This window comes from Saccopteryx leptura, chromosome 5 (genome assembly GCF_036850995.1).
Source record: "Saccopteryx leptura isolate mSacLep1 chromosome 5, mSacLep1_pri_phased_curated, whole genome shotgun sequence".
Classification (NCBI taxonomy): Eukaryota; Metazoa; Chordata; class Mammalia; order Chiroptera; family Emballonuridae; genus Saccopteryx; species Saccopteryx leptura.
In genome coordinates, this window is record NC_089507.1 from 166,563,567 (window position 1) to 167,650,692 (window position 1,087,126).

A 1,087,126-nucleotide genomic window follows, 5' to 3' on the forward strand; every position below is an offset into this window, starting at 1 on the left:
CATTCCTCTCTTCAATTCTTGCAGAGTTCAGCCCAACAGAGGTCAACTAGCTGTCTGGTAACTAAAGAATCCTTCTTTCTTCTTAAAAGGAAGATTTCAAATATTTGTAATACAATATTATAATATTTTAGCCCTGTCAGACAAAAAAATAAAATGATCAATTGTGATTAGTTCAATTATATCATCTCAACTCTCTTCATGCTGCTTTTGTTTTCTAATTTGGAAGCAAGGATGAAAGGTATAAAAAAGGTTAATCATTCTGAACACAATAGATGACTGCAGCCCACTTCTGTGTTGGGCTAGTCATGCCCTCTTGTCTCTGGGTTAAGAAACTCCCACATTTCACTAGCTTCACCTGTGTTTGCCTGATATATTGGAAAAGGCAAATGGACCCTGTGGTCTCTACATCCTCCTGCAGTTCTTCCCAAGATGTATGGTGACTGACTATATGTTATGAACTAAAAATCTGAACATAGGATCCAACTCATGGTTTTACACATGCTCTTCTAATGAGGATGGGCATGAAATTCTCCTATCTACAAAATTACAGGAACTATAGCTGCCATGACCAGGTACCTGAGCCAAGTCCTCATTTCCTTTTGGTGTTCAAGGTGCAGCCTCAGAGAGATGAGTAAGTTTAGCACTGGAACCTGAGGTCATAGGTCTAGATAAGCCACTTCCAAAGTTGATTGCTCAGTTCTCCTGAAGAAGGTAGCAATTGTGACTCCAAGCCCTGGGTGTCATCAGAAAGGGCTCTGGTGCACCTTACTTTCACAATACATATATATTTAATGATACACACAATACACCAATATTCTATTCTATCTTTGTATAATATTTACACACTATGCAAGATTTTAGAGTAAGAAGTAGGAGCCTCTGCTCTTCCTTCTCCCTCTCTCTCAGTTCCTTTTCCAGAGGTAACCACTGTTGGCTAGATACAACTCCTTTCAATATATCATCTCCTCAAATAGTTTCTCCTCCGCCTTACTAGTAATTAAAGAAATGCAAATGAAACCAACTGAAAAGGATAAATTTTTTCTTATCATAATTTTATTGTGACAAATGAATGAACATATCCCGCACTGGCTAGGACTTGGGAAGGAATTTTAAATTGGAGCCACCATTCTGAAAGTTAATTTGGTAATATAAATGCATTTAGATTTTATATCAGTTTGGGTCAGACTGAAAGTGCACCAGTTATTTGAACAAGAAAAATGTAATCTTAAGAATTGTTAACTAGTAAAAGTGGTGACACCACTGAAGGTAGCACATGCAAACAGAATGTATGACTTATAGGCTGGGAAAAGAAGACAAAGAGTAATTAAGAACTAAGAGGGGGTTTCAAACCGGTGATCTCAGCATTCCAGGCCATTCCAGGTTGATGCTTTATCCACTGTGCCACCACAGGGGAGTGACATCAGAGAAATGGTGGCATGAGAGATACTCTCAATCTCACCCCTTGAAATTTCAAGAAGTTCTACAGTTATACACAGAGAAAAAAAACCCCAGATGAATCTCAAATGTACACATACCAGAGAGACCAAGTTATGTCTTTTAGGGTTATTAACAATATCACTTGCAAATGCCATCAAGGAAAAATAAGTCAAATACGGATATACAAGATAGAGACATAGCTCAGATAGATGATGGAAAATCTCCAGAAAAAAAAACTCAATTGATAACAAAAAGAAATCTCAATTGCATGGAAGCCTTGGAGCTTAATGACAGAGAATTCAAAATTGAAGTTCTAAAAAATACTCAATAAGATACAAGAAAACACTGAAAGACAATTTAGTGAGCTCAAAAAACAACTTAGTGAACAAAAAAGCACTTCACCAAGGAAATTGAAACTATTAAAAAGAACCAAACAGAGATGAAAAACTCAGTACAAAACTGAAAAATGAGGTAGCAAGCTTAGCTAGTAGAAAAGGCCAGAAAGAGGAGATAATCAATGACATTGAAGACAGGCAACTGGAGATATCGCAGAGAGAATAAAAGAGAGACTCACAAATTAAAAAAATGAGAAAGCTCTACAAGAATTGTCTGACTCCATCAGAAAGAGCAATATAAGAATAATGGGTATAGTAGAAGAAGAAGAGAGGGAAAAGGGAATGGAGAACATATTGAAACAAATAATTTATAAAATTTCCCAAGCCTATGGAATGAGTTAGAACCTTGAATCCAAGAAGCAAACAGAACATCGAGTTACCTCAACCCAAACAGACCTACTCCAAGGTACATCATAATGAAATGATCACAGATCAATGACAAAGAAATAATTCTCAAGGCAGCTAAGGAGAAGAAGAATATAACATATATTTAGGAGGGCCCATTAGGCTATCATCAGATTTCTCAGCAGAAACTTTACAAGCTAGAAGAGAGTGGACCCCAACATTTAAAGTACTGAAAGAGAGGAACTACCAGCCAAGAATACTATATCAATCAAAGCTATCCTTCAAATATTAAGGAGAAATGAAAACATTTACAGACATACAGAAGCTGAGGGAATTTATCACCAGAAAAACCCCACTACAGGAAATACTAAAGGGGGTTATCTGACCAGATACAAAGAACAAAACAAAACAAAACTATAAGTAAAAATTTTAAGAAAACCACAATAAAAACAAGGATAATTTGTGACAACAATAACATAAAAGGGGAGAGGATAAAAATCAGCAGTAGCAAAGGAGGATGGAGTGCTGAAGCACTCATGAGATAATAGAATCTAATAAATATGATAATTTTCTTTTAATAACTTAATGGTAACCACCCCTGAAAATGCCAGTACTGAAACACATAGCTTATAAAAAGAAGAAACAGAAGATAGAAGTATTGAATACCACCAAACAAAAACAAGTGACAGAAAAACAAAAAATAAGAACCAAACAAGACACAAAACTATCAGAAAGCAGTGTATAAAATGACAATAGGAAATCCTCAAGTGTCAATAATTACACTAAATGTAAATGGACTGAACTCACCAATAAAGAGGCACAGAGTAGCAGATTGTATCAAGAAGCAAAAACCAATTGTATGCTGGCTTCAAGAGACACATCTAAGCTATAAGGATAAAAATAGATTCAAAATGAAAGATTGGAAAACGATTCTCCAAGCAAATAATATCCAAAGAAAAGCAGGTGTGGCCATACTCATATCTAACAATGCTGACTATAAGACAACAAAGGTAATCAGAGACAGAGATGGACATTTCATAATGATAAAGGGGACATTGTATCATGAAGGCATAATACTTCTTAATATATATGCACCAAACCAGGGAGCACCAAAATATAAGGTCTACCAGAAAGTTTTGTCCGTTTTTGGAATAAAACAAAATACAAATTTTTCTTACCATCAATAAACTTTATTAAATAATATAATTGCCATTATTATTAATGATTTCTTGCCAGTGTGAGGACAATTTGTATATCCCATTTTTGAAAAAATGTTTTATCTTTTGATGCGAAAAATTGAACCAGTGCTTGTTTGATATCTTCTTCATTTTTGAATTTTTTGCCCTTCAAAAAATTTTGTAAGGACAAAAACAAGTGATAGTTGGAGGGTGCTAAGTCTGGGGAATATGGTGGATGTGACGACATGCTTCTGTAGCATTTCTTCCTTGTTGAAATTCGTAAAAATTACAGTGGCGTAAATGAACTTTATCAGTAGCCATGGGTACACTATGGCTTCACACATAGACTAATGTGAATTAACTTTGTTTTAGTTAATTTGCTATATCAGTATGTATACATTAAGTGATAAAAATAGAGAGGCACACATGCGCCAAATATGTGCTTATGTGTTGAAACTTGTGATAGAAACAGACAGAACTTTCCGGTAGACCTTATATATATAAGACATCTACTAACTGATCTAAAAGTACAAACCAAAAAAAATATAATCATACTTAGAGACCTCAGTACACCATTGATGGCTTTAGATCATTCATCCAAACAGAAAATCAATAAAAAAATATTGGCCTTAAATGAAACACTAGAACACATGGACATAGTAGACATCTACAGGACATTTCATCCCCAAATATCAGAGTATATATTTTTCTCCAGTGTACATGGCATATTCTCAAGAAAAGACCATATGCTGGGCCACAAAACTAACATCAACAAATTCAGAAAGATTGAAATTATACCAAGCTTATTCTCTGATCATAAGGCTTTTAAACTAGAATTCAATTGCAAAAAAGAAGTAAAGAAACCCACAAAATGTTGAAATTAAACAACATACTTCTAAAAAAATGACTGGGTCAAAGAAGAAATAAAAGAAGAGATAAAAAAATATATACAGACAAACGAAAATGACAACACAACATATCAGAAACTCTGGGATGCAGTGAAAACAGTAAGATGAGGGAAGTTCATATTATTATAGGCTTATATGAAAAAATAAGAGAGAACCCAAGTAAACAACCTAACATCACATCTTAAGGAACTAGAAAAAGAAGAACAAAGGCAACCCAAAACCAGCAGAAGAAAGGAAATAATAAAAATTAGAATAGAAATAAATGAAATAGAGAACAGAAAAATTATAGAAAAAATTAATACAACAAAGAGCTGGTTCCTTGAAAAGATCAACAAAATGGACAAATCTCTGGCAAGACTTACTAAGGAAAGAAAAGAAAAAACTCATATAAACAAAATTCAAAATGAAAGGAGAGAAATTACCACAGATATGTATATACACAAAGGATTATTGTAGAATACTATGAAAAACAATATGCCACCAAATTCAACAATCTACAAGAAATGGATAAACTTCTAGAACAATACAATCTTCCTAGTCTGAATCATGAAGAAGTAGAAAGCCTAAATAGACTGATAAGTAGGAAGGAAATAGAAACAACTATGAAAAACCTCCCAAAAATATAGCCAGATGGCTATACTAATAAATTCTACCAAACATTCAAAGATTTGGTTCCTATCCTTCTCAAAGTCTTCCAAAAAACTGAAGAAGAAGAAATACTTCCATACACAGTTTATGAAGCCAACATAACCCTCATACCAAAACCTGGCAAGGACAACACACAAAAAGAAAACTACAGACCAATATCTCTAATGAATACAAATGCTAAAATGCTAAACAAAATACTAGCAAATCAAATACAACAGCACATTAAGAAAGTAGTTCATCATGATCAAGTGGGATTCATCTCAGAAACACAAGGATGGTTCAACATATGTAAAACAATTAATGTAATACACCATATCAACAAAACAAAAAACAAAAACCATATGATCCTACCAATAAATGCAAAAAAGGCATTTGATAAAATATAACATCCTTTTATATTTAAAACACTCAATAAAATGGGTATAGAAGAAAAATACCTCAACATAATAAAGGCCATTTATGACAAACCATCAGCTAACATCATACTAAATGGCAAAAAACTGAAAACTTTTCCTCTAAAATCAGGAACAAGACAAGGCTCCCCACTCTCTCTACTGCTATTCAACATAGTACTGGAAGTTCTAGCCAGAGCAATCAGACAAGAGAAAGAAATAAAAAGCATTCATATTGAGAAAGAAGTAATGGTTTCACTTTTTGCAGATGATATGATCCTGTATATAGGAAATGCCAAAGGCCCCACAGAAAGGCTATTAGAAACAATAAACCAATTCAGTAAGGTTGCAGGATACAAAATTAATATACAGAAGTTTATTGCTTTCTTATATGCCAACAATGAAACTTCAGAAAAAAACCCCTCAAAAAAATCCCTTTTACAGTTACAACAAAAAAAATAAAATACCTAGGAATAAACATAACAAAGAATGTAAAGGACCTATATACTGAAAACTACAAAGCATTATTAAAGAAAATTGAAAAAGACACAATGAGATGGAAAAATATTCCTCGTTCATGGATAGGAAGAATAAATATAGTTAAAATGGCCATATTACCCAAAGTAGTATACAAATTTAATGCAATTCCCCTCAAAATTCCAATGTCATTTTTTTAAAAAATGGAACAAACAATCATCAGGTTTATATGGAACCATACAAAACCCCGAATAACCAAAGTAATCGTAAGGAAAAAAAACGAAGCTGGAGGAATTACAATACTTGGCTTCAAATTATACTGCAGAGCCATGATAATTAAAACAGCATGGTACTGGCAGAAAAATAGACACACAGATCAATGGAACAGAATAGAGAGCCCAGAAATAAAACCACATATACACGGTCAAATCATCTTTGATAAAGAAGCCAAAAAACACACAATGGAGAAAAGAAAGCCTCTTCAATAAATGGTGCTGGGAAAATTGGAAAGCTACATGCAAAAGAATGAAACTTGACTACAGTTTGTCTCCTTGCACAAAAATTAATTCAAAGTGGATCAAAGACCTAAATATAAGATCTGAAACAATAAATTACATAGAAGAAAACATAGGTACTAAACTCATGGGCCTTGGCAATAGAGAAAATTTTATAAATTTGACCCCAAAGGCAAGGGAAGTAAAGACAAAGATAAATGAATGGGACTACATCAGACTAAGAAGCTTCTGCACAGCAAAAGAAACTGACAACAAAACAAACAGACAGCCAACTAAATGGGAGATGATATTTTCAAACAACAGCTCAGATAAGTGGCTAATATCCAAAATATATAAAGAACTCACAAAACTCAGCAACAAACAAGCAAAGAACCCAATAAAAAAATGAGAAGAGGACATGAACAGACATTTCTCCCAAGAAGAAATACAAATGGCCAATAGATATATGAAATAATGCTCATCTTCACTAGCAATGCAAATCAAAACTACAATGAGATACCACCTCTCACCTGTTAGATCAGCTATTATCAATAAGACAGATAATAACAGGTGTTGGAGAGGCTGCAGAAAAAAAGGAACCCTCATTCACTGTTGGTGGGAATGTAAATTAGTACAACCATTATGGAAGAAAGTATGATGGTTTCTCAAAAATTAAGAGTAGAGTACCATATGACCCAGCAATCCCTGTACTTGGTATATACCCCCAAAACTCGAAAACATGAGTACATAAAGACACATGCACCCCCATGTTCATCATAGCATTGTTCACAGTGGCCAAGACATGGAAATAGCCGAAATGTCCTTCAAAGAGGATTGGATAAAGAAGAGGTGGTACATATATACAATGGAATACTATTAAGCCATAAGAAATGGTGACATAGTACCATTTACAACAACATGGATGGATCTTGATAACATTATACTGAATGAAATAAGTAAATCAGAAAAAATTAAGAACTGTATGATTCCATACATAGGTGGGACACAAAATTGAGAACTGATGGACATAGATAAAAGTGCAGTGGTTACCAGTGGGAAGGGAAGGGTGGAGAAGGAGGGGGGTGAGGGGAGAGGGAGGGGCTTAAAGAGAAACAGAACATAGGGTGACAGAAGATAATTTGACTTTGGGTGATGGGTATACTGCATGATCGACTGTCCAAAGGATGTGGAGATGTTTTCTCTAAATCTCTGTGCTCTGATTGACCAATGTCACCCTGTTAAATTTAATTGTCTAAATAAAAATGAAAGAACTAAGAGGGTTCCAACGTCTTTAACCCAAGGTTGAGATCTAGACATCTTTGAAGATGATGTGTGCACCACTGGAAAACCCAGGCATAGGTAGTGAAGAAATTTTACATATAGCAGGCCATGTTGATCTGTAGATATGCCCATGGCAAGAGGAACAGATGCTCGAGACCCTGGCCAGAGGTACTGTGGAAACAGGTACACTGTGTAGGGGAGTGTGGCCCCAGAGTGTGGTTCGAGCTGGTCTGTGAAGGCTTCTGAGCTCCCATGCTGCATAAAAAAAAAATGGAGGACTGGGACCCAGAAGGGGCAGGTCTTCCTGCTACCACTGACTTGCAGTGTTCCTCCAGTGCCCTCTAATGACAAAGCCTGTCATTATGCCAACTGGTAGAGGAGAAACGTTGGCAGGATCCATTCAGCTCCTGATTCGCAAAGCAGGGAAAAGAAAGGCTAATTTGGAGCTGAGAGACAATAAATAGGTAAGTGGTGCAGATTTTGACTTCAGAATTTAATTTTTAAAAATTTAAGGAGATAATTAAAGGTGCGCATAAGATTTAGATAAAGAATAATTCTTATGGCATAGAAAAAAATGCAGACAAGTTCAATGTTCAGAAATTGAGAACTGCTGGAGGCAAAAGTGGTCATCCACAGATGAAGCCACATTTATTTATTATTACATTTTAGGTGAAAAATGTGTGTTAATAACTTTTATATTATGACTGATTAAAATATATAGTTCTAGGTATGCATAGAAAATAACTTTGAAAGGTTTGGTGTTTTATTCATCAACTTCTTGATGTAATCTATGCCTCATGATTATTCTATAAATATTTACTGAACAAATGTATTATTTCATCTTCTCAGTGTTACTGTAACAGTGTCACATACTTGGTAGTTTAAAACAACAGAAATTTATTCTGAACACCTGAAGTCTGAACTCAAGGGCCACTCTCCCTCTGGAGGCTGTTGCAAAGAATCCTTTCTTGCCTGTTCCATATTCTGGAGGCTTCAGGTTTTCCTTGGCTTGTAGCCACATCCCTCCAACGTCTTCCTCTTTCTTTGCTTGGCCTTTTCCTCTGTCTGTGGATTTTCTTCTCCTGATAACAACTCTCATTATTGGATTTAGGGCCTGCTAGATAATTGAGGATGATCACATTTTGAGATCCTTCCTGTAAGTACATGGGACATCTCTTGAGGAGATGGGTGAGCCCATTACCTATATGAATAAATAAATACACAGCAACATATTACTGCAGCATATTACATTGATAGGATTTACAGGTAATAAAAATTTTGTTTTTTCTTTCTTTTTTATCAGTATGTTTATGATTTTATGTAAACATCTTCATATTCTTTTTTTAAAAATATTTTTCTGAAGCTGGAAACGGGCAGAGACAGTCAGACAGACTCCCGCATGCGCCCGACCGGGATCCACCCAGCACGCCCACCAGGGGCGATGCTCTGCCCACCAGGGGGCGATGCTCTGCCCCTCTGGGGCGTCGCTCTGTTGCGACCAGAGCCACTCTAGCGCCTGGGGCAGAGGCCAAGGAGCCATCCCCAGTGCCCGGGCCATCTTTGCTCCAATGGAGCCTCGGCTGTGGGAGGGGAAGAGAGAGACAGAGAGGAAGGAGAGGAGGAGGGGTGGAGAAGCAGATGGGCGCTTCTCCTGTGTGCCCTGGCCGGGAATTGAACCCGGGACCTCTGCACGCCAGGCCGACGCTCTACCACTGAGCCAACCAGCCAGGGCCTCTTCATATTCTTTTTGAAATAAAAAGTTAAAAAAAATACTTGGCCTGTGAAAAATGAGGGGCTGCATTGAGAAGTGCTGGTTTCATTGGCTTGAAGATATGGTTGAGTCCATAGTTCAGAAAACCTCAAATAACTGTAGCTACATAGAGAAAGAAACAGTAGGGAAAATAAAAAAGCTCAGGAGAAGAGACAAGTTTATCACATGAGACCTATGTTCAATTACGCTCCAGGGCAAACCTGAAGAGTTCTCAGCTAAAAGCTGGACACAGGGAAGCTGGGAACCGGAGATCCTCGCTTGGCCTCCTGGGCATCTGAGCTGAGCAAACTTGTGGCCTGGCAGCCTCTCCATCTGGAGCAGCAGACCAATTGTGAAATCTCCCTACTCTGTCTTTCAGGGCAGACCTCCTTCTCTCCCTCCTCGTCTGTTCGTTCTCACGCTATAATTCATTGATGAATTCCTAGGAAGCTGTTGTTCCACTAACGTAGGGCGGTCTGTGGCATCCAAAGATCCGAGGACAAAAAGCATTTTCAAAGGCTGTCATCTTTTTCTTTCTTTTTCTTTATTTGTCTTTAGAAAAGCAATCTTTCCAAAAGGATGCATGGGATGACGGCATAATTACTTTATTTCTCTTAAAGCTGTAGATGTTTTATTTTCAGTCTCTTTTGAGGACTAAATTTTTTTCTTGGTTGTTGTTTTTGTTCTAGAGCTTAAAGTTTAAAGCTAGCCTGAAACATTGGTAAATATCAAATGTTGTACTAAAGACTCTGTCTTCTGGGTAGGAGATAATTTTTTATTTTAGAATTAGGTTTATTAAAAATAATAACCACCTATTAAAAGAATAACAAAGCATTTATCGTTATCTTTCAGAATCACTGCTGATTTCATCTTATCTTTTTCTACAGCATGAATGGACCTGGAGAGTATTATGCTAAGTGAAATAAGCCAATCAGAGATGGACAAGTACCATACTTTCCCACTTATACTATATGTGGAGTCTAGTGAACAAAATAAACTGACAAACAAAATAGAAACAGAGGCGTGGACACATGGAACAGACTGACAGCTGTCAGAGGGGAGGGGTTTGGGGACTGGGTAAAAGAAGGTAAAGTGATTAAGCAAAAAAATGTATGTATATTACATAGACAGAGACAACAGTGTGATGATGTAGAGGGAAAGGGAGGTGAGGGGTAATTGAAAGTAGGCAAAGGGGGGAAAAGAGGGATAGAAGGAAACTGCTTGGGCACAGGCGATTTCTATTGAGTTGTACACTCGAAACCTGTACCCCAATAAATTAAATAAAAAAGTAAAATGAAAAGAAAAATCATTGCTGATTTCAGATTGACACTTACTAACAATGCTGTTAACATGTTAAGATGTCAGTTAAAAACTGCAAATAGAACTACCTTATGACCCAGCAATCCCTCTACTGGGTATATACCCCCAAAACTCAGAAACATTGATACGTGAAGACACATGTAGCCCCATGTTCATTGCAGCACTGTTCACAGTGGCCAAGACATGGAAACAACCAAAAAGCCCTTCAATAGAAGACTGGATAAAGAAGATGTGGCACATATACACTATGGAATACTACTCAGCCATAAGAAACGATGACATCAGATCATTTACAGCAAAATGGTGGGATCTTGATAACATTATAAGGAGTGAAATAAGTAAATCAGAAAAAAACAAGAACTACATGATTCCATACATTGGTGGAACATAAAAATGAGACTAAGAGACATGGACAAGAGTGTGGTGGTTACCAGGGGTGGGGGGAGGGAGGACAGGGGGAGAGTTAGGGGGAGGGGGAGGGGCACAGAGAACTAGATAGAGGGTGGCGAAGGACAATCTGACTTTGGGCGAGGGGTATGCAACATAATTTAATGACAAAATAACCTAGACATGTTTTCTTTGAATATATGTACCCTGATTTATTAATGTCATCCCATTACCATTAATAAAAATTTATTTAAAAAAAAAAAAAAAAAAAAAAAAAAAAAAAAAAAAAGATGTCAGTTAAAATGTTATACATGAATGATAATGAATGAATACATAGAAATGTAAAAACACACCAAACTTTTTAAACTAGGACAGAAGTTGGCAGATATTTTCTGATATTATTTTAGATTTTCCAGACCAGATGGTCTCTGTCACAATGACTCAACTCGGCGATTGTAGTAAGAAAACAGGCACAGCCTGACCTGTGGTGGCGCAGTGGATAAAACGTTGACCTGGAACGCTGAGGTCGCCGGTTCAAAACCCTGGGCTTGCCTGGTCAAGGCACATATGGGAGTTGATGCTTCCTGCTCCTCCCTCCCCCTTCTCTCTCTCTCTCTCTCTCTCTCTCTCTCTCTCTCCTCTCTAAAAATTAATAAAAGAAAAATTAAAAAAACAACAACAACAAAAAAATAAAACAGGCACAGACAACACATACACTAACATAGCTAAGTTTCAATAAAACTTAATCTATAAAAACAAGTGTTAGGCCAGATTAAGTCCATGGGTGGTAGTTTGCTGACCCTTGAAAGAAATCAGAACATTGCAATAATATACCAATGATACTGGCTCTGTAGCCTTAGGGAAAGCAGATTTTTTATCTGTTTTTTTATTTCTTGTAAGAAGGAAATGACGACTCTTGCAGATACGTATGACTTTCTTGGAAGATTAATTTGGGCTAAATGATTGACGTAAAAGGAAATAAGAGAAAAAGAAACCTTTGTCTTTGTGAAATAAATGGTTAGATTCTCAGAAGCAAGAGTCTTTTCAATTAATTCTATTGGCCATTATGTTCTGGGAACAGGTTATGTACTTACCTTGTAAGTTCATCTTATTATACAAAGCTGTCGCCATATGGAGTTAAGTGCTGAATGATTGTGGTTTATGCTATGATACAGCTGAGTCTGGAAAACACTCAGTAATGACACACACCAAGGGGCTTGAATGAATTTTTTTACCTGTAATTCATTAGTTCATTTTTATTTACTTTTCCTACATAATATGTGATAGCAAAATAAACGTTAAGAAGAAAGTAAGGCAATAGAGATGGAAGAAATTTTGGATCTTTGATGAAATATGGTTATATTCTGGGTTTACAGGAATAAAAAATAACACCAGGAAGGACTGAGTACATTAGTCGGGAAGTGAGTGGCTTTGAGTTAAAATACCTATAGTTGGTAGTTTGGGTTTGTATTTGGTAGTTTTCACTGAGGAAACACTAATCTCTTACTTCTTCACCGTGGTGCTTGTTAAGTGCTTATTTAACCAAATCAAATAATATGGGTTAACCCATGTAGCCTCCAAAGCAACAGAAAGGATATAAAAGGAATGGATGAAAGTGTGTCTTTCACATTCCACGTATGGTAGACATGAAAAGGTCACTTTTTAGAGGAAGACAGGCAAAGCATCAGAGGCTGAAGGGAAGGATGAAAAATGTTGGCAGATATTTTGAGATAACAAAAGAAATAAAAAAGTGACATGGATCTTTCAGAAGCAGGAGGTTATCTACAGAATTCACTGAGGACTAAGAATTGGGAGAACTGATAGCAGGAAGGAATTGGTTGAGACTGATGAATTAAAGAGGAAGCAGAAGATCTGGAACATCAAGAATTGGAGAAATTTTACAAGTTTAGACTAGAAACTTTAAAAAAGAGTTCTTCTGGGAAATTAAATTTGATGACCAAAGGGAAAAGAAGTCAGAAACCTATAAGTTTCCCAGAGATGGAAAGGCTTGACAGATGGGAGACAATTTTAACATGGAAAATCCATTTTTGGCTTTCCCAACCTCCTGCTGTTTGTAAAATAATAAAGGGTGTTTCTCAAACCCTGCATGTTTCAATTTCCTCAGCTGAGAGGCCACATTACTGTTCTACTATTTATAAAGTCAAGCTTTGTTTGCTCCATCTCACTCAGGACGAGAAAGCTGAAAATGAGTCTCTAGGACAGAACTTGAATGAGTTAGATCAAGGACACCGACAGGGGACACATCATCTGTATGAGACACCAGGTTTTGTGATGACCTAAAATACACCCCTCCTCTAACCCACCTTAATTGGAAAAAAGTTGAAAACTAGACCTAAGAATTAGGCAGATGGAGAGAAACATCTCACCTTTCTTTCTCTTAAAGTTGGAGGGTACAGGCTAATCTAGCCAGCAGGCTTGTTTACACTCCCTTGAACCAAACTTGCAGCCCTCTCCCCAAACTGGAGGCAAGTGCAGGAATGATCTGGCCCAAGTCAACCTCCTGGGTGGCCAAGAAGAAATGAGAATTCAGTGGGAACACAGGTTAACAAGAGAATGGAGGCTGCTGAGTTAAGCCAACTCAGAGCTGTTTGCCCAACTCATGAGCAAGATGAGTCATCATTTCTTTGCCTGGGTGGAGTCATCCAGGAGGGGGGGGGGAGAATCCTGAGTCTAACTATCATTAATGATCTTCTCTTGGACTGTGTATGAAGTACCCCTCCCAAAACAAAGCACACTATATCAAGCACTGGGGGATATGCAGAGAAATAAAACATGTCCCAGGGTTCATGGAACTCATGGTCTAGCACGAGAGAGAAGAACTAGCCTGTGAAATGGGTGGGCTACAGAGATGCAGTGTGTAGGGCGGTGCTGTTCAGTATGGAGGAAGGAGATGTAAGAAGATGAAGTTGAAAGTTTTGAGGCCAGAAGGTAGAAGTTTTCACAAACTTTATTAAGGAATTTGGTCTGTATTAGAAGGGAAATAAAAAGCCCCGACATTTTCTGAGCAGAGGAGTAAACAATCACATTTTAGGGAGTAATGTGGTCTGAACAATTTATTTGTATTTGAGAACACTTAGCATTATCTGATTATATATATATATATATATAACAAATCTATATATATACATTATAAACAATGTATACTATGATCTATGTCTATTTATATGTAAATGTGCGCATATATACAATTGTTTTCCTGCTGCTGTGGGGGGACGAGAAAGGTTGTTTACTGGGCAAGAACCACAGCAAGTGCCCTGCTGAATCCTAGACGCAGCAGAATCAGTTGGCATGGTTTTAGAATTTCCTCCAGAAATATGCGGCAGCCTGGGAGCAGGACCAGAGTAAATGATGATTGGCTCTTTATCCCTGGTTTGTAAAATTCTGTGATGATGTGCCTCGAGGCAGGGTTCTTCGTTTCTGGTGCTGGGCTCCTAGTATGCTCTTTCAAGCAGGAGGTTCCATTCATTCTTGGACATACATATTTTCTCCCCTCTAGGTGTTGTGTTTGGAGCTAGAACTCCTGTCCCTATTATTTGGCTGTTAGACCTTCAGGACTGACCTTTACTGTTATGTCTCTCCCTTCCACCAGTATTTTTCATCTCCTTAACTCTGTTTGTTTTCTTTCTGGGAAAGAAACTAGGATGAACTTTATCTTCAAGTTCATGCATGGATAGTGTTTTATCTTTGGTGCTCCGTCTTTATTTCCTGAGAATTCATCTTTGCTCTTATTAATAAATTATTTTATGGATACATTATCTCTCATATCTTTCCAAGGACTTTATTTTCCTTCCTCCCCCCACTTCCTCCCTTTCTTTCATTCTTTTCTCCTTCCTTCCTTCCTTCCTTCCTTCCTTCCTTCCTTCCTTCCTTCCTTCCTTCCTTCCTTCCTTCCTCCCTCCCTCCCTCCCTCCCTCTCTTCCTTCCTTCCTTCCTTCCTTTCCTTCCTTCCTTCCTTCCTTCCTTCCTTCCTTCCTTCCTTCCTTCTTTCCTTCCTTCCTTCTTCCTTTCTTCCTTCCTTTCTTTTCTTCCCTTCTTTCTCTTTCTCTATTTCTCCTCCCCCTTCCTTCCTGTCTCTCATCTATAAAACAGGTTGTTATAATAGTTCAATACATATTATAATACATGTAAAACAGACTGATGTCTGACACATGGTGAGCATTCAATAAATGTTAGTTATCATCATCATAGTCTCATTCTCTTCTTGGTAGAGTTTTGGAAATGGTGGGATGTGAATATATCCTATCACCACCTTTCTAAGTGGTCTTCACAGTTCTCCCTTTCGCTAGTGTTTCATCCAGATGGTCATTTCCATGAAGGCAGGGAGTATCTTCCCGTTCCTTACTGCATTAATTGCACTTGGCACAGCACACAGCATCCTGCAGGGATTTTCAACCCTTTTCATCTCATGGCACACATAACTAATTGCTAAAATTCTGCAGCACACCAAAAATTTTATATTTTTTGCTGATCTGACAAAAAATAGGTATAATTTTTATTGATTTATAAAAAATTAGTAATTACTTACCATTTTTGCTCCAAAGTGACTTTTAAAAAAATTAGGTTCCTATACTTATATATAAGGATTTCTAGTACCAAGAATTAATCAATCAGATGCAAACTTATTATGAGATGTGACCAAGAAGATGCAGCTTTATTATGTGACCTTATACAGTATTTGTGGTAGAAGACAAGGCATTCACACTGGACAGCTATTGTATTGACTGTAGTCATTTTTTTAAATTTGAAAATCTAAGGGAAAAGAGATCAGTGCCCCTGACTAAATAGTCAGGTGTTGCATCTCTGAAAAATTCTTTCAGCATACTGGTTAAAAATTGCTGGCATATTGTATGTGCTCAGTAATTGTCTATGGGGTGAATCAATGAAAAATTTACTTATCATACTCCTTGTATGAGGCAATATTGTGTAGTCCTTAAGACCATGCATGGGGGAGGAAGATAAGATGGCAATGGAGGAGGTGGGCCTACCAACTTCCACCTGCCAGAACCAAAGTGGATTACAAACTAATTTTAAGAACCATCATCTGAAAAAACTGACTTTGGACTAAACTAAGAGGACTCTTCAACCAAGGAAACTGAAGAAGCTACACTGAGACTGGTAGGAAAAGCGGAAATGCGGAGAGGGTTGCCCAGCTCCCTGGAGCAAATGGCACCCGGGAGAGAATCGCATGGTGGGAAGTGAGTTTAGAAGAGAGGGGAGGGTCCTGAGTCCCAGGAACAAAGCCCCAGCCTGCAGCCCCAGAGCCTAGAAGAGGCGTATGGACAGTATTTAGCTGGAAAAAAGACAGGATATTGTTTGTGAGAAAGAGACTGATTTCTCAGACCCAGGATTCTTCTTAAAGGGACCGCATAGAAAACCTCTCTCACAACCACTCTCCAAGGTCTCCGGGGGATGGGGAGAGAGGAGAGAACTGGAGTAGCAGGAAGAGAGTGTAATCTAGGAGGCACAGGGAGAAACACTTTGAGAGACAGCCACCCTAACCCCTGGTATTAGTCACTCCCAAAATCTGAAGTGAATATTTTTCCTGGAAACAGCAATACCAGCAAAGGGAAGCAGAACACCAGCCAAACAAGTTCTCTCACAGCACTCAGAGCAGAGTCGCTTAGAAGGAGGGAGCTTTGGGGACTACAGTAGTGAGTCTTAGGGTCTGAGCTGCAGCGCCTCCACCCACATGGCTGAGGGCTCGTCTGAGGGTGGGCGGCGGCAGGACGTGGAAGGTGGTTCTGTAGGCAAGGGTGGAAGCCGGCTGGCTACCACTGAGGCCTAGGTGTGAGCTCAGTCTTGCCCGGCTGAAGAGGAGGGGATGTGCAAAAGTGGTCAAGCCCAGCTGCAGGCCACCTCCAATCCAGCCTGTGGGGGAGGGCAAGAGCCACAGATGGGGCAGACACCCACCCTTGAGCAAGGGTGCAGGAGCACAGCCTTGCCCCTCCCGCAGAACGAAGCTTGTGGCCTGAATTGGGAGCCAGCTCCTCTCACGGGGGTGGAGCCAAAAGCCCAGAACAGGCGGAGTCCCGCTACTGAGCATGGGCATGCATTCCTGCCCGGCCTATGGAGCCAAGGCTTGCAGCCTTCCGGTGAGTGAGCTCCTCCTGCAGGGGTGGGGCAAAAGCCTGGAATCAGGTGAAGACCCGTAGCTTAGCAAAGGTGCTCACCCCTGCCCTCAGGGCAGAGCATAATGTCACCCATGGGGATGGGGCAAAGGCCAAGGCTGCCGAGGCTTGTACACCCAAGTACGTGATCACAGCCACTCCTGTGAAGGAGAGGTGGAAACCACAGCAATGGCCCCAGTGGGAAGGCACTGGCAATGCCCATACCTGAACGCCTTAGGCAGCAACAGCAGAGGGGGTGGCGGGCCAGCAGACAGACCATACCTAGGGAACACAGAGGCCACACTCAGTGGACCCCAGTGGCCAAAACCTTCTTTTACACAGACAAAATGAGAAGGCAGAGAAATGCAACAAAAATGAATCAAGAGAAATACCCAGAAAAGGATCTGAATGAGTCAGATATAACCAAATTACCAGATGCAGAGTTTAAAATAATGATTGTTAGGATGCTCAAAGATATTAGAACAACAATATATATGGTCATTACGAACACCTCAATAAAGAGATAGCAAATATAAAAAAGGACATTGAAATAATAAAAAAAATTAGTCAGAAATGACAAATACAATATCAGAAATGAAGAACACAGTGGAGGGAATTAAAAGCAGGATGAATGAAGCTGAGAGTTGAATCAGCGAGTTAGAGGACAAGATAAATGAAGGCACGGAAGCAGAGCAGAAAAAAGAAAAGAGACTCAAAAAGTCTGAGGAAACTCTAAGAGAGCTCTGTGACAACATGAAGAGAAATAATATCCGCATCATAGGGGTTCCTGAAGAAGAACAGAAAGAAGAAGAGATAGAGACTTTGTTCAAACATATCATAGCTAAAAACTTCCCTCAATTAAGGCAGGAAAAAGTCTCACAAGTTCAAGAAGTACAGAGAACTCCATTAAAGAGAAACCCAAAGAAATCTACACCAAGACACATCATAATTAAAATACCAAAGCTAAGTGATAAAGAGAAAATATTAAAAGCTGCGAGAGAAAAAAAGACTATCACCTACAAAGGAGCCCCCATAAGGATGACTTCAGACTTCTCAACAGAAATACTTGAGGCCAGAAGGGAATGGCAAGAAATATTCAAAGTAATGCAGAACAAGAACCTACAACCGAGACTACTTTATCCAGCAATGCTATCGTTTAAAATTGAAGGAGAAATAAAAAACATTCCGGACAAAAAAAAAACAACAACAAAAAAACCCCAAAAACTCAAGGAATTCACTACAACCAAACCAATGTTGCAAGAAATGTTAAGGGGCCTGCTGTAAACAGAACAAAGGAGAAAAAAAATATAGCAAAAGAGGAATAGAGTTTTAAAGAATAAAATGGCAATTAACAACTACATATAAATAATAACCTTAAATGTAAATAGAATAAATGATCTGATCAAAAGACATAGGGTAGCTGTGTGGATAAGAAAACAGGACCCATACATATGCTGTCTACAAGAGACACACCTTAAAACAAAAGATGCACATAGACTGAAGATAAAAGGATGGAAAACAATATTTCACGCAAATGGAAATGAAAAAAAAGCTGGGATAGCAATATTTATATTAGACAAAATGGACTTTAAAACAAGGCTATAGTAAAAGATAAAGAAGGTCACTACATAATGATACAGGGAGCAATCCAACAGAAAGATATAACCGTTCTAAATATCTATGCACCTAATATAGGAGCACCTAAATATATAAAGCAGACTTTGATGGATTTAAAGGGAGAGATCAATAGCAATACTATAATAGTAGAGGATTTCAATACCCCACTAACATCACTAGATAGATCCTCAAGAAAGAAAATTAACAAAGAAACAGCAGACTTAAAGGACACACTAGATCAACTTGATTTAATAGATATCTTCAGAACCTTTTACCCTAAAGCAGCAGAATATACATTCTTTTCAAGTGCTCATGGTACATTCTCTAGGATAGACCACATATTAGGGCACAAAAGCGGTCTCAACAAATTTAAGAAGATTGAAATCATATTGAGCACTTTCTCTGATATCAATGGCATGAAACTAGAAATCAACCACAAAAGAAAAACTGAAAAATACTCAAACCCTTGGAAACTAAATAGCATATTATTAAATAACGAATGGGTTAACAATGAGATCAAAGAAGATATAAAAAAATTCCTAGAAATGAACGATAACGAGCATACATCAACTCAAAATTTATGGGACACAGCAAAAGCAGTCCTGAGATGGAAGTTCATAGCATTATAGGCATACCTTAAGAAGCTAGAAAAAGCTCAAATAAACAACTTGACCCTGCATCTAAAAGAACTAGAAAAAGAACAGCAAGTAAAGCCCAGAGGTAGTAGAAGGAAGGAAATAATAAAGATGAGAGCAGAAATAAATGACATAGAGGCTAAAGAAACAATACAGAGGATCAATAAAACCAGGAGCTGGTTCTTTGAAAAGGTAAACAAGATCAATGAACCTTTAACCAGACTCACCAAGAAAAAAAGAGAGAGGACTCAAATAAATAAAATTAGAAATGAGAGTGGAGAAGTAACAACCAACACAACAGAAATACAAAATATTGTTAGAAAATACTATGAAGAACTGTATGCCAAAAAATTAGACAACCTAGATGAAATGAATAAATTCCTTGAAACATATAATCTTCCAAAAATTAACCTGGAAGAATCAGAAAACCTAAACAGACCAATTACAACAAATGAGATAGAAACAGTTATCTAAAAACTTTCAACAAAGAAAAGTCCTGGCATGATGGCGTCACAAGTAAATTCTACCAAATATTCAAAGAAGAACTAAGTCCTATCCTTCTCAAGCTATTTCATAAAATTCAAGAGGAAGAAAGACTTCCAAGCTCCTTTTATGAAGTGAGCATAATTCTGATTCCAAAACCAGGCAAAGACAACACAAAGAAAAAAAATTATAGGCCAATATCCCTGATGAATTTAGATGCTAAAGTCTTCAACAAAATATTAGCAAACCAAATCCAGCATTATATGAAAAAAATCATACACCAGGATCAAGTGGGATTTATTCTTGGGAAGCAAGGCTGGTACAATATTTGCAAATCAATCAATGTGATTCATCACAGAAAAAAAAGGGAGGAGAAAAACCACATGATAATTTCAATAGATGCAGAAAAAGCATTTGACAAAATCCAGCATCCATTCATGATCAAAACTCTCAGCAAAGTGGGAATATAGGAACATACCTCAACATGATAATGGCCATCTATGACAAACCCACAACCAACATCATACTCAATGGGCAAAAATGAAAAGTAATCCCCTTAAGATCAGGAACAAGGCAGGGGTTCCCCCTTTCACTACTCTTATTCAACATAGTTCTAGAAGTCCTAGCTACAGCAATCAGACAAGAAGAAGAAATAAAAGGCATCCAAATGTGAAAAGAAGAAGTAAAACTATCATTATTTGCAGATGATATGATACTGTATATAGAAAACCCTAAAGTCTCAGTCAAAAAACTATTGGACCTGATATATGAATTCAGCAAGTTGGCAGGATATAAAATTAATACTCAGAAATCAGACTCATTTTTATACACTAACAATGAACTGTCAGAACGAGAAATTAAGGAATCAATCCCCTTCACCATTGCAACCAAAAAGATAAAGTACCTAGGAATAAATTTAAACAGTGAGATTAAAGACTTGTACTCGAAAATTATAAAACATTGATAAAAGAAATCAGGGAAGATACAAACAAGTGGAAGCATATACCGTGCTCCTGGTTAGGAAGAATAAACATCATTAAAATGTCTATATTACCCAAAGCAATTTATAAATTCATTGCAATATCAATTAAAATACCAATGACATACTTCAAAGATATAGAACACATATTCCAAAAATATATATGGAACCAAAAGAGAACACGAATAGCCTCAGCAATCTTGAAAAGGAAGACTAAAGTGGGAGGTATCACACTTTCGGATATCAAGTTATGCTACAAGGTCATTGCACTCCAAATAGCCTGGTACTGGCATAAGAACAGGCATATAGATCAATGGAACAGAACTGAGAACCCAGAAATAAACCCACACTTTTATGGACAACTGATATTTGACAAAGGAGGTAAGAGCATACATTGGAGTAAAGACAGCCTCTTGAACAAATGGTGTTGGGAAAATTGGACAGCTACCTGCAAAAAAATGAAACTAGACCACCAACTTACACCATTCACAAAAATAAACTCAAAATGGATAAAAGACTTAAATGTAAGCCGTACAGCTATAAGAAAGAAGAAAACATAGGCAGTAAGTTCTCTGACATCTCTCGCAGCAATATATTTGCCAATTTATCTCCACGGGCAAGTGAAATAAAAGACAGGATAAACAAATGGGACTATATCAAACTAAAAAGCTTCTGCACAGCTAAAGACAATAAGAACAGAATAAAAAGACAAACTACACAATGGGAGAACATATTTGACAATACATCTGATAAGGGGTTAATAACCAAAATTTATAAAGAACTTATAAAACTCAATACCAGGAAGACAAACAATCCAATCAAAAAATGGGCAAAAGAAATGAATAGACACTTCTCCAAAGAGGACATACAGATGGCCAATAGGCATATGAAAAAATGCTCAACATCACTAATCATTAGAGAAATGCAAATTAAAACCACAATGAGATATCATTTCACACAAGTCAGAATGGCGCTCATCAACAAAACAACACAGAATAAGTGCTGGCGAGGATGTGGAGAAAAGGGAACCCTCCTGCACTGCTGGTGGGAATGCAGACTGGTGCAACCTCTGTGGAAAACAGTATGAAGATTCCTCAAAAAATTAAAAATCCAACTGCCTTTTGACCCAGCTATACCACTTTTAGGAATATATCCCAAGAACACCATAGCACTGTTTCAAAAGAAGAAATGTACTTCCATGTTTATAGCAGCATTGTTCACAATAGCGAAGATCTGGAAATAGCCCAATTGTCCATCAGTGGACAAGTGGATTTAAAAGCTTTGGTACATATATACTATGGAATACTACTCAGCCATAAGAAATGATGACATTGGATCATTTACATTACAACAACATGGATGGACCTTGATAACATTATACTGAGTGAAATAAGTAAATCAGAAAAAACTAAGAACTATATGATTCCATACATAGGTGGTACATAAAAATGAGACTCAGAGACATGGACAAGAGTGTGGGGGTTACGGGGTGGGGGAGGAGAGGGAGAGAGTTGCGGGAGGGAAGGGACACAAAGAAACCAGTTAGAAGGTGACGGAAGACAATTGGACTTTGGGTGATGGGAATGCAGCATAATCAAATGTCAAAATAACTTAGAGATGTTTTCTCTGAACATATGTACCCTGATTTATCAATGTCACCCTATTAAAATTAATTTAAAAAATATTGAAAAAATAAAAAAAATTCACTGAAAAAAAAAAAAGACCATGCATGGGATTTTTTTTATTTTTATTTTTATTTATTTATTTTTTGTATTTTTCTGAAGCTGGAAATGGGGAGAGACAGTCAGACAGACTCCCGCATGCGCCCGACCGGGATCCACCCGGCACGCCCACCAGGGGCGAGGCTCTGCCCACCAGGGGGCGATGCTCTGCCCCTCCGGGGCATCGCTCTGCCGCAACCAGAGCCACTCTAGCGCCTGGGGCAGAGGCCAAGGAGCCATCCCCAGCGCCCGGGCCATCTTTGCTCCAATGGAGCCTTGGCTGCAGGAGGGGAAGAGAGAGACAGAGAGGAAGGGGTGTGGGGGGGTGGAGAAGCAAATGGGCGCTTCTCCTATGTGCCCTGGCTGGGAATCGAACCCGGGTCCCCCACACACCAGGCCGACGCTCTACCGCTGAGCCAACCGGCCAGGGCTATGGGATTTTTAATATAAGTTCTTGGATCTGAATCATTGCTGAGTTATTAACTGGTTGTGTAACTTTGAAGCTTTCTTAAATTTCTCCAATTCTCAATTTCCTCACCTATAGACTGAAGATAAAAATAGTGCTTCCCTCATAGGGCTAATTTTGGAACTGAAATAAATAAACTGTATGAAGCATAATGTCTGGTACATAACAGTTGCTCAATACTTAGCTGCTATTATTACTATTATTATAATTGTTTATTTGTACATGACTATCCCTGGGATAGGCACCGCTCTAAGCATCATGGATTGTGCACTTACGATTTGCTGTCTACTGTATTTAATACTGTAGGATTTGATAGTGTGATTTCTATTGTCAGATGGTCTGGTTTGAATGCAAGCCTCAGCTGAATAACTTGAAAGAAATTACTTAATCCTGCTGAGTCTTTCACTATCCATGTTTCTAGAATGTGGTTATAATAAAACCTATCTATACGGGGACCCTGGTCGGTGGCTCAGTGGATAGAGTGTCGGCTGGGGATATGAACTGCTGGTTTCAATCCCTGGTTCAATCCCTTCTCTCCCTCTTACCCTCCCACAGCCAGTGACTTGATTGGTTCAAGCATGGCCTCGGGCACTGAGGATGGCTCCATTGGAACATACCAGCCTCAGGCACTAAAAATAGCTTGGTACTAAAGCATTGAGTGCATGTGGGAGTCTGCCTCACTATCTTCCCTCCTCTCACCTAAAAAAACCAAAAAACAAAAACTTATCTATTTGGTAGTGATGAGGCAAACCATGTGAAACCCTTAGCACATAGTTAGCCCATAGTAAGTACATGCTCAGTAAATGCTAGCTATAATGATGACAATGACAATGGTGATTATGCTGATAATAATGTTGATGACAATGATAAACATGACCCTGATAATTACAATGATGACAAGAGTCATGGTAATGACAATGACAATGTTGATAATGATGTCAGTGACAAGGATGAGTAAATGTGCCAGATAGAGTCTGAAGACTCAGGGGTTGACTATCTGTTCTGTCATTTCTAACTGTGTAACCCTGGCCAAGCTATTTTATCTAATTAAATTTCAGCATCCTCATCTGTAAAAGCAGTAACTATTTCACAGGGCTGCTGGGAAGTTCAAATAGGCCACTATAATATGTCATTAATTTTAGGACGTGTGCTATTTCTATTTTAGCATCTCTGAAATCAGGGCTGCATCTTGCAATTACTGTCAGATAGGTGGGACATAAATCTGATATTTGTGAACCAAGCATTCAGCATAGGAGAAATGGTGACAGCTTCGTGTTTTTTCTTGCAGAACAATGACTCTTTCATGAGACCTAAGAAAGATATTCATGAGAAGATATAGCTGTGCTGTTTATTTATTTTATCCTGAAATACATGTAGGAGAATGTTTTTAATCCCATGCCAAGCAATGCAATTGAAAGCAGGAGAAATTGTGAAATGCCGCTGACTGGATGAAAGAAATTTCAGAGCAACAAGAAGCTGCTGTGATTTATCGTAGCGAGATAGAGAACGCTCCAGCATCAAAACTTGTGCAACAGATGTCAGTGGTAAAAGAAAATCTCAGCACAGAACCACCTTTAGCACGAAGGACAGTTCTGTGTGTGTGTGTGTGTGTGTGTGTGTGTGTGTGTGTGTGTGTGTGTAAACATGAATATTGATGACTGATTTGAAGCAGGAGTTAGAACAGTAGGACTCTGGGCATTTTATTTCTCTGACATTTTCTTTTTCACAAGGACACACAAGTGATATATAGTATATACGACAAACAATCATGAAATGTGAGTCTCAAGCAGCTCTTTCAGTAAGTAGACAATAAAAATTCCAAGTGACAAGAAAGCATCACGTCCTCATTTTATTGGCGGCACTTCATGTGCTTTTAAGAGGGACTGAAAATAAGGTTATGTTCTCTAGTTGATGGTATCTTAGATTGGATAGATAAACGGTAACACGTGTAGAACTCTTGGCACAAGGCCATCGTTACTTTATTTATTTATGTCCCATTTTGCCTCAATAGGATTAGAAAAAACTTAGGAAAACATGTATCTGTGGTAGCCAGCTTTCAGAAGGCTCCCTAATGGATCTGCCTTCTGATTCTCATACCGTTAGGTAATTCCCTCCTGCGTTCAATAGGGTTGACCTGTGTGGCTACTATGATGTCACAGAAATGGAAGTGCCTGGCTCATTCAAACGTTGCAGCATTCACCTTACTCTCTTATGGGTCACACACTCTGGGGAAAGCACCTTCAACGTCATGGGGACACTCCTGTAGTCCTAAGGAGGGAGTACACACAATGAGGAGTGGAGTATTCTTGCCAACAACCAGAGTGGCTGCCAATGTTTCCGTCAATAAGACCATTTTCTTTGTTCTTTTCTACAACCTACTTTTTAGTGTAAGAATGTCTTTGGGGATCTTTTTCTACGTCAATAAATATAGACCATCTCTGGAAACGACTGCAAAGTGTTCCTTTGTGTGCATCTGCCATATTTTGCTTATCTAATCCTCTATTCATGGACTTTCAAGCTATTTCCAATTTTTCTCTATTGTAAAGCATGAAGCAACAAACAAATGTATAATTCTTAGGATTGTGACTGCTGGTTAAAAGGTATGCTCGTTTACATTTTGATGCTTATGCCAAACCACCCTGTAGATATATCTGCAGCCCTTGTTTAGCTTTTATATAGTGAAATCAATCTCTCTTCAATTTTTGATGTCTTCTATTACTTCAAATGTCAGTAGGTTATTTTCTTTCAAAGACTTGGCATTCTTGTATGCCATTTTTCTATAATTGGATTTAAAAATAACTTTAATCCAACTGAAGCACACAGGCTTTTTTGATTTCTGGTTTTATTAGAAATAAAGTGACTTATCTTTTCTTCAGGGTGGTAGACAGGTACTTGAGGTAAGCTTTATTTTTTTATAAATTCTATCATATTTATTTATTATTTTTTTGTTGTGTGACAGAGACAGAGAGAGACAGAGAGAGGGAAAGATAGGGACAGACAGACAGGAAGGGAGAGAGATGAGAAGCATCAATTCTTCGTTGTGGCATCTTAGTTGTTCATTGACTGCTTTCTCATATGTGCCTTGATGGGGGGGTGGGGGGGCTATAGTAAACCAAGTGACCCCTTGCTCAAGTCAGTAACCTTGGGCTCAAGCTGGTGAGCCTTGCTCAAACCAGATGAGCTCACACTCAAGCTGGTGACCTCAGGGTTTCGAACCTGGGTTCTCCACCTCCCAGTCCGACGCTCTATCTACTACATCACTGCCTGGTGAGGCTTATTTATTATTCTTTTAAAAGATTTAGAAAGACAGAGAGGAAGGGAGAGAGAAGGAAAGAGAGGGAGAGAGAGAGAGGTATTCATTTGTTGCTTCACTTAGCTGTGCATTTACTAGTTGCTTCTTCTATGTGCCCTAACCAGGGATCAAACCTGCAACCTTGGTGCTTTGGAATGCTCTAACTGCCTGAGCTAACCAGTCAGGGCCTTATTTATTATTATTATTTATACAACTTATTCATGATTCATTCTTTGAGAAATGCAAAAACAAAGCACATAGAAAGGAATCAATAAATAGCCTCTGCACCTCCTCAACCAGCTCTCTATCATCAGATCCATTCCTCGCCCCAGGGATATCACTTTGCTATGTTTCCTTCCTTCCTTCCTTCCTTCCTTCCTTCCTTCCTTCCTTCCTTCCTTCCTTCCTTCCTTCCTTCCTTCCTTCCTTCCCTCCCTCCCTCCCTCCCTCCCTCCCTCCCTCCCTCCCTCCCTCCTTCCTTCCTTCCTTCCTTCCTTCCTCCCTCCCTCCCTCCCTCCCTCCCTCCTTTCCTTTCTTTCTTTTGTATTTACATATATAACATTTGCATATGGACACACAGAAATCTATAGAGTGTTTGTTTTAATATAAATGTGAACATGCATATATATTCTGCAGATTGCTTTTTCCACACAATAATGTAACCTGGGTGGGGGAGGGCTTCTTCATGTCAATTTCTCTCTCTATGTAGATTTGCCTCATTCCTTTTAATGACATATAGTATCTCATACTACAGATGCACCATAGTTCATTTAACCACCTCCAATTGCTGAACATATAGGTCGTTCCACTATTTAATTAATTAATTAATTAATTTTAATGGGGTGACATTAATAAATCAGGGTACATATGTTCAGAGAAAACATCTTCAGGTTATTTTGACATTTGATTATGTTGCATACCCCTCACCCAAAGTCAAAATATCTTCCGTCACCTTCTATCTGGTTTTCTTTGTGCCCCCCCTTCCCCCACCCCTTCTCTCTCCCCCCCCCTCCCCGTAACCATCACACTCTTGTCCATGTCTCTGAGTCTCATTTTTATATCCCATCTATGTACGGAATCATATAGTTCTTAGTTTTTTCTGATTTACTTATTTCACTCAGTATAATGCTATCAGGGTCCATCCATGTTGTTGTAAATGATCCAATGTCATCATTTCTTATGGCTGAGTAGTATTCCATAGTATATATGTACCAAAGCTTTTAAATCCACTTGTCCACTGATGGACACTTGAGCTGTTTCCAGATCTTCGCTATTGTGAGCAATGCTGCCATAAACATGGGGCTACATTTTTCCTTTTGGAACAGTGCTATGGTGTTCTTAGGGTATATTCCTAAAAGTGGAATGGCTAGGTCAAAAGGCAGTTCGATTTTTAATTTTTTGAGGAATCTCCATACTGTTTTCCACAGAGGCTGCACCAGTCTGCATTCCCACCAGCAGTGCAGGAGGGTTCCCTTTTCTCCACATCCTCGCCAACACTTATTCTGTGTTGTTTTATTGATGAGTGCCATTCTGACTGGTGTGAGGTGATATCTCATTGTGGTTTTAATTTGCATTTCTCTAATGATTAGTGATGTTGAGCATTTTTTCATATGCCTATTGGCCATCTGTATGTCCTCTTTGGAGAAGTGTCTATTCATTTCTTTTGCCCATTTTTTGATTGGATTGTTTGTCTTCCTGGTATTGAGTTTTATAAGTTCTTTATAAATTTTGGTTATTAACCCCTTATCAGACGTATTGTCAAATATGTTCTCCCATTGTGTAGTTTGTCTTTTTATTCTGTTCTTATTGTCTTTAGCTGTGCAGAAGCTTTTTAGTTTGATATAGTCCCATTTGTTTATTCTGTCTTTTATTTCACTTGCCTGTGGAGATAAATTGGCAAATATATTGCTGCGAGAAATGTTGGAAAGCTTACTGCCTATGTTTTCTTCTAAGATGCTTCTGATTTCATGGCTTACATTTAAGTCTTTTATCCATTTTGAGTTTATTTTTGTGAATGGTGTAAGTTGGTGGTCTAGTTTCATTTTTTTGCAGGTAGATGTCCAATTTTCCCAACACCATTTATTAAAGAGGCTGTCTTTACTCCATTGTATGCTCTTACCTCCTTTGTCAAATATCAGTTGTCTATAAAGGTGTGGGTTTATTTCTGGGTTCTCAGTTCTGTTCCATTGATCTATATGCCTGTTCTTATGCCAGTACTAGGCTGTTTTGAGTACAATGGCCTTGTAGTATAACTTGATATCAGGGAGTGTGATACCTCCCACTTTATTCTTCCTTTTCAAGATTGCTGAGGCTCTTCGTGTTCATTTTTGGTTCCATATAAGTTTTTGGAATATGTGTTCTATTTCTATATCTTTGAAGTATGTCATTGGTATTTTAATTGGTATTGCAATGAATTTATAAACTGCTTTGGGTAATATAGACATTTTAATGATGTTCTTCCTAGCCAGGAGCACGGTATATGCTTCCACTTGTTTGTATCTCCTTTGATTTCTTTTATCAATGTTTTATAATTTACCGAGTACAAGTCTTTAATTTCCTTGGTTAAATTTACTCCTCGGTACTTTATTTTTTTGGTTCGAATAGTGAAGGGGATTGTTTCCTTAATTTGTCTTTCTGACAGTTCATTGTTGGTGTATAAAAATGCCTTTGATTTCTGAGTATTAATTTTATATCCTGCTACCTTGCTGGATTCATTTATTAGATCTAGTAGTTTTTTGACTGAGACTTTAGGGTTTTCTATATACAATATCATATCATCTGCAAATAATGATAGTTTTACTTCTTCTTTTCCAATTGGATGCCTTCTATTTCTTCTTCTTGTCTGATTGCTGTAGCTAGGACTTCCAGGACTATGTTGAATAAGAGTGGTGAAAGGAGGCACCCCTGCCTTGTTCCTGATCTTAAGGGGATTGCTTTTGATTTTTGCCCATTGAGTATGATGTTGCCTGTAGGTTTGTCATAAATGGCCTTTATTATGTTGAGGTATGTTACCTGTATTTCCACTTTGCTGAGAGTTTTGATCATGAATGGGTGCTGAATTTTATCAAATGCTTTTTCTGCATCTATTGAAATTATCATGTGGTTTTTGTCCTTCCTTTTGTTTCTGTGATGAATCACATTGATTGATTTGCGAATGTTGTATTAACTTTGCCTCCCCAGAATAAATCCCACTTGATCATGGTATATAATTTTTTTTTATATATTGCTGGATCCAGTTTGCTAATATTTTGTTGAGGATTTTAGCATCTAAATTCATCAGGGATATTGGCCTATAATTTTCTTTCTTTGTGTTGTCTTTGCCTGGTTTTGGAATCAGAATTATGCTCACCTCATAAAAGGAGATTGGAAGTCTTCCTTCCTCTTGAATTTTATGAAATAGCTTGAGAAGATAGGAGGTAGTTCTTCTTTGAATATTTGGTAGAATTCACTTGTGAAGCCATCAGGCCCAGAACTTTTCTTTGTTGAGAGTTTTTTTATAACTGTTTTAATCTCATTTGTTGTAATTGGTCTGTTTAGGTTTCTGATTCTTCCAGTTTGTTTTTTGGAAGATTATATGTTTCAAGGAATTTGTCCATTTTATCTAGGTTGTCTAGTTTTTTTGGCATACAGTTCTTCATAGTATTTTCTTACAATATTTTGTATTTCTGTTGTGTCAGTTGTTATTTCTCCACTCTCATTTCTAATTTTATTTATTTTTGTCCTCTTTTTTTCTTGGTGAGTGTAGTTAAAGGTTCATCTTTTCAAAGAACCAGCTCCTGGTTTCATTGATCCTTTTTATTGTTTCTTTAACCTGATTTATTTATTTAATTTATTTCCACTCTGATCTTTATTATTTCCTTCCTTCTACTACATCTGGGCTTTACTTGCTGTTCTTTTTCTAGTTCTCTTAGATGCAGGGTTAAATTGTTTATTTGAGCTTTTTCTAGCTTCTTAAGGTATGCCTGTAGTGCTATGAACTTCCCTCTTAGGACTGCTTTTGCTGTGTTCCATAAATTTTGAGTTGTTGTATGCTCATTATCATTTGTTCTTAGAAAATTTTTTATTTCTTCTTTGATCTCATTGTTAATCCATTCATTATTTAACAACCTGCTATTTAATTTCCATGTGTTGGAGAATTTTTGAATTTTTCTGTTGTAATTGATTTCTATTTTCATGCTATTGTGATCAGAGAAAATGCTTGATATGATTTCAATCTTCTTAAATTTGTTGAGACCACTTTTGTGCCCTAACATGTGGTCTATCCTAGAGGATGTACTGTGAACACTTGAAAGGACTATATATTCTGCTGCTTTTGAGTGAAAGGTCCTAAAGATATCTATTAAATCCAGTTGATCTAGTGCAGGGGTCTCAAACTCGCGGCCCGTGGGCCGCATGCGGCCCGCTGAACAATGTTGTACTGATTTTTTTTTTTTTTGTTTTCAACTGCAGTGAGAAAAGTGTTGTGTAACAGTTGCCTTTTGTAGACCTAGTGCGGCCCGTCGAATGGCTGTGATCTTGCTCTGTGGCCCACATGTTGAGTTGAGTTTGAGACCCCTGATCTAGTGTGTCCTTTAAGTCTTCTGTTTCTTTGTTAATTTTCTTTCTTGAGGATCTATCTAGTGATGTTAGTGGGATATTGAAATCCCCTAGTATTATAGTATCTCACCCTTTATATTCATCAAAGTCTGCTGTATATATTTAGTTGCTCCTATATTAGGTGCGTAGATATTTATAGTGGTTATATCTTCTTGTTGGATAGCTCCCTTTATCATTATGTAGTGGCCTTCTTTATCTCTTACTATAGCCTTTATTTTAAAGTCCATTTTGTGTGATATAAATATTGCTACCCTAGCTTTTTTTTATTTCCAATTGCATGAAAATTTTTTTTCCATTCTTTTACCTTCAGTCTATGTGCATCTTTTGTTTTAAGGTGTGTCCCTTGTAGACAGCATATGTATGGGTCTTATCCATGCAGCTCCCCTATGTCTTTTGATTGGATCATTTAATCTATTTACCTTTAAGGTTATTATTGATATGTAGTTGTTTATTGCCATTTTATTCTTTAAAGCTGTATTATTCTTTTGCTATATTCTTTTCCCACTTTGATCTTTTTACAACAGGCCCCTTAACATTTCTTGAAGCATTGGTTTGGTTGTAGTGAACTCCTTGAAATTTTTTTTTGTCTGGGAAGTTTTTTATTTCTCCTTCAATTTTAAATGATAGCCTTGCTGGATAAAGTAGTCTTGGTAGTAGGCCCTTGTTTTGCATTACTTTGAATATTTCTTGCCATTCCCTTCTGGCCTCAAGTATTTCTGTTGAGATGTCAGATGTCATCCTTATGGGGGCTCCTTTGTAGGTGATAGACTCTTTTTATCTCGCAGCTTTTAATATTTTCTCTTTATCACTTAGCTTTGGTATTTTAATTATGATGTATCTTGGTGTAGATTTCTTTAGGTTTCTCTTTAATGGAGTTCTCTGTGCTTCTTAAACTTGTTAGAGTTTTTCCTACATTAATTTAGGAAAGTTTTTAGCTATGATATGTTTGAACAAAGTCTCTATCCCTTGTTCTTTCTCTTCTTCTTCAGGGACCCCTATGATGCGGATGTTATTTCTCTTCATGTTGTCACAGAGCTCTCTTAGTGTTTCCTCAGACTTTTTGAGCCTCTTTTCTTTTTCCTTCTCTACTTCTATGCCTTCATTTAACTTTTCCTCCAACTTGCTGATTCGATCCTCAGCTTTATCCATCCTGTTTTTAATTCCTTCCATTGTGGTCTTCATTTCTAATATTGTATTTGTCATCTCTGACTGATTCTTTTTTAAGATTTCAATGTCCTTTTTTTATACTTGCTATTTCTTTATTTAGGTGTTCGTAATGACCACCCATTAGGTCAAAAGCAAAGCATATTTGAAGTATAGATTTATTTACATCAGTGTCTTGATACCATTTTTTTCCATTACCACCCTGTACTAGGAAAAATGTTAAAATAAACTAAATTTATTAAATTTAGGCCCTGGCCAGTTGTATCCGCGGTAGAGCATCGGCCCGGCATGTGGAAGTTCTGGGTTCAATTCCCAGTCAGAGCACACAGGAGAAGCACCCATCTGCTTCTTTACCCTTCCTCCCTCTTTCCTTTCTGTCTCTCTCTTCCTCTCTAGCAGCCAAGGCTCCATTGGAGCAAAGTTGGCCCGGGCACTGAGGATAGCTCCATGGCCTCCTCCTCAGGTGCTAGAATGGCTCTGGAAGCAACGGAGCAACACCCCAGATGGGCAGAGCATTGCCCCTACTGGCCATGCCCGGTGGATCCCGGTCGAGCACATGCGGGAGTCTTTCTGACTGCCTCCCTGCTTCTAATTTCAGGGAAACATAAATTTAATTACTTAAATAAATTTCTCCCTAAAGAATAAGATTTTGTTGAGTAGAAGTGGGCATTGTAGTATCTAGCATATTTTCACCTCCAAGAAACATTTCCCCCACTTGAAGGCAATATTGCCCCCACTGAGAAGACACATCCTCTTTTGTGAGGGCTGTTAGATGCCAGATCTAAGTCTTGTAACCCTTGTAGCACCTGATACTTGTGGCTTGACTTGAACCCTCAGAAAATATTTATTGAATTGACTTGAATATTGACAACACACTGTCCAAGCACATTATCATGCTTGCCATAAAGCAGAGCAGAGAGGCCCTGGTTTGTTTGTTCAGTCAGTTAGAGCATTGTCCCCAAATGCCAAAGTTGCATATTTGACTTCCCAGTCAGGGCACAATTGGGAAGCGATCAATGAATGGATAACTAAGTAGAACAACAAATAAATACTCTCTCTCTTTCTTTCTCTCCCTTTTTCTCTGTCTCTCTTCTGCTTTCTCTTGTCTTCCACTCTAAACAACAACAACAACAAAACCAGGCCCTGGCCCAGTGGCTCAGTGGATAGAGCTTTGTCCAGGGGCTTCTAGATTGCAGATTCCATCCCCGGTCAGGGTACATAAGAGAAGCAGTCAAGAGTACACACTTAAGTAGAACAATGAGTTGATGCTTCTCCCTGTCTCTCTCCCTCACCCTCGTTCCTTTCCCTCTCTCTCAAATCAATGGAAAAATTAAAAAACAAAACAACAGGGAGATACTGCTAATTTCTTCCTTCCTTATACATTAATTAATGTTGTCAAGAATTGCTAGAATTTATTTATTCACAGAGAATAAAACATGGAAAGAAAACATTGGGCTGGAAGCTGTCCCTCCTGGGAGCTCACTCATGCATTCCTTTTGTAGCAGCCCTACATGTTTAAGGAGAAAGGAATCTGGCCCTGTGAGACTCATCTTTTGAAATATGCTATGTAATGAGTAGGAGGGCAGGAACATGAAGCCATTGTTTTGGTTATGTGAGAAAAACCCTGATAACTCTCAAAGGAATTGGGCCCCTCTGACGTTGGTCAACTGTGAAATGGAAGCTATGGCATTTAGAAGTGATTATTACTTCTTGCTCTGCAGTGGGAACACAGCAGTCACATTGCTACAAGAGGAAGGGGGCTCAGAACCATCACAGAAACAAGAGGAAAGTCATGGAGCAGGGAGGCAGACCGGCAGCTGTCTCAGTGCTGGGCTGTGTATCACTTGGTTATTCTGTTCCCCAGTTGAGCTGGAAGAGAGGAAAGTCAAAAGGTCTTGCTCAAATCACTTGGGTCAAGAGATTTGATGTTGAAACATTTAGAGCTGCAGCTGAGAGCTAATAAAATGCTCAGGTCAGAATGGACTTCCTAGAGTTCCGAGTAGCATTTTATGTGTTTGAATGTTTTTATTTCCATAGTTATGGTTTCACTTTAATGTGGATTAGAAGGGGGGGGGGAAACAACTAGTTCATCAAACTACTAAATTCATAGACAATATCTGTTGCTTAGGATATGGCTTTAAAAATCATTCAGTGTAGCCCTGGCCGGTTGGCTCAGTGGTAGAGGGTCGGCCTGGTGTGCAGAAGTCCTGGGTTCGATTCCCGGCCAGGGCACACAGGAGAAGCGCCCATCTGCTTCTCCACCCCTCCCCCTCTCCTTCCTCTCTGTCTCTCTCTTCCCCTCCCGCAGCGAGACTCCATTGGAGCAAAGATGGCCCGGGCACTGGGGATGGCTCCTTGGCCTCTGCCCCAGGTGCTAGAGTGGCTCTGGTCATGACATAGCGATGCCCCGGAGGGGCAGAGCATCACCCCCTGGTGGGCAGAGCGTCGCCCCCTGGTGGGCGTGCCGGGTGGATCCCGGTCGGCGCATGCAGGAGTCTGTCTGACTGTCTATCCCCGTTTCCAGCTTCAGAAAAATACAAAAAAATAAAAAAAAAAAATCATTCAGTGTAAATTGATATAAGTAAAAATAATACATATGAGTTGTGTATGGAAATAGTTTTTTTAAAAAAGAGTGAAGATGTTTCTAGAATGAATAAAATTTGAGAAACAGTGATTGATGACATTGCCTCCTGGAATTGGCTATACTGCCCATCACTGAGCATGAGCCCATCAGAAGCAGTTAACATCATTCATTGTGTCTTTTTCTGAAAAGAAAGAAGATGGGAGGGATCTCCAAGATCATTTCAGCACCTTTGTTAGGTATTCAAAACACTTCCTCTGAAAAATACTAAAAGCTAACACTTATTGTGGTCTCAGTGTACCAGGCACCATGCTAAATGTTTGTTTTTATTTACTGGTTTTTAGAGAGAGAAAGGGAGAAAGAGAGAAAGGGAGAGAGACATCGATTTGTTGTTCCACTTAATCATTAAGTCATTGGTTGATTCTTGTATGTGCCCTGACTGGGGATTGAACCCACAACCTTGGTGTATCTGGACAATGCTCCAGCCAACTGAGCTATCTGGCCTGAGCCACCATGCTAAATGTTTTATTTATGTTGTTTTTTCAAATCCTTACAGCAATCCTGGGAATGAAATCCATTGTTATCATCATTGCCCCATTTTACAGGTTAGGAAATGGAGGTCCCTAGAGCACGGTGCTTAAGGCTCCAGAGCTAATAAATAGTGAGGGCTGGGTTTGACCTCAGGTGGCTTACCTCCAGGGCCTGCCCTCTTCTCTTCTCCATGCTCATTGTCTGATTTTACACAGCCCCCTTCACAGGGAATTCTACTAGAGCAGTGGGGGAACTCTTTCTCTCTTTTTCTTTTATTTATATTTTTTAGAGAATGTGTTAGATTTAAAACAAAATTGAGGGGAAGATACGGAGATTTCTCATACACTCCCTGCCTCTCCCGTTAACAACCTCATTCACGGGGCGGGGGGGGGGGGTAGTAGATCTGTTAACAGTTGATGAACTTACAATAACACATCATAATCACCCAAATTCATAGTTTACCTTCCAGCTCACTCTTGGTATTGTAGATTCCATGGGTTTGAACGCGATGTATATCCATCATTATAATATCACACAGAGTATTTTTAGTGCCTTAAAAAAAGTCCTCTGGGTCCACCTTGGGGTGGGGCCTGAGGTCTGGCATTTCTAACAAGCACCCAGGTGAAGTCACTGTTTCTGCGGCTCCCTGAACTGCACCCACCTTGAACAGAAAGACCAAGAACTTTCTGTTACTACAGGAGGCACCTGTCTTGCCCTGGTCACTTGCGCTGTCTCTGAGGCACCCACTGAGCTCAGAGTGCGTGTGAAGTTGGAACAAACTCACAACTATTCATCGATTCAGTGCACTTGTGTCTGTGGAGTTCCCCCTTCCCTCACGTGTTGGTTGAAAGTTTAAGGAGCATCTCCACCTCCTCGTAAATAGAAAAGTCAGCCAGGGCATCAAGGCCACAGAGGACAAAGGCGTAGCCTCCCTTTATAGGAAAACGGGGTTCCTAATGCACTTGGAGAGCGTTTAGTCTTACTTAGTCTTGGGCTTCGGGCTACAAACTGGTTTTCCACTTTATGTAACATTTTGGCCCTTTCCCCAAGAAGAAGTGTTTCAAAATTGCTTGACGTCGCTGCTCTGGATGTCTATAAAGAGACAAATGGGCCTTTTATACGAGCTGACTTGGCAGTGAAGCATGGCTTGTCCCTTTCTATCCAGAAATCTCCAAAACCTGTGGCCTGTAACCGCTTCCTTTCAATCCTTTCTCAAGATTCCCTTTGAGACAGAATTCTGCCAGGGAGCTCTCCTTGTTTGCATTCAACTGTGTAAATTGTCGTGGATATGCACAGATAGAGAGCGGGCTGACAGCTGGAGGGGGGAGTTGGGGGGTTGGGGGAGGTGTGGAGGGATTGAGGAAAAAGAAAAAGACAGAAAAGAGTCATGGACACAGACAACAGTGTGGAAACGGCCAGGGGATGGCAGGAGGGCACAAGGGGGATGAATGGTGATGAGAGGAGGCTTCACTTGGGGTGGTGAACACACAGTACAGTGTACAGATGCCATGTTGTAGAACTGTGCACCTGAAACCTGAAAGGTATAATATAATTTTGTTAACCAGTGTCACCCCTATCAATTCAATAAAATAATAAAAAAAATAGTAACATATTCCTTTCCTGAAAATGACATATCCCTTTCCTGTACTTCTTATATTTGTTTTGAAAAATAATTATAGTTTACTTCAGTTATTGGACAAAGAAGCGCCTTGGTAATAAATCTAACATTAAAATTTTTTAAAAATAAATACATTTTCATAGGTGTGACTCTCAGCCCACAAGCTTGAGTGTACAAGAAAAATAACTTAGATTTTTGAAATTAAATCTAACTTCTATTTCAAGCCCTATTTCACCAGGGTGGTAAAAATTTAATTTCAGTTATTTTGAGGGTTCTTCCTGTTCTAGGATTGTATTTAAATTGTGGGGGAACTAGCTGGTCCATGGGCTTATTTACTCTTTAAAGTAATCTGGTTATAAGGGCATTGAATGGGACATGTGCCACCCAGTTAGGTCCTCCCTCTTTGGCACAAGCATGTCACCATAGAGACGACCTTGTTCCGGTTTGTATGGTTCCTACATGGCTTCCTCTTATTCAAGATGATTTCCAAGAAATATTTATATAATCCTTTCCAGGCCCCTAACATCCTAGGCATTTAAAACTTTAGAGCTGGGGTATATATATATATATATATATTTTTTTTTCCCCACTTTGCTTCCTTCTTTATATCATTCTCTGAACCAATAATCATAAAATAGCTTTGCTGTTGAAAACAGAAGAAGGGTAAAAAAAAGGAGGATATAAGTTAGTATTGGAAATATATTACCTTGCTACAAACTCGAATTCCCAGAAGAATTCCCAGGTGCCATCTATGGTAGCTGTGTGTGTGTGTGCTATCTCATACACGTTTTAATGATACTACCATTCTCCTAACAGCTATTCCTCATGGTTTTTTCTATTCAGTGTTACCCATTCTCTTCCAAGGAAGGGTAGAGTTGGGAGAGATGGGAGACTGAGAGCTGGAGAGAGAAGGAGAGGTAAAGAGTAACCCCAAGATGCCCTGGCCTGTTGGCTTAGTGTATAGAGCACTGGCCTTGCGTAGGAACATCCCATGTTTGATTTCCAGTCAGGCCTTGGCCTGGGCATTGAGGATACCTTGGTTGGTCCCAATGTATCTGCTACAGGCACTAAAAATAGCTCGGTTGATTCGAGCACAGTTGATCCAAACATCAGCTCCAGATGAGGTTGCCAGGTGGGTCCTGGTCAGGGTGCATGTGGGAGTCTGTCTCACTATCTGCCTTCTTCTTACTTAAATAAAAATGAGCAGCCCCAGAACTTTGCTGGGTCATGGGTTTGACAATACAGCTCATGGCCAGGTGTGTTTGTAGCAAGGTGAAAGAAACTCATGCTAAGTCATTCAATTATTAAACAAGTTCATTTGATTGGGTGGTGGTTAAGACATCAGCTTTGGAGTGAGAAAACTTACATTTAATTCCTGACTCTGGCATTTCCTGTGCTGTTGACCTTGGGCAAGCTGCTCAACCTCATCAATTTTTCCAATGAGATAACAGGAGGTATACAGTAGGATTGTTCAATGTTCGGATGAGATACTATAATGCACTCTAAGAGCTTCGTACAATGAATGGCTGGCCTTTGGCAAGCACAGAATAAATATTAGCTTATAATAATCATCATACAAATAGGGCTGGTTTTCTGAAAATGTCCTTCTTTTAGTTATTTTCAAGGAGGTTCTTTGTTTGGTCCTTGTGTTTGGAAATGGAAAAAACCCAAGAGGGACAAAGACTGTTATGAAACCATGCTTAAGGTCTGAAAGCGGGCAAATCCTCCCTGGCAGGTTTGCCATAGTTCCTGTCCCCACAGAAATTGTGGCTCTAAGATACTTTATTTTGAGCACATTGATTTAGCAAATGCAAGACTCTGGTTTTAACATATAATACTTGAGGCGTGGCCACTTGTCATATATTTCCAAGTGCTGGTTTTGGGAAGGCTAGTTAGGCTGAACCTGTCCAATCACAACTGGACTCATATCCAAAAAGCAAGGCACGTGGTCTGAAGTTAGCAAACGAAAGGGTATTTTAACTCTAAACACACAGCTCATTTATGGTAACTGAGGCTGGATATTGCAAAGCTCTAGACAGGCTTTCATAAGCCCATGAGCAGAGACCGATAACATTTGCAGTACTCCAAACTGGAGAGTCAAGGGTACAGAAGCAACTCAGTTAGCTGTTACTAGCATGATTTCTGGGCCTCTTCTCCAGTGTTTTAGGATACTTTTATCCAGGAGCCTGAAGGTAAGAATAACAGATCTCTATCAACCTCTGAGTCTGAACTCAGGAATGGTTGCTATTATGTTGCCCAGATAACCAGCTTTGGGATGTCCCCATGGAGCCTTCTGCCCATCTGAAGACTCTCCTGTACCCCTCTTAGACGTTTCCCTCATTTCCTCTTTCACTTTTGCTTTGTGGTTTTATTTATAATAGCAAAAAACTGGAAGCAACCCAGATGTTCATTAAATAGTGAATGAAAAAATTGTGATATATTTGTTCAGTGGAATTCTTCTTCAGCAATTGAAAAAAAAAAAGCCCAAACTATTGGTACATACAACTCATAGTTGTATCTCAAAAAATTATGATGCATGCCTGCAGGCGGTTGCGCCATAAATCAGGGGTCCCCAAACTTTTTACACAGGGGGCCAGTTCACTGTCCCTCAGACCGTTGAAGGGCCGGACTATAAAAAAAAAAAACTATGGAGAGTAATGGCGGGGTAGGAAGCGATACCGATAAATCTCCCCCAAAATTCAACAAGATTTTCAACCAGAAACAGAAAAACCTATACTTGGAGCTTCCAGATGCTTCGCAATACACCCAAAGGTATGATTGAGTGAAAAATTGGTTAAATATATAACCAAACCCCGAAGGAAATAGGGAGTAAGAAATGCTCCGCCTTCCTCACTAACCTAAACAGGGCGGCTTTCCCTGGTAACTGTGAATATAGAAACTGAGGCGGGCAAAGGGGGTGAATACATCCAGGCCGCGACACAAACGGCCGAACAAGGCTGTGGCACGGAGATCCAAGCCAAGGAAAATCTGATCCTGTGGCAACCCGGGCACTACAAGCTAACACTTGCACCAAACCCAAACAAAGAAAGACAAGCGGCGCGGCCATTTTACCCGGTCTCCTGGTCGGTGCGCAGCTAGTGGGCGAGAATTTCTTCCTAGGCCCCGAGAGTGGGTGCCCGTGTTGCCCCACGGAGAGGCAGGGTCAGAGGCCTTTCTGTGGGCCGAGGGCAGAGTCTCTGGGCAGCCCCAGTGCCCTGGGAAAGCCACGCACGGGAGGGAGTGAGAACTAATTCCAACGGTGGAGATTTTCCGTGCTGGAGGGTGTTTCACTCAGAGGGAAACGCGGCCGGCCTCATATCCTGGTTTGCGCGCGCAGATAAGGAGTGAGCGATTCCTCCGAGTGCCTCGGCAGTGCGCGCCCGTGTTATCGCACAGAGGGGCAGAGTCAGGGGCCTTTGTGTGGGCCAAAGCAGAATCTCGGGCCGCCCCAGCACCTTGCAAAAGCTGCGCACGGGACGGAGCGAGACTCAATTCCAACGCTGCAACTTTTCCCTGCGGTTGGGGGTTTCACTCAGAGCGTGAGACTGCTGGCCGGATATCCTGGTCGCAGACAGTGAGTGAGAGTTTCCTCCAATGCCCCGGAAGTGGGCGCCCGCTTGTGTTACCGGACAGAGTGGCAGAGCCAGAGGTCTTTGAGTGGCTGGAAAGCCCGCCTGATTATGCTAGCAGCTCTGACTGACTGAGCCTTACCCAGAGCCCTGTGCTGAGTGGAAATAGAGTGGGGAGTTGCCAGCTCTTTGAGCCTCTTACTATCCAGGCAGAGGCAGCAGCAACCCCATAGCTGGATTATCAGGCTACTAATTGAGGAAGGAAAGACTAGGAGAAAGGCTCCAGGAACACGGACTCTCTCACTGTCGGAGCCTATAAATGCTAATGAGCTTCGACTGCCAACGAGACTAAAGCACAATACATGACATTGCCATAGAGACTTATCAACTGCAAACCTCCACCTGAGCGTGCCAAAGGGGCAAAACCCGGGGTACAGAGTCACCGACCAGGAAGAGGGAGAGAAAAGAAAAAGCAAGAAGATAACCTCTCAAAATCAAGAATAATCTGCAGACTTTATAACCTATCCCATTTTATTATATTTGTTCGTTTGTTTCTCTTATCTTCATTCTTGATACTTTTTTTTCCTCCTCCAATTTGGCCGATTAACTCTCTACCGGTCTTACTCTCCCCTCTCCTTGAACTACACTACCCATAAGTGTTACATCTCCCATTATCTTTTCTCTTCTCTTCCTTTCTCTCTATGAGGGTTGCACTCCAAAACCCTTAACTCTCTCTCTCTCTCTCTCCTTTCTTTTTTCTTCTTTTAGTGGTTCCCTCTTTTTTTCTCTCTCTCTCTTTCTTTTCTCCCTCTTTATTAGTTTCTTCCTTTCTCCTTTACATCTCCTCTCATTCAAACCTCAATAACAAACAAATTATCTTATCTGGGACTCAAACTTATGTTTGTGGCATTTTGGGGGGTTTTTACTTCACCTTTTTAACTCACTAGCAGTGCTCCCATCCCTGGCTCTCAATATTATCTAGTTCTTGTTCCACTAAATACAATAGTAATTTTTTAATTTGTCCCCCCATTTTTCCGTTTTCCTCTTAATCCTCTCATCATAACTCTTAGACAACCAACACCTAAAAGCAAATCATTTTATTCTTGACCCAAATTTTTTTCCTTATTTGCTTTTTGTGGGTCCATACGCTCTCTTTTTTTCTTTTTTCTTTTTTTTTTTTTTTTTTTTTGCCCCTTTATTACTTTTCCCCAATTCAGGCCCTGCATCACAGGCATTGTTTGTTATAATTCACAGTTCACCACAAGATTTTATCAAGAAAGAGGGGAGAGGAGAGGAGAGGAAAAAAGGAGGGGGGGAATAATTTCCTTTTTTTAAAAAATTTTTATTTTATTTTATTTTTCTTTATTTCATTATTAATTTTTTTAAAAAAACAACTCTTCGATTTTTTATTTTTTTTATTATTTTTTTAAACTTTTTATTCTTTATTAAATCTCATTAATACTATCAACAAAACCACCCTCAGATGCCATTAAGGAAGAGAAAATCGAATATCATGGATACAAAAGAAAGAGAGGTAACACAGCTAGATGAGGAAAAATCTATGGAGAAAAAATTTAATATATTGGAAACCTTGGAGCTAAATGACAGAGAATTCAAGATAGAAATCCTAAAAACCCTCCGAGATATATAAGAAAACACAGAAAGGCAATTTAGGGAGCTCAGAAAACAACTCAATGAACACAAAGAATATATGTCCAAGGAAATTGAAACTATAAAAACAAATCAAACAAAGATGAAAAACTCAATTCACGAGCTGAAAAACGAAGTAACAAGCTTAGCTAATAGAACAGGTCAGATAGAAGAGAGGATTAGTGAAATAGAAGACAAGCAACTTGAGGCACAACAGAGAGAAGAAGAAAGAGACTCAAAAATTAAAAAAAATGAGATAGCCCTACAAGAATTATCTGACTCCATCAAAAAGAATAACATAAGAATAATAGGTATATCAGAGGGAGAAGAGAGAGAAAATGGAATGGAGAACATACTCAAACAAATAATAGATGAGAACTTCCCAAGCCTGTGGAAAGAACTAAAGCCTCAAGTTCAAGAAGCAAACAGAACTCCAAGTTTTCTTAACCCCAAACCTACTCCAAGGCATATCATAATGAAATTGACACAAACCAAGAGCAAAGAAAAAATTCTCAAGGCAGCCAGGGAAAAGAAGAATACAACATATAAAGGAAGGCCCATTAGATTATCATCAGATTTATCAGCAGAAACTCTACAAGCTAGAAGAGAGTGGACCCCAATATTTAAAGTCCTGAAAGAGAGGAACTTTCAGCCACGAATACTATACCCATCAAAGCTATCCTTCAAATATGAAGGAGAAATAAAAACATTCACAGATACAGAAAAGATGAGGGAATTTATCATCAGAAAACCCCCACTCCAGGAATTACTAAAGGGGGTTCTCCAATCAGATACAAAGAACAAAAAAAAAACAGAGCCACAAGTAAAAGCTCCAAGAAGAACACAATAAAACCAAATTTAAACTGTGACAACAACAAAAAGAAAGAGAGGGAGAAGATGGAGATTAACAGTAGCAAAGGATGATGGAGTGCAAAAGTACTCACAAAATAGTTCGCTACAATGAACAGGGTAGGGACCCTTTTCATTACTCAAAGGTAACCACCATTGAAAAAACCACCACAGAAGCACATGAGATAAAAAAGATAGCAACAGAGGAAAGATGTATGGAATACAACCAAATAAAAACAAAAGATAGAAAAACAAAAGAGAAGGATCAAACAAGACACAAAACTAACAGAAAGCAAGATATAAAATGGCAATAGGGAACTCACAAGTATCAATAATTATACTAAATGTAAACGGATTAAACTCACCAATAAAAAGGCACAGAGTAGCAGAATGGATTAAAAAAGAAAATCCAACTGTATGCTGCCTACAGGAAACTCATCTAAGTAACAAGGATAAAAACAAATTCAAAGTGAAAGGCTGGAAAACAATACTCCAAGCAAATAACATCCAAAAAAAAGCAGGTGTAGCAATACTCATATCGGATAATGCTGACTACAAGACAGGAAAAGTACTCAGAGACAAAAATGGCCATTTCATAATGGCTAAGGGGACACTGAATCAAGATGACATAACAATTCTTAATATATATGCACCAAACCAAGGAGCACCAAAATATATAAGACAGCTACTTATTGATCTTAAAACAAAAACTGACAAAAATACAATCATACTTGGAGACCTCAATACACCGCTGACGGCTCTAGATCGGTCATCCAAACAGAGAATCAACAAAGACATAGTGGCCTTAAAGAAAACACTAGAGCACCTGGATATGATAGACATCTACAGGACATTTCATCCCAAAGTGACTGAGTATACATTTTTCTCCAGTGTACATGGATCATTCTCAAGAATTGACCATATGTTGGGCCACAAAAACAACATCAGCAAATTCAGAAAAATTGAAGTTGTACCAAGCATATTTTCTGATCATAAAGCCTTGAAACTAGAATTCAACTGCAAAAAAGAGGAAAAAAATCCTACAAAAATGTGGAAACTAAACAACATACTTTTAAAAAATGAATGGGTCAAAGAAGAAATAAGTGCAGAGATCAAAAGATATATACAGACTAATGAAAATGACAATACGACATATCAGAATCTATGGGATGCAGCAAAAGCAGTGATAAGAGGGAAGTTCATATCACTTCAGGCATATATGAACAAACAAGAGAGAGCCCAAGTGAAACACTTAACTTCCCACCTTAAGGAACTAGAAAAAGAAGAACAAAGACAACCCAAAACCAGCCGAAGAAAGGAGATAATAAAAATCAGAGCAGAAATAAATGAATTAGAGAACAGAAAAACTATAGAAAAAATTAATAGAACAAGGAGCTGGTTCTTTGAAAAGATCAACAAAATTGACAAAACCTTGGCAAGACTTACCAAGGAAAAAAGAGAAAGAACTCATATAAACAAAATCCAAAATGAAAGAGGAGAAATCACCACGGACACCGTAGATATACAAAGAATTATTGTAGAATACTATGAAAAACTTTATGCCACTAAATTCAACAACCTAGAAGAAATGGATAAATTCCTAGAACAATACAACCTTCCTAGACTGAGTCAAGAAGAAGCAGAAAGCCTAAACAGACCTATCAGTAGAGAAGAAATAGAAAAAAACCATTAAAAACCTCCCCAAAAATAAAAGTCCAGGCCCTGACGGCTATACCAGCGAATTTTATCAAACATTCAAAGAAGACTTGGTTCCTATTCTACTCAAAGTCTTCCAAAAAATTGAAGAAGAAGCAATACTTCCAAACACATTTTATGAGGCCACCATAACCCTCATACCAAAACCAGGCAAGGATGGCACAAAAAAAAGAAAACTACAGACCAATATCTCTAATGAATACAGATGCTAAAATACTAAACAAAATACTAGCAAATCGAATACAACAACATATTAAAAAAATAATACATCATGATCAAGTGGGATTCATCCCAGAATCTCAAGGATGGTTCAACATACGTAAAACGGTTAATGTAATACACCATATCAACAAAACAAAGAACAAAAACCACATGATCTTATCAATAGACGCAGAAAAGGCTTTCGATAAAATACAACACAATTTTATGTTTAAGACTCTCAACAAAATGGGTATAGAAGGAAAATATCTCAACATGATAAAGGCCATATATGATAAACCATCAGCTAACATCATATTAAATGGCACTAAACTGAAGGCTTTCCCCCTGAAATCAGGAACAAGACAGGGTTGTCCACTCTCTCCACTCTTATTTAATGTGGTACTAGAGGTTCTAGCCAGAGCAATCAGACAAGACAAAGAAATAAAAGGCATCCATATCGGAAAAGAAGAAGTAAAGGTATCACTTTTTGCAGATGATATGATACTATACATCGAAAACCCCAAAGAATCCACAAAAAGACTACTAGAAACAATAAGCCAATACAGTAAGGTCGCAGGATACAAAATTAACATACAGAAGTCAATAGCCTTTCTATATGCCAACAATGGAACAACTGAGAAGGAACTCAATAGAATAATCCCCTTCACGATTGCAACAAAAAAAAAAAATAAAATACTTAGAAATAAACATAACAAAGAATGTAAAGGACTTATATAATGAAAACTATAAACCATTGTTAAGGGAAATCGAAAAAGATATAATGAGATGGAAGAATATACCTTGTTCTTGGCTAGGAAGAATAAATATAATCAAGATGGCTATATTACCCAAAGCAATATACAAATTTAATGCAATTCCCATCAAACTTCCAATGACATTTTTTAAAGAAATAGAGCAAATAATCATCAGATTTATATGGAACTATAAAAAACCCTGAATAGCCAAAGCAATCCTAAAGAAAAAGAATGAAGCTGGGGGCATTTCAATACCTGACTTCAAACTCTATTATAGGGCCACGACAATCAAAACAGCATGGTATTGGCAGAAAAATAGACACTCAGACCAATGGAACAGAATAGAAAGTCCAGAAATAAAACCACGTATATATAGTCAAATAATTTTTGATAAAGGGGCCAACAACACACAATGGAGAAAAGAAAGCCTCTTCAATAAATGGTGCTGGGAAAACTGGAAAGCCACATGCAAAAGAATGAAACTGGACTACAGTCTCTCCCCCTGTACAAAAATTAACTCAAAATGGATCAAAGATCTAAACATAAGACCTGAAACAATTAAGTACATAGAAGAAGACATAGGTACTCAACTCAGGGACCTGGGTTTTAAAGAGCATTTTATGAATTTGACTCCAATGGCAAGAGAAGTGAAGGCAAAAATTAATGAATGGGACTACATCAGACTAAGAAGTTTTTGCTCAGCAAGAGAAACTGATAACAAAATAAACAGAAAGCCAACTAAATGGGAAATGATTTTTTCAAACAACAGCTCAGATAAGGGCCTAATATCCAAAATATACAAAGAACTCATAAAACTCAACAACAAACAAACAAACAATCCAATAAAAAACTGGGAAGAGGATATGAATAGACACTTCTCCCAGGAAGAAATACAAATGGCCAACAGATATATGAAAAGATGCTCATCTTCTTTAGCTATTAGAGAAATGCAAATCAAAATGGCAATGAGATACCACCTCACACCTGTTCGATTAGCTGTTATTAGCAAGTCAGGTAATAGCAAATGTTGGAGAGGCTGTGGAGAAAAAGGAACCCTCATACACTGTTGGTGGGAATGTAAAGTAGTACAACCATTATGGAAGAAAGTATGGTGGTTCCTCAAAAAACTGAAAATAGAACTACCTTATGACCCAGCAATCCCTCTACTGGGTACATATCCCCAAAACTCAGAAACATTGATACGTAAAGACACATGCAGCCCCATGTTTATTGCAGCATTGTTTACAGTGGCCAGGACATGGAAACAACCAAAAAGCCCATCAATAGATGACTGGATAAAGAAGATGTGGCACATATACACTATGGAATACTACTCAGCCATAAGAAATGATGACATCGGAACATTTACAGCAAAATGGTGGGATCTTGATAACATGATACGAAGCGAAATAAGTAAATCAGAAAAAAACAGGAACTGTATTATTCCATACGTAGGTGGGACATAATAGTGAAACTAAGAGACATTGATAAGAGTGTGGTGGTTACGGGGGGGAGGGGGGAATGGGAGAGGGATAGGGGGTGGGGAGGGGCACAAAGAAAACAAGATAGAAGGTGACAGAGGACAATCTGACTTTGGGTGGTGGGTATGCAACATAATTGAACGACAAGATAACCTGGACTTGTTATCTTTGAATATATGTATCCTGATTTATTGATGTCACCCCATTAAAAAAATAAAATTATTAAAAAAAAAAAACTATGAACAAATCCCTATGCACACTGCACATATCTTATTTTAAAGTAAAAAAAAAAGGGGAACAAATACAATATTTAAAATAAAGAACAAGTAAATTTAAATCAACAAACTGACCAGTATTTCAATGGGAACTATGGGTCTGCTTTTGGCTAATGAGATGGTCAATGTGCTCCTCTGACTGACCACCAATGAAAGAGATGCCCCTTCTGAAAGTGCGGTGGGGCGGATAAATGGCCTCAGGGGGCTGCATGCGGCCTGTGGGCCGTAGTTTGTGGACCCTTGCCGTAGATAGAGCATCGGACTGGGACGTGGAGGACCCAGGTTAGAAACCCTGAGGTCGCCAGTTTGAGTGTGGGCTCATCTGGTTTGAGCAAGGATCGCCAGCTTGAGCCCAAGGTCGCTGGCTTGAGCAAGGGATCACTGGGTCTGCTCTGCCCTCCTCCCCCTGCCCAGTCATGGCACATATGAGAAAGCAATCAAAGAACAACTAAGGTGCTGCAAGAAAGAGTTGATGCTTCTCATCTCTCTCCTTTCATGTCTGTCTGTCCCTATCTGTCCCTCTGTCTCTGTCACAAAAAGAAAAAAAGAAAAAAAAAGATTATGATACATGAAAGAGGTAGAGCAAATAGTATGTTATTGTGTTTGTATGAAATTCTATAGCAGGCCATGGCCAGTGGCTCAGTGGATAGAGTGTCAGCCCAGTATATGGACATCACAGGTTTGATTCCCAGTCAGGGCACAGAGGAAAAGCGACCATCTGCTTCTCTCCCCTTCCTTCTCCTCCTTCTCTCTCTCTTCCCTTCCCACAGCCAATGGCATCATTGATTGGCTTGAGCTAGGCCCTGGGTGCTGAAGATAGCTCCCTTGGAATGCAACAGCCTCAGGTGGCTAAAAACAGTTTGGTACTCAAGCATTGGCCCCAGATGGGGTTGCCGGATGGATTCCTATCGGGGTGCATGCGTGAGTCTACCTCTCTATGTTCCCTCTTCTTACCTAAAAAAAAAAAAAAGAAGAAATTCTATAGTAGACAAACCTGGTTTATGGCTCCAGAAAGCAGTTTAGTGCTTGCCTGGGGCTGAGGGTAGAGATGGACAACATTTTGGAATGAAGAAAATGGCCTGTATCTTAATTGTGGTGAGTTATGTTTTTTTAAGCTCACTAAACTATGTATTAAAATGTATGTATTTTGTGGTATGCAATTATACCCAAATAAGATTGATTTAAAAAGAAAAAAAATCTATAACAAAAATATTGAGACATACAATTCTCAATAAACAATGGGAGAAAGAGGCTATAGAAATATAGCAGCAGGAGTCATTAAAAGAAATGAAAAAAAAACAAAACACAAAAAACTCCACTGCTCACAGGAACTTGCTTTCCAGTAAAATTTTAGAGTAAATTTTAATGGAAAATGAGGTTGTTTCCAAATGATCACTGTTACTGTTAAAGTTGAGTGAAATTTAGAGTGATGTAAATAGTCGAAGAGAGGTGCTTAGAACATTCCAAATGGCTGAACATATATACACCCTTGTCTAGAATGGAAAGACTGCATGACCTCTAAACTTGCTTTAAGCCATGTGTGACTCTCCCTGGAATTACAGTTCTGTCAGAATACACACACAACAGATCCTCATTAATTCTTTATGTTTCTCTTACAAGGCTTAACGTATTGTATGGCTGAACCTGTAGACTTGTCTTTCAGGAAGTAAGAAGAGGAAATATTTTGTTCAGCTCCTAATGATAAGCTATTGGCCTTTGGAGAGAAGAAGGCTGGATGCAGGGTAGCAAAGATCGCACCACCCCACCCCCTGCAAATGTCCACTATAATTGTTACACCCTTAAAATTTGCCTATCTTTACATTTATGATTGTAAAGAACATGCAGCAACAAGAAGGATGCTTAGGATATCATGTTAAGTAAAAAAAAAGAGGCATATTACAAAATCAGATAGACACCTTTCTAGCAACTCGATCTAAAACAGATGCATAAGAAAAAGGATGGGATTCCAGTGCCATGTGGACTTTTCCTGGATGTGGATTTTTCCTGGACTCCTGCTCCTTGTGACAGCTCCTAACAGACTGAACTGGGGTTGGGTTGCATTTTTCAGGGATTTGGCATGGTGTTGGGGCCAACTTGGACTTGGTGAACATGTTAAAGACACTACTCTTTTATGGATTCTTGCTGTATTGGCCAAGAGTCTGCTTAAAGGCTTCAATCACTGTAAAAAAAAATAAAAGACTGTATAAAGAAGATGTGGCACATATACACCATGGTATACTATTCAGCCATAAGAAATGATGACATCAGATTATTTATAACAAAATGGTGGGATCTTGATAACATTATACGGAGTGAAATAAGTAAATCAGAAAAAAAAAAAAAAGAGAGAAAGGAGAAGGATGGGGCCCTGGCCGGAAGGCTGGGTTGGTTGAAACATTGTTCTAATACAGGGGTCCCCAAACTACGGCCCGCGGGCTGCATGCAGCCCCCTGAGGCCATTTATCCGCCCCCCCCCCCCCCGCACTTCCAGAAGGGGCACCTCTTTCATTGGTGGTCAGTGAGAGGAGCATAGTTCCCATTGAAATACTGGTCAGTTTGTTAATTTAAATTTACTTGTTCTTTATTTTAAATATTGTATTTGTTCCTGTTTTTTTTTTTTTTACTTTAAAATAAGATATGTGCAGTGTGCATAGGGATTTGTTCATAGTTTTTTTTTTATAGTCTGGCCCTCCAATGGTCTGAGGGACAGTGAACTGGCCCCCTGTGTAAAAAGTTTGGGGACCCCTGTTCTAATATGCAAAGGTTGTGGGTTCAATCCCCCAGTCAGGGCGTATATAGCAACAGATCAATGTTTCTGTCAGTCTGTCTGTCTTCTTCCCTTCTCTCTGAAAAATCAATAAATAAATTATTAAAAAGAAAAGAAAAGAAAAGAAAAAGGATGGGGACAACGTACCAAATTCCTAACTCTGGTAGTTCTAGGGTCATAAGATTTGCAGTGATATATATATACTTTCTTTCCCCTGTTCTTTAGAAAAATAAAGAAAATTCAAATAGGTCATTTTTGTTCAATGGCAGGACCCACCTGACTTCCTTCGTTTCAGAAATGCCTTGTGTGTGAGGCAAGGTTGAAGGGAAGTCTGAGTATGTTGAACATCCGCAGGCTGGGAGGACTGAAATCCACCACTTGCTTTTCAGTGCACAATCAAATAATAGGGGGGAAACAGTAGGCACCTTTTCTGGCCTCACTTCTTAGAGGAGGTGTACTGAAAGCTCTGGTTTCCATATTCCTCTCTTATTGACCTGTTATGACCAAGAAAGAGATTTCAGTGCTGGGGCTGTGTAAGGCCAGTGGCTGCCACCATCATGGCCATGCAGGTTCTCATTGGATTTGGGCAGACAGTAAAGAAACACTGGAGGCAGAAATGGTAGGCCATTCCCTTTATTAAAGTCTCGTACTGGTGGACAAGCAAACAGGCAGGGAAGACCGCTTCTCTCTCATTCAGAGCTCCCAAAGCCCTGAAGCATTCTCCAGTTCCACAACCTGGAAAATGTTCTCCGGTTCCTCCAGGAATCAAGACCCCCCCCCCCCCCCCCCCAGCCTCAGTGGTGCTCCAAAAGCCCCTCAGGCCAGGTTCCACACTTGCACTCCTTCTCTTCCTGCAAAAGCTCAGCTGGGGCAAAAAATCCCTTCTCCAGCAAACATTAGCAATACAATGGCCCCTCCCAAGCAGGAAAGTAAACCGCCATTTGTAATCTGCAATCTGCCACTGTGAGGGCAAGCACAGCAGCTTTTCATAGACTACATACACATGGCGCTGCCCAGACCAATGCAAAATATAAGTGAACAAATCTAAAAAACACATTGTTGGGCGGATAAAATGTATTATGCTCACTTTGTTAAAGATGACGCTGCCCACGTGGAGGCCATTACCCAGGTGATATTAATGTGTGTTGGGGACTGGCTGTGGGCAGGCCGAATCCCTGTAGCCTGGGGCTTGGTTTTGGGATTAAGCCTTTCCCACCCTTTTTGATGTAGGGCGGTACAATCCTATCATGCCTCAGAAAGTGACTTTGTATTAGAGACTTCCCTATTTTGTATATTGGATTAAAGGTTGTGAAGCTACACTATAAAATAGGGGCTGAATGGGAGCTGGGGCTCTCTTGGTTCCTGGGATGATTAGAGGAGAGAGCAGAGCAGAAGGAGGCCACGTGGAGGAGGCCAGGAGAAGCAGCCAAGATGGCGGAGTGCTGAGTGAGATGCCAGTTTGTACAGAGTTTGTATCTGGGATAAGGAAGGAGATGGGGAACTGAGGAGAATAAGGCTGGTGAACTAGAAACCTTTGATTCTAGGAAACTCGGATAAGTCAGTGGCTTTGTGAGCACTGAATGTGAGTGGGTTTTGGAGCCCAGTGTGTATTTTTACTTGCCCACCGGGTGCAAGCTAGGATTAAAGAAAATGGCCTATCAGTTTTTGGCTCCGTTGTTTCTTTGCCGACTGTCCGAATCCAATGTGAACCTGCATGAGCCAGAAGGCTGCTGTGATAGTGGCCCTGGCCACGGCTCCTGGCTTTACACACATCTTAAAAACTTATTTGCCCAACAGGCTAAGAACAAGGTTCTAGTCCTGATGGGAAAAAATGGGGTGAGAACTGAACCATAAAGAAGCATAGGCGCATCAGATGAAGAAGAGATTTTCTCATTCGATAACTTGCTGCTGAGGACTGAGAAGGAAATCAAGGAGACAGTGTGACCTGATAATTCAGGCTGCCAACAGCTCTGACACATTCTGTCCCCATCAGCTCATTGGAAAGAACCTGGGTTTCAGAGTTGGCTACTCCACGGAGGATGACCATTTGACCTTGCAATATACTGACCTTCAGTTTCCTCCTGGAAAAGGGTGGGGAGAAGTATCATCTATCTGTAGTACTTAGACTTCTTTTGTTAAAAAATATCAGAGCCTCACACTCAAGCCAGCTGCAGCAAAACCCCTGGGAATTTATTTTAAGTCTTATAATTTAAGAAGAAAAGGAACCAGGAGCAAGAAAGCTGTCGGAAACCCAGGAACAATGATTCTTCTTTCTTTTCTATTTTCCTCTTGCCGATTTCTTCATTCATCTCTCACCCTAGGCTGGTTTCAGCTACTGATGGGGGAGGTTGGGTCAGATACGGAGGCTAACATGTAAACTTGGCCATGAAAATCATTATTTGAAAATACTTGTTCGGGGACTTTCCATATTGGTGACACAGGGCTGTTTTTCTTTTTTTCTTTTCCAAATTGGTTCTCAAATTGATGGAAGGGCCACAGGTCACACAGCTTCTGCTGGGTGTGTTGGTGGATACATAAAGTCTGTCTCAAGTGCACAGAAAAAGCCACACCATGTTCACCATTGCAGCCAAGTGCACTGTTGGCCTGGGAAGTGATTTGTCAACTTCTTCTGCATGCTGTTTTGTCCAGCCACAGGCTTGTTTTTGTTGGCTTATAAGATTTCAACAGCTGGTGAAGAGTGGGTGGTGTGGATAAGAAAGCCTACCATTTTTTTTTAACTTGTACAGAGCAGTGAGGGGAAATTGTTCAAGACACATACTGATATTTTGTAAATTTATCTTCCTCTTTGTTTATGTGAATGATTACAAAGAGATTGACCAGAGAGAGGAAGGGACGAAGGGAGGGGGAGGAAGAGATAAAAAGCCAGAAATAGATAATGGGTTTGGATTTGAGTGTCACCTCTATCCTGTGAGTTGGGACAGGAATCAATGGAAGGCAAAAATCCCACTTTTAACAACTGTAAAGAGGAAGGCTTACCATCTCAGGGTTAAAATTTACAGCATTAGTCAAGAAATAGGCTGACTTTTTCCAGGTTTTCAGAAGAGAAACTCTGATTAGACCAGCTTAGGCAAGATTTCCCCTTCTAGACCAATCACCTGTGACCAGAGGGGTGATGTCATAGCATCCTGATGGCTTCCAGAGGTCCACAACTTTGGCTAAGGGCACAAAGGCAGGGTTATGGGATGTGTAAGGTATTTTCTGCTGAGGAAGAAAAAAGGATGTAGCCACCAAATGTGGACAGGCAAAAGCTTTACTTAAGAGCGTTCCCGGGCGAGGTTCACTGGTCCACAAGACAGGGACCAGGGAAGTCGTGCAGCTTCTCCCGCCTGGGAGGCGGGGAATGGGGGTGGGTGGGGGTAATTTATAGCATTGGTAGGGTGGTGGTGGGGTGATAGGTTGTGGTGAAATTTCATTGGCTGACAGATTTTCTCAAAATGTTCCTGGGCTGTCTCTTTTGGTGGTCATGGGTGTGGGTGGTTCCTCATGTGACCTTTCCCCATTGCCAACCGACCTCACAGGATGCTAGTCCTACACTCTGACAAGTATCTACCACACATCCTCAGGAGGTGATGTGAAGATTAGATTTGTGTTAAAACCAAGCAATGTCTGAAACAGAAACCAAACAAGCATTTGTTTCCTTTCCGGAACCAGAACCATGTCTCCTGACAGCTCAGAAGGAGTTCCCCATTCTGGTTACTCTTGGCTCTGCTAATATGTCTTTGGAAGGGTTAGGGTAAAATGGTAAGTGTTTCTAAGAACCTGAAGAAACTGTTTCCTGAAGGAAGCAATTAACTGTCATAGGTATCTTTCCATTTTCATTTAATTGCACGAAATACTCCGTCCTGAAATACTCTAGGTGTGAATCAGCGAAAGCTCAACCTCCTAGGGTATTTCATTAACCCTCATGGCTGTCCTTCAGAAGGGAGACATTATTATTCTTATTTTGCAAACGTGTTAATTGGAGATCAGGAACGTTACATGACTTGTTCAAGGTGACATGAGTTATGGGTGTGGTTTAACTTAAGTCATCTAATTCCTAGCTTAATGTCATGTTCATTAGACAAGGCAAGGCCCGTTTAGGAATCTCACACTCTCCTAAACAGCTGAAGCTATTTATTTTCAGCAGAACTTGGTGTTTGATCAAGGCTTGGAAAGGTTGGTTCATTCCATAATCCCTGTAGGCACTGGCTGGGCATGGGCTCTCCCTGAAGAGAGCTCATGTCATGGAGCACCAGCACAGCAATAATGTTATTGAAGGAATAACTACAGGGTTGTGTAATTACTTTTTGATAGATATGTGTATTCTAAACTGCCCTCTTGATGTTCCACTTATCTGTCAGATGTCACCCTTATTGGACTATTGCCCCTGAGACAGAGGAATTCCAAAAAGCTGACAAGCCGCCCCAAGGAGGGACTCCAGACATACCAGGACTTTTGATTCAACACCCACATGCTGGAAATTCTTCTTGACCCCATATAATTTGTCCCCCTCGCTTGTACTGATGCTCTTCTCCCCCGGAGAAGTGCCCGGCAGGGTTCCTTTCTTCCTTTCAATAAAGCCTGTTACTCTGGTCTTCAGACTCCCATGGACTCCAACACTTTTATCCTAAGTCCTATGTAGAAAATGTACAGAGGATTTTGAAATAGGCCAGAGAGAAAGGGAACTTAAAACACTTCCTGCCTTTGACCCAGAATTCTACTTTAAGATGCTTCCTTTTCTTTTTTCTTTTTTTTTTTGCCATTACAAACACTTCTGAAGTGAACTTTTTCCCCTACCTACATCTTTGCAGTACTAGTACCAGTATTTTCTGAGGCTTGAGTCTTACATGTGGTGTTTCTGATTCCAGGTGTATGGACATTAATGAACTAATTGATTAAATTTAGATTTATGGGCTTGAGGTCAAATCAGCAGTGTGAGTCTGCTTTCTTGCTAATAACAGACATTATCAATAGCTGTTAAATATTTTCTGTAAAAATTTTTTATCTCTTTAGAGTTTAAATGAGATTTAACATATTTTTGAGTTTGCTCAGGATTTAGGTGTTTTTTTTTGTTTTTGTTTTTTTTGCTTTTGTTTTTTTTCTGGAGTCTGTTCTTACCTTTTACCTGGTTTTGTTTGTTTGTTTTCTGTTGAAATGTTTGCCTGGTTTTGTTTTTTTTAATTGATTTGCAGTAATTCTACAATCTGGATATTATTATTTTAAAAGTATTTTATTTATTGATTTTTTAGAGAGAGGGGAAAGAAAGAGAGAAGAGGGGGAGGAGCGGGAAGCATTAGCTTGTGGTAGTTGCTTCTTGTATGTGCCTTGACTGGGTAAGCATGGGGTTTCAAACCGGAGACCCAGCATTCCAGGTCAATGACATTTTATCCATTGTGCCACCACAGGTCAGATATGGATATTATTTTTTAAACTATTATATTTGCTGAAAATGTTTTCTTCCAGGCTTTTGTTGGCTTGTTTTTCACTGTGTTGATGGTGTCTTTCATAGTGCAGATTTTCCAGTCTTTTCATTCATGCCTGCTCTGTTTTATGCTTGCTTAGGAAGGCTTCTTAGCCTTAAAAACATAAAAGTATTTTCTGGTTTTTTCCTAATGGCTTTTCTAGTTTTGTGGTTTATCTTTAGATAGTAAATCCATCTGGAATTAGTTTTTATATTTGGCATGAGGGAGGGATCTAACTCCTTTTTGCAAAATGGAAAGCCTCAGCCCAATTATTACTGTTTCTCTGTCCCTTCACTGTGAAAATGCTGCAGCCTGCCCTATACAGTATGCCCACATTTCCATGCCGCTGAAATGGGTTGAAAATAACTAATTCTAATCTAGAACTGTCACCAAATCAATATTACTTATACAGATGTGCAGTTTCCTAATATTGCAATCAAACTAATTCTCTTGCAAGAATCATTCCCTCCAAATTCTGATTAGTCTTTTACCCCTCGTACCTTCCACATTTAGGGCTGATTTTCTTTCTTCCATTGCATGTTACTCTGTGCTACTCCTGGAACATTTTCCCACATGAGTTGACTGGATTTTGCCAACAAATGGGGGCAAGTCTGCTAGCTTTTCTCTTGCATATTCCCTAACACAATCAGGTTGTGTATGGAGCGCTGAACTTAGCCAATTTCAGTAGATGTTGCCATTGGGTCATTCGTTAGGCCTTGTTCTTGTTTGCTTCCAGGAGACATCACAATGTCCTGGACTCTTAGGTGTGGGAAGAACTCAGAGGTCTTTGGCATCACATACAGAGCCCCAGGTCCCACACCATCCCTCAAGTTTCTGATGTGTTGGTTTGATGTTTAACCTTAAAATACGAACTTTTTAGAAACTAGGCCTTTGCTCTTTCTGCAGACTAGTCTGTGATTTGTAAATAAGATGACAATTGGGCAACCAGAGCTATGAGAACAAAACCTCAGGAAGCAAATGATTCTCTAGGGTGGCTGTTTCTATTGTAGTTTCATAATAAGAGATGCTACAAACCAACTCATGTGTCCTCTTGCTCCACAGGCCCCTTTGACATTACTTCAGTGAAACAAGCTGGAGGTATCTTTCTAACAAAACTAACCAACAAAGCCCCTACTCCTCCAAAAAAAAAAAAAAAAAAAAAGAAGCAGCAGCCCTGGCCAGTTGGCTCAGTGGTCAAGTGTCGACTTGGCATGTGGAAGTCTTGGACTTGATTCCCAGTCAAGGCACATAGCAGAATTGACCATCTGCTTCTCCTCCCCCTCCCTCTCCCCTTCTCTCTTTTTCTCTTCCCCTCCCACAGCCATGGCTTGATTGATTTGTGCGTGTTGGCCCAAGTTTTCAGAATGGCTCCTAGAGTGTCTGCAGAGCCTCCACCTCTGGAGCTAAAAATAGTTCAGTTGTGAGCATTGGCCCCAGATGATGGGTTGCCAGGTGCATCCTGGTTGGGGTGCATGCGGGAGTCTATCTCCCCTTCTTTCACTTAAATTAAAAATAAAAAAGAAGGCCTGACATTGGACTGGGACACTGAGGTCCCAGCTTCAGAACCCCAAGGTCACCAGCTTGAGCACAGGCTCACCAGCTGAGTGCGGGGTCACTGGCTTGAGCCCAAAGGTCACTGACTTGAAGCCCAAGGTTGCTGGCTTGAGCCTGAGTTCACTGGCTTGAGTAGGGGGTCACCTGCTCTACTGTAACCCCCTGGTCAAGGCACATATGAGAAAACAATCAGTGAACAACTAAAGTACCACAATGAAGAACTGATGCTTTTTATCTCTCTCCCTTCCTGTCTCTTTGTCCCTATCTGTCCCTCTCTCTGTCTCTGTCCAAAATAAATAAATAGATAAATAAAATAAAAAAGAAGAAAAAGAGAGGAAGACCCCAAAGCACCAGATTCTAAACATCTCTGTCTAGGGTCTTAGATTCTTTCAGAATAAATAGCGTTGCTCATCACACCCCACCCTTTCTCTTTCCTAAGGACATTATCAGAAAAAAGCTTTCAATACTAACATCAGTCAGTTGCTGTGGAAGCTGACCCAGAATGAACTGTTGCTTCTTTCCACCATCTCTTCTGGAAATTATTGAGTGATAGATGCCAGAGACCAAAATTTGAGAGAATGCCAGGAGGTTGTTTATTCTGATCTGGTTCCTTAGAGATGCAAATGCCTGAAGGAATTAGGAACGTGGGGGACAGAATCACAGTGTCTGAAACTGCCATCTCCACAGCATGGCCTAATTGGATCTGGCTAAAAACAGGGACAAGTGGGTGCGCTGTTTTGTCAGAGGAAATTTCTAGAAGTTTTACTTCTTATAACTCAAATCCAGACTGAACAAATTAGTTCATTTATAAAGGACTCCATTTCTCAATGCCAATGTATATGCAAACGACACCCTGTCTCAGTACAGATGGACATACATGCATACACATAAGTGTGCAACTGTTGTCTTCCTGGTTGAGAGACAGCTGCTGTACCTAAAACTGCATCCCTAGTTAAGCCAGGAAGATGGCGGAAGGGCAAAAGGGTAGAAAGTCAAGCCAGTTGAGTATGTTCTTAAAAAGAGCTCTTCTGGGACCCATGGTCAGCAACTTGCCTTTCCACTTCCGTGGTCTACTCCAGGGACAGGTTAGCTGGGGATAATGTGCATTGCAAATCGGGCACATGCCTACCTCCAGTGAAACTAGGACTGTTGTTAAGCAAAAGGGAGAATGAATGCTGATACCGGCATGACTCATTTTATCACATATCGTTGCACTTTGTAAATAGTGCTTTTTTTTTTTATAACTTAAAGGTTCGTGGCAACCCTGTGTTGAGCAAGTCTATCAACACCAAAAAGATGATGACTCCTTGAAGGCTCAGACAATGGGTAGCATTTTTTAGTCATAAAGTATTTATTTATTTATTTTATTTTTCTGAAGTGAGAAGCAGGGAGGCAGAGAAACAGACTCCTGCATACGCCTGACTGGAATCCACCCGGTATGCCCACCAGGGGGTGATGCTCTGCCCATCTGGGCCGTTACTCCATTGCAACTGGAGCCATTCTAGTGCCTGAGGTGGAGGCCATGGAGCCATCCTCAGCGCCCAGGACAATTCTGCAATGGAGCCTTGGCTGCAGGAGAGGAAGAGAGAGATAGAGAGAAAGGAGAGGGGGGAAAGGTGGAGAAATAGATGGGCGCTTCTCTTGTGTGCCCTGGCCAGGAATTGAACCCAGGACTTCCATACGCAAGGCCAATGCACTATTGCTGAGCTGGCCACCCAGGGCCTAAAGTATTTTTAAATTAAGGTATGTACATTTTATTTTAGATATAATTCAATTGCATACATAATAGACTACAGTATAGAGAAAGTATAACTTTCATTTGTCCTGACAACCAAAACATTTCTATGGTTCACTTTATTGCAATATTCGCTTTATAACAATATTTGCTTTATTGTAGTGGTCTGGGACCGAACCTACAATATCCCCGAGGTGTGCCTGTAGTTAGGCAGCAATGCCTGTTTTGGTGCATTTCAAAAGTATCTCCCAAAGCCATCACTTTCCTCTATCTCTAACCCCAGGATCCACCTCCTACCACAATCTGCTCTCACCTGGGTTTCTATCAAACTGGTCTCCCTGCTCAGAGAATGGTTGGTTATCTCTTATAAGAAGTATGTTGTTCTGCTGCTTAACACTTTTAATGCCTACCTATTTGAGTTAGGATACAATCTGCATTCTTTTATGACCTAAAAGGTCCACCCAGTGGGGTATCCTCTATTTAATTTTGCCTTTTTTCCCTCCTAGATTCTAACAGTCCAGGCCCATTGGTCTCCCTGTAGTAATTTAAGCAGGATCTTAAAGACTATATACTTGTTTCTCCTTCTGCTTGGCATCTCTCAAGTTTCTGTTCAAACTTTTTGAACAATTCTACCCAGAACACTTTTATGTGTCCGAGTAGCTAGGCTTCTGTCTCTACTTCTGCAATCAAACGTGACCCTGTGCTGTTGCTGTGGAAGTATTTTGTAAATGTGATTAAAGTTTATCATCACTTGATTGAAAGACAGGGAGATGATCCTAAATAACCCAGTAAATAACACCTGATTCAATCAGCTGACTGGGCTTCAGAACTAAACTGAGGCTTCCACAAAAAGTAATCCCGCCTGTGGTCAGCAGCTCCTGTCCACGCCCAGAGTGCCAGCCTGCCCTTCCTGACTGGCTGCCCTATGGATTTGGGACTTGCCTGGCAAGGCCCACGATTGTGTAGCCAGTTTCTTGCAATGAACCTCCTAATGTATATCTGCTATCGGTCTATTTCTCTAGGTGACTCTTGACTCATACAACCCCATTTATTTGCTTGGAAGCACACAGTTGTATTTAAAATTTGAAAATAGGATGTATAGAAACATTAATAAAGTCTCATTAACTGCCCCTAATTTAGAATTATTCTTATTCCCTAAATTAAAACACAATTCCTTTTATAATTAATTTGTAAGTTGGTGGGCCAAGAGGCTAGTAAACAGTATTTAAAGTATCAGTAAATGTCTGTGCCCCTTTTGCTGGTAGAACAAATACCATGCCATGCCATTATCACTATTATTCCAAAAACCACTGGTTGTGGGTATTGAAAATCCTTTGAATGATTGTGGCCATGATTATGATATTATTTTAACATTTACAATCATGGTGCTAAGCCTGAAACAGAAGAATGTCCCTTAAAAATTAGTCATTTTGGAAGGAAGTTAGATGTGGTGAATGCTCTCACGGTTGTGGTACACGGTAATCGTTAATTTAGAAGTTGGCTTTTGGCAGAACATTAGAACTTGTGTTGAGAAAAAAAAATCAGAGCCTAGAACTTTTCAGTGGGTACAGCTTAGGTTCACAGAAAATTCCATAATTGGACACAATAATGTGGAAAATGAAAAAAAAAACCCCCAAAACTTATGGGTACACATTTGTAAGAGCAAAATTGCTTGTTGCTTTCTGTGTTGGGAGAACGTTTTGCCAAACTCTGTGTGTTGCTGCAGGATAATTGTTCCAAAGATAAAGGAATGGAAGAAACACATTCCTTGCATAAAATGGAACCACCTCTCACTGGGAAGGTCACCCTGAGGTGGGGAGGACTAGAGGCAGAAGAGCTAGCTGAGTGTGCTGGTGAGACGGTGAGTAGTGTAGCTCAGTGGAAGCACAGAGGAGTGGGAACTGAGGCTGGAAAAGGACTTACCAGCATCCACGGAGGCTGTCCAGTTCCCAGGGGGAGCACTGATGCTTAGTTTAGTAGGCAATAGGGAAGCCACTGGAAGTCTTTGGAGCAGGGCAGTGATACTATCCCAGGGATTGTTAATGTTCACTGTGATGCTGGTGGCCAAGGCCAGGCCAGTCCACACTGGACTAGGGCAGACAGTAGAGAAACTGTGGAGCCAGAAAGCGCTGGGCCATTCCCGTTTAATAAGAGTATTGCAACGGTGGATGAGCAAATAGGCAAGGAAAACTTCTCAGGCAAACAAACAGCAAAATGGCCCCTCACAGTGGCGGGCAGGCAATCCGTGCATCTGTGGTTTACAATCCCCCTGAGCATAAGCACCCAGAGCCTTACATAGACTATACATACGTGGCACTGCCACATACTCACACACTAATCAAGCAAAGTGCTTGCAGCCAGTAAACCAGAGAGCAAGCCTAACACAGCTGTTTTCCCCACACTCATCAAAGTTGAATATTAAGTCAAGGACTGATCAACCACCCTGTGGAACGTCATTAGTACCTCTACAGGGCAGACATTATGGGAGCTGATGTATCCAGGTCCCGAGATCCAGCAGAGGTGTGCTTACGGAATTCCCCTTATGCCAAGATAAAGTATTGTCCCCTCCCCCACAATACTGGCTTCCGCAGAACTAGGAATGACAAGTATTTGCTCTCTATTCCTGGAATCTCAGCATTCTGGGAAACCAGGAAAAGCTGCTCTGAAATACATTTGTTCCATGTAAATGATGATGCATTTTTTCCCCCTAATAAGTGTTGCTAGCACAATCACAGCTGTTTCCTAAATCAAAGACCAAATTTTTACATTATTTTTTTTATGGGTGGCATAGGGGTAATTGCTTCAGTAAAACATCTGTTCTGTAATTAGAAAACAAAGACTTCTTTGCCCCAGTGGAGCATAATTACTTTTGGATACCAGAGGGAAAGTTATAGGGTCATCATTAAAATTTCAATGAGGGATTTTTGTGTCAGAATTTTTTTTATCTCTTTCTAAGGTAGCTAAGAGACTGTAAGAGCTTGGTTCATTAGCGTTTTATAGGCTATAATAGAAGAAAGCAAAACTCTCCCATCTGCGTGGGCTTGTTAAAACAAATGACTCCAGGGAATCCAATTTCATCAAATCAAAGGAATTTCTTCTTGAAGAGAGTGAGGACCTATCAGAGTTAGGGGCCTCGCCAGGCAAGTCCAAAAATAGCTATACTTCTAAGGCATCATTCACCCCTTTAAGTTCAAGGTCTGCCTTGGGAAAAAGAATGACTAATATGGATGCCCTGGGCTTGCTCCGATTTGCTCTTTGTGACCGTGGACTGCGGTGACAGGCTTGGCAGGATGCCATACGTCCTAAGACAGTGATACCATGATGCTTGATTGTCAGCCCCGTCCTCTACTTCTCAGCCTGTCGCTTCCACCGTACCTGCCCCTGCACACCTCGGCCTCCTGGATGCTCTAGTTATTTCCACAGTCCCCCACACGTCACGCCTAGGCCCTGATCTCACGCTCTTCACCTGCTTTCCTGAGCTCCCCCATCTCAACCCTACCCTGGCTTCATCCTTCTCCTACGTTCACGGCCACCTGGCCAGTTTCCCAAAGTAGATTCCCTCCTGGAGCGAGTCTAACAAGTTAAGGGCCATTTTTTCCTCTTTACATTTTCTGAGGCAGCTGTGTTAGGCTTGCTTGTGGGTTACGGGCTGCGAGCACTTTGCCTGATTGGTATGTGGGTGTGTGGCAGCACCACGTGTGTGTGGCCTATGTAAGGCTATGGCCGCTTGTGCTCCGGGAGATTTGTGGATGGTGGATTGCCTGCCCGCCACTGTGAGGGGGCATTTTGCTGTTTGTTTACCTGAGAAACAATTTCCCCTGCCTGTGTGCTTGTCCGTTGTTGTGAGACTCTATTAAACAGAATGGCCCAACCCTTTCTGGCTCCACAGTTTTTCTACTATCTGCCCGAATCCAATGTGGACCTGCCTGGTCTCGGCTACTGCCATTACACTTTTCCAAACTCCTTGTCCTGGGCAGGCCAGTCTTTCCCTGGCCAGGAGTATTGGTCTTCCGTGTAGCTCTGTCCTACATGCTCTTTCCTCACTCTACAACTCTTTCCTGGGTGACCTCATCCTTTCCCTTTAGTTACTATCTCTGTCATTAACTGGCACTCCATGCATTTGCCCCAATCTGTCTTCCAAGCTCCAGATCCATGGAGCCAATAACTGAGTGTGTCCTTTCCGATGCTGTATTACTTTTCCAGGGCTTCTGTAATGGGATCTTACAGGCTAGGTGGCTGGGAACAGCAGAAATTGCTAGGTAATAGAGGGACATTAGAATGACTTTAATTGGTGATGATAATAGCATTTTGTCTAGCATGATGCCTGTTAGACATGAGCTCTCTTTGGAGAAAGGAAGGTATTCAGGTTTTGTGTTCAGCTAAAATGTTTTGAAGACACCGCTTACCTTTTAAGACCATGGTATGAAGAGCTTGCAAGGTGTAGCCCATACTATTAGAATGGGCCCTGGGCAGGGTCAGCAAATAATTCTTATTCAACCTCTGACTAAGCCTCTCCAATAAAGGTGGTGTTCATAGCTCCTAGAAGACAGAGAACTGGGAATCCGTTTGAATCTATGGAACCAATTGCATGACCTGTCTGTGTCTGCTTGCTAATAAATGTTGAATAAATGTTCATGTAATAGGAAGACGTTGGTCTGAGTTCGTCTTTCTTTATAATCTGCCAGAAAGGTTCTGAGAGAAGCTAATTCTTCCCCCTCCCTATTTTTTAGCAGCTATCATTATGTACAAAAAGAACTTACAAGGTGTGCCTGACTCTGGCTGCTTCACAATGTAAGTACACATAGAAATAATAGACCAATTTATCCGTCCATTTATAAATTGGAAAATTAGACTTCAGATGCACAAGTACAAAGTCCTTTATCTAGACAATTTCAATTTGTTCTTCTAAAGGAAAACTTTTTTTAAGCCTCAGGAGATACCTAATGGAAGGTGGAAGAAGAGAAATGCAAAGATTAGTTTCCCAGAGAGCAAGGACCTGAACGCCCACTCTGGGGAGACGAGTGTGGCAGAGACTGGTGAGATGCAGTCCCCTTGAATCCAGTGGCCAGAAGGAAAAGACTTTGGTTAGGAAAAACCCACCCCATTGCAATTATCTTTGCCCATAAAGATTTGTGCCCTATGTCCTTCTCTTAAATCAAGACCAGACCAGGCCCAAATGCCAGTGAGTCCATAACAGCAGTGACCTACCAATTAGTAGGGCAGTGGAATTAAGGGCAGACCCATCCGGCCAAAGGAAACAGTAGTTAAGGTTCAAGTCCTGCCTGTCATTGTCTTCCTTCAGCATTTCCTTTGGTTTGAGATATGATGTCAGCATCCAGGGGACCAAAAGGCACGTGGCAAAGCACTCACAAGAGGAGTTAGTCATCTTGACTAACCAAATATTTATCTGTATATTTTAACCTCTGGACGGGACAGTGGTAAGAAAGGAGCGACATGCCTTTTGAGTAAATGGTGTTGGCAACTTCAAGGGTGGGGAGAGGAAGAAATAAAGAGAGCCCAGCCAGCCTAGAATGGAAGGAGAGAGGGGAAAACAACAATAAACAGCTGGCAAGCCCTCCTGAAGGCCACAGCTGTTCGCTTTCCAGAAGCTACATTCTCCACCTGAGCCAGGAGCCCAGGGAGGTGAGCCCCGAGAATGGCTCCAGCTCGGAGACAAACGAGTGGAGTGATGGAATGTGGGTAAGCAGTGAGTGATGCGCACGTTGGTTGTTCTCTGTTCCTACGTCGGTGGCCGGTTGACATCTTTACATGCAGGATGCTGGCTCTGGAAACGCCAAGCCCCTTCCAGGCCATGTAGGTGTTTCCAGAATCCGGAGATCCTAGACTACCTTTTAAATGAATGAGTTCCAGACCCAGAGAGGAACCCAGAGGAGAATCATTGCAAGCAGCCTTCTCATTTTGCAGAAGAAAAAATAGAGGCCTCAGACCGGGAAAGTGACCGGTGCCCAAGGTGACCGCTCTGTGTGTGGCGGAACTGCACAGGGTGGGGGCTTGAACTCAGGTTTCTCTCTTTCTTTTCCCAAATCTGGCAGCCTCTCCCTGGGTTTCTGGGTCTGGGGTCACGTGCTGGAGGCCCTCTGTTTCCACAGTGGGAATCCTGGAAGGTTTTTGTGCACACTTTTCATTTGAGGATCTTTCTCTTGAAGGTGAAGATGGGTGGGGATCCTCAGTAAATATCTATTGCTGATTTTTCTCTGTAGACTAGCTACGGGGTGGTGGCAGGTGCAGGAGGTCCTCAGGTTACGACAACCTCGACATATAATGTTTCAAGTTTACAACGCTCAATCTCATAAAAACTTTAAAAAATTGAGACTTGAGTGTTTTGGCTTATGCCATTAGTGTCATACTTACGGACTACGTGGGCAACAGATCCTGTACCCTCTACATCAGCTGCTTCTTGAGATGAAATATCTGTAGTACGGGTAGAATCATCTCCAGCATCTCCTGCCTGTTCCTTAGGCAATCTTGATTCACCTGACCCAGTATCTCCAGCACCTTCTGCAGGTTCTCCTGCCTCTCCAGCTTCCTCCTCCCAATAGGTCACTCTCTCCCACCTTGCAATGCTCCTTTCCAGGGTGCAAGCCAACCACAGGAGTAAAGGTAAGGGATTTTTTTTAAACTCATTTTTTTGTCATTTTTTTCTGCTACTACAGTACAGTGTTGCCGTAGTAACCCTCTGGGAGAATATGTTCTTGGCTGGTGAACAGGGTTTATGACGTGTTAGGAGAATTCAGTTCAACTTAGAGATAGAGACAAAATGCAAGGTCAAAGACACATAGGCCTTAATTCACTCAGTCCAGACAAGTGGTCAGCTCATCCCAGGTTCAGCTTGGATGGGGCTCCGAACCACCTTGCTCAGTGGGATGACGTCTCCAGTCATCTGTGCTGTTTAGACACCAGCAGGGGGCAGCAGCAGAAGGAGAGAGGAAGGGTCTCAAAGCTTCAGCACCTTAGATATATATATATATATATATTTTAAATTTTTATTTTATTTATTCATTTTAGAGAGGAGAGAAAGAGAGAAGAGAGAGACAGAGAGAGAGAGAAGGGGGGGAGGAGCTGGAAGCATCAACTCCCATATGTGCCTTGACCAGGCAAGCCCAGGGTTTTGAACCGGCGACCTCAGCATTTCCAGGTCGACGCTTTATCCACTGCACCACCACAGGTCAGGGCCCTTAGATATTTATGAGCCGGCCACCACACCTGTTTAAGTCTTGTTCAATAACAAGTTACAGGTTCAATAACATGTTTACATGCATTTTTGGTTTTGCTTTTATCATTTTCAAACATCCACACTATCAGCCCACAACAGCCACATTGATCAACTCCTGGTCAAAATATGTTCCCATCTTCACTCCTGGTCAATACATGTTTACATCTCTCTTTGGAACTTATTCAATAAGAAGTTTACTATAACAAGTGTACAGTACAGTATATTTATGGCCTTTTCCTTTTTCTGGGCTTAGTTGTATTTTTATGTTCTAGAAAGATTATGATTTTACAACTGCGTTAGGATAGGTAAGTGACTTAGGTTAGGGTGTGGTTCGACTTACACCAAAATTTGGGTTATGTCACTGTTGTAGGAACAGAACTGTTTGTAACCCGAGGATCCCTGCACTCTAAAAAGGAGAATCAAGAGATATAGGTACAAAAAATCTCCCTGTAAGGCCTGGTGCCGTGGCCATGCAAGTTCATACTGGATTTGGGCAGACAGTAAAGGAACTGTGGAGCTGGAGGATGGTGGGCCATTCCATTTATTAGAGTCTTGCAATGGCGAATGAGCAAGCAGGCAGGGAGAACCAATTCTCTCTCTCTCTCTCTCTCTCTCTTTCTCTCTCTCTCTCTCTCTCTCAGGACTCAAGGGCAAAAACAGGTTGGGGGAAAAACCCTTTTTCTGGCAAACAACAGAAAACAATGGTGCTGGGCAAATGAGTTTGTAAAATATGATTTTTATGTTTGCTCACTTATAGTTTGCATTGAGGGCTGGGCAGCACCATGTTTATGTGGTCTGTGAAATTGCAAATTATTGATACTTCTTGCTTGGGAAGGACCATTGTTTTGCTAATGTTTGCTGGAGGAGGGGGCTTTGTGGCCCCAGCCAGTTTCACAGGGAGAGAAGAAGGAGAAGGAGGAAGAAGCCATGTTTGCAGAGTGAGAGCAGAGAGAATACAGAGTGCTGAAGAAGAAGCCATGTTGGCAGGGAAAGAGAAGGTGTACAGATGGGGGACCAGAGCTGAGGGACCTTGAGAGCCCTACTGAGACTGGCCAGGCCTTTGATTCTAGGAGGAACCCGAGAAGATTCTCCTGGTTGTGGAACCAGAGAATGCATCAGTGGCTTTGGGAGCCCTGAGTGAAAGGAAAGTGTTTTCCTTGTGTGTTTGCTCACCGGCTGGTGTGAGACTTTAATAAAGGAATGGCTCACCATTTTTGGCTCTACTATTTCTTTACAGTCTGCCTGAATTCAATGGGAACCTGAATGTGCATGGCCATGACGGCTGTGACTACTGGACCTAAATATGGCCATTCCCAATGGCGGCAGGCAACCTGTAATCTACAATCTGCTGCCCTGAGGGCGAGTACCTGCAGCCTTACATAGACTCTACACATGTGGCCCTGTGCTCATGCACCAATCAGGCAAAGTACAAACGAGCAAGCCCAACACACCTGCAACATACTTGTTTACCCAACACTCTCCCTCTCAATTCTACCTGGTAGAAGTGTTGGGCAGATAAAATGTATTATGCTCACTTTGTTAAAGTGGCACTGCCCACGTGGAGGCCGTTGCCCAGGTGATATTAATGTGTGTCTCTGTGGGCAGGCAGAATCCTTGTAGCCTGGGGCTTGGTTTTGGGATTAAGCCTTTCCCACCCGTTTTGATGTGGGGTGGTACAATCTAATCATGCTTCAGAGAAGTGACTTTGTATTAGAGACTTCCCTATTTTGTATATTGGATTAAGGGTTTGGATTTCTACACTATAAAATGGGGACGGAGCGGGAGCTTGCGCTCTTGGTTCCTGGGATGATTAGCATGAGAGAGCAGAGAGAGGAGAGCAGAAAGAGGCCATGTGGCCAGGAGAAGCAGCCAAGATGGCGGAGTGTTGAGTGAGAGGTCAGTTTGTGCAGTTTGATGCTGGAGAAGGAAGGAGATGGGGAACAGAGGTGAATAAGTCTGGTGAGCTAGAAACCTTTGATTCTAGGAAACTCGGATAAGTCAGTAGCTTTGTGAGCACTGAATGTGAGTGGGTTTTGGAGCCCAGTGTATGTTTTACTTGCCCGCCGGGTGCAAGCTAGAATTAAAGATGACAGCCCATCAGTTCTTGGCTCCGTTGTTTCTTTACTGACTGTCCGAATCCAATGTGAACCTGCATGGGCTGGGCTGCTCTGATGGTGGCCCTGGCCATGGCCACTGGCCTTACAAGAAGGTATTAAGATTGAGAGTCTTCAAGTTAGAGGTGCAATGCATGAAAAAGGAGCCATGTGCTGAACCTGACAAGCTCAGGGAAAGCCTGCATGGTGGTCTTGCAAACCCAGAGACCTAAAGCAACCACACAGGATGGTCTGAAATGAAAACTTTTTAACTAAAAGCAGTTCATGGTGCGTAGTCATGTCCTAGGGAGGTATTTTCCTCTAACAAAGGTCAGTGCTTACCTTAATTGAGCCTGTTGTCTTTGCATCTACAATAAGGTACCTGATTACATACATGCCTTTGCATTGTAAGGTTAATCTTCTTTTCCACCCCCTCAGGATAAGTGTCCCACCAGAACAGAAAACAACCTCGCCTTATGTTATTATCATGTTAATTAACTTAACTATCCTATTCCTGCCTATGTAAAAGAAATTTCAGTATATGCATTTTTACTTTTTATCCAATCCCAGAGATTCCCTTCTTCATAACCCTGCTTTGCTTTCTCCCACGTCCTTAATCTATCAACAATCAATTTCATGTAACCCCTTTACATCTTTCCCTTTGATTCTGATGTATAAAATAAGTGATGAAAGTGCCATTTTCCAGAGCATTTTTCTCAATCTGTTTGAGACTTTGCTTCCCAGCAATTGTTGTCAGTTTAGCTCAAATAAACTTATAAAAAATTCTTACAGGTTTGGAAGTTTCTTACACTGATAGTTGCAAAACCAGTAGCCAGGGCTACCATATGGCCAGTATCCACTGCCATCATCACAGCAGCCCGGCCCATGCAGGTTTGCATTGGATTCGGACAGACGGTAATGAAACAACAGAGCCACGAACTGGTGGGCCATTATCTTTAATCCTAGCTTGCACCCGGCAGACAAGTAAAAACACACACTGGGCTCCAAAACCCACTCATTCAGCGCTCACAAAGCTACTGACTTATCTGAGTTTCCTAGAATCAAAGGTTTCTAGCTCACCAGACTTATTCAACTCTGTTCCCCATCTCCATCATTCTTCCTGCACAAACTCTGCACTAACTGGCTTCTCCTTCAGTACTCCGCCATCTTGGCTGCTTTTCCTGGCCTCCTCCACATGGCCTTTCTCTGCTCTCCTCTCTAATGCTAATCGCAGGAACTGAGAGAGCAAGCTCCCGGTCTGCCCCCATTTTATAGTATAGAAATCAAAACCTTTAATCCAATATACAAATAAGGAAGTCTCTGATACAAAGTCACTTATCTGAGGCATAATGGGATTCCTCATGAGAGTGCACCACCCCACATCAAAAAGGGTGGGAAAGGTTTAGCCCTAAAACCAAGCCCCAGGCTACAAGGATCCTGCCTGCCCACAGCCCTTCCCCAGCACACATTAATATCACCTGGGCAATGGGCTCCCACATGAGCAGTGCCATCTTTAACAAAGTGAGCATAATATATTTATATTTTATCTGCCCAACAATAGTGCTAATAGGGATGGTAGATTGATCTCTTATTATACCCCAGTATTAATTGCTCTAATCTGTCAGTCAATGCCACACACAAGGGAGAAAAGAAAATTTGAAGCTGGAATGCAGACATTGGCAGTTGTGTGTGTATGTTACATGGATGTCTGAATGATGTAATAAACAACAACAGAAACAATGACAGCTACAATACACACTTGTCATATTGTGTTATCATCTCATGGCCCACAACATCCAACTTATTTTCCTGTAGAAGGCTAATAAATGATATGAGCTGACAACCTCTGCTTCCTCTGCTTGTGAGCAGTGCCCTCTTCCTTTCTTCTCACTCGTTACCCTGTTTTCTGCCCACCCCCTTCCCAGCCCTGCCATGTCACCCTGAAAGTCATGCCTGATATTGGTGTTGCAGTCCCTTCCCTTGCATCTGTCTGTCACAGCACCTCATCACTCCACTGTAGTACTTACCCTTGTCCCCCACTAGACAGGAAGCACTATGAACGCTGGGGTCCTGTCTGTTTGGATACTGTGCCTCTATCTCTGAGCACCATGTCTGGGAAAGACTAGGATTCTAGTCAATAATAATAAATGAAGAAATGGGTCATTTTACTCCCCCTGACCAAGGGGGTGCAGAGGGGCAGGACAGAGCAGGGAGGTTCAGGTGGCGCCAAAGGCGTAGGCTGTACCTATATTTCACTTTTATTGGTGTTGACTCCTTTCCTCCTCTGAGTCTAATTTCAACAAATTACATCTCTGCTTTTTAGATCACCTTGAAAGGCAGAAACTATGGGATGAGCTGAAAACACAAGCCTAGTGTGTTCAAAAAGGAAAATTTATTTTAAAAATGCCTGGGTGCAAGCAGGCTGAGACCAGCAAAGGGTGTCAGCCCCGAGGAAGGGATAGGGCGAAGGTTATATAGATTAATCAAAGGGTCTGGGGCAAAAGTGGCTAATGTTGCTGCATCTGCTGGTGCAAGACAGTTTTCCTTTGTGGAATAGAGTGGCACCACAGTTTTTCAAAATTGTTTGCACCTTGACTCAACCTTCCCTATCAGCAAGAGAGGTTGGGGCTGGGTTACTAAATAAGCCGGTTCTTCTTCTTTGGGCCTGCGTTGTTCCCAAGATGGCAGCTGAGAAGCCATTTTATCTATCACCCTTCCCCTCCCCAATTATTTTACATTCTAGTGAAAATGAGTCTGAGCAATTGGCTGGCAAGGTCAACCATAGTCAACTGGGTCTTTGTACTCTACTCCCCAGGATCACCCAGCATTAGATATGCACTGCAATGCAGAGAAGGTGGGTAAAAGAGGGTGCAGAAGACACTGAAATATGCCACCAGGACCCTCCCCTCCAGGATCAGATGCTTACTGCTGCAGATACAGAGCATGGCCTGTGGCTCATAGGCCCCTCTCCTCTGCTGAAGAGTTTTCACCTCCTTTGTACTGAGAAAAAAGGTCAAAATGATTTAGTTTCTCCAATATGTGCAAAAACTCGAGGCAACTACATTAAAATATTTGTATTGTGGTAAAATACATATAATATAAAATTTACCATATTAACCATTTTTACATATACAGTTTAGTATCATTATATGCGTTCACATCATTGTGTAACCATCACTACCATCCATCTCCAGAATTCTCTTCATCTTGTAAAACTAAAGTTCTGTCCCAATTAAACAATCACTCTCCACTCCTTCCACCTGGCCCCTGGCAACCACCATTCCACTTTTTGTCTCTCTAATTTTTACTACTCTAAGGGACATCATATAAGTGGAATCACTCCACATTTTTTTTAATAACTAATTATTTTACTTAGCATGATCTCCTCAAAGTCCATCCATGTTACAGTTTCTTCTCTTTTTAAGTTAAGTTTGAATGATAGTCCATGGTGTTTTATATTCCACATTTTCTCATCGATTCATCTACCCAGAGACACTTGGGTTGCTTCTCCAATTTAGCTACTGTGACTAATGCAGCTCTGAACATATCTACATATCTCTTTAAGACACTGATTTCAGCTCTTTTTGGTATATACCGAGAAGTGGGATTGATGAATCATACAGTGATTCTATGTTTATTTGTTATTATTATTATTTTAAAGATTTTTAAAAATTCATTTAATTAAAGATTTTATTTATTATTGATTTTTAGAGAGAAGAGAAAGAGAGACAGATGGAGGGAGGAGCAGGAAGCATCAACTCTTAGTTGCTTCCTATATGTGCCTTGGCAGAGCAAGCCTGGGGTTTTGGACTGGCAACCTCAGCATTCCAAGTCAATGCTTTATCCACTGTGCCACCACAGGTCAGGCCTATTTTTATTTTTTTGAGGAACCACCATACCATTTCCCACAGTGGCTGTACCATTTTACATTCCCACCAGAAATTCACTAAAGTTGAAGTTTCTCGGCATTCTTGCCAACATTTGTTATTGTCTTTTTTATTATTATATTAAAATATTTTTATTGATTGATTTTAGAGAGAGAAGAAGGGAGAGAGAGAGAAACACTGATTTATTGTTCTACTTATTTACGCTTTCATTGGTTGACTCTTGTATGTGCCCTGACTGGGGATCAAACCCACAAACTTGCTGTGTTAGGATGATGCTCTAACCAACTGAGCTACCCAGCCAGGGTCTTTGCTCCATTTATCTTATTTTTTTTCAATAGTAGCCATCCTACTGGGTGTGAGATGGAGAGCAATTACCTTTTAAAACAACTTTGTTTTCAACTGGTCAACCTTAATGATGATATTTATCCATGTGGATATGAATAAGGCTGATTCTCCAATCTTCCTGTAAGTGTTTGATTATGATGTCATTGCTATGTAAAGAATGGACAGACAGAACCAAGCAGAAAGACACAGCCAGGGGCCGAGACCATGAAAAGATGGAAAAGAATCATGCAGATGCTTCCTAAAGGGGCGAGAGTAGTTCAGTGCAAGTAGGGACAAGGCCCAGATGAGCTGGCGAATGCCAAACTGGCCAAATTATATCTCTTGGACTAAGATCCTTATTAAGGGCCTGCACCTCCGAGACATTTTGGTCTACCAAGGTGCATCATTATGGAAGACTGGGCATGATGATAGTAATTTAAATGAAGTTTAAAAAACAGTCTAAATTAGAACAGGTACTAACGTTTCCACTTCTCTTGAGGAGTCTCTATGGGATAAAGGACACAGCAGGACTCATGGGCAAAGTCATTTTTTGAAGGTGAACGTTACCAGCCTGATGAGCGAGGCTCAGAAACAAGTAGTGCATCCCATGGGTTTAACGGTCCTATTGTTTTCTTCCAAGTCACTTCATTACTGAACAGTTTTCCACAGCAGCTTGTCTACCCTGTGACTCACTCATGTTCTGTTAGGGCTTTTCATTGAATGCTACCTTGTCCCTACCAGCATGGCCATTGCTAAATAGCTACATGGCTTCTTGTTAGGGAGAGTTTCAAAACGACCCTCTTGAGAATCCTGGGTGGAGGACGGAGCACTTTGTCCTGCACCTGTTCCTAGCTGTACTCCTGCAAACTTTTACACTCTCTGTACCCAGTTGGGTGGCCATAGACGGCTTCTTGGGAGAAAGGGAGGAGGGAAGCATCCTTTTTACTTGTACTTTACAACACCCAGCAGAGGAAATGCACACCATAGGTGTGGGAGTTTGGCTGAGTTGTGTTAAAAAATAAACACGGTTTCCTGTTTGCCTCTCATTTTCATTCCTAAGTGGTGAGGAGTTGCTGGTACTTCCTGTCAGGACTAGCATTTTGTGCAGGCAAAGAAGGTATCATCTGGGGACCAAAAAATACCAATACTTGCAACCTTCCAAAAATTCTCAGCTCTTATTCATCAGTGTCATTCCTTAAAGAAATATTGACTATTTTAAATTGGGCTAAATTATTGTGCTGCTTAAAGTGTTGAAAGATTGGCACCTGGAAGCATAAATTTTTTCATGCATCTTGATTGATTAAAGCGATCACATGTTCAGAGAATGTTTAGTTGTCTGTTTGCTCACCCATAATATCCATCCATCCATCCATCCATCCATCCATCCATCCATCCATCCATCCATCCATCCATCCATCCACCCCTTCCCTAGGTGCTTCTTTACACCCACCTAATTTCATACAATCTAACATCGATCTTATATGGTCTAGCGACTTCTAATAATTCCATGTGTATATATTAGCTTTTCCAGTGACATTGCAGTCTCCTGAGTAGAGAGAGAACATCTAATACTTAAAATAAAATTTCATGAGAGTGTAGAGCAAATGCCAGGTACCCCATACATGTGCAATATATTCCTATTAAAATAGAATGAGAACTGGGGAATGATTTGCCAAGCCTGGTAGGGGAAGGCCTCCAAGCAAATCCCTCTTCTGTTTCCCTGCAAGCCTGCTGCAACGTGGCTGTTTTCAGACTGTGATTTACAAGGTGGGCAGAGCTGCCTCAATTACACAGAACACGTAGTGCTGCCCAAGGACATGCCTGCCAACTGCAGGGAGTCTGCTGACGTTCCTCTTCAGTGCTTGGAGCTCTTGAGCATCCTGCTTGCCCTCAGTCTTGCACTCTCTTTAGCATTGCTTGTAAGAGCTGTCACATTAGTGCAAAACCACACTTGATCTTCCAAAGCCTGGCTGCCGTGTTCTCCCCCCCCCCCCTGTTCATCCACTTCTTTGCCAGACATTTAATGAGTAGCCATTAAGGACCAGGCATTAGACTAGGCATGGGAGAATACAGTGATGAATAATATATAATTACTGCTCTTTAGGAAAGCAGAGCCCTCAAGACAGACAACAGACAATCACAATTTATTGTGATGAACATGATGAGAATGGAGCAAAACAGAGGGCGCTAATTCTGTGAGTTGGGGGCTGCGACTTCACAGAGAAAGCACCTTTCTAGTTGATTCCTGGGGGTATGTAGGAGTTCCCCAGGTGGTAAGGACAGGAAAGGCAGTCATGGCAGAGGGAATATATGCCAAGGTAAGAATGAAGAATCCAGGACAGTCAATGGTAAAGAGAAGTTGGTGTGAGTGGAAGAACACGAATGTGGGGGGTGTGGAGTTTGAAGAAGGCACGTGGGAGAGGGAGGACCCATGTGATGGGCTATGGGCTTGGGCTCTATTTTACAGGGGCAGTGGGGGGGTATTTGCGATGTGGAGACACTAATCATGTTTGTGTTTCATAAGAATCTTTCTGACAAGGAGAATTGTTATGGGTCTATTGTAAATGCAGAGAAGAGATGGTGAAGGTGAAAGCTAACATGGTGGAGGGGGGGAATGGAGAGGAGGAACGCAATTACTATGCCAATAGGTGGGACACACACACACACGCACACGCACACGCACACGCACATGGAAGGAGGGAGAGAGAGATGTGAAGGTTGATCCCCAAATTTTTAGTTCCAACAGCCAGGAAGATGGCATCTGTATTAGCTGAGATGAGGAATGTGGGAGAGGGTAGTAAAGACTTCAGAAGGCATGGGATGCTGTGGGTTTGGAAGAAGTTGAGCTTAGAGACCTCCAGGCAAGTCTAGACCTTGGGGAGAGGGAAGCAGACACAGATGGTATTGTTTTAGGGCAGTAGAACATCTCTGCACTTTACTCCCAGACCAACAACTTTAGGATAAAATGGGGGAGCTTTATCTTCTTGAGCATTAGATGGGTTTCAAGTTCTACCACCATGACTTACTAACAGCCTGACCTTTTACAGGACAACCAATAGCCTGCTTGCACAGCTGAAAAATGGCGGGTAGTAATATCACCTCTGGTGTTGATATCTCAGTCTATGGGGCTGAGGTGATGTGCTGGGACACAGGACACTCTGTAAACAGTAATCAGCATGGCAGAGAGTTCTAAAAAGACCTTTTTAAGCACTCAAGTAGACTCTGTGCAGATGTAGCTGTTCCTAAGATTTTTCAATGAAAACAAAACAGAAGATCATTCTGGGAAATGCTTCCAAGCCAGGTGCAGGATTCACCTGGCTCACCGTGGCCCTGTCCTCAGCTTCCTTACTCCTGCAGAGAGGACACTGGGGCCTGAGACTCAATTCGAGTATTCCCTTTCCTGGCATTCCAGAAAAAAAATCTGGAATAAAATCCCAAAGCTTACCGTCCACACAGCAGCCCTCAGCGATTACGGCAATTGCTCAATTACATGGTTATTCATAAAGTGCAGATTATAGGGTTCCTTAGCTGAGGCTCTGTGCCTCCTCAACCAGCTAAAACTAAATTAAAAAAAAACAACAACCGTGCAAACATTGAACATTTTCTGGGCATATGGCAGCATTTAGTTCTAGTCAGCAAGAAGTAGGAACAAAACAAAACAAAATAGGAAGTTTTTTTTGTTCTGTTTTGTTTTGATTCTTAAGGATGTGAACAATCTGAGACCCAGGTGCTTATATAAAGAACAAGCCTTGTTCGGCAATACCTGATATTAATACAATGATAAAAGGGCAGCCTATTTGCTATTTTTCTATGAGCCCTGCTCTGATCATCCGTTGCTAGGTCTGTGTCTTGGAACTTGGAGTTCAGTTTTGCATAGAGACGGCGGTATATTGGTCTCCAGTCCAGCCCAGACAAATAATCCTGTCCTAGCAAACAACACCACCATCTGCCTAGTGGCTTAAGTCTGAAACCTAGAAGCTGCTCTGGAAACCTTCTGCTCCCACAGCTGTGACATCCCCTAAAATGAAAGTGTCGCCTGTGTACCCCAAACTGTGTCTCTGACTCATTGCCATCTTTCCCTCCCTTCTGCCTCCACCTTGGGGCCAGACCATCATGTGTCCTGGCTGGACCATGGCACGAGACCCCAAACTAGAGTCTCTTATTTCCGACCCTCTGTTGCCTTTTCCATGTGGCAGCTGGGGTCATCCTTTTAATAGACATAAATGACATGGCTCTCTCATGCTTGAAATCCTTCAGTGGGTTCTACTGTGCTTGAGGTGACATCTGAAGTCTTTGCCATGACTTCTGAGACCCTCTGGCCCCTCTCTTTCCCCTTCACTGTCTCCCACTCCAGCCACCTTGACCTCCCTTTTAGTTTATTGAAGGCATTCTTCAAGCCTTGGGAAAAGGTAAGGCAAGAACAGTGACAGTTACCGTTTGTACTCATTATTTCCAAACACGTTCTAGGCATCACTGTGTTGTGATGAGGTTCACCACGATGTCCTTTCTCACCTGAGAAGGACGAAGGGGCACACTGGGCAGGAGTGCAGTGAGCTGGAGAGACAGAGCTGAACTGGCAGGGGTCCTAGTGGCCAGTTCCAGTAATAAACCCAAAATAAAAGGGTTTCCAACTTGAATCTTTTACTGCGATGGTATAGGCATGAGTCTAAACCTGGAGGAAATGCTGACCCCTCCATTCCACTTCCCCCTGTGGAACACTGAGGGTCAGGAAGATCAGCACAGATGTGGAGTGGTCTCACTGTCGAGGGAGCCCCCAACCAAAGGCTCTGACGGTTTCATGGACCTTGAGGTTGAAGGGGAGGCAAAGGGGAAGGGCTGGGAGTGGAGAAGTTGGATACAGCGTGTGTGTGTGTGTGTGTGTGTGTGTGTGTAGGGGGGAGATGTCTCCAAGGTCCTCACTCTCCCCCCCCCCCCCCCCACATATGGAGGCATCAGCAGAAACTTCTAAAAGACTCCAGCCTGGATTCTTGACCACAGGGCTCATGCAGACATGCTCTGTCCCTGCTCTTGAATGCAGAAGAGGCTTAGCAAATGCTGTCTCCCTCGACATATTGTTTTATGCCCCCTGGAGGCAGGGCTTCGGTTGGCAAGATGGTGGTGGTGGATGGACTCTGGCTGCTGATAGCCAAGTGTGCTTGCTGTTATGGCCCAGACACCTGGGAAGAGGGGGTGTGCTGAAGAGTGGGCAGCTGGACACACCGCAGGAACCTCATCCCAATTAGGGGCTTGGGCCATTTCCTGCCTCCCACACAGCAGGAAACGAATGTGTGTTGTTTTATTCCTCCCAGCATTGGCTGTCAGGATACCAGACAGGCACTACAATAGCAGCTCTGGAGGCTGGCAGGGACAGAGGGGCGGACCAAAATCAGAGGCCACCCGAATTCTACAGGTCACCATCCCACATCCCAAACGGAAAAAATGAGACCCAGCAAGGTGAGAGGACTTTTGCAAGGTCTCTAGCACCTTCTCTCACTCTCTCTCTCTCTCTCTCTCTTTATTAAGTGAGAAGCAGAGAGGCAGAGAGACAGACTCTTGCATGAACCTCAACCAGGATCCACCCGGCAACTCCAGTCTGGGGCTGATGCTCTGTCCATCTGAGGCTGTTGCTCCATGGCTTGGCAACCAAGCTATTTTAGCACCTGAGGCAAGGCCATGGAGCCATCTTTGGCTCCCAGAGCCAACTTGCTCAAACCCATTGAGCCATGGCTGTAGGAGGCAGAGAGAGAGAGAGAGAGAGAGAGAGAAGAAAAGGAGAGGTGGAGAAGCAGATGGTCATTTCTCCTCTGTGCCCTGACCGAGAATTGAACCTGGGACGCCCACACGCCAGGCCAATGCTCTACCACTGAGGCACTGGCCAGAGCCTCTGTCACCTTCTCTTGTATCAAGTTTAAATTTACACATTTAGCTTCAGGGTGGTGACTTTGTTCCAAAGAAGGCAGCTCCTAAGGTCTACCCCAAAGACAGACAGGTTGGTGCCAGGGTACCTTAATGAGCCCAGACCAGCTGGTCACTCTGGGTTGGACCAGAGCTGACCCATAGCAGAGCTGTGTCTGCAGTGGACGGTAAAAGAGTTTAGCCCATGGGCACTTCTGTCTGCCACTTTCCCTGCCTTGTCATGTTGTCTCTCTTTAGGAAGGTCATTATCGCCATCATCATCACCACCATCGCATTTTTAGTAAAGGAGCCAAATTTTTTGCATGTATCCCCTCTCCTGTCTGGGTCATTTCCCCCCTCTATTCCTCGCAGACCTTCCCTACTCCTCTCTCAGGACTCTGACTGTAGCTTCCAAGAGTGTGTCACATTCGACAGAAGCCTTTCTGGCCCCCAATCAGAATTTGCTTCTCTGCCTCTGGGCTCCCAAACCATCTACTCCAGGGGTCTGTGTCCCCCACTTGATTTACTGCAAGTGTCTCTCTACTTTATTATGTCCCAACTACACCTTAAGGTCCTGGAAAACAGAGCTTGTGTATTACCCACCTTAGATGGATGACATGTCATGTGCTCAGTGCTCAACAGAGGTTTGTCCCGTAAGCGAACAATTGTTTTGAAGGCCATTTCTGGATTTTATACCAATGAGGAGAAAGGATTCGATTATCACCAAACTTTCCAAAACCGTCTCTTTCACACAAAGCAAAATGGACCTGTCCTCTGGAGGGTGGGTGGGGTGAAGAGTCGCAGCTCACGTGGTGGAAATGTTGCAGCAGTGCAGGAGAATGGAGGTGCCTGGGATGGGAAAGGCCATTTGGGATATCAGAAAACTGATTCTGAGGATTTCTGTTTTGGGGTGGGGGAGCCCAGAAGGGTTCGCAATGCTTTATGAGCTGTGCTCGGGGCTTCATTTCTCTCTCTGCACCATCTCACATGGAGGCGGGTGGTGATGGGGGTGGGATGGGGTCAACCGTGAAGAGAAACCACTTACTCCTGCTCCTGGGGTCTTTGCTGACCATAGCACCTTGGATGCTCAGCTGACCTGTGCAGGGGGTACCGCCTCATTTCTCAGTCTGCCAATGGAAAGGGAAGAAAGGGACCCTTGGAAGACTAGCGTCGCTTATTTGGAAGCTCTTTGCTGTGGGAGGGGACAGTTCCCAGCTTCGTCCCACAGACTTAAGATTAATGGTGGGTAAACAGGTCCCATGGGGATGGGCAGCTTCCAGTCTTTTCCAAGGAGACAAGGAGAGAAATACCACGTTGTGGAATCCCACGTGCGGTGCTCGCTTCCTCCCCTGCATGCCGGGATGGATGTCTCTCTGGGCTTGACCCTGCGGCATAATAAGGAAGAGGCTTGTGCCGAAGGAGGCAGATGCTCAAACCTAGGGCCAAGAATGAAAGCTCTTGTTAGGACAGAAATTGAACCCATATGGTATTGTGATTTGCTCCTTCTGGAAGCTGAGAATGCGACAAGCATGGCGGGCCCTTCTCTTTGCCAGGTGCAGTATCTGGAAGTGGACACATGAGTTGATTCTTACTCTGGGTGGTTAACCGATGAGAGATCCTTCTTGGCTCCAAATGGCCATTTAATTAGGTTAACTAAAAAACAAATGATATGGCCCTCTCATTTATCTGCATTTGTGCAGAATTATTCTTTTACTTGCATACAGAGGTCAACAAACTCTGTAGAGGGTCAGATAGTCAATATTTTCGTGGGCCATGCGTGCTCCATTACAACTATACAACGTGGCTGTTGTAACACAAAAGTAGCCATAGGCACACACTATGTAAATGGGCAGGGGTGGCTATGTTCCAATAAAACTTTATTTGTGGGCACTATAAAATTTCATGTAATTTTCAGGTGTCACAAAGTTTTATTATTCTTTTGATTTTCCTTTCAACCATTTAAAAATAGGAAGTTCGTTCCTAGTTTGTAAGCCATCTAAGAACAGGTCTCTGGACAAATTCGGCCCATGCGCTGGGGTTTGTACTACAGTTAGGTACTGTGGTTACCCTCAGTTCAGTGTCATCTAACTTCCTTTTAAATAAAAAAAATTATTGATTTTAATGAGAGAGGAAGGGGGGGGAGAGATAGAAACATTGATCTATTCTATGTGCCCTGACTAGGGATCGAACCGGCAACCTCTACGCTTCAGGATGGTGCTTTAGCCAACCAAGCTTTCCAGCCAGGGCATGATCTAACTTCCTAATGTTATCAGACAGAGTTATTTATCTCTCACATATACGCACTGAGAGGGTAAATAACGGCAAGACTGCATCTCTAGGTTTCCTCTGATGTTTGCCTCTTCTAGCCATGAAGAGGCTGTGCTTGGGTGGTGCTCACTCCCTTACCCCCAGATTTTAGGAGCTGAGGTTGTGCAGAGACAGTGGAACCTGGTGGTGGCTGCTGACGGGGTCCCTGGAAGCTCCCAGAAGCCTGAGGTGAAGCATTGCTCTTCTCATAGAATTTAAAAACAGAGAACGAAGTAAACTTAACATCTTCCCTAGGATGTCAGAGAAGGTATAGAAAAAGATAACTCAGACTTACTCTTTGTGGGGTCAGCCAAAAACACTTACTTTTTGAGATTGTAGTGGAATTCTGATATTTAAAAAAACTTTTCTTGGTGGGAGCGAGATGGTTGTTGGCCAGCACAGCCAAGCACAATGTCTCAAACACCGTAGAATCTCAACACACGTTTATAAAACAGAGGGAAGTGGGTAAGGGTTTTGGAGAGGCTTTTGCGTCCCAGGAACTTTGTTTCCTTCTAGCAGGTGGTCTCTCAGGTTGCATCTCAGGGCTTTGGAGGAACCTGTGATATTCTGGGGCGGAGAGGGGGGAGTTCTCCTCTAGACTGAGGCAGACCCAATCCAGTCTTCATGTTACACCACCAGACCACACAAGCTCTCTGTCCCAAACAGCTGCCGCTGGCTCAGTATTATCTTAAAAGTGGAATCCAGCCTCCCTGAGCTTTGCCAAGGCCTCCTCAGTGAATGGTGTCTGTTTAATGCTCCATCTGCAATCAATCCTCTAGCAGGGCACAGCCAGCAGCAGGTGGAAGGGGCCAGCCCTCAACCAGCTCATAATGTGCTCGGGGTGTGGAGCGTGTGTGCCCCTTTGTATGGGAGAAGGATCCGGGGGCTGGAAGGGGTAGAGGAAGATGAAGCTGCTTCTTCCTGTTGCTCTTTGTCCTTGTGAAATAATTATGGCATTTGGGCAATTTTTAAGTTCTTATCCTTGGTAATAATTTTTCTTTTGTGGGGGAGGGGAGGGAGGATGGTAGTGGAGGCAGAAGGTAGAGATGTTGAAAAGAGCCTGCTCTCTGGAAGTGATTAAACTCCAAAGAGAAATATACATGTCATAGAAGACTGAGAACGTTTTAAAAAGGATTATTTCTAACCTAAAAATGAGCTGCATGCCTTCAATCTTGAAAGCACTTCTTTGGCTCAGAAAGGGCATCTTTGCATGTTGGCGTTAGATGTTGGGCAGAGTGTGGGTTATACCGATCTTTGAAGCCCCGGCACCCAACATGGAGCTTGGAATACAGTGGGTGCTGACGACAGGTAGGTGACAGAGTAGACATTGAATGGGTGAGCAGAAAACATGCCGAACACCCACAGCTTTCTGTGCTGCGGTGGCATTTCAGCACTGTCCCAGCTCGTAGGTGAGCTGTCTGCTAACATGGCAGAGTGGCTTAGAAAGGTGTGACATGTGTTGAATTCCATTTTCTTTGCTGCAAGTCCCTGGAAAAATGTTGAATTGCCACTCATGTCTCCTTGGCATGTCGTGCCTTCTGCAGTTTCTCTCTAAGGGGAACTTAGCTCTTGGGCCATGCAAGCTTCAGCCCCAGGAGTGGCTCTCCTACCTGGTCGTGCATTGGAGATGCCTGGGGTGAGGGGTTTTAAAAAATTCCAAGGCAAGGGCACACCCCAGGCCACATGTATCCAGATTTTGGTAGACTGGACCTGCCCAAGCCCTCTGGGTGATTTAAATGCATGCAGCCTTGGCTGAGAAGTCCTGAGTGAGGGTCTGCGTTTATCTGTGCGGGAGCCAGAGCTCTCTGACTGCCATTCAGCAGTTGGCACAGGCGACTATGAAGGGTCAAAACGACAATCCTGTGGATTACGGGAGCTGATGGAAGTAAGCACTTTTTCTTTGTGACAGTGGCTTCCGCATGCCAAGGAAATGGTGTCTTTGCATCCAAAAGTCATTTCGTTGGATTAAAGCTTTGTAGCTGTTTGCCAACTTTTGCATGGGATGGGGGAGGGGGAGTTTTAGCATTAGAGAAATGCCATGGTTTCTTTCAGAGCGATGTCGACCTTATTCTATTTTGAATCCCCAGGTCCTACGATGGGGCCTGCTTATGTAGCAGATGCTTGAAAATGCTTTAAGAATTGCAGCAGCAGCTGCTTGCTGGATACAGACTGTTCCAGCACCATCTCGTTTAGTCTTCAAAGCAATATCTGAGATAGGTCCTACCAGTATCTCCATAATATAAGGTGTGGTAGGCAGAATTCTAGGATGGCCCCAAGATGCTGACCTAAGTATGTGTTGTCTGTACAACTCGCCCCCCTTGAGTGTGGGCAGGACCTCTGAATATGATTGGATACCACTCATGATTATGTTATATTATGGCAAAGATGAAGGAATTTTGCAGATATAATTAAGGCCTCTAACCAGTTGACTTTAAATTAATTAATGAAAAGGGAGCTTATCTTGGGTGGATCTGACCTCATCAGGTGAATCCTTCAAAAGAGGATTGAGAGGTTGCACTCAAATCTTGCTGGCCTTGCTTTTAGGAGCAAGCCACTGTTAGCTCTAACACTATAATAGATTCTATCAATGACCCTGAGCCTCAGATAGGACCTTGGGCAGAGGACCCAGATAAGTTGTGCACAGACCCCTAAACTACAGAAAGTGAGATAATAAGCAGGTGTGGTTTTAAGCAGTTACGTCTGTGATGATTGTTACATGCAATAGCAAACTAATACACCACTGAAGAAACCGTGGACTTGGCCAGGGACCCACGTTAGGCACCAGTAGAGCTGTCAGTCAGCCCCTGACATTCTGACCCATGCTGTTTAACCATGACGCCATTCTCATTTGTACATTGAGGCATGTCTGACACTCATTGGTTTTCTGTGAGTTGTATGCAGGAGCCAGGGTTGGCTCCGAAGCCTACTACTTACTGCTTCATGAAATGAAGTGGATCAGAGGCAGGAGGTGTCAGCATACCTCATACATGATTTCTACACACCCACAGTGACATAGCTGGTGCCATGGTGGGTGGTGTTTAAGCATGGATTGGGTTACCGTTTGCAAGGGTATGGTACAGGGATACCGGCATACATTCACACGTTGGTTCCTTCTCTGGATAACTTCATGGATGAATTAAAGAGTTATTTAGTGCCTGATACATGTCAGGTTCTTTGTCATCAGACTATGGTCCTTCAGAGCGCTCTCAGCTTTGTGATTCTTTAATGCCCTGGGAAATGAGCTCTATTTTGAAAAAGGAAAAACCAAGGTGCTATGATCTGGGGCGAGCTGCACAGAGCCGCACGGCACTTAAAGGGCGGACCCTTCAGTTCTTTCAGAGCCTTTGCTCTCGCTACTCTCCTTCCCTTTTCAATCATTTGTTCTTTTCAGGGGGAATAAAAAAAGTCATGCTCAGCTCATCTAGTCGCGGTGAGCATGTGCAGGCCGGTGCTCAGTGACCCAGACAGGTCTCAGTGATGTGTTTTCCTCTCTGACAAATTGGAGCAAGCTCTCCCTTTGATCGGCAGTCTTCCCTTCTCCCTGATACCCCTGAGCAGCCAGCAGTGGGTTAGAGGTGAGGGCTGTGGTTCACGTTTCATGGCTCTCTGATTGGGGAGTGGCTGGGGGCCCTTCAGAGGCAGTCACCCTTGCTGTTCCCTGCACTGAGATTCCAAAGATCGTTGTGGAAACCGCACATTTCCAAGAAAGTTCATTTCTTTTTAAGCATTTCTGACTCTCTCCACATGCGCGCACACACACACTCTACCACTCCACTGCTAATCTTTATATCTTACGTATATGCACCTTTCCTGCCAGTATCTCTCACCCGGCACAACCTTCATGAGTTTAGGAGTGTCTCGCCAGCAGTGAGGGCCAGCGTCGCCTGTGCGGCTGGGCATTCCACACGCAAGCAGGCCCGTCCAGCTCAGAGCGCACCAGGCTTATATGGTGTAGTGAGAGCAGATTGGCAGCTGCGTAGGACTGTCTGACACTAGTCAAAGCATCCGCTGGAAAACTTGCTTTGTAATTTCCTGAGCCTTTCAGGGTCAGAAGTGGGCAGAAACCCCCCAATGGAAGAAAATCCTGATCACTTTCAAGTGGGAGGAAAATAATAAACAGATGAGCTCACATGGGTGTAGACTGTAGATTCTGAACTTCAGGCTCCCAGGATAAATGCCCCCGAACGGCCAAAGCCCTACTTTCTCAGGCGGCCAGCACTGACGTTCTGAAGTTTGTTTGGCCCAGACCGGACCACGACTGGGTGGGAATGGTGTTCCACTTCACCCTCCCCCAGCATGGCTCGCAAAGGCTGGAGGTGAGTTGGAGAATGAAATGGGACCCTGAGTGCATTTCTCCCTTGAGTGTCTTGGATCAGTCTTGACTGATTTTACCATCTGAGGTAGTTTCAGCACCTGGAACAGTGCCCGGCACAGAGTGAGTGCTCAGCAAATTCACTGAGTGAACGAATGATTCCATTTTTGTTTTCTACCCACACACCCAAGTTCTTGTCCCTCAGCTGACTTTGTATAAATGGTTGCTGCAGGACACTAAGGTAGCAAAGCTAACGGGGCTTTGACCTCTAAACAGAACTGGAGAGGAATATAAATTGGGAAGGCTGGAAAGAGTGGGGAGGCATCAGTACAGCTGTGTGGATGTCTCTGCAAAAGCTGTCAGGCATGTGCAGACCCTCAGAACATACCTGAGTGGGGTGGTGGTGGTAGGGGAGGCAGGAGAACCCAGAGTCTCACCTGTGGGTCTTCGAAGCCCATGGACAGGTTATTCTGAGCTCTGTCTACTAGCTAAGATAAAGGGTCTCCCCTCTCTCTCCTATCTTTGCTGCATCTTTTGTTACCCTACAATTCTCCCGAATTACCAGTTTCAGTCCTGGGAGAGTAAGACCGGATTTACAAAAGACCCGCTTTCCAAACCCTGTCTTCTCTGGTTTACATTGTCACAGCCTTCATTGGCCTGAAAGGGACTAAAACCAAGAAGGAGACTTTTAGGGGATCGAAATTGTTTTTCAAAAAGTGAGTAGCGTCTATGTAACTGGAGGTGCTTAGGAGGATCTGGCGTATCCCCTTTGCGACTGACCGCAGTTTCTCCCTCTGTGCAACAGTGGAGTAAGTGAAAGTTCTATGTTAATGACCAGAAAGGGATGCATCTGCCAGTTAGTAAATGAGGCTTAGAGATAACTTTTCACCTAAGAAATGCCCTCTGGCTCTTCCCTCCTCTATCCACAAGGCAAACTTAGCAGAAACATCATGTAGATGTGTTTATTTGCAAAAGGTTTGATGTCTTTCACTGGAGAAACAGATAGAAATGCAAAGCTCTTGCCTCTAAGCCTTCTGCAGCTCTCCCGGCACAAACAGCACAGACAACTCCACACGTTTAACTCCAGGCTGGTAAACCAGAGCTTCGGGAGCCACAGGCAAGGGCATGATTTGTTCCTCATACCTGAGATACCTTGTTGGCTACTGTCTGTTCCTTGCCTTCATAGGATGTGCCCAGGACTCAGGTGTGTGCTCTGCTGGGCTTACAGACTGAGCCCAAAGTGGATGTGCCCAACTCCACAGAAGTGGGGGCAATGAATGGGGTAACGGGTAGTAGACACTTGGCCCGAACCAAGCCATCCCCTGGATGTGGTGCTCTCCACTCTTCCCCCGAGACTCAGAGTCTCTCATGTAAAGGATGAGGCTGACCCTCTGGGACCCCGGGCATTGTCTGTGGCTGTTGAGCTCATTGACATGCATGGCCTTGGGTTCCAATGAAAGCAATTCTCTTTAGACCAACACCAGATAATACTTAAATATGGAAATTAGAACTTTTGAGCCAGAATTTGTCATAAATAGCAGTGGCTCTGTGGAACTGCTGTTTACAACCTAAATTGTTTCCTATCCCATCAGCTCTGCCCTTGGCCCAGGAGGCTTTGGCTCTAGGATCCTACTTCGAAAAACTGAAGGCTGCTTGCAGATGCACCAGCCCTGGATCCGTGGCCCTGGGCTGGCCCAACCTGGAGAGCAGGGCCTTCCTCAGCAGACTTATCACCGCCTATCTCCTCTGTTTTGTCCTCAGTGACCTGGGTACCATCCCCCCTCTCCTGCACCTACCTTAGGTAGGCCTCTCATGCTTCTTATTCTCCCTCTTCCTCTCTCAACAGTAAGATTTTTAAAAAGCACTGTCAGGTGTGATCCTTTGAGTGATTCAACAGCCCCAGAGGAGTAACCCAGCAAGTGTCAGAAGAGGAAGGAGCTGGGGTGGGACCCCCAACATCATGAACATGTATTTAATCTGGAAGGAAAGCAAATGGATGCTTTTAGCTCATTTTTGCATATTTGCTTATAGTCATAAAGACAGAATGATGGGAATATCACCCAAGCAGGACAATTGGAGAACAGGTGTTCCACATATAATACTTCCAATGACACCAAAAAATTAAACATGTGTGTGAGTATATGCACACACAGACATACAGACACACAGACACATGAGAAATAAAACAGTTTTTACAGGGGTGAAACACGGGAAGTTGGGGAACATCTACTAGCTAGTATTTCATTTTTATTGGATAGGATCACCATACTGAAGATTAAGTTGTGTTTTTAGTATTTTCCCCATTTCTCATCATATCAGTTATTTGTTTACATTTTGGATGATTATTAAACACAGTCCTTCAGTGACTCTCAAACTTGAAAGTCATCCCACTTGGCGCGACCCATAGGTCCTTTCTGTTCTGACCCTGTTCACTCCTCCATCCTCTCTTCTGTGCCTCCTGGATATGCTGTGGGCTCTCAGGCTTCTGTGACCTGGCTTGTGTTTTCCCGTCTGGGATGTAGCACTCCCCCACTCCTCTGCACCCCTTCCCTCTTGTCATATGACTGCTATGTGTCACTTTATGGTGCTGTCCATGGTAGTTCCTAACTCTAGCCCTTAGATGTAGATCTGCTCTCCTTCCGGTACCCATAAGACCTTTGAAATATCTCCATTCTAGTAATGACCAATTGTACAATCAATGGTCTGTTCTCATGCCTGTATGCACTACTAAGGTTTATGTCCCATGAGGTCATGGACTTGATCTTGTTCACCAGTATATCCTTAGCAGGTAGGACTATATCTGGCTCAATCCATGTTGGATGGATGGATGGATAGATGGATGGATGGATGGATGGATGGATGGATGGATAGAGCTGACAAAGTAGTAGGTGAAGATGGTGTGGTAAAAAGACAGTAGATTCAAAATATTATCTATGTGGGAAGGAGAGTCAGAGTTGGGATCATGTTTAATCAGCCCTAAATCTACGGTGATGACCAGACTCAGGACCACATAGGCAAGGGGGTGCTTCTGTACCTACGAAGGTTGCCTCTGGGGTTCATCAAGACTAATCTGCTACAGTAAGGGCTCAGACAGCAGGATATGATTTTGTGTTGGCGTTTTGCAGTCAGCCCGCCTGCAGAAGCTCTAAGTGGTAACATCTTTGGTGGGTTTAATGTAGTTCCCGGAAAGCCAAAGAAACTTCATCTGTAAACCAGCATCCTTGAGGTGATAATTAGTAAAGAATGGTTTAAGGATTTAGAAATAACAGTGTCCCTACTGGCAGCTTTAGGTTAACACCAGTTATTGAACTATTCTCGCTGATAAGTTGGATAGAAACCTGAAGTTTTCTTCATGCATACAAATAAAAAAAATAGTGCATTGTTTTTCTCCTATGAGTTTAAACTGGGTTTCTAAGTTGTGGTTTCTGAAGACCCTGTTCACCTCTATGTTTCTCTTGCTCCTCTCAAAAGATTCATCTTAAGCAGTTTGTGAGCTGGGCAGTTTTTGTTTTTAAGAAAAAACAAACTCTACAGTTTAGAACACCTGCTCTGCGTGTGATTACTGATAACTCTGACTTTTCTAGCAAGTATCGATATAACATTCAAACTGACAACCCTAAGGTATATTTTGGTGCAGTAAAGAAATCTACACTCAATAAATGTTATGATATATGTCTTTGGGGTCCTATATAAAGATCTTAAAGTGCTCCACTCACTTTGGGATGCTTGTTTATAAAGTTGTAGTTAAGCATTACCATCTACCTGACCCAAGCAGGTATGCAGGTGAGTGCGGGCCCACAGGACTCACTTTAGCCTTGCTTTTTCAAGACGAGCAGGGCCATCAAGTGACTGCTGAGGAGTTGGGGATGACCACCATCATGCTCACATAAGAATTATCCTCAGAAAATGCTGAAGAGAAGAGAATGTTTGTTAAAGGGCCCCCAAGTCAAGCAACCAGTGGGGAACTGACCAGATTTGCACCTGTTTCAAATTAAATGTGTTTATTATCTTTGCATGTCTGCTCCTCAGCTCGGCATAATCAGTTAGAAAATATCTTCTGTGATTTTAACTGAAAGCATATTTTTATAAGTTCGACTGGCTGTTTGCTTTCACAACAACACAGTGACGTTTCTTCCCTCGCCTCGACTCTCATGTGTACTCTATTAGCACCTTACGTGTTTGTGGGTGCTCCTCATTCCACGCTCATTTTCTGTTCTGTTCTAGCTCAGATTCTATCTAGGTGTTAGGAGTAGAGGGAACAAGATAGTGAGTCAGTAAACACATAAGTGAGGTGATGGTAGTTTATGAAGGGAAATAAACAAGGGAGACTGAGTGAGTAACTGTCAATGACCCCCTTGAAACTGGGAGGTCAGAAAAGCTCTTTGGGCAAAAGAATTAGTAGCTAAGGCCTGAAGGATAAGAACAAGCCGTTCAAATAGAAACTGGGAGATGAGTATTCTAGGCAGAAAAAATAGCAATTGTAAAGGCTTTGAGGCAGTCAAGAGTTTATGATATTTGGGGAAGAGAAAACAAAGCAGTGTGGTGAAAAGAGAGAGAGAGAGAGAGAGAGGGAGAAAGAGAGAGAGAGAGGCATGGAATGAGGCTGGAGAGAGGCTAGAGTCAGGTCAGGCAGGGCCTCATAAGGAATGTTCAGGATTTTAGACTTTATTCTTGAAGCAATGGGAAGCCAGGAGAAAATGCCATGGTTAGATTCGCATTTGTGAGGATTAGGCTGGCTAATCTATAAAAAGCAGACTGGAGAGTAGGGAGGAGAAAGCAGAGGTCAGGTGGAGGCAGCTGCAGTTACCCAGGTGAGAGGTGGTGGTGTCCACCCTGACTTAGCATCAGTGGAGACGGAGAGAGGAGGGTGGATCGAGGGGTTTGGAGGTAGGCTCGACAGAACTTGCTGATACATTGGCTAGAGGGGAGAAGGGAAAGAAAGACCTAAGAGACCTGCTGCTGTCTTGACCTGAGCAAGAAGGTGGATGGTAGTGCTACTGACAGAGACGGGGCCCCATTGGGAAGGAACAGCGCTTGGTGTGGGAAGGTGAGAGACCATTTTGAACTTGTTAATTAGGGAGGCTTGCTACTGAAACCCTATGGAGAAACAAAGGAGCCTCTTGGCAGGAAGTCTCTTGGAAAGTCTCACTTATAATTTATTGTTTTAACTTAAGAAGTCATGATAGAAACATTTGGAAGAACATGAGATAGAGTTTGAGACACCCTGGGAATTAGCGATGACTTAAGGATTGGCAATAAATCTAGCGCATGACATAGCATATGGAAATACGTAGCACCGCCTTGTCTGACCAGGCATGGCACTGCATTGGAACAAAATTGCTTGATGAGATATGGGTGCAGGGAGTCTGGGGACTGCTTGTGCTGAGAGGGATGGTGGGAACTTCTGGAAAGGAGGACAAGAATTACGATGCAAAAGGAGAAGGGAGCATGCCTTGGGGATGATACAATCTGTTTACTTAATATTGTCCTTTGAGTCTCAGCAAATAAAATCTAGTTTTTTAAAAAGCTGTTCTAAAATGACATTTCTCTGTAAATTAGATATGAAAAAAAGGGGGGCTAAGACACCTCTCAGCATTTCCTTGGCCGAGTCTCTGACTTCCTGATAATTTCCAGCAGATCATGCTGGTGTTTGCAGCCTGCTCTTCCGAGCATGCGCTGGCCCACTCTTTGCTTTGCTTATCTCTTTCTCTGTTTGGTGTTCTCTTGGTTGTCCAGGGTGCTTTTAGGAAGCATAATATTTGGGTGGTTGGTGAACAGCTTGCAATGCAAAACGTATTATCTCGAGGTTATCATTGGGAATTGACTTGGAAAGATAGATTGTTTCGTGGGTTCTGTTTTGTGTGCCTAGAACCATGATGGCGAACCTATGACATGCGTGTCAGCACTGACACGCATAGCCATTTTCGAGGAAAAATCGGCCGCATGCGGCCGCATACCAGAGAAGAACGTTTCATCCTCGGCTTCTGCACAACCAGGTGCAGGAGCCGAGGATAAAACATTTGCTGTAGTGTAGACACTCTGTGCCGGAGGTCTGTAGGCCAAAACAACAGAACTCTGGCACAGAGCGTCTAGTTCTGGGACTTCCAGTTAGGCTGTTAGGGGATCTTTGACCTGACTTCCTGCTGGCGGAGCAGGGAGCAGCGGAATGCCTCGGGGGACGCATCTCTGGGGGCCCTGTGATCGCCATTACCAGCAACCACATAACCACAGCAACCATCATCCTATCTACTGTTCTGGGGTGTTGTGGATTTCTAATTGACCATCATTACTGAGATAAGTGAGGGGGAGGCTGGGAGAGATGAGGGCCTGTGCTATGGGTGCCGTTTCCCACCGTTAGAAATAGCAGCAGCCATCTTAATTTACATAAGATGCAACTTGCAGAATTTCTTTTTTTTTTTTTTTTTTTTTTTTAAGATTTTTTTGTTTATTCATTATAGAGAGGAGAGAGAGAGAAAGAGAGAGAGAGAGAGAGAGAGAGAAGGTGGGGAAGAGCAGGAAGCATCAACTCCCATATGTGCCTTGACCAGGCAAGCCCAGGGTTTTGAACCGGCAACCTCAGCGTTTCCAGGTTGACACTTTATCCACTGCGCCACCACAGGTCAGGCAACTTGCAGAATTTCAAGACGCATCTGGGCTCAGGTGTTTATCGATTTGAGGTCAAAGCTTGAGAATCTGGAAAGGTGCCACTTGGAGAATCAAGAGGAGTGCCACTACGAACAGGAAATTTGGAGTCCGTGGAACCGATTACCAGACACTTTTAGCACCCTGAAAAATATAGCAATGGCTTCACTCATAATTTTTTCCTCTACATACTTTTGTGAGACCTTATTCTCAGCGTTAAATAATATCAAAACCAACAAAAGAAACAGATTGACAGATGAAGTTCGTAGCGCTTGCTGGGGCTTGAAGTGTACAAAATACCAAGCTTCAATTGAAGATTTAGCCAATGAAATTCAGCAACAAAAAAGTCACTAATAGGCAGGTAAGTTAAAGAATTCCTCCTGCCCCTCACTTATCTTAGTTCAGGGCACCCCACACAAGTTAAATAATATCAAGACTGACAAAAGAAACTGATAGATGAACAAAGAAGTCACTAAGCAGGTAAGTTAAATAATTAGTTTTTGGTTTATTAAATACAGTTATATATTACAATTATACATTTTTGTTATTTAAACTATAAATATTGTGAAATTATAGTTTTTTTCTCAAAGTGACACACCACCCGAGTTATGCTCGGTTTTTTGGCAAATTTTGACACACCAAGCTCAAAAAATTGCCCATCACTGGCCTAGAATCTCCAGGTTATACAGGAGAGCATTGTCTGCTTTTGGTGAAAAAACATGAGAGGCCTGAGGTGAGCCCTTAGCTCTGCTGTTTTCTATCTTTGTGACTTTAGGCTTGGGACTTCATGTCTTTGAACCTAGTGATTTCATCTGGAAATGTGGGTAATGATAGATATGTAAATTCCAGGGTAGTTGTGGAGATTCAATGAGATGACATACGTGAAGTTTTTAGCATGATACTTAATTCATGGGGTAGCCACAACTGGTCCATTGTGTTATTATTCTTAAAGTTACAAACATAAGGGTTGTCAGTTTGACAGGGAACATACATTCTTAGTTGTAACCCTGGGCAGGCTGTTGACAAGCACTGCAGCCACGAGTGGAGGGGCCTGGGTGGCTTCTAAAGCTGCCAACAGGGAGCTCCTGGCCTGTTAACCTCAACTCACCCATTCTTTACACTGAATGAAAATTTAAAGTTGAACAGTAAGATTAAGAAGTGGGGACCTTCCTTTGCCCTGGCCAGATAGCTCAATTACGTGGAGTGTCAACCTGATAGGCCAAGGTTGTGGGTTCAGTCCCTGGTCAGGACACATACAAGAATCAACCAGTGAATATATAAATAAGTAGAATAGCAAAAATCGATGTTTCTCTCTCTCTAAATTAAATAAATAAAAAATAATTTAATGGGAAACTTCCCTATGTGGTATGAATTACAAGTTTCTCTGTGGCATAGGGCGCTGCCATTCCAGATGACCATCATCAGCTGTGACTTAGATGCAGTGCCCAGTCCCAAGATGGCATTTTGAATCCACAGCAAGTGCAAACCAGGCTTAGTGAAGAGAGAAAGCGTTTTCTAAATTCCTAAAGGTTTCCTTTAACATATAAAGAGCCAGGCTAGATCACATAGGATCAAAGCCACAGTGCAGAGCAGGCAGAGGAAATGGCTGATGGGAGACTTCTACCAGGAAGAGGAAGTAGAAAGCGTTGCCATGGGCGATGGGAGGGCACCTCAGCGAGGGCAGAACCAGAGCTGAGGATCTCGGCTGGGTCCCCATGAACAGACTGCCTCTTCCCTCAGGCTGCCTCTTCTGTCACCCACCTGACTTAAGCAAACTTGGGGCAAGAGGTAAGGAGGCATTAGAAACCCTCACTGAGAGCCCAGAAGGTTTGGGGGACAGTCAGAACCTCTCAGCACAGCCTCTGCTGTCCCAGGGTTTGGAGGGGGTGGGACAGCCAGGGTAGAGGGCTTCTCATGGCCTGCTGTTCCTGTCTGCCCTGGTTAGAGGATGGCAAGGTGTTGACAGCAGCAGAGTCCTGACATAGACCTGTGGTCAGGGCAAGGAAACAAGAGGCCACAAAGCCCCAGGACCACAGGGACTGTAAGTTTCAACAGGATGCTCATGAAGGACAGTGAGATCAGCCACACCTAAGTAAACACCAGCCCAGGACATTTAAGGACAAGACCCTTAAATGTTTGTAGCTAAGTACTCCAAGGACTCCTGTCACAAGGATATGTCAGCTTCCCTGGGGACCCAGATACCATGTTGAGAAGGAGGAGGGGACAAGTGACCCCTTGAGAGAGGGAAGAAACAGCTTTTGAGTTGAGTGGGTATTTACCTACATGAGGCTGAGTTCATCTTGAAGTAAAATGCTTCAAACAGCAAGAGAGTAAGTTACCCTGAATTGGCAATTTTTATTTTTCCCTGCCAGCAGGAGGGATGGGAGCCCAGCATTGGAGAGCAATGAGAAACAGTGGGTTTTGTTTCTCTGGACTCTGTGCGCGTTCTGTGGGAATTCGGATGCCCTGACATCCTCACAAAGTTGACTCTTACCCTGGACTTTCACCTTTGAGCCACTGTGTCAAATTAGGGTGGCAAATGAATTTCATCTAATACAATTATTCCTTTCACTCATTATTTCTTATATAATAATGTTAGTGGAAATTAATACAGAAGGAAAAATATTCATATCCCCTCTACCCTGTGGTGAGGACATAGGCTTTTTAATTTTTTTTTTTTTCATTTTTCTGAAGCTGGAAACGGGGAGAGACAGTCAGACAGACTCCCGCATGCGCCCGACCGGGATCCACCCGGCACGCCCACCAGGGGCGATGCTCTGCCCACCAGGGGGTGATGCTCTGCCCATCCTGGGCGTCGCCATGTTGCGACCAGAGCCACTCTAGCGCCTGAGGCAGAGGCCACAGAGCCATCCCCAGCGCCCGGGCCATCTTTGCTCCAATGGAGCCTTGGCTGCGGGAAGGGAAGAGAGAGACAGAGAGGAAAGCACGGCAGAGGGGTGGAGAAGCAAATGGGCGCTTCTCCTATGTGCCCTGGCTGGGAATCGAACCTGGGTCCTCCGCACGCTAGGCCGACGCTCTACCGCTGAGCCAACCGGCCAGGGCGACATAGGCTTTTTAAAAAACGGTTCCCTTATCCATGGTATTAAAATACTGGATGACAGACTGGGTCAGCCCTCTGCCGCAGGAAGACTGTGCCACCTGGTTCAAGGTAACCACGTGTTACCGTCCTCCCTACTCTCCCCAAGATAGTCCATCAGAGAACAGACTCTGAGTCAAAGCTTTGTCAGACTGCAGCCTGCCTTAGGGAGGGGTGGACGGAAGAATGCTGGAGGGGCAATTGCTTTTCTACAGGACACTGTAAACTGTAAGAGATGGAAGAAAGACCCAAGAGGAGGGTGTTAGGAACAGTAACTACTCTAGTAGAGAAGCAGCTGGGATGCATCTGTCTGGGTTTGTGTGCTCATTCTGCAAGGCAGCGTTGTCTGCCCAGGGGCTGGTGCTGCTGGGGAAAGCTGGTGATCATTTGGTTTTCCCATCTCAGTGTGGAAATGGTTCCAGATAACACATAAAATGTTGAAGTTAGAAGCAATACAACTTCATTGAATTCACGAACTCAGAAGTTGTTAAGTGTGTTGATGGAGAAAGGCTGATGTTTACCTTCATATTCTTTTTGACAGATACAGAGAGAGAGACAGATAGGAACAGACAGACAGGAAGGGAGAGAGATGAGAAGCATCAATTCTTTGTTGTGGCACCTTAGTTGTTCATTGATTGCTTTCTCATATGTGCCTTGACCAGGGGGCTACAGCAGAGCGAGTCTATGATCCCACGCTCAAGCCAGTGGCCCAATGCTCAAGCTGGTGAGCCCACACTCAAGCTGGATGGGCCCACGCTCAAGCCAGCAACCCCAGGGTTTCAAACCTGAGTCCTCCGTGTCCCAGACAGATGCTCTATCCACTGCGCCACTGCCTGGGTCAGGTCATATTCTTTATTTATAAAGAGAGAATATGTGTGTGAGAGACACAGAGAGAGACTTAAAGTAGTAATTTTTTTCTTGTGCCTATTTGTATAAGATGATTCATATGTCCATTAAATATTATTACTCCCTATTCACTAAAACAAGTTTCCTAGTGATTACTACTTAAAAACAACTATGAGCTATAACTGAAATGACTTCACATATGTATGGAAAAGAACTGTAGCACATTTCACAAACAAGTCATGATTCATAGGCTTCATTACGTGCTCAGATGATGTCCTTCTATAGCAGTACAGTGTGTCCGTAAAGTCATGGTGCACTTTTGACCGGTCCCAGGAAAGCAACAAAAGATGATAGAAATGTGAAATCTGCACCAAATAAAAGGAAAACCCTCCCAGTTTCTATAGGATGATGTGGCAGCATGTGCGCATGTGCAGATGATGATGAAACACCGTGTATACAGTGGAGCAGCCCACGGCCATGCCAGTCGAGATGTGGACGGTACAGAGGAAAGTTCAGTGTGTTCTGTGGCTCGCTAAATTCGAATCCGTGACCAAAGTGCAACGTGAATATCGGCGCATTTATAATGAAGCGCCACCATATAGGAATAACATTACTCGGTGGGATAAGCAGTTGAAGGAAACCAGCAGTTCGGTGGAGAAACCCTGGTCTGGTAGGTCATCAGTCAGTGACGAGTCTGTAGAGGCTATACGGTATAGCTACATAAGGAGCCCTAAAATATCTGTGCATGAGCCCACATTGAACTGCACTGAATAGGTATGAAACTGGGAGAGTTTTCCTTTTATTTGGTGCAGATTTCACATTTCTATTGTCTTTTGTTGCTTTCCTGTGACCGGTCAAAAGTGCACCATGACTTTACGGACACACTGTATATTGAGTGCCAGCCTGCACTGGGCACCATACCATCCAGTCCAAAGCAGAGAAGTTCTGTAATGAAATGGAACTGGTAAAAAGAACTGATTTTCTTGAATGTCTTCTTTAAAAGTCACCTGGAGGATTTCCTGATTTGGAGAGTTTAAGTACAAACATGAGGACAGAAACATGGATAACATGACGTTTCCAGTCACCAAAGACTAAACATTCTTTCACTGTTATAGTCTAATAGACTTGAACTAAAAATGAATCATCTATGATGTTCTTAATAAACTCTATCAATAAACATGGAAGGAAAATATGAGGCCATGAGTGTGTTTATTTTACTTAGAAAAGGCCAACTGGGGGGCAAAATTTGTGGTCCATTCTTCCATGTAGGGATTGTAAATAAATGATTCTTTTACAAAACATCTTTTATTGATTGATTTTTAGAGAGAGAAGAAGTGGAAGAAAAAGAAAGAAACATTGATTCACTGTTTCACTTATTTATGAATTCATTGGATGGTTCTTGTATGTACCTTAACTGGGGACCAAACCTACAGCCTTGTTGTATCGGGGATTATGCTCTAACCAATTGAGCTACCTGCTGAGGGCCAAATGATTCTTTTTGTAAATCTCTAATGAGACCTTCAAGGGGAAACAGAGTTCAAATTAAATAATGGAGGTTTTTGTCAGATCTTCCAAAGAGGTAAGGAATGTCACTGATAAAACTGGGATATCTCCAGGTGTGATGGAGCCCCTGAGCCCCAGTGAGGTAAACAACTTGAGGAAGAATAAAACATCCAAGGACTTTGGTCAATATCTTTAATGCTAGAAAGGTTCGGGAAGATTTTCTTCAGATTGACCCCATCCAGAAGGGGAAAAAGGGAAGTGATGTTTAATGAGCATCTGCTGTGAAATTGTCATGGTATTGATGTCACACACCCACACACACTCACACACACTTACACTTGCAAATTGCATTTGTAATTACATAGTGTAATTACATTATGCAAATGTATATTTATTTTTATAATTTGTATAATTATAAATATGTATTTATAATGAATGTTTACATAATTTAGTATGATAATGTAAAATGTAATCATTGCAATAAACCTGTGATGTCAATATTGTCCATTTCAATGATGAAAAGTTGAAGGCTTTACTTGTACAAAATTGGACATGAGAAGAATGACTATTTGTGCTGAAGTCTATCAAATTCCACAGCCTATTATTTTTTCTGCTCTATGTGGGTGTCCAGAGAATAAATCTATTGAAAACATTAAAAATCAAATTGTTTTTTGATTTTTGTTTTTTGTTTTTTGATATACTCTTCACTTACTAGGACTGTGACGTGGATAAATGCCTTCAGCTCTCTGGGTTTCCTTTGACCATTTCGTGACATGGGGGTCATGCCAATCCTACTGGCCTGTCTTCAAAGGTTCCTGAAAAATTCAATGAAATAGTGAAGTCAAAGTAGTCAGTGAACTGTACAAAGTCACGTACAAGTTATCATTTTAAAAACACTTCAAAATTGACTGACCAGGCAGTGGTGCAGTGGATAGAGCATCAGACTGGGACGTGGAGAACCCAGGTTCGAAACCCTGAGGTCACTGGCTTGAGCGCGGGATCATAGACATGACCCCATGGTTGCTGGCTTGAGCCCCAAAGTTGCTGGCTTGAATCCCACAGTCTCTGGCATGAGCAAGGAGTCACTCACTTTGCTGTAGCCCCCCGGTCAAGGCACATATGATAAAGCAATCAATGAACAAGCAGTAAACAAACAACTAAGATGCTGCAACAAAGAATTGATGCTTCTCATTTCTCTCCCTTCCTGTCTGTCTGTCCCCATCTGTTTCTCTCTCTGACTCTGTCTCTGTCAAAAAACAAAACAAAACAAAAAACCACTGGGCAAAAAATGAGGACCTGCTGTCTTGTTTTTACAGTTGTGCAAAAAAACCAAAGGAAATCACCTAAATTTAGCCAATGACTTAAGCAAGATCAGAAAGAAAAACCAAAAAAAAATTTTTTTAAATTGCAACTTAAGGAAAATACAAATTAAAAAGTTGTTTGTTTAGAACAGTGGAATGTTGATACTTATTTAAGCTGAGTGTGGGGTACAAGGGATTCTCACTAATTTTGTGTGTTTGAAAATTTCTATCATAACAAAAGTATAAAAAATATGCTTTCTTGTTTGACTATGAAAGATTAGATGGAATGGTGGTTAAGAACAGGAATGCAGTAGCCAGAATGCTTGGATTCAAGTTTTACCTCTGCCACTTATACTGTGTGACATTGAGCAAGTTACTTGACCTCTCTGTGCTTGATGGCCTCATATCTATAAACAGAGGATAATCATAGTACCCACACCAAGGGTTTGTTAGAATGAAATAAGCTGATATTTGGTAAGCATTTAGAAAATTATATATAAGTATTTGATTAACAATATAAAAATCTTTTGGGTTTAGAATAGCTATTATTTACAAGGAACATGAGGCTCAGAAAGGTCAAGCAACTCACTCAGTGTCACAAAGTTAGTAAGTAGCTGTGCCTGGGTTTGATTCTGGGTCTGTCTGATTCCAAAAGCTTGGCTCTATGTGCTGTGCTGTCTCCCAGGGGAACCTATTGTGGATAGGTCCTACTGTAACTTGGCAAATGATAGATATTGTATTTGCCTTAGAATTTCAGGGTGTCTTGGAGACCAGGTGTGTTACTAGGGTAGGTCTATTTGCAGAAGGCCCAAGAAACAAGTCCTTCATAGAGGCCAGCAGGAGACACTCTTTAGGGACCCTCTGACCTCTTGGCTTTGAAAAACGTCGGAATTCCACAACGGATAGAGCTCGGTTCTGGGAATTGTTTTGTGGGACTGTTACTGGACCTCCACTTTACCCAGTGCAGTCAAGGGGTCAAGAGCTTTAGTGAGGAATGTAAAAAAGGCTAGTATACCGCCGGCTCCGCATAGATCCCAGCAAAATGACCACGTCCACAATGCTGCCCATGTTCTAGACCAGTAGTCCCCAACCCCGGGGCCGCGGACTGATACCGGTCCGTGGGCCATTTGGTACCGGTCTGCAGAGAAAGAATAAATAACTTACATTATTTCTGTTTTATTTATATTTAAGTCTGAACGATGTTTTATTTTTAAAAAATGACCAGATTCCCTCTGTTACATTCGTCTGAGACTTACTCTTGACACTCGTCTTGTAAGTTTGACAATTATATTTAAAAATACCACAGTTTTTATGCCGATCGCATAATTTTATTTTGTGCATTTATCCGTCCCACTCTAAAGGCCAGTCCGTGAAAATATTTTCTGACATTAAACTGGTCCGTGGCCCAAAAAAGGTTGGAGACCACTGTTCTAGACCATATTCTAAGTTCTTTACACATATCAGTGCATCCACAGAGCATATATTAACCTGGGTTCTCCTTGGCGACTCACACATGCTCTAGAACAGGGGTTCCCAAACTTTTTACACAGGGGGCCAGTTCACTGTCCCTCAGACTGTTAGAGGGCTGGACTATAAAAAAAAAACTATGAACAAATCCCTATGCACACTGCACATATCTTATTTTAAAGTAAAGAACAAAACGGGAACAAATACAATATTTAAAATAAAGAACAAGTAAATTTAAATCAACAAATTGACCAGTATTTCAATGGGAACTATGTTCCTCCCACTGACCACCAATGAAAGAGTTGCCCCTTCCAGAAGTGCAGTGGGGGTCGAATAAATGGCCTCAGGGGGCCGCATGTGGCCTGTGGGCTGTAGTTTGGGGACCCCTGCTCTAGAAGCTTAAATCCTACTGCAGATTTACTGCCATTATTTTGAATTATCTTTTGCTAATAGAATTGCCACTGTTATCCTGTCTGATATAACATTCTTATTCTTTCTGAATCAGGCAGATCTGAGTCCATTCTGCATGTAAGGAAAAGGGCTAATCTCACATGATCTCAGTAGTAAAAATGAACATGGGGGTGATTAAAACTCACCCTCTTTCTTAAGGAAGCATGAAGAAAAGCTTAGCTATGTTGACACAGGGGGAGAGACTATCAATAGAAGCCCTGGCAGCACATGGATCATCTGAGAATCTTTCAGTCCTTCTCAGTTTGACTGAAGCACATTTCTGAGGTTCGAAACTAAACAGTTAAATGCCACATGATGACATTTTGATGTAAGCAGGGAGATTCTGCTGATGCCTAGATTTGGATTTTAATGACGCTCTCAAATGTGGTGGCCAGTCCCCCGTGATCACCGTGAGCAATATTATCATTACCGTCAGAATGCCTCCTTCACAGAAGAGACCCATGGGCAGTTTCCATGTGAGCTCTCCAACAGTTTTCCATGGGGCAGAGCAGTTACTTCCATTCTACGAGTGGGAGAAACTGGAGTCCAGAGAGATGATCATGTACCATTGCGTGGGCACTTTCCATGTGAGCTCTCCAACAGTTTTCCATGGGGCAGAGCAGTTACCTCCATTCTACGAGTGGGAGAAACTGGAGTCCAGAGAGATGACCATGTACCATTGTGTGGCCCTTTCTTGAGGGGCCCAGGATAAGCACTGGGGATCCTTTCATCCTATCCTGTTATTTACAACAAAAAAGTAACAAGTGTATGGTAGGAAAGATTGATTGTCTTTGGCTTTTTGGGCTGCTGTAACAAGATACCCTGGAGAGGGGGGCCGAGAATCACTGTTTCTCACAGCTCTGGTGGTGGGGAAGTCCAAGATCAAGGTTCTGGCAGATTCAGTGTCTGCTGAGGGCCTGGTTTTTAGATCATAGACTGTCATCTTTTTGCTGCATCCTCACATGGCAGTGGGGTCAGGGGTACTCACAGCAGTCTCTTTCATAATGGCACAAATCACATTCATGAGGACTGCACCCTCATGGTCTAATCATAAGGTCCACCTCCATCACAAATACATCTCTCAAAAGACCTACCTTCCACAACAAGTACCATCTCATTGGGTCTTAGAATCTAACATATACATTTTGGGGGAACACAGGCATACAGTTTATAGTATTGATGTTCATAAAAATAAATATAGCTCAATGTAGAAAATATGAGTTTACAAGTGAATGCCAAAAAGAGAATTAGCTCATAAAATTATTTTTAAAACAGCAACCCTAGATCCTTAGGGGATAATTTTCAGGCTGTACTTTTCTACTGGCTGTTAATTCTTTCCCCCAGGCAGGTAGTTAACTATTTGCAAAGCTGCTCAACAAAATAGTTTAATTTTTTAAGAACTGATTTTCCAGTTTTGGGGGCCACTCTGAAACATTCTCAAGTTGTGTCTGACAATTCTTGGAATAGTCAAATATAGGTAGGAATGCCTGCTCACTTACCCAGCCCATTAAGGTGACATTGCAGAAAAAAGGTAATAATCTATGAAATATTTCATGAGATTTATGTAAAAGTAGTGAATATAAATGGTTATGGGAAGACAGCCTATTAGCAGAAAGGTTCCTTTTTCACCTAATCACCAATTACTGTAATGGAGGTAAGTCAGCATGATCTCTTTTAACTTTCCTTTGTCTCTCAACATCACTCTTGAGAGGGACATACAGTGACTTTCCTCACACAAGGACTTGGTCATCAATACTGAGAGTAGCAAAGAGATCAAGAATTGAGGAGCCATCCACAAGTAAAATATATTCCATGTGGAGCTGTCTTCCCTTCCAAGGGTAGTAGGTAATGACAAAAATATTCTGGAAAGAACCTTAGAGGAAGAGACTAATCCGTGTCCCCAGAGAAGACAGGTCACCTTGCATAGTGGACTGGGTGACTCTCCACAGCCCTGCACTTCAAATTCAGCTTCCAGAAGTCCAGAGCAGGGCTCTGCTGATCCCCTACCAGCGGAGAACGTGCACTTTGAGGCCCATCCCAGACTGATGTGGGGTTTTCTTCTCTGGGCACTAATGACTAGGTCAACCAGAGACACAACAAGCAGTCTGTCCTCTCACCAGTGATCTTGTGGCTCATTTCTCCCACCTTACCCATTCATTCTTCCCCCTCAACATACTCTCAGAATTACTGTCTTTTTCTCTTCGTGTTTACGCTGATTACATATTTGTTGGTCTTGTCTCCCACACACCCTCTTTAAAGGGTGGGGATGGGTCTCTTCTCCATTATCCATTACCTAGAGTGTCTACTTACAGGCCTTCATGCCCCGAGGGGGTGCAGTAAATACCTGTTTGCCCACTGCCCAATTTCTTCACATGCCCTCTCTGCTACTCTGGGAGCCAGTCTGACCAAACCTTCCATCAAGTCTGGTCAAGGCTGTCTAGGACAATGCCACTTATAGACGATAAGTTCCTTCTATGACTGAATCACAGAGCTAAACTCTTTAAATGTATTAGACATAGTTTCTGCCTTCTGGATCCTTTCGAGCCAGGGGATACATTAACACAGCAGTTTTTAGTCTTGCTGTTAACACACTCTGGTGGGCTCAATTAGTTGTGAAATGTATCATCGGTGATTTGTTACTAATAATAAGGTACTGAATGGGATGACTTATTTTTTAAAAATCAGTTTGAGTGAATTTAGAGTTATTTTTATAATAACTTCATAATTTATTTATGAGTGTGAAACTTTGTAGTTTTCAATCTCTATTTTTTCCTTCTGATGCACCTGCCACACCCTCCCACCCATACCACATCCATATCACATGGGCGAAGCTATGTAAGGCGACGTTGCTTCATTTTAGCCGAAACATAGGTACAATGGGAGGGTGGTTGGTGTATATGTGCCAACTAGCTAACCAGCCCTGAAGCTACGCCTTTCTCTTCAATGCAAGGAAGCTTTCTTGGATGCAGGTCATTAGTGGAGACATTATTGTGTCCATTTTGGGGAAAGGGAGAGAAATTATGTTAAGGAAGAAAAGAGAATGGGTCAAGATCTTGGATAGGGTGGATCCAAGTTGGGTCTTAAAGGTGGGGACCACTTGGACACACAGTTCTGGAGCATGGGGGCCATTCTATAGTAAGAAGATTTGGGCAAAGTTGCAAATGGGGGAAAGTTTTGAAAGTATTCAGAGTTCTATGAGTTGTCCAGTGTGGGAAGAAAGATGGTGAGGAGAGTGCTAGACTAAGTTGGGAAAAACCTTAAGATCTACGAATGGGAAATGGAGGTGTTTATCCTGTATGTAGTAGAGATCCATCCAAGTGATTCAAATTGGGCCCATTAAATTGTATATTTCTATGGGCTAGGCACATAAACTAGTGCTTGAATAGTTTCTGAATGGGTTTAAACATATCTGTTCAATTTTTAGGACCTTAAAAACATTATTTCTATATATAGTATGGCAGTGGAGAGTCCTGAACAATCTAGAGTCAGTTAGTTTGGGTACAAAAACTGGCTTTATCACTTATTAGCTATAGAACTGGAGTCATTGTGCCTCAGTTTCTTCATCTGTAAAATGGGGTATATTCAAAGTGTTTATTTCATAAACTTCTTACAAAGTATTAAGTGGGTTCAAGTATAACAGTACAGAAGAATAATCACTCAGTGACTACCAGCTGCTAATATGATTATTGTTACTGTTTTTGCTGAATGATGAAATTAATGTTCTCTGGTCATTTCCTGATGATGTGTGTGAAATATGACACATCTTTGTTTTTTGTAATTTATTTATTGATTTTTAGAGATTAAAAGGGAAGGAGAGAAAGAAAGAGAGATGGAAACCTCAATTTGTCCTTTACGTGCCCTGACTGGAGATAAACACTGCCATCTTCATTCCTCAGGACAATGCACTAACCAACCAAGCTATCCAGCCAGGGCGAAATATGACACATCTTAAACACCCAACTCATGTTTGTTGAGTGATCATTTCAATCACTGTGTTATGTTCTCAGAGGGACATAGAGAAGAAAGTCATGTATATAACCCTCAAGGATGTTCCTATCCAATGAGAAAAACAAGACATCCAAGGGTAGAAAAGCTAATCTATAACAAAACAAAGTTTATTTGATAGCACAACCCACTGCCAAATAAAATTCAGGGCAACACATTTGTGTAGGAGTTTGGAGAAGGAAGCGATAATGTGGGTTGGGGTGCTTTGGAAAATCTTGAAGAATTGAGGAAGCATTTGATCTGGGAATGTAAATTGTGTAGGAATCAGGTATCTAGAGAGGATGCTGCACCCCTGACATCTTTCTGGGTGTTTATCCAGTCTGCTGGACCTGGTCTCTCTCTGCACTCTTTCTATTAGTCATTGGTTGGTAAGTTCAAGGTGTTGTCTACATTTTTTCAGGTTCCATGTGTGCCCATGCTCCTTGTGCTTTCTTTATCTTTAACAGGCCCTCCCAGTCACTGGAGTGGGGCTTTGTATACTTGTGCATTCAAGAAATGTTCCTTCTTTTAACCTGGAAATGCTGAGGTTGCCGGTTCAAAACCCTGGGCTTGCCTGGTCAAGGCACATATGGGAGTTGATGCTTCCTGCTCCTCCCCCCCCTTCTCTCTCTCTCTCTCTCTCTCTCTCTCTCCTCTCTATAATGAATAAATAAAATCTTAAAAAAAAATGAAATGTTCTTTCTCTAGGTCCATAAATTGTAAATATGGCCATCACATTTATGTCTTAGAGATCAATTGATCTGCACATACAAATTCTGGCATATTTTCTGGTTTTGAGAAGCATTTTTTCCTCTGCTCAAATCTGTTTTTCTGTTCATTAGTCACAGAGCAAATCTCCATTCACTCCACATTCGTTTTAAAAAAAAAGCCTGACTTGGCCAGTTAGGTCAGTTGGTTAGAGTGTGGTGCTAATAAAAATAATACCTGAAAAGCTTTGCAAAACCAGCTCCGCTGACTTGGCTACAAGAGGGGGAGGATCCGGGGAAAAGGAACAGGATGGGGGGGATGGCATTTGTTCCATTTTCTCAAAAGCAAAGACCAGGAAGACAATTATTAGAAAAACAAAATCAGAAGTATTTGAAATGGATGACTGTCAAGAAAACATTAAATCTAATCTTTGCTATTTCTTGGAATAAATGCCACAGAGGGAGAGGCTGCCCAGAACTTGGGACAGGTAACCTTGATGGAATGTTTGCTGAGTGCCTAGGCCAGCAGTCAGAGGGGAGGTACAGTGAAGGACAGAGGATTACCCAGAGAGCAACGGGAAACATGAGCGGAAGATTCCATGAGCAAGCATTCTGGGGATGCTCTTCCTTCAGCAGGGCATAGTCATTCAATGACCTAAGGGCCAGGGCAGAGAAAAAGGATAAAATAGCTGGGAGCAATAGGAATTGTAGTTCAAGAATTAGGGACACAAAGGGGAGGAAATCATGTTTATTTAATCTCTAGTGCAGTGGTAGTCAACCTGGTCCCTACTGCCCACTAGTGGGCGTTCCAGCTTTCATGGTGGGTGGTAGCGGAGCAACCAAAGTATATATAAATAAAAAGATAGATTTAACTATAGTAAGTTGTTTTATAAAGATTTATTCTGCCAAACTTAGCAAAAATTTGACATAAATTACTTGGTAAGTAGTTATTATTATATGCTTTAACTTGCTGTAACTCTGCTTTATAAATTTTATAAAGTTATTTCCCTACTTTATAAATCACCATTACTGTGGAATTGGTGGGCGGTTAGAAAATTTTACTACTAACAGAGATACCAAAGTGGGCAGTAGGTATAAAAAGGTTGACTAACCCTGCTCTGTGTGCTGGTGGTTGTGATGGTTAATTTTATGTATTAGCTTGGCTGGTTCCTGGGACCAAGACATTTGGTTAATTACTACTCTGTATATTTCTGTGGGTGTATTGGGGCCAGACTTGCACTTAAATTGGTGGACTTTGAGTATAGCAGATTGTCTTCCACAATGTGGGTGGGCTTCACCTGATCATGTGAAGGCCTGAATAGAAAAGGCTGACCTTCCTGGAGCAAGAGAGAATCCTCGCAGCAGACTGCTTTTGGACTTCATCTGCACCATTGGCTCTTCCTGGTTCACCAGCAGACTGCCTTTGGACTTGACCTGCAACTCTTTCCTGAGTCTCCAGCTTGCCAACCTCCCCCATCAGACTGTGGATTTGTGAGGCCTCCATAAGTGCATGAGCCAATTCCTTCAAATAAGTCAATCTCTCTCTCTCTTTGTGTGTGTGCATGTGTGTGTGTGTGTGTGTGTATGTGTGTGTGTACATCCTATTGGTTCTGTTTCTCTGTGGAACCCTGACTGATCCCGGGTGTAGTAGATAGTAGATACTCTAAGCACGGCTCACTTTATTCTTACGAGCATTATTCAAAGTCACGATTCCCAGCCAGGGCACACAGGAGAAGCGCCCATTTGCTTCTCCACCCTTCCCCCTCTCCTTCCTCTCTATCTCTCTCTTCCCCTCCTGCAGTCAAGGCTCCATTGGAGCACAGTTGGCCCGGGTGCTGAGGATGGCTCCATGGCCTTCCCCTCAAGCACTAGAATGGCTCTGATTGCAGTGGAAAAACGCCCCAGATGGGAAGAGCATCGCCCCCTGGTGGGCATGCCGGGTGGATCCCAGTCCAGCACATGTGGGAGTCTGACTGCCTCCCCGCTTCTAACTTCAGAAAAAATACAAAAAAAAAAAAAAAGAAAGAAAAGAAAAAAGTCACGTAGCTACTCAGCAGCAGTTTTTAAATCCAAGGCTGACTGACTTCAAATCTCCTACTCCTCTGCTCGTCTAATTCCACATCTGAGGGCACAGGGAAGGGCTTTGGGAAAGCTAAAACTTGAATCATGAACTTCAGGCCAGTGTGAAGATTCTATGGAAAGTGACAGGGGACCAAATGGAGAGTCAAGTCCCAGGGCTCACAGTCTTCCTGGGCTGTGCAGTCCAGTGCACAGCTGGCTGTCAAGACTGAGCCAGCACAGCCTCCAGTCCTCGCCAGCTCAGGTTGGCTGCAATCAGGGTGACTCATCCTGAGCCGTGCAGTTTCAGTGGAAGGAGAGGCGATGTTTCTTTCCAACCCAGGTGCCCAGGAGTTCAGCTGGGGACTACATTATCCCATCAGCCGCCTTCCAGGGGGATGGTCTGCCTTTCCATTTCCTCTCAGTCTTTCCTGGCAGCGGCTTCCGCCTTCATTCCTGCCCCTCTCAGCCTAGACATGAGGCGGAGAAAGCCCAGGGAGGAACAGAGTGAATTCAGGGTCCATGGCGTAGGACGTGGGCAGACGACGCAGCTCTCCCAAATGATCCTCCGCACTTAGGACCCAGAGGCAGAAGAGAAGGATTGAGATCAGGAGGTAATTTTCTCATGATTCCTTTCTGCCTTTTGGAAACTCTTTGCAGGACTGCAAAACCAGAGCAGGTTTACCCGATGGCTTTGGGCGCCGAGGGAGTCCCCGATGTCACATGCTGAAGCTCTCATTTCAGTGAGGGCCAGCTGCTTACTGTCCAGCAGCTGAGGAATGTGGGGGTGCCAGCTGGCGGTCGGGAAGCATAAACACCCTCCACCCAACTGGCTTTGTGCTCTCTTAGCACAAAGAAAAAAAAAAAGAGGAAGAAAGAGGAAGGGAAGAATAATTGTTTTTTTTTTCTTTAGTGGTTTTAGTTCAAAAGAATCGATGATGTCACTACAAACAAATGAAAATGATCTTTTAAATATTCAGGATACCAAACATTGTATATCCCAGGGAGTATTAAACATACTAAATGCTACCAGTGTAATTGTCTTGATGACATGTTTATTTTGAATCTCTGCTCGAGGATGTCTTTTCTGTCACTGGATAAAGATCATACCTCCTTTAGGAAGTATGAGTGAAATCCCAGACAGTCCTCACAGAGGAAGCAGATTAGGTTGAATTATAGCTAGTATGTTCATAACTGTATGAAGCATCATAATTTAAAAAATAATTACAAAGCAACAGCCAATGATAAGCTGAGACAAGAGATCTATTTAAAACAAAGTGACTTGTAGAGGTTGAACATAAAGAATGAGGAAAGGTAGGCCTGGCCTGTCGGCTCAGTGGGTTGAGCAGGGGCCTGGCGTGTGGACGTTCTGGGTTTGATCCCCAGTCAGGGCACATATGAGAAGTGACCATCGGTTTATCTCCCCTCCCTCTCCCTCTTCTCCTCCCACAGCCAGTGGCTCGATTGGTCCAAGAGTCAGCCCTGGGTGCTGAGGATAGCTTGGATGATTTGAGTATTGGCCCCAGACAGGAGTTGCCGGGTGGATTCTGGTTGGGGTGCATGTAGAAGTCTGTTTCTTTATCTCCCCTCCTCTCACTTAAAAAAATAATAATGGGGAAAGGCATATCAGGCCAATCGAGGTGGAAAGGAAGTACAAATCCTCATCAGTGTCAGAGTTAAAGCCACAGCAAAGAGTATTCAATGGCACAAAGACAGATATTTTACAATTATAAAGAGAACTACATTTAAGGTCAAATATGTCCTATGGCCCAGGGGGCCTGGAAGATAGTTTTTCTTTCTGTTTTCATTTTTAATTCAATACTTTAGTGAGAGAAAAAAAAAATCTTATTGAGAGACTTTAAATTCAGGAGATTTTAAATTTTACAAATTTTATATTTCCAATTTCTCTTGTAAAATCAGAAAATCTGGCCCTACTGTAGCATCAATCGTCCACGCAGGGTGTGAGAGCCAAATCCAGTCCACCCCCCAGAGAAATCCACACCAAGGAAATCTATGCCAAGAACCATAACTATCAAAGTCCAGAAAAGTAAAGACAGACAAAAAAAAAAAAAAAATCTTGAAAGCAGCAAGAAAGATGTAACACCTTAACTATAATTTCTTGTTGGAAACCACAGAGGCCGGAAGAAAAAGGCATAATAGTTTTCATGTGCTGACGGTAAGGAGCTGGAAACCACAGCTCCACATCCAGTGGAGACACCCTTCAGAATGAAAGGAAAAGCAAAACATATTCAGATGGAGGAAAATGGGAGAATTGGTCACCAACAGACATTCCCTAAAGAGACTGGTTTACCAATACATGACCCACAAATATATAGGTAAAAATAAGTGAAACAAAAAATCCAGTTCTTTGGAAAGATCAATAAAATGCACAAATCTCTATCAAGACTTACAGAGGACCCTGGCTGGTTGGCTTGGATTGGGTGTCGGCCTGGCGTGTGGCCTTCCTGAGTTCGATCCCCGGTCAGGGCACAAGGCTCCCTCCTTCTCATCCTTCTCTCTCTCTTTCCTTCTTGCAGCCAGTGGCTTGACTGGTCCAAGCATCGGTCTCAGGTGCTGAGGATAGCTTGGTTGATTCGAGCATGGCTCCAGATGGGGGTTGCTGGGTGGATCCTGGTTGGTGCACATGTGGCAGTCTGTCCTTCTATCTCCCCTCCTCTCACTTAAAGAAAAGACAGAGAAAAGGCCCTGTCCAGGTAGCTCAGTTGGTTAGAGTGTCGTCCTGATACAACAAGGTTGCGGGTTCAATCCCCAATCATGGTAAATACAGGACTCAACCAATGAATGTATAAATAAGTGGAACAACAAATTGGTGTCTCTCTTTCTTAAATCAATACATAAAAATAAAAAACAACTTATAGAGAAGAAAAAAGAGTGATTTAAAAACCACCAATTACCAATACTAGAAATTAAACAGGAGATATTACTGCAGACTGCAGATAGCAAAAGGATACTAAGAGAATCTTTAAAACAATTTTACACATATAAGTCTGACAACTTATGTGAAATGGACCAATTCCTCAAGAGGCACAAACTACAACAAAATATAAACTAGATCATTTGAATAGCCCTATACTTTTTCCTTTTTTCCTTTTTTTAAGCAAAAGAGAAAGAGACAGACAGACAGACAGGAAGGGAGAGAGATGAGAAGCATCAACTCGTAGTTGTGGCACCTTAGTTGTTCATTGATTGCTTTCTCTTATGTGCCGTCAGTCACCCCCCATTTTCTCAAAAGCAATCTCTGTGTGATTCCAACCAAGCCAGTGACCCCTTGCTCAAGCCAGTGACCTTGGGCTTCAAACCAGTGACCTTTGGGCTCAAGCCAGCAACCATGGGGTCATGTCTGTGATCCCATGCTTAAGCCGAAGACCCCATGATCAAGCTGGTGAGCCCGTGCTCAAGCAGGTTAACCTTGGGGTTTTGAACCTAGGTCCTCAGAATCCCAGGTTGATGTTCTATCCACTGCGTCACTACTGGTCAGGCTAATTTGTACTTTTAAAACTCCATAAAAAGAAATCTTTAATTCTAGGTTATTCTGCTGGAGATTAGTACCAAATGTCTTAAGAAGAATGAACACTAATTCTATACAACCTCATCCTGAAAGATACAAGAGAAAACACTTCAGATTTTAAAAAGTCTGAAACGATTCATCAGGTTTCATTTTATGAGACTGTGATACTAACAGTTGACTAAGACATCACAAGAGAAAAGATGATAGACTGACCTTCCTTGCAAACAGATGTAAAAAATTTAAAGAACATATTAGCAAATCACATCTGGTGATGCATAAGGATAATGTGTCGTGTGCATTTTCAGTCAGGGTTGCAAATCTGTTCTAACATTTGGTAATTAAATCATAGAATTTGCCGTGTTAACAGAAAAGAGTAAAAATGTATGGTCATCTGAACTAATGCAGAGTAAACATTTGATAAAATTCCATACATAATTCATGAGAACTCTTTACAAAGTAGGAAACAAGAGAAACGAATCTGATAAAGGTTACCCATAAAGAACTTAGAGCAAGCATCCTATTTAGTGGTGCATGATTGAAAGTTTTCCCTTGAGATCAGGAATGAGACAAGGATGCTTACTATTACCACTTCTATTCAGTACTCCATTCAAGGTCAGTACAATAAAGCGATTAAGAAAAACATAAAAATTGAGAAGGAATAAATAAAGCCATTATTATCTGAAGAAGCCACATAAACATACAACTTATGGGTATGTAGAAAATTCAAAAGAATCTACAAGTAAACAATTTTAATTAATAAGTAAATTAAGCAAGGTTGTTGGATGGCAGGTCAATTTGGAAAATTAAGTGTATTTCCATGCTAGCATCAAAAACATAAAAATAGAGAGATATTATCTAACTGACATTTTAATATCTTTACATAGAAAACTACAGAAACACTATTGAATTAGTTTCCTCATTTTCCATAACAAATTGCCCCAAACTGGGTGGCTTAAAACAAGCTGTGCTTGTTAAGAAACAAAATCTAGCTGGACCATGGCACAGTGGATAGAGTGTTGACCTGGGATGCTGAGGATCCAGGTTCGAAACCCCGAGGTTGCCTGCTTGAGCGCAGGCTCACTAGCTTGAGCGGGAGTTGCTGGGTTGCGCATAGGATCATGGACATGACTCTGTGGTCACTGGCTTGAGCCAGAGTTCACTGGTCTGAAGTCCAAGGTCATTAGCTTGAACAGGGGTCACTTGCTCGGCGGGAGCCCACTGGTCAAGGTACATATGAGAAGCAATCAATGAACAATCAATGTGCTGCTACTATGAGTTGGTGCTTCGAATCTCTCTCCCTTCCTGTCTGTCCCTGTCTCTTTCTCTCTCTCTCTCTGAAAAAGAAAAAAGAAGGAAAAAAACAAAGAAACAAAATTTTGTCTCCTACATGCAGACTTTTTCAATTTGGGTTCTATGAAAACATTAGTTCCTCCAGAGAATGATTTGAGTGGCTATTTTCTCTACTCCCAAAGCTATTACAGTAAAGACTTAAGACCAACCAGACACAAAGGATGGGAGTTAATCATTACCTACAATAGGTGCATTAGGGCACTGAGTTTAATTCCCGGAAGCATCCCTAGTTGAAAAGGGTTGTGAGATTAGAGACCCTCCTAGAAGTGTGGCAAGAGGTAGAGAGGGAGAAACTGAGGAAGATATCCTACCTAGACACAGTCTGCCCTTTGACTCTTTCAGCATGAATGTAATTTACAGTATTTCCCCATGTATAAGATGCACTTTTTCTCTGAAATATCGGGGGTCTAAAGACTGGGTGCGTCTTATACAGTAGTTGTAGATTTTTTTACTTGCATTTCCGGCTTTTTTGTGCTTGTTTTGCGCTCATGGTTGAAGACAGTGATTTGTCATCAGACACAGATGAGGACAAGCCAATGGATGGGAGTTTTGACAGTGATGAGGAGTTGTATGAATTTTATGATGAATAAAACTTGAGTTCAATAACTTTATGTAATACATTTTTTTTCAAATTTCAGGCCCCCAAATTAAGGTGAGTCTTATACTTGGGGAAATACAGTATTTCTATACACTGAAGAGTGAGTTTTCAACACTCAAGAAGTAACTGTATTATTATAAAACATAATTGTGTACTTAAGAGTGTCTTCTTTCCTTCTTTCCTGGAATAGGCTTTTTGAGAGGCTGGTTGTACTCGGAACTTCTTTTTCTCCACCCATAGTACTCCCACCCTGGATCCCGTTTTCTATTTAGAAATCCCAATGGAAGAAGGGGCCCCTTATGCTTCCAGGATGTGTTGTTGGAGCTCTGCAGGTGTAGGCTAAGCTAAGCTAATCTCAAGTACCATGAGTGTTTTGCAGAGTGTTAGGTAAATAGAGGCAGTTCACTCCTATTCTATAGCTAGAACTCAGTTTGACTGCTGGCCTATCACTGAACCCTGAGGGAGAAATCTGTTTATCAATCACTTGAAGACACGCCAATTAAGACAGTTATTGAGGCATGCTGGGCCAGAAACTGAAAACTAGGGAGTTAACTGAAAACGCACCTGCTGATAAATTCCCCATTCTCTACCTTTCAGTATAAAAGAAAGTGCCATTGCTCTGCTCAGGATTGATGGCTTAGACTGCATCAGCTTGTTCGCACCGGGGGTTTTAATAAACTTTTAATACATTTTGGCCTCATGTTCTTCATGCGGCTCCATGGGTTCCACCTTTCACAGAGCAGATAGATACTTACTGCCAATTGCCTGTGTCTGCACATTTCTGGACTCATCCAAGGATTGGACTTCCTTCTCTTTCACCTCACACTTCCTCAGTTCCACTGTTTAGGCCAGTAGTGGCCACTATAACTGGGGAGCAGGACAGAGACCAAACCTACCTTTGCCGTATCGTCCGCGTGTTACATCAGCGTGTCCCTAAAATGCAGCGATGTTTCAGAGATCTTTCAGTCAGTGTCTAACCTGCTTGGAACTGGTTGTATGAGACTCACATGGTGGGATCTTGGTGTAGGTTGGCTCTTTGAGGAACCTGAGCAGACCGACACAGGACAGGAGGACAGACTGCCAGACATGCAAAAGTGGGGAGTTTCCCTGTTCCAGAGGGAGGTCTAAGACTCCTTCAGCAGGATGCTTTGCAGGCATGTATGGGAAAGACTGTCCTAAACCTTCATCACCTAAGAGAGAGGAAAAGCCATCATCTCCACGGGGTCTGGACTGTGATAATGTGAAAGCATCCCACACACGTCAGTCAGTGTTACACGGACTAGGAGCTCAACTATGATCCTGTGCTAATGGCTCCTGCGCTTAAGTTCTTTTATCTGAAGAATGCCACTGCGCTTCTACGAGGCTATGTGACCACAACGCCCTGAACGTTCAATGTATAGTAGTGAATTGACAGTGATTCATTCCAATGACAATCCTTTTAATTTGATGGCCAAGATATATATGTGGAATGGGCATAATGCTTTTGGAAAGGGTCTTATGCTGAGGTTCTCGGTGAGTGAGGGAAGACAGTATCTTGTCTCTGGCTATTGTAGGAGGCATGAATCAAAAATGGATTTTAAAAATCTTATATCCGTCCATACCGTTTAATAAATATTTGTTGGGTATTAGGTTTATTATTACTAGGTTGTGGGGATTATGACGATAAACAAAACATGAGCCCTGCCCTCTAGGAAGACAGACATGTCAATAAGTATTTAACGGGTCACGTGATAGGGCTCATGAAGGACACACAGACAGAAATTGAGTTCTGCCTGGGAGCAGGGGGGAGACTTCATAGTGTCTCTGGAGGTGGAGATGTTTGGTCTGTCTTGTAAGGTGAGTGGAAGGAAGAAGATGTGCAAAAAAAAATGATTAGAAAGACCAAGATGTGTTTAGGGAACTCCAGTAATTAGCTAAGGCCATTAGAATATGAGAGAGAGAGAGAGAGAGAGAGAGAGAGAGAGAGAGAGAGAAAGATGTTGTGTGCGGTCCAGGGTGGCAGGAGTGAGACAGTGGGACCGATATTGAAGCTGGTGGGATATGCATGGGTGGGTGGCTGCATGGTGAGAATATGAACTAAGCTGGAAGTACAAAAGGAGAAACAGGGCTGGGGAGTGGGGAGGGGGTAAGGAGCAAGATAGGGAATTCATAGTGTGGACCATAGCGGAAGACAAATCTCTGCTCCACAGACTGCAGCCTTCTTACCCAGGTGAAGGGCTGCTTCTCGGACACTGTCATCCCGTCAGTGCTGGCTCTAGTTGGTTCCTTCAGAAATCACACCTGCTCATTTCTGGCTTTCCTTGCCTCTATTACAGATATTCCCTGAGTTCTAATTGTCTCGGATATTTAACTCCACAAGGGGCAAACATGTCCCTGCAGATGGACAGTCAATAAACCCTGGCTTAGAGAGAGATAAAAATCTGAGCAGTTTTTAGGAATATCGCACTAATCAAGTTGTCTTCTATTTTTCTTTCAAGGAACTGATGGCAGCTGAAGGACACTTCCAAGGGAAGTGGGAATGGACAGTCCCTCTGACGCCAAAGATAGAACAGCTGTAGGGGTCCCAGGGTAATCCTGGGTGGAGATGCCTGGGTGCTGTGGAAGAGATGGAATGGGCCCATCAGAGGTGGGGGAGTGTGCTGTTTCAGCTACTCTCTGGGCTGTAATCTCAGCCTTGGAAAACTGCTATGAGACTTGGCTTTTGTCAACCATTAGGATGCCCTGGGAGACCAAAACCCCCCAACTAACTCTAAGACTAACTCTGTAAACTTTAGAATGTCTCGGCATAGCAAGTGGGGGTCATTGCCTACACACCTGATTATCTCTATGCCACAGAGATAATCATTTTATTCAGCATGTCCAAATGATATTCCAGGGAATATTGTTCCCATGATGTTAATAGGGAAAACTCATGTATATTCAAGTAAGGTTGAAAAATATGTGGTTAGGGCCCTGGCAAATGCTGGTTGGCTCAGTGGTAGAGCATCAGCCTGGCGTGTGGAAGAGCATCGGCCGGGCATGAGGATGTTTCGGGTTTGATTCCCGGTCAGGACATACAGGAGAAGTGACCATCTGCTTCTCCACGCTTCCCCTTCCTCCTTTACTTTCTCTTTCTCTCTCTCTCTCTTCCCTTCCTACAGCCATGGCTCAGTTGGAGCAAGTTGGCCCCTGGTGCTGAGGATGGCTCCATGGCCTTAGCCTTAGGTACTAAAATAGTGCAGTTGCTGAGCAATGGCCCCAGATGGGCAGAGCATCACCCCACAGGAGGCTTGCTGGGTGAATCCTGCTCAGGATGCATGCAGGAGTCTGTCTCTCTGCCTTCCTGCTTCTCATGAAAAATAAAAAAATTTTAAAAAGAAAGAAAAATATGTGGTTACATAGAATTAAACTGTTTTCTACAGGATTTCTCAGGGCTTCTCATCTGCTATCCCAAACTGTGTATCTCAAAGGAGGCTGTGTGTGTGTATTTTAAGTTAGGTTCTGATGTAAAGGGGAGGTGATGCTTCTACTGACTTTTTTTTTTTTTAAACAGACAGAGAGAGAGTCAGAGACAGGAATAGACAGGGACAGACAGACAGGAACAGAGAGAGACGAGAAGCATCAATCATCAGTTTTTCCTTGAGACACCTTTATGTTCATTGATTGCTTTCTCATATGTGCCTTGACCGTGGGCCTTCAGCAGACCGAGTAACCCCTTGCTCAAGCCAGCGACCTTGGGTCCAAGCTGGTGAGCTTTGCTCAAACCAGATGAGCCCGCACTCAAGCTGGCAACCTCGGGGTCTCAAACCTGGGTCCTCCGCATCCCAGTCTGATGCTCTATCTTCTGGGCAGGCTCTACTGACTTTTGGGTTATGCAGCAATATAAAATATGCTTAAAACTGCAGAAATGCAGACATGGATTTGTTCACTTATGTGAATGTGCATTTTTTAAAAAAGAACCGAACGAATGCCTTATGTACCAGGACAGGATGAGTGGCGGTGGGCGGCAGGGTGGGGAGGGGAGCTCTCTGTGGCGGAGATTTAGAAAAGTCAGCACCTCTGACTGAAGGTCAAGTGTCCATGAGTCTGATTCTTCTGAATCCCTGGGTGACTTTCGTAGGGTCACTTAATATATCTGGTTCTGTTTCCCGTATTATACAAAATAGAAATTTAAAAGTAAAGGCATCTCCATTTTTTTTTTTTTTTTTTTACAAAATATTACAAGGCTATAACAAGCCCATGCTGTGAAAGTTCTGGGCTTGTGGTCAAGTACACAGCCTAATGACAGGGTCAGGTCTTGACCACCAGTAGGATTAACAGAGGGGTTTGCGGAGTAGGCACAGACAGAGCCTGTCCCGCCAGGACTGTGGGTAGCTGGCATCTTGGGGTCCGGGTGAGTCATGTCCTGCATGCATAAACACCCAGGCAGGCACCAGGCTGTGCCCTTGGGCTATAGTGACTTACATCCCTGAAGACAGCCCTGGAGACTAGGAAAGAAAGAAAGCCTAGGACAATGAACAGGCAGACAGAAAGAAACAAGACAACTTGGCCAGCCAGCCTTCAATTACAATGGTATTCTCCTTTTCTATCAACCCAGGGGCTTCCTATTCATTGGGGGTTCTATGAAGCTGCCCAAGTGGCTATTTGCTCAGAGCAGGCTAAATCCTACCAGAGGTGGGACTTCCAAAAATGGACACATCAGAAAAATGACTTTTGTGGTGGCAAGCATGTGGACATCGGACATGGAGGCAATGTCCTCTTTGTCTAAATTTTATGCTTCCTCGTTGAATGCATCGCTGAATCATCGAGTTGTCTTGAAATCTGAGTGAAGACGCCTGTGAGCCAAGGCATGCATCGGGGTAACAGCTTTTGAGTAGAGCACGAGCGCCACCTGGAGTAATGTGTGAGTACTGCATGCCTCACGTGGCTGGCAGTTCTGAGACGGAATGAATAGGGTTGCTTCTCTTTCTCAAAAACTAGCAGAACAGTAAGGCCTGGGTTGCCTCTGCGACATCCTGAATTATTTTTAGCAAGAGGTAGTGTATCAGTCACGGTTCTCCAGGGAGACAGAACCAACAGGATATATATGCATACCGTTTATTTCCAGGAATTGGCTCATGTGGTTTTCGGGTCTGACAAGTTTGAAATGTGTAGCCTACAAATTCAGGCAGAAGCTGATGTTACTATCTTGAGGCAAAATTTCTCCATCTCCAGGAAATCTCAGTTTTTGCTCCTAAGTCCTTGAACTGATTGCACAAATACAACATCCATTCAGTTGGTTGTGTTCTCATCAAATTCCTCCCGTACATCACAATGTACTTGGAGATAAGACTTTTAAAGAGATGATTGAGTTAAAGTGAGGTCATTAGGGTGGGTCCTAATTTAATACAACTGTTTCCTTATAAAAGAGGAGACGAAGAGACACACACAGAGGAAAGACCATGTGAAGACACAAACAAGTCCTGGAAAGAGGTCTCAGAATAAACTCATTCCTCCCCTCCCCCCTATGCCTTAATCTTAGAGTCGAACTTCCAGAATTGTAAGCAAATATATTTCTGTTAAGCCACCTAGCCAGTAGTACAGTGGCCCCTTGTCTATTGTGGGGGTTAGGTTCCAGAACCCCCATGATAGGAGAAAATCTGCGAAGTAGCGACCTTATATTTATTTTATTATTTATATATATATTAAGGCTTTATATTTTTAATTGTTTTTAATTTTTTAGGCTAGAAAATGCTTATTTTACTGCAAAAATAATAAATATATAAAAATACCTATATACCACAAAATCCTGCGACACAGAAAAATCCACAATACAATATTAGATATATACTATTTAAAAATCTACAATACAGTGAGACTGTGAAAAGCGAACCATGATATGTGACAGCAGCCCAGCAAATCAATAAACTAGATATTTCAGAGTTTCCTAAACCATTGCTGTTTATGATTTAATTTCGTATGTGTAGAATTGTTGTACAGTTGGTGAGAATTTTAATGATTTGATGTTTAAAATTCTCTTCGGTTTCCATGATGATAATGCCATTTAATAAGTTTTAGTTTGCATGTCTAGCAGACAAAGGCTTATTTTCATTAAAGCCGTGGCTTTCAAAGCTTTTTGAACTGCCTGTGGTAACAAATGTGTTTAAATTATTAGTAATATGCACACACCCATAGGTGTAATGGAAATGGGAAAATGCCTTCCTTTATTAGAGACTGGCAGTTCAGCCGTGTGACAGTGTGCTTATGGTTACAACGCCTGTAATTTGAGTTGATGCTACCATGGAAACGGTGCTTGGTTTAGGTCTATATGGTTTTTAGGGCTTCCCTTTTGTGTCAATTACTAAGGCTCTTCTGTCTTAGGCCAGTCAGGTTGCTATAAGAGAATAACATGGACTAGGCAACTTCTAAACAACAGAATTTATTTCTCATAGTCTGGAGGCTGGAAAGTCTGAGACCAAGGCGTCAGCCTATTCAGCATCTGGCGAGGGTCCTCCTCCAAATTCACCAGTGGTCCTCACCTTGCTGTATGTCTTCACATGGCAGAAGGGGCAACGAAGCCCTCACGGATCTCTCTCGTGAGGGCACTAATCCCGTTCATGAGGACCCCACCTTCATGACCTAATCACCTCTGGAAGACTCCACCTCCTGATACCATCATGTTAGGGATTAGGATTTAACAAATGAACTTGGCGGTGGCAGTGGGGTGGTAGGAGGGAGATGGGATGCGCACACACATTCAATCTAAATACAAAATGAACCATCTGACTTTATTAAAATAGAAGAGATAAATATAACAACTATCATCATTAATATTTACTTGAAATATTTTAAAGAAAGAATAAAAAATCAGTGGTGTATTTTATGACTGCATACCCCTGGTCAGGTCTGAGCAGAGGACTCAGACAGACCTTCCGAGACTCAGGGAACAAACATGTGTTTCTTTCTCTTGTTTTGAAACTGAGGATTCCACATACCTTTGCCCTCAAATTCCTTCAATAGCTCTATTTTTGACCTTCCTCTACTTGTCAGACTTCATTTAATGTTTTTGGTTTTTTTTTCTCAACATTCTTACTCCTTTTATACTTGAGCAAGCAATCAATGTGTGCAGAAGTCATTGTAGTCAACAAGCTTCCTGGCTGTAGTAACCTTTAAAGTAAAAGAATGAAAAAGCCATAAAATAAGCGCCATGCCTGTAAATGATTGCCTATGAAAGTCTGAGACGGGAATGCCCTGTACTGGGTAATAGTTCTCTTTGCCCTAAATGTGTTTAGTATTTTAAACACATCAATAAGGCAAAGTAGCCACATCCAAGGAGGGCAGAAATCAAGAAAACCTGGGCTCAGTGATGATCACAGATGTCCACCGGAAAGGAGAAATCATGGATGATACACTTGATTATAGCTACACGTTGTTCCTTCAGCTTCCTTGGGTTGGAGTTGAGTGTTGAACGTTAAGAAAGAATGAGATGAATCATCACAGAGAGAGGGGAAGGAAAGACAGAGACCGGTAAGAAGTAGGTGGATTTTCATAGTGACAGTTGGGCAAAATCAAATTCTCTAAAGGCCAAGCAGCGACCACAGTCTCCATTTCTAGCTAAGTCCTGTTCATCACGTTCCTGGAGAGAGTTCTGTTCTGTGAAGATGCCTGCCCCAGACTCTGCCAACAAAGGGTCAGATTTAATGTCTGAAGGAGAATACCTCGATGAGGAGGCACTTTGGTGGGTTAAGCGCTTAGTGCCCAGGAACAGAGATAGAGCCTTCTGGAACTCTTGGAGTATCAACACTCTAGGGGAAATGAAATGGCACATTCACTTTGAGAGAGCCTGCGACCCTTCGGCATTCTGATGCTGGGATTTGTTTCAGGATGCTAAAGAGAAAAGCAAACAGTGCCTCCACGTCTAGCCAACAGCTCGGGTCTGATTCCTCGGAGGCTTTTCTTTTCACTGTAATCATATCCCAGGGACAAAAATGGATGGCAAAGATGACAAGGGTGCCACCAGGCAGGTGAGCATATCTACCCTTACAGGGGTCCCCAAACTTTTTACACAGGGGGCCAGTTCACTGTCCCTCAGACCGTTGGGGGGCCGCCACATACAGTGCTCCTCTCACTGACCACCAGTGAAAGAGGTGCCCCTTTCCGGAAGTGCGGCGGGAGCTGTATAAATGGTTTCGGGTGGCCACATGTGGCCCACGGGCCGTAGTTTGGGGATGCCTGCATCTGTAGCTGTGCAAGTCCCTGGTGGGGACTCCATCAGATTGGCAGGGATGTCTTTGGAAAAGTCCAAAAGTATCTTCAATACACCAGCTTAAAAGACTTATTGAATTATAGGTGGTAATGCATCTTCTTCACAGGGAATCCGAGGTGACATCTTTGAATTTCATCCTGATCTTTTTATTCCTCCCTGTCCCTCAACAGCATATGACTAGTCTCCACAGTGGTCACTGATAACTTTTAGAACAATTATTAGGTGTTTAAGAAACCCAGAATAAGGACAGCAGGTTTTCAGGGTATGGTGCTCAATTCTTTTTTCCCCTGGAAACTCAGATCATTATTATGGGCAAAGCTTAATAAAAGGAACCGAATCCTGTCAGAGAAATTTTCTGTGGGAGATGAAGGTCAAGTGGAAGAGGAAATGTGGTCAGTCTATGATTTACCACTTTGGAGAAGCAATGTAAATCGTATTTCTCCAGGGAGATTTGCTTAACCCTCAACAAGTTTCAGCTAGAGAAATGCATCTGCAGATCCCCAGAGAACAGTTATGGTACATGCTTACCCCACCCCTCTCCTCCTCAAACTAGGAAATGCAATGTCAAATCACTGTAACCCAGAAACAAAAGTAGTTATGTGTAGTATGGAAGACACACAAATGGAAAATTCTGAGAGGCATCCAAAAGGAGGCCGTGATGGAGTTCTTTCTTGCTGTTTGTGTTAGGAACTGTTAAGCCCAGAGGGGCCGTTACAAGCCACCCAGTCAATACATTCTCGTTGTACAGAGAAGAAATAGGGATCAAATCATTTTTGGAGGAGTGAGATATAGAGCGAGACTCCTACGAGGTTTTGTGGAGTCGGAATATTATAATACTCACATTAGAAGCCGGCTCCTCAGCTAACACTACTAGGTTGATTTGCTACCTAAGTGGTTTATGGAGAAGATGATCTTGTCTTGTCATCACCACAAGCTGTGCTGTCATTTCCTGGAAGTCAGGTCATTATTACAAACTATAGAAATGATCCCCAGAAGTATATCTTCAGGCCATTATAATGGGCAAAGCTGAATGAGATGATATATACATAGATGGGTCCTCAGCAACTCAAGGACCTATCGGTTCAGTCTCTCCTCTCTGTTCTCAAGCCACGGGGATGTGTTCATGGTCACATAGCCACCATGCCTTGATCCCCCATGTTGATGTCCTCTCCTGGTTCTGGGAAGTCAGCGATAACATAACCCCCACATACCTGCTTCTTTATGAGCAAAGTTTCCTGCAATCTGCTCCTTGGGGCACTGGCTTTTGGAGAGCCAGTTATATGTCCTCTATGTGGGTATTCCTTGGCCAATGAAGTTTGAAAATGTTGATTGAAGCACATTTAATTTGTTTTTTTTTTTTTTAATTGTCTTAAGCCCTGGCCGGATAGCTCAGTTGGTTGGAGTATTGTCCCGAAGCACAGAGGTTGCTGGTTCGATCCCCGGTCAGGGCACACACAGAAACAGCTTGATGTTCCTGTCTCTCTCACTGCCTTTCCCTAAAAAAAAAGAAAGAAAAAAAAAGTCCTTCATGTCAATCAAATGTCTCAGCTTCTTCTTCATAAGTTCATGCACCTTGAGAATCTCCTAGAAGGCTGATACAACACAGAATATTTCACCCACTTTTTCTGAGACTTTTTTTTCCCCCAAGCATCTGAAAGGGCTGGTGTCCCAAGAAACATTCTTGAAGAGATGCTCTATTACTTGGACCTGTATGTTAAGACCGACTTTTCCTAGTAACTATCTATTCCAAGAAAAACAAACAAACTACAAACTGACATTTTCATATAAAAATTTGCAAAGCAGTTAATAGACCCAGCCCAAGGAGTCACCAATGAGGTGCGTAGATAAGCCTCTGTATGAATATGTCTTCACTTCATGCTCCCTTTTTTATTATTATTGTATTAAGTGAGAGGCTGGGAGGTAGAAACAGACTCCTGCATGCTTCCCAACTGAGCAAGCCCACTAAGTGGCGATGATCTGCCCATCTGGAGCCACAGCTCTGTTGCTCGGCAAACAAGCCATTTTAGCACCTGAGGCGAGACCATGGAGTCATCTTCAGCTCCTGGGGCCAACTTATTCAAACTGTTTGAGCTACGACGATGGGAGGAGAAAAGAGAGAGAGAGAGGAGAGAGAGGGTTGGAGAAACAGATGGTTGCTTTTCCTGTGTGCCCTGATGGAAAATCAAACCCAGGACTTCCACATGCTGGGCCTACACTCTATTGCTGAGCCAACCAGCCAGGGCAGCATGCTCCTTTTTAAACCATCTTTGACATATTTCAACTCATATTGCTATGTTTCCTACTATTTGGGAAATTTTATGTTTTTTTTAAAAAAATAAAATCTTAGCTCATGATGCTTTCACTGTCTGAAAGACACCACTTTACAGCAGCAGCTGTTCCTGTACATAAGATTAACCTGAGTCAGATTCAATCAGTGCTGGTGAATTTTGTCCTGGTGCAAGCTGCTGGTCCCAGGAAAGACTGAAGACTGTCCAAGCGTCCTGCTCTCCCTTAGTCTTTTATTGAGAAGGGCACTGAACAGAGGGCTTATGAGGCACCCAGGGATCCACAGCTGGACTGAGACTGCCGATGAGACAGGCCCAGGGAGTGGAGCCTGTCAGGTGGTGTTTCCGGATACAGAGTCTTGGGCTTGCCTCCTTAACAGTTTGGTCTTTTATGACAATTACCTGGTAGATGGGGGCATGTCCCTCTCCTGTGCAATCCTCTCTTTCTTTTCTATTCCACCCTGGGAAGGCTGGAGTGGGTGGGTTAATCTCAATGGTTTGAGCTCCAGGAAGAAACTTGGTTGTGTTGGGGACAAACACGTCTTTTACAACCGAGTGTTTTCCTTTGCCTCTTCTTTCCACCCAGAGATTGGTTTAGATTAGGATGTGGGTCCAAGGAGGTCATTCAATCTTCTGTCTTTGGGTTCCGAGCACAGGTAAATGGAGTCCTGGTGGGTTCCACCCAGGAGTTTGGGCCCAAAGCTTGTGGTGATGAACAATGGGGTCTGCCTAGAGCAGCTCCTTTGCCTGTGTCCTCAGTCAGCCTGCAGCCAGAGTGCACAGACTGGGCATTGCACATCCCGCTTCTCTCTTCCTCTCTCTTCCTCTCTCTTCCTCTCTCTTCCTCTCTCTGGAGCAGAGTCACAAAAGTATTTCTGAATGTGTTCAGACAACAACAACAACAACAACCAAAACAGATGGCTTATCCATCCGATGACATTGGCAGCTCAGAACTTTTAAAAAAGGTCCTAATTTGAGCCCCCTTTGCCAGAGGGTGAGCCTATATCAGAGATTAATGAGTAACTGCTCTTTGATAGGAACATGTCCTGCCAAGTAAATAAGCACTGAACTTTTGAAACTGTCCCATGGTTTCATTTGAATGCATTTCAAACGGTCAGCTCCCAAGAGACCTGGGTTAAATTCTGGGGAGAAAGACATTTCCTGTGCAGCGTCCCTGGTGGCACGGACCTGTGCCAAACTAAAAGCAAGGACTCGGCCGTGTTGTTGGTGTCCACATTTGACCAGAAGATGGCACAATTTGAAAACCAATGTGTGCATCTCGGTTAACTCAAGGGGTTTGTTTTTCACGCTGTGGTCAAAGGTCCAAAAGAGAACTGGAAGGTGACCAACTATCATAAAAGACCATAATTCAGATCCTGAGGATTCATACAATTTGGGGGTGTGTTTCTTTGGGAGCATTTGGGGAAAATAAACAGGCCAAAGAAATCTCATCTGCACTCTGGGAATCTGAGAGGCAGTTTCCCGTGTTCTTTCAGAGGAAGGTACGAACACAAAGCCCTCTTATGTTGTTGTCAATAACAAGCTGGGGTGAAGATGGGGAGAAGCATTTTTCATTCCTTTTCTAGAAAGAAACAACTTCATGATTCCAGTGCCTTGACCTTTCTCGATGCCCTGAAGGAATAGAAACTTCCTGGCTTGGACAATGGGACCATTTGACTATTCTCATTCTCATGGAATTTAAGAACTGGAAAGGATTTTTGAGAACATTTGGTCCAAGTGCTCCGCAGCACAGGAATGGCTCTCTTTAATAGAAATGCCACCTATTTGCAAACCTCGCTGGGTCCATAGTATATGCCCTCATCTCTTCAGCTCATGCTCAGACCTGCAGGTAAGGGTGGTTATTTTAAGTTGGGCTACAGCCCTGACTGCTACTCCTAATACTACTGATTGAGTCCTTAATTCATTTGCAATTCACTCAATACAGAGGATATTTCATTATTTAATTGGTATTTGCCCAGGCATCACTGAATGAAATGGGTCACGTGCCTTACCTTACTAAACCTTGTCACCAATACCTGAGACAGGTACTGCTATCACCTGCCATTGCAGGTAGGAAGCTGGCACTCAGAGTAAGTAACTTCTCCAAGGAAACACAGCTACTAAGTGATGGTGGTCAGGGGAGGGAGTTTGCTCTGAACCAAGTTGGCCTGACTCAGAGTTCATATACCCTGAACTATAATGGTCTTATGTCTTCCTATGTGTGTGCGGACGGCCCCTTAGGGGTCCTGTGTTTTCACTCTGCCCCCTGAACATTCTCATCTGAACCCTGATGGACACATCTGCCTTACAAAGTGCCTAGATCGATCTCATGCCCTCAGCCCCTGTCTAACAGCTGCTCCTACTTGCACATGGTAACCCTTCAATCAGTTGAATGTCGTCGACATGTACTGGCACTCATCCTTTCATTTTTTTTTTTAGGCTAACAAGATGCAGTTTTCTACCTGCTCCCTAAAAGACATGGCTTGTGACCTCTCAGTCCTTAGCGCCTTGTCTGCCAATGTCCCTCTTTAAACATTGTGCCCAGAATGGCGAGACCCAGCCAGAGAACAGTGGCTGTGCGAGTCGCTCGCCTTGCTCTGCACCATTCTAACCAGAGCACAAGCGTATGGGTTCTGCTGTGATTCTGCAACCCAGCTGGCTACCACTGGACCCTGCATAAGCCATGAATCCCTTGGGGACTCTGTTTCCTTATTTGTAGGCTTCTTTGTCCCTGTTGTAACCTCTGAGACTTGCTATTATTCTTCCTTTGTTGGACATCTGCCTCCCTCATCGGACTGTGGTCAGTGAGGCCACAGGCTGGGGCTGTTCTGTTCACCCGAGGGCTCTGTGCACTTCCTGGCACTGAACAGCTGGTGAATGGATAAAATAATGAATCTGCCACATGGGGGTAGTGATACCCTCTCCTCCTCCCTCACAGGACTGTTGTGCAAAGCAACTGAGAAACATCCACATAAAAAGACTCTGTCATGCTAAAGAGAGTGCTGCTACCGTTACCGACAGACACCACTGCGTGTACTTTTTCAAGAGTTGCTTTGCATGGAACACAAAATGCCCAGGCCTTTCATTCATTAATTTATTCATCCTTCATTTATGAAGAGTCTACTATGTGCTCAGTTAACGTCATTTTGTGTGAAGGGCTATTTCGGAGCTCAGAAAATTCTTCTCATCTATCTGAGTGGTACCATTTTCCTTGTTCCTAATCCTGGCAGTTTTTCTATTGTTTCTCCTCCTCTATCACTCACATATTCTGGATGCTAGACCCTTGTCATGTTTGAGTTGCAAAAATTTTCTTCCATCCCGCGGGTTATCTTTGTACTTTCTTGGTAGTGATCTTTGACACACAAAAGCTTTTTTTTTTTTTAAATGTTGAAGTCTGACTTATGCCTTTTTTCCCTTGTGATTTTGGTGTCACACCAAAGAAATGGTGCTTTCATCCAAGGCCACTGGGATTGGCACCTGGGTTCCTTTTCAAGACTTCCAGAACTTTCACTCTTACACTTAGGGTTTGGATCCATTTTGAGTTCAGTTTTGTATGTGGTGTGAGGAAGGGGTCCAATTTCATTTTTTCACAATGTGAAATATCCTAGCATGTGCTCTTGCCTTGTCATTTTGTGCTGGGAGAAGACCTGGGGAAGTCTTGGCACCTACACAAATTCCATATCAGGAAACTGCCCACTTAATTTTAGCTACAAGCTGGAGCTGAGATTTGGACGTCAGCTGCTCAGGGGCAGAATCTCATTCTAACAAACCCCAGGGGACTCTTAAATTTTCACGCTGGTTTTTCTATACAGAATTCTGCAGCTTCTAAGTATGTGCTGGTGAGAGGCATTCTCCTCTGGGACTGAGACATCTTTTCGGCAGACAGGAATTTTGGCTGTAATGGTGTTTGGCTGGCAAAGATCATGTGGCACTGGGTTCTGGGACGAAGGATGGATAATGTGATGACAGGGTCAGTTCATGGCCTGATTTCAGGGAGGAGAGCCGGCTTTCCTGTAAGGATTTCTCTCTTCCTTCCTGTACACCACATGCTCTTAAAATACATAAGGCATACCAGACCCAGAAAAAGGCTAAACATTTCGCCTTTCCACAAAGGGGATTCAGAGATAGAAATGAGTAGCATCCTAAGATTTTATTCCTACGCAGTAATGAATATGATGTTTTACTTTTTTCACCCTTCATGAAAAGTCAGGCTTCGTAGATCTTTAGTGGTGGGGAGGTCCCTCATTTTTTGAACCATTTCTTCATGCCTAGATTTGATTAATAGGAAGTGTCCAAAGATTTAATTGGGATCAATATTTGTGACAAGCTCTCTCCTTCTGTTTTGACCAAAAACGGCCATTGGAGAGCTGTTAAAATGGAAGGCCCCCTGTCGCCTGGGGTCCAGGCCAAAAGGTCTCCTGCAGACAAATCCTTTGAATAGGTTAAGGGGCTGTTTGTTGCTCTGAGTTGCTGTGTTTTGTATGAAACAAGTGTGAATTGTCTTGGCCAGTGTGGAGAGTGGAGTGGAATGTTGTGTCAGTCCTTAGGGTGCTAGGACTTGGGTGTCCATGCAGTGAAGACTGTCTGTCTGTGACAAAGTGCCAGTCTTGAGGACGTATCCTTCCCGGAGAAGGGACTGCCTGTTCCCATGCTGCGCCTGTGGGGCACGCGTCCCTGTCCCCAGCAGCCCTGAGCGACCTTGAGCACACCACCGCAGGACAGAATCCAAGATACCAGCGGCCAGGGTTAGGGGACCCTTCTGTGAGCACAATGGCTTCAAACACTGACTGCAAGAGGACAACGGAGTGAGGAGCCAAAGATGTTTTCCTTTTTTCACAGAAAACAAAGGAAGCCCCTGTCACTCCACAAACATGTTCCCTTTTCTCCGCTCTATTTCTCCTATTTATTTATCTATTCATTGCAAGTAGTTGAAGGACAATAAACATCCTAGTGGAATTTATTCTTATTACAGTCTTGAATTCCTGGTGGAAAATACAGAAGCACAGCTCCAATAAACCCTTGCTGGGGGATAAGTGTTCATTATCTGTATTCAGGGCACCAGAAGACCCCAGGTCCTGGTGCGCCCACTCCAATGCAGCACGGGAGGCCTAAAGCAGCAGGAAAAACAGTTCTTCTCCCACTGAGTAGAAACAATGAACAATTTAGGCTAAAATGTCGAGGCACCCCCTCCTGACCCCTACAAGTGAGGTTACTAAAGAAACATGCGCTGAGCCCTGAACACATTATTTTACAAATAGAACATGTGTCAATAACAATGTCGACAGGGACCCACCTGTAGGTGAGTGAAGCAAGTCTTCTTCACCTGTACCTGTCAACATTTTTTCATAGGGACACTTGCAAAAGGAAGCCCATGATCTATTCTTTGCTGATCATATTACATCTTTTAATCCTGACTGTCACTCATTTTAAACACACAAATCAGAAGTAGTCAGGCGATCTTCCTGCAAGTCTGTTTTTATATGTTTTAGAATTCTACATTCTGTGCTAGAAGTCACTACTCTAAAGTCACACGGAGCTTGGTTTAATATTTATAATTTTTCCACCTTATTACATACAGCTTGAAATGCTTTGTTTTCCTTCATTTTTTTTTTTTTTTTGGTATTTTTCTGAAGTTAGAAGCAGGGAGGCAGACAGACTCCACCTGGCATGCCCACCAGGGGTGATGCTCTGCCCATCTGGGCACCGCTCCTTAGCAGCTGGAACCATTCTAGTGCCTGAGGTGGAGGCCATGGAGCTGTCCTCAGCACCCGGGGCCAACTTTGCTTCAATGGAGCCTTGGATGCAGGAGGGGAAGAGAGCGACAGAGAGAAAAGAGAGGGGGAAGGGTGGAGCAGATGGGCACTTCTCCTCTGCGCCCTAACTGGGAATCGAACCTGGGACTTCCACATGCCGGGCCGACGCTCTACTGCTAAGCCAACCAGCCAGGGCCTCCTCCATTTTTTTTTTCTGTTTTCTTTCCTGGAACTCAAATAGATTTATTAAGTTTAATTAAAGCAAATTAAAAAGAACCTGGCAATGAAAAAAATATATTTGAGACAGTCAGCAAGCAGTAATGTTGACAAGGGTATGTCAGTGATAACGGTATTTTCATAGTAAAAGCTGTTGGTGTCCATGAGGTGCCATGACTGTTCTTCAAATCTGAGGAGATGATTCGGCTAACATTTACTGAGTGTTTACCAGGAGCCAAACACGTGCTAATAATAGGTTCTCTGGTTGTTATCTCACTTAATTACTGTGATTCAATGATAAGGTTGGTACTCTTATCGGCCATATGTATATATTACACATGAGGACACCTGGGCTGGACAGCCTGGGGACTTGACCCAAGTTGCCCAGGGAGTGAGTGACGGGGCCATGTGGCGTGATGTCAGGGGCCTGACCTCCTAACCACCAATTCCTTATGTGTTTACCAAACTCTGTAGTTTATAAAACGCCTCATCTCTTACTACGCCCTTCACGGGGAGGTTTGGCATTTTGTGAGCAAATACTGGTGAACAGAAACCACCTCAGTATTTACCATTCAAACAGTTACAGAAAAGGAACCATTCCAATAAGCCATCCACTGTCTTCTAGACAAGCTTTGTCTGTGAAGGACGGGAGATAATGACTCAGCCTGGGCCGGCTGCCTCTGCAGCACGCTGGCAGATGACAAAGGTCCATGCCAGCACGGGTAGCGGGAAATCAGGGCTGGATGGAAGCTGGAGTGTGTGAAAGCAACATGGGTGTGTTAACAATGTTTCGTGGGACTTATTTAGCCCAGGCATGGGGTCCTCCAGGTGCAGTATAGTGCTGCCTGTGACAGGCTGAGTCTGTTTGTGGGGTTCACTATAGGTAAACAGTGCCCACTATAGGTAACCCAGTGGCCGAAGTGTCTGAGAGAGTGAGTGGGCAGAGTGGGCTGTGTGAAGCTTGAGCTTCTTGAGGGGAAGTATGTCGAGGTGGCTAGAGAGGACACTGGTGGTACCAGTCTCATGGCTTTCATCCACTCGGGTCCATGAACGTGAGTGTATGAGGAAGACACCTCCGCATCCTGGAGATGGAGATGTACCAGTGACTTCTGCAGAGTCCCGTGGAACCAGCAGGTGCCCACATCTCCCAGTCCACATTCTTTTTGGGATTTTTTTTTTTTTTGTATTTTTCTGAAGCTGGAAATGGGGAGGCAGTCAGACAGACTCCTGCATGCGCCCGACCGGGATCTACCCGGCACGCCCACCAAGGGGTGATGCTCTGCCCATCTGGGGCGTCGCCCTGTTGCGACCAGAGCCACTCTAGCTCCTGAGGCAGAGGCCACAGAGCCATCCCCAGTGCCCGGGCCATCTTTGCTCCAATGGAGCCTTGGCTGAAGGGGAAGAGACAGAGAGGAAAGAGAGGGGAAAGGGGTGGAGAAGCAGATGGGTACTTCTCCTGTGTGCCCTGGCTGGGAATCGAACCTGGGACTTCCGCACGCCAGGCCAAGCTCTACCACTGAGCCAACTGGCCAGAGCCTCTTTTTGGAATTTTTATCTCAATCAAACCAGAGTGGAAAAGCTTTAATATACAGGCATAGATCGTTTTCTTTCCTTCTTTTCTTCCCTTCCTCCCTTATTTTCTTCTTCCCTCTCTTCCTTCCTCCCTCCTTCCCTTCTTTTCCCTCCACTTTCCTTTCTTCTTTTATTCTTTCCCTCCCTCCCTCCCTTCTTTCCTTTTTTTCTTCCCTTTAGTTCCTTAAAAGTTACAGTGGCAAGGTCCTAGACTTTGGATCCAGACAACCCTTCATTCATCTCAAGCTCAGACACGTATAAGCCTACTTTCCTTCTTTAACCCTTAACTTTCTCATGTGCAAGCTGTGGAATTACTCAACCAGTTCCCTAGGCCATCAGAGGTTTGACCAGGACAGTGGCTGGTGCATTCATTGTGCTTTTCCTAAAAGATGCTTTATTATGAGAAATGTCCAGTAAACACCAACCCTATTTCTTTCAGATGAGGACTATGTAGTTCAACATTTACTGTGTGTCCACGGAGTATCAGACACTGGAGTTACAGGGCTCCTGAGAGTTAACTGAGAGGGGCACAGGGAGGCAGAGTAGCCAGATCGTGTTCCCACATGTGAAGTACACAGGAGCCCTGAGGATGAGGCCAAGCCCCATCTAAGGGGTCAGGGATGCCTCCTTCAGTGTGGACCATGGAGACTGAGATAGAGTTGGCAGAAGAATGGCGAAAGCATGTTGAGAGAGAAGAAGCAGCTGGGTGAAGGAGAACACCATGAACAAATACTCAGAGGGGGTAAGCAGCATGTTGTATGCTAGGGACTGTGGTGGCTGGAGATGAACATTATTGTCATACCTTCCCAGCACCATGAAAAAGCTACCCTTATAGCAAAATAATGCCAAAAGATGGTTATACAATGCAGTCCGACGAGTGGGCGGATCTTTAGCCAGAAGGGCAGGTGTGGGGAAGGGAGATAGGCTTCATCAGAGAGAAATAAGCAGAGTATATATGAAGTCAAATCCTGGGTTTGGGACAGAGAGGCTTGCAGGCAACTGGCACTGGCACCTGGCCCCAGAGAAACCCATTAAGGCAGCTGCAGTGGTGCCCAGGAAATCAAGTGTCATCATCTCAAGTTACATGTCTAGTTGTTAATGGAATGTTCCAACATGGGGATTGGCTCTTCCTGGAGTGAAAGTGTCAGCTGTAGAGTCCTGGAACTTGGCACAGCACACAGGTTACAAGTGGACCCATAAAGATCCTAAAGTCCTACCCCCAGATGTCCCATGATGTGGCAGAACCAGCTCTACCACCTTACCCCTTACTGCCAATGAGAGGGGGGTGGGTTTTGTCATTGGCCACATGGGGAATGTAGGGTTTGTGGTGAGGGGCTTCTCTTTTCCCTCTCCCTTCATTAAAACCAAGAATGGGAGAGGGTCACCATGAGGATTTTTAGTAAAATGAGGGTTTGGGGGGCTGCTTGTAAGAAGGGGACACTTGCGTTCCATTCCCTAAGTGGATTTCTGCTTAGACACTGAGCTTGCTGACCTGTTCCTTGGGGACAAGACTTGGAGAGCTGGCAGGGTGGGGAGAGGCACGAGAGAGGAGAGACTGCACTCCTATCCAATTTGTGTCAAATCTGTAGAGTTTCTGTGAGTTGTGTGCTTGGCCACCAAGGAAGATAACTGGATTTGCACCATCTCGACTCCCAGAAGGGTTGCACTTGGCGGGAGGGAGTTGCTTAGCAACCCGAGGCCGAGCGATGCAATACTAAGGGCAGAAATTGGGTTGGAAGCTATATCTCCCCTGTTAAGGAACTGGGCAATGGGGAGGGTCCTGTGCAGAACTCACATAGGGTTCAGAAGAGGGTCAGCTTGGGAAGACCTGCCTCTCAGACAGCAATGTGGGTCCATGTTGGCAAGAGATGGGTCCACAGTGAACTGAATGAGTTCTGAGGAGCAGTTGGTTAAGTAGAGGCACAAACTTATCCCCATCCACCTCTGTCCTTCCCTTCCTAAGGAGTGAGACTCATAGGGAGAGAACAGGGGAGGTGTTTTAGAACAGAACACACAATGAAAGGTCAAAATCCTAGCCCAATCCTGTGTTTGGTTTAAGGATTTTAAAGCTTACTAAAAGAAAGGGTAAATGGCTAGATGAATTTATATTCAAAGATGGGAATAAGCTAGACAAGGATGACATGTCAGACACCGTGTACCACCTCATGGTATAGACGGGGACTCTCGTGGATTGAGTCAGGACGGATTTGTCCTAGTGTGCCCTTTTTAAAACTTAAAGTCTTCCGTCCCTGGGAACACCCTTAGTCTTGGTCTATCTGATGCTCTATCCACTGAACAATTTGCCGGGGCCGAGTTATTCTTTCTATACCCATTGCAAACAGAAGCTTTTATTTATAGATAGATTTCCAGCATTGTGTATTTCCCTCATTTTGCTAACCAAGCTAACCCAATCTGTTAGCAATCCTAGAATGACCCTGGCCGAAACAGCTTCATTATTCCGAGTCTGACGTGTTCTGTGACTCAAAATAGGCCAGAGATATCAAGTTATTATAGCACCTGGGCCCCTGGCATCCACACTGCAAGGTGGATAAGTAAGAGACAAGAGGAAGGACTTTTTGGTTATTTATCTCTAAAGTCTAAAAATGTTTCAACAGCTGCAGGAAATCAGCAACTGATACCAAACATCACATCCATCTAAGATGTCCAGGCTAGAGGAAGTGTCCAAGATACTGAATTTTAAGCTCTGCATGGCGATCCTAGTGACCAGATACAGAGAAAGTGAACTCATTTGCAGTTGCTGGTCACTTTCTTGAACTAGTCCTCATACAATCAGCAAGGCCATTTTCTGTTATTTGTGATTTGAGACTCAAGATCTTGCACAATAGCGAATGTTCTATGAAGCAAGAGGAAAGTCAATGGCTTCCGACTCTGGTTTTTTTTTTTTCTTTCTGTCCTTTCTCCTTTATTCCAAAACAAATATGTTACTATCACTCCAAGATTCATAGCAGATGATTGAGTAATATGAGAGTGGGAAAGCAAAATAACAAAGAAATAAAAAGAAAACAGAAAAACAGAGTGAGGACAAAGGTCTCGGGGATTGTGATGCTATGGGGGGCAGAAGGAGCAAAAGAACAGATAAGGAAGCTAGCTGTGCAGGCTGTTTATAATCTACAAGCATTGCTCACATTTTTATTTCACAGAGTTAGAAGGACAAAGGACAGAAAAGGGGGTGAAGGGAGAAAAATGTGGATGTGGGAGAAACTGTCTGGATGAAACATCTGGTCCCTTATCTCTCTGGCATTTACATATATTTAAATAGATGGCAGTTGAAACAGTCTGAATCCAAATAAGACTAAGAAGCAAGCAAAAAATGTTTTCCCTATAAGCTGTGTTGTTATGAATAATCGTAAGAGGCTAATTTTGTAGTTACTTCTTTTTCTTTTAATTGAATTTTATTGGGGTGACAATGGTGAATGCATTGCTCTTTCTTTTCTTTTTTTTATAAGTGAGAAGATGGGAGATAGAGAGACTCCCACATATACCTCAACTGGGATCCACCTAGTTGCCTCCATCTGGGGCTGATGCTCAAATCAACTAAACTATCCTCAGCACTGAGGCTGATGCACTCAGACCAATTGAGCCATCCTCAGCGTCCAGGGCTGATGCTCAAACCAGTTGAGCCACTGGTTGTGGCAGCAGAAGAGGGAGAGAAGGAGGAGAGGGAGGAAAAGAGAAGCAGATAGTCACTTGTCATGTGTGTCCTGACTGGGGATTGAACCTGGAATGCCCACATGCCAGCCAATGCTCTATCCACTGAACAGTTTGCCGGGGCAGAGTTATTCTTTCTATACCCATTGCAAACAGAAGCTTTTATTTATAGATAGGTTTCCAGCATTGTGTATTTCCCTCATTTTGTGATTCATAGGTCACTGGACAAATTTATGCCCATGATAAATCTTGAAGGAAAACCAAGATTTTAGCCATACTCTTTGCTATCTTTCCTCTTATAAACCAGAGTTGATTAAAATACTTTTTGTGGGCCGTATATGTGTTGTTATTCTTTCTGCATACTGGTTCCTGTGCTTGGGGCACATTCTGTGCTAAAACTTTGAGCTGGTCATTCTGTTTCATCTTTCTGCCTCCCAGAGTTTACTATGATCAGTCACACCAAGAAAAACATCACACATCAAAGTTACAAAGGGCAGCTATTCCATGGATCTAGGCCCATTGCTGGTAAGATCATGCTTGCTGGAACAACCATGTTTCTACATCCATACTACTATTGACTAAAATGATAAAATCAGGTCCCTAGGGCTGTGGCCTTTTTACAGGTTCTGTTGAAGGTAGTGTTAGCCACATTCTGTCTTCCTCCAACTGAGTATTCTAGTGTCCTATGCTGTAGTAATGGACTAATACTAGATTCCAAGATGAATTCAGAGTCAACCTTTAAATTATGTGCCAAAGGAAGAAACATTTAATTCTGGGGCTATTTATAGAAATAAAGCTTCCTTTTGGTAATTTTGATTTATCTCAGGGTTTCTGAAAGTGACAATTGGAGTAAAAAGGACATAAAAATAGTGCTACTGCATTTAAGAATAAGTACTTGGATTAAACATTTATTTTATAGCTAAATTATATTTTTAAAAAGAAGGCAAATGAGTAACTTCTATAATTGCCTTTCCATAGTAATGTTAAAATATCAAGTACTTAAAAAATTATTAATGATTTTTTAGAGAGAGAAGAAGGAAGACAGAAACATCAATCTGTTCTTCTTGTGCCCTGACTGGGGATTGAACTGCAACCTCTGTGTATTGGGATGACACTCTATCCAATTGAACTATCTGGCTAGGGCAAAAACATTAAGTGATTTTTTTTTAATTGAGACGTGGGGAGGTAGGGAGGCAGAGAGACAGACTCTCACACGTGTCCCGACTGAATCCACCTGGCAACCCCCCTACAGAGCAATGCTCTGCCCATCTGGGGCTGCTGCTCTGTTGCATGGCAACCCATCTATTTCAGTGCCTGAGGTGAGGCCAGGGAGCCATCCTCAGCACCTGGGGCCAACTTGCTCCAACCAAGCCATGGAGGTGGAAGGAGAAGAGAGAGAGAGAGAGAGAGAGAGAGAGAGAGAGAGAGAGAGAGAGAGAGAGAAGGGGGAAGGGGAGGGATGGAGAAGCAGGTGGTTGCTTTTCCTGTGTACCCTGATTGGGAATTGAACTTAGGACTTCTACATGACAGGCTGATGCTCTACCACTGACCGAAATGGCCAGGGCCTTGAGTGCTTTTTTAAAATAGAACATTTCCCTCCTTTGAGCATGAAACTTAACCACATGCAAAATTGATTGATTTTTCAGAAGACAGCATATGTCCAGAGCTTCTTTCTTCTTCAGATGAAAATTCTTTCTCCTGAGTAGGTCTTGAGTGCAGTGATGGCATTCTGGCTACATAGGGGTACAGAGGATCCCCATAAGATCACGTTTAAAAATGTACCCACCAATGACATAGTTCCCCATTCCAAGGCACTCAGATTGACCAGAAGGCTGGAGCCTGGTTTTTCACCTGACAAGTTATCTGATTCACAGATGAGATTCTGATGTTAAAAGTTTGCAGTGCTTAGCTCAAAAATAAAGACCCCCCTGCAATGATGTGCTTTGAAAAGTCTTGGAAGTAAAAATGCCCCTTGACATGTGAAAAAAAAAAGATTCAAGTGAAAATGCAGCAAAAACCAGAAAGAAAAATAATTCCATTCTAAGCCATTTGTCCCTGTGGGCTGGCACTGGATTGTTTGAATGAGAAGTCTCAGGGCTTTGCAAACAAGTTGACATCAAACCAGGGCTCAATGCACAGTGACTATTTGAAGCTTTTAGAATTAGAGAGAAACCACCAGGAACCTGGCCCATGTTTGCAAGAAAGTGGCGTGGCTGCCCAAACAGCACAGAGCCACTGCTTTCACCACAGCCCTGGGATGTTCCATTTACCACAGCAGAGTCACTACCCCTATAATGGCCCTGATTGCTTTCAGAGGGCCAACATATAACTTTCCATGGGTAAAGAACTTAATTCTGCATCATTATCTTATTTAAATTGAGGACTTCTTCTTGCATGTGCAGAGTGGACCCCAAGACGGCACAAACACTAAAGCTTGACAAAAGGGGGAGCACTTGGAACTTCGAAATAACTGAAGTCATGGTTTTCTCTTTACATAATAAGGCTTTGTCTATTTTTCAAAACCAGTCCTTTCTCCAGCTGCGCTTAGCCCCAGATGTTCTCCCTGTGAGGTTTGGGCATAACAAGCCTTCCGAGGCCTCCAGCTCACATGGTTTCCAGAACACCCACCTACTCTGTCCCTTTCCACACTGTTTACGAGAACAATCCATTTTTCTTGCCACTATGCAACTTGGAAGTCTGCATAATCTTTTAAAGGGTAGAAAAAAAATAAACATGAGAGCAAGTTAGAAAGAAGATGATGGAAATAAGGTCAAGAGCTGGTAAATCCAAAAGCAGGGAAAGAAACAGCCTGGGAGGAAGCTTGTAAGCAAGGTAGAAGGTGTGCTTATGCCTGGTGAAGATAATTGGCTAAAAAGTATTTTTAAAGACAAACAAAAACAAAAAAATTAACAACAACAATGATAAAAACACCTACCCCTCCAAACTCTAGCTATTCATGTATTTTGTTCCCATTTGCAAAACATTACATTTGATGGACTTTATTTTTCCATCAGAACAACAGGTGCAAACAGAATGAGAAAATAGGACAAAGTTCAGGTCTCAGCTCTGTGTTTTTACTGTTTGGTTGAGCCACATAAAATGGCCACTATTCAGCCCCCTTCAGACTCTCCTTGCCTCCTGGGAATTCCAATTGTATGTATGTTAAACTATTTGATTGCATCACATGTCATTCTTGTGCTCTGTGTCATCATTCTTTTCTTTTTACTACTTGTGCTTTAGTTGGGTATTTTCTGACAACTTGTCTTTGAGTTCACTAATCCTGTTTTCCACTGTTTCTAACCTGTTGCTAAGACCATGCAATGAGTTATTAATTTCAGAGATTATATCTTTCTTTATAAAATATTTACTTGATTTTAATAATAAATCCCAATCCTGTGCATAATTCTCTATCTTGCTTATCTAGTCTTTATTTTCTTTAACAAGTCAGGAGTGATATTAAGGTTCTTGTTTGCTCATTTTAGTGTCTGAATCTTTTGAGGTTCCATCTCTCTTGGTGGCTTTTATCTCTTAGTTCATAGTCAACTGATTCTCTTTTATCATTGATCGATAAATAAATTATAGGAATTCTGGTAGATGTTTTCCTTCTAAGAGAGTTAAATTTTCTTTTGGCAATAGACTGAGAACCAGCAGTTAGTTCTATTTGATCATGACTTAGTAAGGGCTTGTCTAAAGTTTTGCCCTCTAACTTGGCAGACTTTGCAAGTATAGTGTGGCTACTGAAATCTATGTCAGCAATTTAGCCCCCCTCTGCTGATTTCTATTAGATTTCTTGGAGTTTAAGTCTACACAAAGGTGCTTTACATATATCAGACAACTATTTCAGGGGTATCTGTGCTCAGAATTTGAGAATCACACTTTGTGGGTCTCTTCTCTCCAGGATCAATTTACAGCCATTACTGAAGCCATGAACTCTGAACTGTGTCCCCTAAATTCAGTATGAGGCTGTTTGCTGCTAGGCTTCATTCCCAGAATTGGAAGGTATTGGAAATCTCTCTTAAGAGAAAAGCTGGATAAATATGGAGCTTGCCTAGTCTGTGTCCCTTCTTTCAAGGATCATATTCTATCCAGTTATTATATTCCTTGATTATTCTCTACTGACTTTGAATATTTCCCAACTTTTATAATTGCTATTATCAGAAAGATTACTCTAACAGAAAGCTATTTTGTCCTGATGTGAACTGGCACAGGCTTATATGGATTTAAGTTGTACATTGCACTCAGAAGGGTAAGACAGGACTTTAACATTTGACATGATAAATTACTTAGTGATTCAGATAAATAAGGGAAATTGCAACATTTTATGTTGGAATCAGCTTCAGATTCCAGGGTGGATGCTATTTTGAATATGCATGAAAGGCCACAAAGCACATGGCTTGTGGACTTTTAGTTCCTTTGGCAAGAAAGAGCACTCTGGGGCAGCAGCTTGTCCCCAGTGTGGAGACTAAGTGTATTTGTACAACATAATGTTGACACTTAAAAGCTACCTCCGCCTCTGCATGCATTACTCTTTTGCAATCCTCACTCTGTTGGAATGTGTCTCCAGCCAGCCCTTGTCCAGAAGCTTGGGTCAGATTTTCAGGAAGACTGAGACATTTGATGCCACCCAAGTAGCTGGAAGTAGTAAGCCAATCTTTCCATCTTTGTGCAGGGTCACTGAAAAGTTAGCTTCTAGAAGCACTGAAAGTACATGGCTATTTTAAAAATCAGGTAAAAAGATGGCACCCTTTGAAAATGAGTGTGGCAAATGAAACAGTACATAAAGGTATTTGTTTCTTTTTGTGTCAATTGTAGAAATGTAATGCAGCTGAGAAAAGAACAGTATTTTATTAATGATCTTTAATGGCATCTTAACGATGGGTTGGGGATGGTTGTTGTTGTTAAATTGTTTTCAGTTTTTAAAAATTGGCAAAAGAATCCCATGTACTTTCTGGGAAAGTTGGAGACATTTTACAATGTTCTAAGGAAAGTTGCTAACAGAGCTTTTTTTGTTGATGTAAATAACAGGATAGAGTTGGAGCCTTTTTTTTTTTTCATTCTTTCTTTACTAGGTAAGAATAGCTACTGGACAGGAGTAAAATAAGGCTCCAAGCCCTAAGACTTTCTGCACCAATGTAGATGTAATTGGCTTTCTAATACCTAATATTAAAATGCTTAATTAGTTCTTCCCCCATGAACCAGAAGTGCCCAGTAAAGAAATTAAAACCTTGCTATGTTTAGAAGTGGTAACACGTAGGAATATCTTTTACTTTAACCCAGATGGTATTCATATTCTGCATCCATGAGGTTAGAGATAATTTAAAATTTTTAATATGCTCTTCCCAAATTTTGGGAACTCACCACCTTAGCTTATAGTCTTCAGAATTCCTTCTCTGCTCTGAAAACCCCTTGGCTTTGCTTAGAGCATTATTGGCATATTGGGAAAGAGAATGCTAGTTTTTCTACTATTCCTTTTCTAAATAATTCCTATTCCTTCACCTATATATCTACCTTTGTCTGTTGCCTGGGAGCAAAGAGTTACCATATTTTCCCATGTATAAGATGCACCCTTTTCTGATAAATTTGGGGTCTAAAAACTGGGTGCGTCTTATACAGTAGTTGTAGATTTTTTTACTTGCATTTCCTGCGTTTTTGCATTTGTTTTTGTGCTCATTGTTGAAGACAGTGATTTGTCATCAGACACAGATGAGGACAAACTAATGGATGGAAGTTTTGACAGTGATGAGTTGTATGAATTTTATGATGAATAAACTTGAGTTCAATAACTTTTATGTAATACATTTTTTTCCCCAAATTTCAGGCCCCAAAAGTAAGGTGTGTCTTATAGATGAGATCGTCTTATACATGGGGAAATATGGTGTTTACTCTTGGCTTACAGGATGTACTTTTGAATCAGATGTGAGCATGATTTTATGAAGAAACCAAAATAGGAAGCCAGGCAGGTAGACCAACTTGGTCACTGATCCCAAAGAACAAGCATGAGAAAGAAGTGCAGTTATAAAAGATAGTTCAAAGTTGAGGGTAGAAGGCAAAGTTTGGAAGAATTCTCTGTTCTGTGTGCCAGGAGACTTATACACAGGCAGGAAGTTGTTAAGGGCTCTTATAGGCTCAAGGTAGGAAGATTAGAGTGTGATGACAAGGTCAATTCATGTCCATTTTTTACCTTCTCTGAGCTAATGCATTCATCTCCTTTAATATGTATATGTAATTACATATATCTATAATGATATGTTATATGTACATAACATAAATATATGACTTGTAATTATGATCATATATGAATTATAAGTATACAAGTATACAAATATTAAATATATAACTGTGTAATTATATATAAATTATAAAAAATTTAATTTTGTATAATATATAGTTATATATGTATATATATTATATAATATATTTATATAATTTTTAATTGTGGTGTGTCACTAGGAAAAGAGAGATGGGAATCTGAGTCCAAAAAATGAAATATAATATATATATATTTTATATATAACTTAACAACATATGCATAAAACAAGGATAACATTTATATGCTTTTTATAAATGTAATGGAATTTATCCATAAAACTATCCAGACTGGGGTTTTTTGGAGGTGAAAAGGATTTAATTATTATTTTGAAATCATTAACGATTATTGTCCTATTCAATTTATTATTTGGTATATGTGTCAATTTTGGTATTTTAGATAATTTTTCAAAGATTTATTTATTTAGTCTAGAGCGGCGACCCACAGGTTGAGAACCTCTGGTTTAGAGTTTCATTCTCTCTTTTTTTTATGTTTATATATTTTTAATTAAATTTAATGCAGTGACATTGATAAATCAAGGTACATATGTTGAGAGAAAACATCTCCCGATTATTTTGACATTTGATTATGTTGTATACCCCTCACCCAAAGTCAAATTGTCTTCCATCACCTTCTATCTGGTTTTCCTTGTGCCCCTCCCCTCCCCCTCCCCCTCTCTTTCCTTCCTCACTCCAACCCCCCCCCCCCTTACCATCACATTCTTGACCATGTCTCTGAGTCTCATTTTTATGTCCCATCTATGTATGGAATCATATAGTTCTTAGTTTTTTCTGATTTACTTATTTCACTCCGTATAATGTTATCAAGGTCCATCCATGTTATTGTAAATGATCCGATGTCATCATTTCTTATGGCTGAGTAGTATTCCATATTATATATGTACCAAAGCTTTTTAATCCACTCGTCCACTGATGGACACTTGGGCTGTTTCCAGATCTTCGCTACTATGAACAATGCTACCACAAACCTGGGGGTGCATTTCTCCTTTTGGAGAAGGTCTATGGTGTTCTTGGCGTATATTCCTAAAAGTGGGAAAGCTGGGTCAAAAGGCAGTTTGATTTTCAATTTTTTGAGGAATCTCCATATTGTTTTCCACAGTGGCTGCACCAGTCTGCATTCCCACCAGCAGTGCAGGAGGTTCCCTTTTCTCCTCATCCTTGCCAGCACTTATCCTGTGTTGTTTTATTGATGAGCACCATTCTGACTGGTGTGACGTGATATCTCATTGTGGTTTTAATTTACATTTCTCTAATGATTAATGATGTTGAACATTTTTTCATATGCCTATTGGCCATCTGTATGTCCTCTTTGGAGAAGTGTCTATTTATTTCTTTTGCCCATTTTTTGATTGGTTTGTTTGTCTTTCTGGTATTGAGATTTACAAGTTCTTTATAAATTTTGGTTATTAACCCCTTACCAGACATATTGTCAAATATGTTATCCAGTTGTGTAGTTTGTCTTTTTATTCTGTTCTTATTGTCTTTAGTTGTGCAAAAGCTTTTAAGTTTGATATAGTCCCATTTGTTTATCCTGTCTTTTATTTCACTTCCCCGTGGAGATAAATCAGCAAATATATTGCTCCAAGAGATGTCAGAGAGCTTACTGCCTATGTTTTCTTCTAAGATGCTTATGGTTTCATGGCTTACATTTAAGTCTTTTATCCATTTTGAGTTTATTTTTGTGAATGGTGTAAGTTGGTGGTCTAGTTTCATTTTTTTTGCAGGTAGCTGTCCAATTTTCCTAACACCATTTATTAAAGAGGCTGTCTTTACTTCATTGTATTTCCTTACCTCCTTTGTCAAATATCAGTTGTCCACAGAGCTGTGGGTTTATTTTTGGGTTCTCTGTTCTATTCCATTGATTTATATGCCTGCTCTTATGCCAGTACCAGGCTGTTTTGAGTACAATGGCCTTGTAGTATAACTTGATATCAGGAAGATTTCTTAAGATTGCTGAGGCTATTTGTGTTCCCTTTTGGTTCTATATAAATTTTTGGAATATGTAATCTATATCTTTGAAGTATGTCATTGGTATTGCATTGAATTTATAGATTGCTTTGGGTAATATAGACATTTTAATGATGTCTATTCTTCCTATCCATGAGCAAGGTATGTGCTTCCACTTGTTTGTATCTTCCTTGATTTCTTTTATCAATGTTTTATAATTTTCCGAGTACAAGTCTTTAGTCTCCTTGGTTAAATTTACTCCTAGGTACTTTATTTTTTTGGTTGTAATAATGAAGGGGATTGTTTCCTTAATTTCTCTTTCTGACTGTTCATTGTTGGCATATAAAAATGCCTCTGATTTTTGAGTATTAATTTTATATCCTGCCACTTTGCTGAATTCATTTATCAGGTCCAGTAGTTTTTTGACTGAGACTTTAGGTTTTTCTATATACAATATCATATCATCTGCAAATAATGATAGTTTTACTTCTTCTTTTCCAACTTGAATGTCTTTTATTTCTTCTTGTTTAATTGCTTTGGCTAGAACTTCCAGGACTATGTTGAATAAGAGTGGTGAAAGGGGCACCCCTGCCTTGTTCCTGATCTTAAGGGGATTGCTTTTAACTTTTGCACATTGAGTATGATGTTGGCAGTGGGTTTTGTCATAGATAGCTTTTATCATGTTGAGGTATACTCCCTGTATTCCCACTTTGCTGAGAATTTTGACCATGAACGGATGCTGGATTTTATCAAATGCTTTTTCTGCATCTATTGAAATTATCATGTGGTTTTTCTCCTTCCTTTTGTTTATGTGATAAATCACATTGATTGATTTGCAAATATTGTATGAGCCTTGCCTCCCCAGAATAAATCCCACTTGATCATGGTGTATGATTTTTTTCCATATATTGTTGGATCCGGTTTGCTAATATTTTGTTGAGGATTTTAGCATCTATATTCATCAGTAATATTGGCCTATAATTTTCTTTCTTTGTGTTGTCCTTGCCTGGTTTTGGAATCAGAATTATGCTTGCCTCATAAAAGGAGCTTGGAAGTCTTCCTTTCTCTTGAATATTTTGAAATAGCTTGAGAAGGATAGGAGTTAGTTCTTCTTTGAATATTTGGTAGAATTCACTTGTGAATCCATCAGGCCCAGAACTTTTCTTTGTTGGGAATTTTTTGATAAATATTTTGACCTTATTTGGTGTAATTGGTCTGTTTAGGTTTTCTGATTCTTCCAGATTAATTTTTGGAGGATTGCATGTTTCAAGGAATTTGTCCATTTCATCTAAGTTGTCTAGTTTTTTGGCATACAGTTCTTCATAGTATTTTCTTACAATTATTTGTATTTCTGTTGTTTCAGTTGTTATTCCTCCATTCTCATTTCTAATTTTATTTATTTGAGTCTTCTCTCTTTTTTTCTTGGTGAGTCTAGTTAAAGGTTCTTTGATCTTGTTTACCTTTTCAAAGAACCAGCTCCTGGTTTCATTGATCCTCTGTATTGTTTCCTTAGCCTCTATGTCATTTATTTCTGTTCTGATCTTTATTATTTTCTTCCTTCTACAACATTTGGGCTTTACTTGTTGTTCTTTTTCTAGTTCTTTTAGATGCAGTGTTAAGTTGTTTATTTGAGCTTTTTCTAGTTTCATAAAGTGTGCCTGTTGTGCTATGAACTTCCTTCTCAGTACTGCTTTTGCTGTGTCCCATATATTTTGAGTTGTTGTATGCTCATAGTCATTTGTTCCTAGGAATTTTTTATTTCTTCTTTTATCTCATTCTTAATCCATTCATTTTTTAACAATCTGCTATTTAATATCTATGTGTTTGAGAATTTTTGAGCTTTTCTGTTGTGGTTGATTTCTAGTTTCATGCCATTGTGATCAGAGAAAGTGCTTGATATGATTTCAATCTTCTTAACTTTGTGGAGACCACTTTTGTGCCCTAACATGTGGTCTATCCTACAGAATGTACCATGAGCACTTGAAAAGAATGTGTATTTTGCTGCTTTAGGGTGAAAGGTTCTGAAGATATCTATTAAATCAAGTTGATCTATTGTGTCCTATAAGTCTGCTGTTTCTTTGTTAATTTTCTTTCTTGAGGATCTATCTAGTGATGTTAGTGGGGTATTAAAATCCCCTACTATTATTGTATTGCTGTTGATCTCGCCCTTTATATTCACTAAAGTCTGCTGTATATATTTAGGTGCTCCTATATTAGGTGCATATATATTTATAATAGTTATATCTTCCTGTTGGATTACTCCCTTTATCATTATGTAGTGGCCTTCTTTATCTCTTACTATATCTTTTGTTTTAAAGTCCATTTTGTCTGATATAAGTATTGCTACCCCAGCTTTTTTTAAATTTCCATTTGCATGAAATGGTTTTTGCCATCCTTTTACCTTCAATCTATTGTATGTGCATCTTTTGTTTTAAGGTGTGTCTCTTGTAGATAACATATTTACGGGTCCTGTTTTCTTATCCATGCAGCTACCCTATGTCTTTTGATTGGATCATTTAATCCATTTACATTTAAGGTTATTATTGATATGTAGTTGTTTATTGCCATTTTATTCTTTAAAGCTGTATTCCTCTTTTGCTATATTCTTTTCTCACTTTAATCTGTTTACACCATGCCCCTTAACATTTCCTGCAGCATTGGTTTGGTTGTAATGAATTCCTTGAGTTTTTTTTTTTTTGGTCTGGGAAGCTTTTTATTTCTCCTTCGATTTTAAATTATAGCCTTGCTGGATAAAGTAGTCTTGGTTGTAGGTTCTTGTTCTTCATTACTTTGAATATTTCTTGCCATTTCTTTCTGGCCTCAAGTATTTCTGTTGAGAAGCTGGATATCATCCTTCTGGGGGCTCCTTTTTAGGTGATAACTTTTTTTTCTCTTGAAGCTTTTAATATTTTCTCTTTATCACTTAGCTTTGGTATTTTAATTATGATGTGTCTTGGTGTAGGTTTCTTTGGCTTTCTCTTTAATGGAGTTCTCTGTGCTTCTTGAACTTGTGAGAGTTTTTCCTGCATTAATTTAGGGAAGTTTTTAGCTATGATATGATTGACCAAAGTCTCTATCCCTTGTTCTTTCTCTTCTTCTTCAGGAACCCCTATGATGCAGATATTATTTCTCTTCATGTTGTCACAGAGCTCTCTAAGAGTTTCCTCAGACTTTTTGAGTCTCTTTTCTTTTTTCTTCTCTGCTTTCTTGCCTTCATTCAAGTTGTCCTCCAACTCGCTGATTCAATCTTCAGCTCTATCCATCCTGTTTTTATTTCCTTCCATTGTGGGGTCTTCATTTCTGATATTGTATTTGTCATCTCCGACTGATTCTTTTTTAATATTTAAATATCCTTTTTTATACTTGCTATTTTTTTATTTAGGTGTTCGTGATGACCATCCATTATTGTTCTAAGATCCCTAAGCTTCCTTACAATCATTATTTTGAACTCTGCATCCGGAAGTTTGGTTATTTCCATGTCACTCAGTTCATCTCCTGATGGTTTCTCTTGTGGTTTCATTTGAATTGCACTTCTTTGTCTTCTCATTATGTCTGTGTTTGGGTGTTTTGTTTGTAGAGCTGGTTGAGTCTAGGCTTGGTGTTGTCTGCCTCCAGTTTTCAATTGTGTTATTTCTAGGTCTTCTTGGGTTGGCATCAGCTATTATTTGTAATCCACTTGTGGTTTTGGGCTGCTTTGAAGTCTTGATTTGTTTGTTTTCTTAACAGGTGATAGTCTTGTTTACTGATCTCAGCAGGGGGCTTCCTTGAAACTGTATCCAGGAATGTGGTTGGTGTAACCTGAGACTCTTAAGGCCTCTTCTACCAATTAATCTCTCTGGGGGCAGGGTGTTTTCTCAGCTTCAGTAGGGGGAGGTATATCTCAGATCTCCATGGAGACCTGATTTACTGCCCCTCCTCCCCATTTCTTGTTTTCAGCTGTGTCTTGTTGTGCTGATTGAAGCTGGAGAGATCTCTGGGGATCTGTGATCCAGAAGCAATTCAGTCTTTTGTTTTGTGGAAGTATCCGTCCCTCTCCCAGCTATGGCCGCCTCCAGCACTGGATGAGTCAGCTTTTTAGGTCATCCCCTGTATTCCTCTTCTCCTCACCATCTGTCTCTCTCTCTCCTCTTTCCACTTGGAAGATAAGCTGGTCCTTTCAACACACCTTGCTCCCTGGTCGCCAGGCAAGTGGCTGTGAGCAGTATTTTCTCTCTTTTCCCTGGAGTGAGAGTCCCTCTGGGCTCTTAGCCTCACCCTCTCTTCCATCCCTGTAAGCAGGGGAGATTCAGGTGCTCCCTACCAGGTTTGTTGTGGCTTCTTCTTTGCTCCTTGTTTTTGAGAGCTGTTCTTGTAGTCCAGAGTTGGTTTTTCAAGCTGATTGTTCAAAAATTGATTTGTTCCAGTTTGGTGGTGAAAGTTGGAAGTCTGTGCATCTGCCTACACTGCTGTCATCTTCAGGTCCCCCAGTTTTATTCTCTTTTGTTTGCTTTGTTGATTAGAGTTTACTCAGTATGACTTGTACATATGTTTATTTTTTGCCATCAAGTACGCTTATTATTTCTATGTTCTTGCCTTAAAAAGATCACTACAGTGGCCCCTTTCTATTGTGGGGGTAGGTTCCAGGACCCCCCATGATAGGCAAAAAAATCATAAAGTAGAGATCTTATATTTATTTTATTATTTATATATATAATTTTAAGGCTTTATAAACCCTCTTCACACTCTTATTAACCTTTCCCACACTATTTATAAACTTTTCCACACTTATTTTGCTGCAAAAATAATTAAAATAATAAATATGTAAAAATACCTATATACTGCAAATCCCACGATATATAAAAAAATCTGCGATACAAAATTAGATATATACAATTTAAAAATCCGCGATACAGTGAGACTGCGAAAAGTGAACTGTGATATGGTGAGGGACGACTGTATCTTGATTTACTCCTAATTGTATCTGGTCCTTCCTCCTCTTCCCCTCTTGTTGGCATCCTGAGTTTAGTTCTGCAATGTTATGAACACACTAGTTGGGGTGAGCAGTAGTCCTGCTTATTTAAACAAAGAAAGAAAAAAACAAACAAAGCTCACAAAGCTACAGGCTCCTTTATACTTCTCATAGGTCTTTGCTTTCTCCAGCACTATGTTTCTCTTCTGGTCTAATACTTTTTCCAAGAATATTTCAAGAAAATGTTTGGCAGACTTTGGAGGTCTGGGTTTCAGTGTCACATTTAAATGGCAGTTCAGCTGGTATAAACTTATAGCTTCAGAGTTCTTTTTGTTCAACACAATGAAAACACCACTCTGGTCTTGTTTCATGTACAATATTCCTGTTGAAAAGATCCTAGACAATATGGTTTCTACATTCTGTGGTTCATCTGCTTTTCCTCAAACAGGGTTTTAAAATTTCCTTTTTGTATTTGATGATCTGAAATTTCATGACAATGTGGTTAAGTGTGAATTTGTTTTTTGTATCTCCCTTATTTTGTGCTATATACACTTTAATTTAGAATCGTACATCTTCTTTAATTTTAGGAAATTTCAGTTAGTAGTCTTCAAATAGTTTCATCCTTCCATTTATTTTTTTTAAGACTTGATTTAGTCACTGTAGAGAGAAGAGAGAGAGAGAGAGAGAAAGGGGAGTAGCAGGAAGCATCAACTCCATATGTGCCTTGACCGGGCAAGCCCCCGGTTTCAAACCAGTGACCTTGGCATTCCAGGTCAATGCTGTATCCACTGCGCCACCACAGGTTAGGATCATCCCTCTATTTATTCCTTCTTCGAAGGAACTTGTGATAATATTTTGACATGTTTCATCTTACAAATCTCTCATTTAATTTTATTATTTTTATGGCTTTATTCTTTGCAGGGGCTTTGTGGAAGAGTTCCTTGACTTGACTGTTTTTCACCTGAATCCACTTGGGAGCTGGGGAGGCTGGAAGTCTGAGGCTGGGTTACCACCATGGTTGGGTTCTTGTGAGAGTGCTCCTCCTCACTGGCAGAAAGTCACCTTTTCTCTGTGCTCACATGGCCTTTCCTGGGTGCCTACTTGTGAAGAGAAAGAGAGAGAGAGATTTTTCTTTCTCCTTCTAAGAGCACCAGTCCTTTCTGAATAGAACCCCACCCTTATGATTTTATTTAACGGTAATTACCTCCCAAAAACCCTATCTCCAAATATAATCACCTTAGGATTACAGCATCCACATGTGAATCTGGCTGGGAGCACAATTCACCCTTACCACTATATTTTGTAACACATTCAGTTGTAGATAATATAATCAGTATTTTTTTTAAAACACACTATATTAATTCCATTAACTGCTCTTAAACAGTGGTATAGTTCTGCCAAGTGTCATTATTTTGAAATATGACATATTTTTTATTAAGCTATTTTTATCTTAAAGCTCACAATGTCAGCCTGACCTGTGGTGGTGCAGTGGATCAAGCGTCAACCTGGAATGCTGAGGTCACTGGTTCAAAACCCTGGACTTGCCTGGTCAAGGCACATATGGTAGTTGATGCTTCCTACTCCTTCTTCCCTCCTTTCTCTCTCTCTCTCTCTCTCTCTCTCTCTCTCTCCTCTCTAAAATGAATAAATAAAAAATCTTAAAAAATTTTTTAAAAAAGATTACAACTTCAGTTCAGTTGTTCTTTGAGGTTGCTTTGGATTTGTAACAGTACAATGATGTCATTGTCAGAGAGAATAATCTTATCTTTGTATTTGCTAGGGCAGAGTTCATGCTTTACAAATTGCAACAACTGTTCAACATCTGTGAGTCCCAGGAAACGTGAAGAAATTTGAAATTAAACTGTGCAAGTGTGGCTCTGTCACTTAGCTTTTGACTATCAGGAGAACTTTAGTCAAAACTTTTTGAGCTGTGCTGTTGGTTTACTCATCTCTAAAGGAGAAATATTTTCTTTCTTATTGGGTGGTGTTGGTAACCAAATCACACATGGATGCTCTCAAGAAAATATAAAATAGTTTACACATCCATTGACAGGGTAGGGATATTTTTTGTAGCAAGAGAAATTAAAGAAAGGGTTGGACTACAGTTGTGTTTAATTCCTTTGCTCTTTATAAGATTTTTGTCCCTCTCCAAATTCAAACACAGAGGCTACACTGCCCCTTGTTAACGTTTTCGTTTAATGAGCTAGATATCGGAAATCCAGCCCAAAGCCCATGCCAGCCTACTGCATCATTTTAGCTTTCTCAGTGTTCTCTCAAAGTTGTAGAAGTGAAAACAAATATCTTTTAGGTAGAAAATTTAAATAAAATGTTTTTATAAAACAAAATGGTACTTCATTAACATTGTGTCTAGCAGAATCTCAGCTCTACAGTAACTGTAGGAGAATGAGTGTCAGAATGTGGGGAAAGAGGTAACAGATAGTTATCACGAATTGAGTGCATACTGTGTATGTTTTAGATATTTTACATACTCACTTAAAGAATATTAATTTGTGGTAATTACACATAACATAAAATTGGCCATCTTAACCATTTTTTTTGAGGAAATACATTTTAAATTAAATTGTATTTTTCTTTAAGATTTTTTTCTATATGCTCTTTTCTAAAAATTTTAACTGAATTTATGGGGGTGATATTGATTAATAAAATTATATGTTTCAGGTGTACAGTTCTATAATAGGTCATCTGCATATTGTATTTTGTGTCCACCATCCCAAGTCAAGTCTCCTTCCATTACCATTTTATCCTCTTCTAGCTAGCCCCTCCCTTCTTTTTTCAGTGTCATTTACAATGGCCAAGATTTGGATGAATGGATAAAAAAGCTGTGGTACATTTTCACAACAGACTACTACTTAGCCTTGAGAAAAGAAGGAAATCTTACCTTTTGTGAGAGCATGGATGGACTTGAAGTGTACCATCTTAACCATTTTTAAGCAGATAGTACAGTAATATTAAGCTCACCCCATTGTTATGCAACCATCACCACCATCCATCTCCAGAACTTTTCAATTTGCACAACTGAAACTCAACACCCATTAAACACTAACTTTCCATGCCTTCTCCTCCATCTTGAAGTTAAGGGCATTTGGGGTCCCCTGCAACTGGAGATTGGCTTCTTTCTAGGTTTGTGATCGTGAGTAAATTCCACAACCTTACCAAGCTTTGATTTCCTCTTACATCCTACTCACCTATGGGGTTGCTATGGATCTCAAAGAGGTCCTATAGGTGTTCTTGTGAATCCTAATATTCTTTACATATATTGTTTATAGAAGCAGGAATGTAACTATGCAGAAACTTCATTTTTTTAATATGACTATTTCTCCTTTCTTTCCTTTTAATTCAAACTGGCCTCATCCAGCATCTTGATTCACTTGCCTCCTTCTGCCATGTGTGTCCACTCCCTTAATCATTAAGCCTTAAAGGAGGCCCTGGTCAGCATCAAGCAATCTCAGGAAAAAAGTGTCAGGTTTTTTGACTACCGAGAGAAAGTGTTTCAGTCAAACTAGAGATAACATCTAGACCTCAGCTGTGTTTCAGCTTCAGAATCACACCAACCACATCCTTGGGAAACCAGCTGAGGTGATGCCATGGCTGGTATCAGGACCAGATGCAGTGATCAACCACCTTCTGCCCTAACACCACCAGTGAGCAAGCCCATGACCCTAACTCTCTGAGTCTGCTATATAACCCATCCCCTAGAAGCCATTGGGGAGCCAGGTGTTTGTGCTCTAGCTCATCTGTGCCTCTGGGCTTGTGCCATCTTCTCAACTAATAAACCCTTACCTTCTTGGATGCATACTCCTGTTCGTGTCATATTGGGCTTTGATGCGCTCTGGCAATGGGCCTCTTTAGTCTGGTAACAGGAAGCCATATGAATCTGTGAGCAGTGTTTGAAAAGAACTAACCAAGGGTCCCATCTAATAGAATCTAAACTTTACTGTCAAACAGGTCACAGCTTGCTAAGTGTCTGTTCTACTCTTTCTGGTACAGAGATTTCAGACACTGCTTGAATGATTGACTGAATTTTCCAGACTAGCAAATCAATGTTCAGAGAAGAGTTGTAACTCAGCCAAGATCATTCAACTAACTAGTAATTAGCCCAGCTGAGATTAAAACCTAGGTGTGGGGAAGGACAAGATGGCGATGTAGTAGGCGGATGTACCAACTTCCACCTCCTAGAACCAAAGTGGATTACAACTTAATTTTAAGAACCATCATCAGGAAAACCCAACTTTGGACTAAACTAAGAGGACTCATGAACCAAGGAACACTAAGGAAGCCACCCTGAGACTGGTAGGAAAAGTGGAATTGCAGAGAGGGCTTCCCAGCTCCCCAGAGTGAATGGCAGCCCAAAGAGACTCACGTGGTGGGAAGTGAGTTTAGCAGAGAGGGGAGGGTCTTGAGTCCCAGGAATAAAACCCCAGCCTGTAGCCCCAGAGCCTAGAAGAGGTTTATGGACAGTATTTAGCTGGAAACAAGTCAGGATACTGTTTGTGAGAAAGAGATTGATTTCTCAGACCCAGGATTCTTAAAGGGACCACGCAGAAAACCTCGCTCACAACCACTCACCCAAGGGCTCTGGGGGATGGGGAGAGAGGAGAGGACTGGAGCAATGGGAAGAGAGTGTAATCTGGGAGGCACAGGGAGAAACACTTTGAGAGACAGCCACCCTAACCCCTGGGCTGAGTTACTCCCCAAATCTGAAGTGAATATTTTTCCTGGGAACAGCAATACCAGCAAAGGGAAGCATGACATCAGCCAAACAAGCTCTCCTGCAGTACTTAGAGCAGAGTTGTTTAGAAGGAGGGAGCTTTCAGGACTACAGTATTGAATGTTAGGGTCTGAATTGCAGTGCCCCCACCCACATGGCTGAGGGCTCGCCTGAGGGCGGGTGGTGGCAGGATGCGGAAGTGCAGTTCTGTCAGCAAGGGTGGAAGCTGGCTGGCCACAACTGAGGCCCAGGTGTGAGCTTGGACTTGTCCAGCTGGGGAGAAGGGGACGTGCAAAAGTGGTCAAGCCCAGCAGCGGGCCGCCTGCAATCCCACCTGCAGGGGAAGGGCAGGAGCCCCAGAAGGGGTGGAGACCTGCCCTTGAGAAGAGGTGCAGGAGCACAGCCTCCCCTGGCCTGTGGGTACTGAGGCATGCGGCCTGACACAGGAGCAGGTTCCTCCCGTGGGGGTGGAGCGAAATCCCAGAACAGGCAGAGGCTCGCGACTGAGCGAGGGCATGCAGCCTGACCCAGCCTTGTGGAGCCAAGGCTTGCAGCTCTCCCATGAGTGGGCTCCTCATGCAGGGCCAGGGCGAAAGCCCGGAATCAGGCAAAGACCCATAGCTGAGCAAAGGTGCTCAACCCTGCCCTCAGAGCCAAGGCTTGCAATGGGGCACTGAGCATAACCCCACCCATGGGGGCGGGGCAAAGGCCAAGGCTTGTACACTGGAGCATGTGATCACAGACCCTCCCATGAAGGAGAGGCAGAAACCACAGCAACAGCCCCAGTGGGCTGGCACTGGCAACCCCAATACCTGAACACTTTAGGCAGCTGCAGTAGAGGGGATGGTGGGCCTGCAGACAGGTCACACCTAGAGAACACAGAGGCCACACCCAGTGGACTCCAGTGGCCAAAACCTTCTTTTACACAGACAAAATGGGAAGGCAGAGAAATGCAACACAAATAAATCAAGAGAAATCCCCAGAAAAGGACCTGAATGAATCAGATATACCCAAATTACCAGATGCAGAGTTTAAAATAATGATTGTTAGGATGCTCAAAGATCTTAGAACAACAATAGAAGGTTATTATGAACACCTAAATAAGGAGATAGCAAATATAAAAAAGAACATTTAAATAATAAAAAAGAATCAGTCAGAAATAACAAATACAATATCAGAAATAAAGAACACAATGGAAGGAATTAAAAGCAGGATGGATAAAGTGGAATATTGAATCAGCGAGTTAGAGGACAAGATAAATGAAGGCACGGAAGCAGAGCAGAAAAAGAAAAGAGACTCAAAAAGTCTGAGGAAACTCTAAGAGAGCTCTGTGACAACATGAAGAGAAATAACATCCACATCATAGGGGTTCCTGGAGAAGAAGAGAAAGAACAAGGGATAGAGACTTTGTTCAAACATATCATAGCTGAAAACTTCCCTAAATTAAGGCAGGAAAACATCTCACAAGTTCAAGAAGCACAGAGAACTCCATTAAAGAGAAACCCAAGGAAATCTACACCAAGACACATCATAATTAAAATACTAAAGCTAAGTGATAAAGAGAAAATATTAAAAGTTGCTAGAGAAAAAAGGCTATCTCTTACAAAGAAGCCCCCACAAGGATGACTTTCAACTTCTCAACAGATATACTTGAAGAGAAGGCCAGAAGAGAATGGCAAGAAATATTCAAAGTAATGCAGAACAAGAGTCTACAACCAAGAATACTCTATCTATCATTTAAAATTGAAGGAAAAATAAAAAGCTTTCCAGACAAAAACAAACAAACAAACAAACAAACAAAAAACAACAACAAGGAATTTACTACAACCAAACCAATGCTGCAGGAAATGTTAAGGGGCCTGTTGTAAACAGATCAAAGGGGAAAAAGAATATAGCAAAAGAGGAATACAGCTTTAAATAATAAAATGGCAATAAACAACTACATATCAATAATAACCTTAAACATAAATGGATTAAATGATCTGATCAAAAGAAATAGGGTAGCTGCATGGATAAGAAAATGGGACCCGTACATATGCTGTCTATGCTGTCTACAAGAGACATACCTTAAAACAAAAGATGCACACAGACTGAAGATAAAAGGATGAAAAAAAATATTTTACGCAAATGGAAATAAAAAAAAACTGGGTTAGCAATACTTATATCAGACAAAATGGACTTTAAAACAAAAGATATAGTAAGAGATAAAGGTCACTACATAATGATAAAGGGAGCAATCCAACAGAAAGACATAACTGTATTAAATATCTATGCACCTAATATAGGAGCACCTAAATATATAAAACATACTTTTATTGATTTAAAGGGTGAGATCAACAGCAATACTATAATAGTAGAGGATTTCAATACCCTACTAACATCACTAAATAGATCCTCAAGAAAGAAAATTAACAAAGAAACAGCAGACAAAGGACACATTAGATCAACTCGATTTAATAGATATCTTCAGAACCTTTCACCCTAAAGCAGCAGAATAAACATTCTTTTCAAATGCTTATGGTACATTCTCTAGGATAGACCACATGTTAGGGCACAAAAGCGGTCTCAAGAAATTTAAGAAGATTGAAATCATATCAAGCACTTTCTCTGATCACAATGGCATAAAACTAGAAATAAACCACAACAGAAAAACTGAAAAATACTAAAACACTTGGAAACTAAATAGCATGTTATTAAATAATGAATGCGTTAACAATGAGATCAATGACGAAATAAAAAAATTTCAGAAAATGAATGATAATGAGCATAGAACAACTCAAAATATATAGGACACAGCAAAAGCAGTCCTGTGAGGAAAGTTCATAGCATTACAGGCATACCTTAAGAAGCTAGAAAAAGCTCAAATAAACAACTTGACCCTGCATCTAAAAGAACTAAAAAAAGAACAGTAGGTAAAGCCCAGAGGTAGTAGAAGGAAGGAAATAATAAAGATCAGAGCAGAAATAAATGACATAGAAGCTAAAGAAACAATACAGAGGATCAATGAAACCAGGAGCTGGTTCTTTGAAAAGGTAAACAAGATCGATCAACCTTTAACCAGATTCACCAAGAAAAAAAAAAGAGAGGACTCAAATAAATAAAATTAGAGATGAGATTGGCTCAGCGGTAGAGCGTCGGCCTAGTGTGCGGAGGACCCAGGTTCGATTCCCGGCCAGGGCACACAGGAGAAGCGCCCATTTGCTTCTCCACCCCTCCGCCGCGCTTTCCTCTCTGTCTCTCTCTTCCCCTCCCACAGCCAAGGCTCCATTGGAGCAAAAATGGCCCGGGCGCTGGGGATGGCTCTGTGGCCTCTGCCTCAGGCGCTAGAGTGGCTCTGGTTGCAACATGGCGACGCCCAGGATGGGCAGAGCATCGCCCCCTGGTGGGCAGAGCGTCGCCCCTGGTGGGCGTGCCGGGTGGATCCCGGTCGGGCGCATGCGGGAGTCTGTCTGACTGTCTCTCCCTGTTTCCAGCTTCAGAAAAATGAAAAAAAAAAAAAAAATTAGAGATGAGAGTGGAGAAATAACAACTGACACAACAGAAATACAAAATATTGTAAGAAAATACTATGAAGAACTGTATGCCAAAAAACTAGACAACCTAGATGAAATGGAAAAATTCCTTGAAACATATAATCTTTCAAAAATTAAACTGGAAGAATCAGAAAACCTAAACAGACTGATTACAACAAATGAAATTAAAACAGTTATAAAAAAAACTCCCCCAAAAAGAAAAGTTCTGGGCCCAATGGCTTCACAAGTGATTTCTACCAAATATTCAAAGAAGAACTAACTCTTATCCTTCTCAAGCTATTTCAAAAATTCAAGAGGAAGGAAGACTTCCAAGCTCCTTTTATGAGGCGAGCATAATTCTGATTTCAAAACCATGCAAAGACAACACAAAGAAAGAAAATTATAGGCCAATATCCCTGATGAATTTAGATGCTAAAATCCTCAACAAAATATTAGCAAACTGGATCCAGTAATATATGAAAAAATATCATACACCATGATCAAGTGGGATTTATTCTTGGGAGGCAAGGCTGCTACAATATTCACAAATCAATCAATGTGATTCATCACATAAACAGAAGGAAGGAGAAAAAGCACGTGATCATTTCAATAGATACAGAAAAAGCATTTAATAAAATCCAGCACCCATTTATAATCAAAACTCTCAGCAAAGTGGGACTACAGGGAACATACCTCAACATGATAAAGGCCATCTATGACAAACCCACAGCCAACATCATACTCAATGGGCAAAAATCAAAAGCAATAACCTTAAGATCAGGAAGAAGTCAGGGGTGCCCCTTTCACCATTCTTATTCAATATAGTTTTGGAAGTCCTAGCCACAGCAATCAGACAAGGGAAAGAAATAAAAGGCACCCAAATTGGAGAAGAAGAAGTAAAACTATTATTATTTGTAGGTGATATGATATTGTATATAGAAAACCCTAAAGTCTCAGTCAAAAAACTACTGAACCTGATAAATGAATTTAGCAAGGTGGCAGGATATAAAATTAATACTCAGAAATCTGATGCATTTTTATACACTAACAATGAACTGTCAGAACGAGAAATTAAGGAAGCAATTCCCTTCACCATTGCAACCAAAAAGATAAAGTACCTAGGAATAAATTTAACCAGAGAGGGCCCTGGCCGGTTGGCTCAGTGGTAGAGCGTCGGCCTAGCGTGCGGAGGACCCGGGTTCGATTCCCAGCCAGGGCACACAGGAGAAGCGCCCATTTGCTTCTCCACCCCTCCCCCGCGCTTTCCTCTCTGTCTCTCTCTTCCCCTCCCGCAGCCAAGGCTCCATTGGAGCAAAGATGGCCCGGGCGCTGGGGATGGCTCTGTGGCCTCTGCCTCAGGCGCTAGAGTGGCTCTGGTCGCAACATGGCGACGCCCAGGATGGGCAGAGCATCACCCCCTGGTGGGCAGAGCGTCGCCCCTGGTGGGTGTGCCGGGTGGATCCCGGTCGGGCGCATGCGGGAGTCTGTCTGACTGTCTCTCCCTGTTTCCAGCTTCAGAAAAATGAAAAAAAAAAAATTTAACCAGAGAGATTAAAGAAGCTTGTACTTGGAAAATTATATAGCATTGATAAAAGAAATCAAGGAAGATACAAACAAGTGGAAGCACATACCGTACTCATGGTTAGGAAGAATAACATCATTAAAGTGTGTATATTACCCAAAGCAATTTATAAATTCAATTCAATACCAATTAAAATACCAATGATATACTTTAAAAATATAGAACACGTATTCCAAAAATTTATATGGAACCAAAAGGGAACATGAATAGCCTCAGCAATCTTGAAAAGGAAGAATAAAGTGGGAGGTATCACACTTCTGGATATCAAGTTATACTACAAGGCCATTGTACTCAAAACAGCCTGGTACTGGCATAAGAACAGGCATATAGATCAATGGAACAGACCTGAGAACCCAGAAATAAACCCACACCTTTATGGACAACTGATATTTGAGAAAGGAGGTAAGAGCATACATTGGAGTAAAGACAGCCTCTTCAACAAATGGTGTTGGGAAAATTGGACAGCTACCTGCAAAAAAACGAAACTAGATCACCAACTTACACCATTCACAAAAATAAACTCAAAATGTATAAAAGACTTAAATGTAAGCTGTAAAACCATAAGCATCTTAGAGGAAAACATAGGCAGTAAACTCTCTGACATATCTCTCAGCAATGTATTTGCTGATTTATCTCTACTGGCAAGTGAAATAAAAGACAGGATAAAGAAATGGGACTATATCAAACTAAAAAGCTTTTGCGCAACTAAAGACAATAAGAACAGAATAAAAAGACAAACTCTACAATGGGAGAATATATTTGATAATATGTCTGATAAGGAATTAATAACCAAAATTTATAAAGAACTTGTAAAACTCAACATCAGGTAGACAAACAATCCAATCAAAAAAATGGGCAAAATAAATAAATAGACACTTCTCCAAAGAGGACATATTGATGGCCAATAGGCATATGAAAAAATACTCAACATCACTAATCATTAGAGAAATGCAAATAAAAACCATATTGAGATATCACCTCACTCCAGTCAGAATGGTGCTCATCAACAAAACAACACAGAATAAGTGCTGGTGAGGAAGTGGAGAAAAGGGAACCCTCCTGCACTGCTGGTGGGAATGCAGACTGGTGCAGCCACTGTGGAAAACAGTATGGAGATTTCTCAAAAATTAAAAATCAAACTGCGTTTTGACCCAGCTATCTCACTTTTAGGAATATACACCAAGAACACCATAGCACTGTTTCAAAAGGAAAAATGCACCCCCATGTTTATGGCAGCTTTGTTCACAATAGCGAAGATCTGGAAACAGCCCAGGTGTTCATCAGTGGACAAGTAGATTAAAAAGCTTTGGTACATATATACTATGGAATACTACTCAGCCATAAGAAATGATGACATCAGATCATTTACAATAACATGGATGGACCTTGATAACATTATACTGAGCGAAATAAGTAAATCAGAAAAAACTAAGAACTATATGATTCCATACATAGGTGGGACATAAAAATGAGACTCAGAGACATGTACAAGAGTTTGGTGGTTACAGGGTGGGGGGGGGGAGGAGAGGGAGGGGTTTAGGGGAGGGAAGACCCACAAAGAGAACCAGTTAGAAGGTGACGGAAGACAATTGGTCTTTGGGTGATGGGAATGCAGCATAATCAATTGTTAATATAACCTAGAGATGTTTTCTCTGAATATATGTACCCTGATTCATCAATGTCACCCCATTAAAATTAATAATAATAAAAACAAAGAAACAAAAAAACCTAGGTGGGTGTAATTCCTCACAATTTTATCAAGAAGACAAATGATAGATCCTTAGTGCAAACCAAGGAAGAGAACAGTGAAATATACCATCAAATAAAGCTGCGGGTGGCCAGTCCACTCGGGAAAAGGAAAGGCCTCCTTTCAACTTCTCTTGGCAACTGGTAGGTGGGTATACAACCCCAACAAGGTCTGACCTGGAGAGAACTCCATCTGGACTGCCTTATCCCATATGAGATAACTGACAGGCTAGACCCCTTCCCAGGTCTCTGGGTGGGCACTGGGGAGAGCTGAACTGAAAACACAAGGCTGGTGTGTTCCAAAAGGACTATTTATTTAAAACTCATGGGTGCAGGTGTGCCAAGATGGGCCCAAATGCTGTGTAGGCCCCAGGGGGTGTTGCAATAGGGTATTTATAGTTTAGTCAGGGGTCTTGGAAAAAAGCAGCTGATGTCACCGTCACTCCTCTATAGGTACAAAGTAATGTGTTTTTATATGTGGATTGAAGAGGTGCCAAAGTTTCTCCAAATGGTTTATCTCTGGGCTCAACTGTCTAAAGGAGGCCTGTGCTAGTTCACAAGGTCCCAGGCCGGCCTGGCAGGCTCAGGCTTCAAGCAGGCCAGTCCCCCCTCCCTCCTCCCACTGATTTGCAGTGCCCTTGAAATGGGGGTGGGGGGGGAAGGTGCTGATCCCTTAGATGGCTGCTATCAGAAGGCAGCATCATTAGGCCTGTAGCCTGGCTTTTATAAACACTGTGATTTAAATCTCCTCTAACACTCAGGTCCCTTTTCACTGTATGCTTTCCCTGACTTTTGCAAAGATCTACATTTCAAAATGAAGGCCGGGAAGCCATTGAGTGAGAGAATAGCAAGCCAATTAACTACAACCTCATAGGGGGGAGGAAAATGTGCTGCTTTGAGCCTGGCTAAGAAATTGGGTGAGGGGCAGTTTAGTTTTAAAGAGGGCTCTCCTTTTAAATGCCACCCTGAAACCAAACTTTATACTTTCACTGACTAGATTATTATTATGTTTAAATATATTGATATTTTAGAGAGATAAGAAGAAAGAGAGAAAAACATTAATTTGTTGTTTTACTTATTTATGCATTCATTGGTTGATCCTTTTATGTGCCCTGACCAGTGATCAAATTTGCAACTTTGGCATTTTGGGAGGATGCTCTAACCGACTGCCTACCTGGCCTGGACTCACTGCCAAGTATTAAAAGAGAAATAATGAGTGGCCACTATGAAGAAGGTAGCTACAGAAGATGTTAATGCTACTTTTGAAGATCAGCAAAAGATAAACAGGTTTGCATGGAATACAAGTAGAATCACAGAGCTGAAGGAAGAAATCGACACAAAAAAGAAACAACTCCAAAATATAGATGCTTGCAAAGACATCATGCTTGCTGATGACAACTGCTTAGTGATACCTTATCAGATTAGTGACGTTTTCATTAGCCATTCTCAAGAAGAAAGACAAGAAATGTTAGAAGAAGCAAAGAAAAATTTTCACGAAGAAATTGACACCTTAGAATTCAGAGTGGAAGCCCTGGCCGGTTGGCTCAGCGGTAGAGTGTCGGCCTGGAGTGCGGGGGACCCGGGTTCGATTCCCGGCCAGGGCACATAGGAGAAGCGCCCATTTGCTTCTCCACCCCCCCCCCTTCCTCTCTGTTTCTCTCTTCCCCTCCCGCAGCCAAGGCTCCATTGGAGCAAAGATGGCCCGGGTGCTGGGGATGGCTCCTTGGCCTCTGCCCCAGGCGCTAGAGTGGCTCTGGTAGCGGCAGAGCGACGCCCGGAGGGGCAGAGCATTGCCCCCTGGTGGGCAGAGCGTTGCCCCTGGTGGGCGTGCCGGGTGGATCCCGGTCGGGCGCATGTGGGAGTCTGTCTGACTGTCTCTCCCCGTTTCCAGCTTCAGAAAAAAAAAAAAAAAAAGAATCCAGAGTGGAGGCCCTGGTTGGTGGCTCAATAGATTGAGTGTTGGCCTGGCATATAGACGTCCTGGGTTTAAGCCCTAGTCAAGGCACACAGAAGAAGCAACCATCTGCTTCTTCCCTTGACCCTTTCTCTCCCTTTTCCTCTCCTACAGCATAGTTGGTTCCAACGTGGCCCTGGGCACTGAGGATAGGTTGGTTGATCTCAGCCTCAGGTGCTGAAAATAGCTTGGTACTCAAGTTTTAGCTCCAGATGGAGTTGCTGGGTGAATCCTGGTCAAACACATGGGGGACTCTGCCTCACTATCTCCCCTCCTTTCATCTAAAAAAAAATCCAGAGTGGAATCAATTCAGCTTGTGTTAGCATATGTAAGGCCATTATTCGCGGCCATCATCACAGCCGCCCTGCCAATGCAGGTCGCATTTGATTCAGATAGACAGTAAGGAATTGTGGAAGGAGGGCCAGGCCCTTTTCTTTCCCAGAAGGAAGAAACAGAATACAAGGGAAAGGAACCAGCTGGGATAATCGAGTCAGCCTGTGATAAATTATCTATATCCCATAGTTACAATGCAAAACAAGAACAGCAAGATCTGTATGTTACTATGGCCAGTGATCTGGAAACTCCTTCCCCCTTGTTTACCCCACCGAAACTTTCTCTCCCCTCTCCCTGAGTCCCGGGAAACCTTAAACAAAGAAATCATGTGCTCATTGGTTAGATACTGTGAAGGTATATAACTTGTAAGAAAATCAACTTCGGAGAGCCCGTGTTTTGGAGCTGCAAATCTCACGTGCTCCGCCAGCTTTAATAAATCCTACTTCCTTCATCAAGTTGTCTGGGTGTTTTTGTCCTCTTTTGATTCCTGCAATAGAATCAACAGAGTCAAAACCTGGTGGTCCATTTTCCTTTAATCCAAGCTTGCACCCAGAAGGCAAGAAAATACACACAGTGGAAAATACTTCCCTTTCCATTCAGGGTTCCCAAAGCCACTGACTCATCCGAGTTTTCCTAGAATCAAAGGCTTCCACTTCATCAGTCTTATTCACCTTTGTTTGCCATCTCCTTCTCCTCCACGAACTGGCTTCTTCTTCCCCCATTATGCCATTTTGGCTGCCTCATACCCTCCACATGGCCTCTCTCTCCTGCTATAGCATAGGCTCCTCCTCTCTACAAGAACGTGGCCACTCTCCCTAAAATGGCCTCCTAGCGCCTCCTTTTAATACCTTTTGGTGCAAAAGCCCTTCCCCAACACACATTAGTATAACCAAGCCCCTTCCCAAGCAAGAAGGGCATTTAGCTGTATCACGTGAGGGCAACGGCCATCTTTAATACTAAGAGTGAGAAAAAATAACTTATTTGCCCAATAGCAGATTTGAAAGTTCAGTTATGTGCAAAATTTGGAGCAATAGAAACCTTGAAGCTGATGAAGCTCAACATTGTATAATATTTCAAAAATTTTGTTTAATAAAGTTAAATATTGTCCAAATAATAATTTTCTTTCTTCAAATAATATGGAAAGCAAAACTCTCATTAAAAAAAAAAACAACTTCATTTGCCTGACCAGGCAGTGGCGCGGTGGATAGAGTGTTGGCCTGGGATTCTGAGGACCCAGATTTGAAACCTTGAGGTCTCTGGCTTGGGCATGGGCTCATCTGGTTTGAGCGTGGGCTCATCTGGCTTAAGCATGGACTCACCAGCTTGAATGTGGGGTTGCTGGCTTGAGCATGGGATGAGAGACATAACCCCATGATTGCTGGCTTGAAGCCCAAAGGTTGCTGGCTGAAGCCCAAGGTTGCTGGCTTGAGACCAAGGTCGCTGGCTTGAGCAAGGGGTCATTAGCTCAACTGGAGCCCCCTGGTCAAGGCACATATGAGAAAGCAATCAATGAACAACTTAGGTGCTGCAATCAAGAATTGATGCTTCTCATCTCTCTCCCTTCCTGTCTGTCTGTCCCTATCTGTCCTTCTCTCTTTCTCTGTCTCTCTCATTAAAAATTCCATATATTTAGTGAAAACTTGCTTATTTTCACACCTTATTTATTTTATATTTTTAAAAGAAGACAGTATTCATCTATTTATTTTGCATAATGATTATATCAAATGTAGGGGTTTTAATGTCCTGTTATTAAACTTGTCATTAAGTAATCTTTAAAAAAGAGAAAAAAAGAAAGAAATAACAGGTCCCAAATGGATCCTTAGCTCTCATAACAGCAAACCAAGACTTACTTGCAGTTTTTATCTCTCCTAGGAATGTGAGCATTAAACAATCAGACATTTCCAAATAAGCATTAGTGAGGTAATCTGCATAATAAAACCCCTGTCCTTCCTTTCTTCCCCCAAAGAAGATGACCAGGCCTGAAATAATCATTTATTTTCTTGTTCTAATAACTTCCTTGACCCATCTGCCTATTAAACCCTTCCCCTTTTATACACTTCCTTGGAGCGCTTCTCTGTTTGCTAGATGGGATGCTGGCCCGTTTGCAAATCATCCAATAAAGCCAGTAAGATCTCAAATTCACTTAGTTGAATTTATTTTTAAGCTAGTACCAATAAATGTGCCATCAGTGAGAATTTAAGGAAGAAAAATACATGTGTGTGCTAAGCAGAGTTGACAATACTTTTTGATAGGTAGGTAGATGTTTGAGCTTGATTTTGAAGAAAATGTACAACCTATGTGGAGAAAAGGAAAAGGTAATCAAGTTAAAGAGAAGGCAAAGACTGTGAGAGCTGATGGTAATTCTGCATCAGCAGAATACTGGTTTGATTCCCAGTCAGGGCACAGAAAAGGCCCATTTGCTTCTCGACACCTCCCCCTCTTGCTTCTCTCTCTCTCTCTCTCTCTCTCTCTCTCTCTCTCTCTCTCTATCTATCTCTTCCCCTCCTGCAGCCATGGCTCTACTGGAGCAAGTTGGCCCCTGATGCTGAGGATGGCTATAACAGCTGTTACAACCATATAAGAGCTGTTATATGCTGTTATATGACGCTGAGGATGATGAAATATTAAGAAATACTTTCTCTTGAGTTGACAACAAAGCTAAAGCAGAAAACAGAATTCTCATGCTAATGAGGTTTTAATCCAGATGAGGAAAGGAAAGAAAAATGGTCTTCAAGAAACAATTCAGGATCCCATCACATTATTGAATATATTTCTTGGAGGAATGATGTTCATGTCTTAGTTGCACCACTCAGAGAAAAAGGATAATTCTGGTCCTGAACAACCTTTAAAAAAAAGAATCTAATGACTATGGTGATAGATGCCACATTTCTTCTCTCCTAACTCCATTCTTGGATCACTTGGGAGATACTTTATGAGCTTTAAAGAAAGTAAGAATTTCAAAATGTCTCTGATTCATTGAACTAAGCAGTCCAAAGAGGCTTGTTCTGCAAAAGAAAAGGGCAGTGAGAGCTTGAGTGTTGCCTAGGGCAAGGACTTGAGATATGAGAATGGGAGCCAGAAAGTGCCATGGCTGAGGTGACAATATGGTTGCATGAGAATTGATCCTGTATAAGATTGCTTTCAATGCCACTTTTTTTTTTTATTCAGTGAGAGGAAGGGAGGCAGAGAGACAGACTCTCACATGCACCTCAACCAGGATCTACACAGCAAGTCCACTAGGGGCATTGTTCTGTAACTCAGCAACCAAGCTCTCAGAGCCTGAAGCAAAGCCATGCAGCCATCCTCAGCGTCAGGGGCCAACTTGCTCCAGTAGAGCCATGGCTGCAGGAGGGGAAGAGACAGAGAGATAGATAGATAGATAGATAGATAGAGAGAGAGAAAGAGAGAAGCAAGAGGGGGAGGTGTAGAGAAGCAAATGGGCCTTTTCTGTGCCCTGACCGGGAATCAAACCTGGGACATCCATCCTCCGGGCTGATGCTCTACCACTGAGCCAACCAGCCAGGGCTTTCGTGCCACTTTTAATCAATATTCTTGCATTCCATTTTTTATCTGCATGTCTTCAGAGTGTCCATTAACATTTGCTTGAGACACAAAGACAAACAAGTCACATCTTGGACCTCAGTTGGGTTATATTTGGGTTGTATAATTTTAAAGAAGTCAATGAATGAGAATTCTTACTGAAAAAATTCCTGGTGACCACATTTGGAAGAACATTTAACTATCAAAGGTAGGTAGGTGGCAGTAAGTTCAGAGGATGCTATAAGAGAACTATTGGTCACAGACATTTTAAAACAAAGAATAACAGCAAATGATAAATGTTTTCCCAATGAGAGCCAGTGAGCCTTGGTCACATGACCTTACGGCACCAATACAGACCTCCTTGTATTCCTTCTTCAGCACCTTATAATTTTATTCTCACATTCCCTAATTGTACAACATGGCAGGCCCTATTTTCTCATTCTCAAAGCCAAACTTTCTTCAAGTTAATTCTGAAGCAAAATGGGATGATCATTGTGTTCAACTGCCCTGTTTAATCAAAAATGACATAAGTAAATTGGGATTTGCAAACTTTCATCTAGCCAATCTGGCTGGAGATGTGCATGTCCTTACCACTCCCATGTTAGTGCTGAGAAGCAAAATGTGAACAAGAGGGCCAGGCCTCTAATGTTTCCAGCCAATGTGAATTAGAGACTTTTCAACAGCTGCAGGAAGTCAACAACTTAATAAGAAACATCACAAATACTTAATTCATCCAGGGTGATCACAACATTGAATTCCCACATTAACAGAGAGATGAACAAAATGTTTTCTGAACCAAGCAACATGAATCAAAGCAGATGCTAACCTCTTCCTTGCAGAGCCAAGATTCAGGGCTCAGTGCCTAGATGAGGCTACTCTTGGTTGTGTATCAATCTGATCAGGCATCAGAGGCTAGGTAGTTCATTTATTTCTTGCAAGATGGAGGCAATATTTAACCATACATGATTTCTGAACACAATAGGGAAGCCATGGAATATTGTATCAGTGTACTTTGCTACTTTGGTCCAGGTTCTTGTCCTATGAACTACACACCATTTTGATTGTCACTCAGGAAGGCAGAGGAGTATGTATCCACCAACTCTTGCAGGAACTCTTTAGATTTAAACACTCCTGTGCCTTTCTCCCCAGTGAGTACATTTCTACAACATAACTGTTACAAATTCCTTTCTGTAGGGTGAGAAACATGTCTTGCCTTCTTCTTTCTATCTCTATTAACTAACTCTTTTATTTGTGGCAGAGACAGAGAGAATCAGAGAGAAGGACATATAGGGACAGACAGACAGGAGGGAGGGAGATGAGAAACATCAATTCTTCGTTGAGATTCCTTAGTTGTTCATTGATTGATTTCTCATATGTGCCTTGGCCAGGGGGGCTATAGCAGACTGAGTGACTCCTTGCTCAAGCCAGTGACCTTGGGCTCAAGCTGGTGAGCTTTTGCTCAAACCCGATGAGCCTGCACTCAAGCTGGCAACCTCGGGGTCTTGAACCTGGGTCCTCTGCATCCCAGTCTGACGCTCTATCCACTGCGCCACCTCCTGGTCAGGCTAACTACTCTATACTCTATAGTGCATGCCCATCACTACCCTAACCACAGCTCCTTATGCTTAGGTAGCTATGATTTATATAAATGATTCTATCCCTCATCCCCAAGTGTCCAAAGCTACCTGAAAACCAGTGTCATGCTAGAGCAGAGGGAGCAATGAATTATAAGATAGGGGAAAACAGATGTGTAGACTACTGCTGGCTTCTTAGGGTTCTCCTTACTTCTTTGCACTTGAGACATCAGATAATGATTTGGGCCAAATTCATGCTCCAGACACTCTGAGCCTATAGGGTCTCCTCTTGCTGCTGCCTCAGCTGTGTGTGAGTTAAGGAATGCATTCAAGTCCTAAGCAGGCTCCCAAATCTCCCTTTGCTTTCAAATTTCTTGCCAGCCTATCACAGCATAGGTTCGTAGACAGTCATGCACACGTGGTGAGTTTATTTTCTCGGTCTTTCTATGGCTTGCTGACTTCTAGGATCTCCCCATTAAATTTCTAGCTGCCCTGAACTGAGTTCCTTGTTTTCATCAGTAGAGCAGTGGGTCTTTGCTGCTGGCTCTAAACTAAATTTACTATTTCCTTTCACAAGTGAGGCTGCAGGTTCTGGGCCTCGCCATGTGTGGAAGGGATGGGAACCCTTCTAGGCAAGGAGGCCACCTCGTTCTCCTACATACAGTATACAGTATAGCACTTTCTCTTCTTTCTTTCTTCCTTCCTTCCTTCCTTCCTTCCTTCCTTCCTTCCTTCCTTCCTTCCTTCCTTCCTTCCTTCCTTCCTTCCTTCTTTCTTTCTTTCTTTCTTTCTTTCTTTCTTTCTTTCTTTCTTTCTTTCTTTCTTTCTTTCTTTCTTGAGAGAGAGGGACAGGCAAGGACAGACAGACAGACAGGAGAGAGCAACAGACAGGAAGAGAGAGAGAGATGAGAAGCAACAGCTTGTTGTTGCGGCACTTCAGTTGTTCATCTATTGCTTTCTCATATGTGTCTTGACTGGGGGACTTCAGCTGAGCCAGTGACCCCACGCTCAAGTTGGTGAGCCTGTGCTCCAGCCGATGAGCCTGCGCTCAAGCCGGTGACCTCAAGGTTTTGAACCTGGGTCCTCTGCATCCCAGGCCAACGCTCTATGCACTGTGCCACTGCCTGGTCAGGCCAGTAGCACTTTTTCAAGAGGGAAATCTTCACAGTTTGTTGTGTTCTTTTGTTCATTTTTAGTTCCTTGGAATGGTTATCTAGAACAATTCTGTCCAGGTTTATACTTGTTTTCTATGAAAGAGAATTGTCTGATCACCCCATGTTGCTTTTTACTGAAAATAGTCTTACAATTGCTGTGTGGTCAGTGAACGGTAAACTTTATGTCAGTTTTTCTCATATACCAGTGTTATGACTTTTATAGAAAAAATATGTTTTTCTTAACAGCATGTCACCACTATGGAGTTATTTTCCTACTGCCTTCAAGGACTATTTTTTATTTCCCATTGGTTTTGTGGAATGTTCCAAACTGATACATCTCTTTCCCAGAGGTCTTTTGCAGCTGCAGTATTTTCAAGTTTTTTTTTAATCTGACTAGCCAGATTAGATATATTCCTTTGAGAAACAGATGCAGTCATTTTTAATGATAAAACATTATTCAGTTCTCTTTTAAAACCATTTGCAGAAAAGGAGCATCATTTTACATGTGCCTCGTTTTTTTTTTTTTGTTTTTTTTTTTTTGTATTTTTCTGAAGCTGGAAACGGGGATAGACAGTCAGACAGACTCCCGCATGCGCCCGACTGGGATCCACCCGGCTGGCCCACCAGGGGGCGACACTCTGCCCCTCCGGGGCATCGCTATGTCATCCCCAGCGCCCGGGCCATCTTTGCTCCAATGAAGCCTCGCTGCGGGAGGGGAAGAGAGAGACAGAGAGGAAGGAGAGGGGGAGGGGTGGAAAAAGCAGATGGGCGCTTCTCCTGTGTGCCCTGGCCGGGAATCGAACCCGGGACTTCTGCACGTCAGGCCGATGCTCTACCACTGAGCCAACCGGCCAGGGCATCGTTTTTTTTTTTTTTAGAAAGATATAAGATCTTTTTTTTTTTAATTAATTTATTTAATTTAATGCAGTGACAGGGATAAATCAGGGTACATATGTTGAGATAAAACACCTCTAGATTATTTTGACATTTGATTGTGCTGTATACCCCTCCCCCAAAGTTAAATTGTCTTCTGTCACCTTCTATCTGGTTTTCTTTGTGCCCCTCCCCTCCCCCAACCCCTCTCTCCTTCTTCACCCCATCCCCCCTGCCCCCAAACCCCATTCCCCACCCCTGTTGCCATCACATTCTTGTTCATGTCTCTGAGTCTCATTTTTATGTCCCTTCTATGTATGGATTCATGTAGTTCTTAGTTTTTTTTCTGATTTACTTATTTCACTCCGTATAATGTTATCAAGGTCCATCCATGTTATTGTAAAGGATCCGATGTCATCATTTCTTATGGCTGAGTAGTACTCCATAGTATATATGTACCAAAGCTTTTTAATCCACTCGTCCTCTGACGGACACTTGGGTTGTTTCCAGATCTTCGCTATTGTGAACAATGCTGCCACAAACATGGGGGTGCATTTCTCCTTTTCGAGCTGTTCTATGGTGTCCTTGGGGTATATTCCTAAAAGTGAGATAGCTGGGTCAAAAGGCAGTTCGATTTTCAGTTTTTTGATGAATCTCCATACTGTTTTCCACAGTGGCTGCACCAGTCTGCATTCCCACCAGCAGTGCAGGAGGGTTCCCTTTTCTCCACATCCTCGCCAGCACTTATTCTGTGTTGTTTTGTTGATGAGCGCCATTCTGACTGGTGTGAGGTGATATCTCATTGTGGTTTTAATTTGCATTTCTCTAATGATTAGTGATGTTGAGCATTTTTTCATATGCCTGTTGGCCATCTGTATGTCCTCTTTGGAGAAGTGTCTATTCATCTCTTTTGCCCATTTTTGGATTGGATTGTTTGTCTTCCTGGTGTTGAGATTTACGAGTTCTTTATAAATTTTGGTTATTAACCCCTTATCAGACGTATTGTCAAATATGTTCTCCCATTGTGTAGTTTGTCTTTTTATTCTGTTCTTGTTGTCTTTAGCTGTGCAAAAGCTTTTTAGTTTGATATAGTCCCATTTGTTTATCCTGTCTTTTATTTCACTTCCCCATGGAGATAAATCAGCAAATATATTGCTCCGAGAGATGTCGGAGAGCTTACTGCCTATGTTTTCTTCTAAGATGCTTATGGTTTCATGGCCTACATTTAAGTCTTTTATCCATTTTGAGTTTATTTTTGTGAGTGGTGTAAGCTGGTGATCTAGTTTCATTTTTTTGCAGGTAGCTGTCCAATTTTCCCAACACCATTTGTTAAAGAGGCTGTCTTTACTCCATTGTATTTCCTTGCCTCCTTTGTCAAATATCAGTTGTCCATAGAACTGTGGGTTTATTTCTGGGTGTTCTGTTCCATTGATCTATATGCCTGTTCTTATGCCAGGACCAGGCTGTTTTGAGTACAATGGCCTTGTAGTATATCTTGATATCAGGAAGTGTGATACCTCCCACTTTATTCTTCTTTTTTAAGATTGCTGAGGCTATTCGTGTTCTCTTTTGGTTCCATATAAATTTTTGGAATATGTGTTCTATATCTTTGAAGTATGTCATTGGTATTTTAATTGGTATTGCATTGAATTTATAGATTGCTTTGGGTAATATAGACATTTTAATGATGTTTATTCTTCCTAACCATGAGCACGGTATATGCTTCCACTTGTTTGTATCTTCCTTGATTTCTTTTATCAATGCTTTGTAATTTTCCGAGTACAAGTCTTTAGTCTCCTTGGTTAAGTTTATTCCTAGGTACTTTATTTTTTTGGTTGTAATTGTGAAGGGGATTGTTTCCTTAATTTCTCTTTCTGACTGTTCATTGTTGGTGTATAAAAATGCCTCTGATTTCTGAGTATTGATTTTATATCCTGCAGGGCATCGTTTTTTATCCATCCCTTTTCTCCTCTCACTATGGTATTGTTTTGGTTTTTCTGTATTTTTTTTTAAATCCTTGTTCTTATAGCCTGGTGGTATTTTATTTTTATTGTTAGCTCTCTCAATTTCATTAATAAATATAAATGAAATGAATGACTAATAACAAAGAAGGAAATTATATTCAATAATTCAATTATTAAAAAAACATCTCATACATTTAAGCTAAAGGCACATTCGTCACATGGGGCAGCTAAAATCTATTAAATAACCCACATTAAGTATCCTTTCTGCATCAGAGATTTAACTGAAAAGGAATAAGTCTTTCAACCCATGTTTCTCACTTTTTAAAAAATCCAAGTTCTCTTTCAATGAATAAAATACTTTCACATGTTTTTGATGTTAGGTGAAATGTAGAACAAACACATTATAATGATCTTGTTTAATGTGATGATATCTCAGTCTATCAGTTTAATATCTTTGAACCCCAATGGAAGAGAAGCTAGAATTCTAATATCCTCCATTAGAAGACTCCCCAACTTTATTTTAAATTTACAAATGTAATTAGATGGTTCAAGAGAATTTTTTTTTTTTTTACCTAGGTTGACTTGGTAGCATCCAACTCCTAAATGCAGCATGGATACACTGGGAAGCATAGAGAACACGCCCATTCTGTGACATTACTATCGACTCTACAGTTAACCCATTACTGCAGCCAAAAGGTTAGGAACCACTATTAGATGAAGCCCTTATAAAATCCTTGCCCAGGGGCTTTAGGGGCTTACAATTAAGCAGCATAGCTTAATAAAAATAAAAACAAAAGCAGTATTGTTTTTGAAGTCCTGTTAAGCCAACGGAACTTGAATGGTGGTTTTAAATTGGTCTTGAATTGGGCTATTTATCCCAATTGCTTTTTCTCAGTAGTCTTAAAGTTTCCAGTAGCTCAACAGAGCTTCCCTGGTACCTTTTCTTCAAACTTCTCAGCCAGCAGTGGTGGGATTCAAATAATTTAACAACCAGTTCTCTGCTGTAATGACCATTTTAAGTATAAAAAAATGATATACTGAAAGGTATATGCATTTAACACTTAAGTAACAACAATAAAAGAGGTACATAAAACTAGATTATAAGAGTTATAAAATATTAATGAAAAAACATTAATGTAACATACATTTTCTTCATTTTACTGATAGTAAATGAAAATTTCTAGGTTGAATTAGTAAATGGCATAGGCTATGCAGATTAAATATGATTGAATAATGTGTACGGCAAACCAGTGTGTCACAGGAAAGTTGTGAGCATTCTTCCACAGCTTCCAAAATGGGCAATAAGATAACCCTTGAAATCTATATTTCAGTTGGTTTATTGTGTCCTAGCTTCCTATTGGTTTCACCATTCGGGGAACATCAGCACATTCATAATATCTCAGAAAAATTTTGGGCGTAACACAAAACTGAAACAAATGACAGCTCATCACCCCTGGATGTTTGACACTTTTCCTCTTTATGACATATGTTTGTTTACTGAAGTAACAAATGTGAGGGAATTAAAATGTAGTATTTCATCAAAGGTATAGTGAGTTTATAAAATGAATAAATAAATATTACAAGCATAGTTCCATCAAATTTTCTTTACTTACGAATGGGATGAACATTACTATGGGTGCTTAGAACACGGTGTTCTGCAGATGAATGTTAAAAAAAAATAAGGAATGTAAATTTGTGATTTCCACAGTGGGTGGCTGCCCAGGCACCCAGCTTAGAGATAATCCTGATTACAAGTGCCATTTTAACAACCTGTTTACCAAACTCAACAAAAAATTAGGTATAGGTTCTGCTGAACCAGTGCAAACTGGCTGAATCCCACCACTGCTTCTCAGACATTCATCGTTCTAGAGTTCTGGCAAGTTTTTATGACCTAATGGCCGCAGAGCTTCTCCCTTCCTCTCCAGCTTGGGGTCCCTCAACACCAGCCCTCTCTTCCCAGAGCTCATTTCCTCTTGCTCTGTGTTCCTTGACAAGATCTTTTTCCTGCCCTGCTGGGATTTTTTTTAAAGAAGCCAGGCTCTTCAACTTTCTGAACTACAGAACACAATTGCTTCATAACTCCTCATTTTTTTTTGAGTGGATATGCAGCACAGAATCTCAGAAATGTGTGGTTAGACAGAAATAGTGATCTCCCTACAACTGTTTTGAAGCATCTCTGCTATTCACAATCCCTCTCAGAGGAAACAAAGGAAGTGACTATTTGTGGCAGAGCCCACAGGGTTTACCACAAGCACAACCTGAATGTGTCATTGCTAGTTGCAACTCAATGGCCCGCAGCTGTGGTCTGGATTTTGCAAAAGGTCCAGTAAAATATATTGAATGGCCACAGATCGTGGACATGTGCCCTGCACAAAAAATGGTCAAAGGGCACAGGTCTGAAAAAGGTGGCTCGGGGAACATTTTTAGTCTCCCCTTCCAAATAACTTTCAATTTTTCAAGCAGTAAAAATAATTATCTTACCATTTATTGGTCTTGTATTCTCCGCATTGGAATGGGAACTGGGTCAGCCAGTTTATGACTCCTTACCGTTTCACCTGATTTTTATTCTTCTCCTTGATGATGTGCCCAATTCCTACTCATCCTTTAGGACCGAAGTTTAGAGAAACCTATCCTGGAAATTTTCTTTGCTTTAAACTTTATATTCCCTCCCAGGAAGAGTCAGTTACCCAGTTCTGCAACTATTTTGGTTTTATGTAATGGTTTGCATTGCATTCATCACATTCTATTTTCATTCTCTATACACTGAAATGATCATGGGGCTTTGGAAACAGACAGACTTGCATTCAAATTCCAGATTTTCCAACTGTGGGATCACAGGTGAGTTACTCAAACTCTAAAACTCAGTTTCCTCACCAGTTAAGTGGGAACTTACAAGATAGTAATCTAAATGCCAGGTAAATAGAAAATGCTCAATTAATATGAGTCCTCTGCTCTCTCCTTCCTAACAGCATCTTATTTATTGTGATATTTCTATAACTGTGTCAGTATTTGGCACATAAATGGTTAAGAAGTATATATTGTAGTTATTGAGGAAATACATAAGACCTCTCTCTGAGGTAGATTATACATCATGTATTTTTCATCTTGAAATAAAGCAAACTACCCATCCCAAGTTTGATCTATTTTCCTAATCACTGAGTTTGTATTTTCCATTTTTAGTTCAATTTTCAAGATCTCTTTGGATCTTAGAAGCTTCCAGGTTGTAACCAGAAGAGTAAGTCACTGTTGCTCAAATTTCAGTGACCTTTGGTCAAACAATATTCAGGTTGAGTTTGCTTGTGTGCTTTATTTTAAAGAATAACTTGTCTCAAATAATCCCTAGATCCCCAACATCTTCTTTGGTTTTTGGTTGGAGATAGTACTTAAGCTCATGGCTTAAGCCATTTTGGGGCTTTTCAGTTTTCCCAGGTATCTCCCTTGTATACATGTTATCAAACTTCAATTTGTGTTTCTCTTGTCAATTTTTCTATTACAGGATTGGGGTCTTAGACAAGAACCTAGCAAGGTAGAGGTAAAATTATTTTTCCTCCCTTGCACTTCAAAAAGTAATTGTCTAACAGAGAAAAAACTTTAGTGACAGATGATTATACTTCATAGCAATAAGTATTAGAACTGAGAGAAGAAGGAGTTGTATTTAGGTAGTTGATTAATTCAGTAATTATTTGATGGTTGCCTATTGTGGGACAAGTACTGGTCCAGTCCATGGGAAAACAATGGTAAATGAGACAGATACGATCCCAGCACTTATGAAGGTTATCTTTAACTGAGGGTGAAGGGGGGGAGACAGTTCATTCACAAATAAATAATGTAGAAAATTTAAGAAGAATATTGCAAAGCAAATAGTGAGAGTGATTGGGCACAACTTTAGATTTGGTGGTCAGAGTGATATTTTTGAAAAAGAGACAACTGAGCTGAGTGAGACATGAAAGGTAATGAGGAGCCAGGTGTGTGGATGTCTGAGAGAAGAAGGTTTTTGGCAGAAGGAAAAGCAGAGGCAAGGTCCTGTGGGAGGAACAATCTTGATGTTTTTTAAGGAAGAGATAAGAGGTCCACATGGCTGGAGTCTCAGAGAGGTGGACAGAGATTACATCATAGAAGGATCTGTAAACTTGAATAGGATGTTTGAATTTTATTTTAGTGCAATGGTGGATTTTAAAAGGGATGTGGTGATGTAACCACAGAACCAGCTCAATATAGACCTATGCTGTTTAGCAAGATACTGAGATGCTTTTCAGAGACAACAGACAGAAACCACAAGTCACACAGCTGAAGAGTGAGCACAGTAGAGAACTTTTATCTCCAGCTGTACCTGGAACCAAAGTCTTGTACTGTGCTGCCATCCCCAAACACAAGGAACCCAAGGACAGACACACAGCTGGAACTTAATGCCGGCACACTTTCAGAAGCAAAGGGTCTGTTGTCCAGGGAGATCCAGGGCTGATGCCTTTTACCATAAATGGCCAAGTTCCAAGGTCCTCCAATTCAAATTCGTCCCACCAGCACTTTCACGCTGCCCCTAACCCCTTTAATGGAATTGAGGAACCACTTTTTTCCACCATCTCAGTTGACACCTTCTTGACCAACAAACCTCTCCTTACTACAAACTCTGATGTTTTGAATTTTGGCCTTTCAAAGCATTGGGCACACAAACTTGAGTTCCCTAACAGTGACGTTTTTTGTGGGTATCCTGGCCAGGGGATGTACGAGAAGCAACCAATGAGTGTACAACTAAGTGGAACAACTAAGTGGAAAAACGAGCTGATGCTTCTCTCTCTCTCTCTCTCCCTCTCTCTCTTTTCCTGCCTCTCTCTCTGTCTGTCTCTCTCAAATCAAAAGAAAAATTAAAATGCTGTGGTCTTCTCTCTTTCATTTCAGGACCACCTCAACCAGCCCAGGGAACCGGACTTCAAATAATCAAGACAACGAGAATCATGAGCATGTTTTACACTTTGATCTCACGAGTCCCTGATGGCAGCAGAGTGGCTTCTGCCTGCTTAGAGCCTGGATACAAGTGACTTCTCAATCCCCAAGACTTACTCAGGTGTCCAAAGGTTCAGATCTCAACATCAGAATCTTTAGCTAGCTCAAGCCTCATGTATTTTTTTCCTTGAATGTCAGAGAAGGATGAAAACACACATTTTAAATTACCAAAAAATCAGGGATTTGGCATGGTGTTGGGGCCACCTTGGACTTGGTGAACATGTTAAGGATTCTTGCTGTATTGGCCAAGAGTTTGCTTAAAGGCTTTAATCAGTGTAAAAAAAAATAGAAGACTGGATAAAGAAGATGTGGCACATATACACCATGGTATACTATTCAGCCATAAGAAATGATGACATCGGATCACTTACAACAAAATGGTGGGATCTTGATAACATTATATGGAGTGAAATAAGTAAATCAGAAAAAAAAAAACAAGAACTGCAGGATCCTACACATTGGTGGGACATAAAAACGAGACTAAGAGATATGGACAAGAGAGTGGTGGTTACGGGGGGCGGGGGGAGGGAAGGAGGGAGAGGGGGAGGGGGAGGGGCACAAAGAAAATTAGATTAAAAAAAATAAGAAAACTAGATAGAAGGTGACAGAGGACAATCTGACTTTGGGTGATGGGTATGCAAGAGAATTGAATGACAAGATAACCTGGACATGTTTTCTTTGAATATATGTACCCTGATTTATTGATGTCACCCCATTAAAATTAATAAAAATTAAAAAAAATTACCAGAAAAAGTAAGGACATTCTGGAATTTGTAAAAAGACTATCAGTGCTCCCCCCCGCCCCCCTCCCCAGCCCTTTCCAAATGTTGCTATTTCCTCTGTATTAGGTGGTAGCAATGATTTCGTCTCTCCCCTCAACCCCTTCCTAGCTGTGGATGGTGGCCTTCTGGTCTTCTCATCTGAAGTAGACAAAGGATGTCCCTTGAGACATTCAGCGCCCACCATCATGAAGATATTTCATGTCTTCCCTGTTCTCTTTCACATCTCTTGTTCAACATGATATGTTTACTTGGCTTCTCTGGGATCTCAGAAGACTGTACATCTTTATTTTATACTTAAAAATTTTTTCTCTTAATTGTGGGAAAAATGCTCCCCCATTAGTTTTAATTCCACAAGAGTCTTGGAAAATATTTTGAAAGTGTCATAGACCTAGAAAGAAGGAGAGGAAATAGACATGTGAACAGAAAAAGAATCAGAAGCACAAAAACTGGACAGAGAGACAGAAGCCATGTTTCCTGGACATCGTACATCTGGTTGAACAATAAAGAAGCTGGCCATGAACCACGAGTACTGCTCCCACCATGCTAACCAGTTTACTTTAATTGAATGTTTCCTCGAATACAATTTTGTCTGGTCTCTACCCAGCCAGAGAAAAGGCAAAACAAAGAAGGTTAAAAGAATATTATAGAATATAAGTGATAGGAAGATCCAAAAAAAAAAAAAAAAAAAGGATGGATAGAGTAAGACTGCCCATAAGGAGCAGAAGGAATGGGCTTTTGCACAGCAATATGTTGCTTGTTTTCTGTGCTTTATAAATAGAAGTGCTTGTGACACGTTGAGGGTAAAACCTGCAGTTAATCTGCACTTTTGGCTCTAGGTTTTCTCATTGGCTCTAGACATGTCAGCACTTGCCATCTGCTCATCCAACATGTCAAAGATCATGATCCCCTGGGTAGTAGTACCAGATGTGTGATAATAGATTTTCTTCATAGATGAAGGGGACCAAAAGTTTTGCTTTTTGAGATACTGATTGTAAGCTGTTTATTAAAGAAACAGAAAACTCAGAGAGAAACTTTGACCCTCCATCCTTTCCTGCCCAAGAAATCCAGATAGAAAAATTCTGCTTCAGGAAGAAAGTCTTCACATGTTTGCCTAGTCTAATTTGAAGTAAGTGTGGTAAATAGGAGGGCTTCAGGCAGGGGCCTGACAGCTAGATACAGCATGTCCCACTGTTTCTGAGTTGCCTAGCAAGAATTTGCCTTCCAGGAGCGTTCTGATTGATCTTTAACTGCGTGTAAACCCCCCATCCTCACTTCTGAAATCTAATAACCCATTCTCCCAGTTTTCTCCTTTGTCCAAAATGACATGTATACTCAATGTTGCCTTGCTGTCTTTCGAATTTTCTTGCTTATGTGAATTCTCCATGTGCATGTATTAAGATTTGATCTTCTCCTGTTTATTTGTCTCTGTTAAGCTGTTTCTGCCTGGCTAGAAGGATTTAGAAGGTAGGAGAAAGTATTAATTTTTTTTTTAGCCCTCACACAGATACATCATTTGAAGCCAACACCAGATTTTAGTCCCACATGAAGCCACATGAAGAAGTGGGCACCTGTTCCTTGCCTGAGAGAAGGACAGACCTTAAGCTCAGGTTTGACACAGTTGTCAGATTTTTTCCAAAGACCTGGTTGTCCAGGAGACCAAGGCTGGTTCCAACCAGAGGTTGAATCAGAGGCCGCTTGAGTGCTAAAACTGCTTGTCTCAAGATATCTCTCACTGACCAAATAGCTTCAAGTAAGTAAGTAAATAAAAAAAACTTAGTTTGTATCATTTCTTTGGGTTGCAATGTGAAGTCCAGCATTAAAATGAGTTTGTTCAGGGTACTATCTACAGATGCCTCCTCTGGGTGTTGGGGAGTGGGGTGATGTGTCCTTTGGAAGCGAGGGGATAGGAACAAGAAGGAAGGCCAGGTCATGACGGAGTCTCTTGGAGTTTTTGGGCACTGGGAACAGCCAGGCAGCAGCTTGGTGCTTGTCGTTGCCGTGGCCACTTCTGGTTTCACAGTAACTCTCTGCGGTGGGTACTGAGACCTCCATTCCACAGGTGAGGAGGCAAGGTCTTCAGGGAGAGTACATGGTGGATCCAAGGCTGACCCGAGGCCACGCCCCAAATCTCTGCCATGCAGCAGCATTCGCTGAGGGTGGGGACTGAGCCTCATTCATCTTTTTCTTCCTAGCACAAGATGCGTAGACCAACCTCACCAGAGCCTAGGAAGGCCGGGGAGGGATGCTCCCCAGAGCAGCATTTTCTGGGATGCTAAGAGTTTTCTCAAAGGGAAGAAAGGATATGCAAAGCTCTGGTAAGAAAGCTCAGATAATTTTCTCCACCACTCAGAAAATCTTATATTTTATGCATGGTAGTCACACCCGGTAGCTTTAGAAGATTTTTCTAGGAAACATCTCTGTGTGCCACTTTTTACTTCCTTGTTCATGGTGTGGTGGTGTCTTCTTCCTTTCCATTTTGGTAGCATATTAAGGTAGCAAACTCGCTCCTATATTAGAAATTATTTTCAATGAGATTGCAATTAATTTGTAAATTAGACACCAATGAGTGGAGAAAAAAACACATGAAACAGAAAACATTTCAAAATCACATATATGAAATTTATTTTATATTTTCCACCAACTTGATTATTTGACCTGTGAAGACATTTATCAACTTTCTGAGATGATGTGGCAGATACCCATACAAGATTAGTTACAATACAAGTGGCTTTGGCAAAGATTTAAAAATACGATGGAAATAGGACTCCATTGGTTTATAGAGATAAAAAAAGTATAATAAATTTCTAAGTTTTCTAGACTATGTCTGTATAATTGATAGTGTTACCAGTGGATAGGTTATCAAACATATTGATGTCAGACATTATGGCCAATGATGTAATATTTTTAGCCATTATAAAAAACATTAAAATCTATTCCATTAAGTATGATACTTTTTTGACAGTATGTCACTTGAATTATTACTAAAATATCAGCTTTACATAGAATCAAACTTGCTGAAGAGTGAATAAATGGATTTCTGAGTCTAGGTTAAAAAAAGGGTTTTAAGTTTTTGATAAAAAAAAATTAAAATTTGTACATCATATTAAGAACCTGAAACAATCTTACAAAAGTACATTCATTTATTCAGCATTTGACAGAAAGTTGGGCCCAAGGTGATCTGCAGAGACACGGAGGCTGGGTCTGGGAGGTGGCTCCGTCCCCATTGTCACTGCAGTCACCCAGCCCTCACTCCTCCTCTCCACCACACCAAAAGCCAGGTTAGTGCTCACAATATCGTCTCTAAAAATAAATGCGGACGCTATAAAAAGAAATGTCTTTAAACGCAACTATGGGTTTGGACAGCAGTAGAGGGGTAGCTAGGGCTTCAAAGCTCTTCCTGTGGGAGGAGCTTCCACTTCATGGAGGAGTGAATCTCCTCATCAAAGTTCTCCAGCTCCTGCTCCTTGGAGAGCTCCAGGAAAACCTGTGAAGGGAGAAGAAACCAAGGAGTGAAGAGTGTGGGTACTTATTGCACATTTGTGTTCCATGGGTGATGGAAAAATCACTAAGACAGACCTACCTGCTCCAGGGTGGACTGTGAGAGGCTGTACTCCTCCAGGTCGAAGCTCTGTTTAACTGCACAGGGATGGAAATGCATGAGGGCTTTATATGTTTTTATATCCAGATGGTCTTAGAATCAGAATGGAGTACAAATAACAATGTTTAAAAATGATTATTTATACTATTAAACTTTTATTTATTGATTTTAGAGAGAGAGGAAAGGAAAGAGAGAAATATTGATTTGTTGTTCCATTTACTTATGCACTGATTCTTTCTCGTATGTGCCCTAAGGATTGAACCCACAACCTTGGTGCATCAGGACAATGCTCTAACCTACTAAGCTACCCAGCCAGGGCCACAAATAACAAGTTTTAAAAATATTAAACAAAAAGGTTAAGATGATAACCATTGACAGTTGAACTACAGCATTAAGCTAGAAGAACACCAATACATTCACGCAGGTTTGGGGGAAATGTGCAGGTGTTAAGCTCGTACATTGCCCAGTTTTTGAGATCTCTATTGAAGGGAGGAAACAGTCTGAGAAGACTTCCTTCCCTTCAGATGAGTCAGTGTTTCTGTACACTCAGCAGAGGAAGAAGTGGAAGGCAGACACATTTTGAAAAGGGTTGCATCAGAAGATGACAGAGAAAGATGTCTGATTTTCTAGGGAGCAGGTAATCCTCACGAGGTTCTTTTCACCAATGCAGTTAGACCCAAGGCAAGTTAAAAGCCCTCTCCTTGACTAAAAAGGACGGGGAAGGGTAGTTAGAGCCCTGATAAGAGCCCAGCAGACTGAAAATATATCACCAACAGTACCAGGTGAGTGAGTACTGGCCACAGGGCCAATGTGGGGAGTGCTCCGATGCCGGGTTCTCTCTCACTCAGAGAATGGAAAGGTAGCACCACTGGACCACAAATGCCATCAACAAGAGTAAGAAGAGTCTTCTAGAACTAGGAGACTTGAATCTCTTCCTCAGGAAGGTAACAAGCCAGCAGAGATATCACTGAGCAGCGGCCATAAAAGATTATAGGAGGGAGATCTGGCCAGTACAGAGCAGAGTAGCAGGGTCAACAGGTGGCAAGGACAACATGAGCCTGGTGACGACAGACACAATGTGGTCAGTTTTAAAGTGCAGCTGACACAAGAGGATAGTCTTAATGACCAGACAAGAGGTAATTGTCTTAATATAGAGCCTAAGGCAAAAAATAATAATATGAAAGTCCACATAAAATTTAATTTTAAATATGTAAGCATCAATATTCCAAAAGAAAGCATTCCTATTAATGCATGTACAACTGAGTTTTGACTTAGGTTGTATCTATCTATATCTATCTATTATCTATCTATCTATCTATCTATCTATCTATCTATCTATCTATCTATCTATCATCTATCTATCTATACAAAAAGACAGGAAAGCCCCACAAAGCAAGAGTAAAAATCACTCTCATTACCCCATCCCCACAAATGCATGCAGAATTCCTCCACTTCCTTAATACTGTGCTCTGAAAATTCAATGTGAGATTTTAACTTTTGAATTAAACAACATATCACAGTTCGTTTTTGTCTTGAAGATGGATGATGTGACATAATCTGCTTTTAGGCTGTTATGGCAAAGTTTATCAGTCTTACCCCTCTCTAATTTGAAGAAAGCCTGGGACAAAGGCCGCACGTCTTCCACCGGCAACTTATAGACCATCAGATATGAGTACCTGGGAGGAGAGGGGAGGAGAGGGAGGCTGATATCACCTGTGGCAGGTGTAAACTGACTCAGACACCTCTCTGGTCTTTATTTCTGTAAGTGTGGTTTGGTGCAGGTGAAATGCATAGTGTGAATCCATAGTAATTAAAAGGAGGCAGTTCCCAAGGAGAAGTAGGAATGGGAGTCAGACTCAAGACAGTTTAGTGGCCTTGGCTCCTTGGATGGCAATGAGCAGACACAGTGCAAAGGAAACTTCCAGATTTGCCAAAGTCACCTTCCACTTTCATTCCTTTTTTTTTTTTTTAAGTGAGAGAAGGGGAGATAGAGAGACAGACTCCTGCATGCTCCTTGACCAGGATCCACCCAGCATACCCCATCTGGGGCCTATGTTGGGATCAATTGAACTACTTTTAGCACTTTAGACTGACATGCTCAGATCAACCAAGCTATCCTCAGCATCCAGGACTGATGCTTGAACAAATCAAGCCACTGGCTCAGGGAGGGGAAAAGGGAGAGAAGGAGGAGAGGGAGGAGGAGAAAAGCAGATGGTCACTTCTTTTGTGTGCTATGACCAGGAATCAAATCTGGGACGTCCATATACCAGGCCAATGCTCTATCCACTGAGCAAACTGGCCAGGGCCTCCATCTAAGCTCAACACTCACTCCTTGGCTTCATCCTCCAACCAGGCCGTGACACCAAGTCGTTCCTTCAAGTTTTTCAACTCGGATGGAAATTGAAGTCTGTTTTCCAGAAAATCTGTAATCTCCCACCTTCCCCCCTCCTACTCACACTGCTTTCCTAATACAGGATAACATAATTGAGTCCGATTAAGAGACTAGAAATCTCTAGTAATTCAAGCACCAAATAATAATGCCCAGCAACAATTTTTAAAAATAATTTGTTTCTCAGATAAATTTGTCTTTTTGTTATTTGAAAATCAGAAAGATTTAGATTTCATTCACAAGATACTATTTTATATATCTTTGGAACAATCATTCTAATCCATTTTGCTCATTCCCTGTACCTCTGTGACAAATTTTTGTTTGGTCCTGGGCTGCACGACGGGTTGCAGCTTTGATTTTTTTATCTGTACTCCGCTGTAGAAATACATTTTCTGACCTTGTTGTTATGACTGATTTCTCTTCACTGTCTTCTTCCCTACCTTCTAAATCATCTGTCTTCTGAAGTAAATTGTAGGTGTTAAAAGTGACCCTAAAATTAATCTTTGATTTTTTTTAGTGTATTACTTTTACGAGGATTGTTTCATTATCATATATAAAATTGGAAATATTAATAGGTTTAAAATAAAATAATCAGTTTTACATCCCAGTTTTGCCACTTATTAGGTATCATGTGATATAACCTAGTTACCAGTTTTCTATTCATAAGTATAATAGTTCATTTATCAAGACCCTTGTAAAGGCCAGACTCTCATAATGCCTTTCTGAAATCATCTCATTTTTCACTGGAACATCAAAACCTATTCTAGAAAGTCTCAGAGAGGATTAAATAAGACAACCCAAGACCAGGACAGTGCCTGGCACATAGTAGAACCACAACACACAACATAAACTTTCCATCAGCTCTTCTTTCATTTACTTTCTGCAGCATCCAGCAAATTATTTTTTTTAAGTTTCCTGTTGGGCCAAATGTGGAGTTGAATGACGACAAATAACCCACAAGGAGAAGCTGACATTTGACACCAGATCAAAGCCAGCCACCATCTTTACCTTTCCTGCCGAGCAGCCTGGGGGAAAAGCCTCAGGATCTCAGTGTGAAGAGGCTCCACCTGCCTGGGAGTCTTCACCTTCATCTCCAGCAGGTAATCCTTGCCAAATTTGCTCTTCAGTTGCTGGATGGAACCGATACATCTGGAAGGAAGAAGAGGGGAAGGAGAAGGAGGAGGTCATAACAGACATGGAATGCAATGTTTGAGACTCATGATTTACTGCTAGGGTTGTCTGGGGGCTTCACTGTTAGACCTTGTGAGGTGGGTCCAGTTCTTCACTGTGACCTCTCTGTCCACAGACAAACTCTTCCATCATGCACCTGGGGGTCAAGTGAGGTGGGCTTGGGTGGGCGGACACTCACTTCAGCTTTCCAGACACCATGATGGCCACACGGTCACATACAGCTTCAGCCTCCGCCATGTAATGGGTGGTCAGAAGAGCACCCCTTTCCATGTCCTTAAAGGTAGCCCGGATCGCCTGCCTAAAATGTCAAGAGAATATGTGCAATTAAGGAAGTCTTCTATTAATCAGATGGAAAAAGAAGAGAATTTTTTAACTGGCATGAATGTAAGTAATTAGCAAAAAAAGAGATTAAACAAGGGCAGGGGGGATGAGGAAAGGCCGGCCAGGTGAGAGCTGCTACCCCGGAGGCAGGCTCCGGAAGAGCAGCGCTCACTGAATCCAGCACGTATTAGAAGGCTGGGCTGAAGGAGAAATGCTGTCATGATCGGGTAGAACGAAAATGAATGCACAAGCCACGTACCACACCCTCCTCTGCCCCCACCTTCTCATCCTAATGAGAATTATTATTCTCATGAGAAGAACAGGACACTGGGTGATTGCATCATGTTGTATCCCAGGCATGCACCGTAGCTACCTAAAAGATCAATGGAGCAATCCCAATACTCAGAGTGAGTAGGTTTGGGACCTGACAGTGATTATTTTCCCTTTAATGAGAAATGATTAGGAAGCACTGTCAAGAAAAGTTTGTTTTTCTGCAAAGTATTGGTTATACTAATGACATTGAGTTTTTTTCCCCTCCTATATTAAGAAAGAGTTTAAGGCAGTGGTGGGATTCAAATAATTTAACAACCAGTTCTCTGCCCTAATGACCGTTTTAAGTATAAAAAAATGACATACTGAAAGGTAGTTTATTATTTTATGCATTTAATACTTAAATAAGAATGATAAAAGAGGTACACAAAACTAGATTATAAGAAAGAGTTTTAAAATATTAATGAAAAAATATTAAATAATACCTGACAAAAAACAAGTTGTCACTCACTGGTTGTTGGGCACTTTTTCTCTTTACGTTATATGTTTGTTTACTGAAGTAACAAACACGAGGGAATTAAAATGTAGTATTTCATCAAAGGTATAATGAGTTTTATGAAATAAATAAATAAATACATAAATATTACAAGCATAGTTCCATCAAATTTTTTTCACCCATGGATGGAATGAACATTATTACTATGGGCACTTATGAACATTATAAAGGAGGAAGGGGCCCTAGTTGGCTGACTCAGTGGTAGAACATCAACCTGTCGTGTGGCAGTCCTGGGTTGATTCCCAGTCAGTGCACAGAGGAGAAGTGCTCATTTCCACCTTCCCCTTTTCCTTTCTCTGCAGCCAAGGCTTCATTGGAGCACAGTTGGCCTGGATGCTGAAGATGGCTCCATGGCCTCTGACTGAGACACTAGAATGGCTCTGGTTGCAATGGAGCAATGCCCTAGATGGTCAGAACATCGCCCCCTAGTGGGCTTGCCAGGTGGATTCCAGTTGGGTGCATGCGGAAGTCTGTCTCTCTGCCACCTCGCTTCTCACTTCAGAAAAATACACACACACAAAAAGAGTAAGGAATAAAAAAGAGTAAGGAATGTAAATTTGTGATGCCCACATTGGGAGGCTGCCCAGGTGCCCACCTTAGAGAGAACCCTGATTACAAAAAATTAGGTATTGGTTCAGCCAAACTAGCGTGTACTGGGTGAATCCCACCACTGGCTTAAGGGCAAGGTAGCCGCCTTGCTTTCTGCAGAGGCATGGGTGGTGTTAGAGGCTGCAGCCTCTGAGCTGGGAGGGAACACTCTTGGTGGAGGTAAGGAACCCGGCCAGGGCCATGGCCAGTACAGTGGTAGCAGCTGGACGGACCATTGCTGCTGCAGGATTTGCAGGCTGTTATGTTTTGCAAGCCATAAAGCGCATGGAGCCTTAAGTCAAAGAAGTTTTCCAAAGTCTACCAAAAATCTGCCTTCAACGGTGACTATAACTGAGGTCTGAACCCAAAATAATAGTATGGGAAGCAGCATGAATACTAACTACTAGGTGTAAGCCCTACTGCCAATAAAGGAAAAATTTGAGGTACTCATCGATGCATTATGCTTTTAAATCACCCAGACAAGGGAGGATCTCCTTGCACAGTAGCCCCAAATAAAGAAGGTAAAGATTTACTAGAAGGTCAAGCTAAAAAAGGAAGTAAATGTATGATGAACTTTAAGTTCTTATTAGGTATGTAGAGTAGTACCAACTTTTTATAATAAAATGTCCCAAAGCTACAAATTTTAAAAATGAGGTAGAACAAACTGAGTCAAAGCTTTGGTATACGATTCTTGTTTAAATCTGAGGATTTTATCTCTGGCTAGGTAGCTCCATTAGAGCATTGACCCGACGTGCCAAGGTTGTGGGTTGAATCCCTACTCAAGGCACATACAAGAGTCAACGAGTGAATACTTGGATAGGCGGCGGGGAAATCACTTTCTCTCTCTCTCTCCCCTTCTTCTCTCTTTCTTTAATCAATAAATTTTAAAAATTAGAAAAATTTTAAATCAGATTATAGACTATTTAGAGATTAATATAAATAATTATGGATAAATATATAACATTTAAATGGAAATACTGTTCATTACTCAGTTAGCAAATGACTTGGTACTTACTTTCAGGCAAAGTGAACATGAAAGTCTCTGCTCTCAAGGAACCCCAGTCTAACAAAGACTGAAGAACTGGATATTAAAATACGATGTGATAACTATTTTGATGGAATTAGCACGGCTGTTATAGTAGGCTCCTCTCATTGGGAGGAAAGGCTGTCAGCTCAGCTGCTTGGAACTCTGAACTTAAAAGTGAATTTAGCCACAATTGTGACCTAAGAAACTGAGATATAGATGTTTATATCACTGACAGAATTCAGATTTCATAAATTAGACACTTGATAAAAAAGAAAAACCGTTTGAGGCAGTGGTCCCCAACCTTATTTTGGGCCACGGACTGGTTTAACGTCAGAAAATATTTTCACAGACTGACCTTTAAGGTGGGACGGATAAATGCACAAAATAAAATTATGCGACCGGCGTAAAAACTGTGGTATTTTTAAATATAATTGTCGAACTTACAAGACAAGCATCAAGAGTGAGTCTTAGGCGGATGTAACAGAGGGAATCTGGTCATTTAAAAAAAATAAAACATCGTTCAGACTTAAATATAAATAAAACAGAAATAATGTAAGTTATTTATTCTTTCTCTCTGGACCGGTATCAAATTGCCCACGGACTGGTACTGGTCCGCGGCCCGGGGGCTGGGGACCACTGGTTTAAGGCATAAATTTTACAGGAGTAAAACAATTCACAGATAATCCAGCAAGGTGTCCATGCTGGCCCTGACCAGGTTGGGCTCCTCACCACATCTGCTGCTGCCCCTCGGGGTCCATGCCCGTGGACGGCTCGTCCAGCAGCACCACCGACGGGTTTCCCAGGATGCTCAGCGCGAAACACAGCTGGAACAAGAGGAACAGCGCGTCTGGCACAGCCTGTGGTCTGTGCAGAGTAACAGTGAGCCCCGTCCCTACCTTTCTTTTTATTCCCTCAGATAAAGCCTTCACGGGACGCTTCTGCTGGTCCTGCAGCTTGAGCACATCCACCAACCTGAAGGAAACACAAAGTAACTTTACAGACTTCTGACAAGGAGCAAGAATGGGGCAGAATGGGGCACCGGGCCACGCAGGACAAAGATGGAGAGCAGAACCAGCAATGTGGTTCTGAAAATAAATGCTGGACCATGTTAAAAATGACTGGTTTAATTCTCTCCCATCACCTAAAATCAGTTTTTCCTTTTAAAATATTTTAAGGGTATTTCATGATATCCAAATAGCTGTTCTGTGATAGTTTATGCTTAAATTCGAGTACTTTTGAAAAATTTATCAACGAACATTATATGAGAAAATAACACTTTGAAATCGGGGAAACCAGCTCCTAACTGCATATCTACCCAGTGTGGTCTGGGTCAATGTTGACAGTCTCCTGTGAAGTTCCGAGTTTCCCTTGAAGGTTGTCACTCCCAACTGTGTCCCTGGACCCCTTGGGTAGAGAACAGGTGGGTCCCCCATGTACCGTGAGATGGCGAGAGTGGCGTCCGCTTTCCTCAGCCCTTTCACCGCAGCGAACACCTCCAGGTGCTCCCTCACCGTCAGGCTGGGCCACAGCGCGTTCTCCTGAGGGCAGTACCCCAGGAACTCCGGGGGGACCCTGTCGCTGCTGCCTTTTAGTAGCACCTGCAGGGGAAAGTTTACTCTCAGGCCCTAGGACATGCATTGTTTCTCTGTGTTTCCATGACGTCTTTGTCCTTAGAAACCCAGAAAAACTAGAGAAATTCTCGGGCCTCCTTGAGTTTGATCATCTGCAACCATCGTGCATTGGAAGAAGGTTGTCAGAGTTTAAATGCGTGGAAACAAACAAATATTCAAGGTCAGTGATGTGAGGTAGGGTGATTGGAGAAAGCCTGTCTGCCAAGGGACCTGTCTGCAGAAGGGTGAGTAGGCGCCTGCCGTGGGAAAGGACAGCAATTTGGGTCACAACAAAGCCTGTGAAGGGATGATGCTCAATGTGTTCTTGGACCCCAGGCAAAGGTAGGGGCCCCGGAGCACACTGGCCCAGGAAAGCAGAGAGAGCTGTGACAGTAGGGACGTGGAAAATAGTGAGAGGTCTTTGGAAATACTTAAGCAAGACAATGACATTGTTTATAAAGATCACACTGGCTGATCTGATTAAAGCTGATTTCATGACACCCAAATAGTTGTTAGCTTTATAATTATGATCTCACATAACCTTTAAAAATATTTTATTCCAATATATCAGCGAACTTCTTTGATGCTCATGCTTTAGGAGAAATAAAATACTGACTTAGTGTCCAGGTGGTGATTGAATGGAGGGTGGTCTCAACTGAATGAACTAAGAAGTCCAGGTAGGGTCTGCTGAGCCACCACTGTCACCTAGAGGCCCCCTTCATGAATACTTGCTCTCACCTCAGCTTCAGAGTGACTGTTAATATGTATTCTCCTTCCTTTTTAGTGAGAAATCTGTCAATCACGTACCTGGTGGTCTTCTGCCTTGAGGGCTTTACAACCACCAGCCCCTTTCCCATGGTGTAATTCCATAGACCTCTGCCTTATGTTCTTTCCATTCTCCACTCCCCTGGGCATGCTTTCCAAAGGCATTCTTTCTTTTTTGTGTGTGTGACAGAGAAAGAGTCAGAGAGAGGGACAGGTAGGGACAGACAGGCAGGAAGGGAGAGAGACGAGAAGCATCAATTGTTCATTGCAGCTCCTTAGTTGTTCATTGACTGCTTTCTCATATGTGCCTTGATGGGGGCGGGGGGGGGGCTACAGCAGAGCGAGTGATCCCTTGCTCAAGCCAGTGACCTTTGGGCTCAAGCCAGTGACCATGGGGTCATGTCTATAATCCCACGCTCAAGCCAGCAACCTCGTGCTAAAGCTGGTGAGCCTGCATTCAAGCTAGATGAGCCTGTGCTCCAGCAAGCACCTCGCCTTGGGGTTGTGAACCTGGGTCCGCCACATTCCCGTCCAATGCTCTATCCACTGCGCCACTCCCTGGTCAGGCTCCAAAGGCGTTCTTAAGGTTATCTATCTTCTGCCATAGAATATGGGGAAAAAAATTTTTTTTCCTCTAACTAATTTTGTCTATCTCTGATCAATTGAGCTCATTGTCTGTTTACCAGGCCTCCATATGCAGTTGAATTGTATGTATGATTGTGTTGACTTCATATCCCTGTTGCTCAATTTCAAGCCATTTTTTTAAACCATTCCCTAGTCTGTACGAGATATGTCAGTAGCTAAGTGCTTTTTGAAGGACGAAGAATACGATTGCTTAATGAAGTTTTTTTTTCTAAGTGAGAGGAGGGTAGATAAACAGACAGACCATCCACATGGGCCCCGACCAGGATCCACTTGGCTATCCCTGTCTGGGGCCCATGCTCTGCCCATCTGGGGCCATGCTTGCAACTGAGCTATTTTTAGCACCTGAGGCAGAGGCTCTATGGAGCAATCCTCAGTGCCCAGGGGCAAATATGCTCAAACCAACTGAACCATCATTACAGGAGGGGAAGAGAGAAAGAGAGAAAGAGAGTGAAGGCAGGGAGGGGTGGAGAAGCAGATGATTGCCTCTCTTGTGTGCCATGACCAGAAATCAAAATGGGGGCATCTTCATGCTAGGTTGATGCTCTACCATTGAGCAACCTGCCAGAACCAAAGTTATTTTAAAAAAGCATTTTTATTCATATTGAGAGGACAATGCTCATTGACAGTGCAAATCTGTGTGTTTTATGATTCTATAAACAGAATTTTTTAAAATTCTGTTATGGATTTATGATCTGATACTGAACATTCCCACTAAATGTGTTTGAAGTCATGATTAATTATCCCCTTTTGGGGTTAATTTTGGTGTGTTTTATTGTGATAATTTGTGATGCATTATTTTGCCACATTAATCACTTCATTCATCTAATAAAGAAATGAGACTTTGCTGTGTATAATATTTTAGTATCCTATAAAATTTATTTTGAGTACCACTAAATAACACATTTTCCACATAATTCACCTACCTGTCCAGCAGTTGGTTCTGTGTCTCCAGTTATCATCTTAATGGATGTACTTTTACCAGCTCCATTGTGTCCTAGTAATCCTAAAACCTCACCTGAAAAAAAAAGGTTATACTTCATACAAATTGATTTCAATAGTAAAATTAAGAATAAAACTAGTCTGAAGTCGCACTATATGACATGTGTTCTATGTGCTTTGTATATAGTATTTCATTTCATTGCCACAGCCCCCTGAGAGGTTGTTATCATAATCTTTGTTTACATATTTGTGGACAATAGGTCTTAGGGATGAGGTTAATTGCCCAGAGTCACACTGATGGGAAGTAACAAAGCACTCTTAGAGGCTAGGGGTGTCAGACTCCTTCTCCTGTGATTCTAAGAACCATGAAATAATGTCATAAAATGAGGTCATCTAACATCTGCTGTTCTCCCTTCAGAATGTGCTGGGACATCACATTAGTTTTTTGTGAAGAATAATGAACATTAGGAAATCAATCATGTTCATTAGATGGAAATGTCATGGTGTTAGTGGTTCATTTCAAAGAGCACTTAGAGTTTCCATGTATATGTTACTAGGCCCATATCCACAGACATGAGTTAATTAAGGAACTGTCAAGGTCGCCCCATTGATGGGTCTGTGTGTGAACCTAGAGTTAATGCACAGAATGATTCTTATCAAGAACCATAAAGCTCTAAGAAGGGCCCTGAGCCATCAGGAGAAGAGTCCCCGTGTGCAACCTTTTCTAACACAGAAAGACACATTTCTGGTGGCAATCTTCTTCTTCATCTTAGAGAAGCAGTGTTTCCTCTTCCCTTTGTACTCCTTGCGTAGACAGCTGGCAATGATGACTGGTCTCTGTAAGTGACAAGTAAATTATGTCAGACCTTAATACCCTTTACTGACCTGGAGGAAGCTCTATCCTCCCGCTGTGCTGGCCACTCACTGCACAAGCCATGCATCAAAGAAGAATTTGTACTAAGGGACATATTTACTGGCCATTCTCACGCCTTAGCACTGATTTTAAGAGAGAAGAGACTGTTGTTTTTCTTTCCTACAAAGGCATCTACTTAGGAACACATTATTTTATACACACAGTTCATCTTTCAGGACAGAAACAAAAAGACTTGGAGAAGCACCAGATCACCCTCAATGGTCAAAACAACATGGTGTAGCCTGGACTCTGCCCTGGATTTTGTAGAGTGAACTTTCTTGAAGAAGCGGTAATCAGCGTCACCATTGCTGTTTCTAAAATTCAGAAATTCATTCTTGGCTTTTGTAATTTCAATTTTACTTTGCTTTTTGGTTTTTGTTCTAAGAAAGACAAAGCAAGTTAACATGACCTTTGATCTTCTCAGTTAGATGTCAACATGATGACTACCTGCTGAAATGAAGTTATGATCCTTATATGTATAAGTTAGAGACACTCAGAATCATTAGAGGATTGGACTATAGGCAGTCACTGTAACTGGCCGACATCTGTGTTACTTGCTGAAATAAACTACTTTGTGTTTTTACCTCATCAAAGGTTGTGGAAAAGGCATTTGCCGTTCTCCCCCGTTCCATCTGAACATCTCCATCCTCCCCTTCTGGCTCTTCGGGATTTTGGCACACTTTGCCGCTTCTTGGAGAAATTCTGGAGTCAAAACCATCCATTAATAATTGATTTGGGGTTTTCGTCTTTGTATCGAGAACAGTGCTTTCCCTAAATCTTGTACTTGAGTAGACTGAGTAATTAAACCATCATAATCTTCCTTCAATACAGTGGGCCCTCCCTGCTTCACAACCCCCTTGTTCTGTCTATGGTAATACTGTATTTAATGACCAGTGCGTCTAATATATCTTTCATTCCACTTCTTTATAAAACATTCTTTAAAAAAATATCTATAAGTAAGTTAGTACCTATTATCAGACAAAAAGTTTTAATACCATAGTTTATGAAATAATTGTTCTGGGCATCCTAGCTTTGACACCAATAATCGGGCATTATTATATTTTCATAGGGAGGTTAGGTCAGAATATTTGAAATCAGGATGGCCCCCTCCCAAAATACAGGTAAGATGTTTAATCTCCTATTAAGATTGGCCATTTTGGGGGGGAATATGTCAGATCCACTCCTTCTCTTCCATTCTAACTCTGTTCCTCATACTCAGAATATAATCTTATTCTATTTTCTCTTCCTTTAACCTCATCTCCCATATTGATCTTAGAAGATTTCTTAAAAAGTCTTCTTTTCTATTGGAAGTTTCCCACCAAATAATATGTAATAGTTAACAATGAAATGTAATGGTGTGGGAGACACAGAGGGAATTAGATGCTTATGGTTGCATCCTTGAATGGTGCAAAAAAGTCTCAACTTTCAAGTTCTAGCAATAATTGAACCAGTCTATGGTCCACCAGTTGGACTTCTCACTACAACAGGAAAAGAGTGATTATTGCTGTCTTTGACCTATTGATCATTCTATTCTTCCTTTCTGGACCGCCAGAGTTCCTTCAACTGCAGATTTATTCAAATTAACTGCTATTTAAAGTGAACTAGCTGGCCTGACCAGGCGGTGGCGCAGTGGATGGAGCGTCGGACTGGGATGCAGAGGACCCAGGTTCGAGACCCCGAGGTTGCCAGCTTGAGCGTGGGCTCATCTGGTTTGAGCAAAAGTCTACCAGCTTGAACCCAAGGTCGCTGGGTCCAACAAGGGGTTACTCGGTCTGCTGAGGGCCCGCGGTCAAGGCACATATGAGAAAGCAATCAATGAACAACTAAGGTGTTGCAAGCGCAATGAAAAACTAATGATTGATGCTTCTCATCTCTCTCCGTTCCTGTCTGTCAGTCCCTGTCTATCCCTCGCTCTGACTCACTCTCTGTCTCTGTAATAAATAAATAAATAAGAAATAAAGACTTAAAAAATACTTTAATAAAGTGAACTAGCTGCATGTAACTTTCCCCATTGTTCCACTGCACACAGAGTTAGAGTCCTTAATACCTTAATATTTAATGTTTCAGGTCTGTTTGCTGCACTATATATAACTTTTTTTTTTCTTTAAGAGAGAGACAGAGAGAGGTATCGATTGGGACAGACAGGCAGAAAGGGAGAGAGATGAGAAGTATCAATTCTTTGTAGTGGCACCTTAACTGTTCATTGATTGCGTTCTCATATGTGCCTTGACCGGGGGGCTCTAGTACAGCCAGTGACCTCTTGCCCAAGCCATCAACCTTGGCCTCAAGTCAGCGACCAGGGAGTCATTTCTATGATCCTAAGCTGAAGCCAGTACCCCGCATTTAAGCTGTTGAGCCAGTGCTCAAGCTGGATGAGCCTGTGCTAAAGCTGGTGACCTTGGGTTTCAAGCCTGGGTTTTCTGCATCCCAGTGGGACACTCTATCCACTGCACCACTGCTTAGTCAGGCCTATTTATAATCTTAGATTTAGGGACCTATTTATCTATTATATGTATTGACACATGGTTACTACCTGGGCCTAATCTAGCACTTGCAGTTCTTTGTTAATGGATTAATTTATGCATGAAAAATATTTTATAATATTGATCACTGAAATGAAAGAATAATTTAATTCCTCCGAACCGAAAGAAGGGATCTTTTCTCCTTGATTTCTTTTCAAACTTCCATTCCAGACATCGAAGAATAAAAAGTAAGACGATAACATGAAGGAAAGGCTAGGAATAAAGAGAGAGGTGCACAATTAGAAACACTAAACAAAAAAAATTATTTCACAGCACGAGTGAACTAGAAGTAATTGGACTTATACAAAGATATGTCTGGCCAAATCATTACCAGTTTTCATAATCAATTTGTCAAAATGTTAAATTATTGAATTCACTCTCCATTTTGTTTACAGAAACATAGGAAAAAATATAATTATGTTATACCATTACCTTAAGTCATTTCCTCTAATAGTTCTTAAAAATTGGGATATATAATTGCATATTATTTGGTTAGCTGACCATTATAAAAATGTTTTTCCATTTATACAAATATTTTATCTCTATGGGCTACAGATCCTGTATATTGACCTTAGTAAAAAGTTTCATCATGTGTACAGAAATTACAATGGTTTGGATTAGTAGAGCACATGATAAAATTTTAAAAGAGTGTGTTCTTACAATTAGGACTAGCAGAAAGGCCGTTGCACTTGATCCTTCATCAGCAAACCAAAAAATCTGCAAAAAGAAAAAAAATGCTCAAACAGAGGAGTTTTTGTTTTGTGAATTTTAACCACATAAATGTGACTTGGCTCATTGAACAACCCTCCTGGCATGTCCCCTGATATCACTGAGAATGTTGGCTAAGTGTCCATTCCCAAATGTATAGCAACGGGCTGTCTTCCTTCTTTCTGTGGTCTATGAGCCATTGTGCTTGTATTGGAAGCAATAAGATTTAGCAATTATTCATCACCTGGTGAAAGAGTATTGGGGGTCTGAGCCACCTTCCCTGAACACTGAGAGAGGCAGGATTCATCCTTATCACACAGATCTTCACACAACCTCTGGTGTCCACTGTTCTTATATGCCCCTTTCTTTCCTCTACTCATGGATACCTCTTCACTCACACATGGTACCTGCCTTCCATTTGTAGAAGTTTGGTATCAGTCAGCTAGGGAAAAGAATTTCATTCCCATTGAGAGCTTCTCTAGATCCTGAAATCTCTAAGATTTAGAGCATTTCCTTTGCTTCCTTCTAGAGCTGAGCATGCCCAGGAGCGGATAAAGCCCAGATTGAGTGTAAAGGCTGCTCTCATTCTCAGCACCCATTGTCCTTTCTTTATACCTGTCAGTTAGGGCCACCGTGTCTATTACAGTTCAGCTGGGGTATATTGTTCTACTGGGGGCAACTCAGCCAGAATTCATGAAGTAGCCATGCATATTTACATGTTATAAAGTTCCAAGGCTAAACAAAGCTTGCACTATTAGTCATGAGTTATGAACACTGGAACAGATGGTGGTATTACTTACACGAAAAGATAAAAACATAGAGCCAAGAAAAGTGCTGTGTGGTATCAAAAAGGTGACAATATACAGTAAATCAAATCCAGGAACACTCAACGCAAACAGAGACACACCGAACAAGGTGATCTACAGAAAATAAAAATATTCATGTTAACCACTCTGAACTTCGATATATGCTCTAAATTAAGGTGGCGCATCTCAGAGATATTGCTAATTTCCACTCCAACCACAAAATCAAGCTGAGAAAATTTTACTGGTTTCAGGTGTACAGTTCTATAATGCATCACCTCCATATTGCATTGTGTGTTCACCACCCAAAGTTAAGTCTCCCTCCATCACCATCCATCTTCAGTATGTTTAATATACTGCTCACAAAAATTAGGGGATATTTTATACCTTCATATTCATTTTGAAATATCTCCTAATTTTTGTGAGCAGTATATATTACCTATTTAAAATTTTTAAAAGAAACCAGCTGAAATCAGCAGAGCTCCACTGTCATTTTCTCTTGGTGACTTAGCCACATGCTTTTGGCTTGGAGAATCATGAATGAGACATCACTAGATAAATCTAGGATTTAATATACAGAGCATTTTAATTATTAAAATGGAATAAAGATGGTGTATGTTGTTTTTGGAGGTAAAATTCAGAATAGTAGATAAGCAATAGTCATAGGTAAAAATTAAAATGGATTACTAATAGGAGTAAAGCAACAATCAAAGGAGACCTTTGTTAACTAAACCAATGGAGAAGTATAAGCATTTAATAAACTGGAGAGGCTTAAAGAAGTACTAAAATATAAAATTCAGGGATAAGAGAAAGTTACAAGTACATCTGACACTCTCAGACTTTTTCTTTTAAACTATTGTAATGCCTTCCTAAAAGTTTTGGTGCTTCTAATTTCTGTTACAAACCATCACATTATGGATTCCCAAATATTCTTTCTAGGAGAATGTCTCTGATCATACTTCTTATCTGCACTGTAAGATTCCATGGCATCCTACTGTTTGTAGAATACATTCTTGAGTCCACCAGTTAAACCCAGTCATGGTTCCAACCATTATGTTCACCATAACCAGGACCACTCTCAGGCTGCAGCTGATCCTCCACCCATATTCATGTCAGATTACTACCAGTAGTTAGGACTGCCTCCTAGCCTGGGTTTTCTTCACTTTGCGTTTCTGTTCATCCATTATTTTGTATTTGTATCATAATTTTTATTTGGCTGTTGAAATCTTAGTCATCTTTAAGTTTCACTTTCTAAAGGAAATCTCTGCTCTCATTTTCATGAATGGCTCCCTCCTTTTTCTGGTTTTCACAGAACTTCTCATTATCCAGTTGTATTAGACTCTGAAAGATGGATGGTATCTAGACATTCTTTGCCTTCTCACTCTGAGTAAGTGGCTGTTTACTCATCTTTTCTCCTCTGAGTGCTCCTTCAGTGTAGAAACTGTCTATTTTTTCTCCATGATCAGTCTTAGTTTGTGAAATATTGTTGGAAGCCAGCCACGTGTTTGTTGAATTGATAATTTACTTTTTTGGCACCCCCAAAATTACAGCAAATTAGAATAGATGCTTATTCATTCACATACATTATTCCTCCAAATTTCAGTAAAGTAAGTGTTGCTTTATGGAACTAAGTCTTAGTAGAAAGTTGGAGAAGTTGTTTCTAGTTTTAACTATGCTAGGAACAACATTTGTATAACTTCATGGAGTTCTTTGGCGATATTTCTTTTTCAGTAAAAAGGAAATACAGGCCTTGGCCGGTTGACTCAGCGGTAGAGCATCGTCCTGGCGTGCGGGAGTCCCGGTTCGATTCCCGGCCAAGGCACACAGGAGAGGCCCCCATTTGCTTCTCCGCCCCTCCCCCTCTCCTTCCTCTCTGTCTCTCTCTTCTCCTCCCACAATCCATTGGAGTAAAGATGGCCCGGGCGCTGGGGATGGCTTTGTGGCCTCTGCCTCAGGCGCTAGAATGGCTCTGGACGCAACAGAGCGACGCCCCAGAGGGGCAAAGCATCACCCCCTGGTGGGCATGCCGGGTGGATCCCGGTCGGGCGCATGCAGGAGTCTGTCTGACTGCCTCCCCGTTTCCAGCTTCGGAAAAATGAAAAAAAAAAAAAGGAAATACAGATGGTTTCCAGATTTCCTTCTATTAAGTAGTTTTTGATTGGAAAATATTGGCCACTTTTAAAGAAAATCAAGGGTAGAACCAGGGAGAGAAAAAGATGCAGATTCTGAAAGGGATCATACATATGCAAACTTAAAATATTTTAGATTGAAATATTAATACCAAGGGTAAATTTTAATGTATTAGTTCAGAATTGTATACTACATATATAAGATTAATGTTAAAAGAACATACTTACAATAAGGAAGCAAAAAGACCAAATGCCACTATTTTTTCTCCCCTTGCGAAAAATGAACGAAATTACATAGGTAAAGAAGATAAGGGATATGGCGTATCCAATAGCACACGGGATCTGAAATGAACAGGAATGTGAAGTTTAAAGACAGATGCCATCTAGGAAAATATATATGATTCAAATTATTGGCATAGCACAGGGTTTTACAGTTATTAGTAATTCACAAAAATGTGAATATCAATTAAAACGGTATATTCAAAATTTTCTAATTAAATAATATCTGTTTTGTGACTATTGTAACTTACTTCCATAATTTCAACTATATGTTGAAATATATCATCAGAGGAGCCGATAGCGAGGTTCACTAAATACATGAGAAGGAATATCAGCCAGTACAGGGGAACGTCCACCAGTGCCTGCCCAATCCAGTAAGCAGAAGGGAGGAGCCCCGAAATCCGCAGCTGGGACCAAGCTCTGATCTGTTTAGGAGACAGCAGAAATACAAAAGGGATTTCAATTTAAGGTTTAAGAAAAATGGGGATTATGTAATAAAATATTCAAATGAAATATTTACTTGTAACAATTTTGCATCTTGACTACACATGTTATCTGGACCAAGGGGTACGAATCGTTTCAAACATAAATGGTCAGTTTGCTGCTTTAACTAACACATGTGATGTTCGTGAGACCCCTAAGGAAATTTGTGAAAGAAGACTTCAGAAAAATAAAGGTATCTATACTTTGGTAAACAACACATTGGCTAATGACTTATGGGGTGGCTAGGATAGTTTCTCTAAGCACTCTGATAGTTTATCAGAGTGATTCTTCTTTGACTCAGTTTGAACTGTGCTCTCTCTTTCTTTTTCTATAGTACATCAAATATGTATATATATATTTGCTTTATTCTTTTAATCTAAGTAAATGGTATGTTATGGTTGTTTTGCCATACCACATATTCAAGTATTAATTACCACACAAATATTTGTGTCTATGCACATAAGTATAAATGCCTTTACAAATATAAACATATTTTGTGTCCTTTGTCATTCTCTGAATAAACTAGTAAATTCATATTTTAAAACATCTTATCTAGTGATGTGGCTTTGTACACAAATTATACTTTAAACCTTTCTAATAATTTTGAACATTTTTCTTTTCCTTTTCCTTTTTTTTGTATTTTTCTGAAGTTGGAAACGGGGAGACAGTCAGACTCCCGCATGCGCCCGACCAGGATCCACCCGGCACGCCCACCAGGGGGCGATGCTCTGCCCATCCTGGGCATCGCTCTGTTGTGACCAGAGCCACTCTAGCGCCTGAGGCAGAGGCCATAGAGCCATCCCCAGCGCCCGGGCCATCTTTGCGAATGGATCCTTGGCTGCGGGAGGGGAAGAGAGAGACAGAGAGGAAGGAGTGGGGGAGGGGTGGAGAAGCAGATGGGCGCTTCTCCTGTGTGCCCTGGCCGGGAATCGAACCCGGGACTTCTGCATGCCAGGCCGACGCTCTACCACTGAGCCAATCGGCCAGGGCCTCCTTTTCCTTTTAATGGTTGTTGATTAGCTAACTGATGCTCCTGTCTAAAATGTAATTGGACTTAAGGATTCATATCAAAATCTCCCAACATGGATGAACTCAGGTAGGACAACTGATGAGGATTTCGTGATCTCGATATATGGGTGAGACTGTGGGAGAACTGAAGAATGGATTTATGTTACTGATGAGGTTACTGACGCATAATGCTGACATTTATGGTGACATAAAATATAAAGGGAAACACATATAAGAATATAAATTTAGTTTTGGGTGCATGAAGTTTGAGAGTCTATGATGCCTTCAATAAAAGCTAAGAAAGGAGTTTTCACTGAAGGTGAAATCACAAATTAGAATGCTACAGTCAAATCTACGAGTGGCCCATAGGGAGAGGGATTTGAAGCCCTAGTGTTATATGAGCTTCCCTGGGAGAAAATGACATTTCAGATGAAAAGAGAACCAGGGGTTGAAATCTGAGGATTTCCAAAATTTAGAGATAAGATAGAGGAATAAGACACTCCAAAGGACAAAAAGAGACAGTGGCCAAAATATTTGGAGAAACATGGTCAAATCATGGCTTCACACAGCCCACAGAAAGAAAGCATTCTGTGGGTGAAGTTGAAGTTTGGACTATGTGATGCTAAAATGATTGACAGTACATTAGACCAGGAAGTGGCCTTTTCTTAAATTCCTGGAGATTCCACACAGAAAAGGGAATATTACATGGATAATTCTCTATTCTTGGGCAACAGAATTGCTCTGGGGAGGAAATGACAGAAGGAGATGGTATGCAAGGTTTTAATGGATCTTGCAAATAAAGTGTCAAAAATGGAGCTATTACAGGACATTCTATTTAAATTTATAAGTCAAGCTAATGCAAGTTGGCCTACATGGATTCATCATATACAGTGTTCCCTCGTCTATCCCAGGGGTTAGGTTCCAGAACCCCAGCAATAGGTGAAAAGCTGTGAAGTAGTGAGCTTTTATTTATTTCATTATTTATATATACAGAACACAGTGCTCTGATTGGTTGCCTTCCATCCATCAGCCAATAGTGTGCCCTGTATGATCTCACGTGGGCAAACTAGCTCAAGCAGAAGTGGCTGTAGCTGCGTTTTCCATACTTGCGAGTCTTTGTCTGCTCATCTGCTGTATGTTATATATTTTATTTTGATTTAATATTCTTTTAATATGTCTAATTAATATTTTTATATATTTTATGTTGTTTTCAATTTTTTAGGCTAGAAAATGCTTATTTTATTGCAAAATAGTTAAAATAATAAATATATATAAATAGCTATATACTGCAAAATCCTGCAATTCAGAGAAAAATTCACGATATAAAATTAGGTACATACAATTTAAAAACCTGTGATAAAGTGAGACTGTGAAAAGTGAACTGTGATATGACAATGGATGGCTGTAAATTCAACAGCCTATGATTACTACTCAATATTTGTCTCCCCTTCAGAACTACTGAATCAGAATCTTCATTTTAATAAGATGCTCTGCTAGTCTGTAGACACATTAAAGAGTTATTTGGATTAATGAAAGAGTGTCTGCAAATGAAAATTTATAAATACATAGACTGTTAGTTAAACATTGGGATTTTCTTTTTATTTCTGTACGTTCTTGACATTTTCAAAATAGCATTGCCTTCTAATTCAACAATCTATTTTTATTAACTTTTTTGAAATGTAATTTCAAACAAGAAGGAGGACCCATATTAAGTATACAGTTGCATGAGGTTTTTTTTTTTTTGTTTTTTTTTTTGTATTTTTCTGAAGCTGGAAACGGGGAGGCAGTCAGACAGACTCTTGCATGTGCCCAACAGGGATCCACCCGGCATGCCCACCAGGGGGCGATGCTCTGCCCATCCGGGGCGTCGCTCTGCTGCGACCAGAGCCACTCTAGCGCCTGAGGCAGAGGCCATGGAGCCATCCTCAGCGCCCAGGCCATCTTTGCTCCAATGGAGCCTTGGCTGCGGGAGGGGAAGAGAGAGACAGAGAGGAAGGAGAGGGGGAGCGGTGAAGAAGCAGATGGCGCTTCTCCTGTGTGCCCTGGCCAAGAATCGAACCCGGGACTTTCACACGCCAGGCCGACGCTCTACCACTGAGCCAACCAGCCAGGGCCAGTTGCATGAGTTTTGATGAATGCATATATTACTGTATCACAATTGTAATCCAAGTATAATAACATTTCTATCAGCCCCTCAAATCCCCATGCTCTTTGCAGTCAGTAGCTGTCATTGCTGGTTACAAGAAACCTCAGGTCTGCTTTTGGCCATTATGGATTAGTTTTACCTTTCTGAGAATTTCGTATATATGAAATTATTCAGTATTTACTCTTTTCACTTCATTCATGTTGATGCATTTATTAGTTGTTCCTTTTGTATTGCTGAGTAGTCATTGTGTGACTACACCAGAATTTATCAGTTCTCAACTTGGTGGTCATTTGGATGGTTTAAGTAGTTGGCTGTTATAAATAAATATGTTAAGAATATTAATGTACAAGTCTGCCTGTGGAAGGTGTTTTCTCTCAGGTAAATACTGTACTTAGGAGAGGAATTGCTGTGTCATATAATCAGTGTATTTTGAATTTATAAGAAAGAGTCAAATTGTTTTTCAAAGTGAATGTATCATTTAAATTCTCAGTAGAAATTCTTGAGAACTCCAGTTGTTCCACATCCTCTCAAACTCTTGATATTGTCAGTCATTTTAAAATTTGTTCATTTTATTTTGGTGAGTAAGGTTGATATTAACCATCTTTTAATGGAAGTATTTTCCATTTATAGTTTTTTGATGAAATCTGTTCAAATGTTTTGCCCATCTTTGAAATTAGGTTATCTTCTATTGCTGAAGTGTAAGAATTTTTTATATTGTTGAAACTAAACTTTTGTTATACAAATGCATTGTGGATATTTTTCTTCCAGCCCATAGCTTTTTGTTTTCTTACTGGTGTTTTACAGAGAACAAAATGTTTTAACTTTGATGAAGTTCAAGGTATCATTTTCTTTTATGGTAAATACTTCCTCTGTCCCAACTAAAAACACTTTGCTACCATAAGACCTATTGTTCATTCAGAATAATATTGTGTATGGTGGGACATGATTGAGAAAATTTTTTTATTTCTCAGATGAGGGAAGGGGAAGTAGTCAGACTCCCGCATGCACCCTATGATTCACCTGGCAAAACTTGTCTGGGGCTGATGCTCTCTCCATCTAGGGCTGAAGTTTGCAACAAAACTATTTTTAGTACCTGAGTTAGAGGTTCCCTGGAGCCAGCCTCAGCACTTGGAAAGAACACACTAGAACCAATTGAGCCATGACTGTGGGAAGGGAAGAGAAAGAGAAGAGGGAGGGGGAGAAAAAGAGAAGCAGGTGGTTGCTTCTCTTGTGTTCTCTGTCTGGGAATTGAATCCGGGATATCCACATGATGGGTCAATACTCCACCACTGAGCAAATAGGCCAGGGCCAAGAACAATTTTTTCATAACAATATCAGGTTGTTTCCATACAATTTGCTGATAAGACTAACCTTACCTCATTTGAATTCCTTGGCAGTGTTGCTGAACATCAACTGATGATACATATATGGTTTTATATCTGAAATGTTTATGCCATTATATATATTTATATGATTTTCCTTAATTACAACACTTTCTTAGTCACTATAACTGTAGTAAGCTTTGAAGTCAAATACATGTCTTCCAACTTTGTTTTCCTTTTTCAAAGTTATTTTATTTTAAGTGCTTCATGTATTCATATCAATTTTAGAATTATTCTGTATAATCCATTTATTTATACATTTATATTTCCACTTATAAAACTTCCTTTTATTTTTATAACTTAGAATTTATGTCTGAATTGGCTGCTCTATTAAACACCTATAAATAGCCTCTTGAAAAATCCCATAATTATATTACCTTAAACATGTAATCATACAAAATACGGAAAGTTTCAGTTACTCATTGTTACCTTATAATCATCAATGCTGCTCATGGCGATATAAGGAGCACAACAGGATGCCAAAACCATCCAGAATAAGGAAGAGAATACGTGTCCATGTGGAATATTGATGTCCTTTTGAAAATATGAAGAATGTAATGAGCTGAATGAACAAATTCAAAATTCATTCTCTAGAATACATTTTTAAAGATTAAACAGATTATGTATAATCTTGCCTTACATCTCCCCTTTGTTACCAAACTCTTTTATTACCCATCCAGTTTTGAAGCTTGACTTTTGTCTTTATACCCACAATTATGATATAGAATTAATTCAATGATGAATGAATGGCTAACACTACAGAGTTAGAAAATAATATGAGTAAGATTTTTCATTTTATTTATGATTCTAAAATTGATCCTGATGCTAAGTAATGATAATTCATATTTGAGATGTTCCATTTCCTAACTCCCTGGTTGGCAAACAGCAGCTTGTGAGCCACATGCGGCCCTTTGGCCCCTTGAGTGTGGCTCTTCCACAAAATACCACGTGCGGACGCTACCTCAATAAGGAATGTACCTACCTATATAGTTTAAGTTTAAAAAATTTGGCTCTCAAAAGAAATTCCAATCGTTGTACTGTTGATATTTGGCTCTGTTGACTAATGAGTTTGCCTAACACTGTAATTGTTTCAAATGTAATAGCTAGACTGAAAAATCATATCAGATATTTATGCAGGTAGTGATAGCAAGTTGTTTCTAGTTACACTACAATACAAGACCAGGTAAGCATTGGCTGAGAATTCAAAAGTAAAGATGATGTACTAGAAGGGAAACAAAATTTCCAAGGAAAACCTTTGCCATTGATATTTCATATTGCTGCTCCTGTTTATAACCATCTTTAAGGACAGAAGATTCTGAAATCCTCTTTAAAATCGTCCCCATTGTGTCACAACTCACATAGTTGTGGTCTGATCAAGCACATTACTGAGAAAAAGTCATAACCAGAGCCTGATGATCTTTAGCCTGACCATCAAAGACACACTTGTTAGCCACAGAAAGGTGAGATTAATTTGTTGTCAGAATCTTCCTCGAACACCTGCATGCTGGGATGGGTCAGTACTCTATGGCAAACCCACTGATGTCGGGGTGGGGACAGAGCAAGGTCTGCAATCACAGAAACTCTTACCTGTGCAATGAGTAGGTATATTTGAATAGAGTATAAAATGAATTCCTGGAGCTGTTAAAGTTGAGATGTTAGGTACATAAATATAAAGTCAGCTGAGCTGGTTGGTATCATCAGACAACTCACCCTAGCTAAACAGGATGCTTTTATGTATCTACTAAAGAAGTAATTCAGTGCTTTTTATGTTCGTGTCTCTATCCTTCCTACAGTGTGTTACATAGTGTTAAAAATACATACTCTAGAAGGAAAAATATATTTAGATTTAGGAAATAATCAAAATGAATGATGACAAACTCTGATAGGTATTCTGGTTTCCAAACTTCAAGGCTGTCAACATTCTAATCACCTGGGCCATTTATCAAATATAAGATGTTTTTGCCTTTATAAAAAAGCTAGTTCGGTTTAGAGTAGTCCTTTAGGAATTAATATTTTTGACAGAGAACTGGAGTAACTGTAATGTAACTAGTCTGCAATTCTAACCTGAATTTGACATAAAGTTTTTTCTTTTGTACCATTTATAAAAGTAATAATAGGGCTTCTATTTTTATTCTTTCGTTCTTTTCTTCTTTTGTTATTTTTTGCTGGTCACAGTGATGCATACTTTCACATTATTTCCCCACATTCTCTATGAAAATATATGTTGTTATAGTTATCTTGCATTAAAACATTGAAGCTTTGAAAATTATGTTGATTCTCAAAAACAACAGAACTAGCATAAATCCAAATGTTAATTTATCGTGCAGTGTTTTACTCAAATAAAAATAAAATATCAGCACTTAAAATAGTGTTCTGGGAGATTCCTGATGGAGGAGAGTCCATAAGAGTATATACTTACATACATATTTGAATTTCTGTCAGTTTTGATATGTGCTGATGGTTTAATCATTCTAAGTAGCCCATTACTAATGATATCCATAAGAACCGGGAAGCAATTCATTCTTTTGGTATTGCATGCTAATGAAAAGCTGTAATTCTAAAATATAAAAAGCAAGGTTATTAATTTTCAGATATCTCAGTTTTTTAAAGAGGTCAAATTTTAATATTTTAATTAAAAAAATCAAGTTTTTAAAATGGTGTGGAATAATCAGAATAAAAACAAACATTGTATAAGTAAACCCAAACATGAATATAGGTTATATCTGATTTTCAGGCTTTCAAGTCTCTGCCTTGCAGCTAGAATCCAGTATAATTATTGTTTAAGAATAAAAAAGAAGTTTCAGAATATATATAAGCAAATCCTTGAGGAGAAACGTGTTGTTTAGCCTGAAATAGAAACTCGAGAGTGGGCACCATATAGAACTTATTTTGCTGATGCAACAGTTTGTGTTGGTAGGCAGTGATTGATAAAGAATTACCATATTAATAACTACAATTAACTAAATAATAAATAAAAGCAGTATTTTTCATTTTATTTTCTAAACTGAAGGCCTGAGCCTATTGATAGTTGATTAGCTTTGCACTCCTTTAGGAAAATTACTAAATAGAAACCAGCATACCTTTTCATGACCAGACACTATGATGGCTCCATTATAAGATGGATCATCAACGCCATTTCTAGTTCCAGACACATCTACTTCCAGAGCTATGTTCTGATGCTCCACAGAATGTATAAAATCATCAATGCTTGCTCCTAAGTTGGAGTTAAATATATTAGGTGTTTGAAAACTGAGAAAATCAAGGTCAAGTTGTGCAGTGAAATTAAAATTAATGACCTTATGGAATACTTACTGTAATATAGACAGTGAGGAAGTTTTTACACATGATAACATGTCTGCTACTATGAATTAAGAAATCTATTTGCGTCTCACTAAGTTTCCATTTATAATGTTTTGCTTATGATTACTGCCATATGGTGCATTTGGAATGATTTCCTTACTAGAATATTTCAGTGAGTAGCCATACCAATACAGTTTTAATGACACAGATAATCTCTATGAATTACCCACCAAATTTGCTAAATCTCACTTCCTTACTGCTAAACTATTAACTGATTTTCAAAATGTTTGTTGATACTATTGTAAGGTGCCAAAGGCTACAGAATTAATATTAATATTTTAGGAAGTTTAAATAACATTTTGTTGGTCTGGGCTAGGCATACAGAGAGAGATTTTGAAAATGATCTTTGATCTTGTGTGATTAGCATTAAAACCGGGATGGTCAATGGCATTTTGTTGTAAATGCAGAAGAGGAAGGAGACTTGAAATCTCTGACCTTCCCCCATACCTATGGGGAAATGGGTGAATAGCTAGCCAGGTACAGGAAGAAAAAGATTAAATTAAAATTTTTTGTTATATTGATTGCCATTTACAGGCATTTATCCCCATGGAAACTACCCTTTCCCTCCTAAAAGCATGTAGTTAATGTATGTATCTCTAAACAAAAGATATAAACTTATACCATGATGTCAAGTTTTTTCCCCTCCCATGTATAATTAAGAGTATATAAACAGCCCCTGAACTATTTTTGGGGTCTGCACAACTGGGTCTGTTGCCCTGTGTCAGCCATATGCGGCTGACATATTTAATTAATTTCCTTCTTTAATAAATCTTAACAAAAACTTATTTGGACTATGTGCCTCTATGAAAACCTCTGGAATTGTGGAATTGGGTACTTTAAAACAATACAGGAAGACTTATTGAATGGCTGTGTTAAGAAATCCCATAACCACAACTTGTAAAAATTACTGAAAATCCAACAAATTAAGATTTTTTGATTGCCTTAAAGGCATACAGAAAATGATAAAACATTTACTTAAGAAAATCTGGAGTGACATCACGGAAATGGCGCCGTGAGCAGCGCGTCCGACAGATCTCCCCAAAATCACAACAAATTTATCAACTAGAAACAGGAAAATTTATCTTCGGAGCATTACGGAGTTCCACACAAACTGAAAGCAAAAGGACTGTTATCACTTGAATCTGAGAGACGAGGGTGTGGAGGAAGCTACCGCAGGGACGTTCATTCAAGCCGCGAGGAAGTGCGCCTGTGGTAAGTCATCCCGCACTCGGGAGCCGCGAGCAGCAGCTGCCGCCAGCCGCCGCCGCCAGCCGCCGCCACGAGCCGCCGCGAGCAGCGCCCGGGTCGGTTGCAGAGCGAGTACCGCCCACACTCCGGAGCGGCGAGCAGCCACTGGCGCGCGCCCGGTCTGGTTGCAGACCGAGCATTGCAGACCGAGCACCGCTAACGTTCCCAGCGGCCCACGCACGGGGAGCGGGAGAGGCCCCAGGGCGGTATTCCCTACTTGGGAGATTCTCTCCGCGGGCGGGGCACCTCACCCAGCCATTCAAGCTAACAATCAAGCGTTGGGGGAGGGGCGCACGCAGGCAGCCTGAAATACCTTCGGGAGCACAGCTGCGACCCAATTACTAAAATTAACTTAACCCGTGAAATCTGCGCACCCTCGGTTCTAATTGATAAGATCTCTCTCAGTTCACCGACCCAAGACAAGAGGCGTGATATTTTTTAGTGCCTCTCGCTAAAGGGGCGGGGGCAACTTCTGATTGATAGAGCCTCCATATTCAGGGATAAACGCTAACAAGAAGGACTTGGCAGATAATAAGATCTATACCACACTAGTCGCAAGCAGAGACTAGTGCCACTTCTTACCAGCCAAAACAGGCTACAAAGTGTGGAAAGCCTGGGTTGAGAGGTCCAACTGAATGCTAGGCGCTGAACAGTCACCTTGACAACAATTGACTCCCACCCCCGCCTGATTACACTGGAGGCCCTGACTGTCAGAGCCCTTCCCAAAGCCTTGCACTGAGTGGGGATAGAGTGGGGATTTCCCAGCTCTTTGAGCCTCTTACTCCCCAGGCAGAAGCAGTGGCAGCCTTATAGCTGGATCACCAGGCTGCTAATTCAGGAAGGGGGGACTAGGAGAGAGAATCCACGAAAGCAAACTCTCTCATCGTTGGACCCTGCAAACGCCAACAAGCCTTGACTACCAGCAAGACTAAAGCCAATTATATGACATTGCCATAGAATCCCATCAACTGCAAATCCCTACCTAAATGTGACACAGGGGCAGAGCCTGGGGTACAGAGTCACCGACCAGGAAGAGGGAGAGAAAAGAAAAAGGAAGAAGTTAACATCTCAAAATCAAGAAAAATCCACAGACTTTACAACTTGTTCCACTAATTTTTTTTTGTTGTTGTTGTTGTTGTTGTTTGTTTCTTCTATCTTATTGCCTTTATTTCCCCCACCTCGGTCCTTCTATTCTCTGCCCATCTTATGCTTCCCTTTTCTTGAACTACACTACCCATAAGTGTTACATTTTATTTCTCTTCTTCATCCTCACCCTCCTTTGGGGTTATACTCCAGGACACTTAACTCTCACTCTCTCCTCTTTTTTTTTTTTTTTTTTTTTTTTTTTTTTTTGCTTTATTTTGTTTTTTTCTCTTCCTTTTTTATTTCTTCCTTCGTTTTTCTCTTTTTCTTATTTTTTCCTTTCTATTCGTTTTTTCTTTTCTCGTTTTACTTTCCTCCCATTTAATCCTCAATCACGAACAAATTAGTTAATTTGGGACTCAAGGTTTTTTTTGGCTTTATTTTTCTTTTTCGCTTTTGTTTTTGTTTTTTTCTTGTTAGTTTATTTTTGTGGCATTTTGGGTCCTCCCAACCCAAGGTCTCCATTGTATTTGGTCTTTGCTCCACTTAATACAACATATTTTTACTTATTATTTTTATTTTTTTCTTCTTTATTATTCCTTTTTTTGTCCTTTTTTCTGGTTCCCTCTTATCCCTCTCATTATATCTCTTAGTTGACCATCACCCGCAGGCAGATCAACTTATGCTTGTCTAAGATTTTCTTCCCTTTTTTTTTTTTTTTTTTTGCATTTAGTAGGTCCCTACTCCCCCTTTTTTTTTTGCCCCTTGAACTCTTCACCGCAAACCAGGCCCTCCATTATAGGCACAATATTTCCCTGAGGAGGGGAGAGGAGGGAAGGAGAAGAAAGAAAAAAAAAGGGGGAAATAATAAATTATTACTGCTTTTTTTTGTGGGGTGTTTTACCCTTTGTTTTTTGTTTTTTTTGTTGTTTGTTTTTTGTTTTGTTTTTTTTTTACTTTTTACTCTTTATTAATTCTAATTAGTGCTATCAACAAGACCACCCTCAGATGCCAATAAGAAAGAGTAAATCGAATATTATGGATACAAAAGAAAGAGAGGTAACACAAATAGATGTGGAAAAATCTATGGAGAAAAGACTTAACATATTGGAAGTCTTGGAGCTAAATGACAGAGAATTTAAAATAGAAATCTTAAAAATACTCAGAGATATACAAGAAAACACAGAAAGGCAATATAGGGAGATCAGAAAACAACTCAATGAACACAAAGAATATATTACCAAGGAAATTGAAACTATAAAAACAAATCAAACAGAAATGAAAAACTCAATTCACGAGCTGAAAAACGAGGTAACAAGCTTAGCTAGCAGAACAACCCAGATTGAAGATAGGATTAGTGAAATAGAAGACAAACAACTTGAGGCACAACAGAGAGAAGAAGAAAGAGACTCAAAAATAATAAAAAACGAGAAAGCCCTACAGGAATTATCTGACTCCATCAGAAAGAATAACATAAGAATAATAGGTATATCAGAGGGAGAAGAGAAAGAAAATGGAATGGAGAATATACTCAAACAAATAATAGACGAGAACTTCCCAAGCCTGTGGAAAGAACTAAAGCCTCAAATTCAAGAAGCAAACAGAACACCGAGTTTTCTTAACCCCAACAAACCCACTCCAAGGCACATCATAATAAAGATGACACAAACCAATGACAAAGAAAAAATTCTCAAGGCAGCCAGGGAAAAGAAGAGTACAACATATAAAGGAAGGCCTATTAGATTATCATCAGATTTCTCAGCAGAAACTCTACAAGCTAGAAGAGAGTGGACCCCAATATTTAAAGCCCTGAAAGAGAGGAACTTTCAGCCAAGAATACTATACCCATCAAAGCTATCCTTCAAGTATGAAGGAGATATAAAAACATTCACAAATACAGAAAAGATGAGAGAATTTATCACGAGAAAGCCCCCACTCCAGGAAATACTAAAGGGGGTTTTCCAACCAGATTCAAAGAACAAAAGAAAACAACACCACAAGTAACAGCTCCACCAAGAACACAATAAAACCAAACTTAAACTGTGACAACAAAGGAAAAAAAAAGGGGGGAGAGAATGGAGATTAACAGTAGCAAAGGACGATGAAGTGCAGAAATACTTATAAGATAGGGTACTACAATGAATATGGTAGGTACCCTTTTCATTACTTAATGGTAACCACCCTAGAAAAAACCACCACAAAAACACATGACTTAAAAAAGGTAGCAACAGAGGAAAGAAGTATGGAACACAAACAAACAGAAACAAATGATAGAAAAACAAAAGAGAAGAATCAAACTAGATACAAAACTAACAGAAAGCAATTTATAAAATGGCAGCAGGGAACCCACAAGTGTCAATAATTACACTAAATGTAAATGGATTAAACTTACCAATAAAACGACACAGAGTAGCAGAATGGATTAAAAAAGAAAATCCAACTATATGCTGCCTACAAGAAACACATCTAAGCAACAAGGATAAAAACAAATTCAAAGTGAAAGGCTGGAAAACAATACTCCAAGCAAACAACACCCAAAAAAAAGCAGGTGTAGCAATACTCATATCTGATAATGCTGACTACAAGACAGAAAAAGTACTCAGAGACAAAAATGGTCACTTCATAATGATTAAGGGGACACTGAATCAAGAAGACATAACAATCCTTAATATATATGCACCAAACCAAGGAGCACCAAAATATATAAGACAGCTACTTATTGACCTTAAAACAAAAACTAACAAAAATACAATCATACTTGGAGACCTCAATACTCCGCTGACGGCTCTAGATCGGTCATCCAAACAGAGAATCAATAAAGATATAGTGGCCTTAAACGAAATACTAGAACACCTGGATATGATAGACATCTACAGGACACTTCATCCCAAAGCGACAGAGTATACATTTTTCTCTAGTGTACATGGAACATTCTCAAGAATTGACCATATGTTGGGCCACAAAGACAATATCAGCAAATTTAGAAAAATTGAAATTGTACCAAGCATATTTTCTGATCATAAAGCCTTGAAACTAGAATTCAACTGCAAAAAAGAGGGGGAAAAACCCACAAAAATGTGGAAACTAAACAACATACTTCTAAAAAATGAATGGGTCAAAGAAGAAATAAGCGCAGAGATCAAAAGATACATACAGACAAATGAAAATGAAAATACGACATTTCAGAATCTCTGGGATGCAGCAAAAGCAGTATTAAGAGGGAAGTTCATATCACTTCAGGCCTATATGAACAAACAAGAGAGAGCCGAAGTAAACCACTTAACTTCACACCTTAAGGAACTAGAAAAAGAAGAACAAAGACAACCCAAAACCAGCCGAAGAAAGGAGATAATAAAAATCAGAGCAGAAATAAATGAAATAGAGAACAGAAAAACTATAGAAAAAATCAATAAAACAAGGAGCTGGTTCTTTGAAAAGATCAACAAAATTGACAAACCCTTGGCAAGACTCACCAAGGAAAAAAGACACAGGACTCAAATAAATAAAATCCAAAATGAAAGAGGAGAGATCATCACAGACATTATAGATATACAAAGAATTATTGTAGAATACTATGAAAAATTATATGCCACCAAATACAACAATCTAGAAGAAATGGATAAATTCCTAGAACAATACAACCTTCCTAGACTGAATCATGAAGAAGCAGAAAGCCTAAACAGACCAATCAGCAGGGAGGAAATAGAAAAAACTATTAAAAACCTCCCCAAAAATAAAAGTCCAGGCCCAGACGGTTATACTAGTGAATTCTATCAAACATTCAAAGAAGACTTGGTTCCTATTCTACTCAAAGTCTTCCAAAAGATTGAAGAAGAAGCAATACTTCCAAACACATTTTATGAGGCCAACATAACCCTCATACCAAAACCTGGCAAGGATGGCACAAAGAAAGAAAACTACAGACCAATATCTCTAATGAATACAGATGCTAAAATTCTAAACAAAATACTGGCAAACCGAATAGAACAACATATTAAAAAAATAATACATCATGATCAAGTGGGATTCATCCCAGAATCTCAAGGATGGTTCAACATACGCAAAACGGTTAACGTAATACACCATATCAACAAAACAAAGAACAAAAACCACATGATCTTATCAATAGATGCAGAAAAGGCTTTTGATAAAATACAACACAATTTTATGTTTAAGACTCTCAACAAAATGGGTATAGAAGGAAAATATCTCAACATGATAAAGGCCATATATGATAAACCATCAGCCAACATCATTTTAAACGGCATAAAACTGAGGACTTTCTACCTTAAATCAGGAACAAGACAGGGTTGTCCACTCTCTCCACTCTTATTTAACGTGGTGCTAGAAGTTCTGGCCAGAGCAATCAGACAAGACAAAGAAATAAAAGGCATCCATATTGGAAAAGAAGAAGTAAAGGTATCACTTTTTGCTGATGATATGATCCTATACATCGAAAACCCGAAGGACTCCACAAAAAGATTATTAGAAACAATAAACCAATACAGTAAGGTCGCAGGATACAAAATTAACATACAGAAGTCCATAGCCTTTCTCTATGCCAACAATGAAATATGAGAAAACGAACTCAAAAAAATAATCCCCTTCACGATTGCAACAAAAAAAATAAAATACCTAGGAATAAACATAACAAAGAATGTAAAGGACCTATATAATGAAAATTACAAAGCATTGTTAAGGGAAATCGAAAAAGATACAAGAGATGGAAAAATATTCCTTGTCCTTGGATAGGAAGAATAAATATAATCAAAATGGCCATATTACCCAAAGCAATATACAAATTTAATGCAATTCCCATCAAAATCCCTATGAGATTTTTTAAAGAAATGGAACAAAAAATCATCAGATTTATATGGAACTATAAAAAACCCCGAATAGCCAAAACAATCCTAAGGAAAAAGAATGAAGCTGGGGGCATTACAATACCTGACTTTAAACTATATTATAGGGCCACAATAATTAAAACAGCATGGTATTGGCAGAAAAATAGACACTCAGACCAATGGAACAGAATAGAAAGCCCAGAAATAAAACCACATATATATGGTCAAATAATCTTTGATAAAGGGGCCAACAACACACAATGGAGAAAAGAAAGCCTCTTCAACAAATGGTGTTGGGAAAACTGGAAAGCCACATGCAAAAGAATGAAACTCGACTACAGCCTGTCCCCGTGTACTAAAATTAATTCAAAATGGATCAAAGACCTAAATATAAGACCTGAAACAATAAAGTACATAGAAGAAGACATAGGTACTAAACTCATGGACCTGGGTTTTAAAGAACATTTTATGAACTTGACTCCAATGGCAAGAGAAGTGAAGGCAAAGATAAATGAATGGGACTACATCAGAATAAAAAGTTATTGCTCAGCAAGAGAAACTGATATAAAAATAAACAGACAGCCAACTAAATGGGAAATGATATTTTCAAACAACAGCTCAGATAAGGGCCTAATATCCAAAATTTACAAAGAACTCATAAAACTCAACAACAAACAAACAAACAATCCAATAAAAAAATGGGAAGAGGACATGAATAGACACTTCTCCCAGGAAGAGATACAAATGGCCAACAGATATATGAAAAGATGCTCAGCTTCATTAGTTATTAGGGAAATGCAAATCAAAACTACAATGAGATACCACCTCACCCCTGTTAGATTAGCTATTATCAACAAGACGGGTAATAGCAAATGTTGGAGAGGCTGTGGAGAAAAAGGAACCCTCATTCACTGTTGGTGGGACTGTAAAGTAGTACAACCATTATGGAGGAAAGTATGGTGGTTCCTCAAAAAACTGCAAATAGAACTACCTTATGACCCAGCAATCCCTCTACTGGGTATATACCCCAAAACCTCAGAAACATTGATACGTGAAGACACATGTAGCCCCATGTTCATTGCAGCACTGTTCACAGTGGCCAAGACATGGAAACAACCATAAAGCCCTTCAATAGAAGACTGGATAAAGAAGATGTGGCACATATACACTATGGAATACTACTCAGCCATAAGAAATGATGACATCAGATCATTTACAGCAAAATGGTGGGATCTTGATAACATTATAAGGAGTGAAATAAGTAAATCAGAAAAAAACAAGAACTACATGATTCCATACATTGGTGGAACATAAAAATGAGACTAAGAGACATGGACAAGTGTGTGGTGGTTACCAGGGGTGGGGGGAGGGAGGACAGGGGGAGAGTTAGGGGGAGGGGGAGGGACACAGAGAACTAGATAGAGGGTGGCGAAGGACAATCTGACTTTGGGCGAGGGGTATGCAACATAATTTAATGACAAGGTAACCTAGACATGTTTTCTTTGAATATATGTACCCTGATTTATTAATGTCATCCCATTACCATTAATAAAAATTTATTTAAAAAAAAAAAAAAAAAAAAAAAAAAGAAAATCTACTAAATCTGGGTAAGAACACTAGGAAACTGGCAACAACCTATCCCTCAGAAGCCTTCCTTGATTAGGAATTCAGAAGCTCCACTCTGAATGGGTCTAGCCAGGAACCCAGGGATTCTCCCTCCTCAAGCCCAGTCTAGGGCTACAGTATGTTCCTAGGAGGAACTGGGTTGAAAATGATTGGGAACCACTATTTTGGGGCTCTTATCTCTTGAGTAGAACTTCCATATTATGGGGAAGAAAAGAACTGCAGATCTCTAAGCCACTCATGCCTGGTCTCAAGCTTTAGCAACATGAAGCTGAAGGGAATGAGAAAGTTTGGTGGCCTGCCCCGCCCAGGAGTTAACTGAGTATCTATTGAAATTGCATCCCTTCCTCATGCCACACACAAGGATGAACTCAAAATGGATCAGAGACTAAAATGTTAAGAACTAAAAGTATAAAAGCCTTAGAAGAGAATACCAAAATAAATCTTTGAGATCCTGTGTTAGACAAAGCCTACCTAAATATATCATCAAAAGCATAGGCAAGGAAAATAATTAGTTGGACTTCATAAAAGTTTAAACATTATACTCCAAAGGACACCAATAACAAAGTGAAAAGCCAATTTACAGAATGAAAGAAAATATTTGCAAAATATTTACAGTTGAACTTTATTATTCACAGCAGTTATATGTTCACTTCTATAATGTCACTCTAAAGTTACCACGAATACTGAGTTACTGAATACTGAATCATTGCTACTAGGCGAAACAAAGGTTAGGTTTCTGTAAGCCTCTGGTCATAACAGTGTCTTGAATCAATCAATAGATTGTTTTATTCAATATGTATGTTTCTGTGTATTTATTGTTGATTCAATAACATTGATCTCACCACCAACAGCATTATAATGCATGGTGAACAAAGATTATCTAATACATTTTCCCTGGAAGATACATCACAGCCTTCTGGACCTAGGAACATTAGATAGCACGTCAGCACTGAACTTGGGGGTATGTTTATTTTTGTTTTTTATAATTTGTTTTTGTGTGTGTGTTTGTTGGTAGTTCAAAAAATGTCTTTTGGTTTCACAGTATATAATAATTTCTAACTGGCCCTTAGATCCTAGCTATAACTTTTGGTAAAGTTTTTTATGACTTGTTAAATTTGAGGTAAGTTCTACTGAATTTCTTTCATATAGAAACTGTAGCCCTGGCCGGTTGGCTCAGCGGTAGAGCGTCGGCCTGGCGTGCGGGGGACCCGGTTTCCATTCCCGGCCAGGGCACATAGGAGAAGCGCCCATTTGCTTCTCCACCCCCACCCCCTCCTTCCTCTCTGTCTCTCTCTTCCCCTCCCTCAGCGAAGGCTCCATTGGAGCAAAGATGGCCCGGGCGCTGGGGATGGCTCCTTGGCCTCTGCCCCAGGCGCTAGAGTGGCTCTGGTCGCTGCAGAGCAACACCCCAGAGAGCCAGAGCATCGCCCCCTGGTGGGCAGAGCGTCGCCCCTGGTGAGCGTGCTGGGTGGATCCCGGTCGGGCGCATGCGGGAGTCTGTCTGACTGTCTCTCCCCGTTTCCAGCTTCAGAAAAAGAAAAAAAAAAACAAAAAACTGTAAAATTATAAGTCATTTCAAGATTTTTGTCCAATTAGTAAAATTAAATGTTCTTTGAAGTGATAATAATTAATCATCACTGATTTTAATTTAAATTTTATTTTTAAATATAGTTAACACTCAATATTTTTTTGTATTAGTTTCAAGTGTTTAGCATAATGGTGGAGCCATTTTAAATAACAAAATCACCGTGAAAAATGTGGACTAACTAGATGACAGAAAGAACATTTGTTGGCAGTATGAGATTACTGCACACAGTATTAGAGCTGAGACAAGATGGCAGAGTAACATGTTGTTCTACTTCACTGGAAATGTGTGTATCAGGTGACATAACATGTCCCATCTCTGAGCACATCTGTGAATGACATAAGAGTGCCATGGCTTTGGGACTACAAATACATTGTAATAGTAAACAAGTTTGTAAATTCATAACCTGTGAATAAAGAGGATCTGTGGCATTTCATAACAGACTAGTGTCTAGAATATATAAAGAACCCTTAGGACTCAGTAAAAAAACCAAATAAGCCATTTAAAAAATGGGAATACAGGACATTTCTCCCCCAAAATATGCAACTGGTCAGGAAGCACATGAAAAAGTGACACCAATAGCCATTAGAAAACTACAAATCAAACCACAAAACACTAGTTGACACACTCTAGGATGGGTCTGATAAAAACACAGAAAATAACAAAGAGGTATAGAAATTAGCACAGAGGTATAAAAATTGGAATCCTCACAAAATGCTGGTGTAGATTTAAATTGGTGCATTCACTTAAAAAATAGTTCAGCAGTTCCTTAAATGATTAAACATAGTCACTATAGAACACAACAATTCAACTCCTGGTTAAAGTCCAAAAGAAATAAAAAATAAATAAAACCAAATTCACATAAAAACTAGTACATGGACATTTATAGCAGCATTACTCATAATTTCCAATCATTGAAAAGAACCCCAAATATGCACCCTCTGATGAAAAATAAAATATAGTATACTTTTCAATAGAATGTTATTCACCAATTAAAAAAAAAACAAAGTTGTCTACGGCCATACCACCCTGAACGCGCCCGATCTCGTCTAAAAAAACAAAGTATTGACACACGCTACAACATAGTGAACCTGGAAGCAGCACGCTAAGTGAAAGAATTCAGTCACAAAAGATCACGTGTTGTATAATCGACTCATTAAATGTCCAGATGGCAAATACATAGAAATACAAATATATTTATGATAAATCAGGGCTGGGGGCAGAGTGAATAGGAATGACTACTACTGAGTATGGGATTTGTTTTAGAGTTTAAGTATTCTAAAATAAATTGTAGTGAAGATGACACAATTCTGTGAAGGTATTAATAACCACTGGATTATTCATTTTAAATCAATAAACAAAGCATTTGAATTATATCTCAACCTGTTAGTATTATTGTGGGGGGATACAAACTCTTTCATTTTTCAAAATGCCATCAGATAACTTATTTCTTCCTGGCAAATATCTTTTTATTCTCTGCTCCATTTTGGGCTGGTATACACATCATCCCCAAGCTTCATACATTGTTCCAAACCCATGCTGAAGAGGTGAAAACTCATTTTTTCACTCATGTTTGTGTTTTCTAACTAATTCTCTGAACAGTGAATGTATTAGAAATGAAGTAATCGCCACATTATTACCTGTATTATTGATGATTAATAATTGAGTGAGAGGATCACATGGTGCTTGTCCAGAGGTAAGGAAGTATAAAGTAGGAGAGAGTTTCAAAGTGGAACTGTTTTTCTGAATTTTCGGGATAATGTAGTCCCAAAGAAGAGGGAAAACTCCAACTCCTAGGACCAATAACCTACGTGGAAGAAAATTGTCAATGTGAATATGCAGTCATTTCTTAACTTTTAAAAGTTATCTGTGCAGATTACAATTTAATGAGATCAAGAAAGTATGAAAAGTAAACATATAGCTCTCTGACCCATTTATTATTTTGCTCCTTTTCTGCCTCTAAAATGGAAATGATAAAATGCAGATTTATTCTTTTGTTTATTTCTCTGGTTCCTCTATGGCCATTAGCTACTCAGCACAATTTCATGCGATCTAAGTCCTTTTTCTCTAAGTCCAGATTCCAAGTTCCAGTGTGGTGGTAATTCATCAACACTTTATACTCAATATTCATTATGTTCAATCCTGTTCACATGGTCCCTATTTCTCTTTGTGATGCCTGCATGATTTCTTTATCACCAGGCTCAAATTTTCAATTATTTTTTACTCTTTATTTTCCTGTGTTCTCTTTTTCAAATATTGGTAATTCTTTTATTATACTTTCATTATATCTTAATTTGAAAACTCCCTTCATTCCTATTTTCTAATTTTACAATATTATATCATATAGGGATTCTTACTAAATGACTGTCATCTCTTAAGAGAGTTATACAGTGTTGCCAGATTAATCTTAAAGGTTTTTCTTAAATTATGCTAATCTCTTCAAAGATTTTTAGTGAATTCCTGTTATTTATTTATTAGCAAACACTTACTGAGATTCTATTAAGTGCCAAACCTCCTATTTCTTTGGTGCTTCAACAAGGTATTCAGAGACAAGGCACTGACTGACAACCAAAATACTGTGGACAACAGGGTGCTAATGAGATGTGATATGAGTCTTAAGAGCAGGGATAGTGCCCAGTATGCACGCAGTGGGTATGGAGAGTGAGCTCCCATCACATACAGGGCTATAGGGAAGTCATGACATCCAGGTTAGAGCTAGTAGGGTATAATGGGAGTGTCAGGACTTCCAGGGGAGAGTTAGTATAATGGTGAAATAACAACTAAAATAAAGCATTGGCATATCGGTACTGGGGGAAAAGTCTACATCCTATTGCTTCTGTTACCATCCACAGAAAATTTCAAGAACAAATCTTACAGGAAAACTCATGTTACTTTAACCTTTCTTTTATTAGCTCTGAGATAGTATAAATTCTACTTGCTAGTCAGCTGGTTGATAAAAACTATGACCATAATGTAGATGGTGTATTATACTTTACACAGTTTTGTAATGCTGAATCTTATTTTATTTTTTATTTTTTAGTGAGAGGAGGGGAGGCAGGGACAGACTCCCGCATGTACCCCAACCAGGATCCACCTGGCAAGTCCACTAGGGGGCGATACTCAGCTAATTTAGGACCATTGCTCTTTTGCAACCAGAGCCATTTTTAGCACCTGAGGCAGAGACCATGGAGCAAATTATTCCAGGCCCAATTTGCTGTAGTTGAGCCATTACTGTAGAAGGGGAGGAGAAGAGAGAGAAAGAGAGAGAAAGTGAAAGGGGGTGGTGTGGAGAAGCAGAAAGGCTCTTCTCCAATGTGCCCTGTTCAGGAATCGAACCTGGGATATCCCATGCCGGGCCAACACTCTACAACTGAGCCCACTGGCCAGGACACAGTATTTTATTTTTACTTTTTGTTGTCTTTTGTTTATACACTTGAATTTCTTTTTAAGGCATTTACTGAACCAAAGCCATGGCACTCTGATACTCACAGTGATAACAGAACTTTTTTTTCCTGCTTTAACTTTAAGAAGCGGACCCTTGCAATTGCACGGACTTGCTGTCCCCACAGGGCCAGGCCACCTATTGTTTCTCTCATCTCACTAAGTGAAGAGAGAACTTGTTCCATCTCAATAAGTCTTTCTGTGTCTCCAGCTCCTTTTATCTGTCCTTCTCCGGAAGTGGCTATATCTGCAAAACACAGAGTAAGTAATGCATACATTCCCACTTCAGAGGTACTGTATTGAACTTACTCTAGGCATTTGTTTAATCACAAAGACCCAGATAACATCTTCAGCCTAACTGTAGGCATTGTGTGGTATTACTGGTTGCTGCCCTGAACTAGAAAAATAGAGGGAGGATTCATTTCTTGAACAAGAGGAGTAGAAAGAAGATCTCGGATAATTTGGATACAGATACTACATTAAAAAGGTTAAATAAGTATGCAAGATCATTTTAGCGCCTAGTTGTGACTTGAAAACTTGATAAAGGAAACAATTGTCTTAGGTGTTCACCTAGAGAAAGAAGCTGCAAATTGGTGTGCTACAAACTGGGGATTAACTGTAAATTAACCATAAAGATAGCAATAACCATACTAAAAATAAATGGGCTAAACATACCATGTAAGAAACCTTGTAAAATGAATTAAAAAGCAAAATTCAACTATATGCTGTTTACAAGAAATGCATTGTAAATTAAAAGCACAAGAAATTTGAAAGCATTTTTTTAAAGTGACAATCACAAATTACATTAAAATTAAAGCAAGTGTATTGGGCAAACTGGGCTTCAGGATAACTGTTACTGCCAGGGTTTAAAAAGGATCTTTCATTATGATAATGAAGGCAATCAAGAAGACATGCTAATCTTAAACGTGAATGTTCTTAATAACAGGTCCAAGTGCATGGAGGAGACACCGAACTAAAGTGGGGAAAGGACAACAATGGACACATTAGAATTATAGTTGGACATTTTACTATCCCTCACTTGTAATTGATAGAAAACGTAGACAAAACACAATAAAACAAAAACCCAGTAAGGGCACAGAATATTTGAACAACACCATCATCCAACTAGACCAAATGAAAATTTATACAACTCTCCACACAACAGAAGTTCTATAAATATATATATTCTACACATATGCATTTGTCTAAACTCATACATATATATGCATTTATATGCATGTATGTATAAATGTTTTTAAATGGAAGAGAATTATTCAGCAAAATAGATAAAATGCTCATTCAACAAATGTTAATAAATTTAAAAGATTTTAAATTATATATTATATTTTATGACTACATTAAAAGTTGTAATGTCAATAGCAATAATATTTAGGAAATTTACAAGTTATATTTACATTGCACAACACACTTGGACATCATCAAGTATAACAATATGTCTCATCAATTTGGAATATCATCAAAGATTTAAAAATTACTGAAAATATTCAAATAGAAATTTTGTATTTAAAAAGTATAACTGAAAATATTTTCTGAAGAATAAAAGCTCAACAGATTCCATTTGGTGGAAGAGATGGTTAGTAAACATGACAAAAGAAGAACTGAGATTATTAAGTCTAAGGAACAAAAAGAAAAAAAATGAATCAGGAATAATAAATTTTCAAACAAATGTGAGACACTATCAACATATTATACTAACAGATACTACCACATACAATAATGGACAGTACAGAGAAAGGACAGAAAGTATAGTTGAAGAAATACCATATTTCCCCATGTATAACACACTCCCATGCATAAGAAGCACCTTAATTTTAGGGTCCAAAATTTGAAAAAAATGTATTACATAAAGTTATTGAACTCAAGTTTTTATTCATCATAATATTCATACAACTCCTTATCTGTGCAAAAATGCAAGAAATGCAAGTAAAATAATCTACAACCACGGGATAAAACATACCCAGTTTTTAGACCCTTAATTTTTTTAAAAAAAGGGTGCTTTTTATACATGAGGAACTAAGGCAGTGGCTGAAATGTTCCCAAATGTGAGGAGACACTCTAACATATCAATATATGTATACATACATCTAGCTCATCGAATGTCAAGTTGAACAAATGAAGGAGGTCCACACTTGAAGGCATCATAACTGAATTGTCAAAACCAAAGACAGAAAGAGAATCTTGAAAGCAGCAGGAGGAAAACAACTCATCATTTAAGAAATCCAATAAGATCTAGAGCTGACTTCTCATCAGAAACCATGGAGAGCAGCAGGCATATTCAGAGTGCTTGGAGAGTGAGATTTAGAATAAGTGTTTCGTCTGAAATTGCTCTTGGAAAATGGGATACGATGAGGATTATGAGCTTTGGGTAGAAGAAACTGGGCCATCTTTAATATCAAGGTCATAGTGTCAGTGGAGGTAACAAATGTGACAGGGATGCATTTCACCTTAATATATTCTTGCTCGAGAACGACCTTAATCATAGAACCTCATATTTTGTAACCATGTCTTTGGAATGGTGTTTTCTTGCTGTTTACACTGCACTAGGTGTTCTGAATACATTTGCATAATTTTCATGCCATACATTTTATTTACCTGGTTTGTCAATTGTTGAGTTTCCTTCTAGTTTTAGAAACACCTCATTCAAAGTTGTCATGGAAACACCATAATTCTCAATACCCAGGTCTGGACAGAGATCAAAATTTTCATAAAGTTCTAAAAAAACACACACAGAGTAGCAAATCAAAATGAGAATAAATCACAGGTGAACTAAGCATAACTTTTCAAACATTCTTCAAATCTATATATCTTTTTTTTAAATTGTATGTGTTGTAGCCCATACATTAACTTTTTTCTTTTTTTCATTAACTTTTTTTGATTAAATATTATTTTATATTTACTTATATTCTATTAAAATTCAATTTTAGTTTTTTTCTGTCTTGTTTTTAAAGTTTTATTAATAGTGGAACTTCAGATTCTTTTGAATTTCAAGCCTAATTAATTGAGGAGTACTTACCAGAAAACACATAAAAATAAAAGTCAACAAAGGGATAGATCTATTTTTGTGAGAATTAGTTGGATTGTGTAGAACATTCTTCAGTTCAGAACATATTTGTCAAAGGAAGTACAAAAGATAAAAGATTTTTTAAATTTCTGCTCTTGAGTATGGAAGAAAAATTCATAAGATCTCATAGAGAATGAGGAACTACTCAGAACTTTGGTGGCATAGTAGGAAATTGTGACAGTAGTCTCTAGCAATTCTGTATCCCTTTTTCTTTAGTTCATTCACCAATAATACTTTTGCATTGTTATTATTCTCAAAGGAGGGAGCAATGTCCTTGTCTGCATGAATTTAAATTATTATATTTAATTAAAAGAAGCTTAAATAAAAGCAAATTTTAAATCCTAGTGTGATGACAGAACTCCTGGGGCTTCAACCTGGGTTTCTCCCTGAGCAAAAGGACACACTAAAAGCTTTCTGTCTTTCTTGTTTTTTTAATTAATTTTTTTGGGGTGACATTGGTTAATAAAATCATACAGATTTTAGGTGTACAGTTCTATGTACCTCATCTGGATATTGCACTGTGTGTTCACCACCCCAAATGAAATCTATATAAAGTTTTCTGTCTTGATTAGAGTACTGTGTAGAGAAGAATTAAACTGCTACTGAGTGTTGTCATTCTTCCGTTTCCCTAAAATAATATGAACCTCCTGTAAATTATAATTATGATAAAAACACATTAATATTAGTGTTTGGTGACACTTTGCCTGATGGTTGTAAGGAACCCTTGTGCTGTCACCATGAAATCTATATTTGAATGAACTGATGAGGGTAATTTAAGTGTTTTTGTTGCACATAGATAAGGTAAGGTTAATTATTTCAACCACTCAGTGCAGGCCCTCATCAGGCCACCGACCAGGGAACAGATTCTCTGAGTGATAAACATAACTAGTAATTTTTTCTTTTAAAATAAAACTCTTTATTTTGAGATAATTTTAGATTCATATGCGTTTGTAAAAAATAATGCAGAGAGATCTGCATACTCTATTCAGTTTCTTTCAATCGTAATGTTTGAAAGAGCCACAGTACAATATCACAAAGAGGATATTAACACCAATACAGTCAAGATCTAAACCTAGGCTGGTATCTCAGTTGGTTAGAGCACTGGCCCAATATGTTAAGGTTGAGGGTTTGATTCCCTGTCAGGGCATATACAAGAATGTACCATTGAATGCATAAATAAGTATAACAACAAATCTATGTTTCTCTCTCTCTTCTTCCTCTCTCTCTCAAATTATTATTATTTTTAAAAAAGATCTAAAACATTTCCATTGCCACCAGATCATGTTAGTCATTAGGAGCCACACACTTTTTTTTTTTTTTCTTTCTGAAGCTGGAAACAGGGAGGCAGTCAGACAGACTCCTGCATGCGCCCGACCAGGATCCACCGGGCATGCCCACCTTTGGGTGATGCTCTGCCCATCTGGGGCATTGCTCTGTTGCGACCAGAGTCACTCTAGCGGCATCGCTCTGTCATGACCAGAGCCACTCTAGCCCCTGGGGCAGAGGCCAAGGAGCCATCCCCAGCGCCCAGGCCATCTTTTGTTCCAATGGAGCCTCGGCTGTGGGAGGGGAAGAGAGAGACAGAGAGGAAGGAGAGGGGGAGGGGTGGAGAAGCAGATGGGCACTTCTCCTGTGTGCCCTGGCCGGGAATTGAACCCGAGACTTCCGCATGCCAGGCCGACACTCTACCACTGAGCCAACCGGTCAGGGCCACACACTCTTCTGACCCCATCTCCTCCTAACCCATTGGAACTCTTAATCTGTTCCTCATTTTTATAATTTTGTTATTTCAAGAATGTTATTTAAATGAAATCATATATACCTTTTGGGATTGGCTGTTTCTACTGAGTCTGATTTCTGAGTATTCATTCAAGTTGTTGCATATACAAGTCAGTAGCCCCTTGCTTTTTATTATGGAGTGATGTTGTACATGACAGATGTACCCACTTTATTTAATCATTCACTCATTAAGAGCAACTGAATTGTTTCAGGTTTGTCTATTCCAAACAAAGCTGCTATAAACATTTATGTACAGGTTTTCGTGTGAGCATGTGTTCATACCTTCAGGATAAAAGCTGAGTGTGCAATTACTTGGTTGAATGGTAGTTGCAGGTTTTCTGTTTTCAAGAAACTGCCAACTGTTTTCCAGAGTCATGGTGCTCGATCATATTCCCACCAGCCATGTATGAGTGATGAATTTTCTCCACCTCCTCACCAGAATTAATTCTGTTCTGGCTATCTGTCTATCATGCTGCCATACTACACAATCTTGATTATTATAATTGACATTATGTCATAGCTCATGCCCCTGGTTCACCACGTAGACACCCGGCAAAAGCTACAGTTGTCTGCTTTTCCTCAGGGAGCCAAAGAGTTCATAGAGGCCCTTAGCATCTCTGCCCAAGCTGATGGGTGGGGATCTCCTGCACAAAGCCAGTCTGTGAGACTGAGAGAGGTGCCTGTTCTATCTAACGTGCATATGTCAACATAAACAGTCAAGGGAAACGAAAATTCATCAGTCAAAAATGTTCCAAACAAAGGAACAAGGTAAGTGCACAGAAACTGACCCTGATGTAATGAAGCTGTATTATTCACCTAACAGAGAATTCAAAACAGCTCTTGAAAGTAAACTGTTTGGTACAGGCCTGAAAAACCCAGAGTTACCACAAAAGATTTGTCAACAGAACAAGTCTTATGGGAATGTTTAACATAACAGTTAAGACAGCGGTTTTCAACCATTTGTGTTCATGCACAGTTATGAATACTAGAATATTTGGCTGTATTCTTGAAGGAAATGAAGAACTAATAAAGCTCCCTTCAATGCCCAGACATAATACAACAATTAGAATATAATATTTTCCACTGTTGGTAAAATAATCTAGTTATTGTACATCATGTGTTAAATACCTGAACACATTGTAAGCTCTCAATGTTAGTTGTAATAATTATCACTGATATTATTATTATGAATAACATTTATGTATATCATTCTGTGATTTTCATGTACATTACCTGGGAATTTATTTGTCCTTTCCAAGGGCAATGTGTAGACAAGTTTTCTTTCACTTTCTGCTGATAATTTGGCATCAGGGATGTGCTGTGTAACAAGGGATGTTATTTTTTCTTTAACACACATTTCAGTCAACTGCAAACTGGTGTTAAAAAAAAGATACATGTTATTTGACATTGTCTACAATTGCATGAAAATATCAAATAAAATCCTGTCTCTATGAGACAAGAAAATATCAAATAAAATTTAATCCTAGAATAGGTCATCTAAACATGAAATGAGAGGACAAACAAAGAAAATCAGATTATAGACATGTAATGGGGGAAAGCAAAGAGTTAACTAACCAGGATTACTGATCAGGTTATTCAGGGATGATGCCCAGAGAAGATCAATATTGACTTAGGTCCTTAAGGGGAGAAGAGCTACAGACTACAGATATCAGGGACACAATACAGCAACGTCAGGACTATATGAGGTGGACAATGGATTACATTTTTCCAAGGGAGTTGATGTGGCCATATACAATCGTTGTATTAGGCAAGAATAAGGGGCTTTGAAATGGATACACACAAACAGATTCAGGTATTCAATTTAGTCATCCAATGAAAATTTGTTAAATTCTTGGTATGTGACAGAATTTATCCTAAATGCTGAGGGTGCAATGGTAAATAAAACAGCATTATATTGCTTGTATGGAGATTAATTTCTAATGGTAGAGACAGAGAGAATAGAAGTAAAGAAATGGATAAGTAAAATAGTTACCAATAGTGGTAAGTGCTATGAAGGAAACAAGGTTATAGATAGGAACTAATCAAGGAAAAATGGGGGTTCTGAATGGTGGGATGGCTAATTTTTTGCTTTCTTTCTAGTGCTAATTTTACAACTTTGACTAAGAACAAAGTATCATTGAGAAATCACTCTATACATGTCAAAACACCAATGTAAAAAAAAAATCTATTTATCAAGCTTTTACTGTATACAGTAGATGAAATACAGTAATGACTTTGTAACTTGGTTTTGTCATTTGAAATGTGTTATTCACTTATCTGAACAGCTTCCTCATTAGTAAAGTGGAATAATGATTGCTAACATCCAGGGTTATACTAAGTGAATATCTGCACTTATATCTGAACAGCTTCCTCATTAGTAAAGTGGAATAATGATTGCTAACATCCAGGGTTATACTAAGTGAATATCTGCACTTAACAAGCCCTTAAAAATGGTAATTTTATTAGATCAAATTTGTGACTAAATTCATGAAGTTTATCATAAATATTTTGAACATAAAAGAAAAATGCCATTTTTTAGAAAAATGCCATTTAGTAGAATCCATTGAGGGAATGAAACAAAAGAATATACCATAATTTTTCTCCAAGATGATTCTGTTGATTCATGGAACATTTCCTGGCCCCTTGAAGGAGCTTGCGCTGGGCACTGGAGAGGACTGCATGAATAATACAAGCTTATAGCTAGGAAGAGGAGGTCAGCAAACCTCTTCTGTAGAAAGCTAGATAGGAAATACATTAGGCTTTTCAGGCCAATAGATCTCTAGTGCACTATTCAACACTGCCACTGTAACATGAGAGCAGCCCATGGCCAATAGCTCAACAAATGGGAGTGGCTATGCTCCAACTTTACAAAAACAGAAAGTGAGCTGGACTTGGTTCACAAACCATAGTTTGCGGATCCTGATTCAGAAGGAGAAATAAAGCAATTACACAAATTATTGTCATGGAGATGCAGAAATTCGTTGGGATCCCTGACCCAGCATTCTTTATTTTGAGAACATGTTGTGTTAACCATACAATGTGCCGGTCACCCTCTCCTTTATTTCTGTAACTTCTACTTGCAACTAAGAATTATTACTCCTACTTTGTAAGCGAGAAAACTGAGTTTCAGAGAGTTCATTTAATTTCCCAGAAGAGATGAAAAGAAAGTACTTTACGAAATCAAGATACCGTGATAATACACAGGGATGTAAGATAGATAAAGGCCATGTGAGGTGGCAGTGACGTAACTCTGTAGGACCTGAACAGGTCGAAATAGGCTCAGGAAAATTCGAGACTCAGGAAATAATTTCAAACAATGAGAAATTTTGGCCAGTATATGGCATGTGGAAAGAACAATGAATATATTTTTTTTAAATAAAGGTGTTGAATTGAGTAATGGAGGTGATATTAGAGTCATGGTAGTGGGCCACACCAACATTATTTGGCTATGTAGTTTGATACTTGGTAGGTAAAATGAAATCATTAGAATTTTTTGTTTGTTTTGTCTTGTTGTTGTCATATGAGTTCTTTTTTTATTTTTTTAGTTTTTAAAGTGTAGATACAACATAATTGACTATTCAAATGATGCAATGATGTTTGCCTGAAATCTAGGTACACTTATTATTAATCAATGTAACTCTATTAAATTTAATTTTCCAAAAAAAGAAGGTATAGATGATATAAATGAGAGCTACAAGTGCATCAATTAAAGTACAAATTAAAAAATAATTTAAAATATGGATCTGGAGCTTAACTAGTCAGTAGTGTAGTGGATAGAGCATTGGACTGGGATGCGGAGGACCCAGGTTCAAAACCCTGAGGTTATGGCTTGAGTGCGGGCTCATCTGGCTTCAGCTTGGGCTCACCAGCTTGAGTGCATGGTCGCTGGCTTGACTGTGGGATCACCTTATGGTCGCTGGCTTGAGCCCAAAGGTCACTGGCTTGAGCAAGGGGTCACTCTTTCTGCTGTAGCTCCCTTGTCAAGGCACATATGAGAAAGCAATCAATGAATAACTAAGGAGCCCCAGTGAAGAATTGATGCTTCTCATCTCTCTCTAACTTCTTGTCTGTTTGTCCCTCTCTCTGACTGTCTCTCTGTCTCTGTGAAAAAGAAATGGGATCTAGACAGAGAGTTTTGAAATTAAAACCATCCAGGTTCAATTCTTGACTCTACCATTTATTAACTTTGGGGGTCTATAGTTTCTTCTGTAGAGTAAAAGTAACAACAGTTTCAGTGCCTCATAAAATAAAAAGATTTAATTACAATAATGTTAAGTAAATTTTCTCTGTATTAAATAATAAATAACAGCTAGGATATGCTACTATTTTAAAATAGTGATAAAAATAAAATGAAGAGGGTGGAAAGGAGAGAAAGAACAAAAAAGAAGAGGAGAGACTAGGAGAAAGAGAAGAAACAAGGAGCCTACTTGGGAGACTTTGTTAAACCCTGGGTGAGAGCTGATGAGGCTGCGAAATGCAATGTCAGTTGAGAAAGTTTCCTTCATACACACCTTTCTTACCAAGTAATGTGTTGTGGGTATATTTTCTATCACATTTATTTAAACCTTTTTGTTAAGTTATCTTACATTCTTGATCTCTAAATCTACAAATCAATAGCTCTCATATACTCATAGTGACTCCATATTTCTATACCTATATATCTTTATCTTCCAGATATATCTTCATGTATGTATTTGTGTATATGTATATGAACATCTGTGTATAATAATAACAACACATTGCTATTATTAACAATATAAGTGTGTTGTAATGTGTTCCTTCAGGCATCATGTTTTCTCTAGCACATTCCTCATTCTCTTGCCTCCTTGAGTGGCTCTACCTTAAGTGATATCCAATCCCCCATTTCTTCTTTAGAAACAGAGATGAGCCTGCACACTTCAGCTTCCCTTGGGAGAGAAACACTTTCCGATCTGAAAGGAAGAAGCAAAGAAGAAAGTTTGTTAAGAAGTTGCCCAAGAAAAGACAGGTCATTGTCTACAAATACCCTCTTTCTCTCTCTGTCTCTCTGTCTCTTTCATTTTTTTGTGTTATTCAAATCTAATTCAGAAAGGACTACATTTTTGAATATAGGGCATCATAAAGACTCACTGAAATAAACACATTTTAATCTTATTTATATACTTCAGGCTGTTGTTTTTTTCTTCCAACCAGTTAGAGATTCTACGTGAATATATCTTCGAAGATAGGAATAATCACATTATACACTTTAATGGGTCACACATCAACATTGTTTGAATATTTCAAGCTGATTTACTTCAATTTTGAGGAAAAGAATTAATGCCTTTGAACATAGACTCTAACTTACTTTGAGATAAGTAAGTTTGTTTGTAGATCATGCCCCTGTGTAATCAAACGATACAAATTCTTGGAGCTTCATGGCAATAGTTGGGAGTTTGACTCAGAGTCCCAGTTCATATCATTACCAGCTTTTCAAATGGTCAAATATGGCAAGATGACAGGGTTAGAAAATATAGCTGCTTAGCATATTATCCATATTTCTCAAATTTCATAAAGTCATCATCAGATACTTTAAGGAAACCATCAATTACCAGCCAGGATGTCAGCCTCATCCATGAACTGGGTACTGAAGAGGATCACACGGTTCCTTTTTCGCTCCTTCAGCAAGTTCCACACTCGATGTCTTGAAAAGGGATCCAATCCAGCAGTTGGCTCATCCAGTAGGAAAATCTACAGAGGAGGGGTGTATATGAATGAGTTTTCCAACAGGTATATAGTGCTTCCAGAACCATGTGGAAACCATATTATTTACATTTCAAAGGACAGGGTGGTTAGGATTTTGTTCTTATATTTAATGTCTCATCATAAATATTTTATCACAGATGTCCTCGCAAAGAAATTTGAATTAATACCGAAAGTTTCATTTAAAAACTTTGAATCCATCTCTAAATTCTGTATGACTTACGGGAGGATCTCCTAAAAAGGCAACGCCCAAGGTAAGTTTTCTTTTCTGTCCGCCACTTAAGTTTTGAGCAAGGATGTCTTGAACGTTTTTCATTTCCAATTCCAGCATAATTCTTTGTATCTAACCAAATGACAACATTGGTGTCAAAAACCAAGATTCCTTTATATATATTTTTTATTTTAAATTATAAATACAAGGCTGTAAAGTGTAATGGTTAAAAGCATAGACACCGAGTGAGATGAACTAGATTTGAACACCACTCCACAGTGACTAGCTGCATAGTCTTGGTCAAGTTACTTACTCTCTTGAACCTCAGTTTCTACATATATAAAATGGTAATAATAATAGTACCTACCTCATAGAGTTGTTGTGAGGAATAAATGAGTTATTATATTTAAACCTATAGGTAATGCTTGGCATATTTTAAATTATACATCAGTGTTAGATATTATCTAAATTAGATTATTTTTGTCCAACTTTTATAGAATGCTTTGGCACAAAAATAATTTAATGAAAACATAAAAACTCCACACCAATAGAGTGAATGATCTCACTCTGACCAATATATCAGTGCTAATATACTTCTGTACCTCTTGTTCCACTTCCTGTGGAGGAATCCCTTTTATCTTAGCAAAGAGTCTGAGATTTTCTCTCACAGTGAGGAAGTCAAATTGTACATTGACTTGTGGACAAACTCCAGTGAGCTTGCTGAGATTCTCTAGGTTAGTTGTTTCTGAAAGTTTATTATTATACACGGTGACAGAACCTACAACAAAGATGAAAAGTTAACATCAGATTATGCTTAAGTTAAGATTTTTCTAAATGAGAATCATTATGTAATTTTTTTTAATTTTAATTTTTTTATTTATTCATTTTAGAGAGGAGAGTGAGAGACAGAGAGAGAGAGAGAGAAAGAGAGAGAGAGAGAGGAGAGGAGGAGAGACAGAGAGAGAGAAGGGGGGAGGAGCTGGAAGCATCAACTCCCATATGTGCCTTGACCAGGCAAGCCCAGGGTTTCGAACCGGTGACCTCAGCATTTCCAGGTTGATGCTTTATCCACTGCGCCACCACAGGTCAGGCCTCATTATGTAATTTTTAATTACATTATATTTTATCTTCAAGGGTTATAGAATTCAGGCATTATAAGTTTCCATTTTAGTTGTGTGGTATATGGGGAAGTAAGGTCCCTTCTGCAGCTTTTCCCATTAAGATGTAGTCCATTTGTCTACCTCTTACACATATGTGTGGCTCTATAACAGATGGAATTTTAGAAAATACGGTATCAGAAGAGGCTGGGAAGTGCCTCCACCTTGGGATTGTCCTCTGTTAGCTTCTGGGATAATGGACATCACCAAGTGAAGAATCCTGGCCCAGCCTTCTGGATGGTGAAAAGCCATGTAATAAGAAAGCTGTTATGATCCCTACTGGAGTCCCATATATGTGAGTGATGTTATGCTAAAGTGCCTAGCCTCAGCCTCTATTTGTTCAGACAGAAACACTGCCAGCCAACCCACAGAATGAGGAGAAATAAAGAAACATTTTTATTTTAAGCCATTGGTTTTGGAGATGCTTGTTGTTCAGCAAAAGCTAACCAATACAAGTTGGAATGCTAAATGGTACCTAATGACCATGAAAATAATGATAATGAAATACTTAAAATTCTACATACACCAATTCAATATTGCTTACCTTTATAGAATAATACTATAAATTAACTTCCATTTTCCCCTGTTATCTGTGTTTGTGATTAATGATCAGAAGAACTTAATATTATCAGCTGATTTATTTGTCACCCTGATTTTGGGGGAAAAATACCCTCTTACCTTTGGTGGGAACAGATAACCCACTAAGAATGTTTAATAGTGTTGATTTTCCAGCTCCACTGTGACCAAGTATTGCAGTGATTTGGCCTTCATATACGTTAAATACCATATCTAGGAAAAAGAAAGATTAGTAAAGAAGAAAAAGAGGTAGGAAGTAGAAAAGAAAGAAAAATCAAAAATTTATTGTGGAGCTAAAATTTGTCTTTTTATTTACTTGAATGGCTGTGTTTTCTGAAAATTAATGTACTAGGTTGTTAAACTCAAAATAAAAAATATTCCTTTTATAAATTTATGGGTTGATTCTGTTTGGAGATTTTGAAATTATTTGTTTTAAAGCCAGGAATCATGTCTTATACTACTAGGTTCATTGACATGGTCTGGCATACAGTATGTGGATACTCATATTTACTGACATGAAGAATGATTAATAGTTCCATAAACTGTATGAGGACAAAAATCCTTTAATGTGTATAATATTTTTGCACAAAATAAAAATAGCGATATCTAAAATAGCTTTGGAATTGCAGGAGAAAAATTTGAGTTTGTAGAAAACAACCTAGAATAGTCTTTAGGTACCTCAATATTACAGTTATATTCTTCAAATACATATATAATTTTTAAAACACAATTTTTTTTCTAACTTTTATGCTGTAGAAGTGATGTGTTATAAATAAATTTTATGTGGTTAAAAATTAATTTCAAAACTGAAATACCAACAGTAATTGCTCACCAAACCAAAAAGAAAAAACAACTCAGAAGATTAATATCAATATAATAACTAAAATTTATTACTTGTTTACCTTTCAAAGCTTCTATTTTATCAGGTTTTCCTTTATATTCTTTTGTAACGTGTATGATTCTGAAAAAGAAAGGAGACTTCAAGAATGACAATTATGTTTCCTTGGTAATTCTAGGCTTGATTGATGTGATGGATAGATCTTCCCTTCAATGTATAGGAAGATGGTAGATTTAACTCCTGTGCAGTTGTGCTTATGTCAGAGTATCAGCTAGAATATTTCTTCAGTCTTTGCTGCACATTAGCTTCATCTGCAAAGTTTTATAATTTACCTATGCTTGGAACACATCACCAGATCTTATGATTTCAACAATTGAGGTACAACCTGACATTTGTATGGAGAACAAGGATTATCTCTAAACTGCAAAGCCAAGAAAGCCAGGCCAAGAATCAACATGGGCATCCAGTACTGAAGGTCCATTGTGAACTACTGACTCAGACTGGAGATATCTTTTGTTAACTGAGTCAAGGTCAGGTGGAGTAACAGAGAGAGGCTAAGATAATTAATAGTGAGAGCATGGGTTTTGCAATAATATCTAATGAGCTCATCTTATCTGTAACATCTAGTAGCTCTGTTACCTTAACCAGTGCACTTAATTCAGGTAAGCTTCAGGTTCTGCAGCCTGGACATTATGAGAGCTTTAGGGTTGTGTTGAAGGATGAGTAAAATATTTCATCTTGCATGCATAGTGCTTGGTTCTTGGTAAATATTCATAAAAATAAGATGATATTGGTTTATTATGATGACTATGGTAATAGGAATGGACTTAACATGCTGGGTGCTATTACAGATCTGGAATCCTAGGTATATTACCAGGTAAATATACAATACAGAAACTGAATCACATTTCTGTTTCTTATTTTTCATCTATTCATTAAACAATTCAGGTTCCATTAATTATGAACTGTGTAGATTTTCCTGTTTCTGTTTTAATCCCATTTTACGAGCACTCTGTAGTACTTACAGTTGAGTGAAGTGATAAAGAGATACAAAAACAAACACATAAACCCCTCTAATAAAGTTATTGTTCTGAGCTGATCTACTGGAGGTTAAACAAGGCTTAAGTCATAGGTCAAATATAAGTATGAAAGTTTAATATGAAATGTTTTAAAATTGAAAAAATGAATTGGTTATTGAGGCTTAGTAGGCTGGAGTAATCTGAGACAGTTCCCAGAGGACTGATATATGCTGGCCACAAAAGGATGAAAGAGATTTGAATAGTCTGGGATGTTGATGTTTTTTCTTATTTTTTCATTTGGAAATAAAAGTTACCAACATGAAACAAAGCACATTCTAAAAGGCACATCTTCCACAATTCCCTTTGTGACTACCTCTAGGTATTTTCTTCTTTCTTCTTTCTTCTTTCTTACTCTTTCATCCTTTTTGAAAAGGCAATAAATAGAAGACAGAAGTTTAAAAGATTGAGATAAAAACAGAAAGTATAATAAATGAGGTAAATCAATGAGTCCAGGCAAAGAAATGAATGAAGACGAGACTAAAGTTATAGAAAACAGATAAAACAATGAGAATCCAGACAGTGGTTTTGTAGAATTATCTTCTTAGGTGAAACCTCAGTTTTTATCTAATGTAACTGTCAATAATATAAGACAACCGAGCTTAAACAAATTTATTTTAAAATTTAAAGTACGAAGTGATGGACATAGAATACCACATGCATCCTTGTTACCTGATGGCTTCTTTCCCTCGGAATTCTGGAGATACTGGTTCAAAAGAGTCATTAGATGAAATATTGAAATCTATTTCACCTTCAAGGGCCGCATGATCAGCATTCTGTTGTCGTGACCAAAAGGAGGGCTTCAGGAAAAACAAGGGTGAATATTGACGTCCATCTTCACCTTAATGGCCAAGAGACAAATGCTGGGTCAGCCACCATGGTAAGGGTGAGAATCACCCTAATGCAACATAGCAATGCAAACTTTTACCAATAAACCTGTACACATGGTTGACACAAGGAAATACATGCTTTGCTATGTGAAGCTTCATAAGGAAAAAAATCATTAAGATGTCTATTATAATAATTGTTCATGTAGGTAAAACTGAAGCAGTGACTTTAAAAAAGTTTGGAAGAAATTAAATAAATATTAAGATTCTTTTTAACCTTAAGAAAGCCATATATTGTAGTACAAATGCAAGATATGTCAGGCATGCTGAATTTTATCTAGGAGTCCAGGTTTCATTACACTGGCAAAGGCAGAAGAAATTGAGAAGTGACTATTGTATATACAAAACAAATATTCTAAGAGAATACAGAATAAAATTTGGCAAAAAAAAAAAAAAATAAATGACATACTTTAAGAAAGAGAAAGAATGGGCCAAAAAATTTATTGAAATTTAATTTTTTTACATTTATTTCTTGATTTTAGAGAGAGAGGTTGGGAGAGAGAGAGAAACATTAAGTTGTTGTTCCACTAATTTATGCATTTATTGGTTGATTCTTGTATGTGTCCTGACCCAGGATTGATCCTGCAACCTTGGCATATCAGGACAACGCATTAATTGACTGAGATATCCAGCCAGGGTTGATGTTCAATTTTAATCATATTACTACTCACTTGGCAAAATTTTTTCAAAATAAATCATCAATGCCAGATAGAGGAAAATATCAAAAGCCAACATAAAATGTGTTCCTATTATTTGACTTAAGTAGTTCTTTGGATCAGGAAATGCATTAGAATTCATATCATAGTCCACACGTAAAAGCTGAAAATGAAAAAGAAGTTAATTAAAGGAAATTAGGTTTACAATAAATTTTATATAGGTTTAGCATTAAACTAAAATACTGTATTTCCTCAGGTATAGGACGCAAAATTTGAAAAAAATGTGTTATATAAGGTTATTGAACTCAAATTTTATTCATCATAAAATTCATAAACTTCTCATCACTGTCAGAACTCCCATCCATTAGCTTGTCCTCATATGTGTCTAATGAGGAATCACTGTCTTCAACAATGAGCACAAAAACAAGTGCAAAAAAGAAGGAATGCAAGTAAAAACATCTACAACCACTGTATAAAACATACCCAGTTTTTAGATCCCAAATGTTTCTAAAAAAGATGTGTCTTATACATGGGGATATACGGTAGTTACTCTTTGCCCCATACCAGAATACAAAGTTGAATAAGACTGCCTGCTTTACAATTCTCAAATCTATTGGAAAGATGTGCATGTGACCAACTATAATGCAATTTACTAACTGCAATGATTTAAAATATGTTTCAAATGAAATGGGAGCACTAAGAGAAAGTGGGGAAGTGTGTGAAAAGACGACATTTGAGCTCAGCCTTAGCTAAATTCTTACCAAATGGAACATGGGAAAAAGGAATAATCTCCTTGAAAATAGCTCATAAGAGAGAATTTATGCTCTTGGAAAAATCACTGGTGCGTTTAAGAAGAATGAGAGGCAAAAGTGGGTTGGTCTATATTGTTCAAGCTAATGAGTACTTTATAATTAACACCCTTTTAATAACAGATATGTTATGATTGACATTACCATTTCATTGGAGAAAAGGCAAAGTAAGTTCAACATGAGATTCAGATAAAGAGAAACGACATTTTATGAACAGCAATGTAATTTACTATTCAATGCATTTTCAAGGTGCTTTTAACTTTGAATTTTCTTTTCTCTTTATGGTTTTACAATCATGCATATTATTTAATTAGTATGTAACTATGAAGTGGAATAGTTATTTAGTGTCAGATTTGTAATATCATGTTCTTATTTAATTAGTATCCAAAAAAAACATCGTAAATAATTACATGTTGGCCTTCAATTTTTTCACTCACCTTTGACTTATTTTGAGGGGCTAAATACTTCCATAGCTTTTAAAATCTCACAATATTTTTACTAGGGTTCTATACCTTACTACGTTGACCATAGAAATGACAACAGATAATTAAATTTTAGATGGAGAAAAACATAGGGTAAATATATAGCAAAACAATAGCTTATTTTTTTAAATATCATTTATATTATTTTATAGTTTCACATTCTGAGATTTGAATTACTCTTATTCCCCCATGCTTAGAACATTAGAATTGTTGTGTTTAAGGTAACTATTCTATCGAATCTCACTAAGATGATGTTTGTAGACACTTATCTATGATTGCATAGCAAATGTAACCAAAAGTTAACATGCTGGTATTGTATTTTAATAAAGAAAATAATGTAATGTAAAAAAAAATTCCAGAGAGGATAGTTCTGAAACATCATTCATAAGCAGTTAGATGGTTTCTCACCTGGGCCATTCCAAGCGTGAAGGCAAAGGGGCTAAGGAAACCTAATATCCATTCCAGGGACACAGGAAGGTGCCTGTACAATACGGTATATCCTAGACTTCCCCAAAAGACAGTGAGAAGGAACACGACCAGGCCAGTGAGTAAAGATTTCTTTATCAGAACGCTCATTAGAAAAGCCAATGCTATCTAAAATGAGAGAAGATGCAATTTGTTTATGTTTCTCCACAAGTTAATCCTAACATAATAAAGTAAAAAAATTGAATATACAAAATTAGAGTTATATTATTAGTCTATGTATAAAATACAAAACGATGATCTGAAATTTGCCCTACAAATTACAGTATAAAACATTCCAACTCAAAATAGCAGTCAACAAAGTTCTTTTTTTTTTTTTTTAGTGAGAAAGAGAGACAGATAGATAGATAAGAAGGAAGAGAGATTAGAAGCATCAACTTGTAGTTTTGGCACTTTAGCTGTTCATTGATTGGTTTCTCATATGTGCCTTGACAGGGAGCTCCAGTGATCCCTTACTGAAGCCAGTGACATTGGGTTTCAAGCCAGTGACCTTTGGGCTCAAGCCAGCGTCCATGATTCCATGCTCAAGTGCGCTACCCCGTGTTTAATCTGGTGAGCTTGTGCTCAAACAGGGTCCTTGGGGTTTTGAAACTGTGTCCATAGAAACCCAGGTCGATGCTCTATCCACTATACCACTGCCTGGTTAGGCTCTACAGACTTTCTCATGCAAACAGAGCAGTCAGAGAGAAAATGGATATACTGAATAATAATACTTGGGAACTAAATTTTGTTGCATCCACAAAAATACTTGTTCTTACCTAATTCAAGTGTGCTGATCTCAAATCTGACATTAATTTTTCTCTGTAAGCTACAATTTTTTTTGCAATTCAAGATTTTAGGTTTTCATCTTATTGTAAAATTTTCAACATTTAGTTTAACATAATGAAGTAGAATGTCTTCTTGGGCATCATCTTTGTGAAAATATTATAATTTATATAATGCAGTAAATACACTAATACACTAAAAGATATGATTGCATCAGAATTTGTCTATAATTTCAAAATGGAACACATTAAAACACTTATTTTAATCATAAATTTTGTGCAAAACTTATTTAAATTCTATTCTGCAAAAATTTGCATTTGTAGCTCTTGCATTTGTGCACTTGTTGAGGACAATCTCGTTTGATGCTCCAATAGTAGTCTGCCATCATATTTCTGTCCCATCATCCCTGATAATGCTCTTCCATAATCTTCAGATCTTGATGAAAGCATTCTCCTTGCTGATCACTAACAGCTCCAAGATTTTTCTGGAAACTTATCAAGGTCACTGTTCAGGAAGTTAATCTTAATGCATATGAAGTAGAATGTCTTTTTGGGCATCATTTTTGTGAAAATATAATAATTTGAGGTCCATTGAATATATCTGCTTTTATGTTCTCAAAAGACAAGGCAGGAAAAGCAGAAATAATGTGTTGAAAGCATTCACTTTCTCTATTCAAAGCCTGAACAAACTGCTGCATTAAGCCAAGTTTGATGTGAAGTGGGGGAAAAATGATCCTGTCTCTATTAACTGCAGGTTCTTTCACAATATTTTGCATCCCTATTTCCAGAGTTTCCATTTTCGGCCACTCCTTGTGTGTCCAGTGTTTCTCCTAAGCTCAGCTGTCCCACAAACACAGAAAGCAAGGATACTTCGTGAAACCTCTCTGTTGTCTTAGCAGGAAATTTACCATTTTAAAATCCACACAAATGATCCAGTTATGCTCCTCATACTTCAGAAAGTCGAGGACAATTTTTATGTCATTATAATCTTCTCACAGATGAGTTGAATAACCAATTGGAACTGCTGCATAAACATTACCGTTGTGTAGGAGAACACATTTCAGACTCTGTTTAGAGCTATCAAAAAATAGCCGCCATTCTGTTGGACTGTAATTGGTAACATCTAGCTGGCTGAGAAGACTACTGATATCATGACAGTAAACAAGTGTTTGTCTTCGGAAAAAAGTTCATAAAAATTTGTTCATGCTTCCTGAAATGGGATACTTTAGCTAACCTTCAGGTGAAGAACATTCTTTTCTTAAAGCCTGGAGGCTAATAACTCAGCTGCTTTCTTTGATAGGCCCAAATCTCTTTCTAAGTCATTCAATTTGGGTTGGCTAAACTGCTGAGGGGTTAATGACTGCTTGGCATCAGAGGAAGACTCTTCAGATTCTACAACCATTTCCTCATGCATCTTATCAAAATACACTTGATCACCATGTTCACTTCCTTCATCCTTAGAAGAAATAAAACCATTACAAACTGGAACCGGGAGTGTTGCAGAGTGTGTGATAGGTCATATTGCTGAAGGAATATTAGGATATGCGATCATATGCTGTTTTTTTCTTGCTGATGCCCTTTGTATGGATCAGATAGAAGTAACAGTCACTGCTGTGGTCCTTAGGTTCACACCAAACCATGGGAATACCAAAAGGCATTCTTTTGCGTTTTCTTTTGTCCAGTCAGGAAGCATTTCCTCATAATTATGACACACAGTATGAGGAGCACAATTCTTGTATTGATTGCCAAGGGGAACTTGAAAATAGGCAATGTATGCACATGTCACAAATGATGAAATATTGCTCCTTTGACGTTGAAGTGTGTAACAGCCACATATATAACAGAAGGTGTCAGGACTATTCTTACATTTATGCCTACTTGAAGAAGCATGATTCAATCTTAAAACAAAATAAGAGGTGTTTTTATCAGATAATAATTTTTTACATTTAAAAACAACGACAATTATGTAAAAGTGATGTTTGTAAAACATTAATTGCCTTCCGGTTATGTTCAATCCAAGAGTCATTGTCTTTTAACTCCAATATAAAAACCAATGCATGCCATTAACTGTAACAAAAAGAAATTAAAATTGCATAAAAACTAGAGTAAACATCAATAAACAGATTTCAGATTTGGATTCAGTGATGCAGAAATATTTAGAAAAAGTTCTAAAACCTCATGCAACAGAAAATGAAAAAAAAAATTGTTCCCTAGTGATCTACTTGAAAACAAACACTTGATCCTTAGGGTAAGAGTGAGATGGAAAAAAAAAATTCACCTACTTACCAAAGACAATCCATACAGGAGAAAGAGAGTGAAGACCACCACAAAACTAGTTTGAATTACAAATTGGAGAGTGATTACAACAATTGTCAAGAGAAGGGCAGCAATGAAGATGAAACCAGCATAGAGCAAGCCCCAGGAGAGCCTAATGTGGAAACAAAATGTTATCTTAGCATTTCATGTTCAATGAGAAAGACCTGACTGTGGATTCTGATGTCACTGATTCAGTTATTTCAATCACACATTCATTCATTCAGCTGATATTTATGCAGTGTTTAGAATATGTAAATAATAGGGAAATATTTTAAAGTGAATTATTAAGAAATTAAGAATATTCTCTTTCCTAAAAGTAATTAAAGAAATACACACACATTATTATGGGTAAAGGAAAAAATAGGCTTCTAGTTTAATAGTCTTTGGTTGTACATTTTCTCAGCTGCATTCTTACTTTGTGACCTCAAAGGCACTCTGTAACCCCTCTAAGTCCTCTTATTGCTCTGGATGTTTGGAATAATACTATTGTGAAAATGCAGAGGTTCTGTCTGTGTAGGACTCTGTCCTAGCATGTGGTAACCTCTCATTGAACCTCTGATCCTTACTCTTCTGTGGGGGTGAGAATATTTATGAATTTCTTTGGATTAAAAATTTCTTTCTTTGTGTAATTCTGCCACTTTTCTCTTTTTCCAATAGCTGTTCCCTCGTTCTCTGTGTGTGTCAACCATAGAGCCTACATACTCGTCTATGACTATATTCATTTTATGTTAAACTAGAATAGTTTAATTTTCCCTTATTAGATGTATTTTCCTTGTTTTCTAACATTATTGAAGAGTATGATGAAATAATAATAACAAAAACAAAACGGCAGTTGAACCAACTGAATTATGACTGACACACATAGCCGTGATTCTGTACTAAAAAAATGTTTTACACACTTAGAAAATATTAAATCACTTTATTCTCAATGAAGAAATACCATTATGTTCCTCATTTTAATGACAAAGAACCTACTGAACATAATGTTAAGCAACTAAGGTATGTTTCATGTCTAGGCATTCTGGTTGTAGAGTCTTTAGATTTCCCTGTTTCACTATACTTGCCTTTACCAGCTATTAATTCTATAAAGTGGTCGATATTGAGTTATAGCATTTACTTCCAGACTCCAAGTTCGTTTCCACATGCATATTTCACCTGCCTTCTTAGCCTCTCTGTTACTTTACTTCCTCCTCACTATAAACATCAGCTCTAGGTCTTTTCAGTCCATTCCTCACCAGTTCTCACACTGGACCTTGTCCATACTGGGCACCACTGAATCTCTAACATTTTATTTTATTTATTTAATTTTTTAATTATTTTTTTGGAATCTCTGATATTTTAAGTCAAATTAATCCAACCTGTATTTACCAACCCGTTCTACCAATTTGCTCCTTCAAGTATATCCACCATCCCTGGTCTCCAAACGAGCCTCTGATCCTTGACCTCATTTTCCCCTAATCAGTTTCATCCTGCCTTAAATTCCCTTTTCAGCACAGACACCAGGGTCTGTCATTTCTACCACACTCTTCTCTGTGGATTCAGTGGCCATCCCCATTATCCCTGCTCAAAAATCAGCCAGAAAACCCAGTCCTGTGTTCTTGCTTCAGTCAGAGATATCTAATAACCCCCAGCCATAGCCTGGCAAGCATGACTTTAAGGACAACCTATTGCATTCATAGGAAGAGAGTAGAAAATCACTAGTGTGAATCAGGATGCTTTGAAGAAGTCCACCTTCCCTGAATCCCTACATGAAATTACTGTGCTACACTTTACTCACCAGAATGCTGAATTCCGAAGACCCATCATCCTCATCAAGCTCTTCATCCTCTTTCTCTCTCTTGTAACATTGAGAGAGGCATAGTAAACAAATGAGGAAAAGGAGATAATGAGGCAGAAAATGAATAAATCAGTGTGTATTCCATGTTGTCTAACGAAGGGATGGATCTTCATAGTTTTTCCGGTAACTGACATCAGTTCTTCCATCACTGAGTGGTTTGTTGTGATCTGAAGAAAGACAGTGATACCCATATTTGCATATTCATGAGTGATCTCTGCCTAGAAACACCTCAGGGCCTGTGTGGACCTGATCTAGGCCACTTTTCACTTCTGTGATCTGCCACTGGCCCCAGGGAGCCTCGGTTACAGGATTGCTGAGCTGAACACACTTCCCCAAATTTTCTGTGCGTCTTATTACCTCCTTGCTAATGGTCCCTTGAAATGTCTATATGACATTATATTCTCAGCAAAACACCTTGCCTCATGCTTCAGTTTTAAGTTTCATTCCAATCTGGAGTTCTTCCATGGCATTCCAGGCCGACAAGCTTTGGCTTATTTACCTCTAAGGACTTAATTATACCTCCGTGATATGTTTCCTCTTCTCATAATTTTATTATATGCCTGGCTTCCTGACAAGGTTTTCTTTTTCAAGGAGACAATTTTCCTCCTATTTACATATATTCTCTGTGGCACATAGCAACTTAAGAAAACTTTGTTGTAAATAAATGGGTGAGTAAATGAAAAAACAGGCTTTATTTTCTTGTATGGAACTTTTGATGTCTTCAGTACCATTACTAGTCTTATTGGACATTCTGTACTCACTTCTATAATCGCAGCATTAATGGCAGCTTGAAGAGACACAAAACCTTCTGTCCAGAATTCTGTTACCATGCACTGAACATATTCATATCCATCTCCAAAACAATGTGCTTTAAAGAGGAAAAAAAGCAGAAGTATTATTAGGGATTATGCCAGTTCTGACTATAGGAAACAGAAGACCTACAATGGCCCTACATCCAACTGTTCTTATTCTGACTCAGAGTCTAAGAAAACAAATTATAGTAATGATTCCCAAAGAGGAGAGGTCAGAGCACTCTTACAAAATGATAATCAAATTATAATACTCATACTATGCTTTCTCACATTCATGTCTCTGCTTCTTCACCAATCAAGAGTTTGTTGAGCTCTTATTCTCTGATCTGTATTGTGAAAGCAGTACCATTTTGTGTTGTCCAAATGTTTGCAGGGTCTAATATGGATTGAGATACCTTACCCAAAGGTTGTGCCTAACATTGGCTATCACGCAGGCCTAATGAGCAAATGTAAGTTTGGATATGATAATTTACCACATTTAAATCATGTCATTAAGAACATCTTTTGAAGGAAAAAAAATACACTTATAAAAAAGAAAGGCTTACAGTTCGTTGAGTATTAAACTATGTTAAAGAGATATAATTTAATATGACAAATCAAATGGGTATTGAGGAAGTAAATATCAAATACATGTCTCATTAAAATTTTAAATATTTTAAAAGTAATTTTGAAATCACTTAGATACACAAATGTATAAGACAATAAACACATATCTACCTATGCTCAAATTATACACATAAATGCACCATTATAAACACTGCTAGAATCCCGTCCTTGTACTGTCTACAATTTTATGTTTTCCTAGTCTCAAGCTCCTAACTAGCTACTTTCATAAACTTTGTGTATATATAGAGATGCCTTTAAATTTTTATTATGTGTACCTGAATTACATATATAACTTTAAAAATATGAAGCTTTATTTAAATCTGATAACTCATTATAGTCATTATGCCTCACTTTGCTTCTATTGCTTTATAGTATAGTTTTGAAAATTATATAAATGTCTTGTTTTTCTTCTTATGATTGTGTTACAGGAATGTAATTCAATCTACCTATCTATGCTGAAATTTGGTTAAGACCCCTTATTCCTTTCATTATTGCCCAAAACAACAATAACAACAACAAAAAGCTGCTGCTATGAAAATCCTTATCTATATCTTCTTGTGAATATGAGTGTATCAGTTAGATAGTCTACCATATGTTACAGTAGCAAACAAGCCGCAAATCTTCAATGGCTTATCACAGACAAGGACTATTTCTCACTCAGGCTACAAATTCAGCATAGATCTGAGGAGGAGGGTCCTGGGGGTCCTCTCCACATCAAACTAAGGGTCCTAAGATGATGGTGTTTCCTCCCACTAGTAGCTGGCACTACCACTTAGGCATGACTACCTAGTTTGCAGAAGCAGGTGAGGAAATGTTCTAGAGAATTCCCACCTGCTTTTCAATGTCTTGAGTCCAGGTATCTGGTTATAGTTACACAACTTAATTATTCCCTGCCCTCGGGAAGGAGAACAGAACAGGCTGCTCATCTTGAGCACAGGCGGGACCCTGTCACTAGTAGGATTCCTGTGACACTGGGTTATGTGTTAGCGACTTCTTCAAATTAATTGTTAGATTTCTCAATTTTTGTGAAATTGAAAACATTTTGTGATGTTGTCTTCTCTTTGCTACATATTCTGGTCAACACTCTGCATTGTTCTATATATTTACTGTCAGGTAAATGTGACACCACATGTGGTTTCAAAATGCGTTTCCCTGACTGCTAAGGCAATCTCTAAGAAGAATTGCTAAGAAGTGTCTCTCTGTGTGCTCGCTCCTTCCTGCTGGCTGTTTCTCCTCTTATACAATTCTTACTATATATTTTCATGACTCTCCTCCTTCTACACTTTTACTTATTTACTCAAAGGAAATCTTTATGTATTTCGGAGATTACTTTTTGTTGGTTTTATTTGTTGTTACCACCTCCTCCCAAGACTTACCTTTACTTTTCACTAACTTTATGGTATCTTGATGAATTTGGATCTAGATGAATTTATCAATTCTTTCTTTTACAGACCAAATATTTTTTGGTTCTGTTTAAGAAATTATTTTCTATCCCACAGTTACAAATATATTGCCCTACGTTTACATCTAAAAAGCTTGTTTTTTTTTACACATTTAATTCTTCACCTGTATTGGTTGTTCATGTGAGATCATTTCATTTTGTTGTTTATGGAAGGAGACTTTTTCTAGCATTGTTCTGCCATGTCTTCTCAGTCATATATTAGTTTTCATATTTATGTGAAGGATTTCTGAGGGTCTCTCTTCCCTAATTTGCCTATGTGTCTGTTACTGTATTAATAGCACACTGTCTTTTTTTTTTTTTGTATTTTTCTGAAGCTGGAAACGGGGAGAGACAGTCAGACAGACTCCCGCATGCGCCCGACCGGGATCCACCCGGCACGCCCACCAGGGGCGACGCTCTGCCCACCAGGGGGAGATGCTCTGCCTCTCTGGGGTGTTGCTCTGCCACGACCAGAGCCACTCTAGCGCCTGGGGCAGAGGCCAAGGAGCCATCCCCAGCGCCCGGGCCATCTTTGCTCCAATGGAGCCTTCGCTGAGGGAGGGGAAAAGAGAGACAGAGAGGAAGGAGGGGGGGGATGGAGAAGCAAATGGGCGCTTCTTCTATGTGCCCTGGTCGGGAATCGAACCCGGGTCCCCTGCACGCCAGGCCGACGCTCTACCGCTGAGCCAACTGGCCAGGGCCCACACTGTCTTAATTATTTATAACTTCATGCTTTTTAATGAGCATCTTGGCTATTCTGTGCTCATTTTAGAAGTATATTTTAGAATAAATGTACTAATTTATATGAAAAGTTCTATTATAATTTTGATTGAAAGTATAATAGGTTTCTAAGAAAATCTGGACAGAATTCACATCTGTAGTAGGTAGAATTCTAATATTAACTTCTTGACCTCATATAATACCCTATCCTGTGAGTCTGAGGATATATCAGCCCCATGATTATATTATAAGGCACAACTGACCTTCGTCAGAGAGATTATCCAAGTGGGCTAATCTAATAACACAAACCTTTAAATGTGTTTGCTCTTACTGGGTAAGTCAGAAAGATTTGAAGAAAGAAAGATTCAATCTTGCCTTTGTTGGCTTTTAAGATTGAGTGGTTCACATGCAAAACCAGACTGTGGTCTCTAATTACTGAAAGGGACCTGCCTCTGAGAGTCAGGAAAGCCAAGAGAAACCTATTCCCAGGCTGCAAGATACTGAATTCTGTCAACATCATGAATAAGCTTTGAAATTGCTTCTTCCCAAGAGCCACATGAAAAGAACTCAGCCTGGTCATTACCTTTATTATAGCCTGTGAGAGCCTAAGCAGAGACCTCGTCAAGCCTGCTCATACATCTGACCTACAAGCTATGAGCTACCCAATGAGTACTGTTAGTGATAACTTGCTACACAGCAGTAGAAAACTAATATGTACAATGCATGTGAAGTATGTCTCTAAAATTGTGGTATATCCTTTCATTTATTTGGGCCTTTTTAAATGAAGTTTTATATTTTTCTCATAATAGTGTTCTTATCTTTACTAGACTTTATTTCCTCCTAGGTAAATTTTTCGCACTTTCTGTTTCTTATGGTAGCTTTTCTCCTTTCTTGTGTTTTTGACTCTATCATTTATTCTTTAACATTTTAGGCATGCTTACTTTATATTCTAGTTTCATAATTCCACTGGGAAATATGTTTCTTGACTCTCACTTATCGTGCCTGTCTGTTCATATTGTACTGTACTTTAATACTCATAGATATGTGGCCTAAGTCCAGTTTGTATTTTTCTATAGAAGATTTATAACCACTTCTGCTAGGCACCCCAGTGCCTAACCATGCAGTTATATTTTTTTATTTGTATTTGTCACTGGGGTTTCTTAGATCAGGTAGTTGAGGTGGATAGAATCCCAACTTCAAGGGCAAGTAAGCCTAGAGCTGTAAATTCTCCTAGGTGAATGCTCTTTTTGTCATCCAAAGCCCATGATAAGACCAACAAGTTTCCTTTTGTTCTTCTTTTGCCAATAGATAATTTTTTCATGTCTACTCTTTTACTGAATATATAGCCTTTCAGATTCCAAAGTAATATAGGAATCTCACTTCATATAAACTTACTTGTTCTCATGCAGCTACTGAAAACTAAACCTCTTGGTTAGTAAGACTGGCAAAATCATATAACATTAACAATAATTGATCACTGAGTTTGATGCCCTCTTCATTTGAGGACCTTGGGAGTTTACTTTCATGTGAGCTTATTAAAACATTTAAAGAGAAATGTTTTAATTTTTATCTATAAATAACTTTATTTTCCTTAACAATACTATATTATATATGCATGTATAGGTATATATAATATATATTCATATCCATAAACATAAGTGTATATATATATTTATACATATACATATATAAGTTTATATAAATCATCATATTATATGGTATGTTAATATACCTCAAAATTAATGAACATTTTTGAAATGTGTTGATAGTTCTGTTGATATCAACATCACAAAGATTTTTAAATTTACTGTATTAACATCTATTCCCACATATGGCTTACAAAATTATTGAAATAGAAAGTAGTGGAATTGTATGCTTAGAAAATTACCTGTATGGTCTCTGTGTTCTTTGTTTCTTGGGATTCTTTGTCCCATCACAAATTTTAATTGATATGAGAACGTATTAGTAAAGATGACTCGTACTATTTCCTCAGGATAATTGAATGCTAAATTATCAATTCTTTCTTCGTCAGAAAGTCCTAAGACTTCTTTAACTGACCCTACAAGAAGGGAATATTATTATCAGTAAATTATAGAGGACACTATCATCAGGCTTCATGTTCAATTCCTTTTACTAAAGTACTTTATGGAAATAAAATAAAACACTGATTTGGAGTAAGTCAGGCACAGTAAAGGTTGGGTAAAGAGATCTTTCTAAAATTTTATCTAGCTAGTGTGTAATCAGAAGGCATACATGAAAATTAGTTATTTTCATTTGTTGAAATTATTGAACTGATTTCAATTATATATATTATATCATACCTACTAAACTATTTACAGAAAAGTTAGCATTACAATAAATTTAAAATGGTAGTAATTTGTACATTTAAATCACAATTAGGTACTAGCTTAAATCAGGTGGAAATACCTATATAACTTCATTATGCTTTAATAACCCTCACAGTACAGTCAATATGCTAAAAAAAATAGTGAGAACTTAAAAAATATGTTGAGTGACTATGTTGATATCACTAAAATAATCCCTATTTCTTGCTAATATTGTGCTTAATGTCATACAGCTGCTTTATTAAGACTGATAAAATGAGAAGAAATGCAAGAAAAAGTATGGATTGGGGTGGGAATGTCAAAGGTGAAAGTGGAGGGAGCAGGCAGCATGTATTTTGATAGAATTAATTTTCCCCCTTGAAAACTATTCCTTAAGTATATATGATTATGAGCAAGTCTCTTAACCTTTGTTATTCAATTTCCATATTTGTAAAATAAACTTAATATCAATCATTGATAGTACAGAATATTAATACATAGTACATATAAATATAATACAGAATGATACCATTATTATCACGGAATAGTATTCTAATTCTAAAGAATAGTCTCAAAAATCAGGTGCATTGTAGTATTGAATGCATATTTATTATCAAAATTGCAATCACCTTATTAGTAAGATAAAGAGATTAGCACATTCATCATGGAGTAAAGATCATGCACATAGTAGTCATTTAAAGAACGTTTCTTATCACATTGCATGTGACTTTTACAAAGGTGTTCTTGAGAAGCACAAGTTCATGACATGGACCCTCAGGAGGACACTGTGAAGCAGGTGGAAGCAAACACATCTCAGGATGGACTGAAAGACTATGTCTCGGTGGAGAGTCAGATCAGGCAAAGATCTTGAATCAAAAGTAGATTTAGTGTTCTCTGGCAAGATGCACAGTGCAGACATTCAGATGTGTGTGGAAGTGATGGTGTGACAGGAAAGCTTGGGATGTTTGCATCTACCCACCGGCCTGTGTGCACTGAAGCCAGGGCAGGCAGGAAAATCTCAACATAATCTGGGAACTGTGGTTATGAAACTCCAGATGGCATGGGTCTGAATACAGATTACAGAGTGGGTGGATTTTTGGGGACTGAATTCAGATGAGAAGTCAGAATCCAAACACATCACCAGTTACTGAGGCTAGAGTGGGGTTGTGGACAGAGGTTGACAAAAAGAAGAGATCTTCTATAACTTCTAGTGACTGGCTGGAGCAAGAGTCATGGGTTCCCCTTACAATAATATTCTTGGAAAGCAATTATGGTGAATAAAATTAATACTGAGTACCTTCTAATTCATGCTTTTATAAATTTTTTAAATGGAGATTAAATTCTCTAAATGTCATCTCTTTAAATTGTGTATTTCTGTGGTTTTCTGTATTTTTACAAAGTTATATAAGCAATAAGCCACTTTTAAATTATAACTCAACTCACATTAATGGGACAATAACCATAGATTCTCCTTTGAATAGTGAATTTATATTTGTAAAAAAAAAGTTGTTTTTATTTGCCTGACATCCAGTCCTCCTTCTAGTAAACACTGTAAAATTCATCCAGGATACTGTTCCTCTTCTATTCTCACACCATGTGGTTTGAACGTGGTTCATAGGGTGACCTGGGGACTCAACCGATGGTCAATGACAATGCTTCATCCCCCTATCCAATGACATTAGTTCTTCATGGACCAAGATCAAGACTAATCTAAAGTTAGTTTACTATTTGTTTCAATGAGTATAATGTTCAAAATTATTTTGAACTGTTGGGAAAGATCTGTATTCCTTTCACTGGCATTGTTTATGTGGTAGGGCTTAACATTGGAGATTCTGAAGACCAGCTCTGTGTCTGTTTGGAGAGAGCCAACCTGTGATGTTGGCAGCACACATTACTATGGACCTGGGATGTAGAGACAGGTTTCTTCCTCTACTGTTGAAACTCCTCTATCCAGTTGTGTATTGATACTGTTTTTCTTTAAGATAGACAAAGGATGCCCCTTTTCCTCAACACAAAATGAATTGAGATTCTCTCACTCTTAGCTGAAATATTCATGAAAAATATAGTATTGTTAGCCTGATTTTGTTTATGGTGGTAATGAGACTGAGAGAAGTTGATAAGTTGAAAAAGTACAATAGGCATAATGCAGAACTACCTTAGTCAAAACTTCTCTGACTCTACTTACAGTTCTTTTGCCTCTGCACTATGCTGCTTCTCCTCAAATTAAAAAAAATTGTTACAGACATGACCATGTCAGCAAGAATGCTCATCTTATTTTTCACTGATAAGTACCTTAACACTGAAGGATAAAACGTGAAACACAGAATACTCTTCAAATATAGTAAGTCAACCTTTCTTTTAGTAAGAGGCGAGAATAAAAATTTTATAATCAAATTTAAGAAAAGACTGGTTGTTTTTTATATAATAATGAACACATACTAGAGCAATATTCTCATTCTAGTAACAAAGCTGCCAAAGTCAACAGATCACAAAAGACTTTTACTTTTCAATGTCAACAAAATTGTGTGCTCCATGTTCCCCAAACCCTACCTGAGAGCAGCCAATTTCTATTTGGAAAGACTGTGCTCTAAGGGCTCATCCTGGGTTGGCAAAAAAATACTTCACAGTTTTGACTTAGATGTTAAGGAATGGTCTCTTACTTAAAACAAATGGAAACTATTACCACATTTCACATAATCTAGAAATTGTGACAATTGACACATTCATCAACTAAAATGCAAATTAAATGCAAGCATCTCCTATCAAATGAACCAAATATTGACATCAGAAATTCCTCTTAGGTTGCTAAAAAACTCACCTTGCACAGAAGGGGCTGAGGCAACTTTATTCATTATCTGTTGGGTTGTATTGGTGAAAGGTGTGTATGCAATAGTAAATGTAGACACATTAAATGAATCTAACCGTGCCAGGTCCATGGAAGGCCATGAAGAAAAATCTTTAAATTCATGATCAATAGGGAACAGGTAGAAAGAAAGTAGTAGGAGCAAGAAGTTCAACCATTCCTATACAACACAAGAAACAAAAATAAAGAGAATAATAATTTCAAATCAGTCACCCACAATCATTTGGTCATTGAGTTTGCTTTGTTCACCTCTTTAATTTCAAAATATCCCACATTATGAACCATTTAAAATATGGACAGTAAAAATTTCAGCAATCTGTGTAATTCCAATGAGCTATTAATAGGAATTCAAATTTTTTGATCAAGAGCAACAGTAAAGCATGTGCTGTCATGAAACTATGAGAGGCAATAGTGGCAAGTGTGATAAATTCTTATCAGCTGGTATTCCTGTGGTGACCTTCTCAGGCTGTACAGGCAGACCCCACTTTACTGTGCTCTGCTTTATTGCGTGTCACAGATGGCACATTTTCTTCTTTTTACACAATAAAGGCAGGACCCTCCACCTGCAAAATGATTATGGTTGGCTTTATTGTATAATCATTATATTACAGAGGTTTGGAACTGAACTTGAAATATCTCCGAGGTTTGTCCGTATTTTATTCTGCTGAAAGCTTATGTGTTACAAAAGACTGTTTGCTCAATTAGTGATAAAATATTGGTTGCATGCCAAGTTTCTTGTATTGGAAACTCAACAGCATGTTGGTAACCTGAGAAACACTATCTTGGTTAGTTATCAATACTAGTCACTTAAAAACCTCCAATAAAAAAATGTCTGTGTCTTAAATGCATGATTGTAGAAAAAAATCCACAATACATATACAGACTAATTCCAACTTCATTAAGATGTCACTTAGCTATATCTATCTGATTTTAAAAAGATACTAAAGTTTAACCAAGATTTTTGTTATTTAGTATGATTACAAGTTCTAATAACTTCTGGGCACTAATCACATCTCCAAATTATCTATTATTTTTAAAGAGAGTGATTTACTTAAAAAATAAACAAAAAGAGAACATTCAAAAGAGGAAATGCCAGTTTCTATTTCTGCGAGTTAATTTTATAATATATCTTGAGAATATTGGTGTATCTTAATCCAATATCTGTGTGTAGGATTGCTAGGAAAAGGTGTGACCACTGGCTTTTAAGACATTTATCAGGTTCTTCGTTCCTGACCAGCCTCAGTGCTTTTAGACCTCAAATTATGAGGCTGTGTAAGTAATTGAAATATCTTGAGAAAGATTTGTGATTCAAGAAACAACTTCTGTTGTATACAGGTGTTTTTCTTTTTTGAGGGAAATAAACAAAGCAGTGATTCCTCCCAAAGAATGCCCATATTCCTTCACAACTACAGAGACACAGATATTGAATCATACCATTAAGGTCTCCCTTTTCATTCTCCATTTTTTGAGAAAGTTCTTGCATAGTAAGGCCCAAGTTTGTTGACACACACTTATCTCTCTCTTATTCATTTTGCCCTGTAAATAAGGAAAAAAGAAAGAAGGTAAAGTGAATGTGAATGTTGTAACGAGAAGAAATACTCTGTGAACACACAAACGAGTAGCCTGATGACTCCAGTATTCTGAATGAGTGCTTAGCATCCCAGTGTTCCAAAGTTAGTGTTTCATTACTGGTACCTGCTTCCCTTTTCCTCCCACCCTTCACATCCTCATTTTGTTGCTGTTGTTGTTATTCACTGAGCCACTTATCAATGTATGGTGTCTCAGCTCCAAATTCTTCCTTTCCAGCCTTCTCTAAAGAAATGGATCTGGACCCTGTAGGTTTTTTTCTTTGCTCATTGGGGTGACAGAAAGCTTTGTCAGCAGAGGGGACTGGAGAGTCATTTCAGGAAGCAGATCTCTCCTTTCTGGTATCAGAGTGGTTCATTCACTTGGTTCTTAGAGAATGCATTTTTCCCCTCCACTGTTCAGACTAAATGATTCTCTCCAATGTAAAGAGCCTGCACAGAGCAGTGCACTCTGCATTTCATCCAGTGCTTGAGTGAAGGAGCCCCAGTGTATCTGGCAGCCCAGCATGCTAGAGCCTTCTCCCCAGGGTTCCCCTCTGCTCATTGCAAAGACATGCACTCCAGTCTCTGTGCCTGTAGCAGCCATTGAGGCCTCTCCACCAGTCGGTGGACTGAAACCACACCTTATCCTACCACACATTATTCAACACCTTATCTCCCCACTTAGTACTAATACAAATGCTGGGGGAAAAACAAGAAACCTCAGAGACCCCTCAGTGGCTCTCAGGCTACAAACCAGTCCACATCTCAGAATGTTTTCTCCAAAGAGGCAGCGCTGTATGTCTAGACCTGCTGCTGCATCATGGGGAAGGGTTGAAGAAGTAGCCAACTGCTAATGGGGTTGGGGGGAAATCTTTAAATCATCCCATTTCATCCTTTACTCCTATTCTCAGAAAACTTATATTATTGATAAGGAATGGGCAAACAGCTATTGCTCTGTGTAAAAAGCAACTGCCATCTTCCACTGAGTGTGGAGTGGGAAACCTTCCTGACCCTGTTTCTAAGCAAAGATAAGTTACCACTGCTTGCTGTGGGGACCTGAGGTTGTCTGATGGACACAAAAAGAGAAGCTATCACCAAAGGATGGGAGAGGAAGTTGTCACAAACCAAAGTTCTCCCAACATTGCAGGTATAAATCATATGATAGGCCACAACACAAGGCTTAGAAAATTTAAGAAGACTGAAATGATTCTAATTATCTCTTCTAACCATATGGTATAAAACTAGAAATCATCAATGAGAGGAAAACTAGAACATTTACAAATATGTGGAAACTAAACAAGACACCTCTAAACAACTAACACATCAAAGAAGACCTTAAGAGGGAGCTCAAATTACATCTTGAAACAAATGAACATACAAACACAGCATAACACAATCCATGGGATGCTGCAAAAGCAGCTGTACTTGAGAAGTTCCTAGTGGTAAGTATTCATAGTATGGAAAATTCTCATACCCCAAGAAACTAGAAAAGAACAAAATCTCCATATTCACAGAAGAAAGAAAATAACTAAGCTCAGAGCTGAAATAGGTGAAATGGAGACCAGAAAAGCAATGGTAAAGATTGAGTAAACTAAAATGTATTTTTTAAAAAAACATGCCCTGGCTGGTTGGCTCAGTGGTAGAGCATCATCCTGGTATGTGGAAGTCCCGGGTTCAATTCCTGGCCAGGGTGCTCATCAGCTTCTCCACTCTTCCCCCTCTCCTTTCTCTCTATTTCTCTCTTCTCCTCCCACAGACAAGGCTCCACTGGAGCAAAGTTGGCCCGGATGCTGAGGATGGCTACATGGCCTCTGCCTCAGGTACTAGAATGGCTCCAGCCACAAGGGAGCAACACCCCAGATGGGGAGAGTATCGCCCCCTTGTGGACATGCCATGTGGATCCTACTCGGGCACATGTGGGAGTCTGTTTGACTGCCTCCCTGCTTCTAACTTTGGAAAAATACTAAAATACATAGAAAAAAAAGGATAAACAATATTGACAAACCTTTAAGTAGACTAAAAGCAAGATACAAATACATAATATCAGAAATGAAGAAGGAGACCTTACAACTGGTATCAGAAATACAGAAGATCATAAAAGACTACTAACAACAACCATATGCCAACAAATTGGGTAACCTGAAAGGAATGGATAAAATTCTAGAAAATACAACTTACCAAAGCTGAATCATAAAAAAATAGAAAGTAGAAACAGACTAATAATGAGTAAAGTGACTGAATCAATAATCACTAACCTCCCAACAAAGAAAAGCCCAAGACCAGGTGACTTCACTACCAAACACTTAAAGAAGAATTAATGCCAATCCTTCTCAAACTCTTCCAAAAATTCAAGGGAAGGGAACACCCTCAAACTCATTTTATTAGGTGACATTGCTGTTGTGACAAAGCCAGATAGTAACATTATAAGAAGAGAAAACTACAGACCAATACCTTGAAGGATATAGATGCAAAAGTTCCCACCAAAATATTTGCAAACTGAATTCAGTCACATAGTAAAACAATTACACAACATTATCAAGTAGAAGTTATTTTTGAAATGCAAGAATGGTTCAACATATGCAAATCAGAAACTGTCACACACCATGTCAATAGAAAGATAAAATCATATGATCATCTCAATAGTTGCAGAAAAAATCATTTGACAAAAAGCAACATCCTTTCATGATAAAAATCCTCAACAAATTAGGTATAGAAGGAATATACATCAACATAATAAAGTCCATATACAACAAGCCCACAGCTACCATCATACCCAACGGTGAAACATTGAAAGCTTTTCTTTTAAGTTCAGGAAGAAGACAACAGTGCTCACTTCTCACCACACTTATTCAGCACATGAGCTCCAGTCTGTCCCTTATACTTGTGTCTACACCCTTTATCTGCTAACTTTGGAGTTCCTTCCACAAAAGCAGGCTATGATTCTGACCAGTAGACAGAGGTAGGAGGGAGGATGTTCTCTTTCTGAGCCGGGACCTTACAAGGTTTTGAGGGTACCTGCTTGCTCCTGTGGCTCTTGCATTCTTATGAGAGCATATCCAGGCTCTGGAGGTTGAAAGGGACATGACACAGAGCTGAGGCATCCTAGTCACCCTGGTGCAGAGTAGTCTAGGTCAGACAATAGCCAGCCAAGCCCCGGAGAAGCAAACAAGCTGATCCAGGAGCAGCAGAACCTTTTAAGAATCACCCCAGATATCCAAGCTATAAAAGCTGGTTGTTCTATATTAGTTGTTGCTCTTTTTTTTTTTTTTTTTGCCATGTAATATATAAATGAAGTGATGACCACAGATATATTATTAACATTGTCTGTTTAGATTCTGCAATATTGATATTTATTTCATTTTATTGACCTTTCTTTTCTTTTCTTTTTTTTGAGGGAGGGTAGAAAGAGAGAGAGATGGAGAGGGACAAAAAGGGACAGGCAGACAAGAAGGGAGATGAGAAACATCAACCTGTAGTTGGGTTGTTCATTGACTGGTTTCTCATATGTCCTTTGACTGGGGGTTCCAGCTGAGCCAGTTACCCCTCACTCCAGCCAGTGACTCTTGGGCTCAAGCCAGTAACCATGGGGTCAGGTCTATGATCCCATGTTCAAACTGGCAATCTGCACACAAGCCGGTGAGCCTGTGCTCAAGCTGGCAACCTAGGGGTTTTGAACTTGGGTCTTCAGCATCCCAGGTTGATTCTCTATCCACTGTGCCACCGTCTGGTCTTAGTGACTTTTCATTTTTGAATTCTAACTTAATCATATTGTGGTCCAAGGAATTACTCCTCTGTAAGATAGTACGCCTTTGAAATTCCTTGACATGTCCTTGGTGGCGCATGTATGCAAATAGTTGAATACCTGGAAATATTTCATGTGTATTTGGAATAAATATGTATCCCCTTTTATGTTGTTTTGTATATAGCTATTTAATCTTTAAAATTTTGTTCTTCAAACCTCCTATATCCCTTATTATGTTATATTTATGAGATTAATCATTTCATGACAGAATTCTATTAAAAATTTTTATTCTGATATAGGCTGGCACTAATTTCTTATTCTGTTTCTGGAAGTTTTGAGTTTGTACATTAAAGGGCTAAGTAATCAGATTGATAAAACATTGTGTTATTACTCACCCTTTAATGTTATATTTCTTCTATTTCTGATAATAGCATAGAGACATGAGGTTTCTTTAGCTCAATATATGCCTATCATAGCTTTATGTATTCCTTTATTTCTAACTTTTGCTGAATTTTTAAATAATTAATATTTAAGAAATTCTATTTGCTATATTTTTAAGAAATCCAAACTTATATGATAAATACTATATTTTTAAAAGGTGAACTTAATCATGTATAAAATCTTGTTTTAGAGGGTCTTTCATTGTGGTTTCTTTTTTTGAGGTTTTATTTTATTTTTATTTTTTCAGAGACAGAGAGAGTCAGAGAGAGGGATAGATAGAGACAGACAAACATGAACGGACAGAGATGAGAAGCATCAATCATTAGTTTTTCGTTGCGACACCTTAGTTGTTCATTGGTTGCTTTCTCATATGTGCCTTGACTGTGGGCCTTCAGCAGACCGAGTAACCCCTTATTCAAGCCAGCGAACTTGGGTCCAAGCTGGTGAGCTTATGCTCAAACCAGATAAGCCCGCGCTCAAGCTGCAACCTCGGGGTCTCGAACCTGGGTCCTCCGCATCCCAGTCTGACGCTCTATCCACTGCACCACCTCCTGGTCAGGCTCATTGTGTTTTATTCTCATGTTACATATGCTTTTTGCCTCACCAGGTGGTGTCGCAGTGGATAGATAGTCAGACTGGGATGCAGAAGACCTAGGTTCAAAACTCTGAGGTGGCCGGCTTGAGTGCGGGCTCATCTGGCTTGAGCAAGGCTCAGCAGCTTGAGTCCAAGGTTGCTGGCTTGAGCAAGGGGTCACTAGGACTTCTGTAGGCCCCTGGTCAAGGCATATATGAGAAAGCAATAAATGAACAGCTAAAGTGCTGCAATGAAGAGTTGATAGTACTCTCTCCTTTCCTGTCTGTCTGTCCCTATCTGTCCCTCTCTCTGTCTGTGTCACAAAAAATAAAATAAAACAAAACATGCTTTTATTTTGCTTCTAGTTTTGTCTGCATTCTCACATTCTATTGAACTTTATCAAGTTTTCCTTCCCTACTCAAAGTTTTTCCTCCTCTTCCAAAGATATATAAAATATTTATATACTTTTAATGCTTACTCTTACATTTTGAACTTTCCTAGGAAATGATCATTTCTTTTTAATGAAAACTTATCTTCAAAAAAGCAAAGACTTTCTATACACTTAACCTCTGCTGAATTCTAAACCCTGAGCATTCTGGTTAAATTGAAATTTGGCTCAATCTTTAATTTAAAGTGCACATGAATTAGATTTGTTTTTCCATGTATATAGTTCATTGGATTTGCTAGTAGATAGACTCACTGGTTCCTACAGGGAAGTTGTCATGTATTTGACCTTGGGATTGAGATGCAGGCTAGAAATTTCACCTGAGCGGGGCTTGGCTAGGCTTCAGCTGGTCTAAAATACCCGGACCCTCTGACTTGTGTGTAAGTGTAGGTAGAGTGCAGAGCACATTCCTAACAGCTGTGGCTGATGCAATGCTGTGAGAACACTCTGGCACCTGAAACCCTCCTAGGCACACCCAGGAGGGAGCTTGCCTGCTATAGGAAGTGACTCAGCACCAACCACGCAGCTCCTTGATCTTTTCAGCCATTGGCTGTGAAGGCCATGCTGTGAACCTGTGTATATAGGCTAGCATACTACCTGAATAAAGCAGATCTGCGTCACTGAACCTGGTCCCTGGAGTCGGGTGTCTGCGTCTCCGTCATCCTCACCCCCGGTCGGCCTTGTCCACATGTAAGCTAGTTCATTGTGAAATCATTCCAAGGGCTCTTCCTGAAGTTATCTGCAGAGAGCAGCATTATTCCTGCAGACACTGAGCCAGGGGAACAGCTGTGACCGCACTTCCTGCCCCCACCGGTAAAAGCAGCAAGTCATGTTTCAGCACATTCAACCTTGAGCAAAGTAAGTGTGTGTGTGTGTGTGTGTGTGTGTGTGTGTGTGTGTGTGTGTGTGTGTGTGTGTTGGAGTTGAGTGGGAAGGTTGAGGTAGAAGAATTTAAGAATTTATACATATTTCTTTCTTTTTACAGCAAGCCCCAAAAATACCTCTCAGAAGGAGATGTCTTAGTGCATAACAATAATACACAAGTTTCATAGCCCTAATTGACCAATATCACACAACACGATTTGCTGAGCCTGTCCTGGAAACGGCGGGACTTGAATGCTCACGGAGGACTCCACAACGGGACTGAAAGTAAAGAGATTCTGGGATGAGCACCAATTTTCTGGGAAGCTTTCCAGGTGACTTGGAAGAATGGGTCAGGACTTTTGAGCCCAGAGCAGCATCTCCTCCTGAATCTGGCTCTAAGTGTGAGTTTGGAGCAAGCTGTCTCCTCCTTCTATGTGTGCACCATGTTGGCTGGGGATAGAAACCCCGTGGCTGTCCTGAATGCCTCCATCATGGTAATGAGTGGGTGTGCCCGAGCCCAAAGCTCTCATTCCATTCATGGAACCAGATGACACGCAGGGCTGTGCTGTTTCCTAGAGACAAAGCTCACGAATTGGGTCCAACAGGATGCATATTAGCCAAGAGAGCCTCAGAGAGCATTGCCAGAGGAAGAACCTACACGCGGCTGCCTAATGGAGCCGAGAGGCGAGTCTAGGTGGAAGGGGACGAGGAAGGAGGTGAGCTAGCCCCTGGAGTGACTAGTGGAGGGAGGAGGATAGTTCCTAGAAAAACAACATCAGAGAAAAGCATCAGGCCTGTGTGCCTAGTGAGAGGAGCAGAGGATCCCCATAGACTGTTCCTAGTGCGGAGAATTCAGAAGAGGTGCTTGCAAGGGGACTGTGCCGGGCTGTGCAGGTGGTAAACTGGCCAGAGGGTGAACTCCTTACCATGGCATCGGCCACAGTCCAGTGTAGCATGAAAACGTTATCTGGCTCCAACCCTTAGATTGTCCACTGTAATTAATATTGCTTACTATATTTTTCCCAAATTCACATTTGTTTTGTAGTTTATCAAAAGACAAAAAAACTACATGAATTTCTTAGTAAGAAGTTTCATATTGTAACACTCTGGTTTTTCTCCTGTAACATGGGTGTTAAGCTCACAACAAAATGTTTACACTGTAGGAGTACAAAAGTCCTGTACACTGCCATACGATGTGTATCTGAAATAATATTTTTACAGGAAAAGCTATGATTTTACCTTTGACTCAAAGCATTATTTGCACAAGTAAAAACAAATACTGGAAAGCCTCTTTATTTCTACAATTCTTAGAAGTTGATAGTGAGGAAAAAAACAAAACAAAACAACAAAACAAGAAATGGACAGGGGTGGGCAAAAGTAGATTTACCGTTGTTTCAATAAAAAATAATACAATAATTAATAAATAATAACACAATAAACTGTTTTGCATCCTAATAACTGAAAACCTACTTGTGCCTATCCCCTTATTTTTGTTAATGTTTTTGGTAAGCAATCCCAAAGTCAGAAAAAAAATAGTTTACTCAGAATGCCCCCAATTTATTTTGCAATAAAAATAAAGAACTTCAAAAACAATCCAAGTGTACAAATTAATTTTTAATATTCTTAGTTCTTTATAATCTATGAGCAAATTTCAGCTTATTCCTACACTGTCTCTGGGTTAACCCATATAACAGTGGTATATTTAAAAAAAAACTTAGGGTTTATCTCAATGCTTTCATTATTGCAATATTAAATACCAGATGTCCAAAAACATCCAAATACTCCTTTAATTTTCAAAGTAGTTTGTCCACAGATAGTTGGCATTCAATTCCTAAAGACTTATTCATAATTTTGTGATAGAAAAAAATACCCTCCTCTCCCAAAGAAAACAGAAAAAAGACAATGAACTTACGTTTGAGAAATTTGAAGCATGTAACCTAGAAACCCATTTTATCAACTGGTCTTCTTCTTCAGAAGGAAACAAATCACAGTTTCCTGGTGTGTACTGCACTCTAGAATTTACTCTCCCGGTTTCACTTCTGTGAAACGCTGCTGTGGAGATTGCTTCTGCCAGAGGTTATGGCCTCAATGCTGGTGTCCCTGCCAAAACACCACACTCACGTGACTACCCTTGGACTATTGGTCTATTGCTCTTTTTTTAATTGAATAATTATATTTATTAATAAACCTAGGAATCCAAACTTTCTATCTTCATTCTCATTGTTTTAATTCAGTTATTACAAGCATGAGAGTTTCAGACTTAATATATATTTACCTAGGAACAAAGCACAAAGAGTTAAAATGTTTTGAAAGTCATTTTCCCAATAGGTTATCCTACTTTAAAAAATCAATACTATCTCACAGGTAACATTTGTTCCACTTGCTCAAAAAGGCAACTGTTTTATGTAACATTTTTGTTAGAACTGGCCTCAGTCTTTGATAGCAATCCCATTAGACCACTGTGATTGCACAATCCCAGCCCTTGTCCCACTCTCCATGAGCCACCAACACCTCACTAGAGACAGGAGACATACCTCTCATTTGAGCTCTGTTTAACACTTCCAGAGCTCATGAAGGATTTTGAACAAAAACAAAAATTCATCAATTTCCTTCGTTATATCTGCAGTCACTTTGAGATAGAAACGGCAGCATGGGAGTAGATAACTAAAAAACAGACACAATATTTTAGACTTACACAGAGATCAAAGGTAGCATTCCGTAATTGAGACTTGATGTTCATTATACTTTATCCAACATGGCTTTAAAATTAATTTGCTAATGAAATTTGGTACATCCACTAGATGGTAGGCAAGTAACACGAAGGGAAATTGATCCAGAGTTACAGTCTCACTCCTATGCTCACTCATGAACCAGGTGTGCAGGCAGTGCCTTGTCACCATTCATTGTCCCCACACCCATCCCTTCTAACATTAGACTGCCAATTACCACCCAGGAAGGGATTTCCTATTTTCTTACTTACACCCATTATCTTGTTCCCTCACTATCTAGTGAAACTGCTTTCCTTCCACTTACCTTTCTGAGACATAAAGCGACAATATAACACGTCTAGACTGTTTGTGTAAATACAGTTAGGTTTTAAAGTTGAAGCAGAGGACCCAAAGCCAATAGTCTCCTTTCTTTTTCTCTTCAGGGTTTTGTCTAAACTCTTTGTAATCCCCCAAAGGCTGTCATATTCCAAAGCATTTCTTCATATTATAAAGGGTGCTCATTTAGTGATACGGTACAACAGCTCTCCAAGAATTTCAAGGCAAAAGACCAGGAGTTTGAGAAAGAAAAAGAGAGTGCATCATGGTCAATTGAAAGTTTTGCTTTTGCCTAACAGCACAGTTAAGTCAATAAAGAATCACTTAATTTGTGGAGTGTATTTGCAGTTACAGAGAGGCCCAGGCTTTTGGAGTTGATATTTTGAGTGAGGGTGAGTGGGTGGATGAAGTCCTCTGATTTAGTTTCAGAGCATTTCTTTCAATCTAAACAAAGTCGTGGACCTGGGATAATCTCCACCCATGTCTCCAACTATCAGTCTATTCATAACCTCCAGATTTTCGTGTTTTAAAATCATTTGTTCAACAATTTACAGGGTAGCACTGACATAGAAATAACTGTCAAAGCCAGCTGTTTTAGTAGCCTGTGATGAAAGTTATATTTGTCTATTCAGTAACATTCAGCCAGTTCCTGTGGGGTAGTTGCATTTGTACCTGGTTGCCTGGCCATATCATATTATAAAGGCCAACCTTATGAGGAAACACAATATTCATCAGCTTTCCTCTTTTATGTCCAAGATGATTGTGGCTCCTATCAAAATTTGAAGCACAGTCCTCAAGCCACAAAAACGGAAAGTGTTTCATCAGAAAAACTTCTCTCGGCCCTGGCCAGTTGGCTCAGTGGTAGAACATCAGCCTGGCGTGCGGGAGTCCCAGGTTTGATTCCCAGCCAGGGCACACAGAAGAAGCACCCATCTGCTTCTCCACCCTTCCCCTCTCCTTCCTCTCTGTCTCTCTCTTCCCCTCCTGCAGCCAAGGCTCCATTGGAGCAAAGTTGGCCCGGGCGCTGAGGATGGCTCTGTGGTCTCTGCCTCAGGCGCTAGAATGGCTCTGGTTGCAGCAGAGCAATGACCCAGATGGGCAGAGCATCACCCCCTGGTGGGCATGCCGGGTGGATCCTGGTCGGGCACATGTGGGAGTCTATCTGACTGCCTCCTCGTTTCCAGCTTCGGAAAAATACCAAAAAAAAAAATAAATAAATAAAAATAAAAATAAAAAAAGAAAAACTTCTGTTCTCTTTACACAAAGCTCTAAATTGTCTTCTTGGTTGATTCCATCATCTGGAAAATCAGGGTTTTCATTCTTCTGCTTCTCATTTTCATTTAGTTGCAAATATTTTATAGTCACCCTCAGACTTAGTCTATGACCCAGGAATTATTTAGAAAGATGCTGTTTTCTTTCTATGTATCTCATGATTTTCTTGATATCTTTTGGTTATTGACTTCTAGTTTAATTCTATTATGATCAGAAAATTTATATTTCATGTCTATTCTGTTAGGACTTGTTTTATGAGCCAAGATATGATCTGTCTTGGTGAATACTCCAAATTCTCTTGAAAAGAGATATATTATATTCTGCTATTACATGGGTGGACTATTACATAATCATCTGTTAGATCTGCTTAGTTGATGTTTAGTTATTCTATGTTTTTGTTGGTTTTTCTATTAGTTCCTTTTGTCCTGTGCACTATAAATTAGCAGCTATCCCTAAATATTAAATTATTATAAAAATTATTATTAAAATAATCTTGCCAGAGTTGTTTAGCATTTAGGACAAGGGAATCTTATTTGAAATTGCATAATTTAACCAGCTGTGTAGCATAATACTGCTGTGGTAATCATTAATAGCAGCTGGGATGGTGGAAGAGATTGACAATCCTGGAGAGAACTAACAATTGCTAATAGCATGTTTGCACAATGTTCCAGGGAACCAGCAGTTTCAGTTCCTGTCCAGCTAAGAACAAGAAATGGCTTCAACCACAAGACTTTGGCTGGTACAGATCTCCCATTCATTGGAATTCAGCTGACAAAAAGCAGATGGCCAACTCAAGGATGCTGACCATAAGGAACCATGTCAAGGTTTTTATGAAGACACTCTACATGTTTGACACATCCACAGTTTCCTCTCCCCCTCTGTCAGCTCTATAAATTTTGCGGCCTGACTGGAATGTTAACATGGGCTTTGGAACAGGTGACCCCTGTCTTCTCAAGCTGGCAGCACTTGAATACACCTCCTTCCTTTCGCACCAGCACTTGTCTCCCGAGTCTGGCTTTCATTGTGGCAGGCAGCTGGACCTGCCGGATTTTTGTTTCAATAATTCAAATACAATGGGAAAAAAAGATAAGCTCACTTTTGGAAAGATAATCAAGAAGCTCAGTTTATCCCTGAGTCTCATTATTTCCAGGAAAGCAGTTCACATTTTTAACTGGTCTTTATAATATATCTGATATGTGCCTTGTGTTTACAACACATCCGATTAGTAATTAATATCCAAAATTTATAAAGAACTTAAAAAACTCAACACCAAAGAAATCAAACAATAAAACTAGAAAATGGGCAAAGGATCTGAATAAACAACTTCTAACGAAAACATAGAGATGGTAATAGACATATAAAAAGATGCTTAACATCAGTAATCATCAGAGAAATGCAAATTAAAACCCAATAAGATTTCAACTCACACTGGTGAGAATGGCTATCATCAATAAATGAACAAACAACAAGTGTTGGCAAGGACGTGGAGTAAGGGAGCTCTTGTGCACTGTTAGTGGGAAAGCAGTATGGAGTTATCTCAGAAATTTAAAAATGGAACTGACTTTTGACCCAGAGATTCTACTTGCAAGAGTATATTTTAAGAAGCTTGAAAAACTAATTCAAAAGAATATGTGTACCCCTAAGTTCACTGCAGTGTTATTTTCAATAGTCAAGATCAAGAGACATACCAACAGTCCATCAGTAGATGAATGATAAAAAACTATAGTATGTTATACAATGAAATACTAAGCAGCAATAAGCAAGAAAGAAATCTTACCTTTTGTTACAGCGTGGATGGACTTGGAGAGTATTATGCTAAGTGAAATAAGCCAGTCAGAAAACAACAAGTACCATAGAATGTCACACCTATGTGAAAACTAATGAATAAGATGAACTAACAAGCAAAACAGAAACAGAGTCATACATAGAGAGCAGGCTGACAGCTGTTGGGGAGGGAGAGGGGAAGGTGGGTGTGGGAGGTGGAGGGATAGAGCAAGAAAGGAAAAAAAACACCTCATGAACTTAGACACAAGTGTGGTGATAGCTATGGTGGGGGAGAGTGCAGGAGGGTATAATGGGGATAAATGGTGATGGACGAAATAAATTTTAATTAGAATGCAGATTCCTGGGCACTGCCTTAGATGTATGGCAGCATCAAGGTTTTAGACTTTTGTTATGAGCAATATGGGCCTTAAGCTTTAATTCCTTTTCTATTTGGAACACCAGTTCAGTGTCTGGAGTTGCTATACATGGAAGACGTGGCCTATTTGATATGGTAGGTGGGGTTGTAAGAGCAGGATTTTTTTTTATATTGGTGGAAGTTTTGTTTATAAAGAGGCTATCTGCAAATGTGCAAAAAGCATTACCCTCCTCTGACTGACTGCTGCTGATCTGACTGTCCTTATAATTACAAGAAAATTATGCTTTAATTTAAAATCTTCACCTGTATCTTGTCATCTGATTCTCACATCAAGTCAATGAGCAAGTACGTTGGGTGTTTATCCTTTCTTGTAAGAGGGAAAACTGAGACTTAAATTGCTTAAATAACTGCCCTACAGACCCGTAGCTTAGAAAGTACCCAAAATTAATACAACCCTAACTCTGCCATATCAGAGACTGAGGAACAAATTCCTATGGATATTTCATAAAGCACGTTGTCCTCTTTCTTAATGACGGCACATTCTTGGTCACGATGATTGTAGTTTCTTTTATATCTTCATGTATTCTGAAGTTCATACCCTAGGAAGTTACTCTTGATAACTATTTTTATGTATATGTGTCTTGGAGCTCTTCCTGATACACATTTTAATTTTTTTAATCGACATCTTATAGCATCTTCTAGGCCAACATAGAATTATTTTTTACCACTAAGACAACAATTATATGGTGATGTCTTCAAGGTGCAGTGTTTTGACACCAATTGCATATAAAATGGAACAAAATAATAAGTTTTGGTACTTTGCCTGTAAACATAGACCTTTGCCAAACGTAGACCCTTGAATTGTAAGACATGGAATACTTTTCAAAATTATATATGAGATTATTTATATTTATATGAAAATACTCACAAGTGGGCCATTGGAATTTACCACAAAAATTGGCTATTTAGGCTGCAAAAATAGTTCTTACCTTCAAACCCTTGTATCATTCAAGAAGATATCATGACAATTAGAAGTTGATTATATAGTATCTCTTGTGTTCTCATCAAAAGGTAATGAAAACTTCAAGATGAAGGGATGCTCTTCATACCTTCTTTGCAACCTCAACCCAGTTTGATACCTGCCTGAGGCACCAAACAGATCCTGAGTTTGCATTTCTGAGTCTATGTTACCTATAACTTTGGGAAGGTCAGCTTCTTTAAATATCACTTTATTTACATATGTGTATTAAACTTTTACTGCTGCATAACAAATTACCATGAACTCAGTGGCTTATGCAACAATGAAAGTAGTAACAACGAAAATAAAAACTCATCTAAGTACTAGTTAACAAGAATATTGTGTTGATTTTAATGTGTTTATAGAATCCCAGTTGAGTGAATCATAATATATATAACATGTGAAATTAAGCTCTATGAAGTTCTAGTGCTCTGCATAAAGGTAGACTGTGGCATCATAAGAAAACATAAAATCAAAATATTTTTTCAAAATTGTATGTATTTTTCATCAACTTGATTAACCAGTCTTACTACAATTAAATATATAAACATGTTTCAATTTTCCTGACAGTCACAACAGGCAAAAAATGAACCCCATGATCTAAAATCTAAAAAATGACAGAAAAGGAAAATCAGTGACCTAAGAAAACATTTTTAAAAATGAATTACAAAAAGCAAAGACTGTCCTGCTGTGTATTGAAAGGGCTCCTTTTTCCTTAAATTGGCACTGTCTTCCTTTGCATTTTAATAGAAATGATAAGTAAATATACAATATTTGAAAGTTAAGAGAAAAAATATTAAGCAATCTTTCTGTCATCCTCAAACACAAATATTCCATAATAAATGCATTTTTTAAAGTTTACTACTTTATGAAAGGTAGAATTTGGTTGCTGGTACTGAGGCTGCATAGTTTGGCTACCTTAGTCCTGCTGTAATATTCTTGAGAAAAATCATAAAATAAGTTTCAAAGTAGCTTGTATATATCTGAGATAAGGCATATTAATACTATAAAATATCATCTCAAATGAGTCACAAGCTTAAAGAGAAACACGGTTTCTGGGGCTTCAAAGCTCTTCCTGTGGGAGGAGCTTCCACTTCACGGGTAAGTCCACTTCCTCATCCAAATTCTCCAGCTCCTGCTCCTTGGAGAGCTCCAGGAAAACCTGCAATGCAAGAAGAACAAAGAAAGAGGGTGTCACACAGCTCCTGGAGCTCCAAGTGTGCATATATCATACATTTACATTCCATGGGTGCCACAAAACCCTCTAAGACTGACTCACCTGGTCCAGGGTGGACTGTGAGAGGCTGTATTCCTCCAGGTCGAAGTTCTGTTTAACTGCATAAGGATGGAGGTGTATTAGGAAGCCATATGCTTTTGATCCCAAATGATATACCAAGTCATGTATAAAAAGTATATACAACTAGATCTTAAATATAAGAGATAAAGGAATAAACAATCTCAGATTAAACATGAGCATGCAAGTTCACTATCTAGTCCCATAACAGAATGGAAATCCTCTTCCATTGTCTTAGTGGGCAGACACACCACAAGACTGGAAAACAACAGAGGAGGTTCCAGGTCACCTAAGCAGGATAAACTAAGGATGGTTCCCTCAGTCTTGGGATGCTTCTGTGTGCCCCTCTCCATCCACCCTGTCTAGACTCTACCCCACTTTCTGCTCTAGAGACTGACAGAGGCTCCTTCTGTGGGCCCACCAGTGGCAGCCCAGGAGGAGGGACAGAAGGAGAGGAGGAAGGTCTGCTCTTTATTCCTTCACTTCCTCTCTGACACTAACTTTGACTGAAAGCCACTGCTTTTCTCAAAAGGGAAAATTCTGCATGATATGCACCCAGGTTCCAGTCACTGCTTCCTCTTTTAGTCCCTTTGGACCTAAGAATGGTAACACATGCTGGTTTGGCCTCAGGTAATGATACTGCCCTTGCACCTTTGCAAATAGTTCCGTTATAAACACAACTTCCCTGAATTAGCCTATTTTGAGTTACAGCGGTTACCAGTTGTGCCTATAACTGAAATCTCAAATGTGCAGACCCATTAAAGATGAAATAATGGGTAGAAAGGTAAGACTGGAAAGCTGAGTTATCAGGTGCTGTGGTTGATTGGCCCACAGTGTGGAAACATGGGGAAGGGTCCTTAACGCATGTCTGAAAATATATAAAGAAGAAGTGCCGAAGGCTTTTATCCCTGCGCTTTCAGAGACTCTAGATAGAAAGGAATCTGCATGTTTCTCAGGGAATGCATAGTGGGAAGTATTCTTAGAGGATCTCCTGGAAGGATAAAGAGATTCCAAGAAGTGGCCCAGAGGCAGCAAAGTGATCCCAGGAATCCAAAAGGAGGAGGTATCACCCACCACAGGAATCTGTGGTCAGAGGATAAAGCTGAGAGAGGAGAGAGACTCTTCAAGAAACCCACAAATGCATCTCAAGAGAGAAAGGGAGGAAGGCCCATAGTACATCTTTAATGACCAAATCAAGCCATGCTGCCATTGATCTCTTCTCACCTTATATTCTACCCTAGAGAGGCCTAAAACATCAGCTTATGAGAAGAGAAGAGAACGGGGTACGAAGAGAGATAACACTGACCATCCACCTTCCTGCTACAAGTCTGCAAATCTGAAGCAAGAAGGAAGCATGTGAGGCTCTAGTTTTACTGGAATTTGCATTCCGCACAAGTGATCTGATGTATGCAAGAATGAATCCATGCAGCAAAATGAAGGAGCAACATAAGGCATGCCTTTTGTTTCCATGCTACGTGGCCTAGCTCATGAATTCAATACATGCATTGCAGCTGAGAATGTAACTATCGCTAACTGAACATCTGGATAAAAATACTAGCTTATGTTTCATTATTTTGTACTTAGCATAAGCTTCACATAATGGGATAAGACACTGATAAATAGTTTTCCCTCTTTTTTATCAGAACTTCAGTTACACCAAATTAAGCACATTAGAAGGAATTTGAGGAAGGAGGGGTCATTTCTGAAACCAGAAACATTAGAGGGCTCTTAAAAAAGGTTCTATTTTATTCTAGATAGGCTGCCTTCCTGGAACAACTCTCTGCCTATTTCTGATTAGTTATAAAACACTTCATGTTGCTCAGAGCTGATTGTGGGAATTCTCCCCACTGGAATATTAAAAATTGAACAAAAGGCAAAAATGGTCAGTGTGGAAAATGGACCCATCGACCACAGAGTCACGGTAACTGGTAGAATCAGAAAGTGAAAAGATAAGCTATCTGGACCGTCTTCAGCTCATCTCAAAGGGATACCCTCTTCAACAACTAGAGTGCCTGGGGCTTCTAATGACAGATGACAGGCGAAAAAGTACAAGTCCCAAAAGGAAAATGTTTAACTTTTTTACCAGACTTTGTACACTGGCATGACAGGCAGGAACTTAGTCTACAACAGAGCTGTACATTCTAAAGAAGTCCAAATCTTACCTCTGAATTTAAGAGCCACGAAAAGGATTATGGCTTTGCCCAACTCAACAGAGAGGAACCCTCTTATCAGCATCTAAATCTATCAAAGAGTACATAGCAACAAAACCAAATGTATATCTTTCTGTTTGTATAAACTTGTGGGCACTCTAGTCCCAAATGCCAATGGTCTCTTTCCTCTAGAGCCTCATTCACTCAGGGCAGGGTTTTCAACCTTGGCACTAATGATGTTTTTTTGTTTTTTTTTACTAATGATGCTTTGGTCCAACCATTCTTTGTTGTGGGAGGGGGTTGACCTGTGCCCTGCTGGATGTTTAGCATCATCCCTGGCCTTGACCTAATAGGTACCAGTTGCACCTCCCCAATACCATGCCAAGTGTTGTCATTTCTCCCCTGGCAGAGACACTATATTAAAAGTCTTAATAATTCAGTTATGGTATAAACTATAATTTTATATTCATGCACATATTATACTGGCTTTGTGCAAGATCTGAATTTATCTGTTTCCCACAGTCTTTTCTCTAAACAGTGACTCTTACCTATCTCTAGTTTGAAGAAAGCCTGTGATAAAGGTTGCACATCCTCAACAGGCAACTTATAGACCATCAGGGAGTAGTACCTGGGAGGAAAAGAGCGTGGCTGAACTCCAGGTTTCCAGAGTACATCCATTGACGAGGAGAGGTCTAAAGAAAACACCACAGCCTGACAGGTGTGAGGTAATAGCTCATTATGGTTTTTATTTGCATTTATTTAAAGAACAAAATAAATAGGAGAAAAAGAAGTAGAAAACAAACCAACAATCAAAACTTGAATAGACTCATCAATACAGAGAACGTTTAGACAGTTGCCAGACTTGGGGAGGTGTCTGGACTGGGTGAAAAAGGTGAAGGGATTAAGAACTACAAATGAGTAGTAACAGAATAGTCATGGGTGTAAAGTGCAGCATAGGGAATATAGTCAATTATATCGTAACAACTATGTACGCTGCCAGTTGAAATTATCAAGGGGAACCTTTGGAAAGTGTGAATTTTTAACCACTATGCTGTACACCTAAAACTAATACAAAGTAATACTGCATGACAAGTGTAATTAAAAAGTAAAATAATAAAATAAAATCATGACATTGGAAAAAAAATTAAATGGAGCAATAATGTTGCTAATAATTTGTTTTTCGTGCACAGTCCTGTATAGCACTGGAAACAGCCATAGTGTGAATGTCCTTGGATCAGCAAGAAGTCTTCTTTCTAAAGCAGACCTATTATAAGGCTCTGAAGAGAAGGCTTCTTTTAGACTAGGCCAGAATGGGAGACAAAGGGCAGAACACCAACCCAGTGATGCCTCTATCAGGGAAGAAGCAGATTACTTATCATCTTTCTCTCCTAGAGAGAAAAGAAGAGTATTTACCTGAAAAGAATGAGTTTCTTTTCATCTCCTGGCTCCACCACTAGTGATTTGGCATTATGTAACTCACCTGAACCTCAAGTGCCGTTCATTACTGATAATAATAAAAATGCTAAGAGACATCATTTATGAAGGTTTGACTGATGCCTGGTACTGGTCATTACACAGGTGATCTCATTTAGTGGAAATGGCTTCACCCTCTAGAAAGGACACCTGAAATGAACTGAGTCTGTGCACATGTCCATGCCTGGGTCGTCCCCTTATAAGAATCAGCCTCCAAAATCAGCCCTTTGTTCTCTGGTGTCTCCTGGTTTGGACCATTCTCTAGTAAACTATTCATAATTTTCATGAAATTAAAAATAAAAGAATAAAAAGATTAAGCTTTTTTTTCCTCATCATCATACTAGAACACAGAAGAAAAACCAGGATGAAAGAGAACACACCCATGTTTACCTTTCCTGTCGAGCAGCCTGGGGGAAAAGCCTCAGGATCTCACTGTGAAGGGGCTCCACCTGCCTGGGAGTCTTCACCTTCATCTCCAGCAGGTAATCCTTGCCAAATTTGCTCTTCAGTTGCTGGATGGTTCCGATACATCTGGAAGGAGAAGGAGGAGGAGGAGGTACAACCAAGGAAAGGGAGAGAGGAATCTACAACAGGGGATTTTCAAGTTCTGGAGGCCAGGAAAGGGGAAGGGTTGGGTTTAGAAGAGCAGCCAGGCCCTTCAGGTCCTTATGGTGATAATCTGGCAGGGAAGTGTCCTTTGTTCAGGTCATAACTGGGGGCCAAGTGTGGGCACCCACCTTAGCCTTCCAGACACCATGATGGCCACACGGTCACACACAGCCTCAGCCTCAGCCATGTAATGGGTGGTCAGGAGGGCGCCCCTCTCAGTTTTTCTAATGGTGGCCCGGATCGCCTGCCTAAGGTTAGGTCAAGGGAAGTGTTAAATAGTGGGAATGCAAGGTCATAGGAAAAATAAATTTGAAGACGTTTTCCTCAGCACATATGAAACTATTATGGGAGTGAATTCAGATCAAACAAAGAAAAAAATTTTGGAGGGGTAACAGGCCTGGAAATAACCAAATGACTGGTCAGAGTACATGATAGAACATAGCTTGGGCTGCATGTAAAGAATGATATTGGGTAAAAGATTGTTTGGGAAAATGTGGGTTAACCTCAGGAGAGGATGTCAGAGTAGTGGCGGCATGAGAGATACTCCTGATCTCTTCCCTTGTAATTTCAGTAATTGAACAACTATAGCACAGTGAAGCAACCCCACCTCAGTTCACTGGCACTGAGTGGGCTAAATTTTTGCTTTAGAATTCTTAACAATACCACTATTAAATGCCATCAAGGAAGAAGAAATTGAATACCATGGTTACACAAGACAGAGATATAGTTCAGAATGAAAATAAGAAGTCTCCAGAAAAATGTCTCAATCACATGAAAATCTTGGAGTTAAATGATAGAGAATTAAAAATTAAAATTCTGAAAATACTAAATAATACATGAGAAAACATCAATAGGCAACATAACAAGCTCACCATGGAGACTGAAACTTTAAAATTAGAGATGAAAAAACGGAATACATAAACTGAAAACTGAGGTAGCAATTTTAGCTAATTGATCAAGTTAAATAAAGAATATGATCAGTGATATCAAAGACAGGCAACTAGAAATGCTACAGAGAGAATAGGAGAGAGAGTCACAAACTTTAAAGAAATGAGAGAGCTCTACAACAATTATCTGACTCCATCAGAAAGAAAAATATAAAAATAATGGGTATTTCAAACAAATAATTGATAAGAATTTCCCAAGCATATGGAAAGAGTTAAAGCCTTAAATCCAAGAAGCAAACATAATGCCAAGGTACCTAAACCAAGACACACCTACTCCAAGGCAAATCAAAATAACATTGTCAAAAATCAATGACAAAAGAATGGATTCTCAGGGCAGCTAGTGAAAAGAAGAACATAACATTTGGTTATCATCAGATTTCTCAGCAGAAACTCTACAAGCCAGAATAGAGTTGACTCAAACATTCAAAGTACTGAAAGAGAAGAATTATCAGCCAAAAATACTATATCTATCAAAGGTATTTATCAGATATGAAGGAATAATAAAAACTTATGCAGAAGCTGAAGGAATTTATCACCAGAATACCCTCACTGCAAGAAATAAGCAAGGTGGTTATTCAATCAGACACAAGGAACAAAACAAATCAAAACTAGAAGTAAAAGCTTCAACAAGGTCACAATAAAAACAAGGATGGTCTGTGACAAAAATAACATAAAAGGAAGAAGATAAAGATCTGCAGTAGCAAAGGAGGATGGCATGCAGAAGCACTCATAAGACAAAGGAGTCTTGTACTTTTAAACATTTTCTCTTAATAACTTGATGTTAACAACCCACAAAAAGTTACTACTGAAATACAAAGCTTAAAAAAAGAAAAAAACAGGGGGAGGGGAGTATAGAATACCACCAAACAAAAACAACTGACAGAAACAGAAAAACGAAAAACCAAGCAAGATACAGAGCTACCAGAAAACAAAACATAAAATGGCTATATGAAATCCTCAATTATTAGTTATTATTCTAAATGTAAGTAGACTGAACTCACCAATAAAGAGGCACAGAGTAGCAGATTGGATCAAAAACTAAAACCCAACCATATGCTGCCTTCAAGAGACACATCTAAGCTACAAGGACAAAAATAGACTCAAAGTGGAAGGTTGTAAAATGATTCTCCAAGCAAATAATATTTAAAGAAAAGCAGGGGTAGCCATACTCATATTCTAACAATGCTGATTTCAAGACAACAAAGAGAACCAGAGACAAAGATGGACATTTCATTCCCGACCAGGCTGTGGTGCCATGGATAAAGTGTTGGACTAAGATGTGGAGGACCCAGGTTCAGAACCCCAAGGATGCCAGTTTGAGCATGGGCTCATCTGGCTTTAGTGCAGACTCATTTGTCTTGAGTGTGGGCTTAGCAGCTTGAGCAAGAGGTTGCTGACTTGAGTGTGGGATTATACTCAATAACCGAGATCTGGAAACAGCCCAAGTGTCTGTCAGTGGACAAGTGGATTAAAAAGCAGTGGTATATATACACAATGGAATACTATGGGGCCATGAAAAAGAAGAAATTTTACTTTTTGCGACAACATGGATGGACTTGGAAACTATTATGTTAAGTGAAGTAAGTCAGGCAGAGAAAGAAAAATATGACCTCACCAATTTGAGGAATCCAATGAACAATGTGAACTGAAGAGTGGGATCAGAGAATGAAAAGAGATTAGTGAAATGATAAACACATAAAACAGCATTATAGAGAGCAGAAAAGCAGATTCTGGAGGGAAGGTGGGAGGGCGTTGCAGGGAGTGTGGCAAAGGGAATGTTGAGGGGAACATGGGAGGGGGAATGCATTCAGGGGGACACTAGAATCTATGTAAACACAATAAATTAAAATCAATAAAAAGAATTAAAAACAAAATAACATACAATATGTGCTGACGAAGGTGTGGAGAAAAGGGAACCCTCCTGCACTACTGGTGGGAATGCAGACTTGTGCAGCCACTGTGGAGAACTTATGGGGTTTCCTCAAAAAATTAAAAATGGAACTGCCTTTTGGACAAGCTATCACATTTTTAGGAACATATCTTAAGAATACCAAATCACTGATTCAAAAAAAGGTATACACCTCCGTGTTTATTTCAGCATTATTAAATAGCCAAGATCTGGTAACAGCTCAAGTGTCTGTCAGTTTACGAGTGGATTAAAAAGCAGTGGTACATATACACAATGGAATACTATGTGGCTGTGAAAAAGAAGGAGATCATACCATTTATGACAGCATGGATGGACCTGGGGATTATTATGCTAAGTAAAATAAGCCAGGCAGAGAAAGGCAAATGTTAGATGATCTCATTTATGTGTGGAATCTAATAAACAAAGTGAACTGAGGAATGAAATAGAGGCAGAGGCGGGGTCACAGGAAGCAGAGGGACTGCAGTCAGAGGGAAGAGGGATGAGGCAATGGGATCACAGAAGGTAAAGGGATTGGTGAAATTAAATACATATATAACACAGAGATATGGATAACAAGACAGCAAATCCTAGAGGGAAGGGCAGAGGGAGTTAGGGGGAGGGGGACAAAAGAAGTATAACAAGGGCCACAGGGGTGGGAGGTGAGGGGGTTATATTCAGTGGGACACTTGAATCCATGTAAACAGAATAAATTAAAATTAATAAATATTAATAAAAAAAGTTATTTACAGACAAACTAAAGTGACAGCATGACATATTGAAACTGGGATGCAGTAAAAGCAATAATAATAGGAAAGTTTACATCACCACAGGCCTATCTCAAAAAACAGGAGAGATTCCAAGTATACAACCTAACATCATCACATCTTAAAGTACTAGGAATAGAAGAACAAAGGCAACCCAAACTCAGCAGAAGAAAGAAAATAGTAAAAATTAGAACTAAATGAAACAGAGAAAAATATATATAGAAAAAATTAATATAACAAAGAACTGATTCTTTGAAAAGATCAATAATATTGACAAACCTGTGGCTATACTCACTAAGGAGAAAAGAGAAAGGACTCATATAAACAAAATACAAAATGAAAGAGGACAGATTACCACAGACATCATAGATATAGAAAGGGTCATAATAGAATACCATGAAAGATTATATGCCACCAAATTCATAAACTTAGAAGAAATGGATAAATTTGGAGAACTATTCAATCTTTGTAGAGTGAGCACAAAGAAGAGGAAAACCTACATAGACCCATAAGCAGGGAGCAATTAAAAACGCTTATCAGAAATCTCCCCAAAAATAAAAATTTGGGACCAGATGGCTACCCTAGTGAATTCTACCAAACATTCAAAGGAAGTGTGGTTCCTATCCTTCTCAAAGTCTTCAAAAAATAGAAGAAGCAATACTCCCTAACACATTTTATGAGGCCAACATAACCCTAATACCAAAACCTAGCAAGAACAACACACCAAAAAAACCCAAAAAAACCTATAGATATCTATAATGAATACAGATGCAAAAATCTAAACAGAATTGTAGCACATGGAACACAACACATAAAAAAATAGTACATCGCCTGACCAGGTGGTGGTGCAGTGGACAGAGCGTCAGACTGGGATGCAGAAGGACCCAGGTTCAAGACCCTGAGGTCGCCAGTTTGAGCGCAGGCTCATCTGGCTTGAGCAAAAAGCTCACCAGTTTGGACCCAAGGTCACTGGCTTGAGCAAGGGGTTATTCAGTCTGCTGAAAGCCCATGGTCAAGGCACATATGAAAAAGCAATCGGACTCTTCAACCAAAGAACACTGAAGAAGCCACACCGAGACTGGTAGGAAAAGCGGAAATGCGGAGAGGGCTGCCCAGCTCCCCGGAGCGAACTGCAGCAGGGAGAGACTCGCGTGGCGGGAAGTGAGTTTAGCAGAGGGGGAAGGGTCCTGAGCCCCAGGAACAAAGCCCCAGCCTGCAGCCCCAGAGCCCAGAAGAGGCGTAAGGACAGTATTTAGCTGGAAATAAGTCAGGATACTGTTTATGAGAAAGAGTCTGATTTATCAGACCCAGGATCCTTCTTAAAGGAACCACGCAGAACATCTCTCTCACAAACCCTCACCCGGGGCTCCTGGGGACAGAGGGAGAGAGGAGAGGACCAGAGTAACAGGAAGAGAGTGTAATCTAGGAGGCACAGGGAGAAACATTTTGGGAGATAGCCACCCTAACCCCTGGGACGAGTCACTCCCCAAAGCTGAAGTGAATATTTCCCCCGGAAACAGCAATACCAGCAAAGGGAAGCAGGAGAGCAGCCAAACAAGCTCCCCTGCAGCACTCAGAGCAGAGTTGCATAGAAGGAGGGAGCTTTTGGGTCTACAGCAGTGAGTCTTAGGGTCCGAGCTGCAACGCCCCCACCCACGAGGCTGAGGGCTCACCGGAGGGCCTGCGGCAGCGGGAGACAAAAGCGCGGTCCTGCTGGCAGGGGCAGAAGCCTGCTGGCCACCACTGGGCTCAGGTGTAAGCTCAATCTTGCCTGGCTGGGGGAAGGGGGCGTGCAAAAGCAGTCAAACTCAGCTGCCGGCAGCCTGTAATCCACCTGTGGGAGAAGGGCGGGAACCCCAAAAAGGGTGGAGACAAGCCCCGGGGCAAGGGCAGAGGAGCACAGCCTTGCCCCGCCCATGCAACCCAGGCTTGCAGTCTGACTTGGTAGCCAGCTCCTCCCACAGGGGTGGAGCCAAAAGCCCAGAAGAGGTGGAGTTCCGCTACTGAGCTGAGCTTGGGCACGCATTCCTGCCCGGTGGTAGAGCCAAGGCTAGCAGCCGTTCCTCGAGCGGGCTCCTCCTGCAAGGGCAGGGCAAAAGCCCGGAAACAGGCGGAGACCTGCAGCTGAGCAAAGGTGCTCGCCAGTGCCCTCAGGACTGAGCATAACGTCACACATGGGGGTGGGGCAAAGGCCAAGGTCACCAACGCTTGTACACCCGAGCGCGTGATCACAGCCACTCCCGTGAAGAGAAAATGCAAAGGCAGAGAAATACAACACAAATAAACCAAGAGAAATCCCCAGAAAAGGACCTAAGTGAATCAGATATAACCAAATTACCAGATGCAGAGTTTAAAATAACAATTGTTAGGATGCTCAAAGATATTAGAACAACCATAGATGGCCATTATGAAAACCTAAATAAAGAGATAACAAATATAAAAAAGAACATTGAAATAATAAAAAAGAATCAGTCAGAAATGACAAATACAATATCTGAAATAAAGAATACAATGGAAGGAATTAAAAGCAGGATGGATGAAGCAGAGAATCAAATCAACGAGTTAGAGGACACGATAAATAAAGGCACGGAAGCAGAGAAGAAAAAAGAAGAGACTCAAAAAGTCTGAGGAAACTCTAAGAGAGCTCTGTGACAACATGAAGAGAAACAACATCCGCATTATAGAGGTTCCTGAAGAAGAAGAGAAAGAACAAGGGATAGAGACTTTGTTCAAACAAATCATAGCAGAAAACTTCCCCCAATTAAGGCAGAAAAACATTTCCCATGTTCAGGAAGCACAGAAAACTCCATTAAGGAGAAACCCAAAGAAACCAACACCAAGACACATAATTAAAATACCAAAGCTAAGTGATAAAGAGAAAATATTAAAAGCTGCTAGAGAAAAAAAGACTATCACCTACAAAGGAGCCCCCATAAGGATGACTTCTGACTTCTCAACAGAAACACTTGAGGCCAGAAGGGAATGGCAAGAAATATTCAAAGTAATGCAGAACAAGAACCTACAACCAAGACTACTTTATCCAGCAAGGCTATCATTTAAAATTGAAGGAGAAATAAAAAGCTTTACAGACAAAAAAACTCAAGAAATTCACTGCAACCAAACCAAGGCTGCAAGAAATGCTACGGGACCTGTTGTAAACAGATCAAAGGAAAAAAAGAATACAACAAAAGAGGAATACAGTTTTAAAGAAAAAAAATGGCAATAAACAATTACATATCAGTAATAACCTTAAATGTTAATGGATTAAACGATCTGATCAAGAGACATAGGGTAGCTGCATGAATAAGAAAACAGGACCCATACATATGCTGTCTACAAGAGACACACCTTAAATCAAAAGATGCACATAGACTGAAGATAAAAGGATGGAAAAAAATATTTCATGCAAATAGAAATGAAAAAAAAGCTGGGCTAGCAATACTTATATCAGACAAAATGGACTTTAAAACAAAGACCATAGTTAGAGATAAAGAAGGTCACTACATAATGATAAAGGGAGCAATCCAAAAGGAAAATATAACCATTATAAATAACTACGCACCTAATATAGGAGCACCTAAATATATAAAGCAGACTTTGATGGACTTAAAGGGCGAGATCAACAGCAATACTATAATAGTAGGGGATTTCAATACCCCATTAACATCATTAGATAGATCCTCAAGAAAGAAAATTCACAAAGAAACAGCGGACTTAAAGGACACACTAGATCAACTCGATTTAATAGATATCTTCAGAACCTTTCACCTTAAAACAGCAGCATATACATTCTTTTCAAGCGCTCATGGTACATTCTCTAGAATAAACCACATATTAGGGCACAAAAGTGGTCTCAACAAATTTAAGAAGATTGAAATCATATCGAGCACTTTCTCTGATCACAATGGCATTAAACTAGAAATCAACCACAATAGAAAAATTGAAAAACATTTAAACACTTGAAAACTAAATAGCATGTTATTAAATAACGAATGGGTTAACATTGAAATCAAAGAAGAAATTAAAAAATCCCTAGAAACAAACGATAATGAGCATACATCAACTCAAAATTTATGGGACACAGCTAAAGCAGTCCTGAGAGGGAAGTTTATAGCATTACAGGCATACCTCAAGAAGCTAGAAAAAGCTCAAATAAACAACTTAACCCTGCATCTAAAAGAACTAGAAAAAGAACAGCAAGTAAAGCCCAGAGGTAGTAGAAGGAAGGAAATAATAAAGATGAGAGCAGAAATAAATGACATAGAGGCTAAAGAAACAATACAGAGGATCAATGAAACCAGGAGCTGGTTCTTTGAAAAAGTAAACAAGATCGATGAACCTTTAATGAGACTCATCAAGAAAAAAAGAGAGAGGACTCAAATAAATAAAATTAGAAACGAGACAGGAGAAATAACAAGTGACACAACAGAAATACAAAATATTGTAAGAAAATACTATGAAGAACTGTATGCCAAAAAACTAGACAACCTAGATGAAATGGACAAATTTCTTGAATCATATAATCTTCCAAAAATCAATCTGGAAGAATCAGAAAACCTAAACAGACCAATTACAACAAATGAGATTGAAACAGCTATCAAAAAACTCCCAAAAAAGAAAAGTCCTGTGCCTGATGGCTTCACAAGTGAATTCTACCAAATATTCAAAGAAGAACTAACTCCTATCCTTCTCAAGCTATTTCAAAAAATTCAAGAGAAGAAAGACTTCCAAACTCCTTTTATGAGGCGAGCATAATTCTGATTCCAAAACCAGGCAAAGACAACACAAAAAAAGAAAATTATAAGCCAATATCCCTGATGAACTTAGATGCAAAAATCCTCAACAAAATATTAGCAAACCGGATCCAGCAATATATGAAAAAAATCATACACCATGATCAAGTGGGATTTATTCTTGGGAGGCAAGGCTGGTACAATATTTGCATATCAATCAATGTGATTCATCACATAAACAAAAGAAAGGAGAAAAACCACATGATAATTTCAATAGATGCAGAAAAAAGCATTTGATAAAATCCAGCACCCATTCATGATCAAAACTCTCAGCAAAGTGGGAATACGGGGAACATACCTCAACATGATAAAGGCCATCTATGAGAAACCCACAGCCAACATCATACTCAATGGGCAAAAATTAAAAGCAATCCCCTTAAGATCAGGAACAAGGCAGGGGTGCCCCCTTTCACCACTCTTATTCAACATAGTTCTGGAAGTCCTAGCCACAGCAATCAGACAAGAAAAAGAAATAAAAGGCATCCAAATTGGAAAAGAAGAAGTAAAACTATCATTATTTGCAGATGATATGATATTGTATATAGAAAATCCTAAAGTCTCAGTCAAAAAACTACTGGACCTGATAAATGAATTCGGCAATGTGGCAGGATATAAAATCAATACTCAGAAATCAGAGGCATTTTTATACACTAATAATGAACTGTCAGAAAGAGAAATCAAGGAATCAATCCCCTTTACCATTGCAACCAAAACAATAAAGTTTACCTAGGAGTAAATCTAACCAAGGAGATTAAAGACTTGTACTCAGAAAATTATAAAACATTGATAAAAGAAATCAGGGAAGATACGAATAAGTGGAGGCATATACTGTGCTCATGGTTAGGAAGAATAAACATCATTAAAATGTCTATATTACCCAAAGCAATTTATAAATTCAATGCAATACCGATTAAAATACCAATGACTTACTTCAAAGATATAGAACACATATTCCAAAAATTTATATGGAACAAAAAGAGAGCACGAATAGCCTCAGCAATCTTGAAAAGGAAGAATAAAGCAGGAGGGATCACACTTCCGGATATCAAGTTATATTGTAAGGCCATTGTACTCAAAACAGCTTGGTACTGGCATAAGAACAGGCACATAGATCAATGGAACAGAACAGAGAACCCAAAAATAAACCCACAGCTCTATGGACAACTGATGTTTGACAAAGGAGGTAAGGAAATACAATGGAGTAAAGATAGCCTCTTCAACAAATGGTGTTGGGAAAATTGGACAGCTACCTGCAAAAAAATGAAACTAGACCACCAACTTACACCACTCACAAAAATAAACTCAAAATGGATAAAAGACTTAAATGTAAGCCGTGAAACCATAAGCATCTTAGAAGAAAACATAGGCAGTAAGCTCTCTGACATCTCTTGCAGCAATATATTTGCTGATTTTTCTCCACAGGCAAGTGAAATAAAAGACAGGATAAACAAATGGGACTTTATCAAACTAAAAAGCTTCTGCACAGCTAAAGACAATAAGAACAGAATAAAAAGACAAACTACACAATGGGAGAATATATTTGACATTGCGTCTGATAAGGGGTTAATAACCAAAATTTATAAAGAACTTGTAAAACTTAATACCAGAAAGACAAACAATCCAACCCAAAAATGGGCAAAAGAAATGAATAGACACTTCTCCAAAGAGGACATACAGATGGCCAAAAGGCATATGAAAAAATTTTCAACATCACTAATGATTAGAGAAATGCAAATTAAAACCACAATGAGATATCATCTCACACCAGTCAGAATGGCGCTCATCAATAAAACAACACAGAATAAGTGCTGGTGAGGATGTGGAGAAAAGGGAACCCTCCTGCACTGCTGGTGGGAATGCAGACTGGTGCAGCCACTGTGGAAAACAATATGGAGATTCCTCAAGAAATTAAAAATCGAACTGCCTTTTGACCCAGCTATACTGCTGTTAGGAATATACCCCAAGAACACCATAGCACTGTTTGAAAAGAAGAAATGCAGCCCCATGTTTATGGCAGCATTGTTCACAATAGCAAAGATCTGGAAACAGCCCAAGTGTCCGTCAGAGGACGAGTGGATTGAAAAGCTTTGGTATATATATACTATGGAATACTACTCAGCCATAAGAAATGATGACATAGGATCTTTTACAACAACATGGATGGGCCTTGATAACATTATACTGAGCGAAAGAAGTAAATCAGAAAAAACTAAGAACTATATGTTTCCATACATAGGTGGGACATAAAGATGAGACTCAAAGACATGGACAACAGGGTTGGGGTTTCCAGGGTGGGGGGAGGAGTGGGAGGGGGTTGGGGGAGGTGAGGGGCACAAAGATCATGGCTTTTCAGCATTTGCCATATTCCCCCTTTAATCTATAGACAGACAGCAAATATTTACGTATGGTGTTCCCACTATAAAGACTGCTGTCTTAGGGACAAATGCTGATGAACTATTTCAGCAGTTCCTCCTTCTTCAAAGACTTATATGTCAACATAGAGCTTCATGTTTCATAGGACATCCTCAAGCTCACTCCATGCTCCCTGGAGCTTTAACACAAAGGAATACCCCCTTTTTTTTTTTACTCTTTACTTTTTTTTTTTGTTTTTTCTTGTATTTTTTCTTTTATTTATTTACTTTTGTATTTTTCTGAAGATGGAAATGGGGAGACAGTCAGACAGACTCCTGCATGTGCCTGACCGGGATCCACCTGGCATGCCTACCAGGGGGGAATGCTCTGCCCATCTGGGGTGTTGCTCTGTTGCAACCAGAGCCATTCTAACAACTGAGGCAGAGGCCATGGGGCCATTCTTAGTGCCCGGGGTGGCTTTGCTCTGGTGGAGCCTTGGCTGTGGGAGGGGAGGAGAGAGACGGAGAGGAGGGAGAGGGGGAGGGGTGGAGAAGTAGATGGGCGCTTCTCCTGTGTGCTCTGGCCCAGGAATCCTGCACACCAGGCCAATGCTCTACCACTGAGCCAACCGGCCAGGGCCTAGGAATGCCCTTGTTGATCAAGCTACCCAGAAGAAAATTATACGGAGCAACCATGGCAGACTGAGCAAGTCAGTCTCATACTATTCGTCACCAGAATGCTGCAGCCCTGTGTAAACAGTCTCAACTTTCTCGGGAAGCAGCACGGCAGATTGGGAAATCCTGTCCAAGGGGTCCTATACTGTCCCCTCATTTGGAGTTAACCCTCAAGGACCCCTACCAGGACAACTTTGACAGATAGATGTTACTTATATACCTTCTTTTGGCAAACAGTCATATGTCCACATTACAGTGGCTTCATATTCCGGATCTATAGTAACCTCTGTCAGAACAGGAGAGGCTGCTAAGCATGCTATAGCTCATGGTCTGTATGCATTGTTCTATTATTGAATTTCCTAAACTGGCTTAACTGAAAATGCTCCTGCATATGGAGCAAAAGCATTTACTGTATTTTTTCATGCTTATGATCTTTAAAGTTAAGTTATTATTAAAGTGTACTCAGCAAACATTTTAAGGTCAATTAAAAAAAAATTTAAAAGGGGGTAGTCATATCCTGGAACTCCTGCGAGTCTCATTCCTTTTGAATGCTGATGAACAGGAGACACCAAATCTTTTTTGCCTGAAAACTACTACCTTCTTTATTAGATCCAGCTAATACACTGTTTTGTCTTTTTCCAAATAGCTCCAGATATATGGAAAAGATTTATATAGGCGGATGGGGATCCTCAAACCCCTCAGCGAGATCTTCTGAGCATGGCTTTTAAGATACCTAGAGGCAGAAAAAGCCCAATAGAGATCAGGGGAACTACCAGCTTTTAGGATACACCCTTAAAGGCTCCAACGCCCCAAAGGGGTCTCCTAGGATGCCATCTGGGTCCTGCTTCAATAGTGGAAAGGAAGGTCATTGAGCTAAAGCCTGCCAGGCTTACATGCCTCTACTGTGAGGAAACAGGGACACTGGAAGGTAGGCTTCCCCCTCACTCCTCTAAGGGAGGGTTCAGTCTCTTCCAGCCCTGCTCCAGCCACCTATGACCTAACCTTGCCCAGAAAGCTGGGGTTTGCCACTGAAGGCTGAAGGTGCCCAGGGCCGTCGGCCTCATCTACGACACTGTGGACGAGCCCAGGGTATTTCTTCCAAGAAGCAGGTAAACTGATCTCATTTGCACAAGGGCCACTTAACTATGTTTTGCCTGAATAGTCAGGTTTTTTATTCTTCCCTCAAAGATCTCTGTTGTGGGTGTTGATAGTCCTATGTTCTGCTGCTTTGCTTAATATATAGTGTTTCCTTTATCCCTCCTATCTAAATGCCCCACTCATATTTCAGGCTGGGACCTACTCCTAATTTAGAGCTCTCTTTCCCCCTTTTGCCAACTTCTATTATGAATCTACCTTTGCCACCCAGCTTAGTGTATCCCAAGGTTCTCTTTACCAGGCCACAGTCACAAAGCTCCAGGGAAAAGCTACCTGGTCTCATCTCTCCAGGCAGAGGAGAACAGAAGCTCCATCTCCACGCATGCTGCAAATGGCTTCTCCAGTCTACCTGAATCATTACCAGCTAGAAGCAGCGGTCACTGGGACTTGGACATGAGCTGCAAAGTATAGAATTGTGACAACAATTCCAGTGCCATGCGGACTTTTCCTGGATGTGGACTTTTCCTGGACTCCTGCTCCCTGTGACAGATCCTAACAGACTGAACTGTGGTTGGGTTGCATTTTTCAGGGGTTTGACATGGTGATGGGGCCAACTTGGACTTGGTGAACATGTTAAGGACACTACTCTTTTATGGATTCTTGCTGTATGGACCAAGAGTTTGCTTAAAGGCTTTTAATCACTGTAAAAAAAATAGAAGGCTGGATAAAGAAGATGGGGCACATATACACCATGGTATACTAGTCAGCTAGAAGAAATGATGACAACAGATCACTTACAGCAGATTGGTGGAATCTTGATAACATTATGTGGAGTGAAATAAGCGAATCAGAAAAAAACAAGAACTGCAGGATTCCATACATTGGTGGGACATAAAAGTGAGACTAAGAGACATGGACAGGAGTGTGGTGGTTACGGGGGGTGGGGGGAGGGATGGAGGGGGGGAGGGGGAGGGGTACAAAGAGAACTGGATAGAGGGTGACGGAGGACGATCTCCCTTTGGGTGATGGGTATGCAACAGAACTAAATGACAAAATAACTTGGAAATGTTTTCTTTGAATATATGTACCCTGATTTATTGATGTCACCCCATTTAAATAAAAATTTATTTATTAAAAAAAAAGCAATCGATGAACAACTAAGGTGTTGCAACAAAAAGCTGATGATTGATGCTTCTCATCTCTCTCCATTCCTGTCTGTCTGTTCCTATCTATCCCTCTCTCTGACTCTGTAAAAAGTAAATAAATAAATAAAATCTAAAAAAAAAATAGTACATCATGATCAAGTGCGATTCATCCCAGGACCACAAGGATGGTTCACCATAAGTGAATTAATCAACATAATACACCACATCAACAAAACAACAGATATTATATGATCCTATAAATAGATGCTAAAAAGGCATTCAATAACATACAACATCCTTTTATGTTTAAAACACTCAATAAAACAACATAGAAGAAAAGTACCTCAATACAAAAAGGCCATATATGACAAACCATCAGTTAATATACTACTAAATGGTGAAAAAATGAAGGCTTTTTCTCTAAAATCAGGAACAAGAAAAAGCTCTCACTCTTTCCACTCCTATTCAACATAGTTCTGGCAATTTCAGCCAGAGCCATCAGGCAAGAGAAAATAATAAAGGTATCTATATCAGGAAAGAAGAAGTAAAAGTATCACTTTTTGCAGATGTCATGATCCTCTATATAGAAAACCCCAAAGACTCCACCAGAAAACTGTTAGAAACAATAAACCAATAAAGTCGCAGAACAAAATCAATATATTTACAAGTCTATTGCTTTCCTATACACCAATGATGATACTTCGGAAAGTGAACTAACCCCTCCCCCCAAAAAACAATTCCTTTTACTATTGTAACAACAACAAAAAGTACTTAGGAATAAACTTAACAAAGGATATGAAGGAGCTATATATTGAAAACTACAAATCATTGTAAAAAGGAATCAAAAAAGACACAATGAAATAGAAAAATATTTCATGTTCATGGATTGGAGGAATTAGCACAGTGAAAATGGCCATGTTTCCCAAAACAATATACAAAATCAATGCAATCACCATCAAAATCCCAATGTCATTTTTTTTTTAAGTAGAAAGAACAAAAATTAACCATGTTTGTATGGAACCATAAAAAACCTGAATACACAAAGAAATCCCAAGGAAAAAGAATGAAGCCAGAGGTATCACATTATCTGACTTCAAAATATACTATAGAGCCACAATAATCAAACGGCATGGTATTGGCAGAAAAACAAACATACAGATCAATGAAACAGAACCGAGAGCTCAGAAATAAAACTACACTATATGGACAAATAATCTTCAAGAAAGGAACCAAAAAACACAGAATGGAGAAAAGAACATTTCTTCAATTGGAAAGTCATATACAAAATAATGCAATTTGACTACAGTTTATTCCCAGAACAAAAATTAATTTAAAATTGATCAAAGACCTAAATATAAAGTCTAAAACAATAAATTACATAGAAGAAAACCTAGGTACTAAACCTTGGTATTAGAGAACAATTTATGAATCTTATCCCAATGGCAACAAAAGTAAAGGCAAAAATAAATAAATGAGACTATATCAAACTAAAAAGCTTCTGCATGCAAAATAAACTGATAAAAATACAAATAGGCAGTGAACAAAATGGGAGATGATATATGCAAACAACAGCTCATATAAAGGGTTAATATCCATTATATATTTATATAAAGAACTCACAAAGCTCAGCAACAAACAAGCAAATAATCCAATTAAAAATGGGGAGAGGACATGAACAGACACTTCTAAGAGGACATGCAAATGGCCAACAAGTATACAAAAAGACACTAATCTTCACCAGTTATTTGAAAAATGAAAATCAAAACTACTATGAGACTCCACCTCACACCTGGTTTATTGGCTGTTATCAACAAGACAGTTAATAACAAGTGTTGGAGAGGCTGTAGAGAAAAAGAACGCGCATTCATTGCTGGTGGGAATGCAAATTAGTACAACCATTATGAAAAAAATTATGGTGGTTCCTCAAAATGTTAAGAATAGAATTATCATACGACCCTGCAATCCCACAACTGGGTATCTACCCCCAAAACTCGAAAACATTGGTACATAAAGACACATACACCCATGCTCCCCATGTTCGCAGCATTATTCACAGTGGCCAAGATAAAGAAACAACCAAAGTGTCCCTTGATAGAGGACTGGATAAGGAAGAAGTGGTACATATATACAATGGAATACTACTCAGCCATAAAAAATGATGATATATTGCCATTTATGACAACATGTATAGACCTTAAAAACATTACACTGAGAGAAATAGAGAAAGCTTAAAACTATATGATTTCACACATAGGTAAGATATAAAACTGAGACTCATGGACATAGATAAGAGTGAAGTGGTTACCAGGGGAAAGGGAGAAAAGAGGGACAAATATATGGTGATGAAAATGATTTGACTTTGGGTGATGAGTATACAACATAATCAATGTCACTCTGTTAAATTTAATTATCTAAATAAAAATTTTAAAATCTTGGAATTTTAAGAATATTTATGAGAAGGCAGTAGAAAAAAAGATAGAAAATAAGAACTTATTTAAGCATGATGATAATGACATATATGCTAAAGTACACAATGACAACACTTAGAATATTTCTAAAATAATTAAAGAATATATTCTGGAGTTGGATTTTTTTCTTCCAAAAGAATTATGCATCAGGTGATGTTGCAGAAAGAGTTAGAACTTTAATATCGCTTGAATGGAGGGTAAAAATGGGCCATGCATAGCAGGACGATCTATGATGAGAATGACATTCTTAGAGTATTCGCTTGTCAGAATATCCTTTTCTCCTCCAGAAAGTTGTTTGTGGTGTGCTATCAGTTTTTCGATAACATTGCATTCCTGATAATGTCGATGTCTTTCATTTCATAAGTAAAACAATTTCACTTTGGGTTACTAGTGACATCTCCTCACCACATCTGCTGCTGCCCCTCAGGGTCCATGCCCGTGGACGGCTCGTCCAGCAGCACCAACGACGGTTTTCCCAGGATGCTCAGCGCGAAGCACAGCTGGAAAGAGAGGAACAGCGCGTCTGGCACAGACCTGAGGGCTGTGCAGAGTAACAGCGAACCCCGCCCCTACCTTTCTCTTTATTCCCTCGGATAAAGCCTTCACAGGACGCTTCTGTTGGTCCTGCAGCTTGAGCACATCCACCAACCTGAAGGAAACACAAAGGAACCTTACAGGCTTCTGACAAGGAGCAAGAATGGGGCAGAATGGGGCACCAGGCCATGCAGGACAAAGATGGAGAGCAGAACCAGAAATGTGGTTCTGAAAATAGACGCTGGACCATGTTAAAAATGACTGGTTTAATTCTCTCCCATCACCCAAAATCAGTTTTTCCTTTTAAAATATTTTAAGGGTATTTCATGATATCCAAATAGCTGTTCTGTGACAGTTTATGCTTAAATTCGAGTACTTTTGAAAAATTTATCAAGGAACATTATATGAGAAAATAACACTTTGAAATCGGGGAAACCAGCTCCTAATTGTATATCTACCCAGTGTGGTCTGGGTCAATGTTGACAGTCTCCTGTGAATTCCGGAGTTTCCCGTGAAGCTTGTCACTCCCAACTGTGTTCCTGGACTACGTGGGTAGAGGAAAGGTGGGTCCCCCATGTACCGTGAGATGGCGAGAGTGGCGTCCGCTTTCCTCAGCCCTTTCACCGCAGCGAACACCTCCAGGTGTTCCCTCACCGTCAGGCTGGGCCACAGAGCGTTCTCCTGAGGGCAGTAGCCCAGGAACTCCGGGGGGACCCTGTCGCTGCTGCCTTTTAGTAGCACCTGCAGGGAAAAGTTCACTCTCAGGCTCTACGACATACATTGTTCCTCTGTGTGTCCATGACGTCTTTGTCCTTAGAAACCCAGAAAAACTAGAGAAATTTTGGGGCTTCCTTGAATTTGATCTGCAACCATTGGACATTGGCGGAAGATTGTCAGAGTTTAAATGCGTGGAAACAAACAAATATTCAAGATTAGTGATATGAGGTAGGGTGATTGGAGAAAGCCTGTCACCTATCAGAAGGGTGAGTGGGCATCCGCTGTGGGAAAGGGCAGCAATTTGGGTCACAGCAAAGCCCTGTGGAGGGATGATGCTCAATGTGTTCTTGGACCCCAGGCAAAGGTAGGGACTCCGGAGCACAGTGGCTCAGGAAAGCAGAGAGAGCTGTGACAGCAGGAACAGGGAAATCAGCTCCTGACCTGCAAAGGGAGGTTCCCTTCCAGTGAGAGTGCAGTGAGAAGTCTTTGAATTATTTTAGCAAGAGAATGACATTGTTTATAAACTGGCTGATCTGATTAAAGCTGATTACATGATATGCAAATACTTGCTGGCTTTACATATATGATCTCACATAACCTTTATAACATTTTATTCCAATATATCAATGAACCTCTTTCATGTTCATGCTTTAAGAGAAATAAAATACTGACTTAGGGTCCAGGTGGTGATTGAATGGAGGGTGGTCTCATCTGAACTAAGAAGTCCAGGTAGGGTCGGTTGAGCCACCACCGTCACCGAGAGAATCCGTTCATGAACGCCTGCTCTCACCTCAGCTTCAGATGACTGTGAATACATTTTCTCTTTCCTCTTTAGTGGGAAATCTGTCAGTCACGTGCCTGGTGGTGTTTATGAGGGTTTGACCACCAATCCCTTTCCCATGGTGCAGTTCCACAGACCTCTGCCTTACATTTCGTTCTCCACTCCCCTGGGCATACTTTCCAAACAAGTTCTTAAGGTTATCTATCTTCTGCCATAGACTTTGAGGGAAAAGTTTTCTCATATTGTCTCTGGTAAATTGAGCTTATTTTCTGTTTGCCAGGCCTCCATATGCAGTTGAATTGTATGTATAATTCTGTTGACTTCATATCCCTGTTGCTCAACTTCAAGCCATTCCTTTAAACCACGCCCCCAAGATAGTCTGTTTGAAAATATGTGTTCCAGTAGCTAAGCCCTTTTTGAAGGACGATGAATATGATTACTTATTTAAGTGCTTTTTATTTATTTATTTTTTTTTCCCAAAGTGAGAAGCATGGAGACAGAGAGACAGATTTCTGCATGTGCCTGACTGGGATCCACATGGCACGCACACCAGGGAGCGATGCTCTGCCCATGTGGGTTGTTGCTTTGCTGCAATCAGAGCCATTCTAGTGCCTGAGGCAGAGGACATGGAGCCATCCTCAGCACCCTCAACTTTGCTCAAATGGAGCCTTGGCTGCAGGAGGGGAAGAGAGAGATAGGGAAGAATGAGGGGGAAGGGTGGAGAAGCAGATGGTTGCTTCTCCTGTGTGCCCTGACCAGGAATCAAACCTGGGACTTCCACATGCTGGGAGGAAACTCTACTGCTGAGCCAACTGCCAGGGCCATTAAGTGCTTTTTAAAAAACATTTTTACTAATATTGGGAGTATAATGCTCATTAATAGTGCAGATCTGTGTGTTTTATGATACATGAAATAGGATTTGTTTGAATTCTGATCTGATATTAATTGCTGATCTAATACTGGACATTCCCACTAAATGCCTTTAAAGTCATGAGTAATTATCCCCTTTCTGGATTAATTTTGGTGTGTTTTGTTGTGATAATTTATGATACATTATTCTGCCACATTAATCACTTCATTCATCTAATGAAGAAATGATACTTTTCTCTGTATATTTTAGCATCTTATAAAATTTATTTTGAGCACCACTAGATAACACATTTTCCAGATAATTCACCTACCTGTCCAGCAGTTGGTTCTGTGTCTCCAGTTATCATCTTAATGGAAGTACTCTTACCAGCTCCATTGTGTCCTAGTAATCCTAAAACCTCACCTGAAAAAAAAAAGGTTACACTTAATACAAATTGACTTCAATAGTAAAATTAAGAATAAAACGTAGTCTGAAGTCTTACTATGTGACAAGTGTTCTATGTGCTTTGTATGTAGTATCTCATTTCATTGCCACAGCCCCCTGAGAGGTTGTTATCATAATTTTTGCTTACATATTTGTGGACAATAGGTGTAAGCAATGAGGTTAGTTGCCCAGAGTCATACTGAAGGGGAAGTAACAAGGCCATTCTTGGAAGCTAGGTGTGTAGACTCCTTCTCCTATATTCTATGAACCATGAAATAATGATACAGAACAAAGTCATCTAACATCTGCTGTTCTTCCCTTCAGAATGTGCTGGGACATCACATTAATTTTTTGGGAAGAATAATGAGCATTAGGATATCAATCATGTTCATTAGATAGAAATGTCATGGTGTCAGTGGTTCATTTCAAAGAGCACTTAGGGTTTCCATGTATATGTTACTTAAGCCCATATCCACAGACATGAGTTAATTAATTTCTTTAGAAATGGACCATGTAGAAGGAACTGTCAAGGTCACCCCATTGATGGGTCTGTGTGTGAACCTAGAGTTAATGCACAGAATGATCATCATCAAGAACCATAAAGCTCTAAGAAGGGCCCTGAGCCATCAGGAGAAGAGTTCCCATGTCCAACCTTTTCTAACACAGAAAGAGACATTTCTGGTGGCGATTTTGTTCTTCGTCTTAGAGAAGCAGTGTTTTCTCTTCCCTTTGTACTCCTTGCGTAGACAGCTGGCAATGATGACTGGTCTCTGTAAGTGACAAGTAAATCATGTCAGACCTTAATACCCCCCATTGAACTGGAGGAAGCTCTATCCTCCCACTGTGCCAGTCTCTCACTGCACAAGCCATGCATCAAAGAAGAATTTCTACTAGGTGACACATTTATTGGTCATTCTCACATCTTAGCACTGATTTTAGGAGAGAAGAGACTGTCGTTTTCCTTTCCTACAAAGGCATCTACTTAAGAACACATTAGTTTATGCACACAGTCCATCTTTCAGGACAGAAGTAAAGAGACTTGGAGAAGCACCAGACCACCCCCAAAAGGGAAATATAGATGGTGTGGCTTAGACTCTGCCCTGAATTTTGTAGAGTGAACTTTCTTCAAGAAGCAGTAATCAGCGTCACCATTGCTCTGTTTCTAAAATTCAGAAATTCATTGTTGGCTTTTGTAATATCGATTTCATTTTGCTTTTTGTTTTTTGTTCTAAAAAAGACAAAGCAAGTTAACATGACCTTTGATCTGCTCAATTAGATGTCAATGTGATGACTACCCACTGATCCTTATATGTATAAATTAGAGAAACACAGAATCGTTAGAGGATTGGACTATAGACAGTCACTGTAACTGGCCAACATCTGTGTTACTTGCTGAAATAAACTACTTTGTGTTTTTACCTCATTAAAGGTTGTGGAAGTCACGGCATTTGCCGTTCTCCCTCGTTCCATCTGAACATCTTCATCCTCCCCTTCTGGCTCTTCGGGATTTTGGCACACTTTGCCGCTTCTTGGAGAAATTCTGGAGTCAAAATCATCCGTTAATAATTGATTTGGGGTTTTCGTCTTTGTATCAAGAACAGTGCTTTCCTTAAATCTTGTACTTGAGTAGATTGAGTAATTAAACCATCATAATCTTCATTCAATACAGTGGGCCCTCCCTGCTTCACAACCCCCTTGTTCTGTCTATGGTAATACTATATTTAATGACCAGTGTGTCTAATATATCTTTCATTCCACTTCTTTATAAAACATTCTTTAAAAAAATATCAGTAAGTATGTTAGTACCTATTATCAGACAAAAAGTTTTAATACCATAGCTTATAAAATAATTTTTCTGAGCATCCTAGCTTTGACACCAATATTATTATATTTTCATCGGGAGATTAGGTCAGAATATTTGAAATCAGGATGGCCCCCTCTCAAAATACAAGTAAGATGCTTAATATCCTATTAAGATTGGCCATTTTGGGGGGGGGGGATATGTCAGATCCACTCCTTCTCTTCCATTCTAACTCTCTTCCTCATACTCAGAATATAATCTCATTCTATTTTCTCTTTATTCAATCTAATTTCCCATATTGATCTTAGAAGGTTTCTTAAAAAGTCTTCTTTTCTATTGGAAGTTTCCCACCAAATAATGTGTAATAGCTAACAATGAAATGGTATGGTGTGGGAGACACAGGTGGGAATAAGGCGCTATGGTTGCATCCCTGAATGGTTAAAACAAATCTCAAGTTCTATTAATAACACTGTGGAACAAATTTTTTTCATTTTCTGTTGCATGAGGTTTTAGAACTTTCTCTATATATTTCTGCATTGCTGATTCCAAATATGAAATCTGTTTTTTGGTGAATGCTCTAGTATTTATGCAATTTTAATTTCTTTTTGTTACAGTTAATGGCATGCATTGGTTTTTAAATTGGAGTTAAAGGGCAATGACTCTTAGATTGAACATAACCACAAGGCAATTAATGTTTTACAAACATCATTTTTATATAATTATAGTTGTTTTTAATGTAAAAAATTATTATCTGATAAAAACACCCCCTTATTTTGTTTTAAGATTGAATCATGGCTTCTTCAGTAGGTGTAAATGTAAGAATAGTCCTGACACCTTCTGTTATATATGTGGCTGTTACACACTTTAAAGTCAAAGGCTCAATATTTCATCATTTGTGACACGTGCATAAAATGCCTATTTTCAAGTTCCCTTGGCAATCAAGACAAGAATTGGGCTCCTCATATTGTGTGTCATAATTGTGAGGAAATGCTTTGTGACTGGACAAAAGGAGAACGCAGAGGAATGCCTTTTGGTATTCCCATGGTTTGGCATAAAACTAAGGACCCCAACAATGACTGTTATTTCTGTCTGATCCATACAAAGGGCATCAGCAAGAAAAAATGGCATATGATCACATATCCTAGTATTTCTTCAGCAATACGACCTATCCCACACTCTGAGACACTGCCAGTTCCAGTTTGTAATGGTTTTATTTCTTCTAAGGACCAAGAAAGTGAACATGGTGATCAAGTGTATTTTGATAAGATACATGAGGAAATGGTTGTAGAATTCAAAGAGTCTTCTTCTGATGCTAAGCAGTCATTAACCCCTCAACAGTTTAGACAATCTGAATTGAATGACTTACTAAGAGATTTGGGTCTACCAAAGAAAACAGCTGAGTTATTAGCCTCCAGGCTTCAAGAAAAGAACATATTTTACCAGTCAGCTAAAGTATTCCATTTCAGGAAGCGTGAACAAATTTTTGTGGACATTTTTCCAAAGACAAACACTTTTTTTTTTTTTGTATTTTTCTGAAGCTGGAAACGGGGAGAGACAGTCAGACAGATCCAGACCGGGATCGACCTGGCACGCCCACCAGGGGCGACGTTCTACCCACCAGGGGGCGATGCTCTGCCCCTCCGGGGCGTTGCTTTGCCGTGACCAGAGCCACTCTAGCGCCTGGGGCAGAGGCCAAGGAGCCATCCCCAGCGCCCGGGCCATCTTTGCTCCAATGGAGCCTTGGCTGCTGAAAGGGAAGAGAGAGACAGAGAGGTGGAGAAGCAAATGGGCGCCTCTCCTATGTGCCCTGGCCGGGAATCGAACCCGGGTCCCCCACACGCCAGGCCGACACTCTACCGCTGAGCCAACCAGCCAGGGCCCAAACACTTTTTTTACTGCCATGATATCAGTAGTCTTCTCAGCTAGGTAGGTGTTACCAATTACAGTCCAACAGAATGGTGGCTATTTCTTGACAGCTCTAAACAGAGTCTGAAATGTGTTCTACACAACAGTAATGTTTATGCAGCAGTTCCAATTGGTTATTCAACCGATCTGTGAGAAGATTATAATGACATAAAAATTGTCCTCGACTTTCTGAATTATGAGGAGCATAACTGGATCATTTGTGTGGATCTTAAAATGGTAAATTTCCTGCTAGGACAACAGAGAGGTTTCACAAAGTATCCTTGCTCTCTGTGTTTGTGGGACAGCCAAGCTTGGGAGAAACATTGGACACAGAAGGAGTGCCGAAACATGAAGCTCTGGAAGTAGGGATGCAAAATATTGTAAATGAACCTGCAGTTAATCGAGACAGGGTCATTTCCCCCCCCCCCCCCACTTCACACATGGCTTAATGAATCAGTCTGTTCAAGCTTTGAATAGAGAAAGTGAATGCTTTCAACATATTATTTCTGCTTTTTCTTCCTTGTCTTTCAAGAAGATAAAAGTAGGTGTATTTGATGGACCTCAAATTTGAACCCTCATACGTGACAAAGAATTTGCCAGGAAGATGAATAAGGAGGAGAAAGCAGCATGGCAGTCTTTTATGGCAATTACAAAGAACTTCCTTGGCAATCAAAACTTTGAACTTCTGGTTCAAAGAATGCTGTTGGCTTTCTGCGACATTGGATGTAACATGAGCGTTAAGATTCACTTCCTGAACAGTCACCTTGATAAGTTTTCCAAAAATCTTGGAGCTGTTAGTGATGAGTAGACTACTGCTGGAGCATCAAACGAGATTGTCCTCAACAAGTACACAAACACAAGAGCTATAAACACAATTTTTTTTCTGAATAGAATTTAAATAAGTTTTGTGCAAATTTTATAATTAAAATAAGTGTATAAATATATTCTATTTTGAAATTATAGACAAATTCTGATGCAATCATATATTTTGGCATATTAGTGTATTTACTGCATTATATAAATTATTATATTTTCACAAATATGATGCCCAAGAAGACATTCTTCATTATGTTAAACTAAATGTTGAAAATTTTACAATAAGATGAAAACTTAAAATCTTGAATTGCAAAAAAACTGTACTTACAAAGAAAAACTAATGTCAGATTTGAGACCAGCATACTCAAATAAGGTAAGAACAAGTGTTTTTGTGGATGTAACAAAAAATTTGTTCCCCAGTGTAATTGAACCAGTCTACGGTCCACCAGTTGGAATTCTCACTACCACAGGAAAGGAGCGGTTATTGCTGTCTTTGACCTATTGATCATTCTATTCTTCCTTTCTGGACCAACAGTGTTCCTTCATCTGCAGATCTATTCATATTAACTATTATTTAAACTAACTAGCTTCATGTAAGTTTCCCCAGTGCTCTACAGCAACAGTATTTGAGTCCTTAATATCCAATATTTCTGGTCTGTTTGAACCACTATTTATATTATACATTTTTTTACTTTTATTTTTTGTGAGACAGACAGAGAAAGGTACAGATTGGGACAGACAGGCATGAAGGGAGAGAGATGAGAAGTACTAATTTTCATAGTGGCACCTTAGTTGTTCATTGATTGCTTTCTCATATGTGCTTTGACCAGGGGGCTCCAGCAGAGCCAGTGAACCCTTGCTCAAGCCAGCGACCTTGGCCTCAAGTCAGTGACCAGGGAGTCATTTCTATGATCCTATGCAGAAGCCAGTGACCCCGCATTTAAGCTGTTGAGCCAGTGCTCAAGCCGGATGAGCCTGTGCTCAAGCTGTTTACCTTGAGTTTCAAGCTTGGGTTCTCTGCGTCCCAGTGGGACATTCTATCCACTGCACCACTGCCTAGTCAGGCTTATTTATAATCTTTGATTTAGGTACCTATTTTTCTATAATTTGTATTGACACATGGTTACTACCTGGGCCTAAACTAGCACTTGCAGTTCTTTGTTAATGAATTAATTTACTCATGAAAAATATTTTATAATATTGATCACTGAAATGAAAGAATAATTTAATTCCTCCGAACCGAAAGAAGGGATCTTTTCTCCTTGATTTCTTTTCAAACTTCCATTCCAGACATCGAAGAATAAAAAGTAAGACGATAACATGAAGGAAAGGCTAGGAATAAAGAGAGAGGTGCACAATTAGAAACACTAAACAAAAAAAATTATTTCACAGCACGAGTGAATTAGAAGTGATTGGACTTATACAAAGATATGTCTGGCAAAATCATTACCAGTTTTCATAATCAATTTGTCAAAATGTTAAACTATCGAATTCACTCTCCATTTTGTTTACAGAAACATTGGAAAAATATAATTATGTTATACAATTACCTTAAGTAATTTTCTGTAGTAGTTCCTAAATGTTTGGAAGCATATTAGCATATTATTTGGTTAGCTGATCTTTATAAAAATGTTTTTCCATTTATACAAATATTTTATCTCTATGGTCTACAGATCCTGTATATTGACCTCAGTAAAATTTTCATCATGTGCACAGAAATTACAATGGTTTGGATTAGTAAGAGCACATGATAAAATTTTAAAAGAGTGTGTTCTTACAATTAGGACTAGCAGAAAGGCCGTTGCACTTGATCCTTCATCAGAAAGCCAATGAATCTGCAAAAATAAAGAAAATGATTAAATAGAGGAGTTTTTGTTTTGTGAATTTTAACCACATAAATGTGAATTGGCTCATTGAACAGCCCCCCTGGCATGTCTTCTGATTTCACCAAGAGTAATGGTTAAGTGTCCATTCCCAACTATATAGCAACAGGCTGTCTTCCTTCCTCCCAAGGTCTATCAGCCATTGTGCTTATAATGGAAGAAATACGATTTAGCAATTATTCATCACTTGGTGAAAGAGTACTGGGGGTTTGAACCACCTTACCCAAACACTGAGAGAGAAGCGGTATTCATCCTTATCACACAGACTTTCACACACCCTCTGGTGTCCACTGTTCCTTAATATGGCCCCTTTCTTTCCTCTGCCCATGGATACCTCTTCACTCACACATGGTACCTACCTTCCATTTGTAGAAGTTTGGTATCAATCAGCTAGGAAAAAGAATTTCATTCCCATCGAGAGCTTCTCTAGATCCTGAAATCTCTAAGATTTGGAGTATTTCATTTGCTTCCTTCTAGAGTGAGAGCTGAGCATGCCCAGGAGCGGATAAAGTCCAGATTGAGCATAAAGGCTGCTCTCATTCTCAGCACCCATTGTCCTTCCTTCATACCATCAGTTAAGGCCACCTTGTCTATTACAGTTCAGCTGGGGTATATTTTATCAGTGGCAACTCAGCTGGAATTCATGAAGTAGCCATGCATATTTAACATGTTATTAAGTCTCAATGCTAAACAAAGCTTTCAGTATTGGTCATGAGTTACAGACACTGAAACAGATAGTGGTATCACTTACATGTAAATATAAAAACATAGAGCCAAGTAATGTGCTGTGTGGTACCAAAAATATGACAATATACATTATCTCAGATGTCCACCAATTCACCGCAAGTAGAATATTTGAGAAGATGGTGATCTATAAAAAATACAAATATTTGTTAACCATTCTGTACTTCAATATGTGCTCCAAATTAAGAGGGCCAATGTCAGAGACATTGCTAATTTCAACTCCAACCACAAAATCAAGATGTGAAAATTACACTGGTTTTAGGTGTATAGTTCTATAATGCATCACCTCCATATTGCATTGTGTGTTCACCACCATCCAAAGTTAAGTCTCCCTCCATCACCATCCATCTTCAGTACATTTAATATACTGCTTACAAAAATTAGGAAATATTTTATACCTACATAGTCATTCTGAAATATCTCCTTATTTTTGTGAGCAGTATATATTACCTATTTAAATTTTTAAAAGAAACCAGCTGAAATCAGCAGAGCTCCACTGACATTTTCTCTTGGTGACTTAGCCACATTCCTTTGGCTTGGAGAATCATGAATGAGACATCACTAGATAAATCTAGGATTTAATATACAGAGTATATTAATTATTGAAATGGAAAAAAGGTGGTATAGGTTGTTTTTGGAGGTAAATTCAGAATAGTGGACAAGCAATAATCATAGGCAAAAATTAAAATGGATTACTATTAGGAATAAAGCAACAATCAAAGGAGACCTTTGTTAACTAAACCAATGGAGAAGTATAAGCATTTAATAAACTGGAGAGGCTTAAAGAAGTACTAAAATATAAATTCAGGTATAAGAGAAAGTTACAAGTACATCTGACACTGTCAGATTTTTTTTTTAAACTATTGTAATACCTTCCTAAAAGTTTTGGTGATTCTAATTTCTGTAATAAACCATCACTTTATGGATTCCCAAATATTCTTCCTAAAAGAGTGTCTCTGATCATACTTCTTTTCTGCACTATAAGCTTCCATGGTATCCCACAGTCTGTAGAATACATTCTTGAGCCCACCAGTTGAACCCAGCCATGGTTCCAACCATTATGTTCACCATAACCAGGACCATGCTCAGGCTGCAGCTGATCCTCCATCTATACTCATTTCAGATTACTACCAGTAGTTAGGACTGCCTCCTAGCCTGGGCTTTCTTCACTTTGTGTTTCTGTTCATCCATTATTTTGTATTTGTATCATCATTTTTATCTGTTGAAATCTTAGTCATCTTTAAGTTTCACTTTCTAAAGGAAATTCTCTGCTCTCATTTTCATTAACATCTCCCTCCCTTTTCTGGTTTTCATAGAACTTCTCATTACCCAGTTGTATTAGACTATGAAATATGTATAGTATCTAGACATCCTTTGCCTTCTCACTCTGTGTAAGTGGCTGTTTACTCATCTGTTCTCCCGCTGAGTGCTCCTTCAGGGTAGAAACTGTCTAATTTTCTCCATGATCAGTCTTAGTTTGTGAAATATTGTTGGAAGCCAGCCACGTATTTGTTGAATTAATAATTTACTTTTATGGCACTCCAAAATGACAGCAAATTTGAATAAATGCTTATTCAATTGCATACATTATTCCTCCTGATTTTGGCAAAGTAAGTGTTGCTTTATGGAACTAAGTCTTAGTAGAAAGTTGGAGAACTTGTTTCTAGTTTTTAACTATGTTAGAAACATTTGTATAACTTCATGGAGGTCTTTGGGGGATATTTCATTTTCAGAAAAAAGAAAATACAGATTGTTTCCAGATTTCCTTCTAGTAAATAGTTTTTGGTTAGAAAGTATTGTTCGCGCTTAAAGAAAATCAGGGTAGAAACAGGGAGAGAAAAAGATGCAGATTCTGAAAGGGATCCATACATATGCAAACTTAAAATATTTTAGATTGTAATATAATATCACGGGCAAATTTTAAAGTATTAGCTCAAAATTGTACACTACATATATAAAATTAATGTTAAAAAAACATACTTACAATAAGGAAGCAAAAAGACCAAATGCCACTATTTTTTCTCCCCTTGCGAAAAATGAATGAAATTACGTACGTAAAGAAGATAAGGGATACGGCGTATCCAATAGTATACGGGATCTGAAATGAACAGGAATGTGAAGTTTAAAGACAGATGCTATCTTGGAAAATATTTAGGATTCAAATTATTGGCATAGCACAGGGTTTTACAGTTATTAATAATTCATGACAATGTGAATATCAATAAAAACATTATCTTCAAATTTTCTAATTAAATCGTAGAATGATATTTGTTTTGTGACTATTGTAACTTACTTCCATAATTTCAATTACATGTTTAAATATATCATTAGAGGAGCTGACAGCGAGGTTCAGTAAATACATGAGAAGAAGGATCAGCCAGTACAGGGGAACGTCCACCAGCATCTGCCCAATCCAGTAAGCAGAAGGGAGGAGCCCCGAAATCCGCAGCTGGGACCAAGCTCTGATCTGGTTAGGAGACAGCAGAAATACAAAAGGGATTTCAATTTAAGGTTTAAGAAAAATGGGGATTATGTAATAAAATATTCAAATGAAATATTTACTTGTAACAGTTCTGCATCATGACTACACATGTTATCTGGACCAAGGGGTATGAATTGTTTCAAACATAAATGGTCAGTTTGCTGCTTTAACTAACACGTGATGTTCGTGAGACCCCTAAGGAAATTTGTGAAAGGAGACTTTAGAAAAATAAAGGTGTCTACACTTTGGTAAGCAACACATTGGCTAATGACTTATGGAGTGGCTGGGATAGTTTCTCTAAGTAGCTAACTTTTGTCAGAGTAATTCTTCTTCTTCTTTTTTTTTTTTTTGTATTTTTCCGAAGCTGGAAACAGGGAGAGACAATCAGACAGACTCCCGCATGCGCCAGACCGGGATCCACCCGGCACGCCCACCAGGGGCGATGCTCTGCCCACCAGGGGGCGATGCTCTGCCCCTCCGGGGCGTCGCTCTGCCGCGACCAGAGCCACTCTAGCGCCTGGGGCAGAAGCCAAGGAGCCATCCCCAGCGCCCGGGCCATCTTTGCTCCAATGGAGCCTTGGCTGCGGGAGGGGAAGAGAGAGACAGAGAGGAAGGAGGGGGGGGGTGGAGAAACAAATGGGCGCGTCTCCTATATGCCCTGGCCGGGAATCGAACCTGGGTCCCCCACACGCCAGGCTGACGCTCTACCGCTGAGTCAACCGGCCAGGGCGTGATTCTTCTTTGACTCAGTTTGAACTGTGCTATTTCTCTTTTTCAATAGTACATTATATATATACTATATATATTATATTTATATATATATATAAATATAATATATATATATATTTGCTTTATTATTTTAATCTAAGTAAATGACGTGTTATGGTTTTTTTTTCATACCACATATTTGAGTATTAATTACCACACAAATATTTGTGTCTATGCACATAAGTATAAATGCCTTCACAAATACAAACATATTTTGTATCCCTCATCATTCTCTGAATAAACTAGTAAATTACATATTTTAAAACATCTTATCTAGTGATGTGACTTTGTACACAAATTATACTTTAAACCTTTCTAATAATTTTGGACATATTTTTTTACATTCCCTTTTTGATCGTTGTTGATTAGCTAAATGATGCTCCTGTCTGAAATGTAATTGGACCTAAGAATTCTTATCAAAATCTCCCAACACAGATGCACTCAGGTAGGATAACTGATAAGGATTTCATGATCTCGATATGTGAGTGAGAATGTGGAAGAACTGAAGGATGGATTTATGTTACTGCTGCGGTGACTGACGCATAGTGCTGACATTAATGGGGACAGAACGTATGAAAGGAAACACATTTAAGAATATAAATTAATTTCGGGAGCGTGAAGTTTGAGAGCCTGTAACGCCTTCAATAAAAGCTAAGAAAGGAGTTTGGATCATCATTGAAGGTGAAATCACAAATTAGAACGCTGGAGTCAAATCTACGAGTGGCCCATAGGGAGAGGGATTTGAAGCCCTAGTGTTACATGAACTTGCTTGAGATAAAATGACATTTCAGATGAAAAGAGAACCAGGGTTGAGATCTGAGGATTTCCAAAATTTAGAGATAAGATAGAGGGGTAAGACACTCCAAAGGACACAAAGAGACAGTGGCCAAAATGTGCGGAGAAACATGGTCAAATCATGGCATCACACAGCCCACAGAAAGAAAGCATTCTGTGGGTGAAGTTGAAGTTTGAACTATGTGATGCTAAAATGATTGATAGTGACCTTTTCTTAAATTCCTGGAGATTCCACACAGGAAAGGAAATATTACATGGATAATACTCTTTCCTTGGGCAACAGAATTACTATGTGGAGGAAAGGACACAGATGAAGATGGTATGCAAAATTTTATGGATTTTGCATAATAAAGTGTCAAAAATGGAGCTATTACAGGACATTCTATTTAAATTTAGAAGTAAAGCCAATGCAAATTGGCCCGCATGGATTCATCATATACAGTGATCCCTCGTCTATCTCGGGGGTTAGGTTTCAGAACCCCAGTGATAGGTGTAAATCTGTGAAGTAGCTTTTATTTATTTTATTATTTATATATACAGAACACCGTGCTCTGGTTGTCATCTTCCATCCATCAGCCAATAGTGTGCCCTGTACAATCTCATGTGGGCAAACTAGCTCAAGGGGGCGTGGTTGTAACTGCGTTTTCCATACCTGGGAGTTTTTGTCTACTCATCTGAGGTATGTTACATATTTTATTTTGACTTAATATTCTTTTAATATATTTAATTAATATTTTTATATATTTTTCAAATTTTTAGGCTAGTAAATGCTTATTTTACCACAAAAATAATTAAGATAATCAATATATAAAATAGCTATATACCATTAAATCCTACAATACAGAGAAAAATCCACAATACAAAATACTATTTAAAAATCAGTGATACTGTGAAACCGTGAAAAATGAACCGTGATAAGGCAATGAATGGCTGTAAATTCAATAGCCTATAATTACTACTCAAAATTTGTCTTCCCTTCAGAACTACTGAATCAGAATCTTTATTTTAATAAGATGCTCTAATAGTTTTTAGACACATTAAAGAGTTATTTGGATTAATGAAAGAGTTTCTGCAAATGAAAATTTATAAATACATAGACTGTTAGTTAAACACTGGAATTTTCTTTTTATTTCTTTATGTTCTTGACATTTTAAAAATAGCATTGCCTTCTAGTTCAACCATTATTTTTTATTAAATTTTTTGAAATGTAATTTTCAAACAAGAAAAGGTACCCATATTAAGTTAACAGTTGCATGAGTTTTGATGAATGCATACATTATTGTATCACTATCATAATCCAAGAATAATAACATTTCTCTCAGCCTCCCAAATTTCCCATTCTTCTTTGTAGTCACAGCTTTCATTGCTGGTTACAAGAAACCACAGGTCTGCTTCTGGCCATTATGTATTAGTTTTACATTTCTGAGAAGTTCATATAAATGAAATCATTCAGTATTTACTCTTTTTCATTTCATTCATGTTGATGCATTTATTACTTGTTCCTTTTGTATTGCTGAGTAGTCATCGTGTGACTACACCAGAATTTATCAGTTCACAACTTGGTGGCCATTTAGATGGTTTATTAAGTAGTTGGCTGTAATAAATATAGCTGTTAAGAAAATTAATGGACAAGTCTGCCTGTGGAAGGTGTTTTCTCTTGGGTAAATACTTAGGAGAGGAATTGCTGTGTCATACAGTATGTATATTTTGAATTTAAAAGAAAGAGCCAAATTGTTTTGCAAAGTAAATGCATCATTTACATTCTCAGTAGAAATGCTTGAAAATTCCAGTTAATCCCATCCTCTCAAACTCTTGATATTGTCAGTCATTTAAAAATTTTTTCATTTTATTTTGGTGAGTAAGGTTGATATTAGCTATCTTTTATTTTTTGGGTTTCTTTTTTTTTTTTTTGTATCCGGCATGCCTTCCAGGGGGTAAGGCTTTGCTTATATGGGGCGTTGCTTTGCTGCAATCAGAGCCATTCTAGTGCCTGAGGGGGAGGCCATGGAACCATCTTCAGTGCCCAGGCCAACTTTGCTCTAATAGAGCCTAGGCTGTGGGAGGAGAAGAGAGAGATAGAGAGGAATGAGAGGGGGAATGGTGAAGAAGGAGATGAACGCTTCTCCTCTGTGTCCTGACTGGAATCAAACCAGAACTTCCACATGCCGGGCAGATGCTCTACCACTGAGCCAACCAGCCAGGGCTTTAACTTTATTTTTATGGAAGTATTTTCCATTTATAGTTCTTTGATGAGTATCTGTTCAAATGTTTTGCCTGTCTTTGAAATTAGGTTATCTTCTATTACTGAGGTATAAGAATTTTGGATATTGTTGATACAAATTGTTTGTTATACAAATGCATTGTGAATATTTTTCTCCTAGCCCATAGCTCTTTATTTTCTTATTGGAGTTTTACAAAGATAAAAAAGATTTAACTTTGATGAAGTTCAAGGTATCATTATCTTTTTGGTAAATGCTTCCTGTGTTCCAACTAAGAAAATTTTGCTACATTAAGACCTATGGTTCATTCAAAATAATGTTGTGTATGAAAGAATATGAGATTTGAGAAATTTTTTTTTATTTTTCCAGTGAGAGGAGGGAAGATTGACAGACTCCCACATGCACCCTGACTACCATTCACTCGGCAACACTTGTCTGGGGTTGATGGTCTGTCCATCTAGGGCTGATGTTTGCAACAAAACTATTTTTAGCACCTGAGATGGAGGCTCCCGGGAGCCAGCCTCAGCACCTGGTACCAAAGCAATGTAACCAATCAAGCCATGGCTGTGGGAAGAGAGGAGAGAGAGAAGAGGGAGGGGGAAGAAAAGAGTAGCAGATGGTTGCTTCTCTTGTGCTCCCTGACTGGGAATTGAATCCAGGATATTCACATGCTGGGTCAACACTCTACCACTGAGCAAACAGGCCAGGGTCAAGAACAACTTTTTCATAACAATATCAGGTTGTTTCCATACAATTTGCTGATAAGACTAACCTTACCTCATTTGAATTCCCTGGCAGTTTTGTTGAAAATCAATTGATGATACATATATGGTTTTATATCTGAAATGTTTATGCCATTGTATATATTTATATGATTTTCCTTAATTACAACACTTTCTTAGTTATTATAACAGCATTAAGCCTTGAAGTCAGATATATGTCTTTCAACATTGTTTTCCTTTTACAAAGTTATTTTTAGTGCTTTATATATTCATATCAATTTTAGATTTATTCTGTATAATATATTTATTTATACATTTATATTTCCACTTATAAAACTTCATTTTATTTTTACAACTTAGAATTATGTCTGAGTTGGCTGCTCTATTAAACACATATAAATAGCCTCTTGAAAAATCCCATAAATATATTACCTTAAATATGTAACCATACAAAGTAAGGAAAGTTTCAGTTACTCATTGTTACCTTGTAGTCATCAATGCTGCTCATGGCAATATAAGGAGCACAACTGGATGCCAAAATCAACCAGAATATGTGATGTAACATGTATTCATCTGGACTAAACATATCCTTTTGAAAATATGAAGAAATTAATGAGCTGAATGAACAAATTCAAAATTTATTTTCTAGAATACATTTTTAAAAATATTAAACAGATTATGTATAACCTTGCTTTACATCTCCCCTTTGTTACCAAAAGTTTTATTATCAATCCAGTTTTGAAGCTTGACTTTTGGCTCCACACCCACATTTATGTATACAGTGTTAATTCAATGGTGATTGAATGGGTAATATTACAGAGTTAGAAAGTAATATGAGTAAGATCTTTAATTTTTTTATGATTCTAAAATTGATTCTGATGCTAGATAATGATAATTCACAGTTGAGACATTTTGTTTCCTAACTGATCTTTACTTTATAATTGTTTCAAATGTAATAGCTAGACTAAAAAATCATACTGGATATTTATGGAGGCAGTCATAGTAAGCTGTGTTTCTAGGTACAACACAAGACTAGGTAAGTATTGGCTAGGGATTCAAAAGTAAAGATGATGTGCTAGAAGGGAAACAAAATCTCCAAGGAAAACTTTTGCCCTTAATATTTAATATTGCTGCTCCTGTTTATAACCATCTTTTTTTTTTCTTTTTCTGAAGGTGGAAATGGGGAGGCAGTAAGACTCCCACATATGCCCAACCAGGATCCACCCGGCATGCCCACCAGGGGGCGATGCTCTGCCCATCTGGGGCATTGCTCTGTTGCAATCAGAGCCATTCTAGCGCCTGAGGCAGAGGCCATGGAGCCATCCTCAGTGCCCAGGACAACTTTGCTCAAATGGAACCTTGGCTGAGGGAGGGGAAGAGAGAGACAGAGAGGAAGGAGAGGGGGAGGGGTGGAGAAGCAGATGGGCGCTTCTCCTGTGTGCCCTGGCCGGGAATCAAACCTGGAACTCCTGCACGCCAGGCTGATGCTCTACCACTAAGCCAACCAGCCAGGGCCTTTTAACCATCTTTAAGGACAAAAGATTCTGAAATTCTTTTAAAAATTGTCCCCATTGCATCATGACTCACATAGTTTTGGTGTGATCAAGCACATTACTGAAAAAAAAGTCATAACCAGAGCCTGATGATCATTAGGCTACCATCAGAGACACTTGCTGCCACAGAAAGGTGAGATGAATTTGTTGTCAGAATCTTCCTCGAACACCTGCATGCTGGGACGGGTCAGTATCCTATGGCAAACCCACTGATGTTGGGGGGGGGGGGAGCAGAGCAAGGTCTGCAATCACAGAAACTCTAACCTGTGTAATGAGTAGGTAAATTTGAATAGAGTAAAAATTGAATTCCTGGAGCTGTTAAAGTTAAGATGTTAGGTACATAAATATAAGGTCAGCTGAGCTGATTGGTATCATCAGACAACTCACCCTAGCTAAACAGGATGCTTTTATGTATCTACCAAAAAAGTAATTCAGTGCTTTTTATGTTCAGATCTCTATCCTACCTACACGGTGTTACATAGTGTTAAAAATACATGCTCTAGGAGGAAAAATATATTTAAGAAATAATCAAAAAGAATAACGACAAACTATGATAGGTGTTCTGGTTTCCAAACTTCAGGGCTGTGTATATCCTAATCACCTGGGCCATATTTCAGACATAAGGTATTTTTGACTTTATAAAAAAAGCTAGTTTGTTCTATAGCAGTGCCCTAGGAATTAATATTTTTGACAGAGAACTGGAGTAACTGTAATGTAACTAGTCTGCAATTCTAACCTGAATTTGTCCTAAAGTTTTTTCTTTTGTAGCATTCATAAAAGTAATAATAGGGCTTCTATTTTTATTGTCTTGCTCTTCCTTTCTTTTGTTATTTTTGTGCTGGTCATAGTGCTGTCTAATTTGACTTTATTTCCCCTCATTCTCTATGAAAACATATGTTGTTATAGCTATCTTGAATTAAAACACTGAAGCTCTGAAAATTATGTTTATTTCCCAAAACAATAGAGCTAGCATAAATCCAAATGCTAATTTATCATGCAGTGTTTTACTCAAATAGGAATAAAATATCGGCACTTAGAAAAGTGATCTGGGAGATTCCTGATGGAGGAGAGTCTATAAGAGTATATACTTACATACATATTTGAACTTCTGTCAGTTTGGATATGTGCTGATGGTTTAATCATTCTAAGTAGCCCATTACTAACGATATCCATAAGAACTGGGAAGCAATTCATTCTTTTGGTATTGCATGCTAATGAAAAGCTGTAATTCTAAAATATAAAGAGCAAGGTTATTAATTCTCAGATATCTCAATTTTCTTTAAGAGGTCAAATTTTAATATTTTAATTAAAAAATCAGGTGTTAAAATGGTGTGGAATAATCAGAATAAAAACAAACATTGTATAAGTAAACCCAAACATGAATATAGGTTATATCTGATTTTCAGGCTTTCAAGTCTCTGCCTTGCAGCTAGAATCCAGAATTATTATTGTTTAAGAATAAAAAAGAAGTTTCAGAATATATATAAGCAAATCCTTGAGGAGAAATGTGTTCTTTAGCCTGAAATAGGAACTCAAGAGTGGGCACCATATAGCACTTATTTTGCTGATGCAACAGTGTGTGTTGGTAGACAGTGATTGATAAAGAATTACCATATTAATAACTATAATTAACTAAGTAATAAATAAAAAAGTATTTGTTTTTCATTTTGTTTCCTAAACTGAAGGTCAGAGCCTATTGATAGTTGATTAGCTTTGCACTCCTTTAGGAAAATTACTAAATAGAAACCAGCATACCTTTTCATGACCAGACACTATGATGGCTCCATTATAAGATGGATCATCTACGCCATTTCTAGTTCCAGACACATCCACTTCCAGAGCTATGTTCTGATGCTCCACGGAATGTATAAAATCATCAATGCTTGCTCCTAAGTTGGAGTTAAATATATTAGGTGTCTGAAAACTGAGAAAATCAAGGTCAAGTTGTGCAGTGAAATTAAAATTAATGACCTTATGGAATACTTACTGTAATATAGACAGTGAGGATGTTTTTACACAGGATAAGATGTCTGCTACTGTGAATTAAAAAATCTATTTGCGTCTCACCAAGTTTATTTTTATAATGTTTCCCTTATAATTAATTAATTACTCCCATATAGTGCATTTAGAATGATTTTCTTACAAGAATATTTCAGTGAGTAGCCATACAAATACAGTTTTTTAAATTAATTTTAATGGGGTGACATTGATAAATCAGGGTACATATGTTCAGAGAAAACATCTCTGGGTTATTTTGATATTTGATTATGTTGTATACCCATCACCAAAAGTCAAATTGTCTTCAGTCACCTTTCTATCTGGTCCAATGAAGTTTTAATGACACAGATAATCTCTATGAATTAACCACCAAATTTGCTAAATCTCATTTTATCACTGCTAAATTATTAATGGATTTTCAAAATGTTTGTTGATACAAGAATACTTGTTGAATGGCTGTGTTAAAAAATCACTGGTCCTTCTCCCCAGAAAACAACCACAGCTTGTAAAAATTATAAAAATCCAACAGATTAAGATCTATTGATTGTCTTAAAGGCATACAGAAATTGATAAAACATTTGCTCAAGAAAATCTACTAAATCTGTGTAAGAACACTAGAAAATTGGCAACAACCTATCCCTCAGAAGCCTTCCTTGCTTAGCAATTCAGAAGCTCCACTCTGAATGGGTGTAGTCAGGGACTCAGGGATTCTTCCTCCTCAAGCCTAGTGCAGGGCTGCAAGTATGTACCTAGGAGTAACTGGGTTGAAAATGATTGGGAACCACTATTTTTGGGCTCATCCCTTGAGTAGAACTTCCATTTTATGGGGAAGAAAAGAACTGCAGAACTCTAAGCCACTCATGCCTGGTCTCAAGCTTTAGCAATATGAAGCTGAAGGGAATGAGAAAGTTTGGTGGCCTGCCCTGCCCAGGAGTTAACTGAGTGTCTATTGAAATTTCATCCCTTCCTCATGCCACACACTAAGATGAACTCAAAATGAACCAGAGACCAAAATGTTAAGAACTAAAAGTATAAAAGCCTTAGAAGAGAATAGCAAAGTAAATCTTTGTGATCCTGTGTTAGGAAAAGCCTACTTAAATATATCAAGAAAAGCACAGGCAAGGAAAACAATTAGTTGGATTTTATAAAAGTTTAAATGTTATACCCCAAAGGACACCAATAATGAAGTGAAAAGCCAATTTACAAAATGAAAGAAAATATTTGCAAAACATTTATAGTTGATTCTTATTTTTCACAGCAGTTATGTGTTCAATTCTATAATGTCACTCTAAAGTTACCACAAATGCTGAATTAGTGGATACAGAATCATTATTGCTCCTAGGGAAACAAAGGTTAGGTTTCTGTAAGCCTCTGGTCACAACAGTGTCTTGAACCAATCAATAGATTGTTTTATTCAATATATATATATATTGTTGACTCTTTAACATTGATCTCACAGCCAACAGCATTATAATGCATGGTGAACAAAGATTATCTAATACATTTTCCCTGGAGGGTACATCACAGCCTTCTCTACTTAAGAATATTAGATAACACATCAGCACTAAACTTGGGGATCATTTTATTTTAGCTTTTATAATTTGTGTGTGTGTCTAGGTTGGTAGTTGAAAAAAATTGTCTTTTAGTTTCACAGTATATATCGATAATAATAATTTCTATCTTGTCCTTAGTTCCTAGCTGCAACTTTTTTTTTTTTTTAATTTTTCTGAAGCTGGAAACAGGGAGAGACAGTCAGACAGACTCCCGCATGCGCCCGACCGGGATCCACCCGGCACGCCCACCAGGGGCGACGCTCTGCCCACCAGGGGGCGATGCTCTGCCCCTCCGGGGCGTCGCTCTGTTGCGACCAGAGCCACTCTAGCACCTGGAGCAGAGGCCAAGGAGCCATCCCCAGTGCCCGGGCCATCTTTGCTCCAATGGAGCCTCGGCTGCGGGAGGGGAAGAGAGAGACAGAGAGGAAGGAGAGGGGGAGGGGTGGAGAAGCAGATGGGCGCCTCTCCTGTGTGCCCTGGCCGGGAATCAAACCCAGGACCCCCGCACGCCAGGCCGACGCTCTACCACTGAGCAAACCGGCCAGGGCCCTAGCTGCAACTTTTGGTAAAATTTTATGACAGTCATAAAAAATTGGGGGAAAGTTCTACTGAATTTCTTTCATATAGGAAATGTAAGATTATAAGGTCATTTCAAGTTTTCTTGTTCAATTAGTAAAATTAAATGTTCTTTGAAGTGACAATAGTCAGTTTATCATCACTGATTTTTAATTTAAATTCTATTTTTAAATAGAGTTAACATTCAATTTTTTTATTAGTTTCAAGTGTATAGCACAATGGTGAAGGCCATTTTAAACTGCAAAATCACCGTGAAAATTGTGGCACTAACTAGATGACAGATAGACATTTGTTGGCAGTATGAGATATTTGCTCACAGTCTTAGAGCTGAAACAAGACGGCAGAGTACCATCTTGTTCTACTTCAGCTGAAAATGTGTGTGTCAGGTGACATAACATGTCCCATCTCTGAGCACATCTGTGAATGACATAAAAGTGCTATGAGCATTGGATTTGGGACTACAAATACATTGTAGTAGTAAACAAGTTTGTAAATTCATAACCTGTGAATAAAGAGGATCTGTGGCATCTAATAAAATACTTATGTCTAGAATATATAAAGAACCCTTGGGACTCAGAAAACCAAATCAGCCATTTAAAAAATGGGAATACAAGACATTTCTTCCCAAAAATATGCAACTGGTCAGGAAGCACATGAAAAAGTGCTCAACATCATTAGCCATCAGAAAACTACAAATCAAACCACAAAATAGTAATTGACACACTCTAGAATGAATCTGATAAAAACACAGAAAATAACAAAGAGGTGAGAGATTGTCAGAGAGGTGTAGAAATTGGAATCCTCACAAAATGCTGGCGTAGATGTAAATTGGTGCATGCACTTAAAAAATAGATTGGCAGTTCCTCAAATGATTAAACATAATCACCATAGAACACAACATTCAACACCTGGTTTAAGTCCAAAAGAAATGAAAAAAATAAAACCACTTTCACATAAAAACTAGTCCATGGACATTTAAAGTAGCATTATTCATAACTTCCAATCATTTAAAAGAACCCAAAATATGCACCCTCTGATGAAAAATAGAATATAGTATACCTTTCAATAGAATGTTATATACCAATTAAAAAACCTTGGAAACAGCATGCTAAGTGAAAGAATTCAGTCACAAGAGATCACATACTGTATAATCGTCCCATTAAATGTCCAGATGGCAAATACATAGAAATAGAAATATATTTATGATTGATCTGAGTTGGGGGCAGAGTGAATGGGAATAATTACTACTGAGTATAGGATTTTTTTTTGAGTTTAAGTATTCTAAAATAAATTGTAGTGATGATGACACAATTCTGTGAAGGTACTAACAACCACTGGATTGTTCATTTTAAATCAATAAACAAAACATTTGAATTATATCTAAAGCTGTTAATATTTCTGTGGGGGGGATACAAACACTTTCATTTTTCAAAATGCCATCAGATAACTTATTTGTTCTTGGCAAATATCTTTTTATTCTCTGCTCCATTTTGGGCTTGCATACACATCATCCCCAAGCTTCATTCATTGCTCCAAACCCATACTGAAGAGGTGAAAAGCTCATTTTTCACTCATGTTTGTGTTTTCTAATTAATTCTCTAAGCAGTGCCTGTATTAGAAATGCAGTAATCGCCACATTATTACCTGTATTATTGATGATTAATAATTGAGTGAGAGGATCATGTGGTGCTTGTCCAGAGGTAAGGAAGTATAAAGTAGGAGAGAGTTTCAAAGTGTAACTGTTTCCCTGTATTTTTGTGGTAATGTAGTCCCAAAGAAGAGGGAAAACTCCAACTCCTAGGATCAATAACCTACATGGAAGAAAATTGTCAATGTGAATGCACAATCATTTCTTAACTTTTAAAAATTATCTGTGCAAATTACAATTTAATGAGATCAAGAAAGTATGGAAAGTAAACATATAGCTCTCTGACTCATTCATTATTTTGCCCCTTTTCTACCTCTAAAATAGAGATGATAAAATGCAGATTTATTCTTTTGTTTATTTCTCTGGTTCCTCTCTGGCCATTAGCTACTCTGCACAATTTCATACGATCTATGTCCTTTTTCTCTATGTACAGATTCTGAGTTCCAGTGTGGTGTTAATTCATCAACACTTTATACTCAATTTTCATTGTGTTCAATCCTCTTTACATGGTCCCTATTTCTTTGTGTGATGATTTCTTTATCTCCAGGCTCAAATTTTCAATTATTTTTTACTCTTTATTTTCCTGTGTTCTCTATTTCAAATAATTGAAAATTCTTTTATTATACTTTCATTATATCTTATTTTGGAACCTTCCTTCATTCCTATTTCTAATTTTACAATATTATATCATATAGTGATTCTTACTAAATTACTGCCATCTCTTGAGAGAGTTATACAGTGTTGCCAAATTAATCTTAAAGGTTTTTCTTAAATTATGCTAATCTCTTCAAAGATTCTTAGTAAATTCCTGTTATTTATTTATTAGCAAGTACGTATTGAGATTCTATTAAGTGCTTATCCTCCTATTTCTTTGATGCTTCATCAAGGTATTCATAGACAATGCACTTACTGACAACCAAAATACTGTGGACAATAGGGTGCTAATGAGATGTGATGTGAGTCTTAAGAGCAGGCATAGTGCCCATTATACATGCAGTGGGTATGTAGAGTGAGCTCCCATCACATACAGGGCTGTAGAGAAGTCATGACATCCAGGTTAGAGCAAGTAGGGTGTAAAGGGAGAGTCAGGACCTCCAGGGAAGAGTTGGTATAATGGCCAGATAACAACTAAAATAAAGCATTGGTATATGGGTACTGGGGGGAAAGTCTACATCCCAGTGCTTCTGTTACCATCCATAGAAAATTTCAAGAACAAATCTTACAGGAGAACTCATGTTACTTTAACCTCTCTTTTAAAGTTGGCCCTGAGACATTATGAATTCTACCTGCTAGTCGGCTGGTTGATAAAAACTATGACCATAGGCCCTTGCCGGTTTGCTCAGTGGTAGAGTGTCGGCCTGGCATGCGGGAGTCCCAGGTTCGATTCCCGGCCAGGGCACACAGGAGAAGTGCCCATCTGCTTCTCCACCCCTCCCCCTCTCCTTCCTCTCTGTCTCTCTCTTCCCCTCCTTTGGAGCAAAGATGACCCGGGCGCTGGGGATGGCTCCATGGCCTCTGCCTCAGGCGCTAGAGTGGCTCTGGTCACAACAGAGCGGCACCCCGGATGGGCAGAGCATCGCCCCCAGGTGGGCATGCCAGGTGGATCCTGGTCAGGTGCATGCTGGAGTCTGTCTGACTGCCTCCCCATTTCTAGCTTCGGAAAAATGCCAAAAAAAAACCCAAAAATAAAAACAAAAAAAACTATGACCATAAAGTAGATGGCATATCATACTTTACCCAGTTCTGTAGATGCAGAATCTTATTTTACTTTTTTATTTTTAGTGAGAGGAGGGCTGTGGACAGACTCTCGCATGCTCCCTGACCCGGATCCACCCAGCAAGTCCACTAGGAGGCGATAGTCACCCTATCTGGGACATTGTTCTATTGTAGCCAGAGCCATTTTTTAGCACCTGAATCATAGGACATGGAGTCATCCTCAGTGCCCTTGACCAATTTTCTTCAATCCAGCCATGGCTGTAGAAGGGGAGGAGAACAAAGAGAAAGAAAGAGAGAGGGAGGGGAGGTGTGGAGAAGCTGATGGGCCTTCTCCTGTGTGCCCTGATCAGGAATCAAGCCTGGGACATCCCTTGCCAGAGCAACGCTCTACCACTGAGCCCACTGGCCAGAGTGCAGTATTTCATTTTTATTTTTTTTGTTTCCTCTTGTTTTTAGACTTGAATTTCTTTTTAGTGCATTGACAGAACCAAAGCCATACTGATACTCACAGTGATAACAGAACTTTTTTTTCCTGCTTTAACTTTAAGAAGCGGACCCTTGCAATTGCACGGACTTGCTGTCCCCACAGGGCCAGGCCACCTATTGTTTCTCTCATCTCACTAAGTGAAGAGAGAACTTGTTCCATCTCAACAAGACTTTCTGTGTCTCCAGTTCCTTTTACCTGTCCTTCTCCTGAAGTGGCTATATCTGCAAAAACAAAATAAGTTATGCATACATTCCCACTTCAGAGGTACTGTATTGAACTTACTCTAGTATTTGTTTAATCACAATGACTCAGATAACATCTTCAGCATAACTGTAGGCATTGTGTGGTATTACTGATTGCTGCCATGAACTAGAAAAATAGGGGGAGTTTTCATTTCTTGAACAAGGGGCCTAGAAAGAAGATCTCAGATTTGGATACAGATACTACATTAAAGAGGTGAATTAAGTATGCAAGATCATTTTAGCATTTCAGTGTGACTTGGAAACTTGGTAAATGAAACAGTTATCTTAGGCGTTCACCTAGAGAAAGAAGCTGCAAATTGGTGTGCTACAAACTGGGGATTAACTGTAAATTAACCATAAAGATAGCAATAACCATACTAAAAATAAATGGGCTAAACATACCATATAAGAAACCGTTTAAAATGAATTAAAAAGCAAATTTCCACTACATGCTGTTTACAAGAAATGCACTGTAAATTAAAAACACAAGAAGTTTTAAAACCTATTTTTTAAAGTGGCAATCACAAATTACATTAAAATTAAAGCAAGGGTATTAATTCTGAACAAACTGGGCTTCAGGATAACTGTCAATGCCAGGGTTTAAAAAGGATCTTTTGTTATGATAATGAAGGCAACCAAGAAGACATGCTAATGTGAAACGTGAATGTTCATAATAACAGGTTCAAGTGCATGGAGGAGACACCGAACTAAAGTGAGGAAAGGACAACAATGGACACACTAGAATTATAGTCGGAGATTTTACTATCCCTCACTTGTAATTGATAGAAAATATAGACAAAAACCCAGTAAAACAAAAACCCAGTAACGGCACAGAATATTTGAACAACACCATCATCCAACTAGACCAAATGAAAATTTATACAACTCTCCTAACAACAGAAGTTCTAAAATATATATATATATATATATTCTATATGTATGCATTTATATAAATTCATACATATATATGCATTTCTATGTATGTATGTATAGATGTTTTTACACGGACAAGAAATATTCACCAAAATAGATAAAATGCTGATTCAACAAGTGTCAATAAATTTAAAAGATTTTAAATCATGTTATGTTTTATAACTACACTAAAAGTTATAATGTCAATAACAATATTTAGAAAATTCACAAGTTATTTTTATATTGCACAACACATTTGGACATCATCAAGTATAACAGTATGTCTCATCAATTTGGAATATCATCAAAGATTTAAAAATTATTGAAAATATCCAAATAGAAATTTTGTATTTAAAAAGTATAATTGAAAATATTTTCTGAGCCTGACCAGGCAGTGGCGCAGTGGATAGAGCATTGGACTGAGACACAGAGGACCCAGGTTCAAGACCCCGATGTTGCCAGTTTGAGTGTGGCCTCATCTGGTTTGAGCAAGGCTCACCAGCTTGAACCCAAGGTTGCTGGCTTGAGCAAGGGTTCACTCAGTTTGCTGTAGCCCCCCGGCTTGAGCAAGGGGTCACTCGGTCTGCTGTAGCCCCCTGGTCAAGGCACATATGAGAAAGCAATCACTGAGAAACTAAGGAGCCGCAACAAAGAATTGATGCTTCTCATCTCTCTCCCTTCTACTCTGTCTGTTCCTCTCTCTGTCTCTGTCACAAAATAAATAAATAAAAATTAAAAAAAAGAAAATATTTTCTGAAAAATAAAACTCAACTGATTTCATTTGTTTGAAGAGATGGTTTGTAAACATGACAAAAGACAAATTGAGTAAGTCTAAGGAACAGAAAGAAAAGAATCAGGGAAAATAAATTTTCAATGAAATGTGAGACACTATCAATATACTAACAGATACTACCACATACAATAATGGACAGTACAGAAAGAAAGGGACAGAAAGCATAGTTTAAGAAATACCATATTTCCCCCTGTATAAGACACTCCCATGCATAAGAAGCACCTTAATTTGAGGGCCAGAAATCTGAAAAAAACTGTATTATACAAAGTGATTGAATTCAAGTTTTATTCATCATAAAATTCATACTTCTCATCTGCGTGAAAAAGCAGGAAATGCAATTCAAAAATCTATAACTATTGTATAAGACGCACTCAGTTTTCAGACTCCAAGTTTTTCATAAATGGGTGCTTTTTATACATGGGGAACTAAGGCAGTGGCTGAAATGTTCCCAAATGTGATGAGAAACTCTAGCATATATGTATATATACATACAGGTCATCAAACACCAAGTTGGACAAATGAAGGAGGTCCACACCTAAAGGCATCATAACTGAATTTTCAAAACCAAAGACAGAAAGAGAATCTTCAAAGCAGCAGGAGAAAAACAACTCATCATATAAAGAAATCCAATAAGATCTAGAGCTGACTTCTCATCAGAAACCATGGAGAGCAGCAGGCTTATTCAGAGTGCTTGGAGAGAGATTTAGAATAACTGTTTTGTCTGAAATCGCTCTTGGAAAATGGGATACGATAAGGGTTATGAGCTTTAGGTAGAAGAAACTGGGCCATCTTTAATATTAAGGCCATAGTGTCAGTGGAGGTAACAAAAGTGACAGGGATGCATTTCACCTTAATATATTCTTGCCCGAGAACGACCTTAATCATGGAACCTCATATTTTGTAACCATGTCTTTGGAATGGTGTTTTCTTGCTGTTTACACAGCACTAGGTGTTCTGAATACATTTGCATGATAATTTTTATGCCATGCATTTTGTTTACCTTGTTCGTCAATAGTTGAGTTTCCTTCTAGTTTCAGAAACACCTCATTCAAAGTTGTCATGGAAACACCATAATTCTCAATACCCAGGTCCGGACAGAGATCAAAATTCTCATAAAGTTCTAAAAAAACACATACACACAGTAGCAAATCAAAATGAGAATAAATCACAGGTGAATTGAGCATATCTTTTGAAACATTCTTCAAATATATATATCACCTTTTTATTTCATATTGTGTTATAGCCCATACATTAACTTCTTTTGATTAAGTAATAATTTATATTTATATATATTTCTATTAAAATTTCATTTTTTTTAAGTCTTGTTTTTAAAGTTTTATTAATAGTGTAACTTCAGATTCTTTTCAATTTCAAGCCTCATTAATTGAGTCATTTCCAGAAAACACATAAAAATGGAAGCCAATGATAGGGATAGATCTATTTTTGTGAGAATTGGTTGGATTGTGTAGAATGTTCTTCAGTTCCATACATATATGTCAAAGGAAGTACAAAAGATAAAAGGTTTTTTAAATTTCTGTTTTTAACTATGCAAGAAAAAGTCACAAGATCTCAGAGACAGAGGATGAGGAACTACTCAGAACTTTGGTGGCATAGTAGGAAATTGTGATAGTAGTCTCTCTAGCAATTCTGTATCCCTTTTCTTTAGTTCATTCACCAATAATACTTTTGCATTGTTTTTATTCTTTTTTTTTTTTTTTCTGAAGCTGGAAACGGGGAGGCAGTCAGACAGACTCCTGCATGAGTCCGACCGGGATCCACCCGGCACGCCAACCAGGGGGCGAAGCTCTGCCCATTGGGGCGTTGCTCTGTCGCGACCAGAGCAACTCTAGCACCTGGGGCAGAGGCCAAGGAGCCATCCCCAGCGCCCGGGCCATCTTTGCTCCAATGGAGCCTCGGCTGTGGGAGGGGAGGAGAGAGACAGAGAGGAAGGAGAGGGGGAGGGGTAGAGAAGCAGATGGGCGCCTCTCCTGTGTGCCCTGTCCGGGAATCGAACCCAGGACTTCCACACGCCAGGCCGACGCTCTACCACTGAGCCAACCATCCAGGGCCTTGTTTTTATTCTTAAAGGTGGGAACAATGTCTTTGTCTGCATGAATGTAAGTTATTATATTTAATTAAATGAAGCTTAAATAAAAGCCTATTATAAATCCTAGTGTGATGACAGAAGTCCTGTGGCTTCAACCTGGGGCTTATCCCTGAGCAAAAGTACACACTAAAAGCATTCTGTCTTTTTTTTTTTTTCATTAAATTTAGTTGGGTGACATTGGTTAATAAAATTATACAGATTTTAGGTGTAGAGTTCTGATACATCATCTGTATATTGCACTGTGTGTTCCCCATCAAAAATGAAATCTATGTAAAAGTTTTCTGTCTTGATTAGAGTACTGTGTAGAGAAGAATTAAACTGCTACTGAGTGTTGTCATTCTTCCATTGCCCTAAAATGAGATGAACCTCCTGTAAATTATAATTATGGTAGAAACACATTAATATTAGTGTTTGATGACACTTTGCCTGATGGTTGTAAGGAACTGTTGTGTTGTTACCATGAAATCTATATTTGAATGAATTGATGAGGGTAATTGTTCTGTTTTTGTTGCACATACATAAAATAAGGTTATTTATTTCAACCACTCAGTGCAGGCCCTCATCCGGCACCATTACCAGGTAATAGATTCTCTGAGTGATAAACGTAACTAGTAATTTTTTAAAAATATTTTTAGTGCTAATTTTTTATTTTTATTAATTTAAATTTATTGTATTTCCACTTTGCTGAGAGTTTTGATCATAAATGGGTGTTGGATTTTATCAAATGTTTTTTTTCTGCATTTATTGATATTATCATTTGATTTTTATCCTTCCTTTTGTTAATATGATGAATCACATTGATTGATTTGTGATATTGTACTAGCCTTGTCCCACTGAATAAATCTCACTTGATCACGATGTATGATTTTTTTCATGTATTACCAGATCCTGTTTGCTAATATTTGTTGAGAATTTTAGCATCTAAGTTTATCAAGGATATTGGCCTATAGTTTTCTTTCTTTGTAGTGTTTTTGCCTGGTTTTTGAATGAGGATTATGCTAGTGTCATACCAGAAGCTTGGATGTCTTCCCTCCTCTTGAATTTTTTAAAACAGCTTCAGAAGTATAGGAGTTAGTTCTGCCTGCTTTTTTAAAATGTTATTTTTATTAATTTTAATGCAGTAACATTGATAAATCAGGGTACATAGGTTCCGAGAAAACATCTCCAGATTATTTTGACATTTGATTATTTTGCATACCCCCCACCCAAAGTCAATTTGTCTCCTGTCACCTTCTATCTGGTTTTCTTTGTGCCCTTCCCCTCCCCCACCCACTCTCTCTCCTTCTTTGCCTCCTTCCCACCCCTCCACCATTATCATCACATTCTTGTTTATGTCTCCAAGTCTCATTTTTATGTCCCATCTATGTATGGGTTCATATAGTTCTTAGTTTTTTTCTGATTTACTTATTTCACTCCGCATAATGTTATCAAGGTCCATCCATGTTATTGTAAATGATCCAATGTCATCATTTCTTATGGCCGAGTAGTATTCCATAGTATATATGTACCAAAGCTTTTTAATCCACTTGTCCTCTGACGGACACTTGGGCTGTTTCCAGATCTTCGCTATTGTGAACAATGCTGCCATAAACATGGGGGTGCATTTCTCCTTTTGGAAACGTTCTATGTTGTTCTTAGGTTATATTCCTAAAAGTGGGTAGCTGGGTCAAAAGGCAGTTTGATTTTCAATTTTTTGAGGAATCTACATACTGTTTTCCCAAAGTGGCTGCACCAGTCTGCATTCCCACCAGCAGTGCAGGAGGGTTCCCTTTTCTCCACATCCTCGCCAGCACTCATTCTGTGTTGTTTTGTTGATGAGCGTCGTCATTCTGACTGGTGTGAGGTGATATCTCATTGTGGTTTTAATTTGCCTTTCTCTAAAGATTAATGATGTTGAGCATTTCTTCATATGCCTATTGGCCATCTGTATGTCCTCTTTGGAGAAGTGTCTGTTCATTTCTTTTGCCCATTTTTTTGACTGGATTGTTTGTCTTCCTGGTGTTGAGATTTCAAGTTCTTTATAAATTTTGGTTATTAACCCCTTATCAGACGTACTGTCAAATATGTTCTTCCATTTTGTAGTTTGTCTTTTTATTCTGTTCTTATTGTCTTTGGCAGTGCAAAAGTTTTAGTTTGATATAGTCCCATTTGTTTATCCTGTCTTTTATTTCACTTGCTCATGGAGATAAATCAGCAAATATATCGCTGCAAGAGAATTCGGAGAGCTTACTGCCTATGTTTACTTCTAAGATGCTTATGGTTTCACGGCTTACACTTAAGTCTTTTATCCATTTTGAGTTTATTTTTGTGAATGGTGTAAGTTGGTGGTCTAGTTTCATTTTTTGCAGGTAGCTGTCCAATTTTCCCAACACCATTTATTAAAGAGGCTGTCTTTACTCCATTGTATACCCTTACATCCTTTGTCAAATATCAGTTGTCCATAGAGCTGTGGGTTTATTTCTGGGTTCTCTGTTCTGTTCCATTGATCTATATGCCTATTCTTATGCCAGTACCAGGCTGTTTTGAGTACAATGGCCTTGTAGTATAATTTGATATCAGGAAGTGTGATACTTCCCACTATATTCTTCTCTTTTAAGAATGCTGAGGCTATTCGTGTTCTTTTTTGGTTCCATATAAATTTTTGGAATATGTGATCTATATTTTTAAAGTATGTCATTGGTATTTTAATTGGTATTGCATTGAATTTATAAATTGCTTTGCATAAGATAAACATTTTAATAATGTTTATTCTTTGTAACCATGAGCACGGTATATGTTTCCACTCGTTTGTATCTTCCTTGATTTCTTTTATCAATGTTTTATAATTTTCCAAGTACAAGTCTTTAGTCACCTTGGTTAAATATACTTTATTATTTTGGTTGTAATAGTGAAGGAGATTGTTTCCTTAATTTCTCTTTCTGACAGTTCATTGTTGGTGTATAAAAATGCCTCTGATTTCTGAGTATTAATTCTGTATCCTGCCACTTTGCTGAATTCGTTTATCAGGTCCAGTATTTTTTTGACGGAGACTTTAGGGTTTTCTATTATAATATATCATCTGCAAATAATGATAGTTTTACTTCTTTTTTTCCAACTTGAATGCCTTTTATTTCTTCTTCTTGTCTGATTGCTGTGGCTAGGATTTTCAGGACTATGTTGAATAAGAATGGTGAAAGGGGGTAGCCCTGCCTTGTTCCTGATCTTAAGGGGATTGCTTTTAACTTTTGCCCATTGAGTATGATGTTGGCTGTGGTTTTGTCATAGATGGCTTTTATCATGTTGAGGTATGTTTCCTGTATTACCACTTTGTTAAGAGTTTTGATCATGAATGGATGCTGGATTTTATCAAATGCTTTGTGAATATTGTACCTGCCTTGACTCCCCAGAATAAATCCCACTTGATCATGGTCTATGATTTTTTTCATATATTGTTGGATCCGTTTTGCTAATATTTTGTTGAGGATTTTAGCATCTACATTTATCAGGGATATTGGCCTATAATTTTCTTTTCTTGTGTTGTCTGTGCCTGGTTTTGGAATCAGAATTATGCTTGCCTCATAAATGGAGCTTGGAAGTCTTCCTTCCTCTTGAATTTTTTGAAATAGCTTGAGAAGGATAGGAGTTAGTTCTTCTTTGAATATTTGGTAGCATTCACTTGTGAAGCCATCAGGCCCAGGACTTTTCTTTGTTGGGAGTTTTTTATTTTTATTTTTATTTTTTTTGTATTTTTCTAAAGTTGGAAACAGGGAGGCAGTCAGACAGACTCCCGCATGCATCTGACTGGGATCCACCCGGCATGCCCATCAGGGGGCGATGCTCTGCCCATCTGGGGCATTGCTCTATTGCAACCAGAGCCATTCTAATGCCTGAGGCAGAGGCCATAGAGCCATCCTCAGTGCCTGGGCCAACTTTGCTCCAATGGAGCCTTGGCTGCAGGAGGGGAAGAGAGAGACAGAGAGGAAAGAGAGGGGGAGGGGTGGAGAAGCAGATGGTTCCTTCTCCTGCGTGCCCTGGCCGGGAATTGAACCCGGGACTCCTGCACGCCAGGCTGACACTCTACCACTGAGCCAACCAGCCAGGGTATTGGGAGTTTTTTCGTAACTGTTTCTATCTCATTTGTTGTAATCGGTCAGTTTAGGTTTTCTGATTGATCCAGATTGATTTTTGGAAGATTGTATGTTTTAAGAAATTAGTCCATTTCATCTAGGTTGTCTAGTTTTCTGGCATACAGTTCTTCATAGTATTTTCTTACAATATTTTGTATTTCTGTTGTGTCAGTTATTTCTCCACTCTCATTTCTAATTTTATTTATTTGAGTCCTCTCTCTTTTTTTCTTGGTGAGTCCAGTTAAAGGTTCATCGATCTTGTTTACCTGTTCAAAGAATCAGTTCCTAGTTTCATTGATCCTCTCTATTGTTTTTTTAGCCTCTATGTCATTTATTTGTGCTCTGATCTTTATTATTTCCTTCTTTCTACTTCATTTGGGCTTTACTTGCTCTTCTTTTTCTAGTTCGTTTAGGTTCAGGGTTAAGTTGTTTATTTGAGCTTTTTCTAGCTTCTTAAAGTGTGCCTATAGTGCTACAAACTCTCCTCTCAGTACTGCTTTCACTGTGATTCAGAAATTTGAGTTGTTGTATGCTCATTATCCTTCGTTTCTAAAATTTTTTTATTTCTTCTTTGATCTCATTCTTAATCTATTCATTATTTAACAACCTGCTATTTAGCTTCCATGTGTTTGAGAATTTTTGAGTTTTTCTGTTGTTGATTTTTAGTTTCATGCCATTGTGATCAGAGAAAGTGCTTGATATGATTTCAATCTTTTTAAATTTGTTGAGACCACTTTTGTGCTTCAACATGTGGTCTATTTTAGAGAATATACCATGAGCACTTGAAAAGAATGTATATTCTGCTGCTTTAGGATGAAAGGTTCTGAAGATATCTATTAAATCGAGTTGATCTAGTGTGTCCTTTAAGTCTGCTGTTTCTTTGTTAATTTACGTTATTGAGGATCTATCTAGTGATGTTAGTGGGGTATTGAAATCCTCTACTATTATAGTATTGCTATTGATCTCGCCCTTTATATCCATCAAAGTCTGTTTTATATATTTAGGTGCTCCTATATTAGGTGCTTAGATATTCATAATATTATATCTTCCTGTTGGATTACTCCCTTTATCATTAAGTAGTGGCCTTCTTCATCTCTTACTATATCCTTTGTTTTAAAGTCCATTTTGTCTGATATAAGTATTGCTACCCCAGCTTTTTTTCATTTCCATTTGCATGAAATGTTTTTTTCCCATCCTTTTACCTTCAGTCTATGTGCATCTTTGTTTTAAGGTGTGTCTCTTATAGTGTCCTGTTTTCTTATCCACGCAGCTACCCTATGTATTTTGGTTGGATCATTGAATCCATTTACATTTAAGGTTATTATTGATATGTAGTTGTTTATTGCCTTTTTATTCTTTAAAGCAGTATTACTCTTTTGCTATATTCTTTTCCCACTTTGATCTGTTTACAACAGGTCCCTTAATATTTCCTGCATCATTGGTTTTGTTGTAATGAATTCCTTGAGTTTTTTTTGTCTGGGAAGCTTTTTATTATTCCTTCAATTTTAAATGATAGCCTTGCTGGATAAAGTAGTCTTGGTTGTTGGTTCTTGTTCTGCATTACTTTGAATATTTCTTGCCATTCCCTTCTGATTTCAAGTGTTTCTGTTGATAAATCTGATGTCATACTTATGTGGGCTCCTTTATAGGTGATAGCCTTTTCTTCTCTAGAAGCTTTTTAATATTTTCTGTTTATCACTTAGCTTTGGCATTTTAATTATGATGTTTCTTGGTGTAGATTTCTTTGGGTTTCTCTTTAATGGAGTTCTCTGTGCTTCTTGAACTTGTGAGAGTTTCTCCTGCATTAATTTAGGGAAGTTTTCAGCTATGATATGATTGAACAAAGTCTCTATCCCTTGTTCTTTCTCTTTTTCTTCAGGAACCCCTATGATGTGGATGTTATTTCTCTTCATGTTGCCACAGAGCTCTCTAAGAGTTTCCTCAGACATTTTGAGTCTCTTTTCTTTTTTCTTCTCTGCTTTCATGCCTTCATTCTACTTGTCCTCCAACTTGCTGATTTGATCCTCAGCCCCATCCATCCTGTTTTTAATTCTTTCCATTGTGGTCTTCATTTTTGATATTGTATTTGTCATCTCCGACTGCTTCTCTTTTAATATTTCAATATACTTTTTTATACTTGCTATTTCTTTATTTAAGTGTTTGTAATGACCATCCATTGTTGTTCTAAGATCCCTAAGCATCCTTACAATCATTATTTTGAACTCCGCATCCAGAAGTTTGGTTATTTCCATATCACTGAGTTCATTTCCTGGAGGTTTCTCTTGGAGTTTCACTTGGATTGCACTTCTCTGTCTTCTCATTTTGTCTGTGTGTTTGGGTGTTTTGTTTGTAGAGATGGTTGAGTCTAGGCTTGGTGTTGTCTGCCTCCAGTTTTCAATTGTATTATTTCTAAGTCTTCTTGGGTTGGCATCAGCTATGTTTTGTAATCCACTTTTGAATTTGGGCAGCTTTAAAGTCTTTTTTTTTTTTTTTTTTTAAACATGTGATAGTCTTGTTTACTGATCTTTGCAGGGGGCTTATTTGAAACTGTATCCAGGAATGTGGTGAGCATAACCTGAGACTTTGAAGGCCTCTTCTACCAGTTACTTTCTCTGGGGGCAGGGTGTTTTCTCAGCTTCAGTAGGGGGAGGTGTATTTCAGATCTCCATGGAGACCTGATTTACTGCCCCTCCTCCCCACTTCTTGTTTTCAGCTGTGTCTTGTTGCGCTGATTGGAGCTGGAGAGATGTCCGGAGATCTATGACCTGGAACACTTTGTCTTTTGTTTTGTGAAAGGATCTACCGTTCCCCCAGCTATGGCCGCATCCAGCACTGGATGAGTCAGCTTCTCAGGTTGTCTCCTGCAATCCTCTGCCCCTCACCGTCTGTTTCTCTCTCTCCCCTTTCTTTTTGGAAGACAAGCTGGCCCTTTCAACACATCTTGTTCCCTGGTTGCCAGGCAAGTGGTTGTGAGCAGTATTTTCTGCTCTTTTCCCTGGAGTGAGAGCCTTTCTGGGCTCTCAGCCTCACCCCCCTCTATTCCTGTAGGCAGGGGTGATTCAGGCACTCCCTACCAGGTTTTTTGTGGCTTCTTCTTTGCTTTTTGGTTTTTGAGAGCTGTTCTTGTAGTCCAGAGTTGGTTTTTCACGCTGATTGTTCATAAATTAGTTTGTAATCCAGTTCAGTGGTGTGAGCTGGGAGTTTGTGTGTCTGCCTACTCCTTCTTCTTTAAATATTTAATAGAATTTACCTGTGAATTCGTCTGGTCCAGGAGTTTTGTTTGTTGTGAGTTTTTTGATAATTGTTTCTCTCGCATTTGTTGTAATTGGTCTTTTGGTTTTCTGATTCTTCCAGGTTGATTTTTGAAAGATTATATGTTTTAAGGAATTTTTCCATTTTAACTAGGTTGTCTAATTTTTTGGCATATAATTCTTCCTAGTATTTTCTTACAATCCTTTGTATTTCTGCTGTGTCAGTAGTTACTTCTCCACTCCCATTTTTTATTTTATTTATTTGAGTCCTCTCTTTTTTCTTGGTGAGTCTGGATAAAGATTCACCAATCTTGTTTACCTTTTCAAAGAACCAACTCTTGGATTCATTGACCTTCTGTATTGTTTTTTTAGCCTCCATGCCATTTATTTCTGCTCTGATCTTTATTATTTCCTTTCTTCTACTTCCTCTGAGATTTACTTGCTGTTTTTTCCCTAGGTCTCTTAGATGCAGGGTTAAGTTGTTTATTTGAGTTTTTCCTTGTTTCTTAAGGTATGCCTGTAATGCAATGAACTTCCTTGTCAGGAGTGCTTTTTCTATGTCCTATAAATTTTGAGTTATTGTATGTTTATTTTCATTTGTTTCAAGAAAATTTTTTATTTCTTCCTTGATATGATTGTTAACCCATTCCTAATTTAATAACATGCTATTTAGCTTCCAAGTGTTTGAATGTTTTTCAATTTTTCTATTGTAGTTGATTTCTAGTTTCATGCCATTGTAATTAGAGTAGATGCTTGATATAATTTCAATCTTCTTAAATTTATTGAGACTCATTTTGTGTCCTAACATGTGGTCTATCCTAGAGAATGTATTGTGAGCTCTTGAAAAGAATGTATATTCTGCTGCTTTAGGGTGAAAAGTTCTGAAGATATCTATTAAATCCAGTTGATCTAGTGTGTCCTTTAAGGCTACTGATTCTTTCTTACTTTTCTTTCTTGAGGATCTGTCCACTGATGTTAGTGAGGTATAAAAATCCCCTACTATTATAGTATAATTGTTGATCTTGCCCTTTATGTTCATCAAAATCTGTTGTATATATTTAGGTGCTCCTATATTAGTTGCATAAATATTTATAATAATTATATCTTCCTGTTGAATTGCTCCTTTATTATTATGTAGTGACATTCTTCATCCCTTACTACAGTCTTTATATTAAAGTCTGTTTATCAGATATAAGTATTTCTACCCCAACTTTTTTTAAGTTTCCATTTGCATGAAATATTTTTTTCCATCTCTTCATTTTCAGTTACATGTATATTTTGTTTTTAGTTGGGTTTCTTGTAGAAAGCATATATACAGGTCCTGTTTTCCTATTCATACAGTTATCCTGTGTCTTTTGATTGGAGCATTTATTCCATTTACATTTAAGGTTATTATTTATATCTAGTTGTTCATTGCCATTTTATTCTTTAAATCTAAATTCCACATTTTTTAGATTTTTTTTCTTTGTTCTGTTTACAACAGGCCTCTTAAAATTTCTTGCAGTATTGGTTTTGTTGTAATGCATTCCTTGAGTTTTTTTGTGTGTGTGTGTTTTTTTGTTTTTTGTTTTTGGTCTGGGCAGCTTTCTATTTCTCCTTCAATTTTTAAATGATAGCCTTTCTGGATAAAGAAATCTTGGTTGTAATCTTTTATTTTGCATTACTTTGAATATTTTTTGCATTTCCCTTCTGGCCTCAAGTGTTTCTGTTGAAAGTAAAATGTCATCCTTATGGGGACTCCTTAATAGGTGATTAACTGCTTTTCTCTTGCAGCTTTTAGTATTCTTTCTATATCTCTTAACTTTGGTATTTAAATTATGATGTGTCTTGGTGTAGGTCTCTTTGGGTTTCTCTTTAATGGGACTCTCTGTGCTTCTTGAACTTGTGTGACTTTTCCCTTCATCTACTTAGGGAAGTTTTCAGCTATTATTTCTTCAATCAGTTCTCTATCCCTTGTTCTTTCCTCTTCTCCTTCAGGATCTCTTATGATGTAGATGTTGTTTTCTTTCATGTTCTCACAGAGCTTTCTTAGAGTTTCCTTAGACTTTTTGAACTCTTTTCTTTTTGCTGTTCTGCTTTCCGTGCTTTTGTTTATCTTGTCCTCTAAATTGCTAATTCAGTCCTCTGCATCATCCAGCCTCCTGTTAATTCCTTCTAGTGTATTCTTCATTTCTGATATTGTATTTGTCATTTCTGACTCATTCTTTTTATAATTTCAATGTGCTTTTTGATGTTTTTTATTTTTTATTTAGGTGTTCATTATGTCCATCCATTATTGTTCTACAATCCTTGAGCATCCTAAGAATCATTATTTTAAATTCTGCATTTGGTATCTTGGTTATTTCCATCTCATTCAGTTTTTTTTCTGGAATTTCTCTTGTTGATTCATTTGGATTGCATTTCTCTGTCTTCCCATTTTGTCTGTGTATAGATGGCTCCTTTGTGTGTACTATTTTTGTAGCTAGCTGAGTCTAGGGTTGGTGTTGTCTGCCTCCAGCTTCCAGATATGTTGTTTCCTTATCTTCTTGGGTTGGCATCAGCTGTTGTTTGTAATCCACTGCTGGCTATTTGTCTTCTAGTACTACTCTTTTTGCTATATGTGTCTGCGTTTTCTATACCTTAGCTGGGTCAGGTGTGAGGAGCCCTTCCTTAAGATACTACTATAACAAGGGTTGTTAGGTCCTGAGTTGATGCTCTCCATATCTGTCCACTGGATGTGCCAGCCCTGGACCACCCTGGCTGGAACCTGGTGTGGACCAGTGGGAGTTACTGACTGTGACTGGCACTTGCAACCTTCTTGGAAATACAGGTGAACCAGAATTTTTGGCTGCCTCTTCTGGGGCCAGGTGCCATTGTAAATATCAGCTATATTCCTACGCTGGCTTTTATTTACTCTTGACCAATGGGTGTGGCCTCTATGTTCCCGAGGTGTGGTCTTCCCAGTGCCTGCTACCACCTCTGCAGCCACTGCCTCCTTGAACATTTGGGCATGGGCATCCCTAGGTGTGTGGCCTGCCTTGCAGGCCACTGCGGCTGTCACTAGCTGCCTCCATGGGCTGGCAGGCTGGTAGATGTATCTGGTGCAGCCTTCACCCCTGCAAGTGCGCAGCTGCCACAGCCAGGTCCACCTGTCTTTCAGGGGTTGCTCAGCAGCATTGGGGAGGGGGTGGTGTAGTCCAGACTTCAGCACTTAAAACTTGTGTCTCTGACTCATCCACTGTTTCTAAGTGACTCTTTGCTTTGACTGTAGTAGGTGAGCCTCCGGTGAGTGGGGTAACTATTTCCCTGTACTGGCGTTGCTTCTCCCAAGAAAAATGGCCTCTTTAGATTTGGGTTTATGTTGGCTGTCTCCCAGAATGTCTTTCCCTGTGCCTCCAAGATTATACTTTCCTCTTGTAACTTCAGTCCTCTGAGGACTCCCCACCCCACGAGCCCTGGGTAAGTGGCAGTGAATGAGGTTTTCTGCATGGTCCTTTTAAGACAGAGCCTGGGTCTGAGAGTTCTGTCTCCATCTCGCAAACAGTAACTCAGCTCTTCTCTCAGCTAAATACTTTCCATTCGCCTCTTCTAGTCTCTGGGGTTCTAGACTGGGGCTCTTGTCCTGGGGCTGAGGAACCAAAAGTCTCTGGGCAATCTACACCACTGTTAGAGTCCCTCTTGGCCACCGCTCACTTCTGGGAACGGGGCAGCCATTTCTATGTCTCCAACCTTTCTACCAGTCTCAGTGTGGTTTCTTTGGTGAATGTTATAGATTTGTCTTAATTTAGTCTAAAGTTGGTTTTTCAAGATGATTGTTTCCAAGTTAAATTATAATCTACTTTGGTTCTGAAAGGTGGGAGTTGGAAGATCCGCCTACTCCCTGTCAGGGCACATACAAGAACCTACCATTGAATGCAGAAAAAAGTGGAACAACAAATCTACGTTTGTTTCTCTTCTCCTTTCTCTCTGAAATTAATTTTAAAAAATATCTAAACATTGCCATTACCACCATGATCATGCTAGTCATTAAGAGCCATACACACTCTGGACCAAATCTCCTCTGACCATAGGAACTCTTAATCTGTTCTCCATTTATATAATTTTGTATTTTCAAGAATGTGATATAAATGGACTCATACAGTATGTGTCCTTTCAGTATTGGCTTTTACTACTGAGTCTAATTTCTGAGTATTCATTCAGGTTTTTGCATATAAAAGTGAGTAGCCCCTTGCTTTTTACTGTTGAGTGATGTTGCACATTACAGATGTACTCACTTTATTTAATCAGTCACTCATTAAGAACAACTGAATTGTTTCAGGACTATTACAAATAAAACTGCAATAAACATTTATGTACAGGTTTTTGTGTGAGCATATGTTCATACCTTCAGGATAGAAGCTCAGTGTGCAGTTACTTGGTTGAATGATAACTGCAGGTTTTCTGTTTTCAAGAAACTGCCAACTGTTTTCCAGATTCATGGTGCTCATTAATATTTCCTCCAGCCATGTATGAGTGAAGAATTTTGTCCATCTCCTCACCAGAATTAATTCTGTTCTGGCTATCTGTCTATCGTGCTGCTATACTACACAATCTTGATTATTATAATTGACATTATGTCATAGCTCATGCCCATGGCTCACCACATAGAGACCTAGCAAAAGCTACAGTTGTCTGCTTCTTCTCAAGGAGCTAAAGAGTTCATAGAGGCCCTTAACATCTCTTCTCAGGCTTATGGGTTGGGATCTCTGGCACAGAGCCAGTCTGTGAGACTGAAAGAGGTGCCTATTCTATCTAACGTGCATATGTCAACATAAATAGTCAAGGAAAACAAAAATTCATCAGTCAAAAATGTCCCAAAAAAAGGACCAAGATAAGTTCCCTGAAAGTGACCCTGATGTAATGAAGCTTTATTATTTACCTAATGGAGAATTCAAAACAGATCTTGAAGTATACTGTTCAGTACTGGCCTGAAGAATCCAGAGTTATCACAAAAGATTTATCAAGAGAACAAGTCTTGCCCTGGCCGGTTGGCTCAGCGGTAGAGCGTCGGCCTAGCATGCGGAGGACCCGGGTTCGATTCCCGGCCAGGGCACATAGGAGAAGCACCCATTTGCTTCTCCACCCCTCCGCTGCGCCTTCCTCTCTGTCTCTCTCTTCCCCTCCCGCAGCCAAGGCTCCATTGGAGCAAAGATGGCCCTGGCGCTGGGGATGGCTCTGTGGCCTCTGCCCCAGGCGCTAGAGTGGCTCTGGTCGCAACATGGCGACACCCAGGAGGGTCGCAACATGGCGACGCCCAGGATGGGCAGAGCATCGCCCCCTGGTGGGCAGAGCGTCGCCCCATGGTGGGTGTGCCGGGTGGATCCCGGTCGGGCGCATGCGGGAGTCTGTCTGACTGTCTCTCCCTGTTTCCAGCTTCAGAAAAAAAAAAAAAAAATGCAAAAAAAAAAAAAAAAAAAAAAAGAAAATTAAAGAGAACAAGTCTTATTATGGAATTGTTTAACATAACAGTTAAGACAGAGGTTTTCAACCATTTGTGTTCATGCGCAGTTATGAATACTAGAATATTTGGCTATATTCTTGAAAAGAGTGAAGAACTAAAAAAAGCTCCCTAAAATGCCCAGGCATAATACAACAATTAAAATATAATATTTTCCACTATTCATAAAATAATCTAGTTATTATACATCATGTGTTAAATACCTGAGCACATTGTAAATTCTCAATGTTAATTGTAATAATTATCATTAATATTATTATTATGAATAACATTTATGTATTTCATTCCATGACTTTCATGTACATTACCTGGGAATTTATTTGTCCTTTCCAAGGGCAATGTGTAGACAAGTTTTCCTTCACTTTCTGCTGATAATTTTGCATCAGGGATGTGCTGTGTAACGAGGGATGTAATTTTTCCTTTAACACTCATTTCATTCAACTGCAAACTGGTGTTAAAAAAAAAAGTTACATGCTATTTGATATTATCTACAATTGCAAGAAAATATAAAATAAAATGCTGTCTCTATGAGACAAGAAAATATTAAATAAAATCTAATCCTAGAATAGGTCATCCAAACATGAAATAAGAGGACAATAAAAATCAGATTAAAGACCTGTAATGGGGGAAAGCAAAGAGTGAACTAGCCAGAATTCCTGGTCAGGTTATTCAGGGGTGATGCCCAGAGAAGATCAATACTGACTTAGGTCCTTAAGAGGAGAAGAGCTGCAGACTACAGATATCAGGGACACAATACATTCAAGTCAGGACTATACAAGGTGGACAATGGATTACATTTTTCCAAGGCAGTTAATGTGGCTATATACAATTGTTGTATTAGGCAAGAACAGGAGGCTTGAAATGCATGCACACAGACAGATTCAAGTATTCAATTTAGCCATCCAATGAAAATTTGTTAAATTCTTAGTATGTTAGAGAAATTATCCTAAATGCTGAGAGTATAATTGTGGATAAAACAGCATTGTTCTGCTTGTATGAAGATTAATTTTTAATGGGAGAGACAGAAAGAATAGAAGCAAACAAATGAATAAGCAAAATACTTACCAATAGTGTTAAGTGCTATGAAGATACAAGGCTATAGATAGAGACTAATCATGGAGAAATGTGGATTCCAAATGATGGGATTGCTAATTTTTCGCTTTCTACCTAGTGCTAACTTAACAACTTTGAAAAAGAACAAAGTATCATTGAGAAATCACTCTACACATGTTAAAAGATAGATATGAAAAAAATCTATTTATGAAGGTTTTACTGTATACAGTAGATGAAATACAGTAATGACTTTGTAACTTGGTTTTGTCATTTGAAATGTGTTATTCACTTATCTGAACAGCTTTCTCATTAGTAAAGTTGAATAATGATTGCTAAAATGTAGAGTTCTACTAAGTGAACATTTTTACTTAACAAGCCCTTAAAAATGATACTTATTTTATTTGATCAAATTCGTGATGAAATTCATCAAGTTTATCATAAATATTTTGATCATATAAGAAAAATGTCATTTTTAGAAACAGTGGAATCTATTGAGGGAATAAAACAAAAAGATATACCATAATCTTTCTCTAAGATGATTCTGTCAATTCATGAAACTTTTCCTGGCCCCTTGAAGGAGCTTGCGCTGGGCACTGGAGAGGACCGCATGAACAATACAAGCTTATAGCTAGGAAGAGGAGGTCAGCAAACCTCTTCTGTAGAAAGCTAGATAGGAAATATATTAGGCTTTTCAGGCCAATAGATCTCTGTTGCAATATTCAACACTGCCACTGTAACATGGCAGCAGCCCATGGCCAATAGCTCAACTAATGGGAGTGGCTGTGCTCCAACTTTACAGAATCAGAAAGTGGGCTGGAGTTGGTTCACAAACCATAGTTTGTGGATCCTGATTCAGAAGGAGAAATAAAGCAATTACACAAATTATTGCCATGGAGACGCAGAAATTCATTGGGATCTTTAGCCCAGCATTCTTTATTTTGAGAACATGTTCTGTTACCATGTAATGTGTGGGTCACCCTCTCTTTCATATTTCTGTAACTTTTACTTGCAACTAAGAATTATTACTCCTACTTTGTAAGTGAGAAAACTGAGTTTCAGAGAGTTCATTTAATTTCCCAAAAAAGATGAAAAGAAAGCACTTTACAAAATCAAGATACTGTGATAATACACAAGGATGTAAGATAGATAAAGGCCATGTGAGGTGGCAGTGACGTAACTCTGTAGGACTTGAACAGGTCAATATAGGCTCAAGAAAATTTCAGACTCAGGAAATATTTTAAACAATGAGAAATGTCGGCCATAATATGAATGTGGAAAAAACAATGAATTTTTTCTTTTAAATAAAGGTATTGAATTGAGTAAAGGAAGTGATTTTATTTTATTTATTTATTTTATTTATTTATTTTTTTAATTTATTCATTTTTTTAGAAAGGAGAGAGAGAGGGAGAGGAGAGAGAGAGAGAAAGGGGAAGGAACAGGAAGCATCAACTCCCATATGTGCCTTGACCAGGCAAGCCCAAGGTTTCGAACCGGTGACCTCAGCATTTCCAGGTCGACGCTTTATCCACTGCGCCACCACAGGTCAGGCCTAATGGAAGTGATTTTAGAGTCATGGTAGTGGGCCACACCAACATTATTTGGTGGTGTAGTTTGGTACCTGGTAGATAAAATAAAATCATTGAAATTTTTTGTTTGCTTTGTCTTGTTTATGTCTTATGGGTTTTTTTGGTTTTTTTTTTTTTTTTAGTTTTTAAAGTATACCTACAACATAACTGATTATTCAATGATGCAGAGATGTTTGCCAGAAATCTATGTACAGTTATTGATTAATGTCACCCTGTTAAATTTAATTTTCTAAAAAAAAAAAGGTATAGAGTATATAAATGAGAGCTACAAGCTGATCAATTAATGTACAAATTAAAAGAAATTTAAAATATGGATCTAGAGCCTGACCAGTTGGTGGTGCTGTGGAGCATTGGATTGGTACGCAGAGAACCCAAGCTCAAAACTTTGAGGTCACTGGCTTGAGTGCGGACTCATTCAGCTTGAACGTGGGCTCACCAGCTAGAGCATGTGGTCGCTAGTTTGTGCATGGATCATAAACATGACAGCATGGTCACTGGCTTGAGCCCTAAGGTCACTGGTTTCAAGCCCAAGGTCGTTGGCTTGAGCCAAAGGTCAGTGGCTTGAGCAAGGGGTCACTCCTCTGCTGTATCCCCCCTGTCAAGGTATATATGAGATAGCAATCAATGAACAACTAAAGAGCTGCAACAAAAAATTGGAGCTTCTCATCTCTCTCTAACTTCTTGTCTGTCTGTCCCTTTCTCTGACCCTCTCTTTGTGGGAAATAAAATGGATCTATGTAGAGAGCTTTGAAATTAAAACCATCCAGGTCCAATTCTTGACTCTACCATTGTTAACTTCGGGGGTCCATAGTTTCTTCTGTAGAGTAAAAGTAACAACAGTGTTTTTTTTCTCATAAATTAAAAGATTTAAATACAATAATGTAAAGAAATTTTTCTCTGTATTAAACCACAAATAACAGCTAGTATATGCTACTATTTAAAATTAGTGATAAATGTAAAGTGAAGAGGGTGGAAAGGACAGAAAGAACAAAAAGGAAGAAAGGCTAGAAGAAAGAAAAGAAACAAGGAGCCTACTTGGAAGACTTTGTCAAACCCCGGGTGAAAGCTGATGAGGCTGTGAAATGCAATGTCAGTTGAGAAAGTTCCCTTCATACATACTTTTCTTACCAAGTAATGTGTTGTGGGTATATTTCTTTTATCACATTTTTTAAACCTTTGTGTTATCTTATTATATTCTTGATTTCTAAATCTGCCAATCAATAGCTCTCACATACTCATGGGAACTCTAATTCTGTATCTATATATATATCTATCTATCTTTTAGATATATCTCCATTCATGTATTTGTGTATATTTATATATGAACATCTGTGTATAATAATAACACATTGTTATTGTTAACAATAAAAGTGTGTTGTAATGTGTTCCTTCAGGCATCATGCTTTCCTCCAGACCATTTCTCATTCTCTTGTCTCCTTGAGTGGCTCTACCTTAAGTGATATCCAATCCCCCATTTCTTCTTTAGAAACAGAGATGAGCCTGCACACTTCAGCTTCCCTTTGGAGAGAAACACTTTCCGATCTGAAAGGTAAGAAGCAAAGAAGAAAGTTTGTTAAGAAATTGCCCATTGTTTCCAAAGAAAAGACAGGTTCTTATTTACAAATACCCTCTTTCGCCCCCCCCCCTTTCCTTTATATTATTCAAAGCAAATTCAGAAAGGTCTACATTTTTGAACATAGGGCATCATAAAGACTCATAGAAATAGACACATTTGAATCTTATTTATATACTTAAGGCTGTTGTTTTTTCTTTCAACCAGTCAGAGAGGCTACATGGATACATCCTCTAAGACAGTGGTCCCCATCTTTTTTGGGCCATGGACTGGTTTAATATCAGAAAATATTTTCATGGACAGGCCTTTAGGGTGGTACTGATAAGTGTATCACGTGACCAAGACAAACGTCAAAAGTGAGTCTTAGACGGATGTAATAGAGGGAAAATGGTCATTTAAAAAAAAATAAAACGTTCAGATTTAAATATAAAGAAAACAAAAATAATGTAAGTTATTTATTCTTTCTCTGTGGACCAGTACCAAATGGCCCATGGACCAGTACTGGTCTGCAGCCTGGGTGTTGAGGACCACTGCTCTAAGATACACAATAATCACATTACACATTTTAAAGGGACACACATCAAAATTGTTTTAATATTTCAAGCTGATTTACTTCAATTTTGAGTAAAAGGATTAATGCCTTTGAATAAAGACTATAACTTACTTTGAGATAAGTAAGTTTGTTGGCAGATCATGCCCCTGTGTAATCAAATGATACAAAATTCTAAGAGCTCCATAGCAATAGTTGGGAGTTTGACTCTGGGGCCCAATTCATATCATCATCAGCTGTTCAAATGGTCAAATACAGCAAGATGACAGGGTTAGAAAGTATAGCTATTCAGCATATTATCCATATTTCTCAGATCTCATAATATCTTCATCAGATACTTAAAGGAAACCATCAATTACCAGCCAGGATGTCAGCCTCATCCATGAACTGGGTACTGAAGAGGATCACACGATTCCTCTTCCGCTCCTTCAGCAAGTTCCACACTTGATGTCTTGAAAAGGGATCCAATCCAGCAGTTGGCTCATCCAGTAGGAAAATCTAGAGAAGAGGGGTGTATATGAATGAGTTTTCCAACAGGTATATAGTTCTTCCAGAACCATGTGGTAACCATATTATTTACACTTCAAAGGACAGGGTGGTTAGGATTTTGTTCTTATATTTAATGTCTCATTATAAATATTTTATCACAGATGTCCTTTGTAAAGAAAACATTTGAATTAGTGCCAAAAGTTTCATTTAAAAACTTTGAATCCATCTTTAGAAATTGTGTGACTTACTGGAGGATCTCCTAAAAAGGTAATGCCCAAGGTGAGTTTTCTTTTCTGTCCGCCACTTAAGTTTTGAGCAAGGGTGTCTTGAATGTTTTTCATTTCCAATTCCAGCAAAATTCTTTGTATCTAACCAAATGACAACATTGGTGTCACAAACCAAGATTCCATTCTTTTGTTTTTAATTTTAAATTTTGAAATACAAGGCTGTAAAGTGTAATGGTTAAAAGCATAGACATCGAGCAAGATGAACTAGATTTGAACACCACTCCACAGTAACTAGCTGCATAGTCTTGGTCAAGTTACTTACTCTTTTGAACCTCAGTTTCTACATATATAAAATGGGAATGATATTACCTATCTCATAAAGTTTTTGTGGAAAAGTGAATTATTATATTCAAACATATAAGTAATGCTCAGCATATTATAAATTATACACCAATGTTAGATATTATCAAAATTAGGTTTTTTTTATCCAACTTTCATAGAATGTTTTTGCACAAAGGTAACTTAATGAAAACATAAAAACTTCACACAAATAGAGTGAATAATCTCATTCTGACCAATATATCAGTGCTAATATACTTCTGTACCTCTTGTTCCACTTCCTGTGGTGGAATCCCTTTTATCTTAGCAAAGAGTTTGAGATTTTCTCTCACAGTGAGGAAGTCAAATTGTACATTGACTTGTGGACAAACTCCAGTGAGCTTGCTGAGATTCTCTAGGTTAGTTGTTTCTGAAAGTTTATTATTATACACAGTGACAGAGCCTACAACAAAGATGAGAAATTAATGTTAGATTTTGCTTAAGTTAAGATTTTTCTCAATGAGAATCATTATGTAATTTTTAATTACATTATGATTTTATCTTTAAGGGTTATAGAATTCAGGTATTATAAGTTTCCATTTTAGTTGTGTGGTATATGGGAGAAGAAAGGTCCATTCTTCAGCTTTTCCCATTAAGATGTAGTCAATTTATCTATCTGTCACACTTAGGTGTGGCTCTATAATAGATGGAATTTTAGAAAATACGATATCAGCAGAGGTTTGGAAGTGCCTCTACCTTGGGATTGTCCTCTGTCTGATTCTGGGATTATGGACATCACCAAGTGAAGAATCCTGACCCAGCCTCCTGGAGGATGAAAGGCCATGTAATAAGAAAGGTGCTATTGTTCCTACTGGAGCCTCATATAGGTGAGTGAGGCTATGCTAAAGTGCCTAGGTGCAGCCTGTTCAGTTTAGACAGAAACACTACCAGGAAACCCACAAAACCATAAGAAATAAACAAACATTTTTATTTTAAGCCATTGGTTTTGAGGACGCTTGTTGTTCAGCAAAAGCTAACTGATACAAGTTGGAATGCCAAATGGTACCTAATGACCATGAAATATTCAAATTTCATATACACCAATTCAATAGGCTTACCTGTATAGAATAATACTATAAATTAACTTCGATTTTTTCCTGGTAATCTGTTTTTGTGATTATTGATTAGATCTTAATACTATCAGCTGATTTATTTGTCAACCTGACTTTGGGAGAATAAAACCCTCTTACCTTTGGTGGGAACAGATAACCCACTAAGAATGTTTAATAGTGTTGATTTTCCTGCTCCACTGTGACCAAGTATTGCAGTGATTTGGCCTTCATATATGTCAAATACAAGATCTAGGAAGAAAAAAGATTAGTAAAGAAGAAAAAGAAGTAGGAAGTAGAAAAGAAAAGAAACCACAAACTTATTGTGGAGCTAAAATTTGTCTTTTTATTTACTAGAATGGCTGTGTTTTCTAAATATAAACATACTGCGTTGTTAAACTCCAAATAAAAAAATACCCACTTTATATGGATCAAAGATCTAAACATAAGACCTGAAACAATTAAGTACATAGAAGAAGACATAGGTACTCAACTCATGGACCTGGGTTTTAAAGAGCATTTTATGAATTTGACTCCACAGGCAAGAGAAGTGAAAGCAAAAATTAATGAATGGGACTACATCAGACTAAGAAGTTTTTGCTCAGCAAGAGAAACTGATAACAAAATAAACAGAAAGCCAACTAAATGGGAAATGATATTTTCAAACAACAGCTCAGATAAGGGCCTAATATCCAAAATATACAAAGAACTCATAAAACTCAACAACAAACAAACAAACAATCCATTAAAAAAATGGGAAGAGGATATGAATAGACACTTCTCCCAGGAAGAAATACAAATGGCCAACAGATATATGAAAAGATGCTCATCTTCTTTAGCTATTAGAGAAATGCAAATCAAAACGGTAATGAGATACCACCTCACACCTGTTCGATTAGCTGTTATTAGCAAGACAGGTAATAGCAAATGTTGGAGAGGCTGTGGAGAAAAAGGAACCCTCATACACTGTTGGTGGGAATGTAAAGTAGTACAACCATTTTGGAAGAAAGTATGGTGGTTCCTCAAAAAACTGAAAATAGAACTACCTTATGACCCAGCAATCCCTCTACTGGGTATATACCCCCAAAACTCAGAAACATTGATACGTAAAGACACATGCAGCCCCATGTTCATTGCAGCATTGTTCACAGTGGCCAGGACATGGAAACAACCAAAAAGCCCATCAATAGATGACTGGATAAAGAAGATGTGGCACATATACACTATGGAATACTACTCAGCCATAAGAAATGATGACATCGGAACATTTACAGCAAAATGGTGGGATCTTGATAACATGATACGAAGCAAAATAAGTAAATCAGAAAAAACCAGGAACTGTATTATTCCATACGTAGGTGGGATATAATAGTGAAACTAAGAGACATTGATAAGAGTGTGGTGTTTACGGGGGGGAGGGGGGAATGGGAGAGGGAAAGGGGGTGGGGAGGGGCACAAAGAAAACAAGATAGAAGGTGACAGAGGACAATCTGACTTTGGGTGGTGGGTATGCAACATAATTGAACGACAAGATAACCTGGACTTGTTATCTTTGAATATATGTATCCTGATTTATTGATGTCACCCCATTAAAAAAATAAAATTATTAAAAAGTTAAAAAAAAATAAAAAAAATAAAAAAATAAAAAAAAATACCCACTTTATAAATTTATGTGTTGATCTTCTTTTGAGATTTTGAAATTACTTGTTTTAAGCCAGGAAACATATCTTATACTGCTAGGTTCATTGACATGGTCTGGTATACAGTATGTGGATACTCATCTTTATTGACTTGAAGGATGATTAATAGTTCCATAAATTTTTATGTGGACAAAAATCTTTTGACGTATGTAATAATTTGGAACATAATAAAAATGGCACTATCTAAAATAGCTTTGAAACTGCAGGAGGAAAATTTAAGTTTGTAGAAAATAACCTAAAATTTTCTTCAGATACCTCAGTATTACCCATTATATCCTTCAAATACATATATCATTCTAAAACATACTCAATTTTTTTCTAACCTTTATGCTGTAGAAGCGATGTGGTGTAAATAAATTTTATGTTGTTAAAATTAATTTCAGGAGTGACGTCAGAGAAATGGCGCCTAGAGGAGCACAACCCACAAATCTCCCCAAAATTTTAACAAATTCATCAACCAGAGACAGAAAAATTTATCCTTGGAGAATCTGGGAGTTTCACACACTGAAGGCAAAGGCAGAGGCAGTGGCAGCCTCATAGCTGGATCATCAGACTTCTAATTCAGGAAGGAGAGACTAGGAGAGAGGCGCCGGGAAAACGGACTCTCTCATTGTTGGAGCCTGCAAACGCTAACAAGCTTTGACTACCAATGAGACTGAAGCCTAATATATGACACCGCCATAGAGTCTCATCAACTGAAAATCTCTACCTAAGCGTGCCACAGGGGCAGAGCCTGGAGTACAGAGTCACCGACCAGGAAGAGGGAGAGGCAAGAAAAAGGAAGAAGTTAACATCTCAAAATCAAGAAAAATCCACAGACTTTATAACTTGTTCCACTATTTTTTTGTTTCTTTCATCTTCTTGCCTTTATTATTATTATTTCTATTTCCTCTACCTTGGTCCTTTTATTCTCTGCCTATCTCATTCTTTTCTCCTCTTGAACTACACTACCCATAAGTATTACATTTTCCATTTTATTTCTTTTCTTCTTCCTTACTCTCCATGAGGGTTACACTCCAAAACCCTTAACACTCTCTCTCTTTTTGTTTTTTTTCTTTTTTCTTCTTTTCCTTTTCCCTTTTTCTTATTTCTCCCTCTCTATTAGTTTCTTCTTTTCTCCTTTTACTTGTCCTCTCATTCATTCCTCAATCACAAACAAATTATTTAATTTGAGACTCAAGTTTTATTTTGTGGCATTTTGGGTGCTTTTCACTTCACTTTTTAACTCATTAGCATTACTCCCAACCCAGGATCTTCATTCTATTTAGTTTTTGCTCCACTTAATACAATAGTTATTTTTTTTCCTTTTTCCTGTTTCCCTCTTATCCGTCTCATTATATCTCTTAGTTGACCATCACTTACAAGCAAATCACTTTATACTTGACCCAAATTTTTTCCTTTTTTGCATTTTGTGGGTCCCTACTTCCTTTTTTGCCCCTTGAACACTTTCCCCAACTCAGACCCTCCATTATAGGCAGTTTTTGTTCCATTTAACATAATATAATTTATAGTTCATCACGATATTTTCCTAAGAAGGAGGGGAGAGGAGGAGAAGAGAAGAAAGAAAATGGGGAAAAATAATAAATTATTATTGTTTTTTTTGTGTGTGTGTTTTTTTACAAAATTTTTTCCATTTTTTAATTTTTTTTTACTTTAATTTTTTTAATTTTTATTCTTTAATAATTCTTATTAGTGTTATCAACAAGACCACCCTCAGATGCCATTAAAAAAAAGGAAATCTAATATCATGGATACAAAAGTAGCACAAATAAATGTAGAAAAATCTATGGAGAAAAAATTTAATATATTGGAAACCTTGGAGCAAAATGACAGAGAATTTAAAATAGAAATCCTAAAAATACTCAGAGATATACAAGAAAACACAGAAAGGCAATTTAGGGAGCTCAGAAAACAACTTAATGAACACAAAGAATATATTACCAAGGAAATTGACACTATAAAAACAAAGTAAACAGAGATGAAAAACTCAATTCATGAACTGAAAAATGAGGTAACAAGCTTAGCTAATAGAACAGGCCAGATAGAAGGTAGGATTAGTGACACAAAGACAAGCAACTTCAGGCACAACAGAGAGAAAAAGAGAGAGACTCAAAAATTAAAAAAAAAAGAGAAAGCCCTACAGGAATTGTCTGACTCCATCAAAAAGACTAACATAAGAATAATAGTCATATCAGAGGGAGAAGAGAGAGCAAATGGAATGGAGAATATATTCAAACAAATGATAGACAAGAACTTCCCAAGCCTGTGGAAAGAACTAAAGCCTCAAATTCAAGAAGCAAACAGAACACTGAGTTTTCTTAATCCCAACAAACCTACTCCAAGGCACATCATAATGAAATTGGCACAAACCAATGGCAAAGAAAAAATTCTCAAGGCAGCCAGGGAAAAGAATACAACATATATAGGAAGACTTATTAGCTTATCGTCAGATTTCACAGCAGAAACTCTACAAGCTAGAAGAGAGTGGACCTCAATATTTAAAGCCCTGAAAGAGAGGAAATTTCAGCCAAGAATACTATACCCATCAAAGCTATCCTTCAAATACGAAGGAGAAATAAAAACATTCACTAATACAGAAAAGATTAGGAAATTTATCATCAGAAAACCCCCACTCCAGGAAATACTAAAGGGGGTTTTTCAACCAAATTCAAAGAACAAAACAAAACAAAACCACAAGTAAAAGCTCCACCAAGAACACAATAAAACCAAATTTAAACTGTGACAACAAAAGCAAAAAAAGGGGAAAGGACGGAGATTAACAGTAGCAAAGGATGATGAAGTGCAGAAACACTCATGAGATAGGGTACTACAATGAATATGGTAGGTACCCTTTTCATTACTTAGTGGTAACCACCCTTGAAAAAACCACCACAGAAGCACATGACTTAAAAAAGGTAGCAACAGAGGAGAGAAGTATGGAATAAAACAAACAAAAACAAATGATAAAAAACAAAAGAGAAGAATCAAACAAGATACAAAACTAACAGAAAGCAATTTATAAAATGGCAATATGTAACCCACAAATGTCAATAATTACACTAAATGTAAATGGATTAAACTCATCAATAAAAAGACACAGAGTAGCAGAATGGATTAAAAAAGAAAATCCAACTGTATGCTGCCTACAAGGAACACAGCTAAGCAACAAGGATAAAAACAAATTCAAAGTGAAAGGCTGGAAAACAATAATCCAAGCAAATAACATAAAAAAAGCAGGTGTAGCAATACTCATATCTAATAATGCTGACTACAAGACAGAAAAAGTACTCAGAGACAAAAACGGTCATTTCATAATGATTAAGGGGACACTGAATCAAGAAGAATCAATAACAATCCTTAATATATATGCACCAAACCGAGGAGCACCAAAATATATAAGATAGCTACTCATTGACCTAAAAACAAAAATACAATCATACTTGGAGACCTCAATACACCGCTGATGGCTCTAGATCATTCATCCAAACAGAAAATCAATAAAGATATATTGGCCTTAAATGAAACACTAGAGCACCTGGATATGATAGACATCTATAGGACACTTCATCCCAAAGCGACAGAGTATACATTTTTCTCCAGTGTACATGAAACATTATTAAGAATTGACCAGATGTTGGGCCAAAAAAAATAACATCAATAAATTCAGACCAAGCATATTTTCTGATCATAAAGCCTTGAAACTAGAATTCAACTGAAAAAAAGAGGAAAAAACCCACAAAAATGTGGAAACTAAACAACATACTTTAAAAAAATAAATGGGTCAAAGAAGAAATAAGCGCAGAGATCAAAATATATATACAGACAAATGAAAATGACAATACGACATAGCAGAATCTCTGGGATGCAGCAAAAGCAGTGATAAGAGGGAAATTCATATCACTTCAGGCCTATATGAACAAACAAGAGAGAGCCCAAATGAACCACTTAATTTCACACCTTAAGGAACTAGAAAAAGAAGAACAAGGTAACCCAAAACCAGCCGAAGAAAGGAAATAATAAAAATCAGAGCAGAAATTAATGAAATAGAGAACAGAAAAAATATAGTAAAAATTAATAAAACAAGGAGCTGGTTCTTTAAAAAGGTCAACAAAATTGACAAACCCTTGACAAGACTCACCAAGAAAAAAAGAGAAAGGACTCATATAAACAAAATCCAAAATGAAAGAGGAGAAATCACCATAGACATTATAGATATACAACAAATTATTGTAGAATACTACAAAAAGCTATATGCCACCAAATTCAACAATCTAGAAAAAATGGATAAATTCCTAGAACAATACAACCTTCTTAGACTGAGTCATGAAGAAGCAAAATGCCTAAACAGACCTATTAGCAGGGAGGAAATAGAAAAAACTTTTAAAAACCTCCCCCAAAATAAAATTCCAGGCCCAGACGGTTATACTAGTGAATTCTATCAAATATTCAAAGAAGACTTGGTTTCTATTCCACTCAAAGTCTTCCAAAAAATTGAAGAAGAAGCAATACTTCCAAACACATTTTATGAGGCCAACATAACCTTCATAAAACCTGGCAAGGACGGCACAAAAAAGAAAACTACAAACCAATATCTCTAATGAATACAGATGCTAAAATACTAAACAAAATACTGGCAAATTGAATACAACAACATATTAAAATAATAATACATCATGATCAAGTGGGATTTATCCCAGAATCTCAAGGATGGTTCAATATACGTAAAACGATTAACGTAATACACCATATCAACAAAACAGAGAACAAAAACCACATGATCTTATCAATAGACGCAGAAAAGGTTTTCGATAAAATACAACACAATTTTATGTTTAAGACACTCAACAAAATGGGTATAGAAGGAAAATATCTCAACATGATAAAGGTCATATATAATAAACCATCAGCCAACATCATATTAAATGGCATAAAACTGAGGACTTTCCAACTTAAATCAGGACCAAGACAGGGTTGTCCACTCTCTCCACTCTTATTTAACATGATGCTAGAAGTTCTGGCCAGAGCAATCAGACAAGAGAAAGAAATAAATGCATCCATATCGGAAAAGAAGAAGTAAAGGTATCACTTTTTGCAGATGATATGATTCTATAAATCGAAAACCCCAAAGACTCCACAAAAAGATTACTAGAAACAATAAACCAATACAGTAAGGTCGCAGGATACAAAATTAACATACAAAAGTCCATAGCCTTTCTATATGCCAACAATGAAATATTAGAAAATGAACTCAAAAAAATAATCCCCTTCACGATTGCAACAACAACAAAAAAAATACCTAGGAATAAACATAACAAAGAATGTAAAGGACCTATATAACAAAACTACAAAGCATTGTTAAAGGAAATTGAAAAAGATACAATGAGATGGAAAACTATTCCTTGTTCTTGGATAGGAAGAATAAATATAATGAAAATGGCCATATTACCCAAAGCAATTTATAAATTAAATGCAATTTCCATCAAAATTCCTATGATATCTTTTAAAGAAATGGAACAAAAAATCATTAGATTTATATGGAACTATGAAAACCCCCGAATAGCCAAAGCAAATCTAAAGAGAAAGAATGAAGCTGGGGCATTACAATACCTGACTTCAAACTATATTATAGGGCCACAACAATCAAAACAGCATGGTATTGGCAGAAAAATAGACACTCAGACTAATGGAACAGAATAGAAAGTCCAGAAATAAAACCACATATATATGGTCAAATAATTTTCGATAAAGTGGTAAACAACACACAATGGAGAAAAGAAAGCCTCTTCAACAAATGGTGCTGGGAAAACTGGAAAGCCACATGCAAAAGAATGAAACTCGACTACAGCTTGTCCCCTTGTACTAAAATTAATTCAAAATGGATCAAAGACCTAAATATAAGACTGAAACAATAAAGTACATAGAAGAAGACATAGGTACTAACCTCATGGACATGGTTTTAAAGAGTATTTTATGAATTTGACTCCGAAGGCAAGAGAAGTGAAGGCAAAGATAAATGAATGGCACTACATCAGACTAAGAAGTTTTTGCTCAGCAAGAGAAACTGACAACAAAATAAACAGACAGCCAACTAAATGGGAAATGATATTTTCAAACAACAGCTCAGATAAGGGCCTAATATCCAAAATATACAAAGAACTCATAAAACTCAACAACAAACAAACAAGTCAATAAAGAAATGGGAAAAGGATATGAACAGACACTTCTTCCAGGAAGAAATACAAATGGCCAACAGATATATGAAAAGATGCTCATCTTCATTAATTATTAGAGAAATGCAAATCAAAACTACAATGAGATAGCACCTCACACCTGTTAGATTAGCGATTATCAACAAGACAGGTAATAACAAATGTTGGAGAGGCTGTGGAGAAAAAGGAACCCTCATTCACTGTTGGTGGGAATGTAAAGTAGTACAACCATTTTGGAAGAAAGTATGGTGGTTCCTCAAAAAACTGAAAATAGAACTACCTTATGACACAGCAATCCGTCTACTAGGTATATACCCCAAAAACTCAGAAACATTGATACGTAAAGACACATGTTGCCCCATGTTCATTGCAGCATTGTTCACAGTGGCCAAGAATTGGAAACAACCAAAAATCCCTTCAGTAGAAGACTGGATAAAGAAGATGTGGCACATATACACTATGAAATACTATTCAGTCATAAGAAATAATGACATAGGATCATTTACAACAAAATAGTGAGATCTTGATAACATTATACGGAGTGAAATAAGAAAATCAGAAAAAACCAAGAACTACGTGATTCCATACATTGATGGGACATAAAAATGAGACTAAGAGACATGGACAAGAGTGTGGTGGTTACCAGGGGTGAGGGGGAGGAGGGGTGTGGGAGGGAAAGAGGGTGAGGGTGAGGGTGAGGGGCACAAAGAAAACTAGATAGAGGGTGTTGGAGGACAATCTGACTTTGTGTGATGGGTATGCAACATAATTGATTCACAAGATAACCTGGACATGTTTTCTTTAAATATATGTACCCTGATTTATTGATGTCACCTCATTAACATTAATAAAAATTTATTTATAAAAATTAAACATAAAAGGAATTGAACCCTACGAATTACCAGTTGCAAAAGAGTCACAGAATATATAGTACAGCATAGGGAATATTGTAAATAATATTATAATTACTATATATAGTGCCAGATTGGACTAGATTTATTGGATTGGGGTGATCACTTTGTAAGGCATGTCTATGTCTAATCACTATGTTATACTCTGGGAACTAATATAATATTATGTGTCAACTATAATTAAAATAAATAAAATGCATTTTAAAGATTAAAAAAAATTAATTTTAAAACTGAAATACCAACAGTAATTGCTCACCAAACCAAAAAGAATAAACAAAAGTCAGAAGATTAATATCAATATAATAACTAAAATTTATTACTTGTTTACCTTTCAAAGCTTCTATTTTATCAGGTTTTCCTTTATATTCCTTTGTAACATGTATGATTCTGAAAAAGAGAAGAGACTTCAGGTTATGACAATTATGTTTCCTTGGTAATTCTAGGCTTGATTGATGTGATGGATGGATCTTTTCTTCAACGTATAGGAAGATGGTGGATTTAACTCCTGTGCAGTCATGCTTGTGCCATAGTATCAGTTAGAATATTTCTTCACAGTCTTTGCTTCACATTAGCTTCATCTGCAAAGTTTTATAATTTACCCATGCTTGGAACACATCACCAGATCTTATGATTTCAACAACTGATGGACAACTTGACATTTGTATGGAGAACCAGGATTATCTCTATAATGCAAAGCCAAGAAAACCAGGCCAAGAATCAACATGGGCATCCAGTACTGAAGGTCCATTTTGAACTACTGACTCAGACTGGAGATATTTATTGTTAACTTGAATCAAGGTCAGGTGGAGTAACAGAGAGAAGCTAATATAATAAATAGTGAGAGCATGGGTTTTGCAATAATATTAAACTGAGCTCTTCATATCTGTAACATCTAGTAGCTCTATTTCCTTAACTAGTGCACTTATTTCTGGTAAGCTTCAGGTTTTACAACAGGGGTCCCCAAACTTTTTACACAGGGGGCCAGTTCACTGTCCCTCAGACCGTTGGAGGGCCAGACTATAAAAAAAAAACTATGAACAAATCCCTATGCACACTGCACATATCTTATTTTAAAGTAAAAAACCAAAACGGGAACAAATACAATATTTAAAATAAAAAACAAGTAAATTTAAATCATCAAACTGACCAGTATTTCAATGGGAACTATGGGCCTGCTTTTGGCTAATGAGATGGTCAATGTGCTCCTTTCATTGACCACCAATGAAAGAGGTGCTCCTTCTGGAAGTGCAGCGGGGGCCGGATAAATGGCCTCAGGGGCCGCATGTGGCCCGCGGGCCGTAGTTTGGGGACCCCTGTTTTACAACCTGAACATTTTGAAAGCTTTAGAGTTGTGTTGAAGGATGAGTAAAATATTTCATCTTGCATGCATAGTGCTTGGTTCTTGGTAAATATTCATAAACATAAGATGATACTGGTTTGATTATGATCACTATGGTAATAGGAATGGACTTAACATGCTGGGTGCTATTACAGATCTAGAATCCTAGGTATAAGCCTATAAGGTATATATACACTACAGAAACTGAATCACATTTATGTTTTTTTTAAAGTTTTATTAATTTTAATGGGGTGACATCAATAAATCAGGGTACATATGTTCAAAAAAAACATGTCTAGGTTATCTTGTCAATCAATTATGTTGCATACCCATCACCCAAAGTCATATTGTCCTCTGTCACCTTCTATCTGGTTTTCTTTGTGCCCCACCCCCTCCCCCTTCCCTTCTCCCTCCCTCTCCCCCTCACCCTCCCCCCCCCCAACCACCACACTCTTGTTCATGTCTCTTAGTCTCGTTTTTATGTCCCACCTACGTATGGAATAATGCAGTTCTTGTTTTTTTCTGATTTACTTATTTCACTCTGTATAATGTTATCAAGATTCCACTGTTTTGTTGTAAATGATCTGATTTTATCATTTCTTATGGCTGAGTAGTATTCCATAGTGTATATGTGCCACATTTTCTTTATCCAGTCATCTATTGAAGGGCTTTTTAGCCCTTCAACCAAAATGTTTCTTCTTATTTATTTATTTATTAAACAATTCAGGTTCCATTAATTATGAACTGTGTAGATTTTTCCATTTCTGTTTTAATCCCATTTTACCAGCATTATGTAGTACTTACAGTTGGGTGAGGTGATACAGAGATAAATAAATGCACAGACACCTCAAATAAAATCATTGCTCTGAGCTCATTTACTGGAGGTTAAACAAGGCTTAGGTCATAGGACAAATACAAGTATGGAAGCTTAATATGAAACAGATTAAAATTAAAAAATGAATTGGTTATTGAAGCTTAGTAGGCTGGAGTAATCTGAGACAGTTCACAGGGGACTGATATATGCTGGCCACAGATGGATGAATGAGATTTGAATAGTCTGGGATGTTGATTTTTTTTTTTTTCTCATTTGGAAATAAAAGTTACCAACATGAACAAAGCACATTCTAAAAGGCACATCTTCCTCAATTCCCTTTGTAAGTACCTCTAGGTCTTTTCTTCCTTCCTCTTTCCTACTCTTTCATCCTCTTTGAAAAGGCAATAAATTGAAAAGAGAAGTTTTAAAAGATTGAGATGATAATGGAAAATATAATAAATGAAGTGAATAAATGAGTCCAGGCAAAGAAATGAGTGAGGTTGAGACTAAGTTTAGAGAAGACAAACAACAGATAAAAGAATAAGAATCCAGACAACGATTTTGTACAATTACATGTTTGGGTGAAAATCTCAGGTTTTTTTAAATTTTTTAATTTATTCATCTTTTAGAGAGGAGAGACAGTGACAGAGAGAGAGAGAGAGAGAGAGAGAGAGAGAGAGAGAGAAAGGGGGGAGGAACAGGAAGCATCAACACTCCTATATGTGCCTTGACAAGACGAGTGCAGGCTTTTGAACAGGTGACCTCAGTGTTCCAGGTCGACGCTTTATCCACTGCGCCACCACAGATCAGGCAAAAATCTCAGTTGTTATCTAATGTAACTGTCAAGAATATAAGACAATAAAGGGTAAAAAAAATTTTTTTTTAAATTTGAAGTACAAAGTGATGGATGTAGCATACCACATTCATGCTTGTTACCTGATGGCTTCTTTCCCATGGAATTCTGGAGACACTGGTTCAAAAGAGTCAGTAGATGAAATATTGAAATCTGTTTTATCTTCAAGGGCCACAGAATCAGCATTCTGTTGTCGTGACCAAAAGGAGGGCTTCAAAAAAAACAAGGGTGAATATTGACGTCCATCTTCACCTAATAGCCAAGGGACAAAAGCTAGGTCAGTCACCATGGTAAGGGTAAGAATCATCCCAATGCAACATTGCAATGCAAACTTTTGCCAATAAAACTGAACACATGGTTGACACAAGGAAATACATGCTTTGCTATGTGAAGCTTCATAAGGAAAAATATCACTAAGATGCCTCTCTGTTATAATTATTCCTTTAGGAAGAACTGAAGCAGTGAATTTAAAAAAATTTTCCAGATATATGGAAAAGATTTATATAGGTGGATGGGGATCCTCAAACCCCTCAGCAAGATCTTCTGGGCATGGCTTTTAAGATACCAAGAGGCAGAAAAAGCCCAATAGAGATCAGGGGAACTACCAGCTTTTAGGATACACCCTTAAAGGCTCCAATGCCCCAAAGGGGTCTCATAGGATGCCATCTGGGTCCTGCTTCAATAGGGGAAAGGAAGGTCATTGAGCTAAAGCCTGCCAGACTTACATGCCTCTGCTGTGAGGAAACAGGGACACTGGAAGGTAGGCTTCCCCCTCGCTCCTCTAAGGGAGGGTTCAGTCTCTTCCAGCCCTGCTCCAGCCACCTATGACCTAATCTTGCCCAGAATGCGAGGGTTTGCCACTGAAGAATGAAGGCGCCCAGGTTCTTTGGCCCCATTTAAGACACTGTGGACGAGCCTAGGGTATATCTTCCAAGAAGCAGGTAAACTGATCTCATTTGCACAAGGGCCACTTAACTATGTCTTGCCTGAATAGTCAGGTTTTTTATTCTTCCCTCGAAGATCTCTGTTGTGGGTGTTGATAGTCCTATTTTCTGCTGCTTTGTTTAATATGTAGTGTTTCCTTTATTCCTCCTACCTCAGTGCCCCACTCATATTTCAGGCTGGGACCTACTCCTTATTTAGAGCTCTCTTTCCCCCTTTTGCCAACTTCTATGATGAATCTATAATACCTTTGCCACCCAGCTTAGTGTATCCCAAGGTTCTCTTTACCAAGCCACAGTCACAGAGCTCCAGGGAAAAGCAACCTGGTCTCAACTCTCCAGGCAGAGGAGAACAGAAGCTCCATCTCCACGCAAGCTGCAGATGGCTTTTCCAGTCTACCTGAATCATTACCAGCTAGAAGCTGCGGTCATTGGGAATTGGACATGAGCTGCAAAGTATAGAATTGTGACAACAATTCCAGTGTCATGCGGACTTTTCCTGGATATAGACTTTTCCTGGACTCCTGCTCCTTGTGACAGCTCCTAACAGTCTGAGCTGGGGTTGGGTTACATTTTTCAGTGATTTGGCATGGTGTTGGGGCCAATTTGGACTTGGTGAACATGTTAAGGACAATACTCTTTTATGGATTCTTGCTGTATTGGCCAAGAGTTTGATCAAAGGCTTTAATTACTGTAAAAAAATAGAAGGCTGGATAAAGAAGATGTGGCACATATACACCATGGTATACTATTCAGCCATAAGAAATGATGACATTGGATCACTTACAACAAAATGGTGGGATCTTGATAACATTATACGGAGTGAAATAAGTAAATCAGAAAAAAACAAGAACTGCAGGATTCCATACATTGGTGGGACAAAAAACGAGATAAGAGGCATGAACAAGAGTGTGGTGGTTATGGATGGCGGGGGGGAGGGAAGGAGGGGGATGGGGAGGGGCATGAAGAAAACTAGATAGAAGGTGACGGAGGACAATCTGACTTTGGGTGATGGGTATGCAACAGAATTGAATGACAAGATAACCTGGACATGTTTTCTTTGAATATATGTACCCTGATTTTTTAATTTCACCCCATTAAAATTAATAAAAATTTATTCATAAAAAATTTGGAGGAACTTAAATAATGTTAAGATCCATTTAATCTCAGGAAAACCATATATTGTAATACAAATGCAAGATATGTCAGGCATGATGAATTTTATCTAGGAGTCCAGGTGTCATATTGGCAAAGGAGGAAGAAATTGAGAAGTTACTATTGGATATAAAAAACAAATATTCTAAGAGAAAACAATAAAATTTGGCAAAAAAATTTGACATATTTTAAAAAGGTAGAGCATGGGCCAAAAAATTTATTGCAATTTCTTTTTTTTTTTTTTTACATTTATTTCCTGATTTTAGAGACAGAAGTTGGGAGAGAGAGAGGAACATTAATTTGTTGTTCCACTGATTTATACATTTATTGGTTGATTCTTGTATGCATCCTGACCCAGGATTGAACCCACAACCTTGGCATATCAGGACAACACTTTAATTGACTGAGATATCCAGGCAGGACTAATGTTTGATTTTAGTCATATCAGTACTCACTTGGCAAAATTTTTTCAAAATAAATCATCAATGCCAGATAGAGGAAAATATCAAAAGCCAACATAAAATGTGTTCCTATTATTTGACTTGAGTAGTTCTTTGGATCAGGAAATGCATTAGAATTCATATCATTGTCCACACGTAAAAACTGAAAATGAAAGAGTAGTTAATTAAAGGAAGTTAGGTTTACAATAAATTTTAAACAGGTTTAGCTTAAAAATAAAATACTGTATTTTTCCATATATAAGACGTTCCCATGTATAAGATGCACCTTAAATTGGGGCCCGAAATTGGAAAAAAATGTATTACATAAAGTTATTAAACTCAAATTTTATTCATCATAAGATTCATACAACTCCTCATTAATGTCAGAACTCCCATCCATTAGCTTGTCTTCGGTGTGTCTGATGATGAATCACTGTCATCAACAATGAGTGCAAAAACAAGTGCAAAAAGTGAGAAATGCAAATAAAAACATCTACAACCATTGTATAAAATGCACCCAGTATTTGGACATCAAATGTTTCAAAAATAGATGTGTCTTATACATGGGGAAATACGGTAGTTACTCTTTGCCTCATACTGGAATACAAAGTTGAATAAGACTGCCTGTTTTACAATTCTCAAATCTATTGGAAAAATGTGCATGTGACCAACTATAATGCAATTTACTAACTGCAATGATTTAAAATACATTCCAAATGAAATGGAGCACTAAGAGGAAGTGGGGAAGTGTGTGAAAAGATGATATTTGAGCTCAGCCTTAGCTAAGTTCTTACCAAATGGAACATGGGAAAAAGGAGTGGTGGTCCCTGGATATAGCTCCTGAGAGAGAATTTATGCTCTTGGAGAGATCACTGGTGCATTTAAGAAGAATGAGAGGCAAAAGTCGGCTGGTCTATACTGTTCAAGCTAATGAGTACTTTGTAATTAACGTTCCTTTAATAATGGATATGTAATGATTGACATTACCATTTCATAGGCGGGAAGGCAAAGTAAGTTCAATGTGAGAATCAGATAAAGAGAAATAACATTTTATGAACAGAAATGTAATTTACTATTCAATGCATTTTTTAAGGTGCTTCTAATTTTGAATTTTCATTTCTCTTACTTTATGGTTTTTACAATCATATGAGCTGTTTAATTAGTAAATCAAACTATGTACTGGAAGAGTTATTTAGTATTAGATTTGTAACATCATGTTCATATTTAATTAGTAGCCAAAAAAACCCATTTTAAATAATTACATGTTGGCCTTCCATTTTTCACTCACCCTTTGACTTATTTTTCAGGGCTAAATACTTCCAAAGCATTTAAAATATCACAATATTTTTACTAGGGTTCTATACCTTATAATTCTGACCATAAAAATGACTACAGATAATTAAATTCCAGAGAAGAGAAAAACATAGGGTTAATACATAGCAAAACAATAGTTTATTTTAAAATAGAGCTTATTTTATTTTATAGTCTCACATTCTGAGATTTGAATTACTTTTATTTCTCCATGCTTAGAACATTAGAATTGTTGTGTTTAGGTAATTATTCTCTCAAATTCACCAGGATGTTGTTTGTAGACACTTATCTATAATTGCATAGCAAAAGTACCAAAATTTAACATGTTGGTATTGTATTTTAATAAAGGAAATAATGTAATATAAAAAAAATTCCAGAGAGAATAGTTCTGAAACATCATTCATAAGCAGTTAGATGGTTTCTCACCTGGGCCATTCCAAGCGTGAAGGCAAAGGGGCTAAGGAAACCTAATATCCATTCCAGGGACACAGGAAGGTGCCTGTACAATACCGTGTATCCTAGACTTCCCCAAAAGACAGTGAGAAGGAATACGACCAGGCCAGTGAGAAAAGATTTCTTTATCAGGACGCTCATTAGAAAAGCCAAAGCTATCTAAAATGAGAGAAGATGCAATTTATTTATGTTTCTCCATAAGTTATTCCTAACACAATAAAATAAAAAATTGAATATACAAAATTAGTTATATTATTAGTCTATGTATAAAATAGAAACAATATTCTGAAATTCGCACTACAAATTGCATTATAAAACATTCTAGCTCAAATACCAATCTACAGAGTTCCTTTTTTCTTTTAGCAAGAGAGAGAGAAAGATGGAGAGAGAAATAGAGATAGAGATAGAGATAGAGATAGAGATAGAGATAGAGATAGAGATACAGGTAGACAGACAAGAAAGGAGAGAGATGAGAAACATCAACTTGAAGTTGCGGCACTTCAGCTGATCGATTGCTTTCTCATATGTGTCTTGACAGGGAGCTCTAGCTGAGTCAAGGACACCTTACTGAAGCCAGTGACCTTGGGTTTCAAGCCATTGACCATTGGAATCAAGCCAGCACCCATGGGGTTATGTCTATGATCCCATGCTCAATGGGCTACCCCGTGCTTAATCTGGTGAGCTTGAGCTCTAACAGGGTCCTTGCAGTTTTGAAACTGGGTCCACAACAACTCAGGTTGATGCTCTATCCACTGTGCCACTGCCTGGTCAGGATCTACAGACTTTCTAATGAAAACAGAGCAGTCAGAGAAGAAAGGTATATAAAGAAAAACAATCTACTTAAAAACGATCATTAGGGTAAGAGTGAGATGGAAAAAAAATTAATTCACCTACTCACCAAAGACAATCCATACAGGAGAAAGAGGGTGAAGACCACCACAAAATTAGTTCGAATTACAAACTGGAGAATGATTACAACAAGTGTCAAGAGAAGGGCAGCAATGAAGATGAAACCAGCATAGAGCAAACCCCAGGAGAGCCTAATGTGGAAACAAAATATTATCTTAGCATTTCATGTTCAATGGGAAAGACCTGAGTGTGGATTCTGATGTCACTGATTCAGTTATTTCAATCACACATTCATTCATTCAGCTGATATTTATTCAGTGTTTAGCATATATAAATAATAAGAAAATATTTTAAAATGAATTATTAAGAAATTAAGAATATTCTCTTTCCTAAAAGTAATTATAGAAATATACACACATGAGAAAAGGAAAAAATAGGCTTCTAGTCTAATAACCTTTGGTTGTACATTTTCTCTGCTTCAATCTTACTCTGTGACCTCAAAGGCACTCTGTAACCCCTCTAAATCCTCTTATTGCTCTGGATGTTTGGAATAATACTACAGTGAAAATGCAGAGGTTCTGTCTGTGTAGGACCCTGTCCTATTATGTGATAACCTCTCATCGAACATGGGATCATTTCTCTTCTGTGGGGATGAGGACATTCATGATTTTCCTTGGATTAAAAATTTCTTTCTTTGTGTAATTCTGCCACTTTTCTCTTTTTCCAATAGCTGTTCCCTCGTTCTCTGGGTGTTTCCACCACAGAGTCTACATACTTATATGAGTATATTCATTTTCTGTTAAACTATTCAAAAAGTTTACTCTCCTTTATTAAATTCATTTACCTTGTTTTCTAATATTATTTGAAGAGTATGATGAAATAATATTAAAAACAAAAACAAAACAGCAGTTGAACCAACTGAATCATGGCTGACACACATAGCCATGACTCTGAACTAGAGAATGCTTTACACACTCAGGGAATATTAAATCACTTTATTCTCACAATAGCTCAATGCAGAAATACCATTATGTTCCCCATTTAACAGACAAAGCACCGAATGAACATGAATGTTAAGCAACTAATTTCATTTCAAGTTCAGGCATTCTGGCTCTAGAGTCTTTAGATTTCTGTTTTGCTGTACACCCCTTTACTGTTAATTCTGTAAAGAGTTCGATATTGAGTTATAGCATTTTCTTCTAGACTCCAAATTTGTTTCCACATGCACATTTCACCTGGCTTCCTAGCCTCTCTGTTATTTTACTTTCTCCTCACTATAAACATCACCTCTAGGTCTTTTCAGTCCATTCCTCACCAGTTCTCACACTGGACCTTGTCCATACCTGGAACCACTCAACCTCTGACTTTTTAAGTCAAATTAACCTGACCTGTATTTACCAACCTATTCTGCCAATTTGCTCCTTCAAGTATACCCACCATCCCTGGTCTCCAAACGAGCCTCTGATCCTTGACCTCATTTTCCCCCTTTCAGTCTCATCCTGCCTTAAATTCCCCTTCGGGCCCAGACACCAAAGTCTGTCATTCCTACCACACTCTTCTCTGTGGATTCAGTGGCCATCCCCATTATCCCTGCTTTAAATCACCTAGAAATCCCAATCCTGTGTTCTTGCTTCAGTCAGAGATGTCTAATAACCCCCAGCTATAGCCTGGCAAGCATGAGTCTAAGGACAACTTATTCCATTCATAGGAAGAGGGTGTGAATCAGGATGTGTTGAGGAAGTTTACTTTCCATGAATTCCTACCTGAATTTACTTGTGCCGCACTTTACTCACCAGAATGCTGAATTCCGAAGACCCATCATCATCATCAAGCCCTTCATCCTCTTCCTCTCTCTTGTGACATTGAGAGAGGCGTAGTAAACGAATGAGGAAAAGGAGATAATGAGGCAGAAAATGAATAAATCAGTGTATACCCCATCTTGACTGACGTAGGGATGGATCTTCATAGTTTTTCCGGTAACTGCCATCAGTTCTTCCATCACTGAGTGGTTTGTTGTGATCTGAAGAAAGACAGTGATACCCATATTTGCATATTCATGAGTGATCTCTTTGCCTAGGAACACCTCAGGGCCTGGGTGGACCTGATCTAGGCCACTTTTCACTTCTGTGATCTGCCACTGGCCCCGGGGAGCCTCTGTTACAGGATTGCTGCTCTTCACACACTTCCCAAAATTTTCTGTGTGTCTTATTACCTCCTTGACTAATAGTCCCTTGAAATGTATATATGACATTATATTCTCAGCAAAACACCTTGCCTCATGCTTCAGTTTTAAGTGTCATTCCAATTAGGAGTTTCATGGCATTCCAGGCCGACAAGCTTTGGCTTATTTACCTCTAAGGACTTTATTATACCTTCGTGATATGTCTCCTCTTCTCATAATTTTATTGTATGCCTGGATTCCTGACAAGGTTTTTTTCTTCGAGGAGACAATTTCCCTCCTATTAATATATAAACTACTCATGGCGCATTGCAATTTAAGAAAATTTTGTTGTAAATAAAAGGGTCAGTAAATGAAAGAACAAGGCTTTATTTTCTTGTATGGAACTTTTGATGCCTCTGATACCATTACTAGTCTTTACTGGACATTCTGTACTCACTTCTATAATTGCAGCATTAATGGCGGCTTGAAGAGACACAAAACCTTCCGTCCAGAATTCTGTTACATAGCACTGAAAACGTTCATATTCATATTCTGTTTCATAGCAATGAGCTTTAAAGTGGAAATAAAGCATAAGTATTATTATGGATTAGTTCAGTTCTGACTATAGGAAACAGAAGACCTTACAATGGCCCAAATATAACTGTTCTTATTTTGACTCAGAGTCTGTTAAAACATAAATTATAGTAATGATTCCCAAAAGGAGAGGTCAGAGCACTCCTATAAAATGATAATCAAATTATAACATTCACACTTAGTTTTTTCACATTCATTTCTCTGTGTCTTTACCAATCAAGGATTCTGTTGAGCTCCTATTTTAGGACTCTATATTGTGAAAACAGTACCATTTTATGTTTTTCCAAAGTTAGCAGGGTTTTATATGGATTGTGAAACACCACTAAAGGTTTTGCCTAACATTGGCTATAATGTCGGCCTAATGAGCAAATATATGTTTGTATGAGATGACCACCATGTTTACATTGTGTCAGAACATCTTTTGAAGAAAAACAAATATGCTTATAAAAAAAGGCCTACACGTCATTGAGTATTAAACTACATTAAAGAGATATCATTTAATATGACAAATTAAAATTGTATTGAGTCAGTAAATGTATGTCTCATTAAATTTTAAATATTAAGAAAATTATTTTGAAATCACTTACATATGCAAATGATATGACAGTATAATAAACACATATATACATATGATCAAATTATACACATAAATGCACCATTGTAAACACTGCCAGAACCCCATCCATGTACTGTCTATGATTTTATGCTTTCCTAGTTCGAGGCCCCTACCTAGCTATTTTCTTGAACTTTGTGTTTATATAGAGATGCCTTAAACTTTTACTATGTGTACCTAAACTACATATATAACTTTAAATTTTTAAAGTTTTATTTAAATCTGATAATTCATTATATTCATTATGCCTCACTTTGCTTCTATTGTTCTATAGTATGGTTTTGATAATTATATAAATGGCTCATTATCCTTCTTATGATGTATAGAATGCTATTACAGAAATTTAATTCATTCTATTTATCCATGCTCAAATTTGGTTAGGTCCTGTTTTTCTTTTAACTATTGCCAAAAGCAACAATAACAACAACAACAACAAAAAAAAATTGCTGCTATGAAAATACTGATCTACGTCTTCTTGTGAATACGGTTGTATCAGTTAGATAGTCTACCATATGTTACAGTAGCAAACAAGCCCCAAATCTTCAAAGGCTTATCACAGACAAGCTCTATTTCTCACTCAGGCTACAAATTCAGCATAGATCTTAAGAGGAGGGCCTGGGGGTCCTCTATTTCACATCAAACTAAGGGTCCTAAGATGATGGTGTTTCCTCCAATTAGTAGCTGGCACTACCATTTAGGCGTGACAACCTAGCTTGCAGAAGCAGGTGAGGAAATGTTCTAGAGAATTCCCATCTGCTCTTCAATGTCTTGAGTCCAGGCATCTGGTTGTACTTACACAACTTAATTATTTCCTGCCCTCAGGAAGGAGAACAGAACAGGCTGCACGTCTTGAGCACAGGCGGGACCCTGTCACTAGTAGGATTCCTGTGACACTGGGTCATGGGTTAGCCACTTCTTCAAATTAAAAGTTAGATTTCTCAATTCTTGTGAAATTTAAAACATTTTGTGATGTTGGCTTCTCTTTGCTACATATCCTGGTCAACACTCTGCATTGTTCTATTTACTGTCCAGTAAACGTGACACCACATGTGATTTCAAAATGCATTTCCCTGATTGCTAAGACTGGGGAGCGCCTCTCCGTGTGCTCTTTCCTGCTGGGTGTTTCTCCTCTTATAAAATGCTTACTATATATTTTCATGACTCTCCGCCTTCTACACTTTTACTTATTTACTCAGAGGAAATCTTTATGTATTTTGGAGATAAACTTTTTGTTGGTTTTATTTGTTGTTAACATCTCATCCCAAGACTTACCTTTAATTCTCACTAACTCTATGGTATCTTGTGATAAAGAGAATTCCTTCATTTGGGTCTAGTTTGATTTACCTATCTTTTATAGACTACTTTTTTTTATTCTGTTTAAGAAAATATTTTCTATTCCATACTTACAAATATATTGCACTACATTGACCTCTAAAAAGCTTGTTTATGACATTTAATTCTTTACCTGGATTGGTTGTTCATGTGAGGTCATTTCACTTTGTTCTTTATGGAAAGAAATTTTTTCTAGCATTGCTCTGTCATGTCTTCTCAGTCATTTGTTAGTTTTTATATTTATGTGAAGTATTTCTGAGGGTCTCTCTTCTCTAATTTACCTATCTATCTGTTACTATAGTAATAGCACATGGTCTAATTATTTATAACTTCATGCTTTTTAATGAGCATCTTGGCTATTCTGTGCTCCCTTTAGAAGTGTATTTTAGAATAAATGAACCAATTTAAATGAAAAGCTCTATTATAATTTTGATTGAAAGTACAATACGTTTCTAAGGAAATCTGGGTAGAATTCACATCTGTAGGAGGTAGAATTCTAAAATTAACTTTTTGCCCTTGTATAATACCCTATCCTTTGTGTGGGGTGAAACCTATGAGTCTAAGGATATATCAGCCCCATGATTATATTATAAGGCACAATTGACCTTGGTCAGGGAGTTTGTCCAAGTGGTTAATTTAGTCACATAAGACTTTTAAATGTGTTTTCTCTACCTGGGTAAGTCAGGAAGATTTGAAAGAAGAACGATTCACTCTGCCATTGTTGGCTTTGAAGATGGAGTGGTTCACATGCAATACCAGACTGTGCTCTCTAATTACTAAGAGGGACCTGCCCCTGAGAGTCAGGAAAGCCATGAGAAACCTATTCCCAGGCTGAAAGAAACTGAATTCTGTCAACATCATAAATAAGCTTTGAAATGGCTCCTTCCTAAGAGCCCCACGAAAAGAACTCAACCTGGTCAATACCTTTATTATAGCCTTTGAGAGCCAAAGCAGAGACCTGGTTAAGCCTGCTCACACATCTGACCTATGAGCTATGAACTACCCAATGAGTACTGTTAGTGATAATTTGTTATACAGCAGTAGAAAACTAATAAACTGCCCATGTGATATATGTTAAGGAATGTGATATATTCTTTCATTTATTTGGGCCTTTTTAAATGAAGTTTTATACTTTTCTCATAATAGTGTTTTTATGTTTCTTAGACTTTATTTTCTCCAAGGTAATTTTTTAACACTTTCTGTTTCATGTGGTATCTTTTCTTCTTTTGTGTGTGTGGGTGTATGTTTTGTTTTGTTTTTAAGTAAGAGTAGAGTAGTTAGAGAGACTCCCACACGCATGCTGACCAGAATCCACCCAGCAATCTGTCTGGGTCTATTGCTCTGCCCATTTTGGGATAATGCTTACAACCAAGCTATTTTTAGTGTCTGAGATAGAGGCTTGATGAAGCCATCCTCAGCATCAGGCCTGGCATGCTTGAACCAATTGAGCCTTGGCTGCAGGAGGAGAAGAGAGAGAAAGAGAGAGATAGAGAGAGAGAGAAAGGGGAATGGGAAGGGAGGAGAAGCAGATGGCTGCTTTTCCTATGTGCCTTGACCAAAAATCCAAGCTAGCACATTCACACACTGGGTCAATGCTCTGCCACTGAGCCAACTGGCCTCGGCCTTTCCTTTTATTTTTTATTCCTTAGTTTATTCTTTAACATTTTATGCATGCATACTTTATATTCTCAGTTTTATAATTCCACTGAAATGTGTAACCTGCTTTGTTGGTTCTCCTGACTCTTACTTATGGTGTCTTGACTTCTCATCTCATCTCAGACTGTACATTAATACTCAAAGATATTTGGCTTATGTCTAGGTTGTATTTTTCTATAGACTATTTATAAGCTATTCTGCTAGGCACCCTATAGCCTACTCACCCCAGGATCACTTCATTTATTTTTGTTGTTGGGGTTTCTTAGAACAAGTAGTTGAGGTGAATAGAATCCAAACCTCCAGGGATAGTGTGCTGAGAGCTACAAACTTTCCCAGGGGAATGTTCTTCTTGTCTTCCAAAGCCCATGATAAGATCAACAAGTTTTCTTTTGTTTTTCATTTGCTAGAAGTAATTTTTTCTTGTCTACCCTTTTACTGAGTATGTAGCCTCTCAGGTTCCAAATTAATACAAGAATCTTTATTTTATGTAAACTCACTAGCTCTCATGTAGCTACTGAAACCTAAACCTCTTAGTTAGCAAGATTGGCAAAATCATATAGCATTAATCATAACGGGTCACTCTGAATTTGATTCCCTCTTCATTTGAGGACCTTGGAAGTTTCCTTTACTTTTACGTAAGCTTACTCAAACACTTAAAGGCAAGTTTGCTCTATTTTATCTAGAAAAACTTTATTTTCTTTTAACAGTAATATAATATACATACTATATGTATACTTGCATGTATATGAATACATATACATATTTATATGAATATATAATACCATAATATAATATAGTATGTTAATATACCTCAAAATCAACGTACATTTTTGAAATGTGTTGATTGACCTGTGGACATTACCATAATAGAGAAAGATTTTAAAATTTACTGTATTAACATCTACTTCTACATACGGCTTACAACATCATGATAGAAAGTAGTGGAATTGTATCACTAGAAAGTTACCTGAATGGTGGTTGAGTTCCTTGTTTCTTGGAAGTGTATAACTCATCAAAAATTTCAATTGATATGAGAACGTATTAGTAAAGATGACTTGTACTATTTCCTCAGGATAACTGACTGTTAAGTTTTTAATACTTTCTTCATCAGAAAGTCCTAAGACTTCTTTAACCGACCCTACAAAAAGAGAATGTTATTGTCAGCAAATTATAAAAGACACTAACTTCAGGCTTCACGTTCAATTCCTCTTACTAAAGTACTTTATGGAAATAAAATAAAACATTGATTTGAAGTAAGTCAGGCACAGTAAAGGTTGGGAGAAGAGACTTTTCTAAAATTTTACACAGGGTATAATCAGAAGGCATACATGAGAATTAGTTACTTTTATATGTTGGATTATTAAACTAATTTCAATTACATATATGATACTATACAATACCAATTAAACTATTTACAGAAGAATTAGCATTACAATAAATCTAAAATGGTAGTAATTTGTATATTTAAATCACCATTAGGTGATTTATATCAGGTGGAAATAATTGTATAACTTCATTATCCTTTATTACTCCTCAGAGTATGAATAACATGTTGGAAAATAGTGAAAACTCAAAACATATGTTGAGTGACTATGTCGATATCACTAAAATAATCTTTTAATGACATATAGCTGCTTTATTAAGACTGAGAAAATGAGAAGGATTACAAGAAAAAGTATGGATTGGAGTGGGAATGTCAAAGGTGAAAGTGGAGGGAGCAGGAAGCATGTATTTTGATAGAATTAACTTTCCCCCCTGAAAACTATCCTTAAGTATGTTTGATTATGAGCAAGTCTCTTAACCTTTGTTACTCAATTTCCATATTTGTAAAATAAACTTACCACTGTTAGTATAGAATATTAATACATATAAATATAATACAGAATGATACCATTATTATCACAGAATAGTATTCTAATTCTATAGAATAGTCTCTTAAAAATCAGGTGCATTGTAGTATTGAATGAATATTTATTATCATAATTGCAATTACCTTATTAGTAAAATAAAGATATTAGCACATTCATTGTGGAGAGAGTTCTATGTAAAGATCGTACACGTAGTAGTCACTTAATGAACATTTCTTATCACATTGCATGTGACTTTTAACAAAGATGTTGTTGAGAAGCACAAGTTCATGACATGGACCCTCAGGAGGACACTGTAAAGCTGGTGGAAGCAAATACATCTCAGGATGGACTGAAAGACTACACCTCAGTGGAGAGTCAGATCAAGCGAAGATCTTGAATCAAAAGTGGGTTTACTGTTTGCAGGCAGGATGCACAGTGCAGACATTCAGATGCACGTGGAAGTGATGGTGTGATGGGAAAGCCTGGGATGTTTTCATTTACCCACCTGGCTTGTGTGTGCTGAATGCAGAATTGAAGGAAAAGCTCGACATAATCTGGGAACTGTGATCATAGAAACTCCAGATAGCAAAGGCCTGAATACAGATTACAGAGTGGGTAGATTTTTGAAGACTGAATTCAGATGAGGGGTCAGATTCCAAACACATTACTTGTTACTGAGGAGTGGAGTTATGGACAGAGGTTGACAAAAAGAAGAGATCTTCTATAACATCCAGTGACTGGCTGGAGGAAGAGTCACAGGTGCCCTTACAATAATACTGCATGTGAGCAGCAGATTTCTGTTTCGAAAGACAGTTAAGTGCTTATTTCTTGCTTGGAAAGAAGTACATCACAGTTTCAACTTAGATATTGAGTAATGGCCTCTTACATACAACAAAGGGAAACTATATCTACATTTCATATAATCAAGAAATTTTGACAATTGACACAGTTTATTAACTGAAATGCAAGCACTTCCTATCAAATGAACCAAATATTGACATCAGAAATTCCTCTTAGGTTGCTAGAAAACTCACCTTGCACAGAGAGGGCTGAGGCAACTTTATTCATTATCTGTTGGGTTGTATTGGTGAAAGGTGTATATGCAATAGTAATTGTAGACAGGTTAAATGAATCTAACCGTGCCAGGTCCATGGAAGGTCGTGAAGAAAAATCATAAATTTCATGACGAGTACCGAACACGCAGAAAACAATTATTAGGAACAATAAGTTCAACCATTCCTACACAAAGCAAGAGACAAGAATAAAGAAAACGATGGTTTCAAATCAGCCATCCACAATCATTTGGTCAATGAGTTTGTTTTGTTCACCTCTCTAATTTCAAAATATCCCACATTATAAACCACTTAAAATATGGACAGTAAAATTTTCAGGAGTCTGTGTAATTTAGCTATCCATAAGAATTCAATTTTTTTGATCCATAGCAACAGTCTAAAGCATGCACTGTCATGAAAATATGAGAGGTGACAGTGACACATTTCCAAATTATCTATTACTTTTAAAGATAATAATTTACTTTATAAAATAAAAAAGAAACATTCAAAAGAGAAAATACCAGATTTCTATTTCTGTGGGTTAATTTTATATGATATCTTCAGAATACAAGTATCTTACCCCAATATCTGGGTTTGGAAAAGCTACCAAAAGGTGTTAACACTGACTAAGACAATTATCGGGCTTTCTATTCCTGACCAGCCTCGGTGCTTTTAGACCTCAAATTATGAGGCTGTGTTAATTGAAATATCCTGAGAAAAATTTGCAATTTTAGAAACAACTTCTTCTGTTGTGTACAGAAGGTGTTTGTTTATTTATTTATTTATTTATTTATTTATTTATTTATTTATTGGAAAAAAAGCAGCGATTCCTCCCAGAGAATGCCCATTTTTCTTCACAACTACGAAGAGACACAGATATTGAATCATACCATAAAGGTCTCCCTTTTCATTCTCCATTTTTTAAGAATGTTTTTGCATAATAAGGCCCAAGTTTGTTGACACAGACTTGTCTCTCTCTTATTCATTTTGCCTGTAAATATGAAAAAAGGTAAGAAGTTAAAGTGAATGGGAACGTTGTAATGAGAAAAATTCTCCGCAAACACAAACGAGTAGCCTGATGACTCCAGTATTCTGAATGAGTGCTTAGCATCCCAGTGTTCCAAAGTTAGTGTTTCAATACTGGTACCTGCTTCCCTTTTCCTCCCACCTTTCACTCCATCATTTTGTTGTTGTTGTTACACACTGAGCCACTTATCAATGTATGGTGTCTCAGTTCCAAATTCTTTCTTTACAGCCTGCTCTAAGGAAATGTATCTGGACCTTATAGGTGATTTTTTTTTTTGGTCAGCTGGTGTAACAGAAAGCTTTGTCAGCAGAGGTGACTGGAGAGTCATTGCAGAAAGTAGAGCTCTCCTTCCTGGTATCAGAGTGGTTCAATCACTTGGTTCATAGCGAATGCATTTTTTTCTCCTTCACTGTTCAGACTAAATGATTATCTCCAATATAAAGAGCCTGCACAGAGTAGCGCACTCTGCATTTTATCCAACACTTGAGTGAAGGAGCCCCAGTGTATCTGTCAGCCCAGCATGCTAGAACCTTCTCCCGAGGGCTTTGTCCCCCTCCCCCATTGCAAAGACAGGCACTTCATTCTCTGTGCCTGTAGCAGCCATTGAAGCCTCTCCACTGGTCGGTGAACTGAAACCACATCTTATACAACCACACGTTATTCAACACCTTATCTTCCCACTTAGTCCTCATACAAATGATGGGGTCAAATCAAGAAACCTCAGAGACTCCTCAGTGGCTCTCAGGCTACAAACCAGTCCACATCTCAATGTTTTGTCCAAAGAAGCAGCGCTGTATGTCTAGACCTGCTGTTGCATCTTGGGGAAGAGTTGAAGAAGTAGCCAAACTGCTAATGGGGTTGGGGGAAAATATTTAAATCATCCAATTTCACCCTCTACTACTGTTCCCAGAAAACTTATATTATTGATAAGAAATGGGCAATCAGCTATTACTCTGTGTATAAAGCAACTGCCATCTTCCATTGAGTGTGGGGTGGGAAACATTCCTGTCCCTATTCCTAAGCAAAGATAAGTTACCACTGTTTGCTATGGGGTCCTTGATTAGTCTGATGGACAAAAAAAGAGAAGCTATCACCAAAAGTGTGGAAAGTAAGCTATCACAAACCCAAGATTTCCAAACTCATACAGGCATAAATCATATGATAGGCCACAACACAAGGCTTAGAAAATATAAGAAGACTAAAATGATTCCAATTATCTCTTCTGATCATAATGATATGAAACTAGAAATCAACAATGAGATGAACGTTGAAAATATTACAAATATGAAACAAGACACCTTTAAACAACTAATGCATCAAAGAAGACCTCAAGAGGGAGCTCAAATTATATCTTGAAACAAATGAACATACAAACACAGCACAAAAAAATCCATGGGATGTTGCCAAAGCAGTTGTACTTGAGAAGTTCCTCATGGTAAATGTTTATAGTATGAAAAATTCTCATAATTCAAGAAACTAGAGAAGAACAAAATCCCCAAGTTCATAGAAGAAAGGAAATAACAAATCTCAGAGCTAAAATATTGAAATGGAGACCAGAAAAGCAATAGTAACGATTGAGAAAACTGAAATATATATTTTAAAAAGGATAAAAAAAATTGATGAACCTTTAAGTAGACTAAAACCAAGATACAAATACATAAAATCAGAAATGAAAAAGGAGACCGTACAACTGGTATCAGAAAATACAGAAGATCATAAAAGACTACTAAGAACAACCGTATGTCAACAAATTGGGTAACCTGGAAGAAATGGATAAATTTTTAAAAAGATACAACTTACCAAGACTAAATCATGAAAAAATAGAAAGTAGAAACAGACTAATAATGAATAAGGTGACTGAATCAATAATCACTAACCTCCCAACAAAGAAAAGCCCAGGACCAGGTGACTTCACTTAAAGTAGAATTAATGCCAATCCTTCTGAAACTCTTCCAAAAATATAAAGGGAGGGAACACTCTCAAACTTATTCCATTAGGCGGCATTGCTATAGTGACAGAGCCAGATAGTAACAATATAAGAAGAGAAAACTACAGACCAATATCCTTGAGGAATATAGATGCAAAAGTTCTCACCAAAACATTTGCAAACTGAATTCAATCACATAGTAAAATGATTGCACAACATGATCAGGTGGGAATTATTTCTGAGATGCAACAATGGTTCATCATACGCAACTCAAAAAATGTCACACACCATGTCAATAGAAAGATAAAATCACATGATTATCTCAATAGATACAAAAAAAATCATTTGACAAAATACAACATATTTTCATGAGAAAAAGTCTCAACAAATTAGGTATAGAAGGAATATACATCAACATATAAAGTCCATATACAACAAGCCCACAGTTAACCATCATACCCAACAGCGAAACATTGAAAGCTTTTCCTCTAAGTTCAAGAAGAAGACAAGGGTGCCACTTTTCACCACATTTATTCAACACATTGTCCACAGTCTGTCCTTTCTACTTGTGTCTACACACTTTGGTAACTCTGGAGTTCCTTCCACAAAAGCGGACTCTGACTCTGACCAGTATACAGAGGTAGGAGTAAGCATAATCTCTTTCTGAGCCAAGATCTTACAAGGTTTTGAGTGTATCTGCTTGCTCCTGTGGCTCTAGCATTGTTATGAGAGCAAATCTGGGCTCTGAAGGATGAAAGACACATGGCACAGAGCTGAGGCATCCTAGTCACCCCAGTGCAGAGTAATCTAGGTCAGACAATAGCCAGACAAGCCCCAGACAAGCAAACAAGCCGATCCAGGACCAGTAGAACCTTTTAAAAATCACCCCAGGCATTCACGCTATAAAAGCTGGTTGTTCTATATTAGTTGTTGCTTTTTTAAGCCATGTAATATATAAATGAAGTGATGACCACAGATATGTTACTTAATATTATCTGTTTATTTTCTGAAATATTAATATTTATATATTTTAGTGACATTTCTTTTGGGGGGGGAGTCAATAGAGAGACAGGGACTAACAGGGATGGACAGACAGGAAGAAAGAGAGATGAGAAGCATCAACTTGTAGTAGTTCATTGACTGGTTTTTCATATGTGCTTTGACTTGGGGGCTCCAGCGAGCCAGTGACCACTTACTCAAGCCTGTGACTCTTGGGCTCAAACCAGTAACCATGGGGTCAGGTCTATGATCCCATGTTCAAACTGATGACCCTGAGCACAAGCCAGTGAGCCGGTGTTCAAACTGGCGACCTAGGAGTTTCAAACTTGGGTCCTCAACATCCCAGGTTGATGCTCCATCCACTGCGCCACTGTCTGGTCTTAGTGACCTTTCATATTTGAATTCTAAGATAATCATATTGTGGTCCAAGGAACTATTCCTTGGTAAGATAGTATGCCTTTGAAATTCTCTGACATGTCCTTGGTGGTGCAGCCTGTTTGAATACATGGAAATATTCTATGTGTACTTGAAACAAATATGTATCCCCGTTTACGTTGTTTTGTATATAGATATTCAATCTTTTAAATTTTGTTCTTCAAACCTTCTATATCCCTTATTTTGTTATTTGTATGAGATTAATCATATCATGACAGAATTCTATTAAAAATTTTATTCTGATATAGACTGGCACCAATTTCTTATTCTGTTTCTGGTAGTTTTTAGTTTGTGCATTAAAAGGCTAAGTAGACGTCAGAGTAATGGCATGGTAGGAAGTGATACTGATAAATCTCCCCCAAAACTCAACAAGATCTTCAACCAGAAACAGAAATACCTATCCTTGGAGCCTCCAGATGTTTCGCAATACACCCGAAGGTATGGTCGAGCGAAAAATTGGCTAAATATATAATCAAACCCCGAAGAAAATTGGGAGTAAGAAATGCTCCGCCTTCCTCACTAACCTAAACAGGGAGGCTTTCACTGGGAACTGAGAATATAGAAACTGAGGCAGGCAAAGGGGGTGAAAAGATCCAGGCCGCGGCACAAACAGCCAAACCAGGCTGTAGCACAGAGATCCAAGCCGAGGAAAAACTGTTCCTGTGGCAACCCGGGCAATACAAGCTAATACATGTGCCAAACTCAGACAAAGAAAGACAAGTGGGGCAGCAATTTTCTCCGATCCCCGGGTCGACGCGTGCAGATAGTGGGAGAGAGATTCCTTCCAAAGCCCCGGGAGTGGGCGCCCGTGTTGTCCCACAGAGAGGCAGAGTCAGAGGCCTTTGTGTGGGCAGAAAACGGAATCTCCAGGCTGCCCCAGCACCCTGAGGGAGCCGCACACGGGAAGGGAGTGAGAGCCAATTCCAACACTGGAACTTTTCTGGGCGGGCGGGGGATTCACTCAGAGGGTGAGCCAGCCGGCCTGATATCCTGGTCGGCGCGCGCGGAGAGTGATCAAGAGATTCCTCCGAGCACCTCAGGAGTGGGCGCCCGTGTTACCCCAGAGGGGCAGAGTCAGAGGCCTCTGTGTGGGCCAAAAGCAGAATCTCCAGACTGCCCCAGCACCCTGAGGGAGCCACGCATGGGGACGGTGCGAGAGCCAATTCCAATGCTCCAACTTTTCCGTGCGGGCGGGGGTTTCACTCAGAAGGTGAGGCGGCCGGCCTGATATCCTGGTCCTCCAAGTGCCTCAGCAGTGCGTGCCCATGTTATCCCACAGAGTGGCAGAGCCAGAGGTCTTTGAGTGGGCGGAAGCCCCACCTGATTATGCTAGCAGCTCTGACTGACTGAGCCTTACCCAGAGCCCTGTGCTGAGTGGGAATAGAGTGGGAAGTTGCCAGCTCTTTGAGCCTCTTACTATCCAGGCAGAGGCAGTAGCAACCCCATAGCTGGATTATCAGGCTACTAATTGAGGAAGGAAAGACTTGGAGAAAGGCTCCAGGAACACGGATTCTCTCACTAGAGGAGCCTATAAATGCTAATGAGCCTCGACTGCCAACGAGACTAAAGCACAATACACGACATCGCCATAGAGACTTATCAACTGCAAACCTCTATCTGAGCGTGACAAAGGGGCAGAACCCGAGGTACAGAGTCACCGACCAGGAAGAGGGAGAGAAAAGAAAAAGCAAGAAGATAACCTCTCAAAATCAAGAATAATACGCAGACTTTATAGCCTATTTCATTTTATTATATTTGTTCATTTGTTTCTCTTATCTTCATTCTTGATATTTTTTATTCCTCCTCCAATTTGGTCGTTTAACTCTCTGCCAGTCTTACTCTTTCCTCTCCTTGAACTACACTACTCGTAAGTGTTACATCTCCCATTATCTTTTCTTCCCTTTCCTTTCTCTCTATGAGGGTTGCACTCCAAAACCCTTAACTCTCTTTCTCGCTCTCTCTCCTCTTTTTTCTTTTTTCTTCTTTTAGTGGTTCCCTCTTTTTTTCTCTCTCTCTCTTTCTTTTCTCCCTCTATATTAGTTTCTTCCTTTCCCCTTTACATCTCCTCTCATTCAAACCTCAATAACGAACAATATCTTATCTGGGACTCAAACTTATGTTTGTGGCATTTTGGGGGGTTTTTACTTCACCTTTTTAACACACTAGCAGTGCTCCCATCCCTGGCTCTCCATTTTATCTAGTTCTTGTTCCACTAAATACAATAGTAATTTTTTTAATTTGTCCCCCCATTTTCCTGTTTCCCTCTTATTCCTCTCATCATAACTCTTAGTCAACCAACACCTAAAAGCAAATCACTTTATTCTTGACCCAATTTTTTTTCTTATTTGCTTTTTGTGGGTCCATATGCCCTTTTTTTCTTTTCTTTTTTTTTTTGCCCCTTTATTAATTCTCCCCAATTCAGGCCCTCCATTACAGGCATTGTTTGTTCTATTTAGTACAATATAATTCACAGTTCACCACAAGATTTTCTCAAGAAAGAGGGGAGAGGAGAGGAGAGGAAAAAAGGAGGGGAATAATTTCCTTTTTTTAAATTTTTATTTTATTTTTCTTTATTTCATTATTAATTTTTTTTAAAAAAACAACTCTTTTTGATTTTTTACTTTTTTTATCTTTTTATTCTTTATTAAATCTCATTAATACTATCAACAAAACCACCCTCAGATGCCATTAAGGAAGAGAAAATCAAATATCATGGATACAAAAGAAAGAGAGGTAACACAGCTAGATGAGGAAAAATCTATGGAGAAAAAATTTAATATATTAGAAATCTTGGAGCTAAATGACAGAGAATTTAAGATAGAAATCCTAAAAATCCTCCAAGATATACAAGAAAACACAGAAAGGCAATTTAGGGAGCTCAGAAAACAACTCAACGAACACAAAGAATATATTTCCAAGGAAATTGAAACTATAAAAACAAATCAAACAGAGATGAAAAACTCAATTCACGAGCTGAAAAACGAGGTAACAAGCTTAGCTAATAGAATAGGCCAGATAGAAGAGAGGATTAGTGAAATAGAAGACAAGCAACTTCTTGTATTTGCTTGTCTTCTATTATTGAGGCACAACAAAGAGAAGAAGAAAGAGACTCAAAAATTTAAAAAAATGAGATAGCCCTACAAGAATTATCTGACTCCATCAAAAAGAATAGCATAAGAATAATAAGTATATCAGAGGGAGAAGAGAGAGAAAATGGAATGGAGAACATACTCAAACAAATAATAGATGAGAACTTCCCAAGCCTGTGGAAAGAATTAAAGCCTCAAATTCAAGAAGCAAACAGAACTCCGAGTTTTCTTAACCCCAACAAACCTACTCCAAGGCACATCATAATGAAATTGGCACAAACCAACGGCAAAGAAAAAATTCTCAAGGCAACCAGGGAAAAGAAGAATACAAAATATAAAGGAAGGCCCATTAGATTATCATCCGATTTCTCAGCAGAAACTCTACAAGCTAGAAGAGAGAGGACCCCAATATTTAAAGTCCTGAAAGAGAGGAACTTTCAGCCATGAATACTATACCCGTCAAAGCTATCCTTCAAATATGAAGGAGAAATAAAAACATTCACAGATACAGAAAAGATGAGAGAATTTATCATCAAAAAACCCCCACTCCAGGAATTACTAAAGGGGGTTCTCCAATCAGATACAAAGAACAAAAAACAAAACAAAGCCACAAGTAAAAGCTCCAAGAAGAACACAATAAAACCAAATTTAAACTGTGACAACAACAAAAAGAAAGGGGGGGAGAGGATGGAGATTAACAGTAGCAAAGGACGATGGAGTGCAAAAGTACTCACAAAATAGTGCACTACAATGAACAGGGTAGAAACCCTTTTCATTAATTAAAGGTAACCACCATTGAAAAAACCACCACAGAAGCACATGAGATAAAAAAGAGCAACAGATGAGAGATGTATGGAACACAACCAAATAAAAACAAAAGATAGAAAAACGAATGAGAAGGATCAAAAAACCCACAAAACTAACAGAAAGCAATCTATAAAATGGCAATAGGGAACTCACAAGTGTCAATAATTACACTAAATGTAAATGGATTAAACTCACTAATAAAAAGGCACAGAGTAGCAGAATGGCTCAAAAAAGAAAATTGAACTGTATGCTGCCTACAAGAAACTCATTTAAGTAACAAGGATAAAAACAAATTTAAAGTGAAAGGCTGGAAAACAATACTCCAAGCAAATAACATCCAGAAAAAAGCAGGCGTAGCAGTACTCATATCTGATAATGCTGACTACAAGACAACAAAAGTACTCAGAGACAAAAATGGCCATTTCATAATGGCTAAGGGGACACTGAATCAAGAAGACATAACAATTCTTAATATATATGCACCAAACCAAGGAGCACCAAAATATATAAGACAGCTACTTATTGACCTTAAAACAAAAACTGACAAAAATACAATCATACTTGGAAACCTCAATACACTGCTGATAGCTCTAGATCGGTCATCCAAACACAGAATCAACAAAGATATAGTGGCCTTAAACAAAACACTAGAGCACCTGGATATGATAGACATCTACAGGACATTTCATCCCAAAGTGACTGAGTATACATTTTTCTCCAGTGTACATGGATCATTCTCAAGAATTGACCATATGTTGGGCCACAAAAACAACATCAGCAAATTCAGAAAAATCGAAGTTGTACCAAGCATATTTTCTGGTCATAAAGCCTTGAAACTAGAATTCAACTGCAAAAAAGAAGAAAAAAATCCCACAAAAATGTGGAAACTAAACAACATACTTTTAAAAAATGGGTCAAAGAAGAAATAACTGCAGAGATCAAAAGATATATACAGACTAATGAAAATGACAATACGACATATCAGAATCTATGGGATGCAGAAAAAGCAATGATAAGAGGGAAGTTCATATCACTTCAGGCATATATGAACAAACAAGAGAGAGCCCAAGTGAACCACTTAACTTCACACCTAAGGAACTAGAAAAAGAAGAACAAAGACAACCCAAAACCAACTGAAGAAAAGAGATAATAAAAATCAGAGCAGAAATAAATGAAATAGAGAACAGAAAAACTATAGAAAAAATTAATAGAACAAGGAGCTGGTTCTTTGAAAAGATCAACAAAATTGACAAACCCTTGGCAAGACTTACCAAGGAAAAAAGAGAAAGAACTCAGAAGGTCCAAGTGGTCACTCGCTCTGCTGGAGCTCCCTGGTCAAGGCACATATGAGAAAGCAATCAAAGAACAACTAAGGTGCCACAACAAGGAATTGATGCTTCTCATCTCTCTCTCTTTCTGTCTGTCTGTCGCTATCTGTCCCTCTCTTTGTCTCTGTCACACACACACACACACACACACACACAAATGAATAAAACATGCTTTTCCATTGTTTCTAGTTTTGTCCACATTCTTACATTCTGTTGAACTTTATCAAGTTTTCTTTCCCTCCTCCATGTTTTCCTTCCACTTCCAAAGATATATAAAATATTTATATTCTTTTAATGCTTACCTAGGAATTGATCTTTTCTTTTAATGAAAATGTATCTTCAAAAAAGCAAAGACTTTCTATACACTTAACCTCTGCTGAATTCTAACCCTGAGCATTCTGGTTATTATTAAAATTTGGCTCAATCTTTAATTTAAAGGACACATGAATTAAATTTGTTTTTCCATGTATATAGTTCACTGGATTTGCTAGTAAATAGAGGTTCCTAAGGGAAATTGTTATGTATTTGAGCTTGGAATTGAGATACAGGCTAGAAATTCCACCTGAGCAGGGCTTGGCTAGGCTTGTGCTGGTCTAAAATCTTTGGACCCTCTGACTTGTGTGTAAACTAGGACATTGTGAAATCATTCCAAGGGCTCTTCCTGAAGTTGTCTGCAGAGAGCAGCATTATTCTTCTGCAGACACTGAGCCAGGGGGACAGCTGTAAACCACACTTCCCCCCTCGTAAAAACAGTAAGTCATGTTTCATCACATTCAACCATGAGCAAAGTAAGTGTGTGTGTGTGTGTGTGTGTGTGTGTGTGTGTGTGTGTGTGTGTTGGAAGAGTTGGGTGGGGAGGTTGAGGTAGAATAATTTATACATATTTTTTTCTTTTTACAGCAAGTCCCCAAAATACCTCCCAGAAGGACATGTCTGAGTGCATAACAATAATAAACAAGTTTCATAGCCCTAATTGACCAATATCACACAACATGATTTGCTGAGCCTGTCCTGGAAACTGTGAGACTTGAATGCTCACGGAGGACTCCACAACGGGATGGAAAGTGAAGAGATTCTGAGATGAGCACCAATTTTCTGGAAAGCTTTCCAGGTGACTTGGAAGAATGGGTCAGGACTTTTGAGCACAGAGCAGCATCTCTTCCTGAATCTGGCTCTAAGTGTGAGGTTGGAGCAAGCTGTCTCCTCCCTCTATGTGTGCACTATGTTGGCCAGGGATAGAAACCCCGTGACTGTCCTGAATGCCTCCATCATGATAATGAGTGGGTGTGCCTGAGCCCGAAGCTCTCATTCCATTCATGAAACAAGATGACACACAGGGCTGTGCTGTTTCCTAGAGACAAAGCTCGCAAATTGGGTCCAACAGGACGCATATTAGCCAAGGAGCTTCAGAGAGCATTGCCAGAGGAAGAAACTACACGTGGCTGCCTAATGAAGCTAAGAGGAAGGGGGTGAGAGAACCCCTGGAGTGACAATTGGAGGGAGGAGGACAGTTGCTAGAAAAACAACATCAGAGAAGAGCATCAGGCCTGGGTGCCTAGTGAGAGGGGCAGAGGATCCCCATAGACTGTTCCTAGTGCGGAGAATTCAGAAGAGGCGCTTGTAAGGGGACTGTGCTGGGCTGTGCAGGTGGTAAACTGGCCAGAGGGTGAACTCCTTACCGTGACATCAGCCACAATCCAGTGTATCATGAAAATGCTATCTGGCTCCAACCCTTAGATTGTCCACTGTAATTAATATTGCTTACTATATTTTTCCCAAATTCACATTTGTTTTGTAGTTTATCAAAAAACAAACAACTACATGAATTCCTTAGTAAGAAGTTTCATATTGTAACCACTCTGGTTTTTCTCCTGTAACATGGGTGTTAACCTCACAACAACATGTTTACACTGTAGGAGTACAAAAGTCCTGTACACTGCCATAGGATGTTTATCTGAAATAATAACGTGACAAGGAAAAGCTACAGGTTTCACATTCTGACTCACAGCATTGTTTGCACAAGTAAAAACAAATACTGGAAAGCCTCTTCCATTTCTACAATTCTTAGAAGTTGATAGTGAGGAAAAAAGACAAAACAAAACAACAAAACTAGAAACAGACAGGGGTGGGCAAAAGTAGGTTTATAGTTGTTTCAATAAAAATAATGGAATAATAATAAATAATAACACAAGAATAAACTGTGATTTGCATATTAATAACTGAAAACCTACTTGTGCCACCCTGGTATTTTTCTAAATGTTTTTGGTAAACAATCCCAAAGTCAGAAAAAAAAATACTTTATCCAGAACGCCCCCAAGTTATTATACAATAAAAGTAAAGAATTTCAAAACAATCCAAGTGTACAAATTAAATCTCATATTCTTAGTTCTTCATATCTGTTAGCAAATTTCAGCTTATTTCTGCACTATTTCTGGCTTAAACCATATAACAGTGGTATACGTAATAAAAACCTTATGGTTTATCTCCATGTTTTAATTTTTGCAATATTAAATCCCAGAGGTCCAAAAACATCCAAATACATCTATTAATTTTCAAAAGAGTTTGTCCACAGATGGTTGGCATTCAATTCCTAAAGACTTATTCATAATTTTGTGATAGAAAAAAAAGTACCCTCCTCTCCCAAACTTAACAGAAAAAAGACAATGAACTTACATTTGAGAAATTTGAAGCATGTAAGCTAGAAACACATTGTATCAACTGATCTTCTTCTTCAGAAGGAAACAATTCACGTAGTTTCCTGGTGTGTACTGCACTCTAGAATTTGCTCTCCCAGTTTCACTTCTGTGAAATGCTCCTGTGGAGATTTCTTCTGCCTCAATGCTGGTGTCCCTGCCAAAACACCACACTCACGTGACTACCCTTGGACTATTGGTCTATTGCTCTTGTTCATTTGAATAATTTTATTTATTTATGAACTTAGAAATCCAAACCTTTTATCTTCATTCTCATTGTTTTAATTCAATTATTACAAGCATAGAGTTAAAGAAATGACATATTTTAACCAAGGAACAAAGTCTAAAATGTTAAAAACATTTGAAAGTCTATTTTCCCAACAGGTTATCCTGCTTTAAAAAATCAATACTATCTCACAGGTAACATTTGTTCCACTTGCTCAAAAAGGCAACTATTTTACGTAACATTTTTGTTAGAACTGGCCTCAGTCTTTGATAACAATCCCGTTAGACCACTGTGATTGCACAATCCCAGGCCTTGTTCCACTCTCCATGAGCCACCGACACCCTACTAGAGACAAGAGACATACCTCTCATTTGAGCTCCGTTTAACACTTCCAGAGCTCATGAATGATTTTGAACAAAACAAAAATCCAGCAATTTCTTTCATTATATCTACAATCACTTTGAGATAGAAACGGCACCATGGGAGTAGATAACTAAAAACCAGACACAATATTTTAGACTTACACAGAGATCAAAGGTAGTAATGCATTCTTTAATTGAGACTTGATGTTCATTGTACTTTTTCCAACGTGGCTTTAAAATAAATTTACTAATGAAATTTGGTACATCCACTAGATGGTAGGCAAGTAACATGAAGGGAAATCGATCCAGAGTTACAGTCTCACTTCTATGCTCACTCATGAACCAGGTATACAGGCAGTGCCTTGTCACCATTCATTGTCCCCACACCCACCCCTTCCAACATTAGACTGCCAATTACCACCCAGGAAGGGATTTCCTATTTCCTCACTTAAACACATTATCTAGTTCACTCACTATCGTGTCAAACTGCTTTACTTCTACTTACCTTTCTGAGACATAAAGGGACAAGATAAAACATCTAGACCAGGGGTCTCAAACTCAACTCAGCATGTGGGCCGCAGAGCAAGATCACAGCTGTTTGGCGGGCCGCACTAGGTCTACAAAAGGCAACTGTTATGCAACACTTTTCTCACTGCAGTTGAAAACAAAAAAAAAATCAGTACAACAAGCACAATCGTACATGCAGTTTACTCAGTGTCACAAAACGACCAGAAACTGTAGTTCGCATCACAACTGCTGTTAACTAAGCTAATATCTAGCTAGGATGCTAGAGAAATGAAAAATACAAGTAGGCCCCTAGGCTTACTTAATTTTATCCAAAATATTTTGAACTTCGTGGATTAGTCTGTGGGCTGCACAAAATTGTTAGGTTAGGTTTTAAAGTTGAAGCAGAGGACCCAAAGCCAATAGTCTTCTTTCTTTTTCTTTTCAGGGTTTTGTCTAAACCGGTGTTTCCCAACGTGGGGCCCACGTCCCACAGGGGGGCAATTCGATAGTTAAGGGGGGCAATTTGAAAATGGACTCGACACTTTAACTCTTTCACCCCGGGCCATTTAAATGCAATGCTAGATATCGGTGCCAAATTTAACAAAAAATGCAATTCTTAAATAATTGCGGTAAATAATTATTAAGTATAATTTTGTTTGACGAGACCAAAATATCAACTGGGTGATTGGCATCATCAAGTAAACTTCATCCTGGGTTCACCGCAGAGCGTGCCGTCTGCCGCGGGGAACCCCAGACGTTTTAAAAACTCGCTAAACAATGCAGTTATTCTCACCTAATTGGCCCATCACAACTTCTGTAGTGTTTCACATCATTCAGTTGGTGTTAATTTGAAATAAGTGTCAGTCAAAACTGTTGTAAAAGCTCGTTGATTTAATAAATATACATATATATTGTATAGATATAATTGGTAAGTATTTGATTTTATTTTTATCAATATTAAACTCTTTATTAAGGACTTCTTGCATCGGGGCTAGAAAGCACTAATATTTTATAAATATTATTGGGGCTATAATAGTGCAGGCATGACAATTTTAATTTTAGAAGCATAACTTTCCATAAAATTTTGTCAAGTGGAAAAAATATAGATACCTTTTGATTTGCGGTGGTAGTGTAGTAAATGTGTTATATACATTTAAATAAATATGAATTTTTAGCCCTGGCCGGTTGGCTCAGCGGTAGAGCGTCGGCCTAGCGTGCGGAGGACCCGGGTTCGATTCGCGGCCAGGGCACACAGGAGAAGCGCCCATTTGCTTCTCCACCCCTCCGCCGCGCTTTCCTCTCTGTCTCTCTCTTCCCCTCCCGCAGCCAAGGCTCCATTGGAGCAAAGATGGCCCGGGCGCTGGGGATGGCTCTGTGGCCTCTGCCTCAGGCGCTAGAGTGGCTCTGGTCGCAATATGGCGACGCCCAGGATGGGCAGAGCATCGCCCCCCTGGTGGGCAGAGCATCGCCCCTGGTGGGTGTGCCGGGTGGATCCCGGTCGGGCGCATGCGGGAGTCTGTCTGACTGTCTCTCCCTGTTTCCAGCTTCAGAAAAAGGAAAAAAAACAAAACAAAACAATAAATATGAATTTTTAGTATACGTTTACTCTATGTCACATTGAATATATTTTAACACATATTTTAATATTAGTTTTTAATTGATCTTATTTTTATTTCTTATAGCCCATAGTAAAATGAGTGGTGCAAGCAAGAAAAAAACTCATCAATATTCGGAGGAATATTTAAAATTTGGGTTCATACCTGCTGTTCACGATGAGCGGATTCCTTTTTGTCTTTTATGCCAGCAATGCTTGACCAACGAATCAATGAAACGAGGTCATCTTGAGGCGCATTTGAAGGTGAAACATAGTGCTCATATTAATTCAGATTTGAGTTACTTTAAAACTTTAAAGAAAATTTTTGAAAAAAGAACAACATTAAAGTCTCTATTTACTGCTCATACTTCAACTAATAATTGTGTTCTTGAGGCTAGTTATCAAATTTCTTTATTCATCGCTAAAACTGGAGAAAATACACTATAGGAGAGAATTTAATAAAACCATCAATATCAGCATTTCTTAAAACGGTTCTTGAAAAAGATGACAAAGATGTAAAAGCTATGCCACTCAGTAACAATTCTGTTAGCAAGAATAGGTGAAATGAGTGAGGATATTGAAAAACTGAAAACAAGAAAATTCTCCTTGCAAATGGATGAATCAACTTTGAGAGACAGTGAGGCAGTATTGATAACTTACGTAAGATATATTGATAAAGGACATTTTGCTGAAGAAATGTTGTTCTGTAAAAGATTAGAAAGCACCACTACCTCCAAAGATATATATAATAAGCTAAAATACTACTTAGATGTCAATGATATACCAATGAAAAATATAACATCTTGTGCTGCAGATGGTGCTCCCAATATGATGGGCAAGAAAAATGGCTGCTTAAAATCGATGAAAGATGCGAATCCAGAAATGATTCTTGTGCATTGTGTTATTCATAGGGAAAACTTGGTAGCTAAAAACATCTCGCCTGTTCTGAATAAAGTATTACATACAGTAATAAAGTGTGTTAATGCTATTAAAGCTAGTGCCAAATGTGAGCGTCTTTTCAAGCTATTTTGTGAAGAACAAAATGAAGACCATGTGAGACTTTTACTTCATATTGAAGTAAGATGGCTATCTAAAGGAAACTGTTTGAAAAGATTTATGGAACTGTTTGATACTCTTAGTGATTTTTTAAGCGACAAACCTGATATGAAGTATCTGTTAACAATAGATGGTAAAGCATTTGTGAGTTATTTAGCCGATATTTTTGAAAAACTAAATATATTAAATAAGCAACTTCAAGGAACAAAGAAAGCTCTTGTCGATGCAAAAGCAAAGATATTTGGTTTCATTACCAATATTGAGTTATGTCAGAAACATATTAACAACAAAAACTTTAAACAGTTTCATTGGCTCCAAAAATGTGAAGTAACTGATACCGCTTTACTTGTTATTGTCAATCATTTGAATATTCTATCGGCTGATTTAAAAGAAAGATTTTCTGATTTAAAACAAATTGATTTCCCAACATAGATGATGTAGCCAATGTTAGTGGATTTGTCTGATATATCAAATATGCAGTATCAAGAAGAACTCGCAGAATTGCAAAATGATGAGTCAGTTAAAGCTTTATTTAATATCAAAGAAGCGATGGCATGGCTTTGTGAGGAAACAGAAATCAAATACCCAAATTCAACCAAATGTGCAAGAAAACTATTGCTACCGTTTCCATCTTCATTTTTAGCTGAATGTGGATTTAGTGCTGTAAATGATTTACTGGTAAAAAAAAGAAATCGGCTGGATATAACACAACGTGGAGACTTGAGACTAAAGCTAACCAAATTGGAACCTAATATAAAATCTCTGTGCAGCAAACATCAAGCGCAAGGATCACACTAAATTAAAATAATAAATTAATATAGAAAAATCTGTATTAAAATTATTTGGAATTTAAATTTCTGTTTTTCATTATATGTTTTGAAATTTTACTTACTGTGTTTTGTTAACAATTTCATAGTGATTTCTTCCTAGAACCTATCATTTATGTTTATTAAGTGAACAAATCAATTTTTTAATGTTAAAAGTTATGTATGTTACATAGGGGGGGCATAAAAATTTTAGAAAGGTAAAGGTGGGGCATGGCACAAAAAAGGTTGGGAAACACTGGTCTAAACTCTTTGTAATCCCCCAAAGGCTGTCATATTCCAAAGCATTTCTTCATATTATAAAGGGTGCTCATTTAGTGGTACGGTACAACAGCTCTCCAAGAATTTCAAGGCAAAAGACCAGCAGTTTGAGAAAGAAAATGAGAGCGCACCATATTCAATTGAAAGTTTCACCTTTGCCTAACAGCACAGATAAGTCAATAAAGAATCACTTCATCTCTGGAGTGTATTTGCAGGTACAGTGAGGATGAAGCCCTGTTGTTTAGTTTCTGAGCATTTCTTTCAATCTAAACAAAGTTGTGGATCTGTGATCATCTCCACCTATGTCTCCAACTAACTGTTTATTCATAACCTCCAGAGTTTTGTGTTTTAAATGTGAGTCATTTGGTTAATGATTTACTGGGTAAGGCTGACATAGAAATAACTGTCAAGGCTAGCTGGGTGAGTAACCTGCGATGAAAGTTATATTTGTCTTTTCATTGACATTCAGCCAGTTCCTCTGGGGTAGTTGCATTTGTACCTGGTTGTCTGGATATATCATATTATAAAGACCAACCTTATAGAGGAATCCCAATATTCGTCAGCTTTCCTCTGTTATTTCCAAGATGATTATGGCTCCTATCAAAATTTGAAGCACAGTCCTCAAGCCACAAAAATGAAGAGTTTCATCAGAAAAACTTATCTCTACACAAAGCTCTAAATTGTCCTCTAGGTTGATTCCATCATCTGGAAAATCAGAGTTTTCATTCTTCTGCTTCTCATTTTCATTTAGTTCCAACTATTTTCTAGTCACTCTCGAGACTTACTCTATGATCCAGTAATTATTTAGAAAGATGATGTTTTCTTTCCATATATCTCATGACTTTCTTGTTATCTTTTGGTTATTGATTTCTAGTTTAATTCTATTATGATCAGAAAATTTATATTGCATGTCATTTCTGTTAGGACTTGTTTTATGACCCAAGATATGATCTGTTTTGTGAATATTCCAAATTCCCTTGAAAAGAGTTATATTCTGCTATTACATGGGTGAACCATTATATCATCATCTATTAGATCTAGTTGGTTGATGTTTAATTATTCTATGTTTTTGTTGGTTTTTCCATTAGTTCCTTTTGTCCTTTGCACTATAAATTAGCAGCTATACCCAAACATTAAATTATTACAAAAATGATTATTAAAATAACCTTGTGTATATGTGGGATCTTGATAACATTATAAGGAGTGAAATAAGTAAATCAGAAAAAAACAAGAACTACATGATTCCATACATTGGTGGAACATAAAAATGAGACTAAGAGACATGGACAAGAGTGTGGTGGTTACCAGGGGTGGGGGGAGGGAGAACAGGGGGAGAGTTAGGGGGAGGGGGAGGGGCACAGAGAACTAGATAGAGGGTGGCGAAGGACAATCTGACTTTGGGCGAGGGGTATGCAACATAATTTAATGACAAAATAACCTAGACATGTTTTCTTTGAATATATGTACCCTGATTTATTAATGTCATCCCATTACCATTAATAAAAATTTATTTAAAAAAAAAATAAAAAAAAAATAAAATAACCTTGCCAGAGTTGTTTAGCATTTAGGACATGGGAATCTTATTTGAAATCACATAATATAAACAGCTGTGTAGCATTGTATGGCCGTGGTAATCATTAATAGCAGCTGGGATGGTGGAAGAGATTGACAATCCTGGAGAGAACTAACAATTGCTAATAGCATGTTTGCACAATATTCCAGGGAACCAGCAGTTTCAGTTCCTGTCCAGCTAAGAACAAGAAATGGCCTCAGCCACAAGACTTTGGCTGGTACAGATCTCCCATTCATTGGAATTCAGCTAACAAAAAGCAGATGGCCAACTCAAGGATGCTGACCATAAGGAATCACATCAAAGTTTTTGTGAAGACACTCTACATGTCTGACACATCCACAGTTTCTTCTCCCCCTCTTTCAGCTCTATAAAATTTGCAGGCCTGACTGGAAATGTTAAGATGGGCTTTGGAACAGGCGACTCCCATCTTCTCAGGCTGGCAGCACTTGAATACACCTCCTTCCTTTTGCACCAGCACTTGTGTCCCGAGTCTGGCTTTCATTGTGGCAGGCAGCTGGACCTGCCGGATTTTTGTTTCAATAATACAAATTCAATGGAGAAAAAAAGATAAACTCACTTCTGGAAAGGTAAGCAAGAAGCTCAGTTTATCCCTGAGTCTCATTATTTCCAGGGAAGCAGTTCACATTTTTTCCTGGTCTTTGCGCTACATCCGATAAGTTATTAATATCCAAAATTTATAAAGAACTTAAAAAACTCAACTCCAAGCAAATCAAACAATTCAACTGGAATATAGGCAAAGGATCTGAATGAACAAATTCTAAAGAAAACATAGAGATGGTAATAGACATATAAAAAGATGCTTAATATCACTAATCATTAGTGAAATGCAAATTAAAACCCTAAAAGGTATCAACTTACACTGGTGAGAATGGCTATCATCAATAAATGAATAAGCAACAAGTGTTGGCAAGGACGTGGAGTAAAGGGAGCTCTTGTGCACTGTTAGTGGGAATGCAGATTGGTGCAGCCATTACGGAAAGCAGTTTGGAGTTATCTCAGAAGTTTAAAAATGGAACTGACTTTTGACCCAGAGATCCTACTTGCAAGAGTATATCCTAAGAAGCTTGAAACACTAATTCAAAAGAATAAGTGTACCTCTAAGTTCACTGCAGTGTTATTTTCAATAAACAAGATCTGGAGACAGCCCAATCATCAGTAGGCGAATGATAAAAAAGCTATAGTACGTTATACAATGAAATACTAAGCAGCCATAAAAAGGAAGGAAATCTTACCTTTTCTGAAAGCATGGATGGACTTGGAGAGCATTATGCTAAGTCAAATAGGCCAGTTACAGAACAAGTACCATGTGGTTTTACTAGTATGTGGAATCTAATGAACAAGATGAACTAAAAAGCAAAATAGAAATAGAGTCATACATAGAAAGCAGGCTGACAGCCTTCGGGGAGGGAGAGGGGAGGGTGGGTGTGGGAGCTGGAGGGATAGAGCAAGAAAGGACAAAAACATCTCATGAATTTAGACAAAAGTGTGGCGATAGCTATTTTGGGGGGGAGTGCCGGAGGGTATAATGGGGCTAAATGATGATGGATGAAATACATTTTAATTAAAATGCAGATTCCTGGGAACTGCCTTAGATGTACTGCAGCGTCAAGGTTTTATACTTTTGTTATGAGCAATATAGGCTTTAAGCTTGAATTCCTTTTCTATTTGGAACACCAGTTTGGTGTCTGGAGTTGCTATACATGGAAGACGTGGCCTATATGGTTTGTGGGGTTATAAAAGAAGGATTTTTTTATATTGGTTGAAGTTTTATTTATAAAGAGACTATTTTCAAAAGTGTAAAATACAGAGTACCCTCCCCTGACTCTGATGGCTGCCTATCTGTCCTTATGATTACAGGATAATTATGCTTTAATTTAAAACCTTCACCTGCATCTTGTCATCTGATTCTCACATCAAGTCAATAAGTAAGTAAGTTGGGTGTTTATCCTCCCTGTAAGAGGGCAAACTGAGACTTAACTTGCTTAAATGACTGCCCTACAGACCCATAGCTTAGAAAGTAGCCAAAATTAATACATCCCTAAGTCTGCCATATCAGAGATTGAGGAACAAATTCCTAGGGATATTTTATAAAGCACGTTGTCCTCTTTCTCAGTGACATCACATTCTTGGCTACAATGATTGAACTTTTTTTTTTTATATCTTCATGTATTCTAAAGTTCATACCACAGGAAGGTACTCCTGATAACTACAGTGTGTCCATAAAGTCATGGTGCACTTTTGACTGGTCACAGGAAAGCAACAAAAGAGGATAGAAATGTGAAATCTGCACCAAATAAAAGGAAAACCCTCCCAGTTTCTGTAGCATGATGTGGCAGCATGTGTGCATGCGCAGATGATGACGTAACACCGTGTATACAGCAGAGCAGCTCATGGCCATGCCATTTGAGATGTGGATGGTACAGAGGAAAGTTCAGTGTGTTTTTTGGCTCGCTAAATTCGAATTAGTGACCAAAGTGCAACGTGAATATCGGCACGTTTATAATGATGCGCCACCACATAAGAATAGCATTACTTGGTGGGATAAGCAGTTGAAGGAATCCGGCAGTTTGGTGGAGAAACCCCGTTCTGGTAGGCCATCAGTCAGTGATGTACGAGATAGCTACCTAAGGAGCCCTAAAAAAAATCCTTGCGTAAACCCACATCGAACTGCACTGAATATATATGAAACTGGGAGAGTTTTCCTTTTATTTGGTGCAGATTTCACATTTCTATCGTCTTTTGTTGCTTTCCTATGACTGGTCAAAAGTGCACCATGACTTTACAGACACACTGTATTTGTATGTATTTGTTTCTTGCAGCACTTCCTGAGATATTTTTTGTTTTACTCTTTATTGATATCTTATAACATCTTAATCTAGGCCAACATATAATTCTTTTTTACCACTAAGGCAACAATTATATAGTGATGGTGTAGTGTTTTGACTCCAGTTGCTTACAAAATGGAACAAAATAATATGTTTTAGTGCTTTGCCCAAATATAAACCTTGAAATGTAAAACATGGACAACTTTTCAAAATCAATCTGAGTTTATTTTTATTAAAATATTCACAATTTGACCATTGGAATTTAGCACAAAAATTGGTTATTTAGGCTACAAAATAGTTTTTAGCTTAAAATCCTTGTATCATTCAAGAAGCTATCATGACAATTAGAAGTTGAGTATATAGTATCTCTTGTGTTCCCATCAAAAGATAATGTAAACTTCAAGTTGAAGGGATGTTCTTTATACCTTCTTTGCAACCTCAACGCAGTTTGATACCTGCCTGATGCTATCTTACATTAAGAGGCACCAAACAAATCCTGAGTTTGCAATTCTGAGTGTGTGTGACCTATAACTTTGGGAAGGTCAGCGTCTTTAAATATCACATTATTGGCCCTGGCCAGTTGGCTCAGTGGTAGAGCGTTGGCCTGGCGTGCGGAAGTCCTGGGTTCGATTCCCGGCCAGGGCACACAGGAGAAGTGCCCATCTGCTTCACCCCTCCCCCTCTCCTTCCTCTCTGTTTCTCTCTTCCCCTCCCACAGCCAAGGCTCCATTGGAGCAAAAGATGGCCTGGGCGCTGGGGATGACTCCTTGGCCTCTGCCCCAGGCGCTAGAGTGGCTCTGGTCGTGACAGAGCGACGCCCCGGATGGGCAGAGCATCGCCCCCTGGTGGGCGTGCCAGGTGGATCTCGGTCGGGCGCATGCGAGAGTCTGTCTGACTGCCTCCCCGTTTCCAGCTTCAGAAAAAAAAAAATCACTTTATTTACATACATGTATTAGACTTTTATTGCTGCATAACAAATTAACATGAACTCAGTGATTTATGAAACAATGAAAGTAGTAACAACGAAAATAAAAACTCATCTAAGCACCGCCCCTGGTGGGTGTGCCGGGTGGATCCCAGTCGGGCGCATGCGGGAGTCTGTCTGACTGTCTCTCCCTGTTTCCAGCTTCAGAAAAATGAAAAAGAAAAAAAAACAACAACAACTCATCTAAGTATGAGTGAACAAAAATATTGTGTTTATTGTAAAGTGTTTATAGAGTCACCAGTTGAGTGAATCAAAATATATAAACATGTGAAATTAAGCTCTATGAAGTTCTAGTGCTCTGCGAAAGGGTAGACTGTTGCATCATAAGAAAACATAAAATCAAAAAAATTTTTTCAAAATTGTATGTATGATATGTATTTTTTATCAACTTGATTATTCAAAGTCTTACTACAATGATATATATAAACATGTTTCAATTTTCCTTAGAGTCACAACAGGCAAAACATGAACCCCATGATCTAAAATCTGGAAAATGACAGAAAAGTAAAATCAGTGACTTAAGAAGACATTTTAAAAAGTAAATTACCAAAAGCAAAGACTGTCTGCTGTGTATTGAATGGGTTCCTTTATCCTTCAATTGGCACTGTCTTCCTTTGCATTTTAATACAAAAATAAGTAAATATACAATATTTGAAAGTTAAGACAGAAAATATTAAGCAATCTTTCTATCATCCTCAAACACAAATATTCCATAATAAATGCATTTTTTAAAGTTTACTACTTTATGAAAGGTAGAATTTGGTAGCTGGTACTGAGGCCGCATGGTCTGACTACCTTAGTCCCGCTGTAATATTCTTGAGAGAAATCATATAATAAGCTTCAAAATTAGCATGTGTATATCTGAGATAAGGCATATTAATGCTATAAAATATCATGTTTAAAGAGTCACAAGCTCAAAGAGAAACACAGTTTCTGGGGCTTCAAAGCTCTTCTTGTGGGAGGAGCTTCCACTTCACGGGTAAATCCACTTCCCCATCCAAATCCTCCAGCTCCTGCTCCTTGGAGAGCTCCAGGAAAACCTGCAATGCAGGAAGAAGAACAAAGAAAGAGAGTGTCACACAGCTCCTGGAGCTCTGAGTGTGCATATATTACACATTTATATTCCATGGGTGACACAAAACCCTCTAAGACTGACTCACCTGGTCCAGGGTGGACTGTGAGAGGCTGTACTCCCCCAGGTCGAAGTTCTGTTTAACTGCACAAGGATGGAGGTGTATTAGGAAGCCATATGCTTTTGATCCCAAATGGTATACCAGGTCATGTATAAAAAGTACATACAACTAGATCTTAAATATAAGAGATAAAGGAATAAACATTCTCAGATTAAACAAGAGCATGCAAGTTCACTATCTAATCATATAACAGGATGGAAATCCTCTTCCATTGTCTTAGAGGTTGGGCAGAGGAGCCACTAGACTGGAAAACAACAGAAGAGGTTCCAGGTCACCTAAGTAGGATAAGGTAAGGATGGCTCCTTCAGTCTTGGGACACTTCCATGTGCCCTGTCCATCCACCTTTGCTAGATTCTACCCTGCTTTCTGCTCTAGAGACTGACAGAGGCTCCTTCTGTGGGCCCACCAGTGGAGCACAGGAGGAGGGACAGAAGGAGTGGAGGGAGGCCTGGTCTTTATTCCTTCACTTCCTCTCTGACACCAACTGTGTCTTGACTGAAAGCCACTGCTTTTCTCAAAAAGGAAAATTCTAGATGATATGAACCCAGGTTCTAGTCACTGCTTCCTCTCTTAGTCCTTTTGGACCTAAGAATGGCAACACCTGCTGATTTGGCTTTGGGTAATGGTACTGCCTTTGCATCTTTGTAAATAGTTCCTTTATAAACACAACTTCCTTGAATTAGCTTATTTTGAGTTTATAGCTGTTACCAGTCACAACTATAACTGACGTCCCAAATGTGCAGACTCAGAGGAGAGGAAATAATGGGTGGAAAGGTAAGACTGGAAAGCAGAATTATCAGGTGCTGTGGTTGATTGGCCCACAGTGTGGAAACATGAGGAGAGATCCTTGACACATGTCTGAAAATATGTAAGGAAAAGGTGCTGAGAATGATTGACAGCCCTGCCCTTTCAGAGTCAAGATAGAATGGAGGAATCTGCATGTTACTCATGAAATGGATAGTGGGAAGTGTTCCTAGACGATCTCCTGGAAGGGTAAAGAGATTCCAAGAAGTAGCCCAGGGGCAGCAAAGTGATCCCAGGATTCCAAAACGAGGAGGTATTACCCACCACAGGAATCTGTGGTCAGAGGATAAAGACGGGAGAGGAGAGAGACTCTTTAAGGAACCCATAAAAGCATACCATGAGAGAAAGGGAGGAAGGCCCATAGTACATCTTTAATGACCAAATCAAGCCATACTGCCATATGATCTCTTCTCTCCTCACCTTATATTCTATCCTAAAAAGGCCTAAAACATTAGCTTATGAGAAGAGGAGAGAACAGGGTAGGAAGAGAGATAAAACTGATAATCCACCTTCCTGCTACAAGTCTGAAAATTTGAAGGAAGAAGGAAGCATGTGAGGCTCTAGTTTGGCTGGAATTTGCATCCTACACAAGTGATCTGATGTACACAGGAATGAGTCTATGCAGCAAAAAGAAGGAATAATACACGGCATGCATTTTGTTTCCATGCTATGTGGCCTAGCTTATGATTTCAATACATGCATTACAGCTAAGAATGGAACTATTGCTAAGTGAACATCAGGATAAAAATACTAGATTACATTTCAATATTTTGTAGTTTGCATAAGTTTCACATAATGGGGTAGGATAATGATAAAAAGTTGTTTTCCTTCTCCTTTATTAGAGCTTCAGTTTTGGCAAATTAAGCATATCAGAAGGAATTTGAGGAAGGAGGGGTCATTTCTGAAGTCAGAAACATTAGAAGGTTCTTAAAAAAAGGCTCCATTCTATTCACGTGATTATGCCTACCTGGAACAATTCTTTGCTTGCTTCTGATTAGTTATAAAACACTCTCGTGTTGCTCAGAGCCCATTGTGGGAATTTTCCCCACTGGAATATTAAAAATTGAACAAAAGTCCAAAATGGTCAGTGTGGAAAATGGACCTATCAACTACAGAGTGACATAATTAGCAGAATCAGAAAGTGAAAAGACAAGCTATCTGGAACCACCTTCAACTCATCTCAAGAGGAGTATCTCTTCAACAACTAGAGTGCCTGGAGCTTCTAATGACAGATGACAGGCCAAAAAGTATAAGTCACAACAGGAAAATGTTTAACTTTTTACCAGACTTCATACACTGGCGTGACAGGCAGGAACTTAGTCTACGACAGAGCTGTACATTCTACAGAAGTCCAAATCTTAGCTCTGAATTTAAGAGCCACAAAAAGAATTATGGCTTTGCCCAACTCAACAGAGAGGAATCCTCTTATCAGCATCTAATTCTATTAAAGACTACACAGCAACAAAACCAAATGTATATCTTTCTGTTTGTATAAATTTGTGGGCACACTAGTCCCAAATGGTCTCTTCCCTCTACAGCCTCATTCACTCAGGGCAGGGCTTTTAACCTCGGCACTAATGATGTTTTGTTTCAACAATTCTTTGTTGTGTGATGGCACTGACTTGTGCCCTGTTGGATGTTTAGCATCATCCCTGGCCTTGATCTATTAAGTACCAGTTGCACCTCCCCAATCCCATCCCAGAAATTGTCATTTTACCCCTGGCTGAGATACTGGATTAAAAATCTTAATAATTCAGTTATGGTATAATACTGTAATTTTATATTCATGTACATATTATACTGGCTTTGTGCAAGATCTGAGTTTATCTGTTTCCCACAGTCTTGTCTCTAAACAGTGACTCTTACCTATCTCTAGTTTGAAGAAAGCCTGTGATAAAGGTCGCACATCCTCAACAGGCAACTTATAGACCATCAGGGAGGAGTACCTGGGAGGAAAAGAGTGTGGTTGAAATCCAGGTTTCCAGAGCACATCCACTGATGAGGAGATGTCTAAAAAAACCCACCACAGTCTGACAGGTGTGAGATAATAGCTCATTATGGTTTTAATTTGCATTTCTTTAAAGAAAAAAATAAAAAAAAGTAGGAGAAGAAAAAGAAGAAGAAAACAAACCAACAAACAAACTTGAATAGACTCATTGATACAGAGAATGTTTAGACAGTTGCCAGACTTGGGGAGGTTTTTGGACTGGGTGAAAAAAGTGAAGGGATTAAGAACTACAAATTGGTAGTAACAGAACAGTCATGGGGTGTAAAGTGCAGCATATGGAATATAGTCAATTATATCATAACAACTATGTATGCTGCCATGTTGGTACTGAAAATATCAGGGGAAACTTTGGAAAGTGTGAATGTTTCACCACTATGCTGTACACCTAAAACTAATACAAAGTAATACTGAATGACAACTGTAATTAAAAAGAAATACAATAAAATCATGACATTGAAAAAAATAAATGAAATGGAGCAGTAATATTGCCAATAATTTTTTTGCATGCACAGTCCTGTATAGCACTGGAAACAGCCATACTGTGAATGCCCTTGGATCAGCAACATGTCATCTTTCTAAAGTAGACCTATTATAAGACTCTTAAGAAAAAGCTGCTTTTAGTCTAGGCCGGAATGGGAGACAAAGGGCAGGATAACAACCCAGTGATGTCTCTAGCAGGGAAGAAGCAGATGCCTTATCATCCTTCTCTTTTAGAAAGAAGAGTATTTAACTGAAAAGAATGAGGATTTTCATCTGCTTTCTCCACTACTAGTGATTTGGCATTATATAACTCACCTGAGCCTCAAGTGCCATTATTACTGATAATAATAAAAATGCTAAGAGACCATTCAGGGAGGTTTGACAGATGCCTGGTACTTGGTGTTACACAGATGACCTCATTTAATGGAAATGGCTTCACCCTCAAGAAAAGACACCTGAAACAAACTGAGTCTGTGCACATGTCCGGTGCCTGGTTTGTCCCCTCATAAGAATCAGCCTCCAAAATCAGCCCACTGTTCTCTTATTTTTTTCTTCAGGTGTCTCCTGGTTTGGACCTTTCTCTAGTAAACTATTCATAATTTCCATGAAATTAAAAATAAAAGAATGAGAAGATTAACTTTTTCTTTCTTGTCACCATACTAGAACATAGAAGAAAGTCCAAGATGAAACGGAACACCACCCGAGTTTACCTTTCCTGCCGAGCAGCCTGGGGGAAAAGCCTCAGGATCTCACTGTGAAGAGGCTCCACCTGCCTTGGAGTCTTCACCTTCATCTCCAGCAGGTAATCTTTGCCAAATTTGCTCTTCAGTTGCTGGATGGTTCCGATACATCTGGAAGGAGAAGGAGGAGGATGAGGTACAACCAAGGAAAGGGAGAGAGGAATCTACAACAGGGGATTTTCAAGTTCTGGAGGCCAGGAAAGGGGAAGGGTCGGGTTTAGAAGAGCAGCCAGGCCCTTCAGGTCCTCATGGTGATCATCTGTGCAGGAAACGGTCTATTGTTCAGGATATAACTGAAGGCCAAATGTGGGCACCCACCTCAGCCTTCCGGACACCATCATGGCCACACGGTCACACACAGCCTCAGCCTCAGCCATGTAGTGGGTGGTCAGGAGGGCGCCCCTCTCAGTTTTTCTAATGGTGGCCTGGATCGCCTGCCTAAAGTTAGGTTAAGGGAAGTGTTAATAAGTGGGAATGCCAAGATCATAGATAAAATAAATTTGAAGACATTTCCCTCAGCACATATGAAAATATTATAGGAGTAAATTTAGATAAAACAAAGAAAAGATTTTTCAGTGGTAACAAGCATGGAAATAACCAAATGACTGCTCAGAGTACAAGATAGAGCATGGCTTGGGCTGCATGTAAAGAATGATATTGGGTAAAATGTTGTTTAGAAAAATGTGGGTTAACCTCAGGAGATGATGTCAGAGTAGTGGTGGCATGAGAGATACTCCTGATCTCTTCCTTTGTAATGTCAGTAAATCGAACAACTATAGCACAGTGAAGTAACCACACCTCAGTTCACTGGCACTCCTGAAATGTTCATGTACTGAGTGGGCTAAAGTTGTTTTTTGTTAGAATTCTTAACAATACCACTATTAAATGCCATCAAGAAAGAAGAAATTGAATAACATGGTTACACAAGACAGATATATAGTTCAGAAAGAAAATAAGAAGTCTTCAGAAAAATGTCAATCACATGGAAATCTTGGAGTTAAATGATTGAGAATTAAAATTGAGTTCTGAAAATACTCAACAATAAGTGAGAAAACATCAATAGTCAATTTAACAAGCTCACCAGGAGACCAAACTTTAAAAACAGAGATGAAGAACTCAATACATGAACTGAAAACTGAGGTAGCAATTTTAGCTAATTGATCAAGCCAGATAGAGAAAACAATCAGTAATATCAAAGACAGGCAACTAGAGATGCTACAGAGACAATAGGAGAGAGAGTCACAAATTTGAAAGAAATGAGAAAGCTCTACAATAATTCTCTGACTCCATCAGAGAGAGCAATATTAAAATAATGGGTATTTCAAACAAATAATTGATGAGAATTTTTCAAGCCTATGGAAAGGGCTAGAGCCTCAAATCCAAGAAGAAAACAGAATGCCAAGGTACCTCAATTCAAACACACCTACTCCAAGGCAAATCATAATAACATTGTCAAAAGTCAATGACATAAAATGGATCCTCAAGGCAGCTAGGGAAAAGAAGAACCTAACATAAAGAAAAGCACATTTGGTTATCATCAGACTTCTCAGCAGAAACTCTACAAGCCATTTGAGAGTCAACCCAAACATTCAAAGTACTGAAAGAGAAAAATTACCAGCCAAAAATACCATATCTATTAAAGTTATTCATCAGATATGAAGGAGAAATAAAAATGTAAGCAGACATACAGAAGCTAAAGGAATTTATTACCAGAAAACCCTCACAGCAGAAAATATGCCAGGGGGTTATTCAAACAGACAGTACGAACAAAATAAAAGCAAAACTATAAGTAAAAGCTCCAACAAGGTCACAATAAAAACAAGGATAATCTGTGACAACAATAACATAAAAGGGAAGAAGATAAAGATCTGCAGTAGCTAAGGAGGATAGCATGCAAAAGCACTCATAAGACAAAGGAGTCTTGTACTTATAAACATTTTCTCTTAATAACTTTATATTAACAATCCACAAAAAGTCACTACAGAAATACAAAGCTTAAAAAAGAAGAAACAGGGAGGAAAAGTATAGAATACCACTAAACAAAAACAACTCACAGAAACAGAAAAGAGAAAAACCAAACAAGATACAGAGCTACCAGAAAACAAAACATAAAATGGCTATACAAAATCCTCAAGTATTCATAATTATCCTAAATGTAAGTAGACCGAACTCACCAATAAAGAGGCACAGAGTAGCAGATTGCATCAAAAAGCAAAACCCAACCATATGCTGCCTTCAAGAGACACAGCTAAGCTACAAGGATGAAAATAGACTCAAAGTGAAAGGTTGTAAATGATTCTCCAAGCAAATAATATCCAAAGAAAAGCAGGGGTTTCCATGCTCATATCTAACAATGGTAATTTCAAGACAACAAATAGAATCAGAGACAAAGATAGACATTTCATTCCTGACCAGGCAGTGGTGCCATGGTTAAAGTGTTGGACTGGGATGTGGAGGGCCCAGGTTCAGAACCCTGAGGTTGACAGCTTGAGTGCTGGCTCATCTGGCTTGAGTGTGGGCTTCTTTGGCTTGAGCATGGGCTCACCAGCTTGAGCATCCTGTTTCTGAGATGAGCATGGGATCATAGACATGATCCCATGGTCACTGGCTTTAGGAAGGGGTCATAGGCTCTGCTGTAGTCCCCCCCAGTCAAGGCACATATGAGAAAGAATTCAATGAACAACTAAGGTGCCACAACGAAGACTTAATGCTTCTCATCTCTCTCCCTTCCTGTCTCTTTTTCCCTATCTGTTCTTCTCTCTGTCTCTCTCTGTCTCTGTTATTAAAAAAAAGATATTTCACGATAAAGCGGACATTGTATTAAGAAGATATACCATGTCTTAATATATATGCACCAACCCAGAAAGCACCAAAATATACAAGACATCTATTCACTGATTTATAAATAAAAGCAGCGAAAACACCAGCATACTTGGAAATCTCTACACACCATTAATTGCTTTAGATAGATCATCCATACAGAAAATCATTAAAGAAATATCATCATTAAATGACACACTATACCAAATAAACATACTAGACATTATAGGACACTTAATTCCAGAACATATGATTATACTTTCTTCTCCAGTGGGCATGGGACATTCTGAGGGATAGGTCATATGTTGGGCCACAAAACTAACATCAACTGATTAAGGAAGATTAAAATTAGACCAAGCATATTTTCTGACCATAAGCCTTTGAATTTAGAATTCAACTGTAAAAATGAAGTAAAGAAACTCACAAAAATGTGGAAAGTAAAAACATACTTCTATAAAATGACTGGGTCAAATGAGAAATAAAAGCAGAGATCAAAAGATAAATACAGGGACTTACTATGATGGTGACAGAGTAGGCGGACATTCAAACGCCTACCTTTCAGGACCAAAATGGATTACAACTTACATTAAGAACAATTATCATGGAAAATCTAACTTTGGACTAAACTAAGAGGAGTCTATAACAAAATATCACCGAAGAAGCCACTCCAAGACTCATAGGAATGGTGGCGATGCAAAAAGGGCTTCCCTACTCCCAGTAGCAAGCAGTGGCTGAGGGTCCTGAGGGACTCTCACTGTGAGAAGGGTAGCCCTGAGAGGTATGGATGCTTAGCTTCAGGCCTGGAGCCCTAGCCTAGAGCCCCAGAGCCAAGAAGAGGCACTCATACAGCCAGTAGCTATGAAAAGAACCGGGTTTTTGTCTGTGAGAAACAGATAAGAGTTCTTTGACGGAGACTTCATCTTAAAGGGCCAGCACAGAACACCTTGTTCACAGCCACATACCCGGGGCTCTGGTGGGGTGAGCTGAGAGTACTGGAGTTGCGTGAAGAGAGTGCAAATTTGGAGGCACAGGGAGAGATACTGTGGGGGACATCCACTGGAACAGTTGTGATGAGTCATTTTCCAGTAGAGCAGTCGCCATCTTTCTTGGTTGGAGCAATACCCTCTGAGTGGCATCTGCCTGGGGAAAGCAGTTGTTCCACCCTTGGGAGTTTCCACTACCACAGTTATAGAGACAGGTCAATCACAGAGGCCATAAAGCAGACGGCACGTCAGTGACTAAGTTTTTTGGTGTTGATACCGGAGCTCCATCCACACTTTCTCGAGTCTAAGATTGGCAATTCTGCCTCAAGGAGACTCAGTTGAAACTGTCCAGGGTGTGCATATGAAACCACTGGGTCTCAGAAGCCACACCCACTGGACTCCTGGGACCATACTCTACTGAGGTCTGTGAAAAAAATCTGGACAGACTGATACTTGGAGACAAAGGGCAGATCCACACCCACTACCCTTCATAATCCCTGAGTTGCCCCAGGCTCTAGACTCTAGCAAAGGCATTTTCAGTGACTGAGCCCAACAAGATGCCAGCAGATAGAGGTTGCAGGAGATGGGACTCAGGTAAACATGGCCATTTGAGCAAACTTTTCCTCAGGCCCAGAGTGGGTAAAAGCCAGCCTAGAAGTGCACCTTGGTATTTCTTTGTATACCTAGGCCTAGCAGAGGCAGTCACAAACTCTGAATTGCTTGTAGCTCCAAGGATATTGCTGAGGGACAGTCACAGGCAATGTCTTTCACTGGTCTTTGCTGAGTTCCTGCTAGGGAGGCCCAGCACTGGCACATCCAGGGGCAAGCTGCCAAAAACATCAGTTCGAGACCAAACAACCTTTGCTAGAGTGGTATCCTAAGGAAAAACTCCCCACACCTAGCCCAACTGAGGCAAGTTCCACTCTCTGTGATCAGCACAGGCACAGTGGATCATGTGCATGTGATAGGATGGAGCTTCACAGTCAGCTGGCCTGGGCACTGGACATTCTGTCCTGCTAGGCTAGATTCTATAGGGGGAAGGGAGAGAGGCTTGGAGCATGGACATTTAACGCATGGGTTCCTGTGAGTTTATAGTTGGATTTGGTTGAGAGACTTAGCCACCTTTGGGAGGGGCACCATCAGCCACATGAGAAGACTCTCTCAGTCTTCCCCTGATACTGGGGGATCTCATCAGCTAAAAGAACTTCTGCAGAGGGGACTGTTGGCCACACTTGGTCTGAACCTGCTGCTCATCTTGTAGTAGGGTAGAAGTAAAATTTGATTATCCAGCAGTGGCTGAGGAATCAACTCTGGAATAGGGGCCACATTCCCCATACTGAACTACTGACCAAGAGATCCCTGAAGTAGGGGGTCTCACAAATGTTGTATTCACAATGTCAGCTGCCTAACCCACCAAGTGTGCAACCTGTATAAGGGTTGTTTGGGTGAGGCCAATCTGAACCCACACTACAGTTTTACTACAGAAGACTCTGTGGGAAGACCAGGCAGCTGTAAGAGGAGGAGGAGCAGCAGAAAAGTGGAGACAAATCTTACAGAGTTTGTTTCTTTTATGGAGCTGCTGTCATCTCTAAGCAAGAGGAAGCTGATCCTTATACAAAGATTGGCCCTTTCCACAGTACCCAGGCACAGAAAATGTAGACACAAATGGTGAAAAGTGCAGTAACTGCAGACTGTTATCCCAAAGCAGGTTAGAAACAACAGCTAACACCCACCCAAGGAGAACTAGAGCCAATACTACTGGTAGTGGGTTGCAGACAGCACCAACTTTAGACTCAACTAACTATACAAGCAGCACACCCAAAGGTGGAATCTAGCAGGCATCAGACACGGTGGAGAACAAATACAACCAACAGGACAGACATTGCACAGTATGTAATACACATGATCAAGGTTAACCCTTAGAGTCAGCCAGCCTGAAGGGATAGCCGTACCCATGAAAGCACCAACTGCATCTGATACTCAGATCAAGAAGAGGGAAAGTAGTACCACAGGAAGCATTCCTAAGACATGGAAAACAAGTAGTCTGTAGGACAGTACCACCGAGTCCATCTTCTTCATAAAGACCCTACAAAAATTTCAGAGTCAGATATTGCTACCTAATACACAGACAAAGTGGGCAGACAGAAATGTGACACAAATGAATCAACAAGAGAAATCCCAAGAAAAAGAACTGAATGAGATGGAAGTAGCCAAACTACCAGATGAATGGTTTGAAACAATGATGTTTAGGATGCTCAAGGATCTTAGAGCAACAGTGGATGGACATAATGAGCACCTAAATAAAAAGATAGCAAGCATCAAAAAGGACATTGAAATCATAAAAAAGAACCAGTCAGATATGACAAATATAATATAAGAAATGAAGACTGCACTAGAAGAAATTTACAGCAGGCTGGATGAAGCAGAGGATCAAGTCAGCTATTTAGAGGACATTATAAACAAAAGCATGAAATGAGAGCATCAAAAAGAGAAGAGACTCAAAAAGTCGGAGGAAACTCTGAGAGAGCTCTGTGACAACATGAAGAGAAATAACATTTGCATGATAGGGGTTCCTGAAGGAGAAGAGAATGAACAAAACATAGGAAATCTGTTTGAAGAAACCATAGCTGAAAACTACCTTAAATTGAGGAAGGAAAAAGTCACACAAGTTCAAGAAGCACAGAGAGTCCCAGTAAAGAGGAACCCAAGGAGGCCTACACCAAGACACATCATAATTTAAGTACCAAAGTGAAGAAACAAAGAGAAAATACTAAAAACTGCAAGAAAAAAGCTCTTAATTATCTACAAAGAAACCCCCATAATGATGACATCTGACTTCTGAACAGAAACACTGGAGGCCAGAAGGGATTGGCAAGAAATATTCAATGTGATGCAAAGCAAGAACCTACAACCAAGAAGTCTTTATCCAGTAAGGCTATTATTTAACATTGAAAGAGTAATAAAAAGCTTTTTAGATAAAAAAAAGATCAAACAAACAAAACATAAAATATAAAACTCAAGGAATTCATTACAACCAAACTAGTACTGCAAAAATGTTAATAGGCCTGCTGTAAAAAGGGCAAAGGAAGAAAGAAATTGAGAAAAAGAATATTGTAGATGTAAACAATAAAATATCAATAAACAACTACATATCATTAATACCCTTAAATGTAAATGGTTTAAATGCTCCAATCAAAAGACATAGCATAGGTGTGTGAATTACAAAACAGGATCCATACATATGCTGTCTACATGAGACCCACATCAGACAAAAAGGTACAGACAGACTGGAAGTGCAGAAATGGAAAAACATAATTCATGCTAATTGAAATGAAAGAAAAGCTGAGTAGGAATACTTACATTTGACAAAATAGATTTTAAATCAGAGCACATACTAAGAGATAAAGAAGGTCAGTACATAATGATAAAGGGAGCAATACTACAGGAGGATATAACTATTGTAAAAATTTATGTGCCCAATATAGGAGCACCTAAATATATAAAGCAGATTTTGATGGACATAATGGGTGAGATAAACAGCAGTAGTTTAATAGTAGGGAATTCTAATACCCACTAACATCAATGTATAGTTACTCCAGACAAAAATTTAACAAAGGAACAGTGGCCTTAAATGACACACTAGATCAACTGGATTTCATAGAATACTTCAGAACCTTTCACCCCAAAGCAGCAAAAGATACATTCTTTTCAAGTGCTCATGGTACATTCTCTGCAACTGACCACATGAGAGGACACAAAACCAGTCTCAATAAATTTAAGAAGATTGAAATCAGGCATCTTCTCTGATCACAATGGCATGAAACTAGAAATCAACTACAATAAAAAGACTGAAAAACATTCAAACACTTGTATGCTAAATAGCATGTTATTAAATAACAAATGGGTTAACAATGAGATCAAGAAAGAAATAAAAAATTTCCTTAAAACAAATGAAAATGAACATGCAAGAACTCAAAATTTATAGGATACAGCAATAGCAGTCATGAGAGGCAAGTTCATAGCATTGCAGGCATACCTTAAGAAGCTAGAAAAAGCTCAAACAAATAACTTAACCCTGAATCTATAAGAAGTAGAAAAAGAAGAACAAATGAAGCACAGAGTAAGTAGAAGGAAGAAAATAATAAATATCAAGTGGAAATTAATGACATAGAGGCTAAAAATAAAAATACAGAAGAACAATGAAACCAAGATCAGGTTATTTGAATAGGCAAACAAGATTGATGAACCTTTAACCAGACTCATCAAGAAAAAAAGAGAGAGGATCAAGTAAATAAAATTAGAAATTAAAATGGAGAAGTAACAACTGACACAACAGAAATACAAAGGATTGTAAGAAAATACCATGAAGATCAGTATGCCACAAAATTGGAAAACCTAGGTGAAATGGAAAAATTCCTAGAAACATACAATCTTCCAAAACTCAAACTGGAAGAATCAGAAAACCTAAACTGACCAATTACAACAAATGAAATTGAAACAGTTATCGAAAAACTCCCAGTTAACAGAAGTCCTGGACCAGATGGCTTTACGGACTAATTTTAACAATTACTCAAAGAACTGACACCTATCCTTCTCAAGGTATTTCAAAAAATTTAACAGGAGTAAAGACTTCCAAGCTAATTTTATGAGGTAAGCATTGTCCTCATTTCAAAACCAGGTGAAGACACTACAAAGAAAGAAAATATAGTTCAATATCCCTGATGAACGTAGATGCTAAAATTCTCAATAAAATATTAACAAATTGAATCCAATAATACATAAAAAAACATACATCATGATCAAGTGGGATCTATTTTGGGGAGTTAATGCTGGTACAATATTTGCAAATCAATCAATGTGATTCATCACTTAAACAAATGGAAGAAAAAAAATCACAAGATAATATCAATAGCTGCAGAAAAACATTTGTTAAAATTCAGCACACATTTATTATCAAAACTCTCAGCAAAGTGGGAACACAGGAAATATACTTCAACATGATAAAGGCCATCTGTGATAAGTTCACGGCCAACATCATACTCAATGGGCAAAAATTAAAAGCAATCCCCTTATGATCAGGAACAAGGCAGGTGTGCCCCCTTTCACTACTCTTATTCAACATAGTTCTGGAAGTCCTAGCTACAGCAATCAGACAAGAAGAAGAAATAAAAGGCATCCAAATTGGAAAAGAAGAAGTAAAACTATAATTTTTTGCCGATGACATGACACTGTACATAGAAAACCCTAAAGATAAATAAATTCAGCAGGGTGGCAGGATATAAATTAATACTCAGAAATCAGAGGCATTTTTATATACCAAAAATAAACTGTCTGAAAAAGAAATTAAAGAAACAATCCCCTTCACTATTGGAAAAATAAAAATATTAAGTCCTGAGAAGTAAATTTAACCAAGGAGGTAAAGGAATTGTACTCGGAAAATCTTAAAACATTGATAAAAGAAGTCTAGAAAGATTCAAACAAGTGGAAGTATATACTGTGTTCATGGATAGGAAGAATAAACATTATTAAAATGTCTATATTACCCAAAGCAATCTATAAAATTCAATGCAATTACTATTAAAATACCAATGGCTTACTTTAAAGATATAGACCAAATATTCCAAAAATTGATATGGAATAAAAAAAAAATTAAGGATAGCCTCAGCAACCTTGATAAAGGAGAATAAAGTGTGTGGTATCACACTTTCTGATATCAAGTTATATTACAAGGCCATTGTACTCAAAACAGCTTGGTACTGGCATAAGAACAGTCATATAAACCAATGAAAAAGAACAGAGAACCCAGAAATAAACCTACGCCTTTATGGTCTGTTGATATTTGACAAAGGAAGTTAGAGCATTCAATGGAGTAAAGCCAGAGTCTTTAACAAATGGTGTTAGGGAAAATTGGACAGGTACTTGCAAAAAAATAAAACTAAACCAAGTTACACCATTCACAAAAATAAACTCAGAATGGATAAAGACTTAAATGTAAGTCGTGAAACCATAAACATCATGGAAGAAATCATAGGCAGTAAACTCTCTGATATCTCTCATAGCAATAATTTTGCTGATTTATCTCCATGAGCAAGTGAAATAAAGGACAAGATGAACAATGGAATTATATCAAACTAAAAAGCTTTTTTGCACAACAAAAGACACCATGTACAAAATAGACAACCCACAAAATTGGAGAACATATTCGCCAACACATCTCATAATGCAGGGGTCAAGAAACTTTTGGTTGAGAGAGCCATGAACACCACATATTTTAAAATGTAATTCCATGAGAGCCATGCAACAACCCATGTACATTATGCATTATTCAATAAAATATTAGTGGCTATGGGGGTGGGGGGAGGGAAGGAGGGAGAGGGGGAGGGGGAGGGGTACAGAGAGAACTGGATGGAGGGTGGCAGAGGATGATCTCTCTTCGGGTGATGGGTATGCAACAGAACTAAATGACAAGATAACCTGGAAATGTTTTCTTTGAATGTATGTACCCTGATTTATTGATGTCACCCCATTAAAATAAAAATTTATTTATAAAAAAAAAAAAAAAGCAGTGGTACGTATACACAATGGGATACTATGTGGCCATGAGAAGGAAGGAAATCTTACCATTTATGACAACATGGATGGACCTGGAGATTATTATGCTATATGAAATAAGCCAGGCAGAGAAAGGCAAATGTCAGATGATCTCACTTATATGTGGAATCTAATGAACAAAGTGAACTGAAGAACAAAATAGAGACAGAGGCGGGGTCACAGGGACTAGAGGGACTACAGTCAGAGGGAAGGGGGATAAGGTGATGGAGTAGAGAAGGTGAAGGAATTAGTGAAATTAAATACATATAAAACTCAGAGATATAGATAACAACACAGCAAATCCTAGAGGGAAGGGAAGAGGGAGTTAGGGAGAGGGGGGAAAAAGTTGTATAAAAAGGGACAGAAGTGGGGTGTGAGTGAGTTATATTCAGTGGGACACTTGAATCCATGTAAACAATAAATTAAAATTAATAAAAATTATTTAAAAAGTTATGTAGTGATAAACTAAAGTGACAGCGTGACATATTGAAACTCTGGGAAACAGTGAAAGCAATAATAACAGGGAAGTTTACATCACCACAGGCCTATCTCAAAAAACATGAGAGATCCCGAGTAAACAACCTAACATCATCACATCTTAAAGTACTAGGAATAGAAAAACAAAGGCAACCCAAAGTCAGCAGAAGAAAGAAAATAGTAAAAATTAGAACAGAACTAAATGAAATAGAGAAAAATATATATAGAATAAATTGATATAACAAAGAACTGATTCTTTGAAAACATCAATAAAATTGACAAAACCATAGCTATACTCACTAAGGAAAAAGAGAAAGGACTCAAATAAAAATATGAAATGAAAGAGGAGAGCTTATCACAGAAATCATAGATATACAAATGGTCATAATAGAATACCATGAAAGACTATATGCGACCAAATTCATCAACTTAGAAGAAATGGATAAATTCTGAGAACTATACAATCTTCGTAGAGTGAGCACAAAGAAGAGGAAACCTACATAGACCCATAAGCGGGAAGGAATTAAAACCACCTATCAGAAATCTCCCCAAAAATAAAAGTCTGGGACCAGATGGCTACCCTAGTGAATCTTACCAAACATTCAAAGAAGATGTGGTTCCTATCCTTCTCAAAATCTTAAAAAAATAGAAGAAGAAGCAATACACCCTAATACATTTTATGAGGTCAACATAACCTTAATACCAAAACCTAGCAAGAATGACACACAGAAAAGAAAACTATAGACCAATATCTCTAAGAATACAGACACAAAAATCTAAACAAAATAGTAGTAAATGGAATACAACACATAAAAAAATAGTACATCACGATCAAGTGGGATTCATCCCAAAGCACAAGGATGGTTCCACATAAGTGAATCAATCAATGTAATACACCACATCAACAAAACAACAGATACTGTATGATCCTATAAATAAATGCAGAAAGGCATTCAATAACATACAACATCCCTTTATGTTTAAAACATTCAATGAAAACAACACAGAAAAAAAGTACCTCAATACAAAAGGCCATATATGACAAGCCATCAGGTAATATAGTATATGTTGAAAAAATAAAGGCTTTTCCTCTAAAATCAGGAACAAGAAAATGCTCCCACTCTCTCCATTCCTATCCAACATAGTTCTGGCAGTTTTAGCCAGAGCAATCCGGCAAGAAAAAAAAAAAAAAGTCATCCATATCAGGAATAAAGAATTGAAGGTATTACCTTTTGCAGATGTCATGATCCTCTATATAGAAAACCCCAAAGACTCCACCAGAAAACTATTAGAAACAATAAACCAATAAAGTCGCAGAACAAAATCAATATACAAAAGTCTATTCCTTTCTTACATGCCAATGACAATACTTTGGAAAAAAAACTAACCCCCCCCCCAAAAAAAACAATTCCTTTTACAATTGTAACAACAACAAAAAGTACCTAGAAAAAAACTTAACAAAGGATATGAATGACTTATATATTGAAAACTTCAAAGCATTATAACAAGAAATAGAAAAAGACACAATGAAATAGAAAAATATTACATGTTTATGGATTGGAGGAATCAGCATAGTTAAAATGGCCATGTTTCCCAAAACAATATAGAAATTTAATGCAATTAACCATCAAAATCCCAATGTCATTTTTTTTTAAATAGAAAGAACAAAAAATAATCATGTTTCTATAAAACCATAAAAAACCTGAATAGACAAAAAAATCCTGAGGAAAAAGAATGAAGCCAGAGGTATCACACTGCCCAACTTCAAACTATACGATAGAGCCACAATAATCAAAATGGCATGGTATTGGCAGAAATACAAACATACAGATCAATGGAACAGAATTGAGACCCCAGAAATAAAACCACACAATATGGACAAATAATCTTCAACAAAGGAGCCATAAAGACACAATGGATGAAAGAACATTTCTTCAATAAATGGTACTGGGAAAATTGGAAAGTCACATGCAAAATAATGAAATTTGACTACAGTTTATTCCCAGAACAAAAATTAATTTACAATTGAATAAAGACCTAAATATAAAGTCTGAAACAATAAATTACATAGAAGAAAACATAGGTACTAAATTTATGGACCTTGGTATTAGAGAATAATTTATGAATCTTTTCCCAATGGCAAGAGAAGTAAAGGCAAAAATAAATGAATGGAACTATATCAAACTAAAAAGCTTCTGTATGCAAAATAAACTGACAACAATACAAACAGGCAGTCAACAAAATGGGAGATGATATATGCAAACAACAGCTCCAATAAAAGGTTCATATCCAATATATATATAGAACTCACAAAGCTCAGCAACAAATAAGCATATAATCTAATTAAAAATGGTGAGAGGACATGAACGAACACTTCTACTAAGAGGACATGCAAATGGCCAACAGGTATATGAAAAGATGCTCATCTTCACCAGTAATTCGAAAAATGCAAATCAAAAGTACTATGAGATACCACCTCACACCTGCTAGATTGGCTGTTATCAACAAAACATTTAATAACAAGCGTTGGAGAGGCTGTGGAGAAAAAGAACCCGCATTCATTGCTGGGGGGAATGCAAGTTAGTACAACTATTATGAAAAAAGTATGGTGGTTCCTCAAAAAGTTAAGAATAGAATCACCATATGACCCAGCAATACCACAACTGGGTATCTTCCCTCAAAACTCAACAACATTGATATATAAAGACACATGCACCCCCATGTTCATTGCAGCATTATTCAGAGAGGCCAAGACATGGAAACAATCACAGTGTCCCTCGATAGAGGACTGGATAAAGAAGAAGTGGTACATATATACAATGGAATACTACTCAGCCATAAGAAATGATGATATATTGCCATTTACACCAACATGTATAGACCTTAAGAACATTTTATGGAGTGAAATAGAGAAAGCTTAGAACTATATGATTTCACACATAGCTGAAATATAAAATTGAGACTCATGGACATAGATAAAAGTGAAGTGGTTACCAGGGGAAGAGGAATGTGGGGGAGGGTATGGGGCAAAGGGGGAAAAGAGGGACAAATATACGGTGACGAAAATGATTTGACTTTGGGTGATGGTTATATGGTTATACAATATAATGTCACCCTGTTAAATTTAATTATCTAAATAAAAATTTTAAAATCTTGGAATTTCAAGAATATTTATGAGAAGGTACTAGGAAAAAAGGTAGAATATTAGAACTTATTCAAAAGCATGATGATAATGACATATACCCTAAAGTACACAATGACAACACTCACAATATTTCTAAAATAATTAAAGAAAATATTCTGGAGTTGGATTTTTTTTCTTCCAAAAGAATTATGTATCAGGTGATGTTGCAGAAAGAATTAGAACTTAACATAGCTTGATCTGATGAACGGTAAAATTGGGCCATGCATAGCAGGATGATCTATGATGCGAATGACATTCTTAGAGTATTAATTTGTTAGAATATCTTTTTTTCCTCCATAAAGTTGTTTGTGGTGTCCTATCAGTTTTTCCCATAACACTGCATTCCCTGATAATGTTGATGTCTTTTATTTCATAAGTAAAACAACTTCACTTTGGGTTACTAGTGACATCTCACCACATCTGCTGCTGCCCCTCGGGGTCCTTGCCCGTCGACGGCTCGTCCAGCAGCACCACCGACGGGTTTCCCAGGATGCTCAGAGCGAAGCACAGCTGGAACGAGAGGAACAGTGCGTCTGGCACAGGCCTGTGGTCTGTGCAGAGTAACAGTGAGCTCCGCCCCTACCTTTCTCTTTATTCCCTCAGATAAAGCCTTCACGGGACGCTTCTGCTGGTCCTGCAGCTTGAGCACATCCACCAACCTGAAGGAAACACAATGTAACCTTACAGGCTTCTGAAAAGAAGAAGGGGGCAGAATGGGGCACCGGGCCACGCAGGACAAACATGGGGAGCGGAGCCAGAAATGTGGTTCTGAAAATAGATGAAGGGCCATGTTAAAAATGACTGGTTTGATTCTCCCCCATCACCCAAAATAAGTTTTTCCTTTTAAAAGATTTTAAGAGTATTTCATGATATCCAAATATCTTTTCTATGATAGTTTATGCTTAAATTTGAGTACTTTTGAAGAAATTATCAATGAATACTTTTTCTTTCCATACCTGATTTGAAAAAAATAACACCATGAAATCGGGGGAACCAGTTCCTAATTGCATATCTAACCAATGTGTTCTGGGTCAGTGTTGACAGCTGCCTGTGAAGTCCCAAGTTTCCCGTGAAGCTTGTCACTCCTAACTGTGTCCCTGGACTACATGGCTAGAGGAAAGGTGGGTCCCTCATGTACCGTGAGATGGCGAGAGTGGCGTCCGCTTTCCTCAGCCCTTTCACCGCAGCGAACACCTCCAGATGCTCCCTCACCGTCAGGCTGGGCCACAGCGCATTCTCCTGAGGGCAGTACCCCAGGAACTCCGGGGGGGCCATGTCGCTTCTGCCTTTTAGTAGCACCTGCAGGGGAAAGTTCACTCTGAGGCCTTATGACATGCATTGTTCCTCTGTGTGTCCATGACGTCTTTGTCCTTAGAAACCCAGAAAAACTAGAGAAATTTTCGGGCCTCCTTGAGTTTGATCATTTGCAACCATTGTGCATTGGAGCAAGTTTGTCAGAGTGTAAATGCGTGGAAACAAACAAATATTCAAGGTTAGTGACGTGAAGTAGGGTGATTGGAGGAATCCTGTCTGCCGAGGAACCTTTCAGCAGAAGGGTGAATGGGCGCCGGCTGTAGGAAAGGACAGCAATTTGGGTCACAGCAAAGCCTGTGGAGGGATGATGCTCAATGTGTTCTTGGACCTCAGGCAAAGGTAGGAGCCCGGGAGCACAGTGGCCCAGGAAAGCAGAGAGAGCTGTGACAGCAGGGACATGGAAATCAGCTCCTGACCTGCAAAGGCAGGTTTCCTTCCTGCCAAAGTGCAGTGAGAAGTCTTTGAATTATTTTAGCAAGAAAATGACATTGTTTATAAACTGGCTGATCTGATTAAAGCTGATTACATGATATGCAAATACTTGCTGGCTTTATAAATATGATCACACATAATCTTTACAATAAATATTTCATTTCGATATATCAATGAACCTGTTTAATGCTCATGCTTTAAGAGAAATAAAATATTAACTTAGGGTCCAGGTGGTGATTGAATGAAGGGTGGTCTCATCTGAACTAAGGAGTCCAGGTAGGGTCGGCTGAGCCAACACCGTCAACAAAAGGCCCCCTTAATGAACACCTGCTCTCACCTCGGCTTCAGATGACTGTGAATACGTTTTCTCCCTCCTCGTTAGTGGAAAATCTGTCAGTCAAGTGACTGGTGGTGTTTTTGAGGGTTTGACCACCCACTCATTTCCCATGGTGCAGTTCCAAAGACCTCTCTGCCTTCTGTTCTCTACTCCTCTGGGCATACTTTCCAAAGAAATTCTTAAGGTTATCCATCTTCTACCATAGACTTTGGGGAAAAAGGTTTCTCACATTGTTTCTGATAAATTGAGTTCATTTTCTGTTTTCTAATCCTCCAAATGCAGTTGAAATGTGTGTATAATATTTTTGACTTCATATTTCTGTTACTCAACTTCAAACCATTCCTTTAAATCAGTGGTGCCCAACCTTTTTTGGGCCACGGACCAGTTTAATGTCAGAAAATATTTTCACGGACCAGCCTTTAGGGTGGGAAAAATAAATGTATCACGTGACCAAGACAAGCATCAAGAGTGAGTCTTAGACGGATGTAACAGAGGAAATCTGGTCATCTTCTAAAAATAAAACATCATTCAGACTTAACTATAAATAAAATGGAAATAATGTAAGTTATTTATTCTTTTCTGTGGACCAGTACCAAATGGCCCATGGCCCGGAGGTGGGGGACCACTGCTTTAAATCACTTCCCCAAGATAGTCTGTTTTTACGAGAATATGTGTTCCAGTAGCTAAGCGCTTTTTGAAGGACAATGAATGTGATTGCTTAATTAAGTGCTTTTTAAAAAACGTTGTTATTAATATTGGGGGGACAATGCTCATTAATAGTGCTAATCTGTGAGTTTTATGATACTCTAAATAGGATTTATTTAAATTCTGATCTGATATTGATTGCTGATCAGATACTGGACATTCCCACTAAATGCTTTTAAAGTCATAAGTAATTAATTATCAGCTTTCTGGATTAATTTGGTACGTTTTGTTGTGATAATTTATGATGGATTATTCTGCCACATTAACCACTTACTTCATCTAATGAAGAAAAGATACTTTTCTGTGTATATTTTAGCATCTTATAAAATTTATTTGAGCACCATTAGATAACACATTTTCCACACAATTCACCTACCTGTCCAGCAGTTGGTTCTGTGTCTCCAGTTATCATCTTAATGGATGTACTTTTACCAGCTCCATTGTGTCCTAGTAATCCTAAAACTTCACCTAAAAAAAGAAAGGTTACAATTAATACAAATTGACTTCAATAGTAAAATTAAGAATAAAACGTAGTCTGAAGTCTTACTACGTGACAAGTGTTCTATGTGCTTTATATGTAGTATCTCATTTCATTACCACAGCCCCCTGAGAGGTTGTTATCATAATCTTTGCTTACATATTCATGGACAATAGGTCTTAGCGATGAAGTTAGTTGCCCAGAGTCACACTGATGGGATGTAACAAAGCCATTCTTGGAAGCTAGGTGTGTCAGACTCCTTCTCCTGTGATTCTAAGAACCATGAAATAATGTCACAGAAAAAAAGTCATCTAATATCTGATGTTCTCCCTTCAGAATGTGCTGGGACATCACATTAGTTTTTGTGAAGAATAATGAACATTAGGAAATCAATCATGTTCATTAGATAGAAATGTCATGGTGTCAGTGGTTCATTTCAAAGAGCACTTAGGGTTTTCATGTATATGTTACTAGGCACGTATCCACAGACATGAGTTAATTAATTTCTTTGGAAATGAACCATGTAGAAGGAACTGTGAAGGTCACCCTGTTGATGGGTCTGTGTGTGAACCTAGAGTTAATGCACAGAATGATCATCATCAAGGACCAGAAAGCTCTAAGAAGGGCCCTGAGCCATCAGGAGAAGAGCCCCCGTGTCCAACCTTTTCTAACACAGAAAGAGACATTTCTGGTGGTGATTTTCTTCTTTTTCTTAAAGAAGCAGTGTTTCCTCATCCCTTTATATTCCTTGCGTAGACAGCTGGCATTGATGACCAGTCTCTGTAAGTAACAAGTAAATCATGATAGACCTTAATACCTTCCATTAATCTGGAGGAACCTTCATCCTCCCGCTGTGCTGGCCTTTCACTGCACAAACCATGCATCAAAGAAGAATTTATACTAAGGGACACATTTACTGGCCATTCTCACACCTTAGCACTGATTTTAGGAGAGAAGAGACTGTCCTTTTTCTTTCTCATGAAGTCATTTACTTAGAAATACATTATTTTATGCAGAAAGCTCATGTCTCAGAACAGAAACAAAGAGACTTGGAGAAGCACCAGATCACCCTCAAAAGGGAAATATAGATGATGTGCCCTGGACTCTGCCCTGAATTTTGTAGAGTGAACTTTGTTCAAGAAGCAGTAATCAGTGTCACCATTGTTCTGTCTCTAAAATTCAGAAATTAATTCTTGGCTTTTGTAATTTTGATTTTATTTCGCTTTTTGTTTTTTGTTCTAAGAAAGACAAAGCAAGTTAACATGACCTTTGATCTGCTCAGTTAGATATCAACCTGATATCTGCGCGCTGAAATGAAGTTATAATCCTTATATGTATAAATTAGAGACACTCAGAAGCATTAGAGGATTGGATTATAGGCAGTCACTGTAACTGGCCAACATCTGTGTTACTTGCTGAAATAAACTACTTTGTGTTTTTACCTCATCAAAGGTTGTGGAAGTCACGGCATTTGCTGTTCTCCCCCGTTCCATCTGAACATCTTCATCCTCCCCTTCTGGCTCTTCGGGATTCTGGCACACTTTGCTGCTTCTTGGAGAAATTCTGGAGACAAAACCATCTGTTAATAATTTATTTGGGGTTTTCATCCTTGTATCAAGAACAGTGCTTTCCCTAAATCTTGTACTTGAGTAGACTGAATAATTAAGCTATCATAATCTTCCTTCAATAAAGTGGGCCTCCCTGCTTCACAACACCCTTGTTCTGTCTATGGTAATACTATAAAAAAATGACCAGTGCTTCTATTACATCTTTCATTTTCTTTTCTATAAAACATGATTTTATAAATAATCAATAAGTAACATAGTACCTATTAGCAGAATAAAAATCTAAATATCAGATTACTGAAATAATTTTTCTGGGCATCCTAGTTTTGACAATTATAATCTTGGCATTATTATACTTTCATAGGGAGACTAGGTCAGAATATTTGAAATCAAGATGGCCCCCTCTCAAAATACTAGTAAGATTCTTAATCTCCTATTAAGCATGGACATTTCTTTGGAATATGTCAGATTTTCTCCTTCTCCATTCTAACTCTGTCTCTTATATTCAGAATATAATCTCATTCTCTTCTTGCCTATCTCCCATAGTGTTCTTAGAAGTTTTCTTTTCTCTTGGAAATTTTCTACACAATAATATGTAATAGTTAATGATGAAATGATATGGTGTGGAAGACACAGATGGAATTAGGTGCTTATCGTTGCATCCTTGAATTGTGCAAGAAATGTCTCAGTTTTTAAGTTCCAGTAATAATTGAACCAGTCTATGGTCCACCAGTTGGACTTCTCACTACCACAGTAAAGGAGTGGTTATTGCTGTCTTTGACCTTGTATTGATCATTGTATTGATCATTCTGTTCTTCCTTTCTGGACCGACAGAGTTCTTTCAACTGCAGATGTATTCAAATTAACTGCTACTTAAAGTGAACTAGCTGCATGTAACTTTCCCCATTGTTCCACTGCACACAGAGTTAGAGTCCTTAATATTTAATGTTTCAGGTCTGTTTTCTGCACTATTTATTATCTTGGATTCAGGTAAGTAGAGCTCTACTATTTATGTTGACATGTGGTTACTACCCTGGCCTATTGTAGCACTTGGCTCTTCTTATTTAATAGATTAATTTGTGCCTGAAAAATATGTTATAATATTGATCACTGAAATGACAGAATCTAATTTAATTTCTCCCAACCTAAAGAAGGGATCTTTTCTTCTTGATTTCTTTTCAAACTTCCATTCCAGACATCGAAGAATAAAAAGGAGGATGATAACATGAAGAAAAGGCTAGGAATAAAGAGGGAGATGCACAGTTAGAAATACTGAACAAAAAAAAAATTATTTTACATCATGAATGAAATAGAAATAATTGGACTTTTACGAAGATATGTCTGGCCAAATCATTACCAGTTTTCATAATCAGTTTGTCAAATTGTTCAACTATCGAATTCACTTTCTATTTTGTTTACAGAAACATGGGAGATATATAATTATGTTATACCTTTACCTTAAGTCATTTCCTCTAAGAGTTCTTAAAAATTGTGAAGCATATTAGCATATTATTGGATAGCTAAGTGGTCGGCAAACTCATTAGTCAACAGAGTCAAATATCAACAGTACAACAATTGAAATTTCTTTTATGAGCTAAATATTTTAAACTTAAACTATATAGGTAGGTACATTCCTTATCGAGGTTGCACCCGCATGTGGTATTATGTGGAAAAGCCACACTCAAGGAGCCAAAGAGCCGCATTTGGCTCATGAGCTGTGGTTTGCCGACTACTGGGTCAGCCTATCTTTAAAAAACTATTTTTCCATTTATACAAATATTTTATCTCTATGGGCTACAGATCCTGAATATTGACATTAATAAAAAGTTTCACCATGTGTACAGAAATTACAATGGTTTGGATTAGTAGAGCACATGATAAAATTTTAAAAGACTGTATTCTTACAATTAGGACTGTCAGATAGGCCTCTGCACTAGATCCTCCATTAGAACGCCAAACAATCTGCAAAAAGAAAGAAAGTGGCTAAACAGAGAAGTTTTTTTGTGTGAATTTTAACCACATAAATGTGAATTGGCTCATTGAAATGCCCTACTGACATATCCCTTTATTTCACCAAGAGTATTGGCTAAGTGTCCATTCCCAAATGTATAGCAAGGGGCTCTCGTCCTTCTTCCTGAGGTCTATGAGCCATTGTGCTTGTATTGGAAGCAGTAAGATTTAGCAATTATTCATCACCTGGTGAAAGAGTACTGGGGGTCTGAGCCACCTTTCCCAAACACTGAGAGAGGCAGGATTCATCCTTATCACACAGACCTCCACATACCCTCTGGTGTCCATTGTTTCTTTCATATGACCCCTTTATTTCCTCTCCCCATGGATACCTCTTCACTCACACATGGTACTTGCTTTCCATTTGTAGAAGTTTGGTATCAGTCAGCTAGGGAAAAATAATTTCATTCCCCTCGAGAGCTTCTCTAGATCCTGAAATCTCTAAGATTTGGAGTATTTCATTTGCTTTCTTCTAGAGCTGAGAGCTTAGCATGCCCAGGAGCGGATAAAGCCCAGATTGAGTGTAAAGGCTGCTCTCATTCTCAGCACCCATTGTCCTTCCTTCATAGTCATCAGTTAGGGCCACCATGTCTATTACAGTTCAGCTGGGGTTTATTGTTCTATCAGGGGCAACTCAGCTGGAATTCATGAAGTAGCCATGCATATTTAATATGTTATAGAGTCCCAATGCTAAACAAAGCTTTCATTATTGGTCATGAGTTACAGACACTGAACCAGATGGTGGTATTACTTACCTGAGAAGATAATATCAAAGCAACAAGAAGAGTGCTCTGTGGTATAAAAAAGATGACAGTATACACTATCTCAGGGCCCCACCAATTCACCACAAGTAGAACCATAAAGAGGAAGGTGATCTACAAAAATTACAAATACTGCTGTTAACCACTCTGAACTTTAATATATTCTTGAAATTAAGATGGCCTATCTCAATGATATTGCTAATTTTCACTCCAACCTCAAAATCAAGCTGTGAAAATTACACAGCTTTCAGGTGTGCAATTATATTTCATCACCTTCATATTGCATTGTGTATTCACCACCCAAAATTGTCTTCCTCCATCACCATCCATGTTCAGTAAGTTTAAAATGCTGCTCACAAAAATTAGGGGATATTTTGTACCTTTATATTTATTTTGAAATGTCTCCTAACTTTTGTGAGCAGTATAAATTACCTATTTAAAATTTTTAAAAGAATCAAACAGAGCTCACTGACATTTTCTCTTGGTGACTTAGCCACATGCCTTTGGCTTGGAGAATCATGAATGAGACATCACTAGATAAATCTAGGCTTTAATATACAGAGCATTTTAATTATTGAATTGGAAAAAAAGTGGTGTAGGTTGTTTTTGGAGGTAAAATTCAGAATAGTGGATAAGCAATAGTCATAGGTAAAAATTAAAATGGATTACTAATAGGAATAAAGCAACAATCAAAGGAGACCTTTGTTAACTAAACCAATGGAGAAGTATAAGCATTTAATAAACTGGAGAGGCTTAGAGAAGTACTAAAATACAAATTCAGGGATAAGAGAAAGTTATAAGTGCATCTGACACTCTCAAACTTTTTCTTTTAAACTAATGTAATGCCTCCTAAATGTTTTGTGCTTCTGATTTCTGTTACAAACCATCACTTTATGGATTCCAAAATATCCTTCCTAAGAGAGTGTCCCAAATCATATTTTTTTTCTGCACTATAAGCTTCCATGGCATCCCACTCTTTGTAGAATACATTATTGAGCCCACCAGTTAAACCCAATCATGGTTCCAACCATTATGTTAACCATAACTAGGATCATGCTCAGACTACAACTGGTCCTCCATCCATATTCATTTCAGATTATTACCAGTAGTTAGGACTATCTCCTAGCATAGGCTTTCTCAACTTTGAATTTCTGTTTGTCCATTATTTTGTATTTGTGTCATCATACTTCTCTGGCTGTTGAAATCTTAGTCTACTTTAAGGTTCACTTTCTAAAGGTAAAATCTGCTCTCATTTTCATGAACGGCTCCCTCCCTTTTCTGGTTTTCACAGAACTTCTCATTATCCAGTTGTATTAGACTCTGAAAGATGGATGGCATCTAGACATATTTTGCCTTCTCACTCTGTGTAAGTGGCTGTTTACTCATCTCTTCTCCTCTGAGTGCTCCTTCAGGGTAGAAACTGTCTATTTTTTCTATAAATCAGTCTTAGTTTGTGAAATATTGTTGGAAGACAGCCACGTGTTTGTTGAATTGATAATTTACTTTTTGGACCCCAAAATGACAGTAAATTAGAATAGATACTTATTCAATCGCATACATTATACCTCCTAATTTTGGTAAAGTAAGTGTTGCTTTATGAAACTAAGCCTTAGTAGAGAGTTGGAGAAGTTGTTTCTAGTTTTAACTATGCTATGAACAACATTTGTATAACTTCATGGAGGTCTTTGGGGATATTTATCTTTCAGTAAAAAGAAAATACAGGTGGTTTCCAGATTACCATATATTAAATATTTTTTGTTTGGAAAATATTGTCTATTTTTAAAGAAAATCAATGGTAGAAATAGGGAAAGAAAAAGATGCCAATTCTGAAAGGGTTCATACCAATGCAATCTTAAAATATTTTAAATCATAATATTAGTAACAAGGGAAAATTTTAAAGTATTAGCTCAGAATTGTATACTACATGTATAGAATTAATGTTATAAAACATACTTACAATAAGAAAGCAAAAGAACCAAATGACATTATTTTTTCTCCCCTTGCGAAAAATGAAGGAAATTACATACGTAAGGAAGATAAGGGCTATGGCATGTCCAATAGCATACGGCATCTGAAATGAACAAGAATGTGAAGTTTAAACACAAATACCATCTAGGAACACATTAAGGTTTCAAATTATTCGCACAGCACAGGGTTTTACAGTTATTAATAATTCATGACAATATGAATATCAATGAAAACATTATCTTCAAATTTTCTAATTAAATTGTACAATGATATTAGTTTTGTGAGTACTGTCACTTACTTCCATAATTTCAAATACATATTTAAAGATATCAGAGGAGCCGATAGCGAGGTTCACTAAATACATGAGAAGAAATATCAACCAGTACAGGGGAACGTCCACCAGCGCCTGCCCAATCCAGTAAGCAGAAGGGTGGAGCCCCGAAATCCGCAGCTGGGACCAAGCTCTGATCTGATTAGGAGAGAGTAAAAACACGAAGGGATTTCAATTTGTGGTTTTAAAAAAATGTGGATTATGTAATAAAATATTCAAATGAAACATTTACTTGTAAAAATTCTGCATATGACTACACATATTATCTGGACTAAGGGATATGAATCTTTCAAACATAAATGGTCAGTTTGCTGCTTTAACTAACACATGTGATGCTCGCCAGACCCCTAGGGAAACTTATGAAAGGAGACTTCAGAATAATAAAGGTGTCTACACTTTGGTAAACAACACATTGGCTAATGACTTATGGGGTGGCTGGGATAGTTTTTCGAAGCAGCTAACTTTTTATCAGAGTGATTCTTCTTTGACTTAGTTTGAACTGTGCTCTCTCTCTCTTTTTCTATAATACATTAAATATATATATATATTTGCTTTATTCTTTTAATCTAAGTAAATGACATGTTACAGTAGTTTTGCCATACCACATATTCAAGTATTAATTACCACACAAATATTTGTGTATATGCATATAAGTTAAATGCCTTCACAAATACAAACATATTTTGTGTCCCTCATCATTCTCTGAATAAACTAGTAAGTTACATATTTTAAAACGTCTAATCTAGTGATGTGGTTTTATACACAAATTATAATTATACCTTTCTAATAATTTTGAACACTTTTTTCTTTTACATTTTCTTTTTGATTGTTGCTGATTATCTAAATGACGCTCTTGTCTGAAATGTAATTGGACCTAAGGATTCATATTAGTATCTCTCAACACAGATGCACTCAGGTAGGACAACTGATAAGGATTTTGTGATCTTGATATGTGAGGGAAACTGTGGGAGAACTGAAGGATGGATTTATGTTACTGATGAGGTGACTGACGCATAGTGCTGACATTTATGGAGACAGAAATATAAAAGGAAACACATTTAAGAATATAAATTTAGTTTTGGGAGCATGAAGTTTGAGAGTCTGTGATGCCTTCAATAAAAGCTAAGAAAGGAGTTTGGATCATCAATGAAGGTGAAATCACAAATTAGAACACTAGAGTCAAACCTACGAGTGGCCCATAGGAACAGAGATTTTAAGCTCTAGTGTTACATGAGCTTCCCTGGGAGAAAATGACATTTCACATGTAGAGAGAACCAGGGATTGAGATTTGAGAATTTCCAAAATTTATAGATAAGATCGAGGAATAAGACACTCCAAAGGAGAGAAAGAAACAGTGGCCAAAATGTTCAGAGAAACATGGCATCACACAGCCCACAGAAATAAGCATTCTGTGGGTGAAGTTCAAGTTTGAACTATGTGATGCTAAAATGACTGACAGTTACATTAGACCAGGAAGTGGCCTTTTCTTAGATTCCTGGAGATTCCACTCAGGAAAGGGAATATTACATGGATAATTCTCTTTCCTTGGGCAACAGAATTACTATGGGGAGGAAACAACACAAATGAAGATGGTATGCAAGGTTTTATGGATTTTCCATAATAAAGTGTCAAAAATGGAGCTGTTACAGGACATTCTATTACAATTTAGAAGTAAAGCTAATGCAAGTTGGCCTGTATAGATTCATCATATACAGTGTTCCCTCGTCTGTCCCAGGGGTTAAGTTCCAGAACCTTGGCAATAGGTAAAAATCAGTGAAGTAGCAAGCTTTTATTTATTCTATTATACACACACACACACACATACACACACACACACACACACACACAAAACACAGTGCTCTGGTTGGTCGCCTTCCATCCATCAGCCAATAGTGTGCCCTGTGATCTCACGTGGGCAAACTAGCTCAAGAGGACGTGGCCATAGCTGCGTTTTCCATACCTGCAGGTCTTTGTCTACTCATCTGCTGTATGCTACATATTTATTTTCATTTAATATTCATTTAATATGTTTAATTAATATTTTTATATATTTTTTCAATTTTTAGGCTAGAAAATGCTTATTTTGCCATAAATATAATTAAAATAATAAATATATAGAAATAGCTATATATCACAAAATTCTATAATACAGAGAAAAATCCACGATACAAAATAAGATATATATATATCTTATATATATATATAAAATTTAAAAATCTGTGATACAGTGAGACTGGAATAAGTAAACTATAATATCGCAAGAGATGGCTATAAATTCAACAGCCTATGGTTGCTATGCAAAATTTGTCTTTCCTTTAGAACTACTGAATCCAAATCTTCGTTTTAATAAGGTGTTCTGATAGTTTGTAGACACACTAAAGAGTTATTTGGATTAATGAAAGAGTGTCTGCAAATGAAAATGTATAAATAGACTGTTAGTTAAACACTGGAATTTTCTTTTTTTTCTTTACGTTCTTGACATTTTTATAATAACATTGCCTTCTAATTCATCAATCCTGTTTAATAAACTTTTTTGAAATGTAATTTTCAAACAAGAAAAAGTACCCATATTAAGTATAAAGTTGTATGAGTTTTGATGAATGCATATATTACTGTATCACAATTGTAATCCAAGTATAATACCATTTCTATCAGCCCTCCAAATTTCCCATGCTCCTTTGCAATCAGTAGCCTTCATTGCTGGTTACAAGAAACCACAGGTCTGCTTTTGGCCATTGTGGTTTAGTTTTACCATTCTGAGAACTTCATACAAATGAAATCATTCAGTATTTACTCTTTTTATTTCTTTCATGTTGATGCATTTATTAGTTGTTTCTTTTGTATTGCTGAGTAGTCATTGTGTGACTACACCAGAATTTATCAGTTCACAACTTGGTGGCCATTTGGATGGTTTAAGTAGTTGGCTGTTATAAATAAAGCTGTTAAGAATATTAATGGACAAATCTGCTTGTGGAATGTTTTTTCTCTCGGGTAAATACTTAGGAGAGAAATTGCTGTGTCATACAATAAGTATACTTTGAATTTAAAAGAAAGAGCCAAATTGTTTTGCAAAGTGCATACATCATTTACATTCTTACTAAAAAAGTATGAGAATTCCATTTACTCTACAATCTCTCAATCTCTTGATATTGTTAGTCATTTTTTAATTTATTCATTTCATTTTGGTGTAGGTTGATATTAGCTATCTTTTTGTTTTGTTTTGCTTTTGATTTTGTATTTTTCTGAAGTTAGGAGTGGGGAAGCAGTCAGACAGACTCCCACATGTGCCCATCCGGCATGCCCACGAGGGGGGATGCTCTGCCCATCTGGAGCATTGCTTTGCTGCAATCAAAGCCATTATAGTGCCTGAGGTGGAGGCGATGGAGCCATCCTCAGTTCCTGGGCCAACTTTACTCCAATGGAGCCTTGGCTGTGGGAGAGGAAGAAAGAGAGACAAAGAGGAAGGAGAGAGGGAAGGGTGAAGAAGGAGATGGGTGCTTCTCCTCTGTTCCCTGGCCGGGAATCAAACCGAAACATCCACATGCTGGGCTGACGTTCTACCACTGAGTCAACCAGCCAGGGCTTTAGCTATCTTTTTATGAAAGTATTTTCCATTTATAGCTCTTTGATGACTATCTGTTCAAATGGTTTGCCCATCTTTGAAATTAGGTTATCTTCTATTACTGAGGTGTAAGAATTTTTTATATTGTTGATACAAATCTTTTGTTATATAAATGCATTCGAATATTTTCCTCCCATTACATAGCTTTTTCATTTCTTACTGGTGTTTTACAAAGAACAAAACATTATAACTTTGATGAAGTACAAGGTATCATTTTCTTTTATAAATACTTTCTGTGTCACAACTAAGAAAAAGTTGCTACTATATGACCTATGGTTCATTCAAAATAATGTTGTGTATGAAGGAATAAGATATTTCAGAACAATATTTTTTATTTCTCAAGTGAGAGGAGAAGGGATAGACAGACTCCCACATGTGCCCTAACTGCCATTCACTCAGCAACACTTTTCTGAGGCTAATGCTTTGTGCATCCAGGGCCAATGCTTGCAACAAAACTATTTTTAGGGGATCAAGATGGCAGCAGAGTAGTTAGACGCAAAGATTTCCAACTCATATGACCAAACTGGATTACAAATTAATTTAGGAACAATTAACTTGAAAGACCAACACTGGACTACAAGAACAGCTCTCAAAAACCAAGGAGCAAAGAAGAAGCCACACTATGCCTGGTATGGAGCGCCAATGCATGATGGGTCCCCCTGCTTCCAGGAACAAAGGGAGGGTGAGGCTGAGAGCCCAGAAGGGCTCTCATTCCAAGGAGAAGAGCAGAAAATATCACTCACAGCCACTTTCCTGGGGACCTGGGAACAAGTTGTGCTGAGAAGGCTGGCTTGTTTTCCAAAAAGAAAGTGGGAAGAGAGAGACAGATGGTGATGGGCAGAGAAATGCACGGGATGACCTGAGAAGCTGACTCATCCAGTGGGGAGATGGCCATAGTTGGGGGAGGAGTTGACCCCTTCCACACAGCACAAGCCTAAAGTGGTTCTGGGTGAGCCATCTCCAGAAATCTCTCCAGCTCCAATCAGTGCAACAAGATACAGCTGAAAACAGAAAGTGGAAAGGAGGGGCAGTAATTCAGGTCTCCAGGGAGATCTGAGGTACACCTCCCCCTACTGAAGCAGAGAAAGCACCCGGCCCCCCAGAGGGTAGTTGGCAGATCAGGCCTTCAGAGTCTCAGGTTACACGGACTGCATTCCTGGATACAGTTTCACATAAGCCCCCTGCTACAAGTGACATCAGAGAAATGGCGCCATGAGGAGTGCTACCAATAAATCTCCCTAAACTTTCAACAAGTTCTTCAACCAGAGACAGAAAAATCTATCCTTGGAGCATCTGGAAGTCCCACACACTGAAAACGAAGGTATGATTGATCAAAAAATTGACTAAATATATAATCAAACCTGAAGGAAATAAGACAGAGAAAGGAACACTCTGCCTTCCTCACTAACTTGAGCAAGGGCTGCTTTCACTTGGAACTGAGAGAAAGTGGGGGCTGAGGGTGTGGATGGAGCCAGGCTGTGGCACAGACATCCAAGCAGAGGAAAGAGTGTTCCTGCGGCAACTCAGCCCATGCAAGCTAACGCCCATACCGGATCCCGGCAACAATGGGCGAGCAGCAGCCGCCATTAGCCCCCATATCCTGGTCAGCAAGTGTGGATAGTGTGCAAACGGTTCCTCCTAGTGCCCCAGGAGTAGGCGCCTGTGTTCCCAGACAGAGGGGCAGTGTCAGAGGCCTTTGTGGGGTCTGTGACCAGAGTCTCGGTGTGGTCCCTGCACCCTGAACAGCAGCGTGCAGGGAGTGCGTGAAAGCAAACTTCCCTATGCCCGAACTTCTCCAGATGGGTGGGGTGTCTCACCCAGTCATTCAAGCTAACATCCCTGGGAAGAAAAAAAAAAAGAAAGAAAACCTTAGGGGTAGGGGCACGCAAGCAGCTTGCAGTCTGTCTCTGGAGCAGATCTGTGAATCCAATCGCTGAAATTAGCTTAACCCACAGTCTGCTCACCTCCCAACTGACCTACATGGATCTAACAGACAAGATTTTTCTGAGTTCAGCAATCTAAGACAAGAGGCATAATATTTTTTATTGCCTTTTGTTATGCACGTAGGGTTGGGGGCAACTTCTGATTGGCAGAGGTTTCATACTCAGGGCTATACATTAAAAAGTGGGACTTGGCAGCTTTTAAGACCTCCTGTTCTGAAGGCAGTGACTAGGTCATCTTCTTCCCTGCCAAAACAGGTTACAAAGTGCAAAAAGCCTGGGGAGAGTGGTCCCACAGAGTGCTGAGGAATACTGGACATGCCTGGAGACTCAAAGAAAGCCACCTTGAGAGCAATTGGCTCCCAGCCCCACCTGATGACAATGGTGGCTCTGACTGACTGAGCCTTACCCAGAGCCCTATATGAGTGGAAATAGAGTGGGGATTTGCCAGCTCTCTGAGACTCTTACTCTCCAGGCAGAGGCAGTGGCAACCTCATAGCTGGTTCATCAGGTGGATAATTTAGGAAGGAGATACTAGGAGAGAGGCTCCAGGTAAGCAGACTCTCTCATTGTCGGAGCCTGCAAATGCTAACAAGCCTCGACTACCAATGCGACTGAAGCCTAATATATGAAATCACTATAAAGACTTATCAACTGCAAATCTCTACTTCCAGAGTCACTGACCAGGAAAAGGGAGAGGAAAGAAAAAGGAAGAAAATAACCTCTCAAAAACAAGAAAAATCCACAGTCTTCATAACTTTTTCAATTATTTTTGTTTCTTTCATATTCTTATCTTTATTATTATTTTTTCTTCTACCTTGGTCCTTTTTTTCTCTGCCTATCTTATTCTTTCCTTTTCTTGAACTACACTACCCATAAGTGTTACATTTCCCATTTTTTTCTTTTCTTCTTCCTTTCTCTCTATAAGGGTTACACTCCAAAATCCTTAACTTTCTCTCTCTTTTTGTTCTTTTTTCTTTTTTCTTCTTTTTCTTTTTCCCTTTTTCTTTTTTCTCCCTCTCTATTAGATTCTTCTTTTCTCCTTTACTTTTCCTTTCATTCAATTTTCAATCACAAACAAATTATTTAATTAGGACTAAAATTTTTTCTTTGTGGCATTTTGGGTGCCTTTTACTTTGCTTTTTAAATTTTTTTTATTTTTAAATTTTATTTATTCATTATAGAGAGGGGAGAAAGAGAGAAAGAGAGAGAAGAGGGGAGGAGCAGGAAGCATCAACTCCCATATGTGCCTTGACCAGACAAGCCCAGGGTTTTGAACCGGCAACCTCAGCATTTCCAGGTTGATGCTTTATCCACTGCACCACCACAGGTCAGGCTACTTTGCTTTTTAACTCATTAGCATTCCCCCCAACCCCGGCTCTCCATTCTATCTAGTTTTTGCTCCAATTACTACAATAGTCATTTTTTCCCCTTTTTTCCTGTTTCCCTCTTATCCCTCTCATTATATCTCTTAGTCAACCACCACGTACAAGCAAATCATTTTATTCTTGACTCAAATTTTTTTATTTTTTGAATTTTGTGGGTCCCCACTTCCTTTTTTGCCCCTTTATCACTTCTCCCCAACTAAGGCCCTTGGTGATAGGTAATTTTTTTTCCATTTAGCACAATATGATTCAAAGTTCATCACAATATTTTCTAAAGGAGGGGAGACGAGAGAAAGAAAAAAAAGGGAAATAAAAAATTCTTTTTTTCATTTTTTTCTTTTTTTTTACTTTTTATTCTTTATTAATTCTTATTAGTGCTATCAACAAAACCACCTTCAGATGTCATTAAGGAAAAGGAAATTGAATATAATGGATAAAAAAGACAGAGATGAAGCACAGATAGATGAGAAAAAAAAATCTATGGAAAAAAATTTAATATATTGGAAACTTTGGAGCTAAATGACAGAGAATTTAAAACAGACATCCTAAAAATACTCAGAGATATACAAGAAAACACAGAAAGACAATTTAGGGAGCTCAGAAAACAACTCAATGAACACAAAGAATCTATTACCAAGGAAATTGAAAGTATAAAAACAAATCAAACAGAGATGAAAAACTCAATTCATGAACTGAAAAACGAGGTAAGAAGCTTAGATAATAGAACAAGCCAGACAGAAGGTAGGATTAGTGACATAGAAAACAAACAACTTGAGGCACAACAGAGAGAAGAGAGAGACTCAAAAATTAAAAAAAAAATGAGTAAGCCCTACAGAAATTGTCTGACTCCATCAAAAAGACTAACATAAGAATGATAGGTATATCAGAGGGAGAAGAGAGAGAAAATGGAATGGAGAACATATTGAAACAAATAATAGATGAGAACTTCCCAAGCCTCTGGAAAGAACTATAGTCTCATGCTCAAGAAACAAAAAGAACACCAAGTTTTCTTAACCCCAACAAATCTACTCCAAGGCACATCATAATGAAATTGGCACAAACCAATGACAAAGAAAAAATTCTCAAGTCAACCAGGGAAAAGAAGAATACAACATATAAAAGAAGGTATATTAGATTATCATCAGATTTCTCAGCAGAAACTCTATAAGCTAGAAGAGAGTGGACCCCAATATTTAAAGTCCTGAAAGAGAGGAACTTTCAGCCAAGAATACTATAACCGTCAAAGCTATCCTTCAAATACGAAGGAGAAATAAAAACATTCAAAGATACAGAAAAGATGAGTATATTTATCATCAGAAAACCCCTACTCCAGGAAATACTAAAGGGGGTTTTCCAACCAGATACAAAGAACAAAACAAAACAAAACCACAAGTAAAAGCTCCACCAAGAACACAATAAAACCAAATTTAAATTGTGAAATCAGAAACAAAAAAAGGGGGGAGAGGACAAAAATTAACAGTAACAAAGGAAAATGGAGTGCAGAAGCACTCATAAGATAGTGTACTACAATGAACATGGTAGGTATCCTTTTCATTACTTAATGATGACCACCCTTGAGAAAACCACCACAGAAGTACATGACTTAAAAAAGACAGCAACAGACGAAAGAAGTATGGAATGCAACCAAACAAATGATAGAAAAACAAAAGAGAAGAATCAAACAAGATACTAAACTAACAGAAAGCAATTTATAAAATGGCAATAGGAAACCCACAAGTGTCAATAATTACACTAAATGTAAATGGATTAAACTCACCAATAAAAAGACACAGAGTAGCAGAATGGATTAAAAAAGAAAATCCAACTATATGCTGCCTACAAGAAACACATCTAAGCAACAAGGATAAAAACAAATCCAAAGTGAAAGACTGGAAAACAATACTCCAAGCAAATAACATCCAAAAAAAACAGGTGTAGCAATACTCATATCTAATAATGCTGACTACAAGACAGCAAAAGTACTCAGAGACAAAAATGGTCATTTTATAATGATTAAGGGGACACTGAATCAAGAAGACATAACACTTCTTAATATATACGCACCAAACCAAGGAGCACCAAAATATATAAAACAGCTACTTATTGACCTAAAAACAAAAACTGACAAAAAAACAATCATACTTGGAGACCTCAATACACAGATGATGGCTCTAGATCGTTCATCCAAACAGAAAATCAGTAAAGATATATTGGCCTTAAAAGAAACACTAGAGCACCAGGACATGATAGACATCTACGGGACATTTCATCCCAAAGCGACAAAGTATACATTTTTCTCTAGTGTGCATAAATCATTCTCAATAATTGACCATATGTTGAACCACAAAAATAACATCAGCTAAATCAGAAAAATTGAAATTGTACCAAGCATATTTTCTGATCATATCTAGCCTTGAAACTAGAATTCAACTGCAAAAAAGAGGGGAAAAAACACACAAAAATGTGGAAACTAAACAACATACTTTTAAAAAATAAATGAGTCAAAGAAGAAATAAGCTCAGAGATCAAAAGATATATACAGACAAATGAAAATGACAGTATGACATATCAGAATCTCTGAGATGCAGCAGAAGCAGTTAAGAGGGAAGTTCATATCACTTGAGGCATATATGGACAAACAAGAGAGAGCCCAAGTAAACCACTTAACTTCACTCCTTAAGGAACTAGAAAAAGAAGAACAAAGACAACCCAAAACCAGCTGAAGAAAGGAAATAATAAAAATCAGAGCAGAAATAAATGAAGTACAGAACAGAAAAACTATAGAAAAAATCAATAAAACAAGGAGCTGGTTTTTTGAATAGATCAACAAAATTGACAAACCCTTGGCAAGACTCACCAAGAAAAAAAGAGAAAGGACTCATATAAACAAAATCCAAAATGAGAAATCACCACAGACATCATAGATATACAAGGAATTATTATAGAATACTATGAAAAACTATATGCCACCAAATTCAAAAATCTAGAAGAAATGGATAAATTCCTAAAACAATACAACCTATCTTGACTGACGCATGAAGAAGCAGAAAGCCTAAACAGACAAATTAGCAGGGAGGAAATAGAAAAAACTATTAAAAACCTACCCAAAAATAAAATTCCAGGCCCACACAGTTATACTAGTGAATTCTATCAAACATTCAAAGAAGACTTGGTTCCTATTCTACCCAAAGTCTTCCAAAAATTTGTAGAAGAAGCAATACTGCCAAACACATTTTATGACGCCAACATAACCCTCATACCAAAACCTGGCAAGGACAGCACAAAAAAAGAAAACTACAGACCAATATCTCTAATGAATACAGATACTAAAATACTAAACAAAATACTAGCAAATCGAATACAACAACATTTTAAAAAATAATACATCATGATCAAGTGGGAATTATTTCAGAATCTGAAGAATGGTGCAACATATGTAAAATGGTTAACATAATACACCATATCAACAAAACAAAGAACAAAAACCACATGATCTTATCAATAGATGCAGATAAGGCATTTGATAAAATACAACACAACTTTATGTTTAAGACACACCACAAAATGGGTATAGAAGGAAAATATCTCAACATGATAAAGGCCATATATGATAATCCATCAGCTAACATCATATTAGATAGCATAAAACTGAGGACCTTTCCCCTTAAATGAGGAACAAGACAGGGTTGTCCACTCTCTCCACTCTTATTTAACGTAGTGCTAGAAGTTCTAGCCAGAGCAATCAGAGAAGATAAAGAAATAAAAGGCATCCATATTTAAAAAGAACAAGTAAAGGTATCACTTTTTGAAGATGATATGATCCTATACATCAAAAACCCCAAAGACTCCACAAAAAGATTACTAGAAACAATAAACCAATACAGTAAGATCACAGAATACAAAATTAATATACAAAAGTCCACAGCCTTTCTATATGCCAACAATGAAACATTGGAAAATGAACTAAAAAAATTCCATCAAAAAATAAAAAAAAAATACCTAGGAATAAACATAACAAAGAATGTAAAGGAATTATATAATGAAAACTACAAAGCATTGTAATGGAAATCGAAAAAGATACAATGAGATAGAAAAATATTCCTTGTTCTTGGATAGGTAGAATAAATATAATGAAAATGGCCATATTACCCAAAGCAATAAACAAATTTAATGCAATTCCCATCAAAATTCCAATGACCTTTTTTTAAAGAAATGGAAGAAAAAATCATCAGATTTATATGGAACTATAAAATACCCCGAATAGCCAAAGCAATCCTAAGGAAAAAGAATGAAGCTGGGGGCATTACAATACATGACTTCAAACTATATTATAGAGCCATGACAATCAAAACAGCATGGTATTGGCAGAAAAATAGACACTCAGACCAATGGAACAGAATAGAAAGTCCAGAAATAAAACCACACATATATGGTCAAATAATTTTTGATAAAGGAGCCAACAACACACAATGGAGAAAAGAAAGCCTCTTCAACCAATGGTGCTGGGAAAACTGGAAAGCCACATGCAAAAGAATGAAACTCGACTACAGTTTTCCCCTTGTACTAAAGTTAATTCAAAATGGATCAAAGACCTCAATATAAGACCTGAAACAATAAAGTACATAGAAGAAGACATAGGTACTAAACTCATGGACCTTGGTTTTAAAGAGCATTTTAAGAATTTGACTCCAAAGGCAAGAGAAGTGAAGGCAAACATAAATGAATTGGACTACATCAGACTAAGAATTTTTTTGCTCAGCAAGAGAAACTGATAACAAAATAAACAGCCAACTAAATGGGAAATGATATTTTCAAACAACAGCTCAGATAAGGGTCTAATATCCAAAATATACAAAGAACTCATAAAACTCAACAAACAAACAAACAATCCAATAAAAAAATGGGAAGAGGACATGAACAGACACTTCTCCCAGGAAGAAATACAAATGACAAACAGATAGATGAAAAAATGTTCATCTTCACTGGTTATTAGAGAAATGCTAATCAAAACTATAATGAGATACCACCTCAAACCTGTTAGATTATGTATTATCAACAAGACAGGTAATAGCAAGTGTTGGAGAGGCTGTGGAGAAGAAGAAACCCTCATTCACTGTTGGTGGGAATGTAAAGTAGTACAGCCATTATAGAAGAAAGTATGGTGGTTCCTCAAAAAATGAAAATAGAACTACCTTATGACCCATCAATCCCTCTACTAGGTATATACCCCCAAAACTCAAAAACATTGATAAAGACACATGTAGCCCCATGTTCATTGCAGCATTGTTCACAGTGGCCAAGACATGGAAACAACCAAAAAACCCTTCAATAGATGACTGGATAAAGAAGATGTGGCACATATACACTATGGAATACTACTCAGCCATAAGAAATGATGACATTGGATCATTTACAACAAAATGGTGGGATCTTGATAACATTATACGGTATGAAATAAGTAAATCAGAAAAAACCAAGAACTGCATGATTCCATACATAGGTGGGACATCAAAATGAGACTAAATGCCATGGACAAGGGTGTGTTGGTTACCGGAGGGGAAGGGGTGGGGGAGAGAAAAAAACAACAACAACAACAAAAACTAGATAGAAGGTGACGGAGGACAATTTGACTTTGTATAATGGGTATGTAACATAATTGAATGAGAAGATAACCTGGATATGTTTTCTTTGAACATATGTACCCTGATTAATTAATGAAACTCCATTAAAATTAATAAACATTTATATAAAAAATAAGCCCCCTGCTGAGATCAGTAAACAAAACTAACACACATTTAAGAAAACTGATAGGAAAACAAACAAATTAAGACTTTAAAGCAGGTCTACTAAAAAGCCAAATCCAACAGTGGGTTACAAACAGCAGCTTATGCTAATCCAAGAAGATGTAGAAATAACACAACAGAAAGTTGGAGAGAGACAACACCAACCATCTTTACAAACAGCACACCAAAAATACACAGGCATAATGTGAAGACAGAGAAGTGCAATCCTAATGAATGAACAAGAGAAACCTCCAGAAAATAAACTTAGTGATATGGAAATAACCAATCTACTGAATACAGAATTTAAAATAAGAATTATTAGAAGCTAAAAGATCTTAGAACAACAATGGATTGACACAATGATCACATAAATAAAGAGATTACAAGCATCAAAAAGGATTTTAAAATAGTAAAGAGGAACTAGTCGGAAATGACAAATACAATATCCGAATGAAGAGTACACTAGAAGCAAATAACAGCAGGCTGGATGAAGCAGAGAACTGAGTCAGCAATTTCGAAGACAAGATAGCCTGACCAGGTGGTTGAGCAGTGGCTAGAGCATCAGACTGGGATGCGGAGGACCCAGGTTCGAGACCCCAAGGTCGCCAGCTTGAGCGCAGGTTCATCTGGTTTAAGCAAAGTTCACCAACATGGAACCAAGGTTGCTGGCTCGAGCAAGGAGTTACTTGGTCTGCTGAAGACCCACGGTCAAGACACATATGAGAAAGTAATTAATGAACAACTAAAGTGTTGCAATGAAAAGCTGATGATTGATGCTTCTCATATCTCTTCATTCCTGTATGTCTGTTCCTATTTATCCCTCTCTCTGAATCTTTCTATGTCTCTGTAAAAAGAAAAAAAGACAAGATAAACAAAAACCCAGAAGCAGAGCATCAAAAAGAAAACAGGCTGAAGAAATCTGAGAAAACTCTAAGAGAGCTCTGTGACAACCTAAAGAGAAACAACATCTGCATCATAGGAGTTCCTGAAATAGAAAAAAAGAACAAGGAATAGAGACCTTGTTCAATGAAATCAGCTGAAAACTCCACTAAACTGATGCAGGAAACAGTCACAGAAGCTCAAGAAGCACAGAGAAGTTCATTAAAGAGAAACCAAAAAAAATATACATCAAGACATATCATAAATAAAACACCAAAGCTAAGAAATAAAGAGAAAATATTAAAAGCTGCTGGAGAAAAAAAAAATGTTATCAATTACAAAGGAGTCCCCATAAAGATGACATCTGACTTCTCAACAGAAACACTTGAGGCCAAAAGGGAATGGCAAGAATATTCAAAGTAATGCAGAACAAGAGGCTACAACCAAGACTTCTTTATCCAGCAAGGCTATTGTTTAAAACTGAAGAAGAAATGAAAAGTTTCCCAGACAAGAAAAAAAAAAAAACTCAAGGAATTCATTACATCCAAACAAATGCTGCAAGAAATGTTAAGGGGCCTGTTGTAAAACAACAAAAAGGAAAAAATATAGTAAAAGAGGAATATAATTTTAAAAAATAAAATGGCAATAAACAACTACATATCAATAATAACCTTAAATATAAATGGATTAAATGATCCAAAAGAAATAGGGTAGCTGCATGGAGAAGAAAACAGGACCCATACATATGCTGTCTACAAGAGACACACCTCAAAACAAAAGATACACATAGAGCAAAGGTAAAAGAATGGAAAAAATGGTTCATGCAAATAAAAATGAAAAAAAAAAAGCTAGGGTAGCAGTACTTATATCATACAAAATGGACTTTAAAGCAAAGGCTATAGTAAGAGATAAAGAAGGTCACTACATAATGATAAAGGGAGCAATTCAACAGGAAGATATAACCATTATAAATATCTATGCACCTAATATAGGAGCACCTAAATATATAAAGCAGACTTTGATAGATATAAAGGATGAGATCAACATCAATTCTATAATAGTAGGGGATTTCAGTACCCCATTAACATCACTAGATAGATCCTCAAGAAAGAAAGTTAACAAAGGAACAGCAGACTTAAAGGACACACTAGATCAACTTGATTTAATAGATATCTTCATAACCTTTCACGCTAAAGCAGCAGAATATACATTCTTTTCAAGTGCTCTTTATAATACATTCTCTAGGATAGACCACATGTTAGGGCATAAAAGTGGTCTCAACAAATTCAAGAAGATTGAAACCATATCAAGCATCTTCTCTGACCACAATGGCATGAAACAAGAAATCAACTACAACAGAAAAACTGAAAAACATGCAAACACATGGAAGCTAAATAGCATGTTACTAAATAACAAATGGATTAATAATAAGATAAAAGAAGAATAAAAAAATTTCTAGAAATGAATAATAATGAGTATACAACAACTCAAAATTTATGGGACACAGCAAAAGCAGTACTGAGAGGGAAGTTCATAGCACTACAGGCATACTTTAAGAAGCTAGATAAAGCTAAAATAAAAACCTTAATCTTGCATCTGAAAGAACTAGAAAATTAACCACAAGTAAAGTTCAGAGGTAGTATAATGAAGGAAATAATAAAGATCAGAGCAGAAATAAATGACATAGAGGCTAAAGAAACAATACAGAGGATTAATGAAACCAAGATCTGGTTTTCTTTAAAAGGGTAAACAAGATCGATGAACCCTTAACCAGACTCACCAAGAAAAAAAGAGAGAGGACTCACATAAATAAAATTAGAAATGAGAGTGGAGAAATAACAACCAACAAAACAGAAATACAAAATATTGTAAGAAAATACTATGAAGAACTGTATGGCAAAAAGTTAGACAACCTAGGTGAGATGGACAAATTCCTTAAGACATGTAATCTTTCAAAAATCAATCTGGAAGAATCAGAAAACCTAAACAGACTGATTACAACAAATGAGATCAAAACAGTTATCAAAAAAAGCCCTGGGCCGGATGGGTTCCAGGGGAAATCTACCAAATATTCAAAGAAGAAACAACTCCTATCCTTCTCAAGCTATTTCAAAAAATTCAAGAGGAAGGAAAACTTCCAAGCTCCTTTTATGAGGTGAGCATAATTCTGATTCCAAAACCAGGCAAAGACAACACAAAGAAAGAAAATTATAGGTCAATATCCCTGATGAATATAGATGCTAAAATCCTCAACAAAATATTAGCAAACTGGAACCAGCAATACATGAAAAAAATCAACATCATGATCAAGTGGGATTCATTCTGGGGAGGCAAGGACGGTACAATATTCATAAATCAATCAATTTGATTCATCACATAATCAAAAGGAAAAAGAAAAACCACATGATAATTTCAATAGATGCAGAAAAAGCATTTGATAAAATCCAGCTCCCATTTATGATAAACTCTCAGCAAAGTGGGAATACAGGGAACATACCTTAACATGATAAAGGCCATCTATTACAAATCCACTGCCAACATCATACTCAATGTGCAAAAATCAAAAGCAATCCCTTAAAATCAGGAACAGGACAGGGGTGCCCCTTTTCACCACTCTTATTCAACATAGTTCTGGAATTCCTAGCTACAGCAATCAGACAAGAAGAAGAAATAAAAGGCATCCAACTTGGAAAAGAAGTAAAACTATCATTATTTGCAGATGATATGATATTGTATATAGAAAACCCTAAGTCTCAGTCAAAAAACCTGATAAATGAATTCAGCAAAGTGGCAGGGTATAAAATTAATACACAGAAATCAGAGGCATTTTTATATACCAACAATGAACTGTCAGAAATAGAGATTCACTATTGCAACAAAAAACTTAAGTACTTAGGAGTAATTTAACCAAGGATTAAAGACTCATACTCAAAAAATTATAAAACATTAATAAAAGAAATCAAGGAAGATACAATTAAGTGGAAGCATATACCGTGTTCATGGTCAGGAAGAATAAACATCATTAAAATGTCTATATTACCCAAAAAAACCTATAAATTCGATGCAATACCGATTAAAATACCAATGTCATACTTCAAAGATATAAAACATATATCCCAATAAATTATATGGAACCAAAAAAGAACACAAATAGCCTCAACAATCTTGAAAAAGAAGAATATCGTGGGAGGTATCACACTTCTTGATATCAAGTTATACTACAAGGCCATTGTACTCAAAACAGCTTGGTACTGGCATAAGAACAGGCATAGATCAGTGGAACAGAACAGAGAACCCAGAAATAAACTCATACCTTTATGGACAATTGATATTTGACAAAGAGGGTAAGAGAATACAATGCAGTAAAGACAGCCTCTTTAATAAATGGTGTAGGAAATATTGGACAGCTACCTGCAAAATAATGATACTAGACCACCAACTTATACCATTCACAAAAACAAACTCAAAATGGATAAAAGACTTAAATGTAAGTCATGAAACTATAAGCATCTTAGAAGAAAACATAGGTAGTAAGTTCATTGACATCTTTCGCAGCAATATATTATCTGATTTATCTCCATGCACAGGGGAAATAAAGGTCAGGATAAAGAAACGGGACTATATCAAACTAAAAAGCTTTTGCACAGCTAAAGAAAATAGGAAGAAAAGAAAGGCAAATCACACAATGAAAGAACATATTCGACAATACGTCTGATAAGGGGTTAATAACCAAAATTTATAAAGAACTTGTAAAATCAATACCAGGAAAACAAACAATCCAATCAAATAATGGGCAAAAGAAATGAATAGACACTTCTTCAAAGAGGACATACAGATGGCCAATAGACAGATGAAAATATGTCAACATCACTAACCATTAAAAAATGCAAATTAAAACCACAATGAGATACCACCTCACACCAGTCAGAATGGTGCTCATTAACAAAACAACACACGATAAGTGCTAGCGAGGATGCGGAGAAAAGGAAACCCTCCTGCACTGCTGGTGGGAATGCAGACTGGTGCAGCCACTGTTGAAAACAGTATGGAGATTGCTCAAGAAATTAAAAATGGATCTTTTGTCCCAGCAATCTCACTTTTAGTAATATATCTCAAGAATACCATATCAATGACTATAAAAAAGAAATGCACCCCCATGTTTATGGCAGCATTGTTGACAATAGTGAAAATAAGGAAACAGCACAAGTGTCCATCAGTGGACGAGTGAATTAAAAAGCAGTGGTACATATATACAATGAAATACTATGTGGCCATGAAAAAGAAGGAAATATTACCTTTTGGAACAACATGGATGGAATTTGAAACTAGTATGTTAAGTGAAATAAGCCTGGCAGAGAAAGAAAAATATTATATGACCTCACTCATTTGAGTAACCCAAGGTACAATGAGAACTGAGGAACAGAATTGAGACAGAGGAGGTTTCAAAGGGAACAGAGGAAAAGAGGACAGAGGGAAAGGGGATGATAGGATGGGATAAACCTGAAGGAAAGGGGGGAGGGCGCTGTCGGGAGGGGTGTAAAGGAGATGTTGAGGGTAATAAAGGGTGGGGAGATGCATTTGGGGCAACCATAGAATCTATGTAAACACAATTAATTAAATAAAAACAAAAGCAAATTTAAAAAATCTATTTTTAGCACCTAAGATGGAGGCTCCCCGGAGCCAGCCTCAGCACTTGGGACCAACATAATGGAACCAATCAAGCCATGGCTGTGGGAAAGGAAGAGAGAGAGAAGAGGGAGGGGGAAGGAAAGAGCAGATGGTTGCTTCTCTTGTGTTCCCTGACTGGGAATTAAATCCAGGATATTCACATGCTGTGTCAACACTCCACAACTGAGCAAACAAACCAGCATCAAAAACAACGTTTTTATAACAGTATTAGGTTGTTTCCCTACAATTTGCTGATCAGACTAACCTTACCTCGTTTGAATTCCCTGGCAGTTTTGTTGAAAATCAATTGATGAAACATATATGGTTTTATATCTGAAATGTTTATGCCATTGTATATATTTATATGATTTTACTTAATTAAAACACTTTTTTAGTTACTATAATTGCAATAAGCCTTGAAGTCAGATGCATGTCTTCCAACTTTGTTTTCCTTTTTCAAAGTTATTTTAAGTGCTTTATATATTCATATATCAATTTTAGAATTTTTATGTATAATTTATTTACAATGTGTTCGTAAAGTCATGGTGCACTTTTGACCGGTCACAGGAAAGCAACAAAAGATGATAGAAATGTGAAATCTGCACCAAATAAAAGCAAAACTCTCCCAGTTTTTATACGTATTTAGTGCAGTTTGATGTGGGCTCATGCACAGATTTTTTAGAGCTCCATCTAAAGCTATCCCGTATAGCCTCTACAGATTTGTCACTGACTGATGGCCTTCCAAAATGGGGTTTCTCCACCAAACTGCCGGTTTCCTTCAACTGCTTATCCCACCGAGTAATGTTATTCCTATGTGGTAGCGCTTTGTTATAAACGCGCCGATATTTACGTTGAACTTTGGTCACGAATTCGAATTAAGTGAGCCACAGAACACACTGAACTTTTCTCTGTACCATCCACATCTCAACTGGCATGGCTGTTGAACTCCGCAGTATACACAGTGTTACGTCATCATCTGCACATGCGCACATGCTCTCACATCATCCTACAGAAACTGGGAGGGATTTCCTCTTATTTAGTGCAGATTTCACATTTCTATCATCTTTTGTTGCTTTCCTGTGACCAGTCAAAAGTGCACCATGACTTTATGGACACACTGTATTTATATATTTATATTTCCACTTATAAAACTTCCTTTTATTTTTACAACTTAGAATTATGTCTTAATTGGCTGCTCTATTAAACACATATAAATAGCCTCTTAAAAAATCCCATAATTATATTACCTTAAATATGTAACCATACAAAGTAAGGAAAGTTTCAGTTACTCATTGTTACCTTGTAATCATCAATGCTGCTCATGGCGATATAAGGAGCAAAACTGGATGCCAAAATCAACCAGAAAATGTGATGTATCTTTAATTCACGTGGAATATCCACATCCTTTAGAAAATATGAAGAATGTAATGAGGTGAATGAACAAATTCAAAATTCATTCTCTAGAATATATTTTTAAAATATTAAACAGATTATGTATAACCTTGCCTTACATCTCTCCTTTTATTACCCAATCAGTTTTCAAGCTTGACTATTGGCTCCACACCCACATTTATGGATATGGCATTAATTCAATGGTGAATGAATGGGTAATATTACAGAGTTAGAAAGTAATATGAGTAAGATATTTAATTTTCTTTATGATTCTAAAATTGATTCTGATGCGAGATAGTGATAATTCATAGTTGAGATGTTTGGTTTTCTAATTGATCTTTACAATTATTTCAAATGTAATATAATAGCTAGACTAAACATACTGGATATTTATGGGGGCAGTCATAGCAAGCTGTGTTTCTAGGTACACCACAAGACCAGGTAAGTATTGGCTGGGGATTCAAAAGTAAAGATGATGTGCTAGAAGGGAAGCAAAATCTCCAAGGAAACCTTTGCCCTTGATATTTCATATTGCTGCTCCTGTTTATAACCATCTGTAGGGACAGAAGATTCTGAAATCCTTTTAAAAATAGTCCCCATTGTGTCATGACTCACATAGTTGTGGTTTGATCAAGCACATTACTGAGAAAAAGTCATAACCAAATCCTGATGATCTTTAGCTCAACCATCAGAGACACACTTGCTGCCACAGAAAGTGATATTAATTTGTTGTCAGAATCTTCCCTGAACACCTGCATGCTGGGAAGGATCAGTATCCTATGGCAAACCCACTGACATTGGAAGGGACAGAGCAAGGTCTGCAATCACAGAAACTTTTACCTGTGTAATGAGCAAGTAAATTTGAATAGAGTATAAAATGAATTCCTGGAGCTGTTAATATGATAGGTACATAAATATAAGGTCAATTGAGCTGATTTTTATCATCAGACAACTCACCCTAGCTAAACAGGATGCTTTTATGCATCTACCAAAGTATTGATAGTCATTCAGTGCTTTTCATGTATGAGTCTCTATCCTACCTACAGGATGTTACATAGTGTTAAAAATACATGCTCTAGGAGGAAAAATATATTTAAGAAGTAGTCAAAAAAGAATAATGACAAACTCTGAGAGGTATTCTGGTTTCCAAACTTCAGAGATGTGTACATTCTAATCAGCTGGGTCATTTTTCAGATAGAAGATATTTTTGACTTTATAAAAAAGCTAGTTTGGTCTAGAGTAGTCCTCTATGAATTAATATTCCTGACAGAGAACTGGAGTAACTGTAATGTAAGTAGTCTGCAATTCTAACCTGAATTTGTCCTAAAGTTTTTTCTTTTGTAGCATTTATAAAAGTAATAATAGGGTTTCTATTTTTATTCTCTTGCTCTTCCTTTCTTTCATTATTTTTGTGCTGGTCACGGTGCTGTATAATTTAACTTTATTTTCTCACTTTCTCTATGAATATATATGCTGTTTATAGCTATCTTTAATTAAAACATTGAAGCTCTGAAAATTATGTTGATTTCCCAAAACAACAGAGGTAGCATAGATCCAAATGCCAATTTATCATGCAGTGGTTTACTCAAATAAGAATAAAATATCGGCACTTAAATGAGTAATCTGGGAGATTCTCGATGGAGGAGAGTCCATAAGAGTATATACTTACATACATATTTGAACTTCTGTAAGTTTGGATATGTGCTGATGGTTTAATCATTCTAAGTAGCCCATTACTAACGATATTCATAAGAACTGGGAAACAATTCATTCTTTTGGTATTGCATGCTAATAAAAAGCTGTAATTCTAAAATATAAAAAGCAAGGTTATTAATTCTCAGATATCTTAATTTTCTTAAAGAGGTCAAAATTTAGTATTTTAGTTAAAAAATCAGGTTTTTGCCTGACCAGGCGGTGGCGCAGTGGATGGAGCATCGGACTGGGATGCTGAGGACCCAGGTTTGAGACCCCAAGGTGGCCAGCTTGAGCGTGGGTGCATCTGGTTTGAGCAAAAAGCTCACCAGCTTGGACACAAGGTCACTGGTTCGAGCAAGGGGTTACTTGGTCTGCTGATAGGCCCATGGTCAAGGCACATAAAAGAAAGCAATCAATGAACAACTAAGGTGTTGCAATGCACAATGAAAAACTAATTATTGATGCTTCTCATCTCTCTGTTCCTGTCTGTCTGTCCCTGTCTAATCTTCTCTCTCTCTCTCTGTCTCTGTAAAAAAACCAACCAAACAAACGAAAAAATCAGGTTTCAAAATGGTGTGAAATAATCAGAACAAAAACAAACATTGTATAAGTAAACCCAAACATGAATATAGGCTATATCTGATTTTCAGGCATTCAAGTGTCTGGCTTGTGGATAGAATCCAGTATAATTATTGTTTAAAAATAAAAAAGAAGTTTCAGAATATATATAAGAAAATCTTTGAGAAGAAATATGTGTTCTTTAGCCTGAAATAGGAACTTGAGAGTGGGCACCATAGAGCACTTATTTTGCTAATGCAACAGTGTGTGTTGGTAGACAGCAATTGATAAAAAATTATCATAATAATAACTACAATGAACTAAATAATAAATAAAAGCAGTATTTGTTTTTCATTTTGTTTTCTAAACTGATGGCAAGAGCCTATTGATAGTTGATTAGCTTTGCACATCTTTAGGAAAATTACTAAATAGAAACCAGCATACCTTTTCATGACCAGACACTATGATGGCTCCATTATAAGATGGATCATCTATGCCATTTCTAGTTCCAGACACATCCACTTCCAGAGCTATGTTCTGATGCTCCACGGAATGTATAAAGTCATCAATGCTTGCTCCTAAGTTGGAGTAAAATATATTAGGTGTCTGAAAACTGAGAAAATCAAGGTCAAGTTGTGCAGTGAAATTAAAATTAATGGCTTAATGCAATACTTACTATAATATAGACAGTGAGGATTTTTTTCCACATGATAACATGTGTGCTTCTGTGAATTAAAAAATCTATTTGCGTCTCACCAAGTTTCCTTTTATAATGTTTTGCTTATGATTACTGCCATATGGTGCATTTGGAATGATTTCCTTACTAGAATATTTCAGTGAGTAGCCATACCAATACAGTTTTTATTTTTATTTTATTTTTAATTTTTTGTATTTTTCTGAAGTTAGAAACAGGGAGGCAGTCAGACACTCCTGCATGCATCCGACCAGGATCCACCCGGCATGCCCACCAGGGGGCGATGCTCTGCCCATCTGAGGCATCGCTCTGCTGCAAACAGAGCCATTCTAGTGCCTGAGGCAGAGGCCACAGAGCCATCCTCAAGGCCCGGGCCAACTCTGCTCCAATGGAGCCTCAGCTGCTGGAGGGGAAGAGAGAGACAGAGAGGAAGGAGAGGGGGAGGGGTGGAGAAGCAGATGGGTGCTTCTCTTGTGTGCCCTGGCCGGGAATCAAACCCAGGACTCCAGCACGCCAGGCTGATGCTCTACCAATGAGCCAACCGGCCAGGGCCCCAATACAGTTTTAATGACACAGATAATCTCTATGAATTACCCACCAAATTTGCTAACTCTCACTTCCTCACTGATAAATTATTAACTGATTTTCAAAATGTTTGTTAATATAGGAGGACTTGTTGAATGTGTGTGATAAGAAATCCCTGGACCTTCTCCACAGAATAACAAGCACAGCTTGTAAAAATTACTAAAACTTAAAAAAAAATAAGATCTTTTAATTGTCTTGAAGGCATACAAAAATTGATAAAACTTTTGCTTAAGAAAAATCTACTAACTCTAGGTAAGAACACTAGAAAACTGTGGCAACAACCTATCCTTCAGAAGCCTTCCTTGATTAGCAATTCAGAACCTTCACTCTGAATGAGTTTAGCCAGAAACTCAGGGATTCTTCCTCCTCAAGCCCTGTCTAGAGCTACAGTATGTTTTGGGAGGACCTGGGTTGAAAATGATTGGAAACCACTATATTTGGGCTCTTATCCCTTGAGTATAACTTCTATCTTATGGGGAAGAAAAGAAGTCCTGCTCTCTAAGACACTAATGCCTGGTCTCAAGTTTTAGCAACATGAAGCTGAGGGAATGAGAAAGTTTGGTGGCCTGCCTCTCACAGGAGTTAACTGAATATCTATTGAAATTGTATCCCTTCCTCATGCCACACACAAAGATGAACTCAAAATGGATCAGAGACCAAAATGTTAAGAACTAAAAGAATGAAAGCCTTAGAAGAGAATACTAAAGCAGATCTTTGTGATCTTGTGTTAGGCAAAGCCTACTTAAATATATCACCAAAAGCACAGGCAAGGAAAACAATTAGTTGGATTTCATAAAAGTTTAAACATTATACTCCAAAGGACACCAATAACAAAGTGAAAAGCTAATTTACAGAATTAAAGTAAATATTTGCAAAACATTTACAGTTGATCCTTATTATTCACAGCAGTTATGTGTTCACTTCTCTAATGTCACTTTAAAGTCACAACAAATGCTGAATTAGTGAATACAGAGTCATTGCTCCTAAGGAAACAAAGGTTAGGTTTCTGTAAGCCTCTGGTCACTACAGTGTCTTAAACCAATCAATAGACTGTTTTGTTTTAGGTATGTTTCTTTGTATTTATTTTTGATTCATTAACATTGATCTCTCAGCCAACAGCATTATAATGCATGCCTGAACAGATATTACGCAGTCCATTTTCCCTGGAAGGCACATAACAGCCTTCTCTACTTGAGAATATTAGATAACACATCAGCACTAAACTTGGGGACTATTTTATTTTAGCTTTTATAATTTGTTTGTGTGTGTGTGTTTTCTTGGTCATTTAAAAAAATGTCTTTTAAATTCACAGTATATATCAATAATAATAATTTCTATCTTGTCCTTAGATCCTAGCTGCAAGTTTTGATAAAATTTTTATGACTGTTGTCAAATTTGGGGAAAGTTCTACTGAAGTTCTTTCATACAGGAACGGTAAGATTATAAGTCATTAAAAGTTTTCTTGTTCAATTAGTAAAATTAATTTTTTAAAGTGACAATAGATAGTTTATCATCACTGATTTTTAATTTAAATTTTATTTTTAAATACATTTTACCTTCAATATTTTTTTTATTTAAGTGCGTAGCATAATGGTGGAGGCCATTTTACACAGCAAAATAACCATGGAAATGAGCAAAATGTGAAAAATGTGGCACTAACTAGATGACAGAATGGACATTTGTTGGCAGTATGAGATATTTGCTCTCAATGTTAGAGCTGAAACAAGAAGGCAGAGTAACATCTTGTTCTACTTCAGCTGGAAATGTGTGTATCAGGTGACATAACATGTCCCATCTCTGAGCACATCTGTGAATGACATAAGAGTGCTCTGAGTATTGAATTTGGACTACAAATACATTGTAGTAGTAAAAAAGTTTGTAAATACTTAACCTGTGAATAAAAAAGATCTGTTACATCTAATAACAGACTTGTATCTAGAATATATAAAGAACCCTTAGAACTCAGTAAAAGAAACCAATTAAGGCATTTTAAAAACGGAAATAAAAGACATGTCTTCCCCCAAAATATGCAACTGGTTAGAAAGCACATAAAAAAGTGCTCAACATCACTAGCCATTAGAAAAATACAAATTAAACCACAAAATACTAATTGACACACTCTAGGATGGGTCTGATAAAAACACAGAAAATAACAAAGAGGTGTAAAAATTGACATAGACATGTAGAAATTGGAATCCACAAAATGCTGCAGTAGATTTAAATTGGTGCATTTACTTAAAATATAGTTCAGCAGTTCCTCAAATGATTAAACATAGTCACCATAGAACACAACAATTCAACTCTTGGTTTAAGTCCAGAAGAAATAAAAAAAATAAAACCACATTCACATAAAAACTAGTCTATGGGCATTTAAAGCAGAATTATTCATAATTTCCAATCATTTAAAAGAACCCAAAATATGCACCCTTTGATGAGAAATAAAATGCAGTATATCTTTCAATAGAATGTTATTTACCAATATAAAAAACGAAGTATTGACACATGTTACAACATAGTGAAATTTGGAAACAGCATGGTAAGTGAAAGAATTCAGTCACAAAGGATCACATATTGTATAACTGACTCATTAAATGTCCAGATGGCAAATACGTAGAAATAGAAATATATTTATGATTAAATAGAGTTGGGGGCAGAGTGAATGGAATAATTACTACTGAGTATGGGATTTGTTTTTAAGTATTCTAAAATAAATTGTAGTGAAGATGACACAATTCTATGAAGGTACTAACAACCACTAGATTGTTCATTTTAAATCAATAAACAAAACATTTGAATTATATCTCAAGCTGTTAGTATTTCTGTGGGGGGGGGGATACAAAGTCTTTCATTTTTCAAAATGCCATCAGATAACTTATTTGTTCTTGGAAAATATCTTTTTATTCTCTGCTCCATTTTGGGCTTGTATACACATCATCCCCAAGCTTCATACATTGTTTCAAACCCATGCTGAAGAGGTGAAAAGCTCATTTTTTCATTCATATTTGTGTTTTCTAATTAATTCTCTGAGCAATGCCTGTATTAGAAATGAAGTAATCGCCACTTTATTACCTGTATTATTGATGATTAATAATTGAGTGAGAGGATCACGTGGTGCTTGTCCAGAGGTAAGGAAGTATAAATTCGGAGAAAGTTTCAAAGTGTAACTGTTCTCCTGAATTTTTGAGGTAATGTATTCCCAAAGAAGAGGGAAAACTCCAATTCCTACGACCAATAACCTACGTGGAAGAAAACTGTCAATGTGAACACGCAGTCATTTCTTAACTTTTAAAAATTATCTGTGCAGATTACAATTTAGTGAGATCAAGAAGGTATGAAAATTAAACATATAGCTCTCTGACTCATTTATTATTTTGCCCTGTTTCTACCTCTGAAATAGAGATGATAAAATGCAGATTTAATCTTTTGTTCATTTCTCTGGTTCCTCTCTGGCCGTTAGCTACACTGCACAACTTCATGTAATCTATGTTCATTTTCTCTAGGTCCAGATTCCAAGTTCCAGTGTTGTGTTAATTCATCAAGAATTTATACTCAATTTTCATTGTGTTCAATTTTCTTCACATGATCCCTATTTCTCTTTGTGATTAGTGCATGATTTCTTTATCTCCAGTCACAAATTTTCAATTATTTTTACTCTGTATTTTCCTATGTTCTCTATTTCAAATAGTTGGGAATTTTATTATTATATTTTCATTATATCTTATTTTGGAACCTCCCTTCATTCCTATTTTCTAATATTACAATATTATATCATATAGTAATTCTTACTAAATGACTGTCATCTCTTGAGACAGTTATACGGTGTTGCCATATAAATCTTAAAGGTTTTTCTTAAATTATCTAACCTCTTCAAAGATTCTTAGGGAATTCCTGTTATTTATTTATTAGCAAGTACTTATTGAGATTCTATTAAGTGCTTAACCTCCTATTTCTTTGATGCGTCATCAAGGTATTCATAGACAAGGCACAGACTGATAACCAAAATACTGTGGAAAACAGGGTGCTAATGAGATGTGATATAAATCTTAAGATCAGGGATAGTGCCCAATATGCTCGCAGTGGGTATGGAGAGAGAGCTCCGATCACATACAGGGTTATAGGGAAATCATGACAACCAGGTTAGAGCAAGTAGGGTGTAAAGGGAGAGTCAGGACTTCCAGAGAAGAGTTAGTATAATGGTCAGATAACAACTAAAATAAAGCATTGGCATATGGGTACTGGGGAAAAGTCTACATCCCAGTGCTTCTGTTACCATCCATAGAAAATTTCAAGAACAAATCTTACAGGAAAACTCATGTTATTTTAACTTCTCTTTCAAAATTGGCCCTGAGACATTATAAATTCCACCTGCTAGTTGACCACAGATAAAAGCTATGACCATGAAGTAGATGGCATATAATACTTTACCCAGTTTTGTAGATGCAGAATCTTATTTTATTTATTTATATTTAGTGAGATGAGAACTGGCAGGAGCAGACTCCAGCATGCACCCTCACTGGGATCCACCTGGCAAGTCCACTAATGGGCGATACTCTGCTCATCTGGGACCATTATTACTATGTTGCAACCAGAGCCATTTCTTAGCACCTGAGGCATAGGTTATGGAGTCATCCTCAGTGCCCTTGGCCAATTTGCTGTAATCAAGCCATGGCTGCAAAAAGGGAGGAGAAGAAAGAGGAAGAGAGAGAGAGGGAGAGAGAAAGATGCGAGAGGGGGAGGTGAGTAGAAACGGATGGGTGCTTCTCCTGTGTGCCCTGACCAGGAATTGAACCTGTGACATCCGAAGCAAGGCTAATGTTCTACCACTGAGTCCTCTGTTGTGGATGCAGTATTTTATTATTTTTTTTGTTTTCTCTTATTTTTAGACTTGAATTTCTTTTTAATGCATTGACTGAACCAAACTCATACTGATACTCACAGTGGTAACAGAACTCTTGTTTCCTGCTTTAACTTTAAGAAGCGGACCCTTGCAATTGCATGGACTTGCTGTCCCCACAGGGCCAGGCCACCTATTGTTTCTCTCATCTCACTAAGTGTAGAGAGAACTTGTTCCATCTCAACAAGCCTTTCTGTGTCTCCAACTCCTTTTACCTGTCCTTCTCCCAAAGTGGCTATATCTGCAAAACACAGAATAAGTAATGCATAAATTCCCACTTCAGAGGTATTGTATTGAGCTACGCTAGGCATTTGTTTAATCACAATGACCCAGATAACATCTTCAGTATAACTGTAGGCATTGTGTGGTATTACTGGTTGCAGCCATGAACTAGAAAAATAGGGGGAGGGTTCATTTCTTGAACAAGAGGACTAGAAAGAAGATCTCAGATAATTTGGATACAGATACTACATTAAAGAGGTTAAATAAGTATGCAAGATCATTTTAGCGCCTCGTTGTGACTTGGAAACTTGGTAAAAAAACAGTTATCTTAGTTGTTCACCTAGAGAAAGAAGCTGCAAATTGGTGTGCTACAAACTGGGGGTTAATTGTAAATTAACCATAAAGATAGCAATAACCATACTAAAAATAAATGGGCTAAACATACCATATAAAAAACCTTGTAAAATAAATTAAAAAGCAGAATTCAACTACATGCTGTTTACAAGAAATGCACTGTAAATTAAAAGCACAAAAATTTGAAACCTATTTTTTAAAGTGGCAATTACAAATTACATTAAAATTAAAGTAAGTTTATTAATTTGGGGCAATTGGGCTTCAGGATAACTGTCATTGCCAGGCTTTATAAAGGATCTTTTATTATGATCATAAAGGCAACCAGGAAGACATGCTAATCTGAAACGTGAATGTTCATAATAACAGGTCCAAGTGCATGGAGGAGACACTGAACTAAAGTGGGGAAAGGACAACAATGGACACACTAGAATTATAGTCGGAGATTTTACTATCCCTCACTTGTAATTGATAGAAAACGTAGACAAAACACAATAAAACAAAAACCCAGTAAGGGCACAGAATATTTGAATAGCACCATCATCCAACTAGACCAAATAGAAATTTATACAAGTCTTCACGCAACAGAAATTATATATGTATTTTACATGTATGCATTTGTATAAACTCATACATATATATGTATTTATATGTATGTGTGTATAAATGTTGTTAAATGGATGAGTCATATTCAGCAAAATAGATAAAATCCTGGTTCAACAAGTGTCAATAAATTTAAAAGATTTTTAAATCATATGTTTTATGACTACACTAAAAGTTGTAATGTCAATAACAATATTTAGGAAATTCACAAGTCATTTTACATTGCACACCTCACTTGGACATCCTCAATTATAACAATATGTCTCATCAATTTGGAATATCATCAAAGATTTAAAAGTTATTGAAAATAACCAAATAGTAATTTTTTTATTTAAAAAGTATAACAGAATAAATTTTTAAAAAAATAAAAGCTCAACAGATTTCATTTGGTAGAAGAGATGGTTAGTAAACATGACAAAAGACAAAATTAGATTATTAAATCTAAGGAACAGAAAAAAAAAAGAATCAGAAAAAAAATTTAATAGAAATGTGAGACAATATCAACATACTAACAGTTACACCACATACAATAATGGACAGTATAGAGAGAAAGGACAGAAAGCATAGATGAAGAAATATCACATTGTCCATTTTTAAGATGCTCCTATGCATAAGAAGCACCTTAATTTTAGGGCCCAAAATTTGAAAGAAATGTATTATATAATGTTATTGAACTCAAGTTTTACTCATCATAAAATTAATACAACTACTACTCTGCATTAAAAAGCAGGAAATGCAATTAAAAACATCTACAACTACTGTATAAGATGCACTCAGTTTTTAGTCTCCAAATTTTTCAAAAATGGGTGCTTTTTATACATGGGGAAATAAGGCAGTGGCTGAAATGTTCCCAAATGTGATGAGAAACTCTAGCATAAATGTATACATACATGTAGCTCATTGAATGTCAAATTGAATAAATGAAGGAGGTCCACACCTGAAGACATCATAACTGAATTGTCAAAACCAAAGACAGAAAGACAATCTTGAAAGCAGCAGGAGAAAAACAACTCATCATTTAAAGAAATCCTCAGAAAGATCTACACCTGACTTCTCATCAGAAACGGAGAGCAGCAGGCATATTCAGAATGCTTGGAGAGAGAGATTTAGAATAAATGTTTTGTCTGAAATCGCTCTTGGAAAATGGGATACGATGAGGGTTATGAGCTTTGGGCAGAAGAAACTGGGCCATCTTTAATATCAAGGCAATAGTGTCAGTGGAGGTAACAAATGTGACAGGGATGCATTTTGCCTTAATATATTCTTGCCCGAGAACGACCTTAATCATGGAACCTCATATTTTGTAACCATGTCTTTGGAACGGTGTTTTCTTGCTGTATACACAGCACTAGGTGTTCTGAATACATTCACATGATAATTTTCATGCCATTCATTTTATTTACCTTGTTCTTCAATTATTGATTTTCCTTCTAATTTCAGAAACACCTCATTCAAAGTTCTCATGGAAACACCATAATTCTCAATACCCAGGTCTGGACAGAGATCAAAATTCTCATAAAGTTCTAAAAAAAACACACACAGAGTAGCAAATCAAAATGAGAATAAATCACAGGTGAACTGAGCAGAACTTTTGAAACATTCTTCAAATCTATATATCACTTTTCATTTCATATTGTGTTATAGCCCATACATTAACTTTCGATTAAATAATAATTTATATTTACTTATATTTCTATTAAAATTCCATTTTAGTTTTTTTCTGTCTTGTTTTTAAAGTTTTATTAATAGTGGAACTTCAGATTCTTTTCAATTTCAAGCCCCATTAATTGAGTCTTTTCCAGAAAACACATAAAAATGGGAGCCAAAATAGGGATAGATCTATTTTTGTGAGAATTGGTTGGATTGTGTGGAATGTTCTTCAGTTCCGTACATATATGTCAAAGGAAGTACAAAAGATAAAAGGTTTTTTAAATTTCTGCTTTTGATTATGGAAGAAAAATTTACAAGATCTCAGATACAGAATGAGGAACTACTCAGAACTTTGGTGGCATGGTAGGAAATTGTGACAGTAGTCTCTCTAGCAATTCTGTATCCTTTTTTTTTAGTTCATTCACCAATAATACTTTTGCATTGTTTTTATTCTTAAAGGAGGGAGCAATGTTTTTGTCTGCATAAATTTAAATTATATTTAATTAAATTAAGCTTAAATAAAAGCCAATTATAAATCCTAGTATGATGACAGAAGTCCTGTGACTTCAACCTGGGGCTTCTCCCTGAGCAAAAGGACACACTAAAAGCTTTCTGTCTTTCTTGTTTTTTAATTAAATTTATTCGAGTTTGGTTATTTATTCGACATTGGTTAATAAAATCATACAGATTTTAGTTGTGGAGTTCTGATATATCATCTGTATATTGCACTGTGTGTTCACCACCCAAAATGAGATCTATGTAAAAGTTTTCTGTCTTGATTAGAGCACTGTGTATAGAAGATTTAAACTGCTACTGAGTGTTGTCATTCTTCCTTTTCCCTAAAATGATATGAACCTCCTGTAAATTATAACTATAGTAGAAACACATTAATATTAATGTTTGATAACACTCTGCCTGATGGTTGTAGGGAACCCTTGTGTTGTTTCCATGAAATATATATTTGAATAAATCGATGAGGGTAATTTTTGTGTTTTTGTTGCACATACATAAGATAAGGTTAATTATTTCAACCACTTAGTGCAGGCCCTCATCCGGTACCATTACCAGGAAATAGATATAACTAGTAATTTTTTCTTTTACTTTTATATTTTTGTGCTAATTGGTTTTTTTAAATTTTTATTGTTTTTAATTTATTGTGTTTACATAAATTCAAGTGACCTACCAAATATATTTCCCTCCAACCCCCGTGTTCCCCTCGAGAGCCCCCTTGCCATCTCCCCCTAATGCCTTCCCTCCTTCCCTTCACGATTTGCTGTTCTGCTCTCTATAACGCTGTGTTATGTAAATATAGTTTCTCTAATCTCTTTTCCTTTTCTGATCGCATCCTTTCCTCCGCTTTCCCTCTGTCTGCTTTCTCTCTGGTCCCTTTGATCCTGCCTCTGCCTCTATTTCTTTCCGAAGTTCACTTTGTTCATTAGATTCCTCAAACGGGTGTGGTCATATGATATTTTTTCTTTCTCTGCCTGGCTTAGTTCACTTAGCATAATAGTCTGCAGATCCATCCATGTTGTCGCAAAAGGTAAGATTTCCTTATTTTTCACAGACGCATAGTATTCCATTGTGTATAGGTACCGCTACTTTTTAATCCACTCATCCACTGATGGACACTTGGGCTGTTTCCAAATCTTAGCTATTTTAAACAATGCAGCAATAAACATGGTGGTGCATTACTTCTTTTGAATCAGTGATTTGGTATTTTAGGATATATTCTTAAAAGTGGGATAGCTGGGTCAAAAAGCTGTTCCATTTTTAATTTTTTGAGAAATTTCCATACAAATTTCAACAGTGGCTACACCAGTCTGCTTTCCCACCAGGAGTGTGGGAGGGTTCAGTATTCTCCACATCCTCACCAGCACTTATTAAGTGTTGTTTTGTTAATGAGCACCATTCTTACAGGTGTGAGGTGGTATCTCATTGTAGTTTTAATTTGCATTTCTCTAATGATTAGTGATATTGAACATTTTTTCATAGCGCTATTGGCCATGTTTATATCCTCTTTGGAGATGTGTCTATTCATTTATTTTGCCTATTTTATTATTGGATTTTTTACCTTCCTGATGTTGAGTTTTACAAGTATTTTATGAATTTTTGTTATTAACTCCTTATCAAATGTATTGTCGAATATATTCTCCCACTCTTTGGTTTGTCTTTTTATTTTGTTCCTATTGTCTTTAGCTGTGTAAAAGCTTTCCAGTTTGATATAATCCCATGTGTACATTCTGTCCTTTATTTCACTTTCCTGTGGAGCTATATCAGCAAATATGATATATTGCTGTGAGAGATGTCGGTGAGCTTACTGCCTACGTTGTTTTTCAAGATGATTATGGTTTCATGATCTATGTGTAAGTCTTATCCATTTTGAGTTTATTTTTGTGAATGGTGTAAGTTGATGGTCTAGTTTCATTTTTTTGCAAGTACCAGTCCGATTTTCCCAACACCATTTGTTAAAGATTCTGTCTTTACTCTATTGTATGCTTTTACCTACTTTGTCAAATATCAATTGTACATAAAGGTGTAGGTTTATTTCTGGGTTCTCTGTTCTTTTCCAAGGGTCTATATGCCTGTTCTTAAGCCAGTACCAAGCTGTTTTGAGTACAATGACCTTAAAGTATAACTTGATTTCAGGAAGTGTGATACCACACACTTTATTCTTCTTTTTCAAGATTGTTGAGGCTATTCGTGTTTTGTTTTGTTTTTTTTTTTATTTCATATAAAATTTGAAATATTTGTTCTATATCTTTAAAGTATGCCATTGTTATTTTAATAAGAATTGAATTTATAGGTTGCTTTAGGTAATATAGACAATGTAATGACGTTTATTCTTCTTATCCACAAACACGGAATATGCTTCTACTTGTTTGTATCTTTGTTGATTTCTTTTATCAATATTTTATAATCTTCCGAGAACAAGTCTTTAACCTCCTTGGTTCAATATACTCCAAGGTACTTCATTTTTTTGTTGTTGCAATAGTGAAAGGGATTGTTTTCAAATTTCTCTTTCAGACAGTTCATTGTAGGTTTATAAAAATACCTTTGATTTCTGAATATTAATTTTATATCCTGCCATCTTGCTAAATTCATTTACCAAGTTCGGTAGTTTTTTGATGGAGATTTTAGGATTTTCTATGTACTGAGTCATGTCATCAGCAAATATTGGTAGTTTTATTCTTCTTTTCCAATTTGGATGCCTTTTATCACTTCTTCTTGTCTGATTGCTGTGACTAGGACTTCCAGAACTATGTTGAATAAGAGTTGTAAAAGGGGGCACCCCTGCCTTGATCCTGATCTTAAGGGGATTGCTTTTAATTTTTGCCCATTGAGGACACTGTTGGCTGTGGGTTTGTCATAGATGGGTTTTATCATGTTGAGGTATACTCCCTGTATTTTCACTTTGCTGGGGGTTTTGATCATAAATGGGTGTTGAATTTTATCAAATGCTTTTTCTGCATCTATTGATATAATCATGTGATTTTTTTTAAACTTTTTTTTTATTTTTAATTTTTTACAGAGACAGAGAGAGAGTCAGAGAGAGGGATAGACAGGGACAGACAGACAGGAATGGAGAGAGATGAGAAGCATCAGTCATCAGTTTTTCATTGCGACACCTTAGTTGTTCATTAATTGCTTTCTCATACATGCCTTGACTATGGGGCTACAGCAGACCAAGTAACCCCTTGCTCAAGCCAGCGACCTTGGGTGCAAGCTGGTGAGCCTTGCTCAAACCAGATGAGCCCACGCTCAAGCTGGTGACCTTGGGGTCTTGAACCTGGGTCCTCCGCATCCCAGTCCAACGCTCTATCCACTGCACCACCGCCTGGTCAGGCGTAATCATGTGATTTTTATCCTTCCTTTTTTTATGTAACGAATCACATTCATTGATTGGCAAATATTGTAACAGCCTTGCCTCCCCAGAATAAATTCCACTTGATCATGATGTATGATTTTTTTTTCATGTATTGCTGGATCCTGTTTGCTAATATTTTGCTGAGATTTTTAGCAATTAAATTCATCAGGGATATTGGCCTATAGTTTTCTTTTTTTGTAGTGTCTTTACGTGGTTTTAAAATTAGGATTATACTTGCCTCATAAAAAGAGCTTGGACATCTTCCCTCCTCTTGAATTTTTTGTAATAGCTTAAAAATGACAGGAGTTACTTCTTTGAATATTTTGTAGAATTTTCCAGTGAAGCCATCTAGCCAAGGGCTTTTGTTTGTTGGGAATTTTTGATAACTGTTTTGATCTCATTTGTTGAAATCAGTCTATTTAGGTTTTCTGATTCTTCCTGATTGATTTTTAAAATATTATATATGTTTCAAGGAATTTGTCCATTTTCCCTAGGTTGTCTAATTTTTTGGCATACAGTTCTTCACGGTATTTTCTTACATTATTTTGTATTTCTGCTGTGCCAGTTGTTACTTCTCCAGTCTCATTTCTAATTTTATTTATTTGAGTCCTCTTTCATTTTTTGTTGGTGCATTTGGTTACAGGCTTATTATTCTTGTTTATCTTTTCAAAGAACCAGTTCTTGGTGTTATTGATCCTCTATATTGTTTTTTTAGCCTCTATGTCATTTATTTCTGCTCTGATCTTTATTATTTTATTCCTTCTACTTTCTCTGGGCTTCACTTGCTGTTCTTTTTCTAGTTCTTTTAGTTTCATGGTTAAGTTGTTTATTTGAGCTTTTTCTAGCTTTTTAAGATATGCCTGTAATGCTATGAACTTTCCTCTCAGGACTGCTTTTTCTTACCCATAAATTTTGAATTGTTGTATGTTCATTTTCATTTGTCTCAAAGAAATTTTTTATTTCTTCCTTGATCTCATTGTTGACCCATTTGTTATATAATAACATGCTGTTTAGTTTCCAAGTGTTTGAGTGTTTTTCAGTTTTCCTATTGTAGTTGATTTCTAGTTTCATGCCATTGTGCTCAGAGAAGATGCTTGATATGATTTCAATCTTCCTAAATTTACTGAGGCTCATTTTATTCCCTAACATGTTTTCTATCCTAGGGAATGTACCATGAGCACTTGAAAAGAATGTATATTCTGCTGCTTTGGGGTGAAATGTTTTGAAGATATCAATTAAATCAAGTTGATCTAGTGTGTCCCTTAATTCCATTGTTTCTTTGTTAATTTTATTTTTTGAGGACCTATCCATTGATGTTAGTGGGGTTTAGAAATCCCCTACTATTATAGTATTGTTGTTGATTTCACCCTTTATGTTCATCAGAGTCTGCTTTATACATTTAGGTGTTCCTACATTAGGTGCATAGATATTTATAATAGTTGTCTCTTCCTGTTGGATTGCTCTCTATCTCATTATGTAATGACATTCTTTATCCTTTAATTTAGTATTTGTTTTAAAGTATATTTTTTCTGGTATAAGTTTTGCTCCCACACCTTTTTTTTCATTTCCATTTTCATGAAATATTTTTTTCGTTCTTTTACTTTCAGTCTATATGTATCTTTCATTTTGATGTAGGTCTCTTGTAGACAGCATATGTATGAGTCCTGTTTTCTTATCCACTCAGCTACCCTATGTCTTTTGATTGGAGTATTTAATCCACTTATATTTAAAAATGTTATTATTGATATGTAGTTGTTTATTGCCATTTTATTCTTGAAATCTATATTACTCTTTTCCTAGAATTTATTTATTCTCCTTGTTTTATTTACAACAAACCCCTTAACTTTTCTGGCAGCATTGGTTTGATTGTTTTTTTCTTTTTTTTTCTGGGAAGCTTTTTATTTCTCCTTCAATTTTAAATGATACCTTTGCTGGATAAAGAAGTCTTGATTGTAGGCTCTTGTTTTGCTTTACTTTGAATATTTCTTGCAATTCCCTTTGGCCTCAAGTGTTTCTGTTGAAAAGTAGGTGTCGTCTTTATGGAGGCTCCTTTGTAGGTGATTGACTGCTTTTCTCTAGCAGCTTTATTCTTTCCTTATCTCTTATCCTTGGTATTTTAATTATGATGTGTCCTGTGTAGGTCTCTTTGGATTCATCTAATTGGGATTCTCTCTGCTTCTTGATCTTGTGTCTTTTTTATTCATCTTTTTAGGGGAGTTTTAAGTTATGGTATCTTTAATCAGGTTCTCTATCCTTTGTTCTTTCTCTTCTCTTTCAGATACACCCATCATGCAGATGTTGTTTCTCTTCACGTTGTTACAGAGCTCTCTTAGAGTTTTCTCAGCCATCTTGAGCCTCTTTTCTTTTTGCTGTTCTGATTCTGTGCTTTAGTTTATCTTGTCCTCTAAATCACTGATTAAATCCTCTGCTTCATCCAGCCTGCTGTTAATTCCATCTAGTGTAGTCTTCATTTCTGATAGTGTATATTGTTATTTCTGTCTGATTCTTTTTTATGATTTCAGTGTCCTTTTTGATGCTTGCTATCTCTTTATTTAGGTGCTCATTATTTCCATCCATTGTTGCTCTATGATCCTTGAGCATCCTAAAAATCATTATCTTATACTCTGCATCCAGTATGTTGGTTATTTTCATCTCATTCAGTTCTTTTTTGGGGGATTTCTCTTGTTGATTCATTTTTATTGCATTTCTCTGCCTTCCCATTTTGTCTATGTATAGACAGCTCCTTTGGGGGTGCTGTTTGTGCAGATAGCTGAATATAGGGTTGGTGCTGTCTTCCTCTAGCTTTTAGGTGTGTTATTTCCAGTTCTTTTTGGGTTGGCATCAGCTGTTGTTTGAAATCTGCAGTGGGCTATTTGCTGCTTTTCTTTTTGCTGTTTGTGTCAGCGTTTTCTGTGCCTTAGCTTGGACAGGTGTGAGGAGCCCTTCCTTATGATACCACTCTAACAAGTGTTGTTAGGTCCTGAGCTGATACTCTCCATATCTGGGCACTGTAAATGCCAGCCATGGACCCCCCTGCCTGAACCTGGCACAGACCTGTGGGGTCACTGCCTATGAGTGGCCCTTAGCAACCTTCTTGGAGTGAGAGGAGATCTAGAATTTGTGGCAGCCTCTGCTGGGTCCAGGTGCCATTGCAAAGATCAGCTGCATTTCTAGGCTGCCTTTTATCTACACTTGACCAATGGGTGTGGCCTCCATGTTTCTGAGTTGTGGTCTGCCCGCTGCCTGCTGTCACCCCTGCTGCTACCTCCTCAGGCATTTTGGCACCGGCACCTGCTGAATGTGTGACCCGCCTTACAGACTGCCACCAGTGTCACATGGCCTGCCTTGCTAGCTACCACCGTGATCTTGTGAGCAGGCACGTGTATTGGGCATGGCCTTTGCCTCCACAAGGGCACAGTAATCACAGCCGGGCCCACCCACCTTCAGGGATTGCTTGGAGGGTGGTATAGCCCCGACCTCAGCATTCAAAACCTGTGTCCCTGACTTGTCCACTGCTTTTAAGTGACTCTTTTCTCTGACTGGAATAGGTGAGCCTCTGGTGGGTAGGGTAATTGCTTCCCTTTCCTGGCATTGCTTCTCCCAGTAAAAATGGTCAATTTAGATTTGGGGAGTGACTCAGCAGCACAGGGTTTAGGTTGGCTGTCTCCCAGAATGTTTCTCCCTGTGCTTCCAAGATTACTATTGATATTTCCTCTTGCAAGTTCAGTCCTCTTAGCACTCTCTGCTACCTAAGCCCTGGGTAAGTGGAAGTGAACAAGGTTTTTTTGCATAGTTGTTTTAAGACAGAGACTGGGTCTGAGAGTTCAGTCTCTGTCTCACAAACAGTAACCCAGCTTTTCTCTCAGCTAAATACTGTCCATTTGCCTCTTCTAGTCTCTGGGATTCTAGACTGGGGTTCCAGTCCTGAAACTGAGGACCCACAACTCTCCAGGCTACCTACACTGCTGTGAGAGTCCCTCTGGGCTGCCTGCTGCTCACTCCTGGGAGTGGGGCCGCCCTTTCCGCATCTCCACCCTTCCTACCAGTCTTCGTATGGTTTCTTCAGTTATCCTTCGTTATAGATTGATTCCTCTTAGTTTAGTCCAAAGTTAGTTTTTAAGATCACTGGTCCCAATTAAAGTTGTAATCCACTTTGGTTCTGGCAGGTGGGATTGGGAACATCCACCTATTCCATCGCCATCTCCTGGACCATTATTTTCTTTTTAAATGAAACTCTTTATTTTGAGATAATATTAGATTCACATGCAGTAGTAAAAAATAATACAGAGAGATCTGCTTACTCTATTTTCCTTCAATTTTAATGTCTGAAGAGCCACAATACAATATCACAAACAGGGTATTAACACTAATACAAACAAAATAAAAGCCTAGGCTGCTATCTCAGTTGGTTAGAGTATAGTCCTATATGCTAAGGTTGATGGTTTGATTCCCTATCAGGGCACATACAAGAACCTACCATTGAATGCATAAATAAGTGGAACAACAAATCTATGTTTCTCTCTCTCTTCTCCTTTCTTTCTCTCTGAAATTAATTTTAAAAATATCTAAAACATTGCCATTATCACCATGATCATGCTAGTAATTAGAAGCCACAAACTCTCCAGACCAAATCTCCTCCTGACCATGGAAACTCTTAATCTGTTCTCCATTTTTATAATTTTGTATTTTCAAGAATGTGATATAAATTGACTCATACAATATGTAACCTTTCAGGATTGGCTTTTACTACTTAGTCTGATTTCTGAGTATTCATTCAGGTTGTTGCATAAAAAGTGAGTAGCCCCTTGCTTTTTACTGTTGAGTGATGTTGCACATGACAGATGTACCCACTTAATTTAATCATTCACTCATTAAGAGCAACTGAGTTGTTTCAGGACTATCTATTCCAAATAAAACTGTAACAAACAATTGTGGGCAAGTATTCATGTGAGCATGTTTTCACATCTTCAGGATAAATGTTCAGTGTGCAAGTACTTGGTTGAATGGTATCTGCAGGTTTTCTGTTTTCAAGAAACTGCCAACTATTTTCCAGAGTCATGGTGCTCATTTATATTCCAATCAGCCATGTATAAGTGATAAATTATTTCCAATTCCTCGCCAGACTTAATTCTGTTTTGGCTATCTGTCTATCAGGCTGCCATACTCCACAATCTTGATTATTATAGTTGACATTATGCCACAGCTCATATCCCTAGCTCATTATGTAGAGACCTGGCAAAATCTACAGTTGTCTGCTTCTCCTTAGGGAACCAAAGAGTCCATAGAGGCCCTTAGCATCTCTTTTCAGGATGATGGATGGGAATATCCTGCACAAAGCCAGTCTGTGATACTGAGAGAGGTGCCTGTTTTATCTAACATGCATACATCAACATAAACAGTCAAGGAATACAAAAATTTATCAGTCAAATATGTTCCAAACAAAGGAACAAGATAAGTGCCCTGAAACTGACCCTGAGGTAATGAAGCTGTACTATTCACCTAATGGAGAATTCAAAACAGATCTTGATACTTTTCATTACTTGCCAGAAAAACCCAGAGCTGCCACAAAAGATTTTTTATTATTATTAAATTTAATGCAGTGACATTGATAAATCAGGGTGTATATGTTGAGAGAAAACATCTCCAGATTATTTTGACATTTGATTATGCTGCATACCCCTCACCTAAAGTCAAATTGTCTTCCGTCACCTTCTATCTGGTTTTCTTTGTGCCCCTCCCCTCCCCCTACCCCCTCTCTCTCCTTCCTCACCCCATCACAAAAGATTTGTCAATGAAACAAGTCTTATCATGGGATTGTTTAACATAACAGTTAAGACAGAGGTTTTCAACCATTTATGTTCATACACAGTTATGAATACTAGAATATTCAGCTGTATTCTTGAAGGGAATAAAGAACTAAAAAAGCTCCCAAAATGCCCAGGCATAATACAACAATTAGAATATAATATTTTCCACTGTTGGTAAAATAATCTAGTTATTGTACATCATGTGTTAAATACCTGAGCATATTGTAAGCTCTCAGTGTTAGTTGTAATAATTATCACTGATATTATTATTATGAATAACATTTATGTATTTCATTCCATGATATTCATGGACATTACCTGGGAATTTATTTGTGCTTTCCAAAGGCAACGTGTAGACAAGTTTTCCTTCACTTTCTGCTGATAATTTGGCATCAGGGATGTGCTGTGTAATGAGGGATGTTAGTTTTTCTTTAACACACATTTCAGTCAACTGCAAACTGGTGTTAAAAAAAAGATACATGTTATTTGACATCATTTACAATTGCAAGAAAATCTCAAATAAAATATTGTCTCTGTGAGACAAGAAAATATCAAATAAAATCTAATCCTAGAATAGGTCACCCAAAGATAAAATAAGAGGACAATAAAAATCAGATTAAAGACATGTAATGGTTGAAAGCAAAGAGTGAACTAACCAGGATTACTGATCAGGTTATTCAGAGATGATTCCCAGAGAAGATCACTATTGACTTAGGTCCGTAAGGGGAGAAGAGCTACAGATAACAGATGTTAGGGACACAATAAAGCAATGTGAGGACAGTATGAGGTGGACAATGATTTAAATTTTTCCAAGGGAGTTAATGTGGTTATATAAGATTGTTATATTAGGCAAGAAGAAGGGGCTTTGAAATGCATACACACAAACAGATTCAGGTATTCAATTTAGCCAACCAATGAAAATTTGTTAAATTCTTAGTATGCTACAGAAATTATGCTAAATGAAGAGGGCACAATGGTAAATAAAACAGCATTGTCCTGATTGTATGAAGGTTAATTTCTAATGAGAGAGACAGAAAGAATTGAAGTAAACAAATGGGTAAGTAAAATAGCTACCCATAGTGGTAACTGCTATGAGGAAACAAGGTTATAGATAAGAACTAACCATGGATAAATCTGAATGGGATCTGAACAGTGATATCGCTAATTATTCATTTTCTTTCCAGTGTTAACTTTACAACTTTGACTAAGAACAAAGCATCATTGAGAAATCAGTCTACAGATGTCAAATGACCAATGTAAAAAAAATCTGTTTATCAAGGTTTTAATGTATACAGTAGATGGAATACAGTAATGACTTTGAAACTTGTTTTTTTTTTTTTTTCATTTAAAATGTGTTGTCCACTTATCTGAACCACTTCATAATTAGTAAAGTGGAATAATGATTGCTAACATCTAGGGTTCTACTAAGTTAATATTAGTGATATCTGCACTTAACAATCTCTTAAAAATGGTAGTTATTTTATTTAATCACATTCTTGACTAAATTAATCAAGTTTATTATTTTGAACATATAAGAAAAGTGCCATTTTCAGAAGCAGTGGAATCCATTGAGAGAATGAAACAAAAAAAATATACCATAATCTTTCCCTAAGATGATTCTGTCAATTCATGAAACTTTTCCTGGCCCCTTGAAGGAGCTTGCGCTGGGCACTGGAGAGGACTGCATGAACAATACAAGCTTATAGCTAGGAAGAGGAGATCAGCAAACCTCTTCTGTGGATAGCTAGATAGGAAATATATTAGGCTTTTCAGGCCGATAGAGCTCTGTTGCAACTATTCAACACTGCCACTGTAGCATGGGAGCAGCCCATGGCCAATAGCTCAACAAATGGGAGTGGCTATGTTCCAACTTTACAAAAACAGAAAGTGGGCTGGACTTGGTTTACAAATCATAGTTTGCAGATCCTGATTCAGAAGGAGAAATAAAGCAATTACGCAAATTATTGTCACGGAGACTCAGAAATTCGTTGGGATCCCTGACCCAGCATTCTTTATTTTGAGAATATGTGGTGTTACCATGTAATGTGTGGGTCATCCTCTCCTTTATTTGTTTGTATCTTTTACTTGCAAATAAGAATTATTACTCCTACTTTGTAAGTGAGAAAACTGAGTTTCAGAGAATTCATTTAATTTCCCAGAAAAGATGAAAAGAAAGTACTTTACAAAATCAAGAAAATACACAGGGATGTAAGATAGATAAAGGTTATGTGAGGTGGCAGTTACATAAATCTGTAGGACATGAACAGGTTGAAATAGGTTCAAGAAAATTACAGACTCAGAAAATAATTTCAAACAATGAGAAACGTTGGCCAGTATATGGCATGTGGAAAGAACAATGAATATATTATTTTCAATAAAGGTTATTGAATTGAGTAATGGAGGTGATTTTAGAGTCATAGTAGTGGGCCACACAAACATTATTTGGTGATGTATTTTGGTACTTGGTAGATAAAATGAATTAATTGAAATTTTTGTTTGCTTAGTCTTGTTTTTGTCATATAGGTTTAAAAAAAATTTTTTTTTTTAGTTTTTAAAGTGTACCTACAACATAATTGATTATTCAAATGATGCAGTAATGTTTGCCTGAAATCTATGTCCAGTTATTAATCAATGTCACACTGTTAAATTTAATTTTCTAAAAAAATAAGGTATAGATTATATAAATGACAGCTACAAGCTGATTAATTAATATAAAAACTAAAAAATAATTTAAAATATGTATATAGAGCCTAACCAGTTGGTGGTGCAGGGACAGAGCATTGGACTGGGTCGCAGAGGACACAGGTTCAAAACCCAAAGGTCACTGGCTTGAGTGCAGCTCATTCGGTTTGAGCGTGGGCTCACCAGCTTGAGCCTGTGGTCGCTGGCTTGAGCATGGATCATGGACATGACACCATGGTTGCTGGCTTGAGCCCAAAGTCACTTGCTTGAAGCCCAAGGTTGCTGGCTAGAGCCCAAGGTCACTGGCTTGAGCAAGGGGTCTCTCCCTCTGCTGTAGCCCCCCAGTCTAGATATATAAGAGAAAGCAATCAATGAACAACTAAAGAGCTGCAACAAAAAACTGATACTTCTCATCTTTCTCTAACTTCTTGTCTGTCTGTCCCTCTCTATGACTCTCTCTCTGTCTTTGAGGGGAAAAACGTGGATCTAGGTAGAGAGCTTTGAAATTAAAACCATCCAGGTTCAATTCTTGATTCTACCATTATTAACTTTGGGAGTCTATAGTTTCTTCTGTAGAGTAAAAGTAACAACAGTCTTTCTGCCTCATAAAGTAAAAGATTTAAACACAATAATGATAAGTACCTTTTCTCTTTATCAATCCATAAATAACAGCTAGTATATGCTACTATTTAAAAATAGTGATAAATGTAAAATGAAAAGGGTAGAAAGGAGAGAAAGAACAAAAAAGAAGAGGAGGGGCTGGGAGAAAGAGAAGAAACAAGAAGCCTACTTGGAAGATTTTGTCAAACCCTGGGTGAAAACTGATAAGGCTGTGAAATGCAATGTCAGTCGAGAAAGTTCGCTTCCTACACACCTTTCTTACCAAGTAATGTGTTGTGGGTATATTTTCTATCACATTTATTTAAACCTTTTTGTTCAGTTATCTTACATTCTTGGCCTCTAAATCTACAAATCAATAGCTCTCATATACTCATAGTGACTCCATATTTCTATATCTATATATCTTTATCTTCCAGATATATCTTCATGTGTGTACTTGTGTATATGTATATATGAACATCTGTGTATTTAATAACACATTGCTATTATTAACGATGTAAGTGTGTTGTAATGTGTTCCTTCAGGCATCATGCTTTCCTCCAGCCCATTCCTCATTCTCTCGTCTCCTTCAGTGGCTCTACCTTAAGTGATATCCAATCCCCATTTCTTCTTTAGAAACAGAGATGAGCCTGCACACTTCAGCTTCCCTTTGGAGAGAAACACTTTCCGATCTGAAAGGAAGAAGCAAAGAAGAAAGTTTGTTAAGAAGTTGCCCAAAAAAAGACAGGTTCTTGTCTACGAATACCTTCTTTCTCTCTCTCTGTCTGTCTCTCTCTCCTTTTATTTGTATTTTTCAAAGCTAATTCAGAAGGGTCAACATTTTTGAACATAGGGCATCATAAAGACTCATTGAAATAGACACTTTTGCATCTAATTTATATACATCAGGCTGTTGTTTTTCTTCCAAAGTGTCAGAGGAGGTACATGGACACATCCGCTAAGATACAGAATAATTATATTATACATTTTAATGGGTCACACATCGACATTGTTTGAATATTACAAGCTGATTTACTTCAATTTTGAGTAAAAGGAATAATGCCTTTGAATAAGGACTCTAACTTACTTTGAGATAAGTAAGTTTGTTGGTAGATCATGCCCCTGTATAATCAAATTATACAAAATTCTAGGAGCTTCATGGCAATAGTTAGGAATTTGACTCTGGGGCCCATCATATCATCACCAGCTTTTCAAATGGTCAAATATGGCAAGATGACAGGGTTAGAAAATATAGTTGCTCAGCATATTATCCATATTTCTCAAATCTCATAACGTCTTCATCAGATACTTAAAGGAAACCATCAATTACCAGCCAGGATGTCAGCCTCATCCATGAACTGGGTACTGAAGAGGATCACACGGTTCCTTTTCTGCTCCTTCAGCAAGTTCCACACTCGATGTCTTGAAAAGGGATCCAATCCAGCAGTTGGCTCATCCAGTAGGAAAATCTACAGAGGAGGGGTGTATATGAATGAGTTTTCCAACAAGATATATAGTTCTTCCAGAAAACATGTGGAAACCATATAATTTGTATTTCAAAAGACAGGGTGGTGAGGATTTTGTTCTTATATTTAATGTCTCATCATAAATATTTTATCACAGATGTCCTTTGTAAAGAAAACATTTGAATCACTACCAAAAGTTTTATTTAAAAACTTTGAATCCATCTCTAAATTTTGTGTGACTTACTGGAGGATCTCCTAAAAAGGCAATGCCCAAGGTGAGTTTTCTTTTCTGTCCGCCACTTAAGTTTTGAGCAAGGATGTCTTGTATGTTTTTCATTTCCAATTCCAGCAAAATTCTTTGTATCTAAGCAAATGACAACATTGGTGTCACAAACCAAGATTCCATTCTTTTTTTTTTTTTTTTTTTTTTACAGAGACAGAGAGAAAGTCAGAGAGAGATATACACAGGGATAGACAGACAGGAACAGAGAGATGAGAATCATCAATCATTATTTTTTTGTTGTGCATTGCAACACCATAGATGTTCATTGATTGCTTTCTCATATGTGCCTTGACCACAGGCCTTCAGCAGACAGATTAACCCCTTGCTCAGGCAGCGACCTAGGGTTCAAGCTGGTGAGCTTTTGCTCAAACCAGATGAGCCCACGCTCAAGCTGGCAACCTTGGGGTCTCAAACCTGAGTCCTTGGCATCCCAGTCCGATGTTCTATCCACTCTGCCACCATATGGTCAGGCTAATCTTTTTTATTTTTTTAATTGTAAGTTTATAAATATAAGGCTTTAAAGTGTAATGATTAAAAGCATAGATACTGAGCGAGACTAAGTAGATTTGTTCACCACTCCACAGTAACTAGCTGCATAGTCTTGGTCAAGTACATACTTCTTGAACCTCAGTTTCTACATATATAAAATGGGAATAATAATAGTACCTATCTCATAGAGTTGTTGTGAGGAATAAATAAATTATTATATTTAAACCTATAGGTAATACTTGGCATATTTAAATTATACATCATGTTAGATATTATCTAAGTTAGATTATTTTTGTCCAACTTTCATAGAATGCTTTGGGACAAAGATAATTAAATGAAGCATAAAAACTCCACACAAATAGAGTGAATGATCTCATTCTAACCAATATATCAGTGCTAATATACTTCTGTACCTCTTGTTCCACTTCTTGTGACGGAATCCCTTTTATCTTAGCAAAGAGCCTGAGATTTTCTCTCACAGTGAGGAAGTCAAATTGTACATTGGCTTGTGGACAAACTCCAGTGAGCTTGCTGAGATTCTCTAGGTTAGTTGTTTCTGAAAGTTTATTATTATACACAGTGACAGAACCTACAACAAAGATGAAAAGTTTACATCAGATTATGCTTAAATTAAGATTTTTCTAAATGAGAATCATTATGTATTTTTTAATTACATTATGATTTTATCTTCAGTGTTTACAGAATTCAGGCATTATGAGTTTCCATTTAAGTTGTGTGGTATACGGGGGAAGAAAGGTCCCTTCTGCAGCTATTCCCATTAAGATATATTGAATTTATCTACCTGTCACACTTAGGTGTGGCTCTACAATAGATGGAATTTTAGAAAATATGATATCAGCAGAGGCTGGGAAGTGCCTCCACCTTGGGATTTCCCTCTGTCTGCTTCTGGGATAATGAACATCACCAAGTGAAGAATCCTGACCCAGCCTCCTGGAGGGTGAAAGGCCACATAGTAAGAAAGATGCTATGGTCCCTACTGGAGCATCATATATGTAAGTGAGGCTACGCTGAAATACCTAGCCTCAGCCTCTTCAGTTAGACAGGAAACACTGTAACGCAATACACAGAACCATAAGAAATAAACAAACATTTTTATTTTAAGCCATTGGTTTTGAGGATGCTTGTTGTTCAGCAAAAGCTAACTGATACAAGTTAGAACCCCAAATGGTACCTAAGGACCTAATGAAAATAATGATGCTGAAATACTCAAATGCCATATACACCAATTCAATATTGCTTACCTTTATAAAATAATACTATAAATTAACTTCCATTTTTCCCTGAAAATCTGTGTTTGTGATTAAAGATCAGAACTTAGTATCAGCTGATTTATATGTCAACCTGACTTTGAGGGAATAAAACCTTCTTACCTTTGGTGGGAACAGATAACCCACTAAGAATGTTTAATAATGTTGATTTTCCTGCTCTACTGTGACCGAGTATTGCAGTGATTTGGCCTTCATATACGTCAAATATTAGATCTAGGAAGAAAAAAGATTAGTAAAGAAGAAAAAGAGGTAGGAATTAGAAAAGAAATGAAACCAAAAATTTATTGTGGAGGTAAAATTTGTCTTTTTATTTACTAGAATGGCTGTGTTTTCAAAAATGAACGTAATAGGTTTTCAAACTCAAAATAAAAAAAATACCTGTTTTATAGATTCATGTGTTGATCTTCTTTTAAGATTTTAAAATTACTTGTTTTTTTTTTTTCATTTTTCTGAAGCTGGAAACGGGGAGAGACAGTCAGACAGACTCCCGCATGCGCCCGACCGGGATCCCCCCGGCACGCCCACCAGGGGCTACGCTCTGCCCACCAGGGGGCGATAATCTGCCCAGACTGGGCGTCGCCATGTTGCGACCAGAGCCACTCTAGCGCCTGAGGCAGAGGCCACAGAGCCATCCCCAGCGCCCGGGCCATCCTTGCTCCAATGGAGCCTTGGCTGCGGGAGGGGAAGAGAGAGACAGAGAGGAAAGCGCGGTGGAGGGGTGGAGAAGCAAATGGGCGCTTCTCCTGTGTGTCCTGGCCGGGAATCGAACCCAGGTCCTCCGCACGCTAGGCCGACGCTCTACCGCTGAGCCAACTGGCCAGGGCTAAAATTACTTGTTTTAAAGCCAGAAAACATGTCTTATACTCCTAGGTTCATTGACATTGTCCAGCATACGGTATGTGGATACTCATATTTATTGAATTGAAGGATGATTAATAGTTCCATAAATAGCTATGTGGACAAAAATCCTTTAATGTATATAATATTTTTGAACAAAATAAAAATGGCAATACCTAAAATAGTTTTGAAATTATAGGAGAAAAATTTAAGTTTGTAGAAAACCTAGAATAGTCTTTGGGTACCTCAACATTGCACGTTATATGCTTCAAATACATACTCAATTATTTTCTCACTTCTATGCTGTAGAAGTGATGTGTTGTAAATAATTTTTATGTGGCTAAAAATTAATTTCAAAACTGAAAGACCAACAGTAATTGCTCACCAAACCAAAAATTAAAAATGAATGTTAGAACATTAATATCAAAATAATAACTAAAATTTATTATTTGTTTACCTTTTAAAGCTCCTATTTTATCAGGTTTTTCTTTATATTCCTTTGTAACATGTATGATTCTGAAAAAAAAAGAAGAGACTTCAGGTTATTACAATTATGTTTACTTGGTAATTCTAGGCTTGATTGATGTGATGGATGGATCTTCCCTTCAATGTATAGGAAGATGGTGGATTTAACTCCTGTGCAGTTGTGCTTGTGTCAGAGTATCAGCTAGAATATTTCTTCACAGTCTGCGCTTCACATTATCTTCATCTATGAAGTTTATAATTTACCTATGCTTGGAACACATCACCAGATCTAATGATTTCAACAATTGAGGGGCAACCTGACATTAGTATGGAGAACCAGGATTATCTCTACACTGCAAAGCCAAGGAAGCCAGGCCAAGAATCAACATGGGCATCCAGTACTGAAGGTCCATTGTGAACTACTGACTCAGACTGGAGATATCTATTGTTAACTGAGTCAAGGTCAGGTGGAGTAACAGAGAGAAGCTAAGATAATTAATAGTGAGAGCATCAGTTTTACAATAATATCTAATGATCTCTTCATATCTGTAACATCTAGTAGCTCTGTTACCTTAACCAGTGCACTTATTTCTGGTAAGGTTCAACTTTTGCTATCTGAACATTATGAGAGCTTTAGAGTTGTGTTGAAGGATGAGAAAAATATTTCATCTTGCATGCATAGTCCTTGGTTCTTGGTAAATATTCATAAACATAAGATGATATTGGTTTTATTATAATGACTATGGTAATAGGAATGGACTTAACATGCTGGGTGCTATTACAGATCTAGAATTCTAGGTATTTTATAAGGTATATATATATACACTACAGAGACTGAATCACATTTATGTTTCTTATTTTTCATCTCTTTGTTAAACAATTCAGGTTCCATTAACTATGAACTGTGAAGATTTTTCCATTTATGTTTTAATCTCATTTTACCAGCATTCTGTAGTACTTACAGTTGGGTGAGGTGATAAAGAGATAAATAAATGCACAGACACCTCAAATAAAGTCATTGCTCTGAGCTCATTTACTGGAGTTTAGACAAGGCTTAGGTCTTAGGGCAAATACAAGTATGAAAGCTTAATATGAAACAGATTAAAATTAAAAAATGAATTGGTTATTGAAGTTTAGTAAGCTGGAGTAATATGAGACAGTTTACAGAGGACTGATATATTCTGGCCACAGATGGATGAACAAGATTTGAATAGTCTGGAATGTTGATGTTTCTTCTTATGTTTTTTTTTCACTATAAAGTTATTTTATTTTGAAATAATTTGACTTAGAAAGAATATAAAAAATTCCCATGTACCCTTTTTCCAGATTACCCAAATGTCGACATTTTATCACAATTCTTATTCTCTCTCTGTCTCTCTTTCTCCCTCCCTTCATCTTGCCTGCTTTCTCTCTCTCTCTCTCTCTCTCTCTCTCTCTCTGTTTTTACTCACACACACACACATGCACACACAGTATCTGGGACAAAATTTAAAACCACTTTTTTATGAAGACATAAAGAAATGCAAAGATATCGCATGTTTATGGATTAAAAAATTAACAATAAAAATAGCCATATTACCAAGAGCAATATACAGATTTAATGTAATTAAATTAAAATCTCATTGTAAAATAATGGCATATTTTAAATAAATAGAGCAAAAATTTATCAGATTTGTATGGAACCACAAAGGGCCTTGAATAGTCAAAGAAGTTCTGGCAGGGAGTACAAAGGTGAAGATACTGCACTCCCTGACTTCAAATGTTTTTATTTGGAAATAAAAGTTACCAACATGAACAAAGCACATTCTAAAAGGCACATCTTCCTCAATTCCCTTGGTGAGTACTCTAGGTCTTTTCTTTCTTCCTCTTTCCTACTCTTTCATCCTCTTTGAAAAGGCAAGAAATAGAAAAGAGAAGTTTTAAAAGATTGAGATAAAAACGGAAAATATACTAAATGAAGTGAATAAATGAATCCAGGAGAAGAAATGAGTGAGGATGAGAATAAGTTTAGAGAAGACAAATAACAGATACAAGAAGAGAGTCCAGAGAGCGGTTTTGTATAACTACATTTTTGGGTGAAAATCTCAGTTTTTGTCTAATGTAACTGTCAACAATATAAGACAATAAAGGATAAAGAAATTTATTTTAAAATTTGAAGTTCAAAGTGATGGATGTAGCAAATCACATGCGTCCTTGTTACCTGATGACTTCTTTCCCATGGAATTCTGGAGATATTGGTTCAAAAGAGTCATTAGGTGAAATATTGAAATCTGTTTTATTTTCAAGGGCCACATGACGTGCATTCTGTTGCCGTGACGAGAAAAAGGGCTTCAGGAAAAACAAGGGTGAATATTGACGTCCATCTTCACCTAATGGCCAAGAGAGAAATGCTGGGTCAGTCACCATGGTAAGGGCGAGAATCACCCTAATGCAACATAGCAATGAAAACTTTTGCCAATAAACCTGTACACATGGTTGACACAAGGAAATACATGCTTTGCTCTTTAAAGCTTCATAAGGAAAAAAAGATGTCTCTCTGTCATAATAATTGTTCCTGTAAGAAGAGCTGATGCAGTAACATTAGAAAACATTTGGAGGAACTTAAATAACTGTTAAAATCCATTTAATCTCAAGAAAGGCATATAAATATATTGTAATACAAATGCAAGGCATGATGAATTTTATTGAGGAGTCCAGGTGTCATTACACTGGTCAAGGAGAAAGAAATTGAGAAGTGACTATTGGATATAAAAAACAAATATTGAAAATAAAGAATAAAATTTGGCCAAAAAATTTTGACATATTTTAAGAAAAGGAGAGAATGGGCCAAAAAGTTTATTAAAATTTTCTCTTTTTTTTACATTTATTTCTTGATTTTAGAGACAGAGGTTGGGAGAGAGAGAGAAACATTAATTGTTGCTCCAATGATTTATGCATTTATTGATTGATTCTTGTATGTGTTGTGTCCCAGGACTGAACCCACAACCTCAACATATCAGGATAACTCTTTAATTGACTGAGATATCCAGCCAGGGCTGATGTTAGATTTTAATCATATCACTACTCACTTGGCAAAATTTTTTCAAAATAAATCATCAATGCCAGATAGAGGAAAATATCAAAAGCCAACATAAAATGTGTTCCTATTATTTGACTTGAGTAGTTCTTTGGATCAGGAAATGCATTAGAATCCATATCATTGTCCACACGTAAAAGCTGAAAATGAAAGAATAGTTAATTAAAGAAAGTTAGGTTTACAATAAATTTTAAACAAATTTTGCATAAAAATAAATACCGTATTTCCCCAGGTGTAAGATGCACCTTAATTTTGGGGTCCGAAATTTGGGAAAAAAAATGTACTACATAAAAATATTGAACTCAAGTTTTATTCATCATATAATTTATACAACTCTTCTCACATTCATTAGTTTGTCCTCATCTGTGTCTGATGATGAATCACTGTCTTCAACAACAAGCGTAAAGACAAGCTCAAAAAAGTGGGAAATGCAAGAAAGAACATCTATAGGGGCCGTATAAAACTCACCCCATTATTAGACCTCAAATGTTCAAAAGTTGCATCTTATACATGGGTATATATGGTAGTTACTCTTTGCCCCATACCAGAATACAAAGTAGAATAAGACTGCCTGCTTTACAATTCTCAAATCTATTGGAAAGATGTGCATGTGACCAACTATAATGCAATTTACTAACTGCAATGATTTAAAATATGTTCCAAATAAAATGGAAGCACTAAGAGGAAGTGGGGAAATGTGTGAAAAGACAACATTTGAGCTTGGCCTTAACTAAGTTCTTACCAAATGGAACATGGAAAAAAGGAGTGGTCTCCTTGGAAATAGCTCCTGAGAGAGAATTTATGCTCTTGGAGAGATCACTGGTGCATTTCAGAAGAATGAGAGGCAGAAGTGGGCTGGTCTATATTGTTCAAGCTAATGAGTACTTTCTAATTAACACTCCTTTAATAACGGATATGTAATGATTGACATTACCATTTCATAAGCGGGAAGGCAAAGTAGTTCAATGTGAGAATCAGATAAAGAGAAACGACATTTTATGAATAGAAATGTAATTTACTATTCAATGCATTTTCAAGGTGCTTGTAACTTTGAATTTTCTTTTTTCTTACTTCATGGTCTTTACAATCATGCGTGCTGTTAAATTAGTAAATCAAACTATGAACAGGAAGAGTTATTTAGTATTAGATTTGTAGCATCATGTTCATATTTAATTAGTATCCAAAGAAAACATCGTAAATAATTACATGTTGGCCTTCCATCTTTCACTCACCCTTTGACTTATTTTTCAGGGCTAAATATTTCCAAAGCTTTTAAAAATCTCACAATATTTTTACTAGAGTTCTATACCTTATAATGCTGACTATAGGAATGACTACAGATAATTAAATTCCAGAGAAGAGAAAAACGTATTGTTAATACATAGAATAACAATAGTTTATTATTTTTAAAATAGAATTTATTTTATTTTATAGTCTACCATTCTGACATTTGAATTACTCTCATTTCTTCACACTTAGAACATTAGAATTATTGTGTTTAAGGTAATTATTCTATGTAATCTCACGAGGATGTTGTTTGTAGAAACTTATCTATGATTGCATAGCAAATGTAACCAAAATTTAACATGCTGTTATTGTATTTTAATAAAGGAAATAATGTAATATAAAAAAAATTCCAGAGAGGATAGTTCTGAAATGTCATTCATAAGCAGTTAGATGGTTTCTCACCTGGGCCATTCCAAGCGTGAAGGCAAAGGGGCTAAGGATACCTAATATCCATTCCAGGGACACAGGAAGGTGCCTGTACAATACCGTGAATCCTAGACTTCCCCAAAAGACAGTGAGAAGGAACACGACCAGGCCAGTGAGAAAAGACTTCTTTATCAGGACGCTCATTAGAAAAGCCAAAGCTATCTAAAATGAGAGAAGATGCAATTTGTTTATGTTTCTCCACAAGTTGTTCCTAACATAATAAAGTAAAAAAAATTGAATATACAAAATTAGAGTTATATTATTAGTCTATGTATAAAACACAAAACGATGGTCTGAAATTCGCAGTAGAAATTGCATTATAAAACATTCCAACTCAAATACCAGTCTACAGAGGTTTTTTTCTTTTTCTTTTTTTTTTTTTAATTGAGATAGACTGACAGAGAGGAAGAGAGATGAGAAGCATCAACTTGAAGTTTTGGCACTTTAGCTGTTCATTGATTGCTTTCGCATATGTGCATTGACAGGAAGATCCAGCTGAGTCAGTGACCCCTTACTGAGGCCAGTGACCTTGGGTTTTAAGCCATTTACATTTGGGCTCAAGCCAGCATCCATGGGGTCATGTATACAATCCCATGTTCAAGTGGGCTGCCCCATGCTTAATCTGGTGACCTTGCACTCAAACAGGGTCCTTGGGGTTTTGAAACTGGGTCTACAACAACCCAGGTTGATGCTCTATCCATTGTGCCACTGCTTGGTCAGGCTCTACAGACTTTCTCATGCAAACAGAGCAGTCAGAGAAGAAAAGGGATATACAGAATAATAATCTCCTTGAAAACCAACACTTGATCCTTAGGGCAAGAGTCAGCAGGAAAATATTTAATTCACCTACTCACCAAAGACAATCTATACAGTAGAAAGAGGGTGAAGACCACCACAAAACTAGTCCTAATTATCAACTGGAGAGTGATTACAACAAGTGTCAAGAGAAGGGCAGCAATGAAGATGAAACCAGCATAGAGCAAACCCCAGGAGAGCCTAATGAGGAAACAAAATGTTATCTTAGCATTTCATGTTCAATGGGGAAGACCTGACAGTGGATTCTGATGTCACTGATTCAGTTATTTCAATCACATATTCATTCATTCAACTGATATTTATTTAGTGTTTAGAATATGTAAATAATTGGAAAATATTTCAAAAAAAATTATTAAGAAATTAAGAATATTCTCTTTCCTTAAAGTAATTACAGAAATACACACACATTATTATGAGAAAAGGAAAAAATAGGCTTCTAGTCTAATAGCCTTTAGTTGTACATTTTCTCTGCTTCAGTCTTACTCTGTGACCTCAAAGGCACTCTGTAACCCCTCTAAGTCCTCTTATTGCTCTGGATGTTTGAAATAATACTGCAGGGAAAACACAGAGGTCCTGTCAGTGTAGGACCCTGTCCTAGCATGTGATAACCTCTCATTGAACCTCTAATCCTTTCTCTTCTGTAGAGTGAGGACATTCATGAATTTCCTTGAATTAAAAATTTCTTTCTTTGTGTAATTCTGCCACTTTTCTCTTTTTCCAATAGCTGTTCCCTTGTGCTCTGGGTTTGTCCACTACAGAGTCTACATACTTGTCTATGACTATATTCATTTTCTGTTACACTAGAATAGTTTTCTTTCCTTTATTAAATTTATTTACCTTGTTTTCTAATAATATTTGAAGAGTGTGATGAAATAATATTAAAAACAAAATCAAAACTGCAGTTGAACCAAGTGAATCATGGCTGACACACATAGCCTTGACTCTGTACTAGATAATGTTTTACACACTCAGGGAATATTAAATCACTTTATTCTTACAATAGCTCAATGCAGAAATACCATTATGTTCCCCATTTTACAGACAAAGCACCTACTGACCATGGATGTTAAGCAACTACATTTCAAGTTCAGGCATTCTGGCTCTAGAGTCTTTAGATTCCCCTGTTTTGCTGTACTTCCCTTTACTGACTATTAATTCTGTAAAGATGTCTATATTGAGTTATAGCATTTACTTCCAGACTCCAACTTTGTTTCCACATGCATATTTCACCTGGCTTCTTAGCCTCTCTGTTACTTTACTTCCTCCTCACTATAAATATCACCTCTAAGCTCTTTCAGTCCATTCCTCACCAGTTCTCACACTGGACCTTGTCCATACTGGGCACCACTCAACCTCTGACATTTTAAGTCAAACTAACCCAACCTGTATTTATAACCTGTTGTGCCAATTTGCTCCTTTAAGTATATATATCCACCATCCCTGGTCTCTAAAAAAGCTTCAGATCCTTGACCTCATTGTCTCTTTTCAGTCTCCTCCTGCCCTATGTTCCCCTTCCAGCCCCAGACACCAAAGTCTTTTATTTCTACCACACTCTTCTCTGTGGATTCAGTGGCCATCCCCATTATCCCTGCTTTATAATCACCCAGAATACCCAATTTTGTGTTCTTGCTTTAGTCAGAGATGTCTAATAACCACCAGCTTGTAGCCTGGCAAACATGACTCTATGGGCAAACTATTGCATTCATAGGAAGAGGGTAGAACATCATTAGTGTGAATCCAGATGCTTTGAAGAAATCTACCTTCCCTGAATCCCTACAGGAACTTACTTGTACTACTGTACTCACCAGAATGCTGAATTCCGAAGACCCATCATCATCATCAAGCCCTTCATCCTCTTCCTCTCTCTTGTGACATTGAGAGAGGCGTAGTAAACGAATGAGGAAAAGGAGATAATGAGGCAGAAAATGAATAAATCAGTGAATTCCCCATCTTGACTAACGTAGGGATGGATCTTCATAGTTTTTCCGGTAACTGCCATAAGTTCTTCCATCACTGAGTGGTTTGTTGTGATCTAAAGAAAGACAGTGATACCCATATTTGCATATTCATGAGTGATCTCTTTGCCTAGGAACACCTCAGGGCCTGTGTGGACCTGATCTAGGCCACTTTTCACTTCTGTGATCTCCCACTAGCCCCAGGAGACTCTGTTACAGGCTTGCTGAGCTGCACACACTTCCCAAAATTTTCTGTGAGTCTTATTACCTCCCTGCCTAATGGTCACTTGAAATGTTTCTATGACATTATATTCTCAGCAAAACACCTTGCCTCATGCTTCATTCAGTTTTAAGTGTCATTCCAATCAGGAGTTCTTCCATGGCATTCAAGGCCGACAAGCTTTGGCTCATTTACCTGTAAGGATGTAATTATACCTCCATGATATGTCTTCTCTTCTCATAATTTTATTGTATGCCTGGCTTGCTGACAAGGTTTTCTTCTTCAAAGAGACAATTTTCCTCCTATTTATATATAAACTTCTCGTGGCACATAGCAACTTAAGAAAACTTTGTTGTAAATAAACAGGTGAGTAAATGAAAAAAATTTCTTTTTCTTTCTTTCTTTTTTTTTTTTTTTACAGGTACAGAGAGAGAGAGAATCAGAGAGACGGATAGATAAGGACAGGCAGACAGGAACAGAGAGAGATGAGAAGCATCACTCATCAGTTTCTCGTTGCGACAGCTTAGTTGTTCATTGATTGCTTTCTCATATCTGCCTTGACCATGCGCCTTCAGCAAAGTGAGTGACCCCTTGCTCGAGCCAGCAACCTTGGGTCCAAGCTGGTGAGCTTTTTGCTCAAGCCAGATGAGCCCACACTCATGCTGGCAACCTCGGGGTCTCGAACCTGGGTCCTCTGCATTCCAGTCCAACGCTCTATCCATTGTGCCACCCCAGTTCAGGCAAGACTTTATTTTCTTGTATGGAACTTTTGATGCGTTTAATACTGTTACTAGTCTTATTGTACATTCTGTACTCACTTCTATAATTGCAGCATTAATGGCAGCTTGAAGAGACACAAAACCTTCCGTCCAGAATTCTGTTATAAAGCACCGAAAATGTTCATATTCGTATCCTGTTTTATAGCAATGAGCTTTAAAGTGGAAAAAAAGCATTAGTATTATTATGGATTAGTTCAGTTCTGACTATAGGAAACAGAAGACCTTACAATGGCCCAAATACAACTGTTCTTATTTAGACTCAGAGTCTGTTAAAACATAAATTACAGTAATGATTCCCAAAAGGAGAGGTCAGAGCACTCCTACAAAATGATAATCAAATTATAACATTCACACTTAGTTTTCTCACATTCATTTCTCTGTGTCTTTACCAATCAAGGATTCTGTTGAAGCTCTTATTTTAGGACTCTGTATTGTGAAAACATTACCATTTTATGTTTTTCCAAAGTTAGCAGGGTTTTATATGGATTGTGAAACACCACTAAAGGTTTTGCCTAACATTGGCTATAATGTCGGCCTAATGAGCAAATATATGTTTGGATGAGATGACCACCATTTTTACATTGTGTCAGAACATCTTTTGAAGAAAAACAAATATGCTTAAAAAAAAAAGGCCTACAGGTCATTGAGTATTAAACTACATTAAACAGATATCATTTAATATGACAAATTAAAATTGTATTGAGGCAGTAAATTAAATTTTAAATATTAAGAAAATCATTTTGAAGTCACTTATATATGCAAATGATATGACAGTATAATAAACACACATATATATATGATTAAATTATACACATAAATGCACCATTGTAAACACTGCCAGAACCCTGTCCGTGTACTGTCTATAATTTTAAGCTTTCCTAGTCCCAAGCCAAGCCCCGTCCAGCCACTTTCTTGAACTTTGTGTTTATATAGAGATGCCTTTAAACTTTTATTATGTGTACCTAAACTACATATATAACTTTAAAATTTTTAAGTTTTATTTAAATTTGATAATTCAATATTTTCATTATGCCTCACTTTGCTTCTATTGTTCTATAGTATGGTTTTGAAAATTTATAAATGTCTCTTTTTCCTTATTACAATTTTACAGAATCCTATTACAGGAATGTAATTCATTTTACTAATCCATGCTAAAATTTGGTTAGGTTCCCTTTTTCTTTTAACTATTGCCAAAAAGCAAAAACAACAAAAATAAAAAGCTGCTGCTATGAAAGTCATTATCTATGTCTTTTTGTGAATATGTGTGTATCAGTTAGATAGTCTACCACATGTTATAGTAACAAACAAGCTTCAAATCTTCAATGGCTATTTCTCACTCAGGCTACAAATTCAGCATAGATCTTAGGAGGAGGGGCTGGGGGTCCTCTATTCCACATCAAACTAAGGGTCCTAAGATGATGGTGTTTCCTCTCACTAGTAGTTGGCACTACAACTTAGGCGTGACTACCTAGCTTGCAGAAGCAAGTGAGGAAATGTTCTAGAGAATTCCTACCTGCTTTTCAATGTCTTGGTCCAGGCAGTTGGTTATAGTAACACAAATAATTATTTCCTTCCCTCGTGAAGGAGAACAGAACAGGCTGCACGTCTTGAGCACAAGCGAGACCCTGTCACTAGTAGGATTCATGTGACTCTGGGTCATGTGTTAGCCATTTCTTCAACTTAGAAGTTAGATTTTTCTATTTTTGTGAAATTTAAACATTTTGTGATGTTGTCTTCTTTTTACTACATATTCTGGTCAACACTCTGCATTGTTCTATATATTTACTGTCAGGTAAACGTGACACCACATGTGATTTCAAAATGCATTTCCCTGATTGCTAAGGCCGGGAAGCGTCTCTCCATGTGCTTCTTCCTGCTGGCTGTTTCTCCTCTTACACAATTCTTACTATATATTTTCATGACTCTCCACCTTCTACACTTTTACTTATTTACTATAAGGACATCTTTACGTATTTTGAAGATTAACTTTCTGTTGGTTTCATTTGTTATTAACATCTCATCCCAAGACTTACCTTTATCTTCTCTTGTGATAAAGAGAATTCCTTCATTTGGGTCCAGTTGAATTTATCAATCTTTTCTATTATAGACCAATTTCTTTTTAGTCTGTTTAAGAAATTATTTTCTATCCCATAGTTACAAATATATAGCCCTACATTGACCTCTAAAAAGCTTGTTTATGTCATTTAATTCTTGACCTGGATTGGTTGTTCATGTGACATCATTTCATTTTGTTTTTTTATGGAAGGAGATTTTTTTCTAGCATTGCTCTGCAATGTCTTCTCAGTCATATGTTAGTTTTCTAATTTATGCAAAAGATTTCTGAGAGACTTTCTTCCCTAATTTACCTATTTGTCTGTTACTATGTAATAGCACATTGTCTTAATTATTTATAACTTCATGCTTTTTAATGAGCATCTTGGCTATTCTGTGCTCCTTTTAGAAGTATATTTTAGAATAAATGAACCAATTTAAATGAAAAGCTCTGTTATGATTTTGTTTGAAAGTACAGTAGGTTTCTATGGAAATCTGTGTAGAATTCACATCTGCAGTAGACAGAATTCTAATATTAACTTCTTGCCCATGTATAATACCCTATCCTCTGTGTGGGGTGAAACCTGTGAGTCTGAGGATATATCAGCCCCATGATTATATTATAAGGCACCATTGACCTTGGTCAGGGAGTTTATCCAAGTGGTTAATGTAATCACACAAGACCTTTAAATGTGTTTGCTCTAGCTGGGTAAGTCAGAAAGATTCAAAGGAAGAAAGATTCACTCTTGCCATTGTTGGCTTTGAAGATGGAGGGATTCACATGCAAAACAAGAGTATTGTCTCTAATTACTGAGAGGGACCTGCCCCTGAGAGTCAGGAAAGCCATGAGAAACTATTTCCAGGCTGAATTCTGTCAACATCATGAATAAGCTTTGAAATGGCTCCTTCCCAAGAGCCCCAAGAAAAGAACTCAGCCAGGTAATACCTTTATTATAGCCTGTGAAAGCCTAAGCAGAGATCTGGTTAATCCTGCTCATACATCTGACCTACAAGCTATGAACCATCCAATGAGTACTGTTAGTGATAACTTGTTACACAGCAGTAGAAAACTAATACACTGCCTATGTCATAGGTATCTAGGAATGTGATATATTCTTTCATTTATTTGAGCCTTTTTAAATGAAGTTTTATACATTTCTTATAATAATGTTCTTATCTTTCTTAGACTTTATTTTTTCCAAGGTAATTTTTTAACACTTTCTGTTTCATATGATATCTTCTCTTTGTTTGTGTGTGTGTGTGTGTGTGTGTGTGTGTGCTTTGTTTTCTTTTTAAGTAAGTGAGAGTAGATAAAGAGTCTCCCACATGCACACTGACCAGAATCCAACCAGCAACCCGTCTGGGTCTATGGCTCTGCCCATTTTGGGATAATGCTTACAACCAAGCTATTTTTAGTGCCTGAGATGGAGGCTTGATGTAGTCATCCAGAGCATCAGGCATGGCATGCTTGAACCAATAAGAGCTATGGCTGCAGGAGGAGAAGAGATAGAGAGAGAGAAAGGGTAGGGGGAAGGGAGGAGAAGCAGATGGTTGCTTCTCCTGTGTACCCTGACCAGGAATCCAACCTAAGACATCCACACACTGGGTCAATGTTCTGCCACTGAGCTAACTGGCCAGGGTATTTCCCTGTATTTTTTATTTCTTAGTTTATTCTTTAACATTTTATACATGTATATTTTATATTCTCAGTTTTATAATTCCACTGGAATGTATAACCTGCTTTGTTGGTTCTCCTGACTCTTACTTATGGTGTCTTGACTTCTCATATTGGACTGTACATTAATACTCAGAGATATTTGGCTTAAGTCCAGGGTGTATTTTTCTATAGAACAGTCATAAGCTCTTCTTCTAGGCACCCTAGTGCTTACCCACCCCAGGATCACTTCATTTATTTTTGTTTTTGGGGTTTCTTAGAAAAGGTAGTTGAGGTGGATAGAATCCAAACCTCCAGGGACAGTGTTCTGAGAGCTACAAATTCTCCCAGGGGAATGTTCTTCTTATCATCCAAAGCCCATGATAAGAGCAACAAGTTTGTTTTGTTTTTTTTCTTTTGCTAGTAGGTAATTTTTTTTTTGTCTGCTCTTTTACTGAGTATGTAGCCTCTCAGGTTCCAAATTAATACAAGAATATTTATTTTATGTAAACTCACTAGCTACCATGCAGCTTACTGAAACCTAAACCTCTTGGTTAGCAAAACTGGCAAAATCATATAGCATTAATCATAATAGATCACTCTGAATTTCATGCCCTCTTCATTTGAGGACCTTGGAAGTTTCCTTTACTTTTATGTAAGCTTACTCAAACACTTAAAGAGAAGTTTGCTGTATTTTATCTAAAAAAACTTTATTTTCTTTTAACAGTAATATAATATACATATTATATGTATACTTGCATGTATATGTATTTATATACATATTTATATGTATATATAAAACCATCATATAATATAGTATGTTAATATACCTCAAAATCAATGTACACTTTTAAAATGTGTTGATTGGCCAGTTGATATTACTATCATAATTATATTTAAATTTACTATATTAACAAAAATTCCCACACATGGCTTACAACATTATGAAATAGAAAGTAGTAAAATTGTATCACTAGTAAGTTACCTGTATGATCCTGGTGTTCCTTGTATCTTGGAAATCTATAACTGGCCAAAAATTTCAATTGATATGAGAACATATTAGTAAAGATGACTCTCACTATTTCCTCAGGATAACTGACTGTTAAGTTTTCAATACTTTTTTCGTCAGAAAGTCCTAAGACTTCTTTAACTGAACCTACAAAAGGGAATGTTATTGTCAGTAAATTACAAAGGACACTATCTTCAGGATTCATGTTCTATTCCTTTTACTAAAGTACTTTATGAAAATAAAATAAAACATTGATTTGAAGTAAGTCAGGCACAATAAAGGTTGGGAAGAGAGACTTTTCAAAAATTTTACTGGGACAGTGTGTAATCAGAAGGCATACATGAGAATTAATTACTTTTATATGTTGGAATTATTGAACTAATTTCAATTACATATACCATATAATACCAATTAAACTATTTTTAGAAGAATTAGTATTACAATAAATCTAAAACGGTAGTAATTTATATATTTAAATTACAATTAGGTATGGGCTTATATCAGGTGGAAATAACTGTATAACTTCATTATCCTTTATCACCCCTCACAGTATGGATAATATGTTGGAAAAATATTGAGAACTCAAAAAATATGTTGAGTGACTATGTTGATATCACTAAAATAATCCCTATTTCTTGCTAATATTGTGCTTAATGTCATATAGCTGCTTTATTAAGACTGAGAAAATCAGGAGGAATACAAGAAAAAGTATGGATTGGGGTGGGAATGTCAAAGGTGAAAGTGCAGGGAGCAGGCAGCACGTATTTTGATAGAATTAACTTTCCCCCTGAAAACTATCTTAGTATATATTATTATGAGCAAGTCTCTTAACCTTTGTTACTCAATTTTTATATTTGTAGAATAAACTTGCCATTGTTAGTACAGAATATTAATACCTAGTACATATAAATATAGAATAATACAATTATCACAGAATAGTATTCTAATTCTATAGAATAGTCTCTAAAAATCAGGTACATTGAATGAATATTTATTATCATAATTGCAATCACCTGATTTGTAAAATAAAGACATTAGCACATTCATTGCGGAGAGAGCTCTATGTAAAGTTTGTGCATATAGTAGTCATTTAATGAACATTTCTTATCACATTGCATGTGACTTTTACAAAAGTGTTGTTGAGAAGCACAAGTTCATGACATGGACCCTCAGGAGGACACTGTATAGCAGGTGGGAGCAAACACATCTCAGGATGGACTGAAAAGCTATGCCTCGGTGGAGAGTCATATCAAGAGAAGATGTTGAATCAAAAGTGGATTTACTGTTTGCAGGCAAAATGCACAGCGCAGATGTTCAGAGGATGTGGAAGTGATGGGGTGATGGGAAAGCCTGAGATGTCTGCATTCACCCACCTGGCCTGTGTGCACTGAAGTCAGGACAGGAAGGGAAAGCTAGACATAATCTGAGAGCTGTGGTTATGAAACTCCATATGGCATGGGCCTGAATACAGATTACAGAGTGGGTAGACTTTTGGAGACTGAATTCAGATGAGAGGTCAGAATCAAAACATATCACTGGCTACTGATTCTAGAGTGGAGTTATGGACAGAGGTTGACAAAAAGAAGAGAACTTCTATAACATCCAGTGATAGGGTGGAGCAAGAGTCACAGGTTCCCCTTACAATACCACTGGGACACAATTTTTTTTTTCATTTTCTGTTGCATGAGGTCTTAGAGCTTTTTCTATATATCTCTACAAGCTGATTCCAAATTGGAAATTCATTTTTTTGGTGCATGCTCTACTTTTTATACAATTTTATTTTATTTTTTTATTACAGTTAATGACATGCATTGGTTTTTATATTGGAGTTAAAAGGCAATGACTCTTGGATTGAACATAACCACAAGGCAATTAATGTTTTACAAACATCACTTATATTTATTACAAAATTGTAGTTGTTTTTGAATGTAAAAAATTATTATCTGATAAAACACCCTCTTCTTTTGTTTTAAGATTGAATCATGGCTTCTTCAGTAGGTGTAAATGTAAGAATAGTCCTGACACCTTCTGTTATATATGTGGCTGTTACACACTTCAAAATCAAAGGCTCAATATTTCATCATTTGTGACACGTGCATATAATGCCTATTTTCAAGTTCCCCTTGGCAATCAAGAGAAGAATTGGGCCCCTCATATTGTGTGTCATAATTGTGAGGAAATGCTTCCTGACTGGACAAAAGGAGAATGCAGAGGAATGCCTTTTGGTATTCCCATGGTTTGGTGTGAACCTAAGGACCACAGCAGTGACTGTTATTTCTGTCTGATCCATTGAAAAGGCATTGGCAAGAAAAAATGGCATATGATCACATATCCTAGTATTCCTTCAGCAATATGACCTACACACTGAGACACTCCAGGTTCCAGTTTGCAATAGTTTTATTTCTTCTAAGGACGAAGAAAGTGAACATGGTGATCAAGTGTATTTTGATAAGATGCATGAGGAAATGGTTGTAGAATCCGAAGGGTCTTCTGATGCCAAGCAGCCATTAACCCCTCAGCAGTTTAGTCAACCCAAATTGAATGACTTAGTAAAAGATTTGGGCCTATCAAAGAAAGCAGCTGAGTTATTAGCCTCCAGGCTTCAAGAAAAGAACGTACTTCACTGGTCAGCTAAAGTATCCCATTTTAGAAAGCGTGAACAAATTTTTTGTGGACTTCTTTTCCGAAGACAAACACTTTGTTTACTGTACAGTCCAACAGAATGGCGGCTATTTCTTGACAGCTCTGAATGGAGTCAGAAATGTGTTCTCCTACACAACAGTAATGTTTATGCAATGGTTCCAATTGGTTATTCAACTTATCTGTGAGGTGATTATAATGACATAAAAGTTGTCCTTGACTTTCTGAAGTATGAGGAGCATAACTGGATCATTTGTGTGGATTTTAAAATGGTAAATTTCCTGCTAGGACAACAGAGAGGTTTCACAAAGTATCCTTGCTTTCTGTGTTTGTGGGAGAGCCGAGCTCAGGGAGAAACACTGGACACAGAAGAAGTGGCCAAAACGTGAAGCTCTGGAAGTAGGGATGCAAAATATTATGAATTAACCTGCAGTTAATAGAGACCGGATCATTTTTACCCCACTTCACATCAAACTTGGCTTAATGAAGCAGTTTGTTCAGGCTTTGAATAGAGAAAGTGAATGCTTTCAACACATTATTTCTGCTTTTCCTGCCTTGTCTTTCAAGAAGATAAAAGCAGGTGTATTCGATGGACCTCAAATTATATTTTCACAAAGATGATGCCCCAAAAGACATTCTACTTCATTATGCATGAACAACGCATAACTTCCTGAACAGTGACCTTGATAAGTATCTGAAAAATCTTAGAGCTGTTAGTGATTAGCATGAAGAATGCTTTCATCAAGATCTGAAGATGATGGAAGAGTACTATCAAGGGCGATGGGACAGAAATATGATGACAGACTACTACTGGAGCATCAAACGAGACTGTCCTCAACAAGTACACAAATGCAAGAATTACAAACAAAAATATTTCCCTAAATAGAATTTAAATAAGTTTTGCACAAATTTTATGATTAAAATAAGTGTTTTAATATGTTTTATTTTGAAATTATAGACAAATTCTGATGCAGTCATATCTTTTAGTGTATTAATGTATTTACTGCATTATAGAAATTATTATATTTTCACAAATATGATGCCCAAGAAGACATTCTACTTCATTATGTTAAACTAAATGTTGAAAATTTTACAATAAGGTGAAAAGCTAAAATCTTGAGTTGCAAAAAAACTGTACTTACGGAGAAAAAACATGTCAGATTTGAGATCAGCACACTTGAATTAGGTAAGAACAAGTGTTTTTGTGGATGCAAGAAAAATACTGTTCCCCAGTATAACACTGTACGAGAGCAGCAGATTTCTGTTTTGAAAGACTGTGCATTCTAAGTGCTCATCCCTTGTTTGGATAAAGGTACTTTACAGTTTCTACTTAGATATTAAGTAATGGCCTCTTACTTCCAACAAAAAGAAACTATATCCACATTTCACATAATCTAGAAATTGTGACAATTGACACAGTTTATTAACTGAAATGCAAGCATCTTCAATCAAATAGACCAAATATTGATATCAGAAATTCCTCTTAGGTTACTAGAAAACTCACCTTGCACAGAGAGGGCTGAGGCAACTTTATTCATTATCTTCTGGGTTGTATTTGTGAAAGGTGTGTATGCAATAGTAAATGTAGACAGGTTAAATGAATCTAACCGTGCCAGGTCCATGGAAGGTCGTGAAGAAAAATCATAAAATTTATGACGAATAGGAATCAGGTGCAAAACAATTATTAGGAGCAATAAGTTCAACCATTCCTACACAACGCAAGAGACAAAAATAAAGAAAGTGATGGTTTCAAATCAGTCATCCGCAATCATTTGGTTATTGAGTTTGTCTCGTTCACCTCTCTAATTTCAAAATATCCCATATTTTGAACCATTTAAAATATGGACAGTAATAATTTCAGGAGCCTGTATAATTTAGCTATTCATAGGAATTTAAATTTCTTGATCCACAGCAACAGTCTAAAGCAGTGGTCCCCATCCTTTTTTTGGGCCACGGACCCGTTTACTGTCAGAAAATATTTTCACGGACCGGTCTTTAGGGTGGGACGGATAAATGTATCACGTGACCGAAACAAACGTCAAGAGTCAGTCTTAGACAGATGTACCAGAGGGAATCTGGTCATTTTTAAAAATAAAACATTGTTCAGACTTAAATATAAATAAAACAGAAATAATGTAAGTTATTTATTCTTTCTCTGAGGACTGGTACCATATGGCCCATGGACCAGTCCAGTCCGCTGTCCGGGGGTTGGGGACCACTGGTCTAAAGTATGCACTGTCATGAAAATATGAGAGGTGACAGTGGCAAGTGTTATAAATTCGTATCAGCTGGTATTCCTGTGGTGACCTTCTCAGGCTGTACAGGCAGACCTGGCTTTACTGTGCTATGCTTTACTGTGTGTCACAGATGACACATTTTCTTTCTTTCTTTCTTTCTTTCTTTCTTTCTTTCTTTCTTTCTTTCTTTCTTTCTTTCTTTCTTTCTTTCTTTCTTTCTTTCTTTCTTTCTTTCTTTCTTTCTTTCTTTCTTTCTTTCTTTCTTTCTTCCTTCCTTCCTTCCTTCCTTCCTTCCTTCCTTCCTTCCTTCCTTCCTTCCTTCCTTCCTTTCTTTCTTTCTTTCTTTCTTTCTTTCTTTCTTTCTTTCTTTCTTTCTTTCTTTCTTTCTTTTTCTTCACAATAAAGGCAAGGCCCTCTACCAGCAAAATGATTTTGGTTAGCTTTATTGTGATACTCACTTTATTACAGAGATCTGGAACTGAACCGTAATACCACCGAGGTATGCCTGTATTTGCTTCGGCTGAAAGCTTATGTGTTACAAGAGACGGTTTAAAGGCATTGCTCAATTAGGGATGAAATATTGATTGCATGCCAAGTTTCTTGTATTGGAAACTCAACAGTATGTTGGTGATCTGAGAATCACTATCTTGGTTAGTTATCAATACCTGTCACTTAATAACCTCCAATGAGAATGCATGATAGTAGAAAAAAATCCACAATAGATATACAATATTATTCCAACTTCATAAAATGTCACTTGGCTATACTTTTCTAATTTTAAAAAGATATTAAATTTTAACCTGGATATTTGTTATTTGGTAATATTATAAGTTCTAATAAACTAATCACATTTCCAAATTATCTAAAAATTTTAAAGAGAATAATTTACTTTATAAAGAACAACAAAAAAAGAAACACTCAAAATACCAGATTTTTGTTTCTGTGGGTTAATTTTATAAGATATCTTCATAAAACAAGTATCTTACCACATTCTCTGTGTATGAAAACACTAGCAAAAGGTGTTACCATTGAAATTTAAGACATTTATTGGGTTCTCTATTCCTAACCAGCCTCAGTACTTTTAGACCTCATATTATGAGTGTATGTTAATCGAAATATCTTGAGAAAACTTTACAATTTGAAGAACAACCTCTTCTGTTCTGTGCTGGTGTTTTGTATTTATTTATTTGTTTGTTTGGTTTTTGGAGGGAAATTAACAAAGTAGTGATTTTTCCCTAAGAATTCCCATTTTCTTCACAACTATGAAGAGACACAGATATTGAATCATACCATAAAGGACTCCCTTTTCATTCTCCATTTTTTAAGAAAGTTCTTGCATAATAAGGCCCAAGTTTGTACACACACACTTGTCTCTCTCTTATTCATTTTTCCCTGTAAATAAGGAAAAAAGAAAGAAGGTAAAGTGAATGTGAAGGTCATATTGAGAAGAAATACTCTGCGAACACAAACAAGTAGCCTGATGAATCCAGTATTCCGAATGAGTGCTTAGCATCCCAGTGTTCCAAAGTTAGTGTTTCATTACTGGTACCTGCTTCTCTTTTCCTCCCACCCTTCACTCTGTCATGTTGTTGTTATTGTTTCACACTGAGCCACTTATCGATTCATAGCGTCTCAGCTCCAAATTCTTCCTTTCCAGCCTGCTCTCAGGAAATGAATCTGAACCTTGTAGGTGTTTCTCTTTGCCCGTTGGGGTGACATAAAACTTTGTCAGCAGAGGGGACTGGAGAGTCATTGCAGGAAGCAGAGCTCACCTTCCTGGTATTGGAGTGGTTCATTCAATTGGTTCCTAGAGAATGCACTTTTTCCCCCTCCACTGTTCAGACTAAATTATTTTCTCCAATGCAAAGAGCCTGCACAGAGCAGTGCACTCTGCATTTCATCCTGGGCTTGAGTGAAGGAGCCCTAGTGTATCTGGCAGTCCAGCATGCTAGAGCCTTCTCCTCAGGGCCTTGTCCTCCTTCCCCATTGCGAAGAAATGTCCTTCATTCTCTGTGCCTATAGCAGCCATTGAGTCCTCTCCACCAGTCCGTGGACTGAAACCACACCCTTCCTACCACACCTTATGTCCCCACTTAGTCCTCACACAAGTGATGGGACAAAGCAAGAAATCTCAGAGACCCCTCAGTGGCTCTCAGGCTACAAACCAGTTCACATCTCAGAATGTTTTCTCCAAAGAGTCAGCACTGTATGTATAGACCTGATGTTGCATCTTGAGGAAAGGTTGAAACAGAAGGCAACTGCTAATGGGGTTGAGGGGAAATCTTCAAATTGTCCCATTTTGTCTTTTACTACTGTTCCCAGAAGACTTATATTATTGATAAGAATGAGCAAACAGCTATTGCACTGTGTAAAAAGCAACTGCCATCTTCCATTGAGTGTGGGGTGGGAAACCTTCCTGTCCCTGTTCCTAAGCAAAGATAAGTTATCACTGTTTGCTGAGGGATCCTGGGGTAGTCTGATGGACAAAAAAAGAGAAGCTATCACCAAAGAGGGGAAAGGAAGCTATCACAAATCTAAGATCTCCCAACACATACAGGCATAAATGATATGATAGGCCACAACAGAAGGCGTAGAAAATTTAAGAAGATTAAAATGATTCTAGTTATCTCTTCTGACCATAATGATATGAAACTAAAAATCAACAATGAGAGGAACGGTGGAAAATTTATAAATATGTGGAAACTAAACATGACACCTTTAAACAACTAACACATCAAAAAAGACCTCAAGAAGGAGCTCAAATTATATCTTGAAACAAACGAACATACAAACACAGCACAACACAATCCATGGGATGCTACAAAAGCAGCTGTACTTGAGAAGTTCCTAGTGGCAAATGTTCATAGCACGAAAAATTCTCATACTCCATGAAACTAGAAAAGAACAAAATCCTCAAGTTTACAGAAGAAAAAAAAATCTCAGAGCTGAAATAGGTGAAATGAACACCAGAAAAGCAATAGTAAAGATTGAGAAAACTGAAATGTATTTTTTAAAAAAGATAAAAGAAATCAATAAACCTTTAAGTAGACTAAAAAAAAAGATACAAATAAACAAAATCAGAAATGAAAAAAGGAGACCTTACAACTGGCATTAGAAATACAAATCACAAAAAACTACTAAGAACAACCATATGCCAACAATTTGGGTAACCTGCGAGAAATGGATAAATTTCTAAAATGATACAACTTACCAAGATTGAATTATGAAAAGACAGAAAGTAGAAACAGACTAATAATGAATAAGGCGACTGAATCAATAACCACTAACTTCCCAACAAAGAAAAGCCCAGGACTAGGTGACTTCACTGGTGAACTCTACCAAACACTTAAAGAAGAATTAATGCCAATCCTTCTCAAACTCTTCCAAAAATTCAAGGGGAGGCAACACTCTCAAACTTATTCCATTAGGCGGCATTGCTGTTGTGACAAAGCCAGATAGTAACATTATAAGAACAGAAAACTACAGACCAATATCTTTGAAGAATATAAATGCAAAAGTTCTCACGAAAATATAATATTTGCAAACTGAATTCAATCACATAATAAAGCGATTACACAACATGATCAAGTAGGAATTATTTCTGAGATGCAAAAATGATTCAACTTATGCAAATCAAAAAGTGTTGCACACCATGTGAATAGAGAGATAAAAACATATGGTCATTTCAATACATGCAAAAAAAATCATTTGAAAAAATACAACATTTTCTCATGATAAAAACCCTCAACAAATTATGTATAGAAGAAATATACATCAACATAATAAAGTCCATATACAACAAGCCCACACCTACCATCATACCCAATGGTGAAACATTCTATGTTCAGGAAGAAGACAAGGGTGTCTCTTCTCACCACACTTATTCACCATATGGGACCCAATCTATTCCCTCTACTTGTGTCTACACCCTTTGTCTGGTAACTCTGGAGTTTCTTCCACAAAAGCAGACTATGACTCTGACCAGTTGTCAGAGGTAGGAGTAAGGATAGTTTCTTTCTGAGCTGAGATCTTACAAGGTTTTGAGTGTACTTCCTTGCTCCTGTGGCTTTTCCATTTTGATGAGAGCATATTCGGGCTCTGGAGGGTGACAGACACACAGAGCTGAGGCATCCCAGTCACCCCAGTGCAGAGTAGTCTAGGTCAGATAATAACCAGCCAAGCCCCAGATAAGCAATCATGCCAATCCAGGACCTGCAGGACCTTTTAAAAATCACCCCAGGCATCCAAGCTATAAGCTGGTTGTTCTATATTAATTGTTGCTTTTTTTTTTAACCATGTAATATATAAATAAAATGATGACCACAGATATGTTACTTAACATTGTCTGTGTAGATTCTGCAATATTGATATTTATTTCATTTTATTGACTTTTTTTTTCTTTTTTGGAGGGGTAGAAAGAGAGAGCAAGAGGGACGAAAAGGGACAGACAGACAGAAAGGGGGATAAGAAGCATCAACTTGTAGTTAGGTTGTTCATTGACTGGTTTCTAATATGTGCTTTGACTGCGGGGCTCCAGCTGAGCCAGTGACCCTTTGCACAAGCCAGTGACACTTGGGCTCAAACCAGTAACCATGGGATCAGGTCTATGATCCTGTGTTCAATATTGAGAACGTGAGCACAAACCAGTGAGCCGGTGCTCAAGCTGGCGACCTAGGAGTTTCAAACTTGGGTCCTCAGCATCCCAAGTTGAAACTCCATCTACTGCGCCACAGTCTGGCCTTAGTGACCTTTCATTTTTGAATTCTAACGTAATCATATTGTGGTCCAAGGAACTATTCCTTGGTAAGATAGTATGCCTTTGAAATTCCTTGACATGTCTTTGGTGGTGCAGCCTATTTGAATACATGGATATATTCTATGTGTACTTGAAACAAATATGTATCCCCTTTTAGGTTGTTTTGTATATAGATATTCAATCTTTTAAATTTTGTTCTTCAAAGCTTCTATATCCCTTATTATGTTATATGTATGAGATTAATCATTTCATGACAGAATTCTATAAAAAATTTCCATTCTGATATAGGCTGGCACCAATTTCTTATTCTGTTTCTGTTAGTTTTTAGTTCGTTTATTAAAAGGCTAAGTAATCAGATGGGTTAAACATTGTTTTATTACTAACCTTTAATTTTATGATTCTTCTATTTCTGATAATAACATAGATACATGAGGTTTCTTTAGTTTAACATACACCTAACATAGCTTTATTTATTCCTTTATTTTTTAACTTTTCCTGAATTTTTAAATGATTGATGTTTTAAACTTTCATATTTGAAATGTTTTTCAGAAATCCAAACTGATAGATACTATATTTTTAAAAGGTAAACTTAATCATAAATTTCTGTTTTAAAGGGTCTTTCATTGTGTTTTATTTTCATGTTAAAAATGCTTTTCTCCTGACCAGGCAGTGGCGCAGTGGATAGATAGTCAGACTGTGAGGCATAGGACCCAGGTTCAAAACTTCAAGATTGCCGGCTTGAGTGCAGGCTCATATGGTTTGAGCCAAGCTCACCAGCTTAAGCCCAAAGTCGCTAGCTTGAGCAAGGGGTCATTCACTCTGATGGAGCTCCCCAGTCAAGGCACATATGAGAAAGCAATCAATGAACAACTAACGTGCCACTACAAAGAATTGATGCTTCATCTCTCTCCTTCCTGTCTGTCCCTATCTATCCCTCTCTCTGTCTCTGTCACACACACACACACACACACACACACACACACACACACAAATAAATAAAACATGATATTCTTTTGCTTCTGGTTTTGTCCACATTGTTACATTCTATTGAACTTTATCAAGTTTTTATTCCCTCCTTCATGTTTTCCCTCTACTTTCAAAGATATATAAAGTACTTATATTTCTTTAATGCTTACCCTTACATTTTGACCTTTCCTAGAAAATGATCTTTTCTTTTTAATGAAAACTTATCTTCAATAAAGCAGACTTTTTATGCACTTAACCTATGCTGAATTCTAACCCTGAGCATTCTGGTTATTATTGAAATTTGGCTCAATCTTTAATTTAAAGGGTACATGAATTAGATTTGTTTTTTTATGTATATAGTTCATTGGATTTGCTAGTCGATAGAGGTTTCTACAGAGAAGTTGTCATGTATTTGAGCTTGGGCTTGGTGAGGCTTCAGCTAGTCTAAGAGCCCAGGACCCTCTGACTTGTGTGTAAGCTAGTTCATTGTGAAATCATTCCAAGGGCTCTTCCTGAAGGTGTCTGCAGAGAGCAGCATTATTCTTCTGCAGACACTCTGCCAAGGGGACTGCTGAAGACTACACTACCCCCCTGGTAAAAGCAGCAAGTCACGTTTTAGCACATTCAACCTTGAGCAAAGATTTTGTGTGTGTGTGTGTGTTTGTGTGTGTGTGTGTGTGTGTTTGTTGGAGGAGTTGGGTGGTGTGGATGAGGTGGGGGATTTTATAACTATTTTTTACTTTTTATAACAAGTCCCCAAAATACCTCCCAGAAGGAGATATCTTAGTGCATCACAATAATACACAGGTTTCATAGCCCTAATTGACCAATATCACACAACATGATTTGCTGAGCCTGTCCTGGAAACTGTGGGACTTGAATGCTCACGGAGGACTCCACAACGGGACAGAAAGTGAAGAGATTCTGAAATGAGCACCAATTTTCTGGGAAGCATTCCAGGTGACTTGGAAGAATGGGTCAGGACTTTTGAGCCCAGAGCAGCATCTCCTCCTGAATCTGGCTCTAAGTGTGAGTTTGGAGCAAGCTGTCTCCTCCCTCTATGTGTGCACCATGTTGGCTGGGGATAGAAACCCCGTGGCTGTCCTGAATGCCTCCATCATGGTAATGAGTGGGTGTGCCCGAGCCCAAAGCTCTCATTCTATTCATGAAACAAGAGGACACACAGGGCTGTGCTGTTTCCTAGAGACAAAGCTCATGAATTGAGTCCAACAGGACACGTATTAGCCAAGAGAGCCTCAGAGAGCATTGCCAGAGGAAGAAACTACACGCGGCTGCCTAATGGAGCCGAGAGGCGAGTCTAGGTGGAAGGGGATGAGGAAGGAGGTGAGCTAGCCCCTGGAGTGACAATTGGAGGGAGGAGGACAGTTCCTAGAAAAACAACATCAGAGAAAAGCATCAGGCCTGGGTGCCTAGTGAGAGGGGGCAGAGGATCCCCATAGACTGTTCCTAGTGCAGAGAATTCAGAAGAGGCGCTTGTAAGGGGACTGTGCCGGGCTGTGCAGGTGGTAAACTGGCCAGAGGGTGAACTTACCCTGGCATCGGCCACAATCCAGTGTAGCATAAAAACGCTATCTGGCTCCAACCCTTAGATTGTCCACTTTAATTAATATTGCTTACTATATATATTTCCCAAATTCACATTTGTTTTGTAGTTTACCAAAAGACAAACAACCACATGAATTCCTTAGTAAGAAGTTTTAAAATGTAACCACTCTGGTTTTTCTCCTGTAACATGGGTGTTAACCTCACAACAACATGCTTACACTGTAGGAGTACAAAAGTCCTGTACACTGCCATACGATGTGTATCTGAAATAATATGGTGACAAGGAAAAGCTACAGATTTCACATTCTGACTCACAGCATTGTTTACACAAGGAAAAACAAATACTGGAAAGCCTCTTTCATTTCTAAAATTTTTAGAAGTAGGGAGGAAAAAACAAAACAAAACAAGAAATGGACGGGGTGGGCAAAAGTAGGTTTACAATTGTTTCAATGAAAAATAATACAATAATAATAAATAATATCACAAGAATAAACTGTGATTTGCATATTTATAACTGGAAATCTATTTGTGCCTACCCTGTATTTTTCTAAATGTTTTGGTAAACAATCCCAAAATCAGAAAGAAAACATAGTTTATCCAGAATGCCCCCAAGTTATTGTGCAATAAAAGTAAAGAATTTCAAAACAATCCAAGTGTACAAATTAATTCTCATATTCTTAGTTCTTCATAATTCATTAGCAATTTTCAGCTTATTCCTACAGTATTTCTGGCTTAAACCATATAACAGTGGTATACATAATAAAAAACTTATCATTTATTTCAATGCTTTCATTTTTACAATATTAAATACCAGCTGTCCAAAATCATCCAAATACTCCAATAACTTTTAAAATAATTTGTCCACAGATGGTTGGCATTTAATTCTTAAAGACTTATTTATAATATTGTGATAGAAAAAAACCCCATCCTCTCCAAAGAAAAAGAAAAAAGACAGGGAACTTACGTTTCAGAAATTTGAAGCATGTAACCTAGAAACACATTTTATCACCTGGTTTTCTTCAGAAGGTAACGATTAACATAGTTTCCTGGTGTGTACTGCAGCTCTAGAATTTGCTCTCCCAGTTTCACTTCTGTGAAACGCTCCTGTGGAGATTGCTTCTGACTCAATGCTGGTGTCCCTGCTAAAACACCACACTCACGTGACTACCCTTGGACTGTTGGTCTATTGCTCTTGTTCATTTGAATATTTATATTTATTTATGAATCTAGGAATCCAAATTTTATCTTCATTCTCATTGTTTTCATTCAGTTATTACAAGCATGAGAGTTTAAGAATTAACATATTTTTACCTAGGAACAAAGCATAAAAAGTTAAAAATATTTTGAAAGTCTATTTTCCCAACAGGTTATCCTGCTTTAAAAAAATCAATACTATCTCACAGGTAATATTTGTTTCACTTGCTCAAATAGGCAACTATTTTGGGGGGGAGGGGCAGAGACAGGGACAGTCAGAAAGAGGGACAGATAGGAATAGAGGGAAGGGAGAGAGATGAGAAACATCAGTTCTTCTTTGCAGTTCTTTAGTTGTTCATTGATGGATTTCTCATATGTTTCTTGAGCGAGGGGCTACAGCAGATGAGTAACCCCTTGCTCGAGCCAGCAAACTTGGGATCAAGCTGGTAAGCTTTGCTCAAACCAGACGAGCATGTGCTCAAGGTGGCAACCTCGAACTTGGGTTCTCCACATCCCTGTCTGACGCTCTATCCACTGCACCACTGCCTGGTCAGGCAAAGAAAGGTAACTATTTTATGTAACATTTTTGTTAGTACTGGCCACAGTCTTTGATAGCAATCCCACTAGACCACTGTGATTGTACAATACCAGCCCTTGTTCCACTCTCTATGAGCCACCGACACCCCACTAGAGACAGGAGACATGCCTCTCATTTGAGCTCCATTTAACACTTACAGAGCTCATGATGGATTTTGAACAACAAGAACAACAACAAAAAAAAAATCCAGCAATTTCCTTTGTTATATCTGTAATCACTTTGAGATAGAAACGGCACCATGGGAGTAGATAACTAAAAACCAGACATGCTATTTTAGACTTAAAGAGAGATTAAAGGTAGTAATACATTCTGTAATTGAGATTTGATGTTCATTGTACCTTTTCCAATGTGGCTTTAAAATAAATTTGCTAATGAAATTTGGTACATCCACTAGATGGTAGGCAAGTAACACAAAGAAAAATTGATCCAGAGTTACAGTCTCACTCCTATGTTCATTCATGAATCAGGTATACAGGCAGTGCCTTGTCACCACCATTCATTGTCCCCACACCCACCCCTTCCAACATTAGACTGCCAAACACCACCCAGGAAGGGATTTCTTATTTTCTCACTTACACCCATTATCTTGTTCCCTAACTATCTAGTCAAACTATTTTCCTTCCACTTACCTTTCTGAGACATAAAGCGACAAGATAACACGTCTAGACTATGTGTATGAATACAGTTAGGTTTTAAAGTTGAAGCAGAGGACCCAAAGCCAATAGTCTCCTTTTTTTTTTCTCTTCAGTGTTTTGCCTAAACTCTTTGTAATCCCCCAAAGGCCGTCATATTCCAAAGTATTTCTTCATATTATAAAGGGTGCTTATTTAGTGGTATAGTACAACAGCTCTCCAAGAATTTCAAGGCAAAAGATCAGCAGTTTGGGAAAGAAAATGAGAGCGCACCATGTTCAATTGAAAATTTCACCTTTGCCTAACAGCACAGATAAGTCAATATAGAATCACTTCATCTCTGGAGTGTATTTGCAGGTACAGTGAGGGTCAGGCTTTTGGAGTTGATATTTTGAGTGAGGGTGAGTGGATGGATGAAGCCTCTGGTTTAGTTTCAGAGCATTTCTTTCAATCTAACCAAAGTTGTGGACCTGGGATAATCAACACCCATGTCTCTAACTATCTGTCTATCCATAATCTCCATAATTTTCTGTTTTAAATGTGAGTCATTTGGTCAATGATTTATAGGGTAGGACTGACATAGAAATAACTGTCAAGGCCAGCATTTGTCTTTTCATTGACATTCAGCCAGTTCCTGTGCAGTAGTTGCATTTACATTTGGTTGCCTGGCCATATCATATTATAAAGACCAATCTTATAGAGGAAGCCCAATATTCATCAGCTTTCCTCTGTTATATCCAACATGAATGTGTCAAAATTTGAAGCATTGTCCTAAAGCCACAAAAAAGGAAAGTTTCATCAGAAAAGCTTCTCTCTACACAGATCTCTACATTGTCCTCCAGGTTGATTACATCAGCAGGGGAATCAGGATTTTCATTCTTGTGCTTCTCGTTTTCATTTAGTTCCTACTATTTTCTAGTCACCCTCGAGACTTACTTTATGACCCAGGAATTATTTACAAAAATGATGTTTTCTTTCCAAGTATCTCCTGATTTTCTTCTTATCATTTGGTTATTGATTCCTAGTATAATTCTATTATGGTCAGAAAATTTATATTGCATGTCAATTCTGTTAAGACTTGTTTTATGAGTAAAGATATTATCAATCTTGGTGAATATTCCAAATGAACTTAAAAAAAGATATATTCTGCTATTACATAGGTGGACTATTATATTTACATAATCATCTGTTAGATCTAGTTGGTTGATGTTTAGTTATTTTATGTTTTTGTTGTTTTTTCTATTAGTACCTTTTGTCCTGTGCACTATAAATTAGTAGCTATTCCTAAACATTAAAATATTACAAAAATTATTATTAAAATAACCATTCCAGAGTTGTTTAGCATTTAGGACATGGGAATCTTGTTTGAAATTGCATAATGTAACTGGCTGTGTAGTATAGTACTGCTGTGGTAATCATTACTAGCAGCTGGGATGATGGAAGAGATTGACAATCCTAGTGAGAACTAACCATGGCTAATAGTATGTATGCAGAATGTTTCAGGAAACCAGCAGTTTCAGTTCCTGTTCCAGCTAAGAACAAGAAATGGCTTCAACCACAAGACTTTGGCTGGTACAGATCTCCCATTCATGGGAATTCAGCTGACAAAAAGCAGATGGCCAACTCAAGGATGCTGACCATAAAGCACCACATCAAGGTTTTTGTGAAGACAGCTTACACATCTGGCACATCCACAGTTTCCTCTCCCCCTCTTACAGCCCTATAAATTTTGCGGCCTGACTGGAATGTTAACATGGGCTTTAGAACAGGTGGCCCCTGTCTTCTCAGGCTGGCAGCACTTGAATACACCTCTTTCCTTTTGCACCAGCACTTGTCTCCCGAGTCTGGCTTTCATTGTGGCAGGCAGCTAGACCTGCCGGACTTTTGTTTCAATAATACAAATAAAATGGGAAAAAACACATAAACTCACTTTTGGAAAGGTAATCTTGGAGCTCAGTTCATCCCTGAGTCTCATTATTTCCAGGGAAGCAGTTCCCTTTTTTCCTGGTCTTTACAATATATCTGATATGTTGCCTGGTCTTTATAATACATCTGATAAGTTATTAATATCCAAAATTTATAAAGAACTTAAAACCTCAACACCAAGGAAATCAAACAATTCAGTTAAAAAATGGGCAAAGGATCTGAATAAACAACTTCTAAAGAAAACATAGAGATGGTAATAGACATATAAAAAGATGCTTAATGTCACTAATCATCAGAGAAATGCAAATTAAAACCCAATAAGATTTCAACTCACACTGGTGAGAATGGCTATCATCAATAAATGAACAAACAACAAGTGTTGGCAAGGACGTGGAGTAAAGGGAGCTCTTGTGCACTGTTAGTGGGAATGCAGATTGGTGCAGCCATTACGGAAAGCAGTATGGAGTTATCTCAGAAATTTAAAAATGGAACTGACTTTTGACCCAGAGATCTTACTTGCAAGAGTATATCCTAAGTAGCTTGAAAAACTAATTCAAAAGAATAAGTGTACCCCTATGTTCACTGCAGTGTTATTTTCAATAGCCAAGAACTGGAGATAGCCCAACAGTCCACGAGTAGATTAATGATAAAAAATCTATAGTACGTTACACAATTAAATACTAAGCAGCCATAAGAAAGAAGGAAATCTTTCCTTCTCTGACAGCATGGATGGACTGGGAGAGCATTATGCTAAGTGAAATAAGCCAGTTACAGAACAAGTACCATGTGGTTTTACTAGTATGTGGAATCTAATGGACAAGATGAACTAGCAAGCTAAATAGAAATAGAGTCGTACATAGAGAGCAGGCTGACAGCTGTCAGGGAGGGAGCGTGGAGGATGGCTGTGGGAGGTGGAGGGATAGAGCAAGAAAGGACAAAAAAACACCTCATGAACTTAGACACAAGTGTGGGGATAGCTGTGGTGGGGGAGTGCAGGAGGGTGTAATGGGATAAATGGTGATGGACGAAGTAAATTTTAATTAAAATGCAGATTCTTGGGAACTGCCTTAGATGTACGGCAGCATCAAGGTTTTAGACTTTTGTTATGAGCAATATAGGCCTTAAGCTTGAATTCCTTTTCTATTTGGAACACCAGTTCAGTGTCTGGAGTTGCTATACATGAAAGACCTATTTGATATGGAAGGTGGGGTTATAAGAGCAGGATATTTTTTTATATTGGTGGAAGTTTTGCTTATAAATAGACTATCTGCAAAGGTGCAAAAATCAGAGTACCCTCCCCTGACTCTGACAGCTGCTGATCTGATTGTCCTTATGATTACAAGAAAATTATACTTTAATTTAAAACCTTCACCAGCATCTTGTCATCTGATTCTCACATCAAGTCATTAAGTAAGTTGGGTGTTTATCCTCCTTGTAAGATGGAAAACAGACGTAACTTGCTTAAATCACTGACCTAAAGATTCATAGCTTAGAAAGTAGCCAAAAATAATACAACCCTAACTGCGATATCAGAGACTGAGGAACAAATTTCTATGGATGTCATATTTCATAAAGCATGTTGTCTTCTTTCTCAATGATACCATATTCTTAGCCACGATGATTGTAGTTTCTTTTATATCTTCATGTATTCTGAAGTTCATAACCTAGGAAGATACTCTTGATAACTATTTGTATTTATTTGTGTCTTGGAGCTCATCCTGAGACAGATTTTGTTTTTTTCTTAATCGACATCTTATAGCATCTTCTCCAGTGCTCAGCAAACTCATTAGTCAACAGAAGCAAATATCAACAGTACAACAATTGAAATTTCTTTTGAGACCCAAATTTTTAAAGTTAAACTATACAGGTAGGTACATTCCTTATTGAGGTAGCGCCCGCACATGTTATTTTATAGAAGAGCCACACTCAAGGGACCAAAAAGCTGCATGTGGCTCATGAGCCACCGTTTGCTGACCAGGGTTCTAGGACAATATAAAATTGTTTTTTACCACTAAGACAACAATTATATGGTGATGGCTTGGAGATGCAGTGTTTTGACACCAATTTCATATAAAATGGAACAAAATAATAAGTTTTGGTGCTTTGCCCAAAGATAGACACTTGAATTGTAAAGAAACACATAAAAATGGAACATTTTCAAAATCATATCTGAGATTATTTATCTTAAAATATTCACAAGTAGGCCATTGTAATTTACCACAATAATTGGCTATTTAGGCTGCAGAAATAGTTCTTAGCTTCAAATCCTTGTATCATTCAAGAAGATATCATGACAATTAGAAGTTGATTATATAGTATCTCTTGTGTTCCCATCAAAAGATAACAAAAACTTCAAGTTGAAGGGATGTTCTTTATACTTCTTTGCAACCTCAACCCAGTTTGATACCTGCCTGATGCACCAAACAGATCCTGAGTTTGCAATTCTGAGTCTGTGTGTCCTATAACTTTGGGAAGGTCAGCTTCTTTAAATGTCACTTTATTTACATACATTTATTAGACTTTTACTGCTGCATAACAAATTACCATGAACTCAGTGACTTATGCAAGATTGAAAGTAGTAACAACAAAAATAAAAACTCATCTAATTATGAGTGAACAAGAATACTGTGTTGATTTTAAAGTGTTTATAGAGTCACCAGTTGCGTGAATCATAATATATATAAATGTGAAATTAAGCTCTTTGAAGTTCTAGTGCTCCGAGTAAGGGTAGACTATTGCATCATAAGAAAACAAAAAATCAGAAAAAATTGTTTCAATATTGTGTGTATGATATGTATTTTTTTATCTACTTGATTATGCAAAGTCTTACTACAATTATATATATAAACATGTTTCAATTTTCCTTAGAGTCACAACAGGCAAAACATGAACCCCGTGATCTAAAATCTAAAAAATTACAGAAAAGGAAAATCAGTGAATTAAGAAAACATTTTTAAAAGTGAATTACTAAAAGCAAAGACTGGCTGCTATATATTGAATGGGCTCCTTTTTCCTTCAATTGGCACTATCTTCCTTTGCATTTTAATAGGAAAGATAAGTAAATATACAATATTTGAAAGTTAAGAGAAAAAAAATTAAGTAATCGTTCTATCATCCTCAAAGACAAGCATTCCATAATAAATGCATTTTTTAAAGTTCACTATTTTATGAAAGGTAGAATTTGGTTGCTGGTACTGAGGCTGCATGGTTTGGCTACCTTAGTCCCGCTATAATACTCTTGAGAAAAATCATAAAATAAGTTTCAAAAATAGCTTGTACATACTGTATCTGAGATAAGGCATATTAATGCTATAAAATATCATCTTAAAAGAGTCATAAGCTTAAAGAGAAACACAGTTTCTGGGGCTTCAAGGCTCTTTCTGTGGGAGGAGCTTCCACTGCATGGGTAGGTCCACTTCCTCATCCAAATCCTCTAGCTCCTGCTCCTTGGAGAGCTCCAGGAAAACCTGCAATGCAGGAAGAAGAACAAAGAGAGAGGGTGTCACACAGCTCCTGGAGCTCCGAGTGTGCATATATCACGCATTTACATTCCATGGGTGCCACAAAACCCTCTAAGACTGACTCACCTGTTCCAGGGTGGACTGTGAGAGGCTGTACTCCTCCAGGTCAAAGCTCTGTTTAACTGCACAAGGATGGAGGTGTATTAGGAAGCCATATGCTTTTGATCCCAAATGGTATACCAAGTCATGTATAAAAAGTACATACAACTAGATCTTAAATATAAGAGATAAAGGAATAAACATTCTCAGACTAAACATGAGCATGCAAGTTTCACTATCTATTCCCATAACAGGATGGAAATCCTTTTCCATTGTCTTAGAGGTTGGGCAGAGGAGCCACTAGACTGGAAAACAACAGAAGAGGTTCCAGGTCACCTAAGCAGGATGAGTTAAGGATGGTTCCCTCAGTCCTGGGATGCTTCCGTGTGCCCCCCTCCATCCACCCTGGCTGGACTCTACCCTGCTTTCTGCTCTAGAGACTGACAGAGGGTCCTTCTGTGGGCCTACCAGTGGCAGCCCAGGAGGAGAGACAGAAAGAGGGGTGGGACGTACAAGCCTTTATTCCTTCACTTCCTCTCTGACACCAATTGTGTATCTGAATGAGAACCACTGCTTTTCTCAAAAGGGAAAATTCTACATGATATGCACCCAGGTTCTAGTCACTGCTTCCCCTCTTAGTCCCTTTGGACCTAAGAATGGTAACACCGGCTGGTTTGGCATCTGTTAAGGTCACTGTCCTTGCACCTTTGCAAATAGTTCCTTTATAAACACAACTTCCCTGAATTAGCTTATTTTGGGTTTACACCTGTTACCAGTCGGGACTATAACTTAGATCTCAAATGTGCAGACCCCTAAGGAAGAAAATAATGGATGGAAAAGTAAGACTGGAAAGCCAAGTTTTCAGGTGCTGTTGCAGGATTGACCCACAGTGTGGAAACATTGGGAGGGATCCTTGACACCTCTGAAAATATGTAAAAAAGAAGTGCCGAGGTTGAATGACAGCCCTGTCGTTTAAGAGTCTAGATAGAAAGTAATCGGCATGTTCCTCACAAAATGCATAGTGGGAAGTATTCTTAAGAGGATCTCCTGGAATGGTAAAGAGATTCCAATAAGTGGCCCAGGGGCAGCAAAGTGATCACAGGAATCCAAAAAAGGAGGTATCACCCACCACAGGAATCTGTGGTCAGAGGATAAAGATGAGAAGGGAGAGAGACTCTTCAAGAAACCCACAAAAGCATCTCAAGAGAGAAAGGGAGGAAGGCCCATAGTACATCTCTAACGACCAAATCAATCCATTCTGCCATATGCTCTCTTCTCTCTTCGCCTTATATTCTACCCTAGAGAAGCCTAAAACATCAGCTATGAAAAGAGAAGAGAAGAGGGTATGAAGTGAGATAAAACAGACCATCCACCTTCCTTCTACAAGTCTGCAAATCTGAAGCAAGAAGGAAGCATGTGAAGCTCTAGTTTTGCTGGAATTTGCATCCCCCACAAGTGATCTGATGTACCCAAGATTGAGTCTATGTAGCAAAATGAAGGAATAACACAGGACATGCATTTTGTTTCCATGCTACGTGGCCTAGCTCATGATTTCAATATACTTATTGCAGCTGAGAATGTAACTATTGCTAACTGAACATTGGATAAAAATGCTAGTTTACGTTTCAATCTTTGGACTTTGCATAAGCTTCACATGATGGGAAAGGGCATTGATAAAATGTTGTTTTCCCTCTCCTTCATCAGGACTTCAGTTTCAGAAAAATAAGCACATCAGAAGGGATTTGAGGAAGGTGGAGTCATTTCTGAATCCAGAAACATTAGAAGGCTCTTAAAAAAGGCTGCATTCTATTCTAGTGACGCTGCCTTCCTGGAACATCTCTCTGCCTGTTTCTGATTAGTTATAAAACACTTTGTGTTGCTCAGAGCTCATTGTGGGAATCCTCCCCACTGGTATATTAGAAATGGAACAAAAGGCCAAAATGGTCAGTGTGGAAAATGGACCCATTGACCACAGAGTGACGGTAACTGGATGAATCAGAAAGTGAAAGGACAAGCTGTCTGGAACCATCTTCAGCTCATCTCAAGGGGAGAACCTCTTCAACAACTAGAGTGCCTGAGGTTTCTAATGACAGATGACAGGTGAAAAAGTAGAAGTCACAAAGGAAAATATTTAATTTTTACCAGACTTCAGACACTGGCTGAATAAGCAAGAAATTAGTCTACGACAGAGCTGTACATTCTATAGAAGTCCAAATCTTAGTTCTGAATTTAAGAGCCATAAAAAGAGTTATGGCTTTGCCCAACTCAACAGAGAGGAACCCTCTTATCAGCATCTAATTATATCAAAGACTATATAGCAACAAAACCAAATGTGTATCTTTCTGTTTGTATAAACTTGTGGGCACTCTAGTCCCAAATGGTCTCTTCCTTTTACAGCCTCATTCACTCAGGGCAGGGCTTTCAACCTTGGAACTAATGATGTTTTGGTCCAACAATTCTTTGTTGTGGAATGGGGCTGACCTGTGCCTTGCTGGATGTTTAGCATCATCCCTGGCCTTGACCTATTAAGTACCAGTTGCACCTCCCCAATATCACCCCATATATTATCATTTCACCCCTGGCAGAAACACTATATTAAAAGTCTTAATAATTCAGTTATGGTATAATACTATAATTTTATATTCATGTACATATTATGCTGGCTTTGTGGAAGACCTGACTTAATCTGTTTCCCATAGTCTTGTCTCTAAACAGTGACTCTTACCTATCTCTAGTTTGAAGAAAGCCTGTGATAAAGGTCGCACATCCTCAACAGGCAACTTATAGACCATCAGGGAGGAGTACCTGGGAAGAAAAGAATGTGGCTGAACTCCAGGTTTCCAGAGAACATCTACTGATGAGGAGATGTTTAAAACTGGAGGCACAGTCTGACTGGTGTGAGGTGATATCTCATTTGGGTTTCAGTTTGCATTTCTTTAAAGAAAAAAATAAACAAAAAAAAGTAGGAGAAGAAAAAGAAGAAGAAAAGAAACCAACAAACAAAACTTGAATAGACTCATCGATACAGAAATCATTTAGACAGTTACCAGACTTGGGGAGTTTTCTGGACTGGGTGAAAAAGGTGAAGGGATTAAGAACTACAAATTGGTAGTAACAAAATAGTCATGGGGTGTAAAGTGCAGCGTAGGGAATATAGTCAATTATATCATAACAACTTTGTACACTGTCAGGTTGATACTGGAAATATCAGGGGAAACTTTGGAAAGTGTGAATGTTTAACCACTATGCTGTACACCTAAAACTAATAGAAAATAATACTGAATGACAACAGTAATTAAATAATAAAATACTAAAGTAAAATCATGATATTCAAAAAATATATATAAAATGGAGCAATAATATTGCCTATAATTTGTTTGCATGCATACTCTTGTATAGCACTGGAAACAGCCATAGTGTAAATGTTCATGAATCAGCAAGAAGTAATCTTTCAGAAGCAGAACTATTATAAAGCTCTTAAGAAAAGGCTGCTTTTAGACTAGGCTGGAATCGTAGAGAAATGGAGGAACCGACCCAGTGATTCCTCTAGCAGGGAAGAAGCAGATGGCTTATCATCTTTCTCTCCTGGAGAGAAGAAAAGAGTATTTAACTAAAAAGAATGAGGTTCTTTTCATCTCTGGGCTCCATCACTAGTGATTTGGCATTATGTAACTAATCTGAGCCTCTATTGTCATTCATTACTGATAATAATAAAAATGCTAAGAGACACCATCAGGGCGGTTTGACTGACTCTTGGTACTGGAGGTTACACAGGTGATCTCATTTAGTAGAAATGGCTTCACCTTCTCGAAAGGACATGAAACAAACTGGGTCTGTGCACATGTCCATGCCTGGGTTGTCCCCTCATAAGAATCAGCCTCCAAAATCAGCCCTTTGTTCTCTTATTTTTGTCCTGTGGTGTCTCCTGGTTTGGACCTTTCTCTAGTAAACTATTCATAATTTTCATGAAATTATAAATAAATGAATGAGAACATTAAGTTTTTCTTTCTCATCACCATACCAGAACATAGAAGAAAGATCAAGATGAAACAGAACACCACTCATGCTTACCTTTCCTGCCGAGCAGCCTGGGGGAAAAGCCTCAGGATCTCACTGTGAAGGGGCTCCATCTGACTGGGAATCTTCACCTTCATCTCCAGCAGGTAATCCTTGCCAAATTTGCTCTTCAGTTGCTGCATGGTTCCGATACATCTGGAAGGAGAAGGATGAGGATGAAGTCAATTAAGGAAAGGGAGAGAAGAAACTACTACTGGTGATTTTAAGGTTCTGGAGACCAGGGCAGGGCCAGGGCCAGGATGAGAGGAGCAGCCAAGCCCATCTGGTCCTCATGGTGATAATCTGCACAGGGAAGTGTCCTTTGTTCAGGGCATAACTGGGGGTCAAGTGTGGTCACGCACCTTAGCCTTCCAGACACCATGATGGCTACACGGTCACACACAGCCTCAGCCTCAGCCATGTAATGGGTGATCAGGAGGGCACCCCTCTCAGTTTTTCTAATGGTGGCCTGGATCGCCTGCCTAAGGTTAGGTCAAGGGAAGTGTTAAATAGTGGGAATGCAAGGTCATAGGAAAAATAAATTTGAAGATGTTTCCCTCAGCACATATGAAACTATTATGGGAGTGTATTCAGATCAAACAGAGAAAAGATTTTTGGATGGGTAACAGGCATGCAAATAACCAAATGGTTGGTCAGAGTACATGATAGAACACAGCTTGGGCTGCATGTAAACAATGATATTGTGTAAAAGGTTGTTTGAAAAAAAATGTGGGTTAACCTCAGGAGATGATGTCAGAGTAATGGTGGCACGAGAGATACTCCTGATCTCTTCTGTTGTAATTTCAGTAAATTGAACAACTATAGCACAGTGAAACAACCCCAGCTGGGTTCACTGGCACTCCTGAAATGTTCATGTATGGAGTGGGCTAAAATTGTTTTTTTGTTAGAATTCTTAACAATACCAATATTAAATGACATCAAGGAAGAAGAAATTGAATACCATGGTTACACAAGACAGAGATATGGTTCAGAAAAAAAAAATTTCTCCAGAAAAATTTCTCAATCACATGGAAATCTTGGAGTTAAATGACAGAGAATTAAAAATCGAAGTTCTGAAAATACTCAGCAATATGTGAGAAAACATCAATAGGCAACTTAACAAGCTCACCAAGGCAATTAAAAGTTTAAAAACAGAGATGAAGAACTCAATACATAAACTGAAAACTGAGGTAGCAAGTTTACCTAGTTGATCAAGCCAGATAGAGAAAACAATCAGTGATATCAAAGACAGGTGACTAGAGATTCTACACAGAGAATAGGAGAGTTACACGTTTTAAAAAAAAGAGAGATCTCTACAATAATTTTCTGACTCCATCAGAAAGAACGATAAAAAATAATGGGTATTTCAAACAAATAATTGATGAGAATTTCCCAAGTTTATGGAAAGAGTCAGAGCCTCAAATACAAAAAGCAAACAGAATGCCAAGGTACTTCAACCAAAACACACCTACTCCAAGGCAAATCGTAATAATGCTGTTCAAAATCAATGACCAAAAAATGGATCCTTGAGGTAGCTAGGGAAAAGAAGAACATAACATATAAAGGAAAGCCCATTTGGTTATCATCAGACTCCACAGCAGAAACTCTACAAGCCAGAAGAGAGTTGATCCAAACATTCAAAGTACTGAAAGAAAAAAAATTACCAACAAAAATACTATATCTATCAAGTTATTCATCAGATATGGAGAAATAAAAACTTATGCAGACATACAGAAGTTGAAGAAATTTATCACCAGAAAACCCTCACTGCAGGACATACAAAAGGGGTTTATTCAACCAGACACAGTAACAAAACAAATGAAAACTACAAGTAAAAGCTTCAACACAGTAACAAAACAAATCAAAACTACAAGTAAAAACTTCAACAAGGTCACAATAAAAACAAGGTTGATCTGTGACAACAATAGCCTAAAAGGGAAGAAGATAATTATCTGCAGTAGCAAAGGAGGATGGCATGCAGAAACACTCATAAGACAAAAAAGACTTGTATTTATAAACATTTTCTCTTAATAAATTGATGCCCACAAGCCAAAAAATGTCACTACTGAAATACAAAGCTTAAAAAAAATAAGAAACAGGGGGCAAAGTATAGAATACTACCATACAAAAACAACTGACAGAAACAAAAAAAGAAAAACCAAACAAGATACAGAGCTACCAGAAAACAAAACATAAAATGACTATATGAAATCCTCAAGTATTAGTGATTAACTTAAATGTAAGTGGACCAAAATCATCAATTAAAGAGGCACAGAGTAGCAAATTGGATCAAAAAAGCAAAATCCAACCATGTGTTGCCTTCAAGAAACACATCTAAAATACAAGGACAAAAATAGACTCAAAGTGAAAGGTTGTAAAATGATTCTCCATGCAAATAATATCCAAAGAAAATCAGAGGTAGCCATACTCATATCTAACAATGCTGATTTCAAGACAATAAACAGAACCAGAAAAAAAGATGGACATTTTATTCCCGACCGGGCTGTGGTGCCATAAATAAAGTGTTGGACTAGGATGTGGAGGACCCAGTTTCAGAACACTGAAGTTGCCAGCTTGAGCATGGGCTCATCTGGCTTGAGCTCATGCTCATTTGGCTTGAGTATGGGCTCTCCAGCTTTTGCAAGGTATTGCTGACTTGAGTGTGGAATCATAGACATAATCTCATGGTCACTGGCTTGAGGCCAAGGTCACTGGCTTGAGGAAGGCATCACTTGCTCTACGTAGTCCCCCCCCAATCAAGGCACAGATGAGAAAGAAATCAATAAAGAACTAAAGTGCCAAAGACTTGATGCTTCTCATCTCTCTGCCTTCCTGTCTGTTTGTCCCTATCTGTCCTCTCTGTCTCTCTGTTAAAAAATAAAAGACATTTCATGATAAAGGGTACATTGTATTTAGAAGATATACCATGTCTTAATATATATGCACTGAACCAGAAAGCACCAAAATATACAAGACATCTACTCACTGATCTATGAATAGAAGCAAACAAAAACACAACCATACTTGGAAATCTCTACACACCATTAGTGGCTTTAGATAGATCATCGAAACAGAAAATCAATAAAGAAATATTATCTTTAAATGACACACTATACCTAATGAACATAATAGATATTACAGGACACTTAATCTCAGAACATAAGATTATACATTCTTCTCCAGTGAGCTTGGGGCATTCTCAAGGATAAACCATATGTTGGGTCACAAAACTAACATCAACAGATTAAGGAAGATTGAAATTAGACCAAGCATATTTTCTGACCATAAGACTTTAAATTTAGAATTCAACTGTAGAAAGGAAGTAAAGAAACTCACAAAAATGTGGAAATTAAAAAAAAAACATACTTCTAAAAAATGACAGAGTCAAAGAAGAAATAAAAGCAGAGTTCAAAAGATATGTACAGAGAATTACTAAGATGGTGACAAAGTAGGTGGACATTCAAATGGCCACTTCTCAGGACCAAAATAAATTATAACTTAAGAACAATCATCTTGGAAAATCCAACTTTAAACTAAACTAAGAAGAGTCTATAACAAAAGATCACCATAGAAGTCACACTGAGACTCGTAGGAAGGGTGAAGACGTGGAAAGGGCTGTCCTTCTCTGGAACAGAAAGAGTAGACACAAACAGCAATAATTGCAGTAGTTGCAGAATGTTAGCCTACAGCAGGTTACAAACAAGAGCTAACACCAACCCAAGGAGAACTAGAGTCAACACTACTGGTAGTGGTTGGCAGACAGCACCAACTTTAGACTCAACTACCTATACAAGCAGCACACCCAAAGGTGGAGTTTAGCAGGCATCAGACACTGTGGAGAATATATATGCCCAAAAAGACAGATATTGCACAGTGTGTAATACACATGATAAAGGTTGACCCTTAGGGTCAGCCAACCTGAAGGGATAACCATACCCATGAAAGCACCAAGTGCATCTAATACTCAGATACAACAAGAGGGAAAGTAGTACTGCAAGAAGCATTCCTAGAATAAGGAAAACAAGTGGCCTAAAGGACAATACCACCGAGTCCCTCTTCTTCATAAAGACCCTACAAAAATTTCAAAGTCAGATAGTGCTACCTAATACACAAAGTGGGCAGACAGAGAAATGTGATGAAAATGAATCAACAAGAATATCCCCCAAAAAATAACTGATTGAGATGGAAGTAACCAAACTACCAGATGCAGAGTTTAAAGCAATGATTTTTAGGATGCTCAAGGATCTTAGAGCAACAATGGATGGACATAATGAGCACCTAAATAAAGACAGCAAGCATCAAGAAGGACATTGAAATAATAAAAAAGAACCGGATGGAAATGACAAGTACAATATAAGAAATGAAGACTGCACTAGAAGGAATTAACAGCAGGCTGAATGAAGTAGATGATCAAATCAGCAATTTAGAGGATATTATAAACAAAAGCATGAAATCAGAGCATCAAAAAGAAAAGAGAATCAAAAAGTCTGAGGAAACTCTAAGAGAGCTCTGTGACAACATGAAGAGAAACAACACCTGTATCATGGGGGTTCCTGAAGAAGAGAACGAACAAGTGATAGTGAACCTGTTTGAAAAAATCATAACTGAAAACTTCCCTAAATTGATGAAGAATAAAGTCACACAAGTTCAAGAAACACAGAGAGTTCCATTAAAGAGTAACCCAGGGAGGCCTACACCAAGACACATCATAATTAAAGTGACGAAGGTAAGAGACAAAAAAAAGAATTTTAAAAGCTGCAAGAGAAAAGCAGTTAAATATCTATAAAGGAGCCCCCATAATGGTGAAATCCAACCTCTCAACAAAAACACTTGAGGCCAGAAGGGATTGGCAATAAATATTCAATGTGATGCAAAGAAAGAACCTACAACGAAGACATCTTTTTCCAGCAAGGGTATTGTTTAAAATTAAAAAAGAAATAAAAAGCTTCTTAGACAAAAACAAAACAAAACAAAACAAAACGAAAAAACACTTCAAGGAATTCATTAAAAGCAAACCAGTACTGTGAGAAATGTTAAGCAGCTTGCTGTAAAAAGAGCAAAAAAAAAAAATCAAGAAAAAGAAGAGAGTAGATTTAAATAATAAAATGGTAATAAATAACTACATATCAATAATACTCTTAAATGTAAATGGTTTAAATGCTCCAATCAAGAGACATAGCATAGCTGTGTGAATAAGAAAACAGTACCTGTACATATGCTGTCTACATGTGACGGATATCAGACAAAAAAGCACACAAAGATTGAGAGTGAAGAAATGAAAAAGAGTATTTCACACTAATGGAATGAAAGAAAAGCTGGGGTAGCAATACTTATATCTGACAAAATAGACTTTAAAACAAAGCTCATACTAAGAAATAAAGAAGGTCACTACATAAAGTAAAGGGAGTAATCCAACAGGAGGATATAACCATTTTAAATATCTATGTGCCTAATAAAGGAGCACCTAAATACATAAAGCAGATTTTGGTGAATAATTGGTGAGATTAACAGCAGTAGTATAATAGTAGGGGATTTCAATACCCCACTAACATCAATGGATAGATCCTCCAGATAGAAAGTTAACAAAGAAACAGTGGCCTTAAATGACACACTAGATCAACTGGATTTAAGAAAATTCTTCAGAACCTTTCAGCACAAAGCAGTAGAATACACATTCTTTTCCATTGCTAATGGTACATTCTCTGGGATCGATCACATGTGAGGACACAAAATGATTCTTAATAAATTTTAGAAGATTGAAATCATGTCAAGCATCTTCTCTGGTCACAGTGGCATGAAACTAGAAATCAATTACAATAGAAAAACTGGAAAACATTCAATCACTTGGAGGCTAAATAGCATGTTATTAAATAACAAATGGGTTAACAATGAGATCAAGGAAGAAATAAAATATTTCCTTAAAATGAATGAAAATAAACATAAAAGAACTCAAAATTTATAGGACACAGCAAAAGCAGTAATAAGAGGCAAGTTCATAACATTACAGGCATACCATAAAAGCAAAAAAAGAAAGAGCTCAAATAAACAACCTAACCCTGCATCTAAAAGAACTAGAAAAAGAACAATAAATAAAGCCCAGAAGAAGTAGAAGGAAGGAAATAATAAAGATCGAGTGAAAATTAATGACTTAGAGGCTAAAAAAAAACATACAGAAGATCAATGAATCCAGGAGCTGGTTCTTTGAAAAGGCAAACAAGATTGAGGAACCTTTAATCAGACTCATCAAGAAAAAAAAGAGAGAGGACTCAAATAAATAAAATTAGAAATGAAAGTGGAGCCTGACCTGTGGTGGCACAGTGGATAAAGCGTCAACCTGGAAATGCTGAGGTTGCCGGTTCAAAACCCTGGGCTTGCCTGGTCAAGGCACATATGGGAGTTGATGCTTCCAGCTCCTCCCCCCTTCTCTCTCTCTGTCTCTCCCTCTCCTCTCTAAAATGATAAATAAATAAGTAAATTTTTAAAAAAAGAAATGAAAGTGGAGAAGTAACAACTGACACCACTGAAATACAAAGGATTGTAAAAAAAAAAAAAATACTATGAAGATCTGTATTCCAAAAAATAGGACAAACAAGGTGAAATAGATAAATTCCTAGAAACATATAAACTTCCAAAACTGAATCTGGAGGAATCAGAAAACTTAAACAGACCAATTATATGAAATTAATTCAGTTATAAAAAAACTCCCAACAAATAAAAGTCTTGCACCAGATGGCTTTACAGAAAAATTTTACCAAATATTTAAAGAACTTTCACCTATCCTTTTCAAGGTATTTCAAATAACTCAATAAAGGGAAAAACTTCAAAGCTACGTTAATGAGGCAAGCATTGTCCTAATTTCAAAACCAGGTAAAGACAGTAGAAAGAAAGAAAATATAGGCCAATACCTCTAGTGAACTTAGATGCCAAAATTCTCAACAAAGTATTAGCAAATTGAATCCAGTAATACATGAAAAAAATAATACATCATGATCAAGTGAGATTTTTTCTGGGGAGGCAAGGCTGGTACAATATTTGCAAATCAATCAATGTGGTCCATCACATAAAAAAGGGAGGGATAAAAATCACACAATAATATCAATAGATGCAGGAAAACATTTGTTAAAATTCAGCACCCATTTATGATAAAAAAAAAAAAAACTCTCAGCAAAATGGGAATACAGGGAATATACCTCAACATTGATAATGGTCATCTGTGACAAATCCAAGGCAAACATCATACTCAATGGACAAAAACTAATAGCAATCCCCTTAAGATCAGGAACAAGGCAAGAATGCCCCCTTTCTCCACTCTTATTCAACATAGTTCTGGAAGTCCTAGCTACAGCAATCATACAAGAAGAAGAAATAAAAGCCATCCAAATTTGGAAAGATGAAGTAAAATTATCATTATTTGCTGATGACATGCTAGTGTGCATAGAAAAGCCTAAAGTCTCAGTACAAAAACTACTGCACTTGATAAATAAATTCAGCAAGGTGGCAGGATATTAAATTAATACTCAGAAATCAGTGGCATTTTTATACATTAACAATAAACTGTCAGAAAGAGAAATTAAAGAAACAATCCCCTTAACTATTGCGACAAAAAAATTAAGGACCTAAGAGTAAATTTAACCAAGGAGGTAAAAGACTTGTACTTGGAAAATCATAAAACATTGATAAAAGAAATCAAGAAAGGTACAAATAAGTGGAAGCATATACTGTGTTCATGGATAGAAACAATAAACATTATTAAAATGTCTATATTATCCAAAGCAATCCATAAATTTAATTCCTATTAAAATACCAATGGCATACTTCAGAGATACAGAACAAATATTCTAAAAATGTATATGAAACCAAAAAAGAACATGAATAGCCTCAGCAATTTTGAAAGTGAAGAATAAAGTGGAAGGTATCACACTTCCTGATATCAAGTTATTCTACAAGGCCATTGTACTCAAAACAGCTTGGTACTGGCTTAAGAACAGTCATAAAGATCAAGGGAACAGAACACAGAACCTAGAAATAAACCTATGCCTTTATGTCCAGTTGATATTTGACGTTGTGGACCGTAAATGGCAAAAAGCCTTTGCAGATTTGAGGCTTAGCAAAGGCTAAGTTCTCCCCCCTCTATTTCCATATTTGGCTATTATGCTGAGTATTTGCACCCACTTCACTTGCTTGCTTAAGTTACTGGAAGCAATTTACATGCCTTTCCTCTTAGTCTTTGTTCAGATGTTGGTTGATTTCACTTATGCATGGTAGGGAAATTCCTGTTTATGCCTTGGGAGAGTTCCTGTTTTTGCCTCAGATGTGTAACTTTGTATCAAGGACTTCCTTGATTTGAATATGACTATATAATAAAGAAAACTGGGGCTATTGGGCACTCAGATATTCCCATCACCATTTGAAGGATCCTCCGGTCCCATCCTTTTTTCTTAATAAGTTTATTTCCTAAATTCTGTGCCGTTCTTAGGAGCTGCACTGGTCCATGGCAATTTGACAGTGGATGTAAGAGCATACATGGAGTAAAGACGGTCTCTTTAATCAATGGTGTTGGGAAATTGGATAAGTGCATGCAAAAATATGAAACTAGACCACCAACTTACACCATTCACAAAAATAAACTCAAAATGGATAAAAGAGTTAAATGTAAGTTGTGAAACCATAAACATCATGGAAGAAAAGATAGGCAGTTAACTCTCCAATATCTCTCATAGCAATATTTTTGCTGATTTATCTCCATGGGCAAGTGAAATAAAAGGCAAGATGAAAAATGAAACTATATCAAACTAAAAAGCTTTTACACAGCAAAAGACACCATGAAGAAAATAGACAACCCACACAATGTGAGAACATGTTTGCCAACACATCTGATATGGGGTTAATAAACAAAATGTATAAAGAACTTCTAAATTTCAACAGAAGGAAGGTAAAGAGTCCAATCACAAAGTGGGCAAATGGGCAAAAGAAATGAATAGACACTTCTTCAGAGAGGACATACAGATGGCCAATAGGCAGATGAAAAAATGTTCAACATTACTAATCATTAGAGCAATGCCAATTAAAACCACAATGGGATATTACCTCACACCAGTCAGAATGGCACTCATTAACAAAACAACACTTAAGTGCTGGTGAGGTTGTGGAGAAAAGAAAACCCTCCTGCATTGCTGGTGGGAATGCAGACTGGTGCAGCCACTGTGGAAAAACAGTATGAAGATTCCTCAAAAAATTACAAATAGAACTGCCTTTTGACCTAGCCATCCTGCTTCTAGGAATATATCCCAGGAACACCACATCAATGATTCAAAACAAGTAATGCACCCCCATGTTTTTGGCAGCGTTTTTTATAATAGCTAATATCTGGAAACAGCCCAAGTGTATGTCAGTGGACAAGTGGATTAAAAAGCAGTGGTACATATACATAATGGAATACTATGTGGCCATGAAAAAGAAGTAAATCTTACCTTTTGCCACAACATGGATGGACCTGGAAACTATTATGTTAAGTAAAATAAGCCAGGAAGAGAAAGAAAAATATCATATGACTTCACTCATTTGAGAAATCCAATGAACAAAGTGAACTGAGGAACAAAATAGAGGTGAAGGCAGGGTCACAGACACCAGAGGGATTGCAGGCAGAGGGAAGAGGAATGAGGTGATGGGATCAGAGAAGATAAAGGGATTAGTGAAATTAAATACATATGTAACACAGAGATATAGATAATAGGTCAGCAAATCCCAGACGGAAGGACAGAGGGTGTTAGGGGGAGGGGGGAAAAAGTGGTATAAAAAGAGATACAGGGGTAGGGGTTGAGGGAGTTATATTCAGTGGGACACTTGAACCAATGTAAACACAATAAATTAAAATTAATAAAAATTATTTTAAAAGTTATGTATGATACAAGCTAAAGTGAAAGCACAACATATTAAAACTCTGGGAAGCAGTAAAAGCAGTAATGAGGGAAGTTTATATTACCACAGGCCTCTCTCAAAAATCATGAGAGATCACAAGTAAATAACCTAACATCATCCCATCTGAAAGAACTAGGAAAAAAAGAACAAAGGTAACCCAAAGTCAGCAGAAGAAAGAAAATAGTAAAAATTAGAACAGAACTAAATGAAATAGAGAAAAATATATATAAAAAAATTTGCAGTGATGTCAGAGAAATGGTGCCTGAGGGTTGCTCCCAAGACCTCTCCCTGAAATTTCAACAAATTCAGCAACTAGGGACAGAATAACAATGACATGAGCATCTGAAATACACATACATCAAACAAAGGTATGATTGGGTGAAAAGGTGGCTGAATATATAATCCACTCTGAAGGAAATAAGACAGAGAACAAAGTATTTTGCTTTCCTTAGTGACATGAGCAAGGGCTGCTTTCACTTGGAACTGAGAGGAAGGGATGGCTGGCAGCATGGAAAAAGCTGGGATAAAGCAGAGATCTTCAAGCCAAGGAGAGAGTGTGCCCGCGGCTCAGCCCAAGTGGAGCTAATGCCAGTGGCAGACCCTGGCAGAGGTGGGCAAGCAGTTTCCTTGTTTACTCCCGATCTCCGAGTTGTCAAGTGCAGGCAGTGTGTGAATGGATCTGCCTGGCGCTTTGGGCATGGGCGCCTGCGTTTCCGCACAGAGGGGCTGGGTTGAAAACTGTCAGCAGTGGCCCTCTGCCTGGGCTGTGACCAGAGTCTCTGTATAATCCTGGTGCCTGGAACAGCAACATGCAGAAATTGTGCAGAGAGCTGGTTTCCCTATGGGTGTGGCACTTCCACCAGCCATACAGGTGAACAAAGCACATTCCTGGGGAAGAGAACTGTGAAAGTGGTGGGGGGAAGAGCATGCAGATAGCCTCTGGAGAGCAGACCCACGAAGTGCTGAAGGGAGCCTAATACACAGTCTGCTTATTGCCTAGTGGATTTATGCCGACGGCTCTGGCTGACAAAGCCTTCTTTCCCAGGCCTGCAACTTAAGCGGACCCGGAGGAGGGACTTAATTTTTCTCAGGGCCTCTTGCTCTGCAGGCAGTGGCTGGGGCAACTTCCAGCCAGCCAATACAGGTTAAAAAGTACAGTCTCACAGAAAAGAACTCAGAGAACACTGTGGAAGTTGGGTGAGTTGGGATGTAGGCTTCCCAACAAGGGCGAAGCCTTTGGAGAGCTGACCTGGGAGCGCTGAGGTAAATTTAACTAGAACCATAAATCAGCTCACTTCCCTGCCTGCTTGAGATGGTGGCTCTGGTTGACAAAGCTTTCATACACAGAGCTGTGCTTTAAACAAACCTAGAGGAGGGACTTGGCAGGTTTTAGGACCTCTTGCTCTACAGGCAGTGACTGGGGCATCTTCCAGCCAGTCAATACAGGTTACAAAGTGCAAAAAGGCTGGGGAGAGTAGACTCACGCAGCTATGAGGCATACTAGACATGCCTGGAGGCTCATAGAAAGACACCTGAAAATCAATTGGCTTCCAGCCCTCCCTGATTATGCTGGAGGCTCTAGCTGACAAAACCTTACCCAAAACCTTGCTTTGAGCAGGGATAGAGGGGGGATTTGGCAGCTCTTAGAGCCTCTTGCTCTCCAGGCAGTGGCTGGGTGACTTCACAGCTGGATCCCCAGGTTGCTGGTTCTGGGAGAGATTTAGGAAGAGGCTCAGGGAAAACGGACTCTCCCATTGTCAGAGCCTGCAAACGCTGACAAGCTCTGCCTACCAACGAGACTGAGGCCTAATTTATGTCATCACCATAAGCGACACATAAACTGCAAATCTCTGCCTAAGAGTGCCACAGGAGTAGAAACTGGGGTACAGCGCCACTGACCAAAAAGAGAGAGAAGAAAGAAAGAGAAAGAAGATAATCTCTCAAAACCAGAAAAAAATCTACAGTCTTTATAACTTTTTCCAATTTTTTTCTTGTATTTTTATCTTTTTTTTTCTTCCACCTTGGTCATTTTACCCTCTTTTCATTTTATTCTTTTCTTTTCATTTTGAATTTTATTACCCGTAGGTGTTACATTTTTCTTTTTTTTTCTCTGAGTGTTACAATCCAAAAAACTTAATGATTTCTTGCTCTCTCTTTCTTTTTGTTTTCTTTTCTCTTTCACTTTTTCTCTCATTCAAATCTCACCCACAACCAAATTATTTTATTCTGAATTCAAATTTTTTATTTGAGGCATTTTGTGTGCTTTTTACTTTACTTTTTATATCTTTAGTATTTCCCTCAACTCTGGCTCTCCATTTTATGTAGTTTTTGTTCCACTTAATAAAATAGAATTTTCATTATTCACTGTATTTTTTTCATTTTTCTCTTTTTCTTCTCTTCTCTTACACTATTTCTCTCATTCAACCATTATTTACAAACAAATTTTATTTTATTCTTGATCCAAATTTCTTACTTGTGACATTTTGTGGGTTCTTGCCTTGTTGTTTGACTCTTTGTCACTTTCCCCCAACTTAGGCCCTCCATTTTACGTATTTTTGTTCCACTTAGCACAATAGAATTTTCATTTTTCACTGCTTTTTCCCAAAGTTATTTTCCTTTTTTTTATCCACTCTTATTAGTGTTATTAACAATACCACTTTTAAATGCCACTAAGAAAAAAGAAATAGAATATCATAGATACAAAAGACAGAGATGTAGTCAGATAGATGAGGGAAAATCTACAGAAAAAAGTTTCAATAGCTTGGAAACCTTGGAGTCAAATGACAGAGAATTTAAAATTGAAGTCCTAAAAATACTCAAGGATATACAAGAAAGCACAAAAAGGCAACTTAGCGAGCTCAAAAAACAATTCAATGAACAGAAAGAATATGTCACCAAGGAAATTGAAATTATGAAAAAGAATCAAACACAGATGAAAAACTCAATACATGAACTAAAAAACGAGGTAACAAGCTTAGCTAGTAGAACAGGCCAGAGAGAGGAGAGAATTAGTGGCATAGAAGACAGGCAACCAGAGGCACTACAGAGATAAGAGGAGAGAGACTTACAAATTAAAAAAAAAGAGAGAAACCCTTACAAGAATCTTCTGATTCCATCAGAAAAATCAACATAAGAATAATGGTATATCAGAAGGAGAAGAGAAAGAAAATGGAATGGAGAACATATTCAAACAAATTATAGACGAGAACATTCGAAGCCTGTGGAAAAAACTAAAGCCTCGAATTTAAGAAGCAAATAGAACACCAAGTTATCTTAACCCTAAAAAACCTACTCCAAAGCACATCATAATAAAATTGGCACAAACCAGCGACAAAGAAAAAATTCTCAAGGCAGCCAGGGAAAAGAAAAATAAAACATATAAAGAAAGGCCCATTAGATTATGATCAGATTTCTCAGCAGAAACACTACGAGATAGAAGAAAGTGGACCCCACTATTAAAAGTTCTGAAAGAGTGGAAATTCCAGCCAAGAATACTATACCCATCAAAGCTATCCTTCAAATACAAAGAAGAAATAAAAACATTCACAGATACAGAAGAGATGAGGCAATTTATCACCAGAAAACTCGCACTTCAGAAAATACTAAAGGACGTTTTCCAACCAGATACAAAGAACAAAACAAAACAAAACTACAAGTAAAGCTCCATCAAGATTGCAATAAAAACAAGATTAATCTGTGACAACAAACACAAAAAAGGGGACAGGACAAAGATTAACAGTAGCAAAAGAGAATGGAGTGAAGAAGCACTGATGAGATAATGTACTACATTGAACATGATATGTATCCTTTCCATTATTTTATGTTAACCACCCCTAAAGAAACCAACACAGAAGCACATGGCTTGAAAAAAGAAGTAACAGAAGAAAGAAGTATGGATTACAACCAAACAAAAACAAATGATAGAAAAAACAAAAGAAAAGAACCAAAAAAGATACAAAATGATCACAAAGCAATATATATATAAAATGGCAATAGGAAACCCTCAAGTGTCAATCATTTCACTAAATGTAAATGAATTGAACACACCAATAAAAAGACGCAGAATAGCAGAATGGATTAAAAAAGAAAATCCAGCTGTATACTACCTATAAGAAACATATTTAAGCTACAAGGATAAAACCAAATTCAAAGTGAAAGGTTGGAAAACAATACTCCAAGCAAATAACATCGGGAAAAAAGCAAATGTAGCAATATTCATATCTAACAATGCTGACTACAAGATGGCAAAGGTAATCAGAGAAAGAAAGGTCATTTCGTAATGATAAAGGGGAAATTGAATCAAGAAGACATAACACTTCTTAATATATATGCATCAAACCAAGGAGCACCAAGTATACAAGACTGCTACTGACTGACCTAAAAACAAAAACTGACAAAAATACAATCATACTTGGACACCTCAATACACTGCTGATGGCTCTAGATCATTTATCCAAAAAGAAAATCAATAAGAAATATTGGTTTTAAATGAAACACTAGAACAATTGGATATGATAGACATTTACAGGACATTTCATCCCAAAGTGACAGAGTATACATTTTTCTCTAGTGTACATGAAACATTCTAAGGAATCAACCATATTTTGAGCCACAAAAATAACATCAACAAATTCAGAAAGATTGAAATTATACCAAGCATATTTTCTGATCATAAAGCCTTGAAACTAGAATTCAACTGCAATAAAGAGGTAAACAAACCCACAAAAATGTGGAAACTAAACAACATACTTCTAAAAATGAGTAAGTCAAAGAAGAAATTAGCGCAGAGATCAAAAGATACATACAGACAAAGGAAAATAACAATACAACATATCAGAATCTCTGATTTGCAGTGAAAGCAGTTGTAAGAGTGAAGTTCATATCACCCCAGGCCTATATGAACAAACATGAGAGAGCCCAAGTAAACCACTTAACTTCACATCTTAAGGAACTAGAAAAAGAAGAACAAAGACAACCCAAAACCAGCAGGAGAAAGGAAATAATAAAAATCAGAGCAGAAATAAACAAAATAGAGAACAGAAAAAGTATAGGAAAAAATTAATAATACAAGGAACTAGTTTTTGAAAAGATCAATAAAATTGACAAACCCTTGGTAAGGCTAAGGAAAAAAAGAGCAAGGGATCATATAAACAACATACAAAATGAAAGAGAGAAATCACCAAGATATCATAGATATACAAAGAATTATTGTAGAATACTATGAAAAACTATATGCCACCAAATTTAACAATTTAGAAGAAATGAATAAATTTCCAGAACAATAAAATCTTCCTAGACTGAGTCATGAAAAAGCAGAAAGCCTAAACAGACCCATAAACAGGGAGGAAATAGAAACAACTATAGAAAACCTCCCCAAAAATAAAAGTCCAGAGCCAGACAGCTATACTAGTAAATTTTTTCAAACATTCAAAGAAGACTTGGTTCCTATTCTACTCAGTCTTCCAAAACATTGAAAAAGAAGCAATACTGCCAAACACATTTTATGAGGCCAACATTACCCTCACACCAAAACCTGGCAAGGACAACACAGAAAAATAAAACTACAGACCTATATCTCTAATGAATACAGATGCTAAAATACTAAACAAAATACTAGCAAATCAAACACAACAACACATTAAAAAATAATTCATTGTGATCTAGTAGGATTCATCCCAGAATCACAAGGATGGTTCAACATACATAAAACAGTTAACGTAATACACCATATCAACAAAACAAGGAACAAAAACCATATGATCTTATCAATAGATACAGAAAAGGCATTTGATAAAATACAACATCATTTTATGTTTAAAATACTCAACAAAATGGGTATAGAAGGAAAATACATCAACATAATAAAGGCCATTTATGATAAACTATCAGCTAATATAATATTAAATGGCATAAAACTGAGGACTTTCCCCCTAAAATTAGAAACAAGACAAGGTTGTCAACTCTCTCCACTATTATTCAATGTAGTGCTGGAAGTTCTAGCCAGAGCAATCAGACAAGAGAAAGAAATAAAAGGCATTTATATAGGGAAAGAAGAAATAAAGGTTTCACTTTTTGCAGATGATAGGATCCTATACATCGAAAACCTCAAAGACTCCACAAAAGGACTACTAGAAAAAATAAACCAATACAGTAAGGTAGCAGGATACAAAAGTAATAAGCAAAAGTCCATTGCCTTCCTATATGCCAACAATGAAACATCAGAAAACAAGCTCAAAAAATAATCCCCTTCATGGTTGCAAGAAAAAAAAATACCTAGGAATAAACATAACAAAGAATGTAAAGGACTTATATAATGAAAACTACAAAGCATTGTTAAGGGAAATCAAAAAAGATATATTGAAATGGAAAAATATTCCTTGTTCTTGGATAGGAAGAATAAATATAGTCAAAGTGATTATATTACCCAGAGCGATATACAAATTTAATGCAATTCTCATCAAAATTCCAATGTCATTTTTAAAGAAATGGAACAAAAGGTCATCAGATTTATATGGAAGTATAAAAAATCCTGAATAGCCAAAGCAATCCTAAGGAAAAAGAATGAAGCTGGGGGCATTACAATACCCGACTTCCAATTATATTATAGAGCCACCATATTCAAAACAGCATGGTATTGGCAGAAAAATAGACACTTAGACTAATGCAACAGAATAGAAAGCCCAGAAATAAAACCACATGTATATGGTCAAATAATTTTTGATAAAGGGGCCAACAACACACAATGGAGAAAAGAAAGCCTCTTCAACAAATGGTGCTGGGAAAACTGGAAAACCACATGCAAAAGAATGAAACTCGACTACAGTTTTCCCCTTGTACTAAAATTAATTCAAAATGGATCAAAGACCTAAAAATAAGACCTGAAACAATAAGTTACATAGAAGAAAACAAAGGTACTAAACTCATGGACCTTGGTTATAAAGAGCATTTTATGAACTTGATTCCAAAGGCAAGGGAAGTGAAGGCAAAGATAAATGAATGGGACCACATCAGACTAAGAAGTTTTTGCGCAGCAAGAGAAAGTGACAACAAGATAAACAGACAGCCAACTAAATGTGATTTGATATTTTCAAACAGCACTGAAAAGGGCCTAATATCCCAAATATGCAAAACTCAACAACAAACAAGCAAACAATCCAACAAAAAAATGGGAAGAGGACATGAACAGACACTTCTCCCAGGAAGAAATACAGATGTCCAACAGATATACGAAAAGATACTCATCTTCATTAGCTATTAGAGAAATTCAAACCAAAATTACAATAAGATACTACCACACACCTGTTAGATTAGCTATTATCAACAAGACAGGTAATAATAAGTGTTGAAGAGGCTGTGGAGAAAAAGGAACCCTCATTCACTGTCAGTGGGAATGTAAAGTAGTACAACCATTATGGAAGAAAGTATTGTGAAAGTATTGTGGTTCCTCAAAAAATTAAAAATAGAACTACCATATGACCCAGCAATTCCTCTACTGGATATATACCCCCAAAACTCAAACACACTGGTATGTAAAGCCACATGCAGCCCCATGTTCATCGCAGCATTGTTCATGGTGACCAAGAAATGGAAACAACAAAAAAGCCCTTCAATAGAAGACTGGATAAAGAAGATGTGATACCTATTATACTATGGAATACTACTCAGCCATAAGAAATGATGATATATTGCCATTTACAACAACATGTATTGCCCTTAAGAACATTATACAGATTGAAATAGAAGGAGCTTAGAACTCTATGATTTCATGCATAGGTGAGATATAAAACTGAGACTCATGGACATAGATAAAAATGAAGTGGTTACCAGGGGAAGAGAAATGTGGGGGAGAATGTGGGGGGAAGGGAAAATGAGGGACAAATATATGGTGACAAAATGATTTGACTTTGGGTGATAGTTATATGGTTATACAGCATAATCAATGTCACTCTGTTAAATTTAATTATCTAAATAAAAATTTTAAAAATGTGAAATTTCAAGAGTATTTATGAGAAGGCAGTAGGAAAAAGATAGAAAAAAAGAACTTGTTTAAAAGCATGATGATAATGACATATACCCTAAAGTACACAATGACAACTTTTAGAATATTTCTAAAATAATTAAAGAATATATTCTGGAGATGGATTTCTTTTTCTTTAGAATTATGCATCAGGTGATGTTGCAGAAAGAGTTAGAACTTAATATAGCTTGATCTGATGGACGGTAAAAATGGGCCATGCATAGCAGGACAATCTATGATGAGAATGACATTCTTAGAGTATTCGTTTGTTAGAGTATCTTTTTCTCCTCCATAAACTTGTTTGTGGTGTGCTATCAGTTTTTTCTGTAACATTGCATTCCCTGATTAATGTCGATGTCTTTCATTTCATAAATAAAACAGTTTCACTTTGGGTTACTAGTAACATCTCCTCACCACATCTGCTGCTGTCCTTCGGGGTCCATGCCCGTGGACGGCTCGTCCAGCAGCACCACCGACGGGTTTCCCAGGATGCTCAGAGCAAAGCACAGCTGGAACAAGAGGAACAGTGCGTCTGGCACAGCCTGTGGTCTGTGCAGAGTAACAGTGAGCCCCTCCCCTACCTTTCTCTTTATTCCCTCGGATAAAGCCTTCACAGGACGCTTCTGCTGGTCCTGCAGATTGAGCACATCCACCAACCTGAAGAAAACACAATGGAGCCTTACAGACTTCTGACAAGGAGCAAGAAGGGGGCAGAATGGGGCACGGGGCCACGCAGGACAAGGATGGAGAGCAGAACCAGAAATGTGGTTCTGAAAATAGATGAAGGGCTATGTTAAAAATGACTGGTTTGATTCTCTCCCATCACCCAAAATCAGTTTTTCCTTTTAAAAGGTTTTAAGGGTATTTCATGATATCCAAATAGCTGTTCTATGATAGTTTATGCTTAAATTCGATTACTTGTGAAAAAATTTATCAACGAACACTTTTTCTTTCCATACCTGATACAAGAAAATAACACCTTGAAATCGGGGAAACCAGCTCCTTATTGCATATCTACCCAATGTGGTCTGGGTCAGTGCTGACATTCTCCTGTGAAGTCCTGAGTTTCCCGTGAAGCTTGTCACTCCCAACTGTATCCCTGGACTACATGGGTAGAGCAGATGGGTCCCCCATGTACCGTGAGATGGCGACAGTGGCGTCTGCTTTCCTCAGCCCTTTCACGGCAGCGAACACCTCCAGGTGCTCCCTCACCGTCAGGCTGGGCCACAGCACGTTATCCTGAGGGCAGTAACCCAGGAACTCTGGGGGAGCCATGTCGCTTCTGCCTTTTAGTAGCACCTGCAGAGAAAAGTTCACTCTCAGGCCCTAGGACAGGCATTGTTCCTCTGTGTGTCCATGACGTCTTTGTCCTTAGAAACCTAGAAAAACTGGAGAAATTCTCAGGCTTCCTTGAATTTTATCATCTGCAACCATTGGGCATTGGAGGAAGGTTGTCAGAGTGTCAATGTGTGAAAACAAACAAATATTCAAGGTTAGTGACTTGAGTAGGGTGATTGGAGAAAGCCTGTCTTCCGAGGAACCTTTCAGCAGAAGGATGAGTGGGCACCTGCTGTGGGAAAGGTTAACAATTTAGGTCACAGCAAAGCCTGTGGAGGGATGATGCTCAATGTGTTCTTGGACTCCAGACAAAGGTAGGGGCCCCGGAGCACAGTGGCCCAGGAAAGCAGAGAGAGCTGTGACATCAGGGACATGGAAACCAGCTCCTGACCTGCAAAGGGAGGTTCCCTTCCTCCCAGAGTGCAGTGAGAAGTCTTGGAAGTATTTTAGCAAGACAATGACATTGCTTATAAACTAGCTGATCTGATCAAAGCTGATTTCATCACATGCAAATAGTTGTTGGCTTCATAAATATAATCTCAGAAAAACTTTAAAATATTTCATTTTAATATAGCAACAAACTTCTTTAATCATGCTTTAGGACAAATAAAATATTGACTTAGGGTCCAGGTGGTGATTGAATGGAATGTGGTATCAACTGAATTAAGGAGTCTAGGTAGGGTCGGCTGAGCCACCACTGTCACCTAGAAGCCCTCTTTATGAACACCTGCACTCACCTCGGCTTCAGATGACTGTGAATACGTTTTCTCCTTCCTCATTAGTGGGAAATCTGTCAGTCGTGTGCCTGGTGGTGTTTTTGAGGGTTTGACCACCAACCCCTTCCCATGGTGCAGTTCCACAGACCTCTGCCTTATATTTCGTTCTCCACTCCCCTGGGCATACTTTCCAAAGAAGTTCTTAAGGTTATATATCTTCTGCCATAGACTTTGGGGGAAAAGTTTTCTCATGTTGTCTCTGATAAATTGAGCTCATTTTCTGTTTGCCAGGCCTCCATATGCAGTTGAATTGTATGTATAATTCTGTTGACTTCATATCCCTGTTGCTCAACTTCAAGACATGTCTTTAAACCACTCCCCCAAAATAGTGTTAGTATGAGAATGTGTTCCAGTTGCTAAGCGCTTTTTGAAGGACGATGAATATGATTAGTTAATTAAGTGATATATATATATATATATATATATATATATATATATATATATATATATATATATATATTTCCCCCCCCCAAAGTGAGAAGCATGGAGACTGAGAGACAGACTCCTGCATGTGCCTGATGGGATCCACATGGCATGCCCACCAGAGGGCAATGTTCTACCCATCTGGGGCGTTGCTTCACTGCAATTTGAGCCATTCTAGAGCCTGAAGCAGAGGATAGGGAGCCATTTTTGGCGCCCAGGTGAACTTTGCTCAAATAATCCTTGGCTGCCGGAGGGGAGGAGAGAAATAGAGAGGAACAAGAGGCGGAAGGGTAGAGAAACAGATGTATGCTTCTCCTGTGTGCCCTGGCCAGGGACTGAACCCAGGATTTCCAAATGCCAGGTTAACATTCTACCGCTGAGCCAACAGACCAGGACGATTAAGTGCTTTTTAAAAGAAAAATTTATTAATATTGGGAGGACAATGCTCATTAATAGTGCAAATCTGTGTGTTTTATGGTACTATAAATAGGATTTGTTTGAATTCTGATCTGATATTGATTGCTGATCTGATAGAAGACATTCCATTAAATGCCTAAAAGTCATGAGTAGTTATCCCCTTAAGGATTAATTTTGGTGTGTTTTTTTGTGACAATTTATGATGGATTATTCTGCCACATTAATTACTTACTTCATCTAATCAAGAAATGAGACTTTTCTTTGTATATTTTAGCATCTTGTAAAATTTATTTGAGTACCACTAGGTAACATATTTTCCACATAATTCACCTACCTGTCCAGAAGTTGGTTCTGTGTCTCCAGTTATCATCTTAATGGATGTACTTTTACCAGCTCCATTGTGTCCTAGTAATCCTAAAACCTCACCTGAAAAAAAAGGTTACACTTAATAAAAATTGACTTCAATAGTAAAATTAAGAATAAAATGTAGTCTGAAGTTTTACTGCGTGTCAAGTATTTTATGTGCTTTGTATGTAGTATCTCATTACATTGCCACAGCTCCCTGAGAAGTTGTTATCATAATCTTTGCATACATATTTGTGGACAATAGGTCTTAGCGATGAAGTTAGTTGCCCAGAGTCACAGTGATGAGATGTAACAAAGCCATTCTTGGAAGCTAGATGTGTCAGACTCCTTCTCCTGTGATTTTAAGAACTATGAAATAATGTCACAAAATGAAATCATCTAACATCTGCTGTTCTTGCCTTCAGAATGTGCTGGAACATCACATTAGTTTTTTGTGAAGAATAATGAACATTAGGAAATCAATCATGTTCATTAGATAGAAATGTCATGGTGTCAGTGGTTCATTTCAAAGAGCACTTAGGGTTTCCATGTATATGTTACTAGGCCCGTATCCACAGACATGAGTTCATTAATTTCTTTAGAAATGGACCATGTAAAAGAAACTGTCAAGGTCACCCCGTTGATGGGTCTGTGTGTGAACCTAGAGTTAATAAACAGAATGATCATCATCAAGAACCATAAAGCTGTAAGAAGGTTCCTGAGCCATCAGGAGAAGAGCCCCCATGTCCTACCTTTTCTAACACAGAAAGAAACATTTCTGGTGGCAATTTTCTTCTTTGTCTTAGAGAAGCAGTGTTTCCTCTTCCCTTTGTACTCCTTGCGTAGACAGCTGGCAATGACAACCAGTCTCTGGAAGTGAGAAGTAAATTACATCAGACCTTAATACCCTCCATTGACCTTGAGAAAGCCCTATTCTCCTGCTGTGCTGGCCCCTCACTGCATAAGCCATGCATCAAAGGAGAATTTCTACTAGGTGAGATGTTTATTGGCCATTCTCACATCTTAGCAATGTTTTTAGGAGAGAAGAGACTGTCATTTCTCTTTCCTATGAAGTCAGTTACTTAGAAATACATTATTTTATGCACAGAGTCTATCTATCAGAACAGAAGCAAAGAGACTTGGAGAAGCACCAGATCACCCTCAAAAGGGAAATATAGATGGTGTGGCCTAGACTCTGCCCTGAATTTTGTAGAGTGAACTTTCTTCAAGAAGCAGTAATCAACGTCACCATTGCTGTTTCTAAAATTCAGAAATTCATTCTTGGCTTTTGTAATTTCGATTTCATTTCGGTTTTTGTTTTTGTTCTAAGAAAGACAAAGCAAGTTAACATGGCCTTGATCTGCTCAGTTAGATGTCAACATAATGACTACCCACTGAAATGAAGTTATGATCCTTATATGTATAAATTAGAGACACTCAGAATCATTTGAGGATTGGACTATAGGCAGTCACTGTAACTGGCCAACGTCTGTGTTACTTGCTAAAATAAACTACTTTCCATCAAAGGTTGTGGAAAAGGTATTTGCCATTCTTCCCCGTTCCATCTGAACATCTTCATCCTCCCCTTCTGGCTCTTCGGGATTTTGGCACACTTTGCTGCTTCTTGGAGAAATTCTGGAGACAAAACCATCCATTAATAATTGATTTAGGGTTTTCATTCTTGTATCAAGAACAGTGCTTTCCCTAAATCTTGTACTTGAGTATATTGAGTAATTAAATCATCATAATCTAACTTCAATATAGTGGGCCCTCCCTGCTTCACAACACCCTTGTTCTGTCTATGGTAATACTATATTTAATGACCAGTGCTTCTATTACATCTTTTATTCATCTCTTCTATAAAACATTATTTAAAAAATATATCAATAGGTAACATAGCACCTATTAGTAGAGTAAAAATCTAAATACCAGGTTACTGAAACAATTTTTCTGGGCATCCTAGCTTTGACATCAATAATCTGGCATTATAATATTTTCATAGGGAAACTAGGTCAGAATATTTGAAATCAAGATGGCCTCCACCCAAAATACAAGCAAGATTCTTAATCTCCTATTAAGAATGGACATTCCTTTGGAATATGTCAGATATTCTTCTCCATTCTAACTCTGTTCCTTTTATTCAGAATATAATCTCATTCTATTCTTGCCTAATCTCCCATTGTGATCTTAGAAGTGTTATTAAAAGTCTTCTTTTCTCTTGGAAGTTTTTTACACAATAATATGTAATAATTAAAGATGAAATGAGATGGTGTGGAAGACACAGAGGGAATTAGGTGCTTATGGTTGCATCCTTGAATTATGTAAAAAAACTCTCAGCTTTTTAATTCCATTAATAATTGAACCAGTCTATGGTACAGCAGTTGGTCTTCTCACAACCACAGGAAAGGGGCAGTTATTGCTGTCTTTGACTTATTGATTATTGTATTCTTTCTTTCTAGACTGACAGAGTTCCTTCAACTGTAAATGTATTCAAATGAACTGCTACTTAAAGTGAACTAGCTGCATGTAACTTTCCCCATTGTTCCACTGCACACAGAGTTAGAGTTTTTAATATTTAATGTTACAGGTCTGTTTGCTGCACCATTTATAATCTTGGATTTAGATATGTAGAGCTCTACTATTTGTGTAGACACGTGGTTACTACCATGGGCTTTTTTTTTTTTTTTTTTGTATTTTTTCTGAAGCTGGAAACGGGGAGAGACAGTCAGACAGACTCCCGCATACGCCCGACCGGGATCCACCCGGCACGCCCACCAGGGGCGGCACTCTGCCCACCAGGGGGTGATGCTCTGCCCCTCCGGGGCGTCGCCCTGCCGAGACCAGAGCCACTCTAGCGCTTGGGGCAGAGGCCAAGGAGCCATTCCCAGCGCCTGGGCCATCTTTTGCTCCAATGGAGCCTTTGGCTGCGGGAGGGGAAGAGAGAGACAGAGAGGAAGGAGGGGGTGGGGGGTGGAGAAGCAAATGGGCGCTTCTCCTATGTGCCCTGGCCGGGAATCGAACCCGGCTCCCCCGCACGCCAGGCCGATGCTCTACCGCTGAGCCAACCGGCCAGGGCTACCATGGGCTTTTATAGCACTTGGCACTTCTTAGTAAATGGATTAATTAGTGACTGAAAAATATGTTATAATATCGATCACCAAATTGAAAGAATTCAATTTAATATTTCCCAACCGAAAGAAGGGATCCTTTCTCCTTGATTTCTTTTCAAATTTCCATTCCAGACATCGAAGAATAAAAAGGAGGATGATAACATGAAGGAAAGGCTAGAAATAAAGAGGGATATGGACAATTAGAAACACTAAACAAAAAAAAATTATTTCACATCACAAATGAATTAGAAATGATTGGACTTTTACAAAGATATGTCTGGTCAAATCATTACCAGTTTTCATAATCAATTTGTCAAATTGTTACACTATCAAGTTCACTTTCCATTTTATTTACATAAGCACGGGAAAAAATATAATTATGTTGTACCATTACCTTAAGTCATTTCCTCTAATAGTTTTTAAAAATTGAAAAGCATATTAGTATATTATTTGGTTAGCTGATCTTTATAAAAAATGTTTTTCCATTTATACAAATATTTTATCTCTATAGACTACAGATCCTGTATATTGACCTTAATAAAAAGTTTCACATGTGCACAGAAATTACAATGGTTTGGATTGGTAGAGCACATGATAAAATTTTAAAAGAGTGTGTTCTTACAATTAGGATTGTCAGAAAGGCCTCTGCACTTGATCCTCCATTAGAACGCCAAAGAATCTGCAGAAAGAAAGAAAATGGCTAAACAGAGAAGTTTTTGTTTTGTGTATTTTAACCACATAAATATGAATTGGCTCATTGAACATGCCTACTGGCATGTCCCCTGATATCACCGAGAATATTGGCAAAGTGTCCATTCCTAACTGTATAGCAACGGGCTGTCTTCCTTCCTTCCGTGGTGTATGAGCCATTGTGCTTGTACTAGAAGCAATAAGGTTTAGCAGTTATTCATCACCTGGTGAAAGAGTATTGGGGTCTGAGCCACCTTCCTCAAACACTGAGAGAGGCAGGATTTATCCTTATCACACACCCTCTGGTGTCCATTGTTCCTTAATATGGCTCCTTTCTTTTCTCTGCCCATGGATACCTCTTCACTCATACATGGTATCTGCCTTCCATTTGTAGAATTATTGTATCAGTCAGCTAGGGAAAAAGATTTTCACTCCCATTGAGAGCTCTAGAATCCTGAAATCTCTAAGAATTGGAGCATTTTATTTGCTTCCTTCTAGAGTGAGAGCTGAGCATGCTCAGGAGCAGATAAAGCCCGGATTGAGCAGAAAGGCTGCTCTCATTATCAGCACCGCACCCATTATCCTTCCTTCATACCCATCAGTTAGGGCCACGTTGTTTATTACAGTTCAGCTGGGATATAGTGTTCTATCAGGGGCAACCTAGCTAGAATTCATGAGGTAGACATGCATATTTAACATGTTATAGAGTCCCAATGCTAAACAAAGCATTCACTATTGGTCATGATTTATAGACACTGAACCTGATGGTGGTATTACTTACATGAGAAGAGAATAACAAAGCGCCAAGAAAAGTGCTGTGTGGTATCAAAAAGAAGACAGTATAAGCTATATCAGATTGCCTATTCGAAAAAAGTAGAACCACAAAGAAGATGGTGATCTACAAAAAAATACAAATATTGCTGTTAACCTCTCTGAACTTCAATATATGCTTGAAATTAAGATGGCCCACCTCAGAGATATTGCTAATTTCCACTCCAACCACAAAATCAAGCTGTGAAAATTACACTGGTTTCAGGTGTGCAATTCTATATTGCATCATCTCCATATTGCATTGTGTGTTCAACACCCAATGTTAAGTGTCCTTCCATCATCATTCATCTTCAGTACGTTTAATATACTTCTTAAAAAATTAGGGGATATTTTATACCTTCATGTTCATTTTGAAATATCTTCTAATTTTTTTTTTTTTTTTTTCTGAAGCTGGAAACAGGGAGAGACAGTCAGACAGACTCCCGCATGCGCCGGACCGGGATCCACCCGGCACGCCCACCAGGGGCGACGCTCTGCCCACCAGGGGGCGATGCTCTGCCCATCCTGGGCATCGCCATGTTGCGACCAGAGCCACTCTAGCGCCTGGGGCAGAGGCCACAGAGCCATCCCCAGCGCCCGGGGCCATCTTTGCTCCAATGGAGCCTTGGCTGCGGGAGGGGATGAGAGAGACAGAGAGGAAAGCGCGGCGGAGGGGTGGAGAAGCAAATGGGCGCTTCTCCTGTGTGCCCTGGCTGGGAATCGAACCCGGGTCCTCCACATGCTAGGCCGACGTATCTTCTAATTTTTGTGAGCAGTATAAATTACCTATTTAAATTTTTTAAAAGAAATAAGCTGAAATCAGCAGAGCTCCATTAACATTTTCACTTGGTGACTTAGCCACATTTTTTTGGCTTGGATAATTATGAATGAGACATCACTAGATAAATCTAGGGTTTAATATAGAGAGCATTTTAATTATTGAAATGGAAAAAGGTTGTATATGTTGGTTTTGGAGGTAAAATTCAGAATAGCAGATAAGCAATAATCATAGGTAAAAATTAAAATGGATTACTAATAGGAATAAAGCAACAATCAAAGGAGACCTTGTTAACTAAACCAAAGGAGAAGTATAAGCATTTAATAAACTGGAGTGGATTAGGGAAGTACTAAAATGCAAATTCAGGGATAAGAGAAAGTTACAAGTACATCTGACACTCTCTTTGAAACTATTGTAATGCCTTCCTAAAAGTTTTGGTGATTCTAATTTCTGTTACAAACCATCACGTTATGGATTCCCAAATATTCTTTCTAGGAGAGTGTCTCTGATCATATTTTTTTCTGCACTCTAAGATTCCATGGCATTCCACCGTCTGTAGAATACATTCTTGAGCCCACCAGTTAAAGCCAGTCATAGTTCAAACCATTATGTTCACCATAACTAGAATCACGCTCAGGCTGCACCTGGTCCTCCCCCCCATGTTCATATTAGATTACTACCAGTAGTTAGGACTGCCTCCTAGCCTGGGCTTTCTTTCTTCACTTTGCGTTTCTGTTCATCCATTATTTTATATTTGTATCATTATTTTTTCTGGCTGTTGAAATCTTAGTCTTCTTTAATTTCACGTTCTAAAGGAAATCTCTGCTCTCATTTTCATTAACGTCTCCCTCCCTTTTCTGATTTTCATAGACCTTCTCATTACCCAGTTATATAAGACTTTGAAATATGTATGGTATCTAGACATCCTTTGCCTTCTCACTCTGAGTAAGTGGCTGTTTACTCATCTGTTCTCCCTCTGAGTGCTCTTTCAGTGTAGAAACTGTCTATTTTTTCTCCATGATCAGTCTTAGTTTGTGAAATATTGTTGGAAGCCAGCCACATATTTGTTGAATTGATAATTTACTTTTTTGCACCCCCAAAATGACAGAAAACTGGAATAGATACTTATTCAATCACATACATTATAACTCATAATTTTGCTAAAGTAAGTTTTGCTTTATGGAACTGAGTGTCCATAGAGAGCTGGAGAAGTTGTTTCTAGTTTTAACTATGTTAGGAATCAACATTTGTATAACTTCATGGATGTCTTTGGGGATATTTCTTTTTCAGTAAAAAGGAAATACAGATGGTTTCCAGAATTTCTTTCTATTAAATAGTTTTTTGTAAAATATTGACCACTTTTAAAGAAAATCAAGAGAAGAAACAGGGAGAGAAAAAGATGCAGAATGTGAAAGGGATCCATACATATGCAAAATTAAAATATTTTAGACTGTAATATTAACACCAAGGGAAATTTTAAAGTATTAGCTCAGAATTGTATACTACATATATAAAATTAATGTGAAAGAAAAGATACTTACAATAAAGAAGCAAAAAGACCAAATGCCACTATTTTTTCTCCCCTTGCGAAAAATGAATGAAATTACATACGTAAAGAAGATAAGGGATATGGCATGTCCAATAGCATACGGGATCTGAAATGAACAGGAATGTGAAGTTTAAAGACAAATGCCATCTAGGAAAACATTTAGGATTCAAATTATTGGCATAGTACAGGGTTTTACAGTTATTAATAATTCACGACAATTTGAATATCAATGAAAATGGTATCTTCAAATTTTCCAATTAAATCATACTATGATATTTGTTTCGTGACTATTGTAACTTACTTCCATAATTTCATCTACAGGTTTATATGTATCATCAGAGGAGCTGAAAGCGAGGTTTACTAAATACATGAGAAGAAATATCAGCCAGTATAGGGGAACGTCCACCAGCGCCTGCCCAATCCAGTAAGCAGAAGGGAGGAGCCCCGAAATCCGCAGTAGTGACCAATTTCTGTTCTGATTAGGAGACAGCAGAAATACAAAACAGATTTCAATTTAAGGTTTAAGAAAAATGGGGATTATGTAATAAAATATTGAGATGAAATATTTACTTGTAACGATTCTGCATCATGACTACACATGTTATCTGGACCAAGGGGTATGAATCGTTTTAAACATAAATGGTCAGTTTGCTGCTTTAACTAACACATGTGATGTTCATAAGACTCCTAAGGAAACTTGTGAAAGGAGACTTCAGAAAAATAAAGGTGTCTACACTTTGGTAAACAGCACAGTGGCTAATGATTTATGGAGTGGCTGGGATAGTTTCTCTAAGCAGCTCACTTTTATCAGAGTGATTCTTCTTTTTTTAAAAATTTTATTTATTTATTTATTCATTTTAGAGAGGAGAGAGAGAGAGAGAGAGAGAGAGAGGGAGAGAGAAAGGGGGGAGGAGCAGGAAGCATCAACTCCCATATATGCCTTGACCAGGCAAGCCCAGGGTTTTGAACTGGTGACCTCAGCATTCCAGGTCAACACTTTATCCACTGCGTCACCACAGGTCAGGTGGAGTGATTCTTCTTTGACTCAGTTTGAACTGTGCTCTTTCTCTTTTTCTATAGTACATTAAATATATATATATATATATATATATATATATATATATATATATATTTGCTTTATTCTTTTGATCTAAGTAAATGGCATGTTACAGTTGTTTTGCCATGCCACATATTCAAGTATTAATTACCACACAAATATTTGTGTCTATGCTCATAAGTATAAATGCTTTCACAAATATAAACATATTTTGTGCCCCTCGTCATTCTCTGAATAAACTAGTAAATTATATATTTTAAAACATCTTATCTAGTGATGTGGTTTTGTACACAAATTATACTTTAAACCTTTCTAATAATTTTGAACATTTTTTTCTTTTATATTCCCTTTTTGATGGTTGTTGATTAACTAAATGATGCTCTTGTCTGAGGTGTAATTGGACCTAAGGATTCATATCAAAATCTCCCAATGCAGATGCACTCAGGTAGGACAATTGATTAGGATTTTGTGATCTCGATATATGAGTGAAAATGTGGGAGAACTGAAGGATGGATTTATGTTACTGTTGCGGTGTCTGACGCATAGTGCTGACATTAATGGGGACAGAAAATATGAAAGGAAACACATTTAAGAATATAAATTTAGTTTTGGGAACATGAAGTTTGAGAGTCTGTGATGCCTTCAATGAAAGCTAAGAAAGGAGTTTGGATCATCATTGAAGGTGAAATCACAAATTAGAGAGCTAGAGTCAAATCTATGAGTGACCCGTATGGAGAGGGATTTGAAGCCCTAGTATTACATGAGCTTCCCTGGGAGAAAATGGCATTTAGATAAAAAGAGAATCAGGGGTTGAGATCTGAGGATTTCCAAAATTTAGAGATAAGATAGAGGAATAAGATACTCCAAAGGACAGAAGGAGACAGTGGCCAAAATGTTCAGAGAAACATGGTCAAATCATGGCATCACACAGCCCACAGAAAGAAAGCATTCTGTGGGTGAAGTTCAAGTTTGAACTATGTGATGCTAAATGACTGACAGTTACATTAGACCAGGAAGTGGCCTTTTCTTAGATTTCCAGAGATTCCACATAGGAAAGGGAATATTACATGGATAATACTCTTTTCTTGGGCAACAGAATTACTTTGGGGAAGAAATGCCACAGATGAAGATGGTATGCAAGGTTTTATGGATTTTGCATAATAAAGTGTCAAAAATGGAGCTATTACAGGACATTCTATTAAAATTTAAAAGTAAAGTTAATGCAAGTCAACTGCATGGATTCATTATATACAGTGGTCCCTCTTCTATCCCGGAGGGTTAATTTCCAAAGCTCCGGCGATAGGTGAAAATCAGCGAAGTAGCAAGCTTTCATTTATTTTATTATTTATATATTCAGAACACAGTGCTCTGGTGGGTCGCCTTCCATCTATCAGCCAATAGTGTGCCCTGTATGATCACATGGGTAAACTAGCTCAAGGGAACGTGGCAGTAGCTGTGTTTTCCATACCTGAGAGTCTTTGTCTACTCATCTGCTATACGTTACATATGTTATTTTGATTTAATAATCTTTTAATAAGTTTAATTAATATTTTATATAGTTTTTCAAATTTTGGGGATAGAAAATGCTTATTTTACTGCAAAAATAATTAAAATAATATATATATAAATACCTATATATCGCAAAATTCTACAATACAGAGAAAAATACACAATACAAAATAAGATATATACAATTTAAAAATTCGTGATACAGTGAGACTGCGAAAGCGAACTGTGATAAGGCAATGGATGGCTGTAAATTCAACAGCCTATGATTACTACTCAATATTTGTCTCCCCTTCAGAACTACTGAATCAGAATCTTCATTTTAATAAGATGCTCTGATAGTTTGTAGACACATTAAAGAGTTATTTGGATTAATGAAAGAGTGTCTGCAAATGAAAATGTATAAATACATAGACTGTTAGTTAAACACTGAGATTTTCTTTTTATTTCTTTACGTTCTTGACAATTTCAAAATAGCATTGCCTTCTTGTTCAACAATCATTTTTATTAACTTTTTTGAAATGTAATTTTCAAACAAGAAGAAGGAACCATATTAAGTATACAGTTGCATGAGTATTGATGAATGCATATATTACTGTATCACTATTGTAATCCAAGTATAATAACATTTCTATCAGCTTCCCAAATTTCCCATGCTCCCTTGCAGTCAGTAGCCTTTATTACTGGTTACAAGAAACCACAGGACTTCTTTTGGCCATTATGGATTAGTTTTACCTTTCTGAGAACTTTATATAAATGAAATCATTCTGTATTTACTCTTTTTTATTTCATTCATGTTAATGCATTTATTAGTTGTCCCTTTTGTATTGCTGAGTAGTCATTGTTTAACTACACCAGAATTTATCAATTCACAACTTGATGGCCATTTGGATGGTTTAAGTAGTTGGCTGTTATAAATAAAACTGTTAAGAATATTAATGCACAAGTCTGCTTGTGTAAGGATTTTCTCTCAGGTAAATACTTAGGAGAGGAATTGCTGTGTTACACAATAACTATATTTTGAATTTAAAAGAAAGATCCAAATTGTTTTGCAAAGTGAATACATCATTAACTTACATCTTACTAGAAATGTATGAGAATCCCAGTTACTCTACAATCTCCCAAACTCTTAATATTGTCAGTCATTTTAAAATTTATTCATTTTATTTTGTTGAGTAAGGTTGATATTAGCTATCTTTTATTTTGGGTTTTTTTTCTTTTTGTTTTTGTATTTTTCTGAAGTTAGAAACAGAGAGGCAGACTCCCACATGTGCCCACTCGGCATGCCCACCAGGGGGCAATGCTCTGCCCATCTAGAGTTTTGCTCTGCTGCAATCAGAGCCATTCTAGTGCATGAGGAGGAGGCCATGGAGCCTTCTTCAGTGTCCGGGGCCAACTTTGTTCCAATGGAGCCTTGGCTGCAAGAAGGTAAGAGAGAGACAGAGGAAGGAGAGGGGAAATGGTGGAGAAGGAGAAGGGTGCTTTTCCTCTTTGCCCTGACCGGGAATCAAACCCGGGACTTCTACACGCCGGGCCAATGCTCTACCACTGAGCCAACTGGCCAGGGCTTTAGCTATCTTTTTATGGAAGTATTTTCCATTTATAATTTTTGATGAGTATCTGTTCAAATGTTTTGCCCATCTTTGAAATTAGGTTATCTTCTATTACTGAGGTGTAAGAATTCTATATATTGTTGATACAAATCGTTTGTTATATAAATACATTGTGAATATTTTTCTCTCAGCCCTTGGCTTTTTATTTTCTTACTAGTGTTTTACAAAGAACAAAAAGTTTTAACTTTGATGAAGTTAAGGTACCATTTTCTCTTATGGTAAATGCTTCCTGTGTCTCAACTAAGAAAACTTTGCTACCATAAGACCTATGGTTCATTCAAAATAATGTTGTGTATGATGGGACATGAGTTTTGAAAAAAAAAATTTATTTCTCAAGTGGAAGGAGTGGAGACAGACTCCCACATACACCCAGACTGCTATTCACTCGGCAACACTTGTCTGGGACTGATGCTGTCTCCATATAGGGCCGATGTTGGCAACCAAACTATATATTTTTAGCACCTGAGAGATTCTCCCTGGAGCCAGCCTCAGCACCTTGGAGCAATGCACAGGAACCTATTGAGCCATGGCTGTGGGAAGGGAAGAAAAAAGAAGAGGGAAGAGGAGAAAGAAAGAGAAGCAGGTGGTTGCTTCTCTTGTGTTCTCGTGATCATGGTATCTCCCCTGCCAGGTAAGTATTTCTCTTGTGTTCTCTGCTGGGAATTGAATCCAGGATATCCACTTGCTGGGTCAACACTCCACCACTGAGCAAACAGACCAGGGCCAAGAACATTTTTTTTTCATAAAAGTATCAAGTTTTTTTTCCATACAATTTGCTGATAAGAATAACCTTACCTTATTTGAATTACCTGGTTGTTTTGTTGAAAATCAATTGATGATACATATATGGTTTTATATCTGAAATGTTTATGTGATTATATATATTTATATGATTTTTCTTAATTACAACACTTTCTTAGTTACTATAACTGAAGTAAGCCTTGAAGTCAGTTGCATGACTTCCAACTTTGTTTTTCTTTTTCAGTTAAGTACTTTATATATTCATATCAATTTTAGAATTATTCTGATTAATGTATTTATTTATACATTTATATTTCCACATATAAAATTTCCTTTTATTTTTACAACTTAGAGTTTATGTCTGAATTGGCTCCTCTATTAAACACATATAAATAGCCTCTTGAAAAATCCCAAGATTATATTACCTTAAACATGTAATCATACAATGTAAGGAAAGTTTCAGTTACTCATTGTTACCTTGTAGTCATCAATGCTGCTCATGGCGATATAAGGAGCACAACAGGATACCAAAATCATCCAGAATATGGAAGGGAATACGTGTCCGTGTGGAATAAACACATCCTTTTGAAAATACGAAGAATGTAATGAGCTGAATGAATAAATTCAAAATTCATTTTCTAGAATACATTTTTAAAAATATTAAACACATTATGTATAACCTTACCTTACATCTCCCCTTTATTACCCAACTCTTTTACTATCAGTTCAGTTTTGAAGCTTGAGTTTTGGATCCATACCCACATTTATGGATATGGAATTAATTCAATTGTGAATGAATGGCTAACACTACAGAGTTAGAAAGTAATATGAGGAAGATTTTTCATTTTATGAGTATAAAATTGATCCTAAGGCTAAATAATGATAATTCATATTTGAGATATTTGGTTTATTAAATGATCTTTCCAATGTTTCAAAAGTAATAGCTAAAATCAAAAATCATACCGGATATTTATGGGGACAATGATAGCAAGCTGTTTCTAGGTACACCACAAGACCAGGTAAGTATTGGCTGAGGATTCAAAAATGATGATGTACTAGAAGGGAAGCAAAATTTCCAAGGAAAACTTTTGCATTTTGTATTTCATATTGCTCATCCTGTTTATAACCATCTTTAAGGACAGAAAATCCTGAAGTCGTCTTTAAAATAGTCCCCATTGTGTCATGATTCACATAGTTGTGGTTTGAACAAGCACATTACTGAAAGAAAGTCATAACCAGAGCCTTATGATCTTTAGGCTGACCATCATAGATATACTTGCTGCCACAGAAAGGTGACATTAATTTATTGTCAGAATCTTCCCAGAACACCTGCATGCTGGGATGGGTCAGTACCCTATGGCAAATCCACTGATGTCGGGGATGATAGAGCAAGTTCTGCAGTTACAGAAACCCTTACCTGTGCAATGAGTAGGTAAATTTGAATAGAGTATAAAATGAATTCCTGGAGCTGTTAAAGGTAAGATGTGAGGTACATAAATATAAGGTCAGCTGAACTGGTTGGTATCATCAGACAACTCACCCTAGCTAAACAGGATGCTTTTATGTATCTACTAAAGAAGTAATTAAGTGATTTTCATGTTCGGGTCTCTATTCTACCTGAAGGGTGTTACATAGAGTTAAAAATACATGCTTTAGGTGGAAAAATATATTTAGATTTAGGAAATAATAAAAAAAGAATGGTGACAAACTCTGATAGGTATACTGGTTTCCAAACTTCAGGACTGTGTACATACTAATCACCTTTTTCAATATAGAAGATGTTTTTGCCTTTATAAAAAAAGCTAGTTTGGTATAGAGCACTCCTCTAGGAATTAATATTTTAGACAGAGAACTGGGGTAACTTTAATGTAACTATTCTGCAATTCTAACCTGAATTTGCCCTAAAGTTTTTTCTTTGGTAGCATTTATAAAAGTAATAATAACGCTTCTATTTTTATTCTCTTGTTCTTCATTTCTTTTGTTATTTTTGTGCTAGTCACAGTGCTGCATAATTTCACTTTATTTCCCCACATTCTCTATGAAAATATATGTTGTTATAGCTGCCTTGCATTAAAACATTGAAGCTCTGAAAATTATGTTGATTTCCCAAAACAACAGAGCTAGCATAGATCCAAATGCTAATTTATCATGCAGTGGTTTACTTAAATAAGAATAAAATATAGGCACTTAAAAGAGTAATCTGGGAGATTCTCGATGGAGGAGAGTCCATAAGAGTATATACTTACATATGTGTTTGAACTTCTGTCAGTTTCGATATATGCTGATGGTTTAATCATTCTAAGTAGCCCATTACTAACGATATTCATAAGAACTGGGAAACAATTCATTCTTTTGGTATTGCATGCTAATGAAAAGCTATAATTCTAAAATATAAAAAGCAAGGTTATTAATTCTCAGATATCTCAATTTTCTTAAAGAGGTGAAAATTTAATATTTTAATTAAAAAATCAGGTTTTAAAATGGTGTGGAATAATCAGAACTAAAACAAACATTGTATAAGTAAACCCAAACATGAATATAGGCTATATCTGATTTTCAGGCATTCAAGTATCTGGCTTGTGGCTAGAATCTAAGATAATTATTGCTTAAAAATAAAAAAGAAGTTTCAGAATATATATATATATATAAAAATCCTTGAGAAGAAATATGTGTTCTTTAGCTTGAAATAGGAACTCGAGAGTGGGCACCATATAGCACTTACTTTGCTGATGCAACAGTGTGTGTTGGTAGACAGTAATTGATAAAAATTTATCATATTAATAACTACAATGAACTAAATAATAAATAAAAGCAGTATTTGTTTTTCATTTTGTTTCCTAAACTGAAGGCCAGAGCCTATTGATAGTTTATTAGCTTTGCACACCTTTAGGAAGATTACTAAATAGAAACCAGCATACCTTTTCATGACCAGACACTATGATGGCTCCATTATAAGATGGATCATCTATGCCATTTCTAGTTCCAGACACATCCACTTCCAGAGCTATGTTCTGATGCTCCATGGAATGAATAAAATCTTCAATGCTTGCTCCTAAGTTGGAGTAAAATATATTAGGTGTCTGAAAACTGAGAAAACCAAGGTCAAGTTGTGCAGTGTAATTAAAATTAATAACCTTATGTAATGCTTACTGTTATATAGACAGTGAGGATGTTTTTCCACATGATAACATGTCTGCTTCTGTGTATTAAAAAATCTATCTGTTTCACCAAGTTTACTTTTTTGTTTGTTTCTTTGTTTTTGATTTTTTGTTTTGTTTTATATTATTTTTCCCTTTTTTCCTTTATTATTAATTATAATGGAGTGACATTGATCAATCAGGATATATAGGTTCAGAGAAAATACCTCCAGGTTATTTTGACATTTGGTTATGTTGCATACCCATCACTCAAAGTCAAATTGTCTTCTGTCACCTTCCATCTGGTTTTCTTTGTGCCCCTCTCCTCCCCCCCCCCCATAACCATAACACTCTTGTCCATATCCCTGAGTCTCATTTTTATGTCCCACCTATGTATGGAATCATACACTTCTTAGTTTTTTCTCATTTACTTATTTCACTCAGTATAATGTTATCAAGGTCCATCCATGTTATTGTAAATGATCTGATGTCATCATTTCTTATGTCTGAGTAATATTCCATAGTATATATGTACCACATCTTCTTTATCCAATCATCTATTGAAGGGCTTTTTTGTTTTTTCCATGTCTTGACCACTGTGAACAGTGCTGCAGTGAACATGGGGCTGCATGTGTCTTTACGTACCAGTGTGTTTGTGTTTTGGGGGTATATACCCAGTAGAGGAATTGCTCGGTCATATGGTAGTTCTATTTTTATTTTTTTGACGAACCACCATACTTTCTTCCATAACTGTTGTACTACTCTACATTCCCATCAACAGTGAATGAGAGTTCCTTTTTCTCCACAGCCTCTCCAACACTTGCTATTAGTTGTCTTGTTGATAATAGCTAATCTAACAGGTGTGAGGTGGTATCTCATTGTAGTTTTGATTTGCATTTCTCTAATAGCTAACAAAAATGTGCATCTTTTTTATATATTTGTTGGGCATTTGTATTTCTTCCTGAAAGAAGTGTCTGTTCATGTCCTCTTCCCATATTTTTATTGAATTGTTTGTTTGTTTGTTGTTGAGTTCTTTCTATATGTTGGATATTAGGCCCTTATCTGTGCTATTGTTTGAAAATATCATCTCCCATTAAGTTGGCTATTTGTTTTGTTTTCAGTTTCTCTTGCTGTGCAAAAGCTTCTTAGACTTATGTGGTCTCATTCATTTATCTTTGCCTTCACTTCCCTTGCCTTTGGAGTCAAATTCATAAAATGCTTTTTATGGCCAAGGTCCATGAGTTTAGTGTCCATGTTTTCTTCTATGTAATTTATTGTTTCAGGTCATATTTAGGTCTTTGATCCATTTTGAATTAATTTTAGTACAAGAGGACAAACTGTAGTCAACTTTCATTCTTTTGCATGTGGTTTTCCAGTTTTCCCAGCACCATTTGTTGAAGAGGCTTTCTTTTCTCCATTGTGTATTTTTGGCCCCTTTATTACAAATTACTTGACCATATGTATGTGGTTTTATTTCTGGACTTCTGTTCTGTTTCATTGGTCTGAAAGTCTGTTTTTTGTGGCTCTATAATATAATTTAAAGTCAGGTGTTGTAATGCCCCCAGCTTCATTCTTTTTCCTTAAGATTGTCTTGGCTATTTTGGTTTTTTATAGTTCCAAATAAACCTGATGATTTCTTTTTCCATTTCTTTAAAAAATGACATTGGAATTTTGATGGAAATTGCAATAAATTTGTATATCACTTTGGGTAATGTAGTCATTTTCACTATATTTATTCTTCCTATCCAAGAACAGGAAATATTTTTCCATTTCATTGTATCTTTTTCAATTTTTCTTAACCAAGCTTGGTAGTTTTCATTATATAGGTTCTTTACATTTTTGTTATGTTTAACCCTATGTATTTTATTTTTTTGTTGTTGTTGCAACAATGAAGGGGATTATTGTTTTGAGCTCATTTTCTGATGTTTCATTATTGGCATATAGAAAGGCAATGGACTTTTATATATTAATTTTGTATCCTGCCACATTACTGTATTGGTTTATTTTTTCTAGTAGTCCTTTTGTGGAGTCTTTGGGGTTTTTGATGTATAGGATCCTATCATCTGCAAAAAGTGAAACCTTTACTTCTTCTTTCCCAAAATGAATGCTTTTTATTTCTTTTTCTTGTCTGATTGCTCTGTCTAGGACTTTCAGCACTACGTTGAATAAAAGTGGAGAAAGTGGACAACCTTATCTTGTTCCTGATTTTAGGGGAAAAGTCTTCAGTTTTTTGCCATTTAATATGATATTAGCTGATAGTTTATCATAAATGGTCTTTATTATATTCAGATATTTTCTTTCTATACCAATTTTGTTGAGAGTTTTAAACATAAAGCAATGTTGTATTTTATCGAATGCCTTTTCTGCTTCTATTGATAAGATCATATGGTTTTTGTCCTTTGTTTTGTTGATATGGTGTATTACGTTAACTGTTTTACATATGTTGAACTATTCCTGTAATTCTGGGATGAATCCTACTTGATCATGATTAATTATTTTTTTAATGTGCTATTGTATTTGATTTGCTAGTATTTTGTTTAGTATTTTAGCTGTATTCATTAGAGATATATGTCTGTAGTTTTATTTTTCTGTGTTGTCCTTGCCAGGTTTCGGTGTGAGGGTAATGTTGGTCTCATAAAATGTGTTTGGCAGTATTGCTTCTTTTTCAATGTTTTGGAAGACTTTGAGTAGAATAGGAACCAAGTCTTCTTTGAATGTTTGAAAAAATTCACTAGTATACCTGTCTGGCTCTGGACTTTTATTTTTGGGGAAGATTTCTATAGTTGTTTCTATTTCCTCCCTGCTTATGGGTTTGTTTAGACTTTCTTCTTCTTCATGACTCAGTCTAGGAAGATTTTATTGTTCTAGAAATTTATCCATTTCTTTTAAATTGTTAAATTTGGTGGCATATAGTTTTTCATAGTATTCTACAATAATTCTTTAAATATCTATGATATCTGTGGTGATTTCTCCTCTTTCATTTTGAATTTTGTTTATATGAGTTCTTTCCTTTTTTTCCTTTGTTAGTCTTCCCATCAGTTAGTCAATTTTGTTGATCTTTTCAAAGAACCAGCTTCTTGTTTTATTAACTTTTTCTATAGTTTCTCTGTTCGGTATTTCATTTATTTCTGCTCTGATTTTTATTATTTCCTTTTTTCTGCTGTTTTTGAGTTGTCTTTGTTCTTCATTATCTAGTTCCTTAAGATGTGAAGTTAGGTGGTTTACTTGGGCTCTCTCGTGTTTGTTCATATAGGCCAGTAGTGATAGGAACTTCCCTCTTATTACTGCTTTCGATGCATCCCAGAGATTCTGATATGTCGTGTCGTTATTTTTCTTTGTCTGTATGTAACTTTTGTTCTCTGTTTTTATTTCTTTTTTGACCCATCATTTTTTAAAAGTATGTTGTTTAGTTTTCACATTTTTGTGGGTTTATTTACCTCTTTTTTGCAGTTGAATTCTAATTTCAAGCTTTTATGATCAGAGAATATGCTTGGTATAATTTCAATCTTTCTGAATTTGTTGATGTTATTTTTGTGGCCCGACATATGGTCGATTCTTGAGAATGTTCCAGGTCTACTAGAGAAAAATGTATACTTTGGCACTTTGAGATGTAATGTCTTGTAGATGTCTATCATATCCAGTGTTCTAGTGTTTCGTTTTAAGGCCAATATTTCTTAATGATTTTCTGTTTGGATCAATGATCTAGAGCCATCAGCAATGTATTGAGGTCTCCAAGTATAATTTTATTTTTGTTGGGTTTTTTTTTAGGTCAGTCAGTAGCTGTCTCATATATTTTGGTGCCCCTTGGTTTGGTGTGTATATATTAAGAAGTGTTATGTCTTCTTGTCCACTTTATCATTATGAAATGATCATTTTTGTCTCTGATTACCTTTGCTGTCTTGTAGTCAGCATTGTTAGATATGAGTATTGCTACACCTGCATTTTTTTGGATGTTATTTGCTTGGGGTATTGTTTTCCAACCTTTCACATTAAATTTGGTTTATTCTTGTAGCTTAGATGTGTTTCTTATATGCTCCATGCAGTTGTATTTTCCTTTTTAATCATTTCTGCTACTCTGTGTCTTTTTATTGGTGACAGTTTTACATTTAGTGTAATTATTGACACTTGAGGGTTTCTTATTGCCTTTTTATATATTGCTTTCTGACAGTTTTGTATCTTGTTTAATTCTTCTCTTTTATTTTTTTATCATTTGCTTTTATTTAGTTGTAATTCATATTCTTTCCTCTGTTAATTCTTTTTTCAAGCCATGTGCTTCTGTGATGGTTTTTTCAAGGGTGGTTACCATTAAGTAATGGAAAGGATACATACCATGTTCATTGTGGTACATTATCTTTGTGCTTCTGCACTCTATCTTCTTTTGCTACTCTTAATCTTTGTCCTCTTCCCTTTTTTGTTCTTGTTGACACAGATTAAATTTGTTTTTATTGTGATCTTGATGGTACTTTTACTTGTCATTTTGTTTTGTTTTGTTCTTTGTATCTCGTCAGAAATCACCCTTTGTATTTCATGAAGTAAAGGGTTTCTGGTTATAAATTTATGCATCTTTTCTGTATCTGTAAATGTTTTTATTTCTCCTACATATTTGAGATATAGCTTTGATGGGTATAGTATTCTTGGCTGGAAGTTCTTCTCTTTCAGAACTTTAAATATTGAGGCCCACTCTCTTCTATCTCATAGTGTTTCTGCTGAGAAATCTGATTATAATCTAAAGGGCCTTCCTTTATATTTTGTATTCTTCTTTTCCCTGGCTGCCTTGAGAATTTTTTATTTTTTGTCATTGGTTGTGCCAATTTTATTATGACGTGCCTTGGAGTAAATGTGATAGGGTTAAGATAACTCAGTGTTCTGTTTGCTTCTTAAATTCGAGGCTTTAGTTTTTTCCACAGGCTTGGAAAGTTCTTGTCTATTATTTGTTTGAATATGTTCTTCATTTCATCTTCTCTCTCTTCTCCTTCTAATATACCCATTATTCTTATGTTGCTCTTTTTGATGGAGTCATTTCTGTAGAGCTTTCTCATTTTTAAAATTTATGAGTCTCTCTTCTCTTCTCTCTGTAGTGCCTCTACTTACCTGTCTTTTATGTCACTGAATCTCTCCTCTATCTGGCCTTTTATATTAACTAAGCTTGTTACCTTGTTTTTGAGTCATAGATTGAGTTTTTCATCTCTGTATGTTTTGTTTTCATAGTTTTAATTTCCTTGGTGATGTATTCTTTCTGTTTGTTGAATTGTTTTTTGAGCTCCCTAAATTGCCTTTCTGTGCTTTTTTTGTATATCCCTGAGTATTTTAAGGACTTCAATTTTAAATTCTCTGTTATTTAACTCCAAGGTTTCCAAGCTATTGAAACTTTTCTCTGTAGATTTTTCCTGATGTATCTGAGCTACATCTCTATTTTTTTTATTCATAATATTCAATTTCTTATTTCTTAATGGCATTTGAGAGTGGTATTGTTAATAACACTAATAAAAGTTGACAATACATTATTTTTTAGAAAATACAGTGAAAAGCCAAAAATTTTATTGTACTAAGTGGAACAAAAACTACATAGAATGAAGTGCCTGAGTTGGGGGGAAGTGACAAAGAGGCTAAAAAGAGGTAAGAATCCACAAAATGCTACAAGGAAAAAATTTGAATCAAGAATAAAACAATTTGTTTGCAAATGATGATCGAATGAGAGAAATAGTGAAAGAGAAAAGAGAAAAAGAGGAAAAAGAACAATATATACAGTGAAAATGAAAATTCTGTTGTATTAAGTGGAACAAAAACTATATAGAATGGAGAGTTGGAGTTTGGGAAATGCTAATGAGATGAAAAGTGAAGTAAAAAGCACACAAAATGCTACAAAGAAAAAATTTGAATCCAGAATAAAGTATTTTGTTTGTGAGTGAGGATCAAATGAGAGAAAAAGTAAAATAGAAAAGAAGAAAGCAAATGAGAGAGAGAAAAAAAGAGAAAAGAAAAAAAAGAGAGAGTTAAGGTTTTGAGAATGTAACTCTCATAGAAAAAAAAGTAACACCTATGGGTAATGAAATTCAAAATGAAAAGAAAAAAAAATAAAAAGAAGATAAAACAACCAAGGTGGAAGAGAAAAAAGATCAAAAGTGAAAGAAAAAAATGGAAAAAGTTATAAAGACTGAATTTTTTCTGGTTTTGAGAGGTTATCTTCTTTCTTTTCCTTCTTTCTTTCTCTTTTTGGCTGGTAGCACTGTACCCCAGGTTCTGCAGCTGTGGCACTCTGAGGCAGAGATTTGCAGGTGATGTGTCGCTATGGTGATGGCATAAACTAAGCTTCAGTTGCATTGGTAAGCAGGGCTTGTTAGCATTTGCAGTCTTTGACAATGGGAGAGTTTGTTTTCTTGGAGCTCCCCAAATCTCTCCTTCCAGAACCAGCAGCCTGGGACCCAGCTGTGAAGTTGCCGCAGCCTCTGCCTGGAGAGCAAGAGGATCTAAGAGCTGCCAAATTGCCCCTCTGACCCCACTCAAAGCAGGATTCTGGGTAAGGGTTCAGCCATCTTTTCCAGCATAACCAGGCAGGGCTGGGAGCTGATTGCTTTTCAGATGTCTTTCTATGAGCCTCTGGGCATGTCTAGTATGCCTCAGCGCTCTGCGGGTCTATTTTTCTCAGGCTTTTTGCACTTTATAACCTGTATCGGCTGGCAGAAAAATGTCCCAGTCACTGCCTGCAGAGCAAGAGGTCTTAAAAGCTGCAAACTCCCTCCTCCAGGTCTGTTCAAAGCACAGCTGTGTATGAAAGCTTTGTCAGCCAGAGCCACCAGCTTAAGCAGGCAGGGGAGTGAGCTGACTCTGAACAGGTTCTTTTCTGAGGTTCCCCAGGTACATCTGGTTAAGTTTGCTTCAGCGCTCCATGAGTCTGCTCTTCACAGGCTTCTCCCTTGTTGGGAAGTCTACAACCCAGCCCACCCAACTTCCTCAGTGTTCTCTGTGGTCTACTCCATGGAAATGTGCTTTTTAACCTGTATTGTTTGACAGGAAGTTTCCCCAGCCACTGCCTGCAGAATAAGAGGCCTTAAAAACTATCAAGTCCCTCCTCCAGGTCTGCTTAAATCGCAGCTTTGGGAAAGAAGGCTTTGTGAGCCAGAGCCACCAGCGTAAGCTGGCCGGGCAGTGAGCAGAATGCAGGTTAAGCTCCTTTCAGTGTTTCATTGGTCTGCTCTCCAGAGGCTGCCTGTGCACCATTCCTCCCATCAGTTGCACAGTTCTCTTCCACAGGATGTGCTATGTTAGCCTGTATGGCTGGCGGAGGCATCCCTCCAGACAGGTCTGGGTGTTGGAACCCAGCTCTCTGGTACTTTCTGTGTGCCATTGTTTGGGGAGAGGGTATAACACAGAAACTCTGGCTACAGCCCACACAGAAGGCCTTTGCTGACAGTCTCTGACCCAGCCCTTCCATCCAAAATGCAGGTGTCCACTCTCAGAGTGCCAGGCAGGACCACTTGCACACTGCCTGCACTTGCCGACTGGGGGACTGGAAGTTAACAAAGCCCCAAACAGCTCTGGTATCAGTCTTTGCAGGCAACTGCTCACCCACTTCTGCCTGGGTTTGCTGCTGTAGTTAGCTCTGCATGGGCTAAGCTGTGGGCACAGTCCCTCCTTGGCTTGAACGTCTCTGCCCTAGCCAGCCTATTCCCTTGTCCTTAGCCTTCCTGTTCTCTCAGTTCCAAGTGAAAGCAGACCTTCCTCAGGTCAGTGAGGAAAGTGGAATATTCTGTTCTCCGTCTTATTTATTTCAGAGTGGATTATATATTCAGCCACCTTTAAACCCAATCATACCTTTGTTTGATGTATGTGTATATTGGATGCTCCTGGGATTTTTTTTCTGTCTCTAGTTGTTGAATTTGTTGAAATTTCAGGTAAAGGTATCAGGAACACTCCTCACAGTGCCATTTCTCTGACATCAAAGTCCCAAGTTTACTTTTATAATGTTTCCCTTAGTATTACTGCCATATGATGCATTTGGAATGATTGTCTTACTAGAATATTTCAGTGAGTAGCCATACCAAAACAGTTATAATGACACAGTAATCTCTATGAATTACCCACCAAATTTGCTAAATCTCACTGCTAAATTATTAACTAATTTTAAAAATGTTTGTTGATACAGGAAGACTTGTTGAATGGCTGTGTTAAGAAATCCTTGGATCTTCCTTCCAGAAAAACAACCACAACTTCTAAAATTTACTAAAAATCCAACAAATTAAGATCTTTTGTTTGTCTTAAAGGCATACAGAAAATGATAAAACATTTATTTATGAAAATCTACTGAATCTGGGTAAGAACACCAGGAAACTGGCAACAACCTACCCATCAGAAGCCTTCCTTAATTAGAAATTCAGAACCTTCACTCTAAATGGGTCTACACAGGAACTCAGGGTTTCTTTCTCCTCAAGCCCAGTCTAAGACTGTAAGTATGTTTCTAGGAGAAACTGGGTTGAAAATGATTGAGAAATACTATCTTTGGGCTCTTATCCCTTGAGTAAAACTTTCATCTATGGGGAAAAAAAGAACTCCCCATTTCTAAGTCATTAATGCCTGGTCTCATTCCCTTCATAATGAAGCTGAAGGGAATGAGAAAGTTTGGTGGCCTGCCCCTCTCAGGAGTTAACTGAGTATCTATTGAAATTGCATCCTTTCCTCACCCCACACACAAAGATGAACACAAAATAGATCAGAGACCAAAATATTAAGAACTGAAAGTATAAAAGCCTTGAAAGAGAATATCAAAGTATATCTTTGTGACCCTGTGTTAGGCAAATCCTACTTAAATATATAATAAAAAGCACAGGCAAAGAAAAACAATTAGTAGGACTTTATAAAGTTTAAACATTATACTCCAAATAACACCAGTAACAAAGTGAAAAGCCAATTTACAAAATGAAGTTAAATATTTGCAAAACATTTACAGTCGATCCTTACTATTCACAGCAGTTATGTGTTCACTTCTGTAATGTCACTCTAAAGTTACCACAAGTGCTGAATTAGTGAATACAAAATCATTGCTCCTAGAGGAAACAATAGTTAGGTTTTTGTAAGCCTCTGGTAACAACAGTGTCTTGAACCAATCAATAGATTGTTTTATTCAATATGTATGTTTCTGTATATTTATTGTTGATTCATTAACATTGCTCTCACAGCCAACAGCATTATAATGCATGGTAAACAAAGATTATTTCATACATTTTTCCTGGAAGGTACATCACAGCCTTCTCGACCTAGGAAAATTAGATAGCACATCAACACTGAACTTGGGGGTCAGTTTTTTTTTAATTTTTATAATTTTTTGTGTGTGTTTGTTGGTAGTTCAAAACAATGTCTTTTAGTTTCACAGTATATAATAATTTTGACCTTGCCCTTAGATCCTAGCTGCAACATTTGGTAAAGTATTTATGACTGTTGTCAAATTTAAGGTAAGTTCTGTTGAATTTCTTTCATATATGAACTCTAAGATTATAAGTCATTTGAAATTTTTTTGTCTAGTTAGTAAAATTAAATGTTATTTGATGTGACAATAGTCAGTATATCATCATTGATTTTTAATTTTTAATTTTAAATACAGTTAACACTCAATATTTTTTTGTATTAGTTTCAAGTGTATAGTATAATGTTGGATGCCATTTAAAACAGCAAAATTACTGTGAAATATATGGCACTAACGAGATGACATAAAGGACATTGATTAGAAGTATAATATATCTGCTCACAGTATTAGAGCTGAAACAAGATGGCAGAGTAACATTTTGTTCTACTACAGCTGAAAATGTGTGTATCAGGTGACATAACATGTCCCATCTCTGAGCACATTTGTGAATGACATAAGAGTGACATGAGCATTGGATTTGAGACTACAAATACATTGTAGTAATAAACAAGTTTGTAAATACATAACCTGTGAATAAAGAGGATTTGTTGCATCTAACAAAAGACTTGTGTCTAGGGAGAACCAAGGTGGCAGCAGAGTAGAGAGATGCACAGACTCCCAGAGCATACCACCAAACTAAATTACAAATTAATTTAGGAACAATCAGCATAAAAATCCAACTTTTTATTAAAAGAACAGGTCTCAAAAACTAAGGAGCAAAGAAGAGGCCACACCAAGCCTGGAAGAGAGCTCTGAGCCATGGTGGGGAAGGGCTCCCCTGCTTCCAGGAGAGAAGGTGGGTGAGACTGAGAGCCTAGAACAGCTCTTATTACAAGAACAGCAGAAAATATCACTCACAGCCAGTTGCCTGGAAACCTGGGAATGAGGTGTGCTGAAAGGGTGGCTTGTCTTCCAAAAGGAAAGTGGGGAGAGAGACAGATGGTGACGAGCAAAGGAATGCATGGGATGACCTGAAAAGCTGGCTCATCCAGTATGGAGATGGCCATAGCTGGGGGAGGAGTTGAATCTTCAACAAAACACAAGGCTAAAGTGGTTCTGGGTGATCCACTTCCAGAAAGTTCTCCAGCTCCAGTCAGAGCAACAAGACACAGCTGAAAACAGGAAGTGGAGAAAATCTGAGATACACCTCCCCCTACTGAAAGGGAGACAGCACCCTGCACCCAGAGAGAAGCTGGCCTTTAGTAACCTCCCACTGGATTCCTGGATACAGCTTCAAATAAGCCCCCTGTTGAGATTTGTAAACAAGACTATGACTGAGTTAAGAAAACTGAGAAGAAAACTATCAAATAAAGACTTCAAAGAAGATCTACTAGGTAAGGAGATCACAGCTGGAAGAAGCCTACAAGTTATAAAGAATAATGGGTAGGCAGAGAAGCACACGCCATATACCTCAACAAGATAAATCCTTTGATAAAGTCTTGGATGAATTGGAAGTAATCAAATTACTGAATATATAAAATAATAAGTATAAAATAATGATTTTTAGAATGCTTAAAGATTTCAAAGCTAAAATGGATGGACTTAATGACACTTTAGTAAAGAACCTGAAAGCATCAAAAAGGACATAGAAATTATAAAAAAGGAACCAAACAGAAATGACAAACAATATCAGAAATGAAGACTACACTGGAATGAATTAAAAGCAGGATGGATGAAGCAGAGGATCAAATCAGTGACTTAGAGGAAAAGATAAGGGAAAGCACAGAAGCAGAGCAGCAAAAAGAAAACAGGCTGAAAAAATCTGAGGAAATTCTAAGAGAGCTATGAGACAACCTAAAGAGAATATTCGCATCATAGGGGTTCCTGAAGAAGAAGAAAAAGAACAAAGGTTAGAGAATTTGTTCAATAAGATCATAGGTGAAAACTTCCCTAAATTGATGCAGAAAAAAGTCACACAAGTTCAAGAACCACAGAGAATTCCACTAAAAAGAAACCCAAAGAAATCTACACCAAGACACATCATAATTAAAATACCAAAGCTAAGAGATAAAGAGAAAATATTAAAAACAACTAGAGAAAAAATGGCTATCATCTACAAAGGAGACCCCATAAGGATGACATCCAACTTTTCAACGGAAACACTTGAGGACAGAAGGAAATGGCAAGACATATTCAAAGTAATGCAGGACAAAAGCCAAAACCAAGACTTCTTTATCCAACAAGGCTATTATTTAAAATTGAAAAAGAAGTAAAAAGCTTCCCAGAGTAAAAAAAACTCAAGAAATTCATTACAACAAAACCAATGCTACAAGAAATGTTAAGGGGCCTATATTAAACAGAACAAAGGGGGAAAGAATATAATATAAGAGAAATATAACTTTAAACAATAAAATGGCAAAAAACAACTACATATCAATAATAACTTCAAATGTAAATGGATTAAAAGCACCAATCAAAAGACAAAGTGCAGCTGAATGAATAGGAAAACAGGGCCTGTACTTATGCTGTCTACAGGAGACATATGTCAAAACAAAAGGTACACATAGACTGAAATTAAAAAGATGGAAAAGAATATTTAAGGCAAATGGAAATTAAAAAAAAGTTGGGGTAGCAATACTTATATCTGACAAAATAGACTTTAAAACAAAGACTATAGTAAGGAATAAAGAAGGTCACTACATAATGATAAAGGGAGCAATCCAACAGAAAGAGATAACCATTATAAATATATATGTACCTAATATAAGAGGACCTAAATATATAAAGCATATTTTGATGGACATAAAGGAAAAAATTAAAAGCAATAGTATAAGAGTAGGGGATTTCAATACCCCAATTACATCAATGGGTACATCCTCAAGAAAGAAAATTAACAAAGAAACAATAGAATTAAGGGATACACTAGATCAACTGGATTTAATAAATATATTCAAAATCTTCCACCCTAAAACAGCAGAATATACATTCTTTTCCAGTGCTCATGGTACATTCTCTAGGATAGACCATATATCAGGGCATAAAATGAGTCTCAACAAATTTAAGAAGATTGAAACCATATCAAGCATCTTCTCTGAACACAATGCCATGAAACTAGAAATCAACTACAACAGGAAAACTGAAAAAATACTCAATCACTTGGAAACTAAATAGCATGTTATTAAACAATGACTGGGTCAACAATGAGATCAAGGAAAAAAATAAAAGTTTTCTTGAAACAAATGAAAATGAGTATACAACAACTCAAAATCTGTGGGACACAGAAAAAGCAATCCTGAGAAGGATGGTTATAACATTACAAGCATACCTTAGAAGTTAGGAAAAGCTCGATATAAACAACTTAATCTTGCAACTAAAAGAACTAGAAAAAGAACAGCATGCAAAGCTTAGAGCAGGGGTCTCAAACTCAACTCAGCATGTGGGCCGCAGAGCAAGATCACAGCCGTTTGGCAGGCCACACTAGGTCTACAAAAGGCAACTGTTATGCAACACTTTTCTCACTGCAGTTGAGAACAAAAAAAAATCAGTACAACAAGCACAATCGTACATGCAGTTTACTCAGTGTCACAAAACGACCAGAAACTGTAGTTCGCATCACAACTGCTGTTAACTAAGCTAATATCTAGCTAGGATGCTAGAGAAATGAAAAATACAAGTAGGCCCCTAGGCTTACTTAATTTTATCCAAAATATTTTGAACTTCGTGGATTAGTCTGCGGGCCGCACAAAATTGTTCAGTGGGCCGCATGCGGCCCGCAGGCCGTGAGTTTGAGACCCCTGGCTTAGAGGAAGTAGAAGGAAGAAAATAATAAAGATCAGAGCAGAAATGAATGACATAGAGACTAAAAGAACAATACAGAAGATCAATGAAACCAAGAGCTGGTTATTTGAAAAGTAAACAAGATCGATGAACTCTTAGCTATACTCACCAAGAAAAAAAGAGAAAAAACTCAAATAAATAAAATTAGAAATGAGGGTGGAGAGGTAACAACAAACACAGCAGAAATACAAAGGATTCTAAGAAAATACTATGAAGAACTGTATGCCAAATAATTAGACAACCTAGGTGTAATGGAAAAATTCCTTAAAAAATGTATTCTTTCAAAAATCAATCTGGAAGAATCAGAAAACCTAAATAGACTGATTACAACATATGAGATTGAAACAATTATCAAAAAACTCCCAAAAAAACAAAAGCTCTGGGCCAGATGGCTTCACAGGCAAATTCTACCAAACATTCAAAGAAGAACTAACTCCTATTCTTCTCAAGCTATTTCAAAAAATTCAAAGGGAGGGAAAACTTCCAAGTTCCCTGTTTGAAGCGTGCATAATTCTAATTCCAAAACCAGGCAAAGACAACACAAAGAAACCTATAGGCCAATGTCTCTGATAAATTTAGATGCTAAAATTCTCAAAAAACTATTAGAAAGCCTGCTCCAGCAATACATAAAAAAAATCATACACCATGATCAAGTGGGATTTATTTTGGGATTCACAAATCAATCAACGTGATTCATCACATAAACAAAAGGAAGGACAAAATCCACATGATAATATCAATAGATGCAAAAAAATCATTTGATAAAATCCAGCACCTATTTATGATCAAAATTCTCAGCAAAGTGGGAATGCATGGAACATACCTCAGCATGATAAAGGCCATATATGACAGGCCTACAGCCAACATCATACTCAATGGGAAAAAGTTAAAAGCAATCCTTTTAAGAACAGGAACAAGGCAAGGGTCCCCCTTGAAGAACTCTTAATTAATATAGTTCTGAAAGTCCTAGACACAGCAATCAGACAAGAAGAAGAAATAAAGGCTACCCAAATTGGAAAAGAAGAAATAAAACTATCATTATTTGCTGATGACATGATATTTACATAGAAAACCCTAAAGTCTCAGTCCAAAACCTTTGGACCTTTTAAATTCATTCAGCAAGATGGCAGGATATAAATGAATACTCAGAAATCAGAGGCATTTTTATACACCGACAATGATCTGTCTGAAAGAGAAATTAATCCCCTTCACTATTGCAACAACAAAAAATATCTAGGAGTAATTTAACCAAGGATGTTAAAGACTAGTACTTGGAAAATTATAATATATTCATAAAAGAAATAAAGAAAAATACAAACAAGTGGAAGCATATACCATGTTCATGGCTAGGAAGAATTACCATCATTAAAATGTCCATATTACCCAAAGCAATTCATAAATTCTATGCAATTCCTATTAAAATACCAAGGACATACTTCAAAGATATAGAAAAAATATTCCAAAAATTCATATGAAACCAGAAGAACATGAATAGCCTCAGCAATCTTGAAAAAGAAGAATAAAGTGGGTGGTATCACACTTTCGGACATCAAGTTGTACTACAAGGTCATTATACTCAAAACAACTTGGTACTGGCATAAGAACAAGCATATAGATCAATGGAACAGAACAGAGAACCCAGAAATAAACCCGCATCTTTATGAACAATTGATGTTTGACAAAGGTGGTAATAGTATACAATGGAGTAAAGACAGTCTCTTTAACAAATAGTGTTGGGAAAATGGACTACCTGCAAAAAAATAAAACCAGACCACCAACTCACACCATTCACAAAAATTAACTCAAAATGAATAACAGACTTAAATGTAAGTCATGAAACCATAAGTATCCTAGAGGAAAACATAGGAAATAAGCTCTCCAACATCACTCGCAGCAATACATTTGCTGATTTATCTCCATGTGCAGGGGAAATAAAGAACAGGATAAATAAATGGGACTATATCAAACTAAAAAGCTCTTGCACAGCTAAAGACAATAGGAACAAAATAAAAAGGCAAACCACACAATGGAAGAACATATTTGACAATATGTCTGATAAGGTGTTCATAACCAAAATTTATAAAGGACTTGTAAAACTCAACACCAGGAAGATCAACAGTCCAATCAAAAATTGGGCAAAAGAGATGAATAGACACTTCTCCAAAGAGGACATACAGATGGCCAATAGGCATATGAAAAAATGCTCAACATCACTAATCATTAGAGAAATATGAATTAAAACCACAATGAGATATCACTTCACACCAGGAAGAATGGCACTCATCAACAAAACAGCACAGAGGAAGTGCTGGCAAGGATGTGGAGAAAAGGGAACCCTCCTGCACTGCTGGTGGAAATGCAGACTGGTGCAGCCACTGTGGAAAACAGTATGAAGATTCCTCAAAAATATAAAAATCAAACTGCCTTTTGACCCAGCCTTCCTACATTTAGGAATATACCCCAAGAACACCATAGCATAGTTTGAAAAGGAGAAATGCACCCCATGTTTATGGCAGCATTGTTTACAATAGCCAAGATCTGAAAACAGCCCACTAAGTGTCCATCAGTGGATGGTTGAATTAAAAAGCTGTGGTACATATACACAATGGTATACGATGGGGCCATGAAAAAGAAGAAAATATTTTTTGCGACAAGACGGATGGATCTGGAAACTATGATGTTAAGTAAAATAAACCAGGCAGAGAAAGAAAAATATCATATGACTTCACTCATATGAGGAATCTGACGAACAAGATGAACTGAGAAGTGGAATAAAGGCTGGATCAAAGGATTCAGAAGGAAAGTAGACAGAGGGAAAGGGGGATGATAGGGTGATAGGATTGAATGAGAGCAGAAAAGCAAATTCTGGAGGGAAAGAGGGAGGGCATTATGTGGAAGGAGACAGGAGCATTTCCTGGGGAACACGGGTGACATTAAAATCTATGTAAACACAATAAGTTAATTAAAAAAAAGACTTGTGTCTATAATATATAAAGAACCCTTAAGATTCAGTAAGAAAATGAAATAAGAACGGGAAAAAGATGGCAGCGGAGTAGGCGGATGCACAGACGCCCAGCTCTCAACACCAAACTGGAATACAAATCAATTTAGAAAAAATCAGCATGAAAAACCAACTCTGAACTGCAAGAACAGCTCTCAAAAACCAAGGAGCAAAGAAGAAACCACAACAATCCTGGTAGAGAGCACCTGAACTCCTCTGCTTACCAGAATGGAGGGGGGGGGTGAGGCTGAGAGCCCAGAGAGGATTTCACAGAGGAAAAAGAGAAGAAACTACTGCTCACAGCCACTTGCCTGGTGACCAGGGAGCGAGGTGCGTTGAAAAGACTAGCTTATCTCCCAAGTGGAAAGGACAAGGAGAGGGACAGACTGTGAGGGGCTAAGGAATACAAGAAATGAACTAAAAAAGCTGACTCATCCATGCTGGAGGGGGCCATAGCTGGGGGAGGGACTGAACCTTTCACAAAACAGAGCTGAAGTGCTTCTGGATCAGAGATCTCTGGACATCTCTCCAGCTCCAATCAGCGCAACAAGACACAGCTGAAAACAAGAAGTGGGGAGGAGGGGCAGTAACTCAGGTCTCCATGGAGATCTGAGATACACTTCCCCCTACTGAAGCGGAGAAAATACCCTACCCCCAGTGAGATTAGCTGGCTAAAGAGGCCTTCAGAGTATCAGGTTACACCCATTGCATTCCTGGATACAGTTTCAAGGAAGCCCCCTGCTGAGATCAGTAAACAAGACTATCACCTGTTAAGAAAACAAACAAATCAAGACTTCATGGCTGCCGAAATCTGAAAGTGGATTACAGATAACAGCTGATACCAACCCAGGGAGACCTAGAAATAACACAACTGAAAACTGGAGGCAGACAACACCAAGCCTAGACTCAACCAACTCTACAAATAAAACACCCCAAAAAGAGGATGAGAAGACAAAGGAGTGCAATCCAAATGAAACCACAAGAGACACCTTCGAGAGATGAACTGAGTGATATGGAAATATTCAAACTTCCAGATGCGGAGTTCAAAATAATGATTGTAAGGATGCTTAGGGATCTTAGAACAACAATGGATGGTCATTATGAAAACCTAAATAAAGAAATAGAAAGTATAAAAAAGAATCAGTCGGAGATGACAAATACAATATCAGAAATAAAGAACACAATGGAAGGAATTAAAAACAGGATAGATAGAGCAGAGGATCGAATCAGCGAATTAGAGGACAACTGGAATGAAGGCATAAAAGCAGAGAAGAAAAGAGAAAAGAGACTCAAAAAGTCAGAGGAAACTCTTAGAGAGCTCTGTGACAACATGAAGAGAAATAACATCCGCATCATAGGGGTTCCTGAAGAAGAAGAAAAAGAACAAGGGATAGAGACTTTGTTGAATCATATCATAGCTGAAAACTTCTCTAAATTAATGCAAGAGAAACTCACACAAATCCAAGAAGCACAGAGGACTCCATTAAAGAGAAACCCAAAGAAACCTACACCAAGACACATCATAATTAAAATATCAAAGCTAAGCGATAAAGAGAAAATATTAAAAGCTGCAAGAGAAAAAAAAGTTATCACCTACAAAGGAGCCCCCATAAGGATGACATCCAACTTCTCAACAGAAACACTTGAGGCCAGAAGGGAATGGCAAGAAATATTCAAAGTAATGCAGAACAAGAACCTACAACCAAGACTACTTTATCCAGCAAGGCTATCATTTAAAATCGAAGGAGAAATAAAAGCTTCCCAGACAAAAAACAACTCAAGGAATTCATTACAACCAAACCAATCTGCAGGAAATGTTAAGGGGCCTGTTGTAAACAGACCAAAGTGGGAAAAGAATATAGCAAAAAAAGGAATACACCTTTAAAGAAGAAAATGGCAATGAACAACTACATATCAATAATAACCTTACATGTAAATGGATTAAATGATCCAATGAAAAGATATAGGGTAGCTGCATGGATAAGAAAACATGACCCATACATATGTTGTCTACAAGAGACACACCTTAGAACAAAAGACACACATAGATTGAAGGTAAAAGCATGGAAAAAAAGTTTCATGCAAACGGAAATGAAAAAAAAGCTGGGGTAGCAATACTTATATCAGACAAATTGGACTTTAAAACAAAGGATATAGTAAGAGATAAAGAAGGCCACTACATAATGATAAAGGGAGTAATCCAAAAGAAAGATATAACCATTATAAATATCTATGCACCTAATATAGGAGCACCCACATATATAAAGCAGACTTTGATGGATTTAAAGGGTGAGATCAACAGCAATACTATAATAGTAGGGGATTTCAATACCCCACTAACATCACTAGATAGATCCTCAAGAAAGAAAATTAACAAAGAAACAGCAGACTTATTGAAAACACTAGATCAACTCGATTTAATAGATATCTTCAGAACCTTTCACCCTAAAGCAGCAGAATATACATTCTTTTCAAGTGCTCATGGTACATTCTCTAGGATAGACCACATGTTAGGGCACAAAAGTGCTCTCAACAAATTTAGGAAGACTGAAATCATATCAAGCACTTTCTCCAATCACAACGGCATGAAACTAGAAATTAATCACAACAGAAAAGCTCAAAAATTCTCAAACGCATGGAATCTAAATAACAGGTTGTTAAATAATGAATGGATTAAGACTGAGATCAAAGAAGAAATAAAAAAATTCCTAGAAACGAATAACAATGAGCATACAACAACTCAAAATTTATGGGACACAGTGCTGAGAGGGAAATTCATAGCACTACAGGCACACTTTAAGAAGCTAGAAAAAGCTCAAATAAGCAACTTAACCCTGCATCTAAAAGAATTAGAAAAAGAACAGCAAGTAAAGCCCAAATGTAGTAGAAGGAAGGAAATAATAAAGATCAGAGCAGAAAGAAATGACATAGAGGCTAAAGAAACAATACAGAGGATCAATGAAACTAGGAGCTGGTTCTTTGAAAAGGTATACAAGATTGATGAACCTTTAAGTAGACTCACCAAGAAAAAGAGAGAGGACTCAAATAAATAAAATTAGAAATGAGAGAGGAGAAATAACAACTGACACAACAGAAATACAAAATATTGTAAAAAAATACTATGAAGAACTGTATGCCAAAAAACTAGACAACCTAGATGAAATGGACAAATTCCTTGAAACATACAATCTTCCAAAAATCAATCTGGAAGAATCAGAAAACCTAAACAGACCGATTACAACAAAGGAGATCAAAACAGTTATCAAAAAACTCCCAACAAAGAAAAGTCCAGGGCCCAATGGCTTCACAACGGAATTCTACCAAATATTCAAAGAAGAACTAACTCCTATCCTTCTCAAACTATTTCAAAAAATTCAAGAGGAAGGAAGACTTCCAAGCTCCTTTTATGAGGCGAGCACAATTCTGATTCCAAAACCAGGCAAAGACAACACAAAGAAAGAAAATTATAGGCCAATATCTCTGATGAATATAGATGCTAAATTCCTCAACAAAATATTAGCAAAAAATATCCAACAATATATGGAAAAAATCATACACCATGATCAAGTGGGATTTATTCTGGGGAGGCAAGGATTGTACAATATTCGTAAATCAATGTGATTCATCACATAAACAAAAAGAAGGAGAAAAACCATATGATAATTTCAATAGATGCAGAAAAAGCATTTGATAAAATCCAGCACCCATTCATGATCAAAACTCTCAGCAAAGTGGGAATACAGGGAACATACCTCAACATGATAAAAGCCATCTATGAGAAACCCACAGCCAACATCATACTCAATGGGAAAAAATTAAAAGCAATACCCTTAAGATCAGGAACAAGGCAGGGGTGCCCCCTTTCACCACTCTTATTTAACATGGTCCTTGAAGTCCTAGCCACAGCAATCAGACAAGGAGAAGAAATAAAAGGCATTCAAGTTGGAAAAGAAGAAGTAAAATTATCATTATTTGCTGACGATATGATATTGTATATAGAAAACCCTAAAGTCTCAGTCAAAAAGCTACTGGACCTGATAAATGAATTCAGCAAAGTGGCAGGATATAAAATTAATACTCAAAAATCAGAGGCATTTTTATATGCCAACAATGAACAGTCAGAAAGAGAAATTAAGGAAACAACCCCCTTCACAATTACAACCAAAAAAATAAAGTACCTAGGAATAAACTTAACCAAGGAGAATAAAGACTTGTACTCGGAAAATTACAAAGCATTGATAAAAGAAATCAAGGAAGATACAAACAAGTGGAAGCATATACCGTGCTCATGGTTAGGAAGAATAAACATCATTAAAATGTCTATATTACCCAAAGTAATCTATAAATTCAATGCAATACCAATTAAAATACCAATGATATACTTCAAAGATATAGAACACATATTCCAAAAATTTATATGGACCAAAAGAGAACACGAATAGCCTCAGAAATCTTAAAAAAGAAGAATAAAGTGGGAGGTATCACACTTCCTGATATCAAGTTATACTACAAGGCCATTGTACTCAAAACAGCCTGGTACTGGCATAAGAACAGGCATATAGATCAATGGAATAGAACAGAGAACCCAGAAATAAACCCACAGTTCTATGGACAACAGATATTTGAGAAAGGAGGCAAGGAAATACAATGGAGTAAAGACAGCCTCTTTAACAAATGGTGTTGGGAAAGTTGGATAGCTACCTGCAAAAAAATGAAACTAGATCACCAGCTTACACCACTCACAAAAATAAACTCAAAATGGATAAAAGACTTAAATGTAGGCCGTGAAACCATAAGCATCTTAGAAGAAAACAAAGGCAGTAAGCTCTCAGATATCTCTCAGAGCAATATATTTGCTGATTTATCTCCACGGGGAAGTGAAATAAAAGACAGGATAAACAAATGAGAATATATCAAACTAAAAAGCTTTTGCACAGCTAAAGACAACAAGAACAGAATAAAAAGACAAACTACACAATGGGAGAACATATTTGACAATACGTCTTATAAGGGGTTAATAACCAAAATTTATAAAGAACTTGTAAATCTCAATACCAGGAAGACAAACAATCCAATCCAAAAATGGGCAAAAGAGATGAATAGACACTTCTCCAAAGAGGACATACAGATGGCCAACACGCATATGAAAAAATGCTCAACATCACTAATCATTAGAGAAATATGAATTAAAACCACAATGAGATATCACCTCACACCCGTCAGAATGGCGCTCATCAACGAAACAACACAGAATAAGTGCTGGCGAGGATGTGGAGAAAAGGGAACCCTCCTGCACTGCTGGTGGGAATGCAGACTGGTGCAGCCACAGTGGAAAACAGTATGGATATTCCTCAAAAATCTGAAAATCGAACTGCCTTTTGACCCAGCTATCCCACTTTAGGGAATATACCCCAAGGACACCATAGAACGGCTCCAAAAGGAGAAAAGCATCCCCATGTTTGTGGCAGTATTGTTCACAATAGCGAAGATCTGGAAACAGCCCAAGTGTCCGTCAGAGGACGAGTGGATTAAAAAGCTTTGGTACATATATACTATGGAATACTACTCAGCCATAAGAAATGATGACATCGGATCATTTACAATAACATGGATGGACCTTGATAACATTATACGGAGTGAAATAAGTAAAACAGAAAAAAAAACTAAGAACTATATGAATCCATACATATAAGGGACATAAAAATGAGACTCAGAGACATGAACAAGAATGTGATGGCAACAGGGGTGGGGGGTGGGGGGAGGGGGGATGGGGTGAAGAAGGAGAGAGGGGTTGGGGGAGGGGAGGGGCACAAAGAAAACCAGATAGAAGGTGACAGAAGACAATTTAACTTTGGGGGAGGGGTATACAGCACAATCAAATGTCAAAATAATCTAGAGATGTTTTCTCTCAATATATGTACCCTGATTTATCAATGTCACTGCATTAAATTTAATAAATAAATTTAAAAAAAAGAAAATGAAATAAGTCATTTTCAAAATGGAAATACAGGACATTCCCCCCCCCCCCAAATACGCAACTGGTCAGAAAGCACATAAAAAAACTGCTCAACATCATTAACTATTAGAAAAATACAAATCAAACTACAATATACTAATTGACACATTTTAGGATGGGTCTGATAAAAACACAGAAAATAACAAAGAGGCATAGAAATTGACATAGACGTGTAGAAATTCGAATCCTCACAAAATGCTGGCGTAGATGTAAATTGGTGCATTTACTTAAAAAATAGTTCAGCAGTTTCTTATATGATTAAACATAGTCATCACAGAACACAACATTTCAACTCCTGGTTTAAGTCCAAAAGAATTGAAAAAATAAAACCACATTCACATAAAAACTATTACATCGACTTTTATAGCAGCATTATAAATAATTGCCAATTATTGAAAAGAACCTAAAATATGCACCCTCTGATGAAAAGTAAAATATAGTATACTTTATAGTATACTTTTCAATAGAACGTTATTCGCCAATTTAAAAAATGAAGTATTAACATATGGCACAACATAGTGATCCTTGGAAACAGCATGCTAAATGAAAGAATTTAATAAGAAAAGGTCACATGTTATATAAACAACTCATTAAATGTCCAGATGGCAAATACATAAATACAAATATATTTATGATTGATTAGTGTTGGGGGCAGAGTGAATGAGAATGATTACTACTGAGTATGAGATTTGTTTTTGAGTTTAAGTATTCTAAAATAAATTGTAATGAAGATGACACAATTTTTTAGAAGTACTAACAACCCCTGAATTGTACATTTCAAATCATTAAACAAGGCATTTAAATTATATCTCACGCTGTTAATAATTTTGTGGTGGGATAAAAAAAACTCTTTCATTTTTCAAAATGCCATCAGATAACTTATTTCTTCTTGGCAAATATCTTTTTATTCTCTGCTCTTTATTGGGCTTGTATACACATCATCCCCAAGCTTCATACATTGTTCCAAACCCATGCTGAAGAGGTGAAAACTCATTTTTTCACTCATGTTTGTGTTTTCTAACTAATTCTCTGAACAGTGAATGTATTAGAAATGAAGTATTTGGCACATGATTACCTGTATTATTGATGATTAATAATTGAGTGAGAGGATCACATGGTGCTTGTCCAGAGGTAAGGAAGTATAAAGTAGGAGAAAGTTTCAAAGTGGAACTGTGTTGCACTATTTTCGGGATAATGTAGTCCCAAAGAAGAGGGAAAACTCCAACTCCTAGGATTAATAACCTACGTGGAAGAAAATTGTCAATGTGAACTCGCAGTTATTTCTTAACTTTTAAAAATTATCTTGCAGATTACAATTTAATGAGATCAAGAAAGTATGAAAATTAAACATATAGCTCTCTGACTCATTTATTATTTTGCCCCCTTTCTACCTTTACAATAGAGATGATAAAATGCAGCTTTAATCTTTTGTTCATTTCTCTGGTTCCTCTCTGGCCATTAGCTACTCTGCACAATTTCATGTGATCTATGTCCTTTTGTTCTATGTCCAGATTTCAAGTTCCAGTGTGGTGTTAATTCATCAACACTTTATACTCAATTTTCATTGTGTCCAATCCTCTTGACTTGGTCCCTATTTCTCTTTGTGATGACTGCATAATTTCTTTATTTCCAGGCACAAATTTTCGATTATTTTTTACTCTTTATTTCTTGTGTTCTCCATTTCAAATAATTGGAATTTTTTATTATACTTTCATTATATCTTAATTTGGAACTTTCCTTCATTCCTATTTCTAATTTTACAATATTATATCATATGGCAGTTCTTACTAAATGACTGTCATCTCTTAAGAGAGTTATAGTGTTGCCAGATTAATCTTAAGTTACACTAATCTTTTCAAAGATTTTTAGTGAATTCTTGTTATTCATTTATTGGCAAGTACTTATTGAGATTCTTTTAAGCGCCAAACCTCCTATTTCTTTGATGCTTCATCAAGGTATTCATAGACAAAGCACTGACTGACATCCAAAATACTGTGGACAACAGGGTGCTAATGAGATATGATATGAGTCTTAGGAGCAGGGATAGTGCCCAGTATGCATGCAGTGGATATGGAGAGTGAACTCCCATCACATACAGGGCTGTAGGGAAGTCATGACATCCAAGTTAGAGCAAGTAGGATGTAATGGGAGAGTCAGGACTTCCAGGGAAGAGTTGGTATAATGGCCAGATAACAACTAAAATAAAGCATTGGCATATGAGTGTTGTAGACTGCAAGTGGCAAAAGCCTTTGTAAATTCGAGTCTTAGCAAAAGGCTAAGTTCTCCCCCCTCTACCTCCATATTGGCTGTGATACTTAGTATTTGTACCCACTTCACTTGCTTGCTTAAGTTGCTGGAAGCAATTTACATGCCCTTCCTCTTACTCTTTGTTTGTTCTGACATTGGTTGATTTCCCTTATGCATGGTAGAGGGATTCCTGTTTATGCATTGGGAGAGTTTCTGTTTTTGCCTCAGATGTGTAACTTTGTATCAAGGACTTCCTTGATTTGCATATGGCTATATAATAAAGCAATCTGGGGTTATGGGGCACTCGGATATTGCCATCAGCATGGAAAAGCCCCCCCCCCCATCCCATCTTTTTTTCTTAATAAGTCTGTTTTCTTAATTCTGCACCATTCTCACTCAAGATCCAGAATTATGAACTGTGCTGGTCCATGGCAAGTGGCACCCAAACAGAGGACTTGAGTACAAGAAAACTAAACTGAAGGCAGGTGACAGAATTCCCCAAGTGAAGTGTGCACAATGAGTAAAGAAACTTTTTGGGGAAAGTATAGTTGGAAGTAAAAAATTATGGGGCAATTAAGGTAAAAAATAAGGGACCTTCTTGTAGAAATGTTTCTGTATGAGAACAAATTATTGACTGAAGAGTATCAGGGTGAGCCGGAAACAGAGGGATGTGAATATGAGGACAACCTGGAGTTTGAGGATGACTCAGGGGATAAAAAAAATTGTGGCTATGGCTGCCTTAGCCGCGGGGCCTCTGCTGCCCTTGGCTCCTTCTTACGTTCAACACTCTGCTCCTCCATTCTTTTATAGGGCTGATTCTGGAGTTTATAGCTCAAAATCTGGGAAATCCCCTCTCCAACAATCTATAGACCAGGCTTGAAATATAGGGGACACAATAAATGGCTTTACCTGTTTTCCTGTTGTAGAAAGACAGGATGATATGAAGAGATTAGTGCGAGAACATGAACTGTACCTTTTAAAACTCTGAAAGAGCTTAAACTTGCTTGAGTTCAGTATGGGCCTACTGCCCCTTTTATGCTTGGTTTATTAGATACTATTAGTGCAAAGGATCTTCCCCCAAATGACTGAAAGGTGATTGCTCATGCTTGTCTCTCTGGGGGTGATTATTCGCCATGGAAGTCAGACTTTCATGAAAAGGCCATTGAGGTAGGGGAGAAATCTCAGCAGTCAACCTGAGCTGCCGGTTACAGTGACTATAAAATTTGAGAATGGATAGAAGACTTAGGTATTTGGAAAGTTACAGCTTTTCCTGTTATGGTCTGATTTTCTTTAATGTTCTAACTACAATCTTCTGAACAATCATTTTTTTCCTTTCTTATTTTTTGCCTGGAAATTGAGGCAGGGGAATCTGTGTTGGATCTGACTATACAAAATATCCCAGCAGCTGCTGAGAGCAAATTTTCTCAGGGAGATTTTGTTTAGTTTCATCCTTCAGTCCCTCTGTCAGAAAATGCCCTGACTAAAATCAGGCAGGCATATTTCTAATCTGGTTGTGCTCTGAAATCCTGGGTTTCTCTCTCTTTTGTTTGGTTCATCTAATTCCTGTTTCTGTTTAGTCTTTGTTTAATGTCTAAAATGTGTCTGCTTTTAAGGCCTGAATTAAATTCTTTTTTTTTTTTGCATGCAAAAATTGGAAATGCTGGCTCTAATATTGAAAAATTAATTTTAGAACTTATAAAGAGTGCTCATTGAAATTTAAATAGAATAGAATGTAGATCCTTAAGACTTACTAATTTGGTTAGTGCATTGTGACGTGTGTTCAGAGTTAGGAGCCAAATAGCAATTCAAGTATTAGAATTAATCAAAGTTATATGTTATACTTGTGTTTTTTTGTGAGTAAATTGTCTTGTTTATGTATAAGGTTATACTCAGGTAGGCAAAACAAAGGAATTGAGCAAAATTAAGCAGGGCCCTAATAACTCTTTACAAGAATTTGTCTCAAGGTGCTTCAGGCAGTTAGAATAATAGTATAAGAATGCTAATTTTGTTTCTCAGGCCACATCCTGCAAAAGGAGCCCCATGAAATTAGTGATTTGACTCCTCTGATTTTGCCTATTAGATTCAAAAAATAGGTCAGGAATGCCATGAAGTAGTACTAATAATACAGGGCATAAATTTAAATGACTTTTAGATACTGGAGCTAATGTATCTCTTATTGCTAAGCTACATTGGCCTCCTTCCTGGCCCACTTATGCAGCAGCCACAAAATTACAAGGTAAAGGGCAGAGTAAATCCCCTCAGCAAAGCTCTAGTTTTTTACAATGGAAAGATAAAGGTCATTCTGGACATTTTCAGCCCTATGTCCTCCCTGGATTGCCAGTTAATTTGTGGGGTAGAGATATTTTAAAAAATATGGGAGTGTTGCTTGTTGGTTCTAATAGTTTAGTCAGTACTCAAGTGCTTAATCAGGAATTTTTCCCACTAAGGGACTAGGGAAAGAACAGCAGGGAATTCTCACCCACATAGAAGTGGCACCCAATATCAGAAGGCATGGATTAGGATATCAAAATTTGGCAGAGGGGCCTGTCCTGTGGTGGCGCAGTGGATAAAGCGTTGACCTGGAAATGCTGAGGTCGCCGGTTTGAAACCCTGGGCTTGCCTGGTCAAGGCACATATGGGAGTTGATGCTTCCAGCTCCTCCCCCCTTCTCTCTCTGTGTCTCTCTCTCTCCCTCTCTGTCTCTCCTCTTTAAAAATGAATAAATAAAATAAAATAAAATAATTTGGCAGAGGGGCCTTGGTAGGTCCTGCTACCACAATAATTCATTGTGCAGACCCAATTACTTGGAAATCAGATAATCCTGTATGGGTAGACCAATGGTCTCTTTCTCAGGAGAAACTTAAGGCAGCTGCTCGATTGGTACAAGAGCAGTTACAGCTTGGGCACATTGAACCATCTAATAGCCCATGGAATACGCCTATATTTGTTATTAAAAACAAATCAGGAAACTGGAGGCTATTACAAGATTTGAGAGCAATAAATAAGACTATGGAAATTATGGATCCTCTCCAGCTAGGACTCCCTTCTCCTACTGCCATTCCATGGAATTGTCACCTTGTAATTATTGACTTGAAGGATTGCTCTTTACTATTCTTTTAAGCCCTCATGAGTGCAACCATTTTGCAGTGTTTTTCACTTAATTTCCAGGCTCAATGGAGCGATACCAGTGGAGAGTTTTGCCTCAAGGTATGGCTAACAGTCTTACTTTGTGCCAAAAATATGTTTCTCAAGCTATCTCTCCAGAAAAAAGGCAGCACCCTAAGGTGAACATAATTCATTATATGGGTGATATTCTTCTTGCTCATTCAGATAAAGACACTGTGTTGACCCTTCTGCAACAACTAGAATATTCTTTGAAAAAATCAGGACTTTACATAGCTCCTGAAAATATACAGCAATCTTTATCTTTCTCTTGTTTAGGACAAATTATTGAGGGACAACAAATTCATCCACAAAAATTAGAAATCAGGACAGATCATTTGTAAACTTTAAACAATTTCCAGAAATTTTTAGGAGATATTAATTGGCTTAGACCTTCCTTGAAATTAATTACTGGGAAACTGAAAGCACTTTTTGATATTCTTAGAGGCTCATCTAAACCAGCTTCTCCTTGACTATGTACAGCTGCAGGACAACAAGCTTTAAAGCTTGTAGGAAAAGCCTGCAACAAGCTCAACTAAAACCCATAAATCCTGAAGAATCAATTGCTTTACTAATTTTTCCCTCAAGTTACACTCCAATGGGACTATTGTGGCAAGCTTCAGGTCCTATTGAATGTATTTATTTAGCTATTATTCCTAAGAAAGTTTTATCCCAGTATTTTGATCTTGTTGCCTCCTTAATTATCAAGAGGCATAGGTGACTCTTACAGCTTATAGGTTTTGAGCCTTAAATTATTGTTTTTCCTTTTTCAAAGGATCAACAACAATGGCTCTGGGAAACTTTCACTAAATGGCAAATTGCTTTTGCAAATTTTACAGGCCAAATTGATTCTCACTAGCCAGCTGATAAAATAGTTTAATTTTCATTAATTACTACATTTGTCTTTCCTAAGACAACTGTTAATGAGACCATTCCTGAAGCACCTACAGTCTTTACTGATGGGTCCAGCTCAGGAATAGCAGGCTTAATAATTGATGGTCAAGTCTATACTAAAATAGTTTGCCTTGAAATCCGCTCAAAGATTAGTATTACATTCCATTAGCATGGCTTTTCAGAATTTGCCATGTTCCTCCTTTAATCTGTATACAAACAGCAAATATTTACTTATGATTATTTCCATTATAGAGACTGCTGTCTTAGGGACAACTGCCAATGAAGAACTATTTCAGCAGTTCCTCCTTCTTCAAAGACTTGTATGTCAACATAGAGCTCCATGTTTTATAGGACATACTTGAGCTCACTCCATGCTCCCTGGAGCTTTAGCCCAAGGGAATGCCCTTGTTGATCAAACTACCCAAAATTTGGGAAATTATTGGAGCCACCATAACAGATCAAGCAATCCAGTATTATACTATTCATCACCAGAATGCTGCAGCCTTGCATAAACAGTTTTAACTTTCTCAGGAAGCAGCATGGCAGATTGTTAAATCCTGTCCAAGGTGTTCTATACTATAATCTGTCCCTTTGTTTGGAGTTAACCTTTGAGGACTTCTACCAGGACAACTTTGGCAAATGAATATTACTCATATACCTTCATTTGGCAAACAGTCCCTTGTCCACGTTACAGTGGATACTTATTCTGAATTTAGAGTAGCCTCTGCCAGAACAGGAGAGGCTGCTAAGCATGTTATAGCTCAGTGTTTGTATGTATTTTTTATTATTGGACTCCCTAAACTGATTAAAATGGACAATACTCCTACATATGTAAGGAAAGCATTTACTACATTTTGTCAAACCTTTTGAATTATGGGTATTTCTTACAATCTTTAAAGTCAAGGTATTATTAAAGTATACCCAGCAAATATTTAAGGTCAATTTAAAAAATATAAAAGGGGGAGTTATATCCTGGAATCATGCTTTTTATAATACTTTAAAAACATTTCTTTTGAATGCTGATGTACAGGAGATGCCAAATCTTTTTCTCCTGCAAACCTCTACCCTCTTTTATTTGATCCAACTAACAATGCTGTTTTGTCTTTTTCCAAATAGCTCCACATAAATAGGCAGATAAGAACCCTCAAACCCCTCAGTGAGATCTTCTGAGCATGGCTTTTAAAAAGGTTTGTAATGACCAAGAAGCAGAAAAAGCCCAAAAGAGATCAAGTGAAATACCAGCTCTTGGCATACACCCTTAAAGGCTCCAACACTCTGAGGGGGCCTCATAGGACCCCATCTGGGCCCTGCTTCAATAGTGGAAAGGAAGGTCATTGAATTAAAGCCTGCCAGGCTTACATGCCTTTTCTGTGGGGAAAAAGGGACATTGGAAGGTAGGCTGCCCCCTTGCTCCTCTAAGGGAGGGTTCAGTCTCTTCCAGCCCTGCTCCAGCCACTGTGATCTGACCTTGCCTAGCTTCCTGGGACTTGCCACTGAAGGCTAAAGGTGCCCAGTTCTGTCAGCCCTATCTCATGTCACCATGGACGAGCCTAGGGTATTTCTTCCAAGTAGCAGGTAAACTGATCTCATTCCTTATGGACACAAGAGCCACTTACTATGTCTTGCCTGAATATTTGGGCTTTTATTCATTTCCACAAAAATCTCTGTTGTGGGTGTTGATAGTCCTATTTTCTGCTGCTTTGTTTAATATAAATATATAGTTTCTCCTTTATTACTTTTGCCTCAATGCCCCAAGCATACTTTAGGCTGGGACCTACTCCTAATTTAGAGCTCTTTTTCTCCTTTTTGCCAACTTCTATTACAAATTTACCTTTGCCATTCAGCATAGTGTATCCCAAGGTTCTCCTCACTATCCCATGGCTGTAAAGCTCCAGGGAAAGGCCCCCTGGGTTCATCTCTCCAGTTCTGAAGAAAACGGAAGTCCATCTCCAAACATGCTGAAGATGGCTTTTCTAGTCTACCTGAATCATTACCAGCTAGAAGCAGTGGTCATTGGACTTGAACGCTAGCTGCAAACTTTAGAAATGTGACAACTATTCCAGTGCCATATGGACTTCTCCTGGATGTGTTTCCTGGACTCCTGCTCCTTGTGACAGCTTTTAATGGACTGAACTGCGGTTTGGTTGCATTTTCAGGGATGTGGAATGGTGATGGTGCCAGCTTGGATTTGGTGAACATGTTAAGGACATTCAAAACAGCAAAAACTCTTTTATAGATCCTGTTATATTGGCTAAAAATTTTCTAAAAGGCTTTAATCCCTGTAATGTATTAGAATACTTATTTGGGTATCTGATAACATTGGCTATACTAATTTTGTGTTTATTCTGTATTTTTTTTAGTCTGCCTCCAAATTAGAATCTGGGAAACTAGAAAATCAGATGAGTGCAAATCTCAGCACACAAATTAAAAACAAAAAGGGGGGATGTGTTGTAGACTGCAAGTGGCAAAAAGCCTTTGTAAAAGCAAAAGGCTAAGTTCTCCCCCCTCCATGTCCATATTAGCTATGATGCTGAGTATTTGCACCCACTTCACTTGCTTGCTTAAGTTGCTGGAAGCAATTTACATGCCCTTCCTCTCACTCTTTGTTTGTTCAGATGTTGGTTGATTTCACTTATGCATGGTAGGGGGATTCCTATTTATGCATTGGGAGAGTTCCTGTTTTTGCCTCAGATGTGTAATTTTGTATCAAGGACTTCCTTGATTTGCATATGGCTATATAATAAAACAAACTGGGGCTATGGGACATTCGGATATTGCCATCAGCATGGAGAGGCTTCTCGATCCCATCCTTTTTTCCTTAATAAGTCTGTTTTCTTAATTCTGCACCATTCTCACTCAAGACTCAGAATTACAAAACTGCGCTTGCCCATGGTATATAAGTATTGGAAGAAAAGTCCACATCCCAGTGCTTCTGTTACCATCCATAGAAAATTTCAAGAACAAATCTTACCGGAAAACTCATGTTACTTTAACCTCTCTTTTATAATTGGCCCTGAGATGTTATCAATTCCACCTGCTAGTCAGTTGTAGATAAAAACTATGACCATGACGTAGATGGCATATTATACTTTACCCAGTTTTGTAGATGCAGAATCTTATTTTATTTTTTTATTTGTAGTAAGAGGATGGGTGGCAGGGACAGACACCTGCATGCACCCCGACTGGGATCCACACAGCAAGTCCACTAGAGGGCAATACTCAGCCCATCTGGGACCATTACTCTGTTGCAGCCAGAGCCATTTTTTAGTGCCTGACGCAGAGAACATGCAGTCATCCTCAGCACTCCTGGCCAATTTGCTGTAATCAAGCCATGGCTACAGATGGGGAGGAGAAGAAAGAGAAAGACAGAGAGAGTAGCAAGAGGAGGAAGTGTGGAGAAGCAGAGGGGCGCTTCTCCTGTGCACCCTGACCAGTAATCAAACCTGGGATATCTAATGCAGGGTCAAAACTCTACCACTGAGCCTACTAGCCAGGGCACAGTGTTTTATTTTTATTTTTTGTTTTCTCTTATTTTTAGACTTGAATTTCTTTTTAATGCATTGACTGAACCAAAGCCATACTGATACTCACAGTGGTAACAGAACTTTTTTTTCCTGCTTTAACTTTAAGAAGCGGACCCTTGCAATTGCACGAACTTGCTGTCCCCACAGGGCGAGGCCACCTATTGTTTCTCTCATCTCACTAAGTGAAGAGAGAACTTGTTCCATCTCAACAAGCCTTTCTGTGTCTTCAGCTCCTTTTACCTGTACTTCTCCTGAAGAGGCTATATCTAAAAAACACAAAATAAGTAATGCATAAATTGGACTTCAGAGGTACTGTATTGAACTTACTCTAGGCATTTGTTTAATCACAATGACCCAGATAACATTTTCAGCATAACTGTAGTCATTGTGTGGTATTACTGGTTGCTGCCATGAACTAGAAAAATAGGGGGAGGATTCATTTCTTGAACAAGAGGCCTAGAAAGAAGATCCTAGATAATTTGGATACAGATACTACATTAAAGAGGTGAAATAAATATGCAAGATCATTTTAGCATCTTGATGTGACTTGGATACTTGGTAAATAAAACAATTGTCTTAAGTGTTCACCTAGAAAGATGCTGCAAATTGGTGTGCTACAAACTGGGGGTTAACTGTAAATTAACCATAAGATAATAATAACCATATTAAAAATAAATGGGATAAATATGCCATATAAAAAATCTTGTAAAATGAATTAGAAAGCAGAAGTAAACTACATGCTGCATACAAGAAATACATTGTAAATTAAAAGCACATGCAGTTTGAACTCTTTTTAAAAGTGGTAGTCACAAATTAGATTAAAATTAAAGCAACTGTATTAATTCTGGGCAAACTGGGCTTCAGGATAACTGTCACTGCCAGGGTTTAAAAAGGATCTTTCATTATGATAACGAAGGCAATCAAGTACACATGCTAATCTTAAACGTGTATGTACATAATAACAGGTCCAAATGCATGGAGGAAACACCAAACTAAAGTGGGGGAAAGGACAATAATAGACACATCTAAAATTATAGTTAGAGATTTTACTATCCCTCACTTGTAATTTATACAACTCTGTACACACAGAAGTTCCATAAATATATATATATTATATTCTAAATGTATGCATTTGTATAATCTCATACATATATATGCATACATATATATATATGTTTGTATGTATAAATGTTTTTAAATGGACAGAAAATATAGACAAAAACAAAATAAAACAGCCGGACTAGGTGGTGGAGGAGTAGATAGAGCGTTGGACTGGGATACAGAGGACTCAAGTTCGAGACCCCAAGGTCGTCAGCTTGAGCGCAGGCTCATCTGGCTTGAGTAAAAAGCTTACTAGCTAGGACCCAAGGTCGCTGGTTTGAGCAAAGGGTTACTAGGTCTGCTGAAGGCCTGCAGTCAAGACACATATGAGAAAGCAATCAATGAACAACTAAGGTGTTGCAACGAAAAACTGATGATTGAGGCTTCTCATCTCTTTTTGTTTCTGTCTGTCTGTCTCTATCTATCCCATCTCACTGACTCTCTCTCTGTCCCTGTAAATAAATAAATAAATAAATAAATAAATAAATAAAACACCCTGTAAGGGCACAGAATATTTAAAAACACCATCATCTAGTTAGATCAAATGGAAATTTATACAACTCTGTACACAACAGAAGTTCCATAAATATATATATATTATATATTTTAAATGTATGCATTTGTATAAACTCATACATATATATGCATTTATATGTTTGTATGTATAAATGTTTTTAAATGGACAAGAAATATTTATCAAAATAGATAAAATGCTGATTCAACAAGTGTAAATAAATTTAAAACATTTTAAATCATGTTATGTTTTATGACTACCCAAAAAGTTGTAATGTCAATGACAATAATATTTAGAAAATTCAGAAGTTATTTTTATATTGTACAACATATTTGGGTATCATCAAGTATAATCATATGTCTCATGAATTGAGCAAATCATCAAAAATTTAAAAATTATTGAAAATAACCAATAGAAATTTTGTATTTAACAATTATAACTGAAAATATTTTCTGAAAAATAAAAGCTCAACAGATTTTATTTGGTGGAAGAGATGGTTAGTAAACATGACAAAAGACGAACTGAGATTATTAGTAAGTCTAAAGAACAGAAAGAAAAATAGAATAGGAAAAATAAATTTTCAAACAAATGTGAGACACTATCAACATTATAACAGATACTACCACATACAATAATGGACAGTATAGACAATAAGAGACAGAAAGCATAGTTAAAAAAATACCATATTTCCCCATGTATAAGACACTCCCATGTATAAGACACACCTTAATTTTAGGGTCCAAAATTTGAAAAAAAATGTATTTCATTAAGTTATTAAACTCAAGTTTTATTCATCATAAAATTCATACAACTCCTCATCTGCATGAAAAAATAGGAAATGCAATTTAAAAAATCTACAACCACCGTATAAGATAAACTCAGTTTTTAGACTCCAAATTTTTCAAAAATGGGTGCTTTTTATACATGGGGAACTAAGGCAGTGGCTGAAATGTTCTCAAATGTGAGGAGAAACTCTAGCATATATGTATACATACATACAGGTCATAGATCACCAAGTTGGACAAATGAAGGAGGTCCACACCTGAAGGCATCATAACTGAATTGTCAAAACCAAAGACAGAAAGAGAATCTTGAAAGCAGCGGGAAGAAAACAACTCATCATATAAAGAAATCCAATAAGATCTAGAGCTGACTTCTCATCAGAAACCATGGAGAGCAGCAGGCTTATTCAGAGTGCTTGGAGAGAGAGATTTAGAATAACTGTTTTGTCTGAAATTGCTCTTGGAAAATGGGATACGATGAGGGTTATGAGCTTTAGGTAGAAGAAATTGGGCCATCTTTAATATCAAGGCCATAGTGTCAGTGGAGGTAACAAATGTGACAGGGATGCATTTCACTTTAATATATTCTTGCCCGAGAATGATCTTAATCATGGAACCTCATATTTTGTAACCATGTCTTTGGAACAGTGTTTTCTTGCTGTTTACACTGCACTAGGTGTTCTGAATACATTCACATGATAATTTTCATGCCATGCATTTTACTTACCTGGTTTATCAATAGTTGAGTTTCCTTCTAGTTTCAGAAACACCTCATTCAAAGTTGTCATGGAAACACCATAATTCTCAATACCCAGGTCTGGACAGAGATCAAAATTCTCGTAAAGTTCTAAAAAAACACATACACAGTAGCAAATCAAAATGAGAATAAATCACAGGTGAACTAAGCATAACTTTTCTAACATTCTTCAAATCTATATATCATTTTTTATTTCACAATGTGTTCTATTTCATATATTAACTTTTTTTGATTAAATAACAATTTATAGTTACATATATTTCTATCAAAATTCCATTTCAGTTTTTTTTCTGTCTTGTTTTTAAAGTTTTATTAATAGTGGAACTTCAGATTCTTTTCAATTTCAAGCCTAATTAATTGAGGAGTAATTACCAGAAAACACATAAAAATGGAAGCCAGCAAATGGGATAGATCTATTTTTGTGAGAATTAGTTGGATTGTGTAGAACATTTTTCAGTTCAGAACATATTTGTCAAAGGAAGTAGAAAAAATATAACATTTTTTAAATTTCTGCTTTTGATTATGAAGAAAAACTCACAATATCTTAGAGACAGAGAATGAGGAACTACTCAGAACTTTGGTGGTATGGTAGGAAATTGTGACAGTAGTCTCTCTAGCAATTCTGTATCCCTTTTTTTTTAATTCATTTGCCAATAATACTTTTGCATTGTTATTATTCTTAAAGGAGGGAGCAATGTCCTTTTCTGCATGCACTTAAATTATTATATTTAATTAAATGAATCTAAAATAAAAGCCAGTTATAAATCCTAGTTTGATGACAAAACTCCTGTGGCTTCAAACTGGGGCTTATTCCTGGGCAATAGGACACACTAAAAGCTTTCTGTCTTTTTTTAAAATTAAATTTATTTGGGTGACATTGGTTAATAAAATCATACACACTTTAGGTATTGAGTTTTATGTATATCACCTGTATATTGCACTGTGTGTTCACCACCCAAAATAAAATCTATGTAACATTTTTCTGTCTTGATTAGTTTACTGTATAGAGAAGAATTAAACTGCTACTGAGTGTTGTCATTCTTCCATTGCCCTAAAATGATGTGAACCTCCTATAAATTATAATTATGGTAGAAACACATTAATATTAGTGTTTTATGACACTTTGCCTGATGGTTGTAAGAAACCCTTGTGCTGTTACCATGAAATGTATATCTGAATGATTCAATGAGGGTAATTTTTGTGTTTTTGTTGCACATACATAAGATAAGGTTAATTATTTCAACCACTCAGGGCAGGCCCTTATTCAGCGCCTTTACCAGGAAATAGATTCTCTGAGTGATAAACATAACTAGTAATTTTTTCTTTTTCTTTTCTTTTCTTTTTTCTGCTAATTGTTTTTTTAATTTTTATTGATTTTTATTTTTTGTGTTTACATAAATTCAAGTGTCCCACTGAATATATCTCCCCCACCCTCGTGTTCTTGAGACCACCTTGCCTCCACCTCAATGTTTTCCCTCCTTCCCTCCAGGATTTTCTGTCTTGCTCTCAATAACACTGTTATGTGTATATAATTTCATTAATCTCTTTTTCTTCTCTGATCTCATTCTCTCATCTGCTTTCCCTCTGTCTGCTTTCCCTTTGGTCCCTTTGATCCCTCCTCTGCCTGTATTCTGTCCCTCAGTTCACTTTGTTCACTAGATTCCTCAAACAAGTGAGGTCATATGATATTTTTCTTGCTCTGCCTGGCTTACTTCACTTAGCATAATAGTCTCCAGGTCCATCCATGTTGTCACAAAAGGTAAGATTTTATGTGTTTTTTTCACAATCATAGAGTATTCCATTGTGATATGTTTATCTACTTGTCCACTGACAAACACTTGGGCTGTTTCCAGATTTTGGCTATTATAAAAAATGCTGCAATAAACATGGGGGTGCAATTCTTCTTTTGAATCAGTGATTTGCCATTCTTAGGATATATTCCTAAAAGTGGGATAACTGGGTCAAAAACCAGTTCCATTTTTAATTTTTTGAGGTATCTCCATACTGTTTTCCACAGTGGTTGCACCAGTCTGCATTCCCACCAGCAGTGCAGGAGGGTTCCCTTTTCTCCACATCTTCGCCAGCACTTAGTATGTGTTGTTTTGTTAATGAGCACCATTCTGACAGGTGTGAGGTGATATCTCATTGTGGTTTAGTTTGCGTTTCTCTAATGATTAATGATGAAGTTTTTTTCGTAGCACAATTGCCCATCTGTATGTCTTCTTTGGAGAAGTGTCTATTCATTTCTTTTGCCCATTTTTTGATTGGATTGCTTAGCTTCCTGATGTTGAGTTTTACACATTTTTTATAAATTTTTATTATTAACCCCTTATCACACATATTATCGAATATGTTCTCCCAATGAGTGGTTTGTCTTTTTATTTTGTTCATATTGTCTTTAGCTGTGAAAAAGCTTTTTAGTTTGATATAGTCCCATTTTTTAAAAAATATTTTTTATTTATTCATTTTAGAGAGGAAAGAGAGAGAGAGAGAGAGAGAGAGAGAGAGAGAGAGAGAAGGAGAAGGAGGGAGGAGCAGGAAGCACCAACTCCCATATGTGCCTCGACCAGGCAAGCCCAGGGCTTTGAACCGGCGACCTCAGCATTTCCAGGTCAACGCTTTATCCATTCGCCACCACAGGTCAGGCTAGTCCCATTTCTTCATCCTGTCCTTTATTTAACTGATATAGCCCGTGGACCTATATCAGCAAATATATTGCTGCAAGTGCTGTTGGCATGCTTACTGCCTACATCAGGGGTCTCAAACTCGCGGCCTGCGGACCGCATGCGGCCCGCCGAACAATTTTGTGCGGCCCGCAGACTAATCCACGAAGTTCAAAATATTTTGGATAAAATTAAGTAAGCCTAGGGGCCTACTTGTATTTTTCATTTCTCTAGCATCCTAGCTAGATATTAGCTTAGTTAACAGCAGTTGTGATGCGAACTACAGTTTCTGGTCGTTTTGTGACACTGAGTAAACTGCATGTACGATTGTGCTTGTTGTACTGATTTTTTTTTGTTTTCAACTGCAGTGTGAAAAGTGTTGCGTAGCCCCATGTTCATTGCAGCATTGTTCACAGTGGCCAGGACATGGAAACAACCAAAAAGCCCATCAATAGATGACTGGATAAAGAAGATGTGGCACATATACACCATGGAATACTACTCAGCCATAAGAAATGATGACATCGGATCATTTATAGCAAAATGGTGGGACCTTGACAACATTATACGGAGTGAAATAAGTAAATCAGAAAAAACCAGGAACTGCATTTTTCCATACATAGATGGGACATAAAAGTGAGACCAAGAGACATTGATAAGAGTGTGGTGGTTACAGGGGGAGGGAGGAGAGGGAGAGGGAAGGGGGAGGGGGAGGGGCACAAGAGAACTAGATAGAGGGTGACAGGACAATCTGACTTTGGGTGATGGGTATGCAACATAATTGAACTTTAAGATAACCTGGACATGTTATCTTTGAATATATGTATCTTGATTTACTGATGTCACCCCATTAAAAAGAAATACAATAAAAAAAAAAATAAAAAAAAAAAAAGAAAAGTGTTGCGTAATAGTTGCCTTTTGTAGACCTAGTGCAGCCCGCCGAATGACTGTGATCTTGCTCTGCGACCCACATGCTGAGTTGAGTTTGAGACCCCTGGCCTACATTGTCTTCCAAGATGATTATGGTTTCACTACCTATATTTAAGTCTTTTATCCATTTTGAGTTTATTTTTGTGAATGGTGTAAGCTGGTGGTCTAGTTTCATTTTTTTGCAAGTACCTGTCCAATTTTCTAAAACCATTTGTTAAAGATTCTGTCTTTACTCCATTGTATGCTCTTACCAACTTTGTCAAATATATAGCAATTGTTTATAAAGGTGTAGGTTTATTTCTGGGTTCTCTGTTCTTTTTCATAGGTCTATATGCCTGTTCTTATGCCAGTACCAAACTGTTTTGAGTACAATAGCCTTGTAGTGTAACTAGATATCAGGAAGTGTGATACCACGTACTTTATTCTTTTTTTTCAACATAGCTGAGGCTATTTGTGGTTTTTGGGTTTTTTGGATTCCATGTAAATTTTTGGAATATTTGTTCTATGTCTTTAAAGTATGCCATTGGTATTTTAGTGGAAATTGTATTGAATTTATAGCTTGCTTTGGATAATATGGACATTTTAATGATGTTGATTCTTCCTATCCATAAACACAGTATATGCTTTTACTTCTTTGTATCATTCTTGATTTCTATTTTCAATGTTTTATAATCTTCCAAGTACAAGTCTTTATTTAACATCCTTGGTTCAATATACTTCTAGGTACTTTATTTTTTATGTTGCATTAATGAAGGAACTTGTTTTCTTAATTTCTCTTTCAGATAGTTTATTGTTGGTGTATAAAAATACCTCTGATTTCTGAATATTAATTTTATATTCTGACACCTTCTGAATTCATTTATCAAGTCTTGTAGTTATTTTTGTTTTGTTTTGTTTTGTTTTGTTTTGTTTCTGAAGCTGGAAACGGGGAGAGACAGTCAGACAGACTCCCGCATGTGCCCAACCCGGATCCACCCGGCACGCCCACCAGGGGCGAAGCTCTGCCCACCAGCGGGCGATGCTCTGCCCCTCCGGGGCATCGCTCTGCCGTGACCAGAGCCACTCTAGCACCTGGGGCAGAGGCCAAGGAGCCATCCCCAGCGCCCGGGCCATCTTTGCTCCAATGGAGCCTTGGCTGCGGGAGGGGAAAAGAGAGACAGAGAGAAAGGAGGGGGGGTGGAGAAGCAAATGGGCGCTTCTCCTATGTGTCCTGGCCGGGAATCGAACCTGGGTCCTCCGTGCGCCTGGCCAACGCTCTACCGCTGAGCCAACCGGCCAGGGCCAAGTCTTGTAGTTTTTGACTGAGACTTTAGGATTTTCTATGTACTTTATCATGTCATCAGCAAATAATGGTAGTTTTATTCTTCTTTTCAAATTTGGATGCCTTTTTATTTCTTTATTTTTCTCTGATTTCTGTGGCTAGGACTTTCAGAACTATGTTGAATAAGAGTGGTGAAAGGGGGCACCTCAGCCTTGTTCCTGATCTTAAGGGGATTGCTTTTAATTTTCACCCATTGATTATGATGCTGGCTCTTGGTTTGTCATAGATGGACTGTATCATGTTGAGGTATATTCCCTGTATTTCCACTTTGCTGAGAGTTTTAATCATAAATGGGTGCTGGATTTTATAAAGTCCTTCTTCTGCATCTATTGATATTATCATGTGATTTTTATTCTTCCTTTTTTTTAAGTGATGAATCACATTGATTGACTTGCAAATGTAACAGCCTTGCCTCCCCAGAATAAATCTAATTTAATCACAATGTATATTTTTTTTTTCATGTATTGCTGCATCCTGCTTGCTAATATTTTGTTGAGAATTTTAGTATCTAAGCTCATCAGGAATATTGGCCTATAGTTTTCTTTTATTGTAGTGTCTTTACATGGTTTTAAAGTGAGGATTATACTCGCCTCATAAAAAGAACTTGAAAGTCTTCTCCCCTCTTGAATTTTTTTTAGTAGCTTGAGAAGGATAGGAGTTACTTCTTCTATGAATATTTGATAGTATTTGCCTGTGAAGCCATCGGGCCAAAGGCTTTTGTTTGTTGTGAGTTTTTTGATACTGTTTTGATCTCATTTGTTGTAATCAGTCTATTTAAGTTTTCTGATTTTTCCAGGTTGATTTTTAAGGGATTATATTTTTCAAGGAATTAGTCCATTTCACCTAAATTGTCTAATTTTTTAGCATACAGTTCTTCATAGTATTTTGTTACAATTCTTTGTATTTCTGCAGTGTCAGTTGTTACTTCTCCACTCTCATTTCTAATTTTATTTATTTGAGTCCTTTTTCTTTTTTTCTTGGTGAGTCTGGTTACAGGTTCTTCAATCTCGTTTACCTTTAAAATAACCAGCTCTTGGTTTTATTGATCCTCTGTATTGTTTTTATCACCTCTATGTCATTTATTTCTGCTCTGATCTTTATTATTTTTTTCTTTCTACTTCCTGTGAAATTTACTTGCTGTTCTTTTTCTAGTTATTTAATTGCAGGATTAAGTTGTTTATTTAAACTTTTTCTACCTTCTTAATATATGCCTGTAATGCTATGAACTTCCCTCTTAGGACTGCTTTTGCTTTGTCCCATAAATTTTGAGTTGTTGTATGCTCATTTTCATTTGTTTCAAGGACACTTTTTTATTTCTTCCTAAATCTCATTGTTGATCCATTTGTTCTTTAATAACATGCTGTTTAGTTTCTAAGTGTTTGTGTGTTTTTCAGTTTTTCTATTGTAGTTGATATTTAGTTTCATGCCATTGTGCTCAGAGAAGATGCTTAATTTGATTTCAATCTTCTTAAATTTATTGAGACTTGTTTTGTGTCCTCTCATGTGGTCAATCCCAGAGAATGTATCATGAGCACATGAAAAGAATGTATATTCTGCTGCTTTAGGGTGGAAAGTTCTGAAGATATATATTAAGTCCAGTTGATCAAGTGTGTCCCTTAATTCTGCTTTTCTTTGTTAACTTTCTTTCTTGAGGACCTCACCAGTGATGTTAGGGGCGTATTGAAATCCCCTACTCTACTAATATTGTTGTTGATCTTGCCCCATATGTCCATGAGAGTCTGCTTTATATATTTATGAGTTTCTATATTAGGTGCATATATATTTATAATGGTTATCTCTTCCTGTTGGATTACTCCTTTTATCATTATGTAGTGACCTTCTTTATTCCTTACTATAGTCTTTGTTTTAAAGTCTATTTTGTCAGATATAAGTATTGCTACCCCAGCTTTTTTTTTATCATTTCCATTTGCATGAAATATTTTTTTTCATTTTTTTATTTTCAGTCTATGTGTATCTTTTGTTTTGAGGTGGGTTTCTTGTAGATAGCATATGTACGAGTCCTGTTTTGTTATCCACTCAGCTACTCTATGTCTTTTAATTGAGGTACTTAATCCATTTATATTTAAGGTTATTATTGATATGTAGTTGTTTATTTCCATTTTATTCTTTAAATCTACATTCCCTGTTTCCTAGATTTTGTTTTTCCTCTTTGTTTTGTTTACAACAGGTCCCTTAACATTTCTTGCAGCATTGGTTTGATTGTAATACATTTTTTTATTTTTATTTTTTGGTCTGGGAAGCTTTTAATTTCTCCTTTAATTTTAAATGATAGCCTTGTTGGATAAAGAAGTCTTGGTGCCCTGGCCGGTTGGCTCAGCGGTAGAGCATCGGCCTGGCGTGCGGGGGACCCGGGTTCAATTCCCGGCCAGGGCACATAGGAGAAGCGCCCATTTGCTTCTCCACCCCCACCCCCTCCTTCCTCTCTGTCTCTCTCTTCCCCTCCCGCAGCCAAGGCTCCATTGGAGCAAGGATGGCCCGGGTTCTGGGGATGGCTCCTTGGCCTCCACCCCAGGCGCTAGAGGGGCTCTGGTCATGGCAGAGCGACACCCCGGAGGGGCAGAGCGTCGCCCCTGGTGGGCGTGCTGGGTGGATCCTGGTTGGGCGCATGCGGGAGTCTGTCTGACTGTCTCTCCCAGTTTCTAGCTTCAGAAAAATACAAAAAAAAAAAAGAAGAAGTCTTGGTTGTAGGCTCTTGTTTTGCATTACTTTGAATATTTCTTGCCAATCCCTCTGGCCTCAAGTGTTTCTGTTGAAAAGTTGGATGTCATCCTTATGGGGGCTCCTTTGTAGGTGATTGACTGCTTTTCTCTTGCAGCTTTTAATATTCTTTTTTTATCTTTTAGCTTTGTATTTTGATTATGATATGTCTTGGTGTAGGTCTCTTTGGGTTCCTCTTTAATGGAATTCTCTGTGCTTTTTGAACTTGTGTGACTTTTTCCTTCATCTATTTAGGGAAGTTTTCAGCTATGATTTCTTCAATCAGGTTTTCTATCCCTTGTTCTCTCTCTTCTCCTTCAGAAACACCTATTATGTGGATGTTGTTTCTTTTCATGTTGTCATAGAGCTCTCTTAAGAGTTTTCTCAGACTCCTTAAGCCTTTCTTTTGCCTGTTTTGCTTCTGTGCTTTAGTTTATCTTCTTCTCTAAATCACTGATTTGATCCTCTGCTTCATCCAGCCTGCTGTTAATTCCTTCTAGCATAGTCTTCATTTTTGATATTGTATTTATCATTTCTGTCTGATTCTTTTTTATGATGTCAGTGTCATTTTTGATGCTTGTTATCTCTTTATTTAGGTGTTCATTATGTTTATCCATTGTTGCTTTATGATCCTTGAGCCTCTTAACAATCATTATTTTAAACTCTCCATCCAGAATCTTGGTAATTTTTTTCTTTCAGTTCTTTTTTCTGGAATTTCTCTTGTTGATTCATTTGGATTGCATTTCTCTGTCTTCACATTTTGTCTATGTATAGACTACTCCATTTGGGTGTGCTGTGTGTGTAGCTGGCTGAGTATACGGTTGGTGTTGTCTGCCTCTAGCTTCCTGGTGTGTTGTTTCCAGATCTTCTTGGGTTGGTGTCAGCTGTTGTTTGTAATCCGCTGTGGGCTATTTGTATGCTGCTTATTTTTTGCTGTTTGTGTCAGTGTTTTCTGTGATTTAACTGGGTCTAGTGTGAGGAGCCCTTCCTTAATATACCACTCTAACAAGTGTTGTTAGTTCCTGAGCTGATGTTCTTCATATTTGGCTGCTGTATGTGTCAGCCATGGGCCTCCCTGGCCAGAACCTGGTGCATATCAGTGGGGGTCACTGCTTATGAGTGGCTCTTAGCAACGTTCTTGGAGCTAGAGGCAATCCAGAATTTGTGGCAGCTTCTGCTAAGCCCAGGTGCCATTGTAAATATCAGCTGCATTCTTAGGCTGGCTTTTATCTACTCCTTGCCATTGGGTGTGGCCTTGTGTTCTTGAGGTGTGGTTTGCCTGCTGCCCACTGCTGCCCCTGCCACCACTTCCCTGGGCCATTTGGCCTGAGCATTGCTGGGCATGTGGCCAGCCTTGCGGACCACCACTGCTGATTCATGGGCTGCCTTGCTAGCTGCTGTTGCGATTTGCGGGTGGGCTCATATTTCAGACGTGGTCTTTGCTTCCACAAGTGTGCAGCCACTGCAGCAGGGACCACCCCACTTTTGGGGATTGCTCAGCAGTGTCGGGGGGCAGTGTAGCCCTGACCTCAGCACTCAGAACTTGTGTCCTTTACTCATCCACTCTTTCTAAGTGACTCTATATTCTGACAGAAGTAGGTAAGCCTCCAGTGGGTGAGGTAATTGCTTCCTTTTGCTGGCGCTGCTTTTCCCAGTAAAAATTGCAACTTAAGATTTGGGGAGTGACTCAGCAGCACAGATTTAGATTGGTTCTCTCACAGAATGTCTCTCCCTGTGCCTACAATATTACACTTTCCTCTCACAAGTCCAGTCCTCTCAGCACTCCCTGCTCCTAAAGCCCTGGGTAAGTGTCAGTGAACAAGGTTCTCTGCACAGTCCCTTTATGACAGAGCCTGGGTCTGAGAGTTTTGTCTTCATCTTGTAAACAGTAACCTGGCTCTTTTCTCAGGTAAATACTGTCCATTTGACTCTTCTAGTTTCTGGGGTTCTAGACTGGGGCTCAGGTTCTGGGGCTGAGGACCCACAAGTCTCAGGGAAACCTATACTACTGTGTGAGTCCCACCAGGCTGCCGCTCACTCCTGAAGTGGGGCAGCCCTTTTCGCATCTCCACCCTTCCTACCAGTCTCAGTGTGGGTTCTTTGGTTATCCTTGGTTATATATTCATCTTAGTTTAGTCCAAGGTGGTTTTTCAAGATGATGGTTCCCAAGTTAAGTTGTAATCCACTTTGGTTCTGGGAGGTGGAAGTTGGAACATCTGCCTATTCCATCACCATCTTCTGGACCAATTTTTTCTTTTTAAATGAAAGTCTTTATTTTGAGATAATTTTAGATTCATATGCAGTTGTAAAAAAATAATACAGAGATATCAGCATACTCTATTCATTTTCCTTCAATTTTAATGTATGAAAGAGCCATAGTAAAATATCACAAACAGGGTATTAACACTAATACAATCAAAATAAAGGCTTAGGCTGGTATCTCAGTTGGTTAGAGTATAGTCCTGATATGCTAAGTTTGAGGGTTTGATTCCCTGTCAGGGCACATACAAAAAACTGCCATTGAATGAATAAATAAGTGGAACAACAAATCTATGTTTCTCTCTCTCTTCTCTTTATTCTCTCTCTGAAATTAATTAAAAAAGAAAAGATCTAAAACATTGCCATTACCACCATGATTATGTAGTCATTAGGAGCCACACACTCTCTGGACAAAATCTCCTTCTGATGTTGACAACTCTTAATCTGTTCTCCATTTTTATGATTTTGTTATTTCAAGAATGTGATATAGCTAGACCAGGCAGTGGCACAGTGGATAGAGCATCAGATTGAGATGCAGAAGGACCCAGGTTTGAGACCCTGAGGTCTCCAGCTTGAGCACGAACTCATCTGGCTTGAGCCAAAAGCTCCCAGCTTGGACCTAAGGTCTCTGGTTCAAGCAAGGGGTTACTCGGTCTGCTGAAGGCCTACAGTCAAGGCACATATGAGAAAGCAATCAATGAAGAACTAAAATGTCACAACAAAAAACTCATGATTCATGCTTCTCATCTCTCTTCATTCCTGTCTCTCTGTCCCTATCTATCCCTCTCTCTGACTCTCTGTGCCTGTAAAAAAAAAAAGAATGTGAAATAAATTGACTCATACAGTATGTAAACTTTTAGGATTGACTTTTACTACTGAGTCTGATTTCTGAGTATTCATTCAGGTTGTTGCATATAAAAGTTACTAGCCCCTTGCTTTTTACTGTTGAGTGATGTTGCTCATTACAGATGTACACTATTTAATCAATCACTCATTAAGAGCAACTTAGTTGTTTCAGGGTTGCCTATTCCAAATAAAACTGGTATATACATTTATTTACAGGTTTTCATGTGAGCATGTTTTCATATCTTCAGGATAAAAGCTCAGTGTGCAGTTACTTGGTTGAATGGTAGCTGCAGATTTTCTGTTTCAAGAAACTGCCAACTGTTTTCCAGAGTCATGGTGCTTGTTTATATTCCCAACAGCCATGTATGAGTGATGAATTTTCTACACCTCCTCATCAGAATTAATTCGTTCTGGCTATCTGGCTATCACGCTGCCATACTATACAATCTTGATTACTATAATTGACATTATGCCAGAGCTCATGCCCCTGGCTCATTACGCGGAGACCTGGCAAAAGCTACAGTTGTCTGTTTCTCCTCAGGGAGCCAAAGAGTCCATGAAGGCCCTTAGCATCTCTGCCCAGGCTGATGGGTGAAGATCTCCTGCACAAAGCCAGTCTATAAGACTGAGAGAGGTGCCTATTCTATCTAACATACATACGTCAACATAAACTGTCAAGATAATAAAAATTTATAAGTCAAAAATATTCCAAACAAAGGAACAAGATAAGTGCACAGAAACTGACCCTGATGTAATGAAGCTGTATTACTTATCTAAAGAAGAATTCAAAACAGCTCTTGAAAGTATACTGTTTGATACTGGCCCAAAATATCCAGAGTTACCACAAAAGATTTGTCAAGAGAACAAGAATTCTCATGGGATTGTTTAACATAACATTTAAGAAAGAGGTTTTCAACCATTTGTGTTCATGCACAGTTATGAATAATAGAATATTCGGTTATATTTTTGAACAGAATGAAGAACTAAAAAAGCTTTCTAAAATGCCCAGGAATAATACAACAATTAGAATATAATATTTTCCACTGTTGGTAAAATAATCTAGTTATTGTACATCATGTGTTAAATACCTGAGTACATGGCAAGTTCTCAATGTTAGTTCTAATAATAATCACTGATATTATTATTATGAAAAACATTTATGTATTTCATTCTGTGATTTTCATGCACATTACCTGGGAATTTATTTGTTCTTTCCAAGGGCAACATGTAGACAAGTTTTCTTTCACTTTCTGCTGATAATTTGGCATCAGGGATGTGCTGTGTAACGAGGGATGTTATTTTTTCTTTAACACACATTTCAGTTACCTGCAAACTGGTGTTAAAAAAATACATGCTATTTTACATCATCTACAATTGCATAAAAATATCAAATAAAATCCTGTCTCTATGAGACAAGAAAATATTAAATAAAATCTAATCCTAGAAAAGGTCATCCAAACATAAAATAAGAGGACAATAAAAATCAGATTAAAGACATGTAATCAGGGAAAGCAAAGAGTGAACTAAACAGAATTACTGGTCAGGTTATTCAGGGATGATTCCCAGAGAAAATCAATATTGACTTAGGTCCTTAAGGGGAGAAGAGCTACAGAGTACAGAAGATATCAGGGACACAATACTGTAACATCAGGACTATATGAGGTGGACAATGTTTTAAATTTTTCCAAGGGAGTTATTGTGGCTATATATGATTGTTGTATTAGGCAAAAACAAGGGGCTTTCAAATGCATGCACACAAATAGATTCAGGTATTCAATTTAGCCATCTAATGAAAATTAGTTAAATTCTTAGTATGTGACAGAAATTATCCTAAATGCTGAGAGTACAATGGTGAATAAAACAGCATTGTCCTGCTTATATGAAGATTAATTTCTAATGGGAGAGACAGAAAGAATAGAAGCAAACAAATGGATAAGTAAAATACTTACCAATAGTGGTATGTGCTATGAAGGAAACAAGGGTATAGATAGGAACTAATCATGGATAAATGTGGGTTCTGAACAGTGGGGTCGCTAATTTCCCTCTTTCTACCTAGTGCTAACTTTACAACTTTGTAAAGTAAGAAGTAAAAAGTATGATGGAGAAATCACTCTACACATGTCAAAAGACCAATGTAAAAAAAAAATCTATTTATCAAGGATTTAATGTATATAATAGATGGAATACAGTAATGACTTTGTAACTTGTTTTTGTCATTTGAAATGTGTTACTCACAGATCTGAACAACTTCCTCATTAGTAAAGTGGAATAATGATTGCTAATATCTTGGGTTCTACTAAGTGAATATTAGTGATATCTGCACTTAACAATCTCTTCAAAATGGTAGTTATTTTATTTGATCAAATTCTTGACTAAATCTGTTTATCATAAATATTTTGAACATATAAGAAAAATGTCATTTTTAGAAGCAGTGGAATTCATTGAGGGAATGAAACAAAGAAATATACCATAATTTTTCTCCAAGATGATTCTGTTGATTCATGAAACGTTTCCTGGCCCCTTGAAGGAGCTTGTGCTGGGCACTGGAGAGGACTGCATGAACAATACAAGCTTATAGCTAGGAAGAGGAGTTCAGCAAACCTCTTCTGTAGAAAGCTAGATAGGAAGTATATTAGGCTTTTCAGGCCTATAGATCTCTGTTGCAACTATTCAACACTGCCACTGTAACATGGGAGCAGCCCTTGGCCAATAGCTCAACTAATGGGAGTGGCTGTGCTCCAGCTTTACAAAAACAGGAAGTGGGCTGGACTTGGTTCACAAACCATAGTTTGCGGATCCTGATTCAGAAGGAGAAATAAAGCAATTACACAAATTATTGTCATGGAGACTCAGAAATTCGTTGGGATCCCTGACCCAGCATTCTTTATTTTGAGAACATGTTGTGTTACCATGCAATGTGCAGGTCACCCTCTCCTTTATTTTTCTGTAACTTTTGCTTGTAACTAAGAATTATTACTCCTACTTTGTAAGTGGGAAAACTGCGTTTCAGAGAATTCATTTAATTTCCCAAAATAGATGAAAATAAAAGTACTTTACAAAATCAAGATACTGTGATAATACACAGGGATGTAAGATAGATAAAGACCATGTGAGGTGGCAGTGACATAACTCTGTAGGACCTGAATAGGTCAGAATAAGCTCAAGAAAATTCCAGACTCAAGAAATAATTTCAAACAATGAAAAATGTCGGCCATAATATGGCATGTGGAAAGAACAATGAATATTTTATTTTAAATAACAGTTATTGAATTGAATAATGGAAGTAATATTAGAGTCATGGTAGTGAGCCACACCAACATTATTTGGTGTTGTAGTTTGGTACCTGGTAGATAAAATGAAATCATTGAAATTTTTTGTTTGCTTTGTCTTGTTTTTGCCATATAGACTTTTTTTTTAATTTTTAATTTTTTTAGTTTTTAAAGTGTACCTACAACATAATTGATTATTGAAATGTTGCAGTGATGTTTGCCTAAAATCTATGTACAGTTATTGATCAATGTCACTCTGTTAAATTTAATTTTATATATAAAAAAATAAGGTTTAGATTATTTAAATGAGAGCTACAAACAGATCAATTAATGTACCAATTTAAAAAATAATTTAAAATATGATCCAGAGCCTGACTCATTGGTGGCTCAGTGGACAGAACATTGAACTGTGTCGCGGAGAACCCTGGTTCAAAACCCTGAGGTCACTCGCTTGAGTGCAGGCTCATTCAGCTTGAGCATGGGCTCACCAGCTAGAGCATGTGGTTGCCTGCTTGAACATGGATCATAGACATGACAACATGGTCTCTGGCTTGAGACAAAGGTCACTGACTTGAAGCCCAAGGTGACTGGCTTGAGCCAAAAGTCACTGGCTTGAGCAAGCGGTCACTCCCTCTGTGTAGCCCCCTGTTCAAGGTATATATGAGAAAGCAATCAATGAACAACTAAAGAGCTGCAACAAAATATTGATGTTTCTCATCTCTCTCTAACTTCATGTCTGTCTGTCCCTCTCTCTGACTCTCTCTGTTTTCATAGGAAAAAAAATGGATCTTGGTAAAGAGCTTTAAAATTAAAACTATCTAAGTTCAATTCTTGATTTTACCATTATTAACTTCTAGGGTCTATAGTTTCTTCTGTAGTATAAAAGTAACAACAGTTCCAGCCTCATAAAGTAAAAGATTTAAATACAATAATCTCATGTAAATATTCTCTATTATTTCATAAATGACAGCTAGGATATGCTACTTTTAAAAATAGTGATAAAAATAAAAATGAAAATGGTGGAGAGAAAGAACAGAAAGATGAGAAGGGGCTAAGAGAAAGAGAAGAAACAGGGAGCTTACTTGGGAGACTTTGTCAAACCCTGCGTGAGAGCTGATGAGGCTGTGAAATGCAATGTCAGTTGAGAAAGTTCCCTTCATATATACATACCTTTCTTACCAAGTAATGTATTGTGGGTATATTTTCTATCACATTTATTTAAACATTTTGTTAAGTTATCTTACATTCTTTTTTTTTTTTCATTTTTCTGAAGCTGGAAACAGGGAGAGACAATCTGACAGACTCCCGCATGCGCCCGACCGGGATCCACCCGGCACGCCCACCAGGGGCTATGCTCTGCCCACCAGGGGGCGATGCTCTGCCCATCCTGGGCGACGCCATGTTGCGACCAGAGCCACTCTAGCGCCTGAGGCAGAGGCCACACAGCCATCCCCAGCGCCCAGGCCATCTTTGCTCCAATGGAGCCTTGGCTGAGGGAGGGGAAGAGAGAGACAGAGAGGAAAGCGTGGTGGAGGGGTGGAGAAGCAAATGGGCGCTTCTCCTGTGTGCCCTGGCCGGGAATCGAACCCAGGTCCTCCGCACGCTAGGCCGATGCTCTACCACTGAGCCAACCGGCCAGGGCACATTCTTGGTCTCTAAATCTATCAATCAATAGCTCTCATATACTCATAGTTACTCCATATTTCTATATCTATATATCTCTATCTTCCAGATATATCACCATGTATGTATTTGTGCATATGTATATGTGCACATCTGTGTATAATAATAACACATTGCTATTATTAACAATATAAGTGTGTTGTTATGTGTTCCTTCAGGCATCATGCTTTTCTCTAGCCCATTTCTCATTCTCTCGCCTCCTTGAGTGGCTCTACCTTAAATGATATCCAATCCCCCATTTCTTCTTTAGAAACAGTGATGAGCCTGCACACTTCAGCTTTCCTTTGGAGAGAAACACTTTCCAATCTGAAAGGGAACAAGCAAAGAAGAAAGTTTGTTAAGAAGTTGCCCAAGAAAAGACAGGTCATTGTCTACAAATACATTCTCTCTCTCTCTCTCTCTCTCTCTCTCTCTTTCTTTGTACTATTCAAAACTAATTCAGAAAGGTCTACATTTTCAAACATAAGGCATCATAAACACTCATTGAAATAGACACATTAGAATCTTATTTATATACTTCAGGCTGTTGTTTTTTCTTCCAATGAGGCAGAGATGCTACGTAAATATATCTTCAAAGATACAGAATAATAACATTATATATATTAATGGGTCACACATCAACATTGTATGAATATTTCAAGCTGATTTACTTCAATTTTGAGTAAAAGGATTAATGCCTTTGAATATAGACTTAACTTACTTTGAAATAAGTAAGTTCATTGGCAGATCATGTCCCTATGTAATCAAATGATATAAAATTTTAGAAGCTCCATGACAATAGTTGGGAGTTTGACTCAGGGACCCAGTTCATATTGTCACCAGCTTTTCAAATGGTCAAATACAGCAAGATGACAGGGTTAGAAAATATAGCTGCTCAGCATATTATCCATATTTCTCAAATCTCATAAAGTTTTCATCAGATACTTAAAGGAAACCATCAATTACCAGCCAGGATGTCAGCCTCATCCATGAACTGGGTACTGAAGAGGATCACACGGTTCCTTTCCCGCTCCTTCAGAAAGTTCCACACTCGATGTCTTGAAAAGGATCCAATCCAGCAGTTGGCTCATCCAGTAGGAAAATCTATAGAGGAGGGGTGTATATGAATCAGTTTTTCAATAAGGTATATAGTTCTTCCAGAAAACATGTGGAAACCATACTATTTATATTTCAAAGTACAGGGTGGTGAGGATTATATTCTTATATTTAATGTTCCATCATAAATATTTTATCACAGAAATTCTTTGTAAGAAAAACATTTGAATTAGTACCAAAAGTTTCATTTAAAACTTTGAATCCATCTCTAAATTTTGTATGACTTACTGGAGGATCTCCTAAAAAGGCAATGCCCAAGGTGAGTTTTCTTTTCTGTCCGCCACTTAAATTTTGAGCAAGGATGTTTTGAACATTTTTCATTTCCAATTCCAGCAAAATTCTTTGTATCTAACCAAATGACAACATTGGTGTCACAAACCAAGATTCCATTTTTTATATTTTTTTAATTTTAAATTTTTAAATACAAGGTTGTAAAGTGTAATAGTTAAAAGCATAGATACTGAGCGAGACTAACTAGATTTGAACACCACTCCACAGTAACTCGTTGCATAGACTTGGTCAAGTTACTTACTCTCTTGAACCTCAGTTTCTGCATATATAACATGGGAATAATAATAGTACCTATCTCATAGAGTTGTTTTGAAGAATACATGAATTATTATATTTAAACATATAGGTAATGATTGGCATATTTTAAATTATACATCGTGTTAGATATTATCTAAATTAGATTATTTTTGTCCAACTTTCATAGAATGTTTTAGCACAAAGATAATTTAATGAAAGCATAAAAACTCAGTAGAAATAGAGTGAATGATCTCATTGTGACCAATATATCAGTGCTAATATATTTCTGTACCTCTTGTTCCACCTCCTGTGGAGGAATCCCTTTTATCTTAGCAAAGAGCCTGAGATTTTCTCTCACAGTGAGGAAGTCAAATTGTACATTGGCTTGTGGACAAACTCCAGTGAGCTTGCTGAGATTCTCTAGGTTAGTTGTTTCTGAAAGTTTATTATTATACACAGTGACAGAACCTACAACAAAGATGAAAAGTTAACATCAGATTATGCTTTAAGTTAAGATTTTTCTAAATGAGAATCATTATGTAATTTTTAATTACATTATGATTTTATTTTCAAGGGTTATAGAATTCAGGCATTAGGAGCTTCCATTTAAGTTGTTGATAGATGGGGGAAGGAAGGTCCATTCTGCAGCTGTTCCCATTAAGATATAGTCAATTTATCTACCTGTCACACTTAGGTGTGGCTGTATAATAAATGGAATTTTAGAAAATACAATATCATCAGAAGCTGGGAAGTTTCTCAGCCTTGGGATTGCCCTCTGTCTGTTTCTGAGATCATGGGCATCACCAAGTAAAGGACCCTGACCTAGCCTCCTGGAGGGTGAAAGGCCATGTAGTAAGAAAGGTGCTATGGTCCCTACTGGAGTCCCATATGTGTGAGTGAGGCTATGCTACAGTGCCTAGCCACAGCCTCTTTAGTTAGAAACACTGCCAGGCAACCCATAAAACCATAAGAAATAAACAAACATTTCTATTTTAAGCCATTGGTTTTGGGGATGCTTATTATTCAGCAAAGGCTAAGTGATACAAGTTGGAATGCCAAATGGTACCTAATAACCATGAAAATAATGATCATGAAATATTCAAATTCCATATACACCAATTCAGTATTGTTTACCTTTATAGAATAATACTATAAATTAACTTCCATTTTTCACTGGTAATCTGTGTTTGTGATTAAAGATCAGAATTTAATATTATAAGCTAATTTATTTGCCAACTTGACATTGGGGAAAAAACCCTCTTACCTTTGGTGGGAACAGATAACCCACTAAGAATGTTTAATAGTGTTGATTTTCCTGCTCCACTGTGACCGAGTATTGCAGTGATTTGGCCTTCATATATGTCAAATACCATATCTAGGAAAAAAATATTAGTAAAGAAGAAAAGAGGTAAGAATTACAAAAGAAAAGAAGCCACAAATTTATTGTTGAGCTAAAATTTGTCTTTTTATTTACAAGAATGGCTGTGTTTTGTAAAAATGAACATACTAGGTTTTAAACTCAAAATAAAAAAATATGCATTTTATAAATTTATGCATTGATCCTCCTTTGAGATTTTGAAATTACTTTTTTTAAAGCCAGGAAACATGCCTTATACTGCTAGGTTCGTTGACATTGTCTGGCATACAGTACATGAATGCTCATATTTATTGAATTGAAGAATGATTAATAGTTCCATAAATTGCTATGGGGACAAAAATCCTTTAATATATATAATATTTTTGAACAAAATAAAAATAGCAATACCTAAAATAGCTTTGAAATTGGAAGATAAAAATTTAAGTTTGTAGTAAACAACCTAGAATTGTCTTTAATTACCTCCATATGACACATTATATCCTTCAAATACATATATAATTCTAAAACATACTCAATTTTTTTCACTTTTACGCTGAAGTGATGTGTTATAAATAAATTTATGTGGCTAAAAATTAATTTTAAAACTGAAAGACCAACAGTAATTGCTCACCAAACCAAAAAGAAAAAATGAAAGAACATTAATATCAATATAATCAAACTGCCTTTTGACCCAGGCATCCCACTTTTAGGAATATACCCCCAAAACACCATAGAACGGTTCCAGAATGAGAAATGCACCCCCATGTTTATAGCAGCATTGTTCACAATAGCGAAGATCTGGAAACAGCCCAAGTGTCCGTCAGAGGACAAGTGGATTAAAAAACTTTGGTACATATATACTATGGAATACTACTCAGCCATAAGAAATTATGACATCAATCAGATCATTTACAATAATATGGATAGACCTTGATAACCTTATACGGAGTGAAATAAATAAATCAGAAAAAAATAAGAACTATTTGAACCCATGCATAGATGGGACATAAAAATGAGACTCAGAGACATGGACAAGAGTGTGATGGTAACAGGGGGTTGGGAAAGGGGGAGGGGCCCAAAGAAAACCAGATAGAAGGTGACAGAAGATAATTTGACTTTGGGTGAGGGGTATGCAGCATAATCAAAAGTCAAAATAATCTGGAGATGTTTTCTCTCAACATATGTACCCTGATTTATCAATGTCACTGCATTAAAATTAATAAAAATAAGATAAAAAACAAACAAAAATCCAAAAAATATATAATAAGAAATTTATTATTTGTTTACCTTTCAGAGCTACTATTTTATCAGGCTTTCCTTTATATTCTTTTGTAACCTGTTTGATTCTGAAAGAAAAAGAAGAGACTTCAGGTTATGACAATTATATTTACTCGGTAATTCTAGGCTTAATTGATGTGATGGATGGATCTTCCCAGCAATGTATAGGAAGATAGTGGATTTAACTCCTGTGCAGTCATGCTTGTGTCAGAGTATCAGCTAGAATATTTCTTCACAGTCTTTGCTTCACATTATCTTCATCTGTGAAGCTTTATAATTTACCTATGCTTGGAACACATCACCAGAACTAATGATTTCAACAATTGAGGTACAACCTGACATTAGTATGGAGAACCAGGATTATCTCTAAAGTGCAAAGCCAAGAAAGCCAGGCCAAGAATCAACATAGGCATCTACTAAAGAAGGTCCATTGTGAACTACTGATAAACATATTTTAAGAAAAGGAGAGGATGGCAAAAAAATTAATTGAAATTTTCATTTTTTATATTTATTTTTAATTTTAGAGACAGAGGTTGAGATAGAGAGAGAAACATTTATTGTTGTTCAACTGAATTATGCATTTATCGGTTGATTCTTGTATGTGTCCTTACCCAGGATTGGAGATATCTTTTGTTAACTTGAGTCAAGGTCAGGTGGAGTAACAGAGAGAGGCTAAGATAATTAATAGTGAGAGCATGGGTTTTGCAATAATACTAATGAGCTCATCCTATCTGTAACATCTAGTAGCTCTGTTACCTTAACCAGTGCACTGATTTCAGTAAGCTTCAGGTTTTGCAACCTGAACACTATGAGAGCTTTAGGGTTGTGTTAAAAGATGAGTAAAATATTTCATCTTGCGTGCATAGTGCTTGGTTCCAGGGAAATAATCATAAACATAAGATGGTGTTGGTTTATTATGACTATGGTAATAAGAATGGACTTAACATGCTGGGTGTTATTACAGATCTGGAATCCTAGGTATTTTATCCGGCATATATACACTACAGAAACTGAATCACATTTATGTTTCTTATTTTTTATCTATTTATTAAAAACTCAGGTTCCATTAACCATGAACTGTGTAGATTTTTCCATTTCTGTTTTAATCTCATTTTATCAGCATTCTGTAGTACTTAGAGTTGGGTGAAGTGATAAAGAGGTAAATAAATGCAAAGATACCTCAAATAAAGTCATTACTCTAAGCTGATCTACTAGAGATTAAACAAGGCTTAGGTCATAGGACAAATATAAGTATGGAAGCTTAATATGAAACAGATTAAAATTAAAAAATGAATTAGTTATAGAAGCTTAGTAAGCTGCAGTAATGAGACAGTTCACACAGGACTGATATATGCTTGCCATGGATGGATGAACAAGATTTGAATAGTCTGAGATGTTGATGTTTCTTTTTATGTTTTTATTTGAAAATAAAAGTTACCAACATGAAACAAAACACATTCTAAAAGGCACATCTTCTTCAATTTCCTTTGTGACTATTTCTAGGTCTTTTCTTCCTTCCTCTTTCCTACTCTTTCATCCTCTTTGAAAAGGCAATAAATAGAAAAGAGAAGTTTTAAAAGACTGAGATAAAAATGGAAAGTGTAATCAATGAGGTGAATAAATGAATCCAGGTGAAGAAATGAGTGAGGTTGAGACTAAGTATAGAGAAGACAAACAACTGAGAAAAGAATCAGAATCCAGACAGGGATTTTGTAGAATTCCATTTTGGGGTGAAAATTTCAGTTTTTGTCTAATGTAACTGTCAACAATATAAGACGATAAAGGGTAAAAAAAAATTTTTTTCAATTTGAAGTACAAAGTGATGGATGTAGCATACCAACATGCATCCTTGTTACCTGATGGCTTCTTTCCCATGGAATTCTGGAGACATTGGTTCAAAAGAGTCATTAGATGAAAGATTGAAATCTGTTTCATTTTCAAGGGCCACATGATCTGCATTCTGTTGTCGTGACCAAAAGGAGGGCTTCAGGAAAAACAAGGGTGAATATTGACTTCCATCTTCACCTAATGGCCAAGAGACAATTGCTGGGTCAGCCACCATGGCAAAGGCGAGAATCACCCTAATGCAACATAGCAATGCAAACTTGTGCCAATAAACCTGTACACATGGTAGACACAGGGAAATACATGCTTTGCTATGTAAAGCTTTATAAGGAAAAAAAATTACTAAGATGTCTCTCTGTTATAATAATAATTGTTCCTGTAGGAAGATCTGAAGTAGTGACTTTAAAAAAAAATTGGAGGAACTTAAATAACTGTTATGATCCATTTAATCTCAAGGAAGCCATATATTGTAATACAATGCAAGATATGTCGGGCATGCTGAATTTTATCTAAGAGTCCAGGTGTCATTACACTGGCAAAGGAGAAAGAAATTGAGAAGTGACTATTAAATATATAAAACAAATATTCTAAGAGAATACAGAATAAAATTTGGCAAAAATAATAAACATATTTTAAGAAAAGGAGAGGATGGCAAAAAATTTATTGAAATTTTCATTTTTTTACATTTATTATTAATTTTAGAGACAGAGATTGAGATAGAGAGAGAAACATTTATTGTTGTTCCACTGAATTATGCATTTATTGGTTGATTCTTGTATGTGTCCTGACCCAGGATTGAACCCATAACCTTGGCATATGAAGACAACACTTTAATTGACTGAGATATCCAGCTAAGGCTGATGTTTGATATTAGTCATATCACTACTCACGTGGCAAAATTTTTTCAAAATAAATCATCAATGCCAGATAGAGGAAAATATCAAAAGCCAACATAAAATGTGTTCCTATTATTTGACTTGAGTAGTTCTTTGGATCAGGAAATGCATTCGAATTTATATCATAGTCCACACGTAAAAGCTGAAAATGAAAGGGTAGTTAATTAAAGGAAGTTAAGTTTATAATAAATTTTAAGCAGTTTTAGCATAAAAATAAAATACCATATTTCGTCATGTATAAGATGCTCCCATGTATAAGACACACCTTAATTTTGAGGTCTGAAATTTGAAAAATTATATTACATAAAGTTATTAAACTCAAGTTTTATTGATCATAAAATTCATACAACTCTTCATCACTGTCAGAACTCACATCTCTTAGCTTGTCCTCATCTGTTTTTGATGATGAATCATTGTATTCAACAATGAGCACAAAGACAAGTTCAAAAAGTGGGAAATGCAAGTAAAAACATCAACAACCACCATATAAAATGAACCCAGTTTTAAGACCTCAAATGTTTCCATAAAAGTTGCATCTTATACATGGGGATGTACGGTAGTTATTCTTTGCCCCATACCAAAATACAAATTAGAATAAGACTGCCTGCTTTACAATTCTCAAATCTATTGGAAAGATGTGCATGTGACCAACTATAATGCAATTTACTAACTGCAATGATTTAAAATACATTCCAAATGAAATGGAGCACTAAGAGGAAGTGGGGAAGTGTGTGAAAAGATGATATTTGAGCTCAGCCTTAGCTAACTTCTTACCAAATGGAACATGGGAAAAAGGAGTGGTCTCCTTGGAAATAGCTCCTGAGAGAGAATTTATGCTCTTGGAGAGATCACTGGTGCATTTAAGAAGAATGAGTGGCAGAAGTGGGCTGGTCTATATTGTTCAAGCTAATGAGTAGTTTGTAATTAACACTTCTTTAATAATGGATATGTAATGATTGACATTATCATTTCCTAGGAGGAAAGGCAAAGTAAGTTCAGTGTGAGAATCAGATAAAGAGAACCGACATTTTATGAACAAAAATATAATTTAGTATTCAATACATATTCAAGGTGCTTTTAACTTTGAATTTTCTTTCTTACTTTATGGTTTTTATAATCATGGGAGCTATTAAATTAGTAAATCAAATTATGAACTGGAAGAGTTATTTAGTATTATATTTGTAGCATCATGTTCATATTTAATTAGTAGCCAAAGAAAACATCCTAAATAATTACATGTTGGCCTTCCATTTTTCACTCACCCTTCGATGTATTTTGTGGGGCTAACTACTTCCAAAGCTTTTAAAATCTCACAATATATTTACTAGGATTCTAAACCTTATAATGTTGACTATAGAAATGATTGTAGATAATTAAATTCCAAAGAAGAGAAAAACATAGGTTAATATATAGCAAAACAATAGTTCATTATTTTTTAAATAGAGTTTATTTTATTTTATAGTCTCACAGTCTGAGATTAAATTACTCTTATTCCTCCATGTTTAGAACATTAGAATTGTAGTGTTTAAAGTAATTATTCCATCTAATCTCACCAGGATGTTGTTTGTTGACATTTATCTATGATTACATAGCAAATGTAACCAAAATTTAACATGCTGGTATTGTATTTTAATTAAGGAAATAATGTAATATAAAAAAAATTCCAGAGAGGATAGTTCTGAAACATCATTCACAAGCAGTTAGATGGTTTCTCACCTGGGCCATTCCAAGCGTGAAGGCAAAGGGGCTAAAGAAACCTACTATCCATTCCAGGGACACAGGAAGGTGCCTGTACAATACCGTGAATCCTAGACTTCCCCAAAAGACAGTGAGAAGGAACAAGACCAGGCCAGTGAGAAAAGATTTCTTTATCAGGACACTCATTAGAAAAGCCAAAGCTATCTAAAATGAGAGAAGATGCATTTTGTTTATGTTTCTCCACAAGTTATTCCTAGCATAATAAAGTAAAAAAATTGAATATACAAAATTAAGTTATATTATTTGTCTATGTATAAAAACAAAATGATGGTCTGAAATTCACAAAACAAATTGCAGTATAAAACATTCCAACTCAAATACCAGTCTAGAGAGTTTTCTTTTAGCGAGATAGATAGACCAGAAGAGAGATGAGAAGCATCAACTTGAAGTTTCCGGACTTTAGCTATTCATTGATTACATTCTCATATGTGCATTGACAGGAAGATCCAGCTGAATCAGTGACACCTTACTCAAGAAAGTGACCTTGGGTTTCAAGCCATTAACCTTTGGGTTCAAGCCAGCATCCATGAGGTCATGTCTATGGTCCCATGCTCAAGTGGGCTGACCCTTGTTTAATCTGGTGAGCTTGCACTCAAACTCTCAAACTGGGTCCTTGGGGTTTTGAAACTGGGTCCACAACAACACAAGTTGATGCTCTATTCACTATCTGACTGCCTGGTCAGGCTCTACAGACTTTTTCTGAAGAAAAAGAATATACAGAATAATAATCTCCTTGAAAACCAACCCTTGATCCTTAGGGCAAGAGTCAGCAGGAAAATATTTAATTCACCTACTCACCAAAGACAATCCATACAGTAGAAAGAGGGTGAAGACCACCACGAAACTAGTTTGAATTACAAACTGGGCACTGATTACAACACATGTCAAGAGAAGGGCAGCAATGAAGATGAAACCAGCATAGAGCAAACCCCAGGAGAGCCTAATGTGGAAACAAAATGTTATTTTAGCATTTCATTTTCAATGGGAAAGACCTGACTGTGGATTCTGATGTCACTGATTCAGTTATTTCAATCACACATTCGTTCATTCAGCTGATATTTATTCAGTGGTTAGGATATATAAATAATAATAAAATTATTTTAAAATAGTTTTTAAAAGTTAAGAATACTCTCATAAAAGTAATTACAGAAATACACATATTATTATGAAAACAGATAAAAATAGGGTTCTAGTCTAATAGCCTTTGGTTGTACATTTTCTCTGCAGCATTCTTACTCTGTGACCTCAAAGGCACTCTGTAACCCCTCTAAGTCCTCTTATTGCTCTGGATGTTTGGAATAATACTACAGTGAAAATGCAGAGGTTCTGTCTGTGTAGGACCCTGTCCTATTATGTGATAACTTCTCATTGAACCTCTGATTCTTTCTCTTCTGTGGGGATGAGGACATGATGATTTTCCTTGGATTAAAAATTTCTTTCTCTGTGTAATTCTGCTACTTTTCTCTTTTTCCAATAGCTGTTTTCTCGTTCTTTGGGTGTGTCCATCACAGAGTCTACATACCTGTCTATGACTATATTCATTTTCTGTTAAACTAGAATAGTTCACTTTTCTTTATTAAATTAATTTACTTTGTTTTCTAATAATATTTGGAGAGTGTGATGAACTAATATTAAAAATAAAAACAAAACGTCAGTTGAACCAACGGAATCATGGTGACACACTTAGCTGTGACTCTGTACTGGAGAATGTTTTAAATCATTTTATTCTCACAATAGCACAATGCAGAAATACCATTACATTCCCCATTTTACAGACAAAGAACCTACTGAAATGGGTGCTAAGCAACTACATTTCAAGTTCAGACATTCTGGCTCTACAGTCTTTAGATTTTCCTGTTTGGCTGTACTTCCTTTTATTGACTATTAATTCTGTAAAGAGGTCAATATTTAGTTGCATTTTCTTCCAGACTCCGAATTTGTTTACACATGCTTATTTCACCTGGCTTCCTAGGCTCTCTTATTTTACCTCCTTCTCACTATAAACATCATCTTTAAGCCCTTTCAGTCCATTCATCACCAGTTCTCACACTGGACCTTGTCCATACTGGGTACCACTCAACCTCTGACATTTTAAGTCAAATTAACCCAACCTATATTAACCAATTTGTTCTGCCAATTTGCTCCTTCAAGTATATCTACCATCCCTGGTCTCCAAAAGAGCCTCTGATCTTTGACCTCATTTTCCCCTTTTGGTCTCCTCCTGCCCTATATTCCCCCTCCAGCCCAGACAACAATGTCTGTCATTTCTACCATACTTTTCTCTGTGGATTCAGTGGCCATCCCCATTATCCCTGCTTTAAATTCACCCAGAAAACCCAGTCCTGTGTTCTTGCTTCAGTCAGAGATGTCTTATAACCCCAGCCATAGCCTGGCAAGCATAACTATATGTTCAACCTATTGCATCATAGGAAGAAGGTAGAAAATCATGAGGTATGAATCAGGATGTTTTGAAGAAGTCCGCTTTTCCTGAGTCCCTACATGAACTGCACTTTACTTACCAGAATGCTGAATTCCGAAGACCCATCATCATCATCAAGCCCTTCATCCTCTTCCTCTCTCTTGTGACATTGTGAGAGGCATAGTAAATGAATGAGGAAAAGGAAATAATGAGGAAGAAAATGAATAAATCAGTGTGCATTCCATGTTGACTAACAAAGGGATGGATCTTCATAGTTTTTCCGGTAACTGCCATCAGTTCTTCCATCACTGAGTGGTTTGTTGTGATCTGAAGAAAGACAGTGATACCCATATTTGCATATTCATGAGTGACCTCTTTGCCTAGGAACACCTCAGGGCCTGTGTGGACCTGATCTAGGCCACTTTTCACTTCTGTGATCTTCCACTGGCCCGGGGAACCTCGCTTATAGGCTTGCTGAGCTGCACACACTTCCCAAAATTATCTGTGCGTCTTAATGCCTCCTTGCTAATGGTCGCTTGAAATGTCTATATGACATTATATTCTCAGCAAAACACCTTGCCTCATGCTTCTGTTTTAAGTGTCATTCCAATCAGGAGTTCTTCCATGGCATTCAAGGCCAACAAGTTTTGGCTTATTTACCTGTAAGGATTTTACTATACCTCTGTGATGTATCTTCTTTTTTCATAATATTTTATATGCCTGGCTTCCTGACAAGGTTTTCTTCTTCGAGGAGACAATTTTCCTCCTATTTATATACATATAAAGTCCTCGTGGCACATAGCAACTTAAGAAAGCTTTGTTGTAAATAAATGGGTGAGTAAAGAAAGAACAAGGCTTTATTTTCTTGTATGGAACGTTTGATGCCTTTAATACCGTTATTAGTCTTTATTGGACATTCTGTACTCACTTCTATAATTGCAGCATTAATGGCAGCTTGAAGAGACACAAAACCTTCCGTCCAGAATTCTGTTACCATGCAATAAACAGATTCATATTCATCATATCCTGTTTCATAACATTGAACTTTAAAGGGAAAAAAATACGTAAGTATTATTATGGATTAGTTCAGTTCTGACTATAGGAAACATAAGACCTTACAATGGCTTAATTACAACTGTTCTTATTTTGACTCAGAGTCTGCTAAAACATAAATTATAGTAATGATTCCTAAAGAGGAGGGGTCAGAGCACTCCTACAAAATGATAATCAAATTATAACACTCACACTAAGTTTTCTCACATTCATTTCTCTGCTTCTTTACCAATCAAGAATTCTGTTGAGATCTTAATTATGAATTCTGTATTGTGAAAGCAGTACCATTTTATGTGTTTCGAAAGTTAGCAGAGTTTTATATGAATTGAAAAATGCTACTAAAATTTTTGCCTAACATTTGCTATAATGCTGGCCTAATAAGCAAATATATGTTTGGATGAGATGACCACCATGTTTACTTTGTGTCAGAACATCTTTTGAAGAAAAACAAATATGCTTATAAAAAAAAAGGACTAAGGCCCTGGCCGGTTGGCTCAGCGGTAGAACGTCGACCTGGCGTGCGGGGGACCCGGGTTCGATTCTCGGCCAGGGCACATAGGAGAAGTGCCCATTTGCTTCTCCACCCCCCCCTTCCTCTCTGTCTCTCTCTTCCCCTCTAGCAGGCAAGGCTCCATTGGAGCAAAGATGGCCCGGGCGCTGGGGATGGCTCCTTGGCCTCTGCCCCAGGCGCTAGAGTGGCTCTGGTCGCGGCAGAGCGACGCCCCGGAGGGGCAGAACATCGCCCCCTGGTGGGCAGAGCGTCGCCCCTGGTGGGTGTGCCGGGTGGATCCCAGTCGGGTGCATGCAGGAGTCTGTCTGACTGTCTCTCCCCGTTTCCAGCTTCAGAAAAATACAAAAAAAAAAAAAAAAAAAAAAAGGACTAAAAAAACAAAGGCCTACAGGTCATTGAGTATTAAACTACATTAAAAAGATATCATTTAATATGACAAAAATTACATTGAGGAAGTAAATGTGTGTCTCATTAAATTTTAAATATTAAGAAAATCATTTAAAAATCATTTACATATGCAAATGATATGACAGTATAATAAAAACATATATACATATGATCAAATTATACACACAAATGCACCATTTTAAACACCACTAGAACCCTGTCCGTGTACTGTCTATGATTTTATGCTTTCCTAGTCCCAAGCCCTACCTAGCTACTTTCTTGAACTTTGTGTTTATATAGAGATGCCTTTAAACTTTTACTATGTGTACCTAAACTACATATATAACTTTAACATGTTTCAGTTTTACTTAAATCCAATAAATCATTATGTTCATTATGCCTCATGTTGCTTCTATTGTTCTATAGTATGGTTTTGAAAATTATATAATGGCTCATTTTCTGTCTTATTATTGTATAGAATCATATTACAGGAATGTAATTAATTCTACCTATCCATGCTGAAATTTGTTTGGGTCCCCTTTTTCTTTTAACTATTGCCAAAAAGCAACAACAACAAAAAACTACAAGTATGAAAATCCTTATCTGTGACTTCTTGTGAATATGGGTGTATCAGTTAGATAGTCTACCATATGTTACAGTAACAAACAAGTCTAAAATCTTCAATGGCTTATCACAGAAAAGGTCTATTTCTCACTCAGGCTACAAATTCAGCATAGATCTTAGGAGGAGGGGCTGGGGGTCCTCTATTCCACATCAAACTAAGGGTCCTAAGATGATGGTGTTTCCTCCCACTAGTAGCTGGCACTACAATTTAGGTGTGACTACCTAGCTTGCAGAAGTAGGTAGGGAAATGTTCTAGAGAATTCCTACCTGCTTTTCAAATTCTTGAGTCCAGGTATCTTGTTATAGTTACACAACTTAATTATTCCCTTCCCTCGGGAAGGAGAACAGAACAGGCTGCATGTCTTGAGCACAGGCGGGACCCTGTCACTAGTAGGATTCCTGTGACACTGGGTTGTTATTCACTTCTCAAATTAATTGTTAGATTTCTCAATTTTTGTGAAATTTAAACATTTTGTGATGTTGGCTTCTCTTTGCTACATATCCTGGTAAACCCTCTGCATTGTTCTATTTACTGTCTGGTAAACGTGACACCGCATGTGATTTCAAAATTCATTTCCCTGATTGCTAAGGCCGGGAAGCATCTTTCTGTGTGCTCCTTGCTGGGTGTTTCTCCTTTTATGACATTCTTACTTATATATTTTCATGATTCTCCTCTTTATACACTTTTACTTATTTACTCAAAGGAAATCTTTACATATTTCAGAGATTAAATTTTGTTGGTTTTCTTTGTTGTTAACATCTCATTCCAAGACTTACCTTTATTTCTCATTAACTCTATGGTATCTTGTGATAAAGAGAATTCCTTCATTTGGTTCCAGTTGAATTTATTAATCTTTTCTTTTATAGACCATTTTTTTATTCTGTTTAAGAAATTATTTTCTATCCCATAGTTACAAATATATAGCCCTACATTGACCTCTGAAGCTTGTTTATCTCATTTAATTCTTTACTGGTTCATTGTTCATGTGAAATCATTTCATTTTGTTCTTTATGGAAAGAGACTTTTTGTAGCATTGCTCTGCAATGTCCTCTCAGGCATATGTTAATTCTCATATTTATGCAAAGTATTTCTATCTATTTATTTTTCTGTTACTATAGTAATAGCACAGTCTTAATTATTTATAACTTCATGCTTTTTAATGAGCAGCATGGCTGTTCCGTGCTCCTTTTAGAAGTATATTTTAGAATAAATGAACCAATTTAAATGAAAAGATTTGTTATGATTTTGATTGAAAGTACAATAGGTTTCTAAGGAAATCTGGGTAGAATTCACATCTGCAGACACTTCTCCCAGGAAGAAATACAAATGGCCAACAGATATATGAAAAGATGCTCAGCTTCATTAGTTATTAGAGAAATGCAAATCAAAACTACAATGAGATACCACCTCACCCCTGTTAGATTAGCTATTATCAACAAGATGGGTAATAGCAAATGTTGGAGAAGCTGCGGAGAAAAGGGAACTCTCATGCACTGTTGGTGGGACTGTAAAGTAGTACAACCATTATGGAGGAAAGTATGGTGGTTCCTCAAAAAACTGAAAATAGAACTACCTTATGACCCAGCAATCCCTCTACTGGGTATATACCCCAAACCTCAGAAACATTGATACGTAAAGACACATGTAGCCCCATGTTCATTGCAGCACTGTTCACAGTGGCCAAGACATGGAAACAACCAAAAATCCCATCAATAGAAGACTGGATAAAGAAGATGTGGCACATATACACTATGAAATACTACTCAGCCATAAGAAATGATGACATCAGATCATTTACAGCAAAATGGTGGGATCTTGATAACATTATACGGAGTGAAATAAGTAAATCAGAAAAAAACAAGAACTACAGGATTCCATACATTGATGGAACATAAAAACGAGACTAAGAGACATGGACAAGAGTGTGGTGGTTACCAGGGGAGGGGGGAGGGAGGATGCAGGAGGGAAGGAGGGAGAGAGTTAGGGGGAGGGGGAGGGGCACAGAGAAAACTAGATAGAGGGTGACGGAGGACAATCTGACTCTGGGCGAGGGGTATGCAACATAATTTAATGACAAGAAAACCTAGACATGTTTTCTTTGAATATATGTACCCTGATTTATTAATGTCATCCCATTAACATTAATAAAAATTTATTTAAAAAAATAAAAATAAAAAAATAAAAAATAAATAAAAAAAAAGAAAGTACAATAGGTTTCTAAGGAAATCTGGGTAGAATTCACATCTGCAGTAGACAGAATTCTAATATTAACTTCTTGCCCTTGTATAATACCCTATCCTCTGTGCGGGGTGAAACCTGTGAGTCTAAGGATATATCAGCCCCATGATTATATTATAAGGCACAATTGACCTTAGGGAGTTTATCCAAGTGGGCTAATCTAATCACACAAGACCTTTAAATGTGTTTGCTCTAGCTGGGTAAGTCAGAAAGATTCAAAGGAAGAAAGATTCACTCTTGCCATTGTTGGCTTTGAAGATGGAGTGGTTCACATGCAAAACCAGACTGTGCTCTCTAATTCCTGAGAGGGACCTGCCCCTGAGAGTCAGGAAAGCCGTGAGAAACCTATTCCCAGGCTGAAAGAAACTGAATTCTGTCAACATCATGAATAAGCTTTGAAATGGCATTTTCCCAAGAACCCCATGAAAAGAACTCAGCCCGGTCAATACCTTTATTATAACCTGTGAAAGCCTAAGTAGAGACCCTGTTAACCCTGCTCATACATCTGACCTACAAGCTATGAGCTACCCAATGAGTACTATTAGTGATAATTTGTTACACAGCAGTAGAAAACTAATACACTGTGTATGTGATATGTGTCTAGGAATGTGATTTATTCTTTCCTTTATTTGGGACTTTTTAAATAAAGATTTATACTTTTCTCAAAATAGTGTTCTTATCTTTCTTAGACTTTATTTTCTCCAAGGTAATTTTTTAACACTTTCTGTATCATATGGTATATTTTCTTCTTTTGTGTGTGTGGGTGTGTGTTTTGTTTTGTTTTTAAGTAAGAAGAGAGTAGATAGAGAGACTCCCTCATGCACACTGACCAGAATCAACCCGGCAACCCATCTGGGTCTATTACTCAGCCCATTTTGGGACAATGTTTACAACCAAACTATTTTTAGTGCCTGAGATAAAGGCTTGATATAGCCATCCTCAGCATCAGACCCAGCATGCTTGAACCAATCAAGCCATGGCTGCAGAAGGAGAAGAGAGAGAGAGAGAGAGAGAGAGAGAGAGACAGATAGACAGAGAGAGAGATAGACAGAGAGAGAGAGAGAGAGAGAGAGGGTAGGGAGGAGGAAGGAAAAGCAGGTGGTTGTTTCACCTGTGTGCCCTGACTAGGAATTCAACCTAGCACATCCACGCACAGGGTCAATGCTCTGCCATTGTGCCAACTGTCCAGGGCATTTCCCTGTATTTTTTATTCCTTCGTTTATTCTTTAACATTCTAGACATGCATACTTTATATTCTCAGTTTTATAATTCCACTAAAATGTGTAACCTCCTTTATTCGGTCTCCTGACTGTTACTTATGGTGTCTTGATTTCTCATCTCGGACTGTACATTAATACTCAAAGATATTTGGCTTAAATCTAGGTTATATTTTTCTATAGAGGATTCATAAGCTCTTCTGCTAGGCACCCTAGTGTCTATACCACCCCAGAATCACTTCATTTATTTTTGTTGTTGGGGTTTCTCAGAATTTGCAGTTGAGGTGGATATAATGCCTACCTCCAGGGACAGTGTGCTGAGAGTTACAAATTCTCCCAGGGGAATGTTCTTCTTGTCATCTAAAGCCCATGTAAAGACCAACAAGTTTTCTTTTGTTTTTCTTTTGCTACTAGGTAATTTTTTTTGTCTGCTCTTTTACTGAGTATGTAGCCTCTCAGGTTCCAAATTAATATAAGAATCTTTATTTTATGTAAACTCACTAATTCTCATGTAGCTCCTGAAACCTAAACCTCTTGGTTAGCAAGACTGGCAAAATCATATAGCATTAATCATAATGGGTAACTCTGAATTTGATCCCTTTTTCATTTGAGGACCTTGGAAGTTTCCTTTACTTTCATGTAAGCTTACTCAAACACATAAAGGGAAGTTTGTTCTCTTTTAGCTGAAAAATATTTATTTTCTTTTAATATAATAGAATATACATGTTATATGTACACTTGCATGTATATGTATACATATACATATTTATATGTATATATAAAACCATGATATAAAATAGTATGTTAATATACCTCAAAATCAATGTACATTTTTGAAATGTGTTGATTGGGCTGTTGACATTACCATCATAGAGAACGATTTATAAATTTACTGTATTAACATCTATTCCCACATATGGCTTACAACATCATGAAATAGAAAGTAGTGGAACTGTATCACTAGAAAGTTACCTGTATGGTGGTTGAGTTCCTTGTTTCTTAAAAATCTATACCACGTCACAAAATTCAATTGATAGGAGAACATATTAGTAAAGATGACTCCTACTATTTCCTCAGGATAACTGACTGTTAAGTTTTCAATACTTTCTTCATCAGAAAGTCCTAAGACTTCTTTAACTGAACCTACAAAATGGAATGTTATTGTCAGTAAATTATAAAAGACACTATCTTCAGGCTTCATATTCAATTCCTTTACTACAGTACTTTATGGAAATAAAATAAAATATTGATTTGGAGTAAGTCAGGCACAATAAAGGTTGGGAAGAAAAGCTTTTCTAAAATTTCAGCCAGACAATATGTAATCAGAAGGCGTACATGAAAATTAGTTACTTTCATATGTTGGATTACACAGAGAAACACAATATTTATTGCATCCACAAAAACACTTTTTCTTACCTAATTTGCCTGTGCTGATCTCAAATCAGACATTAATGTTTCTCTGTAAGCTACAGTTTTCTTGCAATTAAAGATTTTAGGTTTTCATCTTATTGTAAAATTTTCAACATTTAGTTTAACACAATAAAGTAGAATATCTTCTTAGGCATCATATTTGTGAAAATATAATAATTTATATAATGCAGTAAATACACTAATACAATAAAAGATATGATTGCATCAAATTTGTCTACAATTTCAAAACAGAACATATTAAAACTCATATTTTAATCATAAAATATGTGCAAAACTTATTTAAATTCTATTCAGGCAAAAATTTGTGTTTGTAGCTCTTGCATTTGCATACTTGTTGAGGACAATCTTGTTTGATGATCCAGGAATAGTCAGCAATCATATTTCTGTCCCATAACCCCTGATAACAATCTTCCATCGTCTTCAGATCTTGATGAAAGCATTCTCCCTACTCATCACTAACAGCTCCAATATTTTCGGGAAACTTATCAAGGTGACTGTTCAGGAAGTGAATCTTAATGCTCATGTTACACCCAAAGTCGTGGAAAGCCAACAGCATCCTTTCAACCTGAAGTTCATAGTTTTCTGCTTTTTTTTTGCCAAGCAAGTTCTTTGTAACTGCCACAAAAGACTGCCATGCTGCTTTCTCCTCCTTATTCATCTTCCTGGCAAATTCTTCATCAGGTTTGAGGGTTCAAATTTGAGGTCCATCAAATATATCTGCATTTATATTCTCAAAAGACAAGGAAGAAAAAGCAGAAATAATATGTTGAAAGCATTCACTTTCTTTATTCAAAGCCTGAGAAAAGTGCTTCATTAAGCCAAATTTGATGTGAAGTGGGGAAAAAATGATTTTTTCTGGATTAACTACAGGTTCATTGACAATATTTTGCATCCCTACTTCCAGAGCTTCACGTTTCAGCCACTCCACTGTGTCCAGTGTTTCTCCTGAACTCAGCTGTCCCACAAACAAAGAAAGCAAGGATATTGCATGAAACCTCTCTGTTGTCCTAGCAGGAAATTTATCATTTTAAGATCCACACAAATGATCCAGTTGTGCTCCTCATACTTCAGTAGGTGGAGCACCATATTTATGTCATTATAATCTTCTCGCAGAATACTAGAATAAACAATTGGAGCCGCTGCAAAAAACATTACCGTTGTGTAGGAGAACACATTTCTGACTTTGTTCAGAGCTGTCAAGAAATAGCTGCCATTCTGTTGGACTGTAAGTGGTAACACCTAGCTGGCTGAGAAGACTGCTGACATCATGACAGTAAACAAAGTATTTGCCTTTGTTAAAAAGTCCACAAAAATTTGTTTACGCTTCCTGAAATGGGATATTTTAGCTGACCGGTGAAGTACATTTTTTTTCTTGAAGGCTGGAGGCTAATAACTCAGCTGCTTTCTTTGATAGGCCCAAATCTCTTACTAAGTCTTTCAATTCGGGTTGGCTAAACTGCTGAGGGGTTAATGACTGCTTGGCATCAGAAGAAGACTCTTCAGATTCTACAACCATTTCCTCATGCATCTTGTCAAAATACACTTGATCACCATGTTCACTTTCTTCGTCCTTAGAAGAAATAAAACCATTGTAAACCGGAACTGGGAGTGTCTCAGAGTGTGGATAGGTCATATTGCTGAAGGAATATTATGATATGAGATCATATGCCGTTTTTTCTTGCTGATGCCCTTTGTATGGATCAGAGAGAAATAACAGTCACTGCTGTGGTCCTTAGGTTCACACCAAACCATGGGAATACCAAAAGGCATTCCTCTGCGTTCTCCTTTTGTCGAGTCATGAAGCATTTCCTCACAATTATGACACACAATATGAGGGGCCCAATTCTTGTCTTGATCACCAAGGGGAACTTAAAAATAGACAATATATGCACGTGTCACAAATGACGAAATATTGTGCCTTTGACGTTGAAGTGTGTAACAGCCACATATATAACAGAAGGTGTCAGGAGTATTCTTACATTTAGTCCTACTCAAAGAAGCCATGATTCAATCTTAAAATAAAACAAGAGGGTGTTTTTATTATATAATAATTTTTTACATTTAAAAACATCTATAATTATGTAAGAGTGATGTTTGTAAATCATTAATTGCCTTGTGGTTATAATAAATCCAAGAATCATTGCCTTTAACTCCAATTTAAAAACCAATGCATGCCATTAACTGTAACAAAACAAATTAAAATTGCCAAAAAACTAGAGCATGCACTAAAAAAATGGATTTCATATTTGGAATCAGCGATGCAGAAATATATAGAAACAGTTCTAAAACCCCATGCCACAGAAAATGAAAAAAAATTGTTCCCCAGTGCTACTAAATTAATTTCAATTATTGTTTAATTATACAATAGCAATTAAATTATTTAAAGAAGAATTAGAATTACAATAAATCTAAAATGATAATAATTTATATATTTAAATCACAATTAGATATGGGTTTATATCATGTGGAAATAACTGTATAACTTCATTATCCTTTATCATCCATCAGAGTATGGATAATATGTTGGAAAAATAGTGAGAACTCAAAAATATGTTGAGTGACTATTTTGATATCACTAAAATAATTTTTAATGACATATAGCTGCTTTATTAAGACTAAGAAAATGAGAAGGAACGCAAGAAAAAGTATGAATTGGGTTGGGAATGTCGAAGGTGAAAGTGGAGGGAACAGGCAGCATGTTTTTTGATAGAATTAACTTTTCCTCTGAAAATTACCTTAAGTATGTATGATTATGAAAGAGCAAGTCTCTTAACCTTTGTTAATCAGTTTTTATATTTGTAAAATAAACTTACAATTGTTAATACAGAATATTAGTACATAGTACATATAAATATAATACAGAATGATACAATTATTATCACAGAATAGTATCCTAATTCTATACAATAGTCTCTAAAAATCAGGTGCATCGTAGTATTGAATGAATATTTATTACCATAATTCAATCACCTTATTTGTAAAGTAAAGACATTAGTACATTTATTGGAAAGAGTGTTGTATGTAAAGATCGTGCACATAGTAGTCATTTAATGAACATTTCTTATTACATTGCATGTGACTTTTAACAAAGGTTTTGAGAAGCACAAGTTCATGACATGGACCCTCAGGAGGACACTGTGAAACAGGTGGGAATGAACACAACTCAGGATGGACTGAAAGACTACACCTCGGTGGAGAGTCAGATCAAGCGAAGATCTTGAATCAAAAGTGGGTTTACCATTTGCAGGCAAGATGCACAGTGTGGACATTCAGATGCACGTGGAAGTGATGGTGTGATGGGAAAGCCTAGGATGTCTGCATCCACCCACCTGGCTTGTGTGCACTGAAGCCAGGACAGGAAGGAAAAGCTCGACATAATCTGGGAACTGTGGTCATAGAAACTCCAGATAGCAAAGACCTGAATACAGATTACAGAGTGGGTGGACTTTTGAGACTGAATTCAGATGAGGGGTCAGAATCCAAACACATTACTGGTTACCGAGGCTAGAGTGGAGTTATGGACAGAGATTGACAAAAAGAAGAGATCTTCTAAACTTCCAGTGACTGGGTGGACCAAGAGTCATGGATCCCCTCACAATAATACTGCACGAGAGCAGCAGATTTCTGTTTTGAAAGACTGTGTACTCTAAGTACTCATCCCTTGTTTGGATAAAGATACTTCACAGTTTCTATTTAGATATTAAGTAATGGCCTCTTACTTCCACAAAGTGAACCTATATTCACATTTCACATAATCTAGATATTGTGACAATTGACACAGTTTATTAACTGAAATGCAAGCATCTGCAATCAAATAGACCAAATATTGACATCAGATTTCCTCTTAGGTTGCTAGAAAACTCACCTTTCACAGAGAGGGTTGAGGCAACTTTATTCATTATCTGTTGGGTTGTATTGGTGAAAGGTTTGTATGCAATAGTAATTGTAGACAGGTTAAATGAATCTAACCGTGCCAGGTCCATGGAAGGCCGTGAAGAAAAATCATGAAATTCATGATGAATATCGAACAGGTACAAAACAATTATTAGGAGCAATAAGTTCAACCATTCCTACACAATGCAAGAGACAAAAAGTAGGAAAGTGATGGTTTCAAATCAGTCATCCACAATCATTTGGTCATCGAGTTTGTCTCGTTTACCTCTCTAATTTCAAAATATCTCACATTATGAACCATTTAAAAGAAGGACAGCAAAAATTTCAGCAGTCTGTGTAATTTAGCTATTCATAGCAATTCAAATTTATAGATCTACAGCAACAGTTTGAAGCATGAACTGTCATGAAAATATGAGAGGCAACAGTGGCAAGTGTGATAAATTCTTATCAGCTGGTATTCCTGTGGTGACCTTCTCAGGCTGTAGAGGCAGACCTCACGTAACTCTGCTCTGCTTTACTGCGTGTCACAGGTGGCGCATTTTCTTTCTTTCTTTCTTTCTTTCTTTCTTTCTTTCTTTCTTTCTTTCTTTCTTTCTTTCTTTCTTCCTTTCTTTCTTTCTTTCTTTCTTTCTTTCTTTCTTTCTTTCTTTCTTTCTTTCTTTTAAATTAAAGGCAAGGCCCTCTACCAGCAAAATGATTTTGGCTAGCTTTATGTGATACTCATTTTATTACAGAGATCTGGAACTGAACCGTTATACCTCTGAGGTATGCTTGTATTTGATTCTGCAGAAAGTTTATGTGTTACAAGTGATGGTTTCAAGGTATTGCTCAATTAGTGATAAAATATTAATTGCATGCCAAGTTTCTTGTATTGGAAACTCAACAGTATGTTAATGACCTGAGAAACAATATCTTGGTTAGTTATCAATACTAGTCACTTAAAAACCTCCAATGAGAAATCACTCTATTTTTTAAATGCATGCTTGTTCAAAAATATCTACAATAGATATACAATATTAATCCAACTTCATTAATATGTCACTTAGGTATACCTTTCTGATTTTAAAAAGATTCTAAAGTTTAACGAAAATTTTTGTTATTTGGTAAGATTATATGTTCTAATAAACTAATCACATTTCCAAATTATCTATTATTTTTAAAGAGAATGATTTACTTTATAAAAAACAAGAAAAGAAACATTCAAAAAAGAAAATACCAGATATCTATTTCTGTGGGTTAACTTTATACGATATCTTCAGAATACAAGTATCTTACCCTAATTTCTTGGTGTAGGAATGCTAGCAAAATATGTTACCACTGACATTTAAGACATTTCTCGGGTTCTCTATTCCAGACCAGCCTCAGTACTTTCAGACCTCAAATTATGAGGCTATGTTAATTGAAATATCCTGAGAAAAATTTACAATTTGAGAAACAACTTCTTCTTTTGTGTATAGGTGTTTTACTTATTTATTTATTGGAGAGAAATTAACAAAGCAGCGATTCTTTCCCAATAATGTCCATTTTCCTTCACAACTACGAAGAGACAGATATTGAATCATACCATAAAAGACTCCCTTTTCATTCTCCATTTTTTAAGAAAGTTCTTGCATAGTAAGGCCCAAGTTTGTTGACACACACTTGTCTCTCTCTTATTCATTTTGCCCTGTAAATAAGGAAAAAGGTAAGAAGGTAAAGTGAATGTGAAGGTTATAATGAGAAGAAATACTCTGTGAACACAAACGAGCAGCCTGATGACTCCAGGATTCTGAATGAGTGCTTAGCATCCCAGTGTTCCAAAGTTAGTGTTTCATTACTGGTACCTGCTTCCCTTTTCCCCTCACCCTTCACATTGTCATTTTGTTGTTGTTGTTATACACTGAGCCACTTATCAATGTATGCTGTTTCAGCTCCAAATTCTTCCTTTACAGCCTGTTCTAAGGAAATGAATCTGGCACCTGTAGGTGATTTTCTTTGCCATTTAAGATGACATAAAGCTTTGTCAGCAGAGGAGACTGGAGAGTCATTGCAGGAAGCAGAGCTCTCCTTCCTGGTATTGGAGTGGTTCAATATCTTGGTTTATAGAGAATGCATTTTTTTCCCTCCACTGTTCAGACTGAATGATTTTTCTCCAATGTAAAGAGCCTGCACAGAGCAGGGCACTCTGCATTTTATCCAGCACCTGAGTGAAGGAGCCCTAGTGTATCTGGCAGCCCAGCGTGCTACAGCCTTCTCCCCAGGGCTTTGTCCCCATTTCCCATTGCAAAGACATGCACTCTAGTCTCTGTGCCTATAGCAGGCATTGAGGCCTCTCCACCAGTCAGTGGATGGAAACTACACCTTATACCACACCTTATTCAACACCTTATCTGCCCACTTATTCCTCACACAAATGATGGGGACAAAGCAAGAAACCTCAGAGACCCCTCAGTGGCTCTCAGGCTACAAAGCAGTCCACTACTCACACTGTTATCTCCAAAGAGTCAGTTCTGTAAGTCTAGACATGCTGTTACATCTTGGGGAAGGGTTAAAGCAGAAGGCAACTGCTAATGAGATTGGGGGGAAATCTTTAAATAGTCCCATTTCTTCTTCTACTCCTGTTCCCAGAAGACTTATATTATTGATAAGGAATGGGCAAACAGCTATTGCACTGTGTAAATGCAACTGCCATCTTCCATTGAGCGTGGGGTGGGAAACCTTCCTGACTCTGTTCCTAAAAAAGATAAGTTACCACTGTTTGCTGTGGGGTTCTGGGGTTGTCTGATAGACACAAAAAGAGAAGCTATCACAAAAAAGAGAAAACAAATCTGTCACAAACCCAAGATCTCCTAACACAGGCAGGCATAAATCATATGATAGGTCACAACACAAGGCTTAGAAAATTTAGAAAACTGAAACGATTCTAATTATTACTTCTGACCATAATGGTATGAAACTAGACATCAACAATGAGAGGAATGCTGGAAATTTTACAAATATGTGGAAACTAAATAAGTCACCTTTAAACAACTAATTCATCAAAGAAGACCTCAGAAGGGAGCTCAAATTATATCTCGAAACAAATGAACATGCATACACAGCACAGCACAATCCATGGGATGCTGTAAAACCAGTTGTACTAGAGAAGATCCCACTGAGTGCTAAATGTTCATAGTATGAAAAATTCTCAGACCCCAAGAAACTAGAAAAGAACAAAATCCTCAAGTTCACTAAAGAAAGGAAATAACAAAGCTCAGAGCTGAAATAGGTGAAATGGAGACCAGAAAAGCAATAGTAAAGATTGAGAAAACTGAAATGTATTTTTAAAAGAGGATAAAAAATTGATGAAACTTTAAGTAGACTAAAAACAAGATAAGAATACATAAAATCCGAAATGAAGAAGGAGACCTTACAACTGGTATCAGAAATACAGAGATGATAAAAGACTACTAAGAACAACCATATGCCAACAAATTGGGTAACCTGGAAGAAATGGATAAATTTCTAGAAAGATACAACTTACCAAGGCTGAATCAGGAGAAGATAGAAAGTAGAAACAGACTAATAATGAGTAAGTTGACTGAATCAATAATCACCAACCTCCCAACAAAGAGAAGCCCAGGACCAGGTGACTTCACTCGTGAACTCGACCAAACACTTAAAGAAGAATTAATGCCAATTCTTCTCAAACTCTTCCAAAAATTCAAGGGGAGGGAACACTCTCAAACTTATTTCATTTGGCAGCATTGCTGTTGTGACGAACCCAGATAATAACATTATAAGAAGAAAAAACTACAGACCAATATCTTTGAAGAATATACATGCAAAAGTTCTCACCAAAATATTTGCAAACTGAATTCAATCACATAGTAAATTGATTACACAACATGACCAAGTAGGAGTTACTTCTGAGAGGCAACAATGGTTCAACATATGCAAATCAAATGTGTCACACACCATATAAATGGGAAGATAAAATCATATGATCATCTCAATAGATGAAAAAAAATTATTTGACAAAATACAACGTCCTTTCATGATAAAAAAAAACCTCAACAAATTAGGTATAGAAGAAATATACATCAACATAATAAAGTCCATATACAACAAGCCCACAGCTACCATCATACCCAACAGCCAAACATTGAAAGCTTTTCCTTTAAATTCAAAACAAAGAAAAGTGTGCCCACTTCTCACCACATTTATTTAACACATGGATCCCTGTCTGTCCCTTCTACTTGTGTCTACACCCTTTATCTGCTAACTCTGGAGTTCCTTCCACAAAAGCAGACTATGACTCTGACCAGTAGACAGGGGTAAGAGTGAGGTTGTTTTCTTTCTGAGCCGAGACCTTACAAGGTTTTGAGTGTACCTGCTTGCTCCTGTGGCTCTTACATTTTTATGAGAGCATATCTGGGCTCCGGAGGGTGAAAGACATATGACACAGAACTGAGGCATCCTAGTCACCCCAGTGCAGAGTAGCCTAGGTAAGACAATAGCCAGCAAAGCCCCAGAGAAGCAATCAAGCCAATCCAGGACCAGCAGAACCTTTTAAAAATCACCCCGGCACCCAAGCTATAAAAGCTGGTTGTTCTATATTAGTTGTTGTTGTTTTTTTTGCCATGTAATATATAAATGAAGTGATGACCACAGATATGTTACTTAACATTGTCTGTTTAGATCCTGCGATATTGATATTTATTTCATTTTACTGACCTTTCTTTTCTTTTTGGGGGGAGTAGAAAGAGAGAGCTACAGAGAGGGACAAAAAGGGACAGAAAGACAGAAAGGGAGATGAGAAGCATCAACTTGTAGTTAGGTTCTTCATTGACTGGCTTCTCATATGTGCTTTGACTGTGGGGTTCCAGCTGAGCCAGTGACCCCTTGCACAAGCCTGTGACTCTTGGGCTCAAACCAGTAACCATGGGATCAGGTCTATGATCCTGTGTTCAATCTTGCGACCCTGAGCACAACCCCGTGAGCCTGTGCTCAAGCCGACGACCTAAGAGTTTCAAACTTGGGTTCTCAGCATCTCAGGTTGATGCTCCATCTACTGCGCCACTGTCTGGTTTTAGTGACCTTTCATTTTTGAATTATAACATAATCATATTGTGGTCCAAGGAACTATTCGTTGGTAAAACAATATGCCTTTGAAATTTCTTGACATGTCCTTGCTGGTACAGTGTATTTGAATACATGGAAATATTTCATATGTACTTGAAACAAATATGTATCCCCTTTTACGTTGTTTTGTATATAGATATTCAATCTTTTAAATTTTGTTCTTCAAACCTTCTATACCCTTATTATGTTATATGTATGAGATTAATCATTTCATGACAGAATTCTATTAAAAATTTTCATTCTGATATATCCTGGCACCAACTTTTTATTCTGTTTCTGTTAGTTTTGAGTTTGTGCATTAAAAGGCTAAGTAATCAGATGGATAAAACATTGTTTTATTACTCAACATTTAATTGTTTGTTTCTTCTATTTCTGATAACATAGGTACATGAGGTTTCTTTAGTTTGACATGTGCATAACATAGCTTTATTTATTTCCTTATTTTTAAACTTTTGCTGAATTTTTAAATGATTAGTGTTTAAAAAATTTATATTTGCTATATTTTTAAAAAATCCAAACTGATAGATACTATATTTTTTAAAAGTGAACTAAATCATGCATAAATTCTTGTTTTAAAGGGTCTTTCATTGTGTTTTATTATCATATTAAAAATGCTTTTCGCCTGACCAGGCGGTGGCACAGTGGATAGTCAAACTGGGAGGCATAAGACCCAGATTTAAAACTCTGAGGTTGCCGGCTTGAGCGCGGGCTCATCTGGTTTGAGCAAGGCTCACCAGCTTGAGCTCAAGGTCGCTGGCTCGAGCAAAGGGGTCACTCGCTCTGATGGAGTCCCTTGGTCAAGGCACATATGAGAAAGCAATCAAGAACAACTAATATGCCACAACAAAGAATTGATGCTTCTCATCTCTCTCCCTTCTTGTCTGTCTGTCCCTATCTGTCCCTCTCTCTGTCTCTGTCACACACACACACACAAATAAATAAAACATGCTTTTCTATTGCTTCTAGTTTTGTCCACATTCTTACATTCTATTGAACTTTATCAAGTTTATCTTCCCTCCTTCATGTTTTCCTTCCAGTTCCAAAGATATATAAAATATTTATATTCTTTTCATGCTTACTTCAAAAAAGCTAAGACTTTCTATACACTTAACTTCTGCTGAATTCTAACCCTGAACATTCTGGTTATTATTGAAATTTGGCTCATCTTTATTTTAAAGGGTACATGAATTAGATTTTTTTTTCCATATATATAGTTAATTGGATTTGCTAGTAGATAGAGTCCTACAGGGAAGTTGTCATGTATTTGAGTTTAGGATTGGGATGCAGGCTAGAAATTCCACCTCAGCGGGGCATGACTAGGCTTCAGCTGGTCTAAAATTCCCGGACCCTCTGACTTGTGTGTAAGCTAGTTCATTGTGAAATCATTCCAAGGGCTCTTCCTGAAGTTGTCTGCAGAGAGCAGCATTATTCTTCTGTAGACACTCTGCCAGGGAGACAGCTGTAGATCACACTTTCCCCCTGGTAAAAGCAGCAAGTCACGTTTCATCACATTCAACCCTGAGCAAAGTGTGTGTGTGTGTGTGTGTGTGTGTGTGTGTGTGTGTTAGAGGAGTTGGGTAGGAAAGATGAGGCAGAAGTATATATACATATTTTTTCTTTTTACAGCAAGTCCCCAAAATACCTCCTAGAAGGAAATGTCTTAGTGCATAACAATAATACACAGTTTCATTGCCTTAATTGACCAATATCACACAGTACAATTTGCTGAGCCTGTCCTGGAAACTGTGGGACTTGAATCCTCACGGAGGACTCAACAACGGAACAGAAAGTAAAGAGATTCTGGGATGAGCACCAATTTTCTGGGAAGCATTCCAGTTGACTTGGAAGAATGGTTCAGGACTTTTGAGCGCAGAGCAGCATCTCCACCCTGAATCTGGCTTTAAGTATGAGTTTGGAGCAAGCCATCTCCTCCCTCTATGTGTGCACTATGTTGGCCAGGGATAGAAACCCCATGACTGTCCTGAATGCCTCCATCATGGTAATGAGTGGGTGTGCCCAAGCCCGAAGCTCTCATTCCATTCATGAAACAAGATGACACACAGGGCTGTGCTGTTTCCTAGAGACAAAGCTCGCGAATTGGGTCCAACAGGACATGTATTAGCCAAGAGAACCTCAGAGAGCATTGCCAGAGGAAGAACGTACATGCGGCTGCCTAATGGAGCTGAGAGGTGAGTCTAGGTGGAAAGGAACGAGGAAGGAGGTGAGAGAGCCCCTGGAGTGCAACTGGAGGGAGGAAGATTGTTCCTAGAAAAACAACATCAGAGAAAAGCATCAGGCCTGTGTGCCTAGTGAGAGGCAGCAGAGGATCCCCATAGACTGTTCCTAGTGCAGAGATTTCAGAAGAGGCACTTGTAAGGGGACTGTGCCGGGCTGTGCAGGTGGTAAACTGGCCAGAGGGTGAATTCCTTACCGTGGCATCGGCCACAGTCCAGTGCAGCATGAAAATGCTATCTTGCTCCAACCCTTGGATTGTCCACTGTAATTAATATTACTTACTATATTTTCCCAAATTCACATTTTTTTTGTAGTTTATCAAAAGACAAACAACCACATGAATTCCTTAGTAAGAAGTTTCAGAATGTAACCACTCTGGTTTTTCTCCTGTAACATGGGTGTTAACCTCACAACAAAATGTTTATACTGTAGGAGTATAAAAGTCCTATACTCTCCCATACGGTGTGTATCTGAAATTATATCGTGACAAGGAAAAGCTGTGATTTCACCTTCGACTCAAAGCATTGTTTGCACAAGGAAAAACAAAAATTGGAAAGCCTCTTTCATATCTAAAATTCTTAGAAGTAGATAGGGAGAAAAAAACAAAACAAAACAAGAAACGGACAGGGGTGGGCAAAAGTAGGTTTACAGTAGTTTCAATAAAAATAATGCAATAATGATAAATAATAACACAAGAATACAATGTGTTTTGCATACTTATAACTGAAAACCTACTTGTGCCTACCCTCGTATTTTTCTAAATATTTTGGAAAACAATCCAGTAGTCAGAAAAAACAGTTTATCCAGAATGCCCCCAATTATTGTGCAATAAAAGTAAAGAATTTCAAAACAATCCAAGTGTACAAATTAATTCTCATATTCTTAGTTCTTCATAGTCTATTTGTAAATTTCAGCTTATTTCTGCACTATTTCTGGCTTAACCCATATAACAGTGGTATACTTTTTAAAAAAACTTAGGGTTTATCTCAATGCTTTCATTTTTGCATATTAAATACCAGATGTCAAAAAAATATCCATATACTCCATTAATTTTCAAAATAGTTTGTCCACAGATGGTTGGCATTCAATTCCTAAAGACTTATTTATTCATAATTTTGTAATAGAAAAAAAAAACCTCCTCAAAGAAAACAAAACAAAACAGAACAAAGACAATAAACTTACTTTGTGAAATTTTAAGCATGTAACCTAGAAACACGTTTTATCAACTTATCTTCTTCTTCAGAAGGAAACAAATCACGTAGTTTTCTGTTGTCTACTGCAGCTGTAGAATTTGCTCTCCCGGTTTCACTTCTGTGAAACGCTGCTGTGGAGATTTCTTCTGCCTCAATGCTGGTGTCCCTGCCAAAACACCACATTCACGTGACTACCCTTGGACTATTGGTCTATTGCTCTTGTTCATTTGAATAATTATATTTATTTATGAACCTAAGAATCCAAACCTTTTATCTTCATTCTCATTGTTTTAATTCAATTATTACAAGCATGAGAGTTTAAGAATTAACATATTTTTACCAAGGAACAAAGCACAAAAAGTTAAAAACGTTTGAAAATCTATTTTCCCAACAGGTTATCCTGCTTTAAAAAATCAATACTATCTCACAGGTAACATTTGTTCCACTTGCTCAAAAAGGCAACTATTTTACGTAACATTTTTGTTAGAACTGGCCTCAGTCTTTGATAACAATCCCGTTAGACCACTGTGATTGCACAATCCCAGGCCTTGTTCCACTCTCCATGAGCCACCGACACCCCACTAGAGACAGGAGACATGCCTCTCACTTGAGCTCCATTTAACACTTCAAGGGCTAATGATGGATTTTGGACAACAACAATTTGCTGGATTTTTTTATCCAGCAATGTCCTTCGTTATATCTGCAATCACTTAGAGATAGAAATGGCACCATGGGAGTAGATAAGTAAAAGCCAGAATCAATATTTTAGATTTACACAGAGATCAAAGATAGTAATGCATTCTGTAAGTGAGACTTGATGTTCATTATACTTTCTCCAACGTGGCTTTAAAATAAATTTGCTAATGAAATTTGGTACATCCACTAGAAGGTAGGCAAGTAACACAAAGGGAAATTGATCCAGAGTTACAGTCTCACTCCTATGCTCACTCGTGAACCAGGTGTGCAGGTAGTGCCTTGTCACCATTTATTGTCCTCACACCCACCCCTTCCAACATTAGACTGCCAAACACCACCCAGGAAGGGATTTCCTATTTCCTCACTTACACCCATTATCTTGTTCCCTCACTGTCTAGCCAAACTGGTTTCCTTCTAGTTACCTTTCTGAGACATAAGGCGACAAGAAAATATGTCTACACTGTTTGAATAAATACAGTTAGCTTTTAAAGTTGAAGCAGAGGACACAAATCCAATAGTCTCCTTTCTTTTTCTCTTCAGTGTTTTGCCTAACTTCTTTGTAATCCTCCAAAGGCTGCCCTATTCCAAAACATTTCTTCATATTATAAAGGGTGCTCATTTAGTTGTACGGTACAACAGCTCTCCAAGAATTTCAAGGCGAAAGATCAGCAGTTTGGGAACGAAAATGAGAGCGCATCATGGTCAACTGAAAGGTTCACCTTTGCCTAACAGCACAGTTAAGTCAATAAAGAATCACTTTATCTCTGGAGTGTATTTGCAGGTACAGTGAGGATTTAGCCCTCTTGTTTAGTTTCGGAGCATTTCTTTCCATCTAACTAAAGTCATGGACCTGGGATCATCTCCACCTGTATCTCCAGTACCTATCGTTTATTCATAACCTCCAGAATTTTCTGTTTTAAATGTGAGTCATTTGATCAACAATTTACAGAGTAAGACTGACATAGAAATAACTGTCAAGGCCAGCTGGTTTAGTAACCTGAGGTGAAAGTTATATTTGTCTTTTCATTGACATTCAGCCAGTTCCTGTGGGGTAGTTGCATTTGTACCTGGTTGTCTAGATGTATCATAAAGGACCAGCCTTATAGAGGTAACTCAATATTCGTCAGCTTTCCTCTGTTATATTCAAGATGATTGTGGCTCCTATCCAAATTTGAAACACAGCCCTCAAGCCACAAAAAAGAAAAGAGTTTCATCAGAAAATCTCTTCTTGACACATATCTCTAAATTGTCCTCCAGGTCGCTTCCATCATCTGGGGAATCAGGGTTTTCATTCTTCTGCTTCTCATTTTCATTTAGTCTCAACTATTTTCTAGTCACCCCTGAGACTTACTCTATCACCCAGGAATTATTATCTTTTTTTTTCTGAAGTTGGAAATGGGGAGGCAGTCAGACAGACTCCTGCAAGCACCTGACCGGGATCCACCCGGCACCAGGGGCGATGCTCTGCCCATCTGGGGTGTCACTCTGTTACAACCAGAGCCATTCTAGTGCCTGAAGCAGAGGCCACAGAGCCATCCTCAGTGCCCGGGCCAACTTTTCTCCAATGGAACCTTGGCTGCAGGAGGGGAAGAGAGAGACAGAGAGGAAGGAGAGGGAGAGGGGTAGAGAAGCAGATGGGTGCTTCTCCTGTGTGCCCTGGCTGGGAATCGAACCCAGGACTTCTGCACGCCAGGCCAACACTCTACCACTGAGCCAACAGGCCAGGGCCCAGGAATTATTTAGAGAGATGATGTTTTCTTTCCATGTATCTCGTGATTTTCTTGTTATCTTTTGGTTATTGATTTCTACTTTAATTCTGTTATGATCAGAATATTTATATTGCATGTCAATTCTGTTAGGACTTATTTAATGACCCAAGGTATGATCTATCTTGGTGAATACTCCAAATTCCCTTGAAAAGAGAGATATTCTGTTATTACATGGGTGGATTATTATATAATCATCTATTAGATCTAGTTGGTTGATGTTTAATTATTCTATGTTTTTGTTAGTTTTTCTATTAGTTCTTTTTGTCCTGTGCAGTATAAATTAGCAGCTATCCCTAAACATTAAATTATTATAAAAATTATTATTAAAATAACCTTGCCAGAGTTGTTTAGCATTTAGGACATGAGAATCTTATTTGAAATCACATAATGTAGCCAGCTTATGCAGCATTGTATGGCCGCGGTAATCGTTAATAGCAGCTGGTATGGTGAAAGAAATTGACAATTCTGGCGAGAAAATTGCTAATAGCATGTTTGCACAATGATCCAAGGACCAGCAGTTTCAGTTCCTATCCAGCTAAGAACAAGAAATGGCCTCAACCACAAGACTTTGGCTGGTACAGATCACCCATTCATGGGAATTCAGCTGACAAAAAGCAGATGGCCAACTCAAGGATGCTGACCATAAAGCAGCACATCAAGATTTTTGTGAAGACAGCCTACATGTCTGACACATCCACAGCTTTCTCTCTCCCTTTTTTAGCCCTATAAAATTTGCCGGCCTGACTGGAATGTTAACATGGGCTTTGGAACAGGTGACCCCCGTCTTCTCAGGCTGGCAGCACTTGAATACACCTCCTTCCTTTTGCACCAGCACTTGTCTCCCGAGTCTGGCTTTCATTGTGGCAGGCAGCTGCACCTGCTGGATTTTTGTTTCAATAATATAATACAAATACAATGGGGAAAAAAAGATAAACTCACTTTTGGAAAGATAATCAAGAAGCTCAGTTTATCTCTGAGTCTCATTATTTCCAGGGAAGCAGTTCACTTTTTTCCTGGTCTTTACAATATAGCTGATATGTTGCCTGGTTTTTACAATATAACTGATAAGTTATTAATATCCAAAATTTATGAAGAACTTAAAAAACTCAACACCAAAGAAATCAAACAGTTTAATTAGAAAATGGGTAAGGGATCTTAATAAACAACTTCTAAAGAAAACATAGAGATGGTAGTAGACATATAAAAAGATGCTACATGTCACTAATCATCAGAGAAATGCAAATTGAAACCCAAAAAGATATCAACTTACACTGGTGAGAATGGCTATCATTAATAAATGTACAAACAAGTGTTGGCAAGGACGTGGAGTAAAGGGAGCTCTTGTGTACTGTTAGTGGGAATGCAGATTGGTGCAGCCATTACGGAAAGCAGTATGGAGTTATCTCAGAAATTTAAAAATGGAACTGACTTTTTACCTAGAAATCCTACTTGCAAGAGTATATCCAAGTAGCTTGAAAAACTAATTCAAAAGAATAAGTGTACCCCTAAGTTCACTGCAGTGTTATTTTTAATAGCCAAGATCTGGAGACAGCCCAATCATCAGTAGATGAATGATAAAAAAAAGCTATAGTACATTATACAATGAAATACTAAGCAGCCATAAGAAAGAAGGAAATCTTTCCTTCTCTGACAGCGTGGCTGGACTTGAAGAGCATTATGCTAAGTGAAATAAGCCAGTTACAGAACAAGTATCATTTGGTTTTACTAGTATGTGGAATCTAATGAACAAGGTGAACCAACAAGCTAAATAGAAACAGAGTCATACATAGAGAGCAGGCTGACAGCTGTCCGGGAGGGAGGGGAGGGTGGGTGTGGGAGGTGGAGGGATAGAGCAAGAAAGGACAAAAACACCTCATGAACTTAGACACAAGTGTGGTGACAGCTATGGTGGGGGAGTGCAGGAGGGTGTAATGGGATAAATGGTGATGGATGAAATACATTTTAATTAAAATGCAGATTCCAGAGCACTGCCATAGATGTACTGCAGCGTCAAGGTTTTAGACTTTTATTATAAGCAATATAGACTTTCAGCTTGAACTACTTTTCTATTTGGAACAGCAGTTCAGTGTCTGGAGTTGCTATACATGGAAGATGTGCCCTATTTGATATGGTTTGTGGGGTTATAGAAGCGGGATATTTTTTATATTGGTGGAAGCTTTGTTTATAAAGAGACTATCTGCAAAGATGCAAAAACCAGTACCCTCCTCTGACTCTGACGGCTACTGATCTGACTGTCTTTATGATTACAAGAAAATTATACTTTACTTTAAACCTTCACCTGCATCTTGTCATCTGATTCTCACATCAAGTCAATAAGTAAGTTGGTGTTTATCTTCCCTTGTAAGATGGAAAACTGAGACTTAACTTGCTTAAATCACTGACCTACAGACCCATAGCTTAGAAAGTAGCCAAAAGTAATACAACTCTAACTCTGCCATATCAGAGACTGAGGAACAAATTCCTATGGATGTCATATTTCATAAAGCACGTTGTCCTCTTTCTCAGTGACATCACATCCTTGGTCACGATGATTGTACTTTCTTTTATATCTTCCTGTATTCTGTAGTTCAAACCCTAGGAAGGTACTCCTAATAACACTATGTATGTATTTGTGTCCTGGAGCTCTTCCTGAGACAGATTTGGTTTTTCTTAATCGACATCTTATAGCATCTTCTAGGCCAACATAGAATTATTTCTTACCAATAAGACAACAATTATATGGTAATGGCTTTGAGGTGCAGTGTTTTGACACCAATTATATATAAAATGGAACAAAATCATAAGTTTTGGTGCTTTTCCCAAAGATAGACCCTTGAATTTGAAAACATGGAATACTTTTCAAAATCATATCTGAGATTATTTATATTAAAATATTCACAAGTGGGCCATTGGAATTTACCACAATAATTGGCTATTTAGGCTGCAAAAATAGTTTTTAGCTTCAAATACATCCTTGTGTCATTCAAGAAGCTATCATGACAATTAGAAGTTGATTATAGAGTATCTTCTGTGTTCCCATCAAAAGATAACGTAAACTTCAAGTTGAAGGGATGTTCTTTATACCTTCTTTGCAACCTCAACCCAGTTTGATACCTGCCTGATGCTATCTTAAAGTAAGAGACACCAAACAGATCCTGAGTTTGCAAATCTGAGCCTGTGTGTCCTATAACTTTGGAAAGGTCAGCTTCTTTTATGTATATATTTATTTTTTTTGAAGTTGGAAACGGGGAGGCAGTCAGACAGACTCCCGTATGCACCTGACCGGGATCCACCCGGCATGCCCACCAGGGAGTGATGCTCTGCCCATCTGGGGCATTGCTCTGTTGCAACCAGAGCCATTCTAGTGCCTGAGGCAGAGGCCATAGAGCCATCCTCAGCACCCTGGCCAACTTTGCTCCAATGGAGACTTGGCTGCGGGAGGGGAAGACAGAGACAGAGAGGAAGGAGAGGGAAAGGAGTGGAGAAGCAGATGGGCGCTTCTCCTGTGTGCCCTGGCTGGGAATCAAACCCAGGACTCCTACACACTAGGCCGATACTCTACCACTGAGCCAACCAGCCAGGGCCAAGGTCAGCTTCTTTAAATATCACTTTATTTATATACATGTTTTAAATTTTATTGTGCATAACAAATTACTATGAACTTAGTGACATTTGCAACAATAAATGTAGTATCAATGAAAATAAAAACTCATCGAAGTATGAGTGAAAAAGAATATTGTGTTGATTTTAAAGTGTTTATAGAGTCACCAGTGGAGTGAATCATAATATATATAAACATTTGAAATTAAGCTCTATGAAATTCTAGTGGTCTGCGTAAGGGTAGACTGTTGCATCATAAGAAAACATAAAATCAGAAAAATTGTTTCAAAATTGTATATATGATATGTATTTTTTCATCAACTTGATTATTCAAAGTCTTACTACAATTATATATATAAACATGTTTCAGTATTCCAGACAGTCTCAACTGGGCAAAACATAAACCCCATGATCTAAAATCTACAAAATGACAGAAAAGGAAAATCAGTGACTTAAGAAAACATTTTTAAAAGTGAATTACTAAAAGGAAAGACTGTCCTGCTATGTATTGAATGGGCTCCTTTTTCCTTCAATCGGTACTGTCTTTCTTTGTATTTTAATAGAAAATATAAGTAAAAATATAATATTTGAAAGTTAAAAGAAAAGGTATTAAACAATCTTTCTATCATCCTCAAACACAAACATTCCATAATAAATGCATTTTTTAAAGTTTACTACTTTATGAAAGGTAGAATTTGGTTGCTGGTACTGAGGCTGCATAGTGTGTCTACCGCAGTCATGCTGTAATATTCTTGATAAATATCATAAAATAAGTTTCAAAAGCTCTTGTATATATCTGAGATAAGGCATATTAATGTTATAAAATATCATCTTTAAAGAGTCTCAAGTTTAAAGAGAAACACAGTTTCTGGGGCGTCAAGGCTCTTCCTGGATAAGGAGTTTTCTCTTTATGGGTAGATTCACTTCCTCATCCAAATCCTCCAGCTCCTGCTCCTTGGAGAGCTCCAGGAAAACCTGCAATGCAGGAAGAAGAACAAAGAGAGAGGGTGTCACACAGCTCCTGGAGCTCCGAGTGCATATATCATGCATTTATATTCCATGTGTGATGCAAAACCCTCTAAGACTAACTCACCTGGTCCAGGGTGGACTGTGAGAGGCTGTACTCCTCCAGGTCAAAGCTCTGTTTAACTGCACAAGGATGGAGGTGTATTAGGAAGCCATATGCTTTTGATCCCAAATGGTATACCAAGTCATGTATAAAAAGTACATACAACTACATCTTAAATATAAGAAATAAAGGAGTAAACATTCTCAGACTAAACATCAGCATGCAAATTCACTATCTAGTCCCATAATAGGATGAAAATCCTCTTTCATTATCTTACAAGTTGGGCAGAGGCGCCACTAGACTGGAGAACAACAGAAGAGGTTCCTGGTCACCTAAGCAGGATAAGCTATGGATGGTTCCCTCCGTCTTGGGATGCTTCCGTGTGCCCCTCTCCATCCACCCTTGCTAGACTCTTCCCTGCTTTCTGCTCTGGAGACTGACAGAAGCTCCTTCTGTGGTCTCACCAGTGGCAGCCTAGGAGGAGGGACAAAGGAGGAGAGGGACGTCCAGGTCTTTATTCTTTCACTTCCTCTCTGACACCAACTGTGTCCCTTGACTGAAAGCCACTGCTTTTCTCAAAAGGGCAAATTCTACATGATATGCACCCGGGTTCCAGTCACTGCTTCCTCTCATAGTCCATTTGGACCTTAGAATGGTAACACCTGCTGGTCTGGCCTCGGGTAACGGCACTGCCCTTGCACCTTTGCAAACAATTTCTTTATAAACACAACTTCCCCGAATTAGCCTATTTTGTGTTTACAGCTATAAGCAGTTGGGACTATAACTGAGATCTCAAATATTCAGACTCAGTATACAGGAAATAATGGGTGGAAAGGTAAGAATGGCAAGCAGCATTAGCAGTGACTGTGGTGGGATTGGCCTACAGTGTAGAAACATGCGGAGGGGTCCTTGACACGTGTCTGAAAACATGTAAAGAAAAGGTGCCAAGGACAGCTGAAGACCCTGCCCTTTCAGAGTCTAGATAAAAAAGAATATGCATGTTTCTCATGGGATGCATAGTGGGAAGTATTCTTAAGAGGATCTCCTGGAAGGGTAAAGAGATTCCAAGAAGTGGCCCAGGAGCAGCAAGGTGATCACAGGAATCCAAAATGAGGAGGTATCACCCACCACAGGAATCTGTGGTCAGAGGATAAAGAGGGGAGGGGAGTGGGACTCTTTAAGGAACTGACAAAAGCATCTAATGAGAGAAAGGGAGGAAGGCCCATACTACATCTTTAATGACCAAATCAAGCCATGCTGCCATATAATCTTTTCTCCCCTCACCTTATATTCTACCCTAGAGAGTCCTAAAACATCAGCTTATGAAAAAAGGAGAGAACAGGGTATGAAGATGGATAAAACTGATCATCCACCTTCCTGCTGCAAGTCTGTAAATCTGAAGCAAGAAGGAAGCATGTGAGGCTCTAGTTTGGCTGGAATTTGCATCCCGCACAAGCGATCTGATGTACACAAGAATGAATCTATGCCTCAAAATGAAGGAGTAACACAGGGCATGCATTTTGTTACCATGCTACGTGGCCTAGCTCATGATTTCAATACATGCATTGCAGCTGAGAATGGAACTAATGCTAACTGAACATTTAGATAAAAATGCTAGCTTACGTTTCAATCTTTGGACTTTGCATAAGCTTCACATAATGGGATAAGACACTGATAAAAAGTTGTTTTCCCCCTCCTTCACCAGAACTTCAGTTTCAGCAAAATAAGCACATCAGAAGGAATTTGAGGAAGGAGGGGTCATTTCCGAATCCAGAAACATTAGAAAGCTCTTAAAAAAGGCTCCATTCTATTCTAGTGAGACTGCCTTCCTGGAACAACTCTCTGCCTGCTTCTGATTAGTTATAAAACACTTTGTGTTGCTCAGAGCCCATTATGAGAATTCTCCCCACTGGAATATTAAAAATGGAACAAAAGTTCAAAATGGTCAGTGTGAAAAATGAACCCATCAACCACAGAGTGACGGTAACTGGCAGAATCAGAAAGTGAAAAAACAAGCTGTCTGGAACTGTCTTCAGCTCATCTCAAGGGGAGAACCTCTTCATCAACTAGGGTGCCTGGGGCTTCTAATGACAGATGACAGCCGAAAAAGTACAAGTCACAAGAGGAAAATGTTTAACTTTTTACCAGACTTCATACACTGGCATGACAGGCAGGAACTTAGTCTATGACAGAGCTATACATTCTACAGAAGTCCAAATCTTAGCTCAGAATCTAAGAGCCACAAAATGCGTTCTGGCTTCACCCAAGTCAACAGAGAGGAACCTTCTTATCAACATCTAATTCTATCAAAGAGTATATAGAAACAAAACAAAATGTATATCTTTCTGTTTGCATAAACTTGTGGGCACTCTAGTTCCAAATGCAAATGGTCTCTTCCCTCTAGAGCCTCATTTAATCAGGGCAGGGTTTTCAAACTTGGCACTACTGATGTTTTGGTCCAACCATTCTTTGTTGTAGGAGGGGGCTGACCTGTGCCCTGTTGGATGTTTAGCATCATCCCTGGCCTTGACCTATTAGGTACCAGTTGCACCTCCCCAATCCCATCACAGGTATTGTCATTTCACCCCTGGCTGAGACACTGGATTAAAAGTCTTAATAATTCAGTTCTGGTATATTACTACAATTTTATATTCATGTAAATATTGTACTGGCTTTGTGCAAGACCTGAACTTAACTGTTTCCCATAGCTTTGTCTCTAAACAGTGACTCTTACCTATCTCTAGTTTGAAGAAAGCCTGTGATAAAGGTCGCACATCCTCAACAGGCAACTTATAGACCATCAGGGAGGAGTACCTGGGAGGAAAAGAGTGTGGCTGAAATCCAGGTTTCCAGAGCACATCCACTGATGAGGAGATGTCTAAAAAAAATGCCACAGTCTGACAGGTGTGAGATAATATCTCATTATGGTTTTAATTTGAATTTCTTTAAGAACAAAATAAACAATAAAAAAATAGAAGATAAAGAAGAAGAAAACAAAACTTGCATAGACTCATCGATACAGAAAACATTTAGACAGTTACCAGACTTGGGGAGGTGTCTGGACTGGGTGAAAAAGGTGAAGGGATGAAGAACTACAAATGAGTAGTAACAGAACAGCCATGGGGTGTAAAGTGCAGCATAGGGAATATTGTCAATTATATCGTAACAACTATGTATGCTGCCAGGTTCGTACTGGAAATATCAGTGGAAACTTTGGAAAGTATGAATGTTTAACCACTATGCTGTACACCTAAAACTAATATAAAGTAATACTGAATGACAACAGTAATTGAAAAATAAAATAAAGAACTAAAATCATGACATTGGAAAAAAGAAATGAAACAGAGCAATAATGTTGCCAATAATTTGTTTGCATGCAAAGTACTGAATAGCACTGTAAACAGCCATATTGTGAATGCCCTTGGATCAGCAAGAAGTCATCTTTCTAAAGCAGACCTATTATAATGCTCTTATGAAAAGTCTGCTTTTAGTCTAGGCCAGAATGGGAGACAAATGGCAGGACACTGACCCAGTGATGCCTCTAGCAGGGAAGAAGCAGATGACTTATCAGCCTTCTCTCCTAGAGAGAAGAATATTTAACTGAAAAAAATGAGGTTTTTTCCATCTCTTGGCTCCACCACTAGTCATTTGGCACTATGTAACTCACCTGAGTTCAAGTGCCATTCATTACTGATAATAATAAAAATGCTAAGTGACATCATTCAGGGATGTTTGACTGATCCCTGGTACTGGGCGTTACACAGGTGATCTCATTTGGTGAAATGGCTTCACCCTCTAGAAAGGACACCTGAAACGGACTGAGTCTGTGCACATGTCCATGCCTGGGTCATCCCCTCATAAGAATCAGCCTCCAAAATCAGCCCTTTGTTCTTATATTTTTGTCCTATGGTGCCTCCTGGTTTGGACCTTTCTCTAGTAAACTATTCAAAACTTTTATGAAATTAAATATAAAAGAATGAGAAGATTGAGTTTTTCTTTCTTGACACCATACTAGAATACAGAAGAAAGACCAAGGTGAAACAGAACACCACACGTGTTTACCTTTCCTGCCGAGCAGCCTGGGGGAAAAGCCTCAGGATCTCACTGTGAAGAGGCTCCACCTGCCTGGGAGTCTTCACCTTCATCTCCAGCAGGTAATCTTTGCCAAATTTGCTCTTCAGTTGCTGGATGGTTCCGATACATCTGGAAGGAGAAGGAGGAGGATGAAGTCATCCAAGGAAAAGGAGGGAGGAATATACTATTGAGGATTTTCAAGTTGTGGAAGCCAGGGCAGGGGCAGGAGCAGGGCCAGGTTGAGAAGAGCAGCCAGGCCCTTAACGTCGTCATGGTGATAACACTGGGGAACAAAATTTTTGTTACATCCACAAAACACTTGTTCTGACCTAATTCGAGTGTATTGATCTCAAATCTGAAATCAGTTTTTCTCTGTAAGCTACACTTTTTTTTTTTCAATTTAAGATTTTAGAATTTCATCGTATTGTAAAGTTTTCAACATTTAGTTTAACATAATGAAGTAGAATGTCTTCTTTGGCATCATCTTTGTGAAAATAGAATAATTTATATAATGCAGTAAATACAGTAATACACTAAAAGATAAAATTGCATCAGAAGTTGTCTATAATTTCAAAATAGAACATATTAAAACACTTATTTTAATCATAAAATTTGTGCAAAACTTATTTAAATTCTATTCAGGCAAAAATTTGCATTTGTAGCTCTTGTTTTTGTGTACTTGTTAAGGATAATCTCGTTTGATGCTCTAGCAGTAGTCTGCCATCATATTTCTGTCCCATCGCCCCTGATAATTCTCTTCCATTGTCTTCAGATTTTGATGAAAGCATTCTCTCTGCTCATCACTAACAGCTCCAAGATTTTTGGGAAACTTATCAAGGTGACTGTTCAGGAAGTATATGTTACCACTCATGCTACATCCAAAGTCGCGGAAAGCCAACAGCATCCTTTGAACCAGAAGTTCATAGTTTTCTGCTTTTTTGTTGCCAAGGAAGTTCTTTGTAACTGCCACAAAGACTGCCATGCTGCTTTCTCCTCCTTATTCATCTTCATGGCAAATTCTTCACCACATATGAGGGTTCGAATTTGAGGTCCATCGAATACACCTGCTTTTATCTTCTCCAAAGACAAGGCAGGAAAAGCAGAAATAATATGTTGAGAGCATTCACTTTCTCCATTCAAAGCCTGAACAAACGGCATCATTAAGCCAAGTTTGTTGTTTGGGGGAAAAAATTATCTTGTCTCGATTAACTACAGGTTCATTCACAATATTTTGCATCCCTACTTCCAGAGCTTCATGTTGAGGCCACTCCTTCTGTGTCCAGTGTTTCTCCCAAGCTCGGCTGTCCCACAAACACAGAAAGCAAGGATATTTCATGAAAACTCTCTGTTGTCCTAGCAGGAAATTTACCATTTTAAATCCACACAAATGATCCAGTTATGTTCTTCATACTTCAGAAAGTTGAGGACAATTTTTATGTCATTATAATCTTCTCACAGATGAGTTGAATAACCAATTCAACTCATAAACATTACCATTCTGTAAGAGAACACATTTCAGACTCCATTTAGAGCTGTCAAAAAATAGCCACCATTTTGTTGAACTATAAGAGGTAACACCTAGCTGGCTGATATTATGACAGTAAACACAGTGTTTGTCTTCAGAGAAAAAAGTCCACAAAAACTTGTTCACGCTTCCTGAAATGGAATACTTCAGCTGACTGGTGAAATACATTCTTTTCTTGAAGCCTAGAGGCTAATAACTCAGCCGCTTTCTTTGATAGGCCCAAATCACTTACTAAGTCATTCAATTCGGGTTGGCTATACTGCTGAGGGGTTAATGACTGCTTGGCATCAGAAGAAGACCTTCAGATTCTACAACCATTTTTTCATGCATCTTATCAAAATATACTTGATCACCATGTTCACTTTCTCCATTCTTAGAAGAAAAGAAACCTTGAAAACTGGAACTGGGAATGTCACAGAATGTGGGATAGGTTGTATTGCTGAAGGAGTATTAGGATATGTCATTTTTTCTTGCCAATGCCCTTTGTATGGATCTGACAGAAATAACAGTCACTGCTGTGGTCCTTAGGTTCACGCCAAACCATGGGAATACCAAAAGGCATTCATTTGCATTTTCCTTTTGTCCAGTCATGAAACATTTCCTCAAAATTATGACACATAATATGAGAAGCCCAATTCTTGTCTTGATCCCCAAGGGGAACTTGAAAATAGGCAATATATGCATGTGTCACAAATGATGAAATATTGTACCTTTGATATTGAAGTGTGTAACAGCTACATATATAGCAGAAGGTGACAGGACTATTCTTACTTTTACGCCTACTCAAAGAAATCATGATTCAATCTTAAAACAAATAAGAGGGTGTTTCTATCACATAATAACTTTTTACATTTAAAAACAACTACAATTATGTAAAAGTGATGTTTGTAAAACATTAATTGCCTTGCGGTTATGTTCAATACAAGAGTCATTGCCTTTAACTCCAATTTAAAAACCAATGCATGCCATTAACTGTAGCAAAAATAAATTAAAATTACATAAAAACTGGAGCATGCATTGAAAAACAGATTTCAGATTTGGAATCAGCAATGCAGATATATATAGAGAAAGTTCTAATACCTCATGCAACAGAAAATGAGAAAAAAAATTGTTTCCTAGTATAATCTGTGCAGGGAAGGGTCCTTTGTTCAGAGCATAACTGAGGACCAAGTGTGGGCACCCACCTCAGCCTTCCAGACACTATGATGGCCACACGGTCACACACAGCCTCAGCCTCAGCCATGTAATGGGTGGTCAGGAGGGCGCCCCTCTCAGTTTTCCTAACAGTGGCCTGAATCGTGCGCCTAAAATTAGGTTGAGAAAAGTGTTAACAAATGGGAATGCCAAGATCATAGGAAAAATAAATTTGAAGACAGTTCCTTCAGTCCATATGAAAATATTACAGGAGTTAATTCAGATCAGACGAAGAAAAAATTTTTGGAGCGGTAACTGGCTTGGAAAAAAATCAAATGACTGGTCTGAGTACATGATAGAGCATGGATTGGGCTGCATGTAAAGAATAATATTGGGTAAAACATTGTTTGGAAAACCATGGGTTAACCTCAGAAGATGATGTCAGAGTAATGGCAGCATGAGAGATACTCCTGATCTCTTCCCTTGTAATTTCAGTAAATTAAACAACTATAGCACAGTGAAAAAACCCCAGCTGGGTTCACTGGCACTCCTGAAATGTTCATGCATTGATTGGGTTAATGTTGTTTTTTTTGTTGTTGTTAGAATTTTTAACAATACCACTATTAAATGCCATCAAGGAAGAGGAAACTGAATACCATGGTTACAGAAGACAGAGATATAGTTCAGAAAGAAATAAGATTTCTCCAGAAAACTGTCTCAATCACATGGAAATCTTGGAGTTAAATGATAGAGAATTAAAAATTGAAGTTCTGAAAATACTAAACTATATGTGAGAAAATATCAAAAGGCAACTTATCAAGCTTACCAAAAAGATTGGAACTTTAAAAACAGAGATGAAGGACTCAATAAATAAACTGAAAACTGAGGTAGCAATTTTAGCTAATTGATCAAGACAGATAGAGAGAACAATCAATGATATCAAAGACAGGCAAATAGAAATACTACAGAAAGAATAGGAGAGATTCACAAATTTTAAGGAAATGAGAGAACTCTACAATAATTGTCTGACTCCATCAGAAAGAACAAGAAAAAATAATGTGTATTTCAAAGAAATAATTGATGAGAATTTCCCAAGCCTATGGAAAGAGTTAGAGAGGATGACGTCAGAATAATGGCGCGGTAGGAAGCGATACCGATAAATCTCCCCAAAAACTCAACAAAATCTTCAACCAGAAACAGAAAAACTTATCCTTGGAGCCTTCAGATGTTTCGCAACACACCGGCAGGTATGGTCGAGTGAAAAATTGGCTAAATATATAATCAAACCCCGGGGGAAATAGGGAGTAAGAAATGCTCTGCCTTCCTCACTAACCTAAATAAGGCTGCTTTCACTAGGAACTTACAGTACAGAAACTAAGGTGGGCAAAGGGAGTGAACAGATCCAGGCCATGGTACAAACAGCAGAACCAAGCTGTGGCACAAAGTTCCAAGCCAAGGAAAAACTGTGACTCTGGCAACCCGGGCAATACAAGCTAACACGCACGCCAAACCCAGACAAAGAAAGACAAGTGGGGCAGCCATTTTCCCCATCTCCTGGTCGGCGCGCGCAGATAGTGGGCAAGAGATTCCTTCGAGCACCTCAGGGGTGGGCGCCCGTGTTTTCCCACAGAGGGGCAGAGTCAGAGGCCTGTGTGTGGGCCAGGAGTGGAATCTCCGAACCGCCACAGCACCCTGAGGGGGCCGTGCACAGGGAGGGAGCGAGAGCCAATTCCAATGCTGGAACTTTTCCGTGCGGGCAGGGGTTTTACTCAAAGTGTGATGCGGCTGATCTGTTATCCTGGTCGGCGCACACAGAGAGTGGGCAAGAGATTCCTCCAAACAACTCAGGAGTGGGTGCCCGTGTTATCCCACAGAGGGGCATAGTTAGAGGTCTTTGAGTGGGCAGAAGCCCCGCCTGATTATGCTAGCAGCTCTGACTGACTGAGCCTTACCCAGAGCCCTGTGCTGAGTGGAAATAGAGTGGGGAGTTGCCAACTCTTTGAGCCTCTTACTATCCAGGCAGAGGCAGCAGCAACCCCATAGCTGGATTATCAGGCTTCTAATTGTGGAAGGAAAGACTAGGAGAGAGGATCCAGGAACACGGACCCTCTCACTGTTGGAGCCTATAAATGCTAATGAGCCTCGACTGCCGAGACTGAAGCCCAATACATGACATCGCCATAGAGAATTATCAACTGCAAACCTCTACCAGAGCGTGCCACAGGGGCAGAACCTGGGGTACAAAGTCACTGACCAGGAAGAGGGACAGAAAAGAAAAATCAAGATGATAACCTCTCAAAATCGAGAATAATCTGCAGACTTTATAACCTATTTCATTTTATTATATTTGTTCATCTGTGTCTCTTATCTTCATTCTTGATTTTTTTTTCTGTTTTTTTTCCTCTTCCAATTTGGTCGTTTAATTCTCTGCAGGTCTTACTTTCTCCTCTCTTTGAACTACATTACCCATAAGTGTTACATCTCCCATTATCTTTTCTTTCCTCTTCCTTTCTCTCTATGAGGGTTGCACTCCAAAACTCTTAACTCTCTCTCTCTCTCCTCCTTTTTCATTTTTCTTCTTTTAGTGGTTCCATCTTTTCTCTCACTCTCTCTCTTTTTTCTCCCTCTAAATTAGTCTCTTCCTTTCTCCTTTACGTCTCCTCTCATTCAAACCACAATAACGACAAATTATCTTATCTGGGATTCAAACTTATGTTTGTGGCATTTTGGGGAGTTTTTACTTCACCTTTTTAACTCACTAGCAGTGTCCCCATCCCTGGCTCTCCATTTTATCTAGTTCTTGTTCCACTAAATAAAATAGTAATTTTAAATCCCCTCCCCCTTTCCTGTTTCCCTCTTATTCCTCTCATCATAACTCTTAGTCAGCCAACACCTAAAAGCAAATCATTTTATTCTTGACCCAAATTTTTTCCTTATTTGCTTTTTGTGGGTCCATACCGCCCCCCCTTTTTTTTCTTTTTCCTTTACCCCTTTATTACTTCTCCCCAATTCAGGCCCTCCATTACAGGTATTGTTTGTTGTATTTAGTACAATATAATTCACAGTTCACCACAAAATTTTCTCAAGAAAGAGGAAAGAGAAGAGGAGAGGAAAAAAGGAAGGGAAGGAATAATTCCCTTTTTTTTTCAAATTTTTATTTTATTTTATTTTTCTTTATTTAATGATTAATTTTTTTAAAAAACTTCGATTTTTTATTTTTATTTTTTTGACTTTTTATTCTTTATTAAATCTCATTAATACTATCAACAAAACCACCCTCAAATGCCATTAAAGAAGAGAAAATCAAATATCATGGATACAAAAGATAGAGAGGTAACACAGATAGATGAGGGAAAATCTATGAAGAAAAAATTTAAGATATTGGAAACCATGGAGTTAAACGACAGAGAATTTAAAATAGAAATCCTAAAAATACTCAGACATATACAAGAAAACACAGAAAGACAATTTAGGGAGCTCAGAAAACAACTCAATGAACACAAAGAGTATATCTCCAAGGAAATTGAAACTATAAAAACAAATCAAACAGAGATGAAAAACTCAATTCACGAGCTGAAAAACAAGGTAACAAGCTTAGCTAGAACAGGCCAGATAGAAGAGAGGATTCGTGAAATAGAAGACAAGCAACTTGAGGCACAACAGAGAGAAAAACAAAGAGACTCAAAATTTAAAAAAAAAATGAGATAGCCCTACAGGAATTCTCTGACTCCATCAAAAAGAATAACATAAGAATAATAGATATATCAGAGGGAGAAGAGAGAGAGAAAATGGAATGGAGAACATACTCAAACAAATAATAGATGAGCCTGACCAGGCGGTGGCGCAGTGGATAGAGCATCGGACTGGGATGCAGAGGACCCGGGTTCGAGACCCCGAGGTCCCCAGCTTGAGTGCGGACTCATTTGGTTTGAGCAAAGCTCACCAGCTTGGACCCAAGGTCACTGGCTAGAGCAGGGCGTTACTCGGACTGCTAAAGGCCCATGGTCAAGGCACATATGAGAAAGCAATCAATGAACAACTAAGGTGTCACAACAAAGAACTAATGATTGATGCTTCTCATCTCTCTCCATTCCTGTCTGTCTGTCCCTATCTATCCCTCTCTCTGACTCTCTCGCTGTCTCTGTAAAAAATAAAAATAATAAAAAATAAATAAATAAAATAATAGATGAGAACTTCCCAAGCCTGTGGAAAGAACTAAAGCCTCAAATTCTAGAAGCAAACAGAACTCCAAGTTTTCTTAACCCCAACAAACCTACTTCAAGGCATATCATAATGAAATTGGCACAAACCAACTGCAAAGAAAAAATTCACAAGGCAGCCAGGGAAGAGAAGAATACAACATATAAAGGAAGGCCCATTAGATTATCATCAGATTTCTCAACAGAAACTCTACAAGCTAAAAGAGAGTGGACCCCAATATTTAAAGTCCTGAAAGAGAGGAACTTTCAGCCACAAATACTATACACATCAAAGCTATCCTTCAAATATGAAGGAGAAATAAAAACATTCACAGATACAAAAAAGATGAGGGAATATACCACCAAAAAACCCACACTCCAGGAAATACTAAAGGGGGTTGTCCAATCAGATACAAAGAACAAAAAAAAAAGCAAAAAAACAAAGCCACAAGTAAAAGCTCCAAGAAGAACACAATAAAACCAAACTTAAACTGTGACAACAAAAAGAAAGGGGGGGAGAGGATGGAGATTAACAGTAGCAAAGGGTGATGGAGTGCAAAAGTACTCACAAATTAGTGCACTACAATGAACAGGGTAGGAACCCTTTTCATTACTTAAAGGTAACCACCATTGAAAAAACCACCACAGAAGTACATGATTTAAAAAAGATAGCAACAGAGGAAAGATGTATGGAACACAATCAAATAAAAACAAAAGATAGAAAAACGAAAGAGAAGGATCAAACAAGACACAAAACTAACAGAAAGCAAGATATAAAATGGCAATAGGGAACTCACAAGTGTCAATAATTACACTAAATGTAAACGGATTAAACTCACCAATAAAAAGGCACAGATTAGCAGAATGGATCAAAAAGGAAAATCCAAATGTATGCTGTCTACAAGAAACTCATCTAAGTAACAAGGATAAAAACAAATTCAAAGTGAAAGGCTGGAAAACAATACTCCAAGCAAATAACATCCAAAAAAAAAAAGCAGGTGTAGCAATACTCATATCTGATAATGCTGACTACAAGACAAGAAAAGTACTCAGAGACAAAAATGGCCATTTCATAATGGCTAAGGGGACACTGAATCAAGAATACATAACAATTCTTAATATATATGCACCAAACCAAGGAGCACCAAAATATATAAGACAGCTACTTATTGACTTTAAAACAAAAACTGACAAAAACACAATCATACTTGGAGACCTCAATACACCGCTGTGTATCAGTCTAGATCGGTCATCCAAACAGAGAATCAACAAAGATATAGTGGCCTTAAACAAAACACTAGAGCACCTGGATATGATAGACATCTACAGGACATTTCATCCCAAAGTGTCTGAGTATACATTTTTCTCCAATGTACATGGATCATTCTCAAGAACTGACCATATGTTGGGCCACAAAATCAACATCAGCAAATTCAGAAAAATCGAAGTTGTACCAAGCATATTTTCTGATCATAAAGCCTTGAAACTAGAATTCAACTGCAAAAAAGAGGAAAAAAAATCCCACAAAAATGTGGAAACTAAACAACATACTTTTAAAAAATGAATGGGTCACAGAAGAAATAAGTGTAGAGATCAAAAGATATATACAGACAAATGAAAATGACAATACGACATATAAGAATCTATGGGATGCAGCAAAAGCAGTGATAAGAGGGAAGTTCATATCACTTCAGGCACATATGAACAAACAAGAGAGAGCCCAAGTGAACCACTTAACTTCACACCTTAAGGAACTAGAAAAAGAAGAACAAAGATAACCCAAAACCAGCTGAAGAAAGGAGATAATAAAAACCAGAGCAGAAATAAATGAAATAGAGAACAGAAAATCTATAGAAAAAATTAATAGAACAAGGAGCTGGTTCTTTGAAAAGATCAACAAAATTGACAAACACTTGGCAAGACTTACCAAGGAAAAAAGAGAAAGAACTCATATAAACAAAATCCAAAATGAAAGAGGAGAAATCACCACGGACATCGTAGATATACAAAGAATTATTGTAGAATACTATGAAAAACTTGATGCCACTAAATTCAACAACCTAGAAGAAATGGATAAATTCCTAGAAGAATACAACCTTTCTAGACTGAGTCAAGAAGAAGCAGAAATCCTAAACAGACCTATTAGCAAAGAAGAAATAGAAAATACCATTGAAAACCTCCCCAAAAATAAAAGTCCAGGCCCAGACAGCTATACCAGCGAATTTTATCAAACCTTCAAAGAAGACTTGGTTCCTATTCTACTGAAAGTCTTTCAAAAAATTGAAGAAGAAGCAATACTTCCAAACACATTTTATGAGGCAAACATAACCCTCATACCAAAACCAGGCAAGGATGGCACAAAAAAAGAAAACTACAGACCAATATCTCTAATGAATACAGATGCTAAAATACTAAACAAAAAAATTGCAAATCGAATACAACAACATATTAAAAAATAATACATCATGATCAAGTGGGATTCATCCCAGAATCTCAAGGATGGTTCAACATACGTAAAACGGTTAACATAATACACCATAACTACAAAACAAAGAACAAGAACCACATGATCTTATCAATAGATGCAGAAAAGGCTTTCGATAAAATACAACACAATTTTATGTTTAAGACTCTCAACAAAATGGGTATAGAAGGAAAATATCTCAACATAATAAAGCCCATATATGATAAACCATCAGCTAACATCATATTAAATGGCACTAAACTGAAGGCTTTCCCCCTTAAATCAGGAACAAGACAGGGTTGTCCACTCTCTCCACTCTTATTTAATGTGGTACTAGAGGTTCTAGCCAGAGCAATCAGATAAGACAAAGAAATAAAAGGCATCCATATCTGAAAAGAAGAAGTAAAGGTATCATTTTTTGCAGATGATATGATCCTATACATCGAAAACCCCAAAGAATCTACAAAAAGACTACTAGAAACAATAAGCGAATACAGTAAGGTCGCAGGATACAAAATTAACATACAGAAGTCAATAGCCTTTCTATATGCCAACAATGAAACATTTGAGAACGAACTCAAAAGAATAATCCCCTTCACGATTGCAACAACAACAAAAAAAATACTTAGGAATAAACATAACAAAGAATGTAAAGGACTTATACAATGAAAACTATAAACCATTGTTAAGGGAAATTGAAAAAGATATTATGAGATAGAAGAATATTCCTTGTTCTTGGTTAGGTAGAATAAATATAATCAAGATGGCCATATTACCCAAAGCAATATACAAATTTAATGCAATTCCCATCAAAATTCCAATGACATTTTTTAAAGAAATGGAGCAAAAAATCATCAGATTTATATGGAATGATAAAAAACCCTGAATAGCCAAAGCAATCCAAAGAAAAAGAATGAAGCTGGGGGCATTACAATACCTGACTTCAAACTATATTATAGGGCCACGACAATCAAAACAGCATGGTATTGGCAGAAAAATAGACACTCAGACCAATGTAACAGAATAGAAAGCCCAGAAATAAAACCACATGTATATAGTCAAATAATTTTTGATAAAGGGGCCAAGAACACACAATGGAGAAAAGAAAGCCTCTTCAACAAATGATGCTGGGTAAACTGGAAAGCCACATGCAAAAGAATAAAACTGGACTACAGTTTGTCCCCCTGTACTAAAATTAACTCAAAATGAATCAAAGATCTAAACATAAGACCTGAAACAATAAAGTACATAGAAGAAGACATAGGTACTCAACTCATGGACCTGGGCTTTAAAGAGCATTTTATGAATTTGACTCCAAAGGCAAGAGAAGTGAAGGCAAAAATTAATGAATGGGACTACATCAGACTAAGAAGTTTTTGCTCAGCAAGAGAAACTGATAACAAAATAAACAGAAAGCCAACTAAATGGGAAATGATATTTTCAAACAACAGCTCCGATAAGGGCCTAATATCCAAAATATACAAAGAACTCAAAAAACTCAACATCAAACAAACAAACAATCCAATAAAAAAATGGGAAGAGGATATGAATAGACACTTCTCCCAGGAAGAAATACAAATGGCCAACAGATATATGAAAAGATGCTCATCTTCTTTAGCTATTAGAGAAATGCAAATCAAATCTGCAATGAGATACCACCTCACACCTGTTAGATTAGCTATTATTAGCAAGATAGGTAATAGCAAATGTTGGAGAGGCTGTGGAGAAAAAGGAACCCTCATCCACTGTTGGTGGGAATGTAAAGTAGTACAACCATTATGGAAGAAAGTATGGTGGTTCTTCAAAAAACTGAAAATAGAACTACCTTATGACCCAGCAATCCCTCTCTAGGTATATACCCCAAAAACTCAGAAACATTGATACGTAAAGACACATGCAGCCACATGTTCATTGCAGCATTGTTCACAGTGGCCAGGACATGGAAACAACCAAAAAGCCCGTCAATAGATGACTGGATAAAGAAGATGTGGCACATATACACTATGGAATACTACTCAGCCATAAGAAATGATGACATCGGATCATTTACAGCAAAATGGTGGGATCTTGATAACATGATACGAAGCAAAATAAGTAAATCAGGAAAAACCAGGAACTGCATTATTCCATACATAGGTGGGACATAAAAGTGAAACTAAGAGACATTGATAAGAGTGTGGTGGTTACGGGGGGAGGGGGGAAAGGGAGAAGGATAGGGGGAGGGGGAGGGGCACAAAGAAAACTAGATAGAAGGTGACAGAGGACAATCTGACTTTGGGTGATGGGTATGCAACATAATTGAACGACAAGATAACCTGGACTTGTTATCTTTGAATATATGTATCCTGATTTATTGATGTCGCCCCATTAAAAAAATAATATTATTACAAAAAAAATAACCTAGTGATGTTTGCTGTGAACATATGTACCCTGATTTATCAATGTCACCCCATTAAAATTAATAATAAAAAATAATAAAAGAATAATAAATAAACCCTATTCCACAAAAGATACACATGGACTAAAAGTAAAGGGATGGAAAAGATAATTTCTGAAAATCCAATCAGAAAAATCCCTGGCCAGGTAGTCTATCATTAGAAAATTGGATTTTTTAAAAAGGCAGTGGTACACACATACAATAGAATATCACTCAGCCATAACAACAAAATCTTACCATTTGCTACAGCATAGATGGACTTAGAGAGTATTATGCTAAGTGAAACAAGCCAGGCAGAGAAAGACAAATACTATGATTTCACATATATGTGGACTCTAAAGAACAAAATAAACAAACAAAAGAGAAACAAATTCACAGATACACAGGAAAGACTGACTGTTGCCAGTCAGAAGGGTGTGTTGAGACTAGATAAAAAAGGTGAAGAAATTAAGAAGTGCAAGTTGATAATTACAGAATAGTCACAGGGATGTAAAGTACAGCATAGGAATATAGTCAATAATAATGTAATAACTATGTATGGTGCCAGGTACGGACTGGAAATATCAGGGGAAATATTTTTTAAAGTATACAATTTGTTTGTAGTATACTTCTTTTTTATTGAATGACACTGGTTAATAAAATTATATAGCAAGTAAAAAAAATAAAATAAAATACTGAACCACATGGAATTTAGATCAGCATTAGTAAATAGCGCATGCAATGTTTCTGTTTCCATAGTCTGTTCCCATATTCTTTTCCTTCAGGGTTCTCATCAAACTCACAATTTCGATTTATATCATATTTCCAGCCTATTGACTGCCTCAGGGCAGCATGTAACTTAGAATGAAGAAATTCTCAAATCTTCACAGTCATCTGTGAAGTTGATGGGGCCTGGGTCAAGTTTTGTCCCCAAGTTACATATAAGATAAAAAGAATTAAAATTCTGATGTGATTGTCAGTCATGTTTCTAAAGTTTAAATTTGAATCTTCTGCATTCATTTATAAATTCTTTCATAAGTATAATTTTAATCATAATGCACTGTGTATCACACAAACTCCTAGTATAATGGCTTTATTGGGAATCCACTCAATCTCTTTATGTGTATAAAATATTTTTAACAAGGCTTCAGATGCTTAATATTAATAAATAAATATTGAAAATAAGTACTTAACTTGAATATCTTTAAAATAATTACTTTTTGTATATAATTCCATAGGTCAGAATCCATATGAAAATTGGAAACACATCTTATGGTAATCAACTCTCAATGCAATTATAAATAGATTTAAAAGAAAATGAGTTTTAAAGAAAAAAAAGAAGAGGAAAAAAAAAGAATAGAACAACCATATGACCCCACAGTCCCACAACTGGTTATCTACCACCAAAACTCAAAAACATTGATACATAAAGACACATACACCCATTTTCCCCATATTCATCGCAGCCTTATTCACAGTTGCCAAGATAGGGAAACAATCACAGTGTCCCTCGATAGAGGACTGGATAAAGAAGAAGTGGTACATATATACAATGGAATACTACTGAGCCATAAGAAATAATGACATATTGTCTTTTATGACAACATGTATAGACCTTAAGAACATTATAATGAGTGACATAGAAAAAACTTAGAACTGTATGATTTTACACATAGCTGAGATATAAAACTGAGACTCATGGACATAGATAAAAGTGAAGTGGTTACCAGAAAACGAGGAATGTGGGGAAGGGCTTGGGGGAAAGGAAGAAAAGAGGGACAAATATATGGTGACGAAATGATTTGATTTTGGGTGATGAGTATACAACATAATCAATGTCATTCTTTTTTTGTTTGTTTGTTTAATTATTATTTTTTTTGTTTGTTTCAAATGATATTTCTTTTTTTTTAAATAATTTTATTTTTTTAATGGGGCGACATCAATAAATCAGGATACATATATTCAAAGATAACAAGTCCAGGTTATCTTGTCGTTCAATTATGTTGCATCCCATCACCCAAAGTCAGATTGTCCTCTGTCACCTTCTATCTAGTTTTCTTTGTGCCCCTCCGCCTCCCCCTTTCCCTCTCCCTTTCCCCCCTCCCCCCGTAACCACCACACTCTTATCAATGTCTCTTAGTTTCACTTTTATGTCCCACCTATGTATGGAATAATGCAGTTCCTGGTTTTTCCTGATTTACTTATTTTGCTTCGTATCATGTTATCAAGATCCCACCATTTTGCTGTAAATGATCCGATGTCATCATTTCTTATGGCTGAGTAGTATTTCATAGTGTATATGTGCCACATCTTCTTTATCCAGTCATCTATTGAAGGGCTTTTTGGTTGTTTCCATGTCCTGGCCACTGTGAACAATGCTGCAATGAACATGTGGCTGCATGTGTCTTTACGTATCAATGTTTCTGAGTTTTTGGGATATATACCCAGAGAGGGATTGCTGGGTCATAAGGTAGTTCTATTTTCAGTTTTTTGAGGAACCACCATACTTTCTTCCATAATGGTTGTACTACTTTACATTCCCACCAACAGTGGATGAGGGTTCCTTTTTCTCCACAGCCTCTCCAACATTTGCTATTACCTGTCTTGCTAATAACAGCTAATCTAACAGGTGTGAGGTGGTATCTCATTGCAGTTTTGATTTGCATTTCTCTAATAGCTAAAGAAGATGAGCATCTTTTCATATATCTGTTGGCCATTTGTATTTCTTCCTGGGAGAAGTGTCTATTCATATCCTCTTCCCATTTTTTTATTGGATTGTTTGTTTGTTTGTTGTTGAGTTTTATGAGTTCTTTGTATATTTTGGATATTAAGCCCTTATCTGAGCTGTTGTTTGAAAATATCATTTCCCATTTAGTTGGCTTTCTGTTTATTTTGTTATCAGTTTCTCTTGCTGAGCAAAAACTTCTTAGTCTGATGTAGTCTCATTCATTAATTTTTGCCTTCACTTTTCTTGCCTGTGGAGTCAAATTCATAAAATGCTCTTTAAAGCCCAGGTCCATGAGTTGAGTACCTATGTCTTCTTCTATGCACTTAATTATTTCAGGTCTTATGTTTAGATCTTTGATCCATTTTGAGTTAATTTTAGTACAAGGGGACAGACTGTAGTCCAGTTTCATTCTTTTGCATGTAGCTTTCCAGTTTTCCCAGCACCATTTATTGAAGAGGCTTTCTTTTCTCCATTGTGTGTTGTTGGCCCCTTTATCAAAAATTATTTGACTATATATATGTGGTTTTATTTCTGGACTTTCTATTCTGTTCCATTGGTCTGAGTGTCTATTTTTCTGCCAATACCATACTGTTTTGATTGTCGTGGCCCTATAATATAGTTTGAAGTCAGGTATTGTAATACCCCCAGCTTCATTCTTTTTCTTTAGGATTGCTTTGGCTATTCAGGGTTTTTTATACTTCCATATAAATCTGATAATTTTTTGCTCTATTTCTTTAAAAAATGTCATTCAAATTTTGATGGGAATTGCATTAAATTTGTATATTGCCTTGGGTAATATGGCCATCTTGATTATATTTATTCTTCCTAACCAAGAACAAGGTATATTTTTCCATCTCATTATATCTTTTTTGATTTCCCTTAACAATGGTTTATAGTTTTCATTATATAAGTCCTTTACATGCTTTGTTATGTTTATTCCTAGGTATTTTATTTTTTTGTGGCAATCGTGAAGGGGATTATTCTTTTGAGTTCTTTCTCAATTGTTTCATTGTTGGCATATAGAAAGGCTATTGACTTCTGTATGTTAATTTTGTATCCTGCGACCTTACTGTATTCGCTTATTGTTTCTAGTAGTCTTTTTGTAGATTCTTTGGGGTTTTCGATGTATAGGATCATATCATCTGCAAAAAGTGATACCTTTACTTCTTCTTTTCAGATATGGATGCCTTTTATTTCTTTGTCTTGTCTGATTGCTCTGGCTAGAACCTCTAGTACCACATTAAATAAGAGTGGAGAGAGTGGACAACCCTGTCTTGTTCCTGATTTAAGGGGGAAAGCCTTCAGTTTAGTGCCATTTAATATGATGTTAGCTGATGGTTTATCATATATGGCCTTTATCATGTTGAGATATTTTCCCTCTATACCCATTTTGTTGAGAGTCTTAAACATAAAATTGTGTTGTATTTTATCAAAAGCCTTTTCTGCGTCTATTGATAAGATCATGTGGTTTTTGTTCTTTGTTTTGTTGATATGGTGTATTACGTTAACCATTTTACGTATATTGAACCATCCCTGAGATTCTGGGATGAATCCCACTTGATCATGATGTATTATTTTTTCAATATGTTGTTGTATTTGATTTGCTAGTATTTTGTTTAGTATCTTAACATCTGTATTCATTAGAGATATTGATCTGTAGTTTTCTTTTTTGTGCCTTCCTTGCCTGGTTTTGGTATGAGGGTTATGTTGGCCTCATAAAATGTGTTTGGAAGTATTGCTTCTTCTTCAATTTTTTGGAAGACTTTGAGTAGAATAGGAACCAAGTCTTTTTTGAATGTTTGATAAAATTCGCTGGTATAGCCGTCAGGGCCTGGACTTTTATTTTTGGGGAGGTTTTTAATGGTTTTTTCTATTTCTTCTCTACTAATAGGTCTGTTTAGGCTTTCTGCTTCTTCTTGACTCAGTCTAGGAAGGTTGTATTGTTCTAGGAATTTATCCATTTCTTCTAGGTTGTTGAATTTAGTGGCATAAAGTTTTTCATAGTATTCTATAATAATTCTTTGTATATCTACGGTGTCCGTGGTGATTTCCTCTCTTTCATTTTGGATTTTGTTTATATGAGTTCTTTCTCTTTTTTCCTTGGTAAGTCTTGCCAACGGTTTGTCAATTTTGTTGATCTTTTCAAAGAACCAGCTCCTTGTTCTATTAATATTTTCTATAGTTTTTCTGTTCTCTATTTCATTTATTTCTGCTCTGATTTTTATTATCTCCTTTCTTCAGCTGTTTTGGGTTGTCTTTGTTCTTCTTTTTCTAGTTCCTTAAGGTGTGAAGTTAAGTGGTTCACTTGGGCACTCTCTTGTTTGTTCATATGTGCCTGAAGTGATATGAAATTCCTGCTTATCACTGCTTTTGCTCCATCCCATAGATTATGATATGTCTTATTGTCATTTTCATTTGTCTGTATATATTTTGATCTCTGCACTTATTTCTTCTTTGACCTATTCATTTTTTAAAAGTATTTTGTTTAGTTTCCACATTTCTGTGGGATTTTTTTCCTCTTTTTTGCAGTTGAATTCTAGTTTCAAGGCTTTATGATCAGAAAATATGCTTGGTACAACTTCGATTTTTCTGAATTTGCTGATGTTGTTTTTGTGGCCCAACATATGGTCAATTCTTGAGAATGATCCATTTACACTGGAGAAAAAAGTATACTCAGTCACTTTGGAATGAAATGTCCTGTAGATGTCTATCATATCCAAGTGCTCTAGTTTTTGTTTAAGGCCACTATGTCTTTGTTGATTCTCTGTTTAGATGACCGATCTAGACCCGTCAGCGGTATATTGAGGTCTCCAAGTATGATTGTATTTTTGTCAATTTTTGTTTTAAGGTCAATAAGTAGCTGTCTTATATATTTTGATGCTCCTTGGTTTGGTGCATATATATTAAGAATTGTTATATCTTCTTGATTCAGTGTCCCCTCCATTATGAAATGGCCATTTTTGTCTCTGAGTACTTTTGCTGTCTTGTAGTCAGCATTATCAGATATGAGTATTGCTACGCCTGTTTTGTTTTTTTTTTTTTTTGATGTTATTTGCTTGAAGTATTGTTTTCCAGCCTTTCACTTTGAATTTGTTTTTATCCTTGTTACTTAGATGAGTTTTCTGGAGGCAGCATACAGTTGGATTTTCTTTTTTAATCCATTCTGCTACTCTGTGCCTTTTTATTGGTGAGTTTCATCCATTTACATTTAGTGTAATTATTGACACTTGTGAGTTCCCTATTGCCATTTTATAGATTGCTTTCTGTTAGTTTTGTGTCTTGTTTGATCCTTCTCTTTCGTTTTTCTATCTTTTGTTTTTATTTGGTTGTATTCCATACATCTTTCCTCTGTTGCTATCTTTTTTATCTCATGTGCTTCTGTGGTGGTTTTTTCAATGGTGGTTACCTTTAAGTATTGAAAAGGGTTCCTACCCTGTTCATTGTAGTGCACTATTTTGTGAGTACTTTTGCACTCCATCATCATTTGCTACTGTTAATCTCCATCCTCTCCCCCCCTTTCTTTTTGTTGTCACAGTTTAAGTATAGTTTTATTGTGTTTTTCTTGGAGCTTTTACTTGTGGCTTTGTTTTTTTTTTTTTTTTTTTTGTTCTTTGTATCTGATTGGAGAACCCCCTTTAGTAATTCCTGGAGTGGGGGTTTTCTGAGGATAAATTCCCTCATCTTTTTTGTATCTGTGAATGTTTTTATTTCTCCTTCATATTTGAAGGATAGCTTTGATGGGTATAGTATTCTTGGCTGAAAGTTCCTCTCTTTCAGGACTTTAAATATTGGGGTCCACTCTCTTCTAGCTTGTAGAGTTTCTGCTGAGAAATCTGATGATAATCTAATGGGCCTTCCTTTATATATTGTATTCTTCTTTTCCCTGGCTGCCTTGAGAATTTTTTCTTTGCAGTTGGTTTGTGCCAATTTCATTATGATATGCCTTGGAGTAGGTTTGTTGGGGTTAAGAAAACTTGGAGTTCTGTTTGTTTTTTGAATTTGAGGCTTTAGTTCTTTCCACAGGCTTGGGAAGTTCTCATCTATTATTTGTTTGAGTATGTTCTCCATTCCATTTTCTCTCTCTTCTCCCTCTGATATACCTATTATTCTTATGTTATTCTTTTTGATGGAGTCAGATAATTCTTGTAGGACTATCTCATTTTTTTAAATTTTTGAGTGTCTTTCTTCTTCTCTCTGTTGTGCCTCAAGTTGCTTGTCTTCTATTTCACTAATCCTCTCTTCTATCTGGCCTGTTCTATTAGCTAAGCTTGTTACCTCGTTTTTCAGCTCGTGAATTGAGTTTTTCATCTCTGTTTGATTTGTTTTTATAGTTTCAATTTCCTTGGAAATATATTCTTTGTGTTCATTGAGTTGTTTTCTGAGCTCCCTAAATTGCCTTTCTGTGTTTTCTTGTATATCTCGGAGGATTTTTAGGATTTCTATCTTGAATTCTCTGTCATTTAGCTCCAAGGTTTCCAATATATTACACTTTTTTCTCCATAGATTTTTTTCCTTATCTAGCTGTGTTACCTCTCTTTCTTTTGTATACATGATATTCGATTTTCTCTTCCTTAATGGCATCTGAGGGTGGTTTTGTTGATAGTATTAATAAGATTTAATAAAGAATAAAAAGTTAAAAAAATGGAAAATGGAAAAGAGTTGTTTTTTTTAAAAAAAACTTAATAATGAAATAATGAAAAATAAAATAAAAATTTATAAAAAAGGAAATGATTCCCCCCCTCCTTTTTTCCTCTCCTCTCTTCTCCCCTCTTTCTTGAGAAAATCTTGTTGTGAACTGTGAATTATAACAAACTATGCCTGTAATGGAGGGCCTGAATTGGGGAGAAGTAAGAAAGGGGCAAAAAAAAAGAAGGGGGTATGGACCCACAAAATGCAAATAAGGAAAAAATTTGGGTCAAGAATAAAATGATTTGCTTTTACGTGTTGGTTGACTAAGAGTTATGATGAGAGGAATAAGAGGGAAACAGGAAAATGAGGTGACAAATTAAAAAATTACTATTGTATTTAGTGGAACAAGAATGAGATAAAATGGAGAGCCAGGGATAGGAGCACTGCTAGTGTGTTAAAAAGGTGAAGTAAAAACCCCCCAAAATGCCACAAACATAAGTTTGAGTCCCGGATAAGATATTGTTTGTTATTGAGGTTTGAATGACAGGAGATGTAAAGGAATAAGGAAGAAACTAATATAGAGGGAGAAAAGAAAGAGAGAGAGAGAAAAAAAGAGGGAACCACTAATAGAAGAAAAAAGAAAAAAGAGGAGAGAGAGAGAGAGAGAGTTAAGGGTTTTGGAGTGCAACCCTCATAGAGAGAAAGGAAGAGGAAAGAAAAGATAATGGGAGATGTAACACTTATGGGTAGTGTAGTTCAAGGAGAGGAGAGAGTAAGACCGGCAGAGAATTAATTGGCCAAATTGGAGGAGGAAAAAAAAATATCAAGAATGAAGATAAGAGAAACAAACGAACAAATATAATAAAATGGGATAGGTTATAAAGTCTGCGGCTTATTCTTGATTTTGAGAGGTTATCTTCTTGCTTTTTCTTTTCTATCCCTCTTCCTGGTCGGTGACTCTGTACTCCGGGTTCTGCCCCTTTGGCACGCTCAGGTAGAGGTTTGCATTTGATAAGTCTCTATGGTGATGTCATGTATTTTGCTTTAGTCTTGTTGGCAGTCGAGGCTCATTAGCATTTATAGGCTCCGACAGTGAGAGAGTCCGTGTTCCTGGAGCCTTTCTCCTAGTCTTTCCTTCCTCAAGTAGTAGCCTGATAATCCAGCTATGGGGTTGCTGCTGCCTCTGCCTGGATAGTAAGAGGCTCAAAGAGCTGGCAACTCCCCACTCTATTTCCACTCAGCACAGGGCTCTGGGTAAGACTCAGTCAGTCAGAGCTGCTAGCATAATCAGGCGGGGCTTCCGCCTACTCAAAGACCTCTGGCTCTGCCATTCTGTCCGGTAACACAGCGGGCGCCCACTCCCGGGGTGCTTGGAGGAATCTCTCGCTCACTATCTGCGCGCAGACCAGGATATCAGGCCAGCCGCCTCACCCTCTGAGTGAAACCCCTACTAGCATGGAAAAGTTCCACTGTTGGAATTAGTTCTCGCTCCCTCCCATGCACGGCTTTCCCAGGGCACTGGGGCAGCCCGGAGATTCCGCTTTCGGCCCACACAAAGGCCTCTGACTCTGCCTCTCTGTGGCGTAACACGGGCACCCACTCCCGGGGATTTGGAAGAAATCTCTCGCCCACTATCTGTGCGCGCTGACCAGGGGATCAGGGAAAATGGCTGCCCCACTTTTTCTTTCTTTGTCTGGGTTTGGTGCGAGTGTTAGCTTGTAATACCCGGGTTGCCACAGGAACAATTTTTCCTCGGCTTGGATCTCCGTGCCACAGCCTGGTTCGGCCATTTGTGCCACAGCCTGGATCTATTCACCCCCTTTGCCCGCCTCAGTTTCTATATTCTCCGTTCCCAGTGAAAGCCGCCCTGTTTAGGTTAGTGAGGAAGGCGGAGCATTTCTTACTCTCTATTTCCTTCGGGATTTGGTTATATATTTAGCCAATATTTCGCTCGACCATACCTTCGGGTGTATTGCGAAACATCTGGAGGCTCCAAGGATAGGTTTTTCTGTTTCTGGTTGAAGATCTTGTTGAGTTTTGGGGGAGATTTATCGGTATCGCTTCCTACCCCGCCATTACTATATCAATGTCATTCTGTTAAGTTTAATTATCTAAAAAAAATTTTAAAACTTGGAATTTCAAGAATATTTATGAGAAGGCATTAGGAAAAAAGATAGAAAATAAGAACTTATTTAAAAGCATGATGATAACAACATATACCTTAAAGTACACAGTGACAACTTTCAGAATATTTATAAAGAAATTAAAGAATATATTCTGGAGATAAATTTTTTTTATCCCAAAAGAATTATGCAAAAGGTGATGTTGCAGAAAGACTTAGAACTTAATATTGTTTGATCTGATAGAGGGTAAAAAGTGGGCCATGCATAGCAAGACAAAATATGATGAGAATGACATTCATAGAGTATTCGTTTGTTAGAAAATTTTTTTCTTCTCCATAAAGTTGTTTGTAGTGTGCTATCAGTTTTTTCTGTAACATTACATTCCTGATAATGTCAATGTCTTTCATTTCATAAATAAAACAAGTTCACTTTGGGTTATTCTGACATCTCACCACATCTCCTGCTGCCCCTCGGGGTCCATGCCCGTGGACAGCTCATCCAGCAGCACCACTGACGGGTTTCCTAGGATGCTCAGCGCGAAGCACAGCTGGAAGGAGAGGAACAGCGCGTCTGGCATGAACCTGAGGGCTGTGCAGAGTAACAGCAAGCCCCTCCCCTACCTTTCTCTTTATTCCCTCGGTTAAAGCCTTCACGGGATGCTTCTGCTGGTCCTGCAGCTTGAGCACATCCACCAACCTGAAGGAAACACAAAGGAACCTTACAGACTTCTGACAAGGAGCAAGAATGGGGTAGAATGGGACACGGGGCCACGCAGGACAAAGGTGGAGAGCAGAGATCAGAAATGTGGTTCTGAAAATAGATGCTGGCTCATGTTAAAAATGACTGGTTTGATTCTCCCCTATCTCCCAAAATCAGTTTTTCCTTTTAAAAGATTTTAAGCGTATTTCATGATATCCAAGTATATGTTCTATGATAGTTTATGTTTAAATTCAAGTACTTTTGAAAAATTTATCAATGAACACTTTTCTTACCATACCTGATACCAAAAAATAACACCTTGAAATCGGGGAAACCGGCTCCTAATTGCATATCTACCCAGTGTGGTCTGGGTCAATGTTGACATTCTCCTGTGAAGTCCCAACTTTCCCATGAAGCTTGTCACTCCCAACTGTGTCCCTGGACTACGTGGGTAGAGGACAGGTGGGTCCCCCATGTACCGTGAGATGGCGAGAGTGGCATCTGCTTTCCTCAGCCCTTTCACCGCAGCAAACACCTCCAGGTGCTCCCTCACAGTCAGGCTGGGCCACAGCGCGTTCTCCTGAGGGCAGTACCCCAGGATCTCCGGGGGGACCCTGTCGCTGCTGCCTTTTAGTAGCACCTGCAGAGAAAAGTTCACTCTCAGGCTCTACGACATGCATTGTTCCTCTGTATGTCCATGATGTCTTTGTCCTTAGAAACCCAGAAAAACTAGAGAAATTCTCAGGCCTCCTTGAGTTTGATCATCTGTAACCATTGTGCTTTGGAGGAAGGTTGTCAGAGAGTAAATGCGTGGAAACAAACAAATATTCAAGGTTAGTGACATGAGGTAGGATGATTGGAGAAAGCCTGTCTGCCGAGGGACCTATCAGAAGGGTGAGTGGGCGTCCGCTGTGGGAAAGGACAGCAATTTGGGTCACAGCAAAGCCCTGTGGAGGGATGATGCTCAATGTGTTCTTGGACCCCAGGCAAAGGTAGGGACCCCGGAGCACAGAGGCCCAGGAAAGACAAGAGAGCTGTGACAGCAGGAACATGGAAATCAGCTCCTTACCTGCAAAGGGAGGTTCCCCTCCAGTCAAAGTGCAGTGAGAAATCTTTGGAAGTATTTTATCAAGACAATGACATTGTTTATAAACTGGCTGATGTGATTAAAGGTGATTACATGATATGCAAATAGTTGTTGGCTTTATAAATTCGATCTCAGATAACCTTTAAAATATTTCATTTCAATTCATCAATGAACCTCTTTCATGCTCACGCTTTAGGACAAATAAAATATTGACTTAGGGTCCAGGTGGTGATTGAATGGAGGGTGGTCTCACCTGAACTAGGGAGTCCAGGTAGGGTCGGCAGAGCCATTACTGTCACCGAGAGAATCCCTTCATGAACACCTGTTCTCACCTCAGCTTCAGAGTGACTGTGAATAAGTTCTCTCCTTCCTCTTCAGTGGGAAATCTGTCAATCACGTGCCTGGTGGTGTTTATGAGGGTTTGACCACCAACCACTTTCCCATGGTGCAGTTCCACAGACCTCTGCCTTACGTTCCATTCTCTACTCCCCTGGGCATACTTTCAAAAGAGGTTCTTAAAGTTATCTATCTTCTGCCGTAGAGTTTGGGGAAAGTTTTCTCATTTGTCTCTGATAAATTGAGCTCATTTTCTGTTTGCCAGGTCTCCATATGCAGTTGAATTGTATGTATAATTCTGTTGACTTCATATACCTGTTACTCAAATTCAAGCCATTCCTTTATAACACTCCCCCAAGATAGTCTGTTAGTATGAGAATATGTGTTCCTGTAGCTAAGTGCTTTTTGAAGAATGATGAATATGATTAATTAGGTGCTTTTTAAAAAACATTTTTATTAATATTGGAAGGACAATGCTCATTTATGGTGCAAATCTGTGTGTTTTATGTTACTCTAAATAGGATTTGTTTGAATTCTGATCTGATATGGATTGCTGATCTGATACTGGACATTCCCACTAAAGGCCTTTAAAGTCATGAGTAATTATCCTCTTTCAGGATTAATTTTGATGTGTTCTGTTGTGATAATTTATGAGGCATTATTCTGCCACATTAATCACTTCCTTCAGCCAATGAAGAAATGATACTTTTCTGTGTATATTTTAGCATCTTATAAAATTTATTTGAGGCCCTGGCCCGTTGGCTCAGCGGTAGAGCATCGGCCTGGCATGCGGGGGACCTGGGTTCGATTCCCAGCCAGGGCACATAGGAGAAGCGCCCATTTGCTTCTCCACCCCCCCTCCTTCCTCTCTGTCTCTCTCTTCCCCTCCCACAGCCAAGGCTCCATAGGAGCAAAGATGGCCCAGGCGCTGGGGATGGCTCCGTGGCCTCTGCCCCAGGCGCTGGAGTGGCTCTGGTCGCGGCAGAGCGACGCCCCGGAGGGGCAGAGCATCGCCCCCTGGTGGGCAGAGCGTCGCCCCTAGTGGGCGTGCTGGGTGGATCCCGGTCAGGCGCATGTGGCAGTCTGTCTGACTGTCTCTCCCCGTTTCCAGCTTCAGAAAAATACAAAAAATAATAAAATAAAATAAAATAAAATAAAATAAAATTTATTTGAGTATCACTAGATAACACATTTTCCACATAATTCACCTACCTGTCCAGCAGTTGGTTCTGTGTCTCCAGTTATCATCTTAATAGATGTACTTTTACCAGCTCCATTGTGTCCTAGTAATCCTAAAACCTCACCTGAAAAAAAAGGTTACACTTAATACAAATTGACTTCAATAGTAAAATTAAGAATAAAACATAGTCTGAAGTCTTACTAAGTGACAAGTGTTCTATATGCTTTGTATGTAGTATCTCATTTCATTGCCACAACCCCCTGAGAGGTTGTTATCATAATCTTTGCTCACATATTTGTGGACAATAGGTCTTAGGGATGATATTAGTTGCCCAGAGTCACACTGATGGGAAGTAACAAAGCCACTCTTGGAATCTAGGTGTGTCAGACTCCTTCTCTTGTGATTCTAAGAACCATGAAATAATGTCACAAAATGAAGTCATCTAACATCTGCTGTCCTTGCCTTCATAATGTGCTGGGACATCACATTAGTTTTTTGGGGGAAGAATAATGAACGTTAGGAAATCAATCATGTTCATTAGATAGAAATGTCATGGTTTCAGTGGTTCATTTCAAAGAGCACTTAGGGTTTCCATGTATATATTACTAGGTCCATAACCACAGACATGAGTTAATTAATTTCTTTGGAAATGAACCATGTAGAAGGAACTGTCAAGGTCACCCCGTTGATGGGTCTGTGTGTGAACCTAGAGTTAATGCACAGAATGATCATCATCAAGAACCACAAAGCTGTAAGAAGGGCCCTGAGCCATCAGGAGAAGAGCCCCGTGTCCTACCTTTTCTAACACAGAAAGAGACATTTCTGGTGGCGATCTTCTTCGTTTTAGAGAAGAAGTGTTTCCTCTTCCCTTTGTACTCCTTGCGTAGACAGCTGGCAATGATGACCGGTCTCTGTAAGTGACAAGTAAATCATGACAGACTTTAATACCTTCCATTGACCTTGAGGTAGCTCTATCCTTCCACTGTGCTGGACTCTCACTGCACAAGCCATGCATCAAAGAAGAATTTCTATTGGTGACATGTTTATTTTCCATTCTCACATCTTAGCATTGATTTTAGGAGAAAAGACACTGTTGTTTTTCTTTCCTAGGAAGTCATTTATTTAGAAATACAATATTTGCCTGTCCAGGTAGTGGCGCAGTACATAAAGTGTGGGACTGGGATGCCGAGGACCCAGGTTCGAGAACCCGAGGTTGCCAGTTTGAGCGCTGGCTCATCTGGCTTGAGCAAAAAGCTCACCAACTTGGACCCAAGGTCACTGGCTCAAGCAAGGGGTTACTTGGTCTGCTGTAGCCCCACGGTCAAGGCACATATGAGAAAGCAATCAATGAACAACTAAGGTGTCGCAACAAAAAACTGATGATTGATGCTTCTCATCTCTCTCCATTCCTGTCTGTCTTTCCCTATCTATCCCTCTCTCTGACTCTCTCTGTCCTTGTTAAAAAATAATCAAAGAAATACATTATTTTATGCAGAAAGCCCATTTCTCAGAACAGAAGTAAAGAGACTTGGAGAAGCACCAGATCACCCTCAAAAGGGAAATATAGATGGTGTGGCCTGGACTCTGCCCTGAGTTTTGTAGAGTGAACTTTCTTCAAGAAGCAGTACTCAATGTCACCATTGCTCTGTTTCTAAAATTCAGAAATTCATTCTTGGCTTTTATAATTTCGATTTCATTTTGCTTTTTGTTTTTTGTTCCAAGAAAGACAAAACAAGTTATCATGACCTTTGATCTGCCTAGTTAGATGCCAACGTGATAACTGTGCCTTGAAATGAAGTTATGATCCTTATATGTATAAATTTGTAAACACTCAGAATCATTTGAGTATTGGACTATAGGCAGTCACTGTAACTGGCCAATGTCTGTGTTACTTGCTGAAATAAACTACTTTGTGTTTTTACCTCATCAAAGGTTGTGGAAGTCACGGCATTTGCCGTTCTCCTCCGTTCCATCTGAACATCTTCATCCTCCCCTTCTGGCTCTTCGGGATTTTGACACACTTTGCTGCTTCTTGGAGAAATTCTGTAGTCAAAACCATCCGTTAATAATTGATTTGGGGTTTTCATCCTTGTATCAAGAACAGTGCTTTCCCTAAATGTTGTACTTGAATGAATTGAGTAATTAAATCATCATAATCCTCCTTCAATACAGTGGGCCTTCCCTGCTTCACAATCTCCTTGTTCTGTCTATAGTAATACTATATTTAATGACCAGTGCTTCAATTACATCTTTCATTCTTCTTTTCTATAAAATATTACCTTAAATATATGTGAATAGATAACACAGCACCTATTAGCAGACTAAAATTCTAACTATCAATTACTGAAATAATTTTTCTGGTCATTCTAGCTTTGACACCAATAATCTGGCATTATTATATTTTCATAGGGAGACTAGGTCAGAATATTTGAAATCAAGATGGCCCCTCCCAAAATACAAGTAAGATCCTTAATCTCCTATTAAGCATGGCCATTTTTTGGAATATATCAGATTTTCTCCTTCTCCATTCTAACTCTGTCCCTTATATTCAGAATATAATCTTATTCTCTTCTTGCCTAATCTCCCATAGTGTTCTTAGAAGTTTTCTTTTCTCTTGGAAGTTTTCTATGCAATAATATGTAATAGTTAACAATGAAATGATATGGTGTGGAAGACACAGAGGGAATTAGGTGCTTATGGTTGCATCCTTGAATTGTGCAAAAATGTCTCAGCATTTAAGTTCCATTAATAATTGAACCAGTCTATGGTCCACCAGTTGGACGTCTCACAACCACAGGAAAGGAGCAGTTACCGCTGTCTTTGACCTATTGATCATTCTATTCTTCCTTTCTGGACCGACAGAGTTCCTTCAACTGAAGATCTATTCAAATTAACCTGTATTTAAAGTGAACTAGCTGCATGTAACTCTCCACATTGTTCCACTGCACACAGAGTTAGAGTCCTTAATATTTAATGTTTCAGGTCTGTTTGCTGCACTATTTATAATCTTGGGTTTAGGTATGTAGAGCTCTACTACTTGTGTTGACACGTAGATACTACTCTGGTCTACTCTAGCACTTCTTAGATAATGGATTAATATGTGCCTGAAAAAAAATGTTATAATATTGATCACTGAAATGAAAGAATCCAACTTAATTTCTCCGAACCGAAAGAAGGGATCTTTTCTCCTTGATTTCTTTTCAAACTTCCATTCCAGACATCGAAGAATAAAAAGGAGGATGATAACATGAAGGAAAGGCTATGAATAAAGAGGGAGATGCACAGTTAGAAATATTATACAAAAAAGTTATTTCACATCGTGAATGAATTAGAAATAATTGGACTTATACAAAGATATGTCTGGCCAAATCACTACCAGTTTTCATAATCAATTTGTCAAATTGTTAAACTATCAAATTAATTTTGAGTTTGTTTACAGAAACATTGGAGAAATATAATTATGTTATACCATTACCTTAAGTCATTTCCTCTAATAGTTTTTAAAAATTGGGAAGCATATTAGCATATTATTTGGTTGCTCAGTGGTCAGCAAACTCATTAGTCAATAGAGCCAAATATCAAGAGTACAACGATTAAAATTTCTTTTGAGAGCCAAATTTTTTAAACTTAAACTATATAGGTAGGTACATTCCTTATCAAGGTTGCACCTGCATGTGGTATTTTGTGGAAGAGCCACACTCAAGGGGACAAAGAGCCGCATGTGGCTCGCGAGTCGCAGTCTGCCGACCACTAGGTTAGCAGATCTTTATAAAAAATGTTTTCCAATTTATACAAATATTTTATCTCTATGGGATACAGATCCTATATATTGACCTTAATAAAAAGTTCCATCATGTGTACAGAAATTACAATGGTTTGGATTAGTAGAGCACATGATAAAATTTTAAAAGCGTGTTCTTACAATTGGGACTGCCAGAAAGGCTTCTGCACTTAATCCTACATCAAAACTCCAATGAATCTGCAGAAAGAGAGAAAATGGGTAAACTGAGAAGTTTTTTTGTGTGAATTTTAACCACATAAATGTGAATTGGCTCATTGAACAGCCTTACTGACATGTCCCCTGATTTCACCAAGAGTATTGGCTAAGTGTCCATTCCCAATTGAATAGCAAGTGGCTGTCTTCCTTCCTTCTGAGGTCTTTGAGCCATTGTGCTTGTATTGGAAGTAATAAGATTTAGCAATTATTCATCACCTGGTGAAAGAGTATTGGGGGTCTGAGCCACCTTCTCCAAACACTGAAAGAGAGGTAGGATTCATCCTTATCACAAAGACCTTCTCACACCCTCTGGTGTCCACTGTTCCTTAATATGGCCCCTTTCTTTCCTCTGCCCATGGATATATATATATATATTTTTTTATTTTTATTTTTTTTTTTGGTATTTTTCTGAAGCTGGAAACGGGGAGAGACAGTCAGACAGACTCCCGCATGCGCCCGACTGGGAATCACGGGGGCACGCCCACCAGGGGCGATGCTCTGCCCACCAGGGGGCGATGCTCTGCCCCTCCAGAGCGTCGCTCTGCCGCGACCAGAGCCACTCTAGCGCCTGGGGCAGAGGCCAAGGAGCCATCCCCAGTGCCTGGGCCATCTTTGCTCCAATGGAGCCTTGGCTGCAGGAGGGGAAGAGAGAAACAGAGAAGAAGGAGGGGAGGGGGGAGTGGAGAAGCAAATGGGCGCTTCTCCTATGTGCCCTGGCCGGGAATCGAACCCGGGTCCCCCGCACGCCAGGCCGACGCTCTACCGCTGAGCCAACCGGCCAGGCCATGGATATCTCTTGACTCACACATGGTACTTGCCTTCCATTTGTAGAAGTTTGGTATCAGTAATCTAGGGAATAAGAATTTCATTCCCATGAGAGCTTCTCTAGATCCTGAAATCTCTAAGATTTGGAGTATTTCATTTGCTTCCTTCTAGAGCTGAGAGCTGAGCATGCCCAAGAGCAGATAAAATCCAGAAAGAGAGAAAAAGCTGCTGTCATCCTCAGCACCCATTGTCCTTCCTTCATTGTCATCATTTAGGGCCACTCTGTCTATTACAGTTCAGCTAGAGGATATTGTTCTATCGGGGACAACTCAGATGGCATTCATGAAGTAGCCATGCATACTTAACATGTTATAAAGTACCAATACTAAACAAAAATTTCACTATTGGTCATCAGTTACGGACACTGAATCAGATGGTGGTTATTACTTACATGAGAAGATAATAACACGACAACAAGAGTGCTGTGTGGTATCAAAAAGATGACAGTAAACAGTATCTCAGATTTCCACCAACTCATTCCAAGTAGAACCACAAAGAAGATAATGATCTACAAAAAATACAAATATTTGTGTTAACCACTCTGAACTTCAATATATGCCCAAAATTAAGATGGCCCATCTCAGAGATATTGCTAATTTCCACTCCAATGCCAAAATCAAGCTGAGAAAATTTTACTGGTTTCAAATGTACAGTTCTATAATGCATCATCTGCATATTGCATTGTGTGTTCAGTCTCCCTCCATCACAATCCAACTTCAGTACATTTAATATACTGCTTACAAAAATTAGGAGATATTTTATACCTTCATAGTAATTCTGAAATATCTCCTTATTTTTTAGAGCAGTATATATTACCTATTTAAATTTTTAAAAGAAACAAGCTGAAATAGCAGAGCTCCACTGACATTTTCTCTTGGTGACTTGGCCACATGCTTTTGGCTTGGAGAATCATGAATGAGACATCACTAGATAAATGTAGAATTTAATATAGAGAGCATTTTAATTATTGAAGTGGATAAAAGGTGGTGTACATTGTTTATAGAGGTAAATTCAGAATAGTAGATAAGCAATAATCATAGGTAAAAATTAAAATAGATTACTAATAGGAATAAAGCAACAATCAAAGGAGACCTTTGTTAACTAAACTAATGGAGAAGTATAAGCACTTAATAAACTGGAGAGGCTTAGAGAAGTACTAAAATACAAATTCAGGTATAAGAGAAAGTTACAAGTACATCTGACACTCTCAGACTTTTTCTTTAAAACTATTATAATGCATTCCTAAAAGTTTTGGTGCTTCTAATTTCTGTTACAAGCCATCACTTTATAGATTCCCAAATATTCTTCCTAGGAGAGTGTCTGATCATAGTTCTTTTCTGCACTATAAGCTTCCATGGCATCCCACTGTCTGTAGAATACATTCTTGAGTCCACCAGTTAAAGCCAGTCATGGTTCAAACCATTATGTTCACAATAACCAGGACTCCCTCAGGCTGCAGCTGGTCCTCCCCCCATATTCATGTCAGATTATTACCAGTAGTTAGGACTGCTTCCTAACCTGGGCTTTCTTCACCTTGTGTCTCTGTTCATTCATTATTTGGTATTTGTATCATCATTTTCTCTAACTGTTGAAATCTTAGTTTTCTTTAAGTTTCACTTTCTAAAGGAAATCTCTGCTCTTATTTTCATGAACGGCTTCCTCCCTTCTCTGGTTTTCATAGACCTTCTCATTACCCAGCTTTATTAGACTTTGAAAGATGGATGGTATCTAGACATCCTTTGCCTTCTCACTCTGAGTAAGTGGCTGTTTACTCATCTGTTCTCTCTCTGATGCTCCTTCAGTGTAGAAACTGTCAATTTTTTCTCCATGATCAGTCTTAGTTTGTGAAATATTGTGGAAGCCAGCCATGTGTTTGTTGAATTGATAAAATTTACTCTTTTGGCACCTCTAAATGACAGCAAATTAGAATAGATGCTTATTCAATCACATACATTATTCTTCCTAATTTCAGTAAAGTAAGTGTTGCTTTATTGTACTAACTCTTAGTAGAGAGTTGGAGAAGTTGTTTCTAGTTTTAACTATGCTAGGAACAATATTTGCATAACTTCATGGTGGTCTTTGGGGATATTTCCTTTCCAGTAAAAAGAAAATACAGATGGTTTCCAGATTTCCTTCAAGTAAATGGTTTTTGGTTGAAAAAATATTGGCTACTTTTTAAAAAAAAAACCAAGGGTAGAAACAGGGAGAGAAAAAGATGCAGATTCTGGAAGGGACCCATACATACACAAACTTAAAATATTTTAGACTGAAATATAATATCAAGGGCAAATTTTAAAGTATTAGCTCAGAATTGTACACTACATATATAAAATTAACATTAAAAGAACATACTTACAATAAGGAAGCAAAAAGACCAAATGCCACTATTTTTTCTCCCCTTGCGAAAAATGAACGAAATTACATACGTAAAGAAGATAAGGGATATGGCGTATCCAATAGCATATGGGATCTGAAATGAACAGGAATGTGAAGTTTAAAGACAGATGCCATCTAGGAAAACATTTAGGGTTCAAATTATTGACATAGCACAGGGTTTTACAGTTATTAATAATTCACGACAATGTGAATTAAATCAATAAAAATGATATCTTCAAATTTTCTAATTAAATCGTACAGATATGTTTTGTGACTATTGTAACTTACTTCCATGATTTTAACTATATGTTGAAATATATCATAAGAGGAGCCGAAAGTGAGGTTCAGTAAATACATGAGAAGGAATATCAGCCAGTACAGGGGAACGTCCACCAGCGCCTGCCCAATCCAGTAAGCAGAAGGGAGGAGCCCCGAAATCCGCAACTGGGACCAAGCTCCGACCTGGTTAGGAGACAGCAGAAATACAAAAGGGATTTCAATTTGAGGTTTAAGAAAAATATGGATTATGTAATAAAATATTCAAATGAAATATTTACTTGTAACAATTCTGCATCATGACTACAAATGTTATCTGGACCAAGGGGTATGAATCATTTCAAACATAAATGGTCAGTTTGCCGCTTTAACTAACACATGTGATGTTTATCAGACACCTAAACTTGTGAAAGGAGACTTCAGAATAATAAAGGTGTCTACTCTTTGGTAAACAACATAGTGGCTAATAACTTATGGGGTGGCTGGGATAGTTTCCTAAGCAGCTCACTTTTCATCAGAGTGATTCTTCTTTGACTCAGTTTGAACTAAATTCTTTTAATCTAAATAAAATTCTTTTTATTTAGATTAAAAGAATATATTTGCTTTATTCTTTTAATCTAAATAAATGGCATGGTACGGTTGTTTTGCCATACCACATATTCAAGTATTCATTACCACACAAATATTTGTGTCCATGCACATAAGTATATATGTTTTCACAAATATAAATATATTTTGGGTTCCTCATCATTCTCTGAATAAACTAATAAATTACATATTCTAAAACATCCTATCTACTGATGTGGTTTTGTAAAAAATTATACTTTAAATCTTTCTAATAATTTTGAACATTTTTTTTCTTTTACATTCCGTTTTTGATGGTTGCTTATTAGCTAAATGATGCTCCATTGGACCTAAGGATTCATATCAAAATCTCCGAACAGGGATGCACTCAGGTAGGACAACTGATAAGAATTTTATGATCTCGATATGTGGGTGAAACTGTGGGAGAACTGCAGGGTGGATTTATGTTACTGATGAGGTGACTGACGCATAGTGCTGACATTTATGGGGACAGAAAATATGAAAGGAAACACATTTAAGAATATAAATTTAATTTTGGGAGCATGAAGTTTGAGAGTCTGTGATACCTTCAATAAAAGCTAAGAAAGGAGAGTGGATCATCATTGAAGGTGAAATCACAAATTAGAAAGCTAGAGTCAAATGTATGAGTGACGTGTAAGGAGAGGGATTTGAAGCCCTAGTGTTACATGAGCTTGCCTGAGAGAAAATGATTTTTCAGATGAAAAGAGAACCAGGGATTGAGATCTGAGGATTTCCAAAATTTAGAGATAAGATAGAGGAGTAAGACAGTCCAAAGGACACAAGAGACAGTGGTCAAAATGTTAGGAGAGACATGGTCAAATCATGGCATCACACAACCCACAGAAAGAAAGCATTCTTTAGGTGAAGTTCAAGTTTGGACTATGGGTGATAAAATGACTGACAGTTACTTTAGTCCAGGACGTGGCCTTTTCTTAGATTCCTGGAGATTCCACACAGGAAACGGAATATTACATGGAAAATACTCTTTCCTTGGGCAACAAAATTACTATGTGGAGGAAATGACACGGATGAAGATAGTATGCAAGGTTTTATGGATCTTGCATAATAAAATTTCAAAAATAGAGCTATTGCAGGACATTCTATTAAAATTTACTAGTAAAGCCTGACCACGCAGTGGATAGAGCATTGGACTGGGATGTGGAGGACCCAGCTTAGAGACCCCAAGGTCGCCAGCTTGAGCACAGGCTCATCTGGTTTGAGCAAAAGCTCACCAGCTTGGACCCAAGGTCGCTGGCTCAAGCAAGGGGTTACTCAGTCTGCTGAAGGCCCACAGTCAAGGCACATATGAGAAAGCAATGAATGAACAACTAAGGTGTCACAACGAAAAACTGATGATTGATGCTTCTCATCTCTCTCTGTTCCTATCTGTCTGTCCCTATCTATCCCTCTCTCAGACTCTGTCTCTGTGAAAAAATAAAATCAAATAATAAAAATAAATAAAATAAAATTTACAAGTAAATCTAATGCAAGTTGGCCTGCATGAATTCATCATATACAGTGGTTCCTTGTCTGTCCCGGGGGTTAGGTTCCAGAACCCCGGTGATAGGTGAAAATCGGCAAAGTAGCGAGATTTCATTTATTTTATTATTTATATATACAGAACATAGGGCTCTAATTGGTCGCCTTCCATCCATCAGCCAATAGTGTGCCTTGTACGATCTCTCATGAGAAAACTAGCTCAAGGGGACGTGGCCGTAGCTGTGTTTTCCATACCTGAGAGTCTTTGTCTACTCATCTGCTGTACGTTACATATTTTATTTTGATTTAATATTTTTTAAATATGTTTAATTAATATTTTTATATAGCTTTTTAAATTTTTAGGCAGAAAATGCTTATTTTACTGCAAGAATAATTAAAATAATACATATAAAATAGCTATATACTGCAAAATGCTACAATACAGAGAAAAATCCACAATACAAAATAAGATGTATACCATTTAAAATCCATGATACAGTAAGACCACAAAATGTAAACTGTAATACGGTGAGGGATGGTTTTAAATTCAACAGCCTATGATTACTACTCAAAATTCGTCTCCCCTTCAGAACTACTGAATCAGAATCTTCATTTTAATAAGATGCTCTGATAGTTTGTAGACACATTAAAGAGTTATTTGAATTAATGAAAGAGTGTCTGCAAATGAAAATTTATAAATACATAGACTGTTAGTTAAACTCTGGAATTTTCTTTTTATTTCTGTACATTCTTGACATTTTTAAAATAGCATTGCCTTCTAGTTCAACAATCTTTTTTCATTAACTTTTTTGAAATGTAATTTTCAAACAAGGAAAAGTACCCATAAAAAGTATACAGTTGCAAGAATTTTGATTAATGCATATATTACTGTATCACAGTCGTAATCCAGGTATAATAACATTTCTCTCAGCCTCCCAAATTTCCCATGCCCCTTTGCAGTCAGTAGCCTTCATTGCTGGTTACAAGAAACCACAGGACTGCTTTTGGCCATTATAGATTAGTTTTACCTTTCTGAGAACTTCATATAAATGAAATCATTCAGTGTTTACTCTTTTTCACTTCATTCATGTTGATGCAATAATTATTTGTCCCTTTTGTATTGCTGAGTAGTAATTGTGTGACTATACCAGAATTTATCAGTTCACAACTTGGTGGCCATTTGGATGGTTTAAGTAGTTGGCTGTAATAAATAAAGCTGGTAAGAGTATTAATGTACAAGTCTGCCTGTGGAAGGTGTTTTCTCTCAGGTAAATACTTAGGAGAGGAATTGCTGTGTTGTATTTTGAATTTAAAAGAAAGAGCCAAATTGTTTTGCAAAGTAAATGTATCAATTACACTCTCAGTAGAAATGCTTGAGAATTCCAGTTACTCCACATCCTCTCAAACTCTTGATACTGTCAGTCATTTTAAAATTTATTCATTTTATTTTGCTAAGGTTGATATTAGCTATCTTTTATTTTTTGGGTTTTGTTTTTGTTTTTGTATTTTTCTGAAGTTTGAAGCGGGGAGGCAATCAGACTGACTCCCGCATGCGTCCAGCCAGGATCCACATGGCATGCCCAACAGGGGGCAATACTCTGCCCATCTGGGGTGTTGCTCCACTGCAAACGGAGCCATTCTAGTGCCTGAAAGGGAAGCCATGGAGCAATCTTCAGTGCTCTGGCCCACTTTGCTCCAATGGAGCCATGGCTGCAGGAGGGGAAGAGAGAGATAGAGAGGACGGAGAGGGAGAAGGGTGGAGAAGGAGATGGGCGCTTCTCCTCTGCACCCTGACCGGGAATCAAACCCGGCACTTCTACACGCTGGGCTGATGCTCTACCATCAAGCAAACCAGTCTGGATTTAGCTATCTTTTTATGGAAGTATTTTCCATTTATAGTTCTTTGATGACTATCTGTTCAAATGTTTTGCCTATCTTTGAAATTAGGTTATCTTCTATTACTGAGGTGTAAGAATTCTTTATATTGTTGATACAAATCTTTTGCTATATAAATGTATTGTGAATATTTTTCTCCTAGCCCATAGCTTTCTATTTTCTTACTGGTGTTTCATAAAGAACAAAAAGAATTAACTTTGATGAAGTTCAAGGTATCATTTTCTTTTATGGTAAATGCTTCCTGTGTCCCAGCTAAGAAAACTCTGTTACCCTAAGATCTATGGTTCATTCAAAATAATGTTGTGTATGAAGGAATATGAGTTTTGAGAAATATTTATTTTTATTTTTAAAATGAGAGGAGGGAAGATAGACTCCAACATGCGCCCTGACTGCCGTTTACTCGGCAACACTTGTCTAGGGTTGATGTTCTGTCAATCTAGGGCCAATTTTTGCAAACAAACTATTTTTAGCACCTGAGATGAAAGCTCCCCGGAGCCAGCCTCAGCACCTGGAACCAATCAAGCCATGGCTGTGGGAAGGGAAGAGAGAGAGAAAAGAGAGGGGGAAGAAAAGAGTAGTAGATGGTTGCTTCTCTTGAGTTTCCTGACTGGGAATTGAATCCAGGATATCCACATGCTGGGTCAATACTCCACCAAGGAAATAGGCCAGAGCAAAGAACAACTTTTTCATAACAATATCAGGTTGTTTCCATACAATTTGCTGATAAGACTAACCTTACCTCATTTGAATTCCTTGGCAGTTTTGTTGAAAATCAATTGATGATACATATAGGGTTTTATATCTGAAATGTTTATGTCAGTGTATATGTTTATATGATTTTCCTTAATTATAATTTCTTAGTTACTATAACTACAGTTAGCCTTGAGGTCAGATGCATTTTTTATCAAAATTATTTTAAGTGCTTTATATATTCATATCAATTTTAGAATTATTCTGTAATATATTTATTTATACATTTATATTTCCACTTATAAAACTCCCTTTTATTTTTACAACTTAGAATTATGTCTGAATGGGCTGCTCTATTAAACACATATAAATAGCCTCTTGTAAAATCCCATAATTATATTACCTTAAATATGTAACCATACAAAGTAAGGTAAATTTCAGTTACTTATTGTTACCTTGTAGTCATCAATGCTGCTCATGGCGATATAAGGAGCACAACAGGATACCAGAATCAACCAGAATATGTGATGTAACATGAATGCATATAGACTATTCATATCCTTTTGAAAATACAAAGAATGTAATGAGCTGAATGAACAAATTCAAAATTCATTTTCTAGAATACATTTTAAAAATATTAAACAGATTATGTAAACCTTGCCTTACATCTCCCCTTTGTTACCAAACTCTTTTACTACCAATCCAGTTTTGAAGCTTGACTTTTGGCTCCCTACCCTCATTTATGGATAAGGCGTTAATTCAACAGTGAATGAATGGCTAATATTAAAGAGTAAGAAAATAATATGCTAAGATATTTAATTTTCTTTATGATTCTATAATTGATTCTGTTGCTAGGTAATGATAATTCATAGTTCAGACATTTGGTTTCCTAACTGATCTTTATAATTTTTTCAAATGTAATAGCTGGACTAAAAAATTATACTGGATATTTATGGGGGCAGTCATAGCAAACTGTGTTTCTAGGTACACCACAAGAACAGGTAAGTATTGGCTGGGGATTAAAAAAAAAGATGATGTGCTAGAAGGGAAGCAAAATCTCCAAGGAAAACCTTTGCCCTTGATATTTCATATTTCTGCTCCTGTTTATAACTATCTTTAAGAACAGAAGATTCTGAAATCTTTTTATAAACAGTCCCCATTGCGTCATGACTCACATAGTTGTAGTTTGATCAAGCACATTACTGAAAAAATGTCAAAACCAGAGCCTGCTGATTGTTAGGCTACCATCAGAGACATACTTGCTGCCACAGAAAGGTGATACTAATTTGTTGTCAGAATCTTCCCTGAACACCTGCATGCTGGGAAGGATCAGTATCCTATGGCAAACCCACTGACGTCAGAGGAGACAGAGCAAGGTCTGCAATCACAGAAACTCTTACCTGTGCAATGAGTAGGTAAATTTGAATAGAGTATAAAATGAATTCCTGGAGCTGTTAAAGTTAAGATGTTAGGTGCATAAATATAAGGTCAGCTGAGCTGATTGGTATCATCAAACAACTCACCCTAGCTAAACAGGATGCTTTTATGTATTTACCAAAGAAGTAATTCAGTGCTTTTCATGTTCAGGTCTCTATCCTACCTACAGGGTGTTATATAGTGTTTAAAAATACATGCTATAGGAGGAAAAATGTATTTAGGAAATAATCAAAAAAGAATAACAACAAACTGTGATAGGTATTCTGGTTTCCAACCTTCAGGGATGTGTGCATTCTAATCAGCTGGGACATTTTTCAGATATAAGATATATTTGACTTTATAAAAAAGCTAGTTTGGTCTAGAATAGTCCTCTAGGAATTAATATTTTTGACAGAAAACTGGAGTAACTGTAATGTAATTAGTCTGCAATTCTAACCTGAATTTGTCCTAAATTTTTTTCTTTTGTAGCATTTATAAAAGTAATAATAGGGCTTCTATTTTTATTCTCTCGCTCTTCCTTTCTTTTGTTATTTTTGTGCTGGTCACAGTGCTGTATAATTTCACTTTATATCCTCTCATTCTCTATGAATATATATGGTGTTATAGCTATCTTGAATTAAAACATTGGAGCTCTGAAAATTATGTTGATTTCCCAAAACAACAGAGCTAGAGTTATAAATCCAAATGCTAATTAATCATGCAGTGGTTTACTCAAATAAGAATAAAATATCAGCACTTAAAAGAGTTATCTGAGAGATTCCCGATGGAGGAGAGTCCATAAGAGTATATACTTACATACATATTTGAACTTCTATAAGTTTGGATATGTGCTGATGGTTTAATCATTCTAAGTAGCCCATTACTAACGATATCCATAAGAACTGGGAAGCAATTCATTCTTTTGGTATTGCATGCTAATGAAAAGCTGTAATTCTAAAATATAAAAAGCAAGGTTGTTAATTCTTAGATATCTCAATTATTTTCAATAGGCCAAATTTTAATGTTTTAATTAAAATATCAGGTTTTTAAATGGTGTGGAATAATCAGAACAAAAACAAACATTGTATAAGTAAATCCAAACATGCATGTAAGCTATATCTGATTTTCAGACTTTCAAGTATCTGCCTTGTAGCTAGAATCCAAAATTATTATTGTTTAAGAATAAAAAGAATTTTAAGAATAATGTATAAGAAAATCCTTGAAGAAATATGTATTCTTTAGCTTGAAATATAAACTCAAGAGTGGCCACCATATAGTATTTTGCTGATACAACGGTTTGTGTTGGTAGACAGTGATTGATAAAAAATTATCATATTAATAACTATAATTAACTAAGTAATAAATAAAAGCAGTATTTGTTTTTCATTTTGTTTCCTAAACTGAAGGCTTGAGCCTATTGATAGTTGATTAGCTTTGCAAACCTTTAGGAAAATTACTAAATAGAATCCAGCATACCTTTTCATGACCAGACACTATGATGGCTCCATTATAAGATGGATCATCTACGCCATTTCTAGTTCCAGACACATCCACTTCCAGAGCTATGTTCTGATGCTCCACAGAATGTATAAAATCATCAATGCTTGCTCCTAAGTTGGAGTTAAATATATTAGGTGTTTGAAAACTGAGAAAATCAAGGTCAAGTTGTGCAGTGAAATTAAATTTAACGACCTTATGGAATACTTACTGTAATATAGACAGTGAGGATGTTTTTACACATGATAACATGTCTGCTTCTCTGAATTAAAAAATCTATTTGCGTCTCACCAAGTTTACTTTTATAATGTTTCCCTTAGGATTATTGCCATACGGTGCATTTGGAATGATTTCCTTACTAGAATATTTCAGTGAGTAGCCATGCCAATACAATTTTAATGATACAGATAATCTCTATAAATTACCAACCAAATTTGCTAATTCTCACTTCCTCACTGCTAAATTATTAACTGATTTTCAAATTGTTTGTTGATACAGGAAGACTTGTTGAATGGCTGTGTTAAGAAATCCCTGGACCTTCTTTCCAGAAAAACAACCACAACTTGTAAAACTTACTATAAATACAACAGATTAAGATCTTTTGATTGTTTTACAGCATACAGAAATTTATAAAACATTTGCATAAGAAAATCTACTAAATCTGGGTAAGAACACTAGGAAACTGGCAACAACCTATCCCTCAGAAGCCTTCCTTGCTTAGCAATTCAGAAGCTCCACTCTGAATGGGTGTAATCAGAAACCCAGGGATTCTCCCTCCTCAAGCCCTGTCTAGGACTACAGTATGTTCCTAGGAGGAACTGGGTTGAAAGTGATTGGGAACCACTATTTTGCGGCTCTTATCTCTTGAGTAGAACTTCCATCTAATGGGAAAGAAAAGAACTCCCAATCTCTAAGCCACTCATGCCTGGCTCAAACTTTAGCAACATGAAGCTGAAGGGAATGAGAAAATTTTGTCGCCTGCCCTTCCCAGGAGTTAACTGAGTATCTATTGAAATTGTATCCTTCCTCACCCCACACACAAAGATAAACTCAAAATGGATCAGAAACTAAAATGTTAAGAACTGAAAGTATAAAGGCCTTAGAAGAGAATACCAAAGTAAATCTTTGTGATCCTGTGTTAGGCAAAGCCTACTTAAATATATCATCAAAAGCACAGGCAAGGAAAACAATTAGTTGGACTTCATAAAAGTTTAAACATTATACTCCAAAGGACACAAATAACAAAGTGAAAAGGCAATATACAGAATGAAAGAAAATATTTGCAAAACATTTTCAGTTGATCCTTATTATTTACAGCAGTTATGTGTTCACTTCTGTAATGTCACTCTAAAGTTACCACGAATACTGAGTTACTGAATACTGAATCATTGCTTCTAGGGGAAACAAAGGTTAGGTTTCTGTAAGCCTCTGGTCACAACAGTGTCTTGAACCAATCAATATACTGTTTTATTTTATGTATGTTTCTGTATATTTATTGTTGACTCATTAACTTTAATCTCACAGACAACAGCATTATAATGCATGGTGAACAAAGATTATCTAATACGTTTTCCCTGGAAGGTACATCACAGCCTTCTCTACTTAAGAATATTAAGTATCTGACCTTGGGGACCATTTTATTTTAGTTTTAATAATTTATTTGTGTGTATTTCCTTGTTGGTAGTTGAAAAAATATCTTATAGTTTCACAGTATATATCGATAATAATAATTTTTATCATTCTTAGATCCTAGCTGCAACTTTTGGTAAAATTTTTATGACTGTTGTCAAATTTGGAGAAAGTTCTACTGAATTCATTTCATAAAGGAACTGTGAGATTATAAGTCTTTTCAATTAGTAAAATTAAATGTTCTTTGAAATGACAATAAGTTTATCCATCACTGATTTTTAATTTAAATTTTATTTTTAAATACAGTTAACATTGAGTATTTTTTATTAGTTTTAAGTGTATAGCATAATGGTGGAGGTCATTTTAAACAGTAAAATCACCATGAAAGTGTGCAAAATGTGGCATTAACTAGATGACAGATAGACATTTGTTGGCAGTATGAGATATTTGCTCACAGCGTTAGAGCTTAAACAAGAAGGCAGAGTACCATCTTGATCTACTTCACTGGAAATGTGTGTATCAGGTGACATAACATGTCCGTCTCTGAGCACATCTATAAATGACACAATAGTACCATGAGTATTGAATTTGGACTACATACATTGTAGTAGTAAACAAGTTCGTAAATACATAACCTGTGAATAAAGAGTATCTGTGGCATCTAATAAAAGACTTGTGTCTAGTATATATAAAGAACCCTTAGGACTCAGTTAGAAAACCAAATCAGCCTGACCTGTGGTGGCGCAGTGGATAAAGCATCGACCTGGAACGCTGAGGTCGCTGGTTCAATACCCTGCACTTGCCTGGTCTAAGGCACATATGGGAGTTGAAGCTTCCTGCTCCTCCCCCCTTTCTCTCTCTCTCTCTCTCTCTCTCTCTCTCTCTCTCTCTCATTTTGAGAGACTCTCCTCTCAAAATGAATAAATAAAAAAAAAAAGAAAGAAAAAAAAAAAAGAAAACCAAATCAGCCATTTTAAAAATGGGAATACAGGACATTTCTCCCCAATAATATGCAACTGGTCAAGAAGTGCATGAAAAAGTGCTCAACATCCTTAGCCATTAGAAAACTACAAATCAAACCACAAAATAGTAATTGACACACTCTAGGATGGGTCTGATAAAAATACAGAAAATAACAAAGGTGGAGAAATTGGCACAGAGTTTTAGAAATTGGAATTCTCACAAAATGCTGGTGTAGATTTAAATTGGTGCATTTACTTAAAAAATAGTTTGGTAGTTCCTCAAATGATTAAACATAGTCACCATAGTACACAACAATTCAACTCCTGGTTTAAGTCCAAAAGAAATGAAAAAAATAAAACCACTTTCACATAAAAAGTAGTACATGGATGTTTATAGCAGTATTATTCATAATTGCCAGTTATTCAGAAGAACCCCAAATATGCACCCTCTGATGAAAAATGAAATGTGGCATACCTTTCAATAGAATGTTATTCACCAATTTAAAAAACGAAATATTGACACACGCTACAACATAGTGAACTTGGAAAGAGCACGCTAAGTGAAAGAATTCAGTCACAAAAGATCACATGATGTATAATCGACTCATTAAATGTCCAGATAAAAAATACATAGAAATAGCAATATATTTATGATTGATAAGAGTTGGGGGCAGACTGAATGGGAATCATTACTACTGAGTACAGGATTTGTTTTTAAGTTTAAGTATTCTAAAATAAATTGTAGTGAAGATGACACAAATCTGTGAAGGTACTAACAACCACTGGATTGCTCATTTTAAATCAATAGTCAAGGCATTTGAATTATATCTCAAGCTGTTAATATTATTGTGAGGGGGATGCAAACTCTTTCATTTTGCAAAACGCCATCAGATTGCAAAATAACTCATTTCTTCTTGGCATATATCTTTTTATTCTCTGCTCCATTTTGGGCTTGAATACACATCATCCCCAAGCTTCATACATAGTTTCAAACCCATGGTGAAGAGGTGAAAAGTCATTTTTTCACTCATGTTTGTGTTTTCTAACTAATTCTCTGAACAGTGAATGTATTAGAATGAAGTAATCGCCACATTATTACCTGTATTATTGATGATTAATAATTGAGTGAGAGGATCACGTAGTGCTTGTCCAGAGGCAAGGAAGTATAAATTAGGAGAGAATTTCAAAGTGGAACTGTTTTCCTGTATTTTTGTGATAATGTAGTCCCAAAGAAGAGGGAAAATTCCAACTCCTAGGACCAATAACCTATGTGGAAGAAAATTGTCAATGTGAATATGCAGTCATTTCTTAACTTTTAGAAATTAACTGTGCAGATTACAATTTAATGAGATCAAGAAAGTATGAAAAGTAAACATATAGCTCTCTGACTCATTTATTATTTTGCTCCTTTTCTACCTCTAAAATAGAGATGATAAAATGCAGATTTAATCTTTTGTTTATTTCTCTGGTTCCTCTCCGGCCGTTAGCTACTCTGCACAATTTCATGTGATCTATGTCCTTTTTCTCTATGTCCAGATTCCCAGTTCCAATGTGGTGTTAATTCATCAATACTTTGTACTCAATTTTTGTTGTATCCAATCCTCTTTACATGGTCCCTATTTCTCTTTGTGATGATTTCTTTATCTCCAGGCCCAAATTTTCATTTATTTTTTACTCTGTATTTTCCTATGCTCTCTATTTCAAATAGTTGGAAATTATTTTATTATACTTTCATTATATCTTATTTTGAAACCTTCCTTTATTCCTATTTCTAATTTTACAATATTATATCATATAGCAATTCTTACTAAATGACTGTCATCTCTTGAGACAGTTATACTGTGTTGCCAGATTAATCTTAAAGGTTTTTCTTAAATTATGCTAATCTCTTCAAAGATTTTTAGTGAATTCTTGTTATTTATTAGCAAGTACTTATTGAGATTCTATTAAGTGCCAAACCTCCTATTTCTTTGATGATTCAACAAGGTATTCAGAGACAAGACACTGACTGACAACCAAACTACTGTGGACAACAGGGTGCTAATGAGATGTGATATGAGTTTTAAGAGGAAGCACATGCCCAGTATGCACGCAATGGGTATGGAGAGTGAGCTCCCATCACATACAGGGCTGTAGAGAAGTCATGACATCCAGGTTAGAGCAAGTAGGGTGTAATGGGAGAGTCAGGACCTCCAGGGGAGAGTTGGTATAATGGCCAGATAACAACTAAAATAAAGTATTGGCATACGGCTACTGGGGGAAAAGTCTACATCCCAGTGCTTCTGTTACCATCCACAGAAAATTTCAAGAATAAACCTTACAGGAAAACTCATGTTACTTTAACATCTCTTTTAAAATTGGCCCTGAGATGTTATCAATTCCACCTGCTAGTCAGCCGGTAGATAAAAACTATGACCATGAAGTAGATCGCGTATTATACTTTCCCCAGTTCTGAAGATCAGTGGTCCCCAACATTTTTTGGGCCACGGATCAGTTTAATGTCAGAAAATATTTTCACAGACCAGCCTTTATGGTGGGACGGATAAATGTATCACATGACCGAGACAAGCATCAAAAGTGAGTCTTAGACGGTTGGAACAGAGGGAATCTGGTCATTTTTTAAAAATAAACATCATTCAGACTTAAATATAAATAAAATGGAAATAATGTAAGTTATTTATTCTTTCTCTTCAGACCAGTACCAAATGGCCCACGGACTGGTACCAGTCCACGGCCCGGGGGTTGGAGACCACTGCTGTAAATGAAGAATCTAATTTTACATTTTTATTTTAATGAGAAAAGGGCTGGCAGAGACGTACTCCCACATGCACCCTAACCGGGAACCACCCAGTAAGTCCACTAGGAGGCGAAAATCACCCTATCTGGGACCATTGCTCTGTTGCAACCACAGCCATTTTTTTAGTGTTCGAGGCATAAGATATGGAGACATCCTCAGTGCCCTTGTCCAATTTGCTGTAATTAAGCCATGGCTGCAGAAAAGGAGGAGAAGAAAGAGGAAGAGAGACAGAGAGAGAGAGACGCGAGACGGGGAGGTTTGTAGAAACAGATGGGAGCTTCTCCTGTGTGCCCTGACCAAGAATCGAACCTGGGACATCCCAAGCCAGGCCAACGCTCCACCACTGAGCCCTCTGTTCTGGACACAGTATTTTATTTTTATTTTTTTATTTTCTCTTATTTTTAGACTTGAATTTCTTTTTAGTGCATTGATTGAAACAAAGCCATACAGATACTCACAGTGATAACAGAACTTTTTTATCCTGCTTTAACTTTAAGAATCGGACCCTTGCAATTGCACGGACTTGCTGCCCCCACAGGGCCAGGCCACCTATTGTTTCTCTCATCTCACTAAGGGAAGAGAGAACTTGTTCCATCTCAACAAGTCTTTCTGTGTCTCCAGCTCCTTTTACCTGTCCTTCTCCTGAAGTGGCTTTATCTGCAAAACACAGAATAAGTTATGCATACATTCCCACTTCAGAGGTATTGTATTGAGCTTACTTTAGTATTTGTTTAATCACAACTACCCAAGTAACATCTTTAGCATAACTGTAGGCATTGTATGGTATTACTGATTGCTGCCATGAACTAGAAAAATAGAGGGAGGATTCATTTCTTGAAAAAGAGGCCTAGAAAGAAGATCCTAGATAATTTGGATACAGATACTACATTAAAAAGGTTAAATAAGTATGCAAGATCATTTTAGCATCTCAGTGTGACCTGGAAACTTGGTAAAGAAAACAATTATCTTGGCCTGGCCGGTTGGCTCAGCGGTAGAGCGTCAGCCTGGCGTGCGGGGGACCCGGGTTTGATTCCCGGCCAGGGCACATAGAGGAGGTGCCCATTTGCTTCTCCACCCCCACCCCCTCCTTCCTCTCTGTCTCTCTCTTCCCCTCCCGCAGCCAAGGCTCCATTGGAGTAAGGATGGCCCCCGGTGCTGGGGATGGCTCCTTGGCCTCTGCCCCAGGCGCTAGAGTGGCTCTGGTCGCGGCAGAGCGGCGCCCCGGAGGGGCGGAGCATCGCCCCCTGGTGGGCAGAGCGTCGCCCCTGGTGGGCGGCTGGGTGGATCCGGGTGGGGCGCATGTGGGAGTCTGCCTGACTGTCTCTCCCCGTTTCCAGCTTCAGAAAAATACAAAAAAACAGCAACAAAAAAACAAAAACAAAAAAGAAAACAATTATCTTAGGTATCCATTTAGTGAAAGAAGTTGCAAATTGGTTTGCTACAAACTGGGGTTTAACTATAAATTAACCATAAAGATAGCAATAACCATATTAAAAATAAATGGGCTAAACATACCATATAAGAAACCTTGTAAAATACATTAAAAAGCAAAATTCACCAAATACTGTTTACAAGAAATGCACTGTTTTTTAAAAACACAAAAAGTTTGAACCCTTTTTTTAAAAGTAGTAATCACAAATTATATTAAAATGAAAGAAAGTGTATTAACTCTGGGCAAACTGGGCTTCAGGATAACTGTCACTGCCAGGGTTTAAAAAAGGATCTTTCGTTATGATAATGAAGGCAACCAAGAAGACATGCTAATCTGAAACGTGAATGTTCATAATAACAGGTCCAAGTGCATGGAGGAGACACCGAACTAAAGTGGGGAAAGGACAACAATGGACACACTAGAATTATAGTCGGAGATTTTACTATTCCTCACTTGTAATTGATAGAAAACGTAGACAAAAACACAGTAAAACAAAAACCCAGTAAGGGCACAGAATATTTGAACAACACCATCATCGACTAGACCAAATTGAAATTTATACAACTTTCTACACAACAGAAGTTCTATAAATATATATATATTCTACATGTATGCATTTGTATACACTCATACATATATATACATTTATATGCATGTATGTATAAATGTTTTTAAATGGACAAGAAATATACAACAAAATTGATAAAATGATGATTCAACAAGTCAATAAATTTATCAAATTTATTTTATCAATAAATTTATAAGATTTTAAATCATATGTTTTATGACTATACTAAAAGTTATAATGTCAATAACAATGATATTTAGGAAATTCACAAGTGATTTTTATATTGCACAACACATTTGGACATCATCAAGTATAACAATATGTCTCATCAATTTAGAATATCATCAAACATTTAAAAATTATTAAAAATAACCAAATAGAAATTTTGTATTTAACAAGTGTAACTGAAAATATTTTCTAAAAATTAAAGCTCAACAGATTTCATTTGGTGGAAGAGATGGTTTGTAAACATGACAAAAGAAAAACTGAGATTATTAGTAAGTCTAAGGAACCAAAAGAAAACAGAAGAATCAGGAAAAATAATTTTTCAAAGAAATGTGAGACACTATTAACATACTAACAGATACTACCACATACAATAATGGACAGTATAGACAGAAATGGATAGAAAGTATAGTTGAAGAAATACCATATTTCCCCATGTATAACATGCTCCCATGCATAAGAAGCACCTTAATTTTAGGGCTTGAAATCTAAAAAAAAATGTATTATGTAAAGTGATTGAACATAAGTTTTATTCATCATTAAATTCATACAACTCCTCATCTGCATGAAAAAGCAGGAAATGCAATTAAAAAATCTACAACCACTGTATAAGACACACAATTTTTAGACTCCACATTTTTCAAAAAACGGGTGCTTTTTATACATGGGAACTAAGGCAGTGGCTGAAATGTTCCCAAATGTGAGGAGAAACTCTAACATATATGTACACATACATCTAGCTCATCGAATGTCAAGTTGGGCAAATGAAGGAGGTCCACAACTGAAGACATCATAACTGAATTGTCAAAACCAAAGACAGAAAGAGAATCTTGAAAGCAGCAGGAGGAAAACAACTCATCATTTAAAGAAATCCAATAAGATCTAGAGCTGACTTCTCATCAGAAACCATGGAGAGCAGCAGGCATATTCAGAGTGCTTGGAGAGAGAGATTTAGAATAGGTGTTTCATCTGAAATTGCTCTTGGAAATGGGATACGATGAGGGTTATGAGCTTTGGGTAGAAAAAACTGGGCCATCTTTAATATCAAGGCCATAGTGTCAGTGGAGGTAACAAATGTGACAGGGATGCATTTCACCTTAATATATTCTTGCCCGAGAATGATCTTAATCATGGAACCTCCATGATTAAGGTCATTCTCGGGCATTTTGTAACCATTTCTTTGGAACACTGTTTTCTTTCTTTTTCTTTTTCTTTTTCTTTTTTTTTTTGTATTTTTCTGAAGTTGGAAACTGGGAGGCAGTCAGACAAACTCCTGCATGTGCCCGACCAGGATCCACCTGGCATGCCCACCAGGGGGCAATGCTCTGCCCATCTGGGGCGTTGCTCTGTCACAACCAGAGCCATTCTAGCGTCTGAGGCAGAGGCCATGGAGCCATCCTCAGCGCCCGGGCCAACTTTGCTCCAATAGAGCCTTGGCTGCAGAAGGGGAAGGGAGAGACAGAGAGGAAGGAGAGGGGGAGGGGTGGAGAAGCAGATGGGCGCTTCTCCTGTGTGCCCTGGCTGGGGATTGAACCCAGGACTCCTGTACGCCAGGCTGACGCTCTACCACTGAGCCAACCGGCCAGGGCCGGAACGGTGTTTTCTTGCTGTATACACTGCACTAGGTGTTCTGAATACATTCGCATGATAATTTTCATACCATGAATTTTATTTACCTGGTTCAACAGTAGTTGATTTTCCTTCTAGTTTCAGAAACACCTCATTCAAAGTTGTCATGGAAACACCATAATTCTCAATACCCAGGTCTGGACAGAGATCAAAATTCTCATAAAGTTCTAAAAAAAGCACACACACAGTAGCAAATCAAAATGAGAATAAATCACAGGTGAACTGAGCAAGCATAACCTCTGAAACATACTTCAAATCTATATATCACTTTTTATTTCATATTGTGGTATAGCCCATACATTAACTTCTTTTGATTAAATAATAATTTATATTTACATATATTTCTATTAGAATTTCATATCTGTCAACTGGATATGCCAGCCTTGGACGTCCCTGGCTAGAACTAGGAGCAGACCAGTGAGGGTCATTGTCTATGACTGGCCCTTAGCAACCTTCTTGGAACTCCAGGTGATCCAGAATTAGTGGCTGCCTCTTCTGGGCTCTGGTGCCATTGTAAATATCAGCTGCACTCCTAGGCTGGCTTTAATCTACTCTTGGACAGTGGGTGTGGCCTCTGTGTTCCTGAGGAGTGGTTTGCCCACCACCAGCCACCACCCCAGCCGCCACTGCCCCTACTCAGGTGTTTGGGCACGGGCATCACTGGGCATGTGGCCTGCCTTGCTGGCCACCGCCACTGTTGTGTGGGCTGCCTCGCCAGCCACTGCTGCCAGCTGGTGGGCAGGTGCATGTATCTGGCACAACCTTTGCCCCCACAAGTGCACAGTGCTGCAGCCAGGCCCACCCTCCTTTCGAGGGTTGCTCAGCAGCATGGAGGGGGGCATGTAGCCCAGACCTCAGCACTCAAAACCTGTGTCCCTGACATGTCCACTGCTTCTAAGTGACTATTTGCTCTGACTGGAGTATGTGAGCCTCCAGTGGGTGAGGTAATTGCTTTTTGCTGGTGTTGCTTCTCCCAGGAAAAATGGCCACTTTAGATTTGGGGAGTGACTCAGCAGCACAGGGTTTAGGTTGGATGGCTCCCAGAATGTCACTCCCTGTGCCTCTAAGATTACACTTTCCTCTTGCAACTCTAGTCCTCTCAGGGCTCACTGCTCCCGGAGCCCTGGTTAAGTGGCAGTGAACAAGGTTTTCTGCATGGTCCCTTTAAGACAGAGCCTGGGTCTGAGAGTTCTGTCTCCATCTCACAAACAGTAACCTGGCTCTTCTCTCATCCAAATACTGTCTATTCACCTCTTCTAGTCTTTGGGGTTATAGACTGGGGCTCCGGTCCTAGGGCTGAGGACCCAGAAGTCTCCAGACATGTACCCAGCTGTGAGAGTTCCTCCAGGCCGCTGCTCACTCCTGGGAGAGGAGCAGCCCTTTCCACATCTCAACCCTTTTTTCCAGTCTCAGTGTGGTTTCTTCAGTGATTCTTGGTTATAGATTCACCTCAGTTTAGTCTAAAGTTGGTTTTTCAAGATGATTGTTCCCAAGTTAAGTTGTAATCCACTTTTTTCTGAAAGGGGGGAGTTGGAACATCTGCCTTCTTCGGCACCATCTTCTGGACCAATTTTTTCTTTTTAAATGAAACTCTTTATTTTGATATAAGTTTAGATTCACATGCAGTTATAAAAATAATACACAGAGAGCTGCATACCCTATTCATTGTCCTTTAATTTTAATGTCTGAAAGAGCCACCATACAATATCACAAACAGGGTATTAACACTAATACAATCAAGATAAAAGCCTAGGCTAGTATCTCATTGGTTAGAGCACTGTCCCAATATACTAAGGTTGAGGGTTTGATTCCCTGTCAGGGCATATAGAAGAACCTACCATTAAAAGCATAGTGAAGTCGAACAACAAATCTATGTTTCTCTCTCTTCTCTTCCTCTCTGTCTGCAATTATTTTAAAAAAAAGGATCTAAAACATTGTCATTACCACCATGATCATCACAGTCATTAGGAGCCACACACTCTCCGGACCAAATCTCTTCCTGACAATGGCAACTCTTAATCTGTTCTCCATTTTTACAATTTTGTTATTTCAAGAATGTGATATAAATGGACTCATACAGTATGTAACCTTTCATGATTGGCTTTTATTACCGAGTCTGATTTCTGAGTATTCATTCAGGTAGTTGCATATAAAAATCAGTAGCCCCTTGCTTTTTACTGTTATGTGATGTTGCACATGACAGATGTATCCACTTAATTTAATCATTCACTCATTAAGAGCAACTGAGTAGTTTCAGATTTGTCTATTGTAAATAAAACTGCTATAAACATTTATGTACAGGTTTTCGTGTGAGCATGTTTTCATACCTTCAGGATAGAAGCACAGTGTGCAATTACTTGGTTGAATGGTAGCTGCAGGTTTTCTGTTTTCAAGAAACTGCCAACTGTTTTCCAGAGTCATGGTGCTCGTTCATATTCCCACCAGCCATGTATGAGTGATGAATTTTCTCTACCTCCTTACAGGAATTAATTCTGTTCTGGCTATCTGTCTATCACGCTGCCATACTACACAATCTTGACTATTATAATTGACATTATGTCATAGCTCACACCCCTGGTTCACCACGTAGACACCTGATAGAAGCTGCAGTTGTCTGTTTCTCCTCAGGGAACCAAAGAGTCCACAGAGGCCCTTAGCATCTCTGCCCAGGCTGATGGGTGGGGATCTCCTGCACAAAGTCACTCTGTGAGACTGAGAGAGGTGCCTGTTCTATCTAACGTGCATACGTCAACATAAACAGTCAAGGAAAATGAGAATTTATCAGTCAAAAATGTTCTAAACCAAGGAACAAGATAAGTGCCCAGAAACTGACCCTGATGTACTGAAGCTGTATTATTTATCTAATAAAGAATTCAAAAGAGCTCTTGAAAGTAAACTGTTTGGTACTGGTTTGGAAAACCCAGAGTTACATCAAAAGATTTGTCAACAGAACAAGTCTTATCCTGGGATTGTTTAACATAACAGTTAAGACAGAGGTTTTCAACCATTTATGTTCATGCACAGTAATGAATACTAGAATATTTGGCTGTATTCTTGAAGGAAATGAAGAACTAAAAGCTTTCTCAAATGCCCAGGCATAACACAACAATTAGAATATAATATTTTCCACTGTGGAAAATAATCTAGTTATTGTACATCATGTGTTAAACACCTGAGCACATTGTAATTTCTCAATGTTAGTTGTAATAATTATCACCAATATTATTATTATGAATAACATTTATGTATTTCATTCCGTAATTTTCATGTATGTTACCTGGGAATTTATTTGTCCTTTCCAAGGGCAATGTGTAGACAAGTTCTCCTTCACTTTCTCCTGATAATTTGGCACCAGGGATGTGCTGTATAACGAGGGATGTTATTTTTTCTTTAACACACCTTTCAGTCAACTGCAAACTGGTGTTTAAAAAAAAAGATAAATTTTATTTGACATCATTTACAATTGCATGAAAATATCAAATAAAATTTTGTCTCTATGAGACAAGAAAATATCAAATAAAATTTAATCCTAGAATAGGTCATCCAAACATGAAATAAGAGGACAGTAAATATCAGATTAAAGACCTGTAATGGGGAAAAGCAAAGAGTGAACTAACCAGAATTACTGGTCAGGTTATTCAGGGATGATGCTCAGAGAAGATCAATATTGACTTAGGTCATTAAGGCAAGAAGAACTGCAGACTACAGATATCAGGGACACAATACAACAAAGGCAGGACTATACAAGGTGGACAATGGTTTAAACTTTTCCAAGGCATATATAATTATTATATTAGGCAAGGACAAGAAGCTTTGAAATGCATGCACACAAACAGATTCAGGTATTCAATATAGTTATCCAATGAAAATTTGTTAAATTCTAGTATGTGACAGAAATTATCCTAAATGCTGAGGGTACAGTGGTAAGTAAAACAGCATTTTCATGCTTGAATTAAGATTAATTTTTAATGGGAGAGACATAAAGAATAGAAGCAAACAAATGGATAAGTAAAATACTTACCAACAGTGGTAAGTGCTATGAAGAAAACAAGGTTATAGATAGAAACTAATCATAGAAAAATGTGGGTTCCGAACAGTGGGATCACTAATTTTTTGCTTCCTTCCTAGTGCTAACTTTACAACTTTTACAAAGAACAAAGTATTATTGAGAAATCACTCTATACACGTCAAAAGACCAACGTGAAAAATAATCTATTTATCAAGATTTTAATGTATACAATAGATAGAATACAGTAATGACTTTGTAACTTGGTTTTGTCATTTGAAATGTGTTATTCACTTATCTGAACAGCTTAGTCATTAGTAAAGTGAAATAATGATTGCTAATATCTAGGGTTCTTTTAAGTGAATATTAGTGATATCTGCACTTAACAATCCCTTAAAATGGTAGTTATTTTATTTGATCAAATTCTTGACTAAATTAATCAGTTTATCATAAATATTTTGAACGTATAAGAAAAATGCCATTTTTAGAAGCCGTGAAATCCACTGAGAAAATAAAACAAAAAAAATACCATAATCTTTCTGCAAGATGATTCTTTCAATTCATGAAACTTCCTGGCCCCTTGCAAGAGCTTGAGCTGGGCACTGGAGAGCACTGTATGAACAATACAAGCTTATAGCTACGAAGAGGAGGTCAGCAAACCTCTTCTGTAGATAGCTAGATAGGAAATATATTATATTAGGCTTTGCAAGCCAATAGAGCTCTGTTGCAATATTCAACACTGCCACTATAACATTGGGAGCAGCCCATTGCCAATAGCTCAACAAATGAGAGTGGCTCTGCTCCAACTTTACAGAAATAGGAAGTGGGCTGGACTTGATTCACAAACCATAGTTCGCAGATTCTTATTCAGAAGAAGAAATAAAGCAATTACACAAATTATTGTCATGGAAAATCAGAAATTTGTTGGGATCCCTGACCCAGCATTCTTTATTTTGAGAACATGTTGTGTTACCATGCAATGTGCAGGTCACCCTCTCCTTTATTTTTCTGTAACTTTTACTTGAAACTAAGAATTATCAATCCTACTTTGTAAGTGAGAAAACTGAGTTTCGGCCATAAGATAGCATGTGGAAAGACAATAAATATTTTATTTTAAATAAAGGTTATTGAATTGAGTAATGGAGGTGATATTAAAGTCATGGTAGTGGGCCACACCTACAGTATTTGGTGGTGTAGTTTGGTACCTGGTAGATAAAATGAAATCATTGAAAGTTTTTGTTTGCTTTGTCTTGTTTTTGTCATATGGATTTTTTATTGATTTTTTATTCTTTTAGTTTTTAAAGTGTACCTACAATATAATTCATTATTTAAATGATGAGGTGATGTCTGCCTGAAATCTATATTTAGTTATTGATCAATGTCACTCTGTTAAATTTAATTTTGTAAAAAAATAAGGTATAGATTATTTAAATGAGAGCTACAAGCTGATCAATTAATGTACAAAATAAAAAATAATTTAAAATATGGATCTAGAGCCTGACCAGTTGGTGGTACAGTGACAGAGCATTGGACTGGGATGCAGAGGACCCAGGTTCAAAATCCTGAGGTCACTGGCTTGAATGCAGACTCATTCGGCTTGATCGTGGGCTCACCAGCTTGAGCATGTGGTTGCTGGCTTGAGCGTGGATCATAGACATGACACCACGGTTGCTGTCTTGAGTCCAAAGGTCACTGGCTTGAAGCCCAAGGTTGCTGGCTTGTGCCAAAGGTCACTGGCTTGAGTAAGGGGTCACTCTTTCTGCTGTAGCCCCCCAGTCAATGTATATATGAGAAAGCAATCAATGAAAAACTAAAGAGCTGTAACAAAAAGTTGATGCTTCTTATCTTTAACTTCTTGTCTGTCCATCCCTTTCTCTGACTCTCTCTCTCTATCTTTGTGGGAAATAAAATGGATCTAGGTAGAGAGCTTTGAAATTAAAACCATCCAGGTTCAATTCTTGACTCTACAATTATTAATTTCGGGGTCTATAGTTTCTTCTGTAGAGTAAAAGTAACAACAGTCTTTCTTCCTCATAAAGTAAAAGACTTAAATACAGTAATGTTAAGTAACTTTTCTCTATATTAATCCATAAATAACAGCTAGTATATGCTACTATTTAAAAATAGTGATAAATGTAAAGTGAAGAGAGTGGAAAGGACAAAAAGTACAAAAAAGAAGAGGAGAGAGCCTAAGAGAAAGAGAAGAAAATAGGAGCCTACTTGGGAGACTTTGTCAAACCCTGGGTGAGAGCTGATGAGGCTGTGAAATGCAATGTCAGGTAAGAAAGTTCCCTTCATACATACCTTTCTTACCAAGTACTGTGTTGTGGGTATATTTTCTATCACATTCATTTAAACCTTTTTGTTAAGTTATCTTACATTCTTGATCTCTAAATCTATCAATCAATAGCTCTCATATACTCATAGTAACTCCATATTTCTATATCTATGTAACTCTATCTTCCAGATATATCTTCATGTATGTATTTGTGTATATGTATATATAAACATCTGTCTATAATAACCACGCATTGCTATTATTAACAATGTAAGTGTGTTGTAATGTGTTCCTTCAGGCATCATGCTTTCCTCCAGCCCATTTCTCATTCTCTCTCCTCCTGAGTGGCTCTACCTTAAGTGATATCCAATCCCCCATTTCCTCTTTAGAAACAGAGATGACCCTGCACACTTCAGCTTCCCTTTGGAGAGAAACACTTTCCGATCTGAAAGGAAACAAGCAAAAAGAAAGTTTGTTAAGAAGTTGCCCAAGAAAAGACAAGTCATTGTCTACAAACACCCTCTTTCTCTCTCTCCATATCTGTCTCTCTTTTTATTTATATTATTTAAAGCTAATTCAGAAAGGTCTGTATTTTTTAACATAGGGCATCATAAATACTCATTGAAATAAACACATTTGAATCTTATTTATATACTTCAGGCTGTTATATTTTCTTCCAACCAGTCAGAGAGGTTACATAGATACATCCTCTAAGATACAGAATAATCACAATATACATTTTAATGGGTCACACATCAACATTGTTTGACTATTTCAAGCTGATTTACCTCAATTTTGAGTAAAAGGATTAATGCCTTTGAATATAGACTCTACCTTACTTTGAGATAAGTAAGTTTGTTGGCAGATCATGCCCCTGTGTAATCAAATGATACAAAATTCTAGGAGCTCCATGACAATAGTTGGGAGTTTGACTCTGGGGTCCAGTTCATATTGTCACCAGCTTTTCAAATGGTCAAATACAGCAAGATGACAGGGTTAGAAAATATAGCTGCTCAGCATATTATCCATATTTCTCAAATCTCATAATGTCTTCATCAGATACTTAAAGGAAACCATCAATTACCAGCCAGGATGTCAGCTTCATCCATGAACTGGGTACTGAAGAGGATCACACGGTTCCTTTTCCGCTCCTTCAGCAAGTTCCACACTCGATATCTTGAAAAGGGATCCAATCCAGCAGTTGGCTCATCCAGTAGGAAAACCTACAGAGGAGGGATGTATATGAATGAGTTTTCTAACAGGTATATAGTGCTTCCAGAACCATGTGGAAACCATATTATTGATATTTGTAAACACAAGGTGGTTAGGATTTTGTTCTTATATTTGTCTCATCATAAATATTTTATCACAGATGGCCTTTGTAAAAAAAAAAAAAAAACAACATTTGATTACTATAAAAATTTTATTTAAAAAACTTTGAATCCATCTCTAAATTTTGTGTGACTTACTGGAGGATCTCCTAAAAAGGCAATGCCCAAGGTGAGTTTTCTTTTCTGTCCGCCACTTAAGTTTTGAGCAAGGATGTCTTGAATGTTTTTTATTTCCAATTCCAGCAAAATTCTTTGTATCTAAGCAAATGACAACATTGGTGTCACAAACTAAGATTCCCTTTTTAAAAAAATAATTAATAAATACAAGACTGTAAAGTGTAATGGTTAAAAGCATAGACACCGAGTGAGATGAAATAGATTTGAACACCACTCCACAGTAACTAGCTGCATAGTCTTTGTCAAGTTACTTACTCTCTTGAACCTCAGTTTCTACATATATAAAATGGTAATAATAATAGTACCTAACTCATAGAGTTGTTGTGAGGAATAAATGAATTATTATATCATATTTAAACATGTAGGTAATTCTTGGCATATTTTAAATTATATATCAATGTTAGATATTATCTAAATTCAATTTTTTTGTCCAACTTTCATAGAATGTTTTCGCACAAAGATAATTTAATGAAAGCATAAATACTCTGCATAAATAGAGTGAATGATCTCATTCTGACCAATATATCAGTGCTAATATACTTCTGTACCTCTTGTTCCACTTCCTGTGGTGGAATCCCTTTTATCTTAGCAAAGAGCCTGAGATTTTCTCTCACAGTGAGGAAGTCAAATTGTACATTGACTTGTGGACAAACTCCAGTGAGCTTGCTGAGATTCTCTAGGTTAGTTGTTTCTGAAAGTTTATTATTATATACGGTGACAGAACCTACAACAAAGATGAAGTTAACGTCAGATTATGCTTAAGTTAAGATTGTTCTAAATGACAGTCATTATGTAGTTTTAAATTACATTATGATTTTATCTTCAGGTTTATAGAATTCAGGCATTATGTGCTTCCATTTAAGTTGTGTGGTGTGTGGGGGAAGAAAGGTCCCTTCGTATTTTCCCATTAAGATGTAGTCAATTTATCTACCTCTCACACTTAGGTGTGGCTCTATAATAGATGGAATTTTAAAAAATGCAATATCAGCAATATCACTCTCCAGGAGGCTGGGAAGTGTCTCCACCTTGGGGTTGGCCTCTGTCTGCTTCTGGGATCATGGACATAACAAAGTGAAGAGTCCTGACCCAGCCTCCTGGAGAGTGAAGGGTCATGTAGTAAGAAAGTGCTATGATCCTTACTGAAGCCTCATATATGTGAGTGAGGCTTTGCTAAACTGCCTAGCTGCAGCCTCTTAGGTTTAGACAGAAACACTGCCAAGCAACCCACAGAACCATAAGAAATAAACAAACATTTTTATTTTAAGCCATTGGTTATGGGGATGCTTGTTGTTCAGCCAAAGCTAACCGATACAAGTTGGAAAGTTGCAATGCCAAGTGGTACCTAAAGACCATGAAAATAATGATTATGAAATACTCAAATTCCATATACAGCAATATAATATTGTTTACCTTTATAAAATAATACTATAAATTAACTTCCATTTTCCCCTGGTAATCTGTGTTTGTGATTAATAATCAGACCTTAATCTTATCAGCTGATTTATTTGTCAACCTGACTTATGGGGAAAAAAACCCTCCTACCTTTGGTCGGAACAGAAAACCCACTAAGAATGTTGAATAGTGTTGATTTTCCAGCTCCACTGTGACCAAGTATTGCAGTGATTTGGCCTTCATATACATCAAATACCAGATCTAGGAAGAAAAAAGATTAGTAAAGAAGAAAAAGAGGTAGGAAGTAGAAAAGAAAAACCCCCACAAATTTATTGTGGAGCTAAAATTTGTCTTTTTATTTACTAGACTGGCTGTTTTCTAAAAATGAACATACTGGGTTGTTAAACTCAAAATAAAAAAATACCCACTTTATGAATTTATGTGTTGATCCTCTTTTGCGATATTTAAATTACTTGTTTTAAAGCCAGGAAACATGCCTTATACTGCTATGTTCATTGACATGGTCTGTCATACAGTAAGTGGATACTCATATTTATTGACTTAAAGGATGATTAATAGTTTCATAAATTGCTATGTGAACAAAAAGCCTTTGATATATGTAATATTTTTGGACAAAATAAAAATAGTAATACTTAAAATAGCTTTAAAATTGCAGGAGGAAAATTTAAGTTTGTAGAAAACAACATAGAATAGTCTTCAGATACCTCAATATTACAGTTATATCCTTCAAATACATATATAATTCTACACTTGATCTTAGCCAAAAGGCCGAGAAGCGATTAAATACATATATAATTCTAAAGCATACTCAATTTTTTTCTCATTTTTATGCTGTAGAAGTGATGTGTTGTAAATAAATTTTATGTGGCTAAAAATTAATTTCAAAACTGAAAGACCAACAGTAATTGCTCACCAAACCAAAAAGAAAAAACGAAAGTCAGAAGATTAATATCAATATAATAACTAAATTTTATTGTTTGTTTACCTTTCAAAGCTTCTATTGTATCAGGTTTTCCTTTATATTCTTTTGTAACATGTATGATTCTGAAAAAAAAGAAGTGACTTCAGGTTATGACAATTATGTTTACTTGGTAATTCTAGACTTGATTGATGTGATGGATGGATCTTCCCTTCAATGTATAGGAAGATGGTGGATTTAACTCCTGTGCAGTCGTGGTTGTGTCAGAGTATCAGCTAGAATAATTCAAAGTCTTCGCTTCACATTAGCTTCATTTGTGAAGTTTTATAATTTACCTATGCTTGGAACACATCACCAGATCTTATGATTTCAACAATTGAGGTACAACATGACATTAGTATGGAGAACTAGAATTATCTTTAAAACCCTAAAGCCAAGGAAGCCAGGCCAAGAATCAACATGAGCATCCCATACTAAAGGGTGTACTCTGAACTACTGACTCAGATTAGAGATATCTTTTGCTAACTTGAGTCAGAATCAGGGTAGAGTAACGGAGAGAGGCTAAGATAATTAATAGTGAGAGCATGGGTTTTGCAATAATATCTAATGAACTCATCCTATCTGTAACATCTAGTAGCTCTGTTACCTTAACCAGTGCACTTATTTCAGGTAAGCTTCAGGTTTTGCAACCTCAACATTTAGAGTGCTTTAGGGTTGTGTTGAAGGATGAGTAAATTATTTCATCTTGCATGCATAGAGCTTGGTTCCTGGTAAATATTTATAAACATAAGATGATATTGGTTTGATTATGATGACTATGGTAATAGGAATGGACTTAACATGCTGGGTGCTATTACAGATCTGGAATCCTAGGTATTTTATCCGGCATATATACACTACAGAAACTGAATCACATTTATGTTTTTTATTTTTCATCTCTTCATTAAACAATTCAGGTACCATTAATTATGAACTGTGTAGATTTTTTCATTTCTGTTTTAATCCCATTTTACCAGCATTCTGTAGTACTTAGAGTTGAGTGAGGTGATAAAGAGATAATTAAATGCACAGACACCTCAAATAAAGTCATTTTTCTAAGCTGAGCTATTGAAGCTTAATCAAGGCCTAGGTCATAGGACAAATATAAGTATGGAAGCTAAATATGAAACAAATTAAAATTAAAAAATGAATTGGTTATTGAAGCTTAGTAGGCTGGAATAATCTGAGACAGTTCACAGAGGACAGATATATGCTGGCCACAGATGGATGAACAATATTTGAATAGTCTGGGATGTTGCTGTTTCTTTTTATTTTTCATTTGGAAATAAAAGTTACCAACATGAACAAAGCACATTCTAAAAGGCATATCTTCCTCAGTTCCCTTGGTGAGTACCTCTAAGTCTTTTCTTCCTTCCTCTTTCCTTCTCTTTCATCCTCTTTGAAAAGGCAATAAATGGAAAAGAGAAGTTTTAAAAGATTGAGATAAAAACAGAAAGTATAATAAATGAGCTGAATAAATGAGTCCAGGCAAAGAAATGATGAGGTTGAGACTAAGTTTAGAGAAGACAAATAACAGATAAAAGAATGAGAATCATGACAGGGGTTTTGTAGAATTACATTTTTGGGTGAAAATCTCAGTTTTTATCTAATGTAACTGTCAACAATATAAGACAAAAAAGGGTAAAGAAATTTATTTTAAAATTTGAAGTAAAAGTGATGGACGTAGCATACCAACATGCATCTTCGTTACCTGATGGCTTCTTTCCCTTGGAATTCTGGAGATACTGGTTCAAAAGAGTCATTAGATGAAACATTGAAATCTATTTCATCTTCAAGGCCCACATGATCTACATTCTGTTGTCGTGACCAAAAGGAGGGCTTCAGGAAAAACAAGGGTGAATATTGACGTCCATCTTCATCTAATGGCCAAGAGACAAATGCTGGGTCAGTCACCATGGTAAGAGCGAGAATCACTCCAATGCAACATAGCAATGCAATCCTTTACCAATAAACCTGAACACATGGTTGACACAAGGAAATACATGCTTTGCTATTTAAAGCTTCATAAGGAAAAAAAAATCATTAAGATGTCTCTCTGTTATAATTGGTCCTTTAGGACGAACTGAAGCAGTGACTTTAAAAAAATTTGGAGGAACTCAAATAAATGTTAAGATCCATTTAATCTCAAGACAGCCATATATTGTAATGCAAATGTAAGATATGTCGGGCATGATGAATTTTATCTGGGAGTCCAAGTGTCATTATACTGGCAAAGGAGGATGAAATTGAGAAGTGACTATTGGGCATTTAAAACAAACATTCTAAGGGAATACAGAATAAAATTTGGCAAAAACAATTGACATATTTTAAGAAAGGGAGAAAATGGGACAACAGAAATATATAAATTTCCTTTATTTATATTTATTTCTTCATTTATTTCTTGATTTTAGAGACAAAGGTTGGGAGAGAGAGAGAAACATTAATTGTTGTTCCACTGATTTATGCATTTATTGGTTGATTCTTGTATGTGTCCTGACCCAGGATTGAATGCGCAAACTTGACATATCAGGACAACGCTTTAATTGACTGAGATATCCAGCCAGGGCTGATGTTAGATTTTAATCATATCACTACTCACTTGGCAAAATTTTTTCAAAATAAATCATCAATGCCAGATAGAGGAAAATATCAAAAGCCAACATAAAATGTGTTCCTAGTATTTGACTTGAGTAGTTCTTTGGATCAGGAAATGCATTAGAATTCATATCATAGTCCACACGTAAAAGCTGAAAATAAAAGAGTAGTTAATTAAAGAAAGTCAGGTTTACAATAAATTTTAAACAGGTTTAGCATAAACATAAAATACTGTATTTCCCCATATATAAGACGCACCTTAACTTTGGGGCCTGAAATTTGAAAAAAAAATTTATTACATAAATTTATTGACCTCAAGTTTTATTCATCATAAAATTCATACAGCTCCTCATCAGTGTCAAAACTCCCATTCATTAGTTTGTCTTCTTCTGTGTCTGATGATGAATCACTGTCTTCAACAATGAGTGCAAAAACAAGTACAAAAAAGGCAGCAAATGCAAGTAAAAACATCTACAACCACTGTATAAAACACACCCTTTTATTGGACCTCAAATGTTTCAAAAACAGGTGCGTCTTATACATGGGGGAATTTGGTAGTTACTCTTTGCTTCATACTGGAATACAAAGTAGAATAAGACTGCCTGCTTTACAATTCTCAAATCTATTGGAAAGATGTGCATGTGACCAACTATAATGCAATTTACTAACTGCAATGATTTAAAATATGTTCCAAATGAAATGGGAGCACTAAGAGGAAGTGGGGAAGTGTGTGAAAAGACGACATTGGAGCTCGGCCTTAGCTAAGTTCTTACCAAATGGAACACAGGAAAAAGGAATGGTCTCCTTGGAAATAGCTCCTGAGAGAAAAATCTATGCACCTGGAGAGATCACTAGTGCGTTTAAGAAGAATGAGAGGCAGAAGTGGGCTGGTTGATATTGTTTAAGCTAATGAGTACTTTATAATTAACACCCTTTTAATAATGGATATGTAATGATTGACATTGCCATTTCATAGGAGGAAAGGCAAAGTAAATTCAATGTGAGAATCAGATAAAGGGAACCGATATTTTATGAACAGAAATGTAATTTACTATTCAATGCATTTTTAAGGTGCTTCTAATTTTGAATTTTCTTTTCTCTTACTTTATGGTTTTTACAATCATGCATGCTGTTAAATTAGTAAATCAAACTATGAACAGGAAGGGTTGTTTAGTATTAGATTTGTAGCATCATGTTCATATTTAATTAGTAGCCAAAGAAAACATCGCAAATAATTACATGTTGGCCTTCCATCTTTCACCCACGCTTTGACTTGTTTTTCAGGGCTAAATACTTCCAAAGCTTTTAAAATCTCTCAATATTTCTACTAGGACTTTATACCTTATAATTCTGACCATAGAAATGACTACAGATAATTAAATTCCAGAGAAGAGAAAAACTTAGGGTTAATATATAGCAAAACAATAGTTCATTATTTTTTAATTAAAGTTTATTTTATTTTATAGTCTCACATTCTGACATTTGAATTACTCTTATTCCTTCATGCTTAGAACATTAGAATTGTTGTGTTTAAGGTAATTATTCTATCTAATCTCACCAGGATGTTGTTTGTAGACACTTATTTATAATTGCATAGCAAATATAACCAAAATTTAACATGCTGGTATTGTATTTTAATAAAGGAAACAATGTAATGTAAAAAAAATTCCAGAGAGGATAGTTCTGAAATGTCATTCATAAGCAGTTAGATGGTTTCTTACCTGGGCCATTCCAAGCGTGAAGGCAAAGGGGCTAAAGAAACCTAATATCCATTCCAGGGACACAGGAAGGTGCCTATACAATACCGTGAATCCTAGACTTCCCCAAAAGACAGTGAGAAGGAACACGACCAGGCCAGTGAGAAAAGATTTCTTTATCAGGACGCTCATTAGAAAAGCCAAAGCTATCTAAAATGAGAGAAGATGCAATTTGTTTATGTTTCTCCACAAGTTATTCCTAACATAATAAAATAAAAAAATTGAATGTATAAAATTAGTTATATTAGTCTATGTATAAAATACAAAATGATGATCTGAAATTTGCACCACAAATTGCATTATATAACATTCTAGTTCAAATACCAGTCTACAGAATTACTTTTTTTTTTTAGCTAGAGAGTGATATATATATATATACATATATATATATATATATGTGTATATATATATATATATATATATAGAGAGAGAGAGAGAGAGAGAGAGAGAGAGAGAGAGTGTTTCTCATATGTGCCTGACAGGGAGTTCCAGCTGAGTCAGGGACCCCTTACTGAATGAAGCCAGTGACCTTGGGTTTCAAGACATTGACCTTTGGGCTCAAGCCATCATCCATGGGGTCATGTCTATGATTCCATGCTCATTGGGCTGCCTGTGCTTAATCTGGTGAGCTTGCACTCAAACAGAACCCTTGGGGTTCTAAAATTGGGTCCACAAAAACCCAGGTTGATGCTCTATCCACTGTGCCACTGCCTGTTTAGGATCTACAGACTTTCTCATACAAACAGAGCAGGCAGAGAAGAAAAGGGATATACAGAATAATAATTTACTTGAAAACAAACATTTGATCCTTAGGGTAAGAGTGAAATAGAAATAATTTAATTCACCTACTCACCAAAGACAATCCATACAGGAGAAAGAGGGTGAAGACCACCACCAAACTAGTTCGAATTACAAACTGGAGAGTGAATACAACATGTGTCAAGAGAAGGGCAGCAATGAAGATGAAACCAGCATAGAGCAAACCCCAGGAGAGCCTAATGTGGAAACAAAATGTTATCTTAGCATTTCATGTTCAATGGGAAAGACCTGACTGTGGATTCTGATGTCACTAATTCAGTTATTTCAATCACACATCATTCATTCAGCTAATATTTATTGAGTGTTTAGCATATATAAATAATAGGGAAATATTTTAAAAATAATTTTTATGAAATTAAGAATATTCTCTTTCCTAAAAGTAATTACAGAAATACACACACATTATTATGAGTAAAGAAAAAAAAATAGGCTTCTAGTCTAACAGCCTTTGGCTGTACATTTTCTCTGCTGCAATCTTACTCTGTGACCTCAAAGGCACTCTGTAACCCCTCTAAGTCCTCTTATTGCTCTGGATGTTTGGAATAACACTACAAAGAAAATGCAGAGGTCCTGTCTTTGTAGGACCCTGTCCTAGCATGTCATAACCTCTCATTGAACCTACGATCATTTGTCTTTTGTGAGGGTAAAGACATTCATGAATTTCCTTGGATTAAAAATTTCTTTCTCCCTTCACGATTGCAAAAAAAAAATAAAATACCTAGGAATAAACATAACAAAGAATGTAAAAGACTTATACAATGAAAACTATAAACCATTGTTAAGGGAAATCGAAAAAGACATTATGAGATGGAAGAATATTCCTTGTTCTTGGTTAGGTAGAATAAATATAATTAAGATGGCCATATTACCCAAAGCTATATACAAATTTAATGCAATTCCCATCAAAATTCCAATGACATTTTTTAAAGAAATGGAGCAAAAAATTATCAGATTTATATGGAACTATAAAAAGCCCCGAATAGCCAAAGCAATCCTAAAGAAAAAGAACGAAGCTGGGGGCATTACAATACCTGACTTCAAACTCTATTATAGGGCCACGACAATCAAAACAGCATGGTATTGGCATAAAAATAGACACTCGGACCAATGGAACAGAATAGAAAGCCCAGAAATAAAATCACATATATATAGTCAAATAATTTTTGACAAAGGGGCCAACAACACACAATGGAGAAAAGAAAGCCTCTTCAACAAATGGTGCTGGGAAAACTGGAAAGCCACATGCAAAAGAATGAAGCTGGACTACAGTTTGTCCCCCTGTACTAAAATTAACTCAAAATGGATCAAAGATCTAAACATAAGACCTGAAACAATAAAGTACATAGAAGAAGACATAGGTACCAAACTCATGGACCTGGGCTTTAAAGAGCATTTTATGAATTTGACTCCACAGGCAAGAGAAGTGAAAGCAAAAATTAATGAATGGGACTACATCAGACTAAGAAGTTTTTGTTCAGCAAGAGAAATTGATATCAAGATAAACAGACAGCCAACTAATTGGGAAATGATATTTTTAAGCACCTGCTCAGATAAGGGCCTAATATCCAAAATATACAAAGAACTCATAAAACTCAACGACAAACAAACAAACAATCCAATAAAAAAATGGGAAGAGGATATGAACAGACACTTCTCCCAGGAAGAAATACAGATGGCCAACAGATATATGAAAAGATGCTCATCTTCTTTAGTTATTAGAGAAATGCAAATCAAAACTGCAATGAGATACCACCTCACACCTGTTAGATTAGCTATTATTAACAAGACAGGTAATAGCAAATGTTGGAGAGGTTGTGGAGAAAAAGGAACCCTCATCCACTGTTGGTGGGAATGTAAAGTAGTACAACCATTATGGAAGAAAGTATGGTGGTTCCTCAAAAAACTGAAAATAGAACTACCTTATGACCCAGCAATCCCTCTACTGGGTATATACCCCAAAAACTCAGAAACATTGACTTGTAAAGACACATGCAGCCCCATGTTCATTGCAGCATTGTTCACAGTGGCCAGGACATGGAAACAACCAAAAAGCCCATCAATTGATGACTGGATAAAGAAGATGTGGCACATATACACCATGGAATACTACTCAGCCATAAGAAATGATGACATCGGGTCATTTATAGCAAAATGGTGGGACCTTGACAACATTATACGGAGTGAAATAAGTAAATCAGAAAAAACCAGGAACTGTATTTTTCCATACATAGATGGGACATAAAAGTGAAACCAAGAGACATTGATAAGAGTGTGGTGGTTACGGGGGGGAGGGAGGAGAGGGAGAGGGAAGGGGGAGGGGGAGGGGCACAGAGAGAACTAGATAGAGGGTGACAGGTCAATCTGACTTTGGGTGATGGGTATGCAACATAATTGAACTTTAAGATAACCTGGACATGTTGTCTTTGAATATATGTATCTTGATTTACTGATGTCACCCCATTAAAAATAAATAAAAATAAATAAAAAATAAATAAAAAATAAAAAAAGTTTGACAAAATTATATTTTCAATTAAGTTTGGCAAAGTCCAGCTTAAACTCTTAGCACATTGTGAGGAAAATACCAAAAGTTTCCATGCTTATTATGGCCAGAGGAAGGTTATGCCTGGTGTGAGAAGTTAAGTCCCCCCCCCCAAAAAAAAAAAACTATATGGAATAATAACTTTAAGAAAAATAAAATCATATTGTAATCACCCTAAAAAAAAAAAATTTCTTTCTTCTTGTAATTCTGCCACTTTTCTCTTTTTCCAATAGCTTTTCCCTAATTCTCTATGTGTGTCCATAACAAAGTCTACATACTTGTCTATGACTATATTCATTTTCTGTTAAACTAGTATAAGTTTACTTTCCTTTATTAAATTCATTTACCTTGTTTTCTAATATTATTTGAAGAATGTGATGAAATAATATAAAAAACAAAACAAACAGCAGTTGAACCAACTGAATCATGGTGACACACATATCCATGACTCTGTACTAGAGAATGTTTTACACACTTAAGGAATATTAAATCACTTTATTCTTGCAATAGCTCAATGCAGAAATACCATTATGTTCCCCATTTTACAGACAAAGCACCTATTGAACATGGATGTTAAGCAACTACATTTCAAGTTCAGGCATTCTGGCTCTAGAGTCTTTAGATTTCCCTGTTTTGCTGTACTTCCCTTTACTGACTATTAATTCTGAAAAGAGGTCGATATTGAGTTATAGCATTTTCTTTGAGACTCCTAATTTGTTTCCACATGCATATTTCACCTGGCTTCCTAGCCTCTCTGTTATTTTACTTTCTTCTCACTATAAACAGTACTTCTAGGCCTTTTCAGTTCATTCCTCACCAGTTCTCACACTGAACATGTCCATACCTGAACCACATGACCTCTGACATTTTAAGTCAAATTAACCCGACCTGTATTTACCAACCTGTTCTGCCAATTTGCTCCTTCAAGTATACCCACCATCTCTGGTCTCCAAAAGAGCCTCAGATCCTTGGCGTCATTTTCCCCTTTCAGTCTCCTCCTGCCTTAAATTCCCCTTCCAGCCCAGACACCGAAGTCTGTCATTCCTACCACAGTCTTCTCTGTGGATTCAGTGGCCATCCCCATTAGCCCTGCTCTAAAATCACCCAGAAAACCCAAACCTGTGTTCTTGCTTCAGTCAGAGATGTCTAATAACCCCCAGCCATAGACTGGCAGGCATGACTCTAAGGACAACCTATTGCATTCATAGAAAGAGGTAGACAATCATTAGGTGTGAAACAGGATGCTTTGAAGAAGTCCGCTTTCCCTGAGTCCCTACATGATCTTACTGTGCTACACTTTACTTACCAGAATGCTGAATTCCGAAGACCCATCATTTTCATCAAGTGCTTCATCCTCTTCCTCTCTCTTGTAACATTGAGAGAGGAGTAGTACATGAATGAGGAAAAGGAGATAATGAGGAAGAAAATGAATAAATCAGTGTATACTCCATGTTGACTAACAAAGGGATGGATCTTCATAGTTTTTCCGGTAACTGCCATCAATTCTTCCATCACTGAGTGGTCTGTTGTGATCTGAAGAAAGACAGTGATACCCATATTTGAATATTCATGAGTGATCTCTTTGCCTAGGAACACCTCAGGGCCTGTGTGGACCTGATCTGGCCCAGTTTTCACTTCTGTGATCTGCCACTGGTCCCGGGGAGACTTGGTTACAGGCTTGCTGAGCTGCACACACTTCCCAAAATTTTCTGTGCGTCTTATTACCTCTTTGCTAATGGTCACTTGAAATGTCTATATGACATTATATTCTCAGCAAAACGCCTTGCCTCATGCTTTAGTTTTAAGTGTTATTCCAATTGGGAGTTCTTCCACGGCATTCAAAACCGAGAAGCTTTGGCTTATTTACCTCTAAGGACTTTATTATTCCTCCATGATATGTCTCCTCTTCTCAAAATTTTATAGTATGCCTGGCTTCCTGACAAGGTTTTATCTTCAATGAGACAATTTTCCTCCTATTTATATATAAAGTCCTCATGGCACATAGCAACTTAAGAAAACTTTGTTGTAAATAAACGGGTGAGTAAATGAAAGAACAAGGCTTTATTTTCTTGTATGGAACTTTTGATGCCTCTAATACCGTTACTAGTTTTTATTGGAAATTCTGTACTCACTTCTATAATCGCAGCATTAATGGCAGCTTGAAAAGACACAAAACCTTCCGTCCAGAAATTTGTTACCTTGCAGTAAAAAAATTCATAATCGTCGTATACTCTTTCATAACAATGGTCTTTAAAGGGAAAAAAAACATAAGTATTATTATGGATTAGTTCAGTTCTAACTATAGGAAACAGAAGACTTACAATGGCCCAAATACAACTGTTCTTATTTTGACTGAGAGTCTGAGAAAACATAAATTATAGTAATGATTCCCAAAGAGGAGAGGTCAGAGCACTCCTGTAATATGATAATCAACTTATAACATTCACATTAAGTTTTCTCACATTTATTTCTCTGCTTCTTAACCAATCAATAATTCTGATGAGCTCTTACTTTCAGAATCTATATTGTGAAAACAGTACCATTTTATTTCTTTCAAAAGTTAGCTGGGTTTATTATGGATTGAGAAATACTACTAAAGGTTTTGCCTAACATTGGCTATAATGCCAGCCTAATGAGCAAATATATGTTTGGATGAGATGATGACCACCATGTTTAATTTGTTTCAAATATGCTTATAAAAAAAAGAAAACCTACAGGTCATTGAGTATTAAACTACATTAAAGAGATATCATTTAATATGACTAATAAAAATTATATTAAGGAAGTAAATGTATGTCTCATTAACTTTTAAATATTAAGAAAATCATTTTGAATTCACTTACATATGCAAATGATGTGACAGTATAATAAACACATATAATCATATGATCAAATTATACATAATTGCACCATTATAAACACTGCTAGAACCCTGTCCATATACTGCCTATGATTTTATGCTTTCCTAGTTTCAAACCCCTACCCAGCTACTTTCTTGAACTTTGTGTTTATATAGAGATGCCTTTAGACTTTTACTATGTGTACCTAAACTACATATATAACTTTAACATTTTTCAGTTTTATTTAAATCTGATAATTCATTATATTCACTATGCCTCCCTTTGCTTCTATTGTTTTATAGTATGGTTTTGAAAATTATATAAATGGCTTGTTTTTCTTCTTATGATTTTATAGAATCTTATTACAGGAATGTAATTCATTCTACTTATCTATACTGAAATTAGGTTAGATCTCCTTTTTCCTTTAACTATTGCCAAAAAGCAAGAACAACAAAAATTTGCTGCTATGAAAATCCTTATCTATGTCTTCTTGTGAATATGGGTGTATCAGTTAGTCTACCATATGTTACAGTAGCAAACAAGCCCCAAATCTTCAATGGCTTATCACGGACAAGGTCTATTTCTCACTCAGGCTACAAATTCAGCATAGATCTTAGGAGAAAGGGCTGGGGAGTCCTCTATTCCACATCAAACTAAGGGTCCTAAGATGATGATGTTTCCTCCCACTAGTAGTTGGCACTACCACTTAGGCGTGACTATCTAGCTTGCAGAAGCAGGTGAGGAAATGTTCTAGAGAATTTTCATGTGCTTTTCAATGTCTTGAGTCCAGGCATCTGGTTATAGTTACATAACATAATTATTCCCTGCCCTCGGGAAGGAGAACAAAACAGGTTGCACGTCTTGAGCACAAGCGAGACCCTGTCATTAGTAGGATTCCTGTGACACTGGGTCATGGGTTAGCCATTTCTTCAAATTGAAAATTAGATTTCACAATTTTGGTGGAATTTAAATCATTTTATGATGTTGGCTTCTCTTTGCTACATATCCTGGTCAACACCCTGCATTGTTCTATTTACTGTCCGATAAACGTGACACCACATGTGGTTTCAAAATGTGTTTCCCTGATTGCTAAGGCCGGGAAGCGTCTCTCCATGTGCTCCTTCCTGCTGGTTGTTTCTCCTCTGATAAAATTCTTACTATATATTTTCATGACTCTCCTCCTTCTACATTTTTACTTATTTAATCAAAGGAAATCTTTACATATTTCAGAGATTTACTTTTTGTTGGTTTTATTTGTTGTTAACACCTCATCCCAAGACTTACCTTTACTTCTCACTAACTCTATGGTATCTCATGATAAAAAGAATTCTTTCATTTGAGTCCAGTTGAATTTATCAATCTCTTCTTTTATAGATCACTTTTATTTTATTCTGTTTAAGAAATTATTTTCTATCCCATAGTTACAAATATATTGCACTACATTGACCTCTAAGAAGCTTGTTTATGTCATTTAATTCTTTACCTGAATTGGTTGTTCATGTGAGATCATTTCATTTTGTTCTTTATAGAAGGAGACCTTTTCTAGCATTGCTCTGCCATGTCTTCTCAGTCATATGTTAGTTTTCATATTTATGCAAAAGATTTTTGAGGGTCTCTCTTCCCTAATTTACCTATCAATCTGTTACTATAGTAATAGCACACTGTCTTAATTATTAATAAGTTCATGCTTTTTTAATGAGCATCTTAGCTATTTTGTGTTCCTTTTAGAAGTATATTTTAGAATAAATGAACCAATTTAAATGAAAAGTTCTATTATAATTTTGATTGAAAGTACAGTTGGTTTCTATGGAAATCTGCATAGAATTCACATCTATAGTTGGTAGAATTATAAAATCAACTTCTTGCCCTTGTATAATACCCTATCCTCTGTGTGGGATGAAACCTGTGAGTCTGAGGATATATCAGCTCCATGATTATATTATAAGGCACAATTGACCTTGGTCAGGGAGTTTATCCAAGTGGTTAATCTAATCACACAAGACCTTTAAATGTGTTTGTTCTAGCCGGGTAAGTCAGAAAGATTTGAAGGAAGAACGATTCACTCTGCCATTGTTGGCTTTGAAGGTGGAGTGATTCACATGCAAAACCAGACTGTGCTCTCTAATTACTGAGAAGGACCTGCCCCTGAGAGTCAGGAAAGCCATGAGAAACTATTTCCAGGCTGAAAGAAACTGAATTCTGTCAACATCATGAATAATCTTTGAAATGGATCCTTCCGAAGAGCCCCACGAAAAGAAGTCAGCCTGGTCAATACCTTTATTATAGACTGTGAGAGCCTAAGCAGATATTCCCGTCAAGCCTGCTCATACAACTGACCTACAAAATATGAGCTACGCAATGAGTACTGTTAGTGACAATTTGTTACACAACAGTAGAAAACTGATACACTGCCTATGTGATATGCGTTTAGGAATGTGATATATTCTTTCATTTATTTGGGCCTTTTTAAATGAAGTTTTATACTTTTCTCATTATAGTGTTCCTACCTTTCTTAGACTTTATTTTCTCCAAGGTAATTTTTTTAACACTTTCTGTTTTGTATAGTATCTTTTCTTCTTTTGTGTGTGTGGGTGTGTATTTTGTTTTGTTTTTAAGTAGGAGGAGTGTAGATAGAGAGACTCCCACATGCATGCTGACCAGAATCCACCCAGCAACCCTTTTGGGTTTATTGCTCTGTCCATATTGGGACAATGCTTACAACCAAGCTATTTTTAGTGCCTGAGATAAAGGCTTGATAAAGCTATCCTCAGCATCAGGCCTGGCATGCTTGAACCAATAAGAGCTATGGCTGCTGGAGGAGAAGAGAGAGAGAGAGAGAAAGAGAAAGGGGAGGGAAGAGGAAGGAAAAGCAGGTGGTTATTTCGCCTGTGTGCCCTGACCAAGAATCCAACCTAGCATGTCCACACACTGGGTCAATGCTCTGTCACTGAGCCAACTGGCCAGGGCATTTCCCTGTATTTTTTATTTCTTTGTTTATTCTTTAACATTTTAGACATGCATATTTTATATTCTCAGTTTTATAATTCCACTGGGAAAGATGTAACCTGTTCTATTGGTTCTCCTGACTCTTACTTATGGTGTCTTGACTTCTCATATTGGACTGTACATTAGTATTCAAAGATATTTGGCTTAAGTCCAGGTTGTATTTTTTTAAAGAAGATTCATAAGCTTTTCTGCTAGGCACCCTAGTGCCTACCCACCCCAGGATACTTCATTAATTTTTGTTGTTGGGGTTTCTTAGAACAGATAGTTGAGGTGCATAGAACCCTAACTTCCAGGGACAGTGTGCTGAGAGCTACAAATTATCACTGGGGAATGTTCTTCTTCTCATCGAAAGCCCATGATAAGAGCAACACGTTTTCTTTTGTTTTCCGTTTGCTAGAAGTAATTTTTTCTTGTCTGCTCTTTTACTGAGTATGTAGCCTCTCAGGTTCCAAATTAATACAAGAATCTTTATTTTATGTAAACTCACTAATTCTCATGTAGCTCCTGAAACCTAAACCTCTTGGTTAGCAAGACTGGCAAAATCATATAGCGTTAATCATAATGGGTCACTCTGAATTTGATTCCTTCTTCATTTGAGGACCTTGGAAGTTTCCTTTACTTTTATTTAAGCTTACTCATACACTTAAAGTGAAGTTTGTTCTATTTTATTTTTTAAAAAAACTTTATTTTCTTTTAACAGTAATATAATATGCATACTATATGCATACTTGTGTGTATATGTAAACATATACATATTTATATGTATATATAAAACCATCATATAGTATGTTAATATACCTCAATCAATGTAAATTTTTGAAATGTGTTGATTGGCCTGCTGACATTACTATCATAGAGAAAGCTTTATAAATTTACTGTATTAACATCTATTTCCACATATGGCTTACAACATCATAAAATAGAAAGTAGTAAAATTGTATCACTAGAAAGTTACCTGTATGGTCTCTGAATTCCTTGTTTCTTGAAATTCTATAACTCGTCACAAATTTCAATTGATATGAAAACGTATTAGTAAAGATGACTCCTACTATTTCCTCAGGATAACTGACTGTTAAGTTTTCAATACTTTCTTTGTCAGAAAGTCCTAAGACTTCTTTAACTGACCCTACAAAAAGAGAATGTTATTGTCAGTAAATCATAAAAGACACTATTTTCAGGATTCATGTTCAATTCTTTATACTAAAGTACTTTATGAAAATAAAATAAAATGTTGATTTGGAGTAAATAAGGCACAATAAGTGTTGGGAAGAGAGACTTTTCTAAAATTTTACCCAGACGAGGTATAATCAGAAGGCATACATGAAAATTAGTTACTTTTCTATGTTGGAATTATTGAACTAATTTTAATTACATATACTATACAATACCAATTAAACTATTTACAGAAGAATTAGCATTACAATAAATCTAAAATAGTAGTAATTTGTATATTTAAATCACCCTTAGGTACAGGCTTATATCAGGTGAAAATAACTGTATAACTTCATTATCCTTTAATACCCCTCACAGTATGGATAATATGTTGGAAAAATAGTGAGAACTCAAAAAATATGTTGAGTGACTATGTTGATATCACTAAAATCATCCCTATTACTTGCTAATATTATGCTTAATGTCATATAGCTGCTTTATTAAGACTGAGAAAATAAGAAGAAATACAAGAAAAAGTATGGATTGGGGTGGGAATGTCAAAGGTGAAAGTGGAGGGAGCAGGCAGTGTGTATTTTGATAGAATTAATTTTTTCCCCTGAAAAGTATTCCTTAAGTATGTATGATTATGAGCAAGTCTCTTAACCTTTGTCACTCAATTTTCATATTTGTATAATAAACTTACAATTGTTGGTACAGAATATTAATACCTATTACATATAAATATAAAATAGAATGATACAACTGTAGAATATTATTCTAATTCTATAGAATAGTCTCTAAAAATTAGGTGCACTGTAGTATTGAATGAATATTTATCATAAATGCAATCACCTTATTTATAAAATAAAGACATTAGCACATTCATTGCAGAGATAGCTCTCTGTAAAGATCGTGCACATAGTGATCATTTAATGAACGTTTCTTATCACATTGCATGTGACTTTTAACAAAGGTGTTGTTGAGAAGCACAAGTTCATGACATGACCCTTAGGAGGACATTGTGAAGCAGGTGGGAGCGAACACATTTCAGGATAGACTGAAAAACTACACCTTGGTGGAGAGTCAAATCAGGAGATCTTGAATCAAAAGTGGGTTTACGGTTTGCAGGCAGGTTGCCGACGTTCAGATGCACATGGAAGTGATGGTGTGATAGGAAAGCCTGGGATGTCTGCATCCACCCACCTGGCCTATGTGCACGGAAGCCAGGACAGGAAGGAAAAGCTCAACATAATCTGAGCGCTGTGGTTATGAAATTCCATATGGCATGGGCCTGAATACAGATTACAGAGTGGGTGGATTTTTAGAGACTGAATTCAGATGAGAGGTCAGAGGTCAGAATCCAAACACATCACCAGTTACTGAGGCTAGAGTGGAGTTATGGAGAGAGGTTGGCAAAAATATGAGATCTTTTATAACTTTCAGTGACAGGGTGGACCAACAGTCATGGGTGCCCTTACAATAATACTGCACGAGAGCAGCAGATTTCTGTTTTGAAAGACTGTGCATTCTAAGTGCTTGTCCCTTGCTTGGCTAGAAGTACTTCACAATTTTGACTTAAACATTAATTAATGGCCTCTTACTTCAAACAAAGGGAAACTATATCCACATTTCACATAATCTAGAAATTGTGACAATTGACAGTTTATTAACTGAAATGCAAGCATCTGCAATCAAACAGACCAAAATTGACATCAGATTTCCTCTTAGGTTGCTAGAAAACTCACCTTGCACAGAGAGGGCTGAGACAACTTTATTCATTATCTGCTGGGTTGTATTGGTGAAAGGTGTGTATGCAATAGTAAATGTAGACAGGTTAAATGAATCTAACCGTGCCAGGTCAATGGAAGTCCGTGAAGAAAATTCAAGAAGTTCATGATGAATAGGAAACAGGTACAAAACAATTATAAGGAGCAAGAAGTTCAACCATTCCTACACAATGCAAGAGACAAAAATAAAGAAAGTGATAATTTCAAATCAGTCATCCACATCATTTGGTAATAGAGTTTGTCTTGTTTACCTCTTTAATTTCAAAATATTCCACATTAGAAACCATTTAAAATATGGACGGTATAAATTTCAGGAGTCTGTGTAATTTAGCTCTTCAAAGGAATTCAAAGCATGCACTGTCATGAAAATAGGAGAGGTGACAGTGGCAAGCGTTATAAATTCTTATCAGCTGGTATTCCTGTGGTGACCTTCTCAGGCTGTACAGGCAGACTTTGCTTTACTGTGCTCTGCTTTATGGGACGCCACAGATTTTTTTTTCTTTTTCTTCACAATAAAGGCAAGGCCCTCTACCAGCAAAATGATTTTGGCTAGCTTTATTGTGATACTCACTTTATTACAGAGATCTGGAACTGAACCGTAATACCTCCAGGGTATATCTGTATTTGATTCTGCAGAAAGCTTATGAGTTACAAGAAACCGTTTCAAGGCATTGCTCAATTAGTGATAAAATATTGATTGCATGCTAAGTTTCTTATATTGGAAACTCAATTGTATGTTGGTGACCTGAGAAACACTATTTTGGTTAGTTATCAATACTAGTCACTTAAAAACCTTCAATGAGAAATCACTTTATGTCTTGAATGCATAATTGTAGAAAAAAATCCACAATAGATATACAATATTATTCCAACTTCATTAAACTGTCAGTTAGGTATACCTTTGTGATTTTAAAAAAAGATACTAAAGTTTAACCTGGATTTTTGTTATTTGGTAAAATTATAAGTTCTAATAAAGTAATCATGTTTCCAAATTATGTATTATTTTTAAAGAGAATGATTTACTTTATAAAAAAAACCAACAAAAATAGAAACATTAAAAAGAGAAAATACCAAATTTGTATTTCTGTTGGTTAATTTTATCTGATATCTTCAGAATACAGTATCTTACCCCAATTTCTGGGTGTAGGAACGCTAGCAAAAGGTGTTACCACTGACATTTAAGACACTTATCAGTTTCTCTATTCCTGACCAGCCTCGGTGTTTTTAGAACTCAAATTATGAGGCTATGTTAATTGAAATATCTGAGAAATTTTTTCAATTTTAGAAACAACTTATTCTGTTGTATACAGGTGTTTTATTTATTTATTTATTTATTTATTTATTTATTTATTTATTTATTTGAGGATAATTAACAAAGCAGCAATTATTCCCAAAGAATGCCCATTTTCCTTTACAACTACTAAGAGACACAGATATTGAATCATACCATTAAGGACTCCGTTTTCATTCTCCATTTTTTAAGAAAGTTCTTGCATAATAAGGCCCAAGTTTGTTGACACACACTTGTCTCTCTCTTATCCATTTTGCCCTGTAATTAAGGAAAAAAGAAAGAAGGTAAAGTGAATGTGAAGGTCATCAGGAAAAGAAATACTCTGAGAACACAAATGAGTAGCCTGATGACTCCAGTATTCCGAATGAGTGCTTAGCATCCCAGTGTTCCAAAGTTAGTGTTTCAATACTGGAACCTGCTTCCCTTTTCCTCCCACCCCTCGCTATGTCATGTTGTTTTTGTTGTTACACACTGAGCCACTTACCAATTCATGGCATCTCAGCTCCGAATTCTTAACTTTCCAGCATGCTCTAAGGAAATGTATCTGGACCCTGTAGGTATTTTTCTTTGCCCGTTGGGGTGACAGAAAGCTTTGTCAGCAGAGGGGACTGGAGAATCATTTCAGGAAGCAGAGCTCTCCTTCCTGGTATTGGAGTGGTTCATTCACTTGGAACATAGAGAATGCATTTTTCCCCTCAACTCTTCAGACTGAATGGTTTTCTCCAATGAAAAGAGCCTGCACAGAGCAGCACACTCTGCGTTTCATCCTGGGCTTGAGTGAAGGAGCCCTAGTGTATCTGGAAGCCCAGTATTCTAGAGCCTTCTCTCTAGGGCTTCATCTCCCCTCCCCCATTGCAAAGACATGCCCTACCTACAGTCTCTGTGCCTGTAGCAGCCATTGAGGCCTCTCCACCAGTTGGTGGACTGAAACCACACCTTATACAACCACACCTTATTCAACACCTTATCTCCCCACTTAGTCCTCGTACAAATGATGGGAACAAAGCAAGAGACCTCAGAGACCCCTCAGTGGCTCTCAGGCTACAAACCAGTTCACTTCTCAGAATGTGTTCTCCAAAGAGGCAGCACTGTATGTCTAGACCTGCTGTTGCATCTTGGGGAAGGGTTGAAGCAGTACCCAAACTACTAATAGGGTTGGGGGGGAAATATTTAAATTGTCCCATTTTTTCCTCTACTGCTTTTCTCAAAAGTCTTATATTATTAATAAGGAATGGACATACAGCTATTTTTCTGTGTAAAAAGCAACTGCCATTTTCCATTTGGTGTGGAGTGAGAAACCTTGCTGTCCTTGTTCCTAAGCAAAGATAAGTTACCACTGTTTTCTTTGGGAACCTTGGGTTTTCTTATGGACACAAAAAGAGAAGCTATCTCTAAAGGAGGGGAAAGGAAGCTGTCACAAACCCAAGATCTCCCAACACAAACAGGCATAAATTATATGATAGGCCACAACACAAAACTTAGAAAATTAAAAAAGACTAAAATGATTTTAATTATCTCTTCTGACCATAATGATATGGAATTAGAAATCAACAATGAGAGAAATGCTGGAAAATTTACAAATATGTGAAAACTGAACAGGACACCTTTAAACAACTAACACATCAAGGAAAACCTCAAGAGGAAGCTCAATTTATATCTTGAAACAAATGAACGTACAAACACAGCACAACACAATCTATGGGATGCTACAAAAGCAGCTGTACTTGAGAAGTTCCTAGTGGTAAATATTCATACTATAAAAAATTCTCATACCCCAAGAAACTAGAAAAGAACAAAATCCCAAAATTCACAGAAGGAAATGACAAAGCTCAGAGCTGAAATAGGTGAAATGGAGACCAGAAAAGCAATAGTGAAGATTGAGAAAACAGAAATGTGTTTTTTAAAAAGGATAAAAAAGCTGATAAAACTTTAAGTAGACTAAAAGCAAGATATGAATACATAAAATCAGAAATGAAAGAGGAGACCTTACAACTGGTACCAGAAATACAGAAGATTATAAAAGACTACTAAGAACAACCATATGTGAACAAATTGGGTAACCTGGAAGAAATAAATAAATTTCTAAAAAGATACAACTTACCAGAACTGAATCATTAAAAAATAGAAAGTAGAAACTGACTAGTAATGCATCAGGTGACTGAATCAATAATCACTAACCTCCCAACAAAGAAAAGCCCAGGACCAGGTGACTTCACTGGTGAACTCTACCAAACACTTAAGGAAGAATTAATACCAATCCTTCAAAACTCTTCCAAAAATTCAAGGGAGGCCACACTCTCAAACTTATTCCATTAGGCATCATTGCTGTTGTGACAAAGCCAGATAATAACATCATAAGAATATTCCTGACCGGTCGGTGGCACAGTGGATAGAGCATCGAACTGAGATGCAGAGGACCCAGGTTTGAGACCCCGAGGTCACCAGCTTGAGTGTGGGATCATCTGGTTTGAGCAAAAGCTCACCAACTTGGACCCAAGGTCACTGGCTTGAGAAAGAGGTTACTTGGTCTGCTGTAGCCCCACAGTCAAGGCACATATGAGAAAGCAATCAATGAAAAACTAAGGTGTCACAACGAAAAACTAATGATTGATGCTTCTCATCTCTCTCTGTTTCTGTCTGGCTGTTTCTATTATCAGTCTCTCTGACTCTCTCTCTCTGTCTCTGTAAAAAAAAAAAAAAAAAAAAATATATATATATATATATATATATATATATATATATATATATGAAAACCTTGAAGAATATAGATGCAAAAGTTCTCACCAAAATATTCACAAACTGAATTCAATCACATAGTAAAACATGATCACAACATGATCAAATAGAAGTTATTTCTGAAATGCAAGAATGGTTCATCATATGCAAATCAAAAATTGTGACACACCATATTAATAGGAAGATAAAATCATATGATCATCTCAATAGATGCAAAAAATCATTTGACAAAATACAACATCCTTTCATGATAAAAATCCTCAACAAATTAGGTATATAAGGAATATACATGAACATAATAAAGTCCATATACGACAAGCCCACAGCTATCATCATACCCAATGACAAAACAAAGCTTTTCTTCTAAGTTCAGGAAGAATACAAGGGTGCCCACTACTCATCACATTTATTCAACACATGGGCCCCAATCTGTCCCTTCTACTTGTGTCTATACCCATTGTCTACTAACTCTGGAGTTTCTTCCACAAAAGCAGACTATGACTCTGACCAGTAAACAGAGGTAGGAGGGAGGATGTTCTTTTTCTGATCTAAGACCTTACAAGGTTTTGAGTGTACCTGCTTGCTCCTGTGGTTCTTCCATTGTTATGAGAGCATGTCCGGGCTCTGGAGGGTGAAAGACACATGACCAGAGCTGAGGCATCCTAGTCACCCCAGTGCAGAGTAGTCTAGGACAGACAATAGCCAGCCAAGCCCCAGACAAGCAAACAAGCCAATCCAGGACCAGCAGAACATTTTAAAAATCACCCCACGCATCTAAGCTATAAAAGCTGATTGTTCTATGTTAGTTGTTGCTTTTTTTGCCATGTAATATATAAATGAAGTTATGACCTCAGATACGTTACTTAACATTGTCTGGGTAGATTCTGCAATATTGATATTTATTTCATTTTACTGACCTTTCTTTTCTTTTTTAGGGGAATAGAAAGAGAGAGAGACAGAGAGGGACAAAAAGGAACAGACAGACAGGAAGGAAGAAGTGAGAAGCATCAACTTGTAGTTAAGTTGTTCATTGACTGATTTCTCATATGTGCTTTGACTGGAGGGCTGATCCAGTGACCCCTTGCTCAAGCCAGTGACACTTGGGCTTAAGCCTGTAACCATGAGGTCACGTCTATGATCCCATGTTCAAACTGTCAACCCTGAGCACAAGCAAGTGAGCCTGTGCTCAAGCCAGCAACCTAGGAGTTTCAAACTTGGGTCCTCAGCATCCCAGGTTATCACTCTACCCACTGCACCACCATCTGATCTTAGTGACCTTTTATTTTTGAATTCTAACAAAATCATATTGTGGTACAAGGAACTATTTCTTGGTAATATACTATGCCTTTGAAATTCCTTGACATGTCCTTGGTGGTGCAGCCTGTTTGAATACATGGAAATATTCCATGTGTACTTGAAACAAATATGTATCCCCTTTTAGGTTGTTTTGTAAATAGATATTCAATCTTTTAAATTTTGTTCTTCAAATCTTCTATATCCCTTATTATGTTATATGTATGAGATTAGTTATTTCATGACAGAATCCTATTAAAAATTTTCATTCTGATATCAGCTGACACCAATTTCTTATTCTGTTTCTGTTAGTTTTTAGTTCGTGCAGTAAAAGGCTAAGTAATCAGATGGATAAAACAGTGCTTTATTACTCAACCTTTAATGGTATGTTTCTTCTATTTCTGATAATAACATAGATACATGAGGTTTTTTTATTTTAATATATGCCTAACATAGCTTCATTTATTCTTTTATTTTTAAAATTTTGCTAAATTTTTAAATGACTAATGTTTAAAAAATTCATATTTGAAATATTTTTTAGAAATCCAAATTGATAGATACTGTAATTTTAAAAGGTGAACCTAATCATGAATAAATTCTTGCTTTAAAGGGTCTTTCATTGTGTTTTACTCTCATGTAAAATGCTTTTTGCCTGACCAGGCAGTGGCGCAGTGGATAGATAGTCGGACAGAGAGGCATAGGACACAGGTTCAAAACTCCGAGGTTGCTGGCTTGAACACGGGCTCAACTGGTTTTAAGAAGGCTCACCAGCTTAAGCCCAAGGTCGCCAGCTTGAGCAAGGGGTCACTCGCTCAGCTGGAGCCCCCAGTCAAAGCACATATGAGAAACAATCAATGAACAACTAACATGCTACAACGGAATTGATGCTTCTCATCTCTCTCCCTTCCTGTCTGTCTGTCCCTATCTGTCCCTCTCTCTGTCTCTGTCACACACACACAGAAAAATAAATAAAACACACTTTTCCATTGCTTCTAGCTTTGTCCATATTCTTACATTCTATTGAACTTTATCAAGTTTTTCTTCCCTCCTCCATGTTTTCCTTCCACTTTCAAAGATAAGTAAATTATTTATATTCTTTTAATTCTTACCCTTACATTTTGACCTTTCCTGGAAAATGATCTTTTTGTATAAATGAAAACTTATCTTCAAAAAGCAAAGACATTTTATACACTTAATCTGTGCTGAATTCTAACTTTGAGCACTCTGGTTATTATTGAAATTTGACTCAATCTTTAATTTAAAGGGTACATGAATTATATTTGTTTTTCCATGTATATAGTTCATTGGATTTGCTAGTAGATAGAGGTTCCTACAGGGAAATTATCGTGTATTTGACCTTGAGATTGAGATTCAGACTAGAAATTCCACCTGAGCAGGGCTTGGCTAGGCTTCAGCTGGTCTAAAAGCCAGGACCCTCTGACTTGTGTGTAAACTAGTTCATTGAGAAATCATTCCAAGGGCTCTTTCTGAAGGTGTCTGCAGAGAGCAGCATTATTCCTGCAGACACTGTGCCAGGGGGACAGCTGTTGACTACACTCCCCCCCGCCCCGTAAAAGCAGCAAGTGACGTTTCAGCACATTCAACCCTGAGCAAAAGGGGTGTGTGTGTGTGTGTTGGAGAAGTTGGGTAGTGAGGATGAGGTGGGGGAATTTATAACTATTTTTTTCTTTTTAGAGCAAGTCCCCAAAATACCTCCCAGAAGGAGATGTCTTAGTGCATAACAATAATACACAAGTTTCATTGCCCTAATTGACCAATATCACACAACATGATTTGCAGAGCCTGTCCTGGAAACAGTGGGACTTGAATGCTCACGGAGGACTCCACAACGGGATGGAAAGTAAAGAGATTCTGGGATGCGCACCAATTTTCTGGGAAGCATTCCAGGTGACTTGAAAGAATGGGTCAAGACTTTTGAGCACAGAGCAGCATCTCCACCCTGAATCTGGCTTTAAGTGTGAGTTTGGAGCAAGCCATCTCCTCCCTCTATGTGTGCACCATGTTGGCCGGGGACAGAAACCCCGTGGCTGTCCTGAATGCCTCCATCATGATAATGAGTGGGTGTGCCCGAGCCCTAAGCTCTCATTCCATTCATGAAACAAGAGGACACACAGGGCTGTGCTGTTTCCTAGATACAAAGCTCATGAATTGGATCCAACAGGATGTGTATTAGCCTAGAGAGCCTCAGAGAGCATTGCCAGAAGAAAAACCTACACGCGGCTGCCTAATGGAGCCGAGAGGCGAGTCTAGGTGGAAGGGGACAAGGAAGGAGGTGAGAGAGCCCCTGGAGTGACAACTGGAGGGAAGAAGACAGTTCCTAGAAAAACAACATCAGAGAAAAGCATCAGGCCTGTGTGCCTAGTGAGAGGGGTAGAGGATCCCCATAGACTGTTCCTAGTGCGGAGAATTCAGAAGAGGCACTTGTAAGGGGACTGTGCCGGGCTGTGCAGGTGGTAAACTGGCCAGAGGGTGAACTCCTTACCGTGGCATGGGCCACAGTCCAGTGCAGCATGAAAACGCTATCTGGCTCCAACCCTTAGATTGTCCACTGTAATTAATATTGCTTACTATATTTTTCCCAAATTCACATTTGTTTTGTAGCTTATCAAAAGACAAACAACCACATGAATTCCTTAGTAAGAAGTTTCAAATTGTAACCACTCTGGTTTTTTACCTGTAACATGGGTGTTAACCTCACAACTAAATGTTTTCACTGTAGGAATAGGAAAGTCCTATACACTGCCATAGGATGTGTATCTGAAATAATATCGTGACAAGGAAAAGCTACAGATTTCACCTTCTGACTCACATCATTGTTTACACAAGGAAAAACAAATACTGGAAAGCCTCTTTCATATCTAAAATTCTTAGAAGTAGATAGGGAGGAAAAAAACAAAACAAAAAAACCAAGAAATGCACAGGGGTGGGCAAAAGTAGGTTTACAGATGTTTCAATAAAAAATAATACAATAATGATAAATAATAACACAAGAATAAATTGTATTTTGCATACTTATAACCGAAAATCTACTTGTGCCTACCCTCATATTTTTCTAAATGTTTTGGTAAACAATCCCAAAGTCAGAAAAAAACATAGTTTATCCAGAATGCCCCCAAGTTATTGTATAATAAACGTAAAAAAACTTCAAAACAATCCAAGTGTACAAATTAATTTTCAATATTCTTAGTTCTTCATAATCTATTAGCAAATTTCAGCTTATTCCTACAGTATTTCTGGCTTAAACCATGTAACAGTGGTATACGTTTTAAAAAACTTACAGTTTATCTCAATGTTTTCATTTTTACAGTATTAAATACCAGATGTCCAATAACATCCTAATACTCCATTAGTTTTCAAAAACGTTTGTCCACAGGTTGTTGGCATTGAATTCCTAAAGACTTATTCATAATTTTGTGATAGAAAAAAAAATCCCTCTTCTCCCAAAGAAATCAGAAAAAAGACAATGAACTTACGTTTGAGAAATTTGAAGCACGTAACCTAGAAACACATTTTATCAATTGGTCTTCTTCATCAAAAGGAAATGATTCATGTAGTTTCCTGGTGTGTACTGCACTCTAGAAGTTGCTCTCCCAGTTTCACTTCTGTGAAATGCTCCTGTGGAGATTGCTTCTGCTTCAATGCTGGTGTTCCTACTAAAACACCACACTCACGTGACTACCCTTGGACTATTGGTCTATTGCTCTTGTTCATTTGAATAATTATATTTATTTATGAACCTAGGAATCCAAACATTTTTTTCTTCATTCTCAATGTTTTAATTCAATTATTACAAGCATGAGAGTTTAAGAATAAGCAAATTTTTACCCAGGAACAAAGCACAAAAAGTTAAAAATGTTTTGAAAGTCTATTTTCCCAACAGGTTATTCTGCTTTAAAAAATCAATACTATTTCACAGGTAACATTTGTTCCACTTGCTCAAAAAGGCAACTGTTTCATGTAACATTTTTGTTAGAACTGGCCTCAGTCTTTGATAGCAATCCCGTTAGACCACTGTGATTGCACAATCCCAGCCCTTGTTCCACTCTCCATGAGCCACCGACACCTCACTAGAGACAGGAGACATGTCTCTCATTTGAGCTCCGTTTAACACTTCCAGAGCTCATGAAGGATTTTGAACAAAACAAAAATCCAGCAATTTCCTTAGTTATATCTGCAATCATTTTGAGAAACAAATGGCATTATGGGAGTAGGTAACCAGACACCTTATTTCAGACTTGCACAGAGATCAAATATAGTAATCCATTCTGTAATTGAGGCTTTATATCAGGGGCAGGAACCTTTTTGGCTGTGAGAGCCATGAACGCCACATATTTTAAAATGTAATTCCATGAGAGCCATACAATATGTTTAACACTAAATACAAGTACATGTGTGCATTTTATGTAAGACCAACACTTTTTTTTTTCAGAGACAGAGAGAGAGTCAGAGAGAGGGATAGACAGGGACAGACAGACAGGAATGGAGAGATGAGAAACATCAAACATTAGTTTTTCGTTGCGGGTTACAACACCTTAGTTGTTCATTGATTGCTTTCTCATATGTGCCTTGACCACGGCCTTCAGCAGACTGAGTAACCCCTTGCTTGAGCCAGCGACCTTGGGCTCAAGCTGGTGAGTTTTTGCTCAAACCAGATGAGCCCGCACTCAAGCTAGGGACCTCGGGGTCTCGAACCTGGGTCTTCCGCATCCCAGTCCGATGCTCTATCCACTGCGCCACCGCCTGGTAAGACAAGACCAACACTTTTAAAATACAATAAGTCTCTGAATTATTTTTAATAACATTGTTATGCTGTTGCTAACCAATGATGAATAAAGTAGTTCTTACCATTAATGCGAACTCGGGTGCTGCATGGTTTTGCTGATGGCTTTGTAGTCTGGTTGATATGTGGTGGTGAGGTTAAGCTTCATGCAGGTATTGAGACTTCCACCCATTAAGCATGATTGTAGGTTGATCTTAATGTTCTTTAGATGTGAGAGAGACTGCTCACATGCATACTAGAGCCAAACATTGTCAGTACAGGAATACTCACATGCTGCAGTGTGTGTTATGTGATGGGAAGCGCGTTCTAAGTTTTGACAATCAGCTGGCCCGCGGGTAGAAGTTTTTTCATTTCTCCCCACTTGTGTTTGCTCACCAACTCTGCTTGCTGTCGTGAAAGTCTTTCCAAATCTTCATTCAGTGACTTGAACTTATTCACCCACATGTCTGAGGCCTTCAGGTCAGCAGCTTGTAGCTCAAAATCTCTGACAGAGTCACCGGGGATGGAACTCAGGTCGGCGCTCTCCACTGCACACTCGTGTAGATGGGTGATAAACTTAAAAAGACAGTACGCTCACGAAATTCTCCAAAGCGTGCTTTAAATGACTGCAGGAGATTAGATGTGAAGCCTGCTAGCTGCTGGAGATCAAGATGTTGAGCAGGGTAACTTGCTGTGCATGCATCTTTAAACTCTCCCAGTTTTTCAAAGTGTAGTAAACGACCTGTTTCAATGTTGGCGATGAAGAGTTCCAGTTTGTTTTCAAATGCAAACACTGCTTGTTGAAGGGAGAAGACTCTATTTCTAATGCCTTGCATTTTCACATTGAGCTGGTGCAGATGTTCAGTCATGTCCACGAGATAGTAGAACTTCAGGAGCCACTCAGTGTTAGCTAACTCAGGATGCTCAACATTTTTCATTTCAAGAAAAGTTCAAATTTTGCTCAGACAAGCCACGAAATGGCTGAGCAGCTTCCCTCTTGACAACCAACGCACATTGCTGTGCAGAAGCAGACCAGTGTAATTATTCCCAACTTCATCCAGCAGATCATTTAAAGCTTGGGCAACAATAAAGTTGACCACCTGAATGACCAGCGACATCACCTCACCAAGCTGCTCACCACAAATCTGAGCACAAAGTGCCTCCTGATGTAGGATGCAGTGAAAATTTAGGATGGGTCTCTTTTCATGTTCATGAAGAAGCACTATGAATTCTCTGTTTTTCCCCACCATGCACGGAGCACCATCAGTACACCCCAAAATAAGTTTATCCATCAGTAGATTTTTTCTTTAACTAATTCTGAAAGACTTGAATAAATACTCCTCTCTTGTTGTATCTTTCATAGGCAAAACAGCAAGACTTTCCTCACATAGTCTGTCAGCGACAGCATACCTTGCAATCACGCTGAACTGGGGTAAATGGCTTACGTCTGTTTACTCATCCAAAGCGAGAGAAAAGAATGGTGCTGCATTTATGTCCTTCACTTGTGTTGCCTCAATTTGATTTGCCATCATGATGGTACGATCATGAACAATTCTTGCCAACAGAGGCATGTCTTTTATTCGTTTGATTATCTTGTCTTTATCCGAAAAGTTGTCAAAAAGTTCATTGGAAACATCAAGTATGAATGTTTTGGCATACTGTCCATGTGTGAATGGCTTTCCGTTTCTCACAATTGCTAAACCACCAGCAAAGCTAGTCGATTTCCAGTCACCTTGTTGGGTCCAAACACGGAGTTGCTACTGACTAGCTTGCACTCTTCACAGTAGCTCTTGACATGCTTTCTTTCTGCTGTCCCGCTAAATATTTTGATGCAAATATAGTATAGCATGTGTTGCAGTGCCGCATTATATTTGACTGTTTCATCAATGCAATTTTATCATCGCGTAGTAGAACCTACAGAACCTTCTCTCTCCACAAAGGTGAATTCCTCTGTCCATTCCTGCTGAAAAGTATGATACTCCTCATCTCTTTTTCTTTTAGCCATCTTCTTCGTCAAAAGGGTTTCTGCAATTAACTAGCTGACTACTTGATTAAAAGGAGGAAAGTATACTTCCTGACTTCACAATGACCCATGTACATTATGCATTATCTAATAAAAAGTTGGTGTTGCCCGGAGGATAGCTGTGGTTGGCTCCAACCACCCGCAACCATGAACATGAGCGGTAGGAAATGAATGGATTGTAATACATGAGAATGTTTTATATTTTTAATGTTATTATTTTTTTATTGAAGATTTGTCAGTGAGCCAGATGTAGCCATCAAAAGATCCACATCTGGCTCGTAAGCCATAGGATCCCGACCCCTGCTTTACAGAGAGCTCTAAATTGCCCGTGGGTTGATTCAATCATCTGAGAAATCAGGATTTTCATTCTTCTGCTTCTCATTTTCATTTAGTTGCAAATATTTTCTAATTCCCTCAAGACCTATTCTTTAACCCATAAATTATTTAGAAATATGCTGTTTCCTTTCCAAGTATCTCCTGATTTTTCTGTTATAATTTTGGTATGGTTTCTAGTTTAATTCCATTATGATAAGAAATTTTATTTTGCATGACAGATCTGTTAAGACTTGTTTTATAACCCAAAATATGATTTGTCTTGGTGAATGCACTTGAAAAAAGATATATTCTACTATTGAATGGGTGGACTATTACATAATCATCTATTAAAGCTAATTAATTGATATTCAGTTATTCTCTGGTTTTTTGGTTTTTATGTCTCCTAGTTCTTTTTTTCCTGATGGAATATAATTCAGGAGCTATTTTTAAACATTAAAGTAATTATAAAAGTAATTTTTCCAGTGTTGTTTGGCATTTAGGACATGGGTATCTTGTTTGTTTTTTCATAATGCAACTGACTGTGTAGCATTGTAGTGTTGTGGGAATCAGTAATATTAGCTAGGATGGTGAAAGACATTGGCAAGTCTGGTGAGAACTAACAAATGCTTATGGCATGTATGCAGAATATTTCAGGGAACCAGCAATTTCAGTTCCCATCACAGCTAAGGACAGGAAATGGCTTCAGTTACAAGAATTTAACTGATGCGGCTCGCCTTTTCATGGGAATTCAAGGATGCTGACCATAAAGAACCACATCATGGTTTTTGGGAAGATATCCTACATGTCCAGCACATCTACAGTTTTCCCTCCCCCTCTTTCAGCCCTAAAAAACTTGCCAGCCTGACTGGAAATGTTAAGATGGTCTTTGGAATAGACGTCCCCCATCTTCTCAGGCTGGCAACTCTTCAATATACCTCTTTCCTTTTGCACCAGCACTTGTCTCCAGAGTCTGGTTTTCATTGTGGCAGGCAGCTGGACCTGCCTGAGTTTGGTTTCAATAATATAAAGACCATGGGGTAAGAAAGAGAGGAACTTACTTTTTGAAAAGTAATCAAGAAGATAATTTTATCCCTAAGTCTCATTATATCCAGGAAAGCAGTTTACATTTCTTCTTGGTCTTTACAACATGTACAGATGAAGAATGAACAAAACCACAACCATGTCTGTGTCCAAATTTCTTTTTTATTTTATTTTTATGAGAGAGATAGACAGACAGACAGAGAGGTACAGATAGAGACAGACAGATGACAGGAAGGGAGATGAGAAGCATCAATTCTTTGTTGCAGCTCCTTAATTTTTCATTGATTGCTTTCTCATATGTGCTTTGACCAGAAGGGATATAGCTGAGTGACTGACCCCTTGCTCAAGCCACAGACCTTGGGCTCATGCCAGCAACCTTTGGGCTCAAGCCAGCAACCATGGAGTCCATGTCTATGATCGCACATTCAAGACAGCAACCCTGTGTTCAAGCTGGTGAGCCTCGCTCAAGCAGAATGAGCCTGCACTCAAGCCAGCAACTGTGGGTTTTCAAACCAGGATCCCCTACATCAGAGGCTGATGCTCTATCCACTGTGCCATTGCTTGGTCAGGCCCAGGTTTTATTTTGTTTATATGCTGTAACCTTTAACCAACATCACTGTCCTTAGCAACCATACCAAAACTTTCTAATTAATGAATATCTGTGTTTCTTAAAATGTAGCCATAAATATATATTTTAAGCAAGAGCAGGAATGTCATGGGCACCTATAGCTATCAAACTTGTAATATCAATTATAAGTAATCATCTGTCAAAAGATCACCAGTAGCTATGGCTCCTGACTTTATTGCATTCTTGTCCCTTTGTCTTGTCAATGATCATTATACAAGTTGTACTATAAAATAGTATTGAGTTTTCCCCTCCTTCTTCCTAAAGAAGGCCCTTGAACATTTTTTTTTAATGGTGGTAACAAACTCCAAACAAACACACAAAAAAAACAAAACCAAAGGTACACAGTTAAAAGGTAAAATGGCAGTAAATACATATCTATCAATAATCACTTTTGCCTGACCTGTGGTGGCGCAGTGGATAAAAGTGCTGACCTGAAATGTTGAGGTCACTGGTTTAAAACTCTGGGCTTGCCTGGTAAAGGCACATATGGGAGTTGATGCTTCATGCTCCTCCCTACTTTTTTCTCTCTCTTTCTCTAAAAATGAATAAATAAAAAAATATCTAAAAAATAATCACTTTAAATGAAAAATACTAAACACTTCAATCAAAAGACATATGATAACTGTATGGATAAGAAAGCAAGACCCATATAAATGCTGACTAAATGAGACTCACCTCAGAATGGAAAATACACATAGGTGAAAAAAAAGGGGAATGGAAATAGATAATTCATGCAAATTGAAGTGAAAAAAAAAACTAGGATAACAATACTTATATCTGAAAAAATGGACATTAAAGCAAAGGGAATATACAGTAAGAGACAAAGAAAGACACTATATAATGATAAAGAAAGCAAATCAACACTAGGATATAACCATTTTAAACACCTGTACACCCAATGTAGGAGCACTAAAATATGAAAAGACAACCTACTGAATAGGAGAACATATTTTCCAATGCATCTGATAAGGAATTAATATCCAAAATTTATAAAGAACTTATAACAATCAACACAAAGAAATGAACAAATCCAACTATAAAATGAGCAAAGGTCCTTCACTGAATTCTTATAAAGAGGACATACAGATGGTTAATAGACATAACAAAAGATGCTTAATATCACTGATCATCAGAGAAATGCAGATTAAAGTTACAATACAATGTCACCTCAACCTGATCAGAACAGGCAGCTAAGGATAAGAAGAACATAATATATAAAGGAAGGTCTATTAGGCCTTCATCAGACTTTTCAACAGAAACTCTACAAGCAAGAAGAGAGTGGACCTAAATAATCAAAATACTAACAGAGAGGAATTACCAGCCAAGAATACTATATCCATCAAAGTTATTCTACAAATATGAAGGAGAAAAAGTTTTGCAGACATAGAGAAACTGAGGTAATACATGACCAGAAAAACACCACTGCGGGAAATACACAAGGGTATTATTTGACCAGACACAAAGAACAAACAAAACAAATCAAAACTACAAGTAAAAGGTCCAACAAGGTCACAGTAAAAACAAGGATAATCTGTGACAACAATAACATAAAAGTGGAGAAGATAAAGTTCTGCAGTAGGGAAGAAGGATAAAGTGTAGAAGTATTCATAAGAAAAAAGACTCCTGTACATATAAACATTTTTCTCTTAATAACTTACTAGTAACACCCATAAAAAAGCCACTACTGAAACACATAGCTAAAAAAAAAGAATAAACAGGGAAAAGATATATAGAGTACCACCAAACAAAACAACTGACAGAAATACAAAATAGAAGAACTAAACAAGATGCAGAGCTACCGAATAACAAAATTAAAATGGCTATAGGAAATCCTCAAGTGTGAATAATTACCCTAAATGAAATTAGATTGAACTCACCAGAAAAGAAGACACAGAGTAGCAGATTGAATCAAAAAACAAAAACCAACCACATGCCACCTTCAAGGCACATCCAAACTGCAAGGACAAAAGTAGACTCAAAGTAAAAGGTTGGAAAATGATTCTCCAAACAAATAATATCCAAAAAAAATATGGAGTAGCCATACTCAAATCTGACAATGCTGACTTCAAGACAGCAAAGGTAACCAGACAATGATGGACATTTTGTAATGATAAAGGGAACTTTTTATCAAGAAGACATAACATTTCTTAATATATATACATCAAACCAGGGAGCACCAAAATAATGACATCTACTAACTGATCTAGAAATAGAAACAGACAAAACCACAATCATACTGGGCAATCTCAATACATCATTGTTGGCTTTAGATAAGTCATCCAAATGGAAAATCAATAAAGAATTATCCATCTTAAATGACACACTAGACCAAATGAAGATAATAAATATTTACTAGACTTTTCATCCCAGAATATCAGATAATACATTTTTCTCTAGTGTGCATAGAACATCTATGATAGATTATATCTTGGGCCACAAAACTACTATCAACAAATTCAGGAAGATTGCTATTATACCAAGCACATTTCTAACCATAAAGCTTTTAAATTAGATTTCAACTGCAAAAAAAAATTAAAGAAACCCACAAAAATGTGGAAATTAAGCAACATACTTCTAATAAAAGACTCTGTCAAAGGAGAAATAAAAACAACGATAAAAAGATATGTACAGACCAATGAAAATGACAACAAAACACATCAAATTTTCTGGGATGCTGTGGAAGCAGTAATAAAAGGGAAGTTTACATCATTACAGGCTTATATCAAGAAACAAGAGAGATTCCAAGTAAACAACCTAACATCACATCTTAAAGAACTAAAAAAAGAAGAACAAAGGCAACCCAAAGTCAGCAGAAGGAAGGAAGTAGTAAAAATTAGAGCAGAACTAAATGAAAGAGAACAACAATAACAACAAAAAACTACAGAAAAAAATTAATACAACAAAGAGCTGATTCTTTGAAAAGATAAAAAAAATTAACAAACTCATGGCTATACTCACTAAGGAAAAAAAGGAAGGACTCATATAAACAAAATCAGAAATGAAAGCAGAAAAATTACCACAGATATATAAATATACAAAGGATCATAGTAGAATACTATGAAAAATTATATGCCACCAAATTCAACAATCTAGAAAGAATGGATAAATTCCTAGAACTATGCAATCTTCATAAACTGAGTCATGAAGAAGTAAAAAACCTAAGTAGACCCATAAGCAGGGAAGAAATAGAAACAACTATCAAAAACCTCCTGAAAAATAAAAGCCCAGAACTAGATAGGTACATTAGTGATTCTACCAACCATTCAAAGAAGATTTGGTACCTATCCTTCTTAAAGTCTTCCAAAAAATAAAATAAACAATACTCCCTAACACATTTTATCAGTCCAACATAACTCTGATATCAAAACCTGGCAAAGACAACACAAAAACAGAAAACTACAGGCCAATAGCTCTAATGAATACAGATGTAAAACTTCTAAAGAAAATACTAGTAAATCGAATACAACAACACATTTAAAAAAATAGTACATTACGATCAAGTGGGATTCACTCCAGGAGCATGAGGATGTTTCAACCTATGTGAATAGATCAACATAATACACCACATCAACAAAACAAAGAACAAAAACCATATGACCCTATCAATAGATACAGGAAAGGCAGTCAAAAAGATATAACATCCCTTTACATTTAAAGTACTCATAAAATCAGAATAGAAAAAAAAATCTCAACATAATAAAGGCCATTTATGACAAACCATCAGCTAATATCATACTAAATAATAAAAAATGCAGATGCAGTCTTTACCTCTAAAATCAGGATTGAAACAATGCTGCCAACTCTCTCCAATCTGATTCAACATAGTTCTAGAATTTTTAACAAGAGCTATCAAACCAGAGAAAGAAATAAAATGCATCCATATCAGGAAAAAAGTAAAGGTATTACTTTTTGCAGATGACATGATCCTGTATATAGAAATCCCCAAGGACTCCACAAAAAGACTATTAGAAACAAAAACCAATACAGTAAAGTCACAGGATACAAAATCAATATACAAAAGTCTACTGTTTCCCTATACGCCAATGATGAAACTTCAGAACATGAACTCAAAAAACCAATTCCTTTTACAATTGCAACAAAAAAATAAATAAAATACCTACGAATAAACTTAACAAAGGATATGAAGGACCTATATACTGAAAACTACAAAGCATTACTGAAAGAAATTGAAAAAGACACAATGAAATGAAAAAATATTCAATGTTCATGGATTGGAAGAATCAACAGAGTTAAAATGGCCATATTACCTAAAGTAATATACAAATTTAATGCAATCCCCATCAAAACCCCAATGCCATTTTTTAAAAGGAATGTAACAAAAATTTAGCAGGTTTGTATGGAACCATAAAAAACTGATAACAAAACAAACAAGAAGCCATCTAAATGCGAAATGATGTTTCTAAACTACAGCTCTGATAAGGGGTTAATATTCAAAATATAAAAAGAACTCACAAAACTCAGCAGCAAACAAGCAAACAATCCAATTTAAAAATGGGGAGAGTACCTGAACAGAGACTTCTCTCAAGAAGACATAAAGATGGCCAACAGATGTATGAAAAGATGTTCGTCTTCTCTAGCTATTCAAGAAATACAAATCAAAACTACTATGAGATACCACCTCACAAATGTTTGACTGACTATTATCAACAAGACAGGTAATAAGCATTAGAGAGGCTATGGAGAAAAAGGAACCCTCATTTACTGGTGGTGAAATGCAAATTACTACTGTACTATCACTATGGAATAAATTATGGTGTTCATCAAAAAATTAAGAATACAACTATCATATAACACAGCAATCCATCTATTGAGCATCTACCCTCAAAACTTAGACAAGACATGAAAACAACCAAAGTGTCCCTCGATAGAGGATTGAATTAAGAAGATGTGGTACATATATACAATGAAATACTACTCAGCCTTAAGAAATGATGACATCATGACATTTACAACAACATGTATGGACCTTGAAAACATTATACTGAGTGAAATAAGTAAATCAGAAATAGGTAATAACTGTATTTCACACATAGGTGGGATATAAAACTGAGATTCATGGACATAGATAAAAGTGAAGTGGTTACCAGGGGAAGAGGAGGTAGGGGAGGCGTGGGAGGAAGGGAGTTAAAGGGAAAAATATGTGATGTGGAAAATGATTTAACTTTGAGTGATGGGTGTACAACCTAATCAACAGTTCAAATGCTATAGAAATATTCATCTGAAACCTATGCACTCTTATTGATCAATGTCACCCTGTTAAATTGAATTTTCTAAATAAAATTTAAAAAATAATAAAATTAAAATACTTTCATGTTGAAATGATTAAAATGCATTTGGAATAATAAATGACGTGTAATATTTTTAAAAAATCAACAAACATGTGGTGGCAAGGGTGTGGAGAAAAGGGAACCCTAATGCACTATTAGTGCAAACGTGGATTGGTGCAGCCACCATGGAAAGCAGTATGGAGTTACCTCAGAAAATTAATAATGAAAGCCCTGGCCCATTGGCTCAAGTAGTAGAACATAGGCCTGGTGTGTGGAAGTCCGGGTTTGATTTTCCACCAGGGCACACTGGTAAATTACCCATCTGCTTCTCTATCCTTCCCCTTCTCCTCATATATCTCTCTTCCCCTTTTACAGCAAACGCTACATTGAAGCAAAGTTTGCCTGGGTACTGAGAACAGCTCCACGGCATCCACAGCAGATGCTAGAATGGCTCAGACCACAAAGAAGCAATGCCCCAGATGGGATGAATATTGCCCCCCAGTGGGCATGCCGGGTGGATCTTGGTTGTATGCTTGCAAGAGTCTGTCTCTCTGCCTCCCTTCTTCTCACTTCAGAAAAATAGAACAAAAAAATTAAAAATGAAACTGCCTTTTGAGCCAGACATCTCACTTGCAAGAATATATCTTAAGTAGCCTGAAACACTAATTCAAAAAAATATATGTACTCCAATGTTTACTGCAACTTTATTTTCAATGGACAAGATCTGGAGACAACCCAAGTGCCCATCAGTAGATGAATGATTAAAAAGCTATAAAATGTTATACAATAAAATACTAAGCAGCCATAAAAAAGAAAGAGATCTTACCTTAGTGACAGCATGGATGGACTTGGAGAGCATTACGCTAAGTGAAATAAGCCAGTTGCAGAACAAGTACCATTTGGTTTTACTAGTATGTGGAATCTAATGAACAAGATGAACCAACAAGCAAAACAGAAACAGAGTCGTACATAGAGAGTAGGCTGACAGCCGTCAGGGAGGGGGGGGGTGGCTGTGAGAGGTGGAGGGATAGAGCAAGAAAGGACAAAAAACACCTCATAAACTTAGACACAAGTGTGTTGATAGTTATGGTGGGGGAGTGCAGGAGGGTGTAATGTGATCAATGGTGATGGACAAAGTAAATTTTAATTAAAATGCGGATTCCTGGGCACTGCCTTAGATGTACTGCAGTATCAAGGTTTTAGACTTTTGTTATGAGCAATATAGGCTTTAAGCTTGAATTCCTTTTCTATTTGGAACACCGGTTCAGTGTCTGGAGTTGCTATACATGAAAGACGTGGCCTATTTGATATGGAAGGTGGGGTTATAAGAGCAGGATATTTTTTTATATGGGTAGAAGTTTTATTTATAAATAGACTATCTGGAAAGGTGCAAAAAACAGTACCCTCCCCTGACTCTGATGGCTGCTAATCTGACTGTCCTTATGATTACAAGAAAATTATGCTTTAATTTAAAACCTTCACCTGCATCTTGTCATCTGATTCTCACATCAAGTCAATGAGTAAGTGGTATAGCCAAACATAATACAACTCTAACTGCCATATCAGAAACTGAGGAACAAATTCCTATGAATATTTCATAAAGCACGTTGTCCTCTTTCTCAATGACATCACATCCTTGGCCACAATAATTGTACTTTCTTTTATATCTTCATGTATTTAGAAGTTCATACCATAAGAAGGTACTCCTGATAACTCTTTGTATGTATTTGTGTCTTGGAGCTCTTTCTGAGACAGATTTTGTTTTTTTTCTTAATCAACATCTTATAGTATCTTCTTGGCCAACATAAAATTATTTTTACCACTAAGGCAACAATTATATTGTGATGGCTTAAAGGTGCAGTGTTTTGAAAGCAATTGCATAGAAAATACAACAAATAACCAGTTTGGGTGCTTTGCCTAAAGATACACCCTTGAATTGTAAAGAAACACATAAAACATCGAACACTTTTCAAAATCATATCTGAGATATTTATTTATTTATTTTCATTTTTTAATTTAATTAAATGTGTTTACAATAGATTCTACGGTTACCCCAAATGCATCCCCCTCCCCCATATTCCCCTCAACATCTCCCTTGCCCCCTCCCAACTGCACCCTCCCCCCTTCCCTTAAGGTTTATCCCATCCTATCTTTCCCTTTCCCTCTGTTCTCTTTTCCTCTGGTCCCTTTGATCCCTCCTGTGTCTCAATTCCGTTCCTCAGTTCTCCCTGTTCCTTGGATTCCTCAAATGAGTGAGGTCATATGCCATTTTTCTTTCTCTGCCTGGCTTATTTTTTTTTTCCAAAGTTGGAAACCGGGAGGCAGTCAGACACTCTCCCGCATGCACCCGACTGGGATCCACCCGGCATGCCCACCAGGGGGCGATACTCCGCCCATCTGGGCCATAGCTCTGTTGCAACCAGAGCCATTCTAGTGCCTGAGGCAGAGGCCATAGAGCCATCCTCAGCACCCGGGCCAACTTTGCTCCAGTGGAGCCTTGGCAGCGGGAGGGGAAGAGAGAGACAGAGAGAAAGGAGAGGGGGAGGGGTGGAGAAGCAGATGGGCGCTTCTTCTGTGTGCCCTGGCCAGGAATCAAACCCAGGACTCCTTCACACCAGGCCGACACTCTACCACTGAGCCAACCAGCCAGGGCCCTGCCTGGCTTATTTTACTTAACATGATAGTTTCCAGGTCCATCCATGCTGTAGCAAAAGGTAATATTTCCTCCTTTTTTGTGGCCCCATAGTATTTCATTGTGTATATGTACCACTACTTATTAATCCACTCATCCACTAACGGACACTTGGGTTGTTTCCAGATCTTTGCTATTGTGAACAATGCTGCCATAAACATGGGGGTGTATTTCTTTTTTTCAGTCGGTGATATGGTGTTCTTGGGATATATTCTTAGAAGTGGGATGGCTGGGTCAAAAGGCAGATCAATTTTTAATTATTTGAGGAATCTCCATACTGTTTTCCACAGTGGCTGCACAAGTCTGCATTCCCATCAGCAGTGCAGGAGGGTTCCCCTTTCTCCACATCCTCACCAGCACCTATCATGTGTTGTTTTGTTAATGAGCGCCATTCTGACTGGTGTGAGGTGGTATCTCACTGTGGTTTTAATTTGCATTTCTCTAATGATTAGTGATGTTGAACATTTTTTCATCTGTCTATTGGCTGTCTGTATGTCCTCTTTGGAGAAGTGTCTATTCATTTCTTTTGCCCATTTTTTTTGATTGGCTTGTTTGTCTTCCTGGTGTTGAGTTTTACAAGTTCTTTATAAATTTTGGTTACTAACCCCTTATCAGATGTATTGTCGAATATGTTCTCCCATTGTGTGGTTTGTCTTTTTATTCTGTTCATATTGTCTTTAGATGTACAAAAGCTTTTTAATTTGATATAGTCCCATTTGTTTATTCTGTCTTTTATTTCACTTGTGCATGGAGATAAATCAGTAAATATATTGCTGCGAGAGATGTCGGTGAGCTTGCTGCCTAAGTTTTCTTCTAAGATGCTTGGTTTCAAAACTTACATTTAAGTCTTTTATCCATTTTGAGTTTATTTTTGTGAATGGTGTAAGCTTGTGGTCTAGTTTCATTTTTTTTGCAGGTAGTTGGCCAATTTTCCCAACCCCATTAGTTAAAGAGACTGTCTTTACACCATTGTATGCTCTTACCTCCTTTGTCAAATATCAATTGTCCATAAAGGTGTGGGTTTATATCTGGGTTCTCTGTTCTGTTCCATTGCTCTATATGTCTGTTCTTATGACAGTACCAAGCTGTTTTGAGTACAATGACCTTGTAGTATAACTTGATATCGGGAAGTGTGATACCACCCACTTTATTCTTTTTTTTCAAGATTACTGATGCTATTCGTTTTCTTTTTCAACTCCATATAAATTTTTGGAATATTTGTTCTATATTTTTGAGGCATATCATTGGTATTTTAATTGATATTGCATTGAATTTATAAATTGCTTTGGGTAATATAGACATTTTAATAATGTTTATTCTTCCTATCCATGAACACGGTATATGCTTCCACTTGTTTGTATCTTCCTTAATTTCTTTTATTAATGTTTTATAATTTTCCAAGTACAAGTCTTTAACCTCCTCAGTTGTTTACTCCTAGGTACTTTATTTATTTATTTATTTATTTATTTATTTATTTATTTTGCAATAGTGAAGGGGATTGTTTCCTTAATTTCTCTTTCTGACAGTTCATTGTTATTGTATAAAAATGCCTCAGATTTCTGTGTATTAATTTTATACCCTTCCACTTTGCTGAAAGCCTTTATCAGGTCCAGTAGTTTTTGCTAAGATTTTAGGGTTTTTCTATATACAGTATCATATCACCTGCAAATAATAATAATTTTACTTCTTCTATTCCAATTTAGATGTCTTTTATTTCTTCTTCTTATCTGATTGCTGTAGCTAGGACTCCCAGTACTATGTTGAATAAGAGTGGTAAAAGGAGGCACCCTGTCTTGTTCTTTATCTTAAGGGGATTGTGAAGCCATCTAGCCCTGGGCTTTTGTTTTCTGGGAGTTTTTTTTATAACTGTTTTGATCTCATTTGTTGTAATTGATCTTTTTACGTTTTCTTATTTTTCCAGATTCATTTTTGAAAGATTATATGTTTCAAGGAATTTGTCCTTTTCACCTAGATTGTCTAATTTTTTGGCATACAGTTCTTTATAGTATTTTCTTACAATATTTTGTATTTCTGTTGTGTCAGTTGTTATTTCTTCACTCTCACTTCTCATTTTATTTATTTGAGTCCTCTCTCTTTTTTTTCTTGGTGAGTCTGGTTAAGGGTTCATTGATCTTGTTTACCCTTTCAAAGAACCAGCTCTTGGTTTCATTAATCCTCTGTATTGTTTCTTTAGCCTCTATGTCATTTATTTCCACTATGATCTTTATTATTTTCTTCCTTTTACTACCTCTGAGCTTTATTTGATGTTCTTTTTCTAGTTCTTTTAGATGCAGGGTTAAGTTGTTTATTTGAGCTTTTTCTAGCTTCTTAAAGTGTGCCTGTAGTGCTATGAACTTCCTTCTCAGTACTGCTTTTGCTGTGTCCAATAAATTTTGAGTTGTTGTAGGCTCATTATCATTCTTCTCTTGGAATTTTTTTATTTCTTCTTTGATCTCATTGTTAATCCATTCATTATTTAATAACCTGCTGTTTTGTTGCCATGTGTTTGAAAATTCTTGAGTTTTTTTGTTGTGGTTGATTTCTAGTTTCATGCCATTGTGATCAGAGAAAATGCTTGACATGATTTCCATCTTCTTAAATTTGTTGAGACCGATTTTGTGCCCTAACATGTGGTCTACTATAGAGAATGTACCATGAGCACTTGAAAAGAATGTATATTCTGCTGCTTTAGGGTGAAAGTCCTGATTATATTTATTAAAACCGAGTTGATCTAGTGTGCCTTTAACTCTGCTGTTTCTTTGTTAATTTTCTTTCTTGAAGATCTATCTAGTGATGTTAGTGGGGTATTGAAATCCCCTACTATTAGAGGCTGTTGATCTCGCCCTTTATATTCATCAAAGTCTGCTTTATATTATATATTAAAATATTCACACTTGGGCCATTTAAATTTATCACAATAATTGGCTATTTTGGCTACAAAAATAATTTTTAGCTTCAAATCCTTGTATTATTCAAGTTCATATCATGACAATTAGAAGTTGATTATATAGTGTCTCTTGTATTCCCATCAAAAGATAACATAAACTTCAAGTTGAAGGAATGTTCTTTATACCTTCTTTTCAACCTCAACCCAGTTCGATACCTGCTTTATGCGATCTTAAGTAGGTGGCACCAGACAGACCCTGGGTTTGCACTTCTGGGTTATGACACCTATAACTTGGTGAAGTCAGTGTCTCTATCCATCACTTTACTTACATAACTGTATTAGACTTTATTGCTGCATAAAAAAATTACCATGAACTTTCCTTTAGTGTCACAACAAGCAAAATATGAACCACACAATCAAAAATTTGAAAAATGATAAAAAAAGGAGAGTCAGTGAATAAAAATAATTTTTAAGTGAATTACAGAAACTAAATACTGTGCTGTTGTGTATTGAATGGGCTCACTTTCCCTAAAATCAGCACTGTCTTCCTTTGCATCTTAATAAAAACAATAAGAAAATATCAATATTTTAAAGTTCAGAGGAAAAAAATTAATCAATCTGTCAACTTCAAACACAAAAATATTCAATAATAAATTCAAATTTAAATTTTTAAAATATTTTTTAAAAGTAAAAAAATAAAAAAATTTTCAGACTTTATTTTAAACAGGAAAAAGAGAGAAAGAAGGCAGGAGGAGGCAGGAAGCAACAACTGCCATATGTGCTCTGACCCAGCAAGCCAGGGTTTCAAACTGGTGACCTCAGCATTTCAGTTCTACACTTTATCTACTGCACAACCACAGGGCAGACCAATAAATGCATTTTGTAAATATTACTACCATATGAAAGGTAGAAATTGGTTGCTAGTACAGAAGCTGCATGGTCTGGCTTCCTTAATGCTACTGTAATACTATTGAGAAAAATCATAAAATAAATTTCAAAGTAGCCTGTATATATCTGAGATAAGGCATATTAATGCTATAAAATATCATCTTAAAAGAGTCACAAGCTTAAAGAGAAACACGGTTTCTGGGGCTTCAAGGCTCTTCCTGTAGGAGGAGCTTCCACTTCACGGGTAGATCCACTTCCTCATTCAAAATCCTCCAGCTCCTCCTCCTTGGAGAGCTCCAGGAAAACCTGCAATGCAGGAAGAAGAACAAAGAGAGAGGGTGTCACACAGCTCCTGGAGCTCCGAGTGTGCATTTATTACATATTTATATTTTATGGGTGACCCAAAAACCTCTAAGACTGATTCACCTGTTCCAGGGTGGACTGTGAGAGGCTGTACTCCTCCAGGTCGAAGCTCTGTTTAACTGCACAAGGACAGAGGTGTATTAGGAAGTCATATGCTTTTGATCCCAAATGGTATACCAGGTCATGTATAAAAACTACATACAACTAGATCTTAAATATAAGAGAAAAAGGAGTAAACATTCTCAGACTAAACATGAGCATGCAAATTCACTATCTAGTCCCATAATAGGATGGAAATCCTCTTCAATTGCCTTAGAAGTTGGGCATAGGTGCCACTAGACTGGAAAACAACAGAAGAGGTTCCAGGCAACCTAAGCAAGATAAGCTAAGGACAGTTCCCTCAGTCTTGGGATGCTACAGTGTGCCCCTCTCCATCCACCCTTGCTAGATTCTATCTTGCTTTTTGCTCTAAAGACTGACAGAGGCTCCTTCTGGGGTCTCACCAGTGGCAGCCCAGGAGGAGAGACAGAAGGATGGGAAGGAGATCCAGTCCTTATTCCTTCTCTTCCTCTCTGACACCAACTGTGTCCCTTGACTGAAAGCCACTGTTTTTCTCAAAATGGCAAATTCTACATGCTATACACCCAGGTTCCATTCACTGCTTCCTCTCTTAGTCCCTTTGGACCTAAGAATGGTAACACCTGCTGGTTTGGCCTTGGGCAATGGCACTGTCCTTGCACCTTTGCAAATAGATCCTTTATAAACACAATTTCCCCAAATTAGCCTATTTTGAGTTTTCAGCTGTGAGCATTTGGGAATATAACTGAGAACTCAAATATTCAGACTCAGAGAGAGGAAATAATGGGTGGAAAGGTAAGACTGGAAAACAGAATAATCAGGTGCTGTGGAGGGACTGGCCCAAATTTCAGAAACATGGGGAAGGGTCTTTGACACGTGTCTGAAAATATGTAAAGAAAAGGTGCCAAGGACGGCTGAAGGCCCTGCCATTTCAGAGTCTAGATAGAAAAAAATCAGCATGTTTCTCACAGAATGCATAGTGGGAAGTATTCCTAGAGGATTTCCTGGAAGGGTAAAGAGATTCCAAGAAGTGGCTCAGGGGCAGCATGGTGATCACAGGAATCCAAAACAAAGAGGTATAACCCACCACAGGAATCTGTGGTCAGAAAAAAAGATGGGAGGGGAGTGGGACTCTTTAAGGAACCCATAAAAGCACCCCAAGTAAAAAAGGGAGGAAGGCCCATAGTACATCTTTAATGACAAAAAAAAAAAAAAAGCCATGCTGCCATATCATCTCTTCTCTCCTCACTTTATATTGTACCCTAGAGAGACCTAAAACATCCACTTATGAGAAGAGGAGAGAACAAGGTATGAAAAGGGATAAAACTGACCATCCACCTTCTTGCTACAAGTCTGCAAATCTGAAGCAAAAAAGAAGCATGTGAGGCTCTAGTTTTGCTGTAATTTGCATCCCCCACAAGTGATCTGATGTACGCAAGAATGAGTCTATGCAGCAAAATGAAGGAATAACACAGGACATTCATTTTGTTTCCATGCTATGTGGCCTAGCCCATCATTTCAATACATGCATTGCAGCTGAGAATGGAACTATTGCTAACTGAGCATCTGGATAAAAATGCTAACTTACATTTCAACATTTTGTACATTATGTATTTTTCCCATAAAGGGACAGGAAACTGATTAAAAGATGTTGCTTCGCCCATCGCACAATCAGAACTTCAGTTTCAGCATATAAGCACATCAGAAGAAGTTTGTGAAAGAAGGAGACACTTTTAAAACCAGAAACATTAGAAGGCACTTAAGAAAATGCTCCTTTGTATTCTAGAGAGGAAGTCTTCCTGGAACATCCCTCTCCCTGCTTCTAATTAGTTATGAAACACTTCATGTTGCTCAGAGCCCATTGTGGGTATTTTTTCCACTAGGATATTGCAAAATTGGTAAGAAATTCAAAATGGTCAGTGTGAAAAATTGACCCATCAATCATAGAGTAACAGTAACTAGCAGAATCAGAAAATGAAAAGACAAGCTATCTGTATCATCTTTAGCACATCCCAAGAGGAGACCCTCTTCAACAACTAGGGTGCCTGGGGCTTCTAATGACAGATGACAGACGAAAACTACAAGTTGCAAAGAAAAAAATGTTCAGGTCTTTATCAGGATTTATACTCTGGAGTGACAGGCAGAAAGTTAGTCCATGACAGATCTGCACAATCTGCAGAAGTCCAAATCATAGCTCAGAACAAAAGAGCCTTAAAGTGTTATGGCTTTGCCCAGATCAACAGAGAGGAACCTTCTTATCAGCATCTAATTCTATCAAAGAGTACATAGCAACAAAACCAAAAATATATCTTTCTGTTTGTATAAAATTGTGGGCACTCTAGTACCAAATGCCACTGGTCTCTTCCCTCTAGAGCCTCATTGAATCAGGGCAGGGTTTTCAACCTTGGCACTAATGATGTTTTGGTTCAAACATTCTTTGTTGTGGGAGGGGGCTGACCTGCCCTATTGGATACTTAGCATCATCCTTGGCTTTGACCTATAAGGTACCAGTTGCACCTCCCCAATTCCACCCCAGATATTGTCATTTTACCCCTGGCTGAGACACTGAATTAAAATTCTTAATAATTAAATTATGGTATAATACTACAATATTATATTCATGTACATATTATACTGGCTTTGTGCAAGATCTGAATTTATCTGTTTCCCATAGTCTTGTCTCTAAACAGTGACTCTTACCTATCTCTAGTTTGAAGAAAGCCTGTGATAAAGGTCGCACATCCTCAACAGGCAACTTATAGACCATCAGGGAGGAGTACCTGGGAGGAAAAGAGTGTGGTTGAACTCCAGGTTGCAGAGCACATCTACTGACGAGGAGTTGTCTAAACTGGAGGCACAATCTAACAGGTGTGAGGTGATAGTTCAATGGGTTTTAATTTGCATTTCTTTAAAGAACAAAATAAACAAAAAGAAAAGAAGAAGATAAAGAAGAAGAAAACTAACCAACAAACAAAACTTGAATAGACTCACCCATACAGAGAATGTTTAGACAGTTACCAGACTTGGGGAGGTTTCTGGACTGGATGAAAAAGGTGAAGGGATTAAGAACTACAAATGAGTAGTAACAGAAATAGTCATGGGGTGTAAAATGCAGCATAGGGAATATAGTCAATTATATCATAACAACTATGTACGCTGCCAGTTTGGTACTGGAAATATCAGGGGAAACTTTGGAAAGTGTGAATATTTAACCACTATGCTGTACACCTAAAACTAATACAAAGTAATACTGAATGACAACAGTGAATAAAAAATAAAATAACAAAATAAAATCATGACATTGGAAAAAAATAAATAAAATGAAGCAATAATGTTGCCAATAATTTGTTTGCAAGCACACTCCTCTATAGCACTGTAAACAGCCATAGTGTGAATGCCCTTGGATCAGCAAGAAGTCATCTTTCTAAAGCAGACCTATTTTAAGGCTCTTAAGAAAAGGCTGCTTTTATTCTAGGCTTGAATGTGAAAAAAAAAAGACAGAACACCTACCCAGTGATGCCTCTCTAGCACAGAAGAAGCAGAATTCTTACCATCCTTCTCTCCTAGAGAGAAGAGGAGTATTTAACTGAAATAATGAGGTTCTTTTCATCTCCTGGCTCTACCACTAGTGTTTTGGCATAAGCCACCTGAACCTCAAGTGCCATTCATTACTGATAATAACAAAAATGCTAATAGACACCATTCAGGGAGGTTTCAGTGATGGCTGGTACTGAGCATTACACAGGTGATCTCATTTAGTGGAAATGGCTTCACCCTCTAGAAAGGACACCTGAAATGAACTGGGTCTGTGCACATGTCCATGCCTGGGTCATCCTCTCATAAGAATCAGCCTCCAAAATCAGCCCTTTGTTCTCTTATTTTTGTCCTATGGTGCCTCCTGGTTTAGACCTTTCTCTAGTAAACTATTCATAATTTTCATGAAATTAAAAATAAAAAAATGAGAACATTAAGTTTTTCTTTCTCATCACCATACCAGAACACAAAAGAAAGACCAAGATAAAACAGAACACCACCCATGTTTACCTTTCCTGCCGAGCAGCCTGGGGGAAAAGTCTCAGGATCTCAGTGTGCAGGGGCTCCACCTGCCTGGGAGTCTTCAGCTTTATCTCCAGCAGGTAATCCTTGCCAAATTTGCTCTTTAGTTGCTGGATGGTTCCAATACATCTGCAAGGGGAAGGAGGAAGATGAAGTCAACCAAAGGAAGGGAAAGAGGAATCTACTACTGAGAATTTTCAAGTTCTGGAGGCCAGGGCAGGGGCAGGGGCAGGTTGAAAAGAACAGCAAGGCCCTTCAGGTTCTCATGGAGATAATCTGTGAGGGAAGTGTCCTTTGTTCAGGGCATAACTGGGGGCCAAGTGTGGACACCCACCTCAGCCTTCCGGACACCATGATGGCCACACGGTCACACACAGCCTCAGCCTCAGCCATGTAATGGGTGGTCAGGAGAGCGCCCCTCTCAGTTTTTCTAACAATGGCCCGGATCGCTTGCCTAAAGTTAGGTCAAGGGAAGTGTTAATGAATGGGAATGCCAAGATCATAGGAAAAATAAATTTGAAGACGTTTCTTTTAGCACATATGAAAATATTATGAGAGTGAATTCAGATCAAAGAAAGAAAAAATTATTGGAGGAATAACAGGCATGGAAATAACCAAATGACTGGTCAGAGTACATGATAGAGCATGGCTTGGGCTGCATGTAAAGAATAATATTGGGTAAAAGGTTGTTTGGAAAATGTGACATCAGGAGATGATGTCAGAGTAATGGCAGCATGAGAGATACTCCTGATCTCTTCCCTTATAATTTCAGTAAATTGAACAACTATAGCACAGTGAAGGAACCCCAGCTGGGTTCACTGGCACTCCTGAAAATGTTCATGCACTGAGTGGGCTAAAGTTTTTTGTTAGAATTCTTAACAATACCACTATTAAATGCCATCAAGAAAGAAGTAATTGAATACCATGGTTACACAATACAGAGATATAGTTTAGAAAGAAAATAAGTCTTCAGAAAAACGTCTCAATCACATGGAAATCTTGGAGTTAAATGATAGAAAATTAAAAAATTGAAGTTCTGACAATACTCAATAGTAGGCAACTTAACAAGGTCACCAAGGAGATTGAATCTTTAAAAACAGAGAAGAACTCATTATGTGAACTGAAAACTGAGGTAGCAATTTTAGTTAATTGATCAAGACAGACAGAGAAAACAATCAGTGATATCAAAAACAGGCAACTAGAGATGCTACAGAGAGAATAGGAGAGAATCACAAATTTTAAAGAAATGAGAGAACTCTACAATAATTGTCTGACTCCATCAGAAAGAACAAGAAAAAATAATGGGTATTTTAAACAAATAGTTGATGAGAATTTCCCAAGCCTATGGAAAGAGGTAACGCCTCAAAGCAAAGAAACAAACAGAATGCCAAGGTACCTCAACCCAAAAACACCTACTCCAAGGCAAATCGTAATAACATTGTCAAAAATAAATGACAAAAAGTGGATCCTCAAGGCAGCTAGGGAAAAGAAAAACATACATATAAAGGAAAGCCCATTTGGTTATCATCAGACTTCTCAGTGGAAACTCTACAAGCCAGTAGAGAGTCGACCCAAACATTCAAAGTACTGAAAGAGAAGAATTGCCAGCCAAAAATACTATATCTATCAAAATTATTCATCAGATATGAAGAAGAAATAAAAACTTAAGCAGACATACAGAAGTTGAAGGAATTTATCACCAGAAAATCCCCACTGCAGGAAATGTGCAAGGAACAAAACAAATCAAAACTACAAGTAAAAGCTCAAACAAGGTCACAATAAAAAAAAGAATAATCTGTGACAAAAATAACATAAAAGGGAAGAAGATAAATATCTGCATAGCAAAGGAGGATGGTGTGCAAAAGCACTCATAAGACATAGGAATCTTGTACTTATGACCATTTTCTCTTAATAAATTGATGATAACAACCCACAAAAAGTCACTACTGAAATACAAAGCTTAAAAAAAAGAAGAAATGGGGGATAAGTATAGAATACCCCCAAACAAAAACAACTGACAGAAACAGAAAAGAGAAAAACCAAACACAATATAGAGCTACCAGAAAACAAAACATAAAATGGCTATAGGAAATCCTCAAGTATTAGTGACTAATCTAAATGTAAGTGGACCGAACTCACCAATAAAGAGGCACAGAGTAGCAGATTGAATCAAAAAGCAAAACCCAACCATATGCTGCCTTCAAGAGACACATCTAAGCTACAAGGACAAAAATAGACTCAAAAGTGAAAGGTTGTAAAATGATTCTCTAAGCAAATAATATTTAAAGAAAAGCAGGTGTAGCCATACTCATATCTAACAATGCTGATTTCAAGACAAGAAATAGAACCAGAGACAAAGATGGACATTTCATTCCAGACCAGGCTTTGGTGCCATAAATAAAGTGTTGGATCGGATGTTGAGGACCTCAGGTTCAGAACCATGAGGTTGCCAGCTTGAGCACTCGCTCACCTGGCTTGAGTGCGGACTCATCTGGTTTGAGTGCAGGCTCATTTGGCTTGAGTGCAGGATCATAGACATGATCCCATGGTCACTGGCTTGAGCCTAATGTCACTTGTTTGAGTAAGGGGTCATATGCTCTTCTGTAGTCTCCCCCGCCAATCAAGGCACATATGAGAAAGAAATCAATGAACAACTAAGGTACTACAACTTAGACTTGATGTTTCTCATCTCTCTCCCTTCCTTTCTCTTTGTCCCTATCTGTCCTTCTCTCTGTCTCTGTCTGTCTCTATTGTAAAAAAAAACAAACATTTCATTATAAAAAAGACATTATATTAAGAAGAAATACCATGTCTTAATATATATGCATTGAACCAGAAAGCACCAAAATATACAAGACATCTACTCACTGATCTATAAATAGAAGCAGACAAAAACACACTCATACTTGGAAATCTCTACACACCATTAGTAGCTTTAGATAGATCATCCAAACAGAAAATCAATAAAGAAATATCATCCTTAAAAGACACACTATACTAAATGAACATAATAGACATTACAGGACATTTAATCTCAGAACATAAGATTATACATTCTTCTCCAGTGGGCTTGGGACATTCTCAAGGATAGACCATATGTTGGGCCACAAACTAACTTCAACAGATTAAAAAAGATTGACATTAGACCAAGCATATTTTCTGACCATAAGCCTTTGAATTTAGAATTCAACTGTAAAAAGGAAGTAAAGAAACTCACAAAAATGTGGAAATTAAAAAACATTGTTCTAAAAAATGACTGGGTCAAAGGAGAAATAAAAGCAGAAATCAAAATATAGGTACAGGAACTTAATAAGATGGTGACAGAGTAGGCATATGTTTAAACAGCCACCTCCAAGAACCAAAATGGAATAAAACTTAAGAACAATCATCTTTGAAAATCCAACTTTGGACTAAATTAAGAGGAATCTATAACAAAGTATCACCAAAGAAGCCACACCGAGACCGATAGGAAGGTCGGAGATGCAGAAAGAGCTGCCCTGCTCTCAGTAACAAGCAGTGGCTGAGGGTCCACAGGGACTCGACTGCGGGGAGGGTAGGCCTGAGAAGTGTAGGTGCTCAGCCCCAGGCCTGGAACCCCAGCCTAGAGCCCCAGAGCCTAAAAGAGACACCCAGACAGCATTTAGCTGTAAAAAGAACCATGTTTCTTGTTGGGGACAGAAATATAAACAGGGTATTTTTACAATCTGAATATCTAAGAGACAGAGGTGCTTGGCCCAAACCCCCAACTCACCTGCCTAGTTATCAAACCTATACCTGATTCTCGCTTGTCCCACCCATGTTCTCCGGAAGAGGCTGGAAGCTAGTTTCTTATTGGTGTAAAAAGTTAGTTTAAATTATATGATGGGGGTTTTCTTTGAAACAGTTGAATTGTTAATAGACCACGTTTTTTTCCCTGAATAAAGATGGATGTGTCTTTGGGCTCAGGAACAGTAGAGACTGTGCTCCGTGCCATCCTCCCAAACCCATCTGTATGTATATATCTTTAAATCTCTATCATTTATTCAATTTCATACCTTTTCCTGTTCGAGACCCTGTAATAGACTCATCATGGCTGAGCTGCCACAATTGGCACCCATATGTGTGGCCATCAAAAAAGGGAAAGAAGAGAGGTAATGGAACCCCCCAGAAGTATGCACATGAATTAAGTATAAAGCTTTTAGAGAGTGAAGCTTTTAAGTAGAGTTTGGAGGGAGAGTATAATAATAAAGTAATTTGGGAGTAAATAAACATGGAACAGATAGGTTCAAAAGTGAGGGAACTTTTTCTTTTTGTACAAATGTTTTTATTTGAGAATAAGTTGTTTGATCAGAATGCGGTAGAAACAGAGGAATGTAAATATGAGAAGAACTTGGAGTCTGGGAATAACTCGGGAAATGAGAATATCACAGCTGTGGCCATTTTAAACTTTGCACCTCTGCCGACCTCTGCTCCCAAGGTCTTTGTCTCAGACTCTTGGAAATCCCTGCTCCAACAAGGTTTGGAACAACTCGAGATGCAGAGGAAGAAATGGAGGAATTCAGCAATATTATACAAGGTCCCAATGAGCAATATCAAGAATTTGTTTCACAGCTGATTCCGGAAGTTGAAAGAATAGTAGTAAAAAAAGAAGTTTGTAACAGAATATGTACTGATATTGGGCCTTCATACATGGAAGGTCTTGCTTTTGCCACAGGCATTAGGGCAAGAATTTTAGGGTATTTTAATAAAAGGCAAAGCAAACAAAAGAAAAAAAATCAGGGAAATATTTATGCCAGTGGATCTTGTTTCCAATGCGAGGATTCAGGGCATTTTGCTAGAAACTGCCATTGCTCCCCTCAAATATCATCCTTGGCCTCCTTTTCAATTCCAGATGGCCCCTACGAATTCAGATCTTTGCCCATGCTGTAAAAAAGGGAAACACTGGGCGAATAAGTGTAAGTCTAGATATAATGCCGAGGGGCAAAGAATTCAGAGAAGCCACGGAGACTACTGTTGCCTTGCACCCAAGCAGCTGCCAGCGCAGCCGGCCATAGTCCCCTCTTGGAAGCAACCTGCAGAGGTCAGTGTGCAGAGCAGGGTCCCGGCACGAGGCCTGTTGGCAACTCATGGCCACAATGGGTGGGGCATGGCTCTGCCCGGGAGGCCCAGCCCCGGGAGAGGAGCAGAGAAGCATTCCCCTCCCAGGTAAGCTGAATCTTCCATTCGGCGTGGGTTTGAAATGGAGGGATTTAGAGTGCCAGATGCAGCAGCTATTAGAATTTAAGAATATTTAGAAGACTCAGATGCTTTTTAAAGTTGTATTATTATCTGACTTTCTTTAGTAAATAAAAAGACTTAAGAGTTTGGGAAAATTACAGCATTCTTCCATTATTCTCTAACTTTCTCTAAACTATCATTTTATTTCTTTACTCTTCTGTGCCTTAATAAAGGGTGAAGGGAATGCCTACTTTAGTACGCTAAACAGAATCTCATATGCAGCCACCTCAAAGGCCTTGAAATTTTTCAAGAGAGAGTTCTGTTTAGTTTCTTTCTTCTTCTTCTTCTTTTTTTTTTTTTTTTGTATTTTTCTTAAGTTGGAATGGGGAGGCAGTCAGACAAACTCCCGCATGTGCCCAACCAGGATCCACCCGGCATGCCCACCAGGGGACGATGCTCTGCCCATCCGGGACATTGCTCTATTGCGACCAGAGCCACTCTAGCACCTGAGGCAGAGGCCATGGAGCCATCTCCAGCTCCTGGGCCATCTTTGCTCCAATGGAGCCTTGGCTGTGGGAGAGGAAGAGAGAGACAGAAGGAAAGAGAGGGGGAGGGGTGGAGAAGCAGATGGGCGCTTCTTCTGTGTGCCCTGGCCGGGAATCAAACCGGGACTTCCGCACGCCAGGCCGACGCTCTACCACTGAGCCAACAGGCCAAGGCCAATTTCTATCCTTTATTATGTTCCTATTAAAATAGCCCTATGTAAGATCAAGCAGGCCACGTTCTAATCTCTAAAATCCCAGGTTTCACTCTTGATTTGTGTTATTGTATGTGAAGTCTTTGTTTAATGTCTAAGTGTGTCTGTTTTTAAGGCCTGAATTAAGTTTGAAAATGCCGGCTCTAATATTGAAAAAAATAAAATGCTATCATTCCTACAAATTTTTAATTTTAATTAAAATAAGTAAAGCACACTCGTTTAAATTTAAATAAAATGGAATGTGGGTCAAATAAGTTTGCAAATATGATGTATATGTTTGCTCACTTATAGTTTGCATTGGGTGTGGGGGACAGGCTGTAAGCAGACAGGGTCCTTATAGCCTAAGGCAGGGGTACCCAAACTATGACCCACGGGCCGCATGTGGCCCCCTGAGGCCATTTATCTGGCCCCCACTGCACTTCTAGAAGGGGCACCTCTTTCATTGGTGGTCAGTGAGAGGGCTGACTACTACAAAGCACGGCATAATTCACATACAGTACTACTTCCAGTGACGCGGGATGCACACGTCACAGCTCTGGAAACACGTCATATCACTTGTTACGGCTAGCAGTGGCAAATATGGAATCAGACATTGATCATCTCATTAGCCAAAAGCAGGCCCATAGTTCCCATTGAAATATTGGTCAGTTTGTTGATTTAAATTTACTTGTTCTTTATTTTAAATATTGTATTTGTTCCCATTTTTTTTTTTTTACTTTAAAATAAGATATGTGCAGTGTGCATAGGGATTTGTTCATAGTTGTTGTTTTTTTATAGTCCGGCCCTCCAATGGTCTGAGGGACAGTAAACTGGCCCCCTTTGTAAAAAGTTTGGGGACCCCTAACCTAAGGCTTAGTTTTAAGACTAAGCCTTTCCTATCCTTTTAATCCTAAAATATTCTCAACACTAAGCTTTTCCCTACACCCTTGACTGTTGCATGATGTGGGGTGGTACACTCTTATGAGGAATCCCATTATGCCTCAGATAAGTGACTTTGTATCAGAGACTTCCTTATTTGTATATTGGCTTAAAAGTTTGGATTTCTACACTATAAAATGGGGCAGAAGATCCCATGCTGTAGCAGGGCAGAGAAAGGCCATGTGGAGGGGAGGAGGTAGCCAAGATGGTGGAGTGCTGAAGGAGAAGCCAGTTTGTGCAGAGTTTGTGCAGAGAGAAGGAGATGGGGAACAGAGGTGAATAAGGCTGGTAGGTAGAAACCTTTGATTCTAGGAATACTCAGATAAGTCAGTAGCTTTAGGAGCCCTGAATGAAAAGGAAGTGTTTTCCCACTGTGTGTATTTCTTGCCTGCTGGGTGCAAGCTAGGATAAAAATGATGGGCCACCAGTTCTTGGCTCCATTATTTTATTACCGTTTGTCCAAATCAAATGAAAACCTGCATGAGCCAGGTGGCTGTGATAGTGGCCATGGCTACTGGCTTTACATTTGGTGTAGTCTGTGGAAGGATTTGGAGATTGGTATGGAGCCACCACCCTTGAGGGGTGGAGTAGAGAACTGGCTGCTGTTATGGTTCCCCATGGCTGTCCTTTTGGAGGCCATAGGCTGGCTAAATATTACAGCCATGCATGAGGAAACCAAGAACTCTGTGGAAGAGGCTGCTCAGGACCTGCAAACTGAGCAGTGGAAGGAGCTGGAGCAAATGTGGGAGAAAGAGATGTCAACCCTGGAGCTGGAGCAAGCACTGGAGGAGGCAACAAGGTTCATGAGATTTGCCTGGAAATGAATAAGCCACTGGAGAATCACAGGTGTGTGAGTTACATATTGCCCTGGACATTGTGGAGAGCCAGCAGCAGCAGGAGGCAGGGCTGAGGCCGGGGCTGGGGCTGCAAGGCCCATTGAGCTGAAGGCAGTGGCAGCCCAGTGGCAGGAGCTGGCATTTTCAGTTACTCTTTGGAGAATGAGGAGAATCGGGCTAGAGTTGTGATCTGAAGTCTTCAGAAGGTGAGAGCCCAACAGCAAGGAGTACTTACTATGCCCTTGGTAGGTCTGCAATTTTGGGACATAGGGGATAAGGGTAGATGCCATCATGCTCTCCAGAGCAAAGATGGAAATGCTGACTGCCATTGCCATGTGCTCCTCTTTGGGACAGTGTAAGACCTGCCAGGATGGCAGGAATGAGGGGGGTGGCTGAGGCCCCATGTACATGGACTGATTCCTGGACTAGGACTGGAGTGAGCACTGGCTCCTTCGTTGCATGGACTTATGGATTTTGGACAATGTGAAATCCATATATATAAGATTTCACACTGGGGGGGTGGCTTTGCTGGAGGCCCTCCCCGTGCCCTAAGAAGCTTTTCCATGGTTAGAAAGAAGTCTGAGGACATTTTGCACTTTTGGCAAAGTGCTCAGAGACTGGTGAAGTTGATCTTTGTAATTGTTGAAATTGTATAATGTTATGTTGTTGTATTTGTGTAATGTGCCTAATTTCCTTGTACAGTAATACCTGTGCTTTAGATTGTAAGTGAGCAAAAGGGATAGAATGTGGATCTTAGAGACTTGCTAATTTAGCCAAACTGCAAGCTGCAGGCTGCAAAGCTTGAAGCAGGGTAGATTTGCTTAATATAGAAAAATAATAAAAGCCAAACTGGAATTTTCCAGCTTTAATATACTCTTTAATTTGCCTGTTAATTAATGGGGTAGAAATTATTTAATAAGTATAGGAATGTTACTTGAAAATGCATTTACTATATTTTGATAGAAGTTAACATAAAAACAAGTATTTCTTACAATCTTTGAAGTCAAGGTATTATAAAATGTGCTCAACAAATGATTAAAAGTTAATTGCATCATAAATAATATAAAAAAAGGGAGTCATATCCTGAAACTACCACAAATCTACTTTATCATGCTTTATACTTTAAAAAAATTTATTTTGAATGCTGATGTAGAGGGTTATTCAGCAGCTGATAGACTCTGGAATCCCACAGGAGACACCAAACCTCTTTCTCCTATAAACTTCTACCCTCTTTTATTTGATCCAGCTAATAATGCTGTTCTGTCTTTTTCCAATCAGCTTCAGATATATGGAAAAAGTTTATATAGGCAGATGAGGACCCTCAAACCCCTCAGCAAGATCTACTGAGATTGGCTTTTAAGGTCTATAATGACCAAGAAGAACAGAAAAGGCAGACAAAGCCCAAAAAGAGATCAGGCAAAATACCAACTCTTGGAATACATCCTTAAAGTCTCCAACACCCCTAATGGGCTTCATAGGACTCCATCAAGGCCCTGCTTCAAGATTGGAAAGGAAGGTCATTGAGCTAAAGCCTGCCAGGCTTCTCAGCCCCCATCAGGGAGATGCCTTTACTGTGGGAAAATGGGACAATGAAAGGTAAGCTGCCCCCTCGCTCCTCTAAGGGAGGGTTCAGTCTCTTCCAGCCCTGCTAACAGCCACCTATAATATAACCTTGCCCAAGCTGCTGGGACTTGCCACTGAAGGTTAAAGGTGTCCAGAGACATCAACTTCATCTCATATCACCGTGGACAAGCCTAGGGTATTTCTTCCAAGTAGCAGGTAAACTGATTTCATTTCTTATGGAAATGAGGGCCACTTACTATGTCTTGCTTGAATATTCAGGTTTTTATTCATCCCTCAAAGACCTTTGTTGTGGATGTTGCTAGTCTTATTTTCTGCTGCTTTGTTTAATATTATATAGTGTCTCCTTTATTCCACTTCCTCAATGTTCCCTGCCTATTTTAGGATGGGACCTGCTCCTAATTTAGACGAATTTACCTCTGCCACTCAGCATAGTGTATCCCAAGGTTCTCTTCACCACCCCATGGATGCAGAGCTCCAGGAAAAGGCACCCTGGGTTCCTTTCTCCAGTTTAAAGAAAAAACAAACAAACAGAAACTCTATCTCCATATGTACTGCAGATGGCTTTTCCATCTACCTGAATCATTACCAGCTAAAAGCAGTGGTCATTGGGACTTGGATTCTAGCTGAAAAGTGTAAAAATGTGACCACAACTCCAGTGCCTTGTGGACTTTTCTTGAATGTGTGTGACTCCTGCTCCTTGGGACAGTTCTCAGACTGAAGTGGGGTTGGGTTACATTTACAAATAATGTGAAGTGGTGATGGTATCAACATGGGCTTGGTGAAATTATATTAACATGTTAAGGACATTTAAAACTTAAAGAATTTTATTTTAATCACTTCATTGTATTGGGATACTTGTTATAGTATCTGTTAGCATTGGCTATTTTAATTTTGTTGTTTATATTATATTTTTCCAGTCTGCCTCCAAATTTGAACATGGGAATTCCGATGAGAATGAGTCACAGAACGTGAATTGAAGTTTTTTTAAAAGAAAGGGGGAATCATTGGGGACTGACATATAAACAGGTTGTTTTTACAATCTGGATATCTATGAGACAGAGGTGCTGGGCCCCAACCCCCACCTCACCTGCCTAGTTAACAAAGCTACACCTGATTCTCACTTATCCCACCCATGTTCTCCGGAAGAGGCTGGAAGCTAGTTTCTTATTGGTGTAAAGTTAGATTTAAATGGTATGGTGGGGGTTGTCTTAGAGTTGTCTTGGAAATAATTGAATTGCTAATGGACCATGTTTTTTCTTTGAATAGGGATGGATGTGTCTTTGGGAGCAGCCATGTTATGGCTTGGGAACAGTAGAGACTGTTCTCTGTGCCATCCTCCCAAACCCATCTGTATGTATATATCTTTAAGTCTCTGTCTATCACTTATACAATTTCATACCTTTTCCCGTTCAAGACCCCGTAATAGATTTGTCATGGCTAGATGGCGAAAGTTTCTGTCTCTGAGAAACAGACAGAGCTCTCTGATGCAAATTCTATCTTAAAGGTCCAGCAATGAACACTTCGTTCACAGCCACATTCCAAGAGTTCTGTGTGGGAGAGCTGAGAGGACTGGAGTTGTTTGAGGAGAGTGTAAAGTTGGAGACCCAGGGAGAAACACTATAGGGGATGATCACCATAACACCCATGCTGAGTCATTTTCCAGTAGAGAAGTTGTGATTTTTCTTGGGTGGAGCAATCCCCTCTGAGTGGCATCAGCCTAGGGAATAGCAGCTGTCCCACCCTCAGGAGTTTCTCCTACCCCAGTCATGGCCACAGGTCATTCACAGAGGCCAGGAAGCAGGAGGCACATCAGTAACTAAGTTTTCTGTTGTTGAGGCCGGAGCTCCCTCCACACTCTCTCAAGTCTAAGATAGGTAATTTTGCCTCACAGGAGACTTAACAGAAACTGTTTGGAGCAAGCAGATGACACCTCTGGCTCTCAGAAGCCACAATCACCAGACCCCTGGGGCCATACGCTACTTAGGTCTGTAAAAATGTCTGGACAGACAGACACCTGGGGCCAAGGGGCAGAGCCATACCCACAACCCTTCCTAATTCCTGAATTGCCCCAGGCTCTAGACTCTAGCGAAGATATTTTCAGTGGCTGAGCCCAAGAGGCCAGTAGATAGGGGTTGCAGGAGATGGGACTCAGGGAAACATGGCCATTTGAGCGAACTTTCCCCCAGGCCCAGAGTGCATAAAAGCCAACCTTGGAGTGCACCTTGGTATTTCTATGTACACCTGGGCCTAGCAGAAGCAGTCACACACTCTGAATTTCTTGTAGCTATAAGAAGGTTGCTGAGGGACAGTCACAGGCAATGTCTCCCACTGGTCTTTGCTGAGTTCCTGCTAGGGAGGCCCATGGCTGGCACATCCAGAGGCCAGCTGCCAAAGGCATCGGTTCGATACCTAACAACCTTTGCTAGAGTGGTATCCTAAAAAAAAGCTCCTCACACCTGACCCAGCTGAGGCGTATTCCACTCTCTGTGATCAACACCTGCACACTGGCTCATGGGAGAGGGTGGAGGTTCACAATCAGCCAACCTGGGCACTGAACATAATGTCCTGCTAGGCTAGATTCCAGAGAGGGAAGGGAGAGAGGCTTGGAGCATGGACATTTAACATGTAGGTCCCTGTGAGTCTATAGATAGATTTGGTTGAGGGGCTTAGCCACCTTCAGAAGAGGCACCATCAGCCCCAAGAAAAGAATCTCTCAGTCTTCTCCTAATACTGGGGTTTCTCACCAGCTGAAATAACTTCTGCATAGGAGACTGTGGACCATACTCAGTCTGAACCTGCTGCTCACCTTGTTGGGGAGAAGTAAAATCTGAGTATCCAGCAGTGGCTGAGTGATCAACCTCTGCAGTAGGGGCACATTCCCCATACTGAGCTACTGACCAAGAGACCCCTGAGGTAGGGGGTCTCACAAATGTTGTATTCACAATGTCATCTGCTCTAACCTACCAAGCATGCAACTTGTAGAGTGGTTGGTTGGGAGATGTCAATCTGAACCCACACTAAAAACTTACTACAGAAGACTCTGTGGGAAGACCAGGCAGCTGTAAGAGGAGAAGGAGTAGCAGAAAAGTGGAGACAAATCTAACAGAACTTGAAGCTTGTATTGAGCAGCTGTCATCTCTAAGCAGAAGGAAACTGATCATTATGCAAAGATTGTCCCCTTCCATAGTACCCAGAAAATGTAGACACAAATAGAAAAGTGTGCAGTAGCTGCAGACTGTTAGCCCAAAGCAAGTTACAAACAACAGGTGATGCCAACCCAAGAAGAACTAGAGCCAATACTACTGATAGTGGGTGGCAGACAGCACCAACTTTAGACTATACAAACAGCACATCAAAAGGTGGAGTCTAGCAGGCACCAGACACTGTGGAGAATAAATATGCCCAAAAGGACAGACATTGCAATGTGTAATACACATGATCAAGGTTGACCTTCAAGTCAGCCAGCCTGAAGGGATAACCATACCCATGAAAGCACAAACTGCATCAAAAATTCACATACAACAAGAGGGAAAGTAGTATCACAAGAAGCATTCCTAGAACAAAGAAAACAAGTGGCCTGGTGGGCAGTACCACTGAGTCCATCTTCTTCATAAAGACCCCACAAAAATTCCAAATTCAGACAGTGCTACCTAATACACAAAAAAAAAATACAAAAAGAGACAAATATGATGCAAATCAATCAACAAGAGAAATCCCAAGAAAAAGAACAGAATGAGATGGAAGTAACCAAACTACCAGATGCAGAATTTAAAACAATGATTTTTAGGATGCTCATGGATCTTAGCACAACAATGGATGGACATAATGAGCATGTAAAAAAAGATAGAAGCATAAAAAAAGGACATTGAAATCATAAAAAAAAAGTCAGAAATTACAAATACAATATCAGGAATTAAGACTGCACTAGAAGGAATTAACAGTAGGCTGGATGAAGCAGAGGATCAAATCAGCAATTTAGAGAGCATCATAAACAAAAGCATGGAAACAGAGCATCAAAAAGAAAAGAGGCTCAGAAAGCCTGAGGAAACTTTAAGGGAGCTCTGTGACAACATGAAGAGAAACAACATCCGCACATGGGGGTTCCTGAAGGAGAAGAGAATGAACAAGGGATAGAGAACCTGTTTGAAGAAATCAAAGCTGAAAACTTCCATAAATTGATGAAGGAATAAGTCACACAAGTTCAAGAAGCACAGAGAGTCCCTTTAAGGGGAACCAAGGGAGGCCTACACCAAAACACATCATAATTAAAGTGCCAAAGTTAAGAGATAAAGAAAGAATACTAAAAGCTGCAAGAGAAAAGCAATTAATTACCTACAAAGAAGCACCCATAATGATGACATTTGACTTCTCAACAGAAACACTTAAGGCCAGAAGGGATTGGCAAGAAATATTCAAAGTGATGCAAAGCAAGAACCTACCACCAAGACGTCCTTATCCAGCAAGGCTATCATTTAAAATTGAAAGAGAAATAAAAAGTTTCTTAGACAAAAAAACCTCAAAAAATTCATTACAACTAAATCAGTATGGCAAGAAATGTTAAGGGGCCTGCTGTAAAAAGGGCAAAGGAAAAAAAATTGAGAAAAAGAGGATTGTAGATTTAAACAATAAAATGGCAATGAACAACTACATATCAATAATACCCTTAAATGTAAATGGTTTAAATGCTCTAATCAAAAGACATAGCATCGGCGTGTAAATAAGAAAACAGGATCCATACATATGTTCTCTACATGAGACCCACATCAGACAAAAATGTACACATAGACTGAAAGTGAAGAATGGAAAAAAGAATTTCATGCAAATAAAAATAAAAGAAAAGCTGGGGTAGCAATACTTATATCTGACAAAATAGACTTTAAAACAAAGCCCATACTAAGAGATATAGAATGTCACTACATAATGATAAAGGGAGCAACACAACAGGAGGATATAACCATTGTAAATAAATATGTGCCTAATAAACACCTAAATATATAAAGCAAATATTGATGGATATAATGGGTGAGATAAGCAGCAGTAGTATAATAGTAGGGGATTTTAATACCCCACTAACATCAATGGATAGATCGTCCAGATGGTAATTTAACAAAAAACAGCAGCCTTAAATGACATACTAGATCAACTGGATTTAATAGAATTCTTCAGAACCTTTCACCCCAAAGCAGCAAAATATACATTTTTTTTCAAGTGCTCATGGTACATTCCTGGGATAGACCACATAAGAGGACACAAAGAGAGTCTCAATAAATTTAAGAATATTGAAATCATATCAAGCATCTTCTCTGATCACAATTCCATGAAACTAGAAATCAACTACAATAGAAAAACTAAAAAACATTCAAACACTTGGAGGCTAAATAGCATGTTATTAATAACAAATAGGTTAACAATGAGATGAAGGAAGAAATAAAAAACTTCATTAAAACAAATGAAAATGATCATACAACAACTCAAAATTTATAGGACACAGCAAAAGCAGTCATGAGAGGAAAGTTCATAAAATTACAGGCATACCTTAAAAAGCAAGAAAAAGCTCAAATAAACAACTTATCCCTGAATCTAAAAGAACTAGAAGAAAAAGAACAAATGAAGCCCAGAGGAAGTAGAAGGAAGAAAATAATAAAGATCGGGTGCAAATTAATGACATAGAGACTAAAAAAAAAAAAGAAGATCAATGAAACCAAGAGCTGGTTCTTTGAAAATAAACAAAATTGATGAATCTTTAACCAGACTCATCAAGAAAAAAAAAAGAGAGGATCAAATTAATAAAATTAGAAATTAAAATAGAGAAGTAACAACTGACACTGCCAAAATACAAAGGATTGTAAGACAATACTATAAAGATCAATATGCCAAAAAATTGGAAAACTTAGGTGAAATGGATAAATTCTTAGAAACAAACAATCTTTCAAAATTCAATCTGGAAGAATCAGAAAACCTAAACAGAGCGATTTCAACAAGTGAAATTGAAACAGTTATCAAAAAACTCCCCCAAAACTAAAGTCCTGGATCAGATGGCTTTACAAACTAATTTTACCAAATATTCAAAGAACTCTTATCCTTCTCAAGTTATTACAAAAAATTCAACAGGAGGAAAGACTTCCAAGCTCCTTTTATGAGGCAAGCATTGTCCTCATTCCAAAACCAGGTAAAGACACTAGACACTACAAAGAAAGAAAATATAGGCCAATATCCCTGATGAACTTAGATGTTAAAATTCTCAACAAAATATTAGCAAATTGAATCCAGTAATGCATGAAAAAGAATCATTCATCATGATCAAATGGAATTTATTCTGGGGAGGCATGGCTGGTACAATATTTGCAAATCAGTCAATGTGGTTCATCACATAAACAAATGAAAGAATAAAAATCACATGATACTATTAATAGATGCAGAAAAACATTTGATAAAATTCAGGACCCATTTATGATCAAAACTCTCAGCAAAGTGAGAATACAGGCAACATACTTCAACATAATAAAGGCCATCTGTGACAAACACACAGCCAACATCATATTCAATGAGCAAAAATTAAAAGCAATCCCCTTATGATCAGAAACAAGGCAGGGGTGACCCTTTCACCAGTCTTATTCAACATAGTTCTAGAAGCCCTAGCTACAGCAATCAGACAAGATGAAGAAATAAAAGGCTTCTAAATTGGAAAACAAGAATTAAAACTCTCATTATCTGCTGACAATATGTTACTGTACATAGAAAACCCTAAAGTCTTGTCTACAGCCATACCACACTGAATGTACCTGATCTCGTCTGATCTTGAAAGCTAAGCAGAGTTGGGCCTGGTTAGTACTTGGATGGGAGAAAACCCTAAAGTCTCAGTCCAAAAACGACTGGACCTGATAAATGAATTCAGCCAGGTGGCAGGATATAAAATTAATACTCAGAAATCAGTGGCATTCTTGTACACCAACAATAAACTGTTTGAAAGAGAAATTGAAGAAACAATCCACTTCTCTATTGCACCAAAAAAAATCAGTACCTAGGAGTAAATTTAACCAAGGAGGTCAGTGGTAGTCAACCTGGTCCCTACTGCCCACTAGTGGGCGTTCCAGCTTTCATGATGGGTGGTAGCGGAGCAACCAAATGGTGCTGCAATTACATACTATTGATAATTGACAAAATGTTGACCAGTCAAGATCAGGACAGCGGTCATACTCTGTTACAGGGCATTTGTATTGGGACCGCACCTGACCTCTTTCGCAACCACCTGGCTTGCATCCGCGAGCGGCCAGGTACCTGACCCCAGGTCCATACCTGCCGCCTGATCTGGCGGGCAGTTTATGACTGCTATTTTCACCCAAAAAGTAGCAGTTCATCGTTTTATTACCCTGTAGACAAAGAACTCCGTGGTTCGACGCTTCTTTCTATGACAGAAACTGCCAGACAATGGAGACACCAGTTAACTCATATTTTCATCTCTATTCCCGGATTTTAGGGTAATAGGGCGACATTCTAAGAATTCCCCCTTGGACTGCCAAAACTAGTCGATGTCTCGCTACTTCGCCCAGATTGCAAAGAAGTGATGCCATTGACCAACACCCACTACATAAAATTTTATAAAATGCACAACCACAGATAATTACTAACTTAGTCTCCTCTCAACAAATTCTTGCTCAACCATGACACTTGTAATGTTGCGACCATGCAACAGACTTCAAGTGCATAAGTTTTGTTCACGTTACATAAGTGAAGCTAAATTATTACACAATTGAAACTAAAGTCAGTACGTAGTTAGATTTCTGAGAGCAAGCATGTGCTTACAGCTTCAAACAAAATATTGTGAAATATCATGGGCCCATGTCTCAAAAACAAAACAAAAAAAAAAAATGCACACGGCTATTTGCCAGAGTATCTGAAGATGGGTTTCATAGAATCTGTTGCAAATAAACAACATCTAATGTGTTTATTGTGCCATAAAACATTATCCAATGAGGCAATGAAGCCAAGTTGATTGCAAAAACATCTTTCTACAAAACATCCAAATGACAAGGACAAGCCCATTAAATATTTTCAGAAAATATATAAAAAATTTCAAAATCATTCAACTATTGTTGCATCATTTAAGAAACAACATACAATGAATGAAGATGAATTAATTGCCACTTATTGCATTTTACAAATAATTGCAAAAAGTGGTAAAAGCTATAATATTGGAGAAACTGTAATAATACCCTCTATAAAAGAATTTATCTCGCCTGACCTGTGGTGGTGCAGTGGATAAAGTGTCGACCTGGAAATGCTGAGGTCACTGGTTCGAAACCCTGGGCTTGCCTGGTCAAGGCACATATGGGAGTTGATGCTTCCAGCTCCTCCCCTCCTTCTCTCTCTGTCTCTCCTCTCTCTCTCTCTCTCTCTCTCTCTCTCTCTCTCTCTCTCCTCTCTAAAATGAATGAATGAATAAATAAATAGATAAATAAATAAAAGAATTTATCTCAACAGTAATGCATCAGGATATATCTCAAATTTTAAAAATGTTGCCCCTAAGCGATAGCACAATAAAGCAACAAATTAATGAAATGGCAGCTAATGTTTAAAACAAACTTATAAGTATTCTCCAAAACTCTTCATTTTCCATGCAATTGGACAAATCTACCATTGCAGATAATGATGCTTTATTGATGGCATATGTACACTATTTTGACGAAAATAATATATTATGAGAAGAAATGCTATTTGCAATAAATCTTATCACAGATACAAAAGGATTATATTTAATACTGTGAGAACATACTTTATAAAAAATAATATTCCTTTGAATAATATTGTTGCATGTGCTACTGATGGAGCACCATCAATGGTAGGTCACTATCAGGGATTTGTTGCTTATTTGAAGCAAGAAGTGCCAAATGTTTTATGTATTCATTGTGTGGTACACAGACAACATCTTATAGGAAAACATCTAAGTACAAGTCTCTATTCATCATTAACTACAATAATTCGAGCCATAAACAAGAACAAATCCAATGCAAAGAATGATAGAATGTTTCGGCAGCTTTGACAGGACAATAATGAAGATTTTATTAAGTTACTTTTGCACACAGAAGTTTGGTGGCTGTCAAAGGGTACATCTTTGGCTAGATTTGTAGCATTATATGATAGTGTCATATAATTTTTTGAAAGTAATAATGAGACCAATCAGTGTCAACAGTTAAAAACAGTAAAGAATGATGCCTTTTACTTGGCAGGTATTTTCAAGAGATTTAACGATGTCAATTTGCAGCTTCAAGGAGCTAATAAAACTCTTATAGGTTGCCAAAGTATTGTACTATTATTTATTGAACTAACTTTGTCATAATCTATTGAAGAAAGAATTTCATCAGTTTCCTCAATTATTATCTATAAAAGATGATATAATTCCAGAGGATATTGACAGATTCAGTAGCCACCTCAACAACTTAAATTGGACATGGAAAAATGATTTGAAGATATTATGAAATTGAAGGTATATGACTGGATGAAAAAATCCTTTTACTGCAAATATTGAAGAGGTTGATACAACTTGCCAAGAAGAACTGTTAGAAATTAGATATGATGAAGAAAGTAAACATAAATTCAATAGTGGTGGATATGAAAACCTATGGCAAAATAAAAAAATGCCAGTCTTATATCCAAATATGTGGAAAATGGTATTCAGTTTATTGATACCTTTCCCTACCTCATATCTTGTAGAATCAGGATTTAGTGCTGTTAATCATATTATGATGAAAGAAAGAAACCACCTGAATATTTCCAAAAAGGATGACCTTTGTTTGTTTCTCATATAAATTGAACTGAATATTCAATATTTAGTTTCCCAGCATCAGCCTCAGGGATCCCACTAATAATTCAATTAACTAATGTAATTTCTATTTATGCAAAGTATAAATAAAAAGATAGATTTAACTATAGTAAGTTGTTTTATAAAGATTTATTTTGCCAAACTTAGTGAAAATCTGACATAAAGTACTTGGTAAGTAATTATTATTATATGCTTTAACTTGCTGTAACTCTGCTTTATAAATTTTATAAAGTAAAGTTACTTCCCTACTTTATAAATCACCACTACTGTGGAACCGGTGGGTGGTTAGAAAATTTTACTACTAACATAGATACAAAAGTGGGTGGTAGGTATAAAAAGGCTGACTACTCCTGAAGGAAGTAAAAGACTTGTACTCATAAAATCTTAAAACATTGATAAAAGAAATCAAGAAAGATATAAACAAGTGGAAGCATATACTGTACCATGTTCATGGATAGAAAGAATATACATCATTAAAATGTCTATATTATCCAGAGCAATCTATAAATTCAATGCAATTTCTCTTAAAGTACCAATGGTATACTTTAAAAATATAGAACAAATATTCTAAAAGTTTATATGCAATTAAAAAAAAAAAACAAAATAAACCAAGAATAGCTTCAGCACTCTTGAAAAAGAGGAATAAAGTGCATAGACTCACACTTTTGATATCAAGTTATACTACAAGGCCATTGTACTCAAAACAGCTTGGTACTGGCATTAAAACAGGCATAAAGACCAATGGAAAACAACCCAGAAATAAATCGACGCTATTATGTTCAGTTGATATTTGACAAAGGAGGTAAGAGCATACAATGGAGTAAAGACAGTCTTTAACAAATGATGTTGGAAAAATTGGACAGCTACCTGCAAAAAAATGAAACTATACCACCAACTTATACCATTCACAAAAATAAACTCAAAATGGATAAAAGACTTAAATGTAAGTCATGAACCCATAACTATCATGGAAGAAATTGTAGGCAGTAAACTCTCCAATATCTCTCTTAGCAATATTTTTGCTGATTTTTCCCCATGGGCAAGTGAAATAAAGGACAAGATGAACCATGGGACTATATCAAACTATAAAGCTTTTCTGCAAAACAAAAGACACCAAGAACAGAATAAACAACCCACACAATGGGAGAACATGTTCACCAACACATCTGATAAGGGGTTAATAACTAAAATTTAAAAAGAATTTCTATATCTCAACACCAGGAAGGTAAACAATCCAATCAAAAATGGAAAAATGGGCAAAAGAAATGAATAGACAGTTCTCCAAAGTGAACATACAGATGGCCAATAGGCAGATGAAAAAAATGTTCAACATCACTAGTCATTAGAGAAATGCAAATTAAAACTACAATGAGATATCACTTCACACCAGTCAGAATGATGCTCATTGACAAAACAACACACAATAAGTGCTGGTGATGTTGTGGAGAAAGGATACCCTCCTGCACTGCTGGTGGAAATGCAGACTGGTGCAGCCACTGTGGGAAACAGTATGAAGATTCCTCAAAAAATTACAAACGGAACTGCCTTTTGATCTAGCCATCCCACTTCTAGGAATATATCCCAAGAACACCACATCAATAATTCAAAAGAAGAAATGCACACCCATGTTTATGGCAGCATTGCTTACAATAGCCAAAATCTGGAAACAGCCAAGTATCTGTCTTGTGGATGAGTGCATTAAAAAGCAGTGGTACATATATACATTAAAATACTATGGGGCCATAAATAAGAAGGAAATATTACCTTTTGCGAAAACATGGATGGACCTGGAAACTATTATATTAAGTGAAATAAGCCAGGCAGAGAATGAATAATATCATATGACCTCACTCATTTGAGGAATCTAAAAAACAATGTGAACTGAGGAACAAAACAGAGATGGGGTGGGATCAAAGGGACCACAGGGAAAGCAGACAGAGGGAAAGGGGTGATAGGATGGAATCAGAGACAGGAAAGAGATTGGTGAAATTATATACACATAAAACAGTGTTATTGAGAGCATAAAAGCAAATTCTGGACAAAAGGCTGGAAGATGTTGTGGGGAGGGGGACAAAACGGATGATGAGGGGAACACAGGACGGGGGATGCATTGGAGCTACACTAGAATCTATGTAAACACAATAAGTTAAAATCAATTAAAATATTAAGAACAAAACAAAAAAATTAATACAACACACAATATGTGCTGGCGAGTGTGTGGAGAAAAGGGAACCATCCAAAGTGCTGGTGGGAATGCAGACTTATGCAACCACTGTGGAGAACATATGGGGTTTCCTCAAAAAATTAAAAATGGAACTGCCTTTTGACCAAGCTATCCCACTGTTAGGAACATATCCTAAAAATACCAAATCACTGATTCAAAAAGACATATGCACCCCCCAATGTTTATTTCAGCATTGTTTACAATAGCCAAGATCTGCAAACAACCCAAGTATCTGTCAGTGGACAAGTGGATTAAAAAGCAGTGGTATAGGTCCTAGCCAGTTGGCTCAGTGGTAGAGCATCAGCCTGGCGTGCAGGAGTACAGGGTTCGATTCCCAGCCAGGGCACACAGGAGAAGTGCCCATCTGCTTCTCCACCCCTCCCCCTCTCCTTCCTCTCTGTCTTTCTCTTCCCTTCCAGCAGCCAGGGCTCCATTGGAGCAAGGTTGGCCCCGGTGCTGAGGATGCCTCCTTTGCCTCTGCCTCAGGCACTAGAATGGCTCTGGTTGCAACAGAGCGACACCCCAATTGGGCAGAGCATCATCCCCTGGTGGGCATGTTGGGTGGATCCCGGTCAGGCACATGCAGGAGTCTGTCTGACTGCCTCTCCATTTCCAACTTCAGAAGAATACAAAAAAAAAGAAGAAAAGCTGTGGTATATATACACAATGGAATACTGTGTGGCAGTGAGAAAGAAGGAAATCTTACCATTGTGACAGGATGAATGGACCTGGAGATTATTATGCTAAGTGAAATAAACCAGGCAGAAAAAGGCAAATATCAAATGATCTCACTTATATGTGTAATGAACAAAGTGAACTGAGGATAAAAGAGAAAGGACTCATATAAACAAAATACAAAATGAAAGAGGAGAGATTTACCACAGACATAAGAGACATACAATGGGTCATAATAGAATATCAAGAAAGATTATATGCTACCAAATTCATCAACTTAGAAGAAATGGATAAATTCTGAGAACTACACAATCTTTGTAGAGTGAGCACAAAGAAGAGGAAAACTGACATAGACCCATAAGCAGGGAGGAATTAAAAACACCTATCAGAAATCTCCCCAAAAATAAAAGTCCAGGACCAGATGGCTACCCTAGTGAATTCTACCAAACATTCAAATGAGATGTGGTACCTATCCTTTTCAAAGTCTTCTAAAAATAGAATAAGAAGCAATACTCCCTAACACATTTTATGAGGCCAACTAACCCTAATACCAAAACTTAGCAAGAACAACACACAGAAAACTATAGACAGATATCTCTAATGAATACAGTCACAAAAATCTTAAAAAAAAATAGTAGCAAATGGAATACAACACATAAAAAAATAGTACATCACGATCAAGTGTGATTCATTACAGGAGCACAAGGATGGTTCAACATAAGTGAATCAATGTAATACACCACATCAACAAAACAACAAGTATTATGTGATCCCATAAATAGATGCAGAAAAGGTATTCGATAACATACAACATCCATTTATGTTTAAAACACTTCATTAAAACAACATAGAAAAAAGGTACCTCAATACAAAATGGCAATATATGACAAACCATCAGGTAATATCATATTATATGGTGAAAAAATGAAGGCTTTTCCTCTAAAATCAGGAACAAGTAATGCTCCAACTCTCTCCACTCCTATTCAACATAGTTCTGGCAGTTTTAGCCAGGCAAGAGAAAAAATAAGTGGCATCCATATCAGGAAAGAAGAAGTAAAGGCATCACTTTTTGCAGATGTCATTATTCTCTATGTAAAAAACCCCAAAGACTTCACCAAGAAACTATTAGAAACAATAAACCAATAAAGTCACAGAATAAAATCAATATACAAAAGTCTATTGCTTTCCTACATGTCAATGATGAAACTTTGAAAAATGAATTTAAAAAAAAAAAAAACCCAAAACAATTCCTTTTACAATTGTGACAATAACAAAAAGTACCTAGGAATAAAAGTAACAAAGGATATGAAGGACCTATATATTGAAAACTACAAAGCATTATAAAAAAAATCAAAAAAGATATAATGAAATAGAAAAATATTACATGTGCATGGATTGGAGGAATCAGCATAGTTAAAATGGCCATGTTTCCCAAAATAATATACAAATTTTGTGCAATCATCATCAAAATCCAAATGTCATTTTTTTAAATAGAAAGAACAAAAAATAACCATGTTTTTATGGAACTATAAAAAACCTGAATAGCCAAAGAAATCCTGGGGATAAAGGATGAAGCCAGAGGTATCACACTGCCCAACTTCAAACAATACTATAGAGCCACAATAATCAAAATGGCATGGTATTGGCAGAAAAACAAACATACAGATCAATGGAATAGAATTGAAAGCCCAAAAATAAAACCACACTATATGGACAAATAATCTTCAACAAAGGAGCCAAAAACACACAATGGAGAAAAGAATATTTCTTCAATAAATGATACTGGAAAAATCAGAAAGTCACATGCAAAATAATTAAATTTACCTCAGTTATTCCCAGAACAAATATTAATTTAAAATTCATCAAAGACCTAAATATAAGGTCTGAAACAATAAATTACATAAAAGAAAACCTAGGTACTAAACTCATGGACCTTGGTGTTAGAGAACAATATATGAATCTTATCCCAATGGCAAGAGAAGTAAAGGCAAAAATAAATGAATGGAACTATATCAAACTAAAAAGCTTTTGCACATAAAATAAATTGACAACAAAACAAATAAGCAGTCAATAAAATGGGAGATGATGTATGCAAACAACAGCTCCAATAAAGGGTTAATATCCAATATATATAAAGAAATCACAAAGCTCAGCAACAAGCAAGCAAATAATCTAATTTAAAAATGGGGAGAGGACCTGAATGGACACTTTTCCTAAGAAGACATGCAAATAGCCAACAGGTATATAAAAAGATGCACATTTTCACCAGTTATTTGAAAAATGAAAATCAAAACTACTATGAGATACTACCTCACACCTGGTAGATTGGTTGTTCTCAACAAGACAGCTAATAATAAGTGTTGGAGAGGCTGTGGAGAAAAAAAACCTGCATTCATTGCTGGTGGGAAGGCAAATTAGTACAACTATTATGAAAAAAGCATGCCGTTCCTCAAAATGTTAAGAATAGAATCACCATATGACCCCTCAATCCCACAACTGGGTATCTGCCCCCCCAAACTCAAAAACATTGATACATAAAGACACATGCACCCCCATGTTCATTGCAGCATTATTCAGAGTGGCCTAGATAGGGAAAAAACCAAAATGTCCCTCGATAGAGGACTGGACAAAGTGGTACATATATACAATGGGATACTACTCAGTCACAAGAAATGATGACATATTGTCATTTATGACATTTATAGACCTTAAGAACATTATAGTGAGTGGAATAGAAAAAGCTTATAACTCTATGATTTTACACATAGCTGAGATATAAAACTGAGACTCATGGACATAGATAAAAGTGAAGTGGTTACCAAGGGAAGAGGAATGTGGGGAAGGGCATGGGGGGAAGGGAGAAAAGAGGGACAAATATACGGTGATGAAAATGATTTGACTTTGGGTGATGAGTATACAACATAATCAATGTCACTCTGTTAAATTTAATTATCTAAATAAAAAATTTAAAAACTTAAGAATATTTATGAGAAGGCATTAGGAAAAAAGATAGAAAATAAGAACTTATTTAAAAGCCTGATGATAATGACAAATACTTTAAAGTACACAATGACAACTTTCAGAATATTTCTAAAATAATTAAAGAATATATTCTGGAGATGAATTTTTTTTTCTTCTAAAAAATTATGCATCAGGTGATGTTGCAGAAAGAGTTAGAACTAAACATAGCTTGATCTGATGGACAGTAAAAAAAATGGGCCATGCATAGCAGGACGATCTATGATGAGAATGACATTCTTAGAGTATTAGGTTTTTAGAATATCTTTTTCTCCTCCATAAAGTTGTTTGTGGTGTGCTATCAGTTTTTTTTTATAACATTGCATTCCTGATCATGTCGATGTCTTTCCTTTCATAAGTAAAACAATTTCATTTTGGGTTACTCCTGACATCTCACCACATCTGCTGCTGCCCCTCAGGGTCCATGCCCGTGGACGGCTCATCCAGAAGCACCACTGCCGGGTTTCCCAGGATGCTCAGAGCGAAACACAGCTGGAACGAGAGGAACAGCACATGTGGCACGGACCTAAGGGCTGTGCAGAGTAACAGCAAGTCCTGCCCCTACCTTTCTCTTTAGTCCCTCAGATAAAGCCTTCACGGGACGCTTCTGCTGGTCCTGCAGCTTGAGCTCATCCACCAACCTGAAGGAAACACAATGGAGCCTTAAAAGCTTCTGACAAGGAGCAAGAAGGGGGAAGAATGGGGCATGGGGCCACGCAGAACAAGGATGGAGAGCAGAGCTCAGAAATGTGATTCTGAAAATAGATGCTGGGCCATGTTAAAAATGACTGGTTTGATTCTCCCTCATCATCCAAAATCAGTTTTTCCTTTTGAAAAATTTTAAGGGTATTTCATGATATCCAAATACCTGTTCTATGATAGTTTACACTTAAATTCGAGTACGTTTGAAAAATTTTATCAATGAACACTTTTTTTTTCCATACTGATATGAGAAAATAACACCTTGAAATTGGGGAAACCAGCTCCTAATTGCATATCTACCCAATGTGGTCTGGTCAGTGTTGACAGTCTCCTGTGAAGTCCTGAGTTTCCTGTGAAGGTTGTCACTCCCAACTGTGTCCCTGGACCCCTCGGGTAGAGACAGGTGGGTCTCCCATGTACCGTGAGATGGTGACAGTGGCGTCCGCTTTCCTCAGCCCTTTCACTGCAGCAAACACCTCCAGGTGCTCCCTCACCGTCAGGCTGGGCCACAGCGCGTTCTCCTGAGGGCAGTACCCCAGGAACTCCGGGGGGACCCTGTCGCTGCTGCCTTTTAGTAGCACCTGCAGGGAAAAGTTCATTCTCAGGCCCTATGACATACATTGTTCCTCTGTGTGTCCATGACGTCTTTGTCTTTAGAAACCAGAAAAACTAGAGAAATTCTCAGGCCTCCTTGAGTTTGATCATCTGCAACCATTGTGCATTTGAGGAAGGTTGTCAGAGTGTAAATGTGTTGAAACAAACAAATATTTAAGGTTAGTGACGTGAGGTTGGGTGATTGGAGAAAGCCTGTCTGCTGAGGGACCTTTCAGCAGAAGGGTGAGTGGGCATCTGCCATGGAAAAGGACAGCAATTTGGGTCACAGAAAAGACTGTGGAGGGATGATGCTCAATGTGTTCTTGGACCCCAGGCAAAGGTAGGGGCCCTGGAGCACACTGACCCAGGAAAGCAGAGAGAGCTGTGACAGCAGGCACATGGAAATCAGCTCCTTACCTGCAAAGGGAGGTTCCCTTCCAGGCAGAGTGCAGTGAGAAGTCTTTGAATTATTTTAGCAAGAGAATGACATTGTTTATAAACTGGCTGATCTGATTAAAGCTGATTACATGATATGCAAATACTTGTTGGCTTTATAAATATGATCGCACATAACCTTTACAATATTTTATTCCAGTATATCAATGGACTCTTTAATGCTCATGCTTTAAGAGAAATAAAATATTGACTTAGGGTCCAAGTGGTGATTGAATGGAGGGTGGTCTCATCTGAACTGAGGAGTTCAAGTAGGGTCGGTTAGCCAACACTATCACCGAGAGAATCCCTTCATGAACACCTGCTCTCACTTTGGCTTCAGAGTGATTACGAATACATTTTCTCCTTCCTCTTTAGTGGGAAATCTGTCAGTCACATGCTTGGTGGTGTTTTTGAGGATTTGACCACCAACTTCTTTCCCTTGGTGCAGTTCCACAGACCTCTGCCTTACGTTCTGTTCTCCACTCCCCTGGGCATACTCTCCAAAGAAGTTCTTAAGGGTATCTATCTTCTGCCATATACTTTGGGGAAAAGTTTTCTCATGTTGTCTCTGGTAAATTGAGCTCATTTTCTGTTTCCTAGGCCTCCATATGCATTGAATTGTATGTATAATTCTGTTGACTTCATAATCTTGTTACTCAACTTCAAGGCATGTCTTTAAACCATTCCCCCAAGACAGTCTGTTTGATGAGAGTATGTGTTCCAATAGCTAAGTGCTTTTTGGAGGACGATGAATTAGATTACTTAATTAAGTGCCTTTTAAAAAACATATTTATTAATATTGGGGAGACAATGCTCATTAATGGTTCAAATCCATGTGTTTTATAATACTCTAAATAGGATTTGCTTGAATACTGATCTGATATTGATTGATGAACTGATACTGGACAGTCCCACTAAATCCCTTTAAAGTCATGAGTAATTGTCCCCTTTAAGGATTAATTTTGGTGTGTTCTGCTGTGATAGTTTATGATGCATTATTCTGCCACATTAATCACTTCCTTCAGCCAATGAAGAAATGAGACTTTTTTGTGTATATTTAAGCATCTTATAAAATTTATTTGAGCACCAATAGATAACACATTTTCCACATAATTCACCTACCTGTCCAGAAGTTGGTTCTGTGTCTCCAGTTATCATCTTAATGGATGTACTTTTACCAGCTCCATTGTGTCCTAGTAATCCTAAAACCTCACCTGAAAAAAAGGTTACACTTAATACAAATTGACTTCAATAGTAAAATTAAGAATAAAACGTAGTCTGAAGTCTTACTACGTGACAAGTGTCCTATGTGCTTTGTATGTAGTATCTCATTTCATTACCACAGCCCCCTGAGTGGTTATCATAATCTTTGTTTACATATTTGTGGACAATAGGTCTTAGGGATGATATTAGTTGCCCAGAGTCACACTGATGAGAAGTAACAAAGCCACTCTTGGAAGCTAGGTGTGTCAGACTCCTTCTCCTGTGATTCTAAGAATCATGAAAAAAGGTCATACAACAAAGTCATCTAACATCTGCTGTTCTTGCCTTCAGAATGTGCTGAGACATCACATTCGTTTTTTTGGGAAGAATAATGAACATTAGGAAATCAATCATGTTCATTAGATAAAAATGTCATGGTTTCAGTGGTTTATTTCAAAGAGCACTTAGGGTTTCCATGTATATGTTAATAAGCCCGTATCCACAAACATGAGTTACTTAATTTCTTTAGAAATGGACCATGTAAAACAAACTGTCAAGGTCACCCCGTTGATGGGTCTGTGTGTAAACCTAGAGTTAATGCACAAAATGATCATCATCAAGAACCATAAAGCTCTAAGAAGGGACCTGAGCCATCAGGAGAAGAGCCCCGTGTCCTACCTTTTCTAACACAGAAAGAGACATTTCTGGTGGCGATCTTCTTCTTCGTCTTAGAGAAGCAGTGTTTCCTCTTCCCTTTGTACTCCTTGCGTAGAGAGCTGGCAATGATGACTGGTCTCTGTAAGTGACAAGTAAATCATGTCAGACCTTAATACCCCCATTGACCAGGAGGAAGCTCTATCCTCCCACTGTGCTGGCCTCTCACTGCACAAGCCATGCATCAAAGAAGAATTTCTACTAGGTGACACATTTATTGGTCATTCTCACATCTTAGCACTGATTTTAGGAGGGAAGAGACTGTCATTTTCCTTTCCTACAAGGCATCTACTTAGGAACACATTAGTTTATGCACACAGTCCATCTTTCAGGACAGAAGTAAAGAGACTTGGAGAAGCACCAGATCACCCCCAAAAGGGAAATATAGATGGTGTGGCTTGGATTCTGCCCTGAATTTTGTAGAGTGAACTTTCTTGCAGAAGCAGTAATCAGCATCACCATTGTTCTGTTTCTAAAATTCAGAAATTCATTCTTGGCTTTTGTAATTTCAATTTCATTTCACATTTTGGTTTTTGTTCTAAGAAAACCAAGCAAGTTAACAAGACCTTTGATCTGCTCAGTTAGATGTCAACCCTGATGACTACCTGCTGAAATGAAGTTATAATTCTAATATGTATAAATTAGAGACACTCAGAATCATTAGAGGATTGGACTATAGGCAGTCACTGTAACTGGCCAACATCTGTGTTACTTGCTGAAATAAACTACTTTGTGTTTTTACCTCATCAAAGTTTGTAAAAGTCATGGCATTTGCTGTTCTCCCCCGTTCCATCTGAACATCTTCAACCTCCCCTTCTGGCTTTTCGGGATTTTGGCAAACTTTGCTGCTTCTTGGAGAAATTCTGGAGTCAAAAACATCCGTTAATAATAAATTTGGGGGTTTTGTCCTTGTATCAAGAACAGTGCTTTCCCTAAATCTTGTACTTGAATAACTAATTAAACCATTATAATCTTCCTTCAATACAGTGAGCCCTTCCTACTTCACAGCCCCCTGGTTCTGTCTATGGTAATACTATATTTAATGACTAGTGCATCTAATATATCTTTCATTCTTCTTTTCTATAAAACATTATTTTTAAAATATATCAATAGGTAACAAACTACCTATTAGCAGGCTAAAAATCTAAATATCAGATTACTGAAATAATTACTCTGGCCATCCTAGCTTTCACACTAATAATCTGGCATTATTGTATTTTCATAGGGAAACTAGGTCAGAATATTTGAAATCAAGATAGCCCACTCCCAAAATACAAGATTCTTAATCTCCTATTAAGCATGGCCATTCCTTTGGAATATATCAGACTTTCTCCTTCTCCATTCGAACTCTGTCCCTTTTATTCAGAATATAATCTCATTCTATTCTTGCCTAATCTTCCATAGTGATCTTAGAAATTTTCTTAAAAGTCTTCTTTTTTCTTGGAAGTTTTCTACACAATAATATGTAATAGTTAACAAAGAAATGATATGGTGTGGGAAACACAGAGGGAATTAGGTACTTATGGTTGCATCCTTGAATTGTGCAAAAAAGGTCTCAGCATTTAAGTTCCAGTAATAATTGAACCAGTCTATGGTCCACCAGTTGGACTTCTCACAATCACAGGAAAGGAGCAGTTACTGCTGTCTTTGACCTATTGATTATTCTATTCTTCCTTTCTGGACTGACAGAGTTCCTTCAACTGAAGATCTATTCAAATTAACTGCTATTTAAAGTGAAATAGCTGCATGTAACTTTCCCCATTATTCCACTGCACACAGAGTTAGAGTCCTTAATATTTAATGTTTCAGGTCTGTTTGCTGCACTATTTATAATCTTGAATTTAGGTATGTAGAGCTCTACTACTTGTGTTGACACACGGTTACTACTCTGGCCTATTCTAACACTTGGCACTTCCTTAGTTAATGGATTAATATGTGCCTGAAAAATATGTTATAATATTGATCACTGAAATGAAAGAATCAAATTTAATATCTCCCAACCGAAAGAAGGGATCCTTTCTCCTTGATTTCTTTTCAAACTTCCATTCCAGACATCGAAGAATAAAGAGGAGGATGATAACATGAAGGAAAGTCTATGAATAAAGAGGGAGATGCCAGTTAGAAACACTAATAAAAAATTATTTCATATCAGGGATGAATTAGAAATAATTAGACTTTTACAAAGATACGTCTGGCCAAATCATTACTAGGTTTCATAATCAATTTGTCAAATTGTTAAACTGTCAAATTCACTTTCCATTTTGTTTACAGAAACAGGAAAAAATATAATATTGTTATACCATTACATTAAGTCATCTCCTCTAATAGTTCTTAAATTTTGGGAAGCAAATTAGCATATTATTTGGTTAGCTAATATTTATAAAAAATGTTTTTCATTTATAAAAATACTTTATCTCAATGGGCTACAAATCCTATATATTGACCTTAATAAAAAGTTTCACCATGTGTACAGAAATTACAATGGTTTGGATTAGTAGAGCACATGATAAAGTTTTAAAGAGTGTGTTCTTACAATTAGGACTGCCAGAAAGACCTCTGCACTTACTCCTCCATTAGAACGCCAAAAAATCTGCAAAAAGAAAGAAAATGCTAAACAGAGAAGTTTTTATTGTGTGGATTTTAACCACATAATTGTGAATTGGCTCATTGAACAGCCCTCCTGGCATGTCCCCTTATTTCACCAAGAGTATTGGCTAAGTGTCCATTCCCAAATGTATAGCAATGGGCTGTCTTCCTTCCTTCCAAGGTCTATGAGCCATTGTGCTTGTATTGGAGGCAAAAAGATTTAGCAATTATTCATCACCTGGTGAAAGAGTATTGGGGGTCTGAACCACCTTCCCTGAACACTGAGAGAGATGCAGGATTCATCTTTATTACACAGACCTTCACACACCCTCTGGTGTCCACTGTTCCTTTCAGATGGCCCCTTTCTTTCCTCTACCCATGGATACCTCTTCACTCACACATGGTACCTGCCTTCCATTTGTAGAAGTTTGGTATCAGTCAGCTAGAGAAAAAGAATTTCATTCCCATTGAGAGCTTCTCTAGATCCTGAAATCTCTAAGATTTGGAGTATTTCATTTGCTTCCTTCTAGAACTGAGAGCTGAGCATGCCCAGGAGTGGATAAAGCCCAGATTGAGCATAAAGGCTGCTCTCATTCTCAGCACCCATTGTCTTTTCTTCATACCCATCAATTAGGACCACCTTGTCTATTACAGTTCAGCTGGAGGATATTGTTCTATCGGGGGCAACTCATCGTGAATTCATGAAGTAGCCACACATATTTAACATGTTATAAAGTCCCAAGGCTAAACAATGCTTTCACTATAGGTTATGAGTTACGAACACTGAAACAGATGATGGTATTACTTACCTGAAGAGATAATATCAAAGCACCAAGAAAAGTGCTGTGTGGTATCCAAAAGATGATAGTATATGCTATCTCAGATTGCAACCAATAAAACTGAACTAGAGCCACAGAGAGGTAGGTGATCTACAAAAAATACAAATATTCATGTTAACCACTCTGAACTTCAATATATGCTTGAAATTAAGATGGCGCATCTCAGAGATATTGCTAATTTCTACTCCAACCTCAAAATCAAGCTGAGAAAATTATTCAGGTTCAGGTGTACAGTTCTATATCACATCATCTCCATAATGCATTGTGTGTTCACCACCCAAATTTAAGTCTCCCTCCATCACCATCCATCTTCAGTACGTTTAATATACTGCTCACAAAAATAAGGGGATATTTTATACCTTCATATTAATTCTGAAATATCTCCTAATTTTTTGTGAGCAGTATAAATTACCTATTTAAAATTTTTATAAGAAACAAGCTAAAGCCCTGGCCAGTTGACTCAGTGGTAGAGTGTCGGTCTGGCGTGCATGAGTTCTGGGTTTTATTCTCGGCCAGGGCACACAGGAGAAGCACCCATCTGCTTCTCCACCCCTCCCCCTCTCCTTCTTCTCTGTCTCTCTCTTCCCCTCCCACAGCCAAGGCTCCATTGGAGCAAAGTTGGCCCGGGCGCTGAGGATGGCTCTGTGGCCTCTGCCTCAGGCGCTAGAATGGCTCTGGTTGCAACAGAGCGATGCCCCATATGGGAAGAGCATTGCCCCCTGGTGGGCGTGCCAGGTGGATCCCTTTCTGGCACATGCAGGAGTCTGTCTAACTGCTTCCCCATTTCCAACTTCAGAAAAATACAAAAAAAAAAAAAAGAAACCAGCTGAAATCAGCAGAGCTCCACTGACATTTTCTCTTGGTGACTTAGCCACATGCCTTTGGCTTGGAGAATCATGAATGAGACATCACTAGATAAATCTAGGCTTTAATATACAGAGCATTTTATTATTGAAATGGAAAAAAGGTGGTGTATGTTGTTTTTGGAGGTAAAATTCAGAATAGTGGATAAACAATAATCATAGGTAAAAATTAAAATGGATTACTAATAGGAATAAAGCAACAATCAAAGGAGACCTTTGTTAACTAAACCAATGGAGAAGTATAAGCATTTAATAAACTGGAGAGGCTTAGAGAAGTACTAAAATACACAATTCAGGGATAAGAGAAAGTTACAAGTACATCTGACACTCTCAGACTTTTTCTTTTAAACTATTGTAATGCCTTCCAAAATGTTTTGGTGCTTCTAATTTCTGTTACAAACCATCATGTTATGGCTTCCCAAATATTTCTCCTAGGAGAGTGTCTCTGATCATACTTCTTATCTGCACTGTAAGATTCCATGGCATCCTACTGTCTGTAGAATACATTCTTGAGTCCACCAGTTAAAGCCAGTCATGGTTCAAATCATTATGTTCACCATAACCAGGACCACGCTCAGGCTACAGCTGGGTGTCCACTCATATTCATGTCAGATTCTTACCAGTAGTTAGGACTGTCTCCTAGCCTGAGTTTTCTTCACTTTGCATTTATGTTCATCCATTATTTTGTATTTGTATCATCATTTTCTCTGGCTGTTGAAATCTTAGTCTTCTTTAAGTTTCACTCTCTAAAGGAAATCTCTGCTCTCATTTTCATTAAGGGCTCCCTCCCTTCTCTGGTTTTCATAGACCTTCTCATTACCAGTTGTATTAGATTTTGAAAGATGGGTGGTATCTAGACATCCTTTGCCTTCTCACTCTGAGTAAGTGGCTGTTTACTCATCTGTTCTCCCTCTGAAGCTCCTTTGGTGTAGAAACTATTTTTTCTCCATGATCAGTCTTAGTTTGTGAAATATTGTGGAAGCCAGCCATGTGTTTGTTGAATTGATAATTTCTTTTTTGGCACCCCAAAAATGACAGCAAACTAGAATAGATGCTTATTCAATCGCAAACATTATTCCTCCTAATTTTGGTAAAGTAAATGTTGCTTTATTGAAGTAAGTCTTAGAGGAAAGTTGGAGAAGTTGTTTCTAGTTTTAACTAAGCTAGGAACAACATTTGTATAACTTCATGGAGGTCTTTGGGGATATTTATTTTTCAGTAAAAAGAAAATACAGATGGTTTCCAGATTTCCTTCTATTAAATAGTTTTTGGTTGGAAATATTGGCTACTTTTAAAGAAAATCAAGGGTAGAAACAGAGAGAAAAAGATGCAGATTCTGGAAGGGATCCATACATACACAAACTTAAAGTATTTTAGATTGTAATATTAATACCAAGGGCAAATTTTAAAGTATTAACTTAGAATTGTATACCACATATATAAAATTAATGTTAAAAGAACATACTTACAATAAGGAACCAAAAAGACCAAATGCCACTATTTTTTCTCCCCTTGCGAAAAATGAACGAAATTACATACGTAAAGAAGATAAGGGATATGGTATGTCCAATAGCATACAGGATCTGAAATGAACAGGAATGTGAAGTTTAAAGACAAATGTTATCTAAGACAACATTTAGGATTCAAATTATTGGCATAGCACAGGGTTTTACAGTTATTAATAATTCACAACAATGTGAATATCAATGAAAATTTTCAAATTTTCTAATAAAATCGTAGAATGATATTTGTTTTGTGAGTATTGTAACTTACTTTCAAAATTTCAAGTATATGTTTAAATTCACCAGCAGAGGGGCTGAAAGCGAGGTTTACTAAATACATGAGAAGGAATATAAGCCAGTACAGGGGAACGTCCACCAGCGCCTGCCCAATCCAGTAAGCAGAAGGGAGGAGCCCCGAAATCCGCAGCTGGGACCAAGCTCTGATCTGGTTAGGAGACAGCAGAAATACGAAGGATTTTTCAATTGAGGTTTTAGAAAAATATGGATTATGTAATAAAATATTCAAATGAAACATTTACTTGTAACAATTCTGTATCATGACTACACATGTTATCTGGACCAAGGGATATGAATTGTTTCAAATATAAATGGTCAGTTTGACGCTTTACCTAACACCAGTGATGTTCATCAGACACCTAAGGAAATTTGTGAAAGGAGACTTCAGAATAATAAAGGTGTCTACACTTTGGTAAACAACACATTGGCTAATGACTTATGGGGTGGCTGGGATAGTTTTTTGAAGCAGCTAACTTTTTATCAGTGATTCTTCTTTGACTCAGTTCAAACTGTGCTCTCTCTCTCTTTATCTATAGTACATTATATATATATATATATATTTGCTTTATTCTTTTAATGTAAATGGCATGTTACAGTAGTTTTGCCATACCATATATTCAAGTATTAATTACCACAAAAATATTTGTGTCTATGCACATAAGTATAAATGCCTTCACAAATACAAACATATTTTGTGTCCCTCGTCATTTTCTGAATAAACTAGTAAATTACATATTTTAAAACATCTTATCTAGTGATGTGGTTTTGTACAAAAATTATACTTAACTTTTCTAATAATTTTGAACACTTTTTTCTTTAACATTCCCTTTTTAATGGTTGTTGATTAGCTAAATAATGCTCTTGTCTGAAATGTAATTGGACCTAAGGATTCATATCAAAATCTCCTAACATGGATGCACTCAGGTAGGGCAACTGATAAGTATTTCAGGATCTCGATATGTGGATGAGAATGTAGGAGAAATGAAGGATGGATTTATGTTACTGCTTAGGTGGCTGATGCATAGTGCTGACATTTATGGGGACAGAAAATATGAAAGGAAACACATTTAAGAATATAAATTTAATTTTAGGAGCATGAAGTTTGAGAGTCTGTGATGCCTTCAATAAAAGCTAAGAAAGGAGTTTGGATCATCATTGAAGGTGAAATCACAAATTAGAGAGCTCGAGTTAAATCTACACGTGGCCCATATGGAGAGGGATTTGAAGCCGTAGTGTTACATGAGTTTCCCTGGAAGAAAATGACATCTCACATGAAAAGAGAACCAGGGGTTGAGATCTAAGGATTTCCAAAATTTAGAGATAAGATAGAGGAGTAAGACAGTCCAAAGGACACAAAGAGACAGTGGCCAAAATATTCAGAGAAACATGGTCAAATCATGGCATCACACAGCCCACAGAAAGAAAGCATTCTGTGGGTGAAGTTCAAGTTTGGACTATGTGATGCTAAAATGACTGACAGTTACATTAGACCAGGAAGTGTTCTTTTCTTAGATTCCTTGAGATTCCACAGAGGAAAGGAAATATTACATGGATAATACTCTTTCCTCAGGCAACAGAATTACTATGGGGAGGAAACGACACAGATGAAGATGGTATGCAAGGTATAATGGATTTTGCATAATAAAGTGTCAAATATGGAGCTATCACAGGACATTGTATTAAAATTTAAAAGTAAAGCTAATGCAAGTTGGCCTGCATGAATCCATCATATACAGTGGTCCCTCATCTATCTCAGGGGTTAGGTTCCAGAGCCCCGGCAATAGGTGAGAATTGGCGAAGTAGCGAGCTTTTATTTATTTTATTATTTATATATACAGAACACAGTGCTCTGGTTGGTCGCCTTCCATCCATCAGCCACAGTGTGCCCTGAACGATCTCACGTGGGCAAACTAGCTCAAGGGGACATGGCCATAGCTTCGTTTTCCATACCTGTGAGTCTTTGTCTACTCATCTGCTGTATGTTACATATTTCATTTTGATTAAATAATCTTTTAATATGTTTAATTAATATTTTAATATATTTTTTCAAACTTTTAGTCTAGAATATGCTTATTTTACCACAAAAATAATTAAAATAATAAATATATAAAATAGCTATATACCGCAATATCCTATGATACAGAGGAAAATCCACGATACAAAATAAAGATATATATACAATTTTAAAATCCGTGATACAGTGAGACCGTAAAATGTGAGCTGTGATAAGGCAATGGATAGCTGTATATTCAACAGCCTATGATTATTACTCAAAATTTGTCCCCCTTTCAGAACCACTGAATCAGAATCTTCGTTTTAATAAAATGCTCTGACAGTTTGTAGACACATTAAAGAGTTATTTGGATTAATGAAAGAGTGTCTGCAAATGAATATTTATGAATACATAGACTGTTAATTAAACACTGGAATTTTCTTTTTATTTCTTTATGTTCTTGACATTTTTAAAATAGCATTTCCTTCTAGTTCAACAATTTTTTCTTATTAACTTTTTTGAAATGTAATTTTAAACAAGAATAAGGACCCAATTTAAGTATACAGTTGCATGAGTATTGATGAATGCATATATTACTGTATCACTATCATAATCCAAGTATAATAACATTTCTCTCAGCCCCCCAAATTTCCCATGCTCCTTTGCAGTCAGTAGCATTTATTACTGGTTACAAGAAACCACAGGACTGCTTTCGGCAATTATGGATTAGTTTTACCTTTCTGAGAACTCCATATAAATGAATCATTCAGTATTTACTCTTTTTCACTTCATTCATGTTGATGCATTTATTAGTTGTCTCTTTTGTATTGCTGAGTAGTCATTGTGTGACTACACTAGCATTTATCAGTTCACAACTTGGTGGCTATTTGGAGGTTTAAGTGGTTGGCTGTTATAAATAAAGCTGTTAAGGATATTAATGTACAAGTCTGCCTGTGGAAGGTGTTTTCTCTCGGGTAAATATTTGGGAGAGGAATTGCTGTGTTATACAATAAATGTATTTTGAATTTAAAAGAAAGAGCCAAATTGTTTTGCAAAGTGAATACATCATTTACATTCTTACTAGAAATGTATGAGAATTGCAGTTACTCTGCAATCTCTCAAAATCTTGATATTGTCAGTCATTTTAAAATTTATTTATTTTATTTTGGTGAGTAAGGTTGATATTAGCTATCTTTTATTTTGGGGGTGGTTTTTTTTGTTTTTGTTTTTGTATTTTTCCGAAGTTAGAAGCAGACAGGCAGACTCTTGTATGCGCCCACCAGGCATGCCCACCAGGGGGCGATGATCTGCCCATCTGGAGCATTACTCCTCTGCAATTGCCATTCAAGCACCTGAAGAGGAGGCCATGGAGTCGTCCTCAGCGCCCGGGCCAACTTTGCTCCAATGGAGCTTTGACTGCGGGAGGGAAGAGAGAGAGAGAGGAAGGAGAGGGGCAAGGGTGGAGAAGGAGATGGGCGCTTGTCCTCTGTGCCCTGACCAGGAACCAAACCTGGGACTTACACACACCGGACCAACACTCTACAGCTGAGCCAACCCACCAGGGCTTTTGCTATCTTTTTATGGAAGTATTTTCCATTTATAGTTTTTGATGAGTATCTGTTCAAATGTTTGCCCATCTTTGAAATTAGGTTATCTTCTATTACTGAGATGTAAGAATTCTTTATATTGTTGATACCAATATTTTGTTATATAAATGCATTGTGAGTATTTTTCTCCCAGCCCATAGCTTTTTACTTTCTTAATGGTGTTTTACAAAGAACAAAAAGTATTAACTTTGATGAAGTTCAAGGTATCATTTTCTTTTATGGTAAATGCTTCCTGTGACCCAACTAAGAAAACTTTGCTACCATAAGACCTACGGTTCATTCAAAATAATGTTGTGTATGATGGGACATGAGTTTTGAGAAAATGTTTTTATTTCTCAAGTGAGAGGAGGGGACATAGACAGACTCCCGCATGCACCCTGACTGTGATTCACTCGGCAACACTTGTCTGGGGCTGATGCTCTGTGCATCTAGGGCTAATGTTTGCACCCAAATTATTTTTATCACCTGAGATAGAGGCTCCCCGGAGCAAGCCTCAGCACCTGGAAGCAATGTTCTGGAAAAAATCGAGCCATAGCTGTGGAAAGGGAAGAGAAAGAGAAGAGGGAGGGGGAGGAAAACAGAAGCAGGTGGTTGCTTCTCTTGTGTTCTCTGACTGAAAATTGAATCCAGGATATCTACATGCTGGATCAACAGTCCACTACGGAGCAGACAGGCCAGGGCCAAGGACAATTCTTTCATAACAGTATCAGGTTGTTTCTATACAATTTGCTGGTAAGACTAACCTTACTTCATTTGAATTCCCTGGCAGTTTTGTTAAAAATCACCTGATGATACATATATGGTTTTATATCTGAAATGTTTATGCCATTGTATATATTTATATGATTTTCCTTAATTACAATAGTTTCTTAGTTACTATAACTGCAGTAAGCCTTGAAGTCAGATACATGTCTTCCAATTTTGTTTTCCTTTCTCAGTTATTATAAGTGCTTTATATATTCATATCAATTTTAGAAAATACATTTATTTATACATTTATATTTCCACTTATAAAACTTCCTTTTACTTTTACAACTTGGAATTTATGTCTGAATTGGCTGCTCTATTAAACACATATAAATAGCCTCTTGAAAAATCCCATAAATATATTACCTTAAATATGTAACCATACAAAGTAAGGAAAGTTTCAGTTACTCATTGTTACCTTGTAATCATCAATGCTGCTCATGGCGATATAAGGAGCACAACAGGATACCAAAATCATCCATATTTTGTAAGAAAATATGCCTACATATGAAAGATGCATATCCTTTTGAAAATACAAAGAATGTTAGGAGCTGAATGAACAAATTCAAAATTCATTTCCTAGAATACATTTTTAAAATATTAAACAGATTATGTATAACCTTACCTTACATCTCTACTTTGTTACCAAACTCTTTTACTACCAATCCAGTTTTGAAGTTTGACTTTTAGCTCTATACCCACATTTATGGATACAGAATTAATTCAATGGTGAATGAATGGCTAACATTACACACTTAGAAAGTAATATGAGTAAGATTTTTCATTTTATGATTCTAAAATTGATCCTGATGCTATATAATAATAATTCATATTTGAGATGGTTGACTTCTTAACTGATCTTTCCAATGTTTCAAATGTAATAGCTAGACTAAAAAGTCATACCAGATATTTATGGGGACAGTAATAGCAAGCTGTGTTTCTAGGTATACCACAAGACCAGGTAAGTATTGGCTGGGGATTCAAGAGTAAAGATGATGTACTAGAAGGGAAGCAAAATCTCCAAGGAAAACCTTTGCCCTTGTGTTACATATTCGTGCTCCTGTTTATAAACATCTTTAAGGACAAAAGATTCTGAAATCCTCTTTAAAATAGACCCATTGTGTCATAATTCACATAGTTGTGGTTTGATCAAGCACATTACTGAAAAAAAGTCATAACCAGAGCCTGATGATCTTTAGGCTGACCATCAGAGACACACTTGCTGCCAAAGAAAGGTGACATTAAGTTGTTGTCAGAATATTCCCTGAACACCTGCATGCTGGGATGAGTCAGTACTCTATGGCAAACCCACTGATGTCAGGGACGACAGAGCAAGGTCTGCAATCACAGAAACTCTTATCTGTGCAATGAGTAAGTAAATTTGAATAGAGTATAAAATGAAATCCTGGAGATGTTAAAGTTAAGATGTTAGGTATATAAATATAAGGTCAGCTGAGCTGGTTGGTATCATCAGACAACTCACCCTAGCTAAACAGGATGCTTTTATGTATCTACCAAAGAAGTAATTCAGTGCTTTTCATGTTCGCGTCTCTATCCTACCTACAGTGTGTTACATAGTGTTAAAAATACATGCTTGAAGAACGCTCTAGGTTAAGAGGAAATATATATTTAGATTTAAGAAATAATCTCAAAATAATGATGACAAAGTCTGATAGGTATTCTGGTTTCCAAACTTCAGGGCTGTGTACATTCTAATCAGCTGGGACATTTTTTTAATATATAAGATGTTTTTTCCTTTATAAAAAAGCTAGTTTGGTCTAGAGCAGTCCTCTAGGAATTAATGTTTTGACAGAGAATTGGAGTAACTGTAATGTAACTAGTCTGCAATTCTAACCTGAATTTGTCCTAAAGATTTTTCTTTTGTACCATTTATAAAAGTAATAATAGGGCTTCTATTTTTTTTCTCTCGCTCCTTTTTGTTGTTGTTGTTATTTTTGTACTGGTCACAGTGATGTATACTTTCACATTATTTCCCCAAATTCTCTATGAAAATATATGTTGTTATAGTTACCTTGCATTAAAACATGAAGCTCTGAAAATTATGTTGATTTCCAAAACAACAGAGCTAGCATAAATCCAAATGATAATTTATCATGCAGTGGTTTACTCAAATAAAAATAAAATATCAGCATTTAAAAGAGTGATCTGGGAGATTCCCAATGGAAGAAAGTCCATAAGAGTATATACTTACATACATATCTGAATTTCTGTCAGTTTGGATATGTGCTGATGGTTTAATCATTCTAAGTAACCCATTACTAACAATATCCATAAGAACTGGGAAGCAATTCATTCTTTTGGTATTGCATGCTAATGAAAAGCTGTAATTCTAAAATATAAAAAGCAAGGTTATTAATTCTCAGACACCTCAATTTTCTTAAAGAGGTCAAATTTTAATAATATAATTTAAAAATCAGGTTTTTAAAATGGTGTGAAATAATCAGAACAAAAACAAACATTGTATAAGTAAACCCAAACATGTATATAGGATATTGTATATAGGCTGATTTTCAGGTGTTTAAGTGTCTGGCTTGTGGCTAGAATCCAGTATAATTATTGTTTAAGAATAAAAAAGAAGTTTCAGAATATATATAAGGAAATACTTGAGAAGAAATATGTGTTCTTTAGCTTGAAATAGGAACTCAAGAGTGAGCACTATATATAGAACTTATTTTGCTGATGCAACAGTTTGTGTTGGTAGACAGTGATTGATAAAGAATTACCATATTAATAACTACAGTTAACTAAGTAATAAATAAAAGTAGAATTTGTTTTTTATTTTGTTTCCTAAACTGAAGGCCCGAGCCTATTGATAGTTGATTAGCTTTGCACACTTTTAGGAAAATTACTAAATAGAAACCAACATACCTTTTCATGACCAGACACTATGATGGCTCCATTATAAGATGGATCATCTATGCCATTTCTAGTTCCAGACACATCCACTTCCAGAGCTATGTTCTGATGCTCCACAGAATGTATAAAGTCATCAATGCTTGCTCCTAAGTTGGAGTTAAATATATTAGGTGTCTGTAAACTGAGAAAATCAAGGTCAAGTTGTGCAGTGAAATTAAAATTAATGACCTTATAGAATACTTACTGTAATAGAGACAGTGAGAATGTTTTTCCACATGATAACATGTGTGCTACTGTGAATTAAAAATCTATTTGCATCTCACCAAGTTTCCTTTTATAATGTTTCCCTTAGGATTACTGCCATACGGTGCATTTGGAATGATTTCCTTACTAGAATATTTCAGTGAGTAGACATACCAATACAGTTTTAATGACACAGATAATCTCTATGAATTACCCACCAAATTTGCTAAATCTCACTTCCTTACTGCTAAATTATTAACTAATATTCAAAATGTTTGTTGATATAGAAAGACTTGTTGAATGGCTGTGTTAAGAAATTCCTGGACCTTCTCCCCAGAAAAACAACCACAACTTGTAAAAATTACTAAAAATCCAACAATTTAAGATCTTTTGATTGTCTTAAAGGCATACAGAAAATGATAAAGCATTTACTTAAAAAAATCTACTAAATCTGGGTAAGAACACTAGGAAACTGGCAACAACCTATCCCTCAGAAATCTTCCTTGATTAGCAATTCAGAACCTTCACTCTGAATGGGTGTAGTCAGGGACTCAGGGATTCTTCCTCCTCAAGCCCAGTCTAGGGCTACAGTATGTTCCTAGGAGGAACTGGTTTGAAAATGATTGGGAACCACTGTTTTGGGGCTCTTATTTCTTGAATAGAACTTCTATTTTATGGGGAAGAAAAGAACTCCTGATCTCTAAGCCACTCATGCCTGGTCTAAGCTTTAGCAACATGAAGCTGAAGGGAATGAGAAAGTTTGGTGGCCTGCCCCTCCCAGGAGTTAACTGAGTATCTGTTGAAATTGCATCCCTTCCTCATGCCACACACAAAGATGAACTCAAAATGGATCAGAGACCAAAATGTTAAGAACTAAAAGTATAAATGCCTTAGAAGAGAATACCAAAGTAAATCTTTGTGATCCTGTATTAGGCAAAACTTACTTAAATATATCATCAAAAACACAGGCAAGGAAAACAAATAGTTGGACTTCATAAAAGTTTATACATTATACTACAAAGCAGTGGTCCCCAATCTTTTTTGGGCCACGGACCGATTTAATGTCAGAAAATACTTTCATGGACCAGCCTTTAGGGTGGGATGGATGAAATGTATCACGTGACCGAGACAAGCGTCAAAAGTGAGTCTTAGACAGATGTAACAGAGGGAATCTGGTCATTTTTAAAAAATAAAACATCGTTCAGACTTAAATATAAATAAAGTGGAAATAATGTAAGTTATTTATTCTTTCTCTGCAGACCTGTACCAAATGGCCCATGGACCAGTATGGTCCACAGCCCAGGGGTTGGGGACCACTGCTCCAAAGGACACCAATAACGAAGTGAAAAGCCAATTTACAAAATGAAAGTAAATATTTGCAAAACATTTACAGTTGATCCTTATTATTCACAGCAGTTATGTGTTCACTTCTGTAATGTCACTCTAACGTTACCACAAATACTGAGTTGCTGAATACTGAATCATTACTCCTAGGGGAAACAAAGGTTAGATTTCTGTAATTCTCTGGTCACAACAGTGTCTTGAATGAATCAATAGATTGTTTTATTTAATATGTATGCTTCTGTATATTTATTGTTGATTCATTAACATCGATCTCACAGCCAACAGCATTATAATGCATGGTGAACAAAGATTATCTAATACGTTTTCCCTGAAAGATACATCACCGCCTTCTCTACTTAAGAATATTAGATACCACATCAGCACTGACCTTCGGGGTTAGTTTATTTTTGTTTTTTATAATTGGTTTGTGTGTGTGTGTTTGTTGGTAGTTCAAGAAAATGTCTTTCAGTTTCACAGTATTTAATAATAATTTCTACCTGGTCCTTAGATCCTAGCGGCACTTTTTGGCAAAGTTTGTATGACTGTTGTCAAGTTTAGGGTAAGTTCTATTGAATTTCTTTTATATAGGAAATGTAAGATTATAAATCATTTCAAGTTTTTTTGTCCAATCAGTAAAATTAAATGTTCTTTGAAGTGACCATAGTCAGTTTATCATCATTTTTAATTTAAATTTTATTTTTAAATACAGTTGACATTTAATATTTTTTGTATTAGTTTCAAGTGTATAGCATAACGGAGGAGGCCATTTAAACAGCAAAATCACTGTAAAAAATGTGGCACTAACTAGATGCAGAAAGAACATTTGTTAGCAGTATAAGATATCTGCTCACAGTATTAGAGCTGAAACAAGATGGCAGAGTAACATCTTGTTCTACTTCACTGCAAATGTGTGTATCAGGTGACACAATATGTCCCTTCTCTGAGCACATCTGTGAATGACATAAGAGTGCCATGAGCATTGGATTTGGGACTACAAATACATTGTAGTAGTAAACAAATTTGTAAATACATAACCTGTGAATAAAGAAGATATGTTGCGTCTAATAAAAGACGTGTCTAGACTGAAAATAGAACTACCTTATGACCCAGCAATCCCTCTACTGGGTATATATCCCAAAAACTCAGAAACATTGATACGTAAAGACACATGCAGCCCCATGTTTATTGCAGCATTGTTCACAGTGGCCAGGACATGGAAACAACCAAAAAGCCCATCAATAGATGACTGGATAAAGAAGATGTGGCACATATACACTATGGAATACTACTCAGCCATAAGAAATGATGACATCGGAACATTTACAGCAAAATGGTGGGATCTTGATAACATGATACGAAGCGAAATAAGTAAATCAGAAAAAAACAGGAACTGTATTATTCCATACTTAGGTGGGACATAATAGTGAAACTAAGAGACATTGATAAGAGTGTGGTGGTTACGGGGGGGAAGGGGGAATGGGAGAGGGATAGGGGGTGGGGAGGAGCACAAAGAAAACAAGATAGAAGGTGACAGAGGACAATCTGACTTTGGGTGGTGGGTATGCAACATAATTGAACGACAAGATAACCTGGACTTGTTATCTTTGAATATATGTATCCTGATTTATTGATGTCACCCCATTAAAAAAATAAAATTATTAAAAAAAAAAAAAAAAAGACGTGTCTAGAATATATAAAAACCCGTAGGACTCAGTAAGAAAACCAATTAAGGCATTTTAAAAATGGAAATAAAAGACATTTCTTCCCCCCAAATATGCAATTTTTCAGGAAGCACATGAAAAAGTGCTCAACATCATTAGCCATTAGAAAAATACAAATCAAAGCACAAAACACTAATTGACACACTCTAGGATGGGTCTGATAAAAACACAGAAAATAACAAAGGTATAGAAATTGGCAGAGAGAAGTAGAAATTGGAATCCTCACAAATGCTGGTGTAGATGTAAATTGGTGCATTTACTTAAAAAATAGTTCAGCAGTTCCTCAGATGATTAAGCATAGTCACCATAGAACACAACAATTCAACTCCTGGTATAAGTCCAAAAGAATTAAAAAAATAAAACTACATTCACATAAAAACTAGTACATGGACATTTATAGCAACATTATTCATAATTGCCAATTATTGAAAAGAACTCCAAATATGCACCCTCTGATGAAAAATAGAATATATATACTTTTCAATAGAACGTTATTCACCAATTTAAAAAACAAAGTATTGATACATGCTACAACATAGTGAACCTTGGAAGCAGCACGCTAAGTGAAAGAATTCGGTCACAAAAGATCACATATTGTATAATTGACTCATTAAATGTCCAGATGGCAAATACATAGAAATAGAAATATATTTATGATTGATCTGATTTGGGGGCAGAGTGAATGGGAATAATTACTACTGAGTATGAGATTTGTTTTTGAGTTTAAGTATTCTAAAATAAATTGTAGTGAAGATGACACAATTCTGTGAAGGTACTAACAACCACTGGATTGTTCATTTTAAATCAAGAAACAAGGCATTTGAATTATATCTAAAGCTGTTAATATTTCTGTGCAGGAATACAAACTCTTTCATTTTTCAAAATGCCATCAGATAACTTCCTTCTTCTTAGCAAATATCTTTTTATTCTCTGCTCCATTTTGGGCTTGTATACACATCATCCCCAAGCTTCATACATAGTTTCAAACCCATGGTGAAGAGGTGAAAACTCATTTTTTCACTCATGTTTGTGTTTTTAAACTAATTCTCTGAATGTATTAGAAATGAAGTAATCACCACATTATTACCTGTATTATTGATGATTAATAATTGAGTGAGAGGATCACGTGGTGCTTGTCCAGAGGCAAGGAAGTATAAATTAGGAGAGAGTTTCAAAGTGGAACTGTTTTCCTGTATTTTTGTGATAATGTAGTCCCAAAGAAGAGGGAAAACTCCAACTCCTAGGACCAATAGCCTAAGTGGAAGAAAATTATTACTGTGAACATGCAGTCATTTCTTAACTTTTAAAAATTATCTGTGCAGGTTATAATTTAATGAGATCAAGAAAGTATGAAAATTAAATATATAGCTCTCTGACTCATTTATTATTTTGCTCATTTTTTACCTCTAAAATAGAGATGATAAAATGCAGATTTATTCTTTTGTTTATTTGTCTGGTTCCTCTCTGGTCATTAGCTACTCTGCACAATTTCATGCAAACTATGTCCTTTTTCTCTATGTCCAGATTCTGAGTTCCAGTGTGGTGATAATTTATCAACACTTTATACTCAATATAAATCGTGTTCAATCCTCTTCACATGGTCCCTTATTCTCTTTGTGATGACTGCATGATTTTTCAATCTCCAGATTGAGAAAAATAAATAATTTTCATTTTTTTTTACTCTTTATTTTCCTGTGTTCTCTATTTCAAATAATTGGAAATTTTTTTTACTATACCTTCATTATATCTTATTTTTGAACCTTCCTTCATTCTTATTTTCTAATTTTACAATATTATATCATACAGCAATTCTTACAAAATGACTGTCATCTCTTGAGACAGTTATACAGTGTTGCCAGATTAATCTTAAAGATTTTTTTTGCCATAGTTTTGCTTTTAATATTTTTTTATAATTATCAAGGTCCATCTTCGTTGTTGTAAATGATCCGATGTCATCATTTCTTATGGCTGAGTAGTATTCCATAGTATATATGTACCACATCTTCTTTAACCAAGCATCTATTGAAGGGCTTTTTGGTTGTTTCCATGTCTTGGCGACTGTGAATAATGCTACAATGAACATGGGGCTGCATGTGTGTGAAGCCAGTATCCACAGCCACTATCATAGCCGCCTGGCCCATGCAGGTTCACATTAGATTCAGACAGATGGTAATGAAACAATGGAGCCAAGAACTGGTGGGCCAACATCTTTAATCCTAGCTTGCACCTGGTGGGCAAGTAAAAACACACAATGGGCTCCAAAATCCACTCATTCAGAGATCACAAAGCTATTGACTTATCCGAGTTTCCTAGAATCAAAGGTTTCTAGCTTACTAGATATATTCTCCTTCGTTCACCATATCCTTCCTTCTCCCTGCACAAACTCTGCACAAACCGGCTTCTCACTCAGCACTCCACCATCTTGGCTGCTTCTCCTGACTTCCTCCACGTGGCCTTTCTCTGCTCTCCTCTCTTATGCTAATGTAAGGAACTGAGAGAGAGCAAGCTCCTGGTCTGCTTCACTTTATAGTGTAGAAACCATAACCTTTAATCCAATATACAAATAAGGAAGTCTCTGATACAAAGTCATCATCTGAGGCATAATGAGATTCCTCATGAGACTGCATCACCCCACATCAAAAGGGTGGGAAAGGCTTAGTCCAAAACAAAGCTCCAGGCTACAAGGATTCTACCTGCCCACAGCCTGCCCCAACACCCATTAATATAATCACCCCCATTCCAAACAAGAAGGGCAACCAATACCATCACCTGGGCAATGGGCTTCCATGTGGGCAGCGCCATCTGTAACAAAGTGAGCATAATATATTTTATCTGCCCAACAATGTGTCTTTACATACCAGTGCTTTTTAGTTATGGGGGTATATCCCTAGTAGATTGATTGCTGGGTCATATGGTAGTTTTATTTTTAATTATTTGAGGAACCACCATACTTTATTCCATAGTGGTTTTACAACTTTACATTCCCATCAACAGTGGATGAGGGTTCCTTGTTCTCCACAGCCTCTCCAACACTTGTTATTACCTGTCTTGTTGATAATAGCTAATATAATAGGTGTGAGGTGGTATTTCATTGTAGTTTTGATTTGCATTTTTCTAATAGCTAGTGTAGATGAGCATCTTTTCATATATCTCTATGTCCAGATTCCGAGTTCCAGTGTGGTGTTAATTCATCAACAATTTATACTCAATATTCATCATGTTCAATCTTTTTCACATGGTCCCTATTTCTCTTTGTGATGACTGCATGATTTCTCAATCTCCAGGCTCAATTTTCATTTATTTTTTTACTCTTTATTTTCCTGTTTTCTCTATTTCAAATAATTGGAATTTTTTACTATACTTTCATTATATCTTATTTTTGAATCTTCCTTCAATCCTATTTTCTAATTTTATAATATTATATCATATGGAAATTCTTACTAAATGACTGTCATCTCTTGAAACAGTTCTACAGTGTTGCCAGATTAATCTTAAAGGTTTTTTTTCTTCCATAGGTTTTGCTTTTAATATATTTTTTATTGTTATTAATTTTAATGGGGTGACATTGATCAATCAGGGTATATAGATTCAGAGAAAACATCTCCAGTTATTTTGATATTTGATTATGTTGCATACCCATCCCCCTAAGTCATATAATCTTCCGTAACCTTGTATCTGGTTTTCTTTATGCCCCTCCTCTCCCCCAACACCCTCTCTTCCCCTCCGCCCTCCCGGTAACCACCACACTCTTGTCCATGTCCCTGAGTCTCATTTTTATGTCCCACCTATTATGGAATCATATAGTTCTTAGTCTTTTCTAATTTACTTATTTCACTCAGTATAATGTTATCACGGTCCATCCATTTTTTGTAAATCAGGGGTAGTCAACCCTTTTAAACCTACCACCCACTTTTGTATCTCTGTTAGTAGTAATATTTTCTAACTGCCCACTGGTTCCACAGTAATGGTGATTTATAAAGTAGGAAAGTAACTTTACCTTATAAAATTTATAAAACATAGTTACAGCAAGTATAAGTATATAATAATAATTACTTACCAAGTACTTTATGTCGGATTTTCGCTATGTTTAGCAGAATAAATCTTTATAAAAGAACTTACTATAGTTAAAACTATCTTTTTATTTATACTTTGGTTGCTCAGCTACCGCCCACCATGAAAGCTGGAACTCCTACTAGTGGGCAGTAAGGACCAGGCTGACTACCGCTGTTGTAAATGATCCGACGTCATCATTTCTTGGCAATCCCTCTACTGGGTATATACCCCCATAACTCAAAATCATTGGTACGTAAAGACACATGCAGCCCCATGTTCATTACTGCATTGTTCACAGTGGCCAAGATATGGAAACAACAAAAAGCCCTTCAATAGATGACTGGATAAAGAAGATGTGGTACATATATACTATGGAATACTACTCAGCCATAATGGTTTTTCTTAAATTATGCTAACCTCTTCAAAGATTTTTAGTGAATTCCTGTTATTTAATTATTATCAAGTACTTATTGAGATTCTATTAAGTACTAAACCTCCTATTTATTTGATGCTTCATCAAGGTAGTCATAGACAAGGCACTGATTGACAATCAAAATACTGTGGACAACAGGGTGCTAATGAGATGTGATATGAGTCTTAAGAGCAGGGATAGTGCCCATTATGTATGCAGTGGGTATGGAGAGTGAGCTCCCATCATATACAGGGCTGTAGAGAAGTCATGACATCCAGGTTAGAGCAAGTAGGATGTAATGGGAGATTCAAGTCACACAGGGAAGAGTTGGTATAATAGCCAGATAACAACTAAAATGAAGCATTGGCATATGAGTACTGGGGGAAAAGTCTACATCCCAGTGCTTCTATTACCATCCATAGAAAATTTCAAGAACAAATCTTATAGGAAAACTCATGTTACTTTAACTTCTCTTTTAAAGTTGGTCCTGAGACATTATCAATTCCACCTGCTAGTCGGCTGGTAGATAAAAACTATGACCATGAAGTAGAAGGCGTTTTATACTTTACCCAGTTCTGTAGATGCAAAATCTTATTTTATTATTTTATTTTTTTATTTTTAGTGAGACGAGGGGTAGCAGGGAAAGACTCCTGCATGCACCCTGACTGGGATCCACCCAGAAAGTCCACTAAGGGGCAATACTCAGCCCATCTGGGACGATTGCTCTGTTGCAACCAGAGCCATTTGTTAGTACATGACACAGAGGCCATGCAGTGATCCTCAGTGCTTCAGGCCAATTTGCTGTTATCAAGCCATGGCTGAAGAAGGGGAGAAGAAAAAAGAGAAAGAGAGAGAGAGAAAAAAAATAGCAAGAAGAGGAGATGTGGAGAAGCAGATGGGCTCCTCTCCAGTGTGCCCTGTCCAGGAATCAAGCCTGGGACATCCCACGCCAGGCCAATGCTCTACCACTGAGCCCACTGGCCAGAGTGCAGTATTTCATTTTTATTTTTTTGTTTTCTCTTATTTTTAGACTTGAATTTCTTTTTAGTGCATTGACTGAACCAAAGCCATACTGATACTCACAGTGATAACAGAACTTTTTTATCCTGCTTTAACTTTAAGAAGCGGACCCTTGCAATTGCACGGACTTGCTGTCCCCACAGGGCCAGGCCACCTATTGGTTCTCTCATCTCACTAAGGGAAGAGAGAACTTGTTCCATCTCAACAAGCCTTTCTGTGTCTCCAGCTCCTTTTACCTGTCCTTCTCCCGAAGTGGCTATATCTGCAAAACACAAAATAAGTAATGCATAAATTCCCACTTCAGAGGTACTGTATTAAACTTACTCTAGTATTTGTTTAATTACAACAACCCAAGTAACATCTTCAGCATAACTGTAGGCATTGTGTGATATTACTGGTTGCTGCCATGAACTAGAAAAATAGGGGGAGGATTCATTTCTTGAACAAGAGGCCTAGAAAAAAGATCTTAGATAATTTGGATACAGATACTACATTAAAGAGGTGAAATAAGTATGCAGGATCATTTGAGCATCTCGGTGTGACCTGGAAACTTGGTAAATAAAACAATTATCTTAGGTGTCCAACTAGAGAAAAAAGCTGCAAATTGGTGTGCTACAAACTGGGGTTTAACTATAAATTAACCATAAAGATAGCAATAACTATATTAAAAATAAATGGGCTAAACATACCTTATAAAAAACTTTGTAAAATGCATTTAAAAGCAAAATTCGCCTACATGCTGTTTTTAAGAAATTCATTGTAAATTAAAAGCACAAGAAGTTTGAACCTTTTTTTTAAATTGTAATCACAAATTACATTAAAATAAAAGCAAGTGTATTAATTCTGGGAAAACTGGGCTTCAGGATAACTGTTACTGCCAGGGTTTAAAAAGGATCTTTTGTTATGATAATGAAGGCAACCAAGAAGACATGCTAATCTTAATCGTGAATGTTCATAATAACAGGTCCAAGTGCATGGAGGAGACACTGAACTAAAGTGGGGAAAGGACAACAATGAACACACTAGAATTATAGTTGGAGACTTTACTATCCCTCACTTGTAATTGATAGAAAACATAGACAAAAACACAGACAAAAACACAAAAACCAGTAAGGGCAAAGAATATTTGAACAACACCATCATCCAACTAGACCAAATTGAAATTTATACAACTTTCTACACAACAGAAGTTTTATACACACATATATATATATTCTACATATATGCATTTGTATAAACTCATACATACATATGCATTTATATGTTTGTATGTATAAATGTTTTTAAATGGTCAAGAAATATTCACCAAAATAGATAAAATGCTGATTCAACAAGTGTCAATAAACTTAAAAGATTTTAAATCATGTTATGTTTTATGACTACACTAAAAGTTATAATGTCAATAACAATAATATTTAGGAAATTCACATGTTATTTTTATATTGCACAACACATTTGGATATCATTAAGTATGATCATATGTCTCATCAGTTGGGCAAAGGTTTAAAAATTATTGAAAATAGAAATTTTGTATTTAACAAGTATAATTGAAAATATTTTCTGAAAAATAAAAGCTCAACAGATTTCATTTGGTAGAAGAGATGGTTATAAACATGACAAAAGACAAACTGAGATTATTAAGTCTAAGGAATAGAAAGAAAAAATGAATCAGAAAAAATAAATTTTCAATCAAATGTGAGACACTATCAACATACTAACAGATACTACCACATACAATAGTGGACAGTATAGACAGAAAAGGATAGAAAGTATAGTTAAAGGAATACCATATTTCTCCATGTATAGAATGCTCCCATGTATAAGAAGCACCTTAATTTTAGAGCCAGAAATTTGAAAAAAATGTATTACATAAAGTTATTGAACTCAAGTTTTATTCATCATAAAATTCATACAACTCCTCATCTGCATGAAAAAGCAAGAAATGCAATTAAAAAATCTACAACCACTGTATAAGATGCACTCAGGTTTTAGACTTCAAATTTTTAAAAAAACGGGTACTTTTTATATATGGGGACTAAGGCAGTGGCTGAAATGTTCCCAAATGTGTTGAGAAACTCTAGCATATATGTATATATACATACAGGTCATCAAACACCAAGTTGGACAAATGAAGGAGGTCCACACCTGAAGATGTCATAACTGAATTGTCAAAACCAAAAACAGAAAGAGAATTTTGAAACCAGCAGGAGAAAAACAACTCATCATTTAAAGAAATCCCCAGAAAGATCTAGAGCTGACTTCTCAGAAACTATGGAGAGCAGCAGGCATACTCAGAGTGCTTGGAGAGAGAGATTTAGAATAGGTGTTTCGTCTGAAATCGCTCTTGGAAAATGGGATACAATGAGGGTTATGAGCTTTGGGCAGAAGAAACTGGGCCATCTCAGTATCAAGGCAATAGTGTTAGTGGAGGTAACAAATGTGACAGGGATGCATTTCACCTTAATATATTCTTTCTCAAGAACAGCCTTAATCATGGAACCTCGTATTTTGGAACCATGTCTTTGGAACTGTGTTTCCTTGCCATATACACAGCACTAGGTGTTCTGAATACATTCACATGATAATTTTCATGCCATGCATTTTATTTACCTGGTTTGTCAATTGTTGAGTTTCCTTCTAGTTTCAGAAACACCTCATTCAAAGTTGTCATGGAAACACCATAATTCTCAATACCCAGGTCTGGACAGAGATCAAAATTCTCGTAAAGTTCTAAAAAACACACACACACAGTAGCAAATCAAAATGAGAATAAATCACAGATGAACTGAGCATAATTTTTCAAACAATCTTCAAATCTACATATCACGTTTTTATTTCAAATTGTGTTCTATCCCATACATTAACTTTTTTGATTAAATAATACTTTACATTTACTTATATTTCTATGAAAATTTCATTTTAGTTTTCTTCTGTGTTTTTTAAAAAGTTTTATTAATAGTGGAACTTCAGATTCTTTTAAATTTTAAGTCTAATTAACTGAGTCATTTCCAGAAAACACATAAAAATGGGAGCCAACGATAGGGATAGATCTCTTTTTTTCAGAATTAGTATATTGTGTAGAACATTCTTCAGTTCAGAACATATCTGTCAAAGGAAGTACAAAAAATATAAGATATTTTAAATATCTGCTTTTTTAAAAATTAATTTTAATGGGGTGATATTGATAAATCAGGGTACATGCGTTCAGAGAAAACATCTCCAGGTTATTTAGACATTTGATTATGTTGCATTACCCCTCACCTAAAGTCAAATTGTCTTCTGTCACCTTTTATCTGGTTTTCTTTGTGCCCCTCCCGCAGCCGTAACCACCACACTCTTGTCCATGTCTCTGAGTCTCGTTTTTATGTCCCGAATCATTTACAACAACATGGATGGACCTTGATAACATTATACTGAGTGAAAAAAGTAAATCAAGAAAACCTAGAACTATATGATTCCATCAGTATCTGCTTTTGATTAGAGAAGAAAAATTCACAAGATCTCAAAGGCAGAATGAGGAACTACTCAGAACTTTGGTGGCATAGTAGGAAATTGTGACAGTAGTCTCTCTAGCAATTCTGTATCCCTTTTCTTTAGTTCATTCACCAATAATACTTTTGCATTGTTATTATTCTTAAAGGAGGGAGCAATGTCCTTTTCTGCATGAATTTCAATTATTATATTTAATTAAATGAAACTTAAATAAAAGCCTATTATAAATCCTAATGTGATGACAGAACTCCTGGGGCTTCAATCTGGGGCTTATCCATGAGCAAAAGGACACACTAGAAGCTTTCCGTCTTTCTTGTTTTTTTAATTAAATTTATTCATGTGACATTGGTTAATAAAATCATACAGATTTTAGGTGTAGAGTTCTGATATATTATCTGTATATTGCACTGTGTGTTCACCACACAAAATCAAATCTATGTAAAAGTTTTCTGTCTTGATTAGAGTACTGTATAGAGATTTAAACTGCTACTGAGTGTTGTCTTTCTTTCGTTGCCCTAAAATGATGTGAACCTCCTGTAAATTATAATTATGATAAAAACACATTAATATTAGTGTTTGATGATACTTTGCCTGATGGTTGTAAGGAAACCTTGTGTTGTTACCATGAGATGTATATTTGAATGACTTAATGGGGGTAATTTTTGTGTTTTTGTTGCACATACATAAAATAAGGTTAATTATTTCAACCACTCAGTTCAGGCCCTCATCTGGAGCCTTTACCAGAGAATAGATTCTCTGGGTGATGAAAATAACTAGTAATTTTTTCTTTTTCTTTTCCTTTATTTTTTGTGCTAATTTATTTTTTTAATTTTTATTGACTTTAATATATTGTCTTTACATAAATTCAAGTGGCCCACTGAATATATCTGTCCCCCAACCCCGTGTTCTCTTCGAGACCCACCCCAGCCCCCTCCCCCCAATGCCTTCCCTCCTTCCATCCAGCATTTGCTGTCCTGCTCTCAATAATGCTGTGTTATGTATATATAATTTCACTAATCTCTTTCCCTTCTCTGATCCCATCGTCTCATCCCCTTTCCCTCTAAATGCTTTCTCTCTTTGATTCCTCCTCTGTCTCTATTCTGTTCTTCAGTTCACATTGTTCATTAGATACCTCATATGAATGAGGTCATATCATATTTTTCTTTCTCTGCCTGGCTTATTTCACTTAGCATAATAGTCTCCAGGTCCATCATGTTGTCGTAAAAGATAATATTTTTCTTTTTCATGGCTTCATAGTATTCCACCATGTATATGTACACTGCTTGTTTATCCATTTGTACACTGATGGACACTTGGGCTGTTTCCAGATCTTGGCTATTGTAAACAATGCTGCAATAAACATGGGGGTGCATTTCTTCTTTTGAATCAGTGATTTAATATTCTTAGGATATATTTCTAAAAGAGGGATAGCTGGGTCAAAAAGCAGTTCCATTTTTAATTTTTTGAGGAATCTCAATACTGTTTTCCACAGTGGCTGCACAAGTCTGCATTTACACCAGGAGTACAGGAGGGTTCCCTTTTCTCCACATCCTTGCCAGCACTTATTATGTGTAGTTTTGTTAATAAGCACCATTCTGACAGGTGTGAGGTGGTATCTCATTGTGGTTTTGATTTGCATTTCTCTACTGATTAGTGATGTTGAACATTTTTTCATAGTGCAATTGGCCATGTGTATGTCCTCTTTGGAGGTGTGTCTACTCATTTCTTCTGCCATATTTTTTTATTTGATTGTTTACCTTCCTGATGTTGAGTTTTACAATATTTTATGAATTTTTGTTATTAACCCCTTATCACACATATTGTTGAATATGTTTTCCCACTGTGTGGTTTGTCTTTTTATTTAGTTCATATTATCTTTAGCTGTGCAAATGTTTTTAGTTTTATATAGTCCAATTTGTTCATTCTGTCCTTTATTTCACTTGTCCGTGGAGGTAAATCAGTAAATATATTGCTGTGAGAAATGTTGGTGAGCTTACAGCCTACGTTGTCTTACAGGACGATTATGGTTTCACAACCTATGTTTACGTCTTTTATCCATTTTTACTTTATTTTTGTGAATGCTCTAAGTTGGTGGTCTAGTTTCATTTTTTTGCAAGTACCTGTCCAATTTTCCCAACACCATTTGTTAAAGACTCTGTTTTACTACATTGAATGCTCTTACCTCCTTTGTCAAATATCAATTGCCCATAAAGGTGTGAGTTCATTTCTGGGTTTTCTGTTCTTTTCTATTGGTCTATATGCCTGTTCTTATGCCAGTACCAAGCTGTTTTGAGTACAGAGGCCTTTATTTTACTCTGAGGTACTTTATTTTTTCTGCTGCTATAGTGGAGGGGATTGTTTTCTTAATTTCTCTTTCAGACAGTTCATTGTTGGTGTATAAAAATGCTTCTGATTTTTAAATATTAATTTTATATCTTGCCACCTTTCTGAACTCATTTATCAAGTCCAGTAGTTTTTTGACTAAGACTTCAGGGTTTTCTATGTACTGTATTATGTCATCAGCAAATAATAGTAGTTTTATTTTTCTTTTCAAATTTGGATGCCTTTTATTTCTTCTTCTTCTCTGATTGCTGAGGCTATGACTTCCAGAACTATGTTGAAGAAGAGTGGTGAAAGGGGTACCCTTGCCTTGTTCTTGATCTTAAGGGGATTGCTTTTAATTTTTGCTCATTGATTATGATGTTGGTTGTGGGTTTGTCATAGATGGCCTTTATCATGTTGAGGTATATTCCCTGTATTCACACTTTGCTGAGAGTTTTGATCATAAATGGGTCCTGAATTTTATCAAATGTTTTTCTGCATCTATTAATAGTATCATGTGATTTTTATCCTTTCATTTGTTTATGTGATGAACCACATTGACTGATTTGCAAATATTGTTAAATTAGTTGAGGCTCATTTTATGCCATAAAATGTGGTCTATCCTAAGGAATGTACTATAAGAACTTGAAAAAAAAATGTATATTCTTCTGCTTTAGGGTGAAATATTCTAAAGATATCTATTAAATACAGTTGATCAAGATGTCCCTTGATTCTGTTGTTTCTTTGTTAATTTTCTTTCTTGAGGATCTATTCAGTGATGTTAGTGGGGTATTGAAACCCCCTACTATTATAAGATTACTGTTGATCTTGCCCCATATGTCCATCAGAGTCTGCTTTATATATTTAGTTGCTCCTATATTAGGTGAATAGATATTTATAATGGTTATCACTTACTGTTGGATTGCTCCTTTTATCATTATGTAGTGACCTTTTTTATCCCTTACTATAGTCTCTGTTTTAAAGTATATTTTATCAGATATAAATATTGCTATTCCAGTTTTTTCCATTTCCATTGCATGAAACATTTTTTCCATCCTTTTACATTCAGTCTATGTGTATCTTTTGTTTTGAGGTGGGACTTTGCACACAGCAAGATAATTGTTTCCAAGTTAAGTTGTAATCCACTTTGGTTCTGGGAGGTGGAAGTTGGTACATCCGCCTACTCAGTTGCCATCTTCTGGCCCAATTTTTTCTTTTTAAATGAAACTCTTTATTTTGAGATAATTTTAGATTCACATGCAGTTGTAAAAAATAATGCAGACAGATCTGCCTGTACTATTGATTTTCCTTCAATTTTAATGTCTGAAAGAGCCACAGCACAATATCAAAAAAGGTATTAACACTAATACAATCAAGATAAAAGCCTAGACTGGTATCTCAGTTGGTTAGAGTATAGTCTCAATATGCTAAGGTTCAGGGTTTGATTTCCTGTCAAGGCACATACAAGAACCTACCATTGAATGCATAAATTAGTGGAATAATAAATCTATGTTTCTCTCTTTCTTCTCATTCCTCTCTCTCTGAAATTAATTAAAAATAAAAGATCTAAAACATTGCCATTACCATGATCATGCTAGTAATTAGGATTCTCACACTCTCTGGACTCCTCCCAATGATGGCAACTCTTAATCTGTTCTCCATTATTATAATTTTGTTATTTCAAGAATATGATATAAATTGACTCATACAGTATGCAACCTTTCAGGGTTGACTTCTACTACTGAGTCTGATTTCTGAGTATTTGTTCAGGTTGTTGCATATAAAAGTGAATAGCCCCTTCTTTTTACTGTTGAGTAATTTTGCACATTACAGAAGTACTCACTTTATTTAATCAGTCACTTATTAAGAGCAACTGAGTTGTTTCAGGACTGTCTATTGCAAATAAAACTGCTATATACATTTATGTACAGGTTTTCATGTGAGCATGTTTTCATATCTTCAGGATAAAAGCTTAGTGTGCAGTCACTTGGTTGAATGGGAGCTGCAGGTTCTCTGTTTTCAAGAAACTGTCAAATGTTTTCCAGAGTCATGGTGCCTGTTCATATTCCCAACAGCCATGTATGAGTGATGAATTTTCTCCACCTCCTCACCAGAATTAATTCTGTTCTGGCTATCTGTCTATTATGCTGTCATACTACACAATCTTGATTATTATAATTGACATTATGCCATAGATCAGTGGTACCCAACACTTGGGCCATGGACCAGTACCAGTCTGTGGGTCATTTGGTACCGGTCCTCAGAGAAAGAACAAATAACTTACATTATTTCCGTTTTATTTATATTTAAGTCTGAATGATGTTTAATTTTTAAAAAATGACCAGATTCCCTGTGTTACATTCATCTAAAACTCACTCTTGATGCTTGTCTCAGTCACATGATACATTTATCCATCCCACCCTAAAGGCCGGTCTGTAAAAATATTTTCTGACATTAAACTGGTCCATGGCCCAAAAAAGTTTGGGGACCACTGCCATAGATCATGCCCCTGGCTCACCACATAGATACCTGACAAAAGCTACAGTTGTCTGCTTCTCCTCAGGGAGCCAAAGAGTCCATAGAGGCCCTTAGCATGTATTCTCAGGCTGATGGTTTGGGATCTCCTGCACAAAGCCAGTCTGTAAGACTGACAGAGGTGCTTGTTGTATCTAACACGCATACATCAACATAAACAGTCAAGAAAAACCAAAATTCATTGGTCAAAAATGTTCCAAACAAAAGAACAAGATAAGTGCCCAGAAACTGACCCTGATGTAATGAAGCTGTACTATTTACCTAATGGAGAATTCAAAACAGATCTTGAAAGTATACTGTTCAGTACAGGCGTGAAAAACCCAGAGTCACCACAAAAGATTTGTCAGGAGAACAAGTCTTAAGACTTGTTAAACTTGTTAAACAATCATGGGATTGTTTAACATAACAGTTAATACAGAGGTTTTCAACCATTTCTGTTCACGCAAAGTTATGAATAATAGAATATTGGCTGTAATCTTGAAGGAATGAAGAACTAAAGAACCTCCCTAAAATGCCCAGGCATAATACAACAATTAGAATATAATGTTTTTCACTGTTGGTAAAATAATCTAGTTATTGTACATCATGTGTTAAATACCTGAGCATATTATAAGCTACCAATGTTAGTTGTAATAATTACCACTGATATTATTATTATAAATAACATTTATGTATTTCATTCTGTGATTTTCATATACATTACCTGGGAATTTTTTTGTGCTTTCCAAGGGCAACGTGTAGATAAGTTTTCCTTCACTTTCTGCTGATAATTTGGCATCAGGAATGTGCTGTGTAATGAGGGATGTTATTTTTTCTTTAACACACATTTCAGTCAACTGCAAACTGGTGTTAAAAAAAAGATACATGTTATTTGACATTGTCTACAATTGCATGAAAATATCAAGTAAAATCTTGTCTCTATGAGATAAGAAAATATCAAATAAAATCTAATCCTAGAATAGGTCATTCAAACATGAAATAAGAGAACAATAAAAATCATATTAAAGACATGTAATAACAGAAAGGAAGGAGTGAACTAACCAGAATTAATGGTCACGTTATTCAGGGATGATGCCCAGAGAAGATCAATATTGACTATGTCCTTAAGGGGAAAAGAGCTACAGGGTACAGATATCAGGGACACAATACAGCAAAGTCAGGACTATATAAGTTGGACAATGATTTAAATTTTTCCAAGAGAGTTAATGTGGCTATATACAATTGTTGTATTAGGCAAGAACAAGAGGCTTTCAAATGCATGCACACAAACAGATTTAGGTATTCAATATAGCCATCCAATGAAAATCTGTTAAATTATTAGAATGTGACAGAAATTATCCTAAATGCTGAGGGTACAATGGTGAATAAAACAGCATTGTCTTGCTTGTATGAAGATTAATTTCTAATGGGAGAGACAGAGAGAATAGAAGCAAACAAATGGATAAGTAAAATACTTCCCAACAGTGGTAAGTTCTATGAAGAAAACAAGGTTATAGATAGAAACAATTCATGGATAAATGTGGGTTCCGAATGGTAAGATCGCTAATTTTTTGCTTCCTTCCTAGTGATAACTTTACAACTTTGAAAAAGAACAAAGTATTATTGAGAAATCACTCTACACATGTCAAAAGACCATTGTAAAAAAAAATCTATTTATCAAGGTCTTAATGTATACAGTAGATGGAATACAGTAATGACTTTGTAACTTGGTTTTGTCATTTGAAATGTGTTATTCACTTATCTGAACAGCTTCCTCATTAGTAAAGTGGAATAATGATTGCTAACATCCAGGGTTCTACTAAGTGAATAATAGTGATATCTGCACTTAACAATCCCTTCAAAATGGTCGTTATTTTATTTGATCAAATTCTTGACTAAATTAATCAAGTTTATCATAAATATTTTGAACATATAAGAAAAATGTCATTTTTAGAAGCAGTGGAAACCATTGAAGGAATGAAACTAAGAATATATCATAATCTCTGCAAGATGATTCTGTAAATTCATGAAACTTTTCCTGGACTCTTGCAAGAGCATGTGCTGGGCACTGGAGAGGACTCCATGAACAATATAAACTTATAGCTAAGAAGAGGAGGTCAGCAAACCTCTTCTGTAGATAGCTAGATAGGAAATATATTAGGCTTTGCAGGCCAATAGATCTCTGTTGCAACCATTCAACACTGCCACTGTAACATGGGAGCAGCAATAGCTCAACTAATGGGAGTGGCTGTGATCCAGCTTTACAAAACAGGAAGTAGGCTGGACTTGGTTCACAAACCATAGTTTGCGGACCCTGATTCAGAAGGAGAAAAAAAAGCAATTACACAAATTATTTTCATGGAGACTCAGAAATTCATTGGGATCCCTGACCCAGAATTCTTTATTTTGAGAACAGGTTGTGTTACCATGCAATGTGCCAGTCACCCTCTCCTTTATCTTTCTGTAACTTTTACTTGCAACTAAGAATTATTACTCCTACTTTGTAAGTGAGAAAACTGAGTTTCAGAGAGTTCATTTAATTCCCAGAAGAGATAAAAAGAAAGTAATTTACAAAATCAAGATACTGTGATAATACACAGGGATGTAAGATAGATAAAGGCCATGAAATGTGGCAGTGATGTAACTCTGTAGAACTTAAACAGGTCAAAATAGGCTCAAGAAAATTCCAGACTCAGGAAATAAATTCTAACAATGAGAAATGTCAACCATAATATGGCATGTGGAAAGAACAATGAATATTTGAAATAAAGGTTATTGAATTGAGTAATGGAGGTGATATTTGAGTCATGGTAGTGGGCCACACCAACATTATTTGGTGGTGTAGTTTGGTATCTGGTACCAAAATGATTCAGTGAAATCATTGAAATTTTTTGTTTGCTTTGTCTTGTTTTTCTAAATTTTTTTTTAAATTTTTTATTTTTTTTAGGTTTTAAAGTATATTTACAAATAATTGATTATTCAAACGATGCAGTTATGTTTGCCTGAAATCTATGTACAGTTATTGATCATTACCCTATTAAATTTAATTTTCTAAAAAAAAAAATAAGGTATAGATTATATAAATGAGAGCTACAAGCTGATCAATTAATGTAAAAATTAAAAAATAATTTAAAATATGGATTTAGAGCCTGACCAATTGGTGGCACAGTGGACAGAGCATTGGACTAGGTTGCAGAAGACCCAGGTTCAAAACCCTGAGGTCACTGGCTTGAATGCAGGCTCATGCGGCTTGAGCATGTGCTCACCAGCTGGAGTGTGTGGTCGCTGGCTTGAGCATGGATCATAGACATGACACCATGGTCACCTGCTTGAGCCCTAATGTCACTCTCTTGAAACCCAAGGTCATTGGCTTGAGTCAAAAGTCACTTGCTTGAGCAAGGGGCACTCCCTCTGCTGTAGCCTTCCAGTCAAGGTATATATGAGAAAGCAATCAATGAACAACTAAAGAGATGCAACAAAAAATTGATGCTTCTCATCTCTGTCTAACTTCTGTCTGTCTGTCTCTCTCTCTGACTTCCTGTCTTTGTGGGGGGAAAAATGGATCTAAGTAGAGAACTTTAAAACTACAGTGATACCTCGGTTCTCGAACATAATTCGTTCCGGGAGAACGGTCGAGAACCAAATTGTTCGAGAACCGAAACAATGAAACCCATAGGAAATAATGGAAACTGGATTAATTTGTTCCAAGCCCCAAAAATATGCCTATTTACTGGTGCTTTCTCACAAATAACGACTTCATTGATGCTGTCACCTGCTAACTCTTTTTCTTTAATGAAAATAAGAAGCAGCTTCTCCATTTCCTCCGTTATCTGAGGCCTTTGCTTTGTTAACAATGTAACACCTTTGGCAACATTGGCAGCCTTTATAACAGCTTTATTCTTAAGGAAAGTTGAGATAGTAGATATTGGCATGCCATACTCAGCAGACAGATCTGAAACACGTGTGCCCTGTTCATATTTGGCAATGATTTCTTTTTTCAGCTTAATCGTTGTTCTCACAGCTTTCTGCTTACCTTTGTCTGCATTACCACTTCTGGCTTTCTTTGGACCCATGTCTAAGGGTTAAATTCAGTGTACAAAGCGTGCACAAAGTGTGAGTCTCTCCACAAAGCGTGAGTCTCACCACAAAGCGTGACTCTCACCACAAAGCGTGACTCTCTCCACAAAAACGTGATTCTCTCTCTCCACAAAGCGTGACAAAGCGTGACTCACACTGATGACGCAGGCAAGGCGTGCTCGGCCGAATGAACGCCATTCGGCTCAACTCGGCTAATCTCGGACGTTCGAGTTCCAAATATTTGTTCGGATTCCAAGACAAAATTTTCTCGAATTTCCTGGTCGAATACCGATTTGGTCGAAAGTCAAGGCGTTCGAGAACCGAGGTATCACTGTAAAACCATCCAGGCCCTGGCCAGTTGGCTCAGTGGTAGAGCATTGGCCTGGCGTGCAGGAGTCCGGGTTCAATTCCCAGCCAGGGCACACAAGAGAAGCGCCCATCTGCTTCTCCACCCCTCCCCCTCTCCTTCCTCTCTGTCTCTCTCTTCCCCTTCTGCAGCCAAGGCTCCATTGGAGCGGAGATGGCCCAGGTGCTGAGGATGGCTCTGTGGCCTCTGCCTCAGGCGCTAGAATGGCCCTGGATGCAACAGAGCGATGCCCCAGATGAGCAGAGCATCGCCCCCTGGTGGGCATGCCAGGTGGATCCCGGTCGGGTGCATTCGGGAGTCTGTCTGACTGCCTCCCTGTTTCCAGCTTTGGAAAAATGCAAAAAACAAAAAAAAACTAAAACCATCCAGGTTAAATTCTTGACTCTACCATTATTAACTTTGGGGTCTATATTTTCTTCTGTAGAGTAAAAGTAACAACAGTTTCAGTGCCTCATAAAGTAAAAGATTTAAATAAAAAATGTTATGTAAATTTTCTCTGTATTAAAACATAAATAACAGCAAGGATATGCTACTTTTTAAACTAGTGATAAAAATAAAATAAAAAGGGTAAAAAGGAGAGAAAGAACAGAAAGAAGAGGAGGGACTAGGAGAAGGAGAAGAATCAAGGAGCCTACTTGGGAGATTTTGTCAAACCCTGGGTGAGAGCTGATGAGGCTGTGAAATGCAATGTCAGTTGAGAAAGTTCCTTTCACACACACCTTTCTTACCAAGTTATGTGTTGTGGGTATATTTTCTATCATATTTGTTTAAAATTTTTTGTTATCTTATATTCTTGAACTCTAAAACTATCAATCAATAGCTCTCATATACTCATAGTAACTCCATATTTCTATATTTATATATCTCTATCATCCATATATATCTTCATGTATGTATTTGTATATATGTATATGTGAACATCTGTATATAATAATAACACATTGCTACTATTAACAATATAAGTGTGTTGTAATGTGTTCCTTCAGGCACCATGCTTTCCTCCAGCCCATTTCTCATTGTCTCGCCTCCTTGAGTGGCTCTACCTTAAGTGATATCCAATCCCCCATTTCTTCTTTAGAAAAAAAGATGAGCCTGCACACTTCAGCTTCCCTTTGGAGAGAAACACTTTCCGATCTGAAAGGAAGAAGCAAAGAAGAAAGTTTGTTAAGAAGTTGCCCAAGAAAAGACAGTTCATTGTCTACAAAAACCCTCTTTCTCTCTCTCTCTCTCTGTCTCTCTCTCTCTCTCTCTGTCTTTCTCTCTCTCTCTCTTTCTTTGTATTATTCAAAGCTAATTCAAAAAAGGTCAACATCTTCGAACATAGGTATCATAAATACTCATTGAAATAGACACATTTGAATCTCATTTATATACTTTAGGCTGTTGTTTTTTCTTCCAACAAGTCAGAGAGGTTTCTGAGATAGAAAATAATCACATTATACATTTTAATGGGTCACCCATCAACATTGTTTGAATATTTCAAGCTGATTTACTTCAATTTTGAGTAAAAGGATTAATACCTTTAAAATAGAATCTAACTTATTTTGAGATAAGTAAGTTCTTGGCAGATCTTGCCCCTGTGTAATCAAATGATACAAAATTCTAGGAGCTCCATGACAATAGTTAGGAATTTGACTCTGGAGCCCAGTTCATATCATCACCAGCTGTTCAAATGGTCAAATGTGGCAAGATGACAGGGTTAGAAAACATAGCTGCTCAACATATTATCCATATTTCTCAAATCTCATAAAGTCTTCATCAGATACTTAAAGGAAACCATCAATTACCAGCCAGGATGTCAGCCTCATCCATGAACTGGGTACTGAAGAGGATCACACGGTTCCTTTTCCGCTCCTTCAGAAAATTCCACACTCGATATCTTGAAAGGGGATCCAATCCAGCAGTTGGCTCATCCAGTAGGAAAATCTACAGAGGAGGGGTGTATATGAATGAGTTTTCCACCAAGGTGTATAGTTCTTCCAGAACCATATGGAAACCATAGTATTTATTCAATACATTTCAAAGGACAGGGTGGTTAAGATTTTATTTTTATATTAATGTCTCATCATAAATATTTTATCACAGATGTCCTTTATAAAGAAAACATTTGAATTACTACCAAAAGTTTCATTTAAAAACTTTGAATTCATCTCTAAATTTTGTGTGACTTACGGGAGGATCTCCTAAAAAGGCAACGCCCAAGGTGAGTTTTCTTTTCTGTCCACCACTTAAGTTTTGAGCAAGGATGTCTTGAACATTGTTCATTTCCAATTCCAGCAAAATTCTTTGTATCTAACCAAATGACAACATTGGTGTCACAAACCAAAATTTTATTCTTTTTTTAAATTTTGAATTTATAAATACAAGGCTGCAAAATGTAATAGTTAAAAGCATAGATACCGAGTGAGACTAACTATTGTAGATATGAACACCACTTCATAATAACTAGCTGAATAGTCTTGGTCATGTTACTTACTCTCTTGAACCTCAGTTTCTACATATAAAATGGAAATAATAATAGTACCTACTTCATAGAGTTGTTGTGAGGAATAAATGAATTATTATATTTAAACATATAGGTAATGCTAGCATATTTTAAATTATACATCAGTGTTAGATATTATCTAAATTAGATTATCTTTGTCCAACTTTTATAGAATGCTTTGGCACAAAGATAATTTAATGAAAGCATAAAAGCTCCCCACAATAAAGGTGAATAATCTCATTCTGACCAATATATCAGTGCTAATGTATTTCTGTACCTCTTGTTCCACTTCCTGTGGTGGAATCCCTTTTATCTTAGCAAAGAGCCTGAGATTTTCTCTCACAGTGAGGAAGTCAAATTGTACATTGACTTGCGGACAAACTCCAGTGAGCTTGCTGAGATTCTCTAGGTTAATTGTTTCTGAAAGTTTATTATTATACACAGTGACAGAACCTACAACAAAGATGAAAAGTTAACATCAGATTATGCATAAGTTAAGATTTTTCTAAATGAGAATCATTATGTAATTTTTAATTAATTATGATTTTATCTTCAAGGGTTACAGAATTCAGGCATTATAAGTTTAAGTTTCCATTTAAGTTCTGTGGTATCTGGGGGAAGAAAGCTTTATTCTATAGCTTTTCCCATAAAGATATATTCAATTTATTTACCTGTCACACTTAGGTGTGGCTCTATAATAGATGGAGTTTTAGAAAATACGATATCAGCAGAGGCTGGGAAGTGCCTCCACCTTGGGATTGCCCTCTGTCTGCTTTTGGGATAATGGACATCACCCATTGAAGAATCCTGACCAAGCTTCCTAGAGGGTGATAAGCCATGTAGTAAGAGAGGTGCTATGGTCCCTACTGGAGTCCCATATATGTGAGTGAGGCTATGCTACAGTGCCTGGCTGCAACTTCTTCAGTTTAAACAGAAACACTGCCAGGCAACCCACAGAACCATAAGAAATAAACAAACATTTTCACTTTAAGCCATTGGTTTTGGGGATGCTTGTTGTTCAGTAAAAGCTTCCCGATACAAGTTGGAATGCCAAATGGTACTTAATGACCATGAAAATAATGATGCTGAAATACTCTAATTCCATATACACCAATTCAATATTGTTTAACTTAATAGAATAATACTATAAATTAACTTCTATTTTCCCTGGTAATCTGTGTTTGTGATTAAAGATCAGAACTTTATATTATCAGCTGATTTATTTGTTAACCTGAATTTGGGGGAAAAAAACCCTCTTACCTTTGGTGGTAACAGATAACCCACTAAGAATGTTTAATAGTGTTGATTTTCCTGCTCCACTGTGACCAAGTATTGCAGTGATTTGGCCTTCATATACGTCAAATACCAGATCTAGGTAGAAAAAAGATTAGTAAAGAAGAAAAAGAGGTAGGAATTAAAAAAGAAAGGAAAGCACAAATTTATTGTGGAGCTAAAATTTTTTTATTTACTAGATGTTTGTGTTTTCTAAAAATGAATGTACTAGGTTGTTAAACTCAAACTAAAAAACACATGTTTTATAAATTTATGTGTTGATCCTCTTTTGAGAATTTAAAATTACTTGTTTTAAAGCCAGGAAACATGTCTTATACTTCTAGGTTCGTTGACATTGTCTGGCATACAGTACGTGAATGCTCATATTATTGACTTGAAGGATGATTAATAGTTTCAAAAATTGCTATGTGGACAGTAATTATTTGATGTATATAATACTTTGCACAAAATTAAAAGAGCAATATCTAAAATAGCTTTAAATTAAAATAGAAAAATTTGTTTGTTGATAAAAACCTAGAATAGTCTTTGGGTACCTTAATATTACACGTTATATCCTTCAAATACATATAAAATTCTAAAACACACTCAATTTTTTCTCACTTCTATGCTGTAGAAGTGATGTGTTGTAAATAAATTTTATGTGGCTAAAAATTAATTTCAAAACTGAAAGACCAACAGTAATTGCTCAACAAACCAAAAAGAAAATATGAAAGTCAGAACATTAATATCAATATAATAACTAAAATTTATTATTTGTTTACCTTTCAAAGCTCCTATTTTATCAGGTTCTCCTTTATATTCTTTTGTAACATGTATGATTCTGGAAAAAAAAAGGGACTTCAGGTTATGACAATTATGTTTACTTGGCAATTCTAGGCTTGATTGATGTGATAGATGTATCTTCTCTTCAATGTATAGGAAGATGGTGGATTTAATTCCTGTGCAGTCGTGCTTGTGTCAGAGTATCAGCTAGAATATTATTTCTTCACAGTCTTCACTTCACATTAGCTTCATCTGCAAAGTTTTATAATTTACCTATGTTTGGAACACATCACCAGATCTTATGCTTTCAACAAATGAGGTACAACCTGACATTAGTATGGAGAATCAGGATTATCTCTAAAGTGCAAAGTCAAGGAAGCCAGGCCAAGAATTACCATGGGCATCCACTACTGAAGGTCCATTGTGAACTACTGACTCAGACTGGAGATATCTTTTGTTAACTTAATTCAAGGTCAGGTGGAGTAATGGAGAGAGCCTAAGATAATTAATAGTGAGAGCATGGGTATTGCAATAATATCTAAATGAGCTCATCCTATCTATAATACCTAGTAGCTCTATTTCTTTAACTAGTACACTGATTTAAGGTAAGCTTCAGGTTTTGCTACCTAAACATTTGTAGTGCTTTAGGGTTGTGTTGAATGACGAGTGAAATATTTCATCTTGCATGCATAGTGCTTGGTTTTTGGTAAATATTCATAAACATAAAATGATGTTGGTTTGATTATGATGACTATGGTAATAGGAATTGACTTAACATGCTGGGTGATATTACAGATCTGGAATCCTAGGTAGTTTCTTATTTTTCATCTATTTATTAAACAATTCAAGTTCCATTAGTTATGAACCGTGTAGATTTTTTCATTTCTGTTTTAATCCTATTTTACCAGCATTCTGTAGTACCTAGAGTTGAGTGTGGTGATAAAGAGATAAATAAATTCACAGATACCTCAAATCAAGTCATTGTTCTCAGCTGATCTACTGGAGGTTAAACAAGGCTTAGGTCATAGGACAAATATAAGTATGGAAGCTTAATATGAAACACATTAAAATTAAAAAATGAATTGGTTATTGAGGTTTAGTAGGCTGGAGTAATCAGACAGTTCACAGGGGACTGATATATGCTGGCCACAGATGGATGAACAAGATTTGAATGGTCTGGGATGTTAATGTTTCTTTTTATGTTTTTGTTTTGAAATAAAAGTTACCAACATGAACAAAGCACATTCTAAAAGGCACATCTTCCTCAATTCCCTTGGTGAGTACTCTAGGTCTTTTCTTCCTTCCTCTTTCCTACTCTTTCATCCTCTTTGAAAAGGCAATAAATAGAAAAGAGAAGTTTTAAAAGACTGAGATAAAAATGGAAAGTATAATAAATGAGGTGAATAAATGAATCCAGGCAAAGAAATGAGTGAGGTTGAGACTAAGTTTAGAGAAGACAAAGAACAGATAAAACAATGAGATTCCAGACAGGGGTTTTGTAGCATTACATTTATGCGTAAAAATCTCAGTTTTTGTCTAATGTAACTGTCAACAATATACGACAATTAAGGGTAAAGGAATTTATTTTAAAATTTTAAGTACAAAGTGATGGATGTAGCATAACACATGCATCCTTGTTACCTGATGGCTTCTTTCCCATGGAATTCTGGAGACACTGCTTCAAAATAGTCATTAGATGAAAGAGTGAAATCTGTTTTATTTTCAAGGGCCATATGATCTGCATTCTGTTTTCGTGACCAAAAGGAGGGCTTCAGGAAAAACAAGGGTGAATATTGACGTCCATCTTCACCTAATGGCCAAGAGACAAATACTGGGTCAGTCACCATGGTAAGGGCGAGAATCATCCTAATGCAACGTAGCAATGCAAACTTTTACCAATAAACCTATACACATGGTTAACACAAGGAAATACATGCTTTGCTATGTGAAGCTTCATGAAGAAAAAAATCACTAAGATGCCTCTCTGTTATAATAACTTTTCCTGTAGGAAGAACTGAAGCAGTGACTCTAAAAAAAATTTGGAGGAACTTAAATAACTGTTAAGATCCATTTAATCTGGCCCTGGCCGGTTGGCTCAGCAGTAGAGCGTCAGCCTGGCGTGCGGGGGACCTGGATTCGATTCCTGGCCAGGGCACATAGGAGAAGCGCCCACTCTCCTTCCTCTCTGTCTCTCTCTTCCCCTCCCGCAGCCAAGGCTCCATTGGAGCAAAGATGGCCTGGGCGCTGGGGATGGCTCCTTGGCCGCTGCCCCAGGCACTAGAGTGGCTCTGGTCGCCCCCTAGTGGGCAGAGCGTCGCCCCCTGGTGGGCGTGTCGGGTGGATCCCGGTCGGGCGCATGCTGGAGTCTGTCTGACTGTCTCTCCCCGTTTCCAGCTTCAGAAAAATACACACACACACACAAAAAAAGACCCATTTAATCTCAAAAAAGCCATATATTTTAATACAAGATATGTCAGGCATGATGAATTTTATCTAGGAGTCCAGATGTCATTAAACTGGCAAAGGAAGAAGATAATAAGAAGTGAGTATTGGATATATAAAACAAATATTATAAGGAAATACAGAATAATATTTGACAAAAACAACATATTTTAAGAAAAAGAGAGAATAGCCAAAAAATTATTGTAATTTCCATTTTTTACATTTATTTCTTGATTTTAGAGACAGAAATTGGGAGAGAAAAACATTCATTGTTGTTCCATTGATTTATGCATTTATTGGTTGATTCTTGTATGTGTCCTGACCCAGGATTGAACCCACAACCTTGACTATCAGGACAACACTTTAATTGACTGAGATATCCAGCCAGAGCTGATGTTGAATTTTAATCATATCACTACTCACTTGGCAAAATTTTTTCAAAATATATCATCAATGCCAGATAGAGGAAAATATCAAAAGCCAACATAAAATGTGTTCCTATTATTTGACTTGAGTAATTCTTTGCATCAGGAAATGCATTAGAATTCATATCATTGTCCACACGTAAAAGCTGAAAATGAAAGAGTACTTAATTAAAGGAAGTTAGGTTTACAATAAATTTTAAACAGATTTAGCATAAAAATAAAATACTGTATTTCTTCATGTATAAGACGCTCTTGTGTATAAGATGCACCTTAATTTGGGGGTCCAAAATTTGAAAAAAAAGTAATACTTAAAGTTATCTAACTCAAGTTTTATTCATCATATAATTCATACAAGTCTTCACCACTGTCAGAACTCACATCCATTAGCTTGTCCTCATCTGTGTCTGAAGACAAATCACTATCTTCAACAATGAGCACAAAGACAGCTCAAAAAGGTGGGAAATGCACGTAAAAACATCTACCACCACCATATAAAACACACCTAGTTTTTAGACCTCAAATGTTTCAAAAAGTGTTGAGTCTTATACATGGGGATATACGGTAGTTACTCATCGCCCTTTACCAGAATACAAAGTTGAATAACACTGCCTGCTTTACAATTCTCAAATCTATTGGAAAGATGTGCATGTGACCAACTATAATGCAATTTACTAACTGCAATGATTTAAAATATGTTCCAAATGAAATGGGAGCACTAAGAGGAAGTGGGGAAGTGTGTGAAAAGACGACATTGGAGCTCGGCCTTAGCTAAGTTCTTACCAAATGGAACATGGGAAAAAGGAGTGGTGTCCTTGGAAATAGTTCCTGAGGGAGAATTTATGCTCTTGGAAAAATCACTGGTGCATTTCAGAAGAATGAGAGGCAGAAGTGGGCTGGTCTATATTGTTCAAGCTAATGAGTACTTTCTAATTAACACTCCTTTAATAACGAATATATAATGATTGGCATTACCACTTCATCAGAGGAAAGGCAAAGCAAGTTCAATGTGAGAATCAGAAAAAGAGAAACGACATTTTTATGAACAGAAATGTAATTTACTATTTAATGCATTTTCAAGGTGCTTTTAACTTTGAATTCTATTTTTTCTTACTTTTTGGTTTTTACAATCATGCGTGCTGTTTAATTAGTAAATCAAACTATGACAGGAAGAGTTATTTAGTATTAGATTTATAACATCATGTTCATATTTAATTAGTAGCCAAAGAAAACATTGTAAATAATTACATGTTGGCCTTCCATCTTTCACTCACCCTTTGACTTATTTTGCAGGACTAATTACTTCCAAAGTTTTTAAAATCTTACAATACTTTTACTAGGGTTCTATACCTTATAATGCTGACCATAGAAATGATTGCAGATAATTAAGTTCCAGAGAAGAGGAAAAATTAGGGTTAATATATAGCAAAACAATAGTTCATTATTTTTAAATAGAGTTTATTTTATTTTATAGTCTCACAGTCTGAGATTTAAATTACCCTTATTCCTCCATGTTTACAATATTAGAATTGTTGTGTTTAAAGTAATTACTCCATCTAATCTCACTAGGATGTTGTTTGTAGACACTTATCTATGATTCCATAGCAAATGTAACCAAAATTTAACATGCTGGTATTGTATTTTAATTAAGGAAATAATGTAATATAAAAAAAATTCCAGAGAGGATAGTTCTGAAACGTCATTCATAATCAGTTAGACGGTTTCTCACCTGGGCAATTCCAAGCGTGAAGGCAAAGGGGCTAAGGAAACCTAATATCCATTCCAGGGACACAGGAAGGTGCCTGTACAATACCGTGAATCCTAGACTTCCCGAAAAGACAGTGAGAAGGAACACAACCAGGCCAGTGAGAAAAGTTTTCTTTATCAGGACGCTCATTAGAAAAGCCAAAGCTATCTAAAATGAGAGAAGATGGAATTTGTTTATGTTTCTCCACAAGTTATTCCTAACATAATAAAGTAAAAAAATTGAATATACAAAATTAGTTATATTATTAGTTTTATGTATAAAATACAAAACAATGATATGAAATTCGCACTACAAATTGCATTATAAAACATTCCAACTTAAATACCAGTTTACAGAGTTCTTTTTTTTTTTTTTTTAGCGAGATAGACAGGAAGAGAGATGAGAAGCATCAACTTGCAGCACTTTAGCTGTTCATTGATTGCTTTCTCATATGTGCATTGACAGGAAGATCCAGCTGAGTCAGTGAAACCTTACTGAAGACAGTGACCTTGGGTTTCAAGCCATTGACCTTTGAGCTCAAGCCAGCATCCATAGGGTCATGTCTATGATCCCATGCTCAAGTGAGCTGCCCCGTGCTTTATCTGGTGAGCTTGCTCTCAAATATCGGGTCCTTGAGATTTTGAAACTGGGTCCACAACAACTCAGGTTGATGCTCTATCCACTGTGCCACTGCCTGGTCAGGATCTACAGACTTTCTCATGCAAACAGAGCAGGCAGAAGAAGAAAAGGAATATACAGAATAATAATCTCCTTAAAAACAAGCACTTGATTGTTAGGGCAAGAGTCATCAGGAAAATATTTAATTCACCTACTCACCAAAGACAATCCATACAGGAGAAAGAGGATGAAGACCACCACGAAACTACTTTGAATTATAAACTGGGCACTGATTGCAACATGCGTCAAGAGAACGGCAGCAATGAAGATGAAACCAGCATAGAGCAAACCCCAGGAAAGCCTAATGTGGAAACAAAATATTATCTTAGCATTTCATGTTCAATGAGAAAGACCTGACTGTGGATTCTGACGTCACTGATTCAGTTATTTCAATCACGCATTCATTCATTCAGCTGATATTTATTCAGTGTTTAGGACATGTAAATCATAGAAAAATAATTTTAAAATAATTTATAAGAAATTAAGAATATTCTCTTTCCTAAATCTAATTACAGAAATACACACACATTATTATGAGAAAAGGGAAAAATAGGCTTCCAGTCTAATAGCCTTTGTTTGTACATTTTCTCTGCTGCATTCTTACTCTGTGACCTCAAAGGCACTCTGTAACCCCTCCAAGTCCTCTTATTGCTCTGGATGTTTGGAATAATACTGCAGGGAAAACACAGAGGTCCTGTCTGTGTAGGACCCTGTCCTATTATGTGTTACCTCTCATTGAACCTCTGATCCTTTCTCTTCTGTGGTGGTGAGGACATTCATGAATTTCTTTAGATAAAAATTTCTTTATGTAATTCTGCCACTTTTCTTTTTTTCCAATAGCTGTTCCCTCATTCTCTGGGTGTGTCTACCACAGAGTCTACATACTTCTCTATGACTATATTTTCTGTTAAACTAGAATAGTTTACTTTCCTTTATTAAATTCATTTACCTTGTTTTCTAATAATATTTGAAGAGTGTGATGAAATAATATTAAAAACAAAAACGAAACAGCAGTTGAACCAACAGAATCATCACTGACACACATAGCCTTGACTCTGTACTAGAGAATGCTTTACACACTCAGGGAATATTAAATCACTTTATTCTCACAAGCTCAATGCAGAAATACCATTATGTTCCCCATTTGACAGACAAAGAACCTACTGAACATGGGTGCTAAGAAACTACATTTCAAGTTCAGGCATTCTGGCTCTAGAGTCTTTAGATTTCCCTGTTTTGCTGTACTTCCCGTTACTATTAATTTTGTAAAGAGGTCGATATTGAGTTATAGCATTTTCTTACAGACTCCCAATTTGTTTCCACATGCATATTTCACCTGGCTTCTTAGCCTCTCTGTTATTTTACTTCGTCCTGACTATAAACATCAGCTCTAAGCCCTTTCAGTCCATTCCTCACCAGTTCTCACACTGGACCTGTCCATACCTGGAATCACTGAACCTCTGACATTTTAAGTCAAATTAACCTGACCTGTATTTACCAACCTGTTCTGCCAGTTTGTATCTTCAAGTATATCCACCATCTCTGGTCTCCAAAAGAACTTCAGATTCTTGGCGTCATTTTCCCCTTTCAGTCTCCTCTTGCCGTAAATTCCCCTTCCAGCCCAGAAACAAAAGTCTTTCATTTCTACCACACTCTTCTCTGTGGATTCAGTGGCCATCCCCATTATCCCTGCTTTAAAATCACCCAGAAAACCCAAACTTGTGTTCTTGCTTCAGTCAGAGATATCTAATAACACCCAACCCTAGCCTGAAAAGCATGACTATAAGGACAACCTATTGCATTCATAGGAAGAGGGTAGAACATCATTAGTGTGAATCAGGATGCTTTGAAGAAGTCCACTTTCCCTGAGTCCCTATATGAACTTACTTGTGCTGAACTTTACTCACCAGAATGCTGAATTCTGAAGACCCATTATCTTCATCAAGCCCTTCATCCTCTTCCTCTCTCTTGTGACATTGAGAAAGGCATAGTAAACGAATGAGGAAAAGGAGATAATGAGGCAGAAAATGAATAAATCAGTGTATATTCCATGTTGACTAACAAAGGGATGGATCTTCATAGTTTTTCCCGTAACTGACATCAATTCTTCCATCACTGAGTGCTTTGTTGTGATCTGAAAAAAGACAGTGATACCCATATTTGCATATTCATGAGTGATCTCTTTGCCTAGGAACACCTCAGGACCTGTGTGGACCTGATCTAGGCCACTTTTCACTTCTGTGATCTGCCACTGGCCCCAGGGAGCCTCAGTTAGAGGCTTGCTAAGCTGCACACACTTCCCAAAATATTCTTTGTGTCTTATTGCTTCCTTGCTAATGGTCCCTTGAAATGTTTCTATGACATTATATTCTCAGCAAAACAGCTTGCCTCATGCTTCAGTTTTAAGTGTCATTCCAATCAGGAGTTCTTCCATGGCATTCAAGGCCGACAAGCTTTGGCTTATTTACCTGTAAGGACTTTATTATAACTCCGTGATATGTCTCCTCTTCTCATAATTTTATTGTATGCCTGGCTTTCTGGTAAGGTTTTCTTCTTCAAGGCAACAATTTTCCTCCTATTTATATACATATAAAGTCCTCATGGCACATAGCAACTTAAGAAAACTTTGTTGTAAATAAACGGGTGAGTAAATGAAAGAACAAGGCTTTATTTTCTTGTATGGAACTTTTGATGCCTCTAATACCATTACTAGTCTTTACTGGACATTCTGTACTCACTTCTATAATTGCAGCATTAATAGCAGCTTGAAGAGACACAAAACCTTCTGTCCAGAATTCTGTTACCACGCAGTGAACATTTTCATATTCGTATTCTGTTCCATAACAATGCTCTTTAAAGGGGAAAAAACGCATAAGTATTATTATGGATTAGTTCAGTTCTGACTATAGGAAACAGAAGACCTTTCAATGGCCCAAATACAACTGTTCTTGTTTTGACTCAGAGTCTGTTAAAACATAAATTATAGTAATGATTCCCAAAAAGGAGAGGTCAGAGCACTCCTACAAAATGATAATCAAATTATGACATTCACATTAAATTTTCTCATATTCATTTCTCTCCTTCTTTACCAATCAAGAATTCTGTTGAGCTCTTATTTTCTGATTCTTTATTGTGAAAACAGTATCATTTTATGTTTTTCAAAAGTTAGCAGGCTTTTATATGAATTGAGAAACGCTACTAAAGGTTTTGCCTAACATTGGCTATAATGCCGGCCTAATGAGCAAATATATGTTTGGATGAGATGACCACCATGTATAAATTGTGTCAGAACATATTTTGAAGAAAAAATATATATGCTAATAAAAAAAGAAGACCTACAGTTCATTGAGTATTAAAATACATTAACCAGATATCATTTAATATGACAAATTAAAATTGTATAGAGGAAGTAAATATATGTCTCATTAAATTTTAAATATTAAGAAAATCATTTTGAAGTCACCTACTTATGCAAATGATATGACAGTATAATAAACACATATATACATATGATCAAATTATACACCTAAATGCACCATTATAAGCACCGCTAGCACCCCATCCTAGTAATGTCTATTATTTTATGCTTTCCTAGTCCCAAGTCCTGCCTAGCTACTTTCTTGAACTTTGTGTTTATTTAGAGATGCTGTTAAACTTTTACTAGGTGTACCTAAACAACCTATATAACTTTAAAATTTTTAAGTTTTATTTAAATTTGAGAATTCATTATATTCATTATGCCTCACTTTGCTTCTATTGTTCTATAGTATGGTTTTGAAAATTATATAAATGGCTTGTTTTCCTTCTTATGATTGTGTAGAATCCTAATACAGGAATGTAATTCAATCTACCTATCCATGCTGAAATTTGGTTGGAATCCCTTTATCTTTTTAACTATTGCCAAAAAGCAACAACAACAAAAAGCTGCTGCTATGAAAACCTTATCTATATCTTCTTGTGGATATGGGTGTATCAGTTAGTCTACCATATGTTACAATAGCAAACAAGCCCAAATCTTCAATGGCTTATCATGGACAAGGTCTATTTCTCACTCAGGCTACAAATTCAGCATAGATCTTAGAAGAAGGGTCTGGGGGGTCCTCTATTCCACATCAAACTAAGGGTCCTAAGATGATGGTGTTTCCTCCCATTAGTAGTTGCCACTACCACTTAGGCGTGACTACCTAGCTTGCAGAAGAGGGTGAGGAAATGTTCCAGAGAATTCCCACCTGCTTTTCAATGTCTTGAGTCCAGGCATCTGGTTGTAGTTACACAACATAATTATTTCCTGCCCTCGGGAAGGAGAACAGAACAGGCTGCATGTCCTGAGCACAGGCAGGACCCTGTCATTAGTAGGATTCCTGTGACACTGGGTCATTTGTTAGCCACATTTTCAACTTAGAAGTTATATTTTTCAATTTTTGTGAAATTTAAAACATTTTGTGATGTTGGCTTCTCTTTGCTACATATCCTGGTCAACACTCTGCATTGTTCTATATATTTACTGTCAGGTAAATGTGACACCACATGTGGTTTCAAAATGCGTTTCCCTGATTGCTAAGGCCGGGAAGCGTCTCTCCATGTGCTCCTTCCTGCTGGGTGTTTCTCCTCTGATAAAATTCTTACTTATATATTTTCATGACTCTCCTCCTTCTACACTTTTACTTATTTAATCAAAGGAAATCTTTAGATATTTCAGAGATTTACTTTTAGTTGGTTTTATTTGTTGTTAACACCTCATCCCAAGACTTACCTTTACTTCTCACTAACTCTATGGTATCTTGTGATAAAGAGAATTCCTTCATTTGGGTCTAGTAGGATTTATCAATCTTTTCTTTTATAGACTACTTTTTGTTATTCTGTTTAAGAAATTATTTTCTATCCCATTGTTACAAATATATTGCCTTACATTGACCTCTAAGGAGCTTTTTTATCTCATTTAATTCTTTACCTGGATTGGTTGTTCATGTGAGATCATTTCATTTTGTTCTTTATAAAAGGAGACTTTTTCTAGCATTGCTCTGCCATGTCTTCTCAGTCATATGTTAGTTTTCATATTTATGCAAAAGATTTTTGAGGGTCTCTCTTCCCTAATTTACCTATCTGTCTGTTACTATAGTAATAGCACATGGTCTTAATTATTTATAACTTCATGCTTTTTAATGAGCATCTTGGCTATTCTGTGCTCCTTTTAGAAGTATATTTTAGAATAAATGAACCAATTTAAATGAAAAGCTCTATTATGATTTTGATTGAAATTACAATAGGTTTCTAAGGAAATCAGGGTAGAATTCACTTCTGTAGGAGGTAGAATTCTAAAATTAATGTCTTACCCTTATATAATACCCTATCTTTTGTGTGGGGTGAAACCTGTGAGTCTGAGGATATATGAGCCCCATGATTATATTATAAGGCACTATTGACCTTGGTCAGGGAGTTTATCCAAGTGGTTAATGTAATCACACAAGACCTTTAAATGTGTTTGTTCTAGCCGGGTAAGTCAGAAAGATTTGAAGGAAGAAAGATTATTACTCTTGCCATTAGTATTACTATTACTCTTGCCCTTGTTGACTTTGAAGATGGAGTGGTTCACATGCAAAATGAGAGTATGGTCTCTAATTCCTGAGAAGGACCTGCCCCTGAGAGTCAGGAAAGCCATGAGAAACTATTTCCAGGCTGCAAGAAACTAAATTCTGTCAATATCATGAATCAGCTTTGAAATGGTATCTTCCCAAGAGCCCCACGAAAAAAAAACTCAGCCTGGTCAATACCTTTATTATAATAGCCCCTGAGAGCCTAAGATGAAACCTGGTTAACCCTACTCATGCATCTGACCTACAAGCTATGAGACACCCAATGAATATTGTTAGTGATAATTTGTTACGCAGCAACAGAAAACTAATACACTGTCTATGTGATATGTGTCTAAGAATGATATATTCTTTCATTTATTTGGGCCTTTTTAAATGAAGTTTTATACTTTTCTCATAATAATGTTCTTATCTTTCTTAGACTTTATTTTTTCCAAGGTAATGTTTTAACACTTTCTGTTTCATATGGTATCTTATTTCTTGTTTTGTGTGTGTGGGTGTGTGTTTTCTTTTGTTTTTAACTTAGAGGAAAGTAGATAGAAAGACTCCCACAGGCACACTGACTTGAATCCACCCAGAACTTTGGGTCTATTGCTCTGCCAACTTTGGGACAATGCTTACAACCAAGCTATTTTTAGTGCCCGAGATGGAGGCTTGATGTAGCCATCCTCAGTAACAGGCCCAGCATGCTTGAACCAACCGAGCCATGGCTGCAGGAAGAGAAGAGAGAAAGTGACAGAGGAGAGAGAGAGAGAGAGAAAGGGTAGGGGGAAGGGAGGAGAAGCAGATGGTTGCTTTTCCTGTGTGCCCTGACCAGGAATCCAACCTAGGACATCCACGCACAGGGTCAATTCAACTGGCCAGGGTATTTTCCTGTATTTTTTATTCCTTTGTTTATTCTTTAACATTTTATGCATGCATACTTTATATTCTAAGTTTTATAATTCCACTGGGAACAATGTAACCTGCTTTGTTGGTTCTCCTGACTCTTACTTATGGTGTCTTGACTTCTCATCTCAGACTGTACATTAATACTCAAAGATATTTGGCTTAAGTCCAGGGTGTATTTTTCTATAGAACATTCATAAGCTCTTCTGCTAGGCACCCTAGTGCCTACCCACCCCAGGATCACTTCATTTATTTTTGTTGTTGGGGTTTCCTAGAACAGGTAGTTGAGGTGGATAGAACCCCAACCTCCAGGGACAGTGTGCTTCAAGCTATAAATTCTCCCAAGGGAATGTTCTTCTTCTCATCCAAAGCCCATAATAAGACCAACAAGTTTTCTTTTATCTTTCTTTTGCTAGTAGGTAATATTTTCTTGTCTACCCTTTTACTGTGTATGTAGCCTCTCAGGTTCCAAATTAATACAAGAATCTTTACTTTATGTAAACTCACTAGCTCTCACGTAGCTACTGAATCCTAAACCTCTTGGTTAGTAAGACTGGCAAAATTATATAGCATTAATCATAATAGGTCACTCTGAATTTGATGCCCTCTTCATTGGAGGACCTTGGGAAATTCCTTTACTTTTATGTAAGCTTACTCAAACACTTAAAGGGAAGTTTGCTGTATTTATCTGAAAATAACTTTATTTTCTTTTAACAGTAATATAATATACATACTATATGTATACTTGCATGTATATGTATACATATACATATTTATATGTATGTATAAAACCATCATTATACTATAGTATGTTAATAAACCTCAAAATTAATATACATTTTTGAAATGTGTTGATTGGCCTGTTGACATTACCATCATAGAAAAAGATTTTTAAATTTACTGTATTAACATCATTCCCACATATGGCTTACAACATCATGAAATAAAAAGTAGTCGAATTGTATTACTAGAAAGTTACCTGTATGGTGGTTAAATTCCTTCACTCCTGATTCATACATCCACCCAAATTTCAATTGATATGAGAATGTATTAGTAAAGATGACTCCTACTATATTATCAGAATAACTGAATAATAATTTTTCAATACTTTCTTTGTCAGAAAGTTTTAAGACTTCTTTAACTGACCCTACAAAAGAAAAGGTTTTGTCAGTAAATCATAAAAGACACTATCTTCAGGCTTCATGTTCAATTCCTCTTACTAAAGTACTTTATGGAAATAAAATAAAACATTGATTTGGAGTAAGTCAGGCAAAATAAAGGTTGGGAAGAGACTTTTCTAAAATTTTACATGGACAGTGTGTAATCAGAAAGTATACCTGAAAATTAGTTACTTTTATTTGTTGGATTATTGAATTAATTTCAATTACATATATTATATAATACCAATTAAACTATTTACAGAAGAATTAGAATTACAATAAATCTAAAATGCTAGTAATTTATATATTTAAACCACAATTAGGTACTGGCTTATATCAGGTGGAAATAATTGTATAACTTCATTGTCCTTTATCACCCTTCACAATATGAATAATATGTTCGAAAAATAGTGAGAACTCAAAAAATATGTTGAGTGACTATGTTGATATCACTAAAATAATCTCATTTCTTGCTAATTTTGTGCTTAATGTCATATAGCTACTTTATTAAGACTGAGAAAATGAGAAGGAACACAAGAAAACTATGGATTGGGGTGGGAATGTCAATGGTGAAAGTGGAGGAAGCAGGCAGCACATTTTTGATAGAATTAACATTTCCCCTGAAAAAAATCCTTAGGTATATATGATTATAGCAAGTTTCTGAACCTTTGTTACTCAATTTTCATATTTGTAAAATAAACTTACCATTGTTAATACAGGATATTAATACATAGTACATATCAATATAACACAGAATGATACAATTATTATCACAGAATAGTATTCTAATTCTATACAATAGTCTCTAAAAATCCATTCATTGTAGTATTGAATGCATATTTATTATCATAATTGCAATCACCTTATTTGTAAAATTCATTGTGGAGAGAGCTCTATGTAAAGTTTGTGCACATAGTAGTCATTTAATGAACGTTTCTTATCACATTGCATGTGACTTTTAACAAAGGTGTTGTTGAGAAGCACGAGTTCATGACATGGACCCTCAAGAGGACACTGGGAAACAGGTGGGAGTGAACACATCTAGGATGGACTGAAAGACTACACTTCGGTGGAGAGTCAGACAAGGCGAAGATCTTGAATCAAAAGTGGGTTTACTGATTGCAGGCAAGATGCACAGTGCAGACATTCAGATGTGCGTGGAAGTGATGGTGTGATTGGAAAGCCTGGGATGTCTGCATCCACCCACCTGGCCTGTGTGCACTGAAGCAGGACAAGAAGGAAAAGCTCGACATAATCTGGGAACTGTGGTCACAGAAACTCCAGATGGCAAAGGCCTGAATACAGATTACAGAGTGGGTGGACTTTTGGAGACTAAATTCGGATGAGTGGTCAGAATCCAAACTGGTTTCTGAGGCTAGAGTGGAGTTATGGACAGAGTTTGACAAAAAGAAGAGATCTTCTATAACTTCCAGTGACTGGGTGGACCAAGAGTCATGGGTTCCCCTTACAATAATACTGCACGAGAGCAGCAGATTTCTGTTTTGAAAGACTGTGCAATTTAAGTGCTCATCTTTTGGTTGGGAAAAAGTACTTCACAGTTTTGATGTAGGTATTAAGAAATGGCCTCTGACTTCTAACAGAAGAAAACTATATCCACATTTCACATAATCTAGAAATTGTGACAATTGATACAGTTTATTAAATGAAATGCAAGCTTCTGCAATCTAATAGACCAAATATTGACATCAGATTTTCCTCTTAGGTTGCTAGAAAACTCACCTTGCACAGAGGGGGCTGAGGCAACTTTATTCATTATCTGTTGGATTGTATTGGTGAAAGGTGTGTATGCAATAGTAAATGTAGACACGTTAAATGAATCTAACCGTGCCAGGTCCGTGGAAGTTTGTGAAGAAAAATCATAAAATTTATGACGAAATCCAATCAGGTACAAAAAAATTATTACTAGCAATAAGTTCAACCATTCCTACACAAAGCAAGAGACAAAAATAAAGAAAATGATGGTTTCAAATCAGTCATGCACAATTATTTGGTCATCGAGTTTGTCTTGTTCACCTCTCTAATTACAAATTATCCCATATTATGAACCAATTAAAATATGGACAGTAAAAATTTCAGGAATCTATGTAATTTAGCTATTCATATAAATTCAATTTTTTTTGATTCACGGCAACAGTCTAAAGCATGCACTGTCATGAAAATATGAGAGGTAACAGTGGCAAGCGTTACAAATTCTTATCAGCTGGTATTCCTGTGGTGACTTTCTCAGGCTGTACAGGCAGACCTGGCTTTACTGTGCTCTGCTTTACTGCATGTCAGATGGCACATTTTCTTTCTTTTATTTTTCTTTACAATAAAGGCAAGGCCCTCTACCTGCAAAATAATTATGGCTAGCTTTATTGTATTACTCACTTTATTACAGAGATCTGGAACTGAACCATAAAACCTCCAAGATATGCCTGTATTTGATTCGGCTGAAAGCTTATGTGTTACAAGAGACCATTTCAAGGCATTGCTCATTTAGTGATAAAATATTGATTGCACACCATGTTTCTTGTATTGGAAACTCAACAGTATGTTGGTGACCTGAGAAGTACTATCTTGGTTAGTTATCAATACCAGTCACTTAAAAACATTCAATGAGAAATCACTCTATGTCTTAAATGCATGATTGTAGAAAAACATCTACAATAGATATACAATATTATTCCAACTTCATTAAAATGTCACTTAGCTATACCTTTTTGATTTTAAAAAGATACTGAAGTTTAACCAGGTTTTTTGTTATTTGGTAAGATTACAAGTTCTAATAAACTAATCACATTTCCAAATGATCTATTATTTTTAAAGAGAATGATTTACTTTATAAAAAAACAAAAAAAAGAAACATTCAAAAGAGAAAATGCCAGGTTTCTATTTCTGTGGCTTAATTTTATAAGATATCTTCAGAATACAAGTATTTAACCCTAATATCTGGGTGTGGGAACGTTAGTAAAAGGTGTTACCACTGACATTTAAGACCTTTATCAGGTTCTCTATTCCAGACCAGGCTCAGTGCTTTTAGACCTCAAATTATAAGGCTGTGTTAATTGAAATATCCTGAGAAAAATTTACAATTTGAGAAACAACTTCTTCTGTTGTGTACATGTGTATTATATATTTATATTTTTGAAGGGAAATTAACAAAGCAGCGATTCTTCCCAGAGAATGCCTATTTTCCTTCAAACTACGAAGAGACACAGATATTGAATCATACCATTAAGGACTCTTTTTTCATTCTCCATTTTTTAAGAAAGTTTTTGCATAATAAGGCCCAAGTTTGTTGACACACACTTGTCTCTCTTTTATTCATTTTGCCCTGTAAATAAGAAAAAAAGAAAGAAGGTAAAATGAATGTGAAGGTTGTAACAAGAAGCAATACTCTGTGAACACAAAAATGAGTAGCTTGATGACTCCAGTATTCCTAATGAGTGCTTAGCATCCCAGTGTTCCAAAGTTAGCATTTCATTATGGTACCTGCTTCTCTTTACCCCCCACCCTTCACTCCATCATTTTGTTGTTGTTGTTTCACACTGAGCCACTTATCAATAAATGGCATCTCAGCTCCAAATTCTTCCCTTGCAGCCTGAAAAAAAGAAATGGATCTGGACCCTGTAGGTGTATTTCTTTTTCAGCTGGTGTAACAGAAAGCTTTGTCAGCAGAGAGGACTAGAGAATCATTGCAGGAAGTAGAGCTCTCCTTCCTGGTATCAGAGTAGTTCATTCACTTGGTTCATAGAGAATGCATTTTTTCCCCTCCACTGTTCAGACTAAATAATTATTTCCAATATAAAGAGCCTGCACAGAGCAGCGCATTCTGCATTTTATCCAGCACTTGAGTGAAGGAGCCCTAGTGTATCTGGCAGCCCACCCTGCTAGGCTTTGTCCCCATTTCCCATTGCAAAGACATGCACTCCAGTCTCTGTGCCTGTAGCAGCCACTGAGGCCTCTCCACCACTCGGTGGACCGAAACCACACCCTATCCTACCACACGTTATTCAACACCTTATGTCCCCACTTAGTCCTCATACAAATGATGGGGACAAAGCAAGAAACTTCAGCAACCCCTCAGTGGCTCTCAGGCTACAAACCAGTCCACATCTCAGAATGTTTTCTCCAAAGAAGCAGCACTGTATGTCTAGACTTGCTGTTGCTTCTTGGAAAAGGGTGAAGAAGTAACCAACTGCTAATTGGGTTGAGGGCAAATCTTTAAATCATCCATTTTTCATCCTCTACTACTGTTCCCAGAAGACTTATATTATTGATAAGGAATGGGCAAAACAGTTATTGCACTGTGTAAAAAGCAACTGCCATCTTTCATTGAGCTTAGGGTGGAAAAACTTCCTGTTCTTATTCCTAAGCAAAGATAAGTTACCACTGCTAGCTATGGGGACCTGGTGTTGTCTGATGGACCCAAAAAGAGAAGCTATCATTAAAGGAGGGAAAAGAAGTTGTCATAAACCCAAGATCTCCCAAAACAAACAGCTATAAATCATATGATAGGCCACAACACAAGGCTTAGAAAATTTAAGAAGACTAAAATGATTCTAATTATCTCTTCTGACCATAATAATATGGAACTAAAAATCAACAATGAGAGGAACACTTCAAAATTTACAAATATGTTAAAACTAAACACAACACCTTTAAACAACTAACACATCAAAGAAGACCTTAAGAGGGAGCTCAATTTATATCTTGAAACAAATGAACATACAGACACAGCACAGCACAATCCATGGGACACTGCAAAAGCAGTTGTACTAGAGAAGTTCCTCATGGTAAATGTTCATATATGAAAAATTCTCATACCCCAAGAAACTAGAAAAGAACAAAATCCCCAGTTCACAGAAGAGAGGAAATAACAAAGCTCAGAGCTGAAATAGGAAAAATGGAGACCAGAAAAGCAATAGTAATGATTGAGAAAACTGAAATGTATATTTAAAAAAGGATTTAAAAAATTGATAAACCTTTAAGTAGACTAAAAACAAGATACAAATACATAAAATCAGAAATGAAAAAGAAGACCTTACAACTGGTATCAGAAATACAGAAGATCATAAAAGACTACTAAGAACAACTATATTCCAACAAATTGGGTAACCTGGAAGAAATGGATAAATTTCTAAAAAGATATAACTTACCAGGACTGAATCATGAAAGAATAGAAAGTAGAAACAGACTAATAATGAGTAAGGTGAATGAATCAATAATCACTAACCTCCCAACAAAGAAAAGCCCAGGACCAGATGACTTCACTGGTGAACTCTACCAAACACTTAAAGAAGAATTAATGCCAGTCCTTTTCAAACTCTTCCAAAAATTCAATAAGAGGAAACACTCTCAAACTTATTCCATTAGGCACCATTGCTCTTGTGACAAAGCCAGATAGTAACATTATAAGAAGAAAAAACAACACTGTTATGAAAAATGCTGCCATAAACATGGGGGTGCATTTCTCCTTCTGGAACCATTCTATGGTGTTCTTGGGGTATATTCCTAAAAGTGGGATAGCTGGATCAAAAGACAGTTCAAGTTTCAATTTTTTGAGAAATCTCCATACTGTTTTCCACAGTGGCTGTACCAGTCTGCATTCCCACCAGCAGTGTAGGAGGGATCCCTTTTCTCCACATCCTCGCCAGCACTTATTCTGTGTTGTTTTGTTGATGAGCGCCATTCTTACTGGTGTGAGGTGATATCTCATTGTGGTTTTAATTTGCATATCTCTAATGATTAATGATGTTGAGCATTTTTTCATATGCCTATTGGCCATCTGTATGTCCTCTTTGGAGAAGTGTCTGTTCATTTTTTTTGCCCATTTTTGATTAGATTGCTTGCCTTCCTAGTGTTGAGATTTACAAGTTCTTTATAAATTTTGGTTATTAACCCCTTACAGATGTATTGTCAAATATATTCTCCCATTGTGTGGTTTGTCTTTTTATTCTGTTCCTATTGTCTTTAGCTGTGCATAAGCTTTTTAGTTTGATATAGTCCCATTTGTTTATCCTGTCTTTTGTTTCACTTGCTCATGGACATAAAACAGCAAATAAATTGCGAAGATCTGGAAACAGCCTAAGTGTCCATCAGTGGAAAAGTGGATTAAAAAGCTTTGGTACATATATATTATGGAATACTACTCAGCCATAAGAAATGGTGACATCAGATCATTTACAATAACATGGATGGACCTTGATAACATTATACAGAGTGAAATAAGTAAATCAGAAAAAACTAAGAACTATATGAATCCATACATAGATGGGACATAAAAATGAGACTCAGAGACATGGAAAAGAATGTGATGGTAATGGGGGTGGGGTGGGGGGAGGGGGCGAAGAAGGAGAGAGAGAAGGTAGGGAGGGAAGGGGCACAAAGAAAACCAGTTAGAAGGTGACAAAAAACAGTTTGACTTTGGGTGAGGGGTATGCAACATAATCAAATGTCAAAATAATCGGAGATATTTTCTCTGAACATGTGTACCCTGATTTATCAATGTCACTGCATTAAAATTAATAATAAAAAATGTAAAATGAATAAATAAATAAAAATTAAAAAACAAAAAGAAGAGAAAGCTATAGACCAATATCCTTGAAGAATATCGATGCAAAAGTTCTCACCAAAATATTCACAAACTGAATTCAATTACATAGTAAAATGATTACACAACATGATCAAGTAGGAGTTATTTCTGAGATGCAAGAATGGTTCAACATATGCAAATCAAAAAGTGTTACACACCATATGAATAGGAAGATAAAATCATATGACCATCTCAATAGATGCAAAAAAATCATTTGACAAAATACAACATCCTTTTATGATAAAAACCCTCAACAAATTAGGTGTAGAAGGAATATATATCAACATAATAAAGTCCATATACGACAAGCTCACAGCTACTTTCATCCATGATGGCAAAACATTGAAAGCTTTTCCTCTAAGATCTGGGAGAAGAAAAGGTGCTCACTTCGCACCACACTTATTCAACATATGGGTCCCAGTCTGTTCCTTCTACTTGTGTCTACACCCTTTGTCTGGTAACTGAAGTTCCTTCCACAAAAGCGGACTATGACTCTGACCAGTAGACTGAGGTAGGAGGGATGATGTTTTCTTTCTGAGCCGGGACCTTACAACGTTTTGAGTGTACCTGCTTGCTCCTATGACTCTTGCATTGTTATGAGAGCATATCTGGGCTCTGGAGGGTGAAAGGTACATGACACAGAGCTGAGGCATCCTAGTCACCCTGGTGCAGAGTAGTCTAGGTCAGACCATAGCCAGCCAAGCCCCAGACAAGTAAACAAGCCGATCCAGGACCAGCAGAACCTTCGCAGGCATCCAAGCTATAAATGCTGGTTGTTCAATTTTAGGTGTTGCTCTCTTTTTTTCCCATGTAATATATAAACAAAGTTATGACCACAGATATATTCCTTAACACTGTCTGTTTAGATTCTGCAATATTGATAATTATTTCATATTAGTGACTTTTCTTTTCTTTTTGGGGGGGAGGGGAGAGAGAGAGACAGAGAAGAACAAGAAGGGACAGACAGACAGGAAGGAAGAGAGATGAGAAATATTAACCTGTATTTGGGTTATTCATTGACTGGTTTCTCCTATGTGCTTTGATTGGGGAGTTCCAGCTGAACCAGTGACCCCTTGCTCAAGCCAGTGACACTTGGGCTCAAACCAGTAACCATGGGGTCAGGTCTATGATCCTGTGTTCAATCTTGCGACCCTGAGCACAAACCAGTGAGCTGGTGCTCAAGCCGGTGACCTAGGAGTTTGAAACTTGGGTCCTCAGCATCCCAGGTTGACTCTCCATCCACTGCGCCACAGTCTGGTCTTAGTGACCTTTCATTTTTTAATTTTAACATAATCATATTGTGGTCCAAGGAACTATTCCTTGGTAAGATAGTATGCCTTTGAAATTCCTTGACATGTCCTTGGTGGTGCAGCATATTAAAATACATGGAAATATTCCATGTGTACTTGAAACAAATATGTATCCCCTTTTAGGTTGTTTTGTATATAGATATTCAATCCTTTAAATTTTGTTCTTCAAATCTTCTATACCCTTATTATGTTATATGTATGAGATTAATCATTTCATGACAGAATTCTATTAAAAATTTTCATTTTGATATATCTTGGCATCAATATTTTATTCTGTTTCTGTTAGTTTTTAGTTCATGCATTAAAAGGCTAAGTAATCAGATGGATAAAACATTTCTTTATCACTCAACCTTTAATGGTATTTTCTTCTATTTCTGATAACATAGCTACATGAGTTTTCTCTAGTTTGACATATGCCTAACATAGTTTTATTTATTTCTTTATTTTTAAACTTTTGCTGAATTGTTAAATGATTAATGTTTAAATAATTCATATTTGCTATATTTTTTAGAAATCCAAACTAACAGATACTATATTTTTAAAAGGGGAACTTAATCATGCATAAATTCATGTTTTAAAGGGTCTTTCATTGTGTTTTATTCTCATGTTAAAAATGCTTTTTGCTTGACCAGGAGGTGGTGCAATGGATAGAAAGTGGGACTGGAGACTAGGACCCAGGTTAAAAACTCCAAGGTTGTAGGCTTGAGTTCGGGCTCATCTGGTATGAGCAAGTCTCACAAGCTTAAACCCAACGTTGCTGGCTTGAGCAAGGGGTCACTCACTCTGGTGGAGGCCCCCAGTCAAGGCACATATGAGAAAGCAATCAATGGACAACTAAGGTGCCACAACAAAGAATTGATGCTTCTCATCTCTCTCCCTTCCTGTCTGTCTGTCTCTATCTGTCCCTCTCTGTCTCTGTCACAAACCACAACAAAAAAATAAATAAAGCATACTTTTCTTTTGCTTATAATTTTGTCTACATTCTTACATTCTATTGAACTTTATCAAGTTTTCCTTCCAATTCCAAATATATATAAAATATTTATATTCTCTTAATGCTTACCCTTACATTTTGGCCTTTCCTAAGAAATGGTCTTTTCTTTTTAATGAAAACTTGTCTTTAAATAAGCAAAGACTTTCTATACACTTAATCTCTGCTGAATAATAACCCTGAACTTTCTGATTATTATTGAAATTTGGCTCAATCTTTAATTTAAAGGGTACATGAATTAGATTTGTTTTTCCATGTATATAGTTAATTGGATTTGCTATTAGACAGAGGTTCCTACAGGGAAGTTGTCATGTATTTGAGCTTAGGATTGAGATGCAGGGTTAAAATTCTACCTGAGCGGGGCTTAGCTAGGCTTCAGCTGGTCTAAAAGCCCAGGACCCTCTGACTTGTGTGTAAGCTAGTTCATTGTGAAATCATTCCAAGGGCTCTTCCTGAAGATGTCTGCAGAGAGCAGCAGTATTCCTGCAAACACTGAGCCAGGGGGACAGCTGTAGACCACACACCCCCCCATATAAGCAGCAAGTCACGTTTCAGCACATTCAACCCTGAGCAAAGATTGTGTGTGTGTGTGTGTGTGTGTGTGTGTGTGTGTGTGTGTGTGTGTGTTTGAGGAGTTGGGTGGGGAGGATGAGGTAGGGGATTTTATAACTAATTTTTTCTTTTTACAGCAAGTCCCCAAAATACCTCCCAGAAGGACATGTCTTAGTGCATAACAATAATACACAAGTTTCATTGCCCCAATTGACCAATATCACATAGTACGATTTGCTGAGCCTGTCCTGGAAACTGTGGGATTGAATGCTCACGGAGGACTCCGCAATGGAATAGAACACTGCGTCTAAGTGACCTAGGGAAAGTGAAGAGATTTAGAGATTAACACCAATTTTCTGGGAAGCTTTCCAGGTGATTTGGAAGAATGGGTCAGGACTTTGGAGCACAGAGTAGCATCTCCACCCTAAATCTGGCTCTAAGTATGAGTTTGGAGCAAGCCATCTCCTCCCTCTATGTGTGCACCAGGTTGGCCAGGAATAGAAACCACGCGGCTGTCCTGAATGCCTCCATCATGGTAATGAGTGGGTGTGCCTGAGCCCGAAGCTCTCATTCCATTCTTCCATTCATAAAACAAGAGGACACACAGGGCTGTGCTGTTTCCTAGAGACAAAGCTCACGAATTGAGTCCAACAGGACGAGTATTAGCCAAGAAAGCCTCAGAGAGCATTGCCAGAGGAAGAACCTACACGCGGCTGCCTAATGGAGCTGAGAGGCGAGTCTAGGTGGAAGGGGACGAGGAAGGAGGTGGCATTCCCCTGGAGTGACTAGTGGAGGGAGGAGGACAGTTTCTAGAAAATCAACATCAGAGAAGAGCATCAGGCCTGGGTGCCTAGTGAGAGGGGCAGAGGATCCCCATAGACTGTTCCTAGTGCGGAGAATTCAGAAGAGGCACTTGTAAGGGGACTGTGCCGGGCTGTGCAGGTGGTAAACTGGCCAGAGGGTGAACTCCTTACCGTGGCATCAGCCACAGTCCAGTGTAGCATGAAAACACTATCTGGCTCCAACCATTAGATTGTCCACTGTAATTAATATTGCTTACCATATTTTCCCAAATTCACATTTGTTTTGTAGTTTATCAAAAGACAAATAACCACATGAATTCCTTAGTAAGAAGTTTCAAATTGTAACCACTCTGGTTTTCCTCCTGTAACATGAGTGTTAACCTCACAACAACATGTTTACACTGTAGGAGTACAAAAGTCCTGTACACTGCCATACAGTGTGTATCTGAAATAATATTGTGACAAGGAAAAGCTACAGATTTCACCTTCTGACTCACAGCATTGTTTGAACAAGTAAAAACAAATCCTGGAAAGCCTCTTTCATTTCTACAATTCTTAGAAGTTGATAGTGAGGAAAAAAACAAAGCAAAACAAGAAGTGGACAGAGGTGGGAAAAAGTAGGTCTACAGTTGTTTCAATAAAAAATAATACAATAATAATAAATAATAACACAAGAATAAACTGTGATTTGCATACTTATAACTGGAAACCTACTTATGCCTACCCTCATATTTTTCTAAATGTTTTTGATAAACAATCCCAAAGTCAGAAAAATATATAGTTTATCTAGAATGCCCCCAAGTTATTGTGCAATAAAAGTAAAGAACTTCAAAACAATCCAAGTGTACAAATTAATTCTCATATTCTTAGTTCTTCATAGTCTATTAGCAAATTTGAGCTTTTCCTACAGTATTTCTGGCTTAAAACATATAACAGTGGTATACGTTTTAAAAAACTTATGGTTTATCTCAATGGTTTCATTTTTACAATATTTAATACCAGATGTCTAAAAACATCCAAATACTCCATTAATTTTCAAAAAAGTTTGTCCACAGGCTGTTGGCATTCAATTCTTAAAGACTTATTTATAATTTTGTGATAGAAAAAAAATCCCTTTTCTCCCAAAGAAAATAGAAAAAGGACAATGAACTTATGTTTGAGAAATTTGAATCATGTAACCTAGAAACACACTGTATCAACTGATCTTCTTCAGAAGGAAATGCTTCATGCAGTTTCCTTGTGTCTACTGCAGCTCTAGAATTTGTTCTCCCAGTTTCACTTCTGTGAAACGCTCCTGTGGAGACTGCTTCTGCCTCAATGCTGGTGTCCCTGCTAAAACACCATTGCCTAGCCTGTGGTGGTGCAGTGGATAAAGCATCAACCTGGAATGCTGAGGTTGCCGGTTCAAAACCCTGGGCTTGCCTGGTCAAGGCACATATGGAAGTTGAAGCTTCCTGCTCCTCCCCCCTTCTCTCTCTCTCTCTTTCTCTCTCTCTCTCCTCTAAAATGAATAAATAAATTTTAAAAAAGGTAGTAAGAAACAAGGCAACAAAAAAGTAAATTAAAAAAAAAAACAACACCACACTCACATGACTACCCTTGGACTATTGGTCTATTGCTCTTGTTCATTTGAATAATTACATTTATTTATGAACCTAGGACTCCAAACCTTTATCTTCATTCTCATTGTTTTAATTCAATTATTACAAGCATGAGAGTTTAAGTGTAAGCATATTTTTAGCAAGAAACAAAGCACAAAAATTTAAATTGTTTTGAAAGTCTATTTTCCCAACAGGTTATCCTGCTTTAAATATTAATACTATCTCACAGATAACATTTGTTCCACTTGCTCAAAAAGGCAACTATTTTATGTAACATTTTTGTTAGAACTGGCCTCAGTCTTTGATAGCAATCCTGTTAGACCACTGTGATTGCACAATCCCAGCCCTTGTTCCACTCTCCATGAGCCACCAACACCTCACTAGAGATAGGAGACATGCCTCTCATTTGAACTCCATTTAACACTTCAAGGGCTAATGATAGATTTTGAACAAAAACAAAAATTCAGCAATTTCCTTCATTATATGTGCACTTTGAGATAGAAACGGCATCACGGGAATAGGTGACGAGACATGCTATTTCAGACTTGTACAGAGATCAAATGTAGTAATCCATTCTGTAATTGAGACTTTATATTCACTGTATTAATTTTTCCAAGCTGGCTTTAAAATCACTTTGATAATGAAATTTGGTACATCCACTAGAAGGTAGGCAAGTGACATGAAAGAGAATTAATCCAGAGTTACAGTCTCACTCCTATGCTCACTCGTGAACCAGGTGTACAAACAGTGCCTTGTCACCATACATTGTCCCCACACCCTCCCCTTCCAACATTAGACTGATGAACACCACCCAAGAATGGATTTCCTATTTCCTCACTTAAACCCATGATCTTGTTCCCTCACTCTCTAGAAACTGGTTTCCCTCCAGTTACCTTTCTGAGACATAATACGACAAGTAACAAGTCTAAACTGTTTGTATAAATAGAGTCAGGTTTTAAAGTTGAAGCAGAGGACTCAAAGAAAATACTTTGCCATTTTTTTTCTTTTCAGTGCATTGCCTAAACTCTTTGTAATCCCTCAGAAACTACCTAATTCAAAAGCATTTCTTCATATTTTAAAGAGCACTTGTTTAGTGGTATGGTGCAGCAGCTCTCCAAGAATTGTAAGGGAAAAGACCAGCAGTTTGGGTAAGAAAATGAGAGCGCACCATGTTCAATTGCATGTTTTGCCTTTGGCCAACTGCTGTGAACCAGCATGGTTAGTAATTCCAGGTCCTGAGGGAGAACAATGAGGAATTAAGAAAATAGACTCACCTAGGAAAGAGGATGGGATCGGGAGGCTTCTGCAATGCTGAAGGCAAGATCAGAGAGAGAAAGCCCTTGGTATTCCTTATTTTTATAGTGTAGAAATTAAAGCCTTTAAGCCAATATACAAATAAGGAAGTTTCTTATACAAAGCCACTTATCTGAGGCATAAATGGGATTCCTCATAAGAGTGCATCAGCCCACATCATACAACAGTCAAGGATATGGGGAAAAGCTTAGTTTTGATAAGATCTTAGTATTAGAAGAATGTTGTAAAGATCTTAGTATTAAAAGGGTGGAAAAGGCTTAGTCTTAAACTAAGCATTAAGCTATAAGGACCTTGCCAGTTTATAGCCTATCTCCCACAGCCAACAGCACAGTTAAGTCAATAAAAAATCACTTAATCTCTAGAGTGTATTTGCAGGTACAGTGAAATTCAGACTCTTGGAGTTGATATTTTGAGTGAGGGTGAGTGGGTGGATGAAACCCTCTCGTTTAGTTTTAGAGCATTTCTTTCAATCTAAACAAAGTCATGGACCTGGGATAGTCTCCACCCATGTCTCCAACTATCTGTCTATCCATAACCTCCAGAAATTTGTGTTTTAAATGTCAGTCATTTGGTCAACAATTTATAGGATAAGACTGATCTAGAAATAACTGTCAAGCTCAGCTGGGTGAGTAACCCTAGATAAAAGGTATATTTGTCTTTTCATTGACATTCAGCCAGTTCCTGTGGAGAAGCTGCATTTATACTTGGTTGCTTGGCCGTATCATATTATAAAGACCAATCTTATAGAGGAAGCCTAATATTGGTCAGCTTTTCTCTATTATGTCCAAAATGATTGTGGCTCCTATCAAAATTTGAAGCACTGTCCTCAAGCCACAAAAAAGGAAAGTTTCATCAGAAAAGCTTTTCTCTATAGAGAGCTCTAAATTGTCCTCCAGGTCAATTCAATCATCTGGGAAATCAAGATTTTCACTCTTCTGCTTCTCATTTTCATTTAGTTCCAACTATTTTCTAATTCCCTCAAGACCTATTTTTTTTATTAATATTAATGGAGTGACGTTAATCAATCAGGTACATAGGTTCAGAGAAAACATCTCCAGGTTATTTTGACATTTGATTATGTTGCATACCCATCATCCAAAGTCAAATAGTCTTCCGTCACCTTCTATATAGTTTTCTTTATGCCTTCCTCTCCCCTCACCCCCTCTCTTCCTCTCCCCCCCCATAACCACCACACTCTTGTCCATGTCCCTAAGTCTCATTTTTATGTCCCACTTATGTATGGAATCATATAGTTCTTAGTTTATTTCTGTTTTACTTATTTCACTCAGTATAATGTTATCAAGGTCCATCCTTGTTGTTGTAAATGATCCGATGTCATCATTTCTTATGGCTGAGTAGTACTCCATAGTAAATATGTACCATATCTTCTTTAGCCAATCATCTATTGAAGGGCTTTTTGGTTGTTTCTATGTCTTGGCCACTGTGAACAATGCTGCAATGAACATGGGGCTGCATGTGTGTGAAGCCAGCATCCACGGCCACTATCAAAGCCGCCTGGTCCATGCAGGTTCACATTAGATTCAGACAGATGGTAATGAAACAGTGGAGCCAAGAACTGGTGGGCCAACATCTTTAATCCTAGCTTGTACCCAGTGGGCAAGTAAAAACACACAATGGGCTCCAAAACCCACTCATTCAGTTCTCACAAAGCTACTGACTTATCTGAGTTTCCTAGAATCAAAGGTTTCTAGCTCACCAGACTTATTCACCTCTGTTCTCCATCTCCTTCCTTCTCCCTGCACAAACTCTGCACTAACTGGGTTCTCCCTCAGCATTCCACCATCTTGGCTACTTCTGACCTCGTCCATGTGACCTTTCTCTCCTCTTCTCTCTGATGTTAATCTCAGGAACTGAGAGAGAGCAAGCTCCCGGTCTGCCCCACTTTATAGTGTAAAAACCAAAACCTTTAATCCAATATATTTACAAATAAGGAAGTCTCTGATACAAAGTCACTCATCTGAGGCATAATGGGATTCCTCATGAGAGTGTACCATCCCACATCAAAAAGGGTGGGAAAGGCTTAGTCCCGAAACCAAGACCCAGGCTACAAGGATCCTGCCTGCCCACAGCCTGCCTCCAACACACATTAATATAATCACCCCTATCCCAAACAAGAAGGGCAACCAATACCATCATCTGGACGATGGGCTTCCACGTGGGCAGCGCCATCTTTAACAAAGTGAGCATAATATATTTTATCAGCCCAACAATGTGTCTTTACGTACCAGTGTTTTTGAGTTTTAGGGGTATATCCCTAGTAGAGGGATTACTGGGTCATATGGTAGTTCTATTTTAATTTTTTGAGGAACCTCCATACTTTCTTTTATAGTGGTTATACTACTTTACATTCCCACCAACAGTGGATGGGAATGTCTTTTTACCCCACAGCCTCTCCAACACTTATTATCTGTCTTGTTGATAATAGCTAATCTAACAGGTGTGAGGTGGTATCTCATTGTAGTTTTGATTTGCATTTCTCTAATAGCTAGTGAAGATGAGCATCCTTTCATATCTCTGTTGGCCATTTGTATTTCTTCCTGGGAGAAGTGTCAGTTCATATCCTCTTCCTATTTTTTTATTGGATTGTTTGCTTGTTTGTTGTTGAGTTTTATGAGTTCTTTGTATACATATTTGGATATTAGGCCTTTTTCTGTGCTGTTGTTTGGAAATATCATCTCCCTTTAGTTGGCTGTCTGTTTTATTGTCAGTTTCTTTTGCTGTGCAAAAGCTTCTTAGTCTGATGTGGTCCCATTATTTATCTTTGCCTTCACAACCTTTGCCTTTGGAGTCAAATTTGTAAAGTGCTCTTTGCAACCAAGTCCATGAGTTTACTGCCAATGTTTTCTTCTATGTAATTTATTGTTTCAGGTCTTATATTTAGGTCTTTGATCCATTTTGAATTAATTTTAGTACAACGGGACAAACTGTAGTCGAGTTTCATGTTTTTGAATGTGGCTTTCCAGTTTTCCCAGCACCATTTGTTGAAGAGGCTTTCTTTTCTCCATTGTGTGTTGTTGACCCCTTTATCAAAAATTATTTGACCATAAACATGGGGTTTTATATCTAGGCTTTCTATTCTGTTCCATTGGTCAGAGTATCTATTTTTCTGCCAATACCACGCTGTTTAGAATATCGTGGCTCTATAATATAATTTGAAGTCAGGTATTGTAATGCTCCCCGCTTCGTTCTTTTTCCTTAAGATTGCTTTGGCTATTCGGGGTTTTTTTTATAGTTCCATATGAACCTGATGATTTTTTGTTCCATTTCTTTAAAAAATGACATTGGAATTTTGATGAGAATTGCATTAAATTTGTATATCGCTTTGGGTAATATAGTCATTTTGACTATATTTATTCTTCCTATCCAAGAACAAGAAATAGTTTTTCATTTCATTATATCTTTTTCAATTTCCCTTAAAAATACTTTGTAGTTTCTACTATAAAGGTAGGTCCTTTACATTCTTTGTATGTTTATTCCTAGGTATTTTTTGTTGTTGTTGTTGCAACCATGAATGGGATTTTTTTAGCTTGTTTTCTGATGTTTCATTGTTGGCATATAGGAAGGCAATGGACTTTTGTATATTAATTTTGTATCCTGTGACCTTCCTTTATTGGTTTATTGTTTCTAGCAGTCTTTTTGTGGAGTCTTTGGGGTTTTTAATATACAGGATCATGTCATCTGCAAAAAGTGAAACCTTTACTTCTTCTTTCCCAATATGAATGCCTTTTATTTCTTTCTCTTGTCTGATTGCTCTGGCTAGAACGTCCAGCACTATGTTGAATAAGAGTGGAGAGAGTGGACAACCTTGTCTTGTTCCTGATTTTAGGGGAAAAGTCCTCAGTTTTATGCCATTTAATGTGATGTTAGCTGGTGGTTTATAATAAATGGCTTTTATTATGTTGAAATCTTTTCCTTCTATACCCCTTTTGTTAAGTGTTTCTTAAATTTTCAATTTTTTTAATTTTTTTAAATTATTCATTTTAAAGAAGAGAGAGAGAGAGAGAGAAAGAAGTGGGGAGGAGCAGGAAGCATCAACTCCCATATGTGCCTTGGCCGGGCAAGCCCAGGGTTTTGATCTGGCAACCTCAGCATTCCAAGTCGAAGCTTGATCCACTACATCACCACAGGTCAGGCTTGTTAAGTGTTTCAAACACAAAATGATGTTATATTTTATTGAATGCCTTTCTGCATCTATTGATAAGATCATATAGTTTTTGTTCTTTGCTTTGTTGATATGATGTATTATGTTAACCGTTTTCCGTGTGTTGAACCATCCTTGAGATTCTGGGATGAATCCCACTTGATCATGATGAATTATTTTTTTAATGTGTTGTTGTATTTGATTTGCTAGTATTTTCTTTAGTATTTTAGCATTTATATTCATTAGAGATATTGATCTGTAGTTTTCTTTTTCTGTGTTGTCCTTGCCAGGTTTTGGTATGAAGGTTATGTTGGCCTCATAAAATTTGTTTGAAAGTATTGCTTCTTATTCAATATTTTTGAAGACTTTGAGTAGAATAAGAACCAAGTCTTCTTTGAATGTTTGATAGAATTTACTAGTATAGCCGTCTAGCCCTGGACTTTTATTTCAGGGGAGGCTTTCGATAGTTGTTTCTATTTCCTCCCAGCTTATGGGTCTGTTTAGGCTTTCTGCTTCTTCATGACTCAGTTTGGGAAGATTGTATTGTTCTAGGAATTTATTCATTTCTTCTAGATTGTTAAATTTGGTGGCATATAGTTTTTCAAAGTATTCTACAATAATTCTTTGTATATCATAATGTCTGTGGTGATTTCTTCTCTTTCATTTTGGATTTTGTTTATATGAGTCCTTTCTCTTTTTTCCTTGGTGAGTCTTGCCAAGGGTTTGTCAATTTTGTTGATATTTTCAAAGAACCAGCTCCTTGTTTTATTGATTTTTTCTATAGTTTTTCTGTTCTCTATTTCATTTATTTCTGCTCTGATTTTTATTATTTCCTTTCTCCAGATTGCTTTGGGTTATCTTTGTTCTTCTTTTTCTAGTTCCTTAAGGTGTGAAGTTAAATGGTTTACTTGGGGTCTCTCTTGTTTGTTCATATAGGCCTGTAGTGATATGAACTTTGCTCTTATTACTGCTTTTGCTGCATCCCAGAGATTCTGATATATGGTTTTGTTATTTTCATTTGCCTGTAAGTATCTTTTGATCTCTGCGCATATTTCTTCTTTGACCCACTCCTTTTTAGAAGTATGTTGTTTAGATTCCACATTTTTGTGGGTTTGTTTACCTCTTTTTTGCAGTTGAATTCTAGTTTCAATGCTTTATGATCAGAGAATATGCTGGATATAATTTCAATCTTTCTGAATTTGTTGATGTTATTTGTGTGGCCCCACATATGGTCAATTCTTGAAAATGTTTCATGTACACTAGAGAAAAATGTATAACCTGGCACTTTGGGATGAAATGTCCTGTAGATATCTATCATATCCAATTGTTCTAGTGTTTCATTTAAGGCCAATATTTCTTTATTGATTTTCTAATTGGATGAATGATCTAGAGCCATCAACAGTGTATTGAGGTATTCAAGTATAATTGTATATTTGTCGGTTTTTGTTTTTAGGTCAGTCAGTAGCTGTCTTATATATCATACTTTGGTGCCCCTTGGTTTGGTGCATATATATTAAGAAATGTTATGTCTTCTTGATTTAATGTCCCCTTTATCATTATGAAATGACCATTTTCATCTCTGATTACCTTTGCTGTCTTGTAGTCAGCATTGTTAGATATGAGTATTGTTACACCTGCTTTTTTTTGGATGTTATTTGCCTGGAGTATTATTTTCCAACCTTTCACTTTGAATTTGTTTTTATCCTTGTAGCTTAGATGTGTTTCTTGTAGGCAGCATACAGGTGGATTTTCTTGTTTAATCCATTCTGCTACTCTGTGTCTTTTTATTGGTGAGTTCAATCCATTTATGTTTAGTGTAATTACTGACACTTGAGGGTATCCTACTGCCATTTTATTTATTGCTTTCTGATAGTTTTGTATCTTCTCTGGTTCTTCTCTTTTATTTTTCTATCATTTGTTTTTGTTTGGTTGTAACCCATACTTCTTTTCTCTGTTACTTCTTTTTTCAAGCCATGTACTTCTGTTTTGGTTTTTTCAGTGGTGGTTACCATTAAGTAATGGAAAGCATGCATATCATGTACATTGTAGTACATTATCTTATGAGTACTTCTGCACTCCACTTTTTTTGGCTAATGTTAATCTTTGTCCTCTCCCCTCTTTTGTTTCTTTGTCACAAATTAATCTTGTTTTTATTGTGATCTTGATGGAGCTTTTACTTGTAGTTTTGTTTTGTTTTGTCTTTGTGTCTGGTCAGAAAACCCCTTTTAGTATTTCCTCAAGTGTGGGTTTTCCGGTGATAAATTCCATCTTTTCTGAATCTGTGAATGTTTTTATTTCTCCTTCATATTTGAAGGATAGCTTTGATGGGTATAGTATTCATGGCTGCAAGTTCCTCTCTTTTAATCTCAGTCTTATTTCCTTCATAGTGGATTATATAATCAGCCACCTTTTCACCCAACTGTACCTTTGTTTGATGCATGTATATTTCAGATGCTCCTTAGATTGCTTTTCTGTCTCTAGTTGTTGAATTTGTTGAAGTTCCAGAGAGAGGTATTGGGAGCACTCCTCACAGCACCATTTCTCTGGCGTCAGCTCCAATTAAAGACCTATTCTTTAACCCATAAATTATTTAAAAATATGCTGTTTCCTTTCAAAGTATCTCCTGATTTTTTTGTTATCATTTCAGTATGGTTTCTAGTTTAATTGCATTATGATCATAAATTTTATTTTGCATGACAGATCTGTTAAGATATGTTTTATAACCCAAAATATGATCTGTCTTGGTGAATGTACTTGAAAATAGATATATTCTGCTACTGAGTGGGTGGATTATTATATAATCATTTATTAAAGCTAATGGGTTAATGTTCAATTATTCTCTGTTTGTTTTTGGGTTTGTTTTTTTTTTGGTTTTTATGTCTCCTAGTTCTTTTTTTTTTTTTTTTGATGGAATATAAATCAGTAGATATTTTTAAACATTAAAATATTACAAAAATAAGTTTTCCAGTGTTGTTTGGCATTTAGGACATGGGAATCTTGTTTGTAATTTCATGATGCAACTGGCTGTGTAGCATTGTACTGTTGTGGGAATCAGTAATATTAGCTGGGATGGTGGAAGACATTGGCAGTTCTAGTGAGAACTAACAAATGCTTATGGCATGTATGCAGAATGTTCCAGAGAACCAGCAGTTTCAGTTCCCATCACAGCTAAGAACAGGAAATGGCTTCAATTACAAGACTTCAGCAGATAGTGTCCGCTATTTCATGGGAATACAAGGATGCTGACCATAAGGAACCATGTCAGGGTTTTGGGGAAGATATCCTACATGTCCAGCACATCCACAGTTTTCTCTTCCCCTCTTTCAGCCCTATAAAATTTGCTGGCCTGACGGGAAAGGTTAAGATGGAATTTGGGACAGTCAACCCCCATCTTCTCAGGCTGGCAGCACTTGAATACACCTCTTTCTTTTTGCACCAGCACTTGTCTCCTGATTCTGGCTTTCATTGCGGCAGGCAGCTGGACCTGTTTGAGTTTGGTTTCAATAATATGAAGACTATGGGGAAAGAAAGAAATGAACTTACTTTCGGAAAAGTAATCAAGAAGATCATTTTATCCCTAAGTCTCATTATTTACAGGAAAGCAGTTCACATTTCTTCCTGGTCATTACAACATGTACAGATGAAGATATGAACAAAACCACCTCCATGCCTGTGTCCAAATTTCTATTTTATTTTATTTTTGTGAGAAATAGACAGACAGAGAGAGGTACAGATAGGGACAGATAGACGACAGGAAGGAAGATGAGAAGCATTAATTCTTTGTTGTGGCTCCTTAATTTTTCATTGATTACTTTCTCATATGTGCCTTGACCAGGAGCTATAGCTGAGCGACTGACCCCTAGCTCAAGCCAGAGATGTTGGGCTCATGCCAGCAACCTTGGGCTTCAGACAAGCTACCTTTAGGCTCAAGCCAGCAGCCATGCAGTCATGTCTATGATCTCACATTCAAGACAGCAACCCTGTGTTCAAGCCATTGAGCCTCATTCAAACAGAATGAGCCTGACACAAGCCACCAACTGTGGGTTTTCATACCTGGGTCCCCTGCATTACAGGCTGATGCTTTATCCACTGTGCCATTGCTTGGTCAGGCCCAGATTTTATTTTGTTTATATGCTGTAACCTTTGACCAACATCTCTGTCTTTAGCAATCATGCCAAACCTTTCTTATTAATGAATATCTGTGTTCCTGAAAATGTAGCCAAAAATATATTTTTTAATCAAGAGTAGGAATGTCATGGGCACCTATAGATATCAAATTTGTAATTGTATCAATTATAAGTAATCATCTGTCAAAAAATCACCAGTAGCTATGGCTCCTGACTCTATTGCATTCTTGTCCCTTTGTCTTGTCAGTGATTAGTATACAAGTTGAACTATGAAATAATATTGAGTTTTTCCCTCCTTTTTCCTAAAGAAGGCCCTTGAACATTTTTTGAAATGCTGGTATGGTGGTAACAAACTCCAAACAAACATACAAAGGAATAAAACCAGAGAAACACAGTTAAAAAGCAAAATAGCAATAAATACATATCTATCAATAATCACATTAAATGAAAAATACTTAAACACTTCTGTCAACAGACATATGGAAACTGAATGAATAAGTAAGCAATACCCATATAAATGCTGACTAAACAAGACCCACCTCAGAATGAAAAAAACACACAGGCTGTAAAAAGGGGGATGGAAAAGATATTTCATGCAAATTGAAGTGAACAAAACTGGGATAACAATACTTATATCTGACAAAATGGACTTTAAAACAAAGGGAATATATAGTAAGACACAAGAAAGACCCTACATAATGATAAAGAAAGCAAATTAACACTAGGATATAACTATTTTAAACACCTGTACCCCCAATGTAGGAACACAAGAAAATGAAAAGACAACCTACTGAACAGGAGAACATATTTGCTAATGCATCTGATAAGGAATTAATATCCAAAATTCATATAAATCTTATAAAACACTACACAAAGAAATCAATGATTCCAACTACAAAATGGGCAAAAGTCCTTCACAGATACTCTTCTAGAGAGGACATAGAGCCTGACCAGGTGGTGGCACAGTGGATAGAGCATCAGACTGGGATGCAGAAGAGCCAGGTTCGAGACCCCAAGGTCGCCAGCTGGAGCGCGGGCTCATCTGGCTTTAGCAAAAGGCTCACCAGCTTAGACCCAAGGTCGCTACCTTGAGCAAGGGGTTACTCAGTCTGCTAAAGGCCTGCGGTCAAGGCACATATGAGTAAGCATTCAATGAACAACTAAGGTGTCTCAACAAAAAACTGATGATTGATGCTTCTCATCTCTCTCCGTTGCTGTCTGTCTGTCCCTATCGATCCCTCTCTCTGACTCTTTCTCTGTCTTTGTAAAAAAATAAATAAATAAAATACAATAAAAATTAAAAAAATAAAGAGGACATATAGATGGTTAATAGACATATCAAAAGATGCGTAACATAACTAATCATCATAGAAATGCAGATTAAAGTTACAATGCAATATCACCTAATCCTGGTCAGAATGGGCAAGTAGGGATAATATATAAAGGAAGGCCTATTAGGCTTTCATCAGACTTTTTAGCAGAAATTCTACAAGTAAGAAGACAGTGGACCTAAATAATCAAAATACTGAAACAGGAATTACCAGCCAAGAATACTATATCCATCACAGTTATCCTACATATATGAAGGAGAAATAAAAACTTTTGCAGATATATAGAAGCTGAGGTAATTTATGACCAGATAAACCCCACTGTGGGAAATACACAAGGGGATTATTTGACCAGACACAAAGAACAAAGAAAACAAATCAAAACTACAAGTAACAGCTCCAACATGGTCACAATAAAAACAAGGATAATCTGTGACAACAATAACATAAAAGGGGAGAGAATAAAGATCTGCACTAGGGAAGAAAGATGGAGTGTAGAAGTATTCATAAGAAAAAAAGACTCTCGTACATATAAACATTTTTCTCTTAATAACTTACTAGTAACAATCATTAAAAGAGCCACTACTGAAACACACACTTAAAAAAAAGAAGAAACAGGCCCTGGCCGGTTGGCTCAGTGGTAGAGCATCAGCCTGGTGTGTAGGAGTCCCGGGTTCGATTCCCAGCCAGGACACACAGGAGAATGCCCATCTGCTTCTCCACCCCTCCCCCTCTCCTTCCTCTCTGTCTCTCTCTTCCTCTCCCGCAGCCGAGGCTCCATTGGAGCAAAGTTGGCCTGGGCACTGAGGATGGCTCTGTGGCCTCTGCCTCAGGCACTAGAATGGCTCTGGTCACAACAGAGCAATGCCCCAGATGGGCCGAGCGTCGTCCCCTGGTGGGCATGCCGGGTGGATCCCGGTTGGGTGCATGTGAGAGTCTGTCTGACTGCCTCCCTGTTTCCAACTTCAGAAAAATACAAAAAAAAAAAAAAAAAAAAAAACAGGGAAAAGAAATATGGAGTACCACCAAATAAAAACAACTGACAGAAATACAAAATAGAAGAACCAAACAAGATGCAGAACTACCGGATAACAAAATATAAAATGGCTATAGGAAATCCTCAAGTGTGAATAATAACCCTAAATGAAAGTGGACTGAACTCACCAAAAAAGAAGACACAGAGTAGCAGATTGGATCAAAAAGCAAAAACCAACCACATGCCACCTTCAAGGCACATCCAAGCTGCAAGGACAAAAGTAGACTCAAAGTGAAAGGTTGGAAAATGATTCTCCAAGCAAATAATATCCAAAGAAAATATGGAGTAGCCATACTCAAATCTGACAATGCTGACTTCAAGACAGCAAACCTAACCAATGATGGACATTTTGTAATGATAAAGGGAACTTTTTATATAGAAGATGTAACACTTCTTAATATATATGCATCAAACCAGGGAGCACCAAAATAATGACATCTACTAACTGATCTAGAAATAGAAACAGACAAAAACACAATCATACTGGGAGATCTCAACACACCATTGTTGGCATTAGATAGGTCATCCAAAAGGAAAATCAATAAAGAAATATCCATCTTAAATGACACACTAGACTAAATGAAAATAATAAATATTTACTAGACATTTCATTCCAGAACATCAGGTAATACATTTTTCTCTAGTGTGCATGGAACATCTACGATAGACTATATGTTGGACCACAAAACTAGTATCAACAAATTCAGCAAGATTGCTATTATACCAAGCATATTTTCTGACCATAAAGCTTTTAAAATAGATTTTAACTGCAAAAAGGAAGTAAAGAAACCCACAAAGATGTGAAATTAAGCAACATACATCTAAAAAATGGGTCAAAGGAAAAATAATAGCAAAGATCAAGAGATATATACAGACAAATGAAAATGACAGCACAACACATCAAATTTTCTGGGATGCTGTGGAAGCAGTAATTAGAGGGAAGTGTATATCATTACAGGCTTACATCAAGAAACAAGAGAGATTCAAAATAAACAACCTAACATCACATCTTAAAAAGCTAGAAAAAAAAAGAACAAAGGCAACCCAAAGTCAGCAGAAGAAAGGAAGTAGTCAAAATTAAAGCAGAACAAAATAAAAGAGAACTAAAAAAAGAAACTACAGAAAAAATTAATACAACAAAGAGCTGACTCTTTGAAAAGATCAATAAAATTGACAAACTCATGGCTATACTCACTAAGGAAAAAAGAGGAAGGACTCATATAAACAAAATCAGAAATGAAAGAGGAGAAATTACCACAGATAGCTAAATATACAAAGGATCATAGTAGAATACCATGAAAGATTATATGCCAACAAATTCAACAATCTAGAAGAAATGGATTAATTTTTAGAACTATGCAATCTTTGTAAACTGAGTCATGAAGAAGTGAAAAACCCAAATAGACCCATAATCAGGGAAGAAATAGAAACAACTATCAAAAACCTCCTGAAAAATAAAAGCCCCGAACTAGATGGCTACACTAGTGATTTCATCGAACATTCAAAAAAGATTTGGTACCTATCCTTCCTAAAGTTTTCCAAAAAATGAAAAGAACATTACTCCCTAACATACTTTATCAGGCCAACATAGCCCTGACATCAAAACCTGGCAAAGAGAACACAAAAACAGAAAACTATAGCCCCAAACTAATGAATACAAATGAAGACTTCTAAAGAAAATAATAGCAAATCAAATACAACACATTAAAAAAAATAGTACATTACCATCAAGTGGGATTCACTTCAGGAGCATCAGGATGTTTCAACATATGTAAATAGATCAACATAATACACCACATCAACAAAACAAAGAACAAAAACCATATGACCCTATCAATAGATACAGAAAAGACAGTCAATAAGATTTAACATCCCTTTATGTTTAAAGTATTCAATAAAATCAAAATAGAAGGGAAATACCTCAACATAATAAAGACCATCTATGATAAACCATCAGCTAATATCATACTAAATAATATAAAAATGCAGATGCAGGCTTTACCTCTAAAATCAGGATTGAGACAATGCTGCGCACTCTCTCCATCTGATTCAACATAGTTCTAGAATTTTTAACCAAAGCAATCAGATCAGAGAAAGAAATAAAATGCATCCATATCAGGAAAGAAGTAAAGGTATTACTTTTTGCAGATGGCATGATCCTGTATATAGAAGTCCTCAAGGACTCCACAAGAAGACTATTAGAAACAAAAACCAATACAGTAGTCATAGGATACAAAATCAATATACAAAAGTCTACTGCTTTCCTATACGCCAATGATGAAACTTCAGAACATGAACTCAAAAAACCAATTCCTTTTACAATTGCAACAAAAAATAAATAAAATACCTTATACACTTAACAAAGGATGTGGACCTATATACTGAAAACTACAAATAAATAAAATACCTTATAAACTTAACAAAGGATGTGAAGAACCTATATACTGAAAACTACAAAGCATTACTGAAAAAGACATAATGAAATGCAAAAATATTCAATGTTCATGGATTGGAAGAACCAACATAGTTAAAATGGCCATATTACCTAAAGTAATATACAAATTTAATGCAATCCCATCTAAATCCCAATGTCATTTTTTAAAGAAATACAATAAAAATTTAGCAGGTTCGTACGGAACCATAAAACAACTGATAAAATAACAAATAAGAAGCCAACTATAGGTGAGATGGTATTTGCAAACAACAGCTCTGATAAAGGGTTAATATCCAAAATATAAAAAGAACTCACAAAACTCAGCAACAAACAAGCAAACAATCCAATTTAAAAATGGGAAAAGGACCTAAACAGACTTCTCCCAAGAAGACATAAAGATGGCCAACAGGTATATGAAAAGATGTTCATCTTCCCCAGCTTTTCAAGAAATGCAAATCAAAACTACTTTGAGATACAACCTCACACATGTTCGACTGACTATTATCAACAAGACAGGTAATAACAAGCATTAGAAAGGCTATGGAGAAAAAGGAACTCTCATTCACTGCTGATGGAATGCAAATTACTATTGTACTATCACTATTGAAGAAATTATGGTGGTTCATCAAAATATTAAGAATACATCTACCATATAACACAGCAATCCATCTACTGAGCATCTACCCCCAAAACTTAGACAAGACATGGAAACAACCAAAATGTCCCTCGATAGAGGATTGGATTAAGAAGATGTGGTACATATATACAATAAAATACTACTCAGCCTTAAGAAATGATGACATCGTGACATTTACAACAACATGTATGGACCTTGAGAACATTATACTGAGTAAAATCAGTAAATCAGAAAGAGCTAAAAACTGTATTTCACACATAGGTGGGATATAAAACTGAGATTCATGGACTTGGATAAAAGTGAAGTGGTTACCAGGGGAAATGGAGATAGGGGAGGCGTGGGAAGAGATGAGAGTTAAAAGGAAAAAATATGCGGAGTGGAAAGTGATTTGACTTTGGGTGATGGGTGTACAACTTAATCAACAGTTCAAATGCTATAGAAACATTCACCTGAAACCTCTGTACTCTTATTGATCAATGTCACCTTGTTAAATGGGATTTTCTAAATAAAATTTTAAAAATAATAAAATTAAAATGTTTTATGTTGAAATTATTAAATGACATTTGAAATAATAAATGACATGTAATGTTTTTTAAAAAATCAACAAACAAGTGTTGGTAAGGGTGTGAATAAAAGTGAACCCTAATGCACTATTAGTGCGAATGCAGATTGTTGCAGCTACTATGGAAAGTAGTATGGAGTTACCTCAGAAAATTAATAATGAAGGCCCTGGCCCATTGGCTCAGTCGTAGAACATTGGCCTGGCATGTGGAAGTCCTGGGTTCGATTCCTGGCTAGGGCACACTTGTGGAGCACCCATCTGCATCTCCACCCTTCCCCCTCTCCTCTCTGTATCTCTCTTTCCCTCCCACAGCCAAGGTTACATTGGAGCAAAGTTTGACAGGCACTGAGGGTGGCTTCATGGCCCCACCCTGGGTGCTAGAATGGCTCCAGTTGCAACAGAGCAACAGCCTAGATGATCAGAGCATCGCCCCCTGGTAGGCATGCCAGATGGAGAATGGTAGGGTGCATGCAGTAGTCTGTCTCTCCACCTCCCTGCTTCTCACTTCAGAAAAATAGAACAAAAAATAAATAAAAATGAAACTGCCTTTTGACCCAGACATCCCACTTGCAAAAATATATCCTAAGAAGCCTGAAACACTAATTCAAAAACATATGTGTATCCCAATGTTCACTGCAGCATTATTTTCAATAGATAAGATCTGGAGACAGCCCAAGTGCCCATCAGTAGATGAATGATAAAAAAGCTATAGAATGTTATACAATAAAATATTAAGACAGACCTAAAAAAGATAGAGATTTTACCTTTTGTGACAGCGTGGATGGACCTGGAGAGCATTATGCTAAGTGAAATAAGCCAGTCAGAAAATGACAAGTACCATGAGTTTCACTCGTATGTGAAAACTAATGAATAAGATGAACTAACAAGCAAAATAGAAACAGAGTCATACATAGAGAGCAGGCTGACAGCTGTCAGGGAAGGAGAGGGGAGGGTGGGTGTCGGAGGTGGAGGAATAGAGCAAGAAAGGACAAAAAACACCTCATGAACTTAGACACAAGTGTGGTGACAGCTATGGTGTGGGAGTGCAGGAGGGTATAATGGGATAAATGGTGATGGACAAAGTAAATTTTAATGAGTCCTTTTTTTTTTTTTTTCTTAAGTTGGAAACAGGGAGGCAGTCAGACAGACTCCCGCATGCGCCCGACCAGGATCCACCCGGCACGCCGACCAGGGAGTGATGTTCTGCCCATCTGGGGCGTTGCTCTGTTGCAACCAGAGCCACTCTAGCGCCTGAGGCAGAGGCCATGGAGCCATCCCCAGTGCCCGGGCCAGCTTTGCTCCAATGGAGCCTCTGCTGCAGGAAGGGAAGAGAGAGACAGAGAGGAAGGAGAGGGGGAGGGGTGGAGAAGCAGATGGGCGCTTCTCCTGTGTGCCCTGGCCGGGAATCGAACCCGGGACTTCCGCACGCCAGGCCAACGCTCTACCACTGAGCCAACCGGCCAGGGCTGGACAAAGTAAATTTTAATTAAAATGCAGATTCCTGGGCACTGCCTTAGATGTACTGCAGCGTCAAGGTTTTATACTTTTGTTATGAGCAATATAGACTTTCAGCTTGAATTACTTTTCTATTTGGAACACCAGTTCAGTGTCTGGAGTTGCTATACATGGAAGACGTGGCTTATTTGATATGGAAGGTGGGGTTTTAAAAGTAGGATTTCTTTTGTATATTGGTGGAAGTTTTATTTATAAAGGGACTATTTGCAAAGGTGCAAAAAAACACTAATCTCCCCTAACTGACTGCTGCTGATCTGACTTTCCTTCTGATTTCAAGAAAACTATGCTTTAATTTAAAACCTTCACCTGCATTTTGTCATCTGATTCTCACATCAAGTCAATAAGTAAGTTGGGTGTTTATCCTCCTTGTAAGATGGAAAACTGAGTCTTAACTTGCTTAAATCACTGACCTATAGACCCATAGCTTAGAAAGTACCCCAAAATAATACAACTCTAACTGCCATATCAGAGACTTAAGGAACAAATCCCAATGGATAATTCATAAAGTACGTTATCCTCTTTCCTAATAAACCATCACATCCTTGGCCTAAATGATTATACTTTCTTAAGTTCATACCATAAGAAGGTACTCCTGATAACTCTTTGCATGTATTTGTGTCTTGGAGCTCTTCCTGAGACAGATTTTGGTTTTCTTCTTAATCAACATCTTATAGTATCTTCTAGGCCAACATAATTATTTTTTACCACTAAGGCAACAATTATATTGTGATGGCTTCAAGGTGCAGTGTTTTGACACCAATTGCATAGATGCCATAGAAAATACAACAAAATAACAAGTTGCCTAAAGATAGACCCTTGAATTGTAAAGAAGCATGTAAAACATGGTTCACTTTTCAAAATCATATCTGAGATATTTATATTAAAATATTTGAATAAAATTCAAATTCAAAATTCAAATGCTAAGCCATTTGAATTTATCACAATAATTGGCTATTTTGGCTAGAAAAACAGTTTTTAGCTTCAAATCCTTGTACCACTCAAGTTCATATCATTACAATTAGAAGTTGATTATATAGTGTCTCTTGTGTTCCCATCAAAAGATAACAAAAACTTCAAGTTTAAGGAATGTTCTTTATACCTTCTTTGAAACCTCAACCCAATTTGATACCTGCCTGATGCTATTTTAAGTAGGTGGCACCAGACAGACCCTGGGATTGCAATTCTGGGTCATGTGACGTATAACTTGGGGAAGGTCAGCGTCTCTATATATCACTTTACTTACATACCTGTATTAGACTTTATTGCTGCATAAAAAATTATCATGAACTTAGTGACTTATGCATCAATAAAACTAGTAAAAAAAAAACACAGTTAAGTATAAGTATACAAGAATAGCGTGTTGTATTTAAGATGTTTATAGTCACTAGTTGAATAAATCATAATATATACAGACATGGGAAATTAAGCTACACCAAGTTCTATTGCTCTGCTTAGGGTAGACCATTGCATCATAAAAAATCATAAAATAAGAAATCATGCTTCAAAATGGTATGTGTGATATGTATCTTTTCATAATTTCAATTAATCAAAGTCTTACTGCAATTATTTATATTAAGAAGTTTCAAATTTTCTTTAGTGTAACAATAAGCAAAACATAAACCACGCAATCCAAAATCTGAAAAATGACAGAAAAGGAAAGTCAGTGAATAAAAAAAATATATTTTAAGTGAATTATAGAAAGTAAATACTGTGCTGCTGTGTATTGAATGGGCTCGTATTCTCTAAAATCAGCACTGTCTTCCTTTGCATCTTAATAAAAATAATTAAAAATTCAATATGTTCAAGTTCAGAGGAAGAAAATTAAGCAATCTGTCAACTTCAAACACAAAAAATTCAATAATAAATTCATATTTAATTTTTTTTAAATCTTTTTTAAGACTTCATTTTAAACAGGAGAAAGAGAAAGAAGGCAGGGGGAGGCAGGAAGCAACAACTCCCATATGTGTCCTGACCTGGCAAGCCCAGGGTATCAAACTGGTGACCTCAGCGTTTCAGTTCTACGCTTTATCCACTGCATGACCACAGGACAGGCCAATAAATGCATTTTGTAAATATTACTACCATATGAAAGGTAGAATTTGGTTGCTGGTACAGAAGCTGCATGGTCTGGCTTCCTTATTGTCACTGTAATACTATTGAGAAAAATCATAAAATAAATTTCAAAGTAGCCTGTATACGTATCTCATAAGGCATATTAATGCTATAAAATATCATCTTAAAAGAGTCACAAGCTTAAAGAGAAACACAGTTTCTGGGGCTTCAAGGCTCTTCCTGTGGGAGGAGCTTCCACTTCAGGGATAGATCCACTTCCTCATTCAAATACTCCATTTCCTACTCCTTGGAGAGCTCCAGGAAAACCTGCAATGCAAGAAGAACAAAGAGAGAGGGAGTCACACAGCTCCTGGAGCTCTAAGTGTGCATATATTACACATTTATATTCCATGGGTGCCACAAAACCCTCTAAGACTGACTCACCTGGTCCAAGGTGGACTGTGAGAGGCTATACTCTCCTGGTCGAAACTCTGTTTAACTGCACAAGGATGGAGGTGTATTAGGAAGCCATATGCTTTTGATCCCAAATAGTATACCAGGTCATGTATAAAAAGTACATACAATTAGATCTTAAATATAAGAGATAAAGGAGTAAACATTCTCAGACTAAACATCAGCATGCAAGTTCACTATCTAGTCTCATAGCAGGATGGAAATCCTCTTCCATTGTCTTAGAAGTTAGGCAGAGACACCACAAGACTGGAAAACAACAGAGGAGGTTCCAGGTCACCTAAGCAGGATAAACTAAGCATGGTTCCCTCAGTCTTGGGACGCTTCCGTGTGCCCCTCTCCATCCACCTGGCTAGCCTCTACCCTGCTTTCTGCTCTGGAGACTGACAGAGGCTCCTTCTGTGGGCCCACCAGTGGCAGCCCAGGAGGAGGGACAGAGGAGGGGAGGGACGTCAAGGCCTTTATTCCTTCACTTCCTCTCTGACACCAACTGTGTCCCTTAACTGAAAGCCACTGCTTTTCTCAAAAGGGCAAATTCTACATGATATGCACCTGGGTTCCAGTCACTCTTCCTCTCTTAGTCCCTTTGGACCTAAGAATGGTAACACCGGCTGCTTTGGCCTTGGGTAACAGCACTGTCCTTGCACCTTTGCAAAAAGTTCCTTTATAAACACAACTTCCCTGAGTTAGCCTATTTTGAGTTTACAGCTGTTAACAGTCAGGACTATAACTGAGATCCCAAATGTGCCGGCCCTTAAGAGAGGAAATAATGGGTGGAAAGGTAAGACTGAAAAGCAGAATAATCAGGTGCTGTGGTGGGATTGGCCCACAGTGTGGAAACACGTGAGGGGTCCCTGACACATGTCTGAAATATGTAAAGAAGAAGTGCTGAGGATGGCTGACGGCCTTCCCTAAGTCTAGATAGAAAGGAATCTGCATGTTTTTCAAGAAATACATAGTGGGAAGTATTCCTAGAGGATCTCCTAGAAGGGTAAAGAGATTCCAAGAAGTGGCCCAGGGGCAGCAAAGTGATCACAGGAATCCAAAATAAGAAGGTATCACCCACCACAGGAATCTGTGGTCAGAGGATAAAGAGGGGGGGGGGAGTGGGACTCTTTAAGGAACCCACAAAAGCATCCCATGAGAGAAAGGGAGGAAGGCCCATAGTACATCTTTAATGACCAAATCAAGCCATGCTGCCAGATGATCTTTTCTCCCCTCACCTTATATTCTACCCTAGAGAGGCCTAAAACATCAGCTTATGAGAAGAGGAGAGAACAGGGTAAGAAGATGGATAAAACTGACCAACCACCTTCCTGCTACAAGTCTGAAAATCTGAAGGAAGAAGGAGAGACATGAGGCTCTAGTTTTGCTGGAATTTGCATCCCCCAAAAGCGATCTGATGTATGCAAGAATGAGTCTATGCAGCAAAATGAAGGAATAACACCGGGCATGCAGTTTGTTTCCATGCTACGTGGCCTAGCTCATGATTTCAATATACTCATTGCAGCTGAGAATGTAACTATTGCTAACTGAACATATGGATAAAAATGCTAACTTACATTTCAGTACTTTGTACCTTGTGTAATTTTCCCATAAGGGAACAGGAAACTGATTAAAAGATGTTGCTTCACCCACCCCATAATCAGAACTTCAGTTTCAGCATATTAAGCACAACAGAAGGAATTTGCAGAAGAAGGAAACAGTCTTAAACCAGAAATATTAGACGGCTCTTAAAAAAGGCTCCATTCTATTCTAGCAAGAGACTGTCTTCCTGGATCATCTCTCTCCCTGCATTTAATTAGTTATGAAACACTTCATGTTGCTCAGAGCCCATTGTTGGAATCTTTTCCTTCTGGGATATTGCAAAATTGGTCAAAAAGTCAAAATGGTCAGTGTGGAAAATAGACCCATCCACCACAGAGTGACAGTGACTGGCAGAATCAGAAAGTGAAAAGACAAGCTATCTGGACCATCTTCGGCTCATTCAAGGGGAGACCCTCTTCAACAACTAGGGTGCCTGGAGCTTCTAATGACAGATGACAGGTGAAAAGTACAAGTCACAAAAGGAAAATGTTCAACTTTTTAGCAGACTTCATACACTGGCATGACAGGCAGAAACATAGTCCATGACGGATCTGTACAGACTGCAGAAGTCCAAATCATAGCTCAGAATATAAGAGCTTTAAAAAGCTATGGCTTTGCCCAGATCAACAGAAAGGAATCTTCTTATCAGCACCTAATTCTATCAAAGAGTACATAGGAACAAAATTGAATGTATATCTTTCTGTTTGTAGAAACTTGTGGGCACTCTATTCCAAAATGCCAATGGTCTCTTCCCTCTAGAGCCTCATTCACTAAGGGCAGAGTTTTCAAAATTGGCACTAATGATGTTTTGGTCCAACCATTCTTTGTTGTGGGAGGGTGTTGACCTGTGCCCTGCTGGATGTTTAGAATCAGTCCTGGCCTTGACCTATTAGGTATCAGTTGCACCTCCCCAATCCCACCCCAGATATTGTCATTTCACCCCTGGCAGAGACACTGGATTAAAAGTCTTAATAATTCAGTTATGGTATAATACTATAATATTATATTCATGTACATATTATCCTGGCTTTATCTTTATGGAAAATCTGAATTTATGTTTCCCATAGTCTTGTCTCTAAACAATGACTCTTACCTATCTCTAGTTTGAAGAAAGCCTGTGATAAAGGTCGCACATCCTCAAAAGGCAATTTATAGACCATCAGGGAAGAGTACCTGGGAGGAAAAGGGTGTGGCTGAACTCCAGGTTTCCATAGCACATCCACTGATGAGGAGATGTCTAAAACGGGAGGCACAGTCTGACAGGTGTGAGGTGATAGCTCATTGGGGTTTTAATTATCATTTCTCTAAAGAACAAAATAAACCAAAAGAAGAAGAAGAAGAAGAAGAAGAAGAAGAAGAAAAACCAACAAACAAAACTTGAATAGACTCATCAATAAAGAAAACATTTAGACAGTTACCAGACTTGGGGAGGTTTCTGGACTGAATGAAAAAGGTGAAGGGATTAAGAACTACAAATTGGTAGTAAGAGAACAGTCATGGGGTGTAAAGTGCAGCATAGGGAATATAGTCAGTTATATCGTAACAACTATGTATGCTGCCAGGTTGGTACTGGAAATATCAGGGGAAACTTTGGAAAGTGTGAATGTTTCACTACTATGTTGTACACCTAAAACTAATACAAAGTAATACTGAATGACAACTGTAAATAAAAAATAAAATAACAAAATAAAGTCACAACATTGGAAAAAAATAAATGAAATGGAGCAGTAATGTTGCCAATAATTTGTTTGAATGCACACTCCTGTATAGCACTGGAAACAGCCATACTATGAATGCCCTTGGAACAGCAACATGTCATCTTTCTAAAGCAGACCTATTTTAAGGCTCTTAAGAGAAGGCTGCTTTTAGTCTAGGCCGGAATGGGAGACAAAGGGCAGAGCACCAACCCAGCGATGCCTCTAGCAGGGAAGAAGCAGATGACTTATCATCCTTTGCTCCTAGAGAGAAGAGTATTTAACTGAAAATAATGAGGTTCTTTTCATCTCTGGCTCCATCACTACTGATTTGGCATTATATAACTCACCTGAGCCTCAAGTGCCATTCATTACTGATAATAATAAAAATGCTAAGAGACACCATTCACGGAGGTTTGACTGACGCCTGGTACTGGGCATTACACAGGTGATCTCATTTAGTGGAAATGGCTTCACCCTCTAGGAAGGACATCTGAAACAAACTGGATCTCTGCACATGTCTGTGCCTGGCTCATCCTCATAAGAATCAGCCTCCAAAATCAGCCCTTTATTCTCTTATTTTTGTCCCAAGGCGGTGGTCATTAGTCAACAGAGCCAAATATCAATAGTTCAATGGTTGAAATTTCTTTTGAGAGCAAAATTTTTTAAACTTAAACTATATAAGCAGGTACATTTCTTATCGAGGTAGCGCCCACACATGTTATTTTTTGGAAGAGCTGCACTCAAGGGGCAAAAGAGCTGCATGTGGCTCACAAGCCGCAGTTTGTCGACCAGGGTCCTAGGGTATCCCTTGGATTTGATCCTTTCTCTAGTAAAGTATTCATAATTACCGTAAACTTAAATAAGAAAAAAAAAAAAGAATGAGAAAAATAAGCTTTTCTTTCTCATCCCCATACTACAGTGGTTCTCAAAGTGTGCACCAGGGTACACAGGTGTACCCTAGAAGATTCCCAGGTGTGCCCTATGGTATTCCAGAAAAATGTGTGCCTGTTAGGGACCAAAAACCCAACAAGGTTTATGGATTTTAGATTTTGGGGGGACAGAGATGTGGAGAATTATCTGTAAACTGACAGTCGACCCAACCCCTTACCTCACTTGCCAATCAGGTTGCAAAAGGCTGTTAAGCTGTGATGGTGGATTGTTTACACTACCCCCCATGTTCTCTGAAAAGGCTGAAGGTAAATACCCCCCATGTTCTCCGAAAAGGCTGGAGGTAAGTTTCTTCTATCCTTTGTTTGGTGTAAAGTTAAGATAATATGTATGGTGGGGGTTTTCTGCACTCAACACAATTAAGAGTAAAAAGAGAGGAATTCTTCAATATATTGATGAGGAAATGAGAGTTTGCCTTTCAAATATATGCCCAAAAATTGAAGAAATTGCTAGGACACATCAGACTCATGTTTCTCATAAACACAAGAATGAAAAAAACAACACATTCGTGCCAGGACCTGCCAAATTTACTAAATATTACTAAGAATGTATATATAAAATTACTAAGGATGTATATATAAAAATATTATGAAGGATGTATATATAAAAAGATAATTTTTGTCTTTTTTTATTTTTTAGCCCCTCTTTTTTATGAATTCTAAAAAGCATAACTCAAAAAATGTAATATAAAAATGTTTTTTAATGTCAGAATAAATTTAATTTTGTTGTATTTAGTTTACCATAAAAGCACGCTTGGACTTTATATATTTTTTCTTTAATATTTGATTTAGTTATTATAACATATTTCTCAGAAATCTGTAAATAGTGTGCCTACAGTTATTTATAGAATTCTAAATCTGCCCCGACTTCAAAAAGTTTGAGAACCACTGCCATACTAGAACACAGAAGAATGACCAAGATGAAACAGAAAACCACCTGTGTTTACCTTTCTTGCCGATCATCCTGGGGGGGAAGCCTCAGGATCTCTCTGTGCAGGGGTTCCACCTGCCTGGGAGTCTTCACCTTCATCTCCAGCAGGTAATCCTTGCCAAATTTGCTCTTTAGGTGCTGGATGGTTCCAATACATCTGGAGGAGGGACAAGGAGGATAATGTAAACAAAGGAAAAGGAGAGAGGGATCTACTACTGGGGATTTTCAGGTTCTAGGGCCTGGGCAGGGCCAGGGCCAGGTTGAGAAGAACATCCAGGCCCTTCAGGTCCTTATGGTGATAATCTGTGCAGAGAAGTGTCCTTTGTTCAGGGCATAACCGGGGGCCAAGTGTGGGCACCCACCTTAGCCTTTCGGACACTATGATGGCCACACGGTCACACACAGTCTCAGCCTCAGCCATGTAATGGGTGGTCAGGAGGGCACCCCTCTCAGTTTTTCTAATGGTGGCCCAGATCGCCTGCCTAAAGTTCAGTCAACAGAAGTCTTAATTATTGTAAATGCCAGGTAATAGGAAAAAGAACATGAATCGTCTCAGCAATCTTGAAAATGAAGAATAAAGTGGGAGGTATCACACTTCCTGATACCAAGTTATACTATAAGGCCACTGTACTCAAAACAGCTTGGTACTGGCATAAGAACAGGCATATAGATAAATGGAACAGAACTGAGAACCCAGAAATAAACTGGCACCTTTATGGTCAATTGATATTTGACAAAGGAGGTAAAAGCATTCAATGAAGTAATGACAGTTTCTTTAATAAATGGTGTTAGGAAAACTAGACAGGTATATGCAAAAAAAGAAAATGAAACTAGACCACCAACTTACATCATTCACAAAAATACACTCAAAATGGATAAAAGACTTAAATTTAAGTCTCGAAACCATAAATATCTTGGAAGAAAATATAGGCAGTAAACTCTCTGATATCTCTCATAATAATATTTTTACTGATTTATCTCTACAGGAAATGAAATAAAGGGCAAAATAAACAAATGGGACTATATCAAACTAAAAAGCTTTTGCACAGCAAAAGACACCATGAACAAAATAAAAAGACAACCCACACAATGGGAGAACATATTCTCCAATACATCTGGTAAGGGGTTAATAACCAAAATTTATAAAGAACTTCTAAAACTCAACACCAGGAAGGAAAACAACTCAATTAAAAAATGGGCAAAATAACTGAATAGACACTTCTTCAAAGAAAACATACAGATGATTAATAGGCATATGAAAAAATGTCCAATGTCACTAACCATCAGAGAAATGCAAATTAAAAAGCCAATGAGATACCACCTCACACCTGTCAAAATGGTGCTCATTAACAAATCAACACACAACAAATGCTGGCGAGGGTGTGGAGAAAAGGGAACTCTCCTGCACTGCTGGTGGGAATGCAGACTTGTGCAGCCACTGTGGGAAACAGTATAGCATTTCCTCAAAAAATTAAAATGGAACTGCCTTTTGACCCAGCCATCCTACTTTTCAGCATATATCCTAAGAATACCAAATCACTGATTTAAAAGAAGAAATGTACTCCCATGTTTACTGTAGCATTGTTTACAATAGCCAAGATCTGGAAACTGCCCCATTGTCCATCAGTGGACAAGTGGATTTGAAAGCTCTGGTACAGTGACATTAGAGAAATGGCACCTTAGGGGTGCTTTCGATACCTCTCCCTGAAATTTCAACAACTAGAGACAGAAAAACAATTCCAGGAGCATCTGAAATACACATACATTAAACAAAGGTATGACTGGGTGAAAAGGTGGCTGAATGTATAATCCATTCTGAAGGAAATAAGATGGAGAATGGAGTATACCACTTTCCTCATAGACCTGAAGAAGGGCTGCTTTCCCTTGGAACTGAGAGGAAGGGAGGGCTGGGGGAGAGGGAAGAAGCTGGCTAGGGCAGAGACGTTCAAGCCAAGGAGACAGTGTGCCTGCAGCTCAGATTGAGATTGTGACTGGAGCTAACACCAGCAGCAGACCCCGGCAGAGGTGGCTGAGTGGGCTGCCTGCACAGACTGGTACCAGAGCGGCTTTGGGCTTTGTTTACTCCCAGTCTCCTGGTCGGTGAGTGCAGGGAGTGTGTGACCGGTTCCACCTGGCTCTTCGGGCGTGGGCGCCCATGTTCCTGGATGGAAGGACTGGATCAGAGACTGTCAGCAGTAGCCTTCTGTGTGGGCTGTAGCCAGAGTTTCTGTGTGATTCCCGCTCCCCAAACAACGGCGCACAGGAAGTGCACGAGAGACGACTTCCCTACACCTGGACATGTCTGGGAGGGGTGCCTCTGCCAGCCATATGGAACAGATCTGTGGAAGAGGTGGGGAGCAGGGTGTGCAGGCAGCCTCTGAAGAGCAGACCTGCAGAACGCTGAAAAGAGCCTAACCCACAGTCTGCTCACTGTCCGACCAGCTTACACTGGTGGCCCTGGCTGACAAAGCCTTCTTTCCCAGGGCTGCTATTTAAGCAGACCCAGAGGTGGGACTTGATAGTTCTTAGGGCCTCTTGCTCTGCAGGCAGTGGCTGAAGCAACTTCCTGCCAGCTGATACAGGTTAAAAGCACACTACCATGAAACAGACCTCTGTGGAAGTTGGGCAGGCTGGGCTGTAGGCTTCCTAACAAGGGAAAAGCCTGTGGAGAACAGACCCACAGAACGCTGAGGCAAATTTAACTATACATACTGGGGAACCTTAGAAAGGAGCCTGACCAGAAGTCAGCTCACTCCCCTGCCTGCTTAAGCTGGTGCTCTGGTTGACAAAGCTTTCATACCCAGAATTGTGCTTTGAACAGACCTGGAAGAGGGACTTAGCAGCTTTTAAGACCTCTTACTCTTCAGGCAGTGATTGGGGCATCTTCCTGCCAGTTGATACAGGTTGTAAAGTACAAAAAAGCCTGGGAAGAGTAGACCTGTGGAAAGCTGAGGCATACTAGACATGCCCAGAGGTTCACAGAAAGACACCTGAAAAGCAATCAGCTCCCAGCCCTGCCTGATTATGCTGGCAGCTCTGGCTGCCAAAGCATTACCCAGAACCCTGCTTTGAGTGGGGATAGAGGGAGGATTTGGCAGCTCTTAGAGCCTCTTGCTCTAAAGGCAGTGGCTGGGGCAACTTCACAGCTGGGTCCCCAGGCTGTGGTTCAGGAAAGAAATTTGGGGAGAGGCTCCGGGAAAATGGGTTCTCCCATTGTCGGAGCCTGCAAACACTAACAAGCCCTGCCTACCAACAGGACTGAGGCCTAGTTTATGCCATCACCATAGTGACACATCAACTGCAAAACTCTGCCTAAGAGTGCGACAGGGGCAGAACCTGGGGTACAATATCACTGGCTAAAATAAGAGAAAAATATGAAAAAGAAGATAACCTCTCAAAACCAGAAAAAATCCAGTCTTTATAACTTTATCCATTTTTATTTTCATTTTTTATCTTTTTTTCTTCCACTTTGGTCATTTTATCCCCTTTCCATTTTATTCCTTTCTTTTCATTTTGAACTTCATTACCCATAGGTGTTACATTCTCTATTCTTTCTTTTTCTATGAAGGTTACATCCCAAAATCCTTAACTCTCTTCTTTTTTTTTCTTTTCTCTTTTTTTACCTCTATCCTTTGGTTTCTTCTTTTCTATTTCACTTTTTCTCTCATTTGATCATCACTCACAAATTATTTTATTCTGGATTCAAATTTTTCTTTGTGGCATTTTGTGTGCTTTTTACTTTGCTTTTCATCTCATTAGCATTTCCCCCAACTCCAGCTCTCCACTCTATAAAGTTTTTGTTCCACTTAATACAATAGAATTTTCATTTTTACTGTATTTTTTCTTTTTTCTCTTTTTCTCTTCTCTTTTCTATTTTTCTCATTCAACCGTCATTTACAAACAAGTTATTTTATTCTTGATCCAATTTTTTTTCTTGTAACATTTTGTGGGTTCTTACTTCTTTTTTTGCCTCTTTGTCACTTCCCCCCAACTCAAGCCATCTGTTCAATGTAGTTTTTGTTCCACTTAGCGCAACAAAATTTTCAGTTTTTCACTGTATTTTCTCAAAAAAAATTTTTTTCTTATTATCAACTCATATTAGTGTTATTAACAATACCACTCTCAAATGCCATTAAGAAAAAGAAATTGAATATCATGGATACAAAAGACAGAGATGTAGTCAGATAGATGAGAAAAAAATCTATAGAAAAAATTTCAATAGCTTGGAAACCTTAGAGTTAAATAACAGAGAATTTAAAATGGAAGTCCTAAAAATATTCAAGGATATAAAAGAAAGAACAGAAAGGCTCAAAAAACAATTCAACAAACAGAAAGAATGCATCCCCAAGGAAATTGAAACTATGAAAACGAACCAAACAGAGATGAAAAAATCAATTCATGAACTGAAAAATGAAGTAACAAGCTTAGCTAATAGAACAGCCCAGATAGAGGAGAAAACTAGTGACACTAGAGGCACTACAGAGAGAAAAGTAGAGAGACTCACAAATTAAAAAAGAGAAAGCCCTTCAGGAATTGTCTACTCTAACTCCATCAAAAAGAGAAACATAAGAATAATGGGTATATCAAAATGAGAAGAGAGAGAAAATGAAATGGAGAACATATTCAAACAAATAATAGATGAGAGGACCTCCCAAGCCTACGGAAAGAACTAAAACCTCGAATTCAAGAAGCATTCAGAACACCAAGTTACCTTAAACCTAAGAAACCTACTCCAAGGCACATCATATTGAAATTGGCACAAACCAATGACAAAGAAAAAATTCTCAAGGCAGCCAGTGAAAAGAAGAATACAACATATAAAAGAAGGCCCATTAGATTATCATCAGATTTCTCAGCAGAAACACTACAAGCCAAAAGAAAGTGGACCGTAATAAATAAAGTTCTGAAAGAGAGGAATTTCCAGCCAAGAATACTATACCCATCAAAGCTATTCTTCAAATACAAAGGAGAAATAAAAACATTCACAGACACAAGAGAGATGAAGGAATTTATCACCAGAAAACCCACACTTCAGGAAATACTAAAGGGGGTTATCTGACCAGATACAAAGAGTAAAAAAAACAAAAATACAAATAAAAGCTCCATCAAGATCATGATAAAAGAGTTTAACCAGTGAAAACAAAAACAAAAAAAAGGGGAGAGAGCAAAGATTAACAGTAGCAAAGGAAAATAAAATGCAGAAACACTAATGAGATAATGTACTACAATGAACATGATATGTATCCTTTCCATTACTTAATGGTAACCACCCCTGAAAATACCACCACAGAAACACATGGCTTGGGAAAAAAAAGTAACAGAGGAAAGAAATATGGATTTCAGCCAAACAAAAACAAATAATAAAAAAATAAAAGAGAAGAAACAAATAAGATAAAAAATTATCAGAAAGCAATATATAAACTGGCAATAAGAAACCCTCAAGTGTCAATAATTACACTAAATGTATACGGATTGAACGCACCCATAAAAAGACACAGAGTAGCAGAATGGATTAAACTAGAAAATCCAACTGTATACTGCCTATAAGAAACACATCTAAGCTACAAGGATAAAAACAAATTCAAAGTGAAAGGTTAGAAAACAATATTCCAAGCAAATAACATCCAAAAAAAAAGTAGGTGTAGCAATACTCATATCTAACAATGCTGACTACAATACAGCAAAAGTAATCAGAGACAAAAATGGTCATTTCATGATAAAAGGAACACTGAATCAAGAAGACATAACACTTCTTAATATATATGTACCAAACCAAGGGGCACCAAAATATATAAAACAGCTACTGACTGACCTAAAATCAAAAACCAACCTGACCGGGCGGTGGCGCAGTGGATAGAGCATCGGACTGAGATGCAGAAGACCCAGGTTCGAGACACCAAGGTCGCCAACTTGAGCATGGGCTCATCTGGTTTGAGCAAAAAGCTCACCAGCTTGAGCCCAAGGTCGCTGGCTCCAGCAAGGGGTTACTCGGTCTGCTGAAGGCCCACGGTCAAGGCACGTATGAGAAAGCAATCAATGAACAATTAAGGTGTTGCAATGCGCAATGAAAAACTAATGATTGATGCTTCTCATCTCTCCATTTCTGTCTGTCTGCCCCTGTCTATCCCTTTCTCTGACTCTCTCTCTGTCTCTGTAAAAACAAAACAAAACAAAAAAAACAAAACAAACAAACAAACAAAAAAAAACAACCAAAAACCAACAAAAATACAATCATACTTGGAGACCTCAATACACTGCTGATGGCTCTAGATCATTCATCCAAACAGAAGAACAATAAAGAAATATAAGCCTTAAACGAAACACTAGAACAAATGGATATGATAAACATCTACAGGATATTTCATCCCAAAGTGCCAGGTTATACATTTTTCTATAGTGTACATGGAACATTCTCAAGAACTGACCATATGTTGGGCCACAAAAATGACATCAACAAATTCAGAAAGATTGAAATTATACCAAGCATATTCTCTGATCATAAAGCATTGAAACTAGAATTCAACTGAAAAAAAGAGGTAAAAACAAACCCACAAAAATGTGAAAACTAAACAACATACTTCTAAAAAATGAGTGGGTCAAAGAAGAAATAAAAGCATAAATCAAAAGTTACATACAGACAAACAAAAATAACAATATGACATATCAAATCTCTGGGATGCAGCAAAAGTAGTAATAAGACAGAAGTTCATATCTCTACAGGCCTATATGAACAAACAAGAGAGAGCCCAAGTAAACCACTTAACTTCACATCTTAAGGAACTGGAAAAAGAAGAACAAAAGCAACCCAAAACCAGTAGAAGAAAGGAAATAATAAAAATCAGAGCAGAAATAACTAAAGTAGAGAACAGAAAAAGTATAGAAAAAATTAATAAAACCAGGAGCTGGTTCTTTGAAAAGGTCAACAAAATTGACAAACCCTTGGCAAGACTCACCAAGGAAAAAGAGAAAGGACTCATATAAACAAAATCCAAAATGAAAGAGAAGAAATCACCACAAATATCATAGATATACAAAGAATTATTGTAGAATACTATGAAAAACTATATGCCACCAAATTTAACAATCTAGAAGAAATGGATAAATTTCTAGAACAATACAATCTTCCTAGACTGAGTCATGAAGAAGCAGAAAGCCTAAACAGACCCATAAGCAGGGAGGAAATAGTAACAACTATCAAGAACCTCCCCAAAAATAAAAGTCCAGGGCCAGATGTCTATAAGAGTGAATTCTATCAAACATTCAAAGAAGCCTTGGTTTGTATTCTACTCAGTCTTCCCAAAAAATTGAAGACAAAGCAATACTTCCAAACACATTTTATGAGGCCAATATAACCCTCATACCAAAACCTGGCAAGATCAACACAGAAAAAGATAACTACAGACCAATATCTCTAATGAATACAAATGCTAAAATATTAAACAAAATACTAGCAAATCGATTATAACAACATATTAAAAAATAATTTATCATGATCAAGTGGGATTCATCCCAGAATCACAATGATCATTCAACATACGTAAAACGGTTAACATAATACACCATATCAACAAAACAAAGAACAAAAACCATATGATCCTATCAATAGATGAAGAAAGGGCATTTGATAAAATACAACACCATTTTATGTTTAAAACACTGAACAAAATGGGTATAAAAGGAAAATACCTCAACATAATAGAGGCCAGTTATGACAAACCATCAGCTAACATCATATTAAATGGCAAAAAACTGAAAACTTTTCCCCTAAAATCAGGAATAAGACAAGGTTGTCCACTTTCTCCACTCTTATTCAACGTAGCGCTGGACGTTCTAGCCAGAGCAATCAGACAAAAGAAAGAAATAAAAGGCATTCATATTGGGAAAGAAGAAGTAAAGGTTTTACTTTTTGCAGATGATATGATCCTATACATCGAAAACCCCAAAGTCTCCACAAAAAGACTACTAGAAACAATAAACCATACATTAAAATTGCAGGATACAAAATTAATATACAAAAGAGTCCATTACCTTCTATATGCCAACAATGAAACATCAGAAAACAAGCTCAAAAAAATAATCCCCTGCATGGTTGCAACAAAAAAAAATAAAATACCTAGGAATAAACATAACAAAGAATGTAAAGGACCTATATAATGAAAACGATAAAGCTTTGTTAAGGGAACTAAGAAAGATACAATGAAATGGAAAAATATTCCTTGTTCGTGGATAGGAAGAATAAATATAGTCAAAATGACTATATTACCCAAAGCGATATACAAATTTAATGCAATTCCTATCAAAATTCCAATGTCATTTTTTAAGGAAATGGAACAAAAAATCATCAGGTTTATATGGAACTATAAAAAACCCCAAATAGCCAGAGCAATCTTAATGAAAAAGAATGAAGCTGGGGGCATTACAATACCTGACTTCAAATTATATTATACAGCCACAATAATCAGAACAGCATGATATTGGCAGAAAAACAGACATTCAGACCAATGGAACAGAATAGAAAGTCCAGAAATAAAACCACATATATACATGATCAAATAATTTTTTATAAAGGGGCCAACAACACATAATGGAGAAACGAAAGCCTCTTCCACAAATGGTGCTGGAAAAACTGAAAAAACACATGCTAAAGAATGAAACTCGACTACAGTACATCCCCTTGTACTAAAATTAATGCAAAATAGATCAAAGACTTAAATATAAAACCTGAAACAATAAATTACATAGAAGAACATGTAGGTACTAAACTCATGGTCCTTGGCCATAAAGAGCACTTTATGAATTTGACTCCAAAGGCAAAGGATGTGAAGGCAAAGATAAATAAATGGGACCACAACAGACTAAGAAGCTTTTGCACAGCAGGAAAAAATGACAACAAAACAAACAGGCAGCCAACTAAATGGGAGATGATATTTTCAAACAACAGCACAGATAAGGGTCTGATATCCAAAATATACAAAGAACTCATAAAACTCAACAACAAACAAACAATACTATAAAAGAATGGGAAGAGGACATGAAGAGACACTTCTCCCAGGAAGAAATACAAATGGCCAACAGATATATGAAAAGATGCTCATCTTCATTAGCTATTAAAGAAATGAAAATCAAAACTACAATGAGATATCACCTCACAGCTGTTAGATTAGCTATATCAACAAGACAGGTAATAACAAATATTGGAGAGGCTGTGGAGAAAAAGGAACCCTCATCCACTGTTGGTGGGAATGTTAAGTAGTACAACCATTATGGAAGAAAGTATGGAGGTTCCTCAAAAAATTAAAAATAAAACTACCATATGACCCAGCAATCCCTCTACTTGCTATATACTCTCAAAACTCAAATACGCTGGTATGTTAAGATATATGCAGTCCCCATGTTCATTGCAGCATTGTTCACAGTGGCCAAGACATAGAAACAACCAAAAAGCCCTTCAATAGATGATTGGATAAAGAAGATATAGTACATATATACTATGGAATACTACTCAGCCATAAGAAAATAAGAAATGATTACATCGGATCATTTATAACAACATGGATGGACCTTGATAACATTATACTGAGTGCAATAAGTAAATCAGAAAAAAACTAAGAACTATATGATTCCATACATAGGTGGGACATAAAAATGAGACTTAGGGACACGGACAAGAGTGTGGTGATTACAGGGGTGGTGTGAGAGAGAGAGGGTGTAGGGGAGAGGAGAGGTACAAAGAAAACCAGATAGAAGGTGACGAAAGACAATTTGACTTTGGGTGATGGGTATGTGACAGAATCAAATGTCAAAATAACCTGGAGATGTTTTCTCTGAACCTATGTTCCCTAACTGATCAACATCACCCCATTAAAATTAATAGTAAAGGGGAAAAAAAGCCATGGTACATATAAACAATGGAATACTATGCAGCTGTGAAAAGGAAAGAAATCTTGCCTTTGACGATGGCATGGATGGTCCTGGAGATTATTATGCTAAGTGAAATAAGCCAAGTAGAGAAAGAAAAATATCATATGACCTCACTTATTTATGGAATCGAATGAACAAAGTGAACTGAGGAACAGAATAGAGGCAGAGGCAGGGTCACAAGGACCAGAGGGACAGCAGTCAGAGAGAAAGAGGATTAGGGGATGGGATCAGAGAAGGTGAAGTGGTTAGTGCAATTGTATATACATAACACAGAGATACAGAAACCAGAACAGCAAATCCCAGAGGGAAGTGGGAAAAGGTATTAAGGGGAGGAGGGCAATGGAGGTGTAATGTAGGACACGTGTTTGAGGTGGTGAGGGTATTATATTGAATGGGACACTCGAATCCATGTTAACACAATAAATTAAAATTAATTAAAAATAAATTAATAAAAGAAAACAATGTGAGACATGGACTTTATACTGACAGAGCCCATTCTCTGCAAAGCAAAAAGAAGAAGAAGAAAAAAAAAATTGAAGTTTCTATTGGCACATATGAAACAATTAGTGAATTCAAATCAAAGAAAGGAATGATTTGGGGAGGGGTAACAGGCATGCAAATTACCAAACAACTGGCCAGAGTAGATGTCAGAGCATGGCTTGGGCTGAACATAGAGAATGATATTGGGTAAAATGTTGTTTAGAAGAATGTGGAATTTCAAGAATATTTATGAGAAGGCATTAGGAAAAATGATAGAAAATGGGAACTTACATAAAAGCATGATAATAATGACATATACCCTAAAGCAGTGGTCCCCAACCCCCAGGCTGAAGACCAGTATCAGTCCGTGGGCCATTTGGTACCAGTCTGCAGAGAAAGAATAAATAACTTACATTATTTCCATTTTATTTATATTTAAGTCTGAACGATGTTTTATTTTTAATAAATGACCAGATTCCCTCTGTTACATCCGTCTAAGACTCACTCTTGACGCTTGTCTCGGTCACATGATACATTTATCCGTCCCACCCTAAAGGCTGGTCCGTAAAAATATTTTCTGACATTAAACCAGTCTGTGGCCCAAAAAAATTTGGGGACCACTGCCCTCAAGTACATAATGACAAATTTCAGCAGAATATTCCTAAAATAATTAAAGAATATATTTTGGAGATGGAATTTTTTATTATGCATCAGGTGATATGCAAAAAGAGTTAGAACTTAATATACCCTGATAGAGGGTAAAAATGGGCCATGCATAGCAGTACAATCTACGATGAGAATGACATTCTTAGAGTATTAGTTTGTTAGAATATCTTTTTCTCCTCCATAAATATCGTTTTTGATGTTCTATCAGTTTGTTCCGTAACATTGCATTCCCTGATAGTGTCGATATCTTTCACTTCATAAGTAAAATAATTTCACTTTGAGTTACTTGTGACATCTCCTCACCACATTTGCTGCTGCCCCTCAGGGTCTATGCCCGTGGATGGCTCTTCCAGTAGCACCACCAACGGGTTTCCCAGGATGCTCAGCGCGAAGCACTGGGATGAGAGGAACAGAGCGTCTGGCACAGACATGTGGGCTGTGCAGAGTAACAGCAAGTCCAGCCTCTACCTTTCTCTTTATTCCCTCAGATAAAGCCTTCACGGGACGCTTCTGCTGGTCCTGCAGCTTGAGCACATCCATCAATCTGAAGGAAACAGTGAGTTGGTCCACATTACATGCACACTGGAGGATGTGTGTTGGAGAATGGGCAAATCAGAAGACTACAGTGCAGAATTCTTTTAAAATAGTCTTCAGAGTGATTATAAAATTGAAACTATATATGATTGTCTAGCCACTATGCTGTACACTTAAAACTAATATAAAATAATATTAAAGGGTAACTGTAATTGAAAATTAAAATTAAATATATATATTGAAGTTATCTAGGATACTTTATGAACCTTTTACAGCTTTTAAACTGATATTTCCAATTACTTCTTTTTGTATAAAGAATAATCAATAAAACTTTTCCCCTCCAGGCTTAAAATGGGAGAACACAACACTGGATTGTCATCTTGATAACCAAGACTTCTGCCACAACCATGGAATCATCAGTTAGATTCATTCTTCTTTAATTTTGTGTGAAGCTGCTACATGCCCCTAGAAGAGAACAGGTGTGTTTCCACCCATGTACCGTGAGATGGCGACAGTGGCGTCTGCTTTCCTCAGCCCTTTCACCACAGCAAACACCTCCAAGTGCTCCCTCACATTCAGGGGTGGGGGGCCACAGTGCGTTCTCTTGAGGGCAGTACCCCAGGAACTTGGGGGCATCCCCACTGCTGGTTTCTTTTAAAATCACCTACACAAAAAGTTCATTCTCATACTCTGTCCAAAATTATGTGTGTGCACATGCATGGGAGAGTATTGTTCAATGTTGTCCTCTGCTTATTCACATACTGCCAAGAGGACGAGTCTATAAAAAATCACCTAACTCTGGGGAAAAGATGACAGAAACTCAATAAATCAAAAGGCAGATGTTCCACATTGTTCTAATCCCTCCATTACAATTCAGGCTTTATTACCAAGTCCAGCACAATGGTTGAATTCAAGCTTGCTTATTTGGTTGTCCATTGTTTGATTTTATTCATCGATCCAAACATTCAAAGTGACAGATACTTGAAGACTCTGTTTTCCCCATGTTAACAGAGCTATAATTGTAAACTCCCGTTTGACAAATTTATTGTGAAAACTGCACAAGGTAGTTTTTCTCACTCAGGGCAATCCCCTCTCCCAGGGGATATTTGACAATGTCTGTAGACATTTTTGGCTGTTACAATGGGGGTGTTACTGGGATCTAGTGAGTAGAAGCTACATATCCTACAATGATCAGGACAGTATTTTACAATAAAAAATGATCTGGTCTAAATGTCACAAGTCCCAAGCTTGAGAAATCCCAAACTAAGGTAATAAATGAAAAGCCCTTAGCACTAGTCTGGCACTTCGAAACCAGCAAATGCATGATAGCACTTATATTTTTATGCGCCAGGCACTGTCTTGATAATAAGAATAACAAGGAATGTGTACCAGTGTTTACTATGTACCAGAATTGAAGCAGTTTATGTTTTGAATTACTTTATCTTTAGAAAAATCCAATAGGACTGAGGTGATGGTTTACCAGCCCTGTTTTGCTTATGAGAAATCTGACATGTGCATAGATGTAGAAACTTCCAATCACACAATGTAAACCTGGGGACTGAAACTGAGATCTACCTTCAGAATCTCAGGCCCTGACCTTGATGTTATATTGTCTCTTCCCAATAGAAAAGATAAGAGACCTACTTAACCTGGCCTTACTTTCAATATAGAGAAAAAGAAAACAACCAAGTAAAACATATGTGAGTGAATTATAGCCCCTGCTTCATATGTTCAAGACAATAAATGTGCTAAAGGATACCAGGACGAACACATTTTAGTTCCTAGTGTAGTCAGGGACAGGGCTTTTGGGGGGATAAATTTCAAAGTGATGAGAAGAGAGATAGTCAAGCATGTGAAAAGCTGAAGGAAGGGCACTCTGGCCAAAGGGAAGACAAACCCATAGAACTACAGTGGGAAGACCACCAAAGACCAATGTGAGCAGGGGGTGTAGAATGAAAGGTACTCAATGGAGGCCAGGTCTTTAGGGTCGTTTGTGGCCATGATACAGACTCTGAATCAATTGTAACCAAAGGATTATGAGCAGGAGAGTGACATGACTTCATTTGCATTTTTTAAAGGACTGCTCTGTGAGGTAGGGGTGGAATGGAAAGACAGTTTGGGAAACCTCTGTAGGAATCAAGAGCATTGTGCACCCTCTCTTCATGAACACTCCCTCAGAATCTAACCTCTGTCAAATGCCAATAGCATCTCCCCTTCATACTGGTAGTCCTTTGGATCTCTGCCCATAGTTTCACCCAACTTAGCCTGGAAAGATAGCCAAGTGTTATTCATGTACTATTCTAGCTTTTGTTTTGAAATTTAGACAGTTAATAATTTTTCCTTATTTTCCAAATAAATCCTGGATCCTGGCAATTCAATTCAACAAGTTCTCAGGATATGTAAGTCCACAAAACAAATATCTGTGCCCTCCAGTAAAGCTAATGTTCAGCTTTACTTACCAAAATATTCCCTTTGAATGTCTCTATTTTTCATTCAATAAAAAGCATAGTACAGATAAGATGCAGCCCTTTTCAGCACCTAGCTATTTTTGGAATTAAGGAGAGAAAAAAAATTTTTGTGTGACAGAGAGACGGACGTTACGGACAGACAGGGAGAGAGATGAGAAGCATCAATTCTTTGTTGTGGCTCCTTAGTTGTTCATTGATTGCTTTCTCATATGAGCCTTGACTGGGGGGTTACAGTAGACCGAGTGACCCCTTGCTCAAACCAGCGACCTTGGGCTCAAGCTACTGAGTCTTGCTCAAACCAGATGAGCCTGTGCTCAAGCCAGCGACCTTGGGGTTTCAAACCTAGGTCCTCTGCATCTCAGTTCAATTCACTGTGCCACCACCTCGTCAGGCAAGGAGAGAAATTTTTACCAATTCTCTTCATTCAATGCACAAATCACATTGATTATGCATTGGAAAAGATCATCTATGGTTTTAAACTTTGTCATCAAGATGTACTATATAACGTTTGAAGTAGGCAGCATTAAAGACCATATTTCTGTGTGTGTTACTGACCTGCCCTGCAGTTGGTTTTGAATCCTCAGTTACCATCTTAATAGTTGTGCTTTCACCAGCTCCACTGTGTCCCAAAAGACCTATAACTTCACCCCCTCCAAAAAAATGCTCAGAACTATAACTGCAACTAATTATAAAAATAAAAACAAATGCTAAATAACCCTTAAATAAGGGCTCGCTCTGTGTCAAGCTTTAGGTCTCATCTGCAATTGTACATTGCTTCACTTACTCCTCACCCATCCACGAACCCGAGTGTGATTAACTCCCTTCATTTTACAGACAAGGATACTAAGATGTACAAAGGATAAATAACTGGCCCAAGATCACACAGCCAAGAAGAGGCTGAGCTGGAATTGAACCCAATTTTCACTCTAAAGCCTGTTATAGTTCACTGACCCTTTCACAAAAGGCGTCTTTTGTTAGAAATGAAGCATGAGCTACCACATCCCAGTGAGTTCCCTTCTGCATAGAGTTTCCTGTTGTGAAAGTAATTTTACTACTTAGAAAGTTCTACCATCCTTCTTAACCTAAACACTGCCCCCTTTTGGTCATTATTTTTTTTTGTCTGTTTTATCAGAACAAACATAACTGTTTTCTACGCAAAGACAAATTGTCATAACTGAGGCTTTCAAGCAGGGTGGATCCATATCCTTCTGAAGAGTTGGCTGCCTTTCATGTTTAACAACACATGGCCACAGATTTGGATAGTGTTATTCTCTTGAAAAAGACCTCATTTTCAGAGGTCAAGATCGCTCTGCTAACAGAACTATTTTTCCAACTTTTTTTTAACACAGAAAGAGATGTTTCTGGTGGCAACTTTTTTCTTCCTCTTGGCAAAGCAGTTTTTCTTTTTGCCTTCATATTCTTTCCATAGACAACTGGCAATGATGGCCAGTTTCTGGAAATACAAGTAAAGAATAACAGAGCTTTATTCTTACTTTGATATGAGCGTGTGCCTTCCCAAAAAACAAAAGTTCGACACCAGATGGCTATACTAGTGAACTCTAGCAAACATTCAAAGAAGATTTGGTACCTATCCTTCTCAAAGTCTTCCAAAAAATAGAAGAAGAAGCAATACTCCCTAACACATGCTATCAGGCCAACATAACCCTGATACCAAAACCTGGCAAGGACAACACAAAAAAGATAACTACAGACTGATATCTCTAATGAAAACAGATGCAAAAATCCTAAACAAAATACTAGCAAATCCAATAAAACAACACATTAAAAAAATAATACATCATGATCAAAATGGATTCGGTCTAGGAGCAAAAAGATGGTTCACCATACATAAATCGATCAATGTAATATACCACATCAACAAAACAAAGAACAAAAATTATATGATCCTATGAATAGATGCAGAAAAGGCATTTGATAATACACAACATCCCTTTATGTTTAAAGCATGCAATAAAATTGGAATAAAAGGAAAATATACCTCAAAATAATAAAGGCCGTATATGACAAATCATCAGCTAATATCATACTAATTGGTGAAAAAATGAAGGCTTTTCTTCTAAAATCAGGAATGAGACAAGGTTGCTCACTCTCTCCACTCTTATTCAACATAATTCTGGAAGTTTTAGCCAGAGCTATCAGGTAAGAGAAAGAAATAAAATGCATCCATAATAGGAAAAAAGTAAAAGTGTCACTTTTTGCAGATTACATGATCCTGTATCTAGAAATTCCCAAGGACTCCACTGATAAATGATTAGAAACAATAAACCAAAACAGTAAAATTGCAGAATACACAATCAATATACAAAAGTCTACTGTTTTCCTATACACCAGTGATGAAACATTGGAAAATTAACTCAAAAAATTCTTTTACAATTGCAACAACAAAAAAGTATCTAAGAATAAACTTAACAAGGGATGTGAAGAACCTATATACTGAAAACTACAAAACATCACTGAAAGAAATTGAAAAAGACACAATGAAATGGAAAAAATATTCCATGTCCATGGATTGGAAGAATCAACATAGTTAAAATGGCCATATTACCCAAAGCAATATACAAATTTAATGCAATCTCCATCAAAATCCCAATGTCATTTTTTAAAGAAATAGAACAGAAAATTACCAAGTTTGTATGGAACCATAAATAAAACAATATAGCCAAAGTAATCTGAGGAAAAAGAATAAAGCTGGAGGTCTCATACTGCCTGACTTCAAATTATACTATAGAGCCACGATAATCAAAACAGCAGGGTATTGGCAGAAAAATAGACATATAGACCAATGGAACTGAATTGAGATCCCAGAAATAAAACCACATATATATGGACAAATCACCTTTGACAAAGGAGCCAAAAACATACAATGGAGAAAATAAAGCTTCTTCAATAAAAGGTGCTGGGAAAAGTAGAAAGCCACATTCAAAAGAAAGAAACTTGACTACATCTTGTTCCCCTGCACAAAAAATTAATTCAAAATGGATCAAAGACCTAAATATAAGATCTGAAACAATAAATAATATAGAAGAAAACACAGGTACTAACTCATGGACCTTGGCCATGTTCGCTATGGCCATAGAGAACAATTTATTAACTTGACTCCAAAAACAAGAAAAGTAAAGGCAAAAATAAATGAATGGGACTATATCAATCAAAAAAGCTTCTGAACAATGAATGAAATTTACAACAAAACAAGTAGGAAGCCAACCAAATGAGAGAGAATATTTGCAAACAACAGCTCCAATAAGGGGTTAAAATCCAAAATATAAGAAGAACTCACAAAGCTCAGCAACAAACAAACAAACAATCTAATTAAAAATTGGGGGGGGGGGAGAACCTGAACAGACATTTTTCCCAAGAGGACATCAAATGTCCAACACATGTATGAAAAGATACTCATCTTCACTGGCTATCAGAGAAATGCAAATCAAAACTATAATGAAATACAACCTCACACATGTTAGATTGGCTATTATCAACAAGACAGGTAATAACAAATGTTGGGGAGGCTGCAGAGAAAAAGGAACTCTCATTCACTGCTGGTGGGAATGTAAAGTAGTACAACCATTATGGAAGAAAGTATGGTGGTTCCTAAAAAAATTAAGACTAGAATTATCATATGACCCAGCAATTCCTCTACTGGGTATCTATCCCCAAAACTTGAAAACAGTGGTACATAAAGACACATGCACTTCCATGTTCATTGCTGAATTATTCACAGTGGCCAAGACATGGAAATAAAGTATCTCTCCATAGAGAATTAGATAAAGAAGATGTGGTACATATATACAATGGATTACTGCTCAGCCATAAGAAATGATGACATAGTGACATTTACAACATGTATGGACCTTGAGAATATTATACTGAGTGAAATAAGTTAATCAGAAAGAGCTAAGAACTGTATGATTTCACTCATAGGTGGGATATAAAACTGAGACTCATGGACATAGATAAAAGTGAAGTGGTTACCAGGGGGAAGATGATGTTGGGGAGGGGAATAGAGAGAGGAGATGGTGGGAAGGGTGTAAACGGATAAATATAAGGTGACAAAAAAAGATTTGACTTTGGGTGATGGGTATACAACATAATCAACAGTTCAAATGCTATAGAAATGTTTACTTGAAATTTATGTATTCTTATTGATCAATGTCACCCTGTTAAATTTAATTTTCTAAATACAATTTTTAAAGAAAAGAAAGAAAGAAATGAGTGTGTGCCCCATACTTTCTCCAACCAAATCTTTCCCAGGACAAAATCATGACTCCAACATGTTCTCTCCCAATCTGTCTTCCTGCAGCAAAAGGGCATTTACTCTGTATCGTCTGACTTGTGCTTGTAAAAGAGTAACAAAGACATTTATTAAACCAATGGGTCTATTAAGGCACATGCATGCACGCACACACATACACCTCAGCTGAACTCTCTCCTTTGAATTGCTTTCCTCACAAAATCTTTTTAGGTTGTGTAATTAGCCTTACCCATTAAAACTATGACTGAAAAAGTAATGTGTGTATGTGTGTGTATATCTCTGTTAGTGTTGCATATTCGCTGAAACCAAGTAATGAGCTATATGTCATATATAAGTATGAAGGAACCTCAAAGTGTTTTTCTAATTCAGATTAGAAAGTTGCCCACTTTATCTGACAGACAGTATTGTTTGATGAAGAGCATTATTAGTATTTCCACCTCGTCAGCGTCTAGGATAGTCACAGCAGTTGCTGTTCTCATTCTTTCCATCTGAACATCTTCATCCTCTGCTTCAGGTTCCTCTGGGTTTGGAAGAGCTTTACTGCTTCTTGGTGAAATTTTCTAAAAATCAAATCAGGTTTCCAGGTGAAAAACTGGTAGCAGAAATAATGAACTTTCTGTAAACTGCGATCAATTGTTTGAATAAATTGAGTAACTGTGAGCATGACCTAATCTTGATGTTTCTGCTCTATGTCCTGTGCCTTGCAAACAGCCAGCTGTTCATCAATGATTCAAATGAAACTACTTTTACATTACCCTTGCTTTGTGTCTAAGTTTAATTCTCTTTGTTGGTTGTGACTTCTTTTTTTAAATAATTAAACAGTACTCACATTCTTGATAAAGGGTTTTAGGGCAAGGTTGATAAAGGGATCTAGGAACGGTGGTTTTGACCCAGATAATCTGGAAGTCTGAAGGCTTTGGGGCAAGAATAGATTCAAACATTTGGAATCAGAGATGTATTCCAGAAAACCTAATATATATTATCACCAGATGCTGAGCATTGTCAGTTCTTGGGACCACGTGTCAGAATCACTCTTTCCTGACTTCTCCCAAATTAATTCTTCTCCTTCATCATCCCCATCACTGATTATAGCTCATTCCTGTCTCCCTCCCTCGTGCCATCCCAAATTGCTGCTGTCAGCCAATTTCCTACATGGTTGTCATCTTCTTACTCTCCTGCTCTAGTACCTACATTAGACCTGAGCTTGATTAATATTTTGTAAGTTAGGCAAGGTTTTCAAAACATACCTGTCTGTTTCCCACTGTGTGATTTGTAGAACGTTTCCTATGGACCCTTTTCCAAGATACTCTAATATCTAGCTTCATTTTAATTTTCCATTAACCTCTAACACAAGACTTCAAGTTTGTTCCAGCTGACTTCTTGAAGCCACAGGATAGTGGCAGTTATTACAATTTTTGTCCTTTTGCTCAGACTTCTCTTCCTTCATAGATTGGCTACACTTACCTAATTGCTTGTCTACACTTAGCCATTATTTTTAAGTACAACTTCTTTTTATTATTATTATTAATTTTAATGGGGTGACATTGATAAATCAAGGCACATATGTTGAGAGAAAACATCTCCAGGTTATTTTGACATTTGATTATGTCCGACTTCTTGTATATGACTTTATTCAAATATGTCAGTGAAATTATGGTCTGCCTTAATTTTTCAGTGTCTTATGTGTGGTAATGTAGCCTTTTTCACTAGATTATAAGTTTATTAAAGTACCAAGAATTATAATTTTGAATACTACAGAGCCCCTTAAAAATATTCTGCACAGTATTTTTTTATTCAATTAAGTTAAGCCTATTAAAATAAAACATGAAATTCTATTTGAATTCTCTCAACCTGAACACAGGATCCTTTCTCATTGATTTCTTCCCAAAGTTTGTTTCTAGACATCATAGAATAAAAAGGAAAATGAAGAACTGAAGATAAGGCTAGGGGGAGAAAAAATAATCAAAATTAGCATCATCATGAAAACAACAATTTCAATATTAGGTTTGACTTAAGGAATGAGTTTGATCATATATAAAGATAGGTTTGACAACATTGTCACTAGATTGAAAAATGTTTTTAATATTCTATGGAATTCTCAGACTTATCTTCACAGCTCTTCAGAGAAGTCATGACAGGAATAGTAGTAATGAGGTGATACTAACTCTATCCATGCTTCATACTCAGTGTCAGGTGATCATTATAAAGTTAGTGGTCCAAAATTTAAAGCCTCTGTTGGTGTGTGTGCACAGGTTGAGTTTCCTAAAGTGCCAGCTTCTTAAGCATGTGAATTAAAATTTTAATTTAATGTGTGCTTGCTTCAGCAGCATATATACTAAAATTGGAAGATACAGAGATGATTAGCATGGCCTCTGCTCAATGATAACACGCAAATTCATGAAGTGTTCCAAATTTTTATGGGGGGCACAAAGCAGAGGTGGTTGAGGGTGTTATATTGAGTGAAACACTTAAAACCAGGTCAACACAATAAATTAAAAGTAAAATTTTTTTTAAAAATGAAAGAAATATCTTTGCAAAAACTTGTAGGCCAACAGGGAAAAAATTACTTTAATGCAAAGCATACAAGCATGTCCCCTCATGCAAAACCATTTAAATGTAAATGTCTTCTTACTATTAGCAATGCCAGATATCCAAGATGATGCTTGAAAAGTCCTAAATATTCCACAGAGTCAGGAGAAATCTGTAAAACAAGGGGGGGAGCAAAGAGTGTTTAGGTGCACCTTCATCTGTTTGGGAATCTCATCTCACTTAAGATCAGTGAATGCCCATTCCATGACCTTTCCAGCCTTCCTTGTGAGTTTTGCCTGTACACCAGGTAAAAAGTCAATTACTGACTGTGCAGCATACCTCCCTTGCCTCTAATGTCACTTGGTGACCTGTACCCATGCTTGGCTCAAATGCTTCTAGGTTTAACTCTGTGAGCCGGTAGGATTCCCTCTACTGGGATAACCTCAGTGGTGCTGGCAGGACCCGTCTAAGCCAGAAGTGGGATTTGTATTAAGACAGCCCTCTCCCCTAACTTGACATTTCTTTCTCTCCACAGCTGAGTCCCTTCCCTCTCTTCTTCTCCCACAGCCCTAGAACCATTACATTGCTCTGTCCACTGCTACACACACTCAGAAAGAATTGTGACAGTCTCTCATGCTGAACACAAAGCTCTTCACCTGGAGTTTTACATGCAGACAATTAAGTGCATGACTATACGGTTTCCATTAAATTTGCAATACATTTTGAGACATGTCCAAATTTTTTAGTGAATTAAGAATAGAGAACTAATTCTGTTTCTTGAGCTATATTTCCCAAGATGTCTTTTCTGAGCAACTTAAAACTGATGTAGTAAATCCCTAATTATCACAGCCATCCAACACCCCCCCATAAAAGATGATGATTCTGTTTTGCATCATTGGATGATTGACATCATTTCAATTGATCTTGCTCTCCTAAGTGCTTTAGTCACTCATTTTCAATAGCTATACCACATCCAAAATCAACTTTAGAACCCCTGACCTTTGCCTTGTCTACCACCAATTTTTTTTCAGCTTCCTTACTCTAGTATCCTTATTCTATAATTTGGAGTTGGTGAACCTCCAAGCCACCAACCCCACTGCTTTCCACTGTTCATAACCCCTTCATTTCCTTCATTTCTTCATTCCCTAGCTTAGAATCCTTGAACCATTGTTATAATTCATTTTTATACAGACCTGTTGCTTCCTTATTCTTTCCTTTGTCAGACTCATTTTGCAAAACACTAACCCTGATTGAATGCAACCCTCAACTTGCCTTGAGCTACAACTAAATAGCAGACCGTGATAACAAACACACTCAATTTAACTGACTTCACTTGAAAAGTGGGGACAGGACAAGGCATCCTTTGGAGTCTGCCCCGTTACTCTCTGAAATAATACTCTTCATCTTTCCTTCTATCCTCAAAATCCCAACACCTTTCTTCACCTCACTTTCAGTTGATACCTTCACCCTCATTCCTAAAAAAGTACAATAAGTAAAAAGAGAATCATTGCATCTTTTCACCATCAAAGCCACCAAACTGTATTCATATACTCTGGCCACAATCTTGATACACAGAAGGAATGCCCCTACTTTTACAGACATTAATGCCTACTTGTATACTATATGATATTTTTTTCAGCTGTTCAAGGACTTGGCATCTGATGTACTCCCTCTTTCCTGTCTTCAGAAATTTCTCTAATATCATCAAAGTATCTCCTCTGTTAAACAAAAGTCTATCCTCTTAATTCACATACTAGTCCTCTCTGATAACCTTTTTAGGAAAACTCCTAAAAATATGTTTTTATAATCAACACACTATTTCCACATCTCACATTCTCTACAATTCCCACTCTCCTTAGGCTTTTGCAGTCACCCTTTCATTGAAATCTATCGTTAATAATCACCAGTGATGTCCATGCAGTCAAATCCTATGATCTTTTCTCAGTTGTCAACTTTCTAGACCTCTCATTTGATGGTTGAATCATTCCCACTTTTGAACATTCTGACATACATCCTTATATATTGATACTCTAAGTGTTTAAAGTGAGTTTTTGAGAAGGGATCCTGGCACACAACAGTCCCCCATTTTTTCCCCTACCTCAAAGGATCCTTCTCAATCTGATTTGCTGATTCCTCCTCTTCCTCATCTTTCAGTTTTGGAGTTCAAGGCCAAATCCACAAGCTGTCTTTTCATTCTAACTGTACTTACTCTGTAAGTTAAATTATCTAGTTCATTGGCTTTGAATATCATTTACATGCTGATGAATCTCAAGTATTTAACTTTAATTCCAAACTCCACAAAACCCTACATAATACATTTCAGACTCATACATCTAACTGGCTACTTGATATTTCCTAATGCATGTCTATGAGGAGCCTTAAACCTAACATGTCCAAAATAACAGAAAAAGGGCATCTTATTGGCATTTCAATAGAGTCATTTGTTTCCAGGAGTTAAAGTTATCATGAGAACTACATAATTCTACTGTGGAGTTGCCTTTGACCTTCATAAACCAAGGCAGGCTTTCCTATTACATGATAACGTGATTCTTGCTGGTGATAACTGAATTGGCTTTCAGTAGACAGAGACTTCAAACTCATACAGCTAAAGACTCTACATATATTTTTATAATATTTATGACTGTCTTCAGTAGCCAAGCATTTCATGAACTTAGGAGAAGAGTGAAATTTTTACCTCTGAAAAAATTAATAAAGAGCCAATCAATGTGAATGGTGGTATTAATATGGTGCAGGGTAACAGCCCTAGAAATCCATAATCATGTATTTTAGTAGCAATTATCGAGAAGCTAGTGACCTAAAGTGAAAATATAGTGTAGTTTCACTAACAAGCAACAGTCTGAATTTTGGGATATTTCTCAAAAGAGTAGGAATTCATCTTGTAAATGTTCTTATTTTCGATTTCCATCTCTCCCTCCAAGCCAGGACTGTCATTTTTTTTCTGCAATACAAGATTGTGTCATAATTCTGTACTGGATCAAGTATGAATTTTTTTAAGATACAACAGGGCTTCTTGAAGTCAATGTACATACAAATCAGTGGGAGTTCTAGCTAAATTCAGATTCTGACAAAGAGTTAATAACCATTACTCCACATTTTTCATTTCTTACTAGGTCAGAGACACCTTTTTAGTTTTAAGTTTACCAGCTGTTCATATTCATAGCCATGTAGTATTTATTTGAATGGATGTGCAAGAACTCAACAATTTTGCCTTTAAAAATGAGGTTTCTATTACTTTGCTCCTATATAAAGATGGTATGCATAAATTTCTGTATATTAATACATTTAGTTTTAAGCAGAGATTCTGAGAAATGTAATTGCAGGTTGAAATATATGTACATTTAAATTTTAGTAGTTACTAACAGATTAGTTTTCTAAAAAAAAATGATGACTTTCTATTCTCTCACAGATCATGTGTTATGCTATCTCACTGCAACAAGATGTTTTAATTAATTGTTGTAGGCATCTTTGTTTTACTCCTGATATTAGACGAATAACTGTATATTTTTACAATGTAACATAGTACTGGTTTTTGGTGTTTTGTTTTTCTTGTATTTCTACTAGATATATTTTTTAAAGGAAGTCACTTGACTGTCAATGATAGAATGAATAAACCATAGCATATTCATCATAGAATATACAGCAATAGAAAGCAAAAAACTACTAAGGTAGTTACCTGATGCAACATCATGGATGACTATAAAAACATATTGTTGGGAGTGACGTCATGGAAATGGCGCCGTGAGCAGCGCGTCCGACAGCTCTCCCCTAAATCACAACAAATTTATCAACTAGAAACAGAAAAATCTATCCTCGGAGCATTCCGGAATTCCACACAAACTGATAGCAAAAGGACTGTTATCACTTGAATCTGAGAGACGAGGGTGTGGAGGAAGCTACCACAGGGACGTTCATTCAAGCCGCGAAGAAGTGCCCCTGTGGTGAGTTAGCCCACACTCGGGAGCCGCCGTGAGCCGAGCCGCTGCGAGCCGAGCCGCCGCGAGCCGCCGCAAGCCGCGGGGCGCGCGCCCGGTCCGGTTGCAGAGTGAGCACCGCTTACGTTCCCAGTGGCCCGCGCACTACGAGTGAGAGTCGCCAGCCACCGGTGCCCGGAGCACCCCATTCGCGCGCGTGCCCTGGGCATTCCACGCGTCCAGAGCGCCCTACTGGCCCGCACACCCAGGGGGCCCCATTATCCTGCGCCTGGTGCGATCCAGCCGCCAGCGGCAGGGCGAGCAGGAGAGGCTTGGGAGATTCTCTCCGTGGGCGGGGCACCTCACCCAGCCATTCAAGCTAACAATCAAGTGTTGGGGGAGGGGCGCACGCAGGCAGCCTAAAATACCTTCGGGAGCACAGCTGCGACCCAATCACTGAAATTAGCTTAACCCATGAAATCTGCGCACCCTCAGTTCTAATTGATAAGATCTCTCTCAGTTCAGCGATCCAAGACAAGAGGCATGATATTTTTTAGTGCCTCTTGCTAAAGGGGCGGGGGCAACTTCTGATTGATAGAGCCTCCATATTCAGGGATAAACGCTAACAAGAAGGACTTGGCAGATAATAAGATCTATACTACACTAGTCGCAAGCAGAGACTAGTGCCTCTTCTTCCCAGCAAAAACAGGCTACAAAGTGTGGAAAGCCTGGGTTGAGAGGTCCAACTGAATGATAGGCGCTGAACAGTCACCTTGACAACAATTAACTCCCACCCCCGCCTGATTACACTGGAGGCCCTGACTGCCAGAGCCTTTCCCAAAGCTTTGCACTGAGTGGGGATAGAGTGGGGATTTCCCAGCTCTTTGAGCCTCTTACTCCCCAGGCAGAAGCAGTGGTAGCCTTATAGCTGGATCACCAGGCTGCTAATTCAGAAAGGGGGGACTAGGAGAGAGAATCGAGGAAAGCAAACTCTCTCATCATTGGACCCTGCAAACGCCAACAAGCCTTGACTACCAGCAAGACTAAAGCCAATTATATGACATTGCCATAGAATCCCATCAACTGCAAATCCCTACCTAAGTGTGACACAGGGGCAGAGCCTGGGGTACAGAGTCACCGACCAGGAAGAGGGAGAGAAAAGAAAAAGGAAGAAGTTAACATCTCAAAATCAAGAAAAATCCACAGACTTTACAACTTGTTCCACTAATTCTTTTTTTTGTTGTTGTTGTTTGTTTCTTCTATCTTATTGCCTTTATTTCCTCCACCTCGGTCCTTCTATTCTCTGCCCATCTTATGCTTCCCTTTTCTTGAACTACACTACCCATGAGTGTTACATTTTATTTCTCTTCTTCATCCTCACCCTCCTTTAAGGTTATACTCCAAAACACTTAACTCTCACTCTCTCCTCTTTTGTTTTTTTTTGTCTTGCTTTATTTTGTTTTTTTTCTCTTCCTATTTTATTTCTTCCTTCGTTTTTCTCTTTTTCTTATTTTTTCCTTTCTATTCGTTTTTTCTTTTCTCATTTTACTTTCCTCCCATTTAATCCTCAATCACGAACAAATTAGTTAATTTGGGACTCAAGGCATTTTTTGGCTTTATTTTTCTTTTTTGCTTTTGTTTTTATTTTTTTTCTTGTTTGTTTATTTTTGTGGCATTTTGGGTCCTCCCAACCCAAGGTCTCCATTGTATTTAGTCTTCGCTCCACTTAATACAACAGATTTTTACTTATTATTTTTATTTTTTTCTTCTTTATTATTCTTTTTTGGTCCTTTTTTCTGGTTCCCTCTTATCCCTCTCATTATATCTCTTAGTTGACCATCACTTACAAGCAAATCATCTTATGCTTGTCTAAGATTTTCTTCCTTTTTTTTTCTTTCTTTTTTTTTTTTTTTTTTTTTTTTTTTGCATTTAGTAGGTCCCTACTCCCTTTTTTTGCCCCTTGAACTCTTCACCCCAAATCAGGCCCTCCATTATAGGCACGATATTTCCCTGAGGAGGGGAGAGGAGGGAAAGAGAAGAAAGAAAAAAGGGGGAAATAATAAATTATTAGTTTTTTTTTTTTGTGGGGTGTTTTACCTTTTTTTTTGTTTTGTTTTTGTTTTTGTTTTACTTTTTACTCTTTATTAATTCTAATTAGTGCTATCAACAAGACCACCCTCAGATGCCAATAAGAAAGAGGAAATCGAATATTATGGATACAAAAGAAAGAGAGGTAACACAAATAGATGTGGAAAAATCTATGGAGAAAAGATTTAACATATTGGAAGCCTTGGAGCTAAATGACAGAGAATTTAAAATAGAAATCTTAAAAATACTCAGAGATATACAAGAAAACACAGATATATATAGGGAGATCAGAAAACAACTCAATGAACACAAAGAATATATTACCAAGGAAATTGAAACTATAAAAACAAATCAAACAGAAATGAAAAACTCAATTCACGAGCTGAAAAACGAGGTAACAAGCTTAGCTAACAGAACAGCCCAGATTGAAGATAGGATTAGTGAAATAGAAGACAAACAACTTGAGGCACAACAGAGAGAAGAAGAAAGAGACTCAAAAATAATAAAAAACGAGAAAGCCCTACAGGAATTGTCTGACTCCATCAGAAAGAATAACATAAGAATAATAGGTATATCAGAGGGAGAAGAAAAAGAAAATGGAATGGAGAATATACTCAAACAAATAATAGACGAGAATTTCCCAAGCCTGTGGAAAGAACTAAAGCCTCAAATTCAAGAAGCAAACAGAACACTGAGTTTTCTTAACCCCAACAAACCCACTCCAAGGCACATCATAATAAAGATGACACAAACCAATGACAAAGAAAAAATTCTCAAGGCAGCCAGGGAAAAGAAGAGTACAACATATAAAGGAAGGCCTATTAGATTATCATCAGATTTCTCAGCAGAAACTCTACAAGCTAGAAGAGAGTGGACCCCAATATTTAAAGCCCTGAAAGAGAGGAACTTTCAGCCAAGAATACTATACCCATCAAAGCTATCCTTCAAGTATGAAGGAGATATAAAAACATTCACAAATACAGAAAAAATGAGAGAATTTATCAACAGAAAGCCCCTACTCCAGGAAATACTAAAGGGGGTTTTCCAACCAGATTCAAAGAACAAAAGAAAACAACACCACAAGTAACAGCTCCACCAAGAACACAATAAAACCAAACTTAAACTGTGACAACAAAGGAAAAAAAGGGGGGAGAGGATGGAGATTAACAGTAGCAAAGGACGATGAAGTGCAAAAATACTTATAAGATAGGGTACTACAATGAATATGGTAGGTACCCTTTTCATTACTTAATGGTAACCACCCTTGAAAAAACCACCACAAAAACACTTGACTTAAAAAAGGTAGCAACAGAGGAAAGAAGTATGGAACACAAACAAACAAAAACAAATGATAGAAAAACAAAAGAGAAGAATCAAACTAGATACAAAACTAACAGAAAGCAATTTATAAAATGGCAGTAGGGAACCCACAAGTGTCAATAATTACACTATATGTAAATGGATTAAACTTACCAATAAAAAGACACAGAGTAGCAGAATGGATTAAAAAAGAAAATCCAACTATATGCTGCCTACAAGAAACACATCTAAGCAACAAGGATAAAAACAAATTCAAAGTGAAAGGCTGGAAAACAATACTCCAAGCAAACAACACCCCAAAAAAAGCAGGTGTAGCAATACTCATATCTAATAATGCTGACTACAAGACAGAAAAAGTACTCAGAGACAAAAATGGTCATTTCATAATGATTAAGGGGAAGTTGAATCAAGAAGACATAAGAATCCTTAATATATATGCACCAAACCAAGGAGCACCAAAATATATAAGACAGCTACTTATTGACCTTAAAACAAAAACTAACAAAAATACAATCATACTTGGAGACCTCAATACACCGCTGACGGCTCTAGATCGGTCATCCAAACAGAGAATCAACAAAGACATAGTGGCCTTAAACGAAATACTAGAACACCGGGATATGATAGACATCTACAGGACACTTCATCCCAAAGCGACAGAGTATACATTTTTCTCTAGTGTACATGGAACATTCTCAAGAATTGACCATATGTTGGGCCACAAAGACAATATCAGCAAATTTAGAAAAATTGAAATTGTACCAAGCATATTTTCTGATCATAAAGCCTTGAAACTAGAATTCAACTGCAAAAAAGAGGGGGAAAAACCCACAAAAATGTGGAAACTAAACAACATACTTCTAAAAAATGAATGGGTCAAAGAAGAAATAAGCGCAGAGATCAAAAGATATATACAGACAAATGAAAGTGAAAATACGACATATCAGAATCTCTGGGATGCAGCAAAAGCAGTAATAAGAGGAAAGTTCATATCACTTCAGGCCTATATGAACAAACAAGAGAGAGCCGAAGTAAACCACTTAACTTCACACCTTAAGGAACTAGAAAAAGAAGAACAAAGACAACCCAAAACCTGCCGAAGAAAGGAGATAATAAAAATCAGAGCAGAAATAAATGAAATAGAGAACAGAAAAACTATAGAAAAAATCAATAAAACAAGGAGTTGGTTCTTTGAAAAGATCAACAAAATTGACAAACCCTTGGCAAGACTCACCAAGGAAAAAAGGCACAGGACTCAAATAAATAAAATCCAAAATGAAAGAGGAGAGATCACCACAGACATCATAGATATACAAAGAATTATTGTAGAATACTATGAAAAATTATATGCCACCAAATACAACAATCTAGAAGAAATGGATAAATTCCTAGAACAATACAACCTTCCTAGATTGAGTCACGAAGAAGCAGAAAGCCTAAACAGACCAATCAGCAGGGAGGAAATAGAAAAAACTATTAAAAACCTCCCCAAAAATAAAAGTCCAGGCCCAGACGGTTATACTAGTGAATTCTATCAAACATTCAAAGAAGACTTGGCTCCTATTCTACTCAAAGTCTTCCAAAAAATTGAAGAAGAAGCAATACTTCCAAACACATTTTATGAGGCCAACATAACCCTCATACCAAAACCTAGCAAGGATGGCACAAAGAAAGAAAACTACAGACCAATATCTCTAATGAATACAGATGCTAAAATACTAAAGAAAATACTGGCAAACCGAATACAACAACATATTAAAAAAATAATACATCATGATCAAGTGGGATTCATCCCAGAATCTCAAGGATGGTTCAACATACGCAAAACGGTTAACGTAATACACCATATCAACAAAACAAAGAACAAAAATCACATGATCTTATCAATAGATGCAGAAAAGGCTTTTGATAAAATACAACACAATTTTATGTTTAAGACTCTCAACAAAATGGGTATAGAAGGAAAATATCTCAACATGATAAAGGCCATATATGATAAACCATCAGCCAACATCCTATTAAACGGCATAAAACTGAGGACTTTCTACCTTAAATCAGGAACAAGACAGGGTTGTCCACTCTCTCCACTCTTATTTAACGTGGTGCTAGAAGTTCTGGCCAGAGCAATCAGACAAGACAAAGAAATAAAAGGCATCCATATCGGAAAAGAAGAAGTAAAGGTATCACTTTTTGCTGATGATATGATCCTATACATCGAAAACCCAAAGGACTCCACAAAAAGATTATTAGAAACAATAAACCAATACAGTAAGGTCGCAGGATACAAAATTAACATACAAAAGTCCATAGCCTTTCTATATGCCAACAATGAATTATTAGAAAACGAACTCAAAAAAATAATCCCCTTCACGATTGCAACAAAAAAAATAAAATACCTAGGAATAAACATAACAAAGAACGTAAAGGACCTATATAATGAAAATTACAAAGCATTGTTAAGAGAAATCGAAAAAGATACAATGAGATGGAAAAATATTCCTTGTTCTTGGATAGGAAGAATAAATATAATCAAAATGGCCATATTACCCAAAGCAATATACAAATTTAATGCAATTCCCATCAAAATCCCTATGAGATTTTTTAAAGAAATGGAACAAAAAATCATCAGATTTATATGGAACTATAAAAAACCCCGAATAGCCAAAACAATCCTAAGGAAAAAGAATGAAGCTGGGGGCATTACAATACCTGACTTTAAACTATATTATAGGGCCACGATAATCAAAACAGCATGGTATTGGCAGAAAAATAGACACTCAGACCAATGGAACAGAATAGAAAGCCCAGAAATAAAACCACATATATATGGTCAAATAATCTTTGATAAAGGGGCCAACAACACACAATGGAGAAAAGAAAGCCTCTTCAACAAATGGTGTTGGGAAAACTGGAAAGCCACATGCAAAAGAATGAAACTCGACTACAGCCTGTCCCCGTGTACTAAAATTAATTCAAAATGGATCAAAGACCTAAATATAAGACCTGAAACAATAAAGTACATAGAAGAAGACATAGGTACTAAAATCATGGACCTGGGTTTTAAAGAACATTTTATGAACTTGACTCCAATGGCAAGAGAAGTGAAGGCAAAGATAAATGAATGGGACTACATCAGAATAAAAAGTTTCTGCTCAGCAAGAGAAACTGATATCAAAATAAACAGAAAGCCAACTAAATGGGAAATGATATTTTCAAACAACAGCTCAGATAAGGGCCTAATATCCAAAATTTACAAAGAACTCATAAAACTCAACAACAAACAAACAAACAATCCAATAAAAAAATGGGAAGAGGACATGAACAGACACTTCTCCCAGGAAGAGATACAAATGGCCAACAGATATATGAAAAGATGCTCAGCTTCATTAGTTATTAGAGAAATGCAAATCAAAACTACAATGAGATACCACCTCACTCCTGTTAGATTAGCTATTATCAACAAGACGGGTAATAGCAAATGTTGGAGAGGCTGTGGAGAAAAAGGAACCCTCATTCACTGTTGGTGGGAATGTAAAGTAGTACAACCATTATGGAGGAAAGTATGGTGGTTCCTCAAAAAACTGCAAATAGAACTACCTTATGACCCAGTAATCCCTCTACTGGGTATATACCCCAAAACCTCAGAAACATTGATACGTGAAGACACATGTAGCCCCATGTTCATTGCAGCACTGTTCACAGTGGCCAAGACATAGAAACAACCAAAAAGCCCTTCAATAGAAGACTGGATAAAGAAGATGTGGCACATATACACTATGGAATACTACTCAGCCATAAGAAATGATGACATCAGATCATTTACAGCAAAATGGTGGGATCTTGATAACATTATAAGGAGTGAAATAAGTAAATCAGAACAAAACAAGAACTACATGGTTCCATACATTGGTGGAACATAAAAATGAGACTAAGAGACATGGACAAGAGTGTGGTGGTTACCAAGGGTGGGGGGAGGGAGGACATGGGAGGGAGGGAGGGAGAGAGTTAGGGGGAGGGGGAGGGGCACAGAGAACTAGATAGAGGGTGGCGGAGGACAGTCTGACTTTGGGCGAGGGGTTTGCAACATAATTTAATGACAAAATAACCTAGACATGTTTTCTTTGAATATATGTACCCTGATTTATTAATGTCATCCCATTACCATTAATAAAAATTTATTATAAAAAAAAAAAAAAAAAAGAAATGGTACATATACACAATGGAATATTATGGGGCTATGAAAAAGAAGGAAATATTACTTTTGCGACAATATGGATGGACCTGAAAACTATTATGTTAAGTGAAATAAGCCAGGCAGAGAAAGAAAAATATCATATGACCTCATTCATTTGAGGAATCCGATAAACAATATGAACTGAGGAGCAGAATAGAGACAGAGGTGGGATCAAAGGATCCAGAAGGAAAGCGGACAGAGGGAAAGGGGATGATTGGGTGATAGGATAGAATGAGAGCAGAAAAGCAAATCCTGGAGGGAAGGGAGGAGGGAGTTATGGGGAGGGGGACGGGAGAATGTACTGGGGAACACGGGGGAGGGGAGGATGTATTCGGGGAACACTAGAAATTGTAATATGTAAACACAATAAATTAATTTTAAAAAGAAAAAAAAACAAAAACAAAACATATTGTTAATTAAGAGCAGATATAGAATATGTGATTCCACTTTCATTAAGTTCATAAGCTGGATAAACTAATCTATGATATATAATTGTTCCTATGTAGGTTATACTTTTCAATAAAAATTTATTTTAAAAGGATTACATTGGTTATTACGTACAGAATATTACAGGAGGAAAGAGAAGAAAGAGGGAGAGCAGTTATAGATCCTGTTTTAAAACTTCAGTTGAAAGTTGCTGAAAGCTTAGACAATGGCTGTGGCAGTGACACTAAGGCACACCAAACAGAAGAGAAAACTGTTGAGTCTAAAGCACATACAAATGGATTGAATGTGAGCAGAAACAGAGATAGGAATCATAGATAAGTCTAGATTTTTGATCTGGGCAATTATCTGGGTAGATTGTACTATACTAAAGTCATAGATTAAGAGACAAAGAAGGATAAGATTAGGGAAAGGATTATATTTTAGATATGTGATCATTGAGGTATTTTTTAAAGTATCCATGTGAAATTGTAAGTGAACTATTGGAGGTAGACGTCTCTAGCTCTGGAGATAGGTTATACCTGGAGACATGTTTGAGGTCATAGTTTATAAATGGTGTACACCCTCACATATATTACTATATATATATATATGCCTGATTATTTTAGAGTAATTAGAATCTTCTAGAGAGCAGTATTAATTTACTATTTTTCTTAGCATAAAGATTAAAATATATGTTTTTAAAATTATGTAAAGTGATTTAAAAACAAAATAATATGTACTATATGCATACTTACAATTAAGAAAAAAATGACCAAAGGCCTTATTTTTCCTCCCATTGCAAAAAAATGAATGAAATTATATATGTCAAGAAAATGAGAAACAAGACATATCGAACACTACTCAGGATCTGAAAAGAGAATATTAAGATTAGATAAGGAAAATGCTATGTAGGAAGGTATTCATAATTAAACTTCAACTTTCCAAGCTATGCTTTAGCACAAGTAATGTGAAGTTCTTTGGTTTAAGATGAATAACGTTACAGCATTCATTAAAATAATCTAATAAAACCATTCCATAATTTTTGCCACTTACCTGAACTAACAGGTTTTGGATTATAAATATAATTTCATCTGGGTTAAAAATGTAATCCATTACTTGCATTACAAGGAGGATCAGCCAGTACAGGGGAACGTCCACCAGTGCCTGCCCAATCCAGTAAGAAGAAGGGAGGAGCCCTGAAATACACAGCTGGGAGTGAGCTTTATTCTGGTTTAAAAAAAAAAAATAGAAGTCACCCAAAGACCCTGAATAGTTAAGACTGAGAAATTACAAATATGTATTCACATTCTATGTCCCTTTTATATATTATGCTGATTTAGTACATGAGTTTTGCTTACCACACTCCTGCTTCAGGGATGTTAATATTGCTGTAAACCACATGACAATTTTGTTATCTAAAGGAAAAATGCACCAACATGGCTAGCATGCATTTCATCACAGAATGACTAGGTGCTGCCTCAAAGAGAAGATACCTGCTCCTTTCTTTCCAAAGTTACTCTTCCCTTAGGCACCACAAAACTTGCAAATAGTACAAAGATTCACAAGATGTAAGTCAACAATTTCCTATAAGATAGATAACTTGTATGCTGAATGTAAACAGTACATTCATAATTGGCATTTTATTTGAGGTGGACAGGTCAGGAGCACTGCAGGCAGAGGGGCTAGGAGGAGAAAAGGCCGGGCAATGGGTAGAGCTGATGTTTTGGGGAAACTGGAAAGAAGCAAGTAGAGCTAGCTAGACATGGTTATCAAGAGGAGAGCGTCATCAGATCAAAGTGGAAAGAGACACCTGCATCCAGATCATACATGACTTTTCAGGATACCCAAGTATTTCATTCTTGCTCCTCAGTTCGGTGAGGAAACACTGAAGGGATTTAGGCATGTAGTTAATAAGGTCCAGTTTCTGTTTTTAAGATATTGCTCTGTTACACTGTGTGGAAATGGAATAAGGAGAAGACAAAGGAGGATCCCTAGCGAGCCATTTGGGAGGCTGGTGTGCTCATACACGACAGAGATGACAGTGGCTTTGACCACAATGTTGCAGAAGACAGAGCAGAATGTGGAAAGACTCCAGATCTATTTCTATGAGAGGTAAACTCCTTGACTTCGCCATTAGCTGGCCATGGAGGTTAGGGAGAGAGCAGTAGCAATGTCATGGAGTTGCCAGTTAAATTTGCATTTTAAATAAATACCTTTTTTTTTTAGTATAAATATATCCTAACCAATATTTTGGACATACTTATACCAAAAAGAAATTATTCAATGTTTACCTGATATCAATGTTTAACTTGGTATTGGTAATTTTATTTGCTTAATCTGGTAACTATCACAAGAATAATTCCTAGGTTTTGGTCTAAAGTAAAAGAATAAAAGGTAATCTAATATTTATGCAAATGAGTAACAATGGAGTATGTAGGATTTAGAGAAAAAGATTTCTTCTCTGATAATGTTTATTCCTAGTGAGGGGAAGACAACAAGTGAGAAAAGATTCAGACAGCGATAACATGGTGCACAGACTTGTTAAATGAGCTTACGTAGCCGTGATGGGGAATCTGTTTCAAACTGGGTAAGCAGAGGGGCAGCTCTGTGTAAATGATATTTGTGTTGAGATCTGAATGACAAGAAGAGCATTCTACCCAGATGAAACTGGCCAATACAAGGTGCAGAGATGGGAATTATATTGGCATGTTCAAGAACCGGAGAAACCTGAAGATGGGTAAGAAGATGAAACTGCAGTGAGGAACGGTTGAGACTGTGGAGACAGATCATGCAAAATTCTGCCAAGTAAGGAATTGGGATTTCATTCGAGATAAAATAAAACTATTTAATTTAATTAGGAATTAAATTCTAGCAAAAAGAAGCTACTGGAAGTCATTAGGCAAGGTAAAAAGGTGATCTGATTACAAATTTTTGAAAGCTTGCCTCTGGCCATACATGTGGCATTAACTGCAAATCAGGAGACCAAAAGATAGCTATTGCAGTGGTTCAGGCAGGAAATGATGATGATTGACACAAGGATGAAAACAGAAAATATGGAGAGAAGTGGAGAGAGTTGATACATTCAAGGTAGAGCTTAAGGAATTGCTGATAGAGAGGGAGAAGTTGAGAGATGAACAGATCTAGCCAGCAAAATCAAGTTTTCTTTTGTTCATGTTTTAAATGTCCATTGGGCATCTCTGTAGATACATCTAATAAGCTGTTGTATACAGTATATGGAAGTTCAAGAATTCTGGAAATTGCTGAAAGGGGCCCTAAGACTAAACCCTGGACATTTGGACATCACACACTGACATTTATGGAAACTTACTATAGGCCAAATATTGTTCTAAGTAATTCATAGGTATTATTTCACTACAGAGTGATTAAGCAACTTTCAGATGTTCAAACGGCTTGACAATGGAAGAGTCAAGATTTGAACTAGGCAGGTTGACTGTAGGAAAAAAAAAAGAGGAAGAAAGTAACAAGAGCAGTAGAAAGAAAATGGTAAATGTACGGTCTCATAAAAAGGGAGGAAGAATATTTGTGTTTCTCCTGGGAGAGACACAAAAAAAGGCCTTTCAGTTGCACAGAAGTAGCATGAAGAGGCAGAAGGACTCTACTACAGGCTTCTTGGATTTTTATAAAAGCAACACAAAAATAGAGCTTCAAAGGGGTAGCCTTTTCCAACAAAGTGCTGTGGTGAGTTAGTTCGGTCTGTTTAAGTGATTAATTTTCCCACCATCCAGGAAGTAGAAACCATCCTTAAGAAAGGGAATGTCAGCAGGTAAGTGTCTAGAAATAAAACTCTAGTGATATATCAAAAAAAAAACCCCAAAAATGGCCATTTCCTGTTCCATGATGCTATTTCCTAAGCTGCCCTTCCTGAGTCTTCATATTTGTTTAAGAAAAATGTCATTTTGTTATATTTGTCAACCTTTTATGAAAATGTGTGATTGTTCATTGCTTCAGACACATAAATTAGGTGTACCACTGACATATAAATTTATGATCATGAGATGGGGAAGGGTTCTCTGGGTATTAAGAACATGTAAAGTTTTTGTTAACTCTTACTTTATAGTCACTGGTGCTGCTCATGGCAATGTAAGGAGTGAAACAGGCCGCCATAGATATCCAGAAAAAGGCATTACTCATGTATGCCAGACTCCTTTGACGTGCCCTCCTGAAATCATGCAGAACATACGAGTTGATGGCAATTGGGTATATGATTCATTTCTACTTTCTTACCTAAACCACTCAAATAAACCAATCAATCTGACCACCAAAACATACTTCCAAGGTTCTATATGAAACTTCTTCCCCAAATTCATTTCAATAACAAGTTGCAACAACTTGGAAACATTGACCATGCATTGTGATTTACTCATGAAGAAACAGATTCCACAAGGTTGAATGAACTGGTTTATGTCCCACAGTTAATAACGTGTGAGCTAAGCACAAAACTTCTGCTCTCTGACTTTATGATGGTAATATTTAGGTTGATGTTTTAATGGACAATAGAGTATGTGGACTGTCAATGTTACTCTCAGAAATTGGTACCAAATCAATTTAGTTCAATAGTTAGAAAGAATCCTTGCTCTGGCTCAACATAATGCAGAAGCAGCAAGTTCAAGTGTCTTTGGGAACCTGGTAGTTATAAATGAATGAGTAGGAGGACGTTAGGATATAGAAGTGTTCAGGCTTGGAGAAAAACGATCAGCACACATTCCACATAAGGGCACTGAGTTTTAAAATTTTCAAAATCTGGTTTAGGTTAAAGAGGGCCTTGGGTTTTGCCAGCAGCTGTGGATGTGACCTATGATCAGTTGCCTTACTACATTGCAAGTTATCTTCTAATCATAAGGTCCAGTATTATGAGTTTTGAGATCTCCTGACTTCTCTCTTCTCTTAACCCCTCCTGAAACTCAGTGCCCCTCTGAACTTGTACAGCGTGTGGACTGCTTGAATAAAGATGCTTATGTGGATAGGAGACCATGAAAGGGGAACAAAAAGTACCAAACACCATATCACCCATTTGATATCTTTACCGGCAGTCACCCTTATTCATTTTCCAGATTTGGAAGATGTCTGTGGACAGAAGATGCACAGTTAGTCTCAACAGCCAGCCTCCTTACTCCAACTTGGCTCACAAATAAGGCCTATGTCCATGTTAGATTACACCCACCCACCCAGAGCACCTAGAGTTTTGTGGTGCTCAGCCTAGAGGGATTCACACAGAGACTCTCCTTCTCAGCTCAGCAGCTTGGTCAGGTGGCAACATGCAGAAGTGACTGCTTGGGAACACGTTAGAATACTCTGATAGATGGTTGTTACCTTTGAGTGGGGTCAGAAGCTACAGCAAGCTCTGCGCTTTAGGATCAAGGAGAATGTGCTTGCAGAATTATAGGAGGATGCCAGCAGCTCGGTGGGGACATCGACAGGGGTAATTCAAAGAGAATTTATCTGCACATGAGTGCAAGGTCAGTTGTGCTGGTGGGTAGCAAATATTTTGTAGATAATACATTGTTTTAAAGGAAAGAACTCAGGTCATGTCATTTGTTCATCCTAGGAAGCTCTCTATTCTTGGTGATCCAGATAATTGACTAGTCTCTTCGAATATAATAGCTAGTGAAACATACCCATATCTCTATGTGCTGCAGGTTTCCTCCGCTTAATAAGAATAATACTCAAAGTCTTGTTAGAACATTTAAATAAGATAATAAATCTCAATCATATGGTAAATACTCTGAATATTTGAGGTTAATTTAGGGCATTGCAGAAGCAGGGGACAGTTGTTTATGCCCTAGGACAGTGGTTGGCAAACTTTGGTCATGAGCCACATGTGGCTCTTTGGCCCCTTGAGTGTGGCTCTTCCACAAAATATCACGTGTGGGCGCTACCTAGATAAGGAATGTACCTACCTATATAGTTTAAGTTTAAAAACTTTGCCTCTCAAAAGAAATTTCAATCGTTGTACTGGTGATATTTGGCTCTGTTGACTAATGAGTTTGCCGACCACTGACCTAGAGACTTAAGAAAGAAGGAGGGTGGCTGAATGGGGCTTGAGAAACAAGTGGTATAAAGTGCTTAGGAAAAGGATGGGGCAATGCCTACTGCATTCCAAACCTCTGTGGCTTTCAAACACTGTGCAAGAGGTGCTCAACAATTTTATCATTCTTTTTTTTTTTTTCCTGCATTTTTCTGAAGCTGGAAACGGGGAGGCAGTCAGACAGACTCGTGCATGTGCCCGACCAGGATCCACCTGGCACATCCACCAGGGGGCGATGCTCTGCCCATCCGGGGCGTCACTCTGTTGCAACCAGAGCCACTCTAACGCCTGGGGCAGAGGCCAAGGAGCCATCCCCAGCACCCGAGCCATCTTTTGCTCCAATGGAGCCTCAGCTGAGGGAGGGGAAGAGAAAGACAGAGAGGAAGGAGAGGGGGAGGGGTGGAGAAGCAGATGGTGCCTCTCCTGTGTGCCCTGGCCGGGAATCGAACCCGGGACTTCCGCACGCCAGGCCGACGCTCTACCACTGAGCCAACCGGCCAGGGCAGTTTTATCATTCTTTCTGAAGAACCACAGAGGTAAAAGCAGGAGCAAAATTGTTCAACCACCTGGAAGAAGGCCACATCAAATAATGAAAACTGGAGACACCCTGGCAGGTCGGCTGAGTGGTAGTTTGTCAACCCCAAGTGTGGAAGTTTCAGGTTTGATTCCCAGTCAGGGCACACAGGAGATGCAACTATTTACTTCTCCCCCATCCCATGCACCTCTCCCTTCTCTCTCTCTTCCCTTCCATGGGTCAATTGAGTAGAGCATGTTGGCCTTGGGTGCTGAGGATGGCTCCCTCAGCCTCCCCCTCAGGAGATAAAAATAGCTTGGTTGCAAGGGGCCCCAGATGGGCTGAGCAAAGGTCCCAGAGGGGGGTTACCTGGTGGATCCCAGTTACGGTGCATGCGGTAGTCTGTGTCTGTATCCCTCCTCCTCTCACTTAGGAAAAAAAGAACACTGGAGAAGCTTGATTGTGTGGATTTCTCTGCAGAAGTTCTGTTCTGCAGCATGGAGTGTACCTCCATCTACAGAAGGAGTTGGGGTCAAAGCTGGACAGTACCCCAGAAACAATCACATAGGTCACTGAGGCTGTGGCAACCACCAAAATAGAAGATATTAGTAACAGATCGAGCTAGAGAAAGCAGGGATGCCTCCACAGCACTCTTTCTTTCCATTTCGATCCTTCTATTGTCCCTTTTTGCTTCTAGCTCCTGCAGCATTTTACCCAGAAGGGAGAGGAAGGGGGATGTTCCAGAGCAAAGTCACACTCTCCTTTCTACTCCATGATGTACAGTTATAAAGAAAGATGAAAGAGCAACTCACACCACCACCACCACCATCCACCCCAGTTTGAGTTCCTGAGGCCATAAATTGACCTGCAGTGTTTAGGTTGGATAGGAAATTGAAGCTTTGGACATCACTGGAATGATTCTTAATAACAAAAGTGATCAAGAAGCGATACAATAGGCCCAAGGCATCCTTAAAGAATACGAAGGGAGATCCAGCACAGTGAGATGGAAGAGATGACTCGAAGACGTGGATCCGTGCCCTCCTCCCCATCATGGAGACTGACTCACAGGATCTCAGCTGCTCTGGCCAATTATGTTTGAAACAGGAATGCTTCTAGTTCTAACTTAGCCACTTCTCCTGTCTACTCAAAGCTGAATGTTCTTGAATGGAGACAGTACATTCCCAGGAAAAGTAGTCTTAACAGCAACAACGATAATAAATGCATTTGATTGAGTGCATATGGTATTCAATGTTTACGTGTTTTGTTTCTCATGTTTACAGTAACTCTGCCATCTGCACCAAGTGCTCACATTGCCTCATTTACTTGTTAAGAAACCCCTGTGATACACTCTCTATCTGTATTTTTTGTATGGATTGTTAAACCAACGCCTGTAGAAGTCATTAAGGAGGCCACAGCCTGGCCTCTATGACTCTGGCTGTTTCAACCAGGTCCCACCACTTAGAGCCACAGAAGGTAACAGACCTAAGACCCAGAGGTATTTTTTCCTCAATTAATTGTATTTTCTGCTGTTTCATTGATCCAAAGTAATCCCATTTAAGTTTATAATGTTATATAATGATTGCTAAATATTATGTGTGTGTATATATGTACATATATAAGTATGTATGTATATATATCAATATATATAGTAATTTATATGTACAGGGTGGGGAAAAAGTTGGTTTGCAGTTGTTTATGTGGAAAATAATGCAGTAATTGATAAATAATAATATAAGAATAAACTCTGTTTCACATACAACTGTTAACCTACTTTTGTCCCCCACCCCATATAAAGTTAACTTATTCAAGAATAAGTTCACAAAAATTAACATGACGCTATTTCAGCATTTCAAGTATTTTTTTTAACTTCTTATGGCTCAGGATAAGGGTGATAATATTATACTTACTTCAAAATACGTGCTTCTGTCTGTCTGAATGTGTTCTGAAGAATTAAAAATTCCAAGTAGACCATTGCTAATGATATCCATGAGGACAGGAAAGCAATTCAGCCTTTTGGTATTGCATGCTATTGAAAATCTGTGCTCCTAAGATAAAACATATATGCATTCTAAGTCCTCAGAAAACCAACACTAAATTTACTGAAAAAATATGATAGAAAATAATTCAAATTATTGACAATACAATAAGGCGAAAGCACTAAACATAATATCACTATCAGTATTTGATTAAGTCCCAATATATGGCCTGACCAGTGGTGGCGCAGTAGATAGAGCATGAAATTGGGATGCGGAGGATCTGAGTTTGAAATCCCAAGGTCACCAGCTTGAGCATTGACTCACCAGCTTGAGCCCAGGGTAGCTGGCTTGAGTATAGGATCATAGACATGACCTCATGGTCGCTGGCTTGAGACCACCATCACTTGATTTGAAGCTCAAGGTTGCTGGCTTGAGCCCCAAGGTCACTGGCTTGAGCAAGGGGTCACTTGCTCTGCTGTAGCACCCCCCCCCATCAAAGCACATATGAGAAAGCAATCAATGAACAATTAAAGAAACTAACAAGCCACAATGAAAAATTGATTATTCTCATCTCTCTCTCTTTCTGTTTGTCTGTTCCTATCTGTCCCTTTCTCTGTCCCGCTCTCTCTGTCTCTGTCAAACACACACACACACACACACACACACACACACACACACACAAATATCTCAATATATGTATAGCAAGAAATCCAGTATTTTGGTCTTTACTGACCACAGCATCCGCCATGTGGCTAATTATGCACAAACTCTCACAAAACAAAGTACCTCACATGATTTTTAGAAGCAACACAATAAAATTCTGTAATGCAGCCTCGCTTTAACATAGCAGTAGACTTTGTTTCAAAATGTGATACATTGATTTTATAACTGAAGATTGAGTGCATACTTATAGAGCAGGACGGGGGCCACTGTTATAAAGAGAGCACATACTTCACAAATGCTGAGATTGAGTGGAAAATCATTTCACATATAGGTAAGTCAAGTCATTATGCTGTACATCTTAAATTTATCCAGTGCTATATATCAATTATATCTCAAAACTTGAAAAAACACACTAAAAATTGAAATTTTATATCTTTGGAAACCATATAGTAAGTATATACATTAAAAACATGATTTTTTATCGCAAAAAAAAAAGATGTAAGTAAATTATTATCTATATTAGCCAAACTGTAAGACCAGCTTTGAGCATGCCTTTTAACAATTATAAATAAATCAAGTGAATTGTGTCTAATCTATTTACTTAAAGCAATGTTTATTGATATTAAGTTTCCATATTTAAAACTGTTTTTCTGAATATACTGGTAACTAACATTAGTAAGACATATCAAGGACTACTTCAATTGAACATAATTTCTGATTTTATTTTTGGCATGGAAATTATTTCTGAAAATTAATTAAAAAGCTGGAAATCATCAAGCTTTGTGACACTAAACTGCCATTTCATTTGTACATTTAACATGATCTTCTCATCTTTTTCCATTTGTCTCACTTAGGGCTCTCCACCCAAGCTCCCACAGGGTCTAGGCAGGTACTATAAATGTGAACCAGTATGGAGATTCAGCAAACTCAAAACTAAAGGTTGAGTGTAGTAAGTTGGGCACCTGTTTTGCTGTTCCAACTGCAGACTGCCAGAATTGTCATTTGAAGGAATTTTTTTAAGAGAAGCCATAAACTTACATTTTTATGTAAATTATACAAATCTTAAATATTGTCAGATAAGGTAGTTCTTCCCAAACTTTAATGAGCACACTGATCTTCTGCAGATCCTATTCAAGTGTAGATTCTAATTCAGTTGGTTTGAAGGGGGGCCTGGGATTCTACAGTTCTAACAAGGTCCCTTACAATCCAATGATACTGATTCATGAACCACACTTCAAGTTACAGGAAACTAAGGCTTCTTTTTTTTTAACATCAGAGAACTAAGCATAAATACTTATTTAAAGATTTTACCTCTTTGTGTAAAGTGTGGCAGGTAGGACTTGAGCTTTTTTTCCCATAACAACCACACAAAATTCTACCATAAATTAAAAAAGTAAGAACTAATATATATACATTTTTTTGGTAATAGGAGCTGAGTCCGCAGTTGGTATTATGAACCAGGTTAATGTTTAGAGGATTCATCAAAATATCATTTGAGCTGAAATCCATTTGAAACCAAGATTTAAATTAAGGATTGAAATGGAATATGATTGTTAATGATTTAAATTCATTATTTATTATGGCAGGGCATGCAAAGTAATAATAAACAAAATCAAACTGTATTTTATTATATGTTGTTATATGGAGGTTGTGGGATAATAATTGTAGTCTAGCCTCTCCTCGAAAACTGAGAGCTATCCCATCTGCTGTGTCAAACTGACCTTTTGCATCAGTTGACATGTGTTATTCAGCTTGTATGTTCATACTCCATCTTTGGTGAGGGGCAGCAATTGGAGCTCAGCGTACCTTGTTATCACTTGACACAGTGATAGCACCATTGTATGACAATTCATTGGGGCCGTGTCTAGTTCCAAAGGCATCCACTTCCAAAGCTATGTTCTGTTGCCTCAGTGAATGTACCAAGTTTTCAATGCTTGACCCTACAAAGCAGGTAAAGATGAAAAGAAGCAAAAATATAGTAAAATGACTGTCAAATAATATTTTTTAATGAATCTAAATAGGCCCTGGTTGGTTGGTTCAGTGGGTAGAGCATCAGCTCAGTGTGCAGATGTCCTGGGTTTGATTCCCTAGTCAGGGCGCACATGAGAAGTAACCATCTGTTTCTCTTACCCTCCCTCTCCCCCTTCTCTCTTTCTTCCCCTCTCACAGCCTGTGACTTGATTGCTTCATGCTTTGGCCTCAGGCACTGAGGATAACTCGGTTGATTTGAGCATTGGTCCAGATGTGAGTTGCCAGGCGGATCCCAGTCAGGAAGCATGCAAGAGTCTGTCACACTATTTCCCCTTCTCTCACTTAAAAATAAATAAATAAATAAACAAATAAGTAAATAAATAATCTAAATAATGTCACTCAAAACAAACCATCATTAGGATTGTCTAAGAATTTCCTTAAAAGGGCAGAATTGATGATGTGGTACTAGAATCCACTCTGATACCAGGGATATGACAAGCTTACTTTACCTACAGGCTAGGCATTTTACTTATAATTGTTGCTAGTGTGAAATATTTAAAAATTAACATTGTAATCTTTGGAGGTATTAATCTTTTATATTCTTAGACATTTGGAACACATTTTCTTATCAGAGCGCAAGAATGCATTGCACTTTTAAAATGCTATGGAAAGACCTCAAAGATCAGTCAATGGTTTGCCTTTTTAAATCCCCTTTTATTGTTTGTACAATAAGCTTTAGGGTTTAAATAAACTTGCAAAATGTGTTCCTAAAACAAACTCTCCACCCTGGCCAGTTGGTTCAGCAGTAAAGTGCCGGCCCGGCATGTGGAAGTCCCAGATTTGATTCCCAACCAGGGCACACAAGGAGAAGCACCCATCTGTCTCTCCTCCCTTCCCCCTCTACTTTCTCTCTGTCTCTCTCTTCCCCTCCTGAAGCTGGGACTCCATTGAAACAAAGTTGGCTCAGGCACTGAGGAAAGCTCCATGGCCTCCACCTCAGGCACTAGAATGGCTCCAATTGCAACAGAACAACACCCCAGTGGGACCGAGCATCACCCCCTGGTGGGCATGCCAGGTGGATCCTGGTAGGGCGCAAGTGAAAGTCTGACTGCCTCCCCATTTCTAACTTCAGAAAAATAGAAAAAACAAACAAACCCACAAAACCTCTCCAACCCTGTATTTTTCATTTTTAAATTAATTTTCTGTCCTGACCAGGCGGTGGCGCAGCAGATAGAACGTCAGACTGGGATGCAGAGGACCCAGGTTCAAGACTCCAAGGTCGCCAGCTTGAGCGTGGGCTCATCCAGTTTGAGCAAAGCTCACCAGCTTGGACCCAAGGTCGCTGGCTTGAGCAAGGGGTTACTCAGTCTACTGTAGCCCCACGGTCAAGGCACATATGAGAAAGCAATCAATGAACAACTAAAGTGTTGCAACAAAAAACTGATGATTGATGCTTCTCATCTCTCTCTGTTCTTGTCTGTCTTTCCCTATCTATCCCTCTCTCTGACTCTCTCTCTCTGTCTCTGTAAAAACTATAAATAAATAAATAAATAAATAAATAAATAAATAAATAAATAAATAAAATTTCTTTTTCTCTATGCTGTCTTGGAAATCTCTCAACAAGGACAACATTAAAAAGTTGAATTTTAGCTCCACATTCACCTGTTTTATTGATGACCAGTAATTGTGTCAGAGGGGCTTGAGATGGTTGTCCCCATGAGAGGAAGTACATATTAGGAGACAGTCCCTAAGAATACCTCTTTTGATATACCTCATCAAATAGATATTCCAAAACCTGAGGGCAGAAGCTAATGCCAAAAAGCAGTAATCTGCATAAAGGAAAATGTAAGAGAAAATAATTCAAGTATAGCAACTTTTTGTAGGTTTTCATATTTGGGCAGAAAATATATATTATAACAGAAATAAATTACAAACACTAATCAAATATATCAATCATGCTTTTCGTCCCCATTTTCTTCTTTTCAAATGAGATGGTTCCTATGAAGCCATCCTTGGTGCTTCTGTCTCTCCAGCTGCCTCTCTATCCCCCTTTTAAACATTTTATTCAAGCTTATGAAATCTGCTGAGATTAGGGCTCTTCAATCTTTCTCTCCTCTGCCCACTTCTTAGCTCTGACTCAGTCTTGCATTTCTTCATTTGGGGGGACCACTGCAAGCTGGCATCACACCAACACCCAGACTTACTACACTTTGATACTTTTTCTCTTCGATCCTGATTTCTATAAATTACAACATTTTTTCATTCACTCAAGCTCCCAAGTTCAATTATTTTCCATTCATTTTTCACCCATATTTCTCTTTTCCAAGTGGTTGAAAATCTCTACCAAATCATCATTATTACTTATCTCCACACTCTCTTCTCTCTTCTACTTTTCAAGTTTGGACAATAATTATCTCTTAGCCCTGGCCAGTTGGCTCAGTGGTAGAGCATCGGCCTGGCGTGCAGAAGTACTGGGTTCAATTCCCGGCCAGGGCACACAGGAGAAGCGCCCATCTGCTTCTCCACCCCTCCCCCTCTCCTTCCTCTCTGTCTCTCTCTTCCCCTCCCGCAGCGAGGCTCCATTGGAGCAAAGATGGCCCTGGCGCTGGGGATGGCTCCTTGGCCTCTGCCCCAGGTGCTAGAGTGGCTCTGGTTGCGACAGAGCGACACCCCGGAGGGGCAGAGCATCGCCCCCTGGTGGGCGTGCCGGGTGGATCCCGGTCGGGCGCATGCGGGAGTCTGTCTGTCTATCCCTGTTTACAGCTTCAAAAAAATACAAAAAAAAAAAAAAAATTATCTCTTTCCTGTGTCCTCTTTCAGTACTGCCCTAAATGACTCTTTTCCTTTTATCCAGTGTCGACAATTTCCCAACCATTTGCACTGTTGCTGTATTAAGCTTTTTGGCATTCTGTTCTAATTATATCAAATGCCTGTTCAAACTGGAAAATAAAACTTTAATAATTCCTTATTAGTCATGAAGCCCAAAATCTCTAAGTCTTTGTGGTATATTATCAAAATTATTTTTACTTTTTGCACACTCTATGTTGCAATGAACTCAAATTCATAACAATTCTTCCAACTCTCCAAGCACCTATCTGCTCAGAACTGCTCTCTCTGTCTAAATTACCACCTTCTTTTCCCTCCTTAGCTAAATGTTCCGGTTTCTTACACCAACATTCAAATTCTCCCTCATGTAAAATTATTTTTATGATACCCCTATTTAGACATGATATTTCTCATTCTGAATGCTATAGTGGATAATATTGTCTCGTTTTGTACTATGCTTTTTTTTTGGCGTACATCTAGTCACCCTCAAGAGCTGAATCTCATGTCTGATTTATTTTGATGAGCGATAATTTGCCACAGTATGATGCAGAGTTGCTCAGACACATTGTTGAATGAATGAGTGTACTGGGTGGATAACAGGGCTTATGTGAGGAGGCATTACTCGGTGAAAAGACTGACGCTGTAGAGAACTGTAAAGGTTCCAGACAGTAACGTGAAGCCTTGGCTGAGATGTGGCCTGGCACAGAAGCAAGTCTTTGGGACAGAACTGAAGTGCTAATTCTCATGCTTCTGGTAAACTACTTCAGCCTTTGGATAAGAGCAGCTTCAGTGTGAAATTAAAAGAAAAACCACATACTTTATCTGTTTTAATTACATATCTACTTATGCAATTAAAAATTGGCTTTCATGTTATAAAGGCCATATACAGTGGCTGAAATTTATTTTATATGAGAACTCTTTTTCTCTCTTGCATTTATTTAAAATGTGCTGACCAAACATATCTGAAACACTCAGATACTCACATGGTCATTAGAGTTTTATTTTCATTCTTGAACTTTAGGAAGCGAACTTTCGCTATTGCACAGGTCTGCTGCCTCCAGAGAGCCCTGCCACTGACAGCTTTCTTCGTCTCATTAAAGGAAGACAAAACTTGCTCCAGCTCAACAAGCCTTCCTGTGTCTTTTGTCCTATCACTTTTTAACTGTTCCCCAATTCCAATACCTATAAAATGTAAAATCAGTAATTTATGAAGTGCCACATTTTAGATGTACATTATTTTGATTTCCCTATGATCATCTTTTCACCACATGGTATTAAAATAGAGTCTTGGTACAAGATACTAGTAATCTAATTTATGGTTTTGCTTGAACAACTGCTAAAGAACTGGGAATGAAACAAAAAATAAAAAGAAAGAAAAAGAAGAAGACTACACTACAAGAAAAAATTATGTAATAAAAGAAAATCTGGTATTTTCTGAATAAAAAATTTCTGTTTACAGCTTCAAAGAACTTAATTCACTTTTAGAGAAATCAGTTAAAAGAAAGCTATATTTAATCAAGAAAAATAATTTATTCATTGCAAGAGATAAACGATCTTAGTACTTCTGACCCAGATAGAAGAATGATACATAGAGAGCCTTCCCCTTCCCCTTCTGAAAATATAAAATTGGTAAAGATAACACTTTTTAGTATAGCCATGGTTGAAAACAAAATTGAAATTTTATCTTTTGGAAGAAGAACCTAAAGAAATTTATGAACTCTAGACTTTCAAAAGCTATATGAACATTAAAAGTATAACTACTAAGAAAACATACCAAGTGTATAACTTCAAAAAGGATTTTAAAAACCACTTGATCACTTATAAAAAAAAAACCACCAGAAAACAAAAAAATTCAGTAATAAGAAAACACCTAGGATGACAGTAAACCAAAAACAAGATACTACTTTAGAGTCATTAGACAGAAAAGGAAGAATACTTTCCAAGGTATTACAATTAGACTAACAGAAAATCTTTCAGTAACAACAATAGAATCCTGAAGACATTGGAATGATATCAAAATACTATAAGAAAAGTAAATGTCAATCTACAACTCTAATTTTCATTTCTCTCTAGCTCTTACATGCCAGGAATATTATACAGTGTATTTGTTATCTGCTCCATGAGCATCTGGTCTTATGCACTGCTGTATTCCACATGCTTAGTAAAACACATAGTGCAAACTAGGAAATTTAAGAGGGGAGGTTGGCATTGAGAGAAGACGGAAGAAAACAGAAACATATTTATACCTGCTCTATGGTTTCTCCAAGATCAGACTAAATCATTAAACTCTAAAAGTATATGATTTCAACTTTCAAAGTATATCTTCAAGATAAAATATTGCACAGAGAGATAAAATTCAATTTTCTTTCTTTTTTTTTTTTATCTGATTCATCAGTAGCTGATTTTCCTTCTAGTTTCAAGAACACCTCATTCAAAATTGTCATGGAAACACCGTAATTCTCAATGCCTTGGCTGGAACATCCATCAAGATCCCTGTAAAGGTCTAAAAGTAGACACAAAAATACATCAAAGGAATATAACTTGTAATGAGATTAATAATAACTATATTTTTTAAGAATGAAAAATATTTGTGATAGATCAAATGCATTCATCAGATACAAAGTTATGCTATAGGCATTCACCTATTTATAAAATAATCTATACAGTATGTTAGTTTCCATGTCTTTCTGAGTATAAAATTTTAAACATTTGTATTATCATTCTTAGAAAACTATGTATGTAAGGGATTTTGAAATAAATTATTATATTTTATTTAATGTGTTTTTAAATATTTGTTAGATTATGAGGTGTATTATAGATGGACTGAATGTGTCAACCCAAAGTTTTACGTTGAAACCCCCATTATTTAAGAAATATTTTCTAGAAATAGAGATTTATGTTTTTACATTAGGGATAACTGTTATGCATACAATAACAAATGCAAAAGAACTAATGTTATTAGAACATCAATATAAATCATTCTGTGGTCTCTACATTCTTTTACCTGGAAATTTGTTTGTTCTTTCCAAAGGCAAAATATACAGAAGCTTCTCTTCGCTTTGTGCTGTTAAGTTGGCATCAGGGATATGCTGTTTAAAAAGCGATGTTATATTGTCTGGATTGCACATTTCACTCAAATACAAACTAATATTTTAAAAAAGAGTAAATTTAAGTTATTTTTCTTGAACAATTGTAGTACATTCTTGTTCTTTTATTAATATTTATGAGGCAAACATGTATAATCCAATAGAAGTGAGACATAGAAATACTAATATAGTCCAAACCATATACTCTATACTACAGGCAGGGCAAGTAGTGTAAGAGATGTCAGAGAAAGAGATGACTCAACATTGTTATTTGGAGGAAAGAGATATTTGGCTAGATCTTGCCTGGGGTGAGGTGGAGGGGAACACCCAATTTTGTTTCAATCTGTTCAGTAACTCAACCTTTAATTCTCCCTTCATAGTAAGGTATGAGTTCTGCAAAAAAATAGCACTTGAACATAAGAAAAACAAAAACAGAGGTAATATAGTCATTTAGAACATGGTTTCATTGTTCTACTGATCCATGTTCCAGAATGCAGCTTAATATCTCTGACCATCAGTTTCCTCATCAGTAAGATTACACAATACTAACCTCTCAAAGTATTTCAAAATACAGAATAAAATAAAATATGTGTGATATAGCACAGGGACTTGCACTAAATAAACACTCCATATATGTTAGCTGATGTTATTAATTTCTTTTGTCCAAAATTTATTCAAGTCAAAGCTAGCCTATCTTCTTATGAGAACACAGACACATCTTCACAGAATCATTGGATTTTAGAAACCACATTCACTTTTAGTCACATGCATTGAAATTTACTGAGGCTGTAGAATGATAAGGGCATCAGAATTGACTTTGATGGCTCAAACCTAAAAAATCAATTTTAGAAAAATTTGTTCTGTGTTTACAAAGCACTGTGCTAAGCACTCTCCAGTATACCAAATAAGAAGAATGCAGAACCTTCTTTGAAGGAGCTTATAACATTTTATACATTATATTCAATCAAGTCAAACCAAGCAATCATAATGGAATGGTAGATTTGATCAGGTCAGTCACCTAGAGGGTAAATAATGGGGGGATTCATTTAACTACTAGAGAGAAAGTGATTTGATTTTTTTTTTTTTTTTTTTTTTGTATTTTTCTGAAGCTGGAAACGGGGAGAGACAGTCAGATAGACTCCCGCATGCGCCCGACCGGGATCCACCCGGCACGCCCACCAGGGGCCACGCTCTGCCCACCAGGAGGCGATGCTCTGCCCCTCCGGGGCATCGCTCTGCCGCGACCAGAGCCACTCTAGCGCCTGGGGCAGAGGCCAAGGAGCCATCCCCAGCGCCTGGGCCATCTTTGCTCCAATGGAGCCTTGGCTGCGGGAGGGGAAGAGAGAGACAGAGAGGAAGAAGGGGGGGGTGGAGAAGCAAATGGGCGCTTCTCCTATGTGCCCTGGCCGGGAATCGAACCCGGGTCCCCCGCACGCCAGGCTGACGCTCTACCGCTGAGCCAACCGGCCAGGGTCTGATTTGAATTATTTTTAAAGAAATATTATTTTAATGGGAAGTATAGAGAATGATTTGTATCACACCTGTAATCTTGGTCCAAAGATTCTACCGCTTATAAATGACGTAAGACTGAACAGATTATTGAAACTCTCTGACGTGAAAAATGGAAAATAATAATACCATCTTAAAGTTACCTGGAAGATTAAATATGATTATATGAGTATTCCATATGACAATATCTTAGCAAGTACCTAAAACATAGCTAGTATTTATTAAGTAATGGACTTTACTTGCTAATAAAATAATTATGATCTGAAAGAGAAAGAGACAGAATAAAATGAAGGAGAAAATGATTTCTGGGCAAACCGAGATGAGACTATTGAAATTGTCAAAATAAACCAAAACTATATGATAAGAGAAAGGGCTGAAATATCCATATATTTCTTTTAGCTAACAAGGTATTATGAAAATATTTTCCAAACATTTTGTTTAAATGTATCTTCATCATCCTTATAGTTTTAATGCCTGCAACCCCCCATATCCTTCATTTTAGCTAAGAAAGAGAGCAGCTGTGCAGCCTATGTTAACATATCACCTGTCCTCAACATTTCCAATACGTCTCCAACAATAAGATTATACCTTAAATGGTAGCCAATGCCCCATTTCTTCTTCAGGAACAGAGAAGAGCCTGCACACTTCAACTTCCTGTTAGATATAAACACATTCCGATCTAAGTAGAACAGAAGTAAATAACTAAGTTGTATTAAGGAGTTATTTGTTTTTTTACTATTTATAAAAGAACAAACCCATCAATAAATAATATATTTTAGGAGCATGACCCACTAAAACAAAGCCACTTTCTTGTCATCCAATAACTAAAATGAGTTATTTTTAATAAACTCACTTGCATATTTAGAAAAATTATCATACATCAAAAGGACCTGTTTCACACCAGCTGACATTCATACTGAATAAAGCATAATATATCCTGGAGAATAGCTCTATATTGTACAGCCGATGCAATAGGAGCAAAGTACTTCCATGGCAAAATGTACTCAAGGATGTAGGCATTCAAAGGGGTAAAGATTCTCTTGCTGTATTTAACTCTTGTCAGTCACACACATGGTAACTGTGTTGTAACTTATCTGTACATATTCCATCCATGTCCCCAATTTCTCACTAAGACACATGAAAGAAAAGTAAGAATTACCAGGCAGGATGTCAGCCTCATCCATGAACTGGGTACTGAAGAGGATGACTCTGTCTGATTTCCTCTCTTTAAGAAGGCCCCACACACGGTGTCTTGAAAGAGGATCTGATCCAACAGTTGGTTCATCCAGGAGCCAAATCTGCACATCGAAAAGCACATAAAATCATGTCCCCCTTTCAGGTAAATTTTTTTTTAAAAAACATCCTGCTGGTAAAAGTTTTTGTAGAAATATCTTAGTACGTAATTTTTCATTGTAGCAGTTCTCTTGTGTTTATCATTTACAGATTACGTCTGATCGAACACAACAGCTTCACAATCCTCAGTCTGACTTCAGCAGTAGTTTTAGTCCAGTTTACCTGAGGATCTCCTAAAATGGCAGTCCCAAAAGTGAGTTTTCTTTTTTGTCCACAGCTTAAATTTTGAGCAAGAATGTCTTGAATATTTTCCATCTCCAAGTCCCGTAAAACTTGTTGTACCTAGCCAAATAAAAGATACTTGGTCCAGACCCTAGAATGTTTATTTTTAAAAAGCTATCATGTGGTTGTTCATTATAAAGGGACTTTTGGCCCTTTCGGCTATGAACTGTGTAGAACTACCACAAATACATTTAGAGTTTCCTAAGTAAACAATTTCATCGTCAAGGCTTTGTGACATCTAACATGTAATCTACCTCTTGTTCCACTTCCTGTGACTGAATCCCTTTTACTTTAGCAAACAGTCTGAGGTTTTCTCTCCAGGCAGGAAGCCAAATTGCACACTGGATTGTGGACAAACTCCAATGAGTTTGCTGACCGTTGCCAAGTCAGCCGTTTCTGAAAGTGAGTGATTATAGATGGTGACCGAACCTAAAAGTTAAAGGCAGGGAGTTAGCATCAGGATAATGTTCCATGCTTGACTTAATATATTTTTATTTGTTTTTGTTTTTGTTTTTGTTTAGATTTTATCCATTCATTTTTAGAAAGAAAGGAGAAAGAGAGGACAAGAGAGAGATAAAGGGGGGAGGAGCAGGAAGCATCAACTCCCATATGCCTTGACCAGGCAAGCCCGGGGTTTCAAACGGGTGACCTCAGCGTTCCAGGTTGAGGCTTTATCCACTGCGCCACCACAGCTCAGGCCTTAATATATTTTTAAATGAAAAAACAATGTGCATCTATCACTCAAGTCCATTAAAGTCATTATACCTATTTATAAGGAATACACTATTGACTAATTAAAAACTTAATGTTCACAATACATCTGATCTAGTTGGGATGCCAATTAATAAGTATAAGGTTACTATCAGAAAATATTTAAACCACAAAGCTTTTCCTAAATAAAGGCAACATAAATCTACCAAAGAATAACTTAATGAAACTTCTAAAACTTTTAAATACCTGGGTGTGACTAGTAGTTAATGAAACTGCTAACTATTGAAATTAACTAACACAAATAACTAATGAAATGCACAGTTAATTCATTTGCCCATATTCTTCTCGTTGGATACCTGTTGTCTCACCTGATGTTGGGACTGACAGTTCACTGAGCACGTTTAACAGGTTCGTTTTCCCAGCTCCACTGTGAGCAAGAAGGGCAGTGATCTGGCCTTCATACATGTCAAATACTAGACCTGGTATTTCAAAAAAGTTACAATCAAAGCCTACATAATAACTTTACATTCCCTGAAACTTTTTGTAAATTCTTATAACATGAGTATAGTAAGCTAGCAATATTAAAAATAGAATTCGGATGACGTCAGAGTAATGGCGGGGTAGGAAGCGATACCGATAAATCTCCCCCAAAACTCAACAAGATCTTCAACCAGAAACAGAAAAACCTATACTTGGAGCTTCCAGATGCTTCGCAATACACCCAAAGGTATGATTGAGTGAAAAATTGGCTAAATATATAACCAAACCCCGAAGGAAATAGGGAGTAAGAAATGCTCCGCCTTCCTCACTAACCTAAACAGGGCGGCTTTCTCTGGTAACTGTGAATATAGAAACTGAGGCGGGCAAAGGGAGTGAATACATCCAGGCCGCGACACAAACGGCCGAACCAGGCTGTGGCACGGAGATCCAAGCCAAGGAAAATCTGATCCTGTGGCAACCCGGGCAATACAAGCTAACACTCGCGCCAAACCCAAACAAAGAAAGAAAAGCGGCGCGGACATTTTACCCGGTCTCCTGGTTGGTGCGCAGTTAGTGGGCGAGAGATTTCTTCCTAAGCCCCGGAAGTGGGTGCCCGTGTTGCCCCACGGAGAGGGAGGGTCAGAGGCCTTTCTGTGGGCCGAGGGCAGAGTCTCTGGGCAGCCCCAGCGCCCTGGGAAAGCCACGCACAGGAGGGAGTGAGAACTAATTCCAACGGTGGAGATTTTCCGTACTGGAGGGTGTTTCACTCAGAGGGAAACGCGGCCGGCCTCATATCCTGGTTTGCGCGCGCAGATAAGGAGTGAGCGATTCCTCCGAGTGCCTCGGCAGTGCACGCCCGTGTCATCGCACAGAGGGGCAGAGTCAGGGGCCTTTGTGTGGGCCAAAGCGGAATCTCGGGCCGCCCCAGCGCCTTGCAAAAGCCGCGCACGGGGACGGAGCGAGACTCAATTCCAACGCTGCAACTTTTCCCTGCGGTTGGGGGTTTCACTCAGAGCGTGAGACTGCTGGCCGGATATCCTGGTCTGCGCGCGCAGCCAGTGAGTGAGAGTTTCCTCCAAGCGCCCCGGAAGTGGGCGCCCGCTTGTGTTACCGGACAGAGTGGCAGAGCCAGAGGTCTTTGAATGGCCGGAAAGCCCGCCTGATTATGCTAGCAGCTCTGACTGACTGAGCCTTACCCAGAGCCCTGTGCTGAGTGGAAATAGAGTGGGGAGTTGCCAGCTCTTTGAGACTCTTACTACCCAGGCAGAGGCAGCAGCAACCCCATAGCTGGATTATCAGGCTACTAATTGAGGAAGGAAAGACTAGGAGAAAGGCTCCAGGAACACGGACTCTCTCACTGTCGGAGCCTATAAATGCTAATAGCCTCGACTGCCAACGAGACTAAAGCACAATACATGACATTGCCATAGAGACTTATCAACTGCAAACCTCCACCTGAGTGTGGCAAAGGGGCAAAACCCGGGGTACAGAGTCACCGACCAGGAAGAGGGAGAGAAAAGAAAAAGCAAGAAGATAACCTCTCAAAATCAAGAATAATCTGCAGACTTTATAACCTATTCCATTTTATTATATTTGTTCGTTTGTTTCTCTTATCTTCATTCTTGATACTTTTTTTTTCCTCCTCCAATTTGGCCGATTAACTCTCTACCGGTCTTACTCTCTCCTCTCCTTGAACTACACTACCCATAAGTGTTACATCTCCCATTATCTTTTCTCTTCTCTTCCTTTCTCTCTATGAGGGTTGCACTCCAAAACCCTTAACTCTCTCTCTCTCTCTCCTTTCTTTTTTCTTCTTTTAGTGGTTCCCTCTTTTTTTTCTCTCTCTCTCTTTCTCTTCTCCCTCTATATTAGTTTCTTCCTTTCTCCTTTACATCTCCTCTCATTCAAACCTCAATAACAAACAAATTATCTTATCTGGGACTCAAACTTATGTTTGTGGCATTTTGGGGTGTTTTTACTTCAACTTTTTAACTCACTAGCAGTGCTCCCATCCCTGGCTCTCCATATTATCTAGTTCTTGTTCCACTAAATACAATAGTAATTTTTTAATTTGTCCCCCCATTTTTCCGTTTTCCTCTTAATCCTCTCATCATAACTCTTAGACAACCAACACCTAAAAGAAAATCATTTTATTCTTGACCCAAATTTTTTCCTTATTTGCTTTTTGTGGGTCCATACGCTCTTTTTTTTTTCTTCTTTTTTCTTTCTTTTTTTTTTTTTTTGCCCCTTTATTACTTTTCCCCAATTCAGGCCCTCCATCACAGGCATTGTTTGTTATAATTCACAGTCCACCACAAGATTTTATCAAGAAAGAGGGGAGAGGAGAGGAGAGGAAAAAAGGAGGGGGGGAATAATTTCCTTTTTTTTTTTTTTTTTTAATTTTTATTTTATTTTATTTTTCTTTATTTCATTATTAATTTTTTTTAAAAAAAAACAACTCTTTTCGATTTTTTTTATTATTTTTTTAAACTTTTTATTCTTTATTAAATCTCATTAATACTATCAACAAAACCACCCTCAGATGCCATTAAGGAAGAGAAAATCGAATATCATGAATACAAAAGAAAGAGAGGTAACACAGCTAGATGAGGAAAAATCTATGGAGAAAAAATTTAATATATTGGAAACCTTGGAGCTAAATGACAGAGAATTCAAGATAGAAATACTAAAAATCCTCTGAGATATACAAGAAAACACAGAAAGGCAAATTAGGGAGCTCAGAAAACAACTCAATGAACACAAAGAATATATGTCCAAGGAAATTGAAACTATAAAAACAAATCAAACAGAGATGAAAAACTCAATTCACGAGCTGAAAAACGAAGTAACAAGCTTAGCTAATAGAACAGGTCAGATAGAAGAGAGGATTAGTGAAATAGAAGACAAGCAACTTGAGGCACAACAGAGAGAAGAAGAAAGAGACTCAAAAATTAAAAAAAATGAGATAGCCCTACAAGAATTATCTGACTCCATCAAAAAGAATAACATAAGAATAATAGGTATATCAGAGGGAGAAGAGAGAGAAAATGGAATGGAGAGCATACTCAAACAAATAATAGATGAGAACTTCCCAAGCCTGTGGAAAGAACTAAAGCCTCAAGTTCAAGAAGCAAACAGAACTCCGAGTTTTCTTAACCCCAACAAACCTACTCCAAGGCATATCATAATGAAATTGACACAAACCAACAGCAAAGAAAAAATTCTCAAGGCAGCCAGGGAAAAGAAGAATACAACATATAAAGGAAGGCCCATTAGATTATCATCAGATTTCTCAGCAGAAACTCTACAAGCTAGAAGAGAATGGACCCCAATATTTAAAGTCCTGAAAGAGAGGAACTTTCAGCCACAAATACTATACCCATCAAAGCTATCCTTCAAATATGAAGGAGAAATAAAAACATTCACAGATACAGAAAAGATGAGGGAATTTATCATCAGAAAACCCCCACTCCAGGAATTACTAAAGGGGGTTCTCCAATCAGATACAAAGAACAAAAAAAAAACAGAGCCACAAGTAAAAGCTCCAAGAAGAACACAATAAAACCAAATTTAAACTGTGACAACAACAAAAAGAAAGAGGGGGAGAAGATGGAGATTAACAGTAGCAAAGGACGATGGAGTGCAAAAGTACTCACAAAATAGTTCGCTACAATGAACAGGGTAGGGACCCTTTTCATTATTCAAAGGTAACCACCATTGAAAAAACCACCACAGAAGCACATGAGATAAAAAAGATAGCAACAGTGGAAAGATGTATGGAATACAACCAAATAAAAACAAAAGATAGAAAAACAAAAGAGAAGGATCAAACAAGACACAAAACTAACAGAAAGCAAGATATAAAATGGCAATAGGGAACTCACAAGTATCAATAATTACACTAAATGTAAACGGATTAAACTCACCAATAAAAAGGCACAGAGTAGCAGAATGGATTAAAAAAGAAAATCCAACTGTATGCTGCCTACAGGAAACTCATCTAAGTAACAAGGATAAAAACAAATTCAAAGTGAAAGGCTGGAAAACAATACTCCAAGCAAATAACATCCAAAAAAAAGCAGGTGTAGCAATACTCATATCGGATAATGCTGACTACAAGACAGGAAAAGTACTCAGAGACAAAAATGGCCATTTCATAATGGCTAAGGGGACACTGAATCAAGAAGACATAACAATTCTTAATATATATGCACCAAACCAAGGAGCACCAAAATATATAAAACAGCTACTTATTGATCTTAAAACAAAAACTGACAAAAACACAATCATACTTGGAAACCTCAATACACCGCTGACGGCTCTAGATCGGTCATCCAAACAGAGAATCAACAAAGACATAGTGGCCTTAAACAAAACACTAGAGCACCTGGATATGATAGACATCTACAGGACATTTCATCCCAAAGTGACTGAGTATACATTTTTCTCCAGTGTACATGGATCATTCTCAAGAATTGACCATATGTTGGGCCACAAAAACAACATCAGCAAATTCAGAAAAATTGAAGTTGTACCAAGCATATTTTCTGATCATAAAGCCTTGAAACTAGAATTCAACTGCAAAAAAGAGGAAAAAAATCCCACAAAAATGTGGAAACTAAACAACATACTTTTAAAAAATGAATGGGTCAAAGAAGAAATAAGCGCAGAGATCAAAAGATATATACAGACTAATGAAAATGACAATACGACATATCAGAATCTATGGGATGCAGCAAAAGCAGTGATAAGAGGGAAGTTCATATCACTTCAGGCATATATGAACAAACAAGAGAGAGCCCAAGTGAGCCACTTAACTTCCCACCTTAAGGAACTAGAAAAAGAAGAACAAAGACAACCCAAAACCAGCCGAAGAAAGGAGATAATAAAAATCAGAGCAGAAATAAATGAATTAGAGAACAGAAAAACTATAGAAAAAATTAATAGAACAAGGAGCTGGTTCTTTGAAAAGATCAACAAAATTGACAAACCCTTGGCAAGACTTACCAAGGAAAAAAGAGAAAGAACTCATATAAACAAAATCCAAAATGAAAGAGGAGAAATCACCACGGACACCATAGATATACAAAGAATTATTGTAGAATACTATGAAAAACTTTATGCCACTAAATTCAACAACCTAGAAGAAATGGATAAATTCCTAGAAAAATACAACCTTCCTAGACTGAGTCAAGAAGAAGCAGAAAGCCTAAACAGACCTATCAGTAGAGAAGAAATAGAAAAAACCATTAAAAACCTCCCCAAAAATAAAAGTCCAGGCCCTGACGGCTATACCAGCGAATTTTATCAAACATTCAAAGAAGACTTGGTTCCTATTCTACTCAAAGTCTTCTAAAAAATTGAAGAAGAAGCAATACTTCCAAACACATTTTACGAAGCCAACATAACCCTCATACCAAAACCAGGCAAGGATGGCACAAAAAAAGAAAACTACAGACCAATATCTCTAATGAATACAGATGCTAAAATACTAAACAAAATACTAGCAAATCGAATACAACAACATATTAAAAAAATAATACATCATGATCAAGTGGGATTCATCCCAGAATCTCAAGGATGGTTCAACATACGTAAAACGGTTAATGTAATACACCATATCAACAAAACAAAGAACAAAAACCACATGATCTTATCAATAGACGCAGAAAAGGCTTTCAATAAAATACAGCACAATTTTATGTTTAAGACTCTCAACAAAATGGGTATAGAAGGGAAATATCTCAACATGATAAAGGCCATATATGATAAACCATCAGCTAACATCATATTAAATGGCACTTAACTGAAGGCTTTCCCCCTTATATCAGGAACAAGACAGGGTTGTCCACTCTCTCCACTCTTATTTAATGTGGTACTAGAGGTTCTAGCCAGAGCAATCAGACAAGACAAAGAAATAAAAGGCATCCATATCGGAAAAGAAGAAGTAAAGGTATCACTTTTTGCAGATGATATGATACTATACATCGAAAACCCCAAAGAATCCACAAAAAGACTACTAGAAACAATAAGCCAATACAGTAAGGTCGCAGGATACAAAATTAACATACAGAAGTCAATAGCCTTTCTATATGCCAACAATGAAACAACTGAGAAGGAACTCAAAAGAATAATCCCCTTCACGATTGCAACAAAAAAAATAAAATACTTAGGAATAAACATAACAAAGAATGTAAAGGACTTATATAATGAAAACTATAAACCATTGTTAAGGGAAATCGAAAAAGATATAATGAGATGGAAGAATATACCTTGTTCTTGGCTAGGAAGAATAAATATAATCAAGATGGCTATATTACCCAAAGCAATATACAAACTTAATGCAATTCCCATCAAACTTCCAATGACGTTTTTTTAAAGAAATAGAGCAAAAAATCATCAGATTTATATGGAACTATAAAAAACCCCGAATAGCCAAAGCAATCCTAAAGAAAAAGAATGAAGCTGGGGGCATTTCAATACCTGACTTCAAACTCTATTATAGGGCCACGACAATCAAAACAGCATCGTATTGGCAGAAAAATAGACACTCAGACCAATGGAACAGAATAGAAAGTCCAGAAATAAAACCACATATATATAGTCAAATAATTTTTGATAAAGGGGCCAACAACACACAATGGAGAAAAGAAAGCCTCTTCAATAAATGGTGCTGGGAAAACTGGAAAGCCACATGCAAAAGAATGAAACTGGGCTACAGTCTCTCCCCCTGTACAAAAATTAACTCAAAATGGATCAAAGATCTAAACATAAGACCTGAAACAATTAAGTACATAGAAGAAGACATAGGTACTCAACTCAGGGACCTGGGTTTTAAAGAGCATTTTATGAATTTGACTCCAATGGCAAGAGAAGTGAAGGCAAAAATTAATGAATGGGACTACATCAGACTAAGAAGTTTTTGCTCAGCAAGAGAAACTGATAACAAAATAAACAGAAAGCCAACTAAATGGGAAATGATTTTTTCAAACGACAGCTCAGATAAGGGCCTAATATCCAAAATATACAAAGAACTCATAAAACTCAACAACAAACAAACAAACAATCCAATAAAAAAATGGGAAGAGGATATGAATAGACACTTCTCCCAGGAAGAAATACAAATGGCCAACAGATATATGAAAAGATGCTCATCTTCTTTAGCTATTAGAGAAATGCAAATCAAAACGGCAATGAGATACCACCTCACACCTGTTCGATTAGCTGTTATTAGCAAGTCAGGTAACAGCAAATGTTGAAGAGGCTGTGGAGAAAAAGGAACCCTCATACACTGTTGGTGGGAATGTAAAGTAGTACAACCATTATGGAAGAAAGTATGGTGGTTCCTCAAAAAACTGAAAATAGAACTACCTTATGACCCAGCAATCCCTCTACTGGGTATATATCCCAAAAACTCAGAAACATTGATACGTAAAGACACATGCAGCCCCATGTTTATTGCAGCATTGTTCACAGTGGCCAGGACATGGAAACAACCAAAAAGCCCATCAATAGATGACTGGATAAAGAAGATGTGGCACATATACACTATGGAATACTACTCAGCCATAAGAAATGATGACATCGGAACATTTACAGCAAAATGGTGGGATCTTGATAACATGATACGAAGCGAAATAAGTAAATCAGAAAAAAACAGGAACTGTATTATTCCATACGTAGGTGGGACATAATATTAAAACTAAGAGACATTTATAAGAGTGTGGTGGTTACGGGGGGGAGGGGGGAATGGGAGAGGGATAGGGGGTGGGGAGGGGCACAAAGAAAACAAGATAGAAGGTGACAGAGGACAATCTGACTTTGGGTGGTGGGTATGCAACATAATTGAACGACAAGATAACCTGGACTTGTTATCTCTGAATATATGTATCCTGATTTATTGATGTCACCCCATTAAAAAAATAAAATTATATAAAAAAAAAATAGAATTCATACTAAAATTCTTTCCTTTAAAATTGTATCTGCTATGATATATATTGAATAGGTGTTACAGTACCATAATATACTGCTCACAAAAATTAGGGGACATTTCAAAATGAATACGAAGTGATTAAAAAAGATGCTTTGATTTTTTTTATTAAATAAGAACATCAGAAAAGCAAATGACAAGTCAAAGAAAGTTGTTCAATTATGCAATTGAGATGCAAAACCAACCTTTATTTCATTGGTGAAAATGCACTATACAAAAGGCTGAAAGTATTAGAGTATCTGCACATACCCTGTTCCCCAAATTTTTGTGAGCTGTGTAAATTATTATATGATTAACAATTTTGGAGATCAAAGCACCTTTGACATTAAAGCCAGGCCAACTATAATAAAGATAGCTTTAGGATTAGAAAATGTGATGAAAATAAACTATCATGATGCTAGCATATGTCTTCAAACCTGTAGGATACCAGGGGTGCATTCGACTTTCTAAAATTGTCATATGGTTTTTTATTTGCTTGGAAGGAAACATAATGTGCCCAAACAAAGGAACGTCATAATAGCTGGAATGATTGTTCTTAATCTAACAAGACAGTATCACAAGGAGGCACGGGCTCGAAACCAACCAGCCATGTTAAATATGATATTTTATTACCTTTCAGAGCTTCTACTTTCTCCTGCTTTCCTTTTTTATATTTCTTTCTAAGGTTTTTTTATCCTGAATAAAAGATGAAGATGTTTTGAGGAAATTGTAGAGGTGGACAGAGGGTTGATACATCAAGTCACTGAGGCTTTGAGGAAGTGAAGAGATTCTGTGCCTTCACACAGGCCCAGGTGAACTGCAGAAGCAACCAGGGCCTCTCCTTACAAGCTGTGTCCCTGATCATCGCAAACCGACAGGCTATACCACAGAGGTGGCAGTTAGCTCATGGAAGGAGAATGCTGCAAGGACTGTGACAAATTACTAAGGAGGAAAGCAGGGGATGAAATCAAGGGTGGAAATACTATGATACAAGTACTGATGGAGATAAAGAGAAGCAGCACGCTCAACAGAAAGATGGGGACTTGGGATGAGACTGTCTTGGCCTGGGCAGAGGCAGATTAAGGCTCCAAAGAAAATATTGGGCCCCTTAAAAAAAAGAGAGTTTTATGAGTTCTTTGTAAATATTGGATATTAGGCCCTTATCTGAGCAGTTGTTTGAAAATATCAGTTACCATTTAGTTGGCTGTCTGTTTATTTTGTTATCAGTTTCTCTTGCTGAGTAAAAACTTCTTAGTCTGATGTAGTCCCATTCATTAATTTTTGCCTTCACTTCTCTTGCCTTTGGAGTCAAATTCATAAAATGCTCTTTAAAACCCAGGTCCATGAGTTTAGTACCTATGTCTTCTTCTATGTACTTTATTGTTTCAGGTCTTATGTTTAGATCTTTGATCCATTTTGAGTTAATTTTATTGATGTCACCCCATTAAAAAAATAAAATTATTTTTAAAAAAAGAGAGAGAGAGAGAGACAGAGGAAAAAAATACATGTTAACCATATTTTTAAAGAAAAAAAAATATTATGTACTATTAGTGTTAAAATTGCACATATGAAACCAAACTTGGTGTCATTAGGAAAAGTGTAAAGTTGGGGTTTTTGTGGGGCTCTTCAGAAATCGGGGCCCAGGGCACATGTCCAGTGCACCCCCCTGGGCCTGGGCCAAGTCACAGTGTGCTGATCACTAGTTTTTTCACAGATTCTATGGAGTGCAACCACACTGAGTTCAGTTCTTCAGTAGTAAAATGGGAATGACATGAAATATTTCATAGGGTTTATTTGTAGAGTGACTAAAATACTATTCAATATGTACAGAATACAAAATGCTTCATATATCAAAAACCTCCAAAGAAGATTAGAAACAGGGAAGACAAGGAAAATGGATTACAGAGAAAAAAACTGAAGGTCTAATATAAGTCAGGTCCTGCGCATTCTTTCTGCATTATTTTTGTACATTCTCACAACAAACCAGCAGGTGAGGGCTCTCTTTCTGGCTTACAAATGGCTCTGGCTCTCTTCTTGCTGTGGCAGAAAAAGAGTTCTGATCTCTCTTCCTTTTCTTATTAAGACATTAATCCCATTGTGAGGGTGGGCCCCACTCTCATGACCCAAATTACCTCTTGAAGGCCCTATCATCCAATACCATCACACTGGGGGTTAGTACTTCAACACAATTATTGGGGAACACTGGTAAGTCTATATATAGCATGGTTATAATCCAGTTAAGTACAGGAATAACTGTGAAGAGGATGGGCAGCGAGATACAATGGCCTTGAAGTTGAGCACATATGGACTCAAATATGCTTCTTATCCTAGACTATGAGACACCAGGCAAGTGTCTTAGCCTGCTTGGTTGTCTTAGCCTGTTTCCCCATCTTTTCTTTATCAAGCAGTAATGGGTAATAATTAGTTTTATTCTTTCATTCCACATAAACAGTATAAAAATGTTGGATTTTTTTCATATGTTTTAATAACATTTAGCCTTAATGTTTATGTAGTACATTCTAGATTAGGCAGAATCTACTCTGGTTGGCACAATGATGCATTTTAAACATTTTACAAAAAATTTTATTGATTGATTTCAGCAAGAGAGGAAGCAAGAGAGAGAGAGGGGGGAACATCAAGTGACTGGGGGACCCTCACTGTGACTAGGGATGAACTAGCAACTTCTGCTCTCCCAGACAATGCTCCAACCAACTGAGCTATCTAGCTGGGGCCAATGGTGACTTTAATTTCCATTCTTCTGCCTTTGATACTGTAGAATGATTGTGAGCCCAGCTGGCTCTGCATCTGGGGTAGAATGACCAAGAGCTTCAGAGCTCTGTGCACTGGTCTACTGGATGCGGTGCAGGACACACCAGTGAAATAGGACAGACAGCCTTGGATTGCCAATCCATAGAACAAACCTTCTGAACTAACCCAACAATCAGATATGTGAGATTCTCTGCTTCCATCCATTACTGGAGATAATTTTTCTATGGCATAGGGATAATCTTGTTACTTATAACTTACAAACCTTTAATACTCTTCTTCATGTCCACAGGGTAAGTTACAATGCCTTCTCCCATTACTCACAGCTTTCTGTGACAGCTCTGATAGCACCTAATTCTGGGCTAGACCCTGGAAGGGGCATAGAACTTCATGTTCCAGCTTGGAGGAAGATCATAATTCTTGATAACAGCACTAACTCATGAAGAACAAGAGAATAACTATTGTGGTGTCTGTTCATGTTTTTAGAAGCTAAGTATGTAGAGATGGTATGTATCACAAAAGTTTAGACTTAAAATAGGTTAGCAGAAAAGGTAGATTGGTAATGTTTTGTTGAGGAGTGAGATAAAGGCAACAGTGAATCATGGACAAATTTTGAGAAAAAGTCTAAAGAATTTAGGATTTCTAGTTGCTTGGAAATAAAGCAATGAGCATTAAATAAAACACTTAGAATATTTAAGAGAGGAGAAAGGTAAAGCATGAGTACCCATAACATGTTTCCTTCCCATCCTTCTGGAGTGTCTCTCTCCTCTTTTTGCCTTACCTAGCTCTTTCTCCTCATCATATTAACCAGAAAGCAAAGAAGTGAGGGATGGAGTGAATCACAGAGAAAAGGGGTTGAAAATAACTGGGGAGATGGTGACAGCGTCTGTCACAAAGAGAGCAGGCAGGGAAGTAGAGAAAAGCATGAACAACTGAGAAAAGAGATAAAGAAGAACATAGAAATATTAATGTTATTTATTCATTGATGGTTGTTGCTATAACCTAAGATATTAGTAAATGCTGATGATATGAGAAAGCAAAATGTAATCAAGAAAGAGTTTAGCCCTTCATGCACATGGCAATCTAAATATTGGTGGGTACCAAAAGACACTGAAGGTAATATTTGTCACATTTGGTCTCCTGTCTCTGACCTGTTTTTCATTTGTACCTCCATGGAACTGACTTGTTACCCGATGGCTTCTTTCCAATGGAATTCTGGAGACACTGGTTCAAAAGAGTCATTAAAAGAAGAGTCTGAATCTATTTCGTTCTCAAGGGCCACGTGGTCAGCCCTTTGGTGTTGAAACCAAAAAGAAGATTTCAGGAAAAACCAGGGAGAATGCCGAAGTCCAGATTCAGCTACATGAACAGGAAGCAATTAAAACCAGGTCAGTCACCACTTTGAGGATTACAGTCACCATAGTTGTGGCACTCATCATCTAGTTCTAATTTGAGCACTAACAATATAATTATCTATAGTGCTTGCAAGTGTTTCTTTTTATTATTATTATTTTTTTTTTTTCATTTTTCTGAAGCTGGAAACGGGGAGAGACAGTCAGACAGACTCCCGCATGCGCCCGACCGGGATCCACCCGGCACGCCCACCATGGGGCGACGCTCTGCCCACCAGGGGGCGATGCTCTGCCCATCCTGGGCGTCGCCATATTGCGACCAGAGCCACTCCAGCGCCTGGGGCAGAGGCCACAGAGCCATCCCCAGCGCCCGGGCCATCTTTGCTCCAATGGAGCCTTGGCTGCGGGAGGGGAAGAGAGAGACAGAGAGGAAAGTGCGGCGGAGGGGTGGAGAAGCAAATGGGCGCTTCTCCTGTGTGCCCTGGCCGGGAATCGAACCCGGGTCCTCCGCACGCTAGGCCGACGCTCTACCGCTGAGCCAACCGGCCAGGGCCAAGTGTTTCTTTTTAAAAAAGAAATGATCTAAATTGTTTACGGTATAACAAGGTCTTAGAAAGTTATTCTATAAACAGAGTGCAGAATAATATTAGCCTTATTTTTTAATTAAAAATGCTTGCTAATTTATATTTACTATACTGCATACATTATTTAATCTTCTATATTGCAAATATTATTTTAATATGTAATAATACATAAATTATTAATGATACATTTTTATTCTTGTATTAAGTGTCAACAGGTAATGAAATGCAATGAGTGAAAACTGTGTTGAGTCAGAATCATGAATCTACTTACTAGGCAAAATTTTGTCAAAATATAATGTCAATACCAAATAGAAAAATGTATCAAAAGCCAACATGAAAAAAGTGTCCATTATTAGGTTTGGGTTGTTTGAAGAATCCAAATGGGTGTTAGCATTCACATCATAGTCCAAATGTATAAGCTGAAAAGAAAAAACACATACATTGAATATTAAAAGGATAAATAGAACATCAAGAATTGTTATTGTCTTATTATAGGCACTGGGATTGAAAAAACAAATAACATAACAACATAATTCCTGTCTTCACAGAGTTCTAAGCTACTGGAGGTATATAACAATAAAACCATCTAACTACAAAACAATTTGGGAAATTAATGGAAGTATAAAAGGCTCAAAGGCCTACATGTAGAGGCAGGCAAATCCTCTAGGCAGAAGTTAAAAAAAAAAAAGGAACAATCTTATGGACAGGAACAACAGAGTGGTGACTGCTGAAGGGAGGGGGATGGTGGGAGGTGGAGGGGAGTACAAGGGGGATAAATGGTGATGGACGGAGACTTGATTGGGGTGGTGAACACACAATACAGTGTACAGATGATGTGTTGCACAATTGTGTACCCAAAATCTGTATAATTTTGTTAGCCAGTGTCACCCCAATAAATTTATGTATTTCTATGGAATTCCTGGTTTTCAAATACTTGGTATAATATTAAGGGTCATGTCTCCTGAACGTTCACTTTGACAAATCTTCAGTGCGACAGACCATTCAAAGAAACACATCGGGGATGTGAGGGCAATCTGATTGTGACATCTATCATCCCATTGATCACCAGCATTTATTCGGCTGATCTGGCTGGCTAGGCGGGTGTCCTCTTCCTCCCTTACTGCTCCATGTGTGTTCCTCCCAAAGCTGCATGCTCTGTCCAAGAGGAGAACCTTCCCCGATAGAGGAGAGGATTGTTCTTTGGTCAAGGGTATACGAGTAGCTGCGCTCCCCTGACAGAACCCAGAAAAAAGCTCTCAAAGAAATATAAATACATCGGTAATGCAGTATCATCCTACATTTAGTGACTTAAAAGAAAGCTAATTATGCTGAGAGAGAAAAATAAAAACACACATCTCCTATCTCTTCAGTATGTATTATATATTTACAGGGTAAATGGAAATTTCAATATTTAGCACATGTAGTACAAATTATTTAGAAGGAATCTGTTTTAATTATTTTGAAAAATAATGAAATAGTTGCATCAGCTCTTACCTGGGCCATTCCAGCAGTGAAAGCAAAAGGGCTCAGGAGACATAAAGGCCATTCCACAAAGGCAGGGAAATTTCTGTACAATGCGGTGAAGCCCAGACTCCCCCAAAAGACCGTGAGGAGAAAGACTACCAAACCCGTCAGGAAAGATTTCTTGACCAGTACACTCATCATGAAAGCTAAAGTTACCTGAAAGAAGAGAACAACTTCAGTTGGCATATAATTCTCTGAGAATCAATAGGAGCATAATGAAAATAATTTTATAATACCAATATATTTCATCCATTCTCCCCCAACTTTAGAAACTGTTTCATGTAAATACTCAAATACCACAACAGAAGATAACAGGTGTGATCAGATTCAGTGATAAATAATGGGAAACTTCTTTCCCTGAGAAAGAGGAAGGGGGGGAGGAAGACAGAAGGTGGAAGAGGAAGGAGAGAGAGAGAGAGAGAGAGAGAGAGAGAGATTAAATTCACCAACTCACCAAAGACAGGCCTTAGAGGAGAAAGAGAGTGAAGAACACCACAAAGCCAGTTAGGATGACAACGTGGGTAGATTTTATTTATACAATAAGAGCCATCAAAGTCGCCATAATAAAGATGAAGCCAGCATACAGCAAACCCCAGGAGAGCCTTGCATAGAAACAAAGCATCAATTCAGAGTGCTGTTACTCCATAACTTTACTCATTTATTCACTCAGCAAATGATCTGTGAAGCTTATCATATATCAAGAGTAAAGGAAATACAACAGCAAATAAATCAGAAAACTTCTCTGCCCCTAAAGTTCATATTGTACAGGAGAATATAGGCAATGCAAGGAAACAGGTAAAATAGGTAGCTAATTGTAGAATAAGAAAGAAACTGGGTGATAAAATGAGAGCAATTGGGGGAGGGTTTTGGAGAAAATATTTATGAGGATTCGTCAGTACAGACTTCTTCGTTCAGTCAAGTAATTAATTGTGTAACTACCAAGAATCAGAAATAGTATGATGAAGCCACAAACACTTTTTCTGAAGAGCCAGAGAGTAAATATTTTAGACTTTTCAGACCATATGGTCTCTGTTGCAACTACTCAACCCTGCCTTTGTAGCATAAGAGCAGTCAGAGAAAATGTGCAAATGATGAGTGTGTCTGGGTTCCAATAAATATTTGTGGGTTGAAACTGAAATTTGAATTTGATATGTGCCACAACATATTGGTGTTTTTTTCAAACATTTAAAAATGTAAAAGATATGCTTAGTTTGTAGATTATAGAAAAGGGAGAAACATTTTTACCAACCCTTGATATAGATGATTAAAGATTAGCTATAAATATAGATGTACACATTGGCATTGAACATAGACAGATATAGATATATACATAGATATGAAGATACACTATTTCTTGCTATCGATCCCAAATAATCAGGAAGAAAATTCTTTATAGGGGAAAGAGAAGAAGTTTTCTAAGGATGCAAATCTAGGTTCAGGTTTTCTCTGATCCTGGGAGGTAGTTACTTAATCTCTAAATTTTCTTATCCTCTAATGAAAAATAATAAGAAAATAAAGTGAAATGTTGTGGGCTTAAAATGGCAACTGGTCTGTAGTGGGACCACAATGAACACTTAGTTTCCTTTTATTCAAAGTAGAAAATGTTATCATGTTTTGGGAGGTCTTGCCTAATTGTGATGATTACCTCTGCACAATATACTTCTATTCATCTGAAATTGTTCATCTCTCTGCATTCTATAAACCTTTCCTTAATTTCACTCACATGCCATGCAAACAGACTGTCACAACTCTCTTATAGGGGAAAGGTTATTTTTTTTAACTCTTCTTCACCAGATTTATTCTCTCTCTCTCTCTCTCTCTCTCTCTCATATTGGTTACTTTTCTCTGATGCTCTGTCGATCTCCATGATTCTTTAAAAATATAGTGACCAAAATTTCCTTTAGGATTGAGGTACACAGTTTTAGTACAAGAAGAGATGCCAGAAAAAAACTCCTTTTCTAGACCAAACCAGCAATGCATTTTCTCCACTTTCTACACTCAGTTTATTGAATATTTCTGGAGGAAAAAGAAATTTGGCATAAACTTGCATTAAAAACATGTGGTCTTCCTACTCCATAGTATCTAATGTTCTTTTAAAGACTATGTGGCAAATATTTGCAACTATTCTATATATTCTACAAATCTTGTTTAACATTGAGATCAATATCACAGTGTATAAAAGGCACATTCAAACCAACTGCTTTCTGACTCCAGAACTTACACTTTTATAACTATGTCTCAAAAACATTTTTTGGCTCAACGCATTAAAAATTTTGTTGCTAATTGGTTCCCTCACTTACATCTCTCAGGCCTGCTACTTCCCAATACTGAATGCTATCTAATACTGAGTGTTTACTTTTTCTTAATTCTACTTTAAGTACATTTTCTGTTTAATCCTCGTGACCAATAAGAGATAGATGTTGTTATCAATGTTTAACAAAAGAGAAAACCAAGGTTTAAAGAAATTAAATAACTTGGTTGAAGGTCATAATGCTCAGATGGATATGGTCCTTGGAAGGTAGGAAGTATATTCTCGCCACTGTGCTATATACCTCCACCGAAGAAACCTCTATGCTTAAAGAGCATCATACTTTTTCCTTTAGTGTCATAAAAGTAAGAATTCATTCAATGTGGGGTTGAAATCAATCACTGTTTCTAATAAAATATTCGAAACATGTATTTCATCAAACATTAGAAACCTCATGTTTTTATATATATGGGCCCACCCATATATGGTAACTAGTGACTGAGAGTCGTCATTTGTATCGGTTAGTGATCTGGGTTTCACCAATCTATAGAATTAGACTGTCTTTAATTCAATGAAGTATAAAAAGTATCCTTTACCAAGCCTATAAGTCCATCTACCTTATTCATTCATAATGCACTACTTTGTGAAAGCTGTCAAGTTTAAATATGATTTTTTATAGGTCTTGGGAGTCCAACCAACTCACTCTGCTCATGTATGCTACATTACAGACAGTAGCCACATAACTTTCCAGAATGCTGACTCTCGAAGTCCCATCATTATCATCAATGGCTAAATGTATTGTCTTTCTTGTGCAACATTGATCGATATATAGTATATGAAGGCAGAAAAAGAAATAACACAAAGGAAAATGAAAAAATCAGTTGTAACTCCTGCTTGGGCAACAAATCTTCATATTTATACCAGAAACTGACATGAGCTTTTCCATCACTGAGTAATTTGTTGTGATCTAAAGGAAGATATCAATGAATAAATTGTTATTATAAAGGTATTTATAATCTGTATTTACTCTCAATGATAAGAAATTATGTGCATTCCACATTTAAATATATATGCCTGCCATGATCTGTCCCCATGTAGTCTCTGCACACTCCAGCTTTTGTCTTGATCCCTTACGTCCCTCCCTACCATCTTCACTGGACAATGTTCTACTTAGTCTTGAAATCTCAGCTGACATGTCACTTCAGTTAGTGGTCTTCTCTGAGAGTTCTCATCAGAGTATCTTCTGCTTTATTGTTTGCCTAGCACAATATTTCTAGTTTTGTGATAGAATCTAAACTCTTATTATGACTATATATCCATTTTCCTCCCCCCACTATTCAGTATTCCTGGAGAAAAATACCTCTGTTTTACTTATTTCTTGATCTCAGTGCTTAGCATAATGGTTTAAATATAATCATGCACCTTATAACAACATTTTGGTTGATGTCAGACTGCATATATGACAGTGGCCACATTGCCTAATGACGTAGCCATTCTAACACTGTAGTGCACAATGGTGCATGACTGTATAGTAGTTGTTCAGTACATTGTACCAGATAAAGTGAATAAACTAAGTAATAAACTAAGACAATTCATAATATAACCATCCATCAAAATTTAACTTACAATGGAATTTTTTTTAACTTAATACTCACTTCTATGATGGAGGCATTAATGGCAGCTTGAAAAGCTATAAAGCCTTTTTCCCAGTACAGTGAACCTTCGCATGTGACTGTTCTATCTGTTGTTTGACAATGAGCTTTAGGAAAAAAAGAACACAACATAAACAATTTTGATGGGATGGTTGGTTATAGGAAAAATGAAAACTTCAAATGTTCCAAAATGCTCTCCAAGTTTACAATAATAAAGTACATGGCAAGGCTTTGCAGGTGAGGTTTGTAGAATATACCCGAGAAGAATACATGAGTTGTTTTGTTAATATAAAGATCAGTTCTCAAAAATTTTTTATTCAACTTCTCTTACAATTCTCTCCACTAACCAAGAATATTTTGTTGAGCTTTGCTCTTCTGTTGTTTGTGCCCTCCCCCCCCAAAAAAAAAGCACTAAATTTTTTAAATGTTTGGGAACCACTGAGCAAAAGTTTTTCTTGATGTCTTATTTAGAACTAACACAGGAATACAGTCATGTGTCACACAACTATATTTGGGTCAACGAGCGGCCACATATAATGAAATTGAAAATTTTATTTAGCCTAGGACCTGACTATTTTATCAGGAGCACTAACTTTTTTTCCTTAGATTGTCAAATAAAAAAAAATGACAGCAGCCAACATAACAATAGTTGTCTGGTGTGAAATGAATCAAAACTTTTATCTATTTTTGTCAGATCAGCCAAAAATATATAAAATAATTCTTTGGTGTGCGGCAGAATTTTAGTAGTTTAGGTGTGCCACAAGATAAAAAAAGGTTGAAAATCACTGGACTAATGACATTCTAACCATCATAACACTGTAGTACAACGTGTTTCTCAAGAGTTTTTGGTGACACTGTTGTAAACAGACCTACTACACTGCCAGTCATATAAAAGAATAGCACATACAGTTATGTACAGTACATAATTCTGGATAATGACAATAAATGACCATGTGACTGGATTATGTATTTACTATACTATATGTTTTATCACTATTTTAGAGTATACTCTTTCTGTTTACATAAAAAAACATTGGCTCTAAAGCAGTATGCCTTATTATGCCAACAGCAGCCTCATATGTCTCATGTTTACCACAATTCTTGATTGCATCATGTTGTCTTGTGCTTGATTTAATCTCATGTTGTTTTGTACAGTATTATGCTGTACGTGCTTGAAGTCGAGGAGCAATAGGTTATACCACACGGCCTAGGCGTGCAGTCGGCTGTACCATCTAGATTTGTGTAAGTGCACTCTGTGATGTTTACACAATGACGGAATCCTCTAATGATGCAGTTCTCTGTTGTTAAGCAGCACACGATGAACTAACAAACATAATTTCTTAATAAAACAATATACTTAAGAACATAGGCTTTATTTAATAAGAATAAATCTCATTATGTTCAGAAATTAAAAGTATGCCTATGTTGCATATACTTCTCAGATGCTTCCTTCTGACTGATGATATAATAGCAAAAAAAAAAATTTTTTTTTTCTTATAAGAAAGTTACCTGAATGGTCTCTGTGTTCTTTCATTTTGGGAATTTGACCTCCCCAGAAAAACTTTAAATGATACAAGAAGTTATCATTGAAGAAGACTCTCACTGCATCCATGGAATAGTTTAAATCCAATTCATCCATGGTTTTTTCATCGGGCCACCTGGTAATTGTTCTTCCTGCCATGTGAGAAAAGGGAATAGTATGTAAGATTTCTATGTGGTCCAGAGACAGCATATTATATTCAATTATGATAAAGCTCTTTTATGTTAACACTGTCTAAGCACTAAAGGCAGTGCTGGTCTTAAATAAGAGCTTCACTTTTGGTGTGTGTTGGGGGAACAGTATTCTAAGGCTGTAGATAAAATCAGAACTACTGTGTGGAAATCACTTTATCACAAATAGATTGTGCCTATCCAGATAAACTATTTAACCAATAATTTAAAGCACAATGGATTGGGAATAACAACAATGCCAATGCATACATTTAAACTTACATGTACATGGACCTATCTAAAGTTGAAGTATATACAATTATAAATATATACTATAATTAAATATACATATATTTACATTTGACAATGGTGTTAATATGGGAAAACTCCAAAGACAGCATAAAATTGTTAAATTTGGGGAGTGTTTTCTCAAGAGACTGTTTATTCTAAAATATATGATGTAAACAAATGACTCTTATGGACCAAGCCCAGGCCATTTAACCCACAGTTTGGATTCTGTTGAATGCCTACACCTGGTACAATTCATCATGCTCCATTGTCCTCCGTATTTCCTGCCATCTGGCAGCTGGGTCAGAGGTTTAATTAGACTCAGGGCCTATCCTTTTGGCCAGATTATAGGTGGTGGTGTATTCTTTCATCGATGTCATACTTTCTAATTGTCTCACTTTTTATGATCTTAGCAGCCATTGACACCTTAGAGCCTAGATCCATTAATCTAATAGGAGTTTCAGAATGATGATGTTCTATTTACATCATTTGTTTTTCATTTAGTAGTAGAAAATGTTTATAAAACAGCATTTTCTATCACCTGTTAGTTTATCCAACAGTATAGTACACATAAGATAAATACTGGTACTTCCCCTTTATTTAAAAATTTTTATAATAATTGATTTCCTATCATCTTCTAAGGGTAAACATTTTTTTCTTTTAATATCATTATGAAAGCAGGCATTTAAATATACATTGAATGAGTTCCAAATCATTGCACTTATTCTTGTTGAAGCTTAACATATGCCAACTTGACCAGTGGGAACCTCTTTAAGTTGACTGCTGAGTGTTTTGTTTTGTTTTGTTTTGTTTTGTTTTGTTTTGTTTTGATACAACATATTTACTCTCTATGGCTTCCAAGCTATCTGAAAGGTCAAGATTCCTCACCCTGTAAATTTCCTGTCCCAGATCTCTGCATCTCCTTTCTTCTTGTACTGAGACTCCAATGTTTCAAAGATATAGGGGTGAGAGAATTAGACTGTTCCATAATTATTTATTTGGCATATTCCACTTTCCATGTATAACAGCCTAGGAGTAACATTCGAACACTATACCATCAATCCAATTACCGAAAATGGTTCCAATCATTCTCAAATTGGCCCTCTCTGTTTTGCTGTGGCTACTGGTTTCTTCTTAAGTGGTTTCCATGCTCTTCTCAGGCCCTCAGATAACCAATAGCAAGTTTTGTGATTGTAAAGGCTTTCTTCCCACTTATTTATATTTTGAAGTTTTAAACCTTATCATCTATGTTGTTGTAAATATTGCCCGGTTCCTTGGTTTTGCTGTTTAATTTCCCTCTTGATTTTTATGTGAGTATTTCAAGAGATTAAAACAAAAACATGCTGTCACAATTGGCAAATCTTTTCAGAGTCTTCTCACAAATATACAGTTGAATAATCTTGGAGTGCCTCATTTTAATATAGACTATTAAAAAAAAAAACACCTTTTGGCACTGGTGTGTTTGCTCAGTGGTAGAGTGTTGGTCCAGCATGTGGATGTCTTGGGTTTGATTCCCAGTCAGGGCACACAAAAGAAATGTTCATCTGCTTCTCTACCCCTCCCCCTCTCACTTGTCTCTCTCTCTCTCTCTTTATCTCTCTCTCTCTCTCTCTTCTCCTCCTGCAGTCATTGCTCAGTTGGAGTGAGTTGGCCCTGGGCACTGAGGATGGCTCCATGGCCTCCTACTCAGGTGCTAAGAAGAACTCGGCTGCTGAGCAATGGAGCAACACTCCATATGGGCAGAGCATTGCTCTCTAGTGGGCTGGCCAATGGATCCCAGTCAAGGCACTTTCAGGAGTCTGTCTCTGCCTCCCTTCCCCTCACAAAATAAAAAACAAATAAACAAACAAAAAACACTTTTTTTTATGAGATGGTGGGGACAGAGGTAGAGAGATGAAAAGCATCAACTCATACTTCTGTCACTTTAGTTGTTCATTAATTTCTTTTTCATATGTGCCTTGACCAGGGGGCTCAAGCCAAACCACTAAACCCTTGCTCAAGCCAGCAAACTTGGACTCAAGCCAGTGACCTTAGGTTTCAAGCTGATGAGCCTACTCTCAAGCCAGAAGAGCCTTCTCCCAAACTAGAGACCATAGGGTTTCAAACCTGGGACCTCAGTGTCCCAGGTCGATGCTGTGTCCACTGTACCACCACTGGTCAAGCAACAAAGAAAATCTCTTTTAACATTAAATTTTGTAAATAATAGACTAGTAAATGCAATGAGAAAAACTCCTTGATATTGGAAAACAATATGCATTATTGCTGTTAATTAAATTTAGAAACTTAAATATTTAACACAGTTTATCAAAAAAATTCCAAAAGGAATAACTATAATATTTTGCAAATAAGAAAATTACGATGGAGAACATACCTTTCATGAATGGAGCTAAAGCCAATCTGTTCATTATTTTCTGCATTGTTTTTTTTTAATAATTTTATTTTTTTTAATGGGGTGACATCAATAAATCAGGATACATATATTCAAAGATAACAAGTCCAGGTTATCTTGTCATTCAATTATGATGCATACCCATCACCCAAAGTCAGATTGTCCATTGTCACCTTCTATCTAGTTTTCTTTGTGCCCCTCTCCCTCCCCCTTTCCTTCTCCCTCTCCCCCCTCCCCCCGTAACCAGCACACTCTTATCAATGTCTCTTAGTTTCACTTTTATGTCCCACCTACGTATGGAATAATGCAGTTCCTGGTTTTTTCTGATTTACTTATTTCACTTCGTATAATGTTATCAAGATCCCACCATTTTGCTATAAATGATCCGATGTCATCATTTCTTATGGCTGAGTAGTATTCCATAGTGTATATGTGCCACATCTTCTTTATCCAGTCATCTATTGAAGGGCTTTTTGGTTGTTTCCATGTCCTGGCCACTGTGAACAATGCTGCAATGAACATGGGGCTGCATGTGTCTTTACGTATCAATGTTTCTGAGTTTTGGGGGTATATACCCAGAGGGATTGCTGGGTCATAAGGTAGTTCTATTTTCAGTTTTTTGAGAAACCACCATACTTTCTTCCATAATGGTTGTACTACTTTACATTCCCACCAACAGTGGATGAGGGTTCATTTTTCTCCACAGCCTTTCCAACATTTGTTATTACCTGTCTTGTTAATAATAGCGAATCTAACAGGTGTGAGGTGCTATCTCATTGCAGTTTTGATTTGCATTTCTCTAATAACTAAAGAAGATGAGCATCTTTTCATATATCTGTTGGCCATTTGTATTTCTTCCTGGGAGAAGTGTCTGTTCATATCCTCTTCCCATTTTTTTATTGGATTGTTTGTTTGTTTGTTGTTGAGTTTTATGAGTACTTTGTATATTTTGGATATTAGGCCCTTATCTGAGCTGTTGTTTGAAAATATCATTTCCCATTTAGTTGGCTTTCTGTTTATTTTGTTATCAGTTTCTCTTGCTGAGCAAAACTTCTTAGTCTGATGTAGTCCCATTCATTAATTTTTGCCTTCACTTCTCTTGCCATTGGAGTCAAATTCATAAAATGCTCTTTAAAACCCAGGTCCCTGAGTTGAGTACCTATGTCTTCTTCTATGTACTTTATTGTTTCAGGTCTTATGTTTAGATCTTTGATCCATTTTGAGTTAATTTTAGTACAGGGGGACAAACTGTAGTCCAGTTTCATTCTTTTGCATGTGGCTTTCCAGTTTTCCCAGCACCATTTATTGAAGAGGCTTTCTTTTCTCCATTGTGTGTTGTTGGCCCCTTTATCAAAAATTATTTGACTATATATATGTGGTTTTATTTCTGGACTTTCTATTCTGTTCCATTGGTCTGAGTGTCTACTTTTCTGCCAATACCATGCTGTTTTGATTGTCGTGGCCCTATAATAGAGTCTGAAGTCAGGTATTGTAATGCTCCCAGCTTCATTCTTCTTCTTTAGGATTGCTTTGGCTATTCAGGGTTTTTTATAGTTCCATATAAATCTGATGATTTTTTGCTCTATTTCTTTAAAAAATGTCATTGGAATTTTGATGGGAATTGCATTAAATTTGTATATTGATTGACGTCACGGAAATGGCGCCGTGAGCAGCGCGTCCGACAGATCTCCCCAAAATCACAACAAATTTATCAACTAGAAACAGGAAAATTTATCTTCGGAGCATTACGGAGTTCCACACAAACTGAAAGCAAAAGAACTGTTATCACTCGAATCTGAGAGACGAGGGTGTGGAGGAAGCTACCGCAGGGACGTTCATTCAAGCCGCGAGGAAGTGCGCCTGTGGTAAGTCATCCCGCACTCGGGAGCCGCGAGCAGCAGCCGCGAGCAGCCGCCGCCAGCCGCCGCCGCCAGCCAGCCGCCGCCAGCCTCCGCCGCGAGCCGCCGCGAGCAGCGCCGGGGTCGGTTGCAGAGCGAGCACCGCCCACACTCCGGAGCGGTGAGCAGCCGCTGGCGCGCGCCCGGTCTGGTTGCAGACCGAGCATTGCAGACCGAGCACCGCTAACGTTCCCAGCGGCCCGCGCACGGGGAGCGGGAGAGGCCCCAGGGCGGTATTCCCTACTTGGGAGATTCTCTCCGTGGGCGGGGCATCTCACCCAGCCATTCAAGCTAACAATCAAGCGTTGGGGGAGGGGCGCGCGCAGGCAGCCTGAAATACCTTCGGGAGCACAGCTGCGACCCAATTACTAAAATTAACTTAACCCGTGAAATCTGCGCACCCTCGGTTCTAATTGATAAGATCTCTCTCAGTTCACCGACCCAAGACAAGAGGCGTGATATTTTTTAGTGCCTCTCGCTAAAGGGGCGGGGGCAACTTCTGATTGATAGAGCCTCCATATTCAGGGATAAACGCTAACAAGAAGGACTTGGCAGATAATAAGATCTATACCACACTAGTCGCAAGCAGAGACTAGTGCCTCTTCTTCCCAGCAAAAACAGGCTACAAAGTGTGGAAAGCCTGGGTTGAGAGGTCCAACTGAATGCTAGGCGCTGAACAGTCACCTTGACAACAATTGACTCCCACCCCCGCCTGATTACACTGGAGGCCCTGACTGTCAGAGCCCTTCCCAAAGCCTTGCACTGAGTGGGGATAGAGTGGGGATTTCCCAGCTCTTTGAGCCTTTTACTCCCCAGGCAGAAGCAGTGGCAGCCTTATAGCTGGATCACCAGGCTGCTAATTCAGGAAGGGGGGACTAGAGAGAGAATCCACGAAAGCAAACTCTCTCATCGTTGGACCCTGCAAACGCCAACAAGCCTTGACTACCAGCAAGACTAAAGCCAATTATATGACATTGCCATAGAATCCCATCAACTGCAAATCCCTACCTAAATGTGACACAGGGGCAGAGCCTGGGGTACAGAGTCACCGACCAGGAAGAGGGAGAGAAAAGAAAAAGGAAGAAGTTAACATCTCAAAATCAAGAAAAATCCACAGACTTTACAACTTGTTCCACTAATTTTTTTTTGTTGTTGTTGTTGTTGTTGTTTGTTTCTTCTATCTTATTGCCTTTATTTCCTCCACCTCGGTCCTTCTATTCTCTGCCCATCTTATGCTTCCCTTTTCTTGAACTACACTACCCATAAGTGTTACATTTTATTTCTTTCTTCATCCTCACCCTCCTTTGGGGTTATACTCCAGGACACTTAACTCTCACTCTCTCTTCTTTTGTTTTTTTTTTGTTGGTTTTTTTTTTTTGCTTTATTTTGTTTTTTTCTCTTCCTTTTTTATTTCTTCCTTCGTTTTTCTCTTTTTCTTATTTTTTCCTTTCTATTCGTTTTTTCTTTTCTCGTTTTACTTTCCTCCCATTTAATCCTCAATCAGGAACAAATTAGTTAATTTGGGACTCAAGGTTTTTTTTGGCTTTATTTTTCTTTTTCACTTTTGTTTTTGTTTTTTTCTTGTTAGTTTATTTTTGTGGCATTTTGGGTCCTCCCAACCCAAGGTCTCCATTGTATTTGGTCTTTGCTCCACTTAATACAACATATTTTTACTTATTATTTTTATTTTTTTCTTCTTTATTATTCCTTTTTTTGTCCTTTTTTCTGGTTCCCTCTTATCCCTCTCATTATATCTCTTAGTTGACCATCACCCGCAGGCAGATCAACTTATGCTTGTCTAAGATATTCTTCCTTTTTTTTTTTTTTTTTTTTTTTGCATTTAGTAGGTCCCTACTCCCCTTTTTTTTTTTTGCCCCTTGAACTCTTCACCGCAAACCAGGCCCTCCATTATAGGCACGATATTTCCCTGAGGAGGGGAGAGGAGGGAAGGAGAAGAAAGAAAAAAAAGGGGAAATAATAAATTATTACTGCTTTTTTTTGTGGGGTGTTTTACCCTTTGTTTTTTGTTTTTTGTTTTTTTTTTTACTTTTTACTCTTTATTAATTCTAATTAGTGCTATCAACAAGACCACCCTCAGATGCCAATAAGAAAGAGGAAATCGAATATTATGGATACAAAAGAAAGAGAGGTAACACAAATAGATGTGGAAAAATCTATGGAGAAAAGACTTAACATATTGGAAGCCTTGGAGCTAAATGACAGAGAATTTAAAATAGAAATCTTAAAAATACTCAGAGATATACAAGAAAACACAGAAAGGCAATATAGGGAGATCAGAAAACAACTCAATGAACACAAAGAATATATTACCAAGGAAATTGAAACTATAAAAACAAATCAAACAGAAATGAAAAACTCAATTCACGAGCTGAAAAACGAGGTAACAAGCTTAGCTAGCAGAACAACCCAGATTGAAGATAGGATTAGTGAAATAGAAGACAAACAACTTGAGGCACAACAGAGAGAAGAAGAAAGAGACTCAAAAATAATAAAAAACAAGAAAGCCCTACAGGAATTATCTGACTCCATCAGAAAGAATAACATAAGAATAATAGGTATATCAGAGGGAGAAGAGAAAGAAAATGGAATGGAGAATATACTCAAACAAATAATAGACGAGAACTTCCCAAGCCTGTGGAAAGAACTAAAGCCTCAAATTCAAGAAGCAAACAGAACACCGAGTTTTCTTAACCCCAACAAACCCACTCCAAGGCACATCATAATAAAGATGACACAAACCAATGACAAAGAAAAAATTCTCAAGGCAGCCAGGGAAAAGAAGAGTACAACATATAAAGGAAGGCCTATTAGATTATCATCAGATTTCTCAGCAGAAACTCTACAAGCTAGAAGAGAGTGGACCCCAATATTTAAAGCCCTGAAAGAGAGGAACTTTCAGCCAAGAATACTATACCCATCAAAGCTATCCTTCAAGTATGAAGGAGATATAAAAACATTCACAAATACAGAAAAGATGAGAGAATTTATCACGAGAAAACCCCCACTCCAGGAAATACTAAAGGGGGTTTTCCAACCAGATTCAAAGAACAAAAGAAAACAACACCACAAATAACAGCTCCACCAAGAACACAATAAAACCAAACTTAAACTGCGACAACAAAGGAAAAAAAAGGGGGAGAGAGAATGGAGATTAACAGTAGCAAAGGACGATGAAGTGCAGAAATACTTATAAGATAAGGTACTACAATGAATATGGTAGGTACCCTTTTCATTACTTAATGGTAACCACCCTAGAAAAAACCACCACAAAAACACATGACTTAAAAAAGGTAGCAACAGAGGAACGAAGTATGGAACACAAACAAACAGAAACAAATGATAGAAAAACAAAAGAGAAGAATCAAACTAGATACAAAACTAACAGAAAGCAATTTATAAAATGGCAGTAGGGAACCCACAAGTGTCAATAATTACACTAAATGTAAATGGATTAAACTTACCAATAAAAAGACACAGAGTAGCAGAATGGATTAAAAAAGAAAATCCAACTATATGCTGCCTACAAGAAACACATCTAAGCAACAAGGATAAAAACAAATTCAAAGTGAAAGGCTGGAAAACAATACTCCAAGCAAACAACACCCAAAAAAAAGCAGGGGTAGCAATACTCATATCTGATAATGCTGACTACAAGACAGAAAAAGTACTCAGAGACAAAAATGGTCACTTCATAATGATTAAGGGGACACTGAATCAAGAAGACATAACAATCCTTAATATATATGTACCAAACCAAGGAGCACCAAAATATATAAGACAGCTACTTATTGACCTTAAAACAAAAACTAACAAAAATACAATCATACTTGGAGACCTCAATACTCCGCTGACGGCTCTAGATCGGTCATCCAAACAGAGAATCAATAAAGATATAGTGGCCTTAAACGAAATACTAGAACACCTGGATATGATAGACATCTACAGGACACTTCATCCCAAAGCGACAGAGTATACATTTTTCTCTAGTGTACATGGAACATTCTCAAGAATTGACCATATGTTGGGCCACAAAGACAATATCAGCAAATTTAGAAAAATTGAAATTGTACCAAGCATATTTTCTGATCATAAAGCCTTGAAACTAGAATTCAACTGCAAAAAAGAGGGGGAAAAACCCACAAAAATGTGGAAACTAAACAACATACTTCTAAAAAATGAATGGGTCAAAGAAGAAATAAGCGCAGAGATCAAAAGATACATACAGACAAATGAAAATGAAAATACGACATATCAGAATCTCTGGGATGCAGCAAAAGCAGTAATAAGAGGAAAGTTCATATCACTTCAGGCCTATATGAACAAACAAGAGAGAGCCGAAGTAAACCACTTAACTTCACACCTTAAGGAACTAGAAAAAGAAGAACAAAGACAACCCAAAACCAGCCAAAGAAAGGAGATAATAAAAATCAGAGCAGAAATAAATGAAATAGAGAACAGAAAAACTATAGAAAAAATCAATAAAACAAGGAGCTGGTTCTTTGAAAAGATCAACAAAATTGACAAACCCTTGGCAAGACTCACCAAGGAAAAAAGGCACAGGACTCAAATAAATAAAATCCAAAATGAAAGAGGAGAGATCACCACAGACATCATAGATATACAAAGAATTATTGTAGAATACTATGAAAAATTATATGCCACCAAATACAACAATCTAGAAGAAATGGATAAATTCCTAAAACAATACAACCTTCCTAGACTGAGTCATGAAGAAGCAGAAAGCCTAAACAGACCAATCAGCAGGGAGGAAATAGAAAAAACTATTAAAAACCTCCCCAAAAATAAAAGTCCAGGCCCAGACGGTTATACTAGTGAATTCTATCAAACATTCAAAGAAGACTTGGTTCCTATTCTACTCAAAGTCTTCCAAAAAATTGAAGAAGAAGCAATACTTCCAAACACATTTTATGAGGCCAACATAACCCTCATACCAAAACCTGGCAAGGATGGCACAAAGAAAGAAAACTACAGACCAATATCTCTAATGAATACAGATGCTAAAATTCTAAACAAAATACTGGCAAACCGAATACAACAACATATTAAAAAAATAATACATCATGATCAAGTGGGATTCATCCCAGAATCTCAAGGATGGTTCAACATACGCAAAATGGTTAACGTAATACACCATATCAACAAAACAAAGAACAAAAACCACATGATCTTATCAATAGATGCAGAAAAGGCTTTTGATAAAATACAACACAATTTTATGTTTAAGACTCTCAACAAAATGGGTATAGAAGGGAAATATCTCAACATGATAAAGGCCATATATGATAAACCATCAGCCAACATCATTTTAAACGGCATAAAACTGAGGACTTTCTAACTTAAATCAGGAACAAGACAGAGTTGTCCACTCTCTCCACTCTTATTTAACGTGGTGCTAGAAGTTCTGGCCAGAGCAATCAGACAAGACAAAGAAATAAAAGGCATCCATATTGGAAAAGAAGAAGTAAAGGTATCACTTTTTGCTGATGATATGATCCTATACATCGAAAACCCAAAGGACTCCACAAAAAGATTATTAGAAACAATAAACCAATACAGTAAGGTCACAGGATACAAAATTAACATACAGAAGTCCATAGCCTTTCTCTATGCCAACAATGAAATATTAGAAAACGAACTCAAAAAAATAATCCCCTTCACGATTGCAACAAAAAAAATAAAATACCTAGGAATAAACATAACAAAGAATGTAAAGGACCTATATAATGAAAATTACAAAGCATTGTTAAGGGAAATCGAAAAAGATACAATGAGATGGAAAAATATTCCTTGTTCTTGGATAGGAAGAATAAATATAATCAAAATGGCCATATTACCCAAAGCAATATACAAATTTAATGCAATTCCCATCAAAATCCCTATGAGATTTTTTAAAGAAATGGAACAAAAAATCATCAGATTTATATGGAAATATAAAAAACCCCGAATAGCCAAAACAATCCTAAGGAAAAAGAATGAAGCTGGGGGCATTACAATACCTGACTTTAAACTATACTATAGGGCCACAATAATCAAAACAGCATGGTATTGGCAGAAAAATAGACACTCAGACCAATGGAACAGAATAGAAAGCCCAGAAATAAAACCACATATATATGGTCAAATAATCTTTGATAAAGGGGCCAACAACACACAATGGAGAAAAGAAAGCCTCTTCAACAAATGGTGTTGGGAAAACTGGAAAGCCACATGCAAAAGAATGAAAGTCGACTACAGCCTGTCCCCGTGTACTAAAATTAATTCAAAATGGATCAAAGACCTAAATATAAGACCTGAAACAATAAAGTACATAGAAGAAGACATAGGTACTAAACTCATGGACCTGGGTTTTAAAGAACATTTTATGAACTTGACTCCAATGGCAAGAGAAGTGAAGGCAAAGATAAATGAATGGGACTACATCAGAATAAAAAGTTTTTGCTCAGCAAGAGAAACTGATATAAAAATAAACAGACAGCCAACTAAATGGGAAATGATATTTTCAAACAACAGCTCAGATAAGGGCCTAATATCCAAAATTTACAAAGAACTCATAAAACTCAACAACAAACAAACAAACAATCCAATAAAAAAATGGGAAGAAGACATGAATAGACACTTCTCCCAGGAAGAGATACAAATGGCCAACAGATATATGAAAAGATGCTCAGCTTCATTAGTTATTAGGGAAATGCAAATCAAAACTACAATGAGATACCACCTCACCCCTGTTAGATTAGCTATTATCAACAAGACGGGTAATAGCAAATGTTGGAGAGGCTGTGGAGAAAAAGGAACCCTCATTCACTGTTGGTGGGACTGTAAAGTAGTACAACCATTATGGAGGAAAGTATGGTGGTTCCTCAAAAAACTGCAAATAGAACTACCTTATGACCCAGCAATCCCTCTACTGGGTATATACCCCAAAACCTCAGAAACATTGATACGTGAAGACACATGTAGCCCCATGTTCATTGCAGCACTCTTCACAGTGGCCAAGACATGGAAACAACCAAAAAGCCCTTCAATAGAAGACTGGATAAAGAAGATGTGGCACATATACACTATGGAATACTACTCAGCCATAAGAAATGATGACATCAGATCATTTACAGCAAAATGGTGGGATCTTGATAACATTATAAGGAGTGAAATAAGTAAATCAGAAAAAAACAAGAACTACATGATTCCATACATTGGTGGAACATAAAAATGAGACTAAGAGACATGGACAAGTGTGTGGTGGTTACCAGGGGTGGGGGGAGGGAGGACAGGGGGAGAGTTAGGGGGAGGGGGAGGGGCACAGAGAACTAGATAGAGGGTGGCGAAGGACAATCTGACTTTGGGCGAGGGGTATGCAACATAATTTAATGCCAAGGTAACCTAGACATGTTTTCTTTGAATATATGTACCCTGATTTATTAATGTCATCCCATTACCATTAATAAAAAATTTATTTAAAAAGAAAAAAAAAAAATTTGTATATTGCCTTGGGTAATATGGCCATCTTGATTATATTTATTCTTCCTAACCAAGAACAAGGTATATTCTTCCATCTCATTATATCTTTTTCGATTTTCCTTAACAATGGTTTATAGTTTTTATTACATAAGTCCTTTACATTCTTTGTTATGTTTATTCCTAAGTATTTTATTTTTTTTGTTGCAATCGTGAAGGAGATTATTCTTTTGAGTTCGTTCTCAGTTGTTTCATTGTTGGCATATAGAAAGGCTATTGACTACTGTATGTTAATTTTGTATCCTGCGACCTTACTGTATTGGTTTATTGTTTTAAGGAGTCTTTTTGTGGATTCTTTGGGGTTTTTAATGTGTAGGATCATATCACCTGCAAAAAGTGATACCTTTACTTCTTCTTTTCCGATACGGATGCCTTTTATTTCTTTGGCTTGTCTGATTGCTCTGGCTAGAACCTCTAGTACCACATTAAATAAGAGTGGAGAGAGTGGACAACCCTGTCTTGTTCCTGATTTAAGGGGGAAAGCCTTCAGTTTAGTGCCATTTAATATGATGTTAGCTGATGGTTTATCATATATGGCCTTTATCATGTTGAGATATTTCCCTTCTATATCCATTTTGTTGAGAGTCTTAAACATAAAATTGTGTTGTATTTTATCGAAAGCCTTTTCTGCGTCTATTGATAAGATCATGTGGTTTTTGTTCTTTGTTTTGTTGATATGGTGTATTATGTTAACCGTTTTATGTATGCTGAACCAACCTTGAGATTCTGGGATGAATCCCACTTGATCATGATGTATTATTTTTTTTAATATGTTGTTGTATTTGATTTGCTAGTATTTTGTTTAGTATTTTAGCATCTGTATTCATTAGAGATATTGGTCTGTAGATTTCTTTTTTTGTGTGTGCCATCCTTGCCTGGTTTTGGTATGAGGGTTATGTTGGCCTGATAAAATGTGTCTGGAAGTATTGCTTCTTCTTCAATTTTTTGGAAGACTTTCAGTAGAATAGGAACCAAGTCTTCTTTGAATGTTTGATAAAATCCGCTGGTATAGCCGTCAGGGCCTGGACTTTTATTTTTGGGGAGGTTTTTAATGGGTTTTTTTTATTTCTTCTCTACTAATAGGTCTGTTTGGGCTTTCTGCTTCTTCTTGACTCAGTCTAGGAAGGTTGTATTGTTCTAGGAATTTATCCATTTCTTCTAGGTTGTTGAATTTAGTGGCATAAAGTTTTTCATAGTATTCTACAATAATTCTTTGTATATCTATGGTGTCTGTGGTGATTTCTCCTCTTTCATTTTGGATTTTGTTTATATGAGTTCTTTCTCTTTTTTCCTTGGTAAGTTTTGCCAAGGGTTTGTCAATTTTGTTGATCTTTTCAAAGAACCAGCTCCTTGTTCTATTAACTTTTTCTATAGTTTTTCTGTTCTCTATTTCATTTATTACTGCTCTGATTTTTATTATCTCCTTTCTTTGGCTGGTTTTGGGTTGTCTTTGTTCTTCTTTTTCTAGTTCCTTAAGGTGTGAAGTTAAGTGGTTTACTTGGGCTCTCTCTTGTTTGTTCATATATGCCTGAAGTGATTTGAACTTCCCTCTTATCACTGCTTTTGCTGCATCCCATAGATTCTGATATGTCGTATTGTCATTTTCATTTGTCTGTGTATATATATATCTTTTGATCTCTGCACTTATTTCTTCTTTGACCCATTCATTTTTTAAAAGTATGTTGTTTAGTTTCCACATTTTTGTGGGATTTTTTTCCTCTTTTATGCAGTTGAATTCTAGTTTCAAGGCTTTATGATCAGAAAATATGCTTGGTACAACTTCGATTTTTCTGAATTTGCTGATGTTGTTTTTGTGGCCCAACATATGGTCAATTCTTGAGAATGATCCATGTACACTGGAGAAAAATGTATACTCAGTCACTTTGGGATGAAATGTCCTGTAGATGTCTATCATATCCAGGTGCTCTAGTGTTTTGTTTAAGGCCACTATGTCTTTGTTGATTCTCTGTTTGGATGACCGATCTAGAGCCGTCAGCGGTGTATTGAGGTTTCCAAGTATGATTGTATTTTTGTCAGTTTTTGTTTTAAGGTCAATAAGTAGCTGTCTTATATATTTTGGTGCTCCTTGGTTTGATGCATATATATTAAGAATTGTTATGTCTTCTTGATTCAGTGTCCCCTTAGCCATTATGAAATGGCCATTTTTGTCTCTGAGTACTTTTCCTGTCTTGTAGTCAGCATTATCAGATATGAGTATTGCTACGCCTGCTTTTTTTTGGATGTTATTTGCTTGGAGTATTGTTTTCCAGCCTTTCACTTTGAATTTGTTTTTATCCTTGTTACTTAGATGAGTTTCCTGTAGGCAGCATACAGTTGGATTTTCTTTTTTAATCCATTCTGCTACTCTGTGCCTTTTTATTGGTGAGTTTAATCCATTTATATTTAGTGTAATTATTGACACTTGTGAGTTCCCTATTGCCATTTTATATATTGCTTTCTGTTAGTTTAGTGTCTTGTTTGATCTTTCTCTTTCATTTTTCTATCTTTTGTTTTTATTTGGTTGTATTCCATACATGTTTCCTCTGTTGCTATCTTTTTTATCTCATGTGCTTCTGTGGTGGTTTTTTCAATGGTGGTTACCTTTAATTAATGAAAAGGGTTCCTACCCTGTTCATTGTAGCGCACTATTTTGTGAGTACTTTTGCACTCCATCGTCCTTTGCTACTGTTAATCTCCATCCTCTCCCCCCCTTTCTTTTTGTTGTTGTCACAGTTTAAATTTGGTTTTATTGTGTTCTTCTTGGAGCTTTTACTTGTGGCTCTGTTTTTGTTGTTGTTGTTGTTCATTGTATCTGATTGGAGAACCCCCTTTAGTAATTCCTGGAGTGGGGGTTTTCTGATGATAAATTTTCTCATCTTTTCTGTATCTGTGAATGTTTTTAATTCCTTCATATTTGAAGGATAGCTTTGATGGGTATAGTATTTGTGGCTGAAAGTTCCTCTCTTTCAGGACTTTAAATATTGGGGTCCACTCTCTTCTAGCTTATAAAGTTTCTGCTGAGAAATCTGATGATAATCTAATGGGCCTTCCTTTATATGTTGTATTCTTCTCTTCCCTGGCTGCCTTGAGAATTTTTTTTTTGCCGTTGGTTTGTGCCAATTTCATTATGATGTGCCTTGGAATAGGTTTGTTGGGGTTAAGAAAACTCGGAGTTCTCTTTGCTTCTTGAACTTGAGGCTTTAGTTCTTTCCACAGGCTTGGGAAGTTCTCATCTATTATTTGTTTGAGTATGTTCTCCATTCCATTTTCTCTCTCTTCTCCCTTTGATATACCTATTATTCTTATGTTATTCTTTATGATGGAGTCAGATAATTCTTGTAGGGCTATCTCATTTTTTTAAATTTTTGAGTCTCTTTCTTCTTCTTCTCTCTGTTGTGCCTCAAGTTGCTTGTCTTCTATTTCACTAATCCTCTCTTCTATCTGGCCTGTTCTATTAGCTAAGCTTGTTACCTCATTTTTCAGCTCATGAATTGAGTTTTTTTATCTCTGTTTGATTTGTTTTTATAGTTTCAATTTCCTTGGAAATATATTCTTTGTGTTCATTGAGTTGTTTTCTGAGCTCCCTAAATTGCCTTTCTGTGTTTTCTTGTATATCTTGGAGGATTTTTAGGATTTCTATCTTGAATTCTTTGTCATTTAGCTCCAAGGTTTCCAATATATTAAATTTTTTCTCCATAGATTTTTCCTCATCTAGCTGTGTTACCTCTCTTTCTTTTGTATCCATGATATTCAATTTTCTCTTCCTTAATGGCATCTGAGGGTGGTTTTGTTGATAGTATTAATGAGATTTAATAAAGAATAAAAAGTTAAAAAAATCGAAAAGAGTTTTTTTTAATTAATATTGAAATAAAGAAAAATAAAATAAAATAAAAATTTTTAAAAAGGAAATTATTCCCCCCCCCTCTTTTTTTCTTCTTCTCTCCTCTCCCCTCTTTCTGGATAAAATCTTGTGGTGAACTGTGAATTATATTGTATTAAATAGAACAAACAATGCCTGTAATAGAGGCCTGAATTGGGGAAAAGTAATAAAGGGGCAAAAAAAAAAAAAAAAAAAAGAATGGGGTATGGACCCACAAAAAGCAAATAAGTAAAAAATTTGGGTCAGGAATAAAGTGATTTGCTTTTAGGTGTTGGTTGATTAAGAGTTATGATGAGAGGGATAAGAGGGAAATAGGAAAATGGGGGGACAAATTAAAAAATTACTATTGTATTTAGTGGAACAAGAACTAGATAAAATGGAGAGCCAGGGATGGGAGCACTGCTAATGAGTTAAAAAGGTGAAGTAAAACCCCCCCAAAATGCCACAAACATAAGTTTGAGTCCCAGATAAGATAATTTGTTTGTTATTGAGGTTTGAATGAGAGGATACGTAAAGGAGAAAGGAAGAAACTAATATAGAGGGAGAAAAGAAAGAGAGAGAGAGAGAAAAAAAGAGAGAACCACTAAAAGAAGAAAAAAGAGGGGGGAGAGAGAGAGAGAGAGTTAAGGGTTTTGGAGTGCAACCCTCATAGAGAGAAAGGAAGAGGAAAGAAAAGATAATGGAAGATGTAACACTTATGGTTAGTGTAGTTCAAGGAGAGGAGAGAGTAAGACTGGCAGAGAGTTAATCGACCAAATTGGAGGAGGAAAAAAAAATATCAAGAATGAAGATAAGAAAAACAAACGAACAAATATAAAAAATGGGATAGGTTATAAAGTCTGCGGATTATTCTTGATTTTGAAAGGTTATCTTCTTGCTTTTTCTTTTCTCTCCCTCTTCCTGGTCGGGGACTCTGTACCCCGGGTTCTGCCCCTTTGGCACACTCTGGTAGAGGTTTGGTTTGCAGTTTATAAGTCTCTATGGCGATGTCATGTATTGTGCTTTAGTCTCGTTGGCAGTCGAGGCTCATTAGCATTTATAGGCTCTGACAGTGAGAGAGTCCGTGTTCCTGGAGCCTTTCTCCTAGTCTTTCCTTCCTCAATTAGTAGACTGATAATCCAGCTATGGGGTTGCTGCTGCCTCTGCCTGGATAGTAAGAGGCTCAAAGAGCTGGCAACTCCCCACTCTATTTCCACTCAGCAGAGGGTTCTGGGTAAGGCTCAGTCAGTCAGAGCTGCTAGCATAATCAGGCGGGCCTTCTGCCCACTCAAAGACCTCTGGCTCTGCCACTCTGTCTGGTAACACGGGCAGGTGCCCACTTCCAGGGCACTTGGAGGAAACTCTCGCTCACTATCTGTGTGCACAGACCAGGATATCAGGCCGGCAGTCTCACACTCTGAGTGAAACCCCCACCCGCATGGAAAATTTCCAGCGTTGGAATTGGCTCTCACTCCGTCCCCGGGCGCAGCTTTTGCAAGGTGCTGGGGCGGCCCGAGATTCCACTTTTGGCCCACACAAAGGCCCCTGACTCTGCCCCTCTGTGGGATAACATGGGCGCACACTGCCGAGGCACTCGGAGGAATCTCTCGCTCACTATCTGTGCGCGCAGACCAGGATATCTGGCTGGCCGCCTCACCCTCTGAGTGAAACCCCCACCCACACTGAAAAGTTCCAGCATTGGAATTAGTTCTTGCTCCCTCCCCATGCGCAGCTTTCCCAGGGCACTGGGGCAGTCCAGAGATTCTACTTTCGGCCCACACAAAGGCCTCTGACTCTGCCTCTCTGTGGGATAACAGGGGTGCCCACTCCCAGGGCTTTGGAAGGAATCTCTCATCCACTATCTGCGCGCGCCGACCAGAGGATCGGGGAAAATGGCTGCCCCACTTGTCTTTCTTTGTCTGGGTTTGGCGCGAGTGTTAGCTTGTATTGCCCGGGTTGCCACAGGAACTGTTTTTCCTCGGCTTGGATCTCTGTGCCACAGCCTGGTTCAGCCATTTGTGCCATGGGCTGGATCTATTCACCCCTTTAGCCTGCCTTAGTTTCTATATTCTCAGTTCCCAGTGAAAGCCGCCCTGTTTAGGTTAGTGAGGAAGGCAGAGCATTTCTTACTCCCTATTTCCTTCGGGGTTTGGTGATATAATTAGCCAATTTTTCGCTCAACCATACCTTCGGGTGTATTGTCAAACATCTGGCGGCTCCAAGGATAGGTTTTTCTGTTTCTGGTTGAAGATCTTGTTGAGCTTTGGGGGAGATTTATCGGTTTCGCTTCCTACCCCGCCATTACTCTGACATCATCTCTCTGCTTTGTTTTTGATTTGGGTGCAAATGCAATAACATAATTAGAATCATTAAAATTATCTACATGTCCCAGATCCATTGCAGGCATTTGAGAAAAGTCATTAACTTGGTGTACATTGTAAGAACATAGGTATGCAAATAATGCCAGAAAAAAATGAGAAAAACCATTCCTACACAGCAATGAGAGAAAAATGAAGCAAATTAATAGCTGTTGAACCACAGATTAATCATTGCAAACTATTTAAGACACCTAATTTTTTATACAGTTTGGATTCTGTTTTTCCTCTCTCCCAGTTTTTAAATGTCCCAATTTTCTTTTGTCTTTTAATCTGAACATTTTCAAATACGCACATCATTTATCAAGACAAGATGTAGCATCAATTCCAATTATATTTGAGAATCTAAGTTTACCATACTTCAATGCAAATTTTAATGGCTGTATTGCTTCATGAATGGCCTAATGGTTTAGTCATAATGAAACCTGAGTGACAATGGTAAAGAAATGTTAGGTGGCATGAAATATAGAAAACCAGCTTCCATCGACAGGAACAAGGTCATATTTTTGTTCTGCTTCTTGTATGTGGAAGGAGATAGTCTCAAAACACTGCCCATAAAGAAGAAATTTAAGAGTCTTGGTCACTGAGACAATATTTTGGAATAGGAAGTGCAACAGAATGCATGTAAAGTCCCATGATACGAATACACTTTACTATTTAGTTTTAATCTTAACTCATGGTCTTTAAAAGAGGTATTTACTTATTCACCATATGGTCTCATTTTAGCTATGGGTGTTGGACTATATCTATGCTTAATCTGTCTAGTTAGATAGATAAATTAACAGATACAATGCTTATATAAAAAAGAATTAAAAGTCATAGCAAAACATCAATATTGAAAAGAATTTAATTTATATTCATATTTGTATTCATATTTATATGATCCTTATTCTATGCAGAAATTTTTATAGACCTTACTCCTGCCAATCCAAGTATTCAATTCATATTGATTGAAAGAACACACACATACATACACAAAATGTTCATATCATTGACACACATATACACACAAAATATTCATAAGATCAAATGTTAATATATTAATCCTTAATCTATGGGCTTCTTATGAGCTATTTTAAATTAATATATTTTTCTGAATTTACTGAATTTTCTACACAAAGCATACCTAATCAGTCTTATGATCAGAAAAAAATATTATCTTAATAACAGAAAAAATTCAAAATGCATTTTTTCTTCTTTGTTTATATGTTCATTATTTCTTTCAAATTGACATTATCCGTATCCATAGTACAACTGTGTAGATGTGTTACAGTTTGTCTTTTGGGTACTTTTTAAAACTTTGGCTTAACTTTTGGATTCTTTCTGCATTAAATGCTGCCTCTTGCTCTGACTGTGACCCTGAACTTGTGTACCTATTCCTTTATGAGTTTCAAGGGAGTTCAGATGTTAAGAATTGTTATCTCTACAGTATAAAGATGCAACTTTATTTTTCACTGAGTTTCTAAATATGAATTATTTTTTAAATGCCTTCAGGGAAACATATACTAATGATATATTTTAAAGGAATCATATTTGAAATAAAAGCAAAGTCCAGACTTTGAAAGAAAATCCAGCCTGTTAGTTAGAAATAAACTATATGTGAAACTAAATAATGAAGATTCAGTATCTGTGTTGCATGAAAAATATTACTCCCTCTTCTAAAAATTAAAACACATAGACTCTGAACCATACCATCAAGGTTTCTCTCTTGATCCTCCAATTTTTAAGAAAATTCTTGCAGAGAAGGGCCCATGTTTGCTGACCCACGCCTATGTGCCTGTTGCTCATCTGTTTATTTTAAAACAAGGAAGTCAAGAAGTAAATGTGAAAGTGTAAAAGAGGAAAAGTTGTGCAATCAAGCCAAAAAGAAACATTACAACAACTATTTCCCATTGCTTATGTAGCAAAGAAGGGAGCCGAAAAGCTAAAAAACATATAAAGGGATGTTCACATTGTTAAAAGAAATATAATTTTTTTAAAGTATTAGATATAATTTATATTCACTCCTCATTGGACTGACAAAAATGAGAGAGTTTAATAGAGTCCCATGTTATTCCGCACAACTTGGCACTGTTCAATGGAGACAAAAGCACATCATGTCCTGCTGGTATGAGCAGAGCCTTACACAGCCACTTCAGTGACTCACTGCCAATTCATTACTACTGCCATCGCTCAACTCAGCTGCTGGGCATGTGTGCCATGGAAATTTTCACCCATGTCCTGGAGGAGGCCTTACAAAGATGCTCTTCTTGATGTAAATTATTGTGGCATGGTGTTGTAAAACAAATTGTAATCAATACAGTCCATAGAGTAGTATGTAGGGTGTAGAAGCAATGAATCCATATTCACCCATCAACATGAAGAGGTCTTTTAGTTTTGTTATTTTTACAGAGACAGAGAGAGAGTCAGAGAGAGGGACAGACAAACAGGAACAGAGAGAGATGAGAAGCATCAATCATTAGGCTTTTTTTTGTTGTTGCAACACCTTAGTTGTTCATTGATTGCTTTCTTATATGTGCCTTGACCACGGGCCTTCAGCAGACCGAGTAACCCCTTGCTAGAGCCAGCGACCTTGGGTCCAAGCTGTTGAGCTTTGCTTAAACCAGATGAGCCTGCACTCAAGCTGGCAACCTCGGTGTCTCGAACCTGGGTCCTCCGCATCCCAGTCCAATGCTCTATCCACTGCGCCACCACCTGGTCAGAACATGAAGAGGTTGCCCTGGCCGGTTGGCTCAGCGGTAGATCGTCAGCCTGGCGTGCAGGGGACCTGGGTTTGATTCCCGGCCAGGGCACATAGGAGAAGCGCCCATTTGCTTCTCCACCATCCCCCCTCCTTCCTCTTTGTCTCTCTCTTCCCCTCCCGCAGCCAAGGCTCCATTGGAGCAAAGATGGCCCGGGCGCTGGGGATGGCTCCTTGGCCTCTGCCCCAGGCGCTAGAGTGGCTCTGGTCACGGCAGAGCATCGCCCCCTGGTGGGCAGAGCATCGCCCCTGGTGGGCGTGCCGGGTGGATCCCGGTCGGGCGCATGCGGGAGTCTGTCTGACTGTCTCTCCCCATTTCCAGCTTCAGAAAAATACAAAAAAAAAAAAAAAAACCATGAAGAGGTCTTAAAAAAAATAGTGTCAATTTTTTAAAAAGAAAATGTTGAGAGTTGCATCACGCCATTATTTATATTGATGTATATTAACTACAAGCAATATATATTTTCCCAGAATATCTAGGAACTAAAGGATCATTACCCAGTACCATGAAAATATTGCCGTGGTAAGTGGGAAATGAAAATGGAGGTTGAGTATAAAATGGGAGTAGTAAATTTAAGGAACTAAATAATCAAAACAAGATAAATGCTTTCTTTGAACCAATCATTCTGTGGGCCATAAATCAAAGTGTGATTAACTCGATCTTTAGCCACTTTTTATAAGTAAAGTCCAAGAAGTCCCATGTCAACTCTTAAAAGAACAAGCAATAAGCCCAACAGCAACAAAATCCAAAAATGAGGAGGTAGAAATTCTCATGAAATTTCAGAGAATTCCATATTGTTCATTATGGATGGAACAAGAGATATTGGAAGTGGTTTGAACATAGGACACTGAAGAGAAAATAATATTAACTAACACTATGATAGTTTCCTGCGGTCTAGGTAGTTCTAAGTATATATAAGAATTAATTAGTTTAATCTTAACACTGAACCTTTGGAAAGATATTATTCTCCTCATTTTACAGCTGAAGCAGAGGCAGCACAGAGAGGCACAGTGACTCTCCAAGTACAGCGAAACATGAAGCAACCAGGGCTTTAACCCAGATGGTCAAATTCAGGAGTCCTCACTCTTTTTTTTTTTTTTTAATAATTTTATTTTTTTAATGGGGCGACATCAATAAATCAGGATACATATATTCAAAGATAACAAGTCCAGGTTATCTTGTCTTTCAATTATGTTGCATACCCATCACCCAAAGTCAGATTGTCCTCTGTCACCTTCTATCTAGTTTTCTTTGTGCCCCTCCCCCTCCCCTTTCCCTCTCCCTTTCTCCCCTCCCCCCATAACCACCACACTCTTATCAATGTCTCTTAGTTTCACTTTTATGTCCCACCTACGTATGGAATAATGCAGTTCCTGTTTTTTTCTGATTTACTTATTTCACTTTGTATAATGTTATCAAGATCCCACCATTTTGCTGTAAATGATCCGATGTCATCATTTCTTATGGCTGAGTAGTATTCCATAGTGTATATGTGCCACATCTTCTTTATCCAGTCATCTATTTAGTGGCCAGGACATGGAAACAACCAAAAAGGAGTCCTCACTCTTAACCAGTGTGCCGTGCTATTGTAGAACTTTGTCTAGGGAGTGTGTACACCAAGTCTACTGGTGCAAAATTCTACCAGCATGCAGACAGGGAGTGAAAAGCTCCAGGAGGGATCCACTCGGGCTATTATCCACAGGCTTCAGTTCTCACAGTCCTTATCAGAAGCCCCAAATGCTGGAACATAAAGAATGGTAGATTATCCTCAAAACGCAAAGAATATATAATATTTTAAAAGAAAACTATATTACAATAAAAAGAAAATTTTTAAATCTTCCATTTGATGACCATAATAAAATTCAAGAAGAAAAGTAAAAAGAAATTAAAAGCAGTTATCATACTAAAAGTTTATGAAACATCTTAGCTGAGAAAGAAAACTTGAGACTTAATCTTAGTTAACAAACTCAACATTCTAAGAGGGGGAATTGGTCCAGAAAATGTTCCAAGGACAGTGCTTGGAGAACAAGTCTAGTTGGCCAGTGAAACCCATGTTTTCAAGGCAGTGGTATCCTCCTTTGGTGCCATATTGAACAAAGATGGAAAAATCACAAGGTTGTTGTTGTTTATTATGAGGTTGCTTTTGATTATTCAGTTCAAGGACTAAATTTCTGATTTTACCCATAGGCAGGAGCAAAGCCATAAATATGCTGCCTTCTGCTGGTATTCAGGGGGCAACCAAAATGGGAAGATCACATATTCAAGGCAGCCTGGGATGGGCCAGTGGGGGCACTACCTCAGATAGAACCTAATTTACTGTATTGCTGGGAATATTGTGCTATTGTTAATTAAGTCTGGAAGGCAAGGAATAATTGAAGAGAACTGGTAGGCAGAATAATAGCCCCATTCTAATCCTGGAATTTGTGAACACATTACATTACACAGCAAAGGAGAACTAAAGTGTAGCGTAAGATGGGAGTAAATTTGCTAAAACACCGACTTTAAATCAGGGAGACAATCCTGGATTCTCTTAGCAGACCCATTGTGATCACAAGGGTCCTCAAAAATGGAAGAAGGGTGCAGAAGAGGAGGTCAGAGTATTGGGATACTATAAGGACTCCATCCATTGCTGGCTTTGAAGATGGAGAGAAAAGGACATGGGCCGGGGCAGGCAAGCAGCCTCTAGACATCATTAATGGGAAGAAAACATATCCTTCCCTACATCTTCTAGAAAGGAACGCAGCCCTGCCAACACATTGATTTTAGCCCAATGAGACATCACATGTCTGACCTCCTGGCATCTAAGATGACAAATTTGTTTTGTTTTTAGCCATTAATTGTATGGTCATTTGTCACAGCAGCAATAAAAATCTAGCAGAGGAGCTTGAAAGGAGGTCTGGGAACAAGACAGGAAGAAATTCTAACACAGTCTGGATTTATGTTTTAAAATTGCCCAGGAATTAACAAAAGGGCTGAGAAGCTATGTGGACGAGCTCCTGACAAATAATGCAGCAGAGCAGGCTTGGACAGCCTGGGGGACCCCACTAAAGCCAACTGCAACATTTCGGATTAGGAAGTCACTGCTGTGGTAACCATGGCAGCTGAAAGGGTTAAACATATTGCCGAATGCCCATTCTTTCTTCCTGTGGATTAGTGCATGTGCTGAAAATTACTTAGAAATAAAGAAAAATTAGCATGATCAAATCGTCATCACTTGGCTATTTGTTTCTCACTGTTAAGACTGATTTTTCTCCATTGCACATACTGATGTAAATACCAGGAAAAAAAAAATACTACTACTCACCTGCGTAGCACAAAACATCTAACTAGCTTCAATGGCTCTGAAAATCATGCGATCTAGAAATACTAACTTGGCTATAAAAACCCAGTCACTTCCTGTCAGAATTCCTACTGTCTAGAGAATTAATACAATACACAACAAATGAGATAAAAATTCTTATGTACAGTAGTTTGTATGATAAACAAGGTCAACACAAATATTGCCTTAAGCTTTCTCAATGAAAATATTCTGAAGCTAGTTAAAACAATTCAAAACTCTAAAAATTGTGTATAACCCCTCCCAATGCTTACAAATCCTCTGGCAGTAAAATTGGAAATGAACAAAAAAGAATAAGTAATTATATTAACTTGGCAAATAGCTCCTACTTGCAAATAAGGAATATAAACTTACATTCTTTCCATTTCTCCAGTAGCCTATTAGATAACATATGCTATTTGTCCAAATACACTTTAGTCATAAGGTAAAAATGAGAAAAAAATTCATAGTTTTCCAACTGATTATTTAGCCAAACAATATAAAATACTCAGGTGATCTGAAAAATCAAAGCAACTCACTAATAACTTATTGCATTTAATAGTTTCTATCCAAATTTTTTGGCATTTTTTGTTTGAAGTTATTATTTCCTTATGCAAAACAACTGCACAATTTTAGAGGTTAACTTACTCTCAGGAAATCTGGAACAAGATTCTAGAAACAGTTCATCCATGAGGCTCTGCATGTCCTGGAGAAGAATTCACATTCCTTTTGGGTCACTACTACATCATACTTTTAATTTCATGTTTATTGTGCACAGTTCCGTTTTAGACTGATTTCCGAAAAGGATTATGGTCTTAATTCAGCCGGGCTGCCAAGAACCCTCTGCTCACATCACATGCTCACTTCTTTACAGTTTTCCATTTCTTTGTCCCCCCGCCAGTTCCTCAGCAGGGAGTTTGTAGTTGCAGATGGTTGGTTGGACAGATCAAAACATTAGAAACTATCAAACCCGAAAGAATTCAGTCTTTCTCAATTAACTTTTTCAGAAAAGGCCCTAATAGGAGAGGTGATCCTCCACAACAATCTTTTAAAGAAACATAAGTAAAGAGACAGTTCAGAGAAGAGCAGAACAAAGAGAAGTGAGGGGGGAAATTTTTTTTTAAATAGCTGGAAATATACCAATCAGGTCAGGAAAATAATTCCAGACCTTCCACCAAAATTTGGTTCATAAAACCTGAACCTGAAAACAAGGCAATGAAGTAAGTGATTTTTTTTCAGAGTAATGAAATGAACTCTGAATTTTCATCTATATTTCAGTTGTATTGCATGGCCGCTAACTGCGGCGTCTATTTTGGACTGAAAAATAAGAGAAAACTTAAGAGTACTGTCATATAAAAAATAATAATAGCCTGCCTTCCATAGGCTGGTTATTTCTGCAACAAGTCCCAGAAAACAAACTACTTCCTCTGCAAGCTATCACAGATTTTTAATATGTCCTATTTTCCCTATTGTTTACAAAACAGTTGTAACAGAGAAGAGCAGCCATTCTACCTTTTCTGAGCATCTCATGTAAGTCAAAGACAAGGCAGTTCCCAAACTTCTTGTAATGCATGAAGTTTATCTTTAATTGAAGAAAAAAGGAGAAAAATTAAGAACCATTACCTCTCCGCTTGCAGTCAGTAAGTCTAAGTTCTTCCAAACTGTAATTACTTCCTCAATACCCAGCTGAAGGAGATACAAGGTGCTATGCATGCAAGTCTTGGATCAACAGGCTCGTCTGGGTCCCAGTGTCCATGCACATTGCATGAAACCTTTCTGACCTACTTCCCATTCCCTCAATATTTATTCTATTATCTTTACCCTTCAGTTAATTATATGAGTTCAGAAATTGTCCTGCAAGCAAAGTAGAAGCAGACTGAACTCATCAATGCATGAGACTCATGCATTGAATCTCTCTTTGAAAAAAAGAGAGATTTCGGATGGTTTCTGTATGTCGGCTGTCTTCTGAAGAAACACAAAGGTATTGCATTTAATAAGATCACCAGCATTTTGTACACAGAGAAGGGAACTTAGGAAATTGTTTTCAGTAACTTCCTAGAACTTGGAATCTAAGAGAAAGCCCACATGTTCTGGACCGAGCTGGCTTCTGGACTCTGTTCTTGTCCTTCGTATTGCCTCCTCCTTCACATGTGCTGCTCAGTAACCTCTGCAGTCCTAGAGTAGAACAAGCCCACCCTAGTCCATCTTTTTCAAGGTTTTCTTGATCAAGTCACATGTCTTCTAAATAAGCTTTAGTAGCAGCTTGCCAATTTAAAAAGAATAATCTTACTGGGATTTCAAAAGTAGAATGTCAATGTATTCTTTAGCAATCACACATGGCATTTTCTAGGTGCAACCCACACTTAAATATGAACACAATCTAATCACGATAATAATCGCATGTGGTAGGCACTATTATAATCACCCCTGTTTTACAGATGATGAAAATGAGGCCCAGGGAGTTTAAATAACTTGCTTGAATTCACATAACTGGTAAAAGAACCTGGGTTAAAACCCAGATAATCTCTCCGGTGTGTGAGCTCAAATCAATGCTATGCTGTCTCACCTGTGTGTGTCTGATTATGCAATGATTGTCACTTGAGGTTTACAGTTCTCCTTGCATTGCGCAACAATATTCTCCAGTGCCAGAAAGCCATTTAGATTTCATGTGATGGACTTTGCATTGGGCTAAAACATTCCTCTGAGTGTTTTTTCTGGCTACTTTAGAGAGGACTTGGCCCTGTGGGACCTGTGTGCAACCTTCAACACTGTGTTTGCACATGCAGAAAAACCTGATCTGCAGAGGGAAGAGTGAAGCGGCCCAGGTGGTGTATTATAGAATAATACACCTGAAAACTATACAATTTTATTAACCATGTTATCCCAATAGATTCAATTAAAAAAAAAAGAGGTCTGTGCCCCTGACTAAATAGTCAGGTATTACATGTTTAAAAAATTCTTGTGGCACATTGGATATAAATGGCTGCTTTGAAGGATGTTTCCATGAACAGAAAACAAACAAACAAATAATAATAACAAACAAACAAAAAATCCAACTAATCTGAAGGAATATTTGCTTGCATGTATTTTCTTTTAATGTGACTATATGAGCTGCTGGCTCAAATTAATTATTCTTGGTATAAACATAATCCCAAGTAGTCATTATTATTAATTGTTAGTTAAAGCTTACAGTTTAATGTGGCTAATTCATTTTCTGTAATACCTATGACAATATAAACAAAACAGAGAAAAAAATAAAATGAATATCTCCAAACTTAACCTCAGTTATTCTATAACTAAAATGCCCCCAAGAGGCATTGAGCATTGTGAAAGTTACCCTGCAGATGAAAAGTAGATTTTAAAACAACAATGTATATTACTTTCTTTTCCTTTAAATAAACACTCTGTAAAGCAAAATCCTATTCTGTTTTGCAGTCACCTAAGCAATGGATCACCTCTGTTTCTTCAGTTAAAATAAGCAGGCAATTTTCAAAGAGAAAGAGAGACAGAGACAGAGACAGAGAGACTGAGAGTGTCTTCTCATTTCCCAGGGATTTTTCTCTTGCTTTTCATCCTTCCACAGACCCAGCTGCACAGCTTGCATTTGGATCTTGTCACGTACTTTCCAAAAATTTCTCTTTGGTTCTTAAAAATTTAGTTAACAGATTCTACTTGGTCCTGGGTATGCTTTTTCTTTTTTGGAACATCCTTTGTATGATATTCATTTTTACTTGCAGTTGCATTTCTCGGCTTTATTTTGGCCTAGTTCTATCATCTGCTAACAGGATGTTGCTTAAAACAGTATAATTTTATTTTTCTTTTCACTTGGTCTGCAAATCTTTTACTTTCCACAAGACAATGTAGGTCGGTCCCTAGGATAAACCATCCATTTCCTTCAGTCATCTGATCTCATAGTTTCTAAATTAAGCATTCCTTTGGTTTTCCATTTCTCCATTTTGACACTGACCATCTTTTTTCCAGTTCCTTTTTCTAAGGTCCCCATAGCCTGACTCCTCCTCGCATCTGGAAATTTTACAGTGAGGGCTTTCTGGTATATTTCATTCTACTAGTGATCACCCTTAAATTATTATATTTTTTGTGACAGAGACAGAGAGGGACAGATAGGGACAGATAGACGGGAAGGGAGAGAGATGAGAAGCATCAATTCTTTGTTGCATCTCCTTAGTTGTTCATTGACTGCTTTTTCATATGTGCCTTGACCGGGGGCTACAGCAAACCGAGTGACCCCTTGCTCAAGCCAGTGACCTTGGGCTCAAACTGATAAGGCTTGGTCAAACCAGATGAGCCTGTGCTCAAGCTGGCGACCTCAGGGTTTCAAACCTGGGTCCTCTGCGTCCCAGTCCGACGCTCTATCCACTGCTCCACCACCTGGTCAGGCTGACAGACATATTTGAATGTACATTACTCTAGCAATGTTAAAAGAAATCAGCCTACACTTCTACCTATCTTCCCCTTGTAACCTGCTATATATGTGCCTCCATCCCTTTACATCCCTTTAGTATATTTGACCTTAAAAGCTTAGCTCTACTCCTTGTTAGCTCTGCAATGCTGGCAAAGTGACCTATCTTGGAAGCCTCAGTTTCCTCACCTGTAAGAAACAGAGTCTATAACAGGGTCATTTAGAATTTAAAATTTTAGCATTGCATGGTAGGGTAGGGCTTAAAGAAAAACAATTCATGCAAAGTATTCAGCATAGCATGGAGCATTGAGTGAGCACTCAGATAAATGCTAGCAATTGTCTTCTCCATAGCCTTGCCCAAACTGTGAATTCTAGGAGATTTTGTCTTAAATTACTAATCTGATTGATAAAAAAAGATCCTACCACCTTGATTACTTAACATACATTTCTTCAATTACTTGTGATATCAAGTATATTTTAACATAAGTTTTGGCCATTTGTAAATTATCTGACTAATAAATCTGTTTGTTTTCTCCACCTATATTTCTGTTACTTTGTCATTCCAGGTTTTTGTTTTTTTTTCTGCTTTTGTTTTGACCCTGACTGAAGTGTCTTAAATCACTCACTTAAAAAATGTGTTATTCACAATGATATAGATAATAGGACAGCAAATCCTAGAGGGAAGAGGGAAGAGAATTAGGGGGAGGGGGACCAAGGGGGTATAAAAAGGGACACAGGAGTGGGGGGTGAGGGAGTTATATTCAGTGGAACACTTGAATCCATGTAAAAACAATAAATTAAAATTAATAAAAAAGTATAATAAATATATATGATGCCAGGTGGGTACTTAAAATATCAGAGGGATCACTTTGTAAAATATCTTATTGTCTGACCACTATGCTGTACACCTGAAACTAATATAAAATAAATTGGATATAAACTAAAAAAAAAAAAAAATTATGTGTTATTGCCTTCTCAAGTCTAGTTTTACTGAGAAGAATGCTTACATAACATTGAATCTCATTAATTTGAGCTATTTCCTTTTTCTCACTGAGTTATTTTGGTATTTTTCTCTTTAACCACAAGTGTATGAAATTTAATGACAATGTGCTTGGTGTAGCTTTTGTTCTTGTCTTTTTTCCTTTGTCCTTCATGGCACCTCGTGGTCACTTGCAATCAAAGAAACTGTGTTTGTTTTGTTTTTTAAGTGCTCAGAAATTTTCAACTAATACTTTGGACGAATATTGCTTTTCTTTTAGTCTTTCTATTCTGTTTTTTTCCTGGAAGTTAATTAGATATTTGAAATCTATTGTCCCTGTGTTATCTTTTGCCCGATTACCATCTTAACACTGGAAAGCAGTCCATCTTTACACTACATGTAAACAATCCAACACATCATTTTTATGATGTCACTCTCATTGCTACTTTCACAGTATCCTGGTTTCTCTGCAGAAATACATGAAATTTCTTATCATCTGGTCCCTACTTCTCTCCAGCTTTCCCTTGCTTTAACCCTTCCTCCACCTCCAGTAATACTTAGACATAACTTTTTTTTTAATGAATGCACTACAATCTCATTTACCTCTATTTGCTCTTCTAGAATAAACCCTTCTTCTCAACTGGCCTTCTCTATCTGCCTAATTTTTACTTGTCTTCTAGAGCTTAGCTAGGACTTCTCTTTCCCAAGGAGCCTTCCTGGTTTTCCTCCTTGGAGGTTGGAAGCGCCTTCCAAGGTCTCTTGTAGCACACCATGGTTACTGCTATTGTAGGATAGACCTCACCATATTTTAAACCAATTATCATCTCTCACTAATGGTTGTAAACTGCTCTTCATTACTATACACATCATAGAGTCTGGGGCATAAAAAGTTGTTCAGTACATATATTTTGAGTTTTAAATGTACAATGTTGAATGTGAGGTAGGGAAGCAAAATAAACAAAAAACAAACAAACAAAAAGCTATCATTTATTTTTTCAGGAAGCCTGAGTTTGAAAGAAAGGTCTTGGTTGGGTGGTAGCCAAAATGAGTTGTTTTGATCAAGGGTACATTTTTGTGTTGTTGTTTTAAGATGGTTTTTAGAAAAAGAAAAAAACAGAAATTTTTTTTTGGTTTTTTGTTTTGCATGCACTTTAAATAATTTTATTTTTTTTAATGGGGTGACATCAATAAATCAGGATACATATATTCAAAGATAACAAGTCCAGGTTATCTTGTCTTTCAATTATGTTGCATACCCATCACCCAAAGTCAGATTGTCCTCTGTCACCTTCTATCTAGTTTTCTTTGTGCCCCTCCCCCTCCCCCTTTCCCTCTCCCTTTCCCCCCTCCCCCTATAACGACCACACTCTTATCAATGTCTCTTAGTTTCACTTTTATGTCCCACCTACGTATGGAATAATGCAGTTCCTGGTTTTTTCTGATTTACTTATTTCACTTCATATCATGTTATCAAGATCCCACCATTTTGCTGTAAATGATCCTATGTCATCATTTCTTATGGCTGAGTAGTATTCCATAGTGTATATGTGCCACATCTTCTTTATCCAGTCATCTATTGAAGGGCTTTTTGGTTGTTTCCATGTCTTGGCCACTGTGAACAATGCTGCAATGAACATGGGGCTGCATGTGTCTTTACGTATCAATGTTTCTGAGTTTTGGGGGTATATACCCAGTAGAGGGATTGCTGGGTCATAAGGTAATTCTATTTTCAGTTTTTTGAGGAACCACCATATTTTCTTCCATAATGGTTGTACTACTTTACATTCCTACCAACAGTGGATGAGGATTCCTTTTTCTCCACAGCCTCTCCAACATTTGCTATTACCTGTCTTGTTAATAATAGCCAATCTAACAGGTGTGAGGTGGTATCTCATTGCATTTCTCTAATAACTAACGAAGATGAGCATCTTTTTATATATCGAAACAGAAAATTTTAAAATACAGGGAAATTAAGTAACAGATAGAAGACTATTTTTTTGAGGGGGAACAAAAAGGGAGTGGATCAGAACCAATATGCCTTAAAAAAGGAGAAGGGAGAGTTTGTCACACAAAAAAAGGTAGTAAAAGTGAGAACTGAGAATTTTTAAACATGACAACATGAACTAAGGATTTCACCTTGAGTGTTATGCTCAGTGAAATAAGTCAGCAGAGAAAGACAAATACCATACAATTTCACTTTTATGTGGAATCTAAAGACCAAAACAAACTAACAAAATAGAAAGAGACTCGTAGATACAAAGAACAAACTGGTGGTTGCTGATGGAAGGGGGGTTGAAGGTAAAAAGGTAAAGGGATTGAGAAGTACAGATTGGTAGTTACAGAATGGTCATGGGAATGTCAAGTACAGCATTGGGAACATAGTCAATAATATTGTAATAATTATGTATGGTGTCCGATGGGTACCAGAAATATCAAGGGCAATGCTTTGGAAAGTATATGACTGTCTAGCCATTACACAGTACACCTGAAAAAAACTAATACAAAATAATATTGAATACAAACTGTAGTTGTAAAAAAGAGAGAGAGAAAAAAAGAAACAACAGAACTTTCCATAAATATCAAAAAGGTTTATTGGAAATTACTATCTATGTTATACCAAGAGTAGTGTCCCTCCCACTATCATAAAGAGTATGGCCAGTAGTCACAGCTGTCACAGCCATACAGATTCTCATTGAATTTGATCAGATGGTAAAGAAACAGTGGAGCCAAAAAATGGTGGGCCATTCCTTTATTAAAATCTTGCACTGGCCCTGGCCGGTTGGCTCAGCGGTAGAGCGTCGGCCTGGCGTGTGGGGGACCTGGGTTTGATTCCCGGCCAAGGCACATAGGAGAGGCGCCCATTTGCTTCTCCACCCCCACCCCCTCCTTCCTCTCTGTCTCTCTCTTCCCCTCCCGCAGCCAAGGCTCCATTGGAGCAAAGATGGCCCGGGCGTTGGGGATGGCTCCTTGGCCTCTGCCCCAGGCGCTAGAGTGGCTCTGGTCACGGCAGAGCGACGCCCCGGAGGGGCAGAGCATCGCCCCCTGGTGGGCAGAGCATCGCCCCTGGTGGGCGTGCCGGGTGGATCCTGGTCGGGCGCATGCGGGAGTCTGTCTGACTGTCTTTCCCCGTTTCCAGCTTCAGAAAAGTACAAAAAAAAAAAAAATCTTGCACTGGCCAATGAGCAAACACACAGGGAAAACCTCTTCCCTCTCTTTCAGTGTCTCTCAAAGCCCAAACACATTCTCTGGTTCCCCATCTGCACACCTTCTCTTTCCCTGACAACATGGCTTCTTCTTCAGCACTCTGCATTTTCTCTGCTCTCACTCTGCAAATGTGGCTTCTTTCTGCCTCTTCTCCTTTTGCTCTCTCTTTTCAAAACTTTCTGGAGTGAAAACCTCTCCTCCAGCAAACATTAGCAAAACAATGGCCCTCCCAAGCAGGAAGGTAATTTTCAATTTCACAGACCACATATACCTGGCACTGCCCAACCCCAATGCAAACTATAAGCGAGCAAACATAAAAATCATATTTTACAAACTTATTTGACCAACATAAACTGATTAATAACACTGGGGAACAAAATTTTTGTTGCATCCACAAAAACACTTATTCTTACCTAATTCAAGTGTGCCGATCTCAAATCTAACATTAGTTTTTCTCTGTAAGCTACTGTTTATTTGCAATTCAAGATTTTAGATTTTCATCTTGTTGTAAAATTTTCAGCATTTAGTTTAACATAATAAAGTAGAATGTCTTCTTGGGCATCATCTTTATGAAAATATAATAATTTATATAATGCAATAAATACACTAATACACTAAAAGATATGATTGCATCAGAATTTGTCTACAATTTTGAAATAGAACATATTAAAACACTTATTTTAATCCTAAAATTTGTGCAAAACTTATTTAAACTCTATTCAGGCAAAAATTTGCGTTTGTAGCTCTTGTGTTTGTGTACTTGTTGAAGATAATCTCGTTTGATGCTCCAGCAGTAATCTACTCATCACTAACAGCTCCAAGATTTTCGGGAAACTTATCAAGATGACTGTTCAGGAAGTGAATCTTAATGCTCATGTTACATCCAATGTCGTGGAAAGCCAACAGCATCCTTTGAACCAGAAGTTCATAGTTTTCTGTTTTTTTGTTGCCAAGGAAGTTCTTTGTAACTGCCACAAAAGATTGCCATGCTGCTTTCTCCTCCTTATTCATCTTCCTGGCAAATTCTTCATCACATATGAGGATTTGAATTTGAGGTTTGAATTATTTAATTAAACATAATTAAAATGTCTATATTACCCAAAGCAATTTATAAATTCAATGCAATTCCTATTAAAATACCATCATGCCAAAACATAAGATTACACATTCTTTTCCAGTGTGCATGGAACATTCTCAAGGATAGACCATGTGTTGAGCCACAAAACTAACAACAACAAATACCAGAAGATTTCAATTATACCAAGCATATTTTCTGATCATAAGGCTTTGAAATAAGAATTCAACTTTAAAAAGGAAGTAAAGAAACCCACAAAAATGTGAAAATTAAACAATGTACTTCTAAAAAACGACTGGGTCAAAGATAAATAAAAGTAAATATCAAAAGGCATATACAGATAAATGAAAATAACACAACATACCAAAATATCTGGGATGCAGTGAAAGCAGTAATAAAAGAGAAGTTTATATCATCACAGGTTTATATCAAGGAACAGGAAAGATTTCAAGTAAACAATCTAACATCATACCTTAAGGAACTAGAAAGAGAACAAAGACAACTGAAAGTCAGCAGAAGAAAGAAAATAGTAAAAATTAGAGCGAAATAAATGAAATAAAAAACAAAAATATAGAAAAAATTAATATAGCAAAGAACTGGTTCTTTGAAAATATCAATAAAACCAACAAACTACTGGCTAGACTCACTAAGGAAAAAATAAGAAGGACTATATAAACAAAATCCAAAATGAAAGAGGAGAAATTACCACAGACATCATAGATATACAAAAGATCACAGTAGAGTATTATAAAGATTATATGCCACCAAATTCAACAAGCTCGAGGAAATGGATAAATTCCTAGTACTAAACAATCATCCTAGACCCGTGATGGTGAACCTTTTTATAAAAACTGCCCACTTTTGCAGTGCTGGTCAACCTGGTCCTTCCACCCACTAGTGGGTGTTCCAGCTTTCATGGTGGGCCAACGGTGCCATTTGGTTGCTCTGCTACCACCCACCATGAAAGCTGGACATTGTAAAACATTAATTGCCTAGTGGTTATGTTCAATCCAAGAGTTGTTGCCCTTTAACTCCAATTTAAAAACCAATGCATGCCATTAACTGTAACAAAAAGAAATTAAAATTGCATTAAAAACTAGAGCATGAACCAAAAAGCAGATTTCTGATTTGGAATCAGTGATGCAGATATATATAGAAAACGTTCTAAAACTTCATACAACAGAAAAATGAAAAAAAAAATTATTCCCCAGTGATTTAAAAATAAAGACTTCACTCCTGAGAGTTCAGATATTTTTCTGTGGAGTAGGGAGCAAATTCTAAGAACGGGCCAACAGATAGGCTTGCAAATGAGGATAGTGTTAGGAGTCTTGAAATAGCTACCAGGAGAATGAAAGTTTACCTTAGATGTGATAGAAACTCCCAGTCCTACTGAAAGCCTTGAAGAGGTAGGTAGTTCTTAAAACAAAAGGAAAATTTGTGTAGTTTGTCTCTGAACTGATGGCTCATAATTATATATTTTCAAAAGTTGTTTATTGCTGACTAAAATCATTGGTGGATAAATAAAAGTATCAATGACTGCTGAAACTGATCAATAATGAAATACTTAAACTCTTGAAAATGCTTTAAATGAGAAAGAAAAAAATAACATAGTTATTGAGCAATTTGTTCCTCAAACTCAGAATGCCAGTGTTGGCACTGGAATAAGGACAAAAACAGGAATGAAAAAAGCACATGAATTGCCATGTATGTTAAATTCTGTAACATTTTTGCTCTTACATTCTTTTCATCAAAGGTGATTTGCCTAAGACATAACTAAATGTGATTTAATGTTGTTATATTGAACAATTTTGATTTTTTAAAATAAACTCATTGGGTCTATACAGGTTTTCTCCTTTCTTACTTTTTAAAAATCTAACCTTTAATTTTGGAGCTCTTCAAACATCATTATAAATTATAAATACAGCATTCTAAGTTATGGGTAGATATACAGAAGCTGCATGCAGCTAATTGGGTTTGAAAGAACTAAACAAAACTGCCACTGAATTGCCATTGTTGATGGGGGTGGGGGTATATCTCGGGTCAGTATGCAAAAGTGAGTTGATTTGTTATGCTAGATGTGCAGAATGGAGCCTGAGACATCTCCGCGCCTTCTCACTGTTACAGACTAAGAAATTTAAGCCTTATTTCACAACATTTTTGGCAACTATTTTTTTCAAAATTTGTTTTTCAGATATTTGATTGAATTGATATACTTAAATCTTGCATGAGCATTTTTCCTTTATAGAAATTATTTACCATTGTACAAAAAGTTCAGGTGCTCAGCCTTTTGGTAAAATACTCAATGAGTCCTTTAAACAGAAATGTATTCTGTCACCTAAAAGTATTATATACAGTATACAGTCATCGCTCTTCTAAACCCATCCCAGAAGTAGTTTTTGCAAGTTTTCTGATTTACTTACTGTAAAACTTAAAAAGCTGAAAAAAATGCTGTGTCAGTTACCTTTCAATTGATCATTTGCACCAAAATGTAGCACACAGTATGATTTTAAAACACAATTACACAATTTCTATCAATTGTTGGACTGTGCTGATGAATTTGCTCCCTAAAAAAAAAAAAAACATCAAATGGCTGAATAAAATATAACAAAAATAGAGATCAGATTAAAGAAAATAAATTTCCAGATACCAGAAATGAAGAAAACAAAGCTAAAATGGTTGTTATTTAAGCCAGTACATTTTAGGCTGGTTTGGCAATGGCTGATTGATAAACCAGCTAAAATACAACTCATGTGTAAGGACAAAATAGTCACATCCTCAAACATAATATGGGGTTTCTCTTTTAGAGATTACTCTGAAAGAACTACTAATAGATGTCCTTCAAGAAGAAAAAAATTGAAATAAAGGCACTAGTTGAATGTTAGAAAGTAAGGCAAATTTAAGAAATACTGACCAGGCAAAGTAATGATGGCAATGGCTAATTTATGCGTGGGGGGATGTTTAAACCTCTGTGGGAACTGAAGTGTCGAACAGCACCTATATGGGAGAATACAGAGGATAATCAGAGCTATGTTCCCTAGAAATCTTATAGTTCAAGATGAGGACAGAAATACTGATTAACTTTAAAAGTGTGCTGTCCAATATGATAGCCGCTAGCCCCACGTGGGTATTTAAGTTTAAATTCATTGGAAACCAACAAAATGTAAAATTCAGTTCCTTCACCTCTGACATGTAAAGAGCTTATTTGTCATCCTGCCCTTCCTAACAACAACAACAAAAAAAAACTGAGCACACTGAAAATCGATGATGTTTCTTAGACCCATTGGAGACTGGGATTTCGGGGCAAACCACAGCACTGAAATCTGGAATTACGAGGGTCCAAAGGCATTGAGAAATCTACTGTTTTTGTAATTCAAATGTGGCCTGGCCTGACCAGGCAGTGGCACAGTGGATAGAGTGTCGGACTGGGATGCAAAGGACCCAGGTTCAAAACCCCAAGTTCACCGGCTTGAGCGCAGGCTCATTGGGCTTGAGCGCAGGCTCATCAGGCTTGAGTGGGGCTCATCAGCTTGAGCAAGCACAGGGTCACTGGCTTGAGCATGAGATCATAGACATGACTCCATGGTTGCTGGTATAAAGCCCAGGGTCGCTTTCTTGAGCCCATGGTTGCTGGCTTGAGCAAGGTGTTAACTCGCTCTGCTGTAGCCCCCCCCCCCCATCAAAGCACAAATGAGAAAGCAATCACTGAACAATAAGGAGCTACAATGAAGAATTGATGCTTCTCATCTCTCTCCCTTCCTGCCTGTCTGTCCCTATGTGTCCCTCTCTCTGACTCTCTATCTCTGTCACAAAACCAAAAAAACAAAAATGTGTCCTGCTTTTGTCCCGGTCCCCACTCAAACAAGGCTTTCTTTCCAGTGGTCTTATGCAAAGTGCTAGTAATATTCCCGATGTGGAATATACATACCCAAAATAAAAAATTAACCAAAAGTTGAGCTACTCATTGGGTCATAGGGGTGGATAACAACAGAAGTTATATTTTGTCACTTGCGGGATATCCCAGGAGGCTCCTGCCCAGCTTATTACTAAGAATTTTCCTAGTCGGGTGGGTCTTTGGACCTTTGCTGGATTTATTAACCAGCTTCCATTGGTATGTGAGTCACCATTGCATTCAGATTTAGTCCTAACCTGCTCTTCAGCTTCCAATACTACTAGAACATCATCAATGTGGTGTTTAATATTCTAGGGATCTATATCAAGTCCAAATTCCTTCTGACCAAATTATGACAGTAAGCTGGTGAGTTTAGATAACACTGCGACAGCACAGTAAACATAATTTGGGATCTTTCCCATGTGAAAGTGTACCACAGTTGGCTCCTTTCCAAGGCAGAATAGAAAGTGCTTGAAAAAACAACTATCAGTCTCCTTCAGTCTGATTTGTGTGCACGTTTGTGTGTGGTAGAAACCATGTCCAGCACTGCTGAGGCTATAAGTGGAACTTTATTGAAACCTCAATAGTCTTTTGTTAGTCTCCAAGAGCTACAGGCCTTTTTCATGGGTTACACAGGGTCACTGCAGAGAGAACTCATTGGTACCAGCACACAGCACTTCAGCTTTTTTTTTTTTTTTTTGTATTTTTCTGAAGTTGGAAATGGGGAGGCAGTCAGACAGACTCCCGCATGCGCCCGACCAGGATCCACCTGGCATGCCCACCAGGGGGCGATGCTTTGCCCATCTGGGGCATTGCTCTGTTGCGACCAGAGCCATTCTAGCACCTGAGGCAGAGGGCATGGAGCCATCCTCAGCGCCGGGGCCAGCTTTGCTCCAATGGAGCCTCGGCTGCGGGAGGGGAAGAGAGAGACAGAGAGGAAGGAGAGGGGGAGGGGTGGAGAAGCAAATGGGCGCTTCTCCTGTGTGCCCTGGCTGGGAATCAAACCTGAGACTCCTGCACACCAGGCCGATGCTCTACCACTGAGCCAACCAGCCAGGGCCTTAACATGTCAATAACTAAAGTAGTAATCTCTTTTCGCCTACTAGGTACAGTATGTCCTCAGTATAGTAAGTTGTCAGTAGGTTCTGGGACTTTAAATGGAATAACTGTAATGAAACCAATTTTACCACAGGCTAATTGATATAAATGAGAATTAAGTTCTTATAGCATTTGATCAACTTTATAACAAAAAATAATGACATTGAACAAAAACTGTTAGTTGAAGACCTGCTATGTTCTATATTGTTTTAAATTAACTACCTACATGCAATTCTATTGGATCCCATTTAGCATGTCAAATTAAGACTGGCCAAGGGCACACTTTCATGCCTTCTGTTTATAGTACTAGATAGGGGAAGAAATCACTAGGTGGACATAATATCCATCCCAAATATACATTCAGGTAAAGGAGAGCTGACCACCTCATAGAGTTTGTTCAAAACTATCAATCTTCATCTAAATTATCACATTAATCCCATTAACCTTTCCATCTCTATATTCTCCCAATCTAAATTTAGCTGCCATGATGGCATTACCGACAGGATTTAAACCAGGGGTCCCCAAACTACGGCCCGCGGGCCGCATGTGGCCCCCTGAGGCCATTTATCTGGCCCCCACCGCACTTCCGGAAGGGGCACCTCTTTCATTGGTGGTCGGTGAGAGGAGCATAGTTCCCATTGAAATACTGGTCAGTTTGTTGATTTAAATTTACTTGTTCTTTATTTTAAATATTGTATTTGTTCTCATTTTGTTTTTTTATTTTAAAATAAGATATGTGCAGTGTGCATAGGGATTTGTTCATAGTTTTTTTTATAGTCTGGCCCTCCAACGGTTGAGGGACAGTGAACTGGCCCCCTGTGTAAAACATTTGGGGACCCCTGGTTTAAACCATGGTACACTGGGCTCCTGTGTCAAGGAGACCCAGAAAAGTCTCCCCCCCTCCTACCCCAGGCTGCCATTTTATCTACACATGTGCATATGGCTTTAGTTTATTATGTAATAAAGGATAGGATAAAGGATTCAGCTGGATAATTAGATGAAGAAATACATAGGATGAGGTCCAGAGGGTCCCAGATGCAGGAGCTTTCGTATCTGTGAAGTTAGGGTGCACCATCCTCCCAACACATGAGTGTGTTCAATCAACCCAGAAGTTCTCTGAACTCAGGACTTTGGGATTTTTATGGAGGTTTCATCAGGTAAGCACGATGGATTATTAACTCAATTTATACACCCTCTCCCATCTCCAGAGAATGGGAGGTGAGGATAAAGGTACCAAAGTTTCTAATTATGACTTGGTTTTCTGGTGGCCAGCCCTGTTTCAGAAGCCCACCAGAGTCCTCATTTGAATAAAATATGTTCCTATTACCCAGGAAATTTTGAGAGATTTAGGAGCTCTGTGTAAGGAACCAGAGAGACCATATATATGTCTTTTTCATTAAAATTATTTTACATAAGTGACTACAGAAAACCGAAGCCAATATCAGCTTACCTGAAACAGAAGACACTAGAGCCATTAATTGGTAGGAACAACCATTTAAATGGCAATTTTGATAAATTGTTAGAAGCTGAGTGTGGACACTTCTAGGATCAATAAAATTAAGAGAACCAGGAGCAAATGGGTGTATCTGTGGGAGGACAATGACTATTAACTTGGAAGGATACATCTGCTGATAGAGATCTGGTACCAGAACAGAGGACAAGGGAGGAAATACCTTTTGTTTTACTCTGACTTCTTTTTTGTATCCATTCACTTGCTCTTAGGACACAATTCTGATAAAATCACAAGTTAATAGCTTCAAAAACAACCATAGTTTGCTAGTTTTAGCAAACTATGCTCACTTCTTCATCTTAATACATTTTTATTATATCTAGCATTGGTTATGCAGTACTTTGTAAGCATATTTCTATAACAGTTGATAAAATTTATAATTTATAAAGAACACAAGCAAAGATCTCATTATATTGTTATACGAAATGGTTATATGTGCTGTGATGTTATTCATTTGAGCAAGACAGGAGAATTTATTGCTTGAGTGTTAGAAATAATTTAAGTAAATTCAACTCTCACTAGAATATGAATTTACTTTTATAGGACACTAAAGGCTCCCAAGTAAACAATAAACTATGGATCATTTATCATAGATTTAGAAAAATAATGCTCCAGATATATGTAAAATATACAGATAAAATAATTATATTAAAAGTTTATAAAATGGATAACAAAAAATTAAAGAAAAAATACAAATAAAACAAAATAAAATGCAAACATATGAAGCTTTAATCTCACCATAAGTTAAAAGGTAAATTAAAACAATTTCAATGGTATATCAGCAAATATGCATATATCCTTAATTTGGAAATTATTTGTACTATAATGATTCCAATTATATAAAAAATGTACTAAAAAAGAAGAAAAGAGTTGAGTTTTTTTATCATAGAGAAATTGTAGTGATTCTCTTATTCAACATTGTTCAGTTTCTATATTATTCTCCATTATACAAATTTTCTTCAGTGGGCATAACAATTTTTTTTAAGAATTATATAATGAATCACCAAAAAAAAAACAAAAAAACCCAGCAGGAATACTGCTTGGTCTTCAGAAAATGTTCTGGTGATAGCAAAATGAATTTGCTATTGTTTAAGGGAAAAAATAATATGTATAACGAACACAAAATTTTTAAATTGAGTAATACAAAAGATATTCATGTGTGTGTGTGTGTGTGTGTGCATAGAAATACACACATGCATACATGTCTATAGGTTAAAAATTAGTTTTAAATAGCAGTAAAGACACAGAAAACTACTGATGAGATAAAGAGGGAAATCAGACTCCTTACAATTATAAGAATTTAATATAACATATTCAAAATTTTTAAAATCTAAACAAATGCTGCTGTGATTCCCATCATTTTCAAAAGGTATATGTGAACTGCCTTTCCAATGCAGATGTTTGTTCAGTTGTGATCTAGGGGACTTCTAATCCTGTGAATTTAAAAAGAATTTTGAAAAGGTTGCAGAAAAAGGTTCTTGGGTGGTACTTGGGTATTAAAGCAAACTCAAAAACCCAACATATCACAACCTGGCATGCAGCAATCATGGTGCCTCTGGCTGTTGATTGCACCCTCACATATTCCAGCAAGAAGATTTTCTTGTGAATGTCATATTTCAAAAAAGTCATGCTTTAAAAGATTCCAAGTTTGTGGTTTTATTTCCTCAACACCCAGTGCCTGGTTCTTCAGATACCTCATTAATACTTTGTATTGTTTTATCACAAATTTTCTATTGTCCCTAAATTTGAGGCAAAGAATAATTTTAAAATGTATTTATTAACTAAATATGCAAAATATACCTAATATTGATGTTAACAATTTTTTAATTATACATACTGCAAATTATTACATATGACATAAGCTTATATAACATCAGCAATGAAGGGTTAGGCTTCAGGTTTTATGGGTCATCTGAATGAGAGAGGAGTTTCCATCTCATGGTTGTATCAACCTCTTCATCAAAATTTCCCATCTCCTGCTCCTTAGAAAGCTCTATGAATACCTAAATAAGAAACAAACAAGAAGGAAAAAGAATTGTCAAGTCGTTGGTTATCTTCCAAACAAACAGAAGCGACGCCTATTACCTTCATGTGCAATGTACAAAGACAATATAAAATCATCAAAGTTGACTCACCTTTTCCAGTGTGCACTGAGAGAGGCTATATTCTTCCAGGTTAAAATTATGTTTCACTGAAAAATAAATGATTGGAAGTAGATGCTTATAATTTATTACAAGGAATTTTTTTAAAGTCACACAAAATAAAAATTCAAATCATTCATATAAATGAAATATAGAGCTGAATAAATGATTGATGAATAAATGGAATTATGAAAAGTCAGAAAGAATATAAATACACATTGAATAAATCTTGATATCAGAATATTCTCATATTATATTTTGATGTGCTTTATTACTTAGTTTATATATCTTGGGGAGGTATATTAAGTTCTTTGAGGAACTGCATAATTGACTGATAGATTCTTGCACATGAGGAGGATTTCCATCCCATTCCATTCCCTTTAACAGGACCCAATACTTCTATGAAATTGTGTTTAGCCAGTTCATATGCTGTACCAGCTCTCTACTGGTCTTCCCCACCAGAAAATCAGCATGAGAGTGACCACCAGATTACATATTCATGTGTTCACAGGTCACCATTTATACATAGAGAACCTTCTTCTATGTGTGGGAGTCATCCGGAGGTGCCAGAGGTAGAGCTGTAAATTAAACAGGTAAAAACAAAAACCCCTGCCTTTATGTCATTTGCATTCTAGTGGGAGGAATATGGGCATTAAATAAGTAAGCAATATATAATAAATATATTAATTTATACATATAAATGATGATAGCTACTATGGAGAAACTGTAGATCAAGTAAAGGAAATGGGAAGTGGTGGGCACTCTTCTTATAGGATGGCTAGAAAAGGCCACAGTAATGAGGTAATGACTGAGCAGAAACCTGTAAGGAGTGAGGAAGCAGCCTGGAGATTTGAGAAGCAGAATTCCAGAAAGAAGGATTAGCAGGTACGGAGTCCTGAAGCAGGACTATGTATAACTGGTAGCATATAGGAAGCACTAGAAAGCCAAGGTATCTAGAACAAGAGGAGCAAACCAGAGACTTACATTGGGTTCAGCAGTGTTGATGGGCCAGGCACTGTTCTAGGCTCTTTTCAAATGAGCTTGTTTAATCGTGTTAACTACCCTGTCCAGTGGGCACTGACGCTGCCCCTTATTTTAGAAAGGAGCCATCCAGAATGCGGGGACTATGCAACTTTGTCCAACGTTTCCTAACTAGTAAGCAGCAGTGCTGGGATGGGACCCAGAGAGCCTTCTTTGCTACTGTGCTGTGCTCAGAAATTCCATTGTGATGGTTTATTTTTAGGAATGGCCCAGTGAAAAGTGGGAAAATGGAGACAAAGAGAGAAAATGGACTATTTCAAGTGGCAAGAGGAGTTATGCACAATGCCGGGATGGCTTTTGATGGAGACACAGGCTCTTCCTTCATCTTTGACAGGAAGGTGGAATACAGAGCACAGGCACAGGGAAATTTTCTGGCCTTTATTTTATTACTGAAATAGAAAGCAAGGGCATCAACTGAGGGAGAAGAGCAGAAAGGAGACAGATATGTAAGAGTAGGAATAAAGTAATAATTTAGGACACTTGGTGTGAATGAATCGTGTACATGTAAGCAAAGCAGACCAGACTGACAGGCTTTCTTAGGTTAAGGTCATGAATTCACATTAAAACCAACCAAGCATGACTGTGTTTTCTGAAGCTTCCAACTGAACTGGAAATTAACCTTTTTCCAGAGACGTGGATGAACCAAAGTTGGGGTCAAATCCCACCATTATATACCATTAGAATTCTTACAGTGATACTCTTCAGAATCTATCTTTTAAAATATATTACACAATTTTCTCCTTCAAATTATTACTCAAGTACAATTTAATTCTTCAAAAGTTTTATTTTAAAAACAGTCCTTCTTACCTGCCTCTAATTTGCGAAAGGCCTGAGATAGAGGGTGAACATCCAGCACAGGCAGTTTATAGGCCAAGAAGGAGGAAGTCCTGGGAAGAGGAAAATGTCATATTTGACCTTAAGTTTCAAGCGGAAAAAATAACAATCATAATAAATATTGATACTATCAGCAATTTCCTTTTTAAAATTAAAAAATACAAATTAATGTAGCTCACGTAAAAAATAAATTAAAAAATTTATCAATGGATTTTTTTAATGGCTTTGGTAGTTCAAGATAGTTCTAGAAATGACCCAGCATAAAATCAAAACTATAATGAAAGAACAAATAACACCTGTTAGATTGGCTATTATTAACAAGACAGGTAATAACAAGTGTTGGAGAGGCTGTGGAGAAAAAGGAACCCTCATTCCCGGCTGGTGGGAATGCAAATTAGTACAACCATTAAGAAAAAAGCTATGGCCCTGGCCGGTTGGCTCAGTGGTAGAGCATTGGCCTGGCGTGCAGAAGTCCCAGGTTTGATTCTCGGCCAGGGCACACAGGAGAAGCGCCCATCTGCTTCTCCACCCCTCCCCCTCTCCTTCCTCTCTGTCTCTCTCTTCCCCTCCCGCAGCGAGGCTCCACTGGAGCAAAGATGGCCCGGGCGCTGGGGATGGCTCCTTGGCCTCTGCCCCAGGCGCTGGAGTGGCTCTGGTCGCAACAGAGGGACACTCCGGAGGGGCAGAGCATCGCCCCCTGGTGGGCAGAGCGTCACCCCCTGGTGGGCGTGCCGGGTGGATCCCGGTCGGGCACATGCGGGAGTCTGACTGTTTCTCCCCGTTTCCAGCTTCAGAAAAATACAAAAAAAAAAGAAAAAGAAAAAAGCTATAATCACCATATGATCCAGCAATCCCTCTATTGGGTATCTACCCCCAAAACTTAAAAACATTGGTACGCAAAGACACATGCACCCCCATGTTCATCACAGCATTATTCACAGTGGCCAAGACATGGAAACAACCAAAGTGTCCCTAGATAAAGGATTGGATAAAGAAGATGTGGGACATATATACAACAGAATACTACTTAGCCATAAGAAATGATGACATAGTGACATTTACAGCAATGTGTATGGACTCTGAGAACATTATACTGAGTGAAATAAGTTAATCAGAAAAAGCTAAGAACTGTACGATTTCACACATAGGTGGGATATAAAACTGAGACTCATGGACATAGATAAAAGTGAAGTGGTTACCAGGAGGAGGGGGAGGTAAAGGAGAGGTAGAAGGACAGGAATAAAAAGGGATAAATATATGGCATGGAAAATGATTTGACTTTGGGTGATGAGTATACAACATAATCAACAGTTCAAATGCTATAGAAACATTTACCTGAAACCTATGAACTTATATTGATCAATGTCACCCTATTAAATTTAATTTTCTAAATAAAATTGAAAAAATCGGAAAAGAAATGATCCAGCATAATTATGCTCAGTTTACACAAACTTTTTTCTTGTTGAACATAGATATTCTAAAGTAATCCTTTCTTTAGTGAAAATTAGGCTGGAATTAATCTCAACTTAATATTTCATCCTTGTCATTCGAAAGCTAGGAAAAGAGAAAGATGAGGTTGGAAAAGAGAGAGGCTTTAACTAAAAACCTCCCTAACCTTTGAGGACAGCAGAGTCAGAACTGACTTTTGGTATCTTGTTTCCACATGGACTTCTGGCTATGTGACCTCATGCCCCATTCTCAGCCCTTCCCAAACAGATGTTTGATATTCCCAGGGAGCCCCAAAGCTACTCAGACTTCCAGGACTGGCCCTCTTCATCCCCGACTCTGCTCTTCCAGTCTTACCATAATCATGATCTTCTTACCTATATCAAAACTGCTTCTCAGAGTTGTGACACCAAAGTATAAGAAAAGGACTGTTCTGTGCCCTGGCATATACTTCAGATAAAGCCTTCAAATTTATACTGCACTAAAATAGAAAGAGCAGTTATGCTCTGCTAATTTAGTGTGTATATCTCTCCAAGGAATTTCCAATTTAATTCCTGCTCCACATTCTTTCCCCTCCCCCCAGCAATAACACACATGCGCACAGACATACATCTTTCTATTCTCCATTTTCAGGCATAAAAACTCCATTTAAGGAAAATGGTTTGATTGTCTCAGTTGCTATTAGTTCCCTATGAAGGCGATTCACCCTAAATAGTTACATCTTTTAAATTATAAATATTTACATCTTTTAAATGTTTACAAGGAGGCCCGAAGAGGTTGCTATGGGACTGACTGTGGTTCTTTGTGAGTTTGAGTCATCACAAATTCCTTCCTCCTGATTTTTCCAAGTCCCCTCAATTTTTCCAAGTCCCCTCATACCATACCTAGGAATCAGCCATGGAGGGCAGAGGAGACCCATGTATTATGTTCCCAGGCTTCCCCAGGGGACACAGCTTCCTGGGTAGCTCCCACATCTCATAATTTGTAAGACTCAACAAGTTTGTGTCTGAGGTCCCTAACTTTGATGACAAAGTCACATCACCCTAAAGTCCTTACAGAGCAGAAAAGGAACCACCAGGTGGCTAAAGCCAACAAGTTTCTCCATAATCAAAAGCTCCTTTCACCTTTCCTGCTGTGAGGCCTGTGGGAAAAGCTTCAGAATCTCAGTGTGAACCAAAGACACTTGAGAAGTTTCCTTCACTTTGAGTTCTAGAATGTAATCCTTGCCAAATTTGCTTTTCAGGTGTTGGATGGAGCCAATGTATCTGTGGACAAGAAGGAAAACATGTTGGAACAAATATTGCCCTTAAAATTTTTTACATCATTTTAAATTTCAAGTGTAAGGGAAACAGTACACTGAAGGTGCTGAAAGGAAGAACTCCTGGTGCACAGGGTGACTGTCCCTTTTCCATATGGAACCTCATTTGGGGGTCAAGTGAAGGCTATGGAAAGACACCCACCTCAGCCTTCCAAACACCATGATGGCAATGCGGTCACAAATGGCCTCGGCCTCGGCCAGGTAATGGGTAATCAGGATGGTCCCCTTCTCTGTGTTCTTAATGGCTGTCTGGATCATATGCCTGAAATAACCCCCCAAAATCGACACCATTGAAAAATGAGCATGGTGGGGGAGGAAGACGAAAGGGAAATTTTATAGGAAAGACACAGTTTATGAATCATATTTAGATATTAATTTTAAGAAAACAGAAATGTGCCTAAAAACTAGATATTTTTATGACATAAAGAAAAGTTTATAAATATTTTTAGGGATGATAATGGCAATTTGGTTAAGTTTTAAAAATATATCTTTTGTATAAACTAACTAAACTATTTAAAAAATAAAGGACATAACACTTAGTATTTGTTCAAAATAATTGGGGAGTAGGGAAAGGAAGTGAATAGAGGTATAGATCAAGAAATACTGACTTCCTATGGAAAACTGTAGACAGCAGGTGATTGGTATAATGGATTCATAAATGATTCTCTTTATACTTATATAAAATTTTCATATAAAGTTTTTAAAAGTTAGACAGTCAAATACAAAACTGGATTGAAAAATGTTATTAGTCCAAATGGAAAGTCTTAATAAGAAACTAAAAAGAATTTTAAAACTAAGAAAAGTTATATAAACAAATTTAACAGATTAGGTAAAAGGGAAAAAAAAGGAAATGGGAAAATTATGTCAATAAATTCATAGGTTCTAAGGGATCAGTTATAAACATCTCCATAATTAATAGACAAATTTTAAATACGCACCAGATTGCAATACCTAAAACTGCAACAAAATCCTTAGTGTTTTTTGTTTTGCTTTTTTAAAAAATGTGAATACCACATGAATATAACACAACATTAGAGAATGTATTCACTAAATATTTTTTCTCCTGACCCTGGTCAGTTGGCTTAGTATATAGAGCATTGCCTGGCATATGCATGTCCTGGGTTTGGTTTTTGGTCAGGGCACACAAAAGAAGTGATCATTTGCTTCTCTCCCTTTCGCACTCCTCTTTCTCTCCCTCTTCCCTTCCCGTAGCTAGTGGCTCAATTGGTTCGACCATCAGTCCAGGTGCTGAGGATAGCTTGGTTAGTCCAAGTATGTCAGTTTCAGGTGCTAAAAATAGCTCAGTTGATTCAACCATTGGCTCCAGACAAGTGTTGCTGGAAGGATCTCAGTCTGGGCACATGAGCAATCTGTCTCACTGTCTACTGTTCTTTCACTTAATTTTTTTAAGTTTTCTCCTAATATAAATTATATCCATTAAACTGGAAACCAGTAGATTTGATATTCTAGGATCATTTTAATAATGTAACTTTTACCAATGTTGATACTTCTGGTACTGCTGGTAATCATGCTCACCACATTTGCTGCTGTCCTGGAGGATCCATGCCTGTAGATGGTTCATCCAGAAGCAGGATAGGTGAATTTCCCAGCATGCTCAGCATAAAACACAACTGAAATGCAGAAAAACACTCTTATTTGCTGCCAGCACCACATCTGCCCTCAGAACATCACCACACACACACACACACACACACACACACACACACACACACACACACATACCTTCCTCATGGTTCCTGCTGTTAATTTTTGCACTGGAACATTCAACTGTTTATGCAATTTGAAAACATTTACCAATCTGATGGGAAACAGGAAGAGAAAGAATGTCAGACCAAGAGAATATTTGGGGGAAATGTCATCACAAGGAAGAGGAATGGCCTTGGAGGGAAGCTGGGTGCTACTATTCTCAAAATTCTAATGACTAAGGGATAGTAACAGTTTCTTTTGGAGCATGAAAGATTTTTCATCTCATACAAAAATTTTAAGAGTAACTAGAATACTGTATTAGGAACTGAAGTAAATGATTATTCATTCACTTGTCAAAAACAGCATTTGTCCTCCATCCCTGCTCTACCACTAATACCCTCTGAGAAGATGGAGAGGTCGTTTCTACTCTCCAATCTTTCTTTCTTTTTTTTTTTTTTTTTTAGGTGAGAGAAGGGGAGATAGTGAGGCAGACTGCTGCATGCAACTCAAACAGGATCCGGGATCCATTTGGCAACCCTTGTCTTGGGCAGATGCTCGAGTACTGAGCCATCTTTAGCGCCTGAAGTTGTTGTGCTCCAGCTGAGCTATCCTCAGTACTTGGGGATACACTCAAACCAATTGAGCCACTGCTGCTGAAGGGGAAGAGGGAGAGAAGATGGAGGAGGGAGAAGTAGATGGTCATTTCTCCTGTGGGCTCGATCGGGAATCAAACCCAAGACATCCATAGCTGCATGATGCTCTATCCACTGAGGCACTGGCCAAGGACTACTCTCCATTCTTTAGCAGTGAATTCATCATCAAGTACAGCCTCCCTGCCTCTTTTCACAAAGGAACCACATGACCTCTCTGTACCGTGAGATGGCGACTGTGGCCTCCGCTTTCCTCAGCCCTTTCACAGCAGCAAACACCTCCAGGTGCTCCTTGATGGTCAGGTTGGGCCACAGAGCATTCTCCTGAGGGCAGTACCCCAGGAACCTGACCATACTAGCTCCTTGATGATCCAAAACTGAACAACCTCCTTTCAGTTCCACCTGAAAAAGTAAACTCATTTTAGAAATACATGTTGCCTTTTCTCCAATCACATAGCAACTCAAGAAACTGGCTAATAAATGTCTACATTTTTCTGAACATCAAAGAAATATTATAGAAATCACTTTATATATTTATTAATAAAAAATTTTAAATGACTAAGAGCACAGTTGTACAAAGATATAATCTATATTTATCCCTAAATTTCTATTCTGGGAATAGAAACTTTCTTCATTTTTCACTACCTCTCCAGCTGTTGGCTCTGTGACCCCAGATATCATTTGAATAGACGAACTTTTACCAGCACCATTGGGTCCTAGCAATCCCAATATTTCACCTGAAAGAGAAACACAAATTACCAATATTGGAAATGAAATATTAACATATAACTGTTTATTTAATAACCTCCCTAAATAACCCCTTGGTACCATTTTGGAATGTATAATGTGTGCAATCCACCAAAACATATTCTTCCACTCTTATATCAAATATTAGTGAAAAGCTTATGAATTTGATTACAATACATCTTTTTTTGTTGTTTACTTTTCTTAGTAAAAAATGTGCCACCCAGGTTGCTTTGTATAGGAGATGGCTGATGAGCTGAGTACATGGCTATGTGACTCCTAAACTTGGGAAGTTCAGGATATTTTCTCCATTCCACCACTTGTGTTCAAGCCATCTTTCATCTGAACTGATATGAAAGTCTCTTAACTTGCCCACAGCCCAGACTTATGAACAAACAGGAGCCAGTGTGTATCTTTCTTTCAAAACAGAAATTAAACTGTGACAAAATGCTGGCTAAAACCCCTCCTGCCTCCAGCACTCCAATGACTTGGTGTAAAAATCTGAATTCTGTGCGATATTTTACAAAGCTGTACCTAATCTGGCCCTGCCCACCTCTCTGATTTTATTCCTTCCTTCAGATGCATGCACTGGCCTCTGTGTGCGTGCCTCCACCCCTCTGAAGGCATCCCCTGTCCGGGTCCCTGCCCTCTCCGTTTCCTCTGCTGGGGTGCCCATATCTGTTCATGCTCACAGACATAGCTGGGGCCCTCTCATCACTCAGACTGTGGCTTAAAGTTTGCTGCTTAAGGAAGGTCCTCCCTAACCTAAAGTGAAGACAGCCCCAGGTCACACATGCCATTTTACATAATTGAATGTTACACATAGAATTTGCCTATGTGGTCTTTGACACTTTTCTTGACAAGTTATTTTTGTTAATGGACCCCTTGTAGGATGTAAAATGCATGGGAACAGGAAGCTGCTTCTCTCATAATTGTATTTTCAGAGCCTACAACAGCACCTGGAACACTCAAAAACGTATGTTGAATGAGTGAATGTTTCAGCAGGCACCGTGGTGCTCATAACACAGATGTCCCGTGGGCATTTCTAAAAATAACGGCGAATAAAAAGATGTGGTTCTTCCAAACCTTTTTGAACACAGAGGGAAATGTTTCTGACTGCAACTTTCTTCTTCCTCTTTGAAAAACAAGTTTTCTTCTGGCATGCATATTCTTTGTGTAGACAGCTAGCAATTATGACGGGTTCCTGGAATAGAAGACAATGTGATTTTCCTCTTAGACTTCGGAGCCTTTAGGGTCCTACGTTCGCCCTACTGGAACCCTTTGTGCCCTATGTTGGGAACCAAATCCTATTTTGAGTTGAGGGTAATCCTGCTTGTTTCAAATGTAACATGCATTTATTCATGTTTCTTGCTTCTAAGTGGGCTGAGATAATCAGCAGAATTTCATGGAAGCTGGTTCATTGCCTTCTCAGCCCAGAAGTCTCTGATCTCATGGGAATATCAAAGAATAACCCTTAAAATCTTAATCTCTATTTAGGATTTTATAACAAATTTCACTCGTATAAACTCCTCAATTCATGACAATTTTGATTTAAGAATCATAACTCTAATTAATTAAAGTCCATTTTTCTCAAAAGACTAGAGCCAGATTCCTTGAGCGCTTCTCAGAGTTTGCAGGACACTCCAAACAAGAGCCTGCATGTGTAAGAATTATGCAAGTGCCTTCAATGCCCAACTCTCACAGGGAAACCAGTGTAACACCCTCTGTTCTTGACAATTCTTGCATGATTCCACAAATGTGCACTTTGTCCCTTGCTTCTCTACCTCCTCTGAGGCTGAAGTGGTCATGGCTGTCGCTGCTCTCATTCTTTCTGCTTGGACATCTTCGTCTTCATCAACAGGCTCCTCTGGATTCACCTGTACCTTTCTTCCTGGGGGGGAAATTCTGTGAGGAAAATGAAATGTATCCCATGTGATTTTTCTAGTTGTCAAAGATGGATCCAAAATCAGCCTCCTGGTGATTTTCCCACTGTCCCTTTCTCTGAATTAACTAATGATGATGAATTCTGCTTCTACTTTTGCCCCAAATCCCTGTGTTGGTACCCTGAGTCCCTTTCTCAGAATGGCTCCTGTTCTTTCCGTTAGCATCAGCATCGTTGACCCTTTCCAAATCTGCTGGCAAGTTCTGCTGCTTCTGTAAAAATCAGCTCACCTACATTTTCTCTGTTTACTCAGGCAGCTCATCAATCCAACATTTGCCTTTGTATCTCTTACTGGTCAACCTTGCTGGCATCGTCCCCGCTTTGAAACACTTAGAACTATGCTGCTCAACCAATTCCATCCTATCTCTCCTGTTCAAGGATGTGTGATCACCCTGGATGGCAGAATGGCCTGCTGGAGTGTGCCTCTCATTTCTGAGGGACAGAAAGCTTCCTTCAGTGGGTTGGTGGCAGAACTCTGTCTGGTAGCCCTGTCTCCTGGCTGGAAGCCAGCGGTCCACTGGCTGGCATAAAAATCAGCATGCTGCTTACCTCGTAAAGGTAAATCTGCAATAACAGGCTGAGAGTGCAGCCTCTATCGAGGAACATTCAAATAACATATGAAGGATGAAATAAGCTTTACCCAACCTGAAAATGGGATCCTTTTGCAGTATTTTCTGCCCACATTTTATTTCCACGCATCTTAGAACAAAAATGAAGAACAAAGCCTGAAAGTAAGGCTAGGAGCAAAAAAAACAAACAAACAGTTCTATTTAGGCATTTCATTAACAAATTTATTTAAACAATTGAATTAAATTGGTGATCTTTGTCCTCAGACAAAATAGATGTGAATCATCTTACAAATCGGGGAAGAAATCCAGCCCTACAGCAACAATCCAGCTTAGTGGAGCCTGACTCCTTTCTTTGCCCAACCCCATCCGGTCTGCCAGCAAAATCTATCTGTTTTATCTGCGAAGTCACGCAGGTGAGAACCCAACTATTTCTCACCTGTGTTTGTGCTACCCCCACCCACGCTCTGGTTATTATCATTACTCATTATTTTTTTAAAAAAGAAATATAATAATATTGCAATGCCTTTCTACCTGGTCTCTCTCTTAGCCCCTTGCTCCAAACATCTGTTCTCAAAACAGCCACTAGAGCCACTCTTTTAAAACATGTTCTATTATGCCACTTTGCTTAAAACCCGCCAGTGACTCCTCAGTTACTCAAAGTAAAGTCAAAGTCCTGATAGTGACCGAGAGCACTGGGTGACCTCTCTGTCCCACCTGCACATTACCCTATGACTTCCGTGACTTTCTCTCATACCACTCTCCTTTTTGGTCACTCTGCCACAACCAGACTGGCCTCTGGCCTGACCCTGACACAAGCCAGAGTGACTCTTGCCCCCTTTTACTGGAACGCTCTTTCCCAGAGTATCTCTTAACACTTGCTTCCGTGCCTCTCTTCAATCTTTACTTCTCAGCCAGACCTTTCCTGACCGCCTGGCGGAAATGGAATATATTATCCATTTAGTTTATCATCTGTCTCCTTTCACCAAAGAGTAAACTCCCTGAGGGCAGGAACTTCTGTCTATATTGCTCCTGGGCCTACAAAAGTACTGACACATTGTATTCAAAGAGAGTAGCTTTCTTCAGTCTAAATATATCATATTAAACATAATCATTTTCCCTTTCCTTTTTTTTTTATTCAACTTTTGCTTTTTTATCTCTAATTCAAAGGATTTCAGTTACTTTTCATCTGTGTTTTGACAAGCTCTCTCAAATTTGCAGGAGACAGTACACAGGATAAATAAACATGAAAATTAATTTTATGTTGAATTCTGGATTTATACCAACCATTCATATAAAAAGTAACTGAGATTTAGAATCATGTTGGAAAGCAATTGCTTATCCAGACTGTATTCAAAACCTTTAAAGTTGGCACACTTTAGGCAAGATTAAGTAGTTGTTACAGTGAACAATAACTATAAAAAAAATCAGTGGGGAATTAAAAAACTTTCTTACTATTAGACATAATAGCAAGTCCTCTCCACTCAGGTCATAATATGAGTCTTCAGAGAGTCTTTCACGCTCGAAGGCTCTCTGCAAAGGCAAAAAGAAAAAGGCTATAAAAGAATTCATCAGCTTACAATTTCCACTTAAATAATATGGGAGTTCAAATATTGAATATTTTTCTTAAGCTTGAGTCCCTATACATATTGGTGACACACAATTTCCTGAAGAGATGTGAGGGGGCCTTCTACTCAACTCTGAATGCGTCTCAGTGAGCAGGTAACCTATGTCTGTCTTCTCCAGTTTCTTTTTCTTCCATACTTTGGCTTAATGTTTGCTGAAAGTCCACTGAAAGCTTAATAGAGAGACCTGCCTCCATCACGATAAATTCTAAGAATCAATGCTATTTTGCCTAAAGAGCCATCACAAGCCTTTTCAGGATCCCTTTCTACCCCAATGGTGACTGTTTCCATCACAGTTAGTCCTGTCGTGTTATCCTTTCTTCATCAATCAATGCATTCATAAAGTAACTCATTACTCCTAAATAATGTGTGACAGATTTAGGTCAATATATTTCACTTCACAGGTCTCCTTCTATTTTAGGAAGAAAAATGCTTTAAGCAAAGGAATATGTTTTCAACTGAGAATTCCAGGCATGGCTCAGCCAAAGGGATTTTTACCAATGGAAGGCTTCTCCAGGTCCCCAAGAGCACAAACTGAGAGAAGCCCTCTCTCTTCTATTTAAAGGCACTTCATTCAGGATGATGCTGGGACCCCAAAATATGTTCTGACTGAGCTCTTCTGTGCATCTCATTATACATTTCTTTGCATTTGAATCAGTGTATTTAATTCTTCCTGGTCTTTTCTGCTTCGATGTCTTTGTTTTCTTCTATAGAACAAGCTTACCTCCTGCCCCACTCTCCCTCTAATTAATTCTTACAAATTCTTCAGGACTATGTTTAAACACTGCTTACCCTGAGAGGAATCCTTTGACTCTCCTGACCACATCAGCTGTGCTTGAAACTCTGCCCTTCTCTTTGTAACCTTTAAGTCCCTCGCATTGACTACCTTTGTCACCACTAAGTTCCATGAAAAGGTAAGACTGGGCTATCTTGTCCATCAGATGTTCTCAATTACTAGCACAGTCTCTAACACAGAAGAGCATTTAATTTATATTTTGAATGAATGAATGGCATTGTACATGAGTATATTCCTCACAATGGATAATGAATACCCATAACACTAGGCAACACTTTTCAATCTGGCATTAGTTTTGAATGAGCTTATGTCTTGCAAAGCACCTATGGAAAAATTTTTTTAACAGCTTTATTGAGGTTAAATTTTCACTCCATAAAATTCACCCATTTTAAGTGTGCAATTCCAGGGTTTTCAGTAAATTTACAGAGTTGTGAGAGTAACACAACAATTTAACTTAAGAACATTTCCATCACCCCAAACAGATAGATGCCTCATACGCACTTGCTGTCACTTCCCATTCCCACCCCAGGTCCAGAAAACCAGCAACGTGCTTTCTATCTTTATAGGCTTGAGTAAAGCATTTTGATAGGTAGCATATTCAAAATTAGTGACACAGTTGATAATATTTCTTACCTGTGCCATAAAAAGTAGAAATCCTTCCAAGGTGAATGAGGGAACAAATATCATGCCAAGGACGAGGCCAATTGAATAGAAGCCACTTAACATAATGATGTTCCACACGCCGAATGAGGCCTATAAAGCAAGTTGAAATATACTGAATGTCAGAAATACTCAGTCCATCAATACCTGTGAAAATATTTAAGGTGTAGGTGTTTTTATCCCATATATCAGAATTTTTCTATATCCAGATTACCACTTTCAGAAGGAAAAAAGAAAGGATAAGCTTTTGTTAATGAGAATATATATGAACTTATAAAAAATCCATATTGCCTCTCATCCACCGAGACTAGTTTTCTGTTGTCACACTGGCTTCATTAATTCCCCTTTTACAAATAAATAAATTTTCTGAGATTGTACATTTTGGTTGTAATGGACTTATTTTTATTTATTTTTTAGATTATTGGTAAATGTTGGAGTGGAGATAAAAATCTTTATTCTGTTTTAGGGATCAGTTTATCAGTCAATAAGTATGTTTTGAGCATTTTATTGAGCTTTGCTGGGTGTTATTAATGTGTCAATTATAATAAAACTAGTAAGAATCATAACTATTCAATTCACTGAATATTACACGAATGCCAGGCATTAAGAATTTTGTAATATATAGAAAAGAACCTGTGGAGAGAAACGGCGGCATGAGAGATACTCCCTATCTCTCCCCTTATATACACACACCAGATAGACAAAGGTATGATCGCTCAAGAAGGCGGGCCAAAGATAGAATCTGCTCAGGGAAGAGGACTGAGTGTTTCTCTTTCCTCACGGTCCTGAGGAAGGGAATCTCGGAGCCCTAGCCCGAAGAAGAAGAGAGTATGTGGGGAAGGAGCTGAGACAGGGGTGACTACCAAGGATGGGGAGCAGGGCCATTTCCTGGGGCGGGGTGACTGCCTCACCCATTCGTGATTGCAGGCACTGCACACCCACAAAGCCCATGGCTTGCTCCAAAGAACTGCGTGCAAATAGCTTGTGGAGATCGGCCGGCAGGACTTGGGGTGCGCTTGATCTATCTACCCACAGGCCCGCGGAGTTTAGCCTGCGTGGAGTGGGACCAGGCTTGTTCTGCAATCCGTGCACCACTTGCTTCAGAAGCTTGGGTACTGCTTGCCCAGCAGAGTTTAGCGTGTGTGGTGTAAGGATGCCCCTGATCTGCAATATCTGCCTTAACTACTCCCACAGTTCTAAGCTCAGGCGCTGGCTTGCTACGCATGGCCCCTGCCCGGCCCAGGGCTGCGCTTTGAGTGCTTAGAGTGATGTCCGGAGGAGGGGCCGGACTGTGTCACCCCAGCCTTCTGGTCCGGCACTGCTCCCCTTGCTGTGTCAACAATGGTGATGGCAGATACCCCTCAGCTGGGTCACCAGGCTACTCTCTCCTGTGAGAGGCTGGAGTGCCTGGGTCACTTTTGATCCCCTGCTCTGTTGGGACATGGAGGGGGCCCCCAAAGGACACCCAGTGGGCCATTGCTAGAGCCATAAAATTGCAAAGCCCTAACAACAAGCTCCTCCTACCAACGCCATGGCCCTGCCTGCATCAGTAGACAGCGAGGCCTCAGTAGAGTTTCGCCCAAGAATCTCTCAGTGGCAAATCTTGTAGTAAAGCACTTCCTACCAGAAAAAGCAGTAAGTTTTCTCTCAAAACTGGAAAAAAAATACTTTTTTTTTCTTTTTTTCCTTTATCCCACTTTTTCTCTTTTCCCCATGTGAAATCCATTATCCTTAGTTGTTATGTTTTTTATTCTTGATTTTTGCAAGGGTTTCATTTCTGACACTTTCTACTCTTTGTTCTTCTCTCCTCACTTTTCTCCCCTTTCTATCTCCTTTTTCTTTCCTTTTTTTTTTTTTTTTCTCTTTTTTTCCCCCTCTCACCTGAACATCATTTATTATCAAATTATTATATTTTGGACTCATACTCCTTTCTCTGGTGTTTTCCTTCTTTTTTACTTCATTTTTTGGGGTTTTTTTTCATTTTTTTCTCAGTTTCTGCTTTTTTATCTGTAGTTTTTGTTCTACTTATCATTATTTATAGAATTTTTATTTTTTCACTGTATTTTTTTCATTTATTTTTATTTTTCAGTTATCTCTTTGTTAGTGTTATTAACAATACCACTCTCAAATGCCATCAAGGAAAAATAAATAAAATATGGATATACAAGATAGAGACATAACTCAGACAGATGATGAACAATCTCCAGAAAAAAATCTCAATTTCATCAAAATCTTGGAGCTTAATGACAGAGTTCAAAATTGAACTTCTAAAAATACTCAATAAGGTACAAGAACACTGAAAGGCAATTTAGTGAGCTCAAAAAGCAACTTAATGAACAAAAAGAGTACTTCACTAAGGAAATTGAAAATATAAAAAAGAAAACCAAACATAGATGAAAACCTCAATACATGAACTGAAAAATGATGTAACAAGCTTAGCTACTAGAACAGGTCATATAGAGGAGAGAATCAGTGACACTGAAGAAAGGCAACTAGAGAAACTATAGAGAGAAGAAGACACTCACAAATTTTAAAAAAAAAAATGAGAAAGCCCTACAAGAATTGTCTGACTCCATCAGAAAGAGCAATATAAGAATAATGGGAATATTAGAAGAAGAAGAGAGAGAGAGAAAAGGGAATGGAGAAGATATAAAAACAAATAGTCGATGAGAACTTCCCAAACCTGTGGAAAGAGTTAGAGCCTCGAATCCAAGAATCAAACAGAATATCGAGCTACCTCAACACAAACAGACCTACTCCAAGGCACATAATAATGAAATTATCACAAATCAGTGATAAAGAAAGAATCCTCAAGCAGTTAGGGAGAAGAATAATATAACATAAAAAGGAAGGCCCATTAGGCTATCATCAGATTTCTCAGCAGAAACTCTACAAGCCAGGAGAGAGTAGACTGCAGCATTTAAAGTACTGAAAGTGAGGAACTACCAGCCAAGAATACTATATCCAGCAAAGCTATCCTTCAAATATGAAGGGGAAATGAAAACATTTACAGACATACAGAAGCTGAGGGAATTTATCATCAGAAAAACCCCACTACAAGAATAATAAAGGGGGTTATCTGCCCAGATACAAAGAACAAAACAAACAAAACTACAACTAAAAATTTTAACAAAACCACAATAAAAGCAAGGATAATCTGTGACAAAAATAACATGAAAGAGGAGAGGATAAAGATCAGGAGTAGCAAAGGAGGATTGAGTGCAGAAGCACTCATGAGATAATGGGCTCTAATAAATATGATAATTTTTATTTTAATAATCAATGGTAACCACCCCTGAAAATGCCACTACTGAAAAACATAGCTTAAAAAAAGAAGAAACAGAAGATAAAAGTATGGAATAACACCAGACAAAAACAAATGACAGAAAAACAAAAAATAAGAACCAAACAAGACACAGAGCTATCAGAAAACAGTATATACAATGGTAATAGGCAATCCTCAAGTGCCAATAATTATCCTAAATGTAAATGGATTGAACTCACCAATAAAGAGGCACAGAGTAGCAAATTGGATCAAGAAGCAAAAACCAACTGTATGCTGCTTTCAAGAGACTAATCTAAGCACAAGGATAAAAATAGATTCAAAATGAAAGATTGGAAAATGATTCTCCAAGCAAATAATATCCAAAGAAAAGCAGGTGTAGCCATACTCAGATCTGACAATGCTGACTACAAGACAACAAAGGTAATCAGAGACAGAGATGGGCATTTCATAATGATAAAGGGGACATTGTATCAAGAAGACATAACACTTCTTAATATATATGCACCAAACCAAAATATATAAGACATCTACTAACTGATCTAAAAGTACAAACCAAAAAAATATAATCATACTTGGAGACCTCAATACATCATTGATGGCTTTAGATCATTCATCCAAACAGAAAATCAATAAAGAAATATAGGCCTTAAATGAAACACTAGAACAAATAGACATAATAGACATCTATAGGACATTTTATCTCCAAACATGAGAGTATACATTTTTCTCCAGTGTACATGAAATATTTTCAAGACTAGACCATATGCTGGGCCACAAAACTAACATCAACAAATTCAGAAAGACTGAATTTATACCAAGCATATTCTCTGACCATAAGGCTTTGAAACTAGGATTCAACTGCAAAAATAAGTTTAAAAAACCCCACAAAAAATGTGGAAATTAAACAACATATTTATAAAAAATGACTGGGTCAAAGAAGAAGTAAAAGTAGAGATTAAAAGATATATACAGACAAACAAAAATGACAGCAAGACATATCAAAAATCTCTAAATACAGTGAAAGCAGTAATAAGAAGGAAATTCATATCATTACGGGCTTATATCAAAAAAACAAAACAAAAAAACAAGAGAGAGCCCAAGTAAACAACATAACACCACATCTTAAGGTACTAGAAAAGGGAGAACAAAGGCAACCCAAAACCAGCAGAAGAAAGGATATAATAAAAATTAAAGTGGAAATAAATGAAATAGAGAACAAAAAAAGTATAGAAAAAATTAATACAACAAGGAGCTGGTTCTTTGAAAAGATTAACAAAATTGACAAACCCCTTGGCAAGACTTACTATGGAATAAAGAGAAAGGACTCATATAAACAAAACCAAAATGAAAGAGGAGAAATTACCACAGATATCATAGATATACAGAGGATTACTGTATAGTAGAATACTATGAAATACTGTATGCCACCAAATTCAACAATCTAGAAGAAATGGATAAACTCCTAGAACAATACAGTCTTCCTAGACTGAATTATGAAGAAGTAGAAAGCCTAAATAGACCCTTAAGCAGGGAGGAAATAGAAACAACTATCAAAAACCTCCCAAAAATAAAAGTCCAGGGTCAGGTGGCTATACTAGTGAATTCTACCAAATATTCAAAGAAGATTTGGTTTCTATCTGTCTCAAAGTCTTCCAAAAAATTGAAGAAGTAATACTTCCAAACACATTTTATGAGGACAACATAACCTCATACCAAAACCTGGCAAGGACAATACAAAAAAAGAAAACTATAGACCAATATCTCTAATGAATACAGATGCAAAAATTTTAAACAAAATACTAGCAAATTGACTACAACAACATATTAAAAAAATAATCGATCATGATCAAGTGGGATTCCTCCCAGAAACTCAAGGATGGTTCAGCATACGTAAAACGATTAACATAACACACCATGTCAACAAAACAAAGAACAAAAACCATATGATCCTATCAATAAATGCAAAAAAGACATTTGATAAAAAACAACATCCTTTTATGTTTAAAACACTCAACAAAATGGATATAGAAGAAAAATACCTCAACATAATAAAGGCCATTTATGATGAACCATCAGCTAACATCATACTAAATGGTAAAAAATGGAAAATTTTTCCTCTAAAATCTGGAACAAGACAAGGTTGCCCACTCTCTCCACTCCTATTCAACATAGTGCTGGAATTTCTAGCCAGAGCAATCAGACAAAAGAAATAAATAAAAGGTATTCATATTGAGAAAGAAGAAGTAAAGGCTTCACTTTTTGCAGATGATATAATCTCATATATAGAAAACTCCAAAGACTATTAGAAACACAGAAAGGCTATTAGAAACAATAAACCAATACAGTAAGGTCACAATTTATAAAATTAATATACAGAAGTCTATTGCTTTCTTATATGCCAACAATAAAACTTCGGAAAAATAAATCAAAAATATAATCCCTTTTACAGTTGCAACTAAAAATATAAAATACCTAAGAATAAACATAACAAAGAATGTAAAGGACTTGTATACTAAAAACTACAAACTATTATTAAAGGAAATTGAAAAAGACACAATGAAATAGAAAAATATTCTTTGTTCATGGATAGAAAGAATAAATATAGTTAAAATGGTCATATTACCCAAAGCAATATACAAATTTAATGCAATTCCCATCAAAATTTCAATCTCATTTTTTAACGAAATGGAACAAAAAATCATCAGGTTTATATGGAACTATAAAAAAAAAAACCAAATAGCCAGAGCAATCTTAATGAAAAAGAATGAAGCTGGGGGCATTACAATACCTGACTTCAAATTATATTACAGAGCCATGATAATAAAAACAGCATGGTATTGGCAGAAAAACAGACACTTAGACCAATGGAACAGAATAGAAAGTCCAGAAATAAAACCACATATATATGGTCAAATAATTTTTGATAAAGGGGCCAACAACACACAATGGAGAAAAGAAAGCCTCTTCAATAAATGGTGCTGGAAAAATTGGAAAGCCACATGCAAAAGAATGAAACTTGACCATAGTTTGTCTCCGCACAAAAATTAATTCAAAATGGATAAAAGACCTAAATATAAGATCTGAAACAATAAATTACATAGAAGAAAACATAGGTACTAAACTCATGGGCCTTGGAAATAGAAAACATTTTATGAATTTGACCCCAAAGACAAGAGAAATAAAGGCAAAGATAAATGAATGGGACTACATCAAACTAAGAAGCTTATACACAGCAAAAGAAACTGACAACAAAACAAACAGCCAACTAAATGGGAGATGATATTTTCAAACAACAGCTCAGATAAGAGGCTAATATCCAAAATATATAAAGAATTCACAAAACTCAGCATCAAACAAGCAAACAATCCATTAAAAAAATGAAAAGAGGACATGAAGAGACACCTCTCCCAAGAAAAAATACAAATGATCAATAGATATATAAAAAAATACTCATCATCACTAGTTATTAGAGAAATGCAAATCAAAACTACAATGAGATATCACCTCATACCTGTTAGATTAACTATTATCAATGAGACAGGTAATAACATGTGCTGGAAAGGCTGTGGAGAAAAAGAAACTCTCATTCACTGTTGGTGGGAATGTAAAGTAGTACAACAATTATGGAAGAAAGTATGGTGATTCCTCAAAAAATTAAGAATAGAACTACCATATGACCCAGCAATTCCTCTACTGGGTATATACCCCCAAAACTCGAAAACATGGGTCCATAAAGACGCACTCATTCCCATGTTCATTGCTCACGGTGGCCAAGACATGGAAACAACCAAAATGTCCTTCATTAGAGGATTGGATAAAGAAGATGTGGTTCATATATACTATGAAATACTACTCAGCCATAAGAAATGATGACTTAGGATCATTTACAACATAAATGGGCCTTGATAACATTATACTGAGTGAAATAAGTAAAACAGAAAAAGCTAAGAACTATATGATTCCATACATATGTGGAACACAAAATTGAGATTCATGGACATAGTTAAAAGTACAGTGGTTACCAGGGGGGAGGGGAAGGTGGAGAGGTTATGGGGTGTGGAAGGGGCATAAAGAAAAACAAAATATAAGGTGGCAGAGGATGATTTGACTTTGGGTGATGAGTATACAGCATAATAAAGTGTCCAAATAATGTGGAGATATTTTCTCTAAATCTATGTACTCTAGTTGACCAATGTCACCCTGTTAAATTTAATTGTCTAAATAAAATTTTTTAAAAAGAATTTCTCACACATTTTTTACTTTAATCCTCACAAGAACTCTACAATGCTTATTGTTCCTGCTTTCACATATGGGAAATCTAGGGTCCAGTGACATTAACTAACATCCTCAAGATGACACAGTGAGTGAGAAAGCTAGAATTCAAAACTCTGGGTGGGTGTGACTGCTGAGTCTTCTGAGTGTTTATGTCAAAAACTATACTGTTTAGAGGAATTGTTATATAAAAGGGAATATTATATTGCTACTAAGTGAATTTGAACTTTTGGGAGAATATGTAATCTACATATAAAAAATATTTATAATTGGGGAAAAACCCCAAATCACTTGAATAATCAAGTATTCGTTGAAGGTACTAATTTATAATTTTAGATGGCAAATCCAAAAAAACTTCTCTCATTTTACAAAAGTCAAAATCTCTCTACGAATGTATTGTGCAGATGTCCACATTTACACATTCCTTTACTCTTAGTTTCCAAAACAGCACACTTTTTTTTTCTCCTATCACCTTCTTTTTGAAAACTATGAGTCCTTGTGTCCACTTAGCTGGCTCCACTTATTCTACTTGGCCTCTAACTTTTCACTTTTCAAAAAGAAAATTTGCATTGATTTAAGAGGGGGAGGGGAGGGGAGGGAGAAAGAGACACACAGAGAGAAGCATCAACTCATTGTTCCACCAAATTGTTTCAGCCAAGTTTCTACTTTTGTGACTTGTTCTTGTCTTCCTTTTTCATCCACTGGAACAAGAGAAGATACCAAAATACTTCAGAAGAAATACTCTATGGCCCAGTGTGCTAAGATGTATGACTATACCTCCAGAACTGGGCCAAGATAATGGCTTATGAAGTGCTCCCTTATTAGACAAGGGCCCAAAAATACCCATGAAATGCCATACCCTTGGGGTTATAGGATTCCACTTGACTCTTAAAATAAATTAACTGTTGACTGTGGCTTCATTCATTGAGGGGAAAACATTGCTTATACTGTCTGTGCTTCCAGGTATACCCAAGATCAAGAAAGGATAACTGCACTGACCATCAACATATGATACATTTTATATACAATCCTGTGTGTGCTGCCTACCCAACTCCTGGGTTTACATTGATCACTAACAATAAGTCTGTTGACTAAACAAAACATTCCCATGTAAAGTATGATTGGAAAGACTTTTGGTGCACCAGATCCTCATGGCTGTCTCAAAGCCAGTCTCCCAAGAAAGGTATCTAATACATCTTTCCATAACTTCTAAACTTGTATTGGGATGTCCTGATGGTGGTAGAAAGGGTAGTAATAGACATCGCCTGCCGAATACCGAGAAATACAATCTAGAGAAGCCAAATCAGAATACTGTCCACTGAGAAGGGATAAGTCAACAACTACCTGCTGAACAGTCTAAGGGTAATTTCTTATAGAAGTCAGTGGATGATGTCAGAAGTATTTTCTTAGCAGATGGCCTCTGGTTGGGTTTCTTTTGTGGTTTCAGGACTTCAACTCCAAGAGTTGCAAGCTGTGTTTGCAAGACAGACATTCAAACACCAGGTGAAGCTATCAGCTAAATGGCACCTGAAGTGCTGGAATTAGGCACTCTGGGTGTCCAGAATCTTGGTGAACATCTCCATCCAAGGTTTTAGTAGTCTTGGACTTTCAGTAATCTTTTATCCATAGTTAATAATAAGTGTTCTACCATAGGTATAAAAAACATCTTTGATTTCTAAAATTATTAGCATCTGAAGTTAAAAGACAACTTCATAGAGAGTACAGAAATGAATTGGACTGTCAAATGTTATTTAGTCAGTTTTTGTTCTAGTGTTTCCAAGAAATCCTGTATTCCAAGAATTCAAAAACTCAGTAGTAACATCTTGAGCTTCAGGTTTTCTGTAAGGTACTCCATAAACTCTAGTCAAAAGGTTGTGCATGAATTCCTCAGGAGCATTATTGAATCAGCAACACATTCCATTCTTTCTCCTGTCTACAGTATAATTTTAAGGTATTAATTTTCCCATTTCTCAGGACAAAAGTGACTATATTTACTGTTACATTGAAAGTCTAAAAAAGAACTCTATCCATTTATATGTCTGTATATATACTTACAATGAAGAAGTAAAATGACCAGAGGCCACTATTTTTTCTCCTCTTGCAAAAAAAAAGGGATATCACATAGGTCAAAAAGATAAGAGAGGCTGCATAACCAAATATATTTGCCACCTAAAGATAATACACAGAAAATCAAAGTCAAAACATAAAATATTAATTGAAGAAAACTTGAAATTATAAATAGATTAAAATATTTTATTGAACATGCACTTGACATGTTATTTTTTATTTTTTTGGTTTTAATTTAAGACAAAATGAAAATACCTTGGTTACATAAAATATCAAATGTGTATCATGAATTACCTTATAAGACAATCTCTGTGCAATGTGTTACTTACCAGAGCAAACACAATTCGACTTGTAACATAAAGGTTTTCTGTATTTATTATGTAGAAAAGCAAATACGATAAAAGGAGAATAAAAGTGAAGAGGGGAACATCCACCAGGGCCTGCCCACACCAGTAAGCAGAAGGGTAGAGACCTGAACTCCACAGCTGGAACTTAGATCTCTTCTGGTGAAAAAAACACAGAATATACATAGATCCAATTAAAATCCAAACCAAAACAACCATGTTGGAAGATGTGCTAAATACAATCTAATCAAATATTTTTAAATCTTCTAACAATTTTAATTATGCATATACTGTTTAATGGAATTTAGCCAATGCCATTAAGCTGAACCATTTTGAAAATAAGTATTATTTCACTTATAGGTTTCATTCACAACACGACTTTAACTTAGGCATAATAAGTAGAAAGGCAGATTTCATAATGATCAAGATACGAATCTCCTTCGAAAGAAATCTCCTTCAAAATTTTGTGACGTGGAGGGCAATACATTCTGCATTATCTATTGTAGCTACGCCTTGGGAGTTCCTGGCTCAGAATGGTGAAGGATGACTCATTCAAATCTTATTTAACCATTTGACCTGGATAATGGATATAACCAAATACAACAAAAACTGTATTCCCCACAGTAGAAAGGGGCTTTCAAGTCTTAAATCTGGTCTTTAATTTTAATATCAATGAAATCTTTGTAATTAAGAAATAATATGAGCTAAAGTTTTATAATATTCCTCTTTGAAGGTTTAGATTAAATTGAATCCCTGTAAAATTGTACTTTTCCTTTAATTTTGAAATAAATATTATTTCATATCTTTAGAAGGAAACTTCTTACTTGATAGGAATAATGCTTAACTACATTATCTAAATTAAACGTATGCATAACTGTTTTTCTCACATGATAACGCTTTGAACACATAGCGTTAAAAACACAGTTTTTGAGGGCCTTGATGTTTCTTTTCTTTTTCTCCTCTTTTCTTACTTTGTAATCCCTGACGCTGCTCATGGCGATGTAAGGAGACATGCTGCTCACAATTGAAAACAAGAAGAAGGAGCCTTCTGGCAGCCCAGTCAAGAAAAACATATAATTCTGCAAATACAAAAGGTACTTTAAGCTACTGCATATTTTTAAAAATTAAACAAATATTAATAACCACAAAGAATGTGCTGTTCAAAGTATTGAAAAATCAAATTAAAAGTGTACATCTAGTTCATCAACATCTATGCAGGGCAGTGGGGGGAAGGGTGACCTCTGATCATTTAACATTAGGTTTTAACTCCAAGAAAAAAAGGAAAGAGAATAAAAAATAGCTCAGGACTCACTTCTGGTTGTACCCGAAAAAGAATTGAAAGCAAGATCTCAAAGAGATATCTGCTCACACATTCTGTTGCAGCACTAGTCACAATACTCAAGAGGAAGAAGCAGTTCAGATGTTCATGGACTGATAACTGGATGAACAAAATGTCATCTCCCCATATAATGCAATATTACTCAGCCTTGAAAAAGAAGAAAACCCTGGCATATTCATCATGGATGAACTTTGAGGACCATATCCTAGAATAAAGCCAGTTACAAAAAGACAAATACTATACAATTGTCAAATACTATACAATTTGTATATGAGGTATCAAAAGTAATCAAATTTCATAAAATCATAAAGTAAAATGGTGATTGCCAGGGTTCAGAGAAAGGGAGTACTGAAGAGTTTTTAATGAATGGATATAGAGATGAAAAAGTTCAGGAGACCTGTTTTACAACAATGTGAGTATAGATAACACTACTGAATGGTACTTAAAACGGTACAAATGGTAAATTTCATGTTATGTGGATTTTTTTTCACCACAATACAAAAAATGATTCAGGAATTATGGTCCTAGAGAAAGATTATTTACTTTCTCAGTCAACCTAACCACTGATATGTGAAAACTGCAGCAGCTGGCTGGGTGTGTTCTAAGGCACAGACCTAATAAAGAAAACTCAGTGCCATAGAGTCCATGGTCAAGCAGATACACCTTCAATTACTACCCTCAAGCTAATGACTGCCTGACGCAGGGCTTATTCTCAGGTAGGGTACAGGACTGCCTCTTGTGCACTCGTCAGTCTCGAAACAATTCCAGAGTTCTCAGACTTTAGTTAAGGCTTTTGAGGCTATATCTATAAATTTTCAGCAGGTGAGAAAATGTTACTGTCTTCATAAGTACTGAAAGAAGAAAGATTTGTGCAAGTGGGGATGCTAAGAGCATAACCATAGAGTCTTGGTTCATTTTAATCTTGAACAAACAGGTAATGACATAAGGAAACTAAAGTACCAAGAGTGGGTAACACCTATCTCTTGGTACTACCATTTGGTTTCACTTTCTGGAGACTTCCCTTCAGACACCACCACTCTTGAACCTTTCCTACCTACTTTCATGGGCAGTTGTGGGTTTAGTTCACAGAGGTGTATGTCCACCACTGACTGCTCAAATATACTCTGTCCATCTAATCCTGTGTGTACTCCTAGAACTACTAATGCAGTGAATCCAAAACTGAATTAGGCTCCACTGTTACAAGATAGGCTTCCCTTTTTGAAGACTCCATTGTCTAACCCTGTCTGTTGCTCTTCCAACGTCCTTGTTGGAAAGAGTTGGAGTTAGCCTTGAGAAATCCCTCTTGGTTATCAATCAGGCTCTAACCAGAAAACTATAATCACCTTCAGTATTTAAAATAGAGCAAAACTAATCATGCAATGATCACATGGGTGGGAAGAGCACCAAAGCCAGGAGTGATGACATGAGAGGCCACTGTCATGCCTGTGTGTACTAGACACCCCCACAATGTAGAGAACAACTGTTGGTAGATGAAGGAATTCATGAGAAAACAAATAGCCCAAGAACTGGCAAGTTCTCCTTCAAATCAATTAATCAACTACCCATTTAGTCAATGAAGGGTCCACTAACAAATTATATTAGATTTATAAGATTCTAAAACAGGTTTACAAGTGTTCCTGATTGCTAATTCAGTGTACACACACACACACTCACACACACACACACAGAGTCTTGATCTCTTTCCAATACACTCGGCAATCAAGTATCTTTTTTATTATGGCCCTCTTTTTTTATTATTAATTTTAATGTAGTGACATTGATAAATCAGGGTACACATGTTCAGAGAAAACATGTCCAGATTATTTTGACATTTGATTATGTTGCATACCCTTCGTCCAAAGTCAAATTGTCTTCTGTCACCTTCCATCTGGTTTTCTTTGTGCCCCTCCCCTCCCCCCCCACTCCCTCCTTCTCCTCCCTCCCCCCCCGTAACCCCCACACTCTTGTCCATGTCTCTGAGTCTCATTTTTATGTCCCCATCTATGTATGGATTCATATAGTTCTTAGTTTTTTCTGATTTACTTATTTCACTCAGTATAATGTTATCAAGGTCCATCCATGTTGTTGTAAATGATCTGATGTCATCATTTCTTATGGCTGAGTACTATTCCATAGTATATATGTACTAAAAAGCTTTGGTGCAATCAAGTATCTTTTCAGAAGATTCTCTGGGAGACTATGACATAATATGAAAAAAGTATTCCCTCATGCAGATTCTCTGATCATAATTGGAGGGGTCATATTCTGCTAGATATAATCTGTTTAAGATGTAAGGACAAAAATTTTTAGGGCAGCCCTGGCCGGTTGGCTCAGCGGTAGAGCGTCGGCCTGGCATGCAGGGGACCCGGGTTCGATTCCCGGCCAGGGCACATAGGAGAAGCGCCCATTTGCATCTCCACCCCCCCCTCCTTCCTCTCTGTCTCTCTCTTCCCCTCTGGTAGCCAAGGCTCCATTGGAGCAAAGATGACCCGGGCGCTGGGGATGGCTCCTTGGCCTCTGCCCCAGGCGCTAAAGTGGCTCTGGTCGCGGCAGAGCGACGCCCCGGAGGGGCAGAGCATCGCCCCTGGTGGGCGTGCCAGGTGGATCCCGGTCAGGCGCATGCGGGAGTCTGTCTGACTGTCTCTCCCCGTTCCCAGCTTCAGAAAAATACAAAAAAAAAAAAAAATTAGGGCTAACAATCAATTACAAATATTTAAATGCTAGAGAGGGATCACATAGGTGGTTTGTCAAATTCCTAACTGTTCAGAATGAGTAAATCCAATACTTACGAAAGGAGATGAGCCTCTCACAGTACGAATACATTGTGTTTGGTTCAACATTCGAAGCAGCCCATTGCTGATAATATTCATAAGAATAGGGAAACAGTGCAGTCTCCTGGTGTTGCATACTGCTGAAAATCTATAAGCCTTCAAATAAAGACAAATGGAACAACGTGGATTCTAAATAATTAAAAATAAAGAAAAAAGTCTTCTATATAAAATCCTAACACTGTCATATTATAGCCGTGTGACCATCTTCAAGTTAATTGACTTTTCTGAGCAGTAGCATTCACGTCTGTGAAAGTGTATCTAGAATAAATGGGTTGCTATACAGTTTAAATGGGGACATGTATATCAAGCCCTAGCATAGTCAGTAATATAAATTTATATCAGTATTACTAATTTTAGATCATTTTTCTTCAATGGAAATTGTAGTCAATGGAATTTAAAAGTGACCCTGCTGAGGAAATACTGTCAGTTTACAGTGAGCAAGAAAAGGAATCCTGTATTTCTGGATGGAGAGAAGCATGGGGTTAACAAAATATTATGGCTACACTGCCAAGGGAGCATTTTCCTACACCCTGGGACAATTTTTATATTCTCCCAGTTTATGAAAATGTACATACATACATCCATTGAGAGGCTTGATAATGTTTAAACATTACCACAAGTTCATGTAATAAATATACTGGACAAGTAACAAGTAAAACAACTGCCAAGCAATATAGTTTCCCACACTGAGATTACATTTTTTATGATGTACTAAGTATAGGTAGAACTGAATTCAATGACACATACATCTTCAGGGCCTTTGTTTTTCCCCATGGGGCAAGAAATAAAGAAGTAGCTTTATTTAATGTGACTCCTGTTTTTTATTGCAATGTAAAGAGGACTCTGAGTTTACTTATGATTAGGATGTATTTTCAATAATTTTATTTTTGGAGGGATCTCTATTGCTTATATTCTTTACCCAAATTAAAACATGTTAAGAGTAGGCTGATAAGAACTTCCTCAGAGATTTCAGTGGCTATGGTAGTATTTAATGTATTTTCTCAATATATAAAAACACTGGATAGTTAGCAATGGAATAGGAACTCTTAAATTCATAATTATCTTGGTCAGTAACTATAAGTTCTAAGATTTTATTGAGTTTGACTAATGCAATTATATTCAGCTACTTTGAAATGTAAAATAATTATCTAATTCAAAAGTGAAGATATAAAATGTTTTATAAAAACTTATTTAAACTTCACAGATTACTTAATAATGGCCCCAAATGCTGTTAAGTTGCTGTATACTAGCTATGTTGACTTGCCACGGTTTTGAAGACAGTTAAAATGTACCACTTTATTAATTTTTTCTATAAAAGCAAGAAGCAAGAGGCAAAAATACCTTTTGTTTACCAGAAACGATGATAGCTCCATTGTATGATGGATCATCAGAGCTATTTCTATTTTTAAAGTCATCTATTTCCAAAAGTATATTTTGATGCTTCAGTGACTGTACAAGATCTTCAATATTCGACTCTATAAGTATATCAATAACAGAAAGCCATATAAAACAAAAACATATACATCAATTTTTAAAAAATAAAGCACATACACAATTTATAATTATATTATATGAAGGCATGTCTCTCTGGGCATCACAATAATAATAGTGGCCCATGAAAGAGAGCCCATTCTACCATATTCTATTTGTTAAATCATACTCTGGGATGAGTTGTTTTATAATCCTATTCAATGCAAGTTAACATGTGACCACTAAGACAATATAATTCTATTTTATGACTCTCAATTTAAAAAAATACATTTGAACTCAACAATTGTAGAAATACAATAATTATATGAAGAGTACTACAGATTGGCTAGCCTAAATTGGCCAATAATAGCATTCCCTTTGCTCCCTTAGTCTCCAAATAACAGAAAAGTAAATATATGAAGGTGTATATATGAATGTATTTGAATACATGGATGTATTTAACATTTGTTTTACATATTTGCATATATATCACATAAATATAAATTTCTTAGGAAGTGGGAAATGAAAAGAGTGCCAATATCAGACCAAAGTTTTTGATATGCTCCTAACAAAAAACCAGAAAAATGGAAAACCCACAGCCTAGTGCTCACAGGAGCAAACAGGTATAAAGAAAACCAATGTCCAGGACATCTAAATTCTGTGTGAACAAATTCAAAGGGCAAACTAGGTTCAGAAGCCACAGTCAGGCTTATTAACTGGTTAACCACACCTGGGACAAGGTGACAATGGACCCCTCCTTCTGTTCCACACAGTGCAGATAGCAATTCTCTCTTCAGAATACTTGGTTTTCTAAGAAATATTATCTGGGGAAAACAGCAGTGCAAGACCTACAGTAACTCCAGACAATTAAAAGGCAGAGTCTAATGGAAAAAGACTTTCCTTTGGAGCTCATTTAGACTTTGAAGTGGGAGTTGTGGACAAATGGGGTTCTGGCATCAGAAAAATAGGACCAATCCCCAGCTGACTTAGGATTCCCACCAGGCAGGTAAGAGACATACACATAGAAAATATTCCCTTGCATTCTGGGCAGCCACGCAGCCTGCTTTATCTCCATGGTCACTTAAGGTAGAATAGATACCTAAATGGTGACCCACATTCACCTAGGCAAACAGGGATTCTCCAACTTAAAGATGAACATCTTGCCTGACCTGGTGGTGGTGCAGTGGATAGAGCATTGGACTGGGATGCGGAGGACCCAGGTTCGAGACCCCAAGGTCGCCAGCTTGAGTGCGGGCTCATTGGGTTTGAGCAAGACTCACCAGCTTGAGCCCAAGGTCACTGGCTCTAGCAAGGGGTCACTCAGTCTGCTGTAGCCCCCTGGTCAAGGCACATATGAGAAAGCAATCAATGAACAACTAAGGTGCTGCAATAAAGAATTGATGCTTCTCATCTCTCTACTTTCTAGCCTGTCTGTCCCTAACTATTTCTCTGTCAAAAAAAAAAAAAAAAAAAAAGATTAGCATTTAATCAACAACAGTGAGAATTTTGTAGAAAAAAGAAACAAGATGGCATAGAAGCTCCACACTTAAATGACAAAATACCTAACAACTGAGTACAGAGAAGAAAACATACATAAGATAACACAGTACATGGTTCTCAGAGCAACTGGGAGGAAAATGCATACATAACACAACAATAGGCTGAAAGGTAAGGAAACAATTCTAAAGCTTGGAGTTCAAATATGCAATTAGCAAGCCTTTCAGTTTTAAGGTAGTACAATAAATAAAATAAAATTTACTTTGTAAAACCCAAATGGAAAACAACAAAAATGAGAAATAAAAAATGAAAAGACCACTTTTCTTTAAAAAGGAGACATCTATAATCCTGAGTCACAAACATATATGGAAATTGGAGCAGGCAGGGGACCTCTTCAGGAGAGGACTCCTATTCTGAACAGATTTCGTTAACATTGTTGGTAAAAACATAAAAAAATGTTCTTCTTCAAAGTTAAATAATCAGTAGGGATAAGCAATTAGACAAACTCACTTAGGAAAACAGGAGCACAAGTACTTTAAGGAATTGTCTTAAGGAATCTTCCTAGATCCTACTGGATCTCAACATGTGAATCAGTGTATAATATTTAAGTAGAGGTTAGGCTGCTGTAACAAAGAGATCTCAAAGTTGACTAGGTCGATGATAGTGTAATGGTGATGTGAGAGATACTCCTGATCCTTCCCCTTGAAATTTCATCAAATTGAACAACCATACTACAGCAAAGGAACCCCAGGTGGACTCACAGGCATTCCTGAAAGATCCATGCACTGAATTGACTAAAGGTGGGATGGGGTGATAAGGGGGGGAGCAGAAGATAAAATGCAATTGAGGTGGGCTTTAGAGAGGAGAGGAGACAAACCCAGAGTGACTGGGTTGTTGGTTTTTTCTCTGCTGGACTATAGGAAAGAGAGAATCCCAGGCCCTCTGGATTTTGTCTGATAGATACAAAGAGGGAAACTCAGAGTGACTGGGACTTCTTCTGCCAAGAAGAGTGAGACAGAGAGAAGCATGGGGGAGATAGACCAAAGCAACCAGAGTGTGGGGTCACAGACAGTGTTCCCGTGGTCTGCCTGCAGCCTGCACTCAGAAGAGATAAAGAAAGCTTTAGTGTGGCCCCCAGTCTCCCAGATCCTGCCTCCCTCACCTTGAGTGGCAGAGACAAAGCCCACAGCTAGCTCTCCAGAGCCACTCTCTCCACTGAAGAACAGAGGTGCTCCACATCCAGTCCCCAGGTTTGTTGAGATGTGGGAAGGAGCACCCAGAAGCCTGAGAATGCCATTGTTAGAGTCAAAAAGCAGGAAAGCCAAAGTGGTAAAGCCAAAGCCATAAAGCCCTCACAACACACCACATCCACCAACGTGACTGTGGCCCCACCTACATCATTGCAACAGCACAATCTCAGCCCAGGAACATCACAGAGCCAAAAGTTGTAATACAGCAACCCCTACTGAAAGAGATCTCTCAAGGCTGAAATTTATTTTTCCTTTTCACCCCCTTTTTTCCTTTATTTCTTTTTACTTTATCATTTTTTTAATTTTTAAATTTTATTATTACTTTTTGTGGGTGTTTTGTTTTTGATTTTTTTTTTTTGCTTTTGATCTTTTTTATGTGGTTTTTCTTTTTTGTCATAGTTTTAACCCTTTGAGTAGTACAAACGTTCATGTACATCCTTGTGCCACCTGACCATCCACAGTATGATCATACATATGTAAAGCAACATTAAGAAAAGGCAAATGTATGTTCTTCTTGTTTCCATAAATCAGTTATCAAACAAACATGATGTTAAGTTAATAAAACTAACTGGAACTAATTTTATTTTTGAAAAAAAAAAAACCTCACTCCTGGGGGTCAGTGAGCATGAAAAAAAAACCTCACTACTCAAAGGGTTAAAATTCTTATATTTTTCATTGTATTTTTAAATTTTTTTCTAGTTGTCTTTTTGTTAGGGTTCTTAAAAATATCACTTTCAAATGTCATCAGAAAGAAGAAATTGAATACCATGGTTACATAAAAGAGACATCGTTCAGAAAGAAAATTAAAAATCTTAATCACATGAAAACCTTGGAGTTAAATGATAGAGAATTTATAATTGAAGTTCTGAAAATACTCAGTGAGATGTGAGAAGACACCGATAAGCAACTTAATGAGCTCAGAAAACAAATTAATGAACAAAATGAATACCTCACCAAAGAGATTGAAATTTTAAAAACAGAGATGAAGGCCCTGGCCAGTTGGCTCAGTGGTAGAGCGTCGGCCTGGCGTGCAGGAGTCCTGGGTTTGATTCCCAGCCAAGGCACACGGGAAAAGTGCCCATCTGCTTCTCCACCCCTCCCCCTCTCCTTCCTCTCTGTCTCTCTCTTCCCCTCCCGCAGCCAAGGCTCCATTGGAGCAAAATTGGCCCGGGCGTTGAGGATGGCTCTGTGGCCTCTGCCTCAGGTGCTAGAATGGCTCTGGTTGTGGCAGATCGATGCCCCAAATGGGCAGAGCATTATCTCCTGGTGGGCATGCCGGGTGGATCCCGGTTGGGTGCATGAGGGAGTCTGTCTGACTGCCTCCCCATTTCCAACTTCAGAAAAATACAAAAAATAAAAAAAAACAGAGATGAAAAACTCAGTATATGAACTGAAGACTAAGGTGATAAGTTTAGTTAATAGAACAAGTCAGATAGAGTAAAGAATCAGTGACATTGAAGATAGGCAACTAGAGATGCTACAGAGAGAAGAGGAGAAAGACGTGAATTTTAAAAAACAACGAGAGCTCTACAACAATTATCTAACTCCATCAGGAAGAGAATTATAAAAAATAATGGGTATATCAGAAGAACAGGAAGAAGGAAATGGAGAGCATATTCAAACAAATAATTGATGAGAATTTCCCAAGCCTATGGAAAGAGTTAGAGCATCAAATCCAAGAAGCAAATAGAATGCCGAGTTACCACAACCCAAACAGACTTACTCCAAGGCACATCATAATATAATTTTCAAAAATTAATGACAGATTCCAAGATGGCAGCAGAGTAGGCAGATGCACAGACTGCCACCTTCCACAACCAAACTGGATTACAAATTAATTTAAGAACAATCATCATGAAAAACCAACTTTGGACTAAAAGAACAGCACTCAAAAACTAAGGAGCACAGAAGAAACCACACCAATCCTGGTAGGGAGTGCGGGGGTGTAGAGGGTGCTCCCCTGCTCCCAGGAGTAGGGGAGGCTGAGGCTGAGGGTCCAAAAGGGCTCTCATTGCAAGCAGAAAAACCCTGAGAGGGAGGGGTCCTCAGTCTCAGGACTGGAGACCCAGCCTAGAAACCCAGGGACTAGAGGAGACAGCTGGACAGCATTGAGTGGAAAGAGGAGCAATAGTTCCATCTGCGGAAAGCAGCTGGTGAAAGAAAGTAAAGCCTTAAAGGGCCAGCACAGAAAATATCAATCACAGCCACTTGCCTGGGGCTCTGGGGATGTGGAGGACTGAGAGAACTGGTCTTGCATGAGGAGAGTGGGGAGAGTGAGACATGGGGACACAAACAGTGATGGGGAGAAGAAAACCTGTGCTGATCTGAGCTGAGCTAACTCATTCTCCAGTGCTGAGGCAGCCATAGCTGGGGGAGGAATGGCTCCCTCCACCCAGCACAAGTCTAGGGTGGAACTAGTAGACCCACCTCCAAAAAGCTCTCCAGCTCCAATCAGGACCAAAGGCTGTTCAGAAAGCAGGAAATCAAGAGGAGGGGCAGTGACTCAGGTTTCCAGGGATACCTGAGCTACACATCCCCCCTCATACTGAGAATGCACCCCACACCCTAGAGACACTGGGCAGACCAGTCCACACTTTCAGATTCTCAGAAGTCATACTCACTATATTCCTAAATACAGTTTCAATTAGGGCCAAAAGAAAAAAAAAGATATGCCCACTTCCCCTCTCTTAAACATAGAAGCTCCCTGCTGAGATCAGCAATCATAAAAGCTCCCTGCTGTGATCAGCAAACAAACAGCAGGGAAATTAAGACTTTTAAGCAGCTCTACTAGTTAAGGAGAATTAAAATCCAAGCAACGAGTAGAGGCTGAGAACTAAAGGACTGGAGGAGAAGCCACATTCCATAATCCAACCTCAGACTGACAACTCTAACAAGCTTGCAAACCACACACAGAAAGAATGGAAAGATAGAGAAACGTAAACAATATGACTCAACAAGAAAAATCTCCAAAAAAAGAATTGAATGAGATGGAACTAATCAAATTACCGGGTGCAGAGTTTAAAATAATGATTGTTAGGATGTTTAAGGATCTCAAAGCTACAATGGATGGACTTAATAAGCACCTAAATAAAGAAACTGCAAGCATCAAAAGGACACAGAAATCATAAAAAAGAATCAGACAGAAATGACAAATACAATATCAGAAATAAAGACAACACTAGAAGGAATTAAAAGCAGGCTGGATGAAGCAGAGGATCGAATTAATGATTTTAAGAACAAGAAAAGAGAAAGCACAAGAGCAGAACAACAAAAAGAAAAGAGGATCAAAAAGTCTGAGGAAACTCTAAGAGAGCTCTGTGACAACATGAAAAGAAACAACATCTGCATAATATTAAGGAGTTCTTGAGGGAAAAGAGAAAGAACAGGGATAGAGAACCTGACTATAGAAATCATAGTTGAAAACTTCCCTATATTGATGCAGGAAAAAGTCACACAGATTCAAGAAGCACAGAGAAGCCCATTAAAGAGGAACCCAAAGAGACCTCCACCAAGACACATCATAATCAAAATACCAAAGCTAAGAGATAAATCAAAAATACTAAAAGCTGCAAGAGAAAAACAGTCAATCACCTACAAAGGAGATTCCATAGGAAGGCATCCAATGTTTCAATAGAAACACTTGAGGTCAGAAGGGAATGGCAAGAAATATTCAAAGTAATGCAGAACAAGAACCTACAACCAAGACTTCTTTATCCAGCAAGGCTATCGTTTAAAACTGAAGGAGAAATAAATAGCTTCCCAGACAAAAAAAAAATCTCAAGGAATCCATTACAACCAAACCAAAGCTGCAAAAAATGTTAAGGAGCCTGTTGTAAACAGAACAAAAGGGAAAAAAAATCTAGTAAAAGAGAAATGTCAATTTAAAAAATAAAATGGCAATAAACAACTACATATCAATAATAAACTTAAAAGTGAATGGATTAAATGCTTCAATCAAAAGACAGGGTAGTTGCATGGATAAGAATACAGGACCCATACATATGCTGTCTACAGGAGACCTAATTCAAAACAAAAGATGCACATAGATTGAAAGTAAAGTGATGGCAAAAAATATTTCATGCAAATGAAAATGAAAAAAAAGTTGGGGTAGCAATACTTATATCTGACAAAATAGACTTTAAAACAAAGGCTAAAGTAAGGGATAAAGAAGGTCACTACATAATGATAAAGGGAGCAATCCAACAGGAAGATATAACCATTATAAATATCTATGCACCTAATATAGGAGCATATAAATATATAAAGCAGATTTTGATGGACATAAAGGGCAAGATCAACAGCAATACTATACTAGTAGGGGATTCCAGTACTCCACTGACATCACTGGATAGATCCACAAGAAAGAAAATTAACAAAGAAACAGCAAACTTAAAGGACACACTACATCAACTGAATTTAATAGATATCTTCAAAACCTTTCACGCTAAAACAGCAAAATATACATTCTTTTCAAGTGCTCATGGTACATTCTCTAGGATAGAACACATGTTAGGGTACAAAACGAGTCTCAGTAAATTTAGGAAGATTGAAATCACATCAAGCAACTTCTCTGATCACAATGGCATGAAACTAGAAATCAACAAAAATAGAAAAACTAAAAAACACTCAAACACTTGAAAACTAAATAGCACATTATTAAATAATGAATGGGTTAACAATGAGATAAAGAAAGAAATAAAAAATTTCCTTGGTACAAATGAAAATGAACATACAACAATTCAAAATTTATGGGACACAGCAAAAGCAGTCCTGAGAGTCAAGTTCATAGCATTACAGGCATACCATTAGAAGCTAGGAAAAGCTCAAATAAACAAATTAATCTTGTACCTAAAAGAACTAGAAAAAGAATAGCAAGGAACACTCAGAGGAAGTAGAAGGAAGAAAACAATAAAGATCAGAACAGAAATAAATGACATAGTGGCTAAAAATATATATACAGAAGATAAATGAAACCAGGGCTGGTTCTTTGAAAAGGTAAACAAAAATGATGAACCTTTAAAATGACTCACCAAAAAAAACAGAATAAATAAAATTAGAAATGAGAGTGGAGAAGTAACAACTGACACAGCAGAAATACAAAGGATTGTAAGAAAATACTATGAGGAACTGTATGCCAAATAATTAGATAACCTAGTAGACAAATTCCTTGAAACACATAATCTTTCAAAAATCAATCTGGAAGAATCAGAAAACTTAAATAGACCAATAACAACAAATGAGATTGAAACAGTTATCAAAAAACTCCCAAAAAACAAAAGCCCTGGGCCAGATGGCAAATTCTACCAAATACTCAAAGAAGAACTAACTCTTATTGTTCTCAAGTCATTTTTAAAAATTCAAGAGGAGGGAAAACTTCCAAGCTTCTTTTATGAGGAGAGCATAATTCTGATTCCAAAACCAGGCAAAGACAGTACAAAGAAAGAAAACTATAGGCCAATAGCCCTGATGAATTTAGATGCAAAATCCTCAACAAAATATTAGCAAACCAGATCCAGCAATACATGAAAAAAATTATACACCATGATCAAGTGGAATTTATTCTGGGGAGGCAAGGCTGGTACAATATTCGCAAATCAATCAATGTGATTCATCATATAAACAAAAGGAAGGAGAAATATCACATGATAATATCAATAGATGCAAGAAAAAAAAGCATTGATAAAATCTAGCACCTATTTATGATCAAAACTCTCAGCAAAGTGGGAATACAGGGAACATACATCAACATGATAAAGGCCATCTATGACAAACCCACAGTCAACATCATAGTCAATGGGCAAAAATTAAAAACAATCCCCTTCAGATCAGGAACAAGGCAGGGGTGCCCCTTTCACCACTCTTATTCAACATAGTTCTGGAAGTCCTAGCCACAGCAATCAGACAAGAAGAAGAAATAAAAGGCATCCAAATTGGAAAAGAAGAAGTAAAAATATCATTATATGCTGATGACATGATACTGTACATAGAAAATCCTAAAGTCTCAGCCAAAAACTACTACCTGATAAATGAATTCAGCAAGGTTGCAGGATATAAAATTAATATTCAGAAATTGGAGGTATTTTTATATACCAACAATGAACTGTCCAAAAGAGAAATTAAGAAAACAATCCCTTTTATTATTGCAATTAAAAAATAAAGTACCTAGGAGTAAATTTAACCAAGGAGGTTAAAGACATGTACCCAGAAAATTATAATACATTGATAAAAGAAATCAAGGAAGATACAAACAAGTGGAAGCATATACCAAGTTCATGGATAGAAAGAATAATTATCATTAAAATGTCTATATTACCCAAAGCAATCTATCAATTCAATGCAATTTCTATTAAAATACCAATGGCATACTTTAAAGATATAGAAAAAATATTCCAAAAATTTATATGGAATAAAAAATAACCACGAATAGCTTCAGCAATCTTGAAAAATAAAAATAAAGTGGGTGGTATCACACTTCCTGATATCAAGTTATACTACAAGGCCATTATATTCAACACAGCTTGGTACTGGCATAAGAACAGGCATATAGATCAATGGAATAGAACAGAGAACCCAGAAATAAACCCACACGTTTATGGACAATTGATATTTGACAAAGGAGATAAGAGCATACAATGGACTAAAGACAGTCTCTTTAACAAATGGTGTTGGAAAAATTGGACAGCTACCTGCAAAAAAAAAATGAAACTAGACCACCAACTTACACTATTCACAAAAGTAAACTCAAAATGGATAAAAGACTTAAATGTAAGTCATGAAACCATAAGCATCTTAGAGAAAAACATAGGAAATAAGCTCTCCGATATCTCTCACAGCAATATATTTACTGATTTATCTCCACGAGCAAGTGAAATAAAGGACAGGATGAATAAATGGGACTATATCAAAACAAATAGCTTTTGCACAGCTAAAGACAATATGAACAAAATAAAAGACAAACTACACAATGGGAGAACATTTTTGACAATACGTCTGATAAGAGGTTAATAACCAAAATTTATAAAGAACTTGTAAATCTCAACACAAGGAAGATAAACAATCCAATCAAAAAATGGGCTAAAGAAATGAATAGACACTTCTCTAAAGAGGACATACAGATGGTCAATAGGCAGATGAAAAAATGTTCAACATCACTAATCATTACAGAAATGCAAATTAAAACCACAATGAGATATTACCTCACACCAGTTAGAATGGTACTCATTAACAAAAGAACACACAACAATGCTGGCGAGATTTTGGAGAAAAGGGAACCCTCTTGCACTGCTGGTGGGAATGCAGACTGGTGTAGTCACTGTAGAGAACTGTATGGAGATTCCTCAAAAAATTAAAAGTGGAACTGCCTTTTGACCCAGCCATCCCATTTTTAAGAATATATCCTAAGAATACCAAATTACTGATTCAAAAGAAGAAATGCACCCTTATGTTTATGGCAGCATTGTATACAATGGCCAAGATCTGGAAACAGCCCAAGTGTCCATCAGTGGACTAGTGGATTAAAAGGCTGTGGTACATATACACAATGGAATACTATGGGGCCATGAAAAAGAAGGAAATCTTACCTTTTGCGACAACATGGATGAACCTGGAAACTATTATTAAGTGAAGTAAGCCAGGCAGAGAAATAAAGATATCATATAACTTCACTCATTTGAGGAATCTAATGAACAATGTGAACTGAGGAATGGTTAGAGGAAGAGGCGGGATCAGAGGGACCAGAGGGAAAGCGGACAGAGAGAAAGGGGATGATAGGATGGGATCATGTAGGGAAAGAGACACAGCATTATAGAGAGCAGAAAAGCAAATCCTGGAGGGAAGGGGGGAGGGTGTTAGGGGGAAGGGGCTAGGAGGATATTGAGGGGAACATGGGGGTGGGGGGATATATTTGTTGGGACACTAGAATCTATGTAAACACAATAAAATAAAATCAGTAAAAAAAAACTTAATGACAAATAAAGAATCCTCAAGGCAGCTATTACAAGAACATAACATGTAAACGAAAGCCCATTAGGTTATCATCGTACTTCTGAGCAGAAATTCTACAAGCCAGAAGAAAGTGGACCCAAACATTCAAAGTACTAAAAGAGAGGAATTAACAGCTAAGAATACTATATCCATCAAAGTCATCCTTCAAATATGAAGGAGAAATAAAAAATTTACAGACATATAGAAGCTGAGGGAATTTATCACCCGAAGACCCCTACAGCAGGAAATATACAAGGGGGTTATTCAACCAGATATAAAGAACAAATCAAAACTATAACTAAAAGCTCCAACAAAGTCACAATAAAAACAAAGATAATCTGTGACAACAACATAATAGGGGAGAAGATAAAGATCTGCAGTAGCAAAGGAGAATGGAGTGCAGAAAAAACACACCAAGAGACAAAGGACTCATGTACATATAAACATTTTATTTCTGATAACTTAATAGTAACCATCCACAAAAAAAGTCACTACTGAAACACACAGCTTAAAAAAAGAAGAAACAGAGGAAAGAAGTACAGAATACTATCAAATAAAAACAACTGACAGAAAAAGAAAAGAGAAGAATCAAAGAAGACATAGAGCTACCAGAAAGCAAAACATAAAATGGCTATAGGAAATCCTCAATGTCAATAATTACCCTAAATGTAAATAAATTAAACTCACCAATAAAGAGAGACACAGAGTAGCAGATTGGATCAAAAAGCAAAACCCAACATATGCTACCTTCAAGAGACATATCTAAGCTGCAAGGACAAAAGTAAATTCAATGTGAAAGGTTGGAAAACAATTCTCCAAGCAAATGATATCCAAAGAAAAGCAGGTGTAGCCATACTCATATTTGACAATGCTGACTTCAAGATAACAAAGATAACCAGAGACAAAGATGGGCATTTCATAATGATAAAGAGGACATTATATCAGGAAGACATAACACTTCTTTAATTTTTATTTTTTATTTATTTTTTTTTTATTTATTCATTTTAGAGAGGAGAGAGAGAGAGAGACAGGGGGGAGGAGCTGGAAGCATCAACTCCCATATGTGCCTTGACCAGGCAAGCCCAGGGTTTTGAACCGGCGACCTCAGCATTTCCAGGTTGACGCTTTATCCACTGCGCCACCACAGGTCAGGCAACACTTCTTAATATATATGCACCAAACCAGGCAGCACTAAAATATATAAGATATCTACTAACTGATCTAAAAATAGAGGCAGACAAAAATACAATCATACTTGGAGGTTTTAACGTACCATTGATGGCTTTAGATAGATCATCCACAGAAAATTTTTAAAAAAATATATCAGCCTTAAAAAACACTCTGAACCAAAAGGACATAATAGACATTTATAGGACATTTCATGCCAAAACATAAGATTACACATTCTTTTGCAGTGTGCATGGAACATTCTCAAGGATAGACCATGTGTTGGCCACGAAACTAACAACAACAAAAACAGGAAGATTTCAATTATACCAAGCATATTTTCTGATCATAAGGCTTTGAAATAAGAATTCAACTGTAAAAAGGAAGTAAAGAAACCCACAAAAATGTGAAAATTAAACAATGTACTTCTAAAACATGACTGGGTCAAAAATAAATAAAAGTGGAGATCAAAAGGCAAAACAGACAAATGAAAATAACACAACATATCAAAATATCTGGGATGCAGTGAAAACAGTAATAAAAGGGAAGTTTATATAATTACAGGTTTATATCAAGGAACAGGAGAGATTCTAAGTAAACAATCTAACATCATACCTTAAGGAACTAGAAAGAGAACAAAGACAACCGAAAGTCAGCAGAAGAAAGAAAATAGTAAAAATTAGAGCAGAACTAAATAAAATAGAAAACAAAAAAGCTATAGAAAAAATTAATATAACGAAGAACTGGTTCTTTGAAAAGATCAATAAAACCGACAAACCACAGGCTAGACTCACTAAGGAAAAAAGATGAAGGACTCATAGTAACAAAATCCAAAGTGAAAGAGGAGAAATTGAGATGACGTCAGAGTAATGGCGGGGTAGGAAGCGATACCGATAAATCTCCCCCAAAACTCAACAAGATCTTCAACCAGAAACAGAAAAACCTATACTTGGAGCTTCCAGATGCTTCGCAATACACCCAAAGGTATGATTGAGTGAAAAATTGGCTAAATATATAACCAAACCCCGAAGGAAATAGGGAGTAAGAAATGCTCCGCCTTCCTCACTAACTTAAACAGGGCGGCTTTCTCTGGTAACTGTGAATATAGAAACTGAGGCGGGCAAAGGGGGTGAATACATCCAGGCCGCGAAACAAACGGCCGAACCAGGCTGTGGCACGGAGATCCAAGCCGAGGAAAATCTGATCCTGTGGCAACCCGGGCAATACAAGCTAACACTCGCGCCAAACCCAAACAAAGAAAGACAAGCGGCGCGGCCATTTTACCCGGTCTCCTGGCTGGTGCGCAGTTAGTGGGCGAGAGATTTCTTCCTAGGCCCCGGGAGTCAGTGCCCGTGTTGCCTCACGGAGAGGCAGGGTCAGAGGCCTTTCTGTGGGCCGAGGGCAGAGTCTCTGGGCAGCCCCAGCGCCCTGGGAAAGGCACGCACGGGAGGGAGTGAGAACTAATTCCAATGGTGGAGATTTTCCTTGCCGGAGGGTGTTTCACTCAGAGGGAAAGCGGCCGGCCTCATATCCTGGTTTGCGCGCGCAGTTAAGGAGTGAGCGATTCCTCCGAGTGCCTCGGCAGTGCGCGCCTGTGTTATCGCACAGAGGGGCAGAGTCAGGGGCCTTTGTGTGGGCCAAAGCGGAATCTCGGGCCGCCCCAGCGCCTTGCAAAAGCCGCGCACGGGGACGGAGCGAGACTCAATTCCAACGCTGCAACTTTTCCCTGCGGTTGGGGGTTTCACTCAGAGCGTGAGACTGCTGGCCGGATATCCTGGTCTGCGCACGCAGCCAGTGAGTGAGAGTTTCCTCCAAGCGCCCCGGAAGTGGGCACCTGCTTGTGTTACCGGACAGAGTGGCAGAGCCAGAGGTCTTTGAATGGCCGGAAAGCCCGCCTGATTATGCTAGCAGCTCTGACTGACTGAGCCTTACCCAGAGCCCTGTGCTGAGTGGAAATAGAGTGGGGAGTTGCCAGTTCTTTGAGCCTCTTACTATCCAGGCAGAGGCAGCAGCAACCCCATAGCTGGATTATCAGGCTACTAATTGAGGAAGGAAAGACTAGGAGAAAGGCTCTAGGAACACGGACTCTCTCACTGTCGGAGCCTATAAATGCTAATAGCCTAGACTGCCAACGAGACTAAAGCACAATACATGACATTGCCACAGAGACTTATCAACTGCAAACCTCCACCTGAGCGTGGCAAAGGGGCAAAACCCGGGGTACAGAGTCACCGACCAGGAAGAGGGAGAGAAAAGAAAAAGCAAGAAGATAACCTCTCAAAATCAAGAATAATCTGCAGACTTTATAACCTATCCCATTTTATTATATTTGTTCGTTTGTTTCTCTTATCTTCATTCTTGATACTTTTTTTTTCCTCCTCCAATTTGGTCGATTAACTCTCTACTGGTCTTACTCTCTCCTCTCCTTGAACTACACTACCCATAAGTGTTACATCTCCCATTATCTTTTCTCTTCTCTTCCTTTCTCTCTATGAGGGTTGCACTCCAAAACCCTTAACTCTCTCTCTCTCTCTCTCCTTTCTTTTTTCTTCTTTTAGTGGTTCCCTCTTTTTTTTCTCTCTCTCTCTCCTTCTTTTCTCCCTCTATATTAGTTTCTTCCTTTCTCCTTTACATCTCCTCTCACTCAAACCTCAATAACAAACAAATTATCTTATCTGGGACTCAAACTTATGATTGTGGCATTCTGGGGGGTTTTTACTTCACCTTTTTAACTCACTAGCAGTGCTCCCATCCCTGGCTCTCCATATTATCTAGTTCTTGTTCCAATAAATACAATAGTAATTTTTTAATTTGTCCCCCCATTTTTCCGTTTTCCTCTTAATCCTCTCATCATAACTCTTGGACAACCAACACCTAAAAGCAAATCATTTTATTCTTGACCCAAATTTTTTCCTTATTTGCTTTTTGTGGGTCCATACGTTCTTTTTTTTTTCTTCTTTTTTCTTTCTTTTTTTTTTGTTTGCCCCTTTATTACTTTTCCCCAATTCAGGCCCTCCATCACAGGCATTCTTTGTTATAATTCACAGTCCACCACAAGATTTTATCAAGAAAGAGGGGAGAGGAGAGGAGAGGAAAAAAGGAGGGGGGGAATAATTTCCTTTTTTTTTTTTTTTTTTTTTTTAATTTTTATTTTATTTTATTTTTCTTTATTTCATTATTAATTTTTTTTTTTAAAAAAACAACTTTTTTCGATTTTTTTTTATTATTTTTTTTAAACTTTTTATTCTTTATTAAATCTCATTAATACTATCAACAAAACCACCCTCAGATACCATTAAGGAAGAGAAAATCGAATATCATGGATACAAAAGAAAGAGAGGTAACACAGCTAGATGAGGAAAAATCTATGGAGAAAAAATTTAATATATTGGAAACCTTGGAGCTAAATGACAGAGAATTCAAGATAGAAATCCTAAAAATCCTCCGAGATATACAAGAAAACACAGAAAGGCAATTTAGGGAGCTCAGAAAACAACTCAATGAACACAAAGAATATATGTCCAAGGAAATTGAAACTATAAAAACAAATCAAACAGAGATGAAAAACTCAATTCACGAGCTGAAAAACGAAGTAACAAGCTTAGCTAATAGAACAGGTCAGATAGAAGAGAGGATTAGTGAAATAGAAGACAAGCAACTTGAGGCACAACAGAGAGAAGAAGAAAGAGACTCAAAAATTTAAAAAAATGAGATAGCCCTACAAGAATTATCTGACTCCATCAAAAAGAATAACATAAGAATAATAGGTATATCAGAGGGAGAAGAGAGAGAAAATGGAATGGAGAACATACTCAAACAAATAATAGATGAGAACTTCCCAAGCCTGTGGAAAGAACTAAAGCCTCAAGTTCAAGAAGCAAACAGAACTCCAAGTTTTCTTAACCCCAACAAACCTACTCCAAGGCATATCATAATGAAATTGACACAAACCAACAGCAAAGAAAAAATTCTCAAGGCAGCCAGGGGAAAGAAGAATACAACATATAAAGGAAGGCCCATTAGATTATCATCAGATTTCTCAGCAGAAACTCTACAAGCTAGAAGAGAATGGACCCCAATATTTAAAGTCCTGAAAGAGAGGAACTTTCAGCCACGAATACTATACCCATCAAAGCTATCCTTCAAATATGAAGGAGAAATAAAAACATTCACAGATACAGAAAAGATGAGGGAATTTATCATCAGAAAACCCCCACTCCAGGAATTACTAAAGGGAGTTCTACAATCAGATACAAAGAACAAAAAAAAAACAGAGCCACAAGTAAAAGCTCCAAGAAGAACACAATAAAACCAAATTTAAACTGTGACAACAACAAAAAGAAAGAGGGGGAGAAGATGGAGATTAACAGTAGCAAAGGACGATGGAGTGCAAAAGTACTCACAAAATAGTTCGCTACAATGAACAGGGTAGGGACCCTTTTCATTATTCAAAGGTAACCACCATTGAAAAAACCACCACAGAAGCACATGAGATAAAAAAGATAGCAACAGTGGAAAGATGTATGGAATACAACCAAATAAAAACAAAAGATAGAAAAACAAAAGAGAAGGATCAAACAAGACACAAAACTAACAGAAAGCAAGATATAAAATGGCAATAGGGAACCCACAAGTATCAATAATTACACTAAATGTAAACGGATTAAACTCACCAATAAAAAGGCACAGAGTAGCAGAATGGATTAAAAAAGAAAATCCAACTGTATGCTGCCTACAGGAAACTCATCTAAGTAACAAGGATAAAAACAAATTCAAAGTGAAAGGCTGGAAAACAATACTCCAAGCAAATAACATCCAAAAAAAAGCAGGTGTAGCAATACTCATATCGGATAATGCTGACTACAAGACAGGAAAAGTACTCAGAGACAAAAATGGCCATTTCATAATGGCTAAGGGGACACTGAATCAAGAAGACATAACAATTCTTAATATATATGCACCAAACCAAGGAGCACCAAAATATATAAGACAGCTACTTATTGATCTTAAAACAAAAACTGACAAAAACACAATCATACTTGGAGACCTCAGTACACCGCTGACGGCTCTAGATCGGTCATCCAAACAGAGAATCAACAAAGACATAGTGGCCTTAAACAAAACACTAGAGCACCTGGATATGATAGACATCTACAGGACATTTCATCCCAAAGTGACTGAGTATACATTTTTCTCCAGTGTACATAGATCATTCTCAAGAATTGACCATATGTTGGGACACAAAAACAACATCAGCAAATTCAGAAAAATTGAAGTTGTACCAAGCATATTTTCTGATCATAAAGCCTTGAAACTAGAATTCAACTGCATAAAAGAGGAAAAAAATCCCACAAAAATGTGGAAACTAAACAACATACTTTTAAAAAATGAATGGGTCAAAGAAGAAATAAGTGCAGAGATCAAAAGATATATACAGACTAATAAAAATGACAATACGACATATCAGAATCTATGGGATGCAGCAAAAGCAGTGATAAGAGGGAAGTTCATATCACTTCAGGCATATATGAACAAACAAGAGAGAGCCCAAGTGAACCACTTAACTTCCCACCTTAAGGAACTAGAAAAAGAAGAACAAAGACAACCCAAAACCAGCCGAAGAAAGGAGATAATAAAAATCAGAGCAGAAATAAATGAATTAGAGAACAGAAAAACTATAGAAAAAATTAATAGAACAAGGAGCTGGTTCTTTGAAAAGATCAACAAAATTGACAAACCCTTGGCAAGACTTACCAAGGAAAAAAGAGAAAGAACTTATATAAACAAAATCCAAAATGAAAGAGGAGAAATCACCACGGACACCGTAGATATACAAAGAATTATTGTAGAATACTATGAAAAACTTTATGCCACTAAATTCAACAACCTAGAAGAAATGGATAAATTCCTAGAAAAATACAACCTTCCTAGACTGAGTCAAGAAGAAGCAGAAAGCCTAAACAGACCTATCAGTAGAGAAGAAATAGAAAAAACCATTAAAAACCTCCCCAAAAATAAAAGTCCAGGCCCTGACGGCTATACCAGCGAATTTTATCAAACATTCAAAGAAGACTTGGTTCCTATTCTACTCAAAGTCTTCCAAAAAATTGAAGAAGAAGCAATACTTCCAAACACATTTTACGAAGCCAATATAACCCTCATACCAAAACCAGGCAAGGATGGCACAAAAAAAGAAAACTACAGACCAATATCTCTAATGAATACAGATGCTAAAATACTAAACAAAATACTAGCAAATCGAATACAACAACATATTAAAAAAATAATACATCATGATCAAGTGGGATTCATCCCAGAATCTCAAGGATGGTTCAACATACGTAAAACGGTTAATGTAATACACCATATCAACAAAACAAAGAACAAAAACCACATGATCTTATCAATAGACGCAGAAAAGGCTTTCGATAAAATACAACACAATTTTATGTTTAAGACTCTCAACAAAATGGGTATAGAAGGAAAATATCTCAACATGATAAAGGCCATATATGATAAACCATCAGCTAACATCATATTAAATGGCACTAAACTGAAGGCTTTCCCCCTTAAATCAGGAACAAGACAGGGTTGTCCACTCTCTCCACTCTTATTTAATGTGGTACTAGAGGTTCTAGCCAGAGCAATCAGACAAGACAAAGAAATAAAAGGCATCCATATCGGAAAAGAAGAAGTAAAGGTATCACTTTTTGCAGATGATATGATCCTATACATTGAAAACCCCAAAGAATCCACAAAAAGACTACTAGAAACAATAAGCCAATACAGTAAGGTCGCAGGATACAAAATTAACATACAGAAGTCAATAGCCTTTCTATATGCCAACAATGAAACAACTGAGAAGGAACTCAAAAGAATAATCCCCTTCACGATTGCAACAAAAAAAATAAAATACTTAGGAATAAACATAACAAAGAATGTAAAGGACTTTATAAAGAAAACTATAAACCATTGTTAAGGGAAATCGAAAAAGATATAATGAGATGGAAGAATATACCTTGTTCTTGGCTAGGAAGAATAAATATAATCAAGATGGCTATATTACCCAAAGCAATATACAAATTTAATGCAATTCCCATCAAACTTCCAATGACATTTTTTAAAGAAATAGAGCAAAAAATCATCAGATTTATATGGAACTATAAAAAACCCCGAATAGCCAAAGCAATCCTAAAGAAAAAGAATGAAGCTGGGGTCATTTCAATACCTGACTTCAAACTCTATTATAGGGCCACGACAATCAAAACAGCATGGTATTGGCAGAAAAATAGACACTCAGACCAATGGAACAGAATAGAAAGTCCAGAAATAAAACCACATATATATAATCAAATAATTTTTGATAAAGGGGCCAACAACACACAATGGAGAAAAGAAAGCCTCTTCAATAAATGGTGCTGGGAAAACTGGAAAGCCACATGCAAAAGAATGAAACTGGACTACAGTCTCTCCCCCTGTACAAAAATTAACTCAAAATGGATCAAAGATCTAAACATAAGACCTGAAACAATTAAGTACATAGAAGAAGACATAGGTACTTAACTCATGGACCTGGGTTTTAAAGAGCATTTTATGAATTTGACTCCAATGGCAAGAGAAGTGAAGGCAAAAATTAATGAATGGGACTACATCAGACTAAGAAGTTTTTGCTCAGCCCTGGCCGGTTGGCTCAGCGGTAGAGCGTCGGCCTAGCGTGCGGAGGACCCGGGTTCGATTCCCGGCCAGGGCACACAGGAGAAGCGCCCATTTGCTTCTCCACCCCTCCGCCGCACTTTCCTCTCTGTCTCTCTCTTCCCCTCCCGCAGCCAGGGCTCCATTGGAGCAAAAGATGGCCCGGGCGCTGGGGATGGCTCTGTGGCCTCTGCCCCAGGCGCTAGAGTGGCTCTGGTCGCAATATGGCGACGCCCAGGATGGGCAGAGCATCGCCCCCTGGTGGGCAGAGCGTCGCCCCATGGTGGGCGTGCCGGGTGGATCCCGGTCGGGCGCATGCGGGAGTCTGTCTGACTGTCTCTCCCCGTTTCCAGCTTCAGAAAAAGGAAAAAAAAAAAGAAGTTTTTGCTCAGCAAGAGAAACTGATAACAAAATAAACAGAAAGCCAACTAAATGGGAAATGATTTTTTCAAACGACAGCTCAGATAAGGGCCTAATATCCAAAATATACAAAGAACTCATAAAACTCAACAACAAACAAACAAACAATCCAATAAAAAAATGGGAAGAGGATATGAATAGACACTTCTCCCAGGAAGAAATACAAATGGCCAACAGATATATGAAAAGATGCTCATCTTCTTTAGCTATTAGAGAAATGCAAATCAAAACGGCAATGAGATACCACCTCACACCTGTTCGATTAGCTGTTATTAGCAAGTCAGGTAACAGCAAATGTTGGAGAGGCTGTGGAGAAAAAGGAACCCTCATACACTGTTGGTGGGAATGTAAAGTAGTACAACCATTATGGAAGAAAGTATGGTGGTTCCTCAAAAAACTGAAAATAGAACTACCTTATGACCCAGCAATCCCTCTACTGGGTATATATCCCAAAAACTCAGAAACATTGATACGTAAAGACATATGCAGCCCCATGTTTATTGCAGCATTGTTCACAGTGGCCAGGACATGGAAACAACCAAAAAGCCCATCAATAGATGACTGGATAAAGAAGATGTGGCACATATACACTATGGAATACTACTCAGCCATAAGAAATGATGACATCGGAACATTTACAGCAAAATGGTGGGATCTTGATAACATGATACGAAGCGAAATAAGTAAATCAGAAAAAAACAGGAACTGTATTATTCCATATGTAGGTGGGACATAATAGTGAAACTAAGAGACATTTATAAGAGTGTGGTGGTTACAGGGGGGGAGGGGGGAATGGGAGAGGGATAGGGGGTGGGGAGGGGCACAAAGAAAACAAGATAGAAGGTGACAGAGGACAATCTGACTTTGGGTGGTGGGTATGCAACATAATTGAACGACAAGATAACCTGGACTTGTTATCTTTGAATATATGTATCCTGATTTATTGATGTCACCCCATTAAAAAAATAAAATTATATAAAAAATAAAAAATAAAAAAAAATAAAAAAGAAAGAGGAGAAATTACCACAGACATCATAGATATACAAAAGATCACAGTAGAACATTATAAAGATTATATGCCACCAGATTCAACAACCTAGAGGAAATGGATAAATGCCTAGAATTATACAATCTTCCTAGACTGAGCCACAAAGAAGTGGAAAACCTTAATAGACTGATAAGCAGGAAGGAAATAGAAACAACTATCAAAGCCTCCCCAAAAACAAAACTCTAGGACCAGATGGTTACATTAGTGAATTTTACCAAACATTCAAAAATTTGGGTCCTATCCTTCTCAAAGTCTTCCAAAAACTACAAGAAGAAGCAATACTCTCCAACACATTTTGTGATAACATAACCCTCATACCAAAACCTGGCAACAATAATTCAAAAAAATAAAACCACAGAACAATATCTCTAATAAATACAGATAAAAAATTCTAAACAAAATACTAGCAAATTGAATACAACAACACATTAAAAAAAAAGAATACATCACGATCAAGTGGGATTCATTCCAGGAGCACAAGGATGGTTCGGCATACAGAAATTGATCAATTTAATACACCATATCAATAAAACAAAGAACAAAAACCATATGATCCTATCAATAGATGCAGAAAAGGCATTCAATAAGATGCAACATCCTTTATGTTTAAAGTACTCAATAAAATTGGAATACAAGGAAAGTACCTCAACATAATAAATACCATATATGACAAACCATCAGCTAATACCATACTAAATGGTGGAAAAAATAAAAGCTTTTCCTCTAAAACAGGAATGTGACAAGGCTGCTCATTCTCTCCACTCTTATTCAACATAGTTCTGGAAGTTTAAGCCAGAGCGATCAGACAAGAGAAAGAAATAAAAGACATCCATATCAGGAAAGCAGAAGTAAAAGTATCACTTTTTGCATATGACATGATCCTGTATATAGAAAATCCCAAAGACTCCACCAAAAATACTATTAGAAACAATAAACCAATACAGTAAAGTCACAGAATACAAAATCAATATACAAAAGTCTACCACTTTTCTATATGTCAACAATGAAACTTTAGAAAATGAACTCCAAAAAAAAAAAATTCTTTTACAATTACAACAAAAAAATTAAAGTACCAGGGAATAAACTTAACAAAGGATAGGAAGGACCTATACACAGAAAAATACAAAACATTGAAAGAAATTGAAAAAGACACAATGTAATGGAAAAATATTCCATGTTCATAGATTGGAAGAATCAACATAGTTAAAATGGCCATATTACCCAAAACAATATACAAGTTTAATCCAATCACCAAAAGAATCCCAATGTCATTTTTTAAAGAAATGGAACAAAAAATTACCAGGTTTGTATGGAACCATAAAAAAACCCAAATAGCCAAAGAAATCCTGAGGAAAAAGAATGAAGCCAGAGGTATCACATTACCTGACTTCAAATTATACTACAGAGCTACAATAACCAAAACAGCTTGGTATTGGCAGAAAAACAGACATTCAGACTAGTGGAACAGAATCAAGACCTTAGAAATAAAACCACATATATATGGACAAATCATCTTCAACAAAGGAGCCAAAAACAAACAATGAGAAAAGAAAGCCTTTTTAATAAATGGTGCTGGGAAAATTTGAAAACCACATACAAAAGAATGAAACTTCAACCCCCTGCACAAAAATTAATTCAAAATGGATAAAAGACCTAAATATAAGACCTGAAACTATAAATTACACAGAAGAAAACATACCATATTTCCCCATGTATAAGACACTCCCAAGTATAAGATGCACCTTGATTTTGAAGGCCAAAGTTTGAAAAGAAAAGTGTATTACATGAAGTTACTGAACTCAAGTTTTATTCATCATAAAATTCACACAACTCCTCATCACTGTCAAAACTCCCACCCATTAGCTTGTCTTCATCTGTGTCTGATGATAAATTACTGTCTTCCACAATTAGCACAAAAACAAGTGTGAAAAAGCGGGAAAGGCATTTTAAAAAATCTACAACCACTATATAAGACACACCCAGATTTTAGACCCCAAATTTTTTCAAAAAGAGGTGCATCTTATACATGGGGAAATACAGTAGGTACTAAGCTTATGGACTTTGACCATAGAGAACAATTTATGAATTTCACCCCAAAGGCAAGAGAAGTAAAGGCAAAAATAAATGAATGGGACTACATCAAACTAAAAAGCTTCCACACAGCAAAAGAAACTGACAACAAAACAAATAGACAGCCAACTGAATGGGAGATGATATTTGCAAACAACAGCTCCGATAAAGGGCTAATATCCAAAATACATAAAGAACTCACAAAGCTCAGCAACAAACAGCAAACAATCCAATTAAATAATGAGGAAAGGACCTGAACAGACACTTTTCCCAAGAGGACATACAAATGGCCAACAGGTCTATGAAAAAATGTTCATCTTCACTAGCTATTAGAGAAATGCAAATCAAAACTACAATGAGATACCACCTCACACCTGTTAGATTAGCTATTATCAACAAGACAGGTAATAACAAGTGTTTGAGAGTCTGTGGGTAAAGAGGAACCCTCATCCACTGCTGGTGGGAATGTAAAGTAGTACAACCATTATAGAAGTAAGTATGGTGGTTCTCAAAATTTAAGAATAGAACTACCATATGACCCAGCAATCTGTCAACTGGGTATCTACCTCAAAAACTTGAAAACATGGGTATGTAAAGACACATGCACCCCCATGTTCATCACAGCATTATTCACAGCGGCCAAGACATGGAAACAACCAAAGTGTCCCTCGATAGATGAGTGGATAAAAAAGAAGTAGTACATATATACAGTGGAATACTACTCAGCCATAAGAAATGATGACCTAGTACAATTTATAACAACATGGTTGGATCTTGATAACATTATACTAAGTGAAATAAGTAAATCAGAAAAAGCTAAGAACTGTATGATTTCACACATATGTGAGATATAAAACTGAGACTCATGGACATAGATAAGAGTAAAGTAGTTACCAGGGGGAGGGGACCACAGAGAAGAGGGAAAGGGACTTGAGTGAATGAAGAAGGGGGGTACAGGAGGGATATAAAAAAGGACAAATATAAGGTTATAGAAAATGATTTGACTTTGGATGATGGGTATACAACATAATCAACAGTTCAAATGCTATAGAAATGTTTACCTGAAACTTATGTACTCTTATTGATCAATGTCACTGAGTTAAAGTTAATAAAATAAAATAAAAAGTTGACCGGGACAATCAGTGAAGTTTCTCTCTCACATAATACCTTGGGGTCATCAGGCAAATAAGCAACTCTGCCCTAGCTGGTTAAGCAGTGACCCAGCATCATTCTGTCTTGTCTCCCATTCCTATCACCTCTAAACTAGAGCTAGTATGCACAATTCCTCAGAAATTATTTTCTATTTCTAAAGTCTAAACACACATTTTCTTCATTTATGATTTTCTTTTTCCCCCCTCTACCTAAAAATAACTTATTTATGGATGAAAAGTTTGGTTTTCTGTTCACCTGTGTTATTGATGATCAACAGGCTGGTAAGAGGGTCTTGGGGAAGTTGTCCAGGAGAGAGGAAATACAATTCAGGTTTAAGTTCCCAGTCACTCCTTTGCACTAATACAGCATCAAATATCAGTTCCACAGTCAAAGGGAGCAGTGCGATACCAAATATGAACAGTCTACCCATAAAGAAAAATTACCACATGAATCTACAGCAGTTTTATCTATTGAGTCAGACATTTCACAAATATTTGTAGAATATCAACTATATTCTATGCCAGCCATAATGATAAGTACTAAAATTCTGAAACTCATGCCTCAGAATGCCTCACAGTACAAAAGGACATTGCTATATAAACACCAGGCAATGAAACTATAAAAACTAAACAGACCTGTATATAAGGCTAATCAAGTGATAACGTACAGGTATTCTCATTGACAGTAAAATCAAATGCTGCATTTACCCATCTTCTGGCAGGAATGCTGAGTATTATGTTCTAGTTTTAAATTTTACTCTGGTTTAACCCATTCTTGAAACTCACTATTCAACCAAACCACAGTTCTCTGATACTCACAGGGTCAAAAGCTCTTTCTTTCTGTGTTTTAACCTTAAGAAGTGGAGCCTTGCTATTGCGCAGACCTGCATTCTCCAGAGTTGCAAGTCACTCACAGTCCTCTGAATTTCAGGGAGAGAAGAGCAAGCCAGGTCCGTTTCATCTAGGCTTTCGGAGTCTCTTCTCATTTCTGCTTGTGCAAAATAAACACACACACACACACACACACACACACACATACACACTTGGGTCATCAAAGTTTTCTCTTTTTAGAAAAAAATTGTTTTAGGATGTTTATGGTTACAAAACAAACAATATAAGCAGCAATTTATGTTCACATCCATTCAGCAAACTCAGTGATAAAACATTCTGAATTCATACCAAAGGAACAATGCAGTAAAAGGTGATCTCATTATGCCCAGTCTTTAAAAAGGCATGGAAAGTCCTATATATAACAGTATTCTGAGGGACTTAAGAAATCTTCTCCATAGAATTAGCTAGTTATTGATCCCTAAATGTCTACTATTACATTATCAATAATTCAGAAGTCTAGGTGAAAGACTAGGTATGACCTTTAAAACCACAAGACCTGTACCTGATTTCCAAATATATGCTTTACAAGTTATGTATTTTGGGGCAAATCACTTAACTGCTCTTGAATCTGATTTTCTCATGTGTAAAATAGTGCCAATGGCAGTTGTTGGAATGATTATTGTAGAAAAGCAATCCAATACAGCCAGACATTGATCAAAGTACCTGGCATAAATCCTCTATAAATGATAGCTTTTATTATTATCACCTATTAAAATGCACAAGAGATGATTCTAAGCCTTATCCTTCATTCAGACTTTAGTGGAATTTTGTATATGAAAAAGCTAAGAGCAATTTTTATACAAAATATCTGCTCAGACTTCAGAACCCTGGTGGAAAGACTTTCACATCCTCAACATATCCAAGAAGCCCTGGGCATCTCAGGATAGAAGGAAACTGCCCAAAGAGGAATGAAGTAGTGCCTTAAGAGAAATGTGGTAAATTCTAAGAAGGATCTGTGTTCAGTCCTAGTAATGATGTTAGGAAACAATGACAGCCCTGCCCAAACAGCCGAGTCAAATTTGGAGTGACTCCCATTCTTTAGTGTGAATCAGGTATAAGATAGTATAAATACTAAGTTGATATATGACTATTTGGAAATTGATTTTATATGAATTATACAAATGCATTTACCTTGTTCAATAGTTGGTATCCCTTCCACTTTCATGAAGACTTCATTCAGAGTTGGCACAGAAATATCATAACTCACCACACCCTGGCCAGAACCCTTATCAAAATCACCGAAAAGGTCTAAGGCAACAAACAGGAATAGATACATTTGAGATACCACATTGATAACTAAACCTAGTGAATTAACATATTTAAAAGATGATGCAGAAGAATGTTCAAAAAATTTATGTTTTTGCAATATCACAGTATGCAAAAGCAAATTTTCACGGAATGCCCACCCCCTCTGAAATGAATATGTCAAACCCCTTCCTCCACTCTCAAACTGTCTGTACTCTGCTCTGTCTTCTAGTCTTGGTCCACGAATGTCCTGCCAATGACTTTGAGAAAGTCTAAGCCAGGGGTAGTCAACCTTTTTATACCTACCACCCACTTTTGTCTCTCTGTTACTAGTAAAATTTTCTAACCACCTACTGGTTCCACAGTAATGGTGATTTATAAACTAGGGAAGTAACTTTACTTTATAAAATTTATAAAGCAGAGTTACTGCAAGTTAAAGCATATAATAATAATTACTTATCAAGTACTTTATGTTGGATTTTCGCTAAGTTTGGCAGAATAAATTTCTATAAAACAACTTACTATAGTTAAATCTATCTTTTTATTTATACTTTGGTTGCTTCGCTACCACCCACCATGAAAGTTGGAACACCCACTAGTGGGTGGTAGGGACCAGGTTGACTACCACTGGTCTAAGCAATCAGAGAGAGCATCATCTTCCCACTTCTATACCACAAATCAATGTGTACTTCCATCTATGGCTTTTCCCTCTGTGTAGATGGAAGACTTGTAGCTGCTCCCATCAAAGGATACCTCTTGACTTGTGTTCTGAATTCCATCCTCCTTATACATCTCAAAGACTTCCCAAAATAATTTCTCTCCTCTCTCTCTCTCTATCTCTCTCTCTCTCTCCCCCCCCCTCTCTTTCCTCCTTCTCTCTCCCAAATCATCAATTTCTCCTACATGTACTGGGTCATCCAAACAAACAGCATATAAGGTTGGCCATTAAACAAAGACAAGCAACAGAAAAAAAACAAACAAAAAAAAAACAAATCTCCTCCTACACATACACACACACACACACACACACACACACACACACACACACACCTCTAAGATATATATACTTTGCTGCCTTTAATTTGTCACATCCTATTCAACTTAACCCCACAAATCCAAATGTTATTCCCTATCCTTCCACAGAAGCTGCTCTTTTTTTTATTTAGATATTTTTACATTTATTCATTTTAGAAAGGTGAGGAGAGAGAGAGAGAGTGAAAGTGGGGAGAAGCAAGAAGCATCAATTCCCATATGTGCCTTGACCAGGCAAACCCAGGGTTTCGAACTGGTGACCTCAGTGTTCCAGATTGACTCTTTATCCACTGTGCCACCACAGGTCTAAAAGCTGTTCTTTTCAAGGTTATCAATAATTTCATGTTTTTTAATTCAGTGGACAAGGTTTTTTGTTTGTTTTTGTTCTTTTAACTTGGTCTCTCTCTCTCTCTTTCTCTCTCTCTCTTTTTATACTCAGACATTGAAAGCTGTTGACTACTTCCTCCTTCTAGAAACATTTTCTCCCTTTAATTAGTAAGAACATTTTCTCCTATTTTTCACTAGGGCTTGATTTCCACCACCATCTGACTCTCCTCTACATTCTCCTGAGGGCTCAGTCCTACATCACTTTCTATTTCCACACACTTTAATCCCATCTTTTTACATTAAATCCATCTATATGTTAATGATTCCCAGATTCAATTCTCACTTTGTTCTCTGATTTCCAAAATCTTAAACTGACTGTATATAATACTTGACATCTCCACTTGGAAGTCTAAAAGCATCACAAAGTAAACATTCCCAAAATAGAACATTAATTCCTCCTTCTCCATCTTATCCCTTTGTCTCCCCCATCATTTTGTAAGAAACATCACCACTTTCCACCCAGTGATTCCAGCTAAAATTCTAGAAGTACCTCCTGACTATTCACTTTTCTTCATGTTCCACAGACCAGCCAACAGCCAGATACTCTGACTATATCTCCAAATATATTTCAAACCCACCCACTTCCATCCATCTTTCAACTGGTACCGTGGTCACCCAATGACTGCCATCTTTCACCTATGCCTCTGAAATGATCACATGGTCTCTCAATGTCCATTCTTGTTCTGTTATATCAGGGTGATTTTTTTGTAACCAGAAGATGAAATGTAAGTCACATCACTTCAATTCCCTATTTAATGACTTTCCGTAATTTCTCAATGCATTTAAAATAAAATTCAAAGACCATACCACAGCCTCTAAAGCAGGGGTCCCCAAACTATGGCCCACGGGCCACTTGTGGCCCCTGAGGTTATTTATCCGCCCCCGCCGCACTTCCAGAAGGGGCACCTCTTTCATTGGTGGTCAGTGAGTGCAAAGCGCGGTGTCGGTCATGTTCAGTACTACTTCCAGTGATGCTGGACACATGCATCACAGCTCTGGAAGTGCATCACATCATTTGTTACGGCTAGCAGTGACAGATATGGAACCGGACATTGACCATCTCATTAGCCAAAAGCAGGCCCATAGTTCCCATTGAAATACTGATCAGTTTATTTAAATTTACTTGTTCTTTATTTTAAATATTGTATTTGTTCCCAATTTGGTTTTTTACTTTAAAATATGTGCAGTGTGCATAGGGATTTGTTCATAGTTTTTTTTATATAGTTCAGCCCTCCAATGATCTGAGGGACAGTGAACTGGCCCCCTGTGTAAAAAGTTTGGGGACCCCTGCTCTAAAGCTTTACATGAGCAAGTCTCTATCTATCCCTACTCTTACCCATCTCCACCTGCTTCTCTCCTCCCTCACTCACTAACTCCAGACACCTCCTTTTCCCCTCTGCTTGGAACACTTTTGAGCATATTTCTTCTTGTGGTATTCTACAACTTTATGTAAAACCCCAACTTGACATTAGTCATCTCTCTAATCCATGTCACCTCATTTATTATGTTATTATATAATTGTGCATAGTTTGGTTTATTGCATGTATCCTCCTGTCCTACCCAACAGAATGTAAGTTCTAGGAGGATAGACACTTCTAAGTCTTATTTAATTCTGTGTTCTTAGCACCTCGAGCAGTGTATTTTATACAATAGGTCCCCCATAAACATTTATTGTGTATCTAGTCCATGAAGGATAGTTGAATGAGGATGCAAGCTTCTTTGAGAAGCCTCTACATTGGGTGGGGTGAGGGGCCAGCAACATTACCGAGAGGAACGAGATGAACACTGAGGTTGTAGAAGCACTGTGTTTACCTTCATGGCCTACAGATGGCATGCAGGAGACTGTTCTATTAGGACATTGTGTATCACTCTACTTGGAGGGGCTTGGGCTCTGCATTAGGAGGCTGCCGTGGGCTGCCATAGCAACACCAGGGACTTTGAATATAACAAAAATATTTTTGTGATGGTATCAGCGTATAACTGACTCTTTCCCTTCCCTTACTAAAAAGAAAGTTGGGCTAATTGCACCTCACTGGGACCAAGGAGAAAATAACAGTCTACTCTGGGCCATGGGTCTGAGGATACCATCTTCCATGCTACTATAAGGACATACAGAGCTGCCATATTTGAGGGCAGCACTAAATCTGCATTCCTGAGTATTTGCCTAATCATCATCTGAACCATCCAAATGAGTCTATTTAAATCAGGCCTGTAGAAACAAAAAGGAAGCTGTTTAAATCAGAAAACACTGAGATACATTTCCCCATCACACCCACCTCACAGTTGTGAGAACTAAATGCATTGATATAAACTGCTCACAAAAATTAGGGATTTTTATCGCTTCATATTCATTTTGAAATATCCCCTAATTTTGTAAGCAGCATATATGAAACCATTAGAACAATGCCTGACTCACAGTAGGCATGATACAAAGAGGTAGTGATTATTAGAATTACTTATAAAATAAAGCCTTAGTTGGTACAACCATGCGGCAGACTGAGAATCCAAGGTGAATGCTTTTGTAGAATAAATAAGTTATGTTTTTCCCTATTAAATATATATGTACCCAGTTAAACTAAAATACAAAATGTAACCTTTAGCAGATACCTTGGTGCCCAACCCCCATCTCTTCTGCTCTTACCTATACACAGCAAATATGCTTATTAAGAACACCTGCCTGAAGGCATTTTTTTTCCTGGGCTCTGTAGTATGCTAAGCTCCTGTTGAGCACAAGCTAGATGGGTCAGAAAATTAATGCTTCTGGACACATCTCTTAACCAAGAGTGACAAATAAATATCCCAGATTTCTCACACCTGTGGTGACATAATTCTGAACCCTTCACTAATTCATTTATTTCTCCCAGGAGTATTACACAGCAATTGCTTATTGTGATAACCTATTTGATAATGCAAACATCCCTGGATTCCTTCCCTTCCCTCTCTCCTGTCCCCTTTCCCTACTGGTGCTTCTAGGCATCAATTTCCAAACAAACTGCCTTGAAATCCTCATCTCAAGGTTTGCTTCTTAGGAAGCACAATATAAAACAAAATCCCAGTCCATTAAACAATGGCAGTTGGAATAATAATGGAAACACTTGTTCCCAAATTTCATTCCGTTGTAATCATATTTAAGTTACCTGGAAATTTATTTGTCCTTTCCACAGGCAAAGTATACACAAGCTTTTCTTTGCTTTCTGTTTTCAATTTAGCATCAGGGATGTGATGATTAATGAAGGATGTTATTTTTTTTGGATCACATATTTCATTTCTGTACAAACTAATGTGTAAAAGAAAAGACAATTCATTTGTATTTTCTCCAGTGCTAACACAAAAGAAGAGCTTTCTATTGAATATCTAGCCCTTAGGTACTACTTTACTTGCCTTCAGGGAACAAACAAAATGAATAAGTAATAATAATAAAGCCATCAGTTTGAAAAATCTTCTGATCTATACAGAGAAAGTGTATAAACTCAGAACATCTACAAATATACAAACAAATACACAATGGAATTGAAATGATATATATCAGGTAGGAAGATATATAGAGAGAGGTGAGAACATTAGACAGAAGAGACTTCTTAGGGAAAATAATTACTATACTAGACCATGTAGATATCAGAAATTAGTGGTCTATGGCTAACATGCATGTTTCATTTTTCCAGAGTTTTTGTTTTCATTCTTTTTTCCTGGATGCACTTTCTTGTTAGATAAAGCTCTACTCTACGACACAAGATTTACTCCAACTTTTGCTCACAGTTTCTAAAATCATTTGGTTCTGTATCCTATGAAAGAAGGACAGTATGTCACAGATGGTGTGGATCAGCCGAAGAAAATGGGAAGGTAGACTTTGGGCTGCACAGAGCAGCCACCTGGAAAGTGGCCCATGCAGTAGCCCTGCTGTGATCCATCAGCCTGGTGCTCATAATTCTGAAATTTTGCTTGTTCACAAAGGAATGCAGTAAAAACATTTGGGAAACACTGATCAATACAGCTTGGCAGAGCTAAATATTAGACCAATTCTCTCTCACAATTGTCTACCTTTCCACTATTGAAAAAAACATATATTTTTATAATATATTATAAATATATAATATTATAAAATATATAATATACATAATAAATATATAATAATATAAAATATATAGTATTATATATATATATCCAATTTACCCCCAAATACTTTACCTTAAGTGATATCCAAGGCCACATTTTCTCTTCAGAAAGACAGAAGAGCCTGCGCACTTCAATCTCCCACTGGACATGATCACTTTTCTATCTGAGTAAAATAAAAGCAGGAGAAAAAGGATGACAGGGGTCCTTTCTTCCCTCTCTAGAAAATACAGATGAGGAACCAAAGCTCAGGTTTCCAAAGAAGAAGTGTCCTATGGGCGTTGCTATAGTTAAGGTTCATTTAAAAATTTGAAATACACATTACAATTGATACATTTAAAATGAGCTTGTGAGTTCCGCTTTATTTCAGTGTCCTCTAAAAATGAAAACAAAGAGAGAGAAAGAAAAAACAGAAGTTACATGGGTGCATTTTCTACTCTGAATGGGAAGCGAATGAATGAGTGGATATTTTCAACCAAATATATATTAAAGGATATTTAAATTAATCAAAAGCTAATCTGAAAAATGAATCACAGTTTTTTATAGTCACTAGATGACTATAGAGCCAGCGAGGAATTCTACAGTGGGATGCAGTTCTTGTCACTCCCCAGACAGCTATGTGAGAAGGGCACACCGAGGCAAGGAGAGCAGGGCTTTTGCACTGGGAATCAAAATTTCCCAAATTCTTTGTTGTAATACTGAGATAATTACCAGCCAGGATGTCAATCTCATCCAAGAAATTGGTACTCAGGAGGATCACACGGTCTGCTTTGCGCTCCTTGAGGAAGCCCCACACTCGATGCCTTGAAAAGGGATCCAGTCCAGCAGTTGGCTCATCCAGTAGCAAAATCTACAAAGGATGAGGATGATGATACAGAAAATATGTCTCTCTCTTCCATGTGTACTGTGTCCTGATGATAGCATTGCTAACGATAAAAACCCTCAAAATGATAACAATCCAACCATTTATGTCCAATATATTCATGTCATAGTGAAACACAGCAGATTGTCCCTTAATACATTTCTGTGTATCAAAAGAAGCCATGCTACTTTTCATGGTAAAAGAAGAGCTTGACTTTTTTTGATAGTCCCTCTGCATTCCTCCACATGCACAATGGCACTTACTTGAGGATCTCCTAAAATGGCAATCCCAAAGGTCAGCTTTCTTTTCTGTCCTTCACTTAAATGTTTAGCAAGGTTATCCTGAATGTTTTGTATGTCTAACTCCAATAAAATTCTTTGTACCTATAGAAGAAAATATACAAAGCTTAAACTCCGAGATGATTCATATTATGCAATTTTAGCTGTTAATTACAGCAGTAAATGTTTTATATAGGACTTCAAAGCATAAATTCTAATTGTAAGCAGGACAGGTACATCACTGAGGGTAACTCTGTGGTCACAATGTAATGTGACAAATGATTGACAGTTTAATTAATCCATTCATGTAAATCTACCTCTTGATCCACTTTCTGTGGCTGAATTCCTTTAATTTTAGCAAACAGCCTGAGGTTTTCCTTCACAGTAAGTATGTCAAACTGAACATTGAATTGAGGACAAACACCAGTGATCTTTCTGATTTCCTCCAAGTCTTGCATTTCAGAGAGATTTTTATTGTAGATGGTAACTGACCCTAAGAATAGAAGTGTGAAATTATTTTAACATTTGAAAGATAATCCATTTTATTTATGCTTGGAGATCTTATTCATGAAAATATTTGAATATATGCACAAATATCTAAAATATGACTTCCATAATTTATTAACAACTACTAATTATTTTTTTTATTTTTTATTTTAATTCATTTTTCAAGAGGGAAAAGAGAGAGGAGAGAAGAGCAGGAAACATCCACTCCCGTATGTGCCTTGAGCAGGCAAGCCCAGGGTTTTGAAACAGCAACCTCAGCATTCTAGGTGGATGCTTTATCCACTGTGCCACCAGAGGACAGGCACAACTACTAATTATTTCTGAGGGACGTTCATGCTCAGAGTAGTGTGTATCAATGGAATAAAGATAACAATTTTTATTAAATTTGGGAAATACATTCAAAATCATATAGTTCTGATAAATAACTTTAGATAGACATTACCATATTTCCCCATGTATAAGATGCACCTTAATTTTGGGGCCCGAAATTTGGAGAAAAAAAAAAGTATTGCATGAAGTTATTGAACTCGTTTTATTCATCATAAAATCCATACAACTCATCACTGTCACAACTCTCATCCATTAGTTTGTCCTCATCTGTGTCTGATGACAAATCAGTCTTCATATGTTGCCTCGTCTTCAGTTCCAACTATTTCATTTGAAATGCCACAACCACTGTATAAGACGCACCCAATTTTTAGACCCCAAATTTTTTGAAAAAGGTGTGTCTTATACCTAGGTAAATATGGTATTTTCTCTTAAGCAGTCAAATATAAACCCTGAAATGAGGCTACATATCATCTCATTCTGTTATTAGACATCTTGCCTTGAGAAATTCTTTTTGCTCACCTTCTGTTGGAACAGACAACCCACTGAGGATGTTTAGCAATGAAGATTTGCCAGCTCCACTATGACCCAGAATTGCTGTGATTTGACTTTCATATATGTCAAAGAATAAGCCTGTTTTTAAAATAAAATATTAACATCTAAGAAGGCGTTAGAGCTGTTTCCAAAGACAGAATAAGAGATGCATACATTTACATATTTATATATGCACGTGCATGTACACTGGAGGTAAGGGGAGTGTTAGCATTTGGAAGGAGAGTTAATTTTATCTTCTTTTCACTCCAAACAAGAAGAAATTCTTATAGAAGTTGAAGATGTTTAGACATAAAAAGATCACAGTTTTCGATAAGTATAAAAGTAGTTTATAATGTGCTCTGGAAATTAAAATAATAGACTTAAAAATACTTCAATATATCCTTGGCTAAATTTAAAGAAAGAAACCATAAATCTACATGGTGTTTGATCAGAAAAACCTGGAGTGACAATAAACTTGCTGATATAAGTACATTAAATTCTCAAAGTAAAATCCAATCTCAAGGTATAAGTAGGGCTAAGTTAAGAGTTGCAATTGCTAGAAAATAAGCAATATAAACACAAAGGACAGAGAACCTTCCACCTTTGGGAGGATCTATGGTTTATTTGAATATGTGTTATAGAAAACAACATTTGTTAGAATATTTAGTATCAGATGTGTTGGCTCATTCAAAACTATATATTATGTTTGTCATAAGATATTAACTTGTGAAATTTAATTAATAGCCCATAATGTTACTCATCTTGTTTTAGTTAACATCACTAGTACATGTAAATGATGGGATTTTCTGGCTAATATTTAAAAATTGTCAATTTTAAGTCTAAGCGTCTTTTCCTCATAGTGCAAATAAAATAAAATATTGCTTACAGCACATTCATCTTAAAAAACAAAGTTAAATTGCATTTTTCATTGTATGATCCTATTTTTATAGATTGACAGATCCACAAAACATCTAGGAGGATTTAATCATGGCTAATTTCCACATGGTGAAGTTAGACTGTATACTTTTTTTCATTCCATTTTGCTTATCTATATTTTATAATTTTTCACATTGAATTTTCTGCAATTTTTGAAGTAACAAAGTCAACCAAATGATTAAATATTTTTCTTTACCTTTCAGTGCTTCCACTTTTCCGGACTTTTCTTTATATTCTTTTTTAACATTTCTGATTCTGAAATGATGAAAAGAATGCTTACTTAGACCACACACACACACACACACACACACACACATCCTCACACAAACACCTCTCTAGATAAGTGACTGTCAAACTTGAATGCACCTTAGAATTACAAAGGGAACTGCTGCAAAACAAGGCAGAAATCAGGCTTGGATCGATTAGAGATGTCACGGTTACATAAGACCATGTACAATGCATCCTCAAGTTCAAAGGGAAACAGAGGTTAGTCACCTTCTTTCTGAGTATGAATGAGAATAAAGATAAGAACACTTATTCAAACAATATGCTGGTGGTGGTTGGGGTTATACCAAAAAGTCTGAAATTTTAAAATAAAAAGACTTTATAAGTGCTAAATCTGACAGAGCATTTTATTTCCACTTCTCTTTGTATAGTGTGACAACTATCATAGCGGGGCCTTAATGTCTTATTTTAATAATTAATTCCATTTAGGATCAGCTGGTTGTTCTGGGATTTCAGAGATAAAGGTGGCCATTTAGGTTTAGGGCAGACAGTCTGCCTATGTTCTGGGAATGTTGCATAAATGGTCTAAAGTTACAGGAATGAACAGATGTGCATACAAATGCCCTCAGAGAAGAAGAACTGGGAGATAGAGAATTATGGGTAAGAGGGAGCCAGCTGTGAATAAAAAAAATGAATAGTTTGCCCTGGCCAGTCAGCTCAGTGGTAGAGCATCAGCCTAGCGTGCAGGAGTCCTGGGTTCGATTCCCGGCCAGGGCACACAGGAGAAGCGCCCATCTGCTTCTCCACCGCTCCCCCTCTCCTTCCTCTCTGTCTCTCTCTTCCCCTCCCGCAGCCAAGGCTCCATTGGAGCAAAGTTTGCCCTGGCGCTGGGGATGGCTCCATGGCCTCTGCCTCAGGCGCTAGAATGGCTCTGATTGCAGCAGAGCGACACCCCAGATGGGCAGAGCATCGCCCCCTGGTGGGCATGCCGGGTGGATCCCGGTCGGGTGCATGCGGGAGTCTGTCTGACTGCCTCCCCATTTCCAACTTCGGAAAAATACAAAAAAAAAAAAAGAATAGTTTTACAGAACCAAGGTTTTGATTCTGGTTAGAACTCTGCAAGCTTTTCTCCATACTTTCAGATGCTGATAACTAAGGGCTGCTAGGGAAAAAGGAAGAGTTCATTAATATATAAAGCAGAGACTGCCTGGGAAAGGAGGAATTAATACTTTAGTACCTACTATATGCATAGAAAATCAAATTCACATGTTGCAATTTGACATCTGCCTAGTGGGTGGGAAGGACCAGCCATGTTTCTAAGAAAGGGTTGCTATATGAAGAAACAGATAGGCCTTATGGATTGAAAGAAGTTTCTAATGTTGAGAGGTAAAAGGGCAATTTTAGGCTGCCTTGCAGCCCTAGGACCTGTTTCAATAGTAACTGAGTAGGCAGACCTTGTCAATAAAGAGCTGTAATTTTTGACACCTAAGCCTGCTTTGCTACTTTGGTGTGGATCTGGAGTGATGTATCGTACTAGGGAGCCAAAAGCTTAAATGAATAAGCCTTGGGTCAGATGACTTTCCTGGTTTGTCAGTGGTCTCAGACCTCCACTTTGGTGAAGAATCAAGACTAAAAAACAAGGATGTCCAGAATCAACACTGCACAGACTGGTCAGGGTTGGAAGGGAAACAGGACAGGGTGAGGACATGTCACTTTTCTGTCCTTCACAGCAGGAATAGAACAGAGAACATTTTCAATCTGTGCAACTAACTTAACCTAAGACTCTCTTAGAGGACTGAATCTGAAAATTGTTATAATTTGAATAGTAGTGTGTGTGTGTGTGTGTGTGTGTGTGTGTGTGTGTGTGTTCTCAACTGGTAAAGAGGGACTGATGACATTGAAACAGTTTGGAGGAATTATTCCTCACTTGGCCTTTCTCTCTTTTGGACAGATGTTTTCCATGGATCTGGGAGGAGTTGCCCCTCAGAAAGCTTAACAGAAAATTGGGTCAGAAATAGAAGGAGGTAGGTGGGTTTCCCACTGCTCTTCTTTTTAGAGAGAAAATTTTCACTTCCTAGCTATAGTTCCATTTTATTCATCTATTTTTGCCTTCTAATATCTTTCCAGCAGCCAGAGGCTAAGAACACAGATGTTGTAGCTGGACTGGATTCCAATCCTAGTTTCCCTTTTATGAGTGTTGACACTGGGCAAGAGACTTAACTTTTCAATAGTTCACTTTGCTCATTTGTTAGGTGGGCAACATAAAAGTGCCTTCCTCATGAGCTTTCTGTGAGAATTAAATGTGTATCTCGCACATGCTAAGTACTATATGAACATCTGTTAAATAAATAAAAGGTTAATATTTAAAACTCTCTAATTCTCTAAGATGAGTGCATGTTAGAAAAATTGATAGAGCTCTTTAAAAATCCACAGATACTTGGGTTCAAGCCCACACCTCGGAGTTAGAATCACTGGAGGTGGGATCTGCGAGCACAGATGTCTTAAGCACGCCTCATATGAAACTGTAACAATTCACCCTGCATAGTAGACATTACTCCTGTTTCACAGAGGACATTGAGACTCAAAGAAACTTATTTGTTTTTCCACCATTACATATTAAGTGAAAGGAACATGTGGTATCAAGATATAAACATTTGATTCCAAATTTATTACCCCTTCCATTATGCCAGATGAAACTATGGAGGAAGAAATTCAGAGAAAGAAAAGAGCAAGTATAAAAGAGAGGTGGGGAACAAGAGACAGAAACAAGGAGGGTGAATTCTATATGGCACCTGAATTAAACATACATGAAACAGTTATATTTGTTCAAGGTGAATATATGGTCATTTTTTAGATTTAAGAAAAATGAAGTAGTATTTGTTATTAAGGCCCTTCAGATATAAACCAGAAGTGACAAAAAGACAAGTATACAAAGACAGAAGGTGATAGAGTGACAGTGTGTGGAGCTAAGCAAAGAGAATTTCTTTTCAAGCAGCAGTTAGGAGACAGTGGGAGAATCCAAAGTGATAGTCACAAAAACAAATTTCCTCTCCCATATGTGGCTTCAGGCTCACCCTGTTGCTATTGCTCATTAATTCATTAGCCTTGCACCCATATATTAGTATAAGTGTGATTACCTGATGGCCTCCTTTCCCTGAAATTCTGGAGCTATGGGTTCAAAATAATCATGAGAAGGATGCTCAGGATCTACTTCTTTCTCAATGATCGCATCAGTCTTTCGGTGTTGGAAAGAAGATGATGAGTTCAGAAAAAATAATGGGGAATAACGGCGTTCATTTCCAACTAATTAATCAGGAGGCAAAAAAATATTGGATCAGTAACATTAAAACAATGAGCAAAGAATCCTTGTTCAGAACAGTGCAGAATGTCTTAGTCTTTTAAGCATCATAGAGAAATTCTTTTTTAGCCTCCTATTAATAAGTGTATTATCAAGAGAACTTGATAATTAAGAAATGAAAATCCATAGGATATAACATATAATCACAAAAGTTAAACAATAGAATTTTCAACAAAGCATAAATAAAAGACTTTAATAAAATGTGGTCTAAAAGGTATTCAGAACAATGGATAAAACCAAATATTTGAGGGGAGTCTTAATATGGCATAAAATTACTAGTAAATATATTTGTGAACTTAATAAATTATTTAACCACAGCAATATGGATGAACATAATACTGAAATCTATATGGCACCTAAATTAAACATACATGAAACAATTATATTTGTTCAGGATGAATACTATATAGTCATTTTTTAGATTTAAAAAAAATGAAGTAGTATTTGTTATTAAAAGGCCCTTCAGATATAAACCAGAAGTGAGAAAAAAAAACAAGTATACAAAGAAACAATCATTACTGCTGTCAAAGTAGAAGGAACATAAAAATATTAAGATAAATAAATAAGAAGACTATACAAGGAAAAAAGCATTCTGATTCTAGTGTATGTGAAGGAATTCTGGGTTTATGTAAAATTCTTGGTTGTTTGCAATATTAAGAAATCTAACTGGGCAATATACTTCCATAAATATGAACAATATAGAAAATTTTTCAGAATAATGCTTAAAATGTTTCCTCTAATTTTCATTTTGTGAATTCCTTAAAGAACAAATATCTCCCCTTCTACAAATGGTCTTCCCACAAACAGGGGGTAGGGAAAGAGAGACACTGATTATTTCACATGTGAGGCCCTTTCTTGATGTATTTAGCTTACAATCTACCTAACATTCTTGTAAAAAGAACAAATATTTACTAAAAAGTACTTTCACTGTATTATCATCTTATACTGTACAAGCCAAAACTATCTTAAGAGCTAAGTTATTTCAGTTTGTTTTGATACAAATCCTAAATATCATTCTTTGAAAACACATGCAGGGATCCTTAAAAAAGTAACATTATTTAATACTATGTAATTATAATATGCATTAAAATTATCATGATTGTATATTTATAATGTATATTATATTAAAGTCAGAAGAATGATTGTTTTTATGTAAATGTTTTTTCAGACTATTAAAACTATGAAGTAGAAATAAAGAACTCATTCAGCCCATCATGGGAAATACTTGTATTCATGATTTCTTAAAAAATATTTATATAAAGCCTTAAGAAAAATCTTTAATATGATCAATATCTATAGAGATCAGGGAAAAAAATTCACTATTACTTACAGGGTAGAATTTTATCAAAGTATAATGCCAATACCAAGTACAAAAAAGCATCAAAAGCCAACATAGCAAAAGTTGCTATCATTATATATGAGTCTCCTGATGGGTCAGGAAAAGTTACACCATTCATATTATATTCCAGGTGGATAATCTAAGATTCAAACAAAAATAATAATGAACAAGTAAATAAAAGCAATGCAGTGTAACAGCAAGAATCATTATTTATTAAGTAACTTTTTTAATAAGCCTTTTAATAGTTATTAGAAAACTATTCCTACTTTACAGAAAACAAAGGAATGTCAGAAGAAAATACTGATTTTTTAAAAATGCAATGTTCTAAGAATAGGAATTTAAATTATAATTCACTTGCTTGTTTTCATTGCAATATTACAAAATATCTGTCCTGTGCAACAAAGAAATAAAATTTTAGAAAATACAAGGAATTCTTTGGAGCATCTTATCAGAATACCTAAGTAAGAACTTAACTCTTTTTCTAGTCATTACTGCAAATAAAGATTTGTATTTATATTTTTTTATGAAATAATAGCTACTATGTTCTAGGCACCATTCCAAGTGTTTTTTCTTTTATCCAATTTAATCTTCATCATTACCTTATGAGGTCAGCACTATTATGTTTACCTGCATTTTAAATATGATAAAACAAAGACACCGAGTGGCTTAACCAAATGAAGTCAAAAATCACATAGCAAGGAATAGCAAAGCTAAAATCAGAATACAGGAAGTTCAGCTTCCAAGCCCAGTTCCTTATCTAAACACTATACAACTTTTCAATTTATGTTAAAATGTTAACATTTAATGAAAAAGTTGGGTTTATCCTAAAAATGCAAGGTTGGATTGACATCTGAAACTCAATCAATGTAATTCGACATAAAACAGATTGATGGAGAAAATGTCAATATACAGTGGTAGAAGCAGAAAAAGTGGTAGATAAAATTCAGTATCTGCTTACAATGAAATCGCACAAACTAAGAGATCTTCCTTCCCCATGCTGGTGAATTACATGTATGAAGACTAACACCAAAAATCATGCTTAATTGTGAAATGTTAAAAACTTTTTCTTTGCCTGCATTTCTATTCAATATTGTATTAGATATCCTGATCTGTACATTAGGCAAGAAAACTAAGTAAATAGCCCTTTTAAGGACTGCAAAAAGATAAAAACAAACCATCATTATTTGTAGACAAAATGTTTCTATATAAGCAAGAACCCAGATAAAACCATAAAAAATATTCGATTTAATAAAAGAATATAACAACAACACTAGACACAATGCCAATGTACTAAAATCAGTTGCATCTCTCTACATGAACAACACACATTTAGAAATAATTTAAACATGGATGTTTTTTATAATGGCATCAAAACTATCAAAAACTTTGGAATAAATAAAAAAATTGCAAGACTCTATACTGAATCTTAAAACAATTACTAAGGGAAAATAAATATGAAGATACATCATGTTTATGATAAAAAAAAAAGTATTAATTTTCTCCAAATTGAAAAATTCAACTGGCCTTGGTCTGTTGGCTCAGCGGTAGAATGTCGGCCTGATGTGTGGAAGTCTGAGATTCTATTTCCAGTCAGGGCACAAAGGAGAAGTGACTAAATGCTTCTCCTCCCCTCTCTCTCCCCCTTCTCTTTCTCTCTCTTCCCTTCCTGCAGCCATGGCTTGAATGGTTCAAGCAAGTTGGCTCTGGGTGCTGAGGATGGTTCCAAGGCTTCACCTCAGGCACTAAAATAACTCAGTTGCTGAGCAATGGAATGGCCCCAGGTGGGCAGAACATCAGCCCCAGATGGAGCTTGCTGGGTGGATCCTGGTTGGGTGCACAGAGGAGTCTATCTTCTGCCTCCCACCTCTCACTTAATAAAAAATAGAAGAAAGAAAGAAAACTTCAGCTGCAGCAAAATGTCAACACCTTTGCACACACATACGGTGTGTGTGATGTGTGTATAACTTGATAAATTAATGATGTAAAAATGATAAATCACACTGCAAAGAACCCAGCATAGAAAGATTCTCTTGAGCCTGACCAGGTAGTGGCTCAATGGATAGAATGTTGGCTCGCGATGCTGAAGACTCAAGTTTGAATCCTGGAGGTCACCAGCTTGAGTGCCGACTCATCCAGCTTGAGCATGGGCTCACTAGCTTGAGCATGGGATCATAGATATGACATCATGGTTGCTGGCTTGAGCCCAAAGGTTGCTGGCTTGAGCCCAAAGGTTGCTGGCTTGAGCAAAAGGTTACTGGCTCAGCTGCAGCGTCCCAGTCAAGGTACATGTGAGAAAGCAATCAATGAACAACTAAGGTGCCACAACAAAGAATTGATGCTTCTCATCTCTCTCCCTTCCTGTTTGTCCCTATCTGTCTCTATCTGTCTGTCTGTCTGTCTGTCTCTCTCTCTCTCACTAAAAAAAATAAAAGACTCTTGAAAAAGAAAAAAAGTGGTTGAATTGTTACTATCAGATATCAAGACATATTATAAAGCAAAGTCATTAAGACAATATGACAACAGTGCACAGATGGACATATGTGGGACAATACATGATTGATTGAATTATAACAAAGGAAACACTGCAATTCACTTTGGGAAAGAATGGTCCTTTCAATAAATGAGGCTAAAGCAATTGGATATTTGCATAGAAAACTAAATATTGCCTCTACCTGGAGACACACAAAAGTTTTTTTTGAAAGAGATTTTATATCTAAATAGACAAGCAGAATCAATCAAGCTTCTAGTATAAAAAGGTAATAGAAGAATATCTTTATAATCTCTAGGTAGGCAATGATTTCTTAAACAGAGAAAAGTTCTATATAGAAGAAAAACTTGACAAACTAGACTTTATCAAAATTAAGAACTTCTGTCCATCAAACAAAAACATTAAAGATATTAAAAATGTTGGCATCAAATAATTGCAAAATGTCACATATTCAGCAGGTATAAGAAATTCTTACAGCGCATAAGGAAAAGATAGAAAACAGTTTAAAAATTGTGAAAAGGGGCCCTGGCCGGTTGGCTCAGCAGTAGAGCGTCGGCCTGGCGTGCAAGGGGTTCCAGGTTCGATTCCTGGCCGGGGCACACAGGAGAAGCGCCCATCTGCTTCTCCACCCCTCCCCCTCTCCTTCCTCTCTCTCTCTTCCCCTCCCGCAGCCGAGGCTCCATTGGAGCAAAGACGGCCCGGGCGCTGGGGATGGCTCTGTAGCCTCTGCCCCAGGCGCTAGAGTGGCTCTGATGCAACAGAGCGATGCCCCAGAGGGGCAGAACACCGCCCCCTGGTGGGTATGCCGGGTGGATCCCGGTCGGGCGCATGCGGGAGTCTGTCTGACTGCCTCCCCGTTTCCAGCTTCAGAAAAATTGAAAAAAAAATGTGAAAAGGCTTGAACTAGCAGTTTATAAAAAACAAAATCCAAAAAATACCTCGATAATCAGGGAAATGCAAATTAATTCCATGATGATATATAATAACATATCCACCAGAATAACCAAAATTTTAAAGATTGACAATACCAAGTGTTGGTGAAGATTTGGAGCAACTGAAATTTTGACACACTGTTGGTGCAAAGGTAAACTGATGCTACCACTTTGAAAGATCATTTGACAGTAGCTATTAAAATTAAAATATACAAACTTTAGGTCTCACTATTCAATTCCTAGATATATACCAAACAGAACTGAATGCCTACATTTACTAGGGAATATATATAAGAATTTTTTGCAGTTATTGCTAATAGTCAAAAACTGGAAAATATTCTTGTCCATCAATAAAAAAGCAACAGTATATTCACACAATAGAATACTCTATAACACTATTCTATTATAGCTACCGAGAAACTATGGATGATGCCTAAAAACAGTGTTGAGTGAAAATACCCATATTTTCAAAAGTACACTTTGCACAATATCACTTTAAGCTGAAAATAGGCGAAACTAAAAAATTACATTTAGGAACAGGTACTTAAGTTATAATTAAAAGCAAGAAAATAATTATCATAACACTCAATTCTAGGAGGAAGGAGTGGTTAGAGGAGTGTCTGTGGTTGTCAGTGCCCTATTTCTTGATCTAGTTCATGAATCCTTTTATTCACTTTACAATTAATTATTGGTTAAACTCCATATTTGCATCTTGAAAGTTTTTCATATTTGAGGTTTCAAAAAAGAGGTTTACCAACAAATTTAAATAAACTCGCAGGATACTTTATGTGAAGTGAAAAGAAAGAAATATTGTATACAGAAATAAAACAAAGACAATGCTTCAAAATGAAAATACAGCTACAATGTGAAAATTTGGAAGATTTTCTTATTCAGGTTTGCTTGTGAGATGACCATTATTTTTCTTACAATGTAACAATGTTTTCAAATTTGGCTTTAGAGAGGGATTGTTTAAAACAAAATCTCTTAACCTGAAAATGTTGATTATGAAGAGTCATGAAGTATCAAGTTCTTTTGAAAATGCAATAATAAGCCAATTAACTATTCTCTCACCTGGGCCACTCCAGCAGCAAAGGCAAAGGGGCTAAAAATGCTCAAAATCCACTCCAACGATGAAGGAAGTTGTCTATAAAATGCAGAGAGTCCCACACTCCCCCCAAAGAGAGTGAGGAGAAACACAACCAAATTGGTGAGGGCAGTTTTCTTTAATAACATGCTTATCAGGAATGCTAATGCTATCTGAAAGAGAGAGAAGACATGTAACTGTTCTAATAAATTTAGTTCACTGAGAATCATTGGTAGCACAATTCAATAAGAATCATAATATCTTTATGAGTAAGTCAGTGATGAAAATATTAAGGCAAAATTATGCTCAGTCTTTCTCTCAACCCCTTTATAAACAGGATCCCCATGTGCCCTATTCAAATGTTGGGCTTTTTTTGCTGAAGAAAGAGTGGGAACAGCTGAAAGAATTGCTGAAGGAAGGGTGAAAATGCAGACATGGAAGACTGAAAGAAACTGTATTAAACTCCTAAAGAACATCTACACACCTTCTGCAAAAAACGCCCTGAAAGGTGGGAGAAAATACAGTATGTCCTCAGGTTACAACAGTCTCAACATGGGACATTTCGAGTTTACGACGCTCACTCCCGTAAAATCTTTTAAAAATTGAGATGTGAGTGTTTCAGCTTACACCATTAGCATCGTACTTACGAACTATGTGGGCCAACTAATTTGGTTGCGTGGCAGAAGAATACGCAGTAACGTAAAATATGAGTGAGGAAGTTTGTGTCCCCCAGTACGTTTACTTATGCCATTTTGGACTGTTAAAAGCATAAGTGTTCCGTTTGTGTTGCTTTGTTTGGTGACTTTTTTACCCTTATCATGGGTCCTAAATGAAAGTCAGAGCTACAGGCATCTCATGGAGAGGAGCTGTCCTGAGGACCTCATTCAGCTGGAGAAGCAGCTGATTGAAGAGGAATAGATAGAAACCCCAGAACCCAAAAAATTTACTACCAAGGGTTTGACAGAAGGTTTCTCTATGGTAGAGAATGGACTGGCAAAATTTCAGGCTGAGGAACCCAGAGACAACAGATTCAGTAAGGTCTACAGAGCTGTTATGGATGCCTTGTAATGCTATAGGCAGGTTTTAGAAGAGAAGAAGTCATCAACCTTCCAGACTATCCTGGAACAATTCTTTAAGAAGGTAGAGAGGACTGCAACAGATCCTGTACCCTCTACACCAGCTACTTTTTGAGATGAAACACCTGTAGTACAGGTAGACTCATCCTCAGCTTCTCCTGCATGTCCTTTAGGCAATCTTGATTCACCTGACCCAGTATCTCCAGTACCTTCTGCAGGTTCTCCTGCCTCTCCAGCTTCCTCATCCCGACAGGTCACTCTCTCCCACCTTGCAATGCCCCTTTTATTGTGCAAGCCAACCACAGGAACAAAGGTAAGGGATTTTTTTTTACACTCATTTTTTGACATTTTTTTATTACTATAGTACAGTGTACAGTACAGTATTTTTTTTCTTTTTATGTGTTTTCTTAGTTGTGTTTTTATGTTCTAAATTATGATTTTACAACTGAGTTAAGATAGGTAAGTGACTTAGACTTAGGTGTGTCTTGACTTACACCAAAATTCAGGTCACATCACTGTCAAAGGAGTGGAATTGTTTCATAACCCAAGGACTCTCTATAGAGCCTCTTGTTCAGAGAATCAGAGAAGGGAGAGGGGATCGGTGTGACAAGTCAGGACAAGGTGGGATATTTATTAGAGGAAGAAGAGTTGTGCAAAGCTACCACATGATGGGGAAGTTTGGGGGGGAATATGGTTTGACTCAAGTGCCTCTTTATTAATTATCAACAGAAGTGTTAGATAATTTAGAGTCAAATAATTTTTTTTGAGGTATCATTTCATTAATTCAGCTCTTTATGTAAAAAAGAAGTCTAATTTTATTTAGGTTACAAGTTTTTTTCACACTTATATAGACTTTCTCACACAGACATGCACACACAAAATGGGCATGAAAGAAACAACTGTAGAGCCTGCTGAGACAATTTTTGCTACATAGAGCTAAGGTGGAAAACAGAGAAAGTGGTGATCATTGCATGAACTTACCATGGATAAGCCATATAAGAAAAAGAGTGTAAATATGACCATGAAGCCCGTCATGACTATAATTTGGGTCGATGTTATGATAATTGCAATGATTATGGAAATAATAAAGATAAAGCCAGCATAGGTTAAACCCCAGGACAACCTAAATAAAGACAAAAAGTTATTGCAATTATTTTACTTTTAGTACAAAATACTAAAAACACAAAATATCTAAAGAATAATGTAATAATTGTCTCTATACCTTTCATCTAGATTAATAACTAAAATATTACTAATATTATATTGGCATGGCTGTGGCTACTAGCTAGGTGTCAGCTCTGTATTCACGTACTGTATAAACACTATGAACGTTGTATAAATAGTATCATCTTGTGTGGATTCTTGTACAACTTGTCTTTATCAATCAACATATATAATAGTATACCCTGATGTGTAATATTTTATTGTATAAATATATTTCAAAGTTCTCCTGTCCATAAATATTTTCATTGTTTCCTTTCCCCCCTTCCTTCCTCCCTCCCTCCCTCCCTCCCTCCCTCCCTCCCTTCCTTCCTTCCTTCCTTCCTTCCTTCCTTCCTTCCTTCCTTCCTTCCTTCCTTCCTTCCTTTCTTTTTCTTTCTTTCTTTCTTTTTCTTCCTTTCTTTCTTTCTTTTTCTTTCTTTCTTTCTTCTTTTGCTTTTTCTTCTCTTTTTTCTTTTTTTTACTAATGTAATGTTTCTAAGAGTATTCTTATACTTGTCTTTTTTGGGGGGAGAGGCTGCACAAACATTTCTCTTGGATAAAATTGCCGAATTAAAGGGGGTAAGAATTTTGTATCTTCAGATTTATAATGTATTACCAAAGCGTTCTACTTTTAGAATTCAAAAGAAACTTAACAGCTCCTAATCAATTGAGTAATAATGCATGCATTGGGGCAGGTGGTAATTTGACCTTTCTTGAGGATCTCAGACATCAGCACCTCCACTCTCCTTAGTAGTAGAAAACTGACATTTTATAACTTCACTAAGCCCATTCCATTCTTGCTATTCCTACTTATGATTTCTTTATTTAAACTGATATGAACTATGTTACACTGTAAGAGTTTACACTGTTTTGCTTTAGATATGCTAGTGGTCACATTTTTATGAGGTAGTTATCAAGAAACGGTATTCAACTTTATATCTAACAAGCCTATAAGGTGTTTTAGACCAACTTTCTCATTTTACAGATGAGTAAACCACAGTCCCCATTATTAGTTAAAGGGCCTATTCGGGTCAACAGAGTAAAACCATTTAAGAAAGCTAAGATGAAGTCCAGAGCTCTTTCCTTTACTTGCAATCAACTAATAAGTAAAAATTCAACAGATGAAAAAATAGCAAATGTATTAAGACTGGGAACTTACATCAATATGTCACAGTAGAACATGTTTACTGCTTATTTGACAATTTTTTTTAAATTTCAAGATTTATGTATTTTTAATTGCATTTATTGAAGTGACATTGGTTAATAAAATTATATAGGTTTCTGATGTACAATTCTATAACATATTATCTGTATTCTGTATTGTGTGTTCACCACCCCAAGTCAAGACTCCTTCCAAAATCATTTATCCCTTCTTTACCCTCTTTAATTTCCCCCAACCCATTTTCCCTCTGGAAATCACCATACTGTTGTCTGTGTCTATGAGTTTTGTTGTTGTTGTTGTTGTTGTTGCTTAATCCCTTCACCTTTTTTACCACCTGCCAACTGTCAGTCTGACAGCTGTCAGTCTGTTCTCTGTATTGATGATAGTCTGTTTTTATTTTGTTTGTTAATTTATTTTGTTCATTAGATTCCACATATAAGTGAAATCATATGGTTCTTTTGGCTTATTTCACTTAGCATAATACTCTTTAGGTCCATCCATGCGTCACAAAAGATTAAGATTTCCTTCTTTCTACAGCCGAGTAGCATTCCTTTGTGTAAATGTACCAAGGCTTTTTTAACCACTCATCTACTGGTGGACACATGGGCTGCTTAAGTATCTTGGCCATTGTAAATAGTGCTGTGGTAGACTGTAAGTGGCAAAAAGCCTTTGTAAATTCGAGGCTTAGCAAAAGGCTAAGTTCCCCCCCCCCACTTCCATATCGGCTATGAAGCTGAGTATCTGCACTCATCCCATAGCCCCATTTCACTTGCTTAAGTTGCTGGAAGCAATTTACATGCCCTTACTCTCACCCTTTGTTTGTTCAGATGTTGGTGGATTTCACTTATGCATGGTGGGGGGATTCCTGTTTATGCCTTAAGAGAGTTCCTGTTTTTGCCTCAGATGTGTGACTTTTTATCAAAGACTTCCTTATTTGTATATGGCTATAAAATAAAGTAAACTGGGGCTGTGTCTCTCTTGGATATTGCCATCTGCATTGAAGAGACTTCCTGATCCCATCCTCTTTTCTCCGTGAGACTATTTTCTTAATTCTGCACCATTCTCCCTCAGGACCCAGAATTACTAGCTGTGCTGGTCCGTGGCATAGTGCTGCAATAAACATAGGGGTGCATATATCCTTTCCAATCAGTGTTTTGGCTTTCTTTGGACATATTCTCAGAAGTAGAATTGCTGGGTCATAAGGGCTCATTTTTAATTTTTTTAATAAACTCCATACTGCTTTTCACAGTGGTTGCACCAGTCTGCATTCTTACCAACAGTGCATGAGGGTTCTCTTTTCTCCACAAGTACAGGAAATTAAAACATTACCTATAGAAAGGAACTTATTACAGAGTTGGGGATAGGAGAGTGAGAGAAAACCTTCATCATAAACTCAAGAAAACCTTCATTATAAAAACAAGACTAGTCAAGCCAGAGGGAAAGGAGGGTGGGGAATGCGGGTGGAAAAAAACTTTGCACCTCACAACACTTATTGGTTTATGTATTGATGATAGCCATTACAACAGGTGTGAGGGATACCTCATTGTGGTTTTAATTTGCATTTCTCTGATGATTAGTGATGTTGAACATCTTTTCATATGTCTATTGGCCAATCATATGTCTTCTTTGGAGAAGTATCTATTCAGATCCTTTGCCCATTTTTTAATTGGATTGTCTTTTGGGAGTTGAATTATATAAGTTTTTATAAATTCTGGATATTAACCCTTTATCAGATGTCTCACTGGTAAATATGTTCTCCCATTCAGTGGGTTGTCTTTTCATTTTGTTGATGGTTTCCCTTGCTGTGCAAAAAACTTTAGTTTGATGTAGTCCCATTTATTGATTTTTTTCTTTTGTTTCCCTTCTTATATCCTCAAGAAGATACATCAGAAAAAAATGTTGCTGTGAGACTTATTTTTAAATTTCATGTCTTTACAATGATTTTGCCTATGTTAGAAACATCAGCATCTTTTAAAATGCACAACATGTTCTGCAGATTCTACTTTCTGAGAATATAAGGGAAGTACAACAGGTAGAAGTTGAAAAAACCACAGGGTAGGAATTACAATGACAGGAAATTAAAACATTACTTAGAAAAAGAAACTTATTATGGAGTTGGGGTGGGGAAGAAAGAGAAAATCCTCATTATAAACTCAAGAAAACCTTCATTATAAAAACAAGGCAACTTAAACCAGGGAGAAAGAGGGGTGAGAAATTGAAGTGGAAAGAGACCCTGCATGAGGCATAGGTGGTATAATGCAGTATGTAAGGGTTTTATATTGAGTAGGACACTTGAAACCATTGTCAACACAATAAATTTAAAATAAAAATTTTAAATATAAAAATAAAAACAAGGCACCCGACCAGGTGGTGGCACACTGGATAGAGCATCAGCCTGGGACACAGAGGACTTAGGTTCAAAGCCCTGAGGTTGCCACCTTGAGCACAGGCTCACCAGCTTGGGGATGGGGTCACTGGCTTGAGTGTAGGGTCATAGACATAAGCCTATGGCCACTGCCTTGAGCCCTAAGGTTACTGGCTTGAGCCAAAGGCTGCTAGCTTGAGCAAGGGGTCACTTGCTCTGCTGTAGCACTCTGGTCAAGGCACATATGAGAAAACAGTCAATGAACAACTAAGGTGCCGCAAAAAAAAGTTGATGCTTCTCATTTTCTCACTTCCTATGTGTCCATCCCTACCTGTCCCTCCCTCTGTCACTCTCGCTAAAATAAATAAATAAACAAACAAGGAAATTCAGATATCACACTTAAAGAATAAATATTGACTCCCTTGAAGGAGAGGTGGAAACCACAGCAACAGTCCCAGTGGGCAAGCACTGGCAACGCCCATATCCCAATGCCCCTAGGCAGCAACAGCAGAGGGGGTGGCAAGACCACACGTAGGGAACACAGAGGCTACATCCAGTGGACTCCAGTGGCCAAAACCTTCTTTTACACAGAAAAAATAAGAAAGCAGAGAAATGCAACACAAATGAATCAAGAGAAATCCCCAGAAAAGAACCTGAATGAGTCAGATATAACCAAATTACTAGATGCAGAGTTTATAATAACGATTGTTAGGATGCTCAAAAATATTAGAACAACAGTAGATGATCATTACAAACACCTAAATAGAGAGATAGCAAATATAAAAAAAAAACATTGAAATAGCAAAAAGAATCAGTCAGAAATGACAAATACAATATCAGAAATAAAGAACACAATGGAAGGAATTAAAAGCAGGATGGATAAAGCAGAGAATTGAATTAGTGAGTTAGAGCACAAGATAAATGAAGGCACAGAAGCAGAGCAGAAAAAAGAAGACAACCAAAAAGTCTGAGGAAACTCTAAGAGAGCTCTGTGACAACATGAAGAGAAATAACATCTGCATCATAGGGGTTCCTGAAGAAGAAGAGAAATAACAAGGGATAGAGACTTTGTTCAAACATATCATAGCAGAAAACTTCCCTCAATTAAGGCAGGAAAACATCTCACAAGTTCAAGAAGCAGAGAGAACTCCATTAAAGAGAAACCCAAAGAAATCTACACCAAAACACATCATAATTAAAATACCAAAACTAAGTGATAAAGAGAAAATATTAAAAGCTGCTAAAGAAAAAAAGGCTATCACATACAAAGGAGCCCACATAAGGATGACTTCTGACTTCTCAACAGAAAACTGAGGCCAGAAGGGAATGGCAAGAAATATTAAAGTAATGCAGAACAAGAGCCTACAACCAAGACTACTTTATCCAGCAAGGATATCATTTAAAATTTAAGGAGAAATAAAAAGCTTTCCAGACAAAAAGAAACTCAAAAAATTCAATACAACCAAACCAATGCTGCAAGGAATGCTAAGGAGCCTATTGTAAACAGATCAAAGGAGAAAAAATATATAGCAAAAGAGGAATATAGTTTTAAAGAATAAAATGGCAATAAACAACTACATATTAATAATAACCTTAAATGTAAATGGATTAAATGATCCGATCAAAAGAAATAGGGTAGCTACGTGGATAAGAAAACAGGACCCTTACATATGCTGTCTGCAAGAGATACACCTTAAAACAAAAGATGCACATAGCCTAAAGATAAAAGGATGGGAAAAAAATTTTCATGCAAATGGAAATGAAAAAAGAGCTGGGGTAGCAATACTTATATCAGACAAAATGGACTTTAAAACAAAGGCTATAGTAAGAGACAAAGAAAGTCACTACATAATGATAAAGGGAGCAATCCAACAGGAAGATATAACCGTTATAAATATTTACACACCTAATATAGGAGTACCTAAATATATAAAGCAGACGTTGATGGATTTAAAGGGCCAGCTCTACAGCAATACTATAATAGTAGGGGATTTCAATACCTCACTAACATCACTAGATAGATCCTCAAGAAAGAAAATTAACAAAGAAACAGCAGACTTAAAGGACATACTAGATCAACTCGATTTAATAGATATCTTCAGAACCTTTCACGCTAAAGCAGCAGAATATACATTCTTTTCAAGTGCTCATGATACATTCTCTAGGATAGACCACATGTTAGGGCACAAAAGCGGTCTCAAGAAATTTAAGAAGATTGAAATCATATCAAGCACTTTCTCTGGTCACAATGGCATAAAACTAGATATCAACCACAACACAAAAACTGAAAAATACTCAAACACTTGGAAACTAAATAGAATGTTATTAAATAACGAATGGGTTAACAATGAGATCAAAGAAGAAATAAAAAATTCCTAGAAACGAACGATAATGAGCATACATCAACTCAAAATTTATGGGACACAGCAAAAGCAGTCCTGAGAGGGAAGTTCATAGCATTACAGGCATACCTTAAGAAGTTAGAAAAAGCTCAAATAAACAACTTGACCCTGCATCAAAAAGAACTAGAAAAAGAACAGCAAGTAAAGCCTAAAGGTAGTAGAAGGAAGGAAATAATAAAAATCAGAGCAGAAATAAATGACAGAGAGGCTAAGGAAACAATACAGAGGATCAGTGAAACCAGGAGCTGGTTCTTTGAAAAGGTAAACAAGATCAATGAACCTTTAACTAGATTCACCAAGAAAGTAGAGAGAGGACTCAAATAAATAAAATTAGAAATGAGAGAAATAACAACTGACACATCAAAAATACAAAATATTGTAAAAATATACTATGAAGAACTGTATGCCAAAAAAAATGACAACCTAGATCAGCGGTTCTCAACCTGTGGGTCGTGACCCCAGCAGGGTCACCTAAAGCCATTGGAAAATACATAATACACATCAGGTATTTACATTCTGAATCATAACTGTAGCAAAATTACAGTTATGAAGTAGCCACCAAAATTATTTTTTGGTTTGGGGTCACCGCAAGGAACTGTATTGCGGGGTCACGGTATTAGAAAGGTTGAGAACCACTGACCTAGATGAAATGGACAAATTCCTTAAAACAAATAATTTTCCAAAACTTAATCTGGAAGAATCAGAAAACCTAAACAGACCAATTACAACAAATGAGATTGAAACAGTTATCAAAAAACTCTCCCCCCAAAAAAGTCCTGGGCCTGATGGCTGTACAAGTGAATTCTACCAAATATTCAAATAAGAACTAACTCCTATCCTTCTCAAGTTATTTCAAAAAATTCAAGAGGAAGGAAGACTTCCAAGCTCTTTTTATGAGGCGAATATAATTCTGATTCCAAAACCAGACAAAGACAACACAAAGAAAATTATAGGCCAATATCCCTGATGAATTTAGATGCTAAAATCCTCAACAAAATATTAGCAAACCGGATCCAGCAATATATGAAAAAATCATACACCATGATCAAGTGGGATTTATTCTGGGGAGGCAAGGCTGTTACAATATTTGCAAATCAATCAATGTGATTCATCACATAAACAAAAAGAAGGAGAAAAACCACATGATAATATCCATAGATGCAGAAAAAGCATTTGATAAAATCCAGCACCCAGTCATGGCCAAAACTCTCAGCAAAGTAGGAATACAGGGAACATACCTCAACATGATAAAGGCCATCTATGACAAACCCACAGCCAATATCATACTCAATGGGCAAAAATTAAAAGCAATCCCCTTAAGATCAGGAATAAAGCAGGGGTATGCTCTTTTACCACTCTTATTCAACATAATTCTGGAAGTCCTAGCCACAGCAATCAGACAAGAAAAAGAAATAAAAGGCATCCAAATTGGAAAAGAATAAGTAAAACTATCATTATTTGCAGATGATATGATATTGTATATAGAAAACCCTAAAGTCTCAGTCAAAAAACTACTGGACCTGATAAATTAATTCAGCAAGGTGGCAGGATATAAAATTAATACTCAGAAATCAGAGGCATTTTTATACACTAATAATGAACTATCAGAAAGAGAAATTAAGGAAGCAATCCCCTTCACCACTGCAACCAAAAAAATAATGTACCTAGTAATAAATTTAACCAGGGAGATTAAAGACTTGTACTTGGAAAAAATATAAAACATTGATAAAAGAAATCAGGGAAGATACAAACAAGTGGAAGCATATACCGTGCTCATGGTTAGAAAGAATAAACATCATTAAAATGTCCAAATTTCCAAAGGAATTTATAATTTCAATGCAATACCGATTAAAATATCAATGACTTACTTCAAAGATATAGAACACATATTCCAAAAATTTATATAGAACCAAAAGAGAACACGAATAGACTCAGCAATCTTGAAAAGGAAGAATAAAGTGGGAGGTATCAGACTTCCAGATATCACGTTATACTACAAGGCCATTGTAATCAAAACAGACAGGTACTGGCATAAGAACAGGCATATAAATCAATGGAACAGAACTGAGAACCCAAAAATAAACCCACACTTTTATGGACAACTGATATTTGACAAAGGAGGTAAGAGCATACAGTGGAGTAAAGACAGCCTCTTCAACGAATGATGTTGGGAAAATTGGACAGCTACCTGCAAAAAATGAAACTTGACCACCAACTTACACAATTCACAAAAATAAACTCAAAATGGATAAAAGACTTAAATGTAAGCCATAAAACCATAAGCATCTTAGAAGAAAACATAGGCAGTAAGCTCTCTGACATCTCTCGCAGCAATATATTTGCCGATTTATCTCCATGGGCAAGTGAAATAAAAGACATGATAAACAAATGGGACTATATCAAACTAAAAAGCTTTTGCACAGCTAAAGACAATAAGAACAGAATAAAAAGACAAACTACACAATGGGAGAATATTTTTGACAATACACCTGATAAGAAGTTAATAACCAAAATTTATAAAGAACTTGTAAAACTCAATATTAGGAAGACAAACAATCCAATCAAAAAATGGGCAAAAGAAATGAATAGACACTTCTCCAAAGAGGAGATACAGATGGCCAATAGGCATATGAAAAAATGCTCAACATCACTAATCATTAGAGAAATGCAAATTAAAACCGCATTGAGATATCATCTCACTCCAGCCAGAATAGCGCTCATCAACAAAACAACACAGAATAAGTGTTGGTGAGGATGTGGAGAAAAGGGAACCCTCCTGCACTGCTGGTGGGAATGCAGACTGGTGCAGCCACTGTGGAAAACAGTATGGAGAGTCCTGAAAAAATTAAAAATTGAACTGCCTTTTGACTCAGCTATACCACTTTCAGGAATATACCCCAAGAACACCATAGCACTGTTTGAAAAGAAGAAATGCACCCCCATGTTTATGGCAGACTTGTTCACAATAGCGAAGATCTGGAAACAGCCCAAATGTTCATCAGTGGACGAGTGGATCAAAAAGCTTTGGTACATATATAGTATGGAATACTACTCAGCCATAAGAAATGATGACATTGGATCATTTACAACAACATAAATGGACCTTGATAACATTATACTGAGCGAAATAAGTAAATCAGAAAAAACTAAGAACTATATGATTCCATACATAGATGGGACATAAAAATGAGACTCAGAGACATGGACAAGATTGTGGGGGTTACGGGTTGGGGGGATGAGGAGAGGGAGGGGTTAGGGGAGGGGAGGGGCACAAAGAAAACCAGTTAGAAGGTTACGGAAGACAATTGGACTTTGGGTGATGGGAATGCAGCATAATCAAATGTCAAAATAACCTAGAGATGTTTTCTCTGAACATATGTACCCTAATCATCAATGTCACCCCATTAAAATTAATTTTTTTAAAAAGAATAAATACTGCTTACAGTTTACATTTATCCCATAAGCAAAAACAGTTGTCATAAAATTTATTTGCAGTAGACATCCTGTACTTAATAAAAACTTTCAGAATCTTTTTTGTTCTTAGTTTTAAAGGTATATATATTCATTTTGCTAAGTTTTAGGTTACATGTATACTAAAAGCATTTATCCTAGGAATGAATCCACATCTAAATATCCAATGCCTTTCCAATTTTAATCTAGAGTTGACTTGGTCATACCTACAGTGTGTCTGTAAAGTCATGGTGCACTTTTGACCAATCATAGGAAAGCAACGAAAGATGATAGAAATGTGAAATCTGCACCAAATAAAAGGAAAACTCTCCCAGTTTCATACCTATTCAGTGCAGTTCGATGTGGACTCACGCACCAATTTTTTAGGGCTCATTAGGTAGCTATCCCATGTAGCCTTTACAGACTCATCACTGACTGATGGCCTACCAGAACGGGGTTTCTCCACCAAACTGCCAGTTTCTTTCAACTGCTTATCTCACCGAGTAATGTTATTTCTATGTGGCAGTGCTTCGTTATAAACGTGTTGATATTCACGTTGCACTTTGGTCACAGATTCGAATTTAGCAAGCCACAGAACACACTGAACTTTCCTCTGTACCCTCCACATCTTGACTGGCATGGCTATGGGCTGCTCCGCTGTATACACAGTGTTACATCATCATCTGCACAGGCGCACATGCTGCCACATCATCCTACAGAAACTGGGAGGGTTTTCCTTTTATTTGGTGCAGATTTCACATTTCATCGTCTTTTGTTGCTTTCCTGTGATCGGTCAAAAGTGCATCATGACTTTACGGACACACTGTATTTCAGATGCCTGCAGAGATGCTGTCCACAGGACATGCTCTGGACTGAAAGATGGTCTTTTTTATACAGAATCCCTTTCTTCCTTCCTAACTGACTCCTATTCATTCCTTTATACTTCCCTAAATTCCACTACAAAACCACTTTCTTTTTATTGAAAGACACAGTTTTCTTTTTTTCTATTTCACATTTCATATATATCTGAATCAAAACTCTCTCTGTTAATACAACATAATTCATGGAAAATTTAAAATTTCTTAGACACCTGGTCGGCAAACTGTGGCTTGTGAGGCATATACGGCAATTTGGCCCCTTGAGTGTGGCTCTTCCACAAAATACCACGTCAGGGCACTACCTAGTTAAGGTATGTATCTACCTATATAGTTTAAGTTTAAAAAATATGGCTCTCAAAGGAAATTTGAATCATTGTACTGTTGATATTTGGTTCTCTTGATGACTTTGCCGACCACTGTCTTAGACCATACTTTTATTTCTGAGAACACGTGGCTTGCAAAAGATTGCTCAGTAAACATTTCTTCACCAATTCCAGATAGTTCCACATTCCTAAATAGCATTTTCTTGATATAAGGATTTTGGGAGGGCCATCATAGAGTAAAATTAATTATTATCTTTTATTCTTTTCCTAGAACACCCAGTGTGGATCTTTTAACTGATTGTATTGTAGAATTCTCTGCTTTCACCTCTCTATAGCTTAAGCTTGCATGATTTTCATTTTCACCTACCAATCTTATCTATTTATTATTTTGGTAGGTCTTTGCTTCTACTCCTCAATTATTTATTATTTTTAATACAAACATACAAATACATACACATGTGTGTGTTTCAAGATTTCATAATCACTTTAAACCATGGAATAGGGCAAGATATTAATGTATCAATATATGAAGAAAATGCTCTTATATGCCAGCCAACATGCTGCTGTCTGTGCTGGATACATTACATAGGCTATCTCTTTCAACCTTAACATATGATATTTAGTTGTTCAAAAAAATATATACCTGGTGACCAAACCTCTGAACATAAGCTAGGCGTTATAGGGTTATACTTTCTTCAACACAAGCAACTCTCAAGAAATGAGATGATAACTATAGGCAGACTTGGCCAGAGAGTTACAGTAGGGTCCCTGGGTTGCAGTCCCAGCTCTGGCATCATCCATTTGACACTGGACAACTATTTTATTGTCTTTCATGTTAACGAATGTACTATAACAGCATTAGCTCAACATACTCCAGCACTGAAAAACTGCTCAGCAAATTATAGTAACTATTTTACATGGCAAAATTTAACAAAGACTAAATAAAAAGTCAGAACAACAAAAAGTTGCCAAGTTTAGATTATGATATTCTGAAAGAGTAACACTGTTTTCACTGCTTCCTCATTTCTCATCTTCCTTCGTCCTGTTTGAGTCACTCACCAGAATGCTGCATCTTGTAGACCCATCATTTTCATCAAATCCTTACTCTTTTTGCTCTCTTCAGTCACATTGAATGATGCAAAATATACAAATGAGGAGAAGTAAAGCAAGCAGTAGAAAATAAGCATCTCATTTTGAAGGACATCTTTAGAAATAAAAGGTAAGGTCTTCATATTTATAGCAGTAACTGACATCAACTCCTCCATCACCGAGTGATTTGTCGTGATCTAAAAAGTATTTGAACAAACAAAATTCTTATTTAAAGTAGGCAAACTGGTGAGATAAATAAGTTATGGAGATTATACCAATATCAATATCCTGGTTTTAATGTTACCCTTTGGTAATAAAAGTTATTCTGATTAGGAGAAACTGAGAGACAGGCACCCAGACCTCCCTGGGCATTGTTTTGCAACTTCCTCTCACTCCGTAACTACTGGAAATTTTAAAGTTAAAGAAAAAAAAAAGCAATGTGTTCCTTTGCCTAAACCTCATTTCAGCATTTGTGTAACTGCTTCATTATCTAACCATGTGAAACCTGAGTATATATATCACCTTCCACCAAAATCTTGATGGCCTGTGGAATTAGTTTACATTACTAATTAGAACATTTCTTACTTCTATAATAGCAGCATTAATTGCAGTTTGTAAAGTCACAAATCCTGTAAACCAGTATCTGCCCAGTGAACACGCTGACTGGCTTCCTGCATCCCAGCAGTGAGCTGTAAAGCACAAAAGAGAGCAGAATTAACATTACAGAATGAAGGCACTCAAAGAATAAGAAACAAGAATCTAAGACAAAACAATCCAGAGGAGGCTCCACCAGTCAGAACCTTTAACCACATAGCAAAGAAGCAAATAAAAGTTCTTAATGAGACAACCTTATTCACAGAGACCAGAGTACGCATGGGGAGGCTTAGAAAATAAAAATAAATAAATAAATAAATAAATAAATAGGAAAGCTCCCACGATACTGGCCTCCTCTGCCGTGCCTGAAAATGCCAAACATACTCCAGTACTAGAACTTCTTTAGTGCTCAAATGCTCAATCCTTCTCTCCATCCTGCTCTCTCCTCAGGAGTCAGCTCAACGTAGAGGTCTTTCCTGGCCACCATAAATAAAACATCTACAATAGCTCTTCCAGTCCATGGCTTCTATCCCTGCTTTATTTTACTTTGTCACTTTATCACTGCCTGGCAGAGTGCATTGTTTTTCTCCATTCCCTGACTGCAATGATATGTGTTAGCAGGGTCTGTGTTTCGTTCACTTCTGTCTCCAAGGACAGGAAAAATGTGGAACACATAGTAGACCCTCAGTGAAGGGATGGAAAAAAACAATTCTATTAGTCACTTCACCCCTGCTTCCCTAAGAGGTCCTCAAATCTCTTTACCTTCTTCTAAACTGCCTCCCCTCTGGTCTATGCCCTGTCAGCTCACTAGAGCCTATTATTGCATTCTCCCTGACTCCCCTACAACTCATTCTCAAGGCTATATCCAGACTGTCATCTTAGGCTTAGATATCAAATCATGCCTCTGCCCTGAGTAAAGTCCCTGGATGGCTCTCCCATTGCCCTAGGGTTAAAGGATGCCACAAGATCTAGCCCTTGAGTAAGTCTAGCTTCCTTCTCCCATCACATTCCATTTTGTGTTCTCTATTCGGTTTCACTGCTCTCCTTCCATATATATTAGCCGATGTCCTCTTCACCTCAGAACCTTCATACCTGCCCTTCTTCTACCTGAAACACAATGCCTCTAGCATCTCACATGTGCTATTCCTCTGACTCATCTAGAAAGGACTTCTCTAATCCCAAGAATAGTAAAACCCTGATCTAAATCCCTTCAAGGACCTTCTCTTGCACTTACTATTAATATATTTGCTCAATATATTGTATATCTGTACTGCTAGACTGGAATTTCACCTGGGACATCTCACTCTTTTTGTTTCTTAATTGACCTTATTGGTTCACAAAACCATACGGGTTTCAAGTGCACAATTCACCAAAACACCATCTGCACCTCACTCTGTGTGCCCTCTGCCCCTAGCGCTTCTCTTTCTGTCCCAATTTTCTCCACATCTGCCCACCTCTGCCTAGCCCTCAGCTCCCTTTCCCTCTGGCCATCACCACACTATTGACTCTGTCTATGTTCTAAGTATATATATGTTTTCCACTAATCCCTTCACCTGCTTTCATCCACTCCTTCCAACCCTCTCCCCTCTGACAGCTGTCGGTCTGTTACATGTGTCCATGCCTCTGTTTCTATTTTGTCTGTCAGTTTATTTTGTTTGTTAGATTCTGTGTATAGGTGAGATCATAGGATATTTGTCTTTGGTTTATTTATCTGCATCCTTCACAGAATACACCTGTGAACTCACCACTCGCATTTTATATATATATATAAAATGACTCTGATATTTTGGGGCATTATTCTCTAGTGGAATAATATGATTGACTTTGAAAAAATTTTAACAACTAAATGTGCTTTTGAATTTTTCCACATGCCATTGAAAGCATCTCTGTTGACCATCCAAATCTGCTCCTTATATTAAAAACATAAAAAATGACATAATATTTTATATGAAAAATCACCTGAGTGATGTTCTTCCTTCAGAAGTGGAATGAGATGTCCCTGATTATATTTTAACTTATAAGAGAAAGTATCACTAAAGACAATTCCCATTGCATTTATGAAATAGTCTAGAAGCATTTTATCCATAGCTTTTTGATCTGGTACCCCAATGACTTTTTTTCCTGGGAATTACAAAGTAAAAACAGACATAGAAGATTGTTAGACCAGTAGAGTGTGATAGCCAACTGTGAATTCATATATTTTTCATTAGAATTAAAATAAAATCTTTTCCATTTAAATAAAACTCATCCTAAAAGGCAAGGGAGAAAATTTTATTTTAATGTTTTAGGTTCTAGAATCAGGAGACATGTATAAGAATTATGTGTTTTTTTATTTTTAACAATGACAAGTCTTAGGGAAAGTTTTAGGTACATAAAAAAATAGTGCCAGATAAGTATACATAAGATAATTGATATGCTTGAGAAATCAGAGTTATTGAAGCAAAGACACTTCAGACAATCTTTGCCTTATGCAGGAACCAAGAGCATAAAGTGACTCTATATCGAACAGACCGAATTTTCACCCATTCAGGATTAAAAAGCAGATAGATTGTACCCAGCCCACCATGAGTGAATTACAAGCTTTGGTTATTTCACTTCCATGTAGTGACTTCATTTAGAATGAAGGCCTTGGCTGCTTCTCAGCCTTTTGGCTAGGATCAGGTATAAAATGAAGGTCTTTAAAGATGTTTGAACATTCTACCAAGCGTGGATTATCTTTATCCATCCTTAATTTTCATAGTTTTGAAATTATTTTTTAATAAGCATGACCTAATTTATTTAGATTTTCTTTCCCTGAGTTATAAATCTTAATCATTGTATTCCTGTGTTGAAAACATCCACATTCACAAATGGCATATTCTTCCTAGACACTATTATGCAAATTTAGAATTACAAATCTATTGTTTTAGTTAAATTCCAATAGAAATGTAGGTCTCCCTAAATTGGACCTCCATCAAGCTAAAAAATGATTTAATAGGCTAATTGAGAAAAAAAAACAACTAACCAAATTTGTGTGCTATCTTAACACTCAAATAATTAGCATAACGGGTCACTGTAACTTCAGATTAAATATATACACATCTTATCAAAAATATAAAACAATATTAGTAATTATTTTTTATTAGTACACTTACCTTTCAAAAAGGGAGCAAATGCCGTTTTATTCATTATCTGCTCAGTAATTTTGGAGATCGGTGTATACACAACGACTATAGAAGATCTATTAAATTTATCTACCCTTCCCAGGTTCTGAGGAGGCATTTCAGGAAACTTGCTATTTGTTGTTAAATATGAAAATACACCCATATACAGTCCTAGAACTATTGGGAACCCCCATTCCTATAACATAGAGGGGGAAAAAAAACAAATTTAGATTATACTCCCTTTAAGTAGCTCAATCGACACCAAAACACTAAAGACAGATTCCAATTTTGCCATAGTGTTGGTTTCTCTTTGTTTTCCTTCAAAATAAAAGAAAACAAACAAAAGACACATACTGAGATAGTTGCCATATATATCATATTCTAATATGAGACCACCACTTTTTCGGTAAATCATGAATTAATAGTGTAAAAGCCGTCCTGTAAACTAAAAGGATGACAATCTCTGTATGCATGGGCATCTGATTCTAAAGTCTATGAGACAGTGATGATCACAGATAGAGTTCATGGTGGCAAACAGAAATATTCTTGTCAGTTGTAATATTCTTGGGTTAGAAATCAAAGAAAATGAAAAATAACTGAGTGACAGAGACTGTCTAGTATCTCACCAATATCAGTAATCTCTTCCTGATTGGCATAATGCTAGCCAATATTCTCAGCCTCTGGAAATTAAGTGGGACCTACCTAGTGATTGAGTTCTGGCCAATTGAATATGGACAGAAGTGATATAGGACATTTCCAGGCCTGGTTCATGGAACACAACCTTCTGTATTCTCTATGTCCTGATCTTTGGATTGGATGCAGAAAAACCAGTGAAGGTATTCAAGGCCCAGGTAGAGGGTAGAATCCCTAAATGAAGAGTTCTGGGTTCCTGAATGACTGTATGGAGAAGATTCCTTCACCTACCCAACCCATATCACTTTTACCGTCAACCTTATTTAGGCTGTAAAAAGAGTGAAAAATAAACTTTTGTTCAGTGAAGCCACTGAGATTCAGGGCTCTTACTTGTAAGATGGCCCACCTACCTAATTCAAACTGACAATGGTGTTACTGGTCACAATTCTTGGAAATAATCTCTGTGTAGATTATTTAAAGCCTTGAAAATAAGTCCCTAAAATTAAAATTTCTGCAAGCACCACATTTATTATTTCTTTTTAATTTCTTTTTTTTTTTTTTTTTTTTGGTATTTTTCTGGTTAGAAACGGGGAGGCCATCAGACAGACACCCACACGCGCCCGACCGGGATCCACCCGGCATGCCCACCAGGGGGCAATGCTCTGCCCCTCTGGGGCGTCGCTCTGTTGCAACCAGAGGCACTCTAGCGCCTGAGGCAGAGGCCACAGAGCCATCCTCAGTGCCTGGGCCATCTTTGCTCCAATGGAGCCTTGGCTGCGGGAAGGGAAGAGAGAGACAGAGAGGAAAGAGAGGGGGGAGGGGTGGAGAAGCAGATGGGTGCTTCTCCTGTGTGCCCTGGCCAGGAATCAAACCCGGGACTCCTGCATGCCAGGCCGACGCTCTACCACTGAGCCAACCGGCCAAGGCCCACATTTATTATTTCTTGACTCTAAATGCATTGCATGCAAATTACAGCAGTTTGAACAGTGATCATAATTTACCATATACATTTCTACTTAATCTCATTTAAAAAATGAGTAAATACTTTAGTTTTCACACTTTTACATTATTTTTCAGGATTGCTATGAGTCTCTCAATTTAACAAGTACAACTAGAAACAACCTCAAAATCATTAAATCCAGTCTGTTACTTAAAATGTCAAGTAAGAGAATCATTAGGTAATGAAATACAATAATGCTGCCTGCAGAAAAAGAAAAATTTCCAACCATACCAATAAGCTCTCTCTTTTCATCCTCCATTTCTTAAGAAAATTTTTGCACAGAAGTGCTTGAGTTTGTTGACATACACTTTTCTGTTTGCTGTGCATTTAGCCTGTTCATTAGACAAAAAGAAAGGAAATATGGTGAAACATAAACTAGAAAAAAGGTGTAATAAGAAAAACCTTTAACATATTTGGGGGGGGGGATATTCCTATCTTTAAAAACTGAAAATAAAATGGATGTAAAATATTTTAATAACTCATGATTGTAAAATTTTCCATCAAATATACTCACTGTAAACTATCTGGTGGGGAGGTAAAATGACTATTACCACAATTTTATAATAACAAAGTATTACACTGAAAAGTTATCCTTAGATTTGAGAACCTATAAGATACTCCCCATTTTGGACCTTTTGTAACAGAAATTTAACTATATCAATAGAGTATCTGAATTGTATCTCATCTAAATAATAATTTCTTATTCTTTGCACTTAAATAGAAATCCCAGAATTTCAAATTAACATCAAACTTTTGATTACTTAAATCCATTTGAATAATTAATTATATCCATTAGATATAACCCAAATGAAATATTTTCTTGTGGTATTTCCTTTCCAGATTGACCTGAACAACTTTTATCAAGAGTTAGGCCATGAGATAATAGTCCAGACTCAAACTACTTGAAACTTGATTTTTATACATAGGAAGAAGAAAGCAATTTATCTCAATTTTCTGAATTCAGAGGTCCCTGAATAACCTGAGGAAACAAACTACAGTCAGTTAAAAAAAAAAAAAGAAGAAGAAGAAGAGGGGAAAAAAATCACATAGGAAAGTAAGTTTGCCCAAATGTTTGTTAGTAAACCAATAGAGATCATTTTTTTCCAGTTTTTGAAACTTCAAAATTAAATTCTTTTAGTTTTGCATATCAAAACATTCAAACAATTCTCCCTCAATAAGCATAGAAACAAATTTTACTATTTTCCTATATTCTACTCTTGTATCTATACAATAAATTTGCTTGGGGAAAATGGACAAATTTTGTCATTAGGCCTTCAGCATAAAAACACATAAATAATTAGAAACAGCTGAAAAATAGATTGATCTTATCAGTGTCCACCCACGTATTTGTTATAGAACAACAAAACAGAGCTTTACTTACTGTCAGAAAAATCAGAGACAGTACTCTGGAGACACATGCAAAGCACTATTCTCCTTCTGTCTTAGGCAACAATTAAAATTTCTTTATTGTCACTTCTTCATTTTTTTTCTTAAATGACTTCCTACTCCCAAGAGTTCCTAACACAGGCTGACTTCTGAAAAAGGGGTGTAGTCAGAACAAGCTGCGCATAATGAACTTGTTTTGTTCTCTTTTCTTCCCTAAGCCAATTATTCTGCAGGGAAATAACTGTTCTGTGGTTGGTTGGGAATAAAACAAACCCTGTGTTTGTACACTTGGCCTTTCAACTTCAGGGATAAGAAAGACAGTGGTAAACATGCAAGTAGCCCTTCAGATATGATGCATAAGGATAACAGAAAAAAATAGTGAGTAAATAACAATAACTAAGCAAAGTAGTTACAATTGTATGAGAAATCATTAGCTAGTTTTTCCACTACTAATGCCTAAACACAACTGCCGATGATATATTTGACTAATTTAGATGAAACAGGTAGAATGTGTTCGAGCTGAACTGTTTTTGCCTAATAAAGCTAAGCAATCCATAACCTGCCACGGAGAAATGAAATGAAGAATAATAAGCAAATTCTTTTCTCCCACTCTGTTCATAGTAGATGCAGGATTTCATAAGGCAACTGAACGAAATAAAAGTAAGTGGATTGCTAAGAACTAAAAAATCATATAAAAGTAAAAAGTTTTGGGTCAGTTTTTATGTATAACAACTAGGCAAAAAAACTGAAATTTAATCGCCTGTTACTGCATAGTTTATCTCTCCTTGTAAAGAGTTGCAAACTTTTCTTGACCTGCCAAAGTAAATGGCAAAACAGGAAACCAAAGTCCATGAATTGGGAAATATCAAATATTTGACATGGCTCCCGATCCACAGATGTTAATACTCATAAAACTGAGAGATATTCTGGAGAAAAGGGGGATAATTTTTTTTTTATTTAAAGCCATAATATTATGTATATACAGGTCTTTCATTTTGTTATTAGTTCAATTTTTAAAACCAGTCAAAAATGAAATATTACATGTCCTTTACATTTAAATGTGGCAAAGGCAAAGGTACAAAAGAAAGATGTTCTAAAGGTGTTTTCATTGAGGGGAGAGTAGGAGGGCATAAACACAGTTAAAATTTTATATCAGTAATAGGTCAAGGGTCCAAACAAAAATTCTATGTTTGTTTTAAAACTCCTGTTATATATTTCAGGTTTTTATTAAATTTGTTGTTGTTATTGTTGCTTTAGACCTTATAAACTCTATTTTAAAAGTCATTTTCCTATTCTACCTTTCTTATAATTACATTGAAATTCACAACTATAATGTCAATAATTATTAAAATATCTTACTAGTTTCACTTTTTATCATTGATTCTTTGTGTTCCTCTTCCTGGACTTATTTGTTCTGATTTATTTTTATTTGGGGGGCACTTTCCATTTTAAACCTGAAGATTACCCTTGAATGAAAAGTAAGGATATATTATTTGTCAATCTCTGGATTAAAAAATATATATCCTGCCCTGGCTGGATAGCTTGGTTAGTTAGAGCATTGTAGAAGCACAGATGTTGCCAGTTTGATCCCAAATCAGGACACATACAGGAATAGATCGATGTTCTCTCACTGAAATAAAAAAATTTAAATAAATATGTATCCTCCATAGCAAATGAAAAACCCAAGCATGTGTAGCACATGTCAGGCATAGGATACAGGAGCAGGAACTGAATTTACTATCCCTTCATAGCAACATGTCTAAGAACAACATCATAGCAGTTAGTGTACGTACTCTGGAGCCAAACTTTGGTTTGAATTCTGGTTTGTACCAGCTATTTAACTTAGCCTTTTTAGTTTTTCATTTACAAAAATGGAGATCATGAATGTATATATCAATGGTTATTTAGGGGATTAAATTTCTTAATATAAGGAAAGTTCATAGAACAATGCCTGGGAAATTGTAAAAGCTCAAAAAACATTACTTGTTGCTGATACTCTACCTCCTCCTCCTCTTCCTATTATTACTATTACTACTATCCTGGAGCTCCACAGAAAAGACACAAATAAACTTATAAAGATATGTCAAGAATACAAGGCACAAAAATATGTATAAATTCCTCCTAGCAGCTAAACTCATAATCAAAAGTCCACTATGAAAGAGACTCAACAGACCAAAATAATAGGACTATTATTGACATCAAGGTCTAAATAATAATAAATATTATGATAAAGACTATAGAACATATAATTAAAGTATATAAGAATATGTTAGTGAAAACAGGAGACAACCTAACCAGGCGGTGGCACAGTGGATGGAGAGTCGGACTGGGATGCAGAGGACCCAGGTTCAACCCCCAGGTCACCGGCTTGAGTGTGGGCTCATCTGGCTTGAGCATGGGGTTCCTGGCTTGAGCTTGGGATCATAGACATGACTCCATGGTCACTGGCTTGAGCCCAAAGGTTGCTAGCTTGAAGCCCAACATTGCTGGCTTGAGCAAGGAGTCACTCACTCTGCCCCCTCCACCCCATCAAGGCACATATGAAAAAGCAATCAATGATCAACTAAGGAGACTAAGGAGACGCAACAAAGAATTGATGCATCTCATCTCTCTCCCTTCCTGTCTGTCTGTCCCTATCTGTCCCTCTCTCTCTCTGTCACAGCAAAAATAAATAAATAAATAAATAAATAAATAAGTACAGGAGATAATGAAAAGAAAGGCTAAAAGGAAAGTAACACATTAGAATTCATAGAAATTTAAAAGGATTAATAAAAGTTAAGTTTGGCCCTGGTTGGATAGCTCAATTGGTTGGAGCATCATCTGGATGTGCCATCATTGCAGGTTTGATCCTGGGTCAGGACACATGATACTCAACTAATGATGTATGGATAGGTAGAATAGAAGGTTGATGTTTCTCTCTTCTCTGTCTCTCTCTCTCTTTCTCTCTCTCTCAACTCAATCAATAAAAAATTAAGTTTAAAAATTTAATGAATAAGTTTTATAGCAGATCACACACAGCTAAAGAGGAAATTAATAAACAAAAAAAATATATAAATAAATCATAAAATAATTTAGCATATAGAGAGAATGAGATAGAAAAATATTTGAGAGGTGAAGGACAGGATAAGGGTGTCCAAAACATATTTAATAGGCATTTTTTAATAAGGAAAATAAAGAGAATAAAGAAGAAGAATGTTGAAAGATAGTATGTGTAAGAATTTTCCAAAACTGAACACATGAGCCCTCAGGTTAGAAAAACAAACAAAAATCCCACAACTAATTTATAGGAGGCTTTCAAAACATTGAGAGAGAGAAAAAGAGAGAGAGAGAGAGAAAGGAGACCAAAAAATATTTTTTTAAAACTATAGTAAAGACAGATTACTGACTAAAGATCAACAGCCAAAAGCCATCATAAAACAATGCAATAATCTTCTCAAAGAGCTGAAAGAAAATGAACTATTAACCTCAAATTCTATATATACATGAAATAAATTTATCTTTAGAGAGAATTTATCTCTTACACAGGTTGGCTAAATGAATAACAAATAATATACTTCACATTAAAAATAAAATAATTATTTAAAGGTAAATTGAACTCAGAAAGAGTTGCCAAAACTAAATAACTGATAATTTTGTAAGAAAGGAAGTAGAACTTCCCATCAACTTACACATTTTTCAGTATGCTGATGAAATATTAGGGATTTCTACGATTTCGTAGAGCTTTAATTGCTAGTTATAAACAGAGACAGAGTGGGTATGGGGGTGGAGAATGTTAAGCGTTTTCACATGTGTACTGTGTAATTCTTTTCCTCTGAGTTTGTTGTTCGGATCCAATGTTATCTGAATTACTGTATTTTTTTAAAAAAATTTACATGTTACTAGACATGCTCCAATTTTATTTAAAAGGCAGCCCTTTAAGCTATAATCTTCAAAATAATGCAGGCTTGTGGGGAAGACATTTGACATGTTCTTGAATAAAGAAGAAGGAATGATCACGGTATTAGGTGCACAGGTGTAGATGAGGGTCTTGTACAAGAATGTTGTTCATTTTTCCTAATAAGAAGAAAGAGTGTATGGGTACAACGAAACCTGGTTGGTTGCTGAGGGAGGGAAAGCTTATGAAAACATTCTCATCTAATTGTTTCCATTTCCACAAGGCCTTCTGCTGGGAATGAGGAGAAAGAAATGTGAGAGTTTGAAAAACAAGATGTGATCAAGTTTTTAAATTAGTTATCCAATGCAGTGAAATAATGAATAGATTAGTGGGGCATAGTAGAGTTGACAGGCAGACCTAAGGCTCCACTTGAAGGCAGCCATCCCTCATTTAAAGTGAGACTCGTCATTTTGTTCATGTGTATCTTCTGACCAATGTTCATCTCCCTATCCCAGGTTTAACTAAGATAGGGGTTTTGCCAGGCAAAAGGGTGAAAGGGTCAATCATTGATGGTGTAGGTAATGGGATGACTACTGACTGAGGGAAGCTCCTCCTCTGAAAGTCTGAGGACTTCTAAGTGGAGATGATAGATGACTTTTCTTTCCTGCCAACTTCATTTGGTCCACTGACCAAATTATACTTTCAAGCACATAACAGAGAGCTGACTTGTACCCAGAGAGGTATTGAAATGTTGGCATGACAATCAAAGATTCCATCAACCCTTTATTGAGGTTAACAAAATATGTGGTCATGGTTCAGTTTCTAAATAAAGAAACTTTCGAAGTAAACTAGAATTTAGGAGTTTGGCAGCATATTAGAGCAAACCACAAGTTTTGCAGAATTTTAGCTGCAGCAGCAATTTTAGCCATCTATTTCTTCTCCTTTTGCATGTTTTTCACTTACAACTTCCCTATTTTGCTAATGTGCTTTAAGAAGAATATGCATAAGGCACCCACATGTGACCAGAAGAATAGGGTCAACTATCAGGATTATACCAGCATTACCCTGGAACAAAGTCTCAGCACCAAGAGTTTGTAGACCTCTCCTAAGAGCTATGGCAGTTGCCAGCATCTCAGTACCTACTCAGACTCCTGGGACAGAGCACAAATGATCCTTGCCTTGAATTGGGATTGTTTCCGTTCCACTCTTTGTTATCCCTCCTTTGAAGTCACATGATGTAAGTGCACCTGCTAGGACCTCACTCCTATGAGCCTGCACAAAGGAGATAAAGCTGTCCCCAGAAAAGAGAAAATTATGAGCTCAGTAAACACTTCCAAATGTGACAAACACAGAATTTTAAATAGTGTCTTTAAGACCTTCTTTGTGCCTGACCCAGTGGTGGGGCAGTGGATAAAACATCAGACTGGAAAGCAGAGGACCCAGGTTCAAAACCCCAAGGTCGGCAGCTTGAGTGCAGGCTCATCTGGTTTGAGCTCACCAGCTTAAACCCAAGGTCACTGGCTTGAGCAAGGGGTCAGTCAGTCTACAGTAGCTCCTTGGTCAAGGCACATATGAGAAAGCAGTCACTGAACAACTAAGGTGCCTAAACGAAGAATTGATTGTTTCCAGAATTGTGTTTCTCTAGAGAACCTTGCTGATTATTCTGCTTAGGTTTGATCTTTTTGTAGTCTAATTCTCCTCATGTGGCCAATGGTAGTTTTCATTAATGGCCCACAGCATAGAGGCAACTGATAAGGTCAATTCTTCACCCAGTGCCCGTGATATAGTGATACCTTGACACACAAGCACTTTAAATCACAAGCAATTTGAGAGATGAGCAGTCACTCATGGGATTTTTTGCTCTAAGTCACAAGAGGATATTTGAATCACGAGTGTTGGGCAAATGAGTTTGTAAAATTTGTGTTTATTGAGTTTGCTCACTTTTATTGTTAAAAATGGCTCTGGGCAGCCTCCTGTGTGCTTGCCCTCAGAGCAGGGCAGTTGATTGCAAATTGCAGATTGCATTCTTGCTTGGGAAGGGCCATTGTTATGCTAATGTTGGCTGTAGGAAAGGTTTTGGTGCCAGAAAGGCTTTAAAAAGGAGAGGAGGAGGAAAAGAAGAAGCCATGATGGCAGAGTGAGAGCAGAGAGGATGCAGAGTGCTGAAGGAGGAGCCAAGATGGCAGGGAAAGAGAGAGAAGCCAAGATGGCAGGTGCTGAAGGAGAAGCCAGTTTGTGCAAAGAAGGGAGAAGGTGTGCAGATGGGGAACCAGAGGTGACTGAGACTGGTGGGGCCTTTCATTCTAGGAAAAACTGGAGAAGATTCTCCTGCTTGTTGAACTGGAGGATGTGTAAGTGGCTTTGGGAGCCCTGTGTGTATTTGCTCGTTGGCCAGTATGAGTCTTGAATAAAGGAATGGCCCACTATTTTTTGGCTCCACTGTTTCTTTACCATTTGCCTGAATCCAATGGGAACCTGCATGTATATGGCCATGACGGCAGCAACTACTGGCCATACATTTGGCCTAGTTTTCGGCAGGATTAGGATCAGATCGGTATGGAGCCGCTGCCACCCTTGAAGGGTGGAATAGAGGACTGGTTGTTGTTATGGTTCCCCATGGCTGTCCTTTTGGGCAGTGGTCCCCAACCTTTTTCGGGCCACGGACCGGTTTAATGTCAGAAAATATTTTCATGACCGGCCTTTAGGGTGGGATGGATAAATGTATCACGTGACTGTTACAAGCATCAATAGTGAGTCTTAGACGTATGAACAGAGGGAATCAGGTCATTTTTAAAAAATAAAATATCATTCAGACTTAAATATAAATAAAATGGAAATAATGTAAGTTATTTATTCTTTCTCTGTGGACCAGTACCAAATGGCCCACCGACCGGTACTGGTCCATGGCCCGGGGGTTGGGGACCACTGCTTTTGGGGACCATGGGCTGGCTGATTTTTATAGCCCTGCAAGAGGAAACTGAGAGCTCTGTGCAAGAGGCTGCCCAAGGCCTGCAAACAGAGGAGCAGAAGGAGTTGGAATGGCCATGGGAGAGAGATGCAGATCCTGGAATTGAAGCAAGCACTGGAGGAGGCCAACCGGGTTCACGAGTTGCACCTGGAAATGGAGCAGTCTTTGGAGAAGGAATTATGGGTTTGTGAGTTGCAGTTTGCCCTGGATGTTTTGGAGAGCTGGCAGCCATAGGAGCCTAAGCTGGAGCGGTGACGGCAGAGTGGCTCTGAGTTGGCGGGAGCAGGCGTTTCCAGCTCCTCTTCAGAGGATGAGGAGACTGGGGCTGAAGTTGCCATCCAGACTCCAGAAGGTAAAAGCCCAGCAACAAAGAGTACCTACTAAGCCCCTGGCAGGTTTGCTGTGATTATGGGACATAGGGGTGGACGGTAGCATGCTCTCTGGAGAAGTAGAAATGTGGCTGCCATTGCCACGTACACCCTCTTGGGGCAGTGTCTTAAGAGCTTCCAGGATGGCAGGGATGAGGGGGGAGGCCAGAGGCCCCATGTGTGTGGACTGACACTTGGACTGTGACCAGAGTGGGCACCAGCTCCCTTGTTGGATGAACATGCAGCTTTTGGACAATATGAGAGACCCTGATGGAGGGGGGAGCAGGTCTGGTTGAAATTGTATGATTTATGCTGTTGCTGTAATTTGTATGATGTGCCTAATTATTCCTTGCACAGGAATGTCTGTGATGTGAAATACAAAGTGAGCAGAAGGGGTGGAATGTTGGGCAAATGTGTTTGTAAAATCTGTGTTTTTTAATTTGCTCAATTTTATTGTTAAAAATGGTGCTGGGCAGCTATCTGTGAAATTGCTAACTACTTTCCTGCTTAGGGAGGGCCATTGTTATGCTAATGTCTCCTCCCTCGCCACCAGCATCTTTGCTTAACCTTTAAGGTAAATAACATTTCATAAAACAGTTTACTTCTTTATGTTCTCTCTTAATTATGTATGTATATATGTTTTTGTTATTTATAAAGTACATTTTCTTATTTAAAAGCATATAAAACAAAAAATCCGTCTGACTTTCGGGGGCTGGAGCGGATTAATTGCATGCATTCCCATTAATTTAAATGGGGAAATTCGATTTGACAAATGAGCAAATTGAGTCATGAGCTCAGCCATTAAACGAATTAAACTTGTGTCAAGGTACCACTGCACTATGTGATCATCACAGTAATGGTGTTAACCAGACCATTAGGGGCTGGTAAGATGCTCCCCCCCCCCCCATACGGAAATATTTCTGCTAGGCTTATGGCACAGACGTAGATGGACCAGACAATCTCTCCCTTAAGAAGAGAAACATGCCTAAATGCTTACAGTTCAAGCACCCATTTTCTATGACCACTACCAATCTGCCCACACATTATCATCTTGTTCTTCTCAGTACACTTTTGTTACAATCTCGTATTACAGATTGAAATATACAGATTTAGACTGAATGCATTGCAGGTAAACTCTTCCCTAATGACTTGTGAGAAAGCAGAATAATTAGATGGATAAACTCCAAAACCAGAAGTTTTCCTGAAAATGGACTGAAATGCCATTGATGGAATTTTAGACACTAATGGTTTTTAATTCCAAAGGGAGTATCATTAACCTTATCTTTTTTACCTTTTTCTTCCATTAGCACATATGTACACAACTTACTGGTATCTGTAGCACTGTCCATTAAACACAAAAAACGACACAAACTTTTTTCTCGTGTTCCTAACACAGAGTGCATATGGTAGGCTGTTAAATATTTGTTAAAGTAAAATTTATAGTACATATGCTTTATGAAAATGTTTCTTTATAAGAAATAAGAGAACCTGACCTGTGGTGGCACAGTGGGTAGACTGTTGACCTGAAATGCTGCAGTCACTGGTTCAAAACCCTGGTTTCCCCAGTCAAGGCACATATGGGAGTTGATGCTTATCTTGTCTCACCCATCAGAAACATAAAAATAATCCTTCCATTAAATCTTCCTTCTGGCAAATTAATATATTTTAAAAAGTAGTAAAAACACTTCCTGTTTCCACTTCCCCAATCTATATTTACTCTTGCATATGCTAGAAACTAGAGTCTACAAATTGCAGAGTCAGTTGGGAACCTCTATATGTAAAAATATGGAAGGATACCCTAATGGACATTATCTGTACCATACAATTAAATTTGGAAAAGTAACAAATATTCTCTAAATGCACTGGTAGTGTCAGACAAAAAGTGAGGGATTTCTTCAAGCTTGAGACCTCATCTAGGCACTGAACTATTATTGGTCCATTACCAGAACCAGTAAACACGAAATCTAAGCAACATGGGAACAAATGCCCATCCCAGTGCAGGGATAACAAAGCAAAGATTTATGGCCTTCTTAAGGTCCTTTCCTGCAAATACTTTTAGGGAAACACAATGAAACACATTTTATAGGTGTTCCTTGCAAATCCCTTTTTAAGGCATGATACTTTAAAAATGGCTTATACAATGCAAGTTGATTCTATACTGCATTTCTTACAAAAGTTCCTGAAAATTCTTCTGAGATAAAAACATCCTCATTTTAGGATCTTGGTAGTTCCATACTTAAAGGTCAACCAGATAGGAGCTACCAATAAAAAAATGATCAAACATACAAGGCAGCAGGTCACAGTAAGTATGAATCAGGAGTAGGAAATAAAAAATTAAAACATCTTATGATTTTTATTTTTATTTAGTAGAATTGTCAAATAACAAATGTTATTTTCAATTAAATGTTTAAGGAAATCAAATGTAGAATGAAAAACACAAGCTTGTGAGGAACTGGACATACCTGAAATAGAACCAGATAGAATTTAGGAAAACAAAACTGAAGTTTCAAAGAGTAAAGATAATGTAGACATAACTTAATAAAAAAATGAGTGAATTGGTAGAAACATCTGAAGCATTACCCAGAATGCAATAAAGGCAAGGACATGAAAAACTTTAACAAAATGTTAAGATCGTGGAAAATAGACTGAGATGCAGAGAACAGACTGAGAATTAACAGCAGAGTACAGGAGACAAAAACATAAATATTTTATTCTTACTTTAGAAAGAGAGGCAATACTTTAAAGTATATTGGCTAAGAATTTTTGATACGGGACCCCAAAAGTTAGAAATTTGGCTCCAATAATAGTAGCTTTTAGTTGTAATGAATAGGATTTTGGGTCAGGGTTAGGAAATAGTTAACCTGCTTGCTATTCTCTCTTAATGGCTCCTTTGGCCTCTACTTTGAAATGCAGGCAAAAGTTTGCCTTTGTAGGACTGTCAAGGAAAGCTGACACTGGAGAGGGACCTGGAGAAGAGTTTAAGTCACAACAGTTGTTTGTAAAAGGCTAGCCACAGGATTTACTGTGAAAAGTTAAGGCCTATAATTCATAATTTAGTTCACTAATCCTAAATCTTTACTTTGTATCCCCCCTAAAACAAGAAGATTTTTTGTAAACAATTCTCAAAGGTTACAGAGGTGCAGATGGTCACAGAGGTGCCAGGTTCCAGCTGTTCCTGGGAGACACCTGACCCGGGCTGTCTGGAAGATTTACCAAGGACAGCACAGGATCATGCTAACTGGGCCTGTGTTACACCAGAAGAGCTTGTAGAGGAGACATTCCTGCGAAAGAACCCCCATCTCCAGCATATTGTTACATGACTAACTGCACCGACTTCTTTTTGCTCCTTAGACTATTACTAACAGCCCCCCGAACCCTATAAAAACCGCCAGCACCAGGAAAGTGTTAAGGCAGTTCTTTTGGACAGGAGTCTCCTGCCTTCTGAAGTTGCTGTAATTTGAATTAAAGATGCTCTTATACCTACTCGGTTGTTGTCTCTCATGAAATTGGCAAAATTAAAAAAAAAAAGAATAAAAAAAGAGGGTCGACAGACAACATGAATCCTGGCTTGTTTCAAAAACATTTCCCTGAGTAAAAAAAAATTAATCCATAAACCCAAGCAGCACAGTTCATAGGAAAAAAGTTAATCTATCAATAATAAAAATAAAAGCAAGAGGCCCTGGCTGGTTGGCTCAGCGGTAGAGCGTCGGCCTGGCGTGCGGGGGACCCAGGTTCGATTCACGGCCAGGGCACATAGGAGAAGCGCCCATCTGCTTCTCCACCCCCCCCCCTTCCTCTCTGTCTCTCTCTTCCCCTCCCGCAGCCAAGGCTCCATTGGAGCAAAGATGGCCCGGGCGCTGGGGATGGCTCCTTGGCCTCTGCCCCAGGCGCTAGAGTGGCTCTGGTCGCGGCAGAGCGATGCCCCAGAGGGGCAGAGCATCGCCCCCTGGTGGGCAGAGTGTCGCCCCTGGTGGGCGTGCCAGGTGGATCCCGGTCGGGCGCATGCGGGAGTCTGTCTGACTGTCTCTCCCTGTTTCCAGCTTCAGAAAGAAAAAAAATAAAATAAAAATCAAAAAAATAAAAAAATATAAGCAAGAAGATAACTAAATTTTCAAAATGATGAGAAAATAATTATCAACCAAGAAATGCATACATAGCAATGTTACCTTTTAAGAATGAAATTGAAAGAAAGATAATAAAAAGGCAAAAGTTTATAGTTAACCTTTATAAAAGAATATATAAATAATGCATTATAGGAAGCACCTTTAAAAATGTCACAAAGAGGTAAGACTAATTTCCAAGTGTAAATGGTAAACAAAGAAATTTATTTTCTTAAGTCAACAAATCTAAAGTTCTCTAAATAATGATAATAATGTTTATTTGTGAGATTACAAAGGGGAAGCATCAAGACATTAGGGAACAGCATGTAGGGAGGGTGAGCAATTATTGATAATGAAGTCTTAAAAATAGGATGTTGACAATAATTAGGATATTAATAAACTTTAGGATTTCTTAAGTTTAGCACAGAAAAAAAATCCAAGGGGTTATGAGTGAATTGTGCCCTGCACCTCAAATTCTTATGTTGAAGCCCTAAACTCAGTAGTTCAAAATTTAACTGTATTTGGACATAGGGTGTTTAAAGAGGCAATTAAGATGAAGGCCATTGGAGTGGACCCTAACCCGATATGACTGTGGTCTTTATAAGCAGGGGAAATTTAGATACAAAAATACACAAAAGACCACGTGAAGACACTGGGAGATGCTGGCCATCTTTGAGACAAGGACAAAGGTCTCAGAAGAAACAACTCTACAGACACCTGGATCTCAGATTTCCACCTCCAGAACCGTGAGAAAATAAGTTTCTGTAGTATAAGCCACCTGATTTGTACTTTATTACAGTAGCCCTAGCAAACTAATACAAAGGTAAAATCAAAATAAAATATGGTTTATAATTTCCAAACCAGAAATGGGTAAGTATGGAATAAAAGAAAACAAATTCAATCAAACAAAATTGTAAGGGCAAGAAAGAGGGGAAATCACAGAAGGCACATCACAAATATAAAGCACAGCGTAAAGTGATGCAAACAAGTCCAAATATATTAACATTCACTATAAACTCATTTAATTGAAGGAAGATTATGAGACTGAATTTATAAACAACAAATAAAATCTGGTTTACAAAAGACATTAAAGAATAAGGACATTGAAAGGTTGAAAGTAAACATGGCAAAAAGATATAAAAAAAATTTTTTTAAATACTAAAAAAAAATCTGGCCCTGGCCGGTTGGCTCAGTGGTAGAGCGTTGGCCTGGCGTAAAGGAGTCCCAGGTTCGATTCCCAGCCAGGGCACACAGGAGAAGCGCCCATCTGCTTCTCCACCCCTCCCCCTCTCATTCCTCTCTCTCTCTTCCCCTTCCACAGCTGACGCTCCATTGGAGCAAAGTTGGCCAGGGCACTGAGGATGGCTTCATGGCCTCTGCCTCAGGCGCTAGAATGGCTCTGGTTGCAATAGAGCAATGCCCCAGATGGGCATAGCATCACCCCCTGGTGGGCATGCCGGGTGGATCTTGGTCGGGCACATGCGGGAGTCTGTCTGACTGCCTCCCCATTTCCAACTTCAGAAAAATTTTAAAAAAAATCTGGTGTATCTCTACATTAACACCTGATACTTTTGACTTTATGACCAAAACCATTACTAGAATAAATAGGGCCATAACATGATTTCAGACTTGCATGTACCCAATAAAATAATCTCAAAACATATATAGCAACATTTGATTAAAGAATGAAACTGACAAATCTACCTTTATATTGGAATGCATGAGGAAAAAACATCAAATAGATCAAGAATATGTCTGCTCAGTGTTTCTGATTACACAATCACTTTTAAAGCACTCTGCAAAATGAAAGAAAGAATGTTACTGAATGTCTGCAAAAATAATGAGGCTCGGAGTGACGTCACGGAAATGGCGCCATGAGCAGCGCGTCCGACAGATCTCCCCAAAATCACAACAAATTTATCAACTAGAAACAGGAAAATTTATCTTCGGAGCATTCCGGAGTTCCACACAAACTGAAAGCAAAGGGACTGTTATCACTTGGATCTGGGAGACGAGGGTGTGGAGGAAGCTACCGCAGGGACGTTCATTCAAGCCGCGAGGAAGTGCGCCTGTGGTGGCGGTGAGTCAGCCCATACTCGGGAGCCGCGAGCTGCCGCTGCGAGCCGCCGCGAGCAGCACCCGGTTCGGTTGCAGAGCGAGCACCGCCGCCGCGAGCAGCCGCCGCGAGCTGCCGCGAGCAGCACCCGGTTCGGTTGCAGAGCGAGCACCGCCGCCGCGAGCAGCCGCCGCGAGCAGCACCCGGTTCGGTTGCAGAGCGAGCACCGCCGCCGCGAGCAGCCGCAGCGAGCAGCGCCCGGTTCGGTTGCAGAGCGAGCGCTGCTGACATTCCCAGCGGCCCGCGCACGGGGAGCGGGAGAGGCCCCAGGGCGGTCTTCCCTACTTGGGAGATTCTCTCCGTGGGCGGGGCACCTCACCCAGCCATTCAAGCTAACAATCAAGCATTGGGGGAGGGGCGCGCAGGCAGCCTGAAATACCTTCGGGAGCACAGCTGCGACCCAATTACTGAAATTAACTTAACCCATGAAATCTGCGCACCCTCGGTTCTAATTGATAAGATCTCTCTCAGTTCACCGACCCAAGACAAGAGGCGTGATATTTTTTAGTGCCTCTCGCTAAAGGGGCGGGGGCAACTTCTGATTGATAGAGCCTCCATATTCAAGGATAAATGCTAACAAGAAGGACTTGGCAGATAATAAGATCTATACTACACTAGTCGCAAGCAGAGACTAGTGCCTCTTCTTCCCAGCAAAAACAGGCTACAAAGTGTGGAAAGCCTGGGTTGAGAGGTCCAACGGAATGCTAGGCGCTGAACAGTCACCTTGACAACAATTGACTCCCACCCCCGCCTGATTACACTGGAGGCCCTGACTGCCAGAGCCTTTCCCAAAGCCTTGCACTGAGTGGGGATAGAGTGGGGATTTCCCAGCTCTTTGAGCCTCTTACTCCCCAGGCAGAAGCAGTGGCAGCCTTATAGCTGGATCACCAGGCTGCTAATTCAGGAAAGGGGGACTAGGAGAGAGAATCCAGGAAAGCAAACTCTCTCATCGTTGGACCCTGCAAATGCCAACAAGCCTTGACTACCAGCAAGACTAAAGCCAATTATATGACATTGCCATAGAATCCCATCAACTGCAAATCCCTACCTAAGTGTGACACAGGGGCAGAACCTGGGGTACAGAGTCACCGACCAGGAAGAGGGAGAGAAAAGAAAAAGGAAGAAGTTAACATCTCAAAATCAAGAAAAATCCACAGACTTTACAACTTGTTCCACTAATTTTTTTTTGTTTTTGTTTTTTTTTTTGTTGTTGTTGTTTGTTTCTTCTATCTTATTGCCTTTATTTCCTCCACCTCGGTCCTTCTATTCTCTGCCCATCTTATGCTTACCTTTTCTTGAACTACACTACCCATAAGTGTTACATTTTATTTCTCTTCTTCATCCTCACCCTCCTTTAAGATTATACTCCAAAACACTTAACTCTCACTTTCTCTTTTGTTTTTTTTTTGTTTTGTTTTGCTTTATTTTGTTTTTTTCTCTTCCTTTTTTATTTCTTCCTTCGTTTTTCTCTTTTTCTTATTTTTTCCTTTCTATTCGTTTTTTCTTTTTTTTTTTCTCGTTTTACTTTCCTCCCATTTAATCCTCAATCACGAACAAATTAGTTAATTTGGGACTCAAGGCTTTTTTTGGCTTTATTTTTCTTTTTCGCTTTTGTTTTTGTTTTTTTCTTGTTTGTTTATTTTTGTGGCATTTTGGGTCCTCCCAACCCAAGGTCTCCATTGTATTTAGTCTCCGCTCCACTTAATACAACAGAGTTTTACTTATTATTTTTATTTTTTTCTTCTTTATTATTCCTTTTTTTGTCCTTTTTTCTGGTTCCCTCTTATCCCTCTCATTATATCTCTTAGTTGACCATCACCCACAAGCAAATCATCTTATGCTTGTCTAAGATTTTCTTCCTTTTTTTTTTTTTCTTTTGCATTTAGTAGGTCCCTACTCCCCTTTTTTTTTGCCCCTTGAACTCTTCACCCCAAATCAGACCCTCCATTATAGGCACGATATTTCCCTGAGGAGGGGAGAGGAGGGAAAGAGAAGAAAGAAAAAAAAGGGGGAAATAATAAATTATTACTGCTTTTTTTTGTGGGGTGTTTTACCTTTTTTTTTTTTTTTTCTACTTTTTACTCTTTATTAATTCTAATTAGTGCTATCAACAAGACCACCCTCAGATGCCAATAAGAAAGAGAAAATCGAATATTATGGATACAAAAGAAAGAGAGGTAACACACATAGATGTGGAAAAATCTATGGAGAAAAGACAACATATTGGAAGCTTTGGAGCTAAATGACAGAGAATTTAAAATAGAAATCTTAAAAATACTCAGAGATATACAAGAAAATACAGAAAGGCAATATAGGGAGATCAGAAAACAACTCAATGAACACAAAGAATATATTACCAAGGAAATTGAAACTATAAAAACAAATCAAACAGAAATGAAAAACTCAATTCACGAGCTGAAAAACGAGGTAACAAGCTTAGCTAGCAGAACAGCCCAGATTGAAGATAGGATTAGTGAAATAGAAGACAAACAACTTGAGGCACAACAGAGAGAAGAAGAAAGAGACTCAAAAATAATAAAAAACGAGAAAGCCCTACAGGAATTATCTGACTCCATCAGAAAGAATAACATAAGAATAATAGGTATATCAGAGGGAGAAGAGAAAGAAAATGGAATGGAGAATATACTCAAACAAATAATAGACGAGAACTTCCCAAGCCTGTGGAAAGAACTAAAGCCTCAAATTCAAGAAGCAAACAGAACACCGAGTTTTCTTAACCCCAACAAACCCACTCCAAGGCACATCATAATAAAGATGACACAAACCAATGACAAAGAAAAAATTCTCAAGGCAGCCAGGGAAAAGAAGAGTACAACATATAAAGGAAGGCCTATTAGATTATCATCAGATTTCTCAGCAGAAACTCTACAAGCTAGAAGAGAGTGGACCCCAATATTTAAAGCCCTGAAAGAGAGGAACTTTCAGCCAAGAATACTATACCCATCAAAGCTATCCTTCAAGTATGAAGGAGATATAAAAACATTCACAAATACAGAAAAGATGAGAGAATTTATCAACAGAAAGCCCCCACTACAGGAAATACTAAAGGGGGTTTTCCAACCAGATTCAAAGAACAAAAGAAAACAACACCACAAGTAACAGCTCCACCAAGAACACAATAAAACCAAACTTAAACTGTGACAACAAAGGAAAAAAAGGGGGGAGAGAATGGAGATTAACAGTAGCAAAGGACGATGAAGTGCAGAAATACTTATAAGATAGGGTACTACAATGAATATGGTAGGTACCCTTTTCATTACTTAATGGTAACCACCCTAGAAAAAACCACCACAAAAACACATGACTTAAAAAAGGTAGCAACAGAGGAAAGAAGTATGGAACACAAACAAACAAAAACAAATGATAGAAAAACAAAAGAGAAGAATCAAACTAGATACAAAACTAACAGAAAGCAATTTATAAAATGGCAGTAGGGAACCCACAAGTGTCAATAATTACACTAAATGTAAATGGATTAAACTTACCAATAAAAAGACACATAGTAGCAGAATGGATTAAAAAAGAAAATCCAACTATATGCTGCCTACAAGAAACACATCTAAGCAACAAGGATAAAAACAAATTCAAAGTGAAAGGCTGGAAAACAATACTCCAAGCAAACAACACCCAAAAAAAAGCAGGTGTAGCAATACTCATATCTGATAATGCTGACTACAAGACAGAAAAAGTACTCAGAGACAAAAATGGTCACTTCATAATGATTAAGGGGACACTGAATCAAGAAGACATAACAATCCTTAATATATATGCACCAAACCAAGGAGCAACAAAATATATAAGACAGCTACTTATTGACCTTAAAACAAAAACTAACAAAAATACAATCATACTTGGAGACCTCAATACTCCGCTGACGGCTCTAGATCGGTCATCCAAACAGAGAATCAATAAAGATATAGTGGCCTTAAACGAAATACTAGAACACCTGGATATGATAGACATCTACAGGACACTTCATCCCAAAGCGACAGAGTATACATTTTTCTCTAGTGTCCATGGAACATTCTCAAGAACTGACCATATGTTGGGCCACAAAGACAATATCAGCAAATTTAGAAAAATTGAAATTGTACCAAGCATATTTTCTGATCATAAAGCCTTGAAACTAGAATTCAACTGCAAAAAAGAGGGGGAAAAAAACCACAAAAATGTGGAAACTAAACAACATACTTCTAAAAAATGAATGGGTCAAAGAAGAAATAAGCGCAGAGATCAAAAGATATATACAGACAAATGAAAATGAAAATACGACATATCAGAATCTCTGGGATGCAGCAAAAGCAGTAATAAGAGGAAAGTTCATATCACTTCAGGCCTATATGAACAAACAAGAGAGAGCCGAAGTAAACCACTTAACTTCACACCTTAAGGAACTAGAAAAAGAAGAACAAAGACAACCCAAAACCAGCCGAAGAAAGGAGATAATAAAAATCAGAGCAGAAATAAATGAAATAGAGAACAGAAAAACTATAGAAAAAATCAATAAAACAAGGAGCTGGTTCTTTGAAAAGATCAACAAAATTGACAAACCCTTAGCAAGACTCACCAAGGAAAAAAGGCATAGGACTCAAATAAATAAAATCCAAAATGAAAGAGGAGAGATCACCACAGACATCATAGATATACAAAGAATTATTGTAGAATACTATGAAAAATTATATGCCACCAAATACAACAATCTAGAAGAAATGGATAAATTCCTAGAACAATACAACCTTCCTAGACTGAGTCATGAAGAAGCAGAAAGCCTAAACAGACCAATCAGCAGGGAGGAAATAGAAAAAACTATTAAAAACCTCACCAAAAATAAAAGTCCAGGCCCAGACGGTTATACTAGTGAATTCTATCAAACATTCAAAGAAGACTTGGTTCCTATTCTACTCAAAGTCTTCCAAAAAATTGAAGAAGAAGCAATACTTCCAAACACATTTTATGAGGCCAACATAACCCTCATACCAAAACCTGGCAAGGATGGCACAAAGAAAGAAAACTACAGACCAATATCTCTAATGAATACAGATGCTAAAATTCTAAACAAAATACTGGCAAACCGAATACAACAACATATTAAAAAAATAATACATCATGATCAAGTGGGATTCATCCCAGAATCTCAAGGATGGTTCAACATACGCAAAACGGTTAACGTAATACACCATATCAACAAAACAAAGAACAAAAACCACATGATCTTATCAATAGATGCAGAAAAGGCTTTTGATAAAATACAACACAATTTTATGTTTAAGACTCTCAACAAAATGGGTATAGAAGGAAAATATCTCAACATGATAAAGGCCATATATGATAAACCATCAGCCAACATCATTTTAAACGGCATAAAACTGAGGACTTTCTACCTTAAATCAGGAACAAGACAGGGTTGTCCACTCTCTCCACTCTTATTTAACGTGGTGCTAGAAGTTCTGGCCAGAGCAATCAGACAAGATAAAGAAATAAAAGGCATCCATATCGGAAAAGAAGAAGTAAAGGTATCACTTTTTGCTGATGATATGATCCTATACATCGAAAACCCGAAGGACTCCACAAAAAGATTATTAGAAACAATAAACCAATACGGTAAGGTCGCAGGACACAAAATTAACATACAGAAGTCCATAGCCTTTCTATATGCCAACAATGAAATATTAGAAAACGAACTCAAAAAAATAATCCCCTTCACGATTGCAACAAAAAAAATAAAATACCTAGGAATAAACATAACAAAGAATGTAAAAGACCTATATAATGAAAATTACAAAGCATTGTTAAGGGAAATCGAAAAAGATACAATGAGATGGAAAAATATTCCTTGTTCTTGGATAGGAAGAATAAATATAATCAAAATGGCCATATTACCCAAAGCAATATACAAATTTAATGCAATTCCCATCAAAATCCCTATGAGATTTTTTAAAGAAATGGAACAAAAAATCATCAGATTTATATGGAACTATAAAAAACCCCGAATAGCCAAAACAATCCTAAGGAAAAAGAATGAAGCTGGGGGCATTACAATACCTGACTTTAAACTATATTATAGGGCCACGATAATCAAAACAGCATGGTATTGGCAGAAAAATAGACACTCAGACCAATGGAACAGAATAGAAAGTCCAGAAATAAAACCACATATATATGGTCAAATAATCTTTGATAAAGGGGCCAACAACACACAATGGAGAAAAGAAAGCCTCTTCAACAAATGGTGTTGGGAAAACTGGAAAGCCACATGCAAAAGAATGAAACTTGACTACAGCCTGTCCCCGTGTACTAAAATTAATTCAAAATGGATCAAAGACCTAAATATAAGACCTGAAACAATAAAGTACATAGAAGAAGACATAGGTACTAAACTCATGGACCTGGGTTTTAAAGAACATTTTATGAACTTGACTCCAATGGCAAGAGAAGTGAAGGCAAAGATAAATGAATGGGACTACATCAGAATAAAAAGTTTCTGCTCAGCAAGAGAAACTGATATCAAAATAAACAGAAAGCCAACTAAATGGGAAATGATATTTTCAAACAACAGCTCAGATAAGGGCCTAATATCCAAAATTTACAAAGAACTCATAAAACTCAACAACAAACAAACAATCCAATAAAAAAATGGGAAGAGGACATGAACAGACACTTCTCCCAGGAAGAGATACAAATGGCCAACAGATATATGAAAAGATGCTCAGCTTCATTAGTTATTAGGGAAATGCAAATCAAAACTACAATGAGATACCACCTCACCCCTGTTAGATTAGCTATTATCAACAAGACGGGTAATAGCAAATGTTGGAGAGGCTGTGGAGAAAAAGGAACCCTCATTCACTGTTGGTGGGACTGTAAAGTAGTACAACCATTATGGAGGAAAGTATGGTGGTTCCTCAAAAAACTGCAAATAGAACTACTTTATGACCCAGCAATCCCTCTACTGGG

The 1,087,126-nt window shown here is 37.8% G+C and overlaps 6 protein-coding genes, 2 non-coding genes and 5 pseudogenes across 12 annotated transcripts; 3 read left to right on the plus strand and 10 right to left on the minus strand.

Annotated features, from left to right (window-relative positions):
• Positions 1–113,577: 113,577 nt before the first annotated feature.
• Positions 113,578–175,313, plus strand: LOC136406602 (prefoldin subunit 4-like; annotated as a pseudogene).
• Positions 168,269–168,344, minus strand: TRNAV-GAC (transfer RNA valine (anticodon GAC)). Its single transcript has one exon. It is a non-coding gene; the product is annotated as a tRNA-Val (tRNA).
• A 3,390-nt stretch (positions 175,314–178,703) lies between the features above and the next one.
• On the minus strand, positions 178,704–377,201 carry ABCA8 (ATP binding cassette subfamily A member 8). Of its 5 annotated transcripts, none has more exons than XM_066386726.1 (40): positions 260,552–260,697; positions 258,373–258,514; positions 252,440–252,541; positions 250,961–251,165; positions 247,707–247,877; positions 243,001–243,107; positions 242,180–242,406; positions 240,373–240,514; positions 237,248–237,433; positions 235,564–235,711; positions 234,678–234,846; positions 232,994–233,052; positions 232,194–232,304; positions 230,961–231,136; positions 230,371–230,490; positions 229,997–230,135; positions 229,267–229,357; positions 225,660–225,799; positions 222,179–222,298; positions 219,614–219,812; positions 217,765–217,931; positions 205,459–205,592; positions 204,798–204,935; positions 202,808–202,912; positions 197,611–197,784; positions 197,309–197,422; positions 194,949–195,068; positions 194,101–194,157; positions 193,562–193,653; positions 191,503–191,620; positions 190,725–190,842; positions 189,990–190,081; positions 187,484–187,644; positions 186,943–187,018; positions 186,776–186,870; positions 183,463–183,582; positions 183,102–183,242; positions 181,301–181,380; positions 179,687–179,742; positions 178,704–179,590 (listed from the first exon to the last, which is right to left on the minus strand). In XM_066386726.1, the coding sequence occupies exons 2-40, from the start codon at positions 258,463–258,465 to the stop codon at positions 179,492–179,494; spliced, it is 4,962 nt and encodes a 1,653-aa protein (XP_066242823.1). In that variant the 5' UTR covers positions 258,466–258,514; positions 260,552–260,697; the 3' UTR covers positions 178,704–179,491. The 5 variants fall into 5 exon arrangements, with proteins under 5 accessions (XP_066242823.1, XP_066242822.1, XP_066242824.1 ...); XM_066386725.1 differs by having other exon boundaries at positions 258,373–258,544; positions 260,552–260,684; XM_066386727.1 differs by lacking the exons at positions 258,373–258,514; positions 260,552–260,697 and adding an exon at positions 377,089–377,201.
• Positions 185,221–185,617, plus strand: LOC136405648 (mitochondrial import inner membrane translocase subunit TIM14 pseudogene; annotated as a pseudogene).
• LOC136406690 (ABC-type organic anion transporter ABCA8-like) lies at positions 265,002–377,223 on the minus strand. Its single transcript, XM_066386730.1, has 39 exons — positions 377,089–377,223; positions 365,694–365,794; positions 364,786–364,990; positions 362,869–363,039; positions 358,164–358,276; positions 357,339–357,565; positions 355,595–355,736; positions 354,670–354,855; positions 352,948–353,095; positions 350,480–350,648; positions 347,719–347,777; positions 338,712–338,822; positions 337,749–337,924; positions 337,165–337,284; positions 336,787–336,925; positions 335,756–335,846; positions 331,974–332,113; positions 317,726–317,845; positions 314,801–314,999; positions 312,572–312,738; positions 308,556–308,689; positions 307,893–308,030; positions 305,732–305,836; positions 300,555–300,728; positions 300,246–300,359; positions 298,269–298,388; positions 297,413–297,469; positions 296,875–296,966; positions 292,532–292,652; positions 291,765–291,882; positions 291,000–291,091; positions 288,901–289,061; positions 288,360–288,435; positions 288,192–288,286; positions 271,768–271,887; positions 271,421–271,561; positions 270,106–270,185; positions 267,393–267,448; positions 265,002–267,275 (listed from the first exon to the last, which is right to left on the minus strand). Exons 2-39 carry the CDS (start codon positions 365,787–365,789, stop codon positions 267,177–267,179), a joined length of 4,872 nt encoding a protein of 1,623 aa, XP_066242827.1. The 5' UTR covers positions 365,790–365,794; positions 377,089–377,223; the 3' UTR covers positions 265,002–267,176.
• A 10,307-nt stretch (positions 377,224–387,530) lies between these two features.
• Positions 387,531–716,413, minus strand: LOC136406692 (ABC-type organic anion transporter ABCA8-like; annotated as a pseudogene).
• LOC136406693 (ABC-type organic anion transporter ABCA8-like) lies at positions 496,863–596,833 on the minus strand (annotated as a pseudogene).
• Positions 626,994–716,403, minus strand: LOC136406691 (ABC-type organic anion transporter ABCA8-like). The gene is made up of 39 exons (XM_066386731.1): positions 716,282–716,403; positions 708,915–709,016; positions 707,426–707,630; positions 705,484–705,654; positions 700,815–700,930; positions 699,989–700,215; positions 696,178–696,319; positions 695,289–695,474; positions 693,572–693,719; positions 692,684–692,852; positions 691,000–691,058; positions 690,144–690,254; positions 689,150–689,325; positions 688,563–688,682; positions 688,178–688,316; positions 687,448–687,538; positions 684,087–684,226; positions 680,857–680,976; positions 677,414–677,612; positions 675,258–675,424; positions 671,547–671,680; positions 670,887–671,024; positions 669,110–669,214; positions 663,996–664,169; positions 663,688–663,801; positions 661,723–661,839; positions 660,432–660,488; positions 659,677–659,768; positions 658,432–658,552; positions 657,306–657,420; positions 656,542–656,633; positions 654,386–654,546; positions 653,828–653,903; positions 653,660–653,754; positions 634,699–634,818; positions 631,978–632,118; positions 630,650–630,729; positions 627,940–627,995; positions 626,994–627,821 (listed from the first exon to the last, which is right to left on the minus strand). Exons 2-39 carry the CDS (start codon positions 709,008–709,010, stop codon positions 627,723–627,725), a joined length of 4,869 nt encoding a protein of 1,622 aa, XP_066242828.1. The 5' UTR covers positions 709,011–709,016; positions 716,282–716,403; the 3' UTR covers positions 626,994–627,722.
• LOC136407216 (U2 spliceosomal RNA) lies at positions 690,639–690,794 on the minus strand (annotated as a pseudogene).
• Positions 716,414–733,214: 16,801 nt separating the features above from the next.
• Positions 733,215–822,177, minus strand: LOC136406603 (ABC-type organic anion transporter ABCA8-like). The gene is made up of 38 exons (XM_066386584.1): positions 822,082–822,177; positions 820,587–820,791; positions 818,666–818,827; positions 813,946–814,058; positions 813,115–813,341; positions 811,367–811,508; positions 810,512–810,697; positions 808,784–808,931; positions 807,560–807,728; positions 805,918–805,976; positions 805,124–805,234; positions 804,141–804,316; positions 803,551–803,670; positions 803,166–803,304; positions 802,422–802,512; positions 797,659–797,798; positions 791,217–791,336; positions 788,670–788,868; positions 784,209–784,375; positions 779,826–779,959; positions 779,149–779,286; positions 777,355–777,459; positions 772,564–772,737; positions 772,260–772,373; positions 769,898–770,017; positions 769,036–769,092; positions 768,504–768,595; positions 767,245–767,365; positions 766,467–766,584; positions 765,708–765,799; positions 763,977–764,137; positions 763,420–763,495; positions 763,252–763,346; positions 738,161–738,280; positions 737,815–737,955; positions 736,471–736,550; positions 733,756–733,811; positions 733,215–733,635 (listed from the first exon to the last, which is right to left on the minus strand). Exons 1-38 carry the CDS (start codon positions 822,175–822,177, stop codon positions 733,588–733,590), a joined length of 4,812 nt encoding a protein of 1,603 aa, XP_066242681.1. The 3' UTR covers positions 733,215–733,587.
• A 27,919-nt stretch (positions 822,178–850,096) lies between these two features.
• ABCA9 (ATP binding cassette subfamily A member 9) lies at positions 850,097–949,685 on the minus strand. The gene is given in 46 exon segments (XM_066386585.1): positions 850,097–850,195; positions 850,313–850,350; positions 850,353–850,367; positions 853,020–853,099; positions 855,518–855,658; positions 855,864–855,983; positions 866,872–866,963; positions 867,037–867,112; positions 867,602–867,687; positions 867,689–867,766; positions 870,126–870,220; positions 870,888–871,023; positions 874,278–874,398; positions 875,692–875,783; positions 876,473–876,541; positions 879,065–879,176; positions 887,422–887,441; positions 889,121–889,237; positions 889,423–889,596; positions 892,441–892,549; positions 892,660–892,784; positions 896,837–896,974; positions 899,375–899,508; positions 901,202–901,368; positions 903,349–903,546; positions 904,748–904,868; positions 905,370–905,509; positions 907,549–907,639; positions 908,120–908,258; positions 908,476–908,595; positions 908,790–908,854; positions 908,857–908,964; positions 909,615–909,725; positions 918,329–918,391; positions 921,641–921,820; positions 922,669–922,816; positions 923,892–924,077; positions 924,376–924,523; positions 926,909–927,076; positions 927,078–927,136; positions 927,825–927,928; positions 929,331–929,495; positions 932,191–932,230; positions 947,834–947,995; positions 947,997–948,011; positions 949,590–949,685. Coding segments are annotated over 46 exon segments (5,061 nt in total).
• On the plus strand, positions 876,152–876,257 carry LOC136407284 (U6 spliceosomal RNA). Its single transcript, XR_010751839.1, has one exon. It is a non-coding gene; the product is annotated as a U6 spliceosomal RNA (small nuclear RNA).
• A 21,345-nt stretch (positions 949,686–971,030) lies between the features above and the next one.
• LOC136406695 (ATP-binding cassette sub-family A member 6-like) lies at positions 971,031–1,066,871 on the minus strand. The gene is made up of 39 exons (XM_066386732.1): positions 1,066,721–1,066,871; positions 1,065,571–1,065,671; positions 1,063,698–1,063,902; positions 1,062,523–1,062,684; positions 1,060,555–1,060,658; positions 1,059,940–1,060,166; positions 1,048,079–1,048,220; positions 1,046,009–1,046,194; positions 1,041,509–1,041,656; positions 1,039,958–1,040,123; positions 1,036,792–1,036,850; positions 1,035,648–1,035,758; positions 1,034,609–1,034,784; positions 1,034,277–1,034,396; positions 1,033,863–1,034,001; positions 1,033,227–1,033,317; positions 1,032,179–1,032,318; positions 1,027,509–1,027,625; positions 1,026,306–1,026,474; positions 1,025,743–1,025,909; positions 1,001,080–1,001,213; positions 999,697–999,834; positions 996,540–996,647; positions 995,554–995,727; positions 995,213–995,326; positions 985,573–985,692; positions 983,974–984,051; positions 982,598–982,689; positions 981,795–981,915; positions 981,097–981,214; positions 979,912–980,003; positions 979,490–979,668; positions 978,653–978,728; positions 978,446–978,540; positions 977,052–977,171; positions 976,716–976,856; positions 974,119–974,198; positions 972,265–972,320; positions 971,031–972,132 (listed from the first exon to the last, which is right to left on the minus strand). Exons 2-39 carry the CDS (start codon positions 1,065,664–1,065,666, stop codon positions 972,031–972,033), a joined length of 4,863 nt encoding a protein of 1,620 aa, XP_066242829.1. The 5' UTR covers positions 1,065,667–1,065,671; positions 1,066,721–1,066,871; the 3' UTR covers positions 971,031–972,030.
• Positions 1,066,872–1,087,126: the final 20,255 nt, after the last annotated feature.

Bases quoted from the DNA above. Each gene is read 5' to 3' on its own strand.
- LOC136406690 (XM_066386730.1), bottom strand. From the start codon at position 365,789: ATGAATAAGAGAGAGACAAGTCTGTGTCAACAAACTTGGGCCTTATTA. The intron at 355,737-357,338 runs GTGAGTAAAGTG...TTTCCACATTAG, and splicing joins CTTCGGAATTCAGCATTCTG to GCTCTCCTGGGGTTTGCTCT. The intron at 337,925-338,711 runs GTAAGAGGGTTT...TCTTTGTTGTAG, and splicing joins GTTATCTGTTCCCACCAAAG to GCTCTGTCACTGTGTATAAT.
- ABCA8 (XM_066386726.1), bottom strand. From the start codon at position 258,465: ATGTGGACAAGGCCGACCGGGGGTGAGGATGACGGAGACGCAGACACC. The intron at 251,166-252,439 runs GTATGATTCAAT...TGTGTTGTATAG, and splicing joins TGAAAAGGGAGACCTTAATG to GAATGGTTGAACTTCTTGCT. The intron at 204,936-205,458 runs GTATGCTGGTTT...TTTATATTTTAG, and splicing joins TAGTGTCTGGTCATGAAAAG to AATTACAGCTTTTCATTAGC.
- LOC136406695 (XM_066386732.1), bottom strand. From the start codon at position 1,065,666: ATGCACAGCAAACAGAAAAGTGTATGTCAACAAACTCAAGCACTTCTG. The intron at 1,001,214-1,025,742 runs GTGAACAGAAAA...ATATACTTATAG, and splicing joins GTTGATCATCAATAACACAG to AGTCGAATATTGAAGATCTT. The intron at 978,541-978,652 runs GTATGTGTGTGT...TCTGCATTTCAG, and splicing joins CAGCAGGAACCATGAGGAAG to TTGTGTTTTATGCTGAGCAT.
- LOC136406603 (XM_066386584.1), bottom strand. From the start codon at position 822,177: ATGAATAAAAGAGAGACAAGTGTGTGTCAACAAACTTGGGCCTTATTA. The intron at 791,337-797,658 runs GTAATGTATATG...TGTGTTTTTTAG, and splicing joins AAGCACAAAAAAATTCCCAG to AACTTTACGAGAATTTTGAT. The intron at 738,281-763,251 runs GTGAGATGTCAG...ACCTAACTTTAG, and splicing joins GAGGGGCAGCAGCAGATGTG to GCAAGCGATCCGGGCCATTG.
- LOC136406691 (XM_066386731.1), bottom strand. From the start codon at position 709,010: ATGGATAAGAGAGAGACAAGTGTGTGTCAACAAACTTGGGCCTTATTA. The intron at 695,475-696,177 runs GTGAGTAGGTGA...CTCTCATTTTAG, and splicing joins TCCTGTATGGATTGTCTTTG to ATAGCTTTGGCTTTTCTAAT. The intron at 689,326-690,143 runs GTAGGAGGGTTT...TCTTTGTTGTAG, and splicing joins GTTTTCTGTTCCGACCAAAG to GTTCTGTCACCGTATATAAT.